Source organism: Leopardus geoffroyi, chromosome D2, assembly GCF_018350155.1.
Source record: "Leopardus geoffroyi isolate Oge1 chromosome D2, O.geoffroyi_Oge1_pat1.0, whole genome shotgun sequence".
Lineage (NCBI taxonomy): Eukaryota > Metazoa > Chordata > Mammalia > Carnivora > Felidae > Leopardus > Leopardus geoffroyi.
Genome location: NC_059334.1, coordinates 82750731 through 83904163, shown reverse-complemented (window position 1 = coordinate 83904163; position 1153433 = coordinate 82750731). Strand labels below are relative to the sequence as shown.

Sequence of the window (1153433 nt, the reverse complement as noted above, 5' to 3'; positions counted from 1 at the left end):
AACGGAGCTCAGCGTAGCAACGTGTGTTTGTGGGCAATCTTGCTCTAGAACTCGGATTCCAAAAGCAAATGTAACTTTTGTAAGGGTGCACCTGCGGTCGGCCTTCAAGGGCACCAAGCAGGCCCCCGCCTCCTTGCAGGTGGAGCCCCTCCTGATGGCGCGTCAGGGTGACCTCCAAACCCGCATCTGGCCTTGAAGCCACACTTTGGATGCTTTCCTCCTTCAGCTCCGCCTTCTAGCTCATCGCGGCCCTCTTTCCCCTGCATCTTGTCTAAAAAGTCTATTTAATACCTTTGTACCTACCTGTCAGAGAGTCTTGGTCGTTCTCCATTTCACATACTTTTGTAGAAGAAGCATACCCCCATAGTAATGTCGCAGAAGGCCGGGAAATCAGGGCCTGAGTGGAAAAGAAAGCCCGGAAACCATCTGCTCTACAGACGTACGTGGCCTTCAGGACGATCTCCGCAGTCTCAACTTCATCTGAAACCTCCTTGGCTTCAACCCCCGCCGTTTGGCAATCCAAAGGCCACGATTTTGCCACGGGCTGGTCATCACCACTCTGTGGGAAGGGCAGGAGAAGGATGTTCTGAGCCCAGGCAGGCTTCTCCGAGACCAGGTCCAGTGGAAGGGAGGCCACACTGCCTTCTCTCCCTCTCAAGGGACACACCACACCTCGCAGACAGGAGGTCCTCCGCCAACGTCTCTGTCTCTGCCATCTCTCCCACCCTCCAGTCTCTGCCCAAGACACGGCCCTTCCGATTTCCTCCTCCCGGGCTCCCACTATTGCCTTTATCCCCCAGGAGCAGCGGAGATGTCCACCGTCTCTGACCCCACTTGCCAGGGCTCCGGAGGCCACTAAATGCAGCCATACCAACCAGCAGGTGACAATGTCTGTTTAAGGGAAATGAAAATGAATTGAGAGACACAGTCCTGTTGAAGGGGGAAAAGCTTCTCCTTCAATCAAGTTCTCCTGAAATGCGATATTTCCCCCTGATCCTAAAAACATTCAGATTGGACTGCTAGTGAGTTTCGAGCTACATGAGGCCAACAGGTTGATGCGCTGACTTGATAATTTGATGAGAAAAAAGACTAACTTGTCTTTTGCCTGGTCTAAGCCCTCTCACACTCGCCATCCCACGTGCAGTTACGACCGCAGACAAGAAACGCGTCGTACGGTCGTGTATTTAAGCCACAGTGCGAAGAATGTTTGTTTCAGGGTCTCCACGAGAGCACAGCACACTGCTGGGCATCCAACGGTTTCCCCGGAATGACTGAATGGATAAGAGGAATATAGGGAGATTCATCATAAACGCTCTGTAAAAATGTATTCTTTAGGCCCCCGTTTTTACGTCAGTGGTTGAGTTTCTTAGTTCAGGTATCAGACGATACATCCAGTCCAAAAGATGTAAGAATCTCCAGAAATCGATTCACTGGGAAGAGCTGGATTAACATGGGAAGATAGTATTTTTAGGAAGAGTTCACAGATCTCCAGAGTGAGCACTGGCTGGGCACTGGGTGCCCAGGGCAGAGAAGTCAGAAGACGCCGCTCTCAGCAGAAGGGGCAACTTGTCTTTCCAAACACCGCTTTGCAAGCTGTCCACGAAGTAAACCATGGTACTTTCAATTACACGTCTTTTTGAAATCACCCACAACCAATTAAAGTCCCGTAACTATCTCCCCCCGGCCCCCAAATGAGGTGCACGGCCTTATCTTTGGGCGCCTCTAGCTGAGATGGAAAAAAAAGTAAACTACCTCACTCCCAACAGTGTGTTTTTAACTGGGATTAAATTGTTAGACAACTGGGAGAATGTGTCCCAGGGAAAGCCCGGGGATCCCAAATCATAGTTACTTTGTTTCATCCTGTGGCCAGAGGAAAGGGCAGCAGCTCGCATAGCTAGAACCAGGGGGGAGCCGGAGGTCTGGACAGTCAGCTGTCCCTGCGCCCCTGGGCCGGTGGCTCTCCTCCGGCCGCTGTCCCCAGGGTGTAGACAGCCAGCCTCCCCATCCTCTTTGCACCCGGGAGCCCACCTTTTTCTAAAGAGAAGCAGCATGTCAGGAGACAACTGCTCCTTCACAGAGACACTGGAAACTCCTAACGTGTGCAAGCTGGCCACTTTGCCCTAGTCAGCAGGTGGCCGCGGCCACCTTGCACAACAGTGCCTACCTACAGGTTCAGAAAGGACCCGAAGCAAGTCCAAAGGCCACGAGCTTGATCCCGCCCCTCGCCAAGCTGGTTTATGCAAGGCCTAAACGTCAAGGAGAGACAAGTCGATGCGCTGAAAGTAAACAAAGCTGTGTGAACAATACCTTCCGTCCTAAGAAGTAACATTTAATCTGGTGTTTTAAAAGATGACACTTGCAAATCTGGCTAAGCCATGTATTCAATTCTGTTCAACTACTGGTGTGAAATTTTAATCAAAAAACTAGAGAGCTCATTCAAAAAAGAAATTAGTGAAAAAACTTTGGTCGTCTCTCATCAGTGAAAACTGATTTAGTTATGCAAATTACTGCTATGAATATTAAGCCACGATGGAAGGTCTTTAATGAAGGGATCTTTTGTTTTGGAAATGCAAGGGTATATGCTTTAATTTCTTGCTAATTTACTGTTCTTTGATAATGTTCACATTTTCCCCAAAGTGGCTTTGCTGATGGGTTTAATACTGTGAATAGAACTACAGACCAACAATACTGGTTTTGACAAGCCTTTCCCCTGTGTAACCGTGCGCCGTGATTTACAGCCCCTTATGCTCAATTCTATTAGGGTGAATTTTGTCTACAGGGCTTTCCCTGAAATGAATTCTCATTTTAATGTTAGCCTCCTGCAGTTTTTAATTTTTAATCTGTAATATGAAATTGCAAATTTTACAAACATCATTTGAAAAAGCCACCAGGACAGAAACGAATGCCAAAGTTTACATATTGCCTAATTAGACCGTTATGAGAGGCAGCTTATCAATGTCACGCCAAAGATCATCAAAAAATCCAATTACTAATTTGAAAAACACATATATTTATAGGTTCATTTTGTTTAATTCGCATCCGGTTAGCTCAATAATTGTTTTAAAATTGTATTAAGGATAATAATTTGGGTTTCGCTGGGAACATACCTGCAGAGCAAAGGTAGCGCCTCGCTGCCCGCCGCGAGTGGCGGTGGCGGCCGTGGCCAGGGACCTTCCCGCCACAGAGAGCTCCTGTCCCTGGGTACTCTAGAGATAAATCTTTTTGAAATGAAGAGACCTAGCAGCACCTTGCCAAGAGGGCCAGTTTCCAGTGGGTCTAGCCCCGGGCATTCTCCAGATAATTAGGACTAAGTAGAGGAGATGAAGAAGCCAGCGGAGGACGGGGGTGATGTAGGGTCCTCCCGGGAGCAGTGGGCAGAGATCACTAGTCCGCGGCTCTGGTCTGAGTCATCGCAGAGAAGCAGGAGAGGCTTCCTCGAACTTGTTTATCACAGGAAATACCAACACGTGCCAAAGTGTAAAGGACCACACCGGGTACCCCGGGTCCCTCTGCCCAGGCTCGGTATTCAAGTCATGACTGGTCGTGATGCTTGGTCCCCTGCCCGCCTCCGTCCCTCCCTCCTTCCCACACATCCTGGAGAACCTATCATGCCAACTGCAGACAGTTGGGATATACCTCAAAGTAACAGGGCTTTTAACCTGTAAAATAGCATTATCATACCTAAAAACTATGAACAAGAATTCCTTAATAGCCTTAGAAGGCCAGTTAGAGGTCTGCTTTCCAGTTGTCCCACAAACGTCCTGGACGATTATTTTTTACAGTTTGAGTCGAGAAGCAAATTAAGTGTCACATGCTGTAATTGGCTGATGTTTAATTCCTATGTTTCGTCTCCCTCTCTCTCGATCTGTTTCTCTCTCTCTCAATCTTTCTCTCTTCTCTTCCTGTCTCCGTCTCTCTTGGATTTATTTATCTATTGAAGAAGCCAGGGCACTTTTCCCCTAGAGGTTCCCTCTGGATTCGGCTGATCCTGACCCTAGGGGGACCCCACGAGGCATTTCTACACTCCCCGATGCATGTCTTGGAAATCGGTAGTTGAATTTATCGCACGTATCCAGACTCAGGTTTGATTATTTTGGGAAGACCACTTCACAGGAGTGTATACTTCCTCCAAGAGTTACATAAAAGCGGGATTTTTTTTAATTTACTTATTTGTTTCTTATTAACAAATAAGCAATGTAAACAGTAAAATAATTCAAAAGAAGAAATACCCTAGGATATGTATATATATATTTATATATATACACCCTTCCGTGTATGTTACCATCCATATAGAGTGTCTTTTTCTTTCTTGTATGTTTTCGTAAAATAGGATCACACCGCACAGCCCTGTTTTCGAAATTGTGTTTTCTTCACTTAACCACGTACATTGCTTGTTAAATCCCTGAACTGTTACGCCACGAGTGATCTTTGCCATTCTTCATCTTATTACAGCAGTTTCTCAAAAGAGTCTAGAGTTTTAGGTAGATTTTGTGGGCCAGACTCAACATCTCGTGCGCATTTGGAAGCATTCCCTAAGTTGCTGATTCCACATTCCAGCTTTCAAATTAATGAAAGTAATCATTCCTTTTGAGCGTGAACAATGCTTTTTTACAAGTTATGAGAAAACAGTGATCTAAGGTTGGCATTTTTCCCTCCCATGAAATACTAACACTGTCCCCAAGGTTGGCACCAGTTTCCTGGAGCCCGAAGCTGTGGGCAGTGGCTACACATGTTCCTTGAGATTTCCCACAGCTAAGCAACACGGCGAGACCCTCATTAGCCCTAATTCCTGTTCTTTTCCGCTGTTCTGTCTCAAACCACTATTTTCCCTAAGCCAGGCTGGCCCTCCGCGTCCAGGCTCAGAGTCTGGGAATCTGTGGGGTCCCGGAGAGCATCACTGGGGAGCGCGGCAGGCAGACACCAAGAGGGCACGGGAGGGAGTGGAAACCCCTTGTGGCCTCACATAGGTCAACTTGTTTCATTTCACCCCTTCCCAGAGAAGCTGGCTTGCTCCTTCCACAGGTCGGAAAATGAGGATCAGCAAGGTTAAGAGAATCACAAGAGACAACACAGCCTCATTCCGAAGCCTGTCCTTTCTAGCAAGCCTCCAACCCGAGTTCTCAGAAATCGGGATCTTCGGCCAGACAAGCGGAGGATCCCAAACCTGGTCCAAGATGCCATCGGGACGCCCCCTGGTGGATCAGGACCAGCCCCACAACGTTAGAACAACAGGCACCCACATGCCCACCTCTCCTTGGGCGATTTTTTCATTGGCTGCTCGAGGGCCAGATTCGGGGTGGAGTTGAAAACACCAGAGTTGAAGTCACAGCTGTGCCGGGAGCCTCACTAGGAAGTCATCCCGTCCCCTCATGCTCGGACAACCCTGCAGAGTCCATGCCACTCCATCCGAGGGATGGAAACCCCAAGGCTGGATAGCTGCCAAAGACAGGGGAGCTGGGATCCAACTCAGCCTGAGCTCCCGGCTCTTTACCAGCTGTGCCAACCAAGGACAAGCTTTAGCAGGAACACCGTGGTCACATGACTGGCCCCCAGGCTGCAGTTCTCCCTCCCTCACCACCCCCCCCCCCAGGTCCGTCTCCAAACCAGTCACTTCCCCGCCGAACTGGGGGTTTGTGCTTCCTGTGCGGCCGATACCTGGGACTCCTCCAGCAGCCTGGAAGTGAGGCCCAGGGGGCGGCGCCTCTGGGAGCCCTTCATGGTTGTATCCCCCCAGGTCCCAGCAGGACCCCGGGGAGTAAAAGGAGGACCAGAAATGCTTGCTGAGATGCCTGCTCCTGTAAGAGGTGACGGCCTGCTAAGCGCGGTGACTTAGTAGACACTGCCGGCCTCACGCACACGCGTCCAGCTTGCCGGGTGAGCAAGTGTGTGCGTCCGCATCTGTGCCAGCACATTCCAGGTCACGGAGAACAGACGGAGACACATCGAGATGTACTTTGGGATTTTTAATATATTATTCAGGCCCATTCAGGTCATTTGGTCACTACCATCCTGCCATTATTCCGTGAATTTCTCCACTTTTCCATTTCTCTCCCTCCCTCCCTCCCTCACTCCCTTCCCTTCCCTTCCTTTCCCTTCCTTTCCTTCCCTGAGCTTCTCTGTCTTTTCTTTCCCCTTCCTTCCTTCTTTCCTTCCTCTTTCTTTCTTTCTTTCTCTCTTCTTTCTTTCTTTTTCCTTCCTTTCTTTTTTTTTCTTCCTTTCTTTCTTTATTCTTCTTTCTTTCTTTCTTCCTTCTTTCTTTCTCTCTTTCTCTTTCTTCTTTCTTTCTTTCTTTCTTTCTTTCTTTCTTTCTTTCTTTCTTTCTTCCTTTTCCTTCCCCTTTTCTTCTTTCTTTCTTTCTTTCTTTCTTTCTTTCTTTCTTTCTTTCTTTCTCTGTCTCTCCCTCCTTCCCTCCCTTCCCTTCCTTTCCTTCCCTGAGCTTCTCTGTCTTTCCTTTCCCCTTCCTTCCCTCCTTCCTTCCTTCCTTCCTTCCCCCTCCCTCCCTCCCTTCCTTCCTCTTTCTTTCTTTCTTTCTTTCTTTCTTTCTTTCTTTCTTCCTTTTCCTTTCCCTTTTCTTCTTTCTTTCTTTCTCCCTCCCTCCCTTCCCTTTTCTTCCCTTCCTTTCCTTCCCTGAGCTTCTTTGTCTTTCCTTTCCCCTTCCTTCCTTCCTTCCTTCCTTCCTTCCTTCCTTCCTTTGAATGAAATCTTGAGTTCCAGGGACTCCACCATTGTTAGAGGGACGGGTGGGGCTGGAGGTCTCTGTCCGCAGGGAGGGTGGGTGCTGGGAGCCCCCACCAGAGACGAGGGAGCAGGCACGAGGATGGAGAGCTGCAGAGCCACTTCTCCTCCTGTTTCTCCACCTGTTCCTTCCTTCCTCTCCTTTCCCTTCTACTCATTGCCTTCTCCTCCGCCGCGTGAGGAAGGCTGCCAGCAAGGCAGCCTCTGAGAGCTGCACACCTAATACGCGGGTAGGAATAGAATGAGCTCGGCCCTGAGTGCTGTGCCCAGAACAGAGGACTTCATTTCCTGGGGGTGCGCTTAGAGTTTCTGAGGAGGGAAGTGACATCCAAAAAGTTCTGTTTTAAAAGGCTTACTCTGGGGGCGCCTGGGTGGCTCAGTCGGTTAAGCATCAGCTTTGGCTCTGGTTGTGATCTCACGGTTCATGGGTTTGAGCCCCTCATCGGGCTCTGTGCTGACAACATCGGGACCTCTTGGGATTCTCTCTTTCCTTCTCTCTCTACCCACCCCCCCCACCCATGTGTGCTCTCTCTCTCTCTCAAAATTAAATAAACATTTAAGAAATTACAAAAGGCTTACTCTGGCGGCTACACTCACAACTCACGACGCGCAGGAAAGGCAAGGGGTTGGGAGGAAAGAAGGCAGTGAGCTGTAGAGAGCGGTTGGAGGTGCCCAGTCTCTCGGCTCTGAGGGCCGAAGCGGGCAGGTGACCTCACCGACAAGGATGGAGAGGCTGGGAGTGGACAAGTGGTAAGACCCGGCAGCCAGCGCCCCTCCCGTGGGGACCCTTCTGTGTGAAGGTGGCCTTGGAAAGTCACAGAGGGCTGGACCTGGAAGACACGGTATCGGGGCGAATGGACACAGCAAGTCCGAGGAAACAACCGGCCCGAGGCTGTGTTGATGGATCAGTTTGTGGGTGTAAACTCGTAACCCAGGGACTGCAAAACTGCCAAGGGCCTTAGGAATCATCTAGGCTGCTGCCTTTTGCACATGCCCCTGGGCCTCCCCTCCTCAGGGACCTCAGACCTGGAAAGGGGCTCCAGGGAAAAGCTGAACGGGCGAGGTCTGCTTCCCGCCCCCTCATTCACGCCACCCCACTCAAAACACGCCCTGCCTTTGTTCGTTTCAATAAAGGACTTTGTGAACACAGAGAACAATGGAAAACCACTGCAAGGTTTGAAGATGGAAACAGAGATCCAGACAGAACAGTAATGGCCCTTTCCTCCACCACGGCTGGGTTGGGATAGTTCTAGAACAGCCGAGCAGGTGCGTCCGTGGTCACCTGGGAACCTGGGGCCCAGTGTTCTTGCGTTCCTTTGATAATCAGCGTGTGGGCCTGCCGGGCCCCTTCACCGCTCCGAGCTGACGGGATGCAGGTGCACAGGGCGCTTCCTGAGAAAGGGGGAATCAAGAAACACCACGACTGAAGACCTAAGTTAGAATAGGAGCGAGAAAAGGAACACGAGAATGAGGCCGAGGGAATGGAGAAGGAGAAAGTGGGTCTGGGAGGCCCTTGAGCTCCCTTGTTCCAGACTCACTTCATTTTTCGGTTTTCTCCGTTTTCTGTTTCCATCCATTACTTTGCAGAAACTGAAGGGAGGGCCAAGCATAACGGCGCCAAATCAACCTTACTCCTACATTGAAACCATTCGCAAACCCCAGCAGGAGGCGGCCTGACCCACCTGAGCGAGCCCCATCCCCGCCTGACACGCCTGAGTGAGCCCCGCCCCCGCCTGACACACCTGAGTGAGCCCCGCCCCCGCCTGACCCACCTGAGTGAGCCCCGCCCCCGCCTGACCCACCTGAGTGAGCCCCGCCCCCGCCTGACACACCTGAGTGAGTCCCGCCCCCGCCTGACACACCTGAGTGAGCCCCGCCCCCGCCTGACACACCTGAGTGAGCCCCGCCCCCGCCTGACCCACCTGAGTGAGCCCCACCCCCGCCTGACACGCCTGAGTGAGCCCCGCCCCCGCCTGACACACCTGAATGAGTCACACCCGCGCCTGACACACCTGAGGGAGTCCCTCCCCCACCTGACACACCTGAGCGAGCCCTAATCCCACCTGATACACCTGAATGAGCCCCCACCTGACCCACCTGAGCGAGCCCCGCCCCCGCCTGACCCACCTGAGCGAGCCCCGCCCCCGCCTGACCCACCTGAGCGAGCCCCGCCCCCGCCTGACCCACCTGAGCGAGCCCCGCCCCCGCCTGACCCACCTGAGCGAGCCCCGCCCCCGCCTGACCCACCTGAGCGAGCCCCGCCCCCGCCTGACCCACCTGAGCGAGCCCCGCCCCCGCCTGACCCACCTGAGCGAGCCCCGCCCCCACCTGACCCACCTGAGCGAGCCCCGCCCCCGCCTGACCCACCTGAGCGAGCCCCATCCCCGCCTGACACACCTGAGTGAGCCCCGCCCCCGCCTGACACACCTGAGTGAGCCCCGCCCCCGCCTGACACACCTGAGTGAGCCCCGCCCCCGCCTGACACACCTGAGTGAGCCCCGCCCCCGCCTGACACACCTGAGTGAGCCCCGCCCCCGCCTGACACACCTGAGTGAGCCCCACCCCCGCCTGACACACCTGAGTGAGCCCCGCCCCCCGCCTGACACACCTGAATGAGTCACACCCGCGCCTGACACACCTGAGGGAGTCCCTCCCCCACCTGACACACCTGAGCGAGCCCTAATCCCACCTGATACACCTGAATGAGCCCCCACCTGACACATCTGAGTGAGCCCCGCCCCCGCCTGACCCACCTGAGCGAGACCCGCCCCCGCCTGACCCACCTGAGCGAGCCCCGCCCCCGCCTGACACCCTGAGCGAGCCCCAACCCCACCCCTGCCCAAGGTCCTTGAGTCTCCCCAAGACCCGAGATGCAGAGACCTTTCTCTATGGAGCCAGTAAAGTCTTCACGTTGATTTAGTGTGTGGCGCTGAAACTAACTTTTGTTTCTAATTATGACGGTTTGCTGAGCTCTGGAACGTCCCGGCTGTGATTTAGCTGCTGTAAAAACGCAGAAGTAAACAGCCCTCCTTCAGTGGCCTGAGAGCAAATTGTGAAATCACCTTCCACGTTTACACAGGAGGTGGCCTCGGCCCAAGTATCATCCTGATGAAGAGACAGCTCCAGAACAGCCACTTAGCTTCAGCCCCTCCCCGCCTGACGCACCCCCCCCCCCCACGTCTAAAAGGAAAGCTGTTTCAGGTGCTAAGAGGCGTCGGGCAGCAGAACGAAGGGGCTGCCCTTGGATTCGGGGGCTCCCCCCCCTCGGTTACACGGCCCTCCACGCTCGCAGACAGGCAAACACCCGCGCAATGGCCTCGTCCATCATCCCGGGCCTGACGATTACACCCATTACCCCAGCAATTAGGAGCAAGTCGGAGCTGGTCGCAGAGCCTGAGAAATGTAAACTTTCACGAACAAGAGAGAGGCCCAGTGGCTTCTGAAATGGAAGTTCATTCCCATAGTAGACGATAATCCCGCCTGCCGCCCACCTGGGGATGGTCAGTGGGATCTGCTTCGGACACACTAAATCGGGGGCGGGCCAAAGCGAGGTCTCCAATGGGCCACAGACCAGGGCAGGGCCCAGGAGGGGAGCACCCAGGGAGATTGCTTCCAGGAGGGGAGCACCCAGGGAGATTGCTTCCAGCAGCGCCCCTGGCCACTGGCCCTCTTCCAGTATCGAAGGAAAAGGAAAAGCGGGGATCAGACAGCAAGACAAGAGACCGACAGAGAATAAGGGAAACGATTTAAGAAGTCCAATGCCGGAGGAAAGCTCAAAGCCAAGCTTACCCCCTTGGCTGTGAGCGGCTGGCGGGGGGTGGGGGGGACGATGCAGGCCGGGGCTGTCGGGGAGGTTGAGGCCAGACGAGGAGCTGAGGAAACAGAGAAGAGTGATCCCATTTCTCTCCTGTAGGAGCTACTGCCTCGGGAATGTCTGTTAAAGAGCTTCTCTGGAAGTCTGGAAGTCTTTATTGAACCTAAAATGGTTACGTTATCAAGTAGCTAACTAAGAAAGCTTTATCTCCTCCAAGAAATAAGAATGGAACTCAGCTTCATTTGTGTTTTCTTTTTTCCATTAGGAATGTTTTACTGGAATATAAAATACTTATAGGAATGTGTGCAAATCACAAGAATTCAGCTCAGTAAATGCCCACAGATGAAATACCGCCTTGCCTTAGCACCCAGAACAAGACAAAGACTGTGCCAGCCCCAAAGCCCCCGTGTGACCCTTCCCAGCGTCCCTGCCACTGAAGGGTGACTGCAAACCCATAGACTGGCCTTGTGTGGTTTTGACTTTCACAAAGAAGGAAGCCCACAGCATCTGTTCTTTTGTACCTGGCTCCTTCTGCTCAATGTCAGGTTTGCAAGACTCACACGTGTTGCCCAGGGCTGGTGCCATTCATCCATGCCCACTGCAAAGGGGCATTTCATGGTCCGCTGTTGGCAGGTCTCGGAAAGTTTCTTAGCTGGCCGTTACCAATATCCTGCCTTCGTTTGTCTTTGGTGAATAGTATTAATTAGAGTGGGTTTTAAACTGGCACAGAAAATGGTCAGCCTGAAGTTAATGGACAAACGGATCCAAACAGTGGTGCAAAATATTACATTATGCCTACAAGTCTTCATAAACCAGCCCCCATTTAATATATTCTTCAGACGCAGAGAGAGTGGGAAGAGAGAGAGGTGTGGGCCATTGTGAGGATTCAACGAGATAAAGTCAGGGAAAGGGGGGGAAAAGCCCAGGAAGAGGGTCTAACACACGGACACTACATCCGTCTTCACTAAATAGGTGCCTAGTTAAACACAGCCATTCAAAACTCTGGGCTGGTCTCTGTGCATCGCCTGCAGCTTTGCTGACCCATTTCTGTCGTGATGTAAGTAATAATGCAGTCAGCCCTTGAGGCTGAAGATGATGAAGACCATTGCCCGCCGTTTCACAAGAGTCATGGTCAACCAGACTTGAGAGGTGGTGAATTTCACCGCTTATTTCTTACCGCAGAGCCTCTGAGAGCCTCCTGTCCTCCTGGGCGGTGTGTGCAATAAATCTTCAGGCAGAAAATATGCTACACAGTGTTTCCCTTAGTCATCTGACCAGGGGACCCTTTTTCGAATGCAGTGTCTCTGGGGACTCCGTGCCACATGATACACTTTGAGAAATCACGTCTGGATTCCTTTAAGCTGTAAGCTTTGCGTGTGTGCTACACATTGCTGACACTGAAACGAACATGGCACAATTTCTGATCTCAAGAAGGTGAGTTAATAAAATCTGGTGCCTCCCAAAAAAGGACAAGAAAAGAAAAGAGAAATCGGGACTTCCTGAGTGTCCAATCTATACTAGGACTTGGGAGAGCCATCGCGTCAGTCTGCTCAGGAACCACAACAAAGCACACAGAGACGGCAAATGACAGAATTGTGTTTTCTTACAGCTCTGGAGGCTAGAGGTTCAAGGTCAAGGGGTTGGTAAGGTCGGCTTTGTCCAAGGCCCCTCTGATGGGCATGTGGACAGCCTCTTTCTCCCTCTGTCCTTGCGGGGCCGTCCTTGACATGTGCCTGTGTCTTAGTCTCCTCTCCTTCTGAAGACACCTGTCATACTGGGTTGGGACCCACTTAACCTCGTTTTAACTTAAATTACCTCTTGAAAGACCTTAGCTCCAAATACAGTCACATTCTGAGAAACCAGGAGTTAGAACACCAACGTATGTATTTGGAAGGGATACAGTCCAGCTCGTAACAACCCTTTGACACATTTTAGCTCGTGTAATTCACAATAAACACCAAAAGTTGCTATTATTTTTGCCTTGAGAAGTGAGTTTTGAGATTCCTTAGATGACTGTAATCATTGTTTTAAAAAGAGGAAGCTTCTGGGTCTCAATTGTCCATGTGATGGCCAAGTGCCCCTTTGGTCACCAGAGGCTCCCCTTAGGAGGGAGGAGTCAGAAGACGCACAAGAAATACCTCGCTCTCCTGGCTGCAAGCTCCTGGCAGCCAAGGACACGCCTCCTCCCACTGCACCCCTGTCCCAGCCAAGGACATTCCTCCTCCCCGCCGCACCCCTGTCCCAGCCAAGGACACGCCTCCTCCCCACCGCACCCCTGTCCCAGCCAAGGACACGCCTCCTCCCCGCCGCACCCCTGTCCCAGCCAAGGACAAGCCTCCTCCCCGCCGCACCCCTGTCCCAGCCAAGGACACGCCTCCTCCCCGTCGCACCCCTGTCCCAGCCAAGGACATTCCTCCTCCCGCCGCACCCCTGTCCCAGCCACGGACACGCCTCCTCCCACTGCATCCCTGTCCCAGCCAAGGACAAGCCTCCTCCCGCCGCATCCCTGTCCCAGCCAAGGACACGCCTCCTCCCCGCCACACCCCTGTCCCAGCCAAGGACACGCCTCCTCCCCGCCGCACCCCTGTCCCAGCCAAGGACACGCCTCCTCCCCACCGCACCCCTGTCCCAGCCAAGGACACGCCTCCTCCCCGCCGCACCCCTGTCCCAGCCAAGGACACGCCTCCTCCCCGCCGCACCCCTGTCCCAGCCAAGGACACGCCTCCTCCCCGCCGCACCCCTGTCCCAGCCAAGGACAAGCCTCCTCCCCGCCGCACCCCTGTCCCAGCCAAGGACAAGCCTCCTCCCCGCCGCACCCCTGTCCCAGCCAAGGACGTGCCTCCTCCCCGCCGCACCCCTGTCCCAGCCAAGGACGTGCCTCCTCCCCACCGCACCCCTGTCCCAGCCAAGGACAAGCCTCCTCCCGCCGCACCCCTGTCCCAGCCAAGGACATGCCTCTTCCCCACCACACCCCTGTCCCAGCCAAGGACATGCCTCCTCCCCACCGCATCCCTGTCTCAGCCAAGGACAAGCCTCCTCCCCGCCGCATCCCTGTCTCAGCCAAGGACATGCCTCCTCCCCGCCGCACCCCTGTCCCAGCCAAGGACATGCCTCCTCCTGCCGCACCCCTGTCCCAGCCACGGACACACCTCCTCCTGCCGCACCCCTGTCCCAGCCAAGGACACGCCTCCTCCCGCCGCATCCCTGTCCCAGCCAAGGACATTCCTCCTCCCCACTGCACCCCTGTCCCAGCCAAGGACAAGCCTCCTCCCCGCCGCACCCCTGTCCCAGCCAAGGACACGCCTCCTCCCCGCCGCACCCCTGTCCCAGCCAAGGACGTGCCTCCTCCCCACCGCACCCCTGTCCCAGCCAAGGACAAGCCTCCTCCCCGCCGCACCCCTGTCCCAGCCAAGGACAAGCCTCCTCCCCGCCGCATCCCTGTCCCAGCCAAGGACATTCCTCCTCCCCACCGCACCCCTGTCCCAACCAAGGACACGCCTCCTCCCTACCGCACCCCTGTCCCAGCCAAGGACAAGCCTCCTCCCGCCGCACCCCTGTCCCAGCCAAGGACATGCCTCTTCCCCACCACACCCCTGTCCCAGCCAAGGACAAGCCTCCTCCCCGCCGCATCCCTTGAGAAGGTCCATAGCACAGGTAAGCAGTAAAGAAGAAATGTAAATCCAGGTCCACAGCTCTCCAAAGCTGCTGCTGACTTGTGACGATGCATTTCCACAACAAAAGAAGATTTATGGATATCATGCAGATATGAGAAAAAGAAAAAAACCTGAATGTTTATCACTTCGATCACGTCTCAGAAATGAACCTGGTCATTATTTGTAGTGGGAATAAACACCCGCTTACACATGGACATTGCTGTCGAAAAAAGAGTACTTCCAGAATGTTAATGAAGTGGTCATTTTAAACACCAAGAACCCCGCTAGACGTTTTGAGTTTCTAGGTGCCTGGGTCATGGAAACGAAACAGCGGGCTCCTGGGTCCAGCCATTTCCCTGAGTCTGTTCTGAGGCGGGTGGAGCCCGTGACAGGGGGCAAACCCTGGTCCTGGAGGTTCTGGCTTCTCCTCAGCCACATTCTTACCTTCTGGCAGCGTGATTAACTTAGCACCTACTTCCGGTCTTTCCACCTCACCGTGAACCACTTCTTCCACACCCCCCGAGAAGGCTTTAGTGGAGCATTAGCCCAACCACACGAGGCAAATGAGACAGAAGCAGCCTCCTTCCCTTAGGAATGCATGGAGACAGGGCTCCTTTTACACGCATGGGAGCCGCAGCGAAGGTGCCTGGAGCAGTGGGATCCCGGAAAGACCCCCATGTCACGTGCTCTGCCGCAGATTGCTTACATGACGCCGACCAAGTTACTCGCTCTCCGAGCTCAAATGCCCATCTGTGAAATGGGGATGATTCCGCCTGTGTGACGCTGTCACCAAGGCTAGTGAGACTGTGCGTGAAATGGAGTGTCGTCATGCCTGGCTCACGACACGTGGGAGGCACGGCTGCGGTTTTCAACGTTATTAGCATCATTATCTGTAGTACATGATAATGGGAAATAAAGCTTCAGTTTTTGATAAACGTCAGAGGCAAGAGAGGCCTCGGTGGGGTGGAGACAAGAGTGAGGACTGATTTCCCGTAGGGCAGGGCTGCTGTGTGCGGCCAGGCCCCATCCACAAGGCCACAGAAGCCTTAACCCTTAGATGGACACTCAACCCCTAAGGCCCAAGCGGGGACTCACAGCTCGGGCCACCCAGGCTTCCCCGAGCTCCTTCCCCACTGCTTTGTAATCAAGTAAGCTTCCAATAGTCGAGATACCTGGGGAGGGGAGGCAACTGAGCCTTGAAGCAAAAATAAACACTTCGGGGAGCCAAAAAAACCTACAGCCACAAGAAGAAACCACATAGCTGAGGTGTTAAGAGTAAGGTCGCCGAAGTGAAACAAAGCCAGAAAAATTCCCCAAATTCTGTGATGACACACAGAAGCATAATGAACCTCCTCCGTGCTCTGGTTTCCTCATTTGTAAAATCAGGGCTGGATGAGAGAGGCACCTGTGCAGGTGGAGGGCGGGGGTGGGGGCTCCAAAATTTAAGGAGGTGCTCGCTCTCGGGGTCACGCAAGTGAAACTTCAGCAGCCCCCGAGAGCGAACACATCCTGAAATTTCACGCACGCCTCTGTCCCCTGACCCCAGTGTGGCAGTATCTAGGGCACAGCAGGAACCTGCAATGCTGAGCCAGAGTGCCTGACATAGGGCAGGCCCTCAATCAAATGATAATTACAACTCTGTAAGCTCACACAAACACATCCTATCATCCCGCAAATCTTTCAGTTCGATCTTTCTTCAAAGCTCACCTGGAGGACGTTTCCAGCAGCAGAGAAATAGCACTCTTAACAAATGGGGTCCACTCCCGTCCAGATCCCAGGACATGGCTACTGCTCAGGGTGATTACTGAGATCGTCCCCTAGGCGGGTTCTGCTCTGTCACCACCTACCATGGGGAAGCGGCCGCAGCATGTGGCATGCTGCATTAGTGAGTCTCTTGGGTATTGTCCCCCAAGGATTGTGTGCTATTGACCGCATGGGCTGCCTTATTCACCTTTTCCACATGGTGAAAGCATGAACGGGGGAGGGTCAGAGAGAGGGAGACACAGAATCTGAAACAGGCTCCAGGCTCTGAGCTGTCAGCACAGAGCCCGACACGGGGCTCGAACTCACGGACCGCGAGATCATGACCTGAGCCGAAGTCGGACGCTTAACCTACTGAGCCACCCAGGTGCCCCTCAAACTAATACGTTTATAATAAAAAGTTGAAAGTTTCCAAACAACAAATTATTATTATTATTTATAGCAACAGTAAATTGATCAAGACAATTAGCTCCACGTCGAAATATGGATTCAAAGGTTTTAGAAGCCAGTTAGAAGATGTTCCTCCGAAAACATTTGGAACCGACTTGCGCTTAACTTCATACAGAGCTTTTCAGATGATGACGGTTTATGTTCCCATCAATCCTACTCCAGCCGTGCTTCGTTTGGGTTTTGTTTTGAAGACGATCCGTGATTCCAGGTAAGGTGCAGACAGGACGCTCGGGGTTTCCGGGGCCCCTGCCTGGGCACCGTGCAGCCGGCCAGGAGACACAGTGCGGTCCCCCGCCTCAGCACAGGCTGTCCTGTTCCCATCCGCTGCGCTCTGCATGGCTCTGCACAGGGCCGTGCCCTCAAGCACAAAGGTCAGGGGGAAACACGGAACTGTCCTCCTTCTAAAGTGGCACGAACGCTGCGCTCTCTGGTGTGACCTAGGACACAGGGAGTTGGCAGCAACCTCCGCGCTCAGGGCGCAGCACAGGTCCCGGGCCTGTGCACACTTGGAAGTCACCTGCCCAAAGAGCGGGCTTTTCCAGGCGAAGGGCGCGCTGGTCCGACCTGGTCACCAGGTGGCGCTGCGGCCCCAGCCATCGCGCTCCGGGTCCGCGTAGGCTCAGCGGCTGCCGGGCCCCTCTGCTCCTGGGGCGGGAGGCACCGGGAGGGGACGCAGAGGCGGGGACAGGGCGGCTGCCGCTCCGGACCCTGGGCTCCGGCAGATGGTGGAGGCCGGCCTGCTGGAGGTGGCCTGATGTTTTGCCCCTTTAAAAGAAGCGGAAAAAGCTGAAGTTTTGTTCGAGATGTTGGCAATTAATGTCCTTTACATTTTTAAATAGAAACCCCTTTTCTGAGAGGCGGGCGGGGCTCGGCACAGGGTCCCTCTGGCCGCGCAGGGGTGTGTCCTTGAAGATGCAAGCGGTGGGCCTGGGGCTGCCGAGGGGCGGGAAGGGGGGAGGTAGGTCCAGTCCATCGCCCAGAGCCTGAATTTAGCAGAGGACCCAGGCATTTCGCGGTCAGGAAGGGGGTGGGTTTCCCCTGGCCTCTCCAGGCTTCGCCCACTCCTGCGGAAGAGGGACCCCCCCCCCCCACCATGAGATGCTTCCTTGTATTCTCACTGTTGGCTACACTTGATTTTGAATGGATAAAGAAGATGTGGTTTATATATACAGTGGAATACTACTTGGCAATGAGAAAGAATGAAATCTGGCCATTTGCAGCAACGTGGAGGGACCTGGAGGGTATTATGCTAAGTGAAATAAGTCAGGCAGAGAAAGACAGATACCATATGTTTTCGCTTATATGTGGATCCTGAGAAACTTAACAGAAGACATGGGGGAGGGGAAGGGAAAAAAAAAAGGTTAGCGAGGGAGGGATCCAAACCATAAGAGACTCTTAAAAACTGAGAACGAACTGAGGGTTGATGGGGGGGTGGGAGGGAGGGGAGGTGGGTGATGGGCATTGAGGAGGGCAGCTGTTGGGATGAGCCCTGGGTGTTGTATGGGAACCAATTTGACAATAAATTATATATAAATAAAATAAAAATAAAATAAAATAAAGTAAAATAAAATAAAATAAAATAAAGTAAAATAAAATAGAAAAAAAAACTTTCTCATGCGAAAGCTTATACATACAAAAGTGGTAATAGTGACGTAATGAATCCCCAGTACCCATCCCCCAGCTCCAACAATTGACATCCATGGCCATCTGGGGTCAGCTGTGCCCCCAGGACACTTCCACTGGCCCCTCTGACCCCCTACTGGTTTACACTAAATCCCAGATATCCTAGCTCTTCCTCCATAAATATTCCAGTGTGATTCTCTAATAGACAAGGACTCCTTTAACACAATACCTCTGTCGCAATACTAATATGATCGTCGCAGCACAAATAGCTCCTTAGGACCATCAGGTATTCAGTCTGTGCCTCCATTTTTCCAACCGCCTCGTAGAAATGTTATCAGTTTATTTTTCTAAACCGGGTCCAAAAAAGACTCATAAATTATATTTGATTTTACAAACACTTTTTGGGGGCGTCTGGGTGGCTCAGTTGGTTAAGGGTTGGACTCTTGATTTGGTCTCAGGTCATGATCTCATGACGTCAACATATTTCAGTCGCCATGTGCCGTAATCCAATATCTCGTTCTTTTTTTATCCCTTTGTAGTACGTTCCACCGTGTGAATGTAACACAGCTTATGCCATAACGTATCCTGTGAGGAAATACCCTGTTGATTGATGCTGGAGTGTTCCCAGGTTTTGGATAGAATGAACAAAGCTGCTTATCCGAGTCCTTTTGTGGCAATATGCTTTCATTTCTGTCCGGCAGATTGTGAGTTGTGGAGTTGCCGGATTGTGGGAAAGATGTGTATTCAGCTTTCCAAGGATCCATCCAGGAGTTTTGTGCACGGTTGTGCCACTGTGTTCCCACGAGCAGTGATGAGCTCTCCGCTTCCCCCCCCCCCCACCAGTATTTGCTGTTTTTGGACTTTTTAATTTTAGCTGTTTCGGTGGGCATGTAACGGTATCTCGGTGTGGTTTTAAATTGCATTTCCCTGGTGTGTTGGCAATGAGTTCTAGTTCTCTTGGTTTTTATTTAACTGAAAGTGTCTCCTTCACCCTTGCTTTAACAGGATGTGTTCCTTGGATATAGACGGCTAGGTGGACAGAGTTTTCTTTCAGTGGCTGTTTCCTGTCAGGTCCTGCAGAGTTTCCCTGCACCTGTGCAATCCAGCCCTTGGCTAAGGGCCCAGGGCAGCCCCGTACCCCACAAATCCACCTGTCTCAGCCTCCCCAGACCCCAATCGCTGCTCCCTCCGCAAGGTGAGATCACTACTCTCCCCCACGCCCACACCTCCCACTACTCTCCCACACGCCCTGCAGGCACTGGGGTGGGACGCATGGGCTTCCTTCTCTCAGGGACAAGTCTGTGCGGCCCCCTCGGCCAAGTTCCTGCAAAGAGCTGCCTTACATAGTTTGTTCGGTCTTACAACTGTTGGCAGTGGGAGGTCTGAGACCAGTTTACTCCATCATGGCTGAAGCCCGTGACCTTCCGATCCGTTCCTTAAGTATGTAGGGTCCCTCGTCCTCTTTTATTTCCTTGCATTACACTAAAGGCATATGTTCATTGTCCTGCAGAGTTGCCGCAGTCTGGATTTCACTACTGCATCCCATTGGTGCTGTTTAAAAGGTTCTGCTGTCCCACCTGTTTCCTGTACACTGAGCGCTCCCTCTGGGGCCTCTGGGGGCCAAATCCCATTCCAGTTTATTTTCTCCGACCATTCAGACAGAGGTCCGAATGTTTTCATTTTTTATGTTTTATGTTTCATGTTTCATTTTATGTTTTCATTAAGGGTGTGTTTAGTTGGGATATTCTACTATATTTTCCTCTTTTCCATGCATTTATTATCTGTTATCTACAAAAAGAGACTTTCCATATCCAACCATGTGGTGGCGGGGAGGCACCTTTTCACACAAGAGAGGCAGACAAAAGCTTACTTTCCTCCCTTTCTTTGCCAGAATGGGCTGGTCTTCCATTGTCCGAAGGTGTCCAGAGAGTTTCTTTTCTTTCTTTTTGTTAAGGAGTCATTGTGAACTTGAGGAATGTAAATGCATCTTATGAGTTTCAATCCACTGTAGTTATTTTTTTACTGAAGATCAGTTTCCCCACTGTGGGCCAAGGGCTGGGGCCCTTGCCAGTGGTTCCTGGGTCCTTTAGACATGATCCCAGTCGTCCTTGAGGCACATCCTTGCTTTTCCGGGTGATGAAATGTCCTAGCGTCATCCTGCATCGTCCCTCATATGAAGTCTAGCATTTGTACAGGGAACCTGGGTTCCTTTTAGTGGGAAATAGCATCAAGCAGCCACAATCTAGGTGGTAAGGAGACCTGTAACATTGAGTAAGTTCAAGGTCTTTTCAGGGAATGTATCAGGAAGTATTACTCTATTCTTAAATTTTAAAATAGATGATTCAGCATGAGTTCATACTGACATATCCAATTCAAAATTTACTTAATGTAACAGGGAGTTGGACTCGTTGTTTGAGGTTTGACTGCTGACAGCTTTGCAGCCTCACCGCTCGCTCCCCATCCGTCCCACCCCTGGGTGAGCTGGTGAGAAAGCCCAAGTCCCCCCACCTTCAAAGAGCCAGCCCCTGCCACCAGCCCCATCCTGACCACAATGAAAACCTAGCCAGCTCCTCTCCCTACTCTCTGAAGCAAGCTCAGAGCCGCCCTGCTCCCCACAGAGACCTCAATTATGAGGATCATCAATCTTTTTCCTCTTTTAAAAAATGTTTATTTATTTATTTTGGAGGGGAGACGCAGAGAGAGAGAGAGAGAGAGGGAGAGAGAGGATCTCAAACAGACTCCGCACTGTCAGCACAGAGCCCGAGGCTGGGCTTGATCTCACGAACCCTGAGATCTGAGCTGAGCTGAAATCAAGAGTCCGGCTTCTAACCCACTGAGCCACCCAGGCAGCCCAGATCGCCAACCTTGTCATACCCTGTGATGGATGGGCATAACGTCATCAGTCTCTAGGTACAAACTAAATTCGGGGTGAGGATCCCTAGTACTTGGTGGGGTAGCCATGGAACTCTTCACTCTTGGATTCCATATTTATGTCCCTTTTTTAGGCTGAAAACTTTCTTCCTAGTGATCTGCACAAAATGACTTACTTGCTTTATCCTATTATCATATATAAGCTCAGAATAATGGTGTCAGTGTTACTGCCAATACGACTGCTAACAAGGGTTGTACCATTAAATTATTATCCAAATCACTTCCAATTATTGTTTTGTGTGTGACTGTGTTGCTGCCTGATATACAGCTAGTTTTATTTTAACATCTACTTAAAGAGCTTTCTGCTTCTTTGGCTTAATTGATTTTATATTTATGTAAATATTAATATGATCACAAGTCCAATCTATCAAACATGGTGGGTTCAGAGAAATCTAGCTTCTCTCTCTGTCCTCTGTCCTTCATTTTTCCATTATATGGTTTATCTTCCTATTGTTTCTTTTTCTTTTTATTATTGTTTTAATGTTTATTTTTGAGAGAGACAGAGAGAGAGGGGGAGACACAGAATCTGAAGCAGGATCCAGGCTCCAAGGTGTCGGCACAGAGCCTGACGCGGGGCTCGAACCCATCAGGACCTGAGCCGGAGTCAGAGGCTGAGCCACCCAGGTGCCCCGCTACTGTTTCTTTTTAATAAGAGCAAATAAACATGCATACCCATAAGCCCATTTCTTAGATAAGCATCGCATGCTATACATAACTTTTCCACTTTATCTTTTGTGTTTGATAATATTTGGAGGCATTCTGTGAAAGCATGTGTGGAACTGTTAAAACCTTTTTGTTTTAATAGGTTAATTAAGGCCACTTAAAGGTATTAAACCAACTGATAGAGTTGATACCAGTTTTGTTATATTTAAAAAAAAAAGTTTAACGTTTATTTATTTTTGAGAGAGAGAGAGACAGAGTACGAGCAGGGGAGGGGCAGAGAGAGAGGGAGACACAGAATCCGAAGCAGGCTCCAGGCTCCAAGCTGTCAGCACAGAGCCTGACATGGGGCTCAAACTCACCAGCTGTGAGATCATGACCTGAGTGTAAGTCAGACTCTCAACCGACTAAGCCCCCAGGCACCCCTAAAATAATTTTTTTAATTAAAAAAATAATACAATGTGAAAGCAAAGAGCTGGTGGTAAGGACAGGCATTCTCAAGCACGGACCTGGGTGGATAAATTGTTACAATCCTTTTTGAAAAGCAAGCAGTTAGAGGATATGAAGCAAATATTATTTGATCCAGCAACTAGATTTTGGAGGATAGAAACTAAGAACATCATCTATTACAAGGTTTCTGCTCAAGATCTTCATCACTTCATCACGGCATTATTTGTAATAATTAAATGTTAGGAAAAAACCTAAATGTTGGAACACAGTGGAAATAGGGTTATCAGGGTGATATTCACCAAGAATGAATGAGAAAACGCTTACATGATAAGGCTAAATGAAAGCATAAGAAATAAAATGGAACGTGCCTTTGTTTTCTCTGACATATTTCACTTAGCATAATACACTCTAGTTCCATCCACACTGTTGTAAATGGCAACATTTCATTCTTTTTGATTGCCAAGTAATATTCCATTGTGTGTATCTAAATAGATAGATAGCACATCTTTACTGTTCAAGGACACTTGTTGTGATGAGCACTGGGTATTGTATGTACATGATGAATCACTAAATTCTATTCCTGAAACCAATAGTACACTGTATGTTAACTAACTGGAATTTAAATTTTTTTTTTTTAATTTTTTTTTTCAACGTTTATTTTTGGGACAGAGAGAGACAGAGCATGAACGGGGGAGGGGCAGAGAGAGAGGGAGACACAGAATCAGAAACGGGCTCCAGGCTCTGAGCCATCAGCCCAGAGCCCGACGCGGGGCTCGAACTCACGGACCGCGAGATCGTGACCTGGCTGAAGTCGGACGCTTAACCGACTGCGCCACCCAGGCGCCCCTGGAATTTAAATTTTTAAACAAGGTATGGGTACACACAGATATGTTTATTATGCAAAATAAACATTACAGAGACAAAAAAATGTGATTGCTTTTTTTTGTTGTTCTTTATCTTAGGGTAAATTTTTCTTCCTCCTACATTTGTATATTATCCAAAAATTCTATCGTGACAGCATATAGTATTAGCTTCTTGATAAAAAAGAAGTTTTTCGGGGTGCCTGGGTGGCTCAGTTGGCTAAGCATCCAACTCTTGATTTCGGCTCGGGTCATGATCTCGGGGTTGGTAATCCAGCCCCGTGTCGGGCTCTCACTGACAGCCCAGAGCCTGCTTGGGATTCTCTCTCTCTCTCCCTCTCTCTCTCTGCCCCTCGCCCTGCTCATGTGCACACTCTCTCTGCCTCTCGAAATTAAATAAACATTTTTCTAAGTTTTTCAAAATTTCTTTCGTGTTTTTCGGTATCATACTTTGTCCCAGTCTCTTTTTCTAAACTCAGAGAGTAGAGATCAGTGTTCGGGTTCTCCGGGTCAGTGGAGCGTAAGGACCACATTGAGCCGTGGTCCCACACACGCGCTGGGGCGTAGATGGAACTGGCCTCCCTGACAAGCCAGGAAGAAAGGCCCAGGTGACCCAGTGTGGGAAGAGGTCGGGGAGTCAGGGTCCGCCCAACACCATAGGCCACCTGCCCACCCATCTGCGGAATGCGGGCCAAAGAGCTGGGTGAGAGGCAACCGGGGTCTTGCTCAGGGGGCTGGGCACACCTGGCCTTGGGGGCCCTGGGGAGATAGCCCAGCTTTAGAGCTGGTGGTTGAAGCCAGGCAAGCAGCCTGTGGCTGGGTCAGTGCTTGGGTGTCGTGGCTGAAGCTGACGGCCACTGGACGTCTAGGGGTCTCCAGGGTCTCAGTGGTGTAGCTCACCTTCGAGAGAGAAGAACACGCCAGATCCATTTCAGAAGGATCCCAGCCCCACCCCTGGCCACCTGTGCTGTCCCTACCCCCACTGTAAGGCCCTCCTCTGCCCTGGAAACTAGAAAGCTGGCTGGAGGAGGGATGTGATTAAGAGACCTGGAGGGGAAGGGAAGTTAGGAAGGAAGACAGCAGTTCCGGTGATGGTTGGTACCATGACCTCTTCCTGCAGCCTTGAGGGCGCCTGTGGGCTTGGAACACCTGGCAAGGGCAGTTCCCGGGGTGCCGGGGTGAGACTCAGCCAGGACCGACCACACTTACGGGGGCGCAGCCTGCCCGGGGAGGGGCGCCTGGACCTCCCTGCCCTGTACCGCCCTCTCCCCACCTTTTCTCCTGGATGAAGTGTCAGAGATCACAGAATATACTATTTACTGGAACACAGATGACCAAACAACACACGCATTTCAAAGGTGATAAATACCTTCTAAACATATGCCCCATATTGGAAATATACCCTCTCATCAGGTGGATGGATGTGGAACTGAAAAGGATTGTCAAATGGTCCCTTATTAGATGCCTGGGGCCATCCTCCAAGTGGATTTCAAGAATTTAATTCTTTAAAGTTGATTTATATATTTTGAAAAAGAGAGAGAAAGAGAGAGAGCTGAAGGGGCAGAGAGAGAGGGAGAGAGAGAACATTCCAAGCAGGCTCCATACCATCAGCGCAGAGCCCAGTGTGGGGCTCGAACTCAGGGACCATGAGATCACACTGCCTGAGCCGAAATCAAGAGTTGGACATTTAACAGGCCGAGCCGCCCAGGTGCCCCTCCCCAAGTAAATTTCAGGCAAGGGAAGGTGGCCGGGGGGGGGGGGGGGGGGGCGGTGAGGCGCACAAGGAGAAGGGGTCCAAGGACAGGGAAGTTCCCTGGAGACACTTTCTTGGCCTGATTGATTTGACCGCGGGTGTGTGAGCGCTATGAGCGTCCGGCAGGGGATACCCTGACAAGCCCTCAGGCCAAAGCCTTTTCCTGCCCATCTGCGGTGCCCGTTGCTCTAACGGGGTCCCCACTCTACACTCTATTCGAGACTCTGATGGTGTTGGAGCGGGGCTGGGGGCCCAGATGCCAGCCCTGCAGATGGGGCGTGGGATTCTCCTCACAGGAGTGACATCTGCGTTTTCAAAGAAATCTTAGGTTGTGAGCCAAGCTTCAAACCCAGCCGAAAGCCCCACCGCTGCAGTAGGCCACCAAACAGTTTAAGGAGACTGTCCTGTGGGTCTGGCACTTTGCCAACCCCCTAAGTCTTCCTGTAACTCCTGCTCTGTCTAGAGCGCTGACTCTGTGTACTTCGGAGTGTGTGTAAGATGATTTGACAGGAAGTTCAGCACCTCCCCGTTCTAATTAGGCTGCCCCAGCAAGGTCACAGAGCCGTCCCTGATAGGAAGCAGTAATTAGAGTGACAGAAGTAGTGTTTTCGGGGGTGGTTCAGAGATGCGCTTTCTGTGGTAGCGTAAAGGGGGAGGAAGTGGAAACTAATCCCCTAAAGAAGGTTAATAGCATCCATGCATTCAAATTACCTACATCAGCCTTGTCCCAGACAATTAGGAGTTGGAGGTCCTACACATTCACGTTTCCTTCCTAGGAGCGATTCCATATTCCTGAAGGCGGTCCATCTCTGACTTACCCCTCAGGAGCAGGAAGCTTCAAAGTTCATTTGTCAATTCATTTTAAAGCAATGATGAACCCATTTCATGTTCCACAGGAGCGCCCTCCCCCCACCCCCCCCAGGAAGGTGGCTCTAGGAGGCAATCCTGTGGTTATTTTAGAAGCCCTTCTTGTTGTAAGGCACAATTGGAGAATTTGTTTTCTAAGAGGAAAATACTGGGAACCTCAGTATAAATGGATAGCAATAGTCGTGATTAAGAAGGAAATTATGGGTTCTGAAATCGAATGCTCTGCAGCCATCAAAAAGAAAGTAAAAGGGGAACCTGTGCTCAAGATTAATATCCACGGGATGAAGGAAGCAGAGAACACAAAATACAGAACAATGTGCATACCATGCTTTTTTAGTGTGTTTTTGAAAGAGACTAGTACCTGCATAGCTGGGAAAGGACACAAGAGATTGCTTGTAATAATCGGTTATCATTGGGGAGCTATGGGAACTTTAAAAATTTCCAAACCTTCCAGCAATGAGTCGCATATTGTGTACAACTGTGTTTGTCCTTAAAGAAAAGGAGGCAAGACGGGTTTCGCGGCAGTGAGACCATGTCCCACTTCCACCCTTGTGACTCTGTCCCCGGTGTTACTCTGTCCCCGGTGAGGACCCTGAGAAAGCGCCCCAGGTGCACGGGAAGCCCGCCACCCCGCCCTCCCCCGCCCCGCGGAGCCCGCGCCCTCCCCGCTAGCTCCGCCCCCGCCCGCCCTCGCTCCTTGCCCATTGGTCTGCCTCCGCACCGCCGCGTCCAATCGCAGCGCTTAGCGCCAAATTCGAATGGTTGTTTTCATTTGAATAGGGAGAGCGCGGCGGCGGCTTTACGCGCGGAGCTGCTAACGCCGGGCGCGTCCCGGACGCAGCTAGGCTGGGCCACCTGGTCGCCGGCGAGGGCGACGGCGGGGGGTGGGGGTAGTGAGGACCCACTAGTGCGGCGGAGGTGGCCGCGGGCGGTGTCCGTCCCTGGAGCGCGGGGCGGGCTGTGGACACCGGTGGAAGAGTCGCTGGTTTTTCCGGGTGAGGAGGTAAGTTGCATCTGGAGGAGCAGGGGACTCAGGTGGCGGTGGCCGTGGCGGTGCGGGCGACTGTCCCGGGTGAGCCGCGGCCGGGGCGCCTCGGGGCTCGGGGACGGCCGGTGCGTCTGGGGGCTAGAGCTGTGGGGACTCCTCTGCTCTGCGGGAACCGGCGCCTGGAGCGCGGCCAGGGCTCCGGCGAGCGGGTGTTGGTGGGAACTCCCTGGAGCCTTGACCCTGATGAGCTTCGAGAGTTCTAGCCGCGGGTCCTTGGGGGCACTGGGTGTTGGCGGGGGCGGGGGGGGGGGGCGCTCCAAGGTGCAGCCCGGGGCCTGGCTGGGGCTCCCCCAGGGCTCAAGTAAGATGTGGGTCAGGGTGGCAGAAGCATGGGGATCGTATAAGCCAGCGCATTTGGTCACTTACAAGTGACTTCCTAGCTCTTTGCTTTCAGAGTAACACCCCACCTCCTCCGCGTGTTTTGTTTTTGTTTTATTCAGTGGCATGTTCCTGCATCAAGTTTGCTTCCGCAGACCTTTTGATGCCTGACCTTCTATACCGATTACACTCAACATCTTGTTTAGAAAATGGGTCCTACAGGACGCCTTGTTACCATCAAAAGGAGCGGGGCGGACGGCCCCCACTTTCCACTGAGCCTCAGCACCTGCTTGTTTGGAAGGTGAGCCCTGCATAGGGGTGGACAATTTCCTTTAAAAGACATTAATATCCTAATCACAGATTAACAGACTGGAAACACCCGAGAAGTAGTTCCTGCCCCCAGTTTGCTGGTGACTTTCCTGCCGGTTGTCAACCTCTCATGGTTGTTTATTAGGAACTAGGATTTTGAAGACAATGTTTACATACTTTTTTTTTTTTTAATCAAACACATTTTAAAATTGATTTGATAAAATCTTTAAATGGAGAAAGATGTAGATTATCTTCAAATCCTGATTCACTTCATGCATTCTTTAGAAGGCCAGGATGTTCATCTGAAACCCCTCCAAACTTGGTGTTCCTTGGCTGTGGGGGACCCTCCTGAGCAAATGAGGGAAAGAGCCTCCGAATTTGGTTTGTTGGGGGAAATGAAGCTGGGAGAAGTCTTGCTAGTGATTTGAGAACTTCTTTCTGTCCTGTTGCTGTCCTGTGTTGCTGTTGGTAAATAACTGTGGTCCCTGTATAACAGGCACCCTCCCGTTTTCTGACCTGTGACTCTTTATATCCATGATAGGTCACCCTCCCTGTGGAGCCCTGTGAAGTGGGACCCACACCCCGTCCTGTCCTACCAGCCCTCCACCACGTTCTACCCCCACCACGGACATTCTACGCTTTTGCTCCTCTGTGTGCTTTTAGCCAGTTTGACCTTTACGACTGGAATGTTCTCTTACCTTCCTGTGTGAGGGATTCCTTTCCACCTTTTTGATAATCACCTAAATGTTACCTAAAGAGAAGCCTTTGGTGAACACTGCTCTTGTCTTCCCTAACGCTACACTGGGCGAGGAGGCTTTGGTTGTGTCTCCCACTCCTAAGCTCTCCCAGGACAGGGACTGTCTAGTTCGTAATTATGTACTCCGTGCCTAGTATGGGTCTGGCAAGTAAAAGGTGATCCATATAGTTGGCACTCCGTGTCTAATAGAAGCGTGGCCTGGATGTGGAATCATAAGCCACAGTGGTGCTCAGACTAGGATTATTTTGCCCTGCAGGAGACCTCTTGCAAGGCCTGGAGACATTTTTCTATGTCACGGTGTGGGAAGCTCATGCCACTGGCATCAGTGAACAGAGGACAGGGATGCTGCTGAACAGGGTATAGTGTCCACAGATTACAGGACACGCTCTACTATAAAGAATCATTTGGCCTCAAAGGGCAACAGTGCTGAGGTCAAGAACGACCAGGGATGCTAGCTGGCGGTTCCCAGCCAAACAAATTCTCAGTTCTAACGAGATAGGCTCTCTCTCTGTGTGTGTCTCTTTCTGTCTCTCTCTCGCGCTGGAATATTCAGATACCTAAAAGTCAAATTCTCCTCTTTAGTTTAAAGTGGGTTGCTCTAGCTCCTTTTCAGAGGAAAAAGAATAAACGTTTTGGTATCAGATGTCAGTCACTCTGGTTATTATACAGAAGGGATTAAGTATCTTTTTATGCAAGATTTGACATTTCAAACCCATTCATGGGCGCCTGGGTGGCCCAGTCGGTTAAATGTCTACTCTTGATTTCGACTCAGGTCACGATCTCACAATTTGTGAGTTCAAGCCCTGCATCGGCTCTGCTCTGACAGTGCAGGGCCTGCTTGAGATTCTCTCTCTTCCTCTCTCTCTCTCTGGCCCTCCCTCACTCACGTGTTCTCAAAATAAATAAATAAAGTTAAAAAAAAAAAACAAAAACCCAAACCCATTCCTAAGTGTTTGGTCATATGCCATAGGTAGAAAGAGATATTCTTAGCACCAGAATATTATATTGAGAACAGAGCGGAGAGTCTATAATTGTTCAAACTTTCAGTAACAGGGACACCAGACCCAAGGAAACTTACTAAGGACCGTTTTGATTAGTTTCTATGTGGGTTTGGAAATTCTCCCTCCTGGTGCTCCCTGTTCATGTTCCTTGTGTGGAAAGACAAGTTGAATCTAATAATGTGTATTTGTTGTTTGCATTTGTAGTTTTAATAAGACTTCTGAATCTGCCCATTAATACAGTGCAGTTTTAAAACCATGAAAAGCTCATGAGTCCGTGGCTTTTACTGTGTGCCAGGCAAACGCCAGACGTGTATAATTCATGTACTGCTTGAACAACACCGCGAGATAGGTGCTGATGTAATTGTAAGCTTTTTGTTTGTAAAGCACGGCTGCACAGACAGGTGTTAGCAAAAAATACAGCACTCGTGATGATTAAACCTCTAAACATACATAACATTACAAATGAACACATATAAACCTTTTTTTATAGAAAAAAAGCACAGAGTATTAAAAATCGTCACCGTTCTCCAGACTGTGCTATAAAGTGCTCTCTTATTTGGGTCTTAGAAGCAGGTATCTCAGTAAAAGGCATTCCAGTTTTGTATTCTACTGTTTTCCCTTATAATTATTTCTAAGTACTTGAAGTTTTAAAGGTTTAGTATAGTTGGTTATATACCACTTGTCAAAATTGTTTGCAAAATGCACAGTTCAGGGACCTTGCCCAAGTTTTTATTCCTTTCTGTTGTTGCATTTAAGGATCAAACATATGGTCAAATGATGTTTTACTTTGAAACGTTAATGTAATTTTTTTTTTTTAAATGCAGGAGCTTAAAAATCTTATTTATTTATTTTTTTTCAATTAAGGGGTATTGAATGTGACATTCGCATCCAGCTCCCTGTAGTCTCAAAACAACATTGCAAAATTGAAATCCATGGGCAGGAGGTAAGTGGGTGTTTGAAGTCTGTTTTGTGTTTTTTTTTTACTTTTCATTTCACTTCTTACCCATTTGTGAGTTACCTATTCCCCCCCTCCCGCCTTTTTTTTCTACCTTGTAGGCAATGCTGTTTAATTTCAGTTCCACGAATCCAACACAAGTCAATGGATCTACCATTGATGGACCTGTACAACTAAAGCATGGAGATGTGATCACTGTTGTTGACCGTTCCTTCAGGTAGGTGAGAAGTCCAAACAAATCAGACTCAACGTAGATGGACCTTCCGATGCACCAGAACTAGCCTTGTAGACTTCTGTGATCTTTCTGTAATGCTGGTGAGTGTCAGAGCGTCTGAGGCTGCCATGCTCACCACTGGTTCTCCGTCTAAAGTCACAAGAGTCTAGAAGGGATGACGCAGGGGACTTGGGTGATCCCCTTCGAGGATCCAAATGCAGTTAACTGGGCCAAAGAGGAGCGACCAGATCCCCAAGGGGTTTTATTTTGCTGCAAGTGTTGTGAAGCCGCAAACAGTTTTCAGTTTCTCTTTCATTTGAAAGTAAAAGACGCGCATAGAGAAAGATACAAGATAAGATGCCCAGATGGGCTTATCACGAAGCGAGCGCCTTTGTGATTTCCATCTGTTACGGGCTGAATTGTGTCCCTCCAAAATTCATATGTTGGAGCCTTAACCCCCAGCAGCCCAGAATATGACCGTATTCGGAGATAGGGTCTTTAAAGAGGTGATTAGGTTAAAACGAGGCCCTTAGGGTGGGTCTAATTCAATCTGACTGGTGTCCTTGTAAGAAGAGGAGATTAGGACACTGAAGAGGAAGCAGGTGTTCAGAGGGACAGCCATGTGAAGAGATGGCAGGGGTGCCCTAGAGAGCGTTGTACAGCTCGGGTGCGGTGTTCTGTCCACTTGCGTCCATTAGACTCAAATTCCTGGCTGTAGAATCATAGTAATTCACCCCCTTGATTCTTACTCAGGTAGGTTAGTTGAAATCACACATTGAAGATTTTTTTTTCTTTGTTGTTGTTTTTTTTTTTTTTTTTTTTTTTTTTTCTCTTCTGTTTTTGCTCTCTGTGTTTTGAGGCTCTCCTGTGTGTGTGTTTAAATTTAGAATTATCTCCTGGTGGGTGAAGCCCTGTCATTTATCTTTCTGAGAGATCCTGTACCTTCGCTGATGCTTTTTATCAGTGACTGCATTTTATCATTTTTCTCTGGTACATTGCTTTCAGCTTTGCATAATCCTTCAGGTTTAGATGCTCTCCTGGAACCAGCTGTTGGGTACACTTTTTTTTTTTTAATAATTGGTTTATCTCCTTGATAGGTTGATCCTTTTATCATTATAAAATATGCTTGGTCTCTGTGAACAATTTTTATCTTAGAATCTATTTTGTCTGATGTTAGCGCGACCCCTCTCTTCTGGTTGCTGCTGGCATGGCGCATCCTTCTGTGTTCGTTCTGTGGGTGCCTTGGGATATACATCGTGTCTCCTGTAAGCAGCATGTGGTGGGGTCATGGTTTTCATCCACGCTGCCAAATGGAACGCTGCCTTCCTTCCTGCCTTCGTTTGTATCAAATAGATAATCTTCTGTTTGTTCCATTGGCTGTTTCTTTCCCGTGCTTTTTCTGACTTTGCCTCCATGTTTAAAGGGCGTGTTTATCGAACAGACTTCTAGCTTGGAAGTATTTGATGTGGAGCGGAGACCAGAACTTCTTCCCCAAAATGAGGTGCTGTTCAGACTGAGATTAACTGGGATAATTAAATCCCTCCAACGAAGAATGGGGAAAGGGTCTTAGGAAGAGGCACTTGACCAAGAACTCGACTACCATGAGAAGCAATTCCAGACACCCAGCTGTTTCAGATCAGACCGCCCCCTGGAGGCCAAGTTCAGTATGCCCATAAAAGGTTGTTCTGTGAATGGATGCTTGAGGTCTGATAGAACGACTTTGTATGTTGCTAAGTCTCTCTACATATTAAGAAATGTGCCAGTCTTTGCCCGGGTACAGATACAGTAAGCAGGAAACTGAGGAGATCACAGCGACCCTAAGTTCTAGGGTGGCTCTGTGGTGACCCTGCCGTAAATAACATCACAAAGTGACTCAGGCCTCAGGTGCCGCAGGGCTTCCTGGGTGACCTTCCAAGTCCTCAGATGATTTCCAGGGATACAAACCAGTGGAAATCCGATCGGCCATCCTATGCAGTAGGTTTTCACATAGGAGGTACTCACACGGGCTCGTCCGTGTTCAGAAATCAACCTGGGCCCCAACCTATGACGTTAGCATTCCAAAAAAATTTTGAGGCGACCTATCTAAGATCTTTCCTAACTACATTTATTTCCATGAATAAGGTAATACCTTGAATGAAACCTGAAGTTTGTTCCTCGCTCCTTGGACATTAATCAGATAAGGAAGTTTTACCGTCAGTTACAGATCTTGAATCTGAATATGTGTCTGTCCTTCTGTGCACTTCAGGTACGAAAATGAAAGTCACGAGGACAGAAGGAAGTCAACTGAATTGCCAGGACAAAGACGCAAACAGGTGATGAGCGAGGGGTGGCATCCAACTTTGAGTTCTGATTCCTGTGCACGATACTATGAAATCATTAATGTGCACGTCGATGAATGGTGTCTCACGAGTGAGGATGACTGGCCAGTTGTGAGGAAGGTGTGACTGAGATCTTAAACATGATGAACTTAGACAAACTTGAGTTTGTTTGTTTGTTTATATTTATTTATTGAGAGAGAGTGTGCGAGCAGGGGAGACGGGCAGAGGGAGGGAGAGAGAATCTTAAGCAGCCTCCATGCTCTGTGTTAGCCCCACACGGGGCTGGGATCCCACGGTCCTGGGATTATGACCTGAACCCAAATCAAGAGTCGGACACTCAACCAACTGACAGACCCAGGAGCCCCATAAATTGATATAATTTCACTTTTTTTAACATTTATTTATTTTTGAGAGACAGAGAGTATGAGCAGGGGAGAAGGAGAGAGAGAGAGAGAGAGGGAGACACAGAATCCGAAGCAAGCTCCAGGCTCCGAGCTGTCAGCCCAGAGCCCAACGTGGGGCTCGAACTCACGGACTGCAGGATCATGACCTGAGCCGAAGTCGGAGGCTTAATCGACTGAGCCCCCGAGACACCCCATAAATTGAACTAATTGAAAACTGTACTTCTTTTATCACAAAGAGTGGACTAGGTCAGTCTAACATTTTGGCCCAAAAGGCCCCTTTAGCATCTCACGATCTGATCTTGCAGAACTTTGGTTAGGACAGCCCATTGCAAGGAATTAAAATCTGGGGATTACATTATCTAGCGGCTCTTGTGGTCTCCCGGTCACTGCTATTCTCCATCTTTATGTACCTGAAATCATCACATCGGAGCTCTGGGTACCAAAGGGGTCCTGCACGGTGTCACGTGACAGACGTACTGGCGTATCAGAACGCTTGGCTTATCTCCATCCCTGGAGCTTTAGTAGGACGTGTCCCGTGAACTCCTCTTCTTTACGAAGCTACCCAAGCTGGTCTCCTGTGAGCGGGTTGCGATTCTCTGGCTTACAAGTCAGTACCCGTGCCCGAAATGAGCAGGAAGCCACTCTACCGAAGATCGAGGTGCTGCTTCCCCCCTAGAGCAGTGACCTTAATGTTGACCTTGCCACTCATCAGCTTCGGGGGAAAACTAGCTTTTGAGGTTTTCCACCTACTTGGTTGGTGGCTGTAAGGGAACCAACCAAAACGCTGAACTTTGGGGTAGACAAGTGGTCTCGGATTTTGGCTCAGGTCATGATCTCACAGCTTGTGGATTCGAGCCCCCATCGGGCTCTGCGCTGACAGCGTGGAGCCTGCTTGGGATTCTCTCTCTCCTCCTATCTCTGCCCCTCTCCCACTCTCTCTCTGTCTTTCTCAAATAAATAAATAAACTTTTTAAAACATTGATAAGAGGTCTCAGAGGTCTATGAACTGTTCATTGTTGGGATTGTGCTAAAGCCAGTACTGAAACTAAATACTGAGAACATGTGATAGCAGTTGGGCAGTGATGTTTGTGCTATGGAATATAATGGTACAAAAATGGGCTGGTATTTTGTACATAATTTTTAAGTTTTAATTTATTTTTCCTGTTTGGTCATAAGACTGTTGGCCAACTTCAGATGGGAAATTAGAAACTGATCCCTCACTTGGCAAATTTGAGAAGCAGCGGGTTAGATACCAAGAAATCTGAAACAGGTTGAAGGAAAAAGTTAAATTATTTGCCCTTGGATATATTTTGTGATTTTTTTTTCCCTCTGTAGTAACTCAGATGAGATACTTTTCCTCCTTTGAAGCAACACTGAACTTTTATATCTTGCATAATTGTTATTCTTTGGTTGTTCCTTGCCCCTTAAAAATTTTTCTGACAGATTGTGAGGGCAGCAGTTGGGGGGATGGGGGAGGGAGGAGCCCGGATCTGATTGTCGTGCTCTGAGGGTGAGCGCCTGTGGTGCGCTGGTTTCACCTTGGCCTCACCATCCCGGCTCTCGGGTGCACCTGCCAGCCCCAGCACACGTGCCCAGTGGGGCCCCAGCAGGTCCTGTACCCTATTTCTGACAAAGCTGAGTACTAAGTCAATAATTCCGTGCCCTTGGTAGGTTCACAGACGCTGCATGCAGATGATGTCTAATTGCAGCTTTGGCTCTCTCGTGGGGGGATGAGAGAGAAGTTTGAGGAACTTCCCAAAACTCAACTGAGGTTCAGTTTATTTATCTTTTTTAATGTTTTTTTAATGATTATTTTTGTAGAGATAGAGAGAGTGTGAACAAGGGAGGGGCAGAGAGAGAGAGGGAGACTCAGAATCTGAAGCACGCTCCAGGCTCTGAGCTGTCAGCACAGAGCCCGACGCGGACCTCGAACTCACAAACCTGGAGATTATGACCCAAGCCAAAGTCGGACGCTCCACCGACTGAGCCCCCCGGGCGCTTCAACTGACGTCCAGTTTAAACAATTCTGAGCTTCAAGTTTGTTTCTTATACTATCATTATATATTTTTAAAATCAGCTAAGAAATACTTGTATTACGGGCACTTGCCCCTGAGCATCTTGGGTGAAAGTCTCTAAAATTCATATAAGGACAGTTTGGTAGGGAAGAGCCTCCCTAGCAAGAATATTTTAATAAATATGACTGCCCATGTTTGAAAAGACACCTACATCACTGTTTTTTATTTTGCCAATTCACAGGAATCTCTGCATCGAGTCTCAAGATCTAGCCTCTCTTCCGACCCTGGTTAGTAGTTTTGTGGTTTTCTCCTGGGATCCTTCAAGGTCAGCTCTCCACGTAGCGTTACGGCGAGGAAGGGACAGCAAGAACGCCTGTGTTCTGCATTCAGCTTCACAAAAGTTAGGAGGTTGTGTTACTTCCCATGGCACACAGGCAGACATCTGAGTTCACTTTTTCCTCAAGTGACTTAGAGGGCACCGTGCTCACTGGAGCATCCAGGTATAAGCAGTCTCGTTCAGTTACCGGTTTAATTGAGTAGATTAACAGCATTCCATGCCTCACATGGGTTATAGGAGGCTGACGTGACCTATTTGTTTGCCTCGTAACACCAGCATCAGAATACTTCTGTTACACGTTTTGGGCATTAAATAATTTGCAGGCTAAGTGAAAAGCTAGATTAGAAGACAATTTGAAACGCTTTTAAAATTCAAATACTATAGGTGTTCATCACTGAGGAAAGATTGAACTTTCTGTTTCTTATTTCATAACTCATCGCCCAGACGGGAAGCTTCAAGATTCCGATGTCCGTTCAAGAGCCTCTGAAGACAGTGTTTCAGGAAGGCCTCTGACGAATGTCCAAGCAGCGGGCACGGTCTCTGGTGGCTGTGAGGACCGGGTTGCAAGCAGAACGCCTAATGTCGTTCGTCCCTCGGAACTTGCTGGAGGTAACTCCAGAAATACCACGGATCCTACAGGCAGGGATTCTAAGGAAGATTTCAGCATAACGTTAGCGAGCTGTAAAGGAGACCTGAAGCCTTTACCCTCTACGCGGGGTCTGGAGAATGGTGCAAACAATGAATCTCCCTTTAAGAAGCTTTATGAGTCAATGAAGGAAGAGCTTGATGCGAAATCAGAAAAAGGAGATGTGCTACAGAGCGGTAAAAAATCCGGAACGTGGAGTCATCGCCCACCAGAGAAGGAATGTTCTGGTGGTTTACAAGGCGGGACACAAGTCCCAGGGTCACTTAAATCCAGACCTAGGTCAGGTCGGAGCACCCAAATGAAGGCAGATCCTGCTTTGGGAGAACAAGGTATTAGCCAGACCGAGGACAGGAGACAAGGTGAGGAGGCTGGGGAGACTCCCAAGGAGACCAGGGGTCCCATCGTCCCTCCTGAGGAGATGACAGAAACCAAGACCCTGGCACAACGTTCCCCGCAGGCCTCGCGGAAACGTCAGCGTGAAGACATGACGGTCGCCGGCGGAAGTGCGTCTGTGAATTTAGATCAAAAGGAAGGCTTCAGGACAGATAACAAGACGTTTACTCCTAGAAAGTCCTTAACCAGAAACCAAACACCCGCTAAAGTCGAAAACGCTGACAATTTTGGAGATACACCAGAAAACCTCTTTTCCAAACGGAGGAGGAGTATTCCTACCGGTGTGGACATTCTTACGCCAGAACCAGAAACTCAGAATCACGCGATTTTAGCTCCGTTGCCCGTTCAAGTTGAAAGGAAGATTCCAAACAGTTCCGTCCACCAGCCTGACAAAGTGGGCGCCGCCGTGGGGCGCATGCACTCTGGGTTACCTGGTCGTAGTTCAGTTGACACAAGCAACTTTGGGGACTCCATCAGTAAGTTAACTTAACTGTGCATTTATCGCCACCTCCCGCCGCCAAGCTCATACCTTGTATCTAGATAGGAACCGATGAGACCTCCCTTCCGTCGGTGGTGATTTCACCATGGCAGGGAGTCTATGTACACAAAGCCAGATGCACCGTCTGCTCTCATAGACTCGTCCTGAAGACGCGCATGATTGTAATCCGGGGCTCCGGAGGGAGGGTGGGTTGTCAGGGACGAACACAGCCGGGGACCTACAGGGGTCCAAAAACGTGTTGGATTCTCCCGTTCCACCCACAAGAAGATAGAAAGGAGAATAAGCCTAGTAATAAGCATAATGGCTTTCCAGAAACGTTTGAGTTCCGAACCATAAGCACTCGTATCCTGTGAGTTTGCTCCTGTAAACTAAGTCCAGGGAAGTCCCTTGGGAATGTTTAAATACAAGGACGGTGTCTCTCAGATACTTATACTCTGTTTTCCGCGTCTCCTAATAGTAGTTTGTTGTTGTTGTTGTCGTTTGTTGTCGTTGTTGTTGTTGCTGCTGCTGCTGCTGCTGTGTTATAAACCACTGGGCTATCCCCACGGGTTTCTGTATCAGGAGCTGTTGTAGGTGTTTTAAAGACATGGGCACTTTTGATCCTCTGTGCAGGTAGCAGGTGGGCCCCCGGGACAGGTATCCCTGTTAACTTCCCTTTTGTAAAACGGGAAACTGACGGCCTCCTGTCACCCAGAGAGCGGCAGGGCTATGACCCCCGAGCGGGCTCAGTAGCTCCTGGGTTTTCTCCCATACTTTTCGGAGGGGGGGTGGTTCTGTGGGTGTTCCGAAGTAGCAGGCTTACCGTCCGGGCTCTGTTTTGCACACGGTCCCTCATGGGAGGTGCACCCCTCTCTGCAATTAGACCAGCACGCATCCATCACTGTGTCCCTATGAGTCTCAGAAAGGGGGCATCACTCAGACAAGGGATTCTTGTTGAGTGCCGGTTCATGGGGATGTGCGGTGAGGTTGGGACTCGTGAATCGCCTATTCGAATCACCTGGAGAAGTTTTTAAGTTCACGACTTCTCACTAGGTAGGCCTGGGCGAGGCCCGAGTCCATAGGTGTCTTTGGAAAAAGCCCTATCCGGTCACTGTGGAAGCATCCGTGTCTGTCATTCCCCTGCTCCAAAGTGAAAGCCGCCCCATCCACACCAATCCCTTTATCAAGCTCTGTCCACGTGGGCATTTTCAACCTTTCCTAGGAGATCTTTGTACTGTCCGGTTGGGACGTGACGCTTTGTGGGTTTGTCCCTGGGTCTTTTCCTGAGCTCCAGCTCCGTGAGCGTTACAAAAGGATGAGACGCTGTGGTGTTAGTTTTCAAGGGGGCTTTTCCATTGGTTTGTCTTTAACGGCAACTTGAAACACGTCTTAGGTGTCCGTACATCTTCCATTCCTTCTCCACGTTTGTATTCGTTATTTCAGATAAGACTGAGGGAACACCCCTGAAAAGAAGGCGGGTCTCCTTTGGTGGTCGTCTGAAGCCGGAGTTATTTGATGAAAACTTACCTCCTAATACACCTCTCAAGAGAGGAGAAACACCCAGAAGGTCACTTGTAAGCCACACTCCACCTGTCCTGAAGAAAATCATCAAGGTAGGGTCAATGGTCAGTATTCTCACTCCTGCCTAGGACACATCCTTTCCAAACCCCCCACGCCAGCACAATGGCAACGGAGACCTTTTTCTTTCTAAAAACGTAGTAAAGACAAAAAATTGTAAAGGACGGCTCACTCACTGAGGGGTGGAAAATGGACCCCTGGGCTTGGAACCCCGATTCTCACATGGGTGAGCACAGCGGAGGCCTGTGAAGGCCTCTTCGGGCGGAGGCCTCCTGCCAGCCTTGCTTCCAGAAGACCACTCAGGCTGGGGGAGGGGGCGGGTTCGGTAAAAACTACCAATCAGAGGGGCGCCTGGGTGGCTCAGTGGGTTGAGCATCCGACTTCGGCTCAGGTCATGATCTCATGCTTCATGAGTTGGAGCCCCACGTCGGGCTCTGTGCTGACAGCTCAGAGCCTGGAGCCTGCTTCAGATTCTGTGTCTCCCTCTCCCTGTCCCTCCCCTGCTCACGACGTGTCTCTCCCTCAAAAATAGATAGATAACCATTAAAAAACAAACAAACTACTGATTAGAAAGAATCTGGAGACATCATAACACAAACCGTAAGGTGGTTTGTTTGTTTTCTTTTAGAATTGTAAGGTGAAAAGGAAACCCTTGAGTGGCAACACGCCCATGATTTCCACCATCAGCTATTTAGAACTTTGTAATCACCTACGCTAGGCTGTGTTGTCCTCCTGAGTTTAGGTCTCTAGAAGGTATGGCCGCCCAGCTCACCCCCCTCAGAGGGCCTGGGCAAGCTTTCATTTCTTTTCCTACCAAAAGGAGTATAAGGTATGTGTGGCTCCCTTTCCATTTTCTATTGGCTCCCAGAAATGAGCAGCCCTCCTTCCATGTAGACCAAAGGGGATTAGACGCCCACAGGTGGTGTCTTTTCCAATTCAGATCGGAGGATGCTCACTCCTCACTTAAGACTGGTTTGCTATCCTCCCCCTCCTTCCTTTTTCTCTTAAATGAGGGGCACAGACTGCCATCTCTGCCTTCCACTTGACAGACAGCGCTTGAAACGTTTTGGTGCTTCCAGATGGAAACAGCTAAAATTCTTTAACTGGGCAGGGTTTTCACATCCACTACAGAGACTCTGTGTTGGCGGTAAGGTATCTTATGAACATTTAAATCTCGTCAGGACCGTCCTCAACCATCGGGAAAAGAAGAGTCTTCCGGACTCCATTTGGAAGTGACCGCACAACCGCAGTTCGCGGGATCTCCAGCTCGTGATCCGACCAGGACTTCTCCAGGTGCCCGTGACCCACGTCGCAGGTCACCCAAGGCGTCCTCGGTCTCCGGCGGCAGCAAATCTCATCACACGGATGTTCCTAAGAGGGGAGGCAGGAAGAGCGGTGGCTTGCTTTCAAAGAGAACCTCCATCGACCGGAGCCAGCATGACATCTTGCAGAGGATTTACTCCAAAAGAAGGAGCGGAGCTTCTGAAGCCAATTTAGTCGGTTAGTGTCGTGTTCGCGGATGTCTTAAGGTCGGTTTTCTCCCTCACGGGGCTTCGGAAACCTTTCAACACGTTTTCCTTGTGACAGTGGCGAAGTCGTGGGCGGACGTAGTGAAACTCGGGGCCAAACAGATCCAGGCTAAAGCGGTCAAACACGGCCCCCAGCGACAGCTGAGCAAAAGGCCAAGAAAAGCGAACACTCCGAAGGTATGAACAGCTCCTTGGCCACGTGCCGTGATGTAAGGTCACGTTGGGTGGGGAGGTACGCGCTGACGTTTTCTTCATCTTGTTACATTTTTTTTTTTCTAGAAGCCTGTTAGCGGCGTTCACAGTGAGTTTAGTACAGGCCATGCCAACTCTCCTTGTACCATAATAATAGGGAAAGCTCACCTTGAAAAAGTAAATGTGCCTGCCCGGCCCTACAGAATACTCAACAACTTTGTCATCAACAAGAAGGTGGACTTCAATGAAGATCTGTCAGGTAAAAGCACAACCTCGAGGCTTAGAAACCGTAGCCCTTCGATCCCCCTACACGTGAGAACGTGGACGGATGCCGTAGATGTGTATGGTGGGGAGCAGACGGGAGGATCAACGATCTAGTCAGCTCCTGGGGTTCTGGTGGTTCAAGGAAGAACTTGCTGGGTTGGACGAGAGCCGGACCTTGACCGTATCGGGGGTCATGAGTCCCGCACGGGGCAGGTATCAGTGGTAAATGCACAGCTTTGCCTCGGATGGCAGCATCCGTGTAGAGTCCTGGAGTCCGCTTCATGGTGAAGAGAGCAGACTTGCTCTTATAACCGCCCCTCCCCTGCGTTTATACTGATCGACCGCCCCGAAGTTGAACAATATTTTACTGCTTCAAGAGTTCCTTCCTTTCCATGACACTTAACTGTTTCTAGAAATGAAAGCCTGTGAAGAGGCCTTCCCTTAAGCATGAACAGTTGAACCAGTGTTTCCATTCTCAGTAACGGTGGGATGTGACTTCCTTATGGTTGTCCTAGATTAGCACCAAGGCAGGAACCCGGGGCTGGGATTTCACGCTCCATGGTTTGACCGGTGCTTTCTGCCTTCAACACTTTTGGAGGGAGGGGAGACTTGATTCCACCTTCCATTAGATAGGGTCTTTTTTTTTTTCTTTTCCTGGCATATTTTTTTAAATGTTTTTGTTTGAATGTTTATTTATTTTTGAGAGAGACAGAGACAGAATGCGAGTGGGTTGGGGTAGAGAGAGAGGGAGACACAGAATCCAAAGCAGACTCCAGGCTTCGAGCTGTCAGCACAGAGCCCAACGTGGGGCTTGAACTCACGAGCTGCGAGATCATGACCTGAGTTGAAGTGAGATCGGGCGCTCAACCGACTGAGCCACCCAGGCACCCCTATTTCCTGGTGTATTTTAAGATGGAATAGTTCTACTCCTCTGTATAACCCAAATAAAGTCCCCTCTGAGTACTGTCACAATAGGATCACTACACATAGTTTTTTGGGGCGCCTGGGGGGCTGTCAGTTAAGCATCTGACTTTGGCTCGGGTCATGATCTCACGGTTCATGAGTTCTAGCCCCACGTCAGGCTCTGTGCTAACAGCTCAGAGCCTGGAGCCTGCTTCGGATTCTGTGTCTTCCTCTCTCCGCATTTCCCCTGCTTGTGCTCTGTCTCTCAAAAACATATAAACATTAAAAAAAATACATTTAGCTTTTAAAAAAAACATACCCGTAAACATACCCGTAAAAACACAGAAGAATTGTAGCCCATTTTGATAGCAAACTCAATGAGAAAAAAGTTTCGAGTGTGTACCACCCAATATGCAGTCATAGGTACATACGTGTACATTATGTAAATTGTGTTCATGTGTGAGGGTTCTAATGTCCTTATGTTACAAAGCATTAAAAACCAATCCTCAGGGGCTCCTGGGTGGCTCAGTCGGTTGAGTGTCCGACTTCAGCTCAGGTCACGATCTCGTGGTTTGTGGGTTCGAGCCCCGTGTCGGGCTCTGTGCTCACAGCTCAGAGCCTGGAGCCTACTTTGGATTCTGTGTCTCCCTCTCTCTCTGCCCCTCCCCACCTTGCGCCATTTCTCTGTCTCTCTCAATAATAAACATTAAAACAGGGGCTCCCGGGTGGCTCAGTCGGTGGAGCGTCCAACTTTGGCTCAGGTCACGATCTCGCAGTTCGTGAGTTCGAGCCCCACGTCGGTCTCTGGTGCTGACAGCTCAGAGCCTGGAGCCCGCTTCGGATTCTGTGTCCCCCTCTCTCTCCGTCCTACCCCTGCTTGTGCTCTGTCTCTCTCTGTCTTTCAAAAATAAATAAACATAAAAAAAAATTAAAAAAAAAACACCAATCTTCAAAAATATTTTTAAGATAAAATTAGTAGAAATTTAAATGCTCAGTACTCAGACAGTGGATTTTCCCAACCTTCCTTCCAGACCCCTTCCTAGAGAGTGCAACAATTCCCACCCCTTGGTGTGAGTAAGTTTCATGACAAAACAGCAGTCTGTACTGAAGCCTGGATCCTGGCTATTTAAGGGGGGCCTGAGTAGCGGCAGGAGGAGGAGACTTTTAAGTGAAATGGCTGGTTCAAGGGCCTCCGGAACAGTCTTCTCAAAGACAGTTTGCAATCAGATGCCAGACCGAGAGAGCGTTTTGATCCATTGCTGGCAGGATGAGAGTAAGACGAAAGCGGGATAACGTGAGTGTTCCGGAAAGATCAATCTTCCCTTCAAAGAACTGTATCGTGCTTTTCTTCTGAGATGATGTTAATACTACTTTCTGGCGTTAAAAGGAAAACATAGTGATGTTGCCATTTGACAGTACTATCGATGGGCAGTCTTTTTTTTTTTTAATTGGGAAGGTTTTATTTGGACATAAGCCCCGTTCTGCCTCAGCGAGGGCTTTTCAAGGCAGCATGAGTGCACCGGGTTTCTGGGTGTCTGGCTGGGGGCGCCTGGGGTGGCCTCTGTCTCCCGGCTAGTGGTCAGAATTGGGGCAACGTTGCAAGACTGAGATGTCCCCTTCCTGTATGTGATTTTCTCACCAAGAGGAAAAGCACTTCTTCAAAAATGAGTTTGTTATTTTTTTAAAAAATCTTTATATATGTTCTTCAAAAATGAGTTTGTTATTTTTAAAAAAAATCTTTATTTATGTTTGACCGAGAGAGAGCGTGCGAGCAGGGGAGGGGCAGAAAGAAACGGGGGCAGAGGATCTGAAGCAGGTTCTGCGTGGACGGTAGAGACCCCAGTGCGGGGCTCGAACTCAGAACTCACGAACCGCGAGATCACAACTTGTGCGGCAGTCAGGCGCTTAATCAACTCAGCCACCCACGTGCCCCAAAATGAGTTCATCATCAATACATGACTGTCTCCAATGAACTCTGGGGAGTGATTCGCAGTTCCTTTTCTGCCATTTCCTCTGGGGTCTGTGCAGACTGGCATGGTTGCTGGCATGTACGAGCAATGTGTTTGTTCATTGCTTTTCCCATATTTTCGTATACCAGGGTTAACTGAAATGTTCCAGACTCCAGCAGTGAAAGTGAAGCCACAAACGATGTGCCTGCGTCCCAACGCTTTCTCAGATTCAGAGGACGCTGTCAGAAAAGAGTTTCAAGTACCTGACTCGGGAGAAAAACCTCTGCTATGCACGTCAGAAACTTTTGGTTGGTTTACTTTTGTTTTTTCCTAGCACTTTAATATTTTCAGTAGGAATTGTAGGTGGTATCTTTTTTTTTCCAAGAGATACACTATTATTTGTCTATGACGGATACTCCTGAAAAAGTACCATTTCCAGCCTCTCTGTTCTGTTGTTTTTAGGGGAACTTCCTATTCGCAGTTGAACTAACATTGGCATTCAGCGAGTTGCGTAAAAAAGAGTACTCCTTTAATAATTGTAAACTGCCTGTGCACATTTCTGCTTTCTTTATTTAAAGGGGTTGACCAGCAGAGAAGTAGAGTGATCTCTCATCGTAGTTACATAAATTATTCCAACTCAAAATTGCTACAAATAACCCAAAAGAAAGAGAATGTGTACATTTAGTGCTGCGAATCTTCTAGAAGGCCTGTGCCCCGGTGTGAGCCCAAGATGGGAGAAATGAGTCTGTCTTGCTCTTGCACTGAGCACTGGTTACGCAGGGCCTGGCATGAAGGGAACAGCTTTACTATATGAACAGTGCATCCTGTGCTGAAAAGTAGATGTTTCCTGTGCAGTTAGGACCCCACACGTCCTGACGATAAGCCATGTTATTGTATTAGTGGTTCCGCAGGAGAAATGGCTGTTTGCTTCTCATGTCTGAAGGAAAGAATGTCTGCATTCAGGTGACTGAGATGCAGTGCGGTAACCTTCGGGATCCCCTTCTTTCAACGTTTATTTATTTTTGGGACAGAGAGAGACAGAGCATGAACGGGGGAGGGGCAGAGAGAGAGGGAGACACAGAATCGGAAACAGGCTCCAGGCTCTGAGCCATCAGCCCAGAGCCCGACGGGGGGCTCGAACTCACAGACCGCGAGATCGTGACCTGGCTGAAGTCGGACGCTTAACCGACTGCGCCACCCAGGCGCCCCTTCGGGATCCCCTTCTTAAGGAATTTTTTTTCTTTTATCTGATCTCTGTGGATCCTAATCACCTCCTAAGTGTGAACCTGCTGTATATCACCAGGTAACGATATTCTTAGGTGCGTGTGGCTCACGTGCAATACAGATTTATGGCCACGTAAGTAGCCTCATATGCTTAGCCCAGGTGGACAGGAGGCTGAACTATTGGCTTTTACACGATATCTCATAAGGAAAACATACCAGATTGGCACAACACACTGAACAGAGTATATTTCTCACGCGTGTTTTTATTTCCTGTAGGAGAGAATGTATTCCCCGTGACTCAGAATGGACCGCAAGAGCCGTCTGATAAAAGCCTCGCGAGCCCTGTCCTCAGACGTCAGAGTATCAGAGTCAATGTGAACATTGAGAAAACTCCGGGATCGGGGGCTCCGAAGGCCACGTCAAGTGCCAACAGGCTTCGAAGGTCCGTGGGGCACAGAAGTATACAGATGCCAGGAGCAGGGCGCAAGGACGAAGAAGCCAAGATGGACACTGTGGAGAATGCTCCGGGACGACTTCTGAGGAAGACCCCACAACGAGAACAGAAACCGGAGGGAGCAGCGAAGGAACAGGAGAGCTATTTTGAAGCGAGTGAGAACGATACCGAGCCAAAGGAAAATTCTGAAGAGGTGGTCGCGGTGAGGAGATCGAGAAGATATTCAGAGCAAAACCAGGAACCAGCTGCAGACCTGACCCCCCTCAAGACATGGCAAGACACAGAACCCAAGGAAGACCTGGGAGGCATCCAAGGTCTCCTCCGCACGCCCATTCGTGTGCAGGAACCAAAGGAGGCTGAGAATAAAACCGCAGAAAAGCGCCAGAAATCTTCAAAGTTGGAACTAGCTGGCACGCCAGCCGCAATGAGCGTACAGCTTGAGACCCCTCCGCAGAAAGTGGACCTGGAGGAAGAGCCCCTGGCTCTCGGGAAGCCCATCCAGATGCCAGGAGGAAGCACACACTCACACGGAGAACCTGCAGGTGGTGATAGAAACAGCGGATTGTTTAATAGAACTCCAGAGCAGAAGCTGAGCCCTGCGGAAAAACTACCTGGAAGCAAGAGGCGGCCAAGAACACCCAAGAAAAAGAATCATTCTCTAGAAGACCTGGCTGGACTCAGAGAACTCTTTCAAACCCCAAGCCACACAGATAAACCAATGACTGGTCACCAAACCACCAAAGCACCCTGCAAATCTCCGCTACCAGGACCAGGCAACACGCCAGCAAGTCAAAAGAGGTGGCTCGAGACCCCTCCCCAGAAAGTGGGTCTGGAGGAAGAGCCCTCTGCTCTCTGGAAGCCCACCCAGACGCCAGAGGAAAGCACAAACTCACACAGAGAACCTGGAGGTGATGATGAAGACATCAACTTGTTTAACAAAACTCCAGGGCAGAAACCAAATCCTGCAGTAACTAGAAGCAAGAGGCGGCCAAGAACACCCAAGAAAAAGGCCCATTCTCTAGAAGACCTGGCTGGACTCAGAGAGCTCTTTCAGACCCCAAACCACACAGATAAACCAATGGCTGATGACCCAACTACCAAAGCACCCTGCAAATCTCCCCTAGCAGAGCTAGTCAACACACCCGCAAGTCACAGGAGACTGTGCAAGACCCCTCCACAGAAAGTGGACCTGGAGGAAGAAGCCTCGGCTCTCCAGAAGTCCACCCAGATGCCAGGGGAAAGCCCACACGAACACAGAGAGCCAGTAGGCGGTGATGAAGACATCGGATTGTTCAAGGAAACCCCAAAGCAGAAACTGGGCCCTGCAGAAAATGTAGCTGGAAGCAAGAGGCGGTCAAGAACACCCAAGAAAAAGGTCCAGTCCCTAGAAGACCTGGTTGGCCTCAAAGAGCTTTTCCAAACCCCAGAGCACACTCCAGACCCTGTGACTGTTGACCAAACCACCAGAGTTCCCTGCAAATCTCCACGAGCAGAACCAGTCAACACGCCAGCAAGTAGAAATAGGCGGCTCAAGACCCCTCAGAAAGTGGACCTGGAGGAAGAGCCCTCTGCACTCAGAAAGTCCACCCAGATGTCAGGGGAAAGCCCACACGAACACAGAGAGCCAGTAGGTGGTGATGAAGACATCGGATTGTTCAAGGAAACCCCAAAGCAGGAACTGGACCCTGCAGAAAATGTAGCTGGAAGCAAGAGGCGGCCAAGAACACCCAAGAAAAAGGTCCATTCTCTAGAAGACCTGGACGGACTTAGGGGGCTCTTCCAAACACCAGACCACACAGATAAACCAATGACTGGTGACCAAACTACCAAAGCACCCTGCAAATCTCTGCTAGCAGGACCAGGCAACACGCCAGCAAGTCAAAAGAGGTGGCTCGAGACCCCTCCGCAGAAAGTGGGCTTGGAGGAAAAGCCCTCTTCTCTCAGGAAACCCACCCAGATGCCAGGGGAAAGCACAAACTCACACAGAGAACCTGGAGGTGATGATGAAGACATCAACTTGTTTAACAAAACTCCAGGGCAGAAACCAAATCCTGCAGTAACTAGAAGCAAGAGGCGGCCAAGAACACCCAAGAAAAAGGCCCATTCTCTAGAAGATCTGGCTGGACTCAGAGAGCTCTTTCAGACCCCAAACCACACAGATAAACCAATGGCTGATGACCCAACTACCAAAGCACCCTGCAAATCTCCCCTAGCAGAGCTAGTCAACACACCCGCAAGTCACAGGAGACTGTGCAAGACCCCTCCACAGAAAGTGGACCTGGAGGAAGAAGCCTCGGCTCTCCAGAAGTCCACCCAGATGCCAGGGGAAAGCCCACACAAACACAGAGAGCCAGTAGGCGGTGATGAAGACATCGGATTGTTCAAGGAAACCCCAAAGCGGAAACTGGGCCCTGCAGAAAATGTAGCTGGAAGCAAGAGGCGGTCAAGAACACCCAAGAAAAAGGTCCAGTCCCTAGAAGACCTGGTTGGCCTCAAAGAGCTTTTCCAAACACCAAGCCACACAGATAAGCCAATGGCTGGTGACCAAACCACCAAAGCACCCTGCCAATCTCCACTAGCAGGACCAGGCAACACGCCAGCAAGTAAAAAGAGGCGGCTCGAGACCCCTCCCCAGAAAGTGGGCCTGGAGGAAGAGCCCCCAGCTCTCGGGAAGTCCACCCAGATGCCAGGGGAAAGCCCACATGAACACACAGAATCAGGAGGTGAGGATAAAGACATTAAATTGTTTAACAAAACTCCAGAGCAGAAGCTGAAACCTGCAGACAACGTAACTGGAAGCAAGAGGCGGCCAAGAACACCCCAAAAAAAGGTACAGTCCCTAGAAGACCTGGTTGGCCTCAAAGAGCTTTTCCAAACCCCAGAGCAAACCAAGAAAACAACAGCTGTTGTCAAAACCACAATAGTGCCCTGCAAATCTCCGCTAGCAGAAACAGTCAACATACCAACCCACATGAAGACACGGCTCAAGGTAGCTCTGGGGAAGGTCACCATAGAGAATGAGCTCTCAGCTGTCACGAAGCCCACCCAAAGGCCAGAGGAAGACACACGCACACACAGAGAACCAGTAGGGGAAGATGAAGACATCAGATTGTTCAAGGAAACTCCAAAGCAGAAACTGAAACCTGAGGAAGATGTAACTGGAAGCAAGAGGCAGCCAAGAACACCCAAGAAAAAGGTCCAGTCCCTAGAAGACCTGGTTGGTCTCAAAGAGCTTTTCCAAACCCCAGACCCAGGGACTGGTGACCAAACCACCAAAGTTCCCTGTAAATCTCCACGAGCAGAACCAGCCAACACGCCAGCAAGTGGAAAGAGGTGGCTCGAGACCCCTCCCCAGAAAATGGACCTGGAGGAAGAGCCCTCAGCTCTCAGGAAGCCCACCCGGATGCCAGGGGAAAGCCCACACGAACACAGAGAACCTGGAGGTAAGGAGGAAGAGATCAACTTGTTTAAGGAAACCCTAAAGCGGAAACTGAACCCTACAGAAAATGTAACTGGAAGCAAAAAGCAACCAAGAACACCCAGGAGGAACATCCAGTCTTTAGAAGACCTGGTTGGCCTCAAAGAGCTTTTCCAAACACCAAACCACACAGATAAGCCAATGACTGGTGACCAAACCACCAAAGCACCCTGCCAATCTCCACTAGCAGGACCAGGCAAAAAGCCAACCAATAGAAGGAGGCGGCTCAAGACCCCTCCCCAGAAAGTGGACCTGGAGGAAGAAGCTTCAGCTCTCAGGAAGCCCACCCAGCGGCCAGGGGAAAGCCCACATGAACACGGAGAACCTGTAGGTGGTGATGCAGACATCGGATTGTTCAAGGAAACCCCAAAGCCGAAACTGGAGCCTGTAAGAAATGTATCTAGAAGCAAGAGGCGGCCAAGAACACCCAAGAAAAAGGTCCAGTCCTTAGAAGACCTGGCTGGTCTCAAAGAGCTTTTCCAAACCGCAGACCCAGTGACTGGTGACCGAACCACCAAAGCACCCTTCCAATCTCCGCTTGCAGGACAAGGCAACAAGCCTACCAATAGAAGGAGGCGGCTCAAGACCCCTCCCCAGAAAGCTGATCTCCAGGAAGAGCCCTCAGCTCTCAGGAAGCCCACCCAAACGCCAGAGGAAAGCACTCACTCGCTCAGAGAATCAGGAGGTGATGATAAAGACGTTAAATTGTTTAATAGAACTGCAAAGCAGAAACTGGGTCCCACAGAAAACGTAACGGGCAGGAAAAATCGGCCAAGAGCGCCGAACCCCACCCAACCCCTGGAAGACCTGGCCAGTTTCAGAGAGTCCTTCCCGAGGCCAGATCACACCAAGCAACGGGGTGATGCTGGTAGCATCCAGGGAGCTCCAAAGCAAACCCCAGACGGAGGGAAACCTGTGAAACCCCTAGCAAGAGTCTGTAGGGCCCCTCGAGGAAAGCCCGTGGAAGATCTGGCAGGCCACCGAGACCCTGTAAAATCTCAGAGTGAAAGCAGTGTTTCCCTGTCCCCAAAGAGAAAACGAGGAAACGAGGGAGGTGGCCCAGGAACAAAGAGGCTGCGCTCTGTGACACCTGCCCAGGCCACTGCCGAAGAGAAGCCTCCCGTGAAGAAAAGAAGGGGGGCCTCCAGAGAAGGACGTGACCCCCCTGAGCCCCTGACCGCGAAGAGAAAGCTAAGGATTGTAGCGGAAAGGATGGAAGTCCCAGAGGACCTGACCAGCAGCAAGAGGGAAAGCAGGACAGAGGGGCGAGAAGTAGGAAGGACGACGGCCTCTCCACAACAGGTGATGGCAGATGTCCCTTAGTCGCTGTATGCCATTTGAGATGGTGTTCTCCATTCGAGGCTCTTATCCGGTATAAACTGTTGAATCTATATGCGAATATCTTCTCCCAAAGGGGTCTGCATTCAGCACAGTGAATAACTGCAGACAAGTTAAAGAATCCTTTGGGGATTTATAGAGAGAATAGACGTCGTGTGGGAAAATAACAGGTCAAAATTCTTATGGCCAGTTTTGACGAGAGTTTCTCAGGAACTGAGTGAGTTATGGTCATCTGCAGAGGTGTGAAAGGTGTCGAGGAAAGGCAGGAGCTCGGTCCTGTGTTGTCCCAGAGCCCATAAGCAGGAGCGCTGGGTGGGCGGGGGATCAGGGTCAGTCTTTATGCGGTTAGAACAATCTGCGTGGCCGTCCGGGTCCCGAGGAGAGCCCACCTGTCAGGGTTGTGAGGCAGAGAGTTACTCCTGCATGGACAGTACTTTGTACGTTCCGTTCCAGAAACCCTGACTCTCCTGTCCTGCTTGAGCAAATGATTGCGAAAGGCTGAGGAATTCATTTACTGCCTGGAAAGGGGGCATTTTTCTAGAAAGCCCACGTAATGCTTGTTGTAATCGAATTTGCCATATATGACACTCAGGTGTTGTGATGGAAATTGAGCCTGGAAATTCATGGTTTGTCAGTAGAGAGGATTTCACCCTGGAATGAAGTGGTTGCTGGCCTCTTAAAACAAACCATGTGAAGTTTTCACATGATTTTTTTCGAAATTCCCTTTGATTGTTTTCTTCTCCGTGTTGAAGTGTGAGGTTTGTATTACTCATGATTGGCATGTGGCGGCTGTCTTGCTATTTTTAGGCGATGTCTCTCCGCTCGAGACGGCCAAATAAAACCAAGCTCGAAGAGCAAAGGCCTGAGCCTGTTAAAGCAGCAGCAGAGAAAGTGAAGACAGACAGAAATGACAAGAAGCCCCGGAAGACCTCCCAACAGACGAAGCCACAAAGCCCTGAAGGCCCTGAAGGCAAGAGTTCTACACCTGCGGGCCAAGTCCGTGCAAGCAGAATGTGTCTACGGTCTGCAAGACCGAGGAAGGTGCCCTTGCCTGACGTGGCAGAGGAGAAGCAAAGGGAGAAAGGTGTGGCTGTCCACGTGAAGAATCAGGAGGAAGAAGTAACACAACGTTCAGACGTCATGTCTTTGAGATCCAGAAAAGTTAAGATCCCTCCTGGAGGAAATGCTTTGGAGAGTGAATCGCAACGGCGAGTAACTCGGAGTGCCAAGAGATGTGCTGGAAATATAAAAAAGGTACGTAACTCACTGGTTTTCTTTTCTTTTTTCTGTTTCTATTGTTTTGAGGGAGAAGGAGAGAGAATCCCAAGCAGGCTTCGAGCTGTCAGTGCAGAGCCCCACACGGGACTTGAACTCACGAACCGTGAGATCATGATTCGAACCCAAATCAAGAGTTGGACGCTTAACCGACTGAGCCACCAGGAGCCCCTGTTTTCCTATTTTCACGAGCAGAGGATGTTTCAATCCGATCTTGCCCCATGTTCAAAAACAAACATTACATATAACTTGCTGCCAGGTCCCAGTCACACTAGTGTGGGAAGCATGAGCGTGAACCACGTATTCTGTCGTCGTAGCTGTGTTTAGGGGATTCCACTTCAGATAGAAAACTGACATGAAGATCCCATTCAGGAAGAGCAAGCACTTACTGAAGCAGAAGGGTGGTCCCGTCTGGATCTCCTGGGATTTGCTTTGGAAAGCTAGACCGGATGAAAGTCAAGAGTGTCCATGAGACGACTGGTACCACGTGCTTGCTAACGTGGCATCATGTTCAGGAGCCCATGAGCCGTCTGTCATTTGAATAAATCCATGGTGCATGGTTAAATCCAGTCGGTGTTCTCCTGGGGAATACTTGATGTTGTTAGTTTAAAAGTAGGGAGGGGGTTGGGGCGCCTGGGTGGCGCAGTCGGTTAAGCGTCCGACTTCAGCCAGGTCACGATCTCGCGGTCCGTGAGTTCGAGCCCCGCGTCAGGCTCTGGGCTGATGGCTCGGAGCCTGGAGCCTGTTTCCGATTCTGTGTCTCCCTCTCTCTCTGCCCCTCCCCCGTTCATGCTCTGTCTCTCTCTGTCCCAAAAATAAATAAACGTTGAAAAAAAAAAATTTAAAAAAAAAAAGTAGGGAGGGGGTTCAGTAGCTCCCTGTTTGCGAGTGGTGTAAATTTCTTAGCACGCGGCTGGAGATCTCCAGAGGCCAGTGCCGTGGCCGCCCCTCTGATGTGCGTGTGTGAACTTACTGCTTGACCGGCTGGTCTGACTCAGTGCGAGCGGCGAAGGCAGAAGGGGTCTGTTCACCGCGTGTTGGAATGATGGTGACGGTGCCCGCGTACGTCCCCACCCAGGACGTCACTGGGTGCCCCCGCCATCCTTTGAGCCGTGAGGGAAGAGGGACAGAGCGGGTGTGTGTGGTCAGCAGAGACCGAATGTATTGCCCCCGGCCCCCGATTAGCTGGTAGAGCGCCCGTTCTGCTGTCCTCTGCTGTGTGGGAGTCCACCATGACACTTTGCCGATACTCCGGTCATCGGATGGCCATCTGCGCTGGAGTAAGGTGATACCTTCAGTCATCGTTCAAGGGGTTCAGGGCGCGTGCATTCAAACTGAGCCTTTGGCTTTTTTAATTCTTGCCTTTTGTTCTCCTGACCCTTCCCTCCCTTCAGGTATTAAAGACCACTTGGTAAGGGGGATCCCTGGGTGGCTCAGTCCGTTAAGCGGCCCGACTGTTGCTTTCAGCTCAGGTCATGATCTCACAGTTCGTAAGTTTGAGCCCTAAATCAGGCTCCACGCTGACGGTGGGGAGCCTGCTTGGGATTCTCTCTCTCTCTCTCTCTCTCTCTCTCTGTCTCTGTTTCTCTGCCCCTCCCCTGCTTGTGTTCTCTCTCTCAAAATAAATACACTTAATAAATAAATAAATATCACTTGGTAAAGTCACTGATGGGGTCTTTTTCCGAAGTATCCTCAACATGACATACTTTTTCTGATGGGCTGTTGGGTTGGGGGACAGCGTAAAGTAGGAGCAGACACCCGACTTGGTTCTGAAAGGGCAGATCGTCCTTTGTTTTATCTCCCTGTCCGGAGGGATGAGCCTCCTCTCGGCTCCTGGAGCACACGCAGCGGGCGGTCTCCGGTCACACGCGCTGAGTGTGGAGAGATTGTGCAACCTCACACCAGAGATGAGTTAGAAAACCCAAAACATTTTGTCCTGTTGATAAATTTGAATTCACTTTTTTGAGTGGCTTTTTTTTTTCTTAAGTTTATTTATTCATTTATTTCGAGAGAGAGAGAGAGAGAGAGCGCAGGCAGGGAGGGGCAGAGAGTGAGAGAATCCCAAGCAGGCTCCGCGCTGTCAGCACAGATCCCAACATGGGGCTTGAATTCACGAACCATGAGATCATGACCTGAGCTGAAACCAAGAGTCGGACGCTTAACCGGCTGAGCCACCAGGAGCCCCTTGAGTGGTATTTTTTTTTTTTAATTAGTGAAAATGTGTGTATTTGCATGGCAGTTTTCTTTCTTTTTTTTATTACTGTCTGAACTTAGAAATAGGTTACAGAGCTTCCTATTTAAATCTAAAAAACCAAATAGTAAAAACATTTTAAAGGACAAAAGCAACATTCACGGGTTACCTCCTAAAACTCATTTCCAACCTTAAACTTAATTTCCTAGAACTCCAGGCGTGCATCACACCTAATCAGGCTTTGGGATTTTGCAGAGTGGGGTTGGTTACAAAAATTGTTCTCTTCAATTACTTAACAGTTCTATTTTTTTCTTTCCAAACAGGATGAGGACAATGTGTGCATCAAGAAAATAAGAACCAGAAGTCGTCGGGACAATGAAGATGTTTAGCTAAGACTTTTGAAAGGGGTGGGGGGAAGCGATACATTCCATTTAGTGATATGTTTTAGTAGCATATTTGGGTCAATTTAAAAGGGAGTTGTGTAAATAATGTTATTCGGGTGTTTAAGAAATCTTAGAATTTTCTATCTGCAGATGGCTTATTCACAAAGGCCTCGTGGAGGTCATGGAGAAGACTATCCACCATCACTCACAGAGTGATAGAAACGTAAACCTTGGGTTGGGGCGGGTGGGGGGCTTGGGACCTAGAAATGGCTTTCAACTTGGCAAAACGAGGCCCTGAAGTTTATGACCCGTCCGTCCTTGTCAGCCGTGTATGCCAGCACGGGCCGCACGGCTCTGTAAATGCTTCACGTGGGTCTGGGTCCCACATCAGAATGTGAAAGCAGGGGCTTCTGTCTCTGTGTCCCCAACACTGGGCAGGCACTCAGGAAACGTTAGGGAATGGGCAGATTCGAATGGATTAATGAGACGTGTCAGATATTTCTTTACATTGGGGGAGGCTTTTGGCCCTGCTCGCCACGGCTCTTGGCCAGCTGCACAGGACAGCCCTCTCCTCGGTGTCCCCAGCACTGGAGGGAATACAAGTGTGACCTGGAGGAAGCTGGTGGCCCCACCTTCAAGATGGAAGGGGTCACTGAATTTAAGGACCGACTGGGAGGGGGCCTGCCTTCTTCGCTTGAAGAATATTCGTCTCACCTGGGACTGCTCACATCTGAGAAGGCCTCCACCCCGAGCCTCAGGGCCGTCGGCCAGGGCGCCCCTCGTCCCTGAACAGTGCGGCCTCTTCCGGCTACTCGTGCTTTCTGTCCCGTCTTTTCCCTTTTCCCAACCTCCTGGATCTGCGCCTGCCTGTGCGTTCTCAGACCGCACCCGTCGGCCTGCCTTAGGGCCCCGCACGCCACCTTGTCCAGAAAACAACACAAACCCTCCTCCTAAGGAACGGCCGTGATTCCCGGGCTGTCCTCAGACCCAGGCCGCTGGGCATTTCCACCTTCTCGTGTTCTACTTTGTCTCGTTCCTCTTTCTGTGTCCCCTAAGTTAGAAAGTAGTGCACCCTCCCTCCGGTCACCTGTCTGAGTCTTCCCCACTCGTCCAGCCGTGTCGAGGCGAGGATGGGACACAAGACAGGGTAGCTGTCCCCCACGGCGTCCCTGTCTGTCCATTCTTCTGCCATTGTGTCTGGCGTGGAGCCAGGTTCACATAATAAAAAATGTTTGCTGAATGAATGCATGAATCTAGGCGTGTCTCTGGGTCACTGGGAGTTGCCTTTGCCGTTGTGGCTGCCGTAAGAACGCTCTGAACAGTGTTGTCTAAAATCGCACGGAAGAGTGACAGCTTGGGGAGGGCGGTAGGTTGGAGCGGGGGTGGGGGGGACATCCGAGAGTCCACAGAGCAGGTGATGGTTGAACTGCGCCAGAAAGGGGTGGGATCTCGGGGAGCAGAAGGGAGAGTAGTTTAGGAAGGGCAGCTCTTTTTTTTTTTTTTTTTAGAAAAGACACTTTTTTTTGAAGGTGCGAGTCATAAATGTGTCATTTAGGTAGCGAAACACAAGGAAATGTAAAATAATAGGATTTTCCTATGATTAAGTTGTTCTGCCGACACTTCAGATTTCGTAGTAATTATGAACCTCGCACGTAGAAAAATTTCAATTAGCCATATGCCTGGGGAATGGAATATACTGGTTAATTAAAAACCCCTTTAGGGTTCAATTCTAACCAAAAATCTCACTGCAATATATCGGATTTCCTCACCTTCGTAAGGGTACAGTATTTTAAGGGCACAGTAAGGGTGGTTTTCATTTTACCGTAAATGCTGCGTTAGAAAAGCTCATTCAAACAAGTGTTTGATTAAACATGTCCGCAGGACACAGGTTTCGCTTAGCATTTAAGCATCAGACAAACATTAACCAGCTAGGCCAACTCTGTTTGAAAACAGGGTTGCAAGAAATAAATACCTACTGGCTGTGTGCTTTGGTAACTTCTCTGGGCCTCGGATTCCAAATGAGTAACATCCATCTGACAGAAAATGCTCAATGAACAGAAACTACTTTTACTTTTTTTTTTTTTTTTTTTTTTTTTGCCTCCAAACTTCTGCGTGATCTGCCTGCCAATCTCTCTTTGCCTTTCTTTTAGGTTTTTAAATTTATTTTGAGAGACAGAGAGAGCACAGGCAGAGGAGGGCTGGGCGGGGTCGGGGGGAGAGAATCTCAAGCAGACTCCACACTGTCAGCGTGGAGCCCGATGGGAGGCTTGAGCTCATGAACTGTGATGTGACCTGAGCTGAAAAACATCAGGTGCTTGGGGCACCTGGGTGGCTCAGTCAGGCATCGGACTTCAGCTGCGTCAGATTCTGGGTCTCTCTGCCCCACCCCTGCTGTCTCTCTTTCAAAATAAATACACAATTATAAAAAAAAAAAGTCGGACGCTTAACCAACTGAACCTCCCAGGTACGCCGCTCTTTGACCGCCTTTACTCGAGTTTTGTACCTGCTAGCTTTTGACTTCCTTAGGCAACACCCTTCCACACATACACCCTCCTACACACACTCCCACAACCATACGCTACACGTGCATGTGCACACACACACACACACGCACCACCTGTCCTCACCTCCTTCCTGCCTCACAAATGATTTCCTCCAGTCCTGAGCTCAGCTGTGGTGAGGCTCCCTCAAAGAAGCCTGGGTCACCCCCTTCCCCAGGCCGGGTTGGGTCCCCGTTTCTTGCTCTGGAGTCATCCTGTGCTAACTTGTGGCACGCCGCTCTGTGGAAACTGGAACATTGGCTGAGAGCGGGCCTCCTGTCCCAGGACTAAGCTGTGGCCTTCCGTGAAGGGCAGCCCGGGTATTTACTATCGCCGCGTGTCAGTAGTGACCCCAGGCAGAGGAGGTACCCAGCCGGGTGTCCTTGAAATGAAATTTTAAGACCCAGGGGATTTTTTTTTTTTTTAATTTTTTTTTTCAACGTTTTTATTTATTTTTGGGACAGAGAGAGACAGAGCATGAACGGGGGAGGGGCAGAGAGAGAGGGAGACACAGAATCGGAAACAGGCTCCAGGCTCTGAGCCATCAGCCCAGAGCCCGACGCGGGGCTCGAACTCACGGACCGCGAGATCGTGACCTGGCTGAAGTCGGACGCTTAACCGACTGCGCCACCCAGGCGCCCCTAGACCCAGGGGATTTTTATTAAAGGGAGGAAAGGAAAAAGAAAAAAAAAAACAAAAACAAGCAAACTCAGGAGCCAAGAGGGGGGAGCAGCAGACCGGGGCTGAGTCAGAAGGCCTGTCTTCCATCTCTACAGCTCTGACGTGAAGGGACCGTTTTCCTCCTGGCCCGTGAGCCATCACGTTAACTCTGGGAGCGGCCCTCACGTGTAGGGGGAGGGGACTCCTGGAAACCCTAGTCATGTATCTGCTCAGTCTGGGCACGAGTGGTGTCCGGGGACAAGGACTTGACCCAGGGCCACCAGAGATGGCCAGGAAGGCTGAGGTGGCTCAGTCTCTTATCTGGCTGCCCAAATAGGTCCTGGATCCTGGGAGAGAATGTGTGGGCAGGTCTTGGCGACAGGGGCCAGGGGTGAGTGGGATTGTCCCCGGGAGGAGGTCTTCTGTCGGGAGGTAAAGTCAGGTGTCTGGGTGTGTCTGGAATCTATCACCACGTGGAGGGGCTGAGGAAGGAAGGGAGGGAAGGCCTCCCTCAATCCTACACACAGATCAGGACGGAATCTAGGCCGTCACTGCCTGGCCCCTCACCTGGCCCAGGCGTCCGGGTTGTCGTGAAAAGACTCCTTCGCAAACGTCAACTCTGTAAATTCCACCTCTTCACTAAAAACGATTTAAGATACGTGGCTGGGATCCCAGGTTTTGCTGGGCTTTCTAGAAGCTTCCTCTCATGAGCTGCTGGAGTCATCTTCTAGGAAACAGATCTGGTATTCCAGCCGCAGTTCCCGGGACCCCGATTCCAGTGTTATGCAGATGGCCCAGGCCCCCGACGTGCCTCCAGGACACGGTCCCAGCCTTCCCCCTCTTGGTGCCACCAGCACGGAGGGCCATGCTGGCACAGAGCATTCAACAATCTGTAAATTGGGATTGCATGAATGTTGCTGTTTACAAAGGAACGAGATGCCCGTGACTTGTTCCCATGAAGCCCCTCCTTGTGTCTACATTCCTGGGTCCCAGGAATGAAGGCTCGATTTGATCCGTTTATTGGCTATCGCCATGCAAGAGCCAGAGAGGGCCCTGCTGTGGGCAGCCCCGCCTTGCGCTCATCAACCCAATCTAGAAGCTGGTGAGCCCCAAAGCTTCCTGGACAAGGGGCTTTAACAGCCAGCACTGACAATCTTTTATCAAGCATGGAAGGGAAATATTCGTAGTAAGAATAACAAAGGTTAGTGTCCGTGCTATAAAAAGAATCACCGAGGAATCAACAATAGATTGAGGAAATAAACCAATGAGGAAAAGCCAAATGACACAACTTGGAAAATGGATAAAAAATATGAATTGGTGATTCGCAGATGAAATACAAATACTAAAAGCGTGAAGAGATGCTCAACCCACTAGAAGTTAGGGAGATGCAAATTGAGATGACGTATGTTTTTTTTTTTTTTTTTTTTTTTGGCCTCTCAGTTTTGCACAAATGAAAGGGATCTGCTAACACCCAGAGTTAGTGGCGTGTCGGGAAACGGGCACCCCCCCCACACCGTGGGCGGTGAGGCGCTGGGGCACTTCTCGGCGGTGGCGAATGGCAATTCCTATTTCTATTGCACATGCATCTGCCCTTCGCCCCAGAAGCTCCACTTCCAGGAAGCTCTCCCGGAGAAGCGTTTTGCAGCTGAAACGCACACGTGCGCAAGCGTTTTCCTCGGAAAATGACGCGGGGACGCCGTGAGGCGATGCCCACCGTGGAGGAATGGCCACCAGAGCTCATTAGGTTTGGAGAGGGCCAAGCAGCCCTCGGAGACCGGATGAGGAAGGAGTTCAAGTGCCGACTCGCCCGGATGCTGAGACAGACCTTCGGGCAAACAGGCAATTCACACAACGGCACACTGGTGGCATATATGTCATCACGGCAAAGACGCCAAGTTTCCATGTATTGATGTCTCTCACATTCAGATGTAGCTCACCGCTGAGCCCTCCGCTGCTAACAGGTGCATCCCTGACCCACACCATTCAGTCCCAGGGAGGTGCTAACCTGCCTCGGTGGTCGTTCAACCCGCCTGTGTGTCCGAGGTCGCTCGCACCTGGTGTCTTGTTGGAAATGTTTCCATTTGACGGGGTGGGGGGGGGGTGGAGGGGTTCCTCTACGGCAGGCCTGGCGCGTCTTCCCTTCCTGAGGCTGTGGGCTCCGGCAGGTTGGCTGAGCCACCTGGTCCCTGGTTGGCTGGTTGATGCCCATCTTTGAACCCCCCACCCTCCCCCAAACCTCCTTTCTTCCATCCCTCCTCCCCTGTCTGCTCTCTCCCTTCTGCAGTTCCCCTCTCCCCAGTGGAAGGGTCCTGCTGTACCTAGCACTGGTAAGGGGCATGCAGACAGACAGACAGACCCATAAGGAACCGCCAGTAATTAAGCAGCCCGTAGGAGCATGTGGCATTTCACAGCAGGTGACATTTTTCAGAGGGAGGAGGGGAGAGAATAAAAGGTTACGAAATCATCCATTTTAACAAATACAACAAGCCTCATAAAATGTATTAAATAAATACAACCACTCATAACAAGCGTGTGTTGACACTCCACGTGAGGCCTGAAATATCTCACGGGGGGGGTCCGGAAAGGGGGTGGAGGTGGAAGGAGCACAGAGGCAGAGTTGGGGGGTGAGCAGAGACACGCAGATGTGCGAAGGGAGGCCTGACGGGGTTTCCGATTTTAGGAGGGAAATCAGTGTCGGAAGGACTTTGTGACTCCGCCTGGCCGGAGACTTGACGCGGTCTGTCATCTTCCTCGGGGACTCCAAGAAACCACCGCTCAGAGCTCAGATCCCGGTCTGGACTCCAGAAGGAGCATGGGCTCCCAGAAGGGTGAGCTGTTAGTGCTGCACACACAGCTCACGTCCACTGAGGAGCAGCAGGGAGCTGGGGGCCCCCCCCCGGCCGGCCACTGTGCCCACGGTCGGGGTTGTTTCCAAGCCAGGGCGGAGCTACATTTTAGAAGTCCTAAATTAATGGTCTACATGAATCAATGTCTACCTCCTGACGAATGTCTTGTCTAAAAGGACGTAAGGCACAGGAATACCACGAAGAGATTTCATGGAAGAACGAGACGCAGGCTGGAAGTCAAAGTAAAGATTTATCCTTGCATCAGACTGTTTTAGATCTTGCAATTTGCATATACAAAGAATTCGGCAACATTCACTGGCATTATAATCAGAGCAAGATCAAATTACAGATGTAATAAAAGAAACTATGATAGTTGAAACGGGGACTACAGATGTATATTATAAAGATTGCACATAAATTAAACACGATTTAGTTAAACAAAAGTATCAGGAACCACACATCTTAAAAATCACATGGGCATGTCTTCGAATGCTGAAACAGACGTGTCAGGCTCATTTAAAAAAGTTTTTAAAAACACATAAAAATACCTTTCAAAACACTGGTATGCATTCTTCATTCGTCTAGCACATGGAGAGAAACAGTAGAGTGAGTCACACAGTGACCGTAGAGCTTGTCGATCAGAACGGTAGGCTCCTAATCGCTATTTGGCATTTGGATGCAGCCTCATGCGACACACAAAAACGTGAAGGTAAGAATGGCCTCGTCAGCCCCGTCAGCGGGGCGCCGTCATGTCCATGGACCTTCTTCGACAGAGGGGGAAGGAGAGGTCAGCTTTCCCGGTTGCACAGAGAGGGTAGCGCGTCCCCTAAGGGACTGTTTGGACTGGGTGGGTCGGGGGGGCCTGGGCAGAGGCCAGGAGGCTGCAATTCCCAGGCCCCTAGAAAGGCAAGCACTGTCCTCGACTGGGGACAGGGGTCCTGTGCCCAAGGGGTCGCGGCTTCTGCCTTGTTTCCAGAGGCTGAAGGACCAAAGTGGGTGCCAGGATGCCTGCAGCGGACACAGGGAGACAGAACAACGCACAAACGGGGCACTTTCCCCTGGTTAAGTTCGACCTGAATCGCCACACAAGAGATGCCAGGTAGACCACTGAGGGGCCCGACAGCTTCTCATGAGGGCTCCTAAATTAGACCCGAGTCCATTCCCTTGACTTTGACCCTGAACCCTCGGGTATATTACAGATCACTTTCATCGCGACGTAGCCAGCTCGGTTTCTAGGGTTTGGTGCCAAATGAAAAGTTTGGTTCTCTCTCTTCTCCTTCAGTCACAGAAAGGCTTTGGGGTGGGGGGGGGGGCGGGATTCTGACAATGAAAACATATGGGACCAGCTGGTGCGTCTTGCAGAGCTGCCTCCATTTTCCTCTTCGACCCAAACGTATCCTCACGGTCCCGGGAAGGACGGAGGGATGTATTCAGCACTGCGTGCGCCCAGGGATGCGGCTGGCGGCGGCGGCATCGGTCACAAAGTTGTGCTCTCGCCTTTCCGGCTGGCATCCCTTCTGCCATGGAGTGGAGCTCAGAGGAGCCACGGAGACTTGATCACCGTGAGGCTATCGTCAGTATGCAAGAAACCCTGGGATCACGTTGTGCACACCAGAAATGGACACGGGATGAACAGTGCAATAGGAAGGTGCAGTCACTTCTCAGTGGAAATGTCAAATAAGGCCTTTGTATTTTTTTTAAAAGCAAAAAAAAAACCACTGTACCCCAAATGCACATCTTAAGTGCTTTAGTATGTTAGAGCAGGTGTCTTTATTTTTTTATATTTTTATATATATATATATATTGTGCTCATATGCTCATCTGCTACCTAATGGCCACAGAAAGATCACCGTCATTAAATTAAACTTTTCTACATTCAACCTTCTCCCTTTTGTCGCCCCATCAGCCAATCCAGTCTGGCAGTGAGATTATTATTATCCAGTGTCAAAGGTCTCAGTAGTATTTCCATTCAAAAATAAGTTAGCCTTTAGATTAAGGATTTCTCTCTCTATCTTTTACTTAAATATTCAGGAGGGAGACTTTAAAAAAAACTGTATAAATCTAGATTTTAAGATTTCTTTTCTTACAAACAATCTTAGCGTGTACAAGAATTTTTTTTTAAAAAAAAAAAACAACCCAAAATGCTTCTCAGAAAGTTGAAAGCATCAGTGCTTGTGGTGGTCTCCCCAAGCGTGTGCTCTTGGCATCTGCGTGAGTCAGACGTTTGGCTCTATCCGCACGTTAGGATCAGGAAGTGGTTTGCGTTGAGCCTCTAGGTAGCTCGAGACCAGAGGCAAGAGTGAGAAATACAGTTGGTTTGATTCTCAGAGACTCCTCTGAGCCAAACACTCAGACAGACGGACAGCAAGTGGCCACGTGGGAACGCAGCCTGATAGCTGATTTTGCCGTACCCAAGGCCACGGGTGACCATGCCACCAGCACTGACATCTCCCCACTTCCGGCCCAGGCAGCACGGACCCAGCCTTGAGTAAACGCACGTGTATCACTATATGGTCACCAACTGTGCTCATGCATTTTATACCTGCACGCGGGCTGTGACGCCCTTGATCTTTAAAATGTAAAGGTAAACCACATGAGTTGAGACTGAGGACTTCACAGGATCCCCTACTTACAGTGTATCTCCATGAACATTTTACCTCCCGCAAAATGCCACTGCGCAGGGCTGTAAAAATCAGTGTCTGGACAGGGAATTTTCAACTGATTTTTGAGTCCTCGACCGCTTTCTTAACAGCGGGCTCTGTGTTTACTCTCCTGCGTCAAGCACACATCGCATATTAAGGTTTTTAACATTTAGACGTGCTGTGTGTGTGAAATTCTAGGCTATGATGAATCTAATGCAAAATTAGAGTATTTACCGATATTAGCAGAAATGCATTTTATGGGATATTACTTGACCTTCATACATTATTCCCGTTTTGAAAAGGGGTATTTAAGATTTAATAACTTTATAGCAGTGGCCTTTAAAGCGTAACAAAATATATACAAAGAAATTAGGACGGGTATTAATGTCAACTATGAAATAAATTAACATGATTTTTATAAAATATACTGACCATTAAATTAAAAAATATTTTAAGGCAGGAATTTCATTTGAAATTAGCATAATCAGAAAATATATCAATAAAATCTTGTACCACTTTGTAGCAGAATTCATACTGTTCCTGAAAAAAAAAAAACAAGAAAATATTAAAATGATTTTTTAAATTCCATTAATTCAATTAGGAGAAACTCATAAAAAGAAGCCAAAAAAAAAAAGTCTGACTAGTTACATACTGGTTACACAGAGACGTTTCCAGGTAAAACTGTTTTTGTAATATAAAAAAATGTCAACGATTAGTTTCAACTTAGCGTATTTGAGGAGAGTCTGAGTAAAAGGTCTTCAGTTTTCATACTTAAAATGGAAAACAGGGGCGCCTGGGAGGCTCGGTTAAGTGTCTGACTTCGGCTCAGGTCTTGATCTCCCATTTCAGGAGCTCAAGCCCCACGTCGCGCTCTGTGCTGACAGCTCAGAGCCTGGAGCTGCTTCGGATTCTGTGTCTCCCTCTCTCTCTGCCCCTACCCTGTGTGTGCTCTCTCTTTCTCTCTCTCTCTCTCTCTCAAAAACTAATAAATAAACATTAAAAAACTGGAAAACAACTATTTTTGAAATAAAAATTAAAAAAAACCCAGAATAGTTAACTTCAAATAAACTTCATAATGTAACAAAGAAGTAACCTATGAAAGTTAAAAAAGATGAAAATCTAGGGTATTTTTAAGCCTCCATTTACTCCAAAAAGGGACATTGTTTTATATAAATTTTAGAATTCAAAAAACATCACCTTCTATCGAAGGCATCTGACTTATTAAAACACTCCTGTGCATCATTTGACTCTCACCCTCCTCACAAATCGTGAGTTAGTTGAGCATCCAACTTCAGCTCAGGTCATGATCTCACGTTTCATGAGTTCAAGCCCCGCATCAAACTGTTGATGAGTTCGAGCCCCACGTCAGGCTCTGTGCTGACAGCTCAGAGCCTGGAGCCTGCTTCGGATTCTGTGTTTCCCTCTCTCTCTGCCCCTAACCCACTTGCATTCTGTTTCTCTCAAAAATCAATAAACATTAAAAACGAACAAGGAGGTGTTTGCATGCTGAGTCGGATAAGAAATGTTCTTTGCTACAATCGCTGGGAGCCGCCCTGGGTCAGGCACTCACGGGGCCCCTGAGGTACAGACATAAAACAAATCTGCACGCTGACTGAAGGCAGGTGCTGTCGCCCCATTTTCCACAGATAGGGAACTAAAGTCCGGAAAGTGGAAGGAGCTTGTCCAAGCACGTCCAGCCATGATGTTGGGATGACCGCCCAAAGCCCAAGCAACAAAGGGACACCATGACTTAGCTTTTATACTTAACTGAGGGCGGGACAGGACTAAAGCTATTCACTCTGCCTGGGGAAGCCGGGAGTGGACTCAAAAAACAGGAAAGAAACTGAAAGAGTATGGCTCATAGTTAAAAACTGAATTTCTTGGGACGCCTGGGTGGCTCAGTTGGTTAGGTGTCCCAACTTTGGCTCAGGTCATAATCTTGCAGTCAGTGAGTTCGAGCCCCACGTTGGGCTCTGTGCCGACAGCTCAGAGCCTGGAGCCTGCTTCAGATTCTGTGTCTCCCTCCCTCTCTGCTCCTCCTCCACCCACATTCTGTCTCTCTCTCAAAAATAAACATTAAAAATTAAAAAAAAAACTCTGAGTTTCTTTTTGAAGGTATTCCTGTTATCATTATTATTTTCATCTAGAAAATCTTCTGCGGAGTGGTTTGCTTCTGTTTTTCCCATGCCCAAAGTCAGTCAAGTTCACGATGCCTGTAGGAGGTATCAGCTGTCAGTAGGCAGGCATAACCTTTAGAAGATGCCTCTAGCATCTTCCAGAGCCCTAGCAAGGACGGTCCGCGTAGGGACCAGGGCTCTAGGGAAAGCAGGGGAGCCTCAGGTTTCTGCCCCAGTCATGGCCCGAAGAGGGGCGTGGGGGCGAGGAGGGTGGGGGGCTGGTAGGCACACCAGTTTTCCTTTACTGATAGTGGCTCTCGAGCCTGTATTCACTTCGGGACCACCTGGGAGGGCCAGAGATACGCCGATGCCAGCCTGGCGCCCACCCCCAGCAAGTGTGAGGGCAGCCTGGCAACGGAGCAGGACTGTGAACACTCTCCAGGCCAGGCTGGTGTGCCCTCAGGGTGAGACCCGCGCTCTTGCCCAGCCTGGGGGCGCAAGGCGAACCCCGTTCTGCTCAGGCGATCCTAGCGGCTGAGCTGTCCCTGCGGCGGGAATGTGCTGGAGGGGCCCTCCTGTCACCTTCCACGTGACGGCCTGCTTGCCTGGGGATCCTGTGAGTATACAGAAGGAGCGGGCGAGGAGGGCACATCTACAAATAGGAAGACTTGAGAAAAAGGACGTGTGAGAACATTTCTTGAAATTGCGCTTACTGGGGCCGAATGATTACTTGTTGAGGAAGCATGTCTTCTGCAAACCAGGAAGCATGTGTTTTTGTCACAGAATGAAAGAGGATGGCCCTAGAATCTGGCGGAATAGTCACCATGACACAGAAAGCTGGTGTATTCAGTTCCTCTGTCCAAGGGGTCTTACAGTCTGAAGTCATGGCTGCACCCTTCCTCCAGCGTCCTGCCCAGGGGACCGTCCCCAGCCAGACTCAAGGGAAGCAGAGGGTCCGTGGAGCTTCACCGGGGAGAGTGCCCTGAGTTCCGTCCCCCGAGAAGCTCGCTCTCCTCCCTCTCCCCACACTCAGCACAGACAATTCTCGGCCCTTCCGGAAACACCCTCGCCACTCAGTTTCTTACCAGGGTTTGCACCATATGCGGTCTCTGAAGTCGTAAACTCTTCACAGCTTGGAATACGTCTAAAAGGCCCTCGGCTTTCACTCGTTCCAGAATGTTGCTGAGCGCGATGAATGTACCTGTTCGCCCGGCTCCAGCACTGTGGAGGAAAAGTACTTAAGGGAGATGACGGGGTTTGCCCGTGGGGACGAGACGCAGACAGCCTGTAGCCCATCCCCGCACATCAGCACAGAAGCAATCGCCCCCGAAAATGAGCCAGGTTTGGATTTCTAAAGATCATCTGCGTGGAGCGAGAGTCCGCAAACGTGACATTCCTAAAGCACTGGCCCAGTTACAGCAGACAGGTAGCTCATGAGTGGGATCAAGACCCGGCACAAGCTTTCAAGCTGCAACTCGTGTAGGCGGGGGGTTCTCCGGGTGTGGTCCCCAGGACCAGCAGCATCAACGTTGCCGGGGAACTTGTCAGAAACGCGAACCCTCCTGCTTCAGGTCTGGGGAGAGGTAACTCGGCCTGGATTCTCCTTCTGTGTGAGGGACCCGCCTTCTGAGAGGCGGCGGCTCACAAGGTGTGATGTTAAGACAGAGGGCATCCCCTGCCAGGGACGGTTAGATAAGGGACACTTCCCAGCGATGAAGATCTGGGTCCACTCCACTTAAGACGGTCATTTTCTTGATAAACTGGATAAACCCCACAAGAGCAGAGCCCAGGCAGCCTTAGGATAGACAAGAGGCCAGGCCCAAAGTGGGCGGGCTCAGCTGGCTCCCCCCAGAGAGCCCTCCAGGCCCCAGAGGCACCCCCACCCCGCCCCACCCCGGGTGGGCTGATTCTCAGGCTCCCGTCCCATTTCAGTGACCTGTCCCCACATCTGCCCTTGTGGGATTCGTTCGTCTTTGCATCCCTGGTGTCCTACACTCAGTCTGGGTCTGGGGAGACGGGCACTCGTTTCCAGTTTATTCTAAACGACTTCTACAAAGCCCACAGGAACTGAAACCCGGGGCGTGTGCTCCACCTGCTGGCCAGGCCAGAAGCGCACCCAGGCCCGTCCCAGGCAGAGAGTTCCAATCCCCCCAAGCGAGGCCCAGGCTCTGGTGGCTACAAGGGATGGGTGGGGTGGGGCAAGCGGCAGCCACGCAAAACAGAAGCCACGTGTGGAAAAATAAATAGAAGGGCAGCTTCAGAAGCAAATTAGCACCCCTGACAAGGAAAGCACCCCAAACTCCTGCGAGGAAGAGATTTGCTTTGGTGGCCAACCCGCACCCCCCACCCCCGCTGCTGGCACGGGGAGGGGCTCTGGCATAACCAGAAGTGGGTCAGCACAGAAGGAGGGTGAGCCGGCACGTCTTTAGATTGGGCCAGATTCACCCTTCCACACTTGTGATGCTGCTAATCAAGGGCCTTGGTGGGGTGCCCAGCTGTCTCCAGGGGCACCCCCAGCCACGTTTCCTTTGGCTTCCCTTGTGCCTGCCTTGGGAGCAGGGCTGGGGTGGGGCTGCAGGCCTTGGGCAGCGATCCCAGCCTGGACATCCTCGAGTGGCTCAAGAAAACCTTCCTGCCTCGAGGGTGTGCTACAGTGCAGACTTGGCTCCCCAAGCCCAGAGGAGAGGACAGGGAGGGGCGGGCACATCAGCCAGAACGGTCTTTCGAAAGGAAGGCCGGCAGGCGAGGCTCAGGAAGTGGGTCAGAGCTGTGCCTGGAGGGGTTTTTGAGGATTTAAAAGGCATACGGAACCGGAACCGTGTGTTTGAGCGGGTTCCCTGACTCCTCCCCCTGAATGCATCCTGCGGGCACAGCAGATGACCTTTCCGCATCCCTGTGACGCTCTCCGTGTACGGGGAAGGTGAAAACTACAGTCTAGGGCAATGACGCCGTTGGGAGCAGTTAAGCGGGCGTAGGGTCCGGCTCGGCCCCACCGGCAGGGGGCGCCCACCTGCAGTGCACAGTGATGGGGTGGTTGCCGGTCTGCTGCTGCTGCTTCTGCACGGCCGCGATGAGGTCGAGCATGCCTTTGCCCTCCGCCGGGATCCCGATCTCGGGCCAACCGTGGAAGTGGAACTGTCGCACCAGTCGGGTCTGCTCCTCCTGGCGGGCCAGGGGCTGCGGGCGGGGAAGGGCGTTCAGGGCCGCCTGGCCACAGGACCCTGACCACCGAGGAGCGGGACCCGGGCCCACCCGTCCTCCCGGGGACCCGCGCCAAGGCTTGGGCCCCTCCTGGGGCCTTCGAAGGCCAGCACGGTCCCCACCTGGCGGGCCTGAGGGGCCCGACCAGGCGGTCTGTGGGCCGTGTGCACCCTAAAGGGCAGGGAGGCCAGTATTTCCTTCCGAGTGGGGGCAAGACATCCAGAGGATGTTCCCTGGAGCCCCTCGCCAGGGCCCGCCAGATACCTTTATGGGATCCCTGGCAACTTTGCGGGAGACAACACGATCATCTCTTTCTTAAGAAGCCAGGACCCCTCCTGTCCTAGGGGCTCTGAACAGGCCTCTGTGGCTTGATTCACGGCCTTTCCTCCTCCTGCCCCCCACCACTGCCATTTCTCCCGAAGGCGGAGGTGGTGGCCGTGGGACGCCTCTAGGAGTCGGCCACTCTGCTCCACCATCTCGTGCAGCAAGGAGGCAGGTGACCCCGAGGGTGCGAACGTTGTAGGAGATCTGCCCCTTTTTAACACGGCTCCCTACTCACCGCACTGAACGTGGATACCAAGGTACCAGTTAGAGGAGGTGGAAGGAGCAGGACATTCTGGTACCATCACCAGCAGACCCTGACGGATGCTGTGGTGCATTCTGTCTACGAGGGTTGAACGCACTCTGGCAATAATACCTGATTGAAAGTGACCAGGAAGTCCCGTATGCTGATGGCTTCGGAAAGCGTGTCGCTTTTTATTTCGATTGTTATTTCGCCGTGAGTCACTGAGCCCTCTGTTGGCCAATACTGGTAGCATTTATCCTTGGGGTAAAAAATAACATGTTAAGTCTCATAGCAAATAACTTGCTGTTAGCAGTTTGAGGATATGAGGCAGAATCACTCTCAAACCATGTAACGTACTTCATCTGACCAAGTAAATCACATGAATACGAATATGAATGCCCGTTAATACCCATTGACCAAGGGAATCCAGAAACAGACATGCGTGTAGTTGCAACTCAGATACATGATGGAAAGAAAAGATTCTGTAAATGGAATTGGAAAAATTGGTTTTCCATGCAGGAAAAGCACTGGGTCCCTGACTCACAACCTACCAAGCTTGATATGAACAGTCCAGCCCTCCTGGAGTTGGGCAGTGCACAACCTCCACTACCATATGCAGTAGGTTTGAGTCTTCATAAAAATAAACCCAGATGGGTTAATACTTAAAGTTAAAATCAAAACCGTGAAGGCCTTAGAAGAAAATGTCTTTCCATTCTGAGGTGTGCAGAAGGACTCGTTAAGCAAGACCCCGACAGAGCTAACCATCCACGGCGCGAAGATTGCAACATCAGATGACAACACAGTGAACTTCACTCCATCAGCAAACATTCTCAGAAGAGTGAAAAGACATGCCATCAGCTGGGACAAGACATCTGCGGTACGTAAAACCCGCCAAGGGCGAGTATCAAGAACATGTAAAGAATTCTTGTAAGTCAAGATAAAAAGAGCCAACAACTCACTAGCAAAACGGGAGAAAAGCATGGCCAGGCGTCTTGCACAGAGGAAAACACCCATCTATACATATATGAAGTGAGGCTTGACCTCACAGGAATCAGAGAGACGCCAATCAAAGCTACAAAGGGATGACAGGTACTCGTATTCAATCAACAAAAATGAGGATGCCCGACGGTACTAGGGGCGTCAATCGAATATCTCTCTCACACACCGCCAGTGTCCGCTTTGGGAAATGGAACCACCTGGCAAAGCAGTGAGGAAGTATCTTGTAAACCCAAACTGTCACACGCTCTCCAATGTGGCGTAATGTCCCTCTGGAGTCTGCTCTTCCTTGTGCAGCATGAGACACGAAGGAGAATGTACCGGTAGGTAGCACCATGTGTAAAACAATAACGTGGCATCATCCCAAATTCCCATAGCGGGAGAAGGGATAGAAAAGTGGGTTTAGGATGTCCAGTTTGTATAGTGGAACAAAATAGAATCACGATGAATGAACCACAGCGATACGCATCAGGGTAGGAAAGTGTCAAAAGCATCATCCTGAGCGGAAGGGGCAAGTCCCGGCAGAACACGCACTGTAATGATGCCCTTTGTATGAAGTTCAAAAGCAGTAGTTGCTTTAGACACACACGTATATGATCTGAAAAGATTTCTGGAAAAAGCAAAGAACACATCCACTAGGATGGCTTTAAAAAGACCAGTGACAATAATGTTGGTAGAATGAGGAGTCACTGTAGCCCTTGTCCACTCCCGGCGGGAATTCAAACTGGGGCAGCTGCCGTGCAAGGCAGTCTGCAGTTCTCCAAAATGTTAAGCTGTAGGAGTCTGCACGACAGAGTTATGATACGGCTCGGTAATTCGGCCCCTAGGCGTCTCCCCAAGAGAAGTGAAAACACAGGTCTGTGTCAGAACCTGAACATGAATGTTCTCACCATAATGCGTAACAGCCCAAGAGTGGAAACAACCCAAATGTCCGCCAGCTGACGAACGGATACACAAAATGTGGCCCGTCCTTACAATGGAATATTATTTGTCAAGAAAAAAAGAGCTTATTCCTGATACAACATGGTTAAACCTTGAAGACATTACCCTAAGTGAAAGAACTCGATCACACAAGACATGTTGTAGGAACTCATTTTCATGAAACGTCCAGAAGTGGCAAATTCATGGTGGTTGCAGAAGCTAGAGGAAGAAGGAATGGGGAGTGGCTGTTCTTGGGTGTGGGGTTTCCTCTGGGGGTGACAAAAATGATCTAGGATTAAATAGTGGTGATGTTGCACAACGCTGTGAGTATATTAAAAATTGCAAGGTGCCTGGGTGGCTCGGTTGGTTAAATGTCTGACTCTTGATTTCGGCTGAGGTCATGGTTCTCATGGTTCGAGAGTTTGACCCCCAAGTCGGGCTCTGAGCTGACAGTGCAGAGTCGCTTAAGATTCTCTCTCTCTCTCTCTCTCTCTCTCTCTCTCCCTCCAGGGTAGCGGCTCTATGTTGGGTAACGTACAGGTAGATGTACATCACTGGTAAGGTTTGGCTTTTCAGTCGGATGGTGGGCTCACGAGTATTTACTGTGTCATTCAATAAAAGACACAAGAAGGCCCTGGACGGGTCTCTGGGGAAAGCGAAGCATTTGACTCATTCGGCCCACCCAGGACAACACCTGTAAGGCACACACATGTCAATGCCTACGTCCTTATGTCTTGAAGACAGTTAAGATAAGTTAAAAGAAATGCCGGCTAAGAGCGAAAGCCAGTGGGCGGTCATGGCCGAGCAAGAGTGGAACCTCTTTCGTCTCCGGCCGGGCTCCCTCCCCAGTCCCTGTGGCCTCAGCAGCTGACGGCTGCCACCGGGTGGGACCTGTGGGTGGCGGGGGGCCGCCGGGGGCGCTGTGGGTTCTCGGGAGGCCCCCGCAGGGGGCAGGGCGGCGGGCGTCCCTGACCTGCTCTCGCTCCTGGACCTCCGTCAGCATCACGACCGTGTGGCACTTCCACTCCCAGACCATCCGCCAGAAGTCCTCCACCGTGTGTGCCAGGGGCCCCTGGGTGGCGATGAAATAGTCCTTCTGTCGGTAGCCCTTCAAAGGGGGAACAGAGATTAGAGTCTGACTCCCTTTCCCCCTGGCTCCACTACGGACAGCGGGGTGCAGGAGAGGCCAGGGCCCGGCCAGGGAAAACGTTCTCCGGCTTCCAGGGCCGGGCTGGGCCCCAGCAAACCACCTGCACGCAGCGACAGCCCGAGATGCCCATTCTCTCTGCAACCCAGCCACCTCCTCTGCAGCGCCTGGGGTCGCCTCTGAGCGGGTGGCATGAGCCACGCTGGCCCCGGCCACCTGAGAGAGCACCGGTGACTCTGTTGTCGTGTGTTGCTGTGTTTCGGCTCAGTTAGCGTCATGGTGGCGGACTGGGGGCGGGCTTAGAGGAAGCGGATTCAAATCCAGTTCCTCCATGCGGCCCACGTGACCTCTGGCAACGTTTTCTCATCTGCAAACGGACGTGCTAACGCAGATGTGGCCGCAGCGTCCTTCCCCAACCATTTCTCAGCTCGGCGCACCGTGCGTGGAGACAGGCGATGACGGTCAGCCCGGAGCGCACAACCGCTCCGTCCACGCGGAATGGACAGGAGGGCACAGAGACTGCAGGACAGCCAGCCGTGCAAGGGCCCATGTGACCCTGGTGCGTAGTGCGTATTAGAGACGTCAAGGAAAAAGCACCGTGCCTCATAAAGCAAATTCCTTAGCAGTGCACCTGTTACCTCTGTTTCCAAAGTTCATTGTTTGTGTTTTTTGTTTTTTAGAAGCAAGTAATTCTGCTAACGAAATGGTTGGGATTTCAGGACTCCTTCCTGATCGTGAAAATGAGTTAATGAAGAGTCTGTGATCACAGATGAAGGTCACAGTCATCTTTGCAAAGCACAGCCGGGGCCGCTATACTTACGTCGATAAAGGAGGCGTTGATGTAGTCTGTGTATTCTTGACCCCTTTTCATGGAAAGGATCACCCGATTGAAGTCATCTGCAAAGCAGTATGATCCCTCAGTCACAGCACAAACACCGCCCCGCCTTGCAAAGCTCACTCTGTGGCTACAAGCTTCCAAAACACAAAACTTGTTAATAAAATCGCGAAGTCGAGTCAAGTCCCTGGAAGGTTTACTTTATAAAGTAGGTTAATTAAATTGGCCCAGGAAATTGTGTTTTGGTAGGAAAGCTCTGAAATTACCCCAGTTGTCATTTTCGTGTGCCATGAATTGATGTAATTCCTACCAAAATATGAGCATTAAAAATACTGCATTTCAGGAGTAAAAGGAATGTGGCCCGACAGGTGACCTGGAATTATGGCTGCAGCCGCACAGAAGCCAGTGTCTCAGGCTGAAGCAGGCTTCACCCAGCATTCGTGCCCCTTTTTTTTTTTCTAACTTTTTTTTTACTGTTTATTTTTGAGAGAGAGAGGGAGAGACAAAGCATGAGCAGGGGAGGGGCAGAGAGAGAGAGAGGGAGGCACAGAATCCGAAGCAGGCTCCAGGCTCCGAGCTGTCAGCACAGAGCCCGACGCGGGGCTCAAACCCACGGACCGTGACGTCACGACCTGAGCCGAAGCCGGATGCTTAACCGACTGAGCCACCCTGGCGCCCCAGCCTTCACGCACTTCTGATTCTCGGCAACCACTAAAGCATGTCGGGAACCCTGAGTCCACATCTGCAGTGAGGTGCTCTCTCTCTCTTCACCCTCTCCCTTCCTTTCCTGTGGTCCCTCTGATCTCTGTGGAGTCTGTTTCTTTGCCTGCACTCAACAAACATGGGCACCCCTTCCTCGTTCTCCCCCTTACCTGGGACCTCGGGGCAGGCCAGGGTCCCAACTCCACCCTTGCCCATTCCAAGGCCTTTCGGGTCCCCTGGCCTGGAGCAGGGCCCCCTCCTCCATATACAGGCTCGGGGGGACTACTGGATGAGATGAGAACCATGCAGCCCCAGAGTCACGACCAGAGCAAATCTCTCCGCTTCCAGGAAGTCCTCCCTCTGTCTTGCCACCTACATCTCGTATCACATGCTGCCCGCCTGACACACAGGACTGTCTGTGTCGCTCACTGCTTCACAGGTGGGTGTTCTCTCACCTACCCTTGACATAGCCCCCCAGGAGCCCTTAACCCCAGGCCCGGGGGCTGTCCTGCCCTTGGATCCTGGCTTACAGAGGCAAGCAGTCAAAGAATTCTCCCAGCGTGCCAGCCCCAATCCCGTCCTGCCTTGGGGTTTCAATCCCAAGGGGCGGCCCCAGGGCTGCCTTACACGGAATGATCTGGATGACTCTGGCCTTCTTCATGTTGGCCGGCAGGTTGCCCGTCCTCATGTCCTCCTTCATGATCCGGACATTTGTCAGTTTCTGCAGTCAAGGAGGACACGGGGTCACAGCTCCAACACGGACTCTCCCGCGCGACTCCCTCCACCCCGGAACAGCACCCCTGTCAAGGGCGCCTGCTGACCCGCAACAACAGCCCGTCTCTGACCCCGGGCACTTCCTGAATGTTGGGAAATGAGAGCCCACGCGTGACGCGCTCCCCCACACAGGCCCCTGCTCAGCTCTGAAAGCCCCCAAGAATTCTTCCCTCTGCATCACGGGCGGGAGGGCCACCCTGCTTGTTTCGGGCTCGGGCCAGAGGGGGGTGGGTGATTGAAAGGGGACTCCTTTGGCCGGCTGCCCGCCTTCTCACGTACCCTGAACTCTTCCTCCAGCCCGATCTTGTCGAAGTGGGTGGCGGTGCCATGCAGCGTCTGCAGGTGGTTTTCCAGAGAGGACACGTCCAGCTCGGTGTCCCCGTAGAGGTAGTACTCCAGTAAGGCTTGGTAGATGAACGTGTACTGCATCTGCGAGGAGACCCAGAGCACCCGCGCCCTCGAGTGTGCCCGGCCACTGTTGGCCGCTCACAGCTCAGCAGCAACCAACTCCACACTTTGCCAAGGGAGGGAGGTTTGGGAGCAAAAGTCAGATGCACGGCTGTTACCAATGGCCGCTTATGGCCTTGAGTGAGGACCATATGGCAGCGGGCATTACTGAGCACCTTCTCCCTGCCAGGCACTGTTACCCGTGCACCGACAGTCCGGGGGTGGCCAAGGTGTCTGGGTTTGCTCTGTGCAGCTCTCCCCAGGGCGAGGGGCTGGGCTGGGGGAGGGCTACTCACATCTGTTTGAACCATCTGAGGACGCTGGTTGCGGATTCTCGACACGAAGTCGAAGACGTCGACCTTGTGCTCGGCGTGCATCATGTCCATCATGGCATCGATCACTATGAAGGTGCCCGTCCGGCCCACGCCGGCACTGCCGGGGAAAAGAAAGAGGCCGAGTCGTGAGCCACGGCACCCGCCCCCCGCCCGCCAAAGCTGACCTGTGCACCTGGACCGAAGGACACGCTGCCCTCAACTGGGAGACACAGCCCATCGCTTAACCGAGCCTTTCCCTGGTGAATGAAGAGCAAGTCTACGGGGAGGCCACCAGAGGGCACCACAATCTTCGTAAAATTATCTGACACTGTTCCTCTAATAACTAGACACTGTTGAAAGGCATGTCGAAAAAATCTGTCGTAGTCGTCTCACATGAGGTTGTAATCGTCCTCTATTACCAAATGCCGTCTTCTTGTTGTGTGTGCAAGTGGATTTTTTCCAACGTCACACTGGAAATGGCTTTTCCAAGTTCATTATAAAAAGGAGGCTCCCCAGGCTATGTCTGTGCGCTCTTGAGCCAAGGCCAGCCCTCATGGGAGGCACTGGGTCTCTCTCTGGCGCCCCAGCGCTCCTCCCGCGGCTGGCTGAAGCCAGCTGGCCCTTGGGGTCACAGCTGAGCAGTCTCCTGGCCAGGAAACTGCCCCACTGGCTTCCTGGGTTTGGGTTTCCTTGTGCCGCCGGGATCCCGGTCCCACCCTCCCCCTGCCTGCCATCCTAGGTACATCTCCACCAGACAGTGGGGCCATACGTGTTTGTTTTCCAGCCCCCAGAACTCAGTGGGCACAGAGCTGCACTCAGCCAACATCTGCTGAAGGAGGAACACCCTAGTGACCCAGACTCATCTATGCAGCATGAACCACTCCCTCCAGCCCCTGCAGCATTACCCTCTTTAAAAAAAGAAAAGAAAGAAAGAAAGAAAGAAAAGAAAAAAGAAAGAAAGAAAGAAAAGAAAAAAGAAAAAAGAAAGAAAGAAAGAAAAGAAAAAAGAAAGAAAGAAAGAAAAGAAAAAAGAAAGAAAGAAAGAAAGAAAGAAAGAAAAGAAAAGAAAAAAGAAAGAAAAGAAAAGAAAAGAAAAGAAAGAAAATAAAAGAAAAAAGAAAGAAAGAAAAGAAAAGAAAAAAGAAAGAAAGAAAGAAAGAAAGAAAGAAAAGAAAGAAAAAAGAAAGAAAAGAAAAGAAAAGAAAGAAAATAAAAGAAAAAAGAAAGAAAGAAAAGAAAAGAAAAAAGAAAGAAAGAGAAAAGAAAAGAAAAAAGAAAGAAAAAAGAAGAAAGAAAGAAAGAGAAAGAAAAGAAGAAAGAAAGCAAGAAAGAAAGAAAGAAAAAAAGAAAGAAAGCAAGAGAGAAAGAAAGAAAGAAATCTCTTCAACAAAAAGACTCACGACTTAATGAGTCAAGTCCCCCACTTTCCCCTTTGGGTGGGTGGGAGACACCACTCTCTCCAGTTCGTCTCCGAAACGGGGCTAGGACAGCGGCGAAGACCGTCCCCCTGGGCAGATCCCCTCATTCAGCGGGGAGAACAGGTGAAACGGGAGAGGTCTTCTGGGAGTCTTAGTTCTTTCTCAGATACGAAGTCAGAGAAAATCATCAGGTGCAGGGCCAGGTGAGACACTACCCAACAGGTTTGAGAGGGAGGCCACAAAGTAACTCCCTGCAAGGCTGTGAGGGTCCCTCAGCCGCTTACAGGACCCCCCCCCCCCACCTGGCCTGGGGTACATGTGGGAGAAGCCACTTGGTCCCCCATGGAAAGGCTGAGGCCAGCTGACCCGTCCTGGCCGCCTCCGTGGGGACGCTGTTCTCAGGGGGACTCGGGCACAGAATGTCCTATTAAGTGATCAAGAACCAAACGCTGAGGATAAGTGTGTCAGCAAGGATGGCCATCAGGAAGTCAGAGCCCTGGGGCGGGGGCCGTGCATGGCCCGGAGCTGAGGAGATCCTGTATGAAAATGAACTTGGGGGTGGGAAGGTGGAGTCAAGTCCGCCCTGGGTCTCGGGAGCTGACAGCCAGTGTGAGCCTTCTCCCTAACCCTGCTGGCTTCCGGCAGGCCTGCCCTCCTGGCGCGAATTCCTGCCACCACATCACCGCCAACAGACAGGCGCCCAGAACCGCCCATCTGCCCACACCGGCCTCTCACGGGGCCTCAGCCCAGGAGGGGAAGGATTCCTTCCCCCAGAGAGGAGGGGGGCTTTGGGAAGCCTGAGTCGGAGGGCGCCACTCCTTCCATTTACTGGCCATGAAAAACCTGGTGGCAAAGACAGAACGTGACAGAAGACAGGAGAACCCGGGAGCCACAGCAGCTGTGCCAAAGGAACACAGAACCGCAGGGAGACGACCAGGCACTCAAGAGCGAGAGCTGAGCCTCACGGACACGGAGGGCGCCCAGTGCGAAAATAAGACGAACGGCGGACGCACCTGCCCTGGGCACCTGTGGTTGAGGGAGAAGGGAGCAGAGAATGGGCAGTGGTCATTCGCTGAGATGTCACAAGCACAACAGATCTGGAGGGACGGGGACAAAGCAGAACGGAGCCAGCTCCCTGCGGCTGCCCTCCGACCAGACACAGAGGCCGTCTCTTTACCTCCCGCCATCCAGGGCAGAGCGGGGCCACCACCACAGGCAGCGGGAGGCAGGGAGCCCGCAGCGGCAGGAACGGTCTTGTAGAGCCAACAGGACCTGGATGCGGAGACCCCCTGCCACGGCTTCTCCGGCTGAGGGCGTCGGACCCCGGGGCCTGGGGACAGGCTACTGGGGAAGCACCCGCCGTCCCTGCTACGGCAGTGCCCCGGATCTCTGATGGGACTCAGGCCCCTCCGGCCAGGCTTGTTCCCACCTCCTGGAGGGCGGGCCCTGCTCACTGGGGCGTCATGGGGATCGTATTTGTTTTCGGCTGTCAGAGCCAGGTTCGTTCTCAGTATCTTGGCACTGACGAGGGACAAAGGGGACGAGGGACGAAAGGCACCTGCACACAGTGATACAGATGCTTGGGACCGGTCACACCGGAGTTCGGCAGAAGCGGTACATAGACTCAGTCTCACGAAGCCTGGGCAAGAACGGGAGCGGCTGACGGGACCCCCAGCATGGGCCTCCACCCCTTCCCCTCTCCAGGGCACCTGCTGGGAGGAACTCGTAAGCCCAGGAGGTGTAATCCCAAGGATGCCACCTCACTCGACGCACAGATGCTCCAATGTCCCTCAGCTCCCAAGCGGCAGGTCCAGGAGTCTATCCCTGGCCGGATGACAGGGGCCTCCCCTTTGGCCCCCAAACTGTCTTCAGGTTCTAACTGAGCACCCACCGGGAGGATGGGGAGTTTGGCCTGGAGCACTGCTCACCACTGTGCCTTTGTCTTCAAAAGCAGAAAGGGCACAAGCCAGTCAACCAACCCGAAGTCTGAGGCCTTTTCTCATACATGACTTTCTGCACCAGCGGCCACGCTGGGCAGGCAGACATAAGCCCCAGAGGGAGTTAGCCCACCTTCAGAGTCGAGTCCCGGGCCCCTCCGGGACTGTCCCTCCCACTGCAGACCAGGAGATCGCAGCTGGGAGGGGGGACACCCCGCCCTGGACAGCTGCTCCTGGCCACTATTGGCTGTTCCTGGGCCACGGCCCCCAGCCCCTCTGAGCCTCGCGCACTCATGTAGAAAGACTTGGGGCGGGGGCTCTCCATAGAAGCATGGTTTCCATCTCTGTCCCCAGAGGTGACCTGGGGTCTACGGGGGCAGTGAACCTGCCAGAGCCCCAGTAGCACTATCAACCTGGCCCCTCGGCTTTTGTCTGTTTTAAGAATTGGGGATCCCCCTCAGACGCTGCTGACGGACGGGTCCTGCTGTCACAGAGTGGGCTGAATGTCCCTCTGGCTCTCACCCCCAGGGATCCCCCAAGCTGTCACTAGTAATTGTGTTCACAGCGGGCAGGGGGGTGCTTTCACTATGCCCCTACCTGTCTTTCTGCCCACCTTGGGACCAGCCCAGCCACGAGGGCGAGTCCTCCGGGGGCCCTGGCCCGACATACCTGCAGTGGACCACTATGGGCCCGGCATGGGCGGGGTTGAGGGCCTTCACTTTCTTCAGGAACTTCAGCATCCCGATGGGGGTGAAAGGCACTCCAAAGTCGGGCCAGCTGGTGAAGTGCAGCTGGGAGACCAGCCGCGGGGCTTTGCAGCCATCGGGGAGCTGCTGCGGAGAAGGGGGACACGTGAGTGAGGGAACAGCGCCCGCCCCTCCCCCAGCATCACGTCTTGAGGATGCTCGCCACCCCCACCCCTGCCATCTAGGCCCCAGGCCGCCGTGGGTCCACCGGCGGCACGATGGCTGCTCGCGGGGTCCGCACAGCAGGACCCACGGCACCCGGCCCAGGCCCCCGGCAGCCAGACGCATCCCTGAAGTCGACCCTGGAGTTCACAGACCCCACTCGTGAGCGGGGAGGCCTCATCCGGGTCTGCCTGCGTAACTGCCAGCAGCAAACACTTTCGCTCCCCAGAGGCTCAAGATTGAGGGGAAAGATGTGGCTGGCCCGTTACGGGAGACCCCACCCCACCAGCCCCACTCAGAGCCTCTCAGGCTTCCTCCCCGCCAAAGGCCCATGGGTGCGGTTCTCTGGCCGGATCATGGAAGGCTGGATAGTGTATGTGGAAGTGCCTGTGTGTGTGTGTGTGTGTGTGTGTGTGTCAGTGTGTCCGGGAGGGACACAGCAGGGGAGAGTAAACACCATCATCATCAAGCTCATCCTCTTCCCTTCTTTGCTGTGGCTTCTAGGAACCTCAGACTCCTATTTTGCCATCTGACTATGCCAAACCCTCCACCTTTGACTCCTGATTGCATGATCTTCTGGTTTTCATAGATCTTAAATCTCTATTTCATCTGCTTTGTCCACAGGCATCTGTGCCTTACATTTTTCTAGGCAGGGATGGAGTTGGGACAAGTAGGAAATAAAGGCAAAAAATACTCAGCAGGTGACAGATCAACTTTTGAGACTGTTAAAAAAAAACCTCACTTCATCACTTCAGTGTGTGACATGACATCATGCGACTGAGTGGGGGACCCCCAGGCCCCGTGCCCCCATGCAAGTGACCTGCCCTCCTCCACCCAAAACAGTGACTGGGGCCCAGGAGCATCCAGAGCTGTCTGAAGACTGGGGGTGCACCTGTCTCCTCCCCTGTACACCCGACCTCAGTCCACGAAAGCCCCAACCCGCCCCCACCCCCACCCCCGCACTTCCTCCGGACTCAGCCCCCCCTCGGCCAGAGTTGCTCCAACACCGCGGGGAGGCTGTGGTGGGGGTGAGGCTCTTCATGCTAAAAATAATGACACGTGTATTTATTCTTGACCCTGCTCTCTCGAAGGGTTGCCTTTCCAGAAAGTTGGTAACTCAGAACGCTTACCGACTGTATGCAGAACTTCCGGATGGTGTAGTCGACCAGAACTACACAGTCCTCCACGCACACACGGATGTTTCCATAGGTCCAGCATCCCTGGTCCGGCCAGTACTGATAGCATTTCTCCTACGTGGGACAGTTGAAGAGAAAGAAATAGGTCTGGGGTGCCTGGGTGGCTCAGGCAGTTGAGCGTCTGACTCTTGGTTTCGGCTCAGGTCATGTCGCGGTTTGTGGAATCGAGCTCTGTGTTGGCCTCTGTGCGAGGAGCCTGCTTGGGACTCTCTCTCTCCCTCTCTCTCTCTCTCTCTGCCCCTTCCCCGTTCACACACGCCCGTGTACATGCTCTCTCTCTCTCTGCCCCTCCCCTGCTCATGCACATGCACTCTCTCTCTCGCTCTCAAAATAAATAAATAAACTTTAAGAAACAGTAAATAAGTCTGTGTGTGCCCTTCAGGCACGTCAGCGCCCTCACCCCCCCCATCAACACAGGGCCTCCTCACACACACCAGGTTCCCTCAGACAGTTCCGGAGCTGGGAAACAGCACTAGGAGGTGTGGAAGCTGGGAGACTGAGGCCACAAAACAGCCCTGAGCCTATACCCGGGCCCCTGTCTGCTTTCGACACCAACAGAGGCTGGGCCTCACGGGAGGACGGCATGTCCCCAAACGCTTCCCACTGGACCCAGCAGGGTGTCCTTCGGCTCACGGAGGACAAAGCTGGCCAGCCCACCGCGGAAGAGGGGTCAGCTTAACGCTCCCCACTTATCTCCGCCTAGGACAAGGCAGATGCAGAAATCTGCAGAGGACGGGCACCCCGCCACGCAGAGCCCCACCTCTTTACCTTCCCTCCCTCAGAGCTACAAATGGCTCCTAAAGGGCAACAGTCTTCCGCGAACACGGGGCGCAGGAGTGTGTGAGGACCCACCTATGGGGGCCCAGATGTGCTCAACAAGCCTTCTAAACGTCGGACAGACAGGGTGCCTGGGTGGCTCAGTCAATTAGGCATCCGACCTCGGCTCAGGGCATGATCTCGCGGTTCGTGGGTTCGAGCCCCGCGTCGGGCCGACAGCTCAGAGCCTGGAGCCTGCTTCCGATTCTGTGTCTGTGTCTCTCTCTCTGCCCCTCCCCTACTCACACTCTATCTCTTTCTCTCTCTCAAAAATAAACATGAGACAGTTTATTCTGGAAGCTGCCCACGAGTGGCACAGCTAATAAGTCACGAGGATTAACAGTCTTATGAAAAAAGGCAGCCTGGCACTTACCAGGCCCGGCATTTATATTACGACACTGCAGGACAACTTCCCCTCCCTACTCCAGGGCATCTCTGAGGTGCCTTGAAGAGAAGCAGTTACCCAAAAGTGCTAATCTGGGCCAGTCCTGGCTTCCTGGGGACCCCCCAGGACCTCCTGAGATTCTCCCCTTGAAAGACTCTGGCCCGGGGCCTGAGGGCTGCTTCCAAGGCCCCCACAGGGCTGTGGGTGTGGACGCTTCTCCACCCTCTGACCTCTGGTCTCACCCGACGCCCAAGGTGCCCTCCCTCCAGTCAGATCACGAGATGTCAGAGCAACCGCATTTCACAACGTTCAGCCAAGATGTTGAAGCCGGGAGACAACAAGAGAAGGGTAAGCACTTAAGAAAAGGGAACTCTACTGAGAAATGGTCTCATCTGAAATGGTCAAAATCAAGATACAGAAGAGGCCGGCTCTGAGTCACAAAACTGGAAAAATCCAGTAGGAGGCTTCAGAGAAAGATCGGAGATAAATGTCGAGTAACATGACAGCGGGCTGGGGGGGGGGAGTGCAGAGGGGGAGGGTCTCTGAGTCTCCCTGGGTCGCATGTGTGTAAACAAGCCCCCTCCCCCACCCCCTTGCAGGTGGCAGCAGTGGGGCCACGGGTCCCAGGGGACCCGGGGCTCCCCGCGAAGCTTTGGGGGCCGGGTCCTACCAAGGCATCTGCTGAGAGCGTGGGAAGGGTTCAGGGCTCCTGCCTGGAACCCCCCGTCTCCTGTCACTCTTTCCATCCACAGGACAGGATTCGCCCCATGAGAGTGACCCTCTCCAGCTCTGTCCCAACCGCCCTGGTAACAAAACAAAAACCCATCCTACTCAACCGGAAACAGTGACTGGAGGCTTTTTCCTGTGCTTTTTGGACGACATAAAACAAACCAGTGATGGTGGCACGTGGGGAGGGGAGGATTCTGCCTGAGGGCCAGTGTCTGCCTAGGGCCTCAGCTGAGCTGCCCCAGCAGGCCGCCTACTTCCATCCCTGGGGGCAGCCCTTCCCCTTCCCCTTCCCCTGAGCCCAGCTGCCTGGGGGTCCCCTGCCAGTGTGCGATGACAGGGCCAGGGTGGAGACCAGCACCGCGTGGGGACACGGCAGGCCCAGACAGGGACCAGGAGGACAGACGTCTCCCACCACACAGAGCCTTCCTCGCCCCCGGCCAGCCCCCCCCTTGTTCTGGGCCTCAAGCTGGAACATGCTAGAACAGCGACCCCCTGTCTGGCAAGCCTCCTTCTAGCCTGCGATTCTTTCATGCTGGTGAAAACTCACTTCTGAAAACCCAGGCCCTGCTTTCGGCAGAGAAACCCTCCCCGGGCCGCCTGCCTCAGTCTGTCACCGGAGACCCCAGCCCGAGACCCCAGCCCAGTTCCCTGACCCACTGCCAGCGGTTCTGGGGGCACTCGAGGTGCGAGCCCAGCCGAGTACTCCTGGCTTTATGATCACCTCACCCTGCCCCCGGAGCCTCTCTCGGGCTGGATTTGGTCAAGTTTCCTCCAGCCTTTCAGACATGGTGCCACTCCTGCCCCCACCCTGACCTACACCCAAGGGGGGCTGCTCCTCCCTCTGGGGTCCCCTCCTTCCTGCTCTAGAAACCATCACACCTTGCTCTGCCTTATGCAGTACGGGTCTGTGCCCCTTAGGTAAAAAGTCAATGGCTGGAAGGCAGGAGAATGGCTCCACGTGCCCCACCTCCCTTTCCCAGTGCCCCAGCCGCAGCCCCTGAAGCCCCGCCCCCCCCAGTGCCCCAGCCCCAGATGCCCCACCCCTTCCTAGTTCCCCAGATGCCCCGCCCCCTCCAGTGCCCCAGCCCCTGAAGCCCCGCCCCCCAGTGCCCCAGCCCCAGATGCCCCGCCCCCTCCAGTGCCCCAGCCCCTGAAGCCCCGCCCCCCAGTGCCCCAGCCCCAGATGCCCCACCCCTCCAGTGCCCCAGTCCCTGAAGCCCCGCCCCCCCAGCGCCCCAGCCCCAGATGCCCTGCCTCCTCCCAGTGTCCCAGCCCCAGATGCCCCGCCCCCTCCCAGTGCCCCAGCCCCAGGCCCTGAAGCCCCGCCCCCCCAGTGCCCCAGCCCCAGGCCCCTAAGTCCTTGTCTGCCTGGCTCACTTGGCCCTCCCTGCTCATCAGCCCTTTACTCTCCGTTATTTTTTATGTTACCTCCTGACACAGTTTTTATGTTTATTTGCTTTCTGTTTGGCGCCTGCCCCTCCCAGCGGCACTTAAATCACAGGAGGCGGGGTTTGTGTGCTGCCCCCTGCACACTCCCCTGCGGCCGCCTGTCCAGCAGAGCAGACCAGGAGGAGGAGTATCTGTCCCCTTAGGACGTGGATCCTCTTGACCTTCTTTATAGAGGCTTCAAGTTCCTCCGGTGTCCGTGCATTACGTTTTAAATTAGAAGTAGCTAATTAAATCAACATTCCTTCAATACACCTTGTGTTTCAAATACAGTTCTCTAGTCTGGATAATAAGCAGGAAATCCACTTTTATTGGTCGGCCGAGGCCCACCGTAGGGTATGCCCAGCACGCTGAGCCTCTGAGTGCTGAGCCGCACACGCCCAGCACCGGAGAGCAGCCAGGCTGGGGCTGGGGTGGGGGGGCTCTCGGCTGAAGAAAGAACCCTGTGACATTTGCGTGTCGCCGTCTAGAGCAGTGAGATGCTTGGAACACAGAATATTTGTTTCGCGATAAAAATGCTGTGAGCCCCTCGTGTTTTTTTTTTTTTTTTTTCGTCTTCTTCTGCAGCGATAAGAAGGGAGAGGGATAGGAAAAGGATGTGGTGAGCACACCCCCAGCCAAGCCCCAGAAGCTTAAAGAGTAGAGTCTGTGAGTCAGAAGGCTGGGCTCACCTCCTTCCTTTCTTTCAGGTTCGTCAACATGACAATGGTTGCAGACTTCTGTTCCCAGATCATTCTCCAGAAGTCATTAACTGTCTCCTGTTTAGGGCCTGTATGCAGAGGAGGAGCCCAAAGTCAGACCCGAAGAGGGTCTCTGGCCCCTGTCACCCTGGCCTTGGGGCCCTGGGACCGGGCTCCTCCCAGGCACAGAAGGGCCGGCTGGCCCACTGGGAAGGGGTGCGGCCTCCCCGCCCCACCGCCCACACCCCTGGCCACCCCCTGGGGCTGGGATGTCCTTGGGGAGGCACACAGCGGCGTCCAGGGGGTGACCCCATTCACAGGCAATCACGGGTATTCCGATGAGGCTGGGGTCTGAGCCTGCCTGTCCAGAGTGCTGTGCGGCCGCTCAGGGGGCCCCTCAAAGCCTCGGTACGCCAGCACCCACTCCAGAACTGCACGAGGGTCTGTGTGTGCGCGACAGACAGACGCAGACAGAGACGCAGACGGGCTGCGGGCCGACCCACTCACCCTCCACGTCTAACCCCCTTCCCTCATCTGTCAGCTGCCCTCGCAGCTGGCGATGATTCAGTGCCGTCCAGCGGGGTGTGGGCTGAGGTTCCTGGGGAGCGGTCTGAACCAAAGACAAAGCATCCCCAGAAGAAAGTCCTCTGCCCTTTGCCCTCCTTCCTGCCTGAATGCAGACACAGTGCCTGGAGACGCAGCCATTTTGTGACCCTGAGGGAGACAGTGACATGCCACGGAGGGCAGAGCAGGAAGATCAAGAGGTCCCTCTCCTTTGAGCCACTGCCTGGGCCCCGGGCTGCCCCCCCTTCTTACGGGAGAGAGACTCCTCTATCTGTGTCAGCTGATGTCTGTCGGGTTCTCTGACGCTGTACTCTGGGTGTATGCATCTGTGTGCTTCCCTATTTCCTAAGAAATGTACATTTTTAATAAGCTCTCAAGTGATTCCGACGTGCGCTGAATTGGGGGACCTGTTGTCGGAAAGACTGTCACCTGCGAGGGAGGAAGCCCACGAAAGCCACTGTGGGCTCCACGTCCCCAGCCACCTCTGGGCTGACGGATGGTAGGTCAGACCTCGTCCGTGCAAAGTGGATCGTGTGCGAGCTGAAGGGTGTGCGTGAGGCGCCCTGGGGGTTAAGGCCTTGATCTGATAAGCGACTCCCTCCCTTCCCCACCCGCCTGGAAACAACCACAACCGGGAGCCACACCCGAGCTCAGCCAGCTGAGAGAGGTTCAGGGTTGTCTAATGAAAGAATCAGCACGTTCAAATGATAACCGTTAACCTACTGGGTGCCCTGTCTTTGCACCATGATGTGAGGGAACAGGCATGTGTCTGTCTGTCTGTCTGTCTGTCTGTCTACACGCATGCTTTGCGTGGATGTACGTCCAACGTGCCGGCTACACCTACACTTATAAATGATGACACCCTCCCCTGGCTGCCCGACCGCGGAAGGGGGACCTGGGTTCTCAGGGGCTCCAACGCGTCTGTTCTTTTGAAGCTCTGTTTGTACAACACGCTTCATCATCTCGTGGGGCAGAGCTTGGCGAACGAAGGCACAGAATGACCCGAGAAGGCTTGCTGAGAGGCAGATGTGAACGTAGCACGTCTGAGCAGCTCCCAGGACGCGCTGACACTCAGGGTCAATGGAGCGCCAGCCTCGAATCGCAAGGCTCTGTGAGATTCAGGACACCCCTGCGTGGCCCGTGCTCAGGGACAGCTTGGACAGACTGCAAACAGGCAACACAGACGGGGCAGTACAGGAAGCCCAGGGGAAGCCTCGGGATTCCTGGCAGCAGACAAGGACCAGATAGCCTCCCACGTCATGTTACCAAAATCCCGTTTTGAAAAGAACAGCAAGAAGCTTACCTTGAGCCGCTATGAATTTATTCTTCTCCTTGTAACCCTAGAAACATAAAATCAGGTTTGTAATTCTTCCTCGTTTTCTTGGCTGAAGGCGTTTGCCGTTGTTGTTTGGAAAGTAACGCGTATCAACCACGAGAAAGTTGGAAAACACAGAAAACTCAGAAAACTTTCGGAGCCAGTGCCACTTTCGTTGGCCCCGCCGTAGATTTTTCCTGTGAATACTTTCCCAGTCGCACACGCACACACACAAGCAGACACACGTTCAGATACTTTTAACCGGTTAGTAAGTACAAATTCTCCTATGTTGTATTTTTATGATAATTTTATAATTTATATTAAACGATATTTTAAGGTTCACTTAAAGTGAACGCTTAAATCTTTTTTTCTTTATGGTTATTTTTGAGAGAGAGAGAGAGAGACAGAGAGAGGGAGAGAGATAGACTGTGACCTGGGGAGGGGCAGAGAGAGAAGAGAGAGACGCAGAATCTGAAGCAGCCTCCAGGCTCTGAGCTGTCAGCACAGAGCTGGACGCGGGGCTCGAACTCACGAACTGTTACATCATGACTGGAGCCGAATTCGGGTGCTTAACCGACTGAGCCGCCCGGGCGCCCCAATTAAAATGAATTCTTAATCCATTGCATTATGGTTTTACCATAGTTTGTTTAACTGATCCCTCTTGTCCTATTTGGTCAGTAACGGAACGAATGCTGTAACAAACATCCTTGTGCTTATCTGTTTCTTGAAAATGAATCCCCGGACAGACGCTAATTCAAAAGCCCCGGGCGACTCTGTGCTCTCTGTGCTGTGGCCAAGCCGCCCAGGAAGGTTGTGACCCGGCCCCAGAGAGGAAAGTCACGATTCACACTGAGTCCCCAAATGGTGCAGGTGTGTGCATCGGGCCGGGCCGGGGACAGGAAAACGGCAGACTTACGTCTATGTACGAAGCATTAATATAGTCTGAACAGGGGGCTCCATCCACTTGGCTCAGAATCACCCTGGAATGATCATCTGTTTAGAAGAAAACAAAAAACCATGATATCAGGATAAGGAAATCACACCTGCCATACGTTTCTTCCATCTACAGCATTAAACACGGCACCTGACTTGCGTGGTGATCACCGGGACAGAGGACGCGTCCTTTTCAATGTCCTCATGAGACCCTCTGTGTCATGAGGATGGGAATACACCTGTGTCGCTGAATGAGCACTGCGTCTCAGCACTGAGGACAGTGCCCGGCCCTAGCCAGGTGTCCGGTAAGACCTGTGGGCTGACAGCAGAGGCATGAATTTCAGCGTCCAGGAGTGGGGGCTGCTGGGCCTCACACAGAAACAGAACAGCAGGACGTGCTGGGGCCCCGCAGTGAGATCACCATATTCTCCGAAACCCCAGCTGGGCCCCCGTGTGAACAAGGCCCTTGCACACTGAGGAGAGCCCCGGACGGAAGGGCTGGGGTCCGCGCTCCCGGGCTTTCCAGGGAAGGGACGAGCCGACTCCACACCCCGATCCCCACCCTTCCAGTCGGCCCTAGGGCTGGAAGGTGGGCGGAACTCACGCTGACCTGAGCTGGGCCTGGCGGGCCACCTGCCTGGAAGATTCTGGCCTGCTGTACAAGCAACTCTCTAGCGAGGGGGCTGACCACAGAGAGCTCTGTGTGGGTGTGTGACGTGTGCTTCCTCCGTGTGGGGGCGGGTGGTGTGCAGGTGTGTGTGGTAGGTGGGGGTGCGGTCTGTGTCTTCTCTGTGTGCGTGGGTCTGGCGTGCATGTGTTTGTGGAGTGTGTGTGCGTGTGTGTGCGCGCACACATTTGGGGAAGTTTCAACCAGGGCCCCCACTGTGACCTTGGTGGGTCCTTGTCACTCCCGCCTTCGTGGGCCCCTTCCTCCATAAAAGAAAAAAGTAAACACTTTATTTTACAACTGGGTTCTTAGTTAGTATAAAGCTTACCGTAACCAGACTGGATTATGGTGTTGTTTTTGTTTCTGTTTTTCTGATTTTAAAGGAAATCAGATGGTGTCATGGGCCCTTCAAAGTGTCATGGCCCCGGGCCTGGGTCTCCTATTTCTAGCTGCACAACAGCCGGCGGAAATACTGAGGATGGATGACCAGACCGAGCCCAGGGCCAGGGTCAAGAGTCAAAGCTGCTCCCGGGGTGGTTCACACCACCCCGGGCACGGGGCTTGGGACAGAGTGAGCACTCCGTATGTCTTTACCGCGCTCTATCGTCCTGCTTTGTCCTGCTTTACCCCCTGCTTGTCCCCACAGGTCTGAAACTAACTGAGACGTGTGTGTTTGCGGGGTGGGTCTGCGGCAAAGGAGCTGTTGTCTTCCGCATTCTTGGAAGGCGCTGCTGACCTCAGACACCTGTTGACTAGACACGGTATCGCTGGGCCCGATCTATCCTGCCCCCAGCAAGCAGAGGCCACTGAGGCTTTCAGGGAAAGTCCTGGCTCGTATGGGGCAGCCAGGGTGTCAAACCCCAAACGTACAGCCCGATGGCCTCCTCTACGACACCCTCCTGCTCAGGGGCTGACAGCCCTAAAGCAGATACGGCTCCGGCTGAGCATGTGTAAAGCCAGTTGAAAATGATTTGGAACCGTTTACGCTTTGAGAACAGCTATAGAAAGCCGAGGGTAGAAAATAGCCTTCTGGTTAGATTTAGAATCTTGCAGTTTCGGAGAGCTTCCTGTCTTTTTATTCTGAAAGTCACACTTCACTCGCAAAACATTATATTTTGAAATTATTGGCTGTTGCTGTTTTTTTTTTTTTTTTTTTTTTTTTCCAGAGTAGAGGATGCTGTCTCCCTACCAGTCACCAAGCTTTTCCGAAGCCCAGCCTCATGGACACGCCAGGCATCTTGTTCTCTGTCATCCAAGCTCCCTAGAGCCATTTCCATGCCTGGGTCGAGGGGTTTCTTAAAAATCTAGTAAATTTAGGGGTGCCTGAGTGGCTCAGTCGGTTAACCAGCAGACTCTTGATTTCAGCTCAGGTCATGATCTCACAGTTTGTGAGATTGACCTCCACATCAGGCTCTGTACTGTCTGCTTGGGATTCTTTCTCTCTCTTTCTCTCTGCCCCTCCCCCGCTCACTCACGAGCACTCTCTCGCTCTCTCTCGTTCTCTCTCTCTCTCTCTCAAAATAAATAAACTAACTTTCAAAGAATTTTAAATAAGGGTTTTAGTGAGTAAGAGGCAAATGGGGGCAGGACCCTAGAAAAGTGCTGGGGCTGGGTAGGTAGGTCCTCAACAGATACATTCAGTAAGTCAATGCATAAATTAAATTAATTAACGAAGCTAATTAGTCAAACTAATAGTAGATAATAATACTAATTTGCAAATATCCCGATTTTTATTTGACACAAAATATTCCAAAGATCCCAAGCCTCCCCCCACGGTTCTCCTTTCCCTCGAGTTGCTCCAACCAAGCGGCTTGTCTCCCTCCTTCTCTGATAACCCACCCCAGATCCCGCGGCAAGCCCTCCCGATTGGACCCCCACTGCGTGTCCAGAGACTAACCCTGGCCCAAGCCCCTCCTCACTGCACAGCTCCGTGTCCCATCTCCTTGCGGCTCCCTTGGCTGCCTACGCAAATATGTTTTAGCCAAAAGACTATTTGGTTAATTTCTCATCGTAGTTGGATCATAGTCTTATAGGGGCCTTTGGGGAAAAAAAAAAAAAAAGAGGTGTCAATCCTATGTTTGTAAAGTGCAAAAGAATTATTTCTATTAAGTGCTAAGAGTCCAGAGACCACACAAATTGGGCAGACCACAGCTTCTTGTGCCTCTGAAGAGACGGACTTAATTCCAATCCTAAAAATGCAACCAAGTGGACTGAGGCCCACTGCACAGGCTGGCTCCCTTGCTTCCACGGAGGCTCTGTCTGAGAACGGGGAGGTTCTCTGGCCTGGGGCTCAGGATTTAAACCCTTCCTGGCTGCCTTTCTGTTAGCCTGATGGGCAAAGCCCACAAGAGGGGTCCAGCTGAACGAAGAATACTGCAACCCTCCTTGGCCAGCTGACAGCTTGGAACATTCAGGTTTGGCCTGGCACCAAGGTGGGCTGTGAAAGGCACCCCCGGGGCGAAGCCTGTCCAGCCACATCCCTGGACAGATCTGTCAGCTATCTAGCCCGACGGCCTCCCTGGACCCCACACCCCGCAGCCCATGGCCCCGTTTAGCTGCTGGCGTTGCTAAGCCCTCCCACAAAGCTGCCAAATCTCTGCACATTTCTCATTCTGTCATTTCTGCCCCTGGTCTGGAGGACCCACGGCTGGTGGCCGAGAGCACTGAGTCTGAGATGCGGAGATGCCCAGGGCCACTGGCAGCACAAGACTGCGGCTCAGGACTGGGCCCAGGAGCAGGCCCCCGCCAGCCTGTGCGGGGGGCACTCCCCTGGGCCCCTGGGCAGCCCAGGTCTCAACATCGAGCGCAGGCTTGGTGGCCAGACCCACGACAACAGAGGTGGCCTGAGCCCGCTGTGGGAGACGGCCACCTAGACCTCCCTGGACAAGCGCTAAGCAGTGGTGCTGGCCCGGGCCCTCGTCCCCGAGTCCCGGGACTGTTATGCTGCCCGGACAGGCACAGTCCCCAGGAGCTACAAAGGAATGTTAAGTTTACCCCACACGCTACCAATCATGCAAAAAAAGTAAAGTCTTACTGGGAAGGATGTTGGGATATCTGTTTTTTTCTCTATTTTCTTCTTTATTGGCCAGTTCAAAAGTTCCTTGTATGTGTCCGGATGGCAACGACTAGAAGAAAATACACAGTTAGCACTAAACGTGATGAATCCGAACACGGCGTTTACGTCCACTTCGCTAACGGGCACAGGAATCAAGGAAACCCCGGCCGAGCAAACTACATGCAGTCCACTGCCCTCCCTGCCCGGCGGGCTGTGCCAGGGGCCGGGCAGACGCGTGAGGAAGACACAGGCCCGCCTGCCCTCAGGGCGCTCTCGCCAGCGGGCCAAGCGAGCTGTGGACGTGGTGACGACCCCACCGTTGGGCCCTCAGCTGCATGAAGGAGGGGACTTGTCTGTGCACTGTCACCAAAGCCCTGGGAGCCACACGTCCTGCCCCGGAGCAGGGACTCCACGGATACTTACAGACTGAGCACAGGAGAACTCTGGAGCAGGAGAGGGCAGAGCAAGGGCACCTTGCGGAGGGGCTGCGGAGGCCAGCTGTGCCCGTGGGGCTGGGCTCGGGGATGGGCAGAGGATGTTCGAGGAGCTTAGATGTGGGCCTCCTGCTTGAGAGGCCGCGCGCTCGCGGGCCAGCGGGTAAGGTCCAGCTGGCCTCTTGTGGGAAGCGCGGACCCCAGCCCCAGCCTGGATCAGCACAAGATCCCCAGGGGTCCTGTGTGCGCACCTGGCTTCAGGAACTCTGCCCTAACCCCCTGCCGCCTCGGATGAGGACCCCGAGGCGTGAGACGCTAGCTAGCACCCTGTGACTGACGTGTGGCTCCGCGGACACGAACCCGGCTGACCCTGGGCTCCCTGACTTCTACTGATTCTAGTCGTCCCCCCGCATTCGCTGGCTGCTGGGACGCCCTCCGCACGTAGGCAAGCCCCGTGCAGTGCACTGTGGGAAAGAGCCTTTTGAACCCCCAGATCACGGCCTTCAACGTTAACCTCCACGTTGACTGGACTGGGGAGGGGACACTGGAATTCGAGGAACGAGTGTCAATATTTACCAAGCCGCTGAGATGTGCCAGGCACTGGAGGAGAAGCGGGTCACCTGCCCCGGGCCATAGCTCAACCTATTACAAGAGGACACTAGATTCATCCGTTTTCCAGATGAGGAAACTGGCCCCCAAGGCTGCTGGAGATTTGTCCAGGTTCACCTGGCTAGCAAGCGGCAGGCACCGGGGGAGACCTTCAGTCTGGCCTGGAGCTGGCCACCAAGACTCCCCTTCTTCAAGTGTGAAGCCCCGGAAGATGGGGGCAGACCTCACAAGTGCTGCGTGGCCCTAGGCTTATTCACACCATGAGTCACGAGGGCCGGACTCACCGCCCACAGGTGCCCAGAGCCTCCCTCTTCTGGGGCGGGCGGCTTCGCCATCACAGACTGAGCCCCTGCCAGCCAGTGAACTCTTTCTTTTGTTTTCAGTTCACCAAACTGGACGGCCACAGGCAGAGAGCCTGGTGGGTGCCTTGGGATCAATGCCTTCTCTACCCAAAATTCCTGGTTCTCTCTCTCTCTCTTTTTTTTTTTTTGTTAATGTTTATTTATTTTGAGAGATAGAGGGAGACAGAGCATGAGCAGGAGCGGGGCAGAGAGAGAGGGAGACACAGAATCCGAAGCGGGCTCCAGGCTCTGAGCTGTCAGCACAGAGGCCGACGCGGGGCTTGAACCCACAAGCGATGAGATCACAACCTGAGCCGAAGTCGGACGCTCAACGGACTGAGCCACCGAGGCGCCCCTCAAAATTCCTGGTTCTTATCAAAGCTGTCTTGACACTGATTTTCTGGACCTAACCTAAACAGAGAATCTGTGGCAACATTCTACACACTTCTCTCTTTCTATACTCGAAAGCTTTTTTGTCCTCACCCTTGAGAATAAAAACGAGGTATAATACCGTAATGGTGGGCGCATGATGTCACGCGTTTGTCTGAACCCACACAATGTACCACACTGGAACCCCAGCTCTGGACGTCGGTCAGTTAGTGACAACGAGTCAACATCAGTTCTCATTTGGAACACACGTAGGGCGTGAACACGGGACACTGTTGATTTGGGATACTATGGGCTAAGGGGGAACGCTGTGCTCTATGCCCAATCTTTCCCTAAACCTAAAACGGCTCTAAAAATTAAAATCTATGCAAATGATTAATTGAAAAAGAAGAAAAGAACCCAAGAAACCTCCCTCTTCCTCGGAAGGTGGGGTGGCTACGGTGAGGTATGTGGGGAGGTTGGAGGGTTAGGTGTCGAGGGGGGACCCAGCTCTGCCCCACCCCCCGCAGTGGCCTGAGACCCGGGATATGACATTGGGGTGGCGATACCAGCTTTTTGGGCTGTGCGGGGGGCCACTTGGGGTGAGGCCAGATGCTCTGTGTAGAAGGCGTATCTCCGTCTCCAAGCGCACAGAATGACTGACACCCCTCACTTTGTCCCGCTGTCAATCTGCCTGCAGACTCGAATCTCCGAGCTGCTCATTGGGCACAGGGGAAATGGGGCAGCACCCGGGGAGGGCTCTGCCGCGACCAGGTCACCCCCACAGCACTGAGCGGGAGCCGTGCAGGTAGTGATCGGTCAATACATACCTGGCGATTGAATGTGCGATTACATAAATTGGCCGAACAGGGTCGGCTGGTGTGCTTGCTTCTGGAGGTGGGATTTCATCTCCGTGAACACACACGGGAGCCACAGGTCATGTCCCTGCCCCTTCCTCCCTGCTCTGCAGTGCTGGGCAGGTGGTAGCCAATGAGAAGAACAGAGAGCAGCCGGGTGTGGGCTGGTCCAGCATGCTCCAAGGGTCGGTTCTGGCTCACGCCTCCCCTGCGCCTTTCTACAACACGCATGCTAGGGCTGGGGCAGGGCCCCTGAGCTGGACAGACTCTGTCTGGGGAGGGGGTGTTCCTGCCCTGAATGGCACTCACTGGCCGGGGTTTCACTGGGGGGCCTGGGAGAGCCTCTGCTGGGATGGCACTCTATCATGGCGGGCAGAGACTGTGAGACTGGATGTCCCCAGGAGTCATCCTAAAAAGCATGGCAGCCCCAGACGCCTCTCGTGCAGACACTGGGCGAAGCTGGGCACACATCTGCCTCTTACATGTTCTGACAATCCTACGGGGACAGGCAGCGTCCTTCTGGTACAGGCGAGCAATCCGAGGCAGGCAGAGGTGGAATCAATGGACCAAGCAAGCGCCCCAGGCTGGTAAGAGGCAGGCCGGCCAGCATTCACGCCTCGACCATGCCACCGAAGTGACCCAGGGCCAAACTCCTTCAGCTCACGGATGCTCTGGGTCGGCAATACACAAACGTCCAAACTCGTTTTGAGACTCGTCCGTCCCTTTCATCGTCTCTGGGACTGGAACTCAGGACATCAGGCGAGGAGGAGGAAGAGGGGAACAGCTGTCTAACGCAAGCGGGGTCATCACAGAGCCAAGAGTGGGCGGGTCCTGGAAGTCTCCAAGGCGCTTAGGAGACAGAAGCCACACAAACACGGCTTGAGACACAGCCAGCTGAGGAGCGCATGGGTCGCTTAGTCAGTGAAGCGTCCGACTTCGGCTCAGGTCATGATCTCACGGACCGTGGGTTCAAGCCCCGTGTCAGGCTCCATGCTGACAGCTCGGACCCTGGAGCCTGCTTCAGATTCTGTGTCTCCCTCTCTCCCTGCCCCTCCCCTGCCCGTGCTCTGTCTCTCATTCTCTCTCTCAAAAATAAAACAAACAAAAAAGACAGGGCCAGCTCTCACAACAAACTGGGGTTCAGAGACTACAAGCAGCTTGTCCCGGGTCCCCCAGCGCCGGAACCAGATCCTCCTTCCCTCTGCAGATCTACTCATCCTTCACTGCCCGGAGGCCTCCAGTGGGCAGCTGGGCAGGGCAGGGCAGGGCAGGAAGGGTGACGTACTTGCTTCGGGGCAAAATCTGAAGTGGCACCATAAACCCAGGAATCGAGGTAAAATAATATCCAAATGCAACATTGAAAAAATTTTTAAATTCAAAATTGAGGCATGATGTCGAAAACACCAAACCTTTATATAATGCCAGGATGGGTGACGGTGGGGTGACAACTCATGGTGGAGCCTGGGACCGCGGGAGAACTCAGTCGGAATGATCTTGTCTTCATTTACTATTTCGTTCGGCATGGATTGCCTGCATTAATTTTGATATTTTGGGGGCGACTGGGTGGCTCAGTTGGTTAAGTATCCGACTCAGGCTCAGGTCACGATCTCGCAGTTCGTGAGTTTGAGCCCCGTGTCGGGCTCTGTGCGGACAGCACAGAGCCTGGCTGGGATTCTCTCTCTCTCTCTCTCTCTGTCTCTGTCTCTGTCTCCTTTTCTCTCTGCCCCTTCCCCACTCTCTCTGTGTCTCAAAACAAATAAACAAACAACACAAAAATTTTTTGATATTTTTGAATAATTGAAATACTATTTCTCCCGACTGAGCTGCTCATGCTTGGGGCAGGTGCGTCGCCTGCCTGGCCCTACTTCCAGCCCTGCTGCGTTGGAGTCGCCCTCACTTTAGAGATCTCAGTGGAGCCGGCTGCGTCTGACTCACGGTCCTCCTGCCGGCAGAAGGCCGACCCCCACGTCCACGCGGGGAAACACAAGCACGTGGGGAAACAGGACAAGACAGGAGGGGACAAAGTCACACCGCTGCCAACTTGGGTCGTTACTGTGAACACGGAGAATGAACTTCTCTCTCCAGGCTGACAGATTGCAAAACAATCCTGTGTCGAGCTGTCTTTCAAGATGACCTAATTTCCCCAAAATAGAAGACACATTTGGAAACAAAGGGAAGCAAGGCAAAGGCGGGCGAGGCTCATGTTCAAAAAATAAGCAAAGTACCGAGGCAACACTCCGTCACCTCCCGTGCCCTCGCGGGATGCTTCCGTGCGAAAAGCCACGCATCTGCTGGAGTGCCGTCTCTGGATTAAATAGCTACCCCACACGCCACTGGTTATGCGGCCCGTTGCCCAGAGCCGCTCTTAGACGGTGGAGGCGGGCTGCCCAGACGTTGGCCCCTGTGCCAGGGCCCGGGGAGGGGGGGGGGGGCAGCAGGCTAAGCAAGGCGCGGTCAGCGTCACCGGCCTCTCTTTGGGGCTCAACACTGAGGACACGGCTGCGTGTGACGTGAGCAAGGTGCACAGAGCTCACGAGGAACGTGGTCAGGGGTAAACACGGAACGGCTAGACCCCAGATGAGTGTCCCCGGTGTCTCTCTTACCTGCCCCCCCCCATGGGCCTCCCTCTCTCCCTCCCCCCACCCCCGAAATCTCTGTCTAGCCAACAGAGTCACAATTCACAGGACATTGACGAAAACTCGAATCGCACGAGGCGAGGCGTCACGGACGCACCTTCGTGGTTTTTGTGGAGAGCTGGGGGGATCGGCTTGCTCCCGTGGGGACCGTCACAGTTGGTTAAGGCCGTGCTAATTGGCTGCTGCCGTTGCCGGGTCCGCAGAGGCGATTCGCCCGGAACGGCAGTAGCTGGGTGATGCCCAGGAGAGGCTGGGGCACAGGTCGAACCAAAGCCCGTGGCCCCTCAAGCGGCCCCATGGCTGTTTAAGTCACACCACGAGGGTGGTTCGCAAGAGGGACGTTTCCTTCACCCATGAGACGCACGAGGTGTCCGAGGCCCGTCAGAAGGTGGCGGGGGGGGGGGGGGGGGGTCCACCGCTTTCCACACAGAACTGTCACCCTGCCGCCCGCTCGGGCCCTGGTCTTCCACATCAGGGAGAACGCCGTGTCCCTAACACGCTAGATTTTGGGACGCGGCACTCAGAGTGTCTGCGCTGGAAGGGGCCTTCGGGAGCCTCTCGCTCGACCGTCTCCTCTTACGAATGAGCAACGAGGGGCGTGCGTGGACCTCGCAGGAGAAGCCAGGCGTCCAGAAACCCCTCTGGGACGGTGTGGCGACCCACGTGAGTGTATGCGGTCTTTGGGACGATGTGCCCTGAAATGCGGCGCCGCGTTTCCCAGGCCCCGACCCCACGACAAGAACAGCAAGGAACCTCCAAACTCACGTTGAACTCCTCCCGAAAGCGCTTGCAGTCATCTGCCGACCGGACGCGGATCTCCTCCTCCAGGTGAGCCACGGGGATGGGGAAGTACTTCTTGGGCCCCGAGGGGGACCTGCTGAGGAGCATCACTCTTTGCTGCTCTGTGGGACCAGAAGACACATGGGGGCCGCTCAGCCAGGTTTCCGGATGGCTGACTCACGAACCGGACGGACCGACGGCACCCCGGAGGAATGACACAGCCAGAGGGTGGACAGTGCTGTCTGACCACGTAGCTGGGGCCGAGCGGGGCCCCGCGCAGCTGAGCGCAGAGCTCTGCCCCCTGCGATAACATCCACACCAGAGGGGCGTCCCTCTGGCCGGTGTGACCTGCTCTCACCAACCACAGTCACCTCATCTTCCAGCTCAGCCCCCAGCCCCCGCTCCCTCCCCCTAGGATCCGGGCACTCTCACACTCCAACTCACTTTTCCAGGCTTGAAATAGGGAGAAACGATTGCACGCTAATCAATACGGAAGAGTAACTTTGGTTCAGGTGGGAAAGACAGGGAATCGGTTAGGATATGCGTCTCCCTCAGCCCTGTCTTCCTTGTGACAAATAGACTGCTCGCTGAAACACCACAAGCTCCAGAAGTAGTAAGAGAAACCCTCCTGGGGGCTCCTGGGTGGCTCAGTCAGTTAAGCATCTGACTTCGACTCACGTCATGATCCCGCGGTTTGTGGGTTCGAGCCCCGCGTCGGGCTCTGTGCTGACGGCTCAGAGCCTGGAGCCTGCTTCGGATTCTGGGTCTCCCTCTCTCTCTGCCCCTCTCCCCCCAAATAAATAAATGTTTAAAAAGGAGAGAGAGAAAGAGAGAGAGAAACCATCCCTGCTTTGCGGGGAGTGGGCAGGGAGGCACTGACAACGAGGACGGGCCTCAGGAGAGATCCTTCCATCAACTCAGAGTGAGACAAAAGGAGAGATTGCTGGCAGGGGCTTCTTTTCCTGCAACGTGACTGATACTCTTGACAAAGTCCACATGAACACTCTGCTGTCACTCCTGCAAAGGGCCTGTCCCCACCTGCAGAGCCTTTCTGAAGCCCAGCCAAGAACTCCTCGCAGGGCTCATTCCTCTGAGAGCAGACGCGTCAGAGTGAGTCTGGCTGGGCCTCTGGGCCTCGCCAGCCACACCTTCTTCTCTCCCTTTCAGGGCTGTTGAAACGTGCAGGGAGCGAGCTGGGGCAGGAAGGAGGCGCCCACAGGCCACAGCAGCACCGAACGAGGTTCTCGGTGACGCTCAGGTCCCGCCAGCACCCCAGGACTGCCCTCCAGCCCCTTGCTAGGTCTTTTGGGGCTGACGTTCTTTTTCATTATCTGGGGGTCGATTCTGCAATTCTGTTTGAAGGCTGACAGTATGTTTGCTCCCCCAAACCATGGAACTATTAGGTAGCAAGCTGACTAGAGGAAGTTACAGTCACTGGTGTGAACCAATCATTCTGAAAGTCTCTGCCTCACAGAACTTTCTCAGCCACCTGCACTTGTGGGCAAAAGAAACAGTGTGCCTTGTAAGTAGCATCGAGGCACGGAACCGAGCCCAGAGCCCGAAAGACAAGGCTGGGAATGCCCTCCACGGGGACCATCCCTGCCTCACCCATTGGCGGATCAGCTCTCTTCCAGCGTCAAGATCCGAAAACGGTGCGAATTTCAGGGGAGCCCTTTAGAGCACGAACCAGGCTGTCTCATCCTAGGGTGATTTTAAAGGGCTTCCTGAAAACTGTCACACGTCAAAACCCTGTCAACAGGACAGGATGTGAACAGCGTTTCCAACAAAGCCACAAACGGAAAGTCTCCAATGTCTGTTTCATAGCCGAGGGAAAGGAGAAAAGTTTTGAAACGGTAAAATTCTACTATCGCAAACGCCAGCATTACACCAGGTAAAGGGAGACCCAAGTCTCAAAAGCGAAGGGATTTAATGTTGCAAATAAGAGGCGGACGACAGCCCCCAGCAAACCCTCCCGGCAGCCCCCCCCACCGCCGCCGCCCCCCCGGCCCTGCAGGGTACCTTGTTCTTCCAGGATTCCGTTGGGCACCTTCTTGTCATTGGCGCTGACCACGGCTTTCCTCTGCTTCCTGAACCTTCGAGACACAGACTGGTTAGCCTCGGGCACAGGGAAGGTCCCCGGGACGCGGGGCTCTTGCGCAAGGATACCCACCAGGTGAGCCTGGAGAAGCTTTTCCTGCCGCTCATGGCTGGACCCTGCCACGCCGGCCCCGGGTCGCCAGCCCCGCTCGTCCCCGGCCCCTCCGGTCCCCAGCCCTGCCGCCCTCTGCCTGGGCCCACACCCGCAGTGCGGCCTGGAGGAGATCATTTCCTCATCAGAGCTGGTCGGGGCAAGTCCGCCCGCGCCCCGGGGACACTCCTACCTGAAGAAGTAGGCGGCGAGGAGGAGGGAGACGACTAACAGCAGCAGAGGCAGCAGCAGCCAGGCCAGCAGGGGCTGGGACGCGCGGGGGTCCGGAGGGCCTGCGGGCAGAGCCGGTCCCCATCACGATGGGACTCAGACGAAGGGGAAAAGGGGGTTTGGGCGAGGAAGGAGCCCCAGCACCAGACCACGCTTCCCCGTCGGCAAAGCAGGCCACCGCCCGGTGCCTTGTGCTCTCACCACTGATGAGATGAGACACGGGGGACAGAGCGTGAGCTGAGGGGCCGGTGACTTTGACCCTGGTGAGGGCTGAGGGGCAGTGAAGGCGCGACAGGGAGCTCCCCGCCCCCCTCAAGGAACCTGTTTCCCCGGGGTCCGGGGCACCAGGGAGGTGGAAGAGGGTGGAGGGTCAGATGCCCTGCTGTTCTGGGGACAGCGTGGGGAGCTGCCAGGGCCAGGCAGGAGCTCAGGGCAATGGGGGTGCAGCCTGGCCCGTGGGCTGGGTGGAGGTCTGTGGCCAGGCCACGACCAGGTCCCCTGAAGCTTCGAGCTCCCGATCCTACGGGTCCAGGCTGACTTTCCTCATTCAGAAGGACCCACATCCCTGGACCAGGGGCAGCTGCCTTGGGCTGCCCAGGACCTGCCCAGTAAGCCCAGATTCTGAGGGGGCTCTAACAGGCTGGCTGTTCTGACTTAGCCCCTGCCTCCCCAGACTCCCACTCACCAAAATGTCCCCACTCCCAGGGAGATCTCGAATGCCCCCTCCTCCAGGAAGCCCGCTTGGCTCCCCTTCTGTGGATCCCAGAGAGTCTCCGTATACCTCCAAGCACAGACCCTACTCTCTCGGAATGAACAGACCCTGGGGGCGACCGCCTTCCCTCTGAGTCAGTGGACGTTCCTCAAAGACAACAATGGTCCTCCCATAGCTTTGTGTCCTCCCATAGCTGAGCCCAGTGGGGGCACCGCGGTCCTGCAGCTTCCCTCCCCTGGCACCCCGTCCTCGTGTATCCTAAAGGTCCCTCCCCACCCCCATCCAGGTTGTAAGCAACTCCCCCCTCCGGGGCCTCACACTGGCTCTGGCACCCGTCAGTGGCCAAGGCACGTATTTCTAATAAATGCCAGTTTTTACTGATTCGAGTGACCGTCTGATGTAGAGGTGCACTGACTGAGAGACACGTGGTCTGTGATGAGGTGGTCCCGGATGCCAGAAGCCTGGCCAAACAAGACGCCCTTCTTCCAGGCTGAGCCAATGCCTCTCCCATCTGGCCAGGGACCTCCCAAGTCAAGTCGTAGGGCAAAGCCAGGGCGACACCAGGCAGAGCCTCTGAGAGTGTGTGCCCCAGTCCCTCTCCCTTGGCCCTACCTGCTGCAGAGCTCCCCTGGGGAGCTGACCCGGCGGGAGGGTGGGGCTTCCACACTCGCCCACCCACGGAGGCCCCGCCCTGCTCTGCCAGGCCCTTGCAGCAAACTCAAGCCCGGCTGATGGGGAGATGCCTGACCCCGGGGGGCGGCGGGGACCCGGGTGTTCCACTCCCCGACTGGGGTCCATCCCTGCCCTACCAAATGCAACCACAGGGCACAGGCGGGTGCCCTTCTCTCGCCCCCCACTTCTGCATTTGCACAGATCTCGGCTGCCCCAGGCCAGCGTCCATCTTGGCAGTGACCGAGTGGCTAGCGTGCGGGTCCGAGGGCTGGCTGCACCTGGCTGAGGGTGTGGGCACTACCTGCAGCCTTGACGGGCACCTGGGCCACAGACAGCCCATCTCTGGGGGGCCTCATCGGGAGGCTCCAGGGTCCAGCCTCCAGGCTCAGAGGCTACAGTTACAGATGTGGGCTCTCCACAGCGTGCTCTTGAGGACCGGGCTGAATGACCCGAGGCCCCAGCGCAGGGCTGTGTGCATGGGCAGAATCGGCAGCCCCCAGGGACAAATGTCAGCAGCTGCCTCTGTTCTCGGGGTGTGGGGGTGGGGGGGGGAGGGGGCAGAGAACAGGTAAGATCACTCAGGGGCCGGCAGGCCTGGCGGGGCTGGGAGAACTGGGGAGTCCGTGCCCCGTCTGCAGGAGCGGCCCCACTGAGGTCAAGCCGAAGGTGGGCCCCCCACACCGACCAGTTCTCTGGGCTTGCCAAAAAGAAGAAACTCGTAGCTATTGTAAAACTTATCTGATTTTTAAATTCTGATAAGTAATTCAACCTAAATGCCATTTTGTAAAACAAAATGGTCCAGAAAAAAAGCTCTGCGGGCTGGGCCGTTGTCCCCTGGGCCAAGTGGAGTGTGAAAACACAGCAACAGCAACAAAAACGGACGCCGTCCTCTATGGGGCCAGCTCTGTGGCTCGGCCTTCTCGCGCGGTCGTCTGTCTTGGCGAGCCTCTGGGTCAGCACGCGCCAGCCTCTTCATCCTGCTTAACAGCTGCTTAGACTTCCACTTTCTGAACAACCCGAGATTTCGACGGACATTTAGGTTCTTTCCAGCCTTTTTTTTTTTTTTTTTTTTTTTTTCCTGTTACTTACGATTTTACATCGTGTATCTTTCTCTCTGGGTATCTTAAAAGTGCTTCCGTAGAAAGCTCCAGAAGGACACTTTGTGCGTCAGTGGGCACACACATTAAGTCGTCAGAGAAACTGCCAAGTTGCCCCCTGCAAAGTTTCCAGCGTCCGCGCTTACCTAGACTGGATGATGGAGCGGATCCCCCCTGGCTGTGAGCAATCCTTTTAAATTTTGCCAAACAGCTAAATAAAATAATACCACTGCAACCTGCCTTTCCCTACTTTCTACAGAGCAAAGCATCATTTCGTGATTAATAAGACAATCAACTGGATATTTGCACGTTGCTTGGTCATATATGCTCGCTTCGCCACTTTCCTACTGGGCTGTCTTTTTCTTATTAATTTTTAGGAAGCCTTCCTGTAATACGGACAACAGCATTTAATTGCACTGTTTGTGAGTATTTACCTTCAACTCCTGCGCAAAGGAATGTCTCTTGATGATTATTTGATACATTTTGTTCAAGGAACAAACAGGGCTTCCGGTTATTGGCACATTGTGGCAATGTGCTGTGACCCCGCCAGATGATCCTTCTTTCAGGGAACAAAGTTCCAAAGGGCACTTCCCGCGGGTCAGGCTCCCGTCTGGAATTCTAGGCCAATGGAGCCCGTCCACCTGCTGTCACCGAGACCTTGAACTGGAGCCAGCGTGGACTTGCCTCCTGGTTGTGTGACCAGCAGCCACTGCCAAAGCCGTGAAGCCCCGGGCAGAAACTGTAACAAGCCGTGAGGGACACATCTGTTCTCAGGGGCACGAGGTCGCTTCCCTGTCCCCGAAAGGAGCGCCTGACACCCACAGCCACCTTACTGGCCAACCGTTTTCTTTCCAAGCGAAGCGAAGAGGCCCAGGGGAGAGGCTGAGTCACCCTGACGGTGCCCTGGGTGCCAGCTGCAGAAACGCCCACGCAGCTCTCTTCTGGCTTCTCCGCTTTGGGGCAAACGATGCTCTGCCCGGTAGAATCGGGACACACTGTCCTCGGGGCAGGTCTGCAGGGTCCCAGGCTGTGGAACAGCACCAGGGACCCAGCACCCAGGGGTCCTGCTTGAGATGAGGACAGTGACACGGGGCACCTGGGTGGCTCAGCTGGTGAAGCATCCAACTTCGGCTCAGGTCATGATCTCGCGGTTTGTGAGTTTGAGCCCCGCACGGGGCTCTGTGCTGGCAGCTCGGAGCCTGGAGCCTGCTTGGGATTCTGTGTCTTCCTCTCTCTCTGCCCCTCCCCCGCTTGCCCTCTGTGTGTGTCTCTCTCTTTCTCAAAAACAAATAAATATTTTAAAAAATGTGAAAAACGTACATGAGGACAATAACAAATGCAGCTTCTATCTGCTAGGGGCTCCTGTCTTCCCTTTTTTGCAGTTCTGGATTTCTCCGGCTGGCAATGTGAGGACAGGGCTGCTCCGGCCGTCCTCTCTGGGGTCTTGCACCAGTGACTTGAGCCCTACTTCGCCCTTCTCTTGGGGGCCAAGGGTGCATTTGTAGGTCATGGGTCTGGGCTCAGAAAATCACGTAAGGCCCTTGAGCTGCATGGGGGTTGAGTCCCTGATCCCAGGGACTTCTAATGATCTCACTCTAATGGGGCACTTCTTTTTTTTTTTTTTTTTTTTTTTAATTTTTTTTTTTTTTTAACGTTTATTTATTTTTGGGACAGAGAGAGACAGAGCATGAACGGGGGAGGGGCAGAGAGAGAGGGAGACACAGAATCGGAAACAGGCTCCAGGCTCTGAGCCATCAGCCCAGAGCCTGACGCGGGGCTCGAACTCCCGGACCGCGAGATCGTGACCTGGCTGAAGTCGGACGCTTAACCGACTGCGCCACCCAGGCGCCCCTCTAATGGGGCACTTCTAATGATCTCACTCAAGCTTTTTCTTCTGGAAGGAAGTTGGTAATTTTTGTTTACCCAGCGCCTTGTGATAATCAAGTGTGATGCTGAATGTCAACCTAGCTGAGCCACGGGGTTTCAGATACGTGGTCAAACGCTGCTGTTCTGGGTGTTTCTATGAGGGTGCTGTTAGGATGAGATTCAGCATTTAGATTGGTAGTCTCTGAAAAGATTACACGCCTCCCCACGCTCCACTGTGGGTGGGCCTCCCCCAATCAGTCGAAGGCCTGCAGAGACCAAAAAGGCTGGGCCTTTTGTGAGTAACAGGGAATCCTTCCTCCCTCACTGCCTTCCAACTGGGACATCACTCTTTCCGGTTCTGCAGCGGCAGCCTGCCAGCCTTCGAGCTCAAACCGGCTCCCTGGCCCTGCGGATTTTGGACTCAACAACCCTAACAGTCCTGTGACCCTGTTCCTTATAATAAATATAAGTACAGACATACATACAGATACAGATATAAATGAAAGTATAAGCACATGTCTTACTGATTCTGTTTCTCTGGAGAACACTAACCGATACACCAAGTAATACCTTATCCGAGATGCCTTGAGTTTTATGCCTGGGAGTCTTGGGGGATGGACAGGGAAGGGACAGGGCAGGCGTGTAGGGACTGGCAACAGGCCGTGATACAGACTCAAGGGACCAGGCCTTGCTGGTTACAGGCTCCTACTCAGCCGGCCAGGGGACAGAGCTGGCAGCCACAGACGGCCTCTGGTCTCCCAGGGAGGCGTGTGGGGTTGCCCAGGGAGTCCGGGCCTAGTCCTTGGGGACCCTGAACTCATCAGTTGGGCACACATCCAAGAAAGAGATATCAAGGGACATTGAAAGGCTGCGTTTCCGGGCTGTAAGTGACTGGAGGGGTGACGGGCCTCCCCCGACACGTTGTCCAGCCGCCCACAGCAGCGGCCCACGTGGACGAGCCTCTGTACCCAGCTCGGCGGTCTCGTTAACGCTCACAGTGTTGCCAAAAGGAGGCACTGTTATTACCTCCGACTCACAGATGGGGATACTGAGGCCCAAAGAGGTTCAGGAACTTACTCCAGGTCACCTGGCCGGGTCAGCGGGAGCCGAACAAGGGTCACGTGATTCAAGAGCCCCTGCTCTCTCTGCCGCTTCTCCTCCCCTTCCCGTCAGCTTCGCACGGCCTTTAGTTCAACTCCGTGACGCCAAATCTACATTCCATAGAACCCACCCGTTTGAAGCAGAAGATCCAATGATTTTTAGTTAATTCCTAGCTGTGCCACTGCCACCACAATCCAGTTTTAGAATCTTCCCGTCCACCTGAGGTCACCTGGCCTTTGCCACCCCCCGCCCCCCCGCCCCCACCAGCCCGGCCAAGCGTTTAGGTACCTTCTCCTCCGTCAACCCCGACTATTCCGGGCATTTCCTATCAAGGGAGATCACACAACACGTGGTCTCGTGTCTGGCTTCTTCCACTGAGGCAGGAGCATGGAGCGGTGACCCCCAAGTGGCTGGGTTGGCCTATGGCCCCGCCTACCTCCTGCTCCCCAGGGGCTCTTTCTCAAGCGGCTCCCCGAGGGAGGGCTGCTTCCCTCAGAAGGACTTCAACAGGCATCTCTAGACACTCGTGGACTCTTCTTTTAAAAACGTGACTCCAGCCAAGGTACCAACATCATGCCTGAAAGGACTCACACTGATTTCTTGACTGGATCAACTGCCATGTCAGTGCCTCACTATCCCCTAGGCACTCGTCCACGTCCACATTTGTTGAGGATTGCTTGAATCGGCTCCCCACGGCGGGGTCGGGGCTGTGAACCCCTGCTCTCCCGCTTCCCGCCGAAGCCGATACCAACTCTGAGCACGGGGTTGTGTTTGCCGCCCCCCGAATGCTAAGCTTTGTTCTGGTCAAATTCCCAACAACTGGCTCGTGCGGCCAGCCTGCTTTTGAGAGGCGTTCCGTGTTCAATGCTCCTTCTCCTCCCCCAGCGGGGTCATCACGGTCTTGAGACCCTACCAGGAGGGTGGGGGATGGCAAGGGCAGGTGAGCGGCAGGCAGCTGGGTCCTCACCTGCGGTGGTAGAGGTCACGTTGCTCTCGGCTGGGGTGGTCTCGTTGCCCTTGAGAGCCTTGGCGAAAGGCAGGCTAACACCTGCCAGGAGGAGCAGACAGAAGGGCTCCATGGCGAACCTGTAGGAAGCAGGGACAGGCTCAGAGGGCTCCCCGCCATGCGCCTGGGGCTGCCCCTCCTCCCCCCTGCCCCAGCCCAGGAGGGAACCTCACGTAAAACAGGGCGGTGGGGGGGGGGAGGGGAGGCAAACAAGGATGTGGAGGAACCGGGAGAGGAAAAACCCTGAGCACACAAACAAGATCTAAGATTCTGAGCGGCAGCCTCACGGACACTCAGCGAGGCCCTTGACCCGTTGCTTCTAGGTCGTCGCACGGTCAGGGCACCTGGGTGGCTCTGGTTCTTGATTCTGGCTCAGGTCACGATCTCTCGGTTCGTGAGTTCGAGCCCCGCGTCGGGCTCTGCACTGACAGCTCGGAGCCTGGAGCCTGCTTCGGATTCTGTGTCTCCCTCTCTCTCTGCCCCTCCCCGCTCTCTCTGCACTCCCTCCCTCTCCCTCTCCGACCCCCTCAAAATAAAGAAACTTGAAAGAATAAATTGCCACACGGCAATGATTTGTTCAACATTTGGGGAACGTGGGAACATTCTCTCGTGTCCGCTGTGACACAGGTGAAGCATTTCCATTTGCATCATGAGAGCCCAGGGAAGAGCAGCCCCTGGGGAACAATCTCGGGCTCAGGAGTTAGGCTACCCGGCGTGTGGTCACAGGGCCAGGGGCAGGGGGTTGGGGGTCCAGCCCACCCGCACAGGGTCCACCTCTGCTGTCCCCCTGGCCACAACCCACACCACCGGCCCTTGTTCTGAGTGCCGACCCTCACTGCCTCCCACCTGAGCCTTGGGGCCGGGGGGAGGGCAGGCCCCGGGCCCATGTGTCCCATACTCTGGAGCCCGATGAGCCTTTCAAAGTCTAGCCAAGTCCTCCCGTCCTGAGGAGTCAACCACGAGATTAGAGATGGGCAGGCCGGCCTAGTCAGTGTTCTTCTGAGCCTCGCACTTGGCCTGTTCTCCGGAACTTCCCGCGTGGCTCTGGGGTGAAGGCCTTGCCCCTGACTGTCCTCCTGTCTGTGCTCCCAGGTGAGGCGCAGGGAGGCTCCCTCCCTGCCCAGGAGGGGCCGCCTTTAGTTAGCTCATCTCGGAGGAGCCTCTTGGGAATGGAGGGAAGTCTTTACCGGGTGGGTGGGGACATGCAGGGAGCAAACCCGGGTTGCCACGTGGCTCAACACGGGAAAAAGCAATCTTTCACCCAGGAGACCTGCAGGGCCACCACGGGTCCCTGCCTGGTGCTCCAATTTTGCCAAAATACCTTAGGTCCTCGGAAAATGCGGCAAGGACCTCTCGGGGGTACGGGAGAGTCACCTCAGGGCAAGGCGTGCGGCTGTCTGTGCCCAGTGAGATCTGGTGGTGACCGCGAGTGTGGGCTCCCTCCCTCCTGACGCCCCCCTCCGTGGTCCCCTGGGGTGCCTGTCCCCTCAGACGGCACTTTCCCGCAAAAAGCCTCCCCGGGGCACATGGATGGACCGAGGCCCAGAAACACCGGTTCCTTGTAATTAGAGGAGACGCTTGAATGAGCGCAAAAAGTCTAATCGCATTTCAGCAATCACCACTGCTGAAATGGAACCATTCTGAGCAGACAATTATCCTAGAGCAACCATGATGGCCACAATCAATGCTTCCAACCTCTTTCCTCTTGTTTATTTCCCAAATACGTTTTAGATTGTTAAAGTGAGCTACACACACACGCGCGCACACACACAATAGCTTGTATCCCGTGAGCACCCACCAGTGCTGGGCCCTTCCTGTGGACACTGCCCCACGACAACCCTCCAGGACTCAGGAACAGGCCCGAAGCGGGGGCAGAGGGGACGGAAGAGGCGTGAATGGAACCCAGGACCACCCCAGACAAAAGCTCTCAAGCCCTGACGGTCAGCTCTGCATAGGCCGCACCAGACAGAACCTGTTCTTGAACGACACTTTTACACAGTTGAATACACTGCAGAGTAAGTGATTAGGAAGTATTAACCGGTTTAATACAACTCAGAAATGCACACTTCCTAGTTGAAGCATTTGTCTTATTATATGCATTCATTCAAGACCCTCCTCTCCAAATGCTCAATGACCTAAGAGAAAGTTGACACTTTCAGGCCGACAAAGGCCATCTCATCACCCATCAGACACCCAGGGGGATGGGTAGTGGCCCCTGGAGCAGCAGGTGATTTGCCCGCTGTGGCCAGCAGAGGGCACTAGACTTTGTAGAATTCAAACCCCCTTGAGTCCCTTTATTGCGATATTTCTATTGCCAAGCCAATGACAACTTTCTTGTCCCCGGCGATTCACCCTCGGAGGGTTTGTGCAAGCTACCAATAAGCACAGACACGAATCGGCACAAAATAGTCCTCGAATTAGTTTAAACCCGTGGTGAATTTTAAGGACTTGTATTGAACCTACTGCATGTTAAGTACTGTGGGCATACAACACGTTGCGTCTCAGAACAGAGATCATCAAAACAGTTTCCAACAAAGCAGCTTTTGTGTTTATTCTTATCAAAAGTCAGCCAGCTATCAGTTTGGTTAGCATTGTTTTCTTATTCCACTTGATGCTTTTTTAATACTCTGCTGGGCCGCTCTGGAGCAGGCTGACTGTCGGGTCCCGGAGCTGTGAAACTAAATACGATGCCGGTCCTGCCCCAACGCAGATTTGTGGAGCTGGAAGGAAGAGTGGAAACAGAGCATCCCCTTGGACCCCCTGTCCGGAGATGAGTGTCCACAGTGCCAAGGAAGGAAGGTGAGTTAGTGATGATTCACTCCCCCCGGGACCGAATCGAGAAGGCCCTTGAAAGTCGCGTTAAAGAGTTTGGTTTGGTGTTACAGGTTCGTTTTCCACAAGCGACCTACATTATTAGAGCCACTCGGAGGTATTATAAGAAGATGCCAGTTCCTGAGCCCAACTCCAGATGCACGAAATCCAAATATATGGAGAGTGAAGGGTGTGGTATAGACAATCTTGGCTGTGAGCAGTGAGAGGCCACTGAAGTTTCCAGAGAGAGTGCCAGAAGCAGGTCACAAGCCACAAGAGGCACAGCGTAAGCCTTTGCTGCCCCAGAGTGGTTGGGGGCATGGGCATCCCCTGGGAGCATACTAGGGATGCTGCATCTCAGACACAGCGGGACCTCCTCCTACACAAGATCTCCAGGTGGCTCCCATGCACATCAAACCTGAGACGTGCTGGTTACACAGCAGAGTAGGAAAGTCTGGACTAAGCCAGGACAATGGCAATGGCAAGGAGGGAGGGATTTGAAAGGGGCTTCAGAGGTAGAATCTGCGTGAATGGTAGTCAGCTGGACGCGGTGTTGACTGGGGCACCAAGGCACTGGGATTTCCATCTTGGGAGATGGAACGCGATGGGGCATCGTTCATTAGCTGAGATCTGGAGACTGGGGTCCCCAGTCTGGGGATGGAGTGGATTTTGGCTTGGAGTATAAAGCAATAATACAAGCTACCATTTACTGAACTCCCCAGAAGTATGATAAGCTATCTGAACTCCTGGGATAAGTTACCCTCACCATCCCTCACCGCAATCCTATGAGGGATGCCCTGCCGTCTCCGGAGATGGCCTGTTGACTCTCTGGGTCCCGAGAGCATTCTAGCAGAGTGTCAACAGGAACTGTGTCGACGACCTGGGACTTGGCTGGATGGGAGTGAGGGCTGAAGCTTCAGTGTGTGGGTGAGTTCACTCTGGGGGTGTGTAGAGGGGCAGAGGCCAGGCCTCGGTGCCCAGCCAAAGGAGGCCACTACCCTTGGGGACAGGAGTAGAGGAGTTGGGCTGGGCGTCTGGCAAATGGCGGCCAGGGAACAAGAAGAGGACAGGAGGCAGGTGCAGGTGGAGACCCCAAGGCAGGAGACGGATTCTTCTGACCCGTCTACATCCCCCAGCCCTTGCTCACATGCTTCCCCTCACCGGATGATCCCCTGTCCCCTCTGCCTTGATCCCACCAACCTTTGAGGTCCAGCAAGCCAGAGACACTCTCTCTTCCTGGGATCAGACCGCCCGGAATTGTTCAGAGTCATTTGGGCATTGGGTCTCCCAACCAGACGTCGAGCCTCCTGGGGACTGGGGACATCTCCTGCCTCCTCCAAGCTGGCTTCTCCAGCTGACAGGGACCTTCAGGGCTTTTGAGGGTATGGAGTCCTCCCTGAGCCAGTGTCTTTGAGGAAGGGCCACCCTGCTGAGCCTTCCGGTGTTGGGTGTCCTGCAAGGACTGAGCCAGACTGCCCCCTGCAGTTCCAAGATGGTAGTGTTTTCTTTCTGCAGCTCAAACCCATCACGAGTAGTTCACAAGCCTGACGCTTCTCAATTACAAGACAGACTCCGTTCCCTCACAAAGGAGCACAGCTAGATATTTGTTCTACCCTTAAAGGAGAGCCCCTGGGATGGGCCACGTGTAATTTCTCATCCAAAACAGGACCTCCGAGAGCAAAAGAGAGGCTGAAACAGTTAAAGCCATATGCTTTCCTACAGTATTTCATTAGTGGTCAGCATTTGGTTTTATTAAAATGGGAACCCACTAAGTAGTTCCTATTCAAAACCTATCTTTAAAAATTAAAAAAAAAAACAACCCTTTCTAGAAAACAAAACTAACCTACCAGTGCACATTAGAGCCATAGTTTATTTTATAAAAAACGTTTCTTGTACTGATTATATGAAAATAAAATGAGAACACGAACAGAACACCTACTCTCGGTACATATTCACCTGCTTCAATTGCTTTCTCAGCCTTGTCTGTTCTTTTAATTTTTTTTTAATGTTTATTTTTGAGAGAGAGACAGAGTGTGAGTGGGGGAGGAGCAGAGAGAAAGAGGGAGACACAGAATCCGAAGCAGGCTCCAGGCTCCGAGCTGTCAGCACAGAGACCAACGTGGGGCTCGAACCCATGAACCGTGAGACCACGACCTGAGCTGAAGTCTGACACTTAACGGACTGAGCCACCCAGGCGCCCCACTTTGTCTGTTCTTAATATGTTTCACTTTTAATATATTTTCAATATCCTTAATATTTAAATTTTTTCATAAAATTGTCTGCAAAGTTTTCAAAGGAACATCTTGTGAGCCCTCATCATTCTGTTTGCTTTATTCTTTCCTCGCTTTCGTAGAGAAAGATTTTAATGTCTTCCTGTTCATAACCTATGTTTTCAACAGTTGTAATTGTGCAAAACTTTAAAACGCTGAGGGGTTTTTATTGGTGGTTGTATTTTCCGGTTGCATTTACTTTTACTAAATATTTCCGACTAATTCAGAACGACAGGCAACCAATACTTGGAGCCTTGTTTATAGAAACATTTGCCATCTTTGTAGGATACTTAGATTGATTTACTGAGCGACTTTTTGAAGCCCCAAGCATTTCTGAGCTCTGATGGGGTGGGAATAGAACATGCATGTTCCCAAGCTAAGTATTTTTCAAAATTCAACATCAGCTTCCTTACATAATATTTCAGTTTAATTCCCCTGCAAGCGTAGCTGTTGCTAAAATCTGACATCTACAGCCTCTATCTTCTCTGCCAGAATATTTACTTGGCGTGGGCGCAATTAAAAATTATCTGTACATCACAATCAAGTCCAAGCGTGGGACGTTTACCACAAACGCCGAGGTCCGCCAGCCCTTATATACTTCTATTATCCCACCAAACAAATGCACGTGTCCTCGATGTTGAATTCTTTCGTGGCATTTCCGGTGACATTAGCAATCAGGTCAGGTGTTCACCTTTCACAGAAAGAGCCTCCCACTCCACTTCGTTGGATTCCACGAAGCCGATGAAAAACAACGGCGCCACTACGGGAATTAACTCGTTTTCCGTTTGCAAAGGGCACCGATATAAAACCGGTTATCATCTGACGGGTTGTGAAACGCACCTGCTATTGGGAGCACTGATGGCGATCACTTCACCTCCCGTAAGTGCGCAACGAGACCTGGAATTGATAATGATCTTGACTCGCTATGAATAGTCATCTGATCTAAATAAACAGCCCTTGCTTCCCAGGGCCGTGTGTAAAGCCCCTTCAATCCATCATCCTGGGGCACAGAGGTCGTTGAGTCACCCTTCAGGGGAAGCGGATGCTTCTCTTAGAGGCTTTTTTCCCTCTCATGGCTTCTCTGTGGGCAGCGGCACCAGTTCGGACCCCGACACAGAAGGTAAATGCTGATGGATATTTTGTGCAAATTGTAGCCTCATCATCAACTTTCTTGAAAACAGAGACTCAGTGCTTAACATGTGCCCTTTTCCGCACTTCATTCCCGACAGACGGGTTTAGGGCAAATTCATAAAGTGTCATGAAAAACTAATTAACGCCAAAAGATGTAGGTTTACGCCCGATGGTAAATGACCAAGCAAGTGTCGTGAGAGTTCAGACTGTTGTCTACAAGTTTTATGGCAAAACTCTTTTGCCTCTGTTTCCTGCAACTATGTCAAAATCCTGTAATCTCTCATTTTCCCCACAGATCCTGATGACCAGTGGCCCTTGCCATGGCCTGGCCATGACCAGGGGCCATGGCAGGGGCCACTGCTCAGCTGGCGGGTACCACGGGTGGCCTGCGGGGGGCCTCAGCCTCAACTACTTTTCCCACCACACAGGGGCCAGAAGGAGTTAGCACCCAACCCACTCTTGTCCAAGCTCATGCCTTCTTGTCTAGCCATGTGGTGTCCTCCAAAGGGCAGTGCTGTCCCCACTGGGCTAGGGGAGGGTGGGACAGAGTGGAGAGCATGGCTGCTCATGTTTCAGAGGTGATCGCCCCTAAAGAGAGGCCATCCCTTCCCGTGGGTCCCTTGCCCTAAGATGAGACCCTGGAGAAAGTGTGATAGCCAAGGGGACAGGCCACCAAGCCCTTCCTGGACTCCTGCAGTGCAACTTCTCATAACTAAAATTTTCACTTTTAATGGCAATGAGATGGGAAATGTGGAAGAAACGTGAACATGGACAGGATACAGGGACAAGAAGCAAAGAAGCAAAAATAAAAAAGCAAATAATGCATAAGAAGAGGCCGTCGCAGCGAGAGAGGTCACTACGGGAGCCTGGAGAAGGCTGTGGAAGGAGCATGCACGGAACGGAGGGGGATGTTGGGAATCAGCCCGGACTCTCCAGGAGTACGATTCTGGGGCCAGTGTCATAAGGACGAGTCCTTGTTCTTCCTTCTCTCACCAAAATACACTGTGGGGCTCACCCCATCCAACCTCTTCCAACTTCTTTTGTCCTGAAGGTCGCAGCTGAGCCGGCTAGTGAACACAACCGTGTTCACACCTGACTGCTGGCTTGACCCCCCCCTCCCCCCCACCGCATCCGACAGTCACACTCACGGGTCCTTCATGCTCCCCAAAGGCCTGTTCGCCCATCACCCAGAGGAGATGCGTTTTATCAGAGGACCACTGCAGCGACCCATCAGGAAGGTCAATGTGGAGGGGGCGCCTGGGTGGCTCCGTCAGTTATGCATCCGACGCCAGCTCAGGTCATGATCTTGTGGCTCCTGAGTTCAAGCCCCGCGTCGGGCCCTGTGCTGACAGCTCGGAGCCTGGAGCCTGCTTCGGATTCTGTGTCTCCCTGTCTCTCTGCCCCTCCCCTGCTCGTGCTCTGTCTCTCTGTCTCTCAAAAATAAACGTTAACAAACTTTTTTCAAACACAAAAAATGAAAGGAAGGCCAATATGGAGGGAGAATCCCTGCCCAAAGCACCTGAGCAGGAAAACAGGGGGACCCACACGACAAAGCCCCATCCATCGGACTTTGGGATTCGGCAGTAGTAGGTGAAAGATGGCAATAAATGTGGGAAACGCACGGCCCTCTCCCCACCTCTTCTTCTTAATAGAAGAGACACCCACGCTGAGGCTCACCCCCTCCGCCGACCCTCTACTCAGAGGTGTGGACAATGGAGGGGAATATGGCGCACTCCAGGGGCTGGAACCACCAGGACACTAACACCAGCTGGTGACTGGAGCCACTTGCGGGACGCCAGCCCAGAGGGGTCAGCATCAGAAGGCTGCCTAGGGCGAAGGGGTCTCTTCTTAGGTGAGCAGCCGAGCAGTCCAGGGGGTAGAGGGAGAGGAGGCAGAGGCAGCATGAGCTGGGGGGGCAGCGGGTGCCAGGGGCAGAGAACATGGCACCTTCAGGAAGCCCCCGAATCTGCACAAGAACCGGGAGACCCGGTGTCTCTGGTGGCAGGACTGACTGATGATGGCAGCGTTTGAGGACGTCGGGGTGGAGGGTGGGGGAAGCTTTCCAGAAGGACTGCTTTGAAGCGGAAGCTAACAACACTGGGCAGAATGATCTACGCCCTGGGGCTTCTTGGGGGCGGGAGCCGCTCTCAGGCACGTCCATCTGGCACAGCGGAGAGGCTTGATGAACGTTCTTGAAGGAAATAGGTCATCAGGGGCGATCGCGGCAGATTTCTCTCCATCTCATCAACCCAGGTCAGTTTTCAAAGAGAATGGGGCCTCCGAGGCTGGGCTCGTTGTGTTTCCGTCTCCCTGTCTCTGTCATCCTCTCCTGCCTCCTTCTCTCCTCTCCCTGAGCCAGGTGAGAGCCTTCGCCAGAACACCTCACCCCTGTGACCTTGCTTCCCGATGAGTAAGACAGGAAGACCCGTGAGATAATAAACATGCATAACTCTTGAAACTGGGCTGATTACTTAAACCACTGGCCCCCCCCCCCCCCCCCCCCCCCCCCCCGTGAACCAGGCACCATCATGCTGCCAGCACTGACCGAGAAGGCCTGTTCCCCCATCACTTCCTTCTGGAAGCAGCCAGAGCTGTGGGGGAGCACCTGCTGTTTCCACAGTTGAGCCCCAGTCCTAGAGCCTCGGCCCCACTCTGCGGCCCTGGCCGAGAATGTCTACACCCACGTCTGCTCTGTTCTCTTCTGGGGAGGTCGGGTCTTCTTCTGAAGGGTTGGGGGAGACAAGGGGCCTCTCCCTTTGCAGATGAACAATTTCAGAGACAGCCTTGACAGATCTGACTGTGGCCGGGCAGATGCCTGAGAGTTGCCAACGAATGCAGGTCGGTGCCAAGATGCCGGCAGCTACGAAAGCCCCAGACCGGCCTTAGAGAGACCTTAGACGAGCCCGGGCTCCGAATCCAAATTCAGCCCCAACCTGGACACACACTGTCGCTTCCTCGCCCTTTGTGTGAACGGCTCGTGATTCCACTGGAACACGTGTGTGATTCAACACATTTTTCTGTAGTCAGAAATAGACTAAAGCTTCTGTTGGAATCTGGCATCGTGAAGAAAGGAGACGCACAGGCCTTAAGCGGTACACCCCCCAGAGGGAAGTGCACCCAGGGCCCCTCCACATCCATCTGACCTGCAGCGGCTGTGGTCAAGGACAGCGCCCTAGGGCAGTGAGCGCTCCTGTGAGAGGTCAGTTGTGCCTCCTTCTTCCAGACGGCCTGTGGGCCCAGAGATTTCGGTGTGAATGCCCACGCTGGACTTAGCTCACAGTAGGTGCTCAGTCAACGTTGGTGGCTGGTGAGGTCCCCAAGTACCATGGCCCCACCGGGTACCAGGAAAAGGTAGAGCTTGGGGAACTGCGTGGTTCTGCCATAAGTCTGACGTAAGTCTCCGAGAACCAGCCTAGGCATCCTCGGAGCTGCTCCCTCTGGCTCAGACACCAAGTCACCAGGCGGTTTCGGCACGGGCACCCTGTGAGCATTCGAATCAACCATCACACAGGTCCCTGGCCAGGCTCAGCGGGAGGAGTCCAAGAGTCAAGGATGGAAACGGCCAGGGTCTTATCTCTACCTCCGAGAATTTGCCATCAAGAGGCCTGCAGGGTAGATAGAACCGTTGGACGGCTTTTAGGTCAAAAGGGAAAATGGAGTGGAAGCCAGTCCCCAGGGGCAGTTGTGACCAGGAGGAAAGCCTGCCAGGGGCACTTGCATCAGCCAAGGAGAAATGGAGCAGGAAGAAGGGCTTTTCCGGGAGCAGCCTCGGCAGGAGAAGCAGCACGGGGGCAGGGTGGGGGGTGATCCACGCGTGGGCGGCCAGCGCCTGAGGGCCACAGGACAGATGTGACGGCAGCAGGGTCTCCAGGCCTCCCGGTGTCGGGGGCTTCTTCACGGAGCAGATCCACACTTCCAGCCCAGGTTTGCTGCTCTGTGAATGAAGGTGCCAGAAGCTGACAGCCAGGAACCTTGCCTTTCTGGCCCTGGTCCTCCAGCGGGTCACTTAGCCGTGGCGGGAGACAGTCCCCAGGAGCAGAACAGGCTGCCCCTTCTGCTCGGCGACAAGCTTCTGCCAGCTGGGCAGTGGCCAGCAGCCGTCTGAACGTTGCCCGCACGCGGGGGCAGATGCAGAACCGAGCACATTGTGTGCCCCGCTCCCCCAATCTTTCCCGGGAATGTGGGTCACAGTGACCTCCAGGGGCAGCTGGATAAAGAAGACAATGGCGCACTCACAGCCCAGGCAGGCAGTGGTCAAATCCCCGAGCATGGCTGCTGGTGCGCCTTCCAGAAGAGAGGTCACCTCACGTCACCGAACGGGAGGCAGACACACCACACGGCCGTGAGATCCCTTATTTACCTGCGGGGGGGGGGAGGGGGCAGCTCCTCACTCCTCCCCTGAGTCTGCAGAAGTGGGTAAGAATGTCTGCTGCTCCTTTCTAGAAGGTTCTGAGGATAACGAATGTGACAGGCTGGTGAAGCTTAGCGTTCCCCAGGAATCCAAGGATTCACATCGTCACTGCTTCTGGTCTCCAGAGCCAGAGGGAAGCCCCCAAGCTCCCGGTCAAAGTCAGAGCCACTCCAAGGTCGCTGACAGCCCTGACGTGTTCCTCTATGCCATGGCTCTCGGCCTCATCATTTCTGCCCAAAGTCCCGCCCCTTAGCAGCCACCTCTGCCTACCTGGCAGGGGCAGTATCTCTGATCCAGGCTGGGCCCTCTCTCTGTGCCGGCTTTTCCAGGCCTTTTCAGAGGAGGGCAAGCAAAAAGAGAAAGACCAACCATTGACCCCTTTCGGGCCGTCTCCCGCTGCTTTACGGACCCTTCAAGTTCATCTGTGGACCAGGAAATGCAAACTGGAGCTACACCTTCCCCAGCGTCCCCCGCCCCGCGCTCGCCCGCTTGCTGAGGCTCCTGCAATTAGGCACCGACGCGACCCCCACCTTCTGGGTTAGGAAGCAAAGCGAAGGCCAGGAGACCCAGCCAAGTCCTTTTGTTTACGGAAAAATGTCAAGAGCAGGAAGTCAGTCAGCGGCAACCCGGACGATGACAAATGGGGACCCGTAATGTTCCCAGAAAACGGCCAAGTCCCTCTCTGCACCTACAGGTCGGGGTTCCTCCTCGACACCTGTGGGGTTCAGGTCTGCGAGGGGTGAGTCCTGGGACATGGGGGATCCCTCCGCCCAGCAGGCAGCCGAGAACAGACGGTTCTGGGAAGACAGTCACGGCAGGCACAGAAGGGTGGGCGAGCCTCGTCAGCCTGCTCCCTCCGGAAACAGACTGGGAAGGACATTGCCAGTTTGCTGAAACCTTGGCCGCAAACACAAGTCAAGCACGTTCTGCCACCAGGCACCAAAGCAAGCCCCCCCCCCCCCCGCCCCGGCCAGGCCCCTGCCATCGTGTCAGCCCCCGGTGAATCCTCCAGGAACCCGGGGCCCCCCTGAGCCTCAGGGGGCCTTGCCTGCCCATGTGTCTCGTACCTAATGCCACCGTGCCTGTTTTCCATAAAATCAGGGCAACATTCCTCACAGGGCACGATTATCATTTTGTCATGCACTGGGGAAGCATAAAACCTCAAAGAACAAAGAGGTGTCCTCACGGTAAAGGAGAAACAAATCTAGGCCTCTTCTGAGCTTCAGGTGTGAATACACTTACATGGTTGAAAGACTCAAATAATAATAATAAAAGCCCCGAAAACAGTCAAACTTGCAGCCTCAGCACATTCCAGATGCACCCACGGTGAGCCTGCCTTTTCGGAGGGTTTGCTTGTTAAAAAGAAAATAAAAGATGAGAAGGGCATATGCTTTTTATCCGAGTTGGGGAAAGGCTGGAACTTAATTGCTTTTGAACAATTAAGCAACTGCAAACATCTAAATGTGAAACCATTGAGACATCATGGAAAAGAGAAGGGCAAAGAAGTCCACTTGTTAGGAGAGAAAAGGGGGGAAAATCCAGAAAGAAATGACCAGGAGATGCCCGCAGGGGTCGGCGTCACCCACGATGCCCTCCAGGGTCCTCTCGTCTGACCCTCCTCTGGCAGCCACCGAGAGAGGCAGGGGCCGCCTCTGCCTTGACAGGCGAGGACAGGGAGGGCACAGACAGTGTGGTGCCCGCCCACCAGCCCCGGGCTGTCAGGGCAGAGAGCTGGCTCTCTTTGGAGACTGAAGCACCCCCCAGGCTCTGCGGGGGTGAGACCGCAAGGTTGCCCACCGCCCACACATGTGGAGTCTGGCTGGGGTTCCCTGGCACACGCAGAACCCCTGGGGGCCAGGAGAAGAATCCTGAGCCCATAGAATTGTGCGGTGGGACCCGCAGAAGTCCTGGGTTGTGGGGTGACCCGTGGAAAGAAGCCAGGGACACCCGCCTCCCTCTCCGTACACCCTTGCTTCTCATACCCCATATACACAGGCCAGGTGTGTCCAGAGATGGCTGAGGTCCCTGGGGAATACACAGCATGCCCTGGAGGAGGGGCCTACCCGGAAGGCTGGGGTTGCTGAGGAGGCGTGGAGCCCCCAGATTCCCTGCAACAGGTCGTGGGGGAAGTCTGGCTGGACGCCCAGGGCCCTGCAGACAGCACCGCTCTCAGCTCACATGGGCAGAGGAGACCTGGGGAGGCAGGTCTCCAGAGAAGAAGGGGCTGTGAGCTGCAGGTCAGCGTGGGGTCCCTCAGGCAGCTGCCAGCCCATCCGGGGGAACCGGCCTCTGCTAGAGACTGTGTGTCCCCCACTGAACCTCAGCTGAACCTCAGGTCCTCTGCCCTGGGCCTGGGACCACCGGGTACCAAGCGCACCGAGTCCGGGGCAGACACACCAGTGCAGTGACAGCTTAGAGGACATTCAGATCGAGTTCCCTCCTCAGTTAGGAAGCTACGCACAGGCAGTCAAAGAACTTTCCAGAGAACTGCATTTCTGTTTTTTTGTTTTTCACTTTCTCACCATGCAAGTACCAAGCGACAATTTTTCTTAAACGAGAGCCGAGGAGACGCAAATTATTTTCACAAGTTGGAGCCGATCACATGGTACTTAAATCACTGGGCACGACGCAGCAGTGGGATAAACTAAAAACAAACGGTATGTCTTAGAAGGTCTCAGTGGGCCTTCAACGTGGAGCGTTGGAAGCAAAGTTGTTTTCAAACAGGCGGCCTCCCTGGCTGTGAGCCCCTGCACCGGTGTCCCCCTTCCCCTCCGTAACCGCAGGCTGAGTGCTCCCCAGGTGGATGGAGTGGCCTCGCGCAAGGAAGCTGCTGGCCACGTAGTCAAAGCAGAGGTTAAGGGGGGCTCTTTGGGTTCTTGATGTTGCTCTTCCTCAACGTGGGGTTTATGAAAAGGCAGTTCTGGAAGCGGAACGATTAGGCCTTCCTCTCCGGGCTCATCAGGACCTCCTGGGCCCCTGCCACTTTTCGGCACAACCCTGAGACAAAGCACGTCCCGAGACAGGGAGCATCCCCAGGATGAGGCGCATCCCTGAGACAAGGTGCATCCCCAAGACAGGGCGCATCCCCGAGACAAGGCACATCCCTGAGACAAGGTGCATCCCTAAGACAGGGCGTACTCCCCCAGGCAGGGAGCATCCCCAAGACAAGGTGCATCCCTGAGACAAGGAGCATCCCCAAGACAGGCCGCATTCATGAGACAGGACGCATCCCCGAGACAAGGTGCATCCCCAAGACAAGGTACATCCCCGAGACAAGGCACATCCCGAGACAAGCTGCAGATAACTAAAGTCCCCAGAGGGGCCACACATGGTTCCAAGTGAGTAGACCAGTCTGGGAGGTGGGACTGCCCTCATGGGGTGAGGCAGGGAGACCTCATGGCAAACACTGAGCTGACACATGAGTCATGTCTCCAAGACATGAGATGGCCCCAGAATAATAGATAGGCCCGAATATTTGGGCCATTAGTTCTCAACTCATTAGGGGAAAAAAAAGAAAAAAATGGCTCTGCAGCAAATCTCATTACTCTTCCTTTTAACTGGGGGAAATAAAACCACATCAGCTCATGAAACAGCATCTGAAAATGTATTTTGCCAGGTAAAGGACAAAAGGATATTTCTAGAAGACAAAAGGGCTGCCTGTTTTAGGTGCAAAAGGTCTTACTCCTGTGCTCCCTGTGACTGGAAATGTGTTTGGAGGTTACCAAAGTCAAAGGCTTCACGAAGAGAAGTGGCTCCTGGGGAATCTAGAAGTTTTCACTGCAGAACGGGAGGTCTGTTTGAAACATCTGAGGCTTGGTTTGAGGACTGTTGGAGGTGAACTTAAAGTCCTCAGAGGAATCCTGTTAGTAAGGTCAATAGGATTTGGCATCGTGATTGGACATAGACCTTTATCCACTCAATTTTTTCTTTCCTAACAAGCAGGTAACTTGCTCTCCATGACGGGGCAGTGGCCACATGGTATTCAATTTCACTTTCTCTCTTGTTGTGGTGGTTACTCTTCTCTTGTGTCCATGCAGTTTTGGGGACTAGAAGGGGGCCAGGGGTGGGGGGGGGCATCTGTCGGTGTCGAGGTGGCCCAGATGCACCCCAGGGAGCGGCATGGGGAGGCCCTTGCGGGGGCCGGGGGCAGAGGGTGTCTCTTCACTCCCAGGTCTGCCCCTGACTCGTCAGCTTACTCCTGTGACTGTAGTCTTTCTATTCAAGAACTGGGAACGATTTGTTAAATGAGTGGCTAACTTTTACGAGAGAGAGAGAGAGCAGAAAATGTGGAAGATTTGAGTCTGGAAGGTTCGACCTGTGCCCAACTTGACTGGTCTCTTAGAAAGTCAAGTTATTAGATTCGAAAAAAAAAAAAAAAAAAGAGAAAAGAAACAAACAAAAAAGAAGGGGGTGGCTGCAGGTACGATGTCTCAGGTTACTCTTCCATAAAGTAGGACAGGAAATATCTATTGTTATGTCATCCGCAGCTGGCCAGGGGCAGAACCTACCTCCCTCATGGGGGCTGAGAAGCTGGAGAAGGGGTTTCCCTGAGCAAAGGAGGGGTCCGTGAAAGGAAAGGACAAAGCATCCTAAGCAAAGAATCCCCGCTGGGAGTTCCGCTGACCCTCCTCCCCGATGCTGACCTAGTAACAGAGGGGCAATTGGTCTTGAAAGAATTTAGAAAATCCTTTGTGTCTAAGAGTAAAAGCCCTTTATAATTCATTTGAGTGCTTTGTTATAAGCACACTGCTAAAGTCCTGTGTGCACATTTCTGGATTATATGCTGAAACTGATTTCACGAACGGATTTTTTTTTTTTTTTTTAAACCCCATACCTGCACACGAAAACTATAAAGCCCCAGTGTATCGCAACCTCTGATGTACTGGTCTGCACCAGGCTCCCTGCCGGCCCCTCCCAAGCAGGGCGCTGGATCAGCACAGGCAAGGGACCCTCCTGAGGACGGGGCGGCACTCTACCTGGGCCCTAGGCAGGGACCTGTAAGAATGCTGGCGTGTCAGTAAGTGTGTTATGGGATAATTTCAGTTTCGATTTCCCACGGACCGTGCACGGATTTGCATCATTCCAATTATGCATCTTGCCCTCTTGAAGCTGAATAGGAAGTAAAGAGCTTATTCTGGAAGAATGAAGTCCTCCCTCGCAATAAAGACAACAGAACCACAGATTGTTAAAGATACAAGGAAGCTTCTCAAAGGCACACTTTCACCCATCCTAACGCCATACTTGACTTTGCTTCATCACCACCAACAAGACCACCGACCACTCACCTGTTAGAGAACAGGAAACTTACCATGTTTCTATGGCTGGGGACGAAGAAGACAGAAATGAACTATAGCTGGGCTTGACAGATAAATCTTCCCCCTCTTGAAGAAAACCCACCCTTCCACCCTTATTTTCAAAGAACAAATGAAGGAATCCCTAAACGCCTGAAAATGGTAACTCTTCACTCCTGAAAGCATTCACATAAAACCAAAGAGGATGATGAAAGTTTTGTTGCCAAATCTCCAACAGCGTGAATGACGTACAAGGCCTCACAATCGTTCATGGGCTCCAAGAACTACAAAGTACCAATAACTAATTTCTTTACCCTTGTAGGAGCTTGTAGATTTCCATTTGACAGAAGCTAGACCTTCACCGAATTCTTTATTCATGAAAAATTACCCCCTCGGCAGTAACAAGACAGTTCTGTTTGGGATAGTGTTTGGATTTCACCAAAACCAAATTACTATCATAGAATAGACTGTAATTCAGACGGAAAAAATGCCCAGAGGACAGCAAGTTAACCTCTGCAGATATAAGTAAACATTAATAGAAACCAAGGACCTGCCTTCAATACGTTATCAGTTCTTGTTACTTTTTCAGCCAGAAATTGCCACGGCCCTGATGGAGGGCACTAGCAATTTATTTGCAGCAAATTTGAATGGTGATCTTTACTCCCTGGGAAAGGCACTCAGATTATTCTTCATTTGCGTCCTGGTGCATTTTAATTTCAATGGAGATGTTCAGACGACGGCCTGCCAAAGCAGTATGACTGAAAGGGGATCCTGGGGCAAAGGTAGCTTCTTTCCATCCCAACTGTCATCTCCTGACCCTTGCTCACAGGCTGCCCCAGAGGCACATGCCAGCCTCGCCCACATCGCTTCAGGGTCTCACCCACATCCAGGGCCCTGCACCTGCCACTGCCCAGTCCCCGGGCCTGGAGGTCTGGGCCGGCACCCACAGCTGGTGGTCCCTGCTCCACAATGCTTTCTAGCTCCTCCTCCTTCTGAACTTGGACGTGAACTCCTAGAGAGCCAGGATCAGCTCATAGCCTTGTACTTCCTGGAGGGGCCCAGCAGGCGGAAGGCAGAGTCTGCAACAGCACCCCGTAAGCCCGTAGGGGTGTCTTCAAGACAAGACTTGGTGGAAGGCTGACTGGGAAGGCAGGACAGCCTGGGGCGGGAAAGGACAGGTCCCATGTATCTCCTTCTAGGGGACCATCCATCCTCAAACTGTCGGACACCTCCTTTCCTGGACCGGCGTTTCACTAAAACCCCGAAGAATGCACGGAAGGAAGGTGGTCGCGGGCACAGATACCGTTTTCACAAAGGCCTGCCCTATTTTCTCGCTCGGGCCCGGGGCAGGGAGCAGGTGTGCCGACGGCCCTCGGGCGCCAAGGTCCTGCTGATGGAGGGACCTGCGCGTTAAGTGTGGTGGCTGAAGAGTTCTCTGGGGCTTCAGAATATGGTCAGAACGCCTTCAAGGGGGGGATCAGACAAATACCTTGTGGCTTTCGTCGGGGCCGTTGTCGGTAAATCGATTTTTGACATCCTTCAAACAGGATCCATAAATAAACCAACACTCCCATCCCTGCCTCCAGGGGAGAAGCCGAGGTGGGATGCTAAACCCACGTCCTCTGTCTAAATGGTGAATCCTCATGCTGCAACCTTGGGTGAATTTCTCAGCAAATATGCCAATCGCCTGGGCACGCAGCTCTCAGAGATCAATCCCTAAATGCCTATTCTAGAGTCGTTCCTGAAAACCGAGGCTGATTACAGTGGAAATCAAAGCCCTTGGAAAGGAAACGTGCAATCGACATAAAAGTCAAATAAGGATGCTCAACCTTCACCTGAAAGCAATCTCAAGGGGAAGCAAATGGTAAGAAACCTTGGACCCGTCTCCTCTCCTGGGCAGCAGGCACCTATCACGGGTTGTGCCAAGGCTCTTGGGCACAACGCAACAACACGAGGGGTCTGTGTGCTTGGGGGTCCCAACACGAGCAGGCGACGGTGCGCTGAATGAATGCGTGCGCTTGGTTTTGGAGGGCATCACACACTCTGGGGGGGGGGGTTGCTGACAACAATAGCTTTACCTTCTTACCAGCGCTCTGACTGTGCTAATTCTGGAAACAACCCACGTGCCTGAGCGCCCACTCCCGGGAGAAGGGTGGAGGCGGCCCAAAGACGGGAGGCCGCCCCGAGACCCGCGCGTTGCTGTGGAACACAGGTGCCAGCCAACCCCGGGGCCTTAGCTTCTATTAACTTCAGCCCGACTGGGTTCAGTGAGCCTCCTCCCAACATGTGGGGGGTGAGCTCATGCCGCAGAGGCTCACAGGCTGTCCGAGAGCCCATCCTTGCCCACCGGGGTCACGGTCTCCTCAGCGGCCAGGACGGGACGCGGAGAACGGATGGACGCCCTTGTCACTGGAGACGCGGGGTCTGCGATGCTGGCGGCCGTAGCACTCCCTCGTGGGGTTTGCGACAACCTCACCTGAAGACAGATGCCACACTGGCAGGGATGCAACGCGGCTCAAGCGCCCCTGTCCAACCACAGGGCTCCCGCTCGAGTTCATCACTGCCAGTGGAGCCCACGCTAAAAGCCTCGAGATGGAACCGCGGCTGCTGCTGTGACGACGCTCCCTGACTCCACCCACGTGACACTGGCACCTGCGGGCTACTCACGGCGGGCCAGGCAGCTGCAGAAGCCACTGGCCGTTTTGTTATTGCAAAACCAAATAGTTTGGTTTTAGGGATGTATTTGAACGTCTATATATATATCTATACACACACACACACACACACACACATATTTTTTAAATATAAATTTAGTGGGCGCCTAAGTGGCTCAGTTGGTTAAGCGGCCAACTCCTGATTTTGACTCGGGTCATGATCTCATGGTTTGTGGGGGTTGAGCCCAGCGTGGGGCTCCGTGCTGACAGTGTCAAGCCTGCCTGGGATTCTCAATCTTTCTCTCTCTCTCTCTCCCCCTCCCCCACTCGCTCTCGCTCTTTCTGAAAATAAATTAGCTTTAAGTAAGTAAATAAATGAAATAAAATAAAATAAAATAAAATAAAATAAAATAAAACAAAACCGAGGAGAAAAGAGACCCAGAACTATCTAGCTATGCATGCTCTAAAACCTAACTACTGAGCCACGGTGAGACTAGCCAGTTTTTTATTTTATCTTATTTTATTCCATTTTATTTCATTTCGTTTTGTTTTGTTTTGTTTTGTTTTATTATTTTTTTTTTAATGCTGAAAAGTCCTGAAGTAGATTTCTGTTGTGGTCAACCAAACGGCAGTAAGTTAGTGCAAAAACTGCTTATATTTGAGATCTGATTATATACTTGAACTTGAGATCCAGAGACCAATCAGCAAAGACCAAAGCAGTTAGAAACGGATTTGCATCAGTGCAGGACGCAGCCCTGGAGCCAGGACCAAGGGCAGGACAGCACACTTCACGACACTGCTCACATTCTGACCCTTCGGTAGGAAGGTCCACGGTCCGCCAGCAACTGTCCTCGCTTTGAGCACAGTTCCTCTGCCTCGCCATCAAACAGCTGCCCTCTGCCTCACAGCTGCACAGTCTCCACCTCCCAGAAAAGCCTCTGGGGAGCCCAGGGAAGAATCTTCGTCCTCCCGAGAGGACTCTCGTGCGCCCTTGCAAATGGAACAAAGGTTCACACAGGAAGCGTCGCTTGGGGTTTGGGCAAAGGCAGACCGTCCCTCCTGACTGTCCATCCTCACAACACAGATGCAGCGGGGAGGGGTCCCCCAGGAGGCACACTGTGTGCTGTGCACCCTGCACCCAGGACCCCAGCATGGCACCCCTGCCGTCCCCACCTCGACTCACCACTCTGGCCTTGGTCAGAGACCCCTGCCCAAGAGGGGCCTGGGGGACAACCCCAGGGCGCATGGTAAATTCTCAGGAATGTGTAGAGGACAAGTGATTAGATGAATGAATGAATGAATGAATGGACTGTGCTTGAGCAGGACACCATCAAAGAGCCACAGAACAGCAAGCCCACGTGCCACATCTGCCCAGAAAAATCTGGAACAGGGTCTGGTCCTGACCGCTCACTCCCCAGAGCTGTAGGCCTGCGGGAAGCCCAGGACGAGGCCACAGTCACAACCGGGGAGGCCTTCTGAGCTCCAGTGAGTGGCAGGGCTGGGATGTGAAGCCAGAACACCCAGATTCCAAAGGCCTTGCTTGAACCACTGCACAGTCGTGCCTGGGAGGTGGCAGAAGAAGGAGGCGCCCAGGGACAGGGTGAGGTCCCTTGAGCCTGAGGGGAAACGCCCTCGGTGTGGCACCTGTTAGAGTCCCTGGTTTCAACGCGGTGTCTCCCTAGTGCAGTGTGTATGTTGCACAAGTCATCCTCCAGAAACCCACTAAAAATGGTCTGTGTGTGTGTGTGTGTGTGTGTGTGAGAGAGAGACAGAGACAGAGACAGAGGGAACGTGACACAAGAGAGGGATCCAGGTGGCCTGAGTGGGACAGCACACCCCAGAGGCTGAGAGGCCCCCACTTTCCAGCTGTCTTGTTTTCTGACTTCACTCATCTGGGAGGAAGCAGACTCTGGGGAGGGCTGGTGGGGGGAGCACTCATCTGGGAGGAAGCGGACTCCGGGGAGGGCTGGGCAGGGGAGCACTGACCAGGGGCAGCTTGAGGCTTAACCCACAGGGGTGGGGGTCCTGACTGCAGAGGAGTGGGAAGCTATAGGGAGGACATCTCCTGTCTCATCAAGGGACTCGTCCACTTGGCCTCTCATCTTACTCAGCTTCCAGGAACAGAAGAAACGCATGCCTCACCGAGGCCACCTGAATGCAGATCTTGGCGGGGTCACTGAGACCCACTCTGATTGCACCTCAAGATGGGAAATTCAAGAGCAAGGATGGCATGGGGCGCCTGGGGGGGCCCATTGGTTGAGCATCCGACTCTTGATCCCAGCGTCGGGTTCCTCCCTGAGCGTGGAGCCCGCTTAAGATTCTCTCTCTCCCCCTCCGTCCCTCCCCCCATCTCTAAAATAAAAGAGCCAAAAAGAGAAAAAAAGCAAGAATGGCACAGAGCCGAAAGGTGGCGGGGACGGTGTGCCTTGGAGCTGGAAACGCTGTGCAGACTGATCCTCCCCGTCCATGCCTGGAAGCGTCCAGAAGCGCGCGTGACCAGGAGCTTCGAGAAGCGGCGTGACGCGGAGCTTCCCGCGGCTGGAGTCCAGAAGCACGGGATGTGGACTTACAGCTGGCGCATGGCGGCTCCAGGAAGTCCCTTGCATGCTCCCCGCCCCAAAGCTCCTGTCGCCTCTGGAATACACGTCTGTCACTGGGAAATTTCTGGGGGGCAAGTGTGGAGGGCAGGCACCAGTGTGCTGGTGTCATGGGCAGGAGGAGCCTGCTAGGCTTTGGGCGGGGTCTGCACATGAGGCCCTGTGGCCCTGCCGGGTGTTGTTCCCTGGTTTCAGGTCTCCCAGGAGAGATGAAGGGCAGACCCCTTCCTCAGCCTCGGTCCCCAGACTGTCCCCCTCTGCTGCCCCTGTACAGCTTTTAGAGTGACTGCGCTCCTCGCCACCATGCAGCCTGGCTGACTGACCTGTCTGTCTCCCCTTGCCTCTGAGCCCCCAGACTCTGTAGTCTGATGGGTATACAGTAGGTGCTCAATCCATGTGCACATATGTGTCTGCCTTCCGTTTTTCAGATGTACAGTATCCTCATTCCCTAAACACTTGCAGAGTCAAGAAGGAAAAGGAGGACCTCACAAGACGCCTGGCTGTTGGGTCCATGGCAGAGATGGGGCATCATGCCCTTTGTCTCCGTCCGCCCGAGACCCCAGCTGACTCAGGCACCTTCCAGCAGCGGATCTTCCCGTCAGGAGGACAGGAAGGCCGATGAGCCTCCGCCATCTCGGTCTAAACAAGGTGAGCACGTGCCTCTAACCTTGCATTTGAAAAAAAGACCAGGAAACAGCAATAAATGCAAGGCGATGGCGTTGCAAGGGCCGTTAGGAGGGCAGCAATTTGGTGGGATCAGAGCTTCCTGCTTGCCCACCTGCGCCTGGTCATACCACACAGACACCTGCTAGTGAGGGACACGTTTCTCCACCTGCAAACTGAGGGGCCCGGGGGACGCGGATCGGCACAGAAGTTACAGATCAGAGCCTACAGACCCAAGGCGACCCACAGACAGCCTGGGTTTGACCTGGGATGTGTTTCGGAAGTTTTTCCTTTTTTTAAAAGGTACAATCACACACAGTCCATGTACATGCTTTACGCCTCTGGGTTGGAGCCCCTGCGACCCCGGCTGCCACGTCAGTCTACCCTTCCCCCGACCCCAAGAGGCGGGCGTTCTTCTCATCTCCGTCTCCAGGGATGATTAGCTTTGCCTGTTCTTGAACTTCCTATAAATGGAGCCACAGAGCACGTACTCTTCTGAGTCTAGTGTCTTTGATTCAGCAGGTTCTGGAGACTCATGCACGCTGCTGTGTCCACGTGTTTCCGGCATGAAGAATTTTCCAGGGTATGACTGCCATAACTTGCTTCCCCCGTCTCCTCTCGATACACGTTTGGGTTGTTTCCCACTTTTTGCTGTTATGAGCAAAGCTGCTGTGAGCTTGGTGACAAGTCTTCTTGTGGACAAATAGTTTTCATTTATTTGGGGCTTAATGTCTGTAAGTGGAATTGCTGAATTCAAGGAGTGGGTGTATGCTTGGGGTTTAAAGGCTTTTAGATTCGTCTGAGATATTGAAAAAGAGGAGAGTCTACATACAAAGGCTGGAGATCTGGCTTCTCGTGGGAAAACCAGGTCTGGTGCGCATTTCTGCGTGGCTGCAGAGGTTGGTCCCGAACATGAGTTTGGATTTGCAGAGTGCCACGTGGCCCCCACTCTGACCCCATTCCCACTGTGTCAACCCCACCTGGCTCCTTCGTGACACAGCCTGTGGCTGCCACCCCACTCGTGGGCACTTGGCCCCAGTCTCTGGATTTCAGGTGGTTCTCCGTCACCGCCACCCTCACTCAGCACTGGAGGATGCTGACGTGGGGTGGGGGGCAGGGGGGAGGGGAGACGGGGGGGTTGCCTGGATGTTCTCCTGTCTCGAGGCAAGAAGTTTGACTAATTCCAAGCGAGACCTCTCTTCTCAGGCCACCAGTCTCCACTTTGTGGGAGGACTTCAATTTGGTTCGTTTTTCCTTAATATGCTGTAGATACACAGGTTTTAATCTTCTTTTATTAAAAATAAATCCACCCCCATCACTCCGGTCTCTTGTGTAAATATCTAATTAGGCCAGAAGCTCAGCCCAGCCCAACAGGGTGTGTCGCTGTCCCTCAAGGAGAAACCGACTTCAAGGGTTGCCCCCGTCTTCTGAAGAATGTTAATTGGGCCAAACAATGAGCATGAATTATTTATAACCACACCTCTGGTTATTTGGAAGAAAATCTGCCTGCAAATTGCAACTAAGGAAAGAGCTCTCTACATTTCATGACTCAAAGAAGCTGCTTCAGACCCTCCTTGGACACCCAACCCCCAGGTGGGTACACAACCCCATTTGTGCCTGAAGGGGACAACGGGGGCCAGGGTCCCTTCTGAAGGCCTGGCCCTCTTTAAGTCTGCCCTGGGTGGCATGGCTCATGTTTCCCAGGCAACATGGGAGGTGCACGGGCTCCTGACAACGTCTAGGCTGGATGTTTATGGGATAACTTTGCAAACGAGTATCCTGGGTCCTCCTGGGTGCCACGAACATCGTGTGGTGGGCAATTTCACACGCCCCCCTCCCCCCGCCTCTGCTCTGCCAATCCGGAAAGGAGAAATTAAGATCCTTCTCCTGGAGCGGAGATGACCACAACCAGAGAGTGAGAGCAGTTTGGCCCAAGCCACATGGCTAGAGAATGGCGGAGGCAGGTTCCCACCTGAGTCTCGTGGAAGTGGTCCCCCGTAGCTTCATTCATTCATTCATTCATTCACTCATTCCTTCATTCAACTATTTACGGGCACCTACTGTACAATGGTAAACAAGATAAACGGAGCCCTGCCCTCAGCGACCTCCCTGCACACACCTCCTCTGTCGGCTGTGGGGCTCTTCACAAGACTGCTTTCCTCAACGGGCTGCACCCCGTAATGTTGACCTCGATCAAAATCCTTTCTACTACCAGCGCCCAGGGGCACTCAGAAGTAAGACTTCCTTCCATTCCTAAATTATCCCAACACCTTTCTTCATAGAGCCCCTACCCGCTATGTATTTTGACCACACAAATCCAGACCTCCAGATCATCTCTTGGTCTCCTCTTCTTACAGTTCTGGGGGAGAACATTCTCTTTGCCACCTTCGACTCAGCTAATTGATTAATTTCCATCTGATAGGGCTAAACGCTTGAAGTAATATAGTTCCAGGGTAACATTTTTCTTTATTGGTGCTCTGTCAGTAAACTACCATCAACACCATATAATTATGGAAAATTATAACAGCAGCACACCAGTAAACCAGAAAAAAAGTGCTACCCTTTGGGAATATTAATAAATAGAGACTCTTCTCTTTAATAGAAAATTCACGCCTATTTCATAAAATGCTTTGCTCTCACACTGGGAAACATTATGGCACTCATGAATTTTTAAAGAAACGCTGATTTTCGTACGACCAGGAGCCAGTAATAGAGATTTGTTTGTTTATTCATTCAACAAATATTTACTGAGTATCTTCTGGACAAAGAGCATGGAAGGAGGCCTTGTTTAATCAACAAGATTAGATACAGATGCTGCCTTCGTGGGATTTTTATTCTGACCAGGGAGACCAGTTGTCCCCTGAAAAGAATTTCACTGGGATCAAGGTGGGGGCGTGAGCCGTGGCTGGAGCCAAACCACTTGAAAGTTTGCCCCAGTCTTTGCGTCCACATAGATACACCCGGTGCTGGAGATGCCACAGGGACTAAAACCCCATTCCTGCCTCTGGGAAGCTGCCACAGGCAGGAAAGGACACCTCTCCCATACCTGGCATGGGGTAAGCGTGCATGACCACCACTGAATCGAGGAGAAAGGCAGACGGTCAACGATCCAGCTGTGGGAGGAAGCAGAGTATACAACCATCTTCTGAGGTTGCGCTCTCTTGCTGATCCTGCCTTGGTGAAAAGCTTTACTCGCTTTCAGCAAAGCAAGGAAGGTGTCATATTTTAAGTGTTCGGGCTCCTGGGGTTGCTGTGTCTGCTCTCAGACACAGGGCAAGTTGGGCTTATGGGCCAGGAAACTGCGGAGCTGTTGGGTGACCATGACCTCAGAGTTATCCTCAGGGCCTTTTACTCCCCCACGATAGCCCTTGAACTCACCGGGAGGTTCCAGAAGGCAGCCAGCCCAGTGAGAAAGGCCTTGATACAGAGACAGGTGGCCCTGGGTTCACACCTGGGCTCCTCTGCCTGTCACCGGGTCAAGTCCCTTGCTTCCCAGAGACTCTCCTCGCCTGCAACCTGGGGGCACAGTGCCTGCCTGTCAGGATTCATGGGGACACATGTAGATTCTCAGAGCTGCTGGGAAGGGCGGCAAGGCCACAACCCGGTGCTCAGGGCACCGCCTCTGCACTGAAATGTAGGTGCCACCCATAGTCGCTGAACTTCTCCTGCTGCGCACCAACCGAGGTATCCTGGGGGGATGCAGGTGTGACCCCAGGAGCCTCCCAGCCTAACGGGGCAGGTAGACACATGAAAACAAGCATGCTCTTAGAAAGGGGAAGCCGAGTGGCAGGAGTGTCCCAGAAGGGGGTTTCAGTGATGGAAGTATCATAGTTCACATTTCACGGGTCAACTCGCTCCCCGATTTGGAAGCATCAGGGATGCAGGCCAGCGGAGGGCGATGGAGCGAGGCGGGCCCTGGCCTCCACGCATGCGCCTTCGTGGACACTTGGGTGCGATGGCAGAGATGACCAGCAGGTGGCGCCGTCGGGGAAACCAGACACCCGTCCACTCGCACCTGCCTCGAGCTCCGGGACCTGAGACCAAAATATTCCCGACTCCCGCCTCCTGCAAGGTCAGGCTCTCACACACCCAGCATCTTTCCTGCATCTTCCCGGAAGTGTGGTTTCTGGGCCCCGCACTGCCCCAAATAACAGCCCCGCCGAGGCCAGGACAAACATTGGTTCTCCAGTGACTTCCCTCCCCTTCGTGACGTTGAAGCGATGGACCAGCAAGGCAGCATTAGGAGACGCACCTGAATTCTCCCTGACAGGCGCTCTCACACCCACTTTCCAGCCTGGAATTTTATTTTATGATCTGTGGCCCCATTATCTCCACCACAAGCAATGTAACACTCGAACGGCCTTTCCTGGCCTGAAACGAGGGGAAAACTAATAATACATCGGATGACAAGTCACATGCAGGGAGCTGACTTGGTTCTCCCAGTAGCCACCATTCATATTAAAATTAATTGTACCGGACACCGCAACTCAAAGTATGTACAAATAAAGCTCGGCACAAGGACAGAGGGGCGAAGGTTATTAACACAGAAGACTTCCGGGCCACTCTTGTCCTTGGCCTGCCTTCCGCCTAACGGACCAGTTATCAGTCACGTAATAAACCAAGTGATGACAGCTGTGAGGTGTGCCGTTTGCATTCAGGGAGCCTAAGGGGGAGAAAGAAGGAGAGAGAGAAAAAGAGGCAGGAGGGCGGGGAGGGAGAGGGCGTCTATGTGGGGAGGGGAGGCCAGAAGCCAGGCTGGGTGGACCGCATGGCCTTTCGCCGCTGTGCTGTGTCCCAGGGAGGGGAGCGGCTCTTTTATTGGTCAAAGGAAACACGCCAGTGCCCCCAGCCAAGCCTCTCTTGCCCCCAGGGCAAGACGCCCCCAGGCCTCCCGCTTTGGGAGGCCCCTGGCTTTGCCACCCTCCCCCGCCCCCCACCGGGTGCAGGAGCCCAGGCAGGCTGCCTCTCCTGTAAAATGCGGAGGGGTCCCCAGTTCAAGGATCACACGAGGTCATGAAGGACCAAGGCCAGGTGTCCAATGTGCCACAAACACAATGGGTGACGGAGGCTGGGATGGGTCTGCCTGGTTCACCACCAGCGGAGGACCCGGCACCGGGCGGCTGTCCGGGGCGGGGCGGGGAGGGGGGTTTGCTGAAAGAAAACGGAGTGGATGCATGAACGACCCCCACGGGCTGTGGCGCCTACTTGAACAGAGTGACCACGTGCCCACCTGTCCTGGACAGTCTCGGTTCGTGCCTGCTGACAGCACGATCCTCTTTCTCTCACGAAGGCACGGAGGCCTGGATGCTCCACTGTGCGCCCACCCGCCTGGGACAGATGCGTGGACGTGAGGTCACCGCGCTCCAACGAGAGAGACATTTTGTGCCTTAGTACGAGCCCTCACCCGTCAGAAACGTGCTAAAGGAATCCCCCTCGGCATAACCGATCTATGTAAGCCACTCGGAACTGGAGAGACCCAAGTGTGAACGCCAAACGGTTGAGTTCTTCTCAACATCTCTTGAACTGTAGCGGCTCTCCCGGCAGCACAGGTATTAGAAAGAGCCTTGGTCACCAGTTCAGGGACAGACCCGGGCTCTGGTCCATCGTCTGTGTGGCCTCGGGTCAGCTCTTGCCCTCTCCGAGTCTGTAAAGGCAGCAAAAGGGTGACCTCACTGAGCCCCTGGGGAAAGCCTGCGAGGTAAGAAGAAAGCCCTTCACCGCCTTTCTGGAATGTGAATAAACACTTTGAAATATGTTCAGCTCCAAGACAGCCAACCAAGAAGCAAGAGAATCGGTTTTATTTCTCTTATAATAGACTGTGCCATTCTCAGTCGGGGAAGGGAATCTGAAGAGACCTCAGGTTTCAGTCCCAGAGACATAAGCCTTCAGAACGACCAGGCGGTTCTGGAACAGTGAGAAGCCTTGGGTTCATACACCCGGTAGCATTTATGGAGCCGTGGCTGGGCCCATGCCCTCCGCTGGGCCCCGAGACCGTGCCAGGAAGCTACGCCTCCCAGACACCAGGAGAGGGCGGCTGTGATGGCCTGGATGGGACAGCATCACAGAGAAGGTGACAACAGTGACTCCCTAAGCCACCCCAGATGGAGAGGCTTATGCTGGTAAGATCTGCAGACGACACATGAAGTGCGGCCGTGCCAGGTGGACCAGAGACCTCCCCTCTCTGTCTCTGTCACCTCTGAGCTTAGCACTGTGCCTGGAACTCACACAGGGTTTGCTGACTCGTATGTTGGCTGGACGCATGGGCCACTTAAGGAGCAGAGGGATGTGGCAGGATGAGACCACAGCGTGGCTGCCTTGTGCCTCTGGAAGCCCGTCTGCTTCTGAGAAAGGGCCAGAATCTTCCAGCCCCTGCTCCTGAGTCTCCCTTGCTCCGTCTCCTTCTCACACCCCTGGCCAGCAGCAGGGGTCAGGACAGAACGTCTGCAGAAGCTGTGACCTCAACCGGCACGACCTGAGGAAGACGAGACAGGGGCTCCTCCCCACATCGGGACCGCAGGGGGAATCCTCGCCTCCCGCCAGCCCGGGCTGGCTGCTGCCTCCACTCCAGAGTCCCCCAGCCCACCGGGAGGAAGGACACTGCACAACTTGATTCAGAGACAACAAGACTGGGTTTGGAGGCCTCCACGTCTTTAAAATTCCCCCTGGCTCCTGAAAGTTGCTAAGAATCTCTAGGATTTCTTCTTTCCTTCCTGAAATGAGGCTATTTCAGGCACACACAGAGAGAGCCCTGCCTCATGCCCTGGCAGGTGCACGGGCCAGCAGACTCTGCAGGTGCCCCTGGCCCAGAGCTAGTGCTGCCTCCCCAGCTGGGAAGGAAGCCTGCTTCCTGGGGAGGCGGGGGGCTGCTCCCACCCCAGTGCACGCCTGCCCCTTGCAGACGATGGGGACGAATGTGAGTCAGCACTGGGAGTCAGGAGGTCTACCTACGTAGGAAGTGGGTACCTGGGACAGAACATGCACCCTTATTTCAGAGACAACCATTTCCAGAAGCAAGGCAGGTGAGGACAAGCAAGGGCGCTGGTGATCATGACAGTGACATTTCCAGGGTACTTGCTCTGGCGTGGATGGTGCTGCACAAACTTTACATCCTTGGCCGTCCCAAGTTCTGGGAGACACACAAGGCTCCCCTCAGGCCTGTCTTACATTGGGGGGGGGGGGTCAGAGAGGTTAAGAAACCTGTCCCAAACTTGACAGCTGGAAATCTGCCCACCCTGAGTTCCAACCCAGGCAGTCTGAACATGACCAGACTTTAGCAAACCAGGCCTCCACCATCACAGCGAGCTCATCAGACCCGGGAATTATTCTGAAACTCTGTGAGATTTTGCCAGGACAAGCGTAAGGAGCTTGGGACTCTGTGTAAACTGAAAACCAGTTCCTTGCAGGAAAAACAGAACACATTCTGTAAATTCCAAAAACTCACTGAAAATATTTACTTTCACTCCCGCCCCACCCCCCAAAATCTATGAATTGTTTTTGGCACTAACCCACGTTAGCATTTTGTGGGTTTATGATTCCAAATATCTTTACTCAGAACTTCATTTCCATTCTGTTTTACCTGGGAAACGCCCTTGCCTCGTAAAACGGGCACTTAATAAATATTTGTTTAGTGAGAGAATGGAATGGCAGGAAGGTTTACAAAAAAAAAAAAAAAAAAAAACCCAAAACCACAACCAAAGCCTGAGTTGACTTCGTTTTCCCCCAACCAATGTCTTTATAAACACCAGCTGTGTCTCCTCAAATATTTATCGATATAGAATCACAGAGTTTTATGCCCTTTGAGAATTCCTTGTTGAGTTACCAGGAGGAAAAAAAAAAAAAAAAAAAGGTAAGGAAAGAGACCTCAAAGGAAATCAATGTCACAATCTGCCAGAAAGTCAGGTAACAGGAAAATAGGAAACAGGCCGTGAGAATTTGGGTTTATTTAGCAATGTTCGGGCCAAATAAAGATTGGCCTCGTTAAGAACAGTCAAACTGGACATCGGCTGTATCAAACCCTTCTGAGTACAGAACGCTCCTTTATTTCAAATCTGATGACGATAAGGGAGGGGCGAGGGGCAGAGCTGTCCCAGAAATGCTTTTTCTGGTGGAAGATTCCTTCATGGGGCCTGAAACAGTCTCTGGGGCTGAGGAAGGCTCCTTCGATGGCCCTGGGGTAGGCTTTCTCCATTCTTTTGGCCACCCGAAGGCTGACAGATCTCCCTTCTGCTGCACCCCAAGTCGGGCAAAGTCAGGCGGTCAGAAGAAAAGTCAGCTGCCTTGCCACACCATGCAGGGAGCCTTTCCACAGAGATGCTTCCCAGGATCAACACGGCCTAAAGACTACTTCCGTCTCTAGTTTGTTTCTAGAAACTACGTAAACACAATTTAACCAACTTGAGACATTGCGAACCTCCCAGTAATTTCTATTTGGCTCAGACAGGAGGAAAGAGACTTAAGCAGTGATTTGCATGCCAAAATCATCGAAGTGTGTAAGGGGCACCTCCACGTTGATTCTGGTGCTCTGATTTAACCTGGCCCGTGAAAATCCCCTTTCTCCTTGGTCTGGGAAATTGCACTCGGGGACCCTGGTGGCGCAGACCCCCACTGAGGCCAGAACTCCAGAGAGGAAGTGGAGGCACTGGGTTTGGTCTTAGGAAACCCAATGGTATCATTACTACCCCCCAAGACCTCCAGCAGAAGGGGAGAAACCGCCAACTTCCATGGGTTGAATTGTGTTCCCCACAAAATTCGGGTGTACTGGGAACGTGACCTGTCCGGAAATAGAGTCTCTGCAGATGTACTGAGTTAAGTGGAAACGAGGTCATGAGCGATTAGGACGGGCCCTGAATCCACTGACTGGTGGCTTGTAAGAAGAGAGGGTACGGACGCACACGCACAGAAGGCCACGTGAGGATGAGGTGCAAAAGGGCCAATTGCAGCCATAGGCCAAGGAAGCCAAGGGTTGCTAGCAGCCATCCAAGCTGGAAGAGGCGGGAAGGACTCCCTCCCAGAGCCGTCAAAAGCGGTGTGGCCCTGCTGACACCTTGGTGTCACGCTTCCAGCCCCCAGAACTATGACAGAACACGCTTCTCTTGGTTTAAGCCACCGAGTTTGTATTAATGTCTTACAACAGCCCCACCAGACTCATACAGGTGCTGAGCTAAGAAAGGTTTCTAAAAATGCATCTAGTGATCTAGTGTCCTGTCTGCCCATGTCTCTCTTTGTTGGCTGCTGGATCCTTCCAGATCCTTCCAGACCCTCCTCCCTCCTCATGTGCCACATTCATCCGTCACTAGGTCCCACCACATCCTTCTCTCAGGCAAATTTCACAGCCTTCCTGTGCTCTGTCTCTTTTCCCGGAAGGTCAAGATCTTCTTCACCTCACCCGACGGTGGTGAGAGTTCAGGGAGGAACAGGGCCTAGTATAACCCCGGAACGCGGTGTGCAGGAGCCCGCGGGGGCAGGCCTGTCCAGCACTGTCCACCCCCTCTGCACCCCATCACCTGGCTGGCGGTCCTCACGCACCCCTCACCTGCCGCCTGCTCAGGGACACCCAGGGGCTCTCTCACTGCCTTCACAAGCTTCCTCACATCATCCACTCATTTTTCTGAGAAAATCAAACATGCAATTTAAAAAAAAATTTTTTTTGAATATTTATTTTTGAGAGAGAGAGAGAGAGAGACAGAGCATGAGCAGGGGAGGGGCAGAGAGAGGGGGAGACGCAGAATCCGAAGCAGGCTCCAGGCTCGGAGCCGTCAGCACAGAGCCCGATGCGGGACTTGAACTCACGGACCGCGAGATCATGACCTGAGCCGAAGTCGGACGCTCAACCGACTGAGCCACCCAGGCGCCCCCAAATACGCAATTTTAAAAAGAAACTTTTTTTTTAAGGTTATTTATTTGGAAAGATGGAGACTAGGGGGAGGGCAGAGAGGGAGAGAGAGAATCCCAAGCAGATTCTGAGCTGACAGCCCAGAGCCTGACTCGGCTTGAAGTCACCAATGGTGAGATGGTGACCTGAGCCGAAATCAAGATTTGGATGCTCAACCGACCGAGCCCCCAGCCGCCCCCAAAAAGAAACTCTTTGTCATTAGTGTAAATGGAAAAAGCAGCATTGCTCGCCGGATCCAGAGCTGACCTTCACAATGAACTCAAGGACTGTGGGGAAGGGGAACTGTGAAATGAAGGCTCTTGGGCCAAAGCCTGCCGTCCTTTTGTTAACAAGGTAGATAAGCAAGTTGCAGAGATGTTAAAGGCACACTGGATCCAAGGTGAGCCTCTCTTTGAGTCTGAGGAAGACAGCAGGAGAATAAAGAAGGGAAGGACTTTGTCTCTTTGTGATTCAAAGTTTTTCACTGCGGAGCTCACTTTCCACCGAAAACCCTCAAGGACTTTTGTGCATCAAAGGATACTACCAAGAAAGGGAAAAGACAACCTATGGAATGGGAAAAATACTTGCAAACAACGTAGTGGGTAAGGATCTTGCGTCCAGAATGCACAAAAACACTGTTGTTAGCTCAGCAAGAGAAAGCCAAATAACTCAGGCAAAAACAAAATGGACAAGGAACTTGAGTGGACATTTCTCCAAAGAAAACCTCTGACTGGCCAGCAAGCACATGAAAGGATGCTCAATACCACTGATCGTTGGGGCAACGCACGCCAGGCCCACAATCACATAACCGCTTCACGCCCACTAGGGTGGCTATAATTTTTTAAAAACAGAAACTAAAAAGGGTCGGTGAGGGAGTGAAAGGGCTGGAACCCTCATACGTGGCTGGTGGGAACATAAAACAGCGTGGCCACTGCAGGGGACTCTGGCAACTCCTCAGAAAGGTAAACAGAGTTACGATGGCCCCGGTAATCCCAGCCCCGGGTATACACTGGAGAGAACTGAGAACGGCATGCCTGAATACAACGTGGACCCGAATGGTCACAGCAGCACCATCCACAATGGGCAGAAGGCAGAAAACTTCGAGATCCACTGGTGGATGAATGGATAAACCGGATGTGGCCCATCACCCAACGGGCTGCTATCCAGCCATGAAAAGGAAGGATGTATGGACACATGCTGGGCCGTGGATGATCCTCAACAGATACTGCTAAGGGAGAGAAGCCAGACAGAAAGGTCACAGATTGTATGATTTCATTTATGTGAAACACCCAGAATACTAAATCGGGAGAGACAGAATGCAGATTACTGGTTGCCTGGGGTGGGGGGGGAGGGGGAAATGCGGAGTGATGGCTACCGGTTGCCGGGAGTTCCTTCTGGGCTGAGGAAAATGTGTTGGAACTAGGTAGAGATAGAAGCTGCACAAATTGACGGACGCACTAAGCGCTCCTTAACTGTTCTCTTTAAGATAGCTAACGTTACGTTACACGAATGATGTCTCCGTAAGGACAGATCGTCCGAGGACCACCGCACGCTGTACTTTGGGATAAAAGGCACCCTCCCCCCTTTGGCTTCCAAGATCTTCCTTCATAGCCAAGGACATCTGCAGAAATGAGAGTAAGCGGCATCTACGGAGTACTGTGCACTGAGAGCTAAGTCCTAAGTGCTTTCCATCTTTAACCCATTCAACCCCTGCCACAACAGTAAGAGAGTGGGGCCATCAGGATCCTCACTTTCCAGGAAAGGAAACGGCGCAGAAGCACGGAGTGCCGTGTGGCAGTCGTGACACAGCTTCCTGAGGCCGCAGGGGCGGACACCCCGGGGTGGGGGCGCCTGGAGCCCTGGAGCCGCCGCTGCAGATGGGATGTCCCAGCAGGCACACGGGGCCCCATGCGGGCTTCCAAGCTCTAAACCTTCCCCCTTCTGCATTCGTCATGTCTCCTGATGAAATACTAGTCTGATATTCCGCTGGTCTCTTTGTGCTGAATTACATGGTGAGCAGGTATTGAAAATGACACTCATGATTAGAAGTTACGCGGCGACATTCATACTAATTAAGTTAGGTCTTTTTGTTTTTTGTTTTTTGTTTTTTTTTTTTGGACTATAATCAGGATGAATGTAACAAGGTACAGTTTTTTTTTTTTTAATTTTTAAATATTTATTTTTGAGAGAGAGGAGAGAGAGAGTGCATGCGAGCAGGGGAGGGACAGGGTGGGGGGGGACAGAGGATGACAGCAATGAGCCCGATGTGGGGCTCGAACTTACCATCTGTGACACCGTGACCTGAGCTGAAGTCAGATGCGCTCAACCGACTGAGCCCCCCAGGCGCCCCCAAGGTAGAGTTTTAAAATCCAAATCTTATAGTCTGCTTCAGAACTGACAGGGCTCATATTCTTTAATGCATTAGAAAATATTTTGCAAGTTGTTTTTTTCGTTTTGTTTTGTTTTGTTTTGTTTCGTTTTGTTTTTGCCCTAGAGCCTGGCTGGTTTTTAAAATTTATTTCCCAAGGAAATACAAATCACTGCTCTCCGGGGGCATCAGGAGAACAGGAAGGCAGAAATAACAAGAAGGGTAGTAACAGCGATGTTGCCTGGGCCCTGCTCCCAGGCAGGTGGCATGGCCGTGCACCACAAGAGTGGTGTCATCTGGGCCCCCTGGGCCCTGGCTCAAATGAGGTCTCACAGTGACATAGTGACAAGCCAGGATTTGAACCCAGTGTCTAATTCCAAGGCCCATGCTGCTTTTCAATACTCTACGTTATGTAAGTATATATGCGTGGTGGGTGGAGAGGGACAGAACATACCATATATGACAAATCTTGCAAAAACGAGTCGACGTTGCCTGTCATTTCGTTCACTTTTATTTATTCAGAAAATACTTTTTTTAATGTTTATTTATTTTTGAGAGAGAGAGAGAGAGAGCGTGGGGGAGGGGTAGAGAGAGAGAGAGGGAGACAGAATCGGAAGCAGGCTCCAGGCTCCGAGTTGTCAGCGCAGAGCCCGACGCGGGGCTCGAACCCACGAACTGTGAGATCGTGACCTGAGCCGAAGTCGGCCGCTTAACCGATGGAGCCACCTGGGCGCCCCAGGAATGACTTTGTGAACACCTGCTCTGTGCCACGGTGCTGGGAAAACGGGACAACGGACTTCTGCATTCCTGGGATAACGGACTTCTCCTGCCAGCAGCCCCATTGCTGCCTCCTCCCTCCTCAAACCCGTTTCTGTCGCCGGGGCCCCTGGACTCGGAGAGTGAGTCCCAACTTACTCCTGAAGCTCATGCTCGTCCCTGTGCTTTTCCTTTGGAGCTGTCCTGCAGGTGGCCACCTGGGTACTAACTTCCTGACCCCGCGGTCACCACCCGGCGCACACCTGGGACAAAACACCCCGCACAGAAAGCTCCGGTTTCACCCGCGATGCGCCCTTCTCCAGCGCACCAGCAGCCCGACGTGAAAGGAAGCAAATGGAAAACCAAACGCTCCTTGAGAACTTCCCACGTGCACGCGGCGCAGCGCCCCTGACATTTTCCTGCATGCTGTCCCGTACACGGGCACGCGATCAGACTTCTCTTGAGCCAAGAACAGTCGGAATGGTTCACAGTTGACTTTGAGGCAAGGGAAGCCCGTTCACATCATCGACAAAGCACAAATAAGTTTTCCCCCTCGACTTTCTAACGTGAAATAGTCTAATGTTCTCTCTGATGCAAACAACATAAAGCAAACATATTTACCGTGAACTGCGGATGCACTTGCCACGCTCCGTACGGAGGCCCAGATGCCCAGGGACCCCTTCTCCCTGGGCTCTGAGGGAAGCTGGCCGGGCAGCTCAGCTTCCTGTCACCTCTTGAGGTACGATGAGGCTCTGCTCTGCTGAGCACTCAGGGGGCAGGGATTCTCAGGGTAATGGGGCGACGACCGCGTCCTTTGAGTGGAGAACAGAGCTCGTGGGGCACCAAGGAACGACTGACGTTCTGGGATAAACTGGTTGAAATAAAACACCGCACAGGGGCGCCTGGGTGGCTCGGTCGGTTAAGCGTCCAGCTTTGGCTCGGGTCATGATCTCGCGGTCCGTGAGTTCAAGCCCCGCGTCGGGCTCTATGCTGACAGCTCAGAGCCTGGAGCCTGTTTCCGATTCTGTGTCTCCCTCTCTCTCTGCCCCTCCCCTGTTCATGCTCTGTCTCTCTCTGTCTCAAAAATAAATAAACGTTAAAAAAAATTAAAAAAAAAAAAAAAACAACACTGCACAGAAGGCAACCTATGCTTTTCTTCCCAGCAGGAAAGGTGTTCTCACCATACGTATCAAAAATAATTCACAGGTGAGTTGTGTCTGGGTTTACCCAGGTAGTAGCATTAGTAATTGAAAAGTCATTCGTGCATTTATCAAATACAGTCTCTATGAGAACATGTGCTGCTCAGTATTATGATACAGCCGTCAGGGCGCCTGGGGGGCTCCGTCAGTTAAGCGCCGACTTCGGCTCAGGTCATGATCTCACAGTTTGTGGGTTCGAGCCCCGTGTCGGGCTCTGTGCTCACAGCTCGGAGCCTGAAGCCTGCTTCAGATTCTGTGTCTGCCTCTCTCTGCCCCTTTCCTTCGCATGCTCTGTTTCAGTCTCTCTCTCTCAAATATAAATAAACATTAAAAAAATTAAAAAATATATATATATATATGATACAGCCTTCAACCACAAGCCGTGTGGTAGAAAGAAAGAAAGAAGAAAGGAAGAAAGAAAGGGAAAAATCTCTTCCTCCAGTTTAATCATGTAATGTTTCAAGTAATTGGTTAGTCAGCTTTCAGATCAAATTCCTCCTAAAATGCCTTTATAATTTTCACATTAGTTGAAAGACGCATGTCCAAAATTTTAAGTATGTTCTCGCTGCTTAAAGTACATTTGGTTATTGTATTTCAAGTGAAAGAAAAAGCACTTCTATATTAAATAGCAATTTATACCGAAGTAGGAAGGCATAAGACTGGCGTGAATCACGGAGGGTTGATGGGAGGGGGGGGAGGGGGAGAGGGAGAAATGGGGGATGGGCGTTGAGGAGGCATTTGTTGGGATGAGCACCGGGTGTTGTATGTAAGTGATGAATCACGGGAATCTGCCCCAAAACCAAGAGCACATGTACATAGTATTATGTTAAAAAAAAAAAAAAAAAAAGTCCAGGGTCTAGTCACCATTTGTACATTATGAAAATGCTTCTTGAATCTGTTCGTATTTCCATTCTAAGCCCTATTTGGGGAAAAGAGCTCCAGTATGTAATTCTTTTTCCTTTTATGTACGCTTAGAATTCTTTTAAGAAAATATAGCAAAAACAAAACAAAAAAGCAAAACAAAACAAAGCTGCGGAACCAGCACCTACAGGGATGTTACGTCTGACCAACTGGTGGTGTAAACTCACACGGGGGCTTGGCGAAGAACAGAACGGCCATGACATCCCTAACTTATCAGGGAGAAGCAACATTAGATATTAAACTCTAAAAGCCAGTGGAGAGTGCATTTTTCCTCACAACCTCCATGAGAGACAGGAGGAACCTTCTGGAAATCCCCTTCCGTGTCTGTATTCTGCATCCGTGGATACTTACACAGCATCACTTTCTAAGCAGCCCCTAGGTGATCACCTTGCTCAAACCCACGTTCACGGCGCTGGAGTCTCACCGGCTGATAACGTGAACATTTCCAAGCGGGCTACAGATGCGAGAGGTGATACATTATTTACGCGGGGTTTTCCCTTTGCAATTCTCCTCCTGAGGCTGCCGGCCGCAGGCACTCAGACGATGTCATCAGAAACCAGAGCCGAAAATCCAGCAGGGAAAAAGTGACAGGAGAGCGTGCTCATCTCTCGTTGAAATCAATGCTTAAAAATAAATTTATAACCGTAGTGGTGTAGTGACATTTTTTTTTTATGCTTAAAATAAATCAGTGGGACAGGCAGCATACAAGCCAGCCTGGCTGCTGGCAGCAGAGGGGGCTGGGGGTGGAGGACAGAGGAAGGGAGAGGACCCGGGGCCCGCAGGCGGAGGGGAGGAGAAGACAGGGTCAGCCCCGATCACAAACCCCCACGCTGCACATGCAGTTTTCCAGCAAAAGTCACTGCTCATGTTATACTTTCAAAAGGGTTCTTTCAAGGCAAAAGGAATTTGAAATGCAAATACAGTGGAACCGGGAAAGAGGCTCCCTGGCACATCCATTAGGAGTCCTTTTCCCCCAAATAGGGTGTAAAGGTACATTTTTTTCATTCTAGAGTTTTCCACTCGGCTTAAAGAGCAGTTCTATTTCAGGCACGGTGCTGCTCTGCAGAGTCAAGTCCTATCAAAAATATCTCTGTTTTCTTCCACAGCACTTCCTAAACTAAAAAGGGAAATGTACCCACAAGATTACTCTCTCGTCTGTTATCCGAAAAGCTGAAACTCTCTGCTGCTTGCGTGTTGCCTGTTCTTACCAAGTTCCCCTTCCCTTGCGACAAAGTGGAAGCTTCTGGGTTTCACGTTCTATGGGTTGAACATCCCCGGGGAGATGGTGGCTTCATACAGAAAGTGCCCTTCCCGGAGGATGGGGCGATGAGTGCTGGCATCACAGGTGCACGGACAGTTCTAACACAGGGTCTAGTCTTTCAGGGAGACACTCACATAAACGCACCAAAGTGGCCCGCGACGTTGGAGGATGGTTGGCTGTACTCTCTTACATTTTTTTTTTTTTAATACTTTTACAATCCCTCTGACCAGCCCCAGGCACTGACTTTCATTTGGTCCTGAGCATTTGATCCGAAGTTTACTGTTTACTGAGTACTTGCTATGTGCCAAGGAGGTGCTAGTTATATACTCAAGTTCCTTGAATTCCCGATTATGTCTGCCTACCATTAAAAAAAAAAAAAAAAAAAGCCAGCAATGATTCTGCGTGGCAGGGCCAGTGACCAGGCTTCGAGCAGGCACAGGCACGGCGGTGGGCACGGGACATACCCGTGGTATTCCCTCGCCAGCTTCTCAAATCCCTGCCTTGCTGTCCTCGGTGACTGAGATTATCACATGGGTTGTCTGCAGATTCATTTATTTTCCGAAAACGCCGCCTCTCATTCAGGGTCTGTTGATAAGGACATTTCTGAAACAATCACCGAAGACCATCTCTCCCGCAGACAGCCAGCGCGGCTCGCTGGCAACAGGATTGAGATCTCTTTTATTCCCGAAGGGAGCCATTATTTCCACCGGTTGCCATGGTGACGCCGCCGCACGGCTGCCGTGGGTTCCGCCCCTCCCGCTGCAGCCACGCCACACGCTTACAACCCAGCCATTTGTTTCACACGGCACGGGTTTTTCATACAACAAACACCTGGCTAGGTAAAACTGAGTCAATAGAAGCCCCAGCTCCCCCTCACGGCGGGGATGAGCGGTGACAGCCGAAAGTGCCCTTGACCCAACGGCAGAAACACGCGCCACGAGATCGAAAACAAGGAGACGAAACACCTCCACGGTACCGCCACGTATCCCCCTCTATGAACTTCAGGAAACGTTTCTCACTATTCCCAGGGACCCGAGGAGAGCTGCTCGGAAAGCAGAAGTGAGAAAACTAGAAATCGGCAAAAATACATTTTTGGGGGGGGCAGGGGGAGGGGGGCTGGGAGTTCCCATTAATTGAACCCCTGCCATGTTCGTTTTTGAAGCATCGGCTGAGCAATGTGTACGTCTCCTGTCTTGCTTGTATTTGTCACCGGTGCACACGCACATTCACACACAAACACATACACATACGCTTCTGCGGGCTCCTAGGGGCTCTCACCTGTGAAGCCTGGCTTCACACAACAACAGCAATAACAATAAAACGAGGGAGGTACTACTATTCGAGTGCTGAACTCCACTTGAACTCACGGAGGCTGGTTCCCTGAGGCTCCAGCCCTGGAGTCCAGGCTGGAAGAGGGTATCTACCCTGTGACAGCCCCACAGCAGAGCAGGGACGTGAGGGATGGCCTTGAAGACGACAGGTGGAAACCTCCCTTTGGAGCACACGGGCTTCACGGCTTTACCTTCTGCAGACCCCGAGTTTATCTGGACACTTGGCTGCCCTTAGCTCTTTTTTTCTTTTCTTTTTATTTTTTTAAAATTTAATATTATTTATTTTTGAGAGAGAGAGAGAGAGAGAGAGAGCGAGCACGAGCAGGGGAGGGGCAGAGAGAGAGGGAGGCACAGAATCGGAAGCAGGCTCCAGGCTCCGAGCCGTCAGCACAGAGCCTGATAAGGGGCTCAAACTCACGAAACGTGAGATGGTGACCCCAACCGACCGAGCCACCCAGGCGCCCCTGCCCTTGGCTCTTATAGCAAAATGGTCTTAAGGGCTGCCTTGGCCTCCCAACAAGATGGTGTCAATCAAAAGGGGAGAAATAAACCTGGAGTGGACCTAAAGGTGGTAATTAACTAAAGCCAAGCTTCAAGGAAAATGTCAAATCTAAATTTGGCCCCAAGGGGCGCCTGAGTGGCTCAGTCGGTTGAGTGTCCGACTTCGGCTCAGGTCATCATCTCAGAGTTGGTGGGTTCGAGCCGGGCTCTATACTGACAGCTCTGAGCCTGGAGCCTGAGCTTCGAATTCTGTGTCTCTGTCTCCCTCTGCCCCTCCCCCTCTTGTGCTCTCTCTCTCTCTCTCTGTCTCAAAAATAAATAAACATTAAAAAATTTTTAATTTGACCCCAAATCATGAAGTTAACCTGAGTTTGCGCCAGGTTATTTGTGCATGCAAATGAATGCAAATTCCATCACTCCCGCCTCACCCCCCCCCCATCCCCGCCAATGCCCTTTATTTGTTGTTTGGTTTTTGCTTTGCTTTACCTTTTTTTTTTTTTTTTTTTTTTTTTTTTTTTGCCACGACTCTATTAAGATTGGCCAGGCTTGAAGCTGAGAAGCTGTTGTTTTAGGAACAGAAGGAAAACTCTCCCCACACAGGAAAGAATGTCATGGGGGCCTTACACCAAGGCTACAACAATGAATAGACACGCTTCTTGCAACACCCACTCCACCAAGAAATGGGGGGCGCGGCATTTACAGTAACTCCCAACAGCCAGGACTCGCCAGCCCGGTTTCTGTGACTGCAGAGCCTGAGGGCATGTGGGTTTCTTCACTGGAAGGAAGACTTTTCGTGAGCTGAGCTGCCGACATTCAAGGAAGCGGACAGCGGAAGCTGGGGCCGGGGAGGTGGGGTGTCCTGGACGGATGCAGGTGCACAGACATGGGTTCCATACTGAGGGGCCACACTTAGGAAAACAGGGGTGGCCTCAGCCGTGAACCTTCGGGAAGGGGCTTCTTAGGACAGAGATTGTACAGTTAGAAACTTGAGCAACTCGATGTGCTTTATTGCTAAGTTAGTATGATGCAGAAGAATGGGGCATCGCTGCACTGCCCGCCCTCCCGGTGCACCCACCGGTGTCCGACCCACCCGAATCTGTCCTTTGCTGCTTATTTTCCACGGCGGAAGCAATGATTTGAACAGGGCAGGTGCTGAGATCTTCCCCTTTATGTGCCATCCGTATTAAATGGGCTTTGCCCATTTACCTGCCTTTGGTGAAACACAGGTAAAATTACACGTTGCTGAGCAACGGAAGCTTCCGGCACCGCGTGTCCTCCTTCGGCTCTCTCCCCTTCCAAATAATTAGACATCGTTCACGGCTCCACGTCCACACTGGGAATAACACACGAGACTTCACATCATCTTGAAACGAAAAGTGAGTGGCCCTGCTCCCTGGCAACGAGATGTCCACGACGTGAATTTTCCCAGAGACACTAGACTCTTTAAACGCCAGGGCCGCCAGCTAAGGCAGACGCAGGTGGGGCGGACGGCTCGCTGAGCTCTCACCGAAAGCTCCCTACTTCCTACTAACACACATTCTAGAAAGAGAGGTCAAATCCATTTGCTTCAAGGCGGTCTGGGGTTTTTTTCTTCCCAGCGTGTGTGCGCACGCGTGTGGAGAATGAGTGTAAACATGGGCAGAGATGCTAAATGGGGGCGGGGCGTCTGGGTCGCTCGGTCGGTTGAGCATCTGACTCTTGATCTCAGCTCAAGTCATGATCTTGAGGTTTGTGGGATCGAGCCCCTCTGCTGTTAGCAAGGAGCCTGCTTGGGATTCTCTCTGCCCCCACTGTCTCTGCCCCTCCCCTGCTCGTACTCTCTGTCTCTCTCTCTCAAAATAAATAAATAAACTTAAAAAAAAAAAAAAAAGAAATGACAAATGAGGCATGTAAGAATGATTAGGTTCCTGACCTGACAGTTTTCCCCAACGCTCAGCAAACTCTCAACCACTCCAGGCAATGTTTACTTCAGCCATTCTGCTATGCCATCCAGAAGAACTCACCAAATACTGCAGTGTCACAGGAAAACAAGGCTTTGACGCGTTTATAACAACCTATCGCATGAAGCTATTTATGAAACGCCAGAAAGCCTTGGGGGCTGTCCAGTTTCAAACCCCACCGCAGGCTCTGGGCCATTAGCCGAGCACAGGCTGAGTAATCCCGTGGTGCGATTCTGGATCCGCCGACCCTGAGAATTTAGGGGCCTCGGGGACCCGTCTTAAGTCCTTCAAACGGAGGCCCCAAAAAGGCACATGACTGTTTTGCTGTCGTCGGTCTCCTGGCAGGTATGCCCGAGTTCTGGCAAGCCCCCCCACTCTGCACTCTGCATTTCGGAGTGCCGGTTGACTTCCCTTGTGTATTTATACCCACCTTGCTCCAAAAAGGATGTGAGGCAGCGTGAGAAATAGTAAACACACACTCCCTCATCGTGCCCTCGCTGGTGTGCCTCCGTTCCCGCAGGGGACAGAGTGGATAAACACCCCACCCTCGCACTAGAGCTTGAACGACAACATAAAGAAAGTGAAACAGGGTTGCAGAACGTGACATGGGCTGGGGGTTGGGTAGCAAGGGCTGTTTCAGGGAAGACCTTCCCATAAACTAACGATGCAGAGAGAAATAAAACACTCTTTGGAAATGGACCGCATTCCTCGGGAACAGAAGTCCCTTATTACAAAATCCACGAGTGAACATTCCAGCGCTCTGACCATCATTTCTTACGGCCGGGCTGCTGGGGGGGGGGGGGGGGGGAGGGGGTGAGAGACCAGAGCTGTCGCCCAGAGACCCACACTCAGAAGGGCCCGGTGCATGGGGTTTCACGCCCAGTAGCCGCTGTCTTGAAGTCTGTAATAACTTTACCTCTGAATTTCTGTGTTTTGAAGGCGCAGGCTGATGGGACAATGGCGCAGGGCCCCGGGACCCTGCAGCCTTACACCTGGCCCACCTGCTGCCACCTCCCCCAGGGCTGGTTCTTGACTCCCTGCTTCCTGCCCCCTGATGTGTGCACTTCCTTACCTAGTCGAGGGGCACGGTCTGGGGCATCTGTGACAGTCTGTGCTGCCTAGAGTACCCCCGTACCCCAGGGACCATGACATTGAATAGAAGGTAAAAACAAACAAACAAAACCCCAAAAAACCCAGCATGACAGGTCCAGAGAGAGACCACAGAAGGAAGAAAAAGGCTTTTTGTCCTACACTTTGAACAAGCAATCCAACATCTTCTGTAGCTGGCCCCGTTCACACTAAGTGCCACCCAGGCACCGTGGAGAAGGCACAGGTGGAGTTTTCTTTCTGCCCACTGCCTGCTCTCCCCCCCGCTCCCTGTGCCCGACCACTCTTGCACCCCCCCTCCTTCCGCAATCGTTCCTGGACCTGGGGAGCTGCTGGGTCCCAGCGAGGACACTGGCCGCCCCTAGAGCTGCCGTGTCCCGCGGGTCACAGGCGCGGAGCCAACTCGCTTGGTCTCCGTCCCCTTGTCTCCTAGCCAACCAGGCGACAGTTCCAGCGATGTTTTCCATATTCTATAAATCACGGAGAACAGAAAACAGGAGTTCAAGAAAAGACGCGTTTCTACAGCCGAACCGGGAGCTCTCTTTCATCAGGCCATTCGCTTAATTTGACTTTTCATTTCCCAAGACGAGGATGTAATTAATTCTCTTTTAACCATATCCTCAAAGAAAACCCTTTCCTGCGGATTTAAGCAACTTCCCGCCAGGATTGCCGAGACCCCGCCGACACTGGTTCTTGGTCTTTCACGGAATCTGGCTTAGAGACGTCATGAAAAAGTTTCCTCAGCCATCCACTGAGCCTCACTGCGCTGTATGACTAGGGGCGACTGCCAACTGTTTCGTATCTCCCAGGGTCACCCCGACTCAGACAACAGACAAGTTTCTACAAACTGCATAGGAGCCCAGCTGAAATAAAAGTTACCTTTTTTTAACTTTTAAAATGAATTTCAGAAAAGGGGCAACACATTCTAGGGGAAAATGAGGACCCGATACGCATACAGTGACAAATGCTCAGACGTGGTACTTGGGTTCCTAAAGAACCCTAAGGAAGCATTTGGATTTATTTTATTTTTTTTTAATTTAAACTCAAGTCAGTTAACATCTAGCGTCGTATTGGTTTCAGGAGTAGAATTTACTGATTCATCTCTTACATACGACAGCCAGTGTTCATCCCAACAAGTGCCCTCCTCAATGCCCACCCCTTACCCACCCACCTCCCTCCATCAACCCTCGGTTTGTTCTCTGTACTTAGGAGTCTCTCGCAGTTTGCCTCCCTCTCTGTTTTTATCTTATTTTTCCCTCCCTTCCCCTGGGTTCATCTGCCGTGTTTCTTAAATTCCACGTAGGAGGGAAATCATCAAATACTTTTGCACTGTTGACGAGAAGTATTTGGATTTCTTACATGCTACTTGGATTTCTGACCAGGTATTTGGACTTGGAGTACAATACCTGCATTTCTGCCATGGTATCTGAATTTCTAGAAAAGGTACTTGGAGAGCCGTCTTGGAACTTAGATTCTTGATGTAATATTTGTATTTCTGATGCAGTATTTAAATTTTTTTAATGTTTATTTTATTTTTTGAGAGAGAGAGAGAGAGACAGAACACAAGCGGGGGATGAGGAGGGGCAGAGAGAGAGGGAGACACAGAATCTGAAGCAGGCCCCAAGCTCCCCACTATCAGCACAGAGCCCGACATGGGGCTCGAACCCATGAACCGTGAGATCGTGACCTGAACCGAAGGCGGACGCTCCACCTACTGAGCCACCCAGGAGGACCTGATGCACTATTTAGATTTCTGGGGGCGCCTGGGTGGCTCAGTCGGTTTTGCACCCAACTCTTGATCTCCGCTCAGGTCTTGATCTCAGGGTTGTGGCTTTAAGCCCCACGTTGGGCTCTATGCCGGGCATGAAGCCTACTTAAAAAAAGCAGAGACAAAAAAAGATTTCTGATGCGGTACTTGGATACCTCAGAGGTATTTGGATTTCCGACTCAGTACACAAGCCCCACGCTGGGGTCCTTGGTGCCAGGCGGGGGGCACGAACTTGGCCGGCTACGCCCAGGCCAGAAAGGAGTGCCTCACTGTACAGATGGAGGCACCCCCCACCCATCTGAAGGAGCGATGCTGATCTGCCAAGGAGTGGAAGCAGGCTGGCAGGGAGTGACCCTGAGACCGGAGCTCAACAGCTCTGGTCCCCAAGATGCGCCCCCCCCCCGGTGCTATTTTCCATTAAGGTTATGGACCAGAGGCGGCACGTGAGCCCAGCTGGGTGGACAGAGGCCGCTTGGAGTAAACAGGCAGACGAGGAGGAAGCTTGAGTGAGTGGCAACTGATTATATTACTGGGCTCTCCGGGAGGGAGACTGACCACGTGGCTTTCCAAGCGGAATGGATTTGTAGCAACATGAAAAAAAAGAATTTTTTTTTTTTTTTTAAACAGCTACATGGCATTCAACAACATTTGTAGAGAAAGGAGGGTCTGGGGATGTATAATGAGGTGCGACCGCCTCTACCCTGGAGCAGCATAGTCACAGGATGATCTCATCACTGCTATTTCATAAGAGTCCCGGGGAGGCTAAATGCCTCCCCTTGGTGGTATCACCATGTCCCCCTGTCCCAAACACGCCGAGCACCACGGTACCCAGATGATAGCACGATTTTTTTTTAAAGGAAACATGCCTTAATTCTCAGCAGGAGGAAAAACAGACAGCCATGGGTTGTGAATCACTCATTAAAAATTAAATAAATCCACCCACAACAGGAAACAGCACAACAGAATGTCGGCGGTGACTTCACGTTGGAAGGAAGCCAGACACAGGACTTGGAAACAGTGATGGCTCTGAGGGTGATCTTGCCCACACTGCGTGCATTCAGGACGCTAACTTCATCCCCGCGACAGGCACTTTCCAGCCTGTTCTTCTGCTGAGAACTCACACCAGAGGGAAGCAGAGCGGCCCCAGGGGGTTTCCATGGTTTCTGAAAAGATTAAGCAATCTGCCTTCCCAGGGAATCACTTCTTCGGGTACCACAAACCATCATGCAACCCCCAGAACCATTTGCCAGAACGGGTCTCAGAATGGTGGGGAAAGGGCCTTTGTTTTACGAACTCGTGTTTCTGCTCAAGTTTTAACATCAGAGCCGAAGGATTCACAGTCTTTGATTTGTGCACGCACACAACATCATGGGAAGAAGGCTGCCCTTCAGAAATGTTTTCCCACTGGGGCACCTGGGTGGCTCAGTCGGTTAAGCATCCAACTTCAGCTCGGGTCGTGGTCTCTCGGTTTGTGGGTTCGAGCCTCGCTTCGGGCTCTGGGCCAACAGCTCGGAGCCTGGAGCCTGGAGCCTGCTTCGGAGCCTGTGTCTCCCTCTCTCTCTGCCCCTTCCCTGCTCGTGCTCTGTTTTTCCACCTCTCTCAAAAATAAATAAACATTAAAAAAAAAATGTTCTCCCACTAATAAGGCCCTCCTTTCTATGCTTCCTGGTTCTTTTGGAGGCAGTGGGAGCTAACATAAACAAGAGCAGAGGCAGAGAGAGCGGCAAAGGACGGCTGCTTTCCTTCCCAAGGGAAGGTTGTAAGACATTTACATCAGGAGGTATAGACAGACGTCCCCCCGGGAGGGAAGGAGACGGACATAACTGGTGGATTCACAGCAGTGGCTCCTTTAGGGAGATCCCTGTGTTAACTCCACATCCAGACAGGCATCGCCCTGGATCATCAACTTCACGTCTAGAAGAGACCTTAAAGAAATTGTCACCCAGCCCTTTACTTTTTTAGACCAAGAAGGTACGGCTCAGGGCATGAAGGGGCGTGTCTGAGTCGCTCACACTCTAGGTCTGTCCAACTCCTCTCCTAGGGTTCTGTGCAAAACGCACAACCCCACCTGCTAAAAGAAAGGATTCCGACATAGGCCCTACCGGCAATATTTCCTCAAGCCAGAAACTCGGACCTACCACTTGGGTTTTGAACACCCGGCACGATTATGGGCCCACAGGGGCCGCCTGAGGCACACCGGCGGAGGGAACAGACAAAACCTGGGAGGAAGCCGGGCAAGTGTGTGCAAAGAGATTAGAAAACTGAATTTGGTCAGCACATAGCATGTGGAAACACGCGGAACGCTGGCCAAGATCAACTCAACTGAGCGTAAAGTCGTTCCAAAATATAATTATCTACCAGCACGCCGTTTGCCGGACCCGTGGGACATGTCCTCATTTATTGCTGTCCTCTATGCCTCGCATAACTGCAAAAGGATATTTTTTCATGATGGAAAATGTTGCTTTCTATTCGGCAGGTCTGCGTCCTCACTGCGGGGGGCGGGAATGAGTGCGGCCCGGCTTTTCGGTTTCAGAGGGAACCTGTGCCCCCGGGGCAGGGGCCGCTGCACGCGGGTGGGTCCCTTCCCACTGTCCTACCCGCTCACTTCTCCCAGGTGGCCTGGGTCTCTGTCTTCACTTCTTCAAGGCGGAGGTGAGAACGCACGCCTGTGCTGCCTCCAAGGAATCTCGGTGGCCCGAGGGAGGTCGTGAGCCGGAGCTCTGCAAACTGTAGAGTGCTCTACGTGCGTGTGCGTGTGCGTGTGCGTGATTATAAACGGCACAAGGCACTTAACTTATGTGGCAAAACAGGAAATAGGTCAAGTCCTGTTTTGGTGAATAATAATTTCCACCAACATGACGATTTTAAAAAATTCATTTCTCAGCAGCAGCAGCAACAGCGTGGTAACGTGGTGGCTTTCAACGTATTTTTACGTACAGTATTTGAACACAAAACCTCTATCATTGCTGACAGCAGACCAGTCTTGGTGGGGTTGTTTGAGATCAGTTAAACGCCACCAACGTATTTTTAAAAAGTTGTTAGAATCCAATCGGTCCCCATCATAAAAATCACACAAATCCATTTTTTTTTTTTTTCTGGCTTGTTGCTTATTGCTTGTTTCCACTCAAAACAAGAAGGAAAACTACTCAGAGAATCCGTTACAGGATGGATTTTCATTCAGCAATTCCACAGAGAGTTTTCCGACATCTTAAATATTTTATACCAGACTCTGTACCATAATAAGCTGTTTAAAAAAGTCACCTCAGAGGGTCAGTCTTCGAACAGAATGGATTTATACTCCTGTTGCCCAGTGTCCCAGTTCACGTGGGGTCATCCCCCAGGCCGTGGGACTAAAGTTGGGGGCCAGCGAGTTTCCGCATCGAATGGGGGTCCGTCCCCGCTCCTAACATTGTGCAGACCTCATGCCCGATTCTGTGGCCCCGGGGGTCTCAGAAATCCCTCTGTAAGTCACACACCCGGGGGCACCTGGGAGACTCAGTCGGTGAAGCGTCCGACTTCGGCTCAGGTCATGATCTCGCAGTTCGTGAGTTCGAGCCCCACTCCAGGCTCTGTGCTGACACCTCAGAGCCTGGAGCCCCCTTCCAATCCTGTGTCTCCCTCTCTCTCTGTCCCCTGCCCTGCTCATGTTCTGTCTCTCCCTCTCTCTCAAAAATAAATAAACATTTAGGGGTGCCTGGGTGGCTAAGTCAGTGAAGCGTCCGACTTCGGCTCGGGTCACGATCTCGCGGTTCGTGGGTTCGAGCCCCGCGTCGGGCCCTGTGCTGACAGCTTGGAGCCTGGAGCCTGCTTTGGATTCTGTGTCTCCCTCTCTCTCTGTCCCCTCCCCTGCTCACGCTCTCTCTCTCTCTGTCTCTCAAAAACAAATAAACATTAAAAAAATATATTTCAAAAAAAGTCATACATCCCAAAAGTTTGATACACCTCCTGTCCTCTTCCCCGCAGTGTGACCGATGCCACCGTCAGGCAGAGGACGCCGTCTGTTTCCACACCGAAGTGCACAGGCTGGAAAGCCCGGCACACAGAACGCCAGCCCTGCCTCGTGCACCTGATCACAAGTTCCTTGAAGGACCAACTCACTGTCCTGCAGACCAGGTCCTTCCCACATTCTCACTGTGTCATTTTGAACTAAAATGCCACTGCACAAATCTAACTGATAAGGCAAGTTAGGAGGGTGGGTCTGATTATAAAAAAATCATAATAATAAAAAAAGGAAATGTCCCATTTAGAATGAGTGGGATTCTGACGTGTCACCCAGTCAGCCTGGGGCCCCAACAACAAGTGGGGATTGTTTTCCTAAAAGGTGGGCCTCACCGTGGATTCCTGGCAGTCGGACAACCCGCCGGCCCTGAGGCAGCCGGCTCTCCACGGCACCGTCCCTGGGCACCCCTTGGCCCGGCTGCGGTGGATTAAAACAGTTTCCTGAAGCATAAATCCCAGATTTCCTGCACGGGGCTGGACAAAGCGAACGGAGGTGCTTGCCAAATTTTCCCTTAACGACCGCTTCCTGCTAATACTCTTGCACTGGATTCTTAAACGCCTTAGGAATTCTATCACAGACAACCACGACCTAAATCCCAAGCGACGAGAAAAGTTCCCCTTTCCGGCGCCCCTTTACCTCCGGTCCTACGGGGATGATGCTGGGGAGCCATCCCGGCCCGTGAGATTCCATGTTGTCCTGTCAGCTGGAAAAGGATTTGTGGAAGAATTCCAGCTCTGAACTGGGTCCCTAGGAGCTCAGGGACGAGACACGAGTTTATATAGAAGAGCTGTGTTCCTATTTCCTCTAAGTGGAAACCATGACCGCTTAACATCCATGGCTTTGGCATATGACAAACAATGACCTAGCGGACCCTTTTAGGTGGTACTTCTTGGAAGAATGTTGAAACTTTCCTGGGGGGAGGGGGGTGGAAATGGAAACAAATGGGGGATGAATCCGTTTGTCACCAGCCGGTCCGCAGGCATTCTTCCAACGGACTGTCACCTTCCAATCTCAGTTACGGGAGAATAACTTCTTCGCGGTTGGGAGAAACACATTTTGCTCAGATAGGAAACCCAGAGGATCTGCTGATGCTAATGAAAACCCAAGAACAGGGCAAAGGCAGGAAATCGAAGTCAAATATCTGAGAAAGTGTTCAAGCCTTGTGAGCTCTGCACATCATACATCACGCTTGTCATTTCTGAAGACGCAGAGCCCAGCAGAGAAACCACCTGCAGAAACGTAGGCCCAGCTGCGGTGGTCGGAAGGCATGTTCCGAGGGGTCCGCCCTGCCTTGCCAAACACAGGCCAGGCCCCCGCACCTCATTTAAAAACCTTCAGATTCTTCTTTTCTTTTCCTGCCTTGGTGGCCATTCCCGCCAACACCGAAGAAGAAAAGGGACTTCGAAGAGAAAAATCACACATACGGAAACTGACAGAGGAGGAAAGATAGATCATTAAAGAGGAGACAGCTAGCGAATGAATACCGCAAGTTAATTTTAAAATAAAATTCACTGTTAATATCAGCACTTTAATTTCATTGCCTTTTATCCCTTTGGTATTTCCAAGAACCAAAGTGAAACAGCCAAGTTACAGTATCATTTAATTTTCCTCACTGGTGGATACCCTTTGGTATAACAATACAAGACCTCCCAGAGCCTGGAGAAGATATTTAAACCTTAATTACGTGTCTTGCATAAATTCTTAATTCTGACATTCCACTGCATTATTTAAAGACAAGGCAACGGAGACCCACAGAGTCGTAAGCGTCGTCGGGTTGAGGGACTTTGGTCATGTTCAACGGTGGATATGAATTATAGTATTACTTCCCCAGTCTGTATTTACATAGTACAAAAAGGAGAAACAAAAGAAAACCAGGGGGATGGTGGTCATGCTAAAAAGGCCCCTCTTCATCCAGTTTAACAGGGGAAAGTGGACTCTTTTTTAAGGCCAGATATTAATATAGAACGTCTTTTTTTTTTTTAATGAAAAGTCAGGGTGTGCGGCTAGAAAAAAGAACTCCTTTGCTCTCTGTTACACAGTACTGGGGACATACATCACTACCCACTTAAATGCCCGCTTGGTATTTTTACTTTTTAATTTTAATTGCAATTTTTTAAAAAGTTTATTCATTTGCTTTGAGAGACAGTGTGAGCAGGCAAGGGGCAGAGGGAGAGGGAAAGAGAGAATCCCAAGCAGGCTCCACGATCAGTGCACAGCCCGCTCAAAACCACGACTGTGAAATCACCTGTTAGTTGGATGCCTAACAGACTGAAGCAGTCAGGAGCCCCTTATTTTTATGTTTTTATCTTAAGAGAGAGAGAGAGAGAGCGCGCACGCATGTGTGCAGAGGGAGGGGTGGAGGGAGAGAAAGAGAGAGAGAGGGAGGGAAGGAGAGAGAACCTTAAGCAGGGTCCATGCCCAGGGTGGAACCCAAGGCAGGGCTCCCTCCCACAATCCTAGGATCACGACCCGAGCCAAAATCAAGAGTCGGACGCTCAACCTACTGAGCCACCCAGGCGCCCCTAAATGACATCTTTAAACGTTGGAAACAACTGCCATAATTTTGTGATGATGTTAATTACATCAATTTTATTACCTGCTAACTCGGGGTGAGCTCATTTATACATTACAATGACCCCAGGAAGGAACCGACAGCTGAGAGCAGAGGGGGCGCCCAGGGCTCCTGGGTTCACCCAGCAGGTGTCTCCTGGGCTCCTGCAGCCGCCCCACCACCTGAGCACCATGGCTTGGGACAGTCACCGACCTCAGGGGGCTTGCTCTCTCCTGCCCTGCCCAAAGTGAGCTATTTATTTAGCTCTAACTGACTCCAAACCAAATTTCTAAGCCCACAAATTAGAAATAAATTCCTTTCTGTTAGTGGAAATCCTGAAACTCTGGGACAAGACTCCAATGTTTAGCAGTGAATGTTTAGGCTAAGGGAGCCATCCGATGTTCTAACCCTGATGCCCCCAGCAGCAGATTCCAACAAAGGCTTTAAATGAGGTAGCCACCAAAGCAGGGGCTTATGCTTGGAACAGACTTTCCTCACATGGAAGAGAAAATTCCCAAAATAAGCAGCCCTTGTTACCTAACAACTCATAGCTTCCGAGAGCAACCTTTACTTTCTTTCCTCCTGGAAGGGAGGTGAAGTGGGGGCTGGGTGGCTCCATCAGTGAAGCATCTGGCTCTTGACTTCGGCCCAAGTCATCTCACAGTTCTTGGGTTTGAGCCCCATATCGGGCTCTGTGCTGACAGTGGGGAGCCTGCTTAGGAGTCTCTCTTCGTCTCCCTCTCTCTCTGGGCCTCCCCTGCTCACATGTGCTCTGTCTCTCTCTCTCTCTCTTTCTCTCACAGAATAAATAAATAAACCTTAAAAAAAAAAAAGAAAGAAAGAAAGAAAGGGAGGTGAACGATGGGACCAGGTTGAGTGACATGGCCAGGGACCAGGTGGAGTTGCCAAGAGGGCAGGAAACTCTGGAATGGGCAAATGGCAAGACTGGGTTTGGAGGAACAGTGCGGAGTGGAGAGCCAAGGAGGGTAAAGGTCAGATGTCATAACAAATCATAACCCGGAACTTGTATTTGGGGAGGGGATGAGTCTGTGGGATGAGACCCTCAAATGTTTCATTCCAGCAAGATAGGGAGCCCGTGCTCTTGACGAACAGCATGTTTAATATCCATTGAAACCAATGTGGATGAGCCAATGCCTCTCGCTTAGGATTCTGAGGCACTAAGGGACTGGAGACTGCTTGTACGTAAGTCTCTACCCCTGAATATGATTCCACTAATATTCCTGCTCTTGGAGCCCACTGTTGACTTTTGCTGAAGTAGATCGTGCCATTGAAAACTGATTCACATCCGATAATGATGGCATAGAGAAGAGGGTCAACGCAATTAGCTTAGCAGGTGACAAACGGAGCCTTCCCCATTCTCGATCTCGATAAACCGCTGGCTGTATCTGCATTCCTTTGAGACAGGGAGCAAGAGTCCATACAACCCACACGCATTTGATCGCACCGGGACTACCGTAAGCATTTACACCCAGATGGAACACTGCCACGAGACCAAAAGGGGGGGAAGCCAAAGCCAAACAATCGACCCACCGACCTGAGAATAATTCAGGAGGGAGTCAGAGTATTTCGTACAAGGTGACGCATGTGAGAAATACAACGTCCTGGCCGCCTACATCCGGTGCACTCACCAAACGTGAGCACACGCACCACCGTGCCCCAGAGCCACCTGCCCACATACTGCGGCCACTTCAAGAGCCCTTAGATTCTCTTCCCTTGATTTCTTTGGGGGATCTTAACACCAGTTAGTCGACTGAGTAGAACACAAAAAGGCGGTGGTGTTTCCTTCTCTAAGTACTAGGACATCAGGGCCGTGGAACATTGCCTCGATCTCAAAAGGCATAAAACGACGTGACAATGACACTGTTTCTTTTTTTTTTTTTTTTTTTAACCCAAAGTGCATTCCAGAAAAGCTCCTTTTCAGCAGTTTCCCCCAAAGCAGATCAATTTAAGAGGCAATTACCATCAATGCAATTACGTGCCTCTGTGTTCCCTAATAGTCATCCAATGTGTTCAGCGAGATAAGGAGAGGCCCTTTGAAAAGTACAGACAAATCAGTGAAAGGAGAGCAGGTTGAAATTGTATTCTCAACAATATAGTTCAGGAGACTGAACAGCAAAGCCAGATTTCAAACACACACACACACACACACACACACACTGATGTAACCAAAAGTATGATATGAGCCTCTTCAAGTAGGTTAAGGCATAACATTCAAATACACCAGCAGATCATACTGGCCCTCTTTCTCTAGAAATAATGCTTCGCTAACAATGAAATCCCATGAAATTCCACACCCCCTTTTTTTTTGTTAACTACACATCAGAAAAAAAAATGTTTAAGTTTTGTACTCACCCAGGGAAAACGAAGGCTATAGTCTGAAAAAGAAAGGGGGAAAAAAAGAGAAAGAATTAGTTTTCTGGTTACCTGTGTTAGTTAGTTGCTCATTCTAGTCACTTCTTGGTCTACACCTCTAGTTGGATGTGCTCATTTTTGCTTCGTTGTTGGGGGTCTTCTTGAGGCCTTTCTATCTATCTACGTGATGATGACATTTTTTGCTACAGTCATCAGCTTTCAAAAAGTGCCCTGCCCCAAGCTCTCCTGTGATCTCTGGTTGTCAGTGTTGGGGGTGGGGGGGGTGGGGGCGCGGGGGCTGACCTGGATCAGAAGCACTGGGTGTCTAGTCCCCAGCCTGGGTGCCCCCCTCTTCCAAGGCGGTGCCCTCTGTCCCTCTTCCCAGACACCGCCTCTTAAAACCTCCATGGCTTGGCCCCTCATCCAGGTTTTCCAGCTAAATCATTATCCAGCCTGCTCGCTCCTCAAAAATTTAGCTTTTATGTCCTTTTCGTTTTTAACATCTCATTAGGATATAATTTACATGCCATAAAGTCCACCTGTGTACAATTCAATGGTTTTTAGCATAACCACAGAGTTTTACAGCCACCACCATACCTAAATTTAGAGCGTTTTCATCATCTCAACAGAAACCCCACGCCCATTAGTTCATTTTAGCTCTCCAGCCCATCCTCCTCCCACCTCCTCTCCCCCCGGTGACCACCAATCTACTTTCTGCATATGGATTGGTCCCTTCTGGACATTTCATAAAAATGAGATCCTATAGGACGTGGCGTTTTGTGATTTGCTGCTTTTACTTAGTACATTTTTGAGGTCCGTCCATGTTGGAACACGTACCAGTTCTTTGTTCCTTCCTGGGGACGAACACTCTTTCATTTCCCATATACCATATACCGTGCTCTGTCTATCCACTCCTCAGCTGGCCCTCGGGTCCGTGGCCGTGGCCCTCGGGTTCTCGTGTGAGCGGCTAGTAGGGAAGCCTCACGCTGGAGCTAGAGACCATGAAGAGTTGTCACCATGCATCTGTGCCGTTAGATGTTTCGATCGCCACTATTTTTAAGTAGCTAATGCGGTGCCCGGTGTCTTCCACCAAAATAGAATACTTCTTATCTTAGTCACGGCCAGGCTAGATATTTTACACCAAAGACAGCACTCTCCAGCACACAATCATAACAAGTTGTTGCAGGAATTAAGAAGCTGACCCGGGAAGTAGGTTGAAGTAAAAAAAAAAAAAAAAAAAAAAGCAGAAAAAATGGTTCTCCTAAATGCTAAGGAATTTTAAATCTACTTGGGCAAGTCTACAGCTAATGTGATCTTCAGTAGGGAAGACTGAATGCTTCCTCACTAATACTGGGAACAAGGCAAGAGTGTCCACATTCACCACTCATATTTGACATTGTACTGGTCAATGTAATAAGGCAAGAAAAAGGAATAAAAGACATTGAAACTGGAAAGAAAAAAAAGTAAGACTTCAGCATTCTCAGATGACATGAGCATCCACATAGAAAATTCCAAAGAATCCACCAAAAGCCACCTGGGAACCAGTCTGTTGGGTAACATATAAAGTCACAGAGTTCCCAGAGTGCAGCAGGGCCCGACATAACACAAAGTGAATGGCGGGAAGGTGAGGGAGGCACTGATTGTTGGGCCGCTGGTGATCATGGGAGGTGAGGGGAACTGCTTTTCGTAAGAATAATTGTAAGAGTCCACTCCTTCCAATCCCCTAAGAGAGCCTGGGAAAATGCTGAGGAGAGAGACGTGTGTGTTCGTCTGGGGCCAAGCATGGTGAGAAGCCAGGAGCAGAAAGTGCCCTTGACGCTTCAGCCTTCGTTAGAAATGCTCAAAACTACCTCCCAATGTAATGTTCAGTCATTTTATCATAAAATAAAACCCAGTGATATGCAGAAGCCAAGGTGCAGGCTTGAGTCAAACCACACTGAAAACCACAAGGGAGAAAAGCCAAGAGTGTGTAGAACCAGGCGGGGACCCTGCCCAACGATGGTTAAACAAATGAATAAGCATAATTGACTACATACCAACCCAAAACACACACGACCATTTTGAATTCAGCTTTGAACTCACGCTGTTTTAGTTTTTAAACGAAGCAAGGATACGCGGAACTGTGGCCTGGTCAAATAGGTCACACACTTCATAGCACAAAACCACAACTGTCAGTTTCTCAAAGAACAGAATTAGAACAAAACCCAAGCAACCAGAATACCCTCTCCAGTCAACCCTCGGCACACGAACACTTCCTTCAGCCCAAGGCCCTGATGCAGACTGCAATTCTAATACTGAGCACAAGGTCTGAAAAGATGAAACACGTGCATTTAAAGCTGGGGGTGGGGGAGGTCGGTTCGCGGGAGCAGAGCTGCTCCTCTCGCCAGGAGGGGGTCTCTGAGCTGTTTGCATGGCATCATTCCACACCTGGAAACCTTTCTGGTCGTGGCAGGAATGGTGCCACCCTCCAAACGGGGGAAGGAGAGAAGCCGTTGGATTTTGGATCCCGTCCAGGGCCGCTCGCAGTGTCTCTCCCGCAGCCCACAGCCAGTCCCACGAAACAGGCCAGGCGAGTCCCGTTTGGAAGAAGGGGACACGGAGGCGAGGCGCGGCGAGCCCCTCGACCAATGTCACACAGAGCAGGGAGGCAGGGAGGCTAACCCAGGGCTGCTGAGACCACTCTTGGCTGGGCCGCACGGGCAAATCCAGCTTACCCTGGAGTTCATTTACCTTTGTTCGCTGGCCGTTGGTTTTTCTTTCTGTGTCTCCATCCCCAACCCCCCCCCCCCCCCCCACCCGCCAACGAAGCCATAATTCTTTCAGGGCAGGGACAGTCGGCCTTTTCTTTACATTCCTGGCATGTACCACCAGCTGCCAGCAGGAGGACCCGTGAAAGGCATCGGTGGGGCACAACACTGCCACAAGCAACTCCCTCAAATCCCTCCGAGCCCCCAGGGAAAGCTGCACCGAGGTCTGTGTGCGGAAGACCTGGAAAGGCTCAGGCTGGCCGCACACATCCTGGGTGGGGGAGGGGAGGGGGGAGACGTGCTTCTGTGGGAAGCCTGAGCCAGCGTGACCACGCAAGTGTGGAGGTCTGTCCCTGGGGCGTCCAGACGCGGCCACTCTGCTTCCAGGGCACAGAGGCGGAGGACGCCTGCCAAGCTAGACCCTGGGAAAGAGGTGGTGTGAGGACGCGGAACAGGGGAAATCCACCGAGAAGGGGGGGAGCTGGGCGGGTGAGGTCAAGAGGGCGGGCACGCCGGCAGGAAGTGGCCCCAGGCTGCAGAGTTCGGTCCTGATCGCTCACGAGATATGGAAAGACCCAGCAACGTTACCGTGTATCCAAACCTCACAAAGAAGAAAATAAAACTATGACGTTTAGACTCCATCTGCCGGGGCTGCTTCATTTAGGGAAGAAGGTAGAATTAGGCTGACTTTGTTCAGCTCTGAGAGGGACGGAGCCGGACAATCTTAACAAACTCAGAGAAAAGTAAAATGTCTTTTGCACACGCACCCTCGGCCCGAAGCATCCTAAACATCCAAGTGGGCGGCCTGTGTGTTGCTGAGGGTGTATTTACAAGCTACTCTTTCACGTGGGCCGGTGGGCAGCAGCCTTTCAAAGCAATTTGGATGCAGGGGTGCTTGGCTGGCTCAGCAGGTTGAGCCTCTGACTTTGGCTCAGGTCACGATCTCGCGGTCCGTGAGTTCGAGCCCCGCGTCGGGCTCTGTGCTGACAGCTCAGAACCTGGAACCTGCTTCGGATTCCGTGTCTCCCTCTCTCTCTGCCCCTCCCCCAGTTGCACTCTCTCTCTTTCTCTCTCTGTCTCTCAAAAATAAACATTTAAAAAATTACAATGGTTCCGTTTGTATTTCCACGTGTATAGTCTATCTAAATTGTGAACTTTTATGAAATTTTGCAAAGCAAGGGCACACAGAAAAGCAAACTCGTGCAATCAAACACCATGAATCTGGGCTTGCCGCAGTCTTATCAGCGTGGTCACACCCCACAGAGAGGACTGCCACCCTGGCCGCATTCTCCTGGATCCCAGGGTTTCCGGAGACACGGAGTTGTCCCAATCGATCAGCTGTCAGAGCACTTGGCACGGCAGGAGTGTCGCCCACCCTCAGGCACAGCGACTCTCAACACGAGGAGTAGGGCAATCCATTTAGGCGGGTTGCCCAAAGAGCCTAAAATCCACTTACAAAGGAGCAAACGACGGAAACCGCATCACATACGCGGTGAGCAGCGCGAGTGCAGGGCACCCTGGCCGTGGCGCGTCGGCTGCCTCCGCATCCCGTCAAGGAACAAATGCACTCTGCCTCCACGCGGCAACGCACGCGATGGGACACCGGGCAAAATGCTCCCGAATCACCTGGGCTGCAGATTCTCCCTGAGATCAGACGCTGACAAGTATCACGGTCTCCTTGCCTACCTTCCAGGCATCCACAGAGCTGTTAATTTCTGTATTTTGAAACCTACAAAAGAGAGGCTGAGAAGGGCTGCTGACCTCATCCGAGGCGGGAAACCTCCCTGAATGACGAGCTGGGGAGAATCCACGATATTCTGCCCACCCCACAGCAAGCCGCCTTGAAGAGGTGAGAGCAGGGGTCCTTCAAACAACGTTGCTAAGGTTGGAGAAAAGATCTGTCTTCCCAACCCGTTTTGCCAACCTGTGACCAACGAGCTGGACTTCTAAATATCCGGCAAATTTTAAAAATGATTCAGGGACAGCTGCTCAGCAAAGACCCACGTGCGTCCCTGCCTGCTTCTTGACACTGTTTCTGAAGCTGGATCCCCAGTCTCCCAAGTGAACAGAAGGGCACCTCCCTAATTACCCCACGGTTGGGGGAGGGGCCTCTTTGGATTGGAAAACTATGCCCATTAGCAAGCCAGTGACTCCATATTGACAAGTTCAAACGGCTGCTGGCTTCTGAACATCCACGCTCCTCTCTGCCATTATCCTGTGGGAACACAGGACTTTTTGTTTCCTTCTGAGGCACAGGGTGCTCTCCCAGCCCCAGCCTGGAGGGTGGCCCCGCCTGTGCTCCCCTCCCACGGGCCACGTGCGCAGGTTTAGAACAGGCACGCGCCCCTCCCTCTGCCCGGAGCCAGCACGAACCTGGCTGTGGCAGGTGCAGGGTGGCACCTGGTCCTTCTGCCCACCTCTTCACCGGCCCACCTCTTGCATTCGGCACAAACGATTCTCAAATAGTGACATTCGTCAGTGTCATACTTGAAAAGCCTTTGCCCCAGAAGCAGCATCTTTGTGAAGGTTCTTGTGCTCGAGGGCTAGGACAGTGTGAAAACATCCTTGGAGAAAGCGTCCACTGTAATGACAGGTAGTCCACACCAGAGATCCCGTCACGTGCACACAGGGATCACTGAAGTCTCTCGATGCCCCCATAGAGAGTCTGGTTTAGACCTACTTTGCAGATGGGAAGACTGAGGCCCAGAGAGATTAAGTAACTTGCCACCGGGCATCCCACGACCAGGCGGTGCAGTGGGACTCGGGACCTGGGCACAGGCTTCCTGGAGCTCCCAAGGAACTAAACCAGCTGCACTAGGGACTTAAAGACAAAAGGGCTCTCTGCCTGGACTGTGGAGCTTACCTGGGCTGTGGGGTTTGTGCACGTCCCCAGGTCATTCTACAGCTGTGTGGCCCAGCTGGGGCTCTGAGCAGGGCTGGGCGCCCACAGCACGCTCAGCTCTACCTGGGCCCCGAAGGCGAGAGGAAGGTGCTCATCTTGGGACCCTCCCTCCCCTCCTCCACTCACCCCCTAGCCAGCACCGGGTGGTAAGTTGACTGCCCTCATGCGCGTCTGCTTCCGTGAACCTCTTTTTCTCTAACTGTGTGGATTTTGAGCATGGAAGCGGAGGTGAGGAGACAGGGCTCCCCAAATACACCTGTTCCCACACGCCCTCCCCTCCCCCAGCCAGCCCACCTGGAAGAATCCGAGGGGCCAAAACAGGCGTCTGAGACTCAGCCTCTGAGCCCCCCACTTCCCCTGGATGCTCACTCCCACCCGCGTCCAAAATCCAGTCCTGACACCAGGGGTCCAGCTTCCCCCGGGGGTGGGGGGGACATTACCCAGGGCTCCCGGCTCCCCAGGTGTGGGAGGTATGGATTTCGCATTTTCCCTCAAAAAATTTCATGAGGGAAAAAAGTCGCTCTTGGTGGAAATGCACTGGCCTCTCAAACCCACATGATCCCTGCTCTATAAATGATGGCTCTTTCTATTCTGCAATCGTGTACGAATGAAAATTTCTAATAGATGGAGAACACCCGGGAGCCCTTGGCTTGTCAGCAGGTGGCACTGGTTCAGCCTCCACGAGGCCTGCTACGTCATAATGGGGTCATCTGTGAGTGTGCCCCTCCCTCCCTCCGATTTTAGTCACACACCGAGCTGCCCTTACTCCGCATTCTCTTCACACGAAACAGGGTCTCACCTCGAGCCTTGGCCCCAGAGACCTCTCATTCCCTGGCTGCTGGCTCCTGACCCCCCCATCCCACCCCATGTGGATACAGTAAACCAAGTCAGGCTCAGCCACGTTCCCAGACAATGCTGACCAGTTCCCTTCCCCGCCCTTGTGGACCCCAGGGTTCTGGTCTGTGAAATGGGCTCTGCACCCAGGGAAACCCGGGCTCCTCACATCGGGTCCGGGCTTGCTGCCTGGAAACAGCAAACATCGGCATCTTTTTTTCCAGTTTGCAGGAAAAGAAAAAAAAAAAAAAATCAGTAGGTTAATCCAATCACTTTCCTTTTTCCACTACCACTTGCTTACTGGCAATAAAAGGACTGAAATATAAATTAACCACCAGTGGGAAAATGGGGACCAGCCAACCCCGGTGGCTCTCTGGGCCTGTTTTGGGGGCCTCACGAGCTTAGAGGTATCCTTTGATGGTGCACACGCAAGGCCGTGTCTTTCCTAGCGAACGCGGAGAGGAATAGCCCACGCGCTTAGAGCCGTGACTGGCCCAGGGGAGGCATCCACACTGAACGGGGGGATGAAGTTCACGGTATTCGGAAGGAGGACCGAAGGACACAGGGACGATAAACCTGCACCTGCCCAGGCATGTCTGAGGACCATCCTCATCATCCAGGTGATGCCGTAGGTCAAGTTGGACCCTCAAGTCGGTGCCAGAGGCCAGGTGTATCTGCCAGGTGCCGGCAGAGAATGGAAAGTTCCACAGACCACCTCTGAACACGACTAAATGTGTCCACCAGCTAGGCGAGGCAGGGAAGAAGGTGGGACTAAGAACCGGCTCAGAGAGGGAGCGAACCTCATCCGAGCACTGCCTCCCCTGCGGGCCCCATGCTTCTCGCTCTCTGCTGCCAGAGCCTTGATCACATGTGACCTGATGCTGTTTCTCCTACCTCGGGCAGGGTGGATGGAGTCCACAGGGCTCCCTGAAAGCAAGGCCTGTTTCCCTCCTTCCCCTGCCTCCAGCCTGTGAAAGGTACTGCCGATAGGCTTACTGGGTGCACGACGCTAATGGCAACTGAATACCGGATCGGATTCAAAAGATGTCGTTCTTGGTCTAATTAAGGTCCAGTGAGCCTCAGAGAAAATGATTTATCTCTAATATCTGGATCGTTAACGGATGTTTGCAGGTGCTAATTTTTAGAATGCCAGTTCGGAAGTTCCCTGCCTTTCACCAAGGGGCCCCAGATTTGTGATCAGCCTTAACCACCAAGGCTTTGGCTGATGACCCTCACACTCAGCTGTGAACAGCAGCGAGCTGCAGAGGCCTGGGCAAGGCGAGATTTCCCAAGGCAGAGTAAGGGATGAGCCGTAGCGTTAAATAACTCTTCAGGAGGCCCATTATTCCCGTGGACCCAGAATGAGAGGCAACTTATAACGTGCTTCTTAATTTTAAATTATCTATTGTTGCTGTTAATTAAAATGCTAGCTACTACCCGTCCTATACAAATGGCAAAGGGGCCAGCAAAACATGCCAGTTCACCAGTGTTAACAAACACAGTTTTATTATCATATAAGAATAGCTACCGTTCACGAATAGAGAGAAGAGCGTTTTTCCGATCAGACTGGTAGGGATTGGAAGGGGGGAATGTGCCGGAAAACCACTGTCTGGAGAGCGTCACAGAGCTTGGAAATTTCCGGGGAAGAGCCCCAGCAAGCCACCCACACGCGGTTCACGGGCACGGGCACCCTCCTTCTCCAGGGGGCCCCTTCCCACTTCTAACATCAAACCCTCCTTTTGCAGCCCTGCCAGAGTCACATGGCGCTTCCTCTCCACGGTGTCCGGAGCAGGAACCTTCCAGAGACGCCTCACCCACACGAAACTGTTTCCACTGTCCTCCAGACACATCGTGGTCTCCCCGTCCCCCACTCTCCTCACACTGCCCCGGCCCAGCAAGCGTTCCATCTCAGCCCAAACAGCCAGGAGCTCATCATACCCACACCGTCCTCGACACCTCGTCCGAGCCTCCGGGCTCCCCTGAGTTTGTCCCTCCTGGCCGCCGTCCTCCGCTGCCCCATCCGCCTCGGTCTTCCTGCTCCAACCACACTTGCACAGCCCCATAATATCGGTGGGCAGTGGATCAGGACTAAGTTGGACCACCTCTCCGCTGCCCTACTGTGCGGGCCGGCACAGTCCACCGAAGGTCACCCATGACAACAGCAAGGTGCACACACTCACCCAAAGATACATAACCCGTAGCTAGTTTGGTGCTTTCTGCTGGGAAATCCTGTCATCTCTACCTTGAACTTCTTACGTGAACAATTCTACGCACATATCAGCAACTCAGAAAATGCCAGTTGGGTCAATGAATAAATGCACTTACACCGGTGGCTACCGTTCGTGGGGTATCTTCTATGGGCTTGTGCTGTGCCAAATGCAGAAGGTCTAGGGATCAAAACAGACACACAGACAAACAAAACACAAGCATAGGAGTTCTAGGTCACCCCCTCTGGAATTCCCAAAGACTGGCTTATAATCAGATCACTGATATGCAGGGGTGAGTTCTGTGACCACAGCCAGCCTGGGGGCTTTGAAACGTGGAAGCAGTGGAATCTAACCTGTGTTTGGCCAAAGTCAGGGCATCTTTCTCAGGAAGAGATTCTCAGGCGGACAGGGAAGCCAGAGAGTACATGGAACATTCTGGAAATGGCAAGTAATTTAAATCCTGGCTTTGAACTTGGAACAAGTCACTTAACCTTTTTGAGCCTTACCCTCCTCACCTGGGAAACAGGAATAATAATCCTCACCGTGCTGGGCAAATAAGAGAGGTAATCCACACGAGGGACCCGGCGCTGAACTCGGTATACAGAAGATATCCAATAAATCACAAGTACGGGTCTGGAATGTGAGGTGTGCTGGGCCTGGGATGCTGCAAAGGCGTTTGGATTCGGGCAGAAGCTGCAAGGGGGCTGCAGACGGCTGTAAGCCTGGACATCCCTCTCTCTGCCAAAAGGAAGGCCACTGTGGTGGCCGCAGAGGGGAGAAAGACTGAGCGTGGACAGTGGATCCGTGAACAAATATGGAGGCCACTCTGAGTCCAGGTGAGGGATGGGGAGGTGCCCCTGGGGCGGCGGCAGGAGGGATGGAGTTGGGGATGGGCGGCTATTTAAAGATCAAGGGGGCTGAGCCCACCTCTTACAGAATGTAGAGGAAGGAAGAAATCAAGGGAGACCTAGGCCTGACTTGGGGGCCTGGGTAAAGGGGTGGCCATTCCTCAAGACGGGGTCCTAGTCTCAGAGTTCCCAGGAAGTGAGTTATGTGGGCATCCCGCACAGACACCAGAGGAGGCTGCTGAGAGACTCAAAAAATATATTAGCATCATAATAAAAGGAGAAGAACCACTCTAAAAATGGCACAATTCTTTTCCAGGAACCTGATATCCGGAGCAGAAAAGATGTTAGCTATCCCTAAGAAAGACTTTTTGTTTTTTTAATTTTGTTTGTAATGTTTATTTCTTTTTGAGAGAGAGAGAGAGAGACAGAGAGAGACAGAGAGAGAGAGAGACAGAGCATGAGTGGGGGAGGGGAGGGGAGAGAGAGGGAGACACAGAATCCGAAGCGGGCTCCAGGCTCTGAGCTGTCAGCACAGAGCCCGACGCGGGGCTGGAACTCGTGAACTGCGAGATCATGACCTGAGCCGAAGTTGGAGGCTTAACCAACTAAGCCACCCAGGCGGCCCTCCCCTCCAAAAAAGACTTTGAAAAGTAGTAAACCAAGTGAGGAAAGATCTGTTCATCAACCAGTCATTTTGCCCAAATAACGACAAAAAGAAAGAACAACAAAAAATTTCAAAAAACACACCAAAACCCTGAAATATTTTAGTTTAATAACTTCCCCCAACCAAACTGTCAGATCTGACCCATTAAACCAGGTCAGTACTAAGAATCCATGTAACGTGCGCAGAGCAAAGGCTAGCTTTAAAACACAGTGATGGGGCGCCTGGGGGGCTCAGTCGGTTAAGCGTCTGACTTCGGCTCAGGTCACGATCTTGTGGTTCGTAGGTTCAAGCCCCACGTCGGGCTCAGCTCTGACAGCTCGAAGCCTGGAGCCTGCTTCAGATTCTGTGCCTCCCTCTCTCTCTGCCCCTCCCCCGCTCACTCTCTCTCTCTCTCTCTCTCTCTTTCTCTCTCTCTCTCTGTCTCTCTGTCTCAAAAACAAATCAACGTTAAAAAAAATTTTAAACAATGTGAGGTGCAAAGACTACCTTAAGCATCGATGTAGCATCTTAAAGTAGAAAAACTAGGTATCTCCATCTAGTGCCAAGTTCATAACGAAAGGTGAGCTTTTGGAGACTTCATACATCACTGAGCTATTAACAAAACTGTCTCCAGGCTCCGCATATACTCTATTGAGGACAAGCACCTATCTCCCCCCGCTGCCGCCACTGAGAAAGTTCCGTGAACTTGTAATGAATCCCTCCTCCACATCGAAGAACACTGCAGTATTCACTTGGAAACAAGAACAGCATTATAGCACAAATATGCCGCACCCCATTCTGGAACAATGCGCCGTAACAGAAGTGTGATGTCGGACCTAGAAAGGTCTACCTAGAAAGGTCAGCCCTCCTCTTCCACGGGGAGGCAGTGCGTCCGTCGTTCTCAGGAAAAAGTTTTCGTTGTCTGTTTTTTTCTTCACGGCTCACGGAATCATCTTAAAATGCACCGGATTGAGTTGCTTCCGCAAACAGCCTGCGTAGGGGCAGGCATTTGGGCCAATGTGGAGATGTCAGAGGCTAGAGGGAGAGCCGAACTAGGATGTCTGCACACTTTGCAGGGACCCCTGGGGCCTCACCTGCCTCGTGCGTGGCTGGTGGTCTGTCCTGTAGCCCAAGTCCGAAGGGAGGGAGGGAGACCCAGCGTGCGTTCCCCGGGCCAGGGCCCTGCACACCATCGCAGTGGAAGGGTGGGTGACCTTGGGCAGGCCTCTACACAGGAGGTCACGGGCAGCTTCAGATGATGGTCCGAGGACACAGCACCGTATGAGCGAGCTTGCGAACCGTGAACGAGAGATGGTGAGGTCCAGAGAAGGGGCAGTTCTGGTAAGGACAGAAAGTCCAGGGCCGTCAGAATGGCACTGACGATCCGAAGGCACAACACTGGACATTCCTCACACGGGAGCCCATCTATCCTCACAAGGAGCTTGAGGCAAGTTGCAGGAAGTCGAGTGCCCAGGAAGAGCAAGGGCCTGAAACAAAACCCAGCAGGATGCGTGCCTTCCGCCCCTGGGCGAGAATGCCCCCAACATTAGGAAAACCCCATACTCCTGGTGCCCAGGCCAGAAGTTACTTCCCCCCCACCCCCGGGAGACAAGCTGTGTGCAGAGGAGTGCTCCCCCAGGACCACGGTGGAGGAAGTGGTCATGACCCAGCGACCAGAGGAAGGACACTTGCAGTGAAGCTTCCTCATGGTCAAGAAGCACCACTTCCTGGGCCGCCCGGGGGGCTCAGTCACTTGAGCGTCCAACTTCGGCTCAGGTCATGACCTCACGGCTCGTGAGTTCGAGCCCCGCGTCGGGCTCTGGGCTGACAGCTCAGAGCCTAGAGCTGCTTAGGATTCTGTGTCTCCCTCTCTCTCTGCCCCTCCTCCGCTCACACTCTGTCTCTCTCTCTCTCTCAAAAATAATAAATGAACATTAAAAACAAAAGTTGTTTAAATGCGCCATTTCCTTAAAAAGCCAACAGCTTACCTGGTGTGTCCTGTGAGGACCCCGACATGTTATTTTCCACCTAACCCTAAACTCAGGTCTAAGGTTCACAAGCAAATGCAAAGGAAGTCTGGCTCTTTGAAAGCAGGGCTGCTTTCTGCAAAGGTAAGATCTCTGGAAGGTGAGTTTGGGAAAACTGCACCAAGTTGGCCATCTGCACTCGGCAGGAGCCTAAGTGAGCACCGATGGAAACCCCACGGTCTGGCCATCCCAGCAGGGGTCCCGGCCAGCCTTCTGGAGACACCCGCCCTCCTGGCCCACATCTCTGGCCAGTTGAGAGCTGGGAGTCTCATTCCAGAGCCACCGTATTTCCGACAAGCGTCCTTCCGCTTCGACCAAACTGGAAATCATGGGCTCTTGAGGGTTGGCCCGAGAATCACCCTGCATTCGCCTCACGACTGGATGGGAACCTCCCTACCCAGGTGCTCGTTCCGTCAAGAGAACCGAAACGCACTGTAGCCATGACGACAGCAAGGCCACGGCTACCGCACACGGGCTCTCCTGCCACACACACCAGGCAGACAATCATCTCCAAGCCCTTGTCACGGGAGGGGGGGTGGGGCTGGGAATGGCCCTCCCCACCTCACAGAGAGGACACAGAAACTCCAACGACGGAGGTGACATCCTTGAAGCTCACGTCAAACCTTGTTCCCACCCCAAGTCTGTTATTGCAAGACCTGTGTTCCAACCGTTCCCCGGTCCCTCATCCTGGGCGGGACTCCCTGTGCCCACGAGGGTCCCTCTGTATGGCGGACGTCAGTGGGGTGCGAATGTCTGCACACGCCCCAGAGGTGTGGTGAGTGCCACATCAGCAAGGCGAACAGAGCCCACAGCTCGTGCCAGACGGGCAATCTCTGTGACACGCCAGTTCTGTGTGACATACTGGCAGGCCCTCCGCCTGTGACAAGGGACACAGAGCTCTTCGCTGCTGTGCGTTAGACGGCGAGCCCTCCATGCTTGTGTCACAGATAGGGGACAGGATGATGACTCAGTTGCTTTTGCTACCACAATTAGTTTTAATGACATAGAAACCTATCTATCCAACCACTAGCCCCAGATAAGTTTCACCAGGGGTGGGTTGGGGGGGGGGGCGGAGAACGGTTTATTTCTAAAGTGACTAATTATTCATAATATTCATACTTAAAATGAAATGTCCTCTCTCCAACACACGATTCCTCTAACAAGAACAGGAACGTCATCTGCCTAAAATCTTCAGCAACGAGGGGAAAATGTTCACAAAAGCAGCTATAATGAAAACTTCAGCGTCCAGTGGTAAACTTAGCCCACTGTGGGGTTAATGAAAGAATAGTTAGAATAATCAAGCTTTTGAGTGTAGAATAAACAGTTTGCGGGCAACATCCTTGCATCTGAAGCTATATAATATGTAACTGGGTGCCAGACGATATTTATGGAATGTCTGCTACGTTTGCTGCATTTGTACAACAAAGTACAACACATCAGTTGTGGATGGTGGTGAGGGGACCCGCCCCCACCGGCCGGTGAGGGGGCGGGGACAGGCAATGAGGGTACAAAAGATCAGCAGCTTTAAAGGGTGGAAATCCAGCCCCGGGTGGTCAGAGACCAGGAGGAGAGCTTGCTCTGGTTCCAAGGAATTCTGCAAATGCAGACCTTTCATTTGCAAAGCGATGGTTGTTGTGATGGGGTCCCTCACTGTCCTTCCATCTCAAGGGTCAGCTCTGAGGCCCAGGGTACTCTGGGTGCCCTGTAACAGCTGGGTTCCTGAAGGCTCTTGGAGGACAGGGTCCCCAAGAGCCCCTTTGTGAAGCGGCCCCCTACCCTTCACATCTCCCTGGACTTTGTGTGTGCTGAATTTCCTGACATTGAGAGCTGGGGAAACACCTTGGTTACATGCTATTCTTTGTGTGTGTGTGTGTGTGTGTGTGTGTGTGTGTGTGTGTGTATAAGTTCCTCTATGAAAAAGCAAATAACTGGGGCACGTGGGTGGCTCAGTCGGTTGAGCTTCCGACTTCGGCTCAGGTCATGATCTCATGGTTCATGAGTTTGAGCCCCACGTCGGGCTCTGTGCTGACAGCTCAGAGCCTGGAGCCTGCTTCAGATTCGGTGTCTCCCTCTCTCTCTGCCCCTCCCCGGCTCATACTCTGTCTCTCTCTCTCTCAAAAATAACTTAAAAAAAAAACATTAAAAAAAGAACAAAAAACTGAAATGCTTTGATCATTCATGTCCAAGTTGCAAACCCATCCAAATTCTGAAGTTTCCAGGCAGGTGAAGAGAAGAGACTGCCATGCCTCCCTACCTCGGGCAGCCCCACAAGGCTCCGGGCTCTGGATCCGACTCCCGTGAGCCCTTGGAGCAAAACTCTGCCCTCACAAACCAGAACGAGCACAGTTGCACAAAGCACCCACGGCGTGTGTCAACAGCTCACTCGGCTTTTGATTAATCAGACTTTACACTCACACTGATCCTACAGACATGTGATTTGATAGCAGAAAAGGCTCCCAGCCTGATCCCTTCCTCTACAGATGCCGATGCCACAGGACACTTGCATGTACATCACCTCCATCCTCACAGACACATGCGAGCCATCGGGGGCGTCAAAAAACAAGCAAAGGAGGGACTCCCTCCTGTCACCCCAGACCCTATGCCCTTTTGTTCTACGTTGTAAAGAAACAGAGAAAGAGAACTCACTCAATCCTAATGGCAACGCATTAGCTCTCCATACTTAATTTATGGCCTCAGGAAAGTATTTTTTAATTAAGGGATTCATACATGCTATGGAGATAAAAAGGTGATTTCTTCATCTTCTGGTGGAAAAAAAATGGTTGCAAACCCCATCAACTGAATTACTCAGGCTTTCAAAAGAGAGTTGCCTTCGAATCTAGCTCCAGGAAAGTGTTTATATTTCCCGGAAAACTGGGAACATTCTTTTAATCTGACCAGAACAATACAAGCCATTGTGTTTTCATTTTTGCCTCGTCAGCCAGGAAGCTTCGGACCGAATTTTAAGGCACAGTTGCAATCACATCTTATCTCCAGGGAAAGGGAGCTGGTATTTATCGGATGCCTACTTGTGCAAGGCGCTCCCACAAAGTATTTTTAATTGAATGCTTGTAACCGCCCCGTTATTATGATTCCACGTTCACGGAGTAGAACACCGGGGGTGATGAGGAAGAACCCGGAGCTCAGTCATTCAGCTAGCACGGGGATGAAAAGCACAGAGTATCAAGACATAACAAGGGTCATGCCAGCCTGCAGGCCGGAAACGGCGGAAGCTTCCGGGCACCGGCCAAGGGCTCCCAGGACGTTAGAGGCAGGATTCGTCGATGGCCAGGATGGACAAGCATGTTGTTGGGCAGAGCCCGGGGCTGGAAGGGGACCGTCTGTTGAGACAGCCGTGCCTTCACATCAGGTCCCCGCCGGTGGCTGCCGGGGAAGGTGACTTTGGAAAACCTACCTCCCCTCACACCTACTAGCGACTTCTCTTTCTTGTCCTGACTTGTTTGCTCGAGCCCAGAGTGCACAGGACCTCAGCATTCACAAGACCCCCCAACACAGAGGCCACATGACTCTGCTGAACTCCGTTACGGTGAGGCTTACATGGTTGATTTCCCCAGTGGCAATGCCTTCCCGAGCACGCACAGTACGGGTGAGCCGGTCATCGGCGGAGTGTGGTCTTCTAGGACTGGCCTACTCAGACACCTCTGTGACCCATACGGGACACACAGGCTTCCATAAGGGCATACTGGGATGCACTCAAAGCCAAGCCATTGACATTCATCGAAGATCTACACAGCTCCTCCTGTATCGTCGGTATTCAAGAAACCTTAATACAAAACAGACTTTACACACTCCATGATTCCATTTACGCAGAGTTCAAAAGCAGACAAACGGAGTGAAATGTATGGTGTTAGAAGTGGGGACAGTAGATATCCCTGGAAGGGACCGGAAGAGAGCACCAGGAGGCTGGAGTGGGGGCTGGGCACGCGGCATTCCTGCGCTCCGGTGCTGGTTACACAGCTGGGTCACTTTGTGGGAATCTGAGGCGTATACATTTAAAAAAATTTTTTTTTTAACACTGATTCATTTTTGAGAGACAGAGACAGAGTGCAAGTCGGGGAGGGGCAGAGACAGAAGGAGACACAGAATCCGAAGCAGGCCCCGGGCTCTGAGCTGTCAGCCCGACGTGGGGCTCGAACCCATGAACTGCGAGATCATGACCTGAGCTGAAGTCGGACGCTTCACCGACTGGGCCCCCCAGGCGCCACTCAAGGATTATTATACATTTAAAGCTTACGTGCACTTCTAAGTTTTAACTTGATCGACTGTTTCGGATCATGGCTGGAATTGCTTTTTATCCTGTATAAAGAAACAGACAAATTAACTAATTTGTCTTTAAAAAGTCAACTGAGGAATATTCTTGCATCATGCACTCCTCACACAACAGGGCGACAGACGACCGACCGTCAGCGTCGACAGACTTAAGGCTGGAAAAGGAACCGTGCCGCTGGCCTGACCTTGCCCTGGGAGTGTCTGTTCCTTTGCCACCGAAAGCCTGGTTTCCAACAGAACAAGCTTGTGTACCTCTAGGCATGAAACTTTGTTTAAAAATAATTTTCTGGGGGCGCCTGGGTGGCTCAGTCGGTTAAGGGTCCAACTCTCGCTTTCAGTTCCAGTCGTGATCTCATGGTTTCGTGAGGGGCTTTGCACTGAGAGTTCAGAGCCTGCTTGGGGTTCTCTTTCTCTCCCTGTCTCCCTGCACCTCCCCTACCTGTGCTGTCTCAGTCTCTCTGAAAATAAATAAACTGAAAAAAAATGTTTTAAATAAATTTAAAAAATCATTTTCTGATTTTTACCGTTTCCTTTTCAAAAGGGAATAGGGATCTCCAATTTGCACTTGAATCTTTCTTAAGATGTTGGTCATATGGATGGATGCCCTTGAGCCTTCAGCTATGGAAGGATTGCCTCTTACGGCCGTGACCTGGGCACTGCCATCAGGGCGTGAGGATGTGGGGTCTGACCCGCCTTGGTCTTCCTACCAGACGAAGAACCGGGCTGCTGGCCTCGCTTTCTGAGCCATGGGGTTTCCACTTACAGAACGAGAGACGTCTGCCTTTACCCCGGGGTGATGCGTGGGGTGACCACTTTGCCCCGCTTTGCCCAAGACTGTCCAGCCTCACGCTGAACCCCCCGCGTGCCGGCCAACCCTGGAATGCCCAGCAAAGGGAGTGGCTGGTCGCCCCGTGGCGCTGTGGGATGTGCATGGTGACCTTCCTAACAGGCGCCCTCTCTGGGGTCTGGCACACGTCACGTGCTCAACAAATACGGACGTTTTAGCATTACCACGACCACAGCCTTCTCCAGGAGGCTGGTGTGCATGTGTTTGGCTGTGGTATCTGTCCGAGGAAGCTCCCGCTGTCCCATCTGACCCACCCGGAAACATAAGTGATCGGACCTTTGAGCAAGTCTCCAAGTCTCTCCGGAACACGAGCGTCCAAGGTCCCCGCACTCCTGCCGAGGGGCTGTGCGGAGATCTGAGGCAGCGAGTCCAACCGACTGTAGACCCGGTGCGTCTGGCCTCCCGAGCTTCCACTGCTCGTGTCCCAATGAGGACGGAACGTCCACCCGCTTCTGGGGGCTGTTGGAGGTGGAGTAAAGACCGGTGTGCCCGCGCATGCTGCGTTCACCGCCCCGTTCGATGCCTGTGAAGTCCGCACCCAACCGGGGACACCCGCAGACCACTGGGGGGACCAGTGACCGCACGGAAGCCTCTGGGGGCCCGGGGACCTCAGCAAGAAAACCAGGAGGGGGGCGGTGCAGGCAAAGGGGCCAGTGCAGCAAAAACAGCGCGGGTGTGCGGCCGCCGCCCGTGAATTCAGCGCCTGCTGTCCTGAACGGGACCCTGCGCTCGCCTGGGTCTGAGGAGTGGGGGCTCCAGGCTCAGCCCCTCACTGCACCTGAGGAGGGGTCCCCGAACTTAGCTGAAATGAAGCCAGCTGTGTTCCTTACGTTTGGCCACTCACATACATTTATATTTACGCTCTAACACAAACCGTAAGAGGAATATAAAGCAAAATCATTTAGGGGTGCCTGGGTGGCACGATCTGTTAAGCATCCGACTCTTGACGTCGGCTCAGGTCACGATCTCATGGTTCGCGAGTTCGAGCCCCCATGTCGGGCTGGACCCTGTCAGCACAGAGCCTGCTTGGGACTCTCTCCCACCCCCTCTCTCTCTGCCCCTCCCCCACATGCCCCCTCTCTCTCTCTCTCAATCTCAAAATAAATAAATAAGCTTTAAAAAATCATTGATATATTTTTGTTCTAATATAAACTGTAAAAGAAATGCAAAGGGGAATCACGATTTCTTCCTATTTTCAGGGAAGGCAAGCACTTCTGATTAGGAGCTGGCTCTTGTCTACTGCGAATACCAGGCAAGGTGTGGGGAGAACACGGTTTGTAACAGAAAAACCCCCCAAACTCCTGGCAGAGTGGACGTACCCAATCCACGCTTTTTTCACATTTCCACAGGGACGTAAATCAATTTAAGTACTTAAAACAGCCACAGAGAAAAGATCCTTGCCACTCCTGAGACGTTTGGAATGATAACATTTAGGGGATCGGCAACTATTTCCTGCCGTTTGATGAGCATAAAAATATCATATGGAAGCTAAAATTAAAGAAACTTCTGAAGAAGTCAAACCACCCGCTGCAGTAGTGACCTACCTATTAAGGAAACGCATCTTAGACCGAATTTCGGAAGCAGAACGCAGGCTCTTCGGAGGGTTCTGAGAACCTGGGACGAGAGGCATTTAAAGCCCAAACGCGTTCACGGCATCTCGGTGTGAGAACACAGGAAAGGCTGGCTGGCTGCACCTGTCATTTAGCCAGAGGGCAGTTCCAGGGTGAGCCAGGGAACCCCCCACGCGTCCAGCAAAATGCTGACATCCGGGCGACTGCGGACAAGCCCGTGTTCTGAAAATTATATAACCGACCGTGAGTGCCCGGTGGGAAGGAAACTCTTCGTGGCACTCACTGGTGCAGACGCGTTTTTAAAAATCATGACTTGAACAGGGCTCATGGGCCCCAAAGTGACATTCCCGAGTGTCAGCAACCTATACCTTCGCGAGAAGAATTAATCGCCGTACGACGCGAGCACCCTCGGAAAGAGGAAAGAATCGCCGAGGCACTTAGGTTTCTTAATAAAGAAGTCAATCTTTCCCTTAAAATTGAGAATTGTCCACAGTTGGCCAAGGGCTGAAAAAACGGAATTAAGAACTTCATTAATTCTTAGAGACAGCTAGAAGCATCATCTATCAAAATACATTCGGGGACGTTTAAATTCAATAGAAGGAAAGGATACCTTGCAGCCAGAGTGGGCGATGGGCTGCAGTTACACTGGGTTCCGCTTCAAATAATTAATCTTGCAAGGAGGGGGGTCTTGGCAGCAAAGAGGCTGATGACACCAGAAGATGTTAAGACCTAGGGGTCAATGCTAACCCTGACTCTTGTTTTACCAAAGGAAAACTGAACACTTTCACCAAGGGATGGCAACTTAGATGAAAGGTATGAGGCCTGACTTCTCCTCCAGGAGGGAGATGCCATCCCTCTCTCTCGGGCACAGGGGGACAGGGCAGCTTGGGGACGGATGCTCAGCCCAGAGCACAGTCTCCTTCCTTCTCTGTGCATAGCTCGTGGCTTTCCCGGAAGGCAAGCACGTGCTGTGCTCAGCACCAGGGCCGGCGGCCACATGCGCCCGCAGGTCACCCCCGGCCCTGTGGCTTCTACGAGAGGCAGGACAACACTCCGCTGCACTCATCCTCCACCTTCCCGGGACTGGAGAAGCGTCCCCTGGCCCAGTCTGGATTCGTCACCTTGTGTGGCCGTTCACGCGGTGCAAAGAGGACTCTTTCTTAGGCATCGGGGGCAAAGCGTAGTAAGTTACAAAACATTTCCCAACCACCTACTATGTGCTGGGCTCTGAAGATAGATACCCTGATGGGCCAACTCAGAAGCCCTTCTGGCTCTCGGGACGTTTCTCGGGTAGCGGGGGAGACGGACATTCATCGCACGTTCTTTGAGAGAAGCATGAACACACACGGTTCTTTGAGAGAAGGCAACCCGGGCGGGACTAGCAGTCAGGGAGGGCTTCCTGTAGGAAGCAGCCTTGGCTGAGAGCTAAAGAAAGAGTGGGAGTTGATTAGCTGCAAGGGGGAGCATTCCAGACACTTGGGCTGGCCAGTGTGTGTGTGCCCAGCATGGACGGCGGGCTTGCACCACAGGCCTTCAGCTGTCTGCTGGCCCCAGCAGAAGGGCAGGAAAAGACCCTCAGTGTCACGGGTCAGCTACGTTTCCACATGGCTCGCTGGGGCGTAGCAGCCATCATAATGGTCCTCCGTGGACCCCCTTCCTCTGATGCACATCCTTCCTCCAACATCAGCGAATGTCTCTCGGCCCGTGACCCCTGCCCCTCTTAGTCGAGGCCTCTAGCAAACATTTCCGCCTCTGCCTAGGAACCTGAAGGCACCTCAGTCTGGTGTGTGGCCCCAGTCTAGCTCCTCCCCCAGGCCCTGGTTCCGGTGGACGGCAAGGTTCCGTCCTTCCTCCCCTTCCAGACGTTACCTCAGCCCAGGGTCTCTCGGCTTCGGCAGGGTGACGTTTTGCACCTGACGATCCTTTGTCACGAGGGCACGTCCTGTGCTCTGTGGGACGCTCAGCACCATCCCGGGCTTCCCCCTGCTAAATGCCAGTGACTCCGGCCCGCCTCCCCAGCCGTGACAATAAAACACGTCGCCAGGGTTGGCAAATGTAACCACTGCCTTGGGCTGTTCCCGACCGACACACAGCATCCCAGTCTCCTCCCGCTGGTTGTGGGCCCGCTGAGAACCCGCCTTTCCCGACCAGCTCCGGTCTCCGCTCTGGTCACTTTTGTCTGCGTTCAATTTAAAGGCCCTCCCTCAAGCCCTCAACGCAAGCCTGGTACATGATCAGTGTTTACCAGATGGTCCTGTAGCGGAACCCCAAATCCATTCCACGCCTCAGGGCTTGGCCCGTTGCTACCTTTTAAGATCGGACCGTGCCATGACCTCGCTCTAAAACATTCTGTGGATCCCCACTGACGTCTCAAGACACCAGGCTGGCGAACTACTTTTCCAAACCACGGCCGACTCATCGCTGTGTTTGCCCTCCACTGACCTGAAACCAAAATGGGCTGCACACCTTGTCTTTCGCTGGTGGCAGCTACCTGTGATCCCAGAAGGAGCGTGGGCAGTGGCCTGGCACAAATTTACTGGGGGGGGGGGGGGCGGGGGACGCAGCGGGGAGGAGAGGGTGCCGGACGACTCTCTAGCGTAAAGCTGTGAGGGCCTCGGGTGGGTGGTGAAGACGAGGGCTTGACCCGCTCTAACCGGCCAGGTAAAGGGAACGCGTAACTGAGGGCGCTTTCTCGGCCTGGACCTGTTACACGGGCAGCATAGACTCTCCCAGAGGCTTGACTCCAGAGTCAGACTGCAGGAAAAAAATTCAACCCTCTTAATAACTAGCATCGTTAGTGTCCAGGAGACAGTGATGTGAGCAACCAGAGGGCTCCTCGGGGTCAGGGTTTCGTTCCTCCTTCCCTTACAAAATGTGACGAGCCTTACCCCTGGGCACAGCTCCCTACCTGGCTGGGCACTGGAGCAGGTCGGGGCCCTGAAGATGCGACTGTTTGCTCGGCCTCAGGGCACCCGGTGCTGGGAGACCTAACACAGTCCCCACACCCCATGGGCGCCGGCCTGCGGGCAGGTGCAGGACGCCGTATCGGGGGCCGCCTCTCCCGAATTAGGGGCTGGAGCCACAGGCCTGGATGGCCAGACCGCCCACGACCCCTGCGCCCCAGCAAAGAGCAAGGACCGGACGTTTACCCTGTTTCCCTGTTGTTAGGTAGAACTTCAAGAATAAAAGAGATAATGCATGCTTGTTGTTGAATGAAATGAAAACAACCCAATAATTCCTGAAGGACAATCGAAAGTCTCTGGGCCACCTCCCAGAACGAGCATCTCCCCGGCGACCGCATGGGAAGTGTCACGCAAGGCGCATTGCACATCTTTCTCCACGCATTCGCCCGCTCATTCATTCACTCGCCCACTCATTCATTCATTCCGCGGCAACCTGCCAGGTCCCCACGGCACGCCTGGCCCTGCCGTGCCTGGACCAGAGTGTGACTAGATTCACGGCCACCAAGGGCAGTGACGCTAGGAGGGGACAGACGGTTAGAGACGCTAGGAGGGGAGAGAGAGTCGCACAGCGGTAAGGATGCCGGTCCCAGGGGCCGTGCGCTCTCGCCGAGAAAGCACCTGACAGAGACCACGGAGCATGAAGGGGCGCCCCCCTTGGTCTCCGCACCGTGTGCTGGCTTGAGGTCACTGTCAGGAGCCAGGGGGGCCCCACACCCCATCCCTGGGGTGTTGACCAGCCCCCAGTCCACGGTTGGCCTTTACCAAGCAGCCCCCCTTCTAAAATACAACCCCTGCCACACAGAGAGGCCTCTAAGGAAGTATTCTCAGTCCCCCCCACCCCGGGTGCGCTACGAACGCCCCAACAAGCCGAGCGCTGTTCTCCTCTTACCTCCCGCCTGCCCGGCTCCAAAAAGGGGAGGCTGTCACCAGGAATGCCACGAAGCGGCTACGCTCCAGCTGGGGTGTTTCACTGAATGTCTAATCGCTCGCATTTGTGCGAGCTGAAAAAAGCACTTATGCGCCCCAGAGAAGGCCGCACACACACACTGGGCACGTGCAGGATAAGCAGAGACGCCTCCGAACCCCCTCTCGGCCTGCAGGAGCCGATTTGTTGGCATCGTCTGAATGCACACCCCCAGCAGAGAGGGGAGCTGGGAGAGCCACGGGCTTCTGTAGAAGGAAAAGTCACGTGTGGGGGCTAATGGAGACGAGGGGTCACACGTCCGGGCGAGGCGCGGGTGATGGCAAACTCACGCGTGTGTGGGTTAGGGTTCCAGAGATGATCTGGACCCACTGCAGGCTCCAGGCAGACAAAGTCACGGTGCGTGCGTGTGCGTGCGCTCCCAGGGGCTCAGGGTCAGAGGTGACCCAGTGAAGCCGGGGCTGAGACCAGACCCCCACGAGACAGAACTTCTGGACATGGATGCAGAGGAGCCAGAAAGAACCCCAGGGGGCCCAGTGGGTGAGGGAAAGAAGGCACACAAAGGCCCAAGGTCAGGAAAAGTTGATAAAGGACCATTTATTTATTTATTTAATTTGTTTTATAAAGATTTTTTTTCTTACCGTTTATTACTTATTGAGAGACAGAGCATGAGCAGGGGAGGGGCAGAGAGAGGAGGAGACACAGAATCCGAAGCAGGCTCTAGGCTCCGAGCCCCACCCGGGGCTCGAACTCACAGACCACGAGATCATGACCCAAGCCGAAGTCGGACGCTCTACCGACGGAGCCACCCAGGCACCCCTAAAAAGGACCTTTTAAAGGAGCAGATAAGAAATCTTGGCCCTCAGATAGAGGAGGCTTTCCTCACTGTTCCTTTTTCTTGAACTACTCCCTCCCTGGAATCCAACCCAGCATTGGCTTATGAGGTGTCTGCTCCGTGTGGGGCACGGTGTAGACGCTGTGGACTGACTGGAGGAAGGCCCACGCTCCTGGGTACATCCCACTTTGCCCTCAGAGTCCACTTCAGAAACCGCCATCTGACTGTGTAGTGACAGGCATCCAAATCCCCAGACGCCAGGATGCAGGACTGGACGAGTCAACACGGTCAAAACATCAATTCTTCCCAATGTGATCTACAAATTCAATGCAATTACAATCAAGATCCCAGCAAGCTATTTTGTGGATAGTGACAAACTCATGCTACCATTTGTGCAAAGAGGCAAAAGATCCAGAGTAAACAACACGATACTGAAGGAGAACAAGGTTGAAGGACAGGCACTACCGGGTTCAAGCCTCGCCATGAAGCCATAGTCATCAAGAAAGTGTGGTGTGGGCACAAATATTAACAAATCGGTCAATGGAACAGGACAGAGAGCCCCAAAATAGACCCACATAAATACAGTCAACTGATCTTTGCCAAAGGAACAAAGCCAATACAATGGAGGAAAGACGGTCTCTTCAACAGGTGGTGCTTAAGCAACTGGACGCCCCCTTGCAAAAAAAAAAAAAATGAACGTAGACACAGACCTTAAGTCCTTCATAAAACTTAGCTCCATATGGGTCACAGACCTAAATGCAAAACTGAAAACTATAAAACCCCTGGGAGATCACATAGGAGAAAACCTAGATGCCCTTGGGTGTGGCGATGCCTTTCTAGATGCACCATCAAAGGCACGGTCTGTGAAAGAAAGAACTGGTAAGCCGAATTTCGTTAAAATTAAATATTTCTGCTCTGCAAAAGGCAATGTCAAGAGAATGAGAAGATAAGCCACAGACTGGGAGAAAAACATTTGCAAAAGACACATCTGATAAAAGACTGTTACCAACAATACACAAAAAAACTCTCAAAACTCAACAATAAGAAAATAAACAACTTGATTAAAAAACAGGCAGGGGCCAAGTGTCTGACTCTTTTCTTTTTTTAATTTTTTTTTTTTTTTTTGAGAGAGAGAGAGAGACAGAGACAGACAGGGCATGAGCAGGGGAGGGGCAGAGAGAGAGGGAGACACAGAAACTGAAGCAGGCTCCAGGCCCTAAACTGTCAGTACAGAGCCCAATGCAGGGCTCGAACTCACAAACTGAGAGATCATGACGAAGTCTGACGCTTAACTGCAAACGCTTAACCAACTGAGCCACCCAAGAGCCCCGAGTGTCTGACTCTTGATTTCATCTTGGGTCATGATCTCACGGTTCATGTGTTCGAGCCCCATGTTGGGCTCCATGCTGATAGTGAGGATCTTCCTTGGGATTCTCTCTCTTTCTCTCTCTCTCTCTCCCTCTCCCCACCCCTCTCTGCCTCTCTCAAAATAAATAAACTTAAAATAAAAATAAAAACTTCCAATCCTTAAAGAAAATGAGCAAAAGACCCAAATGGCCATGCCCTGAGGAAGTATACAGGTGACAGATCAGCAGGAGAGAAGACGGTGCACGCAGATGTCATCAGGAAAATGCAAATTCAAATGGAGAGATCTCACCACCCACCCGGTACAAGGGCCCAAATCCAGAACACTGACAACACCAAATGCTGGCAAGGATGTGAGGCAACAGACACTCCCGTTCATTGCTGCGAATGCAAAATGGTGCAGCCACTTTGCGAGACGGTCTGACATTTTCTCGCAGAAACCGTAATTTTATCATACGATCCAGGAATCGCGCTCCTTGGCGTTTACTGCAATGAGTTGAAAACGTAACGCTGACACGGACAACTGCATACGAATGTTTATGATGATTTTGCCAAAACGTCGAAGCAACCAAGAAGCCCTCTGCTAGGGGGATGGATGAGTAAACTGCGAAGCATCCAGACAATGAACTGTCATCCAGCACTAAACCCAAGTGTGGGACTACCAAGCCAAGACGCGGAGGACCCCACGCCCGTGCCGAGCGAAAGAAGCCAATTTGGAAAGGCTACATACGTGTACGATTCCAACTACATAACGTTCTGGCAAACGTTAATGAAGACAGAAGTCAAAGGCAAAGCCATGAAGACAGTGAAAAAATATTAGCGGTTGCCAGAGATGAGGAGAGAGGGAGGGATGAATCGATGGCCCACAGGGGATTTTTAGGGCAGTGCGACTATTCCGCAGGACGCTAAAATGATGGATACGTGTCATGTGCATTTGTCAAAATCCACAGAACGGATGTCATCAAGAGTGAACCCTAATGTAAACCATGGACTTGGAGACGTAATGGGGTGTCTGTGTGCCTCTCTGATGCCAGACGTTGATAGAAGACTTGTGTGTGTGGAGTAGGGGGTACATAAGAAATCTCTTTACTTTCCACTCAATTTTGCTGTGAAAGCGAAACTTCCCTAAAAAAATAAAGTCTACTAAAAAAGAGGCAATGGGGGGGGGGTCCATGTTCTCAAACTCTCTGTTGGTGTCCTGAGTCTACACTCATCCTCCTGGGCTCAAAAGGCATGGTCTCCTGGCCTTCCAGGATAAAACCCAGACCCTTGGGCATGACCATTCCCCTGAACTCCAGGGACCCACTGTCACCACGTTTCTGCCAATCCTGGTTTGGAGGTCAGGCCGATTTAGTTTACTAAATTTTCGAAGTCAGGTGCTTTTCCTGAACACGTGCGCTGTGGTACAAATACGTGATGACCCACTCTGTGTCTCTGCACACCTTTGTTCTTGAACACATAACCGCATGTTCTGAGTGATCTACGTGGTAACTTGCAACGTGTCTCAGCACGTCGTTCGCCGTGCCCACGATTCTCGACAGCCGAGTGCGCGCAGATGTAAACTCTGGGGACACGACACGCGCGAGGCATCTTGCTCATCCCACTGATTAACGAATCGCAGAAATCCCACCCCGTTGGCCCTTATAGATCTGAAGCACGCCTCTGATGGGCTGCAGATCGTTCCATGACCCGTAAGTGGAACCAATCATTTTTCAAACTTTCCCTCTTGATGGGTCCTCACTTTTTTTTTTTTTGTTTGGTTTTTTTTGCCACAATCAACATCTCCATGCATATGTCCTTTATTTACTGGCCCTGAAATGAAGGCAAAGTCTGAATTCTCCTCTCCCTCCTCCCAGGGCCCTGAGCAGCATCAGCCACGTAGTAGGTGATCAATATCAGCTAACGGTAAATGCATGGACGGCCATTCTCCCTCCGTGTATTTTAATGCACGTTTTCTCTTTGTGCTTCGGCCCTGGTGCAGTCTCCAATTAAGTAAATACATTAATTTATTTAATCACTGAATTAAGTAAATACATATATTTATTTTTTTAATTTTTTAAAAAAGCTTTATTTCTGAGAGAGAGAGAAAGAGAGAGAGAGAAAGAGAGAGAGAGAGAGGGAGAGAGAAAGAGAACATGAGTGTGGGAGGGGCAGAGAGAGAGGGAGATACTGAATCCGAAGCAGGCTCCAGGCTCTGAGCTGTCAGCACAGAGCCCTACGCGGGGCTCGAACTCACAGACCGTGAGATCATGACCTGAGCCGAAGTCGGACGCTCCACCAACTGAGCCACCCAGATGCCCCCATATATTTATTTTCAATCACTTGAGGGTTTCAGTGCATCTTATGTATTTATCCTTTAGTGTAAATATAAAATCGTTTAGAAGGAAAACTATCATTTCCTTTATAGCACCACAGTTGGTCCCAGGGACACATTTCCCAACATAGAACACCAGCAACATTACCACATCTTGGGGACGGAATATTGAGAAAATGGAAATGTCTTTGAGGCCAGATAAGGAAAGTGTGGGAAATGAAGCCTTACATTGTGGGTTTGCTCAGAACGCTCTGGGCTCGTGGAATGTCTCTAGCTGGAGTCTGACAGAAGCCCTCCACGAACGGCAAACTTTCATTTTGAAGGTCGGTCGGGGACCCCATCAGTCGTCTGTGACTGTCTCAGATGAGCGAGGGGAGTGAGCATATTTCTGGAGCGATGGTAAGGAAGCAGAAGGTCCCTCTTTCTTCTGTTCCTGCAGGAGAATTAATCACCTTGGTTCCCCTTCCCAAGCAGGTTGTTGAGGGACCCATTCTCCTTCCTGAGTCTGAAGGGGGAAGCCATCCTCCCGCGCCCTTCGCCCAGCCTCCCTGGTTCTGCTACGTTCCTCGCAGGTCCATCTTGGGCCACCTCACCCCAGGGTGATGCCTCACCACTCACTGAGGCCTCTCAGAAACCTGTGGGAAGCGCCACAGCGGACACTCTGTGGAGTCACGCTAGGTCGCGAGCAAACACCCCACAGGGGTGACCTCCCACCTCCTCTTCCTCAACTACAAGGAGGACCAGGAGAGAGCCCAACAATGGCAAGCATCTCCCAGGGGTGAGCTAGAGGCGAGACGCAGAACGCGCTTCTGTGTTCATTTACCTCGGAGCCAGAGGTGCGGACGGGGTGGGGATGACTAATCCTGGGAAGGAAACGCACCACTGGCCGGAAAACAAAATGGCTCCTGGCCCCCACCCTTTGGAGCTCTGAGAAAAAGAAAGCCCTGCTCAGCGCAGGGCTCCTTGGCCTCTGTGACTCTCACTCTCCTTGGCCTCTGTGACTCTCCTGGGGACACATGACCTACTTCCCCGAGGACATGTTGTAATAGTGAGTCTGGTTGATTGCCAAGCCCTGTTCTCATGGGGGAAGGCAACACACAGTCTGTCCACATCAGCTTCCTTTGCAACAAGGGTGACATTCAGTGTTTGTGACACTTGTCATGAGAAAGGGGTTCCTCAAACAAGAGCCTGGAGCTATGAGACACACAGGTGCCCCGGGACAAGGAGCCCGAAGTCTGGCTGGCACTTTGCCTTGGGCTTGAGATGCTGCCCAGACACGGAGATCTTTTCCCCACAGCCGGTTAGTTCTGGAAGCTTCTCCACATTGACCTGCCAGTTCCTCAAGTCTTCCTGCCGTGCCCCATGTCACAGGAGTGACACAGCTCTTCAGAGACTGTCCAATCCCAGCTCCATGTTTACCAGTCAGACCAACAACCTAAATCCGAACCACGGACCAGTGCTGAGCTAAGTTCTGGGGTTGCAGCAAAGGGGCGGGGCCTGCCCTCAGCTCCAGCGGAGGAAGCGTCTTGCAGACAGATGGGTGCCACCAAGTGTCACAGGCACTGTGACTGACAGGATAATCCCTCCCTCTTCCCAAACATGACCCGCTTTCCGTCCCCTACCCTGACGGAAGGTGCTGCCATTCCCCCAGCCGCCTAATCAACTAGGGGTTATCATCGGGCATTTCCTCTTGTACCCCAAATATCTAGGTCGCTGTTTCCCGAGAACGGTGTTCTTTACAAGTTCGTGGAATTCACCCACTTTCTTTATTCTATTGTCACATCACCTAATTTCAAGGCACTACGGTCTCTTCCTGCAGCTGCCTTCCAAACGGTCCCTTTGCATCCCGCCTTGCACCTCCAGCAGCCCATTTTCCACATGAAATCAGAGCCATCTTTCAGGCACACAGATCCGTTTGTCACCCTCCTCCTTAAACTCTCTCAATGGCTTTCCACGCTATGCTCAACTCCTCATAAGGCCTTCGTGGCCTGATCTTTGCTTACTTTTCTAGCTTCATCAGCCTAGGCATCCACGGGTAGGTCACCCCCCGCCCCACTCAGCCTCCCATCCATCCACCCACCCATCCACCCACCTTTCCATCCGCCCACCTATCCTTCCACCTATCCGTCCCCCAACCCATCCACCCATCCGGTCAATACTTCCCGCCTACCTTCCAGAGTCGTCCATCTGGCCTTGACCACCACGCTGTCACTCTGAGACCATGGCTCTGGTCTTACTTTAATCCCCAGTCCCGCTTTATCCTCCAGTCTGTTCCTGGATCCTCATCCTACCCTCTGCACAGAAACTTACCCTGCAACTCAGCCTTTCTGGCAGCGGGGCCCCAAATTACTGCTGCCCCCCACCCTGCCCCTGGGGCTGACGTGTTTGCCCGAAGGGAGCACTTCATCTGCTCTCGGGGTCCACAGTGCCGAGCTCCCCAACTGTTGTGGCAACCCCGTTACTTCTCATTAGACTCCGCAGCCCAATACCAAAGGGAAACTACTCCCTCCTTCTGTCCCAAAGTCTGCAGCCAGGTCAGAGTCCCCCGGCCACCCCTCCCCGCCCGCCAACCCACACACACACACACACCCCAGCCAACATTGCCCAGCCCACTGAGGAGGCCCAGCCCCGGGCATGGTTCCTCCCAGTCCACCTGTCTAATCTGGGGCTGGAGAATGTGAGCGACTCTGCGGCAGGCAGGAGGCCACACACAGGCTGTCCCCAACTGCCCTTCCGTGAGACCAGGAAACTCAGGAATTGAAGAGCCCCAGAGGAATCTCTGACACCCTGCATGCCGGGGAAAAGGACCAGCAAAGTCTTCTTCCTCAATACGGAGGTCACAGAGGGGCAGGGGGAATATTTTGAAATCATCCTGACACAGTCCAGAGTTTGAAAGATGAACGTAGACCACTGGCGGATTCAGAAAAACATACGCTTTCAGAAGTTAACAGAGACACGAGCACGTTTTGCTCTGAACTACACTCGTAGCGATGGTTTCCTTAAATACCCTTCTCAAGTTTACGGAATCCTATTGTTTTCCTTAGGACAGGATGCGGCGATGCCTGGCGGGTCAACAAGAGAAGGATAAAATTACGTAAAAATGGCTGTGGTTTCTGTTAGAAAGACGAGATAGAGAGATAAGTCACCGGGTATCCTGGCCTGTGTGATAAGACAGCACTTCCGGGTCTCAAAGATGTCTTGGCCTGCGATCACAGATGCAGGCCTCAGGTTCCTGCTCTTGTAGGACTGTTTAAGTTGTAGGGAAATCTACGGCACATAAAACTTGCCAGTTTCGTGCCTGCGTGAGTGTAGGGTCCAGTGGCCCTTTATCCTGCTCCCAGAAGGAAACTCTGCACCTAGATGAAATCAAACAACGACTCCCCCAGCCCCCTCTCCCGCCTCCGTGACCTCTGTTGTACTTCCTGTCTCTGGGGATTTGACTACTTCTAGGTACCTCTTGTGAGTCGAATCATCCAGTATTTGTCCCCCTGCCACAGGCTTATGTCACTCAGCATCACGTCCTCCGGGTTCACCCACGCGCAGCACATGTCAGCATCGCCTTCCTCTTTAAGACCGAATGACACTGCATTGTTTGGATGGACCACGTCGTGTTGTTCCATTCATCTGCTGGCGGGCACTTTGCACGATGTGGTTTTTCGATCTAAACTGAATTCGATCAAACGGACCTATCGAGGGCATGGGCTCGCGAGCTGATTGGCCTTTCTAAACCAAGGATGTGGTACAATTTAAAGAAAAAGTTTCGTTTTCTAAAATTCCATTTCAGAGAGGCAGGAGCACCGCACCTTAACCCTGACTTCTTCATTTCCTCAATATCCTGTCATTGCTAATGATTTTTCACAGCCTCGGATCGCTGGCAGGTAGAGCAGGGTTCCTCGGTCCCCCTTGCTTAAAATATCTCCCTGGGAGCCAAGGCTCTCTTTCCATTCGCACTCATCCTCATTACTTCTGACATGGTGATCGTGAGCTTCCTGGCACGTCAAACGGCCCATCTACACGCTCTTGATTGGACTGCGGGAAAATTGGCCTGCATTTGGGGCGATGCTGACCTATTTTTTCCCTGTGAGATATTATAAAAAGACACGCAGCTTTGCAGAGAAGCATTGACATTCTGCCTTTTTTCTTTGCCTTTTTCCCCACTGGTGACACAATCTGGGATGTGTTGATGAGACCGGTGTGTTTCCACGTACTCGCCATGGCTCTGCCCTCGGCCCGGAGGAAGGACTGGGCTGTCCCATGCCTTACCTCCTCACTACTCTGCAGATCACCTGGCTACAGGTGAAGGGCTCCGGGGCCAGAGTCCATGAACCAAGGGAGCCTAGACATAAAGACGGAGCCTTCAAGTGCACCCATGGGGACTTGGCTCACGTCGTTCTGGCAAGACGGAGAAGGTGGCGCTGTGTGGCATTGGAAACGGAGAGCTCTTGGAAGTCAAGAAACGAACCAAGATGCATCAGTTGGGGTGGAAAGCTGCCTACCCGGAGACCAAAGGCAACAAGAAACATACCCTCTTTAGCCGTTCTGGTGTAAAAAAGAATGTACTTCAGTCATCCACATTTTTTAATTGTAGCATTTCCCAACCCAGTCTAGATGTCCGGTTTCTCTCGAACAATCCGAAGGCCTGCCCACCGGGGCGGCGCTCCGGGCACGGACGAGGGCCGAATCTGAGAAGCAGCGCCCCCTGTGGCCACGGCAGGTACTGCTTCTCCTAGCTGAGGCCTGAGCGGCTCTCCTGGTCCCTGGACGTCGCCTGCCTGGCATCTGTGTCTGCGACTCCCCCGGGGCTGCGGTGCCAGTGCACGGAGCAGAATGGGCACTCAGCAAGCATGTGTTGTTCCCACGACTGCTGCCGGGCAGCTGTCCAAGAATCCCCAGACGGAGGTGGAGGAGGAGGAAGGTGCTAGCTGGAAAGAAAGTGGAATCTGAAGTTCTTGATTTTATCATTTGCGGACCTTCGAGACCGGAGCACCCCTCCACAACCTAGGGCAAGCCCCGCCTTTTCAGTGGCACTGGCCTTGGCCTCTCAACCACGAGAGCCCTGCCTTTGCCGGTGTGGTGCCTCCCCCTGGCTCCACCTTCTGCTTACGTGGGAAGGGCTTCGTTCGTTCATTCCCAAGCACACACTGATGCCCTTGTGAGCGCCGGGGGCTGCCGGGCCCAACAGCCCAGGGAAGAGGGCACAGACTCTGAGGCGCACGGAGAAGTGACCCAGAGAAGGAGAAGTGACCCAGTGACGGAGAAGGGGCGTCAGCTCCTACTCCCTCCTCCCGGCCGGAGCTATAGCAAGACTCACTGAAGGAGGGAATGTCCTGGGTGCAGGGGGAGCACTGCTCCGTGGGAGAGGGAGGAAGTCCCTGAGGGCTTCCTGGAGGAAGGAACGAGGTGCTACTTGAGCAAAGACTTGGATGAGGGGTGCGTGTAGCAGGGACGTGCCAGGCTGCGCGAGCAGCATGGCAAGCAGGTACGGTTCACCAGCAGGGGTGTGAGCAGAGCACCTCTGGAGGACAGCAGGACGGGAGGTATCAGAGGTAAGCTGGGATCTGGTAGGGGCCCGTGGTCTAGGCTGAGCAGGAAGAATTCTTGCATGAACACAACAAGGAGCTTCCAAGGCATTTAATCAAGGAGGCACCCAAGGCAGGACAGGATTGTCAGAAAGATATTCTGAGGGCAGGTGTACAGAATGGACCAGAACCACAGATGGGCTGGACTGTCAACCCGCAGGTGGCCTGCCTCCAGCTGCCTGTCCTTGGGGACCCGTCCCTCCCCTCTGCTCATCGGGGCCCTGCCTGCACCCTGCTGTGTGGAATACGTCCCCCTGCGGTGGCTCGTTCACTTCCCGTTGTACCTGCCCTTCCCCCCCGGACTGGAATCCCAGGGAAGACCGGGGCACGTTTTCTCCCTCCACGCATCCCCCTGCCACCACCCCACGTGGCGATGTGGTGGCCTGCACCCAGCTGACCCTTCTAAAATGTGTGCTGCAATCGCTTACAGTAACAAAGAATCCTGTGTTTGGGCCTCCGGCTTGTTTTTTTTTTCCGGAATAACTAGACCTACAACGTGAGAATCCTGTTTGGAGACGGCAAAATGAATTCATCTTCCAAAGACAAAACTTCACGTTGTTCTGGATGCTCACCGTAGGAAAATAAGAAGTTTAAAAAATTTTTAAAAATGATGAAGGAATCCAAAAAGGATCCTCGGGAGATTTCTGCAATCGACGGAACGATTGCCAGTACGGGGGGAAAGTCCTAAAGTCCTATTTCACTAAAAAAGCTATAATGTGAACCACAAACAAATGATTTCTCTTGCTGAAACATCTGGAGAAACATTTCACTGGAATGTTATGCTATTTAAAGATAATGAATGATGGGATTGGTTCATAGCCTTTGTTCAGAAAGGCATTCATAAAATTGTGTTCTAAGAGAGGGAAGGAAGCATTTCTCTGCAGCAGCGGCTTTTACTTTTTGGGGTCCTCCAGTTCTTTCTGGAAGATCTGAAACACAACGTCCTAATTCACTCCAGTGAGTTAGCACCCTGGAATCTTCAGGTCCGGGGGCCGGGGTTGGAGAGGAGAGATTTGGGGCCGGAGGATGGAGATGTTGCCTTCTGGCTCCGTGTCTGTTTTCCTAATTCCAAATAGTTACACCAACCATCACACTAATGTACAACGCAGTACAAGCACAGACATTATATACACAGTGGAGTCTCATTCGGCTTTTCGGAAGAAGGAAACCCTTCCACTTGTAACAATATGAACGGGCCTGGAGGCCATTCTCTTGAGTGAACTAAGCCAGACACAGAAAGACAGATACTTCATGATCTCACTTAAACGTGGCATTTTAAAAAGTCAAACGCACAGGGCCAAAGAGTAGAATGGGGGTGGCCAGGGGCAGGGACGATGGGGAAAAGGGAGATGCTGTTCGAAAGGCGCAAACTCTCCGTTATAGGACCAGTAAGTTCCGGGGATCTAATGCCCTGCATGGTGACTACAGCTTATTACACTGCACTGGAGAGGCGCCTGGGGGGGCTCAGTCGGTCGAGTGTCTGACTCTTGATTTCTGCTCAGGTCAGGTTCTCACTGTCGTTGGCTCAAGCCCCTCGTTGGTCTTCACACGGGTGTGGAGGCTGGTTAAGATTCTCTCTTTCTAGGGGCGCCCGGGTGGCTCAGTTGGTTAAACTTCCGACTTCGGCTCAGGTCACGATCTCACGGTTCGTGGGTTCGAGCCCCACGTCGGGCTGTGTGCTGACAGCTCAGAGCCTGGAGCCGGCTTTGGATTCTGTGTGTGTGTGTCTCTCTCTCTGCCCCTGCCATGCTCATGCGGTCTCTCTCTCTTTCTCTCACAAATAAAACATTTGAAAAATTTATAAAATGATTCTCTTTCTTTCCCTCTGCCCCTCTCCCCTGCTCCCCGACCCCACCAAAAAAAATAAAAATAAATAATATAATGCCGCACCCTATACTTGAAACTTGCCAAGAGCGTGGATCTTAAGTATTCTCGGCACACGCACACATAAAGGTGAGGTGACAGTTGTGATGAGCAGCTTGATTGTGTCATCATTTCATAATTCATAAGCGTATCGTGGCCTCACTGGGTACCCCTCAACCATATGCAAGAAAAGTAACATCAATTCTAAAAATAGTTTGGATTGAAGAAAATACAAACTGACTCTTCTAAAAATCTCTGTTTAAACAACAAATTGAGTCAGGGCTGAACAGTACTCTGTAATTAAGACCAGGAGCACCTCAGCTGCCTGGTACAGGACCCCTCATTGAGGGGCTGCTGTGCGGCCTTGTTCACAATGATTATCTCATTTAGTGGGGGTGGGTTTTTTTTTGTTAATTTCTGTAACAGTAACTAAACAGAGTCTTCAAGAGAAAAGCGATTTTGCACACAAGTAATGGCAGGACATGGGGAGAGTGCCGGTTTCCTGACCTTACATTTTTTTAATACTTGTTTATTTATTTTGAGAGAGAGAGAGAGAGAGGAGGGGGAGAAAGAGAATCCCAAGCAGGCTCCGTGCTGTCAGCAGAGAGCCCGATGTGGGGCTCAAACTCACGAGCTGTGGGATCATGACCTGAGCAGAACTCAAGAGTTGGGCGCCTGGGGCGCCTGGGTGGCGCAGTCGGTTAGGCGTCCGACTTCAGCCAGGTCACGATCTCGCGGTCCGGGAGTTCGAGCCCCGCGTCAGGCTCTGGGCTGATGGCTCAGAGCCTGGAGCCTGTTTCCGATTCTGTGTCTCCCTCTCTCTCTGCCCCTCCCCCGTTCATGCTCTGTCTCTCTCTGTCCCAAAAATAAATAAACATTGAAAAAAAAAATTAAAAAAAAAAAAAAAAAGAGTTGGGCGCTTAACCAACTGAGCCACCCAAGAGCCCCTTTTTCCTTTCTTTAAAAAAATTTTTAAGTTTTTTTCATTTATTGTTTCTGAGACAGAGACAGACAGACCGAGCACAAGCAGGGGAGGGGCAGAGAGAGGGTGAGACACAGAATCCAAAGCAGGCTCCAGGCTCTGAGCTGTCAGCACACAGCCCGACCCGAGGCTCAACCTGACAAACTGAGATCATGACCTGAGCCGAAGGCAGATGCTAAACCGACTGAGCCAACCAGGCACCCCTAAAAAACTTTTTAATGTTTATTTATTTTTGAGAGAGAGAAAGAGAGAGAGAGAGAGAGAGAGAGAGAGAGAAGGGCCTCCTGACTTTAAACTGGCATTACACCCTACTAGGTTGCTACTCTGAAATATAGGAGAATGAAAGCTTTTTAAAAAAGCATATCATATCTCATTAAAAAACACATAGGATAGCATTATCTACTTGAATATTATTCATACATATTTATGTTTAAGTAAGAGTCACAGGGTTAACATACACACACACACACACACACACACATAAGCAGTTTATTAAAAAGAGTGTAATTCAGGAATCCCCCCCTTTTCTCGCTACCAAAGTACTGATCCTACTCGAATGAGAAAGGGCCCCAGGACCTCTGTTTTTCATCTGCAAAATGCCATTCCTGGTTTTGGCAACTGCTAGAACCCCTTTCAGCTCAGAGAGTCCGGGATGATAATTGTAAATCACACTCCTGATTTCATTTGGGCAAGTGTAGAGGTGCAAATCACCCGGTTTTCAACGATTCCACAGTGAATGAGCTGTACAGGGTGCTGGAGAGGAATTTTAATCAAATGATTCATGAGAAGGTGCCTTTTTATTTCTTCCTGAGGTGGGGGAAAATGCAGATTTTTAAAAGGGCATTATCACGTGCAGTACAACTTAAGTCACGGATTTAAAACCTCAATCCCCCTAATAAAATGTTGCGGCCAAGTCACTGGGATCAGTGCCTTCGTGCCTGCATTTTGTTTGTTTTCCAAGTATCGTCAGGAGTAAAAACGTCAGAGTCCTGCCTGCAGCAGAACGTAACGGCCTCTGGACACAGAAGCACGTTCCCGCAGGGACTGCGGTCCAGACTCCCTTCTCCTGTCAATTCTAACACCGGCCGCCTTCACTGTAGCAAGAATCATTGAAAAGGACGGCAACCACAAACACTTGGTCATCTTTAAACTGAGTTGGCATTAGAGACGCTCGGCTCATTAGCAGCTCGAGTATCAGCGGGGGTAACAGTACGATCGTCCGGTGAGCTGGGATCACGTGGTTCTGGGGAGTCACACAACACCCACTGGGCTGGGTTTCAGAACCTGTGCTTCAGTAAGGTTACTGACCCGGGCAAGTCCAGACAGACAGACACACGCATAAACCAGCCACCATTCGTTAAATACCACAAGTGTTGACTCAACGGCTCAAATAACGTCAGATTTCAAAGCCACGCACGCTTACCCAACAGTCTCCATATAAACTTCACTATTGCCTCTGCTGGGCCATGATTGGTGAGGCTCCAACACCTTTTTTTTTGTTGTTTTTTTCTTATGCCTCTTTATTTATTTTGAGAGAGAGAGAGAGAGAGAGAGAGAGAGAATCCCAAGCAGGCTCCACACTGCCAGCACAGAGTCCGAAGCAGGGCTCAAACCCACGAACTGGGAGATCATGATTTGAGTCAAAATCAAGAGTCAAACGCCCAGCCGACCGAGCCCCCCCAGACGCCCTCCCCCAAATTTAAATTCTAGCTGGCACACCACGTTACATTAGTTTCAGGGATGTGCACGACCTAGTGATTCAACTTCTCTATACTCTGCTGAGCTCCCCATGACGGAGCTGCCACCTGTCACCAGCAGTCCTGCTACGATACCATTGACTTCATTCCCGATGCTGTGCCTTTCATTCCCGGGGCTTATTCATCCCACAACTGAAAGCCTGTGTCTCCCATTTTGCCCTTTAAGCATAAGGCAGACATCAACCTCTGGGAGGCCTCACACATGGAGAGTCATTTTCAAATGGAAGTGAAAACTGGGGGAGTGTGCGGGGCTGGGCTGTGGCTTGGGGCGCGGCACCGTGGGCGTGGTTTGCCCCGTGCACAACCTTTTGCCGTGCAAGGAGAACGTGTCCCCGAAGCTGAGACCTGGGACTCAGGGGCCACTGCCGTCTGCACATCAAGGAGGAGGATGAGCGGGGTGGGCAGAGGGAGGACGGCCGTGACACGAGACCGCAGACGCCATAGGTGTCTGCCTCACGGCCTCAGAAAGCAATTACATGGTTTTGAGGCTCAGTCCACACGACCCACAACAGGAGCTTTTTCCAGGAGCTTCTACCTGGGTGACCGCCTGGGCTCTTAGCAGACCCCGTCTTGTGCCCTGGTGGGAGGCTGCAGCCCTCGGTGGCCCAGCCTGACCCCGGAGGGCTGCTGGAAGCTTCTCCAAGGCAGCGTACTTTGCAAAACAGGTCAGAGAAGGTGCCCTTAGGTGGCGATGACTGAAGAAGGGGCCCCCCTGGGCAGAAAGGTGCAGGGCCCAGACATCACTCTGGCCGGAAGGGCCTATGTCATCAACAGCTGCCCACAGAGCAGCTGGCTGGGTCTGGACACAGTGAGCATCGTCATCAGGAGGCAGGAGAAGGAGGGCCCAGGGTACCCTGGCACAGGCAGGCGGGAGATGATCTCCTGGGCTGCTTTTCGTAACAAAAGCTCCGCCCTGCCCGTGGCCAAACTGGGAGCCACCTGCCAGGGGTCCACCCCTGTATGTGGCGGGGGTGGGGGGAAGTCTCAGCCACCCGGGCAGAGGAAAGAGGAGGGGAGACCCACACCCTACAGCATTCAGAGGGGCTGCTGGTGGGCCTGGAGACGACACCGTCAGCTGGACGTCCCCGCTGCCAGCCTCTCCATGGAAACCAGAGGAGAGGAGGGCACTCGCAGATGGGAGCCCCAGCCGATTAAAGGGTTCGCAGGCGCCACAGAGGTGCGCGGAGGCAGCAGTGCTGGTGGGGAGGGCGGAACCGGGGGGCGCAGGGTCGGCAGGAAAGCCCCTGTCCGGAGGGAGATGTCTTAGCGGGACCCCAAACACCAGCCCCGCACTCAGCACTGCCAGCGAGGGGCACGGCGGTCCTCTGCGTAGAGGTCTAAAGGAGGAGGCGGCCTGGGGGTGCGGTCCCCAGGGCCTGGAGGGCCCTCCGAGGCCGTGTCTTAGAGACGGGCCCCACCCCACAGCTAGGGCAGCAGCTCCCCCACTTGTGTGCAGAGCCCCTGCACCCCAGCGCCCCAAACCACCGCAGAGCGCCGGGCCGGGGGGCGGGGACCACTTTCTCCTCCTCCCCCGTGAACGCGCAGGTGGCATAGTGCACAGGTCCCACGGGAGACGGGCTGTGCCACAGCTGAGCTGGGGAAGCGCCGAAGGTCCAGAGTCCGGCGTTTCCGAATAACGTGGTTATCCTTGGGGAGGAATGCAGCATTCTGGGAAACTCCGAGCACCACAGGGTTAGCCAGGAAGCAAATGAGGCCTGCCCGTCTGGAGAGAGGGCCAGTTCCCATCTGCGGGGGGCACCTCACGTAGTTTCTTGCGGGTGGCTTTCAGAGACATGTCCCAAAGACAAATGTGTGTGACTTTCTCCCCAACGCAAATAAACATTCTAACACTGAAGGACAGGAACATCATCTTAACAGAACAGCACTCACACTCGGGCAGGTGATGGCGAAACAATCAGACGGGGACCAGCGAGCTGAGACTGTGTCTGCAGGAGGGGCTGGCGTGTGGCACCTCCAAAAACCCACCGACAGCTCTAAGGAAAAGGGGAAGGTGAGGGGCGCCTGGCGGCTCACTCAGTTAGGTATCTGACTTCAGCTCAGGTCATGATCTCACAGCTTGAGTTCGAGCCCCGTGTTGGGCTCTGTGCTGACAGCTCAGAGCCTGGAGCCTGTTTCGGATTCTGTGTCTCCCTCTCTCTCTCCTCCTCCCCCACTCACATTCTCCTTCTCTCTCTCTCTCTCTCTCTCTCTCATAAAAAAGCCGGGGTCGGGAGGGGAGGCGAGCCTCATCTTTTTTGCTTTTGATTCCAAGATTATCTCTTCATTTCAGAAACCTCATTGCTCTATAATGGTTCCAGAATTTTTCAGAACAAGTGTGAAGAAAGTAAGCTGAGTCCCAACCACTAGGTTCTCTCTCCCTCTTTCCCTCTGTGTGGTGTGTGTGTGTGTGTGCGCGTGTGCCTTTGGTTGTCTAAGTAACCAGTGTCTAGCTCTCCCTAAATTACAGATTATTTTCTTAGATTATTTTATTGGTTAAATCCTACAAGCAAGATGATCATCCCCACGACAGGAACACAGAGGCTTGAGACCATAGAACTTGCCAAAAATGGCTCCACTTGGAGGGTGAGGATTGGGGAGAGAAGAGACGGAATCCAAACTCTAAACCTGAGCTTCTGTTCGCCACCACATAGGGTCGATCTGTCTTTCCCGGGCGACAGAGGTTGTCCTGGGCAGCCCCAGGGAGGAAGATAGGATGTGTGTTTAAAATTACTTTCTCTGTTAAAGGCCAGGGAACCTCACATACATTCTTGATGTCATAATCAAATAGCCTTTTTTTTTTTTAACATTTATTTATTTTTGAGAGACAGAGTGAGACAGAGCACAAGTAGGGGTGGGGGCGGAGGGGGGGGGGCACAGAATCCGAAGCAGGCTCCAGGCTCTGAGCTGTCAGCACAGAGCCCGACACGGGGCTTGAACTCATGGCCTGTGAGATCATGACCCGAGCCAAAGTCAGACGCTCAACCGACTGAACCACCCAGGCGCCCCTCAAATAGCTTCTTAATATTAATTTGTGATGACTCTTGCACAGAAATCCCTAGGAAACCTAAAATATGCTGTACATTTGAGCACGTTTTTATCTCTCGTGCATCTGAATCCTCCCAGAGTTTAACTTGGCTCGTGGCATAAACAATTCCTCGTTTCCATCCAGAATGCGCAGCATGTTGCTATGTTTTCAGGAAGGAGGAAAATCATCTTAATTTATGTAAAGAGAATTCCTAAAGATATGTATAATGGAGTCCGTGAGGCATAAACACCAAATGTGTAAATATCACAGAATTAGCTCAGCACATATTGTCTCGAAAATGGAAACAAATCCCTTTGCTGCAAACAGTCGCTCAGGAGAACCTTGAGTTTTGTTATTTTGCTATTAATGTGCACGTGTAGGGCGCTGATAGGCAGAATTCCGAGCATATCCCCCGAGATTCCCACCCCTCGGCTTTCTCCATCAAACGCTCACCTAGGTGCTGCTGCGAAGGGACTGTGCAGAAGGAATTGGGGTTATGAAGCAGCTCCCCTCAACACAGGGAACATCCCGGATTGTCGAGTGGCCCAGGGCAGTCCCACGAGCCCTCATGAGCACCAGTGAGAGAGATGTGGCAGCGGGGAGCACGCAGATACCCAAACCGGAGAGGGCTCCCCAGACGCTGGCCTGATGCTGGAGGACGGGGGCCACGAGCCAAGGAGAGGAGTTGCCGCGACCCGGGGGCCACCCAGCCGATCGCCAGTGCGGAGACGTGGATCCCACCCGGTGACCTTGGAAGTGACTCATCCCAGAGCCGCCGTCAAGAGGCACAGGTAACCTGCGGATACCCTGATTTCGTCCTGCGAGCCTCTACGCAGGGAACCGGCCAGACGCAGAGGCTGTGTTGGGTGCTGACCTTGGGAACGGGGTGTAAGCCACGGGTATTGCTTTAGGCTGCTACATTTATGGTAATTTGTCACAGCAGCAAGAGGAACCTGATACGGCTGAGTGGGAGAGTGGCCACAAGCATACACGTGTGCAAATGCGCAGAAGCGCCTTCTCCACCCTGCTTTCTCTGCAGGCTACGAGCTGAAACCGCCCACGGGAGTTCACAGGACTTGAAATGGACTCAGCGAGAGGCACTTCTTGTCACTGTCTCACTCTTTGTGCCCCTGGAGATCCTCACGTGCCCAGAGGGACTGCCCACAGCTGGAAGGTAAGGAGCTATTTTATATCTCCTACTCCCTACGCCAAAAGCGCTTAACGTTCGTTTGCATACGCTCAGTGAGCCAAGTATTAAATTTAGGGTATCTACTTATCACTAGCATTCATCCTAAAACAATAATGACACATGGCAGAGTTCCTCGCCGTGGCATATTTTTAGGTGTGTGCCAAACGTGAATCTTCAATATATACATCGCATTTAATTCTCTTGTTCAACTGCTGTTTTCTTTCTGATGGGGAAGAAGAGAATCTTCAGGAAGACCTTTCGTTAAAGTAAAATAATGTAACACAACATTTCTCTGCCTTATATCTTCCCTATATTCCTTAATACAAGAAGTACCAGACGAAACTAATGTATTGGGCATAAATAAGCTTATGGTTCCTGAAAATACTAGGCATTGAAGACTGTATTGAAATTTGACTCATAGATTCGTTTATGACTAAGTCAGAATTTAGCCGTCCACTTAAAAGGGTCCATAAGAGACTTTTTAAAAATATCACAGTCAGATAAAAGGCATTTTTGCCGGGACGTGAGATTCGCTGAGGAGCTGTGACAGAAACACAGAGATCGGGCAGAAAAGATGTTAATCCACGGTGCCATACAGATGGCCCACACACTCACGCTGTTTCCCTGCATTAAGACAGAGCTCTTAATTCAAAATCTGGAACAGGACCATTCTCCTGGAATATGTTGGTTCACATTTTTCCTTCAAATTAAGATTCCTTCCATTTGAGTAAAGAAGCAAAGAGGGCCAAAGAATTTCATAAATAAAAATAGAAGCCGTGCCTTTACCACTTGCTGAAGAGGAGGGAGGTGTAAGGAATCCCGCCCACACTTGAGAGCGATATCTTGAAAGCGCATTTTATGTACCCGGAACAGAAAGGACGATGGGGTAGCGGCATGTTCTAGCACGGGCAAGCTGCTACCTTGGAAATGGTGTGTGACAGACTGGGAACAAGGGGACGTTCCACAAGAAGGTGCAAAAACGTCAAGAATAAAGATAGGTTAAGGATAATGTGTCTCTCAAGGCTCTTAACCTTTTTGGTGACGTGGCTCCGTTGGGCCATCTAAGAAAGCTTATTCCCGTAATAATACTTTTAATGACCTGAGAGAAAATACATAGGACTAACAACGTAACTTTGTAAATGGATGAAAGGTTTAAACAGACGCTACCAAAGATGTATTCTGGGCACACAAGCACATGAACAGACGCTCAACACCATTGGTCACTGGGGACACGCAAATTAAAACTGCGGTGAGATCCCACAGCTCACCTATCATAAAGGCAACACATTTTTTTTTTCAACGTTTATTTTTATTTTTGGGACAGAGAGAGACAGAGCATGAACGGGGGAGGGGCAGAGAGAGAGGGAGACACAGAATCGGAAACAGGCTCCAGGCTCTGAGCCATCAGCCCAGAGCCCGACGCGGGGCTCGAACTCACGGACCACGAGATCGTGACCTGGCTGAAGTCGGACGCTTAACCGACTGCGCCACCCAGGCGCCCCAAGGCAAAACATTTTTAAAGGAAAAAATTGACACTATCAAATGCTGGCAAGGGTGCAGATTAAGGGGAACATTCACACTCTGGAGGTGGGAACACAAACGGTGATACCCACCGTGGAAACCAGTCTGGAAGTGTGTTATCAAATTAAACATACGCGACGTGCAATCCAGTGATCCCATCACACTTACTTCTCCCAAGTGAACTGGAAACCTAGTTTCACACAGAAACTTATGTGCACAGGTCGTAACCATTTGATTCGTAAGTGCCCCAAACTGGAACCAGACCGCACGCCCCCCAACTGGGGAAAGACTAAACACACAATGGTCCTTCCACACGACAGAAAATGGGACGAGCCGTGGACTAGAATGATTCTGAAAGCCACATGCTACGTGAAAGAAGGCAGACTCAATAGGCTACATACTGTAGGAGTCCAAGTATATGACAGTCTTGAAAAGGCAAAATTGTAGGGATGGAGAACAGATCAGTGGTTGCCAGGAGCTAGGGGTGGGGTTGGAGGGTCTCACTTTAAAGACACAATACAGGAGAATTTTTCTTTGCGGGGTGAGGGGGTAGGCAATAACACCTCCGTGCCTTGATCGTACTGTTGGTTACACAGCTCTGATGTATTTGTCAAAACTCATGGAACCATACCAAAAGAAATGACTTCTACCGTGTGGAAATTTGAAAGTCAAATTCTAAGACGAGGTTGTTTCATTGTCTCCACCAGAAAAAAACTTTTTTAAGGTATGAGGAAAATAAAAGTATGAAGGAAGACAGTTATATGGAACTAAAGAGGTACATTTTCTCACCATCTAAATTTACAGACCCTCTGAATTCTACCCGAACATTCACAAGAGACCCCATGTTAATAATTTCAGAGCCCAGGGGCGCCTGGGTGGCTCAGTTAGTCAAGCATCTGACTCTTGATTTCGGCCCAGGTTTGTGAGATCGAGCCCTGTGTCAGACTCTAGGCTGATTCTCTCTCTCCCTCTCTCTCTGCTCCTCCCCGTCTCTCTCTCTCTCTCTCTCTCTCTCTCTCTCTCTCTCTCTCTTTCTCTCTCTCTCTCTCAAAATAAGTAAATAAACATTTTAAAAAATTTCAGGGGTGCCTGGGTGGCTTAGTCGGTTAAGCATCCCACTTCAGCTCAGGTCATGATCTTGAGCTTCGTGAGTTCGAGCCCCGCGCCAGGCTCTGTGCTGACAGCTCGAAGCCTGGAGCCTGCTTCAGATTCTGTGTCTCCCTCGCTCTCTGTCCCTCCCCCACTCATACCCTGTCTCGCTTTCTCTGAAAAGTAAACAAACTTTAAAAAAAATTTTTTTAATTAAAAAAAAAAAAAAAAAGAAAAAGAATTCCAGAGCCCAGACCAACATACTCGGGAATGTGATAGAGTCTTGCAAACAGCTGGTGTTCCTGAACTTCCCAAGGGGTACCCCCTGCAGGCCGCAGCCCTCATTTGACCACGCCCGGCAGAAAACCCTGGGGCATACCTGTCCCAGGGAACCTTTTGGGAAGGTCATGCTAGATTAGCAGGTTCTTGAAGGCCGTGACCATGTGACCTTTCTGTCCCTAGCACCTGGCCTAGAGATTTGATAAATCCCTGTATTTGTTAGACAAATAAAATATCTTTGCTGATTTCTAAAAAGAAATCAATTTTACCTATTTGCCATACAACGGATACTTCCATGTAATTTACTTAACATACTTTATTGCATTAATACTAAGGATTTAGGTAACAATTTAAATGTATAAAGGGATGTGTAACTTTGTTATTTACACGGCATACACCGCGGAAGAAATTAACCTGAAACATTACAGTTGACAGAAGCGAATTACATAAGCCACCATGGACAGATGCCAAGGACCTCCTAACTTTATCTTACAATGTATATTAAACTCCTTCCCCCAAACAGAACTGGCTTAACGTTGTAACTTGAAGCGTATGCCAATCCAAGGTTTAATTTCGCTTTTAAGATTAAGCAGCACATGTGTAATTTAAAACTGATGTGAATCAGCAAACAATGTCATCGGGCTTACAATTCATGAGGTTTTGACAACTGCAAACAAATTGAACGCATCCATCTATTCACAACGGTCGCTGTATTTCACCAACATGTCGCTTCGCTGGCTATTCAGCTCATTCTCCCTTCGCAGGGTGAAAGCTGATGTGTGCTGACCTTGACCTCTAACACAGCCACTCAGTGTTTTGCTCGGCTATAAAAGTTGGGCTCAAAGGCCGACAGGAAACCAAATGCTACAACTGTTTTCTTTTTTTTTTTTTTTTTAATTTTTTTTTTTCAACCTTTATTTATTTTTGGGACAGAGAGAGACAGAGCATGAACGGGGGAGGGGCAGAGAGAGAGGGAGACACAGAATCGGAAACAGGCTCCAGGCTCTGAGCCATCAGCCCAGAGCCTGACGCGAGGCTCGAACTCACGGACCGTGAGATCGTGACCTGGCTGAAGTCGGACGCTTAACCGACTGCGCCACCCAGGCGCCCCAATGCTACAACTGTTTTCTGATGGGGGTGGGGGGTGGGTGCAGCCCTTAGCTACCAAATCCCGCGCTTTCCAAAATGTCGTTTTGAAGGGAGACACACATTTCCACCACATACCGCAAAGTCAGCACCCAGGATGGGACGTTTACCAGTTTTCACTTTGTACTCAGGCAGCCTTGCAGAGGGATCTGGGATCAGACAAGCATGCTCACCTAAGCCAGTGCAGCAAATCTGTCCCACGCCCAGAAGAAATGGTTCTCGGGCACCTGGGTGGCTCGGCGGGTTGAGCGTCTGACTCTCCATTTCGGCTCCGGTCATCACCTCACTGTTTGTGGGTTCAAGCCCCAAGTCCGGGCTTTGCACTGAGCGTGGAGCCTGCTCGGGACTCTCTCTCTCCCTCTGCCCTGCCCCCCTACCCTCGCTCATGTGTGCGCACGCTCTCTTTCCCTCTGTCTCTTACGAAAGAAAGAAAGAACGAAAGAAAGAAAGGGAAAAGAAAGAAAGAGAAAAGGAAGGAAGGAAACAAAGAAACAAAGGGAAAAGAAAGAAGAAGGAAGGAAGGAAGGAAGGAAGGAAGAAAAGAAGGAAGACAAAGAAAGAAAATAAAAGAAAGAAAAGAGGGAGGAAGAAGAAAAGAAAAGAAAAGAAAAGAGAAAAGAAAAAAAAGAAAAGAAAAGAAAAGAAAAGAAAAGAAAGAGGGAGGGAGGAAGGAAGGAAGGAAGGAAGGAAGGAAGAAAAGAAGGAAGACAAAGAAAGAAAATAAAAGAAAGAAAAGAGGGAGGAAGAAGAAAAGAAAAGAAAAGAAAAGAGAAAAGAAAAAAAAGAAAAGAAAAGAAAAGAAAAGAAAGAGGGAGGGAGGAAGGAAGGAAGGAAGGAAGGAAGGAAGGAAGAAAAGAAGGAAGACAAAGAAAGAAAATAAAAGAAAGAAAAGAGGGAGGAAGAAGATAAGAAAAGAAAAGAAAAGAGAAAAGAAAAGAAAGAAAAGAAAAGAAAAGAAAAGAAAAGAAAAGAGAAAAGAAAGAAAAGAAAAGAAAAGAAAAAGAAAAGAAAAGAAAAGAAAGAGGGAGGGAGGAAGGAAGGAAGGAAGGAAGGAAGGAAGGAAGCAAAGAAGGAAGAAAAAGAAAGAAAGAAAATAAAAGAAAGAAAAGAGGGAGGAAGAAGAAAAGAAAAGAAAAGAGAAAAGAAAAGAAAGAAAAGAAAAGAAAAGAGAAAAGAAAGAAAAGAAAAGAAAAGAAAAGAGAAAGAAAAGAAAGAGGGAGGGAGGAAGGAAGGAAGGAAGGAAGCAAAGAAGGAAGAAAAAGAAAGAAAGAAAATAAAAGAAAGAAAAGAGGGAGGAAGAAGAAAAGAAAAGAAAAGAGAAAAGAAAAGAAAGAAAAGAAAAGAAAAGAGAAAAGAAAGAAAAGAAAAGAAAAGAAAAGAAAGAGGGAGGGAGGAAGGAAGGAAGGAAGGAGGGAAGGGTGGGTTCTTGGTGCACAGAGAAAGACCATTAAAACGTGAAAAGAGGAAGGGACTCACGCTGGAAAACTCTCCAAAGAGGGTGGATGGAATCGACAGGCAGCAATGATCAAGTGTGCATTTAAAAGCAGTTACGGAACCACGTTATCTGCACTAAGTTTTCTACTATTTCCTTCCTGCTCAGGAAGTCCAGGCTCTGAGGAAACACACAGAGGCCTGTCAGTCAGAACCAGCGCAATTCACAGACAGCGGGAGCAGCCAGGAAGCGGGCGCAGCCCAGACACCTAGATAAACAGAACCTGAGCCATCGGAGATTGGCTTCTTTGTCAAATCACGGGGATTTTAAAGTTTGTGCAGATGCTGCGTGTAGTAGGTTGGGAAATAAGCAAAACACCCAGCAGATCTCCCAAACAAATCTTCTCTGAAGTTCCGCTCTACCCGTAAATCTGAAGGTCACCACTAAGGCAACACACGAACCTGGAGGAAAGAAGCAATTCAGGGTTGCTGTATGCAGGCAATCAATATTCTCTCTAATAGTTTTTGTAGAGTGCATCAATTTTCTTAGCTAAAAAAATGATGGTGCTTTCTGTTTTATAGCTAAACACAGTATAAAATATGGAAAAAGCCACCTAAAGGGGGAAAAAAAGCCATAATGCTTTAAATAATAACAGTAGTACAATAATAATAGCATGTTAAAATGCACCGGGATTGCCATTTTGTCTTAAAAGTAAAATTAAACCAGGAAAGTGATTCACTTTATGCCCTAGCATGGAATGAGTCAATCTGATGGAAATGACTAAAATAAATCACTGAAAAATGTTACTTTTTGTTTTTTCTTTAGCCACATATTTTATGCCAAGATGCCACCATCTCAGGATCACGGTCTAGCAGGCCACGAGGAGTCGCAGACAAGCCGCCTGGCCTCCGGGCGGCTTCCCCCCAGGCTGCTCCTCCCCGGCGAGACCTAGCGTCCAGGTCTGGCGACACGCCCCAGCTGGCACGCACACGAACCCGGCCTTGCATCCCAGCTCGGCCACTTCCAGTTATGTGGCCTTGAACAACTCCTTTCACTGTCCGAGTCTCAGTTTTACGAGCCATAAAATGGGCTGGCATCTCACATACGGAAGACAACTCAGCCCCACTAAGGGAACCCGCGATCCCCTCCTGTGCCCTCTCCGCGGGGCATCCACGATGAGTAAGATCCTAGTAGTTCAGGGAATATGTTTTTTTAATAACGCAGCCCCTGAAAATATAAGCCACTATTTCATTTTATCAACCAATGAGCCCTATGGGTTCTAGTGCTGGAGGAAGACGTAGCCGAACTGGTCTCAGTGAGATATTAATGCCCTCCGGGTCCACAGCGTGACACCCCCCGAGAGGCGTGTGCGAACCCACCACGGCGGAGGCCACGCCACTACGCCTGCCTGGCTCTGTGCAAAGAGAGACAAGAGCACCTGACACTTGGAGGTGCCTGAATGGGAGCTATTACTGGGCTCTCTCTCTCTCCCATCTCTTTATTAGGTTTTGAGAGCGGCTGCGCCACTGGTCTCCCCGCCTGCTTCTAGCTCCTCACCTGCTGGTTCTCCGCGCTCCCGTGGCCATCAGGACTGTTCTGGACGCTCAGAACCTGTCACCAGACTGGAGCGGAGAGTCAAGTCTCCGTCTGGCTCGCCAAGCCCACCCCGTCCAGGCTCCTGCCCAGCTGTCACCTCGGGGCCCCGCTCTGTGATCCAGGAAACCTGAGAGCAGCTCTAAGAAATGGAACAAAATATTCCCGCTGTAATGGGAAAGCCTCTTACGGGAGGAAAAAAATGAATGTTCATGGTGAATCTTCCAAATGTGAAATACCAGGTATAACAACTAAAAACGCCTGCTTCCTCCCTCATGCAAATGCTCCAGTTAAACTGGCTCCTTAAACAGCCTTATAGGTAAGAGAAAATAAACAGAAGCTGCTTAAAAAGTTTAATAGCCCATACTTCCTTCCAGACAGGAATCTATTACAGCGGAGGAAAAAAAAACAAAAAACAAAAAATTCAGCTTCTTGTTTTCACACAGCATGAGACATTACAAGGAGTTATCTACAAACCTGAAACGTTTCCTCACTCTGAGCAAAAGAGAAAAGCTGGATGCCCGAAACTCTGCCTTCAGAAAACCCAACATAGGGGTCTGGATCTTCAAAAATAAAATGGCTAAGAAGTGACCATTTGTTCTCTAAAGGGATTAGCTGCTTGACAAAAGGATTATCTGCGTTTTTCTAAAAGGTACTAAGCTTAGCCAGTGTATGTAAACCGCAATCCGAGTCAAGGTAACTTTTCAGGACTATGTGATACTGGGTATATTTGAGATGAAAACTAACCCTGGAGCTCAGCACAAACCAGGTGGCTGAACGTCTGCTGCTTGGGGGCTGCCCTCCGCATCTATACCCGCTTCCTACGTCCTGGCATCCCTCTTACAGGTCCCAGGGCAGGGTCCCACCTGCCGGCCCCGCCCTCCATGCACCTGTAGCCAAACTTCAGCAGGGAGGTGATGCAGGCTCCGACAATCAATCCTACCCAAGCCTTTGGCTCTTCGGGGTGAGTCACAGACCCAGGGACGTTTCGGAAGTGTCCGCAGAAGCCACAGCGGTGACAGGCAGGTGCCAACAATGCCCAGGAGCTTCAGCGCCACGGACCACAGGCCACATCCTTACCAAAAGCTTCCCGCGGCTGGACTTTAACTGTGGTCGAGAGCCTCCCGGGCTCCTGCCCCCTTTCTGAACCTTGTTCTCCAGACTTCCGGTTGATTCTGAGAACTATCCAGTAACTTCTGTCCAGTTCCTTTTCTTGGTAAGTTAACCAGAGTCAGATTCGGTGGCCTCCAGCTAAAAGCCACAACCCACACACCCAAGATAATGAAAAATGAGGGTTCCTCACCAGCATGTACCCTCAGGAAAGAGCCGCTCCTTCTTCCCCACATGAAAGGGGCCAACCTGTGTGACCCACAGGACACTGCAGGGAAGACAAGATAACTTCTGAGGTCAGGTCCCAAAAGAGGTTGTGGCTTCTGCCTCGCTTCCTCTGGGATCGCTCTCTCTGGGGGAAGGCAGTTGCCGAGACAGGAAGATGCTCCCGCGGTGCTGTGGGTGGATCCCCGTGGAGGGGAACGGAGGCCTCCTGCCCCACCGCCAGTGTCACTTTGCCGGTCATGGAAATGGGTCTTCTTCGAGTGCCGGCCAAGCCTCGCAGGGGTGCTGGCTTCGGGCAGGTGAGATGAGGGAGAGCCGCCAATTCTGTCCCGGCGCTCGGAAAACCGCATCAGCATAGTTGACAGGAGCAGCCTCTTCTGTGCCTGGGAACGTGCATTTCCAGGAATCCCAGGGCCTCCTCCAAATGCAGACACATGGTGCCGATGGGTGAGGTGTTCTCGATCTGTTTATGCATCACAACAGCGACTCTGTCGCAAGCTCGCCTACAGTTGTACCAACGCTCAGTAACTTCTAGATTGAAAAATTATGTATTACCAAGGGGGTGCCTGGGTGTCAGTTAAGCATCTGACTTCGGCTCGGGTCATGATCTCACGGTTCGTGGGTTCGAGCCCCGCATTGGGCTCTGTGCTGACAGCTCAGAGCCTGGAGCCTGCTTCGGATTCTGTGTCTCCCTCTCTCTCTGCCCCTCCCCTTATTGTGCTCTCTCTCTCTCTCACACACACACACACACACTCACACAAATAAATAAACATCAAAAAAATTATGTATTACCAAGAATCTTTAGGAAAGCCCCAAGTTATGTGGGGCATGTCAATTCTCCCATATTCTGTAACCCAATGGGACCCTCTTGAACATCTGCCCAGGTTGTCCTGGGTAATCTTGAAGATTTTATTGCTTGGGTCGTTAAATGTTCCCCAAGTACAGCAAGAGAAGGTGGGCAGAGGACACACATACCGACGGCAGGGCGGCGGCGAAACCCCGCTGACAAAGCACAACCCACCTGCTCCCGGGTCTCAACAACATGTCGCCCACCTTCCCTTGGCCTTTCTGATGACAAATGTCATGCCTGTGCCCCTGCAACTCATCCCCATTAAGAGCACAAACTCTTTCTCAATAAAAATGCTTGAGTTTGTCCTCACACCTTCCGGTAATTTGTTCAGACACCCAGTTTCCCAGAAACATCTTCGGCCTTGCACGGGGCTTAATGTGATTTTTCATGCATCTCGACACAGTATTTTTTTTGTTTTTTAATTTTTTTTTTCAACATTTATTTATTTTTGGGACAGAGAGAGCCAGAGCATGAAAGGGGGAGGGGCAGAGAGAAAGGGAGACACAGAATCGGAAACAGGCTCCAGGCTCTGAGCCATCAGCCCAGAGCCCGACGCGGGGCTCGAACTCACGGACCGCGAGATCGTGACCTGGCTGAAGTCGGACGCTTAACCGACTGCGCCACCCAGGCGCCCCTCGACACAGTATTTAACCTCCCCCCGCCCCCCACCAAATGCACCTTGCACGTGATGTGAATATCTTCCAGCTGAAGCCTGCAGAGAAGTCACCCCCCTCCAGCCAGACAAGATCTGCTCGCTCGGATCCGCTCTGCTCATTTAAGGGGCTCAGCCCTCACCCACCAGAAATCAGGCAGCGGGAAATGAGTGCCCAGGCGGTTAATCCCCAACCCCAGACTCAACCAACTCTTGCCAGAGATTTCCGGAAGTGAAATGTTTGGATACTGCATGAAAGAAAGATCGTGATGCCAACAGACGTCGTGGGGTATCTTGAGAGGACTTGGCTCAAAGCAGAAAGTCTCTACAGAGCCCTTCAAACACACTCGAAGTGATTTTCGGTCAGAAGCAAAGGGGCAAATCGTCCCATTGTCTGGTTCCTCACAGGCTTGCACTTCTCGCCCCGGGTCCCGGACAGACCCCTGAGGCAGGGCCAGGGCCCAGGAGGCTGTCCCCCCGGACTGCTCACGTGATGAGGCCATCGGGCCATCCCTTTGAGACCTGGCAACCACAGGGGGAAAATACTGGACATTTCTTGGACCAGCTTTGCTATTACTCATGTGAAAAGAATGGCATGCCAGCCGCTCTGACGGGCGAAGAACCAGCTCTCAGGGCCTCTGGCCTGGGCAGGAGCACGTGATGGGGCGGCCACGGCTGCTGGCAGAGCCGCGGTCAGTGCCACTGGGGCCGGGGGCCGGGGTCACAGCACTCGCTCCACCAACTCAAGCGTCCCCAGCGGACGGGAAGGAGGGAGAGCTCAGTGGGGTCTGGGACTCTGGAAGAAGAGGCCTTGGTGGTATCTGTGGGTGGGAAAACAAGAGTAGGGTGGGTGGGAAGATGGGAGCCAGGGAGAGAGCTGGGGGGAGGGCAGGCCCCGACCGCAGGCACTCTGTGTGATGCTGCTGCCCAGCCCCCTCGGCCTGAGTCCAGTCTCCTCTGTACGCTGTAGTCAGGAGCAGACTCACAGGGACCACACCGACTCCGAGACAGATTTCGTCCTGTGCTGCTCGTAGCTCAGTCATCAAGGCCTAAGTAGCAGCAGGGCCTCTAACGAACACACACCCGGCAGGATCCACCCAGAAGGGAAGTGGGACCCACACAGTTCCCAGCAGGAAAGGCCTTCCCGGTCCCCTGTGGGGACCTCAGGGCCTCAGGGCCACCCACGATGACTGTCCTCGGCCCACACACCACACACGGTCTCCAGAGCAAGGCTGAGCTGGGCACTGCTGGCTTTTCAGGGGAATCTCAGGGGCCGATGGACAGAAAGACAGGGACACCCAGGCCCCAGGTAAAGGACACAGGGCAGGACCCGTGGATTTTGTTCCTCACTGAAGCCTCAGCATCTGGTAGGTCTCCCATTAGTATCTGTTGAATGAATGAATGAATGAATGAATGAATGAATGAACGAACGAATGAAAGGGCTGTGTAAATGACCACGCCCGCAGCTCCCAAGGTCCCACCATCAGCTGACAGAAATCTGACATCAGCTCTCTTATTTGGTTTAGGCCTCGTCTGTCCCAAGCTGTCCTCCTTTTAAAAGCCACCCTTTGGGGCGCCTACGCGGCTCAGTCGGCTGGGCGTCCGACTTCGGCTCAGGTCATGATCTCGCAGTTCACGAGTTTGAGCCCCGCATCACGCTCTGTGCTGACAGCACGGGGCCTGGAGCCTGCTTCAGATTCTGGGTCTCCCTCTCTCTCTGCCTTCCCCTGCCTGCTCTCTCTCTCTCTCTCGCTCTCTCTCAAAAATAAATAAACATTAATTTTTGTTTTTTTAAAGCAACCCTTTGAGGGGCACCGGGGTGGCTCAGTCCGTTGAGCGACCGACCGACTTTTGATTTCGGCTCAGGTCATCTCACGGTTCATGACTTCCAGCCCCGCCCAGGACTCCGGGCTGACACTGTGGAGCCTGCTGGGATTCTCTCTCTCCCTCTCTCTCTGCCCCTTCCCCTGCTCGTGCTCGCTCTCTTGCTTTCTCAAAACAAATAAACTTTAAAAAAATAACCCTTTGAACTGGCCGAAGTCGCTAACACCAGGTGGTGGACTAGTCTGGCAGCTGCCCGCCTGGACAGAAGGGACAAGTTTCTCTTGGTCAAGGCACTCGGGTGGTGGTTCTGTGCGTCTGCGGGCTTGGTGGCTCTCGGGGGGGGGGGGGCGGGGAGGGGGGGTTAAAATGATACTAGGTCACAGAAAAGGGGTAAGGGATGCTCCTCCTGTCTGCCCGGTCCAGCCACCAACCTGGACAGAAGGGAGGGGCCCCGCCCGTGTGCAGTGCGGGGGTTCACGCAACCTTCCCCGGAGGCTGCACCCCAGCCTCGGCCCCAGCCAGTTCTGAGGCTTCTCCGCCCGCCAAGACGCCAGGCTGCTAAAGGAAGCATAATCTCCCCAAAACTTGTACAAATCACTGCTATAGAGAAAAGACAACAACAGAATCCATCACAAAGCAGAATAACCTGAATCGATGCCTTTGATCTCCACACGGCCCTGACCGTCCATTCAGGGGATGCATTTCAACATGACAAATAAAAAATCATTCGCTAAACAAAAGCACGCTACACACGGCACATACACCTGCAACGGCCTTCTAAAATACACCTGGAAGCCAGTTTCCAGGCAGGAACCACACCCAAGGAGAAGAGGCCGGCGTGACCTAGGCCAAGGGGACAAGAGACAGGTGCAGAGCAGTGAGGTCTCGCCTTCCGGTCCCGCTCAGGGTCGGGATGCACCTCCAGCCAAACAGACAGGCTTTCGCCTCCTGGAAGCAGGCAAGGGGCCTCCACGTCCTGAGACCCTGCCACACGGACGGTGCAGACACGGCAGGACGAAGGGGTCAGCCCACCAAGGCAGCCAGAACAGGAAAAGAGGCTCATCTGGGTCAGGACAATGGTTCCCGGGGCAGAGGCTGTGACCCTGGGCCAGTCCCAGGCTCCACATTACAGCTGGCCACCCGCTCAGACTCCACAAGGGCGGTCAAATTGTTCGCCAAACCTCAGAGAAACCATCTCAAGTGAAAAGGTACAAGTGGCTTTGGTTTTTGGTAAACTGCAAGACTTGTGCAGAAAACATATTTTTGGTCACCTAAAAACGTATGAGGATGGTTATTAAGAAATACCTAGAGGGGCGCCTGGGTGGCTCAGTTGGTTAAGCTCAGGTCACAATCTCGCGGTTTGTGAGTTCGAGCCACACGTCAGGCTCTGTGCTGACAGCTCGGAGCCCGGAGCTGCTTCTGATTCTGTGTTTCCCTCTCTCTCTCTGCCCCTCCCCCCATTGAACTCTGTCACTCTAAAAAATAAATAAAACATTAAAAAAGAAAGAAAAAACTGAAAGTGATTAAATGCCTTTTCTTTTTTTATTCGATGATAATAAAGTCAAGAGGTTGCTTTCCCGTGTGCAATGAATTCAGTTTCCTGAGCACAAACGTACAGCTGAATTGCCAAGTCCTGTGTCAGTCCCGGGAACTGCTCTGCACAGAAAGGTTGCCAGGATCCGGCTTGACTGTACAATGAAGGGAGAAAACGGATATTTAATGCAATGGGGGCTAGGCCATCATCTAGGACCACCGTGACTTTCGAGGATGTTTTACCAGCCAGAGAACCCTCAGGAAAACTTCCTTCCCCCAGAATGGAAGACAGAACTGTGATTCCCACTTGGTCCAGGTCACTGGAGTTTGGAGGAAGGCTCGTGCTCGTCGAGAAATCGGCAAAGGGGCTCGACCAGGGCCAGAAACTCCTCCAGTCGCTCCTGCCGTAACTGCGTGACTTTCCCCCCACTCTGCCAGGATGCTTGGCAGACTGCAGCCACCCAGTCGTAGGTCAGCCGTCCCCCAGATATGGCATCAGGGACCAGGGCTTCTTCTGCCTGTCCCCCAGAGGAGCAAAGTCCACCCCTTTGATTACACATTGTTTCATATGGATTTTCTCCACTGGAAACGGAAATTTAAATGTGGTGCTCCAAGTTCCGAGGTCCGTAAGGCAAGAGTTGTGGGTGCCTGAGAGGGAGCGGGGTGACTCCCAGTTTGGACGTGTCAGAGGCCAATGATAACCAGCCACATTGAGCTTCACAAGCCCATTCTTACCCCACATCCTGGGAGAGCTGGCTCTCCCAATGACACAGCCATAATTTAATGACCGATTCCATGTTACTGTATTGGGAATACTGCCCGATACCCACGAATGTTCACTGTAACCGAAGTTTTCATAAGACGACAATAGAACAGATAGCACAGTGAAGCACTGACGTTGTCACGGCCACTCTGAAGATGAAACTCCCACCGGACAGACCTTTTCTAGTAGAGTCAGCCACGGTATTCAAGAAGTCCATTTGGCTCTGCTAAGGCACCTCAAACTCAGCCCACAATCTGAGGCCGTCATCATCTCTTAGATCCATGTCTGGCCCGGATGTATGTCGTCTCCTCAGTCGAAAACTGTGGGGCTTTGGTCAGGCAGGATTTTCGGGAAACCGTAAACACCAAACCAAACCCAAAAAACCTGTGTGCCCACATGCAGTTTTCCACGAATGAATCCATCCATATTCTTCCTCGGAATCTCAAAGGCGGCCATGATCCGAATCTCAAAGGCGGCCATGATCTCAAACGGGTTCAGAACTGTTGATCCATCAAGCGGACCCACACTCCTCAATGGCTTTCAAAAGCCTGGAGAAAATCTCAGATGCTCCAGCCCTCTTGTCTCTTCCCGTCCATCCCTGGGCTCCAGCTCCACCCACACACCCTCCCCAGACAGAACAGGCTACTTCTCACTGCTGGGCAAGCACATGGAAGGCCGTCCATCTGGAATGTTCTAGACGTGTTGGCTGCCAGGAATACATCCTTGGAAACCAAGCCTGTTCTATCCGCTGAAGCCCCTCTAGGACTCCCTCTGCAGCCAGCGTTACATTTAACACACCCTGGAAGTGATGCATTCTGCCTCCCACAGACGCGGAGCACCCACAGGGCAGGTGCCATGACTTTTTTTGCTAACTCCAGTACAAAAACAGAGCACGTACGCTGTGGGTACCCAATAAACGTTTAACATTCCTGTCTCTTCTCAATGACCTTACAGACTTGTAAACACTAGGCGCATTTGATGAAAACCAAGAAATATCCTTTGAAAGAATATCGTTGGCTAGCTCAGAGCGGGCCTAGCTTGGCACGGTGTGGTACCAAATTATTAAATTTCTGGCTTTTGCATTCTTATATTACATTGGGCCAAAATCAGGCTTTTGCTCAAAGGAATCTAAACGGGTGGACGGATAACATCTCCAAGAGATGACTGAACTTTAGCTGATGCTTGCCACATTAGCAAAAAGTAATTTATTGAATTACTGATGCACTTAATAACGTACTGCCACAAGCTTGGGGAGACAGAATGCTGAGTCAGCCTGGCTTCAAAATTAAGGACGGGGCTGGGCTACTGTTTCAAAGTATCTTTACATCCGGTACTTAACCATTCGGCTGTTTATGAAACCAAGGCTCCTCCGGGAGCCAGAAAAACCATATACTGAAAAAAACGAACTAACAAACAAAAAAGCGTTAATGATAAGAAATTGATTTGACTGGTAACCATGCAGGTTTTGAGATGATTTGAAATGACAGCAGCAAAGGCCAGTTTCATTAACGGGTGTCATAGTTCAGCCAAGATTGCATAGGGGCTTATTCACACCTAGTTCAGAAGCTGGAATATTTCTACCTCTTTGGAAGATCATTTACATGTTTTCTAGTCATTAAAGCAAGTAGTGCCCGAAGGCAGCATTTTGTTAGCCCAAATAGAGTTCCCGGAGATCCGTGTACGTAATACAGAGACACAAGTTTTCTGGCTTTTTGTTCGTTCACTCTGGTTTTCTCCTGTAACCGTGGGGGACGACAGGTCCTGCGTCAGAGACTCCCAGGGCCTGGCTCTGAATATTAGCTCCATATGCTGACGCCACCAGCCATGCCACCCCTTTGCCCTCTAAAACTGTCCCAGGCCACACGTCTTGACCACACGTGTCCAGGATCCCCGGCTCCCACCCGGGGTTTAAAGGGAAAGTGGAGGCAGCCTCAGATGACAAATCCTGGAAGAAAAAACACATTAGTGTCTGAGAGTCTGTGTGTGTGTCTCTCTCTGTGTCTCTGACTCTGACTCTGTTTCTCTCTCTCCTCTCTTACTTTCTCTTCTGTATGTACCACAGTGGAGAAGTATGCTGAGGACAGGAAAGGTCTGGAAAGAAACACGAACATTTGTAGGAACAGATGCTTGGCTTAGCTTAATTCACTAGCACTCATTTCTGGAATCTAGAAAATCAGCAGAGCATTCTGAAGGGAAGATCTATTTGTCTCCATGGCGGGACACGGGGTCCCCAAAGGCCCATCCCCTCTCACCTCAAAAAGAGCCCTGCCTTTCACTGCAAGTGGGTTTTGTAACACGTTTGCTCTTCTCCTCCTCTGTCTCCTTAAACCCTTCACCCCAAGCCCCCCCCCCCCCCCCAGGAAGCGAGTCAGCCCTAGAACTCAAACGTGAGAGCCCACACTGAAGACACAGCCCTTCTCACCGAGGGATTTCCACCTGTGCTGGATTTCAAACAACAAAATAAAAGCTTTATCCCATGACGAGAACCCAGACAAGCAGACTGCTAGGGGAGGTGGGCATAGGCCTCGGGGCCGTGACATCAGATCGGACAAGTGGGTGTCCACCTTTGAAGTCGGCCTTTTGAACTAGAGAAGAAAGGAAGACCAGAGCGCCCTCGGTTTAATGAGGAACCTGCCGGGGCAGGACCTTCCACTTGCCTGGGCTCTGCTCCAGCAGGGGCACCCCCACCCCCCCACCCCCAGGGCACTCAAGTGTGTTGGCGAAGGAGTCCGGGCCAGGTCTGCTGAGAGCCAACGGAACAGACTCATGAAAGTTCTACTACACAGACATAGCCTGAAAACTGCAAAGTCCTTTTGGAATAGGAAACAAAATAAAAAGGCTGCGTTCAAGGGTCACTTTGAATAATACATTGTAATCAAGTAGTTATGTGATGGGACATTCTGAAACCTTGGTTGAGGAGAAGAATGGAACTCATTTGCCCCGTCTCCCCCCCCCGCCCCCCCCCCCCCCCCCCGTACAAAAATCGGTGACTAACATTCAGCTGGAAACGTCCAAATAGCTTTACAGGCACTGATACCTGGAAATTATGTCCGCGTTTATAGAATGGGAATTAAGTGACTTGCCCTGAAGACAAAGCGAATGTGGCAGGAGAGAAATCCGAGCCCAGATTATGCCAATCCTTGGACTGAAGGCCAGCCACCCCCTTGACTCCCGGGCACAGGAAAAGGCCACTGACCGGTTTGGCAGGCACTACACTGGGCTCCCTACACGTGACCTCAGTCCAGCCACACGCCAACCCTGTCTGGGAAGTGTCACTGTCCTCATTAGAGAGACCAGAAAACACTGGGAAAGGGTCAGTCACTTGTCCAAAGCTTCCGTGCCATGAGTCTCAGTCTGACCCAAAAGCCTCTCTGCTCCAAAGTCTGTGCTCCGAGCTCGGTGCTGAAAAAGTAAAACCCTCGCTGGGAGTGCCCTCTACAAGCAGCCTCTTCCGCTGCCCCTGCCTGGCTCCCACTCAGGACTATCATTTGCTTCCTCCAACGTCTACACTTCACTTACGAGAGCTGGATGTCCTGTGAGCCCCAGGCGTCGCACAGGCGTCCCCCCATCCCCAGAGAGGACCATGCGGCCACACGCATGTCTCGGGAACACGGCTGCACCCTGGACACTCGTTCCGCCATGAGCCCACCTACTGGGTCAAATTCAGTGTTGCCGGCACCCCAGCCTGGGGCCCGCACAAGTTTTCCTATCCATTCTCATTCTTCACCCAAGAAACGCTGACATCAAAACACCTGCCCAAACACTTGAGATTTTTAGCGCACAATCAAGGGTCTTTTTTTTCCCCCTTCCTCACCTCCTGATGGAGTTTTTATTTGCTTCTGGGTGTAAGAAGACTTTTTCACCCTTTTGGTTTTCTCATATAAGATGCACGAATGGGCTATATTAATTGGAAAGTCTTGATTTGTATTGGAAAGATATTTTTAAGATAGACAGCCTTTAAAAGTACTTATTTGGTTCCTATTTCGATAGGAATCGATATAAAAGTTGTTTTTCTGAAACATGGCGTTAAAATTTTTCTATTTCATAAGCGTGATCAGCCCTTTTGAAGTATTTATGTGGTTGAAAGAAAGGCATTATACCCACATTTCTGGCTCGGAGCCGGGTGCTGTTCAAGTTCAAAGAGGCTGTGAACCACATCAAAACTCCCTGAGTACAACACCTGGATGGGGCAGACTTTGACTAATGACATTTGGGGAACAGCAGCGAGACCAAGAGAAGAAATGAAAGCTGGCTTACTAAGCCCTGAACTAGGGATCTCCGTGCCCGCGTCCAGCAGAAGCCCCCCACGCCGTGCACCTGTGTTTGCTGGAGAAGTTAGTAAAATTCAGTGAGACCCCATCACCTCGGATGTGGCTGGTCCAAAACCCCAAGCAGCTGGAGTATTATCCAGCACCCTGCTCCGGGGGCAAAACTCCAGATGACAAAGTAACAAGAGGGCTAACCCTCCAAGATACATCTGTGGCGTGTCTGGGGTCCGTATTCGAAACAAAAGCGTGCCCACTGTGCCCACGGGCCACATCCTACTTTATGGAGACCCGGTACCCAGAGCGGGGACAGGCGTGGCTGAAGGGACGAACCGAGAACCGGAGGCAGCCGGGGCCCTGGATCCGATCCGATCGCGCACATTCGGCGGTGCTGCCTCCACCGGCTGGGGACAGGGTGAGACTGGTCAGGGCACTGGCGCTAGGAGGGGCTCAGAGACGGCCTGGTGCCACACTGCCGTCTGCGGAGGTAAGAAATGCTAAGTCCTGAGCGTGTCGGGGGCAGTCCACAGCTCCACGGTTTATATGTTCTAGTCCACAAGCCGTTCTAGTTCTAGATCCAGGATCTAGACCCTGGACGCACACACCTGGCTCTAGCCCACAGTGCGTCCTGGTGCGGGTTTGGCTCACTTGTGTGTTGTCCCGCCCACAGACTGGCTTAATCCAGTCCACGAGCACAGGTCAACGTGCAAGAACCAGCTTTCTGCCTCACAGACCACTCTTAACGCCGCAGCGTCAATGGAGCGCGTGGAAGAACGGGCTTGTTCTTGGAGCACAGGGAAAGCGGCGAAGTCACGAGATTAAAATACTTCATCATCCGCCGGATTATCACCAAAAAATAAAGTTACCTAGCACGTCACACCTTACGGATCTGACCCAGCGCTTCGGGTGGCGAGCGAGATGTGTCTGTTAATACGAGTCGTGACTCGGTTAATTCACTCCTTCAGACGTCACTGGTTCTTTTACTGCACGCAGGGCACAACTTCAGGTGTTGTAGCCCGGCCCGGTTTACTCGGTGCCAGTCATCTGCCTTGTACTTTCCACGTATCATCTGCCACCCTCAAAACCGCCCCGGGAGGTAGAGATCATCGCTCCCATTCTACGGAGGACAACACCGAGGTGTCAATTTTGAAGAGCTCAGCCGAGGTCACAGCTGAGCCAGGATTTATGTAAATCCATACCTGAACTCAAAGCCCAAACTCTCAGAGACACATCCTCTACCCTGGGAGCACTGACCACCCGGTAGACGAGATAAACTATTTGGACAAGCCCACTGGAAACCAAAATAGGGTCTGATGAGTGCTCCAGAACAGGCAGAGTTAACCTTCTGTGGAACTGAAAGAGAGATTTTTCTTAGGCAGAGGGGTCAGGAAGGCTGTGGGGAGCCCTGAGGCATTTGCAGTGGGTTGTGAGGTATGAGTAGGAGTCCCTCAAGATGGAGACAGAGGAGAAGGAGATTCAGAGCAGGCCTGGAGCAAGGGTCTACCTCCGAGGCTCTGGAAAGCATGGCAGTGCCCTCAGGGAGTAGCGAGCCACGGGTTCACTAGGACGCACCGGCCAAAGAAGAACTGGAAATGCTCGTGAAGCTCACAGTTTCCTCCTTAGTAATCATCAAATATTAAGAAGGCCAGTCTTGATCCCAACGGATACATCCGTTCCTGTTTCGACAGCAGGCGCTCTGGGGGTGGAACTCCAGTGCAGGGACGAGGAGAGCTGCCTCGGTGTCCCCTCACTGCTCCCAAGCCTGCCTCCTCAGGGGTCATCTGGAGTCTCTGTGGTCCAGCCCCGTCCACAGCAGGTGCGTTCGGCATCACCAGAAGAACTGGCGATGTGACCAGTCCAATCTGCCCCAGCAGGATGTGTGGCCGCCTACCAGCCCCGCTGACGCCCACTGAGAAGACACGAATTCACCTGCTTCAGAAGATGGGCTCCTAAAACGTTTCACTTCCTCATGGGTTCATGTGCCCGATGACAGTTACGACCAGCCCACGGTCAGGTGCTTGGCTGGATGCTGAGGGTACGACATCGTCCGCAGGGAAACTACAATCAGCCTGTCTTTCCATGGCGGTGGGCAGGCTGGTGCCATCAGACGGGTAAGGAAAACAGGGGGACAGTGTTGGGCTGGTGGGGGCGGAGGATCAGAGGTCTGACTTGGGGAACCTCGAGTTGGGGCACTGATATTCCAGGAGAAATGTCACGGGGGCAGCCGGGAAGGAGAACTGCCGAGGGGAGGTCTGGACTAGAAAGTCCCCTCTGACCTGCAAGGAGGGAGTCTGATAAAAGGGGGCAGCCTGGGCTGCGAGGACCTCAGTGGACACAGAGCCAAGCGGACCCGCGGAGGCGCAGTGTGAAGGAGGCCTAGGTTTTGACCAACTGAAATTTGTATTTCGGCTTCATTACTAACCACCCGGCAAATGCCGTCGATTCCTCAGGCATCCGCCCCTCCGACGCGCCTTCCCCCGCGGCTGTGGCGGCCACACTCGGGATGGATGGTTTGCACACGCTTTTGAGGAGTGGCCTCTGTGCACAGCATGGGGACCAGGCCACGCTGCTTCCGGCTCACTCTGGGCCTCCCAGGGGCCCCAGGGACTGTAATTCCGTCATCCACTTCCCACACTGACTCAGCTCCAGGGGGGGGGGAGTGGGGGGGGGGCGATGCCATAGATTTTGATATGTTTTCAATCTAAAACCTTCCCTTCTGTAGGGACAAAACCAGCTCCTGGCTCATGTCAACACAAGGGGAGTCTAGGGTTGTTGTTGTTGTTTTCCTTGCGGGGGCGGGGGGTATCACTCACCCCAGAGATCAAAGACCTCTGTCCCTGGGGTCACAGTCAGAGGCACAGCCAAGTCTGAGAAGGGCCGGGTGTCCTACAGGCTCCTGACTGAGAACACAGACCCATCTCTTGGGCCTGGTCCACATCACCAGCTGGCCTTTTCCTCCCTGAAGGCCTAGAGCTCGTGCCCAGGGAGCACACACCCCGACGCTATTTGCACACAAAGCTCTGCCCCATCTCAGCGAGGCCGAGGGAGAGAGCCGTCAGGAGCCAGCCGTAGCCACCCACGCACCCCTCCCCCACCTCCCCCCATCGAGGCCCTCCTTGGGCCTATTGCACCGGTTTGGGAGAGACGCCCTCCCCTCCCTGCCCCCTCCACTCACACTTTGGATGGGCGTGGGTCTTTATTTCACAGAGACAGAATTTCACCCATCATGGAGACACAAAGACCTCCAGGCACTCTGGGTCAAGGGGCACCCGGGGTCAAGAGCGGACTGAACAGGGAGGCCGTGATTTCTAAACCAAGCGACCAGCAGCATTTAACTCAACAGCCTTCCACGGGAAAACACAAGCACAGGGCCACGTTCTTCTTTCCTTGAGTTTCCTGCGTTGAAACTCGGCTAGAGTGGTCCTGATTCAAGACAAATTAATATAATTGGGCAAGCATCACGTTAACCTTTCTGGAAAGGCTGGCCACGCCAGGAAGGAATTTAGGCCAGGTCCAGCACGGTCTGGCAGGGCTTGGCTCTGCGTCTCTCCCCGTGGGTCTGCCAGCCGTCCCCAGTCGGGGCCCCCGAACCCGCAGGCGTGGCACCGCGCTGACCTCTGGTCCAGGCGCTCTGACAGGTCACCGCACCGCCACTGCGGATCCTGGCAGTCCTGCCTGGGCCCGCCCGGCCTGCCCGCCGCCGGGGGTGTCCCCGCGGCACCTCTGGGAGCCCTCCGGCCCTCCACGCTCCCCTCCCTGCCAAGGCGAGGGCGCGGGACCCTCGGGGCGGCATCCGCACGGCGGCCCGCGCCCCTCCCAGAGTTGGCGCAACTCCGAGTCACTTTCTCACAAGGCTCCCGTCTCCACGCCTGCATCGTGTGGCCCTCCACACACCCCGTGGGACCCCCTCTCGGTCTCGCCCGCTTTCACCTACGTCCCCGTCGCCGACCCACGGCACTGTCGCCACCCGCAGACACGCGCTCGGGGTGCGGGTTTCCCGAGAGGGAGCGCGGGAGCCGCCGAGGTGGTGGCCAAGTTGGGCGGGGGGGGAGCGGAGGGGCCCGAGGCGCCGAGGCCGGGGTCGCGCCGTCCCCAGCCGCCGGCACCCGGCGCGCCGCGGGGCCGCTGGGGACCCGGCTCCGAGACCCGGCGCCCGGGCGCGGCCCCTCCCTCCCGCCGCGGCGGCCCAGGCGGCGTCCCCGGCCTGTTCCGGCCGCCCCGGTCGCGCGGTCCCCGGAGGGGCGCACGGCCCCCGCCCGCACCCCGCGCGCGCGCGCGCGCTCACCTCGGGGGGGCCGGTCCGGTCGCGCCGATCGCGCCGCCGCGGCGGCTCCGCATCTCCCGGGCGCCCGCCCGCCGCCCTCCGGGGCGCCCCTCGGTCCCCGCCGGCGCCAAGGAGGGTCGTGGGGACGCGCGGAGGCCGCGGGGTCCGGGCGCCGCCGGCGCAGCCTCCAGCCGCCCGCAGCCGAGCAGGAAATTTGCCGGGTCCCGCCGCCTCCTCCGCTCGCGCTCGGGCTCGGGCTCCGGCTCCGGCTCCGGCTCGGGCTCGGGCTCCGCGGCGGGGGCGGGGGCCGGCGCAGCGAGGAGCGGGGGCGACGCCTGCCGTCCGGCGCGGGGAGCGCACCCCGGGCGCCAGCCCCACCTGGAGGCGCCCCGCCGCGCTCGCTGGACGTCCGTCTTCCCCGGCTGGCGCCCCTTCCGGGGAGAGACCCTGGCCGGGGTGGGGGTGAGGGGGCCACTGCCCGGAGCCGCGCGCCCACCGACGGGGACAGGTGTGACGGGCGCTCTTCCGCGCGGGAAAGGCCCTTCCTACCCCGCCTTGGCCCTGGGCACCGGGAAGTGACCTGGCTGGGGACACGCTTTGGGTCACGCAGGGGGTACAAGGGAGCGCGCGGCACCCTGTACCGCTTCTGGTTCCGAGACGTACAGAGAGAGCCCGGAAAATCTCCCGAGCCGGTGTCCTCCTCGCTGAAGAGGGGATGGGGTCACCACCTGGTTGGTGAGGGGCTTGGGGGTCCAGGAGGCAGAGCCCGGCAAAGGGAAACCCACCTACACGGAGGAAGAGCCGCTGCCAGGAAGGGTCGGGACCTGCTGCTCTCGGGGACTGCTCTCCAGGCGACCTGCTGTGCGCTATGTAGGGAGGTGTCAGAGTCACGGGCGTTCCAATCCGGAGGGCAGAAAGGATACAGGTAACATCATTGCGGTCCCGAAGCTTGGTCCAAGACCTGGCCTTCCTGAGGGAGATTGCATCCCTGCCGTGGGGACCTCACTGCTCCGGGTTTGTGAATGCGGGAACCAACTGGAGAAGGTGGCAGTGAGGTCACAGAACCCGACCTTGCATCATAGCCCCCAGGCGACGCCTGGGGCAGTAGGGGCTGTTGCCCACAGAGCTGTAGACCCCAAAGACTGAGGCGGGATGGGGCGCCTGCTGGCTGAGACCGTCCGCAGTTGACCCGCCCAGAGTAAAGCTTCCCTTGCACAGGAGGTAAAGAGGGTGCCACAGTGGAGATCTTGAACTCCGCTTCCCTTCCTGTCCCGCCCCCACCGTGCCTGGGGGATCCCGTCCCACTCCAGGGCTCCCTCCACCATCCGTATGCAGGAGACTCAAATAAAGGAGAGCTTCTCCACAAAGCTCTGCCCCTTCTCCCACCATCTCAGGCCAGTCTTGCTCTGACTCAGCGTCTCCACGAGCATCCCCGTCTCTACCTCTCCCCCCACCTCGGATTCACCTCTGCCTGACATCTCGGCTGCTCTGGGCCCTCACCCCTGCGCCCCTTCCCTGTTGGAGCCCAGCTCTTCCCCACCCGGGCTGTTCCCCTCTGCCCCCGGAAAATCGCCTGGCACTCCCGTCCTCTGCTACTCTCTCTGAGATGTACCCATTGGTCTGGCGTCCGTCATTCTGGTCAGCCACTAGCCCCCCACCCCGCCCCGATCGCGTCGGGGCTTTGAGCCCCAAGACGGTCCGTGCCATGCGGGACTCCAGCACCTCTCTATCTCCGTCTCAGGCTCCTCACACAGCCCCGATAGCCAGGACGTGTCAATGAAAACATGTGGGCTGGCAGCTCAGAGGAGGAGGGGCCCAGCAGGCAGCACCAGGCAGACTTGTGTTCGGAGCCCAGCTGGACAGGCGGCTCCCCTCCCCCTGCCCCGCCCCCCCGCCAGGGTCCCTGCGGGGAGCAGCCCAGGTGGGTGGGCCCAGGTAGGCCAGGGACATCACCCAGGTCTCAGTGTGCCTGCTGCGGTGGCCTACAGAGCCAGGCTGGTGTACGCGAAGGCCACCATTTCAAAGCCCCGGGGAGCACGGTTCTGCTTGTTAACGCTGCGGGGCCGTGGAGACGGAGACCGTGATGCAAGAAGAGAGGAACAAGTCGCCTTTGTCAGACATCTGCTGTTGGAAAGTCAACAGCCCTGGTAACATGATGCGGGGCAGATGGCTCCTGTCTCCTGGTAACATCCTCTCTGTTGGATTCTTCCAGGAATGAAGCAGCATCCCTTCACTTCTTCTAGAGTCTGAAGACATCCGTCATCGTCACGCTGAAGCATGTTGTCAGAGGCGTTGCAGCCAGGGTTGTGCTGGTTCCCGTACGGAAGCCCCTTGATCCTTCTTCCCCCTCCCCGTTCGGCTTCTCTTCCTGCTCAAGCTTCTCACACCTGAGACGGCTCCCCTCTTCTCACCCTAGGCTTCAAGGATCCACCCTCCCTCTTGCCATCCTGACCCCTTAGCCATCTTCCTCTTTTAGACCCAGGCCCCCAGGCCCCAGCCCCCATCAGCACTTCCTGTTCAATCCCCCCTAGGGAGCCCTGCTCCCCCCCCAAACCCTGCAGCTCCCTTCCTGTGACCCGCAGGAGGCCGGAGGCAGTTTTCCTGAGACCCTTACTCTTAACCCTCGCTGTGTGTCTTGTCTTCCGTTTATTTGAGGGCTGAGACTTTGGGCTCGAGTTCAGGGTAACACAGATTATGCTCACTGACCTTAAAGGCCCCAGTAGATGTCAGCTAAAATTAAAACACTCAGGCCAGAAATGCTCTCTAGGAGGATAAACAAACAAACAAACAAAAAAGGCAGAATTGGTATGGAGGAAGCACATCTCAGTTTGCTTTTAAACACTGTACAGAGACATTAGCATAAAATGACAGGACTTTGGGAGATAAAATCAGAACGTCTTGGTGACTGATTGGCCACAGGGCAGGACAAGCAAGGAACACTGACTTTAGGACCAGTGCCCACAAGGAGGAAAACACAGGATGACTATTCTGATCTCTAGAACGTGCCAGAACGAATAACTCCAAGGGGTACAGAACTTTCTATGTTTGCATTACCCAGTTATCCTTCCCGCTCTCCTTTCTCCAAGTTATGCCCAAGTATTAACAGTTATTAACCAGTGAAATCGAGAGAATGGGATTTTTGCAAGATTCCTCCAGTCTCCCAGGAAAACAAGCAGTTGTCTCCTCCTTCAGGGGGGGTCTCAGGGCATTTTAACTCTTTGTTTTTTTCTTGCATTACTTTTCGTTGATGAATAATATAGGTGAATTATACAAATCTTAGTGAATTTTATGAATAAAGACAGTTTTATGAATAAAGACAAATATGCAAAAAAGTGTCCCAATCGCATTTCCATCACCCTAGAAAGTCCCCACATGTCCCTTCCCAGAAAATTCCCGAATCCCACCAAAGCAGTCCCTGCTCTGGTACTTTTTACCATGGTCGTTTTTTGTGTTTTCTTTTTTTAGTTTTAGAAAGAGCTAGAGAAAGCGAGCACACATGAGTGGGAGAGGGCATAGGGAGAGAGAGAAAGAGAGAGAGAATCTTAAGCAAGACACAAGGCTTGATCCTACCACCCTTGGATCATGACCTGAGCCAAAGTCAAGAGTCAGACACTCAACTGACTGAGCCCCCCCCAGGCGCCCCCCCGCCCAGGGGCCCCAATCTCGATCTTCACATCAATGGAATCATACAATGAACTTTTTCACTTATGGTTTCTTTCACAGAGCGACATTTTGGGGGGGGGGCGCATTCATGCTTTACTATCTATATCAGTACTTTAGGAAATGCATCTTCTTCCTCCAGCTGCTTCTAAGATCGTCTCATTGTTTTTTGAGAAATGTGATTAAAATAGTATCCCCCCTCCTTCCACAAACTCAGAAGTGTATAATCAGTCACTCCCCACAATCCCAGGGCAGCTCTTTCTGCCCATGGGTCCTGTCCCCGTGCTGTAACAGAATCACCTTTTTGCACCAAAAAAAAAAAAAAAAAAAAAAAGAATAAATAAAATAAAATAAAACGACACGTTTTAGTGTAGTTTTCTTTGTGTCTATCATACTTAGGATGAGCTGGGCTTCTTGGTTTATAGGTTTATAGTTTGCATGAAATTTGGACATTTTCAGCCATTATTTTTTTTTAAATATTTTCTACTTTCTCCCATTTCTGGGACTCCAACTATATGTACGTGATATCTCCCAATATTATCCCATGGGTCACTGAAGGTTTCCAAACCTTTAAGTCCTTCTTTGTCTCTGTGATTCAGTCTGGGTAGGTTCCTATAGCTGAATATTTAAGTTTGCCGATCTTTCCTTCTGCAGTGCTTAATCCTCTGTTCAGTCCATTCGGTGTTTCCTTTCAGATATTGTATTTTTAGGTCACAGAATTTTTATTTGGTTCGTTTTATTTGGTTTGTTTTTATTTCTCTGCCAAGGTTCCCCACGGTTTTTCATCTTTTCCTTTAAATTCTCGGATGTACGTCTAATGGCACCTCTGAGCTCTTTGCTAATTTTAAGATCTGTGTCATCTTTGCATCTATTGATGCTTTTGGTCCTGATTATTTTCCTGTTCCTTTGCACGTCTAATTTTTTACATATTTATTTATTTTTGAGAGGGGGGAAGGGGCGGAGAGAGAGGGAGAGAGAGGATTCGAAGCGGGCTCTGCGCTGACCGCAGAGAGCCTGATGTGGGGCTCAAATTCACGAACCAGGACATCATGACCTGAGCCGAAGTCGGACGCTTAGCCGACTGAGCTGCCCAGGCGCCCTTGCACGCCTAATTTTTTAATTGTCTGCATTCTTGGGAGTCTAGATTCGTTTTCACGTTATCCGCTTAAGCTGATAGAAGCCCTTTCTCCAGAACTCTGGTAGCCCCGGTCATAAGCATGGTTTTTCTGAGCCCGGAACTGAACGCCTAACGCATCTGACGAGGTCTTTCCACCCTAGCTGGTCGGAACTCCTGGGATCCCCTCCACTCTCACAGCCCCCCGTAGAGGCTTTAGGAAGCAAGGTTTTCATCCTGATGATGCACAGCTCACACGAGAGGGAAGAGTTTAGGGCTCTCGTGCAGAAAGCCATCGCTTCTTTTCTGCACAACTTTTCTGCTTCAGTACCCTCCTCATATGCTCCAGCCCTCCTGGCCACAGACTGGGAGCTGTGTCCTCCGCTCAGAAAGAACGCTGCTTTCTGAGTGACTTTTCTTCTCCAGGCTGCCGTTCAGAGGTCGTCCCTGCCAGCGCTCGGGGTTAATGGGACCATCTCCCACGCCCCGTCCTCTCCAGGTTCATGGCCGTCCATTGACCCAAAAACACCCTTTACCACACACTTTTTTTTTTTTCCTGTTTCATGCCTGTGGATGGCAGGAGGTTAAATGTGGTATCTATTACTCTGTCATGGTTGTAACTGGATTTGCCACCTTTATTTTAACTGCTTACTGCATTGGTCTCTAGCTGTCTCCATGGATCCCTTCCCCAGAGGCCGAGTCCCCATGAGTGTTGCATCTTCAGCACTCAGCGAGCACCTTAAATGGCACCGAGTGAAAGATTTTTGAAGAAACGTTAAATGCACGACACACACATAGGTAGCAATTCGAGTGCTATGCTATATGTTGTTCAGAATCGCAGTTAGAATGTGTAGTCAAGTTATGTGGTTCTGTTACTTAAATGGCAGCTGACATCATACCTAAAAAAAATAAGGAATGCGCACACACAGCTCAAAATACAAAACGTTTTTAAAAATGAAACTGAAAAACCTAAGTCTCGCTGACTTCCTTATTCCCCTGACAGCCGGTTCGTCTCTCCCGAGACAAAGTCGGTAGCCAGTTTCTTCCCTATCCTTCCAGAGGAACCTTGGACATTTACAAAAAGATACACATAGGGATTTTCTGCCGCCTGAATTGCTGTACTCTGTGGATACGCTTCATACAAATATTCATTGTAGCCACTTGAAGCCTGTGGGTGGGTACACCCACATTTATTCAACTGCTCTTCTGTCCTAAGCCACTTAGGTTGTTCCCAACTGTTTTCTTTTCTTTTCTTTTCTTTTCTTTTCTTTTCTTTTCTTTTCTTTATGGTTTATTTTTTTATTTGGTTGGAGAAGAGGGAGAGGGGCAGAGAGAAGGGGAGAGAAGAAAATCTCAAGCAGGCTCTGCACTGTTAGCCCAGAGCCCGACGCGGGGCTGGAACCTATGAACTATGACATCATGTCCTGATCCAAACCAAGTCACGAGTCGGACGCTTAACCAGCTGAGCCCCCGCGTGCCCCCCACCTGTTTTCTAAGACAAATATGCCGCGAGGAGCATCCCTGTCCGTATGTCATTTCTCACAGAGGAGAGTACATGTAAATAGAGAATGCGGGTGGTTTCTTTTACAATACATTGTGTATGCGGGGTTCTTTTGGAAACAAGTTCACGTATGTACGTACCAGGACAGGTTTTTGTTCCATTCACAGTAACAAATCCATTAATTACTTTCCTTCTTTTTTTTTTTTTTAATGTCTATTTATTTATTTTGAAAGAGAGAGAGAGAAAGAGAGAGAGAGAGAGCACGAGAAGGGGAGGACAGGGAGAGAGGACGAAGAGAGACCCAAGCAGGCTCCACAGTCAGTACAGAGCCCAACGCGGGGCTCAATCTCATGGGCCAGGAGATCCTGACCTGAGCTGAACTCAAGAGTCAGACCAGACACTCCAATCACTTTACTTCTTGTGTGATTAAGAAAATTTGATTTAAGCCCTTGATAAACTGATGTCCAAAAATTATGGTTGGTACCGCTGGGAAGCCAAATAATAAAACAATCCGACACAGAACTTCTGTGATCTGCTCCAAGCGATCTCGTAATGCATGGAATATCTTTTTACACCTCACGTAAAAATCAAGTGTCTCAGAAGTGTTTACACTTTAGCAAAAGTGTGTTTTTCCTTCAACTTCTTTTAGCAGAAGGGACTCATTTAATTTCCTTGTTTGTCAGTGTGAAATTTGTGCGTGTAATCCACAGAACATTATCACGTATGGAATAGTTTATTATCCACCCGGATTTTGCCTCGTATGTATTTTCACTTTGCTCCAGGGATGGAGGGAAAAGTTGGTGATAGGACATAACGCAGCACTGAGATACTCGGGAAACACTCTTGGCACATAGGATTTAGGTAGCTATTTCTGATAGTTATTAAGGCAGGATAAAAAATATTAAATGTTTGACTCCTTGAGGCATTGCAATGTCAAGAAAGGCTTTTATGTATTAAAAACTTGCCTCTTTCGTGGGAAATTAGGGTCACATCAAGGCAGTCTTTCTCCTGAAATGTCCCAAAGTACATATAAACTACACGCATTTCATAAGAAAAGCATGGATGTACATGAATTAATTCAAAGAGTAAAATGAACGCTATTATACACTGTAGAGGTCTGTGTGACATAAGGTGACTTTGTGATTTTTTTTTTCAAAAAACCACACACATAGTGATAAATGGAAAAAGGAGTCAGCAGCTTCAAATTGTAGTGAAAAAGAAAAAAAAAAAGTTAAGAGTTGTCCCGCTGCATTATGGCAACACAGGGAGCACTGTCTTCTTCACATCGTTCAGACCGGTATTTCCCAGAGTAAGATCCCATTAGCAGCGATATATGTCAAGGAGGTGAGAGACGACTGTGGATGGCAGATAGTGCAAGAATGGCCATTTTAAACATTTCATATGCAAATTGCATGTTTACTTTCACATATTAGGAAAATATTATTGGTACATCATTTGACAGTTTGTTACAACTAAGCTAAAGTAATTGGTGTCATAGCCCATTAATTTAGACACAATTACTTTAGACCAAAAATACCCAGGGATTCGAGATGGTAGTGTTAAGAGTCATAACAGTGCAGCCGAAATGACCCACTCAAAGCCACCTGCTGGCTGCTCTTGTGTCCCTCGCCCCGGAGTTTGCTCTCGCTCTGGCCCCCGCCTGTAGGGGCCTCATGCCCCAGACCGTGTTCTGTGTTCAGTGGCCTCTGTGCCCCGGGCCCTGACATCTCCCTCCCCCGGCCCCTCACCCAGTGTTGGTCTGCCCTAGCCCGTCCTAGATGTAGCCCCTTTCCTGGAGGAGCTCCGGGCTTCCTTGTTCCCCGGACAGGAACAGGACAGGTGACACCGTGTCCCTCTCCACACCCTGGGAGACTCCCAGACATCATTGTGGAAGGTTCTGGACTTGCAGCAAAGTCGTCACTTCCGCCTCCCCAAACTCAAAATGAGTCCAAAGCAATTCCAGTACCTCCTCCCCCAAACACTAGGCCTGTGGGTGTCTGACCACATTCGAGCTACTAAAAATGCCAACAAATTTGTCGGCAGAGGCACGAGGGGGGTGTCGTCGCTGTGTTTTGAGGTTTGTTTGTTTGTTTGTTTGTTTTTTATTGTTCTCTTTTGTTTTGTTCTGCTTTCTTTGTTTTGTTTTGCAGTAACTTGAAGCTGACATGATGAACTTTCTGGAAAAGGAGGAGAGTCTGTGGACTCAGGAACAGAGCCTCAAGAAACACAACCAGCAGATGGAAACAGAGCAAGATGAGGAGACCGCGTTTGAGGCCCTGGGTCAAGTGATGCGTGAGGCTGCCTTTGCTCCAGATTTACATGAGCTTAAGCCAACCGGTCAGAGCTTTCCCCGTCCATTCTTTCCCTCCCGGGTGCATTTGGAGCAAAAAAAGATCGAAAGTCGTCCCAGACAAACACCGAAGCTTGGAGAAGATACAACCAAGTAGCCCAGAAGAAGTGAGCAGGGTGTCAGGGAGAAATACTCGAAATCCGTTAGAACAAACCAACGGTTGGACAGGACGCCCACTTTCAGCATAAGCAGCAGGGGAAAAATGCCAAGGGCACTTTGCAAACATTCAGCAAAAGGAAAGAAAAACAGCGAACCCTCTTCAGGCTGGGAGAACACTCGGTCCCATGAACAGAAGCAGTTTCCCCTGCAAAAACTTATAGTAAGAAGAATTTGATAAAACAAAGGAGTAATAGAGAAATAGTAAAACACCAGAGACGAGATGAAAAGGAAATTTCAGAGCAAAGAAAACAAATTAGAACTCCAAACCACACAATTTCAGATTTACATATTTCCTATTTTTATACAAATTAGAAAAAGGCTTGGCTGAAAGACAAGTTCTCATTATGGAGGGAAGTAACAGCGTATTCAGAGAAAAAAGATCAGATGTGAAAGCAGTCAGAGAGAAATGGTGGGTCAGAGATAACCCAACTCAAGAATGACTGGTGTGCCTGAGGGAAGATTTCAGCAAAGGGAGCTCACAATTCACAGATATGGTACAGAAAAATTTCCCTGCGATGAACTGAATGAGAAGACTGGAAAGACAACCCATGAAGAAAAAGAAAGAGAAAAAGAATTATACAGAACAATCTATGCAAAAATGTATCCAGGTTACCAGGTGACTAGATTTCACCAATGAAGACTTTTGTTGCTATGCCGTTGGGACAAGTAAGTCCCAATCAGAAGCAAAAAAACAAACCTCGGACTTTTCCACAACAGCCTTCAGGGTCAAAAGACGACAGACCCATATGCACAAAAGTCTGAAAGGAAGACAATGTGGCCGCCATGTTGCCATTCAAGAACAAAGCCTCCTTTGACCATGGTGGAGAGTAATAGCGACCAGATTGGCCCTCCAGGCTTAAAAAATCAATAGAACAGAAAATGGTATACGAAGGAATGATCTCTGCACACCAGACATCTGGCAGTATAGGACTGTGATTCCGGAGAGAAAAACAAATGAAGGGAGACTGACCACAGCCCCAGGTAATTTCCAAGGAAGAAGAGGAAGCCATAAAGAGCCCAAAGAGAGGGAGACCAGAAACTGGGAAGCCAAAAGCAACTGGAATTTGTGGTATACTCCTGGTGGACAGAGGAAACTGCAGACAGATCCCTCGAATCTGTGGTTGAGTACTGATCCACACTTGTGAGAGGAAGCTGCCTGGGGCCAGCAAGAGACCCGCAGAAAAGCAGTGTGACCAACAGTTCCCAGAGCTTGTACAGGGCTGGGAAGAAAGACCTTGTAACAGAGAATCCAGAAAGAAACCCACACAAATGTGGCCATCTGATTTTCAACAGGGATGACAAGGCAATTCATTAGGAAATAGGCTTTTCATGAAATCGGTCGAACCGTTGCATATCCACATGAGTAAGGATGAGCTGCAGACCTTACCTCATACTCTATACGGAAAGGAATGCAAGATATGCGATAACCATAAACGTAAAAACTAAAATTATAAAACTTCTAAAAGAAAACATAGGAGAAAAAGAACCTTTACAATCTCGGGTTAGACAAAGATTTCTTACATATCCCATTTGAATCACAATTCATAAAATAAAAAGATTGGTATATATGACTTCACCAAAACTTTTTTAAAAATTCTCTTTGAAAAATACTGTTAAGAAATCGAAAAGACAAGCCAGAGACTGGAAGAAAATAGTAGCAAAGCATGTATCTAATGAAGGATTTACATGCAGAAAACACAATAGAAAGAACTCACAGAATTCAACAGGAAGAAGACAAACCGTAGTAAGAAAATGTGCAAAAGATTGAAATGGATATTTCACCAGAGAAGGTATACGGAAGGTGAATGAGCACATAAAAAGATGCTCCATAATAATGATGTTAGCAAAATGCAACTCGAAACCATCGTGAGACACTACTAAGCACTCATTATAATGCCAGATTTTTTTTTTAATTTTTTTTTCAACGTTTATTTATTTTTGGGACAGAGAGAGACAGAGCATGAACGGGGGAGGGGCAGAGAGAGAGGGAGACACAGAATCGGAAACAGGCTCCAGGCTCCGAGCCATCAGCCCAGAGCCCGACGCGAGGCTCGAACTCACGGACCGCGAGATCGTGACCTGGCTGAAGTCGGACGCTTAACCGACTGCGCCACCCAGGCGCCCCAATATAATGCCAGATTTTAAGGGACTGATAATAGCAAGTGTTGGAGAGGATATGGAGCCACTGGAACCCCACACTCAGAGCTCGTGGGAATGCACGTTAGCACAGCCCCTCCGGAAAAACATCCCATCAGCTTCTTCTAAAGTTAAATATATTTACCATATGTCCCAGCAGTTTCTCTCCTATGAATCTATGCAAGAGAAAGGAAAGAAAATATCCGCACAAAGACTTATACTCAAATGCTCCTAGTAGCTTTGTTCATAGTAGTCAATAACTTGAATCTACCCAAGAGTCCAATGGCTGAATGGATTAACAAATTTGGGGACATTCAGATGAATCTCAAAGCAAACCATATACAAAAGATTACATACTATATATATCATTTCTACGAAATTCTAGGAAAGGTAAAACTATAGTGATCACAGAGAGGTAGGTCACAGAATTGTTATATAACAATTACCTGTATTACCGATAACAACGTCCAGAATTTAAAAACGTAATAGCCAGCCTTTCCCAGCACTATAGGAAAGAGAGCTTTCCCATATGTTGTTGTCCAAATGTCCAAAACAGAACATTGTTAAATGAATGATGGTAGGGGCGTCTGACTCTTGATATTGGTTTACGTCATGGTCTCACGGTCGTGAGATCGAGTCCTGTGTCGGGGTCTGTGCTGAGTGTGGAGTCTGCTTGGGATTCTGTCTCCCTCTCTCTCTTCACCTCCCCTGCTTTCATGCCCTCTCTCTCTCTCTTTCAAAACTTAAAAAATAAATAAACTTAAAAAATAAACTTAAAATAAACTTAAAAAATAAATGATGGTAAATCCATAAAATGGAATAGCGTCAAGTGACATGAAATGCTACAAAGGTGTATATAAATGGCTTATATATTGACACAGAAAATATCAATAAAATGCAAAGAGTAAACATCGTAAGACTACATTCTTTTATCAAAATTATAGAAAAGCAAAAGTAAATAACAAAAAATAGAAACTATACTATCATATCATTATTTTACAAACTTATTCCTCATTAAGGAAGAAACAAAAATTGCAATTTCAAAATGTTACATGTCAGTTTGCAAAAGACTCTACCTAAAACCTATGGGACTTGGCCAAAGTCCTACCTTGAAAGGAAAATTCAGTATAACATACTTTCATTATTAATCCAGTAACAAAATAATTAAGGAAATGAAACATTTATTTTTTAAAAAATGAGGAAGAGGAAAGCAAAGTAAGTGTAAGGACAGAAATCTGATAATGGCAAAAAAACGACACAATATAGAAAAAATAAACCCAGAAGAGTGGAATATATGTAGAAAGGAGCAGAGAAAATGGAAATTGCGAGTTTGGGGTGACGTCCTGAGTTCTCATTGTCCCCCTCCCCTTGGGAACTGTGATATAACCATGTATCCTTACAAAGTGCATCCCTTTTCCATTTTTAAGAAAACTTGAGGTGGTTGGAATATGCAGAAGGCCTCATTACTTGGGAGTTGAGATATCGAATCCAGGACAAATAAGACAAATATTTGACTGACTGTACAGACATTTTTAACTTCAGGAAGCAAAACATTTTCAAAGATGTTAAAAAAAACAAAAACCCTACAAATATGTGAAATCCAAACACTGAAATGAATGTATGTATGTATTCGTGTACACCTATGTGCCGTGTGGAGTTGACACGGGTTAATACCCTTACTGTACAATCAATCATATACAAAATAGCATCTCTACATACAATAAATGAACCAACACTGTCAGTGGAAAATGTGTGAAAACGAAAACACCAATGAATGATCAACATACTAACATAAGTTAATCATCACTGCTTCTTCTTATAAAATAGCACCAATGACCTATTTCTCCTCTCCCAGCTTGTAAAAGGTTAAAAGGATCAGTACTAGTGTGTGGTGATGAGGTTGGGGGAAAATGAAGTCCCCGCACAAAGTGCACAATGTTTAAACTGGCCCAAACTTTCTGCTGATCTGCACCTATTTGTTGACCCAACAGTTCTGTGTGTAAGAATTCATCAGGAAGAAACACCTGGAAAGGCTAACAAAATTCAACACGTAAGAGATCTCATCACATCATGGGTACAGCAGTGAAAATGCAACAAAAGCGTCCCCCCAAAAAGACACGTGTAAGTAAATTATGGTTACCTGGTACAAGGATAAACCTGATTGACGAGGAGTCCCATGAAAAATTGCTGAGATCTGTACTAGCACATTTTAGAGTTCAACAGAGAGTAGAACTTGGTTTTATTATGAATCATGTATGGACATGAAGGTGTGAGGTAAAAGTCTCTGCCCAAGGCTGACCAGAATTACTTCTCCTAGGGTGAATTTTTAATCATAATTGCTTTTGTCTTTATTTCCATTACTTCTATTCGATATAGTTTTTGTAATGAGCATATGTCATGTGCATATCCCGATACGAAATTATGTTCAGAAAACGGGCTAAAAGGAAATTCTGTCCCACCCCTTAACGTTCTGAAGTTGTAATTTTAAAATTCTGAAATTCTGTCCCATCCCTTAAAAATGTAGTCAAAATAAATAGACTTAATTGGGGGGAAAAAACAGTTTTCCCGATACTATGCAATGCTGTGAAGCTCAAGTAAAGCGTGCCATTTGCTGTGTGAAGAGCGGGTGGTCAGATCACTGCAAATTTTTCTAATGAGCAGCTGGGCAGCAAAAAGCAACAGCTTCAGTAAAAGTTCACGTGCTCTGATTCACTTCCAGAAATCTAAGCCAGGAGATACCCAGAGATATAGACAAGATTTATGTAGAAGGATGTTCATGCACGGTATATATATATATATATATATATATATATATATATATATATGGCCAATATATATATATTGGCCATCGTGAATTAAAAACTGAAACAGCATACGTGTCCACGATAGTGGAGTATTTGTTTTTGTGTCTCCAATAATTCACTTAACCAATATTGGCTGAGTCTGCTCTTTGACAGACCCTGGGGTCTAGTGTTGAGCAAAACAATTACGTCTCGAGTCCTGAAGCCCCCACAGCCCAGTTCCTCTCAGGAGAAAGACAGACAACCGACTCGTTCCACCACAAACAAGTTTGGTGCTATTCAGAATAGCACTGGACACGAATGTGCCTACACAATATTACTTTGTAATAAGAGAGCACAATAAAAAAGAGGAAGACAGACACGTTGTGGACATCTTTTTATTATCTCGTGAAGTGATCTGCTTGCAGTGTGGGGGAGTTTCTCTGAGAGACAGAAAGGAGCATTGGTAAACCATTAGTTGCTTAACAGGGAGGATGGATAGGTGGCAGAAAGCCCTAATGCCAGAATGTTCAGAACCATTTCCATCAGAGCACGAAAGACAAATAAAGATGTACCTTCTCAAGTTATAATTTAAATAACGTACAAATATAGTCTAGTTTGGAAGAGGAAATTTCAAACGTGCACCTCTCTAGCAAAGTCAAAAACTAAGGAGCTTGTAAACTTTTCTCTTTTCGTTCCATAGAGCCTTTAGCAAAGACTTAATCTTCTTAGGGTTCTTTTTGAACTGTTGTTAGGGTCAAGTCCTTAACCAGTAAAGCAAGTCTATGTTGTTGGCTGCTAGAATCAGCAACATTTTTGAAGGACAGATCCACATTTTTTTAGGGATTCTAGTCCTGTCCTGACATGGTAGGCTGAACTTGCTTCGAGGGCGCATGGCAAAGAGTTATAAATTAATTGTGTGATCCAGGAAGTCCTTAGGAAGACCATGCCTAGCCCTTGTTTCCACTGGTTGGCTGTAACCATAGCAACCCCTTACTCCAGACCAAAGTTCAGGTGCTGTAAATCTTTATGGCCATGTTCATAGTCCAATGGTCCTTGGTATATTCCTTCCTATGAAGAGCCAGCTTTCATATTTTATAAGAAGCATTCGACTCCATTTCTAAATACTGGACTCCAAGTGGGTCCAAAAATATTATCAAAAGACCTTTGATATTTTTTTAACCTTAGGACCCCTACTTTCCTGAGAAGATGCCTACGAAGAAGAAAACACTGATGTTTTTATCCAGCTTCTTTACAAGCTTCGGGTCATTCATCGTAGTCTGCTCCATGCTCGGGACTCAAGAATGGGTCAGCAGTCAAATTGCCATCAGTGACTCGTCTTCAAACGGTAGTCTTGTTATCACCTATGGACTTTTTCAAGGCAAGAGTCACCAAGAATTCAGTCATGGACTTGAGGAATCACAAAAAGGCTTTGCAGGTAAATGATAAATTAATCTGAATGGGGTGCAGTGAGACTGTGTTAGCTGGGTAAGACCCAAGTCATCCTCCTTATGGGCCAAAGAACTGTTCAAAAATGATCTCCTTGTAAGCGTTGAGATGGCTTGTAGGTATGAAAATATATCTTTAATTTTGAAACTTCACCACATTATTGTTTTAGCTTCCTCAGTTCTGGTTGTGTCTATGAGCACCGTGGTCCACATAATTCTGGCAGAGGCGATGTTTAAGTGATATTACCAAGTCTACTGACAAGTAACTAATTAATTAAATATATGTAGCAGGAATATGGTATCCAACATAGGAGGGTAGTAGGAAAAGTATGCGTATGGATGGTGGATTTTTAGATGGGGTAACAGTCCCTGTTCAGAACTTTGTTGGTGGCAAGGAAAAACTAAAGTGGAAAATGTGATCAGGTTCTCCTTCTTAGATCTCCAGTTCATTTCTTTAATCTACTCGAATTTGAATTTTTACCTCCAAAACATCTCATTTTTGTCAGACCTGGTACTAAATTTCTGTTAATTCTATTAATTGCATGTTTTGTAGGAATGCCCCATTTTTTTTTCTGATTTCTTGTATAATAATGCTCTCCTCTCTTGATGGGTGGAACACAAAAATTCACTGAGAATGCTAAGTTGAATTTAGCTACCTATTTGACTTTTGAAGATTGAACATATACCACTACATTTTCAAAAATTAAGAGCGGTCTTTGTAACTTATTCAGCAACTTGACCTTGCATTAAACAGTGTTGCATACAGGTAGCCAGGCATTATCAGCCCGATACAGTCATTACCTCTTGACTTGTGCATGGTTTTCTATCTCGTACAAATGTAATATTTAGTTTGAGTTGGAGCCTTAGACTCAAGCCTTTAGTCTGAGTTTGAGCAACGTGGTTGTATTTCCAAGTTATAGAATTTGTCTTTTAAGACATTAGCAAAAGCAACGTCTCCTCCAGCCTGTAGGTAATGCCACCTCCCTCCCCGTCCCCCCCTCCAGCCCTGACCTCAGCTTCTCAAGGAAAGGAGGAATATTCCTTTTGTGGCACCCAGAAGCTAAGACTTTCCAAGATTCAGTCACACATTCAGGATGTGAATAGCATTTTCAAAGCCAGAATGTGTCATAGTTCCTGAATCTCCACACACATTTAACATTTTTTAAAATATGTGATAGCAGCCTGCGAATTTTTTGATTTTCATGCTGTGTCTGTTTGGAATCAGTCCGCTCCAATTTGAGAGACGTGGCTTCAGGGAGAGCCCTGCTTCCCTGTGTCAGGGAACGTCAGAGGCCGCAAGGGTAGGTCCCAGCCTGGCTCTGCAGCCCCGTGTGAGGGAAGTGGGCACCATGGAGTGGAGAGGGCAGGGGTGGGCGTAGGCTGGGACAATCCTGAAGGCTCAGGGCCCACATTTGCCTTTGCGTTGCCTGGCTCTCTGCTTTTACTCTGTTACTGCAGAGCCGCGTTCCAATGTTGTGAAGTCACTGCCAGCCTCTAGGTGCCGTAGAAGATAAACCACGTCCTGATCAGTGAAGGCACACAGTTCAGCTGCTCCAGCTCATGTCTGCTAAGGGCTCCCCAGAGCCTATGGGGGCTTCCTTGCTGATGGTTTTTACAACCCTTGAACTTGGAGTACTCAACAGTTCTCCAAGATAGGGAAACGTCATGTAACTAGGACGTATATCGTGGTGTTCAGCCGCTGCAGACCCAGGGATGTTTTCCCCGGAGAGCAGAATTGGAGACTGAGGAAGGGGTGCTGCTCTGCTGGTTTCCCATGACCACCTGGGGCTCATCTCAAATCAGCAACCGATCATCGGCGGTATAATAGTATCTGTATAAATGCCACTTCCTTCCCCAGCAGTGAAGGGCTAACCTTTCCATTTAATAAGATGTCAACCATGCCAGCTTCTTGGCCTGAAGATCTCCAAAGAATAGTTACTATTGCCAAGCTCTGCAATATTTCTGCATGGGATTGAACATATCGTGCCGACGGGGGCTGTAGATTTGGAAATGACAGCACAGCATAAAGGGACAATGGCTGATATCCACATGCCAGAAGAATCCAGCCACCAATATGTCAACCGGTGGGGGAAATATTCAGCCAAACCTGGAAAGCAAACTCTCCAGTGTGTCGCTAGATTATTTGGGCAGCTCAGCCTGACCGGGACATCTCCTAGCTTCTTCTAGTGGTCTCCAGGTTTGTTCAATATCCAGATGAAGAGTTACAGGCCCTGTGTCTACCAGTAAGCACCTGGCTTTTGCTACTCCAAAAGTTCTGGATAGTGAATGTCAGTCCAAAACACTTCCCTGAGCAGCTGCTTCATGAGGGAGGGGAGGGGATATGAGAGGCGTTGCACATGGCTGCTGGCCTTGGTCAACTCACCATAGCTTCTATCTGGAGAAAGGCCCCCATCAGTTAAATCAGGTGGTGCAGGTTGCTATGAGAGCAAGGGAGAATTTCACCCAGTCTGCAATCTTCCCCCCCACCCAAAACAACAACAACAAACAAACAAACAAACAAACAAACTGGCCCACCAGTCTCTTTTCTCCACCTACCCAGTTTGTTCTCGGGGGACCCAAAATTGCACTATTGGCCCAAGCTACCAATAAATAGAAAAAGTAAATCTGCTGCAAAAATCAATGAATTGCAAGGAGATGAACAAAAGAGGCTTATTTCTTCCTTAATACTCCTACTCGCCTACCCCACCCCATATACACCTATGCTTTTCCAAGGACGAGCAACTTGTTACTTGTCCCCAGAGACATGACCACGCTGGGTGATGGAGCATAAGGGTGGAAAATGCACTCTCCCTCCCTCTCTCCCCGAGAGAACCCAGATACATTTCCCAGAGGCTCGTCATGCCAGCTGGGACTTTTTGGAAGATCTCAAAGGCCCAGCCTGTTAGGGGTACGCTGTGGTCCACGGGCTGAGGGGTCCACCAGGCCAGGCTCCCTGATGACCAGGTGTTTGAGGAGCGGGTGGTGGCAGTTCCCACCCACCCACAAAGCCACTGGCTCTCCCCTGAGTTCTGAGGACTTCTGGAAAACCAGAGCTAGAAGGACCAGATGGCTAGTGGGTCCCGAAGGGTTAAATCTCCACGCATAGAAAGCCCGGATGTCCAGATGACCCATTTCTGCACACTGCCCACTGCCCCCAGCACATTTCTGCCTCCCAGCTGTGGGGGCCATGGCCTCTTTCCTGAGGTTGCCAGAATCTGGGCAATTAGTTCCAATTGTGAGGTGGTTTTCCTGATTCCAACGCTTGGCCCTGAAAAGGAAGAGAAAAGAACGGAATGTATTTGCTAATTTTGTAGGCAGGGAGCAGCTGTCAGATGCTATGGGGGTTTATTCTATTTCGTTCTTGCTAACTTTCCCCAAATTTCCAGCTTCCATTGTCTGAGTTCTGAGCAAGGAGGAGGCTGGGAGATACAGCTGTCATACCTGTGTGGCAGGATATTCAGAGGCTGAACTAGAATTTTAAAATACGGCAGTTAAAATTAAGATAAATTGCTACATCAATACAAAGAAAAGTCTGAGTCAGTAGGCTCCAAATTGACTCCCTTTTGAAAAATCATGTCTGTTAGATCTTACCAAGAGTCTAAAACAAAGCCTAACCTGACTGTCACTTTGGAGTTTACTCTGAACAAGAGGAGTGTTCACCATTTGCAAACGTACATCCATTTACAGCATTTAATAAGTGTATAAAGCAGAAATATTCTCCAGGGCACTTCAGAGATGGCATTTTCCCCACACTGAAATGTCTTATTTTCTAGTTAAGTATCCAAATTATTTCTTATTGGCTAAACACCGAGTTTGTTTGGTCCCCAGCACATTTCTCATTAGACCTTCGAGCTTCCTCCTTGGTGTCCAGGGAGGAGCAATGCTTCCTCGTGGTGACGGCTGGAAACTCTCCAGACCCCGCACCGCTGAATACGTGTGTCCTGCTTCCCGTTTTTGTCCTACTCCTGCTCTGGTGTCGTCATCCACCAGTTCCAAAGCAGGTGTGTGCTACCCGAGAGCAATGAAAATCTCAGCCTGAGCTCAGGGCCTTCAGAACAGCCCGACCCCAGTGGCTGCCCTGGAGGGCGTGTGGTGCCCGGAGGGCAGGTGGCCATCGGACCCTGGCCGTCCCCACCCAGGCAATCGGCGGTGGCGGGAAGGACCACATTTTTAGTTTAACCTATGTCGTTAGATTTCTTACCTGGGATGCGTCACACAGAGAGCTGTGCTAAGGACTTGGCCCTGCCCGTGGGTCATTAGCAGAAGTCCAAGTACCGCTGGGCACAAGGGGACTGGCCGTGTGGGAGGTGAACTTTGCTCTCAGGCCCGCCTCTCACCGAGGAGCAAAATGTTCTCCAGCCAAGGGCGGTGACGTCATCGTGTCCATGTCGCTGGGCTGGGAACCCCCCTCTTCTGCCTCTGTGCTCCCCCACAGGGCTCCCAGGGCTGCACGGGGCAGTATGCAAGTCTCTGCTCTTGTTTTCGCCAGTTTGGTTTCTGCAGCCTCTCGCTGCCCACTGTCCAATGACAGGAAGTCTGTCTCCCTCCTAGAGGACGGCTGATTAACAGCCACAAATCTGAACTCACAATGTAGATGTTCGGACCCCGGGAGAGCTGTGCCCTCTGGCCAGCATGTTTTGAAGCTTGCAGTCAGAGTAAAGTGTGTACAGAGCTGGGGTCAGGCTGGCAGGAGCTTTGGAATCATGCCTGACAAAGAACATTCCGGAGACGCGGGCTGTCAATCACACTGGGGTTTCGATCTCTCTTCAAATACCTGAAAGGCTGCCAGGCAGAGCGGAGCAAGGGGATCCTGTGTTGCTCCAGAGGAAGCATCAGGACTCTGGGCAGAAGTCCTGGAGATACGCATCTGGGCACAGCACGGTGAAGAGATTTCGAATAACGGAGGCGACACAGTGATGAGAAGGAGACACCTTGCAAAGAGAGGGCCCCTTGCTGCTAGGACGCTTCTCCCTGGTGCGCACAAGGCCCTGGGGCTCCTGTTCTTTGAAGCATTGGGACCAGAGACAGAGACAAGGGGCCCCCGAGCCCTGGGACAAGGGATCTTTCCTGGCCCTTCTGGTTTCTGTTCTTTAAAGCTGCTCTGTGGTGAGGCTGTGAGTGGCTCTCTGCTCTATCCCAGGGGCCTGAGAAACAGGAAGGGAAAGAAGAAGGCTTTTACTTTCTCTTACCAGCCCCCTAGTCACGGTTCTTACATCTGGCAACTCCCAAGGGTTTTGTTAGCGTGATACTAGGAGCTCGGAAACCTTTTTCCCCGATTATTTTTTCTGTACGTCGCCGTGGCTTTCACAGAACATCTTGGTAAACACTTTAGTCAATGTGGTGGCAGTCACCAGGGCCCCAAAACGCACCGGTAGCCTTTGGAGACGTTCTGTAAGTGCCTGGCTGGGGTTACAGGTAAGCGTGGGGACACATGCCTCCGGTCACCGGTCGTTCGGTGTCGTAAACAGAGGAGTGAGCAGAGGAAGCAGGGACACGGGGAGGGTGGCTGGTTGCGGTTAGAAACAGCAGGATGGCAAAAGCAGGAACTGATGGCTAGGGGCCCGGGGCATCTGTGTTTCGGATGCGAGTGCGTATTCATGCCTGGCGCCCCTCTGCACGTAAGAGATACGCGCGTTTTATAAAATGCCGTCAGGACCCAGAGGAATTCAGCTCGGAGAGAATTCTGATGGTTCACCCAAGGTCCACCCTCCGCATGCATTCGAGCCACGTGGGCCCTGGGTCCTCTCCGGCTCCGGGGAAGTGAAGTCGGGAAGTGTGGAGACACCTCACTTGTCCACACAGCAGTCATCTGCCTGTCTCCAGGGCCAGCTACCTGGTCACCATCAGTTCCTCTCCTCCTGGCCTTCTCTGTAACGAGCCGACCTCCGAAATCTCAGCCTCTGCCAGATCCTCTCTGTCACAGGTTTTCAGAGTGGCCTCCTATAAGTCCCCCCAAGTGGAAGCATCGTAGTGCTCCGAGCGGGGGGGACACTGTCCGTGATGATGTGGAAATTTCCATGGCAGGCGTCTGAGGCCAGAACGCACTGAGGACGGCCGTCCAGCCCTGTAGCCGCTCTATCGAGGAGGGCACCCTCTTTCCTCTGGGAAATTGAAATTGGGACGGTCCTGTGGTTACACACATTCAAGGGGGGCCTGAGCATTGTGAGGCCCCGCCCCTTCCTGCTCTGGCACACCGAGATGCCCCCTGCAGCTCCTAACCCCGGTGCCCAAGCGGATGGAGTCCAAGAGCCACCCGGGTGGCGGGGAGCGGCCCTCCCGTCTGTAGGGCTGGGGTTTGCATTTTGGGCTCCGTGCTGACCCAACGCTGCTTTAGTTCTAGAGAAGTTGAACAATTCTTCCCGAAGAACGCTCCACTTGGTGGTCGTCCTGCTGCTGGTGCTCAGCCTGTGCACGTCGCTGCTGAGTTCCGGGTTCACCTTCTACAACAGCATCAGCAACCCCTACCAGACGTTCCTGGGGCCCGTGGGCGTGTACACCTGGAGTGGCCTTGCTGGTGAGTGTCGCCGGGGGCACCCGGCGCTCAGCTGGGAAGCACGTCCTCGGCGTCTCTGCGTCTCTGAATCTGGCACACACAGGAGCCCACGTGGCCACCGCCAAGCTGTAGAAACTGAGGAGACCTAGCAGGTGCCAAGCTGCGTGCTGCGGCCTGGGCTCTCCTTCTGCCCATCTGCAGCATTGTTAAGCATCCTGGGAAATAAAATGGTTTTAAATGCACCGGCGAGAGGCAAGGGGCCAGATGGGGGCAGGGTGTGACGTGTTAAAATGTGTAACAGATGCCAGTCTCTGCTCTCGAGTGTAGAACCTAAGGAGTTAAACAGGATGCTTCTAAGTCCACAAAACATTCATCTGTGACAACAAAACTCCTGTAGCGTGTTTAACTCCCAGTGGGGTTCCGTGTAAGGTATAGAGGTGCACACACACACACACACACACACACACACACACACTCATACATACACAGGTGACAAACACACATACATACACAAGTGTGCACACGCATGCACATACCTACATGGATATGCACACACATGCACACATACACAGTTGTGTGCACACACACATACACAGGTGCGCACACACACACACACACACACATATATACATCGGTGCGCACACACGCATATATAGGTGTGCACACACACAAATGTATACACATATATGCACATAAGCACATACTTCTATATGCATACATGTGCACGTATGATCACGCACATACACCCATGTGCATGCATGCACACCCACACATGTGCACACATCTAAACACATACACACAGATGTGCACACACACAGAAGTGCATGCATGCATACACAGATGCACATACACAAACATGTACACACGCACACACGTACACACAGTCACACACACACGCACACACTTATTTACTCTCCTTCTCACCTCCAAGTAACAACAGTCAATGTGGGCTAGAACCCAAACATGACACCTCTGTATGGCTGTGCCACAGAGAACCACAAAGAAGGTCATTTAGAGGATCTGGGGCCAACACCCTTCTTGCCGGTGATGTGTGAGCCCCGGTTGATTCTGTGCAGTGTGACTGGCTTATTTTACTTGTTTATTGGTCCAGGCTGGGGTGGGGGGTGCAGCGCAGATGGGAAGTGCATCCCAGCTTGAGTCACAGCGTGTGTGGCTCTCGCTGGGTTTTCGCCAGGCTCTGGAGCTGCCGTAAATGCCCAAAGGCCTGCTCAGTGGGGGGCCTCGTTGCCCTCGCCAGGTGGCCAGGCTTCTTCTGCTTTCTCTCTCTCTCCACCATGAAAACCTGATCTTGAGAAAGGATCTGAAGAAGTCTGTCCTCCGCTTGGGAGGACTCTAGACGTGGTTTCATCTAAGTTCTAGGTAGTGCATTTGAACCCCGGGCCCGGAACTTTCCAGCACAGGAAAGGTGGTCTGGTATCAGGAAGCCTCAAGGAGGACTCGGGGCTGCTTCCTTCTGTCCTTCTGTGAGAGGCCATCCTTGCACAGGCCGCATTCAGGTGGTGGGAAGAGGTCCCCGGGTCTCTGAGCTGTGGCTCTCAGCAGTGGTGTGCTGGAGAAGAACAGGGCTCTTGGGGGGCAGGGTGGGTGGGAACGGACGCCCTGGCTGGAGCCCAGGCAGCTCCAAGTGGTAAGGACACTTCCGCCTTCTTCACACTAATAGTTGAGGAGCCAGCCCCAGACGGCATGAAACAGGGGAAATCCATGCAGCTGGACGCTCACAAATGGGATGCTCTTAAGAGTGCCATTCATAATTGGCAAGCCAGGCCAGAGGCGGGAACCAGGAACGCCTGTACGGGCACACTGCATACCCACCCCTCGGCTCTGAGGATTGGGGTTGGGCTGCTTTAGCCACATTCATGCATGACTTGCCCTTCCCTTTCTTCCTGTGGTTGTATTACCTGGTGGTAAAAACAAGCCAACCCCCTGAGTTAAAGGTCATCCGCCGTAGGCCAGGCCCTGCAGCGCTGTGGAATGAGTGTTCCTGCATCAGCTTTCCCCAAGAGTCATGCTAAGGGACTCGCTTACAAACTCAGATATCCTCACCCAAAGGCCAGGCTTCCTTTCCCCAAGCTCTTTCTACCACTACAATTCACCTCGGTCAAACCAAAGGCAGGGCTCATTGGCACTCTTTGCCAGGGTAAAAAAAAAAAAAAAAAAAAAAAAAAAGGATTCTTTTAATTTTTGCTCAGGTAATTAAGAAACTAAAAAAGGTGGTGGCTTCAGGTGCAGCTGGATTCTGGGTCTCCACCCACACCCTCAGAACAGATGCCTTGCAGGTTGCTTCTCTCTTGATTTTCCCAGTGTTCTCTCTGGTGTTAAGCAGCAGACAGGTCCCCTTAAGGTCAGGATGTTGGCCAACAACCCCTTTCTTCTGAAAGGACTTCTTTTCCCCCAAATCTGACTCTCCCTGGAATTGTCCTTCCCCGGCCCTGGAACAACCTCCATGGAGTTGAACTCATTGGCTGACTCAGCCAACGGCTGGGACGCCTGACCCCTTGGAGCGGGGGCTGGGGGCATCTTCAAGAGGGAAATAAGAAGCTAGTGCCAGAAGAAGATTGGATACGGGGTCGTAGGGACAAAACGGGACGATGTCGCCACTCTACAGCCTGCAGGCCTCAAAGCCCATTGCCTCATAGACCCTGTTTCTGCAAAGCTGGAGCTTTAGGCTCTGTCTCCACAGCTGAGTGTGCACTGGCTCTTTACATGGCGGAGGCCGATGCATGTTTGTGGAAGAAAACAAGAAAAACACCAGGCCGGCAGCCTTCCCCTCAACCCCTCCATCCCCACCTACTTGTGACAACAAAGCTTTGTCTGACGGGGAGAGAGTCGTGTGGCGTTCCTTTCCCGGCTTGGGGCAAGTTCGAACACACAGAAGAGTCTGCGGGGGAGGCAGGAAAACAGTCTGAGATGATATCCGTGTGTCAGGAGAAGGTCTGCATTCTGGCAGAGGTCACAGGGAGAGCTTTGTGGCGTTGGGCTTTGTGTCTGGCCTCCTCTGAACGCCTCCCGTGACTTCTTGATCCCAGAGCTCTGAGAAGCCAGGCTTTTGCCCCGGGTTTGCCTCTGGGGACTCCCGATCGTCTTCACATAGGCTTGGGCTGTGCGGAACGTAGTGAAAACTCCTTTTCCGTGAGTCTCCGCCTGCAGTCACCTCCCAGGCTCCTGTGTCCCCTGACCCCAGCCTGCCCTTAGCACCACACCGGCCCGGCATGGCCCAGCCCTGACCATAGTGGGTATAACCATAGGAGAATGTTGGAGCCTGAGAGAACTCTCCAGATTGTCTTCCCCCACACATTTGATCCTCAGCCAAGGAACCCAGAGAGCAGAAAGTGATGTGACAGGTCCCACGGCCTGAGGGTGACGGGCCAGGACTGGCGACAATGTCCTGAGCCTTCGGGAGATCCCCCTTCTACCTCGGGGCTCCCTTTATCCCTCTGTGAATCCCCTGTCCCCGAAGGCCAGAGAGGAGACAAGGAGAGGCATCTCCTTCATACAGGGGCTCACGTCAGCACCTGTCTGCAACAGCCCCTCCCAGTTCAAACCAAAGCCAGCACGTTCCATGGAATGAAAACGTGTGTTAACCCTGTGTTCACCCCGCCCCTTTGTGACTAAGTTTTCATAAGAACTTTCACAAGAGCGCAATGAAGGCTAATTGGAGTGTGAGACGCACAGAGCATCAGAGGAGAGGGCTGTCAGATGCACAAATTATTGAGAAGTGAAACCGTCACACTGAGGATGAAGGTCTGCCATCGGGGAGAGTCAGAGCACTCTTCTCACACAAAAGCCCGCAAGCTAGAGCCTTTGGAGGCTTGGGGAAAGTCCCCGGGTGTGGGCTGCAGCCAGGACACGTTGGCCACTCCCCCCAAGTCTGTCGAGTGTTGGGTAAATGCTCCCAGAGATGTGCAAACGCCACCTCCGTCGGCCTTGGAACATTGCATCAGTTCAGAGAGAACCCCGTGCCCTTTGGCCGTCACCCCCTCCCCACTCCCAGCCCAGCCCTAGTTCAACCAACCGTGAATCTGAATCTTCTCTTTGCCTCCAGCTGACCCCCTCTGGAAGGCTAGGAAAGAGGTCCAGGGAAGTGCACAAATCACCCGGGGCCAGGAGGCCAGAGCCCTGGGATCTGGTTCTCTCTGACTCCAGGACTCTGTTCTCCATGGGGGCCAAGGTGGCTGTCCAGAATCAATACCAAGGCACATTCTCCAGGGGAGGACGTTATGAAGAATAAAAAAAGGGACGATAAGACAACCAAAACATTCTAAAATGAGTTTATGGCGTGCCTGGGTGGCTCAGATCGGCTAAGCGCCTGACTCTCGCTTTCGGCTCAGGTCATTATCTCACGGTTTTGTGAATTCGAGCCCCACGTCGGGCTCCAAGCTGACAGTGCAGAACCCGCTTTGGATTCTCCGTCTCCTCCTCTGTCTGCCCTTCCCCAACTTGCACTCCCTCTGTCTCTTTCAAAATAAATAAATAAACTTTACACAGAATAAAAATAAAATAAAATGAGTTTAGTGAGAAGACCCTTCCCACTTAATCGCCACACTCCATTGTGTGCAGAATGAAAGTGTAGCCTCCAAGCCAGTGTCTGGGGCTCCCTGCGGTGATCTCCTCCTCTGTACTCAGTGCTCAGGACCCTCGGAGCGGCTCCCCATCGGTGGGGTCCTCTCTCACAGTCCCAGCTGCTCCGAGCTCACTGTCCCCGGGTGGGTTTGTGTAGGCTGTGTCTTCTGCTTGCAATGCTGTGTCCTCCCAGCTTCTTTGAATCCTTGTCATCTATCCAGACCTCTCTAGAAAGCTTCCTGCTGACTCTCCTGTCTACTCATTCCCCAGTTCATTCAGCACAGCTCTGTGTGCACTGGGAGGGGCCACGTGACGTGCCCTCAGCGGAGCAGACCCTTCGGGATGGGCTTGAGCTGCGTGTTTGCCCTTGGCCGGACGCTGCCCGCACCGTCTTTAGCGTCTCGCGCCTAGGATCTAGCTCGTGTCTTGCATTTCTTTTACACCCTGACACCTAGAAGACCGTAACCTAGCCATCCCATAAATGCCCACAGAGCACATGTTCCACCAAGAAAGAAAGTGACATGTTATATCTAAGTGATGAATCACTCAGTTCTGCTCCTGAAACCATTTTTACGCTGTATGATAACTAACATGGATTTAAATTTAAAAAAAAGAAAAGAAAGGAAGGAAGCGACATGAGAAAAATGCATCACAGCACTTCATATTGTTCATGAACCTGAATCTTCTTTCCAGCGTTGTTCGTTTTCCTGACCATGATACTGTTCGTGGCCAACACACAATCCAATCGTCTCTCGGAAGAGCTGGCCCAGACGCTGTACCCACTGTATCCAACAACCACCTACAGAGGAACGACCCACAGCTACGGTTACTCGTTTTGGCTCACGCTCCTCGTCATTCTTCTAAGTGTTGTCACCGTGGTCATCATCGTTTTCTACCAGAAGGCCAGGCACCAGCGGAAACAGGAGCAGAGAAAGCCAATGGAATACGCTCCCAGAGATGGAATTTTATTCTGAACTCTATGTTATGTTGTCTCATCATTATGTCTAGTCTGTTGTACGTCAGCCCCCGAGAGGTTACTGGCTAGCTTGTCTGGACAATCCGCATGGTTAAGGGCAGCCCTGGTTGGCTGTCATTTTGTGATAGTTTTGTTTTTTTTTTTTTTTTCAACGTTTATTTATTTTTGGGACAGAGACAGACAGAGCATGAACGGGGGAGGGGCAGAGAGAGAGGGAGACACAGAATCGGAAACAGGCTCCAGGCTCTGAGCCATCAGCCCAGAGCCCGACGCGGGGCTCGAACTCACGGACTGCGAGATCGTGACCTGGCTGAAGTCGGACGTTTAACCGACTGTGCCACCCAGGCGCCCCTTGTGATAGTTTTGTATCTCGTGACGCTCCTTAAATGATGTACCCTTGGCCAGCTTTCTTCCCTCTGGGGTGGGGAAGATGAAAGGGAAATGTCTGCAGGCCATGCAGCGTTCAAAGCAGTAGAATGATTCCAAGACCATGGATCCTTCCAGCCCGGTCTCACTCCCTAAGATAATAAAGGTTTGTGGTACGCACCTTTACTTTAAGTAGCTCAAAGCACTTTAGCACCTAGGATCTCCTCCTCAGGAGGGACCAGGTATTTTTTATTCCGCTGTATGAGCAAACACTTTCAGATACAGAGGGATTCAGAACTCATCTTTCCAGGACCAGGTGTTGGAGGCAAAAGGTGGGTGAGACTTTGGGGTAAATTCCCTGGTCCCCGGGACCCCTAGTTGTTGACAAAATTCAAAACCAGCGGTGGGTAGGAGTATTGATATATGACCTTCAAACCCATTTTTGAGGTGGCAGGGTGCAGTTTTTATATGGAAAAGACTAGGAAGTGAGAAGATTAAGACAGACAAAAATTACAGCCCTGCAGCCTTCACACTAGGGAAGCTAAATGTATTTTTGGTTTAGAAGGATTGCGGTGAATTAGTCAAAATGAAAATGTCACATGGCAACAAGTTCTGGTAACCGACCCTTTGCCGTTGACACAGTCTGGTTGCCTGGATGGGAGTGTGTCAGCCCCAGCAGAATCCGGCCCAGCCAGAAGCCAATAAATGGCTTAGAGCACCCCATGGCTTGCCGGCATTCCCCGAGTCGAGGCCAGGGCAGACGCAGAACACAGATGCTGGTTTGCCCTCTAGAACAGGTGGATAGAATCGATTCACAGTCTCATGAGAACACAACAGGCAACTAGGAAATTTTTGGAGAGCTCCCAAATGGATTAGACCTACTTTGCCAGTACAATATTCTTCCAGAAAATCCCTTTGAGGATCTTTTGAGCTTGAATATCCCACTAGTCAGTCAGAGTGAACACGGACAGGATTCTGAAATAATAACTCTGTCATGTCTTGACGTAACCAAAGCCAAACAGAGCAGAAGTCTCTCGGTATAGTTTACAAAATGTTGTGTCTTTGGACAGAAAGATATATCCTTTATGAAGCTATTAGGGATTCGTGACCTTCTTGTCTACTATTTGTTCACAATTTGTCTTAGAAATAATATTTTTTCATTCAAGAAACATGAATTGAATACCTGTGATGTGATCAGTCCTGTGCCAACCCGGATACCCACGGAGCTTACTGTTGAGAAGTCAAGACAGACATTGCAAAAGCAGGTGTTACATTCCACATAAAACAGGTACTTAGTCACAAAACTGTGCTCCTTCTCTGAAAAGTCAGTTCTCTATAACCACCCACCCCAAAGTCAAGGTTACTCCAATAAATTAACTTGTGCAACTTTGAGCGCATTACAAATATGATTCTCAACAGTGAAAATGTTCTAAATTCTTTGAAGCTAAAAACATTTATGTTCTTTGAAGGTTTAATTTTATACCAGAGTGTGATAATGCAGGCAAGTCATGGAAGAGAAAACAGATAAGGGTAACAAATCCATGCAAATGGGTTGCTAACTAGGCAGGCACCCCCACCATGTGTTGGTGCAAAGGACATTATACGATATAAAGACTGCATTTATTCATCTCAACGTTTGAGCAGAGCCTGGTTTCGTTAGGGGACAAAGTATCTCAATCCTTAAATCACAGATGACCTATGAGGAACCATTCAAAACAGGAATCTATACAGGGAACTAGCTTGCACAATTCTGGAGATAAAGGGCATGGCTCTCCCACTACGTCTGAGGTAGAAGGTAATGAAACTGTGTGTGTGTTCTTTAGAAATCTTCTTAAGGAAGAACAGAGTTTGCAGACCACTCTTGGACATAGACGTAATTCGCTGTTCTAAAATCACTTAACCTTGGGGCGCCTGGGTGGCTCAGTCGGTTGAGCGTCCGACTTCGGCTCAGGTCATGATCTCGCGGTCTGTGAGTTCGAGCCCCACGTCAGGCTCTGGGCTGACAGCTCGGAGCTTGGAGCCTGCTTCGGATTCTGTGTCTCCCTCTCTCTCTGACCCTCCCCCGTTCTGCTCTGTCTCTCTCTGTCTCAAAAATAAATAGACATTAAAAAAAATTAAATTAAGTTAAAAAAATACAAAAAAATCACTTAACAAATGTGCATCACGTCTGTTGTAATGGACCCACGTGAAGCACTATGAAGGGCTGAGCTATTCTACGGAACTGGAATGTTTCAGCGGTCATGATACGAGCCCCTGATTAACCCGTGTGGTCCTGTTAGGATGAGCTAGATGGCAAGGTTCGTCCACATTTGCAAAAATAAAACAGTCATGCAGAATATTGTGCTCCTCCATTTTATAAGAACACAGGGTCCACGATGATAATTTTAGGGAAATTAATACTTTGCACTAATGTCAAAGTGATGAGGCTCCCCTCCCCCTCCCCAGTGAGTTGTTTGCAAAGCACTCCGGGAGGCAGGGATAACCTCCTGGTAGGCTCTGCTATCATTTTAATTTTATTTGATCATCTCAACAAACCCTGTGGATCAGGCAGGGCAGGAAAAATGGTCTCCCTGGGTGTGACACTTTTCAGGGTCTACAGTGTTCTTACAGGCAGCCCCACATGGCCACGCAATACCGGTGCTCCCATAAGTGACACGCGGCCATGCGGGCAGACAGATCGGCGGCCTTCTCGGCCTCCGGGAGGCCCTGGGAGCCTGCAGATTCTGCGAAGGACAGGCAGGCACTGAGCGTACTTCCTGAGTAAGCTGGGCTGCCTGCATATCGCCCAACGTCTTTCACTGACACCTGCCCCAGAATGTAGACGGGCGGCCAGTCTGAACGAGGCATCGCATGTGTGGGAGGGAGGGGTTCACAAGCAGGAGCCTTCCTCATTCTGAAACTGCAGCACAGAGACTGGTCCTTGGTCCCTGAGCCACACTCAGGGTGCTCTCCTGACCCCGGAACCCAGAACCCCCAGGGGCCATGGGCAGGCGAGTCCTTCAGTCGGCATGAAAGGCGGGTCCCTCCATGGCAGCCCTCTTCCCCGTCCTCACTCCCAAACCCCCAGCACCCAGGGCGAGGAGACACAGTCGGAGGCCCCGTGTCTCAACTGCTCTGGCATCTCGTAGCTGACCCAGTGACACCCCCTCCTGAGCTTCTGTTTCCTCGTGACTAAAAAATAAACTACAAATAGCAGAAATGACCATCAGTGTAGGATTGAGCAGGGAGGTTCTGGCATCAGGCTGCCTGGGGCTGGAGAAGTTACTTAATCTCAGGGAGCCTCATTCCAATCATCTGTGAAATGGGATGACGATCGATACCCAGGATCTGCTCTCAGGGTTGTGGGAGGAGCCCTGACAAGGTGTGCAAAGGGCTCCTGGCGGCCATCCTCCTCCTTCGCAGAAACCCGCGGTGCGTAAAAACTATAATAAAAACTAAAGGTGAGATCATGAGCTACTGTGGGCCACATCAATCCTTTTGCTTTGTAAATGAGCAAGGAACAGACACCTGAGACCCGGGAGGTTAATGAACTTGACCAAGCATCCAAAGCTGGCAAGTGGCAAAGGAGAAGTCAAAGCAGCACTCAGACACTCTTTTTTTTTTTACCTGTTTCTGACTCAGTTCCATAAACGCTGTTTGCATCAGGCGGCTGGCACAGGCCTGGGGCTTGGGGGCACAGAGACAAAAGTTCGAAAGGAGCGTGGTGTCCACAGAAAGTGTGGCCTTCTGGGTGTGCCTGTCACCTTTCGTGGCACGTGTGAGGCTCCCGGTGGGTCTCATTCACTCAGAACAAACAGGAGCGGCTTGCTCAAGCAAAGGCACCCAGTTTGTTTCACAGAAAACCTTCAGCCTGGCTGGGTGCTGACCTGAGCTGGAGAGGGTGGGGTGTCGGCGACAGGACCTGCCCACACACGCCCAGAGAAGGTGGCACATCCTGTGACCGAGGGACTTTGTGCTCCTTAAAATAGAAAGAAGGCCGGGTTACTCATGGTGACCCGGGTCACTGGCTTACCAAGGCTGCTCTCGAGCGGGAACTGAGGTATGAGTGACGTCTGACGCGTTACCTGCCTGCCCGAGCGGGCCGGCCCCAGAGGATGCTGAGGATTGTTCCTGTCCCTCATGCTCTTCCCGCCTTGTGTCTTCACTCTGCCCAGAGACCACGGGAGTTTCAGACGAGCACCCAGTTCCTTGCACCATGTGTTTGCGTTTGGGTCAGGCTTCAGGCCATGCAAGTTTTATTTGCAAAATGTTAAGTTGATTAGTAAAAAAAAGAGAAATTGAGACAGAAGTCCATTGTGTTTTAGGACTATTTGTTTCGAACAAACTCCTTTGCAAATGAACACTCCTCCCAATTCCTACCTCACTCCTGACCAAGAGGGTTAGGCTTTTTTTTAATGTTTATTTATTTTGAGAGACAGAGAGAGAGAGGGAGGGAGCAGGGAGGGGCAGAGAGAGAGGGAGACACAGAATCCGAAGCAGGCTCCAGGCCCTGAGCTGTCAGCATAGAGCCGGATGTGGGGCTCGAACCCACGGACCATGAGATCATGACCTGAGCTGAAGTTGGATGTTTAATCGACTGAGGCACCCAGGTGCCCGCAAGGGTCAGACTTCTCGTGTTTAACCGGGACCCTTTGTGAAACGCTCTGCTCATCTGATTACGTTGAAGCACCCTACTTCCACAAAATGTTCAGCTCATAAATCAATTTTCCAGAAGGAGGAGTTTCTGCTTTTCTGGTTCCGGGCACGCAGTGGTGGCTGGGTTGTGGTCCTCGTGGCTTTGCCAAGAGCAGTGGCCATGGCTACCATTACCTCAGTGTGCCATCCCCTAAATGCTCTGCAGGAGGCGTCACTGGCCCCTCGTGGCAAAAGTCTGGGTTGGTGTATGATTAATCCCACTTTTTAGGCAAGTGACTGAGGCTTAGATTGGTTAGATAGCCTGTCTGCCATACCACACAAGGGAGAGGCTGAGCAGAACTTCCATCGCAGACCATCAGCCCAGGTCTCCGGAGAGGCACAGAGTGGGACCGATAATCTTCCGGTAACACCCGGCATGTTTTTTAAAGGGTTGGAAGAGGTCTCAAGGGCAAATCCAAGCAATAGACCTTGGCCTCCATGGGCGCCCCCCAGGCATGTGGCATTTGGGATTAACTGAGTTTGCTAGATTCTCAAAGTGTCTAATTGGGTAATCGTTCCCCTTTTGATTAAGAACGTAACTATTTTCACACACCGTGTGTTATCTTTATGTACTTAAGATAAGACTAACCTCTTGATGGCCCTATCACAATGGTGAGTGGGGATGAAGTACTCCATCAAAGGTAGGGCAGAAAGCACAGGTTTATGAGTTAACAGACTTCAGTCTCAGTGAATACAAAGTGCACAAATGTCTATTGAGTGCTTAGTCTACTTACCACACAAAGCAGGAGCACAGAACGCAACAATGTGTCCCAGACACGCAGCTTCCCGCGCAGCTAGACAGGTAGGCAAGCGGAAGATAGGGCGGTTTTTGAAGCAGTCCTCTGGGTTCTGTGGGAGCATCCCGAAGGAGAACCTGAACTCACCGGGAAGGCTTCCTTGAGAACGACACGGCTTTAGCTCCTCTCTACACCCTGTGACCTTAAGTAAGGACAGCAATAGACCTTAGAGGGGGGTCTAACGCGACCCACCGGTCACACGTTGGAGTAAAGGAAGCTCCAATATAGTCAGCTAAGGCACGGCTTCCTTGCCTCTGCTTCCTCACCTGAAACATAAAAATAAAAGGGTAGGAGAAGATTTAGGAACGTCTAAATTCTTTCCTTTTCCTTCTTGATTTCGCAGAGTTGATTTCTTGAAGAAGCATTTACGTAAACACCGAACGCGATCAGGTCAAATTTTCAAGTATGGAGGACACAAGGGATATAACGAGCTTACTCTGTGGGGATCTTACTTCGCTGCACAATGTGTTGTTGAAACATTTTCCTCAGCTTCTGCTTAACAAAAGCAAATGGATGAATGATGACAATGGATAGGATGTAAAAAGTTCATTTCATGCTCCAGAATGGGGGGGGGGGGGGGGTTAAGCTAAAACAGCCTATTTTCCAGACTCGTCCTTCAGTTTTCACTTATACTTAGGTGACAAAGAGCCAGTGGTACATGTGCTGTTGAGGCAATTCCAGGGCTATCCCCGTGGGAGCTGCACGGCCTTTTACTGAGGATCCCAACCCGGACGTCTCATGTCCTGCGTTAAATGCAGCTCCTTGGCAAGACTCTCATAGCTATTCTCGACCCTAGTCAAGTAATGCCACATCGACTGATAAGTTGCTGGCTTCAGTATCACCCAATGTAAATTGTCTGGCTTCACACCTTCATGAAGATGTGTCCATTACGGGCTCGTTCAATCAAATCAAACCTTGTAAAGAATTTTGATAGCGGGATAGATGATCCATCACCCTTTGAGGACAGTGTAGAGGTTGATGGCATTGAAGTGGCACCACGGCCACAAATCAGGAGGCCTCAGGTCTATTAGTCTCAGGACCAAGTGGCACCACATGGTGTCTCTAACGATTAAAGACCCTAGGGGCGCCTGGGTGGCGCAGTCGGTTGAGCGTCCGACTTCAGCCAGGTCACGATCTCGCGGTCCGTGAGTTCGAGCCCCGCGTCGGGCTCTGGGCTGATGGCTCAGAGCCTGGAGCCTGTTTCCGATTCTGTGTCTCCCTCTCTCTCTGCCCCTCCCCCGTTCATGCTCTGTCTCTCTCTGTCCCAAAAATAAATAAACGTTGAAAAAAAAATTAAAAAAAAAAAAAAAAAAAGAGAAAGACCCTGAAAAATTTTTGTTCATTGGGGCTGATTCTGCCAATATGTACCACATTAGAAACTAAAATTATGAGTATTCACAATAAGATGTATTTACTTATTTAAAGATAACTAAACATGTTACATGCTACTAAAACATTTTAATGAAAACTATGAAAAGTTTTAAACCAAAAAGTATGAATCTCATCAACATTTGGCTTAAAGGAACACAGCTGGATCCCCGTGTCTGCTCTGTCTTCCACCTGTCATGATAAGTTGTTTAAAAATTGTTTTATAGTTTATTTATTTTTGAGAGAGGAAAAGACAGAGCATGAGTGGGGGGAAGGGGCAGAGAGAGAGGGAGACACAGAATCCGAAGCAGGCTCCAGGCTCTGAGCGGTCAGCCCAGAGCCCGGCATGGAACTCAAACCTACAAACTGCGAGACCATGACCTGAGCTGAAGTCGGACACTTAATCAACTGAGCCACCCAGGTATCCCATGATAAGTTGTTTTAAATCCAACCACCCACAGAGATATAGTCAGAAAAGGGAGAAGCATTTTTTAAATAATTTTTTTAATGTTTGTTTATTTTTGAGAGAGAGATAGAACATGAGTAGGGGAGGGGCAGAGAGAGAAGGAGACACAGAATCCGAAGCAGGCTCCAGGCTCTGAGCGGTCAGCACAGCTCGAACCCACGAACCACGAGATCATGACCTGAGCCGAAGTCTGACGCTTACCCAACTGAGCCACCCAGGCACCCCAAGGGAGGAGCGCTTTAATGGTCTTTTTAGAAAACCATAGATATTCTCCCATGACACTACACCGAAACTTGACAAAGGGTCATTGCTTAAAGGTCAGTTGTGATGTGAAATCGGAAACTATGTGAGTGAATTGTTCTCTGTTACATTAAAACATTGTATCAGTCTCTTATGCTGTGACGGGACCTTTCACCCATGTGTGGCTTTGGAACATCAAATATTGGTCGCTTAAAAAATGCTCAAGTTCCCTGAATTGGGCGGATCTTCCCAAAGTTGATGATAAATTCATTATAAACATTGAAAATTCACCTTCGTGAATACTGCCACCAGTCTCGTCAGAAAAGGCGGCACGTATCGGGGAGCCGGGGAGCTCAGGATGGCAGATATTGCAAGTTTTCCAAAATTCCAATCTTCACTTGAAAGCTCACATTTTGTCATTGGCAACAAATACTGTCAGTTGTTTTCCTTGAAGTGACAGACTCACTTTATTCCTTTTTGAGAAAATGTTGCCAAATACTCCATGCTGAATAACCATAGTTGGTTTGTCATTCTTCCAAGTGAAAATGGAGTTCACGAAAAAGACAGCAGAGCTCACAATTCAACCAATCCCACGGTGCTGTTCCTGGAGACGACCACGCACTTCAGCACGCAGCGCGCAGGCTGTAAGCACGTCTTTGTTTCGATCAAAGGTGGTCCTAATGAAAACTGGCCTTTTTTTCCCCACTGCCAATCTGTGGTGGTGAAGACCACAAGATACCCAGTGCTGTTTGAGGCATACACCTTGGCTCGCGCTAAGTTGTAAGCAATTTTACCCACCGTTGCTTTCCCACCATCAGCCCAAGCGTCGACTGGCTCAGTAAAAATGGCAAATAACATCTTAGTGTTATAATGAAAGTGGTCCTGACCTCGCAGACCTCACGCGGGGGTCTCAGGAACCCCCAGGAATCTGGGATCACCCTTAATATTTCCCGTCAAAACCCTGCCAGTTGAGAATAAGTGAGCTGGACAAAACATATTAAGGAAGGGCCACACACCTGATTTGGGTCTTTCCATTGATGAGGTTTCAGTGTAGGATTGATTTCCAGGAGCTGAAAGGGCTCTGAATCTTTAAGAAAAATCTTCTGTTTAGTTTGTTACTGTCCAATTCCCGGCGGGTAAGCATCTTTGGGCCTTTGGGCAAAGACCCTTTCCCTAAAGGGTGATCCATGGAGGGCAGTCAAGAATTCAAGTTAGTTTGATGACTCAGAGTTTATATGTCCATGAAACGAGGATTTGGATAGTTGGTCACTGACTTAGAGAAAATCAACTCATCATTTCATGAGTCCTCAACAAGGGAGTTGGAAGTCAACATGTCCAGTGGGTCAGGTGTTCGTCGAGTCTGTGGGTGGGTCTGCCTCCATGATGTTGTCAATCTCTGTGTGTTTACCACCCAAGGCCCTGCTCTGTGAATTAGAATTAATTTTGTCTTTGAGGGCTTCATTGTGTTTTTACAAAAATTCGTAGTTTCGCAAAATATTTTCAATCATATTTCCTTTGTCTTAAGGAACTTGCCGTGAATTCATGGGAAGCATATCTAGTGATGTAGAAGCAAGCTGTGTTCCATGCGTGAAACCTGATTTTAGGCTTTAAAATCACAAGTCATCTTCTGTTGGAACAGATGCTCCCTCTGGGAGGTTCACCCAAAGACCTTCTAGCACAAGATTTTCATTTGGTCTTAAGGGAAATCTGCTCTGGAATGTTCTCTGAAGCTTCTGGCTTCAGTAAGTTTAGTTTTAGGCTGAGGTAATCCACAATTTTCTGTATTTCTATCTTTAAATGCAGGAAAATGAAGATGACAAAGAAAGGATTATTTTCATTGTCCCCTTGAACTGCAGAGAAGGTTTTTAAGGAAGCTAGGCTGGGTTTCGAACCTTCAGGCACTTTGATCTTGGACTTTCAGCCTCCAGAACTGTGAGGACTAAGTGTCTGCTGTTTCAGCCTCCGAGTCTGTGACACTTTGGTGCAGCAGCCCTAGCGGGCTACGGCAGGACCCGCTCACCTAAGGAGCCATGGGGAACTTGAGGAGAAGACAGGCTCAGAGGTAACTGTTTTCCATAAGCACCAGTGGAAAAGTAAGTAGCTGCAGGGGCAGGAAAGTAGTGAACCGGCCAGTGACCCTTGAGTAGGGCGGAAGGAAGAGGCAGGGAGCTAAGCTCAGGTGCGTATCCTCCAGGGACAGACAGATTCTAGCAAAGAAGGAAGAAGAAAATGAGATGCGTAGATGGAAGGCTAGCAGCACATCCCCTGGGTCTGGAGGCTGGCACGGACTCACCTGGGTCGTTTAGAACACATCTGGGTACTGTTCTCTCTCCCCGACGACTCAGCACGGGTTCAGGAAGGGCGGTCGGTGCCCAGGTCAGGAGAAGAGTGATAAGGATAAGACGTGTGCAAAGACCACCTGTCTGAGCTGTGAGCATGTGAACAGGGCAGAGCACAGGGCTCGTGCCTGCCTGGGATCCAACCCGCGAAGAAAGGAAATCTGGCAAGAGCCTTCGAAGGAGACTACGTGTCTGGGTCACCATCGGCTAGACATGAGAAAAAACAGCCACAGCCTTTGAGGGACCACGATACCAACGGTGGTGGCAGAGGGAGGCATTTTCTACAGGGAAGAGCTTGTCCACCCCAGATGTGAATGAATGAGAGCCTGGGGACACTGAGGACACCTGCTCCTAGAGGCAGTCCTGCTTCCCTGCCCAAGACTTCCCGTCAGGTGGAGGGGTGCCAATTACACTTCGGGGTGTCCCAATCGGCCCGACTTCACCCCCACATGATGCTCACCTGCCCTTCAAGGTCAGGTGGAGTCCAGGCTCGAGGGGCAGATTTAGCAGGCCTGTCCGTGGCCGTGACAGCTGGTGTTTGACTGCCCCACAACTCCCACACGCCCCTCCTCTGCAGGGACTCGGAAGAAGTGATGGCCAACGCTCTCCCCGTAGGACCCACCTGATGTGCATTCACTCCGGCCACCCGAGATGGCACAGCGGCTCTCCGGGACTGGAGGAGCCCCGAGGGACCACCTCCACTCTGCGCCCCCTCCCCAGGCGTCCACAGACGGAGCCCCAGTGCCCACGGACGTCCCGCTCAGAGTGAGTCGGAGCAGGCCCCCGCAGTGGGCAGGCTCTTGGGCGTCTGTGTGCAGCGGCTGCCTTGCCCTCCATCCCCTCCGAGGAGGCTCAGCGGGGAGGTGATGGGCTTTGTCAAGGTTCTCCAGTCGAAGCCGGACCGTGGGGCCAAGAGTGTTGTTTGGAACAAACAAATAAAGAGAAACAAGACATTTTCAAAAAAGCGTTGTGCCAGCTTTGGCACCGACATACAGCAAACAGTGAGGTGGGTGTTGATGGCCCGGAATTTGGGGTTCTGCAGCTCTGACTGTGACCCCTGGCTCTGCCCCCGAGAGCCCTGGGAGGTCCCAGAGGGATGCCCTTGGTGTTCCGCCACGGTGGCTCCCTTTCGTCATCTGTGAAGAGGTTGTAACGGCAGGCCTCCTCGGAACATTGTGCGTCGGACAAGGTAACGTGAGATGGTCCACGGGGAGGCCTGGCCCGTGGCCGGTACATGACGTGGCGGGACTGTTATTACCACCGTACGTGATCACGAGAAACCACAGCAGCTCCTCGTGTGAATCAGCGAGGCTCCAGTCGACTCATTTCCAGATGGGTCTGTGTCGGAAAGAAGCAGGGAAAGACGGAGGGCGGGACACAGGGCCAGGTGGGGCCGGGGCTCTGGGGGGCCCAAGCGGGGGCCGCCTGAGGAGGGCGGGAGGACTGTAGTGCTGGCTCCTGATTGCCAAAGCCCCGGCCACCAAAGGATCGTCCTTCCCTACATGCCTGTGGCTTGGGGCAGGCCGCGGGGCCCGTGGGGGCAGGGCAGAGATGCAGCTGGCAGGTGCCGTTGGGCATTACAAAAGCCTCATCCTTATGTTTGATGATTTCCTGGTGGACTTCCGGGGGACGTCTTGCTACAGGAACTGAGGGAATGACCTTCTGTCTCAGGAGGACAGCCTCTCGGGGGGCTCTCAGGGCTGGAGACCCCGGGGAGAGCTGCGCTGGCCTTCCTCGGTGAGGAATTGAAGATCTGCTGGGGGCAAGTGTGGGGGGCAGCCTGCTCGGACCCCAGCTCCTCCATGGGTAATGCACCATCCCCATTTTCTAAGGGCAGGCTGTGCATAGAGCCTTTGGTAAGCAAGCTAGTAAGTGACCCTTTATTCATTCACTCATTCATTCATTCATTTTTTTGTTTGTTTATTTAGAGTGAGAGCAGGAGCAGGGAAGGGGCAGAGAGAGAGAGAGAGAGAAAGAGAGGGAGAATCCCAAGCAGGATCCACACTGTCAGCCCAACAGGGAGCTCAGACTCAAGAGTCGGACACTCCACCGCCTGAGCCCCCCTGGTGTCCCCCTAAGCAACACAGTTTTAGTATGAACACACAGAAAACAAAGGGAATAGTGTGCGGCGTGTGTCTGCTCTAACCACTCAGAACTTAAAATGTTACAAGTCTTTGCTCCCTGGGGTTACTCGTCAGGGAAATACAAACCAAAACCTCATTGCGAGACCCCCCTCACCCCCTCTAGCTCGGCTGGAATCCAAGGGATCAGACACTCTAGGGAGTGTTGCTGAGGACGTGAGCCATCAGAGCCCTCACGCGGTGCTGGCGGGAGCGTGAAATGGTGCAGCCACTTTGAAAAAAGTCTGGCAGTTGTTTGAACAATGAAACAGTTACACGCAACCCAGCAGTTCCAGCGCTGATATATAGATACATATATATACACATGTGTGTGTGTGTGTGTGTGTGTGTGTGTATGTATCACACACACGTATATATACGTATCTATCTCCAAGAGGACTGAAAACCTGTACGTGAACGTCCATGGCAGCATTACTCATAATGGCCAAAAAGTGGAAAGCATATAAATATCCATCAGCTGACGAATATATAAACAAAACATACATCTCATCTGCACAATGGAATGCTAGCAGTCCATAAAAAAGAATCCACAGGGGCACCTGGGTGGCTCAGCGTGGGGGAGTTAAGCATCCAACTCTTGATTTCTGCTCAGGTCATGATCTCACGGTTCGTGAGTTCGAGCCCCGTGTTGGGCAGAGCTATCAGCACAGAGCCTGCTTGCGATTCTCTCTTCCTCTCTCTCTCTCCCCCTCCCCTGCGTGTTCTCTCTCTCTCTCTCTCTCTGTCTCTCAAAATAAATAGACTTAAAAAGCAAAGAATTAAGTACTGACACCTGCTGTAATGTGGATGCATCTTAAAAACGTGATTCTCAGTGAGAGAAGTCAGACCCCAAAGCCCACATACCGTGTAATACCATTCATATGGGATGTCCTGAATCGGGAAATCAGGAAAAACACAAAGTGTTTGCTCAGAGCGGGGAAGGGGTGCAGGAGAATCGGGAGTGGTCGCCGAAGGCACTTTCTGAGGTGATGAAAATGTTCTAGAATTAACTGTAGTGAGGGTTACACATCTCTGGGAAAACACTAAAAACCACTGAATTGGACACATTCGTGAGTGAATTGTATAGTATGTGCAATATATCTCCATAAAGCTACTTTAAAAGTCTGTTACATTGTTTTCTAATATTTTTCACATAAAACAAAACATTACTAAACATGTGGAGGTCCCCTTTCTATCCCAGCCCCCCCCTTCCTGTGTCACTGAGGCCACTGTGAGCACGGATTTCCCTTCCAGTCTGCTTTTGATTCTGTTCCATGTGGCCCCGTCCCCTTTTCTTCCATTTCTCATGGAACCACCCTGAAAGTTCGGAGACCATGCCATTGCTACCTCCGCCTGACAGATGAGCAAACTGAGGTCAAAAAGGTCAAAATTGAGCTACCCAAGGTCAAAAACCCAGGCTGACCCGGGCCAGATGCTACGGTTCCTTCTCTGGGTTACAAACCCACTTTCTCGTTCCCTATTTTTCCCAGCAAACTTCTTTGGGAAAGCCTCACAAGTGATCCCACTGATCTGTTTCCATGAAAAGAATGTTACGAGTAACATCAATAGCGAGTACGATCGATGCAGAGATCTCAGAACGCCTCTGGTATTTCCCAGGAAGCGTGTGTATATTCCCAAGGTGATTTTAGAAGTCCTTGTCTAACAGGTGAAAAATGGCGAGTCTGAACAGCTCGAGCAGACGGTCTAGATTTCTAAAGCACAACTCGACTAATTCTCACGTCCCAGGCCTGCAAATGTCACCAACCTCCCAACAAACCTTGAGAATGTTACTACTTTTGTTGGCAAAGGATGAAAAGCAGAGAGGAGCTGAGGTGCTCTGAATTTCAGACACTGCATCACGGTAGAAAACGGACCTTCGCTGAACCATGAAAGAGTTGCCAAAAAAAAAGGGACAAGTCAACGGATAACCTCTTCCGGAAGGCTAGCCACAGGGAGCCTCAGATCCCTCCAACCCCAGACGCCCTCCTCCCACTGCTTGCTTTGAGAAACCAGCCAGTGAGCCTCAGGGATGAGCCGCTGGGCCCGCTGGCTTTTCTGGGGCCCCATCATCTGCGAAGTGTTGGGACACACAAAGATGAACATCTGGCCCTTGCCTTCAGCGTCAAATTATTTATTAACTGATGCTGAGTTGTTTCTTACTGAAAGTTGGCCCATAATAGTGCAAAATAGCAGGTTTGTTTGTTTTTTTTTTTTAGATGTTCTTTATATCCAGGAACAGACACACAAATTAACTGGTACATCTCAGGCCACGGGGTTTAGTGGATGATGTAGTGGCCGTAGAACCCAGCCACACTTGAACGAGGGCGATCTAGGTGAGACCCTCCCTCTTACAGGTTGAATTGTGACCCCCAGAAAGATATGCTGAAGTCCTAACCCGGGTACCCGTGAATGTGGCCTTATTTGGAAATAAGGTCGTTGCAGGTGTAATCGGTTAAGATGAGGTCAGACTGGAGCAGGGTGGGCCTTTGACCCAACATGACTGGTGTCCTTATAAGAAGAGAGAAATCTGGACACAGACACACACAGAGGAGACTTGCCGTGAAAACACAGACATACAGGGAGAAGGGAGCCATGTGGAAACAAGACAGGGACTGGAGTGATGTGGCCACAGCCAAGGGACCCCTGGGGCCACCGGCAGCTGGAAGGGTCATAGAAGGACCCTCCCTTCTCTTTGTTGAGCACGGGGTCCTGGACCTCGGTCTGGCCTCCCTTTGCTGTTCTAGGTTGCCCCCGGCCCCGAACCCTGGGATACTCCCAGTCTGCATGAACCTAGCCTGGCTTCACCCCGGGATCCTCAGAGAGCCACAGAGACGTGCTCTTAGGATTCTGCTACCACAGACCTTTATGTGCGTGCTCTCTCTCTCTCTCTCTCTGAGAGGCTCTGTCAGTGATAGGACACAGAGCTGAGTCCCCTCAGCCTCCAGACTTATCACAGCATCTAAATCTAGGGTCCAGACAAGTACCCCCAGGCCTGTGGACACCGGTTAGTTATTTCTAGGAGGCTCCGAGGCTCGCGGAAGGAGCCCACCCCCGTGACCCCAAGGAGCCTCCCTACGTCAGCCAGTCCCAGCCCCTGCAGGACCCATCTCCGTGCTTCCTGGTCCCCTGCAGCCCCCTCTCTTCCCAGGAAACGGACCCCAGGGTTTTTCCAGGCCCCTGAGACCAGGAGGGTGTGAAGAGCCAGGACTCTGGGACCTTCGGGCCTCCTGGCCCCCATGATGAGGTCCCTGTCCTTGATGAGCCTCCATCTGGCAGGAGTCTCCTCCACCCTGAGCCTGGGTCCCTGCTCACCCTAGTAGTGCTCATGTAGTATGTCCTGGGAGCTCCAGCAGTGCTGACGTCCCTGTGACCCCGGGCTGGGAGCTTAGTGATGTCTCACGGCCACTCCCGAGGACACACTTCACAGCAGGGGAAGCGCAGAGCCAGCAACTATGATGTCGAGGATGGCCGCAGCATGAAGTGTTGTCCCGGACACGAGGCCCTGGGTTCCTGGGAGCCTCCTGAGCCCCAGGTGGCAAGCCCCAGACCCCAGGGGGCCCCCAGAGCCAGCTGGGCTGACCCTGGAGCTAACACTGAGGCAGGCTTGACCCAGGCTCACGTCAGCCTCGGGGGCGCAGGCTGCCTCCATCCACCATGATGCGAGGAGTGGGGCTGAGAGTTTGTCAGCCTTCACAGCCATTCGGCAGAGCAAGCGTGTAACCGTGGAATCTAATAATGTTCGTTACACGTCTCTTCGTCTCCATTTCCCCACTTCCATATTGACTGTATTTTACAGAACTATCAGCCCATGATGAACTGAAAAAAAGAAACAAAACTGGCCCCGAACCGCAGGTCTGGGAGGCACTGGTCTCACATCCAGGCCCAGGAGCAAGCCGATCCCAGAGGTCCAGGGGTCCCTGGGGCTGAGACTGGAGGGCCTGGCCCCATCAGGCTCTGTCCTCCGGCCCTGGTGCTGAATGTCCGCCGTAGGCCCACCCTGTGGACACAAACAAGGAGCAGATACCCTGGGGATCGATAGACACAAATAAGAGAGACCCAGAGCTGCCCAGCGTGGTTTGTTAGGCAAGCCAGGATGGCTTGCTGTCTTGTGGTGGTGCCTTTCTGGGATAACTGGCAGAGCCCTTGGGAGGCTCCACGCCAAGCGGGAAGGCTGTGGGGTGGGGCAGGCATAGGGCCAACAGAGGCCAGAATGAACAAGTGGATGGACGAATGAGTGAATGCGTGTTGAGGCGGGATGGAGGGGGACTGGAGGTGTCAGAGTTGAACACGCACCTTATCTTTGCACCCTCCTATCCCTCGTCCTTCCCCCTCTACCCCATCCCCCCTACCTACAGCTGAGAAGTGACAGCCTGGGGACTAGGGAAGGAGCCAGGCAGGGTGGGTGGGTTTGCTGTTACTTGGTCAGGATCTCATTTCCTAGCCTTGGCCACTCTCTGCCACCCCCTGCACTCCCCAGCCCCAGTTTCCTTACCTGTAAACCGAAGGGGCTGCCCCAGACCAAGGGTCAGTAAACTGCGTTCTGTGGGCCAAATCCAGCGAGGCACCTGCTATTGTCAACAAAGCTTTATTGGAACACAGCCATGCCTGTGCTTTTATGCACTGTCTGTAGCTGCCCTAGGGCACCTGGCAGGGTTGAATAGTTTTGTCAGACAGCTTTTGGCCTGAAAATCAGTTAAGTATTTACTCTGACCCCTGTTCTAGAGTCTTTCTCAATAGGAGCAACACTGTCTCCTAGCGGGCAATTTGGAGATTGCGTGTCTGCTGAGTCCATGAAAAATATCCATTATAATATCTTCTATAAATACAATTGCTGAATCATTATGTTGTACACCTGGAACTAATATAACACTGTATTCCGCTGGGGCATGGGTTAAATAGGTTAATAGTTAATCTCCAGATTAAGGCATGCACTTGTCCTGATGAGCAGCCGGTGACGTACGGAAGTGTTGAATCACTATATTGTACACCTGAAATTAATATAACACTGTAGGTTAACTAACTGGAATTAAAATTAAGACTTTTTTTAAAAAAAGGGAAAAAATTACTTTCCTTTCAGTTCTTGTAGTCCCTCTTTATATTAGAGTTAAAGAGGCATCATGCTTACCTTTTTGAAATTTGGAGCATGAGCAGGTGATATTCTCTATGGACGTCATTACGGAGATATTAAAGAGTATTTCGTATAAAACCGGGACATCTCCTCTGAGACAGCAGGGACGCCGTCCTTAGGGGACACGCAGCCCAGACTCCGCATCAGCATCAGCGCGGCCGTTTCAATGCGACACCACTAGAGGGCAGCATACGCCTGCGTGTGCGGCTGGAGCCCGGGCAGAGCACCTGCTGACCCACGCGGGGCCCAGGAGGGCTCCAAGAACCTTTGTGGCCTGGTTCTGAGCTCTAGGCGGGAGTCTACGGGCGGGGGGTTCAAACCATGGAGGGATGATTCTAGTCTGTGAGACAGAGGCGGGAGCAGAAGGACACCTGCCTATATTTGGATGCCTCCTGCCCCCCCCTCCCCCGCTGTGTTTCTGGGGACACACTAATCCTCAGAGAGGCTCCTGCAAACAGTTCTGCCTTCCCCATTCCTTCCTGCAGGCAAAACGCGCATTTGCCTACTCAAGGTGCCAAGAATTCAGGCAACAAAGAAATCTGCCCATTCAGCTGAACTGACCCTTTCTCCAACTTAGTTGACATTCGGGTCCTTTGTGCGAGCCTGTGTGCATGTGACCATTACCTCGACCGACCGAGAAGCAAGCGTTGGTAAATGCTGACTTAGCATTCTGGGGGCTGCTCCTTTTTAAAAAGTTGGATCCTTGTTCATTTCCAAGCCATCTTTACCAGTAACGGGAGTGGGTTTCCCCAAGCAGGGGGGAGCAGACTCGGGGCAAAGGGGTGTGCGCTCAGAGGGAGAGTGGGGCTCGGGGATTTTCAATGTACTGGGACCTCTTCTGTCATAATGATGGGTGAGTTTGCTTCTCCTGATCCCTGGGGGTCCCTTAGTTGTCTGGGGAAACGGGGGTAACTGACCAAAGTAGCCGGAATGTTAAAAAACTATCACCCAAGAGAGTAACTTAAGAAACACAGAGGCCCCAAACCACACGGTGCCTGGCCCCTCCTCTCCACGTGAGGCTGTGCATCTCCCTGCTGCACCACGGGCTTCTGGGCTGGGGGCTGGGGGCCCTGTCCATCCCCGGCAGCCCAAGGACACGGCCCCCGGCAGTAGGACGAAGGCAGTTGGTGATGTAGCCCCAAGAAAACACAAGCCTCCGTTGCCCTCATGCTGGCAATGTCACCGAGCGGCTAGATGCACCTGACACCTCCATGATGCGGAAGGTCACCCGCCACAGTGGACCCCCGGCCAACGAGAGTCCCCATCCTCACCGATGACTGTCATGCCACTGTTGACATCTGCTGAAACCCTTTCTAACTTCCATGCCTATTACATCCTTGGAGGGGCTAAGTGTGGGAAACCCCTCCACCCCCCAACCTCACTCGCCGACCCCTAACAACCTAAGCTATTTAATTCACCCGCGTGGCATTGGTCAAGGGCTGAGATCGAGCCACCTCCTTTCTGCAGCCCTCCAGAGCACCCTGTGCTGCACTCCCTCAGCATTTTGTTTGCATCTCTTGGGTGCTGTCATCCCACCCACCTGGCCAGCATGGGGGGTCCCGGCACTGGATCCTTCTTGCACAGAGTAAGTGGATTAAATGAAGCGTGCGTCAATGACATCATTTGCTTCCCCTGAAACCATGTTACCTCTGAGCAGAGACACATCCTCACAGCTGCTCCAAAGCAGCCCGGGTGTTGACAACCAACAGGAGGGTGGTCTTCAGACCCTGGCAGGAGTGTGCATTGATGCACTGGGCTCTCCTTTCCAGGCCCTCATCCCTTCCCACCTGGGCGACCTCCCCTTGGGTAGGTCCCCTTCCCCAGAGCTGCACGGACCCCGCCTCATGCAGGGGTCTCAGCTGGTCTTTATCCAGCTCCTCTCTCTCGGGCAGCTCTTCCCTCCCTGCCTGGCCTCTCTCCTGCCACTTTCCTGTTTGGGGATCCATCCACCCCCGGCCTGGTCCTGCCTGCCTCTCCCAGGAGGCCCTGGCATCTTCCTCTGTGACCCGTCTTGCTGGCCACAGCTTCGTCCTGCCTTCCTGCACCTCCTTGGACATCCCCACCGAAGCAGAGGCTGGTCACCTCTTGTTCCTCTGGAGAAACTCCCAGCTCCAAGTCGAGATCAGAGGAGTCTTGGAAAGGTGAGCCAACCTCCACGCCCCCGACAGACCCCGATCTGTCCAACCCGCCTCCTCTTTCCCGAAACCGTTATGTCTCCCCACCTAGTGGCTCCCACGCCAGCTTTCAGCGTCCTCCAGCCTCCATTTCCAAGGCAAGTGTCTCATGCCCTCCCCCCCCCCCCACACAAGGGGCATGAGCCACCCTCCTGCCTTCATCCTGCCCTGCCCACAGCCCTGCCTCCACCAGAGATCCCACAGCTTCCTCATCACTGCCTCCTGTGGCCTCTACCCCTGCTTCTTCCTGGCCGTCTGGGCTCCAGCCACCCAAGAGTCCCCAACTCTGAACACTGGTTTGGACCAGTCACCATTCTGTCTGCCTCTCCCTCTACCTCCCTGAGCCTCATCGCTAGTTACAGCCCCTGGGGTGCTCCTGGGGACAGTCTGGAGGCTGTGGCTGTCCCTCTGTGACCTTCCGTAGGCTGGCTCCTCACCTGCATGGCCTGCCCAACACGCTACTTCCAAAGCTCTGCCTTCAGGGACTTACCGCCCTCACCTCCCACCATCCAGCCCAGCGGAGGTGTGCCCCCCTACCTGGCCAGGTCCCACTATGCCCTGCGGACAACAAGTGACAGAGCAGTCAGGGTTCACAGACCACACTTCTGAGTGTGCACGCTCCGAACCCGTGGCTTGAAGCTCACACCCAGTTTTGAATGTTCTCTTTGTCCATCTCAGATAGTGACGTTCATAACAACTCCTCTCTCCTCTGCCTTGAAGAGTGGCGGCCACAGCTGGTACCCGGCCCTCTGGCCTCTGAGGTCACTGCCTCCCGAGAAGCACATTCACCCTCAACAAAGCCCCTGCCTGCGGCCGCTCGGCCTCAAGGATCTCACCCCCTCTGCTACAGATCTCCCCCGCCAGCCAGGGCATCGCCAGGAGAAGCAAACTCTCCGGCAGTAGAAATTGAGATGTAAATGTTGATTATTTTATTGGGCTTAATAGGAGAAGAACAACAGCCAGCCGACAGGATTTGTTGTCAAGGTTATTTTCAGAACGAGCTTTCACTCCGTATCGATTGTGGCAGGTTCGGTGCAGGGAGAGGGGAGGGATCGGTGTCTTGGCCCTTCTGGAGGGTTCTCGGAGTCAAGGCGTCCTGTCTCCTTGTTTTATAATTAATTCCTTGCTCTTAAAGAAAGCAAACAGGAAGAATGTCCTGAAGCTAGGGGTTTCCCTGAATGCAATGTTCTCAGAGGTGTTGCCAGTCTTTCTAGAACAGATCAGAGCAGCCCTAGGCAGGTGAGTGTGAGCTGAGGTTAATTTGAGGCCGCTTAATCCCTCCTAGAGTGGAGACCTGTTTGCATTTTGAGCAAACTTCCTTCCTGGGCCTCGAGGGGCGGGGTGGAGGGCGGTCACGCTGCCTCCTTCCACCCGGTCCCCCTTTGATGGGATTAGCGCAGCTCTGCCCAGAACCCATTTCACCTAAGAGGCTCTGACCGGAGGCCTTTGGCGGGGTCAGCTCGGAAACATCCCAGGGCCTGAGGGAGAACATTTCTTCTCCTTGAAAAATGATTTCTCACGGACCATCGAAACTCTTTCTCTATAGGGATCTTCCATAAAGGTGCCGCTCTTGGAGATTATCAGTCTCTAAATGAGATTATCCTCCTCTCAAAGAAACTGTAGGATGGAAGGTGGAAGGTGGATCCTTTGTGTGTGTGTGTGTGTGTGTGTGTGTGTGTTCTTCCTGTTGGATGTTCAACGTGTGTATTTGGTTTATTGGAATTCATAGGTGGGAATTAACAGGTGGGTTAAGACAACGGTCCCGTGGAGCCAGCACTGAGGTCCTGGAGCAGATCCTCGTTGGACCCTTGAGCATGGGAACGGCATTGGCTTTGCGTGTTTCTCCGCACTGTTTGGAGTCCAATGTCTTATTCGAACCCATGTGCTGTGAATATCAGAGGTCACCGGGGGGGATGTGGGGCCCCGACTGGCCCCGGGGGGGGGATGTGGGGACCGACTCCTGCAGAGGCTGTGGGCTCACCCTTCCACGGGCTGGGTGCTTGTCCCGGTCAGGTCTCGGGGCAGATGCACCTCCTCCCAGACCTCCCCTCCCCTCCCCACCTGCAAAACCTCCCCCACTTGCTCACGGTCCCTTACCCCTCCTCGCTGAACCCCTAGCACATTCTTTCTTGGTTTGTCTGCTTCCCCGTCTCCACCTTCCTTCTCTAGAACTAAGTTCTGTGAGGGCAGACCCAGGGCTGAATGCACCTGCTACAACCCGGGGCGTGGCTGGTGCCCACAGAGGCTGCTAGGGGAGTGAATGGGGGATGAGAGGAGATCTGCGGTCTGGTCCAGGTTGGGCTGCCTCTTCTGAACCCCCGGGGAGCAGAGTGGCATCCCGGGTCTGCCCTGCAGGCCTGGGAGGTGGCTGGTTAGCTGCTCCAGAGCCGACCGTGGGCCCTGGCGGATTGTGGGGGGTGATGGACTCCTGCTCCCCAGGTCCAGGGGAGAGGCGTGGAGCTGCATCCCTCCAGCCCAGGCGCCACGCAGCCCGGCGGATGCTGTGCCGTGGGGCAGTGCCTCCCGGTTTCCTTATCACATGCCTGTCCTACATTTACATTCATACATATATGAAGTTTATATTATGTACAAGTATATAGGTAATATATGATACAGATGGGCTGTAATAAACCATTTTTGCATACGCAAATATAAAATAACACAGTGCACGCACGTACATACACGCGTTATCCCAGGGTCTCAGCTATGCTCTTAAATGCATAACCTGTTTAAAATGTTTAATTTGAAACATGGTTATCCTGTAGGCTGCAGTGATGTTAACTCTGGTGGATTTTTCCTCTGAGACATGGTCATGGGGTCCCTGACTCCCAATCTGAGAAGCAGCAGGTCTGTGGCCCGAGTGTGTGAGCCCCCACTTAGATGAACTGCGTGTGGGGCAGGATTTGTCTGCTACCCTTTAGGGAACAAAAGGGAAAAGTGAAGCATCACTGGGGGAAAAGGAGGGGGGGATGGGATGGAGGGGCATATCAGAGAAGGCTTCCAGGAGGCGGTGACGTGAAGGCCAGCGGGAACTAGCCAGGCAGTTAAGGGAGGGAAAGGCATTCAGGTAGAAAGGAGCTGTAAGGGGCTGTGTGGGATTCTGGGGGCTCCATGGGGTGGGGGGTGGTGTCTGGGACACAGGTGACAGGAAGAAGACCTCGAGAAGGCAGTCCTCCCAGGACACTGTGGGGGGCAGGGGGTGGGGGGCACCCTGCCGCCCCCAAGGAACTTCCCAATGCTGGGCGCCTCCTCTCCCCCCACCTGACCGCCCTGAAAAGATAAATCCGAAACTCTCCCCGGATCAGTTTCAATACCTGGTGAACTGAGTGGCCGATGGACAACTGACAGGCTGTGATAGAGATCTCTCCTTGTTTACCCGGCAACAGAAACCCTCGGGGGCCCTGAATACCCCACTAATCTCTTCCTCTGCTGTCCCTTCATTTAAGCAGAAGACAACAGGGATTAAAAGGCCCCAAGAGACGTGAGAAGCCTGGGGCTTTGTCCTTTCCTGGGGGAGACTTGGGTGCCTGGAACCTCCCATCTCTCTCTCTGTTTCTCTCTCTCTCTCTCTCTGTCTCCCTCACACACACACACACACACACACACACACACAGGGACTTGATTCTAGGCTCTGACCTGCACATCTGCAGCCCCCACCGGGTCTAGTGTTGAGCCTTGGTCGTGGACAAACGGACACGCACACAGGCTGTCCTGTTTTCCAGGGAATGATAAAGACGTGGCCTGGTCCCCGAGCCATTACAGGACTGTTTGTACCCGAGGCACAGTCAACTGGTCATCAGGCCGGTGAAGCTGGGGGTGACAGCACTGGAGAAGCTGGGGAGGGAGAAAGCTGGTGGCCCCTCAGGTTGGCAGAATGCCTTGTAGAACTCAGTCGGGGTGGGGGCTCCCTCTGCGGGGTGTCTGGGCTCCCGGTGGGCCGCCTCCCCAGGGAGCCCTCTCTCACCTCCACCAGGCGGGATGCCCTGGGACACAAGCACCTCTCTTTCACCATCAGGGAATAGAGAACACAGGGGACGTTTGCAGTGTCTCAGGGGGGTCTCTGCTGGGCTTCCCATGACATGGCCACACCCTCTTTCATGACCATCCCCTGAAGGGGTCACCCCACTGAGCTGACCGGGGACCACCCCACAGAGGACAGCTTGTCTGGGTTTGAGATGTCTTTCCACAACTGAGCCTGCTGGACACAAGGCCAAGGGTGGTCAGCCCAGGCTTCCCAGGGATGAGGCAGGTCACCCACCACTTGTTTCAAAACTGTAACAGCTCCTGGTCAGGGCCCCTGGGGACTTTGTCAGAGACACCCTGTTGGGGGCAGCAGTGGCTGGACACGGGGCACCCCCGCCATCTTGTATGTATCTGTGCACATGTATCTGTGGGCGTGGGGACTCTGCTGATGACTGCTTTTACCCCGAGGAGGCCCAGTGTGGGGGAGCGTGTCAGCCTGAACTTCTGGGGCGGTGTATTTCTAAAAGGTCAACCAGCGGGGACGACCCATCTGCCTGTGGACTTCCAGCTCCCACTGGCATCTTGGACCTGGGAAGACACTTCACATTTTCAAAGGATATGCCCATCCACCTCTCCAGAGATTCACCTGAGGATCCTCACCCCTGAGTCCACCGCAGAGACCCAAGGAGCCACACCTCCAAAACCCAGGGGCAGGTCATAGCCCCCGCCCTCCAGCTTACGGCCCCGGCAGCCCATCAGCAACCCCAACTGTGGTTCCTGAGACGGTTTCCCAGCTGAGCCCTGGGCTCCGGGTCTGTGCCGTGGAGATACCTCCCTGCCCAAAGTGGCTTTTGTGGGCAGGCATGACGCGGGGAGGCGTGGGTGCTCTCTGGACACCGGCTTCCTCCCCACTCCCTAATTCCCCGGCCCCATTGACAAGGACCGCCATGATCTGTCTGCCCCCTGCTTCCCACCCACCTCATCACAGGCAGCATGTGGGGTGGTAAAATGCTTTCATGCAGTTAGTTTATTACTTCCGTATCACGCACACTACCGACAGCCAGAAACCATCCCTTGTCCTCAGCTCAGCCATCTAGATTGCCAGACCCATCCAGTGGGCAAGTCGAGAACAGGCTTATTTTCACCTTGCAGGGAAGGCACCAAGCCCAGGGAAAGTAATCGACCTTCCCCTGACCACAGGACGTGGGGAGAAGAGCCAGAGGCAGGCTCCGATCTGGGTGCTGAGGATTCCAGGGCTTTTCCCCACACAGGGTTTAGGATGGAGCAAAGGAAGGACGTGGAAAGTTCCCAAGGACCCATCAGGTGGCTCTCAGCCCTCGGCATAGATGAGTGGGCCCTCCGCTCATCCCCTTGTGTCCTCCGGACTGGCCAGAGAAGCCGAGACATACTTCAGAGGGAACGAACCTTCCGTGTGTTCACCCTTCGTTGAGGGCCATCCCCTGGGTACGCGGTACTGGGGAGGACACCAACGCACTAAGACATGACTTCTGTTCCGGGGACCTTATGGCATCACACAGTTGCCTTCACCCTCTGCACGCTCACCGCCTTTCCAGGCTCACGGGGGTCACCAGAGCCAGAGAATAAAGTCTTAACGGAAAAGCACTCTGAGGAGGCAGAGCTTGCAAAAGTACACAGAGACACGGACGTAGGCGCTCTGCACTCTGTTTTACGAGTCACTTCAGGGTTCCCCAGAAGACGTAACTGTAAAGTCTGCAGTTTCCAAATGCCACACTTGTTTCGATCTTGGGACCCTCGTCTTCCTTCTTCCAAAACACACAGTCGAGAAACAGAAGGAGAAAAGTGATGTTTCAGACGGAGGAGTGCTCCTCAACACCTAAGACTTGGTCGATCAGGACTGAGGTCAGCGCACATCTGAAGTCAGGTTCCCGTAGCCAGACCTCAGTTCGGAAGATTCTGTGTGCTCCCCACTGGCATCCAACTGCTGCAGAAACACGAGGCTGTGGGAGGGGGGTGTGTCACATTAGGCGCTCTCAGTACGAACACTGCTGAACGTGCGTGCCATCTTCAACAGGACCTGTGTGGCTTCCCCACACCACGATACTCAGCCATGGGTGACCACCTCCTGGGAGGATGACACTCGAGGATGATGGTTCACCATCTCCTGAAAGCAGGGTTTTTTTTCTTCATTCCCATGAAGCTATCACCTTGATGATGGGATGATATTTACAATCGGGCCCTGAACCCCAAAGCACTGATGCTAGCTGCTGGTAAAATCCCCAGAGAGAAGCAGGTGTTTATGGAGTTCTTGAAGACTGTGGGTCATCTACCTGGAAAAGAGTGGTCTATGAATTGAAACGGGGCCTGTGACCATAGGGAAAGCACTGTTCTAAAATCACGGTGCTATTTGCCCGAAGATATTGCCGGCTCCCACAGAGCGTTTCTAGGGTCAGGAGGACCAGGGTAGGGTTTTGCGGCGCAGAGAAGGAGGCCATCCATGCTGGGAAGGTCCAGGACCGTCCCTGAGCCTGGCGCCTGGCCTCGCTCTGCCCGCTCCCCAACCCAGAAATCTCAGGCACATCAGTTCTGGTGGATTTTTCCTTGTATGTCATTAAGGGTCAGTTTCAGCAGGGCCGTGCTCTTGTCTGGTTGATGCCACTAAATCAAACTAATGACGGTTGACAACAATTACACAGCACTGACTAGGTGCCAGCACCGTCCTATGCGTTTTATATACGATATCACCTAGGTGCTATATGCGAAGGACATGCTCTACTCATCCCCACTTCCCAAATGGGTACATTGAGGCCTACGGAGGAGAAGTAGCTTGCCAAGGGCCACACGGTTAGCCTCCACACAGGTGGCAGTCTGCAGGGCTCTGGCTGGAGGAGCCACAGCAGGGACAGGCAGGGGGGGAGTAGCACTGGAGTGAGTCCGAGGGAACACCCAAGGGACACCCAAAGCCGTTTCTTTTTTTTTTAAGCAGGCCTCACACCCGGTGCAGAGCCCGAGGTGGGGCTTGAGCGCACAACCCCGAGCTTAAGAACTGAGCTGAGACCAACCGTCGAAAGCTTAACCGACCGGGCCACCCAGGCTCCCCATCCGGAGCCATCTTTGAATTCTTGCCTCGTATGCCCTTCTGCACCCCTGCTCACTGCTCCTGCGGGGGCCCGTGTTCGGCATACCCACTGCCCAGGCTCCGGCCGGCCACACCACCTCCCTAGGGACCTCCCGCTTGCCTTGAAAGCTATTGACCTAAACTGGCTTCGTCACCCCAGGATCTGGTCCAAACTATGCCTTTGGCAAAACACAACCAAAGAAGCTCAGCTCTTCTCTCCTCTGCTCCTGGCGCGGTGGGCCTGAAGTCAGCCCCAGGGGTTGGGGCCGGGGCCAGGCGTTGGGGGGGGGGGGGCAGCTGACCTTCAAAGCCAGGTGTGTGGCCCCTGGTGGCTGACAGCATACACACCTCACACGACACCTTCCAAGGAATATTCTCGATTGCAGGAAACGCTCTGTCATTCCAGAGCAGTCAGGAGCTGCCCTTGCGAGAGTAGCGCTCATTCCCAGACCCGCTCCTGAGCTCCGGAGCCCAGTCCGGATCGCCACCCAGGTGAACAGCTCTTGCGTGCGGGGCTGATATTTTCTCGAAGGTGTGAGCCCCAATCCTGGGGATGTAATCCGAAAGTACTTCCTTTTCGGTACTCTCAGATGCTCCCGGGGGGCCCCTTCCCCGCCTGGTCCTCAGGACACAGCAGGTAATGCTCGGGCGAGGTGGCAAATACCGACCGAAGGCAGGTGGCAGGGGTCCAGCATTCTTTCTCGGCTTCATGTTCTGGAACAACTCACCTTCCTTCCCCTCGGTCACTCTGCTGAGCGGAGTAAGCCTCCCGCAACGGACCTGGGTGCTTGGCTTCCTAATTATTTAGATGTGCCAGCAGCCCGAGAAAACCCTCGATGACCCGTCTGCCCGACAGTGGCATCCTCAGTGCCTCAAGGCTTATGGAAATGCGCTCCAGCTGAGTCCTCGGGGAATGAAGTTTTATTTATATAATAAGGTTTAGAAAATAAACCCAAGCGAAAGCTGTGCAAACTGATAACACCTCCCGTGGCACTGATGGGCAGGTGCGGGTACCAGACAAATGGCTTCTGGATGAAGAGCCAGGGAATCCCTCCGAGGTCCTTATCGACCTGTGCTTTTTGATCTATCTGGCCGCCTGGTGAAAGGCCACAGCGTGGCACCTTAAATCAACCCGACCGCAGGACCTGCCAGCCCTACCTCATCAATCTTCATTTGTCTTCCACGAATGCCGGAGAATCACTCAGCGCGCAGGGTCCCCAGCTTATCCCGGCTGCCCTTGCTAAGGGACTGTTTGAAGCCCTCCCAAACAAAATAAAACAAAACTTAAAAAAAAATTGTTTTAATGTTTATTTTATTTTTCAGAGAGAGAGGAGAGAGAGACAGAGAGACAGAGTGTGAGCGGGGGAGGGACAGAGAGAGGGAGACACAGAATCAGAAGCAGGCTCCAAGCTGTCAGCACAGAGCCTGACATGGGGCTCGAACCCACGAACCAGTGAGATCATGACCTGAGCTGAAGGTGGTCGCTTAACCGACTGAGCCACCCAGGAGCCCCCAAAACAACGCTTTTGATGGTAACCCCTCACATAATTTCCCAGATTGCACTCTCCTGCTGACAAGAAACACATTCATCTGAATGTTGGGATCGTCGACACTGAAATAAAAATAATCCCTCTTGGGCCGACAATTCCATGTCCTTTCTTGTTTCAATCTTTAGGACGTGCTCTGCTATCCCTGTTACACATGGAGAGACTAGGGAGGTTTCTAAAACATTTAAACTTAGGGGCGTCTGAGTGGCTCAATCAGTTAAGTGTCCAGCTCTTGCCTTCAGCTCAGGTCATGATCTCATGGTGGGTGAGTTCGAGCCCCACATCCGGCTCTGTGCTGACAGTGCAGACCCTGCTTGGGATTCTCTCTCTCCCTCTCTCTCTTTCCCTCTCCCATTGGTGCTTTCTCTCTCTCTCTCTCTCTCTCTCTCTCTCTCTCTCTCATCACAGCTAACACATCCTAAGAGAAAGAAACACAAAGCCAACCTTTCCAACTCCAAGCTCTCCTGAGTGAAGATCATTCTGCTGAGACATTGCGTTCAGAAAACTATTTAGCAGAGCAGTGACCTCTTTATTTCAGAACAAGATCAGGTTTTTAGCATTAGGACATCGCTATGAATACTTTGGAGCTAAGAACCTGTGGAATGAGAGACGTTTTGAAACAAGAGCAGAAGCCAACGCCCTGCCCAGAGCGCAGTGTTGCGAGAAGAGTGGCCACGGGGGGTGGGCAGAGACCTTGCACCTGTTCCACAGAAGGGGGCGGGCTGGCGCAGACCCCACCGGCTGCGGAACGGGGTGGGCTGGTTTCGTCGCTATTAGGTGTCACCTTCTGACAACCCGGTGGGCCCCCCGAGTCCTCTATTTTCCTCAAGGGAGATCCAGACAGCTCCCTCACAGGACGCCGCAACTGTGGGGATGCGGGCCGGCGTTCCTTTCGAACTGAAGTCATTCCATCCTCCATCTGGGGGCCAGCCCTCCCGCTCGCCCCGCTCCGACGGCACCTCCTGTCACCCCAGAGGGCACACAACTTCCTCAGACGTCCCGTGCTCCAAGAAAAATACCTAGCGAAGGAGACGTGTCCTTCCCGAAAAGGGACGACTGGGGACAGGTGTCCGAGGACCTTTCTGTGGCACAATTTCAGTAGGACAATTTCATCAGCATTTCTCAACTGCTGTCTTGAGAATTTGAAAAGCCTGTTAGCAAAGGAAAAATAAAAAAAAAAAATGAGAAAGACTAGAGGCTCCTTTATGGTGTATCTCCTTCAACAAAAACCAATCATCACTAACCTCCATCAGTCCAACTGAGCATCTGTCCCCAGGAATACTCTACACCTCCAGCCTGCAGAAATGAGGAGGAATTGAATTTCTCTTCCAAACTTCTCCAAATTAAACGCACATCTATGATTTTGAAAATACGTCTGTCACCTCAGCGGAGGAAATTGTATGCTTCTTCATCGTTGCTTTCCTCTGGGATCTCAGACATATATGAGGAGGGGGGTCCCCCTCTAAGAAGGCAGAATATTTCCCTTTGCACAGAACTGCTTGGTGTCCGTCACGGGCACTCAGAGCTAGGAGACTCCTGTGAGGGTCCCCACAAGAGCAGAGTGTGACTGCAGTGAAAACTCAGCCTAAATTACCGAAAAGACACATTTTGCCATCTGTCAAGTGACATTTCAGTTGTCTTTTCATTGTTATCCGTCTTTTAACGTTTGGGTGTATCGGGGCGCCTGGGGGGCTCAGTGGGTCGAGCATCTGACATCGGCTCAGGTCATGATCTCGTGGTTCGTGAGTTCGAGCCCCACGTGGAGCTCTGTGCTGACAGCTCAGAGCCCGGAACCTGCTTCCGATTCTGTGTCTCCCTCTCTCTCTGCCCCTCCCCTGCTTGTGCTCTTTCTGTCTGTCTGTCTCTCTCTCTTTCAAAAATAAATAAAAATATCTTTAAAAAATCAAGTTTGGGGGTATTAACTGATGAACGTGTTGCACACCAAGGAGAAAATGGACTCCAGGTTCCTGTTTCTGGTCTGCGTGTGAGGGCTGATACGGTTATGTCCTCACACGTGGGCCTCTCATGCACGTTCCTGGTTTCCTTCGTTACTGGCAGCTTTTAAGCATTCCAAATGTGCCTCTGCTATAACCGTCAGCATAGCCAAAGGGCTGTGTGTGTGTGTGTGTGTGTGTGTGTGTGTGTCCCTACAGAATCTTTACTTACTAAGTGGATGAAACACAGAGAGCTGCTTCACCAAAAACAGACAGCTTTCGGGGCACCTGGGTGGCTCAGTCGGTTAAGTGTCCAACTCTTTTATTTATTTTTGAGACAGAGAGAGACACACACACACACACACACACAGAGTGCAGGCAGGTGGGGAGCAGGGAGAGAGGGGGACACAGAATCCGAAGCAGGATCCAGGCTCCGAGCTGTCAGCACAGAGCCCGACGTGGGGCTTGAACTCGAGTTACCACGAGATCATGACCTGAGCCGAAGTTGGACGCCCAACAGACTGAGCCACCCAGGCACCCCAAGAGTCTGACTTTTGATCTCAACTCAGGTTATGATGTCACCGTTTCATGAGTTCGAGCCTCCAGTTGGGCTCTATGCTGACAGCAAGAAGGCTGCTTGGGATTCTGTCTCCCTCTCTTTCTTTCCTCCTCCCCCCGCCCCACCTCTTGTTCTCTTTCTCTCTGTCTCTCTCTCTCTCTCTCAAAAATAAATAAATATTAAAAAAAAAAAAAAAAAAACCAGACTGCTTTCGTGGGTATCAGTGTTAACTGACCCCAACAGCAGACGGATGGTTGAGAGCATTGGGTTGGCCCAGCCTGCAAAGCCCACAGGGACGTGGCCGGTCTTTTACCAGAAGTTTGGAGGCAGCTTCATAATTTTAGAGCAGGGTTTCTAAGCCTCAGCACGGTGGACATTTGGGGTCTGAGAATTCTTTGTTGCAAGGGGGAGGGGACTGTCCCAAGTTACAGGTTGTGTGCCACCGTCCCTGACCGTGCTTACTGGTTGCCAGTAACACTCTCCCGCCACCTAAGTTGTGACCACCTGAGATGTGTCCAGACCCGGCCACGTGTCCCGGAGGGGTGAAGTCACCCCGAGTGAGGCCCACTGGTATAGAGGACTGTGTGTGTGCTGCTGGTGACGGGGAGACACGCGGCCACACGTACATCCCAGAGAGCCCTCCAGGGTGTCGATTCCAAGCCATCTGATCCTCGGAGGGATAGTGGTTCTCAGCACAGGAGTTTCTTTTTTCCTGTTTACCTAACCAGACAGGTGGACAGCTGGTGTCTTTAGAAAGATTAATGACTCCTCTCGAAGAAGCTGTCCTCACTTTACCTTCGGGGTTCTGCCTGCTGCCCCACTCAGTCCCTCTCCCGGACCCCCGTCTGGTCCAGGAGTCACTGAGACAATGGTGACAGGAGTGCCGATTGCTGAAGATCCAGGAGTTCAGGGGGCTCTGTGGGTCATTCCCAGGAAGCCGCGTCTGTGTCCCCGGCCTCGGCCCTCACCCACCCAGCCAGTTTCCTGCAGCCCCTGACCCCACTTTCCTGATCAATGAGGGAGACTTTGCCTCGGGGACATGGCTCCTTCCTTTACATCCGTTGGAGGCAGAGAGAAGTCTCCATTCCTCGGGGATGTGGCCGGCTGACCCTATCTGCACCCCCAAAAAGGAAGGCTCTGGGCCGTCATTCTTCAGCCTCCTGGTCCCGGGAGCCAGATGTATGCACTCAGGATCACGCAGTGAGTGTAGACAGGCTTCCGGTGGTAGTCTCTCCTTGGCCCCCACAAAGCCAGAAGTTGGCGCCATCTACAGGTGAAGGAAGGGACAGTGAGTGTTTCCATCAGCCTTTCTTAGCTCCTGCATCTTCTTTGAGGACCTGGTCCAGAGACTCAGAGGGGAGTGAACCTTCGGTCCCGGCCCTGAAGAGGGAACTACACAGTGTGCACATGGGCGTGGGGTGAGGGGAGGCGGTGAGAAGGCCCAGATACATCTCCCAAGGCTCTTCTCACCGATCCATCCGGCGCCTAGCTGCACATCACCGACCCCTTGTCTACCAAGCATTTTGCCCGACACCAGGATGCAAAAAAGATGGCTCCTTCTCTCCAGGGGCGCAGGGACAAGGGGCTCAGGGTGTGGGTGGGCCATCAGCACTGCCGTGGCTGGGTGCTGGGCCCCTTGTAGAGGCGGGAAGGCAGATAGCACTGGCCTCTTCTCTCTAAGGAGCCCTCCCAGAAGGCAGACAGGCTTCCCACCCAGGGCCTGGAAGGTGACTCAGGGCCACAGTCCCTGGTGGGATCAGCCACCTGTTTGTGCAGGGATGAGTTTGGCAGGGCTCTGAGCCTGGTGGGTAGCGACACAGGCCTCTCTGTGCTCCCGGGGGGCGGGGGAGGGTCCCGCAGAGAACCTGTGCTGTTGCCCGAGAATACAAGCGGCTGTTTAAAGAAAGAATGACTAGTCTGGCTACCAGAGGGAGTGGGTGTGCGGGCAGGTGCCGTAAATCTTCTTAAATAGTTGCGTGAAGGTTTTGTCCTTAACCCTGATCCCTGGGGGCTGATGTCTGGGTCTTGTCTGAGGCGTGGTGCCTTGGTCAGGGGACAGAGGACAGTGGAAACGTGACATCCTGAGCAGCTTAGCTGGAAAGTCTCTGGAGGCCTTTGCTAGCCAGGGCTTTGGCACTAGAGTTATTCGATTGAGCAAATGAAAGTAGAGGAGGCCAAATCAAATTTCCACTTTAGATAAACAATAACGGAGACATATCTACACTAAATATTATTTGTTATTTATCAGAACTCAAATTTAACCAGGCGCCCGGCATTTCACGTAACACCGGCACCAAGTGCCCGGGGTCAGCTGACTCAGAGGGAAGCCCCTATTCTTGGCCCTGGGGACAGCCGAGAGTCGGGCTGTGACCAGGAGGCGGGTGTCCATCTCGACCTCATGCTAAGCTGCTGCTAAGCCGCCTGGCATGGGCCACCTGCCCTCTCAGCTTCTGCCGTTGGACAAGGAAAACTTGCCTGGGCCGTCTCCAAAATTATCGGCCTATAATTTAATTTCTCTTTGCTTTTTAAACGTACCATCCTTTCTATTAAAGCCCATACCACTTGACACGAAGCAAAGCCTTCAGTGAGCTGCCAAGTGTTTGCATCCTACATCATTTTCTTTTTCCCCCAAACTGTGGTCTTGAGGACAACAGCAAGTTAAACAAAATGAAACACACTTTCTGCCCTCAAACTGCCTTAAGAACTTGCCAAGAGGAAACGGAAAATATTCCAGAGCAATCTTTTTTTTTTTTAATGTTTATTTATTTTTGAGACAGAGAGAGACAGAGCATGAACAGGGGAGGGTCAGAGAGAGAGGGAGACACAGAATCGGAAACAGGCTCCAGGCTCTGAGCCGTCAGCCCAGAGCCCGACGCGGGGCTCGAACTCAAGGACCGTGAGATCATGACCTGAGCCGAAGTCGGTCGCTTAACCGACTGAGCCACCCAGGCGCCCCCAGAGCAATCTTTTCAAAGAAAATCTGTGCATTGAGGTGCCTGCGTAGACCAGTCAGTGAAGCGTCCGACTTTGGCTCAGGTCGTGACCTCACGGCTTCCACATCGGGCTCTGCGCTGACAGTGTGGACCCTGCTTGGGATTCGCTCTGTCCCCCTCTCTCTGTGTCCTTCCCCCACTTTCTCTCTCTCTCCAAGTAAATAAATAACTTAAGAAAGAAAAGAAAAACTGCCTATCAACATTAAGTACTGCTTGCAAACCCCAAGTGCATATTCAACCCAAAGTAAACATGCAGTGAACGTTAGCTAGGATTATCATTAATGGTATCATGGCCTCTAATAAAGTTCATTTATTTTTTAAAAACTGGATTGGCCAGTTGTCTGACAAAAATGGCCTTGGTCAACAAGTTTTGATGTGAATATTCATAATAGTTGAGATTTTCGTCCATAAAATGTGGATGGGCACCTGGGTGGCTCAGTCGGTTAAACGTCCGACTTCAGCTCAGGCCATGATCTCACAGTTCATGTGTTTAAGCCCCGCGTCGGGCTCTGTGCTGACAGCTCAGGGCCTGGAGCCTGTTTCAGATTCTGTGTCTCCCTCTCTCTCTCTGCCCCTCCCCTGCTCATGCTCTGTCTCTCCCTTTCTCTCAAAGATTAATAAAACATTACAATAAATACATACACAAATAAATAGATTACATCATTTTAAAGAGTTAAAATGCATTTTAAATTTAAATTTGGATGCCATTAAGTAATCTCTAGCAAGCACTTAATTTATGCTAAGTTATATGGATTATAACTCTAAAGACTCCATCAAAAAATACGTTAAGAGAGAAAGATAGTGTGAGTAATGCCTCTTGCCAAGGCTCTTCCCAAGTGTGCTGTCCAGAGTGAGTGTGGGCAGTGAGACAACCCAAGGACCTGCCGGCCCCTCATCGGGGCAGAGCCGTAGGATTTTAGTCTGTGAGGATGCGGAAGCATTGTCGTTTGATGTGGCATTGTGAAACATAAGGTTGTTACTTCAACCAGCGCTCAGACACCGACGCATCCCTCTGTCACCTCTCCTGCAAGAACGTGGAAATGCCGAATTACTTTAGGGAGAGGGCATACTCATATCCAATGTGGCACCTCCTTAAGGAATGTTGAGAGGAATGTTCCAGGCTAATTTTGACCAGATGTTCTTTGAAATTTGGTACTATATCCATGATTGACCTCAAATTTAGCAATTTACACCCCAATAAAGTATTCAAGACCTCACATTGTGTCTGTGGGTCATGAATTTGGTCATTGCTTACTAGATGCCTCTAACCTGGGGTCTCTCCTGAGGTTGCAGTCAAGATTTGCAGGAATTTACAGAGATTGACAGAGATTTCAGGGACTGACAGGGGGCTGTTGTCACCTAGCTGGGGCTGGAGGAGCTGCTTCCAAGATGGCGCCCTCCCAGGGCTGTTGGCACAAAGACTCAGCTCCTCACCCCCTGACATTCTCCATAGAGCTGCTTGAGTCCCTCACACTCAAGTCAGTTGCCTTCCCCAGTGCAAGTGATCCAACAGAGAGTAAAAAGAAAATCCTTGATGTCTTTTATAACCTGGCCACCTCCACCAGGTCTATTCATTAAGGGCCAGCCATGGAGTCCAGCCCGCACTCGAAGCGAGAGGAATGAGGCTCCACGTCTTGAAGAGAGGAATGTAAACAAACTTGCGGGCATAGCTGAAAGCCACCACAAGGATAATAAATTCTTAAGCTCAAGAAATAAAACTCAAACCTATGAGGTTCGGGTCTTCAGCCGGAAGGAGGGCCTGTGTGGGATCAGGGTTCCTGAAGCTTTGGCTCCCAGGTGGCCGTCCCTGCTTATCAAAGAGAACGTGCCTCTCAGGGAAGCCTGAACCCAGGGGTCTAGAACCCCTGGACTGGTAGGAGTCTCCCAGATTTTGGCTTGGGCACCTGGGATGTAAGCTGACCTCCCCCTGGAGGGCACTGACCTGGTGGCCACAGGGCTGAAGGCAGTGGTATTGATGGCAAAGGACCAGCCACTTCGGCTCCTGGGATCCCCTCCCTTCTAGGCTCTGGAGAGCCCCCAGCAGGATAGAGGGTCCCCCGGGCCCTCTATGCGTGTGGGAAAGGACATTTTGAGGGCAGCTAGGGCTTGAGACAGAGAGAAAGGGAGCAGGAAATTGCAGGAAGCTGGGCCTGAAGATCACACGGAGGACAGTGGGGATGAAGCTGGGGTCTGGGATCCTCACGGAGACGCGTGGGGAGAGCCCAGCCTCTGAAGCCACAGGAAAGCGTTTCGAAGGGCCTTGAAGAAGACGGTATGAGGCTCCGATCCTGCATTCTTTTCTGAGCCTCCCAGTTCCTCCTCCAGGGGGCCTGAGGTTGCCTGCAAAGCCCCTTAGAGTCGTCTCCAAGGAGACGCTCCTGGAGTCCTTCCAGGCACCACAGCGGGAATCATTAGATTCCCATTTTACAGACGGGGAAACAGAGGCACCAGAAGCCACGTGACTGTTCAGAGTCACTTCCTCAGGGAAGCATCATCTGACCACCCAGGACTGGGAGGGGGCCCCTGTGAAGGGCTCTCGTACCCCCAGGCAGAGGAAAATAACTCTATGGGGCTGCGTTATGTCAGTGCTGTGAGATGGGTCCTCCTGGCTCTGTGCACCGCTGTCCCCCAGCGCCTGGCTCGGGGGGAGCGGGGGACTGATGGAGGGAACTGAGGGAACGGATGAATGAATGCAGGAACGGACCATGCACCGAGCCAGGGTTAGATGCTGCCTTTCCATACAGAAGAAAAGAAACAGGAGCTGGGAAGCCAGGCCAGCTTGGGTTTGGGTCCTAACTCTACCACGTTTTAACTGTTTGGCCCGGACTGAGTTGCAGGCAGGTGTGTGTAAGCAAATCAGAGCTGCCACTGAGGCCGGACGCACCCGGGAAAGGGCTTGTCTCAGAGCGTGCGTGTCCCTAGGCTGAGCCTGCCTGCTCTGCTCCTCCAGCAAATATGGGCACCAGTCTAGGGCTCTTTCAGACCGCGGGGCCCTGGTCTCTCGGACCTGTACCCAGGATGGTGTTGACGGATGCCAAGAAGGTCTCATCAGAGCCTGATTTTCCAACAGTCTGCAAGTTTTAGCTACAGGCCTGTCGCCGTCCCAGGTGGCTCTCAGGGCTTGCTGGAGAACGCGGAATCAAGACCCCTGACCTTGAAAAAGCAGGGAGTCCAATGCCAGGCCTTACAGCGCACGGCGGGCCATGAGGTCCAGGCCTCTTTTAGGGCCCTGCAGCGTGTCGACAAATCTTTCTTCCCAGCCGACTTCCTCAGACACACGGAAGACCCTGAATGAAGGTGCAGCCTTGGGATCACCCCTCTCAATGATGATGGAGGAGCCTCTGAGGGGCTCCTGGGGGGTCAGTCCATTAAGCGTCTGAGTTCAGCTCAAGTCATGATCTCACGGTTCGTGGGTTCGAGCCCCACGTCGGGCTCTGTGCTGAGAGCTTGGAGCCTGGAGCCCGCTTTGGATTCTGTGTCTCCCTCTCTCTCTGCCCTCCCCTGCTTGCGCTCTGTTTCTCTGTCTCTCAACAATGAATAAACGTTAAGAAAAAATTAAAAAGAGACTTTGAAAGCCATGCTAATCAACGAGTCCAGGGGGCTTTTGTCTTTCCCACGGGAGCATACAAATGGGGCCCACTGATTGCATGGGTCGTGGGAATCTACAAGCAAGAGGTTTGGGCAACAGTCAAACCTGTTTTCCTCAAGCAGTCGGAAAAACCCAGGGTAGCATGTCAAGTGTGACTATTTTTAAGTGAAATACGGATCGGGGGAGGAAAAGACCAATTTAAGCCAAATTGGCAAAATGTGTATAATTTACAAAATCATGCGAAAATAAAAGCCTTCAACCTCCCTTCCATCAAGGCACATTCTGTGAGAAAACCTCAGACCCTCTCGCACCCCTGCATTTGTGCTGTTAGGAACTGGGGGTAATTTGGGGCTGATCTGTAGCACTCTGAGTAATTTAACCCAGGACATCCCTGAAAACTCTCAGGGGCCAGCCTGGGTGTCACAAAAGTCATTAACTTCTATCGGCGATGATTCCCCTTCTTCCCCTCGTGGGCTATTCCCCTGGCAACGCTCTTCTACTCGGACCGTCCCCGGCTGGTCCCAGAGCACTTTCTCCGGAGCTGATCAGCTTGACTGTGGGCCCCAGCCAAGGAGGGTAGAGGGGCAGGGATGTTCCCTCCACTAGTGTCCCCACGAGCATCTGTTCCCACCACCAAGGGCCCCGGGGCCCAGAGGACACATCTCCACATCCCTTCTCACAGTGGAAGGCAGCCATGGCCTCCACCATCTGGATTTGCAAGCTTCGCCAAAGCCAAGGTGGAGACGGACGTTATTTGGGAGAACGGGGCAGACTTGAGTGGCAGAAGCTCTAGGAAAAAAGACAGATGAATTCCTGTCTAACCTTTCCCCTCGAGGGCAGCAGTGTGGACGTTCCGGCATCACAGAGCATCGGTCACCGGTGGTGCCCCCATCCCATTCTCTCACTTCTCCTCCTGGTCCACTCTCAGCCTTCGTGGGCTACACACGGCAGGCGCGGACACACCTGTTACCTGAGACATGGCCTCAACTTTGCCCAAACCATGCTGTGTTGGGGACCCCATTCTACCGTCATAAGCGATATTGTCTGCGTCTGCCCACGACGGAACATTTTGATAAAACGCATATCTGGATATTGCTCATGAGACGGTGAAATTGCTTAATTTAATCGCTCCATGGCTTTATGATTTGTATGGTAGACAACATATTTTGAGTTGCTTTTTGTTTTCTGTAACAGCCATTTGTCTTACGAGACCCCATTCTAATTTTTAAGTATGTTCTCTGAAATTTATGGTTCCTTGGTGAACTTAAGCATTGCTTAAATTCTACCGCCAATCCCAGTTACCTCAGCGGGGCAAGCTTCCTTCAAGTTGAACGTAAGACATAACCAAGAGTCACAGTAACTCCAGAAAGGTCACCTAATTTGGCATTGCTGTCAATAGAATACAAAGTAGGTGAAAGTCTTGACGGAAAGGACAATCGGTGGCTGTCCTGCAATGAAGGTGTGGAAAATACATTTGTGGATTCCGACTATAGATACTTATGGATAAAACACACATTTTGCCACTGGTCCAAATATTGCTAGCCTATCAACAGAATACCCAGACAGATAACTAAATTCAGTGCTCACTGGTATGTTGTTGGTCTCAGATATATACAACTATACCTTTCCGTGTATTTTTCTACATTGTCATCATGAAGATAAATGCATCATAGCAAGAGGATAGAACACATTTTATTTAATAACTTGTTAAGTTGATACATCACTTTAAAGACACGTGGGCCTTAATCTGTGTGCTTGCCCTGGACCTCGGGGGCTCTCTCCTCCACCATCCACTTCCTCTCTGGCCCTGCTAATTCCATTCTCTCCCCAGCTCCACAGGCCCAGGGAGCTTTTGGCTTCCCACTGTTGCTAGTTGCTGGGGCCTCAACCTTCTTGGTGGTCCCTTAACCACCGCCCCCACCCCACACACACCTCCATACCCGTTCCTCCCTTAAGTGGCTTCCAAATGAATCGTTTGGAGTGCTCTGCCTGCTTGTTTTCCAGAACCTTGTGGGATACTCCTGGTGTGTTAAGAGTGTTGAAAAGCACACTTCCTTCTCATGCGTTTTTGGTCTTCCTGACATGCTGCATTTTCCTCATAACACCGACTCCCTCTTGACATTATAGGATCTGCACAGTTATGCTTGCTTCTGGTCTCTAGACTGCGAGGTCGCTCAGGGTGGGGACTTTGATTTGTTCTCCGCTGGAGCCCCAGTGCTGAAAACAGTGTGGGTCACACAGCAGGTGCTTAATAAATATATGGTAAGCAAACGGCTGAATGACCTTCAAGGGAAGAAGAGAACATATAACCAAGGTCTACAAAAACATCTCGACTCTAACATATTCTAAGCACCGGCCCAGGGCACACTTTCGTATAACAGTCGGTGACATGGGAGTGGGAGTGGGGTGTATTTCAAAATGATCTAGATGGGGCACCTCGGTGGCTCCGTCGGTTAAGCGTGTGACTCTTGATTTTGGCTCAGGTCATGATCTCGTGGTGCATTGGGCTCTGTGCCGATGGCGTGGAGCCTGCTTGGGACTCTCTGTCCTGTCCCATCTCTTTCTACTCCTTCCCCCTTCCTCTCAAAATAAGTAAGTAAACGAACTTAAAAAAGATAACAGCCCAGACACCCTCCAATCGCATTGTGCAAGTCGGAAGGCTGACACGAGATCCCCAGAATGCCACCCAACGCCTGGCCCACGGTGGGCATTCGATCTACCTGAGTCCTCTGTGCACCTCTTACTTAGGTAGGAAGCAAGTGGGACTTCTCAAGGCCCCTGCCCGCCTGGATTGCTCTTTGTTCCATCAACTACTTCAAAGATGCTAAAACTGGCGAGGTTATAAATTGGCTCAGAGGAGAATTATAACCTTAAACCGAGAGAAACAGCTTGCGGATCGGGAGTATCCCACCTGTCAATTAAACCAAGAGTTGCCTGATGTGTGGCTCACCCACATCCTGAGTTTGTTTCTTTTTTCTGTTTTTTTCTGTCCTTCCCATAATGAGCTGCCAGAGACTGTGATATGCAATCACACAGCAAGTGTTTGGAACCCGCAGCCCAAAGAACAGAGTGCTCATTAGCTGGAGGGACTCTTCGGAAAAAAATGGATTAGGTCGTGTGAGGGTCGGGCTGCCCGGGTGAGGAGCACCCTGGTCTCTGTCACTCAAAGCGGAGCGAGGCTGGCAGCCCCAACCGGGGAAATTGCTACCAGGCCGCGTGGGGTGGCAGGCACTCACTCGGTGGCCACCGGAGAAGGAACGAGCGTTGTCAGAGGGTGTCAGGAAGTAATTAGTAGCCCCTCGGCTGTCTGTAAACAAACACTTTTTGATGCGTGCCGTGAAGAAATGAAGCTATTTTGGTGATCACTTTTGCACTCCCAGGAAGCAGAATTTAATCACTCTTCTGATCTCCAGCCCTCCGCCATGCCCGCCCCGACGGCGACATGCCCCCACCTGTGGGCTGGGAGTGCTCAGAGGCCAGGGTCTCTGTTCTGCCTTTCCGTCGCTCTTGTCCAGCGAGGTGAGTCACCTCTCTCCACTTTTATTTTTGTTTCTAAAGTTTGAAAAACAGAAGCAGATAAACGTAACTGAGTTCGTGAACCTTTACTGAGCACCTGGGAGGGCCCCCTGTTCCTGGGCCTACGGAGGGGCGGTGAAGACAGGAGGATTGAGGCTCAGCGTCCACCCTCAAGGAGCTTGTGGGGGGACGAGGGAGGTGGCCACGTCGAACACGGGCTGTTAAGGCAGAGTGTGGAAGACAGATTCATTTCCCAGGCTCCTCTTTTGTCCCTGACTCAATCTAAATGTCCGTTTATTCATGTTTTTCTTTTTTAAAATGTTTATTTATTTATTTTGAGAGATAGAGAGAGAGAGCAGGGGCGGGGCAGAGAGAGGGAGAGAGAGAATCCCAAGCAGGCTCCACGCTGTCAGCACAGAGCCCGACACAAGGCTTGAACTCACAAACTGTAAGATCACGACCTGAGCTGAAACCAAGAGTCAGATGCTCAACCGACGGGGCCCCCAGGCGCCCCGTTTATTCGTGTTTTTAACACTCGTTGAACAGCTTATGGCTTAGACTCTGCAAGAGATGCAAAGGTTAATGAGAACAAAACCAAGATGGTTTGTATTCATTTAGCATTCAGCATGTGATAAATGTATAATCAAAGTAATGACGAGGGTCTCATCAGGAAACCCCTCGACATAGAGGCTGTGATTGCCACCATTTGAGAGGGGGGAAACTGAGGCTGGGAGAGCAAAGGCAACATGCCCCAAGTTATCCTACCCCTGGTGCCCCTGTGTCCCAGGCCCCTGGGCCCTGCTGCCTTCGAGATACGACGTGGTGCATCTTCTCACGGCTCCCACTCCCTCGTCCTGGGAATGGAGAGGAGGAGTACGTATGGACGCGGACGTAACCTATCCGCAGGAGGCGACACTGGGAGGGTGGCCTGCGTGTGACAACCCCTGGCCCATGGGGTCCAGGTTTTGGGATGGGGGCACCTCTTCTGGCTGCCTACTTTTGCTCTGTTCACGTCGGGGGGCGGGAGGCTGTCAGCCGGGACACCTGAGCCTCGGGCGGAGCTGAGAAATTCTGTTTCAGCCACATGGGTCCAGCCTCCCCAGTTTATACTCCCCTGAAAATCTGGGGAGCATTGAACCTTCCAGGTGGTGCCCCCTAACGCCCCTCATGTTAGCAAGTAAATATCTCCCAGTGGAGCCTGTCTGCCACCACGGAGCGGGGATTCGCCAGTAAAAACTTCCACAGTTGCACGCCAGTCCCCGTTCAAAGTGCGGTCTTTCAAGGGTCCGCAGCGACACCTCTCCTGCTTCTTCTGTGCCCACGTTCGCTGCCGGTCAAAGTAGGGCTATACAGCAAGCCTAAATCGATATGCATGGAAACACAAACAAAGAGGACAGTTGTATAGACGCCAAAGACCCGGAAGGTATGTGAGGTCTATGTAGGGTCCATAGGGCTGATTTTCTTTTTAAAAGATGCCTTCCTGGGGCTACTGTCTCTGCACCAGAAAGTGGGGCTGAATCCAAGGCTCCGCGGGCTCCTGACTGATGGACTCCCGGGAAATCGTGCCGTCTCCGTGATGGAGGAAGCGAGGGCTGTGTCTAAGAGCCTAGGGTCTCTGTAATGCTCGTGGCATTTATATTAACCTGCCACTTTATCGTGTGGGGAACGAGTGGGAAGGGCTGTGTAAGGAGATCGAGTTTCTCAGAGTAAAGCAAACGCCCCAAACACCCCTGCCCCGGGAGGTGTGCTGACAAGAAACTTCAAAAAGTTAGCCTAATTCTCAGCACATAAAGGCCGCCTTTCCTGATTACATGCCAAGCCTCCAACATGCAGTCATAAAATGATTTTCCCCGAAATCTTATTTGGAAAAACATGTTTTTAAACGGTTAATAGGGAATGGCTAAGGATTGGCTTACAGAAGCTCTGCTTCCTGGGGGTGATTGAAGGCGTGTTTCACCCTTGGGAGTCACGCTGGGGGGCACCGTGAGAGCAGACCCGGGCCAGGGGGCCAGGGGACAACCAGACAGGCTTTATCAGCCTGGCATGTCACACAGAAAGGGCTCTGGGTTGGTGTCGGGGCCCGTCTTCGTCCCTCCTCCCTTCCTTCCTCCCTTCTTGCCTCCAATCCTTCCTCCCTCCCTCTCTCTCTTCCTTCCTCCCTCCCTTCCTCCTTCCTCCCTCCCTCTCTCTCTTCCTTCCTCCCTCCCTTCCTCCTTCCTCCCTCCCTCTCTCTCTTCCTTCCTCCCTCCCTTCCTCCTTCCTCCCTCCCTTCTTCCTTCCTTCCTTCCTTCCTTCCCTCCCTCCTTCCTTCTTCCTAATGATGGTCAGTCTCAAGAATCTTCCAGCAGAGGTCACACTTGCCTTTGTGTTGATGGGAGGTATTTTTCATTTTAGAGCACAGAACTGATTGTTCTGGGCTGTAAATTTCCACAATGTTTGGAGAGATTCCACGGTGGCATGAGGCCATGGAGAGGTGTGGGAGTCCCCGTCAGAGACACAGACCCGCCCACCAGCTGCGCGTCAGGCATGGTGACAAAGGTGACAACACCGTGCTGCCGTGGTCTGTGTGCCCAGCGCTGGCCTCGCATGCGGTCACCCGCATTCGTCCCCTCTGACGTGTTGGCTAAACCAGTGATGAAGACCCTTGAACGTTAGCCTCTCCTTAAGGGTCTGAGCATCACGAGGGCTTCCTCATCCAATCTTACCTGTCCACAGATCGCAAGGTTTTCCTGAACTGCTGCATGGCCGTGGCAGGATTCTGCAGAAGGATCTGGACTCACAAGCAGCTGCCCAGGTGCTTCCAGTTTGCTGGGGTGGGAAAGCACCACGCGTGGTGTTCGAGGGGCTTCACGGAGAAAGCGTGAGACCTGAGCAGGGCTTTGGGGGATGTGTAGAAACTGGACAGGCAGAGGGGAAGTGGGAGGATACTATCATTCAGGAAGAGTCTGAGCGAGTTGCCTGGGAAGTCATGTGGGCTTTTTTTTCCGGCTGATAGTCCCTTGGCTTCCATCACTAAATACAGCCTGGAGAGCTGAGATTCGCCGAGTGCTTCCTAAATCCACTTCTCTGAGCTAAGTGCTTTCCCTGCGCTGTCTTGTGTTGGTTCTATAGTTGAGAAAATCAAGGTTAAATAGTCCGCCCAAGACTGTGCAGCTTCTAAGAACCAGAGCCTACAGTCAGACCCAGATGTCTAATTGACCAGACCGGACTTTCAACTGTTACTCTCGGTGACCTCCTTCGAGATACAACTCGGCTCACAACACAGGCGCTAACTTCACTGCGGCTGGTGAGCACGGCTGCGGAGCTGGTGTTTCATGGGCGTGAAAATAAGACAATGTTAGTACATGGCCACCTCCCCCTTATCAGCTGGGTCCTTTCAATTTCTTTACACACACACACACACACACACCCCTACCAAAGTTAACAATTTAAAGTGAACCAGAGATCAGCTTTCTGGAGTTTGGGCTTTGGGTACTTGGCTAGTAAAGATTTGATATCACGTGTCTACCAACTGAAGGTCCCAGGGCCTCGAAGACCGGCAACCACTATGACTGACGACCGCCGTGCCTCATGTGTTTCTTCTGAATGTCTTCATTTCACATAAGCTCGAGTAGCTCCTGGTATGGTTTTCGATCCAACTGCACTGAGGGTATGTGGGGCGACAAAGTGGGAATGGTCCTTAGCTGTCAGGAGGAGGGTTTACTGGTGACACAGAAAGTGTCGGGAGCTGCCTCACTCGTGAAGCAGAAGGTCCCGTTTCCGAGGTGACTTCTGGTGTCTCCCCCGTCACCGCAGCCCATGCAAGCTGGCACCACAGTGGGGTGCTTAGCATGTAGACAATGTTAAAGGGATTGTGCTGTGTGCCTACGGGGTCATCACATGGATCTTGGGAGAACCAAGAAATGGACTTTCATCTGCTTTCTAATCCTTCTCTCATCTGCACAGACCTGACATCAAAGTGCAGGCAGGTAGAGCTCTAGCCCCAGGAAGAGTGGGAGCCACGGGACACAGAGATCTGGGTGTGCTCCTAAGTGTTTGAATTAGCTCTACCCATCGATTCTTCCAGAAACTGACCAAAGCAGAAAAGGACTCATTTTTCAATTATTTGTAATAGTGCAATCACACCCTCACTTACCCTATACCTCGTTTCCTCCTCTGTAGGGACTATTTCAGGTTTTCCCAGAGTATTTAGGAAGTAATTGCCATCTCACACCATTCTCCCCAGAATTTAATCCCTGAAGGTTTGGCTCAGTAACCGATACTGTTGAGGTAAAAAATGTGTTTTCCTCATCATTTGCTCCTGAGCTAATATAGGTTTTTCAAAGCAGAAGGGCATCCATTCACTCACCGAATATTTATTGATCACCTATTACGTGCGGAGAACGAGGTCAGGTGTAGACAACCAGTCATTGCTGCTACCAGTTCTTTAACATGAGAAAAACACGTCTTCTCACAAGTGGTGGTACGTGCTACAGAGAAGACTAAGCAGAGAAGGGGGTCAGGAGCCTCTCTGAGAAGGTGACATGTGAGTTTCAATGACAGATGTCCCCATGGTCATGTCAAGGCTTCTGTTGGCGTTTGGGGCACTCGAATTTTGAAGCGAACTAGATGCAGGTCTAAGGCGTAAAGCCAATAAAAGGCTAGCCCTAGCGGGGACCTTGCAAACCCTGTCGTCCAGCTCCATGCGTTCTACTTGTGGAACAAGTTACCTGACCGGCTGTGTCTCCACTCAGCCTTGGGACCTGCTCACTGTGCCTCCAACATAGATGCTTCTGTGTAATTACCTCCCCCTGAGAATCCAGAGTCTATCTGCTCCCCTCCAGAGTTACGTAGGCTGCTACGGACCAAACTCCAATCATTGTCACGGAACAAAAGGCAAGCAGACTCCCCCTGCAATTGTGCATTTTCTCAGACTCAGAAATGGCTGGAATTCTGCTCGGGAACTTGGGGCCATCCTATGGAAGTGAACTCCAGAGGTTTGTAGGCAAACCGATTCACATTTCATAGAAGGTATAGGGCACCCTCCCCCATGTACTCGTCCCCTAAACTCCCGCCAGCATTGACCTTCGAGTGGGAGGGGAAGCACAGATCGAAGATGCCGCAGACTCCGCTCCATCCACATAGCAGCCTGAGCGTCGGTGGCCGATGCGTGTCACATGCCAAGAGGGCTGGCTCTTGTCTTTTTAGTTTTATAATGTACGTCAAGTATTAATGCCTTCTTTCCATCTGCTTTGCAAAGAGCAGATGCAGAATTTGATGTGGAAAAGTAATTGAGCTTCTTCTCCTGGAAACATCATGTTCTGCAGAGTGGCAAGTTCCCAGGGTTGTACCAGGCAAGCCATGGCGCCTGGGGGGCGGGGCTCTGTCATGATTTTTTTTTAATTTTTTTTTATCTTTATTTTTGAAAGAGAGAGAGAGAGAGAGAGAGAGACAGAGTGCGAGCAGGGGAGGAACAGAGAGAGAAGGAGACACAGAATCCGAAGCGAGCTCCAGGCTCCGAGCTGTCAGCACGGAGCCCGACCCGGGACTCAAACTCATGAACTGTGAGATCATGACCGGAGCCGAAGTCAGACTCTCAACGCACTGAGCCACCCAGGCGCCCCGTCATGGTATCTTTGAGCAAAGTAAGAATATGTACTTGGATCCAACCATCCAGACAACTCACAGGGTCAAAAGAAGGTATACTTCCCTCCTACGGTGAGTTGGTACGATGGTAGTATTAATGGGAATAATAAAGGCAACATACTATACTGGCCCAATCATCTTAATTCAACACACATCTTAAACACCACCGCAGATGTTACAAGGAAGAACAAAACAAAAGGAGGTCCTCACCTTCAATGGGGCTTGTAGTCAGTGTGTGCGTGAGGGGGTCAGACCTGTGAAGAAATAGCTGTAGATCAGGTTGCTAAGTGTTATAACTGCGACAAGACACAAACTATTCTAGGGGAACAGAGGAAAGGGTACCAGCCCTGCTGGGCTTGGGGTCAGGGAAGGCTTTTTAGAGGAGGTGAAATTGAAGCTGGGTCTTGAGGGGCGGGTGGGCACCCATCAGTAAAGAAGGAGAGAGAAGGCACTCCGGGCAGCAGGAACCCCCAGCAGGAAAGCATAGGGGTTCTACAGGAGCAGGGATGGGGTCAGAGCCACAAGTCATGGCACGTGGCTGGAGAGTGAGGTTCGGACAGGAAGGCGAGGTGGACAAAGCCACTTGGGCCCTGTGGAAAAGGCCCGACGGCCTGCTGATCCCCATCCCCAAATGTGAAGACTATCTCGACCTGCATGTTGGTCAGATCGTGAACTTGGAAGTCTGCACTGGGCACCTACAGATGGCCCGATGTGTCCCTTCCTGCCTGGAATCAGGCTCCCATTTCCCCACATCCCAACAGCAGATTCGCGGCCACTCGGAATTGGGTGAATTTTCTCCCTCTTTTCCAAAGGCCAGCCTTGCACACCAGCTCTTCCGCACATCAACCAGGCAGCCCCGCTCGTTGCTAATTGCTGTGATTGTTATCATTACGATAATGGGATGGGTTCCATCTGAGAATCAGACCCAGCTTTGCAGCCGGGGAAGTCTGCTCGGCCCATGCCCGGGTCTCCACATCATTGTCCGATGCGTCAGTGGCAGACAGAGCTAATTGGGAGCTGGCGGCTGTGACAGCTTTGCTGGCCCTGAGACACTACCGGGTCGCTGCAGTAATTTCACATGAGCGAGAAAGGGCAGCTTGGGGTGGTTTTCATCTTCTCTGCAAAACAACAGAGCTGTTGGAATTTGTCTTGGGCAGGAACAGAGGGTGGGCGAAGCTGCAGTAAATGCGATAGACAGATCTCACCGTGGAAGTCTTCACGTGCTCCCGGCTGCTGCCGGGACTGGGGACAGTTAGGTATAGAAACACTTCCTCTCTTTCCCTCTGTCCTGCCTTCTTCCTTTCGGATTGCACCTTTCATGTGGCGAGGACGTCAATTAGACCACGGCGGAGAGGTACCCCTGTGCTAATCCCTTCTTAAGGAAACCAAGGGTACATGTCAAATCCCTTAGAGTAAAGCTAACTGCAAATAACTAACCTCATTTAAAAAAAAAAAATGCTTGTTTACATTTTCCGAGAGTGTGGGTTTCATGGCTGTAATTAAGAAAAGGAATCTTATGAGAAACATTAGAGTCTATTAAAAAGCACACAGCGGAAGAACAAGCCCACCAACACCGGCTGAAAAGAGAGGGCTGCTTAGCAGGAAGTGTGTGGGAAGGAGGGAGGTGGCGTTTTAAACGTGCACAAGGAGAAGAGCAAATGTGGGTAGGAGTGGAGACGTCCCAGATCAGTCACTCAGCTCTAGAAGATTTACCGAGGGCAGAATATGGAATTAGTGCATAGGATTAAAATAAGAAGAAAGTATCCCTACCCAGTAGGAAACTAAACTTTTTTTTTTTTTCTACAGCAACATTTTCAGGTCAAAATAATAAATACCATCCAAATAATGGGCTGCCTCGTGGGGGACTCTGACCGGGGGCCTGCCGCCCTGGACGGGAAGGTTCTGGAGAGCCAGCATTCTGTGGTTACTGAGAGACAAGTAGAGATTGCAGGTAAGAGAGCTCACAAGCTGGGGAGTGAGGCTCCAAGGCCCTGCTAAGGAGTTTGCAGAGGAAAAGACGAGTCTGGCCAATCAGGGGCCACATGGCCGATGATGAGCAGAAGTGATCACAGAGAGAAGGCAGAAGTCCTCAGGCCCCACACAGAACCAGGGCTCTGACTGGCTGTCCATTTCTTTTTTTTTTTTTAATGTTTATTTATTTTTGAGAGAGAGAAAGTGAGGGAGAAGCAGAGAGAGAGGGAGAGAGGATCCAAAGTAGGCTCTGTGCTGACAGCAGCGAGCCAGATGTGGGGTTTGAACTCATGAACCAGGAGACCATAACCTGAGCAGAAGTCAGATGCTCAACCAGCTGAGCCACCCAGGCACCCCGGGCTGTCCATTTCTGCATATTCTTCCCATCTTCTGGAATCTAGAATAAATGGATTTCCAGCCCCCCACCCCCTCAGAAAAACCCCAAGACAGCAATGGTCCCAATCTCGTCTCCTTAACTGGTGTCCTTTCTCCTCCATACGTCAGTCCACTTCTGGATTTGGTCCCCCAGATATCTGGGAAGGAATGCCATCGGAGTTTCTAGAAGGAAAGACCACCTTTTGGACTTTCTGACTACCCCGGTGGTCTGAGTACAACCTCTGGAATCTAAGGTCCTAACTACGCCCACCTGAGGTGACCTTGGGAAGCACCCTCCTGTTTTTGTCTACTGTATTGACAGTCAACAGTGAGGAGAGTTGTCCCAGCTGTTTAGAATGCCAGAGAAGGCAGGTGCCTTGGTGCTATTTTGACCGGTGTAAAAATAATATTTACTGTAAATCATTCGGGTTGCTTCCTCTCTTCTACACACATTCGAAAAAGAAATTGGGTTCTCTGCCGGATAAAAGAATTATGTCCCAGATAGGCGACTACAGGGGGGTCAAACTCTCCTTTGTCCCAGGAGCCCTTGGCATACGTTTGGAAGAAAGGAAGTCTATGGAAACTCCAACCCTGATGTCTTGAAAGGAAATCTCAGGGGCTGCAGAGCCGAACGCCTCAGTTTCCAGAGAGACACCCCGGTGAAGGAATGAGACCACGCCGATCTGCCTCTTTGTCATATCAGAGTTCACGCCGAGGGAGCGGGATGGATTTAGGGAGATTGTTTTGTCTCTCGACTGGAAATGAGACAGCGTATCGGTGTTTACCGGGCAGCAGGCCGTGTCAGAAGTGCAACTGCCGTCACCATGGCGACCAGATGCTCGCGTCTCTCAGCACCACCACCTTGGCTGTGCTTGAACCATTTCTCAAAGTGTCCGGAGGCTTATTTCCCAGTGGACATTTCGACCTGACATTGCACTTGCAACACGTCGGCCGGAGAACTCACGCAGAGTGTGCATCTTAAAGAACGCTCAGACTTGGGAAGTTCGCCCAACGCCCCCACCTACCCCACAACAACCACCACCACAAACAACACAAAAAGTAATGGTCGGTCCAAACCCTGTGGAAGATGAGCTTAGCAGCCAGGCAGGGCAAAAGGTTAGGATGTTCTCCACTGAAAACACATAGATTTGGCCCAAGAGAACAAGGAACCGTTCGTCATACACCCCAGACGAAGTCCGTCTTAAGCAAAAGCACAAAAAACAAGAACCAACACCAGGTCCTGAAGCCTCTGCCACAGGATGAGAAACCACAAAGGAAGCAGGAGCAGCTAGAAGAAGAAAGAGAGTTTTTAGGCAAGTAGGCCCACAGATGTCATCTAAGAGGTGGTTGAATTCCTTGTCAAAGCTGTAGCCTTTAAGGTGACGTGGCCTAGCCTCGACGTAGGGTTTGCTATGTATTAATTCTGTGACTTTGAAGAGGTTACTTGACCTTTCCAAGCCTCAAGGATTTTATTGGAAAAGCGTGTTTTATCATTTTAACTCCTGTAGGCGTCGGGGAGGATTGAACACCGCCGTGCGTATGAGCCCTGCGGCGCTGTGTCTGACACACAGTAAGTGTGTCACTCACTCACTTTCTCACTCACTCTCTATTGTGCGCTTCCAGGTGATGTGGGCACTCAGATGAACATGGTCCGATTCGTACCCCGAGGAGGTGAAAGGCCAACGGGGAAGGGGGTAAATAGGTATCCACCTGACAGCGATGCAGTGCGGCCCGTCTGCGAGCCGAGAAATAACAGGGTGGTCAACCCTGCCAGAAGAGCCCGGTGAGGCTCCAGAGAGAGTGGCCCCAAAACTACGTCCTACAAAAAGCACCGACATTCACCAGGAGCTATAGCTCGAAGGACATTCCTGGCCGGAATGGCACCAGAGCAGAAGGTGGGGCACCAGGGAGCTTCAAGAAACAGGATGAGGTTGGCGTCCCGGGCAGTCACCCAAAGCCTCTTGGCCGGTTCCCTGGTCACGATGTGGGTTGGGGGTGGGAAGGAACGGAGGGTGGTCAGGCACCACAGACCGCCTTAAGACAATGAGTGCAGGGGCGCCTGGGTGGCTCAGGCAGCCAAACGTCCAACTCTTGGTTTCCGCTCAGGTCATGATCTCACGGTTCGTGATACCAACCCTAACCCTAACCCATTGGGCTCTGTGCTGACAGGACAGAGCCTGCTTGGGATTCTCTCTCTCGCTCTCTCTCTCTGCCCCTCCCCTCCTTCTATCTCAGAATAAATACATACGCTTAAGAGACTATGAGTACGGTTTGTTCCCCCAACATCAACATATACCAACCACTTGCTTATTTTTAAAATAATAGTTTGGACAAGATAGAATTGACATACCATACAATTCACTCATTTAAAGGGTGCACTTCAATGGCTTCTAGGATACTCACAGAGATGCAACCATCACTGTGGTCAGTATTAGGACACTGTGGCGTCCTCAAGAGGAACCTCCTGTATTTGTTAGCAGTCGCTCACTATTACCTTCCAACCCCCTGCCCTAGGCAGCCACCAATCTTTCCTTCTTTGTGAGTCTACCTATTCTAGATATTTCATATAAATGGAATCATATAACGTGGTCTTTTGCGACGGGCTCTTGTTACTTATAGAATGGTACCGTTTTAGCACCGTTTAGTTACCGTTTATATTCTATCACACGGATATATCGCATGTATTTGTCCGTTAATCAGTTGGTGAATATTGGGGTTGTTTCCACCTTTTTGGCTCTTATGAATAATGCTGGTGTAAGGATTCCTGTACCCGTTCTTATGCGAACATGCGTTTTCATTTCTCTTGGATACGTGCCTAGGATAGAATTTCTGGGTCATCTAGTAACTCTGCGTTTTACCGTTTTGGGAACTGTCAGACGGTTTTCCAAACTGGATGCTCCATTTTACATTCCCACTCCCGGTGTGCAAGGTTCTGTTTTCTCCCCATCCTTGCCAATACTTACGATGCTTCGTTTTTATTCTAGCGAGGCTCGCGGGTGCTAAATGGTATCTCCTTGTGGTTTCCATTTGCATTTCCCTAAGAGCTGATGGTTCTGAGCATCTTTTCAGGTATTTACTAGCCGTCTGCACATCTTCTGTGGAGACGTCTTTATTCAGATCCCTTACCCCATTTTTCACGGGGCTGTCTTTTTATTGTTAAGCGGCAAATGTTCTTTATAAAATCCAGAACAAGTCCCTTATCAGACATAATTGTTTGCGAAATTCTTCTCTCTTCTGTGGGTTCTTTTCATACTTTAATGGTGTCCTTTGAAGCACAAAAGTCTTTTGTTTTGTGGCTGTCTAATTTATCTATTTGTTCTTTTGTTGCTCGCTTTTGTTTTTGAAACCTAATTATAAAATAGCTTTGAAACTTCAGATCATTCAGCCCTCTGCATACTTCTGATGTACGTGGGTAACTGACCATATTGTCTGGGAGGGAAATAAGTGTTGGGAATGTTAGCTATGATTATGGGCGCAATGGTAACATAATAATGAAAACAACAACAGTATTAATTAATTAATAGCAATAATTATTATTCAAATAATTAAGCAAATTACTTGACTTTCTGGACTGTGGTTTTTCTATCTAGAAATGAATAAATAAAGAGAAAGGAACTTTCCGTTTGAGTGCATATTATTTGTTAGGCACCGTGATAGGGACTTCAATAGGTAGATGAGAATCCAGAGGCTCAGAGATGTTTAGTAACCTGCCCAAGGTCACACAGTAAATAGTGGAACTGGAATGAAATTGAACCTGAAAGGAGGGCTCCAATATCTGTGCATTTTCTGCCATCAAAGTAATACATCATCATACTGCATAAAAACGTCTTGAGGACAATTTTATTTTAATAATGTAAATTATTCTACCAACAACACAGAGGATCAAGGTTTGGTGGAAACTCAGAATAAAGCAATCAAATATGTAGCCTGCAAATGTGAGGTTATGGAGTTTTCTTCTTGTTCTTTGCAAGGTGAGACTTGACGGGATGCCATTGGATGAATGCTATAAAATTCACCATCAGTTTACATTCCAGAAAAGAGCAGTCTAGAGGGCGGCCAGCCAAGGTGCCAAGAAGGGCTCAGGCAGGTTCCGATGAGAACGCATGACATGGGGGTGAAGCCTCCCCCCAAAGGGTACGAGTCTTCTGGAACCCCATTTTGCAGAAGACTTGGTCGGGGGGACAGCCTGGGTGGAATCTGCTGTGCTCCTTCGTCTTTGGCATCAATTTGGTAACTTCCACACACACACACACACACACACACACACACACACACAAAACCAATTCATTCCGAGAAGCCATTGCAGTAGTCCCCAGAATCGAAAACAGATTATTTTGAAGCGTCGGTTGCAATTGCATATTGGCAGGCATCGAATGCTGGAGGACTGTGAGTCTGATCGATGATTTGAGATGACGCAATCACCATGTGCATGGATTTTGCTGTCACTGCGTGGCTGGCAGCAGGATTTGAAAGTGTGAAGTATTTGCACAGCTTGAGCAGTAAAACCATTCATGCAAAGCGATTGATTCCCTCTCCATCCAGGGGCACTTTCTGTTCTGAACGAGAAGGAAATCTTGAAGGCCCCCACAGCCTCCTTAACAGGCTTTTTGCCCGGGGCGACACAGGAGATTCCCTCCCCTGTGCCTTGAGTTGCGACTGACCACGCTGCCTTGTCACTGTCCAGGGTGCCTGCCTGTTTTTCCCCAGGCCAGAAGCAGGAGCCAGCGTGCGGACTCCTGGGTAGAAGCACAGAGTAGCACGTGTTGGGTAGAGGCATGGAGCTCCCTCTCTCTCCCGCACCATCTATCTGGTTCACTGAGGCACGAGTTTTGCTTTTCACGTTTCGTTTCCTGTCGAGTTCATAAACTTCTCTGTGTTTCTGGGGAGGCTGCCAAATTCTCCGCGGAACAACCTGTCTCAGCAATTTTGAGTGTGGTTTTAGCCTTTGGACAAAAATCCCTGAGAAGAAAAAGTTCCCAGGGCTGCTTTTCTCTTGTGAGACACAGCACCAGTTTCTCTGCGAAATCAACTTGAGGTAAAACAAAACCAAACAAAAAATAACAACAAGAGTCCCAAACCGGGCGTTTTAGACCAATGAATGCCTGTTCCAAGTCCCCAGCTTTCCAAAACCCACAGCCGGGGTTGTGACTGAAGGACGCTGGGTGATTCCCTTGATGTGCTCCAACAGCCCTGAGCCTGGAGGCCCAAGGTGGGGTGGGCGGAGGGGCAAGGTCTCCTGTCCACTTGCAGGCAAGGAGGTCCTACTAACCCAAGCCCTCCTTCCACTAGGCAGAGGGGGCAGCAGGTGTGTGGCATCCTTGGGCAGTTTCCAGTGGGAAGGTCCCACTATGCTCTTGGAAGATGAGGTTCCCCCAGTCCCTGTAGTGAACCCACTATCTCCCCACTCCTTCCATTTCTTCAGAGCACTGTGTTTAAAGCAGACATTATCTGGTGCCCTAACTCAAGACATTCTTTAATCATCAATAATTTATTTTATCAACCAGGTGACATCCTTCGGAGACAAAGGGAATTTATAAATAATATTTTCTAGTTCTCTCCATTTTATAAATAAGACCCACAGAGGCCCACTTTGGTTCCAGTTACACAGCGAGTGGACGGCAGAGCCAGAACTAGACCCCATCGCCTGAGCCCCATCCAGGACTTGCTAAACTAAGACAGATTGCCTCCATGTTAAATTTTAAATAGCAGCTGGTGGAGGTGTGGTTGGGATGTAGAGAGACACATGGTTTGGACCAAGTGGAGTAACTATTAGAGTGGTAGGAAGTTCAGTGCCAGAAGGGAAAAGACACTGTTAGACCAACTAGTCTTCTAGAACCTTCTTCACCCTTGAACCTAGAGATTGAGCGTCTACAGCTTCAGTTACGATGAAAGGAAAACATAAACAAGGAAAACTTAGCTTACATTGAAGAGACACATGGCTTAGCTGACCTGATTCACACGTGTGTTCCCCCTTCCTCACCATCTTTGACAATCACTAAAATGATCAAAGCCTCTTCCTCTGTGGTATTTGTGACTCTCAAATCATAAAATGGGCACATGGCTTTAAGGTCTCAGAAGAAATGCTTCAGCTATTTTTGTGGACTCAGGAGTTGGTTTGTGTCTGATTCTCCTCATGCTCTGACATTTTCTAGAGCAAGGATGTAGATTAGGAGTGTTCCTTTACCGGCTGTCACCTTTTCACACTATTGATTTGGTGTGAAAGTTTAAGAAGAGCAAACGTCTACCACTAAGTGTGGGAATGTTCTCAAGAGAAAGGATGTCCAATGTATTGGACTTACAGAAAACATTGTCCATGACAGCAAGAAATTTCTCCTCCTTGTCCTCCAGGTGCCCCAAAAGAGGCTCAGCCAGAGGCGGAAGCCAATCATTGGCATTGAAAAATGAAAGCTGAAGTCCTTCAAAGACAGAAGGACTCCCCACTCTTGATGGAAGTGCCTGTGGGCATCAAGTTTCAGTTGAAAAGTATCAGTAAATAACATTTGCTTTGTAGGTAAATACTGGGTTAGGGGGTGAACAAGGACAACTAGAGTGCTCTGGTTGTATGCAAATTGCTAGTTGAAGTGAAGCCAAGGGCTCTGAGTGGTCAAACAGGGTCAGCATCCCTGGGCAGAGCTAGCCCGGAGGGTGTGTGTGTGGGGGGGGGGGGGGGGGGGTGAAAAGTTATTGTTTTCCTGGAAGAGGAGGAGGGCCTTCCTCCCCTACCCCCTTCAATGCCTCTCCTTTCTTCCTTCCCACATCCCTACATCAAACACTATGCAGTAAGTCCCTAGGGAGGGAGTATCTCCCTCCCCCCTAGTATCTCCCTAGATATGCCATCTTCTCTTTGCCAACACAAGTTGCCTGAGTGATGTGACGACAGGATTTGCCTGTCCCTGCTCGTCACTGAAGCTCTAAACACCAAGGACAGTGCTTCACGTGTTGCTCACCAAACATTTGAGGAAGGAATGAGTGAATGGAGCCAATTCCTGATGATACAATGGAGGTTTGAAACTGGCAGGTTTGCTATGAGCAGCATCACAGAGTAAGTGCTCCAGCACCCTCCCACCCAATAATATTGATGTCTGGTAGATAAAGAAAGAGGAGAGACTAGTCATTATGAAGGCAATTAACTATCTCCATTTTAAAATGAAGCATTTAATTGATGAACACTGACAAATGGAGGTCTATCACCAATGTACTCACAGTATACAACCCACTAAATTTAAAAATATATGAAAGTAAAACTTGGGACATTTTTGTCATGATTCGATTATTATGCAAAGAGAGTTTCAACAGGTTGGGTAATATGGCTGGGCATTTTTAAAAGGAAATATTGGCTTAAAAAGAATTTTAGAAGTTCTTCAAACGCATGATGTGTACGCTTCATATCTAAGATTTATTATGTTCCGTGTGACCTCTTGTGAGAAAATTATTAAGGGAAGGAAATCCGTAGTAGAATGCTGTTGTTTAAAATGGTCACTAAAACATCAAATCCAACACTTCAGCCCAAAGGTGCAATGGTATGCCAATGAGTGTATGCAACTATATGAAAAGTGATCTCTTTACGTTTGTGTGTTGACAGCATCATTTTTATTTTAAAAGTTGTGCTTATTGAAGTTTATTTGTTTGTATCTTTTAAAAAGCCCTGACATAAATTCTCCATTTAGTCATCAGCTATTATCTAGACTGAGAATTTACCAAAAAGTATAAAAGGCTGTAACACAATGTTTTAAACAACTCATATTTGCTTTTCTTTCAGCTAATCTGAGTAAGTGAAGTTTTCTTGTACAGAAAAGACATTCTGATGGCACACTGCATTTAAAACTCAACAAGCAGGCACTGAGCGCCTACTCTGGGACAGACATGTGCTGGGTTCTGGAAATATGAAGGTACCAAAGGAGGACACCGTCCCGGAAGAGCTGGTCACAGTGTAGGCAGTAAAGCAATGAACTGAAAGAGTCTGAAAATGGGTAGCATGAACTACATAGGAAGGCTCTATAAGTATTCCAGCACCTTCCAGATGGATGCTAGTAACTCTGCTTTCTTCCCAGGAAGGTGGTCCCCAGTGATTCTTCCTGGCCTATCTTGCTGTGCTTAATCACCACGTGTGAGTGCTTCCCAGGCACTTCAACCAAAGCTAATCAAAGCAGAAATTGGTGCATCAGCAGGAGGCCACCATTCATGGAGGTTTCCTACCAGAGCCCTGCCATACTCAAAGCTTCTCTTTGGGAAGTGGTATGACAGGGAGGAAGGTAGATGATGGTTAAGATACAGGTAGGTGGAGGAGCAAGATAGTCTGAAGTTCAAAGTCTTTTCCATCTGGCTCTGACCCTCATGAGTGCATGCATGACCTACCTGCTATATAACCTTTGAAAAGTACCTTGAACGTACCGGTACCTTGGGAAAACCAATCTCTACATCTCAGTATCCTCATCTGTACAACTGGTGATGATAATACTTTCCTCACAGAGTTGTGGCAAGGATTCAATAATGTCTTAGTCTTACAGTGTGTATCATGGCTCCTGGCTTGTGGGAAGGGCTGAGTAAAGAGTAACATGACTTAAATAAGAAAGCTCATGGAATAAGAGAAGATGGGTTGTATGAACTCATGTGATGTCCAGTGATGCTGAGCAGCTCACTTCCTGGGGTATGTGCCATGTCTGACATACATTTTAGTCCTGGATGCAAGAGAATTTGGAAGGGATGAATAGCTGAAGAGGACGTAGAGTATTTTCCATCTTGCCAATGTTCCTATAGCTATTGCAGCAAAATTCTACTTAGTGATATTTTTGGATCAGAAAAGGAACACACGTGTTAGTTTTAAGCAACCAAAATCATGTCAACTGGCCAGGATGTGCAATACAATAAAAAATTCATGATTGAAAAGAGTTACTGGGAAGTCTTTTAAAGGTACATTGTACCTCGAGGCTATAGCTGTCATGGTCTTTATATACCAAATAATATACAATATTATTAGCATCAGCGTGCACATAATGTATAATGATAGCAGCACCAATATGCATAAAATGTAAATTCCAAGAAATGAAAGAACAAAGTGGACAGAAACACCTTTTGCAATGGGAGGTTTCCATAACTTCTAACAAACTAACGCAGACCTAGAGGACAAAAAATAATAGATCAGATGGACAAATTCAAAATGTAACTGATAACATTACCTAATACCCATATCAAACTCTATTCCATTCTACCTAGCTATGAATACATCTACTTCTTCCGGTGCTTGTGGGTCACCATTAACAAACACTGAGTCTATCTTAGGTTCCAAATAACGTCTCAACAAACTCCTTCCAAAATGTAGAGTGGATTCAGACCCTCTGACATAATGAAATATACTTGTAATTGTTTAACAGCCAGAAAACTAAAAAACTCTAGGAAACAATAATAAATAATAACAAAAGAAGCAAAACTTCAGAAAAATTTCTCAATTTGCATTACTGGCAGAGAAATTAAGTGGTCGTGTGAATCTCTGCAGATAATAATATAAAAAATAGGCAAAATAAAATAACCAACTATTAAAGACACTGGAAAGCATCCAACAACAAACAGAAGCTAGAGAAGTTTAATTTCAAAAGACTGCAAACGGAAGAGATAAAAATTGTTTGTGGCTCGCTGGAAAGGATGCTGGTCAACCCCAAGGCTATGGCTGTAAGAAATGTTGGTTGGACAAAATATGATGTTACTTCCAGGGAACGGAGTTCAGAGCTGGCTGGGAAAGCAGCTGAAAATTGAAAGGAGAAATTATGGCAATACGAGAACTCAGGATAAGACACAAATTCAGAGAATAAACTCTAAAAACCCTGGCTGATAGTCAAGCACAGAGCTGAAGGGGAAACCCCTTGAAAGGCAGCAAGAGGACAGAGGAAAATAGATTCTTGAGAGAAATGCTATTCAGGACAGATCAGTGAGTTTGATGCCTTTTTTTTTTTTTTTTTTTTTTTAATATCATGCATGCTCCAACCGTGAGAAGATTGAGTGGCAGAAAACTGGAGCTGAATGAGTTTAAAGTGTCAGAGTACAGAACACAAATCCAGCAGAATGGCCAAAAATTAGAGGAGGATTTCTAAAAGCAAAGAAAACACAGAGGTTGGCCCTCACCTGCTCAGATTCTTGGCTGACCACCACATTTCACAAGCATGGGGGAGAACTATGCGGGACCAATCTGTGAAAGGCGCAGAGGGTGTCCTAAGAACAGATACCAGCAGAGGCCAGCTAGTGAGAGACAGGGTTTATTGCTTGAATCCAGACAAGAGGCCGATAATTCTCAGAAGAATATGACAGAATTTAGAGCCATCACCACACATAATTTACATTGTCCAGTTCCTAACCAAAAATTACTAGAGGTACAAAGAAACAGGGAAGTGTAACGCATACTCTGGAAGAAAAGCAGTCAATAAAAATAAACTTCAGGCAGAATCACTTGTTAGATTTAGCGGAAAAGACTTCAAAGCAGCTGCTACAAGTATGTCCAAAGAATTAAAAGAAAAATGTTCAAATACTTGGAGAAGCTTTGCTACCAGAGATTGGATTGAGAATCTCAATACAGAAACGAAAACAATAGAAAACATTGGAGTTACAGAGTTCAATACTGAAATAAAAAATCCCTAGCCAACTGCAACATCCCTTTGAAGAGAGTAGAAGAATTAGTTAGCTTGACAACGGATCAATAAAAATGATCTAATCTGACCAAAAGAGAGAATAAAATAAGTAGAGAAATTAACAGAACATCAGAGACCTATGGAAAATATGAAGTGGCCTCGCATATGTGTAATTGGAGTCACAAGAAAGAAAAGGGAGAGGGGGCAGGAAAAAAAATATTTTTTTGAAGAAATAATGGTCTAAGGTTGGTGTAAAACAATATTTTACAAATTCAAGGATCTCAACAAACCCTAGGAAGTATAAACACAGAGAAATTAATTGCTCCTAACCATGCCATAGACAAATTTCTGGGAGACAAAGATAAGCGGACCACCTTGAAAATATCCAGAAATGAAGAAACACATCACACACAGAGGGACAATGGCGAGATTAATGGCAACCTCTCATTCGAAATCATGGAAACCGAAAGACATCAGAACAGCATATCCAAAATGCTGAATAATAATAATAATAACGATAAAAACCCTGTCAATTAAGAGTTTGCTATCCATCGAAGTCATCCTTCAAAAATGAAGGCAAGATAAGAACGTTTTCAGATAAACAAGAACAGAGAATCCATCAGAAACAGACATGTTTACAAAAAGTGCCGAGGAAAATTTGGGGGAAATAACACAAAGAACTCAGATTTACTAGAGGAATAGAGAGCCCCAGAAATGTTAAATACGTGGGCACATATAAATATTTTTCATGTACTTTTTCTCTTAACTTTCTTAAACGATGTGTGACTTCTTGAAGTGAATCCAATATCACTGAATGGATGGGTTTATCACATCTATAGATGTCATCTGTAACAATATCAGAAGAGACGAAAAATAGACGAGACAAATAAAAAGGAATAGTGAAAAGGCAATCAATGACTAAATTAAAGGCAGATGGATTGAAAACTCATCAAAATACAGGTTAAAAATTCAAGAAGCAGCTCTATAGTTGTAGCTGTAAGATATGTGCTTTGAGTACACACACAGACTGAAAGTTAAACACCGGAAGAGATGTCCTATGAAAAGTTTTCAGCAGAAGTGGCTACATTAATATCGCACAAAATAGATTTAAAGGCAAAGAGCCTTACTACGAAGGAGAATATTTTGTACATCAACACACTATGAGCTTGCTTTTTTTGCCGTGTAAAAACTTTTTTGTGACGTCGCATTCGTCAGCCTTTTCGCTATTGATTCTGGATTGGGGTTTTCCCCACTCAACCTGTATCAACCCGTGTGGTAGGCAAAGTCACTCATGTTTTTGTCTTGTACTTACAAGGTTTCATTTTCTCTACATTTACGTCTCTTATTCATTTTCACAAGCATTTAAAAACATCAAGGGCTCGTTAGAAATTTTTGCCTCAAACTATGTAAAAGGTCTTGATGTAGTGTAACTGAACCACACTGACACTCGATAGTTCAGAATGACTGTATTTCCAATTGATTTTCTTGTGCATTTAATTGGCAAATAATCAGCATGAAGTTTGGGAGGTATAAAAGGAAAACTCTGCAAATACACCCTCTTCTCACCATCAAAAGGGTGGGAAACTTCACAAGCGTGGAATAGCTCGGGTTCCTCACAGCTTTCACACTGGGTTACTTTAAAGTCAGCAGGAAGCTGCTGGGGCATGGTTTAGATATCTTCTGGAAAAGAAAGAGCTGTGATTTGATTTGGGTTTCCCAGCATGATTACGGTCATCGTGTCCCTCTTTGTTATTAGTAGCTTTGAGAGCGTCTCTCGTAACTGTCCAGCCAGGGTGATGTGTGGCTCTGTGCTAAGCCCAGTCCTAAAGCACGAAGACAGGTCAGGTTATACAGTAGTAATGAGACAGGCAGACACGGGTAGGGGGTGAGGAAGCTCTCCACAGGCCTGCCTGGTTCCAAGGGGTTTCCACGCCTGCCTTTTCACTTCTATAATTTATTAATGGCATTAGTGGCCCCTGGTTCGGTGTCTCAGCTCATAGAGAACTCGAGCAGTTAATATTTGTGTCCTTTCAGACCACATTTTTTCCAGGATTAGAAGACGCACATATATGTGTGCACCCACACATATTTTATCTGTCTTCTGTCTTTTCTGGCTCATAAATCACCATGTACTGCTGCGTTCTTTCTTTCGAACACGAGGTTGGTTTAGAGATTCACAGTCATTATCAAACATTATGTGTAAGTGGTATAGGCAAGCCTATTTGTAATATATGTATAAATAATAATACATGTATAAATCATGTGCGTAAGCCACAGCTCCTGTGACTTGTAAGTGTTGGAATACGTGGAGACCATGAGGTATTAATAGACGCCAAGCTCAGAGAGAGACGTTCTTGAAATATCCTTTAGATATACCAAGTTTTAGCAGAGCGGCGAACAGACGTCTACTCTAGTGATTAAACCAGAATCTGCTTTTGACTCCTCTTAGGAAACTAGGCCTCCCGGGCGGTGGGAAGGGCCAAGAGTTGTCCTCTGGCTTAGACCCAAGTCCTGGCGTGGCTTCGTCTCTGCTAAATGGTCAGGTGGGGACCAGCCACTGAGGCCGTCAGCCTCAACTTCCCCATGTGAAAAATCATGATGAAAACAATCTATCTCCCTTAGAGGTTGTTGGTGGAGCTCAGAGGGGTCACGTATGAATCATGGCCAACCGGTTTAGTGCTTGTGGGAGGACTCAGGCCACACCATCTGGGTTTAGATCCCAGCTCTACACTTAGGTGTTGCGTCATTTGGGGCAAGTTACTCAACCTCCCCGTGCCTCAGTTTCCTCATGCACAAAGAATCAATAAGTCCTAAGTTCGTAGGGTGTGAGGGTTCCACAAATTAATTGGTAAAACAACACCAGTCAGAATGAAGGCTGGCACCTAGTACGCTAGTTATACTCGTTACAAATGGAGGGAGTTTTAGAGATGGTCTGGAACCTCAGGATATGGAACCTTGTGCTATGCCTCTGCAGGATGCCAAGCATTTCCCGGGCATTTTGAGTATAGCTTCCCTGTGCATCCTTCCCAGAAAACCTGCAAGGCAGAATGTTCATGAAATCGACAATTGCCCCAAAGTCATCCTGATGTTGTAAACATAGAGCCAGTGCAGTGAGGTCAACGCTCACACCCTTTCCTCTCTACCATAATTGTTTGCAAAAGCAAGGAAGCACAACCACTTTCACACTCCCCTCCTCACTAGACCAGCCCCTCTGGTTACCATAAGCATCCGCTCCTTTGCTGGTTTGCCTTCCGGGTCAAGTCCTGACTGTGGAGAGGACACGACCCCTGCTTAGCCTTCCAGCCCGTTCATCCTGCCCCCACGCTGGGCGCCATGCCAAACCAACCTTTCATCTCCCTAAAACACGCCAGCTTCTCTCTTGCCTCCAAGCCTTCGTATGCTCCCGCGGCCCGAGCTATTCCTGTATTCTTCTTTAGCTTTTTATTTGAACAAAATGATAAGTCACAATGAGACGCAGTCAAAAGCCTAGAAAACTATCCGAAGGACCAACATTTATTTTGTTTGCTAGTGAGCCGTGTTGGAAAATAGCTCTCTCTCCCTGCAAGAGAAAAATAGACAAGGAGACAGAATATTCATCACCCGGTGAGCTGAACTCGAAAGCTGTTTATCTGACTAATCAGGTTTGCAGCAACGGACTTAAAAATAAACGTGGCTGTTTTCTGTTCCTTATCATTAATTAGAGATTCTCTTTTGTGTTTCTTGACATTCTGTGTGCAGCAGAAATGGCTCCCTGAAATGTCAAATTATTTTACCACAGAGCCTGTTTTAATTTCTCAGGAACATAACCTTTTAAGCAAAGGCTTATGTTAACTCTGAAGCTGGAAAAACATGTTTTAGAAAAACCATATGAAATCATGAAAATGTTGATTGTAGGATCTCAGGATGCATAGAGGTAGTTCATCAAAGATGCCTGTGATAATGAGGTCGAGTTAGAAATAAACGCACCAGGGGCCCCTGGGTGGCTCAGTCGTTGAGTGCTGGACTCTTGATTTAGGCTCAGGTCATGATCTTGCAGTCATGGGATCGAGCCCTGCGTTGGGCTCCAAGCTGAGTGTGGAGCCTGCTTGGAATTCTCTCTCTCTCTCTCTCTCTCTCTCTCTCTCTCTCTCTCTCTTTCTCTCTCTCTCCCCCTCCCCCTGCCCTGCTCGTACTCTAAATAAATAAATAAATAAATGCACTAGACCCTTCTCCCTTTCCTCTTTTCCTCTGAAAATGTGACTCTGTCCCAGGCGCTCCCTACAAACAGGAAAATGCACCCACCCCCAGCACCTTGTAGAAAATGTCTCTGGTGGTTTCAAATGCAAACTTACAAGATAGGTGTCTCTCTGCCATCCCCTAAATGCTTTCACCCTGTGTCAAAGACAGCTTCCTCAAGCTTCCAACTGTCACTCCCAGCATCTAAGCTTAATCATTGCCAAGCTACTATCGAGAGCTAAAGGGCCTCCCCCGCCCCCAAAAGCACAGCCCCACCTGCATGCAGCTATAGTCATTTGTCAAGGAAGACCTGGGTGAGTAACCAGTGTCCTCGGCCGAGGCTGGCACATCCTGTAAAGGCCCAGCTAGTCAATATTTTAGGCTTTGCGAACCACACGATCTCTGCCGCACATTTTTTGTTTTTGTTGGCTTGCTTGTTTGTTTGCGTGGCTTTGTGTCCCACCCTCTAGAAACGTATAAGTCATTCTTCGCTCAGGGCTGTACAGAAGCAGACCATAGACTGGATTTGGCTCATGTGGTATTTCCAGGTGATACTGTGATGAAAAATCCCAGCGGGACCCCACCCTCAAAGAGCAACGGGGTGTCTCCTGAGCCATCCACAAGACGAAGTCATGGCTGTGAAGGGAAAGAACAGGTTAAACCCAGAGGGGCTTCCCGGAGGGTGTAAACGCCTATGAAGTGAGTGGGGTCTTGAGGATGACCACAGCGGGTGTGCCAGGGAGAGGGTTCGGGTAGAAAAAGCTGTGTGTGCCAAGTCAGTGAGGCGGGAGAGAAATGGACAGAGTAGGCCCAGCATGGCTGCCTGGCTGTACCGTATAGACTAAGGCATGCCAGTGTGACCTAAGAAAAGACAGAATCCTGTAGGAGGAGTCAGCAAACTGGGTTTCAGGGGAAGAAGGAGGTACTGAAGGGTGTTAAGCCGAGTGCTAGGAGTCACCAACCTGGAGCTGCCCACGTGGGTGGGCTAGAGGGAGTCAGGGGAGGGGTACAGGAGACAGAGGGTGGGGACCGCCCTTCTCCACTGACCTTGAAGTTTGCCAGCCCCTCTGAGGCAAATTAGAGGCCACATAGAGTGTCTGAGTGGTGGTCCCAAGACATCTCCTTACAAGAGAATTGCTTGGGGAGAGGGGAGCTTCCAAAGAAGAATCAAGGACCCCCTCTTCCCTATCAACTTAGAGATGAAAAGCAAGGTTCTGTTAATACAAAGGGAGGGTCCAGGGCCTCCGCTGGTGTCCGGTTACTCTTGGCATGAACACTACGCAGTTAGATACCTTGTCCTGTATTTACTGAGAGCCCACCAACAGGCACCATACTTGGGTCTTGGGAATAAGAAGACGGATCGGCCAGTTTTGTCTACAGGGAGTCGGCAATCCCGTTAGGGAGACGGGAAGGCAATGGAGTCAACACACAAGGAAGAATGAAACAAGGTTAACTGTTGGGATTAGGAAGAAAGCCCTGCGGGAAGAGAAAGAATGATGGATTAATGGGAAAGCAGCTTCCCAAGGAAGGGCCTTGGTGCTTGAAGCTGGAAAGGCTTTCCTGCTTCTTCCAGGGGCATTTGAGTTCTAGGCAAAGTTTCCATTTTCTGGTGCCCCTAGGTGTTTCCAGAGGTGAATGAGGTGACCTCTGTTTGGGACAACCAGCCTCAGCCATGGTACAAATCACGGGGTAGGAAGAGATGTGGCTGGTGGGGCAGAGCACCCACCTGACTCGAGTTGATATCTCAGGCATCTTGATTAGCTTAGTTACCTGCCGGCTGTGGGACTGAATCTCTCCTCTCTGATTCTATTCCTTGCCACACAGCCTCTGTCCTGAGTGCTGCAGTCATTAGCCAGGCCCAAGCTGGAGAGACGAGAGCAATTCAACGATAATGACTCACATTCATTACTGAGAGATAGTAATGATTCAAGGGAAAATAATGACAAATTTCTCTTGCGCTCAAACAAGGAACTTTGTGCCAAACTGGTGTTTGATGATGCTTGAAAGAAAGCAAGAGGTCATTAAAAAACTTCTCCCAGTTTTGTGTTCCTATTGTATAAAACTTTTAAAGACTCGGTTAGACGCACGGGGAATAAAAATGTATAGACTTCTGGATCTTACGTGAAGTGTGCAGGAATGTGCATGATTCAGCTGAACCTTCCTCTGATTATGCTTTTCGGAAATGTATTCTCTCCAAAATTAGAGGTTTGTCAGTAGGATGCTGAACGGGGTACAGGAGAAAGACCAAGTCGGTGCTGCCTCACACTCTGTGCTCATTAGAGGGCCATTTGCAACCTTCCTGGGAGAACAAAGACCATCAAGAGAGAGGCACATTTTATGGATGATTGTATGACTGGATAGATTGGGACCGTCTTGAAATTTCACCCTGCGGTGCCTATAGGTGGTGGGCCTGGCATCTTACAGCAAAAGCTGTTTTCAGTCCCCTTGTTAGAATGAAATACTCCTCTTTGTAGGCTCCAGTGAGGTTGGAACAGTGCACCCGTGACTCACAGAGCCTTCGGCTGGGGAGGGAAATGAAATAGAAACGCTCTGACCCCAGCTCTCTGAGGACTCGCCTGATGGAGGGAAGTTGGGTTGCAGGGAAGAGAGAACCAACCTTCAACCTGAGTGCATCCCCCACACCGGTTGTGCCTGTCACCAGCACATGGCATCACCATCGGACTGATCCTCTGGGTACATGCCATTGCTGTTTAGACAAGCAAGGAGATGAGGAAGGCTGGTTTTCAGCCAGTGCGGCTGAAGAGCGCTACCCCGAGCATTTCACACAAATTCAGTTTAAAAGAGGTTTTTGTAGTTATGGACGTCTTATTTCCGCTGTTTATCAACCTATCTCTAAGTAAAAATGAAGGATATTTCCCCAGAGAAACGACATCGGGAGAAATGGTGTCTGAAAATATTCTCATTTTTACTACATTTTATCCCTTCTAATTTCAAAAGAGAACAGTAAAACTTGATCACTGTAAACCTTTAGAAGCTGTAAGGTCAACATTATGATTATTTTCAGTTAAATATATGAAAGGTTGGCTCAAGCCAGGTCATGGTGATGCCACTCACGGCCCGAGTGGTGAAGTGAATCAAAAAGAAACAGAACAGTATTTATCTGGCATCTGACTGTCGGCTCATTATTCGCAGAAAATCTGCGTGTCAGTCCACAGACAGAATAAACACACCTGCGAAAATTGCCTGGACCCAGTTGAAATTGAAGTAAAATCAAAATATGAATGACAGTGGAATTAAAATATTAATTCTCTAGAAACGGGGTCATGTTTCCAGTAGCAGGCTTCTCTGGTGAAGAAAGAATTTTAGTTTGGGGCCTGGAAGGAAGAGATGCTCAGTTGTGGAGGGACCCAAGGTGTTTGGCAGGAGCCGAGAAGATACAGCAATGAGTCAGAAACATCTCAGCTTAGGAAAGAAAAGAAAAAAGGTGGCAGGTAAGATAAGTACAAAATAAACCCTTACAGTATCTTCTGGATGCCAGGGACAGAGCTGCATGCTGGCTGATGGAGAAGCACAAGTTCTAGGCTCTTCCTGCAAGAAAATGACCGACTAGGGAAGCAGGTATATAAACAATTAAGTCTCAGTATGGTGGGACAGGCACATGGGGGCAAAGGGGGTCATAGCGAAGTAAGTGATTGTGTCCCATTGATGGGGGAAGGATTCACCCCAAAAGGGGACCCAGAAAAGGTGACCTGACCTGACATGTGATATGAACACATTGACATCATACGATTTGGGGGACATCCATTGCCTTTTGTTATGTCACATGTCACAGAGGTGCTCTTTACCTGGACTCACATGCCTCAAGCTTCTGGTTGTTTTTGCAGAGACCACAGCATGCACACTGGGGAGCTTTCCGTTAGGCAGATGTTTTAATGGAAGGTGTTTGGGGAAGCCACAGAGAGTGCCTCTGCTAAAACACAGAAGAACAGAACCGCTGATTGAAATCTGAACTGAGTGACCGCTCCACCAGTGGATCTGGGAGGAGTCAGTAGGATTTTTGTCATTTCGGCTAAAAGACCAGGCATGGCATGTTTCCAGAGACTGCGGCCAGAGCTTGGACCCCAAAGTGGTCTTTTTGGGTCACGGTGGACACATGTGTGCCAAGTTTCACATGGGATAGATTTCTAGTTCCATCAGTCCTTTCCCTGAGAAGTTCTCCTGAGTGGTTAACCTGACTTCTTCCTCCCGTTGAGTAGCAACACCATTTTGGACTTGATTTCTGATTCTTTTTGAAATCAAGATTTTGACTAAAGCCACCCCCTATATCTGTTTGCTGTTTCCAGACTCCTAGGTCTGTGCTTGCCTAGCTTCTGCTACCAGAAGTGCCTCCCACCCAGCTCACGTGGGACCCTCTACTTAACCTTCCAGGGTCCATGAGTTGGGGCTCCTCATAATGAAGTATTTCTTGGGCCACACACTGCCATGGAGATGGATATAACCCTGTCTCCCAAGTTCATGGCCCCCCCTTGATTTACTTAATCCCTTTCCTGACTCTCCTGCATGCTACTCTTGTCGACTTCCAAGCATACGCTGAGTACCCAGTCATTGTTTGCTGAGAGAAGAAATATATAGACCTGCTCATAATTTTGATAAACTTTAGTCAAGCCCCTCCAATATAACAACATCAATTCATGGAAAGAGTAGTGAATCTGCCTGGTTTTTTCCCCTCTCAACTATTTAAAAAGTAACATGGCTCCAGCTTAATTAACCAGAAGCTGCTGTCTATTGTTTTATGAGGCGTGTCTGAGTCAATTTTAAAACACATTAATGGAGATTTTGTTTATCCCACTATTGTCTTCCTCAGTGAATACTTGGGGTTCCTTTGCGTTGGGCCTTAAACATTTAAGTCAGATAATGTATTCAAGAAATGAAAACATGCGAAATGAAACAAACAAACATTTAAAGATGCATGGGATTGTTTACTTTTCCTAACCTATATGATCGGTTAACACAACATTTGACTGTGTACTTAGTGTGTACTCGATGAGGCCATGATGAGAACATCAAGTGAACAGGGACAAACCTGGAAATCAGCCAGGTCACCTCCAGGCCTACATGAAGATAAAAGTCAGTGAGAAGGGCAGATTCTTCCATTCTATAATAGCAACATCTGTGCAATAAAAATTTTAAATCAAACATTTCCATTTTCGTATAGGTGCTTGTTGCAGAAATCAATATTTATTGCTTGTTGTTTACTTCCAGCTTGTCGGACAGTAAGACGTGGATGAGGGTTACGTGTTCCCAAAGGAAAAAAAAAAAGCCACGTCTTTTTGAGTGGAAGAGAGAAAAATGTTTGACAATATGAATGACCACTCCCTAGGGCGGGTAGGCTACCTTTCCACAGTACATTAGCATGACAAAAGGGCGGACTGAGCTGAGAAACCTAGAATCCATGCATTGTGTTATCGTGGCTGAAAACAAACGTAACTCCACTTGTGAATTCTGGAAGAGCTGGCTACCTGAAGGCTTCCTAATGGCTTCCTGATGGCTTCCTGAAGGACAATGATGAGAAAGGTGCTGAAGAAGAGTCCAGAAGGAGAAGATAAGAGCCCTGTGATTACTACTGTCTGCCCTGGAAGTAAGGAGCACAATGTACTAGCCGTCCCTGGAAGAATGATCTCAAGGGTCTTTCTGGATCTAAAATGCTTGAATTTTTAAACTACTTTAAACCAATACAACTTTAAGTTTTTAGCTGGAAAAAATTATTTGAAGATCCTTGACATAGATCTTTAGGTGTTGGGTGGGACCTTGATGCTTCTGTCTCTCTGTCTGATACCGGGATTCAGACCTGAGGAACCTGTCCCTGCCTTCATCTGAAATCTTGTTGATTGTCCCCAAAACCTTCAGGGACATTTACTTATCTCCTTTTGTTATTTGCCATTGTATTCTTTGGCACCTACCCATGACCTGAGCTGAAATCAAGAGTTAGATGCTCAACTGACTCACCACCCAGGCACCCTGGCCCCTTCCCTTTTAAGACCACTTCCTGCTTACCTCCTTCATTCCCTCCTTACTTCTACCTCTCACCAGACTGGCTTCATCTTTTGTTTCGCAGAGAAAATAGAGCCTCCCGTGGGAATTGCCCCCTGACCCCCAGCTCCTTCCTTTGAGTCTCAAAGGAGGTCATGGTCTTTGTCTCCTCCGGACCAACGTTCCCTGCTCCTGAGCAGCCTCTTAGTCCCCCCAAAACCATACAGCTCCTGTCTCAGTGCTGAAAGTCTTATCTCTCAGATGATGAGTTCTGCTTGGGACACATTGGACTTGAGGTACATGGAGGTCATCAATATGCTGATGGCCGCGAGGCAGGTGGATGTACATGTTTGGAGCTCAGGAGTGATGTCAAGTGTGAGGAAGCAGACTCAAACACCACAGGACCTGTCCGGAAGCAGTGAGGCAACAGTCTCGAGCCAGGGAGGTCCCTGGGAGCACCTGGGCGAAGGCCCGTGGATTGGGCCTCAGAGGACAACCACACCTTCCCGGTAAGGAGGAGAAACGGACGGGCAGTGCCCATGCTTCCTAGGATGGCTTGGTGAGACACCTCCTTTTTCTTTTCTGGCTGATATGCCTTGTGAACATTTTGCCTGCTTTATCCATATGATTTTTTTTAAAGAATTGAGGCCTGGTTTTGTTGACTGCCTCTCTTGTTCTCTCCTTTTCATTAGTCTTACTGTTATGATTCCTTCCTTCTTGTCTCTTTAACGTATTTTCTCTTTTCTAGTGCCTCTTTTTGAACACGTAACTCAACTATTTTTATATTCCCTGTTTCTCTAAATAAATTCATCAAAAATAGATAATGCCAAACATTTATCTTAATGACTGTCTCTCAAGCATTTTCAGGATTGTTCACTTCAATTTCCTTTATAAAAGTTATTTATTTATTTATTTATTTATTTATTTATTTGAGAGAGAGAGAAAGAGAAAAATCAGGGGAAAGGGGCAGAGGGAGGGAGAGAGAGAGAGAGAGAGAGAGAGAGAGAGAGAGAGAATCTTAAGCAGGCTCCATGCTCAGCTCAAAGACTGACACGAGGTTTGATCCCACAAGCCTGGGATCATGACTTGAGCCAAAATCAGGAGTCAGGAGCTCAACCCACTGAGCTACCCAGGTGCCCCAATTTCTTTTTTAAACACATGAAAATTTTTAAGAATTTTAAGAATTTGTTTTGATATCCAGACAGTTTTTTAACGATCTTTTATTGCTGGTTTCTAATTTAGTTGCATCAGGGTCAGAGAACATGGTCTATGTGACAAAGTCCTTCTATCATTGTGGAAATTGCCCTCTGAGATCGAGCCTGTGGTTAATCGATAAACTAACACTTGCGTTAGATGCCTACCTTCATTTTTAGCATATGGTTCTATTATCTATGTTATATCAGGTTGGGTAATTTTGATGTTCAAGTCCACAAGGGTACGAACCTGTGTGTGTGTGTCTGCTTGAGCTAGGTAGAAGTGGGTCAGATCACTTACTCTGTGGAATTGTCAAATGTGTCTTTTCCTGTCAGTTTTTCTTTATTGAATTATGAGAAAATACTGTCATTGACTTATATTCTTTATAAATTCTTTTTTTAAGTTTATTTTTGAAAGAGAGAGAGAGAGAGAGAAAGCATGAGCAGGGGAGGGGCAGAGAGAGAGGGAGAGAGAGAATCCCAAGCAGGCTGCACTGTTAGGGCACACTTGGGGCTCAAGCTCATGAACCATGAGAGCCGAAATCAAGAGTAGGACTCTCAACCAACTGAGCCATCCAGGCGCCCCTTTATAGATTCTTGACGTGGACTTGTTACTATGTAGATTTCTTTTTTACCCATATCAATATATTTTCACCTAAATTCTATTTTGTATTAATATTACCATTCCAGCTTTCTTTTGGTTAAAATATGGCCATTATATCTTTTACTTTCTTCACTTTTAATTTTCCGTAAGGGTTTTTCTATGTACATTTCTTAGCAACAGCAGTAAAAATAAATCCACTCCTCTGTCCTTATTGGAACAGTTTCGCCTTTACATTTATTATAACTGATCACATATTTGGGCTTATGTCTATATCTGACTTTGTGTTTGCTCTTAATGATTCTTTCCCAGTCTCCTTTTCCTATTATCTGATAAATCAAGTGTCAACAACCTGCTCTCTGTAAACGACAGGCGATAAACATTTTAGGCTTTGCAGGCCAAGGGGCAAAACTGAGGGTATTTTTTGATACTTCTATAACAAGAAAGAAAACAAATTTCCACAAAGTTTTTGATGACAGTCAAATTATAATAATAATTATAATAGAACACAATTGATGGCAAAAGCTAATCGTCTTAAACAAGTTTAGCTTTTTTTTCTGGACATAATTTGTGGGCGCATTTTTCAACCGTTGCACCAGATCCCCTTTAATGAATGTATCGTGACTTAACGGCTTTCCTCTCCCGTGTGACAAATGAGACACTCGGAAATTTACCATGCGTGATGGCAGCCTTGTTTTCATCTTCTTTTATTTTTGTGAAGCAATTTGGCTGTGCTGATACGGCCTGTTGTGAATTTTCCAGTTCTTCTGAGCAAAGCTGTCCTGCACAAGGAAGTGCTGTGCGTAGTGATTCTTGTGTAGTGTGTCCTCAGCACATGTATGACATTAGTGGACAATGCCCACAGGTGCCTCGCCGTGCAACTCAGCAGCGGAATAATCCAACTCCCGTGCCTTAAAATTTCAGCATTTGAAGTCCACTCTTGTCTTCTTTTCTTGTTTTCATATGATGGGCTTGCACTGGCAATGGAAAAAAAAAAGTCTTGGCACGTCAACACAGGCGGTGGTCAAGAGGCTTCGCTGGGGCTGTCCCTGGGCTTTGCAGCGTGAGGCCACGGTAGCCGTGTTGGTGTGCAATGCAGCTGTGGTCTGCGATGCTCCGTGCTCCACTGCCAAAGCCACATGGACAGCATGTGAACAAATAGGCGTGCCGTGCTCAATAAATCTGTAGTTACGGGCGCTGAAATGTTAATTTCATGTAATTCTCACGTGTCGTGTCACATTGGTTTGTGTGTGTGTTCTTTTTTAACCAATGGGGGAAAAAACCACTCCTAGCCCATGGGCCGCACAAAAGCAGGTGGTGGGCCAGGTATGATAAGTAACTTGGAATTTCCTGCCGTCTGTAATGTTTTTGTTCCTTCCGTCCTATTTGGAAGCTATAGATCGTATCTCTATTCATTTAGTGATTTCCCTTAATTTTAAAAATCATATCTACTATATTATATTTTATAGTAAAGACGCGTTGGTCCTATTTTAATTTTTTTTTCAAAGAGCATGGCTACTGGCTCGTGTCTCTCACAATGAAGTCCGAAGGTTGGTCACGTTTCTGTCCTGTGCCTGATCTTTCACGGGAATGGGACACAAGGGATTCAGTTCTCAGGAGCCGAGCTTGAGGACCACAGACACTGAAATTCTCAGCCACCTCCGTCTGTTACAGGAAAGGCAAGTGGAGATGACGGGAAGACCACGGACTGTGGAGTCAGACACGCATGGCTTTCAACCTTGGCCTCCCGCCCCACCCCCTGTGGGCAAGACCCTGAGCCTCTCCCAGCCTTAGATTTTTCGTCTGTAGAGCTGCGTTCACAATACCTCCCCTGCATATGAGCCTTCAGGAAACACATGTCCATGATGCTCCTACTGATGGAGCTCTTGGCAGCACCGCCATGAACTTCACCCGAGCCCCCGTCATTGCATCTAAGCTGGTTTGTTCTGACTGCAGGGCTCCGTGGTCTTGAATTCCAGAGCCCGGTACTACACTTTTGCTCTCCCATAGAGATTTCACTCAGTCTGTTGTGTGGAAGCATTTACGAAGCATTTGATGTGGTCACCTCTAAACCGAACGTGTCTATTTCCCGCTGGTCTTCGGTGAAAGGCTGGTCCGGCAGGTGGCGAACTGAGTGTGCCGTCCCAGCGAAGGCTCGTCACTCACGCTCGCGTCTGCGAACAGTCCTTTGGACTCAGGACGCCCCATTAGGCCATCAAGGGCGCTTTGAGGTTGCTGTATGAATGAGCCCGTGTGAAACCGGAGCCCAAGAGTGGGGTCCCTCCTGAGAGGTCAGAGGAATGTGCTAACATCCATCTTACTTAGTTACCTGAAAACGTATGACTGTTTCCTGTCATAAATCTCATTTTAATTTTGTGCCTGCAATAAACGCATAAACAGTGCGATGTGTACCAACAGACTTACGCTCTGAAACCTTGGAAATGAAAAAATATTCCTGGCACTGATGAAAAAGAAATCTGGTTGATAAAGAAGTGTTATCGATGTGGACTTCTTGTGTTTCTTGCGTATCTTCCATTCGTTACGGATACCAACTGGGGCACTGCAGAAAAAAATTAAAGCAATAGTAAATGACCGAAAAAAATTAAATAAATAAAAGGTTAGGAGCAATAAATCTCTTAAGAATCGCATAAAGAAGGTTAAAAGGTGCAAACTTCCAGAGATAAAATAAGTTATGGGGATGTAACATATAGCATGGGGGCTATAGTTAATAATACTGTATTGTCTGTTTGAAAGTTGCTAAGAGGGGAGATCTTAAAAGTTCTCATCACAAGAGAAAAACGTTTGTTAATTATGTGAAGTGATGGATGGTAACCAGACTTAACGTGATCACTTCAAAATACACCCAAATAGGGGATCATTATGTTGTACACCTGAAACGGATACAGTTATACGTCCGTTATATGTCCAAAAAGGAATTTTATAACAAATGATCACTTAAAAGCTTTACCTTCCTTCCTTTTTTTAAAATAACTTCTTTCTTATGCTGTGCTGTTTAATGCAACCGATGGTTTTTAATATTCTCCAATTAAAATATATGATGTGATTTATTCTTTTTAGCAGGACTTTAACAATTAAAAAAAATCAAAAAAGGCAATGTAATAAAGCAACGGAACTGTCCTGTTCCACTCAGGATGACAAAGACAAAAACGAAACAAACAAACAAAAAAATACAGCATAAAGAATTAAGCACCATACTTCTCAAGAACCCTGAAACAGAAACCTTCCATTAAAGTATTAATTCTACTCACTCCCGAAGTTCATCTCCCCCTACGCTGACCTGCCCTCAGGCTTCCCGGAGTAAAGTGGACCCGGCAAGGTGAGGTCCAGTCAAAGGGAGCAGGTTGTTTGGGTCAGGTGCAGAAGTTAATGTTCGCCCCAGGCAGAGCCAAACTGCTGGTGCATGCACACTTGCGGGCCGGCCACAGTGATGGATTGCTGGAACCGATTAAGGGCCAGGAGGCAGGCAGACCTCTGCACACTTCTAGAAGTAGGTAGTGAAAAGTATCTGTTGCACACACATTCTTTACCTCTCCCCATCTTTCAGTCTTGTTAAGCCCAGACCCTGTGGAAGGAACCCAGAAGCATCACGCGATTCCCGCCCTCCAATTCTCCCTTCCACCTTGGGAGCTGAGCCTTGCTCAGCTGGACAAGGAGACTTAGCTCTGGGGGGAGCAGAGGTGAAAGGGAAGAGCGGCCTGGAAAATGCCTGGGCATCACTGGCCAATATGGAAGCGGCCCTCCGATAAAGGACTGGGTAGTTAACCTCTGATCAAGGTGTGGCCACCAAGTGTCAGCTCTGTTCTCTGGAACATCATCTGTGTCATGATCCAAGAGGGAAGCTCATGCAGACTAACCAAACCTTATTGGCATCATACAATCTCTGCACTCTCCTACCCCCCGGCCCCCACCTCCACGCCTTCTCGGCACATAGCCCTGCAGCACAGCTCACTCTGCATGATGGCAGGTGTCCCCAGGGCACTGTCTCAGTCATCTTTGTATCTGGAGGGTCCAGAAGAAGGCCTGACCCTGTGTAGGGAGGACTCAGGCCCATCATAGGGGATGGGGGTTGGGAGGAGTCTATGATGGGATGGAGAGTGCATGGAAAGCTTCGGGAACACCTACACTCACATACTCACTCATTCATTCATTCATTCATTCATTCCAATGCTACCACTTGGGTGCATATACTGGGGATGTTATTGCGAAATAAAGCGGCCTGGCTGCTCCCCACATAGACCACAATCTGCGGGTGTGTGGAGTAACCTCTCCACGGGCTGTAGGAGCAGAGCAGGGCTGGAAGAGACGCCAGGGAAAGATTCCTGAAAAATGAGATCTCTCTGGAGCCTGAATGATGAAATGAGGAGGCAGAGAAGTCAGGGGAGGAGGGGCGGTAGCTTCCTGCTTGACACCCCTCAGTGTGATCTGTGGCCTCTGGGAAATAAGTCACTTAATAGGTCAGAGCCCCAATTTCCATATCAGGAAAATGGGGATAATCACATTTGCCTCACCGGGCGGCTGTTAAGGCTTCATGAGATCATGTCCGTTTAGCAGCTAACAGACTCATTGTCTCCTTGACGTCCAACCGATGTCTGATGGACGGATGGGTGGTTCTTGCGGGTTACAGAAAGCCTCAATGACTCAGCAGTTCAATATGTTCTATATTAAGGCAGGGATACAAATCTGATTTCTTTAAATGAAAATCCAATTTAATATACTATTCATTTACCCTCCGTGAGCTGAGTGAAACTAAAAATATTTCACATTCTTTGTGTTCAGCTACTGATGATAGCTGATCAGAGAAATAAGTCAGCCCATGGTAGGTGCTAGGCCACTTGCCTTGAATAATGTTGTTTAGAAAATTGTATATTAGATTAAAAGAGAAAGCGTTCCCCAAATTTCAACTGATGGATGCAGGGATGCATGAAAGGAGCTCATACCCAGGAGTCCTGAGGAAGGGCCAGCTCTGGTCACCACAGCTGCTGCCTTCTGTCACTATCAGACGATAGATCTAGTAAGAGCACGGGTTTTATGATGAGGTTCCTAAAAGATGCTGCAGAGAAGGGAGCAAACGGGACTGGTTCCAGCCTGGGACAGGGCTCAACTCCCAGCCTCCAACACCATCAAGTTATGCAACAGAAATCAGGCAAACACATCCCGAGTTAAGAGTGTGGAAAACACGGTGAGGTGTATTCAACTCAGATTGTGTGTTCACAAATGAGACGGCTGATTGACTTGACGATAAAGTCATCGTCTTGAGGCCAAATAACCAAGACCCAGGCTGTAATTGCTCCTTCACCTCTGTCTCGCCTTCTAGAAGGAGATTCTGTGAGGGCAGCACAGGGCCTGGACTATTCACTGAAGGCACTAATGCAAAGCCTGGTACATATTTGGCACCCGAAAAGATTTATTGAAATAATTGCACTTTATTAGGATGTGGAACTTGGCCCCTGTTGCATTCTGTGACATTTGCACGTGTTCGTCTCCATCTGAACTCAAACCCTGGATGCAGACTTGATATTCTCACAGTATCAGTCGAAAATACTAGGCCTTTGTGTACCAAGGCTAGGTACTGTCTTCTATGGCTTTTTGCTGGAGAACCGTAGCCAAAGCGTGACAGTGTGGTGGGGGTGTGTGCGCAGATGTGTGCAGATGAAGGGGCATTTCTGCGTGTGGGCCGTAGGAACATGGCATGCCTGTCAAGAGTCCTTTTTAGCTCTCATTAGATGAGCTTCTAGAGACCAGTTGGCCCACTGACTCCGTTTTTCTAGCAGCAAAAATGGCGATCAACTTCCGTTTCCTGCTTCACTGAAGAGTTATAATAATTACTGTCATGTTATTTCCCTGAATGAAAAATGCCACTTGACTGCAGTGGGCACACTTAGGAAATTAAAGATTGAAAGTGGAACATTTATTCCCCAGGGCAGCACTGCTAACGTGCAAAATTTTTGTCCATCACATATGAACATACTGCATATTTAATCGATATGTGAAATGTAAACCCGTATCTTGAAATCCACACTTTTTAATTGTTTTTCTTTTTAATGTTTATTTATTTTTGAGAGAGACAGACAGACAGAGTGCAAGCGGGGGAGGGGCAGAGGGAGAGGGAGACACAGAATCCGAAGCAGGCTCCAGGTTCCGAGCTGTCGGCGCAGAGCCCGATGCGGGGCTCGAACTCACAAACCGTGAGATCATGACCTGAGTCGAAGTCAGATGCTCAACCACCTGAACCACCCCGGCACCCAGTCAAACTTTTTTTTGTTAATTCTTTCTAAGTTTCCTGCAAACTCGGAGTCTCTGGTGGGGTTAGTTGGGAACAGTAGTAGAACTCTTCTAATGTAAAAAACAGCATGTACAACATTCAAGTTACATATACTGGTGTTTGTTTTTAGCATCTTAGTTTATTAAAATAGGCTTGAGATAAAATTCCCCAATTTATAAGGTAAGGATTTTCTTTCTCTTTTCTGGTCTTCTTTAAGTCTATTACATTTGGGGAGTGTTTCTCCAAAAGAGATCTGGCGTCGGTGCTGCTTACCTTCTTACAGCCCGCGGCGAGATGTCCTGCGATGCTGAGACCTTAGCAAGTCTGTGTCTGCCACCAGGAAGGCTCAGGGAGACGTGACCCAGGGTCCGAATTCACCCCAACTCTTGGTTTGTCGTATCCATGTCCCCAATCTCTGGCCTGTCTCCCTCCCTCTTCCTCTCCATTCCCCGCCCCCTCACACACACACACACACACACACACACACACACACACACCATTGTTCATCAGGACCCCACTGCCAGTCAGCTCCAAGGAACTAACACCAGTGCAGCCCCCTCTCCCAGCACCAGCAGTGGCCCAGCAGCATCCAGGGGCCCAGCCCGGAGGGGGGCGGTGTCTGGCTCACTAATCTGCTACCCTCCTCCCAAGGTAACTCCTCTCTCCCTGTTCTCCTCCAACCACCTGGGCTCAGGGAAAGGGGGTGCACCTGCCAAGCACCCACAGTGCCTGGAGGTGCTGGAATGATTGGCGCCCCAGGCCAAGTTTGGTAAGAGGCCAAAAGTTCTCCTCCCAATGGCTGTAGGCTCCCAAGAGAACCCTCTGGGTAAATAGCAAGTGGGAGAGTGGGCTCACTTATACATGGGAGGCTGTCCCTTCCCTCTGCATGCCTGGGCCCAAACTGGGGGATAAGGAGCAAGAGTGAGCCGGTGGGAGTGGGTTGGGGAGTAAACTGGAGCCCATCCTGTGACTCTGGGGTGCTAGGCACTGCTCCTGCGGTCCCCTGAGGCTCCCGGTCCCAGGACAGGGTCGGTGACGGCCAGGCACCATCAGGGAAAGGCGCTGGAGTCCCCTGGCCGCCTGCAGCTCTCTCCCCTGCCGTCACCCACAGCTGCAGCCACTAGAAAGTCCCTCCTACCCGCATCCCAGTCGGGATTCCCTTCCCCTGGCTGCCACAGTGCTGGTGACGGTGAAGACAAGCTACCTGGCCCCACGGGGGCGCTGCGACCCCCCTGCCCGCTTCCCTGAAAGGAGGGAAGGCCCTGCGCCCCCAGGTGGACCAGGCTGGGCCGGAGGAGGAGGAAATGGGCCGCGGGTAGAACGCGGGCCACCCTCCCGAAAGCACCTAGAAGGCTCTTTGGAGTGGGCCAGGCTCCCCTCCTAAAAGCTGGAGCCGAGAGCCAGCCTGTCGCCCCTTTAAGGCGGATGCCAGAGAGCACAGGTTCGAGGTCCAGAGCAGCTGGAAGAACAGGGGGAGCAGGGAGCGGCCCATTTGCCCCATCTGAACGGTCGCGGGGTGAGGGTGAGGCAGGACAGCGGGGACAGCGGGGCCACCGGGGCGGGGGGATGGGGGGATGACGCGCGCTCGCCTCGGTCTGTTCTCGGCGGCCCCGGGGGCTCTGCGCTCACTCTGGGGCGCTGACTCTGCGGCGCCAAGCAGGCGGGAACCGGGCTTGAGCTCCGCACGTCCGCACAGCACTGGGGACGTCCCGGCCCCCCTCACACTTCGGTCCCCTCCCGACGGTAGACGAAGGGGTCCACGCGGAAGGCGGGGGCCGCGGTCTGACGTCCGGCACCGAAGCCGGGTGCGGGGCCTGGGGCCCGGGGCCCGTGGGCGGCGACCGTCGTCGGTCTCCCGACTGAGAAGTCCCCCGCCAGGCCCGCGGGGAAGGTAGCGAGGCCGCCAGCCAGGGCGCCCATGGCCGAGGCGAAACCGGACAGGCAGGTGGCCGCCTCGGGCGCGGGCGGGGACGGCGGGGCCTGCAGGTCCGGGGAGGCGGCGCCCAGGGGCTCCAGCTCCGGCGCCGTGGCTCCTCCGGGGCTCCCGGCTCCCGAGGCTGCGGCGGCGCTCACCTCTCCTCTCCTCTTCCTCTTCCGTCGGAAGTTGCCATTGTCGAACATCTTCTCGCAGTTTGGGTCCAGGGTCCAGTAATTGCCTTTACCTGCGCAAGAAGAGAGGGCTCAGCTCGGAAAATACGGGGTTTGGGGGACCATGGTGTGCGCTTGAGGAATGGAGGTCAACTTCAAAAAGACCCCCACCCACCGGTCCCTCCATCATTCCCACCACCCCCCCCACCCCCCACGATGGCCTCCACAGTCCGACTGGGAAGAACCTGGACATCCCAGAAAGGCCTGGGAAGGGCGACAACCAAGAAATACGGAGCCCCTCTAAGTTCAAGGCCAGGGAGAAGACATGGGGAGCAGAGCCACCTGGACGGGGGCTGTCGCTCCTCCAGTGGAGCCCGGCCCCGATGTCGTGTCCAGCGCTTCCCGGATTGGCATGCCATTTGTCTTTCCAGTTCTTGGGGTACGCACGCTCTTCCCCATCTCACAGCAAAGGACACTGGAGCCCAGAGGACTAACTCCAAGGCTGGCCCAGCTGACCGGCTTTCCGGGTTCTTCCTTCGCGGGAGCGCACAGAGCTTTCAAGACGCACAGAGCAGTAGACCCGAAGCCAGGGTCTGCGGGTTCCGAGGTCGTCTAGGAGGCTGCCCTCCTCCCCTTCCTCCCGCCTCAGTTCCCCTAGCTGTGCGGTGCGGGAGGGACTGGGTTGCCCCCAGCCACGCTGGTTCTAAGTGCCAGCGGCCGGGCGGCCGGCATCCGCGGAGTCCTGGACGGGACGATGGGGCGCGCCCTTTTTTTTTTTTTTTTTTTTTTTTTTTTACCTGGGTCGTCCTCCTCGCGGGGCACCTTCTTGAAGCAGTCGTTGAGCGACAGGTTGTGGCGGATGGAGTTCTGCCAGCCTGCCTTGCTGCGCTTGTAGAAGGGGAAGTTGCCGGCCACGTACTGGTAGATCTGGCTGAGCGTCAGCTTCCGCAGCGGCGCGCTCTGGATGGCCATGGCGATGAGCGCCGAGTACGAGTAGGGCGGCCGCACCAGCCTCAGCAGCTCCTGCTGGCCCGACAGGCTCAGCCACGCGAGGTCTGCGCCCGCCAGGCCGCCCGGGGCGCCGAGGAGCGGGCCGGGGGCCGCGTAGCGGGGCGCGGGCCGGGGGCCGGCGCTGTAGGGCGCGGGGCTGAGAGCCGGCGCGTTCAGCCACGGGCACTGGGCTCCGGCTTCCGCGCCCAGATCGGCGCGCGCGTAGGCCATGGGGTGCGCGGTGGCCCCGGCCTGGCTGTGCGGGATGGGACACGCACCCGAGCCGTCGCGGTACAAGGCCATGTCCGGCCGTTCCCGGGTCTGGCCGGGAAGCTCGGCGCCGAAGCTCATGGGCGCCCCATCCAGCTTGGCTGCCCGCCGCTCCCCGGTGCGGCCCGCGGGGCCCCGCCCTCCGCCCTTTAAATGCCGTCGAGGGGGGGGGGGGACCTAGTCTCGGGTGAGTGTGCGTGGGGAGCTCCCTCCCTTCCCCCGACAGCGTCGGAAGAGTGGCACCCCCAGGCGGTCCCCGCCCCGGGGTCAGCTTTCAGCCCCTCCCTGGTCCTGACGCGACTTAGTGCCCCGACTTAGTAGCACCCGAGCCCCGGACCAGAGTCCCCAGGGATCTCACCTATCCCCACCTCATCTGGCCTCTAGGTCCCCTCAGTCCCGGTTGCCCTGGCCCCTTGCCAGCCCCCACGTCTCTCGCAGACCCCCAGTCGACCGCGCGGCATCCTTGCTCGACCACGGGGCACCCTGCCCCTGCAGAATCTCCTCATCCAGGCCCCTGTGTCGTTGGGGCCACAGGGAGCAGAGAGCCGCTGTGCTGGGCCAGGAGTCTTGATGGAGCCCACGGATGTCTAGGGGCTGGGACCACGAGGAAAGTCACCGCGGTGAAAGACGCGAGGGCCCAAGGCCAGGGTTGGCTGGGCCAGGACAGTGGCACTGGAGTCCTACGGAGTCCCCGCGCGAAAAACGCGCGGAGGCGAACCAGACGGGGTAAGAGTTGAAACACTGGAAGAGCCGGACGCCCCAGCTGTCTAGGAAGTCCCCCCTCCCCGCCGCCCCCGCCGCTTGTTCCCGCAAGTGGCCTCGGGCACAGGGGGAGTGGTTAGCAAAACCCTCCACTGGCTTTCTTGGGACTCGGAAAAGACGGGGACGTCTTTGTGCGCCCAACATCACAAACCCGTGCAGTTCCCTCCGCACCCCTAAACTCGCCAGTCTCCCCGGCTGAGTCTGCCCCAACTCCGGCTCCTCCCGGCTCCCCGTGCTGCCTGGCTCCCGGCCTCCCAGTTCCCCACCAGCTCTCCGGGCTCCCCGGGGCGCCAGGCCCCATAGGGCGGGGTGTTTGGGAAAGAGCGGAGGCCTCCGGGACTCAGTTCCACTCCCTGCCGGCGCTTGGAGAAGCGAACGTTCCCGTCCCGTGATCAAGGTTCGGGCAGAGTGGGTGGGCCCCGTCGCCAGGAAATTCGGCACCTGCCATGTTAGAGCCCATCGTTGAGATGAGTTCCATCCGGGGTCTGTGGATCATCAAAGCAGATACACTGAAATTCATTTAACAGACCAAAGTTTCAATCCTACCGCCTGTCTCCTTTCCTTTTTTTGGTGGTGGGGAGGGGGAGGAGGGGGGAGGGCAGGGGATTGGAGCTGAGGATGGATGGAGGAAAAGATTTGGGCTTTGGAATTAAGGGTCCCAGTTTGAGTCAGCCCTTTAGGTCGGTGTGGCCTTAGGCCTCAGGTTGTTATTGCAAATTTTATGTAAAACAACCAATTCACGTAAGGTTTTAACGAAGGGCAGAAGAGAGAGTCCCTCTATTGCCACAGAGGCCTCTCCACTTAAAAGTAACTGCCCTTTAAGAGATGGGTGACCTAAAGGCGGTTCAAGGGGTTGTTAAGGCTTCTAGAAGGTACAAGCCGGGGACTCTGGTCTCTCAACCAGTGACAGGGAAGAAGCTGGAGCTGGTTCACTGGGGTGGGCTCCTTAGCCAGTATGTACCCGCCTGACCTTCTCCGCCTTCCCCAAAGATTTCTAATTGTTGTTAAAGGGGGTTGTGGGGGTCCCCGGCCCCCTCATAGCTGCAGGGACAGCTGAGGGGGGATGGGAGCACTCAGGATGGAAAACACCACCTGCTTTTCTTGCTTCCATCAAAAGCAGCAGCCAGAGGGGCGCCTGGGTGGCTAGGTCCGTCGAGCGAGCGTCCGACTTCGGCTCAGGTCCATGGGTTCGAGCCCCGAATCGAGCTCTGTGCTGACAGCTCAGAGCCTGGAGCCTGCTTTGAATTCTGCCCCTCCCCCACTCAGGCTCTGTTTCTCTCCCTCTCTCTCTCTCTCTCTCTCTCTCTCTCTCACTGTGTGAACAATAAATAAACTAAAAACAAAAACAAAAAACAGCAGCCAGAACCATCTGCCTCTAAGCTTAGCGTTTTTCAGTACTTCTTCCCAATTTTAAACCTGGACTGCTCTCCATAGATGCGGCAAGCTGCAGCTTAAAGAAAAAAGAAGTCTTTCCATCAGCGAGTATCTTCTAAAGTGCGACTCAGATGTGTTCACCATGGAGCAAACTGGGTCTCAGCGCTCACACACCCTTCCTGCCCTCCTTAACAACACTTAGTTGGCTGAGAGTCTAAGCAGGTTTCCACACCTGACATTTTGCTATGGCTACCGGTTAGGAGACAGCTTTCCAGAAACCGTGTGTCATGAGGCTGGGGCATCACAGAGGCCACACAGCTCGGTCTTGACCCAAACTATGGGGGTAATGGAGAAAGAGCGTCCGGATCAGAACCGCAACCGTGTGGGGGTACAGCCTGCATCCATGGGACCTATGGTCGGTCCTTCCCTTTAGATGTTTAGCTTCTGTAGAAGAGTCTGGAAGCTTCTACTCCTGGGTGGGGGGGAGGGAAGGAGGGAAGGGGGAAAGGGAGGGATTGGATTGGCCAAGGCTCTGAATGTAGAAGACATTTATCTTGGTGGAGGCTTGTGATTTGGGAGGAAGCATTAATTTTATCACAGTTAACTGCATTACTGTGATAATAAAATCGGAGATACTGAATTTTAAAGAACATCGTGGCTCATCTCTTACAATGAAAAGGAATAAAAAAAAAGACGATAGCTCTTTCCAAATCCCCTTTAATTTTAATAGCCTCTGTTTCTGTTAATATTGTAATTCTTTAACGCTTGTGAGTTTCAGGACTTCTAAGGAGATCAGATGAACCTTCATGTAATTTCTCTCAATTTCGCTTTAGAAAAACCATTGCAATGTGTACAGGAATGCCCCCATTTTAATCACTGTTCTTTGCTTTCTGAGCCCAATGTTACATTCCATCTCTATTGACTGTAATAGTTTCCGCATCTTTCGACAGATTGGCCTCATAAAATGAGTATCAGTAGATAGAACACAGTCATTTGGGGGAAGAAATGTTTTAACACTTGAGCCAGACTTGGATGGAAATCTGATGAGAATTTTTCCAAGAGGAAAAAAAAAAATGAACAAACCAAAACCCTCATGGGAATTGGAATAAGAAGGAAAAGTCTTCATTTTCCGAGTACCCAGCTCCCCCTGAGCCCTTGGCCCTGCCCGGGATTCCTGACTGACAGACCTAGACCCCTTCCTCAACCCCCTGGCCCCTTTTCCCTTTTATTCTCAAAAGTGACCCCACTGCCTACTTCGAGGATCCATCTCCCCAACATTCCTCCACAAAACTTCCGAGCCCCCCTGCAGCTAAACACACCTGTCTCCCTTCCTTCTGGCCACAGTGGGAAAGGTGTCCCTCTTTGTCACAGCGATCTCTCTCCTAGCAGGACTGGGGCCAGGTGGGGCACGAGGACCACCTGAAGTGGACCATTTAGGGAGGTGCCCCTGGCAGGGCCCCGAGTGAGAGGTGCTGTGCTCCCCAGTTCTTGTGCTCACTCTTTTCCCCGAGCCCTCCCTCTGTGGTCACTCCCCTCCCCTCCTCCACCAGCGCATTACAGACCTTAGTCCTCTCCGAGCTGACAAGTGTCTTCTGTCTTCTCAGATGCTGTTCCCTCTCCTGGCTTCTCCCTTGCCTCTGCTGGCTGCTCAGTCCTCCAGGCTGGAGGACACACGGCTCACTCAGCCCAGGCACAGTTTCCAGCGGCCTCTGTCTCCCTGAATCAGGTGATTACTTTTCCTCCTCCTTGCTTGACCCTCAGCAGCTCTTGAGGTTTTCCAGAGCCGACCCCCCTTTCTCTACCTGCTTTCGACTCTGTTCTCTGGGTTGCCTCTCCCATTTCCCAGCTTTCTCTCAGGCCCTGGGTTAGCCTGCCCTCCTCTTAGAGCTCTGTTTTAGGACCACTCGTCTCCTCACTCTGGGGGTTTAAGTACCAGCCAGTAATGTATGGTTTCTCAGACTCAGCACTACTGACAATGGCCTGGATGATTCTTTGCTGGCCTGTGCACCGTAGAATGGTTAGCGGGACCCCTGATGTCTCGCTCCTGGATGGTGGCAGTCTCCCCTCTTTTGGGACAACCAGATATGTCTTATAACATTGCCAACTGTCCCCTGTGGGGCCAAATCACCCCCAATTGAGAACTCCTGAATTCACTAAAGATTCTGCCATTTTGGTCAGCCATTTGGATGTCCTCTTCTCCAACTCAACGTGTCCCAAACTGAATTGATCCCCTTTCACACGTGAGCATTGGAAGCAGCCTCTAGCAGCTGAGAGGGGCCCCAGGCTGAAGCCATCCAGGAAGCAGGGACTTTAGTCCTGTAACCACAAGGAACTGAGTTCTGTCTGTGACGGGAATGACCTGGGAAGAGGTCCGAGGCTCCGGACACAGTAGCCAATGTCTTGAGTTAAGCCTCAGCAGAACACCAGCCTACACCTGACCTATTGTTTAAGCTGCTGGGTTATGGCAATTTGTTACACGCAAGAGAAAACTTGAGACAGAAGCAAAGACAAACAAGACCCTGTCATTCTAATTCAGTGACTCCCCTTTGCAGTGAGAAGGAGGACCCCCCCCTTCTCACAGGGCCTGGGTCTCCCCAGGGCAAGGCCATGCACCTGTGCCCTTACTTCTCACCATCCCTTGTATGGGACTCCGAGAAAGGCACATCCACTTTTGTTCAAGGCTGGTTTGTAGGGCACCACTTGGTTGGAGGTGTCTACTTAACTTTTTAAAACATTTGAAATTGGAGAGAACTCCAGGGACTTTGGGGTCTTTGAATGGATCATTTACGGCAACCACAAAAGCTGTCCTTGACTTTTGTCGGCCTTGTCTTCCAAAGAATGCCCCAAGTTCTGGAATTATGTATGGATTTCCCTTCTCACTAGAAGGGGTCAGGCCAGGGGCCACTGTGGCCAGGAGCCCTGGCGGGGAGTCAACCCAACCTTGGCCTCCAGCTACAGACCTTAGGTCAGTGATTCTACTTCTGAGTTCCTTTTCTCCCCAGCTGTGATGTGCTTTGACTTATTAGGTTTCCCAATTAATACATAACCTGTGTCATCACCGCCCTGTGGTGGTTCATACCTGAAATTATTAGCTGAAAAGATTAAAGCAACGTTAGGGCTGTGCAGATTGCCCAAACTTTTTTTCAGGCAAATTATGTAGAAGGTGAGAACTTCAGCTACAGATAGACCGGGATCGGAGTGTTGGCTGTAGTCCCAAGGATCTGAACAGGTAGACTGCTAGCCACCCCCACCCCCTGCCACAAGCCTCAGTTTCTTCATCTGCAGAGGGGAGTCAATAGTACCCGTATCATGAGTCCCTGTGGAGACTACACGACATCATGTGTGTAAAACATGTAAGCATTAGGTAGTGATTGGTTGCTTTATACTATCTGTTGGTATTCTCTCGCTCTCAATTAATCAATCATCCGCTGTTCTAGGGAATGAATCTTGAGGCTAGCATTTGTCTTTCTCCAAAAGTTAAATACACTCAACGATGTTCTCTATATTCTTGATAGGTAACTGAAGAAAGGTTTTATAGTCATGATATTTTTTCTCCAGATATACCCTAGTTTCCAATTATTAAAGAAAGACCTGGCTATACTGAAATATAATAAATAAGTTACATCTGACGGATTTTAAAACTCTAACATGTTATATACTTGAACTTTTATTCCAGACAAGAATGTTGAATTAAAGTTTGTAAATTACTGCTGTCTTTGCTTCACCTCTGTGTACGTGGGTATTTTGTTGTTGAAGCCTTTAGATGTAGATGATAAACCTTTTGATTCTTTACTCTTAAACATGTCAGCATCCGTCTTAAAAAGAAGACAGTCTCCAACACACCATATCATAATCACAGCTAATAAATCGGCAGTAATCCCATAATATGATCTAATAAACACTTCATATTGAAATTTCCCCATTGTTTCCTAAATAACTCATTATTCTTTTCCTTTTCAAATCAGAATGTGTACACATGAGAGCTCTCATGTATTAGTGATGTGCCTTCAGTTTCTTTTATTCTCTACCTCCTGCCTCCCTTCCCCGAAGCTTTTATTTAAAGGTGCTGACTGTTTTAAAAGAGCAGCCCAGTTGATGTGTGGGAGGTTCTCCAATCTGAATTTGTCTGATTGTTTCCTCCTGTAATAACATATCCCCTACATTTCATCTATGCTGGAAGTTAAGTTTCAAGGTTGGTATAGATTCTGTTTAAGTCGTTTTACCCCGTCACGTCCACAGGCACACAGCGCCAGGTTGGTCCCCTATCACTGACTGATTTTGATCACTGGGTTAAGGAAGTGACAGCTCGAGCTCCCCATTGTAAAGGAAGTTAAGACCTAATCCGTGGAGTGATGCTCCAGTACAAGAAAAAATCCAGTTCCCCCGGTAAAAGGATCCCTAGGTGAGAATTGCTGCGGGTCCTATTTTCCATGGGTGGTCACTGCCTGAATCAGTGACGCCATTGGGTGTTGCAACCTGGAAATTTTCTAATTTGGTCCCTCCACTGACATTAGCTACCTGTCATTTTTCTGTAAAATAGAGCTTTCTGTCATCAACTGGACTTATGTGGTTTCCCCGAACTATAGTTCCTATTTAAAAGGCAAAAACGAAAATGTGATTCTTTGTCTTTATTGATCAATTTTAAGACTCAGTGAAGCAGTCATCCTAATTGGAAACAACAAGTTTTGTTGGGTTTCTCTTTTTTGGAGTACCACCACGGAGTCAGGAATTTTTACGTACTTAATGTTTTCATAAATTCTAATTATTTTTGTGATGCTTATATTGTCCCCAAACTGGAACATTGGGAGTTCCTTTGAACTGGCCGCTGTGTCCTTTTGACATGGCCCTGCTAGTCTTTGAACGTTTCCTTTCTTTCTGACACAAGATGTCCCAGGATCGTTTGGTACATTCCCTGACCCAGATCTTGAATCATCTATTTCTCCCGTGGATCCACTGGTACCCTTTTAGAGGCAATAGTGTAAGAATCCTAAATATAGGGAGTAGAATGGCTTCTTGGGGAAGGGATAACGTTGTTTCTAGAAATGTCAGTGGACAGAGCTAAGAAATATATTTTTAAAAAATCACAAATTAATATACTTCTTCTTTGAATTTAACTTACAGGGTTTTTTTTTTTTCTTTTAAAGCTGTTACTCTATACCTGTGTCTCATTTCTCTTACACTGGAAATCTGATTCTGGTAATATCAACATAGTTACTTCTTGCTTTATTTCACAGTGTACTTCTATGGTTTTGAACAACTATACCACCATAATTACTAATAGAACGACTACTGAATGAGATTTAAGGTTTCTTTGGAGCTCTTTTTTTATCCTTAAAATATATCTCGTTCGTGAAGTGCAGTCAAGGGAGTATGCTATAAAGTCACTTGAAATGTCTCTTTCCTCCGTGTGGTCTATTGCCGTTTTGGCAGACAGATTCCTCTCGTTTCATTCCACGTGTGTTTAAAGCCTTGAATATACTGAGAGGCACGAAGCTGGAAAACACACTTGGTAACTTAACTGCGTGATATTTATTTCCTTTCATGCATATATGTAGTAAGTAGGTGCCATAGAATTTGCATAGGGTTACTTGAATGTTAAAAGTTATGGCAACCACTGGGATCACGTAAGGCTGTTCTAGGTTTTATGGCAACACTTTTGCCTTGTATCTCTGTAGACAGGCGTATACTTGTAGACACGGAGCAGGACGATGTCAACAGTGGTTGGCTTTGGCAATCAGGCTGCGTTGGACGGGCCAGCCCGAAGTGTCACATTGACTCAGGCTTGAATCTTGGTCTTGCCCAGTTACTGTGTGAGCCTGAATGAGTTAACTTGGATCCTCAGTTTCCTTATCTTCAAAGCAGTAGTAACCGGCTCCCAGGCCCTCCCCGCTCCACTGGGGCAAAATGAAATCAAGCATGTAAAGCACTTTGCATATTTCCTGGCACGAGACGTATCAATTATTGTTCTTAGGGTGGCAAGTAAGGGTGCATACTTTTCTCTTCACTAGTCTGTCTTATTTTTTTCCTAACATTTTTTTTTCTTTTGTAATGAGTATGCCTTGTCTTCATTGTAGCCAATAAATAGACAGCCACCTGCAATCAGCTGAGGTAAGAATGAAGTCACCCTCTTTGTAACCGCATGGTGGCTTTGTGTGTTGATCAGTCCTCTTGGGAGCGGTCCTGTCCTTAATTATGTGGCTGTAATGCCATCTAGTGGGAAGCCACAGTCTATTTCCTCAAGTAGACCCGTTTGTTAAGAAAAACCTCTCATTTGTGTCCCATGATAGGTAGCTTAATTTCCATTATTTCCTTGTTAGAAAGTAGTGAAGTAGTTAAGAGGAAAGAAATATTCAGAATCCATAGCCATCAATAAAGATATTTTTGAAGGGAAATTTTAAGGATATAACGTTTCCTCTAGAAAGATGTCTTACAAAGTGGTTAAGTTGGTTTTATCATAAAGTTTTCTTTTACTTTTTAAAAATTTGAATTAAAAATTATAATGCCAATTTTCATGATAATTCTATTGAAATTACAAAAAAACATTCTAGTAAATACACAGGACGTTATAATAGGTACAGAAATTTTATTTGAGAGAAAGACTTGTTGGAATTAAACACCATGAATATTCTGTTGATTTTTTTTTTAAAGAATAATGTATTTGGAATGAATGTAAAGTTACACTGACTATGAAGCTAAGGGCATCCAGCTTCGTGTGGGGGGCAGGAAGTGCCTGGGAGTCAGTGGACTGGAGTTTCTGTCTAGTTTGTTTCCTTCCTGCTGTGTGACCTTGGCTGGGCAGAGTCCCTATCCAAGCTTCAGGTGTGAATGATCAGGTCTGTATAAATGAGACCTGCTGTTTACAACTCTAACTTGCCACTTGTGTGAGCACTGAAGTCCTCTTTTTCCTATGAAATGTTTACAGTAATATGCATGTAATAGACTAGAATAGAGCTTAAGATGCTCTTGACTAGTAGGGCTTTTCCACTCCCTCCTTGCTGCTCCCCGATGCAATTCTGGCTACGTCCTGCATTGAGGAAACATCACAAAATCATTTTATTTTCAATTTCTTGTCATTTTATTTCTCAAGCTTGATCAAGGTCCCCTAATTCCTGACTACTTTGGTTCAGTGTTGCATTGCACAGCAGCACACACAGGCGGACAGAAGGGGCTGGGCTCCTGGCTCCTCTCCTGAGGTGCAGGTGGAAATGATCTGAAACACCCAGGGGAAGGGCACAGCTTCTCTGGCGTCATCGTCTGGTCTGTTGAGGGGCCACACAGAGAAGTTTGCTGCCCTTCCAGAAATGAGGAAGGCCTGAGTGGTTTTCCAGATCCTGCTGAGGCTCAGACTGCCTCTCACTGTTCTTTCCCGACTCAGAGCAGGAGCCACGAATGCTCATTCCACGAAGGCTGCAGGAGCCCAGATGTTGCTTAAGTGGCAAGGAAATTAGCATTTAGGAGTGTGGACCCTGGAGGTAGGCGGTCCTGTCTTGGAACCCATTTCCTTCCTCTGTTCTCTTTTTTTTTTTTTTTTTTTAATTTTTTTTTCAACGTTTATTTATTTTTGGGACAGAGAGAGACAGAGCATGAACCGGGGAGGGGCAGAGAGAGAGGGAGACACAGAATCGGAAACAGGCTCCAGGCTCTGAGCCATCAGCCCAGAGCCTGACGCGGGGCTCGAACTCCCGGACCGCGAGATCGTGACCTGGCTGAAGTCGGACGCTTAACCGACTGCGCCACCCAGGCGCCCCATCCTTCCTCTGTTCTCTTGCCTAAGTTAGCAAACCTCTCTGAGCCTCATTCTCCCTGTGAATAATAGTATCTGCTTCACCGGGTCGTGGAGGGCAAGTGAGCATGAGAAGCACCTGTTTAGTGCTCATACATCTTTATTAAAGAGTAACTGTTATAAATATCAAATTAATTATATATTAATATATTAATGTTGCAATCACATATATGGAACAGCATATACAACATACAACATAATTGTTATATTAATATGTTAGGTAACCTATAATAAAATATGTATGACTTCTTATATATTCTAATAATATATTAAATTAGATTAAACTATTGGATTAAAGGCACATTATATAGTATAATACGAATATGTTAAATTCCATTTATTTAATGTACTTGTTTGTGTAATTGGTTTTCTGGGACACATGGCTGGTGGAAGGGTGTTCCCATTTCCACACGACGGCTGCCTGTAATTTGGTCCTTAGCTTTTGCCGCATCCACGTATCGGATGGATGATGCTGGCTTTTCATCCCCTTGCTGCGCTCTCCAAAATTGGAGCATTTTTCAGGGGTTACCCTCTTGGAGTTTGCTTGCTTATAGTATTTTTTAAAACCTTTGGATTTCGGGCGCCTGGGTGGCGCAGTCGGTTAAGCGTCCGACTTCAGCCAGGTCACGATCTCGTGGTCCGTGAGTTCGAGCCCCGCGTCAGGCTCTGGGCTGATGGCTCAGAGCCTGGAGCCTGTTTCTGATTCTGTGTCTCCCTCTCTCTCTGCCCCTCCCCCGTTCATGCTCTGTCTCTCTCTGTCCCAAAAATAAATAAACGTTGAAAAAAAAAATTTTTTTTAAAACCTTTGGATTTCTGCAGTGTCATCAATTTCATCAGTGCTTTCTGGAGCGGATTGGTAGCCAGGGCTTACACCCTCTGACCTCCGTGGACTTCATCTGCAGGTTCCCTGTGCCCCCCTCGGCTCGAGCACCGTCTATGATGACCTGGAACTGACATGAAATGCACTGCGCCCGAAGAACTCCCACCCCGAACTCTATGCCATTCCAGGCACTGCCTTCTTCCCCCCCCGATGGCGGAGCATTTGCTCCGTTCCTATCAGATTCTCCCAGGGCCTGGTGGAAAAGAAGTAATTTTCCTCAGCATTTTAGAACCATCCCCTGTGTCTTCAGCTACCTTTAGAAGGTTCCTCACGGAACGCAGCTCGGCAGACACGGAGGCAAACACCCAACATCTGTTTAGTTTGGCTACACATCTATAGAGAATTGCATTAAAAAAGCGGAACCAATCCAATTACACGATGATAATTAGTTGTGTGTCTCTTGGGCATGGCGGAGCAGGGCATCCGCTCACGGTTGGCTCAGGCACCTTGAGGCATCACAGGGGCGCTGGGTCCCAGACACCCTACTTAGTCGGTACAGATCGGGTCTAGCTGTCTGGCTTCTTTGCCCACACGGTCTAGCTTCCTCTGGTTGCCGTACCCGACTGCTTCACAGGCATTGCAGAGAGAAGGACGCTGGTCAGGGGAGCAGGTGAATCACCTTCAACGCTCAGGCCACCGACCATCCCCGCCCCCGGAACCTGTCCCTCAACCTCCTCCAGCCTCAGATGCATGCATCTGTAACAGATGCCATTTCTCACAACGGTTTCGTGAAGGATTCAAAAAAAAAAAAAAAAAAAAAAAGATGCAGAAAAATTTGCAATGTGCTGTACAGGCTGATGGTGGGATTTTCTCTACAGAAAACGCTTTGTTGGGAGCTAAGTATGCACACATTTTAAGATGAAGTTATGCTCAATGAAGCCTCTCCAAAACCAGAAATATCCTTACCATGTATTTGTGAAAGAAGGGCCTTTAAAGCTAATTCTAACCTGTTGATCCATTTCTCCTTAGATGCCAATGTGGTTACAACGATCAGGGCTGGATACTTCTTATAAATAACAAGTATCTAAAAAAAATGTTTTTAATGTTTTATTTTTGAGAGAGAGGGAGACGGGGGGCGGGGAGGAGAGGGGCAGAGAGATGGGGACATAGGATCTGAAGCAGGCTCTAAGCTAACAGCAGCGAACCCCATATGGAGCTTGAACTCACAAACCGTGAGATCATGACCTGAGCCGAAGTCAGACACTCAACCGACAGCCGCCCAGATGCCCCCTGAAAACAGGGCCAGATGCTGTCTGTTGCAGTCCTTTACGCTTCTGCCCTTCTAGACTTCTAGCTGCTCTTTTGCTCTGCCAGGATAGGAGCCTTCAGAAGCAGGGCTCCTGTTCGCTCCTGCCGATGCAAGGTTGCATCAGGGAGGGGCAGGCACGAGCCATTCTGTTCCGGGCGGTGCCTCCAGCCCACGTGGGGCTGTAGGTCAGGGGCAGCCGCGGGGAACTGTGGGAAGCTGCAAGCTTTGGCAGGAGCACCTGCCGCAGGTGGCAGGGAGGTGGCGGCCAGCGGAGGCTGGCGTCCGGAGTCCTGCCCAGGAGAGCAGAGGCCGTGGACTGCGGGCTCCCGCAGAGATGTGGCAGCCTTCTGGGTCCTTGTAACATCGCTTCTATCCGGTCATTTCGTCACTGAATTCCCTGTGCTAAATCCTCTCTTTTTGTAACACCTAGAGTAATGTCGGTTTTCCTAATTAGGCAGTCACGCTCTGCCAGTTAATTAGGTGTGACCTGTTGGATTATTTGGCCGTTGCCGTGTTACTTTTAATGGTATGATTCTGAGCCCAGGCTGCCAGCAAAAGATTATAATTCATCGTATCTGCTTGGCCTTTGGAACACACAAAGCACCCTGGCAGAGGTCTCACTTGAGATTTTCCAGTAATGCACGAGGTAGGAAGAGTGATCACCTTTATGTAGGTAAGAACACAGAAACCGGGGGTGGGTGAGTAAAGTCTCTGAGGTTTAAGGTTTATTCCACCCGTCAGAGGTTGCTGTGGGAGCACTCAGCACGGGTTCAAAAGCACTCCTCCAGGGGCGCCTGGGTGGCGCAGTCGGTTAAGCGTCCGACTTCAGCCAGGTCACGATCTCGCGGTCCGGGAGTTCGAGCCCCGCGTCAGGCTCTGGGCTGATGGCTCAGAGCCTGGAGCCTGTTTCCGATTCTGTGTCTCCCTCTCTCTCTGCCCCTCCCCCGTTCATGCTCTGTCTCTCTCTGTCCCAAAAATAAATAAACGTTGGAAAAAAAAAAATAATAATCAAAAGCACTCCTCCAGAAAGCACTCCCAGAAGGACCAACTGACTTCCTCACTTTCAACGGTACCTGTCTCCTCCACCTCTGATTGCACAATACCCTTCTGGATGGTTGCTTTTCCCTCGAGGCTTGTCCACGATCATGATTTTCACAAGATGTCACCTGTATGAAAGTGCACGGAGCAAGGCTATGCCAGTTCCTGCGAGTTTTCTTCCCCCTTGGCCACACTTTAGAGTTCTCACAAGTTACCAGAAGGACGTGTGTTAATGCTTCGTCAACAGGAATTAACTCAACACCTAACCGTATGTCAGGATCTGTGTTAAGTGGTGCGGGCGTGGAGCTGTCTAGAAGGAAGGACGCCGTGAGGAAGGACTGAGGCAAGCATCTAAGTGCAGTAGGACAGGAGAGGACAGGATGATGCAAGGGCACCATGTTGGTTCACTGCGGTGATGTTGGCGGCATCGGGAGGGAAGAAAGCGTGTGCTAGGAAAAAAGGCCTGCAAAGAGCAAAGGCTCAAAGACAGAGCAACCTGGGACAAAAGTTTGGAGCAGGTAAGGATACCTAAGCTTGTTGTAATGATATGTATATGCACTGTTTTCTCCTCTAAACCAGGAATTTTATAACGCGCTCAGGTTAAACTGATGGTAAACAAGCCTAAGAATGTGTCAAATGTACCAAGACTTCTCTGCCTCGTTGTATTTTTTGATGAATGCTATTGATATTTCTACAGAAGAGTTCCACAAGTCAAGTATACAGCCTGGTGAATTTTCACAGTGAATCATTCATCCATCAGCACCCAAAAGGTTACAACCCATTAGAGAATTCCAGATGGCCCTCCTGTCCTCCTAGCCATAGGCACCCCCTATTGTAATTTAAAATATGGATGAACTGTGCCTGGTTTTGAACTTTATATGACTACAATCATTACTGCATGCTGTTTTATGTCGAGATCTGTCATTCAATATTTCTTTTTTTAAAAAAAATTTTTTTTAAATGCTTTCTTATTTATGTATTTTTTGAGAGAGAGACAGAGCGTGGGGGGGGGGAGGGGCAGAGAGAGAGAGAGAGAGAGAGATACCGAATCTGAAGCAGGCACCAGGCTCTGAGCTGTCAGCGCAGAGCCTGAGGCCAGGTTTGAACTCGTAAACCGCAAGATCATGACCTGAGCCGAAGTCGGCTGCTTAACCGACTGAGCCACCCAGGCACCCCTGACACTCAACATTTCTTCTGATGAAATTCAGCTATAGTGTTACGAGTCCTTATAGTTCCTTTTTTTCTTGTAACACATTCCATTATGTGGCCATTTTATCCATCCCTCCTATAGGTGGATATTTGTACTGTTTCCGGTATTTTGGCTATTAGCTATAGAGTTGCTATGAATATCCTATACGAATCTTTTGGCAAAGATAGAAGAACTTCTAGGAGTAGAATTGCCTACTCGTAGTGTAGGTATATGCGTAGATTTATGACACATTGATAACTTTCCAAAGAGATTACACCAATTGACATACCAGCCCTGTGTGAGAGTTCCAGTTGCCCTGGTCCCCACCACTCCTTAACATGTCCAACTTTTTCATCTTATTGACTTAGTACACTTTGGGTGGGGTGGTAGGTATAAGGTTTTGTCCTCAGGGTTTGTAATGGATACGTCCATGAACAAAATATCTTGCTCTGAACCCTAATTGCATTGGCAAGGGGCTCCGTTGTGTGACTTCATGTCACTGAGTTTTCAAGTCTCTGACATTTTCTTCCCTGAGAGCTCATATTTCCGAAACTGGAGCTTCTTTTTATAGCCTAACACAGCTCTATACTCTAACACAGACCCAGAATCCGACTTCTAGGGGGAAACATGTTTCAACATAAATGAAAGATGTGAACAAGAACTTTAGCAAAAGAGGAATGTAAGCCTTGAAAGTCTAGCTGTAAATGCCTTCCAAACATTAATCACTGCTGCTGCCATTTTGACACAAGGGAAAGAAGGGTCGTGAGCCCAGTTGGAGACTTCAGATCGCAGGGGGGTAATGCAATATGGTGGTTAAAAACCATAGTGTTTGAGTTTGGGATTACTTAGTCTTGAATCTTCTTCCACTATGGCTTGTAAGTAATTAAGTTACTTAACCTTGCTAAATGCTAACCTCCTTATACATTAAAATGGGGTTAAGTTGGCTGTGACTACCTCCTAGCACTTTAAACACCGAATGCGTTAATTCATGTAAAAGCATTTAGCTCAGTGAACTGGCACTCAGTAAGCCTTCAGTGTTTGTTAAATAGGACATCTTCCTTTTGGTGGATTACTAGATTTTTTTTTAAGGAAGAGAGAGCCCCTTTCCACTTTCTATGAAAGGGTCGTGACCAGAAGTGTCACTTGAAAATGCTGCAGGTTTATTTATTTATTTTTTAGAGACAGAGAGAGTACGAGTTGGGGAAGGGCAGAGAGAGAGGGAGACACTGAATCTGAAGCAGAGTCCAGGCTCTGAGCTGTCAGCACAGAGCTCAACGTGGGGCTCGAACCCACAAACCACGAGATCATGACCTGAGCCAAACCTGACTGACTGAGCCATCCGGGCACCCCTGGATCACTAGATATTTTGACTTCTATTTTTTAAAGTACTATAATGAACTTACATATGTTAATTTTTAATCCCGTCGTTTTTGGGTTTTGTTACTTATTAAAGTAACGTGTGTGATGTTCAACGAGTTAAAGCAAAACATAAAAATCTCCTCCCCCGTACGCCTTCTGGGCTTCCTTCCCTATTCCTCAGAGGTGACTACTTTTGATTTTTTCCGTGTTAGGCATTCTGAAGTTTTCCCATGACTCTAAAGTACAGGCTGGCACTCATTTTTGTTTTTCAATTAATTTGTAATCGAAGTATGAATCTATGAAGGAGTACTATGCAGCAATGGAAAAGAATGAAATCTTGCCATTTGCGACAACATGGATGGAACTGGAGGGCATTATGCAAAGCGAAATAAATCAGTCAGAATAAGGCAGATATCACATGATTTTCCTCATATGTGGAATCTGAGAAACTCAACAGATGAACAAAGGGGAAAGGAAGGAAACATAAGATAAAAACAGAGAAGGAGGCAAACCCTAAAAGACGCTTAAATACAGAGAACAAACTGAGGGTTTCTGGAGGGAGGTGGGTGGGGAATAGGTTAAACGGGTAATGGGCATTAAGGAGGACACTTGTTGGGATGAGCACTGGGCGTTATATGTAAGGGATAAGTCACTAGGTTCTACTCTGGAAGCCAAGACTGCACTGTATGCTAACGAACTTGAATTTACATTTAAAAAATAATCAAAGCAATACAAAGAACTTATAGCAAGACCTTTTTCCTATTCCCCCTACCCTAGTCTGCTCCATACAAGTAATAACTTGTAAACTCTACTGCCTGGTTTTTAACATTTTCCCCCCACATTGAAATAATATGCAGATACTGCTTTTTCCCAATTCATCAATTTTTAGCTTTATCTATTGTCTTCTTTTTAAAAGAGATGAGATTTTCGTTCACTTATACCTAATCTTCCAGCCCGTAGTGTCTTAATTTTTATTTAAATTCATTCCCAGTGGTTTAGCTATTTTATTTATGTTAACTCTCCTTCACTGCTGACCCAGCAGAATGGTCTGATGACATTTTCCTCTACGTAAATTGGTACTTTTCCGAGAGTTAATGACTGCCTCAGTTTTTAAAATTTACATTGTTTTCTTTGAACATCTAAGTCTTTCCTTCAATATGTTCTATAGGCTTGTAGGTACAATTCTTTACAAAGTCTAACTTGTCAGGTAACAAATTACCTAATTTTGTGTATGTGTCTGAGAAATCGTCTTTCTTAAGTCCTTCTTTTAATTGATTTCTCTAAACCAGACTTCCTGCTTTGTATTTTCATAAGGTCTTTCCTTTGTGATTGTCCAGGGAATTTCTTTTTCCTCTTTCTCTCTTGAATCTCCTGCTTTCTGCGTCTCATATATTTCTCTTTCTTGGATTATTCACTTCTTTTAAGGTAGGACCCCTCTTCTTGCTTTACAGGAAAGGATGGTTGGGAAGCATGTTTTTGAGAATTTTATATATTGAAATTTCTACCTTCATTTTGATTGGTAGTCTATCTGAGTATAGATTTATAGATGGGAATCATTTGACATAGAATTTTGAGGATATTTTTCCATTACACTCCAGCTGCCAAAGCTACTGAGAAATAGAAAATCATTTAAAACTCTTGATTCCTGGGGTTTGATCTATTTTTTTCCTCCTTTGAAGTGTTTAAGATCTTCCCTTTGTTCTTAGGGTCCTGAAGATTCATGATTATAGACTTCTATTTCGTTCATCACCTGGAACACACAGTGGCTTTTCTATCCAGAGGCTCATGTCCCTTGCCTGTGGAAAAGAATAGATCGCCATTGTCTTTAATAATTTTTACTTTCTTCTTTTCTCCTCACTCATTCTGTAATGCCCGACAGTCAGATGTTGCACATCCTAGATTGGTCTGCTATTTTATTATCTTCTTTGTCGTATTCAAACTCTCTTCTTATTGTTTTACTTTCTTTTTTGTTTTAAGTTGATTTACTTACTTGAGAGAGACAGAGACAGTGCACGTTGGGGAGGGGCAGAGAGAGAGGGAGAGAGAGAGAGAGAGAGAGAGCATCCCAAGCAAACTCCAGGCTGTCAGTGCAGAGCTGGACATGGGGCTCGAACCTACAAAACTACGAGATCATGACCTGAACTGAAACCAAGAGTCGGACACTTAACCAACTGAGTCACCCAGGCGCCCCCTATTGTTCTACTCTCTGGGAGAATTCCTTGACTTTATGTGGCGATTATTCTATTTTGTTTTGTTTTATTTTGTTTTTAGTGTTTAGTTTTCATTGATATTTTCGATAATGTCTTATTTGTTGACTCTTCTTTGTTACAGCTTCTTGTTCTTGTTTTATGGTTGCAAAATTCCCTCTTACATCTTTTAGGATATAAACTACAATTATTTTGAATTGAAATCTTCTGCACCCTGCGCTGCCTCTCTTTCCTTTGAGTTCACTTAATATGTTTTAACCATTTCAATCTTTATCTTTCATGTTGGGGTCTATCATTAAAGGTCTAGCGATTCTTGGTGGAACCATTCATATTTAGGAGTGAAGCAATAAAAAAGTTGGTTGGTAACTTGTTTGTGTGCATGGGTGTGGTGCACGTACACACAGGCAAAACCAAGGCAACTTTGGAGTTGATCCCTGAATGGCAACTCAGAAAATGATATGGATGCAAATTTCTTAGAGAGATGCCCCAGTGATCCGCTGGGTATAGAGCCTCCTTGTGACGTTGTGGGCCTGGGAGAGGGAAGGATTCCTGCCTCAGTGTTCACCTTGTAAGAATTTCCTTCCATCTGCCTGGTTTGAGTAAGACGTTTTACTCCCATCTCCCTCTGTGCCTGAGGCTCTTGAGTCTGAGACCCCCTGGTTTAGTTGCTCCAGAAGTTAAATGTCCCATGGGGTGCCTGGGTGGCTCAGTCGGTTAAGCGTCTGACTTCCGCTCAGGTCATGATCTCACGGTCCGTGAGTTCGTGCCCCGTGTTGGGCTCTGTGCTGACAGCTCAGAGCCTGGAGCTGCTTCGGATTCTGGGTCTCCCTCTGTCTCTGCCCCGCCCCTGCCCATGCTCTGTCTCTCTGTCTCAAAAGTAAATAAAAACATTAAAAAAAAAAACTTAAAAAAAAAGGAGTTAAATGTCCTTTCTTTTAGGTGTCTGGCGTCTCAGAAACACCAGATGGGACTGAGAGCTGTAATTACTCTCTTATATGGATTTTCAAGCCACCCGTCTATCTTTAGTCCCGTACGTCATCTCTGCCTTGCTCAGTAATTGGTACTTTCAATTCTCAGGATGCATTGGCTTGTTTCCAATAACATGTTGAATCTAATGCTTTGTAAGGATCGGCAAAGTTCACTAATTATCATGAAAGTCCTTTAAGCGACTGGGGACTCTATTCTCAGCAGTTACCACACCTCACCCCTGCATTAATTACCAGCCCCTCCATCCCTGCCTATCTAAGCTTCAAAACCTGCTAGAAGTGACTGTGTTTTTATAAAGCAAGTGCTGCGACCATATCTTCTGACCCGTTCCTGTAAAATAGCTGATCTAAACATTAGATCAACACCTACCTGAGTTAGGACTCAAGGATCACTTTACCGTATTAAGTAGCAGGAGAATGATTTTGCGTGGGAACCAAAAAGTGGATACAGCTGAGTGTCTGTAACCTACTGTTGGAGGGAGGTAGAATTCCCAGACACTGGGGGTCACGGTGGAGGATATGGGTGGAAAAAGAACCCCTCTTGTGCTGTAGGGAAAGATTCTTTGTCTAATTCTACGGAAAGACACAGCAGGGTGTAGATGCCAGAACATGCCTTGTTTCAAGGAAGCAGCTGGCATCGCCTTCCAAGTACTTAATAGCCCAGTTGGATACTTTTGGGGAGTTATTACATCATTTGTCCCTAATGGGGAGCCCCTCAGCACAGGCTAGCCAGGTAACTTAATCTGCAAGTCACCTTAATTGATGGTACGGAAGACCAGAGAATGAGAGGCTTGAACACGGCCACAGTTTAATTGCTCACCCTAAGAATCACTCTTTGTTGGTGAGCTGACATCCCAGACGGCAGGATTCTCCTTTCCAACAATTAATCACTCAGGGGGGGTGGGGATAATTAGGGCTCTCATCAAGTCGAAGCAAGATGGATACAAAAATTCTTTCAAGAAGTTACCTGGGGTCCAGAATCTGCCTTGAAGGAATCACGGTTTTATCTTCCAAGTACCTTTCTTTAAAAGCAGAGGTGCTCAAATTACTAAACGCAAAGGTCGGTCCCAGCTTGGAATGAACAACCCAAAACACCTTTGAACCTTTGCGGTCTTAACTTCCTGCCATGTGCATGACTGTAATTCTGCCAGTAGCTCGGGCAGGCGGGACCTCCCAAACAGACCTCAATTCTCTGCAGGCGGCAGCGACAATGGTTTAGTTGACAATAGTGTCATTTCTCAAAGAAAGGTCACAGGGCTTAGTCTTTGCTTAAGCCAAAGGTGGATGTGCCTTATTCGGCTCGTTCCAAAATTGCTGCTTCCTGGAAAAAGTGAACAGCCATATCGTGTATCCTGGACAGTAACTGATTAAATAGCTGTCAAAAACCAGACTGGATCCTTCTGGTTCTGATTTTATCTGAGGCATGATTGAAAAGCACACATGTCGCCAGACGTAGCGTATCAGCCCTAAAGTTCTGGCCAGTGTCCCATCCCTTGAAAGGCAGGACGGGTCCTGCACATCCCCCACTGCCTTGAAGATGTGGGAAAACAAAGTAATTTTTTTTTTTTTCGAAAAGCCCTGCGATTATTTATGGCATGTTGTTTCTGCACACTGCATTTCAAAGAAGGGTCCATAAATATAGCACAATTCCTTTAAATAACTAATTACTCTTTTTAAACAAACAAGAAGACTTAAAAAAAAAAGTGTTTCTCATAGTCATTTTCCTGGTGACTAAATGTATGGGAAATTACCCTGAATGATGACACAATCAGAATGCATTTGTGGGCTTAAAGACAAGTGTTCAAATATGTTTTACCATGGATTAGTCACATTAAGTAAATTGATTTTTAAAAACACCTACAATAATTTAGTTGGTAGAAATTTACTCTTTCCTGAAATTGTGGTTTTAAAAATGTCTGTACATGTTTCTAAAGTGGAGTGGCTTTTCATCACTGATTGATTTACATGCTGTTAGTGACTCTTTCGGAAAAGAAAAGAAATAAAATGTCTCAAACTGTTGACGTACCTCATTCTCCTTCACTGAAGGTTCAGAAAAAAATAGGAAGTGGAGACATCTATATTAATGTGTACGTTCAAAATGAACAGACAAGTCTAATTTTAGGCCTATCAACCTTGATGGCTCCTTTTTAATCATTTGGATTTGAACAGATATGCAAATACAGGAATCAGAAGTGAAGAACTCACAATTTAGAAGTCACATCAGTGCTAAAATTGCTTGAGAGGTGCATAGATTTGTAATGCATTCATTACACGCTGATTCCAGAAATCTGCGCTTCTATTAAGAATGGAAGCCAGAAATCGTCTATAATGTGCAAGTCCATATGAATGGCATGCTTATTTGTAAATGTCAAATCGGAGAAGCCACAAATGTCCCCTACACAGCTTCCTGGACTTGCCTGTGAATAGAGTGGCACCCACTTTTTGGCACTGGGGAAATGAGGGCTGGTAAATAAATGAAACCACGTAGCATCCTCCAATGCAAGTACTCGGTGCATGAGATGGGTCTTTTAAAAACTCAGGATCACAGTTCTTAACCTGTGAACTTCTGTGATTTCTCTCATTTCCGGGTCAGAATCGGTCCTGTGCTTTATACCAGTTCAGTAACGACAGAGTTTAACCTTGATGCAAACGGAGAAGGGAAGAGTGTAAAATGTGTATTTTCTAGAAACCAAATGAAGCCCAGGCTTCTCCGGGCAGGTCTGACATTAAAGTAAAGAGGACAAAACATGTGGTCGGGCGAGCCCTGCTTTATTTTCTGGATGAAGCAGGTATAGTTCGGAGGTGTTTTCGTTAAATCGTGGCCTCCCTTGGAGCTCTTAATGCCCGGGATACGGGCACCCCTACAAGTCGTCCGCCTTCCTGGCCATTGAGCCACTGTTTGATCAATTTCTCTGCAGAGGACTGTCATAAAATTTTTCGGAGGTAACGGCAGAATTCTCGTTTCATGAAACATCATGGAGTGACGCATTATGATCAGTGTTTAATCGAAGGCAGGAATTAAAATATACGGCCAAGGCACGTCACGGTGGGAGAGGCACTTCTGAAATGTTGGTGCAAGGCAGACACAAAGCAGGTCCAGCTGGGACGCTTATGGTCCTGGCCCTTTTCCTCGGGTGGCTTCTATGAAGTGACTTCCGGCTTCATTTGACCCATCCTCCCCTCGCTCCTCCCACCCCACCCCGCCCAGCTGGCCCTTGTCCTGTGAAAACTTCACATTAGCACCGACTTCCATCTCTGCTGGAATTCTCTGGCAATCAGGCTGGAACTCACCAGGCAGGAAGGCCAAGCCACCCACACAGGAGCAGAACAGAACAGATGCTAGATGGCTCAGGGACAGCTGCCCAGGAGGATGGGTTCTGCATTGGCCCCAACTTCTAGGACAAAGAAGTGGCATTTTTTTCCCCCCTTCTAGGACCTTTCAAAGTAGGAGAGGCGTAAGAGTGGCTGACGGGTGCTTGGAAAATGGCTTCAAGATTCTGGGGTGGTTGATGTGTCATCATCAGTCCTCTGCTGAGTCACGGAGCACCCTGGGGAGGACGAGAACGCTTCAGTCCTCACCCGGCCCCATAGCAGCGGCACACACATCACTCTATTTGGGGCCGGGTTTTCCTCATGTTTTATGGATAATGCTATAATATGGGGAACGTTGGAAACAGTAGTGCAGCAAAACGCTCTGATTTCAAAGGGAATTTAGGGGGAAGGGAGTCTGGCTTGAAAAGCCAGCATTTGAAAGGCCCCAGGGGAACAGATCATCACTGTCTATTTTAAAGATTTTTTAAAACACTTTTTATTTATTGGGGGGGGGGGTGGGTACAGAGAGAGGGAGAGAGATAATCCCAACCAGGCTCCACACAAACAGCATAAAGCCCGATGGGGGGTTTGATCCCACAAACCACGAGACCATGACCTAAGCAGGAATCAAGGGTCAGATGCCTAACTGACTGAGCCACCCGGGGGCCCCAACACTGTCTATTTCAGAATTTCTCCCCGTGTTCCCCAGCGTGATTTTCCAGTAATCTCTGGATTCGGTCTCTTGCTGCCCCTGCCGAGTGCGTATGGTTGGAGTGTTTCTATGGTATGGATCTGCTTTCTTTGCCCCCAGTGGCCAACATCAGCCAATGGAAGTTATAATCTCTCAATGGGGTCATTTCTGGCGGCCGGGAGGCTGGCACATCCTTCCATCCACTGCCAGCTGACACTCGCTTCTGCTTTTTCCTTTCCTCCCTTTTCTGTTCCCTCCTAACGGTGCCCACACACAGAGCTGTGTTTCTGATGGGGGCCGTCTGGTGCCTTGTAACTATACAATGCGATGGCTTAATCTAATATGTACTCAACGGGTAACTCTCAGAATCTTTGCCGTCATACTTTTTTAAAAAAATATTTACTCAACATTTATTTATTTTTGAGAGACAGACAGAGACGGAGTGTGGGTGGGGGAGGGGCAGAGAGAGAGGAAGCCACAGAATCCAAAGCTGGCTCCCGGCTCTGAGCCGTCAGCCCAAAGCCTGAGGTGGGGCTCGAACCTACGAATGCAAGATCATGCCCTGAGTCCAAGTCAGACACTTAACCGACTGAGCCACCCAGGCGCCCCGGCATCATACTTGATACAAGGGAAGCAGGCTGTCGCTGTTACCTGACACCCTTCAGGGTGCTGAGTACTTTTTGTGAAGTACAGATAAACACTTGTGCAGACAGTTGCTTAAATATTATTTACGGAAAACTTGTGGTCTATTGTTTTAGAAAACGGCTAAAAGTACTCTCGACGTATATTCGTATTTTAAAGTTGATGAGCCAATCATTCGAATTCCATTTTTTTTAATTTTTTTTTAACGTTTATTTATTTTTGAGACAGAGCATGAACGGGGGAGGGGCAGAGAGAGAGGGAGACACAGAATCGGAAGCAGGCCGCAGGCTCTGAGCCATCAGCCCAGAGCCCGACGCGGGGCTCGAACCCACGGATGGAGAGATCGTGACCTGGCTGAAGTCGGACGCTTAACCGACTGCGCCACCCAGGCGCCCCCATTCGAATTCCATTTTTGAGGTAAGATTTTTTAAAAAGGTGAAAGGATTTACACGTAAGCAGTATCTCCTGCTGTCAGTTGTTTTCTGTGCCTTTACGTTGTATTTCAGTAATATTGGCACATCGATATTATTATGGTAAGTGGCATTTTTTTTAAATTTTTTTTTTCCTCAACGTTTTTATTTATTTTTTTGGGACAGAGAGAGACAGAGCATGAACGGGGGAGGGGCAGAGAGAGAGGGAGACACAGAATCGGAAACAGGCTCCAGGCTCTGAGCCATCAGCCCAGAGCCTGATGCGGGGCTCGAACTCACGGACCGCGAGATCGTGACCTGGCTGAAGTCGGACGCTTAACCGACTGCGCCACCCAGGCGCCCCCTAAAATTGTTTTTAAAAGGTAACATACCCCTTAGGGAAAAATGAAAATATGAAGGGTCATTTTGAAAGCAATAGTAGATAAAACTAAAAATGTATGCACATCTATTTATAAATACACATGCATGTCTATAAACACATACATGTACATAGATGTACATTTGCATATACATAAATTTATTTGTGCATATGTAGTTTTTTTAAAAAAATCGTTCTATTGCTTGACATTTCAGTTTCCTGATTTCATAAGATTTCAGTCATCAATCACCTTTGGAGGTGTGGATTGCTCTCTTAATACACTCCTATGGGTTTATTACATTTTATTTGCTGCTACTGAAACTCTGCCTTATTTTTCTCTTGGGGCCAGGTTTGAATAGAAAGTGAAAATATTAACTATCAACAGGAAAAATGGCTCTCATCCTCCTCAGATTTCAATATGTACTTTTATTTATTTTGTTTGATCTCTAATTCCTTTCAACTTCCATGTTTTCACTCATCCTATCAAGAAGTAGATTTCATTTAAAAATAAAATTTCTCTGAACATTTATAGCTAATTTAGCTGTGTCTTTCCCAGCCTCTCATTTGTACTGTCTAGTGGGAATGCCTCTGCGTCTGAATAAATGTCAGCAAACAAACATCTTGTGTTGGAATGAAAAAAAAAAAAGAAACCTCCCAAATGCATACAAAACAATATTGTCTTTAAGTCTATAATCATATAAAAATGCTTTTACTCTACGTTTCTAATTTCTAGTACATTTCAGTTTGATCTATAACTACATTATAGTTTGTAGAACATTTGTCATATTCATTTACTTAGTGAATGAGTTTATTATGGTTATGTTGAATTATTTTCAACTGAACTTTGATGATGATCATGTATTATGACTGAAATAGACTCCAAAGAAGGGGCAGCTGACTGGCTTAGTTAGTAGAGTGTGCGACTCTTGATCTCAGGGTGTCATGAGCTCGAGCCCCACATTGGATGGAGAGATTACTTAAAAAATACAATACAATACAATACAATACAATACAAAGATAACAGCAAGAGTTAGACTCCATAGATCTTTTATTTTTGTAATATTAGAATTATTTTCATTATGCTTAAAAAATAGACTTGGGGAATGTAATGGATGTTATTTATAGGGGAGGGCAGTTTGCCTGGGTACTCCAAAACATGTTCTTCTCTCCAAAAGTGTCACCATCATCTTTCACTGGCAGAAAGCTCTGAGAGTTGGATCCAGAGCCCATGACACGAGAGAGGAGGGGAACAACGTGAGTGGCCACGCAAGCATTGTCAGCAGAAAGCGGAGACCTGCTACAGCCAGACAACCTTAATGACTGTAATTAAAATAAAGAAATGGAGAAAGATGTTTGCAGAAGTGGACTATTAAAGTATACTACATTTCAAGTAATTGCTGCTCAAGAGTAGCCCTGATGGGTGTTAAATGTTAAATGAAGTCCCGATAACAAACATAGTTTGGTGATGAAAAAGGGACGAACACAGAATGGAGCAGTAGAGTAACAAAAGGATCAAACTCGAAAGGCAACTCAGGATACAGTGGTCTCCCCACGTCACGGTTCCATTTCCCACGATTCAGGTACCCGCAGTCAACTGTGGTCTGGAACCACATGACCCTCGTCCTGACGTATCATCAGGAGGCTGCTAGTAGCCTCAGGCTATCCCACAATGTCAGTGCCATTCACCTCCTTCATCGCATCATGTAGACCTTTTATCATCTCGTATCACCACAAGAAAAAAGGTAAGTACAGTATAATAAGATATCTTGGAAGAGAGAGACCACGTTGACGTAAATTTTTTTTAAATTTTTTTTCTTTTTAAAAATTTACATCCAAATTAGTTAGCATATAGTGCAACAATGATTTCAGCAGTAGATTCCTTAATGCCCCTTACCCATTTAGCCCATCCCCCCTCCCACAACCCCTCCAGCAACCCTCAGTTTGTTCTCCATGTTTTGTTATAGCACATTGTTATAATTGTTCTCTTTTATAACTGTTTTTGTAAACATCTTACTGTGCTTAATTCATAAATTAAACTTTATCATGGGTGTATATGTATAAGAAAACACATAGCGTGTAGGGTTTGGTGCTATCCAAAGTTTCAGGCATCCATCAGGGATGTGTTTCAAGGGGGCGGAGCTACTGTATAATATAGGTAAACACTTCAAGTAAACAGAGAAAAGAAAGATTATTTATTAAAAAGTATAACTATAGACTGGCCTTTAGAAAGAAAGAAAAAGAGGGAGAAAGAGAGAGATTTCTATTTATTTCTTACATCATAATCACTTCTAAACAGATTGAAGAGTGAGCAAAATAAAATAAAAAGCCCTAAAAGACAAAGAAAAAAACTCTTACACACGAATTTATGTATAATTACACTATGTGGAAATCCTTTTTAAGCAGGGCGCAGAACTCAAAACCATAAAAGAAAATTGAGAGATTTTACTACTTATAAAAATTAAATTTTCAGTATGGATAAAATATCTTAAGTAAAGTCAATAGACTAATGACAAATTAGGAAGAAACATTTGTGACTCATATGGCAAATTATGGGCTAATTTCCTTAATTTACAAAAAGCTCATAAAATAAATGAAAGATAGACAACCCAATGGAAAATCAAGCAAAGAGAATAAATGTGGAGTTCATGACAAAGAAAGTCTACTGAGTAACTTAGGAATATCTTGTGTGTAATTAAAGAAATGCAAATAAATGTAACAACATAACATTTTAAAATCTGAGTGTTAAAATTTTTATAGTACCCAGTGCTAGCCTAAGTATAAAACCTAAAACCTCAGTTACTGATGCTCAGAATATAAAAATTTAAATATAAAAATATCAATAATCTTCAAAGAAAACTTAGGACAATTTTTAGAGGGCTGTGTTCTAATATTTTAAAAAATGTGAACCAAAATTTCTGCTTTCAATAACTATGGGGTAGCTTGTTTTAGGCCTTATCAACATATAACAATCATAAAATATTTTTTAAATATAGATAGTTTTAAAATCACATTTGAATAATTAGAAAGTGATCAAAAGAAGTCAGAAAGTGGGGATTCACTGAGTGAGATTGGTATCGATGCAGCCTTTTACTTGAGGGCACTCCCCAGTTCTCACCATGTGAGGTAGCTAGAAGTGAAACAGAAATCCACAGATTTACTGCCTTGACTATTAAAAAAAATAGAACTTAGCCTTGCAAGGGTAGCTGTAAAAGCAGGAGAGGATACCCTGAAATAGAGAGGGAGGAGACTCAAAATCTGAACATAAACTCCACTCAAATGCTTGGCTGACTCCTGAACTACATATGCCTGGGGAAAGACATCAAGAGACCTGACAGACAGCAAAAAATGAAAGGTTGAAAGAAATGAGTGGGAATTTTAGCTCCTGCCCACCCCAGGGCAGAGACTGGAGTTTATCCAAGTTTATTGCATGCGAGAAAAAAAAATCAACAATCTTCAAAGAAACATAACAAAATCCAGGGTTTTCACATTGTTCAGCATACAATAAAAAATTACTAGATAGAGGAAGGAACACAAAAGTGTGACTCACAATCAAGAGGAAAGAAAGGCAATAGAAACTGAGCCTCCCATGTGTGATCTAAATGTTGGAATTAGTTTGTAAGTATCTAAAAGGAGTTATTAGAGATATATTCAAGAGTTAAAGGAAAACGTAGTATTATGATTGTGATGATAGAGAATCTTGGGAGAGAGATGGAAACTTCAAAAGGGACAAAATTGTAATTTTAGAACTGAAAACAATACTACTTAAAATATAAAATTCACAGAATGGGTTTCAAAACAGATTGAAGACAGCAGAAAAAGCATCACTAAATGTGAAGATAAATGGAGAGGAATTCTCAAAGCTAAAGAATAAAGAAGAAAAAAAGATTAGAAAAGAATTAACAGACCCTCAGTGGCCTTTGAGACAATATCAAGGATTCTAACTGATCTGTAACTGGAGTCCCAGACAAAGAGGAGAGAGAATGGAGCAATACATACATATATATATATATATATATATATATATATATATATATATATATATATATTTGAACAAATAAGGGCTAATATTTTCTAAATTGGTAAAATCTTAAGCCTATAGATCCAAGAAGATCAACAAATTCCCAGAAGGATACACGAAAAAAAAAATCATCTAAGTACATCATAGCTAAATTTCAAGAAAACAAATATAAAGGGAAAATCTTAAAAGCAGTCAAAGAGAAAAAAAGCGCATTGCATGCAAGAAAACAATAATATAAAAACGAGCCAACTTTTCATTAGTATCAATAGAGGCAAAGAGATAATAGGATGATATTTTGTAAGTACCAAAAGAAAAATGGTCAGTCCAGTGTTCTGTATCCAGTGAAAGTATTCTTCCAAAAAGAAAACAAATAAAGATGTATTTAGATACATGAAAAGTGTGAGAATTTTTCACCATCAAAACTGCACTATAAGAAATGTTAAAAGAAATTCTTCAGTTTGAAGGAAAGTATCACATGGAAAACGGGTCTGTGAAAAGAAATGGAGAGTGCTGGAAATGGTAAATATGGGGGTATATATTTTTTGAAAAATTTCTCCTCTTCTTTAACAAAATTTTTTGTTAGCATTTATTCATTTTTGAGAGACAGAGAGAGACAGAGAGTTAGTGGGGGAGGGGCAGAGAGAGAGGGAGACACAGAATCTGAAACAGCCTCCAGGCTCCGAGCTGTCAGCACAGAGCCCAACATGGGGCTCGAACTCACCAACCATGAGATCATGACCTGAGCCGCGGTTGGACACCCAACTGACTGAGCCACCCAGGCGTCCCTCCTCTTAACTTCTTTAAAACACATGATTGATTAAAATAAAAATTGAGGCACTGTGTTGTGTAGTTTATAACATAGATCACAACAAGAACACAAGGGATGACATATCCTGGGCAGGCACTGAATTCATGTCACTGTGAGTAAATAAAGTCTTGAAGCAAGGAAGAAGGCCCCTTCCCCTGCCAGGCACATCAGAGTTTGGTAAGCAATTTGGGAAGGGAGTTTGCCTCCACTTGGCCCCTTGGTTGGGCAAAATTGTCCCCTGTACAAATGGCCCAACTCTACATAGAGACCCTGGAGGAAACTATAGAATCCTAGAAGATGGGGTTGACTCTGATCAAGAAATTTTGTTTTTGGAATTGGATAGCTCTGACTCTTTAATCCGCCCTTGGTACTTATGGGATTTGGAACAAAATATTTAAAAGCTTCTTCTTAACTTAAAGAAGAGAAAGCCTAAATATGACTTTTGTGGAGTAATTATCACTGGGTTTCCTGTTGTTTTTCTCTTCAGGTGAACATGCCTGGAAGCATTTAGGTCTTCATGTCTTTTTTATTTTTCAGTAGCAGCCTTACTGAGATATTATTCATATATAATTCACCCGCTGAAAATGTACAATGTACAATTCAATGGTTTTTAGCAAATGCAGGGTTGTGCAACCATTATCACAATCAATTTTGGAACATTTTCATCATGCCCAAAAGAGACCTGGTACCCCTTAGCCGTCACCTCTCAAGCCCCCAGGTCCACCCCTAGTCCTAGATAACCACTAGCTTACTCTATATCTCTATTTGCTTATTCCGCGGATACCTGATATAAATAGAATCATAAAATATGTGAGCTTTTGTGACTGGCTTCTTACACTTAGCATCCTTTTTTCAAGGTTCATCCATGTGTGACATGAATCAGCACTTCATCCCTTTTTACGGCCAGATAATATTCCATTGAATGGATATACCACATTTATCCATTCATAAGTTGATGGGAATTTGGTTTGTTTCCACCTTTTGCCTCTTATGAATAATGCGGCCATAAACATTCATGTACAAGTTTTTGTGTGGACATGCTGTATTTCTCTTCTTTAACTATTTGAGGAAGCTCCAGGCTGTTTTTCAAAGTGGCTGTACCATTTGACTTTCCCACTACCAGTGGACAAGGGCTCCGGTTTCTCCACATCCTTGCCAACACCTGTCGTATCTGCCTTTTTGATTCTAGCCACCCTAGTAGGTAAGTGGTTTTTATTTGCATTTCCCTAATGACTAGTGATGTTGGTCATACTTTCATGTGCTTGTTTGTCATCTGTATATCTTCTTTGGAGAAATGTCTATTCCGATCCTTTGACCATTTTTAAAATGGGTTCTCTTTTTATTGAGTTGTTAGTGTTCTTTATGTGCTCTAGGTACTTAATGACCTGCTGGAGGCAGGCATATTTACTAGGTAATAAGGAAAAGTAATATTTTATGCATAGTATCATCTATTTAATCTATATACCTGTCTGAAAATGTAGGTATGAATGCACACGCATATATCTCTACAAAACAATGAAAAATATTTAAAAATTTGGACTTAGGAGTTACACTTTGCCAGATGATCATTTGGGACTCTGCCAGTAATAGAGCTCTTGTCTCTCAGCCACACAACCTCCCTTTTCCCTGGTTTGTGATCTAGGCCCTGGGACTCTGCAGATTTGTTTTGCTTGCCGATCCCTGTTGGCCACTACCACTAGGGAGCACTAGAGGGAGGCAGCAAGCCTAAAGGATAGAGAAGGGACTCTTCCCTGTGCCAATCAGCATTACTTTGTTCCAGAAGAAGTTGACGTCATTTTGCAGTTTTTCCAACATCTAGACAATTGGCTTCAGCATGCTCCACTCAGGGACACCTGCCCCACCAACCAAGCAGTGACTCTCTTCCTCAAAGGTCTGTGTCCCATCCCCTGAAAGACTCTCCTCCAAACTTCTAAGATTTGACAGTTCCGACAGCTTCCATTTGTTCCCCAAGCTCTATCCCTTAGTGTTTACTTTTTGCCTTTTTCAGTTCTATAATACCTAGCTAACAATGCTTGTGTTAAATTCTCCTGCTAATATAACTGGAATGGTTCCTGTTTCCTGACCGTGACCTAGCTGATGGACAAGGCCATCTGAATAGTAGATTGAATTTTCTGTTTGCATCTCAATCCTCAGTCAACTTGCCCTGTTTTAGTAGACACCAATGAAATAAGCTGTCTTCCCACTTTTTTTGAGTTAGTGAGCAATTGGGAAAAGGGTGAATCAGTGCTAGATTGGGAGTTAAGAACAGAACAGCCATCCCTGAAGGAATGGTCTCTGAATGAACCCTGTTGATGGTCTCTGATTTGCAAGGGCTCGGGATGTGACAAACCTCTCAATCCAGAAGGGGTTTGAAGAGGCTATTCTGGACCTGGTTAGAATTACACCCGTGGCTCTCTGGGACAGTGGGTAACCTTGATGCCCCTCCCATGTAGTCTAGAAAGGGGCTGAACTGAAAAACAAAAATAATAATTATCAATTTCTGCTTCTGTTGCACATTCCCCACTACCTGGATTCCTCTCCCATCTGAGCCCCCAACCTTGCTTGTCATGCTGTATGAAAGCCACTGGGCATCTTCTAAACTACAGTTCTGCTGAGATTATTCTCTTCCTTGAGTTGATTCTGTTGACACCTAAGAGAAAACCACACATGCATGCCATATCCTCAAGGCCCTGCCGGTTGGTTCCTAACCACCACTGCGACTGTGACCTTATCTCCAGCTCTTGTTCCCTACCCAAGCCCCAAACACATTGGCAATCTTCTGTCTCAAAGAAAACCATCAGGTTCTCCACCTATGAAGGCCATCTGCCCAGCACGTTCTTCCTCCAAGATTTGCCTACCCAGACCTACTCTTTCTTCAGGTGTGTTTAAAAGTCAGTCCTCAGGGCAGGCTTCACTGATCTCCTTCAGGAAATGGTCCCCCTGCTATTCTCGTAACACCCTGCTCTTTTTCTTGATAGTATGTATTGTAATTTATAACCATGTATTTCTTTGTGTGATTGTTATTTGTGTAATAGCAGCCTCCTGAAGGGAGAAGCTATCCACTCAGACAGAGATCGGGTCTGTTGCCTTTCACCATATTCCCAACATAAAATACAGGCCCTGGCCTGTGGTTGGAGGCCTGGCAGGTATTGAGTGAGTGAAGGAACAAATGAGTGCACACATGAATGGAGAATGCATGAGGGAGAGGTAGACCCCTTAGAAAACTCTAGAAGTGGCCCATCTGCCCAACACGGCCAGGTTTTAAGAACTGACCAAGTCTCAATGGTTTGAATGTGGACAGAAGTGGGTCTCTTGTCTTCACTCTCCCTTGACTCCAAACATTCAGCCCCATTCTTAATTTAGTGGTTTTGGTGCTTAATTCCTCCCAACAAGGTGATGCATTTCATGTCATCATGGCCTTGATGTGTCCTTTCTGAGAGAACTAGCAATCAGTTTGTTTCCTGATTACCTTTATCCCCCATGAATAATTATTAATGTTATTAATAGATCTCAAATGTGACTAATAAACAGCTCTCTTGAAAGGCCTCTTACATTACATATGAAGATCCTCAAGGTGCTATAGACATTAGGTTCACAAGACTGGGAGCACTTCATGGGCTGTCTTTCAGGACTGGAGAAGGAACTAGACTCTTTAAAGGGGATTTCTAAGACCTTGGTCCTACAAGGTTGGTTAATAGTAAGTTCTTTTTTTTTAAGTTTATTTATTTTGAGAGAGAGAGAGGGAGGGAGAGAGCAGGAAGGGCAGAGAGAGAATCCCAAGCTTACAGCACAGAGCCCGATGTGGGGCTGAAACTCACAAACCATGAGATCGTGACCTGAGCCAAAACCAAGAGTCGGATGCTTAACTGACTGAGCCACCCAGGCACCCAGTGATAAATTCTGATATCTGAAATATGTGTGTGCTGAACAATGTGCCCGGCACCTCACAGGTGATTCCTCATTTAATCTGTCCAATAACCCGGCAGGATGTCAATGACACCATCACTGCCCCTTGTAGGTGAGGTGATAAGCAGAGTGGAGCTAGATAGCTTACTGCTGGGCATGCAGAAAATAAATCACCAAGCTGGCCAGGTCAAGCATAATCCAGACCACCCTCCCAAAAGTAATCTTACTTGTGGGACTTGAGAGACAAGTCCATCCCCTGACGCTATGGAAACCCATAAAAAATCTAGACATGATCTTGAGGCTCAACAAGGCCATGTCCATGACTTCTCTTCGGTCACAATTAAAAATGTGGACGATAGGGGCGCCTGGGTGGCGCAGTCGGTTAAGCGTCCGACTTCAGCCAGGTCACGATCTCGCGGTCCGTGAGTTCGAGCCCCGCATCGGGCTCTGGGCTGATGGCTCAGAGCCTGGAGCCTTTTTCGGATTCTGTGTCTCCCTCTCTCTCTGCCCCTCCCCCGTTCATGCTCTGTCTCTCTCTGTCCTAAAAATAAATAAACGTTGAAAAAAAAAATTATAAAAAAAAAAAAAAATGTGGACGATTGAGGAAGAGTCCAGACCAAACCTGCATTTCCTGCAGTAAAGGCCCCCAGGCGTTCCCACGAGATGCGCACACAAGATCCTCACTTTTGGCTCAATAAGGCAAACGATCATTTTCATCCTCATTACTCCTCGCAAAGTGCTTAGACGATATAATTTTTTAAATGCATTTCTTTTTTTTTTGATTGTGTGTTTTATAACCCACTCCTAGAGGCAACCATGAACCCTTCATCAAAATAGGTCACTACTGAAAGAGGAGGAAATGTGAAAATCGAGTGTATGAAAAGTAAGATCTCTGTACTTAGAGAAGCATGAATTTTGGTGATGGTACAATTAAAGAAATGCTTGGGAAACTAATTTCAGTATCAAGGAAGGCAGATTAATTCTATTCTGAATTGTGAGGACGTTAGGGAAATAGCCAGCGAGTCAAGGAAACTTAGAACTTGAAGTGACATTAGAGATAATCTTGCCCAATATGCTCATTTTCCTGATGAGGAACCAGGAGGGATGATTTCCCACTCGCACACCCGATTGTCTCTTTAACACATAGCTCTTCTGCGGACAGCCAATTCTAATTTTTATCAAGTAACAATGGAATAAAAATGGCAGAACAGGAGAAAATTGTCTTCAATTCAATTTCACTTAGCTCATGGACTGTGTTCAATTCAGCTTTCCCTTAAAGCAAAAGGATCCTGGGTTAGCTCTGTTACCGTGACTAAAGCATCAGGCGAGATTTTTATACTGTTTCTGGAAGCATTTTTTTTTTTAGAAGCAACCGTGCACCCCTTATCCTGATGATCCAGTGATTTGTTGAAGGCAGATATATATCAGAGAAGCTAAAGCAAGCAGATCTGAAGAAGCACAAGAGACATAAATCATTTTTAGCCCAAATGCTCCTGATAACTTCGGTAGATAAAATTTATACTACAAGCATTTCCATTTGCAAGGGAGCCACAAAGTAGTTTATACATTTTTCTCAAGAAAAAAATATCTTCAGAAAAAAAGTTGATCTGACACGTTACGTGCACTGAAGTTAATATTTAGAAACTTTCCAATTTTTTGTATTTAAAAACAACGGCCTCACCTACTATCATTTAGAATGATTCATGGGTACAGATAAACACATTAAGTTGTGGTGGTTTTTTTTTTTTTTTTTAACTGTATATTGTAGTGATCAGCACTCTAAGTGCAAAACTAAGTATATGGAAGTTCCAAAGCTAGATTCCACTCTTCTCATTAGATTTTTTAGTGCTGAAAAACATTTTCTCATTTGACGCCGCATTTAATTTGAAGCACTTCTCAGCCTCATTTTCAATTCCTTGTCAGAACCCTGTATTCCAGAGTCATTGAAAACAGACCTGAGTTTGGGCAATGACCAAATAAATTCATTCCGGGGAAAGAAGATCTATTGTGCTGTGCATTTTGGAATTATACCTTTTAGCTCATATTTTACCACATGCTGCATAAGTAGTAACAAGCCACAAGACGTATTGTACTCTTGGGCATTTTTTGAAGGGAAAAAAAGTCAAGGACATTACTTTCCAGAAAAATGTTTTTACGTGAGGTAGAATACATCTGTGATGTTCTATGGAACCTTCTTTTTCATTAGCAGCCTCCCCCAAAAGCTCTTTGCAAGAGTGGTGCCCTCTACCTTCTTCCTTCCTCCCCCAGGGCTTTGTTGTTGTTGTTGTTTAAATATTTTATTTACTTTTGAGAGAGAGAGACAGAGGCAGAGCATGAGCGGAGGAGGGGCAGAGAGAGAGAGAGAGAGAGAGGGAGGCACAGAATCGGAAGCAGGCTCCAGGCTCCGAGCTGTCAGCACAGAGCCTGATGCGGGGCTGGAACTCACAAACCTCGAGATCGTGACCTGAACTGAAATCTGACACTCAACCGACTCAGTCACCTGAGTGTCCCCTCCTCACCCAGTGCTCTGAACGAGCGCCAGGGCCACGGGTCGTGTGGAATAGCCCTCGGCGGATGGGCCACCCGAGTGAAGGACTGAAACACTGGATATAGGAACTCATGCAGAAGGGCTTTCAGGCTCCATTTCTCCCATGTCAAGCTGTCTCAAATCTGCGTACAGCAAATGAATTCCAAGGAGAGAGAAAAGCTCAATTTTCAGGCCCATTGACTCTCTGGCCTCTTTATAAGACACACCAGTCCTACAGGAGAGCTTCTTGTATCCTATACCTTTGTCCCATACTGGGGGCCTTTGCCCCGTGTACCTAATCTTATTTACCTAATCTTGTTTACCCAAACTCGGGTGTGTTCATCCTATGGATTTCTAATTCTTTATGCCTTGTTAACCCACCAGCGCAAGCTCAGGGAATTTCTAAGCGTATTCCCCACAGGAGAGCTTTCAAATACTTAAGAGATTTCAACAAATGCCAAACACAGACAGGAGAAGAAATCCGATTTTAATACATTTGAATTCTAGCAGGTTGGTAGTTAGGAACAAGGCAAACTGTGAAGTAATTTAGCCCCTAGGATGTTAGAATCAGGAGGGGCTTCAGAAAGTACCTAGGGCTTCTGCCCCATTTCAGGAATGAGCACATTGCTCCCCGCATGCGGAAATGACTTGAAGGTTACACGGTAAGCTTGCCTTTTTTTTTTTTATTATACACTAACTTTGTTCAACACTGAGTATAGAGGCTTTGACCTTTTACAACCTGTAGGGACTGGATACAGCACATTCAATTCTGGAGGCACAGGAGTGTGGGTCACAAACTTTAATGCCCAACAGTATCTCGCACCCAAAAGTAAAGGAATGAGTTGAGCCAATACAGGCATACCTCAGAGATATTGAGGTTCTGGTCCAGAACACCATGGCACCACAATAAAGTGAGTCAGATGGCTGTTTTGGTTTTCCAGCGCATATAAAAGCTATATTTACACTCTACGGTAGTTTACTAAGTGTGCCATAGTTTTATGTCTTAAAAAGCCAGTGTGTACCTGAATTTGAAAATATTTTATTGCTAAAAATGCTAACCATCATCTGAATGTTCAGATAGTCATAATCAGTGATCACAGATCACTATAACACATATAATAATCATGAAGAAGTTTGAACACTGCAAAAATTACTGAAATGTGACATAGAGACACAAAGTGAACCCATGCTGTTGGAAAAATGGTGCCAATAGACTTGTCCGACGTGGGGTCGCCATAAACCTTCAATTTATTTTAAAAAATACAGTATTAAAAAAATACAGTATTCGTGAAGTTCTAAAAGACAAAGCACAATAAAGCGAGGTACACCCGTATGAGGCAAGTCGATCTCAAGTCACCAAGGAGTAGAGAGGGTGGTGAGGATTTGAGCAAACTGAAACGTTCACGCCCCATCCAAAGAGGGCAGCTCCCACCTCGGTCCCCGCCGATCGCTGTCCCATCGGGGAGTGGGCCCAGGGTGTCGGTAATTTCTCCTTTACAAAAGAAGCCAGGAAACTATATGTGTGTGTGAGAGTCTACCTCTTAAAATGTCAATAACTAACTTGATTTTGAAATGTGGTGAAAGTCCATCAAAACGCGTCCGCAGGCTAAGTTTGGCTCATGAGCTATCGCTTGAGACTTCTGGTGTGGGGGGTGACCTGAACTTGTATTCCAGAAGCAGCTGGCCTATGGACTGAGACCTTCTCAGGCACGGAGAGCTTCGTCTTCTTGGTTTATCAGCTGCTGTGAGTCAATTCTCGAGACATGAGTCACAGCTTCTTGGCACCGAGAAGAGCTTTGCTCTACCGTTCTTCTTCAAGCCAAGACTGTCTGAGCAATGCCACAGGCCACTAAGAAAATGCCCCTGTCACTTCTGGGTTGCTTAGCCCAGAGAGGTGTCCGTTCCCCTGTGCTGCCTGATACGGTCGGGCCTCTATCCCCAGTGCTGGATGCAGGGCAGGGGCCTAGAAGGGGCTAGTGCTTGGCTGCCCAGACATTTCCTGTATCTCTGGGGATCCTTATGCTTTTACATTGAAATGTTTCTGTATTACATTGAGGAAAACTGTAGTACGTTAGCCTGCTTCCAAGGAGAAAAGGAACATTCTGTCCTTTTTCTTTGACTCCCAAGTAAGGAAATGCCATAGGGTTTTAAATTATAAAAGATATTTTCACATCGGACAGATTTGCAATTATTTTCCTACCCTCCAGGCAAAAATAAAGCGATAAATGCTAAATTAGTTACATCCAGTTATCAATGCATGAGACTCCATTGTTTTTCGTTTTTGCCTCTTCTCCTGTATTTTCCTTTCCTCTCCCCTACGTGTGTTTTTCCTTGTAAGCCATTTAATTTTCTAGCAATTCTGCCTTGCATAACTTGACATGACATTCAATAGCCCTTGCCATTGGGAACTTTCCCCAATTTCTGACCTAAGAGCGCGCTTTAATGGTGTAAGCCTTTGCTCACTTTTTCCGCCAAGCAGAGGATGTATCGACAGGCCTGGGATCTAATTCCTCGCGGGCTGTCGAGCAACAGCACGCCTTTAAGAAATTCCTGAACCTCTCTGGGACCTGTCTGCCCTGTGTCAAGTGGGTGGGCAGGAATGTGTTGGACTTTGAGCTGATACAAGAGTGTAGGCAGGTTAGTACATCTGTGAAAGTGAACAGGACGATGTCCTCAGATTGGTGCAAGGAACATATATTTATGGTGCTTTTTTCCTGAAGAAAAGCAATTCAGTAGGTACCTATGTTGATGGCCAAGAAGCACAATGTTATGTATGACAGGCAGAATATGATATTAAATGTTTTATAAATAGAACTTAGAAACTAAATTTAAACTGGTTTATTTTCCAGTTCATTTCTTCATCTCTACGACTTTCTGATGGAGCCTGCCACGACTCCTCTATTTTTGTAAAATTATTTTTATCAAAACAGTTTATGTCGTCTTTAAGTGAAACTTCGAATGCATGAAAAATTCCACCATTCAAAGAAGATATGATACCCCAAGTCAAAAGCAATTATTTTATTTCTCGGTTTACTAATAACACTTATTCACATATAAAACTTAATATAGACATGTAATCATGGTGAGAATTTTATGTTTGATTTGTCGGATCATCACTTCGCAAATAAAATACGTTTTATGCTTTCTCTTCACTTTTATAAAGTTTAATGTCAGCAAAATATCTCTTAAGTTATTTCCTTAGCGTTAGTGCGCCATAATTCCTGAAACACTCCCCCTTTGGCGGGTGCTTAGGTATTTCCCATATTTTAACCTCCTTGCTTGACTGCAAACTCTGAGAGGGAGCAACCAAGTCTAATTTACCGTTTGTGACTCAGGGTTCAGTGTAGAGGACAAAAGCCCCGTAGGTGGCTTAAGCAGAGAGAGACTTAATACGGGGAGCCGGTGCTTCCACAGCTGGGCGTAAAGACTCATGGAGGGGGAATGAGAGACTGTCGCTGAACTTCTGTTTTCATGACGCTGACATCCGACAGCTATTGCCTCCCCCGCCTCTTAAGCGCCGTGTCTCCACGACCCGACCTAACCAGGGCAAGAGCCTCAAAGCAGTCAGCTGTAGCCTCCGTCCACCTTCTCTTGTCCACATCTCCTGCCAGTGCGTCTAACTGTTGGGTCCTCATCCGCACCCCCCTTTCTAGCTGCCAGGGGGTCTGTAAAAGGATCGCTCTTACCTTTGTGGCACGTGCGGCGAAGAGAGGCACACTTGGAAGAAGTGGGCACGGAGATCCCACGCAGATCCCGGGGGGACCCACCCGTCACATTCCCAAGAGTGATACGTGAAACACACAAGAAAAGGTCAGCGGCCAGGTCTCCTCTTTGAAGGTGTTTGCGACCCGTCGAGGAGACAGGCGTGAAACGATCCGTGATAAAAAGCCAAGCAAATAATTTCTGAAGCCGGTGCGGCGGATGTAGCAATTCTCCAACTGGAAAGATGGAGAAGGGCTTTATTAAGGGTTGTTATTAATCATATATACTACTGAAATATACTTAGATGTGAACTCGGACAGATGCCTTTATTTGTCTGGCTGCTTCCCCCTCCCTCATAGGGCATTAAAGCAAAACGCTATCAGAATCCCAGACACTTGTTGATACACTTTCGTTCTCTGTTGCCCCCAGTGATGTCTTTTGGGAAACGACCATACGTACCAGTTCCTTCCGATAGGATTCAGTCCCACCGTTGTGGGACGACTAGGTGACCTGGGATGATCGAAGCGTTGCATAAGCTCTGCTGCTGTTACACACATCGGCCTTTCAAAGATTAAGATGGGACTGCTAGGCACTCTCTGGTCAGAAAACTTGCCTTCTGTTCCTTTGTTATATGGGGGTTGCCAAGGTGAAGCAGAGGGGAGTGCAGCATGTGGGGGAAGCTGAGAGGACTGGTTTAGCCTCCTCACTTATGGAATGTTGGCGAATGCACACCTCTCTAACAGTGGCCTTGGGCGGGACGTTGCTGGGTGGACGCCACATCAATGCTCAGCTCTAACAGTCTTCCAGTGAAACGGTGGGACGCGTGGCTCCACTCAGTCAGCGATGGAGGGACCTGACATGCCCAGCGGGAGCGAGAGGCCGGAACGACACGAGCAAACATTTTGTGGCAAGAGAGTAGTTCATCTGTGGAGGTACTTGGTTCAATAGGGTTTCATTTTCTTAATTGTGGTCAAAAACATATTACGTAAAACTTACCATGTTAACAATTTTTAAGTGTACGCCACAGTGGTGTTAAGTATACGTACGCTGTTCTGCCACGAATCTCTAGAACTTTTTCATCTTGTGAAACAAACTCTGTCCCCATTGAACAGCAACTCCTTGCTTCTGCCTCCACGCAGCCCCTGGTAACCACATTCTACTTTCTGCTTCGGTGAGTTTGACATCTCCTCGCAAGTGTTGCTTACTTGCTATCCAGAAGAACTGTACCAGTTTATAGCTTGGCAAACCAGCATTGCACAAGTAGATCTCTTCCTGTTAGGTTTTTACAATCTTTTTGTGTTCCATGGTTTGAACCATCCTCGACTGCCTGGAATAACTCTTGCTTCTTCAAGATGAATTATTCTTTGACCTTTAATTTGTTAATGTTTATTTATTTTTGAGAGAGAGAGAGACAGAGACAGAGTGTGAGCTGGGGAGGGGCAGGGGAAGAGGGAGACACAGAATCCGAAGCAGGCTCCGGGCTCCCAGCGGTCAGCACACAGCCCAACGTGGAGCTTGAGCCCATGAACCATGAGACTATGACCTGAGCCGAAGTCGGACGCTCAACCGACTGAGCCGCCCAGGTGCCCTGAGGTGAATTATTCTTTGAATGTGTGCTTCAGCGTCCTTGATCAGAATTGCACTGTGGTTCACGTCCTCTGTCATTACTTTTGCCATCGTCACCATTATCATCAGCATCAGCATCACCAGCAGCACAGTTATTGTGTTGGCAGAAGAGCGGGGACTCACCCAGTCCTGTGTCAGGACTGCGAGGTTCTGAACCCATGGATGTAACAGACCTTCGTGTATCTGTTCCCTGCTTCTCTCGATCTCTGCTTTATTAGGACACCGGATATGACAAGCAGTCTGGAGCAGGACGGGCCATGCGAAAAATTGCAGTGAGATCAGCTGAGAGCCAAGAAGAGAGGAAGAGGAAGCTAGGTAGCAGAGGAAAAGAGCCCGGATGGGAAGGAGAAGGTTATACCGATGATCCCAGAGCATCATTTCCCAGTCCTCTAAAACTGGAGTGCCTGTCTCAGGTAAACTGAAGCACGAAAGGGTAGCCCCGTGGTTATCTTTGAGTTAACTCACGTAGAACATTCTCTGTGATCACCACCCTAGAGCACCATCCAATAGGTCAGCCATTCTAGCCTGCTTTCCTTAGAACCCAGCGCAGCTCAGGGATCCTCTGGACTCAAGTGTGGGAAGGAAGCCTGTTTTGTATGCCCTTCGAGGCAGAGACTGAAGCCTGGGGAGAGAGAGCGCAGACGAGCTTGACTGCCAGAAGCACTCTGGGAATGGTTAGACTGGATGCCCCCCTCCTTTACGACTGGACCTTTTGTGCTATGCTTCCTTCATGGCCATCATACGCCCAATTCAAGGCCAAATGGAGATGAATGCCTCTGCCCTTGTTGATGCTGCCTGAAGATCTCACCTCCACCACGAGAGCAATTATGTCCATAAAGAACAATTTGTAGGGTGGACTTTTCACTTCCCATGATGCTCCCAGTATTCTTTTACCAAGTGCAGTTATTATGATGTAAATGCTATGTTTTAATTAGTTCTTATATATCTGTTAATCCAATTAGCAGCACTTTTACGTGAGCGTGATGAGTGGAGTTCAGCTAATGAGGTGCACATGCGCACACTGGGCAAGTAAAGATGATCGATGGCCCCACACACGTGGCAAATAAAGCACTTGACAAGCAATCTTCTGTTTTTAATAACATGAAACATTTTGAGGGAAGGGAAACAGGGAGGAGAATAAATCTATTTTTATAGAGCGGGAGAAGCAATGGCACACCATGTGAGAAGGCCAAGTATGTGTTCAATGAGATTATCATTATAGGTGATTTCAATTATTCCAAACTAATGGGAAAATCTCTAAGGTATTCTGTGCCGCAGCCTTCCTAAGAGAGAGATGTGCAGAGGAGGGCTTGGCCATCTTCTGATTCAGAAACTCCCCAGAGCAAAATCCCACATTTCTTACCACTGACCAAGATGGTACCTGCAAATTAGAGTTAGCCAAGACACCAAGGTCAAACGGGGCTGCAGATTTATCACAAAGATGACAGGAGGTTTAATTTAAACCCGGTATTTCTCTCTGCTCCTAGGAAAGTGCCTTGCTGGCTGATTTGAGACTTGGTGGAAGCCTTCCAATCGCCTCCCAGGTTACCCAGGCTCTTCCTGGAGCCTTGCTTTCCTAAGGGGGGCCATCTTGAGTAATACATCATTGGTATGTCCTGTGCAGGTTATTGCACTAATATATCATTAAAGCAACAATTTGCTTTGGTGATGGATGGCATAATGGACCCTGGGAAGCACAATTCACTCAATGATGGACTGCCCCTCCTTCTGATACATACTCACAAGACTGCCCCGTGGGTCCTTTGCGAAGGCGAAAGGACAGACTTCAGAGTGGGTTCTGTTTAAAGAAGCACACATGAAGCTCTTTATGGCGCAGTGTTACCGTAGATCAACCCAGAATATGATTTGTACTCTGACCGTCGGGTGGCTAAAAGAACAAAGCATATAAGTCTAGCATTTAGTGAGATTCTAAAACGCCAGAATCTCGGGTGAGCTGTTAGCAAGTTTTAAAGGGAGTGGCCTCTTTAGGACATGTACACCTCAAGCGTTGGGGCAACAATGGATTATCTCTGATTTTCAATGAATGTGTTACTCTTGGTGTCCTGTGTGTTGTTTTGAGAGTTACGGTAGCCCTATTTTCTAATAGATTAGGTCCACTCTTAGCGAAATAGGACATTCGCAAAAGTCAATTACAACTAGAGTTTGATTTCTGCCTTGTGATCTGTGATCTGGTGAGTTCAGGAAGAGGGGTACCATATTCATATGTGGGCATCGTTCACACCCAGTCAAATCTTTGCTCTTCATTAACAAATGAACCAATGAGATTTAATGGATCAACTCATGAGATTGCCTCAAATCTGTGCATGATTCTTTTTAAAACCAACTGGTCGTGCAACACCAAACGGGGTGCATCTCTTAATCACCTTTGAATAGTGCTCTAGTGTAAGAGTATTTTGGGGAGTAGCTACAAGGAAATGTATTAACTATATATATTGCAAATATTATACATATTTTTATATTATATAAATATTATATATTACAAATGTAATTTGTATTAATTATATTCATTTTCCCTGTGCATTTTGAATCGTCACTGAAATGATTAAGAACAACAGTGACTTCAAATTATTAGGATGTTTTAAATTCTGAAAAGCATACTCGCATCACTGTCCAATTCTTCAGGCTCTTCTCATGTCAACTTGTCATATAGGTTGGGCAAGTATTACAAAAAAGGAAACAGATATGCAAGGGGTTAAGGCTTTGTCTTAAGGGTCAGGGCCAAGGTCGGACACACGCCTATGAGGTGGCATGTCCCACCTCTATCATGTGCCCCCCCACCCCTGAGTTCACCCCATGAATCACTTCAGTACCTCTGCAACCCCAAACATTCCCTCCAAGTGCAGCTCCTGGGAAGCCAGCAGCAGCATTGCGAGAGAGTCATGCGAACAGGTATTCGGCTGGAGTTCTTTGAGTGATTTCAGCTGAAACTAAAATTTCTGAAGTGACGTCGATGGATCTAAAGGGGCCTCGACGTGGCCCAAAGCACCATCAGAGCGAAATACCTGCAGATTTAAAATCTGTGTTGTATCCAACAGGAAAAATATTCTTTTTCACTTAGAAATACTCATGGGGCACCTGGGTGGCTCAGTCGGTTAAGCGTCCGACTTCAGCTCAGGTCATGATCTCGGGGTCTGTGGGTTTGAGCCCCGCGTTGGGCTCTGTGCTGACAGCTCAGAGCTTGGAGCCTGCTTCAGATTCTGTGTCTCCCTCTCTCTCTGTCCCTCCCCCACTCATGCTCTGTCTCTCTCCCAAAAATAAATAAACATTAAAAATAATTAAAACAACGAAATATTCTTGGAACTTGACAGGCTAACACAACCATCCCATCCTCTGCCCCTCATGGATAAATGATGCCCGATTCTCAGACTATGAGCCTGCTTCTGTTGAATGAACATTGTGTTCCGGGTCCATCATTCTTCCTGCTGGCTGGCTTCTCTGCCTGGTGCTGCTGGCCCTGCTGGGCATCGCTGCCCAGGTAAGCTACTCATGCTGGCTCAGGGCTCCAGGATCTCAGCACATCTGGGAATCTACCCACTGGAGGTGAGATTTTTCTCCCCATAACATGTAGTTTAAGGTCACTCCAGCTACCCCTCCCCGGTCCCCACTTTGATAGGTGCTAACTAACTGGGCAGGCCCACACCCGCTTGTGCCTCCCTGGTCTCCTGTCGCAGGCACACTGGCCGCTTGGAATTGGAGGGTTCAAAGTCGATGTCCGCAAAGGCAGTGCCACAGCCTAGAACATGCAACTTCCTCCGAGGGGATTGTGGAAACCGAAGTTTGGTTTGTCGTTTAGCTGACAGTCTACCTCCCATCCCTTTAGCAACATTCAATTTATGCTTTTATCACAGTATCACATGTATGGAGCCCAGAGTTCCAGAATATTCTTGAACTGGAAGGAGGAAGGCCGCTGTTTCTCCTTCTCCTCCACCCCTGTTTCATTTCCCAGGGATGAGCTCTTGTCCTGATTTCTGTTCTAGGTCTTTCCAGAGTTCCCTTCATCACCCTGGAACACAGGCATTTACCTTTACTTCCTGACACATCGACTTTGAATATTTTGTCTGCTGTTAGATTTTACCTATAAATTCGCTTTTTATTCTATAATAAGTACACTAAAGATCACATATGCCTCATTCATTTGTTACAACCTACCTTCATTTGGTGCCCGTGATACCTTCTGGACAGTGCAGTAGCCCTGAGGCTTTTGAGCTCATTCCCTTCTGTCCCACCCTTTCTATTTGTTGTCATTGCATTTCCTCCTACATAAGCTCTAAACGCCATGTGACATTGAATTCTGCTTTACAGAAGCAATATTAAGTTATATTTACCCCATGCTTGCCTTTCCGAAGCTCGCCCTTCCTTCTTTGGGTCTTTGTTCGCATCCAATGTCATTTTCCCTCTGCGTCCAATGTCATTTTCCTTCTGCCTGGGGAACTCTCTAGTATTATAGGTAGTGTCGTTCTACAAGTGATAAAGCCTTATAGTTTACATTTATCTGAAAATGTCTTTCTTTTTTCTTTTTTCTTTTCTCCTTTAATCCATAAGATTAAAGTTCATCCCAGAGGTGAACTGGAATAGAGAAAAGCCATGGAGGGGAGGGAACTGTTTTTGAAGAGAGAGGACAGAGAAAGAGTAAGGGGGTGAGTGGGGAGTATTGGGATCGTGCAAGGAAACCACTCCCCTGAAGGCAGCTGGAGAGAAAGAGAGAGGAAGAGTGAAAACATTCACAGGGCACTGAACAAGAAATCTGTTCCCCAAAACCATTGACGGGAAGAAAGGAGACGGGTTCTATACCACTGGGATTCTATAAATAGGGGAGCACAGACTCTGAAGTTCTCGAGCCCAGTGCCTTGTGGTCCTCTGGTGAGGAAATAGGGCCAATCCCCTGGAGCAGGCAGCGGGGTCTGAGGGGTCAGTGTGCCACACCGGGAGAAGTGGTTCCCCTGCTTGGAGGGCATTTGGTAGAGGCCATATGGCCTCCCCACAGACAAAGTTCCCAACGGACCCCAGAGAGCAGCCACGTTTGCTGGTATTGGGACGAAGATGCCAGAGTCTGGTGTGGGCTGTGTGTTGTGATTGGCCACAATCTCTGAACCTTTGCTGCTGCGCCACCCTGATTCACCTGTGTGAGCTGAGCAGGGCCACCTAGTGGAGAACAGAACCATTACACCAAGCCCTGCCCAACTGAACAGACCCATAACCAGTAAGAAATGGAATCAATAATCAAAAATCTCCCAACAAACAAAAGTCCAGGGCCAGACGGCTTTCCAAGGGGAATTCTACCAAACATTTAAGGAAGCATGAACACCTACTATTTTGAAGCTGTCCCAAAAAACAGAAATGGAAGGAAAACTTCCAAACTCATTCCATGAGACCAACATTACCTTGATTCCAAAATCAGACAAAGACCTCACTGTAAAGCAGAAATACAGACAAATTTCCCTGAGGGACACTGATGCAAAAATTCTCAAAAAGATACTAGCCAACTGAATCTAACAATCCATGCAAAGAATTCTTCACCACGATCAAGTGGGATTTATTCCTGGGCTGCAGGGCTGGTTCAATATCCACAAATCAATCAGTGTGATACATCACATTAATAAAAGAAAGGATAAGAACCACATGATCCTCTCAACAGATACTGAAAAAGCGTTTGACATAATACAGCATCCTTTCTTGATAAACACCCTCAAGAATGTAGGGATAGAAGGAACATACCTCAAGATCATAAAGGCCGTATATGAAAGACCCACTGCTAATATCATCCTTGATGGGGAAAAACTGAGAGCTTTCCCTCTCAGGTCAGGAGCACGACAAGGATGCTCACTCTCACCACTGTTATTCAACATAGTGTTGGAAGTCCTAGCCTCAGCAATCAGACAACACAAAGACACAAAAGGCATCCAAACTGGCAAGGAAGAAGTCAAACTTTCACTCTTCTCAGATGACATGATACTCTATGTGGAAAACCCAAAAGATTCCACCAAAAAACCGCTAGAACTGATCCATGAATTCAGAAAAGTCGCAGGATATAAAATCAATGCGCAGAAATAGGTTGCATTTCTATACACCAATAATGAAGTGGCAGAAAGAGAAATCAAGGAATCAATTCCATTTACAATTGCACCAGAACCCATAAAATACCTAGGAATAAACCTAGCCAAAGAGGTGAAAAATCTATACACTGAAAACTGTAGAAAGCTCATGAAAAAAATTGAAGAAGACACAAAAAAATGGAAAAACATTCCATGCTCATGGATTGGAAGAACAAATATTGTTAAAATGTTGATACTACCCAAAGCAATCTACATATTCAATGTGATCCCTATCAAAATAACACCAGCATTCTTCACAGAGCTAGAACAAACAATCCTAAAATTTGCATGAAAGTAGAAAAGACCCTGAATAGCCAAAGCGAACCTGAAAAAGAAGACCAAAGCTGGAGGCATCACAACTCCAGACGTCAAGCTGTATTACAAAGCTGTAATCATCAAGACAGTATGGTACTGGCACAAACATAGGCACTCATATCAATGGAAAAGAATAAGAACCCAGAAATGGACCCACAGACATATGGCCAACTAATCTTTGACAAAGCAGGAAAGAATATCCAATGGAAAAGAGACAGTCTTTTTAGCAAATGGTGTTCGAAAACTGGACAGCAACATGCAGAAGAATGAAACTGGACCACTTTCTTACACCATACACAAAAATAAACTCAAATTGGATGGAAGACCTAACTGTAAGACAGGAAGCCATCAAATCCTAGAGGAGAAAACAGGCAACAACCTCTTTGACCTTGGATGCAGCAGCTTCTTACTTGACATGTCTCCAGAGGCAAGGAAACAAAAGCAAAAATGAACTATTATGACCTCATCAAGATAAAAAGCTTCTGCACAGCGAAGGAAACAATCAGCAAAACTAAAAGGCAACCAATGGAATGGGAGAAGATATTTGCAAATGACATATTGGATAAAGGGTTAGTATCCAAAATCTATAATGAACTTATAATATAACTCAACACCCAAAAAACAAATAATCCAGTGAAGAAATGGGCAAAAGACATGAATAGACACTTTTCCAAAGAAGACATTCAGATGGCCAACAGGCACATGAAAAGATGCTCAACATCACTCATCATCAGGAAATAGAAATCAAAACCATAATGAGATACCACCTCACGCCTGTCAGAATGGCTAAAATTAACAACTCAAGAAACAACAGATGTTGGCCAGGATGTGGAGAAATGGGAACCCTCTTGCTCTGTTGGTGGGAATGCAAACTGGGCAGTCACTCTGGAAAACAGTATGGAGGTTCCTCAAAAAATTAAAAATAGAACTACCCTACGACCCAGCAATTGTACTATTAGGTATTTATCCAAAGGATACAGGGGTGCTGTTTCAAAGGGACACATGAACCCCAATGTTTATTGCAGCATTATTGACAATAGCCAAAGTATGGAAAGAGCCAAATGTCCAAAGAAGATGTGGTATATATATGTGTGTGTATATATATATATATATATATGTGTATACACACACACACATATATACATACACAATGGAATATTACTTGGTGATCAAAAAGAATGAAATCTTAACAATTTGCAACAATGTGGATGGAACTAGAGTGTATTATGCTAAGTGAAATAAGTCAGATTTCACTGACTTATCATATGATTTCACTCATATATATGGAATTTAAGTTAGAAAACAGATGAACATAAGGGAAGTGAAGCAAAAATAACATAAAAACGGAGAGGAAGGCAAACCGTAAGAGACTCTTAAATATAGAGAACAGACTGAGGGTTGCTAGTGAGGTGTTGGGTGGGGGGATGGGCTAAATGCATGATGGGCATTAAGGAGGACACTTGTTGGGATGAGCACTGGGTGTTATATGTAAATGATGAATCACTAAACTCTATTCTTGAAATTATTACACTATATGTTAACTAACTTGGATTTAAATTTAAAAATTAATTAATTAAATAAATAAAAGTTAAAAAACCGTAAAAATAAAAATAACACAAGAAAAATAAAGTGCAAAATGGGAAAAAAAACTTTCATTCTCCCCACAAAAAATAATAACAGTTCTTAATTTTAATGTTAGTGCCTTTGTATTCTTTTTAAGAAATCTTTACCTTTTCAAAGTATCAATTTTCTTCTGTGTGTCCTTCTGGAAGCTTAATTGCTTTACCTCTCATATTAAGTTTATGTTATATTTTGTTTGCACTCATTTTATATATAGTATGAGATATGGCTCATTCCTTTCTGCATGGGTACCCAACTAACTTTTTTTCCTGCTTATTGTGGTGAGGCCTTTGCCATAATAGATATATATGGATATGGATACGTACACAAATCTCTTTTTGGACTCTCTGTTCTGTCCCACTGGACTCCTTGTCTGCCTTGTACCTGGACTATGCTTGTAATGCTTTGTCAGGGTTTTGGATCTATGCTATGCTGAAGGAGTTTCTGTAAAATTAATATTTTCTCCTCTACAAATGTTTGGAATAAGTCACCAGTAAAGGCCTCTAGACCTGGAAAGATTTTAAATGATGAATCCTATTTATTTATCATATGTAGGGTTGTTTGAATTTTCAAATATTTCTTCTTTTGTGAGTTTTGGTGAATTTTGTTCTTCATAAAATTTGTGTACATCATCAAAGTTGTCCATTGATTGGCATAAATTTATCCTCTTATTATATTTAAACATCTGTGACATCCCTTAGGATATCTTTTTTTTCACTCTGATAATGAAAACTTATGTTTTCTCTCTTTTTTCCCCAGGTCAAACTTCTAGAGATTTACAAATTTATCCGTCACTTAAAAGAAGCTGCTTTTGACTCTGTTGATATTCTCCGTTGTATATTTTCTATTTTATTGATTTGCATTCCGATTTTTATTATTTCCTTCCCTCTGTTTTCTTTGGGCTTAATTTACTGTACTTCTAGCTTCTTGAGAAGATGGTTTATATAATTGCCAACCTTTTTCTTCTCTATAGTGTGCATTTATAGCTAAAACTTTTTCTCTGAACAGTTCTCACTATATCCTACACAAATTGATATGTTGTATTTTCGTTATAGTTTAGTTCAAAATGGTTTCCAATGTCCACCGCAACGTGTCTTTGAACTTGGAAAACTTGGAAGTAGGGTGCGCTCAATTTCCAACTCTTGGGAGGTTTTTGTAGTTTTCTTTCAGTTACGAATTTTTCATTTTGGTAAGATCAGTGTATGAGAGTTCTAGATGTTCCACATTCTTGCCAACCTTTACTCTTCTATTTGTAGGAATATTCTATATCTATGACTTTCTAATTTTAGTCATTCCAGCAGATGTGCAGTAATATCTTATTGGAGTTTTATTTTACTTTCTGTGATGACTAATAATGTGGAGCATCTTTTTATATACTTACTGGCCACTCATATAACTTCCTCAGGACGTGTCTATTTAAATGTTTTGCCTGTGTTTTAATTGAATTGTTTTTTAATTATTGAACTGTATGAGCTCTTTTTATATTCTGCGTACAACCTTTTTACCAGATGTGTGTTTTGCAAATGTTGTCTCTTATTCTGTGACTTGTCCTTTTGTTTTCCTTATACCATATTTTGGAGAGCAGAAACTTTTCATTTTGATGACATCCAATTTCCTGAATTTCTTAAAAATGTTTATTTATTTACTTAGAGAGAGAGAGCACAAGCAGGAAAAGGCCAGAGAGAGGGGTGGGCGGGGAGACAGAATGAAACAGGCTGCAGGCTCTGAGCTGTCAGCGCAGACCCCGACACAAGGCTCAAACTCAGGAACCGGTGAGATCATGACCTGAGCTGAGGTCGGTCGCTTAACCAACTGAGCCATCCAGGAGCCCCTACCTAAATTTTTTAAACGATTTTTGCATTTTGACTTGTTTACCCCCAGTCACAATGATACGCTAGTAAGTGTTCTACAAATATTAGGGCTTCAGCTCCTATGTTTAGATCTGTGATGCAGTTCAAGTTAGTATTGGTGAAATGTGTGAGGTAAGAATGTGGTTGGTACTTTTGCATGTGAATAAACAATTGATTTGGTGCCATTTAAAAAAAAATTATCCTTTTCACTTTGAATTTCTTTGAAACGTTTATCAAAAATCGACTGACCACCTACCTTTGGGTCTATTTCTGGAGGCTACACTCTTTCCCACTGGCCATTCCCCATAGCAATTTCAGTTTGTCTTGATGACCACAGCTTTACAGTAAATCTTCAAATTAGATTCTTCGATTTGGTTCTTGTACAAAATTATTTTGGCTATTCTAGGTTCCCTACATTTAGATATAAATTTTAATCAGTTGGTCCCATGGCATTATATTTTATATGTTGTCGAATTCAAATTATGGATATTTTTTGTAGCATTTACTGATCTGCATGGATGCGTTATATTGATCTAATTGTTTTGTAAAGTCGGGTTTTGGTATTAGAGTCATACTGGCTTGATAAAATGAGTTAAGGTGTGAATGAAGATGTGACCTTTCCTTCTGTATTTTCTGATAGAATTTGTGTAGTATTGGTATGCTATGTTTATTAAACGTTTAATGTAAGTCACCAAGGTATTCATCCCAGCCTAATTTTCTTTGTGGAAAGTTTTTTGTTATAAATTCAATGTATTTAATAAATACAGTGCTGTTTATGTTTTTTAAAATTTCTTCTTGTGTCAATTTTGGGAGGTTGTTTTTTTAAAGAAATTTCCTCTAATTGACAAATGTATTGCCCTAAAGTTGCTTATAGTATTCCTTTGATATAATTACTTTCGACTATAGCAATGGCTTCTCTTACATTTCTGATATTGTACTTTGGTTTTTTTCTCTCTTTCAAGATTTTTGAGGCTTCACGGTATTCCCCTGTGAAACTATCTGATCCCAATAACCATTTGTGAGTTAGTTCTTTGTTGACTTTTTCTACTACTTTCGCAAATATTATTCTGATTAAGCATTTTTTCTTTAATGGGGTCAAGTTTGGCAAATGCTATTTTCCTAGTTAATTGTTTATTTCATCTAGGTTTTAAATTCATTTGGCTAGAAGTCAGTCAAGCCATGTCGTAAGCTTCTGTAAACTTCTTCTATTTCAATGGTTATTTCCATTTGTTACTTCTCGTTTTGTAAAGTTATTTCTTTTTTCCCTCTTGATTATATTAGCTAATGGTGTGTCAGCTAGTTTAAAAACAAGATTTTGGTTTATTGATTTGATGTATTGGTTGTCTTTTTCTTTTTCAATCATTTCTGTTTTTATCATTATCATTTCCTTCATATGCTTTCTATGGATTGCTTTTTCTTGTTTTTCAACTTTTTGAGTTGGCAATGTAGGTAACTTATTTTTATCCTTTAATTTAAAAATTGTAAGCATTTAAGGCTGTATATTTCCCTTTTCTCACCACTTCAAATGTGTTCCATCTCAACTGATATGTGGTGTTTTCATTAACCTTATTTCTCAGATTCTGTACTTCCTGACTGTATTTGCATTTCCATTCAATAATTGTTTTATAGAAGACTTCTTCATTTCCAGGTGGAAGGATCTTTTGAAGCTTTGATATTATTTTTGGTCTTGTTGAATTATGATGACAGTATTGTTTGTAATATCTCTGCTTCTCAGAAAAATTACCGAATCTGTCTCCATTAGCCAATATATGATTAATGCTTGTGGATTAGATTTGTCTGATCAGACCGCCATCATAAAATATCATAGACTGGGTAGCTTAAACAACAGAAATTTATTTTCTCACAGTTCTGGAGGCTGAAAGTCTGAGATCAGGTGACGGCACGGCTTTCATTCTTCCTTGTTTGCAAGACCCACTGTTGATTTCTCACTGGGTGATCGCACAGCCTTTGCTCTGGGTGCAAGGAGAGACAGAGAGCTCTCTTCTGTCTCCTCTCATAAAGGCACTAATTGTATCAGATTAGGACCCCCACCCTATGACCTCATACAATCTTAATCGCTTCCACAAAGAGCCCATCTCCAAACGCGATCACACTGGCAGTTAGGGATGCAGCATAGGAATTTGGTGGGAACACATTCAGTCAATAACACAAATATTCTCTATGCGTTTGAGAAGGTGTATTTTTTATTTTAATGGACAAAGTTTGATAGGCGTCCAGAGGATGCGCCCTTTTATATTCTTACTTATTTTGTCCCCTTGACTTGACTTGTACTGAGAGTATTTTTACAGTTTCTGTTATGAGTGTGTTTCCTTCTATATCTCCCTCCATCTCTTACAGCATATGCTTTATTCATGTGGTTGCTTTATCGTTTGGGTGCACAGGCATTTTCTTTTTTTATGGCTTTATCATTAGTTGTGGCTTTTAATACTGAAAAGTGTCCTTTGTCAAATTCAATGTTTTTAGCTTGGATTCTACTTTTTTTTTTTTTCAAACATAAGGAGGGAAACCCGATTTCTTATTTCTTCCATTTCCTAGTATTCGTTTGCCCAACCCTCCATGTGAGCCCTTCCTAAATCACAGGGCTTCAGGTATATTGTTATGTGTGTCCTGTTTATACATCACTGGGCTGGCTCTTGCTTTGTGAGCAAAATTAAAAATCTTAATAGGTGAATTACATCCATTTACATTTACTGATAAGCTTGGTCTCCACTTGGTCACATTCTAAAATTTCTACGTGTGTTATGGAATGTTTGCTGTATTTTCTGCCGTATACAATGTGTTTTAATTACTCTTTTCTTCTAGTATTTAGGACAGTCTATATTTTTGTTTGGGTGCCCCTAGCTCCCTGCTTGTTTCCCTCAGATGTTTGCTCTCTGGTTGTCGTTTTTCATAATATCCTTTGCCTGTCACGTAGCACAGACACAATTTGAAATGAACTTATTCTGTTTTCGCTTTCCTTCTTCCCTGTGTCCTCATTTTTAGTTGCGTTGTTTTTACTTCATCCAAACATATCACATCTGGATATTATTTTCCCACCTTTGTTTTTGTCTCACACCGATTGTTCAGTGCTCACAATTAGTTCTCCTGCTCCCCCCGACCCCGCCCCCCCCCCAGTCTTCTCTTCGTAGAAAATTCATTCTCTAGGACACTTCTCAGGGGAGACTGATGGGTACAGAATTCCCTGAATTCATAGATGTTTAAAATGATCTTTCTATGTTTTTCTTGGATAGTTGATGGGCAGACTCAAATTCTTTCTTTGAGTTTCTTAAAAATAGTGCTCAATGTTACTTGGCTTTGCACACTTTTTAGAAAAGTGAGTAGTTGAGTTCTTTTGCCCATGTAAGTAGTTTGACCTTTTTGCTTGCAGACCTTTTTCGGATGTTTTCCTTTACCTTTAAAATCTAACCATTTCCCTTAGGTGTACCTCAGAGGCCACCATTCTGGATCAGTCTCGGTAGGTACCTGTGGAGCTCATTCATTACTTAGACTCAGGTTTTCTTCCCCTTTCAGAAAGTTGAACTGGATTATAGTTTAGCTATTAGTCCTATGTCCTTATTTGCTGTCCAGACATTAGGGGCACCAATTTTATGGATTTTACAGCTTTTTTTACCTGGCGTCCATCCATTTCAAACACTTTCCCTCTGAACGTTCCTCCTCCTTCTTCGCTTCCTCTTTTTTTAATCTCGTTTTCCTTCTGTATGCCATACTTCCTTTTCCTGTATGCTCTTCATCACATTTTTACTCAAATATATTCTCTCTTGGGCACCGTGAAGCATGGTTGCCATTTCTGATTCGTATTTCTTTTCTAACTTGACCCCATCTTGTTTTACGCCCTTTTTTATTAAATTAAAAAAAATTTTTTTCCTGTTTCATGGTGGTTTTCCATGTCCCCCAAATGCTTGTCTAATGATATTTAATTCAGTTTAGGGTTTTTTCTTACATTTTTCTTCTGTCTTATGGTTGTTTGGGACAGAGAGGAGGAGAATTGTTATCAGCTGACATGTGATTTTTATTTTTTTTGTTTTCTTGGGGAGCTTTCAGATGAAGATTTCTTATGTTTCCATCCTTCATGCACACAGTTAGCTATTTGTAATGATTGTAAGAGCAGGCTTTTCCTATGTGTACTACGGTTTCTTCAATGGGTGGCTTCTATTTGGAGAGAGGGTGTGCACACTTTGGTCTTCTTCTTATTCAATTCCGTCTTGCAGAACCCCAAACTCCCTTTCTTCCCTCATCACCCGGTCTCCAGCCTCTCTTCCTTGTTATCCTTTTCCTTCAGAAACATTACTTTTCAAACTGCCCGCACATGTCTAGGCAGTGTTCCTATCTGCAAGGATTCTTTTTCAGGATTTTCACACTTTCTGTGAACCTGCTATTTCTGATAGTAATTTATCTCAGCCCCTGGGTTCGTTTCTGTGCAGCTTTTTTCCAGAGACTTTGCCAATTCTCTGGCAGAGGTTGGTGGTGAATGTTTGAAAAATAGGTCTGGTGGATCTTGATGTTTATTTTTCACATTAATTAGAAGCACCTCGCGTTCTGCTTTTTTGCGTGTCTTGCTTTTTGTTTGTTGTTTTTCGGAAAGCATGAGATTTATGGGGCTTCGTTTGTTCTCCTTGTTGACTGGTAACGTTTGTGGTAAATGTGTGGACATCCTCACAGTTAAGCAGTCTCCTTGACTACCTTGGTACCTTGGCTACTGGGAAAACCCTCTGATTCAATTTTAATTCACACTTACCCCTTCTTTAGCTTTGTCCCTTCATGCAGGGTCTTTACGTAAGGGGAATAAATTATATTTATGGAGTAAGTGGAAATATGTTTCTCCAAAACTTGATTTGTGTAAAGCAATAAAATACCTGGTAAGATACAAAATGTGTTTAGTAAGCCTTAATTCACATATAATATAAACTCAATTGCTCTTCAAGTTGGAATAGCAGTCAATACTGTGTTCGCGTCTATAGGAAAACGCCGAATCATCTTTTAGTTAAAATTTCTCTCTTTCGTGACATTTGAAATTCCGGCCTGGGTACGAACCCTCTCTGAAGCAGTTAAACTACGTCTCAACGCGGGATTCTTACGGTATGGGTCATGCTTTCTAGAAATAGGGAAGGGCAATACAACCAAAGGGAATTAAAGAGATTACACTACCCAATCCGCAGGACTTAACCCTGTTGCGATTTCTTGAGCGTTACCGTTCATAAAGAAGTTCTTAACAGTGATTAGAAGTTTGTTTATACGAAAGAATTATATTGCATAATGAGTCTTTCCTGTTACACAGATAATACAGACAACTGGGATGTGCTTTAGAGAAAGTGCTGAAGTTTATTAAAGACATAAATTATGGACTCAAAAATTGCAAAATAATAAGTGTGAACCATATTGCTTATGTACTCGAGTAATTATTCTCCTATTTTCTTCTAATATCCTGTTGTTATTAGAAATTTTATGCCCTATTCATCTTCCTTGACTTTTCCCCAGAGTGCGACATTACTATTAAATACACACATATTTTATATCCGCACAGACATCCACACACGAACAGACACCTTGTGAGGATGATAGCTAGCACGGATAGTAATGGTAGTAAGAATGAAATACAGTAGAGATAACAAGCATTATCTTCCTAACAATAAAATGGCCTGTGTTCTAGCTTTACCATTAAAAATTGGGACTAAGGAAAATTTAAACTCAAAAGGAAGTCCTTGTCCATGTAAAATATAGGAACAGAAGTTGAAGTGATACTTTTTTGTGTGACGCTTTGAGCTTGGCCTGAATTCAGGTTAAAGTGATTTTGAACAACATCTGGCGACTGGAAGGTTTCTGCAGTATTTCTTCCCAGCCACAGAGAAATCTTGATTAAATGGATCTTCCTTATGGCCCTTGTAATTCCTCGTGAGAGGCGTGATTCAAATGAGTTTAATGTCACCTGAGGAAGCAGGTTAAACTTACTGTCAAAAAGTCACTATCTACGTGTGACATTAATCAAGTGCTGGCTACAGATCAGTTCCCCTCCTATTAAATCACACCCTTTTTTTTTTTTTTTTTTTCTGAAATGTTGAGAGCAGGTGTGATGAAGGCGGGTGGAAAGAAAATTTTTAATTGCAAAAACTTTCTGTGATGCTTTAATGTCATAAAGTGCATTTATGTGCATTTAGGAGCCACCTAAAACCCGTGATTTAGGCAGAACAGGTATTATCATCGCCCACTGAATATACAGAAATCTAGAATACATAGAATATATAGAATCCCCTGAGAGAGACTTGCTAAAGTCAGCTGCCCAGAGTAGGTAACTGGGACTGGGGCAGAGGTCTCCTGTGTCCTCAGTCAGTGTCCTCGCAACCTACAGACGGTCCCCAACTTACCGTGGTTCGACTTGCGAGTTTTCCACATGAGGATGATAGGACAGCCATACACATTCAGTAGAGACTGTCCTTTAGATTTTGAATTTGGACAATTTGGGCCTTTCCCCAGGCTAGCGACATGCAAACAATCCTTCTTCGTGGTGCTGGCTGGCACAGGTAGGGTCCCCAGGGAGCGAGGGATCACGAGGGTCACCAGCCCTTGAAAAGTGTCGTTTTCACTTTCCATACACCGTTCACTGAATTCCATGAGGCGTTCAACACCTTGTTACGCGTAGGTTCTTGGTGGTGGTTCTGCCCCACTGGAGGCTGCTGGACATGTTCCGCGTACCTTCGAGGTAGGCCAGGCCCAGCTATGGTGTTTGGGAGGATGGGTGTATTCGATGCATTTTCGACTTGGAAGAATGAGTTTATTGGGTCGTGACCTTATCGTATAACGAGGAAGAGCTGTACATTCCTCCACTTAATCGCTTGCGAATTGATGAAACATTCTCTATTTAGATTGTATTTAGGAAGCTAGGATTAAAGCTTCACTCAGAACCGAGGCATCTTCACCGACTCAGACTTTAAATTGTTTTCACTTCACAGGGAGGTTCGGGAAATGGATGCGGACGAGGAAAAAGGGAATGAAGGAATGGAATCAGTTATTGATCACTCCGTTCCAGATGAAACATTTAATACTCACACAAACCCACGGCTGGTTGGAGATTCCCCCTTTATCTGACAAAGCTGAGTTTGCATGCTCTATCAACAAAGCAAAAGTTCCCTGCCACACTGGGCCTCTAAAACCACGCATGCCTAACCATTTCTCAGTCCATAGAGCTAGCAATTTCCTACGAAGCCTTTAATGTCTGAAGTCCTTGGGTGCATTTCTTTCCAAACTGTTTTCTGGGCCAAATTCCACCTCTGCTCGTAAGTCTCGATCAGATCAATATGAACCCAGTGCTCACACTTTGTGACACATTCATCTAAATCATTTTTTCCGTTTTTTTCCACTATGGAAAATCCATCTTGAAGACAGGGGCAAAGTATATTTTTCCATGTCAAAGTTGTGCACACAGAAAGTCATATTATTTTTTTGTCGTGTGTAATAGACACTTATTACTTTCACCCAAGGAAGAATCAGATTTGATTCCTGTAAAGGAAGGGTCAGTAATAAGAACTTTACGAGTTTCAAATCCCTAGTCAGACTTCTTTAAGCAAGGCCAGTGCTTGAAGGTCTGGTCCTAAGATCTGAAACCCAGCACGGGCGAGTATATACAGGTACACACACAGAATTAGAAGATTCTCACGGCATTAGACAGACTCAGTGTTACTCACAGCATTTTTATACCGACTCACACAATAATTTGGGCTGTAAAGTCACTATTTCAGAGAAAATATTCAAAGAAGTAAAGTTATATGATGCTATTCCTTTTACACTATACTAGGAACTGTGCACTGGAAGTTAAGACCCAATTTCTAGATTCATAGCTTACCCAGAGGAATATATTTCAGACAGATATTTGACACATGGTATAACCCTTGATTTATTAGAATCCACTTTATGCATTTTTCAAAGACAGCAATTTGGAATCTGAAAATTCAGGTCCAAATACTCTAGGTCACATTACTGCTTGCTGTGTTAAAATGACAGCTACAATTAATATTTTTATATGGGTCTCTCCAGGATGTTTTAAAATAATATTGTGATCCGAGTCTGTAAGTATAAAAATTCTCTTTTTTCCACTGGTCTAAAAGTGAGAATAAATCAGGTGCAGAGACACGATATCTTTCCGTATGCAGCACGCCCATCACGCAAAAGATATATATGCTTCTTGATAAGCATTATGTTTACTTTCCTGGAAGGGTAAAGCTTTCGATTTATACTTAGATCAGAACATAGCTTTGCCAGCATTCTAAGTAGTTACCCAGGCAAAAACGGAATCACTGAAATTCCAGAATTCTGGCTGAAATTCTTCTCATCAGAGAAATTCACTTCCTGGGGGTTGGACGCCTGGGTGGACGCATTATGATCTATGTGAGAAGCTAAAAATGGTTAGAAAAGAGTAAGCGGATAGTAGTACACTACAACGTGTACTAGACTACAACGTGTGTCCCCGCACGTTGAAGAGTTTGCACATCTCACGATACTCCTGTCTACAACTTGACGGAACTCTGATGTGTGTTTAATTTTAATAACACTTTATTATTTTAATCCACTTTCTTACATGTAAGCTCTAGCTACGCCTTTTTCTTCAGCCCCTTTAACGGCTATTACACATTCTGTTGGAGTATTTCTGACTTCAACATCTTCCGTTTGCTATCCCTGGATTTACATCACTGCTCTTAAAGTTAAGGACTTCAAACGTTGGTCGTTCATCTTTCCTGAATTCTGGGACCTGGCCTCCAGCGTAAGGTCACCTCTCAAGCCGTGAGAACCTACCTTCGGGTGTCCCGAGGACGTCTTGCGTGCGTGCCCTGTTCCTTTCCCCGCCCTCCTCTAGGTGTTCAACCATCATTGTTCCAGCAGTCGGAGGTCCACAGGCCGTGAGCACTGGACACAGAGATAATGGCCTCCCACGGGTTTGGCTCATTCACTCCAAAGTAAGAACTTTGAAACCTAGGCAACACCCCCCCCAAATATTTTTAATTCAACTTCCAAATGCTTTCATCACATGTGTGAAAGGTGCAAACAAGGTGTAATTTTCCAGAATTCTGTAAATATTTACATTTTAGATGTAAGTCTATCATTCTAGGTAATGGATCCAGTGGAATCTGATACTATAGTGATTCCATAGTCATTATCATCCATTTACAAAATGCACAACCTAAGCTTTAAGGGTCAGAAATTTTACCTTTTTAATGTTTCTGTTTGGACTTGCATTTTCATTACACTTCTGACACCGAATTTTCTCCAATATACTCTATGATTGAAAGTATTTTATTGATGAATTTTTTTTTTTTAATTTTAGAGAGAGAGAGAACGAGCAAGTGTGAGCAGAGGACGGGCAGAGGGAAAGAGAGAGAAAATCTTAAGCAGACTCCATACGCAGCACAGAGCCCAATGCAGGGCTTAATCCCATGACTCTAGGATCATGACCTGAGCCAAAATCAAGAGTCAGATGCTCAACCAACAGAGCTGCCCAGACACCCTTTAATCAATTTAAAGCTTCTTTGTGAAAAACATATACTTAAATTTAATTTATTTTTTTAAATTTTTTAATGTTTATTTATATTTGAAAGAGAGAGAGAGAGGGGAGGGGTAGTGAGAGAGGGAGACACGGAATCAGGAGCAGGCTCCAGGCTCCGAGCTGTCAGCACAGAGCCCGACACGGGGCTCGAACTCACAGACCGTGAGATCATGACCTGAGCCGAAGTCGGACACTTAACCGACTGAGCCACCCAGGCGCCACTACTTAAATTTAATTTAAAAATTATTTTTAATTCATAATTTTAAAATAGTTTTTGTGGCCCTAAAACCGTGTTTAGAAATTTATCCTGGCTTGAGCTGCTATTAAAAGTGCTATGAATATGTAATTGATCAACAGAACATAATAAGTGGTATAGATTTCAATAAGCGATAATTAAACATATAAAATGTTGTTGGAAACACATCTTCTGGTAGAATGGGTAGGGATTTCTCCAATTGGTTTAAATATACATAAATGAATATGGCTAAAGATGACATTGTTAGAAATGAAGCAGAGTTCACCACTGATTTTATTTTATTTTATTTATTTATTTTTTAAATTTTATTTATGTTTATTTATTTTTGAGAGTGAGAGAGAAAGAGAGAGGGAGCAGGGAAGGGGCAGAGAGAGAGGGAGAGAGAGGATCCAAAGCAGGCTCTATGCTGATAGCAGTGACCCTGATAGAGGGCTCAAACCCATGAACCATGAGATCATGACCTGAACCAAAGTCCGACACTGAACCGACTGAGCCACCAGGTGGCCCAGCATCTATTTTAAAATAGATATGAACGGGGCGCCCGAGTGGCTCAGTCGGTTGAGGGTCGTACGTCAGCTCGAGTCATGACCTCGCAGCTGTGAGTTCGAGCCCCGCATAGGGCTCTGTGCTGACAGTGTGGAGCCTGGAGCCCACTTTGACTTCTGTGTCTCCCACTCTCTCTCTCTCTCTCTCTCTGCCCCTCCCCTGCTCATACTCTCTCTCTCTCTCTGTCTCTCAAAAACAAATAAACATTCAATTTTTAAAAATAAAATAAAATAGATATGAATGCTGAGCGATCTTGTCAACCTAAATAAAGGAGTTTCGTGACTGCGATTCATTGTAATACTTCTGAATTATACGCCAAACATCGTAGCGACCGAAAGTTAAAAAAATATCTATTGGCTGCCAGCTCTGTTAATTTCTCCTTCAGCTTTGTTAAAAGCAAAGGCTTGGGAAACCCCTGAATTGAAAAAGGAGTTGACACCCACTCATCACACTCATTCATGTTCCCACAGTGACCTGAATATTTTCAATTGCCCCTTTGTATAGGGCTGGGTTTCCAGCCCTATACAAAGTATATACCTATACTTTGGTATATACCGAAGTAATACACCCTAGTGAGAGGTGTGCCTTTCCCCCCGCCTCTGTGAAAAAGAGACGATGGTTGAGAGTTCAAAGAAGCAAAGAAAAGAGAACCTGCATTCACAGGGCTGTTTTCAGGAAAGAGTAGGTATGACGCGGAGCTCTCTTTCAAACCACTGTTGGTTGTTCGCCCCCTGAGAAGCCTGGAGCCCCAAGTCTCAGGTCAGAAGATGGCAGAGATAAGGCAACGTGGCGGAGAACTGCAGGTCATAACCCAGTGTGTAAGCCGACGTCCTGGGTTTGGGGTGAGAAGAAGCCGCTTCGACAAGCCTGCCTGTGGCCCGGTCCCTTCTTCTTGCCCTCTCCTGTCCCTCCCAGTATTCAGCACACCTAGAAAATAGCCCCGGGATCTGCAGTTTGGACAAGGCCCCCTGGAGATTTTGTTGCAGGATGCCACAGGTGAGTCACCCTTTGAGAAACACTGGATCACAGGAAAGAGGAGGGACTTTGGCCTTAGCTGCGTGGATTCTGGGCCAGCAGATAAACCTCTCCAAGCTCGGGGTCCTCACCTATTAACCATCAAGAGGATCTAGTGAAATAATGTGTATAAGGCTGGTACAGTGCAAGCAACTGAATTCTCGGTAAGCATCATTGTCTTCCTTTTTCTCCCCCGTCTTCTAGACTGTTCCTTCTGTTACCGCAGGCTGGCAACACGCGATTTATATTTATACTCTAGGTCTTAGAGTTACTGACTCAATAGAAATTTCTGAATAAAAGCTGATAAAAATGGATAGAAATGATAAAACTGTGAGGTAAAATCAAATGAGAAACTTTCTTCTGTGTTGATCGAAGTCTTTCCATCAATATCAAAGAGGATAGCATTAAATGAGTCTGATTGTTTAAACAATCTCTTAATAAAACTGGCATCCAGACCATATTTCCCTACATTGTCCCCAAGAATTTTAAGGGTTCGAGGTTCTCAAATTTGAGAGTCTTAACACAGTTAATGTGTTCTGATACTCTCTAACAAACTTTTGGTGACTACCCAGAATATCATGGACCATGTTCCAGGCATGTGAGATGCCAAGGGGACAAGATACTCTCCCTGTCATGGAGACCTTGTGACTTACCATTCTCTCAGAGAATTCTGACTCTTTTTTGTTGTTGTTGTTTGTTTATTTATTTATTTATTTATTTTTGAGGGAGAGAGAGAAAGAGAGAGAGAGAGAGAGAAAGAGAGAGAGAATGAGTTTGGGAGGGACACAGAGAGAGAGAGAGAGAGAGAGAGAGACAGAATCTGAAGCAAGCTCCAGGCTCCAAGCTATCAACACAAAGCCCGATGTGGGGCTCGAATCCACAGACTCTGAGATCATGACCTGAACTGAAGTCAGACACTCAACCGACCGAGCCACCCAGGTGCCCTGAGCACCCTGACTCTCATGGGTGGAATCAAGTTGACCCATTGGTAACACTGTCCAGCATCTCATCCGAGAATGATGTTGAGGTCCCCTTTCTTCTGCTGTCTGAAAACCTTACAGAAATTTGCCATATTTACCCAAAGAGGAAGAAACCACGTCGTGGTGGTGAAGCGTGCAGGCTGTAAACTTGGGCTCCTTATGCTCAAATCCAGATTCTCCCTCTTTCCCGCTGAGTGCTGTCTTGGCCTAGATTTTCCCCAAACAGAATCTGAGACGAAGGCTTCCATGCAGGCAGCTTAATTGGAAAGTGATCCCATGAAGCAAGATGAAGGGACCAAAGCCGGGGGGTGGGGGCAGGAATAAAGATGCTTTACTGAGTTGGCCAGTGGTGTGGATGGCAATGCTCCATTCTACTGGGACTTTCTTCAGAGCCAGCAAGACGTTTCACAACCACCCACCTGGGGTCAAAGTAGAAGCATTCTGTCCCCTTTGAGTGTTAACCCCCTGTGTTTGCAGGATGAGAGCAACGGGCAGGTTCCCATCAGGATCCACATCATGGGGATGGAGGGAGGAGCCCCAGAGGCAAGAGGTGAGAAGTGCGTTTCCTCTACCCACAGGCTTACTACACAGACGGCCTGGGCAGGAGACTTGGCATTTTTAAGAGCATCTTAGCGTTCTCTTTCTAAGAATAATATGTGTCCCTGTCTTGACTTTCAGTCTACTCTGACAAATTTTCGTTCTACTCCCTTCCATCAGAAGCTCTCCTTACAAGGCAGAGACGCAACACGAGACCTCGGTCCCCATCACCCCACCAGCACTGAAAGGCTGAACATTTTACTTCCCCTCTTTTTGGGTCTTTGTAATTCTCAAAACTCTTAGTTGGGGTGTCTGGGGGGCTTGGTTACGCGTCTGACTCTTGATTTCAGCTCAGGTCACGATCTCGTGGTTTGTGGGTTTGAGCCCCGCATCAGGCTGTATGCTGACAGCATGAAGCCTGCTTGGGGTTCTGTCTCCCTCTCTCTCTGCCCTCCCCCACTCACCCTCTATGTCGTTCTCAAAATAAATACAAGTAAACTTTAAAAAAATAAAATTAAGTAAAAGCTCTTAGTTGACCTTAATGTTCGGGGGGACCCAGGGTTTCCTTCAAGTCTTCGTTTCTCCTTCTGTTCAGCCCATGTCACTTTCTCATTGAAACAACTCTGCCACCTTGTTTAAAGTTGCAGCCCATACCTTCCCTCCTGGTTCTTCTTTAAAACAAAACAAAACACCAGCACTTAGCGCCTTCTAACATGCTAAAACTTATTTATTATGTCTAACATGCTAAAACTTATTTATTATGTCTATGGTTTATTTCAAGTTCCACAGGACAGGGGACTTTAACTCTTGGGTTCGCTAATGTATCCCCAGCAGCTAAACCAGTGTCTGACATTTAGTAAGTGCTCAATAAACATTGATTGGATGAATAAATTGTGAGTGGTTCAGGCCCATTCCTTGGTAAATAAAAGCAGGGTTTAACTTTCAACAAGCATGCTGGGATTTTCTATGCGTTGAAGCTCCATCAGTGTACTCACTCCAGTCAACGCAGCAGGCCTTGGCTGAATTAATAACTTGCCTTGAAGATAGCAACTTAAGGAGATGCACAGTTAATATTATTTTATAATGCTCACTGTCAGGAAGAGAGAGCTAGTGCGGGCTGCTGGCCCAACTCGAAGGTGCCAAACAAGGAGAAGGAAACTGTATGCCTTCAGAGAAGGAGAATGAATCCCTCGAGGCCCCCTGGGGACTCAGATGGAGTTGTGACCTGACTGGGGAGAAAATAGAGGGTAGGTAGAGAAGGAGCAGAGGGTGGGCCGGGCTGCAGGGGGGAACAGGTTGGCAAAGGCTGTTCATTGCTTCTCATCCCTTTGCTGCATACCCTCCCCCCACCCACCCCCCAGTCTCCAACGTGGGACAGAAAAACAGCTGTAAAAGCCCAGCACCAGGGGGTAGGGTGGGACCCTCATCTGGAAACAGAAGAGAGCCTTCCTGTAACAGGGGTGGGCATTCGGGATCATCCTTAGCAATCATCCTTAGCAAGCTCGGTGATTAAAGTACAAGGAACGTCTCTCTAAAGAGAGTGGTAAGGGGATGGGGGAAAGAGACGTTGTGGGTATGAGGGTCCCCGAAAGGTTGCACTCGCCCAATTCCAGTGTTGGGGAGGGGGGCCTCTCCACACCAGCAAGCAATTCCCTGGGCACCAGCTGTGTGAGTTACAATTCGACTTCACTCTCACACTGCCTACCAGGAGAGAGCTCAGACTCTGTAGGTGAGGGTTCAGGCCACAAGGCTGCACCCCAAACCCCATGTCAAGTGCCAGTCACCAGTTCAGGCTGTCACCGGGGCTTCTGACCTACCAGCTATAGATCAGAGATTCTGACAATCCCCTTCTGGGGTTCCATTCATTTGCTAGAGTGGCTCACAGAACACAGAGGAAGATTTTACTTAATAGATTACCAGGTTATGATAAAAGCATACTCACGAACAGCCAACTAGAAGGGACTCATAGGGCAAAGGGGAGCCGAGCTTCCATGCTCTCTGGTGGGATACCACTGTCCCCCAATTTCCACATGTTTACCAGCCTAGGAGGAGAGCTTCAAATTCTCCCCTTTGCTTTTTTTATGTTTATTTATTTATTTTTGAGAGAGAGAGAGAGAGAGAGAGAGAGCACAAGTGGGTGAAGGGTAGGGAGAGGGAGACACAGAATCTGAACAGGCTCTGGGCTCTGGACTGTCAGCACAGAGCCAAGCCCAATGTGGGGCTCAAACCCACGAACTGAGAGATCAGGGCCTGGGCCTGAGTCAGTCGCTTAATCAACTGAACACCCCAGGTGCCTCCCCACCCCACTCCCGCATTTGGGGTTCTGATGTAGGCCAGTGTGATTAAATCATTGGCCATTGATGACTGAATTCAACTTCCTGGAACCTTCCCAGAAGGTCAGGGGTAGACTCGACCCTTTAAATCACAGGTTGGCTCCCTTGGCAGTCAGCCCCCATCCTTAGTCCTGGTCCCAAATCACCTCATTAGCATAGCAAAACTTGTCTTGATCAGTCATTCCAGGAAATTCCCATGTTTGAGAAGATCTGTGCCAGAAGACAGATGAGGGCCAAATAGACGTTTCTTATTTTAATCACAATATCACAGGTGGTCAAATTTAGATCGTAGCTCTGTGAGTTCTAGTCCTTGGGGACCCCCCCCCCCCACACACACACACACTTCTTAAACCCACCAGAATCAGGGTAAGCAATGACCTCGGTCCCGTAGTCCAGGGTGAAAATTTCCTTTGTAAGATGCTGGTATTCCCAAAGGAAAATGATTAGAAATGGTAAAGTTAGCCAGATGCCTGAGCAGACTCTCAGATTAAAAGGAAGGAAAAAGTGGGGCTCCTGGGTGGCTCAGTTGATTGAGAGACTGACTCTTGATCTCAGCGCAGGCCTTGATCTCAGGGCTGTGAGTTCATGCCCCACGTTGGGCTCCATGCTGGGTGTGGCGTGTACTTAAACAGGAAGGAAAAACTGAACAACAGGTCCTAGACAAGCCAGAGCTCGTGGAGCAGAATGACGAAGGACTTAAAATCAATGCAACAAGAACAGAGAAGGGAAGTCGGTGACACGAAACAGGAACAAGCACTTCTGAACAAGAACCAAGGCACATACTGCAGGTGAAAAATAACAAAATTCAAGCAGGGAAATAAATAGAAGAGTAGGTATAGGCAAATAACATATTAGTGACCTAGAAAATCAGACTGAGGAACTCTCCCCAAAGGCATCAGGAAGGACTACAAAGATGAAAAAAACAAAGTTGAGTTGTAAAATATTTTCCCTATATTAACATAATATATATAAAAGATGTCCCAGAATAAAAAGAGGACAATAAAAGAGAAAATATATGTAAAAATAATGAGTAAAAATTTCCTAGAAGTAAATATATAGCAATCTCAGATTGCAAAGGCTCATAGAATGCACACTATACAAAAGGACAACCCCTACATACTTGTAATTTTTTTTAACGTTTATTTATTTTTGAAACAGAGAGAGACAGAGCATGAATGGGGGAGGGGCAGAGAGAGAGGGAGACACAGAATCGGAAGCAGGCTCCAGGCTCCAAGCTATCAGCCCAGAGCCCGACGCAGGGCTCGAACTCACGGACTGCGAGATCGTGACCTGAGCTGAAGTCGGACGCTTAACCGACTGAGCCACCCAAGCGCCCCCCTACATACTTGTAATTTAAGGCCATCAGAGACAAATACAAAATTCCAAAGGCGTTTCCATAGGAAGGGCTGATCTCTCACAGGATAATAAGGATCAAACTGACTCTAGATTTTCTAACAGCAGTGTCCTGAGAGCAGGAACAAACTTTATATTCAGCTAAATTATAATTTTAGCGTGAGAATATATTCTCAGGCATATAGGGGTCAGAAAGCTTAGTTCTGCAAGATTTTCTTTGAAAACACCCTTGAAGGACATACTCTACAGTAAGAAGACAAATGAATCCAGAAGTGTGCTGTAGGAAATAAAGGAGAATAAATAACGAGCTAAAAGAAAAAGAAATAAGAAGATAAAAAAGGTTGGGGTATAAAGATCAAGAAACAACAAGGAAGGAAGGAAAGAAGGAAGGAAGGAAAGGAGAGGAAGGAAAGAAGGAAGAAGAAAGGAGGGAAGGGAGGAGGGAGGAAAAGGGGGGAGAAATCATATTCATCACCCTTCACAAATATCTACAAGATCTTAAATTGCAAAAATGCTTTCATTGGGTTGATTTCGGGTATTAGAGATGATTAACTCCATTAAACTTTCTGAGTTTTCAAAAAGCCTCTGCAGAATGCAGTTTCTTTGGGACCTTGACCCAAGTTGAACATTTGACCCTAACCCCTGAGGAAGAGCCTTTGGGCCTCGGTCAAGGACACGGACACTTGCGGATACCTGGTGAACTCTCACGTGTTGGTCCCCGTTGAGGTGTTGGGCAGAGGAGTGATGAAGGGAGTAGAGCAGGGAAAGGGTTTGTCAAAGGTAAAGGTCTGTTTACAGTGATATGTGGGCACGGACGACCGGGCACAGGCTAGACTAATGGCACAGCTTCATTTCATTTCTGCCACATAGCATCTGGGAAGTTGTGCGTGGATTCAGTCCGAGCACGTCCACGCAGAAGGGGCTCCAGTGGGTGCACAGCAGAGGATGGCTGATGGGAGTAATTAACAGGCTCCCTTGCAGAGCTAATGAAATCTCCTCAGGCACAGAAAATGTGCCCGGCGCATCAGACGCTTGAAGATCAGTATTCAGAGCAGGGCACAATGGGCTGTGAGTCAGCTCTCTGGGGCTCAGTCTCGGCTGACCTGGTGGGGATTTGGGGCAAACTGGTTAGCCGGTCCAGATCTTAGCGTACACATCTGTTGAATGAAGGCATTGAATGAAAGAGCTCTCCGATCCCTTCTAGCTCAGATTTCCTGGGGCTCCTCAAACTGTGAGATGTTGGGTTAGACTGTATCGCATAGTAACCAAAAGACCACACTGACTTTGGCTGAGGTGACGTAAATAGGATTTCCCACCTCTCACGTGCCCTGTGAACTCAAGTCCCAATAGCTATTGTTTATTGAGAACCTACTGTGGACCCCATACTTGCCATTCACCGTTCCATTAAATGTCAACAACAGCTTTGCAAAATAGATGGCAGTCTTCCCATTTGTTGAAGGGGGATTCTGAGGCTTTGGGAAGCACTATACGTGCAGAGAGTAGAAAAGGATGTGAGAAAGGCGCTGCTTCTCCTCTTCCAAGTAGCTTGCTCTTTCCCCTGCCTGACAGAGCCTGCCTACTGCTGTGTAGAAAATCACCTCAAAACTCAATAGCTTATTATCTTTCTGTGGAATTCAAGAGTAGGTCAGTGGATTGCTTCGGCTTGGACTCTCTCATGTGGTTCAGTTGGATGTTGGCCAGGCCAGCAGCCATCGAAAAGAATTGACTGGGCTGGAGGATCTGTTTCCAAGATGGCGCATCTCCATGGCCAGCAAGGTGGTGCTGGACAGGTGGGAGGTCTCAGTTCCTCTGTAAATGGGCCCTTCCAAGGGCTGCTGAGGGATTTCACTGCATGACCTTCCTCTTTCCTCATAAGAGGAGACACATGAGCGAGAGAGCCAGGCAGAAGGTCATTACCTTTGGAAATGACATAGCACCGCACCCACCACCTCCTACTCCTTAGATGTCAGGTACTAAGTCTGGTCCACATGCAAGGGAAGAGAAATTAGACTCCAGTGTTTGGAGGGAGGAGTATTAAAGAATGTGCACCTTTTTAAAAATTATTCAATATGGGTTTTTGTTTTAAATTTTTATTTTTCTAATGCTTATTTATTTTTGAGAGACAGAGAGAGACAGAGCATGAGCGGAGGAGGGGCAGAGAGAAACGGAGACCCAGAATCCCAAGCGGGCTCTAGGCTCCTAGCTGTCAGCACAAAGCCCTAGGAGGTGCTGGAACTCACAAACCGTGAGATCATGACCTGAGCTGAAATCCACGCTTAACCAAAGGAGCCACCCAGGTGCCCCACAACATGTTTTTCCAATATTTTTTAAACTGTGATTTAAAAATAAAACATGGCCTTTACCATCTTGACCATTTTTAAGTGTGTCATTCAGTAGCGTTAAATATATTCATATTATTATCCAACATATCTCCAGAACCGTTTGAACTTGCAAAACCGAAACTCTATACCCGTATGCCCTATGCCCATATGCGTGTTTTAAAACCATCACGGGTGAACCAGGCTGAGGAAAACTCCAAGCAGAAGGCAACATTGTTGCTTCGCTCCCCTTTATAACTCCAGGGCTACAACAGTGTGGCTCAGAAAACACTGGCTAAATGAATAATGAGAAGCAGACAGAAGGGATGAGAGGCAGTGAAATCCACAAAGCTGTGTCCTGTGTCAAATTCACATTGTGCCCCCACTTCCCTGCCCCCCAGGGTCCAGCAAAGTGCCTGCATGGGACTTTGTAAACATTTGTACCATTAAAATAGATGACTTTGATCAGGAGGGACTCATGACCCCTTGAATGGTTTGGTCTTGATTTTTTCCCCCCAAAAACAGTATGTAAACAACGTAAAAAAAGTGTCTGAAAAAAGCCCAGCAAATCTAGCTTCAAACAAAATTTGTTAACAGTTATGACCTGATGTCTACGGTTAGGATACATGATAATTTTTTTTTTTTTTTTTGCCACATTCTGTGTATCTGCCCCTAAACCAAATTTAGATTCAAAGCTTCAATTTTAAACAATAGCTGTGTTTTTCAGGTGCTTGAAACAGGAACCAGGGATCGGTATATGTAACTGGCATAAAATGGATAGTGTCTCACACATGAATATTTCACAGAAACACTTTGTATATGTTCTGTCTTTGTGATTCAGATCTATTTCCAGCGTCTTGTTTGATCACATTTCAAGAGTACCATTTCTATCTAGGTTAGGTAGATTTATATCTGAAGAAGCAGAACAGTTTATCATAAGGTCCACTTATTGGGTTGTAATATGTCTCTACATTTAGAGAGACCATTGTTGAAAGAATTTTGTTAGCTGTTTTCAAATATTCACCCAAAACCTCTCCTTCTCTCTCTCTCTCATCTATTTATCTATATCTATATTCAAAATATTTTGAGTTTACCATTATAACTTCATAATCTAGGTATTTTTTTAAAAATTCAGTTGAATTGCAGGTTATCAAACTTTACATTTGCAGCTGATTATAAATTAAATTTTATTTAATGAAATTTCACACCTGCTTACTTCATATACTTGTAATTGAGATATCTTTGAAAATAATTACTTTTAACAAAAATAAGCAGACTAAACCTTCTTTATAAGCACATGTGATAAAGTTGTTAGCATCAACACAAGTACATTCATAAATAGTCACATACACGAACATTCACATGATGAAAATAAAGCACATCCTTCCGATCGTAAAGTCTCTAATGAGCTGACCATTTTAGAGCATCTCACATGGGTAGTGCCCAGTATGTTAACAATTCCAAGGAAAGCGACTGGTTCTGAATTTAGGAATAACAGGAACCTGCTGAGGGCTGCTTCTGCTTCTGCTTCTGCTTCTGGAATAAGTGGTGTCGTAATTATTTCTCACACACAAAGTCCCCAAGCTCGTATTTCAAACACATTCAAAAAGAGCATTCGGAAAGAAAAGGAAATAAACAAGGGGACTATTAAAACTCTGTAAGTGGTACTAAAATACAGTCCCTTAAGCATTAAACCCAGCAAGCAGGTCAGTGTGTAATAAATAGAATATTCTGAACAAGACGTGGGATGTTTCTTGGCAGGGTGAACCTTCCGAAGCCCCAAAGAAAGGTTATATAAAAGAAAAGCTTCTAAAAACGTGCAGGCAATTCACCAGGGCCGTGACTTCTCTCGATACCGTCCTTTAAGTTTCTAAAAAAAATTAGAGAAAAGGAAGGATTTTGGTTTGCCATAGGTCAGCTTTCTTTTTTCTCTCCCACTCTCCTTTGTGTGTGTGTGTGTGTGTGTGTGTGTGTGTGTGTATTATTGTGGAGGAGATATATATTATCTCCTTTTTATGTATGTGTATATATATATATAGTTATTATTAAAAGTGTAATCACTTTTAATTGTTGAAAATAAAGAAAACCATCCAAGGTCCTATGACCCAAACAGTATAACCTAATCCTACTTTGGTATATTTCTATCACTTCATACACACAGACACACTCACACAGCACACACACTTCACGCTCACATCCACACACACTCACATCCACACACACTCACTCACGTACACACTCACACACACACACACACACACACACACACAGAGTTAACTACAACTTTTCAAGGCTGTGCAGGTTTATTCAGCTCTCCTACATTGTTCAACATTCATCTTTAGTTCTCCTAAAGTATAAATAATTCTATATTACATATCCTTATGAACGTATCCCCCATATTTAAAATTGCTACCCTCAGAAAGCAGAATTATTGAAATAAAGAGTATGAACGTTTCAAAGATTTGGTATCTGTTGCCAGGCTGCTTCCGAAGGAGTCGCACCATTTTATGCTGTCGCCAACAACGAGGGGGGTCATTTGTGTCACTTTGCCCTTGCCAGCAGAGTGCAATTAAGATTTCCCCTATTTTATTATTTTTTAAATGCTTATGTATTTTATTTTGAGAGACAGAGCGCAAGTGGGGGAGGTGCAGAGAGAGAGAGGGAGAGGGAGAGGGAGAGGGAGAGAGAGAGCGCTAGCTGGCGTGAAGGGCAGAGGACGAGAGAGAATCTTAAGCTGCCTCCAGGCTCAGCATGGAGACCGACTCAGGACTCGATCCCATGACCCTGGGATCATGAGCTGAGCTGAAAATCAAGAGTTGGACCAGCTCTACTGACTGAGCCAGCCAGGCGCTCCAATATTTTAACGGAGTAAAACTTTACAGAGCCCGCTCATTTAGCAAAGTTTGTAATTACCTGCTGGGGACGGTGACGCAAGAGCCACGGTCCCTTCCCTCTGGAGGGACTTGACTCCCTAGAGACGAGACGGCTGTGGGGGAATTCAAATGCAGGGCTCCCTTCCGGCCAAGGACAGCCTCTCTGAGCCCACGGGGCCAGGCACGCTGCTCTGGCTGGCTGGCTCTCTCCGGGCTGCCTTTCTTGCTGAAAGGTCGACCCGCCTGTAGGGACTTTTCCACTGTTCCCAATCATTCGGGGGAGGAAGGGAGCCCGAGTACCAAGCCCTGTGGTTAAATGCGGACATGGGTTCTCCCGGTTGGGCTCCTTTGCAAAGTGCTCACCAGCCCAGCTGCATAGACATGCTGGGTTCTTAGGGTGAGACCCGCCTCTGAGCACGTACAGCCCTCTCCAAAGTTGTTACTCACCTGTGCGACTAGTAATCCAGTGTAGATCCAAACCGGGAAGGGGCCTACATCTATATCATGGTGCCATTGTGCTCCAGAGTGGCTCTTTCCTGCTTCTTCGGGAGCCTTCCTGATCAAAGAAGGTGAGAGACAGTGTTGCACAAGCATTAAGGTCACGGGCTTCTCTGTGCCTTGGGTTTCTCTTCTGTAGAATGGGTGCAGCCATCATGTCCACCTGACAGGTGTGTGGTGAGAAAAAATGAGGTAAGAGACATACAACTTGTCGCCCAACATGGTCTCAACTCTCATCCATCCCCTCCCCCCATAGATTATTTTGAAACGAATCCTAGCCATATCAGCTTATCTACAAAAATGTCAGTATGTATCATTACAAGCTAAAATGTCTTTTTTAAAAACATCACTACAGCACCATTTTCATACTTTAAAACTTGATACTAATTCCCTAATATCAGATATCCAGGGTTTGAATTTCTGCATTGTTCTATAAGTGTCTCAAGGATTTTTGTCTGAATCAAGATTTGTACAAGGTCAACACAAAGCAAGTGACGTTTATATGAGAGATATACATATATGTGTGCGAATATATGCACATGTGTGTAATTATATCATGTAGTATTTCCTTCCATTGTGCGACTTGCCTCATGGTTTATTTAACGGTCTCTTTCAAACATTAAAAGTTTTAAATTTTGGTAAAGACCAATTTACAATTATTTTTCTTCACTGTTCAAATTTTCGTGTCCTAAGAAATATTTGCACAAACCCAAGCCACAAATTTTCTGTATTACACTGAAAATTCCCAAATTTTCGCTTCTAGAAGTTTCATAGTTTTCAATTTTACACGTAAGTCTGTCATCCTTTGAGGGTTAGGCTTTATGCCAAGTATGAGTGAAGGGTCAAGGCTGGTGGTTGTTTTTTCTGTATGAATATCCAGTTTTTCTGGCACCGTTTGTTGAGAAGGTTTTGTTCTTGCCCCAGAATTGCCATGGTAGCTTTGTCAAATATCTAGTGACTATACAAGTGAGGGTTCGCTTCTGGAAACTATTTTGTTCCATTGATCTCTATGTCTATTTTCTGTCAATATCATACCCTCCTTATTACTATAGCTTTACATCAAGTCTGCAATCCTGTAACACAGGTTTATTTTTTGAAATATTACTTTGGTTATTCTAGCTCAGTTGCTTTTCCATGTCAATTTTATAAACAGGGGCACCTGGATGGCTCAGTGGGTTAAGTGTCTGACTTCAGCTCAGGTCATGATCTTGGGTTCTGTGAGTTTGAGCCCCGCGTCGGGCTCTGTGCTGACAGCTCAGAGCCTGGAGCCTGCTTTGGATTCTGTGTCTTCTTCTCTCTCTCAAAAATGAATAAACATTAAAAATAAATAAATAAATACATAAATTTTATAAATAGCTCTTCAGTTTCTACCCACAAAAGCCTACTGGAATTTTGATCGAAATCACATTGACTCTATGTATATATGGGGTCCTAGAGAAGTGACATCGTAGTACCGTGTAAACTCTACCCATCCAAACTGGGTATAATCTCTTCTTTAATTGCTCCCAGCAGTATCATTTGTAGTTTTCGGTGAAAAGGGCTTGTGTGTCTTGGGTTACATTTACTCCCAGGTATATGATAGTTTCGATTCTATCCCACATGGGATGATGTCTTAAATGTTCTTTCTCTCCCTCTCCACTGCATCCTTGTGACATGCTGTCTCCGCGTGAGTGTCGGGGTTCTATCTTGCTCTCTGACACAGTAAGGTGTTGTACTATTCCTGCCTCCGCCCTGGAATTAATGTTTGTTTGGTTGGCTGTTTCTCTGTAATGGAGAATGGTATTCTATCTTCAGAATATATCCCACTAACGACACGGAACCAATGTACTCAGTGCAAAAGTCACCTGAATGTTACTCAATGGATGTGCCGTTGGGCTTATTTGATCTCATTTAATTCCAGCTTCACATTTGCTTTTTTTTTTCTATTGATTTCATTTCAGGTTTTGAATAGGTATAATATTTACTTGGCTCAAAAGCCCAAGCTGTATGGTCTCAAGAAGTCTTAACATCCTCAACTCCTCCATTATTTCCCACATGGTCATCATTTTTGTTATCCCGTGTTTCTCTTTCTGAAGGCTTTGCTTTTTGCAAAGACGGGCTCTCACTTTCCCTTCTGGCTTTCACAAATTTAGCGCAATACATATGCCGTTTTTCGTCTTGCTTTTATCACTTCATATATCCTGATATTACCTCGGATGCAACACGGATGAATTTCTCATTCATTTACATGGCTCTCTAATATTCCTTTCGATGGGTGCACCAGGGGATTGTTAACCAGCCTCCTGCGCTGAGGGACATCTGGGTTGTTTCGCACCTGTTGCTGTTACAGATAGTGTCATAATTAATAACTTGAGGTGTTATATAGATGTGGAGGCATACCTTCAAGGTATTTTCCCCAGGGGGAGGATTGCTGGGTTGGAGGTGATTTGGTTAGATATTGCCTCATATAGAGTTTCTAATATTTTGTACCCCTAGATAACTATATGTAAGAATGCCTGTTTCCACATAGTCTCACCAACCAAAACACTGATTCTTCTAGATATAACTCGAATATTTCCTGGGATGACCCCATTTTTTTCAGGGATCATGGGGTAAAACTCACAGATAAAACCTGTGATGTTAAGAATTTGTATTACTCAATGAAGTAGTTAAGATCTATTCTATTCAAATCATATAATCAAGTATTCGTGATTTTCACATAAGTTCTCACTGCAATTCATAAAATGCTTCCTATTTTCCCCCTCTTGGTAATAAAAAATAAAATAAGCTGGCTGCTGGACAGATTGGGTTTGGGTACTGTGTCATTTTCTTTTAAATTAAATATATAGGAAAAGTTTTATTTTGAAGTAATTGAAATGAGTGACATCATTGTTGACTTTATAGCTAATTTATTTAGATATTTTCAAGAGCAAAACCCCAGAATTTACCGCATGAGCACACAAACACATTTACTAAAGAATTCCATGCCTTTCATACTTCACCTAATAACTCACTTGTAATGTTAGCTACACATTAAGTATTACATGTAATCATTTATAATTTTACGTGCACACTGTTGTCTTAATACAATTTAAGTCATGAGACATAACATGGTGCCTCACCTTGTTGTAAAAATCAACACAGTCTTTTTACCCACTTTTTAAAAATTTATTTATTTATTTTGAGAGAGAGGCAGAGAAAGACCAGGGGAGGGGGCAGAGAGAGAGGGAGACGGAATCCCAAGAAGGCTTCTTCTCATCACCAGTGCAGAGCCTGGGCTTGAACTCACAAACTGTGAGATCATGACCAGAGCCGAAATCAAGAGTCAGAGGCTTAACCTACTCAGCCACCCAGGTGCCCCTTGCCAATTTTTAAATCAAGTTGTTTTTCACCATTGAGCTGTATTGAGCTCCTTAAATAATTTGGATATTAACCCCTAATTGGATATATGGTTTGCAGATGTTTCTTCCCATTCTGCTGGTTGACTTTCCATGGTTCACCTTTCTGGATGCTAACTGTCCTCCTCGTCAGGAAGGGTCCCTTTTCCTGGTGGTGTTGAGGATGGCAAGCTTGGGGTGGCATGGAGTGGGAGGTAGGTTTCTCTTGCAGTGTCGGTGGAGGCCAGGTCCGCAAGCTTGGGCTCCAAACTAGAGTTCTGTAAGCTGGCCCTTTCCACCGAGAAACTGTACCATGTGCAGGAGAGAGTGATACTCAGAGTTAGTGACCAAGCAAAGAAACCAGAGGGCTTGGCAGAGAAAATGATTAAAGATAAGCATAACTAAAGAAACATTTCTTCAACGGAAAGAAAAATCTGATTATATGCAGGTTGACAATAGCCACCATGTTTTAGACAAAATTAATTAGAAAATAATCACATTGTTGAAGAAGATAATCAAAAGAAAAATCCGAGAAGGACCTTAGATTAGGCATGTTGTTCATAAGGACAGAAAACTCAGTTGGTCTGAGACTTCTTTGAAAAGCCACAGTCTAGAAAACAGAGGATCACTGTCCACAGATTATTAGGGAGAAGTGTGGTAAGGTCAAATTTTATACCCAGCCCAAATTTGATAATGTGCAGAAATAATGCAATGATGTCCTCACCTGTGCAAGGTCTGAGATATGGTCTTTAGAAAACTCATGTTGACATACACATCCCTGCTCATTAAACGCTCCAGGTTGGGTAAGTTATAAAACAGCCGGAACAAGGTAAAGCCAATTAAGTGGACAGTTAAATGGGAATGCCTGCCATTATGGTTCTAAACACACTGCAATAATAAATAAACGTTCCTGAAACCAGAGAGCTATACCTTAAGAAATGCATACACTGATAATAATAGTTATGGCCTCAAACCAAAAACAGGCTTAATTCTTCCTTTTACCTGGGGTGAAGAGAAATGAAATCAATTAGTTCTTGACTCGGTACACAGAGAAATGCAGCTTTAAATATTTCTGGGAAGGCTTAAAGGTATATTTTATTAGCTAAAAAAAAAACAATAAACAAAAAAGACAATAGCAAGTGGAGACAAATTAACCAGATACAGTTAGCCCATGTAGAGAAGGAACCCGAAGCAAGCAAGCATAAAAGGAAAACATGCCTCAAACAGGCTGGTAGATGTGAGGTGGAAATGATTGGTTGTGGCAAGAGACAAAATTCTTTTTTTTTTTTTAATTTTTTAATGTTTATTTATTCTTGAGAGACAGAGAGAGAGAGAGCAAGAGAGAGACAGAGCATGAGTGAGGGAGGAGCAGAGAGAGAGAGGGAAACACAGGATCCCAAGCAGGCTCCAGGCTCTGAGCTGCCAGCACAGACCCCGATGCGGGGCTCAAACTCACAAACTGAGAGATCATGACCTGAGCCAAGTTGGATGCCTATCCGATTGAGCCACTCAGGCACCCAGAGACAAAATTCTTTAATTCCTGATTACCAAACGGTGCTCTATGGATTGGTGCTTCAGAAACTGCTATTGGCCTTTAAAATGCAGACTCCTGGGCCCCACACTGGCTGTGCTGAAGTAGAGTCTGCAGGAGAATGAGAATTTGTCATTGAACAAATTCCCCCTGGAAGTTCTGTTTGAAAACCTTGACTTACAGATTCCAAGAACTGGGATTGGATTTTAGCAAATCCAGAGGCGGGGCACCTGGGTGGCTCAATTGGTTAGGCATCCGACTCTTGATTTTGGCCCAGGTCATGATCCCAGGGTGGCGGGATTGAGCCCTGCATAGGGCTCTGTGCTGAGTGTGGAGCCTGCTGGGGATTCTCTCTCTCCCTCTGCCCCTCATCCTCCCTCTCTCTCAAAAAGAAAAGAAGGAAGGGAGGGAGGGAGGAAGGAAGGAAGGAAGGAAGGGAGGAAGGAAAAAGGAAGGGAGGAAGGAAGAAGGAAGGAAGGAGGGAAGGAAGGAAGGAAGGAAGGAAGGAAGGAAGGGAAAATCCAGCAGCACACTGGCTAAAGACACACCTGAAATAACACTACACTGGAATGTTAGAAATGCACAGATGAGTCATTAGGAAAATATAATCATAGAAAGGAGTACCTCCCCTCAAAAGGAGTAGCCACATCAATCTCAAAACACAGTGGAGATTTTTTTTTAATTGAAGTATAATTAACATACACTGTTATATTGGTTTCAGGTCTACAGCATATTGATTCAACAATTCCATCTCTTACTTAGTGCTCCCCACAGTAAGTGCAGTCACCATCTGCCACCACACAACGTCATTACAGTATTATTGATTCTATTCCCTGAGCTGCTGACACAGTAGAGTTTAAGGTCAAAACCATCAAATAGGAAGAGAGTAATCTGATATTGATAAAAGGTGTCATCCCCAAGGAATACAATAATTAAGGAACCATACTAAATTGAATATATATACTATATAAATACAAATGATGAAATATATATAAATATAAAATATATAAAACAAAATATTAAGAAACAATCAAGGTCCATTTTAAATTTTCTCTCTTTTCTCTACTTCTTTTCAAGCATTCTTAGCACCTTAAAAGTAGTTAATATTTACAAAAATTAGGAGCATACAATATATAATAAAAATGAATGAATGATTAATTCAATAATACCTAAAAAGCAAAGATTATTGTCCACAGCATCTCAACATGCTATAATTAAAAGACGGATTACTAGAAAGATGTTCTTAACTAGCATCTATACTTTTTTTTCATTTAATTTTCTTTTGGCCTGGTTAACGCACAATGTCGCATTGTTTTCTTTTCTTTTTTTTTTTTAAGGTTTATTTATTTTTGAGACAGAGAGAGACAGAGCATGACCAGGGGAGGGGCAGAGAGAGAGAGGGAGACACAGAATCTGAAACGGGCTCCAGGCTCTGAGCTGTCAGCACAGAGCCTGATGCGGGGCTCGAACTCACAGACCGTGAGATCATGACCTGAGCCGAAGTCGGCCGCTTAACCGACCGAGCCACCCAGGCGCCCCTGTCGCATTGTTTTCAGGTGTACAACATAGAGGCCCAACGTGTCTATGCTTATGCTGTGCTCGTCACAAGTGTAGCTACCGTCTGTCACCACACAACACTATTACAATATCATTGACTATGTTCCCTATGCTGTATTTTTCTTCCCATGACTTAGTCATTCCATAACTGGAAGCCTGTTTCTCCCTCTTCCCTTCATCCATTTTCCATCCCCCCTCCAACTCTTTTCCCCTCTGGCAACCACCAGTTTGTTCTCTGTACTTACAGGTCTGATTCTTTAGCATCTATTGAATTTTTACAATATAGCCAGGTATTAGGCTATCTGTATTATACTTATTATTTCTATCCTTTCCCTAAGTTTTCCAGGTGAGAATATTACATTTACTTAATAGATTAAGACACGGTGAACCAGAAATCTTACAAAATTTGCCCAAGGTCACTAAGAATAAGAGGACTTCAAGCTGGGTTGGCATGAGCTTTGTCTCTTATCACTACAGCTCATGCATCAATTAATTCAACACGTATTTCTTGAGCAACTACAACATCGGCCATCGTTTTACCTGGAGTCGAGGGTAAACAAAACTCACGTGGCCTTGCCTGACGGATTTTACAAGATAGTAAGGAACACAAACATAAAAATGTACATAATTAAAATTTGTGATACAAATTTGTGACCCAAAAATAATTAGGGAAATGCGTTTTTAGACCCAGCGAACGAGAAAGACCCTCTGGTGAGGTGACTTCAAAAGGGAAGCTGCAAGGATGGGAAGTCAGCCACGCAGACAGCGGGGAAAGAACATTCCTCCAGGGGAGGGCACAGTGTGTGGAAGGGCTCTGGGGTGAGAGGGAGCAATGCTGTGGCAGCTGAAAGACCAGCACGGAGTTAGCAAGCGCAAGAGTGACAGCCACTGAACTTCGAGAGTGGACAGGATCTCAGTGTGCAGAGGTGGCTGCTGTTCTGAGAAGTTGGGTTCCATTCCAAGCAATTCGGAAGCCCTGGGAGGATCTTAAGCAGGGGTGTCACATCATCCAATTACGTCTCTACCTGCTGCCTAGAGAATTGGTTGGAGGGTGAGTGGGGATGATAATTAGAAGTCTACTAACGTGGCCCAGCTGAGAGATGATGGCGATGTGGATGGTGTAATGGGAGTAAAAATGGTGGAAAGCCAACGCATTCAAGATAGATGTTGGGGGTGGAATTTGAAGAGATTGGTGACACCCTGAATGCGAAGAAGGATGAAGAAGGTGGTAAAATGGCTCTCAGTTTTCTTGCCTGAGCCACTAACGGTGGGAACACAGTTAGAAATGAGAAGATATTACCACTTGTTTTCCAGACACATGTACATGTGCCTATTTGCATCTAGAGAACCATAAAATCTTTGCTCTTGAAAAGACACTTAAAGACAATGAAAACGCAAGCTATACGCCAGGAGAAACTATTTGCAAAACGTATATCAGAACGTCTAAAGAATTCTTATGATACAGTCATAAGAAATGAACGATCCAAATAAAAATGAAAAAAAAAAAAAAGATTTGGACACTTCACCAAGGAAGATATTTGAATCGCAAATTAGTACATGAAAAGATGCCCAACATCATTAGTTATTAGGGAACTTCAAATTAAAACTATAATGAAATATGACCACACACCTGCAGAAATATCTAAAATTTAAAAAGCCTGGAATTCCAGGCGCTCCTGGGTTGCTCAGTCGGCTCAGTCGGTTCAGCCTCCGGCTTTGGCTCAGGTCATGATCTCACGGTTTGCGGGTTCGAGCCCCGCGTCGGGCTCTGGGCTGACAGCTGGGAGCCTGAAGCCTGCTTCGGATTCTGTCTCCCTCTCTCTGACTCTCCCTCACTCGTGCTCTCTCTCTCTGTCTCAAAAATAAATAAACATTAAAATAAATAAAAAATAAATAAAAAGCCTGAAATTCCAGTGTTTGTGAGGATGTAGAGAAGAAATAAGAGTCTTATACGTTGCTGGCAGAAATGCAAAATGGTACAAACACTTTAGAAAGGCATTTGACAGCTTTTATACAGTAAACATACGTCTCCTATATGACCCGCCATTCCACTCTTAATTCATTTACCAAAGAGAACTGAAAACAAATGTCCACACAAATACTTATACTTGAATATTTATAGCAACTTTATTCATAATAGCCAAGAATTCTGAAAAATCCAAATGTCCCTCAACTGTTGAATGAAAATGACCTAAAGACAAAAACAAAAAACATGTCTATGCAAAATGTCTTTAAAAATAATAAAAAAACATTAAAGAGGAATATTAGAGGTAATTTGAATCTCTGTCCTAGATACCAAATGATCAGAAAACCTAGCGAATCTACACCGAAGTCACTATTTTAAGAAAAATAAAATTTGCTTGTGTTCAAGTAAATTTATCTTTATCAAGTTCATGTGCACTACGTGACTTCGCCTATCGGGTTGGTATGTCAATGAATTTATGAAAACGCTGTTCTCTTGAGCAGTGTAAATAATCCCTCTAATCTTAGTTACACTCTTAGTTTGCCTTGCACATTCTTCAGTACACGTGGTTACAAATTGAGAATAGAAACATCTGAGTTAATGAGGTTCTCTTATATCTCACTTTTGCGTTGTGTTCTCCGTGGCTTCTTAAAAGAGGAATTTAGTTCCAAAGCTCCCCCTGGAGCCTGGCAGCCGGGCCCCATTCTCGGCTCTGGTTACATGTGTTTTTTTGCCAGGTATGTGGTAATGGCTTCACCTGCAGAAAGCATTGATTTGACTCTTTTCCCTTTAGAACCAAAATTGTACGTTACGAAGAATAAAGAAAGCATAAAACAGTATTTTGGGTAACTTTCCACCATTAAAGTTGTCCAAATAAGGACCTTTCAGTTTAAATTGTGTTTAAATATTTATAAAGTTCACTAAAATGTTGGCTTCCCTTCAAAAGTATTCTTTTGGTTTGTAATCTTGGATTCTTTTCCAACATTTCCATCTCCACCTGAGACCCCTTGCACACTGTCCGGGTGCAGCTGTCTAGCTGATTTAAGACGTGTGAGTCTCCCCGTCCCCCTCCCCCAGGTCTGAAGTGCCATCGACCAAACCGACCCTCCATCAGGAGTCTTCTGGAATCCCCCATCCTCCACTTGTGAGATTTCCTCCCCTGGTATTCCTGAATTCTGTCTTAATTGATTTTATAATTTGTTCAACTACTGGGGAGAGCAGAGACTGGGGTTCATAAAAGTTTGATGGTTGCCTAAATGAATGATGAAAGTTATACTTTGGACTAACACATTCATTCAACAAATTTTATTGATTTCATGGAATAAATCATGAACAAAACAAAGTCCTAACTTTCAGAGAGTTGATATTCTAGTTGAGGCAAGCAAATGAAAAACACACAAATATTACATATGATGTGAGATGCTAATAAGAACTAAGGAGAAAATTGGAACAGGTGCAGGGATTCAGTCATGCTTGCTAGATGGGGTGGTCAGGGACGGCATGCTTGTTCAAAGGATAGTGAAATGACAGTCACAAGTGGGTCATGGTTCCATCTTGGGAAGAATATTCTAGGCAAAAAGTGTGGTAACTGCTAAGGCCATGAGATGGTTCTAAGATCTTGTATTTGAGGAACAATGAAGAGGAAAGGGTGTCTGGGGGTGGAGGACCAGATGTGGTTGTAGAGAAAGGCAAGGTGACAAGGGAGGATAATAGATTACAAAGGGTTTTATAGGCCAAGGGTAGAATGTTTCATTTTATTCCAAATGGGAAGCTGAGATGTTTCCAACACCAACAACCAATTCTCTGATTCTCCAGACACCAACTGGATGTCCTTAATTCAATTTAATTCTGACACTAACTACCCAGAGTTATCTCAGACCCCACAGGATAAGGACTCGGTCCCACAATACTGTCCCCACTTTGGATGCCAGTCACACGTATTGGGTCTTCACGCTGCCCACACTTGTGTCCAACTTTACTCCAGTAAGTCAGGGGTTTTCCACAACCTCCACCTCCTGCCCATCCTTTCCAGGTTTGATGATTTTCTAGAATGGTTCACACACTCAGGAACCATCTTTATTTACTATTACTAGTTTTGTTATAAAGGATACAGCTCAGGAACAGCCAAGTGGAGGTGATACATAGGGCAAGATATGAAGAGGTGAGAGGTATGCAGAGCTCCTATGCCCTCTGGGCGCACTCCTGGCACTTTGATGTGCTCACCAACCCATAAAATTTCCAAAGGCTTCATAAAGTAGGCACAATTGATTAAATCATCAGCCATTGGTGATTGACTCAATCTCTAGCCCTTCTCCCCTCCTCGGGAAGGTTGGAGTGGTGGTGGTGAGAGTTCCAATCCTCTAAACAAGGCTTGATCTTTCTGGAAATTCTCAGGATTGTGGGAGCTATGTGCCAGGACCTGGGGACAAAGACCAAATACTTTTTATTATATCACAGGAGACTTTGGAGACCATAAGAAAGGGGTGCCAAGATCGGGTCGCATTTTAAAAGCAAAAAAAAAAAAACAAAACAAAAAACAAAAAAAGAAAAAAATGGCTGCTATAAGGAAAACGGACTGTATTGGGAGTTAGAATAGGCAAGGTGACACGTTTGAAGGCTGCTGTGACAGTTCAGGCTAGGATTTTGGATTATGGCGGTAGAAGGGAAAGCTATAAGAAGGGTTAGATTTTGGATGTCTTTGGAAGAAAGAGCCAAGAGCGTTTGTCTAGCTATTGCTGCACTGAACTATTTCTAAATTCCATTTTCATTTAAATATTCATGTATTTACATCCTGGTCCCCATCTGGCCTGTGAGTGATCTGACAGCAGCTGCTACACGGTCTTTAGAATCCTTGTAGTATTTTGGGGGCACCTGGGTGACTTAGTAGATTAAGCATCCGACTTTGGCTCAGGTCATGATCTCACGTCAGGCTCTGTGCTGACAGCTCGGAGCCCGGAGCCTCTTCGGATTCTGTGTCTCCCTCTCTCTCTGCCCCTCCCCTGCCCGCGCTCTGTCTCTCTCTTTCTCTCAAAAATAAATCAACATTAAAACCAAAAAAAAAAAAAAAGAAAAAAGAAGAAGAAGAACCCTTGTAGGATCTTGCCTTTGGCTGCTATTCAATCAATACCCGCAATCTTTCTCACATTCGGGGGAGGTGACCTTGGTCCTTAAACTCTCAGCCAACAGGAGCCACGGTGAATGTTTCTTGAGGTCTTTGGTGTTTGCAGTCATTGTTCTTAGTGCGGTACTTACGTTATTTCAATTTATTGAAATTTATTGCCTCACTCACCCAGTGATGCAGATGTTATCATTACCCCTGTTTTAGAGCTGAACAAGAAGGCGAAGTCAGCTGTCCAGAGTTAGACCACTAGTAAGTAGAGCAGACAGAATTTGAACCAAGTTGATTGGCCTCCTGCACTAAGAAATCCTGCTGCTGTGGCTTCTGTCTTACACCCCTGCCACCATCCCAGTGCTCTCTGGCCTGCCGAGAAGAGGAGAGAGAAGGCGGTAAATGCATCTTCCTTGGTTTTGTGGCGAGAGATGAATGTTCCTTGGAATTACCTGGATTACCTTGCCACTCTGCCTCCTAAGAGGTGTTGTGGGGGCTCACGTGAGGGATGGGGAGGGCTGACATCTGCAGAAGTCATTCTATGAGTCAGGTGTCTATCTACTTCGGGAGCTAGGAGGCAGCTACGGGATCCTTTTGTCCTCTTTGTCTAGACCCACTCCCCCCACCCCCAGCCAGCAGCCAGCCTCCCAAGACACCCACACCTTCCTCTGCCCTTTGATCCCTCCCACCCACAGACCACCAGCTCAACCCCCTCAAAGCAGGATACAGGTGAGTAACCTCAGCTCCACTAGCCTCAGTGTGGACCTGGGGGCGGGAGGGCTGCTGTGGACCCTGAGCCTGGTCAGTCATGGCTAAGTCCTGGCCGTCCTCATCCTCTTGGGGTCCCAAGGTGTCTCGCCTCACATTTTGGTGCCTGGGTCTGCATGCTCACTTCCGGTGAGCCTGCTGGTTCCTTTTTGCCTGGAACCTGGACATTCCACCCGGCCCTCCAAGTCCTTCTCTTTCTGTCTCTGGCGAGGGCTGTGTGGTAAGCTGAGAGATATCCACATCAAACCCCCACAATCTGGGAATGTTACCTTAATGGCAAAAGATGTGATTAAATTAAGGCTCTTGAGAGGAGGGATTTATCCTGGGTTTTCTGGGGTTCTAAATGCCATCATACGTACCCACGTAAGGAAGAGGGAGTTTTGACATCCATGGAAGAAGGGAAAGCAGGGTGGCCACAGAGGCCAAGTTCGGACTGATGCAGCCACTAGCTGAGGAACACAAGAAGGCGGAAGAGGCAAGGAGCAGATGCGTCCCTAGAGCCTCGGGCATGGACCTGCTGGCCTGCCGACATCTCGATTCTGGACTTCCGGTTTCCAGGACTGTGCGAGAGTACGTTTCTGTTGTTTTCAGCCACCCCGTTTGTGATAATGCTTTACGGCAGCCCCAGGAAACCAACCAGGGGCTGATGAGCTTGGGTTCTGATGACCTCCTCTGGTTGGACCTGGAGCATCTCTGCCCTTGCCCTCCCCCCGCCCCCACCCCGCCCCCCGCAGTGCCTGCTGGTTCGGGCCTTCTTAGACATCCACTGTCACCGCAATCAAGGGCTCAAGACCTCCCGGCTGCTCTTTTGGGAACAATTCTTGCAGTCCTGGCTGAAGGGCCCTGCACCTACACTGGTGACAACCTAGCTCCCTGTCGAGCACAGGAGGCGCGAGCAACAGCATCAATCTTAACTCACAGCTTACACCCAAAAATGCCGATGTAAACCTCACGCACGCACCATACCCCCTCCCCCACCGCCACCCTTTATGGTTAGTTACTCCCCCAAACATGGGTCAGCACCCGCAGCGTGTGTAAGAAATGTCCTAGAAGCTGAGAAAAACCGCAAGGACGGCAAAGTCCCTGATTTCATGGAACTCTTGTCCTAGAAGGGGGCACAGAACAGGTAGCAAATAATTAAACAGGATGATTTCACAGGCAAGCGACAGGAGCCCAGTTCAATCGGACTGAAGCTAAAAGAGAATTGTTGGGGGTCTTGTAATTGGAAAATCCAAGGGCTACACCAGCTTTAGATTTAGGAAAAGTGTCATGGAGCCTCACCTTTTTGTCTGATGCTGCCTGTCCTGCTTGGCTCCTTCCCAGCTTTCCCACTGCGCACTGGCTCCACAGGGGCTCTGGCCGAGCTCACCTGGGGCCTTCCTGCGCCGAAGAGAACGGAGGGCTCTGATTGGCTCATCTCTCGACCAATCACTGTAGCTCTGAGGGCCCTGGGTGCCAGTTAGGGTCAGGTGCTCACTCCTGGGACCAAGGAGGGGAGTTCAGCCTCTCCAAAGGCAAAGGGGTTGAACCGGCTTCCAAGAGTTGGGGGGGGGGGATGCTTCCCACTCCAGGGAGGGGACGCTGAGCAGAGTGACCTGCCTACCACGTGGTTCTCACCACATCTTGGTCTGGACACTTGAGTCTCTTGGGTCCTCCCGTGGCCCTCCTCCAAACGTGGGACGCCACCAGAGGGAAGGGAGGACCACCCACCTGGATGCATCTAAGGCTCAGGGAGGTCTTACCGTGGTTTTGGGGAGCGTCACGTCTCTGGGCGTGAAAAAGGTGCCATCACACGTTGGGAACTCATGCATTGCCAAGCCTACCGCGTGTCCCGCTCAGAGGAGGGATGGGGGCTGCCGGGGTTCCCCACATCCCTGCTCCAGGGCGATGCTCCCTGACTCCATCCAAGGATGAAGGCTAAGGACGAGTTTTGCAACACGAAGGTGGTAGTTCCCTCAGGTGGCACGTGTTATTGCTCAAAGGCCTTCCTACTAAGCCCTGATTGAGAGGGAACAGATAATCTTTCGAGAACCAAAGCAGGGCCGCCCAGCGGTGCGGACCGGGGTCGTCTCGGAGGCTGCCCCAGGGAAAGACGGTAGGCTGGCACAGCCCCGCCTCCGCTGCTTCCGCAGCTCGCCACCGCCACCGCCACCGAGGCTGCGTTCACCGGGGCGCGGGCGCAGAATCCACACGCTGCAGCTGTTCGTCAACCAGCTGCCGCGTCCCCATGCTGGGGCGACGTCCTTGATGCATTTGCTAACAGCCTCTCTGCCAGGGCTTCCGAGAGCAGATTAGACCCTGCGAAGGGGGGGCCGCCTCCAAAGCTGTAATTTGAGCCAGGATCTTGTTACACTTCCATGCAGCTGTTGCATTCAGAAATACAATGTATTTTTTCCCCTTCTAAATAGGCTCTGTTCATCTCAAATGCTTCATTTACTGCCTTTTTCTCCCAAACTTTGGCAGTTGGGTGTAATAATGTAACTGTTGAACTCTCTGCGGTTAACAAGCTCCCTTCTGGGGCATTCTTTTGATGTTCCACACACTTTTGAAGAAAGATACTTTCCACTTTCTGTAGTTTTGTCAATCATGACTTTCTTTTTAACAACATTTCATCTTTCCAACGGTGGCTCGAGATCCCCAGCGTAAACACCACAGCACTACCTGCTATGGAGAGTGGGGTGACTGGGTAAGCGTGGCCAGCTCTGTTCATTAGGACGATGTCGAGCAGAAACAAAAGCATCCTTAAGTGCTACAGTAAGTGCCACCGTCTGAGACAGTGAGGCCACTCTAGCTTTGTTCTGGATTTTCTTGAGTCTGTAACTGTGAATTAATTAAAATAATTATGTTTCTTGTAATAAAAACGGAACATTTCTAGGGTCTGAACTCTGAAGTGATGGCCATCCATCCAATTCAGTGAGTGCTTATTAAGCCCCTACTATGTCTAAGCCTTTATGTCCCATGCTGGGGGGAATTCAAAGCTGAATCGTTCACCCCCCTGCCCTCAAGAGGCCATGAGGAAGTCAGACAGGAAAACAGCTATCCCAAAGCAAAGCAGAACTCTGAGGGTTATCGACTAGAGAGACCTACGGCCCCACAAACTGGGACACTGGGGCAGGTGCCATGGGGAGGGGTGGCATTATCTGGGTCTTAAAGAATGAGGAGGCTGTAGATGACCAGAGAAGGGAAGGGGCGGGCCCAAGTTCAGCAGCATCAAGTTGCCAGTGTTTGGGGGCAATGGTGCGAGCTCAGCCATGTATGGTGAACAGTGGCGGGGCAGAGATGTGATTACTCAGGCCAGATGGGAGAGCCTGACACACCAGCTCAGAAGACTGGGAATTTTCCAAAGGCAGTGGAATTCCCCCTGCTCACTTTGGCTTCATTTTCCCTTTTGGAAAAATGGATCCCGCGTATCCTTTGCTCCCTGTCCTCATTCTTAGGAGGTGGTGTTGAGGAATTTTGGAGTGAAGTCTCATGATGTCTACAATTTATTCCCAAATAGTGCAGCAAAAAGTGTTATACACACAGAGAGAGAGAGAGAGGGAGAGAGAGAAGAAAACATTAACACATGTCAAATCTAAGGGAAGGGTACGTGGGTGTTCATTTTACTGTTTTCACTTTTCTGAAAATTTGCAGGTTCTCCCAATAAAGATTGTGGATGCAAAAGAATGGCCCGTCCTACCAAAGAGCAGAGACTGTTGGGTAATACCTGCCCAGCACGGTAAGTCCTCTGGCTCTCAGGATGTAGCTGTCCTACCACCGGCTCTGTTCTCACCAACGACCCCCACTCTACCACCTACGAGCCAGTGGGCCTCTGGTTCCTGCATCTGTTCCGTGCGTACCATCGGGGGACCCGCTGGCCCACAAGGCTCCGGGAAGATTCAGGAGAGAACTCACGTCTAAAGCACTTGGTGTGGGCCCTGGCCCCTGTTATGGCTCAGAAAGTGGTGCAGGTTCTCATAATCACTGCGACGATCATTAAGCTTTCTGCTTAAACCTTTGCCAAGTTCTGTGTCCGCCCAGGACCTGTGATCGGTGCTGCAGGCTCAGGGCCACCTGCTGACAGCTCTGTTGATGTCCCATCCTCCGAAAGGGCTGACGTGTCGCACTCGCAGCATCCCGCGTTAGGAAATACACTCTGCCCGTCCAACCTCGTATATCGTAAGGACCTCTCAAATCACACAGGGCAGCAGACTTTGAATATTCAGATCCGACGTTAGTGTCTTCGGTGGGGGAATCATTTGGTTTAAATTTTTTTTAACGCGAGCGAGGTGTGAAATGGTACCGTCCTCGCCGCGGAACCAGCAGCATCACTGTCCTTTTTACGCTACATTGTGCCGACACGAAGGGTACATTTCAGTGTGACCATCAATTGTCACAAGAATGATTCACATCACACGAATGACTGGAAGACAGATAGGCAGAAAAGTTTTAAAATCACTTTTCCATGGCACGTTCCGGTCTTCTCTCCCCACTTGTTCCTGTAAAATGGCTTTACACTGACCCAAGAAGCATTCTGCAATTAACAGAGAACACTCAAGAGCGCTCCCTCAACGAATGACAAGCTTAAAAACTTTTGCAAATGTGGGGCCACCTGCGTGGCCCAGTCGGGTAAGCATCCAACTCTTGATTTCGGCTCAGGGCACGATCTCAGGGTCATAAGATCGAGTCCCGCGTCCTGCTTAAGATTCTCTCTCTCCCTCTCTCTCTGCACCCCCCCCCAAAAAAATAAAAATTAAAAAAAAAATCTGAAAGTGAATGTTGATGCTGTGAAGGACTAAGCAAAATAAAATGAGGGCAACTTCGTGCCTGTGTGAGTACTTGCAAGGGAGCAATCCTCCACGAAAACACAGCTCAAGCCCTGCAGGTACTACGGATACAAGTATCCAATTAGGGGCGCCTGGGCGGCTCAGTTGGTTAAGCGGCCGACTTCGGCTCAGGTCACGATCTCACGGTTCGTGTGTTGGAGCTCCGCATCAGGCTCTGTGCCCACAGCTCAGAGCCGGAATCCTGCTTCAGATTCTGTGTCTCCCTCTCTCTGACCCTCCCCGCCCCGTGTCTCTCAGAAATAAACAAACATTTAAAAAATTAAAAAAAATAGAAGTATCCAACTGACGCCACTTTGGTGCAGCTGCACGTGGTGTATGGGCCTCCAGCACAAGTTCGTTTTCATTTTCTTTGCTGTTAAACAGACTCTATTGTGAGAACAATTTTGGATTTATAGACTGGGAAGATAGGACAGACGGTTACCATATACCTTGCGCCAATTTCCCTGATGATTAACGTCTCACCGGATTCTGGCACATTTGTTACAGTAAACAAACCAACACTGATATATTATTGTTAGCATAGTCCATATCTTATTCAGATTTCCTTTGGTTTTACCTTATGTCCTTTTTCTATTCCAAGATCCCACAAGACATTTAGCTGTCTTGTCTCCCTAAGCTCCTATTGTGTGGCGGTTTCTCAGATGTCCCTGGTTTCTGATGACCTTGACACTTTGAGGACTCTATGTCTTGTTATTGGCCCCCCTTTTGTAACCACCTCTCCTTATGAAAGGGTAGCTTCCAACATCACGAAACATTGTTAAAAGTGCTTTAATAGCCTTGGCAAGAGACTTGTAACATCATGTCAGAGCCGCGGTGATTGTCTGGGAGTTACACTGTAAAAATGTGCTTGTGGTTAATAATACATTAGAACGTTTTATGCAAAGCTGCTTCCAGGGAATTAGATATTTGAGATATTTGGGTTTGTAGAACCCCGATTTTTATTTTATTGAAAATTACAGTTTACTCCAAATATAAACATAATCCACTTATATTGGACTGGTTTGGTAGCTATTTTACATTGTGGGCATAATTACATCTACCCTGTATTTACACCCCCCTCACTCTGTAAAAATATAGCAATTGCCAGAAAACCAGACTTAGAGGGAAATTCTTAGAGGGAAGAGCTGATCTTTCTCTTTGCTTCCAGGTCACAAAATTCCAAACCCTAAAACCCTATGTCAAGGGCCTTTCGCCCGAAACCCAGCTCTTAGGTCTTTGACATTCCATAGGTCTGCTTCCTCCAATTATTTACAAAATATATCCTGAAAAAAATATATATACATATATATGTATATGTATATACATATATATGTATATATATATATACATACACACAAATATATATTACACACAAATATAATATACACTCAAATATATATATTTATATATATAAACATATAAATATATATATATATTGTATATATATTATATATAATATATAAATTATTATATATATATATAAATTATTATATATATATATATATATATATATATATATATATATTCTGAGCAGCTTCTTTGTACCAAGCACTTGGTACAAATAGGACAAACACCTGTCCCTGCCCTCACAGGTCCGTCTATCCAAGGAGATGGACTTAGAGCAGACAAATCACTCAAGCCTTGGCCTCCCATGATTTGGGAGAGTCTCCAGTCTTGCTGTGACCCTACTCTTCCTTTTTCCCTCTCTGGTACCTCTGATGTTTACCTGTGACCCACGTGTCAGTCTGTCCGTGTGTGTGCTGAAGTGCTCGGCACCTTGCTTGTGACTCTCCTCAGCCTGCCTAGTCATGGGCCAGCCCCTCCCACGTCCACCTTGCTGCTCAGTTTTGACATCGCTATGATTTCTCAGCTCTGACTGCTGCTCACCTTGTTGCCCAAGCCCTGTTGCCTGGCCTGTGATGAGCCACTGAATGGCGTTAGTGGCAGATTAGACATTGCAGAAGAAAAGAGTGCAGAAGACATAGTGATCAAAACTACCCAGAATAAAACAGAGCAAAAAGGACTGCAAAATTTAGTAGAGAATCAGTGAGTTACTGGAAAATTTCCAGTGCCCTACTATATGTATAACTGGAGTCTGCAAGGAAGAAGAAAGGGGGAGACAGAAAAAATATTTGAAGAATTAATGGCCAAATATTTTTAAATTTCCAACAAAGCAGATTCCAGAGCAAAGAACATTAGCAGAGATAAAATCATTTCATAATGGTATAGGAATTAGCTCATCAAGAATACATTACAATCCTAAACATTGATGCACCTAATAAGAGAGTTTCAAAATACAGAAAGCAAAAACTGACAGAATTAGGAAGAGAAATAGACAAAATCAAAGCTGCCAGAGATTTCAACCCTCCTTTCCAATCACTACCAGAACAAATGGAAAATTAGCAAAGAAATAGGAGATTAATTTTGATATTAATATAGAAAATTCAGCTTTACCTTTTACTATCCTATTCCTTTTATCCTATTTCTGTCTTTGTATTTAGATTTCTTATGTACAGCGCAGAGTTGAAGAAAGGAGTATATTATCATAGAGTGTGTTATCAACCAAACTGACACAATTTTATTATTTATTTGTTTATTTATTTAACGTTTTATTTATTTTTGAGACAGGGAGAGACAGAGCGTGAACAGGGGAGGGTCAGAGAGAGGGAGACACAGAATCTGAAACAGGCTCCATGCTCTGAGCTGTCAGCACAGAGCCCGACGTGGGGCTCGAACTCACAGACCGAGAGATCATGACCTGAGCCGAAGTCGGCCGCCTAACCGACTGAGCCACCCAGGCGCCCCAACTGACACAATTTTAGAATACTCCACTGAACATTAACAGAATACACATTCTTTTCAAAGAAACAGAGAACATTTACCAACATTAATCAAATTCTGAGCTATAAAAATGCTTAATACATTTAAAAAGATTCAATTTATACAAACTATATTTTTTGACTACAGTGGACTTAAATTCAAAATCTATAACAGAAAGATTCCAAAGATTTGAAAACTACATAACATACACTAAAATAACCAGCACATTAAAGAAGAAATTTTTAAAAAATCAGAAAGTATGTTAAAACAGTATTTTAAAAATAAAATCAGGGTATTTTGAAACTGTCTGCAAACACAATATGTTGATTTGTGGGATGCAGCTAATGCCACACTTCGAGGGAAATTTATAGCACTGGATACCTATATTAGAAAAGAAGAAAGATCACCATATATGACTGCAGATCCCACCTACAGAAAAATTTTAAAATGGAGCAGCCTGAACCCAAAGTAAGCAGAAGAAAATAAGTAATACAGATCAGAGTAGAAACCAATGAAATATAAAATGAGAAATCAAAAGAGAAAGTCAATGAAACCAAAAGCTGGCTATTCAAGAAAATCAATAAAATTGATAAACATCTAGCCAGGCTGATAAAGAAAAAAAAAAGAGCAGACACAAATTATCAATATTGGGATTGAAATAAAGGACACCACAACAGATTTTACAGATATTAAAAAAGACAAATATTATAAACAACATTATGCCAATACAGTTAACAACTTAGATGAAATGGACAAATTTCTTAAAAGGCACAAAAACTACCAAAGCTCACTTAGAAAGAAATCATATTTATAGTTAAAAATCTGCCAGAGAAATACCATATGATTTAATTTACATGTGGAATCTAAAAAGCAAAACAAGTGAACAAAAAAATATTTCAAAAAAGAGAAATAGACCTATAAATACAACTGGTTGCCAGAGGGGAGGGGATGGTGGATGGAAAAATGAGTGAAGGGGAGAAGGAGATACACGCTTCCAGTTCTGGAATGAATAAGTCAGGGGGATGAAAGGTACAGCATACGGAACAGAGTCCATGGTATTCTATTTTACTTCATTTTTATTTTTTTACGGAGAGAGAGCATGGGAGAGAGGGGTAGAGGGAGAGAGAGAATCTTGAGCAGACTCTACACTCAATGCAGAGTCTGACCAGTGCAGAGTCTGACACAGGGCTCAATCCCACGACCCTGGGATCATGACTTGAGCCACAATCAAGAATCAGATGCTGAACTGACTGAGTGACCCAGGGGCCAAAGTCAGTGGTATTTTAATAGTGTTGTATGGTGACAGATGGTAGCTAGACTTCTGGTGAGCACAGTATAACATATAGAGTGGTGAATCACTGTCTTCTATACCTGAAACTAATATAATATTGCGTGGCAACTATATGTCAATTAAAAAAAATTTTTTAAAGGGGAGCCTGGGTGGTTCAGTCGGTTGGGCGTCTGACTTTGGCTCAGGTCATGATCTCACGGTTCGTGAGTTCAAGCCCCACGTCAGGCTCTGTGCTAATGGCTCAGAGCCTGGAGCCTGCTTTGGATTCTGTGTCTCCCTCTCTCTCTGCCCCTCCCCCGCTCATGCTCTGTCTCTCTCTCTCTGTTAAAAATAAATAAACACTAAAAAAATTTTTTTTAAATTTTTTTTTAAATAAAGGAGAAGCCTGATGATCAACCAATCATTTCAGGAAGAATTAATACCAATTTTACAAAACCCTTCGAGAAAATTATATAGGAAGAACTATTTCTTAAATCATTCTATAAAGCTAGGTTTATCATGGTGCCAAAACTATACCAAGACATTACAAGAAAAGAAAACGATACACCAATATCTCTCATGAACATATATGCAAAAAATAAAGTATTATGTATGAGGAGGTGGAATTTTATCCCAGAAATGCAATATTGATTTAACAATGGAAAATCAACCAGTGTAATTCAACACATCATCACACTATAAAAAAAAACACCATATGATTATTTCAATATATGCAGAAAAAGCAAGTGACAAAATCTAACACCTATTCCTTTTTTTTTTTTTTTAAAGAAATTCTCAGTAGTCTAGGAAAAAAAGGAATTTCCCCAATGTGATAAACCATACTTAATAGTGGAAGAAAGAACTCACTATTTTTCTTTTTATTTAACACTTTTCTGGAGGTTCTAGTCAGTGCAGTAGAGCAAGAATAAATAGAAGTGATCCAAATTGGAAACAAAGATGTGAAACGTGCCTTTATTCATGGAAACATGATCATCTGTGTACATAGTGCTACAGATTATACAAAAAGCTACTGTAACTGGGGTGCCTGGGTGGCTCAATCAGTTAAGCATCCAACTTAGGCTCAGGTCATGATCTCACCGAACCGGAGTTCGAGACCCACGAGACCCACGAGACCCATGAGACCAACAAGACCCACGAGACCAACAAGACCCACGAGATCCATGTCAGGCTCTGTGCTGACAGCTCAGAGCCTGGAGCCTGCTTCGGATTCTGTCTCCCTCTCTCTCTGCCCCTCCCCCACTCGCACTTTGTGTGTCTGTCTCTCTCAAAAGTAAATAAACACTAAAAAAAATAAATAACACCATTTATAAATGCATCAAAAACACTGAGGAATACGTCAGACAAAGGAGTTCAAGACCTTCACCCTGAAAACCATAAAGATGGAAGAACTACTGAACGGAAGGATACGCCTTGTCACGGGCCGGCGGTCAGCGCTGTTAAACTGTAATTCCCCCAAATGGGTCTATAGAGTCAATACAATCCCAGTCAAAATTCCAGCAGGCATATGTTTTTTTCCTTTTTTTTGAAATTGACAAGTTTATTCTAAAATTATAGGGAATGTCAAAGGCCTTAGAATAAACAAAACAATGTTGGTGTATGAACAGTGTTCACATTTGCTTTGTTTTTCACATCCCCAAACCTGAAATAGCTCGACACGTGAACGGATAGGCAAATGATGGTTTCTCCATACAAGGGAATACCACTCAGCAATAGAAAGGAATGTACTGTGGGTACCTACCACAAAACGGTGGACCTCAAAGTCAAATGATGCTGGAAGAAGCCACATACGGAAGAAGAGAGAACACTGTGGTGCCATTCCTATAAAACTCTAGAAAAGGAAAAGGTTTTATCATGGCAGGAAATAGATCAGAGGTTGCCTGAGGATAGGAGAGGGGCATGAAGAAAAAGGGGGCCAGTGAGATCACAAGAAAACACACGGGAACTTTTGGGGGCCATGGACATGCTGTATTTTGATTGTGTTGATGGTTTCATGTTTATGTAGAAATGTCAAGCCACATCAAACTGTATGCTTTAGTTTTTAAATACATTTTTAAGTTTATTTATTTATTTTGTGTGAGAGACAGAGTTTGAGCGGAAGAGGGACAGAGAGAGAGGGAGAGAGAGAATCCCAAGCAGGCTCCATGCTGACAGTCCAGACGCAGGGTTCAAGCTCACGAACCGTGAGATCATGACCTGAGCCAAAACCAAGAGTCAGTTGCTTCACCAGCTGAACTAACCAGGCGCCCCTTAAATTACAAACTTCAAATAAGTGGAATTTGTTGTATGTAAATTATACTTCACTAAACATACATTTAAAAAAAAAATACCGCCGGCACTTCATGCCCACTAGTCCCTATGCTTCAAAAATTACATCTTATCTCTTGCTGAGAATCATGTAAAGTGATGTTTTTGCCATGTTTATCCTAGTGCCTATTAATAAATGGGTGGTTAAATAAGGTCTGGCCCATATTCGCCTTGAAACATGCAGCTTTTTAAAAACATTGAGTTGGGTCTTCAGCAGCTGGAAGTTCATCTGCCAGATGTGCTGTTAAGCGAGAAAACTAAGGCGCAGAGGCGTTGTGTGCAAACTAACCCCACTTTTGTAAAATAATGACCAAACCGATGTCGTGTGACTCTTGAGTGTGCATGTGTGTGTTTGCGGTATTGTTAGTATTGATTTAAAGTCGGAGAGGGAAAGGAGGAAGAGGAGAGACAAGCAAAAATAAAGTCTACATTTTTGTAACGAAAAAAAATTTTTTTAATTTATTTTTTGAGACAGAGCGCGAGTGGGGGAGGCGCAGAGAGAGAGCAAGACACAGAACTCAAAGCAGGCTCCAGGCTCTGAGCTGTCAGCCCAGAGTCCGATGTGGGGCTTGAACCCATAACCTGTGAGATCGGGACCTGAGCCAAAGCCAGACGCTTAACCGACCGAGCCACCCAGATGCCCCATAAAGTCTACAGTTTTTAAAAAGAGGCTCAGAGGCTCAACTTAGTTTGGAAACTAGTCCAAATAAATTTTGAAATTTGAAGTAATCAGGAAAATTTGCATGACAATGCTTGGTGATATTAGGGAATTGCTAGTGGGTTGTTTAGCTGCCAAACTGGTCTTGCGGATTTTTTTTTTTCAATGTTCCTCATCATTTAGAGACCTACTGAAATGCCTATTTCTGAAATGATGTAGTTCTAGAATATAATTCAAAGATTTGGAAAGGGTGGGGGGGTAGTAGAAAGGAAATCAGCTTGGGAACACATTGATAATATTGAAGTTGAGCGGTGCGGTTAGAGAGCTTCTCTAATATTATATTTGTCTGTTTTTTTTCCACAACGAAGTGGTCAAAAACTGATTTCTGGTCTGACACGTGAGGAGATTGGAAGCTGCTACTGCTGTCCCACCACAAGAAGAAAGCTGAACAAAATCTAGTGAGATCCACCGGACAGCTGAGGCCACAGGGCAGAGGGCTGTCCCTAACACCGCAGAGAAGACAGGTGGATCCCGAGAATCCCAGCTTCCTGGAACAGTCATCCCAAAGCAACCCAGCCGCTGGAACCATGCTGGGGTAAGAAAACCTACGTCGTAATGGCCAAATTACAGGCCTTGGAGGCCCTGTGTGCACAGACTTCAAAGCTGAAAACTCCAAGGGGACCCGGTTGTAGGGGAGCCCCCACACTTGCAGGAATGTTACCTCTAGAAGCCCTGCCAGATCCTCAGGGTGTAGATCAGAGGAAAAAACAAGCTTCAGGCAGGGGTAGGGGAAGAACAATCATTTTGCAAAGGAAAATTCAGAGCATTCTATTCTACTTCCAAAGGCCTGCGCTCAAGGAAAACCATTTAGCGGAGCCCAAAGACCTTGGGTTTCACCACAGCTCAACCTGCTTGGGGAAGGGAAACGGCCAACTCTGGGGGCTTGTACCTTTCCTGCCCCAGCTGAGGGGCACTTGCGAAGGTCACACCCTGGGAACACGGGTCCACTAAAGACAGAGACCCAAGCAGGGGACTCAGGACTTTCTCTCTGGAAACCTCACCCCTGCATCTCCAGACTCCTCCTACCTGCAGGGGCTTCTAGAGGGAGGAATCACACGTCTAGACCCTCACTGAAGAAGAAAGCCCTGGGGAATCCCAAAGACGAGTGGGGACAAGGACGGACAATCCCAAAGACGAGTGGGGACAGACGGACACCCGCAGCAAAGGCCAGCTGTAAGCACAGCCCAACAGCTGACAAGGTCAACGTGATCCTCACACTAGAGGCCATTTGCCTCATCCCCCTCTTACCCAGGACAGCGTGTCTGCCTTTCCACAGAAAGGCTACAAGCTGACTAAGCAAAGTACGCAAGCAAAAAGAAATGCCCTCAAAACCACACATGCGCAAAGAATCAGAGCCCCACGGGCCTGACCGGTTCTGCAGCTCCCACCCTGGTCCCGGCCAGCATGGTCTTTCTCAGCTTGGCCTTCTTCCAGTCCTGGTGCCAGCTCTCACTCAGCATCTCACGGTGCCTGGGCGGCTCAGTCGGTTAAGAGTCGGACTACGGCTCAGGTCATGATCTCACAGTTTGTGGGTTCAAGCCCAGCGTCGGGCTCTGTGCTAATGCCTCAGAGCCTGGAGCCTGCTTCGGATTCCGTGTCTCCCTCTCTCTGCCCCTCCCCTGCTCTCGCTCTGTCTCTCTCTCTCTCCCCAAAATCAATAAACATTTAAAAAATTAAAAACAAAAACAAAAACAACTTAGCATCTCATCTTTCCTCCCCTGCCCCGGTAGGTCGGGAAATCCAAACAGCACTGTGTCTCCAGAATGCCCTCCCCTAAACCTGACTGGACACGCCAGCCGCAAAGGCTTGGCTCACAGGGCTCCACCTTCGGGGGGTACCCTCCTCTACTTCAGCGGATCCAAACTGCCCTTGAAAATTCAGCTTTAGCCCAGACCTTCACATCCCTCCCTGCCTCCCCCATCATCATTCTACTCTCCGAGTGTGATTCCAAACGAGGACACCTCAGGGAGGGCATCCAGGCACCCCGTTGTGCCACACCCTCACCCCATGTGACCGTGACCCTCACCCCACGTGAGCTTGGCCAAGCGACTGGTTTACCTGGAGTGCCACTGACTGGAAATGAAAGGAATCTCAGGATTTCTTACCATTACCTCAGGGTCCCTGAGCAAGACCTTCTTTGGACGACTGGAAGACCCTTGGGGTGCCTGGGTGGCTCAGCTGCGCGTCTGACTTCAGCTCAGGCCATGATCCCATGTTTTGTGTGTTCGAGCCCACTTCGGATCCTCGACCCCCGCCCCTCCTCTCGCCGGTGTGCGCTCTCTCTCCCAAAAATAAATAAAACATTTTTTTAAGTTAAAAAAAAAAAAAAGAGGGGCACCTGGGTGGCTCAGTCGGTTAAGCGTCTGACTTCGGCTCAGGTCATGATCTCGCGGTTCATGGGTTCGAGCCCTGCGTCAGGCTCTGTGCTGACAGCACAGAGCCTGGAGCCTGTTTCAGATTCTGTGTCTCCTTCTGTCTCTGCCCTTCCCCCACTTGCACTCTCTCTGTCTCAAAAATAAATAAACATTAAAAAAAAAAGAAAGAACTTATAAACTCGTATCCAGATTTATTCTCATGGAGTATGGTCACTGACAAATCTTGGATCAGTATTTCATTCCCCAAGCGCTTGTCTTTTCTCCCGACTGATTTTCAAGCCCTCTTCGGGCAAGGTCTCCGTGGTTGCTTTCTCCGTCGGTACCGAGCCCTTTGTCCCGTGACGGGGACCTAACCGGCGCAATATGAACGCTTTCTGGAACCAGTCGCGGCTTTGGTGGCTCACGGGTGAGATTTCTGCCGTCTGCGGCCACGGGCGTATCACCCCTTCCCTGTCTGCGCAGCCGGGTTGGTCGTAGCATCTTACGGGTAGAAAGTTCTGCAAGCAAAATCCATCTCTGCAATCCAGTTCACGTTTCGTTATTTCCTCCAGTGTTTTGTTTTGCTTTACGAGCAAAGCAACGCGAAGTGGCCTTTTAAATTTCTTAAAGCAAACTACGAAGGGAAAATGTTTTCTCGTAGGTCAGCGTATCACTTTGTGCCTCGTCTGTCATGTTGTTTGAGGCATGTTGCTGCCACGGTGGTAGTGACCATGGGGCAGATTCTGGGCGCGTGAACGCAGCTGATTTCGGAGAAGCTCCAGTGTACAACCAGTCAGAATTTCAAAAGATACAGACATCCGCGGGCATCTGATAGAATTCCCTCAAATCACTGTACTTGAGGAAGGTCAGCGGGACATTTCCTATTAGTCTGTTACGAAGTTAGAAGACACAGCTGTGAATTTTCTTTTTAATCTTTGCCTTTATAACCCGAGGGTCGTTGGCCTTACCAGCCCAGGTCTCATTTCCAACCCCTCAGCTGGCTGGCATCGAGTGGCCCTTTAAGACAAACTTTAAAAAGGATGCGTTAGCTGTGGTGTGCGTCCATAACCAACTGCTACTCAGCAGTAACAAGGCAGGCGCTTTTGGCTCATGGCTTCGTATGGGTAAATCTCAAAAACACTGTGTTGCAGAAAAGAAGCGGCAGAAAATGATGCCGACGGTTCCGCTTAGGTGAGTTTTTCAACCTGGAAAAACCGATCTAGGGCAGTAAAATTCACACGCGTGGTTAGTTCAGCGGCGATGCCTACCGACTGGAAAGAGCACGAGAGAACTTTCCGGAGTGATGGGTCAGGAATTCAGTATCTTGAGCCGGGTGGTGGTCACAGTGGGGTGTATACACATTTGAAATGTTAACCAGCCACTCCTTTAAAACTAAGAATTTTTCTGTATGTAAACTATACCTTAATAAAGTCGTATTAGGCAAGAGTTGAGGCAAGACTCCGCCTCTAGGAAGTTGAAGCAGATGTACTGTGCTTAGTCCTCCCTCTAAGGACAGCTAAATGCCCCGGATGCTACATGTATAAGTAAAGCAAATGTAAGGAAACCGTAACACATGGGAAGAAGAGAGCAGACTGGCCAGGAGCCTTGGGACCCTGAAAGGACACTGTGGGAAGTTCCCTGGGTCCCCTTTTTGCCTCCTACATCCCAGGCCTGGGGCTGGAGAAAATGGCCCCTTGCTTGTTGGAGGCAGGAATGGGAAGTGGAACAGTCTCTGGAAAACAGCTTGGTGGTTTCTTAAAAAAAAAAAAAAAAAAAAAAAAAAATTCAAGGGGCTCCTGGGTGGCTCAGTTGGATGAGTGTCCGGCTCTTGGCTTCAGCTCAGGTCATGATCTCTTGGTCGTGGGATTGAGCCCCACATTGGGCTACATGCTGACAGTGTGGAGCCCGCTTGGGATTCTCTCTCTCTCTCTCTCTCTCTCTCCTTCTCTCTGCCTCAAAAACAAACAAACAAACATTCAAATACTGCACGACCCAGATATGTGCCCCTGTGCATTAGTCTCAGAGAAATGATCATTCATACAAACACGTGTACACAAATGTTTATAGAAGCTCCATTTACAATAACCGAGGCAGGAAACCACCCAGGTGTTCTTTGACGGGGGAATGGCTAAGTACACTGGCCCGCTCCTAGGCCCATGGGCCCCTGGACCAGCACTCAGCAGTAAAAGGAGACTATCGATGTATGCAGGCAGAGACCTGGAATGATCTCCAGAGAATCAGGCTGAAGGGGGTGAAAAGCCAATCCTAAATGTTGACAACCTGTATGATTCCACGTATCTAACAGTCTCAAGACGACGCAATTACAGAAATGGAGAAAAGCTAAATGGTTGCCGGGGGTTAGGAGGCTGTGGCTATAACAGGGCAACCAGCGGGGGTCCTTGCCGAGACGGACGCATTCCGTACCCTGCCGTACTACTGTCACCATCCTGGGTGTGACATCGGACCGTAGCTTTCAAAGATTCTACCACTGGGGAGACTGTATAAAAAGATACTCAGTCTTTTTTCTGCCTTCTTTCTTACAACTGCATGTGAATCCTTAGTTATCTCAAAATAAAAATGCTAATTAAATTTATACATTGGTCAAGGCACAGCAAATGGTCACTTAGGAGTTGGCCATGTCGGGGCACCGGGGTGGCTCAGTCGGTTGAGTGTCCGATGTAGGCTCAGGTCATGATCTCATGGTTCGTGGGTTCGGGCCCCACGTCGGACTCCGTGCTGATGGTGCGGAGCCTGCTTCGGATCCTCTGTCTCCCTCTCTGTCTCAAAAAATAAAAAAATATTTAAAAAAAAAAAGATTTGTGCATATCAACATTTGTGTGTATATCAACTTTACAAAGTATTTCAACTTTACATTAAGAAAGGAATTAAGTAAAAGTGTCTCGACTACCCTCTGTTCTAGGGACGGCAGGATGGCCGCCATCCATTCCAGTCTTCCCGGGAGGCCTGTGGAAGGGCTGGGGCTCTGCTTCTCCTGGTTGCCTGGCTCTCAAACTGTGCAGCTGCTGAATTCCTGTCCTAACTCTGCCTCTCTCGTCTGCTTGTGGGTGGTTCCCTTCCCACACTGCGTTGCTTAGCCGGGACCCCTTCCCTTGACTTGCATCTGACTCAGCTCTGCGTGCGACTGACTTGCAACCAATCACCTTAAAATTGGATATCGGGCTTCTCTGTCCTTAACAGTCTCTCTGCCATGTCTGACCCTGCTGAACTTCCACCGGTGGCTTCTACTCAGGCTCCTGGGAGCCACCGAGGCAGCACTGGGAAGGCCTTGCACCCTCCCCTCTCTTCACTGGCTGAGGCCAGAATGGGGATGTGCAGGTGCTGAGGACCACCTCGATGTCCCCTTTCTAAAAATATTTTTCTGATGATTATTTATGTTTGAGAAAGAGAGAGAGACAGAGCACAAGTGAGGGAGGGGCAGAGAGAGAGGGAGACACAGAATCTGAAGCAGGCTCCGGGTTCTGAGCTGTCACCACAGAACCCGACACAGGGCTTGAACCCATGAACCATGAGATCATGACCCGAGCTGAAGTTGGATGCTTAACCGACGGAGCCACCCAGGCTCCTGATGTTCCCTTTCCAGAGCCTCAGGCATCCTGCCACCTGTGACAGGAGAAACCTGTGGCTAGCAAGGGTGTAGGTTATCTTTAAAAAAACACAAAATTCACTTTCTTCAAAACTGTGGGCTATAGTAGGTAGAATAATGGCCCCCCAAGATGGCCACGCCTCAATCCCTGGAACCTGTGACCACGTTAGGTTACTTACATGACCATGAGGATCTATGGTTGCAGGTGGAATTAAGGCTCCTAATCAGCTGACCTTGGGATGGAGAAATTTCCCTGAATTATACAGGAGGGTCCAATGTAATCAGGAGGGTCCTTACATGTGGAAGAGGGAGGCAGAAAAAGGTAGTAAGGGGGAGATGGGGTGATAAAGAAGCAGGACCAGGAGCGGACAAGGTTGCTGGCTTTGTAGATGGAGGAAGAAGCCCACACCAAGGAATGTGGATGCCTCTAGAAGCCAGAAAAGCAAAGGAACGGATTCTCCTCCAGGGCCTCCCAAAGGAACTTAGCCCTGGGGACCCCTGCCCGTTAGCCCAGTGAGACCCCGTCTAACATCGATCCTACAGAAGGCTAAGTTGAGCTGTGGTGCTGTGGTAGGGTCCCCTCCCTAAGGAAAGGAAAAAAAAAAAAAAAAAAACCCTCCAGGCAACCAGGCTATAGGAGCACCTGACAACACCCCTCACGCCCTTGTAACATGAGACCACTTGATCAGACTGTGTGTTACCATAAATGGGAGGCAAAGAAATAGAAAATGTATAAAACAAACTACTCCAGGTGGTGTGCAGGGTTCAGTTCTTCGGGTACAAACCCAACCGAGCGATGCCGGCACGAATAAAGTTGCTTCCTGGAAAGAAAAGCCTCAGGGTCACGACTCTCCGTGTGAGAATCCTTCTACAGCCCTACTTAGCCATGGAGGAAGAATCCACGTACGACTACCGGTTGTGTGAGGCGTGAACAGGCCACAGGGAAGAAGAAATGATGTTCAGGCTTTGCACTGAGTGGTTTACTTGAACACTCTTATCATAACTTTTAATGGTCATTCCTGGGCTCTCTCTGTGAAGCAGATCAAACTTGCCAGGGTTTTAATGACTTATTTTTTTAAGGTGATTTATTTATGTTGAGACAGAGAGAGAAAGAGAGAGAGAGAGAGCGCAGAACCAGGGGAGGAGCAGAGAGAGAGAGAGAGAGAGGGAGAGAGAGAAGCCCAAGCAGGTTCGGTGATGTCAGCCCAGAGCCCCGTGTGAGGCTCGAACCCATGAACCACAAGATCATGACCTGAGCTGAAACCAGCAGTCACTCAACCAACTGAGCCACCGAGGTGCTCCTTAGTGGCTTATCTTTTTAAGGAGAGTTACTACAGTCCAGTGGAGTCAGTTTTACCCTGACCAGGCATTTATTTCTATTTGAAAGGAAAGACAATGGTTGGGGGGAGGGAGGGAGGGTAAGAAAACTTCTGAAACTTTATAGCTCATATGCTCATACAATGGCTGTATTGTGTTAAATGAAATATATGATTAAAATTACTCTCATTTCCCCTTTTTTTACTTTTTTAAATACGACCACCAGAAAATTGAAACTTACAAATGTAACTCACGTGCAGGTTTGCATCGGACACCAGTGCTTTATAGAAATTATTGCCACGTTGTTTTTGTCTGAAAAGATAGTCACAGCATGCAGCAAAACATACAGGATGATATATGACTTCTTCCGGCTTTTATGGCACTTGAAGATTTTTCAGCTTCTTAAAATGTGTAATTTGCTGTGATATTTATCATTTTAAATAAACATTTACTTTCATACCTATTTGTGTGTTTAGGAGTCCACATTCTTCTTCTGGAAGAAATACCCCAGGGAGTACACATTCCCTGTCCGACCAAACCTGGATCTGCCCTGAAAGTCACCCACCTTTCTTTACAGAGGGCTTGGGGAACAAGCCCAGGGGTCAGTTCCAGGAAGTTAAGAGACCATTTCAGGGCATTGTTTCCAGTTTGTTGTCAGGAGGTTTAAAGTAGCTGGAGGGTGGGAGAGCTGAGAGAGGGGCGGTAGGACTGGGGGTGGGGGTGGAGGCTGGGGCTGGGGACTGGGGGTGGAGGCTGGGGCTGGGGACTGGGGGGGGGGTGAGGGTGGGGAGAGATAGAGGCTGGGGGAAAGAGGGAGGATAGTGGGGGGATGGAGAGGGGAGGATAGAGACTGGGGGGATGGGCTGGGAGCAGGATGGGGGAGGGGTGTGAGGGGGTGGAGGAGGTGGGATTTGCGAGAGCAGGGGGATGGAGGGCAGAGGCAGCCTGGGAAGAGGAGGGGGTTGGGAAGCCCAGTTCCTTAGGCAACCAGAGAGCACTGTCGGCCCTTCCTTCTGCAGGCCATCCCCGCAGTATAAAGTCCTTCCTTTTTATCGGCAGGGACTTCAAAACCAGGAAAGAACGGGTGAAGAACATTCAGTTTGTGCAAATGAAACGAGGACAGAGCACCTCTGGAAAGAAAGGAAAATGTTATTATTAAAAGGGCTGAGCAAATTTGTGGGCAGGAGTTGTCATGAAGGAAGTCAGACACAGCTCATTGGTGAATCTAAGTTTATTCCGCAGGACCCAACGGGAAATTTTCCAGTCGTTGGATTTAAGGACGATGCAGGAGCAGAATAAGAGGGCCAGGTGACAGTGAATCAGAGATTTCCTCAGACTTTAAGTTTGAACACCCTGCACTGGGGCTGTGCTTTGGCCCACGGAGGGACAGGAAGGGAGACAGTAGCAAAAATAGATGTGAAGAGAGAGCTCAGGCGTTCCTGGCATATTAATGAACCCAGGGACGCGGTGTAGAGTATGGTACAGGAGGGTGGTGTGTGTTTACGGCACGGCGTATACGATGCGTATGTCAGGCAGTATATGGTATGCATATTTCGTATGTTTATGTCGCGCGTTGGGTGATATGTGTATCTACCACTGTGTGTAGCATTCCTTCCAAAGACTGAAGGAAAGGAAAGAGAAACGATGGACAACGTTTGGCCGGTAAATCATCTCTCCAGTTCGTGGGGAGAGGGCTCAGAGGGCTCCGATCACCTGCTTCGTGATACTTCTCAAACAAAACACCTTAGTCAGTGGCGCATCACTCATTACCCCAACCGCCATCATCACACGCGACCCTGATAATGACCTCTCAGTCGCTGAACGTTACCTGGCTCCGAAAGTGGGCACGTTTTAAAAATTGTTCACGATGAGCCATAAACAGAAGCACAAAGGGGGTTGTCTGGCAAGTCTTGTATACGTGGGGCTTTACTGCCTTTGGAGTGAGGAGAGTGTGGTAAATGAATATTGGACCCGTTTGCTACCATTGGGGAGGTCATACGCTCCAAGCCGTGTATTAACTTGGGAGTATTTGCCCCACACAATTTGCGGTGACACACAGTGGTGGTAGGTGGTTACTGAGGCTGTGGTTACTGTTATTTATCCCGTATAATAAAAGGAAAATTCACTACGCAGAGTGGTTTTTACAGGGCGTGCGAAGGAAGGTCACTCTACCTGAAGTGAGTAAGGAGACTGATAAGCGATATGCATTTCTTGGTTAGGTTGAATGGTAAGGACTTTATTTTTCCGTAAGTTATGTTTCTAAAGAAATTCTACATGGGAAATGTCCTTGGTTGTAGCCTATGCAATATCTTCAATAAATAAATGGCGTGTTGGGTTTGGGTAAGCAGGCTGGGTGGGGATAGGGGTATGTGGCAGAGAGAAGGGGACACCCTTGGGGATGTAAGCGGGACAGGGCTCCAGAAATCCTTCCACCGGGGGTCCCCCTGGCTTACTGCTTCCCCATGGATCTGCCCTCATTAATCCCATTCTCAACTATAGGTAGTCTCTTGAAACTCTTTAAGGCTTGTAATCATTTGAGTGTTCTGGTAAGTATATTATTTTTAAAATGTATTTTATGTGTACGGGCACCTGTGTTGCTCAGTTGGTTGAGCGTCCGACTTTAGCTCAGGTCACGACCTCGCGGTTCATGAATTTGAGCCCCGCGTCGGGCTCTGTGCTGACAGCTCGGAGCCTGGAGCCCGGAGCCCGCTTCGGATTCTGTGTCTCCCTCTCTCTCTGCCCCTCCCCTGCTCATGCTCTGTCTCTCTTTCTCTCAAAAATAAAGAAACATTTAAAAAAAATGTTTAAATAAAATGTATTTTATGTGTAGAACATTTCACTTTTGATCGTATTATTAATGACTTTATCCAAATTAACTTGAATAAAATTGAATGTTATTTATAGCATGTCTGGCTTCTTTCCATTTAGCAGGAGGTGCACACTCTTTCGTTTACTTTCAATTAATTTCATAAGAGAAAGCATGATTTGGCAAAGATAAATTTTAAAATTACATATAGCATCGTGTTTGGGTTGAGGACCAAAAACATACATTGAAACGTGGGCTGGTGGTTAAATATGTGTGATGGCCTCACTCCTTGGAGGTGAACCAGCTGTTCTGAACCTTCCCGCCCAGACGTGGGGTGGGGGAATTGGGAGCCCCTTGCCTCCCCCCCCCCACTTCTGCTGTGGTGGAATCTTTGGAATCTTGGCCACCCAGCCCTGGCCTCCAGCCCTGCCAAAAATCTTTATACCAGACTTTGTCAATCCTGCACTTCTCGGTGACTAAGAAGCCTGACATTCTGGCTGGAATGTGTGGGGCCAACGCATGCATTACGGAATGTTTAAGAGTATCTCTGGTCTCCACCCAAAAGATGCCAATATCACTTCTCACACCTAGGTAGGAACAACCAGAACTGCCTCCAGGCATTGCCAACACTACTCTCCTTGGTTGAGGACCACTTTTTATGCCACCACCTCATATGCTCTCCAACTGTCCCCCAAATTACGACCCACCGACATCCCTGATGTGGGAGAGGAAAAAGTCATTTCCGGAAGTTACATAAGCACAAACATGCTAAAATTTTGTTTTAAAAATCATTTGTTTAAAAGTTTCCCCCCAACGAACACGTGTTTTCCTTAACACCCACCTTTTGCAAAGCATCGATCTGGTCCACTTTTCTCTTTAGTCAGAGTTTTTCAAGATCTTTCCAGGATCCTGAATCAAACGAACAACTGCTGAGGCCATTGACAGCCTATGAGAAGAGTGTCTCATTTTCTCTTTAATACTTCAAGTTTTCCTTTGTAAAATCATTCTTTGGTAAGAGGAGGGAAGGAGTTGAAGCTGCAGAGTTATTTTAACTCCAGTTTGTATTCACACTGACATTATAAGCATTTGATTTTGCAAAGTTTGGAGAGACTTTGCTCCACAAATTTCCACTGAGGGTGCAGAGCTATAAATCTCAGAGAAGGGTGCCATATATAGGAATTGCTCACACATACTTCATTTGTGCCCTGTGAGTAGCACCATGGATAGTGAGTAAAGGGCACGTGTCTAACGATGCGGTAAGCATTTTGAAACAGCCCTCAGAATGAATTTGTCACACACAGAGAGAACACTAGATGCATCATCCAACTAATAAGACCAAGAAAGAAATGTCATTTGCTTCAAAATAACCTACGAATTCAGTCTGCCTTCCTTTATAAAATCACAAGCATTAAAATAAAAGCCTTTGCTAGCATTTTTCTGAAAACAAGTTGGGAATTTTGGAAGTCAAAACAAAATCTTTTTGTTTTATCCAGTCATTTAAAAAGAAGAAAGCACACCTTATCATTAAATCGGTAGAATCAAGAAAGAACCAATTCATAGAAACACTGTTAATGCAAGAACACGTCCAAGCTTGAGCTTTCCCCATAAACAAATAGTTCTGGAAATGTCTTCTTTTAATTGGTTGCTTCGCCGGGGCTTTTTTTTCTGACCTCGTGTTTTCCAAGGTTTAGGAGCTAGGTTTTGCCTTGGCCTATTTAGAACAAACTTTGCTGTCCAGTGAAAACTTAGCTTTGTTTCTTGTTGGTATCTGTCTGTCTATCCTTCCATCCACCCATCATCCACCTACCCATCTTATCCATCCATTCGTTGATCTGTCCAGTTTATTTATCAGAAATTAGTTGAGTGTCTTCGTGAGATTTCTCTATGCCAGGCACATCCTAGGTCTAGAGATTCAGGGATGAAACAGATCTAGTCCTATGATCACAGACCTTACTCTGGCTTCTTAAGACTACCAGAGCTATGACTCCCCGAGAAGAATTAGATAAATACATCTAGTGAACATGATATGTGTCATTTAGAATCTCTTCTGATGTTGCATTTGGAAGGGGCTATCTATGCTTAACAATAATTAGAACCCCACCATTCTCTTGGCCTCAATTGACAGAATGGTAACAATAGGAAGTGATTTCTTCTAGACTTAATTCCTAAACATCATTTGCTTCTGTGCCCACTGGCCAGGTTCTCTTGACCAATTGTGCATGGTTTAATAATCTGTCAATTCAGGGGCGCCTGAGTGGCTCAGTCAGTTAAGTGTCTGACTTCGGCTCAGGTCATGATCTCGGCAGTTCATGGGTTCCAACCCCCGGTCAGGTTCTGTGCTGACAGCTCAAAGCTCAGAACCTGGAGACTGCTTTGGATTCTGTCTCCCTCTCTGTCTACACCTCCCCCACCCACTCTCTCTCAAAAATAAATATAAAAAAATTTTTTTAAAGAATCTGTCATTTCAATATTGGAATGAACAATATCAATTCCATAACTTTCCTTGCCACCGAATTTCTCTAACATTCCAATGACTTACTCAGGGGTATCGAATTTGGCAAAGGGAAGAAAGTATTAGCATTTATTTTCAAAATTCAATTTAAGTTTCCAGTCTAGAAGTAGCCCAAATCAAATAATGCAACCAATGAAAAGAAAACCTTTACTTTCAAAAAGTTAGTTCATCAGGGTTTAGTAAAACCTGAAAAACTAAGTCAATGTGAAGATAACTTATCCCATGCAATTTAGTAATTTAACTAGTTCCAAAAAAGCATTTTCTGGCTTTCTACCAATTAATATTTCCTTAATAGTCTGTGAAGTTGTCCAGTTGACCACGTCCTCACTAGCACTTGATATTATTAATTATTTTATTAATACTATAATTATTATTTTGTACCTTGGCCAATCAGACTGGAAAAGAAATACATGCTCATTAATATTTTATATAAATTTTTCTGATTGTAAGTGTACATTTTTTATTGGTTTATTACCCATTTATATTTCTCTATCAACTGCCTGTTAGAATTCATTTCCTATTTTTATTTTAGGTTCTTTGGTTTTCCTTTCAACGTGGAGATTTTTTGTTGTCATACATTTTTAATTCTAAAACTTCCCCCCACCTGTATTCCCATTCTTCCCTCTCTCCCCCCAGACTTCCTTTACCCGTACCCACCTTGGGGATGACAGCCCCATCTTTCCAATTGCTTATTGAAAAGCATCCATTTTTCAGTCATATGTAATATTCCTGGTAGCTTTTCTAAATTTGTCCTAACAAAAGCTTTTACTTATTATAAATAAAAAACACACACACTGCAAACCATCCTTCACCCATTCAAGAGGATACTCCAGCCATCATCCGTTCTCCGTCCTAGTCATCAGCTCTCTGGACCATTCCGGAAATACACAGACACCAAACCCACTAGACTTTCTCTTATTAAGGAAACAAACAGGGGCACCTGGGTGGCTCAGTCAGTTAAGCAGCCGACAGCTGCTCAGGTCATGATCTCATGGTTCCTGAGTTGGTTGGAGCCCTGCGTCTGGCTCTGTGCTGACAGCTCAGAGCTTAGAGCCTGGAGCCTGCTTCAGACTCTGTGTCCCCCTCTCTCTTTGCCTCTCCTCTGCTTGCACTCTGTCTCTCTCTCTTTCAAAACAAAATAAACATCAAACAAATTTTTAAAAAAGAAAACAAACAAAACAACAAGAACAGTAACAACAACAACAACAACAACAACCAAAACCCCTTTTCTTTTCTAACATCATCTGATGAGTTCCCTGGGCTGTCAAGAACCTTGCTAGACTTCAGGATGCTAAGAACCCTGGAAGATAAAAAGATCAAGACACAGAGGATCTTGAAACTGATGCTACCGAAGACGTTAAATCACAAGGAATTTGCCTGGGAGGTGGATCAAGTTTTTGTATTTTATAGTTTTAGCAATCGGAATTGTAAGTTGCCTTCACATAAAAAGATGTCACTAAAAAGGCATAGCTGTTTTTTTAATCTGGATCTGCCCTGAGACACCCAAGCTCCTCTCAGAGGCCCCCAGGAATCAAGGGGACAGGGAGTTGCATCTCAGCTGGTGGAAAACGTACCAGTGAACCCAGGTCGTGTTCTCAATAAACACCTCGGAGCATCCCCGCCTATCGATGTGTGATGAATTCCAAATGTAAAAAGTCAATCAAAGGAGATTCTAAAGGTCTAATGAGTTGTTAAGTTCTTGGTTAATCATCATTCATGTCATGGGATGTTTAGAGTTGCCTCAAAACAGATGGGCAGAACACAACTTCTGTCTTAAGACTCTTAGTTTTCTAAAGTGAGTTGAGTTTTCTGAACTCTTTGCTGATTGGCGTGAACCAGTAACCCTTTGCTGCATATAAATTTGGACTGAGAACTTTTTTGGCACATTGACAGTAGTTAAAAAGGTACTCGACAGATGGCCCAATTGGTTCACGTTAGAAATAGATGGTGTTTGCAAAGGTTCTCACTGCGTGTCAGTGACTTACCAGTCTCGACTCCAGGAGGGTAGGAGGTGACTTCTAGGTGCTAAATCTGTTCTGCCTCCTCTGCGGGGCACGTAGAATGAAGGAGGAGCTGCCACAATCAGCTTGTCCCACTTGCTGGGGCTTAGCACACGCCTGACACACAGTAGGTGCTGAATATGTACTTAAGCCTGGGCTTCTCCCCTGCTGGGGATTCAGTTTTGTTAAGGTGGGGAGTCTTAGTCTTATACTTAGGGGATACGTGACACTGCTCACAGGGGAAGTGAGATCAAGCCCACACATAGTCCTTAACTGCTCTTGCCTCCAGATCCTTCCACTGCTGACCTGTTGCTGTCCACTGGGAAAATGCCCTGCTCCTTGATTTCAGTTCCCTGAATGCATACTCTCTGGTGGCTTGGGTCATCCAGAAGCTCATTAAAGTCTTTGACCCACCAAATATTTCTTAAAACATTTTTAAATAATTAAAAAAAATTAATGTTTATTTGTTTTTGACAGAGAGAGAGAGAGAGAGCACGAGCAGGGAAGAGGCAGAGAAAGAGGGAGACACAGAATCTGAAGCAGGCTCGAGGTTCCAAGCTGTCAGGACAGAGGCCAACACGGGGCTCAAACTCATGAACTGTGAGATCATGACCTGAGCCAAAGTCAGACGCTCAACCAACTGAGCCACCCAGGTGCCCTGGTGCACCGAATATCTCTTATAAGCAGGTTCCCTGCTTGTACTTCCCATCAGTTCAGTGTATTTCCTACTGTCAGGAAGTAAATGTGTGGCTTGGCCCCCTCCTTGACCTGAACGCTGAGGTTTGGGGAGCCGTGAGCTGGCGTTTAACTGGTGTTGAATTCAGAAAATGCCTTCGGACACGCACACAACATGACTTAGCTAAGGGTCAGCCACAGAGAGGTCCCTGATAACACAAATGTACTAAAAACTGGTAGATTTAATGAGCTCCCGTCATTCTTCATTTGACATTTTAAGGTATAATAATGTTCTTTACAAATTGTTTCCCTTTTGTAGTTTTATTGTCTGTGTGTGCGTGTGTGTTTTACTGTCATTGGAGGTTTATTCTGGGGAAGTAAAAGCATGTCCTTGGTGCAAAATCTTGCACTGAAAGCCATTTTTCAAGTGAACGTGTCACTTCCTGAGCCAGTGTTTGATTACAGAAAATAAAATTGGCCCGCACAAGCCAGTTTAACTTCCTGCCATTGTTGTGTTGGCTCAAATGTTTTGTTTATCAAAATGCAACCTTGCCTGGTTCCAGCCGCAATGAATTCTCATGACAAAAAGAACTGCATACTGGGCTCTTGGCTGCACTGGTCCCATTTCTCATTTGTTGGTTAAAGCATCATAATTTAAGAATAATATTTTCAATTGGGAACATGAAACATGTTGCTTTCAAAATAGTTAGAAGCCTATTGAGTGAAAAAATACCAGATAATGAAGACATTCGGAGCCCTCTAGAGTCACCGATGATGGAGACAAACATGTCTTTGTCTCTGAAGATTCTGACCTTGAACTTGACTGAGTGGAAGTCCCTTCTGGCCCAGCCAACACACTGGAGGTCAGCAGCACCAGCTGACGTAGCAGGCATCGTGTAATTAGAAAGTTATTTCAGAGATGAACTTTAGATGGTGGCAAACAAATATGCTTAAATGTGGTTGTCTCCTGTTCAAGAAAACTAAACCATAAATTACTTGAAATCCAGATCTTGGCGGGGTATCTGAAAACAAACCTGCAAGATTTTCTTTGAAGAAAATCTAAGATCATTTTGCACCGGAAAGAGTTTGACTGGAAGCAATGAGTGAAAAGTACAAGTACATGGAACTTAAAGTAAGAGGTTGCTTGGCTGTTCCATCAAGCGTGATGTCAGAAACCTCTTGAATGGTGACCCTCACGTACCCTGGGAAACTCAGTGAGGTCCTAGGCTATCAGTTTGATTGATTCTCGTTTGGAACCAATGCAGGTAATCTTGCTGGAAAACATACCCTTTTCAAATGGATAAGATGGATGCATTTTATTCCCATCAAAGTCACCCGTTGCTCAAATAAAGCAACTGAGCTTAACTCAATTCTTCTCCTTCAGTGCACCGGGTCACATGATCTGTCTGTGTTCCCAACGCTTCTGATGACGATACGGATGAACACTAACCATGCCACAAAGCGGGTGGATCTGGCACAGAAGCTTTCAACACTGTGTGGGCGTGGTTTCTTTTTAGCAGTTGCTGGGTTGGCTTGGGAAAACGTGTACGTTCGGATGCACTGATGGGGCTAAGAGGATGACAGCTGAGGCGGTAGTCTGGGATCCTGACACACCCCCTGGGATGAAGATGTCTGTGAAAGTAGTGTGTGAAGAAGAGATCCCAGGAAAACTGACCGAGGATGAGGAGGTGGGACCAGGAGGGAAACGAGGCCCTCCCACAGAGAGATTAGATGCCACCTGGGAGGAGTGAGAATAGGTGTGCACGAAAATGATAGAGGGTCAGGGGGTGTGAGCATTGCTGGTGCATCTGTCATAGTCCACTGGACACTCTATCAAGCACATGGCCCCTCAGACAACCTGTCCCTTCATTTCTAAGTGTTTATGTCAGTCTCCTGGTTGCCCAGCCAGCACCTACACCCCGTTTTTCCTTACTGATGTCCAGCACAAGGTGTCCAACTGAAACACACACATTACTAGACTCTTGCAGCTAGAAGTGGCTGATGTGATACTCCTTTGCTGCGTCCCCTTCCTTTCTTATTCCTGCCGGATGCCAAACTGCAGGGATCATCTTGTGACCAGAGATGGCAAGCATGATGATGAAGATTGCCATAAGTGCAGTGGAAATGTAGAAGATGGAAATATGGAATGGCCTGGGTCCCGGGGGCACCTGCAGCAGCCCTAGGTGGCCACCTTGTAACTCCTCATGTTGCAGCTGACACGTATCTTAAGCTAAGTATTGCTAGTGAGAGTGTTATTTGCAGTTGAAACTGTTCCTAACGAATGAAGCATTCAATGTAGGGGTGAAGATACACTGAATAACGTAGACAGTGGTTTATTGTTTATTTGTAGTCAAATTTTAATAAAATGCGCAGTGGCTTTGAATGTTTGTCCTGCTGCTCCACAGACATAGCTGACTCAGATGGAAGTGAGCAGTGGTCAGGGTGTCCAACTCAAGGTCAAATCGTTGTTTTTCTTTAAGGAGGAAAAACAATAGACATCACTTGGATAAGGGGAATGAATTCATTGTTCATCCACACGATAAAGAGTGGTTCACAGATCTGGTTTATGTCAGCAGATGTTTAACATTCTTAATCAACAATTGCAAGGCAAAATGGAATATGTTTATTGCACATGACGAGATTGCGGAAATGAAGATAAGCTCAGGAATTGGATGAAGACACTTGATCATGAAGATGATTAATCATTGGGAACTGTTGGCTCATTTACATGTGAGGAGATTTATTGCATTCGCAGCAAAATAAAGGACATCATGAACCATCTTTCCTGCCTGAGAAAGGGCTGACCAGGGTGCATTACCAAGTGTTCAGTTCCCAGAGTCTCCCACTGCATGATGGCAGCAGATAGGCTTGCCAGCCTTCCCCACCAAGCCCTGAGCTCCAGGAGCATAGGATGCATCTCTGTTCCTTGTTGTATCCCTTTCTTTCACCACGTGATGGACTTGCAAATATCATGGGTGAATACTCACAGGGAGGGCCAAAGACTCCTTCAGTCTGCCACCTGCACAAACAATGAGCCTCCCAATGGGATGTGTTCATCGAGATGCCCACCGACGAGAGCCTGGGCACCATACCCGACAAGAGCCTGGATGGCTTTGGCAGGTTGGGAGCATCTCCCATCAGAACTATGCTCGCACTGGTGGTAGGGAAGTGATAAATATTGACGCCTTTGGTATTTATGCATTACGCTAGTCTGGATTCTTGAAATACTGAGCTAACAAGTCCAAAGGAAAAAGGTACTGGATATGGAACCTGACATGCAGAGACAGCTTTTTGCAATTCAGTCCAGTTTTTGGAAATAGGCAGCCTCACTGCACCAGCATTTCATCTGCTAAACAACAAAGCAGGAAGGAAATCTTTTGTTCCTTCATGGTATATTTAAACTATTATTTTTCACGTTAAAGCATACATAAACACTGAATCAGAATATAGAATTTACTTGTGATCAAATGGCAACAAGAAATTCCTGCAGGGGGGGAAAAACAAGGGGAAAAGAAAGAAAATCAAAAGGAGTTTACATTTTTTCCATCTAATTATCCCTATGATAGAACAAACTGGCATCCCCAGGGGTGTATGGTGAAAGGCAAAGAGACCCTGCAGATAGAAGATTGTCCTGAAAGTCTAATAGTCCTGAGAAATTTGCACTTTCCATATATTAAGTTTCCTTTAGTCTATAAAAAACCCAGAATATTAGCGCAAATCCTTTGAAGAATTTAGATAAAGGAGAATAAAAAAGAATTTAGATAAAGGAGTTAGATAAAGCCTTGCTAAAATTTGCTATATAGCATTAAACTCTAGTACTGAGGAGTACCAACTAAATGTTCTGTTTATCCAAAATCTCTTCAAGCAAATGAACGCCTAGAAGAATGGGCCCTTTGTCTCTTAGTCGTACACCGTAGCTGTCCTCAATTAGAATCGTAAGCACTTGGTTGTCTCATGTGTGTATATCGTGGAGGCTGACAGTTCCTCACATAAGCTTTGCTCTTGTGTCTTTTTATTTATAAAGCAGAGTAACCCAGTGGAGAAAGAATACTCTTCAAAAGACAGCGCTGGGTAACTGGACATCTACGTTCAAAACAATAAACGCTGATAAAATACCCTCATACTCTATACAAAAATTACCTCCTTGTGAGTAGTTGCAAATGTAAAACCAGAAATTTAAAAACAGCTGGAAGGAAACACAGGAGAGAGGACCTCTGAGAGCTTGGCCACATTTTATGTCATCAGCTCATGTCATCACAAGAAGAAGGGTGAGTACAGGATGCTGAGGTATTTTGAGAGACCATATTCACATCACTTTTGTTACAATATAGTGCTATAGTCATTCTATTAGTTATTTCTGCCTAATTTGTAAATGAAATTTCCTCATAGGTATGTGTGTATAGGAAAAAACACAGTATATATAGGATTTGGTATTACCTGCTGTTTCAGGCCTCCACTGGGGGTCCTGGAACATATCCCCTGAGGATAAGAGAGGACTACTGTGTTAAGAAAATGGAGCAGCCAAGGCACAGACTGGGAAGACATATTTGCAAAACACATAACTGGTGAAGTACTTGTACCAGACTATATAAAGAACTCTCAAAACTCAGTATGAAGGAAGCAAACAACCGCAGGCACAGAAGTTTTGAGCTGACACTCAGGCACTTAACCAAAGAAGATGGCTGGATAGACAGCAAGAATTTGAAAAGATGGCCAACATTGCCAGTCATTAAGAAAATGCCAGCTAAAGTTACAGGCCCCATGGCATACCTGTTAGAACAGCTTTTTAAAAAAGGACAAAATCAAATGTTGACCAGAATACGAGCAACTGGAACTCTCACACCGCTGAGGGGAATGCACGGTGATGTAGACACTTGGCAAAGCAGTTTGGTAGTTTTTCATTAAATGAAACACACACTGAATAGTAGACCCAGCAATCCCACTTCTGTGTATCTACCTAAAGGAAATTAAGTGCACAAAAGCCTGCATGCAAATGTTTACAGCAGGGCCTTTTGGGTGGCTCAGTCGGTTAAGTTTCTGACTCTTGATTTTGACTCAGATCCTCATCTCTGGATCATGGGATTGAGCCCTGTATCGGGCCTCTGCAGCTGGGCATGGAGCCTACTTAGGATTCTCTCACTCTGTCTCTCTCCTTCTTCCACTCTCCCCACTCCCTCTCTCTTTCTCTAAAAAAATTTTTTTTAATGTTTATGGCAGCTTTATTCATTATCGCCCCAAACTGGAAACAACTCAAATGTCCATCAGCTGGTAAGTGGACAAAGAAATTGTGGTCATCCACGTGACGGAATCCTGCTGGGTGACCAGCAGGATCATGCCACTGGGCTGAGCAAGGACAAGGGTAACTCCCAGGAGCAAAATGCTAATTGAATCACATCAAACTCAACAGGTGATGTACCGTATGAGTCCGTTCAGAAGACATCATGGAAAAAGCAAAGCCTTAGGAGCAGAAATTAGATCAGTGGTTTCCAGAGAGAAGGGGACTGAGGTCATGACGGAAAGCCTCTCTATCTTAAAACTATCACCAAGTAGTTTCATTACTATATAAATTTCCCACAATATATAGAACTATACACCCAGAAAAAGTGACTTTTCCTCAAAGTAAATTTTACCACACTAATTCTGTAGGATTAGAGAGGAATGAGACATGGTAACCACATGTGCTGTGTGACCTGAATTGGATCCTGAACCAAAATATAAGTAAGTAAGTAAGTAAGTAAGTAAATAAATGCACAACAGGGGTGTATGGGTGACTCAGTCAGTTGAGCATCCATCTAACCCTTAGCATCTAACTCTAGATTTCCACTCAGGTCATGATGCCAAGGTGGTGGGATTAAGCCCTGCATCAGGCTCCCACTGAGCATAGAACCTGCTTAAGGTTCCCTCTTTCTCTGCCCCCTGCCCCTCTCCCCCAACTCACGCTCACTCTCTGTTTCTCCTAAATACATACATACGTACATACATACATACATAAATATTATAAATGTACAACAGAACAATATGAAGACATTATTGGAACGGTTGGGAAAAAAATCAGTGAACTGCATATTTGTTAATATTATTGTATAAGTGGTAGTTTTTTTGGACATGGCAAAGGTAGCATGATTGTGTAAGAGAATGTCCTCTCTTTGGAGATGCAGGCTGTGGTGTTTATGAGTGGGCAAAATATCATGACCTCTGCAAGTCACTTTCCAAAGTTTCAGATTGTTCAGAGGAAAGAAACTGGGGGTAGGGGTAGGGTGGCAAGAGAGAGAGAATGAACAAAATGTTCACAACTGGTGAATCTAAGTGAAATGGTTATTACGTCATTCTATTTTTCTGTAGGTTTATTATTTTTCAAACGAAAAGTTGGCCAAAAAAAGTGTTAATCCATTTTTATCCAATAGTGACCTTTAAAGCTTATCTTAATAAAGTAATTGAAGCTGTACACAAAGTTGTAAGGATAATATAGTCCACACTCTAAAGTTCATAAAGCTAAAGCATTACAAAGTATGAAGACATCCTACACCACATGGCCCCCAACTCAGTATGGCACTCAATACATTTTTATTTTTAAAAATGAGCATTTGCATCAAAGGATAATGGGTAAATCAATTACAGAATAATAACATAATGCAATATTATGCAAACATTAAATGTGTATTGCTAAATATTTAATGAAATGGAAAATGCTTATGCTATGTTAAATAAGAAATCAAGATATAAAACCTATATATATGAAGCTATTTTCTAAAACCATATTTAAAAAAAAAACTTGAAGAGAAAAACCTAGAAGGAAATAAACTAAAACATTAAAGGAGGTTGTCTTTGGTGATAGGATTTATTTTTGTTTATACTTTGTCCTATTTTCCAATTTTCTACACCAAGTATATTCCTTTTTTTTCCCCGCAACATCTGAAAATGTGTTTGAGTTTAGCAATGCAGTGCATTGAAGACGAAACAAAGTGTATCTAAAAGAATCTCTTAAAACAAGTATCTGTAGGTTATTTGTCAACAGGGATGAGACACTAGCAGCCCTGAACGGGTTAGTAAAGGCTTGACAGATTGATTGATTCACAGTCATTTACCTAATAATGGCAAAGCCTCTGGACTTAAAGTGAGTTGTTCTCTTCACTGAGAAATCATTTTCAAATATGCTTTAAAAACATGATAGTACTTTCTAACTGTGCATTAATAACTCTTACAATGTAAAAACAGAATGAAATAAAACCATACATCAGATAAAGTAGGAAAAATCTAGTTGTGTTGTCTTCCTGAGTTTTCATGTCTCCTCCCTTGACCCCCAGTCAGGTTCTGCTATAAGCTGGGGCGTGGGGTATACAAGAAGAGCCCCTTTCCAATTTGCTTTTACTTCTAGATTGTTCTGTGCCAGTTGAGAGATGTCCAAATCGTGGGGAGAAGTTTCTTCTTGAAATCATATGGCTTGAGGGAGTGAGCATAAAACAGGAGAAAAACTGTGAAAAAATTTGGAAGGTGGAAAAATGTGTGAAAATACAGAGCTGTTTGTCAAAATCTTCCAGCCAGAGGCGGTCCTGGTGCCAGGATCCTGACTCCCCAGATCAAGTCTGGGTCATCGAGTGGAAGCCTGTGGGCCTTGGATTTCCAGGAAAAGGCCCATTTGTGCAATGGGGGTTACCACACCTCCTGGGGCAGAGGCTGGGCAGAAGGACCTGCATGGGGTAAGCAAGGCCAGTAAGATGCCGCTTCTGATTTCCTCCAGTTCTGAGGTCCCGGGGTGATTAAGTGGACGCCTAGAGCATCCATTTGGGGGAAATTGCTCTTTGGGAAAGTGTTGGTATGTTTGCTTTGCGGGGTTCCTCAGAATGAAGGATTTGATTCCTGGACTGGAGGAAGAACCCTGCCAGAGCCCAGACTCGGCCCCAGAGTCAGGAAAGTCAAGTGCATCCTTCTGCATGTGGGAAAACATGGCAGAGAGGACCAGGGGTGTGTGTGGAAGGGCTGGGACTATTTAACAACTGATTGCCATTTCTTGCTAAAATCAGTGACGTGAATTCTTTTAGGTCTTGATATTGTTGAAGTGTCAGGTTGACTGGGTGTTAAGAGAAAAGGTTGGCAGTAGCCCAGCAAGAATCTTTCAAACAAAGAAAAAAATTTCAATTTTCTTTTAAAATTCCAAAACCTCACTTTCTGAATAAAAATTTTCGCATAGACGTTTTTGAAAAAAATATATTTTTCTCTGGCTTTATTTCTAGGGACCAGCATGAAAGCCTGAGGGAAACTAAAAGGACTTGCCCTGCACCTTATTTTCGTGTTAACTCTGCCATGGAATGCTCACGCCATCAGTCATTTATAATATCCTGAAATGGACACTTTCGCCTAAATTACATAATAGTGTTGCATAAATACTCTTGCCTGTGAACTCAATTGAGTTAAGTATTAAGTATAAAGAGTTCTACAAAACCAGGCAGTTAATAAATGATGTTACAGCTTAATGTTGGTGCTTAGGAACCTTTGAGAGTTTTTATCTCCATATTTTAAATTCTTAATGATCCCTCCCCCTTCCTTATTAAAGCCTGTTGGAGAAATGAATCTTTTTGTCCTGGAAATCCTTAACATTTACCTCATTAGTTGGAAGGAAAGGGACCCCAGTGAATGCCACTTCCTTCTCTGTCTCTCTCTCTTTCTCTCTCTCTCTCCCTGGCTGCTATCTGACTGTCCAATTGAAGCAATTGACATTAAATTTCAGTGTGAAAATTCAGTTGATATGATCGTGGTGTAAAGGTGAGACATTTACATGCCCTCCCTGCCCTCCCCTACTTAGCTTTTACGGTAGTGAGTGTACCCTGTGCGCACACGCACACACACACACACACACACTCATGGTTGTGGGAACTCTCAGAACGTAAGAAAGTCTAAAGTCCTCAAGAGATCATTCTATGCAACTCCTTCATTCTACATGTCATAAAACTGAAGTCCAGAGAGGACCAGGAAAACACTCAAGTCACTAGTGGGTTCTAGGTAGCCCTGAGATCACTGCCCTGTCCTCTTGTCCTTCTGTCCCTCCATGTGTACAAGAAGTAGGAACTCGTGAGTTTGAGCATCAGCCTGTTGCTGGCCCACCATGTGAGCTTCAGAAGATAGATCAGTTATCTTCTTCAAGCCTGTTTCCTTTCCCCAAAGCAGGGCTGGCATCCCCCGCCACCCTACCAGCCAGGAGATGAGAAGGGGCGATATGTCTTCCAAGCTTCTTATGGTGCCTCATTGGAAGAAGATCCCAGGGAACATTAGAATCTTTCCCCAGCCCTCGTCTTTCAGGTCCCATCTCATTGAGGTTTCCCTGAGTGTGGACGCCAGGTAGTCGACACTGCCAGGGGCCCAGTGTGTCTTCCTCAGGCACATTTCCTGCCCCATGCTTGATTGAAAGGGACTTTGCAATGCCACAAGTTTGGGTAACACTACACGTTGTGCAACTTTGGTTAATTCCTCAGTGCCTGAAATTATTGGACCCTGTCCACCACCATTGTGCTGATTGAGGACAGTCAGGACCATCCCAGGCATTGTTATAATAGGTAAAACCAAACAAAACCTCAAGGAAACAAAGCAAAAGCCACTTCCGTGGCTGAGATTCCCCAATGTGGCAACCTTAGGTCACCCCATTCCATGGTAAGTATGGCCAAGGGACTCCTGCCTCCTGTTTACACACTCCCTCTGCTCCTGGCCCCCATAGGTGAGCTCTACCCTCCTTTCAGTAAACCTGCTAAAGTGGGGCACTATATCAGAGGGGGCTCCCAGTGTGATGTTGATCTCTCCTTTTCTGGGAGCCCGGGACTTCCTGACCTTGAAAATCTAACTCTGCCCCTTATGAAGAAGAGCCTGAAATGTGCCTGGCATATGGAACATGCCCATTATGTGCTCTACCAACTTTGAGCTTCTCTCAAAGCCTCCCAGCCCTCCTAGGTAAAGGGTGTTTCCAAACAAAGTGACAGGCACAGCCCCTGCTCCCGATCCTACATTTGACCTTGACAAATGCATATTAAGTATTAAGACGATGGCTCCTGTTTTATAAAATTCAATCAGGTCTTGAGTTCTATTTCACGCTTGCCAGATGTAACTGTTCTGCTCTCTTCCCTTCTCTTCCCATTGCTTTGTGTCCTAGCACTTGAAGAAATCTTAGGTCACTAAAAGATGTTCTAAAGCCCAAATAAGTTCTTCGGAGCATGTCACGTGCAGATGCAGAGATGGAGCTGGACCCCAGTTCATGGAGAAGGAAGGACCACCCACCAAGCCTTGAGGTGTTTTGAGGCTGCTGGAGGACAATTGCTGTGCTGGTCGGGTCCCTAACCCAGGTTCTCCCTGCTTTTATGGAAGTGAGGACAACTGTCCCTTGAACTGGGTGAAGGGCACTGGGTGGCTCAGCATCCAGAAATCATGACATTCAGCAGTCCTCTCTGCAAACCATCAATGCCCCGTAAAATGCTTCCCACTGTTGTTGGGGGAATGCAAGCACAGGCCCTTTTCAGAGCATTTTATCCTGGAGATGATTGAAGAATGACAGACATTATGAGATGATATTAATTTTTATGAAAAAAAGAAAAATTACCTTTACTAGAAATTGTGATCCTGTTTGAAATGAAAAGAACATGACTTGCTTATTTCACTCAATAAAAAGAGTAGTCAAAACCATTTATTAACCAGATGGTGGCAGTGTTTTCATTAAGAAAAGATAAAGTAATATGATGCACTCTTCTGGTCCATTTTATCAAATGTTTAAGAGGATGGATTTTTAGGTCCTTCTCACTAAAATGCTTAAAATTCCAACTAAACAATGGGAAGCAGAGTTTTTGATGGGTCCTGAGAGTTTGGGATAGTTTCCACCACTAGGAAATTACATGAATTATATGAGCCAAAATTAAAATGTTTGACACCTTTTCTATTGCTAGTCCCTTTGTTAAGCTTTGTAGGAATGAACTAAAGTACTGATTGGCTGGGCTTATGGTTCCACTGACTGGCTTCACCAGTTGACTTTACTTGTATGGCTAAGATGCATTTTTGACAATTTAAATGGTCCTCTCTCTTGGGTTCTATCAAAGAGGAGAAGAGAGTTGTGTTCTGCTTTCTTCTCTAAAATTATCCAATGAATCCTTTACTCTTCCACTCCCTGCAGACAGCACTACTGAGTCATACGTCACAGACAAGCAGAGCACCCGAGTTTTATTTCTGTAACACAATCAGGTGACAAACAAGCCAGCATCCTTGCCAACATTTAAATTCCATTATGCCAAAAAGGATTGCCAATCAGGTCTGGGAATAACGTTGTCCTCCTACTGAAAGGCACCAAAAATATCCACAGCTTTGACCTCTCCATCTGGGAATATGATGTTACTCCTTCTCCAAGGGACTGAATCCTCCCACCCGTATGTGCTGCCGGCACCATCTGCACTGTCTCCATCTGGGAATCAGATCCTAAACCCACACAGATGTACTCAAAGCCAGTGCCTATACTCAGCAGACTCCCTGACCCCTGGGCCCGGTAGGAAATACTGAGCCACAGAGCAATTTGTCAGTCTGTTTTGTCCCTCCTAAGCTAGGATCTGTGCTTTCTTACTCTCCCGGGGACCAGAATTGAATTATTTTGTGTTCAGAGTTGTCTTTCCAAGGGTATATTGTTCTAATTGGCGTTGCATTTAGGATGATATTTGCTAATTGGTATTGCAAAGCTCACTTGCTCTCCCCTGCTGCCATGAGATGCAAAGACTTCCATATGGATGCAGGATCAGGGTCACCTGCCCAGGGTTGCACAGCAGATTACAGGAAGATGAACCTGGAAGCCTTGGATTTACAGTTTTCAGTCCGTAAAGAAGATTATTGTGAGTGAAATACACTTTGCTGATTTAAATCAGAAGGAGTGCAAAGCCTTCTCCAAGAACAAGGATGACATGGCCAAGAGCAAATGGGCCTTGAACAGCTTCTTATCAGGTGGTTACGCCAATCTTCACACTGTTCAATCTCACATAAGCTTGCAAAGATGACTAAATAAGTCTAATGCTTATAACAAAAGCTCTCAAAAAGAATTTGTGGGAAGACCATCTGAGAACCTGAGAACCCCAGTATCTTGCAGGATTCACAAAATGGTCATCAGAGAGAAAAGAGTTTCCAAATGTCCTTGAAAGTGACCTTGGCCAAAGATCCAAGACTCTCATGTCTTCATGGGTGCTGGTGCCTAGTGGACAATTAGCATTTGACCTGGAAATGGTGGTAATCAAGCCTTAGTTTCTAACCATTGACTGAGAGGTCAGGAGCCCATGAGGGGCAGAATGGCTGTTTTCAAATGCTCTAAGGGCCATCAGATCAAAGAAAGGAGTTGATTTCCGTAGGTGATTGATTCCAGCTCAGTGTAAGGAAGAGCTCTCTAATTATTTACACTGATTCCCAGAAATCACACTACTGAGAACGCTCTTACATGTGGCACTCAAACGACTCAGGGGTCCTGGATTCAACTCTGCTTACCTACTTACCAACTGAATGACCATTTAGGGGTTATTTAACTCCTCTCATCCTTCATTTTATCTGCTCAATCTACTTCTTACAGTTGTTATGCTCACCAAATATGAATGTGAGTGACGGGTCCCTTACAGGATCATCAGTGGTACTGCTTGAAGTGGTCACCTTTCTTTAAGACGTAGAGCCAGTAGCTTCCAAGTTTAAAGACGAGGCAATCCACAGGGTAATAAAAGTTTCACTTACTGAACACTTAGTACCCCAGCACTGCACTGCTTATTTGCATGACCTCAGATAATCCTCTCAAGAACCTCCAAAAGAAGGTTGTAATCCATATCTCATAGGTAAGGAAATTGGGGTTTAGACGTAGGATGTAAATTGCCCAAGTGAATAGCAGTGCTGAAATTTGAACCCAAGTCCAAGGGGCCTCTTAGCTCCCCTCCCACTCAGCTGTCCTCAGTCTCTCATCTGCCCCTTTGAGTCACGCAGGAGAGTTGATATACAGTGATTCTGACAGCATCACTTGCAATGCAGAATAGGAGGATGGTACAAAAGTGTTCACACCTTGCTACAAATCTCCTCCCACTGAAGCCAAATAATATCCAGGAGATCAGCATCAGTTTCAAGGTTGTTTGCCTTTTATTATTCCACAGAGCTGCCCTGCTCCTTTGTCCCACACAACCACCAAACCTCCAAGTGCATAAAACTGGAGAAGATCAAAGGGTTATCTGCACAAATCTGTTCTAAATGGCTGTAAAATTCTCCTTCAGTCTGAATTGTAAATTCTACAAACATAGCTGTGATCTCCCAAGTGTACCATGAATGTGTGAACAGCTGGGCAAAGGCAACATTGGTGTTAATTGACTCACCTCAGACATGTCCGTCTTAGCCCAGCCTAAATTGGGAGAATTTTCCTGTGATATTCATTTGGTTTGTTAATGAATGATTATAGTCAGTTCAAGAGTGAGCTAAAATCTACAATTAGCGCTGTGAAGAAAGGAGGGGAAATGTGCCAACACACACATGATAGACCAAATGTTGCATTCTGAAAATTCTGCTACCTGAGGGCGCACAATCAAGACCATATATTAATCAACCAACGTGTTGTCTGCCCCATAGGAAAGAATCTGCATAGCCTTTTTTCCTTTTATTCCTCACCTTTTTATTTTTCAGTCTTTTCCTCCCTCTCTCCTTCCCTACCTCCCTCCTCCTTTCCCTTCCTTCCTTCTCTCCTCTCCTTCTTTCCTTCCTTCCCTCCTTCCCTTTTTCCTTCCTCCCTTCCTTCCTTCCTTCCTTCCTTCCCTCCTCTCTCTCTCTCTTCCTTTCTTTTCTTCTTTCTGTTATTTTTTAGTTTTACTAAATCATACATGTGTATAGATTAAAGAGTCAATTAATTGTGATACAAATTTCCTTATAAAAACAGTAATCCCCCCCCCACAGTTCACCATGAATTTCCCCTTTTCCAGAGGCAACCTCTTTTAACACCTTCATCTGATTATTTTGGTGTTCATCTCCATATATCCAAAAATAAAGCTTGTATTCTTCATTTCTCAGTTTTAGGCATTATACAGCTAAATCACATTTTTAGTGAGATCAGTCTTGGTTGTTTATGTATTGTGTCTTTGTAACACTGCTCATGGGTAAGTTATGCAGTAAGCTAAGGTTGCATTTGTTTTCTTGTACAGTTTTTATTTTCCCTTGAGTTCATATTTTCTCTCTCTAATTTGTCTAATTTTCTATGAACATCTCATTAATCCCACCCAGAAAGCATCATTAGTGGTGTAATCTCTCAGGACATCTAGACACATCGGGATTGTTATCAGTTGAAACTTCCTGATGAAGCCTCTCCCAGAGCCCTCTGACTTGCTTTAATCTGGAACAGCTGCCCTTAAGGCTTGGGCACATCTGTCCCCTGGATCTCTCTTCCCTGTCCCTCTCAGGACTCCCTTCCTTTACCTTTTGTCTCTATCACTGCTCTTTTGCCCTGTGCTCCACTTCCTTGATCCATCCTCTTTTCTAGTGTGAAGCACATCCTGCTTTAGCATCCTGAGAAAGAACTTACAAGAAGCACATTTCTGAGACTGACTTCTCTCAAAATATCTGTATTTCACCCTCACATATTATTGACATATCAGTTAGGTATAGAATTCTCTGTAGGAAACCATTTTCTTCAGAATTATAAAAATTGCATTCCTTTGACTTTCAGCTATTTGGTAGTGGCATTGAGAAGTCGGAAGGCATTCTGATTCTGGATCCTTTACATGGGACCTTTTTTTATTTCTCTCTTTCATTAGATTGTAGGATATTGTTTTTGTCCTGAACGTTCTGAAATTTCATAATGTGTGCCTCGGTGAGGTCTAGTTACACCTATTATGTTGCATGTTTGCTGTAATTTTTCAAACTAGGAACTGTGTCCTTCAGTTATGGGAAATTTTCTGGAATTATTTCGTTGATCATTTCTTTATCTTTGTTCTTCCTTTTGGGGACTGCCATTATGTAAATATTGAACCTACTGGAGTGGTCATCTAATTCTGCTCTCCTATGTCAAAGTTCCTCATCATTTGGTTCTGCCTTCTCAAATTCTTTCTTGACTTGTATTCAGAACTTTCCATTGACTTGTGATCTCTACTGCTGTGGTTTTCATTCCTGGTAATTTGTTGTGCTGCTGTTGTGCCCTGAATGTTCCTTTCCATGACATCCTGCTCTTGGTTTACGGTTTCATTATAGTCTCTTACGGTTTGGTTGTTATTTTGGCTTGCTTTGATTTTTTGTATTGTTTTCTCTTCCTGTAGAGTTCTACTTCCTCCAAGTTGTTCTTTCTTATTTGTAAGTGTTGGTATCTCCCATGCTTAAATTTTCCCTCAGATGTATCATAGCCTTTGGTTGTCTGCTCCTACTAAGTAGAGGGCACTGCAGAGCCAACTGGAAGCTCTAATCACATGGGCAAAAGTTGTCTTCTGTGAGCTCCACCGCTGGGTGAACTGGCTGCTTGGGTGGGAAATGTCCAATGCTAATATCTTTATGCCTTTCCTTCTGGATGGCCAAATAACCAAAGGAAGGATCTCCTAGTCTCCTGAGTGGAGGTGAGGCTCTTCCTTGTAGTTTCTGATGAGAACAGAAGGTTGAGCGAGGCTCTCAGCATCCAGGACATCCACATGTACCTGACCGCTAAGCTCTCAGTAGGTACCCCTGTATTCAACGATGTTTGGTTTCTCCAATTCAGAGATCCTCTTTTTTATCCTTGTCAAAGAATAAATTTCCAGTCTTGGACCATGGAGGAGGCAGGTGAGAAGTGGTCACCTAAAATGGAAGAGGGGATCTTGATCTGGAGGTCTTATAGCTTCTTGAAGAAATTTCTAAATACCCTCCTTATTTTAGTCACTTCACTTTAACTTACTTCCAGAGATATCCAGTGCCACCAATTATTAGGCCTTTTGAGGATTATGTGGTGTAAGTCAACTGAATTCTAAAATTTTCCCACTGCCAGATTAAAATTAAGTTTTCTAAGGTCTGCTAGGTCATTTTTCCTTTTCTGTGTTCTTTCCAACTTTCCACATTTGGTTGCTATTGTTTCCTCTCTCATTCTCTTTAGCCTGTGGGTTTATGCCTATTTTAAAAATCCCTTTGTTGTGATTTCAGTGCAGTTGCTGGAAGATATAAATACAGTTACATGTGTTCCATCTTCCATGTTTAACTGGAAGGCCAACCAACATTTCTGTGGTAAAGATTTTAGAAATCAATGTCATCAGAAATCACTTTCTTATGTCTACCTCAAATATCACATACTAATGTCTAACACATTTTCTCTTGTCCCATTTTCCATGAAGATAAAAGACAGCTAATCAATGTCTTCCTCACTTACATTGTCAAGTCCTCTATTAAGCCACTATCAAACATAATCTGTTCCTTTCAATTAAGAATCATCTTAATCTTGGGGGCACCTGGGTGGTTCCGTTGGCTAAGCATCTGATTCTTGATTTTGACTCAGGTCATGATCTCATGGTTCATGAGATCAAGATCATGAGAAAGAGCATCAGGCTGACAGTGCACAGAACCTGTTTGGGATTCTCTCTCTCTCTCACCCTCTCTCTCTACCTACCCCTCCCCAGCACTCTCTCTCACCCTCTAAATAAATAAATAAATAAATAAATAAACATTAAAAAAGAATCAACTTAATTCTTAATTTGCACTTAAGTGCAGTTTATGATCCGTTGTGATGCTGTAGGTAGTTTTTGTTGTTCTTGTTGTTACCTATATTTATTTTAGCTAGTCATTTCTTGAAAATAAAGCAAGGTATAAGTGAGTAAATAATTTACTCATTTATTCAGCAAGTGGAGTGGTTATTATTTTCCAGTCACTGTGTTAATTTTGGGATTGCAACAGAAAATAAGAAAAAGATACCTTGTCCCCAGGGACTTCACATCCCATTGCATAAATTCTAGTGGTCATTTTCTAAACCAATCACTGAAATTTTACATCCTAGTGTTCTCCTGACTGGCTATTTCTCAAATGTGTTTGTGATAACTTTGAATTCTCTTCTGAGGTTTTCTTCTTCAGTGTGACAATCCCAGTAACATCTCAAAAAATTCACACACAAAAAAAAACTAAATAATCATTTTGCATGACATTTTGCAGGGGAGATGGGATCAGATTACAGTTCCCTTCAACTTACAGTGGGGACCTCTCTGGTCTTCTTGGCAAGTTAGTTATCTGTTACATGTAACATGGAAATGCCACCTCACAAATCATATTTTTTCCCCAGATCCTAATGGGGATGTAATGGCAAAATAACAACTCTATTTCCTTCTATTCTTTTATGATATGTAACTTCAATTCTTTAACTTGAACATTTATATGTTAATATACTTAGATTTGCTTGCCATTACAATTATGCTAAAATATTTATGTATTTATAAGAACCATGTTTGGGACATGGTTATTATTAAGGACATAAAATAAAAATTGAGAATATAGTGTATGAAACAAATCAATTGCAACTGCTATATTTTTGTATCAGGCTGGAAAACTGGCATAAAACTTACACCTAGTAAGAAATAAGAGAACCATATTGAAACTTAGACGTACACCTATGCAGGCTCTGTAGGTATATTTGGTTAAAAAATTACCTGAGCATTTCCTAGACACTCTCTGTACGCACTGTTGTACATGGCCAGGAATCCAAAAAAAAAAAAAAAAAAAGGTAATACTCTCTGAGGCAAGCAACACTGGGTACTCTTTTTTCTGCCTGAAACACTCTGAGTTCTTCAGAGAAACAAAACCAATAGGATATATATTGATGTATATAAGAGGGGATTTATTATAGGAATTGGCTCATACAGTTATGAAGGCTAAAAAGTCCCACCATCTGCCGTCTGCAAGCTGGGGTACCAGGAAAGCCAGTAGTATGATTCAGTGTGAGTCAAAAGAGCTCCTGAGAACCAGGAGCTCTAATGTCTGAGGCCAGGAAATATGGACATCCTAGTTCAGGAACAGAGAATTCACCCCTGTATCACTTTCTTTTCTATTTAGGCCATCAACAGATTGGATGATGCCTGCTATATTGATGAGGGCAGATTGTTGTACTCAGTCTACTGATTCAAATGCTAATTTCTTCCAGAAATACCCTAACAGACACACCCAGAAATAATGTTTTACCAGCTATCTGTGTATTCCTGAGCCAGTCAAGATAACAAAATTAACAATCACACATCCTTTTTCCAGTGAAAGATAGATTGTCTGTGCCCAAGGAAGGGCTAAAACAGAAGGCAGATGGCCCTGGGGGAATTGTGGAGGTGACATTGTCATGTCACATCACTCAGGTCACCTCTCCTATTCCAAAAAGCTGAGGGGAGGTGCTTGTATATTAAAAATGACCAATCCTGATGACCAAGTTCAGTCTACGTGATATCAAAGCAACTGCTTGGCTTAATTTTTTTTTTTTCCTACTGATTTGTCCTGACATTTTCATGTTTGGTAGACCCTATGGAAGACTCAGAGAAACACAGTCTTAGAATGAAAGACCAATCAACAGTCCACCTTCTAGCACACTCCCAGGGGATTGTCTTTCCTAAATGGCTCCCTTTTAAGAATGACCTTCCACATCGTTTCATGGTTGTCACTCATAAATGAGGTTCATGTGTACATGTATGTGGCCATACGTGAGGCTCAACATAATTTCACGGGCCATGTTTTCATACAAAGGGGTTTTAGCTCTTGGTCACAGTCAATTGATCTAGGGGAGGGCACCACCTCTCAATGAAGGGCTGAAACTGTTAGATGAGCTCAAGGTAGCATCCAACTCTGTGAGGGAAGTATATCCACAGAGTGAGGGAAGATTGAAACCAACATAGAGAATGAGGAGGGCTGCCCAGAGAGCCTAGCTGAGGCTCTGGCCACATTCCTTACTCAATATCCTTGTGACACACCCCTTTATTCCTGTAGCTCATATGGGTCAGGTGCTGGCTCAGAAAGGCCTCGTAACCAATACTCCCACCACACCCCCGCAAGTGCCATTTGGTTTTCTTCAGAAGCAGGTGTTCCTCATTTCCTGTGGTTCTTCCTGCCTCCGGCACATGAAGCCAAAAATCTCGAGATACCTGTGTGCCTTTTCCATTGGTGTTGCTCCTTCCTCGAGCTCACTTAAAGCAGTGTTTCAAATTAAAGTGAGAAACGAGAGAAGAAAAGGAAATGAGAGTTTGCTGGGATCAAAGTGGCTTTGAAATGCACGGAGCACGTCTCTCTGAGCAAGTAACGATGAGGAAATCCAACTGCCGTGAGGGGTCACTCCACCATCAGAGGGGAAACTTCTTCCTCTGCTTGCAAGAAAATTTCTTTTTGAAGTATGGAGCCAATTGAGGGTGATTTGTCAAATTTCTTTCTTCACTGGTTTACTTGCTTACTTACTTGGCTACTGCAATATTTCAATAAGCCTCCTACTTAATGGCCGCTGCTTGGAGACAGGGAATGCCTCTTCTCCTTCTCCTCCTCCCCTCCCTCTTTAACTCCTAAGACATGTAGTAGAAGAGGTACACAGCAGACCCTTGTACACTAACGGATGATCAAGTATCTTCCTTCACCAAGGGTCTGATTGCCATGCAATAAGCCAAATGTTTTTCCTGATGCCCTGTAATATGAAAAATTTCTCATATGATTGTGTCTATGTCCCAAGAAACCAGAATTATTAGGTTTCAGTGTTTCGTATTAGTGGTTTCTCCTGCATCAAATCCCAAAACCAATTATATTACAACCGAAAACACACACACATACACACACACACACACAAACACCTAACACACAGCTCAGAGGGCTGTGCCTGTAGTTTCACAAGGGTTAGGATTTTGGATTTTAGATTCACAAAGAAATGCTGTAAGTGTCAACAGGAGTGGGGTTAATAACAGTGAAATATATGCTTACTTTTCTTTGTGTAAATATTTTCTCAAACTTGAGTGCCATCCTAAAATTAAATGTGGAAAACGAAACTTATGCACATAACTTAAGCAAAGAAAATTTAGCTGAAAGTAAATAGACATCCCACACAACCACTCTACCATAAGAATTCAAAACCCTTATGATTTCTTACAATATGTTGTCTAAATCTTATAATTACTTTTCTTCTTTTCAGAAACTAAATACTTTACTATGGAGGAGAGGAAGGGGGAACAAAATGAACTTTTTAAACCCATTTTTCTTAATTTTTGGTATATTTTGTGCCATCTATATATTTTGTGCCTTATTTCACCAGGCAGGAAGATTTTCTTTTATTTCATTAAGCCAAATTGTATTTTGGAGACTCAAAAGCTTTTAGCAATACTTTTCAGCATAGCAAACATAGGCAGATGAAGGGGTTTCCTAACAGTGAATAATTTTCCAAGCTATGGCTTTAAATATAAATATAAATATAAATATAAATATAAATATAAATATATAGAAATATATATTAGGCTATTACAAGGTGGCATTAATCAGCAGGACCATGGCAAACGAAATCTTATGATTTTTAGACCTAGAAGTAGTTCCAAGTAATATACACCCCTTTGACGTGCCAACTCCTAATGTGGCACCCTGAATTTCCTCTTGGGCTGTGCAGCAATGGAGGCCTATGGGAAGCAGAGAGAGGGGAAAAGATAGCAAGGGAGGGTGGTTGCAAGGCAGTTAGCATTGTGGCCATACCACAGACCCGCGTGACTCTAATATGTTAGTGCAATATTTATAGAGTGGCTGAGCCAGTTGGCTTGAATGACATAAGACACAATGCGAGTGTAAAAAATCATATCTCTTGTCATATTTTAACCTGACCTTTGTGTGTGATGCTTGAGGTGTGATATGCAGAGCACATCTCTCCAACATGAGCAGAGAGGCAAGGTCATGGACCCTGGTGTCAGGGCATTAAATTGCGGTATATCACAGGAAGATGGACAGTTAGATTCCCCAAAAGAGAAACCTAACTTAATTTTGATGATGACAGTGACAACAGTGATGACGTTCATGGCGGTGGTGGTGACAAGCTGAGTAGTATGCTGGAAGTAACAGTGGCATTTGCTGAAGACTTTTTGAACATCAGGCCTAGTACTGGACTTTTATAGGTATCACCTCAATTAATCTTTGTAAAACCCTGTAAAATAGTTACTGTTATCAAGGATGTTTTTCAGACTAGGGAACTAAATCCTAGGGAAAGAAACAACGTGGCAGGCTGCCAGCTAGTCAATGGCAAGCTGGGATTGCCAACTGCGGTCTATGATGCAGAGCCCATGACCCTGGCCGAGACTGGATGGAATCCAGTACATTCCAACCCCACCTGATTGTGCTCATTGATTTGAGGCCAGGAGCCCAGGGAGAGCCGCCTGCCCACGCTCGATTTGCGATGACATAGCTGTGTCTGTTCCATAACTGACGTATAGCACACTTCAACTCTCATCTTGCAAATGTCTGTCCCTCCTTCCAGATACCAAGTGCTGCTCCTGAAATGGTCACATTCAAGACATTAAAAATTAAATAATGATTTAACCTTCCAAAGTTCTTCTAATATATTGGATGTACCTTTAAAATTAATTAGTTTTAGAAGTTATTAATGAAAGTATAACATCAACTGGATTACTGGCCTATCACAAAGTTCTTATATGAATTGGAAACTTTCAGGATACTTGGCCAACACGTTCCATGTGCTTAGTGGTAAGTTCATGTTTACTCCTCCCAAAATCTAACACACTAATATCCTCTGTAAATCAGGAAACAGTGCTTATCATGAGAGCCCCCAGAGTTAGACTACTCAAAAATTATAGATTGACAATTAGCTATTTGTCCCTAGCTTACTCCTTCCTATGGGTCTCAGTGTCATCAACTGAAAAATGGAAATTGCAGTATCCTTTCCACTGTGTCAATTCAGATACTGATGTGAACTCTCCGAAAAAGAAAAAGAAAAAGAAAAAGAAAAAGAAAAAGAAAAAGAAAAAGAAAAAGAAAAAGAAAAAAAAGCCTTATCCATAAAGAAGTCATTGGGTTTTATGGTTCTATTCACAAAATAAAACCAAAGAAATTTTAAAATCTCTTTCTCCTCTTCCTGTTGCTCTGTTATATCACCCTTTTTCATGCTCACTGGCCAGTTTATAACAGAAGATGCCACTGTGTTTATTATTCCCCACCACTCCCAATTTACACACAGCAAACAGTTAGTGCACATTTGAGACGGAGGGTAATCCAGAGCTTTCTCATACCCACTCTGGCCCTGGGAGTGTATTAGCTTTCACTCTGAAGCTGAGGAAAGGAAGTCTCCCACTTAAGAAGGGGATGATTTTATATTAATGTTGCTTGTTGAAAGCTTTATGTAATACTTCTAGTGAAACAACACCCTGAGGCAGGTTCCTTGGGCAAGTGACATGCTATGACCAAGTTATTAAAGAACATCAAAGTTATTTAGTAGAAACCAAGACCTTGGAGGAAGGGCTGACATCTGACTTCAGCAGAAATGAAGAACAATGATGCTCCTGCTCAGGCGCCCAAGCCACAGAGGTGCTCACGGTGGGATAGAAGCTATTGTTGGTGAGCTGCAGAACATTCAGCTCAGTGCTGTTTAAGTAAAAGGAGATTTTACTGGTTCAAGGGAACCAATAAGGGAAGGGCTGGGGTGAATCTGTCATCAGGCATGAGAGACTCCAGGGTCCCAGCCCTTGCCTTCAGAGCCTGGTCTCTCGCCATGTCCCAGTATCAACTCAGCACCATGTAAAGTCTTCCGTCATCATAGAAAGATGGCTGCCAGAAGCACCAGTCCTCTTAGCTCCAAGGCCATGGAAGAAAGAGAATTTTCCCTCCAGACATGTTCCACAAAGTTCTGGGCTTCGTGTGCTGATTCCTATAACCATTCCTGTGGAGGGGAACTAAGTGACCTGACTGGTCACCTCTGGAACTGGAGCCTAGCCCCACTGGGACCACAGTGAGGTCCCAAGAGATTGGGAATCCCCAAAGTACAGTCTTCCATTACTGTTACCAGAAGAAAGGGCAATGGATACTCAGTGGTAACAAACAGCCAACGTTCACTACACATACCTGGAGAAAGAATAAGGACCTCGTGACCATGTCACTTCATGCCACCCCCTTGATTTCTGGAAATGAAGTCCAAATACTGCACTTTGTGGTTAAAACTCAGGCACCTTCCTGTCCCTGGGGAATAGCCCATCTTATCAGCTCTGTCCTATCCATATTCCTAGTGTCCTCAAATGTCATCTCTTGAAAGCTGAAGGAAACTGCCAGTAAAAAGAACTTAAAAAAAATTTTTTTTAGCTGTGAAGAGTATGTTTCCTCCACAGGATAGCATTTATATTATCATGACCCTGGTCTGAAGAGTTTGGATGGGAATTTGCATTAAGCCAGGGCCTGGAGCTACACTGAGTAAGTATTCGACCTGCCCATGGTGGTCAAGTAGGCTTCCAGAAGTGACCCTTCTGAGAACAAAGAAAAAGCCTATACCACAGATTTGTTCCAGCTTTTGAGTTGTGAGAAACAAAATTCTGGTTCTTTTCCTGCTTCCGGTAATCAGTGGTCCATTGCACTTTGCTACCCAATCAAGAAAATGTGGCAGGGAGAATGCCTGGCATTTGTGTCTGGTTTTTAAAACTTCCTTTTAGTAGATGAGTGGCTAAAATTGAGGCCTCACTGCTTCAGTCTTAGATAAATGGTAACCCAAAGTCTGGGTTAGGTCTCTAAAATGAGGGCAGTGCTAAGAAAAAAAGAAAATAGAGCCAAGACACTCAGAGCTAGAAAGCATACAATCTAAACCATGCCACAGATGGGGAAACTGAGCATGAGTAGCGCAATTGCCTGGTCAAGGGTCTGCAGCTAATTTGAGGAATCAACAAGATGAAGAAGGCAATCCGTGGCCTATCTGGGAAGGCACTGGGAGCACTCATATGTAGAAAGCACTCATTCAGTGGAAATAGGGCTTGGAGTCAGGCACAACTGGCTTAAGTCTTGGCTCCTGTATGTTCTAGCTGGTGACCTTGGGGAATGTAATTAATCGCTCTATGCCTCATTGAGATAATACTACCGATGTCATTGTTTTGCTGTGAGGATTAGGAGATAAATTATGCTAAATGCTTAACAGAATATTTGCCATCATTAGCACTCAAAATGTGTGAGTATTCTGTGATTTTATTTTTTAAAAAGGAAAAAGAGAAAGAGAGAGGGAATAAATATCCAGAAGCAGTCATTTTTGGAGATCAAGTAAATCGGGGAATTTTCTTCACATTCTTAGAGAGTAAGAAGAACAAACGATAAAAAGTGGAGGAAGATAGCAAAATGAGATTAAAACAGACCTGGTAGGCCTAAATAAAAACTAAAGAGAAAAACACTAGTATTGCAGAAATTAAAAATGTTTTAGAAGCTGCGATGATCAGAATCAATCCTGCAGAAACCAACTTAACATTCACGACAGGAATGCAAAGTCACAGATAGCATCAAGGCAAAAGACAAAGCAATAAGAGAATGACAGAGAAAATGATTGCCCTGGACACAACATAGGAGCCTCCCAGGTTCTGGACTGCATGCATCAGGGCCACTTGGGAAGCCTCAGCTAGAGATGCTGCCCTCACCCAGAGCAGAGGGGCCGGATTAGGGACTGTAGCAATATTGGCAGCTCACCAGCCAACATGTACACTTGCTCCCAGGCCCAACTTCAGTCACTGCTCCCAAAACCACTGGGTCTGCATCTGCACGCAACCCCACAGGACCAGAGGTTCTGTGCCTCCCACCACTTCTAGGCTCAGGTGAAGCCTCACATGATGGGACAAAGCATACAGTTTCCCTGGCAACTGCCTGGGGTCCTGGGGCCGCACAAACCAGGAGTATGGAGGCATGAGTGCCCTACTGGGCAAAATTAAATGAAAAGCAACAAGCAGACAAATTTGGTCAAAGTCTTGGTAGGCAAATGATTTGCACCTCCACCTCCTCTCCGATGACCTGTTCCAAGACCCGGTGGCTCATGTCACCACAGATACCAGCTGTGTTTTCTGATGACTATATGGCCAGCTCATAGTGCACAAACTTGCATTTGCTTTTCCTCCTTCTTTGCCTCGCTTCCAGTTTGCTTTCGTCCTTGCTGTCCTGGGATTGCTCTCCAAACAAGGGGTCACCCTGAAGTTTTGCCCATATTCTATGTCCTGGGGAATTCAGGCTAAGACAGTGATTCAATTAGGATTGAAATGTGCTTGGGATTGGAGACGAGGTAGATATCGGGTTCTACAAGCCAGAGAATAAGCCAGTAGAATTAAACAGTATAAAAATGTAATAAAAGAGAGAGAGAGAGAGAGGACTTTCAAAGGAGCACCGCAATCTAGAAAATTAATAGGGTAATAGATTAATAAATCTATTTATCCTGGTAACACTTCTTAACTTCGAAGAAACTAAAAGAATCTTACCAATATTCAGTAAGATGAAACAGATAACTTACCAGCAAAAAAAACTAAAGACTGACTAGGACTTACCAACAACATAGGATTCGAGGAGAAAATGGAACAATAAATTTTCTGCAAAATCTTGACAGAAAAAAAAATGCTAACTTCAAAACGATATACCCAACAAACTGTTATTTACACAAGAAGTCAGCAGAAGGACATTCTCAATATGCAAAGAGGATTGAAATACCTTTATGAAAATACACTTGAGGATATAATCTAACTCAGCAAGAAACGAGGTCCTGTATCAAAGATTTAAATAACCCTTAAAATCTTTTATTATCTTGGAATGGGAACATTTTCTTTCCTGTGACCCAGTGGCCAAAAACTATGAAGGAGAAAAATGAAAGATATCTTCAAGCTAAAAAGAGAGAAAACAAAAATGTAATTACGAAATATGACAAAAATGCTTAATATCCTATTACATAAGGAAGTTTTAACACCAGGAAGAAGCAAAATCCAACTGAAAATGGGCCAAGTACATGAAAAGGCAATTCATAAAAGAATCCCAAAGGTATGTGCCTCTGTTTAGTGTAGAGACAGACAGACAGACAGGATACATAAACGTATCCTCACCAGTAATGGAAACTGAAAAGTGTAAGTCTAAGTAATGTAACATTGCTCTTTGCCTGCCTTATTGGCAAAATTGAAGAACGACAATGTCCAGTGTTCCTACAAAGATGTAAGTGTGCTGAAGGGCAATTTATCAATACATGTGGAAATTTCAAATGTGTATATCTCTTGACCAGCTTTCCTGATTCTAGCAATTTATCATTCTGAAGCAATTGGCCAAATGTATACAAGTATATAGTGTAGCATTTTTCCCCATTAGCACAATATTGAATGATCTAAATGTCCTTTAATAGGAGATGAGGTGGTTTAGCTAATTGTGATATATGCACACAATTGAATACTATAGAGACATTAAACATAATGGTATATTTTATCATTCACAGACATGGAAAGCTCTCCATGCACACTATGGAATTGGAAACACAGATTTCGGAATGGGAATTGTGTGACCACATTTATAGAAAAATGTGTGTGTGTGTGTGTGTGTGTGTGCACACGCACGTGTGGGTGTGTTCCCATCCACATCACAGAGGCATCTGAATATGTTGAGTGGTTACCTATGGTGGTGAGATTAGGATTATATTTTTAGCTTCTTTGTCCTTTTTTCTAAATTCTCTAAATGTCTGATTTTTTAAATTTATAGTAAGATAAATTAAAATGTCTTTACTTAAAAGAAACGTTTTTAAAAGCTTATGCCAACAGATTTTCACTTTTAACTAATAATGCAGAATTCCTATGAGGTTTTTCTTGATGCTTTCCACCTTGACTGCATCAGTGTTGTAGAAAGGAATAGACCGCCCAAATGAGAACAGGCAGCCTATGCCTTCAGAGCTTGTTATATAGCAAGGGAGTCAGCCACCATAATTTGCATTTGGCAGAGACTCAGGGGGAGGCCCAGGAGCAGGGAAGCTTTAGAGTGGGGACAGGGAAGGCTTAGCAGTGCCCTAATTGGAAGCTGTTGGCCTGGGGTGACTGGAAGTGGACTAACTAAAAGTGGGGCATCCTATGTGATTGGTTTGGGAGCGTATTTGGCTTTCTCTGTTGGCTTTGATTTGGAAGTGTGGAGAAAATTTTTAAAAACTGGAGGTTGTTGACCAAGTCCTGATTATTCTGGGCCAGCTGCTGCAGAGATTGCCTTCCTGAGCTGGTTGCTTCAAAGTTTGCATTGTCATACATGGTCTGGCCATTGTTGTCTACATAGTCAGTTGTCTGCCTAACCGACTGAGACACCCAGTTGCCCCTTGGCCACACCATTTCTGAAGTACATAGAAAACTTTCCTTGGACTCAGTCATACCAGCATCTATATTAGCTTTGCAATATATTTGGATAATACCCAATCTACATTTCCATCATCAAAAAACAATAGTTGCTTTCAATTCTTTACCAACTTCATTTGTAAGGTGCGTTATACACCCAATTTTCTATGCAGTGTTAAACTAGGGTGTTCATCCTGCTGCAGATGGCCGCCATTTATGGACCATTCACAAAACTGAGCAATGTTTTAGGTGTATAACATGCATTATTTCACTTATCTTTTACTACAACTCTATTGTGATATCACTACGGGTTCCAATTTACAGATGAGGAAGCTGAGGTTTGAAGAAGTCCAGGATCCTGTCCGTAGTCACAGAGATTATTAAATGCAATGCTGTTTGAGCTCACATATGCCTAAATCCAAAGTTTGTGCTTATAAATCTCAAGCAGCATCAGACCCCTTGGAACTGGCTTGGCCACACACTTGTGGGTTACCAAAGCCCAGAGGAGCATGGAGAGAGGACACAATGCACCAATTCTGAGCTGCAGCCCTTGTTTATTAAAGGCTATATAAAAAACAACCCATAATTCTTTTACGTACCTGGAGTGTTTTCATCATGGAGGTAGTAAGCTGGATTCTAGCTAAAGTCATCCTTTGGCAGTGACTATAATTCAGTTTGATAATTACTATCCTGTTTGCCCAAGGATGTGAGAAGTCCCATCACGAACAGAAGGACAAGAGCTACAAACCTCCTGTAAGCTCTCTTCTCCAGTAAAATTTATAACATTTCTATTGTGGATGGAAATACACTGTCTCTCAGTCATTTATAGAAAGGTTACTTTATATTGTTACGTCCGTGTTTACCAAGTACACAGGCAGCTCTTCCGTAATTTCAGAAGTTTCTACTTGAACTGGGTCCAGCCATTTTCTAATTGCTTCTTGGTTCTCTCCCATGGGAACACATTTCCCCAGGGGAAACATATCTTAGAAATTTCAGATATATCTTCATTTTCATTCACTGGGTCCTTTTTCCTTTGTTATTTACTTACTCTCCTCAGTGCCCTTCCTGTACTCCAGCTGTAGCCAGTTTTTCTTAACCAGTCTGTGCCATTCAAAAATGCCTGAAATGTCCTAAGACATTACATCTTTCTTCAGTCTAATGGTCAGATGCGGAGGTAGGCAAGTATTCCATCTTTGGAGGAAGGCCATGTAGGTTTGCAACTTGGCTCTACTCCCACAAGTTGTGTGACCTTGGGCAAGTTACTTAGCCTTGCTGCACTTAATGCCTTATCTGTATAGTGGGGTTAATAAAAGCACCTACATTAGAGGTATTTTGCTGTATTTTTGAGATTGTTATGGAAATTGAATGGGTTCATACATACAAACTCTTCAGCCAATGTTTGGCATGCAGAAAGACTCCAATAATGTAATTCTTGCTATGTGTTTAAGACTTAAATGAATCTAAGTCTTTGCTCCAAGGTCATTCCAGAAGACACAGGAGTGTAGGTCAGCTACATGAAGGGAGAAGAAGCTTGGCTGAAGTGCATAAACTTGTGGATAAAGCACCTCACAGACTCTTTCTTCCAGACATCACCTACATACAGTCGGTCACATTTAATATGACTCCTATTCCTTCTTAGGGCTCGAGTCTAGAGACAGGTGGTTATTTCCCATAGCCAGAGTAGTCACCCATAACTTGTGTGGTGGACATACTCTAGAGTGGTCTCATGATCCCCACCTCATGGTGTTCACACTTTTGTGTAAACCCATCCACATGAATGTAGACAAGACCTGTGGCTTATTTTATCCAGTAGAATACAGCAAAGGTGACAGGATGTCAATTTCTTGATGCTGTTACATAAAATTGCAATGTGAATTTTCTGGAAGATTCCCCCCCTGTCTGGCTTTGATGAAACTGGAAGCCATGGTGGGGAGCCTACATGGCAAAGAATTGATAGCAATTTCTAAGAACTGAGGGTGGTCTTTCTCCAACAGCCAGCAAGAGTCTGAGGTACTCAGGCCTTTAGCCAAAAAGAAGTGAATTCTGCCAACCATTATAGAAGCATAGAAGTGAACCTTGAGACTTGACCATAACTCTGGGTGGCACTTGGATTGCAGTCTTGTAAGGCCCTGAATAAGGGATCCAGTTAAGGTGTATCTGCACTCCTGACCCCCCTCAGAACATAACAAATGTGTGTTGTGTTCAGTAACTAGGTTTCTGGTAATTTGTTATGTAGCAATAGAAAACTAATACACTTTATTAGTCAGTGTTCTCCAGGGAAACATAACCTAGTAGGGTGCATACAGAGAATGAAAGAGAGACAGAGACAGAGACAGAGACAGAGAATGATTATAAGAGATTATTATAAGCAACTGGTTCATTCAATTATGAAGACTGAAAAGTCTGGACCCAGGAGAGGCAATGGTAAAGTCCCAGACTGAGTCTAAATGTCTGAGAAGCAGGAGAGCCCATGGTATAAGTTCTAGTCTCATCTGAGTCTGAGAGCAGAAGACTTGACGTCCCAGCTCAAAGACAGTGAGGCAAAGAGAGAGAATTGTTTCTTACTCAGTTTTATAATCTTTCAGGGTTTCAACGGAATAGATGAAACCCACCTACCTTGGGGAGGGCAATCTGTTTTACTTAGTCTGGGGATTCAAATGCTAATCTCATCCAGAAACAAGCTCACAGACACTCCCAGAAATAAAGTATAGCCAAGTTAAGAGGCACCCCATAGCCCAGTCAAGTTGACACATAAAATAATAATGACATATACCTTCTCTGATTTCTTTTTTCTTTTTATCCCATTCTTCGCCTGACATTATACTCTGGGCAATGCAAACCTGCCATAATTACCAGATATTTGACCTTGACCCTTCATGAAAAAGAAAACTGGATTAGTCTAAGCTTCAGTTTTCTTGTCTATATATGGGAATAACGACATCCCAGTGTCTTCCCACAGGGCCATGGAGAGTGTAAATGGGACAGTATGTGGAAAGCACTTGGCACAAAGCCCCAAACCTGGTGAGTGGGAGTTTGTTTATTACTGTGGAGGAATCTGTTTGTAACCACACATTGAGTCCAACTTAGCAAAGATGTCTTTAGGTTTGATTCTTTGCAAGTTTACTTCAGCTAGAGCTTTAACAGTTGATAGGCAGAGGTCAGCCAGGAAGGTGTCAGCCAAAAGGCCCACACTCAGTTTCAACACCACACCATGGAAAGTGGAGCTCAGGAACAGAAGGCCCAGCAGCAGGACAATGCCTGCAGGACCTGGTGTGGGTCTTTGTTATCCCATGGAGAGGCGTCTTGCACCTGTATGGCTGGATTCACCACAGTTTGTGCTCCAGGAGAGAGATCCTGCCAGCTGTCTCACTTTTTGTAGGGCAAGCAGGAGAATGGATTTGTTATCCAGGGAGAAACAGACTGAACCAGAGCATCAGCTGTTCAGGAAAGCTTCAGACCCCAGATGGGGAGAGTTGAAAGTGTGCACAGCACTCATGAAAAGGAGGAGACACAGACCACACAGTTAATCCCAGGCAGCTCAGAGTTACTGCCAGGCCCCCCAGAAGACAATCTTTCCTCCACAGAGAGGAAGTAAGGTGAGAATTTTCCATTGACAATGAAACCCACCTCTACTCTTAACATGTGAGTCCGCATGAATATTAGCAGAGAGAAATGAGTCCAGAGGGAAGGAACAGAGAGGAGCCACCTGGATGTTTCTTTTTTGCCTGTTATTGTCTGACAGGCCCAAAAGAGTTGAGAACATTGAGTGTAGAAATGTGACTTTGAGGGATGCCTGGGTGGCTTAGACGGTTAAGCATCCAACTCTTGATTTTGGCTGAGGTCACGATCTCATGGTTGGTGAGATCGAGTCCCGAGTCAGGCTCTGCACTGACAGTGCAGAGCTTGCTTGGGCTTCACTCTTTCCCTCTCTCTCTGCCCTCCTGAGCTCATGCACTCTCTCTGTCTCTCTCCCTCTCTCTCAAAATAAATAAATAAACATGAAAAAATGTGACGCTGAGTCAAGTTGCTGTGTTCTGGGTCTTACTCTATGTGAGAACTGAAATCCAATTGTTTTTGTATTTCCGTTCCCTAAAATATTGCTCCTTCCTGGGAATGCTCAAAAGTGAATGAGGCTAAGTGTTTGGAGTGGAAATTTTGTAGCAGACATCATTGTTTGGTTTTTAATGTTTCTGCATTAGAAATAAATTGCCAGGAGAAAGGGAATGAGATGAGCATCCTAAAATTCATGTGTGTGAGTTGCAATCTTAATTCTTGTATTTCTTTGCATGGGTTTTCTACCCACAGATTCACATACTCATGTATCCTTCTTCCAAAATTCGGGATGCTTCTATGGAAATCTCAATAAACGTTTTTAAGAACAAGATGATCTTCATCCTTGCATAAAAGAAAATCCAGTGGAGTTTCACCTTCAAGACAAGTTTTAGTTGCTGGGTGAGAATCTGATCTCTCATCCAGATTCTTTCAGTACCTTGGAGAGTGGCAGCTCTCCCTTCCCAGGGTCCTTACCCAACCACAGGCTCCAACTGACAGCGTAATTATTTCCCAGGGTAGAATTGTGAAACAGGCAGGGAAAGAAGGGAATCCTAGTTCCCAAATGTCAATCACAGAAAGAATTGAGGCTGCTAGTATGGAGACCTACTAGGTATGTATTTGTTTCTGACTCTTACAAATTAATGAAGGCTAAAAGATATATTTGATAATGTCATTTCTCTGCTCAAAACTCTTGAGGGGCTTCCCATGTCATTCAGAGGAAAAGCAAAAGTTCTGACAAGACCCTGCATAAATCCCCTACTTGTCTGGTTCCATCCTTTTCACCCTCGCCCTGATCACTCCACTGTAGAAATCTTGGAATTCTTACTAATCATTCTCAGCAACTTCTCTGACAGCAGTATCTGAAATTACATCCACATTCCTACCCCTCCACACTCCTTCTCCTTGTTCCTTGTTGTTTCTCCTTATCATTTATCACCATCTAACATCTATAATCTTGTTTTTTTTCCAACTCCCCTCTAACCCCAATGAAATATCAATAAGAGCAGGAATTTGGTCTGTTTTCTTAATGATTTCGTTCCCGTTGCCTAGAATACTCTCTCTGGATATACTAGGTGCTCAAAAAATATTTGTCAAGTGAATGAATCGGCAAATTAATGAGCAAATGAACAATCCCACAAGGTCAGTCATACTAACCCTATTTCATAGCTGATGAAACTTGGGCTCAGAAAGATTCTAGAAGCTTGAGCAAGGTCATGAAACTGAGGAAAGAGTGGCACTGAGATCCAAGCAGGTCCATGTGGCCCAGGGGTCTGTGGCCTCCTGCTTGCCCAGTGCTGCTTTGTATGCACTTTCTCCACCCCAGAATTCTCCCCTCAGGTGCCCATGGCCCTCATGGTTTCTTTTCCTTCTCTTTTAGAAAAATCTCTCCAGATAAAACATGAAACTTAACAGGTTGAGGTATGGTTGACCAAAATTAACTCCTCACATTGTTCCTCCCTTGGGATATTTGCATTCTGAGGGCTTCCAAAGCCTTGCCTAAGGCAGCTGGCTCTAAAGGTGAAATTCAGTCCTCCTTCAACAATCCCCTCCCCCACCAGGACATGGGAAAGGGCAAAGGGTCATTAGCATCTGGTAATCAGCTCCTCACCACCTCCCATCACCCCAGGCCTTTCTCCATGCTGCAGCCTTGAGAGCAAGTGGGCTCAGGGCTCTGCAGAAACTGATACCAGTTACTGAATACAGTCCACTGGCCACTTGGCTCCTACACTGGCTTCGGGTTCACTTTCCCAAAGGTTTACATGGTTAGCCTTTGGTCACCTCTCTAATGACACTCTCCAAATACGACTTGGAGGTATTTTTCATCTTAAACACTTTATTCCTAACATCTTAGCAAAAGGTACAATTTCTTCTCAGAAGGTAAATTTCCCTGCTGCCAGCTTTTCCTCTGCTATAGTTTTTAGAGTGCAAATACTTTTTCATAGGCCTTTTTCCCCCTGAGGTTACAATGATATTTTAGATCCAGAAGTGGGAAAAGAATTTTTCCAATTATGTTTTTAGTGTTTTATTACTCCAACCAATCCATATAAATGCAAATAGGAAATAAGGAAGGTTCCTTGCAACAACAATGTCTTCCCTACATAAGATGCCCAATCGACACCATGCTTGCCATGAGCATATTAGTGCAGGAACTATTTTTCAACTTCGAAGCAGTAAATAACACCTATTGAGTTAGTTAATTAGCCTCCCTGCCAATAATGCTAGGCAGATTTAAAAAAAATACTAGTTTCTTTGACAATCTGTTGTCAGATTTTCTAGTTTATTGGAAGTACTCTGCATCTCACCCATTAGGCCTTATGGTGCCGCAGTGCTTGTGAGCAGACAGGACATTACTAATAGATAAATTCTTTTGCTGCATTCCAGATGCCCTGAAAGAAGTTTGGTCATGGAAGGCAGGGAGGGCTGAGCTGTTACTAGCCAGCTGGTTAGATTTCTAAAACTGTCCCCATGGGAACAAAGGCCAGGACCACAGGGATAGGAAGCAAAAGGATATGAGGGTCCCTAGTCCATTTTAAAGTGCATGAGGACTTTTTCACCTCATCTGTGTCTATACACATAGAGCGAAGTGGAAAACATAATGATTTTCTTGGTCAGAATGCCCTTAGTGTACTGCAGAATCAAATAGGCATGTACACATTTATTAAAGTTGGGCCTCTGAAGAAATAACACGCCAACCAATGTTACATTATCCTTTTAAAACGAGTAATGTCGGGAGTTACAGTGGAAGGAGGGTCCAGCTCTTTCCTGGAAAGGAAAGGAGTGGGGTGTTAATCGGCACAATTTAGAGGAACCGATTCACAAAGGACCCCCTCTCCCCACACACCACAGGGCAACTAGCAGTTCCTGTATTGTCATTATTGTCACTGGCACTATTTCTGTGTTTTAAGATAAAAGGAAACAACAAACTTCCAAGACAAAACAACAATCCACGTCCAAGTATATTTGATGGAAAGAACAGCAAGGGTTACACCCAGAGGGCACAGCTGATGTTTATTTCTGGTATCAGTGAATTGATGGAAGAAAACACAGTTGGTAGCATGAATCTCAACTTTGGGTGATCTCACAAGACTCTCTGAGAAACTGAAATCACACATCCCAGAAGAATTGGTTCTTCTGAGTCATTTCAGAAAGCCATATTTAAAAGAAAAAAAAAATCAGTATTCTGATATACAGTATTACAGGCAGGAAAAAAATCATACCATTGTCATTACAGTAAAACTGCTCGTACTTTCTGGCCAATTTAAGATCAAAGCAAATGTGCCCATCCTTAGTCAGGGAAGTTGCTAACTGATCACATAAATAATTTATTCTCTTGCTGTGGAAGTTTGGGGCAGGTTTACCTGTTTTTCAAACTCAATTTACTCTGTACCAGCTCAGAGAAAAATGATATTTAAGAATTGAGAGCACATCAACACTTAATGATAAAGATATAACTAACTTTCAGCACATCAGTCACACTCTACAAAGTTTGAGATTAATTCCCAGAGTCCTTTGCACACTTATTCATGATTTTGCTCTTTGAAAGGAAGTTTTTTTCATCCCTGTTCCAACTCCATTGCGAAAGGACCTTTTCATGAATGTCTTCTCCAAAATTGGCTTTAGAAAATCTAGTCCCTCGCTCCTGTCCATCCTGGTTGGGCAGCTGTTCAGCAGGATGAGAAAGTAATCAGATTTTCCAGGCACCTGGCAATTCAGATGGGGGAGGAGAGAGAGAACACAGCTTTAGGGTTAAAAGTTTATTTCAATAGTAAGAATTTTCAAAACGTGAAGGCAGTAAATCCAATGACTCCAACATTTCTGAGGGAAATTTTGCCAGAACACAATAGACAATTTATCTAGATACAAAATATTATTCAGAGCTCTTGTCTAATTTTTATACCCTTATGTAATTGCTGTTACCCAGTCCTTGCATCATACACCCATATGTAGTTATCTGGTTGCTGTTACTTTATAAAGAATCTTTCACTTGGCACTAATGAGTCCTGGGAAGTTTTTTAAATTCACTAAGAAAAATGACACATGGTAACCAAACTTCGGGGTTCAGTGGGAAACACTTCCTTTCTGTGCTTTGTCCTGGGCCATTTGACAAGATTCTCCATCAGGATATCTTGCTACTTGAACAATGGGATCTTCATCTTTTGACTTTGGCTCAGCTCCTCATCAGTGGCTCAAAGACCTGGATAGTGTAGGGGGCACTTCGTCTCAAAAGAAATATACACGTGGAATCTTAGAGCTCACATTGGCCATTGAGAATCTGCAGTTCAACCTCACACTTTCTAGATGAAGGAACCAAGTAAAGAGCAAAGGGCACGTCCCAAGAAACAGGGCTGGGCAGTTCCAGGAAGTGGGCCTGACCCAGGGATCGAGTAAGAATTTTCAACACCTGTCAATCACAAAAGAGGGATTTCAGAGGCCGTACAATGTTGATGAGGCACCACTGCAAATCCCATCAATAAATGGAGCAAAGATTCATCCGTGATCTTCTTTGTGGTAAATGTTTTATGTGCTTCATTTCATTTTATCCCCTCAGAAAGCTCTATGTGTGAAGTAGGTATTATTATTGCTAAGTTTTACATGAGGAGATTAAATGCCTCGTAGGTGAAGCAGGGATTTGAGTGGAAGCATCTGACTCCAAGTCCATGTTTCTCAACCACACGAGAACAATAAGAGGAAAAGGGGCTGGGTCACCTGGGTGGCTCAGTCAGTTGAGCATCTGACTCTTGATACTGACTCAGGTCATGATCTCATGGTTTGTGGGATCAAGCCCTACATCAGGCTGTGTGCTAGCACATAGCCTGCTTGGGATTCTCTTTCTCTCCCTCTCTCTCTGTCCTTCCCCTGCTTGCTCTCTCTCTCTCTCTCTCTGCCCCTCCCCCAATTGTGCTCTTTCTCTCTCTCTCTCTCTGTAAAAATAAACATTTTTTTTAAAAGAGGAAAGAGTGGCTGAATGGTCTTATTATAAAGAAAGAAACATACTACAAAGTGAAAATTACACATTATCCTTTCCTGGTGCAGTAAACCAAGTGTGGTTTCAGGTAACTTTAGAAGTTGAAATGGGGACAGAGTGGGGGAAAATAATGCTCTCTGGGATCTTCATCTATGACTTGGTGGTTTACTGAAAGTTCCAGCAGTCTGCTCCCAGGCAAACCATTCCCATTGGCTTCTGAAAAAAAGATTTTTTTTTTTTCTTTTTTGGACCCAGGGATAGTCTGACAGGGTTTCAGAAATATTGGTCATGAGAAAACCAACCAAAAACTCTTATTTGAATGCTCACTATGTGTTTTCCCCTGTGTTAATGGAAGAAATCTAAGCACAATATAATGTCATCTATTTTAAATCCCAGGCAAGGAGGGGCCTATGAATCATTTCAGAAAAGGAAGCATTCCAGTTCTTTACAGAAATATTCATGATGCCACCTTTATATTGAAAAAGAAATGCATCAGTTCTGGTTATGGGATCCTGAAAACATCCCTTAAAAAGATACCGATATACTTTGCTGATCATTGAAGGGAGTCCTTGCCAGAGCTGACTTATTAACAGAATAATATGGTATACTTGCTTAGTTGATGGACTCTATGAAGTTCACAACAAATATTACAAAAGCCTATATATTATTTCTCTGCATGATTACTCACTTTAAACAGTCAAATTGGTACCATTGCTACATGATGGAGTCATAATGAGAACGGAATTGTCACATGCAAAAACAGAAATATGGAAAATACTGAAAGAAAAAACATTTCATTTATGGACAAGCAGAAATGTAAGTACATTAGAAGAAAGTACATTCTTAATTTAAAAAAAAAAAAAGCCACACACAAATGCCTCTTGTTCAACAGAAATGTCATGAACAAACCTTGGGGAAAAGAATAAAAAGTAATTAGGAAGACACTTGAGAAAATATACCAACTTATGGGTTGTGACTCATCAACCTGATCAATATGGTTGGTGTCTTATAGAATCAATGACTCAATTAGTGTTGAATGCTCATAGGACTAAATCAGGAAAAAAGAAGCTGGCTTAAGTAAACAAGAAATAGAAAAATGACAGATGCAAAGATTAGTGAGAAGACCAATAATATAAACAGCTAGAGCATTATGTTTGGACATTTATCTATTATTTAGGATTTATGTAGCATCTCATTATCCTAAAAATAGTTTCATGAATTACATTGATTCAGTAATTACAGTATGCCAGGTTAAGTTTCAATGAACACAAAACGTATTAGGCAACAAAATAATGTTTGAAATTTTAAACAATGTATTGACATTAAAACAACTGAAATATCATGTCGAAATACTATTCAAAATGCCAAAGAAAGATGTTCATTTTCTCAAGGTTTTGAACAGTTCAATGATTAAAGTTGGAAGCTCAGTCAATATTCTTGAATAAATATATGAATTAATATATCATATGATATTTCATTGATTTCTGATGTATTATCTATGCTCTATATCTGAAAAAGTTACCATTTTTATAAAATTAGTAAATTCACTATTTAAAACAAATGACCCATTGTATTTGTAATGCAGTTTCAATGGTTAAATGTTCACTTTGACCATCGGTGAACACATGTAGAATAAATAAATTGTTGTGGGCAAAACTATGTACATTTTAAATGGAAATGAATGCTTTTCTATGCAGGAGCCCAAACAAATTTGAATAAGTCCAGCATTATTTATTGTCACATAAATGCTTCTTTTTACTAATTTCGTGACTCTACTTGTATTTTTTTCATTGAAAACTCTACTAATGAGAAATTACTTTTCTGTCACATATTCCTTAAGATTATTTTCGTATTTAAACACTTATAAGCCACCTAGTCAAGCATCAAAATAGAGGCAAACTCTTACCTTAGAAGGTGGAACGGGATAAGACCAGAACACATGCATTGTAGAAATCAACAGAAGTAGAATAAGACTGAATTTTAATGAGCTGTAGGATAAGAGGAAACAAACCTTAAGATTAGTTTCATTTAGGCAAGTATAAATGTAAAAAAGCATATACAAATTCAACATTTTTCTTTGTGGAAAAAAGCAGTCTTTTACCTAATCATTTTGGGTTTTCGGAAATCTCTGCAGATCGGTGGTTTTATTGCCAAATTCCTCACACTTACTGTCAGATCTTCCTTGGGTGACCCTTTTATACCAGAAAAGTTCAGGAGTAAAAATGTCATCACGTCCCATCATATGTGACTAACTGGTTCTTTTTTTGTTCTTGTTAAGTCAGAAAAGGACAATAACGCACAGGCATTGTCACGGAGCTACCAAGGATTGACTTCATTTAAAGTTTGCCATTAAAAATGTCCTTCAAAAGCATTGTCTTCTGAACTGCATCATTGTGACACGGACGGCTAGAGGTCTCAGAAGAAACCACAAGTTTGTTTTACTTAAAGTTCAACACTTCAGAAGGATGGTGTTATTTCTTTGAATGTCCCAGGCATCTTGTTTCAGAGACTAATGCAAAATCCTTACAAGAATACAGAGCACCTACCCTCGCAAAGCACACAGATTATTTATTTTTTCCACAATGGATTTCCTTCCTTTGGGACTTCTGAGGTGAAAGCAGGGAAACAAGTATCACCTCCTTTTGCCACTAGTCACTCAAATAAAGGAAGGACTTTGTATCTACCCCCTTTCTATGCACATACCCAGAGCTCCAAGCATTGAGCTCTGGAAGAGCTGCCTGCCATGGCCTCCTTCTTCTCTCCAGGGCTTAGAATTTCTCCAAGAAGCCTTTGCTATCCCTGCACACCAATGGGCATCCACGTTAATAAATTGATTCGGGAGTGCTAAGTGTGAACAGATGTTGCTGAGGCTTACAATGGAGAAGGACATCAAGGGAGGTGCTCTGCTTGGATAACTAGTGTTTCTGAGATGAAGCCAACATTTTTTTAATACAAAGCAACCGAGGGAAATCCTTGCTTCCTCAAGATCAGCACATTTTGGAGGACAAAGCCGCCCTGTGTCTGGGACATTTGTTACCTATTTGTCAGTGCTACATTCCCTTCTTTAGGGAACAGCCAACCAGTATGATTCTCATGTATTGTTGATCATACAGTCGCCTTTTGCTTACCACAAGGAAAAGCAGGTGACCCAGATCCTCAAGAGCACAAAGATCACAGGGATTAGAGCCAAGTTTGGAGGGGCATAAGATCCAACATATTTATCATAGTCTTTTTGGGGGATATCATATGGAGGTTGGGAGCTAAAGAGCTTTAAGAACACCAAAAACTAAACACACACATTTCCTTTCGGTATCTCTTTAAACCCAGCTAAAATAAACACATAAGAACAAAAGGAATGGGAGAGAAGATGATGGCAGTGGTGTTTTGCTGAGTCATGAGCAATTGACTAAGACTGAGAAAAGTTCTTATGAAAATAGTTGAGTAACAGACCCTCCAAAGACTCCAGTATTCATGGAGCCAGTTGTTTGGATGTGGTGAAGGCAGCACAAAAACAAAAAGGATTGGCTTGAAGTTTAAGAATCAGTTCAATCTCACATCTCTCCACTTCCCATGTCCAGACAACTTCTGCTCCGGCAGAGAAATATAGGTCTATTCTAAGGAAATGGTAAAGCAGAGTGTCTCCTGAATGAGGGAATCAGGTGTAGTGGTGTTAGGGGGTACTCTTCTGAAAAAGAGTTTGAACAAGTGTTACGGTCAGCGTCTCTTCTTGGCACAACTCCTGCACATGATTAGATGTGTCTTTACTCTCAAGACAAGTGAATGGAATGCAGAATCTGCCCAGCTCAAGACGAAAATCCTAGAGGTACAGACATCAGCGTTCCTTCCTAAAAGCAGTCCAGCCCAGTGAAATTCACTAACGTCTAAGGCTGACAGTACCCAATAACACACACAAAACATTTATGAATGTTTTAACCCCTCAATCTTAACACAAACAGACAACTCAGAGATGAAACTGAAATGAGTACAGGACACTTATAAAGGCAGAACTGGTAAGAACAAAGAAAATGGGAGAGAAGTCTGTAGCAACAGTGTTTTACCTTGAAAGATAGAAACCAACAAACAGGAAGTAAAAGTAACTTGAAGGAAACAGAGAGAAAACAAGAGAAGAAAACTTACAAACAAATAAATGAATAAAACTAATATTATCCCAAAGAGAAGAGAAGATATTGTATCTATAAAATAAAAACATAATGCTATATAAAGCAAATCATTTGCAGGACAAAAAGGAGTTCATGAAAGTTAAAACTATAAAAAAAAAAAAAAAACTCAGTAGAAGGATTGAAAGATAGGGTTGCATAAATCTCCAAGACTTCACAGAAAAAAAAAAAAAAACCAAGGAGAAAAATTAAGATAATTGAGGAAGAGTGCCCACCCAGCAGTTCTAACATATAAATAACAGAAATTCTAGAAAAGAAAACAGGGAAAAAATGAGAGGAGAGGGAATCATCAATAAAGAAATTCAAGAACATTTCCCCTAACAAAAGATATTGACTTTCAGGATGGAAGGACTCATCAAGTGTCTGGCACTATGGATAAATTCGAACCATACCAAGATACATCATCATAAAATTCAACAATTTGCATCGTATAAGCTTTCAAATTACCTACAAAGATTCAGATGCTGGAAGTACTTTGGAAATCTCAAAAAAAAACACTGAGACCTAGGAAGAGAATAGAGCAATGCCTTCAAAATTCTGGAGAAAAATGATAGCCAATCTAGAATTAATTCCCAACAAAACTATCCCTTCAGTGAAAGACTATAACAAACATTTTCAAGATCTCCAAATTACACTTCCTTCATTCCCTTTGTCAGGAAGCACTGCAGGATATCTCCACCAAAAAATAAGCATATGCACCTATAAAGAAGAAAATGTGAGCGACACATGTAACAGGAGATCAATACAGGAGACAAAGGAAGAAAATTCCCAGGATGATGGTAATAACAGATCCCCAGTGAGACCTGCACACCAGGCTTGAAGGGCACAAAGTCCATATTGGTGTGTGCTAGAAGATTCTGGGAGATATTTCTTAAGATGAAAGCCGAAGAATATCTGTATGTCTTGAGAGAAGAACTAGGCAACAGAGGAATTTGGGGTTGACTTACTGACAAATCTGAAGAAAAGTAAAGAAAAAGGAAAATAAATCGAAAGTACAGAAAAAGATATTCGTTCCAATGAAAACAAAGATACGTAGGAAACAAAAGTAGTCACAGTTAACTACTTGACTCAATGGAAAGTATCACTTGCATAGTCACAATAAAGTAATTATTGAATAATGGTCTAACCAAGGGGTAGTTTACCTAAATTGGGAGCTAGGTGTTAGAAATGATATATTTCTGTCGTGTGGTGAATTGCCTAACTTGTATAGAGAGAATTCAAGCTATAATGCTCAAAAATAAAAAATCAAAATCAGTCATATTATTGAGAGATAAAAAGACAATCAGCCAGAAAGTTTCAAAGCGATGACTCAGACAGGCAATGGAATAAGAGGTACAAAATGCAGTTTTCACAGAATTTCACCTTATAACTATTCCATCCTTGGGGCTCCTGAGTCGCTCAGTTGGTTGAGCACCCGACTTTGGCTCAGGTCACGATCTCATGGTTTGTGAGTTCAAGTCCCACATCGGGCTCTCTGCTGTTAGTGCAGAGACTGCTTCTCTCTCTCTCTCTCTCTCTCTCTCTCTCTCTCTGTCTCTCAAAAATAAATAAACATTAAGAAAAAGAACTATTTTATCCTTGAAATTGTGTGCATGTGATAAAACTGTGATAAAAGTAAAACTTTTGAAAATGGTATCACCATGTACTAGATATACATGGATGTAACAGAGAACACCTTTACTATTATGTATAGAAAATGTGCCTGATAAGGAGGCCCAGAAGTCAGAGAAGATGAAGGGGGGGGTGGCGGTTAGGAGAGAGGGAGAGAGACAGACAGACAGACAGACAGAGGTAGAGGTAGAGAGAGAGAAAGAGAGACAAAGACAGAGACTTGATGGTATTGTTAACCTTCTGGATCCATGCTTGAAATTAATTTCTCTCCTCTGATACCCCATTTACATAAGCCAAAACCCCTTTTTACACATACTAGTCATTTAACAAGAAAGTTTAACTACCATACCCTGTATTTATTTACTGAGTGCTTACTATGCACAACCTCTTTCTATGGGTCAGTTCAGTAAGTCTGTATCCAGATTCTAAGAAGGCACTATTATGTTCCACCCTCAGCTGAAGAGACTGACTGTCATGGAGGTTAAACAACCTGCCCAATATCACACTGCTTGTGAAGGTCAGAACCAGGTTTTGATCCCAGTTCTGTGTGACTTCAGAGACCACACTTCAAGTAGTGCACTATAGTCCACACTCAAAGACCTAGAATGTTGTTCATCTACTCAGCTGTGGTAGAAACAGCACTTATGACATTCAAGCCTCCTCTCCCTGACCAACACACATGTGTGTGTGTGCATGTGCGTGCATGTGTGCACACACACACACACACTTGAAATTTAATCCTCTGGGTCTTTGAAGCAAGATGTTAATGTGAATCTCTTGGTAACATTTACCCATGCCATCACTTGACAATTCTTAGATGCCATCATTCCCAGCCCCAACCCCAGCTCATGACTTTGTCCTTCCTCTGGACATGACAACGAATTAGCTGGTGGTCTCTTACTCCCCTACTTTTCCAGGGCAGAGTGGCCCTCTGTAATTTTAAGGTTCATATTCCTCTTTGTATCCTCAGATATCCTGCAAGACAACTGTCTGAGATGCATTTTGCACTCACATCGAGGGCATCATTTGGATAGTTAACCATATACTGCCTTAAATGGCTTTACAACATTTCTCCTCTTTTCCAGTGAGTGTTTGCTTTGTCTCCTTGGAACTTCTTGGGAGCTTCACTTTTCCAAATATATTGCTACGTTTATTGACAGTGCCTTTTTTGTTTGTTGAAATAAATCCATATCACTTGGAAACATTTTAGTGTAGGAGATCCAGAGACGTTGTCAGATCTGAAAACCCTGGAGGTCTAATTGTCAGAATAGATGCCCAAGAGAGTTTGATGTCAACATGCTTTCCAGAAGTTCTTCTTGATAACTCAGGCCTGTCCCAACTTCTCTGGATCTTCCAGGTGGAAGCATTTAGATCAGATGCTCTTGGTTAGACCTCCATGAAATCCCGAGGAGATCCACAGGTGGGCTTCAGAGCCCTTGGATCCTCTAAAGTTGAATGTTGATAATTGTGCTTCTTTGTAGATGGACATTTATCTGAGAAGAGGAAGCAGAAATTTGCATCACATTCTCAGATTTCCTGAGATCCATAACCTATCTCCCTCCCCTACAGATAGAAATTACTGACTTAGACATAAATCTATAACAGGCCCAAATTATCTCACCACAGACAAAATCAAACAGATGGTGATTCTTCTTTCCGTTGCCATCTGCCCTCATGGCACTCATTTACTCATCTGTTTGGAAAGCCGGACTAGCAAAGTGTACTAAGACTTAATAGTGAATGAGGCTGATAGGATTTTCCTGGTACAGGCTTGATATGGAAGGTGAGATCCTTGTTCAGACATACTTACTCCCTCCTTTCTCTTCTCTCCATGGGCAGAGTGTACTTCCTTATTCCTTGACTTTGTAACTGGCTATGAAACTTGTTTTGGCAGATGGATCTTAGAAGACATATTGCCACAGAAGCGTGAAAAGCCGTTGCATGGCTGGCCTTGTCTTCCTGCACTTCTGTCATTGCCCTGAGAGCGTGTTGGCCTGTGATTCTGAGAGCAAGGTGAGAGACTCATGTTACAGAGCTGCCCGGACACACCTAGCCTCTGGCCTCTGGCCAGTAGTCCACTGCAGACACATGAGAAGGCCTAGCTAAGGTCAATAGAGGTGTCCATCACAGTGAGGTTTGATTAGCCACCCTAGACTGTAGAAGTGTGAGCAATATTAAATAATTATTGTTTTATTTATTTATTTATTTATTTAATATGAAATTTATTGTCAAATTGGTTTCCATACAACACCCAGTGCTCATCCCAACAGGTGCCCTCCTCAATGCCCATCACCCACTTTCCCTTCCCTCCCACCCCCCATCAACCCTCAGTTTATTCTCAGTTTTTAAGAGTCTCTTATGGTTTGGCTTCCTCCCTCTCTAACTTTTTTTCCTCTTCCCCTCCCCCATGGTCTTCTGTTAAGTTTCTCAGGATCCACATACGAGTGAAAACATATGGTTTTCAATCAGTGCATTTTGGGGTATTTTGTTATACAGCAAACCAGTGCATTAGTAGTTCAGTAAACATTCACTAAAGTGAATAGATCACAAAAAGCATTGAATGCTGTGTGAAGGAACCAAGATTCCGGCTTAAATCTAGCCTTGTAATTGCTGCTGACATTTTGACCTTCCCTCTCCAACTCGAAAGATCCTCTGACAATACTCCCTGGAACCATGATTGGGAGCAGGGAAGTCTCCTCCCACACTGGCAACTGACCAAAGAGCAGTCACCTCTCATACGTGGTAATCAAAATTATAGACTTGTAAGACTGTAAAATCAATTGTTCAACCCCTGTGTATATCCACAGGAAAGACTTCTGCCTTCAGAAGGAACTTCCACTGCGTGAATCAATTTCACCAAACAATGTTTAGCTTAAGAGGTGTTCAGTCTTCCACTTGTTCACTGGATAACTATTTTTTGGTCATCTGCTCTGTTCTGGGCCCAGGGGACACAAGAGTGAACAAGACAACTCCATCTCTTGTCTTCACTGAGCTCTTGGCTAACGTTCTGTTAGCGAGATTTATATTTGCATTTTGAGCCTTTTTTTTTTTTTTTGGTTTATTTATTTATTTTGGGTGTGAGAGAGAAAAAGTGTGTGTGCACATGTGCATGAGCTGAGGAGGGGAAGAGAGAGTGGGAGAGAAAATCCCAAGCAGGCTCCATTCTGTCAGCATGGAAGCCGACTTGAACTCGAACTCACGAACCATGAGATCATGACCTGAGCCGAAATCGAGTGGGATGCTTAACCGACTGAGCCACTCAGGTGCCTCCGTTTCAAGCTTATTAAACACAGGCCCCAGGCAGCAGGTGGGTAGACCCTGTGAGAGGGCAGTGCTGGGGATCAGGTCATATAAAACTGGCCCTGACTTTTAAGGCAGAGCCAAACCTCCACCATCTCACCTTCCTTTCCAAACTATAGACCAAGGCCTGACTTTCTATGAACCAAAGCAGAGCCTTTTGCTGCTTATTTAAAGTCTAGGATCAAAATGCATGAGTCCACAGCATTATCACCAAATTAAATCTATCCTAATCTATAAATGTCTAGTGCTCAGGGCTTTTCTTTCAACCAGGTTTTGATTGTCTGGAGGAGATACAATGCCAAGCACTGGGTAGCTGAATATAGGTGGTAGCTTCTGGGAACATAATGGAGCGAAAAGAGAACTAGGGCCCAGAGCTCTACTCAGCACTGGTTCATGAGGGTTTTGCCTGGGGCTGGACCACCTCTTGGTGACGGGGCCTGTAGTGTGACAATACTTATGGTGCAGTTAGAACACGCAAAGACCCATTGTCAACACCTAAAGGATGAGTTCACGCTCGACTCAGCCTTGGAATTTAATGGGCTTCTCGTTGAAAGTTTACCTCTTATTTGTCACAAGGTAACTGTCTTAGGGACACCCACGCCCTTTTCATAAATGTCCTCATGACATCAGCATGAAAGCCAGAGGGAGAAGGAACAAACTCTTTTTGACTTTTGCTTTTCCTTGGTCACCCCTCGAGTTGGGTAACACTCTCTGAATCATGCTTCAGAAGTTCAAGTACATCAAGTCAGACAGCTCTTGGACTGAAAAGATCAAAGAAGGCCTCTTCTTTTATAATTTCCAGAGCTTCCTGTTACAATACTTGAAAACTTCCCACAAACACCAACTTTGCTGCCACTGGGTTTAGCTCCTTGCTAAACCCAGGATGTGGAACTGTGTTCAAATGACGTTAAGGAGATGAGTCACAAGTTGGAAAAGGTTATCAGCTCAGTGTAATTTAGGGTTTGGGTGCCTTTAAAGAAATTCTACAATTGATTCCATGTTCACACATTATGACACGCATTAACTCCCGCATCTTTTGGCATATATGGAAAAATCAATTTAATTTTACTGCTTCTTAATTCATATAACTATTATATCCTCTGAAAGTATAATTAAAATGCAGAATGTGGCTGAGTGTATTTTCTGGTTTTATATTAGAATAAGAGAAATAAAGGCTTGTGCAGGGCTTAGGTTAATTTATTGAAATAAATCCTTGCTCCAATTCATGGCTGCTCCTAAAATGCTTTTGTTACAGTTTTCATGTAGGTACTCAGAATGGGCCCAGGGCTTAAGATCAATGTTCTATGGAAATGAGAAGCAAAGAAAATCCAGAAGGCGATGGTGGAATATAAGCAGTGCAAGAAACTCTCCTTGTTTGTTTAGAGCCTTGCTTCACAGCATTGGCACGACTGACATTTGGGGCTGACGATCTTGGTTGTTGGAAGCTGTCTTGTGCATTGCAGGATGTTTAGCAGCATCTGTGGCCTCTACTCAGTAGATATCAGTGGCACCAACACCCTACCTGTGACCACCGAAAATGTCTCTAGACACTACCAAAAATCCCTGGGAGAGGGGAACTAAATCACCCCCAGTCGAGAACCACTGTTAAGAGATAAATAAGCTCTATGTGCTTTCTTTCTCCTGCTGGAGGCAGACATTTGGGGCAGCTATACATTTTACAAGAATGGTATCATCGTTAATTGGCAGCATATTTTTCTTTCTTGGTGATGCGTGAAATAGTGGTGCATCTTCTAATTGACAGGGTCTCAGATTCAATGAGATACAGTTATTTTAAGAAAACCTCAAAAACAGCATTTGAGATAAATAACATGTTTTACATGTTGATTTAAATAATTAGTAATAAAATACGCTACGAGTATTTTTCACTGACATATGTTCTTCGTCACAAACTTCTGCACATGGCTCTAGCTTTCTTACCTTTTGATTGTATTTTAATGAAACTCTGAAGTTTGTAAGAAGGCAGAAGTTATGTTAGACATAGTCTCATCATATCATGAGTGGCATTTTGTTTAATAAACCCATTAATCATTGATGTGCTATCTACAGCATACTACTTGGGTACCCAATAGAGAGTGGCTGGAAATGGCCTAAGGAATGACCAAGAGAAGAGAAAATCCTGTTACAAAGCACCCTGCTCTGCCAGGGACTGGGCAGCTTTCTGAAACCATTCTAGGGAACGTTCTCTGCAGCAGGTCAACATTTTGTTTATGGATTTCATTTAAGAATCAGTAGGGTGCACTATATGCCAGGGGCCATGTGAGGTTCTGGGGTGCAGTGATAAGAAAACACCACAAAGGAGTCAATGAAGAGAGAAATGGGAACTCCAAGGTCAGGATGGGGGTGGAAAAAGCATCTAAAAGAACCCAGCTTTGACTGTGAGGAAGGGACAGAGCAGCATGTGCTCCGGCCAGGACAGGGAAGGGGCCACAGTCACCTGAGGACCTATTGGTGGCTCAGTCTGGCTGCTGCAGAGACCCATTTCGGAATGTAGAGCAGAGTCTCCATTGTGTAGGGCATGCATGCCCTGGACCTTATCCCAAGCCCTTACAGATGCCATCAAAGACCTTTAAGCAGGAGTGATGGCCCACTCAGATCTGTGTTTTAGAAGAATGGTCTGGCTGCCAGAAGCAGGCAGAAATGGAGGGTCAGTGACTGGAGCAGACAGGCTTCTCCATGGGCTGTGGTTAGGGTCCAGAAGAGAAGACTGGCCTATGAACCCAGGTGGTGGTGACCAAGGTAGAGACATTTTGGAAACAGAAATTAACTGGCCCAGTTCCTAGATGGATGGGTGGGGTGGTGAGATATCAGGAGTGATCTTTTCACCAGCTCCTCCAGAATGCCACTCCCCACAAGCCCAGCCACTGCCTCCCACCTTCCCCCTACCCCCTACCCAGAGAGCCTTCAACTGCATGAGGCTTCCAGTCTGTCATCTCCCTCTCAGGTCCTCTGCTCCATCAGCCAGCTCAGAGCCCACAATCCATCTTCAAATGTATGTCCCTGAAAGTGCTTCTCCCTCCCTCTAACAAACATGACTGGAAAGACTCCAACCATGAACAAACCCAAGTGAGACCATCTGTGAGCCCCACTCACGTTATGACCACAGGAAAACCCCACAATAATGTGTCCTGGTGTCATGCAAAAAGTCATGACCACAAATCCCCTGGGACCGCAATTTTGCCCGATGAACACAAAGTACCTGGTAAGTAGACCCATCCTCTCAGTGTATAACTCTAACCCTCCTATGGCCCCATTATGCTCCCTCCCCCAACCCTCATATGCAAACCTGAGCTCATGACTTTGCCTCTTATGTTATCAAGAAAGCTGAAGCAGTGAGTCAGAAGCTGTTTTATCTTGTCACCATGGAACCCACCAACCCACTCATGACGGTTGCCATATACAGTCCCTGCCTGCTTGCTATGGGTGAAAGTCCCTGCTCCCATCAGGGGCCAAGCCCCCCAGTTCCTCAAGGACTTTGTGGCTACAGGTATCTCCATTCTCCCTTGTGTTCTCTCTCTCTGTCTCTCTGTCTCTGTCTCTCATAGATTACTACCCTCAGCTTACAAACACATTGTCATAGTTTATATCAGGAAAAAAAAAATCTGGATATTCTTTTAAAAATATCCCACAAAATAAGTCCCTCAGCCTATTCCAGGCTGGCCCCTCCACCATGGGTTTTTCTGTTAAGGTCACCAAAGATCTTTTCAAACATGTGGTCGCTGCTCTGTTCCCATGTCACCTGATCTCTCACCAGCCTGGGACACACATTACCAACCTCTTTCCTTTTTGAAACACTTTCTCCTCTCATCCTCCACGACACCACATTCTCCTGGTTTTCCCCTCCCTCGCTGACTATTCCTTTCCTACCTCTTTACGGCTCTTCCTCCTCTTATCAAACTTTGTGGGGTTTTTTGTTTTGTTTTGTTTTGTTTTTTAACGTTTATTTATTTTTGAGACAGAGAGAGACAGAGCATGAACGGGGGAGGGGCAGAGAGAGGGAGACACAGAAACGGAAACAGGCTCCAGGCTCCGAGCCATCAGCCCAGAGCCCGACGTGGGGCACGAACCCACAGACCACAAGATCGTGACCTGAGCTGAAGTCGGACGCCCACCCGACTGAGCCACCCAGGCGCCCCTCAAACTTTGAATGTGGCAGGTGACCAGGCACCATCCTGGACCCCATTCTCATGTCTCTGCACAATCTCCTTCAACAACCTTGTAGAGTCCTGAGGTTTACCCTGCCCCCCCTTTTGTGTTCTTGTACATTCCCTAGGGTGCTGTATGCACATAGCCGACATGCCTGAAACAGCCTGCAAAGAGCTCTTGCCTGGCACCACTGCCATTATTTACTTTCTAAAGTCTTTGACACACAATAGCCAGAGTGATCTGTAACAATCTCTAAAAATGTAGATTGTACGCTGTCATTGCCATGTCTTCCGTTGCACTGAGAATGAAGTCCAAGCTGTTGTCCGTAGCCTAAAAGCCCTACTCAGAAGGTGCTGGCCTCCCGTGGGGGCTGGAGATGAAGAAGTGCGTACTTCTGGTTGTCCCAGTTACTCACAAGTGCTATTTGCACTTGGTGCTCAAAACCCAGATGCAGTCCCACACAGTGAAGAGCTGACTTGGCCAAAATGCCAACCATGTCTTGCTGAGAGAAACAAGGCACACGATTGGGACTCGGCCCACAGTTCTATGCCTGTGATGTGATCCCCTGAGTCTGCATGCTTGGCTCTACCCGCCTTAGACTTGGTCTAAATGTCCCTTCTGCAGCAAGGGCTTCCCTGAGCCCCCACGAAACCACAAGGGAACTTTCCATCACATCACTATCCGATGCCTTCGTTTCTTTTGTTTGTTTTGGGTGCCCTGTCCCAATCCCGCCAGGAGCAGGGAGGTAACTCTCTTGTTCCCTGTGTCATTAGCCACACAAAGAACAGTAAGGACTCAATAATTATTTGTTGAATCAATGAACAAATGACTGAATGAAGAAATAAAGAAAATGGGCGAACTCAACCGCAAAAGGACTACGGCAAAGTCTTGTTTTGTAAGGAGAAGAAACCGTTCAGTGTTATTCTGGAAAAAGGATGTGTTTATTCAAAAAACACTTTACGAGCTCCTCTCTGGGACACATTCTGTTCTCATCAATCACAAGGTGGGCTGTGTGGGAAACATAAACTATGAGTGGGTCAGGGGTTACTTTCTCCCTGCTTTTCCTGCCTCGTGTACCGCCAGTCACCCTTCCCCACACTTTCCCAGCCTCGAGGGTGGGGGCGGGGCCAGCAGATGCAGGATCGATGGCCAAACAGTAGTAAAAGCTTGGGTGATGCGCCAACATGTGACAGACCCAGTCTCCCGCCGCATACTGTTTCCTGCAAAGGGAGGATGCTGAGAGCTGCACCAAGGGCGCCAAGAGTGCCTGCATTCCCGTCCTTGGGAATGAGCAATGGGCGTTCGAGGCTCTTGACAGGGGGGGCCTAGGGTATCCATGAGGATGGTCCTGGGATGGCTGACCAGACATCACAGTGCAGGGTGTCATGGCCAAGTGGGGCCGGGAGAGGATGATTGATTAAGTGTAGCAGTGGGTGCGATGAAAAGGAAGACAGCACGATAGGGAAAAGCAGAAGTGAGGAGGAGACAGAAGGAGGCAGAGGACCAAGGACAGGTGAAGAGGCAGAGGAGGAAACCGAACCCACCTTGTCGGCTGGCTGTGGCAACCCTGGAGAATCCAAGTGGAGAGGAAAGTCTGGAAGCTGAGAAGGGGGTAGTAGACGGCCATCTCTTCTGTCTGACTCTGTCTCTGTCCCACCCCTTCCCAGAGGAGGCTAGCCCAAAGCGGTCTCGGGGAAAGAGAACGTGTCGCAGGTATCACGTTAAGCATTCACTCGCACCGCCTCATTTTACCCTCAGTGCCATCCTCATTAACAGATGTGGCCCAAGAGACACCATCTGGGCTCTGGCATGGACATCTTGGGTCCCTCTCCTGATGCTCCAGCCAGGAGCCTCTTTCTCCCTTGTTCCCTCCTTCACTGGGCAGAGGCCATTTCCCAGACCATCTCTCAGAGTATCACCATCTCTTCGGAGTATTCCGAAGGCAGACATGAGGAAAAAGAGACCGGGACAGGGGCTCACCACCACCCCCCCCCACCACCACCACAGAACTTGCCTGGACTCCCCAGTTTGAAGGCCGAAAGGGGAAAAAAATCCCCAGGCCCTCCGGGCTCTGAGGGCAGAACATGCCAGATTTGCCGAATAAAGGCTCTACCCTGTAGGCAACCCGCCAGGACCCAGTCATTCCCATAAATCCCATATCTCGGATGATCCCGGTGAATATGTTCTTGCTCTTAACCTTTGTCTGCATCTCCACCCCCCCACACACACACAAGGTTCAGACCCCTCATACACAGATTCTACCATCTCGTTTTTATGGGAGTCGTAGTTATTTTCCAACTCTGTACCCATTTAAACTTTATAGCCTTTTATTAGGGTTGTATTCACGGGCAAATAAATACAAGACGCTTGGAAGTTTATCTACTGGAAGCTTCCACCTTGGCCTACAAAATGATGCTGATCTCCCAGCTAAACTGATTTCATATCGTTATCTCCAAAAGCGGGAGCCTTCTCCACTTCAGATGTCTAAACAGGGCAAAGATAGGTTTCTGGCTAACCCAAGCACTTGTTGTTTTGTGGATTTTTTTTTACCATTAAAAAAAAGTATTTTATTTAGAATTCTGAAGCTATCAGTGAATATTAGGTGTGCTTAAATTCTCTGCAAAAGGGAACATACCCTGGTTGTAACTACGAAATCCACATGACATGTAGTTTGGGTTTGGGGTTTGCCTCTTAAGGCTCATTATTTACCTACATTTGCCTGTGAACGTTTCAAACGCATCCAACTGATATTCCAGCCGTACAATTAGTGACAGATAACGACAATTCTCTCCCGAACTAATGGAACGTTCTGAGTTTCCTGAAAGCATCTGCCCATTCCTCCGTATCTTGTCAGGGGTTTCGTTGAGAAATTACAGGTCAGATGCTGGCCAGAGGGAAAAATTAAATACCCGAGAAGCATGGATGTGTGGGAGGAAGGAAGCGAGAAGGAGGGTCAGGCAAGGAGCTACTGCATCAGAAAATCTGATCGAGCTGGACGGCCAGGCTGGAGCACTCCTCTGTCCCCCGGAGCACAGGAGAGGCGCCTTGGCTCCGTGGGCACCAGCGAAAAGTTTGCACGGCTAGGACGGGGCACTGGGCACTGTTCGTCTTTATTCCCCGCCTCACTCCTTCCTTCTGCTGGCTGAGGATCTGTCACTGTGATCCGCACGTTCTCCACGGAACCTCCCTTCCCTGAGAGAAGGTGGGAAGGTCAGTGATGGATGGCTGTCACCTGCTTTCTTCTTTATGTCAGGAGGAGAGCAGGATGATGCCTGGAGCAATTGCCTGTGGAGCTCCAGGGGGAAAGGCACTAACAATACCCTGCGTTCCGTCTTGTGTTTGGGCTCACTTTTCCAAAAGTCCCGTGAAGCATTTCACCCTTAGAGCAACTTTATAGATATAGGAGTGCTTATTTTTATGTTACAGATGGGGCAGCCGAGGCACAGAGCGGTGAGTGAGTGAGAACCACTGTGTCCTATTTTCTGTATCTGGTAGTTTCTGTGTCTTTGGGATCCATACCAGGATTCAGGGGCGGTGGTGGGGTGGGGTGTTTGTCTGGAAATGTGTTAAACTTGCCCTTTAAGCATAACTCAGCTGCTCCATAAGGACCTTCTATTTAAAGGTCGGCTGGGAGCGTTGGGGGAAGGACTCCATCGCTGGGATTTCTCTTGCTGCCTCCTGCCCTGTTCCCGAGGCATCTGGCTAGAGTGGCAGCTGGCAGGGAAGGGACCCCTGCTTATGGGCTGGTCCCTCCCGGAGTGGAGGCGGCCTGTGGACATCTGAGACCGGTCCTGTCTCCCCAGCCTGGCCTGAGCTCTCCAACCACCGTGGCTTGCTTACCCCACAGCCTCGCTATGGGGCCACGATAGGACAACAGCTACCTCCAGACCCTCCTCTGGAGCCGTAGGATCCTTCTGGATCCCTCCCTCTCCATTCCATGCCTGAGGGAGACTTGGAGGAATTATCTCCAGCTCTCTTTCTGTTTAGAAAACACAGCGGCACTTTCTGTGCTCCGTGGCCATCCACCACGAAGTCCTACCAGGGACTAAGCCGACAGACCAGACCCCTCTGCTTTTGTTTTCTATTCTATTTCCCTGAGCCCTTGCACCTGCCCCGTCTACACCCAGTTTGCACAGTGGACAGAGGGAGGGGAGGGCAGGGAGGGCGAGGACGTCTTACTTTTGCCTCCTTCCTTTCCTGGAGGAGCAGGAAAGGTTTTCTTTTACCTGCACCTTCTGAATGGCAAGGAGCTCCCTGGATGAGACCATGTTGCTTCCCAAACTGGCAGGCATGCTCCGCTCTCCCAGCGGAAAGGTGCAAAGGAAGCCTGATTGATAGGCTGTACAGGTTACGGTTCTTTTTCCCCTTAGTTCACATCCTCAAAATAAATGCCAGTGGAACTAGGTTAGAAAGGCCGGGGGATGCCTCCTAACTGGGGACCTGACAGCACTTCCCGTGCATGGGAAGAATGAGTGAGCACAGCAAAGGGCCCCAAATTGGGGTCGCGATGCCCGCATTCTTTAACACACCTGCCTCCGCGGCTGGCCCATGTCATTTAGATGCAAAGAACATATGAGGAAGGGGTAAAGCTCTTTGCTGCTGGTGATGATACATTCTGGAACTTCATCTTGATCAAGCTGGCCTCAACGATTGGAAGATAAAAAGAAAGCTCCTGATGGTCACAGAGGCTTTGGTTGGGAGTCACCGACCGTGGCCATGAGCGTCTTCGGGCAGCCACGCCACCCCATCCACAGCGCTGGCCGAGCTTTCTGGATTTCCAGGGACTCGGAGCCAACTCATGGCAGAGCCACCTCTGGGCCAACACTGGCCCTTAAATAATGTGGGTAAGAACACAGCCTGCTCTGTCTCCTGGACCTGCTCCCCAGGCCTCTGCTGGACTCTGCTGCCTGCCTGTTCCTGGGGCCACAGCCCCCCCAGCTCACTGGGGCCCCATTCCTGCTGGAGGCCCCTGCCCTTCTTCAAGGGGGCATTGGGCTCTCCCGGCCTACCTCACGGTTCCACTCACTCAGGAAATTGGGCACACAATCAGTCGTGGGGGATTTTGCCAACGAGAAAGGCAAGATTCAAGCCCAGAGGATCCCACTGGCCTGCGGAACAACCCATCCTCCTGTGGAGGGTCGGCACTCCGGCCTTAGCCCCGGCCACTGGCCCTGCGCCCCACCTCCCAGGACTTCCCTTAGGTTTTAGGGAGTTTCTCTGGCTTCTCAGCTCTGCTTATCCTTCCTGACTGTTGTCCTGCCCAGCAAATTCATCTGCCCTAAAATCCTTTTAGTATTTGCCTATTTCAACTTCCTTTAAATACAGATTTCTGGGTAAGTCCTCAAGAGCAGGCAGGGTGGAGAAAGGGCGGCCTACGCTGTGGGGGCGTTTAACTAGGACACTGAGCACCCGAGGTGGCGAGGCCAGCCTGCGGCACTCCCGGAGCTCGGACCTTGCTGTGCTGTGCTCCCTGGGCCCCGACCCTGCTGTGCTGTGCTCCCCAGCCCTGGGCCCTGCCTCCACTGGGCAGCGGGAGCTGGGAGGACCTTCCAGCAGCCGACTCCAGTCCCAGATTTGAACGGCGAACGTAATCTGGTTTTGAAAGCTTTGCGAGGACTTACGAGTTCTACTTCTTTTGGAATTATTTTACTTATTCTTGGTGTAAGCCTGTTAGAGGCTTGCCCGATGCAGCCTAGAGCATCCACGCGTCTCCAGGGCAGATCGTTTCCTTGACATTCCTATACGAGGCTCGGGAGGAGGGCAGGGGCTTGCAGGCAGCAAACGGGACATTCGTGCGATGTTTTGAACGGGACACACGAGGCCCAGGCTGCACACAAGGCCAACCTCTCCTTGGCAGCAGCTGCAAGAGCAGGGGGAGGGGGGCGGGGGGGGGCTGTCTCTCTCTGCCTACAGGGATCGCCATTCATAAGCTGCTCCCAGAGACTCTAGAGGGAGTCACGGCTTGAGAAAGATGTCAGCATTCCGAAAAAGACACCTGTCAAAGATGAAGACTCATTTCGCTCTGGAATAAAGAGTTCCTCCGGAATCTCCACTGAGCGTGTGATAAACACATAATGTCTCCTTGCAGCCGCGAGAATGAATTCCCCATAATACTCCGAAGAAGACAAGTTGCAAGAACACAAAGAACATATTCCCCCCTCTTCCAGCTCGAATGGCAAAGACCGCCCTTCTCGGAATACCTACTGTGTGTCAGGTCTGTGCCAGGCAGGAAGCAGGAAGCAGGAAGCAAGCATGGCTGGTACCAGGACCCAGTGTGACGGGCATGTCACCATGCCATAGAGGGGCCCCTGAGGTCCTGTACCTCGCGGTTCTGTGGTTGTCAGACACAGATGGGGGGCCCAGGCTAATTCAGAGCCAGAGGAAGGTGCACGAAATTTCTCTGGGAATTCAGAGTTGGGGGCAGGGAGCCATTGCACCAGAACCATCCGGAAAGGGAGCCGGGCCCTTCCCCAGAGGTGGAACAGAGTGCTGCTACCACAGGAAGCCCAGGAATGTCTGGCCCCCGAGGGCACAGAGACAGACTCAGGGAGAGCAAGTTCCCGCCTGGTCGGCAGCAGCGGAACGTAGGGCCATGACAATAGACTCTGGAGCCAGACAGCCTGGATGGATCCCAGTCCTCCTACATCCTAGTGTTATGACCTTAGACAAGTGGCTTAACCTCTCTGTGCCTCAGTTTCCTCACCTGTAAAATGGAGCCAATAATAAATCCCGGTACCTGCCTCATAGACGTGGAGCGAGACGTGTTCGTGTGAGAAGAGGGTCAGAACGGGGCCTGGTCGCTCCATGGGGTTTGCTGTCGTTCCCACTATCTTGCCCACGACCCAGGACCTGCTACGTAGTGGCAGAGCCCAGAGTGAAATGAAAATACGGGGCTCCTTGTTCAAAACGTAATAGGACGGGACGCCCGGGTGGCGGTGGGTTAAGCGTTTGACTTTTGACTTGGGCTCAGGTTTGATCCCAGGGTGGTGGAATCGAGCCTGAACTCGGGCTCTGTGTCGAGCATGGAGATTGCTTGAGCTGCCCTCTCTCGTTCTCTCTCCCTCTGCCCATTCGAGCTATATCTCTAAAAAAAAGAGAAAAGAAAGAAAAGTGATAAAAGTGTCCAGACAACAACAGCAGAGCAGTGCACCGAGCGAGGACCCTCTGGAGCGGGGGACCCCGTGGGACTGCAGAGATGCACACGAGTGGGGCCATCCCGCCTGGATCGCACAGCTGGCCACGCTGGGATTCCAACGGCAGACCGTCCCCCCACCCCCCACGTCGCCTCTCTGTAAGGTTTACCTTCTCGTCCTAACCCACGGCGTCTGCGAAATAACTGGGTTCTCTTGGGAGCTCAGGAATTAGCAGACGTCAGGGAGGCTGACAACATCTTCCCACGCTCTGGAAGGAGGTAAGCAACACAGAACAGACAACGGTGAGGGCCCAGTAGCCAAAATCGGCCGCCTCGAATCTCCCAGGCCTGCGGCTCCGGGAGAACAAAACCATTGCGGCCGGAGTCGGACATCAGGTGATGGAAGGTACGCCTGGTGCAGAGAGGCCACAAGGAGCTCAGGCCCGCGCCATCTCAGGGTGGCATGCTTTATTAAGAAGCGGCTGCCAAGGACACTGTAAACGTCAGGGGGGACCCGGGGGGTTGCTGCCTCTCCTCCTCGGCAAAAGGTCCCTCCGAGAGAGAGCAGCGGGCCCGTGTGACGAGCCTTGTCTGGGTCTGAGCCCCCGGCCCAATTCCACGCGTGTGCAGACGCCTGTTTGGGGACTAGACACTGAGGAGAGACGGTGCTTCCCACCTCAGCCCCCTTTGGGCCAAATGTGAGACGGTCCTGCTTGGCGGGCGTCTTCCTCCTGCCCCTGGGGGTGCCTGGCCACGTTTGCCCACGCTAGTGATTTGGGACGACGTGCGGAAGGCAGGGGAGAACCGGCACGTGTCTTCCCGTCTCCCACAGCCCTGAATTCACCGTTTTTCAAGGAAGAAAAGCCGAAGCGACCCCTTTCTGAAGTCCTGGTCCTCATGGCCTGAGCTCCCTGCTGACCACAGACCCCCACCCTTTTCCCTGTCGTCTTCCCTGATCCCCGCCTAACTTCTTGATGCTTCTCTTTCTTTCAGTTGCCAACAAGGAGGCAGTTCTCTGCTCAGCAGCTCTCCTGCCCCAGTTTGCTGATTCTACACCCCAACGCCTCCAATGAGCTTTAAGTGGCCAGCACCCCAGGAGCAGAGGGCCAAGTGCCAGGAGCTGACACACTCCAGTCACTAACCGGGACCTGCTCCCGCACACGGGGGCAGGCCTGGCTGTCTTGTGCCCAGGTGGGCAGCCCTGAGACGTCACTTAAGAGGGTCAGCCTGAAGCAGGGCCATATGATGCCTTTCTCGGGCCAGAGGCACTTTTGCCGTCATAGATCCCTTCCTCCAAAAAGAAATACAAAAATTCCTTTTAAAGAAATACTAGAAGTTATGTTTTATGACTGCACTTGTGTATAGGCGAATATAATCCAGACTGGTTTACGTCCTTCTGATTTTTTTTTAAATTTTTTTAATATTTATTTATTTTTGAGAGAGAAAGAGAGAGAGAGCATGAGCAGGGCAGGAACGGAGAGAGGGGGAGACACAGAATCCGAAGCAGGCTCCAGGATCCGAGCTGTCGGCACAGAGCCCTAAAGGGGGCTCGAACTCACGAACCGCGAGATCGTGACCCAAGCCGAAGTCGGACGCTCTACCGACTGAGCCACCCAGGCGCCCCACATCCTCCTGATTTTAAAAGAAATTAAAACATTTTCATGGCGCTGAACCTCTGGTGGGCCCCAGCCACTGCCCTTGCTGGGCCTCTTGGATAACCTGCTTGGTTGTGGATCCATGGGAGGTTGACCAGCTCTCCCCCCTTGCTGGCCCTTCCTCCTTGCCCTAGTGCTGCTTCCCACAGCCAGCGGGGCTCTTGGGAGCTGTCCTAGCCCGTGCTCACCGCCACTGCCGAGATGCCCCATTCGTATGCTCCATGTTGCTTATCCATACATGCACCTGTCTTCCCAACAGTCTAAGACCGACAGCCACTGCTCATCCAACAGCATGTGTCCCAATATCTAGCCCTGTTGGACCAGTAATAAAGGATACATAACAAACACTGAGTGCTTGTTGATTTCATCCATTCATTCATCCCCAAATACTCCTTCGTGATAAATTGAAGTCTGCAGGCATGTTTTTAACCCAAAAACTATTACCTGGAAAAAAAAAAAAAAGCAACAACTAACTAAACCTTAATTCCAAGTTTAAAAGGATAAGAAGAACTATCCCTTTGCATTTCCTTGCTGTTCTCCAGCATTTAGCCTTGGATGGTGATTTTCAAAGAGAGGAAAGAGTCATTCTGAACCAGGGCTGTGAATTCAATAGGGGATCACACCAAGCACGACTATTAGGGTAAAAACTGAAGCATGGCTGGGAAGCCACAGGAACGATTTTCTGGAGTTTCGAATAACGTGGCTCCGAACGACAGATCAAACAATTGTTTGAGCAATCACAGAAGCCCTGGAAAACACGAGTAGACTCAAAAAGTGACGACTTGGGGGAGGGACGGCACGCTCTTGAACGCATCCGTTTAGGGTGACACTAAAAATCTCACTCTCATCCTATTGTAATCACGCCTGATTACATCTCCGAAACATGGCGTGTGTTGATGATCCGATATTTCTTTGAAAATGTGAAGTACTTTTCAGCGTTAACTAAATCAACAGAATTGCAGTTTATTCAAACACAACAGTAATCACCCATAAAGACCTGAGACCTCTTGGGCTTATTTCTGTAGTCAAGTGGAAATTGGATCACGCGCATGCACACACACACGTGCACACACTTCAGTATCACAAGCGTCAATTCCACAAGTGGAAATTTTTCAGCTGATACGGTACACAGGCCATTTTGACGCCATGTTTCAGGGATGTAATCAGGCGTGATTACAATAGGATGAGAGTGAGATTTTTAGTGTCGCCCTAAACAGGTGCGTTCAAGAGCGTGCTGTCCCTCCCCCAAATCGTCACCTTTTGAGTCTACTCGTGTTTTCCAGACTAAGTCTTTGTTCCAACCGGGCAGGTGATCACAACTATGAATTTCTACTCTTTCCTCCATTGTAGCTATTTGACATTATAAGTCTTATTTCCACATTGGAGTGCTAATGTGTGATTTCATATAATTGCTGTATTGTTTTTTTCTTCTCATAACACTTCTCTGCTCACAGGACCCCATTTTCCAAGGATCTTCCTGAGGGTTGGTCCCTGAATTATGGCCAACCTGGCAGTCCTGCCCACCACTGGCTCCCCTCCTCCAGGAAGCATGGCCACCTGTGGATACCCTGGTTCCTGCACCAACTCCCTTTCCCCAAAACAACAGCAACTTGAAACAGGAAGCGGCTTCAACAGAAAGATGAAAAGCACCTCTCGTACATCTTACTCGGCTCTCTCCTGGCGAGGCAGATTCTCCTGCGGCCCTCTCGTCCGACACAGGTGAACACTGAGAAAACAGTGAGGGCGGCTGTCTTCTCGGGGGGACCCTGTGCCTGATAAGGACACCAGCCGCCTGTTGCCTCTGTGAGCCTCCTCTGCTCTACCCAGAGGACACGCGAGCATTGGCGCGTTCTGTTGTTCGCTCGGTGGGACAGCGTCTCTCACACCTGGATCCTGGTTTGTGCATTCGTTTCTTTCCTTTTCCTGAGGAATGTTCTGCACCACCAACCAGTGCTTTTAGGTGTTTGCGTTGTGCTATCGAGTTGGAAAGAGGTGGGACAGGCCCAAGGAGCAGTTGTGGAGAGGTGTGTAAGGGGAGGGATGCTGGGGGCCTGGAGCAGGTGAGGCAAGCAATAGAAGGAGGGAGGCGTTGGAGAAATGTCCCCATGCACTATACGTCACTACTCACTTGAGTGAAAACTACCAGCAAAGAATCTGGGTGAGTTTGAAATGACTTTCTGGTGGCCGAGCTGATGCTTGATCCTCCGAAATCAGGCTCTGGGGGTTACAGCTTCAACACTGAACCGTTTCAACGCTCAGACATCTTTGCCTCCTTGGATACTAACCCCATGCCCTGCTGAACCCAGATTCTGTGGAATCTCTGCACCTGTCTCGGCCTCATTGTCTTCGTCGACACCGCCACCCTTCCCGTGTCCATCATCTTCCATCTGGACAGGGAGAGGGGACTTCTTTTTTTTTAATTAAAAAAAATTTTTTTAATGTTTATTTATTTTTGACAGAGAGAGAGAGAGCATGAGCAGGGAGGGGCAGAGAGAGAGAGGGAGACACAGAATCTGAAGCAGCTTCCAGGCCCTGAGCTGTCAGCACAGAGACCGACCCGGGGCTAGAACTCACGAAACGTGAGATCATGACCTGAGCCCAAGTCCGACGCTTAACCGACTGAGCCACCCAGGCTCCCCAGGGAGAGTGGCCTTCTAACTGTTGTGCGGCTCTTCTACTCTGCCTTCCTTGATGCACCTGCTCCAGACCTGCCAAGGTCACCTTCCAAAATCACTGGTGTGAGCCGCTCATTTCCATGTTTTAAGACTGTTGGCTCCTCGCTGCCTAGGGGTCATGTGAAAACTCCTCCCCATGGCCAATGAATTCCTTCACCCTGGGCTCGCCAGGCTTTCCAGCCTCATCCTTGTGGCCCCCTGCACACCCTCATCCCCTTCCAGCCACCCCTTTCTCCAGGTGTCTTGATGCCATGCTTTCCAGTCCCGAGAGAGGAACAAGCTGTCCCTAACTGGAAATTGTAGCCTTGTCGTTTCCAAGACTCCATGTTGTCTAAATTTCCCTCTCTTTCTCTGTCACCTCTGCTGGCTCCACATTCCTGCGTATCCTCAAGATGTGAGTGTTTCTCTGGCTGGGATCCGGTCTTTCTTTATTCCATCTGTACCTCCGCCCTAGGGGACCATGTGCATTCCCATAGCTGGACCTGGGACCCACATACTGATGGTCTCAAAAGTGCCTCGAAAGCCCAAGCTCCCCTCTGAGTTACAGGCTCATATTTCAAACTATCTACTTGGCATGTTTACAAGAATATCTCTGGGACATCTTAATGTGTTCAGAACTGAACTTTGGCTTTCTTCCCACTTTGTCGTCTCTCTCTCTCTCATTATAAACAAACCACCTAGTTGTTCATGCCTAAAATCTGAAAGTTATTTTCTTCTCCCCAACTCAATTCGTTTACAAGCTTTGGTCATTTAACTCTTAAGAAAGCTGATGTCTCTTAACAGCCGTTTACAAGTTTTGGTCATTTAACTCTTAAGAGGGCTGCTGGCAGCCCTGGGGTCCAAGCCCCACCACTACTTAGCTGGATCCCTGTAACATCCTCGGACTTGGAGTGTCTGTAGTGTTCAGTATCATCCTATCTCTGCCTCTGTCTGTTTCTGAAAAGCCCTCACTCCTTTCCACTTCTGAGCTTTTACACATGCCATTCTCTCTGACAGAAACACTTTTGTCTGCCTCTCCATGGGTCTGGTTTTTCCCATCCTTTAGGAAAGCAGAAATACTATTTCTTTGAAAATGTCTTCTCTGAATTCCCCATCTAAAGTGCTTCCAGCCCCCCTTTGATTCCTACTTGATCCCACAACCGCTGCTAATTTTGTTCATTGACAGGAGTTTCATCTGAACGCCCCCACATAATTCACAAGACCATGATGGCATGAATTAATGTTTCCTTATATGCCCAGGTGTCCCCAGAACCAATCAAAATAACACTCAACAAACATTGTTAGACAAATGCATTTGGATACCATTCACATTTACAAAATGATGTGTGTATTCATCAGCTTAGGCAAAGCTGCAGTAACAAATAGACCCAAATATGTACTTTAAATTAAATACAACAGACCTTGATCATACAATCATCCATAAGGTGCTCCTGGTCAGTAGGTGGCTCTCCTCCACCTGGTGATGAAGGGACCAAACGTCCTTCTGTCCCAGCACTCCAAAATCATCTAGGGCCTTGTCATTGTATTCTGCTGGCAAAAGAGGACAAAGGCCCCAGGATAATTCATAAGTTCACTGCCCATCAAAAGGTCCAGAACACTTTGCCTTGAGAGACAGTATCTGTGCTCTAAGAAACCATGGCCAATGTTTGGTACACTTCAGAACCATCCAGAAGGGCTTGGGGCCATGCTTCTCTAAAGTTGGCCTTTTGACTGTTGTCATGAAATTCCTCTCTCTGATTGTCCTTAAAAAACAAAACAAAACAAAACAAAAACTGTGGTTGAAATGCTTCATGAATAGCATTAATTTTAAAGTTCTTCTTTGCTCCTAGATACTTAAGTTCTTGCTATCTATTGCTTCCCCTTATTTTTATACTCGTATAACCATTCCCAGTTGGAATTTTAAATATAGGTAATTGAAACTGCATCTTGTAGCTGGGAAGTGAGTGGAAGGCTATCCATCTGTTGGCAAAGAAGGTAGGTACTATTTACCTGTCCATTGAATGTGCCTCTTATAATTTGGATTGCAGATGGCACCATTTGTTTCCAAAGTCCACTTATCTATAGTTGAGCAAGAGGGTAATAGCCTTCCTGGGCTGGATTCAATCCACTCCACTCCACACTCTGCCCAGCCACCATCCTCTCTGTCCCGTCTGCGAGAAAGGTGGAGAGACAGCTGGGATTCCAGGCCAGCCCAGCCAGAACAGCCCCATGTTCCTCCCACAAAGAGGATGTGTCCTGCTCCTGACAAAACCCACAAGTCCAAGGAGGAAACAGGCTGAGGGAGCACCCTGAACTTGGTGAGCTTGAAGACATTTCTGTTGCCAGGGAAACCGCTCCCTTTGTGTCCTGGGATCAGCAAAGACATATTCTATAAAAATCCTTCTCAATGATATTCTCATCTCGCTGATGTGCAGCATATTGAGAAAACCCTGACATTTGATAAAACTTGGACGGCAATCCACTAAATCTGATTAACCCTTTTTAGCATGAACTGTCACTTCCTGACACCCACAGCAATGCTAAAAGCTTTAAGCATGAGGACGACTCATTTCAAGAGATAATACAACAACATCTTGGTTATAGGCCTGTCCCTTGCACTTTCCCACTTGTATTGGGTTGGGGGGTGGGCGTGGCGGGAATAGGGTTTACACCATCTGGTGTATTCTTAGTAAACCAGAAAGAACTCTGAGACAAGACAGCTGGTTAGTAGTCACGCCAAAGAAAGATTTGGGGTGGGGGGCGGCGGGAATTAAACTCCATCGATTCATTTAGCTGAGTCATCTGTGAATGATGGTTAAATATGGAAGGATCATTAAGAAGAGAATTTCTTCATTGAAATTTGTATGATAGTCGATTCATTCTTAACTGCAACATGGTTAAGAAGTTGGGATCATTATTTCAGCTAAATCCAGAATCACAATTGCCATTTTATCAGCCTCCTGTTCCACACACTCAATTCAAAAGTATGTAATAAAAAACTCTATTAGTATGTACATAAATTTTCAGTGGTTGTTTTCCCCCAAATTGCTAACTACCAATGCCTCTACCCGATTTAGAGACGTTATCCCAGAAAATTAACCTGTTCACAACTACTTCAATACCAGAATTAGAATAATGGCTATTTGTGTTTGTCTTAAGCCCTAAGAAGAGAGGCTTCTAACTCGTGGAGGGCAGAATAAAAAGAGCCAAAGAAGGATGGAGAAAAATCAGCAGCGGGATGATCAAGGCAGGTCCACTTATGTGCCAGGAGATCTCTGAAAGGAAGGGAGGAGTGACACCAGACAAGGCTTCTCTCCTAGGGGCTTAATAACATATGGCAAGAAATTTGGGAGCTACTTAAGTGAGTATTTCAGTGTTCTGAGAGCGAGAAAATATGTATCTATAAAGCCACACTATATGCCAAACACTATACCTGGTGCCGGGACTCAAAGAAGTCTGTGTCCCGGTTTCTGTCCTCAAAAGATTGATAATATAGCTGGAGAGAGGCACACACTAAGAATAAGGGTGGTTCAAACTGCGTACAAACCCCGGCAAAATGGCATAGGAATGGGGAAGTCATGATGTCACTGCTCCCACCCCTTGTACCCCCGCAGGCATCACTAATCGATCACAGGACTCTTTTTGTCTGAACTGAGATGTAGCCTCGGAATTGTTCCCAGCATGGACCTCCAGGAAACCACTGATCAGTTACAGTTGTTACGTACAAGGACACCCATTTGCTCTCCCTGGTGCAGGTGGTCTATGCTTGGGAGGAGAAAGAGATGCCTCCATGAGTTCATATCTGCTGATATTCCAGAAGCCAGTCTGCCCACCTTTCCAGAGATGCACCAGAAGTGACAGAGAATGGTTAAAGTCCTTAGGAGCAAAATGCTTGAGTAAGGAAATGTTACCATGACCCCTGTGGACAAGCTCCAATTCTGCAGTAAGCTGGGGAGGTCCAAGCTGTGGTTCCCTCTTGATGAAAGATGAGGCCACCTGTTCTAAGCCATTTAATAGGGGGTAGGGTGAGGGGGTCCTACCTGAGTCCCCATAAACAATTCCAAAGATGGGCAGAGTGCAGTCTTGCCTGGAAGGGGCATTTTCATTGCCATGTCAAGCATCCCAGTCCTCCTGCTTGGGCTGAGATAAAGCATGTTCCTTGGGACAGAAATAAAACCTGCAAGAGAAGGCTGAGATGGGGGTGCTCCACCTGGAAAAACAGATAACACAGCAGGAGTAAGTTACTCATATGTTGCAGAGACCAGAAGCCAAGAATTGCCATAGTGAAAAGGTAATAAGTCCTTGAGATAGATGGATGGCTATCTTCAGAGCAGAGATTTGAAGAGAGGCAACAATTCATTCATGCATATATTTAACAAATATCTTCCGTGTGTCTGTCACAGACAGACCACAATAGCAAGCCAAATTGACCTGGGTTCCCTCGTGGGGTCTACGGTGCACTCGAGAGAGAGACAGCATTCTTCTCCCATCCCCACCAGTGGTGGCATAGTCCTGGGTAATATCTTCATCTATTATTGTGCTAGTTTCTCATTTCTGCTGTAATAAATCACCATAACAGTAGTGGCTTAAAAGAATTCAAATTTATTGTCTTAAAGTTCTGGAGGCCAGATTTCCAAAATGAGTCTTACTGGGCTAAGATTACGATGTCAGCAGGATGCGAAAGAACTTGCCATTTGCCACGGTTTGGACGGACCTTGACAGCATGATGCTAAGTGAAATAAGCCAAAAACAAATACTGCATGACATCACTTCTACGTGGGGTCTAAAAAAGCCAAACTCATCAAGGCAGAGAGTAGAATAGTACCAAGGGGTGGGGGGTGGGGTGGGGGGTGTGATGTTGTTTAAAGGTACAGATTTGCAACTGGTAGATAAATAAGTCCTGGGAAGCAAGTGCACAACATAGTGATTATATCAGCAATACCGTATTATACACTTGAAAGTTCCTAAGAGATTAGTCTTAATTGTTCTCACCACAGAAAAGAAATGATATTTCTGTGAGGTGATGCTGGTGGATTCTAACGTTACAGTAGAAATCATGTTACCGTAAATAAATGTACCAGATCGATGCGTTGCGCACTTTACACTTACACAATGCTATATGCCAATTATATCACAATAAAGAAACAAACACATAAATGATAAATTAAGACACATTTAATTTTTTTTTTAAAAAAAGGGCCGCGATCCTTCTGGAAGCTTCTGGAGAGGATCTAGTCCCTCACCTTTCACAGCTTCCAGAAGAGCCTGAATTCCTCAGTTCCTGGCCTTTTCTTCCATCTGTAAGCCTCAGCACTCCAACTATTGTTTCTGTTGTCACATCTCCTTTTCCTGGTTCTGACCCTCCTGTCCCTCCTTTACAAGGACGCTTGGGATTACATTGGGCCCACCCAGATAGTCCAAGATAATCTTTCCATCTCAAGATACCTAGCTTAATTACATCTGCAGAGTCCCTTTTGCCATCCAAGGTGATATCCCTGATCGCAGAGATTAGGATGTGCTCATCCCCGGGTGGCCATTATTCAGTCTACAATAATTATGACCTGTTTTTCTTTTGAATTGCTTTCACTCCTTCCCTCCCCTCCAACATTCCAGCATCAAGAAGGACTTCCTCTATGAACTCCCTTTCCCCAGAGCAGCCACAAGATGATGATCTCGAATGCTACAGTGTTCAGTTGCAAGGGCCAGGCTCTTGGGAGAGAAAAGCTGATTTGAATTCTAAAATCCTCCATTTGGAAAATCAAAAGCTGAAGCCTGAAAGATGAGGGCATAGAGTTAATCCATATATAATAGATTAGAAAAAGAACTCACTTGTTTGTCTGAAAGGGGAGAAAGCTTTGCCCAGCTAGTCACAGGAGAGACACCAGAGGCTACTGGTGTGAATTTGGGGACCATGGGTCCCTGCCATGTCTGCAGCCTTGACTCACTGCTGAGATAGAAACTCCAGTGGAAGGGCAGGTGGCATGACCTTTGGGTCTCCAGGGTGCTGTGGAGCTGCCCTCAGGTTCCTCCAGGCCTCAGGGGGAGGACTCTCCCAGCTCTCCTGTCCTCTCAGGCTCTACAGATCTGCGCACCCCACAGAGGGGCAGGAAGGCGCCTGAGACATTTTTGTTTCCCTCCAGATAGGAGCAGAAGGCCCTGAAAAGGAACCGATGGGCCCCAAGTTTAGGGACAAGAGGAGCATGAGCCTTCAGGAGCAGCCATTGATGCACAAAGACAGGACCAGAGCAAGGTCAAAGGCGGCCTAGGCCCTGGGTGCCACCCACCCTTGGTTCCAGGTGACACAGGGGTTCCTCCATCCTGATGGCATGTGGGCTGCAAGCCGAGAGTGGGACATGGAGAAGACAGGAGAGACCCCGAGTTGCTCAAGCATAAGCCAAGCAAGAGGCAACCAGGTTACCTTTACTGGGACTAAGAGGAAATAGGACAGGTGGTTTCGGTTATAGACAACACCTACATCACAAACGATAAAACCAGAATCCTTGCAAATAGTGCTGAGTGTTCAGGGGAGATCCCAGGCTACACGGGTCCACAGAGGGTCACCCACGGGGAGTGACATGGAGCGGACACCTGCAGTTTTCTGTGTAATTTTGTAATCACCAGCTCTTTGGTCCCTGTAATACCTTCTGATGGTGTCAACTGAGTGTCTTGTCTATCCTCGGGGGAGGGCAAGAGCCACGACCACTAACATCTCTGGAGAGTTTGCTGTGGGACAGTCGCTGGGCTGAGCACTCTGCATGCATCATCGAGGACTCACCCCCTCAGTCCTATGGGCTGGGGTCCTTCACTGTGTCTTTCTACAGGTGAGGAAGCTGAGGCTCAAGGTCTCCCAGTGAGGATCTCTTGACCTGGCCAGAGTTTGTGCATGGGTCATTATCAAAACAGATCTGTCTTCACACAGCTCTGAAGAGAGAAGGTGGCCAAGACCACACTGGGGAGCCCAGAGGGAGGGGGATGGACCCAGAGTTGGGGCTTCAAGCCTTAATTTCCCTTGGTCCTGGTGATGCAGAGCCCCAACTGGATCTCAACAATTTGCCACCTGCTCCTTGTTTCTGACATCACCACACCAGCCATGGGGCAAGGGCATGGGTCTTAAAGTTTCCAACAACATTCCACATCATCCTCAGGGCAGTCTTTCTTTAAGATTTGGTAGAAAACAGTTAAGTATTTCATTACAAAGTAATTTCGGTGTCTTCTTAGGAATCATATCAAGCATGCAGAAAGTTTGAGCAAAATCAGTTAATGGAAAAGCTGAAATGTCCAAATAAATGCCCACCATCTAAATAAACAATCGCCAGTGGGTACCTGTCCAGATAGGGGTTATTGTTATTGAACCATCAAAAAAGTATGCTTCCTGATGCTTTATTATTAAATAGTTCCACTTGTATCTCTTGAAAATATAAACACTGAAAATATGAATCTCCATCACAGCTGAGAGTATGACGGATAATTTCCTAATCTTGTCCAATGTCCAGTTCATATTCTTATTTAATCCATGGTCCCCAAATGCCTTTTATAGCTGGTCTGTTTTTCTAACCTGATCCCATCAAGTTTCATGTACTACATGTAATTGCTACGTCTCTAAAAGTCTGCCACTTATTTTTAATGATATTGGCTCTTTGAAAAGACAAGCCCAATTGTCTTGAAGAATGTCTCATGTTCTACATTTGTTTGATTGTTTTCTTGAAGTGTGGCTTAATTTGTTCCTTATCCATGGATCACCAAGCTTTCACAATTCATATTTTTTAAAATGTGCGTATTTTAAAATTTTACACAATTTATATAGGATTACAATAAGAAGGATAAGATTTTACATGGAGCTATATAATTGCACTAAGCACGTTACCTGCATCGTCTTAAGGAATCCTCACCTCAACTTATAACAAAGACATCATATTGCAAATGAGGACACTGGCTTTCGAAGTGCTTCGTCATTTTCTCAGAGCTGCAGATAGGTGTTTGCACCCGGATTTTAACTCCTTCTGTCTCCAAAGCCCAAGCAAGCCCTAAACCTGACACCAGCACCCCTTGCCAGAACACAGGCTCTTTGAGGATGGGGTCAGGTTTTAAGCTGTCTGGACTCCTAGCACCTGGCATGAGACTTCTGCCTCAGGGCCGACTCAGAAACACGCACACTGAGTGAGGATGGCCCTTTTCTACAGCTTCTAAGAAGGACTGGCCCATAGGAAACATATTTGTTGAATGAATGAATGAATGAATGAATGAGCATCTTTTGGGTCATTAACACAGCCTTTGAGATTCCTTAAAACACTAGATTCGAGACCAGTTTTAATACCTGGTCGGTCCAGGTTGTCCTTCAAGAGGACTTGTCGAGCCAAGAATGGCAGCACGGAGTTTGCTATAATCTCGTAAGCCTTTCGCAAACATCGTAAGATTTTCAAGCAACGTATCACAAAGGAGGGAGTAGCTTTGATGCTTAAAACCTGTCACAGATTCCCATTTACTAAAACATTTTCTCTAAAGTAAGACTTTCCTTCCACTGTCCCTTACAATCTCGGCACCTTAGAAGCTGACTTGGAAGAAAGAGGGAGAGTCAATCCTTTATGCGGCTGGAGCATTTGTAAAAGAAGGGTTGATGAGAAAAAAAAACCTCCCATAACTCTCAGGAGGACAGAGGTAGATGGCACCCACACCGCAATCATGAATCCGGCCTTTCTGATCGGACGCCAGAAAGTGGGTGCTTTGGAATTCAGCAGGGTGGACGCTCTAAGCTCACTGTGACTTAAAGCAATGACCACACGGCTCAGAATTAGAGATGTATAGAGGCAACAAACAGTGTGCATTTTCAGGACATATTAAAATATTTCCTGTGCTGATTTCCTTCTGAGGATACCAGAGAGGAAAGAAATGCAAAAATGCTCTCAAGCTTCCTTGATCACTAGTTCTCCACCGGGATTCTGGGAGGAAAAAAGTTTATGTGTGATTTATCGTTGTTTCCCAGCAAAGACACAAGTTGTCTGCCTGGCACAGGTGTTCAGGGGTTTGATAAAGCCACGTTGAATAAATGAAGGTTCTCGGGAGAAACTGAGATGTAAAAGAACGATTTAGCAAGGACTCAAATAGACCACTCGATTTCATCCACCTGTTTGATTTTTCAGAGGAGAAATCTAGATCCATGCTCTTTTTTCTTTGTTTGTTTTTTTTTATCCTGATAGGCAATCCTTCCATGAGTAACTAAGCAAGCCCTGTTAACATTCAGATAATCATTTCGAGCTGTGAAACTTATTTAAAAAGGCTCTAGTGTCTGGTCTTCTCTCTCAGACATTCTGATTCAGCAGATCTGGGATTTTGCTCAGAAATCTCCACTTTTAAATACCTTTTGGGATGATTATGAGCAGGCTTGTTTTGGAAACCACAGATTTATAATTATTCAAAGGCGGCAGCAAGGGCAGCATACTCTGAAGGAGGATTAATTCATTGTAAGATAAAAGTTAGCTCATCTCAGATGGGAGCCAAGCAGTTAAAGCATCTTGGTCCTGGCTGTACATTCAAGTCACTTGGGAGAGTTTATTAAACACATGATGCTTTGCTTTCTTTCCAGACCACTTAAGTTGGAATCCCAGTGGTGGAGTGTCGGCACTGTTACTTTTGTAGAGCTTCCCCAGAAGATTCTAGAGCAGCCAAGGTTGAGGATGATGGAGTGAAATAAATCCCTGTTCAAATTTCATGTCAGTTTGTCCCACTTGCCTGTCAGTTACCTTAATAATGGTATGTCCTTTACCAAGTACACAGTCACAGTCCGAATTAGGTAGGGCTGATCTTACCGGCGCCATTTTGCAGATGACGGAAGTGGCGCTCAGAAAAGTAGTGCACAAGTCAGTCCTGTTGCCAGTTACAGGGCTAGCCTGCAGGCTTACAGCCTCCAGTGCGGGGGTCTTGCCGTGGCGTCACATGGTCTGAACATTTTTCAAAAGTTTACTGCTGAATTTGATCTCCCTCAAGTTAGAGGTGATTTGATTGTTGTCTTTTAAAGACCCACATGAGTCTGTAAGCTTGACTTTGAGTGGCAGTAGATGTCCGGGGCAGGGGTGAGGATCAACGTAAGCACATATGCTCACAGAGGACAGACAGCCAAGGATGGGCCGATTTTCTGTGCTGCTCAAAATTTACATCTTATTAAAATATGATTAAAAAAAGAAAGAAAAAAATCTTCGAAGACAAGCAGTTAAGTGAATCAAAAGTTTGCAACGAAAAGACTAAATGACTCAGGGAAAGAGAGAACGAAAACAAGATAATATATATATTTAGGATCAGGCTTTCTAATTTACTGCAATCTGTAGTACTCTGAATCTGACTACATTGGGTATAATTATTTCTGTCTAAATAATTTTGCAGACTTGCAGCATAATAACTCAGGATCACAAATAAGAATCAACTCTGCTGTGCTCACAACACAGCAATAATTATGTTCTTGAGTTGGTACAGCTTCTTACAGCTTGGTGCAAAGTAATTATATTTTTTCTTGGTGCAAAGCGTATTAACCTGTGGAAATTACAAACCATGAAGTGTAAGAAAGGTCTGTGTTTCTAATGGGAAAATACCAAATTTGGCCTACTAAAAATTCCACTCTAAGTGAATTAGCTGGTGCCATGAGGCCTCCCGGAAGGAAACTGCCGGTCAGTTCATCAGCTTCCCTCGCGACTGGAGAGCACTTTTGTTGGGTGAAATATGAACACAGCTGCTTCCTTACCCAACAAAGATAGGAAGGTGCATTTGATCGTGGAAATAGCACCAAGTACTTGAGATCTATCCAGGTTGATGCCATGGTTCGCTCATTCATTCGCATGGCTACACAGTCTACTCTATGAATACAGAATAATTTATCAATCAGTGGCTGCCTCTGGGGAGTGGTGGACATTGGTGTGGATTGAGTGCCACCTGCTTGAAGGGGAACACCCGGCGGGTTTCTACTGTATTTGTGATGCTTTCCTCCTTAACCTGGAGGGTGATCATATAATATTTGTTATATTATTCTGCATATTTTTGTTCACCTGAAATAATTTATAGTTTGCTGGTATTTGTACAAGAGATTAGCATTTGAATTGGTGAACTGAGTACAGCAGATGGCTCCCCGCCCCCCACCCCATGAGGGTGGACACCAACTTACCTGTTGAGGGCCCAAATAGAACAAAAAGGTAGAGGAAGGGTGAGTGTGCTGCTCTCTGCCTGAGATGAGACATCCACCTTCTCCTGTCCTTGATGGTTCTGGCTCTCAGGTTTTCAGGCTGAGACTGAGACTGAGACCAGCAGCCTCCTGATTCTCGGGTCCTCAGACTTAGATGGAATCCCACTGCCAGCCTTCCTGCGCTTCCAGTTTGCAGAGGGCAGATGGTGGGACTTAGCCTCCATAACCATGTGAGCGAATGTCTATAATGCACCTCTTCATATATGTATGTATTAAGTGTGTGTGTGTGTGTGTGTGTGTGTGTGTGTGTAGGATATATATATATATATATATATATATATATGTGTGTGTGTGTGTGTATATATAATCTCCTATTGGTTCTGTTTCTCTGAAGAACCCTCATACTATTTCTTTTTTATTATTATTATTTCTTAATTTTTAACATTTATTTATCATTGAGAGACAGAGAGAGACAGAGCATGAGCATGGGAGGGGCAGAGAGAGAGGGAGACCCAGAATCTGAAGCAGGCTTTAGGCTCTGAGCTGTCAGCACACAGCCTGATGCAGGGCTCGAACCCACAAACCGTGAGATCATCACTTGAGCCGAAGTCGGATGCTCAACTGCCTGAGCCACCCAGGTGCCCCAGGAACTAAAAGATATTTTTAAAACGACACAGGACACCAAAGAACAACTATAAATCAGAATTAGGAAAACTCAGAATGAGGTAACTGAACTCAAAAATAATTGGAAATCAGAATTTTAAAATATTGTTGGAAAGGAGGATTAAACCAGAAGTGAGAAATGTATAAACAGGTATAAATAATGTCTTACTAAAAATAGTAGGTGTAAATAAAGAAGATAGGAAAAAAATTTAAGAATTAAGAGAGTATGACAAGTATTGAAAATAGGCAAAGAAGATCCAACATGCAGCTCATAGCAGTAGCTGAAGGAAAATACTAAGTGAAGAATGAAGAATAAATAATACCAACTCTAAGGCAAGGAAACATTCTTGAAATAAAGAAAAATACAGGAAACTCTACATTGAAAGCAGATAATATGAAAACAGAACAACCAATAAGATACGTTATAGTAAAATTACTAGATTTATTAAAAGAAAAAGGAAAAAATCCTTTGGCAAAAAGAAAATGTGATTCATAAGGAAGATAAAATTGCATTATTATCAGAGGATTTTTCCAGCACTATTTTTATGCCAACAAGTGAGGTAGCATATTTAAGATATTTAAGGAAACAACGTGAGCCAGGATTTTATATCCAGCAAAGTTGATCTTCAAGTATCAAGAGCACAGACAAGTGCTTACCAAGATGAAAGAACTCAGGGAAAAGTGTTCACATGAGATCTTCCTAAGGAATCTGGTGGAGAACAAGCTTCAGACAATCAAAATGATCAGAGAATCATGAGCATGAAGCCTGGCAGTGAGCATCAAAGCACATAGTTATTTGTAGAGCTCAGAGGAAATACGAGCTAACAGGGAAACACGCAATTGATACATGACCTGAAAATATAGCCAGAGTACAAGCATAATGAAATAGCCTAAATGTTTGCAGTAATCATAGCTGTCGGTGGCAGCATGTCAGAATTACCCTCAAGAGATGCTGGTGTGTATAAGTGAGCCGAACAAATCAGTAATTATGGAGTATTCGATTTCTATCACCCACCGTGTCCTTCCCAACCAAGATTTTTAGCGTAAAACAAAAGAGATTTGGATGTAATGTAGTTGAGGTCAAGGTAAAATTCCTCAGCCTTGAATATAATTTGGAAATACCAGTATGAAGTCACATGTCGTGGCACCTTTATTTTCAGAAAGAAATACGTGTATCTCCTAACTCTGTCCACTGTGACATCCAGTAGCAATGATCATTCCAAGCACACAGACCGTGGCCTTGAAATTTTTCTTAGTGAAAGAGACCACAGCTTAGAGAAATGATCGGTTTCAGGTCTGGAACAGAAGATGTACAAGACGGGTCTGGGGCATGTTGTAAAACCAGATAGCAAGCTCCTATGACCTGATCAGATACGGGACAATTAGAATGAGTTTCAATAAGAATAAGAACTTCAGTGGACTGAACTCTGACAGACATGTTTAAATCCAGGAACCAAGGACAGGAACGAATTCATTATCTTGGAAGCTGGAGGAAATAGATAAAAGAATTGAGCATTTCCTCCCCTTTTGCTATACGAATTATGCGCTGCATGACCAAATAGCAGGCAAAAGAAGCATTTTGTTATAAAATTATTCCAGAGAATGCATGAAAATAAAAAGGTAGAGTCAGGATAACCTCCACTGAATTAATAGATCAATGCATTGAGAATCATGGCTACTGACATCCGAAAAGAACACAAACCGGACCCTCTGTTCCTCCCGATGAAAGAATACAACCTGCGGTCTTGTGAAAGGGGCCCAACTTTAATCTGAATGAACCTTGGGATCCAGATGCCAAATTCCAGGGAATACAGAGACCCAGGATGTTGAGGCACCCAGCAAAGCCCAGTCTATGGGAAACTATAGGGCAAATGACCACAACACACGTTATAAGGAAAAGAAAAGGATGCAGATTATACAAAACTTTTAAAATCTATGTTGTTTCAAAATATGGGCAAGATTAAACTATAATGTCTCAACAACACCTGGATGGCAAAAACACAGAGACATCCAAGGACGTGGCTGCTCTACAAGTAAGACGGTAGTAACTTTGGCAGTGAATTAGGGTCTATGATCGGAATGCGGCACACAGAGGCATTTCTAAGGTGGCCGGCCAAGTTTCATTTCCTGACTGAGGCAATGGCTGCAAGATTATTTGCATTAAAAGAATTCACTTAGCTATTCAATCAATCAATAAATGGTAAGAAGAAAGAAAGAATACGAGGTTTGTGATGAAAACCCTCAGGATCAAAATCACATCTCCCGCCCTGGTTAGCTATTTCGCTTGGGTAAGTCACTTAGCTTTGCTGAGATTTAGTTTTTCTCATCATCAAAGTGGGGTTGAACTTGCAGGGTAGCAGTAAAAAAAAAAAAAATGCTCCTACCTCCATATTTTTGTCAAGATAGAATAAAATATGATAACATAAGTAAATTTCACTGAGCCTCGCTGACTATCACTGAATAAGATCTTAGGAAATGATCTCGGAATATGAATATGGATCCTAAACATCTAGAGGCAGCTTTGCTTCGGAAATAGGTCTGGATTTGCCAGTCATTCCCTTAGGGAGGTGGCGGGGTGGGGAAAAGGGGGGGGGGATCACTTGTAAAATGCAAAAAATAATACCTGCATCCGGGTGACTGACAGCTGAGAGGGAGAATGGGGGTGGACACCTGAACTGTCATATCCTCCACAGAAAGCCGCGGCCCAATGTGTGTCCCAATGGCCACTCAGTCTATGCAGCATTTTTAAATTCATGTTTTTGTTTAACCCAACAGGAAGCCTTATTGAGTGATTGCTATGATTCAGGTAGCAATGCTAGGGCATTTTCATGGATTATAGCATAAGCAACCACATTTTCATGGATTATAGCATAAGCAACCACACCATCATCCCCACCTGTCGACACCGAGAGGTTCAGTCACAAGCTCGAGATGAGAGGAAGGTAGAAGCAGGAATTCGCACCCAGGCTGGCTGGCCACAGGACTCAGCTACTCCAAGGCCTCACTGAGGGGGCATGGGTGAAAAAGAAAAGCATCGAAATCCTCATCTCCCTGGCCCAACCCCTCCCTCAAGCCACCCCTGCCCCCAGCTCTGAGCACACCTCTCTCAAGAAGACCTTGCACAGGGAACCCCCAGCCACAGCTGGACCCCTCGACCCCGCAACTCCCTGCCATCCTACCATGGGATCGCTTTGGAACCATGGCCTTTTCTCGACTCTCCGGGGCCTCTGCTCTCATTTGTCTCAGTGTCTGGCTCCCCAGTGGCAGGGTCACTGTGCCATCTTTTTGTTTGTCCGTTCATTTGTTTGTTTTAAGTTTATTTTTTTATTTTGAGAGAGAGAGCTGGAGAGCTTGAACAGGGGAGAAGCAGAGAGAGAGAGAGGGAGACAGAATCTTAAGTAGGCTCCACACTGCCAGCGCAGAGCCCGAAGCGGGGCTCAAACCTGTGAGATCATGACCTGAGCTGAAATCAAGAGTTGGACACTTAACCTACTGAGCCACCCAGGCGCCTCTGTCATCTCCTCTGACGGCACCTTCTTCTCTGACGGTCTGCCAGGATTCTGCCATGTAAGCACAGATGGACCCTACATGTCATTGTTATTGGGAAAGTGTCACTCATATCTACCATTTCCCTTTAAAAGTGGGAGGAAATAGCCCAGAGGACACAGGTTTATATTCGGGGGTTAAATTAACCAAGGTTGAAATCCTGTCTCCAACACTAACTAGGGCGGCCTTGGACATTCTCCCTAGCCTCTCCGTGTGCCTCAATTCCCTCGCTGTCAAAAAGGGAATAATATGGACTACTTAAGGAGCATTTGGGAGGATGAAAATAAGGTGCTGAACACATCAGCAGGTTCACAATAAATGGCCAATAATAAAAGGCAGCTATTATCGTTATTATTTTGCTATTGCAACAAGACAGAAGTATGACCTTCCCTGCCTTTCAAACACCGCTCGAAAAGGGTGCAAAGAAAGGTGTGTTCCTTAGCACATGAGTCTCATATTTTATGTTCAAAACTCATACAATTAAAAAAAAATCATCTTTATCCTGACTTTATTGGAAATGTTTCTCGTGTTTTCCCCACTAGCTGGATACTAGCTTTTAGTCTTACATTGTAGAAAGACTTCTATCGTTTCCTAAGTTCATTAAGGTGTTTTGATATTGTCAAGATTTAATGCTAAGCTTCTAATGAAGGTCACCTGATCATTCTCCTTTGATTCATTAATATCTTGGATTATATGAACCGATTTCCCAATGTCAAATCATCCAGGCATCCCTGGGGGGAAATCATTTGATAAGAGTAGATTTCGGGTTTTGTAATATGTTGTTGCAACCTGTTGCCAATATTTTATTTTTAATTTGCCGCATCGGTATTCATACCTGAGATTGCCTCAAGTCTTTATTGTTATGCTTGTATTTGTCGAGTTCTATTTTCTATGTTATTCTGGTTTCAATAAAGTAATGCGGATTAGGTGTACTTTGAAGTTTTGACAGAATTTGTCTCTGAAACTTATTTGACAATTCTGTTTCTCTTATGGCAATCTATCTACTTTGATGTTCTGTGTCTCTGTATCTGTTTCTTATTGCTGCTATAACAAATTATCACAAATGTAGCACCTTAAAACAATATCCATTTACAATCTCCCAGTTCTGTAGGCCAAAATTCCATGCAGGCAGGACCCGGTCTTCTGCTAGGTCTGCACAAAGCTGAAACCAAGGTGACCACCGGCCTGGAAGCTGGAAGCTATGGGGAAGAATCTGCTTCCAAGAATATTCAGGTTGTCAGAAGAATTCAGCCCCTTGTGGTTGTAGGTTCGCCGGCCACATTTCCTTACCAGCTCTCAGTGGAGGTCCACTCTCTTTCTGGAGGCCACCTGCATTTCTTGTCCCGTGGTCCCTCTATCTCCAATCCAGCAACATCGCATGGGGTCCTTCTCACACTTCAAGTTTTTCTGACTTTGTCTTCTACCACCAGCCGGAGAAAGTTTTCTTCTTTTTTTTTTTTTTTTTTTTTTAAGTTTATTTATTTATTTTGCAAGAGAGGTAGAGCACTCGAGCATGAGCTGGGGAGAGGCAGAGAGAGAGAGAGAGAGAGGTAGAGAGAGAATCCTAGGCAGGTTCCATGCTGTCAGCACAGAACCCCACACAGGGCTCAATCCCATGAACCATGTGATCATGACATGACCTGAAATTAAGAGTCAGATGCTTAACCGACTGAGCCACGCAGGTGCCCCACTGAGGGACCATTTTAGATATTTTACCACAGTCTTCTAGGGATTAATTATTAAATTTTGGTAATTAATGTTTTCCAATAAGCCATTCATTCCACCCAGGTATTTGTGCATGGTGGTAATGAAGTATTTTCTTACCATAACAATTATTTTAATTATATTTATTCACCCTAATTTTTCAATCTCTTGTCTGATTTTTTTATATTTATGCTTCTGTCCTTTTCTCTTAATTACATTACCTGCAGTTTATCTCCCCTACTGCAAAGAACCATCTCTTGAAGTAATTTATTACTCTGATTGCTTTTCTGTTTCTAATGCATTAATTTCTACATTTACCTTTACTGCATTCTAATTTCCTTTTGTCTTGTTGTTTTTACACTTCACTATTTAAATAATAATTATTTTCAGCCTTTCTTGTTTATGGCACGTGTATTTAGAGTTATAAATTTGTTCATCCTGCAGCTACTTGTAAGTTTTGGTATATCGTTCTTTGCCTAGCATAATTTCCCAGGTCTTTTTGGTTTAATTTTCCCTTCAACTTGTGTTTAAGAGAGAGTTTTGAACTATCCGGGTGATAACTGTTTCTTTGTTAATGCTTAGTTTTATTTCATTTCCATCAGTGTATGCATTCTGTATCATTTCCACTTGTTTGGAAGTTTAGTTAGTTATGTTGCTGGTTAACTCTTTTAGGAGTCATCTCAACATATCTAAACCTTCACTTGAAGCATCTGTTGAGAAATGAAGAGTCCATATGCATTTACACCTCTAAGTATCTGTCTTTAGATTGTTCTATGTTTCAAGATTTGCAATATTTCCTCTGTTCTGTAAACATAATTATCACATTGATATGGACTCAATGCTCACCACCAAACCTTCACCACAATTTTTAAATCTTGCTGGATTTTGTTATCATGCCACATTTTACATTTTTAAATTTTAAAAAATGTTTATTTTTGAGAGAAAGAGAGAGAGTGGGGGAGGGACAGAGAGAGGTGGGGACAGAGGATCCGAAGTGGGTTCTGCCCTGGTGGCAGTGAGCCCGATGTGGGGCTTAAACCCACGAACCACCAGATCATGACCTGAGTCAAAGTCGGACACGCAAATGACTGAGTCACCCCGGAGCCCCTGTTACCGTGTCATGTTTTAAAGAAAGGCTCCAATATTCCCTTTGTTCTTGTTGTGAACTTGTCATTCCCTTGTGTGTGATACCCATACAATTTACTCTTTATCATTAAGTTTCTGGCCCTGCCTCTCAAGTTTTCATTCCACACCAGCTCTTCTTATCACTCTTTCCAGGCTTGTTGTAGGAATGCAAGCCTCATGGGGAGGTTTTCTTCTGTTATATCTTTGGATATATTTTCAGTTCCATTTTATTTTTTCTCTTCTCCAAGGACACCCCTTGTGACATTCCACTTGTGACATTTTCCCTGCGACTCTTTAAACTCTGTTCTTTTCTGTTTTATTTCCTCAAGCTTCTCCTTCAAGCCAATCTCAATCACCTCTCTACTCATTCTAATTTGGCATTGATTTCTGTAATTACTTGGTTTTTCCTCTCTGTTTCTTTCCTAAGTTCTTCTGTTCTCTTATCATCTGCTTTTTATATGAGTTTTTATAGCTCATTTGGGTATGCTTGTTTCAGAGTGACATAATGTCTTTTATTTGTTTGCCATCACAGGGAAGAGCTGGTCCACAAATATCTGTCACCCTATGGCATGATTCTTCTTCAATTGTATATTTGGGTTTTCTTTAACTTTTAAATTTTTAAATTTTTAAATTTTATTTTGTTTTTTTTTTCAGTTGTGTATTTTGGACCTACACTTGGTTTCATATGCTCTTTGTGTCATTTTATTTTGCACTTTCATTTCTGAGATCCACGTATGTTCCTTTTGGTTGCTACTCATCTTTAAATGAGTCCTTTTATAGCCAGCCACTTGCTCAAATACAGCATGGAAGGTGGGCCAGGAGAGAGCTGGGACAGGAACTGAAGAACACTGTGCTATCCACTAGGCAATGTACCCTCAAGACACATGCCTTGGGCAAGCAGGAACTTGTGTTTGAGAGAACTTTGTGAGTATACAGCATGTCCTTCTGGTGGTGACTTAATGGTTATGTCTTTTCTGATGACTGAAATCAACAGCTGCAGAGCTGATTGCCACCAACTGTCTTTCTTAATACCTTACACCTAACACTCAAACAATCTTCTTGCAGAGAGGCTGTGTCTGCATGAGTCCTGCTTCCGCACTGCCTCCACTGGAAAGCTACAATGTCACAACATGCTCAGGGATGCTCCACCAGAACCCATGATTCCATGGTTTGGCCACATGGTCCTGCAGAACCCAGTTTACTGTGTAACATCTGCAGAGCCTGTGCTCTTTCTTGGCACACAGACTGCATTCTCCTGCTGCTCAGCTAGCAAGCACATGGGTGTGTGTCCTCCATAAGCAATGTTTGCATCCTGGCAAAAAGGAAGCACTCTCACTGGAAATCCACTCACTTCACAATGAACCAAGGCAACATTTCCAAAAACATTGCTTTGAAGCCCAGAATTAACAGGTGAGGCTCTACGTACTGAAACACAAAACGTCATCTGGACGTTTGCCGATGTTTGTCATTGACGATAAATTAGGTAGGAGTATTAGCACTTTATGTTCTTTCTGAGTTCCCACTTCTATTATTTTCTGTGAGCCAAGGAAATTGGGCCATACTAGCTAATGAAAACTCTGCTGCCTGTGTGTCTTCCCATGCAGTTACATTGAAACAAGAGAGACCTGGTAGGACAACTCAGCTGTGATGACAATATGTCTGATTTCAACTCTCCCAATGTTAATTGGGGAACTTTCCTGACACATAGCATAATGAAGGTGGAAGCGATAGATGCAGTAAATGATTACATGTCAGAGGCATTATCAGGAATGCGTAATGTCTAGATCTATTTCCAACTAATGACCAAGATGGTCTTAGGAAATTAGCGAGAGCTAGACACTGGGTCAGGCTGCTGCAGTGATGAAATTGATGTAGTGTGGAAAGAAAAAAAAACACATCTATTGGCAAAAATTAAAAAGTGTGACTCCAGTAGACAGGAAGGATGCTGGCGGAACGCATACGAGTCAGAAGAGTTCAGATCCTGTGAGCCACTTTCATTGACAGAAATAGAACAAACAGAGAAGAAATGGCTTCTCAGAGAGGCTGTGATTTATTTACCAAAAGAGCAATACAAACACAGTCATATGAAATCAAGGGCTCATTACAGAGAGGATTTTGCAAAAATCAAACAAATACGGATCAACGTTAAGAAATGGTTGTCTTCAGTCTGCGGTGGAACTGGGCTTCAATTCTGGAATTTGATTGAGGTAGATTGGAGTATTGACCCCACTCTTCCACTCTGTTACAGGCTTATATACATCACAGCCAGAGCCATTTCAGCCATATTCTGGCTGTTGGAAGAATATCTTACCCTGTCCGTTACTTTGGCCTTGGCCATGTGTCTGGGACTCATGGAGCCAATGGAATGTTGGTTGGTACGACAGGAGCAGAAGTCACAACTGTGCCACACAGTTGGCCGTGGTCCATGGTTTCCTGACATTTGCTGTGAGAAGTCACGCCCCAGGTAGCTGCTGGTTGGAGGAGAGACCTGCAGAAGTGACCCACAGCCTGGAGCCACGGCCAGTCAACCCGTCGGTGATTGAGCTGTGCAGCCATGTGTATCTTCACCCCACTGCTTATTTCAAAGGTTGGTTTTTAAAGGAAACTAAATAAAACTCAAATCTCTGTCACCTCATCTAGTGTGGTTTGCCTTTTCCAATGGCTTTGCAGTTTGTAAAAATCCAACATCCCAATTTTATGAAAAATGTTAGAACTTTTAATGAGTTATATCCGTATTCACATCACTTTTCTTAAATTGTGGCAAAATACGCATCACACAAAATTTACCATTTTAACCGTTTCTAAGTGTGCAGTTCAGTGGCATGGAGCATAGTCACATTGTTGTGCATTCACCACCGACCCTCTCCAGACCTCTTTTCATTTGGTCAAACAGAAACCCTATGTCCATGAAACAACAACTCCACGATTTCCCCTCCCCCAGCTCCTGACGACCGCCATTCTGCTTGCTGTCTCTATGAATCCGACTGGTACAAACACCCCCTATAAGTGGAATCGTGCGGTATTTGTTTTTAATGACTGGCTTGTTTCCCAGTCATTATGTTTCCCGTAATGTCCCCAAGGTTCATCCGTGTTGCAGCAGGTATCAGAACCTCCCTCCTTCTCAAGGCTGAATGAGATTCCAGTGTGTGGCCCCATTTTGTGTATCCCTTCATCTGCAGATGGACATTTGGGTTGCTTCTGCCTTTGGCCATTGTGAACAATGCTGCTGTGAACATGGCTGTACAAATATGTCTTCAAGACCCTACTTTTTATTTATTTACTCTTCATTCCTTCGGGTATGTACCAAGAAGTGAAATTGCGGAATCGTATGCTAATCCCACTTGAACACGTCGAATTATTTCCATATTTCATATTTTTTTCCATATTTCAAAAACTTTTACCCTATTTCAAAAACTTTTAAAACGATTGACTTTTGGAGGCGGAAATGCCCAGGAGGAACACGGGCCAGCCTCCACATAATTTCAATGAGGAAACTCAGTCTTCAGAGGGTACTTGCGCAAGTTCACCCAACAAGGATCCGTATTCCAGGTAGGTGGCTTTGTTAATTCGTTTTTATAGCAATTTGAAGCGTTCAGCTCAACAGATGCTCCTCTGATTCCCCCAAAGGGAACTGCCTGCCTCAGTGCTGTGGCCCCACGGTACCCTGTGTGCTGTTCTCTCTTTGTTTCGATGTCTGTCTCTCCTGACTGTAAGCCCTTGGGAACTGGCAGTGATTTGCATAATTCCTAAGTGCTTACTTGATACTCACTGGAGACTCATGCACCATGTCACCAGAATGCCTCTCCCTGCTCCCCAGCCCTCAGTCCACCAGCATTTGGACCCTGACACAGGCTGAAACAGTGCTCCCCATAGCCTCCCATGAGCCCAACTTCCTGACCTCCCCCACCCCCAAAACACAGGACAGGGCTGACCCCTTCCTCCTTGGAAGTCTCCCTGCATAGACTCTCGTCCTCTGTCTCTGTCCTGTTTCTCCGGTCAGCGTTCTCCTTTCTGGGAGGCCTTCCGAACTCTGTGTCATTCTCCATCAACTTTGCTTGCTAGTCTACAGTCACTGAGAGTCACATGCCCACCCCCTAGTTTCAACAGTGACCTCTGTCTCTTCCTCTGGCATCCACATGTCCTGTCCCTGATGTGTCTTCTGAGCTCGAGGACCACTTTTCTGGTGGCCTAACACAGGCTCCCACAGGGAAAGCCTTCTGTCCTACTCCTCCCCTCATCCTAAGCTACTAATTTTGGTAATGGCCTTGCCTCATCAAACCACCTGCCTCTGTAATATCTGCTGGCACACTGGAGGTGTCCCCCAGTGGCTCTCGAGGCTGCCCGCTCCTTCCCCCTGACACTGCCCTGCATGTGCTCCCGAATTTGCTGTCTGTCTTCTTGTCTCTGATTTGTCCTGTACACGGCTCCTGGGTGAAACTCTGGAACAGCGTGTGGATTATGCCGAACCCCTGCTTTGATGGTGTTTGAGCCTTTGGCACAGGCCAACACCAGAGTAAGGCCCCTTTACCCTCCTTTCATGGTCAGCCCTCTGCCAGGTGCTAGAAGGAATGTGAAGGAGTCCTCCTGTCAGCCCTCACTTAGAATGCCATCGAGGGGCGAACACACAGATCCCGAAATCCGTCTCCTGTCTTAAAAACGTGTTCATATTTTCTGGTCTACAAAAGAGAGATCTCGGGGTGCCTGGGTGGCTCAGACTGTTGACCATCCGATTTTTCACTTAGGTCGTGATCTCGTGGTTCATGAGTTCGAGCCCCCTATTGGGCTCTGTGCTGTCAGCACAGAGCCCGCTTCAGATCCTCTGTCTCCCTCTTTCTCTGCCCCTCCCCTGCTCATGCTTTCTCTCAAAAATAAGATAAACGTTAAAAAGAGAGAGAGAGATCTCAGAACGCCTTCCACCTCTGCTCAGACTCCTGCCTTCATTTCTTCACCTGCAGAGTCCTGTGGAGAATGCCTCCCACGTCCCCCTGACAAGCTGCTTCCGTCCTGCTTTGGGCACCAAGCTTCATCCCAGGAGTGATGAGACGGCAACTCCACCCCCGCCCCCGAGTCCCCCTTTTCATTCCTGCAGATGCTTCGCTTACATCTGCGGTGCACACCCCGGCCAGGTCAGGGCTCCTCGTGGTGGGTGCCTGTCCCCTTGACCGCTGCACCGGCCACCAAAGCCTTTTGGCGGCTGCTCTGCCCTGCGGGGTACCACGGCAGGGTCATATGACGAGCCGCACGGATGAGCAAAGAGACAGATGGTCTCCTCTCTGGAAACTTTGCATCAGGGCTCAGCAAGCGTGAAGAGGTGAAATCTGGGCTCGGCCGCGTCTACTCTGCACTCTGGACCAGCTGCCCACGGTCCTCCCAGCAGAAGCCCGCAGGAGACGCCTGGAAAGTTCGTTAAAGCCACTTGACCGTGCAGTGTGCACGGGGAAACTGAGCCACTTGCTGAACCTCCGGCGGCCCCCAGATGCTGCGGGTCTGCGAGGCTAACGAGCCTCTCCGAGCAGAGAAGATTAATTTTTGAGAGGAAAAGCCCACTGGGGAAAGGAGGACGTATTCCAGAGACGGCGGCTCTCCGCAGAGCTGATCGGTTACAGGACACCCCTCTTGGTAAGTGTGGAGACCATCCCAGGGTCCCAAATCTGGACCCCCAGGCCTGGAGCCACAGCAGAACAGAGTTAAACCCCAACAGCTGGGCCTCGGCTGGCTAAGAGGGGAACCCCATCCAGCCATGGCCCCGCTGTCCTTCCAGAATAAACTCAGCCCCAGCCACTTACTTCCCGGCACCATGAGAAAAACAATTAAACCCCTCTATTCTGCTCCAAAGAGCAGGAGAGGGTGTATGTCTTTCACACGCCCAGAAGGACCGGTCAGCGTGGAGAGCCGGACAAAAGTCCCGAGTCTCTGAAGTGGGCTCTCAGCACAGCAGTGACGGTGCATACAGAATCAGCTGTTTCGATTCTACAGAGGAGACACCGACAGACTGTTCCTTGTGGCAGGCTCCCGCGGCAGGAAATGAGCCCAGGGGACACAACCGGGGACAAGAGCCCAGAAAGTATCCGTCCATTACAAGAAGCAGATGCTACTCACTCACAGAGGAGCCAGACGGAGCTTTGCCACGGCCATGGGTGCAAGTGCGGGCGAGGCCCAGACAGGGATCGATGGAAACAGGCCGGCAGGCCAAGCCAGGGAGAGCGAGCCACCCAAAGGACAAAGGTGGGGACTGCAGAGCTGCCCGCGGGGGCAAAAGTAATCAAGATGATGCCGGGGAAGGAGACGGAGCCTCAGAACCGGGGTGTAACGTGCAAGGACCAGAGAAGGACTGAGACAAAGGAAGGAACCGTCGTGTCCTGAAGGACCAAAGACCCTAGATGGTCATTCGCTACAAGACTAAGACCAAACAAATAGGGACGCTTGTCCCTGGCATCCTAAAAAGGGTGGCCCAGGCCCAGGACATTTAGGGCAGTGAAAGCAGCCCGTGTGATACTGTAACGGTGGGTGCACGACATACGCGTTTGTCAAAACCCACAGAATGCAGAGCACACGGCCAGACCCGAATGTAAACTACGGACCTCAGTTGCCAACAATGGGCCGATATTGGTTCATCAGCTGTAACAAAATGGTGCACGATGGCAGTAAGAGGGGCGACAGCCGTGTGAGGACGGCATGTGGGAAATTTCCGCTCCTTTCTGCTTAAATTTTCTATAAACCTAAAACTGCTCCAAGGAATAAGGTCTATCAATTTAAAAAATAAATTAAACGGGCAGCCTTAATGGAATGAAAGGGATCCAGCTGACCCCCAGCACCCAGCTGTTAAATATGACGAGGTGGTGTGGACATAGAAGCTATGTCCTTAGCCAGTGGCCCCTGAGTCATCCCATGGTCCCAAAGGAAACTTTATTCCCTGCCACTTTGTTAGGAAATCTGCCCCATCTTTGAAGACATGTACCTAATTTGGCCTCCTCCTTTGCAGATTCTGGAACACTTGCATCAAGATGTTGCATTCGTATTTCCCTGCTTGATGAAGGACTCGGGTCACCCAATGTTCATCTTGCTGTGGGACAGCCAACACACAAACACGGTGAGTTGCACAAAACAGTGGCATTTTTGTTTTTTTCACCTGCTGGAAGGAGACAGAACTCTTCCCCGAAAGCACACGAAATTCCTCCCAAGTACCTTGTTAAAACTGGACCTTATTGTGGAACTTTTCATTTGAAATCATAAACAAGACTAAACAGAAATTTAGGGGTGCCTGGGTGGCTCGGTGGGTTAAGCGTCCAACTCCTGGTTTCAGCTCAGCCTCACATCAGGCTCTGTGATGACAGAGCCTGCTTGGGATTCTCTCTCTCCCTCTCTCTCTGCACCTCTCCTGCTCATGCACTCTCTCTCTCTCTGTCTCAAAAAATAAAAACGGTTTTTTAAAAGTCTTAAAAAATAGAAATTGAGCAAAATGCTAGAACTTTCATAATGTCAGTTCTGGAGTCAACTCATAAATGCACACAGAGACAGAGATGACCTGGCAGGAAACTAATTTGCCGCAAACAACTGGAGGTAAACGAAAAGCCTGTCTCCCATCACTGACAACTTCTTTTCAGTGACCGCAGTTTCATTTTTGGTAAACCATGAGTGCAGTTAAGTTTCCGGGTTTGGTTTTGTGATTTGTGCCTCTGAGCTTAGACTGCCGTGCAGTTTTCCTTTGTCCTTCACACTGGATCCACTGGGGGTCGTGGTACCTACGAGGCACCTCTGTGGCAGAGGGAACACGATTGGAATTTGACAGTAAGATCCCCCACTTCCCTCAAAGTCCTGGTGAGGAGACGAAGCTCTTCAGCGATGTGCTAAAAACGCCCCCCGGAGCTGCTCGGGACCCCACCAGGGACCCTACCGGGCAGCCTGTTGAAGCAATCCCATCCAGATGGGAAGTGTGAACCCTGGAGCTCCTGGGCAAAGGCTCTTTCAAGGAAGGAACCAAACTACAGAGTCAGCATCAGTGCTGACTTGCCCGCCACCAACAGAGGACGCCAGCGGTCACGCTCTGTCCTCGGCCTCGCCTCCACCCGGTTGCTCGTCAGCTGGCCGAGCTGGTGCTCAAGGTTGAGGGGTGTGACAACAGCTTTGACCTCGTAGCACCGGATAAGCACAAAAGCAGTCAGACCCAAAGCGAAGGCTGAGACATGGAGTGGGGACTACGTGGTTATGATGGGAATAATCGTAGCGATGATTCTGAAAGGGAAAAAGGGCAAGAACAGTGTGTGTTTGTAGACGCACATCCTCACATGTAGACACGGCCTCTCGTGTAACCGGACATGGCTGTGCGACCCTGGCAACAGCCGTGAGAATGGGCATCTGCGTATGTGAGTTGGCATCTGTTGATTCTTGGGGACGGCAAGAATTTTCATTCAAATATGTGACAACCACAAGAACCTCCTGAGAGGCCTTTTAGGAGAAGAGGGCAGTGGAATTTGGGACAGGACAGTGAGGCCAAGTGGAATGCATAGACACAGAATCTGTGCCTTGCAGACTTGCTAAGGAGACAGCAGGAATCTGCTGCTCAGAGCTGCCCCCTGATGGCATGGGGTGGGGTGGGCACAGGGACCGAGCCCTCTGTGAAAGAGGGCAGAGGGGACAGAAGACCCTGGAGGCCAGGGTCTAGCTTTCCAGGCAATAATGTCAGAAAGATGGTGTGTATTTGGATAAAGATAAGAAGTAAAACAAAAACAAAAACAAAAACATGTCTTCTAGAATGCCTAGCAAAAGAAAAGAGCAAGAAAGTACACACATCCCATCACAACTGTAGAGCACGAGGCCCCACAACATTACAGTGAACAAAGGAAGGTAACATGCTAAGTTTCATTTATTTAACAGTCACTTGTCCTTACAAAGTACTTAGCAAGTGCCAGACCCTAAAGTCCTAAGGGTGTTTCCTGCCATCCCTGTAAGACAGGAACGGTGATTATCATCGCACTTTACAAATTGGGCAACAGAGGCACAAAGGGATTCCAGAAAGCTTTCAAGCTGGGCGGCCCGGTGAGTGTGTGAGCTGGGATTCCAGCCCGCGTCCTGCCCGGCCCTGCATCTACAGGCTCAGACATCACACGGTGAGTTCTGTGCAATTCTGACTGTATTTATGATGCTACTTTTATTATTTCGGCTTTGCTATTGTAAAAATAGTTATGCAGTGTGGTAGGCAGAAGGGTGGCCGCCACCAATGTGTCCACGTCCTAATGTCTGAAACCTGTGTGTTGGGTTCCACGACAAGGGGAATAAAGGCCGCCGACAGAATTAAGGCCGCGAATCAGCTGACCTGAAAATGGGGAAATTAGCTCGGATGATTCAGAGCGCCTGATGTGATCACCAGGGTCCTTCAACACAGAAGGGGAGGCTGCGTCGGCACAACCTTCACTCCTCCTCCTGGGACTCTCCTTCGCTGCCCCCCAACTACCACACTCCACACTTCAGACAGCAGATCGGGGGTTCTTCCCTCACCAAGCAATTCTCCGCGACACCAGCTGGGTGACCTAAAATTCAATTCAATTCTGATGTTAGCGGGAATTAGCTCAGACCCCATGGTGGGAGGGCTGAGTCCCACAAGACGTCCCCAGCCAAGACCCCAGGCGTAGGTAGTAGGCCCTCAAGTTCCCCTCACCCTCTGGCAGACGTGGCTACAAGTCAAAAGTTCCCAAGACCCTCCCTCAAGTTCAATTAATTTGCTACATTCGCTCGCAGAGCTCAAGAGAACAGTGCACTTGCTACTTGCCTGTTTATTAGAAAAAGGAAATGACTTTGGAACAGCCAGATGAAGACATGCAGAGAGGGAGGGGTTGCAGGGGGTGTGGAGACCCCATGCCCTCCGGGGGCCTCTGTCAGCACCTCCTTCATCAACCCAGCAACCCCGAATCCTGTACTTGGGTGAGTTTCTATGGAGGCTTCATCAGAAAGGCATGGTTGACCATTAACTCAACCCCCAGCCCTTCTTCCCTTCCTGGAGGATGGGGGTGGGGCTGAAAGTTCAAGCTTCTGATCGCGGTGTGGTCTTTCTGGCGACCGACCCCCATCCTGAAGCTATCTGGGGAGTATCACTGCGTTAGGACAGAAGACACTCCCATCACCAGGGAAACTCCAAGGGACTCAGGAGCTCTGTGTCAGGAACCAGGGTCAAAGACCAACTATTGGAAGGAAAGATGCTCCGAGCACTCTTCTCACTGGGAAATCGCGGAAGTTTTAGGAGCTCTGTGCCAGGAGCCAGGGCGGGGAAGGCAGAGACCAATATCCTTTCTATTATTTCACAGAAGCAGCAGAGGAGATCAGAGACGTTCTCGGAGAGAAACGTGGCCCGTGTCGCTGACTTTGAAGGTGGAGGAGAGGACCGCACACCAAGGAATGTAGGAGCGTCTAAAAGCTGGAGACAGCAAGGACATGGGTTCTCCTCTGGATTCTCCAGAGGGGAGCGCGGTCCTGCCGACAGGTTGGTTTTGGCCTGGTGGGACTTCCAACTTGCAGGACTGTCAGGTGACACATTTGCTTTCTTGACTGTCACTGCGCCCCCGTGTGTGTGGTATTTTGTTGCTGCCACGACAACAAGCCAATAGATAAGAAATGACATTTACTCAACAGACGTTTCTGGAGCACGCTCCAGGTTCCAGGCACTTGTGTCTCTTCTTATTTTATCCTCACAACACCGTTTTCTTCACCCCACGTCGGAGGTGGAGAAACTGAGTCACAAGCAGGTTATTGGGTGAAGTGAAGAGGTGCCGGGACCAGAATCAGAAGGTGGGTTTATGGGGTCTGCCTGCCTCCCACGCAGGGTTTGCAGGTAGAGAGAAGGAAGAAGGTGGGAAGGTCGACAGCCCTCCCAGGGGCTCTGACTCTTCAAGGCAGTTAGCGTGTACGGCTCATGCCCAGCATCCCTGCAGGTGGAGCCCTGGACCGTGGCTCCGGCTTCTCAAGCACCCTCTGTCAGCTGGTGTCTTCTCTGCCACCTGCCTCTTCCACAGGCCCTGAAGCTCACAGCGTATTGTCCTTCCTCCAAATCAACCCTGGGTCTACACCTCCTGGCTCAGCAGAAGTCGCTATATCGCGTCTGATAGCGGGCAGCTGTGGAACGGGGATGCTGGGGTTCCAGGCTCGTGACCCTAATCAGCGTGCACACACCTTCCTGGGCCTCAGCTGTTCTTCCAGGTCAAGGACGCGTTTGTGCAGCCAGCTGAGGCGCACGAAGCCCAAGGCCTGCGTCTTTCCAGAAAGCTTTGCCTCAGCTGTTGTAGTGACTCATGATGATGAAATAGTTTTCTTTTCTAATGAAGTTACAGCCATGATCAAACTGCTAGAGAGAGAGTTTGAAACTGTATTATTTTGCCCCCCTCCCATTTTTTTTTCCAGTGGAATTTTGAAAACAGTGAAATCGTAAGGGTAAAATTAAAACCCGGGATCTAAAACCAGAGCTAGAATTCCCCCCAGAGGCTCCTTCTTTGTGAATGTCGAACTGTTCTAGAGAATTACTTGTTGCCTGAAACTAGTGGGGGAGAAGCACCTGCAGAGGAGAAAGAGCGGCCATTGTGGAGGGAAATCATCTCCCTCCTCTGTTTTCATAGGCACCAGCCTTACGGGATAATGGGGAAGAAGAGGCCCAGTTCCGTATTGACAGGACAGTGCAGAGAGAAACAGGAGGAGAAGGTGGGGGAGAAGTAGGATACATCATCACCGCCCATGCGGCGCTCATGACATGTCCAGGAAGACGCTGCGTGGATGCTAGGGTAGCGAATGCCATCTCCAACGCCCCATCTGATCTGAGACAGCATGGCCTTGAATTTAAAGGACCATCGACACAACTCATTTCAGCAGGCATTAATTGTGAGCCTACTGTGTGCCAGCACACAGATGCGGAGACGTCTACACCCTCAAGGAGCAAGCTTCTTAACGGAGAGAGAAACTAAATTGTGTACAGACAGGAGCAGAACATCAGGAAGCCTGTCACGGCCATTTCTTATATTAAGAGGTCAAACGGGAAAACCATATGGTCTATGGAGATCTATAGGGATGCCAAGAAGACATTTACTAAAATTGCACATCTGCTTCTGATAAAAATTCTAAGTAACTGGAGAGTAGAAATAAATTTTCTAAAATTAAGAGTATCTATTAGAAACATCTAGCAGGCATCATACTAATGATATATCATTAGACATTCCCATTGAAGTCAGAAAGGTAGATTGCTATAATGGCAACACATTCGTCCCACCCGTGTGTATACACTCCTTTGTAGTGTCGCTTTGCCTCTAGTCCCACAGGTGGTGGAGTCTCTGTCCCCTGCCCTCCCCCCCCACCCCGCCCCGTACGGGCTGGCCTGTGACATGTTTTGACAATGGAACTTGCTGGAAGTGACATGATGAGAGTCGGAGCCTAGGACCCTGAAGACTTTGCAGTTATGGGTCATGCCCCCTGGGGGGCGATGCTCTGAGAACACCATGGGAAGAAACCCAGTCTCGCCTACAGGAGGTGGTGAGGCCACAAGGACAGAGCTGAGCTGTGTCCACCAACGGTTGGCACGACCATTCAGCATGTGAGTGGGCCACCTTAGGCCACTCTGTCTTGACAGAGTTGCGAATGACCACAGCCACATGAAGGATGCTGGGTGAGACTAGCAAGGGACAATCCAGCTAAGCCAGCCCAACCTGCTGGCCCACAACACAGTGAACAAATAAAACAGTGGCTGTTCTAAGCCACTAGGTTTGGGGATAATTTGTTCTATGTTTTAGTTTGCCAGGGTTGCCATAACAAAGTATCCCTACCTTGACTTAGACATGAACAGGAATGTACTGGAGACCAGAAGTCTGAAGGCAGTACATCAGTAGGGTTGATTCCTTCTGAGAACTGGGAGGGAAGGATCTATTCCAGGCTCTCTCCTTGCCTTGTAGACGGCCATCTTGGTGTTCACACTGCATTCTCCCTGTATGTCTGTGCCTAGGTTTCCCCTTTTTCTAAGGACATCAATTATGTTGGATTAATGTCCACCCTAATGACCTCATTTCAACTTGCTGACCTCTGTAAAGACCCTGTCTCCAAATAAGGTCACATCCTGAGTGAATGGGAGTTAGGACATCAACAAATGAATTTGGGGGGCACACCATTCAACCTATAACATTACACAATAAATGACTTATACGATGGGGAACAATTTTTTTTTTTTTTGCATTTCTCATTTTTATTTGGCAGAAAAAGTTGCTCTTGCTGTAGAAATTTAAAAAAAAACCAAAACGTCTAAGAAACGGGAAGAGGGGCACCTGGGTGGCTCAGTACGTTAAGCGTCCGACTTCAGATCAGGTCATGATCTCATGGTTTGTGAGTTAGAGTCCTGAGTCGGGCTCTGTGCTGACAGCTTGGAGCCTGGAGCCTGCTTAGATTTTGTGTCTCCCTCTCTCTCTCTGCTGCTTCCCTGCTCATGCTCTCCCCCCCCCCCCCCCCGTCAAAAATAAACAAACATAAAAAAAATTAAAAGTTTATGTTCTGGGTCGCCTGGTGGTGCAGTGGGTTAAGCATCTGACTCCAGGTTACGAATCTCACATTCCTTGAGTTGGAGCCTCGCCTCGGGATTCTCTTTCTGCTCCTCTCTGCCCCTTCCCCTCTTGTGTTCACTCACTGTCTCTCAAAATAAACTTTTAAAAAAGTTGATGTTCTATAACACATTTCAGACAATTCACATGTAAAAGGTGCCTTAAAAATAGTTTAAAAAGAAGCAACAAACTTGGAAAAAATTGCAACATAGTTGGCAAGCAATGGAAGGCCGTGAGAAACACCGCCCCAAGGTTTGCAAAGTACGGAGAGAAAGCTGTTGGAAGTATTGAAACTGAGGACATCTAAGCACCAAGGAGGTGGGGTGTCAGCTCCACATGGACGCTGAGGGGACCAGGGAGGAAGACAGAGTGGGGCAGGCGGAAACCTCCTGACCCATTTGCCTGCTGTCCAGCCACACGGGGCGGGGGAGGGGGGCGGCGAGGGAGGGAGTGTCCTTCCCTTGTGCATTTAGTTCACTGTGTGGGGACCTGGCTTAGCAGCTAAAGCCATGCGATCAATGGTCTGTGAGATTACCGTCTTCCCCTCCCTGGAGAAGACTGGGTAATGAGCAGAAAGATGTACTATGCTTTCACTTCTCAAGCCTTTTAGTCTCAGAAGCTCTTTACATTCTTTTTTTGATTATTTTGAGGGAGAAACAGAGTGCAAGCCGAGGAGGGGCAGAGAGAGAGGGAGACACAGAATCGGAAGCAGGCTCCAGGCTCTGAGCTGTCAGCACAGAGCTTGACGCGGGGCTCGAACCCACGAACCAAGAGATGATGACCTGAGCTGAAGTCAGATGCCTAACCGACTGAGCCACCCGGGTGCCCCAAAGCTCTTTACATTCTAAAACACTACTGAGGACCTCAAATTGCCCCCAAATAGCTTTTGTTTTTATGGGTTCTATCTCTCCGCCTTTACCGTATTAGAAATTAAAGCTGGAATGCTTCTAAATGGTTATCAGTACATTTTAAAAGAATAAGAAAGCCGCTATGTGTTAACATAAAAAAAATGATAAAAATTAGGTATAGTTTTCAACAGAAAAAGATAATGAGGAGAGTGCCATTTCTGGGTATCTGTCTGCTGTCTGATTTCCCAGAAGACAGCTGGGTTGTCGTATTCACTTCTACATGAGGGATGTTGTCGTATGTCGCTTTTGGTTGAAGCGTACAAAGAAAATCAGACCCATCAAGACGTGTATTGGAGAAGAGACCAATATTTAATAGGATTTTCACATAATTATACATATTCTTACAGACTGTACCAAGACTCAAAAAGTTACAGGTTCTTAGAGTTAGTTGCAGTGTAGAAACAGACACCCCACCAATGACCATTTTCTACTCCACTAAATTAAATACGTTGGTCCATTTTGTACGTTCCCTGGATTTTTTTCATCCACACGTGACTTTGTGTCACCATGCATTGGTCATTTGGAAAAATGTCGGTTCACTGAGTTACGCAGATCTTCCAAATGCTGAAACGTTTCATTAGACAGTATCAAAAAATTACATTTGTTAAAATTACCACCAATCTCATCGGTGAGGCCCCTTCAGTCCTGGGAAGCTGTCAAGCTCGTTGGTGGCTGATATAAGCGTTCCAAAATTCCAATTTTCACTTGAAAGCTTGAATTGTATCACTAGCCAAAAAAAAAAAAAGAAAATACTGTCAGTTGCTTTCTTTGAAATGACAGGCTCACTTTGTTCATTTCTGGGAAAATGTCTAGCAAATACCCCATCTGAATAGCCGCGGTGCTGTCTGTCAGGCAGCCTTTGAAGTCAAAATGGTTTTCCCAGGAAGAAGCGGCTCGTTTGGCTCAAAACAGAACCTGTCGCACACGTGCTGTTCCGCGAGACGAGGCGGGTACCGGGAAGGCCGTGGAGGAGCTCGTTCACGTTCCCCAGAATACGAAAGAGACCCCAGAATAGGAAAGAGACGTGCATAGGGTCGGGGTGTAATCAACTCGGTAGTTTTGGCGGTTTCCTCAAGGGCATCCCTAGTGAACCTGCTCCGTGAGGGCGGCTGGTGGGCCCTGTTTTCGTTCCTGCCACGGCTCGAGCTGCTTCCCCGTCACGTTCATGGTCGTCGTGCAATGCCAACACAGTGAGAGAGAGAGAGATGGAATCTTAGCACAATTCTGAAAAAGCGTCTTGACCTCAGGGAGTCTTGAAGATCTTCTGTGAGAGTCCCCGTGAGGAGCACCGTCCTCTGCTTCTCCAGGGTTTGTTCTTCTCAGGTTTGTTCAGAGACGGATGGTCGGGAATGTCAACTTCAACATCGCTGCAGCAGTGAAACATGGGGATCATCTGAACGTCGCCAAGGAGGACACCGTGGAAATGTTGGCGCATCCGTGAAATGAAACAGGTCTGATGTCAGGGGAATCAGACAAGAGACGGATTCGCACCCTGGAGGTTTGCTGGGAAGTGCGTTCAAGGGCACCATCTGTAAGAGCGCGAGGAAGCGGGAGCGAGTAGATGCTGCTGCAAAAGAGGCTTCGGCGCGTCACGCCTTCCAGAGACCCCCGAGGGCCAGGACACCAGGTCTTTACCCTGTCTCGTCGCATCCGTCGCGGGAGAGGGTGGGACCAGGACGGCGCAGTCCTGCGCACCAAGGACCGGGGCCGGCTCGGGCTCCACTGTGCTGTGAGCAGACGGCTCTCTGGGCAGCTGGGGGAATGAGCGCCCTGTTCCTGAAGGAGGCTCTGAGCAGTACGGTATGGCATCCACTGCCCACGATCACAAGAGGGGAGGCTATCCCCTAACTTTTCTGATGTGAAAAGTTGGTGTTGATGGAAGTCAACATTTCTAGTCTACGTCCATTTGCTGTGCTAAAAATAAAAGGAGAATGTACACAGAAAACCCTGAAAACTGTTTCCAGTAATTCTCTCTGGTGGTAGCATTTAAGGGGAATTTCTTCTTTGGAAACTTCTGCATCTTTCTAGATGTTTGAATGACATGTACTACTTTTATAACCACACACACACGCACACAAACACACATGCACACACACACCTGAACGCGCACACGCACGCACACGCACACAGAAAACCTAATGAGGGAAGTGCTCTATCAACCCCAGCATCTGGAACACAAACGAAGCCCTGCACAGAGTGGCCCAGCCCGTCCTTCACACACAAGAAAACCTCACCCAGGGAGGCTGAGGGGCTCCACGTCCTGCAGAAGGACTGGCTCCAGAACCCTGTCTTCCCGATTCCCTCTTCCCCAAAGCGACGGAAACCAAGAGCTGGCGCTTGCCCCAGAGAGAGACCAGGAACCAGAAGAGGTGCTCTGTGGCGGATCCGTGGGGTCAGAGTGACCCAGATGCGCACAGGGCCTTCCAAGCAGGGTGCAGGAGCCTGAGCAGCGGCCCAAAGGCAGTGAAGCAGAGAGAAGGTCCAGAGAAGGAGCAGCGGCTTCACTGAGCAGGCATCTCACTGAGCATCATCTCACTGATGAGAAAGGAGCAGGCAGTGAGGCTGGCCTGGTGGCCTGGGCAAAGCCGCGCAGCCCCGAGGACTCGTCCCCCAGGGAGTGGGACGGGCAGCTCGGCAAGGGGGCCGTCAGGTGCTTCCGTGAGCAATCCCATCATCCTAGGGTGGAAGCTGAGCTCCCAGAAAATTAATCTGGCCGCTCAGTTACCCAAGGAGACATAAGAGAAACAGAGATACCAGTGCAGGAAATAGGGGGAAAAAATGAGTGAATGGATTTCAAAAAAAATAATAGAATCCTTAGAAATGAAATGTTGAGTGACACGATGTGCCCCACACTGTCGGGGACCCTCCCTTCTGGGCCCTGTCATCGCTGTGGCACCAAGGCCCTCCTTCAGTATTTATTTACTTAACTCATTCACTCCACTCATAGTTAGCGAGGATTTACTACGTAGCAGGCAAGGGTTTGGTTGTGTACAACATCTGATTAAGGTTTACATTTTAAGCGTGTCTACACTGCCCACAGAGGCACTCTGAACAGATTCAGGCAGCATTTAAGGACACTGAAAAGCGCTGTCATGAACTTTGAAAGCATCTGGAATTGTATTATTTAATCCTGGGGACACAAACAAGTCATTGCAAAGTTATTTCGCCAAGGGATTCACGCCAGGAAATTTAGGACCTAAATCTTATGATTCAGTGATGGGGGTGACAGGGCTGTGGGAAGGCCACGGACTTGGGTGATGTACCTGGCATGGTTCAGTGCCGAGGCCGGCCAGGGGGGCACCCGGGGAGGCCGGACAAGCCAGGGGTCCCTAGCGCGGGGCACAGTGCTGGGGGAGGAGCAGTGCCAACCTGCTCCAAGGAGGAGACACAGGGCAGAGCCCCAGGCAGCCTTCTCCTGGTGGTGCCGACCACAGCCCTTTGCCCATTGGTGCTTCTTACCTCTGTCTGGAGAGCCCACTCAGGTCCACCGCTGGGCTGGGCCAGGCACCAGGGACTAAAAGAGAACAGTCTCCATTCTCAAGGAGCTCAGACCAATAGTTCTGCGCCCACGTCAGGAGCGGACAGGTGTGTGATGGGGGCTGAGACAGAGAAAGACAATGGTGGCAATGGTGGACGTCGAGAGACTCTTTGGTGCTCCAGCAGAGTCCTTGACCGGTGAGGGTAATGTCAAGTGAAGGGAGGTGTTGCAGTGAAGTTTTCTGAAATATGAGATGATTTTATCTCTTCTCGAGCATGAAATTGTTTTAACACCACTCCTTGAGAACGTGTGATCTTGCATTTAGATAGCCCCTCTGCCTCCCTTTCTGCAGTAAACAATGCATCCTGAATCCCAGGGCTGGCCGAATGAGTTTTCCTAAAACACCGTTTTCATCACGTGACCCCCTGATCAAAATCCTGCAGTGACTCTGCATTTAAAAATTTTCAAAAATCGATGGAACAGAGAGACATTCTCAACACAACGTGGGGGAGTCCCGCTTTCAAAGGAGCTCCCCTAAGACACAATTGCAGAGACTGACTCCATTAGAACCAGGAGGTGGCCCTGGGAGAGCTGGGCAAGGACCTCTTCGAGCTGGGGAGAGCCAGGACTGCCTCCAGGATTGGCTGGGGTCTAGAGTAAGGCAGCCCCTGAATCTGGAGGGTTGTTGAGAGAGAGAGAGAGAGAGAGATTCATTGAAGGGGGACCTTGCCAAATGGGGACTCCGGATGGGCAGAGAGGGTGAGGGAGAGTCTGTCACTGTGGAGATGGTAATTGGAGAAGGGTCTCCCATCAGAGGGGAGTTACAGCTTCTGCCCGCAGCTCTTGAGAGCCAGGGGAGGGCTGGTGGGTTAGAGTCACATGGTGTCATGAGGGCCTTGCCTTTCATTAAAGGGGGGCTTTCTTGGGTGACAATGGCATGCTGAGCAAGGAAATCAGCTTTCCCAGAGATCGCAAACACCTGGTTCTTCCGCATTCCTTGTCCCACCCCAAGTGTCTTCCTGGAGGCAGCGGTAAAGTACCATTGCGCACTGGTCCCTATGCTGGGGTCACAGTGGCGACCAATACAGCCAGCCCTTGTCTTCAAGAGTTATACAGTCTACTCTAGAGTGAGGCTCGGCAAACAACAACACCTTCCACCATTGTAAATAATGTTATTGGCACGTGGCCAAGCTCCTTTATGTATGTGTGGTCTGTGGTTGCTTTAGGTTGCAGTTGGCAGAGTTGAGTAGTTGCAACAGAGACCGGATGGCCCACAGAGCCTGAAGTATTTACGTTTAGGAGAAGTTTGCTGATCCAGCCCCTGTATAAGCAAATGGTCTGTTACAATACAGCACACAGGTACCATAGCACCTCTCGGGGATTCCGTACATGTTAAAGGAGGTAATTCACATTGAGTGCTTAGCACAATTCTTGTCATGGAGTAAGTGTCTGATAAACCACAGCTCTTGATGAGGAGGAGGAGGGATGGAGGAGGAGGAGGAGGAGAAGGAGGAGGAGGAGGAGGAGGAGAAGGAGGAGGAGAAAGCAGATGTCCAGAATGCTAAAGGAGTACCAAAATAGCAGCTATAGGGGACATCAAGGAAGGTTTCCTGGAAGAAATTATGTCTAAGATGTTATGTGACAAATAAGCTGGTATTTCCAGGTGCATTGCAGTTCCTGGGCAGTGGAAAAGCATGGAGCATGTGAAACAAGTTCAGCAGGGCTGGAGTGGTGGACAGGAGAGATGACGCTGGAAGGACCCATCAGAGCTGGAGACCCAAGGCTCATGTGGGGTTCATCCTGAGTCCCATGGGAATTCAGTAAGGGTTTCCTGGAGGGAGTGACATATGACGTTTGTGTTTTAGACATAATTGTTCTGACTGCAACGTAAAGAACGCATTAAAAGGATGAGTGTGGAGAACAGGAGACAGGGCAGCAGGCCGTTAGGGTGTCCACAGGGGAGATGTGGGCGTCCACACAAGGCCTATGGCTGCGGGGATGCAGCGCTGAAGGGCGTGGGGTCCGGAAGAGCTTGGATGAAATGGATATGGGTGGGGGCGCCTGGGTGGCTCCGTCGGTTGAACATCCAACTCTTGATCTTGGCTCAGGTCTTGATCTCATGGTTCGTGGGTTCGAGCTCCACAATGGGCTCTGCTCTATGCTGATGGTGTGGAGTCTGTTTGGGAATCTGTCTCTCCTTTTTTCTGCCTCTCCCCTGCTCTCTCTCTCTCTCTCTCTGTCTCTCAAAATAAATAAATAAACAACAAAAAAGAAATTGATATAGGTGTATAGGAGAGGGAGAAGTCATGCAGAAGCCCTCGGGTCCTGGCTGGGCACCTAGGTGGTGATGTGTCACTCAGGGAGCCAGGGGAAGGGACGGCAGTTTGGTGGACAAGGCATAAGGCAGGCAAGGACAGGTAGAGCCATTGGGGAGCGCCATCTTGGCTGGTAGGGAACAGAAGACACAGCCATCAGGGTAAGAGAGGGGATGATGGCAAAAGTGCTAGTGATCAAAATGCGGGCAGGATTCTTTAAAATACACGTATATTTAAGAAGGGGCATCTGGGTGGCTTAGTCGGTTGAGCATCTGACTCTTGGTTTTTGGCTCAGGTCATGATCTCATGGTTTGTGAGTTCGAGCCCTGCTTCAGGTTCCAGGCTGACTGCACGGAGGCTGCTTGGGATTCTCTCTCTCTCCCTCTCTCTCTGCCTCCTCCCATGCTCATGCTTTCTCTCTGTCTCAAAAAAAATAAACATATGTATATACATATATATACTTATATAAAGTGTGAGCAAGATTTAAGGGGCAAGAACTCGTGGTAAAGTTGCCAGACAACGGGCGTGGGGAGGCCAACAGGTAAAAAGGAGCATCAGTTACCTGAGTCAGAGAGAATAGCTGTGTGGAACGGGGCGTGAAGTCAATGCCTTGCCCAAAGGGAGAGGACTGGACAGAAAACACCCAGCCTCAACCTCCCCAAACCCGACAGCCTCCAAAAGAAGCAGAGGGTGAAGAAGCCAGCTGGCACAGTCCAAGCCGGCCCACCTCCCGGGCACAGAGCGAGCGGAGGAGGGTGGCGAGTCAGAGCAAGAAAAGCCAGCACCAACACGTGACACGTAAGGTCCTACAGGGTAGGCACGAGGAGCTGTGCCCGGGTGGCTGACTTTGTGCCTCCGGAGCCCAGGAGAAGGTCTGTCTGAGCTAAAGACATGGAGTGAGAGGAGCCATGAGTCTAGACCTGGGACAGGAGGAGGGAGACCCCACCAAGGTCCTCAAGATGAGCTGTCAGGGAGGTGGGGAGAGAATCAGGAGACCAAGGGAAGAGGATGCCCCTCGCAGGGGAAGTACTGTGCAGAATGGTGGTAAGAGGCCACCTGGGTGGCTCCGTCAGTTCAGCGTCCGACTTCGGCTCAGGTCACGATCTCACACCTCATGGGTTCGAGCCCCGCGTCGGGCTCTGTGCTGATGGCTCGGAGCCTGGAGCCTACTTTGGATTCTGGGTCTCCCTGTCTCTCTGCCCCCTTCCCGCTCTCTCTCTCTCTCTCTCTCAAATATAAATAAATGTTAAAAAAAATTAAAAAATAGAATGGTGGTAAGAGGCGAAGCCAGCAGACCCTAACTGCAGCCCCCCACGAGAGCAGAAGCAGCGTCGCTGGGGACCTTAGCCCTGGGAATTTTCCTGGCTGGGGTGGGAAAAATTCACCTGCCCTCAGTGGTAGTGGGAGGTGAGGAAGAACAGGCGTCAGGGTGGTTTTGCCGTGAAGGGGGCGGGGGACATGGTACAACACAATGACAGTGGGAGGGTCTCTCTGGACGCCAGAGCCTGAGGCTCCAGCGGTCAGTGTAGAGTCAGGAATAAGGCTCCTGAATTCACTGGAGAGCTGAGCAGAGCCGAGACGCCCTAAGGGACCCCCATTCCCCCAGCCCGGTGAACTCTGTGGGTTTGGTCTGGACGGAGCACTGGAACCTTACATTAAGGACATTTGAACATTTCCTTTTCTGTCTAGTTCCTTTTTTCTGCGCTGAGGGGAGTTGGGGTAAAAGGGGTTCCCCACACGGGCCACAGAGGAAGTAGGAGAGAAGTTGGATGCGGTGCACACAGCCTTGTGGAAAATGGAAGGACACAGACAACGGAACACACAAGATTTTCCAGGCCATGTTGAAAGCAAGGTGACTCATACATAATATGACCTTGAGAAGAGTCCTTGGCCCCTCCAGGTCTTGCCCTGACCTCATTCACTGTCTGAAGATCACTATACCCCTCCATAATAATGTCATAGTGACAAGTGGGGTGGTGGTCGTCAAATGCCAAGAAGGGTCTGGTTCACGGTAGGTGCACAACACATTTTAATTGCTTCTCCCAACTCCTGCATGTTTCTGGGAATGTTTATCTTGCCTCTTCCATCAACAAAGAAGACTGAAAACCTGTAAGTTCAAAGGGAGTAAGCCGAGTATCACGGTAGGGGGGTAGAGGACAGAGGTAGAGAATAGTTCACCCTTCTAACGCAACAGCACACCCAAGTGTCTCTTCTGGAAGGATGTTCTAATCTGCAGTCGTCCTGATGGTGGAAATATTTAATGACGTCGAGCGACAAAAAAGAGTGCCTTATCCGATAGTATTTCAGCCGGCATTTAAAATAAAAACAGAATAAACCTTTTTTGCCAGGTTCTTCAGTCCTTATTTAATGTTGGTTTTAATTAGTTCGAGCTCTAGCCACCTAAATTTTCAGAGGGAAAAGTTAAACCATGGCTGCTTAAAAACAAAAAACGTTTAGCTACTAGCAAACGATTGAAGAGGGCAGGGAGAGGGCATCCCTTTTTTTTTTTTTTTTTTTTTTTTTTTTAGCATCTCTTAACTATTCTTGTTCAACAGGAATTATTTTATTGTCAACAGATTTGTTACAAATTTATGAACCATTTTAACCTCTTTCTGTTGCACAGGGGACATTTTCTCGTGAAAGAAGTTAAAGACATTGTTCAAAGCACACTCTCTCCTGGCAGGTCCCCCCCACCCCCCACCCCCAGGGCTCCCGGAAGGATGACGCAGACCTCGCAAGAGCCACCACTCACTTCTGTAGATGGGAGTGTAATATTTAGGGTGTTTAGAAGTCATCTTCATAATACAATAAATAGAATGAAGCACCATGAGATTAGTCATGCCTATTGACCCATGAAAGTGACAGAAATGATGTGACCACATTAAAACAAACAAACAAAAGGAAAGTAAATAAAGTTCCCTTTATGGAAACATTTTCTTAAACACTTTACATTCTATCATTGGTCAAAACATCCCCAAATTATTATAGGCTAATCTACTTTTCTTAACCACAATCTACCTCTGACATTCAGTAGAGGGCATAGCTACAAGCATCATAAACTACTAGAAGAAAAAAAACGTGTCCAACAAGCTGATTGCATTGTTCTCTTTGGACAGTAATCTCTGTCAGAGAGCTCTAAAATAGAAGAGAATTGTATACCCCACTGTGGCTTTCTTCCACCATAAAGTAAATTGAAACATTTCCTTTCACGTATAAATGTCATCATCCCTCGTATGAGCATTGAGTTTGGGAGTCAGAATACGATCATTTAGGGGCGTCTGGGTAGCTCAGTCCGTTAAGCATCTGACCTTGATTTCGGCTCAGGTCATGATCTCATGGTTCGTGGGATTGAGCCCTGCATCAGGCTCTGTTCTGACAGTGTGGAGCCTGCTTGGGATTCTCTCTCTCCCTTTCTCTCTGCCCTTCCCCTTACTCATACTCTCTCTCTCAAAAAAAATAAAGAAATAAATAAACTAAAAAAGATTTTTTTAAAGAGAACATGATCACTTAGCCAAAGAGTTGCCCTCTTTCTTCTGCAGGATGAAAGCTCCCAAGTCAAGTTCTCAAGCAATAATTAGATACTTTCTGTGTACAGTGCCCCTAATTATGCCTTTCAGTCCCTGACAGAGTTGACCCACTGAGCATTCAAGGAGTCAACAGGATAGCAGCAGCCTTTCAACGTGTTGGCCCCGGGGACCCTTTTGCAAATTAAAGCAATCTCAATAGGAAATTCCGAATTCCAAAAAAAATCCTTGAAAATAAGTCGCGTCAAGAGGAAAAGTTACAACCTACGCTGTTGCTAATAAAATTAAAATCGAATAATGTAAAAAGAATTGTCCTCGTATAACATCTTAGAAAAGGGTAAAGATTCTTTCTTAGAAAACGTCTCGCATGTACCATATGGTATCTTGCATATAACATATGGGACAGCGGCACCAGTAGGTAAGCATTAGGTAAATAGTTGCAAGCTGAATGCGCTGAGGATTGTAAGTCTCCTGGGTTCACCAGACCTCCACGGGCAGCAGCAATCTATCCGGACTGCCACCTGCAGGGACCAGGTAATTTGAACAAGGCAGTGGATGTCTTCTTAACCTCCAGCTGTCACACTGGATTGAGAATACTGAAGCTTGACAAGACTGGAGTTGGAAAAGGGTTCGTCGCCACGGGTCTGGTACAAGGGCTGCATTTCAACACAAAAGGTAACAGAGTACTTTGACGGAAAAAGTAGCTCATCTGTGTGTTCTTCATAAGACACACTTCACAGAGAAACTGGGTACCCAACTGCCACTGAAGCTATTGGCTTTGGAAATACATAATTCAATAAACATTACTGACGTATGCATTAGAATAATATATTGTTCAAAAGACATTTGCTACTCTGTGCCGAGCGTGGTGCTAGCTCCTGGGAATGTAGCGACACCTGGTTGCCCTCAGGGAGGGGGACCCACATAGTGATCGGGACACGTAGGGTCCGAGAGGTGACCTGAGAAAGCTGTCTCTTGTGCTGCCGCAGGGCCAGGAAAAGCTTTGTAGAGGAGACTATGTATGCTTCTGTTTCTGGAAAAATTGGGAGTATGGCAGATAGAGTGGGGAAGAGAAATATTTGAGGCAAGAGGGACAGGGTGGTTTTATATATATGGAATATATATATATATGGAATATATATATATATGGAATATATATATATGGAATATATATATATGGAATATATATATATATGGAATATATATATATGGAATATATATATATATGGAATATATATATATGGAATATATATATATATGGAATATATATATATGGAATATATATAGAATATGTATATGGAATATATATATATGGAATATATATATGCAATATATATGGAATATATATATGGAATATATAATTTTATACACATGGATGTATATCTAAATATATAAAATAATATATAAACATATAAAACTTTATACTCACTAGATAATATATATCATTTCAGTATATCCAACGGGCCATGTTCATTTTTCAAAAATGAAAAATATTCTAAAAAGTAAGGAATGCTAAGGTCACCTTCTCAGACCACAGCATAATAAAATTACAAAGGTATAATAAAAAAACATCAACCTTTTGGAAGCAATACCTATCAGTCCTCTAGCTAACACTTGAGACAATAGGAAATCAGAATTGCAGTTATAGGATGTTTATATAATAATGACAGTGAGAACTCTAAAAGTAAAATCCTTAGTCATATGCTCCTGGGCTTATTATTCTTAAGTCAAAAAACTTTAAATACGCTTATCATTCAACTGAAGAACTGAAAGAGAAAAAAAAAAAACTGAGGAAAACTGTAATGAAATTGATCAAGAAGCAAATAGCACAACCGGAAGATATAAAAAAGATGTTAATGGGTCCAAGCAATGTTTCTATAAAAAAACAGTCAGACAAGCCTCCAAAAAATCTAATCAGGGAAAATGATGAACCACAGAAGCACATCATTACAAATGAGAGAGGGATACACACACAACTATAATAACTTTAAAGGTATAGTATAAGCAAATCTAAGATACTTTAAATTTTTAACATTTTTTTAATGTTTATTTTCAAGATAGAGACAGGGACAGAGACAGAGCGTGAGCTGGGGACGGGCCAAGAGAGAGGGAGACACAGAATCTGAAGCAGGCTCCAGGCTCTGAGCTGTCAGTACAGAGCCCAACACGGAGCTCAAACCCATGAACCTCAAGACCATGACCTGAGCCAAAGTTGGACACTTAACTTACTGAGCCACCCAGGTGCCCCAAGACATTTTAAAATGTAAATTAAATGGTTGATGGTTGATTAGGAAAACCTGAGGAAACCAAAATCACTTTTAAAAGAAGCTGAAAATAAATAAGCCAAAAATAATTTTTAAAATGATGGAGGAACTATCAAAAAGTCAAAAACCGAAATAAAGAGAAATAAATCTAAAATCTATTAAGGGTCTACTTCAAAAATTAAAAAAAAAAAAAAAAACACACAACAAAGCAACAAAGCCTCCTGTGTAACAGATGGATTTGTGAGTGACTTCTATGAAATTCCCAAGAAATAGATAATTTCTGTGTGCCTTTAACCATCCAGAGCGTTGGAAAGTGTTCCAGTTTAATTTTCCAGCATAACAGTTACACTGGTCATCCATTACTGCTTAATAAATTAGCCAAAGACCAAGGAGCTTTAAACAACAAACACTTCTTGCCTCACACTTCCTGCAAGTCAGGAATTCAAAAGCACCTTAGGTGGGTCCCATTCTGTCTCACGGTCCCTCCTGAGACTGCGTCCCATACACTGGCTGGGGCTCTAGTCATTGAAAGGCTTTGGCGCTTGGATTCTCCAATTCCAAGAAGGTTTTCACTTTTCTGGCTCTTCCCTGGTGGCCTCAACACCTCACCATGCAGGGCTCTCTGTAGGGCTTCTTGAATGTGTTCATGACAGGGCTGATGACTTCTTCTAGAATGAGCGATCTGAGAGAGAACAAGGAGGAAGTTACAGTGATTTTTATGATACAGGCTCAGAAGTCACACACTGCCATTTCTACCTTACTCTGTTCCACAAACAGGACTCACTATGTCCGGCCCCCATTGGAAGGGAGGGGAATTAAGTTTTACGTCTTGAAGGAAGGTGTATCAAGGGATTTGTGGACATACTTTATTTTTTTTTTTTAATTTTTTTTTCCAACATTTATTTATTTTTGGGACAGAGAGAGACAGAGCATGAACGGGGGAGGGGCAGAGAGAGAGGGAGACACAGAATCGGAAACAGGCTCCAGGCTCTGAGCCATCAGCCCAGAGCCCGACGCGGGGCTCGAACTCACGGACCGCGAGATCATGACCTGGCTGAAGTCGGACGCTTAACCGACTGCGCCACCCAGGCGCCCCTGTGGACATACTTTAAAACCCATATAGTCTGTCTTCCAGCCATAAATTATCTACATTTCTCCCACATGCGAAATACACTCACCCCTTCCCTAAACTCCTCCTTCCCTAAAGCATTAGCTCTAAATCCGAGTCAAGTTCAGATCCAATAAGGCTCCTCCCATGAGGTTCCTTAAGATAGCTCCTCAAGGACACTTTCTGTTCTTGGAGACTTGTGAACTTGGAAACCTGTACAGAGAAGAGCTATCTGGCCCTCACACAGCCAACATATAGCAGTGGAATGGACATCGTGGAACGGGGACATGGAATTCGCAGAGGAGTCACCCTATCAATTCTGAAATCCAGCCAGGAAAATGCCATGAGTTTTTTAAAATAAGGACTCAGTCCTTCTACTGTCTGGGCTCTTGGCTCTGCTTTGGGAGTCATCCTTTTTTTTCTTCTATAAAAGGCAACCCTGTTAGCAGTCACAAGGTTTTCTCAGCTTGCTTCCTGCCAGGAGAACTTTGGGGGTCCCCTTGCCTCTCTCCATTTTGTATCATCTCTATCTCTTCCAGTCAGAGTTAATATGATTCTTGCCAATGTATCTTTTTTTTTTTTTTTTTAAGTTTGCAGTTCTCCTACACGTTTGTTGGAGATTTATTCCGTTAGACAAAAGCTTCAGTTGTAAATATCTTTGAGATAAATCCTGCTCTCCCTTGAGCTTCTGCTAAGGGAAAACTCCCTTAAGATTCTTGGGAGCCCTATTAATTGACTACATAACTCTCGGAGGCACATTATGTTTTTCTGAGGTCTAACCAAGGGTGTTAAGTAATACCCTTGTCTTCATATTTAGACTGTGCTTTCCGATGAGTGTTCTGAATTTGATCTTTACTTGGAAACCATTTCTTAATTCCATCATTATTTGCCATCTGGAGAGCCTGAGAAGTTTTGAAAACATGAAATCCTAGTTCCTTTTATGTTTAATGATCTTTTCTTTAGGTTATCTCCCCTCTCTTGCATTTTAGTATAAATAGCAGTAAGGAGCCAGACTGCCTTTTTATCACCTTGCCTGGAAATGTCCTTAGCTACATCAGCCAGTTCAGTATTCCACTTTCAACATTACCCCAGGTGGCGAGGTTACTATACGACTATCTATATTGTATACGTAGTTATAAAATTTTCTACCCCTCTGGAACAATGATCTCCTTTCCTCCAGTGTTCATAGGATTTTCCTCACTTTCTGTGAAGCACTTACCCATCAAAGACGACCATGCTTCCACAAGCAGTCTCTGGAAGGCTCTTCAAGCCCTCACGAACTCTCCTTTGTCTTTTCCGCTTCTGCCCACTGTCTGTTCCAAAGCCACTCTGACCTTTTAAGCGTTTGTTATGACGGAGCTCTACCCTTGGTACCAAATTTTGTATCAACCACGGTTCAGTCAGAGAGACAGACGGCTAGGGCATGTATCCAACAATTGACCCTACTGATTGTGAAAACTGGCTCAGCGGTCTCTAGAAGACTACCGTTTTCATGTCTGGTGGTGGAGACCAAATCCACCATGTGGGAAGTTGGGGGGAGCAAATGGATGTAAAGTGGGGGGTCGCAAAGGTAAGGTTGAGTCCACGAGCACGAGAGGGCTCAAATTCATGAAGACACACGAGAACCCTGTCAGCCCCACTGCCTCATCTCTTCCTTCCGGGGAAGCTGGGACCCTGCGGCATCACAAGACTAATCAATCACACATCTGGCCCTGGAGTCACAGGAGCTAAGGGAGGATTCGGGGGAGGGTAGAGGAGAGCCAGCCCCAGCTGCCGTCCCATGCCAACGAGGGGAGTCAGCAGATAAGTGACAATGTGTGTGAGCCACATGAATACCTGCCTGACCTGCTTCATTTCTGCTTTCCAAATCTTATACAAAAATATCTCGTGGCTTACCTTAGCTCAAAGCACACAAGGAAAAGACTTTTGGAAAACCTAGTTCAGCCTCATCAAACAGATACAATATAAAGTCGCGGAAAGTCCTAACACCAACAAAAGGTGGAGACCACCAGGTCACGGTTCACCAAAATAAAACCGTAAGCGAATCTCACATATAAAGACAAAATTAAAAATTCTGACTACAATAGTACATGGAATCTGCACGTTTATTAAATGAATATTAATACTCCTCCGCGACCGAGGAAGGTGCTCGCAGGAACGAAATGATGATTCAATGTTAGAAAATTAATGAACATCTTTTCTCCCCCAACAAATTGACTCCATGATCTCAAAATTGATTTTGAAAAATAAATGAGTGAAAATACATTTAGAAGGCTAAGCTAGTCATAAGAGCCAAGAAAAGAGGTTAAGAGGAGAGTAGCAGGAGGGATCTGCGCTGTGAAATCTCTAAAAAGACAGATTTTTTTTCCTTCAAACGTTCAGCAGCCATCAGGCATGCCTTGGGCAATACTGAAACTGCGCTATAACCATTATTCTGGAATCAATGTGGAGAGAGTAACGTTATGTTTGATGCCTTCCAGAACCCAAGGAAGAGTCTTTGAAGCCATCAAGCTCTGGTGTTAGGGAGCAAGGCTGCCCATCGTGTTTGATTCCATCACTGTCTCCCATGAATAATGGTGCTCCCTACGGACCTAGCTGCGTCACCTCTAGCCCCTCCCCTGTCCTCCCCCTCTCCCCCTTCCCTTCTCCTCTCCTTCCTTTCCCTCTGCCTCCCCCTTCCCCCTCCCCTTCCCTTCATCCTTCCCCCTCTGAGGCCCCCTTCCCTTCCCCCTCCCCCTAGGCTCTATCCTCCTTCCCTCTGCCCTTCCCTCTCCTCTCCTCTCCCTCTCCCCTCTCCCCTCCCCCTTCTCCGTCTCTCTCCCTGTGTCCATCTCCAGCATTACCTTTACCCTTTACCACCCTTTACCAGAGCCTTGCTCTCCAGTGGTTCCCTCCACAGCCTCATGCAACCAGCCCCACATACTTCTACAAATGAGTGGCATGGGATATGTGCCCTTTTATCTATATTCTTCTTTTTTAATATTTTTTTTGATGTTTATTTAGTTTTGAGACAGGAGAGACGGAGCATGAGCAGGGGAGGGGCAGAGAGAAGAGGAGATACAGAATCCGAAGCAGGCTCCAGGCTCTGAGCTGTCAGCACAGAGCCTGATGCGGGGCTCGAACTCACAAGCTGTGAGATCATGACCTGGGCTGAAGTCGGACGCTCAACCGACTGAGCCATCCAGGCACCCCTGTATGCTTCTTTTTTAGAATTTAATTCTTGGTTTCTTTTACAATGAATGACTTATTGTATTGAAACGAGCTAGGGACATATATACAGCCGTGTCACTGAGCATGAGGGAGGTCCTCATAATGCTTCATTTCCCAGACTTCTTGTGACCAGACTTGCTGTGATTCATCCAGACTTGCTTTATATGTGGATTTCCAGGAACACATCTGCAGGCAAAAGTTGCTTCTCTTTAAAACCAGTTGACTTGTCTTGATGAGCACTGAGGGATGTGAGAGTTGTTGAATCACTTTATTGTATACCTAAAACTAATATAACACCGTATGTTAATTATGCTTGAATTAAAAAGGGGGGGAAAACAGTGGTTCAGTAAGTACTCACTATCCTCAAATGAAACTCTGTGCTTTGATTCGCTCCTGTGCTTGGGTGTGTTGGGGCGGGAGAGGCGTGGGAAGGAGCATCACCCTGCATCCAGTGGTGCCACGGACCAGGGAATGGAGTCCCTGTAGCAAGGCATGCCCTGGGTCATTTGTTTGTGGGGACTGAGGAGGAGAGTTCTGGGTCCAAGTTGGACTGATTCCCAGAACAGAGAAGAGAGCAGGAAGTTCTTCCCACGGCCTTCCGTGTAGCCTCTGACTCAGGCCTGTATTTCTACTCTGCTCATCATTTCTATTTCCACAGAAGGATTCCTCCTCTCCAACATCTTCCACTTTGAAGGACACTATTCGAACCATTCAGCCATTCACCCGTTCATCCAACATTTTGACCAAGAACCCATGATGGGCAGAGAGCCAGGTCCTGGGGGGCTATAAAGACAGACCAGCCCCTGGCCCACTCTGATGGGTAGACACTGCCCCTGGAGGCTAAAATTGGCAACTTTGTGCCCTCTGTTCTCTAATAAAAGACTGATACACACTCTGGAGCAACCCAGCGATTAGGTCTATTCATACCAGCTGAGGACACAGCTTCCAAACTTCCTAAGAGTGCTGCTTTCCTGTTGGGCAGACGGTGCGCTTAATGACCGGGCAAGTCTCGGGGGCTATGAGGGAAGGCGCCAGGTTTAAGACTGAAGGCGACGGGATGCCACAAAACCCTTCCGCCGCTCGTGTGGCTCAGCTGGTGCATCGGTGGCAGCCTATCCAGGCTACGGGGTGAGTTCTTTCCCTGTGCTGAGCCCATCGGGGGGTGGCTTTCCCTGAAGGATTCTAAACCACCCCTGAGGAGCAACCTAACTCAGGGACCAGGCCTCTTAAATGCCTGCTGTATGACCAGAGTGAGATAGACCTGTCCAGGGCCCCGTGCACGCAAGATCAAACAAGCTGAGACGAATGGACCCTGGCCGCCATTGACCAGGATGGCTGGCATCAGGACAGTCAGGGACGCCCTGCACCCGGGGCTCCACCCAGCCTGCTCTGGGTATCCAGCTATCCTCTGCTCAAGCCTTGAAGCAAGACCCCCTCCAGCAAGCAGGTTCCAGGGTGGACAGAGACAGACCCAGAGCTGGACCTTAACTCGGTTTGTCAGATGAAAAAGCTCTAGACCATGACGTCCACAGTGTTTCCCTGGACGCGTGGGGTTGACCATGAGTTTGTGCCAGACCCAAAACAGAGGAGCAGACTCTCTTTCCAGTGTACATCCCTTGCTTGGTTAAGACTCACCTAAAATGTCACAGCAGGGCAGGGCTCAATACAGATTTTACGTTCTTGAATTCATTACCAAGGAGCTTAACAGTTTGTTATAAGAAGTTCAGCAAGTTAGGCCTGCTGGATGTTTCCAAAGTCGATATGCTCAGGAGAGAGCTATATATTAAAGATTATCTATTTTAGAAGGGTTTTTTTGTTTGTTTTTGTTTTTATTGCTCCTGACTCAGGATTCTGCTGACTTCTTTTTTATTCTAGAAACTTAGTGCAGTGGCTTAACTCATTCAGCAATTACCAGCCGTGTGCTTTCTGTATAAAGAGCTAGGAATGAGGAGCTAAGGGGAGCCCAAGAAAGTTAAAAGTGATTGGAAGCCGAGCCAGAGGAACTTCAAGCGGGCTTTAAACAAGAGTGGAGAAGGAATGAGCCATCGTCCAGGGGCAGGTTGGACCGGGGGTCAGGCTCAGTTTGTGTTGTGGTTGGAAGTGATGGGCGTATGGAGTAACAGACACAGGATAGAAAGGCATACCGGGTAAGGTTGGGACCCCACGAGCGAGGCGTGAAGTAGGGCGATGTTGACATGCAGAAGAGGGAGGGACACGGATGAGCTCCAAGCCTTGAGCTGGGACTCCCATCTTCCACGCAGAACACAGCAGCCGTGACTGTCAGGGCCCCGCTGCTCCCCGCGTGCCGGTTTGTCACGTTGCGCGACGCCTTGCTGGTTTCAGCAGGCTGGTTCGCTCCGTCCTTTGCGAAAACCGAAGGCCCCGCTGCTGGCCGGTTCCGCTCACAGGAGGAGCAGTTCCAAAAGTCTGTGCTTCAGGCCGCCACCTGGAGTGCTGTCCTGGGCCTGTGCCTGTGTCCTGGCCTGTGGCGTCGCTGGTCTCACCTGCCCCTGATCGGGCGTGGCTGCCCTTGGTCCCCTATACTCTTCCCTCCCCTGTGACTGCCCTCTACATTCACCCTCTAATTCATTGGACCCACGGCCTCTGTTTTAGTCCAAATTCCCCCCAAAAGCAGGGCCTGAGACACCGAGTTTATTCGGGGCCGTGGTGGGCGCACACACAGGAGATGGTGGAGCCAGCCCTCACCGGCCCAGCCTCGGGAGCGAGCACGTGTAAGCCGGTCAGATCAAACCCACCGCTGTCACACGCTGAGAGCAGGCTGCGTCTTGCCTACACTTCGAGCTGCTGCTCATGAAAGGTCCGCGTGACTCTGGGAGTAAAGGCCGGGCCTTGCGAGGAGAGGGCAGGGAGGCCGAAATCCCCGCTGGGTCCCAGTTGGGTTGAGAACATCTGTATCACCTCCTGCAAACACCCCGGATGGGGGTGCAGGGTGAGGGTGGCTAGAGTGGAGGGTCCCACTTCAAGCCAGTTAGATCTGGATTGGAGCGCCAGGTCTACATCGAGCTTCCCCTCCCCTCAAGTGGAGATAACTTTGTCTAATAGTGTAGAGAAATAACGTAGAGAATAACGTCTAGGGCACTGAGAAACATAAAGCGGGCGCTCAACCAACGGCCTTTCTATGTTAACAGCTATTTGTCCACCGCGATTTCTAAAGCATCCTGCCCACGAGTGCGCACACGTGCACACACGCACATTCACACAGGCTCTCGAATGCCCAAGGTCGCAGTGCACGAGCGGCTGCAGTGTTTCCCAAGAGCTAGGCAGGGAGTGCCAGGGATCCACTGGGTCTTCAGCTGCTGCTCAAAGCATCTGTCCTCTCCTCTGTCCGTGCTGGGCACAATGGATGGCAGCACAAAGGAAGTAGAGCGGGGATGGTTGAACATTCCGGAAATATTCTGCTTACTCTGTGCAGGCAGCACGAGAGCCCCCGCCAGCCACACCCTAGGGTGGAGGTGTCCTAATTCTTGCTGGGGCAGGGGTCGCTCTGGGGTTCAGAAACATGAACTCGTGCCAAATTGCTTGCCTTGTTTTGATGCATCGGGGGGAACGCGTGTGCCCTGAGCAAAACGTTACCCAGCATGTTGGCCTGTGAATGGGAACGGTGGCCACATCCCGGTGAAAAATATGACTCAGTGAGGGTTAGGAAAGCCCCCGGTGGTTTCCCTCTATCCCATTAGTGTGTAAAAACAAGGAGGCAGCGCTGGAGTTACTGAGATAATATGGGAAATTCATCGATAAGAGGCTCAGTGCTTTCAGGACGAGGGGGGGTTGGACTGCACCAGACCCCGGAGACACCTTTGTCTACTGGCCTGGGTCAAGCACGGGGAGGCGGTGGCCCTGGAAGAGCCTTGTCCCTTCTCAGAGAACAAAAGACCTGCAGCCAACCCCCCAACATCCTGCAGACACAGGTGCGTTCCTTGCACCCAAGCATCTTCCTTGAGAAAGGACACCCGCCCACACACGACTGCGTGGTGACTAGTCACTTTCAGTTATGCTGCCCAGTCACTTAATGCTCTTTGTCAGGCAGAAATAAGAGCAGTGGAGGCAAGGCAGTCCTAAGAGGAAAACTGTTTCTTTAGTGCAACTGTGACCCTGAAGAACAAGCAGCCGTTCCCAGGGAAGGCACGTAATGATGGGTCAGCAGGTGCTGTGGGAATCTCGGCAGTACTAGGCGTCGCCCATCAGGATGCTGCCCTCCCATCAGCCTCCCGTCAGAGCCCATCTGCAGGGGAAGCTGTCGTCTGGCTTAGGGACGCTCCTCCCCTGACAAAGACAAGTGAGGCATGAGGACACGGTGCTACACCAAGTCATGGTCCCAGACAGTCTGACTTAGGAATTCGATCCAGCTTTGAGTCCCAGATTTTCCCCACTGAGCTCTAGGATCTTGGCAAACAACCTTCTCAGACACAGCTGCCTCCGCTGAAGAGCGGGTTCGTTGTAGCACCTACTCCCTGGTGTTGATCTCCAAAGGGAGATAATCACTATGACAGCTGCCATCCATCGTGCCCAGCGTGGATGGAGCTAGTCCGTGCATGTGATGTCACTTCCACAAGAAGGAAGGAAGGAAGGAAGGAAGGAAGGGAGATGAAAGCAGAAATAAATGAAGCTAAGAGTAGGAAAACAATAGAGAAAATCCCCAAAAACAAGCTCGTTCTTTGGGAAGAACAGCAAAATTGACAAGCCTTTAGCTAAAATGGACCAATAAGGAAAGGGAGAAGGCTCAAAACACTGAAGTCAGGAAGGAAAGAGAGGACATTACTAACCTTACCTACTACGCTACAAACACTCAGCTCAAAGAATAAGCAAAAGTCTTATTTTATGGCGCCTCTGGTCCAGAGGCAGGTCCAGGCACAGGGAGGAGGATGGCCGCTCGGTAATGCCATCAGGGACCCGGCTTCTCTCTGCTTCTCCACTCTGTGTTCACCGCATATTTCTGTGCCCTCTGCCTTCCCAGCACGCAGTTGGATTCCACTCCCCCACCTCCCCGCGACTTGCTTTGGCTGAGGACACGTCAGCAGAACAGCACGGGTCGCTCCTGGGAGGCGGCATTAGGAGCCAGGGCATGGTCTCCTCATCACGTTCTTTTCTTCTGCCGTGTCACAGTCGTGGCAGCTGGTGTGGAAACAGAGCCTCTGTCCTCCTGGATACAACTGGGATGCGAGGCTCCCCCTTCTGCTCTGGGTGGGTCACGCAGCAGGACTGACCATCGCACGTGCGTGGTGTTAAGCTACTCAGGCTGCCAGGGTGACTGGTGCACATGACTCATGTCATCTCACTGCCGGCATCGTGCTCAGGTTGGCTCTCGGTTCTCATGATCATGAGAGCCACGCGGCAGGGTCACGCAGAGTCTTAATGGGAACAGAAACCTTCTTTCTCACGTCTACCCCAAGCACAAAGAATAAATCTCTCTCCTCGTCTGGGTCAATGTAGTGACCATTACACGTCGTGTCCACCTGTGGACCAATGAACGTTGCCGGGGGGAGCTCATGCTGATCAGTTGGGACAGTCACCTTCTGGGGCATCAACCCCAGGCTGCTTCTGCCACAGCCACATGCGCTCAGCCTCTTCAGGCCTCAGTTCTGCCTCCATAAAATGGGAGGGACACATGTTACTCCTTTTTTTAATTAGAAAAACTGTTTTTAATGTTTATTTATTTTTGAGAGAGAGAGAGAGAGAGAGAGAGAGAGAGAGAGAATGAGCGGGGGAGGGACAGAGAGAGAGAGGGAGACACAGAATCCAAAGCAGGCTCCAGGCTCTGAGCTCTCGGCACGGAGCCCGACGCGGGGTTCGAACTCACAGACTGCGAGATCATGACCTGAGCCAAAGTCGGACGCTTAACCGACTGAGCCACCCAGGTGTACGGCCATGTTCCTCCCTTTATCTGATACGAGCGACGTTTGAAGGTCTGATGAGATGGTAAATATGAAAGTATCCTGCAGAGCAAAAAGGCTAATGATAAAAATAAATGACTATTATTATTATATTTTATATATGATAATAATTCACCGACACTATCATTTTCTTGGCCCACTACCAAGTGTCACCAAGAAGCCGTGATTAAAGTTTGGTTCAGATTTTCCTACTTTTCTTTTCCCCAGTCTCCGGAGGGTGTTTCGCTTCCCACCAAAGAAATCTACGGGCCGAGGAGCAAGGCTTGGGGCGGGGCGGGTGGGGTGGGGGGCATTAGCCTCGTCGGGGAGGCACGTCTGGGCACGCCATGGACACCGACCGGGACTTGCTGGCCTTCTCGTGCTCTCTCCGGCCGCTCCTTCCCCGCGTCGTGAAATTGACGGCAGCCTCCCCAGCGTGGGCAAACTAAGCAGAGCTGCAGCCATGCACTCGGGCACCGCGTGCCTCTTCTCCCCTCCTGTTCTGTCCTTCCTCTCCTCCCCGGCCCCCTCTCTCTTCTCAGATTCCCGCCAGTGTCCCTCTGAGCGCCGGGCTGTGAGAACAGGAACCGCTGTCTCACTTGGAAGCCCCGTGCACGCGGGCTCCTGCACCCAAGCCGCTCCTTGAAGCCCTCCTTCCACCCCTCCGCCTTCCTTAACCCGAACCTGGACTCACACCGACTCCCCTGCAACCTTCTCGAAGGGAAATCACTTGCCCTTGCCTCGGGGCACGTGCTGGTGGTGGACGGGCACCGGACCTCTGGGCTCCTCGTTGCCACTTCCGGGTCATCATCCTTCCGGAGCTCCCCCTAGCAGGCTCCATGGTCAACGACCCTTGGCTTTTCGTCATCTGCCAACACCCTGAACTCCTCCAGCCGCCAGCAGCTCGGGCCACCGGTGTGCAGGGAGTCTCTCACCTCCGCAAAGCCTGGCCAGACTCTCAGGGGCTGCGGAAGGCCCGTTCCTCCCTCCGCTCGCTCCCGGTTCATGATGGTGCCTCGCACCCCACCACCAAGTGCAAGGGCACTCGCAGCCCGCCTTGCTGCCTTGTCACGGCCTCTGGCCCTAGCTGTGACCTCCGCGCTGCTGAGCAGCTGACAGGACCCACCTGCTTGCTGCGTGGCGCTTGGCTTTTATGCCCCAGGGGCTCCTCCGGAGCTGCTCAGGCTTTCTCCAAGTCTGGAGGTACAGGGCAGCAGATTCCCCCGGGGGTAACTGTAAACCAAAGGGAACAGGACTCTAAATGCCCCCACAGACTCCCTGCCAGGTCGGGTGCTCCTAGAACTGACCGCCAAAGGCGACTGTTCCCTGCTGGTCTTACACAGGGCAGAACAACGGCAAGGAGGGGTCCCCCGATTCGGTGAACTTCTACTGGTGATCCAAGCCGGTGCATATGGATGGAATCTCCCTGCATCCAGTCTGTTCCCTACCCCTGGGGAAAGAGCAGGTGAATTTTTGAGAATAAGGGACACAGGGAAAAGGCACACAATGGAAACGGGTAGGTGGCCCCTTGTCATCTCTAGCAGGAGCTTGGGGATTTGCAGAAGGTCCCCTGTCCCGAGTAGAGGGGAGGGATGCCCAGGGGGACGAGGGCCGCGTCTGGCAGGAGGGGGCCTTGGAGCAGGTGGGAACAGCAGGATGCCGAGGGCCTTCCGCAGAGACATCACCCCTTTTCCGCCTCCATATGTCCCATAATCACGTGGCAGGAACCGCAGTGGGGAGCACACAGCCCTTCCACGTTCCCCCGCCCCCGACTGCAAAAGCACTCCGATTGCCAGACTGCCTCTGCGGGCTTCGGGGGGGCCCACAGGACCCTTCGCACAAAGCGCTGAGACCCAGAGGGAGCAGAAGACTTCCAGAGCGAGCACGATGCCAAGCAGATACGCACGGAGAGGCAAATGGAACGGCCAGGTGTGGGCTTTCCCTGAGGGTTGTGGCGGGACCTGGAAATAGGGAGAGAGTGTTAGGGCACAGCTGCTGTTGGGCCGAGGACCGAGACTGACAGGGCCGGGGACAGGGTGTTCTCAGACTGTGTTGTAGGACTTTCCAAAAACGTGCCCGGTGCTCCTCTTCTCCCCTTCAATTTAGTGGGTTTCTGCAAGACCGTTGGTTTCAATTACGCTTTTCTATCCCAATCTCGTTTCTTGGAGTCCACTCTTTCCGAAGACCGGCTCGCCTTTCAGCAAAGGGAAGCGGTGCCCGGCCTTGGGGAAGACCCACACCTACAGGCCAGAGTCTTCTCTGTTTCAACGCGGTTGTCCCCGAGAGGTGACGCGAGATGACCACCCACATTATTAGCGGGATAACAACTCTGAGTAGCCAATGTGCACACAGTTTGGTAAGGCACTGTAGAGGCAACAGGCATCTTCGGGAAGCGTAGCTCTGGCTGCTGATACCACGGTCGTTTAAGCGCAGCCCCGCGGGCGCTCTTCTCATACTTGTGCGGCGCAAAATACAGTGGCCCAATAAAGCGGCAGACGTGCGGCCGATTTTGGGGACTGAGTTCTGCTTGACACAGTTTGGGGAGGTCTGGAGCCTTAAGAGAAATAGAAGACATGCCTACTGAACTGTCCCTTTCTAATCCAAAGTGAGCGTTTTTAACTCGCACCCGTTAGAAAGCCAGCTGGGTGACGTGGGTAAATCGCAGGACCCTTCTGTGCCCCAGACCAGCGCCTTGCACCTGCCAGGCTCACATTCAGTGGCCTGACAAGTGAAAGATCTCGCAAGCGAGACTTCGAGTCACATGAGTTCTATGTATGGGTCTTTACTGAGACAAGAATGCTAGAACTCGTTTTCTGTTCTTCCCAAACCTGAGCCCGTTCCAGTGTGGGGCCCGCAGTTCCTTCTCTTCTGACAGCAGTACTCAGCAGGAGGAGGACTGGGAGCGTCTTAGAGATGGTCCTCCCAAGCACCGCGGGGTGGAAGGTTCCAGGCTGCCTTGCAGACGAGGCGGGCTCTGGATGTCCTGTTCCATCTCTGCTGGCACATCCTGACCCCCGAGCTGCTGGAAGCTGGCCGGGGATGACTCCCAGATCACAGACCGTCCTCCGTCCTTCTGGGAGAGCTGTCTCTTGTCCCCGCACGGAGGGCAGAACCGCCCCTGCCTCCACTCTCGAAGTTTTTCCCTGGCGTTTCTCCCCTGGGGCGGCGTTATCCAAGGGACGGTCCAAGAAAGAAAAGCTGCAGCCACCGGCCTCTTTTGCACACTCAGCCTCCAGGCTGCCAACTGAGCCTCCTCTGGAGGCAGGCGACAGCCTCTTCACTCCAAGACTGAAAGAATATGGTCTTCCTTTGTACCGGAGAACATTCATTCCCCTAAAGTTTCTGAAAAGCCGAGGGATGATTCCAATGTTGCTTTTGCATTGTAATTGCTTCGCCTTCCAAAGTTTACTTTTCATGTGAAAAAGCCTTCGCGAGGCAGTGAGAGCCCATGGATGCTGTCTGTGATCCCTGCGGAGCAACCCAAAATATATAGGAGCGTAAAAATAGCCCTGCCTTGGGCAGGTAGCTCCTTATTCAGTATTAAGCGCCCTCCTCTCCAACACAAGTGTTCATAATGCTAAATTAACTGTTCACAAGTATTTTTAAATAGGATAATGTATGCTAATTCAGAAATATTCCCTTCCAAGATGGATTATTTTTACCTCCCGAATTGCTGCACTTTTGCATCAGCAGCTGATTGTTAGGGCGCTACAATCCAGCATCTTTCAGAGCGGCTTCTAGATTCCTGGCCGTTTCCGCGGGTGGTTTCCATAGCCGCTTCGGCACAGCTGGGTACCATGTGCCATCGACATGACCCGTCAGGATTTGGGTAGGAGGAAGGATGCCACCGGCACCGGCCGACGCAAGCATCATCTCTCAAGGTCAGGGCAGCATGGGAGAAAGCCACAAGGTCCTGCCTGATCTGGCCCCATGGGGTTGGAGGGACTCAGGCTGCTCGTTGTCCCCTCCTGGGGGCACCTCTGTCTCTCTGCTCACCCCAGTGAGACCATCACAGACTCTGATGGTGGCACAGACCCAAGGCCCACTGCCACACTGAAGCGTGGTCATCTGATTCATCTAATGGAATACATTTTAGGAGACCCTGCCACCACACCCTCCCTCTCCCTTCAGTCCTTCACAGGGACGACACCCCCACTTGCCCCTCACCCAGGGGAAAATGGGTCAGGTCTCTACAGCCACGGCTCCCCAGGCCCTTCTCCGGCACGGGTGCCTGCCTTAGGACTAAACCGTTCAGGAAGGAAGGGAAGGGGAGAGAAGAGAAAGACGAATGGAGCTTTACCTTTTCTGCAAATTTGTGCTTCCATAAATTTATCCTAAGAAGGAATCAGCGAGAGGTGCCTGGGTGGCTCCGTCGGTTAAACGTCTGACTTCAGCTCAGGTCATGATCTCAGGGTTCGTGGGTTCGAGGCCCTCGTCGGGCTCTGTGCTGACAGCTCGGAGCCTGGAGCCCGCTTCGGATTCTGTGTCTCCCTCTCTCTCCGCCCGCACCCCCCCCCCCCATGCTCTGTCTCTCTCTCAACAAATAAATAAGCATTAAACAAAAATAAAATTAAAACCAGAAGGAATCAGTGCCACCCGCGTGGTCTCTGATGAGGAACACGTCTACCGGGTAAGATACTGGTGATGGGGGCGGGGTGCCCGGAGGCAAGATGGTCCCGCTGCTGCTTTAGGCTGCTGACTCCACCTGAAGGCCGATCAGAGCCGAGGAGGGAAAGCTATGGCGTCTCCCAAAGACCCTGTCCTGTAAGTGCAGCTGAGGGTTGTGAGGACACCCCGGATGAGGGGATGTCGAACACGCGGCACCTTTATGGGCCGGTCCCCCGGGGATACGGGACCCACGCTCCCTGGAGCGCTTATCGTCCCTGATATGCCCAGGCCGTCACAGCCCAGGATGGGCTCTGCGGACAAGTCCCCTCAAACACACTGCGGCCTTGGCTGACACCATCCACACTGGCTTTCATCAGCCCCGCTCCCCACGCCCCGTCATACTCCCGCCCGGTCCCCCATTCTTCACCACCGTCCCCGGGCTCCATTCACAGAGTACGACACGGAGGCTGTGTGGGTCCCCCCGCCCTCAACACTGGCCGGGGCGCACGGATGAAGCCCAGTGTGTTCACGTGGCCTGGAAGCACTGGCCGTCACCATCCTGATGTCGCCCAGCTCCCCGGCCTCCCTCCCTGCTCCTCCATGCTGGCCCCAGCCTGCTGGTCTTCTGGAAGTTCCTTCCGAGTACAGGGTCTCCCCTCTCAAGACTGGGAGGTTGCACGTGCCGTTTCTTCTGCCGGAACGCTCTCCCTTCATGGAACCCTCCTGGGCTGCTCAATTCCACTCATTCCACCGCACCCCCCCCCCAAGTCTGCTCTGTGGTGCCCAGTGCTCACCTGTCACCTTTGAAGCCTACTTTGCCACTGGCTCGTCCATTCCCTCAGCCGACTCGGGGATCCCGGAGGACAGGACTGGGTCTGTCAAAGCACCCGGCACGTAGCCGTAGACACCCGCCAAACGTTTCATAAAAGGGCACCCCCAGGTAAGAGAAGGGATAAAGAGCACGTGAAGCCCAGCACTGCCCGATACGGGAAATAAACACCAGTGGCAACAGGTGGGTAGTTGGCAAGAGGTGACCAAAACGACAGGAAACCAGGGAGGTGCGGAAGTGCTGCCCCGATGCAGGACGGGGGAGTGGGACCCCTTCCCCAGGGCAGGGAGGGCACCGTGATTGCTGGAGGACTCGGGGACATACTGCAGGGAGGCAGACGTGGCCAAGGCAGTGAAGACAAGGGCAGAGGAAGTGGTGAAGCTGTGGGAAGCCGTTCCCAGAACCGGCCACCTCCAGAGCCGATCTGTCCAGGGTCCGGCAGAACTGGCAGCCGGGAGCTCAGGAGGGGCCGAGACTCAGGGGGAACCAAGGTGTGTGACTGGACGGGCACTGTTGCCTGACCTTCCCACACCAGCTGAGCAGAGGAGACCAGCTTTGTTCAGAGTTTCAATGGAGAACCTTGGCCACGAAAAGTAGCCTCCTACAAATGGAACGGCCCCGGAGAATGAAAGACGGCCAAGGTGGGGGTCTGAGAGGGGAGACAGACACAGAGACAGAGACTTAGAGGGAGAGAGGGTACCTAGCCAGCCCCAGTGCCAGACCCGTGAAGGCAGCCATTCAGACATTCCAGCCCCAGGAGACAAAGGACAGTATGAGTAGTTTGTATTATCATTTGACCGATGAAGAGACTGGTTTTTTTATGTTTATTTATTTTGAAAGAGAAAGAGAGAGCATGACCGGGGTGGGGCAGAGAGAGAGAGGGAAGGAGACAGAATCCCAAGCAGGCTCCACACTGTCAGAGCAAAGCCCGATGTGGGGCTCGATCTCACAAACTGTGAGATCATGACCTGAGCTGAAATCGAGAGCTGGACACTTAACCGACTCAGCCACCCAGGCGCCCCTGATGAATAGTCTTAACTGGAGAGGCCAAGAGGAATGTCTGGGGTCTCTAGACTCCGGGCATCTATCCAGGTGTCTCTACTCTAAAGCCACCTCGGTCAAAATATCACTTTTCTAGAGAAAGTTTGCTGTGCCCACTGCTTCTCTTTTGCGAGAATAGTTTTGTTTTGAATATCTCATTATAATCTTGTAACATGGTTCTTCACAGAAACTGAACCAAGAGGAGATAGGTATGCACAGAGATTGAGAGATTTATTTAAAGGAAGGGACGCATGTGATTCTGGGGGGCTGGCAAGTCCAAAATTCGTAGCACAGGCTGGAAACGCAGGCAAGGTTCCCATACTCTGGTCTTGAGGCTGAATTTCTTCTCCAGGAAACCACAATTCTTGCTTTCAAGGGCTTCAAAGCCCACTCACATGATTCAGGGTGATTTTCTTTAAGTCAACTGACTGTTGGGTGTTAACCACGCCCACCAAATATCTTTAAAGCAATAGCTAGATTAGTGTTTGATTAACTGGATGCTACAGCCTGGCCAGGTTGACACCAGATGAATGATCACAAGTCTTTGCTTGGGGTGGAACTAACCCCGTGGTATCAGCAGAAAGAGCTTTGTACACCACACCCCACGCAGTCCCTGCTCCCAGTCACGCCGCGCAGCTGCCTTTAGGCCGTCACAGGACCCGGATGGAGTGGCGACTTCTCTGTGCTGGAGGGAGACAAACGAGGAACCCCAGTTTGGGTTTAGTTGGGGGCAAAGGGCTACCGGTTCTCAGGTTCCCTGGTAGGTTTTTCTGAGGCATCACCCACCGAACAGCAGATGTTTAACAAATTCAGAAAAGGCAGATTGGAAAAAAAAAAAAAAAAAACCTTTTAATAAAGATTTGAGGAAAAGACATATTAAACTGGGTAGTCAAAAATAAAATAAAGTTAAATAGGGTTAACTAAAGCTGGATTTGCAATAGACTGGAAAGCACTTTGGAAGGCAGAAGAATAAAACCAAAGTGTAGCTGAATGTGTGGGAGCTAAATTTGGCTTTGAGCTTCCTGGCACCCAAAGCAAAAATAGAACAGAAGATCCTCACCATTCCTGTTTTAGAGCACGCATTCTCCACAAGGCAGTATCACCCTTTAGGGGGTGAAAATCGGTGGTGAGGGGACAAAAAAAAAATCTTACTTTGTTCACGTAAACAGCATAGATATAAACAGCATACATAAATACATACACAGCATATCTGTACTGTTAAAATTTCTTGATGGGGAAATGATTAACATTTCTTGATGGGGGAACCTAAAAAGCTTCCTTGGAAGGCAATGAGGAAAGAAAGGTTCAGGAACGTTTTTTTCTGAGAAAAGAAAATATATCATTGCATCTGTATGGGCAAGCTGTCCCCCCATACCTCCCTCCAGAGGAGTCTCTCGAGATGAGACTTGATAACACAAAAGTCAGCTCCTCAACTGTAGTTCTGCAGTCCAGCCCTTGACTTACGTGATGAAGACATTTTGTGCTACGTGTTTTCTAGCCCTGGACACCAGTGTGGGATTCACAGCAGTTGGGGGCATCCGTCAGGGGAAGGGGGCTTCCCCTGAAGTGTGGAGTCTGGGAATTATCTGGGAAGACTTTCTGGAGGAGGCTGTGCAGGGCGAGAACTAGCAACCAGATGTCATTCTAGAAGAAGAATATTTTTTGTAGGGCCAGGAACTATTTTTACAATTTTGGGCAACAGCTTATGCATCGTGAAATGCGGGCTGTTCGACAATTCCCCGCCTCGCGGGGGCTGGCCTCTCCTGTGCTCTCCTGTCCCAGGCTGGTATGCCAATACACTTATTTTAGGACCTTGGATGACATGTGGTTTCCAATATACACAACGGAGGATGAATATTTATCTCAGTTCAAGAGCAGGAATTCACAAAGACAAAAAATTCTATGTTCACATGTGTCTAACATTTCCTGGGGGTGGACTGAATACTTGGAACAAGGACAAATAAACTGGGGGGCAGTGATCAAGTGAGAGTGAAGGGTCCACTGAGGCTCTAGGGTTCCGCAGCAGATGTCTCTGAGGTCTGGTTCATGGAGCAGAGAGGCACGTCCTTGTGATTTAAACAGGGACATGTCTGGAAGGAACACAGGCAAATGTGCTTTACGTGGAAAAGAGGACCCCAATGCCTTCTTTGTTTCTTACCTCCCAAGATCCAGACAGAGCTCTGCAGTCTGATGTTGAATGACACATCCCACTAAATAAAACCCTCTCTCAAGTTAGCAGCTGAAAGTCTACAAGGGGCAGAAATGATGTGCGGCCAGAGAGCCTGGTTGGGCTGAAGGGAGAAAGTGTCAGCAGGTGCCAGGCTCTGTTCTGCTCTGTCCCTAAGGTTGTGCAGGCACAGAGGGACACAGGTGCTGTCTACCTGGGCCCCAAACTGAAGATGAGCACATATATCAATGTGGGTCACAAAGCTCTTTAAGAAAGAAGGAGAGGGGCGCCTGGGTGGCTCAGTCGGTTGAGCGTCCGACTTCAGCTCAGGTCATGATCTCACGGCTCATGGGTTCGAGCCCCGCATCGGGCTCTGTGCCGACAGCTCAGAGCCTGGAGCCTTGGATTTGGATTCTGTCTGGATGCTTTGGATTCTGTCTGTCTCTCTCTCTCTGCTCCTCCCCGCCTCGCACTCTCTCTCTCAAAAATAAATAAACATTAAAAAATATTTTAAAAAGAAAAAAAAACAATGGCATTTATATACATATTTTTTTTTACATCAAGGGATAAAAACATAGTATTCAGACACTGAGTCTTTTTTAAATGGCATTTTATTTTTTTTGTTGTCAATGAATAACTTTTGAGCCTACTAGAAGAGTATTATGATTATAGTGGATAAAAAAATATAGATGACAGAATAAAAATATTAGGTTATACAAAGTTAGTTGGGTTTGTTTGTTTGTTTGTTTTTCTCAATCATTGTCCACCAACATTTTCAGGACTTTGGAGCTTAGAAAAAAAAAAATCAACAAAGCTTAATTTGTGTATTTTTTTTCACTTTCAGCAGTTAAAAATTAAGAACACATATAGAGATTCATTTGCGGACGCCTATGACAATAAACGGAAGGACCAAAAACATTAAAACTTACGTTCTAAGAACCATCGTATATACAAACTTCTGTACAGAATGACGACAGAAAGAATTCACCCGGTTAAAGCCATCTCTGTGCTATAGGCATTCTTTTTTAAAAAAGAAAGACAACGTATCTTCCTATACTTGTATTTACTTTCCCACCTGATCCAGTATTTTTAATGGTGTTTCTACTCCATAAATTAGTAACTGTTCAGTAGCTGAGAAATATCCTATTTTAAATTATACCAAAGGAAATCAGGAAGTTCCCTGAAAGAGTTGACCTTAACTGCCTGATATAGGTTGAAGATACACTTGACCGCCAAATCACACCCTTCGGGAGTAAGCTGGGGTTCGGCCTCGGGAGAAGAGTAGGACTCAGTTACTACTCGGTCTCATGGGTGGTGGCCTAACCTCTCCTACTGCGCAAAACCCAGGTCAGCCGAGTTCTTCGCTAATGTGTCATTTGGCACAAAGGGAGGGCTTCCGGGCAAGACTTCGGCTCTCTCGAGGCAGACACAGTCAGAAGCCCCCAGTTTTGATCAACACCACAGGACGGTCCAGACCCACATCCACCTTGCTCCCCGATGCTAACGGCCACCTACGCCATGGCTGGAAACGAACTCCTTTCCAGGACGAGCAATTGCACTACTTATCAGACATCACAGGCCTAATGAGGTAAACACCAGACGCGGGAGGAGACGCGGAGGGAGGGACGGGACGGCGGCCTGTGCTCTCCGTGCGGTCCCGCTGTCTTCACTGCACGATGCCAGAGTCCACGGACGTCTGCTTGCGCGTGGTCTTTGGAGGGGGCGGGGGTGGCGTCTTGCTGGGCAGCGGAGGCGGTGCGTGCTAAAAGACACGGAAACACGGCAGGTGCCACGTTACTCACGCTCTGGGGGGTGGGGGTGGGGGTGGGGGGTGGGGGGTGGGGGCTGGGCTGACCCAGGGCAGCGGCAGGGAGGGGAAGTGACTCCGCACCCTGGGTGGGGACGGCCCTCTCTGCGTGATCCGGGGCTGGGAGGTCTGCCGCACACGGGGCGGGGCGGCTGGGGGGCCACGGGGCCTTTCTGGCATCGCTGATTAACTAACCGCTTTTCGCAAAGCGCTTCAGAAGGCCACGGGGCCGCTGAGAAGGGAAACCGCTGCTCTGCCCGTTGATCCAGGCGCCCCTGGAGATGGACCGGTTTCAGGACTGGGCAGTTTAAATGCTTAAGGGCAAAGCAGAACCAGGGCCACCCAGGCGGCCTGGTGCTGTCACAGCCGAGTGCTCCTGGACGAGGACCCGCGGGTCCCCTCTCGTGTGCCCGACGAGGCCCCTAAACTGTCCAGGGTCCACACAAGCCCTCGGAGATGTTCTCCGGGGCTGGGCGAGGAGCCCTTCCTTGCTCTTGGAACTAGAAAGGCCGCATGAGAGAGGGTCGGCCGGATACCTGTGGCCGCTGCCCAAGTGACCCGTTTAAAGGCAGCTTTTCGTCTAATCTCTTCCAACACTGCAAACGGAGTGGGATGAACAACGTTAGGGGCATGTTTGAAGTCTTCATGAGGGAACCACATTATTTACAGAATGGGGGCAGCTGTGCCTCAAGAAAATAATTTACAAAAAGAAAAGGGTGGCCAGGGGCGCCTGGGTGGCTCAGTCGGTTAAGCGTCCGACTTCGGCTCGGGTCATGATCCCAAGGTTGGTGGGTTCGAATCCTGAGTCAGGCTCTGTGCTGACAGCTCGGAGCCTGGAGCCTGCTTCGGATTCCGTGTCTCCCTCTCTCTCTGTCCCTCCCCTGCTCACGCTCTCTCAAAAATAAAATAAACATTAAAAAAGAAAAAAAAAAAAAGAAAGGGCGGCCGGCTGTATTTGGTCCATGGGCTGTTGTTTGCCTCTTGGGATTCCTCCGAATGAACTGATAGTTGCAAAGGTGATAGACAAACCTCCTGTCAGGGCGTGAACGATGGAGGGCAGACGTTGCCCCCTTGCTCTTGGCACCCTCGTGACCTCATGACCGCCACGGACGCCTGCCACACAGGCCGTGGTCTGTAACAGGTGCTGAGCACACAAGGATGTGAATGAGCGGACACATGAATGAATGAGTGAATGAACGGATGAATACAGGAGCAGACATGTGGGGGGCAGAACGAGCCAGGATGAGATCGCAGAACACTAGCATCTAAGGAAAGGTCAGAGTGGAGTTTTTAGCAGCCTCTCGGTGGAGGCTCACATTTAGCCCAACGTGAGGGAAGGAGCTTCAAGGACAAAACAGTGGTGCTGTAGGCTCTTCCTCGTTGCCCAAATTTCCTCCCGATTCACAGACAAGTAAATACCAAGACGACCTGGGGCTTCACGTGCAGAAGAGAATAAATACGGAGAGACAGAACTCAGGGACTGGCATCGAGGCGTTACAGAAAAGTCACGTAAAATAATAGGCTTAAGTTTTCTTAAGGTTGCTAAGCACAGTTTAAAAAAAGCAGACGCCTATTTAAGGGACGCGATGACTGGGGTGCTTATGTACTTGTGAAAGCCACAGGGACAGGGCAGGGCGAGCCCTCGAGGGCCAGGCTGACGCAGCAGGACACAAGCGAGATGCTGCAAATGCCCTTTGTGCCAAATGGGAAGACGGTGGGTTTATCAGTGTTCAGCGAAACGACAGCTCAGATTACTGCTTGTGAGAGCCATTTTCAAAGAAACGACAGCTTAAAGTGGCAACAGCCAGTATCAGGGTTGACTACGAGCCCCGGGCGGATCAATGACAGTGACAGGAGGTATCGATCACCCCCCAGGGCAGACGAGTGATCCTTATCCTACAACAGCCCGCAGGGCCGGCACGGAGGGAAGCGGCCTCGAAACGCCACCGCTTCTAACCGGTGATGACACTGCTCCACGGGCACGTCACTGCACCTCTGCTGCAGGTAAATCGCACAGGAAGCAAACAGCAAAGAGACCTGGGTTCTTAATCTCATTGGATCCGCCACCCGTTCAGAAAGGGAGCCAAGGGGCGCCTGGGTGGCGCAGTCGGTTGAGCGTCCGACTTCAGCCAGGTCACGATCTCGCGGTCCGGGAGTTCGAGCCCCGCGTCAGGCTCGGGGCTGATGGCTCAGAGCCTGGAGCCTGTTTCCGATTCTGTGTCTCCCTCTCTCTCTGCCCCTCCCCCGTTCATGCTCTGTCTCTCTCTGTCCCAAAAATAAATAAATGTTGAAAAAAAAAAAATTAAAAAAAAAAAAAAAAAAAAAGGGAGCCAAGGTGCACACGTGTTCCTTCCCGACCCGGCAGCACGTGGCATCAGTGTGGCGTTGGTCACTCCACATGATGCAGCGACAAGACGGGGATAAAATGTGGCCCCTGAACTGATCTGTAACCACGTGGATTCGGTAATGTTTCCAGGCTCAGAATTTCCAGGTCGCCGGTGTGGGGACAGACTGGGGCACAGTCCTGCTTCTCCAATGAAATAAAGATATGAAAATAAAGGTGGGATCGGTTAAGTAAGCTGTTAGGAAAACAACACCCCAGCCGGTCAATGTTCTCACTCGACCCCCTGTGCCTCCTTTCTTTCTAACTTGTAGTTAAAAGTCTGCGGAAAAGGTCAGACTCATGTTTTCGTGGTTGCAATGAACCATTCCGGCCTCCTGAAAAGCCATCACGGGTAATGTGGCCACATCTCCGAGGCCAGTCCCTCCCTGTGGCATCTCTGGGGACAGGACAGAGGGCCGACCGGAAAGGCACTGTGGCTTCCGGAGGCCAGTCATCGCCTCAGCATCAAAGATGAAGCCCCACTTCTGGTGTTTTGTTTTGTTTTGTTTTTTTTAATATAAGAGGAATAATCAAGTACGGGTACTGTAAATAAACTCCTTCTCTCTTGCGCTCTCTCACAAGAAGACAGAAAATAAACTGGCAGAGCACTCCATAAAAAAGTACCCATGAAAGAAAGAAAGGAAGAAAGAAAGAAAGAAAAAAAGAAAGAGAAAGAAAAAGAAAGAAAAAGCGGGTACATAGGATTTGTATTGATTTTTAAGGGGGAAAAATGTGAGTAGCTGTTAGGAGAAACCTGCAGTCATATTATAAACCTCACGTCTTCAGTGTTCGACGGGAGCTCTGTTGCCATGTCATGACTTTGCTGAGCCGCTGCCCGTGTGCACGGGAATGTTTTACTTTTCACTCCGCAGTGATTTAAATGTATAAAGCTATGAATAATGTGGCCACTGAAGGGAGGGACCTGGAAACAGATCTCCTGGGGCTTCGGGGTCAGTCCACCGGTGCTCCTCCGTGTGCCTGCTGACCCCCGTGTGCACGCCGACTCCCATGTGCACGCCGACCCCCGTGGGCACGCCGACCCCCGTGGGCACGCTGACCTCTGCCCGCAGCTGCCCGAGAACAAACAGAGGAGCCAGGACAGCGACCCAGGACAGGAATGGGGGCTGGCTCTCCAAGGAGTGTTTCCAGAACTGTCAACTGGTAACAGAGGGACTGGTTCACATGGTTTTTTAAGACTCTGTTGTCGGGCTCAGGGCTTCTCGAGGGCCAGGCTGGCATCCGGTGGGAGCCCAGCCCCATACAGGACCCGCTTCTTTTAAAAGTCACGTAAACCATCTCACAGAAAAGCTGCTTTCCAGAATCGAATTTGCACGACTGCACCTCAAGCAGAAGACCTCCGAGGTCACAAGCCTGGCCCATTGACCCGGTCGGGACCTTCTCCCCCTTTCCCTTGCTCTGAGACCCACATCTGGAAGCGTGTCCCTTTGCTGTGATGGATGACACAGAACCGAGATCGCGTGGGCGGACTGCCCACCGCTTTGACTTCTCAAGACCACATGTGGGCTGGCCCAAAGCACGCGTGCTAATCTCAGGAAGGAGGGATTTCTATTTTGTGGAGGGAATGATTTAAAAAACCCCCCATGTCAGGTTCCGGGCCGACTTACCCTCTGGTGAGGAGGAGGGGGCGGGGGCGTCGGCGAGCTGATCAGATCCTGGTTTTCCATCAAGTTCCCGTAATCTGCCATGCTGCCCTTGAGAGGCAGGGGGGGCGGGACCTCGGCCGTGTCCATCCCAGTCATGCCGGTCATGCCGTTCAGCTCCAAACCTGGAAAACCGAATCGATTTAGAATCAAACATCCTGGGGCGCCTGGGTGGCTCAGTCGGTTGAGCGTCTGACTTTGGCTCAGGTCATGATCTCGCAGTTCGTGAGTCTGAGCCCTGCATTGGGCTCTGTACTGACAGCTCAGAGCCTGGAGCCTGCCTCCGATTCTGTGTCTCCCTCTTTCTCTCTGCCCCTCCCCTACTCACACTCTGTCTGTCTCTCCTTCTCTCAAAAATAAATAAACATTAAAATTAAAAAAAAAAGGAAGAATCAAATGTCCCCGCTGAGCCAGAGCATCCATGTGGCTGCTTCACCTTCTCTCCAGGGAAAGGGGAGGCAGAAACGTGCATGTCGACTGGGGAGAGAAGAGAGTTGGGAGGGGTAGAGAAGATGAAGGGGGGGACCCCCCTCCCAACGGCATGTTCTAGAAAGAGAACGCTAAATGCTATAAAGACACCTACAGCTGGAGCTTAAAGGAGGCATCAATCCACTGTCAAAACAGCCACGTCCACCCCGGGCCCTGAAGGATCCCTCCTCGGGCCTCTTTGTGTTGGTGGGATCTAAACAGCGAGGTGTCACAGTCAGTCACCCGCCCTTCAAATCTCTCTCAATGGGGAAACCCACAACTGTATGAAGTGAAGTTATTAGCAGTCACGGTCACTGTGGCTGTTACTTTAAAGAAGCCAAGGGGAAGTACAATTGATTTTTAAAGTAAACTGAAAAACTAGCCAGTTTCAAATGGAAGTATAATCATTAAGACAGGATCCTTTCTCAACCCTTGTTGAGACTCTTAGAAAAAATTTGTTTTTCTTTTTTATATTTGAGGAAAATTGACTTTTTTTTAACTGATGGGTCTCTTAGAGGTTTCCCCAATGGCCCACTGGATGAAAAATCCTTCATTAGGGAAATGCTTCCTGGGGGAAGTTGTTGGTTTCTGAGGAAGGCTTGTCAATGAATCAAGGGTAGTGAGAGAAAAGGCTTCTGGTGGAATATCTGCCCTCGTGATCACTTGCTTATTTGCATCGTGATAAACTACGTATAACATACAATTTGCCATCTTAACCATAACTGTATAAATCAGTGGCATTGATTGATACAACCTTGAGCAACCATCACCACGATCCGTTTCTAAAACTCTCTTATCATCGCGAACACAGAATCTGTCCCCAGAAAGTGAAAATGGCCCCCGCCCCCTCCCTTGGCCCCTGATGCCTCCACTCTACTCTGTCTCTACAAATTTGCCTATTTTAGATACTTCACGAAGGCAAACTCATATATTTGTCCTTTTGTGTCTGGCTCATTTCACTTCACATAATGTGTCTGAGGTTCATTCATGATGCAACATACAGCAGAGATGGCGTCCATTTTATGGCTGAGTAGTATTCCGCTGCGCGGATTTTTCTTTGATGCACACTTTGCTTATCCGTCCATCAGGTGATGAACACTTGGGCTGTTTCTACCTTCTGTTATTGTGAAGAATGCTGCTGTGGACATTCATATGCAACGAATCCCTATTACTAATTCTTTGGGGCATAGGCTTGGAGTGGATTTGTTGTGGCATATTGTGATCCTACGTTTCACATCAAGGCAGCACTAAAGTGCTTTCCGCAGCGGCTACAATGGTGCTTGTTTTTAACTATTTAAGGGGAATAATACAATGCTTTTAGAACAAAGAGTCTGTGGTAATAGTTAAGGATGTAACACTCAGAGATCGTCTCCCTCCCAGTGGTCTGTTCGGCTCACCTGTCGTGCAGTGCTGACTCCCCACCCGAGAGTCTCCGGAATGGCCACTGCTCCCAGGAAGAAAACCAGGTGCAAAGGGCAACTGTGTGTGCCTTCCAGAGCCTCCGTGCAGGGCGGAGGAAGGAAGCTGGGTTCTCCTGGGTTTGCAATGTATTTGATCATTCCTCTTATATAAAAAAACACACCAGAAGTGGGGCTTCATCTTTGATGTTGAGGCGATGACTGACCTCCTGAGGCCACAGTGCCTTTCAGGTCAGCCGTCTGTCCCCAGAGATGCCATAAGGAGGCACTGGCCTTGGAGATGTGGCCACATTACCTATGATGGCTTTTCTGGAATGGTGTGCTGCAACCAAAACATGAGTCTGACCTGCCACCCTCTTCTTACCAAGACCTCTCCTCTCTGGCAGACCTGAATTTAGTGGCAAAAAGCTGATTCCCACTTGTAGTGGCTTGACTAGTGTCCCTTGAAAACTCATGTATACCCAGAACCCCAGAATGTCACCTTGTTTGAACGGAGGCTTTCTGCAGAGGAAATTAGCTAAGGATTTCAAGATGAAATCATTCTTGATTTATGGTGGGCCCTAAAGCTAATGGCCTGTGTCTTTATAAGGGGAGCAGGCCACATGAAGACAGAGGCAGGGACTGGAGTGGTATATCTAGAAGCCAAGAAACGTCAAGGATTGTCAGAAGCTACCAGAAGTGGGGAGACAGGCATGGAACAGAATGTGTCTCTGAGCCTATGGAAGGAAGCAACCCTGTTATTTTGATTTCTGACTTCTGGCCTCCACAAGGGTGAGGGAATATGTTTCTGTTGTTTTCAGCCAACAAGTTGATGGTAATATGCCATGGCAACCCTAGAAACTGGGCAAAACTAGAAAAATTAGTTATGTGCTTAGCTCTTAAGAATAGCTCTTCACTTTGCATTCCTCCTGGACACAGGAAGGTCCAAGGCCCTCGTGTGGCTCCGTTTCCTGTGATACAAAAAGGGAGGCTATCTGTGTGCCTCTCATGCTGACCCCGCCGCACGGGAGGTTCTGAGAGCACACTCTCCCCCAGGGAACTCGGGGAGACTGATTTGCTGGTGCCGCGCGGGGGGCTCCCTGTAAGTTGAATGCTTGTGGAGACTCACTACATGGGGAGGAGGCGAGCCTACCATTAGAGCCTCTGGTCAAAGAGGGAGCCACAGAGCAAGGCGACGAATCCCAAAGCGGAGAATGTTCCACTCACTTGACTGCAAACTGAAGCTGAGTTTGGCCCTTGGCGTGACCGGAGGGGGTGTCGGCTGGGAGGATGGTGGTGACGGGGACACCGAGAAACGTCTTTCACTTCCGGTGACATTGATCACCTGGCTCTTCGGTCGCTGGGGCCGCAGGGGACTTATCTACATTGGAGGAAAGAGCACAGTTAGGGTCTGCCATGGCTGAGTTGGGTCTCCCAGGACTCACAGGTCGAAGCCCTAACCCTCAGTACCTGTGACTGTAACCGCACCTGGAAATAGGGTCCTTTGCAGATGAAGTCACTAGGGTAGGGCCCTAACACAATGTGACTGGTGTCCTTATAAAAAGGGGGCATTTGGACATAGATATACGTACGTTGGAAGAACACCAGGGGAACATGGAGGCAGAGATCAGGGCGATGCCTCTAGAAGCTAAGATATGACGAATACTGCTGCGGGGGGAGGGAGGCCTGGAACAGGGTAAGCGTGCATGTGGACTGGCGACTGTCCTGTCCCATGAGGCACGTTCTGAGGACTCAGAAAACAGAAGGACGCTTTCCTAGTGTGAAGCAAATCACACCTGGGAGATCTCCCCTCCCGCCCCAGGCTCTGAGTCTCAGCTGACGGTCAGGAGATTGTGGATGATGCAAAATCAAGTAGGAAGCCGAACGCAGCCCCACAGAGTGACCAGAGGAAGCCTCTGCAGATGCTTAGGAGGCAAGGTGCTGGGCCAAAGTCAAGGCTGTCCCAGCGGGTGCAGGGAACACTGTGTTGCCCCCCCCCGGTGCCGCTTCCGCTCCAGTAAACCTGCCTCCGACCTGTCCACCTGCTCTGCCCTGTGGCACTCGGCTGGTGCAGGCACGAGGAGGCTGGCACAGGAAACTGCGGGTGCCCGCGTGCACTCACAGACCTTGCTGACACCTGTCACCCAGAGGAGGAGGCCCCTTTGTGGAGAGACAGGCAGCTGGGCTGGACCAAGAACAGTAAGTCTGCTCCCAGCGAGAGGCCAGGACTCCTGTCCCTGGAGCTGCAGCAGCTGCGGTCATTCTGAGGCCGACGGGGGTCATCAGAGGCCGATGGGGGTCAAGGTTCTGTGCTCTGACCCCGGTGTGTTCCTGTGGGTTTGCTGAGGCCACTGCAGGCCAGCTGTGGGGAGGCCCACTTTGGCTGAACCCAGATGGTCTTTGCCAGTGTCCCTGAAAGCAAACAGGGCCACGGCCGGGAGGGACAGAACCCGTATGGGATGTGAAGCGCCTGGCAAGACCTTCGACCGCTTCTCAAGCAACTTCGCTGTGAGCAGGTCTGCTATGTGGTGCAACGTCTCTCAGGCTTGGTTTTAACGGCTGAAAATGGAGCCTAAATATGCACAGATATATGAACGGCCACATAGAGCATCTGGCACTAGCTGATGAGCTTATGTTTCTGCTAATTCCCCCACCCAGTTCTGATGTTTTGAGACTTGAGATCTCTATCCTGGGCTCAAGAGAAGGTGGCCTCGGCTAGTGCCAGCAAGGTCGCGGGCACCCCAACTCTCTCGGGTGGTGGACAGAGAGCGTGGGGTGGCTCATCAGAGACCTCTCTGTCCCGCTGCTGTAGGCCCAGCACCTGGGAAGCAATACCAGCCTCTGGCCTGTCCCCCTCCTAGGCTCTGAGAGCCCTGGCCATGCTTATGCTGCAGTCAGAGCTGTGTCTGAAGGCTTCAGAAAGGCATTCACCTTCTTGAAGGCCACGCCGTGGCTCTCGAATCTGCCTTCTCCCTCTAGACAGCCAAGCAACATGTGACCGCTGCTCTGAGTGGCTCGCAGTCTGGGTGAAACGTACTCTCTGGGTTTAAGATATAAACAAGCCATGAAATATGTCTTATTAAAAGGTGGTTCCCTGTGAGCCCTTTTGCCAGGTGACCCTTCAATCACAGCCACGACAGGTGAGGGACTTCTGCCCAGGGCAGGCACATTCCTGGCCACCATCCAGGTAAGTGCCCATCGTCTCCAGGGGGAGGCGGCCCTAGGCCTGACGTAACCTTTGAAGCTGACAGCCTATGAGAGCCTCTTCTTTGCTTTCAGTCTACAAATAGCACTTTCTTTTTTTTTTTTTTTCGAAAAAAAATTTTTTTTTCGTTTTTTCATTTATTTTCTGAGAGCAGGAGGGGGCAGAGAGAGAGGGGAAGGAATCCCAAACAGGCTCTGTGCTGTCAGCACAGAGCCCGATGTGGGGTTTGAACTCACAAACTGAGATCATGACCTGAGCTGAAATCAAGAGTTGGACGCCTAACCGACTGAGCCCTCCAGGCACCCCCCAAAAGCACGTTCTGAATAAAGTTCACCCCAGAAGCTGCCGGCACCCCATCTTTGCCCTCAGGCCTCCCACACGGCTGGGCGGTCCCGTGAGCAGCAGCCCCCAGGCCCGGCCCCGGAACTAGGACATGCCCCGAACATGTCCACTGCCTTCACACTGCCCAGGAACCGTGCAGCAACCAGGGTTCCCTGGGATCCGTTTCTAATGTCAACTAACCAGCACGTGTCCGGTTAAATTGCGGAGAGTCCTTCTGAAATGTGCCAACGATGTAAATGTGGGGCAGACACGGCAGGGAGACCAACACGGAACCCTGGGCTGTGTGCAGAACCCGGCAGGAGGGGCTTTGGTACTCTGGCTGAGCAGCTCATAACTCGGGGCAGTACCTGGGGCTTAGAGACTTCTGGTCAGGAAGGGGCAAGGGGAAGGCGTTAGCCGGCAGGGAGCATCGTTCTCAGACGAAAAAAGCATTCCTGTTCGTCTTCTGAGACGTCAGGATGCATATTGGATGCAAGGACCACACTGCTGCACGGAGCCCAGCACCACCGGCTGCCGACCCGGGCACCCCCCCGGGAGAAGAGACTTCCGATCTGAGCCTCTGGATGCCCTACAGCACTGGGTCATACAAGGAGAGGGTCGAGGGTAGACCCCAGATTTTCCGGGGACTATTTAATAGAAAATTCAATGAAATCCAACCGACAGCTCCATCGGCTAAATGCGGAGCAAAGGGAGGTCCCAGAAGCTAAGGCAGAGTGGGGAAAGTTCCCCGTCCCTGAGAAATTACCGTCTCGGAAAGGATCACAGCCTCAGACTGCTGCAGGGAGACGTCGGTGGGTTTAAATTCTTTATCAAATAGCTCTTGATGTTTGCTATTCCTTTTTTCCTTCTTCTTGTCCTTCTTCTCCTTATCTGGGTCGTCCTTGTCCAGCTTGTCCTGGGACCTGGAGTGCATTTTCTTTGGCAGGAGAGGCTCCAGGGCAAACCTAAAGGACATGGTTCTGTAAATCACTCATGGCTTAATAGGAGGACAGTTGCCTCTCACCCTGCAGATAAATGTCAACCCGTTCACAAGGAGTCTCCGTGCTGACCGACCGGGAACTGGCACACCTTACAGGAAAGGAATGATTTAAAAAGAGAGGCCAAGGGGGACTTAAGATACATATTAACCAGCTGCGCCAGAGACAGCCTGTGTTTGCCATCCGAAAAGAACAAACTGGAACAAAAGAGCACACTCATCCGAGGATGGGGGAGATGTGAAGTCTGAGCGGACGTGTCAGGGAGATAGTAAGACGTTACTGTACATGGAGAAATGGTATTTGGGGTGTGTTTCAGAAGGGGAGCCCTTACCTTGTAGAGATTCGTACTGAAACACTCATAAATGCAATGGGGAGAAATAGACAGGTTGTACTCCAAAGAAATTTCTGCTATCTTGATTCTGACCGAGTTCCTACGGCCAGCTCAAGATTACAGATATGCTGGTGCTTCAATTTGAAAGTCTTTTGGATGAGTCCGTGGGAAGCAAGCCGATTTCAGCTCATAGGGACATGGAGGAGAAGCCCTTCGTTTCTCAGCTGACCACTGAGCTAGAAGACCCAGGGTTTTGGCTTTGTCACCTACTGGGGAGTCTCGACATCCCCTGACTGCTGCGGGCTGGATGTCCCCAGTCTCAAGATACAAAGAAGACACCACCACCCTTGTGCCTACAACACCAACGGGTTGGTATAAATGCACATTCGTTAGAGGTGAGTCTACCGAGTACACGGATCTTGGACTAGCTTCCGTGCACACACACCCGTGTGCAGTTGTGGTTTGCTATTTTCGTACAAGACTGAGGGGTGGGAGGGGTCCACCCTGTTCCTGTCCTAGTAAGTCATATCGGGAGAGAGAAGAAACAGGTCTAGTTCTAAGGTCGGAGCTTCATTCTCTGCAGCAGGAAGGAGTTCGGATGGAGAGCCCACGTGGATGAAGGCATGAAAATGTCTTAAAAACTCTGTAAAATTCTAGTTGTAAAATAAATACGGCACAGGAATGAAAAATACACCACAGGGAATATCGTCAAGAGAAACAAAATAATCCTCATGATTTGATTCTAGGTTTTGCATAACTTGAGACAATCAATGTAGGGAAGAAAACAAAACAAAATAAAAAGACCAGTGGGTATCTTTCAGCTCAGGGGGAAGAACCTGTATACGCCTAGGAGAACCTCGAGAAAGACAGGTTACATTTAAAATTTTTCACACACTATGTGGGGCACCTGGATGGCTCAGTCGGTTAAGTGTCTGACTTTGGCTCAGGTCATGATCTTGCGGTTCGTGGGTTTGAGCCCTGCATCGGGCTCTGTGCTGACCGCTCAGAGCCTGGAGCCCGCTTCGGATTCTGGGTCTCCCTCTCTCTCTGCCCCTGCCCTGCTCATGCTCTGTCTCTCTCTGTCTCAAAAAAAAACAACAACACAAAAACCAAAAACCAAAAAAAACCCCAAAACATTAAAAAAAATTTTTTTTTTTTTTCAACGTTTATTTATTTTTGGGACAGAGAGAGACAGAGCATGAACGGGGGAGGGGCAGAGAGAGAAGGAGACACAGAATCGGAAACAGGCTCCAGGCTCCGAGCCATCAGCCCAGAGCCCGACGCGGGGCTCGAACTCACGGACCGCGAGATCGTGACCTGGCTGAAGTCGGACGCTTAACCGACTGCGCCACCCAGGCGCCCCCAAAAAAATTTTTTTTTCACAGTCTGAGAACCTGCTGACCAGATGAAGTTTATTCTGCAGGTAACCTGTGCCATGTGGGACCAAAGCCTCATTTTCTCCACATTAATTACAGAGAGAAGGGTCGTAACCCTAGAATGAGCAAAAATCTGGACTCTAATAGAGGCGCCTTCTAATCCAAGGTTAAACAATGCCTCCTGGGAGGGGGTGTGTAGTCACGTGTGTGACAGACCACGCCTCTGTCTGAAACCTCCAGATCCATTTCCGCCGGCACCCCCACGTTCCTGGAAATGTAAAGACCTTTTCATAACCGGCTTGGGGATTTGCTTGGGGAAAGCTGAATTCAATTTCTTTAGCAATCTTTCTCTAAGTGACAAGAACACCTGCTTTAAACACCTCTAAATTGAGAATTTCCATATGGATTTGGCCTTTTATCAGCAGACACGGATAAAAATTACCGGTAAGGAAAAAACTGTGGGTTTAGTCTTCGGTCTTCCATTGGGCACACAGGTCACAGGCAACAAAGGGCAGTTGGATTTGAGCTGTCCCTTGGGGTGCTCGGGGAGTGTGTGTCTGCGTGAGGCGGGGGCCAGGAGCCCAGGGGTTTGGGAAGGCGATGGATGGAAAACCAAATGGGGTTGCAGGCACACAACTGTACAAAGCCAACCGTAAAATAATTAGCAGTTGTTCTCCGATGTTTAAATTGCACGAGACGTTGCTTCTTTTTATTTAATAAGAACCAACTTTACATGTTTGCTACTCAAAAACACACAAAAATTATTGATATTAAAAAAAATTTTCTTTTGAGTTTTATTTATTTTTGAGAGAGAGAGAGAGAGAGAGCAGGGGAGGGGCAGAGAGAGAGAGAGAGAGACAGAATCCCAAGCAGGCTCCAGGCTCTGAGCTGTCAGCACAGACCCCAACATGGAGCTCAAATCCACAAACTGTGAGTTCGTAACCTGAGCCGAAGTCAGACGCTTAACCGACTGAGCCACCTAGGCGCCCCAAAAGTTATTGATATTTTTTAACACTCAAAATTAATGCAAGAAACACAGTGAGAGCTCAACCAGTATTAACTAGCCTATTACGTTCTTGTCTCCCTTTTAGGCACTCGGTGCTGTTGGGCGCTCAGTGGCAAGAATGAGGTCTCCAGAGAAGTCTTGTAGAAAGAAGGTGGCCCTACCAAGTCCTCAAGTAAGCTGACTGTGTGTGACAGTCCTGCACTGGTGTTGGCACCACAGGAGGGAGCAGGAGACGAAAAGCACAAGCACACAGCCAGCAAGGAAAGTACTGCCCTCCTTCCAGAATCTCCAGAACTGAACGAACCCTCGCTGGAGGTTTTCAAAGATGATGGAAACCTGTCCCAAAGAATTGTTTTTTTCTCAAAAACTCACAAGACCCTGAAAGCCATATTGGGCACTACAGTTGAAATGTGTTGGGGGTGGGGGTGGGTTTCAGCTTCAAAGACAGTTTTGATTTACAAAACATCCCCATCTGTGATAAACAAACCCAGGGTGCTGGTAACTCCTCCCAAGACCCTCCAAGCCCCCTCCCTGCTGCTGAGCCCGACTCACCCATCGGAGCCTGGTCTGGAAGGGGTGCTGTCTGAGGACAGGGAAGACACGGAAGCTACCGACAGAGGCCGGGACGAAGAAGGCATCGTGAAGGATCGGACCATGGACCGGGGACGGCTGCCTCTTCTGTCATCCAGACTTGAGGGCTGAGAGAGAGAGGGAGAGGGAGAATTAGAGAGAGAGGTTTGTTTAATGCTCCTGTGTCAAAAGATGTCAGGCCTGGCATGGCCAGACTCTTGGGACCATGTGATCTTAGCAGCCTGGATTCTAGACCCAAACTGTCCACACTTCCATGAACAGTGTGTATTCCCATTCAGAGTTAAAGACGAAAATGATGAGCATTTCAGGGTTTTTTGGAAACATTACCTGATAGTGTGAAAAATATCACAACCTTCCTGTTTTTAAGAACTTTAAATGCAGTTTCTTTATCAAGACCACAATGCATCCACCTGTTTCGAAGCCAGAGCAGAACGTAAGGACCAGAAAGCTTACAGAGTAGCATCCAGAATGTCGTTAAAGGAATTGCAAGCCCATCAGATGAACTCTGCGTATCTCTGCGTGTTGACAAACCACGCAGGTCACCCGCATACACGGATGTGTAATGACTGAATTTCTCTAGAATAAAGTAAGACTCTCCTGCTGCTTGACTAAAGATGGGCCCGTTCCCTGCAGCGGCTGCGACAGCGGGTTAGAGGAAGCTGAGGCCGGAACTGCTCACACTCTTGCTCTTGGCCCCATAGGGGCCCAGACAGACATGCATTCTGGAGAAAAATGGTCTCTGGATGGAGTTTTCCTCTTCTTTCTGAAATACGACCTCTGCTGCCGAAACAAGGGTCACTGATACATAGCACGCATCAACACCTCATTACCTAGAAAATGCTAATGACCTTCACCCCAAGGCCAGGAGCAGCAGAAGCTCCTCCCTTTACCCTGAGGATCTGGGGACCTCCTCTCCGTGTGGCTTCCACCCCGCCCCCCCCCCCCCCCCACCTCCCAGCCCCACACCACCGAAACTGGCCCTCAGTCAATCACCTGTAGAAGACGGGACCACTGCTGCTTATCTACTGAACAACACTACTTTCACACCTGAGAAGTGGGCCTGTTTCTTAAACGGGTGTTTGGCACATGCAATCCTACTTGATCTGTGTGTTATCTCTCTGGTTGTAAAAGGTTCACAATCACAGAGGGACAGATTCATGCAGGAGTTGGTAAACTTGCTGGGAATGGCCAAGGAATAGGAGTTTTAGGCTTGCGGGACGTAGGGTCTCTGTCTGCAGTGCTCAGCTCTGCCACCGTCGCGGGCAAACAGCCACAGACAGTACAGGAGTGAGTGGGCACGGATGTGTTCCAGTAAATCTTGATTTACAAAGAGGTCAGTGGGCCACATGTTGGCAACCGCTGGCTCAAAGCCAAACGCCGCTGGAATCTGCCTGCACAGACGGTGGGTCTTGGGTTCCCCACCGACGACGGCGCCGTGGAATGTCTTCGGGGAGACGTCCATTGTCATTAATTGGCCTTTATGAAGAAACTAGAAAGGAAACTGTTTCTTACAAATTAGCCCAAATCGCGGAGATGTTACCTATAGAAAACCTAGTAACTCAAAGTCTACAGGATGCACGTCTCAGCCTTTCTGAAACACAGTTAGACGGCCGCCCTGGCTTTCTGATCTGATGCGTGGCACTCATCCTCTTGGCTCTCGGCTGGGCGCCGGGACTGCTCCGTGTCCCACTGTTCCTGACCCTCTCAAGGAAGAGTCCTGTCTGCCGCTCTAGGCCCACCCTGATCGCCCCACCCATCTGCTGCCCTTCACCCCATCCTCTGCCCGCTCGGCCACTGCCCTTCTCTCTGACATCTCCTGTAATGTTTGTTTTCTTAGTTTGTTTATTTATTTTGAGAGAGAGAGAGAGAGAGAGAGAGAGAATCCCAAGCAGGCTCTGCACTGTCGGCTCAGTCCGACGCGAGGCTTGAACTCACGAACCGTGAGATTATGACCTGAGCGGAAATCACGAGTTGGGACGCTTAACCGACCGAGCCACCCAGGTGCTCCGACCTTCTTCATGCTCTGAATGGGACCTACGGGCAGCCTCTGCCTCACACAACCCACACTGTCCCTCGGTATTTCTCCCACAGCAGCAGCGTCTGTGGACGGCTTGGAGGTGGGAGTCTGAACACCCGCCCACCAACCCTGCAGGGGCTGCCTTCCCACCTCTTCCCTGCAACAGCTTCCACCTGTCCCTTCTGGACCCGGGGAAGGAGAGGAGCAGAAGGGCAGAGAACCGGCTGCATCAGGCTCCCGTGACGAATGTGCTCAGGAGACACTGCCTCTCTATTCCATCACCTATTAGACATAGGGACACGCAGAGTTCCAGGAAATGCAGCCGGACATCGCACGGAGAAGAAATGTGACCTGTCCGACATCGGGTGCCCCGTTCCTGGCAGGACGGTTTTCGTTTCTCTGGCGAAATGATCTTTGTAGCAATGCAAGCAATGCAAGCAATGCGAGCGTGAGGTGTGCAGGTGCAGGAGGGGCCGGTCAGGGACCAGGGGGCGGAGATGCCAGCCAGGACACCAGGACGTCACTCCAGCTCTTGGGAAGGCCCGGAAGACCCCTGAACATCCGTTCCCACAAAGGGCTGGTGATGTCCCTCAAGACGCAAACTTGAATCCTGGGCGGATGTGCGAGTATGGCCAGAAAGTAAAGGGAACGGGGGTGACGGGGGCAGGCTCTGGCCAGGGAGGGACAGAAGTCACTGCGGGGTCCCACCCTTGCAGGGCACACACTGCGTGTGGCCACAGGACCCACCGGGCCATTTGCCTCACCACTCCTTCCTGACTGAGCAGAGCCTCTAGAAATGGAAGAATCCAGACTTTTCCTTTTGCATCTGAAGCACTTAGAGGTTCTCCCAGCTGTGACAGGTGCAGCTCCAGCCCCAGGACACCCCAAGCGAACTGACGTCCCCGTGTCCCCGCATCAGGGCTGTGGGGGTGGGGAGGGCGCAGTGAGAATGCGGCCAGAATTTTGGCTCTGGCACTCACCAGACCTCGCGTGGAATATGGAGCCGCAGGGAATAATCACCCCACCTGGAGAGGCCAGGTGAAGCCCACAGGCCTCTGGCACACTCTGGTGGCAGCTCCCATTGTCCTTGCTGTTGTCATTACCACAGCCTGAAGCAAAAGCTCATTTTGGCTCTCTTACCCGAGGCCGGCCCTGCCTTGCCCAAAGGCTCGGACACGGTCTTGCATTGTCTTCCAGCTGAGCCCAAGTGCCTGCCCTTGACCCACCACAGGTGCCTGCTGTCCATGGATTCTGGGGGGCGGGCGGGGGGGGTGGCGACAAGTGTTTCACTGGGTAGGGTGAGAAGCAGGTGCGTTTCCTACTTTTCGGGAAATACCAGAGGGTGACACGCTGGCCCCTCAGAAGGGCTGCGTGGGGAGGTGGGCAGGGCAAGTGAGGAGAGTTCATGCATGCTGTTAGGAGGTGACCCCACCCTTCAGAGGCTGCAGGGCGGGGCGGTGCTGGGGGACAGACGGAAGGACCCTCGGTCAGCTCTGCGTCTCCCACGGAAGCTGGGAGCCAGGACTACTCTTGTGAGCCTTGCAAGCCAAGTTCTCTCCCTGGTGAAACACCCCACTGAACTCCCGCAGACAGAACCGGAGAAGCTGAACTATCATCTCAGCCTCCTGAGGAGCCTCTGAGGAACCCCAGGGTTCCATGGATCCTGGTAAGATGACCATTGGAAGGAAGGCCCGGAGAGGAGAAATCCTGGAGGCCGGAGGCAGGAGGGGCCTCCGGGAACAGCAGAAGTGAGAACGTGAGGCACAGGGGAGGCCGGGGACAAGCGGCGCGGGGCCTGGAGGATGCCTGGTGGGCTCTCCCTGGTGTGGGGTGAGGGCGAGAGTCAGCCGAGGGGGTGGGGGGAGGAAGTCTGTGTGCTTTCCGTGTGCACGTCCGGCCGGGGGCTGCCAGGGGGACCGGGGAGGAGTCGGTGGCAAGCAGTCTCGGGGGGAGGTGGGGGGTAAAGGGATGGTGGAGACAAGGGTGGAGAAAGGGGGGACCCAGGTGTGGTTGCCTCGCTCCTCAGCTTCAAGGAAGAGGGACAGGAATTGTGTGACAAATGCAGAAATCCTTTCCACGAGCTTGAAGGCAGACAAAAAGCTAAGGAGCCCTTGAAGCAGACACAGGGGCTGGGGCTGAATACGGCAGGCACTTGTGGTCCCTTCTTCGGGGACCCCGGGGTCTTCACCCCTCACTCCCTAAGCATCCGGAGAAGCCCGGCTGTGAGCTTTTGTGCGGGGAGCGGTGGCTCCTTCGAGCCCCAGCACCGGCCAGGGGAAGGCCAGGGTGGAGTGAGCCCAGGGGCCTGGCGGAGCCGCCTATGGATTAAGAAGTCAGAGAGTGTCCAAATCTTCTGTTTCTGTCTTTGGCTTCGGCTGGATCCGAAAAATTGACAAAATGGTTTATGTCTTTTCTATGGGGTTTTTATTTTTAAATCCATTTTTTTTTTTTAATGGGATGATACTACATTGCTTTTCAAAGTATTCTGAGATGCTCACAAGTTTTCAGAGCAGATAAGGCAGGAAAGACTCACACCAGACTGCTTTTTATTGTCACATTTCTCAGAGAATGACAAGGACATCTGCCTGTCTCTCTGCTCAAGGGAGGGCTGACTGCAGATCCTGTGTCTGGGGTCCCAGGATGGACTCAGGGAGGCAGCTCCGGGAAACAAAGCACCCAAGGGGAGAAAATGCACCCTTCATTCTATTCCTGGATCGCCCTCCCAGTAAGCCTGTCTGGTCCCTAGCTGGGCTGGGGTCGGGGACTGCCCTGGCAGCCCCCTACAGAGAGGTGGTCTGCTTGATGGGCACGATGCCATCTCAGGATGTGGTGGATGGAAATCTCTAATCTCCAGCCAAGGACGGCTGCGGCGGAACAGGGGAAACCTGTCCCTGAGTAGGGGGACAGCCCCCTGCCCCCACCCACCACCACCCACGCAATAGCCCCACCTCCTGCCCCTGCTTCCCCTCTCCCCTGTGCCCAGCAGCAAGCCTGCGCGGAAGAAATGAATCCCAGCAGGGACAGGAGTATGAAGGGTGCTTGGTGAGCCCGACAGGTTTCTGTCATTTTGAAATAGAAATTATATGAGTGATAAAAGAGGAAGCTTTTCACTTAGTACGAAAACCTGGAGATCTCACAAGTCTTTCTTAGAAGGACTTAAAAGTGGTGTAAAACTTTGGAAGAGACGGACGACGATGCCCTCTGAAATTCTTGCCACCTGACCGTACTGAGCCGCAGCCCCCGAGCGATCCCGCAGCGCTCCAGCGTTCTGACCGGCGCGAAGGGTCGTTCGGTGCAGCCGGCAGGGGGCACCCTGGTTCCCAAGCCTGTGCACCTATGGCAGCTCCCGCTGGGCTGGCAGCTCCAGATCCCCGCAGGCTGAGTTTTCAGACCAGAGCCCAGAGGCTGTGTTCTCTTGGCTTTGGCAGGCTCAGACCCTGCTGGGCGCAGGGCAAAGATGCCATGGGGAACTGATGCCCAGCCACAGCAGGCGAGGGCGGTCAGGGCGGGAGAGCATGCGGGGTAGTCGTAGCCAGATCGGCTCCTTTCTGGGGCCTCTCGGTCTCTTCCCTGCCTCCGACCACACGAGCCAGAGAAAGAAACGCTCTGCCGTGTCAATTACAGAGTAGCGCCTAAAAGCGCAGACTTGGAGGTAGATGGACAGGGTTCAAACTCCATCGGCGGCCGGAGTGACCACTGCCAGGGTATGACCTTGTGTCCCCATTTCCCCATTTGTAAAACGGGGATGGCCGCGGTGCCTCCCTCATAGTGTTAAGTGGATGAAGCAAGTTCATATTTGCAAAACACTTGGAAAGCTCCCTGGCATATGGTTCGCACTAAATTAGTGTTTGCTAAGTGAGATGAATCTGTGAAGAAAAGAAGGGAGTTCAACAGAAAGAGCAACAGAGAGCTGGAGGGAACAGCAGACAGACGGAATCGGGCCAAACGAGAATCCAGAATGGGCCCTGCATTGGACGCCTGGTTCTTCAGGGACTGGCGGGCAGTGCTGTGCCTTTCGTTGGCAGGAAAGTGGAAGACGTGCGTGCCCTGCCCTCCTTCATGCCACAGGCTTGGGATCCTAGACTGCAAGCCTCGCCGCCTCTTTTTGTCCCGCTGCTGCTTACCTCTGAACGTTGGGAAAGGGGGCGTGGGGTCATCTGCTGTGCCTGACGTCTCCAGAGTCCACGAGCAGTCAAGGTTGGGACCCACCAAGGCTCCCAGAGGCCGTGAGGATACAACCTCACACGACATTGTGGCGCTGGGCCTCACCCCCGTTTTGCTAAGACACGGCTCACGGACAGCATCTCAAGCCCGCCACTTACACTGTGGCCTGTAAATACTGTGCCACTATTACCAGGGCTTCTCCTGTCAGATATTTTGCCTCATCACATATTACAGGCCAATCTTTTATCATGAGCTTGACCCCAGCCCCCACTCAGAAACCTTCCACAAACTCTTAGCAAAAGCCCAATTGTGCCCCTGCATCCAGAGCAAAGCCTCCCGCCCCAGATCCGTGTCCCAGGCTCTTGGAGGCTGGGCACCTTTCCAGCTTCTCCTGTGAGTTCTCTTCTGCCCAAGGCACGGCTATGTCTACACTGGCCTCTGGTGTGCCATTCGAGTTCTGGCTGCCCAGCCTTTACCGGGTGAGTGAGCCCTTTCTCCCCACCTCCTTCCCTGTCTCCAGCTTAACCTTTCCTGGCCTAGACCAATGCCCACTCCTTTAAGAGGTGAAGTCCTTGCTAACAATTTCAGATCTCAGTAACCCACAGCAACTCGCTTCAAAGACTCCCGACTTTGGACTGGGTATAGGCTCCACCTCCGCCTTCGGACATCAAGAGTGCTGTTGCCCTGTGTTGCTTAACCCTCTGCGGGTGATGTACGTCTGTAGGTGAGGCCTCTGTGAGGTTTTCTGTTGTCTCACCACTTTAAGGGGAGGTCGTGTTCACAGCAGGTGAGCAGGGTATTTGGTGATCAAGCAAATTCATGAACGCTTACGCACACTGACATTTCCAATCATTGAAAAGAGTCTGCCGGTATCCTGGCAGATGGACTTACGAGGGGCCGAGGTCTTTTAAATCCCAAGCAGGAGCCAAATGTACACCTTACTCACTCTGCCCATGGCCTGTCACCGTAGGACAATATGACGCAAAGACATCCATTCTGCAAGGCTACCCACTTACCATGGTTCGGACGCCATATTGCTTTTCCACTTTTTCTTTCAGCTGTTTGAAACAGGCTTCCATTCTCTCGTGAAATGGCCTCAGTGCTTCTGTGACTTTGTCTCCATGAATCCTGATCCCTTCAGCCAAAAATGGAATCTGAAAAACACAGCAGTCAACCCTACTTATTTCCTGGTCAGCGGTCTCAAGAGAGGAGCACACACCAGGCAGAAAGTGGCACTGTGTGCAAAATGCAACTGTTTTGTGTCCAAATCAAACCGTGAATCAAAGTCATCAGCAGGCACATTACCCCCAAAGACCAAAATGTTCAAATTAGAATCCTTTGTGTTTTAAATTGGACACGTTTAGTGCAGTGCGCTCAGCGCACGATGGCCACTCCGTGTCTTTGCCTGACTTGACTCCCTTCGGTGGACCAATCCCAGAACAGACTCATCTGTGCTTTTCACATGAATTTGGGGAGAACTGCATTTTGAATTTGTTTTGCCGTAATATGACCTATTAGCAAAGGGTCATGTCACGGTGCAAAGATTTTTTTAGCCCAGAAGATAGCCTTTATAGGCGATTGAGAACCCTATTCTAAAATGTAAAAATCTAATTATATGTGATCTATAGTCCTGAAGGATCTTCTTATTTGGAGAGGAAAACCGAATTTATTCTTCCTTAAAACTAAAAATAATCACTTCTCTGCCAACATTGCTGTCACAAAATATCCACGCCAACACTTCACTGCCAAGTGCGGGGATGTAGCTGACCTTTAAAAGCGTTGCAGAGAGACATTTTCATTCCCCAGCCCCAGAGACCCCCCCCGCCAGAATCACTGGTGTTGAGGGGTGGGGGTCTAGGGAGGGCTTTCTTTCCCCAGCTTCTGCTTCCCCTCCGGAGGCTCGGACTGGGAGTTAGACATTCTTCAATGCAATCAAGCTAAGAGGCTTCCTCTTAATAACTTATAATTAAATCAAAATACTGATTAAAAACAGATTTTCCTAATATGACAGAACACCAACCTAAATGAGCAGATTTATTAGTAAGAACGATAATAAGCACACAATTGAATTTCATGCGAACAAATTCAAGAAATCTTATCAAGATGAATCAATGCATGAAATGTATTTGGTTGCCATTTATAGCACACAGCGGTTGCCTCTTGTGGTCTCCAGGGAAAGACGGAAGGAGTGCTCCTACGGTACAACCCACCCAGCAACCCACGCAGCCTGCCCTTGGGCTGCAGGGGCACAAAGCTGGTTTTGCCAACAGTTGGGTCTACACCCAAGGTGCACGTTAGGTATCCCTTTCTGACCAGTTACCGCCAAAAGGACAGTGTGCAGGTGAGACTTCACAGTGGATGCGATGATTTAATATTCCATATGAATTACTCTTGCAGATGGCAGCTTCCCCAGAGCTCGCCACGGTGTGTTCAGGTGCGTCAGTAGAAAATGCTCGCATTAATCTTTCTGCTTTCCGAGTCCTGCCGTGGGGCATAGTAGCAAAGGCGGACTGGGGACAGCTTTTGGTGGGATGGTAAATGTGTCATATCCATCTGGGTGTGACAGCAAGCATGGGGTGCTGTCTTGAGGTTCGAGCACAGCCACTGGAGACACCACAAGCATTCTTCTGTAGAATGGACCTTTTTCAAATATACAAAATGTGGTCTGATAGTTTCTGCAATTTTTGTTGGTTTGCTTAAGAGCCTTAATTGGCCAGTTTCTTGGACATCAAAGAAGCTACTTGCTGGACTGACGTTAAGTCCATTTGGTCTAGGTTCCTGGTACCTAATGAGCTGCGTGAACTTCACTTTGACAGGTGAAATTTATGGGGTATGAGAATTGATCACTTCACCAGGCCCTCGACACAACCTTCTTCTAGGATGGGATTCTGTCTCTGTTTCGTGTCTGATTGGGGCTGAACTGCAGCTGAACATAAGAAGATGCTCTGTGCAAACACTCCAACACATTGGGTGCTTAATATACAAACACAAGCCATGGAATGAGGCCTGAAGTGATCTTTGGAGACCCCGTAGTTGAGTGTGTTCCAACCTGGATGAGCATCAGAATCTCCCAGCAGGCTCTGAAATTCCACTCCTGGAGTCCTGGTTTGCTCTGGAGTAGATCTCAGGAATCTGCATTTCTTAAAAGTCTTCCAGAGCCCAGAGAGGAGAGAGGACATCCCCAAAGTCACTCCTTGAGTCGTTCAAGGTGAGCACGTAGGCAGCTCTCCAAAGGCACCCTTCTAAACAGCAGTGCTATATGTGAAGTTTGGCCCTGTGTGTCCCCTACACAAATTCATGGCCTGCTAGCAGCAGAGAACATTTGGAAGCACTGCTCAGGGCTCTAGGAGCACCGTCCCTGGTGACAACAGTCACGCCTGTCATGAGCTGGGGATGACCAGTGAGTTTGGTCTTTTATCTTTGTGCATTTCAAAAGAGAACTATGTACACAACATAGAGGTTAAGTACAAGTCTGTACGGATTCATCTTTGGACACGTGGCAGGGATGCTTAACAAGGCTTTCTTGGGGAAGGACAGAGCCGTGCCTTTGAGGAAGGGGCCGGGGCTCGCTCGTGACCCGGCATCAGCTGTAAACTTGGAAGAAGCCCACAGACGGCAGTCACCAGCTCCCACCTGGGAGAAGCATGTCAGGACCATCCTGGTTGGGGGAAGGCAACAGCAAAATGGAGAGCTGCCTGGTGCTTAACACCCAGCCCTCACAAACGATTTTAGGCATGGAGATATGTTTATTGCACATCAGTGATGGAAACTCTACCAACAAGTCCTTGGGATTCCCAAGAGAAAGCCTCACTCTGCCCTGATGCGAGTTTCCAGAAAAAAAAAACAAACCCAACATACTAACAAACAAAAACGGAAGACAGCATCCTGTTAACCCCAAACTTCTTATTTTTAATGACCGTATGACTCAATTACACCCAAGTATGAGTTTCCAAACATTTGCAAATGAAAGCAAAGTCACAGGTAATGTGTTGAATATGTATTTTTCATCACTCTTTGATTTAATGAAGTTGCTGGAAAATGGATTCCTTCTTCCAGCTTTCCTGTGAGCTGCTTTAAAATTCATCCTTTAATATAGTTATTAGGGGTGATGACATAAAGTTCTCTCTGGGGAACAAATTATTTTCCTCTGTAGGACTTGAAACTCTTAAAATCCAATTTGCTGTAAAAGCTTACAAGAAAAAAAAAATCAATACAACTTTTGCCGACCAAACTAGTTTTTGGGTGGCAATGATTTTATAGCCTTCAATGGAGTTTGAATTTTGTGGCCTTTGGTTTCTACAACCTCTAAAATGGAATCGTTCAGGCTTTTACACTCTCTCTTTAGAAACAGAGGGAGGCTGTCCACAGGAGGCTTACATTTCATGCAGAGAACCATCCTTGGCCAACAAGAGCCCTGGGCCCAGCTCCCAGGGTTTCTTATCACAAAGTAATTCCGATGCAAATAGATGCCTACAGATCTGTGGCAAGGTCACATCCATTAGGATGGCTTGTTGTAAAATACCAAACCAAAACAAAACCAGCAAATGACAACTATTGACAAAAACATGGAGGATGCGGTTCCTCAAAAGATTAACAACAGAATTACCATTTGGTCCAGAAATCCCACTTCTGGATACGCACCCAGAAGAAATAAAAGCAAGGAAAAAACCAGACACCTGTGCACCCATGTTCACAGCAAGATTATTCGCGACCGACCCAAAGTGGAAGTAACCTAAGTGTCCACTGACAGGCGAATGGACAAACAAAATGTGGTCCATTCATCCAATGGAATGTTCTTTAGCCCAAAAAAGAAGGAATTTCTGACACAGGCTACCACTTGGATGAACCTTGAAGACATCATGCTGAGTGAAATCAACCGGTCCCGGAAGGACAAATACCACAGGACTCTACTTACGAGAGGTACCTAGAATGATCAGATCCATGGAGACAGAAGGGTGGTTTCCAAGGGAGGGGAGAACGGAGGGTTAGCGAAGAGATTTCTGGCAAGATGGCAAGATGGAGGGAAGGGATGGTTGCACGACAATGTGAATGTCCTTAATGCTGCTGAACCTACTCTGAATTGGTTAAGATGTTACATTATATGTTAGGTATATTTTATTACAAGGAAACATACATATATTGTAAGTCGGCTCAAATCCAGAGCTCAGCCCCACTCGACCCTGAGAGGTCACACTGGCTAGCGTGCTGCTGATGAAGAAGCCACTGAGGTGAGGCTCTGGGAAGGCCAGGGTCAAAGTGACCACACAGATGTCTCCTCAGAGGTACAGCCTCACCTGTGTCAGGGCCCCAAGTGGCAGCCTGGGACCCCCGGCCCAACAAAGTGGCCTGGGGTCTGCTGCTGGCCAGGCGCAGGGTGACCCTGGCCTCCACCCTCCCTCAGCCCCCTTTACTCAGCCTGCTGTGTGGGGATTAGGTCAGCCAGTACCCTCCTTGCTGCCCATTTGAGAAAACGGAGCCTGAGAAGGTGAGCCGTCCTCAGTACATGGCAAGTGTAGACAGAGCTCCGGGAGAACCGGTCTGGATGTCCCCCTTCCCCCCCCAACCAGGCTCACGAAGTGAACAAGTTACTTCCCACTGGACACAAGACACCCTCTGGACCTGTCCTTCTAAGACCAGTTCCCTCTAAGGAAAGACTCAGAGGCCTCCGGAGTAGAGAAGCACAATAATAACATACAGAATTACAGCAGGGAGAACACAAAGGAGGACCCCCCCCCCCAGACCCCCACCAGGGAGAACATGATGGGTGGATGCTCTGCAGTGGCCCACCTGTGCCTCCCACGTAGGCAGCACGGGCGAGAGCGCCTTTCCAGGGACAGGCTGCGGCCTCTCATGCTCTGTTCTGTCAATACCACACAGAGATTTTCTAGCAGAGACAGATCAGGCTCATTTGCAAGAGAGGACTTTCTGTGTGTTCAGATTCACAACTGCAGCCTACGAGTTGAGTTAATCACAGCAGCGGTGGTGGTGGGGGTGGGGGGGGTGGTTCTCGGGGGACAAACACGGCTGCACGCACTGTGGCCGACGTCCACACTGGGTGGCATGTGTGCTGAGGTGGCCTGGGTGGATGCGGGTCTCGACTCGGCTCTTCTCCCCACTCTGGCCCAGCTGGGAGGCCATCAGACATTTACCTGCCATGCAATCAGGTCTTTGAGCTTCTCAATCTTCTCATGGGCCTCTGGATGTTCCTGCAGGTACCGCTCTGTGAAGAAGGCCTGTGGAGACAGGGAGAGCCACTCAGCACGCTGCTCACCCGACCCATGTTTTTGCGCCTGACCCTGGGGACAGAACCGTGTATAGAACAGACCCGCCTCTCGCAGGGAATGGACCTTCCCCAGTGCTCGGCGCGAAATGTCTGGTTAGGTCCAACGCAACAAGTGGAGTGAACGGGCAGCCCAGGGGGCGACGTAGGGTGGCACCTCTGTCCTCGGAAGCCAGCAAAACCACAGCTGACCTGGATCGCTCAGCCCGCTGGGTGGTGGCTCCCCAGCCGTTTGCCTGCCCCTGACTCCCACCCTGCCCCCTGCCCTGGGCCTGCCCTACACCTAACGGCTGCTGAGGGCAGAGTGCTCCCTCCTTGCCCAGGACAGTCACTCCTGTTAGCCAGCTCTCCGGAGGTGCCCTTTTTGTCTCAGCTCTTACTCCGTCTGGACAAGGGCTCAGCACACTCTTCTGGGAAGGGCCTCGACTCTGCCATTATTAGGTCGGGAAAACAGCCCCAGACACAAAGGAATAAATGGCTGCGGCCAAGTTCCAGACTTGAGTACTAAAGCAGGGAGTGGGGGCGTCCCGGGGCCTCAGTCGATTAAATGGCTGACTCTTGATTTTGGCTCAGGCCATGATCGTGGGGGATTCCCAAGGCCCTGTTTGTGATTCTCCCTCCCTCTCTATCTGCCCTTCCCCTGCTCGTGCTGTCTGTCTCCCTCTCTCAAAATAAGTGAACTTAAAAAAATGTAGACTCCTGGTCTGGACCACACCCCATGTCCTTGACTTCTGCCCATTCCTAATGAGATATTTTCCAGGGAGACCGGCCGTCCTTCTTCCCCTACCTCCCGTGCCCACCTATCCCAGATGTTCTAATTCTTTCGTCTTTGGCTAAAACTCTATCTCTTGGCCTTTGCTGATCCCAGAACTCTTGAAAGCCACCTGAGGGCAGCTCTGTAGAGCTCCATCAACCCAACCTGGGGGGACAATGTCCAGGGGAGTCACGCTTGGGGTCGGGCCTGGACCTTCTACAGCCGGCATAGGGCGCCTCTGGGAGCTCCCGGCCTGGCCTTGGCGCAGTCCCTGCTGAGATCGGTCAGTGAGAGCAGCGAAGTTTCAGGGCTTGGACATAAGAGTCCGGAGACAGTCTGTCCCAGGACAGGGCCGTACTGCGGGCATGTCACGTGCCTTTTCATAATTCGCAAAGCCTCCCATGACGGCAGGGTCCACGATGCCGTTGAGGAGCATGGAGAGGGGGTTGATGGGGAGGCTGGGGTCGTGCAGGTGCTGCTGAACCATGCTGTTCATCTTGTCGTTGGTCAGCTGCATGGTTTCGATGGCGTTCTCCAGGGGGCTGATCTCCACCTGCGGGGAAGAAGGAAGACGTGACTTGAGGCCAGTCGCGTCCACGGCACCAGGGGCCTCTGGTGAGGAGCATCTCCAACTGGGGCCAGGCTTCCTATTCCCCCATGCACCTTTCTTCCCGGGGGTTTGCTGGGAAGGGTCCCTTATCACCCAAACAAGAGCAACTGGGTATTCTAGCATCGTGTCGTTGCGCATTTCCAAGGGTGTGGCCCTCACGTACAAATCCCAAAGGCATCATACGAGGCTGTCTGGCTCTGATGTGTGTGTGTGGGTGCGTGTGTGTACATGCGTGTGTGCCTGCGTGTGTTTGCACATGTGATCTGCTTGTTTAAAAATGGGTAAGGTTTTGAGAAATTTTGAGCAATCTGGCAGTGTCCCTGAGGCAGGAGGCCTAGGCACTGTGTAAGCCCCCTATGCCTGTTTGGTGACGGTGGCGGAGGAGGGCTCTATGCTGGTCTCTACATCAGATCCCATACCCTCTTATGAGGGAACAGCTTCACCATCCCAGGGAGAGCACATCACCACTTCCAATGGCCCCTTGTAGGAAAACCTGCCACTGGTCGGCGGGACCTTTAGTGTAGGAGGCAGGGGACCGCCGTCCATCCCGCAAATGCCCTCCTCTCTCTGGGGGCCCACAGCTCTCTGCAAGGCCCAGCCGAGCACGCCTCACTAGCTCAGCGCTAAGGTGTCATGAAAACACGGCCGGGTTTAAAACAGTCACGACCCCTTCCCACCAGGCCTCTCTCTAATAGATGCTCAGCTGGGCCACAGAGCCACACTCAGGGGTGATCTCAACACACGATCATTTCGGTCCTTCCCAACGAGGCGGGATGGGTCCCAACCCAAGCCTGGGAACCCCAGGGCCTCTGCAGCAAGGAGCAAAGCAGAACAGCCTGCTTTCTTCCTGCTGCAGCTCCCAGGGTTGGGGGGGGGGTGTTTGCTGGACAGAGGGGAGCAGGGGGAGCGGGGACTTGAGCAGGGACAAGTCTGCTCACGGCCGGTCCCAGATTCTAGAGGGACGCTCGGAATCACCGTGGGGGAAGCCACCTGCTTTGCTGGCCCTGTGCTGCCCGGGGGCTGATGGATGGGCTGTAACACACAGAAGGGTGGCTGGCCACGTGCCAGCGGGCCCGCTGCCCCCGGGTGTCCCCGAGCCTGAACGGCACGTATCGTACGACCGCCATTGTCGCCGCATCCCTGGCTTTGTCAGACCCTGGAACGCAGCGTCCCAGGCACGTGGCTTTGCCAAGTCAACACAGCAGGGTGGTTTTCCATTGTGACCCACTGCTAACTCCCTGCTGAGGATCCCCTTTGCCTCAAGAAGGAACAGCTTCCTATTTTTGTCCAACAGCTAGGGCTAGCTGCCACCCCACATGCATCCCATGACGGCCCGTCCCAGGAGGCATGCACAAGGCGGGGGGCGGGGGGGGGGTAGGGGGAGGCAGGTGTCGGCAGCGGCAGCTCGGTTCTGCCGCTCTGGGATTATTCAGCTTCCAGCCTCTTAGTTTGTTAAAAATGGCAAACAGAGCCGGTGGCGGAACCACATCTTTACAGAAAGTCGGGGCTCACCCCTCTCCACTTCCGAGCTGTTAAGCGCCTTCCTCTGGAAATCTGGCTGGCTCACGAAATCCCCGATTACTGAGGGCTTTGGGCAGAGGCTCATTAGGAAGATTAGTGCCTGTTTATGCGAAGTCCCCCACTCTGTCTTCTCACACACGTACGTCACCAGCTCTAAATGGTGCCAGCAAAGGCTTGCATTTCTGCCACCTGCCACAAATCTGAGCCTTCCATCCATCAGGGCCTGCCTGGGTGCTATGGGGGGCCCGGAGCGGGAGCTCCCAGAGCAGAAAATGGAAGTGCCCAAGGCAGGGACAGGCAGAGAGACCCGGGGCTCCAGAGAAGGAGGAGGGGGCACCTGGGAATGGGGGGTGCGGATGTGGCCCAGAGCTCTGATTGGCATGGATGAGGGACACGAGGGAAAACAGGGCTGAGAAGAGAGGCTCCAGCCACATTCAGGAACCAAATCAGGAGTTTCCGGGGGGCCTCCTTGTAAACTAAATGGTAGGCACCACCCCTCTGGATAAGATCCTGCTGGCTGAAAACAAAAGGCATTGGACACACGAGAAAACAGATCTCTTTATCCAGGCAAATGCCACTCCCTGATACGTCTATAGATTCAGCAGGAATCTGCTGCCTGCTTCTGGCTGGGGTAGAAGAGACTGCCCCATAGCTCACCACTGAGGCAAGGCAAAAAAGTTTAGCTAATGAGATGTGAGTCATTATTTCTTTAAAAAGTGCCAGCGAGGGGTATATTCTCAAGCTATTTTTATTTGAAATGAGCAAGTACTATTAATCAAGTTGTTTGTCATGTAAATGGCAATAAAACCATCAGGAAGAAAGACCTTAAAAAGTGTATGTAAATTGGAACTTGTCTTCAACTTTTCATGTAGTTAACAGAGAGAGCTGTCAAAACAGTGCAGCGACGACTGGCTTTACGTATTTCGGAAGGAGAAACGAAATCTTCATTCTGGTTTCCTCGTAAGCCGGACCCGGTTGTGATCACCCAGCATTTCTGCTACAACCTTCGTGGACGGGGAGGGCCGACACCCCGAGGAACTCACGGGGTGGTTGTGGGTTAAGTCTTGTCTGACCTGGGGTCGTGGCGTGCGTACCGCACCCTGGAAGAGAGGGTATAGGACGGTCCCTCCTGGGGGGTATCCTTACCATGAAAACAGATTTGACCTCGAACCACCTTAGAATTCCAGGTAATTTGTACGCTGTTGTGTATATGGTCCTCTCGATCCACATGTTCTGCAAAGGGAACACACACGTGGTATTTGTCAGGAGGAGGGTGTGAGCAGGGTGACAATTCTCTGTGAGGCAAAGTCCTCCGGGCAGGACAGCTCTTCCCAGGACGGATCGCAAGTGGCCCTTCCACGTGCTCTGCGGGGCAGGTCTGCTCCGAGGTTAAGACCAAGGCTCCGCTTATCAGTCAGATGGTCACACGAGGCCCGGCAGTGTCCCCTGCTTTGTTGGCCAAGGGTGCCAGCCTCTCTGACATTTGGGCAAAGAAAACAGACCAGGAGAGTCAGGGAGAGTTCTGGACGTCAAAATGAGGGAAGCTCCCTCTGAGGAAATAGGTTAGTGGAAAGGCTCCAAGGACTTCTCCGTTAGCCGTACTTTGCGTTACACTCAAAGGCAGAAAGGCTTTAAGGAAAACCTTAGTCACTTTTTCTGATACGAATCAATCCGTATTTCAGGCTTACATTTTTCTCTTGCACAACCAATACCCATTTACATGAAAAACTAAGGATATGGAAAAAATCAGAGATGATGGCTTAAACAATTTCAGTATCGGTTGCTCAAGACTTCTTACTAAGCGTGACAAAACACGCGTATTGCCAGTAAATACCATTTTATAATCCATGTTCTTCGTAGAAGAGTACATTATGTATTGTGGGAAACTGCTTCAAGCCAGTAAACGTAACCGCACGCTGCGCAGAAGCCCGTGCAAGGGGTCTTACCCACCGCCCGCCTTCTGCCAGCGTCCAGCTTGTGGCAACCTCGTCCCTACAATGGGCCATCGCTGGGCAGTGCGACGCTGTCAGCAGCGGTCCTGACATAAAGAGCTGGGACAGTGGAATGTCAGCAATTCCAGAGAGCCGGACTGGATCTCAGAGAGGCTTCTATCCCTGGCTTCTGAGGCTCCAGAGGGGAGAGGGAAGGGGCCCAGCCGAGGCCTCCCTCCTGTCTCCCCAGCTAAAGCTTCTTCTGGTCCCAGGAAGAAGCACCTGGCTCCCTCAGGTGCCTCTCCTACAAAACAGTAGCCTGTGCCCTGAGAGCATCCGGACCATGCCTGCGGGGCGTCCCCAGGGGCCAACACAGCCTGGGTAGGGTCCCGGGGTTCCACCTCGGGCTTCCTGACCAGCCAGCTCTGGCTAACTCAGGCGCTCTCTCTCCACCTCCCTCCTCCCCTGCTAGCCCGTTGGTTCCCAGAGCTTCACCCCTTGCTGAGTGGCCACCCCGAGTGCTGGGCCAGGTGGGGACAGCCTTCCCGGTGCCCGGCCCCTGGAGCCAGGCCGCCTGCAGCAGGGCCGAGCCTGGCTTCTCATGGCTGCAAAAAGCCTCATGCTTATCTGGAAGCCTTAGGCTTTATCCGGTGTGTGAAAGACTAAATCCTGTGGCTTCTGAAAGCCTCCTCCAAGTGTGAGGGCCTAACAGGGCCATTAGGGGATTTCAGGGCCATTTAGAAGGAGCACAGCCCCCGAGGCTTTAGTGCAGCCCCAAATGTCAGGAGTCTCGGTTATTCTGAGCTTTGCCCCAATAGGCTGCACACCCGTCGGCAATTCGCTTGACCTCCTTGTGCCTCTTTCTTTACGGTATGAGAATATACATGACTGCTGGATATGAGAGGTGTGAGGGAAATTCAAGAAACTGCCCATAAATCCCACAGTCGAGAGACGCTCCATAAACGATAGTGCTGTTGCCACAGGACCCTGACAGAGACCGCCAGAAAGCCACCGCCCTTGGCGCTGGTGTCTTGATTGGGCAGTGCCTCACTCGTCCCCTCCCTATTACAGGCCACGCCACAGTGACCAGTTACCAAGTAGGCCCGGGATGCGGGCATTAACCAAGAAGCACGGTCTTCGTTTGGAGAAACCGGCGTGCTACGTGGGAACGACTAGAATTCACGGAATGCAAGCTCGAGCGGACACACAGGAAACGGCTCGGGGCAGGAAGGGCCCTCCAGCGCTGTGACTGGACACTGTCAGGCATTGCCCTGAGGACTGAAGAGTCCAGGAAACTTAGGGCTTCAAGGGGAGGCTGGGTAGAGGCAACTTTGCTGGAAGGGCTCCAAACTTCTCTCCGGGCCAGCAGCGGGGTGTAATTGACCTTTCGCCTTCTGTACCCCTCCTGACTGCAGCCAGGGGGACGTGGCTCCCAGCAGTGCCACCGGTCCCCCACCGAAGGTCCCCGTGGCCAATGCCTCCCTGTCTAGGGATTTCCAGAGGAGGCTTGCAGGGCAGAAGGAGGGAGAAATGTTACCGTTTAAAAAAACTGTGCTTTATCTTAAAGAATTGATTTATTCTTTGCAAATGGAATCCATTCAACCAGCTGTAGGCGCATTTTTTAAAAGGCTGCAAAAATCTGTGCTAACATTTCCGTGACTAATGCAGGGGACAGACATTTGGCAGCGTGTGATTGGTTGTCACAACTAGGGAGGTGCCACCGGCATCGATCAGGTAGAGGGTCAGGGATGCTGTGGCCCCGTCACGGAGAATTACCTGGCCCATGACTCAGTGGTATCCGGGCGCACCTGTTACCTTGTGCTTCAGGGAAATTCAGGCGTTGGACAGCAAGCATCTGGGTCTCTGCCCTGCTCACCTCTGACTGCTTGTCAACTGCAAACAGCTGCATAAAGGGCTCGGCCCCTCCGTGTGCCTGTTTGTATCAGAGGCACCACCAGCAGGGTGTTCCCGGCCCCGGGGGCCCAGACGGAGACAACTCAGAGAAGTCCAGGAGGGAAGCAAGTGTGCCCGGGGCACAAGAAGTGGGACCACAGCACTTGCCCTTTCTGATAACTTGGAAGGCCTTGGCCACATCCTTCGTCAGATGTTCATCATTTCACTACATTTGAAGGGGTTAGGGTTTGGTTTTGGGATTTCTGCACCCAGGCCACAAAGACCTCTAACGCTGCACCGTGCTCGCCTTTGAGGCCCGTTCTCCACCGGCAGTTTTGCAGGCGGCGGGATGAGTTCTTTGGGATTTTTTTGGTTGTTGTTTCTTACCGCAAATTCATTGTCTGGGTTTTTCTCTCCCTTGCGGATCGGCCGAGAATATTCAAATCGCTGGACCTCGTTCACCCTGTAAAAACTGTATAGAGACAGATAGATGGTTAGACATTTAACCCCCAAAGCGGCTGATCTGCTTTCAGACGTGGGGTCTGACCTGGCGACAGGTCACTGCATCCCTTAAAATATCCCCAACCTTGACCCGGAGCGATGGCTGTGGCTTTCTCTCCCCGCCAGGCTTGGAAGAGAGATGCCGGCGGGTAGAAAAATTACCCTGAGGTTTTGCCTCTTTCCTGTCCCTGGAAACCTTCCGGGGAGAAAAGATGCTGAGTAAGAGACGGGCACACACAGAGAAGAGGGGAAGCAAGGAGGGTGGAAACAGGCCTGAGCTCCCCGCTCTTGTGTTTCCTACTTCAACATCTTAATTCATAATTTATCACTTTCATATAGTGAATCAACAATTAGTTATTAATAAGTTATTAACAAATTTTAAAGTATGTGTTTATTATTTTTAAAAAGGCCTTGCGTACCTTGGTTTCAGGTCTACAGAAGGCAGGGCCTACAAGCAGCGAGACATGCATGCATGGTACAGGCGTGTACCTTCTGTCCCTGGGGAGGGGGAGGCTTCCACACGTATACGAGAGCCTGACTTACTCGTCCCCTGCACTGAAAGGCAGGTGGCCTCCCCACATCACAGGGAAGCAGCTAAGCATAAGCGACCGTTCACTATTTGCTCCAATGCCTCTTGCTGAGATAGACTGGGCAAACCTCAAAATGTGTGCCTTGTGGAAGCAATCGTTCATCAATACAGAACCCTGGCTGCCTTTCCATTATGGCTAACAAGAGGTTAAAGAGAGGAGAGTGAATTTTGAGGAAGAACACAACCCACCAGACTTCAGGATACGAAAGAAACAGATTCGGAGCACTATCAGGCCATTGAAGAGGTTAATTTCTTAACCAGAACATGCATCACATAGAAAACAAAATTCTTAATATCAAAGAAACATCTAAAGCAGAGTGTTTCTACAGCATTGCTAAGTCGGGTGCAGTTCAACGGAGAGGCACAAAACCTCAGATTTGGATAGCCGACTAGTGAGTCTAAAAATCTGCCTTATGATCCATGTTATACAATCGTGGTGGTGCAGGGGTAAAGGGGTTCTGCACCCAAAAAAAGCAAATGTCCCAATCCCTTTTCCTGTCACACAGCGTGCAAACAGTCCGGCCCTCCCCACGCACGGGGCTTCAGAGGTACCGGGTGTGGGGCTGGGTGGGTCACACGGAGACCAGAGTGCCCCCTCTGCCCTCCCAAGTTTTCCCGGCCTCCCCACATCAGGAAAGGAATAGTTCTGGTACCCTCCGGCAACACATTACTAACTTCTTCCCTCACTGTTTTGATGCTCAAAATAATTTGCTTCTCTTGCTCTTCAAAGTAAACAGAGCATCTGGAAAGCTCACCAAAGCCTAAAATCCATCCTTTCGAGGGGGAAATTCTTAGTAAGAGATCTGTGCACAGTCTTTTATCATCCGTATGTTGGGCAGGAGGAATGGGACGCTCACCTTACGATCTGCTCTGACACAGGCCGGTGAAATTTCGGGGGCAGGTCGAGTTTGGGCTTTACGGTGAAGCACTGAATGTCTAAGGGTGAAGAGGGTTAAGGATCACAAGGCAGCATGGACATCAGGCATGACAACGCCCCCAAGTACACCCAACCACCCAGGCGCACGGTGCTGAGATCGCATCCTGTCCCGCGGGGTTGTCTTAAAGGATACATTGGCCAGGCGAGTTTTTGATGTCGTCGCCTGGGGGAGATGTCGTCTTCATCTTCTCTGCGTTGGGGAACTGAGTTAAGAGGCGAGCTTCAAAATCTTCCCTGCGTTCGTACTCCTTCCCTCGGTAAATGAAAACTTTCCCCTGGAAACAGTGATTCATTAAATAACACCACGGGGGAAGGTCAGGACAAGTTCACACACAAATGCACTGGTTTTCAAAATCTGCTTGAGAGTTTTCTTTAAAAAGCCATTGAACTGAAAAACAGCTTGTAATTACACTGGCCTTATTAATCAAGAACACGCAAACAGGAGCCACATAAGTTAATAGTGTTTACGAAGCACTGAACACATTACCAAAGTCGGCGGGTGGATTTCAGCCTTAACAGTGACAATCAACCAAAATAACCACCAAGAACCAAGTGAGCAATCAGGGCCCACCCTCTAGTGGGCATGAGGTGGTGAGAGAGGGTACAAGCACCAGGGCAAGGGCATCATGGTGTCCTAATTAAATAGCTTTCATCCTGCCGAGAGGAATTTAAGAGAGCGTGAGATTGAGGTGCGGCCTCAGAGCCTGAGCACGATGTTCCCAGCTGTCTCCTAGAGGACACAGCCAAGCGACCAACAGAACCACAGGGAAAGGGGTCTAGAACAAAGTAGGGAGGTGTGAGGACCGCGGCCTCCCCAGTGGGGAGAGACCGGAGGCCGATGGGAGGACTGCCCTCACTGCCCCTTCAGTGCTGTACCAACGATTACCCAGTGATGAATGACAGATTCAACATCAGAGTTCTCCTTCTAAAGACTGGCTTTTGGGGGCGTCCGGGTGGCTCAGTCAATTAAGCATCCGGCTTTAGCTCAGGTCATGAACTTGGGGTTCGTGAGTTTGAGCCCCGCGTCGGGCTCGGTGCTGACAGCTCAGAGCCTGGAGCCTGCTTTGGATTCTGTGACTCCCTCTCTCTCTCTCTCTCCCTCCTTCACTTGCACTATATCTCTCTCTGCCTCAAAAATAAATAAAGATTAAAAAAAAAAAACAAAAAAAAACCTGGCTACTGTCCATCTCAAATGACACGTTGTCACCTCCATAAATCCCAAGCTGGAGAGTCCATCTGGGGGTGGTGTTAGATGGCGGGTGACCTCGGGGGTGGGTGTTAGGCCGGTGAGCCTTCTTCCTTATGCAGGCTGCCTTGTTGAGGCCATTTCTGTCCAGGTGTGACACATTCACTCAGCAAACATACCTCTAAGGAATTTTCAGATTCTAAGATGTAAAAGTTCTGTGAACCTTCACAGATCCAACAGTGTCTTCTGAGTGTCAACTGAGTCATAGAAAGGTGGCAGTGGGCGATGCGACACTACCATTGACTCTGGGGCCTACACCCCCGGCCCCCCAACAGCCTGCCTCACCCCTAGGGCTGTCTGACCCTAAAGGAAGATGGCAACAAGGAAAAGGCGCCAAGGGACCGAAGAAACAGGAGGCTGGGGGCCGATGCTTTTCCTCACAGGATCTGTTGGCTGAGCAAGAGGCCCAGCCTGGCTGGTCATGAGTCAGGTGCAGCCCGGGATCCGTCCTGACCCTGGCTGGCCGGGTGCCAGAGCGGAGGAAAGGCAGAAAGCCCACAGAATAGCACCCCACGGAATATTCTTACGCTTACCTCCTAGAGACGGAGTTCGAAGTCAAACTAAAATTTGTCTAATTAATGACTTTTCAAAAGATAAAGAGAGATCCTATGGTACTCAATTTCTTTCCTTCCCTAGTCCCGACTTATTCTGGGTCCCCATAAATCACTAAAGAAGGAACAGTTTAAGAATTGAATATTTTTTTCACTTTGTGCTTAGGTATGTCTTAAAGTACCCATTATAGAAGAAAAATGTTCTCTTTCTCTAAAAAAATAATGTCAAGCAGAAACCAAAGTAATATGTAGCCTTAATTAGAAATATAAATACACAGTGTGGGCATCTTTTAAAGCTATATAAAGCCAAACATTTCAGAAATTCAGGAAGATTTAATGTATTAACAGGCCACTACAAAACTCGCATGAATTTATTATGCTTTACACTAGAAGAAAGACATAATAATAAAATGTATATAAAGACTTTAATAGAAAAACACTAGTGAGTTATAGATGAAAGCACTACTAACATTTTCTAGAAATGTCAATTATTTTGCATTCTGAAGCAGTCCCTTCAAACATGAAAACAAGGGGGAAATGTATATATAGTCAAAGATATTTATTCCTTGGAAGAACCATAAATATTAACATGAAAGCAAACAAACAACCAAAAAAGGCAAACCCAAAAGCCAACGAGACTAACTCTTAAAGAAAAACAAAGCAAAAGGGACAGTTAGTTCCTCAGGGGCATTAAACAGCCAAACATTTTCCCTGAGTTTTTGTAACCGCTAATGTCATTGTCAGATTGACCCCTGCCAGGGGATCTGTGAAGCATAATAAATATACTGCTATAGTCCTGCAGAATTATTCAGGTGTGGCGGGGAAGTCAGTTCAGTATTAATCATGCCCGTTAAACTCTTTATTCACACTTTGCATTTTGTCCTTTTGACAGGGGAGATGACCCAGTGCGGTCCCCGGAGCACACACATCGTGTGTGCCCTCCCAGCCCACTTGCACGCCAGGCATCCATTGGCTCAGGGACCGCAAAGTGCCCGCCCTGCCCACCGGCACGTCAGGAAGCCAGGGCAGAGCATAGTGAGTAGTGGGAAGTCACAGCACTGTCCACAGATGGCCACACACACTGTAACACCTCAGCACAGCCATGATTTAGGCTCGATCTCTCTCTCAGAGACACATACATGGGGTCACACATACAGATCTATACACCTTAATGAAAGCCTTTAACAACGTCAACTCCAAGCCCATAATATTCTTCAGCTTGGTTTTTTATTTACATATAGTCAATTTCAGGGGCCCCTGGGTGGCTTAGTTGGTTAAGCATCAGACTCTTGGAACTCAGCTCAGGTCATGATCTCATGGTTCACGGGATTGAGCCCCACGTCAGGCTCTGCGCTGACAGCACAAGGCCTGCTTGGGATTCTCTCTCTCTGTCTCTCTCTCTCTCTCTTTCTCTCTCTTTCAGAATAAATAAACTTCCTTCTTAAAAATAAAAATAAAATGTAGTGAACTTCAAAATCCTCCCTAATTTAGGGCTCATAACCAAATGTCCTTTATTCATTCTTTGGGAAGAAGATTTTCTCCAAAATCTGGGTCTCTGGTCAACTGCTGTCCCGGGCATGTGGTGCCACAGCTGCACGAGAAAAGCTGAGGTGTCAAGGAGAGAGGACATACCAGCAGGGACAGGGTAGGGACAGATGCCCCAGTCACCCCAGACCTTGAGTGAGTGGACAAATCAACAGGTCACATTCTGAAGCAGACCAGACCTGGGAGGCTCACTTGTTGATGTCATATCAACAATGACAGGTCCTCAGCAAGTAAGTCCTTCCTGCTGGTGGCGGCATGAAGGGACGTCAGGAACGTCTCTGCAGTCAGAACCGCCAGGGTCAAAGGAACACAGCTCCGGGACTAGGAAAATCTCCTTCCTGGATCTAACTGCCCCACACAGCTATGCTCTAGACAAGAGATCCCGCTTTCCCCAAACCAGAGGAATCACCTGTGGTCTCCCAGAATAAGAGAAAACCACGTGCCTTCAAAAAATGTCTTAAGAAATGACAGGAAATCATGGCCCACTGGTCAATGGCATCCAAGAGAAACTTTAAACAATTGGACTAGTAGGTCAAGCAGCATTTATTTACACAATTTCTCCTCTGGCCTCATGAGTGCTAAGAAATGGGCATTTGGCTGACGATCACGGTATTTCTTCAATCCCGTGTCGAACAGCACATGCCTATCTAAGGAATGGAAGGTGATTCAGAGTCCCCAGCAACGTGGCCGGAAAAATCCCCTTACAATTTCTCGCATAATTAAAAATACACGTGTTCACGGCAGCATGATTCACCATAGCCGAAACAACCCAAACGTCCACTGAAGGACGAATGGATCAACAAAACTGTGCTATATCTATACAGCGGAATACTCGGCCATAAAAAGAAGTGACACTCAGATCCATGCTCCGACATGGATAAACCTTGAAGACGGTATGTCAAGGGAAATAGGTCAGACACGAAAGGGCAAAGAGTGTATGATTTCACTCTATGGGGTACCTACAAAAGGCAAATTCATAGAGACAGGAAGTAGAACAGTGCTGCCAGGGGCTGAGAGGTGAGGGAATGTGGAGTCACTGTTGTCCTGGGTACAGAATTTCAGGATGGAAAGATGAAAAAGTTCCAGAGATGGATGATGGCACAACAATGTGAATGTGCTTAGTGCCACTGAACCGTACCCTTAAAATTGGTTAAGGTGGCAAATTTTATGTCACCTGTATTTTACCACAATTTAAAAAAACACACCTAAATCTCTGAAGGAGAGTTCCGTTTAGGGAAGTTCAGATGGAAAGCTTATATGCAACCAAAGAAAATGTTATCAGTCCTTCTCTCACACCCTAAGCTAAGCAGAGCTATTAAGAGTACAGAGTCAGACTGCGACCCACAGATGCAAAGTCCAAATCGTTCCTCAGAATGGGAAGGGGCTCTCTGCCCAGGCGGCAATCTTGGCTTCGATTAAACAGAATCAAAATTTACCCGAAGGAACGTGGGGAATCCTTGTCCGTAGTAGCCAACAGCGAAATAGTCAGGCTTAGGTCTTATCACTTTGACGATGTTTTCATAAAACTGAGCCTGTTTTTTCTGAAAGGAAGAAAGAAGATTTCAGGTTTGAATAGTGCATTTGAGCATTTGTTCTTCTAGAATCTTCCAGTGGGCTCTACAAGCTTTGGCAGTTCCAGTTGGGTGGGAGGATGACGATGAGGGAGGTGCCACGCGCCTGGTGCATCCGGATACCTCGACGCACGGCTCGGACAGAATTTGTCCCTCACCCCCAGTGTTGAGCAGGGAATCTGCCCAAAAGAGCGAAACTCAGTAACCAGTATGATTTATCTGTGTTCTCAAAAACCAAAGAGGTGCCACAGAAATGGTTTTCCTTCTGATTAAGTGGCTGGTCTTTAGTATTTTAAAAACTGGTATCAGTTAGATACTGGGCCACATTAAAGAGGAATTTAAAAGGGCAGAATTCTGGTCTAAATTAATGATAAATATTATATATACCATCATAAAGTAGATCTGCTGAATACAAACAGTGTCTGTAGCAGGAGAAAGGTCTGGGTTACTCTCCCTTTACCCACCTACCTTGTAGACGGGGTCAGTTTTAAACCAGCTGAGGTTCTCAGAGACTCTGGGGCCACCAAGAGCTCTGTACATGTGGGGTCAGCGGTTGTTTACAGCTTTAGTCTGGTTACCAAAGCTCAGCTGGGAATAAACGTGAGTGCTCGTGAGCCAGAATCGGTCAGCAAATACAGCAAGACTCTCATCCTGGACAAAATGGAGGACCATGGCCAAGCCCACAGAAGGCCTGAGGGGAATCCCAACGTCAAAACGGGAAGGGAAATCCCAGAAAAACAAGTGTGGATTGCCTGTGTTTACTTCACTAGAAAGAAAAGAAGACCTACCAGCAATTCGCTGAGTTGTTCGTAATCAAACATCTCGTTTTCATACTGTTCAGCAAGTTCCTTACCCAGAGCAATGGCCTCCTCCCACATCTGTGAAGAAAAAGAAAGAGAAACTCAAACCTGAATCATGCAGTCAAGGAATGAAATAGTAATACAACTGTTCATAAGAAAACAATTTGGAAATACGCTTGCTGAATATGAAAACACTACGAGAATAATGTGGGAAAAATACAAATATTTTCTAGAGGCTCATGACCAGATGTCAGTTGACTAAACTTGTCCACTACTGGCTCATCAGTCACGCCTCTGCCCAGGGTCAAAGCAGTCTGCTGGCCGGTTCTGGCCTGCTCCATCTACTTCCCACTGCCAGGGACGGCCTCTGATGCCTCGGAGTGGCCGGTTAGCCGAGGGTAGGAACCACGGGGCTACGAGAGGCTACAGGGAGCCTGGTTTTGCGATTTTCCCAAATCATCCCATTGAATAAACACAACAGTGGACTCTCAGTAAGAACAGGATATCTTCCAATGCTAAATTAAAGCTTGCAACAAGCTGCTTTACGTGTGCAAATACTGTGAGGCTTTAAAGCCTGCCATCATTTTGCAAGGGGGAACTTTCTGTGGTAGTAGTTTGAAAGTAGGTTTCCAATCAAGTAACTGATTTATTAGAAGGCTGACAGACTTTGGTGTATGTGGAATAATTAATGGATACATATACTAAGACCTGAATTTCCCTTTTTTTTCTTGGGAAAAATAAAGTGGTGGACTTGAGAAGAATATGTTACATATGGAGGAACCACCTCCTCCAGGAAGCCTTTCTGGACACCAACTCTCCGTGTGCTCCCACGATGACCCAGGATCCTCTGACTTCCAACCTGGTGGTAATGTATCGAAACAGGAGTGCTTCTCTGTCATTCCTCCTTAGAGACCACAGGCCCCTTGAGGGCAGGAACTGAGCATTATTAAAACCTCTGGACCACAGCTGAAGGCCTACTGAAGAATGTTTACTAGAAGAACTGAAGATTATTGATTTAGAATCGGGAAAGCACCACACCATTCCACATAACGTTTCCCCAGCCAGGAAACGCCCACTTCTTGATGGCTACCATTCCCACAAGATGGTGGCCGCTAAAGTCAGGACAAGTGATTCTGAGCTTGCTGTCTGTCCAGCAAGTCCCTTGCCTCATTGGGTGGGTACTTCATCACACCCATTTTGCAGATAAGGAAGTTGGGGGTCAGACAGGTCAGTAACTTGCCCAAGGGCACAGAGAGGTGTACTTGGCCCAACCTGATCTTTTTCTAAAACTCTTGCTTTTCATGAATGTATTAGTTTGGGTTGCTATAATAAAATGCCATTGATGGGGTGGCTTAAACAACACACATTTATTTCTCACTGTTCTAGAAGCTTGGAAGTTCAGGATCAAGGTGCAGGCAGATCCAGTTCTTGGTGAGGGCCTTCCTCCTGACTTGTAGAACACCACTTTCTCACTGTGTGCTCACAGAGCTTGGAGAGAGGGCTCTCTTCCTCTTCTCAGAAGAGCAGTGATTCCCATCATGGGGGCCACCCCTACGTATGACCCGATATAAACATAACTACCTCCCAAAGGCCTCATCTCCAAAGGCAATCACGCGGTGGTCCAAAGTAAGAATTCGGTGGGGGCAGGGAGGAAACACAAACATTCAGCCCATAACAATGACCATGTGCTAGCACTTCCGGCTTCTCTTGCTCCCTCCTGCTCGGATGGGTTTAAAAGGATACTTTGGGGCACCTGGGGACCCCAGTAGGTGAAGCATCTGGCTCTCGATTTCACCTTAGGTCACGATCTTACAGTTCATGAGTCGAAATTCCATGTCAGGCTTTGTGCTAACAGCACAGAACCTGCTTGGGATTCTCTCTCCCTCTGTCTCTCTGCCCCTCCCCCACTGAGTGTGCGCACTCTCTCTCTCTCTCAACACAAATAAATACATAAATAAATAAATAAATAAATAAATAAATAAATAAACTTGATAGATAGATAGATAGATAGATAAAAACTAGACTAGTCATTAATTCCAGGTTCCCACTGAGAACACAAGTGACCAGCTCCCATACTGGGCACACCCCCATCCCTGAACACCCATCTGCCAGTTGGTCTTTGCTTCTTCTGAGTAGAATGACCCCATCGAGGGCCTTACTTATTACTGAACAGCCCAATAGACTTCAAATACTCTTTATAGCTACTACTTAAATAAACCATCTGCTATTTTTGATGAGAAAAAAAGCTATTCCGGAATGAGAGTTATACTTTAACAATTTGAAAGACAAAAATAAAAATAAGCCCAGAGTAGAAAAAGATTTCTGAGATGGGACCAGCGCCCAGGAAAGAGAGAAAGTGGCCAAGATGCCCTTCCTGGGTCCACACACTGTTCCCTTCCCAGAGCTGCCACTGTCTCCATCACGCTGGCGCTTTCAGAGATGCCTTGCATTCTGGGATTATTTTAATCTCCTGTTCCAGATCCTCCTCGGGTCCTCTGCTGGGGCCCAAGCTCACATTTCTAGGAAGGAGAAACCTCTCTCGCACTTTCAATGTCTTTTTTAAGCTCCAGTAACCAATGCCTCCCTTAGAGTATTTCCATTTCAAAGAAAACTTTAACTTGTGATTCTTGGTCACAGGATTTTTCTTTAGTTTTCTGCAAACACACACTCTATTAGCTGCCTAGAATGTTAGGGCGCCTAATTCATTACTGAGTAAAAGCTTAATCTGTTTTTATCCTAAATGACAGAGGAGATGCTTTAGATACATATCAAAAGTAATTGTTTTTAAAAGAAATGTAAGTCTTGAATAAATACCTTATCCGACTCACCCTTGAAGTGACATAGTTGTGTTTTCTATCAGATTTTCTATAAATACACATTCCCTCCTCTTCCCCCAGTGTCTTAAAGGATTCTGCATTAGGGAGATTTAGATCTACTTTTAATTGGATAGGGCTCTAAGGAGTGTGGGCAATTCATATTTCTGATGAGAACACCTTGGAAGATATTTCAGTACCAGAGAGAAGACAGATTCAATGCGATCGAGATTTAGATTACCTCCGTGAAAGATTGGCTTTAACTCGTGGGTTTGAACTTCTGCCTTAGCTCCTGCACTAGGCTATGAAGTTTCCCACAGCCCTGAATGAGAAAGCATCAGATCCACACACACCTTTGTTTTCTGATTTGAAATCCTTAGTCCACTTTATCGCATCCTTGAAATCGCTAGTTACTTGCCGCTCGGAGAACACTCTTTCCTCTGTCCCTTTTCTTCAGATGGTCTTAGCTACACTCTCTTGAGATGATAACCTTTTCTCTACCATTCTGAACCTCCCAGTAACCAGGAAGTACCATTTCTTCAAGTTTCATGGATACAAACTTTTTCTTTTTTTTTTTTCCTTCTGGTGAAACTCCTTCCTTCGCTCCATGACAACAGTGGCTGTGGAGAACCGATCAGCTATTGATTTCCTATGGAGAACCGCACAGTTGACCCACAGGACGACAAGACTGGCCTCACTGGGCATGGGAGCCGTGGCGGATGACAGGCTAGATGCCAGCCAGGATGACTGTCCCTTACTATTAATTCAGGCTGTCGATGACTCACTGGCACAGCGTGGACAACTCTGGTTGAATCCACTTAGTAGCTGTAACTGACTCACTGGTGAAGATGTTTTATGGGATGCTTGAGTCTCAGTTATTCTTCCAAAATTCAGCTGTTTTTCCAGGCAATTGTTGGGGGAAGAGTCATATTCAACTGCATCTGAATTTCCAGTGTCCCACATAGGTCATGGACGTTTGAATGGTTGAGGATATGCAATGGTAGGGAAGAATCCAGAACACTGGTCGAGATCCCTCTGCACAGAGACGAGTGAGGTCTAGCTTTAGGTCTTGCCCAGTAAGCGAGGCCAGGAGCCTGTGAGTGACAGTCTCCTAGTCCCTCTAGGATGAAGGGTGGGAGTCCCCAGGGAAGATGCGTGTCATGAGAAGGGCCATGGTGACTCGAGGTCTGTGGCTCAGCTGAAAGAATAGAGACCCTTGTAGACACCCACCCTCTCTCCAGGCCTCTTGCTCTTTCTTGGGCCAAGCTACGTCCTTGGTCCTCCTGGTGTTTTCAACCTGCGTCAGCTAGATCAAAGGATCCACATTTTTGCAAAGACATTTCTCAGAGAGAGCGAGCGAGTCAGACCCCCCTCTCGCAGCCCAGCAGGTGCACTGTCTCTGTGGTCTGCGGCACAGGGCCGCCCGATCTGGCAGAAACAATGCCGTCTTCTCCTTGCACGTGCAGGCACAAGGCGAAGTTGGCATCTAGAAAGCCGGTCAGATGGGGCAGGAAGCCAGTGGGAACTGGGACTTAGGCAGGGCATAGGAAGCCTTTATGAAAAGGTTCATAAAGGATTTATCAACAATAAGCCCTCCCCTCTGGTGCGGTCAAGTACTCAAGGAATCACTGCCCATCTAAGTCACGTTCACTAATATGGCTTGTTTCTCCCCACAGAAACTCTTTGCCTGTCAAAACAGAAAACTATTTGCTCAGCTTTTAATGCCCTGGAAGGAAACATATAAAACGCAGAGGTTTTGCATTTTTTCTTCAGGCCAGGACATCTGTAGTTCTGCGAGACTCTGAAAAGCCTACATCAGGCTGCAGGGAAGGGATTGTGCTCCTTGATTCTGTAGGTAATGATTGGGCATCTACAACGGGAGCAGAGAGAACAGAGGGAGAGGAACAAAAGTGAGTACAGATAGCTCTTCGAGGAATTGTGTAGACAGGAGGAGACTGACAGGCAGTCAGAACAAGAGAACTTCTTTTAAACATGGGGGAAATAGGGTGTGGCTGTAGATGGAGGTATATTAGTCAACAGTGAGCAAGGCGCTGACATGACACGGGCGGGACAGATGGGCTGGCCTGGCGTCCTGGGATGGGCAGGGAGGTCCGGGACACAGGGTAGGAATGTGGAGAGTCCATCCCTCGGAGGAGGGAAGCAGAATCTATGAGCGCAGACACAGACCAGTGGATGAGGGTAGGCCAGGGATGTGTGGAGGTCAAAGGGGCATCACAATGCCCGGGTAACCGCTAGCTGGAAAGTCAACTCCTTTGAAAAAGAACTGATGCGTGACGGGAACCTCATCACTCAGAACCACTTTAACTGCCTTGCAGGAAATAGAACCTCCCTGGACTTAGCAGAGGCGTCTCTTCCAATGTTCCAGCCACATGAGGACGCTGATCCTCGCCCTGTCCCCAGGCGTCTCAGCTGTGCTGGGTGCCCCGGCTCCGCCTGGCATTTGCTCTTCTGACCCTGACCCATTTAGTGGAGGCAGCGTGGGATCAGCTGACTTCACGTTTCCGGAAGTGCCACCACCCTTTCCTGATCCCTGCTGCCAGTGACCTTGCCCCAGGCCTCCAGTTCACAGGCCACCTCCCAGTGGGTCTCCGTCCCCTCTGCCCCCAACCAAGTAGCCAGAATTACCCTCTGAAAAGAGGAAAACGAATCACTGTTGCCTCTTTGCGTGAAATCTCTCTGGCTCCTTGTGCTTCATGGAGGAAATCAAATCTTCAGGGGACGTGCAAGGCCACGGGTAAACTGGATCTCCAGTTCTCTACATCCGTGTGTCTCAGGATCCCTCACCCCCCACCCCGCAGACATATTTCTTGACTTCCTCAGGAAAGCGAGACGGCCTCAGGAGCCGTGGCCTTGGCCCTTACCTGTGCTGCTCCCATTCTTTGCAATTCCTGCCCTTCCCAGCCATTGCCAGGCAAACTTTATCTTATTCTTCAGGAGCCAGTCGAAATGCCACCTCCTCCACGAAGCTTGCCCACTCTCCCTAGAAGTAATCACTCCCATACCTGTTAGACAGGTAGACCCAGCATCCACCAAAGTGTCAGACCAGAGGAAGGTTTTGTGATTTACCTGTTTGCACATGACCCCCGGGGCTCGACAGGGATGCCTGGAGGCTGGCCTCTAATTCAGGGGCGCCCCTGGCACCAGTAAGGCCTGGCAGTGGGAGTACTTGTTAGGGGTCCTGCAGAGAGTGGGGAGTAGTGTTGTTATGGACTCTAAACATTGAATTTGCTCATGCCTTGATAAAACATAATTTTTTTTTTTTTTTTTTTATATAGGAGCAAATCATTATTAACATGATCTCTTTGAACATGTTAGCAGGTCAAATCTTTTCTAACCGAATAAATTCTGGCAAACTTCAGGATTTTCAAAACTGTGGAAATGCTGAGCGTAATCCAGGAGGAGGGTGTCGTTACGTGCCCGTCCTCGCAATTCCTCTTAATAACCCCTGTGCTTTAAAAGGGAAACTAAGAGGATGAAAACATGTCACCCCACATCCTCAGAGAAGAAATCCAGCCACTTCACCGAATGCAGAAACTGACTCCCCAAATCCTTATTTTTAGTTCACAGGAAGACGCGAGATGCCTCATTTTTGACTTGGGCGCAAGGCAAAGTGCGAACTTTGTCAAGGAGAGGTTATTTTAAGGGAAAAGGAAGCCAGGCTCCGGGTGGAAACAGTCACAGAGCTTCACGCAGCACATGGGCTCACAGTCACGATCCCCATTGATCGGGACTGCCAGGCTGCCTCTTGGTTTCGGAGGTGGCTGAACGCTGGTTAATGTGGACTCTCTCGCTCGCTCGCTCCGACTACATTTTCTTGATAGCAGGGCTTCTATTTTTGACTCATCCTCCATAGAGAAGCCTGGTAATTTTCAGTGAAGTACTTGGATTAAGGGCTTTATTGAAAATTACTAGGCCTCAAGCAAACACAATAAGACAGACAATACAGAGCATGTTCAGGAAAGAACGCCCGTCTGCAGGGATAAAGCCCGACAGAAGGCTTTCAGGGGGACGCTCAAACGGGTGGTAAAAACAGAATGGAAAGGGAGCTAGGAGTGGTTATTAGCCTGGGAAGGAAGAACCGTAAAAGAATGAACAGGGAAACAGATGGAAATGACGTTTTATGGAGAGAAAGAAAAAGATGAAAAGTCCAAGAGCCTGGCTGAAAGACGTTCAAAAACTTTTGAAGACGATAGAAAAGCAAAAATAGAATGACTTCGTGTGGAAGAAATAGAGAAAGATAACCGTACAGAATTCAAAAGCCGAAGTGTCCAATATAAAGCAGCAGAAAATCCATTCAGCACTGCAGCTTTTGGAGCACAAAGACAGAGAAACTTTTAATACGCTCTGACCCCAGTCCCTTGTCCTCCGCTGTCCCTGCGGCCTCGGGGACGCTTTCCACGGGCGGCCGCTCCTTTACTGCCTGCCAAGGTCTACCTTGGATTCTGTAAGTCCCTATGTCCCTTAGGAAGCCGGATACATTTACAACAGTGCAAATGAGCTCTAGAACGTGTACAGTTTCCACGTATTAAGGACATAATGAAGATTTCCTTACGGACACAGGGACACAGCCACATGGTGACAGCCTGTATTGATGGAGCTTTAACTGAGTCATACTTTTGCCAGACTGAGGTCCTGTTTTGCACCCATTTTAGAATCTCGTGATCCCCAGCCTTCAAATTCAACTATGGCGTGAAGTCCCCCTGCCTGAATATATATTTTTAAACCAAAACTGCATTTTCTCCCCCTTAAAAGGAATTAAATGTAAAATCAAGCCAAATTCTTGTGACTTAAATGCTCCTGTGCTGCGGGAGCGTGAGCAGGAAAGCACATGGAGTTTGGGGTGCAACCCGGGTCAGCTGTTAAATCCGAGCCTGTGGCCCAAACCAGGTGCCCTCCCAGTGTGGTTGTCCTGCTCGCTCCCGGGATGAGCCCCGGCAATCGTCCTGACCGAGGACTGTCATTTCTAAAAGACGCACAGAGTCCAGGAAGGAAAAGCCGGTCCAGGTGTTGGAAGACTGTCTTTGTCTGATCTATAGCCTCTGCAGCGAACGCGGTACTGAAACAGGGTTAGCGCCAGGCTCGGGAAAGGAGCCGGTGGAAAACAGCCCTCCCCTGAAACCCACGCACTGCAGAAATGATGCCACAGATCTGCCCCTTGAGACCTGTAAGGGGCTCAGAGTCTGGGTCAGGAACCAAGACCCCACAGAGGAGACAGACGTGCCCAACGGAAGGTACTCTGTGGAACGTCTCAGTGACGGTGGCCTTTTGCTCAAGCGCTGGCCAGAAGGCTCTCCATTCCATAAAAGATGAATCAAAATATGGCAGGGGTGACAGTGGGGGAGGGGGAGGCGGTGCAGGGGTAGGGGCAGGGGTGTGTGTGGGGACTCCCTGCACTTTGCATTCGTTTTTGTTGTGAATCTGAAACTGCTCTAAAAAATAAAGTTTACTAAAAAAATTTTTTGCCTGAGTGTTCAGTTTGTAGCACCAGTCTCCCTTGGAGGCACACGAGCATCAGACACAGCCTGCCCGGCCCGGCCCCCAAGTAGCTTGAGCCAAAGCGGGGCCCGGTGACTGCGGTGGTCCCTGGACCAGCTGCCTTGTCATTACTGGAAGCTGTTTAGAAACACAGAGCCTCAGGCCCCACCCAAGACCTACTGAATCAGAATCTGCATTTTAACAAGACCCCCAGTTTTCTTAGGGGGGCCTGAGAAGCATGAAATACTCAAAGCAGGGAGATACAGGATACATACAAATAGTTCCAAGGCCAGGGCAGAGAGTGCCAGGGGAGGGGTGGGGAGGCACCCTCCTGGATGGCTGGGGTGGGGAGGCTCCAAGGTGAAGAGAACAATAGGGGCGGCCGTGCCCTTCCACACCCAGGGAAGACCGTGGGAAGTCCAAATGGTTGGGAATCCAAGAGCATGTTCTAAAAAGTAAGGCAGGATATTGTAGGTAGAGAGAAGAGTGCTACAAGGGTGGGGGGCTCCTGCCAGCGAAAAGCCTGGATCTGCCTGTGGAGGGTGTGGTGGGGGCCCCAGAGGTTTGGGCACCTTTGAAGTGATTCAAGCAATGATACTATGGCCACTTTGTTAGAAAGTAGAGTGGTGACCGCGGGAGGGAGCAGAGTCACAGGGATGGGTGTGGGGGGCCCCCGGAAGAGGCTGAGTGATCCAGCCAGGACCAGAAGCCCCGGAAGGTGGAGCTTATGAGGAAGGGACCACTCAGTGGACTGGCTCGAGCAGCGGCCCTTCTACCCAAGGACCTGACTTGTTCAGCAGTGCCTCAGGGAGGATCCCGGCCAAGCCAGTGCAGACACGAGAGCTAGTTTGTCAGGGGCTCTCATTCCTGAAGGCACTTAGATATACAAACCACAGTGAGAAAACCTGATTCATCCTTAAGGGCTTGGGAAGCCGATAATGAGATTATGATGGATTTTGGTCAAAGCACAAAAGAAAACAACATACCTGAGGGGCATGAGTCTAAACTTTAATGATAAAGTAAGATAAAATAAAGTAAAATAAATAAAGTAAGAAAATAAAAACTGCACCTTGCTCCAACAAAGCTATATGTTGCTTTTCTTGATTTAGATTTATTCCTCCCTTCTTTGTTCCTATCTCTTTCCTAATCCTCTCGAACATTTGCCTTGTGTGTATTTCCTTCAGAGAATCCTTTGCCATAAAGGAGCCCCTAACTCACCTATCCCTCCAAATTCCCTAAGGTAAATAACTGCCATACTCTTTTTAAAAATGTATTTATTTTGAGAGAGAAAGTGTGAGTGGGGGAGTGGCAGAGAGGAAGAGGGAGGGAGAGAGAGAATCCCAAGCAGGCTCTACACTGTCAGTGTGGAGCCCAATGCAGGGCTTGAACTCATGAACCACGAGATCATGACCTGAGCCAAAGCTGGATGCTTAGCTGACTGAGCCAGCCAGGTGCCCTATAAACTAAACATCCTCTTGAGAGTTTTTTTTTTTTGCCAAATTCTAGAAATAACACTGGGTCACAAGAAAAAAAAAATCTAATTTTGAGGCTTGTTATCATGTTTCCCCTTGTCATTCCGACACAAATTCTATTATTTCCTGGCTTTGGTCCCCATGTTCTAATTCTTTGAGATATAGTTTAGTTTTTCAAATATGCACTCAGCGCAAGGAATATATGCCAACAGGCACATAAGCAATACTGACTGCCTGTGACAGCCCCAAAGGATGTGAGAGTAAAGCTTCCATTCACACCAGCAGATGGATGGATGTGCCTGTGGACAATGTGTTTGTTTGTTTGTTTTTTTAATGTTTTATTTATTTTCGAGACAGAGAGAGACAGAGCATGAGCAGGGGAGGGGCAGAGAGAGAGCGAGACACAGAATCTGAGGCAGGCTCCAGGTTCTGAGCTGTCAGCACAGAGCCTGATGCGGGGCTCGAACTCACAAACCGCGAGATCATGACCTGAGCCGAAGTCGGACGCTCAACCGACTGAGTCACCCAGGCGCCCCTGGACAATGGTCTTCGTGCTCAGGGAGGACAAAGTCTTTGGCTCTGATCTAATATATCTGCAATATTATCATTTCAGCATGTAATCAATAACAAAAAATTAAGTGAGACAGGTGACATTTGTATCAGTTGCTCTGGCTGCCATAACCAAGTACCACGGGCTGGGTACCCTAAACTCATTTATTCCCTCGGAGGCTGGCAGTCTGCGATCTGGTCACTGGCTGGATGGCTTGTTTTGAGGCCTCTCTGCGTGGCTCGTAGATGGCCCTCTTCCCACTATGTCCTCATACGGTCCCTACTGCGGGGGTCCTGATCTCTTCTCACAAGTGCACTAGTCCTCATGTTACCTCGTTTTACCTTAATCACCTCTTTAAGGGACTTAGGTCCAAACACAGTCACATCTGGAGGTACTAGACATTAGGACTTGAAATTCTGAACTTCTGGCAGAAACAATCCAGCCCACAACGACAGTCTTTCACTAAGTCCGACAAACCCAGCGTGTTGCCTTATGCTGACAGCACGTCTCAGCTCGGACTGGCCGCATTTCAAATGCCAGTGACCACACGTCCCTCGTGACTCCAGGACTGGGTCACTCAGGTTATAGTCCCGTCTGCTGCCTGAGTGCTGGCTCCCCTCGTGCCCCTGCCCAGGAGCCCCCCTGCATTGCCTGAGACCCTTGTCAAGCTGCCACTGGCCCCGATACTTGCCACCCATCACCCAAGAGCCGCTGTGAGGTATTTTCCCTCCAAGACGACTGGAATCTGGGAATGGAGATGGACATGTGTACATTTAGGCCCCCCAAAATCAAGTTTGGCGAACTGTTGCAATGACCGCAGCCCCAATCTTACTCCAGTATATTCAGAAAAGGCCCAGAGGATGTTTCTTCTCAAATACTGCAAACACCCACACCTGGCAGGGAGGCCGGGGTCTCCGTCTTATTTCCTAAAGGAAAGCGATCCTAAATCTGGCACAAAGTGCCCAACTCTGCAGTCTTCTGCTGTGACCTCCTCCCTCCCTCCCTGGCAGCCTGGGCAGATTTCTGGGGTCCTAGCCACGGGAACAGGAGCCCATTTTCTCACCCTGCCCACACCATTCCCGACCCCCACCCTAACCGAAGGAGGAAACTCAACGACGGAGAAACAGGGATCAGGTCCCAGCACCAAGTTCTGTGAGATACCTCTGTCCTCCCGTGTCCCGTTGTGGGGCGCTGTACTATGTAGGGATCTGTGAATATTATCTTTTTGCGAACATACACAGTTAGGTAATTTCCACGTGTGTTCAGAGTCCTCCATTCGAACCCCCGACTCACTCGTCTACTTAGAAGCCCTCGTAGACGTGGGTACCACACGTCGGTCTTCCCTTCCAGACACCTCTGTCCACGGAGGTCCGCTGCGGCCCTGGGATCTGCTTCAGCCAATGACACGGGCAGAAACACGGGGGTCATTTCTGGAAAGTGCGTGTAAGGGCCGGGCTGGTGACTCACTGTCCCTTCCTGGCTGCGTTCCTTTGTGGTGGGCCTCTCTGCCCACCTGCATCCCGGGAGACGACCAAGCTCGTGCGGCATGAGTGAAAAATAAACCCGGGTGCTGTACAGTTCCTGGGTCTTCAGGAGGCTGAAATTCCAGCGTCTTCCAGCCCATCCTGCCTGACGTGGGAGATGAATAATTCCTTCCTCCTGTTATCTTTGTCCCAGGAAATGCAGCACTTGCTGATGCCAAAATGACTTTTCTAATTGCCCAGGCACTTCGGATTTCATCTCGGGAACTTTCTCCCTCACCTGTGCTCATCACGCGCACGTCAGCTGCAGACGGATGGGAGGGGGACTTGGTTTTCTTTGAACGCTCTTGCGGAAAAGTTACAAATACTCAGACATGGCTTTTCCACCCTTTTTGCCAGGACAACTCTAACCGCTGCTGTGGAGACGGCCGTCCTAAAGTGAGACGCGCAGGTAGACCCGTTCCGACTCCACGTTCACCAACCGGTCACTCTCCCGAAATCCTCTGTGTGTCTCCTCCGGGACACACGGACAGGGGAGGACGGTCCTTCCGTCCCTTTCTCTTATTGCAGGTAATACTCTGTCGCTCGAGCATTTTCAAAACGAGGATTTCTCACTCTTGGTGTTTCTGACACTTCGGGCTGGATAGTTCTCTGCCGTGGGACTGTCTGCGTATCGCAGGACGTTCCAGAAGCATCCCCGGCCTCCATCCACTGGAGGCCAGAGGCATCCACTCCCTGGGCCATGCCAACCTAAAAATATCTCCTGGGGGTCCCGGGTGAGAACTGCTGTTCCAAACCGAACACATCTCCCCCCCCCCCCCCCCCCCCGTAGGAGGCTGTCTGCCGGAAATGAAAAAGACCTTGTTCTTTGACTTATTATTTATCGGAGGCCACTGTCCGGCGACAGGCGAGCCTTTCTCACTATCGGGAATCGCTCTTAAATGCTGAGTGTTCATTCTTTGTACTGATTTCTCTGTGCCCCCAACGGATGGCCACCGGGCTACATGTCAGGCACTGTTCTGAGAATCAGGCGCGCTGTAGGAAGAAGTACGTGTGGCCACCACACTCTGGCACCGACAGCCTACGGAGAGACCGGCTGAGGAAACACACACGCAAGCTGCTCACTGCCAACCGTAGCCAGTGCTGTAGAGGAGACGACACCGCGGGGGGTAGGACGGGAGGGGGGCATTCGAGCTGAGACAGGACGAAATCAGACAAGGGCAGGAGGGGCAGAAGCCCGCTGGGCAGAGCCAGGAGGGGCCGGGGTGCGCGAGGTCCCCCGAATTTGGGCGATGTGGCCAAAATACAGGGTGTGAGGGAGGGAACGAGGGATGACGTGGTAGGAGAAGTCTCAGGGGCCGAGGACATACTGCCACCGTGACCGCCCAGAACGGCCACGAGCAAAGGCACACGTTCCTTCGGCCCCAGTGGCCTCTGGCCCTCTCCGGTCCCCGGTCCTGCTCTGCCCACCCCACAGCCTAGAACACGATAAGCCAGGAAGTCATCGGGGGAAGGAATGGCTGAATCAGCCCTGTTTCTTTTAGCAGTTTGCTGAGAAATAGGGTCCCCCTGGCTAAACCAATAACATTGTAGTAATTGGCCTTAATTGTGGAAGTGTCTCATTGCTATGAAGAAATATATTCTGTGCTACTACAGGACTAGGTGTAATCCACAGAACATTTCCAAGTGGCCTCTGGGCAACCTCCATGCTATTCTGAATAGTTTGGCTTTTGCCCTGTGTCAAGGGCAGTGGGGAATGAACAAAACACACATTGTCTGTTCAAGAGGGTTTGATTGATCTTGACGGCCACAAAAAGAGGTGGCCGTCATCCTTCCCTGGTATAAAGTGTTGTTTGGGGTGGAATTGAGTCCCCTCACCCCCCCCCCCCAAAAGAAGTGTTGAAGTCCTAATCTCTGGTTTCTCTGAATGTGACTTTATTTGGAAATAGGGTCTTTGGGTGTGATCAGTTAAGATGATGTCATAGCGGATCAGGTGGGAAATCCAATGACTGGCGGGCTTGGAAGAGGGAAATCTGGACAAGGAGACACATACAGGTGGACCCTGGACTGATGTGGCTACAAGCCACGGGACGCCAAGAATGGCCAGCCACCCCAGGAAGTAAGAGAGAGGCATGGAACAGACCGTCCCATTAGTCACTGTCCCGCAGACAGCACGACCCTGCCAACATGCTGATTTCCAGCTTCTAGGCTCCAGAACAGTGAGAGAATAAATTTCTGTCATTTAAAGCCACTCAGTGGGTGGTACTTCATCACAGCAGTCCTGCAAAACTCACAAGTGCCCCCATGGATTCTCTGGTCACCTTTCTCAGAGTGGGGAAAACAAAGGCAGGTGAACGAGATGGGTTATAAATCCTGATGAAGCCACACAAGAAGCTCCGAAATCACCTTGGTGGCAGATTTTAAAAACGTCCAAAGCTCAAGTAACTCCTTTTTTTTTTTTTTCTCCAATAGTTACATCTTATGTGACTCACACAAACTACACTGATAAGGCCTATTACTGGCTGATTAAAATGATGGCAGGCTTCCTCCCCATAGAAGTCAACGGAATAAATAATTTTGTGGGAGCCAGTGAATCTAGAATCCGCCAAAACGGTGCAATACTGGGCTTATCACAGGATTCACTTTTCAGGGAGAGCAGAAAAATCCCAAGTGTCAAAGGAACGCATTAGTCCTGAGTGCTCAGAAACTCCCCCAAATGGGTGTCCCAGACCTGGTTGTCTCCAGCAAGGACCAGCAAAATTCTTGTACTTTTTTAGCTCCTTATTTTCAGAGCGTGTATAGAAGGAAGACCGTGGGGTTTCTTGGTAGGATTTCTACTCGGAAGGGCCAGCTGGTGAGCCATGCATAAAACCTTCCAACACACAACCTGTAACAAACTTCTGCTTGCACGAACATCACCTGCCATGAAATGTGTGCTGCAGGAAGATACACGTATCGAGAAAAACACAAGAAAAACTGCCCTTTTTTTTTTTTTTACCTTGCCTTTGTCGAAGTAGCGGATGATCTCCTGATAGAGCTGTTCTTTCAGCTGTCCCTGTGTTGTCGCCTGGTACCCGTCCCGCTGGGTGAGGTGGGCCGCACACACGTCCTCTGACCACTGGGGCAAAAGCAGAGCATGAGAAGTGCCAGGCGAGGGCACGCCCAGGGCCGCCCCATGCCCTCCCGTGGTCAGAACGCACAGTGAGTCCCGCACGCCCTGCACGCACGAGGTCACACGGTTCCAGGGCCACTCGGGGCTGCTGTCATCAGGCTGCTGGGGCCTGGAAATGAGGGCACAACCTCTGTGCAGAGGCCTCACGAGGAATGAAAGACAAGAGGGAGGCAAAGCCAGGCCTAGAGTCACGCGGAAGCGAAACCGGCAGGTTCTGGAACGCACAGAACCGTCAGCTTGCTGAGAGTGTGTTGAAATACCTGGGATGAATTATGAGCCACGTGACCGGGGCTGTCTCAAGTGAGGCATCCCGGGGTCCTGGACTCAGTCCTGAGACACTCAACGTTTTTCCTAAGCTTATTTATTTTGGGCATTGGGAGAGGGAATGAGCAGGCGAAGGGCAGACAGAGGGGGACAGAGGATCCGAAGCAGGCTCCGTGCTGACAGAGAGAGCCCAATGCGGAGTTTGGACTCACAAACCGCGAGATCGGGACCTGGGCCGAAGTTGGAGGCTTCACCGACTGAGCCGCCCCGGCGCCCCGTCCTTCGGCAAAGAAGACCCAGGGATCTCACACACCAGTCGTAAATCAAGGGAACCTGGTGGCCTGTCTTTGGACCTTTGGCTCTGGGCTCGCTGCCCATCACCCAGGCACAACTCGATCAGTGGATGTGGAAGTGACAGCGGACCCACAGTATAAACAGGAGACGCACAGAGGTCTCAGCAAGCCGGGGAGATGCACCAAAGTGAAGGCAAGCTCATCTGCTGTGTCGGCTCATGAACTCGGGCTCCGCAAAACAGTGGCGTTAAGTATAAGGGTTCAGTAAAATTCATCATTGGGTAGGAGCTACTGTGTGCAAGGCACGGGGTCAAAGACGAGTCAGAAGGCGCCCTGACCCGGAGACAGTGCTAGGACAGCTTAGGGCACAATGATCTGTAATAACGCCACAAAATGTGTTCCATGAGCATTAAAGGGGAAGAGGGCTGAGTACGCACTGTCGGTGGGGGCGGGGTCTGGGGATGCTCCTTGGAGAAAGTAATTAGAATGGACCTGCTTATCAGTTGGACACAGGAGGTAGAGTTTGACCCGTAGATAGGCCAGCAAAGATGCTGCAAAGAAAGCAATGGACCCCCAGGCCGCCTGGAACAACGTAGGGGTGGGGGTGCCCCACTGGACCCAATGCTGTTCAGGCCACATCTGGAGCAATGACACCAGCCAGGGTGACACATTTAGGGGCAGATTAATGAGAGTAATAGCTGTGATCGGGCAGAGGCCCAGCAGGACTGGCCTGCTAAAATGGGGAGCAGGGGCTCGGGGAGCATGGTGAGGCTTCCCAAGAGGCACCTCCTGCTGAGCCCTGGGGGCTCCAAAAGGGCCCAGAGCACGGGGCCAGAATGGCTCCCCTGCTCTAGAAATGTCAAGTCAGGGTGAGAAACATTTAATCAGGCTGCAAAGGTTTCACCTTGAAATTAGACTCGCCTCTACTGATCACAGTTGGCTGCTACAAAATCATTAAATTATGGAGTTCTCACTGCACAGCTAGATTTCTATTCTTCATGGGGGATAAACGTACAATTTTAGATGATTCTGAAATGTAACAATAAAATAAATAAGAGAGTTGATTTCAAATAACTTCCTTGGAGTTTAAAATCACTTAAAAAATATTGAAGAGGGGAATGAAAGTCCCTCTACACCGTCCATTTAAACACTGATATGATTTAACTTGATTACGGGGACTCAAGGCTAATGCTTGCATTGGTCTTGGTTTAGGCAAAATAACCAAAGATTATATTTGAGAATTTTAGCTAACGAACAAGAATGTATCTGTCACGTTGAAGGAAAATTTTCATAACGAAACAAATAACGCCTTCATTAAGCTGATTAACCAGCTCGAGTTCACACTGAATGCTGTATCAAAATATATTTAGAAAAAATTATGAAATGTAACGATGCAAAAGATAGGGAGAGAAATTATAGAGCATTTTGCCATTTAACTGGAAAATTCGGAGCCCCAGCGGAAAAGATAACGCACTTGGGCCTATGGATTTGGGTTGTGAAACACACCCTCATGTGGTCTGTGCCGAACCCATCTGCATTCAATAAATTCAATGCGTGAACAAATGATAGTTTACACACATATCTATTTTATGTTCACGTGCACACGCGAGCGCTTATGTACTATAAGAGAGTGAGGGTGAGTGAGTAGCTTGTCAACCCCATTTTAATTTTCCTGGTGAAAATAAATATCTTCATAGCTGCAAAAATGCCTTACTACTGAAATTTGGGTTGCTAACAAATGAAGGCCATTAGAATTCGCAGTGGCATGGCTGGTGTCAGGTCTGCTAACTGAAATCTCTATCTTTGTACATTACATTCCTTGGGAGAGCTTTATGTGGGGTGAAGCCAGAGGAGGGTTTACTGATGAGTGTTGATGAGGCACCCAGACTGATCCTCCTCCTGTTTTCCTTGCAATGGACCCTTTTGTTTTCAGGCAAAGCTACGTCTCCGTACTCCAACATCTCCACAGCAGCCGGTGTGTATTTGTAACACCAAGAGATACTAGATATTTCAGGGCCAAAGGCTGGAAGATTCTTGCTGGAGTTTCACTCTTAACATAGTGTCCTCCTTAATGCTTCTCAACACCCAAAAGACATTGCTTAATGCCTGTTTTAATGTGATCTTCTCTGGTTTTCTTTCTTTTAGTTTTTGGTGTGTGTGTGTGGGGGGGGGGGGGGGGGAGGGGGCTGGCCTGAGTTTGAAAACAGGATTCCTTGAATGAGTGGTCTTTATGTTGGGTCACTCAACTAAATTTGAATTCTCCTAACCGTTCTTGTTGATCCAGTTTGTAATTTTTCAAATTTTTTTATAAGGATGTAATGGAAAAGATGATCTAATGATTAGCTAAAGTATTAATACATAAAACTAGAGGTTGTATAGCATTTCCTTCACCTATCTACTTATCCATCCATCTGCCTACCGACCCACCCACCTACACATTTATCCATCCATCCATCCATCCATCCATCCATCCATCCACTCATCCATCCATCCATCCATCCACCCACTTACCCATCCATTCACCCTTCCGTCCATCCATCTATCCACCCATACTTCCATTTATTCATCCATCCACCCATCCATTCATCCATCCATCCATCCATCCATCCATCCATCCATCCATTTATTTACTGTGGGTCTACTCAGTATAATTAACTGGGCTAGAATTGGGCATCAGGGAAGAGCATGAACACATTACTGCAAACAAACATTCAATGTCAAAAGATATCTGCAAAACAAAAGAATCATCACAGCTGAACGTTGTCATGCCAGACCTGTGCTCAGGAGCAACACTCCATGAGAATTAGGCAGGAGGTGTAACGTCAACTGATGGACTAATAGAAGATCTCAATGTGAATGCTTTGCTAAGATAATTAGGGATATGTCTCATCCTATCCTACCCTGAGCTGTCGCAATTCCTTCTTAACTGATGTTATTCTCCACTACCTCTGAGTTCTGCTGGCATGAATAAGGAACCGTAGAATCTCTAACTCGCTGCTAGCCGACAGCCCAATGATGGCTGTTTACGATGCTCAGTGATAATTTGCTATGACATCTTGTTAAATCTGCATTCAGTAGGGCCAAGCCTACAATCAAAGTAGCTCCTAAATATGTCTTTGTTTATGTCACCACATTTAGTCAAAATCCATAAGATCTTAAATCATAGGTTTACTGAAATTTATCATGGGCAAACACAATTTTAAATAATCTCAGAACATATAACAACAGAATCATAAAAGCGTGTAGTAATTTCTATTACCTTCAGAAGCTTTGCATGGAGAAGCAAGGTATAAGCTGCCTCCGTGTAGTTATCACACTCTTTATGCAGGTCACACAGCTTGTACAAATACCTGAGGTGACGAAATAGACAGATATTTCTCACATGGGAACACATCATTTGTGCTGAGGATTGCAAGAGCTGAATTCTACCTTCACCAGTGCACCATATCTACACCTTCTTTTTACAGTGCTCACAACTCACAATGCCTTGAACCCTCTGGGTGCAGGAAGCACTAAGAAAAACCAACAAGAGAAATATACAATCATATATTAAAAAAAATTTTTTTTAACGTTTATTCATTTTTGAGAGACAGAGAGAGACAGAGCATGAGCAGGGAAGGGGCAGAGAGAGGGAGACACAGAATCGGAAACAGGTTCCAGGCTCCGAGCTGTCAGCACAGAGCCCGAAGCGGGGTGCGAACTCACAGACTGCGAGATCCTGACCTGAGTCGAAGTCGGACGCTCAACCGACTGAGCCACCCAGGCGCCCCCTATACGATCATATTTTTAAAAGAATTTTGAGTCCTCCCTTTTCAGGATGAAAAGGAAGCTGGCACAGGAAGGCAGAATTGTACTTTAAGGGTTTCTCATTCTTTTTAATCTGTTCCAAAGTTTTCTTCTTATATTTGAAATGAGATTACGATGTTTGATTGTGATTTCTTACATTTCTATTGAATCCAAACACACACACACACACACACACACACCCATAAAAATACAAATCCATAAAAATAAAGGGCTCTGATGATCACAGTGAATGTGATCAAAAGAATTTCTTTGCCATTAAGATATAAAGGTTGCTTTTTTAGTATAAAATAAACTACATTTTGGATTAAAGAATCTAGTTGTTTTCCCAAAAGTTTATTAAGTTTCTATGGCATATTTTTATAAGGGAGAAAGGAAAAAATTTTCAGAAATCAAGTTAGACAATCATGCTTGATGTAACAAACACATCATTAAACGTGAATGCCATGTGATGTATCCTTACTTATTCTGCTAAGTTATAGTCTTGCTAAATATTTGACACTCGCCCCCTAAAGGTGACCAAGAGAGGGGGCTCAATCGCAGCCCACCCCTCTAGAGAAAAAGGCAAGTGAAGGAGAAAAATCCAGCAGACAATATAAAACATCGGAACACAGTGTCAGTTAAAGTAAGAATGGACTGAAAAATTATACTATTGTCCATACGTGATAAAATTAAAATTGGATTTCTCACTTGATCATATGGTTGTCTCTTTTCTAAAAGGCCATATGGGTCAGTCAAAAGATACAAAAACCCTGTGCAATAATAATTTATGGCTTTTCGCTAAGGTGGCTAAATATGACCGTCAAAGCTCCGTGTTGGTGTAGATAAACTGGGCCAGGAGTCAGAACACATCAAACTCCACCTTGAGGGTTCACGATTCCTCCAAGATAAACCCCCACAGTTAGAAAACATTTGTTAGCATGGACGTAACAAACAGCACTTCTAATAAACATGCAGAGGTACAAGCAAGCATGATGCCTACCTACCTTATATACATTTCTTCTCTTTCAATTTCTTTGTAGAAATTCTGAAAAATCAAACCACAACACTGTTTTGAGAAACCTGTTCTATATAAGATGTCACCTGCGGGTTAAATCATCACGGTTCTTCACTTTGTGTCAAACACAGCCAAATGGACCCAGCCCCTTGGTTTAGAACCATAAATTCACATAAAATGCGAAATTCACTTTTTGAGGGGGCAATTTTAATGATTCCGTTTCTTGCACTGTGAGGACAAAAACCTACTTCTGTCATTGAAGAATCACCAGTCGTTCGTTAAAAAATGGTATTACCCAAAGATATGACGGCTTAGCCATTCTTAACTGTTGTAAAGTCATTAGAAGATAAAAAAAAAAAAAACCCAGCAAAGATCCCAAATTTGGGAAGAAACCTGAACGTGATTTAAGACATGCTGGGCCCAGCTTTGGCAAGAGTCCCTAGAAGGCAACATGGTATATTCGAGATGTGTGGTGATTAATGTGGTAGCCACCAGCCACATGTACTCAAATATAAATTAAATTTAATTAAAATTAAATAAAGCTAAACATTTGCTCCCTCTGTTACACCTGCCATGCTCTAAGGGCTCAGTAGCCCTATAGGGGTTAGTGTTACTGTATCTAACCGTGCAGATATAGAACATTCCCATTCTCACAGAAATTTCTATTGGACAGTGCTGTTCCAGACAGAGGGACCTTCCAAACCATAGTAATTAAGTAAGTAAACAAACAAACAAACAAATAAATAACTGGTTGCCATTTGAACAGCACCTTCTGTATACGCACCAATGAAGAAAGATTAATGAGCAGGTTATAAGCAAGGGGTATTTCTGCATATTGTAAAATATCTTCTGGGCGAGCATGAAAATTTCTATCAAAATGGTATTTCTTAATGTAAACGTCTCTATAAAGACTTTCAAAACTTTACCATACACAAGGCACCAAAAAGGTGCAGAACAGTCACCTAACCAAGCCGAATGGCAGGCAACACCACGGCCGCTTTCGGCGTGAAATTTAGCACCTGAATCTGATGTGCTGACTCCGGGATCAGGGCCTGAGATACCAGTGAATATCACTGCTATAAAGGAGTCCAATTATCCCATAGATGGCGTAAGTTGTTTAATTTCATTAGCAACAAAAGACACGGCCACTGGAACTGATTTCTTTGAAAATTAGTGATAAATAAATACAAGAAAGAGGGGCACCTTTAGAAAATGCTCCAAGATTTTCATATTTTGCTGCATCTGAGATGTTAATGTCCTCTGGTTCATACGCTATGGCTCAGTAATGAGGATATTTTCAGCTGACAACTCAGGGAGACGTAACAAAGAGAATCCGCATCAAAGGCAGAAGATGAGCCCTTCCAACTCCAACTCACCAGTATTTACAAGCTACGACTGCACACCATCCTATTGTGCGCTCAGATTTTTAATCCTTTCCTAAGCGTTTGATCATTCGCCTTTACAATTTCACAACGGGGATATCATGCGACCTTTATTCCTCTCTCACGGATATGGAAATGTCTTCCGTTTCCTGCCTGTGCTTAGTTCTGTTCCCTTCCTAGGACTTCAAAACCTCTCTAGAACTGAAGAACGCTCATCTCAAAACCGTTTCTATATAAAACTGTGGGTTTCTTACGTAAAAGTTCACGTTGCTCTGGCGCCCCACTTCTGGGCTCTGTCGACAGCACCTCCCCCCCCCCCATTGTCCCTTCTCTCAAGTCCCTTCCACACTGGTGCTCAGGCTCAAGCTCTACCAATCTCTGAGCAAGCCTTTCTGGACCAGACCCTCTAACACAAATGCATCACTATGCACCACTGATCTTCCAGAACTTACACATTTGCATCATATACCGGTGCTGTACTCCCTCCTGAGTACTAAGATTTTTAGAATTCTCATGAGAACCACTTTAATTAGCATTGTAAAGGGGCCATGAAGAATGCCACTTATGTCTATAAAGTAACAGTGAGTCCACCACTCTAAGAGAGGGCTAAGTTGATGACGGCATAGAAGAACTTGGTCACACACAACAAAATTACCAACCAGTAACGAAAGACTGCAGGATTATGAGGTGACAAGGAAATTCTACTGAATTACAAATTCACAAATTCTGTCCACGGGGAACTATGATCCAATGTCATGCACATGTGCTTACAGGGAGGTGTTCGTGTAGGGGTACTTAGGTCATTGGACAGAGTGACTGCTCATCTCTCATTAAAAAAAAATTTTTTTTTAACTGCAAGGAAGAGTAAGACATTAATGAACCCATATAACTAGAATGTTCCACTCACTCCATTAAAAAAAAAAAAAAAGCAGTGGGGTGCCTAGGTGGCTCAGTAGGTTAAGCAGCTGACTTCAGTTCAGGTCATGATCTCACAGGTCACAAGTTGAAGCTCTGCATTGGGCTCTGTGCTGATAGCTCAGAGCCTGGAACTTGCTTCAGATTCTGTCTCTCTCTCTCTCTCTCTCTCTCTCTCTCTGCCCCTCCCCTGCTTGCACTCTTTCTCTCTCTCAAAAAAATAAACATTAAGAAAAACAACACAAATTACAAAATAGCACTGGGTCTAAAGGAAATTTGCCAATGGGCTTAAAGGGCATCAATAAATCCTATGTTCTTTATTCTTTTAAAAAATTTTTTAATTTTAGGATTTCAAGAGAGTTTCTGCTTAGTGATAAATGGAGTACATTTTATATATTACTAATGGATGTTTATACACCTATATGAGATCAATATACATCTATTTCATAAGAAAAGTACCAGGAGAAAAGGTGAAAATGGTCCACAGATTTAAAATATATTTATGTTTTGGGGCACCTGGGTGGCTCAGCTCAGGTCATGATCTCACGCTTCATGGGTTGGAGCCCTGCGTCAGGCTCTGTGCTGATAGCTCGGAGCCTAGAGCCTGCTTCGGATTCTGTGTCCTTCTCTCAATCTGCCCCACCCCTGGTTGTACTCTGTCTCTCTCTCTCAAAAATAAATAAACAAAACAAGATCAGAAACTTTAAAAAGTTAATAAATAAAAAATAAAATATATTTATGTTTTTACCTCTGTGACTAAATGTGAGCTGAGTAGTGAATATTAAAAAGCCTGTCTATAAAAACCTGGTTTTCTTGTTTCTCTTTAATCCATAGATCAATTTTATTTTTAATTAAAAAAATGTTTAATGTTTATTTATTTTTGAGAGAGAGAGAGACAGAGAGAGAGAGAGAGAAACAGAGAGGGAGACGCAGAATCAGAAGCAGTCTCCAGGCTCCGAGCTGTCAGCACAGAGCCTGACGCGCGGCTCGAACCCACGAACTGCGAGATCATGACCTGAGCCAAAGTCGGACGCTTAACCGACTGAGCCCCCCAGGTGCCCCTATTTTATTTTTTAAATGAAAGACTTGTGATAGGTTGAGAACCATCTTGTGATCCCAGGCATTGGTTAAGAATGGAACACCTGACTCTTCATAGAATGATTCAGGATGTTCCAAGTTCAACGAAGTTAATGATGTCAGATAATCTCAGGAATCCTGGATGTGATTCTTGATTAAAGCCTAGCTAGTGCTGACAGCACTAACAACAGGTACGTGCTGAGTGAGGCTCCGTATGAAAGAGGAACAGAGGTTAATCAGGAACTGTGACTGCAAGTGGCATTTCAAGAGCTTATTTTCTGACCCTGGGTCCTGATGATAAAAGGCCACATTCACAGCACATCCCCACTAGGTTTCACGTCCTGGTGAACACGAGAGATCTTGCTTTAAAAAAAAATAGTATTCTCAGGGGCGCCTGGGTGGCGCAGTCGGTTAAGCGTCCGACTTCAGCCAGGTCACGATCTCGCGGTCCGTGAGTTCGAGCCCCGCGTCGGGCTCTGGGCTGATGGCTCAGAGCCTGGAGCCTGCTTCCGATTCTGTGTCTCCCTCTCTCTCTGACCCTCCCCCATTCATGCTCTGTCTCTCTCTGTCTCAAAAATAAATAAAAACATTAAAAAAAAAAAAAATTTAAAAAAAAATAGTATTCTCAAACATCGAAGTTGGAAAGCTAATAAATGTATTAATAATTCTTCTCTCTGGACACAAATCAGCTTCTTAGATGCCCTTAGAAATCAGGAGGAAGAGTATGTCCATAGTAGGGAATGATTTCAAAAAGGTTTCTACTTCTCTCCTGCAGGAAAATATTGATTTCTAGCTTCATGGTAACCATATTAGCATCACAGAAGTAAATTACTCTGAACAAAGGCAAAAATGCAGGAAGACAATGAAGCAAGGGCCAGGGCATTCCTGTGCAAAAGACTGGGGCCTTTACCTGAGGCAGAGCTCACTGCTATGCTACACACAATTAGCCTACAAGTGAATGTGAAAGTCAGCACAGCAGGAGGCCAGATCTCAGGGACGGAAGCCAGAAGTCAGTAATTCTTCCAGTTGCCCAAGACCCTTATGAAACATATGCAAACATATTTCAATCTTTTAAGCTGATTCTTTCCTCGGCTGTGGCCAGTCTATTAATGAGACCAAAGACCTTCTTTATTCTGTCACAGTGTTTTGGATTTGTAGCATTTCTTTTTGATTCTTTCTTAGAGTTTCCATCTTTCTGCTAATTATATCATCTATTTCTGCATAAAGTCTCCTTTTTCCATTAGAACTCTTAACAATTTAGTCATGGTTCGTGGACGGCAGTGGCCAAGTCTACCCAAGCCATCTGCTATCCACAAGACCACGAGCTAGCTCCTTGTGGCTGCCGTAATAACTCACAGTAAACCTGGTGGCTTAAAACGACAGATATATATTCTCTTGCACTTCTGGAGGCCAGAGTCTGAACTCAAGGCTTCAGCAGGGCCGCACGCCCTCTAAAGGCTCTATCCTGCCCCTTCCAGCTTCTGGGGGTGGTGGGGGTGGGGGGGTCCAAGTGCCCCTGGGCTTGTGGTCACATAACTCCGGTCTCTGTCTCCATCTCCACATGGACTTCCGTGTGTCTCCTTTTCTGTCTCTCTCTCTTTTTAAAATGTTTATTTATATTTTGAGACAGACACGCAGAACGTGAGTGGGGGAAGGGCAGAGAGAGAGAGAGAGAGAGAGAGAAAATCTGAAGCACGTTCCAAGCTCCGAGCTGTCAGCACAGAGCCCGATGCAGGGCTCAAACTCACAGACTGCGAGATCAAGACCTGAGCTGAGGTCGGCTCCTTAACCGATGAGCACCACCACCCCCGCCTGGCGCCTCTCCTCGTCTGTCTCTTATAAGAACACTTGTTATTGGAGTTAGGGCCCACCTGGATAGTAATTCAGGATGATCTCCTCTGGAGACCCTGAACTCAATCACATCCGCAAGGAGCCTTTTTTTCCCAAATGAGGTCCCGTTCGCGCGTTCCGACGAGTGGGATGCGGACCTATCTTTTGGGGGCCATCATTCAACCCACGACAGGACATGCTTGCCACCTCCTAATAGTGATGCCCTTGAGACCTATAATCAAGGAAGGTGCTACCCTGGTTCCAAAATAAGATGGCTCTTCCTTCTTAGCCACGGGAAGAACGATGGGAAACACCTGGAGGGGACAGGATTTTGCAGACGTGTTTACAGTGGATCTGCAAAAACAGCCCTTCATTTTCCCTTCCCCTGCAACAGACGAGGCAACAAGCAAAGGAAGTTCCGTGGCCAGCTGTCACGAGGCTTCTGAACTTTTTGAACACAGTACGTTTCTGGCTTACTGTGAAGATTGGAAATTTAATTAACTTGCATTTCACTCACCAGCACGTTGACAGTGCAGCTCATACGATTTTCTTTGTTCTCATCATGCATGATGGTTCTATAATCCAGGAGTCTTTCCATCAGGCGCACAACGAGTTTTACAAAAGTTTCTCCTGTTTTGGCGAGGTATTTGTGTTTCCTGCAGTGTTCCAAGAGGCTGAAAAGTAATTATGCACACGTTGTTAATCCCTCTCAGAAAAAGAAACTTGACTGGTGCAATTTAAAATATTTCCCATTATTAACACGTTTTAATTATTTCTGGGCTACAAAGTTCATTGTAGTCTAATTACAGTCTCCCTGTCTCTATTCTGACATAAATCCTACTGTTAATCAACACTTACATTTTATCAAATAACACTTTGTACTGTTCATCTCCTCTGCCTCCTTCCACTTCATGATCCAGCTTGGTGATGATCTCATTTTCAAACTATAATTAAGCAGAGGAAGCGTAAATAATCAGCATGGCGGATATTTCATTTTATGACTGAGCATCAACGGCACGTAAATCGGGGAGAGATCATCATCAGATAGTGACCCTACGCCTTTGAAACCTGATTTCACGTAAGAGGTACCATCCCCAACCCCCTAGAGATGTCTGATGATCCCCTGCCACAGGGGGATTCTTCCATTTCCTTCCCTGGTTAATGGAGCCTAAACATGTACAGTCTGATGGGAGGAGCAAGGAGCAGAGAAAAGAAAGGCGAGGGAACCGTAGGACGAATAATCAAGGAGCAACGCGAAAAAACGTCTCAAACTTCATCTCCACCAACAAGTAACATCTAAAATAGCTCGTTGGTTCCTGGAAAAGAACAGATGGCGTTTCACTTGCCAGCAAAGAGTTCTCTGCAATCACAAAACATCGAAGGGGCCACTTCACTGCCATTCCTTGATGGGTCTAGTGAAATACCTCACTTGGGTTGAAAAAAAACATAAAACACAGGAAGGACAGTGTCTCTACAAGACCAGCAGACGTCTCGAGAAGGTCCATCTCTGGGTCTTTCCTTGAACACCCCAAAGCTTCTGATCAGATTTCCAGAGCAAGGCGTGGGAAAGGATCCTCAGAAATGCTCCCTGGACCGAAACCCTGTCTCTTGGAGTTTTGGGGAAAACTCTAAACTCTGGAGAGGCACAAATCTCCAAAAGGTTTTCACAGGGGTCATGAGCCTTGTGGCTGACAAGGCTGGAAATAACTACCTAGATAATAATGGATCTGAGTGCTCATCCTCACTGCCCAGTCTCCTGTCCCTGGCAGAATTCAGGGCCACCTCCATACAGGATTCTCGCCAGGTAAGCACCATGTTGCACGAGCCCTGAAATTACCCATCGACTTGGGCCAGGAAGGAAGGAGGCCCCTGAGAGCGTTAGTTCCCGTAGAGCAGGAGATCACCACACCGAATTGAAAGAAGACTGGCAGAGGAATTGAGGGAAACAACGGCTAAATTCAGGGTACAGAAAGCAAGCACACCCTCCATGTAGGCAAGGGTCTCTAGGATCCCTTTAAAATACATGCTCAGTGGGCACCTGGGGGGCTCAGTCGTTGAGCGTCTGACTTTGGCTCGGGTCATGGTCTCACGGTTTTGTGGGTCCGAGCCCCGCGTTGGGCTCTGTGCTGACGGTGCCCAGTCTGAGCCTGCTTCAGATTCTGTGTCTCCCTCTCTCTCCCTCTCTCTCTCGGCCCCTCCCCCACTCGTGGTCTGTCTCTCTCTCCAAAGCAAACAAACAAAAACAACATATATATAAAAAAAAAAAAAATACATGCTCAGGCAATGCTTTCCAGGCTGACAATCCCCCGAGTCTCCCGCTATTACCAGGATCCTATAGTTATTTCAGCTGCGTGACAGACAGAATTTTCGTCTCTCCTGGTCTCTTCCAGAAGGGCCCCTGGTGGTGATGTTCTAATGGGAGGACCGTGTTACGTGCTCATGAATCACTGGAGAACGAGTGCTAGACTGGAGCTGGGGAGGGCTTCCTGTGTCAGCAGAGGAGTGGTCCAGCCGGTCGCTGAGACACAGACTGTGCTCTTGGCCCCACAAGCCAATGGATGGACACGTTCATCTGAGGGCTCACAACAGGACTGCAGGCACCACGGGCTGCACTGGTCAAGCAGGGTGCCGCCGCTGCTGCTGTTGCAGGGGCGGCTGACTGTGGCACCCGGGGGGGCCGGAGGCAGGGGGCCTGGGGAGACCCAGGGAGGAGCCTCAAACAGGCACAGACCGCCTGATCTGATCAGGACTTGCTGCCTAAAGCCACAGTTCTATCGCACTACAGATGAGGCGGAGGCTTAAACAGGTCTGGAGAAGAGTATTGATTCTTGCTCAACATCAAGGACTCAACAACACTGCAAAACTCTGGACCTCAGTGAATCCTGCAATTCTCTTGATCTCTCCATCGTCTCCTCCCCAAGCAAACACCCTCTTTTTTATTCCGTTTGGCCTGAAAAGTTCAGGGATTTTAGGAGCACAGGAAAAGAGGCAATTCTAGCGAAGCAGAAAAAAGAACTTGGATTGTTTTCACCTGGAGCCTCGTGATAATGACTACTGTAAAATCAACCACCTTTTGATACTAACCCACTAGGACTTTGTTCTTTACAGAAATTCCTCAGAAGGTGGGGCCCTTTTGGAATCAAATACGAGGCAGATCAGGTGCCATTAGGCTACAAGTTGACGTTTCCAGCCAATCCCATTTCCCAGAGGGTACCACGATGGGAGCACCGTAGGGAAGTATTCGGTGGGTGCTGATTCTTCAGAACAAACAACGGAGGGATCAAATAAGACTCAATTTAACCAAAACACACGACCGCAGGCCACACATGTTCGACGAGCACACAATGAGGAAGTCACCGGGAATCCAGGAGAGTACGCTTCATCCCAACATGGACAAACACACACAGGCATTTGAAACCGCTCATCGCCGGTTAATCAGGAGGTTATTTGAACTTGGGAGTCTACTTTAGGGAAATAGCATGTTTTCTCTGCTTCCGCGTAAACCTAGCTGTCACAAACAAGGGCAATAAGGAAACTCCAGCTCCTTAAGTATGCTGCTTATCAAATTTTGACTGATGAATTTAATGCTTCCTCAAATGAGTGGATGAATGAGACGTAAATCAGAGAGCACAGCTGATTCTAATTTTACTAACCTCTAGTCTAAACTAAGTGATTTGCACGAACACCTGGCAGCCCTCTTTATCAGCAAGGATTCAATACCCCAGATCTGCAGCTAGCCTCTCGTTCCAGGGCCTCCATTATTTTTTTTACAGAATATTCTAGAATTAATTTGTTAGTGTACTGAGAATGGTTATCACAATCAGGACTAAATGATCCTGCCCAAATAAACTGGAGAAAGTCCATTTGCTGATAGAGCAGAGCTGATTTTAAAACAAAAACAAAAACAAAAACAAAAACAAAAACAAAAACAAAAACAACTGTGCTTATTCTCTTACTCGTAAATGCACACTGGTAATTTCCAGCAGGGTTCTCTATGGTGAGGTTAAAATTAGCAAGGGTTTACTGTGTGGCTCCAAAGGGGGTTGAGGCAAAATCATTATACTTCCTCTCTTTTCTGAATCACCAGTATCACTACAAAAATGTCCACAGGGTGTCCAACTTAAAAAGCTGAACAGAGCATCTCCCAGCCTCCCAAACCAGCGCCCCTCCAAGAATATGAAACAGAGTCCGTGAGAATACAGGGCTTTTCGGAAGGTTGACAGCATTGTTAATTCAATTAACTTTGAAAGGAATGACCGCTTTAGCCATTCACTGCCACAGTTAACCACGGGTTATTGGCTCCAATTTAAGAGATCATGGAGTGAAGGATCTCGGCAGTGGATAATCCAACAGCCACTTTTGTTTGCTTTAGAGTGCATCATTTTTTTTTTTTTTTTTTGGAAGTCAGATTTACCTTTCCTGCTACCATGCCCAGATAGATGCATAGAACCAGGCCTGCTCCTCAGGCATCCAGGAGAGCATTTATACAAGGGATCTGAGGTTATGTCAGAGCAAGGAAAGGGAGCTGGACCAGGATGGAAAGGTTTGCACAAATAGTTTATTTACCACATTGAGAAAGTGCTTGGAGGTTACCAAGAACAGGGTGAAATCTGAAAGCTAGGAACATGGCTTTCTATGTCCATTAGCAAAAGCATTCCTTTGGCTTTTCTGCAAATACGCCTTCGTGAATGTGCTCTGCCCACGGGTGCTCTGCTTTCCCCTGTTTTTTGTTTTTGTTTTTTTTTCCCCAAGAAAATGTGTTCGCAAGGTACTGGAGGGAGGGCCGTGATTTGAGAGCACCCTCTGGTATCAGAGAGCTGCAAGGAATCAGATTCTCAGTTTCTGAACTTCCAGAAGGAACTGCAGAACTATGTCCGTTCTCTTTAGCGCTGACAGGAGGGGTAGGTGGGAGAACATCACTGAACTATACCTGCGTGGACAACATGAGCGAGAAGAAGGAACCGGCTTCACATTCTCACTCCATATCCCCACATCCTTCCAAGTCTAACAAGAAGGCTGTTCGCTGACCTTGAAGCTTCCACCTAGAGGCTCAAGAGCCCCAAGGCTGGGGAACTATCTGCTGCCTGGCTGTTACACCTGGCAACACCTGAGACAGGCGCAGCTGCCCCCCATTTCCATAGCACACACATCAAGAAGGGATTTGGGGCTGTATCCAATGACACTGGACTCCAGAAACATGCTCTCAGAGTGAGCCCTGTTTAATTTGGTCAAAAGAGATTACAGGAGGGGCGCCTGGGTGGTTCAGTGGGTGAGGCGTCCAACTTTGGCTCAGGTCATGGTCTCGGGGTTCCTGAGTTCAAGCCCCACATCGAGCTCACTGCTGTCAGTGCAGAGCCCGCTTCAGATCCTCTGTCTCCTCCACTTACACTCTCCCTCTCTCTCTCTCAAAAATAAATAAACATTAAAAAGACATTACAGGGGTATGGGCATCTCTTTGCTGCAAGGCCTTTAAGAACAGAATTCAATGCAATCAGAACTTTTATTAGAGTCCAGGGTGTCAGCTCCCATGATCTCTCAGACTTTGGGGTCCGGATTCAATACAATTAAAGCCTACTTCTCGTGCCGTATGTTCCTTTTCAGGGTCCGGAACTAAACTCAAGCATTATGTTGAAATCGAAAGCAAGAATAAACCAACAAACAAAATGCCAAAGAATTCAAGAATCATCAGGATAAAATCACCACCAAACTTATGTCCATATGACGGTGCAAAATGGACCAGCTTTCCCGCCAACCAGCAGAAGCCAGCAACATCCACTTGGGTTATTCAGTCATTCAGTTAGGGTTACCAAGCATGGGCAGTAGGAAGAGATTATTCAGACAGGACCTCAAAAACATCCAGGACACAAAGATTACTCATGTTCTAATACTGTTACAACTACAATGGGAATTTCTGGAAGTTGTGGAGCATTTTACTGACCCTCACAGAGATGACAGAGAATAGCTTCATGGTTGAAAATATTATTTTTCTGTGGAGTCTTTCCCATTCCATCTTTATTAATGGTATACAGCCCATACAGCCATTTGCTGAAATTCTCGGCTGTGAGTTCTGTGGTTGTTTATTTTGGTTTTGTTTTGTTTTGTTTTTCTTCCAAAGACATAACAAATGGAATCCTTTCCAAAGGTGCCAGGAGGGAATTTACAAGCATGCTATTTTTTTATGGAGCAAAATCCAGCGAGGCTGCGACTCGGAGCATTACTGACTTGGGGGGTAGGGGTGTCAGCGCCACAGGGGAGAAGTTAGTTTCAGGCCAGGGGGAAGTACGTCTCGTGGGAACGCGACCCAGCCGGGGCGCCTGGGTGATGTAAGGGACGCTGAGATGTTGATGTCTCCAAACACCTGTACAGCAGGTCCTGAAATCATCGCACATAGGCGCTCACCCTTGAAAGAAGTCAAGATCTCCCGAAGACCCAGTTCAAGCATGAACGTGCCTCTCTGGGATTGGGGTCAGGGTGGGGGTGGGTGGGCACAGGGACAGAGAACACGCCGTTGGCATGACTTGTGGGGTGGGCAAGCTGGAAGCAGAGACACCAGAGACAGCGTCCTCTGGGACTGGTAGACAGAAGATGCAGTAGAAGGGGACAATTTAGGAGAACAGATGCAGCGTCCACATCATAGAAGATTCTGAGAAAGGGCTGGGAGACCCAGGAATTGTCAGCAGGCCTCTGCAGAGCTTATCCATCACCTATGAGGATCTGCTCAGCACAAACGGTGTCAGGCCGAATGAAGGTGGGCCTGCAGCCCCAGGGAGAGGGCCCCCGGCCAGCAGGAGGACAGAGCTTGTGGAAGGGTCACTCCATGCCTCTCCATCCCACAACCGGGCAAGCCTGTTCAGCGCCTGGAGCCTGGAGAGGCAGGACCTCAAGCACCGAGGACAAGGACAAGGACACGCCTCTGTTGGATGAAGATTCATGCTCTTTCTTGCAAAAGCAGAGACCAGAAAGGAGACTTTCGGGGAAATGTGTGTATGAGATCACTCTGATGGAAGTCCTTCCGCTGCGGCTGGAGAAGACACGAGCTGCCACTCTGGGGAGCTGTAGAAAAGCCCATCTGCAATGCCTATTTCTGAAACTCCAGTAATGGTTCGGTGCAGTTGAATCTTGTGTAAAATGGCAGGTTTTTCTTCAAATCCAGCAGCCCCCCCCCCCCCCACTGCAACGGTAAGAGCATACTACGACCCAGACATGATGCATATTTCACGAACAACGGTGCATAAACAGCCCCGCTCAGAAAGACACAGCAACCTTTAAAAAAAAAAAAAAGCTACATCATAGGCTCAAAACATGAACGTTTTGCAAAAACGAAAAGCCCTAATGTCTTCCTCTCACTCCATTAGTGTTGCACATCTGCTATAAAAGTGAAGCCAATTTAAGCCCTTGTTGATGTGACTAATAAGGTTAGATAATTGGATTGGAGGCGGGTTAGGTAAACAGCAGCCAGCCAGCCCCAACCTGGAAGCTCCCTGGGAGGGAGGCAGGGATTCCGGGCCCTGCGGTTCTGTGCACACACCCACTCACTGCTCCACACCCACACCACCCCCGAGGACAGAGGGCACGCCTCGTGCTTCAGGAAAGAGCAGCCAATAGAAGGTGAGCGTTGGCTGACCTGAGAATAGGAAAGAGTTAGAAAAGATATGTCAAGTCAAGAGATAGATGCTACGGGCCAGGAGAGGCCGGGGCTAGGGCCCAAGAGAAGCAGCCGGATGCTAGAGATGAGAAAGATGACAAGTCTCTGCATCTCACCAGGGAGGCCAGGAGAGCAAACAAAGATGAGGCCGCTGTAACCTGCACTCAACCAACCAAGTGACAAGGAGCCTGGTAAAAAGGGATGATAGGGAAGCAGCAGGTCTAGGAGGGGTGATATTCCATGTGACACTCCACCTGGGAGGCTGAGACAGACTCACAGAAAAAAGAAATCAAGATATCCCAAGAGAAGAGGAGATGGACCTTTTCCCAATTCGCAAGAAGAGATGAAGAGAGCAGAGAGACTTTTGTCACGCGTTTTTGCTTTTCTGCCTTTATTAAAAAAAAACCCTTTGGTGTGTCCTCCCACTGGTCTTTGAAGGCACAAGCAGATGACAACACCAATGAACAAATGGTCAATGATTATGGACCAAGAAATCCAAGTAGCTGACCATGCTTACCGACAGTGGGTTTCGTGGACCTGTGTCCTCACGTTTATGCTTCTATTTACGTATATCCAAGTGGGACACGTTTTATGGAAGGGAAATTGTTTGTGAAACAGAGTTAAATGTGCACAGCTACTTTCCCGCTGTTACTCAAACAGCTTGGTCTTCTGATATTAGGCAGTTTTTGAACCCACCACTGGGGGCAGAGTTAAGAACGGAGGCAGAAACCCCATGACTCTCCTTCAGTAACTTTGTGCCATTTCCTGGCAAACCAGAGACCCCGGGAATTGGAGAAATTCCCTAATGTAAATAACTACTATACTCTTTTTAAAAAATTGTATTTGTTTTTGAGAGAGAGAGGGAGCATGCGTGCATGGGCACGCACACACACATGAGCAGGGGCGGGGCAGGGAGAGAGAGAGAGAGAGAGAGAGAGAGAGAGAGAGAATCCCAAGCAGGCTCCTTGCTGCCAGTGCAGAGCCCCACACGGGGCTCAAACCCACGAACCATGAGATCATCACCTGAGCCGAAACCAAGAGTCAGACACTTAACCGACTGAGCCACCCAGGCGACGCTATCTGATTCTTTAATAGTGCTTTTTCATACGGCCCTTCTTTAGGGCTTAATTCATACAAAATTCAAAAAGTCAGATGAATTTTCAGCTTAGGAAAAGGGATTTTATTTTTTATTATTTTTTTTTATTTTTTTTTTCAACTTTTATTTATTTTTGGGACAGAGAGAGACAGAGCATGAACGGGGGAGGGGCAGAGAGAGAGGGAGACACAGAATCGGAAACAGGCTCCAGGCTCTGAGCCATCAGCCCAGAGCCTGATGTGGGGCTCGAACTCATGGACCGCGAGATAGTGACCTGGCTGAAGTCGGACGCTTAACCGACTGCGCCACCCAGGCGCCCCTGGAAAAGGGATTTTAAACTACATTCCCTAGTTCTGATGGATTGGCAGTGAGATTGGACACGATTTAGTGCCAGTAGCAGTCAAGATGGGTCAAATCGTACGGCAACAGCATCAGAAAACATTGGCAATGTCAAAACTTATGGGGGCGCCTGGGTGGCGCAGTCGGTTAAGCGTCCGACTTCAGCCAGGTCATGATCTCGCGGTCCGTGAGTTCGAGCCCCGCGTCGGGCTCTGGGCTGATGGCTCAGAGCCTGGAGCCTGTTTCCGATTCTGTGTCTCCCTCTCTCTCTGCCCCTCCCCCGTTCATGCTCTGTCTCTCTCTGTCCCAAAAATAAACGTTGAAAAAAAAAAAAAAATTAAAAAAAAAAAACAAAAAAAAAAAACTTATGAAAATATTTTGAATCGGCAATTCCGTTTTTGAGAACGTATGCCAGGAAAACTTTCAAAAGAAAGTCAAGCAGTATGCATGAATATGTTCACTGCGCACTGACTCACGGTAGTGAGAATCTGCAAACAACCCAAACGTCCAGCTAAAGGTGATGGATAAGAGAAGATTAGCCAAGGGCGTGTGGTTAAGCGTCCGACTCTTGGTTTCGGCTCAGGTCATCATCTCATGGTTCACGAGTCCAAGCCTCACGTAGGGCTCTGCTGGCTGGTGTGGAGCCTGCTTGGGATTCTCTCTCTCTGCCTTTCCTCTACTCACTGTCTCTCTCTCTCTCTCTCTCTCTCTCTCAAAATAAATAAAAAAACCTTAAAAAAAGTTACAAAAGAGAAGATTATCCATTCCATTTTATGAAACCTTATGCCATCACAAGAATCATGGTTACTGCGCTGTCATCAAGAAAGAGGTGTCTGATAGATTGCCAAACAAAACCGAAAACATTTGGACAATGTTTACCATGTTACATTATATGTGTGCAACAACTGATCTTGAACCAGAGGGGGGAAAAAAACAGCTGTTCTTTTAAAACAATCTCTTTAATTTTATAAATAAGTCAACATAAGGAAGCCCTCTTCTGCTATGGAAAGAAAGGAAGAAAGGAAGAAAGGAAGGAAGGAAGGAAGGAAGGAAGGTGGAAGGGAGAAACAGAGAGAGGAAGGAAGGAAGGGAAGAAGGAAGGAAGGGGGGAAGGAAAGAAGGAAGGAAGGAAGGAAGGAAGGAAGGAAGGAAGGAAGGGAAGAAGGAAGGAAGGGGGGAAGGAAGGAAAGGGAGGGAGGAAAGAAAGAAGGAAGAAAACGGAGGGAGGAAGGAATCAAAAGGGAAGGGAAGGAAGGGAGGCGGGTGGGCAGGTGGCCTTCACAGGTTTATTTTATTCACTTCTCACAACATCCCTTAGGAGCAGATTCCATTCTGTACCAATATTACAGCTCGGAACCAAAGATTAAAGACGTTCGGTGAGTTGTGGGAGGTCCAGGTAGCACCAGGCTACGCCAGAAAGCACGGGTACCTGACATCAGTGTTCACACTCAAGTGTAGGCACAGAGCAGGGTTTCTTTTAGCTTTGTATCTGTTTTTTGCTCTAGAAACTAGCAAAATTATTCATCACGGCTACCACCTTCATGCCGTAATAGCAAAGACTGACCAGTGAAAAGGTAAAACTATTCAAAATCTATAAGGTAGCAAGTATAAAGGGGAGGAAGGAAAAATCTACTCTTTAAATATCAGATCCATGACAGTTACGCTGCTCAGATGTAGTCTTTTTCCAATACAGGGATTTTTCTTCAAATTCTGCAAAAATCTATGTCAAGTGGGTACTTACTTACTCAAATCACTAGAATATTTAAATCAAGTATGGAGGAACCACTATCACTGGGGTTCTTCTCTTGCCTCCTGCAGAGCTTCCCAGCCAGCCCAGCAACACACGGGGGAGAAAGCCGCTGTATGTTCGTGCGGGCGAGCGTGTCCCCACTGGTGGAAATGTAAACACCATCTTTATTTTCATGGAATCCAGGGAAGGAGATTTTGTTAATCCTCCCACATAAATATGCAGATTTTGTCTTTCCTATGGATACAGTATGTTGTTGAGCACTCTACCCGGGTTTTTTTTTTTTTTAGAGGAATTCTTATCAGTTTCACTGCACAGGTGAAAGGTCAAGACACATGTAAAAGAAAAAAAAAAAAAAAGCAGAGATTTTTGACCTGAAAATAACATAAATTGGCAAGAAGCAGGCAGTCTGAGAGGATAACATCTGGTTAAACATTCTGAGGGTACATACCAAGGGGGAGGGGCGGTGGAAAGAGACTTTTATCCAGGGTTTAATGTGTAAGTAAATCCAGATCAAAATAAGGAAAAGCTAGTAATTGACAATACTTCTCCCTAAAGATGCAGGCAAAGGATGACAGGCTTCTTCAATAAGGAAAATCTCTCAACATCTTTAACTCCAGAGCCATTTATAAGTCTTTTTCAAGGTTTCCAGGCTTGTTGGTCTTCTCCCCAAGCCACTTACCGCACGCCTACTATGTCCTTACCATCTGGAAGCTGCGGGTCGAATGGAACTCACACTGCATCATATCAAAGAAAATGGGTATGGTGGCTTTGCGCAGTTCTGTCTCAGGAATTAGTGTCATTTCTAGTATCGGGCCGACCATTTCTGGAATGAACTTTATCTTGTGTTGACCTTAAACACAGAAATGCATTACTCAGAACATGTCTTTTAAAAAAAGGATTTTAAAATGCGCTTCAAAGGACCAAACAAAACCACACAGCTTAGTGTGATCCTGAATGCTAGGATACTGGGAATGTGCGTCCATTTCTCATCCGCAGGTATTTTGAATGTGTCCAGCCTTTAGTATAAGAAGTGGACCGTATTCCTTTTTTTTTTTAAATTTTTAACATTTATTTATTATTGAGAGACAGAGCATGAGCAGGGGAGGGGCAGAGAGAGGAGGAGACCCAGAATCCGAAGCAGGCTCTAGGCTCTGAGCTGTCAGCACAGAGCCCGACGCGGGGCTCGAACTCACAAACTGGGAGATCATGACCTGAGCCAAAGCTGGATGCTTAACCGATTGGGCCACCCAGGTGCCCCGGAAGTGGACTGTATTCTACATGTTGTAAGGGAAGCTATTAAAGTATCCATCCAATAGAAGGCCTGTAGTCATGACTTATCTGTTATGTAAGAGAAATGTCATTTCACAAATAGACAATTACATCACATTGATCAAGGACACGAGTAGCTAACAGTATGCATTAGCTACAGCAGGGCTGGGAGACAGAATACCTGGTAATCTCATTTGTGACAACTTGTTATTAACACTAGCAATTTACCCAGAGTTAATCACTCTTACTCATATTTCTACATAATCAGAAAACAGAATGGATCCTCTAAAGAATTTAGTTGGTTTTATTACTCAGCTAATACAGATTTCTGCAAAGAGAACATTAAACAAATTTGGCTATTATAAATAACCACACTTCACAAAGTACATAACCGTCATAATAAAGCCTAACTTAATACATTTCTGAAACTCATATTAAGTGGACACATGCAAAATGTAACCTTCAATAAGGAACTGACTATAATGAAAATCTTACAGGTAATATTTGGACTAAAGGTGCTAATAATGTGATTCTTATCCTTTGCCCAAAATGCTTAATGTCCCTGCAAGGCATGTAGCAGTGGCAAAGCATTCTCTTAAAAATGCTATTATGTTCAGTCTCTCAGGTGACACTTTTCTTGTCTTATGCTGAAAAAATGTCAGAGCCAGTGTTTCAGAAAACAGATGATAGTGACACGAAGTCGTTCATCAACACAATTTGAGTGTCACAGAGAGCGCTGTCTGTCACTGCCAGCCCTTACTGCTCTCAGCTGGGAGGAAAGTATAGGGTGGGAACAGGTGGTGGTCGATGCACAGATTGGAAAAATAAGTGACAGGAACGATGGTTTTCTGATCTTTGATTATCGACCTTCCCAGTAACGCAGGAACCTGGCCAGGGGCCAGCGCTGGGCTCTACAGTGATAGCCCCAGGATTTAACCTCTGCAAAAACAAATGGTCCTCAAGGTGGGCAAGACCTGAGTGTCCTCCAGTATTCTTCTTCCCTTTCTTTTAGTCCTGTTTTCTTTTCTTTTTTTTTTTTTTTTGCATTTGCATTTGCATTATGGATTTCCCCTGGAGCATCACTTGCTCAAATTTAATGATGAACTCAGGTTTGGAATCAATGAGGATCAAGGTGACTCTTGCGATGGTGTAGACTTCAAGAAAAAGAGGATGCGCTCCCCCCCCCCCCTTTTTGAGACAAAGAAAGAACAAGCTAATTATCAGGTCACAATGGGAATACTTTACCTCGGGTCACCTTGCCAATCTCCTAGCTACAACTCCCAAATTTTTTAAAACCCACCGAGAGTCTTTCTTCGAGTTACAAAACGTGGGGGCCCCCCGTCCCCTCTGGACACTGGGCTGTGCTCTCTCCGGGGATCCAAGTCCTCACCTGGCAACAGTCTCCCCCTGGGTGTTTGGACAACCTCTTTGCAACCGTGAGGGTCCAGAATTCCGGGTCATCAACCCCATTCTAACCCCAGGAAAATCTCCATAGACACAAAGGTAGACGGGGCAAAAATTTCCACCATCATCCAGAAACTGATGAGGCCTCACTGTATGTGTTTGAATGAAAGCACATCATGTGTCCAGTCCCCAGAATCATCCACAAAGGGACCCCCTGAACGAAAGCTATTCCGGACCAAACCCGGCTGACACGGATCTCGCTGTGAGCACGCCGGCTCCGGCAGGACCCTCTGCACCGCGCTGGCCCGCCTGCCGCGGGTAATAAACAAAACGGAAGTGGGGGTGGTGCGGGCCACGGTGAGATCGGGCGCTCTGGCCCCTGCTTCCGGGAGCGCACTTTGATAAATAACTGAACAGCTCAGTAAATAAGCACGTCCCCCCCTTCCCGCCCCCTGCCTCCTTTTTTTTTGGACAGAGTGTGCTTTTGATTTCTCCTTTCCGACTCAAAATGTGACAGGCTTGGGAGGGGGAAAATATGCTGCTCTGTCCCCTGGGGCAGCGCGAGTCTGCGCTTGCATTCAACCCGGCGGAACAGATCCTTGTCTGAAGCTCTGCTTGGAGGGGAGATCCGAGACCCCCGTCTCCACGTACCGCTTGTATTATAGGAAAGACTCAGAGAGGAAACAGTCGCGTGGAGCATTCGGCTTGTTAAAATCGAAAACAAATGGAGACCGGCCTCGAACATTCCCCGAGCAGAGAAAATCGGTTTTGTCATACAAGCAAAGCTTCCTTTAGCTTACTGGGCAAGGCTCACCTGACCGGGGTCACTTCTTGCTTATGCCTCTGAAAATCATAGACAAAACCAACACACACACACACACACACACACACACACACACACACACACACAAACATTTTCCAAGGTTGACATGAGGTAACCACTAACCAATGAAGAGAATTCTAAAACAATAACCAATCACCAATATTGTAACCAGTAAATTGTCATTGTTTTCTCACTATATGAGCTTCTAATTTTTTTTTTTTTTTAGTTTATTTATTTATTTTGAGAGAGAGCACCTGAGTGAGCAAATGGGGGAAGGGCAGAGAGCTAGATGGAGGGAGAGAATCCCAAGCAGGCTCCTTGCTCTAAACACAGAGCCTGACTCCCGGCTGGATCTCACAAACCGTGAGATCGTGACCTGAGCCTAGATAAAGAGCCGGATGCTTAACTGAATGGGCCATCCAGGTGTCCCACTATATAAGCTTCTTTGTAATGATAGACCTCTGAGCCTCCTTCCATGTATTAGTTTGAGGGGGCCTTGTCCACAAACTGTCTCTTTGGTGTGTGCACAATAAAACTTTATTAATTACTGCTTCAGCGATTCAACGATTTTACTGCTGTGATGTGTGAGCTTTTGACGGGCTCAACCCTGACCGAGGAATAGGTGACTAACTGTAGAATGATAAATATATCTGACTTCTATTTTTATTTTCTTCCAGAGTGGGCTAGATCGACCTGCCAATATGTTCCCAAACCTGAGCCTATTAAAAAAAAGAAAAAAAAAAGCTGCATAGGAAATAGGTTGTGTACATCTTGGGCAACTGCGATGTGCTGTCATAAACTCCCAGAGTGCTGGCCTCGGCAGGGATGCTCATGGCAGGCTCTCATACCTGAGATTCGCAGCAGGCAAGATCCAGGCCGCTTGAGGTGACCCCATGGAGACATTCTTAGCTGTCTTGAGGGGCTGCTTGGGGCAGATCCTTTGGGCTGCTGACACTTTTATTACTTTTTTTTTTACTTCCAAAAAATAATTTAATTATTTTATAAGCGAGGAACCCCATCATGTTGGTGGGTGGTTATTTCTTGCTGTTACCAGATTCCCGCCCCTCATTGACCAATGAGGTCACGGTTTACATTTGGCCTCTTGGCTGCTTCTCAAGCCAGAGTCAGTGTTCAATATCCGTGGCTGAAAAGCTGCAAAACACAGATCTTTTACATTAATCACCACATTCAAATCAGCAACTGCCCAGATGAAATGGGACATTTGCTTTTTCAGTGCATCCTTTACTACGTTGCAAATCAAAGACCTCCCGCTTGACTCAGCCTGTTTGGAGCATAATGACACGTAATGTCAAGGGAACCAACCGCTCCCAAACAGTTTTAAAGATCTGATTTACACCTAAAGGTGCATCCTCTGAAGGTCGAGCCTTCCCCAGGGCCTGGAGTCGGCGTCACAAAGAAGCTCGTGTTACCCTGGGCCTATCCTACCTTCCTTCACAGCAATCGTGGAAGGGGACAAAATGAAATGGAGCCACTTTCAAATGGCGGTCGATCTATGGACTGACTACATAGGTGATCAGGAACATAATTTTCGTAGAATGAAAGAGCTGGAAAGGCAGGAGCGCCCATCAGTCAGGTCAGCCATGGTTTGAGCTGAGTTTTGGAGCCCCTTCCATGCTAGCCAGTGACCCTTCAGTGTGGGGAGGGCACACCGAAGAGGGGGGTCCTGGGGGAGCATGAAGGGGCCAGGGTGGGCTGAGTTGGGGCAGCGACTATTTGTCAAGCGAGAAAAAAGCATTTTAATGTGTTAACCATCATTCAGAATATCTGCCAGGGTGGATGCCTCTGGTTATCTGCAATAGTGCAGAAACCATCAAAGCCATTTCAGGACGAAGCAGGCCTGCCATTTGAAACGATACCTAAAACTCTCCCGTGGGGGGAAAACACACAGCTCATAGTTTGCACCTGAGAGATGAAGGCGACCAAGTCACAAGAAGGCGTGGCCACTCTCCTAGGAAGGGCCGGCGTGCCAGAGGCGGCCTGGGAGGCTCTCAGGCAGAGGGGCGGCAGGTGGAGCTCACAGAACCTGCCCAGGGGGTGCTGGCACCTCCAAGAGCCTTGGCTCCCCTCAGGTCCAGCAGAGAGCAGCTCCCGCCATGCCGTCTCTCTGAACATCCTTTTCTGCCCTGTTCTGGACTCTCTCTAATGGGGCTGCACTTGGCCCCTTCCTGGCGTGGGTCCTGCGGTTGTCTGGCCAATCGGGGCAAGTGACAAATGCATCTGTCCGAGCGTGATCAATTAAAATGAATCATGAATGGCCCTCCTCCCTGTTCCAGAAGCCTTGGCATTTCATTACTGAGATCCGCATACGTATGTGAAGAATTACGGAGCATCAGGACTGGAAGGCTCTTGAAAACCTCAGTCCAACCTCTCCATCTTACAGCCTGGAAAACCGATGGAAGCCCAGAGAGACTGGGTCATGTGACCGAGGCCACATAGCCAGGCCGAGGCAAGGGAGGAAGGAAACTCCAGTAGGGATTCCCTCCCTCAGAGCCAGGGCTCCTACTCTCTCCTCCGGGGGGATGGAAGTTAGAGCAGGGGCAGGGTGGCACCCGGCAGGCTCTGTGTTGGGAGATGTGGGAAGCTCTTGGACAGCCTGGAGCCAGAACTCAGATTCTGGGCATTTGAGCTGCTACAGGAAAGTCACTTGCATTGACACGTCTCCTCAAGCTCCTGAGACCCAAACAGCATGCAGGTGCGTGAGGTGTGTCCACTGAGAGCGTGAACGGACGTGGCCGTTCCAGCCAGTTCTTCATCACCACCTGGGAGCTTCTGCGCTGGAGTTTTACTCCTGAGAACCTGGGTGACGCTTCATGTTACACCATACTTCTTAATTTCGATGTTATTAGTATTATACAATACAGTATCTTTTAGTGTATTTACGCCAAGGCTTTCCGCATTTATTTTTCTGTGTAAAGACCCATTTGAAAAAGACTCCATCCTTCACGCAAACAGATGGACAAAGGGTATTTGGAAATTCGAACTTCCCCTCGAGATGTGACAGAGCCTTCCCGCACCCATGTTTGCTGACATCCGGGAACTCAAGAAGAATCAGGAGTCGAAGGCTCTGGTGAGGAAATCTGGCTCCGGTTGGAAACGGGCTGCTGAGAACTTGCTGACCGCAAAGCCGGATTACAGGCGTGGCCCTCAACCCCCCATCCCTGTCTGCTCGAAGGGTCCGCAGGAGGGCGATGGGGTCCAGTTCCCCACCTTCACGGAAAACCGTGTTCAGTTTTTATGACCCTGTTTCGTTCTTCCCGTGGAATACGGACACGTCAGGGTATCTTTCTAGCCAAGCTCTCCAGCCACGACATGGAGAGCAGGAATCTATCTAAGTTGCTCCAGCCCTGGGGGAACAAAGGAAACCCAGGTGTCATGGGGCAACTAGAGAAAGAAGTGGAAAGACCCCGCCTCCCTGGAGAGAACAGAGTCACTGGGGAGAGGGGAGATGAGGAGGTCCTCTGTAGCCACCACAGGCTCCATGTGACAAGTTGAGTGGAATAAGCAGGGCCCCGGGCGCTCAGGCAGGAAATGCCACTGAAATCTTGCACAGGACCATCCGTGAGGCCAAAGAAAGATGCCCAGACACCTTGGCACAAAGCAAGCTGAGAGTGGGGACCAGGTGCCAGGAAGAGATTCATCTCCACTCGGAGAGAGGCTGGGCTCACAGAGGACACATTCGCCTTTAGCATGATGTCCTCCAGGCCCATCCATGTTTTTGCATATGGCAAGATTTCCTTTTTTTTTCCTCGTAAATGAAGCTGAATAATACTCCATTGTATAGACATACCACATTTTCTTTATCCATCCAACCACCAATGGACACTTGGGTTGTTTCCATATCTTGGCCGTTGTAAATAACGCTGCAGTGAACATGGGAATACAGATACCTCATCGAGGTTGATTTCAATTTATTTGGATGTATACCCAGCAGGGGAGATTGCTGGATCACATGGTAGCTCGATTTTTAACTTTTGAGAAACCTCCATGCTGTCTTCCATAGTTCGTTTTACATTCCCACCAACCCTGTGCAAGTGTTCAAACTTCTGTACATCCTGGCTGACACCTGTTACCTTTTATTTTTTTTCATAATAGCCATCCTATTATGGCTGTGACATAATAATCATAACAGCCGACAGGTGTGAGGGGACAGCTCACTGCGGTTTTGATTTGCATTTCCCTGATGATGAGTGATGTTGCACATCTTTTCACAAACCTATTGGCCATTTGTATTTCTTCCTTGGAGAGATGTCGACTCAAGCCCTTTGGCCATTTTTTAATCGGGTGTGTTTCACTATCGAGTTGTAGGAGTTCTTTATCTATTTTGGGAATAAATTCCTTAGCAGATATATGGTTTGGAAATTTTCTCCCATTCCACAGGCTGTCTCTCATTTTGCTGATTGTCTCCTTTACTGTGCCGACTTTTTAGTTTGATGTCATCCTACTTGTCCACTTTTGCTTTTGTTGTCATTTCCAAGAAATCCTTGCCAAGTACAATATGAAGGATGGTTCAACATGCACAGATTAACAAAAGTGATATACCGTATTAACAGAATGAAGTATAAAAGTCATATGATTTTTCAGTAGATACAGAAAAAGCATCTGATGAAATTTAACACCCTTTTGTGTTAAAAACTCAACACACTAGATATAGAAGTAACGCACCTTAACATAATAAAGGACACATACGACAAGTCCACAGCTAATATAGTCGGGGGCGAAAGACTGAAAGCTTTTCCTGTAAGATCTGGAACACACTTTTCTTCTATGGTTTCTTCTAGAGTTTTGAGGTTTGGGGGGGGGGTCTTCTGCTTAAATCTTTAATCCAGGGGCACCTGGGTGGCCCAGTTGGTTAAGCATCCTACTTTGGCTCAGGTCATGATCTCATGGTTCATGAGTTTGTGCCCCCGCGTCAGGCTCTGTACAGATAGCTCAGAGTCTGGAGCATGCTTTGGTTTTTGTGTCTCCCTCTCTCTCTGCTCCTCCTCTGCTCACGTTCTGTCTCTCTCTCTCTCTCAAGTGTAAATAAAAACAGTAAAAAAAATAAAATAAATAAGTAAATCATTAGTCCATTACGAGTTGATTTTGGGGTATGATGTAAGACAAGGGTCCAGTTTCATTCTGTTGCATGTGGATATCCTGTTTTTACAACACCATTTGTTAAAGTGATGATCCTCTCCCCAGATTCTCAGCTCCCTTGTCAACGCTCAGTGGACTGTGCATGTGCAGGCTTATTTCTGGGCTCTCTATTCTGGTCCATTGGTCTGTATGTCTGCCTTTATGCCAGTACTACAGTGTTTTGATTCCCGTAGCTGGGTAATATATTTTGAAATTAGGAAGTATGATGCCTCCACTCTTCTTCCTCAGGAGTGTTTTGCCTACATAGGGTCGTTCGTGGTTCCATATGAATTCTAGCATTATTTTTTCAATGTCTGAAAAAATGCCATTGGGATTTTGATGGAGATAACACTGAACCTACAGACTGCTTTGAGTAATATGGACACTTTAACAATATCAAGTCTTCCAATCAACAAAGACGAGACGTCTTTACATTTATTTGTTTTTTTCTTGAATTTCTATCATTGATAATTTGTACCTTTCAGTGTTCAGGTCTTTCACCTCCTTGCTCAAGGATTTTATTCATTTTGACCCTATTAGAAATGGGATTGTTTTCTTAATGTCCTTTTCAGATAGTTTCTTGTTAGCATATAGAAATTCAACTGATATTTGTATGTTGATTTTGTATCTGCAACTTTCCCGAATTTATTAGTTCTAACAGTGTTTGTGGTGGTCTTTAGAGTTTTCTACATAAAAGATCAGGTCTTCTACAAACAGATAATTTTACTTTTTCCCTTGTGGTCTAGATGGCTTTTACTACTTTTTCTTGCCTAATTTCTCTGTCTAGGACTTCCGGTACTATGTTGAATAGGAGTGGTGACAGTGGATCTCCCTGTGTTCCAGATCTTATAGGAAAAACTTTCAGTGGTTCGCCCCCGAGCATATTAGCTGTGGACTTGTCATATGTGACCTTTATTAAGTTAAGATGCGTTACTTCTGTACCTAGTGTGTTGAGTTTTTAACACAAAAGGGTGTTAAATTTCCCCAGATGGGTTTTCTGTATCTATTGAAAAATCATACGACTTTTATACTTCACTCTGTTAATGCAGTCTATCACTTTTGTTACTCTGTGTATGTTGAACCATCTCTGCATCCCAGGGATAAATCCCATTTGATCACAGGGTATGATCCTATTAATGCACCGCTGACTTTAGTTTGCTAGCGTTTTCTTGAGGATTTTTACATCACGTTCACATCAGAGAGGGTGGCCTGGAGTTTTCCTGTAGTGTCTTTATCTGGCGTCAGTATCAAGGTAATGCTTGTATCGTAAGATGAGTTTGGAAGCATTCCCTTCTCTTCGATATTTTGGAAGAGTCTGAGAAGGATCGGCATTAATTCTTTTTTACATGTTGGACCGAATTCACCAGTGAAGCTATCTTGTCCCGGGCTTTTCTTTGTGGGAAGTTTTGGATTGTAGATTACCTGACATCTGTCTGTTCAGATTTTCTATATCTTCATAATGCAGTCTTGGTAGGCTGTACGTTTCTAGGAATTTATCGTTTCTTCTAGGCTGTCCAATTTGTTGGCATATAATTACGCACAGTAGTCTCTTTTGATCCTTTTTATTTCTGTGGTATCAGCTGTAATGGTTTTGTTTCACCTCTCATTTTATTTTATTTTATTTTATTTTATTTTATTTTACATTTATTTATTTTTTGGGAAACAGAGTGAGACAAAGCGTGAGCAGGGGAGGGGCAGAGAGAGAAGGAGACACAGAATCTGAAGCAGGCTCCAGGCTCTGAGCAAGCTGTCAGCACACAGCCCGACACGGGGCTCAAACCCACAAACCGTGAAATCATGACCTGAGCCAAAGTCAGACACTCAGCCGACTGAGCCACCCAGGCACCCCTTACCTCTCGTTTTATTTATGTCTTCTCTCCTTTTTTCCTAGTTCATCTAGCTAGAGGTTGGTTAATTTTGTTTATCTTTTCAAAAATCCAACTCTAGTTGTGTTGAATTTTTTTTTATTGTTTTTCTGTTCTCTATTTCATTTATTTCTGCTCTCATCTTTATTGTTTTCTTCCTTCTGCTGACCTTGGGCTTCATCCTTTTCCTAGTTTCTCGAGGTGTTCAGCTGAGTTATATTTACCAATGAAGCCAACACTGTAGACCCAACAGACCTAACAGACATATAGAACATTCCACTGAGGAACAGCAGAATAACATTCTGCTGAAGGGCACATGGGACGTTCCTCAGGATATACCACCTCTTAGGTCATTAAACAATTCTTAACAAATTTATGGAGGGGTGCCTGGGTGGCTCAGTGGGTTAAGCTTCTGGCTCTTGACTTTGGCTCAGGTCACAATCTCATGGTTTGGGGGTTCTAGTCCTGCATCGGACTCTGAGCTGGCAGTGGGAGCCAGCTTGGAATTCTCTCTCTCTCTCTTTCTCTCTCCCTCTCTCTTTGCCCCTCCTCCACTCATGTGCTCTGTCTCTCTATCTCTCAAAATAAACACATAAATAAACTTTAAAACGACAACAGCAACAACAAAATTTAAGGAGACTGAAACCAGACCACGTATCTCTTCCAACTGCCATGGAATGTAATCAGAAGTCAGTAACAAAAGAAAAATGAGAAAACTCACAAATAGTGGAAATTAAAGAGCCTGCTCCTGAAGAAACCAGTGGGTCAAAGAAGAAGTAAAACGGGAAGTCAGGAGATATCTTGAAACAAATGAAAGTGACAACAAAATACACCAAGACGTCTGAGGTGCAGCAAAAGCAGCAGCAAGAGGGAAATTTGTAGTGACAAACACCTACGTTAATGTGTCATCTTAAACACAAGGATCCCCTGGTGTTTTCACTGTGCAAGTGTGTTATGCTACCCCCACCTGGTGGCGCTCTGCCTACATACAAGGTCCGGTTCTGAGTAGGCAAAAAAACCCTTTTGACCTGAGGGTAGAATATGGTAGAGTATATTAAACTGAATAGTAAAAGCAGCGACATTGTGACAAGGAGATGAGCTACACGGTTGGATGCCCAAGGAACGGAGGGAATGTTCGTGACGCCCAGAAGCAGCTTCAAAGCAGAGACGTGTTCATCTGACGTCAAGAGGGAGCTCCACGGATGTTTCTATTCACTCCCCCCCCCCCCCCCCCCATCAGGTTTTCTTCCCGTCTCCTGTTTACGGAAAACAGCTATTGCAAAAGTAGCAATCGCTCTCCGAGGAGGAGAAATGATTCGGATGTTTCGGATGCCCGAGTCCCGACAGACAGCCGGGGCCAATGTCATCACCCACCACACATTCAAGACCGCCACCACGATGTCCGGAAAGCCCCGCTACTCACCAAGGTTGTACCACATGTCTCTGATTTCGAAGCCGATCTGCCTCCTCATGTCTCCGTACCTGAGAACCGAGGACAGGGAAAACGCTGAGTCACCCTTTCGAGCATTTGGCAATCAGACTGAGATTATTTTTAAGCACAACGGAAGTCCCCCATCACTGAGACAAACGAAGACCGTATCGACGCTGTGGCGTATTTGCCCCCAAAGGGAATGGAAGGAGGAAGGATCGAGCCAAGGGAGTCTCCCTTTCTCATCACCTCAGGCTCTGGAACGTTCCCCCCCCCCCCAACACCCCCATGGGAGTATGGGTGAGGGGGTGGGGAGTAATAGCAGCATTTTCCTTTCTTCAATCTCTAATGGCAAGAGGAGGACCTGGGTCCCTGGCCTAAGGGAGAGCTTGTGTGCAGAGCATCCAGGCACCACAGACACGAAAGGGCATCCTCCAACCCTGCTCACAAAGCAGCTTTCACACGTTAAAATTAAGCCCTGGAGTGGACACGAGAGCAGGGGAGGCCTCTCCCAAATATCCCTTTGGAAGGGCTTTGCACCAAAAGAGCTCAACAAATATTACCCGGTCTTTTGTTTATCAAGGAAAATAAATGCTAATTACCCGGTCAGCAGAAGAGGTGTGTGTTTTGTGAGAAAACAGGACATGAGGCTTCGGGAGATAAACATTTATTAGTTTGTGAGCAATTTAACTTTTTCCTTTATTGCCTAACGAAAAAAAAAGCCTGATCATATTAAAAATAGTCATTTGCAAAACGATCGTAGAGTACGACAGTATAGCAGCTGGGTCATCAAGCCGCTCTGTTCGTCCTCACATCAGCTGATGTGGAAAGGAAAGCTGTGTGTACAGATGACCCGGTTGTGGCTCCAGCAGCAAAGATCCTCCCGGTAAATCATCAACCGCAGTAGGCTGCCCCCTTATAGAAGTCTCCGGTGCCCTAAGCACACATCTGTCACTTCCGGCCAGAGAGGGCTGCAGGCTCAGACTCTCAACCAGGGAAGCCTGCCCTGGAGGCCCCTTCACAGAAGTTGACCTGGGGCACAGCGCTTGTCCGGGTGCCACAGCCCACTGTACAGACAAGAACTGAGCTGGGAGCGTCAGCCCCTTCCCACGAGGACAAGCTTGTCCTCTGATGTCGATGAGTTACCTTCCTGCCCAGCCTGACAACTGGGTGAGTGCTGATGTGGGTGAATTCGGTGAGTGAGACAGGGGGGATCTTGACCAAGGAATGCACCTGTCCCCACTGCCCCAGTGAGGAGCGGCCCATCCGCTGTCAGCAAAGATACTGGACTGAGTCCGTGGGTGACCAGAGAGCATCCTTCCATGTCCAACTGGAGCCCCAATCGCCCAAGGTGTGTATGATCTAAGCCCCGTTCAGCTGTGCACCCTGTCCGGGCTTGTAGATCCAGTTTCCCGATCCCCATTTTTGCTCCTGCACAAATGACGAAGGGCCCCGGCAGCCGCTGCGGCCCAGACCCGGAGACAATGGGGCTGGCTGGCACCCTCCTGGCATTTACCTGGAAAGAGCACCGCGGAGCGTAAAGCCATACTCACGCCCGGTGCTGATGCCGCCTCCTGAGGCTGCGAGCATCTCGCTGTGCGGGTGGATGATCACCTCTCTGGGAGCAGGCATCTGGGGACCCCGGGCGCTTGGCATTGCAGGCAGTACCCCGGGAACATAGAGACCGCCCCCTCCCCTGCCAGCACGAGTTCAGAGCCTCCAGAGGTGGTGAGAGTTGGTCACAGTGGCTGGCCTGCCACTGCCTGACTCAAGCTTTAAATACTCTTCTAACAGCCAGGGGACTCCCTCTCCTCCCGAGATAATAGCTCTCACACAACAAGAAAGGCCAAAACGCCACGCGGCTGGGACCATTCAGGAGTGACCCGATGTCTCGTGACCTACAGTCACCCGCCACTTCTCCAGAGCTGAGGCCGACCCCTGGGTGCCAGGGGGCCCACGCGGAGAGGGAACCCCTGCCGCTTCCGCCTCCTCTCCCTGCGCATCACCTCTCCTTACGGTGCCCACAGAGGGTGAGACAGTCATGATGCCTCGTTTGCATTTCCCAGTTACGCTGTCCTGTCTTGTATGTGGAGGACGATGTGCCTTCACGGAATTTGAGGACAGGATATCGGCAGAGATCCAGGAGCACATCCCTCGCCAGAGGCAGCTTAATCTCTACACGTCTCCGGGAAACCACCGGTAGGGTCACGGCTGTCACCAGAACTCAAGGGGGGTTCCCAGAGCGTTTGTACCTTCCTCCTGAGGAGGAGAAAGCAGCAGTCCTTGGGAATGTCGGGGCTAACGCTCCTTACCTGGGAGCAGACCAGGGCTGGCGGCCTTGTGGGTCAGAACCAAGGTCATCTCTAACAGCCTACACGGGAGTGAGCGGAACCAGTCCCGGAGGGGGGAGCTAGAGGGCTCGGCTGAGTCACAGGCAAGGAGGGAAGAAAAAGATCCCAAGATTCGGACCCCAAGCCCCACGCCTCGTCCCGGCAGCACTCATCACAAGGGCCCGCAAGTGTGGGCGTCCCTGACCGCATGGCACGGCACTCCGTCACGTCCTGCCAAGGGCCCTGGTTTCATCGGACTCTGGCAGTTAAGACTACGGGGTGAGCAAAGGGACGCTGCTGCAGCCCTCTTTCCACCGAGGAAGCAAAGGTTCCCGGTGGTGAATGGACCAGCCAGACAGCAGCACGGAGCTGAGGTCACCCGGCACCGCCCCCCACAGCCCGGCTGCCCGTGCCCACCCCCAGGAAAGGGAGCACCTCCAAACTGCCAGCGGGGCCCCCAGCAGACAATCCCCCCACAGCCCAGGTAGATACAGGGTCCCCCACCAGGCCTATTGCTCTTACCTAAAATAGCAGGAATCCAATCTCTGAGGCCTTATCTCAGTCTCTGGTTTTGGCAGTCTTCACCCCAAGGGACAGAAAACCCACTGCCCACCACAGACAGTCCAGCCTTGGGGGTGAGGCTGACCTGAGCCCAAACAGAAGCACACTGGGCAAGTCACCTGGCCACTCTGACCCTCAGTCTCCTCTTCTGCAGTCCTGGGATAATGATGTATGATGTTCACCTCCCAGGATCTTTTAAGAATGAGAGAGATAAGGCCCTCATATGTTCTAGCAAGTACTCGAGCCACGCTAGGTGCTTCCTTTACAAGCTCAGGCTAGGCCTCATACAGCAGCCCCCTCATGGTTACAATGGCCATTTAAATTGATTCATTCGGGGAGGATTACTCATTGATTCATTAATTACCGAATGCTTACTAGAGGCCAGGCACAGAGCTAATATGAGAATATTAATATCATAGGGAGAACAAAGTCCACAGACAAGTACCCTCCGATGTGAAGAAGGAAAGATGTAATCCAGTCAGAGGGGAAGGAAGAGCATTCCAAGCAGAGGCGTCAGCAGGTGCAAATGCCCCGTGGCAGAGCAGGATAGGTGATTATATTGACCAAGTAGGAAAAGTGGCTGGAAGACAGGGAGCCTGCTCCTTCCCCTTAAGAGAACAAGGGGGATAAAAAAGAAAGAACAAGGGGGATGCAGTCTGAACAAAGGCCACAGAGGCAGCTTTTTAAAGTTTATTTATTTTGAAAGAGAGACAGAGAGAGAGCAGAGGAGGGGCAGAGAGAGAGGGAGACAGAATCCCAAGCACGCTCCGAATGGTCAGCATGAAGCCCAATGTGGGGCTCAAATTCACAAACCATGAGATCATGACCTGGGCTGAGAAACCAAGAGTCAGATGTTTAACCGACTGAGCCACCCAGGCGCCCCCACAGACAGTTTTTTAAAGTTTAAGTTTCGGGGCACCTGGGTTTACTGACTCTTGGTTTCTCAGCTCAGATCACGATCTCACGGCTGCATGAGTTCAAGTCCCGCATCAGGCTCTGTGCTGCCAGGGCAGAGCCTGCTTGGGATTCTCTGCCTCCTTCTCCTTCTCCGTCCCTCCTCCATTCATGCTGTCTCTGCCTCTCTCAAAGTCAATAAATAAACTTTAAAAAAATTACGAGAGAACAAAGTTTAAGCTTCAAAATATTTTTGAAATAAGAAATGCGTTTTACTTTACTAACCAACACACATATAAATATATGTGTACAAATGTTGTATGAAGTGGTAACCTCACTACCTTCATGGTCTCCATGAAGTATGGTCTCCAAATAAGTCTGTTGGGCATGACTGTCGGTTGAACTGTGTCATCCATAAGAACGTGTAGAGGTCCTGGCCCCCAGAACCTGAGAATGTGACCTTATTTGGAAACAGGGTCTTTGCAGATGTCATCATGTTAAGATGACATCATACTTGATTGCGGAGGTCAGAGGGAGGTTAGGTCCCAGGACAGGTGTCCTCACAAGGGGAAGGAGATTTGGAGACACGGGGAAGGAGGCCACCTGAAGACAGGGGCAGAGTTGGGAAGGATGCAGCCAAGGCCAAGGAGCACCAGGGACTGGGGACAGCCACCTGATGCAAGAGAGGCACAGAACAGGCTCTCCATCTGAGCTTCCAGAACGAGCCAAGTCTGCCCACCCCCTGATTTGGATTCCTAGCCTCCTGACGTGGGACAACACACTTCAGGCGTTTCGAGCCACCCAGGGCGTTAACTACAAGGGTGGATGATCGCGGGAAATGAGTGCGATGACCATTAAGCTGCCATCCTGGCCCAAGGAAGGGCTGAGATGCACAGCTGAGAAAACGGCCTTCTGAAGGAGGGAGAGTGGAGTAAGAAGTCCCGAGAGCAAGGCTCAAGGAGCCCAGCCACCGAGCGAATGGCCCGACGGAGGACCAGGAGCCTGACAAGGAACAGCGAGGCCAAAAAGGAGGAAGAAGATCGACATTCGTTCTGAGAATGAATGAAAGAGACAGATCGGTGTTAGGAGCGGGCGGAGGTTGAGGAACGGAGACAGATGTGGAGGCCGCTGGAGGGAGATGATGGGCCAAGTGGGACACTTGAACGCTGAATCCCTGAGGGAGGCGAGAGGAGGTGGGACCCCAGCAGCGACCGAGGGAATAAAGTTCATGATGCACAGGGCTCGGATGTGCCACGGTGCCTGGTGCCACAGAAGTTCTACAATGTTCAACGGAGCACGGTATCACTCGGGCGTGGGGAACACATGCCCCCTGCCAACAGGGACTCGGCACAGGGCCACCGTTCGTTACGTCTGTCTCCCCGGGCCCCTGGCTAACTCAGTTCACAGCGAACTTCTTCTGAATGATCAGAGTCTCTCACAAAACGAGCCCAGACACAAGTTATACTTTTTCTGAACTATTTCTTGTCACAATCTGGAGCGCAAACACAGCTTCGGGATTAGGTCACGCTGCAAAATGGGGCTTGTCACAGCTTTATTTCCCTCCAGTTTCCCTAAGAGCAACGTCTGTAGTTTGACCTAACACGTGCACATCTCAGAGCCCCGCGTGGAGATATTTGTTTACGGGGTGTCTCATTCTGGGTGTGAACCTGCTTGGGATTCTCTCCCTCTCTCTCTCTCTCTCTCTCTCTCTCTCTCTCTCTCTCTCTCCCTCTGTCCCTCCCCCACTCATGCTGTTTCTGTCTCTCTCAAAGAGAAAAATAAAATAAATAAATAAACTTTAAAAAAATATATAAAAAAATAAAGTTTAAGTTTCAAAATATTTTTGAAGTAAGACGTAGGTTTTACTTTACTAATCAACACACATATAAATATATGTGTACAAATGTTTTATGAAGTAGCAACCTTACTACCTTCATGGTCTCATGAGGGTGCGACGGGCAGAGGGCAGATCTCTACCGTAAAAAATAAACAGAAAGTATACAAAGTACATAAAGACGAGAAGCAGCACGGAAGACAACTGGGGAGAGGGTCTTCACGGAACCTGCATAACAGGTTCAAATGCACTGGCCTGAGGTTGGCCTTCAAATGTTACTCTCTTGGGCTGAAACTTTGAAGTGAGCACCTTGTGCTTAGAAATGCCAGAAGCCGGGACGCCTGGGTGGCGCAGTCGGTTAAGCGTCCGACTTCAGCCAGGTCACGATCTCGCGGTCCGTGAGTTTGAGCCCCTCGTCAGGCTCTGGGCTGATGGCTCAGAGCCTGGAGCCTGTTTCCGATTCTGTGTCTCCCTCTCTCTCTGCCCCTCTCCCGTTCATGCTCTGTCTCTCTCTGTCCCAAAAATAAATAAACGTTGAAAAAAAAAAAAAAAAAAAAGAAATGCCAGATGCCCAATTCCTGAACCCCCTTTCTCTCCCAGGACAAAGACTGGTCCTGAACACAGGAGCCTGTCTGTAGTCACAGGTCACGTTGTCACATGCCAGGACACATGTGTCCTGTGCACTAAAATGGCCAAGCTGGCTGCTAATCAAAAATAAACTCTTTTACATCTGACTCCTATTTCCTGAGTCCCAATAATGTTGACGATCGGGGTGTGGGGGGGTGGGCTGGGCGAGGGACAGATGATGGTCAGGTTTCACATGTCCTCTGTGGGCAGTCACTAGCAACAAGGATGTCTGAAGGCTGAGTCACTTAAATTTTCTTATGATACACTTTGGTTCCTAGCGGTTATTTATTTTGTGATTCACTGGAAGATCTCATACTCAATTTGGGTTTGACATAATCAGTTCTCTGTGTGGTATGGCCCGTTATTTTACGTTACCCCCATGCACTTTGGGGAATGTCTCTGGAACGAATATCCTAATTATCTCCCCAACCCCGGTCATCGGGAGGATGGAGAGCTTAACAAGCGGGAGTGAACAGGCTGATCTTTGGACACCGGGATTTTCTATCGTTCTGGGCCACAACGCCATGAACCAGGCAGAAAGGAGCTGCTGAAGGCACAGAGGGAGAGGAGGGTTGGTGGGGGTGTACAGGTGCGGGGGGAGGGGGCTCCACAGAGAAGCCTTCACTCAGATGCATTTGGCTGGATTCAGGAACCCTAGAGCAGTAGACAGGCCCCAATGGAGGCGGCCAGCGGCTACTACATGGACGTGGCATCACTCCACCTTCGAAGCCCATGGTTCCCTCTAGAAAAAGACAGGCTTGCTCATCACACTGCACTGTGCTCTGTGTCAGCACCCAGTCTTGTGCTCGGACCCATAGAGTCGGCTCCCACATCACTGGGCCTCACGCTCTCCCCCAAGCCCTCCGGGCCTGGCCACTCACCTCTGCTTCAATAACCCACAGCATCTCTTTGCTCATAGATCAGGCCATGCCCTTTGGGACTTGAGGACCCTTGTGGGGACTGGCCGTTCATTGACCCACGGCTCGGTCAGGCAACCTGGTAATTTGGCTGCTCCTTTGCCACGCAGCCTGGGATCCCCTCCTGCCAGAGGCCTTGGGCTCCCCACGTTGGCTCCTAGTTGCCAATGTCCAGGCTGTCACGGCACCCTGGGGGTCCCCAGCACCAGGACCCTGAGTGCAGAGCAGGTACTCAATCCCTTTGCAGTAGCACAATTTTAAGCAGATTAAAACGGTTCTGGGTCCTGGGAAAATGTAAGCATTTGGGTAGGATGCCTTTAAATATGTCTTATGTAGATTTTGGTACTTAGCAATAAACCTGCAGCTAGATTATAAAGTGTTTAAGGTACAGGAAGAGGCACGAAAAATACAAAAAACATGGGTGAACCTGCCACACACATGTTAGCCACACGGCCTCACGGGCCACGGGCGCTTGTCTCAGACACAGAGAACGCCTGTCCTTGGTGGCCTATGAAGGCCACACGCTGAGCTTAGGCCCCTGGGAGAGGGCCCCTGAGGCTGCACAGGGGCTGAGGCAGTCCTGCCAGAGTCTTGCAAAGACAACTACTAAAATGCTTGGGAGTTTTTCCCTTGGGGAATCTATGAGAAAATTTCAAAGGGAAAATCCGGAGTCTCTTATCGCCACGGTTATGAGAAAAAGAATGCTCAATTCAGAAGCCCTGTCGGCTCTGGAAGGGGAGACACCAGCTGGCCGTGCTTAATTTTTGTTGGCTTTGAAGCCTCTAAATGCACATAGCTATGTGAGAAGCAAAGGTTTTCTTTGGCGGCTGAGGCCCTGTGTGGTTAATGCATTTACTGACGTTGCTCTAGCTTAGAATGTTAACATTCACACACCAACAGGGGGCCCAGTGCAGAGCCACCCCATTCTGGTCTGGAGAAGGCTCAGAACCAATTGTTTTACGCTAAAAACCTCAAAGGAGATGCCAGCTCTTTTAAGCCATATTTCCGGGTTCCATTCCCTTCTTCTCCTGCAGGCATCTTGAAGGGTTGGCCATGCTGTGCACTTGGCAAAGAATGGATTCTGCTGTCGGCTGGAGCTGGGTTTGGATTCCTGCCTCACCGCGCAGTGAGCCCCGTCCGTACACACAGGTGGATTCACCTGCTGTGGGCCAGCTTTCCTTCTGCAGGACTGGATGACAAGGCGTCCCAGGCATCCAGGGCTGGCTGTGAAGGAGTTGTGTGGTACTCAGAGCGGGCCAGATTTTTCTGCTGCTACTATAGAAAGTTCCACCAGGAGAGCATTTAAACCACAGGATAGCCGCATCTACCAGTTGCCAGCCCTAATTTTATAGGCGCCCTGAGATGATGTTAACTGGGCAAAGCGGAAGCTTCCCTATTGAGCTGGTCCCCAGAAGGCACTGCCCGAAGTCTGTCCCTGGGCCAAGCCTAGCAGTCTCACCCCACGTTGGCTCCGAGTAGGCCGACTCTGCTGCTAACAGGCCTTCCCAGGAGTCCCCAGTGGCCACCCACTTGGCCTACACCTTCTGGGGCCTTCCTCTTTTCTGAACACCGAACACACGTCTACATCAATGGTCAACGGACAGGAGCCACCCAACTGAGAAAGCCTGAAGGAAAGATGGCCGGCTGGGAGTCGACCTTTCTGTAGATGGCACAAGGAAAGGATAGAAGGTTCTAAGAGCGGCGCAGGTAAACGTCCTGGGCTCTGAACTGCCAGGGTCAGAATGACCAGGTGGGTGGCACTGGCCATGTGGCTTCACCTTCCTCATCTGCGAAGTGAGGATGATAAGAGAACCCGATGAATAGGTTTTGTTTTGCTTTTAATGATTGTACATGAAAAATGCACACGGAGTGCTCAGCGAGTCACTGGCATGTAGTACGCATTCAGTACATATTTGCTGATAAAATTCTTACTCTCCAGGGATGATGTGCTTTCGACGTGGCCAGCACGCGAGATACATGCTCACAGGACATGAGGAGCACTGAACAGCTGTCACCTTCTGAGACTCCCTCTGGGATCGCTAACATCAGGGAGTGGCACAGGGTCGCCAAAGCCTTGGAACAGTCAATGTGAAGCAGAGGCATGACGAAATGACTCACAGAAACGGGTGACGTGGAAACATGGGAGCAATCGGAGAACTCTTCTCAGAAGTCCTTACGAAAGGGGCGCTCAGCAAAGAGAGAAGTCGGCGAAACTGAGGCAGAAAGAGGGGAGGCGAGACCCTCAGGGCACCCAGAGTTTGGAAAGAAAGCACGCAAGAGCTCTTTTCTTTGTCCTGGACCAGTAGCCATGAAGGATGCAAGGACCGAGGCAGGAACGTGGGGCGCCCGAGAGGTCTGTTAGGATGATCCAAGGGCTGGTTCAGCCCGTTGGACCTCCTACCTGGAGCACGAGAGGGGGAACCTCTTGCAAAGAAGGAAACCGGGAAGCTCTCACCCCAAAGGAGTTCTTCAACAATCTCAACTGTGCCAAGAGCTTGCATTAGAAGCTTCATTTTTCGAAGAAGCATTGCAGAATTGGGCAACAAAGAAAACCATGTGTGCAATGACATCAGCAAAGTGCGTGGCAAAAGCAGCTATCTCCCGAAACTCCCATTCTGTGCGGTGCTAATGGTGGTGGACACTGACTCTGAACTCACCAGGATGAACCCTGCAGGTTTAGACCTGATTCATGGGTTAGAAGACGCAATACCAGATTCATGATTTGAAACCACCCTTTCATTACACCATGATTACATCTCAATTTGCATACCAAGACGACGTGGAAATTATGCAGGCTCCTGCCCATGACCTCGCAGACTTACTTGTTAAGGATTTTGGCTCTCTTCGCGCTCGAAAAATTCTCCAGTTGCAAGGACTCTTGAGTGAGGAAAGCGACAGCCAGGTGAAAGTAGTTGTTCCAAAGCTGAAAACCAAAAAGGCGGAGACACTGAGGTGCTGAACAGCTTAATAACCCTCTGAGACATTCCTCATTTGCCCCGCACACGCCTCTGAGATGGTTAGAAACCCGTGGTCACCTGTACACACGGCTAACCAGCCACCCAAGGTGTGGTTTCGAGCTGGGTGTGGGCACTGAAGTCATGGTGCGTGTGCTCAAAACGCACGTCTACCACCTCCCTGAACAACTAACCTAACCTCTCGGTGCCTCAGTTTCCCGAGAGGTAGAGTGGGAATTTAAGTAGCACCCATCTCATAGAGCTGTCAGAGAATCGAAGGAGTATATACGTGCAAAGCCATTGGGTGGTGCCCCGCACGCAGTAAGAACATAATAACGTTGGCTCTTACTGCTATGTGCCATTGAGCCACTTACTTAATAATATGTAGATTTCGCGCCACGTCAGGCTCTGTGCTGACAGCTCAGAGCCTGGTGCCTGCTTCGGATTCTGTCTCCCTCTCTCTGCCCCTCCCCCACTTGTGCACCCTCTCTCTCCAAAATAAACATTCAAAAATATTTTTAAATTAACATATAGATTTCTCTAATTGTATACAAACACTGGAAAACTAAGGAGGAGAGATGCAAAAAATCCAACATTTTGTATTCCAAAGACTTATAGACTATGTGGCTGAGCAGACAATTCAGAAATGACTTTGCTATAAAGCTCCACGCAGTGGGAGGCGTGTGTACTTTAACATGGTAACCTGGACACGCTGTCATAAAAGCGTCATTGTGGGTAGATTCCTAAAACATGGAACTAATTCCCCCTGGTCGTGTCAATGCTTAAGACCAGCTCAAGAACATTCAAATGAAGAATTCTTGGAGCACCAATGGGGATGACTCAGACATACTCTTCAACCCACTGGGCTTGTGCCAGAGAACAGACTGGGGGGCCGGGGCGGCGGGGGCAGGATTCCACCTGCTCCCGGTGGGAAAGAGCTTGGACACACTTCTCATCATACATCCAAGCTCGAAGGGCCTTCATAGCCTTTGGAAGAACTTTATGGGTGCTGGTTTTCTCATTTACAAAACGGGGATAATCTTTATTCTATCAAATGAGATTGTTGCAAAAGTTTATATAAAAATAAGGTGTTAACAGTACTGACTCTATTTTTAGTTACCTATGAGGTAAATGGGAATTTTAAACAAGAGTTGTAAGTAAGTATGCTGTCTTCCATTTATCTGACACATTTCATGAACAGGGCATTTTCTTGGTAATACAGCAGCTCATAGGATCACTGCAGAATTGCCCAGGTAAGTCCTGTGCCCGTGATCTCCAGTGAGGTGCAGAGACTCGCCCAAAGCCATGGGTTGCATGTGAAGCAGGTTGAGGGTCTCGAGTGGGGCGTCCTGAACCTCACCACTGATGGTTTTTCACCATTCACCAAGGTACATTCCCATTTAGCCCCATTGACACTAAAAGTGTCAATAATATACAAGTTGCTTCTTTTGTTTTTGGAACTCACAGCCCTCCTCACCCCTGGCCCCCCACCTCACCCCTGTCTCCTGGCAATGGCCTCTTGTTGTAGCACTGGTGGGAGGCATGGCCGCTGGGGGTTCATCTTGAGAATCACAGGCAGGGGCTCAGCTAGAGCTGTGCATTCATGGACTATAACACAGATATACTCTGGTGGGGGGTGTTGATTATGGGGAAAGCTGTGCATTGGTCAGGGTAAGGGGTATTTGGGAAATCTCTGTGCCTTCCCCTCGATGAACCTAAAACAACCTTTAAAAAAAGTCTTGGGGCACATGGGTGGCTCAGTCGGTTCAGCATCTGACTCTTGGTTTTGGCTCAGGTCATGATCCCAGGGTCATGGGATCAAGCCCCACATAGGGCTCCCCACTGCTTAAGATTCTCTCTCCCTCTTCCCCTTTCCCCCGCTTGAGTGCGCTCTCTCTCTAACAAACAAACGAAACCTTAAAAAAATCACATAAAAATACAACCCAAAAAATGGTATACAATGTATGATTTGAGGTGTGCAAGTAACCACACCCATGTGGTGCTGACCCGTGAAGGCTGTGACTCAATACCTGAACTTGAATGGGGTCTGAGGGCTAGATGACAGCAAAAACATAAGCTTCCTGGTTTGGGTAGTTTTACTGTAGTTACATAGGAGAAAGTTCCTATTTGCAGGAAATACACACTACAACACTGGGGCAGGGGGTGCTAGGTTAAGAGTCCTTTGTATGGTATTGGCAGGAATGAGAGGCAGGCTGGGCAGGAGCACAGGGAAGCAGAGGGGGGAAGTAGCAGGCGGCCCTCAGGGCTGTTTAGTGGAAAGAAAAGCAAGTACCTGGAGAGAGAACCATGCAGTGATCACGAGGATGCAGGAACATAAAAATGCGCCTGGTCAGAGCACCAGCTGCCTGGAGCTCACAGTGAAGGCCGTCTCCCCCATAAGGCACTCAAGCCCTCCACCTGGAGGTGGGAAGGAGGGTGTGCTTCAGGGTGGAACAGCAATCCATATGCACTTAAGGCCTGCTAAGGGGCAAGGTGTTATGTTGTTGTCCCAAAGTGTGTGTGGGCATGAGGGAAGCATCCCGGGGACCTAACTCATGAAACAGTGAACAAGAGCAGAAGTGACAGACGTTACATTCATAGCAGCCACTCTTCAAACACACAACAATCTACCCAGCAAGTAATGGGTGAGGCTGATGTGGATAAAACGGAAAAACCAAATGAAGGACACAAAAAGAAGACCTAAATATTCCTGCATGGGATGGGAAAAAATAAATACTGCAGAGTATTCCCCCCATACTGTAACCTTTTCCTACATTTATTTATAAATTCAAAGGAGTCCCAATTAAAATAAAAGCAGCACTTTTATATGTGAGGTTAGCAAGCTGATTTTGCATTTGATATGGAAGAGGAAATACAAAAGAAGAGCCATGATAATTTCGCAATGGCACACTAACAGGGAAGCCCCGGCTCTACTAGCTGGGTATAAAACCAGTAGATAATAACACAGGAAATAGAACAGACACACACACACACACATTTGCAATTATGTTTTTTTAGGGTGGCATTTTAAATCACTGGGAAAGAAGAACCTATTCATGAAATAATTTGGGAAAAAGTCAAGTTAAACTCTTGCCCCTAGCACTAACTAGAGAAATCCCAGGTAGGTCAATCATCAGGAAGTTTAAAAAAAAATTTTAAAAAAAAGCAAAACTATCAAGGTACCAGCAGACACTAACTACATGAAATAAAATACAACAATAGTTACATTTATAACACTGAGGCAAAGAAGGATTTGCCAAGTAAAACATAAAACCCAAAAGCCATAGAAGAAATGACAGATTCAATGGCAGAAAAATTAAAAATTTTATATGATAAACCTAAACCCATGACGAGGCTATATTAAGAATTTCAACTTACAGAAAAGGGTGACAAATAGCCCAATAGGAAAATGAGTACAGGAAACGATCAGATGGTTCGTAGTAGAAATCAAACAGCCAGTAAGTATTCTAAGCCTAAGTAGCAATCAAAGAAATTCTAACAAAAATAAGAATCAATAATTTTAAAGAAATTGGTACTGGAGATGATTTTAGACAATGGCTGCTCTCAAAGAACGTTAGTGGAATTGCAAATTGCTACAGTAGGATAATTTATCAGTGTCCATTCACATACAATTTCATACCACTCGGCTTGGCAATTATGCTCCCAGGAGCCTGTCTACAAATGCAGCACTGAGATGCATTGCTTGCAACAGGGACAAACTGGAACATTCTGTAGGTCATCAGTGCAAAAGTGCCTGCACAAATGTTGGTACATTTACATTGTGAAATGTGACAGAACAGAAAAAAAAAAATACAGAATATAATCCGGTTTGCGTTAAAAGCAAAAGAGAGCATACATAGGTCTGGATAAATGCATAAATAGGCATCAGGAAGTGCGTGCAATTAGTTAAGAGTCACTCTGCAAAGAGGAAAAGGGTGGAAAGGGGTCTTGCATATTTTACTCGATGCGCTGATTTACATGCATGAATAGTTTACAATGAGATTATATCCGTGCTTTTAGGATATGGGAAAACAAGCAGTAAGCAGAGAAAATGATAAAAACCGAAAGTGGTAAAAAATATTAACACTTCTAGATATACAGTTCCAGATATATTATTAGATACTTATATTCTATAATGCAGATACAATAGACATTTAAAATTTTTAAATTATAAAAGAAATACGGGCATAGGTTCCTTCTCCGTAAACTATCCTGCCCAGGAAACTAACGCCATTTGCATCTGGATGCTTTTTTTTTATTAGCAAACTTTAGTAAACTAAGTAATACAAAAATCATTATTAGCAGAAATACATCCAGAGCGCAGTGGAACAGAGAGCCATAAACACCGATGCCAACACTAATGGCAAATCATGCCAGGCAAAACTGGTCCTTATCACTTACACACATTCCCACCACCTCCTTCCTCCACACCCCCTGTGAGCACTGAAGGAGAAGGGCCAAAAGTGATCAGATCAGCTGACCAAAGCCAAGGCCATGTCCAGTAGGGTCTGTGCCTGGAAAAGGCCAGTGCAGGTAGCACAGAGCCAGGAGGAACCAAGTGCTAACAGCCAGCAGGGCTCAGGGACGGGAACCAGCTTCGTTTTGTCAGCTGAACGTTCCCTCCCCACGTCAGGACGGTCTGGGTCTGAGACGGTCTCCTCAGTTACTCCCTGCTCAGATCCTACTTGTCACTCTGATTCAGTACTTTTGCTCTGAAACAGCCCCATCTCTGTCCTTGCTAAATTGAGCAAATACTCCAAAGGCAGAATTTTCAATCCTTGGGTTCCAGCAGGACATCTTGTAAATTCCATTTCCATACCTTGGATGGGAACCCAATTAAGTTCGAGGATTAGAAATGTAAGACATTGGCTCAGACCAGCAATTTGTTTTAGCATGATTTCCCAACAAAGGGCATGCCTACCTCTTCTCTTACCTGTAGCTCAAAGTTGGCTTGATCCAGAAATTTTTTGTTCAGCATATCTGCATACTGATTAATCGCTCGCAGGAAGACTCTGAAAGATCAAGAGAAAATTACATAATTACACACTTACGCTCTGGCACCTTTGTAGGGTTTGGCATTTCAATTAGATACAACCCGAGACTGTCTGGAAAGTGAACTCTCTAAGTCCTGTGAAAAGCTGTGAGGTTGTGCCAATAAAAAGCCCAGAGAATTATACGCAGATGTTCTCCAAATTAATCAAGGAAATTAGCACATGCGGAATAAAAGAAACAGACCAAAATAACAGCATCTGAAAGTAACGTATGAAAAGTATCTCTAAAAAATCTAATTTAAAAAAAAGAAAGAAAAAAGGTGCAAATTAAATCCTCTTCTCAAGTCACGATGACTTCATGGTATTTTATTAAATTGGTCTTTGCTTAGCTGGCTTTCTACGGTTAAGCTTTTGAAAGCACTGCTGTTCGCCATCTATCAGGCTTGGAGCAACGGCTTGGTGACATATTTGGAAGTACGACTTATTTCAGTGTCATTTGTCCTGTGTTCCAAATGTTAATTTTGGTAACTAATTACTTGTTCAAACAAAATTTCAAAAGCTGTAGTAGATATGTAAGTGATTTAACAAGAATGCTAGCAGGAACTGTATCGATCCATTGATAACGTACAATTTTAAGCAGCTGGAGCAAAATATCGCACCCTTCAACACCTTGAATTTGACATTTCTATGATGAGATAGGTAATTTGGGAGGTTATGAATGACCCCCAAGTACTAAGCCTTCCACCACCAGCTTGTTCATCCTGTAGATTTGTTTTATTGCCCTTGAGGGTGTTTACAATAACCAAGCTCAGTCCAGATACTTCTTTTCAAATGACCCTCTCCCTTTGCACAAAGGCAAGATGCAAGAAGAATTCGCATTAGGTCACAGATAATAAACTTAATTACACTTCCTCGGTTTAGACAGCAGGAAGCAGCCAGAGAGGGTAAGAGAAATCTAGGTTACTTCCCAGGAACGGTGCTCTCCGAAAGCACTATCTCTTCGGCTGTGCATGCCTGGAGAAGCTCATCCCTGCCAGTCTCAGGGCCACTAGAGGCCAGGGAGGAGGGAGGAGGGAGGAAGGAGGAGGGAGGAGGCAGAAAGGGACTCTCCACCTAGGGCTTTAGGGAGGTCTCTGATTTGGATCCAGGGCCAAAACAGGTGTGACAAATGACCTGCGCTGGAGTTTTCCATCTCAGGTGTGGAAGAAAAGCGTGGCAGGAGTTGTCTGAATTCTTCCCTGGTGACATTAAATAGAACCAGAAAGGAGGCATCCGTGTTTTAAGTGACTCTCAATGGCGGGACATGGGGACCCTGGCCTTGTCCGTTAGCCGGGAGCACAGAAGGGGCAGCAGCATCCATCAGCCAGAGGGGTGGCAGACATTATGGCTATCAGATGCCCAGTTAAATGTGAAAAGTAGCTCTCATGGCTGAATTTTGTGATTTATTGAGAAAAGCAGAATGCAGGGCACTTAGGGCATCCTGACAAATTAATACAGCACCAGGATGAAAATCACTAAATTTAGGACACGCCTTGCATATATACAACACCTGGCGGCCCCAATCAGCCCTCTGGTCTTGGGCTGGGGTCTCCTGGGCCGGGGTTAGCCCTCAGAAGTACAAGATGTGTGGCTAAGGAGACAGTGGTCTGCCTTGCCCATGTGACCCTTGGCGACAGCGTTCAGAGAGCATCTGGGGACATGTACTGCATTAACCCTGGCAACCTGAGAAAATCCCCCCGAATGTCAGTGGGGCAAGACCACTTCCTGTCATTATGGGGGTGACTCCCACGCCATACAAAAACCCCAGGCTAATGACCACGGACACATTTTTCCCCCTTAATTGTTCCTTCAGTTTCAGAAGTCAGCTGTTCGCTAGGGTACCCCAGGGTCCTTCTGAGCTTTAAGGAAGACCCTCCCTCCATCCCTCTATGACAATAAAGGCAAGTTTACTAGAACACACGTTATTACTACATGGTAATTATTCTGCCTCGAGATAGCACCCAAACAGTTACAATCTGCTACTTCTAATTAAGGTCTGGAGCAATTTCAGCTGGTTAAATAAAGATATTTCTCAAAATGACTTTTTTAAAAAAAAATATGCCATGCTGAAATAATATGAAGGCCAAATAAAAACTTTTTAATGAACTGACACTGAGAAAGAGCAGGGCTGAGAGAGATTCTATAATTTAGATTCACTATAAATTTTTTAAAAAGTGAGGACAAAAAGCAAATAACACAGAATGTGAGTTGTAGCAGGACACCTAAAGGGAAGATCAAATAAAACCCATCATTAATGCCATCAACAAGGGCGAGCTGCTCAGGTTCAGTGCATCTAGGGCCACACACTTTCTAGAGAACCATCCACCATCCAGGGCACACACAAATTAAACCCCACAGCCCACACCTGAGGGGATTAAAAGCTGAGCAATGCCAAGTGCATCTCAGGATCAATCACTGATCTAAGGAGGCAAAAAGAAACATAAACAGGGTTTTTTTTTTACATAAGAACATCTTTTATCTGCTGTAATCCAGGGGTTCTTTCGAATAAATGTTAAACTAGAGAAAATAAATAAGAAAATCACATTAGAAGCTTCTGCATAACAATGTGCTTTCAGTCACAGAGGAATATGGAAAGAATCACAAACTAAGCTGAGTGCCTGGACAGCAGGACACCTTTCTAGTTTAAGATGAAGAGCTCAGGCTGGTTCAACACAGCTCAAGATCAAGTCCTTATTATTGAGAAGCAACAAAAGGGAGTGTGGGTGTGAATAGGCTGGCTCTGCAGCCCTGGTGACTGTCTGTGCTGGGCATTGGTGGAGCTGAGCTCAAGGACAGGGAAGGCCTCCAGACTGTTCCCAAATACTCCTGTCTGCTTATTCATTCATATGCTTGCAATGCTAAGTCATCACCCAGCATGGAAATATCCCCTAGGTGTCCATCACAGGAATGGATGGATGGATGGATGGATAGATGGATGGATGGATGGATGGATGGATGGATGGATGGATGGATGGGTGGCTGCGTGGATGGATGGATGGGTGGGTGGGTGGGTGGCTGGCTGGCTGGATGGATGGATGGATGGATGGGAGGGTGGATGGGAGGGTGGATGGATGGGTAGATGGGTGGATGGATGGATGGATGGATGGATGGATGGATGGATGGATGAGTGGGTGAGTGGGTGGATGGGTGGGTGGATGGATGGATAGATGGATGGATGGATGGATGGATGGATGGATGGATGGATGGGAGGGTGAGTGGGTGAATGGGTGGATGGGAGGGAGGGTGGGTGGATGGATGGATGGATGGATGGATGGATGGATGGGTGGATGGATGGATGGATGGATGGGTGGATGGATGGATGGATGGGTGGATGGATGGATGGATGGATGAGTAGCCTAGAAGATCAGGCCCTAACCTGAGGCTAGAATTTTTGGTAGCCATTGATCTCTGTGGAGTCCTTACATTCTGAGTAGATTTTCCACTCTGGGGTTTAGCTCTTTTGAGTTTCCTGTTAACCAAAATTCTTATTAGGCATTTGGCATTTATGGTTGGGCACTGTTCCATCATTTTTGCCTTCACCTTCAGAGATGGTCCCCTCATTCTCTTCTACACCTCCAGAGCTAGTCCCTCTTTCTCCTCTCTACCTCCAGAGCAGTTCCCATATGCTTTTCTCCCCCTCCAGCGCTGGTCCCCTCATTCTCCTCTCCCCCTCCAGAGCTGTCCCCTCATTCTCTTTTCCACCTCCAGATCTAGTCCTATATTCTCTTCTCCCTCTCCAGAGCTGGTCCCCTCATTCTCCTCTCCACCTCCAGAACTAGTCCCACATTCTCCTCTCCACCACTAGAGCTGGTCCCCCATTCTCCTCTCCACCTCTGGAACTTGACACTTGATGGCAGGAACCCTTTTTTAACAGCATTTAAAAGGACCCCTGGGCACTATGAATATTCTGAAGGGTTCTGATCTAAGGAACCATTAGCCTCTACCTGAACTAAAGAATCTCTCAGAGCCAGTGGTGTGTCCAGGATTGGTACCAGTCAAACACAACAAAATAAAAGCAAAAAAAAAAAAAAAAAAAAAAAAAAAAAAAAAAAACAAACAAAAAAACATATCCTGAGCCTGCCTTAGTGCAAAGAGAGAATCTAACCTCTGCATCCAATATTACCATACATAAGCCCAGGGCACCATAAAGAGAGGGCAAACATACTGCTCCCCACGTTCTTAGCTGCAAGGGACAGAGGGGGCCAGCACTGGAAGGTGGGAAACAGTATAGACTGGCACCGCTTCTGCTCTGCCAGAAAACTGAGGGACTCAGGAGATAAAGATTCATAACTCTGTGAGCCAAGCAAGTTATGTCTATTCCCAGCCGGGGAGATTAAGTAATTTCTAAAAACAAAGCTAATGGTGTGAGAATCAAATGCTTTCGAGGATGCTGTCCCACATGGTCAAAACGATTAAGAAAAAGTGTGAGCCCATATTTAATAGTTCTTTTCAATCATTTTTAAGCTTTGGATGACTTTCTTTATAACCTAAAATCTTGGAAGATAAAACCAAACACACAAATAAATAATGTAGACAGAACCACAGGCAAATTATGTCATCTCAAAAAGATTAAAAAAGCCATAAGGTCTAGATGTACTTTCTCTAAGACATTCAAATTATTCAAAGCAAATGACTGCAAATTTTATTTTTAATGGCCGCAAGGAAAGGACTTAATGTATCTCACTCTTCTTGGTAACTGATCCCTGTCTCCGGGAGTCCAAGTTACAATCCTGTTACAACCCATCCTGTCACAACGTTCCCCATTTTCAATCATTAGGGGCCAGTGTGACAGAGCCTGTTCCCAAACCTCATACAATTAGGAGAAACAAACAGAAAAACAGGAAGTTTTCCTGACTTCCTTCTCTTCTACCTGGATGGTTAACCACAGTGAGCTCCCAACAGAAGCAAAATGGCATAGTGTAATTCCTTTTTTTTTTTTTTTTTCAATGTTTATTTATTTTTGGGACAGAGAGAGACAGAGCATGAACGGGGGAGGGGCAGAGAGAGAGGCAGACACAGAATCGGAAACAGGCTCCAGGCTCTGAGCCATCAGCCCAGAGCCCGACGCGGGGCTCGAACTCACGGACCGCGAGATCGTGACCTGACTGAAGTCGGACGCTTAACCGACTGCGCCACCCAGGCGCCCCGGCATATTGCAATTCCTAATGGTGTCAAATATGAACTGGATTATTGTCCACACACCCACATGCATGCATCCAATTACAGTCTTAATCCAATTTTTTCTACCCATTGCCTATCACCTAACTATTCTCCTTTTCCCTCCCTATCAATCAATCGATCGATCTATCTTTTCACATCCGTGTAAACATTTAGCCTCAAGAACTTTACAGTGCCTTTCTGTCCATCTCTCCTCTACCTGTCAACCATCCACCCATCTAGTTATCTATTCTCTTCATGTACCCGTAAACATTTAGCTAGAAGACCCTCATAAAGTGGCTCAACTTTTTGAGATTCTCGTATTTTCAAATGAAAAGTACTCACTGTGAAGTCCCCGAGTTCCCTTGAACTTTGAATCCAAGGGTCTTGTTTTTTAACTTTGAGATGAAGGGTAATAAAGAGATATGACCACATCGTACAAAGTGAACACCATGATCTCCACTGATAAAATGTTAAGTAGCATTAAGTAGAAAGGGGCAGACACACCCTAGAGTTCTACGCTTTGACACATCTTTAGGAGACAAGGCTGGGGGTGTGGAGTGGGGCTCAGCGGATGGAGGCAACTGCAGGGATCCGAGCCCCTCGATCCCAAGCATCACAGAGAAAATCCTGCGGGCCTTGCCGATGGGACCACATCCCTGCTCTGTCCTTGCACGAAAAGGGACTTGGATGCCGCGTGGGCTCCAACAGGGGACCTTCCCAATAAGCTGCCTGTTGGAAAGCCGTGTGTGCGGCACAATAAAAAGCAGCACAGCCCTAAATAATTACGTGTTAATTGAGTAGAGGGGAACTTAGCAAGTGCAACATAATCAGGAACCAATTTAACTATTAGAAGTTCCTGGCACAATTACAGTCGCTAAAATGACTTTATCACGACGGAGCCTCAGGCTTTTCTAGCATCTCTGTTACCAGTGTTTCTGCCAATAAAACTGGAAGATGAGGTGCCTCGTTATGACACAGGGAGAAACAGCAAGAAAGGCACTGAACTTTGTAGAGTACAAAGCCCCATTTCTCAGACGGTGACGCGGTGACGCTGCGGGGTGTTTCATTCCTTCCGTAACCGTACTTTAAGTTACGTAATTAGATTGTACAGTTCACTATGAGGGCATTTAAGTACCTCTGGCATTAAGACAAGAGATGCTTTGAGGCGGGGGGATAAAAGCATCTTTTGACGAAATGTTTTGCCCAAAATAAGGGGAAGGAAGGGAAGAAATTGAAAGTGACACGTTCCATCCCTGCAGAGAACAAGGAATAGGAGGTGGAAAACTGCCTGAAATGATTTCCGCGTGATTCAGGAGTGCCGGGAAGGAGGGCAGACTTCAGGAGACGTGATAAGGAGACGCAGAGAGCGTCCCCTTCGACCAGGAGGGAGACCGTGTCTCACACCTGGCAGAGGTCAAGGCAGTCACCAAACGAGATCAACCACTTCCTTTCAGGGGACCCCGGGTGCTCAAGACACTTGTGCACGAGGAAGTGACTTCTAAGCAAGACCCCGGGATGAGATAGGATACGTGGACTGATCCCCAGAAGGTGGGGAAGCTGGTGGGACCTGCTCCCACATTTGTGATTTGGGACATAGCGGGAAGACCAATGTCACAAGAGCTTTCCGGGAAGGAGGCAGGAAGGGGCGGCTGGGGTCAGACTTGTGAGAGGTTGGAAATGCCAGGATATGGTCTGCTTGTTACACAGAAGCACAGAGGGAGCAGTAAAGTCAAAAGATCCAACTGCCATTGTTTTCGAATGCACTGGAAGCATTTCTTTTCCTGAAGATTTCCTGAGTTCTTTTTTCAAATCAGGCTTCAGCATCTGTCAAACTTTGAACTACAATCCAAATTTCTGTGACTCTGTCCGCTGGCAGCCCTGGCTGAGGCGGGCTCAGTCGTGGTGCAGAGAGAATCCCCAGGGAGCGTCCGCTGGGGATGAAGACGGTGTCACCTCTGCTGTGCGATCTCCCCAGGGCAGAGGTCTCGGGGCCTCGCCCACCTGTCCGACACACACTCTGTCTCCGGGTCCCACCAAAACAGTACTTGTGACCCAGGAGCCACCTTGGGCTGATGGTGAGAACCCCTGATGATAACTGGGACTCTCCCAGTTCTGTGATTCCTGTCCTGCTCGGCCACCCCTCACCTCTGCTGCTTTGCTGGGTGAGCGTTCACTGAGCACCTTGTACATGCCCAGTGACCTCTGTCACTTTCATAAAAATCATGCCATTTATTGCTCCCAAGTGCCGCGGGGGTATGAATTACCTCCTATATTACACAAAAGGCTCCAAGAGACAGAAGCACGCGTTCCTGGAAGGGCTTAGACCCTGGCTATGACCGGTCAGCATATCATGCAGCCTTCCTCAGGAAGCTCAGTCAGCGTGGTCAGCACAATATAAGTAAATCCCTGCAATTATTTTGCTCTTACATTGTATTAAGGAAAATTTCTGGCACATACAACAGCAGATGGCATAAGAGACTCTCACGCACCCTTCACTGGGTTTCTTTTTTTTTTAATTTTTTTTTCAACGTTTATTTATTTTTGGGACAGAGAGAGACAGAGCATGAACGGGGGAGGGGCAGAGAGAGAGGGAGACACAGAATTGGAAACAGGCTCCAGGCTCTGAGCCATCAGCCCAGAGCCTGATGCGGGGCTCGAACTCACGGACCGCAAGATCGTGACCTGGCTGAAGTCGGACGCTTAACCGACTGCGCCACCCAGGCGCCCCTCACTGGGTTTCAATCATTACCACCTCTGCACATTTCCTCTCTCCCCCAGCCCGTACCCCCTCACATTGTCATTATTCTTTTTCCTTAAAGGACTTGAATTTTCAAGCAGTTTTAGGTTCATAGCAAAGCTGGGGGTACAGCACGGACGTTCCCATATGCTCCCTGCCCCGCCCCCCCCCCCCCCCAACTACCGGCATCCTGCACCAGAGGGTACCTTTCCTGCAGTGGATGAACCCACACTGACATGTCATTATCACCCCGAATCCATGGTTTGCATCATTAGGGTGCGCTCTCGGTGTTGCACGCAGAGGAATGCACACTGCCGGAAGCTACGGAGTAGCCTCACTGCCCTGAACATCCTCTGGGTTTCACCTGTTCGTCCCTCCCTCCCACGGAGCCCCTGGCAACCACCCATCCTTTTACTGTCTCCATAGTTTTGCTTTGTCCAGGACATTATGCAGTAGGAATCATAAAGTAGCCTTTTCAGGTTGCCTCATGTTATTATTATCATCATATTTTCCAAGTCCCCTTTTGCCAGGTCTCAGATCCTTAATGCTTAAGGTGCTTTGCAGCAAGGGCCAACAACACGTGCTCTTGTTAGGCTCTTTTCTTACGCACCTTGGAGGGAAAGAGTGCCTGCCTTCCCCAGATTTATGGGTCATTCACAGCATCAGGGTACCCAGTGCCCCATACTGCTTGCTAATGGTCAAGACGCAGTCCCTGCCACACGAGCTGTGTGGTTTTGAGTAGGTCGCTCTGCTCTCAGAGCCTCGGTCTTTTCCTACGTAAAATGGCTATTGGGGCACCAGGGTGGCTCAGTCGGTCGCGCATCTGACTCTTGATTTTGGCTCAGGTCATGATCTCATGGTTCATGGGATCGAGCCCTATATCAGGCTCTGCCCTGATAGTGTGGGGCTTGCTTGGGATTCTCTCTCTCTTCCTCTGTCTCTCTCCGCTCATCCCCTACTCACGCACTCTCTTTATCTCAAAATAAATAAATAAACCTTTACAAAAATTTTTAAAAAGGTTTATTCATTTCTCAGAGACACAGTGTTGATGGCAGGGGTGGGGCTGCGGGGGGGGGGGATGTCAGAGAGAGAGGGAGACACAGAATCTAAAGCAGGTTCCAGGGTCTGAGCTGTCAGCACAGAGCTCAACGCAGGGATCAAACTCACGGACTGTGAGATCATGACCTGAGCCGATGTCGGATGCTTAACCGACTGAGCCACCCAGGCGCCCCAATAAATAAACTTTTTTTAAATAAAAATAAAATGGCTATTAACACCAACCACACATCCTGTGAATGGCACAGATTACTGTTATAATTCATACCTGTACAGATCTGTCGACTACATACAGACCAGTTGGGATACAAATCCCATGTCTGCTATCCTCATAAGGCTGGCTGTGTGAAAATACTTCCCCTCCACCCTGGCTACAACACTCCCGGCCTCCCATCCTTCAAAGCAGCAAACTACAGCCCCATAGCCCGTTTGTGTAAATGAAGTTCTTTTTAATAAAGACTTTTAAAGAACGGTGAAATGCATATAACGTAAATTTACCGTTTAACCATTTCTAAGCATACGGGTCAGTGGCATAAAGTGCATTCACACTGGTGGCCAAGCACCGTCTCGGTCCATCCACAGAAGGCTTGTCATCTTCCCAAGCTGAAACTCCCAACCCATTAGACAACTCCCTATTCTCCCCGCCCCTCCCCCTGCCCTAGCAACCATCCATCTCGTTTCTATTTCTAGGAGTTTGACCATTCTAGCTGCCTCGTGCAAGTGGAATCACACACCACTTGTCCTGTTTGTGAACGGCTGAGGTCCCTGAGCATAATGTCCTCAAGGTGCATCCATGCTGGAACAAGTCTCAGAATCTCCTTCCTTTTAAGACCGAAAAATGCTTCGTTGTGTGGATGGACCACATTCCTCTATCTGTCCATCTGCACATAGACGCTGGGGTTGCTTCCTTCTGTGGCTTCTGTGAATAACGCTGCTGTGAACATGGGTGCACCAGTGTTTGTTCACGTCCCTGCTTTCAATTCTTTTGGATGCATTCTCCTGAGTGGGATTGCCGGATCACGTGGGAATTCCATTTTTAACCTGTTGAGGAGCCATCGCTTTGTTTTCCACAGTGTCTGTGCTATTTTACGTTCCACCAACAATGCACAAGGATTCCAATGCTTCCACGACCTCAGCAGCACTTGTGAGGTGTTGGTTTTGGTGACAGTAGCCACCCTCATGGGTGTTAGGTGATAGAAATAAAGTTTTATCAGAACACAATCGCACACACCCACATAGGGATTCTCTGTGGCTGTTTTCCCACGACTAGAGCAGCGTTGAGTAGTCGCCCTGCCAAGTTGTCTGGCCCTTTACAGAACATTTTGTCACCGCTGTGAAGCTGTGATTCCATTCTGATCTGTCCTCTAGAGTTGCTGTTGTTGTTGTTCAATGTTTACTTGTCTCTGAGAGAAGGAACGAGAGAGATTGTGGGAGGGGCAGAAAGAGAGATGGCAACAAAGAGTCCTAAGCAGGCTCTGTGTGGTCAGTGCAGAGTCCGCCGCCGATGAGCTTGAACTCATGAACTATGAGATCACGACCTGAGCTGAAATCAAGAGTCGGACGCTTAAACAACGGAGCCACCCAGGCGCTCCTGATCTGTCCTCTATAGAGTTTTGGAGAGTTCTTCACCTCCATATGGTTGGGGATGGGGCTCACACCCATTTCTTGGTCATCAGAAGACATGTTCATCAACAAGGACTCAGAAAAGTCCCTCCAACATTTGGGAGAGGTCACTTCCCACTTCAAGCCCTGAAGAGGAGTTACCAAATTGGGGATACAAGTGGTTTAGAAACCAAAGCAGGCAGCTGCTTGCTGCTTGCACCACCAAGGCATATCTCTACCAGCACTCTTATTTCAGGGTCAAGTTTTAAAAATTCAGAAAGCCACCCTTTCCCTCCACTTTCTATCTCCTCCTCCTTCTTACTCTCCTCCCCCTCCCCAACCCTGCCTGGCTTACCTATGTCAATATCACAGACTAAGTGCTGACGGATTTAGGAGTACCATGGGCAGGGGGAAAAACTCCCAAGACAGACACATCAGGAATGTCTGCCAGCAGATACTTGGAAGAGAGAATCCTGTCGCTGGAGGAGGCAGAGAAGGAACGGGTACGTCCTGACTTTAAGAACTGGTCGTGACAGATAAGCAAAGGTCATGGCTCCCCCGAGACCCCTCCACCAGCACCCGGGGTCCATCTGGCAAGCCTCTCCCCTCCTCCCCTGGAGTCTTCGAGTTGTTCTCATGAACGCTAACTGGAGGAGTCAAGGACGACCATGAGTGGGCTAGAGGGCAGAGGAAGAAAGGCAGGGGATGATCACTGCTCCATCCGTTGGGCATGGGTCCACACTGCCTGTGCAAGAGCGTGTCCGTCACTGGAGTTTTGGGGCTACAAATATGTGGGAACAGGAAGTGGACGGTAGGAATGAGGAATTAGGAGTTTCTGTTTGGTGATGAAACATTTTGGAAATCAATAATGGTGATGGTTGTATGGCATTGTGAACGTAATTAATGCCAATGAACTGTACACGTATAAATGGTTAACATGGCAAATTTTAAGTTATATACATTATACCACAATAAAGAAAAAAATGAGAAGGAAAGGGAACGAGACATTTCCAGAAATTGCAGCCGTGGCAGTCATGATTTCTCGATCCATAACTCTATCAACAAGGTGACTCAGCCCCACAATTGAACACACACACACACACACACACACACACACACACACACACACAGTATTTAGGTATGAGAACTGCTGGCCTTTGTTCTCCAAAGAATAAGTTTGTTCAGATCTGTTCTGGGAGTAGGCAGGGCATTAATAAACAAGCATAACAAACAGGAATAATAATAACAACAACAACCATCCACCCAGAGTCCTTTATGGCCCTGGTATGTCACTTCTCACTTAACTCGACACATGACAGTGGTCACAGATGTGACGTGTCCCGGATTTGCTGTGAGTCCCTGGATGGCCCATCTCTGCCGAATCTTTATTCCCTATAGCACCAAGCAATGTATCTTACATAGAATAAAATACAGTATAATTGAATCCACCTAGGGAGCCCAGGAAAACATTAAGTGGTCAGAGGCCTTGAGCCAACAGTAGGCAGAAATTCTAAGGAGAATCTAGGATAATTACAAAGGGGAATGCTTCTTTCCAGTTATTTCATGCTTGGAATATCCCAGCCATGCCGAGAATTTATCCTGGTTCATTTTCAGGACTCGCTAAAGGGCACTGCCATCATTTAGCAGATGAACGTAATTTGCTTTAACTTCATTTATTACAGGCTGAAAACTGGGTCATGTTTTTGTGTCCATGTGGGGGCCTAGGTGCTCGGGAATGTTCTGAACGTGGCCACCTGGCAGTGGGTGACGTTTTAGATTTCCCCATCCTTGTTGGTGTTTGGCTACTTCTACTCACGACTGGTTTAGTTTCCCTCTCACTAGGCCAGGTGGGCCTCTCTTTGTGTGTTTGTCCCCACACAGAAACACACGAGGAGGACAGAGCTGGGGCCTTGGGATCTCTGCCTAAGTCGTGTTCCTCGCTTATAGGCTGTGCAACCTTGGGCAAGTAAACTAACAACTCTGGCTCACTTCTTCTGGTGGGTCAGGGGGATCAGAGGAGACAGTGTTTGTAAACGGCCTGGGTCGCATTCGTTGTTCAATGAGTGGCAGCTACTACTGGGAATATGATAAAGATGCAAAAGATGAAGGCCTCGGTCGTCATTGTCTTCTTCCTCTTCCTCTTCCTCTTCTTCTTCTTCTTCTTCTTCTTTTTTTTTGCTATTTGTTTCCGAAGAGGCCTCTGAAGGACCTCCTTCGCTTGCAGTGGGTGAAGGAGAAATTAGGAGATCAATGTTCACGAAACCTCAGCTGTGGTCAAGCTCTTAGAAAGTCTGACAACTGAGAGCTCGGCTCTTTGATGTCATTGTGGCTCAGAATTATCACCACTCAAGTGTTGAGTGTATGGAGTTTCTTCCACCATCTTTGTCCATGGAGAGCAGCTCTGAGACTTCCTTGGAAGGGGTTCACTTCCCAAGGTGGACAGAAACGAGTGGCCTGGTGAGGTCTGTGCTCAGGTTCTGAGACCGCCTTCCTAACAGTACCAGAGACAGGGTGTCAGCGCGGGGCGGCTGAGCTTCCTGGCTTGACAGGTGTCAGGTGAAGGTTACCTGTGTGGGGAGGCTGCCATTTTGGTAGGGTTTCTGCTGGGGCACAACAAATTACCCCAAACACGGTGGCTTGAAACAATGCCCGCTGATTCTCTCTCTGTCCCACGGGTCAGAATTCCCTCGAGACTCACTGGGGTCTTCTGCTTCAGGTCACAGGCAGCTCAGGTGAAGGTGTGGGCCGGGGCGGGTTCTCATCCAGAGCTTCTGATCTTCCAAGCTCATCCAGGTTGTAGGCGGGAGCCAGTTCCTTGTGTGGAGGCGCCAGGAGGTGGGAGGTCCCGGTTTCCTTGCGGACTATCAGCCGGGATGCGCACTGCGCTCTTAGGAGGGGCTGCCTGCATTCCTTCTCACGTGGCCCCTCCATCTTCAAGGTCATGGGCATGCTGTATCCTTCTCATGCTTCAGATCTGTCACTTCCTTCTTTTGCTACCAGCCCAAGAAAACTCTCTCTTTTTAAATTTTTTTTTAACGTTTATTTATTTTTGAGACAGAGAGAGACAGAGCATGAATGGGGGGAGGGTCAGAGAGAGAGGGAGACACAGAATCGGAAGCAGGCTCCAGGCTCCGAGCTGTCAGCACAGAGCCCGACATGGGGCTCGAACTCGTGAACCACAAGATCATGACCTGAGCCGAAGTCGGACACTAACTGACTGAGCCACCCAGGCGCCCCAACTCTCTCTTTTTAAAGGGCTCTTGTGGTTCCATTAGGTCCCCCTCCCTATCTTAAGGCTAATTATTGCGCACGACCCCTTTTTCCAGAACAAAAGTCACGGGAGGGATCACGCATGCTATTCATGGTTCCACACACACCCCAGCAGAGGAGATTCTGTAAGGAAGAGGGTCCTGGAGACCCTCACTGATTCTTTAGAGCCACAAACCTCAGTGCCAAACTGGTTTTTCCGGACCCTACTCTCATTCTCCTGTAGCCTGAGACTAAGCCCAGAGGGACAGGATGTCGTCAAGGAATTCTTTCCTTGGCTGGCCTCTGTGCTGTGCTGAGTATTTGTGACAAGGCGAAAGACTCAGTGTAGGCCAGGGGAAGTTAGGAGATAGAGCTCAGGTATGATCCTCAGCCAGGTGTCGCGAGAATGAAGCGGCTTTTTCAGGAGGCCCCGTGTCTGCGATCCACTGAGTGGCACTTTTTTTTTAATGTTTGTTTCTTTGTTTATTTATTTATTTATTTAGAGAGTGAGCGTGAGCGGGGGAGGGGCAGAGAGAGAGGGAGACACAGAATCCAAAGCAGGCTCCAGGCTCTGAGCCATCAGCACAGAGCCCGACACGGGGCTCGAACCCACAAGCCGTGAGGTCATGACCTGAGCCGAAGTCGGACGCTCAACCGACTGAGCCACCCCGGCACCCCCACTGAGTGATGCTTTCTATTAGCTGGCATAACCTTATTCTAAGCCCGTGATGTCATCTGATGCCAAGCTCATTTGGTCACCAGATTCAGTGTGGCAACCCAGAAAAAGAGCTCAAGAACCAAATGATGATTTTCTTCCTCATACAGTCCACCCTATGTACCTAAATAGTCATTCACATTTACATAATTCCTCAGATCCACCCTAAGCAGACCAGGCTGTCTTTTTACTGAGAGTACATTTCCCACACCCATGTTATAACCTCAGGCAGGGAAATATAAAATTGAACGGCTTCACTTCCAAGGTCGGACAACATCATGTCTCAGAGGTGGGCAAACCATAGCCCGTGAGCCAAGTCTGGCCCACTGCCTGTTTCTGCAAATAAAGTTTTATTGGCACACAGCCATGCCCATTCATTTATATGCTGCAACAGAGAAGCCAAGGTCCACAAAGACGAGAATCTGGTTTATTATTCCATCAAATGATATTCAAGGATAAAAGATATCATTACCTACTCCTACCTCTGACAACAGTTTCCACTAAGGTCTCTAAAGAATCCTTCCCTATATTCCAATTAAAACCTCTCCTTTCACTATTAAGACCGTTTGATCTTGTTTATGCTTTCCTGGATGTAACAGCATCCATATCCTTGGCCACAGCTATCAAGCAACCCTAAGTTTCCCCGAAACAGAAGTCCTGGAATGAGATTTGGAAGGCTGGGGTTCTAGCCTCAGTTGGTGTTGGAGAAAGCTGAGTGTGCTGGTTAGAGCAGGGGCTCTGGGGACAAACAGTCTGCGAGGAAATCCAGGCTCTACTACTAACCAGCTGTAGAAATCTTCAGCTGGTTTCCTGAGTTCCCTCATCTACGAAATGAGTATCGAGAGTACATCTACTCGCTAGGTGGTGAAGATTCAGTGAGCTAAAATGTGTGCGGTGCCTGGAATGTTCCACAAATCTGGAGCGTTCCTGCAAATAGTAAGCACCATGTATGTGTTACGAGGTCTGTAAACCTCTCTCAAGCACTTCAGAGAATACGAGTTTAAGGCATCCACTAGAAATCAGTTGGCTGCTGACTTTTTTAAAAAAATATTTATTCCGAGAGAGAGAGAGAGAGAGAGAGAGAGAGAGAGAGAGACAGAGAAGCTTGGGGATGGGCAGTGGGAAGAGATAGAGGGAGAGAGAGAGAATCCCAAGCAGGCTCTGTGACATCAGTGCAGAGCCCAATGCGGGGCTTAAATCCATGAACCTCAAGATCATGACCCGAGCTGAAATCAAGAGTCAGATGCTTGGGACGCCTGGGTGGCTAGTGGGTTAAATGTCTGACTCTTGGTTTTGGCCCAGGTCATGTTCACACAGTTCATGAGTTTGAGCCCTGCATCGGGCTCCATGTTGACCGTGCAGAGCTTGCTTGAGATTCTCTCTCTGCCCCTCTCCTGCTCACACACACACTCTCTGTCAAAACAAGTAAAGACAAGAAAAGACAAGACAAGAAAAGAAAAGACAAGAAAAGACAAGACAAGACAAGACAAGAGTAAGACACTTAACCGACTGAGCGAGGCACCTGGGCTGCTAACTTCTAATCAGAAAACCACATTCCAGAGGAGGGCTTTGGCTCTCCTTTTCTTGATCCAAAGTAGAAACATGAGAATAAAAATGGTCAAAAATTATTTTCTTTTGGGGCGCCTGGGTGGCTCATGCAGTTAAGTGTCTGACTTTGGCTCAGGTCATGATCTCGCAGTTCGTGCGTTCAAGCCCTGCGTCAGGCTCTGTGCTGACGGCTCGGAGCCCAGAGCCTGCTTCGGATTCTGTGTCTCCCCTCTCTCTCTGCCCCTTTCCCGCTTGCGCTGTGTGTCTCTCTATTTCTCTCTCTCAAAAATAAACATTAAAAACTAAAATAAATAAATAAATAAATAAATAACCACAACCCAGAAATTTTTTTTTGTGTGTGAAATTTGTGCCGAACGGATAATAGAAAGGTACACGGATGAACTGACACATTTTAGGGACTCTCCCCTAAGGATCCAAGGAGCCTGGGTGTCGAGTGACAGTGTCTAAAGCCTGAGCCTGTGTTCTAGTGTTATGCCACTGGTTTTGAGGACCCTGGTTGCCTGATGATGACTATAAGCTTCAACGAATCTTGTCTCCGGAATATTTTCCCAGCACCTAAAATTACAGAGGGGTGGGGCTTCATGAATGTACCAGTTGGTGAAGAAGTGTTTCTTCCTAACTGTCGGAGTGATGGACTTTGATCTGAGACTTTCCTTCATTATAAGCTGGTAGCAAAGAGAACAGGTAAGTTTCACCATTTTTAATGAGGCGCAACTAACAAGATCTCAAAAAAATAAATCAATAAAACACACCCTAAGACTTGCCTTTGGCCAGTTCCCAACAGAGTGGCCCTCCCGCTTACAGACATGTGACTTGTCGCCGGACTGGACCAAGTTCACATCTGCAAAATGGGCCATCTGTGGGATGACACACACATGAGTCTCCAGTCCCACCTGGGGCCCCAGTGGGGGCCGGATACGTGCCGTCTGCTGGAGCTGCCCCTCAGGAAATAAACTTCCCAGGCACTTCTGAATTCCCATATTGGCATGCTGTTTAATGAATGCCCAATTAACGGCAAGGATGAGATGACAGGCAGATGACAGTTAGGGCCGCTTCACGTGTCCCAGGAGATGTGGCTGGCGCGAGGCTGTCAACCGAATTTGAGATGGGTTATTTCTGCTCAGCCCGTCTCTTTGTCATTTCAGAGCCAGGGGTTGAAGGCATCAGAAGCAGCGATCTCTTCCCACAAGGATCTCCTCTCCGTCAGCGTCTACATTACACTTCTCAATGGCCTGAAGTACCTTTGTCGTCCTGATGCTTCCTGGTGACAACACACAGCCAAGCTGGGCAGAGCCAAGGACCTCTCCCGCCTCCTCAAGGATCACGAACCAGCTTTGTGTGAGCGGCGCCCTTCCTACGACTGTGGCTCTTTTCACCTCTGCCGCCATACCTCACCTTGGAGGGACTGCGCAGGAGTCAGACGCACCCTGGCGTATTTCACAGTTGACCCTGACCCCACCTAGCAGCCTGAGAAACAGCGGACAGCAGCTGAGTTTGAGCATAACGGGCTGAAAGGAAATACGTGCGCTTTGCGGGAGCCCCACAGCACCCATGGGCGAGCCGGCCCCCACCACAGGGGCCCTTGCGGAGAGGCCAGAACCCGGCGAGGAGGGAGAGCGCACGTGGGAGCGGACGCCTCGGCAACACATCACCTACCCGCTTGGCAGGGTGGCTGGGGCAAGGTCACGCCTCCAGCCTTCCCGGCAAACAGGAGCCGGCACGCTGGACCAGCAGCACCACAGGGCAGGTGGGGCCACAGAACTCCAGAAGGTCAGCGGGAAAGTCCGTGCAGACTTCACATCCGCGCGTACGGCAAGACCGGGGAGAGAATGGGCTTGGAGAGAGGGGATGGTGGAGGAGATGGGACTTGACTTTTTCTTGGGGGGAGGGCAAAGAGAGGGGGAGGGCAGAGAGAGAGTTCCAAGCAGGTTCTGCACTGTCAGCAGCACAGAGCCCGACGTGGGGCTCGAACTCACGAATGGTAAGATCATGGCCTGAGCCAAAGTCAAGAGTCAGACGCTTATCCGACTGAGCCACCCAGGCACCCTGGAGGCGGAACTTTCTACCTATGGGAAGTGACTGCAGCTCACGCTGTAAATGTTTGACTTGATTATTCTTTGGGATTCTTGGGACTCTAATGTAGAATGGCCCAATGACATCTGGAGCACCTTGAATTTGCAAAAGACTGTGAAGGGCACCAGGGAAATCCTCATCGAGGGCCAGGCGCAGGCCGCGCCACTGACCGTTTTCTCTGCTCGGCCTTCCGCACCGCCAAGCCCTGCCCCCGCTGTGAGCAGGACACCATCAAGGGGGACAGAGGGCCGAAGGGGGCCAGGGAACTCTGCAGAGAGGAGGGCAGAGCTTTGTCAAGAACGGGGGGGCGGGGGGGTGGGTTCAGCAAAATAAACGCCCTTCTCAGTTCTCCAGGCTGAGTGGTCCTACTTGCCTAAAGTGTTAAGCAGCATCAGAAATTTATAACTGCGATGACTCTAATGACTTTTTTACATCGAGATAAAGAAAATCTTTATGAAACTGCCATTTAGAACACAGTCCACAAATGTCAAGTTAAATCAAGAGGAAGGTGCAGCACTCCAGCTTTGTGCTGATTTATTCTCAGGGCCGTAAGTGGCCCTCGCCTGGAATCCCGGACCCCTGCCTGACACAGGTTGGAAAGAGGGAAGGCCAAGGACAGGGAAAGTCAAGCTGACGTGTGAACGACACAAGGGAGGCCAGAAGGAGTCCTAGCGGGTTTATGTTTTGTTTTTAAATGTTTATTTATTTTGAGAGAGAGAGAGAGAGAGAGAGAGGGAGGCAGAGAGAGAGAGAGAGGGGGAGAGAATCCCAAGCAGGCTCCACACTATCAGCGTAGAGCCCGACACAGGGCTCGAACTCACAAACCGTGAGATCATGACCTCAGCTGAAACCAAGAGTTGGATGTTTAACCAACTGAGCCACACGGGCACCTCCTGGCATTTTTTTTTTTTTTTTTAAGGAGGAAATTCAAAAGTGATATTCCTGAGTGTACTAGCTTCTTACGGCTGCTTTAACATGTTAGTTACTACAATTTGGTGGCTTAAAACAACCCAGATGCATTATCTTACAGCTCTGGTGGTCAGACGTCCAGAATGGGACATCCTGGGCTAAAACTGAAGTGCCAGGAGGGCTACACTGCTTCTGGAGGCTCTAGAGAAGGTTCCAGAGGCTTCCATGTTTTTGCCTTTTCTGGCTTCTCACAGTCCATCTGCAACTGTAAGAGGTGACCCCTTGCCCCGTAACATCATTACTGCCAGGATCTGGGGATGCGGGACGGACCTCTGGGGGACTCTTATTCTGCCTACCACACTGAAATAACCAAGCGATCTGGCAATCAGAACACCTTTAGTGATCCAAGGTATCATTACGGTGCATGTCTCCTGCTACAGCTGCCGGAGTTAATTCCCAAGGGTTTCTGTTTTCCACTATTCCTTCCACGGCAATGACCCTACCTCCTGGAAGGCAGACCCTACAGGTAAGCCGCCTTCTGTGTTCTTCATACCATCCTGTACTTTATGGGTTCCCGGTTAACATCAGAATTATCGATTATTGATTACTGATAGCTGCATGTGACTAACTGCCCGTCACAGACATGGCACTTTCCACACTAAATGGTTTAGACCAGGGATCGGCAACCTTCTTCTGTAAAGAGCAAACAGTAAATAGGTTAGGCCCTGCAGCCATATGGTCTCAGTAGCAACGATCCCATCCCGCTGTTACAGCAACAATGGCCAAAGGGAAAAATCAAATGAGCGGGGAAATGGCTCTGTGCCAATAAAACTTTATTTATGGACACTGAAATTTGACTTTCATGTCCTTTTTGCGCATCATGAGATCGTCTTCTTCTTGACTTTTTTTCAACCCTTTGAAAATGCAACATCCACCCTTAGCTTGTGGGTCACAAACAACAACAACGACCAGTGGCAGGACCACTCTGGCCCACAGATCACAGTTTGCCAACCTATGGCTTAAAATTATGTTTGGGCCCACCTCCCATTGCCTCATTCTCAGCCTACTCATCTTTATCAAGACGGGGCGCCCACACTGTGCTGGGACATATACGGGTCGGGAAAGGGTGATGGGCTGAATTCGGCCTGGGAGGATAACTGGGCAGAACAGCAAGACGGAAGGCTGGGGCCATCCCCAGCGGTCTTTACGGATGTGGGGAATGTGCTCAGAGTGCCCCGCCAGGAGTGAGACCCAGGACCCCGGGGGTCAGCCAGGTCGGGAAGCAGACAAAAGGTCAACGGTGGGATATATATTTGGAGCCGGATCTGAATTCACGTATAAACAAATCCTTGAGGAATGGATGAGAGTCCATGGAAGAGAAATTTTAGAATAAGAAAAAATTTTTAAAGCGGAAGGCCAAACATAGAGACTTGGGGAATTCTAGCAGTTCCTCTGGGCAGGGAAGGATGAACCCCTAAAGGAGACTGGGGTGGGGAGGGGGTGGAGGGGAGGGGACAAGGGAGGGCAGAGGTGCAGGGTTCCTGTGGGCTGGGCCTGGGTCTGACTCGTTTCCATACCACAGGGTGCTGCTCCATAAATTCATTCTAGAACAGATGAATGCCCAAAGGATCCCAGGGTCCCCGAGTTTGAACCTAGGATTTGACATCATGGTTCTCTCCCCTTCACTGAGCTTCCCACGTCCTGGTTTTGGGCTCCTTATATCTGCTGCTCACACCCTCAGCCTTGGGCCCATTTCTCAGGTTGCCTCTGGTTCACAACCCCCGGCCCCCTGCGCGGCTCTGACCTCATTTCCAGGCCTTCGTCCCGCTCCACGGTGTCTGATTTGATGCTATCAGACCTGATGGGATCGCAGCCACGTGGCTGCGCAGGAGGGAGCCCTGGGCATCTCGTGCCACTTATACAACTGCTCTCTGGCTGCACCGGCCCCTGTGTGTCCATGGCCCCAGCCTACCCAGCCAGCCTTCTGGAAAGGCTCGAAATAGATTATTTAAAAAAAAGAGAAAAAAACCCCACAAACTCCACATCTGCCTCTGCTCTCCCTGCCAGATTCCTTGTTTTTTTGTTTTTTTTTTTTTAATGACCCCTTTATTTCTTCGCTGCACTTCTCCCAATCGTATGTCTGTGCTAAAGAGGGGAGGTGGGCAAAGTGAGAGTCTCCAGAGCCAGGCCCCAGAGTCTTCTGCTCAGTAGACGCCTACCTGGAGGCAGAAAGAGAAGCCGTGAGCTCAGGCTAGCTAAGTACAGGAGGGTCTTGGCTGTTGCCTTATCTACTCTTATACAAAAAGCCTGATTCGGGGCACCTGTGTGGCTGCAACTCTTGATCTTGGCTGCAACTCAGGATCTCACGGTTCGTGAGTTCAAGCCCTGCGTCGGGCTCCACGGTGACCGCGTAGAGCCTGCTTGGGATTCTCTCTCTCCGCCCCTGCCCCGCTTGCTCTCTCTTTCTCTCTCTCTCAGAACAAATAAAGTAAACATTTTAAGAAAAAAGTCCGATTCTACTGCCTATAAAATATGAACGATGATGGCTCCACCTCGTGGGTTGGACTTAAGATTAAACGGGATCCGAGAAAAGCAGACAGGGCTGGCATCCTCACTTCCCCTTTGCCTAGGAGTCCAGGAGTCCAGGAGGCTGAGAGGTGGTGAGCAATACCAAGAAATGTGGAAACAAGCCATGGAGCGAAGACGAAGGTCTGCTGCAAAGCCCATGATCCTTAGGTCCTCAGACAAAGCCACACAGACACAAGGCCGTACTCCGTCTGCTTCCAGAGGGCCAAAGGCTACCTTCCCCTCTGACCATGATTAGAGGGACCCAGGCACTGCTTGGGTGGAAGGGGATGGAAGAGAGGATTTCCTTGTTCTGTCTAGCTCTCTCACATTTGCCAACACAACTGTTCCATTCTCCACGTTACTCCACTTCTTATACCCGAATAGGGCCATGGCGACGATGCGCATTGACTTTGCTATTAACGGAAGCAATTGGGTGATCATGGGCTAATGATTGTCTACCTTCTTAATGCTAAGCGACTTATTACCCATAAACACACAGAAAGTGCTCCGGGAAGCTCCCGCCAGCCGAACACACGCAAGTTGAGCTTCTTAATTGAAAATATAATCTGTATTGCAGAGATTAAAATATATTGGATTCATTTTGGCTCTATTCTTCCCTATTGTCCCACATACATTTTCTTTATGCTACACAATCAAATTAGTTCCCCTGCTACGGAAATTATTTCCACACAATAAATCAATTTTATGGTGAAGCTATGACTGAATGTCCTATTTAAAGGAAAAGCAAATCAGGGATGGAAACAATTTTCTTACTGATGTGATCAGTGTTCGCACCACATGCTTTTGGCGATCTCTGTTGGTTTTGTCCCTTTTCATTTCTTAGTTCTCTTTTCCTCCCTCCCCTGTCCTTGGGGAAGCTTGAGTTTTGTGGGTGGAGAGGAGGCAGGTAGGAGCGAGCCCGAGAGGGGAACCCTTGGCAAGGTCATGTCAGCATTCCGGTTGAGGACACCCATGCCCACCCTCCGAGGAAGGTATCCCCACCTCCCCACCAGGAGCAACGCAGCCAGCAGGCACTCTCCGGCCCTTGCCATGTCTGTTTCAGATCACTGATGCTATGCAGACTTGTCCTACGCTTGCTGGATTGTCATCTGAGCTGTCTGTCGCCCAAGCAGAAGGCAAACTCCACGAAGGTAGGGGCCCCGTTGGTCTCAGTCAACATTAGCTGTCTATGTCTACAACAGGGCCTGGCACAAATGTATGCAAGTAGTCAAGTACCTTACAAAATGAGAGAATAGCACCATGTTGAGGCCAAAGCATGGTGAACATCATTGTAGCTGGAAGGAGTAGGAGGGAAAGTGTTGATGAAAGGTGGCCTTGGGGGCCTGACACGTGAACTGGTAGGATGAACGCAGTACTAGGTTCCACTGACCTTTTCTCAGTGCTTCCCACTCACAAGGGGAGTTCCCTCTCCCCGGAGGGCGTCTGCTTCCTTCCCCGAAACACCTGGCTAGCTCCTTCCAACTGTTTCCCTTCCCAGCCTTCTCAGACCCGCTAGTCCCCCAAAACACGCTCCTACAGACTCATGTGCCTCTCTGGCAGAGTGCTTGGGCTGCGTCAGTCAGTGGATGCTCTCTCCTTTGGTAGTCTGAGCAATGTCCCGCGTCTCCCCTGGGACTCTCAGCTTCCTGCCTGTAGGCTCCACCTCTGCTTTTGCTCACGTTCATCCCCAGCAGCTAGCGCTCCGCGCGGTCCATTAGTAGGCATGCAGGAAACACTTGAGCAGAGCAAGAATGAACAAACGTTGCCATGAAAACGATCCCCAAGCTCGTTTACGTAAAATCTGAATGTCGTTGAATTTAGCGAGTCAGTTTCCAGTTGTGTCCTTATATACATTTCTCCTTGAAGGTGGGAGAAGAGCAAGGTTACAAACCGCTGAGCGGGGTCCCTGCCCCAGATACTGAGGCACGTTAGAGATCCTGTCTGCCTTCAGTCTAACGGCTCGAAGGCTGCTGTGCTCCTCATCGTCTGACAGCCAAGGCAGAGCCTGCGGGTGCTAGAACGGCAGCCAACTCTGCTGGTGGTGACTACTGAGTGCGTCTCCACAGGGTGGCCGCTGTTGTTTAAACGCCTTGAGGCGTCCACGTAAGAACTCAGGCGTCCTCCAGTAACACGCGGGGCAGGAAAGGCACCCCCAGCCGCAGGTGAGTGGCACGCAGAATATGCAGGCATGTTCAAGAGTTTGAAAGGCTTCGTGCAAGATTTTCAAAGCGTGCCAGATTCATCACTCCAACTATCCAAACCCCATGAGATGGCTCTGAGACAGGTTATCGTGTTAAACGGCCAACCCGGAAGGCACAGCACAAGGTGGTTTGAGTGAATTACCTTCTTGACATCACCGATGAGTGAACTTGATCTAGAATCCAGAGCTCCTACCCTGGACAACATGCATTCTCCAGAACACACTGTCACTCTCTTAATTATTAGTTACATCAGGGGATCAGTACCCTGCGTACGGATCAAGATGCCTGGATCCGGGTTGAATGTTTGGCAATTACCTCTATGAACATGGCAAGGCAACTGAAGAGAGAAAAAGCTGTATGATTTCAACAGACCAAAGGGTTCCATATCATAGGAAATTTTAGAAATTGTAGGGAAAAAAACACACACACACATCGTTTCCATGCTTTTTTTTGTAAGAAGGTTGTAGTGGACCAAGCCTTTCTCTCTGGGGCCAAACTCAGATGCACGGAGAGTGCAGTTAAAGAGCAGGGTTGTTTTTAACTTGGGATTCTTGAATAAGAACACAGTGTGTGTCACTGTACCCATACCCACAGGCTCATACAAAAATACACATTTAATGAGGTCACAGAGTTAAGACTGAAATGGCTGAAATACATAGTGTGGGCCCAGAAAAACTGTCAGCAAAGTCTCAAAATAGCTTTACGAAGGTCTGTCAAATGTTGGGAAATCATCCAGGAAAAGGATACAAGAATGTACATAGAAGCATCAGCTCGTTTTAGCTAATGACAGCAGGGGACAGGATTTAAGAGAACACGTTTCATTATTTAAGGGGAATTTCTACGTTCCATGCCGACATGGTTTTCATGGCTAGCCAGGGGTGGTCAGGGGTCTTTGTTTCCAAGTCCGTCTGCAAGTGTAGCAGGCAGGTGCATTTGGGGTAGGGCTGCAGGGAGGGGGGACGTGAGGGGAGAGCGGCTCCCCATCTCTGTGTCACTTTCTCTAGAGGATGATGCTGTTCCCTAGGCCCAGCTTCAGTTATCTTGGTACCACTGCCCTTTGGAGCAAAATGCTATCTTTCTTGGCCCAAATCACCAACAGTCCAAAAAAAAAAAAAAAAACAAAAGCCCAAGTATCACAAAAATAACAACCCAAACACAGTACTTTCAAATAGGAAACAGCAAGAAGAAAGGAAGCAAAGCCTTTTGCGTTTTTAATGCTCTATTCCAAATGAATCAAAAACAAAGCCAAACAGAACACAGGTGGCTTTTTCTACCTGTCTTCAACACGATTTTGATTTCTAAAAACAAGAATTCAATACCTGCCTCCTACCTTCTAACCAGTATCATGGAGTTTCACCATTGCATCCATAGAGTCCATCATTGGCCTTTTCCCCAGATTCTAAGCAAGAGAGGACACACAAACGCCTGTCCGCGCCTGGCACAGAAGGCCACGTGGCACACTGTAATTCAATCATGGGACTCCAGCGGCAGCCCTCATAACGGATGAAGATAACAGGGCGCCCTATCAATCTGCTGGGGCCACCATGACCAAGTCCTATCACGGGAAGGGCTTACACAGCACGTTCTTGTCTCACAGTTCTGGAGGCTGGAAATCACGATCGGGGGGCAGCCAGGTTGGTTTCTCCTGAGGCCTCTCTCTTTGGCGTGTGGATAGATGGCCGCCTTTTCCCTGTGTCCTCATGTGATCTTCCCTCTGTGAACACCTGTATCCTAATCCACTCCTCTCCAAAGGACATCCATCATAGTGGGTTAGGGTTCACTCTAATGATCTCATTTTAACTGTAATTATCACTGTAAAGGCCTTATGTCCAAATACAGTCCCATTCGGAAGGTATTGGGGATTAGGATTTCAACAAATGAATTTCGGAGGAAGGTGCTTAATTCAGCCCATAGCAGGTTCATTTCCGTGGGCTATTTCACATCTACTTTTAGCAGGCTAGAGAACAGGGTTGTCATGATGGATGAATCTACACGTATGTTTAGAGTTATTTTTCCCTTGCCAACATTCCCTGCCACCACCACCCCAGTCCTCACATGGGTGAGGGGACAGCTCTCCCCTGTGGCAAGTGGATAACCATACCAGCATAAAGGAAAAAGAGCTGGCCCAGAAAAACTGTAAGCCCAGGACCCAGTGGTTGGGGACGGAGGGCCTGCTTCTCTGCTTCACATACTATGTAATCACTGTATCATGACCACGATTGTCTACACTGCTTACCTGGGTCTACCTGCCCATCTGAGTAGCAACTGTCTTAAAAGCAGAACCCAAATATTTCATCTCTGAATCCCCAATGCACAAAGTAGAGACACAGCACATGCCTTCTAAACACAACAAGCCCGTATAGTGTGTGTGTGTTCATAAATGCCAGTGCCGAGCCCCTCTGCCAGTCCTAGGAGGGGTGAGCCCGCCCAGGGCTCCCACATACAGGAACTTCCACGTGAGACAGACAAGGTTCCTGCCCTCATAGCCATTTCCAAGAGGAATATAGGGAGACCGAAAGCCAGCCTCCCTCGAGGTCCTCCTGTGGCCCAGGTGGCCCCTCTCAATTTGAGAGTAATGGGATTTTGTCACATCGTGATTCCTAGTTGTCAACAGAAACCTAACGGAGACAGAAAACATGTGGCTTTGCCTACATATACACATGTACTCAAAATTACTTACAGGGGCAGCAGCTTTGGGGCCAGAGAGCATTCAGAATAACTCACAACTGAACGAAACTCATGTATAATGCAAGTTGCTAAAAATGTTTTGGACTTTCCCCAACACCAGTGTGATGTTCATCTCAGAAGTCAGCAGGCAAAGCTTGTCCACAGCTCGTCCAGAACCCCCCACGAGGAACCATCATTCATTTCTAAGTGGCTGTCGGCTTGGGCCTTTTGTCATTCTTGTTTCCTTCCTTTGGCTCATTGTGAGAAAAATGGTCTATCAAGGCAAACACACACCCATACCCACAATGTCACCACCTCGAAACGTTCTCAGTCCCAAGGAGAGCATTTCTGTGGTCTGCCTTTTCTTGTTTTCAGGATGCACTGAAAACGGTCATCAGTACAATGACCCAGGCGCCTGAAGGAATTTCAGATCGTCAGCAGGCTCATCATCCCAAGTGCAAAAACAGGTGTGTACAAGATGCTTTTAAGTCAAGAGAAGTATTTCCAATTTCGATATCTGTGGGCATGAAATGTTATTTTCTTTAGAGGGTGCAAAGCTCCAAACACTACCACATAAAATCTATTCCACACAACACCTCTTCACAAAACAAATCAATTGTGTACATCACAAGGAGCTGCTCTACAAACATCTTTCTCTCTCTCTCTCTCTCTCACACACACACACACACACACAGACCCAGATGGAATGCAGATATGCATGGACGGCTTGGACACGCACAGGGTAGAAGGGAAGAACGGACGGAAGCCCGAGACAAGGGAGGGGTGCTTGATTGTGGGCCGGTGAGAGCGCAAAGTTCCTGTGCCAGAGGTAAGGAAGCGGGGTGAAGCCGAATGCGAACATGTACCAACTCAGAACCACGCAGACGGGAGCCCATGGGGGTCGAGGGTCCAGGAGATGCCAGGCTGGGTCTTTAGTTCCAGATTAGGTCCCCCTGCCCATAGGTGAATGGGTCTCAAGAACGGCACTGGCAGGCATCTCCAAAGGGAAGCTAGAGAAGATTAGGGGCAAGAGGGCTGGGGGAAGGTGGGGGGAGGGAGGCCAAAAAGGGAGAGGTCAAGACTGGATGGGATGGAGGGTGGGTGTGGGTCAAAACCTGGAAGAGCAGGATTAGGTCCCAGGCAAACCCCTGACAACATCAGGCAATGAGAAATGACCTCCTTTACTTGAGGAGGCAGTATTTCCTTTGACAAAGGCTCTGATGACATAGGGGGATTTCGGAGATGAAGTTGGTCATTTTCTTGACCTAAAAAAATTTTTTTTAATGTTTATTTATTTTTTTGAGGAGGAGACAGACAGAGTGTGAGCAGGGGAGGGGCAGAGAGAGGGAGACAAGGAATCCGTAGCAGGCTCCAGACTCTGAGCTAGCAGCACAGAGCCCGACGCGGGGCTTGAGCCCACCAACCATGAGATCATGACCTGAGCCAAAGTCAGATGCTTCACCCACTGAGCCACCCAGGCGCCCCTCATTTTCTTGGCTTTAAACAACTCAAACTTGAGCAGTCAACAGAGGACTGTCCTTTTAGGCCCTTCGAAGTCTCCTTAGGTTCACGTCCTAGTGGACTCCTGGGGCCAGCACCGCCAGCAGGCTGCACGAGGACAAAAACAAGAGACCCGTGGTCAGCTCCATTCCTGCCTCTGTGACCTGGGACAAGTTCCTTAGTGCCCCAGAGACTCTGTGAAATGAGTACAGACTGAGGAGTTGTGCGAGGAGTATAATGGGAAGCCAATGTATTTAAATAAGAAACAAAGTAAAGCAGACCTCACGCCCATTAGGATGTCTACTATAAAAAAAAAGGAAGAAAAAAACAAGTGTTGGTGAGCCCTTGTAGAGAGACTGGAATCTCTGTGCACCATTGCTGGGGCTGTAAAATGTTATAAGTGATATAAAAAGCATAATGGCTGTTCCTTGAAAAGTAAAAATAGAATGACCGAGATCCAACAGTCCCACTTAGAGGGAAATCCCCCCCGCAAAATTAAAAACAGGGTCACACACGGTATTTGCACACTCCTGTTCACAGCAGCGTTATTCAAGACAGCTAAAGAATGGAAACCACCCAACTGTCCATCAGTGGATGAACAGACAAAGAAAACGTGGTCCATCCGCACAACAGAGTATCATTCCATCTTAAAAAGGAAGGAAATACCTACACCTGCTACAATATGCCTGAACCTCAGGATGTTGCACTCAGTGAAATGAACTAATCACAAAAGGACACATACAGTATGATTCCACTTCTAGGAGATATCTAAGGTAGTCAAATTCACAGAAAAAAAAAAAAAAGTAGCATAGTGGATACCGGGGGCTGGGGGGAGAAGAAAATGGAAAGCTAGTGTTTAATGGGGGAAAAGTTTCAATTTTATAAGATAAAAAAGGTTTGGGAACAACAATATGAATATTGGTAATGCTGGTGAACTGTACATGTAAAAATGTTTAAGATGGTACGTTTTAAGTTTTAGGTACCGTGTCAGAATTAAAAGTAATTTTTTTTTTTCAACGTTTATTTATTTTTGGGACAGAGAGAGACAGAGCATGAACCGGGGAGGGCAGAGAGAGAGGGAGACACAGAATCGGAAACAGGCTCCAGGCTCCGAGCCATCAGCCCAGAGCCTGATGCGGGGCTCGAACTCACGGACCGCGAGATCGTGACCTGGCTGAAGTCGGACGCTTAACCGACTGCGCCACCCAGGCGCCCCAAAAGTAATTTTTTTTTTAATTAAACACACACACACACACACACACACACATACACACAGTCAATGTCCTTATGACACAGGAAGGGCTCAGCACACTGCTTTGTTATTCTCAGCACACAGATTTTGGTACGCGACCAAGATGCCCATTACTGCTGATCTCCACTGGCTACTTTTCTAGGTGAGTGAACGGCGGGCTAATTGGCCTCCTTTTTGCATTGTAAAATTGGGAAAGCCTTATCTGCTGTGGGTGCCAGAAGCACTGGGCAAGATTAAATAAGATTGGTTGATCATCACGGGTTGTAAGACTGCAAAACCATTCCAAATATCCAGAGAAAACCCGAGACCACCTCTTACAGAGGTTGGGAAGGAGACAATAATTTAAATCATTTCAGTAAGTCCCAGAACCTTCTTTCCCTTCACTGAGGATAATACAACAAGGGAATGGACCTCACTGAAAAGACACAGAAAGTCCCTCCTCCAGGGAGGAATGGCAAACACTCAGGACAGCATGCTAACCGGGGAGGGGTCAGCTCCCTCTCCATCACAGGTGGACACGGGAGGTGCTCGGTAAAGGACGACGTATAGCTGGTTTACCAACAGCACGGAGGGACCAGGGGTGCGCTCCTCTAAGGGTGGACCCTAGAAGAGCTGTCGTGGACGCCCCTGGCAACTTGCTGGAAATGCAGAGTCCCAGGCTCCTTTCCGGGTCCTGTGGATTTGAATCTGCATTTGGATCAGCTCTTTGGGAGATCTGTGTGCACGACAGCGTCTGGGAAGCACGGGGTCCCCCTGACCGATTCTTCCCCCGTTCCACCATATTCACATATTTGTGACTCAAAGGAATAAAACCCCCTGAAGGAGCTTTGGATCCGAGGTTGGCTCGAACTTAAGAACAACGCAGGCCTGCCCGAATCACACTCATTTCAGATTAATTTTCTGCCACTGGCTCTGGCCGTACCTTTATTTCTCTTCTTCCGATTGCCATCTAATAAGACATAACAGGAGATAAATCAGCCTCCTAGTTTGGGGCATTAAGAGATTGTGGTGATGTGTTCTAGCAGCCCACTGGAGTTTATTTTCTTCTATTTCATGACAACTGAGGCATTAAATAGTCTTAAATCATCACGCTGTCCCTTGCCTGCTCTGTGACCACTCCCGCGGCTTTGGAAATCCAATATGAGAAATCATTCTTTATAGCAACCTCCATAGCTGCGAGCCAAGCAATTTAGAGAACGCTTTTATGAGAACAGTTTCTACATACTCTGCTTCTGTTACAAATTACTCCCTCACTTTGACAACGCTTACAAAATATGCAGTTTAAGTAATACAAATGGGTTATCAAATTTCCATGATATCAACGGTCAGAGAAGTTGTTCCCCATCAAACAAACCCAGAAAGAGGAGGCAACGAAGCTCAACTATTTACTTGCCATCCAGCCATCCCACCTGATTTAGAGCTCAGCTACTGAGGGAAAGTGCCATCCCCACTTCCGGCCTTTCCCAGGGTAATTGCTCAATGCTGGATGGGCTGCCTCATCCCTTCTTTGTATTAGGCAGGTGGGTTGGGGTGGGGGAGGGTAGGATACAACAGGCTCCCGTTCCTAGCAAGCACAAGTCCTAATCCTCAGTTTTAATTACCACCAGGACTGTGATAAGAAACGCAGAACATGGTACTCCTTTGATCTAGAACAGGAGATGCCACAGGAATTTTTTTTAACATCGCAAGCCATCTCATTGATTAAAAAGCGTTAACATCGAGCATGAAAGAAAGTCCTCCACGAGGTTGGGAGTTCCAACAAGCCTTGGACATGCTCAGAGAAACACAGAAGCACGGGTGCAGCTGTGTCATTGCTAAGACGATGCAGATAATCCCACACTGAGATCCTGCAGAGAGTGGGCTCAGCAAAAGTCCCAGGTCACCTCCCGCGAGACCCAAGAACCAGGCAGCAGGATCCCACGGCACAGAGAGAGCTAGCCAGTGGCCTGGCACTCAAGCACGTGCCAGTCAGGTCCTAAAATACTCGTGAGGATTAACAAAAGTAAATGGAAGCCCAAGGAGCTGTCAGACCAGGGCAGAAAGTCAAGTGGTTTTCTGAATTTGCACAAACCACAAAGTCAACAGGACTGGATCAAGAAACACCATCTGAGACTCATCCTGTGGTACAGCTAGAAACATGGTAACCTCATCCAGCAAGTAGACTTGAAATCTGTGGCCACTTCCCCACGGATTTTCTCCTGGGTCAAAAGGCAAAAGACGTAAACGGAACCAGCCCAGCAGGTTGGTGTCCCATTACCGTACAGGGGCCATTACTGAGTCAACTAGAGGGCTGCCTGCCCGCCCCCCAGCCTGGCACCACACAGCCTTACCTGGGCTGTGACAACTCCGGGGAGACGGGCAGCAGAAGAAGAAGGAGACCTCCCCAGGGGAGCAGCTCCAGGCAAAGATAAGGAGGCTGAGAGGTCTGGACGGCAGGATGTCCCAGGGATGGTGGCATTTGTACGGTCATATGCTCGCTAAGAGGGAGGGTGGGGAAAGCTTGCATCTACGTGGAAGTCTGGGAGACCTGAAATGGGCCAGGAATTCTGCTGTGGAAGGGATCTAAACAGTACCGGGCTCAAGCAGGACCTTACTCAGGAGAAGACACGCCCCCAGAGAGCAGGACTCCTCCACCAGGGGCCTCAGAGGTGTCTGGCTTCTGCTTCCGTCCCAGGCCAGGCTGGGACCACCCACTAGGATCTGGGAAGGGCATATCTGTCTCCCAACTGGGCACTGTTTGCCGTGACACAGTGAGTCAAACACCAGAACACCTTTTGGAGATTTAGGGTCCAATTTTAGAGACCAGATTAAGATCTAAATCATCTTGGGGCATCTGGGTGGCTCAGTCGATTAACCGTTCAACGTTGGCTCAGGTCATGATCTCACGGTTCGTAGGTTTGAGCCCCATGTCGGGCTCTGTGCTGACAGCTCGGAGCCTGGAGCTCGCTTTGGATTCTGTGTCTCCCTGTCTCTCTGTCCCTCCCTACTCATGCTCGATCTCTCTCAAAAATAAATAAAACATTAAAAAAAAAAATCTAAATCATCTCCAAGGAGAGGAGGGTGGGAGGGGAGAGTGGTCGGTCCTGCAGAGAAAGTGCAGATCCTGAAAAGGTACAGGGGTGAACCGTGACAATGTGGTGTTTTGTGTTACAGTGTCATTCCTGCCAAGGACCTCGCTGCCCACATGTGTGCGTAAGAGGAAGGAGTTTCATCTGCCTTTCAGGAAATGATGGGAACTGTCAACACAGAGCATTAAATGTTCAAACAAGGCGATGTAGGGCCAGCGGCACCATTAATCTGATGAGCAGGGCGCCAGTGGGCTCTCCCACCCTCTTTACTGGCTTTCAGAGCAACAGATTGAACTTATCAAATTAACATTACAAAAACCAAATGAAAAGATTTTCTTATAAATGGGTCCTACTTTTAATCCTAAAACAGTTCCGAAGTATTGTCAGGGTACCGTATCTTTTCAACGATGGCTAATTTTACTGTTACACTCAGCATATAATACATGTAAACATTTTTCTTAATTCTTATCCAGAGAGAGATTATAGTAAATTTCCTTTTAAGAAACCAAGACGTTCAGATTCTCAAATTTCAATTTTAATGCCTCCCATTGCTTTCCTTTCGGTTTAATTTCATAATAGCTAAAAATCTAGCACAAAGAGATAAATTTGAAAGCCCCCTGAACAGTTATCCATGCTTCCCTATCATACAGTCAGGGTAAACAAAACACATTTCTCTGACAAATTCCTAAGGCCATAAAATGTCAAAGTCAGAGAAAGTAGGCCCAATGCTGAACTTAGGAAAAACTTCTACGTGAAAGCAAAAGAATTCTCACTCTCATCAACACCAACATGTTTTCCCATCCAAGTACTAACCAGGCCTGACCCTGCTTAGCTTCCGAGATCAGACGAGATCGGGCGCGTTCAGGGTGGTATGGCCGTAGACAGTACAAACATGTTTTCAAATGCCCCGAAGAGCCCCTACGATACCAAACATTTTTGCTTCTCCATACAGTTATAAAGCAGGGTTTTGTATTATTATTATTTATTGTGAAAGGAGAGTTGACATACAATGTTACACGGGTTTCCGGTGCACAATATAGTGATTCGACGCTTCTATCCATTACTCAGGGCCCCCCACGGTGAGTGTGGTCACCATCTGTCAGCAGACAACGTTGCTACAGTATCATTGACTGCACTCTCTCTGCTGTGCTTTTTCTCTCCGTGACTTCCTTATTTTATGAATGGAAGTCTGTACCTCTTAATCCCCCTTCATCTGCTTCGCCCATCCCCGAATCACCTCCCTGTCAGCAACCACCAGTTTGTTCTCTGGATTTTAGAGTCTATTTGTTTGTCTGCTGGGTTTTTGTTCATTTGTTTCCGAACCAGGTTTCGGGCGAACGCCCACTTTCATGTGGGGGCCAGAGACACTGAAACAGCACAACGCATCGAGGGACCACTGAGCTGAATAACTGAACACGGAGACATGTCTCCCAAGTAGGTACAGCATCTCTGACAAGCACTTTTGAGGTTTTCAAGCTCATATACCAACTCAAACCAGCTATATACCAAAAATTTCCTTGAGCTAAACACACACACACACACACACACACACACACACACACACACACACAGACAAACATACAACTTCCAATTACTTTGATTTAAAAACAGAGATGCCACAAAACAGGGTTTATGGCACCTGGTCAACCTCGTCTTGTAAAGGCCAAGGGCCTGGTCTATGACACGAACACAGGTCTAGAAGAGCCACCTCTGGATCAACTACGAGACACAAATCAGGAAACTTCTACCTTAGTATGGAGACACCACGGCAAACCCACATCTGAATTCTAGTCTTAAACGCAGTCCCTCTGGATTCTCTTCTGATTGCAAACAGACTGGCAGTCTCGTGTAAGATTTTGTTCCTGTGGGTCAATTGTTGAAGCTTACACGCATTCGCTGCTACTCCCCGTTTGTCCCCAGGAACTCCGTGTCTTGGCACCCAAGGGGCACATCTCACTTTCTGTACCGTGTTACCAGACAGCCACTGTCTCTCCTAAACTGTCGGTCCAGAAGGTGGGACCTGGGCATGGATATCATGGGTGTTCCTCTCAAAACCTTGCGCTGGGCAACGTGTGCGTTTGGGTTGGGAACTCAAGTACAGCAGAAATCCTCTAAAATTCTTTTTAGGGAAATAAATTCCCAAGTTCATGGGCATCTCCATAAAATATGCTGACCAGTCAGTCTCCAGGGCTGACTGGCTTCTCTCTAGACATCTGGGCTCTTTTCCTACACGCAGGCATCAGAGAGCCCAGTCCCAAGGTCAGCTGGGTAATTAAATACAAAATGAAACAATGCATTTGAGTGCCAAAAAGGAAGAACCATTTCTGGAAAAGGAAATCCCATCTTTTAGAAAGATGATAAAGGTAAAGAGCTTTAAAAATTCGGCAAAATTAGGAAGTCGGAGACAAGAGGAAAAAGAGAAAATCTCGTAACTCCACGTCACAGGAAGCTCACGTGAAAGTTAATCAGTGGAACCACATTCACAAATAGGCACTGGCCCTACATGGCCCTACATTAAAAATCAGCAGAAAAAAAAAAAGGAAAAGTGAAAAATGTTAAGGTGTGTGATAATCATAAAAATCCTTCCACTTTTTCAATTAGTCACCTCCCTTCTGGTTTCACCTCACTGCCAGAGACCCCACCTAGTCTGGAAGGCTTTAAAATTTAAGTGAATGCCACAAGTGGGCATTAAGAGACTTCAGGAAAAGGCATGACCAAAAAAGTTTTCTCTTTGGTATAAATACAAAATTACACTAGAAAGTTGCTCAACATGAAAGAGGAAATTTATTTTCTGAAGCACCACGGAGATGGCCTCAGGTGACCGGGTGCTGAGGAACAAGCTGCTGGCGTCACCCCTCATGGAACAGCATGTTTCTGGATTCATCTGCGAACGCTTGAAGAGGCTCCCTCCGCCTACTTTCCAGTCTCAACTCCTGACCCGCTGTGCCCTTGAGCCCATCTGGAACTCGGCATCCAGAGAGGCAAGGAGGCTCCTGTGTTCCTCACTGCTTTGCAATGCGGTTCCTTCACCCCCACGCCCTTCCCATTCCCAAATACTCCCGGCCCTAGCAAGTTGTTAGAAATCTTGCAAGAACAACCCCCAAACCAGCTTCTTTGTGGAACTCTGGCAGCATCGGGCTGGCCCGGCATGAATACTTCCAGCCAAGGAACACACACCACACTTTTCAGTGTCCTGTGATTGTCTGCCACTCTCTCTCTCATCCTCCACTAAAAATTGTTTAAAGCCCCAGTGCCTGACCCAGAAAACATCAGTAGCTGTTGAGTAATAAGACTTTAAATCAAATGCCAAGACTCTCTTCGGTGACCGAACTGTAGGCAGGCTCCACTGAGCCCCCTAATCGACGAGGCCTTGACTTTCGCCCCCATCCTTGTTGGACCTTCATAGCCTGGAATCCTGCAGAGTCAGTGTAGAGAGACTCTCCCAATACCAGGGATCAGAGATCAATGTCTGATCCTCCTCTGCACCTCGGAGGTACGAGCCCCGGCCTGCCTTCCGCAGGAATCGTGTCACACTGGCATACGAGAATCCCCGATGGCTTAGTAATTTTCGGTCCACCAACTCCCACCCCCGCTCCTTGGCCACACATCCCCGGTCGTTCCTGTCCTAGTCTCATTTGAGATCTCTCCCTGATCTCGCTCCTCTGCTGCGACAGTCCTGACGCCTATCCCAACAGTCCCGAATGAAGTCATCCTTGCCGTCTTAACAAGCGTCAGCATAAATTTTTTTAACGACGCACAGTGTTTCTGATTTTCATCCCAGACTTAAACACAGGACTTAATCATGCCACATCTTCGTGAAAAATAATAATAATATCACACTGGTGAGTCAAAGAACTAGAAACTTAAAGAACAATGCAGCTTTTCTAGTGCCCTCAAACCTGCCTCTTCATTGCACACAAAGCTGGTCCCACGTGCGCAGTATATTAAATCTCGCATCCTCAAATTAACTTTAACTATGGAAAACAGGCACAGCTTTCATTCGGAGGCAGGCCGAGCTAACAGAGACCTACAGAACAGCCCCCAAGTTCCCTCCGAGAGGAGTTCTGGTCCCAAAGGAACTGCCTCCCTTCAGCTCAGTGCCCACCTGCCTCTTCAGTGATGCCTGAGCACATCAGTCTCAAGCACCTCCCTCACCCACCTGCCTTCCCTCCTCCCTTACAGGTGGGGGCAGAGAGGGCATGCACCCTGGGGCTACAGGTGCATGGCGGGCTCAGGTTGGCCATGCAGAGAGGTCAAGACTCACTTGACAGGCTCTACGGCAGACACAGAAAAGGAAACACAGGCTGTGGACAAGAGCTGGGCTGGAAGGGGTCCTGGACAAGCATCTGAGGCTCGTGCTGTATGAAAAGGGACCCTGGATTCTGAGGCCTGCCACTGAAGACCCACAGGGCCACCAGAAGGAAACAGGCCCAGGAGACCACCACCAAATAGAAACACAGAGGGGGGTGGTGGTGGGCTCCCGGTGTGTGTATTCGTGTTCAAGGATCCTTAAGCAGCTGACTCAATGCAAACCCCTGCTCATAACACATTCAGTTTGTTCATTTTGTTTTGTTTTGTTTTGTTTTTACCAATACTGAAACCTGGAAGCACATAGCCATAGGTGACCTCAACGCCTTAAGAAATTACCACTTCACACTGATGAAAATTATTATTCTACACCATGAAGGTGATGCTGTTTTGCAAACAGCCGTCTTTCTCCTACCCCTGCAAAAAAAAAAAGTTGTTAGTACAGTACTCATTAAACTTAGTTTTACAAACTCATATTTGTTAAATCAACCAAACATTTGGGTCATTTTGCTAGAATCAATACACATGGCTAGAAGCGCAAACAAAGAAAGCAAAATTTACTTTTCAAAGCTCTTGTTGAATCATGCCAGTGTGTAAAACAGCCTAGGAGAAGCTCAATCATTAACCCTCTGATCTAGAACGAAACCTGCACTCGGGCCCTGCACGCAAGTGGTGGGGAAACCGAGGCCCAGGGTGTGCTTGGAAATGGACTTCAGCCTCTCGACATAAATGGAAAAAAGCTTCAAACCCAACCCCCCTTTCTTGATCTTGGCTTCTTTTACAGAGATTCGATGGCACAGATTCGTGTTATCTCTCTGAAGATAGAAACATCCCCCTTCCCAGGGGAGGTATGATTCCGGTATCTATCCAACAGTTCGAGGCTGAGAATGAGGCTGGGAGATGGCAATGAGTGGGTGTGCCCAGCCCTTAGCCAGCCTGGCTCCCTCGGGGGCCAAAAGCACGGTCAGTGCCTTCAAAATGGCCAGGAGGAAGGGACGGAACAAGTTTCAGCATAAGCACAAACTAAAGAAAGTCAGATGGTGTCCAGGGCAGACAGGCAGGCCAGCCTGGAGAAGGAGAAATGGAAAAAGCCTGGAGCAGCCATCCCTGTGACCAGTGAGCAGGCCAAAAGCCCCCCAAAGTTAGCAATCACAAAGAACTCAAGGCAGACAGACAAGGAATCCCAGGGCCTGTAAAGGAACAGGGAAACACACTGGAATATAATCCCTGTCACCAGTGAGACTGGAAAGTTCACGACATAAAGGCAGGGGGCACCCCTTCTCTGTCTTGTGGTCTAAAGACCTTCTCAATGGATGGTCCCCGATGGTCTACACATTTCCCTAGGTTCCGGCTGCCTTCTCTGGGGTCCTCCATTCTAGAATGCTCTGACCTTTACTACTTAGGCTGAGTGGCTTATTTCCCATTTTGCTTTCTCCAGGTAGCTCGGAGACGAGTCAGAATTACCAGGAAAGCACAGGCTGATGGAGACAGACGGGGACAGAAGTTCAGAGAGGAGCAGGTGGTGGGAGAGGGGCCTTCTGGGTTCCTCTTTCCGTGTCACCTCACACTGGGGCCTCTGTCTCGCAAAGGCTGAGGTGGGGCGAGTTCTGAGAGGCAGTCCACCAGAGTCTGCCAGCAGGGGAGGGGGGGGGGTCCCAGCTCCCTCCTGAGGCTGCCGCCGGCCTGTGGGGTGTTCCAGGAAGGAAAGCTGTGCCTGCTGAGCCCGTGGAGGCTGCTGACCACCTTCCCTTCCACGGTTCTTGGGGCTTTGTGCCTGGATCACCGCCTTTTAGAACACAACTAACATGGGGGAAACAGAGTCAGCTCCCGAGGGCCAGGATGCTCCATGAAAGGATACAGAATCTGGAATAAAGAACGCCACACAGACACCTGCTTTTTAAAAACTCTGTCTCCAGAAAAGCAGGAGAAAAAGGGCCAGGAGACAAGGTTTGGGGTGAGTATGGGGTGTGAGACCTCAGGTGAACTGACCAAGTCCTGTCTATATGACTATAGCATGTAGACCTTCCAGAATGTCCAGAACGGGTTGGGGAGGCCACACCAGACTCAACCAGACCTGCTGACAGATGATGCTCCAGCATCCCGGGACTGCCGTAGCAAATACCCACAAATCGGTGGCCAAGGACAATAGAAATTTTGTCCTTCACAAGGGCAAAACTCAAGGTGCCAGTGGGGCCATGCTCTCTGTGCAGCCTGTGTGGGAGACTCTGTTCCATGGTTTTCCCTTAGTCTCTCCAGTATAGCTGGTGGATGAATCCCTTGTGGATACATCACTCCAACCTCTGTCCTCATTGTCACGGAGCCTTCTCCCTGTGTGTCCCAGTCTCTATCTGAGCCTGCTTTCTCTTCTTATAAAGATACCAGTCATTGGATTAGGCCCCACCCTAATTCAGTATGACCTCATCCTGGCGTGATTACATCTTTTTCCAAATAAGGTCATAGTCACCGGTACCAGGAGTTAGGAACTCCACGTATCTTTTGAGGGACACAACTCATCGCAAAACAGATGCCTTGGCTGTATCACACCCTGAACACCTCCAGGTGACCTGAGTTACTTTATGAGCGAGACAATCACCAGGCTGTTTGTCACCTGTGGGTGGATTGTCTCTCATGAGCAGGGCCTTCAAGTCCATTCCCCAGTCAAAACGCGGGGAAGTTCTGACGAATGTGCCCAGTGGATTTTCAACGGTGACGTTCTGTCAACTGCAGCCTTGGGCCTTGTGACATAAACCCAGATACGTTTGCTGGGCGTTTCTCTTGAAATCAACCAATAGCAGTGTTTATGCGTCTGCGTAAGGTGTAAAAAGAACCAGCTCCGAGCAGATCGTCAGCCCCCACGCTCCCTGGAAGACAGCGATCTCAGCTGCGAGGCAATTTATGGCCCAGTTGGGGAAGAGAGAACACTGAGGGCAAATGCTTTCTGCTTGACAATGGTCAAAGCAACTGCTTGGTTCACTCAAGGAGAACTAAAGGATACCCCAGTAAACTTAAAAAGAAAGGAAAACTTCCTATTAACTCAACCATGAGAGGTAATGTAATGGAAAGATTTCATTTCAGTTAATGAATGATTTATTGAAAATGCAAACAAATTCACTCTCTGCTACAATTATCACTAGAATTTCAAAACAGGGGATCACTATCTAATTAGTCACAGATTTGAATTAACCCTAAACAAAGGGATTCATCTGTGAAATATTTGATTGGCTTACCTGTGATTTTTGACACTAATTAGCATATAGATATTATTTGTATGGATATTAAGTTTTAGGGTCACAGAACACAGTATCACAAAGTATGCATGAGCAAATGCTGAAATTACAGTGCTCATAACTAGGAACCAATCTGATCTTAATACAGTTTTTAAATTCACATTGATTCACATTTAATGGATTATTTTCCCTACAGATGGGTTTATTACACGTGGTAGGGAATATGATTGCTTTTCCAATACTATGTTTGGTGGGGTGAATTAAGTAGTGTTTGTTTCCTCTCCAGATAATATCAACGACACCTTGAAATGAGCGCTGTCTGGGCCAGGCGGTGGAGAAGAGGGCACCCAGTAGGTAATGGGTGTTGAATCGATACTCTGGCTCCAACACGACACCCGTGGCTGCCACCACTTGTCTATAAAAATGATTCCCTCATTTCCCTCCTCATTGAGCTGACTGTCATCACAAAGGGTTTTCAAGCTAATGCCACAAGCGTCTGGTTCATGCTTTCAATGTTCCAAGATGCTCAAATGTAACTGCAGAGTTACTAAAACTTATAACTGTAAAATTGGGGAGGGACATCGAATGACTGAGAGGTATGTTGTGTTTCTGAGGAACATCATTCTGTTGCCTAATTACAAAAGTGTGATGAGAATAATCCCATCTAATGCTTCCTTCATTGGTGTAAGTTGCAGAGTGCCAGGATGGCTTTCCATGGCTCACTGTCCTCGTTGTCCCCTTCCATGAAGACAGTGCCCACGACCATGTCCTATGTCCCGTTTCCCTCTGCTCATCCCCACAATGAAGGTTCACCATTCTCATGACCCATCGCCTCTCTACCACCCACCAGGAAAGGAACCCCTCCAGATGCTGCTAGCTTCTGAGACTTGGACCTGTGCATCCATGTTCTACTGGCCAGCATATCCTACTGGAAGCTTCCACACCCCAAACCAAATCTGCCCTTTCTTCCCTTCCAACCGACTTAGCCCTGGTCGGAGCATCCAGCCCCGTCTTCTCCCAACTCCCTTCTCGCCTTCCACAGCTGGCCAGTTGCCTGCCAAAATGGGACTCCCCAGTGCTAAACACCTCCGGCTTCCTCCCACCCTGTGTGTGCCCTCCAGCTGCTGATATCCTCCAAGCTGTCATTCACGGCCACGTCCTCTCCACTGGCCTCTGTGTCTCCACAGCCATCCTCACCTGAAGCCACAGCAAGTGCACCAGACACCCCGCCCCGGTCCTTCTCGTGGGGAAAAATATGAACGACTCTACCTTGAGCCACTGAAAGGGACACGGCTCATCTCACATCACAAGGCTGACATGGCCCTCCGGGACACTTTTCCAGACTGGTCTCTCCTTCTCTGTTTCCCCTCCCCCCCGCCTGAGAGCCAGCCTCCCAGGGCCAGCTCCTCTCCCCTCATCAATCCCGTCCCACAGGGGCATGCCTCCTTCTTTCCTCCCCAGAACCTTCTCTGCTGGCCTCTCTCCTCTTGCCCTTAGCACCCCATCCTGACATTAGCTGTGCAGACGTGGCCCTTCCAAGGGACCTGGGGGTTTTCAGAAGCTCAGCACTAAGGTAGACGAGGGGAGACTATTCTGTACAGCAACTGCTTTGCAGATGCATTGAATCAGAGCAGAGTGGGACTATATGCAGGACAGAGACAATCTCTCACACAGAGAACAGCACGTTTTCGATGTGTCTGCCGTGACAGCTTGGTAAAGAGACAAAAGCATGGGGTGCTCAGTTGGTTAAGTGTCCAATTTCGGCTCAGGTCATGACCTTGTGGTTCGTGAGTTTGAGCCCCACGTCAGGCTCTGCGCTGACAGCGCGGAGCCAGCTTGGGAGTCTCTCTCTCCCTCTCTCCCTGTCCCTTCCCCATCCCCACTCCTGCCACTCTCTCTATCAAAATAAATAAAACTTAAAAAAAAATATATAGAAAAAATAAGAGAGACAAAAGCAAACTCAACTGCTAATTTGCTTTGCAAATTAGAGCACAGCTAGTGTGGGTCAATCCATTGGGCACTGATACGCAAAGAACAGGTCGTGTGCTGGGGCGCTGGAAGGAGCGCAGGGACTTTTCGGGATCGGCAGGTGCAGCTACCCTGCTCCGGGAAGGCCCTAGCTCCAGGCACCGCATCTCTCTCTTCTTCTGCTTTCCCTTGTGAGGAAGTCATGTTTCAGTGGTTTGCAAAGGTCTATGGGAAAAATAATTGGCTAGTTTCTGTAATGAGATAGGGTGCTTGCCTGGCATATAATCAGTCAGGTAAGCAGTAATCCACTTCTCTGAAGCAGAGTCCAAATTTTTGAGTAAGAAGGGCCCTCAGAAATGTACAGCAAGTATAACATGTGCTCATTTCACAGATGAGGAAAGGAAATCCTAGAGAGGCGAAGAAATTTGCCCACCACCATGGGGAATGCCATCAGAAAGCTACAACCTGTCTACCCCAGAGAGGACCCTTGGGTTTAACTTAACAGAGCAATTATCGGTCTCCAATGGAGAAGGTGTAAATCTTTTCCACAAACCCGACTTAGGTTTGTTATGTTTTCAAGACCTTAGTTTTACCTATAACCGCTGTTAAGAACAAAAAGAATATATGATAGCCATCTGATGGCACAGTCTTGGGATGAGGCAGAACCCTGAGCCTCTACGAGCGCACATCCGTGCGTTGTGTTTGCTGAAGGGGCTCCTTTCCCTATCCCAAATCCACCCCCTATCACAGTTCTGCCATCCTTATTCAAGAACAGGCCCATTCACATAAAATACAGCCCTTGGGAGGTGAAAGACCTGGACTCTGAAAACTGATGAAAGATATTGAAGATGACACGAACAGGTGGAAAGATATTCCCTGCTCATGGGCCGGAAGCACAAATATTGTTAAAATGTCCACACCACCCAAAGCAATCTACAGATTTGATGCGATCGCTATCGAAATACCAACAACATTTTTCACAGAACTAGGACAAACAATCCCAAAATTTTCATGGAACCACAGAAGACCCCAGATAGCCAAAACAGCCTTGAAAAAGGAAACCAAAGCTAGAAGTATCATAATTCAGATTTCAAGTTACTTGACAAAGTTGCAGTAATCACTATGGTACTGGCACAAAAATAGGCACACAGATCAATGGAACAGAACAGAAAGCTCAGAAATGAACCCACATTTATATGGTCAGTTAATCTTTGGCAAAGGAGGAGAGAACAGCCAATGGGAAAAAGACAGTCTCTTCAACAAATGGTGTTGGGAAACTGGACAGGTACGTGCAAAACACTGAAACTGGACCACTGACTTAACACCACACACAGAGACACATTCAAAATAGATTAAAGACCGACATGGGAGACCCGAACCTATAAAAATCCTAGAAGACAGCACAGACAATAATTTCTCTGGTACAGGCCATAGCAATTTTTTTTTTCTAAAGATGTCTACTGAGGCAAGGGAAACAAAGGCAAAAACAAACCGATGAGACTTCGTCAGAATGAAAAGCCTCTTCACAGAGTAGGAAACAGTCATAAAACCAAAAGACAACCTATGGAATGAAACAAGACATTTGCAAATGACATATCTGGTAAACGGTTAGTATCCAAAACATATAAAGAATTTATACAATCCAACACCCCAAAAACAAATAATGCAATTAAAAGACGGGTAGAAAACATCAACAGGCGCTTCTCTAAAGAAGACATCCACATGGTCAACAGACACACGAAAAGACGCTCAACATCACTCATCCTCTGGGAAATGCAAATCGAAAGTACAATGAGATATCATCTCACACCTGTTAGAATGGCTAAAATCAAAAGAGAAGAAACAACAAGTGTTGGAGAAAACGTGGAGAAAAAGCAACCCTCACGCGCTGTTGGTAGGAATGCAAACTGATGTAGCCACTGTGGAAAACAGTACGGAGTTTCTTCAGAAAGTTAAAAATGCAACTGCCCTATGATTCAGTAATCACACTAATGGGTATTTGCCCGAAGAATACAAAAATACTAATTCGACAGCATACACGAACCCTGATGTTTATAGCGGCATTATCTACAACAGCCAAATTATGGAAGCAGCCCAAGTGTCCACTGATAGATGAATGGATAAAGAAGAAGAGGTATATAAGGACAATGGAATATTACTTGGCCATAAAAAGGAACAGAATCTTGCCATATGCAATAACACGGATGGGGCTACAGAGTCTAATGGTAAGTAAAATAAGTCAGTCAGAGAAAGACAAATACTCTATGATTTCCCTCGTATGTGGAATTTAAGAAACAAAACAATGAGTAAAGGAAAAAGAGAGACAGAGACAGAGAGAGACAAACCAAGAAACTCTTGACTCTAGAGAACAAACTGCTCGTTACTAGAGAAGAGGTGGGTGAGGGGATGGGTGAAGTAGGCGAAGGGGAGTAAGGGTACGCTTATTGTGAAAAGCACCGAGTCAAGTGTGGAGTTGTTGAATCCCTACATTGTATACCTGACACTGACTTAACACTGTATGTTAACTATACTGCTCTTTTAGGAAAAGTTTCAACTTCTAAATAAAAACTTCCATTGCAAGTCTACCTGAGATAGGCCTTAAAATAAGTGGGCAATGACCCCCACGGGAGCGTGAGTCTGGCGGAGGTGGGGGGGAGGGGTAACAGCATAAATCGATCTGTGAGGAGGGACGGACTGAGAGAGGCGGTCACTCACACCTGCCCGCAGCTGAGAGAAACGGGAGGGACCTCCCCACACTGTGTATCTGTGGGATCTTCAGGAGCCTCCCTGAAAGCTGAGGGAGCTCACGGTGTCCTTGAATCCTTAAGGTAGACCAGGTGACCAGGAAGGTTCTAAGGGCAAGTCAGAGGTAAGGAGTCTGGTGATGGAGGGCCTCTGAAGGAAGAGAGCTCCTCGCGGTTTTCACCAGGTTTTTTAGTAACTGAAGAACCTTCCTGTTTTTGCTGGATTCCTTTCTCTTTGTGAAGCCATTCCACAAATACATACGGGGTGTCACCTGCATGCTAGGTCTTATGCAGCACCTACAGGCAATCTGGTCACAGAACCTGTTGCCAGGTTCAGAGGGGCTGATCATCTCACCCATTTGGTAGGCAAGTACCCTTCCCGTCTGCCACCCCCTCGCCCCACACTCAACTCTCGCAGAGCGTTCAGTGGGTTGAAGAGGACGACCTGCCCATAATGGGCGTGGGCAGGGGGAGAAGTGTGCCTCGGTGAAGCACATATGTCCGCTTAGCACCAAAGCCACTGTTCCATTCACTGACACCGGACCGTGCACCGATACAAGTGACACATGAAACTCGATCCTGGCCCTTCGGTGTCCAGATAAGGGCAGCAGGGTTCCTTCACGGGCCCCAAGCCATAGGTGAGTGAGAGCCACAGCCACCTGTAGGCCACCAGGGTCCTCTCTTCAGAGGGAGGCCTTTTCTCTCTGCTCACCTGAACTGATGTCTCCTTGGACACAGAAGAGTAGGTGCCAGTCCCCCATCTCCCCACGAAGAAGCCACTCCCACCGAGTCTGTGCCTCCTCTGAAGTTTCCTGACCTGGGCGGCCGGTACTCCTGCTCGCGGTGCCGTCGGGAAGGCCTCCCGGCATCCCACAGGGTGTCTCTGACACTCTTCCCCTGACAGACCCCTTCTCCTGGCCTTGCTGAGTTCCTGGCCAGCAGGTCTGGCCGGGCACTGCCGGGGTCCTTGTCCGGTTCTTCCCGAAGCGTCTTTCCCGGTACAAATGGAACCTGTCAAGCTGGGACTTCCCATTCCTGTTTTCAACATCCCTGACGACTCGGAGGCAGCAAACGAGCGGCCGGGGACAGGGCATGAGGCGTGTCTGCCGATGTCAACCCTCGGCTGCTCACGTGTCACCTCGCATCATCTGCAGGTTGTGCTGGGCGAGTGCAAAACATAACACGCATTGTTGTACGCCAGCGACGTGGATACCTTCATGCCTTTTTAAGTAACTGCGGTCAACAGCACGCCCGACAAGGATGAAACGGAGGCAGGCCGCCCTTTTAATCAACCGACAGGGATGCAAGAGGGAACAAAGCTGTATGCCGCAAGGCACCCGGAAGGAAGTGAGTCAGATGGTAACATCACACCTGGGATTCGCCTGTCACCAACTCTCTTTTCGCCCCAGCACTATCCCACTATTGCCAACGTTACCCTGAAGCCCTGTGACAAACCGGTGGCCCATCTCTCTTGCGAAGACACATAAAGACACATGGCATGGTTTCACACCCCCCAGTCCCATGAAGCAGCAGAGAAGAGGTTTGCAGCGGAGGTGGCCAGGAACCCACCTGCGGCAGCCCGGGTCCTGACCTGCAGAAAAGGCCCCCCGAGGCCCTGAGGTCCCGGAGCCGGAGAGAACTCGCAGCGTCCTTCCTTGGGGCTGGCACAAAGGGTCCCCAGAGCCCAGACTGTCTGGAAATACGCCATGTTGGTGATGTGGGGGCCCCAGCAAACATTTCACGGAGGATTTAAAAAGCAAAAGAGAGAGATGGCGAGAGAGACAGACAGACGGACCTGGAGTGGTCACACTGGAAATGCACATAATGAAAGCTGTCCAAAATCAGAGTGGTCTGTTAGAGACACTGTCAGAGGCCAACTGTAACCGCTCAGGCAAATCGATGAAACGTATCTGGAGGCACTTTGGACGCGCAGACTTCCCAAGGATCCGCTGTAGTGTGTGTCCTTGTGAGCCCACGGATACTTGCTCCGGAGTGGTACGGGGGCAGAGCCTGACAGTGGGGGCCAGTGAACACACTGTGGGGGCTGCAGAAGCCCAAAGAGAGCCCAGCCTCACCCTCGTGCTCACACAGGCCCTCCTGTCGCCAACGACCCCTTGTTCGGCAAATTCCTTATGGCCTGCATTTCACTCCACTTGGCTTGTGACCGGAAATGCTGTCTGTCCCTATGTTCCATCTATTTAGGCTTCTAATAAACTGTATTCACCTCCTGCAATAGGAGAGAAGGGAGGCTGACCTCTGCCTCCTGAACAAGAAGAATTAGGCAAAGCCATGAGCAGGAGGCAAATACCAGGCACCTGTGGCTCAGCTACGAGCCCCTAATGAGCTTGAGCAAGCCCCACCCCCGCCAGGTCCTCCTTAGTTGACTGATGCGACCGGAGGCACCTCTGACTTACAACAACCCCCCATCTCTGCCACTTGGTTGACACCAGGGCTGTGAACTAGGCATCTGACCCACCAAGGCATTCAGAGTTCCATCCAGGATTTCTAGAACTGCAACCAGGGTCAGGTTATGTTCTCTGAGAACAGGGAGCCGGGAGGCCTGAGCTGAGCGTGGCAAGTGGCCATATTCTCCACCTGCCACAAGGGTGAAGGGGCCAAGGCAGGAGGGAGTGAAGCTGGCTCGAACTAAGAGGCAGAGGAAAGACAACACTGAAACCCCTAGGACTGATTATCCCCAGATGCCCATCTAAACCATTGCTTTGCAAGTGCCTTGACCGTCCTTTTTTTTTTTTTTTAACTTTATTTATTTTGAGAGAGAGAGCAAGCGTGCCTTCGTGCGTGCACACAAGTTGGGGAGGGGCAGGGAGAGAGGCAGAGAAAGAATCCCAAGCAGGCTCTGTGCTGTCAGCGCAGAGCCCCACGCGGGGCTCGATCCCACGAACCACGAGATCATGACCTGAGCCAAACTCAAGAGTCAGACACTTAACCGACTGAGCCACCCAAGTGCCCCTGGAATATGGCTTTTAAAACATGAAATTGAGAGATCTCAATCACTGGATTATTGGAAAACTGCCATCCTATTAGTAGTCAAATTAAATTTGGGGATGGTATTAGGTTGGCCAGCTTTCCAAATTGGAATTCGTGTGGTGTATCGGGTGGCTCTGTGTTTACTCTAGGTGCCGTTCTCCTGCTGAAATGAATGCATGTTGCAAAGTGTCAGGGCGCATATATGTATTACTGTCTTGTTTCAGAAAGGATTTAAAGCTGCTTACGAAGAACTTATAAGTAAACACGAATAAACTTTTTAAAAAAGGTGAGGAAAGTCCAGAGAAGATAAGGTAGGGGACTCCCTATGGAGCTCACGGTAGGGCAATTTGCTTTTCTTTTCCTTTTTTTTTTTTTTTAAGTTTATTTATTTTGAAAAAAAAAAGAGAGATTGTGCAGGTGCATGAGAGTCAGGGAGGGGCAGAGAGACAAGGAGAGAGCATCCCAAGTAGGCTCCGCACTGTCAGCACAGAGCCCGATGCAGGGCTTGATCCCACAAGCTGTGAGATCGTGACCTGAGCTGAAATCAAGAGTCGGATGCTCAACCGACTGAGCCATCCAGGCGCCCCTCAATAGTCCTTTTAGTAAATCCGTGTTGTATTTAAGCTACTCTGAGCCTGTGTCCTGACCCTTGCAACCAAGATCCAAATAAAAGGATATGTGCCGGTTCCCAATCTCAACCTAAACCAGCAGCAGTCGGGCTCTAGAAAGTTCTAGTCAGGTTCCACAGTTGAAGCAGAAAGGGATGCAAAGTCTCAGTGATGACATATGTCCCCAAGGCCCAGCAACCTTAAAATCCTGACTCCCGGGTTCTTACAAAACAGATCATGCAATTAGCATATGACTCAGCAATTGCACTCTCTAGGCACAAACCCCTATACACAAATGACCCTAGCAGTTTTCTCCATAATAGCCCCCAGGCCGGACATGATCCAGATGTCCTTTGATAGTTAAAGCTGTGCCATATCCATGCTACAGAAGAGTCCTGAGCCATCAAGGGAAACTCTGACAATACATACAACGCAGATGGATCTCAAGAGAATTAGGCTGAATGAAAAAAAAAAAATACAGTCTCAAAGGGTATGTACTGTGTGATCCCACTACATAACACTCCTGAAATAAAAAAAGTGATAGAGGTCAGGAAGAGACTAGTGTTTGCCAAGAGTTACGGATGGACAGGGAAGGGGGGCGATAGGCTATCGAAAGGTAACAGGAGGGATTCTGTGGTGGCAATATTTCCATCGTGGTTGTGGTGTTGGTCACATGACTCTACACGTGGGATTCAATTGCATAGAACTGAACTCAATATACACACACATACACACATGTAAGACTAGTAAAATCTAAACAATAAAGCCCATGGATTGTACCGATGTCATTTCTTGGTTGTGATACATTGTCCTATAGGATGTTACCAATGGAAGAAAGTGGGTGACGGGCACGTGGGTCTCTCTGTAGTATTTCTTAATACTGCACGGAAATCTACAATTATCTTAAAATAACAAGCTAACGAAACATAAAATTCTGTTTTCTACTCTTACTCTCATTTTAAATAGCACAGAAAAGAGGTCTCATCACAATATCTAAATAAACACACTATAAAAACACATGAAATGAGAAGAAAAAGTAAATCCTATCTGAAGTAACTTCAGCCAGATCCTCAAGTAACTCCATACATTTTTCGCATGTGATCTCTGGCATTAATTTAAAAATAACCTAGACATTCAAGAAATCAAGATACAGCCATAGACTAAGACCCCCTTCTCTACAAAAAAGACTATAGAAACAGACCCACCAAGAGTGTTTAAGTGATTAAAAGAATGATGAATAATTTTATTTTTGGTTAGCAAAAATAACCAAAAGGAAATTCCATAACAGAAGTTTAGAATATAATTCATAGGCTTACCGGCATAATACATGACAGATAAAAGAAATATGGAACTAGAAGATATTTCAGAAAAAGAAATCGAAAACACAGACCAAAATAAAAAAATGGATAGAAGGCATAAACTAAAAAGAGGGCATAATAGATACATGTAATTTGATGAAAAAGTCTAAACAATATGTAACTGAGTTTCAGAAAAAGGAGAGAAAGAGAACGAGAGAGAAGAAATAATGATAGAGACTGCCTGGTGATTCTTCCAAAACATTATGAATTCAAAGCACTGTAGAAAATGAGCAAACAAAACCACCCCGCACCCCTAGACATACAAAATGACACTGAGATGCCATTTCTCACTTAATTAATTGGCAAAATATAAAAGTTTGGTAACATAATATGTTGGAAAGACTCGGGAAATAGGCATGGTCCTTTATTTCTGGTGGGAATGCACAACGGAATGATCCAGCGGCATGGAGCTGGGTGTTACTGACCAACGTTACATGGGCACTTGTCTTGCATCTAGCCAACCCACTGCAAAGAATCTCTGATGAAGATATACGGGCAAAGCTACCAAAGATGTGTGCACAAGGACACTCCCCGAAGCACCGTCTGCTAGAGCAGAAGACGAACAATAATTAAATATCCATTAACTACGTATATCCACGCAACTGAGTATAATGCAGTGGTAAAAAGGGACGAGAAATATTTCTATGTACTGCTCCCGACTCCTCTCCAGAATGTAAAGCCAGATGGAAAGAGCAAGTTTGAAAAAGTTTATATAACATGCCACCAATTTAATTAAGAACAGGCATGGGAGAGGCATATAAATATCTGTGTATTTATTTATATGAAAAATTAAGTCACAATGTGTAAACAACAAACAAATCAGACGTTTTCCTGTAGAGAAAAGGAGGGGCAGAAGTGAAAGTAACCTACACATGTTTGAAACACATAATTATAAAAGAAAACAAAAGGGCGATTAATAAGGGCACCTGGTTGGCTCAGTCAGTTAAGCATCTGACTTTGGCTCAGGTCATGATCTCCCAGCTCATGAGTTTGAGCCCCGCATCGGGCTCTGTGCTGACAGCTCACAGCCCTGGAGCCTGTTTCGAATTCTGTGTCTCCTTCTCTCTCTGCCCCTCCCCCTCTCATCCTCTGTCTCTCTCTCAAAAATAAACAGAAAAAAATTTAGGGGTGCCTGGATGACTCAGCTTGTTAAGCGTCTGAGTTCAGCTCAGGTCATGATCTCATGGTTGGTGGGTTCAGGCCCCGCGTCGGGCTCTGTGCTGACAGCTCGGAGCCTGGAGCCTGGAGCCTGCTTCGGATTCTGTGTCTCCCTCGCTCTCTGCCCCTCCCCTGCTCACACTCTGTCTCTGTCTCTCTCAAAAATAAAAACATTAAAAAAAATTTTTTAAAGGCAAATTAACAAAAATCAAGAATAAAATGAAATTATCCTAAATATCAAATCGATGGAAGTTAGCCACACTTCAGCTACCCCTTCAAGTGTGTGCAAAACAAAATAATTTGACTATTTCTTGTGGGATACATTGTAAAGAAAACGTAAAGTACTTTGTAGTCACATTGTTAGTAATAATATTCGTATTGCTATTCTGAAAATATTTCACATATATGTGTACATGTGATAAATAAATGTTATATGCTATACATTCTATATTGTGTACTATGTATTATAAATTAGCATATATTTTTCACATACACATATATACATATATAATCACACATCTACAGATACGGACAAAGGAAAAAGAAATTATGCTAGTGTAATTAGCAACCAAGATTTTCAGGGGAAGAAAAAGAACTTTACAAATAAAAACTCAAAAAAGATAAGTTAAAACTTCAAAATCCTAAATTGGAATTGGAAATAACTGTATGAGTTCAGTGGTTGCGTTTTCTATTGAAAATGTATTTTCCAGTCCTACCTACTAAAAGGCTTGGCAAGAATGACAAACTCAGTTGCAAATGAGCACCCTGACTGCCCAGCTTATGATCTCTAAATACCAATTCCCACTAAAAGCACCTACAGTGCATTGGTCGATTCCAGGTATGGGGCAGGAAATGTAGATCCAATCAGCCAGGGACTTTTTGTCATATCAGAAAGCCAAGCCACAGACCCAGCCGCGCTTCTCTGTCCTCTGCCAGCAGGACCCCGGAAGGCTCTGCTCCTCTGCCACAGTTTGGACTCTCAGGACACGTTGCCCTTGTTCGGAGAACCCGGCGCACTCGTCTGTTCCTACGCGGTAGCGGGAAAGAAAACGCAGTACTTGACAACCCATGAGTTGCACTTGTCCCCCCCACCCCCAGCCCCCCGCCGGCTGCCAGGTCCACAGCATCGCTCTGCAGAGACTGCCTTTTCTTCTTGTTTTTCTTTTTAAAAGGTCCGCAACTGGGGCCCCTGGGTGGCTCAGTGGGTTAAGCATCCGACTTCGGCTCAGGTCATGCATGGTCTCCAAGTTCACGGGTTCAAGCCCCATGCAGGGCCGTGCTGACCGCTCGGAGCCTGGAGCCTGCTTCCGATTCTGTGTCTCCCTCTCTCTCTGCCCCTCCCCTGCTCGCAATCTATTTCTTTCCCTCTCTCAAAAATAAATAAAAAAGTTTTAAATAAATAATTAAAAACAAAAGCTCTGCCACTGAGAAATCCCGCCTGGATATCACCAAAACAGAGCTCGCTCTCGGGACTCAGCGTAACTCTGGAATCAGCTGAGGCAAAGGGAACGTGGAGCCAACAGGACAGTTACTGCTGCCGAAGAATCATGGAAAGAAACGGCCAAGAGGAGAGAGGAGAACAACGTAGGTGGGAAAGTGTGGTACCTAATGGAAAGGTGGAGGTGGACCGTGGCTTTCCCAGGTGACGGCCTTGTGGGCTTACACTGGCCTTTTGTAAATTAATCCTTGCAAAAGGATTCTGACCACCGTTCGTTCCTGGGCAGATCCCCATCTGGTGGCTCAAGCCTCGAGGTTTCTGAGCACAGCTCAGCCAGAAGCTGGTTCCTCGCAGATCACCTGCACAGCACAAAGGTGTCAGCTGCCCTCTCCCGCCCGCTCTCTCGGAGGCAGCTGCCTGCCTCTCCGGTGCACAGAGACCACCAGCTCCACGGAGGGCCGCAGAGGTCCGTGCAAGTCACATCAGCCTGTGCACTTGGCTTCTCTTCCACAAAGAGGAAACAGTGAACCAGAGGGAAAAAAGGCGCCGAGGTCCTCCGTGATTAACACAAAGACCCAGAAACTTTGAACCTTCTGGAAGATTCCCTGACCCCATATGCCTGAAGTCCCGAAGAACAAAGATGTCACGGAAAGATGAAATAACAGCTATATTTTCAGGCACAGGTGATGTTGCTCATCGAAGGAATCAGAATCATGCTTAATAAAGATGCTCCTCGGGATTATAATCATAAATTTCAAAACTTTCCAAAAAGTCATGCGAGAGGGTAGCAACAGTTCAAGCTCGTTCTCCCAACAGGATCTCAGAATCAAGTAGGATATGAAAACAGTCTACACGCTTAAAATGGGTGAGCTGTCCTGAATGCAAACTATACCTCGATAACATTGATGAAAGAAGTCACTTAAAGGGAACCAGCTCAGGGGCACCCGGGGGGGCTCAGTCAGTTAAGTGTCCGACTTCTGCCCAGGTCATGATCTCGCAGTTTGTGAGCTCGAGCCGCACGTCGGGCCCTGTGCTGACAGCTCGGAGCCTGGAGCCTGCTTCGGATTCCGTCTCCCTCTCTGCCCCTCCCCCACTCACAATCTGTCTGTCTCTGTGCCTCAAAAATAAACAAACATTTAAAAAAAGAGAGAGGACGAGCGCAAATTCCTTCGGAACAACAACGCTGCTGTAAGCAATAACTGATGATTGCCCCCTTCGGAAGAGGTCATGACTGCTTCTTCCCCTTGGTTTTTCTCAAACATGTAATGCCCTCCCCCATAAAAAAAAAAGAAAGAAAGAAAGAAAGAAAGATTAAAAGCCACCAAGACATTAATTACACTTACATACATAAAATTTCACATACTATAACCAACCCTGAGTACTGTCTCTGCCGGATGGAAGTCTTATAACAGCCAAAGCAACTGAGTCTTTCCCGATTTTCTTTTCCTTTTTGTTTTTTTGTTTTTTGCCCGTGTGATGGTTTGATAAGATGTAATAGGGGTGGAAAAGTCTACAGCTGATTAAAATTTAGCTAATTAGAAAGTCTGACTCAGGGGCACCTGGGTGGCTCAGTCTGTTAGGCGTCCAACTCTTGATTTCGGCTCAAGTCATGATCTCATGGTTAATGGGATCGAGCCCTGAGTCAGGCTCTGTGCTGAGAGTGTGGAGTATGCTTGGGATTCTCTCTCTCTCTGCCCCTCCCTCACTCACACTCTCTCTCTTTGTCTCTCAAAATAAATATATAAAACTTAAAAAAAAAAAAAAAGTCTGACTCAGATGAGCCCAAGGTGACAGCTCACCTTTGAGGGGGGGACCACCCCTACTGAGGATCCAATTGTCCATAATTTGTACAAAAGGACAAAATTTGCTCAGTGCCCCCATGCACCTGTACCAGAACTTCCTACAGTAAAAAACATACGTACATATCTCCCTAAGGGCATTCGCTGGTGAGAAGGAGAAAAGAGGAAAGGAAAATTTGTGATAAACCAACTACGCATTCCGGGATACTTCTGAGGACCTAGTGGGTGTCAAGCCCTATCCTCGAATTCACATATTGGAACAAACAAGACAAACCATACCTGCTTCCGGAGGCAAAATAATAGCTCCCGCCCCGAGACGTCTGCCGCACTCCACAGAGGCTGTGAACGTGGGTTATGTTACGTGCAAAAGGACTAGAAGGTTGCAGGTGGTATTGAGGCTGCTCATCAGCTGACCTTGTGATGGGAGCTTAGCCTGGATTATCCAGGTGGGCCCAGCGTAATCTCAGTAGTCTTTGTAAATGGGACAGGGAGGTAGAGGGGTCCATATCGCACGGTAGAGGCGTGAGGAAGATTCAGTTCGTCCCTGCCGTCTTTAAAGATGTAAGGGGACCATGCGCCAAGAAATGAGGGCAGGCCCCCGAAACTGGAAAAGGCAAAAAAATGGATTCTCCCCTAGAGTCTCCAGCAAAGACGGCAGCCCGGCCGACAAGTGATTTTAGCGCATGGGACCATTTTGGACTCCTGACCTCCAGAACTGTAAGATAATGACTGGGTGTTGTGAGCCATTTTGTTTGTGGTAACTTGTTACAGTAGCCACAGGGTATGAGCACACCTGCCCTCCCTAGTGGGAAACCCCTTAACGCTTCCTATGGAAACAGTACGGCAAGAGGTTGTCATTCTGGAATCCTGGGATCTGGCCTGAGAGCTCCTCGCCATGGCTCTATCCTGCTAAATCCCGTGGCCCTCTTTGCCCAGCCATCCCAGGTTACCCAGTGATGTCCCAACAAAAGGCCATGGCCTAGCCCTCTACATGTGCACACTCTGTGCCCTCAAGTCACAGGGAACCTCCCTTCCCTTCTTCCAACCTAATCTTACTCTCCCTTTAAAATAGGTACCCAACTCTTGTGGTGAGAATGTGGGAGTATGGGATGCGATCGGGGTAAGACTTTCCTCCTAATCCTTTCTGAAATGATATGTCCTTTTATGTTCCTCCGGGAGGGTCAGAAACTGTCCTATTACAAATTCTCCCAGCAAAGGCAGTCTTTATATCAATGCCTGGGTGCTCACACACACTAAACCCTGTATCATTCTGTCAACAAGCCACAAAACTACTTGAGACCCATTACAATTTGCCGTGCCATGGCTCAACGAGCTAATCCCTCTCTCTTGCTAACTTTCTACCAATTATGACTTTGGCAATGCCTTTTAGGAATGCCACGGCTTTATGAATTTGCTTCTTGAAGGACATTAAACAAATCCACTTTTCAATTTAAAAATAAAACTGTATCAGTGTGGCAAAGCCCCTGGGTTTCCATTTCCAGCCACGTTGGAAACACAGAGACGAAGTCTCCAGCACAAACCAAACAAGGAAGCCAGGGCAGTTATTTAAAACAAATATTCACTACATGGAAATATATTAAATAAGGCTGTACTGTAAATTCCAACAGAGTAACTCGCTAAACTAAATAGTGTCAGCGATTCGCTAACTCAAGGAATAAAATGAGGACCATGACACCGAACCGATCTCTGTGTCCTCGGCACCATTTTGCAAATGGAAAGGCTGAAAATAGTCTTGATTTTTTTTTTCCCCAGCTTGGAGAAAAAAAAAAAGCCTCAGAAAGACATCTTCAGTTCTAACCGACCCAGGGCATCTCCCAGCAGATGTCGGAGAAGCCTGGCATCCTGCATTTCTGCTCTAAGCCCCTAGCTTTCCTGCACCTCATGTGTCTCTATAGTCACTGATCTACGCCCTTGAACGCTCTGATGTCGGAGAGCTCCGCGAGAGGCTAAGTGTTTGCAGGAAGGGTGAACAAATGACCAGCCTGGTCCCCAGCAGTTGTCAAGGCTGAGTGGATCCCCGTCATTTGGGCCTTCAATTTTCCAAGTGCCTGAAAGCTGTCTGAATGCAAAGGTGATGAGAAGGGTGAGGACATGCTGCGTGAAATGTGGGGTATTTTTGTCTAAGTTTAAAGAGAGAGAGAGAGAGAGAGAGAGAGAGAGATGTTCACTACCGGGGCATTTTACTCAAAGAACAAAGGTTTCTTCCTTTCTTCAAAATAAATAAATAAATAACTAAGACCTAATATGTGAACTACATTTTGAAAGCCACAAAAATTCCTGAACAAATGAGTGCAATTTCAAAATAGGACTCCTGACCCAAATGGAAGGTCACTTTTCTACCATTCAGTTATGCCGAGACAGTATGTAGGAAAAGCCCATGCTGTGATGAATGAGAGATGGTGGAGTAACATAAATCCTTCCTTTGCCTGTGACCGTCCTTTATAGACTGCCACGTCTCCCAGGCTTCCCGAGCTCACAAGTGTATGCAGGTAAACTGAGGCAGTCTCTCGGGGAAACTCCGCCAGGGCAGTGGGGCCATCTACCTGTCCTGTTTTCCCAAGGCACATTGCACAAGGGTGAGAGCAGGCTCTGCAGGGAACTTGAACATGTTTATGTGAATCCCTGCCATGTTTCTGTCTCCTGACAAAGATCCTTTCCTTGGTCAAACTCGGGCTCTCCTGAACTCACTAGCCCCTGAGACTTTTGGGTTTCCCTGCTCATCTCCACATTGACCTCTAGCAAGAACAGCCCTAAGTCAGTTCAGCCAGAATCCCCCACCCTCGAGATCCGATGGGGCTCCTCACCCCCGCCAGCCCCCAGGTGATGTCCGATGAGCCTGGCCTGCCTTCCGCAGGAGTACTGTTAGGTTGGTTTTGCCATGATCTCCCCTTAGCATGATGTTGCTTCGGTGATTTCCCAACCCCACCTGTTCCTTGGCTATAAATCGACACTTGCCCGGGCCGCATTTAGAGCTGAGCCCCATCTCTCTCTTCCACTGGGAAACTCCAACACAGTGTTCCAACACCCAGCAGGGAGGTCCTGAATAAGGTCTGCCTTACCAATCTAACAAGTGTCATGATTATTTTCATTAGGGCCCCAAATGTGGGCTTAGCCGGGGGAGGGTTAACATTGGTGCGGGAAGTCCTACATCAAAACAATGGGGGATAATGTTTGTCCAAGCAGTTACCTTACTGGATAATCGCATGCCATTACACCCCACTCATCCCCACGAGGGGGAAGAAGGTACGAAGGAGGTGAAAAAGTAACAAAATTCAAAAATTAGAACCCAAGCTCTGGCATCAGGCAAACAGAGTGTGAATTTGGTCCTGGCCGACTGGTTAGCCGCTAAATCAGTATCAACTTCACCTGCAAAAATAAGGATCATATGACCAGCCTTTCCTGGCTGCTGAGAGGATGAAATAAAATGACACAAGTACAGTATGCAGCCCAGACTAAGAGCTTGATGAAGATTAAATATGATGCTTTTCATCATCCTTGATAGCAATTCCTGCAAAGTACACCGGAAATTCTAAGAAACTATCTGGGGCTTTCAGAGGGGTGTCAAAGCATCATGAATGCTACTGAGACTTTTGGCCTTATTGTGAAAAGGCCAGGCGCACAGATTTATATCCCTTTGTAGGAGACACTGCATTGGGAAATCATTAATTAGATATGAAGTAGGAACAACAGATTCGTCAGTTCATCAAATACTTCCTGGGAACCCTGATGTTCAGGGCACTGAGCGTGTGTCCTGGGGGCATAGTAGCTACACCAGGTGGCGGGTCCCATGCTGGAGTTTCTATCGGTTCACACCTCAGGAGTCTGCTTAGATACTTATTTCTTCTTTAGGTACTTATTTCTGTCCCCATCATCTACAAGCAGCAAACATTCTGTTTGTCAGAAGGAAACTTCCTATTTTGGAAAAAAAAAATGCTAAGAGCATCTTGTTAGTTTGTTAACATGGGTGATAGCATTTTGAATTTCTCTCCTCTCTTCACCTCCCCCTGCCCACCCTCTCCCCTGCCACCGCTTACAGCCTAGCTGGTGTTAACCATGTGATCTGGCCATGTACTATGTGACCCCCACCGGCTACCCTGTGATCGAGTACCATGTGACATCAGTTACCCTGTCATCAGGCACCGTGTGCTCATGTCAATCGCTGTGTGACAGCCGGTGCTTTACTACATGATGAGGTTCAATGCTCAGGCTAGAAGAGAACATAAACCTAAAGTGGCATTCACCTTCTTTTATAACTTTCCGAACTTAGTTTGCTGCAACTCCCTCAGCCTTCCCTAACCCTCCCAGGACTGGATCAGAGACAGGAGAAAAACGAAAACGAAGCCTTCTGGTCCCCTGAATTCTGGTTCTGCTTACTCTATTTCTCTTCTCGGATTTTAATAAAACTCGGTCTCACTTTTGGAGGATCTGAGAGCTCCCCAACGTGCCACCTCTGAGAGGTCAGCAAATAGCTGGTTATCAACAGTAAACACCACCGGTTTTATCACTGCCAGTATAGACTTAGGGCTAATGTATGTCGATGTCTCTGCTTGGAAACGTCCAACACAATCTAGAGTAGGTCGCTTTCTTCTAATGTGCATGGATTTGAGAGACAAAGCCTATAAACAAAATCCCTTACACCCAACACTAACCAAGGAGGATCTAGTTTTTACGTTAACAGAGCTTTTGTTTTATTCTGTTTTGTTTTAATCTGTCCAACAATGACACCATGGGCCACGGGTTCCATTCAATAGTTCCCTGAGCAATGGTACCACTGAGCACGAAGCACACAGACACGCCTGTACACACAGTTGTATGTGTTCTCAACCTGGTTTATACTCATTAAACCTGTTCGCATAACCTCCTGATTTACTTGAAAATATTACATGACTTGACAGCCTACGACCATGAAAGGGAAGTTGACTTTTATGTGAAAATGAAGTTGGAAGCTTTGAAAAGACAACAAAGATGAATCACTTTGAAAACAGGTGGTGACAACTCAGTTGCTGTGGGCTCAGGTGGGCATGAGACCCCCCCAGAAGGGCCCCAGCGATCCAAAAAGAGTTCAAACTGCTGTGCAAGCCGGAGGAGAACATGGCACCAGAGGCGTCATATGCCCGGACGATGATGTGACAGGTTCACCAGGAGACCCGTCTTCAAGCCACCAAAGTGAAGCAGAGTGCCAGACCTTCCTCGTGAAATGGATGCACACTTACCGCTAGCAAGCTAAGCGTGGGTGGTATATGCGTATTATGTTTTCAATGACTCACGACCTCACCAAATGTTTCAATTAACAATCAATTATGTTATGACTGAATTGAATGAAATGCTTCTGCAGTACTGAAAACAGAAAAAAAAAAAAAAAATTATGGGGCACCAGGTGGCTCACTCCGTCAAGCATCCGACTCTTGCTTGTGGCTCAGGTTATGATCTCACGGTTCGGGAGTTCGAGCCCGTGTCGGGCTCTGTGATGACAGTGTACAGCCTGCTTGGGATTCTCTCTCTCTCTCCCTCTCTCTCTGCCCCTCCCCTGCCTGCACTCCTCTCTCTCTCAAAATAAATAAAGAAAAAAAAGAAAAAAAAAAAAAGTTAATTAAAAGTCCATTGGGATCACTGGTGCTCAATAGATATTTCTACATTGACATCTTTTCTGAAAGGGAAAAACTGATTATGATTCAATGGAGCTTGCTCCCAACCCTCAACATGGCGGCAGGGAAGAGAGGAATCCCTTCATCATGGCTGCCCCAGCTGGCATGAAGTTTCCAGCTGGGCCAAGAGAGGAGACCCTTCTGTAGGAATGTGCATCTAGGCTATTAGCTTTCTGAGCTCGACACATACTGACCGCTGCTCGCAGGTACCAGGGATATTCATCTTATGTCTCTGAGGAACCAGGAAGGTGAAGTCAGCAACGCTTACCATGTGACCTCGAAAGTCCCTCCGTGCATTCTGCAATGGCGAAGTAGGAAAGGAAGGAGCCTCATGAAGACCAAAGAATAACTGGGGCGATAGAAGGAGTGTTTCGTTCTCAAAATTTTCGCTGCAGTCACGATTTCCTGGCCCTGATAAAGAAGCTCTGTGGAGAGCTGTGCATTCAAAACATGCTAACAAATGGAAGGACTGGAGCGTACCACACCTGGGACCCGAAATGTCCTGCCTTTGTTGTTCTTAAGGAACATGGCGAGGGGAGGAAGCCATGAAGTATGGGATGCGAGAAGAGGAAGAGAGCCACAGTCTTCCAGGAATCTCCAAGCTGAGGCTGCGGCAGAGGAAAGGGGTCATGGAAGATGCCTCAGCATCACAGAACTCACCGCCCAATCGCTTCTCGGCCTTTTGGCTAAGATCAAGTGTAGAAGTCACCGCCCAAGGGGAGGGAAGGCCGTGAGCGGGTCAAGGCACCGGCAGACACAGGCTTCGTGCTGCCCATTCCCAAAGACGAAAGCCCTCATTTGAATTAAACAGAAGGAGACACATAGGGCCTCAGAGAGTCTACACTTCAGACATCGGGAGGCCGGTGGCCTCTGGTCCCTACTGGCACAGCTAACACCCCACCCCAGCCTCTCCAGTGGCCACGCAGCCGCGATGCAGGTGTGTGGGAGGAACGTTGCGAGAGGGCTATTTTGAGACGCTGGACGGTTTTGATGGCTAATAGGGTTCACTGAAGCTTAAAAGACAAGATCCATCTAGAAATGTTCACAGAAGGATGATTTCACCTGAGTTATTTAAAGCAACGTATCTTTTTAGACGTATCCGCTTATGAGGCCTCTCCCAGGCTTATGTAAGAGGGCAGCCTGAGATCCAGGGCCTCACGCTCACTCTGTACCCACGAGTGTGATCTGCCAGGGAACAGGGTGCAGACGAAAGATTCACGTGGTCATCACAGACACAGGTATATTTTAATCTTTGTTCCCTAAACCCCTTCTTGCTAATGACCTCGTGTCATACTTCAGCGAGAAAATAGAAAGAAACCACACATAGTCTTTCTCCTCATCCAGTCCCCACATCTAGCCCCGTGTTGACCACTGTGCCCACTCCGCCTTCTCTCCTGTCCCAACGGATTGACCGTACTTGGTCCCATCGATGGCCAGCCCTTCCCCTTCCACATTTTCCAACATGGACCGCACGGCTCCCACCGGCCTCCAGGGCCACCGCTCACCACTCCTCTCTCCCAGCATGCCCCAAATCAACAGCGACCATATAGACCCATCTATACCACAGCCCCCTCCAGACCCCATCACTGTGACCTCTGGCATCCCCAAATCCTGAAGGAGGCACCTACTTCAACATCCCACTTGCTCTGGGCCCCTACGGGCCGGTCTCCCCCTCACCACGCCAAGGGCACTGCCCTGGTCCACACTGGCAGTGACCCCGTGTGGAAGAACCTACGGCTTCTCTGTAACACCATCTTCCCGTCTCGGACTCTTCTCCTGATAGCAGCAACTTTTCTCTGCAACTGCTTTGCTGGCTTAGCTTCAACTGTGAAGCTCCTAAAAGGGAGGGAGACCCAGGGTTTCACCTGGTCTGCTCCTCTTCTCCAGCCACAGTCACTCGCCAGGTGGCCGCAGAGGCATCATCTGAATGCTAGGGACGCCCCACGCTGTACCTTCGCACATTCCCTTTCTCCCGAACCTCAGGCTGAAATCTCCACTTGCTCCCTAGATCCGCCCTCCCACTGCCCACGGCCGCCCAGGCACCTCGTAATTCACGGGGCCACGCAGTTTCCATGGGGCCAACGTCTACCCCGAGAGGGTGGAAATGGGCTCTCGGGGGAGACAAAGATATTATACCGGCCCGCAGCCTTCCAAAGCACACCCTCCCCTACAAAAGCTTATTTGTTAGCACTTAATGTCTCTTAATTAAATGTAAATCTAATCTAATCCTTCTCCTTAGGAGGGTGATAATGAAAATCAGGCCGAGAAACAGGGAGCTAGGTCAGGACAGAGCCCATGAGGACCCCACCCCTCTAAACTGGACTCTTCTCAAAAACCCCACCAATCCCTTGTGGCTCCAGCCAAAAACCCAGATTCTTCATTTTCCTTCCCTCCCTGCATATTCTAGAGCAGTCCACCTGACCCCCCTCCCCCCGAAACACACCACAAATCCTCCATTGGCTCCTCTCCCCCAACACCACCTGAGCCCCAGCCACAGCCTGTCCGGCCCACGTTATGCCACGAGCTCCTAACTCGTGCTCCAATTCGGTTTCTGCCTCCGCTGCAGACCAGTGTCATGAAAACACGGGTCAGTGATGCCACTTCTCGGTTTTAAACTGTCCATCAACTTTCCATTTCAAAATAAATCCCTGCTGTAACGGTAAACCGGCCTTCTTCCTGCTCCTTCTACCCGAGAGCTTTGTGGCACCTGCTCTCTCTGTCTGGAACATTCTCCCATCTACCTGTCATTTAGAATGCTGCCTAACTGCTGCCCCCCGGGAGCCCTTCACCGAGGAGCGGTTCTCAGGCCGGCGCCCCAGTCTGTCACAGCCGCCCTTCAAATCCTCTGGGGGATCCTCATCACCACTGGATATTCCCCAATTTGCTCCTTTGGTTTTTTTTTTTTTTTTTAATTTGAAATAAACATAAATCTTAGGTGCAGATGTACAGAAAAGTTGTAGAGAGTTCTGGTATCCACTCCACACTCAGGCTCTTTGGTTGCCGTGGTACATTTGTCTCCGTCAAGCAACCGGCACTGCCTCATTGCTATTCACTAAACCTCACGACTTACTCGGATCTCACCAGTTTCCTCCTAATGTCCTTCTCCTGTTCCAGGATCTCATCTAGAAACCACATCATTTGTAGTCTTCATGTCCCCTCAGGCCCCTGTGGCTGTGACAGCTTCTTGGACTTTTCCCCACCTTTGATGATCTTGACAAGTTTTGAGAAGCCAGTCAGGCACTTTGCAGAAGGTCCCTCAATCTGGGTTCGTCTGAAGTTTTTCTCGTGGTTAGACTCTGGTTTATTAATTTGCTTGTCAGTTTGTTTCTTGTCTGTCCTTTCCCAAATACCCTCAACTCTGATAATTCAGACACCTGGGGCCCCTGGGGGCTGGGTCCGCTCTGCCATGTACTTTCTGTGTCCCCAGAGCCACGACCACACCTTTCCCACGCGTGAACAACAATACATGCACATCTCACACAGCACGCCACGGCGAGACAGCACGGTGAAATTCTCTCCCGTTACGTAGCAGCACGGAATTACACCTGCACCCACGCCTGAGGACGTCACACTGGACTAAAGATGTTCCGATGGAGTTAAGACAAGAGCTCCGTCTTTTGCTCATTTGCAACATCTCTCCATCTTCTATTTCCGTGAGGACCAGGGTACTTGCGGAAAAGTCTTCATTCTCACAGACATCAAACTCTTCGCTATTTCCCTTAAGCTATGGTGTGTCGGCTGCAGGCCAGTTATTTGCTTTACAGCATCTTCTGAGATGCTCATTGTAAATAAACCCCTATTACCTCCACTCAGGAACGAGGAAGCAGAGACTGCGGATCTAATGGAATCAGTTGACACGATGTGGCTACTCTGTGAACCTAGAACCTGAGCCTTGGGCTGATGCCTCCAGCGTCCTTGTGGCCACCCACTGCCTCTTGGTTTCCCTCCTCGAGCAGCCGCCGCGTGGCTGAGGAGTTACAACATTTACTTGAACGTGATGTGCACCAAATGTCTCAGGTGTTCAAGACCCAGAGGAGGAACACTGCACGAGAGTCCAGTGAAGGGATGAAAGCACTGACGTCTGGACCAGAGAGATCTCAGCGCGGACGTCTGGACCAGAGAGCTCTCAGCGCGGACGTCTGGACCAGAGAGATCTCAGCGCGGACGTCTGGAACAGAGAGATCTCAGCGCAGACGTCTGGACCAGAGAGATCTCAGCGCGGACGTCTGGACCAGAGAGATCTCAGCGCGGACATCTGGAACAGAGAGATCTCAGCGCAGACGTCTGGACCAGAGAGATCTCAGCGCGGACGTCTGGACCAGAGAGCTCTCAGCGCGGACGTCTGGAACAGAGAGATCTCAGCGCAGATGTCTGGACCAGAGAGATCTCAGTGCTGACGTCTGGAAGAGAGATCTCAGCACTGACGTCTGGAACAGAGAGATCTCAGCACTGACGTCTGACAGAGAGAGATCTCAGCATCTGGATGAGCGTGAGTAATGAGAGGGACATGACAGGGAGGACGTGGAGGAAGACTGGCCAAGCCGGACAGAGGGAGCACAGGTGCGGACACAGCCAACGATGGCCACTGTCTGTGGAATGAACACTAAGGTCACCCCAAACAGTTTATGGAAAGTGTAATTTCTGCACACAGGTGGCCAATTAAAAAGTCTGGGGGCGCCTGGGGGGTGCTCAGTCGGTGGAGCTTCTGACTCTGATTTTCGCTCAGGTCACGATCTCACAGTTTCGTGAGTTCGAGCCCTACTGCCAGCGCAGAGCCTGCTCGGGATTCTCTCTCTTCCTCTCCAACTCGCACTGTCCCTGTCTCTCTCAAAATAAATAAATAAACTTTAAAAACAATAAAAAGCAAAGAGTCTGGGAACTGGCAAACTCGGAAGCTTCACGCTATTTTCATGCTTTATTTGCTCCCTTTCGAGAATTTCCAGAAGGCTGGGCACACCTTCAGATCCCCCTTTATCCCCACATCCATCCAATAACAAGTTTACGTGCAGCTCTGGGGGTAAGAAAAAGACCTGTCCTTGGATAGCTCAACCCTGAAGCAGAAATTGGTTTTCAAGATGAAACCTAGAAATCCAAAGGGAATTACTTTAAAGAAACAAAGGCCCAAGAAAAGTGAAATTCAGCAATGAGGCAGAGCAGGATGTGTTTGTCTGCAAGAGACGGCCCAATGTACGTAACAACCTCCTGATAGGACTTAAAGATGTTCTCTGCTAACCTGCAGGGCTCAGTGCACCAAACCACCATAAGCCTCCCACGGCATCCAGACACAATCACAAGTTTAAATAACCAAGTTGATAAATATTCTCTTTCTATGAGCAGCAGAATTAAAAAAAAAAAAAAATTAACGAGAAAAGGAAGCTACACAACAACGTGGCACCTCATGTTTTTTTGTTTTGTTTTGTTTTGTTTTTTTGCCTTCCCTTCGTCACAGACCTCCCACCTCCCAGCCTCAGGCACATCTTCGCTCTGGGAGTCTGTGATCCTGACTCGTCCCTCACAGAACAAATCAGAAATCCCACCGAATAAAAATAATTCCCCTTAAGTCTAAGCTCAAGACTTTTGACTAGTCCCAAGGCAACCGCTGCACAATCTGCCTCGAACTTCATCACTGGGGGTCCGGCCACGTCATCCTGCAGAGCTGGTCTTGCATGGAGCCGACCGGAGGCCATTCTGAAGCTACCAGATCCTTCTTCCTCTTTTCCATGCCCAGAACTCTGAAGCGTTCACAGCTCTGGAGGCCTCACTGGGCCCAACCCTGGACACAGACACTGCCACCTGTAGAAAGGACATGTTGTGCAGGGACCTCGGCACACAGATGTGGAAGACCATAGCTCCTCCACTAAAGGAGCACTTCCACGCCCCGCCGCCCCACCCCGGGGACCCGATCACTCGCTGTCCAGGAAAGGTTTTAGGGTCTGACTCCCTCCCTCACCCCCAAAGCTCTGTAAACTAAGCAGGAGCAGCAGGGCGCCTGGGTGGCTCAGCTGGTTAAGTGTCTGACTTCGGCTCAGGTCATCATCTCACAGTTCATGGGTTCGAGCCCCGTGTCGGGCTCTGTGCTGACAGCTCAGAGGTGGAGCCTGTTTTGGATTCTGTGTCTCCTTCACTCTGTGCCCCTCCCCTGCTCGTACTCTGTGTCTCTCTCTCAAAAATAATAAACATTAATCTCTTTTTAAATTAAATAGGAACAGCTACGAGGAGCATTTTCTTGTCAAAGCTGCACGGGCTGAGCAGGGAGACAGGTGCTACCCAGTGAGGACCCCACGGCTCGCAGCAAGAAAGCAAGCTCTCCTTTGGGGGCCTCAGTTGGCAGGGGTCTGGCTTCCTTGGAGTAGCCGTTGTCTGGGGTGGTAGAGAACTCAGGTTCAAGGCCTCCAACAGGCAAAAAGAGGTTGGAGCAGTCAGAGAACATGGGCTTCATTCACCCTGGGAAGACCACAATGTGAAAAGCACCACAGGGGCTACAGAGAACGATCTCCTGGAACCTCAGACGGGGCACAGAGCTGGGCCCCATCCCCCGGTCACACTCAGTGCCAGGACCCAGACTCGGGTCCAAATTGGAGGCTGATACCCTCTCAGGCCAGCAGCCCTGGACGTGCACAGGACTTAAAATATAAAGTCATTCCAGTCCACCCAGGCAGGGTGGGGTCGGGATGCACTGAATCACAAAACTTCACCGCAGGACTGACGTCCACCCACTAACAGGGGTCACCGGCACCACAAAGCTCTATGCGGATAGCCTGGCGAGCTGCCCCTCCTGCAAGGGCAGCTCCATGGACAGCGGAGAGAAAGAGGCCAGAGCCTCATGAGCCACCTGCTCTCCAGGCCCCCAAAGCTCGACCCCTAATGCAACAACAGTCCAGTAATAACAGTCATGGGCATGGGGAGGTCATTCCCTCCAGCATCAGTGGAGTGTTACTCTGCTGGGCACTTGGCATACATTAACACGAATCTTTCCAGAATGTTAGTATCCCATAGGTGGCCCATGGCGGGGGGGGGAGGGGACCACTCTCCCACAGCCACCCGACTCCCAAGGGTGTGCTGAAAACAAAGTATGACCCGCCGTAAAGCGGGCGTGCTTCTCCGTCTACAAAGTGAGCCCTTCCTGTGACGCAACCTTAGCAATCTTAGAAAGCTCATCAGGCGATCGCTTTTCCATCCTGACTCTGGACAGGTGATCATGATGAATAATATACAAAGAAGGGCTACACCACTTCTTCAGGTCCACCATTGAGGACATTTTCTATTAAGTAAGACAAAACAAAAACCACTCCTGCCCCGCCTCCAAGGATGGCATTAAGAAGTTCCCTCAGGGTGCCTGGGCGGCTCAGTCCGTTAAGTGTCTGACTTTGGCTCAGGCCATGATCTCACAGTTCGTGGGGTCGAGCCCTGCATCAGGCTCTGTTGCTGACAGCTCGGAGCCTGGAGCCTGCCTCAGATTCTGTGTCTCCCTCCCTCACCCCTCCTCATTTGGGCACATGCGCTGTCTCTCTCTCAAAAACAAGTACACATTTTTTTAAAAATTAGAAAAAAAAAGAAATTCCCTTAGAAACTATAGTCAGGGAAAAGTGGGCCTCCTGTGGAGAAAGACTGCGCCTGTCTGATCAGACCCCAAGAATGCTGGAACTCACAGTGTCCCCCATTTGTCTGGGCTTGGCAAGGCTTGGGAGAGAATGGGCTGCTTTACAACGTGCCGGGTTCCCAGGGGTTCCCTCTGGCCCCTTTTACCCACAAAGATCCCCATCTCACTACACGATCACTTTGAGGTTACTTTTTAGGTGCTGTCTTGTTACGTATGGTTTCCTGTAACTTGAAAACCACCCCCAATCCATCTGACAGGTAGAATATAAATAACAAGTGGGACATTTCCCTTCTCTCCCATTTTCCTCGCCATTAGAAACTCACTTCGAGATGCACTGTATGTGAGGGACCTTAAGGTCCAAGAGAGAATACCTGTTTGAGAAATAGCGCTCAGAAGAGCCGGGCTTCCATAAGTGACACGCAGACCATGTTTACCCTCAGGGTATCTCATAAAAGAGGAGTACTCCATTCGCTTTAAACCAAGCTGAATTCTTAGGTTTAGTACCAAAAATAAACAAATCGATCCGATATTCAGCTAGACTCCTCCATTTAATGCCCAGATCACCCGCAGGTGAGTGGCGAATTAAAAATACCTTCCGCACAATAAACTGCAGCATCAGACGGGGACGAGATGGCCTTTTGCTTTAGTCGAGCAATAACATTCCGTTTGAAGAATCAAATCAGATTTCTGACCCCTTCATCCCCCGGAGGGTGGGGAAAGCAGCCAGGAGGCCAGCTGCCACGTGGAAGGGACTGGGTGGGGGCGGGGGGGGGGTGGGGAGCAGTCCCAGGGAGAGAGCCCTGACTGCCACCTGTCAAATGCGACCACTGCAGTCAGGACCGAGATGAGGAAAATGCCCCGAAGAAACCCTAACTGGGAAGTATTTATGGCTTAGCCTCCATCAAAGGAGTACGGCCTGATGAAACACTCCCCCACTTTTTCACAACATACATCCCATCCCGCTGTAGCACAGCAGAGGAGCTCAATCTGACCATTTAGGACTTTCTAGCTCTTGCCGGAAACCTCAGGGTTTTGCCCCCCTGAACACAATGCATCAGGAGAGAAGATAGGCTGTCAAGAATCACAGAAAAGGAGAGATAGAGAGGCGTCCTCTAACCTACTCTCCCAGGCCTCTGAATCCCAAGCAGCCCCATGTTAGTGAGGCGAGGGCAACGCATCAGACAGACTGGGGGAGAGAGCTTTCCTGCTATGAAAAATAGATTGCATGCTAAGAAAACTGTCAAGGGCTAAAGAGCTGCCCAAACGGCCGGACAGCTCAAGCACTCTCCCCTGCTGGGGACGGTTAATATTTATATTCACAAATATTCACACTTGGCACTGTCTGTCCCTCGTTCAGGCCCCGTGTATCCATGACATGGGAGTTGAGGGGCACCGGGTCTTAAGCACGGAGAACAGCTCGGGCCATCTCTGATACAGCAACGTGGGAAGAGGCTTTCCGTCGAGGGCTTTTGTTTTGAGCCATTAGAATCCAGTGAGCTGAAAAGACCAAGCTGTCAGTGTTCATTTTCTTCCTAAATCAACCAAACTGTAGAATAACACAAAATATTTCACTTTACAATATAATTTGTATCTTCAATTTCCTTGCAGCTCTGGGAATTTGACAGGTACAGTATTAAGTAAAAACCCTCCTGTGAAGTCTTAGCGGAAAGGTCAACATGAAACAGCAGACAGCAATCTCCCTGCTGTTTAGGGACGCCCGCACATAGGTACGAACGTGGATCACCCTCGCCCATAAGTTTAGAACAACTCTCAGTTAAGGAAATTCACTAGCTAACAGATCCCTAAGATAATAAGAAGTACCATTTTTCATTTTCATGAAAAACACAACTGAAATTATTTCTTGGTGGGATTATTTCTTTCTGGAATGATTTCTTTGTGGACACAAATATAAAATGGGTAACTGCATTGTGTTCCCGGAAAAGCACTGCTACAAAAATGTGTCATGTACTTTTATCGGTTGACTTTGTAAGAAAAAACATTTCCCATTGACATTCTTTCAGTTAGGCAGCTACTCTTTGTTGAGCACCTGCTATGCGCCAGGCAGGGTCACTGGGCATTGACCAGCCACCATAGTGACAAGGAGGGATTTCTCCCAAGCAGCATCAAAGATTCAAGCACCAATGTGTAGAATTCCACGAGAAAAGAACAAGGGACACACAAAAGCATCTTGTATGAGCAAAAGTGTATAGAAGATGCCACGATCCTATTGACATTTTGATTCTATGCAGAAATTATACTAAATATTATTATCACATCTTGGGGCACCTGGGTGGCTCAGTTGGTTGAGTGTCCGACTCTTGCTTTCAGCTCAGGTCATGATCCCAGGGTTGTGGGATCGAGCCCAGTGTTGGGCTCAGTGCTAAGAGTGGAGCCTGCTTAAGATTCTCTCTCTCTCTCTCTCTCTCTCTCTCTCTCTGTCTCTCCTTCTCACCCCGCTCACATGCTCGCTCTCTCTCTCAAATTAAAAAAAATTAATAAAAAGATGAAAAATATTATTATCATTTTTTTTTATAAATCTGAAAATATATTACATATGTGATTTTTAAAAAATTTAAGTGGTGGAATAATAACAAAATTATTATTCAATTTTATTTCTGATCCCATGTCTAGAAAATAGCAGGAGTTTGGTAATTAATGGTGTGATTCCATGTTCAGTCTTCAAGAAAATTTTATTTCAGGAACTGTATTTCATGGAGCGTCTATATAGACAGAATCTACAATACCAGGCAGCAGGCTCCCTTAGTACCTGGACAGTCACCATGCTGGTTACAACCAATTCGCCAGCAGAAGTCCACTCGGTTTCTTTCTGCAAGAGTCATTGAAGATTCTTTCCAAAGGAAAAAATATTTAAAATGAAACTGTTTAATGTCAACCAAGAAAGCCACTACTAAGAGAGAGACAGAAAGGGATGCCTGGGTGGTTCAGTCAAGCGTCCGACTTCAGCTCAGGTCATAATCTCGTGGTTTGTGGGTTCTAGCCCCGCGTCGGGCTCTGTGCTGACAGCTCGGAGCCTGGAGCCTGCTTCGGATTCTGTGTCTCCCTCTCTCTCTGCCCCTCCCCCTCCCTCCCTCTCTCTCTCTCTCTCTCTCAAATATAAGTAAACATTTTTAAAAAAAAAACTTAAAAAAAAGGGAGAGAGAGAGAGAAAGAAAAAACACAGCACTAACTGAATAGGAAAACATATCTGCAACACACATAAGGTTCTTATCCTGCAAGCAGACAAGTGAGGTAAGGACTAAACATTCAAAAATAACTGGTTAATATCCAAAATACATATAAAAAAACTCACATAACGCAACTGCAAAAACAAAACCGCTTAAAAAATGGGCATTTTTCCAGAGAGACATTTTCCCAAAGAAGACAGATGGTCAACAAGCCTATGAAAAGATGCTCAACATCACTCATCATCAGGGACGTGCAAATCAAACTACAGTAAAATATCACCTCGCCCCTGTTAAAATGGAAATTATCAACACTATAAGAGATAAATATTGGTGAGTTTGTGGAGAAAAGGAAACCCTTGTGTATGACTATTGGGAATGTAAACTGGTGTAGTCACTGTGGAAAACAGTATGGAGATTCTTCCAAAAAAAAAAAAAAATTGAACTAGCACATAACGGACGAAGCCTCCTTTCAGGGAGATTTCCAAAGGAAACTCAAACACTATCTTGAAAAGACATCTGCACTCCCACGTTCACTGCACCATTATTTACAAAGACCAAAACACAGAAACAACCTATGTGTCCATAGATGGATAAATGGATGAAGAACATGGGATACAGATAGAGATAATGGAGAATCATTCAGCCACAAAAGGATGAAATCTCACCATTTGTGCCAACATGGGTGGACCTTGAGGGCATTATGCTAAGTGAAATATGTCAGACAAAGAAAAGACAAACACTGGTGTAATCTCACTTATATGTGGAATCCTATTTATTTATAATTTATAACATTATACTTATGTATAATGTTTTATAAAAGACACATACACAAACTCCCCCAGAAGAGACACTTGCTAATATTCTCTACACATGTCCTACAGGCCAGCCATTAGGAGGGGCGGGATGGATCTAAATTCATGTCAGTAGGACTGGACTCTCTACACCCTTCTTGCTCCCATGGCCATGTGAGCCTGGACCACGCCCACAGAGATTTGCCATAAAGCTGGAGCACCTGCCAGGGCATCTTGGAGAAAAATGCCTCCAATTCACAGGCACCACCTGAATACATGAAAGGTCAGCCCTGGCATCCTCAGAGGATGGCCCCTAGGGTTCATTCTAAGGGATGCTGTCTTTGCTGGCGTCATGCAACAGGAAAAGGTGGCGAAGAAATGTGCAAATAAAGAGAAGAGGGTCACTGCAATCAATCACATATATTACTATTAATTACTTGACATCACAGAGATTCAGTTTTTTCCATCTATAAAATGGGGTTTTTAACATTTTGAGTTGAGTGATTCTTTAAAGGGGGCTATCCTGTACATGGAAGGATGTTTAGCAGTATCCCAGGAGTCTAGATGTCAGCAGCCTTCATTTCCCGAGCCGTGACAACAAAAATGTGCCTGGACACTGCCATGTCCCCTGGGCGGGGCCAAATCCCCCGTGGCTGAGAACCACGGAAAAGGTACCAAAGACCATGTTGGCATCTCACCAGGCATTCAATCCACATTGGCTGCCGCCTCCCTCCCATTCTAGACTTGAAATAAAAGCGTAACAGCACAGGGTCTAACGCTGCACATGATTTTTTCGAAGTCCCGGTAGCACTGGAGGTGAACATTTAGGACAAAGGGATCTGGAGGGTGACCTTAATAAAATGTATTTCCTCCATTTTGTCATGCGCATTGCAAGAAATTTCATGTATCCAACAGAGAGTGTGCTTGGCATCATGTCTCGTGAAGTGAAGTACATCCTCCAGAATTAAGTGCCAGCAGACGGCCTCATCAACACCAGCCACGAGCTCACAGCAAGGTGTGCAGTGTCTCTGAGAATTCTTCAGCAGACTTTGCCCTTTCAAAACTTTCCTCTGAAACGAGCTTCCCTCAATAAGAGTCCCGGCTAAGGGCTCTTCATCACTGCCATGCCTTTGAAGAGTAACTTGAGTTCTCATCTCTGAATTAAATAAAGAGGCAATTTGAATAAAACCCAACTGTATAAAAGATCTGCGTTATGTGTGATAAATTGGTTATACAGAACGAGGTAAAATCTGGAATTATGTGTTTTCAGGCCAAGCTTAATTATCAAGCACAGAGCAAAAGCACGCATACCGTTGGATAACTATATGGAAAGTACTAAAATAATTTATGAAAATGCCATAAAGGATACATGGGACTGCAAACTGGTGGCAAAGTACCACATGGGTGGGGGTCTAAGTCCTGCTCAGAGATCCAAGGTGCCCTTACTAGATTTGAATCAACATCCGTCTTGAAATCCCAGGGCTTCAAGGTGGCCAGCCGAGCCCCAGAGAAACATCTCCCGTGTTTCCCCAGGAGACCAGCCAGAACCGTGCTCAGGGATAGCCCCGGTTGGCCCAACCAAGGAGGCAGGCCTGTGCCTTCACTGTCTACAAACTGGGGTCTGAGCAGCAAGACATCTCAGGTGAGGCCAATTTCCTTGGAGAAGCACACAAGTTCAAAGACCGATACTATTAAGTGTGAGAGCTGGGTGAAACGTGGGCATGCTGAGCTCCGGGGAAATTTTCATTCCAGAATGTTTTCATTACACTGACGTTGAATTCCTCTTTCTTCCACCGAAAAACAATACTTATTTATTTATTTTTTTTCCTGTGGTCTTCAGCAAGTTGTGTGGTGACAGTGTTTCTGTCAAGGGCCTGAAACTGTATACAGTTTCAAAGGGAAAAAGGATTCTGAGGTGTGCTTAAAATCTTCAAGCCGTTGGATATGCAAAGCCTCGGCAGGAAACCGGTAAATTTAAAAAATAAATTAAATTAAAAGTAACAACATCAACTGAAACCTCAGGCTTCAAAGGAAGTAAAAAGATGTTGAGGAGAAATAATCCAAGAGTCTCCGGAGCCCCAAATGCTTTATATCCATGCTTTCAACTTGAACAAAGATTTCAGCTGTGTGTCCTTTCACGGGAGAGGTGTTTCCTGAGCAGGAGATTGAGCAGGAAAACACAGTCCTCCCAGACCGGGCCGTTTTCAGCTATCGCTGTTGTCAGGGACCCTGAGGCAGATCCCCAGTGAGTGGGGACCCCCCACCTCGCTTTCTCTCGCCCTAAGGCAAGTGGCACATTTCCTCTGCTCTGAGCCCAGGGCACAGTGTGGACAAGGACAAAAATTCTTCCACGGCAATGAAACCAAATGGCGCTGTACCTGCAAACAGCCTACCGTGCAAATTTGCTTTCTGAGCATTATCATGATTTATCCTTAAGAAGCCTGGCATCTCAAAGGTAGAATACCTTTCTAAGGCTTAAGGCCCTTTCTTGTCCTGACTATACGCCAGATTAATTTTGGCAGAAACATCCATGAGCTTGCCATCTTGGACTCTGATACATCTGATGGATACTACTTATGAGTGGGGAAATGTGCTGTGTTTAAAAGGAGAGAAATGGCTACATTATAAAAATGTGCATGGGAAATTTACCCCACGAAGGAGCCACACGCAAGTATGCGTGTGTGAATATGTGATGTGCACAATCAGGGTGGTGGAAACATACTACGTTGTATTCATGCATTGAGGCTAACAAATCCCGGTCAAAAGACGCCTGAATCATGGAGGAGAGAAGAAGGCGTAGAAGAGGCCACACAGAAATGCACTAACACCGTAGGCCAAAGAAAGGTGGTCAAAAACAGATGGTACAAACATTGGCCTGGACTGTTCTGGGACAGTCTCCACTTGGCCATGATCGAAACTAGGGCTTTGACGCATGAAGGAAGTAGCAATAATGATCTCACAAATTCTGAGATGAGATACAATTTCAGGGTTGCGGGGCGTCTGGGTGGCTCAGTCGGTTAAGCGACCGACCTCGGCTCGGGTCATGATCTCACGGTTTGTGAGTCTGAGCCCCGCGTCGGGCTCTGTGCTGACAGCTCAGAGCCTGGAGCCTGCTTCGGATTCTGTGTCTCCCTCTCTCTCTGACCCTCCCCCGTTTATGCTTTGTCTCTCTCTGTCTCAAAAAATCAATAAATGTTAATAAAATTTTTTTTTTTAAATTTCAGCGTTGCTAAGGACAAATATTAGATTAAATGGATTCCAGATATAGTAAAACCAGACCATCACTTCTGACTGATGGTCTTTAATGTTTAAATGGTCGACAACTAGACAATGCTCTATTTGGCAAGTTAGCAAAACCCACTCATTTGACAAGCTAGTCTTTCAGACAGGTCCAATTATGACCAGGCTCTGTTACAGCCAGTAGATTCCAACTGGCAATATCCTAAGCATTTCAAAATTGAAATGACCATCTCTTCCCTTTTCTGTGAGCAGAATTTTGACTTCCCAATCGATTCCTTAACTGTGATGTTCTCTTGTTTGATATGTCATTTCAGGATCTGTAACATATATCATCAGTCTCCGCTGACAAATTGGCAAGGAACTTTTTAATCATCCAGCGAGAATTTTGCAAACCATTGTTTTTGCTTTGTCTTCCAGGTAGCTTCAAGTTGCTCGGCTTCTAGAGAGCTTCGTGTTTTCTCTGTGGTTTTACATGTTCTATTTTATATTCGGGGCCTACGAATCGCTACTTGCAAAACAGACCAAGTCCTGTCTGAAAGGGGGTAGGATATAAACCACAAGTCATAAATATAATCTCCTTTTGGCCCCAGCTTGGAGCAAGAAACACAAGACACAGAAACTGTGCTAATCTACAGGAATGTTTCAAAACGATGGATAATCGCTGTTGCAAGGTAGGAGTAGTCTGAGGAAGTAAAAATGTTGCTTTTATTCCTTTTTCGTCTTGAGAGAGGGACACAAACAACAAGGCCTAATGAGAATCCGAACCAGGGTAGTTGAATTTGTTCTTAGTTCTGTTGCCAAGACTGAATGGTTGACAAACGTAGGAAGCGTTTTGTACCATGTTCTGCACTCACTATGAGTTAGAAAGTCTAATTCTAAAAATCTACTGCTCTTTTTCTCACCCAGTATACCGTAGAAGTGTCTTTCTCAAGTGACAGTATGGTGGTTAATAACAGATGCTTTCTTCAAGGTGAAAAAGAGATTCAGTGAAACCAGCGAGTAGACTCAATGCCTACTCGATCACTCCTACGCCTTAAAATTCGAGTCAGGGATTTTTAGTGCACAAACACCCTCTATGACAAATCCGAGTTCTAAGACGAGAAGAAAGACATGGAAACTCAAACAAGTGGTCACGTTTCCGCTAGCAACCAACGAGAACTCTTCAAGAGTCGCAGCGTGAGTCCTCAACATTAGACTACGCTGCCCACCCTGCGAAGCTTAACTCTGAAAAAGCTGGCTAATATGAGTTCAAGGATGGATACCAGCACTTCGAGACTCAGGTGAAGGTCTCTGCTTCCAATACAGCCTCAGATCTTACACGGAGACTTAGCCTTTGCCTCCCTCCGGGAGGATTTTAAAGCACTTCTGGATAAGAGGCAAGCACATTTCTACTATCTGAACTGTGCTTATCTTCAATGTCACCTTGCCATCTGGCACCGTCTGATCCTACAGCGGAGCTCTAACGTCAGGCCACCACCAGTCAGTTGGTATCCACAACACGGCGACCGAGCAACTCCTGTCCTTGGGACATTCATTGTGTCTTCTAACTTTGATTCTTGGTTTTGGAGTTGTTGCACCAGAACTGACGGGCGCCATCTTTAATTACATTTAAGAAGCCCCAGGTGTTGAGATGGTGCCTTTGCAGATGCAAAGCTGAACAAGCACACAAATATTTAGGAGACCGCAGGGGTCGAGTTTGTCCATTTCTAAGCTGGGGATGGTAAAACCGCGTGTCCAGCTGTACCATTAATATTTTAATACAGACTCCTGAAAGCTTCTGGGCATCACTGCTCATCCTGTGGAGGCAAAGAAGCCTCTGATACATGCCAAGCAGAGGAAGAGCAGGGAAGTCTCGCAACACAGAAGGTATCGAGCTATTAAGTTACAGATTTTTTAAAAAGGCAGATAACGGCATAGAAACAATGCTATGTGGCATCTACGTAACTTCTATAGGAAATGATCTTACTGCACTATTAATGACCTTTTATTCTTCTTGAAGTTTACAACAGGACTCCAGTAGTAAATGATATTCTCCTTAACAGCATACACTTTTCATGGCGACAAAAGCTGAGTAAGAATGTTTTGACTTCCAGGCTTAACATTCACTTAGATACGCAGGAAATCTTGCTGGAAAGTCCCACTCGAAGGACACCAGGGTTAAAAACAACAACACTCTCTTTGAAAGACAGGAAACATACTCAGGGTAGCGGGGTGGTTTAGAGGGTGTGCTCGGGATTTAAATACTGGCCCCATCAATTCCCAGCTGTGCGTCTTTTGGCAAGTTACCCAAGTTTTGTGCTTCGATTTCCGCATCTGTAAAATGGGCATAAAAACCCAGCCGTCTCAGAGCGCTGCTGTGGGTTTTACGGCCATGAGTACCGCATGTCCCCACAGCGGCGCCTGGCACGTAGAAAGCAGCCAAATACTCATCTTGAGTCTTAGGGGGCAAACACGGAACACATCACCAAGAAGGACTGCATTCAATAAGAAAATGAAATAAACGCTTCATTCTGAAGCTGGCATTTAAACCCAAACTTAAAGAAAATTGCAGGGTCACTAAAGCAGATGTCTTGAGATAAAAGTTTTAAGTTTTAGCGAGTTGGTGGCACAGAAGTAATACCTTTCCTTCCAAAACCCAATTGATGCAGCTTCTAAAAACTGACACTGTTTACTCAACAGAGGGGGCAGCATTTGGGGCAGTGGGAAGATTCCAGAATGAAGATTACGATCATTGCTGCCCAAACTTTGACCGAAACGCCTCCGTTGTGGCTTATGCCTCTCCGTACGTGTTGGCTTCGGAATGTGCTCCTGGGGAAGGTGGCAGTGTGAGAGGGACCTGGATGGATTTGAGCCTCTCACAGCCGGGATCTCCACAAATCAAGGAGATTTTACTTGGTACCAACACTCCTCCGTGAACGTGTCCATATACACACGTGCGTGCCCATACACACACACCACGTGTATACTTACACACACACAAACGCTGCTCATCCTTGGAAAGCGCTGCCAGAGGAAACGCTGTCGGCTGGATGGCCTGGTGTCACAGTGCTAGGATTTTAGATTAGACCATCGTGTACAACATTTGATGTGCAACATGAGTCAGACCATAGGGATTTTCTATTCAGTGTGTCCCCTGTCGAGACGTCCTTTGGGGCTACAGCCTACGTGCACCCTGAACAAGATAAAAGGATGGGCTCCCCATTCTAGACTTTAATTCTTTTTTTTTTTAATGTATTATTTATTTTGAGAGAGAGAAAGAGAGAGAGGGAAAGGGTTAGAGAGAGAGAATCCCAAGTAGGCTCCGTGCCATCCGCTCAAGAGCCTGATGCGGGGCTTGAACTCATGAAGCGTGAGATCATGACCTGAGCCGAGATCAAGAGTTGGACGCTTAATCGACTGAGCCACCCAGGCGCCCCCAGACTTTAATTCTCTTATCACCTACACAAGACTTTATGCCCCAAAGTGTCCATCACATCCCTTGCTATGAGGACACAGCACCCTATGGCTTCTCCCTCACAGATACTCCTTGCCCCCCAAACAAGACTCTCCTCCTATGGCGAGATGCAAAGGCTTGGGTCTGAGATGCCACCACACACCTGCATCTCTGTCATGAGGCTGGTGCCCTAGTGAGTAAGGACACAGGGACAAGGCTAGACTGATGTACAGGGAGCATGTGATTCCAGAGGCCACAGGTCAAGCCAGCTTCTCACTGTAGAAATAATAGAACATGTCGGGAGAAGCTGGACAGAATATCCAGAGAAGGAAACCCTAAACAAGTGCCCCTCACTTGGAACCAAAGACCACGTGGCTTTTACCCGCATGTGGCTCTGGGGTTATGCTCCCAGACTTCAGGGCTGGCAGCAGGAGGCTGATGGTGGAGTGGTGGGAAGAGGGAACAACGCAATCTTCATGCTAAAACTGAAAACAGACTCTCACTCATCATAGAGTAGCATAAATCAATACAGTGTGGCCACACCTTCCTTGACAGTTTACCCCGTGGGACCCCTGGGATCCGAGGCACCGAGTCAAACAATTTTGGGGCATGAATCGCATCTGACCTTTGAGGGGGCAGTGCCCCCTCCCCTGCCCCGTGTGTAGAATGCCTAGGCTGGGTGCCAGGTCACAGCCACTCTGTAGGAGAGACGCAGGTCAAGTTCACGTGTGGGGTCACAAGGTGGAGAGCAGAGTCCGCACCCACCACCTCCCGCACTCTGCGCAGGGGCCTGCCTGTGGTTCCGTTCAGCAAGAGACTCAGGTCTACGGTTTTTCAATGACATGGCAAGCCATTGTTTGTTGCATCAGGGAAAAGGCAAATCAAAACCACGATGAGACACACCACAACACATCTATCACAAGGGCTAAAACGAAAAATAGCGAGGACAGCAAATGCTGGCAAGAATGCAGAAACACTGGATCGTTCTTACATCGCTTGTGAGAACGTAAAATGGTACAGCTATCGCCTGGCAGCTTCTATAAAATTAAACATGTAGTTACCATACAACCCAGCGTACCTACCCCAGGGCACTTACGCCCGAGAAATGAACTTATGTTCACACACAAATCTGTACATGAATGTGCATAGCAGCCTTATCCATAGTAGCCCCAAACTGGCAAGCACCCAGACGTCCTTCGTCAGATGAATGGTTAAACCATCTGTGGTCCATCCATACCCTGCAAGGCCACCAGACAAAGAAAAGGAAGAAACTATCGATATGCCCAACAGCCTATGTGGATCTCCAGGGAATTAAGCGGAGTGAAAAAAGTCCATCCTAGAAATGTTACATTCGGTAGAATTCCATTTATGTATCACATTGGAAATGCCAAAATTTTAGAAGTGGAGAAAATATGAGTGGCTGCCCGGGTTTAGGGAGGGGGGAGGTGGAGGGGCGAGAAGGATGTGCTATCGATGGGCAACAAGAGGGACCCCTTGTGCTGGTGGATTCAAGAACAGGTGCCGAGGACACACACAAGTACAATGGGAATATCGGTGTAACACTGGTGAATCATATCCAGGCCGACTCCCTGGGAGCAGAATCGTGCGATAGTCTTGGAAAACGTTATCATCGAGAGAACCTGGCTTTGTAAAGTATACACAAGATCTCTCTGTATTTCTTTTTACAACCGCACTGCCTATGAATCTGTAACTATCTCCATAAAAAATGCAATAAGAAATAAGGGGGGGGGGAAGGGGGTCGGGGGAATTTCTTCCAGAAATCACATGTGATTGAGAACCCAATGACCATTGCTGGTGCTTACAGGAAGTAGAGAACACAAGAGCTGGAACGTTAACCAACAGCCTTCACAGCGAAATGATAAACCAAGCACAGGATTAATATTTAATAAGTATGAAGAAAATGCTCACTCTTTAAAGCTGAAATGAGAAAATGCAAAGACCTTTCAAAAACCTCGACAGGGTGAGACACACTTGAGCTAATAAACACATGTGATTAAAATACGACGGCAAATGGATGGCAAGAGGTAGACAAAGGTCGCCTCTGACGAAGGCTAAGGAGGGGCTAGGGCTCAACTCCCTCTTTCCCCAGGGGGAAAAAGCCCCGCATCGGCATAAGGAAATCACCCAATCTCCAGGTCCGTTTCTCCAAATAATTGTCTGCACCGCAGAATGGGGAGGAGAATGGGCTCTTTGTAGGAGAGCCCCCATGGTATCCAGGCAACACCACTGTGCCCACCAGATGTGAATTAGGCACCTTGTAAAAGGTGAGAGCTTTTCTCCCGGTACTTACTTATTCTGCATCATGTTCATTATCACCCAGTCGAAAGGGTAGACGTTCTTCCCAATGAGGTTCTTAAACATGATGAATGTTTCCATCAGGAAATCCTGAAATAAAAAACAGAACACTGAAACAGCCCACCAAGAGAAAGGAGAAAACCAATCCCCCCTTGAATAATTACAGTATAAATGACTTCATTTTTTTTTTTTTTTGGCTGAACGAAAACAATCTAAAAAGTAATGAAGATGTATTTCACAGGAGCTGTGCCTTACTTCTACTTTTCTGTTTGCCTGAGCACCTCCTGTCTGCAATCACGTTTTCAGGGATGTATTCAGAAACAGCAACTGGGCACATCTAATGGTCATAAGGAGTAGATTTTCAGGTTACCCATATGCATTCTTTCTGCTTGTAGGGAAACAGATATTTTGCAAGCATCACATGCGGGTGGTAGCTATTTGTTCTGTTTACTCTAAATCCATTTTTCATTACAAACAGGGCCCATCAGGTGGAATACGGGGTATTAACATCCATTCCTTTTTTTTAGTGTAACTTAACAAGGAAAAGGCTTGGGCGGGAACTCCCGACCACCTGCACCTGTTCAGCTGGCCATGACCCTCTGAGCATCTACGGGGTCACGTGGTCACTTTCATCTGGCAGCTACGACCCCACACGCTACTCAGCGATTCTTGTGCTGTCTTGGGCACGATTCTTTGCTCTTCACGGGGCATGCCCTGCCCTGCTACCCTGCTTCCACGCTAAGACTGCTCCTGGCATCAGGAAGGGACACCCCTTTTCCTAGGGGCTCCGGCCTGTGCCTGTCAGAAGTAGGAGAATTTCATGAGCCTGACAGCTTGGCACTTGTTTTGAGCTGACCGGGACAAAACTAGCATTTATCCTCAAAAGCACATGGCCCCAGGAGTCTGCATGCTCCCTCAAGGTCCGGGGTGGGCAGGGGAAAAGCAACAGAGCCTTCTCTTAGAAAAATGAGGCCGTGGTCAGAGATTGCCCAGTGAGTGGCTGTGTGTCATTTATTTAATCTACGGAACCATAAGGAGGTGCAACGGCCGTGAGGACTCAGGCAACGAACGGAAGGAAGTTAAACGGCCAGGAACGCGATTCTTAGCAAAGTTCGAAACAGGCGGTTCTCGCCAATAGGTACAAGCTCGATTTGACAGAATCAATAAGCTGATGTGCAAAGTTAAATACTTTCACGGCAACCTTAACGGCAATGTCGGGCTCTGGTAAGTCGTGTCTGCAGTGGGCCCCCCACCATGACTGAGACCTCAGGGAGCAACTGTGATCCCTTCCCTCTTTTTACAACAGGGGCCCCCAGTCAAAGAGAGGTACGGGACGTAGCCAAAGTCAAGAGAGAAGAGGCATCCCGACGTCCTCCAGACCCTGCTCACACGAGCTCGGACCACCAGGGGTGCTCCGGGCAACCCAGACACAACGCACAGCACCTCTCCCCTGGTCAATGACCGCCACGCAGAGCTCACCACTTAAGTTTCCCCGCTTTGCCAAGACTTTCACATTTTAATGACCAGGTTGCACATTTGGCCGGCTGGGTGCCATAATTTAGCCACATCTCTATTTGCATAAAATTGCTGGCTTTCTTGCTGATCACTCCTCAAAGCCTGATAATTGAGATACAGGGTCTGGGTTTTATTATTCTGGAAGAGGAGCATATTTTCCCAACTCCCTGATTTTTTTTTCTAGGAAACACAGCCCCATACTTCATTAGTATGGCTCAGCTGTTCAATGTTGGTACTTTGCTGATCAGACAAAACTCTGCGTATTGTGGAGGATGAGGTTCTGCAAAGGCGTCCTTGTCGGTCTGCATAATTTACTAGGCATGGCGATGGTCCCCACCATGGCCGATGAGGCTTAGCAGACTATTACGCTGGAAGCTCCGAGTCAACAAGGGGAGACAGAGGACTGATACAAGGTTTTTTGTGAAAATTTCAGCTCTCAGCGCCAATTCCTTCCCGCGGCATTTTCCAGTTTGATTGTTATGGGGGTACCGGATGCCCCATACGATAAGTGGGCAGCTCTAACAAAAGGCACCAATGCGTAGGCGGAATCTCCTTGTCATAAATCCACCTGCTTCTATCTGTCCCTACCCCCATCCACCTGAATAAACGGTCATCCTCTCTCACCTGGACTGCCAAGGAGAATCCTAGCCCGTCTACCTATGTCCCCTATTGTCCCTCTCGATCCCCACGCTTGACCCAGAATGGCCTTTTCAAGTTGTAAACCTGGTCAAGGCACCAACACTTCCCAACCTCCCATTCAGCCACATCCCCAGGGGGTTCCCAATGTTCTGAGAGTAAAGCCAAAATGTCGTGACTCCCAGAAGTAAGACATTCTGCTTTGCCAAAGAAATAACTGTTTCAGAGAAGGACCCTCAACAGATGCTAAACTCATCAGATGAGGTACTGTCAGGGGATTGGATATCTGCCGACATTTTGTGCGTGCCCAAGTATCACCCAAAGACTACGTGCTAATTGTAACAGGGTACATAGCTTCACAACGGGGAGATCGGGCTGTTACCGCTGTCAACCGAGCAATCAAACTTCTCGTCAGTAATGGTCAGCTTGGCAATCCCAGCCTCCCAGTGGGCACAGCATCAAAGAGCACTTAACACCAGCTCTGAAGCACCCTTGCCAAAAGGATGAACTTGAATTTTAGGCCAACCTTCCAATCTGCAGGACATATGGAGGGATGGAGAAACACACTGAAAGGCATCCCAAAGCAGCACGGAGAAAGAAAAAAAAACCAAGGTGAGGCACCTGTTCTAGCAGAAAGAGAGACGAAGGAGGTACAACCGCATGCGATGAGTGAATGTGGGCTGGATCCTGATTTGCGGAAGCCCCTAACGAAAGACAAGAAAGACTGGACAGAATTGAGAGAATGCGAATACCCATGGCACCAATGAGGGCATGGCTGCTATGTTCAGGAAAGGCAACGAGGCCACTGGAGAGGATCTTCATTCCCGAGAGAGGCCTGCTGAACCACCAGGGGAGACGCATGGTTCTCACACACTTAGGGGATGTGGCTGCCCAGCTGGTGAAACAGAGAGACGCGGCGGAGGCAGACATGGTGTAGTGCTCACCACCGATGCCTTTGGGGGACAGGGGCAGTAGTTTTCGCTGCGCTGTTCTTTGAGCTTCTCCATATGTTTGAAGCTTCTCACGATAAATAGGGGAAAGAGTACAAGCGAAACTGGGGGAAGACGCATGAGAGCCAAGGACCCCATCAACGCCGGCACTGGGTCTTGACTCCGCGCTACAGTTCCGCAAGATGTTGCCCCCCGGGGAAAGCGGGCGCAGCACCCACAGACCTCTCTCTTTACTGCCGCGGGTGACTTTACAATTACCCCAAAAAGTTTACTCAAAAAATAAAAAATAAATAAGTAAATAAATAAGTGTCTGAAAAAATAATTTTAAAACAATTCAGGGGAAAATAGCAAATAAACGGTGTAGAAAGTCGACAACAAACAAGCAAAGAGCACAGAGTGTCTCCGCTTGGCCTGTGGGGTCCATGCGGTTTGACATCCCAGCCCCTGTCCCGGCTCATCTCATCCCTGGTACTGCTGCCCCCCCACCGACGGCCTCCCCCCACCAGAGGCTCCTGTACATGCTGCCCCCCCCACGCCCCCACAGACTGCATGGCTCTTCCTTCTTCAATACTCCACAGTCCTCTCCTTTGTAAGGGAGGCTTCCTGACCACCCAACCCAGTCCAGTCTGGCTATTTTACGAGGACCATGCCCTTGCAGCATGGATAGCTGGAGTTGGTTGGAAGGACTCCCTGATGAGCTGCGATGTTCTCCACCAGACTGTAGGCCCAGGAGGACAGGAACTGTCTGCTTTGCCCACGACTTCCTCCACTGTGCTAACACAAAGTTGGTGCCCAATAAATAGCTACTGACTGGATTCATTCTGAAAGGGCTCTGCACCCCCCAGATTCACCGTCCGGGGAGGAGGACCTACACTACAGCTTCGTCTACAAGGAAATGGTCACAAGAAGTAGAGAAACGTGTTCGGCGCAAGACTCCTCCTCCCACTCAGGACGCCACCCACACAGGCTGCAGGTTACCCCGTGGTGGCTGCTTCACACGGCGCTCAAGGCTCACCCAACATCGGGATGTTTCCCAGGCGTGGATAGTCACCTGCTACCGTCCTTGCTTTCCCAACCCCCACAAGCATCCTCACTCACTGCTACCGGGCGTGAGACATCAGCACCACCTCGGTACAGGATGATGGCCGAATGGGACAGACAAGGAAAGGAGGAAGGAGCACAGGGCATGCGTCCGCCTGGCGAGACCAGGGCAGGTGTCAGGTCAGGGTCCTCTGAAGGGGTGGGACTGAAGCTGCAGGAAGGGGGTAGGGCATTCCAGATAGAGGGCCCTGCTCACTCACAGGTCTGCCAGCTTGGCTTCTTTAGGTTAGAACCTAGAAGTGGAGGGCCACCTGGGCGGCTCAGTCGGTTAAGCGTCCGACTTCGACACAGGTCATCATTTCACAGTTCATGGGTTTGAGCCCCGCGTCGGGCTCTGAGCTGACAGCTCGGAGCCTGGAGCCGGCTTTGGATTCTGTGTCTCCCTCTCTCTCTGCCCCTCGCCCGCTCTCTCTCAAAAATAAATGAACATTAAAAACAAAACAAAAAAAAGAACCCAGAAGTGGAGAGGCCATGGGGACAGGCTGGGCTGCTCGGGGACACACAGCCAGCCACGAGTCCAAGGTAGAGGCAAGAGGGCTACAGTACTCAGGTGCCGCGTTCACTCGACATTTAACCAGGAAGCGTCACTTCTGCCCCTACTGTCCTTGGATATGGGACACTGCCCATTCGGTCCCTCAACAGACGCTTCGTAAAGGCCACCTACTGGGAAATTTGGGATAAGCACCAAGACCGCTCTCTTCCCTGCAAGGTCCGGGGCACTGTGCATCACTTCTGATCTTACCGTGGACACTGCAAGTTCTCTCCTGGTGTTCCTGATTCTGACACTGGACACGGAACAGCCAGCAGCCCATTCTGCAGCCCGGCATCCCCACTGCGGTCCTGCGAGGCTCGCCATGCTACAGAGATCGCCGTGTCGCGAGAGAGTTTGGAACGGAACGTGTCGGTTCCTTTTCTTTTCTGGATCAGTCTATCTGCCTCATGCTGTGCTCCATTCTCTCACTGTCTTGGGGTCTAAGGGACCATTTGAGAGACTATAAAATTAACAGCTCTGAGGCATGTGACTTTGGTCTTGAGACCAAATGGGATGGGAATCACTCATCCAACCAAAAGAGGGCTACACTTGAAAACCTGAAGCAGCACTTGTTACAAGGAAATAGTCTTGAGAAAATGGTCTAGACTATTTTCCTCCTGCAGCACTAACTAACTTTCAGTTATTTAACACAAAATGATCTCTTACTTTTGTGAGCGGTTGTCAGAGTAGAAAAACAGTCAAATACTTTCCAGGTATACTTAATGGACAGGAACACATTTTACAAAGGTTCCAACAGATTAACAACAATAAAATAGGTCTACGATCCTTGCAGTTTGAATTCCTGATATCCACACCACAAATGCCATTTTATAACGGAAATCAAATCGTCTGCAAATAATTGATTTTCTGAACTGCTGTGTCTAAGGGGAAAAAAAATAAATCCTTGGGGAAATCAGGACCACAACAGGGAGTAAGTATCTGATCGTCTGCTCTGTGCAAGGAGAGAGGGCACACGCTCGGAATTCAGCAAATTATAGTCATTTCTAAAAACCATTTTGTAACATCACTTTTCACAATGCACTAAAGGTTCCCTACCAACAGCCCCTCTTAATAGTTGAGATGAAATATGTTTAGCGATTTGCATGTGGGGATTTTGATCACAGGACTCTTCTGATAAAGGGCAAATTATTAATTAGATCCTAATTACTCAGGATGGGTGTACTTCTCACTCGAAAAACCGTATTCTTCAGTCTGGAAGGCTAGTTAGGAAAATGTGCCCATAGTTTCACCTGCAACTATCCTTTCGGTGACCCAAACGGGGCCGAGGGATCCAGTGAAGATTCACCGGGGGCATGGAACATCACGTATATCCAATGTGAATTCACTGTGCCGTGACTACTCAAGACTGGCAGGATACAAATGTAACACAGATCCTCCCATGAGCACACGCCTACTTTAAACTCCATGGCGATGATTTTGAAATGAACTGAACACCCAGAGACACATACACACATACACTCTTGCTCCTTTGCTTTTTATTCAAGGAAATCCGCTATGATTTTAAGATGCAGATTCATTGTTGTCTCCTTAGAAATTTAAATACACACACGCACACACACATACACAGAAATGCATCCACGTGGACAGACACACACACACACACACACACACACACACACTCACAGTGGCAACAATTAATAAGAACATGTTCTTCTTAGAAATAATCCTTTGAAAAAAATCATTAAGTGCATTCTTCTGCCCTTCCTTCAGTAAGGGAGGTTTAATGGTGTGCAGCGTAAGCAACCTAGTCGTGGAGACAATAATAGCATCTGCCGTACCCTATAGGAATCCAGGGGTCTCAGAAATGAACTCTGCGTTACTAGATTCCAGAGCTGAGGTCAACAGCTAATCGAGAACTCCGCCAACAAGTGCGGCTGCAGCTTTGCGGAAGACATCTGCCATATGGCCGTGGGATCTCAGGCCATTAGGGAGGTGGTTCCTAAGTGGTAACTTCCCCTCTATTATGCTTCTCCTAATTGAGCTGTGTCATAGTTGTATTGAGGATGACTAGAGAATTATTAGGAGAAATGCTGATGAGCTCCCATGACTGGAGCTAATTAATACCAGAGTATAATTTAAAGCTGAAAAGACTTTCTGGCTTCTGCTACCGAGAAGCCAGTCAACAGGTGTACGGGAGTTACCGGCAGACTCTCCTTGGGACATCTCCACATCTTTAGTGATCCCTGAACACGGGAGAGGGAACCCATCAGAGAAGAAAGCTCGTTCTGGGCTGAGATGACGAGTCCCTCCCCAGTTCAGCGTAAGAAAGAAGCCTGCGGGTGGGGACCCTCACCTTCTTAGAGATGTGACTTCAGTAGGACCTTGCCAGGTGGCTTCTCAAGTCAACTGGAGCCAAGTCCCCGTGCAAAATCACATTTAAAATGGAAATCTCCACACCAGTGTTTTGCCTAAAATGCTGCCCCCCCCCACGTGGTTATATGAAAAGGGTCAAAGTAACACTCACAACAACATCAGTCCTCATTTTTCCAAAAGTCTTGATCAAATGGGCGTAATGATAATTTTCCATCTGTCGTAAAATAGCTGTCATACAAGCCACGAAGTTTCCCTGTAAAGGAGTCAAAGGGTACAATTAGAGAACAACATTCTCGAGAACAACGGGGAAAGTCGGTATCGACTAAGAGTCTGGGGGCAAAACCAGCACAGAGAAGCAGCGGGGTGTGGGTGGGGGCCCCCGAGCTCTGGCCCCCCGGCACGTGAGGACCGGTCACTGCCAACCTCACCATCTTGGCTTTGCTCTATTTCCTTCTCTCTAGCTGCGCTAAATGCTTCCTGACACACGGTTGTCGAGGCTGGAAAAACAAGCTTTAAATGTTTTTGCATTAAATATGCAAAAATGAAAGACGAGATTGGAACCACTGACACTTGTGTTCTGTGCTCCGTGGAAAGTCGCTGCTCTTATTACCAGGCGAAATGTGTGTGCAGCCCTTCCTCTTGGGCCGTGGCAGAGAGAGGCCTTTTATTTCTCAAAATCTGCCCGTGTCCCCCTTGGCCAATTTGGAGGCAATCACCAGCGATTCCACGATGAGTTATGGTCCAATTCTCTTCCACAAGAAGAATGTGAAGAGGCATGCAAGCTCATCAGAATGTAAAGTGGCAGAGAGGACGGTTTCTCCTGGCAGACAGAGCTGGGAGAAAAGGAAGAGGAGGAGGGAAAACAGAAACCAACACACGGAATCAAGTCATGGAGGAAAGAACGGGGCAAAGCAGCTAAGGAAGAGGCAGCCAGTACGCGTGCGGCTGTGGGTGTGTGCGCTGAAGGGGGCTGGGCTTGGTGGGTGGGCAGAGGGTCAGGTGGTCCCGTTACCCCTGGGTACAACGTATCCCTTCTGGGGGGTCATGGCTAAACATAAAAACATAAAAACCTTCCTTGTTTTTCTAGATTCCCCCTAAACTAATGACATTTTAAGAAACGGAGGGAATACATTTTCGCCCATTCGACCAGTACGAGTCTGGTCCAATTACAGGATGAGACGTTCTTTCAGACATACCCCAATTTTGCCCTCTTAAATGCGTTCCCGAACTGTGTTCTTTTACCCACCCCACCTCTCCAAGCATTCTCCCGGAATACCTAAATGCGCCCTGTATTCATCTGGGCGCATACTCTACAGGGAAATGTTACCGTCCAGTATTTTTCCCAATCTCTTTTGTTCCCATAGTATACGTGTATGCTTCCAAATGAGTCCTCAAAGGATGCATTGCACAAACTGAACAAATACAAGAATGACAATAGGCTGTCTTCCACTTGCATAGAAACATAAATTCTTTGTGAATGATGGTAATTGTTGAGATTTGATTCCACGTTGGGGTTCAGAGAAAGAGCTGAAGATTGCCTGTTTTCCACTGGAGGGATGATTTGGAAAATGGCAAAATGTCCATGAATATGAACTTGTGAAATACGTAAATATCTGGCATCCTCATGACTCCAGAGAAGCTGCCTTTGTATCTCCCTTACTCTTTAGGAGATGCCCTTTTGGAAAATGGCCCTTGTACCATTGACCACCATGTGTCAAGGGCTGTGCTGAGGCCCAGTCCACCACACCACAGATTCTCTTCCTGCCCCATTTTATAGGCAGTGAGACAGGGGGCTGAGTGTTCCCCTCTAAATGAGTAAATGGCAAAACCGGGTGTAAAGCCAGTGATTCCAGCTGCAAGGCGGGCACTTTGGAGCTGAACTCATCTCTTTCCTCTTGTCCAGATGTACATTTGAATTCTCTTTTGGAGAAACCTGAGGCCGCTGCTAATGGCCAACAGGAGTTGGAGACTGACTTTCCCGTACTCCTACAGGCATCAGAGAAAGTTACAGGAGGGTGAGGAAAGGCAAAGGCGGCCACACACGATGTCCCACTTTCCTCCTTGACGCAGCTATCTGTGGCCGGCCTTTTCCTCAGGAGACACTGGGCTTTTTTAGACCAAGTAGAGGCCTGTATTGGCCAAGATGCACCTGGCAGGGGCTCAAATTAATTTTCTGCAGGTCAAAACGATTAAACAATGGGAACCTACACATTAGAATCGTCGGAAATCACAAAGCCAGCTATGTATATAATTAGATCCAGTATACCCATGTACTTAACTTAAAATATCAAGCCGAAAGTGGAAAGAAAAGCAGAACCCCAGAGCAGTTCTGAGAATGCCAACCGCCCGAGCGCTGAGCAGCATGGATGAGAAGAAACAGTGTGCATCCGGAGTCCGGCCAGACACTCAAACAGGTGATACGGAGACACTCAACGTAGGCAGCAGACTGCCATATAATGCTGAAAACTTCACGCAAGGCCAAGACTGGGGCAACTGGCATGATGCAGGAATGAAGAAATGACGAGAAGGTAGCAATTTCCACAAAGCCAGTCCTGGGAATATGCAAATGGCCAGTCGGACAGACTTTGCTTTGGATGAGGATGTCATGGAGGCAAGCCAATGGCCTCTTACTCTACGGCGACGAGGACCAATTGGGAATCCGCCCAGGGAAGGGGACAGAGGCAGGGCTCCACCATGAGTTAGAGGGCGAAAGGCCAGGGGGTGCAAATGTATTCTTTATTTCACCTACGGAACTGTTCCAGAGCAGTTGTCCTGTTCAGACTTTCTTAGAGGAAGCAAATTTCACTATTTCAGGTCCCTTCTAAGCTGAAGCCTTGGACCCCAGTTGGAATGGGGTGATATGCCTGTTGAAATCCATAGAAATGTTCCCTATGGCCTTTGGAATGGAGTCCCATGCATGGGGTACCCATATTTCCAAAGGGAAGCCATGCAGTCACCATTGCTCTACTGTTCTCATGGACCCAGTGGAGCCCCATGTGGTGGACCAGTGGGTTTCTGGGGAGGCATTCAGTGGGTCGTTATGGAAGCTGTATTTGAAACCAGCCGGAAACTAGAAGCAGAAATGGGGGAGAGCTATGAAAGGAAAACTCATTCTGCAGGCTCGAAAGAAAATTACTATTCTCTGCTTTTTAATTGATTTATTTGAAATGCACTGAGAAGTCATAGGAAGCTTTTACTTTTGAACAACTGATAGGCTGGGAGGTAGGCTGGTGGTGACTGTGCAGAACGCGTCCTGAAACCTGAGTGTGGGGACCAGGTTCCAGGCCCAGAGGCTGAGGAAAAATGAGTAAATAAATAAAAACAAGACAATTCCTGAGACCTCAAAGCAATGCAAAATAGGGGCACAGAAGTCAGGATACAGTTGCAGAAAACTTAAAAATCAGGACAGAGAATGCCTAAGAAACAAAAAATGTGAACTTCATTAGTAATCACAGATGAAAATGATATATCATTATTTGCCTGCCAAAACAGCAAAGAAGTATTTAAGGGATGATAATGTTAGCAAGGATGCAGGGAATGAGCACTCTTCTGCACTGCTGGTGGGAGCATAAATTGCTATAACCTTTTTAAAAAGCGATTTGCCAATAGGTTTGAAAAGTCTTGGGGGGAAAAAAACCCACTCATCGCCCTGGTAATGATACTGCTAACAATCCACCAAAGGAAGTCATTCAAAACTATGGAAGTTTATGCCCAAAGATGTCTGCTGCATTGCTGAAAACATCTGCATGTTCAACAACCAGAAACTGTGTAAGTGATAGGATACGGTGTAGGATTGCAAGATAAAATACAGGATGCCCAGTTTAATCTGAATCTCAGATACATGACAGGAAATAAGCATGTCGCAAATACCGCATTGAAAATATTGCATGGGACGTCCATATGCTAACTCATCCGTTTATTGTTTATTCGAAGCTCAGGCTGAACCGGGTACCCTGTATCGATCGCTATTTGCCAAGTCAGGCAACCATACCATAGCGTGATCATGACACTAAGACACTAAGCGTTAACTATGCAAATAAGAACTATTTTAATTACATGAGAAAATGCTTGAGGAACAAACCTGGAGATAATTACATATACGTATTTCAGCAATGTAAAGAATACAGCACAAGAAAGAAAACATATCTAAGCAACTAACAAACAAACCAGGTAGTCCTTGGGGGTTGGAGAACAAAACCAGATTACCTTTATAAACTGAAATACATATTAATATTTTAGAAGACGGTCCTGAGAGAAGACAGGTCCTCCCTGTCCCTAAGTTCTGTGTTTCCCGCTCCCCGATCCTCAAACATCTTATCCTCAGGCCGCCCTGTCCATGCAGACATGGTTACTGCCGTGCATTGCTCAAGTCCTGGACTAAACTTGCCCCTGACCTCCTAGAACTACCCTCAATGCTCCAGTTAAATATGCTTGGGGTCCCAGTGCACCAGGCAGGTGGAGAGTAGGACAGGGAACAGGGAGAACAGAAGACAGGCAGAACGAAGCATTGGTGGTGGAGGAGGGGACATTCTGTGGCAGGTAGGTGAATGTAAGATGTCACCGAGGGATACAGGGGCAAGGGATTTAAAAAAAAAAAAAAAAAAAAAAGGACAGATGTTAGAAAACGGGAATTGAGGATGAGACCTACCTTTGACACAGTATCTTTGCCAACTCTGCCTAGTTTAAGGTCTTAGGGCGAGTGTATCATTTAAAAGAACAATCCTAAGGGTTTTAATGCCTGGCCCGGAGGAGTTGAGAGGGTGTGACTTCTCTATGTAACAAAGACAGACTTAGACACATGGCTTGAAGGTGAGGTGTGAAGTTGCTCTTGGGGGTTCGTCAACATGATAACAATGGTTCACATGATCCTGGAGCTCATGCTTTGCAGGCAGGCGTCTGTTCTTCCTGGGACACACGGCACAGGCAGAAATTTCAACTCTCTTCAAAGTGCTTTAAGTGCCAAGGGACTTGGGGACAGCCCCAAACCACAGGCGCTGTGAGAGCTGTGAAGAGTGACCCAGGAGCACCGAGTCCGGAGGGCAGGCTCCAGATCTGAGTAACCAGAGACTTCCACTTAAATCTGGGATCACACTCCACGACTGCCAGAGACGACTTTTGCTAAAACCTTTAAACATGTTTTCACCGAGGCAAGTCCTCTGAAGAGAAACTGTTATTGAGATGTTGAAGTATCAACTCTAGTAAAGAAAACAAACCTGCCTCCTAATCGTCATTAAAGATTAAAGAAAAAGGAATCCCTCAGTGACATTTAGGATCTACTGTTCAGTGACACTGGGCAAGAATCGTAGTAAAAGTGGGTGGACAAAGGACTTGGCGAATTCCTGCCGACTTTCACTTTGGGGGACATTCGAGCCAAAGAACCGATACCGTAAAGCAACACTATGAGCACCAGAAATATAGGGAAAGGGAAAGTAACAGAGCGAAGTCTTCCGTTTCAAAGGGAGGTGAGGCGTAAATGGATGAGTTGTTGGTACAGTTAAGGGGAAAGCCCTAGGATGCACGAAGTCTTTCTGTTTTCAAAAGTGAAAGCCACGAGTGGAATGTGTAAGGCTTCTATTTGCCAAGAGGAAATTTTATAAAGAAAAACAAGGAGTCCAAAAAGCTAACATAAGGAGCACCTCAAAGCGCCACTCACGGGCCCAAAGATTCCTCCCAAGTCTCTGCAGAGATGAGGTTTGTGAAAATATACCTAGGGGCTTCTGCATGATGAATTAAAAGTAATCTAACACATGCATTCGCCCCTGTTTCCTCACATTAAACTGATAACAAAGAACACCTTTTAATTCACAAACACATAAGAAGAAAGAGAGAAGAGACACAAGTAAAGACAAGAGAATTCTGGAAGCAGACAAGGGAAGCATGAGTGGTTACTGAGTGCCCCAGACGCAGGAAGGGGGTGATCATCTAACGGGAACCTGCTGATTCCTGGCACAGAACCCTAGGAAGACTCAGAAGGCAAGACTACATACGAGGTGGAAATCAAGAGCACTGATGTCTTCAACATGTGGCCTGTTGACTCCGGCATGTCCACTGAGGGACACGCCCACTCACTCCTAGGCAGGGGACCATGTGTTTATTCTCTGCGAGGCGTTGGCGGGGGGTTGCAGAAGGGGGGTGCCTGACAAAGCAGAAGAGAAGGGGGCAGGAGCCACCTGGCTGAGAATATCTAGTGATGAGCAATCGGCTCTCTGCTCTGCCCAGCTCCCAACATACCAGCAAGTGGGGGTTAAACCAACTTCCTCTACCAGTCTTAGCCCCATGTCAAAGTAGAACGGGAGACCAGAAAAATCCTCTTTGGAGAAACCGAACAGCCCAAGACAGCATATCCACTGTCTGCCCATAGAGGTCCAGCCCACGCAGCCTTGTTGTACCTCCAAACTCTGTGCACACATGAGAAACAGTCTGATCAAGACTGTACAGTCTCAGATTCTGGAATATTCAAATTATGTTCGCAGAAATAACTATTTTCACAGAAATATGGGGAGGTAAAGCTAACAAAATCCTCCAGAAAATGGAACAAAAAAGACACAAAGACACACACACACACACACACACACACACCCAGAATAAGAACACCAGAGAATCCATTCAAGAGATTCAATATCTGAGAAACAGGGATTCCAGAAAGAACACAGAAGATGGAGAGAAAAAAGCTATTTTTTTTTTTCACAAAATGACAGAACATCCTAGATACTAGAATGAGTTCAGATGATTGCAGGATACAGGGCCAAAATACGAAACTCAATTGTTTTTCTATATACTAGCAGTGAACAACCCAAAAATCAAATTCAGAAAATAACTCTATTTACAAAAGCACCAAACCCAGCACAATACTTGATGGAAATATACTCCATGTTCATGGATTGGAAGACCCAATAACGCTATGATATTAACAGCAATTAATGGGCAGCACCCCCCAAATAATCTACAGATTCCATGCAATCCCTATCAAAATCCCAGCCTGCTGTTCTGTAGAACCTGACAAGCCAATCACAGATAACCCCATACATACTGTGTGATTCCATTGTTAGCAAATGTCCAGAATAGGCAAATGCAGAAAGGCAGGAAGTAGATCAATCAGTGACGGGCAAGAGCTGGAAGTCTGGGGGTTAAACGGGGAGCGAGTCCTCATGGGTACAGGTTTCTTTTGGGGATGATGACAATATGCTAAAACTGCTTACGGTAGTAGTTCAACAACTCTGTGATTATACGAAACACTTAAATTGTTCACTTTAAATAGATTAATTTTTTTGATATATGAATTACATCTCAATAAAGCTGTCAAAAATGTTTAGGGATGCCTGGGTGGCTCAGTCGGTGAAGCGTCCCACTTCAGCTCAGGTCATGATCTCGCAGTTTGTGGGTTCGAGCCCCACGCTGGGCTCTGTGCTGACAGCCTGGAGCCTCCTTCGGATTCTGTGTCTCCCTCTCTGTATCCCGACCCTGCTTGCACAATGTCTGTCTGTCTGTCTCTCTCTCTCGGTCTAAAATAAATAAACATAACTTTTTTTGGAAGCTTTTAAAAATAGATATTAATTAAATGATATAATTTCTCTCAAATGGCACGCACTGATTGGCGAGCATGACTAAGACTTATCATCATGAGATTTCACAGTACTAAGGATAAAACAATGATTCTAAAACATTAAAGAGAAAAGGAAAGCAAAGAGTCGCAGAGTGCATTGGGATTGCTTCTGGAGAGGATACGGCAGGGGACAGCTCATTCTCAGGACAAGTAAACTATTTGCCCTTAGCAACAAAATAATGTACTACTTGGATTTAAAATCAAAATAACACACTCAGAAAAACACTTCCAAATTCTATGATCCTTTTGAAGATGTTCTTTCTCCTTAGATTTTTTGAAATAGATGTACGACTGTTCTTTCCTTTGTTTTGATCTACTCACTTGTGTTTCCACATCATATGAAATGTCTTCACCCTTCTAGGTTTGGAGGGGAACTATAAAGAAACAATCACTGAAAATGCAGACGGGACAACGTTGTAAAATGAAGAAAGGAAAAGCGTGCCATGCAAAATACATCAGAAGGCACAAGTTGTTGCTGTACCTTGGAAAGGTATTTCACGTGTTGTTAATTAAATATTTGACGAAGCACAAGATATAATTGAAAGCCTGAATCAGAGAGTTCCATTAAAACTCAGGTTCTTGGGAAAACGAGTATTCACTCCCATCATTTAAACTTGGTGCCCGTTCCTGGAAATACAATCTACAGTAAAATTGAGGACTGTGTTGTGTCCCTTTTCTCACTTCAAGACAAATTCAGCCCCCATGCAGCCTTTATCCAATGTACGCATTGCTTTATTCATTTAGTTTCCCAAATATTGAAATTCTTGATTTTATAAAGGACCATAAAGTGAAAAATGTTTGTAAAAAGAAACTACACAAAATTAAGAATAGTATGGTTGAGAAACTACACTAATGTCATCTATTAGCTTTTTCAACTCCTAGCAACCAAATTAAACCTGTATCTTAAATTTAAATGGAGTGCCTAGTTGAGTTCAGAGAATACTAGTATTTCATATTATTGCAGACACCATAAGGAAAGAAATCTAATTTTCAAAACAAAATCAATTTCAATTTTACAGTGGCAGTAATTGTAGGAAGACATTTATAGGCCAAATATACCAAAAGGGAATATCTAGATCTTAAGCTACCCATAACAATTATCTGCTACTTATCCAATGCACTAAATTAAACACATACTCACATTTGTTACAGAGGATAAAAATAAATTACGGTAAAATTTTACATATACAATTATACTTTATGGTATAATGAGGAATACATACTTGTATATAACTTCTCGATATAATTCATTTGTTGCTAACACAAATCAGAGAGTAGAGGAGAAAATTTTAAATTTATTTTTGTAAACTCAGGCAATCAGATAATATTAAAGCCTTAGAGGGCCTAGGACTTCCCAAATCTTCTCCCAAGATATATAGCATCTGTAAACATACTGTAATAGAAACAAGAATAATTCAGTGTTAATAAAATTTTACCGTTGAAGGGAGGATCAATATGCCTACAGATTTTTTTTAAATTGACTTCTGTCCATAAAGGACACTGTCACCATCATAGCTACAGATTACGGTTGAAGCTTTCTTGGATAAAAAGAAATTCCGCTATATGAATCACAAAGGATACTGTCCTCAATATTATTTATACTGGTTGGATGTGTTGGTGAGGAGGGAACTATGTCACATACCAAGTGTTAAGAAAACGAAGTTCATGAGTCACAAGAAGATGCCATATATTTTGAAATACGAGATTATTATATACTAGAAAAAGAGATAATCTCAGTTCTATTATTTCTTAGGAAATACTTATTTATACATAAATACATATATTGTGTGCAGATATCTGTACAAGCACTATACATCATGACACAGCACTCATGGCTTGTCTGCTTACGACTCTGTAAGCCCTCGAGAGATTTTGAAGCTAAATGCCTTGACGTTTACTTTCAAAGTCTCCCGCTATGGAGAAGTAGAAATTGACAATCTGGGGGAATGCCAAAGAAATTCTGCAGAACAATGTATCTGTCTAGCAGGTGTGTAAAGGAGAACATAGCATACAGGAAACACCCCCCATTGGGGCTCTATGCCCACCCTGTCTCCCCATCACCACAGCCCGGAGAAAATCAAAGGTTCCCAAGATTCTGAGGAAATGGGGCCACTGCGGAAACACCAGAAGACACTGAGGGAATAAGACCAAGTTGATGAGAAGATTCAAAATGGCGCAGAGTAGTACCAATACAACACTCCATGAACATTAAAGAGTGGGCACATGTCCACAGCATGGAGCTCCTGGAGGAAGGTCAGAGGTGAGTAGACACAGCCCTGCCTAGGAGGAGCACACGTGGAACCAGGGGCACAACTCTCTCCCAGACCAGTGGAACCAAGTCAAAAGGACACAGGAGGACACTTGAGAAGGGTCCTCTGGCCACAAGTGGGACAATGGGGACATCCGAGTTTCAAAATGAACAGTAAGAGCAAAGGATTATAAACCTTAAATTAAAAAAAAAAAGAAAAACATAAGTCTCCATTGATAAACTGGTATACAAGGTGGGGGGGGGTGACGAGAAGAGAAAGCAAAGCCCTTCTTACAGAAGACTAAATAACGTAGATGGCATAGGAAAATGCAAAAACTGCCACTTGCAACTCCAGAAGGACTGGATGATTCCAGCAACGGTCCTGAATGGGTAGTGAAACCAGTAGGTCAAGCTCACTGGAAAGGAAGACATTTGCTCAGCTTGAAAGTACTCTATCCCCCCACAGATTCTTCTGTGCCTCCTAGTGTGATGGTGTTCTAAGGACACATTATCACCCAGGTAGGGTTTTGTGCCAAAAATGTTTACTCATGAGGGAATGCACAGACAGATCCAGAAATGGGACTTTTGACAAGACAATTGTCCTAGGCCTTCCAAAAAAAAAAATCAATGAAGAAATTTCATTTGGGCCACATATTACATGTTATTAGGGGGATCACTGCTAATTTTTATGGATATCATAATCGTATTGACTGTGTTGCAGAATTATTCTTAGCAGAAGCACAACACAATTAGGAATGACATTCACGATATCTGTGGTGAACTTCTGGTCGAGTAAAAAACCAGTTTTCATTACACACACATACAACTCCACAAGGGAGGGGAGGCAGAGACAACGCATTTGGGAAAAATGTCCGTAAGTGGTGGATCTGGTTGGTGAGTATACTGGCTTTTACTATCAGAGCTTCTTCAAATTTCTGTACCTAAGAAAAATTTCAAGATAAAAAGCTGAGGGAATACAGTGTCTACCTGCAGTCTAGTGGAGAAGACGCACATGACAACAATTAATTAAGACCCAACGTTACAGATACTATAAAAGAGAGTTATTACAGACTGACAAGGGAGTTCTAAGGAGGAAGTGCTCCTTTTCCAACCACAGGAACTGTTGCTCAATATAATAACAGGAACACAAGCAATGATTTAGCTATTTTGAGACACATTTGGAGAGGGGAGATAAAAGTGAAGAGCCTTAAGCAACCCACACCCAGAAATATTCACTCAGGAAAATGTTCGAGGAGCTGAAGTAGAACTAAGTGGGGGGTGTATTGCTTTTGCACAGAAAGCTCTGCCATATGCCTTTTTCTTAAATGCAAGAATGCCTAACTGATTGGGAGCATGCCCTGTACGTATGTATTCTGACCTTAACAAAATAGTCTACAGTGAAAGGGAAATGGAAGAACAGAACCATCCTGTTTCCCTACCAAATATGGATCTACATATCGCTCACTCTCCTTTTGGTATTTTACAATACCATTCTATTAATGGTAGAAGTTATACAGGTACATAACAGAAAATTAGTTTAGGAGTAAATGCCCGAGAGGCAGACATTCTGGAGCAATCACTTGATCGAGATCAAGAACACTATATGGAGCAAAACAGGCTATTTCACTTGTCTGAGCCTCGGTTGCCTCATCTGTAAAATGGCCACGGTGATTTGAAAATGTGCAGTTCTTGAGAGGCTTAAATTAGTCATATAGGTAAGGATATGTAAGGATATTAGCATAGTTGCTGGCGACGTAACGAATAAGGGATCTCATGGTGGCAGTGATGGGGGCGATGATGATGATGATGGTGGATAAAAGAGAAAAACATACATAGAGGGTTATTTTAAGGTCACTAAATTTGTATACTAAAACTCACAAATCATTCATGACAGAATCAAAGAAGACCTAAAAGAAATGGAGAGATATGTATCATGTTCATGGATCAGAAGAATCAATAGAGTTCAGATGCCAATTGATCTACAGTTACAAAAGAGCAGCGGGCGTTTACTGTAGAAACTACCAATCAGAACCTAAGCTTTATTCAGAAAGGCAAATAACGTGAAACAGCCAAAGAAACTGTGAACCAAGAAGGACACACTACCAGATTTTCAGATGTGTTATAAAACTACAGGTATCAAGAGAGCGGGCATACCAGGGAAAGAATAAACTGATGAGACAAACTGACCACACAACAGGCAAACTGATTCTCAACAAAGTACTGAGAAAACTCAATGAGAAAGTATAGTGTTTTCAACAAGTGGGATTTCCAAAGGGTACAATGAGACACCATATGGAAAGACAGGAAGAAAAGGGAGGGCAGTAAGGCCCATCCATACCCTACGCTACATACAAAAACCAGCTCAAAATAGATCATAGACCCAAATGTAAAAAAAAAAAAAAAAAAAAAAAAGACCCAAAAAACCAAAAAAACGTAAAACAACAGAACTTCTGGAGGAAAACACAGGAGAAAACCCGACCTTGGCTTAGGCAAATACTTCTCAGGATACAAAAAGCATAAAACAAAAGAAAAAAAAATGGTAAATTGGACTTCCTCAGATTAAAAATGCCTGGTCTTTGAAAGGTTTTGTAAAGAGTAAAAAGATAGGCTGCAGAATTGGAGAAAATATTTGCAAAATGCATATCTGACAGAGCGCTTGTGTCAAGAATATATAAAAACTCTGAAAAGTCAGTAACAAACAACCCATCAAAAAATTGGCAAAAGAATTTAAATAGATGCTTCACCGAAAAAGAGATTCAAATGGCCAGGACACACACAAAAAAATACATTCGGTGTCACTACTCAATGGGAAAATGCCAATTAAAACCATAGGGAGATACCACCATACCTGTTAGAATGGCTGAAGCTTAAGGAAAAAAAAAAAAGAAAAAGCAGGAAGATGCAGAGACACTGAAAGTCTCCTGTATCACTGGTCTGAAGGCAAAATGATACAGCCATTCTGGGAAGCACTTTGGCAGTTTCTTATACAGTTAATCATATAGTTTTTGACCCAGCCGTCCTGCTTCTAGGTAGGGACCCAAGAGAGGTGAAAACACAAGTTCACAGCAAGAACTCTACGCTAATGTGTATAGATAGTTCTTTTCCCAGATTTTGTCCTTTTAATTCTTTTAATGTTTATTTATTTTTGAGAGAGACAGACAGACAGAGTGTTAGTGGGAGAGGGGCAGAAAGAGAGAGGGAGACACTGAATCCGAAGCAGGCTCCAGCTCTGAGCTGTCATCACAGAGCCTGACGTGGGGCTCAAACTCATGAACCACGAGATCATGACCTGAGCTGAAGTCGAACGCTTAACAGACTGAGCCACCCAGGCGCTCCTGTAGACAGTTCTATTCATAATTCCAAACAGGGAGATATCAACACATCTACTATTTGGCAAACGTATAAACAAATAGTGGTACGTCCATGGGATAGGACAGTACCGGGCAACCAGATGGAATAAACTGCGGATAAACACGGACAATTCTCACATCGGGGTAAGTGAAAGATGCCAGACTCAGACCCAAAAGGCAACCTGGAGTATGGATTCGTTTACTTGACATCCTGGAAACTCAAACACGATATTGACCAAGGGGACAAGATGGGCTCCAAAAGGGCACCAGGGACTTTTGTAAGAGAATGGAAATATTCTAACCCTTGCATTTGGTCTCGATGACAGAACTGGACATACCTGTCAAAATGCAGAACTAAAAAGGAAGGATATGACTGTATAACCTTAAAAATATACGTAAAGAAGAAAATAGGACAATCAAAAAATTCCCTGTATATGATATGCAACTAATCTTGATATTATACTGGATTCTTTCTCGCTCTTGCACATATAGAAAAAGACTAGCTTTAATAAAAGCAGGATCATACTTTAATTATGGTCACTTTCAAATGGCTTTGTTATGCGGCGGTGCAAGCCCTACATCACTCCTCTCGTTTTTCACATTGTTCTTGAGTATCCATGCCAATATATTCTCACATGTGAACTTTACAACCACATTATTGAGTTTGAAACAGTTCCCAATGGAATTTAAATTGAGATCCCACTGAATTTTTTAATTAATTGAAAAGGCCTAGGATATCAGCCTTCTCATTTCCGCACACACAATGTGTCTAGATTTGTTCAGGTCTATTTTTACGCCATTCAAGAATATTTTGTGGTTTTCGTCATAAGGACTATGACCAGCTCTTGTTAACGTTGCCCCTATTGGGAAGGGTGCCTTCTTCAAAAGCCTTTTAAATTTTCTCTACATTTTTATTGGTATATTTGGGAAAATGACTAAATTTGATGTGTATATTTTGTAATTGAACTTACAGAATTCTGTTACTACTCCTACCTGGTTTTGTTTTGTTTTGTTCTGTTTTTTAATTTTGGGGGGGAGGAGGAGGCTGTAAATGAATCAAACATGGGGCTTCTGGGTGGCTCAGTCGGTTGAGCATCCGACTTCGGCTCAGGTCATGATTTCAGTTTGTGAGTTCGAGCCCTGTGTCGGCCTCTGTGCTGACAGCTCAGAGCCTGCAGCCTGCTTCGAATTCTGTGTCTCCCTCTCTCTCTGCCCCTTCCCTGCTCATACCCTGCCTCTCTCTGTCTCTCAAAAATAAATAAATGTTTTAAAGAAATGTTTAAATGAATCAAACATCTGTCAATAATTCTGTGTTGTCCTTTGTCATTGTTGTACTTCTGTTTTCTTATTTCTGTTTCTAGACTCATGACACAGTCTATCACCACCAAGCATACAATGTCAAGTTGTAATAACAACTTCTGGTGTCTTTGCTTTCTTAAAGATTGTAGTCAGCATGCTTTAGGGTCTGATTTTTTAATGTCTATTTTTCTATTGAGATATAACTGAAATATAACACTGTGTAAGCGTAAGGTACATAATATGTTGATTTGATACATTATATACTTATTACAATTTGATTACCACCATATCATTAGGAACACCTCCATTGGGTCACGAAATCACCATTTCTTTTGTGTGGTAAGAACATTTAAGATCTAGTCTCTTGGATATTAGTTGAGGATGTACCTTGCATATGATGTTAAGGAAGTATTCCAAACCTAGAGATCGCTTATAACAAAATATGTGAGGCTAAACAAAGATGGTTATGGATATTATTACCAGAGAAGAGTTTTCTCACTAAAGAGCGAATGCATCAGAAAAAAAATTAAGCATCAAAAAACCACATAGGTATGCTTTTAAATTCTTACTAATGGGTAAAAATGGGACTCCCCAGAAAACATAAATATGTAAGGACAGGCTAGCTATAATAAAATAAAACGTAGAGCAGCAACACCTCTTAGACATCTCATTTCCTTGGAGGGTAACGGAACCACTCCTTATTTTCATTCACATAAGAGACATCCACAGAGGCATGCTGTATATGCAGCAGATTCTGAAGTCCACATGTGGTTCGCATTCTGGTGGACACAGTGTGTTGACAGGGAGCTAACTGGCAGAGAAATGTAAACGTTAGCTTCCCTTGTTAGAGTTGAGGTAAACGACTACCTTGATATTCATGGCAAGTATACATTGTAGGTATCGTCATATCAAATTGTGCAAAATTTGAATGTCCATTTGGTGAAAACATTCAAGGGGATGCCAATTAAAATATATAGCTTACATTTCCTATTTATTTCTACAGAGACATAATGAAAATACTAGAAGAGGCCACTCCACCAATCTGATGAAAATATAGAGCCGCAGTTTATAATTACCGAATTACTTAGCTTTGATCATAGGAGTGACTGTCGTGATTTTAAATTAGGGAATACGAAACCTCGGATTGTGGAGATTAATCTCCTTGAACAAAATTCATATAGTTTTAAGGTTAACATGTTTACGTTACGACAATCAAGGACGCTGCAGTCATTTGCCAAGCGCATATCATTAAAAACGAAAGCGTCACCAATCAAATGGGTTTCCCATTACCTGACCCCAACACTCTAATCACTAGTCACATGGAGAAGACGCAAATTGGAAGTCACTTTCCAACACATGTTCAGTCAAGATTTTTTTATTTTTTATTAATCTTGCTTAGGCAAGGTCTTAACGGCATGTAAAGGAAGGTAAACCCACAAAATGATACTAAAATGACTAATTTTAATTATTTTCCAGAGTCGCTACTTGTTTGCAAAATTGAGTACAGTTTCCACAAGCTAATTATCTGGCTACACAGTTAAAAGTTTGCAAACTGTAATGTTGCTAGTTCCTGTCTAAACAAAAAGCATACGGGCTAATGAAGCCCACTTGTTTTGAATTTAAATCAACTGTTTTGGTGCCACGAAAAGGCAAAAAAGCAGAAATCTAGGTTGATCAATTAAGTAGAGGCGTAGTCAATAGGAGACCTTTATTTGAAAGAATCACAAACCTCAAGCACTACTACACGCACATTCTGGTAAGGCGATCACCATTACTTGGGATAAAACCATTATCGCCCATAAAAAACAAAACTGCAGTATTAATGCAGACCAAGGTACAGGCCTCCAACTGCAAGACCATGAGATGCTCCGCCCCTCCCCTTGAATCCACGTCTGTTGTAGACTGAACTGTGCTCCCCCAAATTCATATATTCAAGTCCTAACACCCAGCACCTCAGAATGTGACTGTTATTTGGAGAGAGGGCCTCAAAAGAGGTAATTAAGAGGCACCTTGGGGGCTCAGTCGGTGACGTGTCCAACTTCGACTCAGGTCATGACCTCGTAGTTCCTGAGTTCCAGCCATGCGTTGGGCTCTGTGCTGGGGGCTCAGAGCCTGAAGCCTGCTTTGGATTCCATATCTTCCTATCTCTCTGCCCCTCCCTCATTCATGCTCAGTCTCTTTCTCTCAAAAATAGATGCACATTTAAAAAAATTAAAAAAAAAAAAAAAAGAGGTAATTAAAGTTAAACGAGGTCATGGGGGTCCCAAATCCAATACGACTGGTGTCATTAGAAGAGGAGACCTACAAATGCAAGCCATATGTAAGCCAAGGGGAGGCTTTCAAAGAAAGCACCCCGCCCAAAGCCTTGGTCTTGGACTGTTGGATATCCCCCAGAACCCTGGGGAAGTGAATTTCTGTTGTTCAGGCCACTCACTCTGTGGCCTTTTGTTAGGGCAACACTAGCAACCTCCCTCCCTGCTCGAGCCACACTTCCAAGGCGTCCTAGAACCTTGCCAGGCTCCCTTCCCCTGTAGAGACTGCCTGTGTATGCCCTCTGAAAAAGGCTACTTCTCGAGAAGACCATCTGACACCCCCCCCACCCCGCCCCTTCTTCAGTGTTTGGATTCAATGCCTCCTTTTCTACCAGCGAAGCCGACATTCCATTTCAACTTGTAGCCCAGCTCCAGCCCCTGCCCTCTTTGGGAACATTACCTAACCCACCTGCTCATTAGAATCATGGTCCCCCAACTCTCCTCACAAAAATGTAGACTCCACAAGAGCAGGGTTTGGACTACCAACGGACCTTTCGTTTCTAGAAAAGAACAATGAGTCCATGACAAGGCTGACTAATGCTTGCATTCAGTTGTCTTTTTTTTTTTTTTTTTTTTAATATTTAAAGTCAAAGAAAAGAACAAGGCCCAATACAAACAAGCAGAAGGGGAAATTGTTTGGTGTCGCAAAGGCCACGACCCGAAATAAGGAGAGACCGATTCTACCAATAAATAGGAGAAGGTACTTCTGATGAAGTTGCCTACTGCTTTTCTCATCCTTTTAAAGATCCCTCTCAACTGACAGCTAATGGGTATCATTCTAAAGAAATTCACGCACCAAAGCAATCTCTACAACAAACCTGAGACGCACCTTCTGGGACAACGGTGCTACCAGAGTTTTGTTGCGTCTAGTGGTACTGAATTCATGTTTGCAACACATTTCTGCGCTGGGGTTTGTAGGGAGGGCACTCGAATGCTAAAATCTACCTTAGGGCCACAGGTATTCACAGGTGTTCTCTTTTCTCTAAAGCACGCTCTCTCTCCATTTTATCATTTTCAAAACAAATTAAACCCTGCCCAGGAAAAAGAAAAAAAAAACTACCCAATGAGTCCTGCTCACTGAATGGAAATTGCATTAATAACAAGTACCCGGTATGCTGGAGAATTTCTGCAACGTTGTACCTAACGCAAAAGCCAGGGCTCCGTCGTAAGAAGTAGGGTGTGTGAGTGTGTTTATGAGGCAGTAACAAGGTTCTGCTCCGGCATGAAGTGAAGCCTGTGGCTTCTCTCCCAGGCAAAGCTTCCCCTTGGGGCTCAGCCACATCGGGTCATTTAGTATAAGCCTCCATCAAAACATACGGCAAAGGCCAAAACCAAAAAGAGCGAGCTGGTACCCACCGAGCCATCACAACGCAGGCATGTAATCCAGGAAAACTGAGGAAGCAGAAAACCTCATTTTCATCACGTCGGAGAAAACATCATGCCCAGCACACTGCACTCGTCAGTGAGAAGTAAAGTGAGTCCTGCCACCACCACGGGGCCTGGGCAGCGTTGAGGGGACCCAGACACAACTCTCGGGAGGGTTTACTCAGGGCACCGCGTGTATATCAATCAGGAAAGAGTGAGGTCATGCGGCCACATGACTCAACTAACGCTCATGCTACCACCACCTGAGAGCAAAATCCTTTCATAAGGAGGCAAAGGGCACATGCAGCTTGTTTGGAAATATCAAAATTGTCTTTGACTTGCCAACAGTTTGTGATTTTGCCAGACGGACAATCTACTTGATTACTCACATCAGCTAGGAGTCAAGCAGTAAAATTCAAGTTAAGGGTTACGAAAGTAATGGGGAAGAAACAGCCAGAGATCAGAAACATTCAACAGACCAGGTTTTCGAAAGGCTCAGCAAGTCCTAACTCACCACTTGTCGCCGCGGGCGGGCTCGCCCAGAACCTATCCTGAGACCAACCGCAAGTCACTCTGAGACGCGGCTTTCAGAGTTGAGGGGGTCTGAGCCACAGCGAAAAAGCTCTGTGTGGACACCCCGATATTACAGTCACAAGTCAAGGGCGGCCTCTTTCAGATTCCCACGGGCCCGGGGTGACTACCTGGAACCGTGAAGCCGCGGGGCAGAGCTGAACATCGCCGCAGCTTCACCCCTATAACTGGGCACAAAGGAAGCCGTTTCCAATCAGACAGCAACATCTGGGGTCCAAGAAGAACAGGGTCATGTCTGTGAGACCCGGAATCTGCGCAAAATGGTTCCGACCATCCATTCCGGTGACCGGGCTGCTGGCAAGTGGCTCAGAATGAAGACAGCAGGAGACCGGAGAGCCCGGCTCACGCCCATGTTGCGTCTCTTTCCTGCCACTCAGATGGGTGCTCAGGACGGACCGAGGGTACAGAGCGGAAGCATTAGGAACACGGCTTGTAAAACGTGCTGCATGGAAACCACTGCCAACCGTCCCCAGAGCTGAGGGAGCCGATGCTGGCAGAGCCTTGCGAGCCTAGCCTCCCCTGCCCCTGCTCCAGGGGCGCTCAGCGACAACCGGATGTCTTCACCTCTATATCCGCACGGCCGTGGCCCTGAACCCAGGGTGTCCGGGACAGAAGCTCTGGAGCAACAGAACCAAAGACTAGGACAAGTAGGGCCAAAGAAGACTGAAAAAGAGAACTGGCGGAGCGTCCGTTCCAGCCGTGTCCTTCAGAGCCTGCTGCCCGGCTACACGGTGGGCTGAAGGCGCTGAGAACGGGCCACTGGGGAGCTTGCTGGAACCGGGGTCCTCGGGATGGTCCACTCCCTGGCGTCACCAAATGTGCGCGTCGCCTCTTGCTATAGGCCAAGGCCTGTGCTGGAGCTTGGAACGTGAAGGGAAATAAACCGTCAGGGTGCCTGCCCGTGTCTAGCGAGAAACCACCATTACAGGAACAATCCTTGCAGTAAGACAGAGCCAGGAGGGGTGACGGGGGACACAGGTGCTGTAGAGGAAGGGAACAGGGACAGCCTAGCCAGGTGGAGGTGGAGAGGGTAGGGGGATGGATTCAGTCCAGGCAAAGGCGATGCTTCATCACGACGGTGGAGGCGTCAGGAGCCCAAGACCTCGGAGCCCAGCAGGCCTCGTGATAAGAAGCGGCCAGAGAGGCCGAAAGAAACAGGGGAACAAAGAAACGGTCACGGACACCGGGCACGAGACGCCGTGGGCTCTGTGGAGCCAGGAGGCCAGTGGGTCTGGCTGGCAGCCTTCGCCAATCCTGTTCTTGTATTTGAGCCTTCGTCAGAAGCCAAGAAATAATGGGGGTTTGGGGGCGCTGTTTAATCTTCCTTGCCTTCAAGCCTCCTGTGTCTTAGAACTCACCATCCCAAGAGTAGACCGGACGCTATTCCCGTCCACACGTACAGCTAACGTGATGGGAAAGAAAGTTGCCCCATTAGGGAAACTCAAAACACCAAAACCTTGCATGTTCACTTAGAAATGAATGTATATATTAACTACTTCCTCCGGATAACAGCTTTCATTTGCCTTCTGGTTTGCACGCTCTCACACACACACGCAATTCCTTTTCTACCAAACACAGAGTGAAGAAGGGAAAAGGATACCTTTGGAACAACTCACAATTTTTCTAGACTACACATACGATAGTTAGAACTCCGAAGGCTAGCTCCGTGTAAGGATACGAGTGACCAAGCCCGCCCTTGGTTGCTGGCAACGGGGAACAGCAAGAGGCAGAGACGCATGTCAACCAGGGAAGCCTTGGTGGCACTCCGTGGCACGTCACCGCTCTGGGATCGAAAAGGAAAGAACAACAATCAGAGAAAATGTCAAGATGACAAACCAGAGGGCACAGCAGGTGTTACCTGCTCCTCCTTGGGATGCACCTTGTAGACGCCCCTCTTTGCCTGGAGTGTTGACAGAGCAAGTAGGGGAACGTTTTTCGTGACTGACTGAAACGTATTCCTTTCCTGTCTTTGCCAGTAAAACATTCAATTATATTTATAAAAAAAAAAATGTCAGTGTAGTACTTAGAAAATTCGATTACAAGGGGCCTGCTGACAAATTACAATTCTTGTTCCCCTTCCCACTAATTATTTTGTATGTTTTTGACACATAATAACATATGACTTGCAAATCTCTTTAATTCAGATTTCCTGGCAGAGAGAGAATGGCTATTGGGGGGAAATGTGAATTTGGACATATATTTTGTAAAAATAGATTTTATGTATATACGGGAACTTACTTAAAAATCCACTAAAGTATACATAGTGATTCTTCTGATAACCTACATCCAGTCTAATGGTTATGTATCAGCTTTTTCTTACTATTCCAACAGCCCTATTAACATATTTGGATTCATTAAAACAGACATAAACTGTCTACTATTTTGAGTTTAAAAGAATTATTACATACACTCTTGCCCTTCTCGAAACTCCTGCTTCAAATTTTCAATTATTTTTATTTGAAATTATTTCTTTCAAATAATGTAAGCCATGATAAAAAAACACATTAGTATTTCTTAATAGTCTTTATCCATCCTAAAAATTGTCATCCAAAGTTGTCTTTGTATATAATAAACCAATTCTTGATAAATAATTAATGGCTTGTAAAAAAAAAACACACACACACAAAACTGATTTTTCAGGGACAGAAAGTAAATACATGAATTTTTAACAAGGAACACGTAAGCCCAAAGCATGGATATAAACACATACTCGGGAAAATATCAATATCTTATTTTTGTTGTGGGTCTCCAATATATTTTGATAAGCTAAGTAGCAGAAAACAAACCACACAGCAAGGGGCGTCTCCCAGGGTTACACTAACCCACTTCTCTCTCAACAGCCGCTGGGTACACTCACTTATCCTTTTACCACTGAGTGTCCCAGGAAGCAGCACACCCCCAGATTGTCCCCATACTGGAAGGTGTCCAGCGCTCCCCCACAATAAAAAGAGGGGGAGCTGAGGAGAATGGACCATTGTTGTCACAAACGCCACTGCTCTAGAGAGACAGACGTCACTCCCAAAGGGGCCGAGTGCTCTGATGCTCTGTCTCAGCCATTGCTTCCTGGGTGGAGAATATCATTAACATTCTACCAAAGCAGTAGGAATTGAAGGTATATTAGCAAAATGAAATTATTAGGCTCAAAAAATCGTAAGTGGCATATCATTAAATTAAGGGGCATTAAAAAGATCATTTTGCTAGGACTAATTGATTGTTAGCTTTCGAAACAATAAGCACACAAAATTTAATAGTTAATTTGTTTTTGTACACATTCCTAAGCTAGTTTAATTCAAAATACCCTCAAAAGATACCGATTTGTGTTGTTCCAAATTTGTACAGTCATAAAATGAAATAATCAAACATCTTCATAAACTCAAAAGTGGCCGGGCGGGTTGACCACTGAGTTGTGACACATGTCCCACAGCAGCAACATAAGATGCTAACACTGGGGGAAACTGAGTCAGGGTACGTGTGAGTGAACGTGTTGTAGGATCTTTGCAACTTTTCCATAAGTCTACTCCAAATTATAAAGCCAACTTAAAAAAATATAATAGTAGAAATGCAACACCAAAAAATAAAAGGGGGGAGTGATCGCTCTTTCTAGAAAAACTATAAAATTCATCCAGTGAGAAACCCTGATGATCATGTAATGATTTTGTTTTCTTTAATTACATAAAGATGTCTAATCAAAAAGCCTGAACAAAAAGAACCCGGCATGAGTCAGCTACTGCCATCCAGTGAGGGCCATCCTGATCGTCAAAGCGACACACTCTGATTTAAGCCTTTTTTAAAACTTGGATACAACAAAGGAACTGGTGCTTCAAGGCAGCTATTTGAGTCTCACAAACCCCATATTTGTGGGTGTGCTAGACAGTTCTTCCCAGAAGCTGACTGTAAAAGAAAGTAAACGGTGCTGACGTATGGGGTGTCTCAAAGACGGGGTGTAAGTCGGTTAAGCATCCAACTTCAGTTCAGGTCACGATCTCACGGTTCACGCGTTCGAGCCCCGCATCGGGCTCTGTGCCTCTGTGAGTCGGGCTCTGGGCCGACAGCTCCAAGCCTGAAGCCTGCTTTGGAGTCTGTGTCTCTGTCTCTGTCTCTGTCTCTCCCTCGCTGCCCCTCCCCCTGCTCATCCTCTCCCTCTCTCTGTCCCCCTCAAAAATAAATAAAACATTAAAACATAAATAAATAAATAAAAAGACAGGGTGTATTTTTCAGAAAGATGGAGACACTAATGACAAAAAGGGGGTTTAGTAAGCTCGTTACGCAGTGACTTGCAAACCAGCCGTTTGCAAGCACAAATCCTGATTGGAAATACCAGCATGCCTGCACCCGCTGTGCTGCTGCTAGAAAGCTCGGACACGGCGATGTCCCCGTGTGTCCACACCAAAGACAACAACGCCGGACGGTGCAATTAGAGCTGCATCCAGAGGGAATCCCATAGCGTTTAAGAGCCTGTGTCCAACCCTCGCCCTACCGGTCCACGCACGGCACAGCACTGACTCCCCTCCGAGGGAGGCCGATGTCTTTGTTGCTTTCCAGAACAGAAGAACTGAACATCGAAAGACGCACAACACCCTCCCACACGGTTAACTTCGATTTTTTTTTTTAATTAAAATAGCACGGAGCTCTATATTAAATGAAGGAAATGACTGAAGAAAGCCCAGTAAAGGAATGAGAAGCCAATAATACGCGGGTTCCACGCAAGCGATTACCGTTTCGAGACGCATGCTGACTCCCGAGAACTGCCCACGACACCACTTCCCGAAGACGGACTGGTGAGCTGTGCCAGACAGCAGAGGCCACTTCATGACGTCCTGAGATGTCACAGTGACACCTCGGAGAAAGAGACGTTTGACCTTGAGGGCGGGCAGACTTCCTGAAATCCCCGCTTTCAACCGTTGACGTGGTTTATCGTGAGCCCTGAAGCAGCGAGTCCCAGGATGGAAAGAGCGGACGCTAAAGGGGAGCTAAAAGCGTGCCGGGTGGTCACACGAGGCGCACAGGAGAAGACTCTCTCGGCCGCTCTGATGGGACAGTCGATCAAACCACAGTCAACCGGGGAGGCGCTGAACACAATACGCACCCGACATTCACTGTAACTTCTACGTGTCCCAGTAACTTCATTTGGATCTGCCCACTACTGGCTGCCTTTAGCACATACCGCACAGGGGAGCCTACACCGCAGAAATGAATTTTCTCGGTTTTGAAGGGCTCCGCAGGGCTGGTTTCTCCCGAGGCTTCTCTCCTGGGCTCTCTAGGGCTGACCGTCCCTCTGAGCACCTGCTTCTCCTCTGTGTCGTAATCTCCTCTTCTTACAAGGACACCAGTCACATTGGATTAGGACCCACCCCAAAGGCCTCATTTGAACTTCATTGTCTTTAAAAAGATAATTAAGACCTGATCTCTGAGGCACCCGGCTGGCTCAGTCAGCTGAGCGTCCAACTTCAGCTCAGGTCACCACCTCATGGTTTGTGAGGTCTGTGGGTTCGAGCCCTGCATCGGGCTCACTGCTGTCAGCACCGAGCTTGCTTTGGATCCTCTGTCCCCATCTGTCTCTGCCCTACCCGCCTGTGCTCTCTCTCTCTCTCTCTCTCTCTCTCTCTAAATAAAGAAACATTTTACAAAATAAATAAAAAGACCTGACCTCCCAATAAGGTTACACTCTTATTGTGTAAGGTGCTGGAGGCTGACACCTGGCACCTGTGTTTCAGGGGCAAAGACACAAGTTGGCCCATAAAAGGACCAGACCTCCTTTTTTTCTGAGTGTGGGTCCTGTGAGTGAAACACCAGCGTATCTTTGTCTCCTAAATCATATCCCTAACACATTTTCTACAATTTTCAGTTTCAGTTCCCTTAAACAACTTGATGACATATGAAAAGCAACCTGAATATACATTTTTCCTTGATTTTTATGACAAGGGTCCAGAAGCCCCCAGTTCAACAACTGTTTAGTGACTAGCTTTACTTGCCATTTCTGTAGCTTGTTGAAAAAGAAATATCTTCCTACGGCAAGTAACAAAGCCAAGTAATTTTAACCTGGACAGGTGTTACCAACAGGTTTGGAAGCAAACACCAGTGGCTCTGAGCAAGGACACATCTGAGCCACTGGGTACAGTCACCCTTAAAAACCACCAGCCGCCAGCTGCTGCCCGGATATGGTGACGGCACCCACAGAGGCTGCACTGACCAAGCTAAGTGGAGGGCATTTCAGAGTTGTTTGGGGGCGCCTGGGTGGCTCAGGCAGTTAAACATCCGACTCGTGCCTTCGGCTCAGGTCACGATCTCACGGTTTGTGAGATCGAGCCCCGAGTTGGGCTCTGCACTGCTTGCTTGGGATTCTCTCTCTCTCATTCTCTCTGCCCCCCTCCAACTTGCGCTAGCTCATTCTCTCTCTCTCTCTCTCTCTCTCTCTCTCAAAATAAATACATACGCTGAAAAAAAATAGGTGCTTGAGGAATGAATTTATGAATATTTAAAAGGGAATAACTCCCAACAGAGGTAAAGACAAATTAAAAGGGGGGATAAAAAGGCAAGCTCCTTAAAGGTGGGAGATAGAGTTCCATGTCCCCGTCTCCCTTGTGCCTCCCCATCATCTCCACCCCTACTGCCTTTGCTGCTGAGCGGGGGCCTCCTCCACTCATCTGTCCTCACGGAACCCCCTCCTTCTGCAGACAGGACTGCAGCATAAAATGCAGGTCTCCTGCTGGATGTTCACTTCAGACAAAAAGCAAATTACTTTTAAAGCAAGTATGCCTCATGCAACATTTGGGACATACTTACACTTAAAACGTCATTGCTTATCTGGAATTCACATTTAACTGGATGCTCTGGATTTCTAGTTGCTGACGGGGGGCTGCACCTGCAACCTCCTCCTCTGCAGCCAAGTAAAAACTGCTCTGAGACACATCCCTGAGCCTCCCCCGTCTCACACTGCTCCTCCTCCCCGTCCTCCTCTTATCTGCTCAGTCTGGGTATTCCCCAAGGCCCCTTTCTTGGCTCCTCTATTCTCTCTCTCTCTTCTCTGGGCAAACTTTAAACTTTGGTACCTTTAAATACTGTGTCTACTCAGAAAGACGACTGCTCATTGGCCCGGGAAGATATAACAAAGGCCATTCCGGGACCAAGAGAGGAAGGATCTTAACCCAGATGAATTTTTGAAATTCTTTTTTTTCTCCATAATTTACCCCTAATGTTCTTGTGTTTGTTCTGTGCCAAAGACTGAGCGAGAGGCTGAGGACACAGAAATAGGAGACAGAGTCTCAAGATGTGAGAATCTCAATCAGGAGGGAAGAGGACAGTGTGAACACTGGACAGGGCCGCAGGAAAGGTAAGGGCCAGTCTACACATTCTAAGAGTGGTAAGTACCACAGAACAGGTGGGCTGGGGACAGAGTTGCCCAGCCTGTAAGGGTGGGTCTCGCTCAGCAATGGATGGGACTCCACATTCAGAAATACCGTCAGAATAAGCTCCATTATCTGGAGTAGTCAAATCCACAGAGACAGAAGGAAAAATGGTTCCAGGAGGGGAGAAGGGAGGCTTATTCATTAATGGGTAGTTAAGAATTTCAGTTTGGGAGGATAAAATGAATCTGTAGATGGACAGAGGTGAAGGCTGCACAAAAACGTGAATGTATTCAATGCCTTTGAACCCTGCACTTAAAAAAAAAAAAGTGGGGTGCCTGGCTGGCTCAGTTGGTTAAGCGTCCGACTTCGGCTCAGGTCACGATCTCTCGGTTTCTGAGTTCGAGCCACACGTCGGGCTCTGTACTGAGAGCTCAGAGCCTGGAGCCTGCTTTGGATTCTGTGTCTCCCTCTCTCTCTGCCCCTCCCCTGCTCACGGTCTGTCTCTCTCTGTCTCTCAATAATAAATAAACTTTAAAAAAATGTAAAAAAAAAAAAAAGTTAAGGTGGTAAATTTTGTGTTATGTACATTTTATCACAATTTTTTTTTAACTTAAAAAAAAATCAGGCTGGACATGACCTACCACCCCCACATGGACCAAAATGGCCAAGAGGTGGGCAAATAGAATGACGGAGGTTGAAGAAGTTAGCAAAAAGCTAAGTAGTAACCCTGACACAGCAGTAAGCTTAACCCAAATCGTTACTTCTTTAGGGCTGGTCTGAACAGATAATGCATCTACACGTTCATACTTGTTAGGACCTGCGGAGCATTCCAGCAAGTCTAGCGCGGCCACAGTGAATTAATGGCTGCTGCTTTACCCTTTGATCTATTTTCACCTAAAAGGAAAACTCCAGGACAAATCCATAGGCCCAAGTCTGAATTTGCAGAATTAAGTAAATAATATCCTAGAAGTTAGAAGTTAGTAACACGGTTGTCCTCTGATTGGAAAATAACAGCACAAAGTGAGAACAAAAAGGGACAAGGACACTGAATTTTAATACGCCACAGACTATGGGCATCAGCAGTGCAGAGAGGGGAGACAGGTGAATTCTGGAAAAGCACTGCTTTGCCTCAGTGCAAACTGCAGGGGGTAACTGCCAAGAGAGCAGTCTTGGCTGGTGACCTGGGCAAAGTGTGGATAAGCACAGGGATGGGCAGGAGATTTGACCGGAGAGAAGGCATATGCATCTGTCCTAGTCACTGGCCAGCAAGCCACACAAGGCCCCTATTTTTCTCATTTAAAGAAAATTCTCACATCCCCTACCCACAACCAAAAACTAAAACTAAAAACAAAAATAGACTCATAATAACGAAAAAAAAACGGTGGTTGTGGAGGATGGTGATGAAACAGCTGAAGGCAACTAAGAGGCACAAACTTTCAGTGATAGAGGGGCACCTGGGTGGCTCCGTCGGTTAAGCATCCGACTGGATTTCAGCGCAGGTCACGATCTCACAGTTCATGAGTTCGAGCCCCACATCGGGCTCAGTGCTGACAGCTCAAAGCCTGCTTGGGATTCTCTCTCTACCTCTCTCTCTGCCCCTCCCCCCACCACATGCACACACTCTCTCTCAAAATAAACATTTTTAAAAAAATAATAAAATAAAGGGGGCTCCGGGTGGCTCAGTCAGCTGAGCGTCCGGCTTTGACTCAGGTCACGATCTCGCGGTCTGTGAGTTTGAGCCCCGCGTCGGGCTCTGTGCTGACGGCTCAGAGCCTGGAGCCTGCTTCGGATTCTGTGTCTCCCTCTCTCTCTCTGCCCTTCCCCCGCTCATGCTCTGCCTCTCTCTCTCTCTCTGTCAAAAATAAACATTACAAAAACATTTTATTTAAATAATAAAATAAAGTAAATAAGTCACAAGGATGAAAAGCACAGCATAGAGAATATAGTCAGTAATACTGTAATAATGTTGTCCGGTGACAGATGGTGGCTGTACAAATTGTGGGGACCATGGCATCAAGTGTGGAATGGTGATGCCCCACGCTGTGCACCTGAAATTCACACAGCCTGGCATGTGCCCTACCCTTCAGTTAAAAATAAATAAATAAATACAGAAAATAAAATCGATAAAATAAGATAAAACAAGTAAAAAGAGTCCCCCGGCTCAAAATGTTATGATTTGACGAATCCAGTTTGAACCGACGTTCTTTATCTGGCTCAACTATTTGCAAGACCAGAGGTGCGTAAGCAGATTCTAAGACACGGTGATATTTTCAGTTCGGAGGTCTTACATACACGACCACGTATTAAGTCAAATGAGGCTTACCTTTCTATGAAGGAAATCCCCAAATATCTTAACCAAGATTCCCTTAGATTAGTGAAGGTATTTATAGCCCACAGTTTTTAAGTCTCATAAAATAGTTTCCAAGTGGCATTTCTTTCTCAGAGCGGTGCTATCGGCATGCAAGAAAAATTCATTCTTCGACACAAAAACATGTCTGAGGAGGCTCGGACAGCCAATAGGCTGGCATTAGGTGTCGGAGGCATGTCTTCACCATGATTTCCAGGAGGGTCTCCAAACAGGTAAGAAACTATTATGCGGACTTAAAATTTATTAACTGGAAATATTTTTAAAATATCTTGGCTTTTTTTGTTGTTGTTGTCAAAAAAAAAACAATCGAATGAGAAATCCGTGGGAGCCCAGAAACCTCCGGAGAAGCACAGCATACTCAACAGACTGCCAGTACACACAGTAGGTTTCTCACCATTAGGCCTTCTAGAAAATTAGCATATTATCATTTTATGTGAATTATAATCCATACATAGTGTAGCTAATGAAATAAAACCCAGCATGAAATTGCTTAACCCGCTTACACTACACAGTTTCTCGGAAGCAATGTGCAGAATCTAATTAAAAAACCGGTTTTCATCTCTTTAGGCTGGAAATCAAGGTCAAAGTTGAAGTGCAGGGAAACAAGGTGTTAGCAGGGATCCCATTAGCAGATGCTCGTCCTAGGCACATTGTCCTGAGATGCACGTCTTGGCAAGTTTTCCTGCTTTTCCCGCCCACGCCCCATCCCTCCCCTACCCTGCTGCCTCTCTGTTATAACACGGCGTCCACAAGGGCAGGGTCAAGGCTGCAGGGTGCAGCACTGAAGGCTCAGAACTGAGAACGTAGACATGTGATAATCACCTTGTAAATATGGCGGATGAATAATGATCACCTCCAACCACCCCCTTGTCTACAGCTCACAGATGGCGGGAAGAAGAGAGACAATGGCCCGTGTATGCCCCTCTTTGGACTGGACCAGACCAGAGCTGCGGGACCAACCACACCAAACGCCACACCCGGCCCCTCGCACAGACACGGCGACGGAGCCAGCCAGCCGCTGGGACCGCTGCCCTGCGCGAGAACGGTTTTCCCTCCCAATGAGTACACGCCATTCTTCCTTTGAAGCATAGCTCAAATCCCCACCTGACTTCACCGCTGCTAGGAGAGGTCTTCCGTTTGACAACCACAGGCTTCTAGCCTCTGTCTGACTGCAGTTATGAATACATTGTTCTGAAGGCCAAAAACCTTGTAGCAGCAGGCAAGAATTAATTTATGAAATTAACGAACCAGAATCCTATTACCAGTAAAACCTTGCTGTAGCGTAAGGCTCGATCTGGGTGTCCGCCGTGGGATTTGGTACCTCAACAGTTGACAGGGCGGAATACGGATTATTACCACAAGGAGAAAGGACGAAATTCCAACACGCTTGTAAAAACGCAGGCTCCTGACGGTTTACAGAGATCCGTGCACAGCTTAAAGCCAAAGCGGCCCGCTGCGTATGAACATGATAAACAAGAATATTTGATACTTAAATAGGCATTGAAGCTTTTTCTCATTTACAGATACCATTTCATTTTTAGCTTTTAGGCTTGCAGTTTCAATTTGTTTTCCCGTTTTGCTCATCCGATCTCTCACGCTGACATCTTTAAGGGCTCCTTTCAAATGCATTTGACACAGCAATACTGCTTGTGAGAGCAGATCCTAAGGAAACAAACCTAAGCAGAGAAACGGTCGAGGCAGAAAGATGTTCGAAGCAGCATTACTTATCCCTGGAGATAATCTAAATATTTTACAGTTACAAAATAGTTAAGAAAAATCAGGAACGCTGTTTTGGCCGATAAAATTTGCAAAGTTTTATTAGGAAGGCAAAGCAGGAACATGGAGAAAAGAGCCAGTCGCAGGATATTCAATAGGTACACCAGTGAGGAACCCAGGTAAGGACTTCTAGCAAGTGATGGGAAAGGAAGCAGCACACCATGGAAGTCTGCACGCAAGGCCAAGATTTATGCAGCAGGAAAGTAACAAGAAACGAGAGAAACTGAAAGAGAAAATGTATTAAGGGAGGGACCAGGATGGAGACAGGCAGATTGAGAAATGCCACAAAAAGAGAGCGAGAGAAAGTGCTCAGAGAGATAAAAGGAATAAGGATTTTGGCGCCTGGGTGGCTCAGAGAGGTAAGCATCCGACTCTTGATGCCAGCTCAGGTCATGATCTCACGGGTTCGTGGGTTCGAGCCCCACACCGGGCTCTGTGCTGACCGTGTGGAGCCTGCTTGGGATGCTCTCTCTCTGCCCCTCCCCTGCTCCTTCTCTCTCTGAAAATAAACTTTCTATAAAAAAAAGAAAAAACAGGAAAGAATTTAAGGTATGTAGTGTGTTTAAAACACATACACACATTTTGGTAGCATAATTCCAATAATTTCATATATAATGTAAAGCAGGGATGTTACTTAATCTCTCTGAGCAGCAACTTATTCACGTATAGATTCAGGGTGGTTATTTTTACCTTCAAAGGTTGTTTTCACAATGTTTGATACCTAATGGATCATCAAACGTGTCCTCCTGGTCTATCCATCAGCAACAAGGAAAAGATAACTACATGCCCACAAGAGAGCCACAGGATGAAAGCTGTCCTAAGAGCATCCGACCCTAACAGGAGGCTGTTAGGGACCGCAGGGCAGGGAGAGATGCCCAGAGTGCTGGTTAGAAGGTAGCAGCTGGACATTCCCTAGGAGCTGCCCAGTGGCGACAGAGCAAGAAAGAAGAGACCAGTGTGACCTGGGAAGGGGGAAGCATAGTGGCAGCATTTGAGGGCTAGGAGAGTTCTCCGCTCCAGCACGACTGGAGAGGGGACACGCGAGGACATGGGACTCGCGAACGCGGCAATCCACAAAAGGTGAGGGAGTGAAAACAAGGATGAAGCACAACCGGCTTTGAACAAGAGACAACACACCTGTCTCCAATTCAGGAGAGGACTCTAGACAGGACCGCCAACAACAGGCATGTCCTTCTCAAATGACCGCGAAGGAAGAGGAGCCCGAGGCCACTCCTATCTGACGGCTTGTATTAAACACGTGGAGGGAGGAAGCGTGACCTCCAAGCGAGGGCTCAAGTAGACGGTCATGCCATGGACAAGGCGGCCAGCTTGGACACAAGGGGACACTAGGACAGGGAGAGAAAACAAGGGAAGTCCTCTCTGCGGACATGTGTCTCCTACAGTGCCACCTGGCAGAGCAGAGCTCACAGACCACTAGGCACGTGGCAACCTGGTGGCCTCAACCACAAGGCTCGTGCCCTGGTCCCAAGGTACGGTCCCAAGGCTACGCTCTTTTTTTTTTTTTTTTTTTTTTAGTATTTATTTTTGAAAGAGAGAGAGAGAGACAGAGTGCAAGTGGGGGAGGGACAGGGAGAGAGAGAGGGAGACACAAGCTCCAGGCTCCAAGCTGTCAGCACAGAGCCTGACGCGGGGCTCGAACTCACAAACTGCGAGATCATGACCCGAGCCGAAGTCGGACACTCAACCGACTGAGCCACCCAGGCGCCCCAGCCAAGGCGACGCTCTTCACCAAACAGAAAGGTTGCCAGTGCCAAGAGGGTCCCTACACCTCCGGGGACGCACGCCCACTCCAAAAGGAGAGGGCAAATCTGCACCTGTCACGCATACACTTTCTACTCAGGGCTGAATCTTCTGCTCAGTTAGAAGGCTGGCTTTTTTTCTAATGTTTCACAACCTCTGCCACATTGAAAAGTAAGGAGAAAAGATAAAGGCTTCTACAGTGGGAGAAGGAGGGTACACAGGGGTCTGCCCACGTCTCTCGAACGGCAACGCTCTGCGTCACGGGAGGGTGGGGCACGATTCATGCACCCGAGACATGTTGAATTCGGAAAGCATGAGCGTGAATTTTAGCCTCTTCATTTTCCAACAGGTGGAATAGTGAGGTCTCCCGGCCCGGAAGCTGCCACACAGGGTCATAAGGAACACTTCCCAGGGTGGTGCCTCCTGGGACCACCTCTTTCCTGACTCAGAAAGAATGACAGGTGTCAACCATGTCAAGTGGTCTTCCCTTTAAAAGCTGGTGGCGCCTCTGAGGACACACACTGACCTTGATTTTGTCTCTGCCCAGTGAGACTCTGTACCGTGCACTTTCAGGCTGCTTCCAAGGACTTGTTTCTTTCCTTCCGGACCACATATTCACGTCCACATGGAGTCTGATAGAAAAGCTCACAGAAGATACTTCCAAACTTCAGTACTTAAGGGTCAATATAATGAATGACACCTCAACACACAGTCTCCACTGAGTGACTCCCAAGTGACTCCAAAGGGGAGTTTTTGTTCTTTGCCTGGATTCAGCCCCTGGATCTGGCAGATGACCACAATTTCCCGAAAATAATTTCATTCATGAATTCTAGGGAATTCACCCTTCCCTGACTCCCAGGTGTCAAGGATTCTGTGATGCCAACCCCTGGGAATGAACCCTCCTTTGAAAGCTGGTAATCATTTATTGGGGAGCAGCACCTCCATGAGCTTACATCTTGGGTAGAAAGGTGCAGTCAGATAATTCAATGCAGCAACACAAATGAATATGCAGAGCCACTCTGGAACAGAGGGCATGGTTCCTTTAGGCTGAAGGTACTGGGTAAGTAAAAGAGAAATCTGGCTGTCACTACCCATGCCACTTAGATGTTTTTGCTACTAGGGGCGCCTGGGTGGCTCAGTTGGCTAAGCGTCCGACTTCAGCTCAGGTCATGATCTCACGGTTCGTGAGTTCGAGCCCCGTGTCGGGCTCTGTGCTGACCGCTCAGAACCTGGAACCTGCTTCGAATTCTGTGTCTCCTTCTCTCTCTCTGCCCTTCCCCCACTCGCACCTCTCTCTCTCTCTCTCTCTCTCTCTCAAAAATAAACATTAAAAAATAAATAAATGAAAATTTGATATTTTTGCTATTGTTTTCCGTTTTTTTTTTTTTTTTTTTTTTTTTTTGCATCTACTAAAAAAAAAAAAAAAAGAAAGAAAAAAAGTTGGGTCTTGACTGTTTCGACCATGTCCATAAAAGTTATCTCATGTGTGGGTAGGGTTTTTCTGCCTTTTCTTTAGCTCTGCTTCATTTATCTTGAAATCAACCTTGCAGAAGCATATTTTAAGCCTCTGAATGAGCTCTAGTTACAAAAAGTGCCCATCAGTCAAAGAGCATTACCAGAGCCATCCTGTCTATTTCAGGGTCTAGAAAAACAAGGCAGCGCTATTTGTTCACAATCCATCACTGCTCATCCCTGCTAGCAGGAACTCAAGATAAACAGGGTACAGACTTTAGCTGAGGCTCCTGTTCTACATCGTCTTGGTCACAAGCCCTCGGCTTCCAGGGCTGCTGGGAGCTAGAGACAGCGGGACAGTGCTCAGGGTCAGGCCACCAATATGTCCCCATCACACAGAAAGGTACATGCCTACATTAACAAATATAATAACCATAAACATAATTCTGGATTGGAGAAAGAGAATGAGGAGTGCCTGAGGGGAGATCAGAGAGGCAGAGAGTACGTTCCATTATGACGGGCACGGATTAGATCTGGGGGACCCAGGAAGCACTGGGGACTCCTTGCCTGCCTATGCATTCCCCTTACTGAGATTATGACCCACATTCCAGCCCAGGGTATGTGGCCTAGAGAAACTCGAGCATAAGAACACCAGGGCATGGTTAGATGGATGATTTTAACAGCACTGTTCCAATGACAAACAAGGACACCACCTACACGTCCACGCAGGAAGAAGGGATAACGTGGCCATGATGTTGTTCTACACCTGGAATTATATTTTGTAAAAAAAAAAAAAAGGGAATGACCCACATTACAAAACCATACGTCACAGGAAAATACGTGTTATATCACTCCACTTATACGAAAGGCGAAAGCAGGCAAAATGTAAGAAAATACTGTTAAGGGATACATAAAAATGTGATGCAGCAATCAAGTTAGAGCAAGGAGATAAGTTGCTCAAAAAACCTGACTGAAGACCACAGCAGAAAAAGAAAGAGGGGCGCCTGGGTGGCTCAGCCGGTTGAACGCCCGACTTCGGCTCAGGTCATGATCTCACGGTTGTGAGTTCAAGCCCTGCGTCAGGCTCTATGCTGAGATCTCAGAGCCTGGAGCCTGCTTCAGATTCTGTGTCTCGCTCTCTCTCTACTCCTCCCCTGCTCATGTCTCTCTCTCTCTCTCTCTCTCTCAAAAATAAATAAATATTAAGAAGAAAAAAAGCTTAAAAAGAAAGAAAAACGAAGAGGCATGTAGTTGAGGGCCAAGGGAACATCTAAGGATCTTGAGCTGTGGGCGGCATACAGCCCGTTTTTATTATGTTCTTAAACTGCACGTATTTGTATGGAGTTGTTGAATCACTACACAGCATACCTGAGACTAATAGAACACTGTATGTTACCTACCTGGAATGAAAATTAAAACATAATAAATAAATAAACTGTACATACTTGTATCTATTCTCTCCTATGCTTGATAGATTTTGATTTTAAAGAAAGAAAAAAAAATGAAAGGAAGACAGTGATGCTGACAATCAGGGGACTGAGGCAGAAAGCTCTGTAGTAGGAAAGCCCAGGGCTCTCCCTGCAAAATATACAAACAAGGAAGCATCGTTTCCCAAAGTGTGTTCCCTGGAACACGGTCCCGGCATGCTTCACAAAAATGCATACATAAAGAGCTCCGGTAAGGAAAGTCCGGAAAACATTGTAATGCTCAGCTCTGTCTCAGCTTTTACAAATTTACAGCGTACATTAACATATTAAAGTTGCTGCAAACACTGCTGTCGGGAAACATTTTCATTTGGTTTGACTCGATCTTATGCAATCTTTTTTTTTTTTTTTTTCAACGTTTATTTATTTTTGGGACAGAGAGAGGCAGAGCATGAACGGGGGAGGGGCAGAGAGAGAGGGAGACACAGAATCGGAAACAGGCTCCAGGCTCCGAGCCATCAGCCCAGAGCCCGACGCGGGGCTTGAACTCACGAACCGCGAGATCGTGACCTGGCTGAAGTCGGACGCTTAACCGACTGCGCCACCCAGGCGCCCCTCGATCTTATGCAATCTTATGTGACCAATCCATGAAGCAGAACTGATCACTATCGCTCCCAAAATCCCATTTCGGATTCCAAATCATATAAAGTCTACCCTAGCCCAGAAGCAGACAGGAGTACTTTATGAGGAATACATCAGATCATTCAGGGGAACATTCTAGATGTATTGTCCTTTCGAAGCATTTAGAGAATATCACAGCTTCTCTGAATAAAAAGAAAAATACGTCGTGTTCTGTATCTAGGATCCTACCTGCTGTTTGCAATGCTACCCAAAAATGCTTAACTTGTAAGCAGTGTGTTAAAATCATTTTTTTTCCACCAGGAAGAACAAACATGAATGTATTTGCAGCAAAGATAATTAGTACTAATAAATTTGTTCTGAAAAATTAGGGGAGAAACTATAGCCTTGAGTTCGTTACAGGTAAGAAATGTTTGAAGACTACTCTAGTAGAATAAAACAGAACTTACACCTCTATCTATGGACTGCAGGAATATCCCTGTTATATTGTCAAATGAAAAAAAAAAAAAAAAAAGCAACTTGACAAGACTTAACAGAGTCTTACCATTAGATCCAGCAATTGTGGTCTTTAGTATTTACCCAAACTGGGTGAAAATTTAAATGCAAATAAAAACCTATACATAGATGTTTACGGGAGTTTTACTCATACCTGCCAAAACTTAGAAACAACAAAGATGTCCTTCAGGATGATAATGTATAACTATGGTCCATCCAGACAACAGAATATTACTCGGCGCTAAATACAAATGGGCTATCAAAGCATGAAAAGAGAAGTAGGAACCTTAAATGTGTACTAAGTGAAAGAAGCCAATCTCAAAAGGCCACATATTGTAGGATTCTACCTACGTGAAATTTTGGAAAAGGCGAACCTCTAGAGACAGTAAAAACATCAGAGGTTACCAAGGATTGGAATCTTGGGGACAGATAAGCAGACAAGGACACACAGTATTTTGCAGGCAATGAGGCTACTCAGCATGATATTATAGTGGTAGATATGTGGTATTATATATTTGTCCAAACCCACAGAATACACAGCACCAAGAGTGAACCTGAACAAACTATGGACTTAGGGTGATTATAAGGTGTCAGTGTGGGTTCATCACTTGTAACAAATGTATCCTCTAGCGCAGGATGTTGATAGTGGGGGAGGCTGTGCATGCGTGAAGACAGGGTATACTGAGGAAACGTCTGTGCTTGCCCCCCCGTTTCGCTGTGACCCTAAAACTGCTCTAAGAAAATAATCCGAAAACTGCAGGATAATGTCAATATGTTACTTCTACTTTGTAAAAACAAAACTAAACAAAGAAAATACCACTCTCCCTTCCACTCCCAATAATAATCCGAACTTACGTATGTAAATAAAATATTGCCTAAATTCTCATGAACGTGAAGACAGGTGTGTAAAGGCAAAACACCAGGCTGTCTGCACAGTTAACTACCTGAGCAGACACGGGAAGGGGAAGGGGGACGGGGCAGAGAAGTGAGATTTGATTTCATGCATCCTTTCATTAAATGATTATCACATATCACACAAAGCACATACTATAGCTAAAAGTAAAACAAATAATTTTTTTTAAGTGAAAACACTTCTCCAAAGTTAAATTTAAGGGGCAGAACATCATCATGGAACTGAGTTGCAGGAACGCGGCCTGGAAGCAAACGTGATCTTCTCCATCATTTGCGGGGGGAGCACGGCAGGTAGGGAATGAAGAAGCTTTCACAACAAGGTCAACCAGCTGACTGGGTCTTGCAGAGTCTTTAACCGAGAAGGTCATTGTGACTGCCATTTATGGTCAGGCACAGTATAGACTCGGTAAGTTCATCCTTGGTTGATGGGAAAAAAAAAAAAAAGTCTGCACAAACAGTCACAACGTTCATAAAGGCCACGAGAGGTTCCGAGTGACTGGCAGGGCAAAGCTTAACTCCGATCTGAAAGCACACAGGGGCAGAGGGAATATGAAGAGAGGGTCCAGGAAGCAAGGGGTCCGGTCCCGGGCAGTCGGCACATGCCTGAATCGGTTCGTAATAGTAAAGCTTTTTACCTTTCAGTGGAAACCCATTTTCAAATTCCTTCTGGATTCTGTCACAGGCTTACACATCCCCTCTAGCACACCTAAGTAGGAAACAACTAGTAAAAATAAAGTCTCCCTTTCTTGAAATGCAGCCCGGCTCGGCTCGCACATAGTGGCCTGGCGCACGTCTGCTTCTACCGACATTTTTTACGTGAGCACAACGGCCACACTGAACCTTGAAACGATGTTGTGCTGATCCGCACGGACGCGCAACTGGGGACTGGCGGGCAGAGAGCTGATAAGCCAGTGGAAGGGGTTCCATGGTGCGTTTTCCTTCAGGACATCACCCTCCAAGCCATCGAATATAACGCCCATAATCAAAATCATGCAGCCACTGGCGACGGGTAGTTCTTAAAAACTGAACGAGATAAAATTGATTTTCAAAAATCGCCAGGATAAAAACCAGTGTGGGATAATTTTGGAACAAAGGCATACTTTCCAAAGCGTTGACTTCTTCAAGGAGGAGAACGCATTGTATTCTCGAAAGTGAATGTAATTTTGTTTGCAGGTTTAAATCTTTTTCAGGGGCACTATTTTCAAACCTGGGAACCACAACTGTTCGCACCGACAGGAAGTGATCTGCAACGTTCACGTCTGCGTGGAAAAGGCAAAGGACTTGAGTCAGGACAGGGTCAATGTTCCCGGCCACAGGGTGTAATCTCAGGGCACGTCCCCATCCCCGGGGAGGATTCCGGGTCCCCAGGGGTGGCTGGCGACGACAGGGTCCCTGCCACTCGCTGGCTACACCACCTTTTTGTCACCAATGACATGCATTGCTTTTGAATGTGTTTTTTATAGAAATTATGGTGTTTGAACTTTTCTTACTTGACCAATTATGTAATTTCTACTAGGAAATCATTTCTACTAGGAAAAAAAAATCAATGTATTAAAAATTCAGTAATAAAAGCTGTTAAATGCCAGAGACAAATAGGACAGTAATAAAAGTGTCCTCTAAGGGGGACCAGATGGTGGTCAGAGATAGGTCTCGAGATCCCAGATTCACAGATGGAGGCGGGGATAGTCACTCCACACGCCTCTGTGAAGATAGAAAACCACACACACAGATCCAGGTTTTGCCAAGGTCAGTGAGTCTCAGGAGCACCCTGGCTGGAGCGTTTCTCCCCTTAAAGCATCTGATACCATGTGGGGCGCCTGGGTGGCTCAGGGTTAAGTGTCTGACTTCGGCTCAGGTCACGACCTCACGGCTCATGGGTTCGAGCCCCGTGTCTGCCTCTGTGCTGACGGCTCAGAGCCTGGAGCCCGCTTCGGATTCTGTGTCTCCCTCTCTCACTCTGCCCCTCCCCTGCTCACATTCTGCCTCTCTGTCCTTCAAAAAGAAACTTTAATAAAAAACATTCTTTTTTAAGTATCTGATACCATCTGCCTGTGACCCTCGACTATCAACCCACTGAGTAAATTAAGAGAAACGTCCTCCCCAACAGAGGAGACGCACAAACCCCCTCTCCCCAGTGCCCCCTCCTGCGGTGGGTGTACAGGGTTAGGAGGGGCCCAGCCTGATACTCGGGGAGGGGGGGGAGCTGGCTGTAATGCACGAAGTCATTAAGCCCTTGTCACATTCAGAAATGAGCCTCAAGAATAGTCTGAGCTTTTCGTCACTCTTTCAAAACATTTTAGGAGTGCCTAGGACAAGGCAGCAGAGGGAGAGAATTTGCATGAGGCTTTCAACTTCCTGTACTGAGGAATCCTCAGGGAAGAAAACAGAGAGAGAGACCAGCAGAGGTCATCCTGCCCTAACCTCAACCAGCCCTGGCTCCTGCAGGGAGGGGCAGAGCAAAGAGCTTGCAAGGCACCGCAGGGTCTAAGGCCTGTGAGGTGCACGGTGACAGAGGGCAGGATTAAGGGCCAAGGAAGCAGAGGAGGAAGGAAAACGCAGCAGCCCGACTTGGCTCGTGGTAGGTTTGCGCGTCTGGCTTCCTGAGCTCAACCGGAGAGATACGTCCTGGTAATCACAGAAAGGCCCCTCCTGACTGTATTAGCAGCCAATTGCACAGGTCCCTCCCTCCTTCAGAAGAAATTCTCAGGCACGGGTCCCTTTACAGCGGCTCTAATGCCTCCTGTCACCTCCTCGATGCCACACGGCTTCTGTGGGAGTCGTTTGCAGAGGCGAGCAGGGGCCGTTCTTCCCGGGATGAGCGCTGGGGCCACGTTATGGGCGCTGACGGTGCCCGCGGCACGTGTCGATGGCAGCAGAATGGAGTCTTTACGGTAGTTTCTCTAGGTAATGGGACAATAACCACCAAATTTAAGACTTCATAAAAAATTTCATTCTTACTGTGAGGGAACCAAGAAGCGGAGATAGAAATCTTCTCTCTCTCTTTCTCGCTCTCTTTTTTTCCCCCCCCGATTGAAAACATGAGGATAATAAGACTGGCCCAGCACGGTAATGCGTCGGAGGGACTCCACCACCAGCCGCACGGCAGCCCAGCGTGGATTCGCTAAGTCAAGTCTCCCTGTCCTTGGAGAACAGCAGAGCAGGCGTTGAAACCCTGAGGCCCTACTCGGGTAAACTTCGAAGTGGGTCCCGGCTGAAGTCAAGTGCTCAGAGGTTCTGCCTCGCTGGGAGCACAAGTGAATGGAAGGAGGGGCGCCTGGGGCCTCACCAGTTAAGGGTCTGACTTTGGTCAGGCCATGATCTCCCCGTTCGTGGGTTTGAGCCCCACGTCGGGGCCCTGTGCTGACAGCCTGGAGCCTGGAGCCCGCTTCGGATTCTGTGTCTCCCTCTCTCCCTGCCCCTCACTGACGTGTGCTCTGTCTCTGTCTCTCAAAAATGAATAAACATTAAAAAGTTTTTTTAAGAATAGGGAAGAGAAGGAGGCGGCCACAGCCACTCACGAGTGTCACGGCGATGCCTGGGTCTCTGAGAAGTCCTTTCAAGAAATTCTACGTGTAAGACTTAATCGCCCTAGTTGCGGGGCATATTTATTTTTACAACTTATTTGATGGAGCGCTCACTGGTGTGAATCACTTTCTTGCATTTATACGACTTTTGCATTTCCCAAACCTATCATTTCAAAATGAAGGCAGCTCTGACCAAGGGAAAAAGGAAGAGTGGGTGTGCTGAGCCCCGTGAAGCCCACCTTCCACCGGTGTGCCCCCTCATACCGTCAGTCCTGGCAGGGGGATGACGCCCAGCCTCACGTTTGCATCCAAGAGACAAAGGTGACACGGGGTCCGCCCAATCCCACGTTGCGCTCTCCCCAAAGCTTCAACTTGCCGTTGCTGCTTTCTCCAGCCCTCAGAAAATCTTAAGTGAGATCTTCCCATGCGAAATGACCTCTGATTTTGTTTTCTTATATGAAAATCCAATCAAGCCCTCAAACATACAAACAAACAGGTGTGCGCGCACGCACGCGCGTGCACGCCTGTTTATTCTTAAACTCCAAAGGCAAGCTCACCCTTCTCCTAACTTCTCTGAGACAAACATCCTGACTCATCGGTTCTCAAAGCTCCCACATGCTGTCGGCTGAAGCAAAGTATAAACCCAAAGAACTGCCTCTGGATATTCAAGGGAATTTCAGTGCTTCCAAGAGTTAGGCAGTGAGAAGATAAATTCTAAAATGCCTCTTTCAGTTAAACACACTTGAGAGAAATGAAGGTAGGCTAGGCGTCTGGTTGCTGGGTAAACACACGGCCATTGCCAAAGAGAGATTATATTAACGACCACTTGGCAAATCAGGGCACAATGCACAGGGAACTAATTTTAATTAATAAATGGGCTCCACAGTCCTAATGACAGGCAACACAAAAATGTTGCTATAGAAAACTAAATTAAAAGTGTATCTGATGTCTCTAGAGAATTTGCAAAGTACTCACGGATGATACAGTATGGACAAAAAATTCAAGTGGGTGAAAAGGCACTATGTCACGTTTTGGGCATGCTTAAAAAAGTACAGGTCATGGAATCTTTGCTCCCTAATGACATTTAATCTGAAGAATTAAGTAGAACATTAATAACGATATTTGACCGATTATTGATCCTCACTTTTGTAAAAAATTCATATTAAGCTAATAATTATTTTTCATGTGGGTACAAGGAACAATTACAGAAACTTAACTATTCATCTCCATTGCTTGGAAGCTGTCGAAACAAACAACAATACATCAGTCACCATAAAAGCTCCAGTATTAAAAGCCTACAGCAAAGATATTCCATTTGGTTTCACGAAGCACTTAGATAAATCAGCCAGAGATGAAAATCCAATATTAACTGTTCAGTATTGTCTTGTCTTGACTTATATAGTGTTTTCTCGGGGGGAACCACAGAATGGCAACCACCCCCAACATACACGGCTTTCCCTTTGAAGAGACTACTGCATTTTTAGTTCCAATAACTACAGTATTCTCATAACTGGCAAAGCAAAATTCTTCTGGCACACAATGACAAAGATGTTACCATTCCCAGTCTGGGTTTTTTCTATTTTTCCAAGGATGTGAATCTTGAGGCAGGCAGTTATCGTTACTCAAAAACAGACACACAACTCCATCACCATACCCCCCACCACAAGTAATCCTTGATAGAATATACTGACCTAATTCTGCCCAAATTTCAATTGAGGCAGGTTTCCTAGAATCTGGCATATATGTGAAGCAAAAGGAAAACAAAATAAAAAACAAAAACCGTTTCCTATGATGAATCAAGTGCTTTATTAATTCATCCTTAAAATTGGGTTCTACATATGGAATCAAAATTCTTCAGAAGGACTTATGCTATAAACCTGGGACCAGCAAACTACAGCATGGGGCAAATCTGACCCACCCCTTGGTTTTACGAATAAAGTTTTATTGGAACTCAGCCACATTCACTGTTTACCTACTTTCTATGGCTGTTTCCTGCTTCAACGGCAGAGAGGAGTTTTCACAACAGAGATTGCATGACCTACAAAGTTGAAAATATTTATTATATAACTCTCTGAGAAGAAGTTTACAACCACTGCTATAAACTATTCCTCCCATCAATAATTAGGTGGTAGAGTCACTTGCCTATAAAGGCAATGCCAAAATGTGACACTCATCCACGTTCTCAACATGTACAAGAATGAATGCTATTCTGTTTTCCTGGGAAAAGGATATGGTAATTCCAGGTCTCACAAAAGACCTGGAATGAAATGGCATTGGTTCATCCAGGTACAAGTTAAAGAACAAACAAGTGCAAAATCTATCTATATTTTGCCTCATCGGAAGTTGCACTGTTACATGATACTTTCGGAGTCCATTCTTAATCCTTCACAACTTCTCAGTAGTGGCTTCTATGGAAGATTCCCAGCTTACGTGGTCACATTTGTTGACCTCCCCCTGCTTCTTTCCCCATCTGACAAATGGTGTTGATAATGGCACTTAGATCTACAGAGATTTTAGGACCATTAAGGTGGTAATTCATGTAAGAGGCTCTAGAACCATGACCGGCATAGAAGAACCAACCGGTATAAACTGACTTAGTGCAACGAAATAGAGAATGAGGACGGTAGTGTCTTTCTATTTCTCCACGAAGGTCCGGAGTGTAAAAATAGTTACGGAGGAAAGATCGTACCCCACACCTGCCTGCACTTCCTAGAGAATAGGACTTGAGGTGCCGAGACTAGTCTTTTATCCAGAGGAAATTAGCATACACTTCAAAGAAAATATTTAATGAGCCAGTAAGTCTGCAGTCAGAACTTGAACAATGCAAGCATGTGGGGTAGTGACGTCCATGCAGGGGAAAGTCTGCGTGTGACTTATGGCCCCTGAAAAACTGAACTATGAATGGCCTACTGGTGACCGGAAGTCTTACCAATAGCATGAACGGTCAATTAACACATATTTCACAGGTTATATGTATTAGCTACTGTATTCTTACAATAAAGCAAGCTACAGAAAAGAAAATGTTACTAAGATAGTCAGAAGGAAGAGAACATAGATTTATAGCATTTTATTTATCAAAAAAAAAAAAAAATACACACATAAGTTCAAACCCGCATTGTCCAAGGGTCTATTATATTTATATCGGGGAGAGCACAGTGTTGGTTATTGTAAAACAGAAATAAACAGAGTCACACTGGACGAGATCTATAGACCTACTAAGAAGAGAACATGAGTATATTCCAATTTTTGAGAAGAGGTTTTGGCTAGGAATGTTCCACGATTCCTTCGCACGACCCGTACAACCAGTCCTTCAGTTTACCTATCAGGTGAGATTCCATGGCTTAGGGCATCGTAACATCGCTCAGCAGATGAAAATAAGAGAAAAACGTGCACAGCACCGAGTACGGTGCCTGGCTCTTTGGGAGATACGTTGCCTTCTTTATTTTTTGAGCTCTGGCTTCTACTGAGAAAATGCCACCCAGGTGTTAGAAGCAGACTTTAGCAAACAGAGAGAGAGCCCGCGCCCTGCGCTGGCAGCCTTAATCACGCCCAGACCATCTTACTTGTGGAACATGTGCAGAAATCCGCACAATTTCGGAAACTGCCAGTGTATACGTGCATTCCTACATGCACGATATACAAGAACACACGGTAGATCGCGCTGAACAAAAGAGATGCAAGCCTATAAAGTCATGTATTTAGTAATTTTTGACCAGCGATCCCTGTAAGTGCGTGAGAGGCAGCGATTATTTGAAGGAAGCCTTATTCCAAATAAGCATTTGTTAAAGGGAAACCTTACCGCTGACCTGTTGCTAAGCCATACTTTTCATACAAGGAGTTTGTTTAAAGTGAGTTATACCCCTGAATGGATAACTTTAAAAATATTGATTCCATTCTGTATGCAAATGTGGAGATTATGCATGCTTGTCAAGAAATAAAGAATAGGCAAGTCTACAGGAGATCTTTGCATTTTACATGGTCTATAGATATTATTTCTGCTTTAGCACGGCTTATTTAAATTTCATGGCGAACATCAGCCGCGTTTCAACACTTGTCACATGCCTCACACCTTACGCTGATTTCACTTCAGCAATGTTTTAAAATGTCCTTTAAGTACGAACAAAGTATGCATTTCCATCAGAAGAGCAAGAATTCAAAACCGCACTCTGCACATGCCTGAGGTACAAAAGGAAGCCAACTCTTGGGAAAGCTATAGGCTCAACGGTGTGGCATCTGCCCCAGGCCACTTATGCACCCAGGAGGGGGTACCCTATTCTCTTACGAGAGGCTGTCCAAAATTTCAAATGCCATTCTGCTCATGCGCCCACAACAGCAGAGCCTGAACATGGAATCGCCCGGGCTGAACCCCAGAGCCTGAACCAGACAGCCAGAACCCTCGTTCCTGGTCCTTGCTGGGGTCGGAGCAGAGAAAGTTCCAGAAGTGAAAATGTTCATTAACACCCAGGGACCAAAAAGGAAAGAGCCAATAACTTATGAAACTGCAGGTGAAGCTGTTGGCTCTTTACTATTTTCATGGTGTGAATGAATCACAAGTCTTATTTGAAGGGACTCAGAAGTATCATCAGCAATTTCATGTGACAATATTTACTTTGCTGGGAAGGGGGAGAAAAGGTACCATTAAAATGAATTTCTTCATTTTCATATTTGCACTCAGTGAACAAAACAAATCATCAACAAAGTTCATTTTCGACTAGAACTTGAGGGCACAAGGGTCCCATTCCAAGACATCCTCATAAAGGGGTAATTCCACATTTGCTCAGGCTGATCAAATGGGGCAAAGTGATCCGCGTTAAATGGGCAGAGAGATCTCATTAAACGGGCCGAGAGAGGACAACTCACATGTAATGACGACATGTGGAACCGCGGCCAAAACCAGCCATTCAGGGCCTCAACTGTCACAGTGTCTTGTACCCTCATTTATGGCTTAACCCCAGCTGAGCATTTTATTAGTTACCAAATTCTCTTTGGGGTTCACCCATAAAATGAATTAAGATTTCCTTTAAATTTTACACGGAGTAATGGATTTTTCTGCTAATGTTCTTCCACCTTTTTGGTGACGACCTCCAAATTCACATCTCCAGTTTATTTAAAAAAAAAAAAACAGGGGTGCCTGGGTGGCGCAGTCAGTTAAGCGTCCGACTTCAGCCAGGTCACGATCTCGCGGTCCGTGAGTTCGAGCCCCGCGTCGGGCTCTGGGCTGATGGCTCAGAGCCTGGAGCCTGTTTCCGATTCTGTGTCTCCCTCTCTCTCTGCCCCTCCCCTGTTCATGCTCTGTCTCTCTCTGTCCCAAAAATAAAAATAAACGTTGAAAAAAAAAAAAAAAAACCACTGATTTTCAAGTTACTTCTTTTTTTTTTTAATTTTTTTTTTAACATTTATTTATTTTTGAGACAGAGAGAGAGTATGAACAGGGGAGGGTCAGAGAAAGAGGGAGACACAGAATCGGAAACAGGCTCCAGGCTCTGCGCTGTCAGCACAGAGCCCGACGTGGGGCTCGAACCCACGGACCGCGAGATCATGACCTGAGCCGAAGTCGGACGCCTCACCGACTGAGCCACCCAGGCGCCCCATCAAGTTTCCTCTTTTAACAGAAGAGTCCACCAGTGAACACAGTGGGGGAAAAGCTCTACATGAATTTCCTCCCTCACTGAAATGAAATGTTCTGGGATATCGAGACACTTCCCTCTTCCAGCTTCAGGAGGCCTGTGGACGGCTCGGAGTTCTCCTTCCAGGGATGGGAGGGGACCTGCCACTGAGCGGTGACCACTGGGCGCAGAGACCAGAGAAGACTGTGACATGTGCACCGCATGTGCACATCTAACCACGTGAACAGTGATCAGTGAGCACTGGCTTTGGATTTAAGAAAGACTACTGAGCAGGGGCGTCTGGGGGGCTCAGTTGGTTCAACATCTGACTCTTGATTTCGGCTCAGGTCATGATTGCACGGTATGTGAGATCGAGCCCTACGTCGGGCTCTGCACGGACAGTGAGGAGCCTGCTTGGGATTGTCTCTCTCCGCCCCTCCTCTGCTTGCTCTCTCTTTCTCTCTCTCTCAAAAGAAATAAATAAACTTAAAAAATCCTCTCTATCTCAAAACTAAATAAACTTTAAAACAAGTTCCCTTCAAAAAAAAAAAAAAAAAAGACGACTGAGCAACATTTAAATGTCTTGCTTTTCTTGAAATCCCAGAGAAAATGAAAATTGTGTAAGAAATGTGTCAAAATATGTTTCTGATGACTGCTTTAACATCAGTTGAAGGGACACTAGCATTAATGAAAGGCAAGCCAGAAGCGAAGTGAGGTCGAAGGCAGTGCGTACATTCAGAGCTCAACAAAGCTCCAGAATGTGCCAAAACACAAATTAGGCAAAGAGGAAACGGGAGACCTGCAACTCTACAGTGCAGTGGAATTGAAGTGATGACCTATTTAATTCTCCAAGGATTCAATGAAATGAAAAAAAAGAATTGTCTATAAAAAAAGATGGAACTGAAATTCTGTGTATGACCTTAGAGGTCATCAAACGTAACTCGAGATTCTTTTAAAATTCTATATTCTTCCCGTTTGGAACTTGGCATTTAAAACCAAAATGCCCAGGGGCGCCTGGGTGGCTCAGTCGGTTGAGCATCCGACTTCGGCTCAGGTCATGATCTCACGGTCTGTGGGTTCGAGCCCCACGTCGGGCTCTGTGCTGACAGCTCAGAGCCTGGAGCCTGCTTCGGATTCTGTGTGTGTGTGTGTCTCTCTCTCTCTGCCCCTCCCCACTTGTGCTCTGTCTCTCTTTCTTTCTCTCTCTCTCTCAAAAACAAATAAACGTTAAAAGAAATCAAAAACAAAATGCCTGCTTTCCAACGTACAGCAGTAGTTTGCGACCACGTCGTCCACGAGCCACAATACTGAGCAACACGTCTCAAGTCCGGTGACAAAAGCACCAGTGGGTTGTTTAGGATAAATAAAAAACCCAAGGAATACTGTGTCACAACCACTGGCACCAAAAGGATCTGAAATGTTTTTTGTGTGGTATATGTGGAATATATATATTGTGACGGACAATGCCAACAGCTGTTATTCGATGAAGAAAAAAACGAGTGAGGATATTGAAATTGTATCAGACAAGCAGCAGGCGCTATCCAAATGTGACACGATTTTGGTACATCGCTGTTCCAAGGACTGTTTTGACTTCAAAGTGTAATGGATACAGAGGCGCCCAGGTGGCTGAGTCAGTTAAGGGTCTGACTCTTGACTTCGGCTCGGGTCGTGATCTCACAGTTCGTGGGTTCAAGCCCCGCGTCGGGCTCCGTGGTGGCGGTGCGGAGCCTGCTTGAGATTCTCTGTCTTTCTACCCCTCCCCCACTCGCGTGCGCACTCCCCCCCCCCCCAATAAATAAATACACTTAAAAATAAAAGTAGAAGTGACACAGTGATGAGGTACGGCTAGTAAAGGCAAAAGAACACCTGCTCAAAGACATTCTTTGGTCAGCCCAGACGCACTATCTGCTTTATGAGACGCCTGCGTTAGCAGTTAACGTTTCTAGTCAGGATCTGTCCCGTGAGAGAGCCCTGCTAACGCCACGAGCGCCCGAAGGGAGGTGTTCCTCTCTGGACACAGGTACAAGGTGCTGCTTAGGGCCGGGCAAGTACCAGGAGAGGATACCACCAGTTAACGACATTCTTAATTAGGGCCATAATGTCTGAGTCGCACACAGTAACTTAGAGTAACACTGACTTATATAACGTGTGTTCTTGGGCAACGCTCAAGTTCGTATCAAAATAATAAACCTGAGCGGGCAGTGTTGCACTGAGGCGTCCGGCAGAACTGGACCCGAATCCAGGCTTCGTCCCTTCCTGCCTGTGTGACCTTGGAGAAACTACTCAACGTTTCTGTTCTTTCCCGGTGCCCACAATGTAACAGTTTCACGGTGGTACCGTGAGCAGAGGAGGAGACAGAACCTGGGCAGCGTACCTGTGCCTTGTGTTCTCCAACCACGGTGGCCCCTCACCACCGTCAAACAGGCCTTGGGAAGGACAAGAGTGCAACAAGGAGGGTTCCGCTTTCCTCTCCTTCCCCCTGCCCCCGTCACGCCGTCAGTGCGAGCAAAGCTCAGGTGCGGACGGAGGGCAGAGAAACACCTGTACGAGTCAGCACCCAGCCCCCCGCACGCGCCGTGCAGCACCCGACGCCTCCCCGCGGCGCCCACCGAAACTGGCAGAGGCCCTGCGTGCACCGGGGCAGACGGCCTGTGGAAGGGCCGTCAACAGTCTTGACACCGACAAAGTAGATTAGCAGAGCAGACACTGGAATCTGAAAGCAATTTTTATCCCTTCTTGACCTAATTCTGCTCCAAGGTATCATTCTAGGGCCTGGCACATTACCTGCTACATGAGGGGCTGCCGTCGGCCAGCTCAAAGAGCTGCTGGTGTCACCAGAAGGGATTCAGAAAAGCCCCTTAGCCATCTACTCATATGGAGGAGGAGGCTGGCTCCCCAGTAGGTCAGACCAGGACAATCAAAACCCCCACAGACCCCAGCACCCCCACTGACCACAGGCAGCAAATTGCAGGCCATGTGCTTGTTTTCTGGGCCCATCCACCCACAGGCAACAAGGGTCAGGAACTGACTGAGGGGTGGCAAAAGCCTTTGGATTCGATCAGAGCCCTAAAAATGAGGGAGTTTAGGGTGGAAAGAAGGGAGCGCGCCAGAAGCGCGTGCCTCCTCTTTACTATCTCTAAATACCACTGCCTCTGTTGTACCATGTGTTAAAGGAAACCTACAGCCACCTTTGTCCCATTGAAAAATAGAACCATTCCATTTCCTACAGATAAATGAGATTCACAATGACGCATAATAGAAAACCAGGGATTTCAACTAATCTGTGTGATGTTCAGTTGTGCCAAACCAAATTGTATTCCAGGCCAACAAACCATCTCTAGTCGCTCATCACGGAAGGAAAAGAAATTCCGGGTGGGGAGGGTCCCTGGGGCACGGACCCACTCTTCAGAGACACAGCTCTGCTTCCCACCAGGAGGAAACACAGCTTTGTTGCCAGGACAGTGGGAGAGCCACAGGCCTGGGGCTTTACACAGAGGGAGACTCCGTTGCTCAGAAAGCCAGTCCAGAAAGCAGAGAGTAAATGCTTGAGCAGCAAATGACAAAGGAAATGATTCAGAAGGGCTATCTCGCAAGTCTTCTAGGCAAAAGAGGAGGTCTGGCTGGAGACCCTTTGAGCATGAAGTCTTGTTCTTGAAAGAGAAGAGCAAAGCATCCTGACGTTACCGATCTCTCCCCTCCAGGTTCAGGCCGACCCGAGTTACCTCTCCTTTGTTGGGGTTGAGCGCAGTTGGTCTGTTACTGTAGCTTCTGAACTGAAGGATGGAACCTGCCATCACAGACACGGACTCACCCGACAGAGTCACTTAGAACATTAAAGGACGAGGTACGAAAATCAATTCCAAAGCGAACTCCATCATGGCTGCATCCAAGAGCCAGACAGATGCTCGGTACGAGACTCCCAAAAAAGTAAGTTCCCATACAAAGCTATGCAAGAAGTCTCATCTGGAACAGCACTACGTTTGCAGACACCTCTTTTCTCTTACCTTTTGGAGAGAACGTGGCTTCAGCAATTTTGCGGATTAGCAATAAATCAAGTGAACTTCACTGACTGATAATCCAATTCATTTAAAGGGGTAGATTAGGGGAGTATGTGTATCGACACTGCAAAGGCAATGCTTATACCCAGACAGAAAGGAAGCCTACTAAAAAAAAAAAAAGGAGAGAGAGAGAGAGAGAGAGAGAGAGCATCTCAATTAATTTTCCCATCTGTATCAAGTATGCAACGACCTATCTCAATATATGAATAACACAGCACCACAGAAGGTAGTGTGGTCCAGGGCAAAGGGAACCACCGTCCTACTGTTTTATTTTTTTTTGTATTCTAAGACTTCATTTAAATGGAATCCTATGACATATACTGTCGCGTCTGGCTTCTTCTGCATCATGTTTGTGACTGTCGTTGGCACTGCTGCACACATCAGCCGTTACTCTTTTTCCTTGCTGTGTAGTAGTCTACTGCATGAGTAAACCCAGGAATTGTTACCTATCCTACTTTTGACACGTGTTTGAGTAATCTCCAGTTTGGAACTGGATGGACGAAACTGTGCCAAACATCCGAGTACATCTCTGATTTGTATATTCTTGCCTTTTTTTTTTAATGTTTATTCATTTGTGAGAGAGAGAGAGAGAGAGAGAGAGACAGAGCGCGCGCACGACCCGGGGAGGGCACAGAGAGAAAGGGAGACACGGGATCTGAAGCAGGTTCCAGGCTCTGAGCTGTCAGCACAGAGCCCAACGCAGGGCTTGAACTCACGAGCCGTGAGATCATGACCTGAGCCGGAGTCAGACGCCCAAGAGACAGAGCCAGCCACGCACCCCTGTGTAGAAAGACCCCTTGTCTTTTCTAACGTGGAAATTGAGACCTCGTAACTTACTCAACGGCAGGGCTGGAATCCAGCAATCCTCTGCACAACACCTGCACACTGACAAGAAGAAGCCGAAAGAAGACAGACTCGACTATTTTCTTAGTCATCTCTCTCGTACCATCTTGTCTCTTTATTTTCCGGGTCCTTCTGCTTCAGGAAATCCCACTTTAAAAGGAGCTATTTTTCCCTTTGCAAGTCCATCTTTCTCAGCAAAAAATCGGAAGGGAAATGCAAGAAACCAATTTTTCCCTAATTGATTCCTAAAATGAATCTACTCTCTAGCAACTTCAATTCTTTTCCCACGAGAAGTGAACATAACAACTCATCCTAGGCCCTAAAAAACACAGATGTCTCATCCGTAAAAAAGAGCACAGAGTCGGGGGCTGGAGGTTGCAAGATGCTGAATCCCCACCCCCCTCCCCAGCCCAGGTCTCCTGAGCCAGCCTCCAGCACAGTGTTCGCTTTAAAGATTAGAACATGATGACCCGTTAACCTCACCCGTGTAGAACCTCCATAGGCAGAGGTATGGTGAAACGAGCTTTCGTCAGTATTTACATTTGTGATGTGTGGAGATTTGCAATTAAGAAACACAGCAGACCGACGGTTTCCTACTTCAAAAAAGAGGGAGAATACCGGTGATCTGAATAACTGAAAAACAACTATGAATTTCCTAGACAATTGAGCACCAAAAGGTAGTCTTGATGACACTAAGAAGTTCATTAAACTCTCTTCTTCATATAAGTGGGTTTTCTAACCTGCCAATTACAGTTTTCCATTTTCTTCCTAGAATTACACACCATGTGGATCTCAAATAACACCGTCCCTGGAGCCTTCTTCCTGCCAGCTCACACTGCCCCCCGTGGTTCCGTTCCATCCTCCCGTGCATGCATTCATGTTTATCTGTTTTCACTCATGGCCCCTCAAACTTTAGCTGTCCATTACCACCAGCACAATTTCAGTATTTCCTGGTAGTTTTATTTACAGTGACATGTTTAAGAGATGGAAGGCAGATTTCGATTTTATGGATTAGCAATAAAGCAAGATTTACAGAAAGCTACCCGGACCACTGGGAGAAATACTGGGCCTGCAATAACGACAGCACATCCCCAGGGGAATTACACTGGCGCGATCCGTGGCAATGATCCCTCCCACCTGGCATCTTAGGTCCCCCAAGTCCGACACGGCCCAACATCGGGTCCCTTCCAGGCAGAGCAGGGGGTTACGGGTCCCCGGGCGGTTCACGTATCTGCTCGCACATGTCTCCAGCCGGCTCTCAGCAGCACCGTGGGCCGGCCAGAGAAGTAAACAGGCTGAAAATGAAACTCGGGATGGGGAGTAAGAAAAGACGATCAAAGGAGTGAGTGGGCAGAGTTTGGAGTCACACGTTCAGGACTCCCTTCCTGGGTACCTCCGGATGCCAAAGGACTGGAGACCTGTGTCCCAAAGGAGGCTGAGAGGTAAGAAGGGAAACGAGGAGGTTTTAGGTCATCTTTCTTCTGGAACGTTGGGACACAATGCCCCAAGCACCACACAGAGACAAATAAAGCATCTCATGTAGAGCAATCTATAAAGAACAGATACCGTGTTAAGCATGATGCTAGGCTCACTCCAGCTCAAGGAACAAGGAAGTAGCAAACGCTGGGTCCCAGGCTTAGGGCTGGGGCTGAGGCCGGGACTCCAGGATGCACAGGCAGAGGCGTGCACACCTGCACCTACATCTGGAGAGGCCGCGAAGGTACTTTCCCTCCAGTCCTCCCATCTCCCCCCCTGAAGCATGTGGCTGCCCTTGGATCCACCATTTGTCTGCCCTTTCTTGGGAAATACACTCGTGAACGTGGCCACTCTCAAGTACGTTCGAGAAGAATGAACTTCAAGCCCCAAGACTGTGAAAATTGGGGGAGCCAGGAGACCTGCGGCCAGCTGGCTTCTTAGTCCCAGGCCTAGGCACCAACCGGGGTCTGCCAGGAAAAGCTCGGAAGAACCCCCCCCCCCCCCCCACCACCACCACCACACTGGTGGATCTGGCGGGTTTGTTGAAGGGGTGGGGCATACCTCCTCGTGCATCCCTGCCGGCTTCCTCCCCAAGTGAGCTCAACTCTGCCCTGGAACAAAAGCAACACATACCCTGTGGCATCTGCAGGCCGGCGGTGTGTGTGTCAGGGAGGGAGGGGGGTTTCGAGCAGGAGCGGCACTGCCGCCAGCTCTGGAGTGTTCCTAATGTCAGCGGGCAACAGACCCAGAGGGCACTCCCCCTTCTGGCCTCAACACTCACAGCTGGCCTGCCTGTCGGCCTCCGCTTACAGAGGCTGACCCCGGGGTGGACTCCTCCGGGAAGCACGCCCCTGACCCTGGCCTCCACTAGGCAGCCATCCGCAGGTGAGGGGGCAGACGCCTAAGCCCCCTCCCCGCCCCCCTTCCCGAGCTCCGGGATTTCAAAGCCCCGCGGGGCTGGGCCCACTGGCAGAGCCGGCAGCCATCGCGCGGGGACCCCAGCCACCCCTCCCGGGAGAGAAAACGCCGGGTCCCCCCGCCCTCCGGCTGCTCCCGGAGGCGGCTGGGGGGTAGACTCAACAAGTTCCCGGGCCGCGCAGCGCCGCCTGCAGCCCAGAAACCCCGAGGACGCGCCGCGGTGGAGCCCCGCGCACAGGCGGCAGCCGCCGGCGGCTCCTTCCACCTCCTCCTCCGGCTCGGGCTCGGGCTCGGGCTCGGGCGTCGGCGGGCGGGGGCTCCCCCACTCCCTCCCGCCCCGCTCCCTCCGGATCGCCCACCCCGCGCACGCGGCCCCCGCCGGGCCCCGCGCCGCCCCCGCCCCCGCCCCCGCCCCGCGGGGCCCGGGGCTCCGCCCGCCTCGGTGCCAGCCGGGCGCACAGGCGGCGGGCGCGCGGCTCCGGCGCCCTCTCCTCCGGCCGCCGGGCTCCGCGGAGTAGCGGGGACCCGGGGGCGGCTGCAAGGACTTCCCTCCCGCTCCCTCCCCCTCTCCGCCCCCGCCTGCCAGCCCCGGCTCCGAGATCTCGCCGAAGACAATTGCAGTAAATGAGGACATCGGAGGAGCAGGGCGCCGGGTGGCTGTGGCTGGCTCCGCCGCGCCGCCAGCGAGCGAACGCGCGGGCGTCCCCGGAGCCGGCCGAGCCGCTGCCTCCCCGCGCGCGTCGCTGAGCCGGGCCGGACGCGAGCTGCGGCGCGGGGGCCGGCCGGGCCGGGCGGGCCGGGCCGGCGGCGGTGGAGGGGGCGGGCGGCGGGCGCGCAGCCGGCCAAGTCCCCGGAGCCGAGCCTCCCTCCGCGCGAGCCCGGCGAGCCTCGCCGCGGATGCCCTGCCCGGAGTGCTCCGCGCCGCGCCAGGCTCGCCCGGGTCCGCGGCGAGACATGCCCGAGCCAGGCGCCGCACCGACCTCGACTTATCTGTAAGCAGCGGAAGGTAAGCGGAGCCCCGCGCGCCCTCCTCCCGCGCCCCGGCGCCCGCTGCACTTGGCCGCGGGCAGAGCACCGCTCGGACGGGCGCCGACCCCGGTCGGGCGCTCGCACTCGCCCCCAAACGGGCTTCGCCGGGGACTCGGCGGCTCCCGGGGCCAGGACGCGCCGGTGCAGCCAGGAGCGGACCGGGCGGCGGGCGAGGTTATGCAACTGCATCTGGCGCGGCCGGGTCGCCGAGGGGCGTCTGGCAACTTTGGCGACGGCCTGGGAGGAGCGGGGCTGCATGTCTACGCTGTCGGTTCTAGACAAACGCCACAGCCTCCTGAGCGCCCGAGAGCCCTGGCCAGGCAGAACTGGGGGATCGCGGGCGGCCGCGTCCCCGGAACGTTTCGAGGTGTTTAAGTATTTTCCAAACTAAAGCGAACTGGCAAGTACGGCTGATTAACTTCGGGGCGGGGGTGGGGGGTGGGGTGGGGATAAGTCCGAGCAGAAGGGCCCTGACGCCGGCCGCGAAGGAGAGGAGCGAGCGGGAGCGAAGGCAGATGCCCACGTGAAATGCCCATTTCCTCCCGTGGCGCCAGGGCTCGCTCGGGTTGGCACTTTCGCGGGGCCGCGGGCCCGGGTCGGTGCCCGCGGGCCTTCGGGGTGCGCGGCATCCCGTGTCAGCCCGGGACAGGCGTGGGAAACCAACCAATGCTGCAGAGGGAGCGAGCGAGCTTGCTGGCGGGCGAGGGCAAGAGGGAGGAGGGTGCCCGCGGGCCGGCCCGGGGCCGGGGCAGCGCCTGGAGCCCAAAGTCAAGAGCGAGAGTCTGCGTCTTGCTGGTTCATGCTCAGGGTTCCCAGCTGGCGTCTCCAGCGCCGGGATGAAGAACCTGTCCCTGTGACCTCAGCGTTCTACTACCCAGAAATATGCCATGGGCAGATGGAGCTGGCGATAAGGGGATGCCAGGAGTGGGGGAGGAGAGGCGCCTCTGGAGTAAATAGGGGAGAAAGTAGGTGTTTTTTGGCTCATCTACAGAGCAGGGCTTCTGCCCCCGACCCCTTTCCCGCCGCAGGTCTGTGCCTGGGGGCTGGAGCCCCAGAAGGCAGTAGAGCAGTTTAATATGACCTTGTCTGCTTAGGCGCTTAAATCCTGCGGAAGCATCCTGAGGTGAACTGGCCAGAGTGGGAAGGAACTTTGGGCTAGCCCTGCCTTGGCCACCAACGCACACTAGCATTTCACAGGACTACAGCTCAGACTAGCAGAGGGTCGGGTCCATGCGCTGGGAGGTTTTCCCTCGCACAGGGACTGGCTAGGGGTTACCTGTCCACATGCCAGTGGGGGACTGTCAAGGTTAGAGCGAAGGGGACTCGACTGAAAAATCCCACCCAAGTCACCTGACCTGGGCCATTCCCAGCGAGTCGTACATGTATGAAAGTGCTCTAACGCTGTTAAGCTTATGCCACAGAGCGAGCAGAAAGTAACCATCGTTTCACTTTGCAGAGGCGGAAAGTGCTGGTTTGTACTATTCACGTTGTGCTATTTATTGCATTCGTATCCTGTTGAATGTTACTTTCCAAAGAAAAGTTCATATTTCTCCTTGCCTCTTTGTTGTTGTTGTTGTTGTTGTTGTTGTTGTTGCAAGAATGATTAGCAAATGGGCACAAGCATCTCAAAGGAAAAATGGAAGGCCTGCCATCTGCATGCCTCACCAGATATTAGTAATTTACTACCCATGTTTACTACTTACATTAGGTGGCACTGCTACTCATGATGGTTTTATTGGAGGCGCATGTGGATAAAAAATGTCTAGCACAGCTATCGCTAATTGCATGATTTTGCATAAATTATGCTAGCTACAGAGAGTTTGGGCTTTTCTTCACCCAATTCACCATTTCCTTAAAGACAGAAGGATTCTGTTTAATTTCTTTAGCCAAATGAAAGACCTCTGCTTAAAGACAGGATGCCCTTGAAACGCAGAGTATGCCTTTGAACTTCCTACAGTTGTCACGACTTCATTTTTTGTTACTGTGATTAGGACTTGGAGCTTTTACTTCAATCAGGCCCATTATCCGATTGACGAGCACAAATACTGGTTAAGAAATAGGCAAAGAAGGCAAAAGCCGGAGAGTTCCAGGCTTTGCACAAATCGCTTCCAAAAAGCCCCGTGGAAAGTTAGATACCCTTATTACTCTGTTTACCCGGGGGGCTTCTCTGTTCTGCCACAATTGTTTTCCCCATGGCAGAATAGAGGATTTTTGTCTTGTTTTTCCCTCGATCAAGAAAAAAAAAAAAAATGCAAGTAAACAAGCACGTAACTGAAAGGCTTGTGCATGAAAGGCATCAGTCTACCAGGAAGACTCCTACACATTGAAATAAGCAGTCAGAAAATAAAAATGATTCTCAGAACAGTTGATCACAGCAGACCAGCTGGACAGATGCGTTCACTTAGCTAGACATTTGTATTCTCCTGGCTGTTCCAACCCATGGCTGTCTCATTTAGAGCAGCAACTACTGAGCTCTCTTGTATGAGATTAGTTACTGTTGGGGACAGGCTACTTCCCGGGGAATGACGATGAAGAAATCACAGCTAGACGGCACAGCGATGGGTCTACGGACCAGCATCCGCGGAGGAAGGCAGGGGCAGGGGCAGTGGGGATTTGGTATCCTGGAGCTCTGGACCAGCCCACCAGACACCTGAGCAGGTAACACGTCAAGGCTGCTACGTAACCGATCCGGTGGTTAACCAAAAAAAAGCATGTCTATTTGAGGCAAACCACAGTCATCTGGGAGAAAGGGAGGTTATTAGGGTTCCCCAAACAAAACTGGCATCTTTTTTAAACAGTTCCTTCATAAATGTGAAGAACCCTTCCCCACCGTAATTCCATTGAGACCTTCGCTTCCAGCCCCAAATTAGCTGACATAATTTATGAAGCAGATCCTTCTCAGTCTCCTCACATATTTGATTTTAATATTTCATAACATTATGGAGCGACTTCAATATTTTAAAGGAAAATTTAATATGATTGATATTACATGACAACACTTTTATTACCGTGAAATTCGCATACAAACATTTGGATAAGCCTTTCTTCGATATTTGAGCTCACTTATAGCATAAACATAGTAAAACATCATAATTTTTCATCCATTTATTTTTTAGTTTATGTATTTGGAGAGAGAGCGCACACACGCGCGCAAGCAGAGGAGGAGCAGAGAGAGAGAATCCCAAGCAGGCCATGCGCTCTTAATGGGGCTCAATCCCATGAACCGTGAGATCATGACCCGAGCCAAAATCAAGAGTCAGATGCTTAACCGACTGAGCCACCATAGTCCATTTACTTTAAAAGTTGCGCATCTTATGTATTAAGGTCAGAGGAGTGGATTGGTACCAAGTTGTGGGGACCCTGCCGGGATTCATATAAACAAACTGTTGAGACGTCATCTCACGTTAAACGCCAACCCATACAAAGTACAGGTTCGAACCTCTGGACCATGTATCATACTGTATCTGCCTCAGATCCAGAGGCACCGAAGCGTCTCCAGGCAACCAAGAATCGTACCTCTCAGAGTAAGAGAAACCATAACTTCAGGACACATGTCCTGGTGCCAAATTCAATTCCTGATATAAAGTCAACCAGCATTTCCTCTACCATAAGCCATCAGGATATTCAGCGTGGGTCTGAGTCTGTGCACTTCAGACATCATTCATACCATAATGAATGAGCTGAGGGGCTTCGAGGTATACAGAGATATTATCAAGAGACAAACTGCTGATCTAAAATAAAAACAAAACACTCTAACCTGATAGTTCTGTGTCTTTCTGCTGAGTGCATATTCTCAGCTCTAATTGGGACAGAGAGAAAATTAATTTGAATATAGAAAAGCAGCTATTAGGGACAAGAAGGATCGTGTTTCCAAAATACACACCTTTTCACTAATACCATATTTAAAAGGAATTGGAAAAGAAATATCCCCGAAGTCAATATTCGTGAATATTGCTTTTCTAGTATATTGATCGGATTATCCAGAGTACTGTACATCCACATTACTCTCTTTACCACGTCATCTTGCTGTTACTCAGGTGTGGGTCAGAAAAGATCAGAGAGGGGATCAGGCTGGCACACTACGTTCACCTGAGTTACGCTCTTATAGCCATGACCGGGGCAAGGAAATTTTTTAAAGATGGTAACACCATGGCAAGATGCTAATCAAAGTTTATGCTGCAGTTACTATGGAAAATTCCAATTCAGTCCTTAATAATCTAGCCTTGGGCATAAAATGGAATGCCGTAAACTATAGCATACGAGGGACATGAGAAGGACTTTGGGAGGCCACAAATGCTGCACAAAGAAAAGCTGCTCTCCTCAGTACTCCAGAGGGAATGAGGGGGAAGGGAGGCTGATGGCCTCAGCTGCTCATTTCGGCTGCTCAGGTGAAGCAACGACCGTGGAGATACATCACATTCACGTTCAACCTCCGTGAAACTGACCAGTCTCTGTTCGTCATTTCAGTGGTGACGTGGGTCCCTCCACACTGGTTGTTCCCCGGGAAGCATGTGTATGTCAACTTCTCGTTTCTTTATCTTTTCCATGTGTCCTTAGTGGCTAGACTAAACACCTTAGGTCATCTTTAACTTGCTTTAGGAAATCTGCTTGCTTTCATAGTAAGTGGCTTCCGTGTCCTTGGAAATGTACTGGAATTATAAAACCTGGGTTCTGAAAAATGGGCACACATAAGGAAGGTAGACTGACAGGAGGATGGTTTTGTCTACAAAGGACTGCTCGTTCATGGAAATGTACTGAGCAGTAGCAGCAGTGGCCAGGACAATGTGTGAGTGTCACAAAACCAAGTGACGGGTTCCTCAAGAAGCTCCAGTCCAGGAGGGCGAAAGGAGGTGGGAGGCAGAATCAGGATAGGACAGACCACACACGTGGAGGTACCCAAGAGAAAGCAACACCCTGGCTGGGACGAAGGTTGAGATTGGACCCCCGAGCCCAGCACATGCAAATCCTGGAGCTGAAGCCCATTCGTCACGTGCTCAGAGCTGGAGATCTGTACGGAAAGAGTGAGAAGCGACACCAGGCAAAGGTGCAGGGGTGAGGATCGGAGAGTGAAGAAGGTGTGTGAGCCAGTTGAAGGTAGAACCGGTAGGACAGGAATGGCCTCCACTCACTAGCTATGGGTAAAGGGTGAATGCTTTGAACGGTTAACATACATGTCCAGAAGACTGAGTCTTGTTAGCTAGAGATGAACCAGATGAAAGGGTATAACAGGGGAGAATTAACTGGTACCAAGGGTGAGTGGTGGCATTAGGGAGAGATGTCAGGGGACAGCTGTGAGAGAAATATCCCACACGGCAAATCTCTATAACATGGCAACATGAAGACGGGATTCAAGATACCACCAGGGTGGTGGGTGATATAGATGGAAACAGGGAAGTCAGGGAACCAGCAGGTATGGGGGAAAAGATGTGATGACCATTAGAAAGTTGACTTTGAGTTTCGAACCAGAAATACTATTTCAAAAAAATACAGTTGCATCATCTTCTGAGAACCAACGTGAGAAATACTTTCAAAGAAGAGAATGAAAATGGAGTAAAGGATTCACAAGACAAAGAAATTCTTGAAGGACTAAGAATAGTATTACCTAATAACAGATGCTTAATAAATATTTAATGAGGCTACTAACAACAAACCTCATCAATGATTTTGCTAGAAATTCAGGGAATCCAGATTGAACAATAATTTTTCTCTTTCACTTGAAGTTGCACATTTTTTGTAGTAGAAATTAAAAGGAAATACATGAGAGGGTGGTAAAAAGGAAGCCTGCTTCTAGAAATGGACAGTCCTCACACCTGGCTACACGGTATTTAGGCAAGAAAAAGGAACCCAAGACTTGGGTTTTTCTACCACCAGACTCAACCTTAGAGTTTTCTTTGGTAAAAATTCACTTGGGTAGAAACTGAGTTTCTAAAGGAAGAAAGTGTTTGAGTTTCATGGCCTAGTACTAGAATAAAAGAACAACAAGGAGAACTGAGAAATTCTAACACCTCAATCAGACACATACAATGTTCCTATACCCCCAAACCATTTTTTTGGTTGGAAGGAACTTTCACTACCGCTTTACCAAAATATTGGAGAGTTCATAGAGTCAACTGAAGGCTGACTGGAAGATATCTATCTGCCTCTCGGCCTTGACCTCACAACTCAGTTTCACATCATGACATCAACTCCGTGGATCTTTGGGCCAGGCTCATCAATTTATCACTTCCTTGTTACCAATACCAGAGTGCTGCACAAAGACTCGCCCTCTTTCTTTTTCCTTCGTTGAAATCACATGGCATAATTGGCCAGTTTCCTGTTAATCACGCACTTGAGTCTCACACAGCTCAGAGAAGTGTGGACGGGAATCATTCCCAAGAAAAGTTCGTGCCACATGCCGGTGTAGAGAATTTGAAATTTAAAAAATACCGTCAGGCCGTATTTTTCATTTGACTTTTCCAGTCATCGAAGAGCCCAGTGAGAACTGCCTTTCTCGATCACTTCCTGTGTGTGTTTGTTTTAATGGCGGCTGTCAGCTTGGTGGCTTCACAGACGTGGTTTCAATCCTTGCTTAAGTTGCTTTGTTCCTGTTCTTTATATTTGTCTCTGTATATGAAGTTAACTCTCCTTTAAGTATAACTCCACTTTATTTATTGTGTCTACCGGATTTGCTAGTGTGCCAAAAATACCCAGGGTGAGGCTGAATGATGGAATTTATTGCATGGTCGGAACACTGGGTCTATGAAAATATCGCCCACTCTTACTGAGCGGAGGAAGCGCGGGGCAGGTCCTCTGTGGCGCAGGGTCAGCCGCCGAGTGAGTGTTAGAGAATGGACCTTCAGCCAGGGCTCCAGGTTCTAGCGACCATTAAATCGCTCCTAGCGATCATTAAATGCCACATCGAAGCACCAGTTCTAACTCTAGACCTGAAGAGTCAGTGAGAGGGACCAATGGTGTGCCCGGCTTGGGAAAAAAAAAACAAAAAAAAAAAACTAAGACAAGTATAGACTTTTATTCATCCACTCGAGGTTGAAACCTTCAAGCATGTTTCTGTCAAGGACTGAACTTGGTGTCGCCCACACGCATAACATGTTCTAAGTGTGTTGTTCGTATCAGCATCCCCTTCGCCACCAGAGACGGCATCACCAGAACCGCACTCTGAGGGTTTTAAAGGCACCGACCGGGGCGCCTGGGTGGCGCAGTCGGTTAAGCGTCCGACTTCAGCCAGGTCACGATCTCGCGGTCCGTGAGTTTGAGCCCCGCGTCGGGCTCTGGGCTGATGGCTCAGAGCCTGGAGCCTGTTTCCGATTCTGTGTCTCCCTCTCTCGCTGCCCCTCCCCCGTTCATGCTCTGTCTCTCTCTGTCCCAAAAATAAATAAACATTGGGAAAAAAAAAAAAAAAAGGCACCGACCGACTGAGCCCTCGTCCCAGATCGGAGTGTTGAGAGCAATGTCTAGGCGACGCTGTCTGCACCTGCCCCCCCCCCCCCCCCGCCAATTCTGACGGTTACTATCCGTGTGGCTATGGGCACTGACTTGCCATCAGTGCCTCGATGTCTCCACCTTTATAAAAAATGGAAACCTCAGGGCGCCCGGGTGGCTCAGTTGGTTGAGCGTCGAACTCTTGATTCCAAGCTCAAGAGGTGATCTCGCGGTTCCTGGGTTCGAGCCCCGCTTTAGACTCTGCGCTGACAGCACAGCGCCCGCTTGAGATTCTCTCTCCTTCTCCTCTCTGCCCCTGCCCTGTTCTCCCTCTCTAAAAAATAAATAAATAAACTTTAAAACAACAGCAACAACAGTAACTGGGAACCTCTCCTTCTGAGAGAGTTTGGAGAACGCATTGTTAGAACATACATAAAGCACAAAAGGGTAACTAATCTGTGCCAAGCATCACAGAAGTATTAACTCTTATTTTGTGATCCCCCCAGGCTGTGTAACATGCTCTAGATTCTAGGCTGATTCAAGGAAGGGCCGGAACTCAATCAGGCAGTCAGTCTCTACACCCCAGTTCTTAACGATCGTAGGAGAAAACACACACAGGAATCGCTATGTCCAGAAAAGCCGAGAGTGTGAGAATCTTAAATAGATGATCTTGAGTACTCCCCCTCCAATGTATAAGCCCAGATCTCAAAGCCCAGATCCATGGTTAGGGAGAGCTTTCCCCAGCCGTGGGATTCCTAGGAAGGGACAGAATTCGAGATGTTTTACATCCCCAACCAGAAATGTCAAAAGAACAGAGGTGTGAAGATGCCATATTCCTATTAGCCTGCCAGGTGCCAATTTCTTTGGAATCTGCCGTTCAGTAATCAGTCCACAAGGCAGCGGTGACAACCAAACGGCCCCTTATTCTAAACCCTGACAAATGACTGGCCACTCACTGTCCCTCTGCAGAATGTGAGTCCACCCCCACCGCAGGCCCCACCTTGCTAGCCATGGCCTGGGCAGTGCTGGTGACCAACCCCGCATTTGGCTGTGCCCCAGGTTCATTCTGGACAAAATGGAAGGGGCTGGCCGTGCCCGCCCCCCTGGGACATCACTCACTATTCCTTTCATTCAATAAATATTTACAGGTACCTTTATGTACCCCGTGTTGCTCTGTGCTTTAGCGATACGGTGGCGAAGAGAAGAGAATGAGGGGGTGGGGAGGAAAACAAGACAAAACATGCGGCCTGGAGGCTCTGCATGATGGATGATGACATCCATCTCTGCCGCCCCGTCTCCGTCCCCAGAAATTCTGACTGATCTGGACTGGGGTGGGGACTGATAGATTTTATTCTAGAAAGATGGGCACAGGGGTAGAACCCTTAAGGAGGATCATGTCTCTCTGTTTCCTGTGGAAGCACAGCCTCCATCCAGTCTCTTCTACGTATCTGAAAATGCTTAAAAAAAAAAAAAAAAAAAAAAGAAACAAACCAACAAACCCCAAAACTTGTAAAAGATTCCACTTCTTTAACACCTCTGCTCCGGTCCACAGCTTCAAGAAGGCCAAAGCAAAGAGGGGTCGCTTAAGGTTTTGGAAAGATTCATGTTTTCCTTTGAAAAAGTACTTTTAGGGTTGTGATGTATGCAGAGACTCGCTTCCTGATCATCAGCACTGCTTACTCACTATGGAGCTAACTTGTCTCCACGAACCTACAGAATCCGTCCCCACCGTCCGGTCCCTCTCTCCCAAGCCTCGCGAAGGGAAAGGCCATCCGATCCAGGAGGGTCTCGGAGAGATTTAAAGGCAGAAGCAGAACCCAGACATATAAACTGAAATTAGGATTATTCACTAGGTTTAACACTTCACTTACTGTGTTGGGGGCTTCATAGAACATGAAGCCGTATGATGTCCTACCTCAGATGCCTGTCCTAGCCTGGATAAGCGGTCAGGCTCCATTCTGGAGAGGAGGAGAAGGGGCCGCTCCAACGGCCCCTGAAAGAGAATCAAATAGCTGACGGCAGGGGCTCCAAGTAACAGCAAGCAGGATGTGACGTGGTTTACTGGGACTAACTTCCCTGAGGATCAGCCTTCCTCTCCTGTGTCTGTCTGTGGGTCCATCTGTGTGGCTGTCACCCTCACGTTCCCCCCCCACTCTCCTATTTCCTCATTCCCCTGTTCCTTCCTGTCTATATTCATCATGAACAAAAAGTCGTGCAGGATTACATTCCTAAGTACCGATTTTATATATTGAGTACAATTTCACATAGCGTGTACTCAATTCAAAGTAAGGAGAAATTGGGGCGCCTGGGTGGCGCAGTCGGTTAAGCGTCCGACTTCAGCCAGGTCACGATCTCGCGGTCCGTGAGTTCGAGCCCCGCGTCGGGCTCTGGGCTGATGGCTCAGAGCCTGGAGCCTGTTTCCGATTCTGTGTCTCCCTCTCTCTCTGCCCCTCCCCCGTTCATGCTCTGTCTCTCTCTCTCCCAAAAATAAATAAACGTTGAAAAAAAAAACAAAGTAAGGAGAAATGAAAGGGGTTTGTTTCATTCAAAAGCCGTGTGCCCAACATACCCTTCTGAAGTCACCGGACTCAAAGGTGTGCTCCAGACCTTCCATGGATCCCCACCCCCACCCCCTGCAGGCCAATGGCTCCCCCCCTCTGTAGCAAAAACCACAGTCCAGTTAGAAGGCTGAGATTAGCGAGATTCCACACTTTTAAATGTTTTTGTTATCCCAAGCTATTGCAATTTTTGAATTAAATTCTTACTGAATCCTACCACTGCTGTGTCCCACTTTCGAGAACAAAGCTGGATAACGTAAGAACTAATAGCAGGCCCCAGCAAGTCATACTTACTACAACACGTGTCGTTAGGGGCCCCACCGTACCTCATGGTTAAATATACCATCCGGCTGACCCTCGAGCAACATGGGTCTGAACTGTGCGGGTCCATTTATAGGTGAGTTTTGGGGTTTTGTTTTTCGATACCATACTGTAAATGTACATAAGTGTACTTTTTTCTTCCTCATAATTTTGTTGGTCACATTTTCTTTTCTCTAGTTTATTGTGAGAATACAGAATATAATACATAACACATATAAAATGTGTTAATCAGTGTTATGTTATCAGTAAGGCTTTCAGTCAACAGTAAGCTATTAGCAGTTAAGTTTGGGGGGGGGGCGTGAAAAGTGACGTGCAGATTTTTGACTATGCGGGGTTTGGCGTCCTTAAAGTCTCGCGTGGTTGATGCATACACCATTTCTGAACCATATACTCATTTCTGCGAGTGTATGGGTCATCTCTTTCACGTCTACAGGCGAAGAAGAAAATTTAAGGTAATACTTTGTAACACCCCAACTCAAGATAGTTATGCCAAGATTCAGAAGATAAAAATCTCAGCATGGTTTTACTTATGAACCTCAGGAAACCGTATCCTTCTCCCATCCACCCATTTAATTCCTACCCAGGTTTCAGAAAACAGCCACATTCCACCTGATCTGAAGATTCAGGTAACGCAGAAAGTATCCTTAGAAGCCACCAATATGATATACCCATCTTTAGCCTTCTAAAAATCCACGGGGAAGGCCCCAGCTGTGAGGATACTGTGGTGTATATCATTATATTCGTAGACCAATTACGTATCAAAGCTGACTGAGTTCAGGAGAGAAGAGGTGCTTAGAGGGACCTCGTCTACAATCACTTATATTTGTGTAAGGAGAGAATTGACACGCATCAAAGGGAAGTGACTCAGCCGTTAGGCCGGTTCTTGCGCATCTCCTGGGGAGGCACAGTGGGCTGGTGCTATCGGTAGACGCACGTCTTTCCCCAGAACTGTGCCTCATTTTCCTGTGTGCCCAGCACCTGGTGTGGTGCCGGGTCACCCCAGACACGCAGGTGCTACCCCTCGTGTCAGTGAAGGCAGCGTGAGGACTGGAGAAGCCAGAGAAGGTAGGGGTGGAACTGGACCGTCAAAACGAGACCACCTGGGGAAAGCAGGTGAGAAGCATGGTCCTGGAGCAGGAGCCACAGGACCTGAAGACACAAAGCAGGGACTGCCCACGGTATGTTCTAGAGACAGTGCAGGAACTCGAAGCCTGGATGAGCAGAACCTCCAGGATGGAGGATAGAGAGCCAAGGGCAGGGGATGTGAGAACACGAAGGTCAGGGTGGGAGCAGTGGGAACAGAAAGGAAGAAGCCCACAGGTAAAGGAACAGGAAGGAAAAACAAAAATCACTGGGACCTAGAGAAGACTGGCTTCGAAGAATTAAATTAGAGAATGAATCAGGCAAAGTACTGCCAGCACCTGCTAGGGTGACCTCACAATGGACAGCAAGGGACTCACCACCATCCTAAGTTGGGAGACGCGTCTTTAGACGCCATCGCAAGCCACGTTCAGTCCTGTATGTAATACTAGGTACCTTTGTTCCATGCGTGGCCAAGGGGAGCATAGTAGCTATGTTTCTGGGTTGAGTACGGACACCCCAGGATCTCAGGTCATGGTCTGTGGCCTCTTGTTAGGATTCTGTACAGTGGGCTCCTGGGGCAGTAATTTCTCTGTGTTCTGCTGTCCACTTATAAATAGAAACCGATCACAAGAAAGGCTCACTTCTCCCTTTCTTTCTTAGCTACCTCTGCAGTAAACTCAAGACCTCGCAAAGTCTATGGTTTGGCTAGGCCAAGGAAACACAGGAGACACACTACAGTGAAAAATACAAGGGAGATCCGTTTTGAGGGTAATAGATGGGCACTCACATGGTCTTGCCAGGAAGATAGATTGCATCTCCAACTCTAAATCATTGCAATTACAGTGACCGGTTACCTCCAAGCAGAAGCCCTGCCCTGGGGGGTTCCCAAACAGTATCTTGAGATTCAACTTTGAGAAACAGCAGGGAAATCATAAACTCTTCTGACATCCTTATTTTTTGGAAAAATCAACGTCCTAATTTTAGCTTAAGGATTTGTCATGAGTGAAGACATGCCATTCAGTAAAAAAAAAAAAAAACAAAAAACAAAAAACCAGATTCATCACAATGAGTAAGGCAAAACTACCCCGAAGTTCATTCACTATGTACATGTTTTCCACTGAGATTCCCATGAAGTCTAAGCATGGGAGGCCACCTAACTCCAACCTCTTTGGAGCTCCAAACTAACAACGATTGTTGCTTAATTACCTGGAGCCATCCAGGCAGGAGAGTAGGTGGGACGTTAGCTACCTTGATCTGTACGAACCAATGAGCTATATTCAAAGCTAGAGCTCTTACATTTAACATCGTGTCTAGTTGTCATGCCGACTGGGGAGAAGAGAGGAGCAGGCAAATTAGTTCCTTTTACTAATCTTACATGTGATTTTGGTGGGTTGTTGGAATCGGTTTTTCTGGACCCTCTTTGGACATTATCAATTAGCAAAGCTAACTGCCACAAATTAAAAATTTGTTCTCTACACTGATGTAACTTCTCACTTGGAGGAGGCATTTCTCCCAGTTGATTTTTGCCAACATCATAAAATTTTGCTAATTCATTTCTACTAATTTAGATTCCATTTGGACAGAGGATGAGCAAAGGTTAACATCAGTATAAGCTGAAGATCAAAGAACTAAGTAAATAGTGAAACAAATGAAGAAAAACGTCGGATTTGTTGAAGAGGGCCACGTTCTGATTTCTCTAAAGCCTCAACATCAGACCCCAAGCATCCATGTATAACACGGATGGTTCACTTCCTCTCATTAGACGGTTCCCCGCTCATTAGAAACAGGCCAGTGTGAGTCTGTGTGGCAATACTGATTTACATTATGTGGCCGAAGTAATTGACTGTAGGGTTTCTGTTGGTTGAAATGTGTTTATCTGAAATCACAGCTATGTGTGAGCTGGGGCCCCACCTCGGGTAGCTTTCCTTCTGCCACAAGCCTGCATGGAAGCTCCATGAGTGCCCCCTTTCCTTCCTTCTGGCTGGACGGTCATTGGTTCTTAATGATGGAGGCCTTACTGCAATATTCCACAAATCAAGGGAACGGGCCACGATTGGGTGGTTTTTCTGCCCACATGCCTTGGCGCTAAGGGAGCGGCCTCCTCCCTAAACTTTCAATCTCAGAGGGGTGTCGGTTTTCATTGGTTACCCCGTTTTAGTCCTCTGAATCAGTGACCTTTGAAGAAGTGAACAAATGTCTGGAAAAATATCATTTCAGTGTATTAAAGGAAATTAAATGGGATAATGAATCTAACTAAGACACAGTCCAAAATCTATAGCAGTTAGCTTTGCCCTGAGGAAGGGAGGACTTCTGTTAATAAGGAAGGCCTTAAACTTAACCATTTCACAACACAAACGAGTTCACTTAATGGGGGAGATCCTGTCCCTCTTTCCCTTCCCTCCGGGAAGCGGAGTGTTAAAGAAGGTAGGTTCATTCCCCCACTCCACCCCCACCCCGCCTCCGCCATTCTGACTGGCCTAATGTTCAGGCTTTCCCTCAGCATATGGAATAAAATGCTGACCCAATTAATCTTGAATTCCAGCCAGCATCTGTGACTCCAAGGTGTCTCAACAGCGGGAAAGCCACTAGAAAAACCAATAATATCATACAGTCCCCTTCCAGACTCTTGAGATTGCTTGCCTAGCTCTTTTGCTATCTCCACTGACTGAGGGGACACCAGGGGCTGTCTTGGCAAGGCCAAGGTGCTCAACAGCCCCCACGGTCAGTCAGCTGCATCATGCCACATAGATCACCACACAGCGCCAAACTGGAAACCTCCCGGTAGTGCAGACACGTTCAGAATGGAGCTAATCCAATGGAGAGTCTCCTGTCAGCTGCTGAGATCCCAGGTTACTTCAGAAAATAATGCAGACTATAGGTCAAATCCATTTCACGTCTAATTAAAACAGATGGCAGGTCTCACCCCAGCAGTGAGTTTGCTCAGAAACCGACGTATCTTCTACCAAACGCTGCTTCTCCTAACCTGTGCAAGCACACTTAGGTACACAGCTCTGTGCACACACGTGTGCACATCTGCACACGTACTCCACACGCTAACCCTTACATCAGTGCTTTGAAATTCATTCTCGTCCTTTATTCAAAGCTTCCTCCCAACAATAAAAGGTGACCTTTGGGAGGCTGCACGCACCCAAATCTAATCATTTCTGGGTTTTTCTTATTGTGATGCAAGTATGTGTAATTTCCAGCAGCCTCATCCTGTCATTCTGCCTGAGGTGCGGACTGACTTCGCCCTGCGGTTTTTAATTGGCAAACAACACGATAATATTAAGGCTCCCTCAACAAAAACTGGAAAACAGAAGGAAGAAGATAAATCTCCCCAAATGCCTGATCTTCACACACCACGACGGTGACCATGTTTGTTCATTTCCTTCCAGTACAATTTGGGAGACTGCTTTCTTTCACTTCACATTATTTCGTAAGTGTTTTTCTATGATACTAAATAATCTTTATAATTATCATTTTAATGGCCGCACTGAGTGAACGTACACCATAATTTACTTAACCGTTTACCTATTGTTAGGCATTTAGTTGTTTCCACTTATCACTCCTTGGGCTGGAAGGAACATTTTTATATAAGCTATTAATTTAAAGCAGCACGCAGAGATGACTCTCCATCACTAATCTAAAAATACAGGGTTTATATATTTACAACTCACATTTGATTATGCACTTTAATTTGAGGGTAATTAAGACATTTACATTCCAAACACTCCTCCACACCCCCAGCTCTCCCCGAGCCAGACGGGCTCAAGCGTGCCTCGCCACCTTCACCTCAAGACGACACAGTCCGATGACTTCCCAAACACAATTTTCTTATGAAAAATAAACTTTATGAACGCCTGCTGCTTTGGGACCAAGAGATTAACTCCAAGACCCAGAGCCCATGCTCCTCAGAGGTGACATAGCCAAGGCGAGCCATCGCTGAAAATGCCACTGTGGCCTCAGGAGGACCGCAACACTCTGGGTGGCCCTCACGGGCCTGAGTCTGTGCTCGGGCCCAGGTTTATTCCTGGGAACTACCTGCAGGTTCCCCGCATAACCCGCATAACCCGCACCCACATGCCTTGCGACAAACAGGCCAAGGAAGTCGCTGAGAGGAGGTCCAGCTGTTGGATGCTTTCTGAAGTTCATTGCAGGGCACTCACTTTAGAGGCTCCAGGTTTCCCTGGGCAGGACAGCAGGTCAATGCCCGGGATTTAGAGGGATGCAGGGTGGGGCCCTTGAGCTGTGGGACCCTCGCCGAATTAGGAAAGAAAAATCTGAAGCCTCAATTTCTCTATCTGCAGCTTGAGGATAGTAAGAGTGCCTCCCTTGGGAGGCTGTCCTGAGGGTCAAGGAGAAAATCCAAGTGAAGTGCAGAGAATGTTAGCATTTGTTTAGAAGCAGGAGGACATGTGGACTGCACGCTGACCTCGCGCCGTGACGGGTGCACACTCATGCGCTGAATGAACGAAGGGATGATGAATGAATACAATGTGCCAGAAACCTCGATTTATGGAATGTCTTCTCTGGAACACCTGATGTCCTTTCACGACAAAACCGTTTCCTTAACCATCATTACCAGCCTGAGCACCGCCCCCCCCCCAATAAACAGAAAGTGAACCCCCCAGAAAGGTGTAACCATTTAATATGAAAGTAATTCTCAGTGTCCAGGAAAATTCCATCCTAAAGCTTTAGAGTAAATGCCACCCAGCCATCAAAAGGTGTGCAGATCACCATCTGAGGTCCAAATAAGTCAACAACAAGAACTCCTTGATGTCTTTTCTTATTGGTGAGATTAAGACAATTCCATTTCTAGTTAAAAACGAATTCATCAACAAACTACACTGAGCAAAAGAATCTGAAGTATCACCATCATTTTTACTAATAAGAAAATGATTTTTATATACTCAGCAACTCCCTGTAAAACAGAGAGGAGCTTGGAGTTGTTTATTATTATTATTTTGCCACTGGCAATTAATTTTTCTGATTTGTTTTATTAGTTTGATGGTTGGGTCCAAGATGCAGAATATCTTTCCAAACCAGTGGACGGATGTAAGAAAATTATTTCGGTGCAGTTCCTGGCAAATCGCGATGATGAATAGCATGGTAGGACAAACTTATTCAGACACACATTTTTCAGTAGGGGCAGGGAAAAGGCTGAAAAATTACTAGTAAATTGCTTTTTGTAAAAATGCTCTCCCTTTCAAATTTTCCCTGGGAGGAAGGTCTTCTGCAGAATGATGGGACAATACAGTCTGACACAGCTGGACAACAAAGGCAGCTCAAGAATGACTACGAGATAAGACTGAGGGTTAAGATTTAATTTTCTCATTAGACCCCCATGTCCCCCATACCTTCCCCACACCAAGTCCTTTTGTGTGCATCATTCTAACCTGTTGGGATAAGTGTCTGTAAAAGATATATATTATCTCTCCTTAGCAGGCCTTCTCTATCCCACCCGCCATCCAGAATCTCGTCTTCCCAACACAGAGCCAGGATATGATGCGGCTCTAGTCTGTGCCCTTCCTGTAATGCTCTCTCCAAAACCGCCCAGTGTTTCAAGCGTCAAATTACAAAGGCCTCCAGATATCCTCAGCGCCCAGTAAAGCCTAAAAGCCAAAGAAGGCTTATTCTCTGTCTTCTCAAGACTACCTAGGAGAGCGACTGTTCAGGGGTAATTCTGTTGTCAGAGGAAACACAGATGTGGCAGTGGCATGAGGGTGTGGCTCCCTCCTGGCTAGGCATAGAGCTGGGTCATTTCCAGATTAGCCCTTCGAAACAGGCACCTTCCAGAACACCCATCCCCCACCCCGGGAGCCATCTGTTCTCGGCCATTCACCTTGCTGGAAGGAAGGCCCTTCCCTTGCGGGGACACACTCCAGCCATCGAAAGGGAACGGTCTAATGTGGTGGTTCTTACCTGGGGGCAGCTGTGTCCCCCTCTCCCCAGGTCACTGGCGCATGGGGAAGGTGCTCCTGTCTAATGGGCAGCAGCTGGGATGCTACTGAACATTTCTACGTGCGCAGAAGAGCACCCCCACCAAACAGTCATCCAGCCCCAAATGCCAGGCGTCCCAAGGCTGAGAAACCCTGGTCCGACCTAAAGCAACTTCGGCAGAGCTCACTTCTGCTGCCCTCCAACGTGACTGCCGGTTCATCCTCATGGCATAAGTGATGACATAATTAAGTTCTCTCTAAGCCTTCTGTTCAGTAACTCTAGCGGAGACCTGCAAAGTGCCAGGGCCAGTTTGCAGAGTCCCCAGGCTGCAAGGAGCGGCAGTTCTAGAACACGCTCAAATGGGGGCTCTGGGCTTCTCCCCACTTTTTGCCTTCACCGGACGATCATGCCCAGTAATCATGCATTCCTACCCCAATAAGAATTAAGGATGTGGGGAGGTGCCTCTCTGTTGGACACCTGAGGTTATGGGAAACAGCATGAACTCAGACATCAGGGAGATCAGGATCCTGCTCCTGCCTGTATGTCCGTCCTACTTGCTGTGTGACGTGAACAAGTGACATAACTTCTCTGAACCCCACTTTCCTCCTTGAAATGGACCACACGGCACTAAAGGTGTTAGGTATAGTCTACACGCATCAGTGGAGCCCCGGGCAGCCCATACACTCACCCAGCTCCTGTAACATTTCTAGAAAAGTGCTCCTGGAGGTTTCAGTATCGGGTTCATGGGCTCCCCACACCCCCCCCCCCCCCCGCCGGACAGCCCGAAGGGCCTGTTGGCGCATGCACTGGGCAGTGCAGCCTGGGCCCCCTTCTTGTTCATCTGGCTCACGTCTGTGACCTTGCCTCTCTGGACGTGCTGCTCTAAGGCCAGGGCCCTGTATACCCCGGTCCTCCCATCTGACTGTTTTCTTCCAGAGCGCTAACTCACAAACAACATAACTATTTTCTTCCTTTAAGTTCGGCCCTCAAGAAGATTCTTCCACGTGCAATGAGCAGCTGTGAATCTGCCTGATACAGTGAAGGCACTTACCCCACTGGTATTCCCCGGAGGGATCATCGGCCACCTGCACCTTTTTAGATGCATTTAATAATTCAGCCCAAGATGAATTTGCATGATTAACATAAAGCCTTGTGATTTTATTTTCTTTCGGGATTCAAATACTGAAACCACCACCATTGTTTTCGTTTTCAGAGGTTGGGATCAAAACACCAAACTTGATTCTAGAATGAATAATTTTTTTTTTTAATGTTTTTTTCAAATACCACTCTCCATAGAATCAAAGAACAGAGCTGCTAACACGGTCTTTATCGATGCAGGGGAACCCATGTTCTTTCTAGGGCTAGCGTTAACCCATTAGAAGCAAGCCACACTGCAAAGATTAACTGTTTCTGGTGTTCGCATAGAGCAGCGTGCCCGTTGTCCCATGGCGCCCGTGTTGGCAAAGACAGACAAAGAGGTTTATTTCCGTCCTTCATCGTAGGGCGCTCCACATGGATCTCTCTGATCAGGACCTAGACTCCCCAATAAGAAAACACCAATTCTCCTGGGTTCCAGTAATAGATTAATCACGTCATCCTCAAAAAACTAGTAAAAGCCCAAACCGAATAAGATGCATTTGGAAAGCCATCTGCCTATGAAGTGGAGGCGTGTATGCAAAATGATAATTTGAAGGCAGAAGAGGCAGCATCGTTGGGTTTCTTGATGAATATAGTAAAACAGGTTTGTCTAATGGGGAAACATGCATTACTATCAAAAGAAACGAGTGTATCCCACATGGAAAAGCAGGCAGGCTTTAATATCGGAGAAGCATCTCAAGCTGTGCCTGCCAGCGATTCTCCGCCTGTCTGATTTTCCTTAACAGAAAGGCCAACCTCACCTGTTTAAAAGTAATTAGGAAGCAGGCAGTAGCGAGGTGAGCTAGGAGCTGTGTGTGCCTGTGCTCGCGTGTGTGTTTCCGTCCCACTGACGCCTGTGTTGATGTTTCTGCACGCAGGAATCATGGTCAGTAAGGAAACCGGCAAATGCGTACTCACGACGTCAGAGAGCGAAGTCGAACCTGCCGCCTGCCTGGCCCTGGAGATGAGATACGCCCTGGATCCCAACCGGCAGATTAAAAAGCGGAATAAAGCCCTGCAGGTGCGCTTTAAGGATATCTGCGAGGCACAGAATGAGCAGAGGGACTCACGGCTCGCGGCGGGACAGCCCGGCGAGAAGCGGGAGGCGAAGCCCGTGTCCTACAGAGCAGCCTACCGCAAATACATGACCGTGCCCGCGCGGAGGGCCATCCCCAATGTCACCAAGAGCACAGGCGTGCAGACCTCGCCGGACCTGAAGAAGTGTTACCAGACCTTCCCCCTGGACCGCAAAAAGGGGAATCTCAAAAGCATCCCGGCTGCGGATGCCTTTAAAAGTCAAAACAACGGGTTTGTGGCGGAGAAGCAGGAGGAAAGGGCGGGGGAGGAGGCCCGGCCCTGGGGTGCCGGCCGGGTGCACAAGACGGCGGCCTCGGTTTTCCATTCCGATGAACACGTGAATGAGCTGGACCAGCCTGCCGGGCTCAACTGCGCAGAGCCAGGCGAAAACCCTGATGCGCACGGCTGCCGAGAGGAGCCTCTCCAAAACTCCGCTCGGCCTTCCTCCCGGGAGCCCGACCACCAGCTGCACGGCAGAGCGAAGCACGGCAGGGCGACCCCGGACACGGAGGAAGCCGCTCTGCCGGCCCACGGGACGGTGTTCAAAACGGAGGTGGCCGCCGTTTATGCACCTGCCCCCAGCGCGAAGGCCCTCGAGGCCGCCTTGTCAAACTCTGCCACCGCGAGCGAGTGGCCCCTGTGCCCGGCGGCCGACCAGGAGCGGGGGAGAGCCTCGCGTCTCAACGGGCTCCAGGGACCCGCGGCGGCCCGCTCGCCCCCGATGCAGTGCCTGTCCCCCGAACGCAGCGGGCGGCCCACGCAGACCCGGGCCCCGCCGGGGGAGGACGGCCAGCCTTGTGCCGCGGCGGCCTCTGCGGGTGGAGAATCCCGACAAATCGTGCCTCACACGGAAGTCGTCGATCTGAAAGCACAGCTCCAGGTGATGGAGGACCTGATCAGCTCAAGCCAGGAAACCATCAAAGTGCTCTTGGGGGTCATTCAGGAGCTGGAGAAAGGAGAGGCCCACCGGGAAGGGTATGTATGCCCACGTTTCCCCTGAAGCCATGCGGGCTCATCCCCCCCCACGCCCAGCCCACCCAGGGTCCCTCGGTAGCCTCCAAGGCCCAGATCCTTAGTGAGACTGACATTTCCGCGTTTCGGCGGCAAGGCGATAGTCTGAGAATGGCGTGAGCTCAGAGGGGCCCCGAGGTTATTGTACGATGCCGGACATCGCTGCGTACTCGCCGTGAAGATTTATTTGATGGTTGGCGTTCAGGTGCTTGGCCTGGAATTCAAACCACGTGCCAATGGTTTGAATGAATGAATTGTTGGGTCTTTCTGTCGTGTGCCCTGCGATGAAAGGTTGATGACACTGAGGACGTCTCACAGGGTAGGCCAGTCCAAATTCTCTAAATCAGACGCTCCTCGCCTCATAGGAATCGGGTTATGGTAGAGAACAGAACTGAGGTGGCGTTCTGGGAAGCAAATGCTGACTTGGTTATATTAAATCATTGGAAGAACATTGATATTTAGGGCTAGGGTTTACCACAATAGGGGAGATGTCTCTCTGTCCTTGTGAGGAGCTCCTAGAGGCAATGCCCACCCTCGGGCAAGCCCTGTCCGTGTGTCACGAGGAGACGTGCCTTTCCCCGAGTGGTCTTGTGCGTGCATTTGCACCATAGGGGGAACCAGACCCAGTTAGCAGCCCAAGCTGTCAGGCATTGACATCAGATTGCTGAACTTTGTTCCCCATCTTTTAAACTGTGCAGCAGCAAACTTAAATGACCTAACGATAGGATGCTAGTCTTGAGCCCTTAGCTAGGAAGGCTCGTATGGGTCTGGCAGCGGGCTGTGCTGAAACAAAAGTTCCATGCTTCTCGAAACGGTGCCCACGGCTTACCAGCCTTTGTCTTCACTGCCGGGCTTTCTCCTTCCCATTTCCCCCTGGCACTGTCTGGATTCCCTCCGGGCAATGGTCTGGAGGTGGGATCGGAGTACCCCCACCCCCACCCCTGCGGCCCCCACCCCGGGTCGAGTGAGCTAGTGGCCAGTGTGAAGGTAAGCCAAGAAATGTACCGTCAGGGCACAAACCACGTGGTGGGCGGTTTCCTCAAGAGGATTGCTGTGGTTTAGTTATAGCGTTTGCGTACCACAGACAACTCGGAGGACACAGTCTGTGTGTCCCAGGGCAGCAGGTGAGGCTTAAGCCCTGGGCCCGGAGGCTGGCCTCTCCCACTTAGCACAGGTGGCTCATCCAGTAGGGAGCAGATTCTCAATAACCCCACCCCGTCATACAAAGTACTGTTTGCAGTCGATGGTATTAAGCTGCTAGGCAGTCATAAAATAATCTAACAGGAGATTAGCAGGAGCCTAAGGTTGCAGAATGGTTTCAAAGGGCCTTTTTCAGTCTTGGGTTTACATCTCCATTTTCATCCCATTTCAGTCATTTAGGCTTGACTCCGTGCACAGCCAAAAGCAACACATTAAGGTTCTGCAAGGGGTCTGTCGATCGGTAGACCACATTCCCACCGAAGAATTAAAAGCCCAAACGGGCCCCGATCACTGCCTTTGAGGCAGCTTGGAGTGACTGAAACCGGACAGCAAAACAGGAAGAATCCAACATCACTAGTTGGGGGAGGGAGAACAGTCACCAAATGGTGTAAAGCCAAATGCATATGCTAATGTGTATGCTCGCGAGGGTATGTGCTGAACTAAAAACTGCCGAGGCTGAACACTCATGAACACCCCACGAAAGGAGAACCACGTTATACATGTAGGCTCCACACACTATCAGAACAAGTGTGGACACTGGTTGTAAATGGGATCCCCTGAGTTCCTGTCAGTGCTGTCGGTCTACAGAGCCGTGCACTTAAGAAGGCACCTCGAGGTGGGAATTAGGACTCTGAGGACCTGGGGCATGGACTGCCTTGTTTCTCTCTGTGCCTTGTTTCTTCACCTGGAAGTTGGGAATCATCACACGTCCTGCAGATGGAGGGGACAGGAGGATACGGGGTGACCTTCTAATGCGGTTCGCCCAGTGCCGGGCGCATCTGAATGGGACTGATTGGTCTTGCTGGGCAAAGGTGCTGGAGAACACTTAGCAGTCCCACATCTGAATCCAGTGTGATGAATGTACCCTCCACACTCTCGGCACACAGGCTGCCATCAATATTCTTCCTACAAGCCCTGAGCTGCTCTGTCCAATACAGTACCCAGCAGCCACATGTGGCTATTGAAATTCAAACTCAAGTTAATTACAATTGTAAATTCAGTTCTTCAGTTGCATTGGCAACACGGCAGGTGCTCAAGAGCCACGTGCACGGACTGGCTCCTGCACAGGACACGGGGCACTGCCATCGTCCCCAAAAGTCCGTCAGTCCGTCACCCCAGTATCCCCCACATGAGGCACAGTGCTGGGCTCCTAACCGTGTGAGCGCTGGGCCCCACAGATCAAGGGAAAGGGTGACCTGACTTTAGAATCAATGCCCAGTCTGGCCGCTGCCTGTGCAGCACAAGCTCACTGCAGGAAGGCAGTTCTGTATCCTGGTGAATTCCCACATCTCTTCCAGATCCTTCATTTCCAAACCCGTGTCTCTGAGTCCTCTGGACTCACGTAACAATGAATCAGGTGCTTTCAAACTCCAAGGCGACCCTGAGAGTGGCCCTCTTCCCCATGCCCATGGTCATTAATTTGGCCCAAACTCAAATTTCCATCACTCTTTTGTATGCCAGAATCTGAGAGGACGGCAGCCTCACAGGTGGACAGAGCAGGGTTCTTGTCCACCCCTCTCCCGGGTATCTGGGTCCAGCGCAGAGTGGGAGGATGGAAGACAGGTCTGCTGGCACCTCTTTAACAGCTGGTTCCGGGGGTGGGGGTGGGGAATAATAGCATTTGTTGATTTCCACGGCGTCAATATTGCTACTATGGCCAGTTGCGACCAGCTGACAAAATCCTGACAATTTCACCTTCTGCTCCTCTGAGCACCAGACCAGTCCTCTGAAGGGCATGCACCAGGATCGTCACTTTAAAGGAGGAATTCACAGGATTTACTTTATGTCCTCAACCTAAGCCAGAGAAGAGGTGTTACCGTTGCACCTCATGGTAAAAAAATGAAAACTCAGTCTACTTTACGTAAATTATTATATACTCACTGCATAATAACCTGACAGAGAACTCCATGGCCAAGTTAAAATATCAGTAGAGTTTTCCTTGGGAAATATTCTAGCGTTTATAAAGTCATCGATAGTGGAGAAGACTCAGAAGCTGGGTAAAATCAATTTCTCTGTCCACCTTCCTCCCCCAAATGAAGCACGGGCAGCCTGCTTTGTAAAGAATTTCCCTGCATCAGGAGAAAGCTGGGTGAGGACGGGCAGCTTATGTGCACCTCAGAGCCCACGACTTTGAATCCCAGTGGCAAGTTCTGCCTCTAAACCCGCCCCTCACAGTGAGGCCATGGGCTTGCCCTGGTGTACGATGTTAGGACAGAGCCAGGGAAGAGCCAGGACTCTTGAAACGTGGCCAGTGGCCAACTTCCATCTCTCGAAGTACCCTGAATGTGTGACCTTTTAGTAGGACTTCTTTTCACTAGTGAGCGGTTCACACAAGCTCGTTGAAGCCGTTCCTCTGGGCATGGGGATGCCTGTGTCTCCAACTCAACCGTATTCAGTAGCTTCCAAATTATTTTCCATGAGACTCATTAATCTCATCTGCTTACGTAGATTTCCAAAAGGTCTCGCAGAGCGTTCTCAGCTTAGGGAAGTTACTTCATCTCAGGCAGCTTCCATTTACATCTTCTACCACAGGCTTCTAGAAGCATAAGGACGGTGCCTGCAAAGCTAGGAGCAGACACCAACGCACGGCGGGCGCTGAGGAGCGGACACGCCCTAACATGAGCATTTCAGAGGACGCGTTCCATAAGCGGGTAGCTGTGAAAAAAGTATTCAGAATCACGCCTTTTAGTCCCTGTCAAATTGCTGGGGCAGTTCACTGAAATCGCTCGCTTTATGCAGTACGGGCGGGATTTGGTCACTCTGCTTGGATGAATGCCAAGAATTATTCTGCTTATTTCAGAGCTCTCAGTATTATTCTGGTCTCTTCCCAGGGAGTTCAGGGTCACACAGACTGCCTCAGTAAGCCGTTAATGTAGTCGTTGAAGGCTGAACCAGGCAAACGGGGCACTGAGTCTAAAATCTCAACTACTTCTAACAGTTGTGATTACCCAGAGCAGCTGTGCGCTGCTGGGCAGGGGCCCCTGGGACCCACGGGCTGTGGGTCCCAAGTGCTCACAGCGTGCGCTCCCCAGCCACTGTGGTGGGCACTCCACAGGGAGACGGTTATTTACTTCCAAGTCTGTACCCCACACGTTTAGTGTCTTCATGGGTTCAATGGCCAGTGACAGTCTAATGATACTCTGCTATTCAGAGAACACCCAAAAACGACATGAGGGGCTGTATTTGTGCTGTCAAGCATGAGGGCAGGATCTGTGTTTCCCCGAAGTTAAGTAGGTTCTTTCGCTGGTCACAAGTGTCCCAACATCACCTGGGTGTCACCTGCAGGCCTGGGTGTTGGGGGGGGGGGTGGCTGGAGAATGGGGTCACAGCAGAACCCAGGCCACGCTGGGCCCTCAGATGTGATGGATGGACAGAGACGAAATCTTGAAGCCCCCTGAAGCATCTGTACTGAGTCAGAGCGAATGTGGGACCCTCCCTGAAAATGAGAAAATCCTAAATAACAAACTAGCCCAAGGGGTCCGGCAGTTTGCAGGAAGGGCCGTGAACCCAGTGACTGCTCCCGGGGTCCTGTCCATCCTGTTCAACCTCACCAAGAAAGAGTACTTCTCTGTGACGTGAGGTCCGGAGGCATGTGCGCGCGCGCACACACACCCACACACACACACACACACACACACACACACACGGGGGAGAGCAAAGAAAAGTAAGCCAAGGGAATCCCCCTGAGATCAGGGGCCCTTTGAGGGCAAGTGCTCACAGCAGCTTTGAAGACAAAGGAAGTAGAAATAAAGACCTGAGGGCGGGAACAAGTTAATGCAAACCCAGCGTGGAATCCTGTGTGGTTTGCTCAGCTCTGTTTTCTTTTAATCACTAAAGCAAGGCGGCCGGCCACACACCGGGTGAGAGTATGTGCAGATACTCATGTCTAGGGGAGAGAAAAAAAAATCAGGCTTTCGGGATCTATGTTTATTTGAAGACCTCAGAGTCACCTTTCGACGTGGCAACCGGTGGCACGTTTTTCCTACAAAGGGCCAGATAGTAAATATTTTCGACTTTGATGATTCAGCTTTGCCACTGTATCATGAAAGCAGTCACAGACGAGATGTGTCCACACGAGCGTGGCTGTGTCCCCGTGAAACGATACGCAAAAACACGCAGTAGCCAGATTGGGGCCATTAGCAGAGTTTGCCGACTTGTGCCACGCGGTCTTGTAAATGTAGGGACCACATTTACTCAACTGGAAGCCGGGTCAGTAGATGGGTACGGGACAGTCCCAGGCGTGTGACTGCCAGACAGGTGTAGCGTTCACTCGCATGTTCAGAAGGCCTATACATATGGGAGTTGTTGAGCCCTGTGCCAGGCAAGGAGGGCATACAAGTCGAATGAAGCGTTCCCAGCTCACTGGTGGTCAGTTTGTTCAAGCCTACGCCTGACTGTTTGTCGGCCCATACGACCTTCAGAATTCTGCTTGTGAGCCCCGCGTGTGTGTCTGTTATCCACACATATGTCATTTGTGTGTATAACACATACACGACAGCATTTCTTTAAGACCTGGGAAAGGTCTCACTCCCCTCCTCGTAGCAGGAATAAGAGATCATTACAGCACACAGTTGTGCCCCGTGACTTGCTTCCACCTAGAGACTGATGCTAGATGGACAGAAGTGATACAGTCGTTTTATCTTATGTCCCTATACTGACAGATCACTCAGAACCAGGCACCCTTCAGAAGGACTTGTCAGGGGAGGAGAAATCTCTCTGAATTTGCTTTCATTATCCATGCCCAAACAGAATAAATACTGCACCACAGTTACAGTGGGAGCATAAGGGGGCAGTTTAAGTCACAGAGCAGAAAGAACCAACGTGGAAATCTGTGCGCCACTGCGGCAGGCAGGGCATGAACGCGGGACTCGCCAAGGTCTCAGTGTGAGATGCTGTGAACTTCCCAGAGCCCCACTCCAAGAGGCGAGGGAAGAGCTGGGCCTTCCACCGGGTTGGAACGGCCACATTTGGAAGAGAGCAGATGGCTGCATCATGGTTCCTCAAACGATGCTTGTGGGTCCCCTCCGGAATGAATGCTGTGGGCCACCTTCCCAGAGGTCTGGCACGATGCATCACAGAGAAGCGGGGAGCTGTGAGCACCAAGGAGAAAGCAGCACCCAGCGTAGAGATCAGGAGCAGAAAGGTCCTTATTCCCTGCCAGACGCACCCCTGTCCCTCTGCACTCCCTGCTTGAACGGGATGAAAATGTCAGCACTTCATTTTCTAATGCTCTCGATAAGTCAGTTTCGGTGTCTCTGCACACATGTCCTATCCCAAACATTGCAGCCAGATGACTGAGGTCTGCCTCCTGCTCCCTTCGTTTTTTCCATTTTCCGGGAAGGAAATCAGGGTGGGGAGGGAGCAGAGAGGGACGACCAGGGCCCTGCAGGCAGCCAGTTCTGAGTCGGCAACTTTGCTCTGCCCCTCTCTCCCCTGGCTGTGCTTAGGCACGGCTGTTAACCTCTCCGAACCTCAGCCTCTCACTCTCTAAAAGTGGGCTAAGACTACCTGCTTGGGGGCTGCTTTTGCAGATTAAACAAAATACAGAGGACAAGGCTCTCAATCCAGGACTCGGTTAGCAGTCAGTAAAAGTTCCGTCCCCTCCTTGCTTTGTTCCTACTGAGAAGCACCCTTCCAAGTGCCAACATGCGGAGAGGTTAGGTAAGCAAGGCACCTTCAGAGAGCTTCTCCTGCTTTATTATACAGGCTGGTTTATTTCTGAAGGTGAGGAGGGGTGTAGGGTTACCAGGGGCGACCTCAGCTCTGTACTCATTTTCGGAGAAGTGCACAGACCAAGCGGAATTGGGGTCATGGACAGGCGGGGTTTGGAGTCGGGAAACACGGGCTGGTCCTAGCTCATCCTGGCCTGGCCTCTCTCAGATACATGTTCCCCTGTAAGGGAAGGACAGTCAAGATGAGACAGGGGCCCTCACGGCTCCTTTCTGCTCTAAGAACAAATCCTCCAGGGAGGCCAAAGAACAACCTAATTTCAGCCACTGCCCGAAAATACATATAAAAGTTTACAGAGGGAGAGAATCAGGCAACACAACCCTCTCTGCAGACGTCCTTCAATAAATGCGTCCAGGGAGCCCAAAGTCATAATTTGTCCCTGACACTTCATTCCGTAGCTCTTCACCTGCTACAGATGCTGGAATTGGCTTCTGTCCTTTTCAGCTGCAATCCTTTGAACAGATTTCAGGAAAAAAAACCTTTGTTTTCTTTTTCTGTTGCATCTAATGGCTTTTATAAATGTGTGATCAAATATTCAAGTTGAAAGCCTCAAGTATACGTTCTGTTTTACGATTCTGCAATTGAAGGCACACATCATGTTCTAACCAGCAGTCCCTTCGCCTAATGCACGGGGCCATGGTGAGTCTTTTCTACGGCTTATATAACTTTGTAAACACTTTTTTTAAGTTCTTGATAAATAATAAGGCTTTCCAGCCTTAATACGAGAAATGAGGCAAATAGATTTGTAAGAATATAAAACACATTCCAGATTCTTGCTTTGGGCTTCATGTAGGTATCACACATACTTGAAAATGTAATTTAAATAATCTTCCTGTGCAGAATGCCAAAATAGATTTCAAATACCTCCCCGGCCTTTCAAGTTGGTAGGTGAATAAACGCCTCACCACTGAGCTACCCGGCAATCCAGACACCCCATTTGCAGATAAAATGAGCAATTCAAGGCATGACATGAACGTTTATGGAATTTATGGATTTGTGTCCCAGAATTCAGGTGTTTTTTTTTTTTTTTTCCAAGAGATGAAATACAAGTTCTAGTTTTCAAATACTTTTTAAAATCCCATACAATTTCTGCTGAGCTCTGCAAAAATGGCTCGAGCTCTGTTGCCCACTGGGTCTGTATGACAGTTCGGTGAAGTGAGTGTCTCTGGGCCGAGCCACTATAAAGCCCAGCTGTTCTGAGCACCTCCAACAATGAGAGTGTTCTGCATTGTTTCATTTAATCCTCAAAATAACACTGAAGGTAGAAATTATCTGCACCAGAAAACTAAAGCTTGGCTATGCTAGGAAACATCCCCAAGGTCAGAAGGCTGGTGAGAATTGGCAAAGGCAGACTTCCCATCTAGACCTGCCTGGCCCGGGCACCCACTCTCTCACCCTCTAAAAATAGGCAACCTCACATATCCGCCCAGAGTTAAGAAGCAGGCATTTTGGTGCGACTATAAATCTGCATTCTTCCTTCTACTTCAAAGGCACTAAGAGGCTCTTGTGCCCAGAGCTGGTGAGGTCTATGCAAACCTAGGTTCTGGAGAGAGTACGCTTCTAATGCAGCTTTTAAAGGGATCCCAGTACTGAAGTATGTTTTTAAGGATTCAAGCTCAGTTAAGAGGAATGTCCTCTGTGAAGTAATTTCAAAAGAACCAAAGCCATTGATCTTGAGGGACCTGAATGCCAAGCACAAAATCTATCCTTAAGCAACCTTCCCGGGGAAAACACTTCAAGACCTTCATGTACCATCTCTCACATTAGTGACGCACTAAAAGTGACCGCCACGTGCCCCGCTGGCTCCTCTACGTTCCTCAAATGTGAAGGACTTCCTCAAAAGTTCATGTGAACAAGTTGAGGAAGGCATGCAGTGCAACCAAAGTAAGCACGCATGTATTTTGAAGGCCGGATTTGAAAGGACGTTTCTGAGAATCGAGTTCCTAGACACCAAAAAATAGAGTAAATGTTTCCTATCAGTATCTCATTGGTTACAGCACCAGACTATCTCCCCAGATAAAAGTCTCATAATGGGACATCAAGAATGTTATAAATGATGGCACCAGAAGTTAAAGATTTTAATCTTCAACTGCAAGAGCTCTGAAGCCGTTGTTTAAAAAGTCAGTCCAAGGTCAGACTTTTGAAACAATGGCCAAACGCTGCACAAAGCCTAAGTTCTGATTTCAAATGAGCCAAACTCCTCTAAAAAAATAAAATAAAACAAAACAAAATAAAATAAAATACATCAAAAGAAATTGTCACTCAAAACTAAAGGCCTCTGTGGATATTTACCAGCAGAACCAAGAGCAAATGCACATTATCTTCAGATTAAAACCCCTGTAGGTCAGACTTCGGGTACCCACGGTACTTGTGCCGGAGAAAAATGGCAAAGCCAGAGCCAGCTTTGCTTTTAATACAACATACCCAGACCCCTATCCTCATTCTCGTGGGGTAGCCAGTGCCACCACAATTCGTGTTCATTAATTTTCAATAAATTATAGCTTAAGCTTTATCTGTCTTCCAGGAAAACAAGTTAATCAGCTCGGCCTCAGCTCAGCCCTAAAAAGTTTTCCTTATGAATAAGCTACTCCTGGTGCCCTTTGGGGCAAGTGACTTGTTTCTCACCACGGCTCTCATTTTGCAACTTAGGGACGTATGAAAGAAGACGCAAGCTTTTGCCCTGTCGGTAACATTACCAGCCAGTCCACACACAACATGATAATTACTATCTTCTCCAATTCCTGCCTATTATGATTTTATATTAGGGAAAAGTGATTTTAAAACTCTCAAGAGGGAAGTTCTGCTCTAATAATAGTGTTTATCTCGGTGTCTGTCTCTGTCCGAATCTGACAGTAATAATAACGTATGTGCAATAATAATAATATATTCTGATTGCTTATCGTGCCCGGCTCTGTGTCAAGGGAAGCAAGCAGGGAGTTGAGGCAGAGCCGTAGGGAGACACAAAGACAACAGTAAGCACTGCTGCAGGTGAGGCAGAGGGCAAGGGACAGCAGCTGGCTCCCACGGACCCCCACGTGCTTGACGTGTTGCACAAGCAGCCATGCTCTTCCGCTGACCACCATTTTGCTTTGCTTTATAACAAAAACAAGCATGACGAGCTTCCCTAAGAGCCAGAGCCCCCCGGGAATTATGGAGTCACCACATTTGGGGAGCTGCCAGGCCAATAAAATTTAATGTGTCAACACCCTATAAAGAAAGCAACGGCATTCAATATTAAGAAGGTGTTTGTTTCTCACGGAAACTTGTTCTCCAGGGTTGCTCCTGGGATAAAGGAATGACATTTCCCAGGGACGAGGAGGGGGCTGGCTGAGGTGCGGACTGAGCCACGTATTTTAATACCTGGGTGTGGGAAGCAGAAGACGACTGACCTTTTCCACTTGCTGGAGAAATTTAAGATGGGATAACGTTAATACTTGGAGACAGATGTTCTCACCTGATCCAGCTGGGAACATCGCAGAGCAGACCGTCCTATTTTCCATTCCAGAAGCACAAAGTGTCTGATGTCAGTTAACCCAGCAGGGTACTCACACAGATGCTTCATTCATTCATTCATTCATTCACTCATTCACTCACTCCTTCATTCACTCGTTTTCTTATTCATTATTCAAAAAATATTTCTTGAGCATCCACTACACTTCACACACCGATGTGAGCCATGAATGTCCATCAGGGAACAAACAGACAAAAATCCCTGCCCTCATGGTGCTGACATTATCATGGGGGATACAGACCTAAAGCAAACTAAGAACTAAAACGTGTGGCATGTTCAACAGCGGTGAGTATTGTGGAAATGCCAAAAGCAGAGAAGAGAGATCTCATGCCCATTTTGAGGAGTCATGAAAGAAACAGATATTTATGATGTATACCTCACCCTGCTCCATGGAGAGCACTGGGCCAGGATTGGGAACTTGAACCCGTGGCCCCCAAGATGCTCTCAGTCACCGGGGACAGAGACACCTGATCACATCATCAAAATCCACTGAAAAATGATCTGCGGCCTCACAGGGTGCTGGGAATCTGCCAGAAGACATGCTGTCTGTGAGGGAACAGAGCATCTGGGCCAGAACAAGGATGTACGTTTCAGTGAGCACAGAAACTGTCTCCAGAAATAGTGGGCTTTCTCAAAGTTCTACAACTCTACTTGGTCACCATACAAGCAGCTCCTTCACAGTGGAAACACGTGTCCTTGAGACTTGAAGTGTCTTGAGGGCAAGGACTATGTTTTATTCACCCAGGCAACTGCTCCTCAGAGAAAAGCCACGCACCAAGCTGGCGCTCAGACAGCATCTGATGAACTGTGCACATCACATGCAACCGTGCTGAAAGCCAGTCGGTTGTTCTGGCTAATCTAGAGCCAAGTCTTTTAAGGTCTCATAACTAGAACATGAAGAGGAGATCGCCAGGACTACCGATGTGTCTAATAAGGTGACTCGGGGCTTGCATGTGGGGCTAGTTCTTTAAGGGTCAACATCTCAATTCCTGGCTCTGGGAGAACAGATGAATAGCAACTTTGAGAACTCTACCCTCCAGTAGAAAAAAATCAAGGTGAAGACAAACGGGAGGAAGAAGGAACTACTTCAATCTATGAATGGACTGTAAACCATCATTTCTAATTAATTTGTTTGCTCTCAGCACACTTTGCAACAAGCCAAAATTATAGATGGTGTTAGGGTTCCCAGGCTAGCCCTCAAACTTTTTTTCAGCTGTACTGAGGCTCAACTAAAGAGGGCTACAAAGTCTAACCATCATGTTGGTAACAGGATATTCCTTCTCCGTTCTAACATGAAAGCCCAAAAATAGATCTCCCTTAGGGGAGTCAGCCAGGACAACTCTATTTTTTATACAGGGTTTGTTTGGAACATGCACATTCACATTCAGGAGGATCACATGAGACTATACGGAAAAGAAGTTTGATGTACTTCAATGTCAATAACAGCTATTTTCTCCAAAACAGAAGTCCTAGATGAACAGAGGAAACCAGTAGTTAATGGGATTGGCCTTATTGCCTGACCTAATATCTACAGGCAAAAGGGCAGGAAAGGAAAGAAACCAGGGTTATATAATAAGCAATGACTGCTGGTTAGAATTCTGAAAACACAAATAATTCAGTAATTATACCAAAGCAATTCTACTGTAGTCTGCCCTATACCATATTCAAGATACTGAACAGAAAACTGGGTTTTTTTATTTACACGTCAGGCACGAGCCGCTAAACTTCACTGGACCTGACATCAAGCCAACCCTCATAGATCTACGGAGTCAAAGTGACCTTCCCAATTAATTTCCTGATGTGTTCTTCCATTCCTCATTCCATGTAGCCACAAACGTTTATTGCCACCTCTCCTGCGACTGGCATGCAGGCTGTTGGCTGGGCAAACAAAGAAAAGTATGAAGCTCACCGAGACAATACTGAATGGTAGCTGTTGTGGCAGAGGAAAGGTAAGGGGGCTGCCCGGAGGCACCCGAGGCACAGTTGTAGGCTGCTCCTGCAGAATCTAAGAAGGCTTCAGACCAGCCAGCCCTTTTGGACACCCAGGGGGACACAGGGGTCCCGCTAAGATTTGGAGTCACTTATTTCGCATTCTTTAAAACACAACCTCACTTTCTAAAAGACACAAAATGCTTAGCCGGATGGGGATCCCAGGCCACTAGTGAGCACAGGACTGCCACTGGCTAGCAGCTAGCTCCCATCAGTTTCTGGGGAAAAGGGAACCGGTCATAACATCACCAGGGAAAGCTGGTTCTGCCTTCTATTGATCAACGAATGACCTTGGGGGTTTGTGAGGACAATCGACTTTGCATTGTTTAGCAAACTTTAAGTGGATGCCCCCCCCCCCAAATCCTGGCATTTAATAGCTTCAGTGCATAAAGCAGAGTTGAGTTTACATGGATATATATGGGAAGTTAAATTCACTTTCACTGCTGAACAGCTAATATAGGAAGTAGCTACACTTCCGGAGCATAATCTGGCAAATTCCTAGTGAGAACTCAGCCTTGGGAACAAGCCAAAAACACTGCCAGAGGTGGTCTTAAAACACAGTGCGGGGTCACTGAAAACAGCTGCCTTTGACTACTTTTTGAAACTTAATTTCTCCCAACAATGGTTGTGGTTTCCATTTATGCCTCTAATTAATGTGACTCTTAAGTGAAAAAGCCCTTTAAGATGCTGACATAAGTGATGGCTGCGTTATCAAGAAGGGATGGCTGGAGCACAAACCTGGCTAGAATGAGGTAGAGAAAACACTTTTTGGCACCTAGTGAGAGAGCCAAAAGAACATGAGGGATCAAAATAAGCATAAATTAAACAAGTACATAAAATTATCATTGAGAGTAGAGATCATGCCATTTTCTTTTTACAGCAACCACCATCTCTAGCTAAGGGCCTAAAACACAGCTCTGAGTTCATTCAAAGGGACCAACCCATTACCCTACATAACGTATGTGTTTTGAAGACCACAGAGAAAGGATCTAGCGTCATCTAAGACACCATCTGCCTGCATGCTAGAAATTCCGAACCTGCTGAAAACCACCATGCCATTTAAAAGACCAGCAATTTAGCAACGGGATCACGGGCACCGTGTGGGGCAGGCCCACAGCACACTTCGTGCTGACACACTTGTGACATTAGATGAGAGGAGAACGCTCTCCTGAAGTCAAAAAACACCCACAGTCACCCAGGAGTGAAAGAAGAACATTTTCAATTGGGACATGAAGATCTTATGGAGGAAATCATGTCGGGGGACGTGGCCATAGGAGCAGCATGGTTAAAGCCAATCCAATAATCCAGTGCTAGTAATTACTACTGAATATCACAGGATTAATTTCTACTTGCCAACCATTTATGACATTGTCGGACTTTGTTTCTGATAACAGGCACAGTGATAGACATTTCTTTTTTCATTTCCTGACCTTTTAACCAATTAATTTGGGGGGTGGGGAGGGTCAGAGTTGTTAGTCCTGACTCTCGGGCGTCATCTTCAAGGTCTTTCAGATACTAAGAGCGGCTCGGAGGTGTGGCCAGGAAGAAAGCTTTCGGTGACCTTTCTATGACATTTCTCGGCACCCTTTCCTACCACCTAGGGCCTTGCTATCTTAGATCTCCCTGTGATGCATTCTCGAGAAAGCACATGCTGTCTGTCACTGCCACTCCTGCTCTTGGGCCCCTGCCTCCAAGGACATAGCTCAGGCTGATGCTGGTAGCCATCCTTCGTCCTTCATCATCCCCATGGCTTTGTTATAAAAACTTCCACCCCAGTTCCGCCACATACCGTACCTTCTTTGTTGCTATTGTTGTCCACTCTACTTTCCATTACGTCTTTTGTGACTGATCCGCAAGAGGAATAAGCAGAGACTTGCAAACCCCAAATTCATCACCAATTTTCTCCTTTTTATGTAAGCATACAAAAGTATATTTTTATACCCAGGATTTTTAACTTTTAATGTCTATTTTTGAGAGAGAGAGGGAGAGAGAATGAGGAGGGAACGGGCAGAGACAGAGACACAGAATCCGAAGCAGGCTTCAGGCTCCGAGCTGTCAGCGCGGAGCCCGATGTGGGGCTCGAACCCACGGACACGTGACATCACAACCTGAGCTGAAGTCGGACGCTTAGCTGACTAAGCCACCCAGGTGCCCCTATTTACAAGAATTTTTGAAAACGACAACTACATATTGGAGCAGATTACTGCAGAAGAAGCCTAAGGCAGCTGGAGAAACTGGTGAATTGCCCACAGAATTAAACGTGAGAATTCTAGGCCACTCCAGAAAGGAGGCCCCAATGTTGTGTCTGAATGAGGTGTCCCAACTAGAGTTCCACACTGTCTTCTATAAACAACAGTCATTTCACTTCCTTTAAAGTAGAGCAAGGTCTTATAAAGACATCTACAAAGCAGAAATGGAAATGGCTCTCCACCTGGTCTCCGCCAAAACCACCTTGTAAAACGCGCTTGTCCACATCCTTCTGCTCTAGCAAATCTTGAGCAACTCCTCCTCTGTGTGTTTTCACGATGTCCATGCTCTTCCCATCCTTAATCATCTCATGACTCATGTCTAGTCTCATTTAGCTTTCAGTGAAGCCCTCCTTGACCGCAGAAGTGTCAAAAGGGTATCAAGTGAGGAGAGGTCCCAGGGTCTGGAATTTGTTCCTCAGTTAGAACTGTGAGCTGGAGGGATGGGGGTGGGGGGTGGGGGCTGGCAAGAGAATCAAGGGAACAGAAGAGAAAAAATACCAAAGACAGCAGCTTGGTACTTGGCACTGTCCTTGGTGCTGAATGATATGTTTGTTTTTTCAAGTTACATATACCGTTAAGACCAGAAAAGGACTGACAAATGGCAACTAGCTACAATGGTACAACTGTATATGCTACAAAGATCAATGCATGAAAAATCCATGTTTATAACGGGCATGTTTATCATTAGTGTCCAAAGGGGTTCCTGCTGGGGAAAAAGTGGGGACCAGAGCTTTGCACAATGTATACTTTTCATTTGCTTTTTGCACTTAGTTGGAATTGTTTCATTAGATTTGTCTATTACTGAACTTCAGTAGGAGAACCAAGAGAGTGATTGTATTATTTGTTCAAATTAATATTAACCAAATAGCATACCGGCATTGTGACAGGCATAGGATTATAAACCTGTATGAGGTATAATTCCTCAAAACAAAAGGAAAGAGAGCTTCACAAAGACAGCAGTTAACTTGCAAGACAGAAAATCTGTAATTTTTCATCAAGACATTCTTTCTCTGAATCTTTTATATCAATAACCTAATCTTTCTCTTCTCTAAACTTATAATCACAAAAGATCTCTAGCCCTACTGACAATGGAGAAGTATCTGGTCCAGTAGTTCAAAATTTTTGGAATGCCCCTCTTCATGGCAATGGCTATCTAAAAAGATAATCATTTCAAGTATTGGTTTTATGACTTGTTTCCAAGTGAGAAGGAAAAATTAGGGAAATTCCATAAGAGCACTTTGTGTTCTCTGTCCTATAGAAAGAATTTATCTGTTTCATCTCTATTTGGAGAACACATTCATTCAGATGCTGTAACACAATTATTAATGTGACCATAAAATTATCAGTGAAGCCAAACCCCACAGCTTGAAAGCTCCAAGGACAATTAGATGGATTATCAAAGCAATAAGCACAATGGATTACATAGTTTAAGCCTTCTAGTGAAAACACCTGCATGCTTAATAAAATTTTAGCAGGTATACCTTGATTGACATCAGCTGCTGGAGGCAGCCTATGACTTAAACCACATGACACGAGGGCAACACATTAAATTTTATCCGCAAATTAATTTCTCATTGATCTCTGTTTCTATAAACTGCCTGTAGGGACTCCAAACACTTGAATCCTTTAAACAGAAGAAAGGTTAAAAAACAATCTTAGAAACATACTGAGGGGTCTCTCTAAGAAAAGTTCATGGCAATGAGAGCCTGATAATACTTCTCAGACATAATGGAACTATGACTGACCATCTTTCTTTTAAATTAGCTAAAAACCAGTGACCACAAATATGTCTTCATGTAAAGTAGACATGATGACTCGTTTGCTTATCAATAGACATCAGCCAAACCATACTATGTCTCATGATTGAGTGACATGGGTTGTGTTGTAATAAAGGAAGCAAGAGAAAGGAAACTGAATTAAAGTGATATTGGAGGCATGGGTGAGAGTTAGTCAAGAGGAAGTGTTTTCCAAGTCACTCTTTCAACCAGCTAGAAGAAAAACTCTAGAATGGCTTTCCATTACATTTAAAATAATGTCCAGAGAGTTTCCAATTTTACATGGTCTGATCTCATCTCCCTGTACTCCTATATGCAACATCTGTTCTAGCCACACTAGCCCTTTTTTCTGTCATGCAAACATGCCAACATCATTCCCATTGCAGGATGTTACCTGGGAGAGTCCTCCTGTTTGTACCACTCAGCCCTGGACCTTCAGATGACTAACATCTTTTTTTTTTTTTTTTTTATCACTAAGGTCCCATTTCAGAATCCATGCCCTCAGTGTGCTAGCTAAAGTCACCTCTTCACAACCCTTCCTTAATACAGAGCATTATCAAAACTCACCCAACTCATCCATCCATCCATCCATCCATCCATCCATCCATCCATCCATCCGTGTGTTTGTTTTTTGTCTGCCTCTGCCACTCTACTGCAAGCTTCGTAAGGACAAGGATTCTGTCTTATTCAAAAATGTCTCTTCAGTAGTCAAATAATGTCTAACACCTAATGGGCACTTAATAACTATTTGCTTACTCACTGTAACAGGGTTAAAAAAAAATTGTGTACTTTTTAGAGATGGTAAGAATAGTGTTTTCAGAAAAGCACTTTAAAAAAGCAATTTCTAGCTGAAGAACACTAAAGTCCTGAAGAGAGGCCTTTTGTGCATTTTTGGTACCCACTGCCCTTGTCCTGTCATTGCTGGATTCACTGACTATCCCAACCCGCCAATTACACGTAGGGCAGAATACCAGTCCCAAGGTAGAAGGAATGTGTCACAGAGAATCAGAAGACTGGGGTCCAAGAATAATGACATCCTGAACCTGAAATGTTACTGTATTCTCCTCTGTAAAATGAGGATAGCATAATTAATTTGAAGACTCAAGGCTCTAACGTGAGATACTTGGGAATTCTATGATATTGGCAAGTAAGGGGTGTTGGTATTGATGACGCTTGATAGAGATTTGTCCTGTGGTCTAACACAGGAAGGTTCTACAAGGTTGGAATTCATATTTTCCTCAGAACCAAGAAAGAGTGCCCACACATAAGGGGTAAGAAATGTCCCTGATTTTGCCTGCTTTCTCTTAAAAATGTAAACTTTGGACTATGACTAGCATCTATAAACAGCTGCCTTGGTTGGTGGTTAGCACATGCTAGTGCAACCCAAAAGCAGACCAGGATGTCATTTGCAACCCAAGCTAACAGTGCCACACCCGCCATGTCATTGCTAGGACATGGGCTCAAGTGTTGTGCACAATACTGTACAGAATGACCTTGGTCAGAAATGAGCTTAGGGCAAGCTCTAGTAGAATATGCCAAATAGAGAAAGTCATTTTACATATACGTAAGACATGGAAGAATGCAGAAGGTCAATGTCATGACACAGGGGAACCCTGGAATGGATTTGACAAATCTGGCACCAGGTGGGAAGGTTCATGAGGAATGTCCTCTTGGGGTTTATCATCAAGAGGACAAGTCTAAGGAAGAAAGTGGCCATGTCTCGTGAAGACAATAGGGAGGGTGTGATGTTCATACACGCTCTCGATTGTTCCTCTCTACTAAGCCAAAAGTGGGAATCCAGAGAAGCCCTGTACAGAAAGTGATGGTGGACCAAGTCAACGCACATGCAGCCACACAAGGATTCCAATTGTCGCCCAAGTACAGTGGGGTCACAGGCAATGATCAGCAACACGTTAGGGCCAAATATGGCCACTTGATTAATAAGAAAAATACACAGAATTCAAAGGTCAAGTCCTGAGTTTACCAAAGCTCACTGAGACAACATGACATTGAGTGGAAAATCTTTTTGTCAAATGTTTATGTAACACAAAATATAATGAGGAAAACAAAAGTTATTTTCAATTCAAAATCCATGATGCATACAAGAGAAGTTTACATAGTGAAGGTGATAAAAATATTGACTGCTGATGTTGACAGCAAACCTCCTGTGCACACTGTTACTATGTTGAGTGATTCTCTAAATGTAAATTTACCCCCTAAGTGTACATAAGCCAATTCAGGTGGAAGCTCTTCTTCTGCCACAAATTTAACAGACTGTGGTTATCGCGTTTGCCCCTGGGTACAAAGTAATATTTGGAAAAACTACACCTGGCTGTTAAAAATATCAGTGAAGAAAGGTCAACTGAAGTTTTTAGAGGAAGCAGCATCAAAGCACCCCCTATGCTAGTTTCTTGGGGCGACTGAGCCAAGAAATAGTGAAGGCCTGGTCAAGAAAATCCTGCTTATCAAACCTTGTGGTTTATTCAACCTTCCACAGTATGCTCCAAAAAATACTCTTGGGTTCTTGTTTTTTTGGTTTTTGTTTTTGTTTTTTTAAGGAGGAAAAGAGTTAGCAAATGCCCCACCCTTTACCCCCCCACCCAAAACAAAACACAAAAAACCCCACCAAACGAGTGCCGCCTCACAGCACTTATAGACCTCACAGCCAGAGAAGGTCAGTGGGAAGGCACGGCAGCAGCATAGCATACTTGACCACAAGGCTGAGCAAACTGTTTTCTCTACAGAGCCAGAGAATGAATATTCTGGAATCTGGAGATCAAGAAGTAAAACAAAAGATATTCTGTAGATAATTATGTAAAAACTTTCACTAGTTTTTACTGTCAAAACCTTTATGGACACTGTAATTTAAATTTCATTAATTTACACAGTTTCCAAATATTCTTCTTCTTCCTCCCCTCCCCACCCCCAACCATTTAAAACGTAAAATCCATTCTTAGCTTGCTGGACAAAAATCAGACCAAGGATGGGATTCAACCCGACAACTATAGTTTGCAGACCTGTACTCCAGCAGACCGAGAGGTCACGGGGCAAAATTAAGCCACGGAGTCAGAGTATCTGGCATCGGTTTTCCCTCAAAGTTCATTTAAAACACCATAAGCGTAAAGGTGCCCTGATTGTCTTTTAACAAAATCAGATTATCTCCTTCACCCGGTAGCTGATGTTCACATTCTGGATTTATTTTCCATATCATCTTCGCTGTAGACGTCGCATTGGTTTTGTATGATAAATGCAGACAGGAGCAAAATGGGAAACACACATTAATCAGTTTCCATTACCATGACGAGCGACGGCATTGGGAAGGCATCTGGTGTGAGTGAGGTGTCTGCTCTTTAACAGCCAGCGACCACCAGCCACCGCTTGTAATGCTCTCCTGTTCTTATCTTGTAGGCTTTCATATCGGACTGGGCAAGACACAGCTAATTGTGAGACATGCAGGAACAGTGCATGTGTTATCTATAGGTATGTTAACGTTCTCCTCCTCCCACTTTTCTATTACGAGTGACAAATGATGTTTACCCACAAATGCAAGAATCATTGGGGGCCGTGCTGGGATGATCGTATGAGACACCGAGTAAAGGGCCTTACCTGACCACAGTTCTAAGCTACTTTTCCATCCTCAGCCCCAGGTCTATGATCCCAGGATGAGGGAGAGCTTGAACTCATTGGTCTTGCAAATGCATCTTAGTGGTTTTGAAAACGGGGAGAGAAGTTTGATGGCCTGCTGCCTCAGAATCGATAGCCATGAGCACTGTGGTGTGTTCCAGAAAGCTCTGAAATATAAGCCCTTCAGATGGTATAGATCAAAGGCTGCAACCCACACCGCATGTGCTAGGAATACCGTAGAAAGACCCAGGCCGCTTGCATCAAATGCGCAATTTGTTTCCTTAGGAACTCACAGAGACCGTTGAACTTGCAACTCTCGGGACTTAACCCCCTGTCTAGAACCCCGGCAGCTGTTCACCATGTTTCTTAATTTAAACTTTATTTAGATTACTCACCTCAACAAGAATGCAGCAGAAACTTTCAACAGGGAAAAACCATGTTAGGCTCCTCGTGATAATTTAGGATTTTCAGACAGAGTCACAACCTTCAGAGAGGTTACGGTCTTTTTTCTTCTCGGAAATGTAATTTTCACAAAGTGAGAGAGGAGTGAGAGATGTTATGATTTAGTTCATTGCGTAAAATGAAGCTTGGAGGACAACTGTAGTTGACTTCTCAAAAACAATTCTAACTGCATAGTTACATATCCAGAAATGTGTAAAAGAACTCCCATCTCCCCCGCCAGCAAATACACCTTCCAGAAAGATCTTCAGAGTTACCATCCTCTCCTCAAAAAAGTGGAGACAGAGAGAGGGTATAAATGTCTTCAATGTAGCAAAAAGCTGGAGTCCACACAACCTTGGGCCCAGCACATATCTCCAGTCGGGGCAGAACATTCCAGACAGGACTCAGCCTCTTTAACAGCAGAGCTGAGTCACTTGGTGACCTTCGGTGGGACCAGGCAGAAGAAACCCAAGGCAGACATGAGCGCCGATGTCACACTAGCACATTCCTTACTGCAGAAGTTCTCAACAAAGGGCAATTTTGCCTCCAAGGGGACATCTGGCAAGGTCTGGAGGGAGACATTTTCAGCTGTCATAACTAGGGAGGTGCCACTGGCATCTAGTGGGTAGAGGCCAGGGATGTTGCTAATGTCCGATAAAGCATAGGACAGCCCCACAACAAAAATTTATCCGGTCCAAAACGTCGGTTGCTCCGAGGCTTGACAAAGCCTACCCTACTGGAACCATCGCCAGGTTAAGGTCCATAAAAGGCACAGGACCCTGCAACCCTGCATCAGCCCCCACCCAGCCTGCCAGCCCGCCTGATTGTCCTCAGCTATTAACAAAGAGGAAGGTGAAAAGCAAGCACCCAGGCAAGTTCTGTTTGTCAAGAACTCGCACAAATCGCAAATTACGTCCTCGGGGACCGCTACGTATCAGAGGAGTCTGGTCAGTGGGAAGTTTCTCTACATTCATATCATGGAAGAGAATTTAGGGTCACCAGCGAAGGGATGTAACTCTGACATAAAATAACTTAGGAAAAGCAGTGAAGAACGAAAGCGCCTGGCATATAACCTCCCCGTTTGGCTTTCGTTACTCTGGGACCTACAGGTCACCCAGTCTTTTAACGCAACAGAGCAGAAGTGAGCAGAGATTTCCAGAGAAGGTTCAGAGTGAGCATCATGAGCACAAACCCATTTAACATTTTGTGGGTGATTGAAAAAAGAATTTATTAGGACACTCTCCAGGGTAACTGAAGTAATTTAAGTAAATTTAGCTCTAAATCCAGAAGTGACTTACATTAAAAGTGATATTAAAAGTGATTTAACAAGCCTGTGAAGGACAGAAATTGGTCTTTTTTCAGGAATTAGCTTTGAGTGGTTGCTATTTAGACTTGGCTCAGCCAACATTCTACAGGAATCCCAGGACACCAGCTACTGGCCCACTTTCTGAAAGAACTCTGAGGGTCTCGGAACCACAGGAAATTGCGAGTAATTGAGCAAAGACTGGCCAGTTAGAGGGACCGGGGCCATTGTGATCACTGTGCTTACCTCCTACAAAAATGGGAAAATGCATGTTTACTCACAGAGATCTTCTTGTCAAGAGATGTGACCATGAGGGAAGGCTGGCCTTCCCTTGGGGGTGTGCATCTCTCCCAGGTGCATGGGAGGAGCCACACAAACCCCCCACCGGCCCTCTCTCTAAATGAGCCAAGTATCCTTGGAGAGGTGGTAGCAGAAAATTGGGAATTTTAGATCTCTCGTGCAGGAAAGTATTTTAAAATCTCTCCTTCAGAGTGACAATTCCCCAACCTCCAAGCTTGTGTCGCACACAGAAGCTACCCTAGAAGGCCTAACAACAACGTTTCAGCTGGACTCATAAAGTCAGCCTTCCAGCCGTTAATCCAGACGAGGACCTTGATATCGCTGACACGATGAACACACACAGCTCATCAAGCTCTGTTCCCAATTTTCCTGCCCCTTTACATTAGAAGTCATTAAAATTTAACTGTGACTAACTTGCACAGGGTTATACGTCAACAAAAAATTTAAACGCTCTGTATGCTGGTTATTGACACTGGACCAGAGTGTTCTGAGCTCCATAGATGGTAAAAGTGCAAGCTCACTTCTGGTCAACTAATTGAAAACCCAGTCAAAGGGGCGCCTGGGTGGCGCAGTCGGTTGGGCGTCCGACTTCAGCCAGGTCACGATCTCGCGGTCCGTGAGTTCGAGCCCCGCGTCGGGCTCTGGGCTGATGGCTCAGAGCCTGGAGCCTGTTTCCGATTCTGTGTCTCCCTCTCTCTGCCCCTCCCCCATTCATGCTCTGTCTCTCTCTGTCCCCAAAAAAATAAATAAACGTTGAAAAAAAAAAAAAAAAGAAAACCCAGTCAAAAGGGAAATCATACGCTTAACGTGTTAATTTAATCTGAATCCTATAAACGGAGCTCTTATATTTACTTGGTGGAAAGTTATGCCAGTCTTTTGAGAGGCGGCCCAGGTGTTTTCTGTGAATGCGGGCACCCCACTAGCGTTCCAAGGGATTTTCCATGAACCATCCTGTGAGGGAATCTGATTTCAGAAAGCTTCTAGATCCTGATTTGCCCCTACCTTTTTCACACTTGATATTTGGTAACACCTTCTTCTGTCCAAAGCGTCTAACTCACAGAAATAATTCTCTTTGACTAAGTTCTATTACATTGGTTTATGTAACATTCAAGTAAGTCACATCATTTCGATGATGGGCACCAACGGCATGCACAGATCCAAACACAACATCCTCTTGGTGAGCACACAGCTGCAGAGCGAGAACAGAGAAGCCTGTTCACCAGGAGTGTCAGCCTCGTGCGGTTACGTCACGGCAGAACCACATCAGTGGTTAATCCAGGACAGCCGTGAAGGTGGCTTCCATCATACTGTCTGAATACCAAGGACTAATGTAACAGGATGAAGGAGATACTGGTCTGGTTCTTGGAAGACTTACATCTCTCTGCGTCTGCCCTGATGGCTGACAGTTGTTGATACACCTTGATTCGTAACTTCCCTATCACAGGGTTCCCTTTTGTCAAAAAGAAAGGGGAGCAAGGGGAAATTCGCCGGGTGATGTCTCAGTTTTCAGTCAGGCCTATGACTTCATCCTCAAATGTCAAATGCTTCATGAAGAATGGAGGTTTCTTTGGTGGAACAGCATTCAGAACTCGTTAGTCCTTTTGCAAGAGAAAGCACCTGTCTGGGGGAGCCCGCAGCATTACACAGCCACATCATCCCAGAAGTACAGGCGCAAAGTGAGCCAGAGAGAGTGCCCAGATTTCATAGGCTTTAGGATTTAAGTCCATTTCTTCTCACCGAGGAAACCTGCAAACAAGTCCTCCTTCAATTCCTGCACACTGCTCTATAGAGACAGGGTCCTGTCCCCAAGGGTCAAGTTAGCTCAAGGTCAAGGCCCTTGCAGTTGGTTCCAAGCGTTGTTCTTGCGGGTGGTTCCAAGCTCTCAGATCCTAGACTTCGGGAATATTCCTAGGAGTCCCCATACCACCATCCTGGCCACTCTTCTTGGCCTTTTCCCATAGGATGCCTAGAGCACCTCGAGATCGAACACGTTAAAGGAGTTTCAAACTAAAGAAATTTTTAAATGCCAAAAGACTGCGGTTATCCCAGGAACTGGTAGAACACAAGCGGCCATCATAGCTGCCATATGCACATGTTGCAATTTGTCATACCTGTTCCCTGGCAAGCAGAGAGCCCTGGAAGCCGATGAATTTGACCCCACCTGTCTTGCATTTACACTTGAAACCCAATTCCCCTCTCTGAGCAGCATAAGAACCCACCCTGTTTCCAATAGCAGTTGGCCCGGGGAGCTGCAAAGGGTGCCGTGTTCAAGACCTGGCTGCCTGCCGTTTCATCAACACGGTCCTGTAATAAATGTGTACCTTTGCCACAAGCAGCGGTACATATTTCTCTGTAACAAATAAGTCTGTCGTGGAAATACACAGGACTTGGAAGAAACGTCAAAAGGACAAAAGGTCCTGAAGCAATTTCAGGGAGAAAAGATACCAGTACCACAAGCCAGAGGTTGGCAACGTGAGCCTGCCAGAGCCTGCTGCTTAGGCACCGGGGCGCCCCAGAGGTCGGGGCTGAACCCTGACCCCCTCTCTTGGGAGGGGTGTCCGACAAATCTCTATATCACGTGGGACAGCACGAAGGGATCAGGTAGGTCCCTTCCGGCTCTGAAAGCTCGTTGAGTCAGGGATTTCCAAGTGATTTACAGCAGCAGTGAGTCTGAGCTTCCACGGAAAGTATCCATGGGAGGAAAAGTGTGGACAGTCACAAGGCATTTCTCACCCAAGGAATGTCCGTTCCTGCATTGGCAAATCGATTTATGCACAGCCGAACCACCATTCTTAGGCAGCGAATTGACTGCCCTGCTCGCTCCAGTCCACTGAAACCCCAAACATCAGAAGTAGTATTTCCCATAACTGGGGATTTGGAGGTGGCTGACATGATTACAGTTTTTCCTAAGATGACATCCCCTGGATTGTGATCTGGACCAATTATGAAATTCTAATTAAAGACCGTCTCGGCATGAACAAAGATTAAAAGAGATACAAGTTTCAGGTTTCTTTAGCAAAACTTTTCTGGCGAATCATCCGTATTTCCTGTCACAATACGCTGTAATTATTTCAGAAAATGTTTTAGAGATAAATTACTAATATAATCTTTGCTCAAAAGCAGTTCAAAATCCTTTGTACCCAGCCTATCTTGGTAATTCTCTAGTCAGACAAATCTGCTGAGTCACCCTCCTGATGATTCACCTTTTGTTCAGATTGTGTTTCAGGAAGGAACAATGAAATACACCATTTCCCTCCCTCACTGAAGTGGTTAATTTCTAAAATAATACCACAACAAAATGGCTTGAATTCAGATTTGTACATTTTTATGAAAATAGCATGTGCCAAACTCAATTCCGAAGCTTTTGGGAATGAAAGCAAGATTTAAAAGGTAATAATGATGCTGATTCCAGATTCATTAAATAGCATCTCTACCAGAATTTAAATTTTTCCTGTAAGTGTTAGAAGTCTCACCATTAGTTGCAAGACCTGAGGCCACTGTACCCTCTAGGAAGATACTGCCCACACCTGCTCCATTTCTGTACATCAAGGCCACCACACAGTTGGCCTCCAGGGACACTAATTACGTGAGGGAGCAGTCGGGAGGCAGGAATATGGATGGATAGGAATGCCGGAAGTCTGCTTTGTTTTCAACACCAATGAGGGAGGGATCTTGCAGAATTTCATGTTGTCTGTGTCCTAATTTTGTCATTTGATATGATCCATTGATGGTCAACAATGGGCGGGATTTCAAACCACTATTTTGGTAAAATACCCAAGCCCTTTCCATTGGATGCTTATACGCATTTCTGCAGCAACCATTTCCACGGGACTCCTAGGAAACGACAGGCTCCACCCCAGTCACTGGGAGCTGGAAAGGAGTCTGTAACCTGGCTGAAGATAAACCCACGCACACCCCCTAGGGTAAGACTTGCAACAACAGAGCTCTGACAAAGGGGAACCTCCTTGTGCCACAGATACAAGGAAGAAAGATAAGAAGGAGCTGAAGGAAGCTGGGATGTTCCACCTGGGAGGGGGCCGACTCAGAGGAGGCAGGATCATCTTGGAAGGACACCATGTTGAGGAGGGTTCAGATGTGTGCTACAGAGCCGGCTTCTCTGACTGCAGAGTCGGGAACAACCAGCAGGAACTAGGGAGAGAAACAGCCAGTGCTTCCCCAAAGATGGAGGGAGATGCCTCGCTGCTCATGCACACTCATCTTTACAGCAGCTGGGAACTTTCGAGTACCTTGCAATCTCTGACTGCTCATCAAGTACGCAGTTCTCGAATTCTGCACGAATTCTCGAATCGTTTCCTTTCCAAAACGACAGGAGGATTTCAGGAAAGAGGAGTAAGTTTAGCCTTCCATGAGACCGGAGGAGGAACTCACACAATTAATGGGTGGCATTCTCTCAAATCATCCTTGGTAATTCATAGCATCGCCAATAAGAGCGCCACATTTGGGGATGCAGAGTTTCCAGATGAGATCGTGCACGGAGATTTTACTGATTCCGGTGTAGTGCACAAAGTGCAAAGAGCTGGTGAGGGTGACGCATGATCAGGACAGCCACCAGCACAGTAAGCTTCATAACTAATGAAGTCTTATTGTGAAGAGAGGTAATTGCATTTGTATGCATAAATGGTGCCAAATCTAGCCTGTCCAGAGCCCACTTGGAGTGGAATCTCTACAGCCTTTGTCATTTAGTGATTATCTCTTAGTGGAAGTGCTCTGTCCAGTCCTGCTCTAATTACTGCCACTTGGTGTAGATTCAGTTCTTTAACAACATGAACTGATGTGGAGGAAATTAGCCTTTTGTCTAATATTTAGCGCTCTGTTCTTAGTATTTACGGTGAATGATGGGCTAGGAGGAAGATGACAGAAAGGAGTCCCTGGATAATACCTTGCGCAGTGAGAGTCTGGCATGAGGAAGTATTTTTTTGATACAGTAAATTAAAAGTCAGAAAAAAAGATTTAACGGACCTCAGAATTCTCCTTGGAAATTCCCAAAGCCAATAATGCAAGTGTTTTCTATTCTATCAGAATTTTAAAAGTATATGATTTCTCCCACCTCCTCCCAACATATATGGATTTGGGTTTTTGTAATAGTTAGTAATACCTTAATTCTAAAATGCAACTCTGATACAGAGTAGATGCTGGAAAACCGAAAACTGATTACTGATCTCAAAGTACTGTTTGTAAAGCAATCAGTTAAAATCTACTTAGCAGAGAAAGGCTGATTATATTGATAACCCTTCCCTTAAAACTCTCACCTTTGGTTATGCCCAAAGGGAATAGTTAAGGAGGCATTCACTGATGTCCAAAACTGCTGGGGGGAGGGGAGGGGGGAGTACAGGGGAGGGGGGGGGGAAGGTTGCACTGTCAATATCATGAGAAAATAGATGTAACTCATTTTTATATGAATATGGAAATTTTTCTAGGGGCTCAATGTAGGACTGGGTCCCTACCACAATGCCCTGAGTTAGATCCTTTGAAATCCCATGGGGAACACAGTGACTAGAAAAGACAGTGGTTGCTAGGGCCATACAGCTCACTCAGCTCTCCCATCAGTCATCCTGAAAGAGCTCCTCGCTTACACATAGCATCCCTGGAGATACACTGGGGAGCCTGGGGTTTACATGGCCACTGGTAACACCAGAGGACACGTACAAAGAGACAATGGTTCTGGCCTGTGCTATGAGACTATCATTAATTCCTATCAGTGCAGATAGCATTCCTTAGCTCAGATCTGAAATGAGAGAGCTCCATGGAGCATCTAGAATTCGAGTCCTGGGTTGGTGGTGGCGGGGGGGGGGGGGGGGGGGGGGTCAGGTTCCTTTGCACACTACCTCCAGCACTGTGACCTCAGGAAGTCATTTGTCTCTCCGGGCAGACAGGTGCCCATCTTTAAAATGATAAGAGCAGATGAGGTGATGGCCAAGATAATGGCCAACCTCAGTCTGGTCACCTAATGTTCCCCGTCCCCCGCCCCCAGCACCTGCCAGACTCACTATAACCAATTCTGGGGAGTGCCATGTCTTCTCATCTTAACTGTAGTTACAATACACTTCCTGCCCAAAGACAAAACACTCATGCTCCTCATTGAAGCCAGGGACAGCAGCATGTTGGCAGGTTACATTTCATCATTACTGTTCCCTTGTAATTACAATGTATGATCTCTGCGGCTTGCTGGGCATGTGGTGTAAGATATGCTTAATACACATCCGAAGTCTCGTTAGTGATCTGGTCCCTTTCTGACTCGAGAAATTATTATGGGTAGAGGTTATAAATAGGGCTGAGTCTTTACACTTTGACCTCTCTGGGGTCAAATTTGTGAGAGGCTAAAACATGGTTCCTTGATCCTGGTGCATCTGGCCAGCCCATAAATTCGGACACTTTGATTAAGACCTAGGTGCAAGACCAGTATTTGTACTCCAAAGGAAGTCATAGCTAAGATGGAGATTGAGGACAGAACTCAGCCCAGCACCAAGGAAGAGGGCTATTCTCCAGTATAGTCAAGATAAAGAACCACTCAGAACAGTCATTGTCTAACAATAACTTTGGCGATCATCGTATAATTATAGCAGGAAAACAGACTAGTGTTTTTAGTTTTTACAACTGTAATAATTTCCTTGCCATAGTGTACCAGGAAAGGAGGGGGGGAGATCTTATAGTTTAGGGATTAATATTATTGAATACTTCTCTACTTCTGGTATTTTACATCTTATAGTGATTCTATAAACTTGGCTTATGCACCTACTATGTGAAATAATGGTGAGGGAAGGATCCAAAGTTATGATGAGTCATTTCTATGTTCAAAGGGTTAAAAAGCTGGCAATATAAATTATTAATATTTGAATCTATTGGCATGGGACTGACAGAGAATATATAATATAGGTATATTAACACATAAACATATTTTGTATATATTCATTTAGATGACAGATTATAAATGTAAAATAAAAAACAGAACAGTAGCATTCTGTAGAGGTCAGAAGTGAGGGGATCTGGATTGAGTTCATAGTATTTCAATTCAGAAGCAAAACATGTTCTGAGCTTGACACTGTATTAAATACACCTCAGACATAAGAGGAATTAAATAGGGTCTGTCCCTCAATGAGTTCAAAGTCATGAGAGAAAAACAGCTACAATCCAATGTGAAATGGACATGCTCTAGTAAAAATGCAGAGACAACGATGCCTGAGGGGCAGCTTGTTCCACATGAGTTTGGACAGGAAGGAGGGTGGGCAGATGTGGTTATTCTGGAAATCCCACAGAAAGAAGAGGTGTCATATAGCTAGGCTGAAGGATGAGCAGGACTTTGCCAAGGAGTTTCAGGATTTCTGAAGGTGACTATGGAAGGTTACTGAGAAATGCGTTAGGGAGAGGAGAGAGGGGTGTAGAGGAGTAGGAAACAGAGGGAGGGGAGAGGGAGGCGGGAGAGAAGGGGGAGAGAGAGAGAGGGAGAAAGAGGGAGAAGAAACAGAGGGAGGGGAGAAGAGGAAGAGAGAAGAGAAGGAAGTCGAGACAGAAGGGAGACAGGGAGGCAGAGAAGAGAAAGAAAGCCCACTGCTTGGCAGTTTCAATGGTCAGAGGAAAAACTTCTCAAGGTCTCAACAAGGGTAGTGGATGTAGGATGCTGAGGGCAAATCCACTGACCCAGCTGGTGGGATCAAGCAGAAAGGACTAGTGAAGCTTGATGGCAAGGTGTGTGGCTTTGGTCACCTGGATGAATGCTGGCTGTAGGCTGTGTTTGAAAGGAAAAGACAATAGGCTGGAGGAAAGATTTGATTTTGGACATGCTGGATGTATGATGCCCGCAGATATTCAAGTGGCAATGCGCTTGGGAGAGTACGGTGGCTATTTTGGGTCCGGGTTCTTCAACTACCTGGAGGTGTGGCCAGGGTAGTGTATGGAAACCAAGGCCCAGGAGGAAGAGACTTCCTAAATTCTCCCAGCTGGCAAGGGACACAGCCAGTCTGAAAACTCAGAGCCTAACCTTGGGCTCCCTCCGAACAACACCGGCGTTGTCCATGGTGCTGATAGGGAGTTTACAGATTCTAGCTATATACGTAAAGCATGGCACTTTGGGGAACATGATCTGTCCCATCCAGATCTACACAGCAAGAGCCAGCACACATCCTGATGACTGTGTTTCTCTGCACTCGAGGTTGTGCCATGGAACGTCCACGTGGTGGAAGAGCGCATGTCCACCACCGTTTCGCAGCCCAGCAAGCTCAGGTCCCCCAAGGGGAGATGATTTACCCACAGTGGCGGAGCGCAAGTCAGTCAGAGCCACAGATAGCAAAGGGGACTCTGCGATCTCATTCAGGGAGAATTAAAAACAGACGCTTCTGCTCTGCAGTCTACGGAGCCTGCCGACGTTGCTGAGGCTGGAGAAATCCGAGATTTCAGGTTTTCCTCCACTCCAGAAAACACAAATGCTTGGGAGCCAAACTCACTTGCTTTCAACTCCTAACTGCTCCACACAGAGGACTGAAGAAAGGGATGTTTTAACTATGTTCCCCTTAAATTAACTTGAGGAGTTGGCGACAGTGTGCTAAAGAAACCATGGCGAGGTCCAAGTATTTATAGGAGCATCAGACAAGCAGAGCACCGACTGGAGAAGCTACAACCACACTCCTCTGCACAGGGAGTGGGGGGAGAGGTGTTACTACAAAGCTTAGCAGAGTCTCCAGGAAGAAAACAAAGCTTGGGTGCCAGCTGACGGAGCAGCCTAAGATTTAGGATACACTTTTGTTTCTTTGGAAATGTACAGAATAATAATATTTAAGAAAAGCCCCTATAGTTAAATTTTTCGTTTTTAAAAAAAAATTTTTTAATGTTTATTTATTTTGAGAGAGAGAGCAAGAGACAGAGCATGACCAGGGAAGGGCAGAGAGAAAGGGAGACACAGAATCTGAAGTAGGCTCCAGGCTCTGGGCTGGAGAGCCTGACACGTGTCAGCACAGAGCCTGACACGGGGCTCGAACTCACAAACCATGAGATCGTGAACTGAGCCAACGTCAGATGCTTAACCTGACTGAGCCACCCAGGTGCCCCCAAAACTTGCACTTTTAAAAGATTAACCAAAGAAGTTGACTCGACAGCCCGTTGCTTTAATCATTTATCACAGTGGGTCACGTGGAGTAGGGCACGTGGCTTCACGAAGGCCTGTGCTGTTGCGTGATTCTGTTCACGTGGAGTTCTCAACACAAAGCCTTTGGTGAAATGGTTCGATTGTCTGGCGGGAGAAGGGGAAGCAGGCAGGGAATGGAGAAGTGTCAAGGTAAATAACAGCAGCTCCTGGGGACTTATGTCTTGGACACAGCCCCAGGACTTCGGGGCACTCTGTCTTACCCAGCACAATCTGCAGTCTGGGTTTTGCTCAAGCATGAAAGGCGAGAACACCTAGCACAGGTAAGGCTGGCCTGGCCACAGCCCCTTCACATTCATGCTTTGGAGCTCAAGAATCAGAACTTTTTCCAGACTGCTCATCCTCCTGACAGACAGCATTCTGCATGACCTACATCTCCCCATGACAGTGCATCACGAACACCAGATCCTGCCTGCAGGAGATGGGTGGCAGTTCCAACAGCCTCCTGCTTCATGTGTACTGATGGGCACACAGACCCCAGCGGGTGCAGAGAGCGGTGGAAACCCCCAGCAGAGTCCACGGACCTGGACTACGAGGTCTACAGCCCGAACTTGGAATACAAACGTCTCCATCTACTCGTTCCACCAGGGTTATGTCTCCGAGCCGGAACCACTGCAGGGAAGCAGGACTAAACTGGACAGTGGAGGCCGGTCACCCTCAACAAGGTGGAAAACACCACCCAGACCTCCACCTGTGGCCCAGGCCTTCCTCCAGCCCATACGAGGAATGAAACCCTACTCCTGAGCTCCCCTGAGCAGAGCACGGGAACAGCTGAGCACTCACGAGCGCCTAGGGACCCCGTCCATCCTTTCCAAGATCTTCAGACAGACTCTTCCAGAAAAAGAGAAGTAGGGTCTGAAAGTGTGGGGCCCAGCTCCAAAAGGATCCTTGTGTGTGTTGCAGAAGATGTTTCCTTATCTTCTTTGATTATGTTCTGACAGAATGGAGACAGGCAGATTCCACTTGGAGCGGGCTCCACGGCGGGACCCCCAGGAGAAGCCCTGTTGGTCTGTGGCAAGGAGTGGGCTCAGGGTGGGAGGAGAGAGGGGGCAGGGGGCACGGGCCACGTGACTCAACCAGAAGAGCCCAGGGCAGCTAGGACTAAAGCGGAGGTGACTTTGTCTTTTAAGGCTCTGCACTCACTTGTCAATTCAGTAAGTATTATGTAGTCAACTGCCATGATCCAGGCTCTACTGTGGGTGCTGGGAACAGGGGATGGGACAACATTCCCCCAGTCCCTGCACCTGCATTTGGGGGACAAAGGCAAAATAATCAGGAAACAAATAAGTAAGTATTCGTGGTGAGGGCAGAGAGGGTGAAAAGAAAGGAGCGGTGGGAGGGACCTGTCGGAGGCGGCTGGAGAAGGGGGACGAGGAGTGGCCAGCTATGCCAGGGCCAGGCGGGGAGAAAGTAAGAGCCACGAAGACAACAGCAATGTCTTCAGCAGTGGTGACCACACCCGCACCACGGGGTCTGCCAGGCAGCCACAGGGCCCCATCCCCACATCCAGTGTCACTCAGGGCACTGCCTCTCCCGCAGGCACAGGATAACTGAATAACTCGCAGGGTTGGGGTCTGTGCGCAGAGTCCGAGGGCCCGATGTCCACTGGTGGCTTCTGTCCAAGTCCTCTGCTCCAGACAGGACAGCAGGTGCTGCTTCCCTCTGGCCATTTGGCTAAGACTGAAGGGACCTCTGCTGTATGTCAGCCACAGTTGGCCAGACTACCAACCTTCAGACACTGCCCTCTCCAGTCAGTTGTCTGCCTCAGATCAACCCGGTGACTTGGCGTGTTCCTTCCACAATGACAAAAGGCCCCCAGGGGACAACAGGGCACACGGTACTACGCATCATGTGTCTGATAGCCAGGGCACACCGTTCCACAGGCAGACGCACTGCCATGTGTGAGTGACGGCGGGGGGGCGGGGAGGGGGGCACGGCTCAAGGTCACTGCCGGTCTCATGGCAGGCCTTCCCAGGGGGCATGTGTGCCATACACCCTCCCTCCATAAAGAAGCCGGCTCTAGCTCCTGCTCCTGAGGGCAGCTTCTCAGTAATGGGGGAGGGCAAACAGGAATCAACTCGACAGATAGAGTCGAGTCATTTTGTTAACAAGAACTCAGATTAGATTACTCTGTGATTACATGGTTCCGCGGTGTGATAAATTGGTTAATAACAGGATTCCCAATGTAGCTGCTTAATGGGAATTCAATAATTAGAGGTACCCAGAACTGTACTGTCGGCCTAGGAAATGCTGGCACCCGCCTGACCATCTAATAACTCAAAACCTATCTGGGACTGTTGAAGTGGTTATGATCTGGAAGGCATGCTTTCAATACGAACCAAGCGCCTGATAAAATTACCCTTTTGTACCTAACACACCACGCTGGATACCACAGCATCTCACAAACTCAATTACAAGGTCCTTGTTTTCCTTGTTAAAGGTCCAAGCCAAAGAATTCTTTAATATCTATCTTTATCACTGCTCGCTCCTGTTCCCATTATGAAATTAGTGATCAACAGAGAATAAGGATTAACTAATATCCGAATTGCATCTTAGAGTTTAGGAAACTTTTTCACTGACTTTTCTTTGGGGGACGCGGGTGGAAATCCTTACCAGAAGGCAGTGAAATTGTCAGGGCAGTAATTATTGTACTCCTTGAAGGAAAGGACACTGAACCTGGAGATAGAGAAGCAGGCACCTGTCGAAGCCAGCACAGCCCCCGCAGCAACAAGAGGAAAAGGCAGGATGCTGGGCCTGTTCTTCCGACCACGCCACATAACTGCAGATTTGCACTTCCCACAACTGCCCTTAAGAGGGACTGTGCCTCCATTATCCCATGTTCTAGATTAGCAAGGCACGAGTTCACGAGCTTCCCTCCTCCTTCCCATAAACAGCACCGTAACTCAAAAAGGCCCTTTGAAATGAAGGGGGCGAAGAATTCTTGCGTTGGGCGCAGGGGTTATTAACTAGCCATAAACTTCTCTGACAATATTTTTAATTTTTCCAGTAGTACTAGTATAGTCTTTGATGCTAAGAAAAATGGAGCAGTGGATTTAAAACATAAAATGGTCCATTAGATGGGTCTTGAACTTGTTTTTAAAACTCCAGATAATACAGCTTTGCTGTTTTGTCTTTCCAAAATGTCAAAATTTGGCTAGGATTAATGCCTCTCTAAATCAATAGGATTTCATGTTTGTAAATGGTTTACGGCTCCACTGGATATACAATGTTATGAGCTCATGTATTATCATCACCACGGAGCCTTTACTGAAATCTACTGACATTTAGTCAGCATCCAGACCAGACATGAAGGAGCACAGAGCATAATTCTCTAGAAGCCGGCGCCCACATGCAAATAATCAGGGTACAGGGGTGGAGAGAAGGGAGACAAGGCTCATCACTCCTGGGACCATCACAGAAAAGTGTGGACCAGGGCATCCTATCCCAAAGGCCAAGGGGATAACCTAGAAACTAGTGGGGAGATCAACAATGGGTTTTCCAAAGCCATGAAGAGAAGCGAGGACTCCAGGCAGGCTGTGGGGAAATTTCATAAGAAAAAATTGCCTTCAGTCCTGTCATTCTAACGCAAACATCATCACCACTGCCCAAGGTCCCTCCACATGGCTACATGTCCACACACTCTGGCTTCAGCAATGTAATTACGATTGGGGTCATCGTCACCGAACAGCATGTTCTTGCCTGAAAACTGTCCTTGATCACAACTGAGTACCATTCAATGGCACTGACCCCACAAACACAGTTTTCCCCGAGGTTGGATATTGTGGCTCTCACGAGTCTGGTAGATGATGAGGTTTTGCAAAGAACATAAGCCAAGGTCATTTCATGCCACAGTTGCTTGAGGTGAGATCCATGGATTTCTCTAATCTTCTAGAAAAGGTATACGGGCAAAGGGCCTTCACGCCCCTGTTCTGTATGTGCTAGGACGGCCCCCGAACACTCCTACTTTTGTTCATCCATCTATCCCGTGAAGCATGTGTGTGCAGTCTCCAGACAAGCAAAAGGGTTATTCAGATGTCATCTTTTTCATTTCCACCAACACATTATCTACTCTGACACCAATGGAGTACCTTAATAAAACTTCAAAGACTCGCATCGAAAGCATGTAAGTGATTTTCAAGGAAAATGAACCTGAGATAGTTCAGTGACACAGAGCTACAATAGATCACAGCCGACTGCTCACTACCGAGCCGGAAAATCACATAATAAACATAATCCCAATGATCGTTACCCTCGTAGGATGGCACCGCATTTTGCTGTCACTAAGGGGGATCTTTGTATAGGGAAGATCACGCACTAAATTCTCCCCTCTCTCTTCTTCCCAGTGTGGAGCTGGACTTTAAGCAGCAAGAAGACAAGCTCCAGCCAGTTCTGAGGAAACTCCATCCTTTTGAGGAAACTCAGGTTGTACCTTCGCCTTACTCTCAGGAGCCCTACTCCGCAACTCCCAAGCAAAAATCCAAACCCGAATCTAAAAAGCATGGAAGATGGAAACTCTGGTTTCTTTAAAACTCATGGTGTTTGGAGTCTAAAGGCCGTCTTGAAAACCCACTGGAGTTAAGTAAATCCTTTTCCAAAACGAATAGGATGGAGTGAGCCTTGGCTGGCTCAGCGCTTCCCACTTCCCACCCTGCTTACCAAAAAGGCCTTTTGTACGAACAGATAATTAACAGAAGCAAGGTTGTACACGTCACACCTTGCCAGCTGTCGTCCGCAATTCGTGGATGTGGGAGGTAAGCTCTGAAATGAAGTTTATGTAGTCAGAGGGGATAGGTAAAAAAATTCTGTGCCCCCCCCCCAGATCGGCAAGTATTACGTCATCAGCCTGCGAGACGATGGGCTATCACTCTGTACACAGCTAAAACTCATAATTATTTTCAAGCCTTTCTTTCTTTTCTTCTTCTTCTTTTTTTTTTTTTTTTTTTGATACTGAGAAGAAAAAGCAAGCCTTATGTTTGCAAAGGACTTCATTTTTATGTTTAATTTTGCAAATAAGCAGGGGGCGAGTGCAATTTTCAGCACATCAAATTCCGGAGAAAGCACAATTTTTTCAAGTGGTCGGAGACCATAAATAATCTCTCAAATGTGACTATATGTATATTTGCCTTCATGTGCTGTAGCGCTAAGCCAAGTGACCACATCTCAGTGTCAGGTTGACACCTCAAACTTAGCATTCTGTTCATCTCCAGACCTGCCACATGTTTACTGCTCATTTTCCAAACGGCCAGCAGCCAGGAGTCCCCCAAAGTCAGGACATGCCTTTAATCACTGCAGTTGACAGGGTCAGAGCTATGGGACACTAAGCTTTCTTAGATCTCATTTTTAATCTTTGGGTACCCAAAGGCCAAACGATAAATTCTGGCAAGAATCTGAAAACACACATAGAGATACACGATGGATAGTACAGTCACCAATAAATCACGGGTGTTCTCTGCCACCGGAAAGCGTTTCTGTGGATCAATCTCTGAGACACCGTTCGTCACCCAAAGCGCAGCCAGACGTTTTATACAATCCGTTACGCTCTGTAACAAGTGTGGAAGACCTGACCATCTCAAAGAGAAACCGCGTGTTTAGTTTAGCTGCTGCCAACCGACAAACTTAGCGTCGCCTGCATCGAACCTATTAGTCAGTTGTACTAAATGACATACCTAGGGGAAAGCTGTGAATCAAATGTTTTTAGGTATTTTTTAAATAAACAGTGACACTGAGAGTCCTCTTTTGATTACACATTGCAATATAAATCTTAGTTCCTTTATTTTTTCACTCATTATTTTGCACCTTTGCAAGTATCTTTTTTATAGAAATCAAAAGCCCCTGGTCTAGGAATGACTGGTCTGTCAATTTTCTGCTTTTCACAAGAGGAAGTAGGGATCTTATTTTGCCTTTTTCTGTACAACGGAACTTTCGAATAGTGGTGTGAACGTACAAGAAAACCTAGTCTTCAAGTTTCTGTCCAGAAGTTTCCCATCCGATCTAATGCTGGCATGCACACCTCATTGATTAGATGCCAAAAACAAAGTGGCGACCCTTGGTAAGAGGATCTCTACCTACATTTCTCACGGGAGCTATTTCTTGCTGTGCATTTTCCTCCTGATTCAACAGCAAATTTATTTTAGTTCTAAGTGTTTCGATTCTACAGGGACCTAGTGATCAGCAATCAGACCTGGACCGGATAACAATGAAGCGTGTGTCACGTAAGCATTCTTTGGGATTGCTCACACTATGCTGCGGAGGTAGCCTTTAAAAAAAACACACGCATCTCCCGTGGAAACATTATGTGAGGGTGGAAATCCTTGAATGCCAGTAAACAGAATTGAGAAATATTTTTGGGCAAGGAAATGGACAGGCACATTGATCCCGTACCATGAAGGAAGCATAATTGTTTCATGTAGACAAAAACTAAAAAAAAAGAAAAATGTGTTTCATGTATTTTATACTGTTTTTAACTAAAGTTATAAAAATGTTTGCAACAAGTTATACCCCCTTGTGTTTTACAAATCCCGACTATCTCGGGGAACTGAAATAAGGGTGTTAGTGGCTTTCTGACGAGTGTTATAAATCCATCTCAACAAGAGGGCATCCTAGTAAACAGAATGGCATCACTGTTTGAAAGCAGTCTAGACCAAAAAAGAAAAAAAAAATTAAAATGTTCAGAGTCAAGAAGGAAATTGAAGATAAACCCTATTTAAAAATAAAACTATCTTCAGAAGAGAAAGAAATATTTTCAAAATCATTTCATAGTTTAATTGCAATGTGTCACTACCAGATGCTGATTCTTCTCTTAGAAAGAGTTAAGTAAAAACTTTGATACAAAACCAAGGTAAAAAGTACAGTGTTCCCTCATATGTAGATGTACACACGGCATTACGTATAGAGATTAAATTATTATACTTGTCACTAAGTTCTTTATTAATTTTTAAATAAAAAAAATCAAAGGTAATGTTTTGTGTGGATATTGAACTTATTTCATGGTCTCAGTAATTTGGGAAAATAGAAGTGATCCATGAAAATAACAATAAGGGAAGGATGCTGGGGCTGCAAAAAACTTCCTCTAGCCTTCAGGAAGGGAGACAACCATCGGGCAAGTGCAGGCTCCCCAGGCCTGGCTGGGAGGGGGCAGGGCTGACGTGTAGCTCGGGCCGGGCTTTCCAGATCATGGACTCTGGCGAGGGCTTCAGCCACCAGGAGAACAGGAAGACTTTTTAAGGGCACAAAGCACCTCCTGGTAGGATCTGACTAACTCGTGTCTAATTTTTAAAACACCTCAGAGGGACCAGTGAACTCATCGGTCTTTCCATGCCAAATCCTTCAACGGTCCCGTGGAGACAGCTTCTCTCCAAATCAGCCACCAAGCAGGTCCCTAGTCCCAGGGGATCGGCCATCTCCTTCTTTTCCTCTTCTCTGGGGGTGGGTGAAAGATCTCCACCTCGCCACCCTGGCAGAGACACAAGGGAGAGGTCCCCACCCTTTTCCCACTGTCTATAAGGGCAGAGGCCACCGGCAAGGACGGTAGGACCCCTGAAGGCTGAGACGGAGGCCCTCCTGCCCTCACACACTCACCAGCGAAAAGAAAGGATGGGTGGGACCCACGTGCGTGTGAAGGAAGACACGGTGCACCAGCCAGGAGCACCTGGGGAGACGCTTCGGGTCACACTCTTCAACCCTTCAAACCACACCCTTTAACTGGGGTTGCCACAGAGGTCCCCTCTTACAAACAAGCACATACAGCAAAGGATGTTCTGCCTCATAGGTACTTCCAGACTGACTGGTGTGTGACCGGCCTCCAGGGAGAGGTCCTGGGGCCCCTGCCTCTGCTCTCTGGATCGCAAGCCCTCCCCCCGCCCCAGCAGAGTGTAAATGGAGAGGAAATCAAGGTGTGGGAAAACCCTTTTCCTCTGCAAAGGATGGAGGATGTGGGCAGGAGTTTCCCACACTTCCGTGGGGCTCCCGAGGTGTCCATTGCCGTGGAGACCTGAGGTGGGGCGTAAATGCTGTCTGAGCTCCTAAACCAGCGCCAGGCTGCCTCCAATCTCAGAAGCAACCATGCGCGTGCCCTGCAAAGCCATTCTCCCTCTGGTAGGATCGGAGGCAGAACTGAGGTACACAACCCTGCATTACAACTCAGACCACGCACACTCAAAACCAGGTGCCTGCTTTGTGCCTTTCGTAGAAGAGAGCAAGAACGAACCAACGAGAACCAGGTCGTGAATGTCTCCATCCCACGCCATCTGTAACAGCGCAGTGTGTTCATAAAGCCCACCGCGGGGGGAACGGACTCTTAGGGAGCGTTGTTATCAGCTGGTAAAATTTGACTTGATTACTAAGCAAGGCAGGCTTCACAGGCGCAGCGTCACCTAAAGATCACAGAGGCTGCTTTCCATACTAACATGTCTTCTTTGATCGGGAAAAACTCTGTCACCGGCACATTTGGCATGAGATAGGTGTGTGACCAATCTCTTTCCCGGAGAAGCTACAGGATTCAGAAATCGAGTTCCGTTTTGTCAACTGGGGTTAACTGATGCTAACGCTATAGTCGTGCTACAATGCGCAGCACACGTTCCGGGAGGCGAGAAGGTCTTGCGAAAGCAGCATACGGCCTTGTAACTGTACGTACTGACTTAAGACACCTTCGTGGTTTAGTACGATATGCAAAAGAGAGCACAGCATATTGTATCCAGGCAGTGGTGTGGCGTTTGTCTCCTCCCCAGTACATCCAGGCAGTGACCAACCTGGAAAACACACTAGAAATGTGAGAAAGGCAGAAAGAACTCCTGTGCCGATTCCGAAGGAAAACAAATATATATATTAAGCCGTCGTGGCTCACATGCGCAAGCACGTTAGGGCGTGCCTTTGCTAAAAGCCACAGGTCTTTCAAGTAGATTGATCAGCACACATACAATTAGAGACCCTTTTTACGACACTCGTATAGAAGAGCCAGACACTCTCCATTTGAAACTTTTATAATGTTATTACTTTCTTTTGAAGAATAGAATTATTCAAAAAGCACACCGACACAACTCCAGTAGAATAAACAGCGCAAAAACGAAATGTTCATGCATGGACACATAACACATCTCGGTGCAAATATTTGGTCAGGAGTCTTGGTCAAAGGGCTCTCTTGGCTGGCAGGCCAGTTCCATTCTTCTCTTTTCCAAGTAAAGAAGCATGTCAGGTCAGAGAAAGCGCTGGGTTCTCACTACCAACATCTCCCCCACCAGCGACACTGCTCTCGTGATGCAATGCACCCCCGCCCCATCGGCGTCCCCCAAGGCTGCGCTCAGCGTGGAGACAGCAGAACGTCCTCACTTGAGTGTAGTGAGTCAGGAGGTGCTGGTCAAAGGAGCGAGCAGATGATGGAGATGGCCTCTTTCCCTTTCCTAAGCCTACATGGAGAATTTTCCAGGGGAATCCTTCTTGAGGAGAGGCACATTTTCATTTTAGTGAATGAGTGATTCCCGGTCTTCTGGTGGGTATCCAGGCTGCAGACAAATCCTTAAAAGTCCTTCTCACTCAATTACATTTTTAAAGTCCCCATTAACAGAATGTAAATCTTATCACATGGTAGAGGCACCTAACATCACAGGAGAAGGCACAACTGATCTCTCAACCCAGCTTTGCGTACAAGTGCTTCTTCCAGCAGAGACACATGCGTATGGGGGGAGGGGACAGGGGAGGGGGTAGCAGGTCACCCCCAGAAGGCTGGCCATGCCATCTGCCCACGGGACAAGAGCAGTGAACCCAGCATGACTCCGAACCTGCCCCGAACCACATACCATGACTAAGAACACCACCTAACACTAAGGGCCTCAGGAATTTCCAAAAAGGAAGAGAAAACCCAAATCTGAAATCAGACACTATAGAACTAAGCATTTCACTCAATTATTCCACAGTATCAGGGGCACCTGGGGGGTGCAGTCACGTGAGGGTCGGACTTCTGCTCAGGATCTCAAGGTTCATGAGTTCGAGCCCCACGTCGGGCTCTCTGCTGTCAGCACGGAGCCCACTTCAGGTCCTCTGTCCCTCTCTCTCTGTCCCTCCCCTGCTTGCACGCTCTCTCGCGCTCTCAAAAATAAATAAGCACTAAAAAAAATTATTCTACGGTGGCAGACCACATTGGAATAACGATAAAATGGGATCTTCCTTCTGTGGCATGGTGACTACAAGCCTTCTGGGTTAGGACCTGTTTCCAGCATCCGTAAGATCTACGATTCTATACTCGCCAGATGCAATTTTATTTGTTAAAAAAGTATGACGCTTAGGGTCAGGGCACATCTATGTGTGAGATGTGTTCCAACAGTTCATTCCACATCGAATGCTGAAAGGTATAAAATGAACTAAGACAAATGATACACAATCAGCTGTACGGTATTGAGCAAATACTACAGACACGGATAAAAGAAAAGGCTCACACTGCACGTCCCTGCTTATCCAATTACACAGGGAGTTCTGCATTTCTCAAGTCCGCACATAAACAGACGGGAAAATGGTCAGCCTGCAACAGCATTCCCAACTAAACACTCCGACGCGAACAGAGGCCACGTTCTCAGTATTACTGTTGACGATACTGTGGAATAAACCATGAGGTGAAGCATAACTATTCATTAATTTTTAAATCCATTTCCAGTGATTATTCAGAATCTTGAAGCTAATTCCTAGTTGCACGGTTTCCATTCCATTTATGCAAACCGAAGTAGCAAGCGCATAAGGACGGAAATGCCTGTGTTACGGTGGAAGGTTACAGCTGACACACAACAGACCTGTAGACCACTGTCTGCTCTCCTTCTCTGGAAGGTCCACTGATGATGTTTTTTGCCCCCCTCGTCAGGGACATTTTTCCCCCCAGATCTTCCTCTAATCTAAATTCACAGGGCAACCACACTGACATTAAGAAGTTAATGCATAAATCTACATCTGAGCAAATTGGAAAAGCAAGGTCGGGCTCTCTGAGCAGGGCAGCATCTCTGTCTTCCCCCTCTGTGGACAGCACAAGGGCTCCTGGTTCCTGGAAGACTTCAAGATCCTTCTAGGGGTGCCTGGGAGGGGCTCAGTCAGTCAAGCATCCAACTTCAGTTCAGGTCACGATCTCACAGTTTGTGAGTTTGAGCCCCGTGTCGGGCTCTCTGCTGTCACCACAGAGCCTGCTTGAGATCCTCTGTCCTCCTCTCTCTGTCCCTCCCCGTTCGCTCTCTCTCTCTCAAAAATAAATAAACAGTACAAAAAAGATCCTTCTCAACGACTCATTTTAAAAGGTCAGTGTCCTTCACGAAAACATCTCGATGCTGCTGTCACTCACCAAGTAATTACAGCTTACTCAGAATCTATTTTTTCGTTTGAGAGTCTTTCCCCTCGCAGCCTAGTTGGTTTTACAAAAGGGATCTCTGGATGCCTTTGATAGATACTGAAGATGTAGGAATTGGGAGGAGTCAGCTTAGGACCCAAGTCCCCTTCCTGCTTCTAGAGACTTCTGAAGGAGAAAGTGGGACGGTGGGGAAGGGGCCTGGATGTGGGCGGTTTGCTCTGCACCCCCATTCCCAGAGAGTGCCTTGAACCCCTCCTGAGTGCTCAGCAGGAACAGGACCCCAGCTGGGTAAGACAGCACAAGGTCCTCCCTGTCAGGCCCTCTCAGAACACGCAGGGGCTCTTCCTAAGGAACGCTCGAGGGTTCCTCAGAACACACAGGCTCCTCCACGCCCTTGGGGGAAAGGGCTCAACCCTCCCTTCCACCTCCAGGAGATCCTAGCATTTGGCCCAAAGAAATGACTGAAAGATGCTAAGTGGAGAGGTGCTTCCTCTGCTGAGCAGCTGCCTCCCTAACCTGGACGAAGACCCAGAAGCAACTCGTAGTCCCCTGTGATGCCCTCTGGCCATCACTGGGGTCAGCCCCACGAGTACCATTCTTACAGAACACACTAGGAGGACCAGCTGTGGCACCAAACCAGGGCACCAAATTACAGCTGCCACGCCAGCCACAGGATCTAGAACACTCCTTGTGTCTTTGCAGGACATTTTCTGCAGTGAGGTTGAGAAGTAAGTGAGAATCTCCCCACTAATTACACAGTGGCTGGCAGAGAAATACAGTAAAGCTTTGGATTGCAGATAACTTGTTCTGTGAGTGTTTCACAAGACGGGCAAACATTCCTAGTAAATTTTAACTTGATAAACGTGCAACGTCTTGCAATATGAGTAGGACATGGCACCGAACATCACATGATCACAAGTGATCCTCCGGTTCTTAAAATTTGCTTTGGTATATGGGTGCTTTGGATTACAAGCGTGTTCCCAGAACAAATTATGCTCGCAAACCAAGGTTTTACTGTAAGTGCTCAGTAACATGCCTCTATCACAACCACCACGATGAGCATCGTGCCTGAGATAAGAACTCCCCCAGAGGCACTGGGCCCACATGGTCTGGGAGAAGATGCCGCATGCCACGGCCTCTGTTCTACCCCCGCTAGATCCATTGGTTGAGCACGCCTCACAATCTCTCCACATTCCAAGCACTGTCCAAACTTGGCCAGTCATCCTTGCCCTCGTCATCCCAGGTTAACTGCCTGCCAGCGGGCAATGACCCAAATGAACACCCTGCTGGAGTCAGGCCCCTAACTCTAGACAGAACTACGTCCTCTGCTCACCGGTCCCCACACCAGCCATCTCGCCCCTCTGCCCATCGCCACTGGCCATCACTCACTCCCTGCAGCCCCACACTGCCATCACATCACCCCCACCTCTGTACTGCAGCCCATTCCAATATGGGTCACCTTAGTAAATGGCACCAAACTTGATTGAACTTCAGGCCACACAGGACCCATCCTGCTTCAGGGCCCCTCAGAGTCCCACAACATGAGAGTGTTCCAAGGACACCCATGGCACAGTGCCAAGAAGACAGGAGCACCAGCCCACGGTGGGGGGTGGGGGGGACCCTGGAGTCACCTCACGTCTACTCCATGGGGCTCAGTCTCCACCCTCCTACATAAAGGTATTAAGAGTACAGAAAAGAACGTGATAAGGGAGACACACGTACAATTACGGAGTAATGATTAAGTCCACTGCAAATAAAGCCAACTTACAAGAAATATTTTCCTCCCTACTTCATACATGTGATCAGTCAATACCTTGCAAAGGAAAATCTGACCATGACACGTGCTGAACTCTGAAGCACAAGCTAGGCTGTTTTACTGATGGAAACAGACTAAGACAGCAATTGCCCCACTTCGGTGCTACCCATCTGTGATGTCAGATGCGAAACCGCAGCCTTTGTTGGTGCAAGCCACAGACACCAGAGCAGGTCCAGCCCTCCGCGCATTCTGGCCTTGCTGCCCAAAGAGCGTGTGTTAACTTGTTCCCCTCCCGGGATACGCAGAAAGAACTATGGTCACACAAGGAAGGACAACGTATCTCCTCTGGTTGCCAGCAAGAACCCTAACTGGACGTTGTGTTCCTGGATTCGAAAAGTTCTTAGCATTTTTTTTGAAATGCCATCCACCAAACTTAGTAAAATGGTAACAGGTGCTAGAAATGAAGGAAAATAAATGGGACCTGTGTGAGCATCTTTCGCCTAAGAAACCAAACTCAAGAATAATGGTAGTGAGGGAGGGTGGTAAGCTCCGGAGGGGGAAAGAAAAAATGAAAAACTGTCTAAATTATCGTTAAAACTTTCTTGAAAAAAAATCATAGATAGTATTGCATGCCTCAGTCACCTGTAGAAGAGAGACATCTACGATACGTCAGGGTAGACAACAAATGGCTGGGTTGGAGCACCTCATTTACTTTTTAAGGTCCGTCATAAAATTTTATTAATGGCATCTTAAATGTAAATACGTAGAAAGAAACTGCCAGAAGAGTAGGAACTTAAGAAGAAAATCCATATCCTTTGCTAGAAGTAAATAATGAGTAACTGAAGCAGATGCTTCTGTCTCTAACATGTTAGTCTGCTGACCCTTCAACTTTGACACCTGCTTCTAGAATCATGGAAAATCAGCATATATTATATACCAGACTGTAAATAAATGCTTCTCTGCTGTTCACTACAATGTAGTAAAGTAAGCTTACGCTCAAAAGGCAGCTGGGAAAGGGCCAGATGGATTTTCGGGGCTGGGCATAAGTGACACGCCTGGGGAAGGGGCCCCCCGCCACAATTACGCGCCCAAGCATTCACCACGGAGCACTTACAATGAGCTCGGAATCCCGCCCCATGGAAATGACAGTTCGGTTCACTGTCCGCAGAAGCTTCTCCATGATTATCTGGACATGCCTCTGAGTTGGCCCCTGGAGGAAGACACAGCAGTGAAAACCAACACCTAAGACCATCATTAACATGCAAGCCTCGGCAGTTGTCACTGAATCCATTTACCCTGTAAAGAGTAAATCAATTATAACCCTTAACGAGATGAAGAATGGCCCTTGTCAAAGGCAAAGGCCTTCACAAAGAAAACGCAACGCATCTTATTAATTATAGTCCATTAGTGATAATTTGTTATATAATCATAGTGATTGAATTTAAGCAAACCTTAAAAATAAAAGCAAATCTGTTTAAACAATATAATGTTTATGATCCCTGATTAGCCCACCAATTAGTTTTCTAGAGACCCTTGGCCATTTGTAAGTGGAAAGCAGGCAGATAACAGCCATAGATTGCTCTGCCTGTCAAGTTCGAATAACCTGGGCATTCAGCACCTGGAATTCAATGTATTTATTTTAGCACATTATCTAAAATCCATAATGTGCCATGGATTCTTCCATCGGGAAAAACGTGCTCTTTTATTTTGTGTGTGATGGGATGAACTTGGCCTGAACTTGGAACTTGTTTAAATACGTTCTCGCGGTGCTCACACACAAGGCCAGGGCAGGAATCACTTTTCAGGCTGGGCCATACATACACTTCACTCCCAACCTTCTCCCCTTTAAGACAAAGGCAGGCCCCGGAAGGGGGCCTAGAAGCTGGCCATTGGATTAAGGCTTCTAGAAGCTTCCAAAGGCAGCTCCCCTGGAAGAGCTGATATAGCCACCCTTGCTATGAAGTGATTCAATCTGATCTCTTTCTTCAAAGGCACTCACCAGGCTCCGAGAGAACGAATCCCTGCAGGAAGGAAGTGGGCAGGACGGGTATGTGTGTGTGCTGACTGGGAAGGTGTCCAGAGGTCACGGGGGAGAGAGCAAGGACTAAGCCCTGCTGACCTTGAAAACCTGGCCCATCTGTCCCCTGCTGGAGGCACATGGATGGACATGGACCTGTACAGGCACGACCGGAGAGCTGGCGAGTTCGCGCATGTGCACATCCGTGCACAGCTGTGTATGGTGGGTGTGTTGGCGATGGGAAGGCACAGGGTCAGCCTTTTGCATGTGTGCTTGCACCCACTTCTGATTTCAAAAAAAGGTCCACAGACTAAGCAAACAATTTACAAATACAAAAAGAAAAACCATTTAAAAAGACAAAGACTAGCTAAGAAGGCACAGAAGGAAATGACTGGTGGGTTGTGGAATCTGGGGAAGGAGGCATGGGGCCGTTCTTCTCAAAACTCTAGGAAACACCAATGACTTAAAAAAAAAAAAAACCACTATGTGCATGTATTACTTTATTAAAATAAGAATTGGGGTGCCTGGGTGGCTCAGTCAGTTGGGCGTCTGACTTCGGCTCAGGTCACGATCTCGCAGTTCGTGAGTTCGAGCCCCGCGTTGGGCTCTGTGCTGACAGCTCGGAGCCTGGAGCCTGCTTCGGATTCTGTGTCTCCCTCTCTCTCTGCCCTTTCCCTACTCTCACCCTGTCTCTCTCTCTCTCAAAAATAAAGAACGTTAAAAAAATTTTTTTTAAATAAGAATTAAGACAAAGGAATGTAGATAATAGCCTCCATCTGCGCATTTCCAGTTTCTTTTTTAATGTTTATTTTGAGAGAAAGAGAGTGCGAGCGGGGGAGGGGCAGAGAGAGAGGGAGACACAGAATCTGAACCAGGCATCAGGCCCCGAGCTGTCAGCACAGAGCTTGAACTCAGGAACCACGAGATCATGACCTGAGCCGAAGTCAAATAACTTAACCCACGGAGCCACCCAGGTCCCCCGTCCAGTTTTTAACATCAAAGTCATTTTCTGACCTTAAGGGTCAAAATCAAAAATCAGTCTTAGGGAGGCATTCGCCTGAGAAGTGACAGGAAGTAAACTTAAAATTAAAAAAAAAAAAAAAAGATGTTTTTACATTATTATCATACTTCGTGCATAAAGAAAAATCCCTGAAGGGTACCACTCAACGGAGAGAAACAGGCTAACCCGCAAAAGGAAAGGAATCAAACGCGCCTTCCGTGAGGCGGGGGCTCGCTTCCCGCCGCGGCCATTACTCACCACATCCTTCCTGTACAGAACCTCCAAAATGTTGCTGAGCAGGTGGCAGCAGGCCTCCAGGTCTTCTTGTCTCTCCAGATGGTACTTGAGCTGATCCGTCATCATGGGAAGCAGGATCTCTCTGCAGTCTGCAGGGGACACGGGGCTGCCAGTCAGCAGGGGACCCACCAAGATGCAACTCTATTTGCTAGAAGCTTGTTTCCGTAGCATGTTACATTGTTTCCAGCATGTTACATTTACTTTCTCGCATGTGTGAAACTGACATCTGGAGCCGGTCAGATGGCGGGATGCGGGGAGAAATCGTGTCTACCGCTATGGAAATAATTTACACACAAACACACGCGCACACGTCTATGGGTGTGTCTCCTTGTAAATGCACAATAAATAACCCACAAACATATATAAGCACATTTTCACGTACATCCCATGGTGTGCAGATCTAAACACAGACACACATGCTGGGGGTTTTGACTGGTTTTCTGTGCTGAAGTATAAATTCACTGATTCACAACTTTAAAAGAAATACTCCTCACAACAAATATTTTTTGAATTGCAGCTATTCTTACTTTTTCCTAGGAGGACCAAAGCGTGGTTTCCTTCTACTCCCTTATGCCTCATAAATGTTTCCGAGCTAGGCCAGGTCATAAACTTACTAAATTCCCCGCTTGATCTTTGCTCATTCTGGGCAACCTTCTGCTGGGCTCACACCTGCACCGGGACAGTCTGCGGGGGTGCTGAGAGCTCAGGCTCTGGAGAGAGGCTGTCTGAGTTAAAGTTCTCCTCCCTCCCTGGCAGGGACATCTTGGGCAGCTCCTGATACCCCTGAGACTCGGCTTCCTCATCTCTTAACAAGGACACGATGGCTCTAGCTACTCACAGGTTTGGGGTATGGGGTACTTCCTCCCACGAGGATAAGTACGAAGGCTTAGGCCTGGTTAGATGCTTAGGACAAGGTGCTCGCTCTTATGACTTACGATAGATCCAGGAGATGAGCCACAGCCTCTCTCTGGCCTCCCAGACCCCTGAGCTAATGCACAGGCAAGTGAAAGAGAGAGAAGTGAGGGAGTAGGCACTGGCTTGGAGATGAGAGTCAGCGAGGCCTCCTTTAGGAGGCAGGACCTTCACCTGCTGGCAAGAGGAATGGCAATTTCCCACATGGGGCAGGCAATCAAGGACTGAGAAACCTGGACAGAGAGTCAGGCAGGCGGGAGCATATGACACATTCAAGAGACACGTGCACAGGTGGAGGGTGGGGAGAGGAGGAAAGGGCTAAAAGGCCAGACAGGCAGCTGGATACCAGCATGCACATGATGGGTAAGGTCAAGAAAGTTGGGAAAACCAACATGCTGATGGGGGCGGGGAGAGATGTGATCAGAGCAAAAGGCGAGAGTCCCTCTGGCGTGGCGCACGGGTAGGGCAGCGGAGACAGGAGGGAGAGAAACCGTCATTTAGCCACTGCAATCGACCAGGCAAGAAACAGTAAAGGCCTGACCTCCGGCTGCAGTGGTGAGTTTGAAAGAGGCCTTGAGGAAGAAAAAACTGGAGGCAGGCTGGACCCGGGGCTCGGTGATGGAAGGTGGCAGATAAAGGAGAGTCAAACACAACGCTCCAAGTCCTGGTAATGATGTGTCATCCAAGGAGCCACGTGATGCCATCCAAAGAGAGGAATGTGAGAACAGAAGGGTATTTTTAAAAGGAGGGAGAAAAGGACAAGGGTTCAGTTTTGGACAAGTGGAGTCTGAGTTGCCTGTTGGACACCCAAGTGGCCCCATCTACTAGGCAAATGGAGAGAGGGTTCTAGACATTATTTCTGGTTTAGAAACACAGATGAAAGGATCGCCAGCCTCTAGGCAGCAGTGAAAGCCACTAAGATCATCAAAGGGAATATGCAAAAAGAGCAGAAAACTGACCAACATCAGGATGTAGGTGTTGGAACAGGAGATGTGCAGGACACAAAGGTGGAGAGAGCGAGGATGTGGGAGGAGGCAGACAAGTGATGCCACCCAAACAAGGGAGCACAGTGATCAAGGTGGCCAAATACGGTGGCAAGAATGGGTGGAACAGAACAAGCTTGGGGCGTGGCAGTGAGAGGCACACAGAGCCCCCTGAGGCAGCTTCCTGGAATGGCTGAGCGGGGACGAAAAATGGAAAACAGCTCCCGGGAGCACGGCTGTGTAATGGAGGGACACTGGGGTGTAGGGACGAAAGAAGATCTGGATTTTCCTTTGTGCTTCAGACGGGAGCAGAGAAAAGGATGTTCAGAAAATTAAAGAACAACAAGGACACGAACATGAAGGAGACTGAGGATGAAATGTAATTACTCCTCCAGGTGGGAGAGCCCAGTTAACTCCGGTCCCATCCTGCCCTCCCAACAGGAGCGACGTGTTCCCACCACCCCAGTTCTGCTTGTGAAACCAGCCCAGCCACCGCAGTCCCCTTTAAAATGCAGAGCACGACAGAACAGACGGCAGTGCTCCCAAACATCAGATATACTTAGCTTGTCTCAGGATTTCACATGGTGGGCTTACGTTAATGACGCATAAAAGCATGTTTCGCACTAATGTTTCCTGAACTCTTTTAACAGAAGAGAAAAAGGAGCATGCAGCGTTGAAACGGTTCCCGTAAGTATGCTGCGACCCACGTAGAAGACTTTCCCAGGAGTACACGGTCATGAGGCTCAGGGGTGCAGGTGGGAGTGGGGTGCAGGCGGGAAGCATCAAGGACACAGAAACAGCACAAACCCTGCTGTTCCACCTCCTTCCAGGGAACCGCACGTACGAAGCTCAGGCTCAGGCTTTTGCAAATCCCGTTACGATTTATCCCCTTGAAAAGGACTAACAGCTACTCCATTTTTCCAGAAAGTGTTTTGCCCAGTGATTATATGATTTCACTTGTCGACTTCAAATATGAGTAATCAATACTTAATGTATGAGGTGCTAACATGCTGTGCATCTTCTGGGCAGCAGCCGGGCTCACCTTACTGGCTATAGTGACAGGACTCACCAGAGGTCAGGCAGTGAGACACATGGCACGCGAAGAAGGCGCTATCCTGTGGGGACCATGACAGTCCTTCCACGTCTGTGTTCGCGGATGTCGGGGCCCTCCCCTTCTCAGCCAACCTTCCCTGTGATGTCAGCAGATGAAGTCACCAAGGAGACCATCTCCCAAATACCAGAGCCCCGTAAACTCACAGGGGAAGTGCTCCAAAGAGCCGAGACCTGCTGTCAGTGCAGAAGCCTGCACGGGTGTCCGAGAGCTGCCCAAGGACCAAGCCAGTGCAAGGGAAACGCGACAAGAAAACTACCCGTGGCAGTGAACCCAGATTGAAGATGCATCGGCCCCAAATGCTGACCCACTGAACACACGCATCCCACAAGCACTCCAAAGCCCAGGGTCTTTCCTACAGAACCTCAATGCTCACAAATGACAACCACCTTCGGTAGCCCTTGACATGCTGACCTCAATCACAACACCACATCCAGGGTAAAGACTACACCGCAACCTCCTAGAACCCAACAGACTGGAAGTTCTCCTGGCAAACCCGTCCAGGTCCAGCCCTGTTGGCGGCCATCTTCACAGCCCCTGGCAAGACGTCACCAGGATGATGGGCTTCGTTCCCTTCAGCCTGAAACCCATCACCCAGCTTAACCGCCCTCACCAGGGGGCCAAGCCCTTGGTCGCCCCTGTCCATTGGGGCATCTCTATCGCGGCCACCATCTCGGAGATCTCCAAGACATCTGAGGGAGAAGCTGCGGCCAGGAATCCCCGGACTCCGACAACATGATTAAGGAAAACAAATGACTTTCAGCTAAACCAAACAAGCTGAGGAGGAACCCAACAGAGGGAGAAGACCGGCCCAGGTTGGGAGGAGGAGTGTGTCTGTGAACAGTCTTAGAAAATCAGAGGAACACAGCTCTGGCCCCAGAGATGGCCGAAATGGCCCGCCAGCCTCCGGTACCCGGATGCCCTGGCCGAGTTCCATCTCTTCCCACCCCATTTATCTGTCATGCTGGACAGGCAGTTGTTGACTCCACCGTTCTCAGAGGTAATTGAGTGTGTGAGTGTCATTTGTCAGAATTACTCCGGGGTGAAGAAGTGACGGCAGCCCTGTTCATCTTCGACAGGAGATGCTGTCACCATCTTCAGCTCCCTGGTGCTGGGCACGCCCACCTGCTACCCAAACCTGGGGTCTGCGTGTCAGCTGCGTTCCTTTGTCATCCAGCCCCTCTTGGTGAGAAACCACCACACTTTTGGAAACGTCACTGCCATTTTGTCACGTCAGAAGACATTTCACTCTCTTAGCCCCGAGAACATAAAACCCCCTTTGTTAGAATCCTTCTGATGGACCCATAACCGCAAGCTGGATGTTTCCGCAGCTCCTCAGTCCTTCGTCACCCGCCGCACCCATGGGAGCTTAGGAGAAAGGGGAGACGGGGGAGCAGGGAGAACGAAAGGAGCCAATGCTCGCAGGAGGAACTCAGGAAGGCTTCCGACACTCCAGCCCCAGGACGGAGCTCTGGAGACAGGTGCCTGGGCACCCGGGCTGTCCTCAGAGGCCACAATGACCTCACCAGGCATCTCATGCAGGCCTCCAAGGACATAGGGTCACAGGACAGCAGCATCCTCCAGAAACACGTCCCAGGCCCCCAGGAAGGACCATGCCCGAGAGACCTTCAGAGGCCGGGGGGACCAAAGCTGAAGGCAAACCAATCGGCACGTCCCGTTGTGACCCGTGATCTGTAGGCCCTGGCAGGACTCACTGACAGACCCGGGCACGGGTGCCCGGCGTGTGGACCGCTGTGACACCTGGGTCAGCCATCTTTTGTCCGTGCCGGAATACAATCTCCGTGAGAAGGGGTCCTGTTCTCACCAAGGGGAGCCCCCCCGCCGCCACACGCATACACATAAACTAGGACCTGAGTGTGCGTGCTCCTCCTTGGAGGCCAGCTGTCACACTATCCTTGGTTCTTTATCTGTAAACCACAGCGCCCGGCTCCCGTTCAGGGGTGACGAGGGACCTGCGGTGCGAGCCGCCCTGTCCTGTCCTCGGAAGACGTCATCGTAACAAGATCTCTCCCCACTTTCTGGTGACCCAGTTTCACTGGACAGTGTCCAAGGCTGTCAGGACAGGAGTGTGCAGACACACATGTGCGTGTGCGAGCGCATGTGCAAGAGCCGGTGGGGGCCACGTGCAACTATAGGCACACAGTATCTGAGAACAGGTGTGCAGTGAGAAGCCAGTCCCCTCCTAGTGTGACACCCCCTCCCCCCCACCAAAGCACACCCACACTGGCCTCCCAACACTCGTCTTCCAGAAGGAGACAGTCCCCAAGAGGGACCTCTTGGTCCACATTTCGGTCAACTGTTGGGTCTCTTCCAGAAGCGGTGGGCGCACGCCCTACCTAACACCCACGCCTCTCAGCTTCTACCCCGACGTCAAGTCCAAAACTCAAGAGCACAGAGGACAGTACAGCACACACACACTCACACACACCGCACAATATACGCACTCGCACCACACTCACTACACACACCCACACACTACACACCCACACACACACCATACGCGCCCACCCACACACTATATGCACACACACCCACACACACTCATGCTTTCGATGAACAATTTTAAAGCATCAGATGCAGTCTCTGGCAGCTGAGAAACAGGGATCTCCTGTCATATTCTGAATGTCCCAACTCAGTGTCCTGAATACCCTTCCCCCTGAACTAAGTGCCATTTCTGTCCCATGATTCATGCCAACAGTCCAATTAGGTCCAAGGCAGATGGCCTGGGAAACTGGCAAACCCCCCACAAACAAATAAACTCTTGTATTTTTAACAGAAAACACATTTTAAATAAACTACCCACAACTAATCACTTGGAAAACAGCTACAATAAATATTTGACTAGAAGCTTAGGGACCAGGGTCACTCTTCAATTTTGGGACACCGGACTCTCTTCAAGGTCCAGTTTCCCCACACATATCAAGAAACAATAAAATCCACCCTGCTCACTCTCTGCTTTGGGTCTTGGGCAAGTTACTTAACACTCTCTAAGCCTTGGAGTGCTTGGGTGGCTCAGTCAGTTAAGCATCTGACCTCGACTCAGGTCATGATCTCACAGCTCGCGGGTTCGAGCCCTGGGTCCAGCTCTGTGCCGACAGCTCAGAGCCTGGAGCCTGCTTTAGATTCTGTGTCTCCCTCTCTCTCTGCCTCTCTCTCACACTCTCAAAACTAAATAAACATTTTAAAAATAAAAAAAAAATACTCTCTAAGCCTTAATTTTTCTTATCTGCAAAATGGGGCTGTTTACCTGTGAGGTTCATGGTGAGAATCATATGGTATAATGTGTGCATTTGGCAAATAGGAACATTTAACAAATGACAGCTGCCAATACGAGTGCTAGAAATAAAATCATCATACAAAGTCATTCTTTTCAAAAAAAAGTACACAAAGACTAACGCCTTTGAGCTGCCCTATCCAAGAGGAGAGCTGGTGACCACTTGAAATACAGCTGGTAGCACTGAGAGGTGGAATTTTCCATTTCAGTTAATTTTTAAGTAATTTACATGTAAATGAAAAAAATGACACTTGCTTATTGGAAACAATGGTACGGGACACCTGGAACAAGTTGGGTGTGTGAATTCACTTCTCAGTGGTAAATTTTATTAAATGTGAAAAATGCAGATTAAGGATCCGTGATGAAAATCTAGCATCCAAATTGAGATGGGCTGTAGGCGTCAAAAACCACACTGGATTTCAGAGACCCAGGGTGGAAAAAAGGAATGAAAAACTATGTCATTAGTAATATTTAGATTGAAGTCATGTTCCAATGGTATTTTAGATAAATCATTAAAATTAATTTCAGCAACTCTGTTGTACTTTTTTTTTTAATGTGGCCTCTAGAAAGTTATAAATTGCATATGTGGCTCACATTCTATTTGTGTTGGACAGCAGGGTCTCAGAGCATGCTAGGAGGCAGATGTTAAAGACCTCCTGTGTGATTTCTCATCTTAATGAACTGGTGTTCGTCAACGGAAGGAGAATCGAGGCCACAGCAGATTTCTCCTATCAGATCTGCCTTCACGTGTATGTGACCGCAGGGTTGCTACTGCCTGTTAGGCTGAGTCGCGGCAGAGATACGACCCACAGGGAGGCCAGAACTAGCTGGCACGGCTCTCCTGATCTTCCCCACCGTAAGAGGGGAACGCAGTCTGCCCAGCGCAGACTGCCAGGAAGGGGCAGGCAAGCCCGGTGGACCCAGACTTCACACAAATCAGCTGTGGGGATCAGAGGTCCCAGCCACCCTGCTCCACCCGCCTCTCCCAGTGTGATCCACTATGATTACAGACAGCAATAATTCGACATCTGTTCGTCCTCAGCTGTGCAGGCTGAAGCCATGATGATTAATGCTCTGGTAATGGGCACAAAGTAAAAAATATTAATCTTTATAAAAGGTATTCAAAAGGCATCATCAGCTTATAAATGTCCAAGTAGAATATCCGTCTATAACCCCATTACAGCTCTACATTAAGGCAAGATGCAAATTCGAGAATGAATTTGTCCATTTAAAACATTCGTTTTATGAACACTGAGTAATGTGCTGCTTAATTTTTAGTTTGGTCACATTAAACAAATGATCCATAAAGTGCATTTAATAACCTTGAGCCTGTTACATAGAACTGAGATCCAGATTAACACTTTTAATGAGAATTAAACAGTAGGAGCTATATAAATGGGGGATGCTGGTTACTCATTTGTTACAGACACTCATCTTATTTTCCAACTCTCTAAGAACTCTGTGCCCTCATGATTCAATTGGTTCAAATGATTTTCTCCCTCCATATAAGTCTTCAAACAACAGAAATGCAGAAAATGGAGCCATCAACAGAAGGGATCACGGGAGCCATCTACTACTTATGTCCAGATTGACAGATGGGGTGCCAGGAGCCAGAGTAAAGGGACATGCGGGGATTGCACCACTAAGCAGCCGAGCCAGAATTAGGTGTCTGATCCCGGAGATAGAGCTCCTTATAACAAATGATCCATACATGTGCACGTGGACATAAACACGTGTGGCTCGGGTATCTTTACATGTCAAGTGCAGATTACATTTTTCCAAGCATCATTTTAAGGCAGCAAGCCATAAACATTGGTAGTATGAGGAGAATCCATTCACATGGAGTAACTCTAAGTATGTCACTTTTCCTTTTTGAGCTGCAGTTTCTTTGTCAGTGTTTTGGTCAGAAGCTCCTCAGCACCACTCACCTGAGGGCTGGAACTATCAGAAATAAGATAATCTGCATGTGAACTTTCTGCCCAATGTCACAGAATCTTAACTGAGAGGATGACATCAGAAATTAAAAGAATTTAATTTATTGAAAATTGGAAGGAGGACGTGGCAGCATAGAGACTGTATAGCAATGGGAAAAGAAGCTGATCAAAGATGTCTTCCGGATGAAATCACTAGACATAATAAAAAATGTGTCATAAGGGTGCCTGGGTGGTTCAGTCAGCTAAGTGCCCAAATCTTGGTTTTGGCTCAGGTCATGATCTCATGGTCATGAGACTGAGCTGTTTTGGGTTCCACATTGGGCATGGAGTCTGCTTAAGAGTCTCTCTCTCCCTCTGCCCCCCACCCCGTTCAATTGCATGCATGCAAGCTCTCTTGTCACTCTGTCAGATAGATAGATAGTCTGCTTAAGAGTCTCTCTCTCCCTCTGCTCCCGACCCTGTTCAATTGCATGCATGCAAGCTCTCTTGTCACTCTGTCAGATAGATAGATAGATAGTCTGCTTAAGAGTCTCTCTCTCCCTCTGCCCCCCATCCCATTCAATTGCATGCATGCAAGCTCTCTTGTCACTCTGTCAGATAGATAGGAAGGAAGGAAGGAAGGAAGGAAGGAAGGAAGGAAGGAAGGAAGGAAGGAAAAGAGAAAAAAGAAAAGAAAAGAAAAGAAAAGAAAAGGAGAGAAAGAGAGAAAGAAAGAGAAAGAAAGAAAAAAGAGAAAGAAAGAAAGAAAGAAAGAAAGAAAGAAAGAAAGAAAGAAAGAAAGAAAGAAAGAAAGTAAGTCATCTTTTTGGAAGAAGGAATAGGGCAGCAGATATTTTAGATCCCTCAGTTTTGAGAAGTTTAATAATAGGGGTTAAACATTCATTAGTATTGCAGTAATAAATAATTTTTCAGAAGGAATGAAAGAACCACCAACAGAGAAAAATCACAAATGATTCCCATTTACAAGTAGATGAAAAAGTTAAAAAAGATTACGTTGGAAGTACCAGTCATAGTGTCGAAACCATAAGGTCTGATCCACTCCAACCTCAAGGATAGTCTATGTACTCAGGGAAGGATTTATGCAACAAAAATAAAATGGGGTCTTAAAGGAAAACCTGGGAGTGGACAGGCTGACCTGGACTCCTCCAACTGTTACAGACAAGTTGCTGTAGGTACCATATCACACAGGCACAGAGCTAATCTCATAGGGCTTGGAAGGAACCATGAACTGCAGAGACTCAGAGGCATGCCATCGTGGTGCCTTCTGTGAGCATTACTAGATATCGGAGAATCAAGGCAGCCTCTTCTAAGATTGCTCTCCTTGTTCCCAACATCAAACAACAGGGAAAGGAGCCCACTCACAGGGTGGGTGCAGGACAGAGAATCAACTGTGATAAAGGTTGGACGAACTACGCCATGAGGAACTGTTGGCACCACCAATCTGATCACAGATAAGAGTCCCTACCGCGAAAAAGAAGAAAAAAGTATGAAAATTCCACAAGCACAGTACTGCGTTTCTACTTGTTTGTTTATGCATAGTTTACATTTATTTATGTGTTCATCTATTCATGTATTTGTGTTTTGTCTTGTTCCATATGGCATCTGAAGTAAATTCGGTATTCAGAATGTATTACTCATATAGTGGGTGTGAAATAGTTTGAGTGGGTGATGGATTTTTAATAAGACAACCCCTTAATCAGCACCAGAGTGGTGGACAGCTCCCTGACTGGGATTTTGCTTGCAGATTTGGATTTGTGGTTTAACTCCTGGGCCCTTCCTTATCTGTAAATTAGGAGAATTACTCTTTTCCAATTATACATTTTTAAGCTGATGGCTCTGAAGTCTCTCAGAGGAATCAAACTTGCTATCCAACAGTACTGAGCACATGGTAGGTGTTCAGCAAATTATAATTAAGAAATTGAGTTGACCCTCCTAGGTTGTGCTATTTTAACAAACAGTCTTTTCAAATGCTCATATAATGAATGATACACAGTGATATATAGAATGAGATATGAAAAAGGTATAGTACTTTACAGATAAAGATTAAAATATTCTCAAAAACAGAAGAGGAGAAAATGATTTCACATTCCACTATTATTTCAAGAACCAGTCTTTGGGGTTCAAAGCCAGTAACATTCCTTAGAAGTCAGCCAGCACAACTACCTAGTTAAGTATTCTGGACTGCTCTATGCGTGGTACGTTATGTGACTATGGTACATGATAGCCGCAACCCCAATTTTTCTTTCTGTACAATATCCCTCAAGTTAACAAAACTACTATACAAGTAGCTCTGGGTTTAAGATCCCTTCAATAAAGAGAAATATCTCTCCATTTTCCACAGTGGAGAAGCTCAAGAGATTTTTTGTTTATGGATCAAAAGCATTAAGAAGGTATATTTTATTATAAATCTATATTAAATATACAGCTATTCTTTCTACAATTTAAGGCAAAAGAAATTGATTAATAGAGTGGTTTTAAGAAATACGAATTTTATAACTGGGATTAATCACAACAAAAACAGTCTAGAAATCTGACGTCAATATTTCCTAATAGCTGTTCCCAACAGGTATCTGAGCCTTTGCCCTCAGATTTCAAAGGGCTGCTGTAACTAATGTTTCTACTATTAAAAAGGAGAGTTTCACTCTGCTTGATAACTGGAAGAATCATTCACCTTGAAAATAAGAATGAGGAAGATAATTTAAGTTCTTTAGGCCTACATTTTGAAGAAGTGCTGTATTGTTCAAAAATGAAACACAAATGAAGTTTTATGAGGCTGATGAACACTGTCTAAAAGGAGCCTGTTCACTATATTGAAAGAAACAGCCATGGGAATGGCCAGAAAATAAGGGACTGGCACGTTTCCCATTCCTACTCACTACCAGATTCCAACCATCAGGGGGAAAAAACAAACCCCAAAATGAAAAACAAACAGAGGGGTGCCAGTGAATAGAGAGCTCAAAACAACATAATCCAGCAAGAGTATTAAACTACTGTCAAGACCATAAGGGGATTATCTTTCCACTAAATCTTTAAATCTCTACTCTTCCAATCGTGCACTACCCTCTAAAAACGAATTTAAGACACAATGGTAAATTCACAGTAAACTCTAAAGAAAATCTCTCCATTGGTTTGGTCGCTTTCAATATGGGAATATGGAAGGGCTAGCTCCTGAAAGGTGAAGAAAATGATGTGGTGATAATTGGAATGAACTTTCCCAAAGGTCTCTGGTTCAGATCCACGGCGGAGAGGAACCCATGTGGGTAAGGGCGTGCATTTCAGAAGCTCCCTCACCTTAACACAAAGGCACCTTGCAAATACGTCCAATGCTCTTGACTAATTTGAAAGTTAATGCTATCTGGTTGATTCCTTTTTTCCTCACTGCTTTAACATTAATGTAAAACATTTTTGTGAGCACAAATTCCAAACCTTGGTGTCTTAGTGTTTATTTTAATTTAATTACATTGAAACTTTTCATTTCTATAATAGGATTGAAGCTTTAATTTTCACAGCTTTTGTCAGATATGTGGGCAACAATGTAATCACAGGGGAACAAAGCTACAAATGCACAAATTATGAAGCTCTGACCTTTCCGTCTCTTTGTATCTTGCTTTGAAAATCTGCTCACTCCACACCACAGATTATATGCAAGAGTCATCTTTTTGTGAAGCACATAATCTATTTAACCAGCTTTCAAGTAGTCAAGTCACATCGCGAGACAACGCTTGGAAGCCATTACTGCCCATTCATTGACTCCCGTGCACAGCATGCTGAGGAGTCCGACGCCCTTCGCCTCCACGCGGGAGCAGGAGTGGGGACATCCAAGGTGGAGTTGAGACACCGGCCCGGGAACCAGCCCGTCTGCACACCCTGCCTTTCCCGAAACAAAGTCATTTGCTCTCTGAATACCACCATGCTTTTGAAAAAGGCATCCTAATGACATGCTATGGTGGCTGGGATTTGCCTCAGAATATGTGGGGGAGGAGCACAGAGACAAAAACAAGGCTGAACGGGACTTGAGACCTTCGGAAGCCCAGTGAGGAGTGCACACAGGCGTTTGTGACCCTCTTCTCTCCATGCTTCTACAGGACTAAGCATTTCTATGATGCGAACAAAAAGCCATCTTGAATCCAGAAGCAGAGTTGAAGTGTCCCTTCCCCCACCTCCCATTGCCACAGAACCGAGGAAGTGCTAAATCAGAAGCAAAACAGATGATCTTCATTTTACAAAACTGCTCACAGATGACCCTCTACATCTTCAGTCACTCACAAGTCTTCCTTTCCCCTGTCTCCCGATGTTACTCGTCCTCAAGACAACTCCTTCCTGCTCCATGATCAATCCATGCAGAGCCAAGGCTAGCAGAGACAGCCAGCTTCCCCGAGCAAACACAAAACCTCTCCTCCCCCTACACCGAGTGAATTGCAAATGTATGCAGCTGGTCACGCTTCCTTCCCTGTGTTGCTCCCTGAGAAAAGAAGCGCACGATTGGGATATTCATGTCCGTTTCTGTTCAGGCAATAAATACGCACTGCAGGTGCGCCTGGGGCCAGGCACTGTCCTAGGAGCCAGCGATTGGGCAGTAACAGCATGAACAAGCAGGCCATGCTCGGGGAGCTCTCACTCTAGGGAAAGACCACAGATAACAAAAAAGCCAAGAAGAAAAATGTGCACTCATTTCCCATGGTGGAGAGTGGCAGAAGCAGGCCTGGAGGAGAGCGGCTGGGGGTGTTCCACGCAGGGGCGTTGGAGCACCTCTCAGAGCAAGCTCTCTGTAGTCCCTCTTGATTTTTTGTTGGTCCAGGTCTACTGACTCTTGGCTCATATTTGACATGATGATGACCCTCCCCCATGAGGGCAGGATCTTATCTGCCATTTTTCAACTGAACTCTCCACAAACATGAGAGACGTGGCTAACGTCAATTGTGCCTTAAATGTGAGAGGTCAACTCAGCACCATGCACACTGTCATCTTCAGAGGGTATGATTTAGGCAACAAGAGCGAAGCAGGGGAGGAAGCTGAAGCCACGTCACTTCTCGAAAGTCCCTGAGTTAGCAGGCAGGAGAGGCAGGATTTGAACCCGAGCGGTCTGATCAGAAAGTCCACACACTGAGCCCTCTTGCAGACCGCCCACCCTCATCACAGAGAGGCCTTCAGAAATCCACAGTTCTTTATTAATGAGGAAGTAAAAGCATTTGTAGGAGAAATGATGCAAACCATCATTCATGGTTTTGCAAATCGAAGTTAAAGGAGAGAGCCGTGCACTCGGAGTAAAGGCCGATGGTGTTGACATGCAGCCGTGCGCTGGGAGGAGTCGAGTCTCCAGAGGGCCTGGTGCAGCACTGGATTTCTCAGCCGACCGTGTGGCAGACCCCCGCCATGGCCATCGGTGTGGACACATGTAGTGTGGACTACAGCTCCTGAAAAGCCTTCTTATACTTGGGGGAGATCTCGACATTGTGAGCAGTGCCTCCCCCGTACAGAAGTCAGAACAAATCCACAGCCATTCTTACGACTGTAATGCACACTATTCCCGGATTCTGCCAACGAGCCACGAAGCAACGGGAAACGGGCGGTGGGAGGGCCAGCTCTGTGAAGATCTCCCATTTCCTTCCACCAGGGTGGTAGCTGCAGAAACAGCAGGAACCGCCAGGCCCCGACCCAGAGGGAGCACTGCAGCCGGGGCACCTGGGAGTGGGCAGTGACCGTGACGGCAGCTGCTGCGTCCACACCGGTTGGGGCCAAACAACCCTCTTTGCCAGAAGACACATCTCCTGCTAGAGTCTAGCAGACTCAGCTGGGTGTGTCCTCAGTCTCCGTGTCCTTTACAGGATAGAGAAGCAGCAGCTGGGGAAGCAAGACTGAAACAACAGGGCACTGTGAGCCTCCGTCTCCCGGGACCCACACGTGGCCCAGAAGGCCTCTGTGCAGAGAAGCAATTCTAGTGGCAGTATTCACTGCGGGCCTTGCCGTACGCGGATCAGCTGGTCACTCCCAACGAAGGGGGACTCTTACAACCATGGAACGTATTTGCTATCGGGGGGAGGAGGAAAGCAGTGTTTTAGAGCAAATCAACGGAGTCAACACACATGCTGGTGAGCAAAGACACGCCGTGGAGCCCCCACCAGGAAACCTGGTGCACTCTGACCACATCCCCAAAAGAATGTTTCCAAAGGGCTAGCACACCCAGGGACCTGTCGGGCTACCTCTAGTTACACCCAGTTCTAGAACTCTGGACCCGTGGGAAGTTGGTCTGACTGGTTCCACTGGGACCAGGACGCCCCCACAGACAAAGACCATTGTCACAAATTAACAAGAAGTGGAACAAAGCAGGAAAATCAGGGCCATCATAGCTCATCAAAAAATACTTTGGCTTTAACTGTTTATGCCAAACGTGGCACACAGTATCTTGCGAAAGTAATGCCATCTTTGTAAGAACAGACCAACCGGAAGACTTCCACCGATAAGTCTTTCCTGACGAGGATGTAAGACGGCTACAGGTCCGCTCTGAAGAAGCTGGGAGCTTGCAGATGAGGAAAATCCAGGTTATCTTGGCGAAGAATCTTTTCAGAAAGATTCTTAACACTCAAAGCCTGTAAGCGAGCCCTCTTTTTTTCTTTTTTGTTAATGTTTATTTATGCCTTTTTGAGAGAGAGAGAGAGAGAGAGAGAGAGAACAAGCAGGGAAGGGGCAGAGAGAGAGGGAGACACAGAATGAGAAGAAGGCTCCAGGCTCCGAGCTGTCATCACAGAGCCTTGACGCGGGGCTTGAACTCATGGACTGTGAGATCACGACCTGAGCTGAAGTCAGATGCTTAACAGACTAAGCCACCCAGGCTCCCCCAAGAAGGGCCTTTTTCACATTGGACGACACATTCTGAAACACTTTGGGGACAGCCCATGAGCATCAGGGAGGGTGTTTGGATTGCCAATGGTGGCTTAAACAAGGTCTACTGACTGGGGAGCTGGGGAGCCACTTCTAAGACACGAGGCTTCGGGTTAACTGTGGCTCATGTGGTGCACGACCATTCCAGATTCACACGTTTCACTCAACCTCATTTTCTATGTTGGGTGCAACCTGCTACGAAAATTAAGTTCCTAACTTTGTACTTAAAAAGATTCTAGGTTAATAATTAATTGCATGCTGCAAAGGCTTCCAAAACAGGACTTGAGGCAGTCTGTGATAAAAGACTTAGGGAACAAGAGTGAAAACAGAAACAGGGCACAGTAAAGAAGAGAAACACAATTACCAAACACCTAGGCTGACACAATTACCAAAAATAAAGAAAAGCCCCTTCAAGCTTTCTACTAGCTAAGTTCCAATAGAAGAAAACATTCCCTTGAAATGTATTCTTTTTTTAAAAAAAATTTTTTTTAACGTTTATTTATTTTTGAGACAGAGAGAGACAGAGCATGAACTGGGGAGGGTCAGAGAGAGGGAGACACAGAATCTGAAACAGGTTCCAGGCTCTGAGCTGTCAGCATAGAGCCTGCCGTGGGGCTCGAACTCACGGACTGTGAGATCATGACCTGAGCCGAAGTCGGCCGCTTAACCGACTGAGCCACCCAGGTGCCCCCCTTGAAATGTATTCTTAAAAGAATTCCCATTTTAAAGGTTTTTGATTGAACCATTTATGTTTCAGGTCCTTATCCAAAGAGAGCCAAGGGATATGCGGAAAAAGTTCTGCGATAGAAATTACGAATGAAATAGAGGGAAGAAAGTCTTCCCTGTATCAACGGTCAATAGAAGTCAAGTACAATCAATTGCTGACGATTGTTACTAATGTTAATTGGTGATTCAGTGAACCGGTTTACCTCAGTGGTGGTGATGGCGGCAGTGTGTGTGTGTGTGTGTGTGTGTGTGTGTGTGTGTGTGTGTGTGTGTCTGTCTGTCTGTCTGTCTTCGGGCTGGATGGTCAGAAGGGACGTCAGTAACCTCCCTAATATGATCCAAATAGAAAACTTCTGGGGGACTTTATCTGCTCTGGTGTAAAGTGTAGTCAGTGTGGAAGGAAAACAAAGCAGGCGTCCCCACCCATCACCCCCACCTTCGAGCCTTCCTTGAGGCCATTTTTCACCAAGCTTTACAAGACACCTGGAGGATGTGACTAGTTCAAGACCCAGCCCTCCAGTGAGACCCTGAAGAACGGACAGTCGAGATTAGTGTCCAAATCAAGGAGATTCATGTGCTTTGAATCCCCAACAAGGGCGACAGGCCTGATTTTCATTTGCCCAAGTGAGAAACGGGCGTGTGGCCCACAGAGAGACACGTGGAAGGCCGCAGAAACCCACTCGTTTGTTGGTTTGGTGTTTTCTTTCACAAAGAACACTTGATCTCAAATGAAGTCTGAACATTTTCTCTCAACATAAGCCTTCACTGTAAATGTAGACTCCAGTGCCTTTATAAAGTTCAATCCAGAAATAAGGTTAAAACCAGCAGGAAAGCATAGGGTCCAGTAGTCCAGAAGGTACGAAGGACTAATCTGGACACGCACTGAGTTCTCAGTGCAGCCAGTAGCTCAAGAGGAGACCCCAGGCCAGGACTGCACCGTCCCTGAAACCCCACACATGAGGACAACAGAAAATAAACGGACCAGCCAAATGTCTGGACACAAATAGAATAGTGTAAATCCGTGCCTCTCAGTCAGAATGTCACTCAACAGTCTGTACGTTTGCCTCCAATAAATGAGGAAGGTTGCGGAATTATGCAAAGGTTTTAGGCCTTGAATAAAACTGCTTGACAAGTGTAAAATATTAATTCAATCTGTCCAAATAGAAAGAAAATGATTAATAAAAAGGGTAGGGAGATAACATGAGGAAATATAAGGTGTTCCTCAGGATAAATGAGTTGAGGAATCATTAAAATTCTTATTACTTTGAGCAGGGTTTGAAGAAACCCTATCAAAGAAAGCAAAGTTCAGGAGAAGACAGAACCATTATTTCTAAATTTAAAGAAAACTTGACATTTTTCTTTGCAATCATCTGAATGGAAGCAGGTGATTGCCTCCCCAGGATAGACGATCACATGTCTTAAAGGCTACAATGTATGCTGATTATCTTAGGGCTTTGGTGTAGACCTAAATTACAAACTACAAGGTTTTCCCTTCATCTCTCAATGATCTATCACCTTCGCTGTATGTCAATTACCATTCTCTTGTACGGGCTAAATCTTCCTGTCTTGTAATGGAGCTGTTTTAATTGGTTGCAACCTCCACTCCTTTTGGCATGGAGGAGAGAATTCAGAAGGGACAAGGTCTATAGACAATGAATAATGTGACAATTTAATGATTCTCCGGCTTCTACTCACCATGCTGTGTGAAGAGGTCACTGTGAATGATTTCAATCAAGCAGTACAGCTTCTGAATGGTCAGCAAACCCATGGGAACATTTAGGATGAAATCAGTAAACATTTTGCTATAATGAAAAACACAAGTGAAAGAGTTTAGGGATACACAGCAAAATGATCCGCTGTGTTCAAGACAGTACCTAGATGCAGGGTCATTAAACGGTCATTAAGCTCTACTAGAATATTGGATAATGCCCATTCTACAATATGGGCCAAAATCTCATCCAACAAAATGATGCTTTAAAACGTTGTTTTTCGCTTCGTACCCACTCAAATGGCTAGAATCCCGAGGAAAGACAACAAAAAGTGTTGGCCAGGATATGAAGAAATGGGAGCCCCCATATCATGCCGGTGGGAATGTAAATCGGTACAGCCACTTTGAAAAACTGCCTGGCATTTCCTGAAAATGTTAAACACAGTTACCATACGATCCAGCATTTCTACTCCCAGATATATACCCAAGATAAATGAATATATACATATATATATATATGTATGTATATATATATATATATATATATATATATATATATATATATATGTATATATATATATTCAACACAAAACCTTGTATGTGTATCATAGCAACACTATCCCTAATACTCTAACAGGGGAAAAACCCAGATGCCCATCACCTCCATCACCTGCTGAGGGGATAAACAACATATAAGATAGCCATAAAAGTCATCCATAACAAGGAATGAAACTCTGACCCATGCTACAGTATTGATAAACCTTGAAAACGTTATACCGAGTAAAAGGAGCCAGACACAAAAGGCCACATATTGTACAATCTCCTCCACATAAAATGCCTGGAAAAGGCCAACCTATAGACACAGAAAGGAGATTCGTGGTGGCCTAGGGCTGGGGTGGGGACACAAAATGACTGTTCATGAGCACCAGGGAGCTTACAGGGGTGACCAAACTTCTAAAATTGCACTATGATGATGGTCACACAACTCTGTAAAGACACTGAACACCATTTAATTAAACACTCTGAACCTGGCGAACTTTATAGTACAGGTATTATATCTCACTAGAGATACTCTTCTAAAAATTTACTTTTACAGGGGCACCTGGGTGGCTCAGTCACTTAAGCATCTGACTCTTGATTTCAGCTCAAGTCACGATCTCACGGTTCACGGGATTGAGCCCCACACTGGCTCTGCGGGCTAAAAGTGCACAGCCTGCTTGAGATTCTCTCTCTCCTCTCTCTCCGCCCCTCCCCCAATTGTGCATACACATGCTTTCTTGCTCGCTCTCAAAATAAATAAATTAATTTTTTTGACTTAGTTTTACAAATAGTCAATAAAACTATGAAGAAGTCTTAGAAGGAGGGTTCTTGTCAGTAACAAAGAAATGCCGTTCACCAGTCATATCAGCAAGGTTCTGTAAAGGAGTAATTCCAAGTACTGGCAAAGTTTGGGAAGACAGACACCAACATGCTTTGGTAGAAGGTTGCTTGGACCCTTCGAGGATAACCGGATATTATTTGTTTAAAATCTTTTAAGAAAACACAAAAATGAAACAGAAAAAAAAAGAGAGAAAATGTAAAACCTGGTAAATCCATTTCGCTGTTTATCCTAATGACCTAAATAAGGACAAGATACTACAATTAACCTACCAAAAAACTTGTCCTAGTGTGTTGTATAATAATAAAAACTGAACAGAATCCACTACCCATCGGTATAGCACAGTGGCGTGTTCTTTGTAATTAAAAACCCAGGATGGTCTCAAAGTACTGCCACCGACCAGCTAAGTTATCATGGACGAGTTACTTAGCATAAAAATGGGCGAATAACAGAACCCAAGATTAACAACAACGCATGGAAAGGCTTTGTGTAAAGCCTCTTCTGTGTGGAGACAGCACATAATCGATGTCAGTACCTACGGTTGCTACCTCAGTAAATGATGGGGGAGCATAGGATACAACACCGTGGAGGTTGTGAAAAAGTATGTTGCAGAAGACTACCGCACCATGTGAGAAAACAAGATGTTACGCACAGAAGCTGACTGTAAAATAAGGAATATAACTGTTCATTTTTTTTTTTTTTTGCTAATGTTTATTGATTTATTTTGAGAGAGAGAGAGAGAGAGAGAACAAGCAGAGGAGGGGCAGAGAGAGAGAGGAGAGAGAGAGAGCCCCAAGCTGAAAGCACGGAGCCCGACACGGCTCGATCTCATGAACCACGAGATCATGACTTGAGCCAAAATCAAGAGTCGGACGCTTAACAAACTGAGCCACCCAGGTGCCCCACCTGTGTTGAATTTTTTAGGGGAATACATGTGTACTTATGTATGTGTATATATGTGCATGTGTGCAAATCCAGATCCTTCTAGTTATTTTTAGGTAGTAGAATTAAGTTTCACTTATTCTTCTCTGTGATCTCTTCTGTTTCATCGAAACATGAATCATTTTCTAAATAGGAAAAAATACGCACATGATTTACAAGGTCATTTTTTTCTTTTTTAAGAAGTCAGTAGATTCAGTGTCGAAGAGGCACACAGGCATGTGTAAAGAGCCAAGTGACCACGAACAGACTGGACTGGCCCTGGAGAGGGGGTTCTTCCTTGGATCTCCAAGCACCCACTGTGAACGCTGCCCTGCTGATGGGTTAGGGTCTGATCCCCGTCCCCCGTGAGGACAGGCTGAGAGCGTGGCCATGGCCCATCCAGCCACAGCCTCCCTCACTGCCTCTGTTCCCTAGATCCGAAACTCTCAGTAAGAATCTTCACCAGAAGCACGGGAAGATTCGTTAAAACCGAATGTCTGGGGCCCACCCCACATTTCTAACTCAGAAGATCTGGGAAGGACCCCAAGATTCGTCATTTTTCTAACAAGTCCCCAGGGGCTGCTGATACCGTCCGTGCTGCAGGGACAGGACGATCCAAAGACCCAGGGCACACGTGCTGCCAGTGGGCCCCTTCACTCCTTTTCTCGTTTAGGGAATATGCTAAGCTGTGAGCAGTGTTTTCAGTGTGTGGGAGCAGGAAATAAAGGTGTCTGTGCAGGACGCTGAATCCTAGGCACACCAGAAACCTGGTGATTTGTGGAGGAGACCTCCCAGAAAGACCCCGGCCCTTCACTGCCCGGGCATGAGTAACCTACCATGGATATAAAGAACGGAAAGGGTGACCATTTTTTACTCAGTGTAACCACTCAGGGGACACACGGACCTTGACTCAACGTTTAGAGGGGCATTTGGGGCTGCTAAAAACGATGCCAATCCCCTGCAGGTAGTTTACAGTGTCAAATGTTAAATCAAAACCAAAATCAAAAGCAGACAAGGGCTGTGCTTTAGATGTCTGGGGTTAAAAAGGCTGCGTGTCCCAGTGGCTCACAACAGTCTTGTAGAACGCAGGCTTCCTTAAGATGGCACACGTAGGACTGGGCAGGAAACACAGGTGGAAGAAGGAAGGATTAGGTCCCAGCCTCACTCCTTGGTCTGAAAGCCCAACAACCAGCTTCCTTTGAGGTTCGGTTTGATTTGGTTGATATTATCTTAGGTGACGACACCCAGCCCTCAGTTAAGAGCTCACAAAGAAGCTGAGTGTGTTGGGCAGGGTGGGGCAGTGAACAGAAAACCTCCTGTGTCAGGTATTTTAGGGGCTGAAAACACAACCAAAGCCCAACCACCACAGTGAAATTCAAATTCAAAAGAATAGAAAAAGCCAAATCTGTATGATCTACCCATTGGGCTACAAACAATCTTCTAAACAAAATACTCTGTGGGGTGATGGATGATGTCTTTTCCATGTAAAGTCATAATTAGGGAAGTGTCACAGACATCATGACCACCATCTGTTCTAGAATGATCCAGGGCACTGACCTCTGGCAACATGAGACTGAACCTCGAGCCTCCCATAACTTCAATGCACAGAAAGGGGGCAAGATGAAGGACGCGGGAAGACCGCACCTTGGGTGCTTCCTTACCTGAGCTCTTTGGGATCGAACACCAATTTCACATCGTTGACAATGGTTGGCAAGTATTTCAACGCTGCCCCCTGCAAACCAAGAGCAAAGACTGCTGAGCCTCATGTAGTTTGGCAAAGGTTAATACGAGTCTGTAATTACTCTGAAGAACCACAGACATCCCAAGAGGAGAAAGATCACTTTCTAGGTGAGGAGAGGAGATGGTCGAACACAACAAAAACAGAGCAAACACGTCTAATCCACCAACAGTGGTGATCTGTCACATGGTTATCTTGGCACATAATAATTTAACAGAGGCCAACATTTATTGCCTGCCGACAAAACGCCTATACTGTGTGCGGCTTTTGCACGATTTCCTCCTTCACCCTCACGAAGCTATGGCCAATGAAGATGCGTGTCCCTCAGAAGAATGCTCTATCATTCAAATCACTGCAAATCCATCATATTCAACATTTAAAATGATTGCCTTTGTTCCGTTCCAAAACTGTTTTCTGTATATCTGTGTATCCCTTAATTGGGAATCTTTATTTCTTTTCCTTTAGTAACCTTATCTCTTGTATTCATATTTTTTATCTTCTGGAAAACCCACACTCTCAAAAACCAGAGTGATAGTAATCGTGATAGACTCTACCACATGCTATGTGCTGTGCTAGAACCTTTGTATATTTTATCCTTAATTCCAACGGAGCTCCGACAGGGAGCTGGCTGTGTTGGACAGCAAGCAAACTGCCAGTGGAGATGTCAATTACTTTGCCCCCGATCACACAGCTAGAGCTGAAGAGAGAAGTACAATTCAGTTCAGTGGGAAGCCAGAGCCTTAGCCCCCTCAGCTGTGACCTGACGGGAAAAGTTCTTGGATTTTCAGTCTGACCGTGGTTGCCCCACCTCTATCTGTGACTCTATGTAACTCCTTGTACCGGGCTGGGCTCCACCTCCCAGAATGAAATGGGGGAAATAATACGCATGCCAAGTACATCCTGAGGTGGCATTAAAGTTCAAAATAAAATGAAAAGAGAAGAGGGTAACACTTTAAACACTGGAAAATACTACACTTAAGGCACAAACGATTGTTAGCATTATTTTCCGAAAGCAAAAAAGTAGTGTTTAAAAAAAAAGGTCAAAATGGAGTCACTTGTGCTAAGTAAGCCCCATGTCAGCACCAAGACTTCATACCTAAACTAACTGCAGTTTTGGCCTCTCCCAGGAATATAATCTTAAACTAGTCAATCTAAAATTTCCTGGTCAGCACAATAGAGGTTATCCACCTGTTAGACCCTTTCCATCCCTCAGAGAAAGATCGAGGAAGGCTGCTCTTTCCTTTTGCCTATAAAAGTCTCATTTTGTACAGCTCTTCAGGGCTCCTTTCTACTTGCTAGATGGGTTGCTGCCCGATTCACAAATCGCAGAATAAAGCCAATTAGCTCTTCAAATTTACTCAGTTGAATTTTGGTCTTTAACAGCAAAAGCCCACTTTAACATACTACACTGAATATATGTGGTCAGCCGATCTGCAACAAAGAACACAAGCACCTCTCCCTCAGCACCAAATTAAACTCATCCCACACCTCACACCCTATACAAAGATTAACTTTAAATGTATCACAAATCTCAAACATAAAACTTAAAACTACACAACGTCTAGAAGGCACTTAGAAAGGACACCAAAAGCACAATCTATTAAAGAAAAAGCGGGGCACCCGGGTGGCTCAATCGGTTAAGCGTCCGACTTCAGCTCAGGTCATGATCTCACAGTTCATGGGTTCAAGCCCCACATCCGTGCTGACAGCTCAGAGCCTGGAGCCTGTTTCGGATTCTGTGTCTCCCTCTCTCTCAGCCCCTCCCCCACTCGCACTCCTCTCTCTCAAGAACATTAAAAAAATGAAAGCCAAAGAAAAGAAAAAGAAAAATTAAAGTTCACCAAAATAAAAACTTCTGCTCTGTAAAGCGCAATGCTAAGATAATGAAAGATGAGTCACACTCCGGGAGAAACTAACTGCGAATCGCATATCTGATCAGGATCTGAATCCAGCACAAACAAAGAACACTTAAAACTCAATCATGAAAAAAAAATCTACCCCCCAAATAGGCCAAAGATTTGAAAAGACACTTTTCCAAAGAAGATATATGGATGGCACAAAAGCACTTGAAAAGATGCTCAACATCACCAGTCACCAGGGAAATGCAAATTAAAACCACAGTGAAATATCATTACCACCTACTAGAATCGCTGAAACACACACACACACACACACACACACACGCCTGACAATACCAAGTGCCATTGCATATGCTGCTAGGCTACATGCAAAACCAGGTCAGCAACTGTGGAAAAGCACGTGGCAGGTTCTCACGAGGTCAGACACGCACTCTCCGTCCAACCCAGCAACTGTACTCGAGTCCTGACCCGAAGAAATCAAACTTCACGCTCACACAAAACCCTGCGCGGGAATGTTTACAGCAGCTTTATAGGTAAGCATCAAAAGCTAGAAACAACTCACAGTGCCCTCCCTCAAGAGGCGAATCCATGCAATAGAACACCACTGGGTAATAAAAGAGAGAAGTCGAGCCCCTGATACACACGACGTGGATGCATCTCAAATGCACTCTGAGAAGGAAAACCAAAAGGCTACGCAGCACATGATTCCATTTTTGAAACAATCCAGAAAAGGCACACCTAGAGGGATGGAGAACACCTCAGTGGGTGGAAAGGGGGGGCAGGGCTAGTCTACACTGGGGGATGGGGTTGATCCAGTCTACTAAACAACTGTATGCAAACCGTACCTTACTTTTCAAAACGAATAAAAGCATATTACCTGGACAGACAGGCATGAGGAACACCTGAGAGAATGTTCCTGAATGTCAACACTGCTACCCTAAGAGGTAAGTGGTCGGATTCCAGTCACTTCAAATGAGTTCGAGTTTCTTAATCTGTAGCCTGGGAATATTCTGTACATGCCTGAGATCATTAAGTGCTCAACTCCACTGACACAGCACATCCTCAGGACAACATGTGTGCAAGATCTGTTATCCCCTTTCACAGATGAGAAAGTAGACGCATCCAGGGAAGTCACGTGTCCAGGTCCACACTGCTGGGATCTGGAGCGAGGCCGTGCAAGTCCACGGTGAGCGTGAAGCCAGCACGCTCAACTGTCAGCCCTCCTTCTCAGCACTCCACGGTCTAGATGAGGCAGGACCGGGAGGCAGCGCACTGGAGAATCTCCGAGGCTTGTCTTCTCGGTGTGACCCCTGTCCTTCAACACCAGCCGCATCAAGGGATCCCAACTAGCTCCTCTGGAATTCAACTTTTGAAAAGAGCATCAGACAGAAACAATTTCACTCTGGTCTCAAGAGTTCTGCCTCAACTACCTCAGTGCCGCTTTGAAAAACTAAAAACAAAATATTCACCGAGAGGTGTAATAAACAGCCGTTTGCACAGGCTGACTGCTAGGGCCCTAAGGTGTCGGGTTTACTTTGTGGCGTCCCGAGGGGAGAAACGCATGAGCTTCCTGCATTTCATCCTCCACCAACAAAGCAAACCCTGCCGGCAGCAACTTGATAAATTCCATTTCACGAGCAGGACGACATAGACAGCGACAAGTAAGACAGGTCTCCATGGCCACCTTCCACTTGCCGCCCTGGGGCTGCGTTAAGCAGGCAGGCTGAGCGCCAGAGCGGGGCTGGGGCTCCCCAGGGCTGCCCCCCACAACCCGAGGTCACAGCAACGCCCACGGAGAGGGGCGCACACCTACTGGGATCCAAAATGCTGTCCAGCGCAGAATTCTGCCTAACAGACCGAGATCCTGCGGAGTGTGTCTTATGGTTCGTGGCGTTTGGAAAGAACAGAGATGTACCACCCACTGGCCTTCAGCTCCCCCATCCCCCGGATTAAGTAACAAAGGACAGAGGGAACAAGGAGAAAGGGACCAGCATGCGCACCTGGTGCCTATCCCTGTTCACTCTCCGCCTTCCCCCGGGGCTATTTCTCCTCAAGCCTGGGACCCCCCCCCCACCCCACCCTGCCTCACCCATCTCACCTCCTATTTCAGAGAAAGACAAAAGCCGCCAGAAGAAAGAGCAGAGCCTCAGGAGTCCATCTGTCCAGGCAGAAGAGGTGGGGTGCCTGCCTCCAAGGGACCGAATCCTGCCCCTGGGCTCAGCAAGAGGCCCCCCCGGTCTCCCCTTCTCCCTCCAGGAGACCCAGTCCTCACCCCAGCTGGTTCCTCTTCCCTCCGCAGGTGAGCCCACGTGGGTCTCTCATGATAAATGCCCGGAAAGCCCCAGGCACCTCCCGCCTCTCGTGCACAGGCAGCACCCAGGCCTACAAGGTGCCCGCTGCCCGGCCCTCTCTCACCTCTGCCCTCGCAGCCCGGCCTCCGCCCCACCTCGTCTCCATTCCTGCCAAGGCCACAGGGGCTCCAGGCCTCTTCTCAGGTGACTCTTCCCATGATACTGCTGCGACCCCTCTCCTGCTGCGGCATCCACGGCCTCACCCCAGGGCCACCGCCTTCCTGGGCACTCGCGCCTCCCCAGCTCTCTCTGTGCGGGGCCCTGTCCCCACCATCTCTTCAAGGTGGGTGTCCATTCTAGACCTTTCTCCTTCCTCCACATACCCCTCAAAACCCCACCTTCTGCCAAGCTACGGAATCGTAGTGCCAACTGTCCGGGCTCACCTTTCTCCCGAGCGGTGGCCACCGCACTCCCGCACACGGCCTTCCCGCAGACGCTGCAGGCCCCCCCTGTCACGCCCGCCACCCCACCTTGCCGGGGCACCTGGGCTCAGGGCACCACACGGCAGAGTCCCCAGGTCACAGCCTCCCCGGGATGCTCCCTCTGCTTCACAGCACTTCTGACCAACCACAGAGCACGGCGGTATCCTCACTATGAAGCGCCCCTGGTCCTACGACCTTCTCCCCTTCTGCAGGTTCTACTCCCTGGTCCCAGCCACTCGTGTCTCTGGCACCGTCCTGGCTGACACCCGACCCCCTCCGGCTCACACCTGGGTCAGAATCTAACGGATACTGTGGTGGCATCGCCCAACCGCCCAGCACCCTCAGGGGCCCTGGCCCTTCCTCCCCGGGGTCCCCACTCAGCGGCCTCCACCTCACCTGCAGGACTCTGTCTCTTCCGGTTTCCCCCACGTACCAGGCCCTCCCTCTGCCAGCCGACAGGCCTGTGCACGCACGTCCCTTCTTCCCAGGCCCCCCGCCCACCACTCCAGCTGTTGCCCCAAAACACTCAAGACTTAACCCCTGATTAGTCCTCAGTCCTGCGCTTAGACATCATTTCCTTCAAGACCCGTGGCTTCCGGGTTCGGTGTCTGGAGACACTCCTGCTCTGGGCTGTAACAGAAGCTTGGCGTGTCTGTGTCCCCCGGAGCAGAGCCCCACAGGCATGGCGGGGCTGTCCCTTCTCTCTGGGCTCCCTCAGGCCCTGCCGAGGCTCCTAGACGCGACAGACGCTCCATGACGCCCCGACTGACAGAGCCCTGAATAAAATGCCTCTTAGTTCTCAAGAGACACTCTACCTCTTTGCATTGGACCCACAGAAATCCCCAAGGGAAATAACTCCATGCACTCCAGTTTGATGAGACAGCCAGGAGAGGCAGGGACTCTGAGGTCCAGGCTGCCGCCGGCTCTAACTTTCCCGACCAAAGACTAGCTTTGCCCGTTTCTAATACTGGTTATTTGTCAAGAACCTCAAGTGTTTCGGTTTCCGCCCCTGCTTTCGGCAAAAGGCTTCGCTTCCCCTGACTGCAGTCAGGTCTCTTCCAGGTGGGAGGAGCAGGTGTTCAAGAGCTGCCCGAGACGTAGAGCTGAAGACAGAGAAGGTGGGGGGCTGCCGCGCGGAGGACGGAGCGTGCCGGTCGAGTCTCACCTACAGAAAGACACCTCCAGGATGGAAGGTCCCGACTGCAGGTGAGAGAACCCACACCTGCATGGTGCGCAGGGGGCAGAGCCATCAGGGGGCAGAGCCGTACAGAGCCCACAGGTTCCTGGGCCAAGCTGACTGCGGGCAAAGCACGCCTCTGCCGTCTGCCATGTGAACGTAGGAAGATGGCATTTCCTGTCGGTAGTTCTCATCGGTAAAACGTGCCGGTGAAGAGCGCCTGCGTCCAGAGACTGTTGGCAGAACGGAAGGACGATGCCTGCATGATACGCTCAGCACAGTCCCAAACACATCGCTGGTGCTCAACAGACGGTGGCCAACATGGCCACCAGTAACGGGGCAGGACAGCACATGACTTGGGCAAACACTGGCCTGGTGACCCTCTTTAACATGCAAAACTCTACATCCAGAGTAAACTTTCATTTATAAAGTCCTATATAAAGTGCTAAATATTGAGTAGAATAATTTGCCAGATCATAGAATTCAGGATAATGGAAATGGGAGGCATTTGAGGTTTTTTTCGTTTTTCTTTTTTGTCTTACTTATATTATTTTTTTAAAAATTGGTTCGTTAACTTTTTTTAATGCTTATTTATTTTGAGAGAGAGAGGATGAGTGGGGCTAGGACAGAGAGAAGGAGAGAGAGAATCCCAAGCAGGCTCTGTGCTGTCAGCACAGAGCCCAACACCGGGCTCAGTCCCATGAAACGTGAGCCCGTGACCCGAGCCAAAATCAAGAGTCAGACATTCAACCAACTGAGCCACCCAAGCACCCCAGAATGTTTTTTTAAATTTTAATGTTTTCTTTTAATTTGTTTAATGTTTATTCATTTTGGAAAGACAGAGACAGGCAGAGCACAAGCAGGGGTGGGGCGGAGAGAGAGGGAGACACAGAATCCAAAGCAGGCTCCAGGCTCCGAGCTATCAGCACAGAGCCCGACAGGGGGCTCAAACTCACGAACTGCAAGATCATGACCTGAGCCAAAGTTGGATGCTCAACCAACTGAGCCATCCAGGCGCCCCTATTTTAATGTTTATTTTTGAGAGAGACAGAGACAGAGTACAAGGTGGGGAGGGGCAGAGAGAGAGAGGGAGACACAGAATCTGAAGCAGGCTCCAGGCTCCGAGCTGTCAGCCCAGAGCCCAACGTGGGGCTCGAACTCATAGATCGTGAGATCATGACCTGAGCCAAAGTCAGATGCTAAACTAGCTAGGCCACCCAGGTGCCCCCAAACTGGTTCTTTTTAAAAACTCTTGCTCAGAATATGCGGAGGCCAGCAAGTCAGCAGCCCCAAGCCCACAGTGCCCTGCCTGGGTTCCCTGCAAAGGGGGACACCCACCAATCAGCTCACTGGGGTGTGGCCCAGGGGACTGGATTGGGAAAGGCATAAACTCACAGCATTCGCCAAGAGACAGAGCTGGGTGCGGAGTGGAACCTCTTTCCTCAGCCCTCGCGGGGCCACGAGCCACAGGCCACAGAACCCGTGAGAGCAGCCCTTCTGACAAAGCCCAGCCAGGAAGAGAACAGCACAATGCAGGAATTTAGATGATTTCACTGTTGTTAGCTTTGTTGATTCATCTCCTGTTTTTTTTAAGACATGGTTGCACTAATCAAATCAATGTTTGCTTTCTGGGAAAGTTATTTCTTCAGGTTTGACTTTAAACCTAAGCAAATTGACGTAACGGCATTTTAAGTCCTAGCTTGCTCTTCTCTTTGAACTTGGCAAAGCTTCCATCTGCCCACCTGAGGAAGGACATGCCCAATTCTAAATGCACTTGGGCCTCAAGGCGATTGAGACGTGTGCACTGGCATGCTGGGAACACAAGCTTGAGACCCAGCACGCCCAGGCACATGGAGGCTGTAGGTAGAGCTGAAATTACCACCAAATACAATAGGGCTCTCCACCACCACGCACTGATTGAAAGCCAGCAAGCCACGGAAAGAACCAGAAACAAAATCAGAAAGAACCATGGCCGGTGGTAAAGCTATTTCTATTTCTATTAAAAGACAGGCAAGGGGTGCCTGGGTGGCGCAGTCGGTTAAGCGTCCGACTTCAGCCAGGTCACGATCTCACGGTCCGTGAGTTCGAGCCCCGCGTCAGGCTCTGGGCTGATGGCTCAGATCCTGGAGCCTGTTTCCGATTCTGTGTCTCCCTCTCTCTCTGCCCCTCCCCCGTTCATGCTCTGTCTCTCTCTGTCCCAAAAATAAATACACGTTGAAAAAAAAAAAAAAAAAAAGACAGGCAAGTTGCTGGGGACCCCTCCTAAAACGGAGTCCATTGCTTAATAACCTGGCAATCAAGAACTCGTGGAATCCAGCAAATGCAACTCCGGGGAAGGAAAGTGAAGTCGGACCCGAATCAAACGGAGAAGAAACATATTGAAGGCCAAGTTTTAGAGGGAAAAAAATTGAATACATAAAAAGGAATAGGAAATGGCAGAAAATGCTAAGTTTCCTAACTGCTGAAATAGTTCCGGTTCAAGAAATTAAATAAATTTTATACTCTTCTCTAAGCAAATTTCTTTGTCATGCAGCTCATGAGAATGCCAACTTAATCCAAATCGTAAAACAAAACAAAAAAAATGCACCTTCTACTCTGTCTCAGTTTAATGTTGTAAGTGCCTCTCTGGCTAAAACTGTTACTACTGATGATGATTAATAGACACTATTTTAGGGTAAAGTTCAGGCTACATTATTCAGTATAATTATTTTAATTAAATCCATTAGCATATCTTTATATAAGATTACAAGAGCTATCGGTGATACAAAATAAGTTTTCCTTGAATAATGTATGAAGCAATTATTAATTTACATATTTCTCAAGAAAACGCATATTAAAATGATTCCATTCGGAGGTTTTGAGCTAAAATATATAGGGCCCACAGATTCTTCTTTCAGACCTAAGAGTTCCATCTTTGGAAGATTTAGGGCATAGCCAAACAGCCTCAGAAAAAACAGAGCATTCTAATACAGGAAAATGCAGCCAGACCAGTTCGGCCAACAGGTGCCCGAGACCTGAGTTGCACCTTTCATGAGGAATGGATGAAACAGAGCCGATGGCGACAAAAACAGAGCACTTTGGAGAGAGTCACCCTGCTCTATGTGTCTAAAGAATCCAGAACAACAACAAAAGAGACAATGACAGTGATTGTTTCTATTACTTATACTCTATTATTAAGTAAGGCCTCCCTGCATCTAATGTATCTTACACCTAAAAATAACTGTTCGCTTTATAATCAAGCTTTCTTTAAGCAGATATTGGTCTTTAAAATAGCATTCCCCATCCCTACCGCCAACGCTGGTTCATTCAATCCCAACTGACAGCTTAGCAACTGAAAGAAACCATTCCTAGGAGTAGTTTGATGTTTCAATATCACAGAGTCCAAAAAAAAAAAAAAATAACGAAAGAAGTACATATTTACTGATATCCTCCAATAAATCTACTGTAAGCGCCTACACTTAAAAATCAATGTTAGGGCCAACAAATATATGGGAAGATGGTGAACAATCATTAACACAAATCAAAAGCACAGTGAGATAGCATCTCACATCCATTAAGATAGTTGCTAGAAAGAAAGAAAGAAAGAAAGAGAAAGAAAGAGAGAAAGGGAGAAAGGGAGAAAGAAAGAGAGAAAGAAAGAAAGCCAGACAAGATGGGACGAGACAAGAGCAGGTGTTGACAAAGACATGAAGAAAATGGAACCCTTGTACGCTGTTGATGGGAATGTTAACTGGTACGACCACCAAGGAAAAACAATATGGAGGTTCCTCAAAAATTAAAAGCACAATTATCATATGATCTAGCAATCCTACTTCTGGGAATACACCCAAAAGCAATGGAGGCAGGATCTTGAAAGTGAGGTCCACACCCGTGTTCATCATAGCACTATTCACAACAGCCAAGAGGTAAAAGCAACCCAGTGCCCGACAAGGATGGTTCAATAAAGAAAAGGCGGTATATACCTCCAATGGAATGTAATTCAGCCTTTCCAAAGAAAGAAATTCTGGCATATTCTGTAGTACAGATGAACCTTAAGGACATTATGCTCAGTAAAATAAGCCAGTCATAAAAAGACACATTCTACATGATTCCACTTATACCAGACATCTAAAATAGTCACATTCACAGACACAGAAAGCAGAATGGAGGCTGCGAGGGGCCGGGGATATCAGGGAATGAATGGGATGTTGTTGTTCAATGGGGACAGAGTTTAAGTGGTGCAAGATGAAAAGTTCTAGAGACGTTTCACAACAATGTGCATACAATTAATACCACGGGACTGTAAAAACTATTTAAGGAATGTTGCATTATGTGGCTTTTACCACGATTAAAAAAAACAAACAGATAAACAAAAATCCAAACAATTTGTTACCCCTTCCTTGGAGAATGCCAACATCATGTAAAAGGTCTCACCATGTTTCTCAGGGAAGGGATATTGTTTTCACCGGGCAGGACTACTCTTAAGACAGCTGTATCGCTGGCCCCTGCCCATTAAATGTCAGAAATAACCCCCCTGCACACAACACACAAACACACACACAGTCATGGTTACGAGCAAATGATGCCCTGATAGTCCCAAACACTCTCTGGCTGAGAACCACCCGGTCAGGCAAGAACTTTCCTTGCTGGGCAGCTTTGTCACAAACAGGTCCCCAGCAGGCAGAAGCCCTCAGCCCTTGGGTCAGCCTGGCCTGACCTGGGCTGTTGGTCCACTCTGGCCCCAAGAAGCCACAGTAATCGGCAATGAGTGGTCTACACGTGCTGCCGTATGAAAACAGTGGGGAAGCCCCCTGCCCTGCTCTCAGCCCCCTCCTCTCTCAGTAAAATAAGCCAGTCACATTCAGAGGGTGTCTGGTCAGGAATGGGATGAATCATAAGACAATAAAGGGCTAGGGTGGAGGGGAGCTTGGATGGCTCAGTCAGTTAAACCTCCGACTTCATCTCAGGTCACGATCTCACAGTTCGTGGGTTCCAGCCCCATGTCGGGCTCTGTGCTGACAGCTCGGAGCCTGGAGCCTGGAACTACTTGGGATTGTGGGTCTCCCTCTCTGCCCCTCCACTGCTCATTCTCATTCTCTCTCTCTCTCTCTCTCTCTCTCTCTCTCTCTCCCTCCCTCCCTCTCAAAAATAAATAAACATGTAAAAAAAAAAGGCACGGGGTTGGGGGGGCAGGTGGAGCCGCCATGACTTAGGGATGCCACTGCTCATTCTCTCTCTCTCTCTCTCTCTCTCTCCCCACCCTCCCTCCCTCCCTCTCATAAATAAATAAACATGTAAAAACAAGGCACGGGGTTGAGGAGCGGGGGCAGGTGGAGCCGCCATGACTTAGGGATGCCACTGCTCATTCTCTCTCTCTCTCTCTCTCTCTCTCCCCCCCCCTCCCTCTCATAAATAAATAAACATGTAAAAACAAGGCACGGGGTTGAGGAGCGGGGGCAGGTGGAGCTGCCATGACTTAGGGATGGAGGACACAACACAGGTTTGGGGCTGAATAGCAGCACCGAGTTGCAAAAGGTGCAAGGTGACAGAATGAGAAGGGGGCAAATGATACACACGAGACACACACGAGAATAAACCTTCCTCTCTGGAGCCACTGTGCTCTCCGTAACCTCTGAAAATCCATCTGCCAGGAATTAAGTCATGCTAAAAGGGGTATTAACCGTAATCTAGGCAAGCACAAATTTGAATTAAGTTACTGAACTTTCTTTGTTTTCCCCCCTGCATTTTACCAACACAGCCATGTAGCTAAGGAGGCTCAGGGAGATGGCAAGAAGGGAAGCGATCCTTTGAACAGGCCCTCACAGCTCCAAATTGGCGAAAATTGGCTACCTGTCTAGACAGCTTCCAAGAGCAAAGCATAATTTACAAATAATGGTGATTTTCTAAAACTCACTTGAAATTCAGAAGTCGATATACAGGAAAATGGTCCAGTTCAGAAGCATCTTAAGGGCCTGACCCGCAGTAAAGCACTTTTGAAAACAGCAACTAGAGAATACAACACATCACACTTGTGTTTTCCTCATGGGCTGAACAATTTCTTCAAAACAGAGCCTCTGAGGAACACAAATGGGTGAGAGAGGGGCCCCTACAGTGGAGGGGAGGACGAGGTACAGCAGGAGGAGGAGGGAACCATAGGTAGGCCTCTGCCCCCCGTCACTTCCCACTGCCCACCTCGCTGCAGCCCATGCCAGCCCTCAGGCAAAGCACTGGAGATGAAGGTCAAGGGAAAAGACACTCCACAGACAGAGGCAGCTGAACAGGGTGAAGAAGGGCTCTCTGGGGAGAGAAGCATCGAAATCAGAGGGGGACCCAGCCCTCCCACTCTCACCCCAACTCCAAGCCATGGGCACAGTGGCTACCCTGCATCCCATATGCACAAACCCACCCAGAGTGGGTGGAGCTGTTTCCCCCAAACTGTGCCCAAGTCCTAACCCCAGGTACCCGTGAACATGAACTTAATTGGAAAGAGGGTCTTTGCAGATGAAATCAAATTAAGAGGAGGTCAGGGGCGCCTGGGTGGCTCAGTCGGGTGAGCGTCCGGCTCTTGGTTTTGGCTCAGGTCATGATTTCCAGGTTCGCAAGAACGGGCCCCATGTTGGGCTCTGCACTCACAGGATGGAGCCTGATTGGGATTCGCTCTCTCCCTACCCCTCTTCAAAATAAATTAATAAACTTTAGGAAAAAAATTAATTGTATGTAGGTCCTACTAGATGAGGGTGGGCCTTAAACCCAATGCCAGTGGCTTTATAAAGAACGGAAGGGGACTGTGCATGGAGCACACACATGTGAAGGCAGAGGCAGGGGGCAAGCCAAGGAAGCCAAGGCTTGCCAGCAGCCATCAGAAGCTGGAAGAGACAGAAAACGATCCTTCCCTGGGACCTTCAGAGAGGGCACAGCTCTACCAACGCCACAAGAGCACAGAGAGGATAAGTACCTGATGTTTGAAGCCATCTAGATTGTCTTCATGTCTTACACCAGCCCTGGGGGACACGACCCCGTCCCAAGCCCAAAAGGCAAGGAAGGAATTCCCACTACCTGCAGTGACAGCTGAAATTCTGCTTTCACTTTCAAGCTCTTTCCAACCAAAAACTTTATAAATACAATAAAAATGAGTTTTGAGTAAACTGAAATGCCATCGAAGGCAATGTGGTGTCAAATTACTACATAAGCTGCTAAGCTCTTACTGTCCACGCCTGTCTTGACCTCACTAGGAAGTAAGAAGCATCCTTGCATAGGCACGGGACAGAGCCCACCTGCTTGGACAGGGTACAAAGTGCAGCGGTCCCAGGCCTGTGGCTGAGGCACGTGGGGGAGGCCCACGGGGCAAGGAATATACCTCCCTTCAGCAGCAACAACAGAACTGAATTCGGATTCCACCCTACCAGAATCAGATCCTGACACAGCTTTCCCCACCCAGCTCCCCCTCTCCGACCCTCTTTCCCAGTGCATCCACAGCACGGCTGTGGTCACGCCAGTATTTATGGTCTGGCCAGCACCCTATCCTGCAGAACGATCTGCACTCACAGCAACATTCTGTCCAGTAGAGTCTTGCGTCCATTCAGGCCTTGTGTCTGCTGAGCACTTGAAATATGGCTAAGGGTTTTGATTTGTATTTCCCTGATGAGGAGTGACGTCGAGCATCTTTTCATGTGCCTGTTGGCCATCTGGATGGCTTCTTTAGAAAAGTTTCTATTCACGTCTTCTGCTCATTTCTTCACTGGATTATTTGTTTTTTGGGTGTGGAGTTTGGGAAGTTCCTTATAGATTTTGGATACTAGCCCTTTATCCGATATGTCATTTGCAAATATCTTTTCCCATTCTGTCGGTTGCCTTTTAGTTTTGTTGATTGTTTCCTTTGCAGTGCAGAAGCTTTTTATCTTGATGAGGTCCCAATAGTCCATTTTTGCTTTTAATTCCCTTGCCTTTGGAGAAGTGTCAAGTAAGAAATTGCTGAGGCTGAAGTCAGAGAGGTTTTTTCCTGCTTTCTCCTCTAGGGCTCTGGAAAACAGTGTGGACGTTCCTCAAAAAATTAAAAATAGATTTACCCTCTGACCCAGCAAGAGCACTGCTAGGAATTTACCCAAGGGAGACAGGAGTGTTGATGCACAGGGGCACTTGTACCCCAGTGTTTATAGCAGCACTTTCAACAATAGCCAAATTATGGAAAGAGCCTAAATGTCCATCAACTGACGAATGGATAAAGAAGATGTGGTTTATATATACAATGGAATACTACTTGGCAATGAGAAAGAATGAAAGCTGGTCATTTGTAGCAACATTTGGAGGGTATTATGATAAGTGAAATAAGTCAGGCAGAGAAAGACAGATACCATATATTTTCACTCATATGTGGATCCTGAGAAACTTAACAGAAGACAAGGGGGGAAGGGAAGGGGGGAAAATAAGTTACAGAGAGGGAAGGAGGCAACCCATAAGAGACTCTTAAATACAGAGAACACACTGAGGGCTGATGGGGGGTGGGAGAGAGGGGAAAGTGGGTGATGGGCATGGAGGAGGGCACCTGTTGGGATGAGCACTGGGTGTTGTATGGAAACCAAGTTGACAATAAATTACATATTAAAAAAAAAAGAAATATGGCTAAGGGGACACAGGAGTAGGAATTTTAGCTTTATTTAATTGGAAAGGACTTAAATTTAAGTAGGGTAATGCAGGTCTAGAAGATTCACCATAGCAGCATCCCTCAGTTTGCTCATTTTAGCCCAAAGGTAGTCCCTGACCCCTCGGGTGCACTGGCAATGATTTCTCCATTTCTGTCAGAGGATGTGTCTTGTGAGAATTAACTGGGACACTGCAGGGACCACGGTCGGTGGTCAATCATTTCCTGGAGGACAGAGTCAGGGTCCTCATGGCCAGCCTGAGACTCTTCCCTGTCACAGGCTCAACAGTTCAGTAAGTTACAAACAAATCCTGATTTTGCTAAATTAGGAATGCTGTGTTTGGACATGAAATACTCCTGGAAAACGTGTCTATCTCCCACGGTTCCTAAAATCTCAAGATGGGGGCACTGGGGGGCTCAGTCAGTCAAGCGTCCAACACTTGATTTCAGCTCAGGTCATGATCTCATGGCTCCTGGGTTTGAGCCCCACGTCTGGCTCTGCACTGAGAGCACAGAGCCTACATGGGATTCTCTCTCCTTTGCTCTTTGCCCCCTCCCCCACTCATGTGCATGCTCACTTTCTCTCTCTCTCTCTCAAAATAAATAAATAAGCATTTAAAAAATTTTTAAATCTCAACATGAATTTGCCAGCCCAGGACTCTGATGCTAAGTGCGCTTCTCTTCCCGTCATACAGCCCTGTCTCCTGATCAGGAAATACCATAGCACGAGCTCAGATTTCTTGAGTTGTAACTCAGGGAAGACACTATATATCTGAAACTGTAATGCATAACCCCACAACTGCCCTACAGAGAAAGGTTTAGTAATGTAAAGGGGGGATGGGAATCTCTACAGACCGACTTTCATGTGCAATTCAGGAATCCGTGCAAATAGAACAAAAAGAATGCCTATTCTTCAGTAAAATAAAGGAAATAGATACATGACCCCCCCCTCCCCCGCCCAACCTCCCAGTTCCAGTCCTAGGTCTTTACCCAAACAAATGAAAGCAGGTGTTCAAAGAAAAACTCAGATGCAATGTTCACACAGCATTATTGACGAACGTGGGAACGTCTCAAATGGATTCCATTCAAAAGAATGGAGTATGTCCATACAATGGAACATGATTCCCCATAAAACAGTCCATACAATGGAACATGATTCCTGGTAACACAGAAACAAGAACCGGTACATGGTACAACATGGATGAACCTTGAAAATGTGCTAAGAGAAGCCAGACACAAAAGGTCATGTATCTCGCGCCGTCACGTATAGGATACATCCAAGACAGGATATATCCAAGACAGATATGATATCTCGGATATGATAGATCCAAGACAGAAACAGGAAACATATTAATGAGGCCAGAGGCTATAGGAGGGAGGTAACGGGCAGGTACTGTAATGGGAACAGGGCCTCCCTCTGGGATCCTGAAAATGTTCTGGAACCAGATAGTGGTGATGGTCGCACAATATCATGAACGAACTAAACTGTTACTTTACAATGATTAAAATGGTGAATTTTATGTATGTGTCTTTCACCACGAAAATTTAATTAATTTAAAAAGGAATGTCCTTCCCTCACCTATAAAATGGCACTTTGCATTAAAATAATCCCAGGGGGCACCTGGATGGCTCAGTCGGTTGTGCATCTGACTTTGGCTCAAGTCATGATCTCATCGTGAATTCAAGCCCCACATCAGGCTCTGTGCTGACAGCTTGGAGCCTGGAGCTTGCTTTGGATTCCGTGTCTCCCTCTCTCTCTGCCCCTCCCCTGCTCATTCTCTCTCTCTCTCTCTCTCTCTCTCTCTCTCTCTCTCTTTCTCTCTCTCTCTCAAAAATAAATATTAAAAAAAAAATTTTTTTAATCATAATAATCCGAGACTATTCCTAGTGACTCAGAATCCCTGTCATTAGAGCTGTAACACATATGACTGACCTGCACGACGGTTTCTAGCAGTGACAGACAAACACCTTGGAAACAGCCTGGTGCCTCAAACTATTTCTAAAATGAGGCATGAAATTAGTCATCATAATAATGATTCCAATGTCACTGGTTCACTGGGACAGCTACGTCTCGCCTGAAGCAAGCCGCTATCAATGCCAATGTTTTAATTAAGCAAGATGTAACACAATGTACACCAAGGTAGAAATCCAAGGAAACCAGAGAAGAGAGCTATCCCAATGTCCCAATACTCGTCATTGTCCCAAATGCCACCCCTGAACCCCCTTTCATATTCTGCTATAGTTGTATCTCCAATTCGTGTCTCAGCATTTACATTTTTTAATGTATATTAATTTTCGAGAAAGAGACAGAGCGTGAGTGGGGGAGGAGCAGAGAGAGGGAGTCACAGAATCTGAAGCAGGCTCCAGGCTCCAAGCTGTCAGCACACAGCCCAGTGCAGAGCCTGAACTCAAGAACCGCGAGATCATAATCTGAGCCGAAGTCGGACACTTAACTGACTGAGCCACCCAGGCACCCCTCAGCTAATACTTACTATATAGGTCAAAAGATTTAAAACATGAACACCTAAACTCACGACTTCTGAAAAATGTACTCAGAGACAGAATGGGTAATTTTATAAATGTTGCCAAAATGAAGAAAAAGCCTTTGGTTACGTAACTAAAAATACTTCCGTGGGGCAGCCTCTTCTCCTCCAAAGGAAAAGCTGGTCAGGAAAACTAATTATCCCCGAGCCCAGACACCAGGACTAGGCAATGTCTGGCACCCATCCCCTGAGATGTCCCCTCACCCCACGGCCACCCTGCGCTTCAGGTAAAGACCCCACGCCTGAAAAGGCAGAAGCCAGCCTGGGGTCAAGACTCAGGGCCAGCTGCTCCTGGGTGGAGTTTTCTCTCCTGTTGTCCTAGGTGGCAGAGTCTGAATCCTCCTTACCCTGTGGTCTCCCGGCGAAGGACGCAGGAGGGCATGGGGGAGGTTGAGGGAACAGAAGAATGGAAGGAAACACAGAGGGGCACAGGGGACGTGGGAGCGATGGACAGGGCAGAGGAGTAAGGACAGAAAAGGAGCCCCAGGGAAGGGCTCCAAGCACATAGAGGGAACAGACCCAGGGGAAGAAGCCACAGAGACTGTCACAGGTGACCTGAGACCATAAAGAAAGTGTCAGTAGGGCTGAGTCACCAGGGGAGGCCAAGGACTTGGGACTCCATGGAGGTCTGGCCACCCAGCAAGGTCCCCTTCCCTGGGAGACAGGCAAATCAGGAGATGAGAACAGGTAAGGCCAGGAAATCAAACCCAAGCTTAGACAACACGGTGGGTTTTGTTGGGTGGCAGGGTGTGCACGAGCCTGCCGGGGATTCTGCAGCACCCACAGACCAGGCGGCTTCTAGAAGCCCGCGGTTGAGGCAGCAACAGGGTCGGTTCCTTCTGAGTCTTCTCCTGGCTTGTGGATGGCTTCCCTCTCTCTGGGTCCCCACATGGTCTCTCCTCCGTCCTGTGAGTCTGTATCCTAACATCCTTCTTACGAGGACACCCATCAGACAGGATCAATGCCCTCTCTAATGACCTCACATAACCTTAACTGCCTCTTAAAAAGCCTCACCTCCACACAGTTACATTCTGAGGGACTCGGGTTAGGGCAACAGAGGAATCTGGGGGACACAATTCAATCCATAACACAGCTGTTCCCTCTTCTCCCTCCTTTATGCAAATGCATTTATTAATAAAAAAGACGTGTTTCTTGTACTTAATGGCATTCTCATTGTCACAAACCGTTGCAACACAGAGCACTGAAAAGGGGTCCCTTGAACGAAATGCAAGCAGAATTAGGGGAAGTTCAAAATCTGCCAAAAAAAACTTCTTTCAAAAGTTCCTTCTCCAGACGTCCCCACACCAGCCACAGAGACCGCCAGCTCCCGCGAGGACGGCACACAGACACCCCCCCGACCTGACCACAGGCAATGACTCTCCTCAGGACGACCCAGGGAATCAGCACTTGGTGACTCCACCCCACCGGTTGAGAGAGGGGCGCCTGGGTGGCTCAGTCGGTCAAGTGTCCGACTTCGGCTCAGGTCGCGCACTCACGGCTTGTGAGTTCGAGCCCCGCGTCGGGTTCCGTGCTGACAGCTCGGAGCCCGAAGCCCGCTTCGGATTCTGTGTCTCCCTCTTTCTCTCTGCCCCTCCCCTGTTCACGCACTGTCTCTGTCTCTCAAAAATGAATAAATGTTAAAACATTTTTAAAAATAAATAAAATAAAAAAGTAAAACCCACTGTTTGTGAGAGGTTAGACTCCGTGTCCCGCGGGCAGAGAACTGGCTCCTATCCAGGACCCTTCCTGCCACACCGTCCCTGGCACCCGGCCGGCAGGAAAGGTCAACACACACTTGCGGAGTGAATCGGAAAAGCCTATCACGTTGGGTGTTCTGTTCAGCTCTTGGTGGCTGCTGGAGAAGGAGGGAATGAAGCCCAGGGCATGGTGACAGCAAGCTAAACTCCAAGAGAACGACACATTCCCATTTACAAGCGGCGACTCAAGGCACCCGATGCACAGGCCCGATGGGATGGCTCTTGCGTTCTTGCTCTGGGGCAGCACGCACAGCAGGCCCACCATGGATGGGGCCGCCCTGCAGACAATGAGAGGGGCGACCAGGGAAGACAGCCTCTGTGCACACACTCGGCCGCCCCTACTTAGGCTCAGCCCACCGTGTTCCCCGTAGGCTTCCCCTCCGCCCTCCAGGCTAGCGCACGAACCCCATGAGCCGACGCGAGCTTCGTTCGAAGCCCGCCTCCTCTGTGCCCAAGGCCGCCTCCCCACGTGTGGGCACGCTGCTTCCAGGCGGGAGGTTCTCCCCCCACCCCCCACGCTCCTTTGCCATCGCCGCCCCCAGTTGCTCACTGTGTCTTCCGCCGGGACGTCACCCAAGCCCGGCAGCGCTCGTCCACGGTGCCGAAGTGGGGGTTTCTCCTGGGAAACAGGGAGCAGGTGCTACCCTTTCTTTCCCACACAGCCCTCAAGGCCTGGCAGTGCTCCCTGCACAGAAACCCACCTGGCAAGCCGGTCGGGCCCACTCACATTCCCTGCCGAGGGCCTCCAAGGATCACAACCGCAAGAGGTCCAAGTCCCCCCGTGTCTTTCACCGACACGTGGGCCCATCCACAGCCTGGCCACTCCCCGCCGACTTCTCCACCTCCCAAAGCTACGCTCTATTTCCTTCTAGATTTCTGAGGAAGCCAGGTGGCCCCCCTCCTCCCCCTCTGCTGTGCTCCCTAACTCCTTCCCTAGACGCCCTGCCCTGGAACTCCACCGGTCCCCTCTTCTGTTACACACAGACGCACCCCCAAGACGGAGGCGGGGGCGAGTGTGACCACAACCTGCTGTCACCTTTTTGTATCAACTTGGCTCGGCTATCACAGCCAGCTGTTCAATCAAACATTAGTCTAGACGTCGCTGGGAAGGTAATTTGTCCATGTGATTAATATCGACACTCAAGTGACTTGATGAAAAGGAGAACACCCCGGGTGAGCTGGGTGGGCCTGATTCCATCAGCTGAATGAGGTGAAGGAAAGAACTGGGGTTTCCCTGAGGAAGAAAAACTTCCGCCTGAAGCCTGCAGGGGCAGCTCAGTTTTCAGCCCAGGCTGTATGTTTCAGACCCTCCCCTGGCAGCAGTCCCTTGCGATGAATATACATCCCGTGTCCTAGTGGACACCACAAACCGGTACGCCTTCCGTGAACCATCGCAGCCCTAAATGGGCTTACCTGCCCCCCTCACCCCCGCACCAAGCACACCTGGAGGGGGAGGGCATCACCTAGCTCTGCGGCGTCCTCCCGGCCCTGCCGATCTCTGGCAAGACACTTGGGGAAGAGCCGCGGGACAGAATGCACCGGTGCTTAGGAATCGCACGCCGAATTCACAAAAGGGGAAAACCAGCAAGTGCTTGGGACACCTTCAAAGACAAGAAGCCCTCCCCCTGCAGGATTTGGCGCTTTGTTCATTAACTCACCCACCGACTCCACCAACTGCATTGATTAACCGAAAAGACAGGCCAGATCCCAAAGAGGGCAGCTGAGCAAGCTTACTGAATCTTCCGTAAGAAACCTTCCAGATGCAAGGGTTTTCTTCCTTTTTTTTTTCTAAATTTATTTATTTGTTTATTTTGAGAGAGAGAGAAAGAAAGAAAGAGAAGCATGAGTGACAGAGAGAGAGCCCCTCTTCTTCTTTTTAATAAAAGTTTTGGGGCGCCTGGGTGGCTCAATGGGTTAAGTGTCCAGCTCTTGGTTTCAGCTCAGGTGAAGATCTCATGATTCATGGGTTTGAGCCCCACATCGGGCTTGGTGCACTCAGAGCAAGGCCTACTTGAGATTCCTTCTCCCCCCCTCTCTCTCTGCCCCTCCCCTGCTCGTTCTCTCTCTCTCTCTCTCTCTCTCAAAATAAATAAGCTTAAAAAAAAAAAAAAAGTTCTGACACTAAGGGAGGTGCATCATTGGCCACTGGGCAGACAATGGATTCTCAGTCTCCTCCAGGCCTGAGTGCCTCAAGAGTATGCCCCAAGCCTACATGAGATTCATGGAAAAGGCAACATAAATTCATTTAAATTGGCTTCTCCCAAAACGTGGCTTCAAATATGTTTTTTCCAGTAACACTAAAAGAAATAAAATACACCTTTCATGTTTCCTTTCCTAGATACAGCTCATATAAATAGTGAGTTTCTGGAAAGAGCCATCATACTTATTTTCAGATGCAATACCAGAAATGATATGTTAATTTTAACTAAAACAAGAGCTCATATCAAGATGTAAAGCCAGAGTAAATTAAAACAACAACAACAATGTTGAGGGATCTACCGCGCGCAAAAACAGTCAAGCTAATACCTTTTGACAATTTCTGACGTGTTATGTCTAACACAGACACGAGAGCGAACACTGTTTGCAATCTGGGGGTTGGCGGGGGGGATGGTATTTTACTCCAGAAGAAGTCAAAGCTGCTCCCCCAATTGTCTGAAGGATAGAGCAAATGCCAGAGGAAATGACAGTACACAGCACAGTAATAAGCAAAAAGGACAAAAGCACCCACTTCCAATTTATAAAAGGTGTGTTATTTGAGACTCCACAGTGTGCCCAGCACATGACAAAGGGAAATCGGAGGCATTGGATGGCGGCTAACTGGTTATCAAGTTAAATACACTTCGGAGTAAGGTTTACACTTCTAATCGCTACCATCAAACCTGAAAACCGGCCAGCCTTCATTCTGTGTCTGTATAAGGTGATTGGGAGTGAGGCGGAGAAAACTCTGAGATCATGAAAGCAACAGCAGGAAAATAATTCTATTTATTGGAAAATGAAATGACGTGATCGTCCAAGAATATTCAATAATGCAGCTCAGGGTCTTGGAAAGTCTAGAACTTCACAAACACAACAGCATAGAAAAGTAAACTATGAAGAAAAAGCTCAGGGGAAATGCTATTGCACTGTATGTTAACTAGCTGGCATTTAAATAAAAACGAAAAAAAACATAGAAAACCCGAGATTCCTCATTAATGTCCAACATTTACATTTGTATGAAGCATCATTTATCTCTTTATTAATTTTTTTTTAAGTTTATTTGAGAGAGACAGAGACAGAGACAGAGCATGAACAGGGGAGGGGTGGAGAGAGAAGGAGACACAGAATCCGAAGCAGGCTCCAGGCTCCGAGCTGTCAGCACAGAGCCCGACGCGGGGCTCGAACTCGCAGACCGCGAGATCGTGACCTGAGCCGAAGTTGGATGCCTAACCAACTGAGGCACCCGCACGCCCCTATAAAGTACCATTTATCTCTGAAGACCAATACCAACACTGTTTCGCTTCTACTTTATACAGATGGCCATAAAGGATGCAAATTCCTAGCTCTGTAGGGCTCTATGCATTTCATCAGCGTAACCTCGAAAAGGCTTCTGCAATCAAACCACACAGAATGCTTGAGAAAGAGCGGTGACATGCCGTGTTTCTTGAGAATGAAGTCTGTGAATGAACCAACTTTCCTTCAATGTCCTCACACTTAAGAAGTCCCCATTCCCACCCAACGTTAGCCCTGGACTAGTTCCTGAAAGGGTGTCCAGGATTTCTCAAAGACTCTCTGGACCACAATCCGTCCCAATAGCTCCAGGAATCACCGCCACCCACACTCAGTAGTCTCCCCAGGATGGGTCCATACAGCAGTCCCTACTCTCCTACCACATGACATGGATTGAGCCCAGCATGAATTTCCAGAACTTGGTCAACATCAGGTTAAATCTTATACAGCAATGACCCATCTATCTTACTCGTTGCTCTAAACCCAGTAGAAATTCTCAGCATCCACTTGAGAAGTCAATGTGTCATACGCTGCTTGGAAAATTACAAGCCCGTATTCTGAAAACTCTTATTACTTTGACGAGTGTGGTGTGAATCTAAGTACACACGTAGCATGAACAAAGGTCCTTGTGTAATGGATAGTGCTCTAAGTACAAGCTGCAGAGTGCCCTTCCTTCTGCCCAAACCCAATCATGTACCTTCACCTTCTGGAACATCCTGGAACTTTCCGGAGCCCATCGCAAATGCCTCTTGCCACATCCACTCCTACATACCCAGTTGTCTTTTGTCCAAAAAGCCAGGTGACCCCGGATATAAGGGAGTCCCTCATTTGCCTAATGAGAGAATTTTATATTCCGTGTACTTCAAATATATTTACTTTTTTGGATAGAGATAAAAACCAAGAGTCCACTTATAATACTTCATTAATGTAACTATGCATTCCCATCTAACATCATAGTGTATGAATATTAATTTAGAAATATTTTTGTCCACGCTCACATTTCCTGAAACTGTTTTATGCTAACTTTTTACTCGCATCTTTCATAGAAGTATCTTAATCACCACCAACACCCATTTTTTGGCCATCAATTTACAACAATCTAAAATGTTGACATGATGGCACTTTTTATGAACCCTAGTAAATTATTTCCCCAGCCACAAGTCCCCATTTATATAATATTAGCAGGGTTTTACTTTACCTTAGGTTCATATTCATGATCGTTCATGATCTCAGCAATGTGACCAGTTATTCTATTTAAACTGACCTTGGAAGGGTGTATTATAATGACATCTAACCCTTGGGTTCGGGCAAGCAGGAAACTGTCAAAGGTATGTTAAATTTCTTTGGCCCTTTTTCATCAAACCTGCTAGGTAACCTCTAAAATCATGGCAAACCCAACATCGCATTCTCAAGCTAATGTGTTTTAGTGGGGTTTAACAAAAGTAATGAGAAAGTTGTCACAGGGACTCAGAGAGAAGGCTACTTAGCTTTGGGGGCCTACTGTGGGAGGCAATCATGGGGTGAGCAGGAACTGGGGCCATTCCCTCGTGGAGTCCAGGTGGAGTCTCTGTTCCTTCACGTGGAACATCCCTCCAAGATGGTAGGACGTGACAACAATTGCTGCCAACTTCCGAAGGCCCCAGGGCTGAGGGGCCCCGCGTTCCTCTCACTGGTGTCGTCTTACGTCCCCTCCCTCGGAACCTCCCCAAGAGCTGAGATTAGTTATCTTTCCACACTCACAGCACCTCGAGAGTATCTGGCTTGAGTTGGTGCTGGGAAACACTTGTGGAATGAATCACGTATGAATGAAATCACTAAATGAAGTAGGGGAGGCATAGCACCCAGGGGTGAAATTTGGGGAACACAAAGTCATGGGTCCTAATTACCTGTGTGCAACCTGGGATGATCGACTGTGTGAAATAAGAAACATGGACGATAGGATGTACTTCTGTAGCAGCCAGCAGTTTTAAAAATTTAGACCCGTTCCCTGTTATGAGATTGGGGCCCTCTTACGCTAAGAAAGTAAGAGAGGCAGTTCTTAAATAACATGATAGTGACAATAAATGGCAGTTGCTTTTTATTGTCATGTATCACTAATGGATGGGTGACACAGCACTTCGCTGTGTCCATGACAGAACATAACCTCGGCTTATACACCCCCCCACCCCACTCTCTGACCACTGACAGATCTCCACGCCTAGAACAGTGCCTGGCAAATGTAGAGTGGCGTATCTAAGGAATACCATTTTGGTGGCGGTGGTGGCCTTTGTTGTCACTGGCCCGTGAGCTCCACTGAAGGCTGTGTAAGTAGATCCGGGAAGCCCATGCAGTACAGATGCCAAGGGCTCTTACCCTCCCACTCTTCCCCTAACCTTCCCCAAAGTCCAGACACAAGGCCTCTCCAAGCTGCACAGGCCAGCGTTCGAAGGGGTAAGAATCAGGTTTGGGGAGGATGACAGGCTAAACTCCAGAGACCGGGGGTGCCTGGGTGGTTCAGTCAGTTGAACATCCAACTCTCGATTTCGGCTCAGGTCACGATCCCACAGTTCGAGAATTCAAGCCCTGCGTAGGCTCCGTGCTGTCAGCGCAGAGCCTGCTTTGGATTCTGTCTCTCTGCCATCTCCCTGCTCACGCTCTGTCTCTCTGAAGAATAAATAACTTAAAAACAAAAAGATTTAAAAAATATAAAAATGAAATGAAATAATAAAGTAAAATACAACAAAAATAAAATAAAATAAAATAAAATAAAATAAAATAAAATAAAATAAAAATAAAAATCCAGAGACTGGAATGGAGGGTGATACACAAACCAGGAATCAAAAGGCAGTGGATTCTAGTCTCCTATCCCAGACAGACCACAGAGCAACCATAAGGCACTGCCCTACCCCCGGCTCACTTTTGCAAGATTCTGTTCCACCCGTGGTGGGTGTCCCCGCTACCCTGGGGGCACATGTACTTTGCACAGAGTCAGCCTACTGTAATGTTTGAGCTCTATCCCTTGAATATAGAATTCCTCATGGAAACTCATTGAAAGATATAGCTAACTAGGATTTCATTGAGACAGTAACTTGTGTTTTGTTCTCATTGACAAGTGGCACAGGAAATGGCAGAGGGTATCGCTGCCCACCCTCTCCCACCCGCCATGTCAGGAAGGCAGTCCTGCTCTGTTGGATAGAACACTGCACCCAAGGGGGCCTCAGCGACATTTCTGTTTCCATTTGGGCTCCCAAGGAGAAGCTGCTAGACTCCGAGAGGATGGCTCCAACCCCATTACAGCTCAGAAGCCCATCTACAGAGAGGTTCTCCTACACAACAATTCAATTTAACGTCTCGCCATGCTAGTGAGAGACAGGCTGTGAACAAGGTCTCCATATTTAACAAAAATAAAACAGGAGACGATTCTAATGAGGCAATCAGACGCCTCTGGAACCCAAGTGCGGTGGAGAACACACGCACGTTTAGCTTACAATGGCTTTATAGATTCGCTTCCTTATTGCAATGTGTACCAATCACTCACCAATGAAGAATTCATTAATTTCGAGTCATGAAACATCCATGATATGGCCAGGAGATTGTTGGAGGAAGGATTTGAGGATAAAGAAGATTAAAAAAAAAATAGCACCCTTTATTCTTCAAATGGAGGGACAATATTAACTAAGGAGATTTAGAAAGATTTAAATTCATTAAGAATACTAATATTTTAGGGGCAATACAATAATAGAGGGAAAAGTATAAATATCTGTTAAAGCAAAAAGTCTCATCATTCTTGGGGCATCTGGGTAGCTCAGTGTTGAGCATCTTGATTTCGGCTCAGGTCATGATCCCAGGGTCATGGGATCGAGCCCTTCATCGGGCACCACACTGAGCATGAAGCCTGCTTAAGATTCTCCCTCCTTCTGCCCCTGTCCTGCTCACTCTCTCTCTGAAATAAAAATATAAATAAAATCTCATCATTATTATGACAAGAGCCAGCAGCTCCATATCGTGATCAGAAGAACATCTAGCGATTCTGACCCCAGGTTAACAAAGCACAACAAGATGGTTGCCGAGAATCTATTTTCTCAGTGTTGTAACGCAATGAGGGACAGAAAAATTACTCCATTCTAAAGCTTTAAAAAGCTTCTTAAAGACTTTAAAGTAACTTTTAATGGGTTTTTCTTTCTCTTCTATGTTTCACAGGTATTTGTTTGGAAGATTAAGAAATCACCTTAGGAAAAACAGAAAACAGAACTCACTAATCATCTTCCATTTAGCCTTTTATATGAGTAAATAGGGAAATCATTTATAATCACATCCATTATAAAGAATTCAAATTATTCCACTCTGTTTTATTATCTGCCATCAGGAAGCACACTTCCTCACCAGGACGTTCAGTGAGCGCATCTCCTGTAGCATTAACTCCTATTTTAACAGCCAGAGAGTGGCTCCCATCTAAGCAATCAAGTCAGGGATGCACACCAAAGGCGGCATGGCGAGGGGAGAAGGCAGGCACCGGAGCCCCGCGAGGAGGAAGCACCGCTGGGGACCGGCGGGGCCCAGCCAACTGGGAGTGTCCTGGACAGTCATGGCACCAGGCGTTTGATCTCTCCTTAAATGTCAGCGGCAGGTGCATTTTCAGAGTCATTTTCTGATCTCCGGTTCACGTACCCGTTTGCTCGTAAGGTGACGGCGCCCGTGGCACGCCAGGCCAGGGGCCCAATGGCCAGTTTTCAACTGCTGGAGAAATGGGTGTGCAGAGGGGAATCGCCAACGCACCTGCTCCCTGCGGTTCAACAAAAACGGAGTCCTCTGCCGAGGACTCCTGGAGGCAACAGCATGGAGCCCAGGATGCCAGGGCAAACTGGAGCGAGCAGCTTCCACACTGGGTCTCGGAGGTGACTGGCAGGCCCCTGGAGAGAGGAGGGGGGCGTGCCACACAAAGACTCGAAGACAGGCAAGAGCTGGCACGGACACGAAATGAGCAGCCCCTTCCGGGGCCACGTGCGCCGACAGGAGGGAGCAAAGGGGAAGGAAGGGGGCAGGGTAGCTGCCAGGTGCTCGGAGCCAGCCAGGAGGGGACATGTGTGGGGAAGGGGACAGAAGCCCAGGGCTCGTCCTGGCCCCTTCTGCATCTGTCAGGCACACCGTGTCATTTTTTTGTTTTGTTTTGTTTTTCTTAAGATTTTTTTTTTTTTTGAGACACAAAGAGAGCAAGCAAGCACGAGTCAGGGAGAGCAGAGAGAGGAAGAGAGAAATCCAAGCAGGCTCTACACAGCGCGCAGCCCAACATGGGACTCGATCTTATGACCGTGACATCATGACCTGAGCCGAAATCAAGAGTCAGACGCTTAACCAATTGAGCCACCCAGGCACCCCCACACTGTCACGTCTTATTGTCCCACTTAGGCCTGTATTTGTCCTCTCCCCTGTGAGCAGACCCACATAGACACCAACTGTCAGGGCCTGGAAGGGCCGAGTACGACTTACTATCTCCATGTCCTGCGGAAGGAGGAAACGAACGTGAGAAAGGGAGGCTCTTGTGCCTGGGGTGAGAAATGATACCTGGTGGGACCCCTTCTCCTCATTACTACAATTAGCCTCCACCGGCCTCAGGAATCAGCATCGGCACGGCGATGGAGAGCAGAGGAAATAAAACAGCGAAACCCTGTGGCTTAGACGAGGCTCGCAGCAGAAGCCAAAGGGAAGAGAGATCAGGGCCCCGGGCCGCCCCGTGTGGGTTCAGCTGCGTTCCCGTGCACAAGCGTTGGGGGCCGGCCAAAGGGCTGGTGGGGGCTGCGAGATGTGCAGACGCTGGGCTGTGGGGTGATGAGCAGGTCACACACTCAAAGGCTGCCCTTATAAACCTCAATAAACTTGATTTTGAAAAGAACCCGCAGGGATCTTGATTCTGCTTCTCCACAGCAGAGCAGAACTGAAGAGATTACCGAAAATTCCAAACCGGGACCCAGCTGTTCTTCCCCCACCCCCCGTCTTGGATTGAGGCCAGGACACTGGTGGCTGCGGCGGCGGCCCTCACGGGGAGGTGGCAACCAAAGCTAGCCCTAGGTCACAGCACAGAGACCTATCGGAAAAGAGAAGAAAGCAGCAGACAGGCAGTGAAGTCAGGAGGGCACCAAAAGGCGCGCTGACCCCCTGGGTTCAGTCTGGTATCGGGACAGACTTGGGGCCTACGGAGCATCACGCAGCGGGAAAGGTCATGATCTACTCCTCAGGTAGGGGTCTTGAACGAAATGCCCCCACACTTGGGTCCACGCAAGTGCAAATCAGTAAGCTAGAACTGTCACACACACACACACGGACCGCAGAACTGCCGAGAAGGTGAACGCCAGCTGAAGGTTACGTGGTTATAAAACCATGATGTCTCCTAATAAAAGGAAATACAAATGGATGGGTTTTTAATTCTCTGAAAACAGTATTTATTTTCCGAAAGACGGCACCATGGGTTCAGGAATATTTCAGAAAGAGACGACATCTTTAATTCATAGAGATAGCAAAACCTCACTTAACTACCTTGGGGGGTCACAAAGGGTTGAGACTGAGCTCACAGCAGACTCGGAGAAGGTTATGAAAACAATTAGGAGCTAATGAGTAGACACTGGAAAAGCGAGAGGCCAAATTGCCGGCTGGCTAACTCTCTCCTCGCTCATGACAAGTAAAAAAATCAAAGGTGTCGTTTAAAAAATATTAAATTATTGGGTGGGAACCTCCAAATTCAGACACAGAATAAATGAAAGCAATTTTTAATAGCCTGGCATTAATGACGGGCTGGTAGAGACAGACTCTGTCAACGGTGATACATAATTGGAAGCACCCATTTAGGGTTCCTTCCACGAAGAATATGCATGTTCAGCTCTGGGAGATGCCGGCAGCCAGAGACGCCAGAAAAAAACTCAGAGGAGAAACACAGCAATCCCCAGCACCTCCAGATGACGCGACATTCCCAGACATTCCCGCATCCGGTGGAAAGAGGCTGCAGTGAAGAAAACCTCAGGATGGGCAGGATCTTAAGTAGTAATTATAATACAAGAGTAATCACCAATCAGACCCTGGAATGGGGGGCAGGGGCAGGGAGGGACACGATTAGCAGAAAGTCTGTGAAGTGAGAGCCATAAATTCTCAAAAAATGAAACGCTGTCACTTTCAAGTTTTCAAAGGAAATTAACAACCCAGCTTAGCACGATATTGGCAAGAACTCAGAATTTCTGAGCTGGAGGGGGACTTTGGGAATTCATCACTCCTAAACTCCTTGGACGCGACCTGGGAGAAACGAGGCTTGAGAAGGCGGCCTATCTTCGAGGATACCTGGAGAGGTTATTCTCTTCTGAGGTCTAAGCGCCAGCAATGACTTCACCCCGCTTACGCTATGTATTTGCCTGGCAAAGCCTCGTTTTCCTAACCAGAGAGGTGAATGGCAGCCCAGCCACTACGATAATTATCCTAAATTATAAATAAGTGGGGGTGTGAATGACACTATATGCTCCACTGAACTTAACACAGTGTCAAAAAAAAAAAATGAACTAGAGAAAAGATTTGAAATATCACACAGCTGGCATGCTAATTTTGGGAGCTACAATTACTTTAAAACACAAAGACACATCACTTTTAAAGGACTGACTACTGCATTACACACTCAGTGGATTACTTGTACAGATCCAGGGGTGCCTAGGTGGCTCAGTCGTGATCTCACGGTTCATGGGATCGAGCCCTGTGTCGGGCTCTCTGCTGTCAGCACACAGCCTGCTTCCGATCCTCTGTCCCCCTCTCTCTGCCCCTTCCCCTCTCATTCTCTCTCTCTCTCTCTCTCTCTCTCTCTCAAAAATAAACATTAAAAAGAATCTGTCTCTGTGCACACTTTAAATTTTTTATGTTTTTTTTATTTTGGAAAGAGAAAGAGAGACAGAGTGTGGCACGGGGAGGGGCAGAGAAAGACAGTGACACAGAATCCGAAGCAGGCTCCAGGCTCTGAGCTGCCAGCACAGAGGCCGACACAGGGCTCGAACCCACGAACCGCAAGATCATGATCCGAGCCAACATCAGACGCTTAACCAACTGAGCCAGCCAGGCGCCCCTCTGCGCACACTTTAAAAAAATTACTTCCCAATGCAAGCAAATGATGGCATTTTGTCCTTTTCAGCCTATGCAAAGTTTCCTTTGCTGTTCATTATCTATTTTAAAGAGGTGACCGTTTCATTTCTAGAGAGTAGATCACAGAGCGTAAATGCAGAGGGAACCTCAGAACACAGCCTAACCCTTTCCTTTATTTCACGGGTGGGAATAAGAAAACTCAGTGGAGTGGAAAGTTTCTGTCTGAAGGAACTGGCATTCAGAGACTCAGATTCCAGACAGAAGAACAGAAGAGGGGTAACCCACAACCCAACGCCCAGGGACGGGCAATGGGCACGATCTACACTTTGATGGGGGTGTGGGTGCATGATGTAAGCATCTGATAAAACTGAGTGAGCCATACGCATCCCATTTGTGCATTGCAATGTCTATAAATTATATCTCAATTTAAAATTCAGCTTGTTGAGACAGGGATCTTAAACAAAACTTTTTTTTTTTTAATGTTTATTTATTTTTGAGACAGAGAGAGACAGAGCATGAATGGGGGAGGGTCAGAGAGAGGGAGACACAGAATCTGAAACGGGCTCCAGGCTCTGAGCTGTCAGCACAGAGCCCGACGCGGGGCTCGAACTCACGGACCGCGAGATCATGACCTGAGCCGAAGTCGGCCACTTAACCGACTGAGCCACCCAGGCGCCCCTAAACAAAACTTTTTAAAGTAAGTAGATTAAATACTCCCAATAAAAGAGGAAGGTCGTCAGATCAGGAAAAACAGCAATGATATGCTGCTTACGATTTGCTGTCTTTAAACGAAAGAATGATGAAACGCTGAAAATAAAGTAGGAAAGCGACGCTTCATGCAAACACTAGCACGCTGAAAGCAGGTGACTATAGCATGTCAGAAGCAATCAAAATCTTAACGTCCCGGGGTACCTGGGTGGCTTAGTTGGTTAAGCGTCTGACTTTGGCTCAGGTCATGATCTCACGGTTCGTGAGTTCAAGCCTCACATCGGGCTCGCTGCTGTCAGCTTACAACCTGCTTCAGATCCTTACCACCGCCCCCCTCTGCCCCTCCCCTGCTCATGCTCTCTCAAACAAAAATCTCACCCCGCAAAAACACAGCCTGCACACATTTTCCAGATGATACACTGAGGAAGGGGTTGTTTGCCCAGTGTCTCCCATGCCCTGATCCACTGCTCCCTCCGCCCTGCCGAGAAGGAAGGTTGGCATGGTGGAAGGAGTTGGTGCATATGGAGAGCTGGAAAGCCCACAGGGCAGGTTAAAGAGCAATGAGAATCCCACACGGGAAGGGAAGGCAAGAAACAATGCAGGAGACGGAGTCGTCTTCATGTCAGACAATGACTCAGGACACATCACATCCTCTATCGAAAGTGATGGACACACCCGGAAAATGATCACTCTTTTCTACAAATTCCTTTCTCACACACAGCACGTCACCTTTATGTTTTAACACCCCTGCAGCTGACCACGGTGCCCTGCGCGACAACAGGTGTCAGCCCCACCGATCTCCCAAGTGGCATCCTGGGGACAGATCCTCAGGAATCCCTGACAGGGCACCCACCAGCCATGAGCCCCAAGAAGGGGCTCCTGACGACAGCCACAAAACTCCAAAAGGCGGCCCGCCAGATTCCAGGAAGACTTTTTTCAATTAAAAACATATTTTACTTAAAATGTAAATGAAAAAAGTTATCCCATGATAAAAATAAAAGAACTAATAAGGAACATCACAAGAGAAAATTTCTAAGAACTCATGTAATTTTCATACTGAGAGATCCCTGGGGGAAAAGTCCATTTTTTCCCCCTAGTTCTTTCCTGGGAGATGCTGTCCTTTTCTGAAAATGTAATTTTAGATTAAAAAACTAAGGGGCGCCTGGGTAGCTCAGTCGGTTGGGCGTCCGACTCCGGCTCAGGTCATGATCTCGCGGTTCATGAGTTTGAGCCCCACAATGGGCTCTGGACGCTGACAGCTCGGAGCCTGGAGCCTGCTTCGGATTCTGTGTCTCCCTCTCTCTGCCCTTCTCTCTCTCTCAAATAAATAAAAGCTTAAAAAAAATTTAAAAAAAATAAACCCATATGTCAATTCTCAGTGAGTCAGTTCAGGATCTCAGATATCGTATCTGATCATTGGAACACATCGTGTTCCCCTTCTCGGCTCCGAGGACACGGGGTGGGACCAGGACCGCCCCCACCTCACACTTCCTGCTCCTCATGCGAGTCTCTACTCCAGCCCCTGGGTTCCTGTCTTCCAAAACGACCAATGGATTCCTGCCACCCTCACCCTCTCCTTTTCTTTCTTCCTGCTGTGCCCATCCTCCCCTCCCTTTGCCCCCTCCCTGGAATGGGCCCCATCTCAGCTCCCTCCCACCCCTCAGAGCTCAAAGCCAGGCCTCCCTGCTCACACCGACCCTTATCGAATGATTTCAGTCCACCAGCCACCTTCTGAGGGTTCTCATCTTGCCTGAAGTCTCACATGCGGATGCCCCAAAATGTCATGATGTAACAACTCATCTGGTATCTATTTTGGGGACCAAATACCTGGTTTCCTCTCCTGCAGACAGAAGGCTACGCCTTCCTCTGTATATTCCTAATGGCCTCGGGCCAGTACGACTCCACAGCCTGCACCAAATGGACACATAACACGCTATAAAGTCAAGGATTCCGATCCACACGATCTCTGCATACATGTTAAGCACAGATATATTAAAACGCTAAACCTGACAATAACATCCACAAAGATGTCATCATCTGAAGCAGACCTGGGCAAGCACTTATGGTTGATATCTTGGAAGGAACTTAATAAACATCAGCCAGGGGCACCGGGGTGGCTCAGTCAGTTAAGCGTCGGACTTGGGCTCAGGTCATGATCTCACGGTTCGTGAGTTCGAGCCCCACGTCGGGCTCTGTGCCAACAGCTCAGAGCCTGGAGCCTGCTTCAGATTCTGTGTCTCCCTCTCTCTCTGCCCCTCCCCCATTCACACTCTGTCTCTCTCCTTCAAAAATAAACATTAAGGGGCGCCTGGGTGGCGCAGTCGGTTAAGCGTCCGACTTCAACCAGGTCACGATCTCGCGGTCCGTGAGTTCGAGCCCCGCGTCAGGCTCTGGGCTGATGGCTCAGAGCCTGGAGCCTGTTTCTGATTCTGTGTCTCCCTCTCTCTCTGCCCCTCCCCCGTTCATGCTCTGTCTCTCTGTCCCAAAAATAAATAAACGTTGAAAAAAAAAATTTTTTTTTTAAATAAAAAAATAAATAAATAAACATTAAAAAAATTTTTTTTAATAAACATCAGCCAAACTGCACGGAGTCTAAGTTAGTACTTTTTTTTTTTTTTAATTCAAGAAGAATCCTTCTGGCCACTCCCACAGAAGCAGCAGGTCCCTACGTACTGTGAACACACAGGCTTCGGGCACCTGCCTGCCTTCAGAAGGCCAGGAGGAAAGTACCAGAGACGCCACTCAAGTTCTGTGCGCAAGAGAAACAAGGGGGAGAAATCCAGCTTCGGAAGTGCCAGCTGGAAGAATAAAGCAGCAGGCCCTGGAAGAAGATAAGGAAGCTGGCTCGTGGGTAGAGGGCAAAGGGGAAGCTGAGCCCAGCCCAGAAGAGAGCCCGGCATTGGCTGGAGAAGACCCAAGACATAGGTCCATCCCAGGGCGGAAGAGGACGACAAGGAGGAATGGAAAGGACTCTGGAGGACTGGAGCTGTAAGGAGAGCCGGGGAGGCTTCAGAGTCGCCGTCCACACCCTGCAGACCCCTCCCCACCCCGTCAGGAGGGACTCTGCCTTAGGTCTTGAATTCCAACGTTCCCACTGAGGCTGACACCATGACCCCTGCTTTCTGGTTGTTTCTCCTTAATGTATCTCTGTGATTGGTTTGGTTGAGCTTTTGGTGTCAATGGATGTCAAGGAGCTCTCAACTGATCATTTCATTGGATGCTGGTTTCACCCAACAGCAAGTTTCTCTGTGTCAGTAAGAAGGCATCACCGATGCACATGGAAAGATGGCCACACACATGGCACGGGGAAACCGAGGACAGGACAACACCTGCCATGTATTTATCACTGGCTCATTTTAAAACACATATAGGGGTGCCCGGGGCGGCTCAGTTGGTTAAGCATCTGACTTCAGCTCAGGTCATGATCTCGCGGTTCGTGAGTTCGAGCCCCACGTCGGGCTCTGTGCCGACAGCTCAGAGCCTGGAGCCTGCTTCAGATTCTGTGTCTCCCTCTCTCTCTGTTCCTTCCCCGCTCACGCTGTCTCACTCAAAAAAATAAATAAGCATTTAAGAAAAATGTTACAAATAAATAAATAAAAACACACATACAATCCATACAGCATCGCTCGTAACCAACGGGCCGACAGAAAGTAATCTCTGAGTGGTAGATTTACGTGGGCTTTTTTTAACTGTACTCTATTCTTTTCTGTCACCTGTCTTTGAGAAGCACTCAAAATAAAGAAATGGAAATCTCACTTGAAAACAGTCCTCCCCCAGTTTTTGCTGGCTCAGGCCAAGTTTTAATAAGAAATGACAAAGAACACTCGGCACCCACCCAGCTCACTACCACACAAGGCCACCAACCGCTCCGAGGGTACCTGTGGCTACAGCGGGAAGATGGGACGCTAAGTGGCTGACACATACTAAGATACACGCGAAGGGGAAAGGTCAAGGAATCGTGTAACCTGGAGCAAACCTCCATGCTGCTGAGCCCGCCGTGTGTCATCACATCCGCTGCGTGGACCTGGAAAAACTACGGCAGCAGAAAGGAGAACGGGCCAACTGGTAGACCGTGCAAATCAGCAAGGTGTCTTCTGGGGGAGCAGATCCACAGAGCCGCTCCTCGGAAGGATGCACCGAGGGCACCATATCAACAGTGTGGTGGCCCACCCGGGAACTATCGGAAGAAGACTGACAAACGGCAGGAGCGAGAGTATTTTCTTGATCCTCTACAAGGATCCTTGATCCTTTTCTTTACAAGGAAAACAACGAGAGGACTTGGCCGACACCTCTTTTCTCAGACGCAGCAACTTGGCGTTTCACCTTGAGTGCTGACCACGCAGAATGCAGAAGGTCACAATGATCTGAAGTGCTATGAAAATATCCTCTTCGCAATTTAATCCCGCTTTTGTTATGTTTTGACCCAACCAGACGATGAGGACCTCGTTCTTCCTCAGTCGTTACAACTGGAGAGAAGACAATTTATGCTAAAAACAAAATTAGGGCCTGACTAAGAATCAATCACTGTGTCTAAAGGTTACACAGGCAAGAATAAAACCTGCTTTGTTTTCCTAAGATACACCTTTTATAGCTTTGTTCCCCCTTTACCTCTTCCCTAATTCGATGCACCATATTGGATGCATAGGATTTCCCAAGGGAAAAATAATTCTGCTTGAATTATAAAAGTGTCACATTCACAGTTCATAGAGAATAATGCTGCTCAGCTTCTCATCAAAATTATACTGCCTGGCGCAGGATTCTAAATAAAGCCGGTGTAACGTACAAACTTATTATCTGACTCAGGCTGTCACGGGAAAAGCAACGGGCTGAGGGATGGAGAACTACAGGCTGACCCTCCCTCACAGGACCACTCGGTTCATAGATACATTACTGAGAAAACTCTGGATGTGACTTTCCCACTCCCCAGCTCTCCGATTGCCCAGAGTTAACTACGTGGATGCTTTTGAAATCTGGCTCCACGGAAAGTCCATGATTCCATCAGTACGTGCACAAAAATAATTTATTCTGCCATAAAGTTCTGTACGATGGTTTTAATGAAATTTTTCATTATTCTCTATAATAGACCTGAGGATTCTTTTAAGTGCACGTAGGACATATTCCTTTTTCACACTTGCTTGTGCGACAGTACCTGCCGGCATGTTCCTCGGTATGATTCTTCCTGGGCCTACTTAAGGTCTGGTTTCTTCTTGGGCCTCAGTTTGGGCTAGGTGGCATGCCGGCTGGAACGCCAATCCTAAATGAAGGATTTAACCAGCCCTTTCCATCAGCCAGCAGACAAGTCCAGAAATGTGCCGCAGGGACCACGTCCCAAAGTCACGAACGGGCAGCGGCTTCAGCTACGCTAACAAACGTTACGCGGGCCCTCCTTCTGGCTCTCTCTCCACACTCTCTGCACCACAAAGCTGCGCTCTCTCTTTCCAACGCCCCCCACGTCATTCCCTTTCAGGGATGGTCACTCTCGTACACCAAAAAGGTTGACAAGGGTTCATTCTGAGGGTTGTTACGCACACGAAAAGAGAAACGGTCCCCCTGTGTCCTCTAGGAATATAAAGAGTAAGAAAATACAAGCCTCTGGCTACTGGTGGCCATTCTCCCCTCGAACAGAGAGAGAGAGACGACTGAGCTGAGGAGGGTATCTTCTAAGCCCTGGTCATGGTCATGCCTGTCTAATGCCTCGGACGCCCTAGCTCCATGAATCAATTCTCTTCCTGCCTCCTGGACCGAATCGGGAGTTGGGCGCATGCAAGGAGATTACTGCAGCTTTACAGTAAGACCTGGCGTCTTCCTGTAGCGTCCGGCCTGACTTCTCCCTCCACACTGGGCTTTCCACACCAACTTCAGAATCGGCTGTCAATACCCGTAGAGACATGTATGGAGATTTTGACTTAGACTACACTGAATCTATCCCTCAAGTTGGGAAGCACTGACATCTTCACATTATTGAGTCCTTTTTTCCGTCCGCTGGAGTATCTTCCCACGTATTTATCTCCTGTTTGAGACTGACGCGATTTGCCATCAAAAGAGGCCTTGCTCCACAGAAACACAATATGCAGAAACGAATCTACACAAACCTACAGCAAATGCATTTAGAAATACCGTTCCACAAGTCAGTTGCGCGCAAGCTGGAAAGGGGCCCCACAGGACAGCGGAAACTGAGAGATCCCAGAGGAGAACCAGTGGGTGTGGGATGTAAACGTTTCCGTCAACAATGCAGCCATCAAAATGCGGACTTTCTACATGATTATGTTCTCCGCCCATCCCTTTAGAGAGCCTTTCCAAGATTACTTCTAATGGACCCACGGTGTCCTCGAGGAGGATCAGAGAGACGGCGTGTAGCCAAAGGATTTGACACGTAGGAGCGCCACACGCACACGAGGGGTTAGGGTTATTTCACGCTCCACGATCCGGCTGGACAGAAGCAGCAGATGAATTCTCTCCAAACCATATGGGAGTCTGGGCTCGGAATTTCCGTCCACGGTGTTACGGAACCAAGCATCCAGCAGCGACGAGCCCTGCATCTGCCCAAATGCCCACAGCCGAAGGACCAACAGCACCGCTAAGCAGACACCGGACGACGGGGAGAAACAGGATGCTGTCCGAAGAGGAAAGGACAGGAGAAGCCAGACCTGAAAGACAGCAGTGCAGCCGGAAACAGCAGGTGGACGCACATGCAGAGGACATCCAGAACACGCCACAGGAAGTAAATGAGGACGTATCAGCACACGACAGCTGCACAGAGCCAGGCTTCCCATGACGGAGGGAGCAGAGTCACGGACACAGCAATTCCCGGAAAGCGGTAACTTCCCAGCGGGGCCTCGGGAGAAGCCCGCCCCCAAAGCCCACACATTCCACAGCCTCCACCTGCTGCTTCACGCTTCTCCATCACACATGGGCTTGGGCCAAAGATTTGGTAGGCGACGATGACACCTCCCGTCCTCGTCCTCACCTCGCACATCAGGTCTCCCACCACAGCCTGCAGACTGTACTGCCACGTCTCCATTTGCTACTCCAACCTCTTCACCAGGACTGCAGCCACGCGGCTCTCACCCAGGGGTAACTTGGCCCTCCCAACCCCAGGAGCTGGCTGGAGACGCGGCCGGTTGTCCACGCTAGGGCAGGTATGCCCTGCGTAGATGCTGGGGATGCTGCCACACGTCTTACATTGCACAAGACAGCCACCCGGGACCAAGAGTTTTCGGCCCCGCATGTCGTCCACAGTGCCTAGCTGGAGAACTGTGCTCGGGCCCCAGCACCGCGGTCTCTCACCTGGATTCCATGACAGCCTTTCACCCCGCTGTCTCCTCTCTCAGCTGCTCTAATTTATCCTGGAGGCAGCAGCCCAAGTGACCCACTGAAAAGCCAAGTCTGACCTGACCGGGGCCTTCCCAAATAACTTGACCGTGTGGCCTTCTGGATCCTTAAGAGGTGCACAGGCGTCCAGGTGTGCCCTTCCGTTCTCTCCCTGCAGTCCTGACCTTCTCCTCACCGCTCTGTCCAGCCACGGCCACGGATCATCTCGAATTTCACGAGAGCAACACATACCTTCCTGTCTGCTGCCTCGACCTGGAACTCTCCCACCTCCTTTAACCAGCTCCTCCTTGGAACCTTCCTCGAACCCCCAAACTACTTCCGATCCCCCACACCCCCGATACACCTGGTCATCCTATCCCTTACGTTTCCTTAAAAGGACTCATTAAAATCTAAAATTAGGGAATTAGGTCTTTGATGTGCTTAAAATCAAGTATTATAATCTATAACTATATATGGATGGGTTTAGTTATTGGGTTAATTTTCAGCTCCCTCTTAAATGCAATCACCATGAGAATTAAAGCCACTTCGATGTTATTTGTACCCAATGCCTGGCACACAGAATGAACATATTCAACGCATTTTAAAAGTAAATGACCCTGGGGTGCCTGGGTGGTTCCCTTGGTTGAGCGTCTGTCTGGCTCTTGATTTCAGCTCAGGTCATGATCCCAGGGTTGTGGGATTAAGTCCCGCGTCAGGCTCCACACTGACTATGGAGCCTACTTAAAACCGTCTCTCTCTCGGGGCGCCTGGGTGGCTCAGTTGGTTAAGCATCTGACTTCGGCTCAGGTCACGATCTCAAGGTTCAAGAGTTCGAGCCCCACATTGGCCTCTGTGCTGACAGCTCAGAGCCTGGAGCCTGCTTCGGATTCTGTCTCTCCCTCTCTCTGCCCCTCACTCACTCACTCACTCACTCCTCTCCCTCTCTCTCTCAAAAATAAATAAACATTAAAAAAAAAAATTTTAAAGATTCTCTCTCTCTCTGTCCCTTACCCCACTCACACACTCCCTCTCTAAAATAAGTGAATAAACAAATAAATAAATAATAAAAATGAATGACCAAACAAATGAAGGATGAGGTGCAAGCCATAAACCTGTGTATGAGGCCTGCTCACGCTCCTAGGAACACTGAATAAACCCCAACCGTGATGGAGGGAGGAGGGCTAGATGACACCTTGCCCATTAGTGGAGGGTGGGGGGACCAGAGGCAGAGGGCACAGATGTGGGAGGGGAGCTCAGGGGAGAGACGTTTGAAGGCCAAGGTCAGGGGCAGAGAGAAGGAAATCACGAGAGCCACAAATTCAAAGGAGTTCTTTCCCCCAGTGAGCTTCATGACAGAGGGCAGGACGGTGGAGATGGCTGGGAAACACCTGGAATTCTGCAATCCAAAATTAAATTTTTTTAAAGTTTATTTATTTTTGATAGAGAGAGGGAGAGTGTGAGCGGAGGAGGAGCTGAGAGAGAGGGAGACACAGAATCCGAAGCAGGCTCCAGGCTCCGAGCTGTCAGCACAGAGCCAGATGCAGGGCTTGAACACACGAATCGTGAGATCACGACCTGAGCCGAAGCCGGACGCTTAATCGACTGAGCCACCCAGGCGCTCCTCTGCAATCCCAAATTAAAGCCTTGTCTTCTGACCCAGGTATGAACATGGGGATAATCTGCACGAAGGAAACCTACCACGAAATTGTAAAAAGACAAATGCCACCAACTAATCAATGAAATCATTCACTGCAGGCTTAAAATGCTAAAAGCAAACTCGTAATATTCAACAATGGAAAAAATTAATATGATGAAAAATCACTTGATTAAGTAAATGAATGCACATCAATTCAGGGGCACGTTCTGAACGGGCACACAGCCATCACAATTACAATTATGACTGCTCACTGATATGGAAAGGTGCTTGTGATAGAATGATAAAGAAGCAGCAAACCAAACGGTATCTATGATGGACCATAAAAATACTCATGCCCAAGCACCCTAACTGGTGGAAAACCAACACAGACGGTTGGTTTCCCGGAGGAGAACGGCGACAGCAAGGACTTTCATTTCTGCCACTGCCGCGGCGGGCTGTATGGTTCCGGTGGGCGGGGGGAGGCGGTCAAGGCAGCAAGCGTACCCAGACAGGCAGCTTCATTTCACGTCTTGAGCACATGAGTAGTACCTCACGCATCCTGGGGCAGCAGCCAAGAGGACTGTGGAGCCCCCCTGAAAGGCATTGTGGCCAGAAGAGAGATCCAGAAACCCAGGGCTGGGCAACTGCTCTCCAAACTATCAGTCTGGTAGAAGCTGGAAGCGTGGGGTCTGATACGTTCAAGTCCCTCAGCCAGACTGTGGAACTCTCTGCAGAGTCTGGAAACCACAGGCCAGAAAGCTGTGTGAGGAAATTGGAAGTACTTGGAGCTAAAGGCTTACTGAGCACAAGTCATAAAATATTTTCTTCACCTTCCTGTGGTTCTGTTTTGGCTGTTTCTTCTTTGTTGACGTGAGTCATGACTTCACTTCCAAGTGTCTCGTCTTCTGCATTATCAGGAAAACTTGGGAAATCAGAATAGCCCAGAACGCCAGGCACCTGGGGGCTGGGAACCCGGATGGAGCCAGCCCTGAAGAGAAACCTGCCCCAGCCTGGACCCCCATGCCCTCCTCCCTCCTGCTGGTGCTGACACAGCAGCCAGAACGTTCTCTACACTAGGTGAGCCCTGGCCACTTCCAATTCCAAGTGTTAACCCAGGGATCAAGACCATCAGCATTAAGTGGGCACCGATTAGACATGAGAAATCTTGGGTACCCTCCCCAGAATTAGCGAGTGAGAATCTGCCTTTCGACAAGACCTCCAGGTGATCTGTGTGCGCACACTGAGGTCTGGGCTCCTGACGCCGGGTGCCCTGCCCCACCCTGCCGCCCCGCCCCGGCCCTTCCTCACCCACGTGGAGTCCACACGGACTGCCACTGTAGGTTGAACTGTGTCCCAGAAGATCTGTTCCAATCTTCACCCCTAGTACCTGTGAAAGTGACCTTATCTTAGAAAGAGTCTTTGCAGACAGACTCAAGTTAACACAAGGTCATGCAGAAATAGGGTAGGCCCTAAATTCAAGAGGCCTGGTGTCCCTAGAAGAAGACAAGGGACTCAAAACCTCAGACACGTAGGGGAACATGGTGTGAAGAGGGAAACAAGAGACGGGGGTGATGGGTCTACAAGCCAGGGACCGACAACGACTGCCAGCCACCGAAGAGCTGGGAGAAGGGCACACCTCAGACTCTCTCTTAGAGCACTGTTATGTCTCGGTGTTTGTGTCCCCCCGCCCTGCCCCACATTCGTATGTCTAAACCCTGCACCCCAGTGCAATGGTATCAGGAGCTGGGACTTCGGGGAGGTGGTTAAGATGAGATGTGGCCGTAAGGGTGGAGCCCCGTGACGGGATTAGTGCCCTGATAAGAATCACCGGAGAGAAATCTTCTCTCCACCCCGTCAGGGGGAAACCAGTCTAGAATACTCCGTGACAGCTGCCCAGACTCAGACAAGCACCAGGAGGAGCTTGGAGAGAATAAGGTTCTTATTAAGAGGCCACGTTCACAGCACGTTGGTCCATCAGCCCTAGGAGGCTGACGCCGCTTCCAGCCGTGGCTTGTCCCCGCAGCTCCTGCGTCTGGGCCCTCCCTCTCCTCTCGGGTCAGCAGGAGAACACTCTGGAAGGCCTGCCTGTCACTGATTCTCAGTCAGGTGCAGCTCTTCCCTTCATGCCGGCTTCTCCTGAGCCTCAGACCCTCAGCGGCAGGTGTTCTGGTTCAACAGGGTTTCCCCCAACATGACCTGGAAGGTGGCCATTCAAACCGTCCCCTCCGTGTCCACATGGGTGACAAGAGACGGACAAGCGAAGCCCTAACATGCATCGATGGTACCCTGGGATTAGTCAACACGATCCGCGACCGCCCCTCAACCTCAAAACAGAGCAACAAACCGTTTAAACCGTTTGCTGTTGGTGCCCCGTCCTGACTCGAAAGCTACCGATTTCCACAAAACAGAGCGACAAACCGTTTAACTGTTTGTTGTTGGTGCCCCATCTCCAGCCTCCTCTCCCTGGCTGGTTCCCTCGGGACCCAGAACCGTCCAGGGCAAAGGAGGAGGACGACACAGCTCTCACCTCCTTGCCTGACGTGGCCACTAACCCACGACCAAGAGACGCCACGGGAGCAGGTGGCTTCTCAGGACGGAATGGCTCTTCAGCCACACAACTCTGAACCTGAGAGGCTGGGCCCCACCAGGTGGGCAGTAAGGTGGAATCGCACTGAACACAACCATGCAGACCAGAGGCGCCCACACTCGTAATCTGGGGGCGCGTCCGCACGGCTCTGGGGATGGCTTTCACGGGACTCGGCAGCATGTGGAAATCTGGCTGCCTCCCAGCAAACCAGGGGGAACAAGGGCTTTGCGGCCCAGAGAGCACCGGCCACAGAGGCTTCCTAAACCACCGTAATTGGAGACGAGAGCTAGGATCAATCTCAGTTCCCAAACACAGAAAACCGAGTCCTTAAATTATGACGTAACTGTGAGGTCACGAGCACGCTGTGCACACTGTGTGTTAGCCAATTTGACAATTAATTATATTTAAAAAAAAAAAAATATGTTCTTGAAAAACACTACAGGATACAGGGAAATATACATGGAAAAAAATAAAAGTTGTAAAAGTACATGAATATACACGTATATACAGATCATATACACCACATACCCTCATATATATCTGATGATGCCACGGAGAGAAAGCGCGCCATCATAAAAACAAAACCACGAACGGTGTAATTAATCTATGGGAGGCGAACGAGAAACGAGTCTTATTTTTCTTAATCAACGTCTTGGCATGTTCCACTTTTCTAGCAAGATCACAGTTACATTTATAACTGAGGCCAAGGACACAATAAACACCCGCATGGCTTAAGAGAACCGTCAAGACTTCACATCCTTCCGCAATCTCGAACACAGCACAAGAAGCACAAAACAGGAGGGCTCCGGAGGCAGGGGCAGAGCGGGCAGCAGCTATTTCTGTAAACGAGGCCCCCGGTAGGTCGAGAGTCACCTGTGAGCCTTGTCTCCTCACCCGCAAGGGAGCCCTATGACTTCGGATCCTTATTTGTCACCATCGCTAATACCGTGCGATCGTTTTCCTAAACTTCCAAATCTGTGGCAGGCAGTGTGGACCCCAGATGCGAGCTTAGAAACAGAAAAAAAGCAGAGCACCCATGTGGTTCAGTCAGTTAAGTGTCCAGCTCTTGATTTAGGCTCAGGTCATGACCTTGCAGTTTGTGGGATCGAGCCCCATGTCAGGCTCTGTGCTGACAGTGTGGGGCCTGCTTGGGATTCTCTGTCTCTCTGCCCCTCCCCCTGCTCATGCTCTCTCTCTCTCTCTCTCTCAATAAATAAATCAACATTAAAACTAAAGAAATGGACAAAAAGCAACAAAATCTTCTGATAGGAAGAATTTTCGATAAGCCATACGGCAAGTGAGTGCGGCTCATTTCAAGCCAGGATATGGTTTTTAAGGAAATGAAACAGCTTCTCAGAGGACAAAACTCACCCAAAATGGCATTTACCGCTATCACGGCGCAACTTATTCCCAACACAATCCCTTCCAGAAGCGGCCAGACAGAAACGACACTGTGAATGGTTAAAAGGAAGCCCGTACCCAGGGCGAGCCCCGGGAAGGAAGACAAAGCCCCCCACATCCGTGAGCCAACCTCAGCTTGGGGGCCTCAAATTCAATTACTCTTCACCCCCCTCCAAACCACACAACTTGAGGCAAAGTCGCTGAGCCGCGGGGGCCTCCAGCTTTGTGAGACAATGGGAGACACACAGAAAACGAATCCTATTCTCATGCTGAACCGAAGAGAAGGAACACCAGAAGAAACCTAAAGAACGGTGAGAAGCAGCATTTTTCAAATGTGGGGTGAAACGTGCGAGCCATTCAGGAAAAGAACTGAGTGCTTGTCAATGAGCAATTTGGTTTTTGTGTATTTGTGGGTTTTTTTAGAGAAATACATTAATTCAGAACAGACTAAAGGGTACCAGACAAGAATAGAAAATGCCAGAGGGAAGCACATAGGATAAGGGTAAGAACCTTTCCATGAAACATTTTTCAGCTTCAGAGACACATACCCCCAAAATCTATTTCTTACTGTGGATCACGGTCAAAGTTCCCCTCTAGAGAAAGTTCTGGAATTCGCAGCCACAGACACACAAGCAGACTATGCTGAGGAGGCAGGATATTCTTTTCTAGGATCATCCCACACATCTAATATGTTAGTAATATTTTTGGAATTCAGGGAAAGCAGCAATTCCTGTGCTCACTCTGATTGCAAGGCCCCACCGCCCCAAGTCCAGCACCGCAATCCACGAGGGGTCGAGAAAGAGAACCACCTACTGCCAACAAAGGGGGTCCAAGCCCGAGACTCAGTCCTCCAAGAAGCCTTCGTGACCAGCCCCATCAAACTCCCTTTACTCCCCTGCAGACACACCCATTTGGGGGCATGCAGTCAAAGTATTTTTAATTGCTTCACGAGTGACCATAGAATATGTCCACTTGGATGGAAAGGCCCAGAAGAAATGCTGTTTATGCCTTTACAGTCTCAAAGCCTCAGACACAGAGCTGTTGTCCACTGCTGCGGATGGCAGGTATGGGCCCTGTTTCTGAAAATCACTGCATGGCCGGCGCTTAGCAGTGTCCTCCTGGGGAGCTGAATAGAAAAGTATGGCTCTTGAGGGGCACCTGGGTGGCTCAGTCCGTTGAGCATCCGACTTCGGCTCAGGTCATGATCTCACGGTTCATGAGTTCAAGCCCCGCGTCAAGCTCTGTGCTGACAGCTCAGAGCCTGGAGCTTACTTTGGATTCTGTGTCTTCCTCTCTCTCTGCCCCTCCCCTGCTTGTTTGTTTTCTCTCTCTCTCTCTCTCTCTCTCTCTCTCTCAAAAATAAATAAACATTAATTTTTTTTTTTTTTTTAAATGGACAAAAAAGAAGTGTGGTTCTTGAGGGGCACCTGGGTGGCTCAGTCCGTTGAGCATCTGACTTCGGCTCAGGTCATGATCTCACGATTCATGAGTTCAAGCCCCGCGTCGGGCTCTGTGCTGACAGCTCAGAGCCTGGAGCTTACTTTGGATTCTGTGTCTTCCTCTCTCTCTGCCCCTCCCCTGCTCGTTCGTTCTCTCTCTCTCTCTCAAAAATAAATAAACATTAAAACATTTTTTTTTTAATGGAAAAAAAAGAAGTGTGGCTCTTGAGGGGCACCTGGGTGGCTCAGTCCGTTGAGCATCCGACTTCGGCTCATGTCATGATCTCACGGTTCATGAGTTCAAGCCCCGCGTCAGGTTCTCTCTGCTGTCAGTGCAGAGCCCACGCCGGAGCCTCTGTCTCCATCTCTCTGCCCCTCCCCCCACTCTCAAAAATAAACAAACGTTAAAAAAAAAAGGGGGCGCCTGGGTGGCTCAGTCGGTTGAGCATCCAGCTTTGGCTCCGGTCATGATCTAACGGTTTGTGGGTTCGAGCCCTGCATCGGGCTCTGTGCTAATGGCTCGGAGCCCGGAGCCCGCTTTGGATTCTGTGTCTCCCTCTCTCTCTGCCTCTCCCCTGTTCGTGTTCTCTCTCGTTCTCTCTCTCTCTCTCTCTCTCTCTGAAAAATAAATAAACGTTAAAAAAATTTTTTTTAATGGAAAAAAAAGAGAAGTGTGGCTCTTGGAACCAGACAAGCCAGACTTAAGTCATCACTGTGCCTCACACGAGCCATGTGGCCTTGGGCAAGTTAGTTACCGTCTCTGAAACCTGAAACCAATGGTAGTACCTATTTAATAGTATAACCATAGACATCTAATAAGAGGATCCATGTCAAGCACTTAGAACAGAAAGCGATCAATGAATGTCAGCTGTTGCAATTCCAGCACGTGGAGCTCCAGATTCCATCAACCACTGGAATTAATTCGGGGAGACTTCCCAACGTCCAGATGTTTGATGTTCTCTAGGGGAGGGACTCTACTTGTGTCTCTAAGAATTAAAGGCTAGGAGGGCTGACGGGATCGGCTATGGAGATTTCTGAATGGCGGAAACCGGAAGCTGACCCATTTCTCCGGGCAGCTGGAAAGCATCACGGCTTTCTGAGAAAAACAAGGCTGTCGCCAGATGTGAGTTTTAGGAAAACACTGAAATACAGTCAGGAAACAAGACAGGGCAGGTGCCGCACTGAGGGTGTAGGGAGTTAAGACGCTTTCTGCACAAATTTATCAAGAAAAGCTGAGGACGTGAACGAACACAGATCTGTGCTACCAGAGCAAAGGTGGGCAAAGGGAAGACAAGGCCGTGGAAGAGCATGGCCATGTCAGGCTAGGAGAGGCCGCATCTGAGGGCCACTGGGTCATACTCGGGAAAGAAGCAGACCACGATCACGCAGGGGAGAGCAGAGAGCAGAACCGGAGGGCACTGGCAATGGACACAAGGACCCTCTCGTGGGACAGAAAAAAGAGGGCAGCATGATGGCAGACAAGGATCCCACCAGCACCTGCTGAGTGTTGAGAATGTCTGGCCATGATTATAGACAAGGTGAAAGGGGCCATCTGATATACACGCAGAACATTCTAGACTGAGAGGAAGGGTAAGGGACTGATCAGAAGCCCAGGGGCGGGGGCGGGGAGACCTGCACAGGTAGGTTACTTTCAGGTAGCAGGACGGCAAGCGAGAAAGGAAAGGTGATGCCAGACAGATCCTGGCGGATTCACAGCGGAGCAGACAGACTGGCGCCACTTGCTGAACAGAGGTGGTGGCAGGGGGGTGATGACAAGCCTCGAGCTTGAGAGGGTGCCAGAACTAGTTGGCAAGGTAAATTCACTGAGGAATTTCAAATTTCAATTTTTTTTTTTTTTAGTAAAATGGTACAGTTGCTATGGAAAAGCATACGGTAATTCCTCAGAAAGTTAAACATAGTATTACCATACGACCGAGCATTTCCACACGTGATACACACCCAAAACAAGGGAGAGCAGAGACTTGAACAGTTGTTTGTAAACTGACGTTCAGAGCGTTATTCGCCATGGCCCAAAGGTGTAAACAACCCAAGTGTCCACCGGTAGACGCATAAATAAACAAAAACGGATACACGGTCAAGAGAATACCGTTCTGCCTCAAAAAGGAAGGAAATTCCAACAGCCGCTACACCGAGGATGAACCCCGAAGGCGTTACCCGGGCGAAACAAGCCGGGCACGGAGGGACGCATGCTGTGTGATTCCACGTGCGTGGGGAACTTGGAATAGAAACGTTTCTAGAGACAGAACACAGGATGGTGGGTGCCAGGAGCCGGGGCAGGGAAAGAACAAGAGTCACACTTTACCGGGGACAGAGTTCCTCTGTGGGGAGAAGAATGAAGTTCTGGAGACGGACGGTGGCAGTGGGTGCACCACCGTGTGAACGCACTTAGTGCCACACAGCCGAACCCTTGACAGCGGTTAAGATGGCGGGCGCCTGGTGGCCCAGGTGGTTAAGCATCTGACTCTTAACTTTGGCTCAGGTCAAGGTCTCAGGGTTGGGAGACGTGAGTCCTACCTCGGGATCTTCCCCCGGGGCAGTGACTGCTTGAGATTCTGGGGGCACCTAGGTGGCTCAGTCGGTTAAGCCTCCGACTCTTGGTTTCGGCTCGGGTCGTGATCTCATGGTTGGTGAGTTCAAGCCCCGTGTCGGGCTCTATGCTGACAGTGCACGGCCTGTCTGGGATTCTCTCTCTCTCTCTCTCTCGCCCTCTCTCTCTACCCCTCCCGCGTGCTCACTCTCTCAAAATAAATAAGTAAACTTTAAAAAAAAAGAAGAAGAAGAAGAGATTCTCTCTCCCTCTCTCTGCCCCTCCCCTTCCCCACTCGTGCGTGCACGTGTGCTCTCTCTAAATAAATAAGTTGTTAAGGTCATACATCGGTATGTTAACTACCATAATAAAATTTTTTTCAGGACCTGGGAGCAGCCCTAAGGTTCGGGGCATTAACTGAAGGACAGCAAAGCAGCACAAAGGTGAGTCTGTCTTCAGAAACACATGGGTGACCCAGAGCAGGACCTAGAAGTGGGGGCAACCAAGGCCACCTGGCAGAGAAGTGAATGACGTTCAGTCCACACGTTGGCTGTAGTGGCCTCTCCCACTACACAAAACATATCCAAGCATTCTCGAATTTGTGTGTGTGCTTGCGTACGTGAAACGCCCTGGTAAAAAGTCTGTCACGGAGTCAAATGGAAGCCAGGACCGTTGACAACATCTGATGCCACATTTATCCGGCAGCTACTTATTTTCCCAAACTCCTATTTTTTTTTTATTTTTTTAATGTTTATTTATTTATTTTTATTTTTTTTTATTTTTTTCAACATTTATTTATTTTTGGGACAGAGAGAGACAGAGCATGAACGGGGGAGGTGCAGAGAGAGAGGGAGACACAGAATCGGAAACAGGCTCCAGGCTCTGAGCCATCAGCCCAGAGCCCGACGCGGGGCTCGAACTCACGGACCGCGAGATCGTGACCTGGCTGAAGTCGGACGCTCAACCGACTGCGCCACCCAGGCGCCCCTAATGTTTATTTATTTTTGAGAGAGAGAGAGAGAGAGGCAGAGCGCGAGCGGGAGAGGGGCAGAGAGAGAAGGAGACACAGAATCCGAAGCAGTCTCTAGGCTCTGAGCTGTCCGCACAGAGTCCGACGCGGGGCTCGAACCCACAAACTGTGAGATCATGACCTGAGCCGAGGTCGGTCGCTTAACCACCTGAGCCACTCAGGCGTACCCCTCCCCAAACTCTTCTTGACACTTTCTTCCTTGAGGCATAAATGCTGGGGCTGAGTCTACAATCTGCAAGGTGGATGGGGGAGGGGGGGCAGCTGTAGCTCTGAGAACGTGACTGCAGGGTGCAGGCTCCAGCGGACAAAGCAGCCTGCCCCCCCACCCCAGCCTCCAATCCCATCAGCTTACCGCCCATGATGCCAGGAAGGCACGAGAACATGTGGTCTTCCCAGTCATAGATGAGGACACACAGATCATCTCAAAAATCGAAACGGCCACCAAGGGCCACCCTTTGGGAGACAACACGTAACCCTTACGAAACGCCATAGTCTTCTTCATATCCTCTCTACAGAATGTGATTCACAACTGTATTTCCATTTCCACAGAGCAAAACCTAAAGAGCCAGAACAATGCAAAAACCAGGGTCCTGGGATGGAAGTCTTTAAATCTCACATGCAGAGAGAGCACCTAATGTGCAAAAACACAAGGTACAAAATTAGCAGTGAGGAAGTCAACGCTGCAAATAAAGCTCGGTCGCCGGTCTCGCAGATGGAAAGGCGGAATCCATGCGTGAACATCACTGACTTCGCTCCCATCTTAAAATAAAACACCCACCACCATAGGAAGGTCTTGCAAGACTCCAGTCACTAAATAACTTGACATAGAGGGAGGTGGGCAGACAAAAGTCAAGCCCAATCAAATTTAATAATGTAAGAGTACATTTAGAAATCTAAAATTACTTCTGGGCTCAAACTTCTGCAATTTTTATCTATTCTTACGCCAGCCGCACCTGTTTTTCTGAAATGCCACAGGATGTAGTAGTAAATGTACTGAACGCATGGCTAATTTTAACCCTGGAACAATAAGGAAGCTTTAGGAAAGATCAAGTTGCCAAAATAGTTCCCCGAAAACTTCAAAATACCCACCACATCGCTTTCTCTATAGATCACTAGTCTTTTTATACCAAATTCACATAAAGATCAAGAAATTACATGGAAGAATCCAACGGCGCGGCCAGAGAGCTGCACCCCGTCTGAGATCACAGGGCCACTGCGGCTCTATCCACGTCGAGCTGCGCCGGTGCCCGTGGTCACAGCACCCGCGACACACATCTGACGCACATACGCCTTGGTTCCAGGCTCAATGGTAAACTTCAAAGTAGGGAAGTCACTTTCTAAAACACGAGTTAATCCAGAAGATTCTTGTTCTCTGAAGGAATCGGCCTGGGCAGCAAACTGCAAACCGCACCTCCTTCTGCAGTAGGTCAGCCCCACGGAAACTGCCAGAACAGGGGAGCCCAAGAGTGTGCGGGCCCTGAGGCTCCTCCACGGACCCTCCCTGTGCTCTGCCTCCCGGCACCTCCACACCAGAAGCGTCCCGCAGACCAGAGGTGAAGGCATCTTTCTTCCAAAGGGCAACAAGGTGAGAACAAGTAATTAAAGGTGGTCGGTGAGGCCCCTGGGACCTGGGACCGCTGGATTCCTCACTCTTCTACGCAAGCAAAAGACACGCTGTAGGGCGAAGACGTATCCCCATTCCCACAGCAAGGCTTGCGGTCCGACTGAGGCCTGGGACATCTACAACCTCTTCCTGGCCCCCAAGACATCCTGACAAGTGACAGGCAAACATGACTCTCTTCAGCATCCTCATATTTCCATAAAGGAAATTGAGAACATCTCCTTGTCGAGGGGCAGAGAGAGAGCAATGACAGTATTTAACAGCCTCGAAAGAAGAAGGAAAAAAAAAAGAATGTTAACGCCCAGGGAGCAGGATTACGCGCACGACAGATGCCACCCCTGGGTCTTTACTCCTGTTCACGCTCTGCAGGAGGGACAGGCGCCGGCTCTCGCCCCACCTGGGAGCCCTGCGGCTAAGGGTGCCCCCTGAGGACGGCCGGTCCTCCTGCACACGAGGGCCTACCTTCACCCGGACGGTCTGGTCCGACTCGCCCCTCATCATGTCGCTGATGGATCGGAAGAGCTGTAGCAGGGACTCCATGAAGTCGGCCTCTCCTTTGTCTTCATACAGTCTGCAAAGGAGCACACACAAGTCTGTGGGGCCTGGCAGACCGGGCCTCTCCACGGTCCGCTCCTGCCCCAACAGCCTCGACGGGTGCTGCCTGAGCGGCAGGGGAGAACGGGAGGAACGTCCTCCACACCCGGGGAACACAGGAGGCAGTTCGGAAACGGGGCTCGTCTGCAAGACCCAGCTGGGGAGGCAAGTCTCCACGCTGAGCGAGCTGGTTTTTAACCACACCGTTTATCGCTTTTTTTTCAGTGTAACGTAAGACATCTTCTCAATCTGAAACACACAGAAATGTACGGATAGGGAGGGAAGGAGAGAAAGAGAGAGGAAGGAACAGAGGAAGGAGGAAGAGAGAAATTCCGCTTTAATTCTACCCTACAGAGAGGACACCAGTAATACGTTGGCGTGTTTCCTGCCAGTGTTTTATAAACCCACAATGTCCCATAATTAACATAAATTTAATTTCCTGAATTTAACCCGATCTCGTAACCATTTGCAAATGGCATTATGATAGTAAATTCAAAATTACTTTATTTCAGAGTGATGATACTACACAAATTCATTCATCACAGAACTGGTAATGGGAAAATGTTTAGAAGGTGCAGTATATTCAATAAACGGATAATAAAGACGTACATTGGCTACATGTATGCAAATACACGTTACTAATAATAAATAAGCTTCATCTATAAATCATTGATTAGCAGTGACTTCAAATTGCTGTGTTACTAAAAAGCAATGCATCTGCATTTTAAAATGTCGCCATGCAGATGTTTTCTTAACATAGACTAGTTTTCTGCCTAATTAAAAGTAGACCATACCTGAAAACTTGAGTACAAAGGGAAATTTTGTAAACTAAGTGGTAATTAATTACCCTAGAGGTAATCTTATATTTAAATGAGTTCCATTGGAAAGCAACAAATTCTGTCTAAAATGGGAAATTGCAACCTGGTGTACCGGTTTTGCAAAGGATTTTATTCAACAGGAGTTTGTTTAAACGGTGTATGGCAAACAAACAAAAGTATAGAGTCGTGAACTTCTGCTAGCGGTAACACCACCAAACAACATGCCAACGTTTTAGAGAGTAGTACAAACACTTGGGGAGGTTTCAGGCGTGTAGTCATTCTCGTCCACAGGACATCTGTCAATTCCTAGAGCTGCATGGGGCAGAAGACTAAAAACCACACCGAAAACCTCTGTAGAGTTTTTATTAGCCTCCAAAGACAATGAATGACAATGACCTAGAAAATGCCAGGGGGCAGGGTCCCAGATGACCCAGCAGACTCTCACCCGAAAACCCTGAAGAACCAGAAGCAAATGGAGACAGAGGATTTACCAAGGCTACACACAGCCTTGACCCCATACAGCATGTGTAGAGTACAAGGTCATTCCCACTGTCTCTGCCTACAGAGGGAAAGGAGGAATCATGTCTGGAAGAAGAGCACATTATCCTGAGCTACATTAAAATAAAGCTTAACTAAACATAGCAAAAGAACAGATCACATGGCCAAATCAAAAAAAAAAAAAAAAAAAAGGAAGAAGACAACAGAAACAGAACCACAGGTAGTCAAGATATTGCAATTAGCAGGACACCTGGGTGTCTCAGTTGATTAAGTGTCCAACTCTTGATTTCAGCTCAGGTCATGATCTCACAGTTCATGAGATTGAGGCCCATGTCGGGCTGTACATTCCACAGCACAGAGCCCGTTTGAGATTCTCTCTGGCCCCTTCCCTGCTCGTGCTCGCTCACTCGCTCACTCTCTTAAAATAAATAAACCTAAAAAATATGTATTGCAGTTAGCTAGCTAGCAAAAATGTCAACATAAATATAATGATATTTTAAAACAAAAAACGAAGAAAGTAAAAAGATGGAAATATGAAAAATAGATGAGAAAACAGAAGGTAAGATGGGAAAGTTTAGTACAGAAATTAATCTATAGCAAAGAATCAAATGAAAACTTTGAAACTGAAAATAGAATATCCAAAATTAAGAATTCGTTATATGGGTTAAATTGAAATTAGACAAAGTAAAAGGCAGAATTAGTGAAATGGAAGATGCTCAACATGAAAATAAGCACAGAGACAAAATATAGAAAAGCATACTAGAGATTGTAGGGTATAATAAGGGGGTCTAATATATATGTAATTGAAGAACATAAACAGGTGGGTAAAAGAGGGGGGCCTGCTGGCTCAGTTAAGCTTCTGACTCTTGATTTCAGTTCAGGTCATGATCTCATGGTTTCATGAGTTCAAGCCCCACATCAGACTCCATGCTGTTAGGGCAGTGCCTGCTTGGGATTCCCTGTCTCCCTCTCTCTCTGCCCCTCTCCCATTCTCTCTCTCTTGCAAAACAAATAAACTTAAAAAATAATAATAAAACAGATGGATAAAAGAGAAAGTTTTCAAAAAGACAGTAAATATACACCCAACATATTACTCAATTACAACATATGTAAATAAACCACCTACTCAGTTAAAAGGATTTTCACACTATAAGAAATAAAGCTATAGCTATGTGTTGTGTGCAAGACACAGACCTTAAATATAAGGACACAGAAAGGTTAAAAGTAAAAAAAAAAAAAAAAAAAAAAAGAGGGAGGCAAGGTAGATATTCCATGCAAATAAATATTAACCAAAAGATAAAGGGAATGTTTTCATATTTATTAAGGAATACAGTTACACCTCAAAGACACTACAGGCTCAGTTTCCGGACCACCACAATAAAATAAAATAAAATAAAGAGACTCAAAGCTAAGTTTTTGGTTTCCCAGTGCATATGAAAAATAGGTTTACACTACAATGCAGTCTGTTAAATGTGTGACAGCGTCATACCTTAAATAAATGTGCATACCTTAATTTAAAAAATATGGTTGGGGCACCTGGGTGGCTCAGTCGGTGAAGTGTCCGACTTCAGCTCAGGTCATGAGCTCACGGTCTGTGAGTTCAAGCCCCGCGTCGGGCCCTGTGCTGACAGCTTGGAGCCTGGAGCCTGCTTCGGATTCGGTGTCTCCCTCTCTCTCTGCCCCTCCCCTGCTCATGCTCTGACTCTCTCTCTCTCAAAAACAAATAAAAACGTTAAAAAAAATTATTTTTGAATATTGTTAAAAATGTTAATGATCATCTGGGGTTTCAGCCATTTATAACACCATAACAAATATAATAATAATGAAAAGTTTGAAATATTGCAAGAATTGACAAAATGTGACACAGATATGAAGTGAGCAAATGCTTTTAGGAAAATGGCGCCAATACGCTTGCCTAACACAGGGTTGCCGCAAACCTTCGATTTATAAAACTCACAGTATCTGCAAAGTGCAATAAAGCAGGTTGTGCCCGTAAATCCACAAGAGAGAGATTACAATTCTGTATCTGTATGCCCCCAATAACACAGCTTCAAAACCTGGAAGGTATAATTAATGAGTCTCTATTATATTTAAAATTCTATGGGGCTCCTGGGTGGCGCAGTCGGTTAAGCGTCCGACTTCAGCCAGGTCACGATCTCGCGGTCCGTGAGTTCGAGCCCCGCGTCGGGCTCTGGGCTGATGGCTCAGAGCCTGGAGCGTGTTTCCGATTCTGTGTCTCCCTCTCTCTCGGCCCCTCCCCCGTTCATGTTCTGTCTCTTTCTGTCCCAAAAATAAATAAACGTTGAAAAAAAAAATTTTTTTTTAAATAAAAAAATAAAATAAAATTCTACCAGGAATCCCTCTGGTGAAAATTTAAGTATTAGTTTCTCTGCTTCCACTCAAGATGTTTAAAACACCAAAATGGTTAGTATTTTACAGCAATCCCACTGATGCATCTTTCTGTAGTGAAAGGGAGGCCTCTAGAGTCTCACCTCTGTGTTTTATGAAATAAACCAAGAAGAGTCCCTTGCATGACCCACCTTGAGGTGGAGGAAGGGGTGAGAGGAAAGAACTCAGAGGGCTATCAGTAGAGAAGTAGAAAACAGAGTAAGACCTAGTGATCATTCCTTGCTCTATTTATACGTTGTATAAGTATTCATTATCAAGGAATGACAAAATTGTTGTCTATTAACTACATTCTATTTTTGTGACCCAGGAAATGAGAACAGAATGACAGAGAGGCAACAACTTATTCATGATCAATAACTCATTATTCACAAAGCTAACACCAGATGACAGGCAGAGCCGCCACAAAGCACCGGAAAGACAGAAGAGGAACACAGCAATAACTAGCTTTAGTAATTTGCTTCAGAAGATCTGATGCAGGATGTGTCTGTTTTCTGGCTTCCTAGTTAATGTGATCCACCCACACAGAAAACACAGACAAACAAAAACCAGCGGAGAAGTGCCCCTGGCTGTCAGGAATCCTTCTGTGGGTTCTGAACCAAATGTCTTTGGGCCAGAGTTTTAAAACGGCTGTTCTCACTTCAAAACAAAACGAGCTTTCTCAACAAAACAGAAAAAGCACAGATTCGCACAGTGAGGAAGGTAGCGGGATAATCTTCTGTATCTTCCTCTCCAAAGTTTCACCTCTTTGTTCTTTGGAAGAATAATGACTATCAATTAGCCGGGAATTTTACAAACGTAGGAGGACAATACCCGAAAACACAGCCGACCGTTTTGAAAGAAGGAGAAAAATAAAGGACCCCTAACGTTTATTCCAACTGCAAAAGAGAAAAACACTCTTGTCGCCTCCAGCTGTGAGCACAACTGTCTTTCTCCCAAGGTAACAAACGTGGTGCAGGTAAGAAAATGGGAACCCTGGTCTGCTCGCTCCCCCGGCTCTGAAACCACCACACCAGAGAGCTGCTCACATCTCATGCTCCCGATATCTGCGTAGGACACGGGCCTGCTTTCTCTTTAAGCGGCCTGTACAAAACAGGAATGTGAAGACCTCCTGAAATGTACGGTGGGGTAATGGGGGTGGGGGTGGGGAGGGCGAGACCCTCCTCAAGTCCTTAGTCCCGTGGTCCACGGTTTGAAGACCGTGACCTTGTTCCTTCCCACAGAATCTTGAGTTCTCAGCAGTTTCAGACTACAGGTTTGAATCTCAGGAATCTGATCTTATCTACATAACGTGGCTACAACCGGGTTCTAAGTTTTGAAAGGAACATATTGTTGCTCTCTGCCCTCAGGGGTACAGTCAGGGCTCCAAAGCCCATTACGTGCTTACAGGAGGGAGGAGGAAAAGGCAGAGGAGGGAAGGCAGGAGGGAAGGCAGGAGAGAAGGCAGGAGGGAAGGCAGGAGGGAAGGACCTCGTCGTCAAAACCTTCGTGTTTGCTACAGTATTCGGATGAGGTCCGGAATGCCCAGACAAGGGCCTTGGGAGCCTTAGAAAGTCTCACGGCCTTTTGGCAACTGCCGCTGCTCGCCTTGCGACCTCTCTGCTCTTTTGTCCTGAACAGTCCCAGCTCTTCACAAACAAGTCATCCAAGCAAAGAAACTCCTTTGGGATCAGGCCTGGCCCCCTGCTGGGGCCACTCCAGGACAAAGGCCGGCAGAGGGATCACTCAATGCCAATACGCTGCCAAGCGCCAAAACAAAGGCACTCCTAAGGATATCGAACCGAAAACCCTCCCCCGGGTCACAGGCAAGGACCTGCTGAGCATTTCGCTCCACTTCTGCAGAGACAGTAAGACTGAATCACATCTGTGCGTCATGCAGGGCTCCGGTGATTTAAAGCCAAGGAGGTACTAGTGACAGGAGTCTCTGAGACTGACCCCCAAACGAAAAGGGAGAACAGCTCTCAGGGGCCTAATTAAGTAGAACTTAGTAACTCAGAGTAAGTTAGGGGCGTTCTTAGCTGTCAGGCAACAGAAATTCAGGTTAAAAGCAGGAGGAAGAGAATGTTAATCACCTATCCGATATACACTTCTCCCTTACTCCTGCACTAAAACAACCCTGATTTTGTGGAAAGCATCAATAACTCCATCTAAAAATCTATTCCAGGCACACCTGGGGGGCTCCGTTAGTTAAGTGCGTGACTCTTGGTTTCGGCTCAGGTCACGATCTCACGGTTCATGACTTGGAGCCCACATCGGGCTCTGTGCTGGAGGTGAGGAGCTTGCTTGGGATTCTCTCTCCCTCTCTCTCTGCCTCTTCTCCCACCCTCCAAATAAATAAACTTAGAAAAAAAAATAAAAATCTTTTCCAACCTCCCTTGCATCTAGGGTGGTCATGTGACATAGTTCTGGCCACTCAGATGAAAGCACGCGACACTTTGTAGGGGGTGGGAAAGTTCTTTAAAAACGAGAGTAACTAGGAGGCTGTTTATGCCACACCTTCCCCTCTCTGCTGTTTAGAATGCAGGTCTGATGCCAGGAGGGGCAGGAGCCACCTCAGGACCACAGGACAAAGAGACAGACTCTAAGGATAGTAGAGCAGAAAGGCAAACGGAGCCAAGGACATGGGGAAACCAGGGAACAAGTGCATGAATTCCGGAATCTTCCTCTGGGCTAGATGTTGTGTATGGAGTTAGGGAGAAGTAAAGCTCATCTGGTGAAGCCACGTTAAGCTAGGCTTTCCTGTAACACAAAGCCAGTCATATTCCTAACCTCTAGGAAGACTGATCCAATTCAACACTGATGGGCCATGGTTCTAAGATATCATGCCATTTGTATTTGGAGATTGAAAGAGATTAAGAGAAAGAAATAACTTTGCCAAAGGTTCACTTGGGTGACCCCAATCTTTTCCAGCTGCATTATTTTGTACAAGATTATGGCACTTACTACAATAGCAGAAACACACTGATTATCAACGCACGTTCCTTTTGATTCCTAATCTCTGAATGAGAAGGAAAGTCAGCAGTGTGTTTGGGAAGGAAATGAGCATCACCGAACCCCTGACTCGATGTCATGTTGATTACAAATTGTACAAGGTTAAGTTTCTTTCAAATAAAACATGACAAAACCTATACATATCACCTGACTATTCCATTCTCTCAAGTTCATGCTCTCACCTTAGTGCAGATTTTGGTTTAGGGTAATTAATGATTTAAATTTAGTGGGGAAAAATACAAAAGCAAGAGACAGGGTGACAAGAAGTTCATTTTCATAGAATTAATTTTATTATAAAATAAAATTAAATTAAACAAAATTAAAATAAAATAAAATAAAATAAAATAAAATAAAATGCAGGAAGACAAAGCCTACTTTACCTGGTCATCTTTCACAGCTGATGGCGGGAAAATCGTCAATGGCCTTGTCTCTTAAGAGAAAGCTCAGTCTACAGCAAGATTCATACCTACCTATAATTAGCACAAAGAGCAGGCCTTTGATATCTTAGTTGAGGATGACAGCATGAGGGCCTCAAACTGTGTGTCTTCATACATTCAAATGGCAGTGTAGACAATGTTGTCTATATCACGTCAACTCCAGAGAGAACACAAGCACAATAATCCTTAACCAATAACACAGGGGCGGTTAACCACTGATCACCACTCTAATCAATGGTGGGTCCCACCCTGTGTATCACTTTTCCAGGTCTACGCATAGTCAATAACTCGCTCCTCTGGCTTTATTTGCACCATGGTGTGCACAAGATTGGATTCGGAATACCGTCCCTTTCTCCTGGGCCCTTCTGAAGGAGCCTACCTCAGGCCAACGAAGATAAAATGAAGAGAAATAGAAAGGGACTAATTTGGGTCTACAATGGCCCAATTCCCAGTTTTCAATCGTACATTCACAAAGCACTGTGCTTTTAAAAGATGGGGCACCTGGGTGGCTCAATTGGTTAAGCGACCGACTTTGGCTCAAGTCATGATCTCATGGCTTGTGAGTTCAAGCCCCACGTTGGGCTCTGTGCTGACAGCTCAGAGCCTAGACACTGCTTCAGATTCTGTCTCCGTCTCCCTCTGTCCATCCCCCACTTGCACATTCTCTCTCTCTCTCTCTCTCTCTCTCTCTTTCTCTCTCTCTCTCTCCCACATATAAATAAACCTTAAGAAAATTTTTTTCTTAAAGGTGATGTGTGTTCTCTAAATCAAAGGAACATCAGTTTGTGAAACTCCATGTCTGAGTGTAGAACTCACAACAAGAACGTCAACCTTGAATAATCAACAGGAACCATCATCACTCACAGTAGGTCACCCAAAGCAGCCATCCTCCCAAAGAAACAAGCACAGAGAGCCCACTTCAACACTCAACACTCAGTCTTTCGCACATCTCTTCAGTCACACAGTTCCATACCGTGGGCTAACTGGGAAACTCTGGCTTGAGCACAGCTCTTAACCACAGACACTTGGAAAAAGATTATCTCTCTCTATGAAAAAAGAAAGTCACCAACGCCCCCAATCCACTCTAAGGTTCAAAAACAATGCACACATTCATCCACAAAGTATGAGAAACAGGTCACTGACCTCAATACCTGAAAGCCCATTCACCTGGAAGTTCCACACGTGAGAATCTCTCTCCAGAAGCAAAATATTATTGTGGTTGAAGGAAAGAAAGAGCCGAAGCTCCAGTCTTCCCAAGGGAGGCAATTTAACTTGGTTTTAGCCTTCTGACGTTGTTGCTTATTTTAACTGTTTGCTCTCGAGGCGTTTTTTCTATCGAAGGATACACTGGCACGAACTTCAGAGCCCTTCGTGTACACCCTGCACTACCTCTGATAAACTCGGAATACATCAGCGGTATTTCACTCACACGCACACATTTCAGACTTGGGAACAGAGCTTGCTGTTCAAACCTGTGCTCGCATTTCACAGCGTGGGGAGCAGTTACCCTAAGAGTGGGCGACCCCAACCTGGCATGGCTATCTATTACTGCTCTGTCATGCTAGAAAGCAAAGAAAGGGAGGAAGAAGGAGAGAGAAGGGAAAGAAGAGGGAAAAGAGACAGGGGAACAGAGAAGGAGAAGAAAGGAAGTAAAAGATCGCCTAAAATTCCCTAGGAGGGCAGCACGGGTGACACTTACTGATTGAACAGGATCCTGGAGCGCACGATGAACTTGAAGATGTACTCCAAGGCCTTCATAGCTTTGTACAGCTGGTCATTTATTCCCGGCTTTTCCGCATTGTCCACATAGTTTCTTAAAACTTTTGTCAGCTTCCTATTCGTAATAGAATCACCAATCAATTAACGCGTTCAGAAAATTACAACACCTCAATTCCTAATTGGGACAGAAACACATAAGTGGGCCATTCTTCTTTTGGTTCACACTTATCCGTAGATGCCTATTTATAAAATGCATTCAAAACAGATTAAAAGTGAGCCATAAAATAACACTCAGAGGAGCGAGATCTGAACAAAAACCAGCCTTTTTTTCCTAAGTTTTAGAGGTTTTTCTAAGCATTAAATGTATTATGTAACTTAATCTTCACAAAAGCCCAATAAGGCAAGTATTATTTTAGGGTATAATAATAATAATTGGGTATAATAGCAGGTATATTACCCTTAACATATAAGTGAAGAAGCCCAGACTTAGATAGATACACTCGCTTCCCCAATGCTAAATAAAATTGAAGAGGTTTTCTTCATAGCCACATATGTTTTTGTAATGCTTTTTGTAATGTTTCTTTTTTTAACACGGAGCATGCATTTATTTTCAAATGATAGAGGCAGTCGTGGCAACGGTGAATTTTTAATTCTGCCCCCAACTTCTACATTTTCTACTACTACTGGCCCATAAACTAATAATCACTGCTCACTGATCAGAAGGCTGACCCTGAAGCAATGCTGCTGAATCATAAAAGAACAGCTAGCTTAACTTCAACGTGGTTTCTGGTTTTGGTGTATTGGGCTGCACTATAATTCAAAAACTAGCCACAAATGTGCAGTCTGTCCAATAACCATCGGCCAAACTTCTATGAGCCCCAACTTCCCATGTCATCAACAAGAATTCACTGTGACTTGTTACATACTCATTATGCTCATAAAGATAACCTGGTAGGGCACGGCCAGCATTTCCAGCTAAGTTGTGAGCCCGTACGCACCCAGACTGTTAGTCGAGATTATTTTAAGATACCCGTAAGAGCAACTGTAACTTGCATTAAGGATGACCTCAGAATAGCCCTAGGAGTAACCACTGTCCTGATAAACCACAATAAAAAGCCTTCAAGGGGCGCCCGGGTAGCTCAGTCGATTAAGTGGCCGATTTCGGCTCAGATCGTGATCTCATGGTTCGTGGATTCGAGCCCTGCATCAGCCTCTGCTGTCAGCACAGAGCCTTATTCACTTCCTCTCTCTCCCTCTCTCTCTGTCCCTCCCCACTCTTGCTCACGCTCTCTCTCTCTCTCTCTCTCTCAAAAATAAACATTTAAGGAGCGGGGAGGGGGAAGCTTTCTGGGTGACCAAGCAGATGGGAAGTCATTTCTAAGTCTCATCAGGTTGCAGAACCCTAGTAAAGAAACTTGAGAGTTTCTTCACTCTCCAAGTAGGAGAGGGGCACCCGAGCAAGGTGTTAGGAAGAATCTGGGCCGGAGAGGTCCTCTCCCCAGGGGCTCCCTGGCTCCCACGGTGGGAGGGTAGCTCACCACACGTGTCTTCCGGTGGCCCTCGAGGCACAGCAGAAGACATCTAGGGTCCTGCCAGAAAATCCGTTTCACCTGATTTAACTTACTTTTTCAAGCTTATTGGCCAGATTACCTTTTCTTATTAAACCCATTGATACCTCAAGAAATAGAAATAGAAATTCCACAGAACACATTTTGGGAATGTTCCCAACAGATAATTAATTAATTAATGGAGTGATCTGCAAAAAGAAAGACCCAGAACCAGAAAGTAAATGAGGAAGGATGTCAAAAGAGCCACATCCGCATGAGCGAGGCCATCTGTAACGGCACAAAGACAGAGCCCCCTTGGCACTCGCTGAGAGGCGCAGACCAAACGCAGCATCCGCTGAGCAGAGGCAAGCCCTGGACCAGCTCCGGGAAAAGTAGCTCTGCGGCCAGAAAGAAGTTCTGCTAGTTTCCCGGAGGACCAGTCCGCCCTCATCGCCTACCCCACCAGCATCACCGGTGACTCTGCGGGGCTCCCGCAGCCAGACCACGCCCGCGGTGGAGGTGGGGCACTGAGAGGTCCTCTGCTGCAGTCACCTTTCGTTTCTTGTCTTGGGGTTCTTTGCGGAGAGGGCTGAAGATCTCCACGTCACCGAAGGGAAGAGGTAAAGGAACTGTCTGGGAGAGAGTCTAAGCTCCACCTGTGCCTGCCCAGGCTTCTGGAGGGGCAGTGGCTGGGAGACCCTCCATGAGGATACCCAGTGCCAGAATTTCCCCTGGCCCAGAGACCATTAACGCAGAGACGACTTTCCATGATTTGGCTAGAACTGCGTGAATCACAGTTACCTCCTTTGGCATTTCAAGGCTTAAATTCTCAAATTCGAACCAAGAAACCACTTGGGATTGCTTCTTTACCAAAACATGGCAAGAGGGGCGCCTGGGTGGCTCAGTCGGTTAAGCGACTAACTTCGGCTCCCGGTCCGTGGGTTCGAGCCCCACGTTGGACTCTGTGCTGACAGCTCAGAGCCTGGAGCCTGCATCGGAATCTGTGACTCCCTCTCTCTCTGCCCCTCCCCCGCTCACACTCTCTGTCTCTCAAAAAATAAATAAACGCTTAAAAATCAAAAAACAAAACATAAGAACACTTATTTTCCAAAATGAATCTGCTTTTCAGCATATTACAGGGGCTGGATGGGAGGATACCGATTCTCAACTCCGTCCCATCATCTCTTAAAGATAAAATGGTACTTCTGTTTCTCCAAAGACTCCCTGACTTTCACTTGGCCTCCTATGGCAAAGGCACAGAATGGGCGATGCCAACAGAAGATCTGGAACACAGCGTGGCAAGCTCACTCACTGAGCTGATTTCCTGAAATTCCAATACAAAAGCTAATCCGAGAAGAGCCGTTTGGTCCTAATTCCACAAAGAAGCAGGAGTGTGAACGTGACGCGTAGGGAGATCCTGCCCGATGAGGAGCAGCTCATAGGCCACTTCCGCAAACCCTGCTTCGTCCGCCCTAGCAAGATGGCCCCGCTCGGTCAGCCCTCCTCAGTCTGAAAGGGACTGCCCAAAGCACAAAATGGACGTCTCCACTAAGAGAACAAACCGTCTGAAACATTTATCAGCAAGCACAAAGGACGTGTCACAGCTGGTTCTGTGTACGTGAGGATGTGGCAGCTCTCTGCCCACTTGGGGCTCTGCCCACCGCCTTGCAATAGACATGCACTCACGGCAGACATGAAAGGGCCAAGGGACAGAATGACTGACGTCATACAAAGAGCCAGCATCAGACCTCTGGCCTTGTGTTCATGGCTGCATGCAGGCAAGGAAACAGATATGCTCCAGACACACGAGAGCTTTGACTGAAGTTATTGGCACTAAAGACGATCATCTCTAGTGATTCTACGGTGGGGAATTTTCTTAAAGAAATTATTTAAATTTTTTTTAATTGCAACTCACACAATTAAAAGTTTAAATAAATGCCAACAAATCCCCTGGTAAGGGAGACAGAGTAACTCCTCAGAAGTATAATAATAATGAAACCTAAATATTGCTTAGTGCTTTCTAAGCACCGAGGATTACTCCAAACATTTAACATGTAATAACTCATTGAAATTCTCAAGAAACCCTAAGACGTGCCTGTTTTACTGATAAGAAAACTGAGGCCCAAAGAGGTTAAGAAATTTAAACTTTCAGCACGCCAGAGTGGCTCAGTAGGTTAAGCGTCTGACTCTTGATTTCGGCTCAGGTCATGATCTCGCAGTTTGTGAGCTAGAGCCTGCATCAGGCTCTGCACGGAGGGTGGAGCCTGCTTGGGATTCTCTCTCCCTCTCTCTCCACCCCTCTCTCCCACTCTCTCTCTCTGCCCCTCTCCCCTCCACCCTCTCAAAATAAATAAATAAGCTAGAAAGAAAGAAAGAAAGAAAGAAAGAAAGAAAGAAAGAAAGAAAGAAAGGAAGGAAGGAAGGAAGGAAGGAAGGAAGGAAGGAAGGAAGGAAGGAAGGAAGGGAGAAAGAAAAAGAAAAGAAAGACAGAAGAAAGAAGAAAGAGAAGAAAGAAAAGAAAGAAATGTAAACTTAGAAGTGACAGTGCTGTGGGTTAAGCAGCGTTCCTAGACTGTGCTGGTCAACACCCAGTGAGCCACCTCTCAGGCCGGGATATCACACATTTGCTCTGCCTGCTTACTAGGCACCCAGAGGGGCAGGTATGGGGACATGGCGGGAGGGTTAAGAGCAGCTAGGCTGGCAGTCAGAACCCAAGCCCATTACACCTGAAGCATCTGGAACAAAAAGGAAGGCCCTCTTTAAAGAGCAAAAAGATCTACTGAGAACTGAGTTGTATCCACATTAGACAACCAATCATCTCAAACCAGGAACACATCCATTTATTCATTCGCCAAAAGCTGGTCAGGAAGCCACGGTGAGGCAGGCACTCCACATCCATAGATCAGTTTCATCGAACATAAACTGAAAATTTCAAAGACAAATGGAAGGTATGGAGGAGAACCAGAATTTATTCCAGAACGTTATGGTAATTTATCACGTATCTTCTTTCAACAAGATGTTTAGGTCTGTTATAAGGGAAACAGTAATAAAAATTATCCCAGGAAATTCAGAGTTGGGGGGGGGGGCAGGGGGGAGGGGGATGTACGATCACAGACAAAAGCATATGAAAAAGACACTGAACGATAAACATACAAAAATGAACTCACGTGTAGGCTAATGTTGCACTAAAGTGTTTCTTAATGTAGGTTTCCAGAACAGGATTAAAATGTTGAAATTTTCTATCAGCAATTAGTCCAATGATAAATACCTGTTAAATTCATCAATATTTTCATTAGCAAGATAACGTGAGCCATTCTGGAATCCTCATCTGAATTACCTGCGCTGTGGTGGGAATCAATGAACAAGAACATCTTCGGAAGTTACCTCTTCTTACTCCAGAAATGATATTGGCCTAACTATAACGTTCCGCTGAAAGCTACTCCCCCCGCCTCTCAAACCCAATGCCTTGATGGGATTTACAACTGAAAACACTTCTCAGATCGCTGCCCTCCCCCAGCTTCAAAGGCTGCAGCATGAAAGCCTCCCTAACATCGGAACAGATGGAAAATAGAGGCTCCTTACCAGAGCGTCAAACACTAACGTATCGAAGGTCTCGCTCTCGGAGTTCTCCATCATGATGTTGAAGAGGGCATCCAAGGTGTCCTGGAGGAACTGGAGACACATCAAATCTCAGCAGACCAAGTAAACTCATGCAGCTTTCCTCCAACCTAGAACAGCTACCATCTTCGGCAATACGCAAACACTCATCTCCCGCAGAAGTCACCAAAGAAGCTGTGCGCTCCGGGGACTTTTCCGAGCCACTCAAGGCATAAGACAAAAATCTGAGATGAGTGAACGCACAGCAAAGACAGGGCAGCCTGAGCCAAGCAGAGGAGGCCTGGCAACAGGGTCATGCCTGACAGTCCCCACCCCTTCGGTCTTCTCCACCCCTTTTCCTGGTCTTCACCAGGCTGGCGACAAAGGACTCAACACCAGCTCTGCGAAGACTGGGTCGGCCTCGTCCCGGACTCCGAGTGTAGGAACGGGGCTAGGGAGGGGGCAGAAGTCACCGAGAGACACGCTTCCAGCTGAGAGTAATAAAGGACCTTCAGAGGCCCAGACGCCCAAGGACAGAAGAGGTGTGAGACTCTAAAACTGGGGCGCCAAGAAGCGCGTCTCATTCAAGAGCAACTTGGAAATTCCTTTTATAGCCTACTAGAATTCACCAGGTAAATATCAGAGCATAGAATGGCAAACCACCATCAATTAATTAAGGGAAGAAAAAAAATCGCACGATTCCAAAGTTATGTCACACTGGACATTGTCTTCCAAGCCCATCACCATCCTCCCCCGAGAGAAGCGTCAAACGGACCAGGAAAAGCCATCTTGGAGGTAATGAGTTCCCTGTTTGTGGAGGAGTTCAAGAACAGGCAGTGTGCCACATGACAGAATATTGGCGTAAAAGAGAATAAAATATAGATACATCATCATTAGTCACTAGGGGCATGCAAATCGCACTTGATCTTAGCCAAAAGGCCGAGAAGCGACAGGGACACGCAAATCGAAACCACAGGCAGCTAGCACTGCACACCCACTGAGAATGCTACCATCGAGACATGAGCGATCCTGGAAGTATGGGGCGGGCAATGAAGCGGAGGAAACGGACGCCTCGCACATCACTGGTGGCAACGTACAACAGCACGATGGTTTTGGAAAACGCTTAGACAGCGCCCCCAAGGGTTAAACGTATATTCGCCACGGGAACCTCTTCATTCATAGGCTTGTATCCAAGTGAATGGAACACACCCGTCCACACAAAAACCTGTACACAAATATTCGCAGCAGCTTTCCTCCTAGACATCAAAATGGGGAAACCACCCGAACGTCCACCAGCTGATAACTGAGAGAACAACTGGGGCATAGCCATACGTTGGGATGGTTCTTATTCAGCCATAAAAAGGAATGAAGGGCTCAGTCGGTTAAGCGTCCGACTTCGGCTCAGGTCATGAGCTCGCAGTGTGTGGGTTCGAGCCCTGCGTCGGGCTCTGTGCTGACAGCTCGGAGACTGGAGAATGCTTCAGATGCTCTCTCTCCCCCTCTCTCTGCCCCTCCCCAGCTTGCTCTCTCTGTCTCTCTCAAAATAAGTAAACTTAAAAGAGTGCATCGTATGGTATGTGAATTAGATCTCAATGAAGCTGTTATTAAAAACCAAAGAACAGGGGCACCTGGGTGGCGCAGTCGGTTAAGCGTCCGACTTCAGCCAGGTCACGATCTCGCGGTCCGTGAGTTCAAGCCCCGCGTCAGGCTCTGGACTGATGGCTCAGAGCCTGGAGCCTGTTTCCGATTCTGTGTCTCCCTCTCTCTCTGCCCCTCCCCCGTTCATGCTCTGTCTCTCTCTGTCCCAAAAATAAATAAACGTTGAAAAAAAAAAAATTAAAAAAAAAAAAAAAAAAAAAAACCAAAGAACAGGTGAGACAGCCCCATAGCAAGGGTGTCAGAAGGATGGCTGAATGGGATGTCTGGGCCACATTCTTCCCGGATGGCTCAGCCCATGCATAGAACACACAGAACCACAAGGGCCTTCAGGTCCTCCCAGAGGGTCTCAAATGGGTTGAGCACTCAGGCTGAGGAACCCAACCACTCGGACCTGCTTCCCAAACCAGTGCCTGCCCCACTGCTCCCCCTTACGCTGTGAAACGTTGCAACAGCCCCAAACCCAACACTACACATCTCCCTCAGGAAAGGGGACATCCTCCCAAACCTAGTAAGAGATCTGAGACCCACCAGTGCATAAACCCTCATTATATTCTGCTGTGCTGCCCCCCCCCAACCCCCACACACACCGATTTCATCCCAGGAAGTGGGATGAAATGGCAGGGGAAGCAAACCACCTTGCTGCCCAAGAGGTGTTCTGGTCCAGCCATCAAAGGCTTTACCAACCCCGCAATTATGGAGGAGTCCACATCACCTCATTACTTTAGTATTATTTCCCATCATTTTCAGTTCATAAAATCTTTGCAAAGGTCAAAACTTCACGCCATCTGGTAACAGCCCAATGTTGCTGCCAGTGGACTCACCAGCTTGTGAGTTCACTGTGGCTCGTCTCGGTTCACATAGCGTCCCTGCAATAGCTCTACCCATCCTACCCAGACAAATGACAGGATCAGTGGCACGGAAACATGGCAGCAGAGAGCCGGAGTCTTGTTTTTCTGGCTGTCGAGCCGCAGAGGTACAGGGATACCAGCATCCTGAAGGAAGTCCCTCACATGGAGCCATGAACACGCTTCTTCCAACACCCACCTTCTCTCTAAGACTATCCACTGGAGGCCCCAAGTCACCATTTTCATCTCCCACCAAAATGAGCAGCTGCATCTTTTAGCAAAGAAGCAAACACTGTTCTTAACCCGCCGTTCAATGTCATGTCCCTACTAGCAGTTATGAATGTACACAAGGTGGGGGGCGGCGGGGGGGCGCTGGGATGAATGGAACGAACTCAGTCTATGACGTCCTCAAACAGAGTAAAAGGAGCCCCATGCAGGCTGGGAATCCGTCCAGCCCTGGCTCTCATTAACAGCCGTGTGGGTTGGACACGTCCGTTCACCTCTCCAGGCCTACAGGGTACTCAGGATGTACCGGCAATGGACGGACAGGTCACACACACGGTACCATGGTGCCAGCACACACAGGAAGGACAGGGGGTGGTGAAAACCACTTCCAGGGCTGAACACCAGGATTTGGTACTAGATTAGGTGAGGGGAGTGAAGGACAACAAGACAAGATGGTTCTAGATCATCTCCTTATGTGTAACAATAGGCCAACAGAAACACGGCTAATTCCTGATGTGATACAGGGATTTCAAAAGGCAAAAGCACAAAATTTCATTAACTGTGTGTCTCCTCGAGTTACATTCACTTATTCACCCAGCTTCCATCTGCATCGGGGAAGTTACAAGACCCAGAGAAGTTTCAAATGCAATTAGCATTGTCCAAGCCAGAGGTAGCAGACAAAAACCTAAAAAGATGATTAAAATTGGAAGAGTGGCGAAGATATGTTTCAACGGTTACACAATGAGTTTCAGAAAGTGGTGCAACCAAATTAATTTATAGTGAAGTTAACCACATTGCTGCTTAATTAAGGCCATTTTAAGTAATTAATTTTTACAGAGATAAGGCGGTCTCCTTCTGCAAGCACTTCTCACAGAGGGTGAAGGACTGAGCCAGGGACAGACAGACCCGGCGGCAGAGAGCTCGCTCACAGAACACCACCAGTGGGGACCAGCTGATCGTGTGCAGGCCAAATGGGGCAAACTGAACACGGAAACAGGTTTCCTTACATAAAAGGAAAAGTCACCGGGGCCAAAAAAAGGATAGAAGGCTCTAATATCAGAAGTAATAACAATTCTGATAAAAAAATTATTAAAAAAAAAAAAAAAGAATTATAGATTTGGATGATGAGCCTGGGTGGCTGAGTCTGTTAAGCGTCCTACTTCAGCTCAGGTCATGATCTCATGGTTCATGGGTTCAAGCCCCGCATCAGGCTCTGTGCTGACAGCTCAGAGCCTGGATCCTACTTCGGATTCTGTGTCTCCCTCTCTCTCTGCCCCTCCCCTGCTCACGCTCTCTCTCTCTCAAAAGTAAATAAACATTAAAAAAAAGAAAAGAATTCTAGAATTGGAGCACTCCAAGCATCTCGGATCACCCTAGTCTGACTGTCCTATCTTGCAGATGAAGATTCAAGAGGGCACCTAACATTTCTCCAGAGTTCTGTGGGAGGTTAAGAAATGAGTCCAAGATCACACGGGAAGCAAACAGCCATGACAAGGCTCTCAGTGCTCCGACCTCCTGAACCAGAACCCAAGACTGGGTTGAATCCACAGCCCGTTTCCTTTCCCGTGAAGCCAGACCACCCTACCAACCAGAACCCAAGGTGGAGTCTGTCCACGTGGAGGTGCATGTCAACATCCACCAGAAGCCACTTGACGGAGGGATTCTGACGGAATCGCATGCTACTGAGCAGGCAGTGCGTGGATCCGCCCACACACGGAAGAACACCACACCATGCCACCCCCGGGGTCTGTGTTACCTTCACCACTTCGCCACCATCAACCTTCATCAGCTGCCTCAAGTTCTGCTGCAGCAAGCTGGTGTTGGAACGCCACTTGAGCAGCCCCAGCAGGTCCACTGGAAACAGAGAACGAACGAACATCAGATCTTCGCGGCAAGAACCTGGTCTCCCTTCGTCATGCATCCGGTGAGGTTCTCGATAGAACTTTGAAACAGAGCGATCAACCCTGCTTGGAAACCTCCTCCCGCTAAAAACTTCATTACTTTCTAGAACATACTTGACACCTTGTATGGCTGAATACATGACTTCCGACTACATTTACCATGAAATGATTCCAGGTCGAAGCTTAAAATTGCATTCGGTGTAGCACCTGAGTGGCTCGGTCGGTTAAGAGTCCGACTCTTGATTTCGGCTCAGGTCATGATCTCCTGGTTCATGAGTTTGAGCTCCGTGTCAGGCTCTGTGCTGACAGTGCAGAGCCTGCTTTGGATTCTCCCTCTCCCTCTCTCTCTGCCCCTCCCCGGCTCGTGCGCTCTCTCTTTCTCTCTCTCTCAAAATAAATTAAACTTAAAAAAAAAAATGCATTCGGGAGCTTAAGAAAAAAGGGGTGAACTTTTCAACCTGCAAGAAGGTAGATTCAGACCAGCAGAGGGTCTGGAAGAAAGCTCCTGGCCCATCAAGTGCGGTCCTGAAACACCAAGTGGGTTTTTTCCTATCTGAGAACATGGCTTTTATTTATTTATTTTTTAATTAAATAACATAAAATAAGAAATGCACATTCAGGTACAGAAACTACAAGGTGACAGGAAGCCTGGACCATGGGGCAACCACTGCCCTCATCCTGGCCTGACCTATCATGGCTGTTTGTCTCCTATGGTTGAATTTTATCTGGTTTGTTTTCTCATAGAAAAACCACAGACTGAATGGATGCATTTTTACAGACTAAATGCGGAAGACAATGTCCGGAGATGATTTTGTTTAAGACAGCAAGATGTTCTTTAAGGCACGAAGACAGAATCCAAAGCATCTCTAGGAAAGAACATGTGCCCACACATTCTCCACTTGAAAGTATATTAATATCCCATTACGTGAAAAAAAACACAATTAGCAAAGTGCCTCCAAGTGACTGTTTATGCTCATCGGGAAGAAACTTCAGCTACGCAAAGTATCTCCATTAAAAAAAAAAAAAAAAAAAACCTAGTTCATAATGAAAAGAAAAATACAATTTTGGCAATATAATTTTAGCATTTCAGGGGACATAAGCACTTGCTAAGGACTAAACCACGCAAAAGGCATTCGTGTGATGATCACCAAAACATACATTCTCCTTTATTTGCCCTCCCCCCAAGGACAGCTGATTGGCGGGGGGGGGGGGGGGGGGGGGGGAGCAGGGGGGGGGGAACAGTGACAATGAAGAGGGACGGTACCCAGGAGCACTGGGCAATGAGTAAGCTGTAGGCTCGAATGCCCGCTGGGCCACATCACCACCATATGACCTTGGGCAACTAACCTCACTCAATCTACCTATCTGAAGGATGGGTACGACGTTGCCCAACTGGAAGGCTGGTGCCAGGATTAAATGGTGTGATGTGGAGAAAGTGCTCAGCAAGCTACCCAGCATGAAGACAGACAGCAGTGGCTGTCCATCCACAAGAAGATGAGGAAGTGAAAAATTTTAGCCATTCATGGTGAAAACTAACATGTTTTCATTTGTAAATGAAGGTGGAGTAGGAGAAAGGCCACATCCTGCCCAGACATGCCCTAGGTGCCAGGGTTAAGGGAGATTTCCACCTCATGAGAGTTACCAGTGTTTTTTCAGTGGAAACTAGTTACTTATCTGGATTCCATTCCCGCAAAGTTGGTGGCACTTCCATTGTGAGGGAGGCTTAGGCTGACGTCGGTATTTTAAATCTGAGAAAAGGTACAACCAGCCAGCGTAAGAACACCTCCAAGGAGGGAGAGCGTCTTTTAAGAAAACAGCTTGACCAGCCCCCGCTAGCAGGGTCAGACCAGCGCTCCCTGTCCGAGCCCTCATCCCCGGGAGCCACCGCGGCTTGGCCGTGATCAATTCTGTGTCTGTGACTTCTCTCTAATTACATAGGAAGCTAATTGAGGAGAGGAATCACATCCTCAACTTCCCTTTTTATCCCCCACAGCATCCAGCAATGCTGAGAACAGAGATGTTTAATACAAACCTCGATGAATAATTCAGCCACTGCTTTTCCCTAAGTAACGGAACTTCGCAGGAACAAATCATGGCTGCAGAAAAATGACTCCCCGAATGAGACTCTGGGACTCAGTGCTCAGACGCCAAGTGGGGCAGCTCCGTCTTGCACACCACCTGCCACACCACCATCCCGAAAAGAGGAATCATCGGCTGGTGTGCAGTGAAAGACAAAAGATGCCCCCTTTACTCTCAGTGAGCATCACGTCGGAATCTCCTCGTTGCCCGGCAACCGCTGCTGCCAATAGCAGGGTGCTCGCTCCCTCAGTTCCAGGGAAGGAATTACCCTGTGACTGATGACGGCCGAGGAGTCAGGAGGTGCAAGGAGAGGTCAACATCACCCCCCGGGGAGATGGCTGCCACTTAACCAACACCTTGGAGAGTTCTCATTCACAGTCCCCTTCTCCAGCCACACGTGGGTTATGAAGGATTCCGTGGGGGAGCCTCCCAACCTAACTGCTCTTCGGGACGTTGTTTGGATGGGGAAAACATGTTCAAGTTCCAAATAACAACTTCCAAACGTGCTTCTGGAACGTGACCCAAGCATAAGGCGGTGGCATCCTGTGTAGTGAAAATGACAATACACAGCAGCTCTCATTTTGTTCAGCACGTAATGGAAAGCTGAAGCGTCACATGCATGGGGCAGTGACTCCCCAGAGAGGCTGCCACTGCCCTGAGTTCAAGGAGGCCCTGGGCGGTGTAGCCATCAGACTAGTGAACTACCAGGGTGGTATCCAGAAAGCAACGTCTGACCCGTGGGGGCATCCTTTCCATAACGCGGTCCCAAACCAGCACCTGCCTTGCTGACCATGTGCTCCCTGGGCACTAAACGCACAAGCCCCCCGTGTTTTCTGCAGCCCTCCCCATGCTTACACAGAACCCCGATGCCCAGTTAAGGATTTACAATTGCTCACAGAGATTACTGACTGCCACCGGCTTAGGGCAATGCTTAGGGCAAACCGTGATGATGAAGACATTGGAGAGACGTATCCCAATGGCCCTCATGCATCCCCCACGTTCCCCCGCACAGCTGACTCACGAGCCAAGCAGTGAGGAAGCACCTTCTAAATAGCGCGATACAACGGAGTGGAGAAGGCGGGCCCGGAAACTTGGAACGGGGCCTATACACCCGACTGCCCAGCCCTCTTTCCACTCCAATGCCATGACTTCCAGAGGAGGGGGTTACTCTGTCCCCTTTGATCCTGTCAAGGTCCAAACAGTGACTACCCCTCGGGCAAATCCGAGACTCCTGCCCAGATTTACAGACAATCCCCAGGGACACAATTCAAGATAGCAACAAACATTAATAATCAAAATCCATATTGGGTGGCTACGAGGGCAAATTGGATTTTTCAGCTGAGTTTCAAGAGAGCATAAAGTCACCCTGCACAGCTGTGATATGCTCACATTTGGGGGATGCCATTTTTAAAGGTAGGAAGTATACAGAAGGGACTGCCGCGTCCAGTGTGCTGTAAGAAGTGCCCCTGGCCACACAGCCACGTTGCTGGGGACTCTGCAAGCAGTGGGGACAACTCAAGGCAGCCGGCCGGCCCAGCACAGGCACCACCTGACTCTGCATTTCAGTGTGCTTCATCAGCCGGTGCCTTATCTCACCGCCAGGGGAATTAGAAAGGCCACCAAAACCAACCTTTAAAAATAAAGGTAACTGAGGGAGCCTGAGCCTGGGTGGCTCCGTCGGCTGAGCGTCTGACTTCAGCATAGGTCATGATCTCACGGTTTGTGGGTTCAAGGCCTGCATTGGGCTCCGTGCTGACAGCTCGGAGCCTGGAGCCCGCTTCGGATTCTGTGTCCCCCTCTCTCTCCGCCCCACCACTGCTTGTGCGCGCTCTCTCTCTGCCTTTCAAAAATGAATAAACATAAAAAGAATTTTTTTAATAAAAAAAAGAAAAAGAAAAAGAAAAAGAAAACAGAGGGTGACTCTGTAGCTTAAAAAAGCTAAAGGGGCGCCTGGGTGGCTCAGTCGGTTGAGCATCCAACTTCGGCTCAGGTCATGATTTCACAGTTCGTGAGTTCGAGCCCCGCGTCGGGCTCTGTGCTGATAGCTCAGAGCCTGGAGCCTGCTTCCGATTCTGTGTCTCCCTCTCTCTCGGTCCCTCCCCAGCTCACACTCTGTCTCTGTCTCTCTCAAAAATAAATAAATGTTAAAAAAAAAAATTAAAAAAAAAAAGGTAACTGGTAATTATCTCAGTGAGTAGCTGGGAGACGGGAAGGTACACACAGAGTGGGCACCTCAGACCCTCCAGCTCACATAACCCCCGCCAGGCCCTTTGAGACAGACGTTACACCTGCATATGTGCCTAGATGAGGAAATGAGGTTCAGGCGGTGTCAGAGGCCCCCGTTCAAGGTCACTTGCAGGATTCGCACAGGGCAAGGGCTCAGAGGCAAGTTTTGCTCGGACTCCAAGTCTCGTGTTTTCTTCCCCTTACGCCGTGCTGTGTTCCTTTGGCCAAAAACCTTTCTTTTAAAGCAAGCCCACTGGTTTATCTCTCTTTAAGGTTAATCCTTAGACCAAAACTATAGTGAAGTTTAAAGCGCAATGGATGTCACGCTCCCTGTTAGTCCATGGATGCCCACACCGTCCATCCCGGAGGATGCGTGAATGACCCACCGACAGTGATCCTGCTCCTGCCGAAGCTTCCGCTGCTGAACGGGGAGCACGAGCAGGACTCGGGTGGGGGAGGGAAACCGCGGGGTGACACGGGTCTGTCCCCAAACTCACCGTTCTGGGTAAGTTTCGTGGAACACACCAGTGTTGAGATCTGGAAGGAATCTTTGCTGATGGTGCAGCTTCCAAGACTCTGCATGCTCCTGCCCGTGGCAGAGTGAGCCTTTTCTTCCAGCTCCGCCTTCGTGGAGGGCAGGCTCAGGTACGTCGCAGCATCCTCCAGCTTCTTTGCCTCCGCCTGTGGGTTTAATTACACGCACGTCGAACACGAGTCACAATGGACCGGCACACGCATGTCGAACACGAGTCACAATGGACCGACACCTAATTCTTTCCTATCCCTTGCTATCCTCAATCCTTTTAACCATCATGATATTTGCTCTTTTTCATTTGCTAAACTATCTTAATGATTTCCCTTATTCCTGAAGATTAATTCATGTTAACATTTATCGTACATCATCCTCTCTCATCAGGAACAGCCAAAAGGCTGGTCATCTGCAATGTTCACTTAGATAACGAACTGTAGCCAGAGAGCAGCTTTCTCACAAAGAGAGGAAGTGTCAGCGCAGGCCAGGAAGCCCAGAGATGGGTGAAAGAATACGGCACCAATAAAGTGGAATACCTTGTAGACGATGAGATCATGCTCCCCGTCCCTCAGAGTGGTCCCATCGTATCTCATCAGCTTGACAAATGCTAGTGCGAATATTTTCTCAGATTTATCCTTAGCTGCAAGAGAAACCAATCATCGTCATCAACTGCCGTCATGACAATCTAGCATCGTAAAATGCTGCGAGGCCTACCTTCATGAAAACACTACAAAACCACACGGGATTACAGTAAACACAGACAAAGGGAGAAATGGACGAAGTTAACCAGAGGAAGGCTCCTCACTTGAGCTCAAACTAATCTTGTAAATTCAAAGTTATTGCGACCAAGATCTCACGCGGGACTTTCCTCGGCAAACTTGAAGCCTGATTCCCAAGGTCAAGGGTAGCACGATGATGTTGAAGAAGGCCATGGAGGCAAGCCTGCAATCCTAGCAACCGGGAGTGACCGGGAAATGCTAACAAGGAAGATGGCGTGGCTTAACATCGGGATACTCAGACCAGTGCGAACCACGGGGTCTGGAGACGCGAGGCAGATGACAGTCCAGAAAGGACAGACCGTTCCCTAGGAAAGCTGGCAATCAATATGGAACAAGAGAATAGACTCCTACCCCACAGCATCCCCTAGTATAAATTCAGGTGGGGCGAACACTCTCTTTGGCAAGAAAGCTCCCTCCCCACGTACCTGCGCGTGAGACCCGTTCCCTCACTTCATTCAAATCTCTGCGGACGTACTGCCCACTCCGAGGTGACCAGCCCGTCTAACAGAGTAAATCAGAAACTCGTCACACTCTCCCCTCCCCTGATGCGTTTTTCTTCATAAGTGCTATGGACTGAATTGTGTGCCCCCCCCACCCCAGTCTGGGGCTAGAGCCCTAACCCTCCACCACGTGACTACAGTGGAGCTGTGTCCCGGAGGCAGGTGCTTGAGGCTAGTGAGGTCACTAGGGTGAAGCGCCGATCCTCCGGCACCAGTGCCCGTCAAAAAAGGAGAAAGAGACCCCAGAGCTCTCTTCCTCTGTGTGAGTTCACAACCCTGGAGAGGGTCCTCGCCACAACCCAGGGTGCTGGCACTCTGCTCTCAGACTCCCAGCCTCCAGAACCCCATTCCTATTGTGGAAGCCCCCCAGTCTATTCTGTTACGGCTGCTGGAGCAAAGCGAGATAACAGTCCTCATCCCTGTCGGAGCTCCAGCCGTGTGTACGTGTGTGTGTGTGTGGGTGTGTGAGCTGTCGTTCAGCCTTCGTTTCATATGCTGGCCTTTGGAAGGCAAGCGACGCTGCGTCCGCATCACTGCTATCTCCGCAGCACCGAGCAGTGGTGCCTGCCACCTATCAGGTACTCGGTCCCCATCCGTTGTACTTGGAGAGGTGACAACGAACTGGTTCTCTCACTCGATGACAGTGACGTGGGACAGGGTAATGGTGGGAACAGTCCCGATGGGCTGGGTGGTTGGAAGAGGTCTCTGAGAAGAGGGACAACACGTGAGCCAAGACGTAAACCTTCCGGAATAGACGTGGCCAAATGCAGAGTCCCCAAGTGGGCCCAGGCTTGGCCATTTTGGGGACAGAAAGCCAGGGGACCGGTGAGTAGTGGGTGGTGAGGGGGGCAGGGGCCAGCGCAGGAGGGACGGATGAGGAGTCTCTGCCGACGAAACAGATTCAGCATGAGTTCTGCAAGATGCCAAGTGAGTACAGCATGGAAAACATTGAGTTTCATGTTTCATTAAAGCTATAATCTTTAAAATTATATATCCCAGATTCTCTTTTTAGAGATGAAAAGACAGAGGTCAACGAAGGAAGGAGCGCACATCCACCCCCCTCGAGTCAGGGGCTCAAAATATTTACCCTAAGTCCCCACTGCACGAGACAGCGTGCCTCATTAATCTGTGCAGTCCTGGTGTCCATCGGTTCCTGGCACACAGTAGGTGCTCAATAAATGGTATACCTAATTTGATAAATTGATGAATGACTGACCAACCACACTGAAGAGAGGGAAGAAGGTACAAAATATGGACCCTAGGAATCGAAAAAAAATACAACTTGGTGAATGGGCATCAGGAAACGTAAAATATCTTAATATTCAGGTGAGAAAGAACACATGCTTCTAGCCTTGAGCTGACGCGAAAACAACAAGGCCATGCCTCCATGAAAGCAGCCGGGGTTCAAAGGGACACATGACCACCGCTGTCAGCCCGCGGCTTCCCCGATCCTACTACAAAGCAGCACAAAGGACCAGTGCACACCTTCCGTTAACACGCTACACCTGGACGTCAAGGCCACGGGCTGCACTTATTACGTGCTGTCAGCAGCCATTGTGAGCAGGCAACAAACTTACAGGATGTCAAGGGCACGGGAGGCAGGGCTGCCCCACCCAACCAGGCCCCCCAGGAGCAAGGGGAACTCAGCCCCCAGCCGGCTGGACCCAGAGCTGCACAGCTGCTCACGTTCTGGTAAAACAGGAGCCAGTGCATCTGGAATTTAGCTCTCCCAACCCCCAGGGACGGGTCCCATCCTGAGAAATCCCAGCTCTTGTTTCCTTGGCTTGCCCACGTCCAGGGGAAAAGCGGCTGATAGGTGGCGGGGGAGGGTGGGGAGGGGAGGAATTGTGGCCTCACTTCTTCCTGTCTCTGACCCCGCGTGTCCGAGATCGCGATCGCGGAGGCGACAGGGACCCCCTGGCTGCCGTCACTCTCGTAGCGGACAGCTCAGGACTGCGTCGGCATCACACTCTTGATGCTCAACACGGTTCCAAAACCGCACGAGCCGTGGCGCAGGGAGCCTCATTAATTACGCAAATGTGCGGTGGCGGGTTGGGTGACAGCATCTTGTCTATAATGAGTACTTAAAACTGTCTGGAAAAATAAGGATTTTGAAAATTAAAATGCTGGGCCCTGATGTAATTCATTAACGAGAGAGAACAAGCTCGTTACGAAGGGGGAGCTTACCTCGGAGACAAGCCCTCTATGGATTCCAGAACTGGGTCCTTGCCTTCCAGGGTGCCCCCCTTGTCCCTGTGGCCCGCTCCCATCCTGGCCGATTCACTGATGCGGGGTGCTGAGCCCACGGCTCCCCACACGCCTTGGCTGAGGACAGACCCGCCCTGGGTCCCCCATCCACGCGCCCCGGTCTGTTCACCCTGCACCCCAGCCTACTCCACAATAGTCCCAGGATGATATTCAGAAAGAGGAGAACCTTCTCTGCGATGGGTAGACAGCAGGTGAAAAACTAAGACCAGGTGATGGACGTGGCCTCACCTCACCCCAAGGTGTGGGAGTAGGACACTCAGGCACAGAGACTAAGTTTGAACCAGGGCCGTCCCACTGACTAACTAGGGTGACTTTGGGCCGCCGAGGGGGAGTCCGTGGGCCCCAGTTTCCTCAACCGTAACGGGCAGGGTGATGGCCACAGTGACAGAACACGGGGTTATTGTGAGGACCAGTCGAAACAGTACAGCAAAACTGCTCGTGCCAGGAGCCCAGTAAAGGCACGATGCGTGTTCGCAAACGTTTATTACCAGTTGTTCTTCTCCCAAAGTTCTGGCCAGCGAGGAGTGCCGTGCACCCCCTGCGGCCTGCCGGTCTGGATTTGGCCCCCGGGGCAAGTATGCAACGCTTGGGCACTGCGGGCCACGCTGCCCAGCCCCCACAACCCTGCTGTTCCACCCTGCTCGAACCCCGAGCCCCCTTTCCCTGCTCGGCCCCAACACGGGGACAGGACAAGAGAGAGGATGATGCCACAGGTCACTTCCGCCCGCCCCCTCCACATAGCCGCTGACCACGACGGGCCCCGTGCTGTCTGGACTCCTTGGTTCAACTGCCTCGGCGGCCGTACCCCACACCCCCGTGGGTCTTCCGGCTGATTGGCATGCTCTCTGCACACCAGCCCCGTGGACCACGTGAGCACGCCCCGACACTTCTGAATAGCAGCGAGGCCCTGGGTCCTCACCGGCCCCACAGAGGGGTCTACGTCCCCCCAGCTTCAGACCCTTGCGCGTGTACCCGCTCTCCTGGACCACACTCCTAGGAAAGGGACCGGGTCAGGCAGAACCCCTTACAGGTACAGGAAGAAGGATGGACACATCATCACGCAGCAGTGGCTCCTAAGGAGCACCTACCCCATGCCAGGCGTTGTGCCAAGGGTTCGGCAGCCTCCATTGTGCTCGGTCTTGATGACCCAGCCTTCTTATCCTCCGGATGGCTGTGAGGGTGCCCGACAGCCAGGGCTGAGGACCCATAGGGTCGTCCATGCAACACAGGGCCCCCAGACCACCCTTTCCCTCAAATCCACAGCCCACAAAATGGAGCCAATCTCACTGTTTATTGTTATTTTTTTAAATGCTTATTTATTGTTGAGAGAGAGACAGAAACAGAGACAGAGTGCGAGCGGGGGAGGGGCAGAAAGAGAGGGAGACACAGAATCTGAAGCAGGCTCCAGGCTCCAAGCTGTCAGCACAGAGCCCAACACGGGGCTCGAACTCACGAACTGTGAGATCGTGACCTGAGCAGAAGTTGGACCCTCAGCCGACTGAGCCACCCAGGCGCCCCTCTTATTGTGAATTGTTTTCCCAAATCTGAGGTCACCACCCAGGGGGTACAGACACAGGACTTATCTGCCTTTCGTAATATCTCAGTGTCTAGAACTGGGCTACATCCTTAGCAGACACTCAACGAATGTGACAAGGTGACCTTCAGTCATCAATAACTCTTTTGGAAGGGGAGAGATTCAAACCCCCATCCTGGCACACCTGGGTGGCTCAGTCGGTCAAGCATCTGACTCTGGCTCAGGTCATGATCTCACCGTTCATGGTTCTGAGCCCCACGTGGGGCTCTGTGCGGACAGCTCGGAGCCTGGAGCCTGCTTGGGATTCGGTGTCTCCCTCTCTCTCTCTGTCCCTCCTCAGCTTGTATGTGTGCACACTCTCTCAAAATTAAATAAATAAACATAAAAAAAAAACAACCCAAGTCCCCCATTCTTTCCTCCCGGCATCTCGGCATCAGCCAGTGCTGTCCCAACATTTCCTGCGAGAGAAGCTCAGCCTGAATCCAGACACCAGGGGCCGCTCATAAAGACAAAGGGTCTCCAGGGTTTCCATTCCAGTGCAAAGGGCATGAGGAGCCAATTTTTGAAATCCACTTGTATCTCAGTGACTTTTCTGATGGATGGAACAGCATTACGAGTCACACGCAAGAGAGGAAACAGAAAGGAAGAACAGGAAGTAGCAGCAGGAAAAACTCAAGAAAATTCATGTCTCCCTATAATCGGCTCAAGGAAAAAGAGTCAGTGACATCTTCTGGATACAAGTCAACACGGAAATGAGTTAAAGGATTAAGATGGCACTGTGTTAGGATAACCGAGTTCTAGATCCAGAACCTCCAGAACAATCCAGAACAAGTGACGAGTACAGCCTACTGAGCTTTGCCCCTGTTCTCCCTTGAAAACCCCACGGGCTAATGGAGGGATTACTCACAGTCCTGTGACGATCTGTGGCGGAAGGTAAACCGAAGGTGACTGCGGTTGACATCCTCAATGGGAATGGCCACCTGCAGAGTGGAAAACGGAACTTTCAGCACCTGAACCAGTGTCTTCTCACATCAGTGGCCCTCACTGCAGGTACGGTGCAACCACGCACAACTCGTCACTGCAGTGATGAAAACACTGGATACCTAATCCCCCGTACGACTTTCCAAAGCAAAACTTTGCCTTCTGAAAATTTAAACTAGATAATATTGCAAAGGACGCCAAACCAACCCTGCGAGACAGCAGAGGTTTTTGTAAACATTCAGATCCTCCCTGTTAAGAGTCTACGTTTACGAGTTGCCGTTTTCCTTGGCAGCCCTTCTTGGAGGTGTCCACGCATCCTCCACAGCCGCGGGGACCTGCCCTCGGCGGCAGGAGCAAAGCTGGCTTGTCAGGACTTCCAGTCCAAGGAGACCCAACGCGCGCTGCCTTTCGGCAAAGACTGTCCCTAAAAACTCTCATATCTGACATCTGTGTTGTAGAGCCAACCCTTGGCCGGGGTCTCAAGTATTCAAGCCCTTGGCACGTGGGCTGGGGGAGTGCCACGCTGGGCTGCCGTGGTGACGTCAGCGTGCCGCGTGAGGAAAGCAGAGTACGACACCACGGAAGGGGATTCGTCTCCCCAGCGATCCCCTCCATACGCTGTCACCACTATTTTTTTCCATTTGGTGTAAAGACAGCAGGCCACACATCAAACAGACCCGAGAAGAGAAAGATAATAGCTATCTTTAAAGGACCCTGTCATTTGTCTCCATGAAAGTCCTATTTTTATGTCCAAGAGGAGATGAGAGTAAATGTATTCCAAGAAATGCCAGCGTGGTTCCTTAGCAACCTTGAACGACTTTGTTGCAAGAGCGCCTCTGCCTGTTTGGGGTGGCCGCTGGCGAGCAGCCCCGGCTTGGGCGGGAGGTGGGGACTTCCTTGGGATACAAATGAGCATTTCATCATCAACCCCGTGGGATACAATGACCATGTAAATGATACCTTAACGGTCTCAAACCAACGCGGCTGCTTGACTTGGTAGTAAATCACAGACTTGTACTCTGAAATCCCTTCGTCGCCGGCACCCGGGAAAATCACATGCTTTAAAAGAAGGCATAAAGAGTTCACATCAGACCTCATAGAGCTTGACACCGCATACATCTCCCCACCTCCTGCCCCCATTAGATGAGCTAAGCAGAGCACTACAGGAATGCCAATAAACCCGGCACGAATGGAATGTGCTCCCGGCAATGGGAGGACAGATCCATCTGGAGCCAGCACGGCCGGCGTAAGATCTTGCTCTCAGCCATTTAAGCATCTTGATGGTTATCAGCACAGAGATGCTATACTGTCCTCCGTCCCCCGTCCCCTCACCCCTAACAGCCTCAACATTAAGGTCTGAAGGAAGTTGCCGGAGTCACTCAGTAGGTCTAGAATAAAGAGCTTCGGACCAAAAAGGAGATGGCGACACTCCTTCCTGTTCCACCAGCTGTCAACACTGACCACCTGACTTCGGCGGAAGTAACACCGGGGAGGCCCCAGTGGCAAGGTCAGCGCTGCCTGGCAGTGACACTGGACGTGGGCCACCCACCCCTCCCAGCACAGCTGAGCCTCAGGTGAGCACAGTGGCACTGCCCTCCGCCACATGGGCCCAGGGGAGCCCAGCCCTCCACCCATGGTCCAGAGTGGGAGGCGGCAGGGACACGTGCTCTGGGTTGGCCTCCGGTCATCCGAGGAGGCCACCGTCTCCGAGCACCGCCCCAGCTCGCGAGTCCTGCCGGCCGCTGCGACCACGCAGGAGGAGGTCTCGGGAACCACCACCACCAGCCAGCAGAGCAAGAGGTCGGATGCCCGGATCCAGACCCCAGTCCTACCTCCCGCTAGCTCTCTGACCCTGAACAAGACTTGTCTGGGCCTCAGTTTCCGCATCTCTCACACAGTGACCAGAACAGTGCCTGACCCGCTACCGTGCTGGTCAAGACCTCTGAGCCTTGGGTTTACACTGGCAAGTGAGGCATGGTGACACGGCCGGGGAACAAAGGCAGTCGGGACCCCCTGGTCGGGACTGCCAGGCCCCCGTGCACACCAGGCCTCTGTAGCGAGCTGGAGAAAGGGGGGAAAGAGTAAACTCTCATCCCTAGAAAGGGGGTCACACAGCCCCAGCCACGTCTTTTTCTATCGTGCAGCAGAGCCAAAGAGACACTTGGAAGGAAAATAAAGCTTCCACGCTACAGATTAAGCTTGGCCACAATATATACCTCCAACCGTTTTCCATCCTCGTCATAAACAGACACGGTAACCTCCACATTCTTCGCTGTCGTTTTGCTTCCTTTATCAAAATCGCCTTGAACTAAAGTTACGTAGATATCATTTCGAACATCACCTGGGGGAGAAATTATACCTTTAAAGCCAATCCATTATTCACAATGTAACCGAGAATTCTGCACAACTGCCTTAACTTGCTACCTCTCCTAGCAGTGCATTCAAAACACTGTATTGGATGATTATGCAGTATTTTCTACAAAACAGCCTCGCATTTAAAGGCATGACAAAAGCAGTTTTCAGCATCGTCAGCATAAGATGACGAGAAAGGGGAAAATTCCAAGGCCCTTAATGATCTGCGTGGTTCTTCACCTCGGGAGGCAGCCCACACACACAGCGGCTTCAATGCTGTCGATGGGTTTGCAATGACTGTCCCTCTCCAGAGTCTACGGCCCACTGTGACTCACATTACTATCTCGAGGTGGACCACTGGCTGCGTGCTCTGAGTCTGGGCAGCCAAAGAAAATCACAACATTAAGTGACAACTAGCAATATTGGCTTCCTCTACATTTTTCTAAGGACTTAAATGAAAAGCTGACTGAGAACCAGAACCCCAAGCCAACGTTCTGAGTTGATGTCTGGGATCAGGGACTAGGAGTGGGTCAAGAGACAGCTTTCTGCATGGATCTTGTCTCCTCCGGTGGGCAGCGGTCAGGAACCTGAAGAAGGTCCACAGGGAGCAGAACGAAACAGATCTGTGCATTGTAAAGTGTGAGTCAGGCCATAAGTTGTGCAAAACAGAAGCAGGAACAAAAGACAAAACCCCACACACGACAAACGAGCTCAAAACGCTTCTTCCTACCGAGAGCACACGAGGCCCCTGGTAATGGGCCGACTGGGAAAACTTAGCAAGCTTCGTTAGCATCATGATTTAGAGCACGTAACACTACCCGGCGACTGCAACCCTGCTGTCTGTCTGGCCACCTCCAACGCCAGACCCACCTGCTCTCCCACAGGGATGTGAGGAGCAGGTTCACCATGGGCAGCGAACGGCCCGCCGTGTGCAAAGAACAAGGATCCCTTAAGAAAAAAATCCCCTTGCTTTATTGTTTTGTTGTGTGTGGGGGGGGGGGGGGAGGGGGAGGTTGGTTTTTTTGGTTTCTGTTTTGTTTTGTTTTTTTACTGCTCTATTCTGGCTTTTAATGTATCCAACTATTAAATTAAGCCTTCATTTAAAAGTCGTTATTATAATAATCCCAGTGGGTTGCAACCACAGCCACCGGAGCTGCTGGGAGAGGAAACAGGAGTGCAGTCCGTGATATCGACCGAGCGAGAAGCTAAGAGTGATGGAGCGTGGGGCCAAGGGCAGGAGGCAGAGCCCCCAGGCCAACACCTGCCGCTAATCCCTGAGTGACCACCAACACGTCACTTAACCTCCCCTGCCACCTGCCACTAAACAGCCTCATCAATAAGGCAGGGCAGTCTGAGTGATCCCTCAGCCTGTAAATTCTACCAAAGCACAAAAGTCATAATCAAAAGGGGCTACAAGAGCTTTCCACAGGCCTCATCGGCCAGACCGCCGTCACACGCTGGGGGCAGGGGGGTGGTGAGTCTCACTCTCCTCTTGGCCTAGACATCCATACTCAGGGCCACCCACAAATGGGGTGTACAGGAGATAAACTCCACACACGGGCACTCACAAGCCTGCCCTCGGAGAAGGCCGCCAGGGCCACAGGGTTCTCGTTCTGGGGAGGAAGGAGCTGGAAGCAGACGTGAGTGGACTCCACGAGAACTCTCCCTTCGCCACATGCAAGCCTCTGGCCACCTTCCCAGCTCACAGAAAAACTCTGCTCCCCGCCAGGATCCTTTGGACAAACTGCAGGCTTTCCCGAGGCTCACAAACAGGTAGAAGACCCAACAGCAGTAGGCTCTCCCACTGTGCAAAGGAGACACACGTCTCTGTGAAGGTATCCCCATAAGATGGGGCAAGAGGGGCCAATGCACACGCTCTACCGAGCTAACGGCCAGGGATCTGAGAGAAAGCACCCCATGCCATCTCTCCCCCAAGGGACCTGGGGAAGCGCCCACGGCCCGTCAGCGATTCCTCGGCCATGGAGAGAACGTGGTGACTCATTCTAGCTGGAATCCCACACGACGGGAGCCCTGACTCCCGACTTAACACACAGAACCTGCCGGAACAACAGTCACCTGTATGGCTGCCCCAAGAATCTACTAGTAGATTCTTTTAGTGGCCTTAACTTTTTCAGTTGAACAATTATAAAGGGAAACATGATCAGTATGAGTTCCAAGTTTTCTGGGTCTCGCTCTGAACACAAGGCCATCCTAAGACCACCCAAGATCAATGCACAACGTCATCCTAATCTATAAATTTCATCTCAAATACACATGCAGGCGATACATCCACTGTGAACTCCAAATCGATTTGCTGCTTACAGACTTGACTCATACCCGCAGTAGGTAGTCCTCGGTTTTATAATATGGTCCTGGATGTCATACTTTCTTCCTGTACGGTGAGCCACTGTGACCCAGCCTAACCAATTTGAGATGACTTTCACACTCATTTACCAGCTGGAGTACCCAATGACCCACAACAGCTCCAAAAGACAGAGGTAGCAGAAAGAATAGGTCCCAGGCGTGCCTGGGTGGCTCAGTCAGTTAAACGCCCAACTTCAGCTCCATTCATGATCTCGCGGTCTTTGAGTTCGAGCCCCGCGTCGGGCTCTGTGCTGACAGCTCAGAGCCTGGAGCCTGCTTTGGATTCTGGGTCTCCCTCTCTCTCTCTGTCACTCCCACTCACACTCTGTGTCTCTCTCAAAAACAAACATAAAGAAAGATAGAAAAGAAAGAAAGAAAGAAAGAAAGAAAGAAAACAAACATGTCCCTAACTGCCCTAAAATAACCAAAACAAGATCTCTGACAGCATGCACAGTGAGTGGACAGCTCTCCCTGCAAATGTACAGCAAGGCCCTTTTAAAGGGACACCACAGGGAATCTTTGAATGTGAGGAGGTTTGGCCCCATTTCTACTGCTCATTAGCTATGTAACTTCAGGCTGCGGCTGAATCTTGATTCTCAATTAGCTCAACGCCAATTTGTCGGCTTTCAAGATCCTCGGATGGATGAAGCCAAATTATTAACGTTGAGCATTATCTGCAAACCAAAAAGGTATCCCACGGACGTAAAGGATTTCCCCATGATCTTGTGAGGATCAAATCATGTTACAACTGTGAATGTTATTTGAAAACTGGAACGTAAATATGAGATTAATTTTTACACGGGAGTCCGTCATTGGTTCCGTAAGCTTAGAATCCATGACCGGGCCTGAGCAATCTTCAGTATCATGAGTAACACGTGTCATGAGTAACACGAACTCAGCAGGTGCCAGGTGTACACGTTCACGTCTGCCCCTCCTTATTCTGATCAGATGTCTCTCCAAACATCTGTCAGGTGTTCACGTCTCCCCCACACGACCCCTGCCGTCGGAAGGAGCTGACCTCACCAAAGGTCTAGGTGGCTAAGGTGCCTGTTCCGTCACCCAGCCCATCACTGTCCAGGGGGCCGCAGAGCAGGGAACTGAGTCAGCCAGTCTGAATGCCGCTCAGAACATCACTGCTGGGAAACACTGGGTCAAAAGCATGCCATCTTCCTCAGGTCACTGGGGTCTGGGAAGAAATGGGAGCCATCGGGGCCTGCTAGAGGACGAAGTCAACATGCAAAGAGGACAACTGGCAGAGGTTGCTACGGAGGGACGGAGCCAGTGCCCGGGCTGACTCCCAGGTCCGCGCTCAGGTGCGTGAGCCGATGAATATCCTCAGGCTTCGGCCATGTGTCCTGGCCTTGTGCTTTCTGTTACTTCCGCCCTAGAGGAGCCCAACTCCCACCCGCCCTACGGGTAGGAATGATCATTACTCTCATTCTTCAGAGCTGCGGACCACAGCTGAGGGAGGTCAGGGCCTCACCCAGGGCCACAGAGCCAGGGACGAGCCGGAGCACAAAGGAAAAGCGCAGACCAGATTCTAGGTCCTGCAATCTCACTTCTGGGGCTGAAGACTGGGGTTCGAGGCTCGGGAGCACTGTGGTGAGGACACATTTAACCAACAACCTACCCCGAGGACGAGGAACACAGTAGGGTCTGTTTATCTAAATTGTGCCCCCTTAAGTTTAACACGTTCCGGCTGATTCCAAAGCTGTTGCAGGATTATCACCGTGAACCCACGTTACCATCATAAAAGGGCTACCTTCATCCTAGAGTGAACCGTGAACCAACCACCACGATGGATCCATTGATCAGAACCCAAGGGGAATCCCGCGTGGCCCCGGAGAAAGCCCCATGACCCGCTGCCCTTATTACACTACACGTGTTACACAACCCAGCGCACGCAGTCCTTGCGGCCAGGCGGTGCAACGTCTAACCTCCATTCTTCCTTTTCACCAGATGACGTGGGGCAGAGACAAACCACAAGGCATCTGGATTAAGGGTAACACTGGAATACGGGACGGTAAAGGGTTTGCTTACAACAACGACGTTCGCTCCAGCTGGTGGCAGAAACCCATCTCAAGTTCTCAGGACTGGGTTCTGGAAATGCTCGTTTCGCCTGCTTGTCCCTCTTATGATACTGTCAGAAGTCGCTCCCCTAGCCTTCACAGGTTATTACAACCAAGAGAAGCCGCCTCCCCTCGGTCTGAACCTAGGTGGTCGGCGCTCACTCTGGCCACGGCTCCTGCCTGCGGGAATGATCCATGACCACCCTGGGGTTTACACATCACCCACCACCAGCTCAACCCTCTGCACACCGGTCACCGTCCTCGCACTGCTCTTTGTGGCCAGTGATACAAACGTCCCAAACGCCAGGCACATCCACACTGCACCCAGAGGCACGCAAGGAACCCGTTCTTACCAGGCATGATTATCTCCGGAAACCCCGTCTTCCGAGCCACCGCTGTGGTCCTGTCCACTAAATGAGGAAATTCTTTTCTAATCTGATGGATATCTCCAGGAAGTAATTTCAATGTTACCCACAAACCTAGAAAAGCAATGGATGCGTGAGTCATGTTTTAGCTTATACATTTCTGAAAGATTTCAGGACACCAAGCCTGGGCTTCCCAGAAGGCGGGCAGCGAGCCACCCCGCACGGCCAAGGCAGCCCGGTCCCTCCGTCTCACAACATCACAGCAAAGGACGAACAAATGCTTCAGCCGCCACTTGCTCTCCCCTCCAAGGGGGGTGGGGACAGAGCAGGAAGTCTCTGAAACCCTCTGAACAGGACGGAAGGGATGCCGTGGGGAGGACAGAGTGAACTTGCTAGGGCCTGGGAGCCGAGAGTGCGTGTGCCAGCCTCTCCCTCCGCAAAGCTGATGCAGAGTTGCACTCTGGAGAAAACACCCTCGTGCAGCAAGCGAACAGAAGGCAAAAATAAGAGGGAGTAGAGCAGACACGGAGTCATGAAATCAAAGGCAGAACACGAGTCAGTTGTGTGGCTCTCTCAGAAATTTTCAAAGACAGGGCCTTTCTCCCAAGTGGGAAAGGAGGCCGTCACCATCAGCTGTCACATTCAGGTCTCCATCTCGGGGACCTCAGAGGCCTGGCCCGCTTGCTCCCTGGCCACTCAGCCCAGCAGGACCCAAATCCGCATCAGAATATAAAGGCATTTGCTCTCACTCACGCTACTCTCTCGTGTGTCTGTCTGTCTGTCGGTCTGTCCAGCTATTCCTCCCCTAGATGCATGCTTCCAGGGAGCAGGGACAATTCATCACTGCTTAGCTCAGCACACTGCCTTCAGTAGCAGGCAGACGGGAAAACCGAGACCCCATCCACAAATGAATGATGTGCATTCCAGGCAGGCCCGGGAGACGCCTGGCGTTCCCACACAAGGCGTGCTCACCTGAGGCTGCTTCTACCGAGAGCCGCTCGGCTTGATGAAACCCCACACCTCACACTGTTCTCCTCGAGCTTCCTGTCTGCTAGCAGCTGGCCTGGAGACATCTGTCCTCTGCAAAGACGTATGTCACTTGTGGTTGAGAAAGCCCACAGTCACTGATGACATTCTGTTCTCTGCCAGGTGAACCCCTCTCCTCCTGCCAACTAGACGGTGTCTCTGATCTACTCAAAGCTGTCTAATAAGTACCTACTGTGTGCCCGACACACACTGGGCACTGTAGACACAGAGCAAACACTCACTATATCCCCGCCAGGGACTTAGCTTCTATTCCAGGAGTCAAGCCCTAAACTCATAGCCTCGGTGAAATCTGCAACAGCAAAGAACTCTCTAAGGAAAAGTCCAGGGCACCTGGAAACTGGGTCCCCAAGGCTGCAATCCTGGGGCTCACAGAGGCTCACCTGAGGAAGAGACATCACAAGAGATCAGAAGATCTCCCCCCACCCCCACCCCACCCCCAGGCGCCTGGAGTCCCGAGCCTCAGGGGGAGAGGCAGGAGATGAAGCGAGGAAGGGAAGCAGGGACCCTGCCAGCCATGGTGGGAACTGCCCCATCTGAAGGCGAGGGCAGGCTGACAAGAGGGGCAAGTACCAGAACTCTGGTGGCCACGTGGGCATGACCCACAGACAAGCGGGAGGGTGGGAGTTCAGAGCCACGTGAGGAACCCCGGCAGAGAAGCCACTGCAGGAACCCAGGACACATCCCACTGCCGCGGGAATGGAGCCACCCGCATGAAGGTCAGACCAGAACCGGAGGGAGAAGGGGCGGCTCTGCAGAGATGGGGACAGCTGTGGGCATGGCCAATAGGAGGAGCGGGGATGCCACTCCCGGAGCCAGGAAACCCCGTATCCTGGGGATGCCCGGAAGAGGAAGGGCAGGGGCAAGAAGAGGAAGAAGATCCTCTACGATGCACAGAACTCCCGACACTTAAAGCTCACAAAGGACCTCAGAGGCCAGAGCAAGCAGGGAAAACCCAGGGGGGTAGCAGCAAGGTGGTGAGCGGCACAAGACGCAGCCCAAGCAACAAGGGCAGTGTCCACGGCACTGAGCACCCAGGGTGTTCCGGAGGTCCTCAGCAAGTGCACCCCTGGTGAAGACGGGAGGGGGCAACGCCGACGGGAGGGCAAAGAAGAAACACAGATGAAGGTCAGAGGGAGGAGATATAAACCTCTCTGTTGAGAAACTGGGAGAGAGCGAGCCAATACACAGAGACAGACGTGTTTTCTAAGGTAGACTGTTCTATGCATGGTGTTTTCCTTTTCTTTCCTTTCCTGTTGTTTTCCCTTCTGTTTAAAATATAAAACTCCAAATCATGAGAGGGAGAGTTTGAAGAAAGAGGAGGAAAGCATAACCCATAAAAGGAGGTCCCTAAAGAGATGTCCGGGGGTGACACCCACATAGGGACAGAGGTATCCTTGCTCAGGATGTGCACTGCACAAGGCCCTGGCAAAGAAAGGCAAGTGGGGAGCTAAACCCAGCCCACACTCTGCTCATCAAGCTGGGTGCCCAAGCGCTGCCTGCATCTTCTTTTTTTTTATAAAGATTTTTTTTTTTAATTTTTTTTTTCAACATTTATTTATTTTTGGGACAGAGAGAGACAGAGCATGAACGGGGGAGGGGCAGAGAGAGAGGGAAACACAGAATCGGAAACAGGCTCCAGGCTCTGAGCCATCAGCCCAGAGCCCGACGCGGGGCTCGAACTCACGGACCGCGAGATCGTGACCTGGCTGAAGTCGGACGCTTAACCGACTGCGCCACCCAGGCGCCCCTACATCTTCTGACTCACTGAGCGGATGGACGCCCTTTTTCTAATTCACACAAAAGGACCACAGGTTGGTGTTCCTGTGGACCTTCAGGAGAGGTCTCTTGAAAGGAGAGCAGACAGGCCCCTGAGGGGGCCGCGTCCTCCAGTGGAGCAGAGCAAGTCAAGGGACACGTGTCTAAGTGCAAGGGGAGATCATCACTGCAGGTGACAGAGACGCGATCCCTACTGGGGACACCAAGGTGCAGCTTCGAGGCTCTCAAATCTCTGGTCCCAAAACCTCCCAAAGGCATGAGTGTCCCCAGCAGGAATCCCACTCAATGACATTCGTCAAGGACTCGCAGGACGTGGTGAGGTAATCATTTACGGAGGCCCGAGGCAGAGAAATGTTTGACAACACCATTCTCGAGTCTGGCCGCCTCCCAAACACCTTTCATTCGCACAAATCCGAGCTTGCTCAAAGACCTTAGTTCATCAACTAGTTACTTAATGACACAATTCAATTTGTTATAACACGATTTAAACACAGAGATTAAGCTTTCCTGATTACATTGGGTTTAAAGCACTTTCCTCAAAGGAGAAAATGAGGCCAATTTTCAAGGAACGAGTGCCCTGGAGGTTGACTTTTGCTTAACCAGAGTGGCTAAAAACAAAAGAAATTAGCATACATTCTAACTCCAACAGTAGGAGCAGCTGGGGGGGGGGGGGGGGAGGGGGCTTACTGTCCACGTCAAACCCCTGCAGCCCTGGGTTCAGGGTTCAGAATAATTGGGGCTAAATATAAAAAATGTCAATCGTGACAAGTAAACGTGTGGATGTAAACCTAAAATAGGCCAACGCCGAGGGAGGAGCCGGGGAAGGATGAGTGTGGGGAACTCTGGCTGACAAGCCTGCGGTGGCTGGAGGGACATCGCCGGGGTGCGCCGGGTCACCACCACCGCCGAAAGCACGCAGCTCCACCGGGCCAACCCCACACACCTCGCAGCGAGTTCTGTGCTGCATTCCCTGGGCTGCAGCTGTCTCTGGTCTCCCTGGAATGCACTGAAGCTAGCTGGCCAGGGAGCCCGGAGAAATGGTCACTTCAGTTAGCTTCAAAGAAAAAAAAAAAAAAAAAAAAGCTAGCGACATTGCCCACTTCCGTGCAGGAAAAAAACAATGCTCTTGTCTCTCAGTTCTCACTGGGACCTAAAAACACCGCTCCTTCTCTATTTCACAGAATAGGGCCCCCCTGGTATCAGCCCAACGGGCCTCTGGTGACACAGATATGGGCCACGATACCAGTGAGATTGATGGAGGCAGGCCGTGGGTCCTCCTTCCAAGGAGTTTCCTGCTGGTCTAACACTAATCTCCACTTTTCCTGTGTGACTCTGGGACAGAAGTTTATCACAATCTGATGGCTCTGGAAGAGAAACTCAATCCGACAGGAGCCTGGGGTCTGGGCACTGGAGCTCCCAGTCTGAGGGTGGCTCCAATCAAAACAGCTTTAATTGGATCTCCCTGTGGTTTTCAATTAACGTGCAAATCAGAGAGCCGGTAATTGATGAGAAGGTGGGTCCTGGGTCAGCTTAAACCACTCTGTCTACAGAGGCCACGGTTCATTAACGCTTTGGGGTTGGGGTTTTTGCTTTGCTTTGCTTTGCTTTGCTTTGCTTTGGGGGTTGTGGTTTGCCAGGGAAGGGGCTGGCTAGTTCATGCCAAAGAAAGCCAAAGGCTTCCCATTCCTCCAGAAAACTCATCACACTCAATTCATACTCTCCTTTATAACAACGGGAAACGAATCACGAGAACTGTTTCTTAAAAGGCTGGCGACAGAGGTAACTAGACAATCAAAGAGGTCTATCCACCTAAGCTCCACGGAGTTTATGGTAAGTCTGCATCTAATCAAGGACTGAAAAGTGGGTTCTCCCACCGGTGCTAAAAGCAGCCTAGGTAAGGGCTCTGAAGGTGACTTCCCCTTGAGCTGGAGGCGAGGCCTCAGTAAACAGCTGTTTTCTGGCAGCGGTCCTGGCCAGCCCGAGTGCCAACTGTCACCAGCCCGGGGTGATTGATTCATTGCCTCTGCCTCCAGAAGGTCAGCTGCTGGGAAACTTGTCAGCGTGGGATTAAAAACGATGAGTGCAAGACGCGGTGTCAGGAGGAGAAGTCCCTTCCATTACAAAACTGAAGAGAAATCTGTCTGCAAAATGAAGCCACTTCCTCAGAGGGAGGAAGGGGAGCCCCAGGAAACAACGTGCCAGCAATTAGCGCGCGACACGGGCAAGGAAAACAGAGAAGAGCACACGCAGAGCTGTGTTGTGCTGAATGTCTCCACGTCTCTCTGAGCAGCAAAGGGGAAGTGAACAGCCGGTGGACAACTACTGTATTCTCTTGTGAGGTCGTTCGAGTGTTTTCAAAAATGGCTAGGATGAGAGGACAGGGCTGAAGAAGATTCAGGAAAGCAGAGTTGCTTCCAGGCTCATCAACTCTGGACTCGTTGCAAACATTTAATTGTGTCCCACTCAGCCTTCCCCACTCACCCAGGAGGCTGGCTCTTAGCAATGCTTACACGGGTGATCAGCAAGAAAACCTTCACATGCTGTACCTACACTGTGCATACATTGTATGAGCACATCCTGATCCAACACTGCCAGCGTCATCGTCAGCACTACCATCATCACCATCATCCTCATCACCATCACCACCACCATCAACATCATCATCACCATCTTCATCACCATCACCACCATCATCATCACCATCACCATCATCCTCATTACCATCACCATCATCACCATCATCTTCATCATCATCACCATCATCATCACCATCATCCTCATTACCATCACCACCATCATCACCACCACCATCCTCATTCACATCATCACCATCATCCTCATCACCAGCATCATTATCACCATCATCCTCATCATCATCACCAACACCATCATCACCATCATCTTCATCATCACTATCATCTTCATCACCAACACCATCATCACCATAACCAACATCACCATCACCATCATCATCACCATCATCTTCATCACCATCACCACCATCATCACCATCATCCTCATCACCATCACCACCACCATCAACATCACCACCACCACCATACTCATTCTCATCATCACCATCATCACCATCTTCATCACCATCACCAACATCATCATCACCATCATCATCACCATCACCCTCATTACCATCACCATCATCCTCATCACCATCACCACCATCATCATCACCATCATTGCCATCATCCTCATCACTATCACCACAATCATCATCACCATCATTCTCATCACCATCACCAACATCATCACCATCATCACCATCACCATCATCACCATCATCCTCATCACCATTACCACCACCATCAACATCACCACCACCATCCTCCTTCTCATCATCACCACCATCATCATCATCAAATTAAAATGCAAACCATACAGCATTGTCCCAAGTTCATGTAATAAACGAACATTTGTAGAAACAAAACAACAGAATACATACCCTGGCCCTTGTGGTTGACTTCTTTGGCAGCAATGACTTTGTTTATAACAGTCTGAAGGAAGTCATTCTCCCCTGCCACCCTGGGTGAAAAACGGGATGACATGTTCAGCGGCTTGTGTCGAATGGCGTCGTCCAACGCGAGCCTGGAGGGCACGGGACGACCAAGACCACAGGAGACAAAGGGGCACAGAGACCCAGAGGTCACGGTAACAAGGGAACACAAGAGATCATCGTCACCGAGTGCGAGAGAGTCATCATGAGTCAACGCACGACAAAGGACAGGATAGGTGACAAGAGAGACAGGGAAGAGCATTGATCAGGAAAATGCTGAAACACAAGAGAAGTAAAGCAAACAAGGTCAACCCTATCCCCAGGAAATAAACATCCACCACGACTCCACTCCATTTCTAATAGATAATAAAAAAAAAGGGGGGGGGCAGGGGGGACTTATCTGAAAATAATGTGGATAGCATTTAATCACAAGGAATGTTCATGTCCCTTTCTTCAATTTCAGTAATTCCTGACCATAGCTTAGGTCAAGGGGCAGGTGGTTCAAAGGGAAAAGCAAAATCAAGACCAAAAAACAATCCCTACAACCTAATTGCTTGGAGAACTTGGGTGAAAACCACCCACTCCATCAGACTGTGTACCCAGTATAGCCTCAGATAATTACGTGTGAAAAGAATGGCACAGTCTTGGAGAACATAACTACCACGTCTGGAAAGTGACACTGTGATGTGATTATGAATGCAAACCATCACCCTTTGGGGGTCCCGTGGATCATGAGTTTTTAATAGAAGCTACGCTAAGACCAAGAGATAAGTACAAACAGGCAACATGTGCAAAGAGAAATACCATGTAGCACAGCAAAGCACAATATGCAATGAGCAAGAAAATATACGTCATGTACGTAATGTTTAAAATCATTTCCAGAACCAAGGACAAGTGTTATTCATCATTTGAGCCCACATTACTCAAGAGAGCCGAGGACTTTTAATTTACTTCACCAAGTTAAAAAAGACAGAGAGAGAAAGATGTACACTGTGCTTCCTTCCCTAAAACTTATCCTGTGATATAATAAATCAGTTTTAATGGAGCAAAAAACGGTTTCATTAGCATGGCATTTCCCAAAGAACTGGTTTCATTGCTTAGTTTGCTATTAAAATCATGCTGCTCTTTTGTTTCAAACACTAGAAATATTAGTCTTCCTTTAAGGGAGCAAGGACTCACAAATTACAGCAAGAGTCGAACACGTAATAATAATTTTTAAAATGGGTGTTTTGCTCTAAGACAGAAAAAGATGGCGGCAACATGGCCGTAACACGTCCCAGTGAAATTCGGACTTGTGGGTCTTAAACTCGTAACCTCCCTAACTTTTCAATGACCCACAGTTTTTTTTCCCTTGACTCTTCCCAGAAGACACTAGCAGACAACAGGTAGTTTCAACTCAGTGGTACATTAAGACATCAAGAAACTCTGAAGTCTAATATATAAAACAGCATTCAAAACAGCACTGGGCTGCATTATTTCTCGTGGGCAAAAGCAGCAACTTAGTATTATCATTTTATAAGGGCATATTTTATTTATTACCTCAATATCTGCCTATGTTCAAAGACGATGTTTCCCTTGTTTACTGAGGAAACTTCCAGATTCCGCAGAACCATGCTCCCTTTGTAACTATCCTCACTGGATGTGATTCTAAGGCGGCACTACCCAACAGGACGTTCTGTAATGACGGGAATATTCTAGACCTGTGTTGCCAAATATGGTAGCCACCAGCTACCAGTGGGACTGAACACTCTCAACGGGACTTTGGGAACTTTCAATGGGAACACTTTTAATGTGATTAAAGAAGTATTTCATTTGATTTAATCTTCACTAATTGAAACAGCCACATGTAGCTCATGGTTACCATATTGGACAGAGGAGTGACGCTAACGCAATGAAGCCACAAAAGACCTTTGCCTCCAGTTGTGTGTGGTGAAAACCCATTTTAAGCTGGTTAATGCACGGTTTTCTGTTATTCTCACACTGGGAAGACTGCAAAAATTTCCACTGAGCCATGCTTTAGGATGCTGTCTGACTAGATCACCTGCCTGCAAAGAAAACCATCATAACCCCATCTTGAACAAATGGTTCTCAAGCCCGGGGCTGAGTGAGGGGATCCGTCACGCAAGAATGGGCAGTGCGATGGGAAGCCAAACTCACAGCTCCTGCCCACCCTGCCCCTAAAGAGACTCCTTCAGCTACCTGCTGGGCATCACCAGACTCCAAACCTCCGCAGCCAACACCTGAACACAGATTTCTAAAATAAAATTTATTTCAAGCCTGGAACCACTTAAGTAAGAACAGAAATAAGGAGAAAAGGCAGAAGGCAGAACACTATGGAGGTCATTCTAACACGCCTTATGGTCTACCCTTCTAAGATTTCACACCCTCAGGAGGAAGCTGTCTCTTCTGATTAACCTAAACCACTCTAATCCCTCTTCCTTTCTCTCTCCACGGCCTTCTGAGATGGAGAAGCGTCCGGTGAAGTGGCCACAGATCATTATGTAGCTACTCTCTCGCTTTCATCCCCAAGGAAAGGACACCAGTCCTTTCGACCTTTTCCACGGGATCTACCTTCCATTCAGAGAATCAATTTAACAAATCTCCTCCAAGTGTTTTCCAAGCTTCCCACACCTCTCCACACACTTGGCTTCAGAACTACAATAAACCCTAAGAAAGGTGAGCACAGACTCAGTCCGCTTGAAGCAGCAACAGAGACAGAAAAGCAGCAGCATGATTATTTGTTTCAAGTGTTTCACTTTACAAAAGAATTCATCACTATTTTGTTTGGTTTTCTATTTTGAAAACAGCAGCCTCCCGTGATGAATGTGGAAATGCTGCATTTTGAATATGTACAGCTACTAGAATGAATCAATTATGTAAAGGAACATTCATGCTCACGGTGGACTGGTAATTCTGCGTGTCCTATGCGACACGGCGATTCCCCCGAATCACCCGGAAAATCTTCTACGTGCAAGACCACGAGGCAACTTTAACCCAAGACTCGTGGGGCTACAGAAATGCCATGCGCTACCGCCGTGACTACACAGATCTTTCATTATTACAAAATAATCAATCTCTATTTGTGCTGAATTTATAAACTTAACTTTGAAGAGAATTATTACAAACACACGTTTTCCATCTTGTATCTGGCTGAGTGCTTTGATTGCTCCATACTTACGGCTGAAAGGGGATGAAATGCTGCTTATCTTCATCATCTACTTTTCCATTTATTATATCTGTTACATCCATCACTGGGGACAAGAAAAGAACAGGGATTGTTTTAAGTGCTATAATCAGAGAAAACAAGCAAATAAAGCAACATCAGACTGTCGTCTGACCAACAGCGGCATAAACCACACGGTGGTTTTTTTTTTTTAATATTCAAGTTCAGAGCATTTTCATGTTCCAAAGACAAATGAAGTTATCTGAGAACATCGGCCCAAATGGGGTTGGGGCCGAAATGGCAGAGTTCTCCTCAATAAATTCCTTTGCCCAGGATGCAACCTGACACTCTGGAGCTGCCCTGTCCAAACAAATGTTGTGTGATGATGGAATGTTCCGGAACAACAAGCACCTGAAATGTGGCAAATGTGATGGTGGTACTGAATTTTTACTTTGATTTCATTCACAAAAGCCACATGTGGCAAGGGCCGACCACGCTGATGGGCACTGCCCCGGGGTATCCGTAAGTTCTCGCATTCCCCCAAAAATAAAGTAACTACCATCCGTCTACCCATCGCACGCCAGCATCCGTGGACACTATTTCAAGGGGCATCCGACAGCTGATCCTCAAAGTCACCGACTGCACAACTGAGGAAATGGAGGCTCCAGGACACCAATGAATGACCTTGCCCAAAGTCAGAGAGCTAGAAAGTCTCCGATGCTCAAGCTCTGACCATTGCAGCCAGAGACCCCCAACGACAGCCCCGGGCGCTTTCTCTGTCTCCGCTCGATCCCCACACTTCAGGTAACTGGGCAACATAGCTCACTGATTTTCTCTTCAAATCCCTTCCCTGAGGATTACGACCATGGACTGACAATGTGGACAATTTCCATCCCTACCACTTGCTCCTCCCCCAACAAAAAGAGGGACGACTCTGTAAGGACGAGAAGAGAAGCATCGTCACATGCTGGTTGCCTCGGTGGAGCCCACGGAGCTTCCACAGTGTGTCCTCAGGGAAAACAGCCCACACTCTGCTGAACCACTGCTCCTCTTGGAGCGAAGAGCCCACACATGTGTCCAGAGATATGGGTCAAAGCATCACAAGTGAACTAGATCATCAGGTTGTGGATGCCCTGAAGGCATATGGCCCAGACCGCAGTCTCCACCTACCAGAAGACACCCCTAGCTTTAAGCATCCTTGGGGGCAACGGAGTGGCATTAGATGCACCTATTGAGACCCTCAGATGCCCAAGACCATACTTTGACCGCCAACTGAGAACCGTGTGGCGCTGGGTCACAGGGGGGAGAGCCTGGGCCTCGCAGACCACCTGCCACACGCAGTCCACAAGGCACAGCCCGCCTGTGTGTCTGCAGCCCTCTCTCCTCCCGCCGCTGAGTGCGTCTCCCTAGTCATACAACCTGGCCACTGCTCTGGGGCGTCCGTAAGTTCTCGCATTGCCCCCAATGATACCACAATGCCAAAACCCAGGCATCAGGCCAGGGAACACATCAGGAGCCCAGCGAAGTTTCGCAGGAAGGAAGAAAGAGAGTGAGCCATGAGACTTGCGTGTGACACCAGTCAGGTGAAGGCAGCCTTAGTCTTCCACGTCCTGGGAGTGACAGCCCTTTCAGTGGCGCCTGTCCCAAGCCCCGGAGGAGCAGGCTGTGACAGCACAGACCTTGTTCGCAAGGAATCTCCTTCACCGCGGCTCGCCCGCACGCTGGCCCGTACCACGGAGGTTCGCGCTCTGGTTGGGGCTTTGATACAACCCCGGCTACACAGAATTATGAGTGACTTATGTTTTACTTACGCTTTTTGTCTTTTCGTAAGTTCTCTATCACTTTTACACTACATTACAAAAGAAACACGACATAGCATTTCCCATAGAAGGCTAAGAACCGGAGGCTTAAAGGTCCGTGAACACATCGCTCACCCAGGCTCTGTCGACACAAACATGCAGAAGTTATTCTGGATAAAATCTTAAAATTAAGTTCATGTGTGGGAACTGGAGTTGCACAGGTATGAACAGAAGCGGATGACCAAAAAGGTGATGCACCTTCTCAGGCGGAGAAGTGTCCTTTCTTAACCAGAAAGAGAACAGGAGGTCAGAGGATGTCCTGAGCAGGTTAGGGGTGTGCACTAGTTTAGGACAGCACCACTGGGGGTGCTGAATGCCATGTGACGAGGGAGGCAAGGCAGTCTGATGGCAGCGTTCTACTGGGTGCCTCGCACCCGTAGTGGCTCATAGGTGATTTGGTTAAAGAAGGAATTCTCATTTAATTGGAAGGATGTGGGGCCTGGGCAAGAATGTGTATATATTTTTAAAGTTTATTTATTTATTTAGAGATAGAGGGAGAGGGAGCACGCATGCGGTGGGGAGGGGCAGAGACGGGGTGGGCGTGGTGGAGACAGAGAGAGAGGGAGAGAATCCCAGGCTCTGTACTGTCAGCACAGAAACCCATGCAGGCCTCAAATTCACAAACCATGAGATCATGACTTGAGCCGAAATCAAGAGTCGGACACTTAACCAACCGAGCCACCCACCCAGGTGCTCAAAAATACATTTTTTAATAGTGCCCCAAACCGTTCCCAAACACGGTTAGGGCTGAGAATCACTCCATTAAAATATTTAACCTTCTGCACCAAAAAGATATGGCTATCTTCATCTCTCCCCAAAAGACAGGGGACACCCTCACCTTTCCCTAGGAGAGGTGACTAATCAGTCCCTCTTCTTGAGCTGTCACCGAAATAACGGAACACAAATATGGAGGACAGACGGAACCTATTCCAAGATAACTGGGTCCTCCTCATGCTCCGGTCTCCTCCTACCCCGTCATCACTTTGACTATTCACTGTGAATTTCCTCCTGAATCAATCAATCACCAGCTCCAGAAACCGTGAAGCCATCCAATGACTGGCTTTCCTCCAGGCTGAGAATGTGGGTCAGGGTCTCCCTCAGGAGATGTGATCTGCTTTAAAACCAAATATATGATTTACATCGGAAACTTGCGACTGAAGCATCGCGAGCTGCCAGTCCGCAGAAACCACACAGAAAAGAGCTAAGAGATTTTTTTTCCCTCTCTCTCTAACAGAAGAGCTTATAAATCAAAGCAGTCCACCGTCCAGTATTGAGCAGCAGCTCTTACTCAGGATGAACGGGACGGTCTAGAAACTCTAAGGAAAGCAGAGAAATGGATTACCAGCCACTCCGAAAGGCCGCCGCAGGCCCGAGGTCAGTTTCCTGGTATTGTTGTCCCTCAGCTCCATGCGACCCACTCGTACGATCTGACAAACGAAACTGATTTTGTCCCTTTTCAGGTCTTTGCTTCCGAGGTCCTGGAAATATTAATTTCCATAAATTATTTGGGAGAACCATTACTCAATGCAGGTGCAACTGAAACAGACAGTAAAAAGATGGATTGGGACTCTCTTCTCTGACCAGTTTTTAGCATTTTAATAAGTTGTTCACATAACAAAAAGGAGCTGGATAACAATAGTCAATTAACGTTAAGCAAACTTCAGATGCAGGTTTAAGAGAGTGCTGGGGCAAATCTCTGTCATGGGGATCCTAAGGGAAGCTAGAGACCCCTGAACAGCTCTGGGAAGGTATCTTATTATCACTGCATTCACACGGGTTACAAGCATCCCAAGGATCCATGCTCTAGTGTAGACACAAGTCAGAGGGCAATCGTTAAAGATAATCACTGGAATGGTGAATGATTCAAATGAACCTCTTTGGTTGTACTTACAGTAAAAACAGCTCGCAAATTATGTAATCTGTCTATGTCTTTAGGCAATCCTGAACTTGACCAGCGAACCAGGTAGTTTTCACTTGAGAAAAAAGGAAGAAAGAAAGAAAGAAAGAAAGAAAGAAAAACAAATTCATTTTCTAAATTTAACAGGACACTAAATAGACACCCACATTGATTTATAATTAATACCACATAAGTCCACAATGCAGACAACTATACGAGTTCAGAAATGTCAGCCATGCCAGAGAGAACTGCGTTTCCATTAGCACATAAGTAATTTCCCACACAAGGGAATAGTCGAGAATCTCTGAAAGGCTGTAATTTTGCAATGGAACTATATGCGAACGTCATTTCCAAGTTTATTATTTTAAAAGCATTATTCGTTTATTGAGATTGACTATGATCTAAAATTCACCATTCATTCATTTACAGTATAAAAAAAAATACTGCACGTCTGTCTCAGAGCCTAAAACAACCAAATATGCCATACAGACAAATGGAATCCTACGACAAGACGAAATGGAGTCCGTATCACAAATAAGGATGAAATTCATCCATTTGTTCTGTTTTCTGTCACATACCAACTTTTATAATTTTGAACAACACAAATGAAGATATTTGAGTTTTAAAGGTACGTGCATGAGCACACACACACTTCACACATAATTTAAACCATAATTTTTCCATCTGGACAAAGAGAGAGTTATACTAAGAGACAAAAGCAAGAAGGAGGGAAAAGAGCACATTAGAAATGACAGGGATGACAAAGACGAGATTTATAATATTTCATTCAACAATTATTAATTGAGAGCCTTTATATAGCAGGCAGCCATCTAGACACTATATTCCAGCCAATCGTGTTGCAGAAATAACAATAGGTCAAAGGTCCAAAAGTGACATTCGCAAAAAACAAAAGTTTGACAACAGCAAGATTGAGACAAGAGTGGTGACATTATCGGGGCGGGGGGGGGGGGGCCTGGAAACATAAAACCCTATGAAGACAACACAGGAAACAATGACTTCCATCTTTGGTTGGTTGCCACGTCCACGAAACAGTTCCAAGACGAAACTCTACATTCGAACACCCGTGTGCACGCAAGAGAGCTGACCCTGGACCAGAGCCCGGCAGCGCCATCGCACCGTCCCAAACCGCCCTGGGCTCAGCTGCCGGGGGAAGTATGGCCAACTGGTCTCCCCACTGCTCTCTGAGAGACCTAGACGTGTGGTGGGCCCAGCGCCACTTTCCTAACGTTACCCGGAGAGGAAAGACAGCCGCAAGGGAACGTCACTGACCTGATGAATTTGGACTCCACAGGGTCATAAAGAGACATCAGCACTTCAGCATCTTCTCCGATTTTACAAACCACATTTTTGAGGTTGACGAACAAGGCCAGAGAAGGGGTGGAGGCAAACTTAGCTTGTCTGTTAATATCTATGTTCTGCTTTTGGGACTGTAAGTAGAAATAAAACAGAAAGTTGACAGTAGCAGGGTGCCTGGGGGGCTCAGTCAGTGAGGCGTCCTTGACCCTTGATTTCAGGTCAGGTCATGATCTCCCAGTTCATGAGCCAGAGCCCCTCATCGGGTTCTGCACAGACCATGTGGAGCCTGCTTGGGATTCTCTATCTCCCTCTCTCTGCCCTTCCCCAACTCACGCGCACAAATGCTCTCACTTTCTCAAAGTAAGTAAATAAACTTAGAAAGAAAGAAAGAAAGAAAGAAAGAAAGAAAGAAAGAAAGAAAGAAAGAGAAAGAAAGAAAGAAAGAAAGAAAGAAAGAAAGAAAGAAAGAAAGAAAGAAAGAAAGAAAGAAAGAAAGAAAGAAAGAGAAAGAAAGAAAGAAAGTTGACATTAGCAATACTCACCACTAACCAATGTTGCACTTTCTTTATTGATGACAGAACAGAAAACTACATGCAACCGGTTAGCCTAACACAGCAAAGCCACTCTGCAGTCACTTCCTTGTCCCACTCAACACATGCATGCACCCAGTGCAAAGGTCACAACCCCTTAACAGTTTGTACTGAACATGGTCTTCAAATACTGCAGTGTCTAAACAACGAATCACGGTGATGTTCACATGCAGAGCTGCTTAATTTCTGGTTCCCCCCCTAGACTAAATCCTCCGAGAACACTTCTGTCTTATTCATCAGTACGTCCTCAGTTTGTGGTACACAGTAGGTGCTCAATAAATACTTGCTGAATGAACGGCTGACTCAATCAGTCAACTGACTCCTTAATATCTGCTATAGAGAAGACACCATTAGAGACCAGAGAAAATGCAGAAGATCAGTAAGATACATGTTCCCTGCCCTCATCAAGCTTAGAATATGTCACTCCTCTGGCTCCTATCAGAGAGGAAATGCAGAATCCAGTATTGTTTCCCATGAGATGAAAACACAGAGTCAATGTCGTTAAGACCCTGCCTCCTAAGACGTAGCACAGTGCTTACAACCCTCCCCCCGCCCCCACCAAGGGATGAAATCCTTCCTGGTCGTCAGCAGTATGTTTGGACACTGGGTTCCTTTCCATTCATCATTGTATGAAATATACTGTATAGTCGTGCCTTCTGAGTTTTCTAGTACAAATTCTGGGCCTCACTGGTGTTTTATTAATGTTGAAAACTGTTACTGAGGAAAGGTGCTCTCAATGTAAATGGCACATTACAGACAGCCGAACTTACCTTTTCTTCTTGCAATCTTTCCTCCACTTGTTTAGAAGCGATTTCATGAGCTCTAAAGAGACTAATCGTGCTAGTTAGTTCTGGATCCAAAATGTTCCCGTCTTCATCTCTCACCACCAAGTCCAGATCAAGAATTCTAGAACAACAAGAATTCAGAGCTTCATGGACACGGACCAAGGGCTTTGAATTCTCTGACACAACTTCAGTCCCAACAACTAGGCGCAGTTGAAAACATCACAGAAAGTCAGGGTCATCCATAATACTAGGGGACATAATTCTATTAGGTCACTTTCTTTAAAACACATTCCTTTGGAATTCAAAAAAATTACTCAGGGGCACCTGGCTGGCTCAGTCAGTAGAGCATGAGGCTCTTGATCTTGGGGTTGTGAGTTTGAGCCCCATGTTGGGTACAGAGATTACTTAAAAACTAAAATCAGGGGTGCCTGGGTGACTTAGCTGGTTAACTGTCTGAATCCGACTCAGGTCATGATCTTATGGTTTGTGAAATCGAGCCCCATGTTGGGCTCTGCATTGACCGGATGGAGACTGCTTGGGATTCTCTCTCTCCCTCTCTCTCTGTGCTCCTCCCCTGCTCCTGCTCTCTCTTTCTCTCAAAATAAATAAACTTAAAAAAACAAATAAATAAAAGTAAAATCTTTAAGACAAATTATTCAATGTTTACTTCCATTGCAGTAGTGACTTTTTCTTCAAGTGCAAAATTTTACGGATCTGCACAGCCCAAATGAAGTGTGTGTTACTAATCACTATATGAACAGCATGGGCAGTTTAAAGCACGCACATGCTATATAGATAGTTGGGGGAGGGGTATGTATGGGGGTTTAATATATATAAATAGAGTGTATATAGGGTGGGTAGTTATGTAGAGTGTATATACATACATACTCCTGTGTGTGTGTGTGTGTGTGTGTGTGTGTGTGTGTGTGTGTGTATGCAGTGACATACAAACCCATGCACCCATATATTTAAAATTGGTGGTGGTGACATCATCACCAAGCTGGGGAGAAGAGGTAGGAAGGAAGAGCGGGGGCAAAGGCACACCCACCATTCTATTCTCGTCAATTCTATCACACGGCTTTGCTTCTACCTACAGTCAGTTCTAATCCCGAAATTAGCTCATCAGAAGATCTTCGATAAAGATGTTCTACCGTGTTTCGACACCAAACATGTGGAAGTTATCCACAATAACATTAAGCAACTTTCTGGCCAGATGGCTAGACGTAGTAGCCAACTTAAAACATGAGAAGCATCTGTCTAATAAAGCTGTCCATCCATGTCTGGAAATGTTTTTTGGCAACCTTCTCTCTGTTTCCCCAAATCTGACGAAATTGTTAGGTGATTTTTAGCACAATTTTTATTTAAAGAATAAACAAAGACCATTATATAAAGAAAGGAACCGGGAGCTGCACCACGGCGACGTGTTCTGGCTTTCTTTTTAATAAGACATGAGGATCTTAACCACAGATGCCTTATACTTTTGCCTTTGGGATTTTCTTCCTGCTATTAACAAGTCTATGGAAGCAGGATTTTTTTTCTTTAACCATACGGCAAAGTAGAGTCTGCTGACAGAAAGATAAATCTCAATTAGATAATGACTGTAACAGTTACAATTTTAAGAGGAGAGGTGACTTGGGAAGAAAGACTCCAACGAGGCAAACTCATGCCCGACTTCTCTCCCTGAAGGTCACACACCTTAAAGCTGGAAAGGAGTCTGATAACGTGTGCCAATCAGGTTTCATTTTGAGAGGATGCTGGGCCACTGCACCATTTGGAAAGCAGTCACAAAGACCTCGTGCTCCCCTCTTAATATCTACTAAGCAAATCCACTGATGGCGAAGCAGGACCCACTGGGCCAGTCGGCAACATGACGGTAAACAGGCTTTTAAACAAATACTCAGAGGCTTTTCGCTCTGCATGAAAACAGCCTAGTAGTTGCAGGGATGGTGGGGTGCCTCAAAAGGAACAGAAAGACATTTTTTTAAAAAGCCTTTTAGTCTCTCTTCAGTTGTCTCTGTAATATGCTTCGCTAATGAGGAAAAGCCCCCTCTCTCCCAAACCCTGAGCCCACCCCTTGGGAGGAGTCAGTGCTGGTGTGGGAGGGGTCAGTTCTGGAGTGGGTGGGACCAATGCTAATGAGGGGGGAGAGAATCCTTTCTCTTGTGGGCTGCCCAGTGCTGGTGCCTGCAGAGTTACAAAGCATCTGGCTTTAGAGGACGGTGGCCAGAGGTCCCACAGGCCACACGGAACCAGGCTCCCTGAGGAGCAGAGGCCCAGGCCACGTAGCAGCCTGCTGCATACACCCGGCCGTGTGCTCCTCACCTCAGTCCTGCCAGGACAGATGGCCAGACCCGCTTCACAAAGGAAGAAACCTAAGCTCCGAGAAACATCCAGAAGAACCCTGAGCCTGGATTCTGAGCCAGAACCCTCTCATGGTAGAGTCCGTGCTCGTTCCAGAATGCCACATGGAAACTGGCGCAGGAAGTGGCTCGTCAGGGTTCTCTCCATGCCAGCTCTTCTGTGTGTTTTTCTGAGCAGCCAGTGCTCAGGTGGGGGCTGAACCCACAGTGAGCTTCTGCTACGAAGGTGTGTCTGAGCACAGCAGGAGGGCAAAAAACTGTCTTATTAAGCACTGTATTTCCTCTCAAAGCAGTAAATTATGTTTGGAAACACTTCCTTTCGTAACTCGATTGTTCCACGAAATAATGTACTTTCGTTGCTTACCACAGCCAAACTAAGCAGGTGGTTCTGAACAGAAGCTCAAAATACAACACTCCAAGAGAAAATAGAATCAAAGCTCCAAAAAGTGTCATTTTTTTTTAAGCAGGTGCTCACGAAATGGGTTTCCCTAAAACGATATCTAATATCCTATACTCAGAAGTCTCTAACTTTCTGGGGCTTCTCCTGCAGACTTTTTTCTTTAATGTTTATTTATTTTTGAGAGAGACAGAGACAGAGTATGAGCAGGGGAGGGGCAGAGAGAGAGGGAGACACAGAACCCGAAGCAGGCTCCAGGCTCCCAGCTGTCAGCACAGAACGCGATGCAGGGCTCAAACCCACGAACCGCAAGATCATGACCTGAGCCGAAATCGGATGCTTAACCCACTGGGCAACCCAGGCGCCCCTCCTGTAGCCTTAATCCAAACCCTCCATCTAACTAATAATGTTGCTAGAAACTTTTCACACTTGAAAGGATGAAATACTAGAAAACAAAATGATACTATAATTCTGATTTTGCAGAAAGGTTGAGTTTATACGCAGGGCACCCTTCAGCTAACCGGCTGGGGCAATCCTCTCCCATTCTCTGAGCTTACCATCCTAGTGTGTAAAATGAGGGGCTTGGTCCAACCCAGAAGTTGCCCGATCTGCTGTCCAGCGTGGTCCAAGTCTATTTTTAAAAACTGAAATTTCAGGCCAGCATGCCAGATATTAGAAATCAGAATCTTCAGGGGTAGGTCCCACGATTCTGTATTTTGAAGGCTCTCCAAGTGATTCTGATAAGGACCAGCATCTGAGAATCGTGTGACCAGATCACTTTTGAGGCCTCTTGCAGCTCTGACATTATAGGGACAACCAGTTACCCGGTGGGAAAGGGCGTGGCCTCCTCCCGGTTACAGACTTGGCAGACCCAGGAAGAAGCGGCTCACTGCCCCTCAGCATCAGAACCTCGAGCCGACACTAGAACACAGAGCTGTGCGGGAGGGAGCGCACGGCGGCTGAAAGCATTCAAGCACAACGGAGTGGAGGCTTGCTGTAGACGGGAACCTTTGCAAGAGCCATCCTTACAACAAAGCAAACTATTTGTTGTTTATCTGAAATTCAGATTTAGCTGGCTGTACTTTGGTTTGCCAAACCTGCCATTCCCCCGCACTGGTGCTAAGTTCCAAGGTGACCTGTGATGTCCCTTCCAACTCTCAGAACCTGGGGGGTCCACAAAGAAACCTGGTGCTTGTTATTGCCAGGGACCCCAGGTCTGGACTCAAAGTGAAGTACTGTGAGCAGAAAATAAAAGTCCCTTCTCGGCGGGACTCACGACAAGGTCCTCTATGGAAGAGTGCAACTGAGAGACCACCCAATCCCCTGCTTCTTGGAGACAAGAATAGGTTTCAACAATGACTCTGAAAACTCCTGATTTTTAGAACCCAACAGAAAATACCCTATCCTTTTTTTTTTTTTTAATCTTTAAAGTAATCATTCCACCCAACATGGGGCTCGAACTCACTACCCCAAAATCCAGAGTCACATGCTCTACCGACTGAGCCAACCAGGCACCCCAAAAATACCCTATCCTTTCAAAAATGAAAACTAGGGGGACGCCCGGGTGGCTCAGTCAGTTGGGCATCCGACTTCGGCTCAGATCATGATCTCACAGTCTGTAAGTTCGAGTCCCACATCCGGCTCTGTGCTGACAGACCAGAGCCTAGAGCCTGTTTCAGATTCTGTGTCTCCCACTCTCTCTCTGCTCCTCCCCTGCTCATGTTCTGTCTCTCTCTGTCTCAAAAATAAATAAAAACATTTAAAAAAATTTAAAAAAAACTAAAAAATAAATGAAAACTAGGCCCTTATTTCGATGTTAGAAATTTTTTTATGATAACATGATCTTAGACTCCTCAAGGCTTACGGTAATGGTATTATATTGGATAATTTAAGCATGAAATCATCTTTGAAATAAACAAACCTGTTTCCATAATCAATTTTGGCAGTGACCTTCTTCTTCAGTTCTTTGAGCTCATCCTGCGGCAGAGTTCCAGAAAGAATCTGCGATCGCCATTCGATAAGGTCATAGATCATGTGCCGCACGCTTCGAAACATCTCCCTGTTGTCTTGCTGTATGGAGGAGAGAAAAGCCACATGTAAAGCTTTTGGTATAAAAGAGCCCTGTGGAGTGTTTTCCAAACACACATGTAGTCTATGCTTTATCTGATGCGATCCAATTAATGTCAAGTTAAAAGATGTTTTTAGCATGAAACGGGAACACATCATATGGAGTCTGGTTCCTCTGAGGCACTAAAGATCGAAAGGAGAAGCCGTAATGCACAATCCTCACTATTCCACCCAACCTTCCAGAGTATATGCCTCTCAATCAAGAGGTTCACCACAGCAGGATCGGGATGGGGAGCCTCAAAACCAGCTCACGTGCTTCTAGCACGTGGCCCAGGGATGGGCAACCCCTGAACCTCCCTCAGGATCAGTGTGAGCTTGAAGATCTTGCCATCGAGTCTTCAACATTTTGAAGACGGCGCCCTGAGCGCTATTCTCAGCACCCCAGGCAACCGAACACCTGGGCCCGTCGTCAACCAGGCTGTAGGGAACAGCATCAGCCTGGGCCCCGGGGCGCTGCGCCTTATTCAGCGCACGCAGCTTCTACAAGCAGTGAAGTCCGAATCTACAAGCAGTCAGTGCATTTACACCAAACGGAAAACACACACACAAAAATTCACATTTTTATCACTTTATACATACTTTGAAGGGTGTTGATGGTACAAAAAAAAGCATTTTGCATTGAGACCAAGACTACAATTCATCAAGGATGTTAGGGATTACGCCCCCACCCCTAAAAAGAAGCGGGTGGTTCTTTCTATGAAATCTAGGAGACCTTTAATTTGATGAAATTCTAAACATGGTCCCTATAAACATTAAAACATGGCTACTACACACTTTTTTAAATAACTTCTGCTCTCCACATCTGAACCTCCCATTCCCCGAGTTCTAGTATGTGACCTTTGTAGGAATTTCTAAGACCCTCCCCACCGACCTGTCAAAGAACGCCCTCAGAGACTATTCTGCACCCCACAAGCTACTTTTATAGCATCATCCTAATGTTAATTTCTTAACTAACAACTAAATGGTCAAAAGTAATGGTTTATTCCACAATTAGATTTGTTTCCTCTTACTAATTCATTTTTCTAAAGCCTTATCAAGTATCTAAACTTCGTAATATTTTGCTAACTTATCTACAGCCACACAGCACAGCAAAACACAACTCGTACCAAAACGCTGTAAGGAAATTTCTACTAGCTTTGTATAAATCCAACAATGCAAGTCCACCAGAGACAAACCCACATTCATAAAAAGGAAGCTAAGGTGCCCACTAGGCATGTCTACCCCGGGCGTGAACTAGACCCAAGCCCACGAACATACCAGTCAGCATCAGCCCCTGTTTGTTTTCCTGCCATATTTTTGTTTAAAAATTGCTAAGTTGAACATGAAACACCGACTACAAAATTGCTCAGATTTACACAAAACATTCATGGCTAACTTTACGCTTTTTGGTTTTTGAGAACATTTGATGACCAATTACTGCAACTGCTTATTACTGTGCATTTACAAGAAGCCACTGTATAATCAAAAACAACAAGCCTGCCCAGAGAGCAGCTGTGGGACTTTTGCAAGTTTTCTGTGTTCCTAAGAAATCGATGCACTGACTTCCCTCCAGAGCCCTTGCTTTGTGCTGACAACATTAGCATACGAGAAATCAACACTCTGAATAGAAATACAGGCTTAACAAAAGGTAATCTTCTGCAAATATGAATTTATGTGCAAAGAAATGCCCTGAGGGAATAGGAAATGGAAGATGTCAGAGTCTCAGCCTCCCTGCGTTAATAAGGCTTCTTCCGTGATCGGGAGAACTGGACAGCTGCACACAGAGCCAGAATGTAAACGACTCCCCCACCTCTGGAACAAGCACACTTAAGTCTAGAAGACTATGTAGTTTAACTCAAATGATAAGAGACAGGCAATGGCAGAAAAAATAAACAGCAATTGTTCTGTACTGCGTCCGTAAAGAAGCACCCGTTAAAGCTTAAAAGCAGATTTCAGTTTTCAGGATCTAAATATCAACGTTGAGGGTACATCAATGCAGACTGCCTAGTCCTGTCTTCCAAAGCCTTCAAGCAGCCCGTCTCCCCTTTTAGCACAATGAAGGTGAAATCCTTGGCCCTTCCCTTTACCAACGCTTTGTCACAGGGAGCATGGCATTTACAAAGCGGGTCCAAGAGGACAATGGTCCCCCAGGGTGGAAAGAATAATGGGCCACGTTGCTTTCTTTGCCCTGAGTAGGTCTTAGTCCTTGGTTCTGCTTTTGAGGTTCCCAGGGAAAGGAAAATCATCCCCTTGGTACATCAAGGTCCCACAAGACCCTTCTCTGTTTTGAAGCTTAGATTCAACATCCCATTTTCTCACCACGTAGAGCTGCCTCCAGATGGTGGACCACTCCCGGAGTGTCGTGGTGACTTCCTGTATGAGCGGGAGGTCGCCCGGGATGACCGTTTCATGTTGCCTAAGGGAAAGCAGAAAAGGACAGCCAAGTTCATGGCTTCATTAAAGTCTACAAGCTGTACCTTGTAAATTCCAAATCGGGTCCACAGAATTAAATATTTAAGGAAACGGAGAGAAAATATACAAATACGACTGTGTCCACACATATGAATACATACATCTCTGAGACTGACAGGTAATATTTGTACAGAACTTGACTGTGTTCCTACATTATCCTACATGTAAAGGCGTCTACCTCATATGTCAAGGTAAGATGAAGGAGGCAAATAATATCCCATTTAAAGTCTTCAGAACGTCAAGGTCTGAGAGTACATTCATAATATGTGTACCCATCTATCTCATAGACGGCCATAAATTATAGCCAATCTGTGTGGCATTAAAATGCAGGTTTCGGTTTAGACGATTTCTACATTTCCATCATGCATAAAACTCACTATATGATAATACATGAAGCACTTATCCCTGTCAAAATATGAATGAGGCCACGGCTCCCCAGTGTCCAGAGGTACTCTATCTGATCCCCAAACTCTGATGCATCCTCTCCCCTTTCCCTGCACCCTGAAAGGTTAACCCTTGACTTAGTCTTAACTTGCTATCTATTTGTGTGTGTGTGTGTGTGTGTGTGTGTGTGTGTGTGTGTGTGTGTGTTTCTAAATGGTATCAACCATGGTTTTTCCAGTCACGTGCTCTGTGTCAGGCCCTGTGCTACACAGGACTCAGAATATTTGGGACTGAGTTAAGAGATGGAAGTGTGGCTCATGCAGTGAGGCCACCTCGCCCCAGACGTCCTGAACGGACAAGACTGCAACCAGCATGGAATATCCCGGGATCCCAAAATATGTCCCACCTACATATCTTGAGTTGGCTGGAGCCGAGAGGGGCGGGCAGGATGCTTACTTTGGCTCGCAGTTGGGGTTCAGGGCTACAATGACCTACTGATGGTGGGGGCTCCCGAAGGAAAAGACAATGGTGTCCCTGAGAGAAAACCAGTGTCTGCGGAGAGGTCTAGCCACGTGCACCCCTGGAGCGACAGGGACCAGATGTCCGAGGCAGGGGTGTGTCTGAGACCATCATCCACAAAACTGCTTTTAGAAATCGCCCTTTGATGGGACATGATCAGTGTCTATTTCAGAATGTGGTTTTCACAGCAGCCCGGCCGGGTCTGTCACCAAGGTTCCCGGTAAAGATGTTGATTTAAATGTGGTTCATCGCACTCTGCAGTGCCCTTCTGAGAAGGCCCCCCCGGGGCCGGGGGGGGGGGGGGAGTTTCTCTTCTCCCACGGGGCGAGCACATTTGGCAGCAACCTGGATGCTTCCACCTCCCAGATCCTGAGTTTCATGCTCAGTGCACTGGGCTCTTCCATTGGCTGCCAGAAGCTTGGGGCTCAACTAGAACTCACTTTCACCACACGTAGAGGGTCTCACTCTGCGTACTGTGTCCTCGTCTCAGTTCTGGATCCTTCCCACTTCCTCCCTCTTCGTAGGCCTGATCTGTCTCTGAACTAACGTGCGAACTGGCTTTAATGGACTCGATCTGGCTGCCCTGTAACCACCTCTTTGTAACCACCTCTTTACCCGCAAGGGGTCAGCCATGTCTGCCCCATAGGGTTGTCATTAAGACCTACAGAAAGAACATCACGCAGGGCCCATGGAAGAATGAGCGAGACACAGCAGACAGTCAGTGGGGGTGGCTCCTTAGTTGGCGCTAAATGACACAAGGGACGAGTCAGGGCTGAAGGCCCCAATCCAGGCATCACGCACAGAGAGGAAGCACAATGACACGGGCCACCCCAAACAGAGGGGCAACACAGGACTAGGAGAAGGACAAGGAGAGCACCCTGGGAGCAGCGGGCAGGGAAGGAAGTAGGTTAGGCAGCATGAGAAACAAGGTATGAAAGCATCAGAACAAACGAGGAGCTTCATCCAGTGAAGGGGACAGCCACCAGTGCCCAGTGCTGCAGGAAAGCGCCAGAAGAACAGCCTTGAGAAGACACTAGAAGCTTGGAAATTAGGAGGCACCAGCAGCCATATGACCATGGGACGAGGGACAAGTGGGAACCGCCTCGGTTATGGGGTAAAGGTAGAGACCAGGTGGCAGCAGGCACGTGGCAGTGATGTGGGGATGCGGGGTGTCTGAGAGTGAATGGAGGCTGGTGTACAGAAAGAAGAAACCCGGCAAGAGAGACAGGGTAATGAACTTGGAGAGCAGGGAGGCAGCAGGGGTGGGATGACAGAGTGGCCTGGGCTGGATAGGAGGAAGGACCATGGGGAGGGGAGGTCAATGTCTGCAAGTCTCCGGAAGAAAGGAGATTGGTCAAGTCTGAAGGCAGGAAGTCCTTTGCAACGAGGAAGGCATAGACAGCTGGGCTTGGGTGGGAGCAACAGAGGGCAGCACGGGGAGCGAACACGGGGAGCCCCAAAGCCTCGGCAGGAAAACCATTTCTTTGCTGTTTATTTCCCGGGTGCACCATTCACTCGCTCACCCTGGGGCATCACACCCCAGGACCCAGTGCGTGTGTCTGTTTGTCTGCGTGGGTGTGGCTCTCCTCACCGAGAGTCAAAATAATCTCTTATTTGCTTTACTATTATGGTTTCTAATGACATTTTCCATATATTCTTTTGTATCTACCTCACAGTGCTTTTTTACAAAAATTAATCACAGTCTGATGTCTATACTGACTGATACAGATAGATATAAAATACATTAAATGCATACTTAATTTAATTATTTCCACCAGAGTCAAAACTTTCCTTCCCCCCCCCCTTTCCTTTTAAAACTTTGTGCACAAAACATTTTACCTGTATTAAAAAAAAAATACCGTATTACAGGTCGTCACCATTTATGCCTCTAAATTATTTTCTTCATTTTAATTATGCATCATGCAACCACAGAACCCGATTAGTCCTTTTCATATGTTAAAAGTACAGTGCTTGGAAAGGCAATTTTGTAATCAGCCAAAGAGATGTCATTATGCAGTAATCATATGATTAGTAATTTTATAATTTACATATTTAACGGAGGGTGAAGATGCGGCAGAGACAAAAAAGGAAAACATTTGAATGCTGCTTCTTCCAAGTTCACACCTGGCTATTCATTTGCCATTCCTGCCTAATGGGTTCCCATTCTATAAAAGTCCTTTTAATGATCTTATACATCAGTTTTATGACCTCTAAGAAACATACATCACAATTAGACAAAATGTAAATTAACACATGTCCCAATTTGCCAACTGTTGCTTTACCCTCAACTCCCTTTGCATCACAGCGTGCAAAGTCTTCCAGAAAAACGGACTCAGCGCTGGGGGGCTGGAACCTCCACCTGATGGGGTCACTCTCAGAGGAGCACAGAGCACTGGTCCCAAATCGACATCAGCTTCAAGGAACGTGACTGCAGGTACAGTGCTGACCTCAGACTTTTCAAAGGTCCAAAGCCACCCCAAGTTCCCTCCCTCTCTCCAAAACTCCCATCCCATCACGGTCACTCACACCCACATTCACCCCCCACCCCCCTACAGGCACTGCCATTTGGATAAGCAGCAAAGCCAAGTACAAGCATTTCTTTGCTCGAACATCAAGACCAGACTCACCCTTTGCCTTCAACTATGGCTTCTTTAAGATGAATATACGAAGCAGGAAATATACCCTTTGGGGGAGGAAAAAAAAACAGTAGTTTTTATTATCAACATGAATACCAACTGAAAATCAAACAACTATCCTGAAAGGGTGGAGGCAGGCATGGCTGGATAACGCGAATTCTGCGAGTCTCATGGTAAATCTCACATACAACACAGCGAGGCAAACAGGAGGCAAAAACTCAGTCTGCCTGTGTTTCACTGAGGCTGCAGGTGTCTCAGAAGAAAACAGAAGCGAACTGTCTGCAGGGAAAAAATTCCACAGGCCTTTCCTGAGTCTTCTCCATAGGTCGCTCCTTGCGTCCACCGCTGCCCTCGACGCGGGCAGATCCAGAGCCAAGCGACGCCTAAAAACAATCTCCAATGATGGTCTCTGACAGTTCCTTCCTTCAAAAAGCTAACGCTGCCATCAAAAGTTGGTTTCCACCATCGGTCATCACGTATGCATGCAGGCCTGCTTACCTGACCCACGGATTTCCCAGCAACCTTCAAACAGAGAAAATACAGAAAGTGGACGAATTTCGCCCGATCCACACGACCGCTAGACACGGGTTTCTGCTAACACAGCGCCCTGCATCCGCAAAGTACGGCACGCGCCTAGCAGGACGGTGCGTGAGGGGAAGTTGTTCGGAAGTTCAGCGTTAAGCGCAGTCGGTGAAATGCCAGGAGCTTTACCAAGACTTCGGCCGCGCGTCTGAGCAAGCGAAACAGCTCCCTCACTGGTGTGAGGCAGAAATGAGCACCCGAAAGGGAGCAACGGGGCTGGAGGCGCTGGGGCGCGGGCAGCACAGCACAGCTAGTCAGGGTTCCTGCACTAGATCTAGCCCGCGCATCAGCAATCCACTCAGCGGCACTGGCGGTTTCCAGGCACCTGCCGTGTGAGCAGGATCGTGTTTCCCTGGCATCTGGCCCGCAAGGATTTACACGGGAGAACCAGAAACCACAACTACTAATCATGTTTGGGAGGGGCATGGGTACCACTGATTCGTGTTCCTCCTGCCTATTAGGAAAGGCACCGAATTGTACAAAAAGAAGAATTATCACAGAGAGGGGAGCAGTCGGGCAGAAAGACAGTGGCCGAGCGACAAAGAGGACTGGAGGGCCCCTCCCCCAGGCCCCAGCCATTCAGGATGGGATGCCTCCAAGAGCACACATGATGTCAGCATGTGCTGTCGGATGGAGGAAGAAAAATAACAAGGCAGCCTCGCCCGTGTCCACAGGCAATGATAGCCCTCAGTCTCCGTAAACCTGGTCTCGGGCACCATGGGGCCCCCGAAGGAGCAGTAGAAGGAACAGAGGGGACACACGCAGAGGCTTGAAATGAGCAAACTGCGCAGCAGGGGTCGTTCTAAACCAGCCCAAAGGATCTACACCTGTGTAAACAACTATACAAAGGATGCTTCCAGAACACTTAGGAGTCAGGATTGCTAGGGGCCACGCCCCTTCTCTGCACTGCCGGGAGGGACCCACTACGAAATCCTATTATCTTTCAACTGCCTCATCTTCCAGTGAGGATTTTAGATGGAAAACTAAATACAGCCCTGCCCAGCTCTACTGTAGCAATGAGCTGTAAAGGTCGGGGCACCCCAAAGAAGGGCAGGAAGGACAGCAGTTCAGGGAGGCACTGGGGGATGGGAAGCACTGGCGAAGGTCGTACCAAACACCAAATAAGCATCAAAGGAAAGGGAACAGCTTGCCTGGGGCCTGCCCAGCACGTGGCAGCGGGAGCTTCACCCCTGTTGTGTGGCTGTGGAGGGAGACGGTGGCCCATGATCCCAAGAACCCCAACTCTGTATAACAAAGTCCTCGGCTGTGGCTTTCTCACATGAAACTAGAGTTTCATCTGTAGGAATATTCTCTGGATTGTAGGAGGGCGATCAAGTTTCCCTGGGAAATCTATCCCACCATCCACCTGCTTCGGACCCGCCATGTTCAAAGGTCAAGGCACCAGGTCACTGGGTGTGTGAGACACGCAGCCCCGTCTGAGTCTGGCAGGACGGGGTAGGAGGTCCCCGCTCCTGTCTGCAGACTGGCCTCACCAACAGTACTATCTACGCCAGAGGAGGACAGCCCTGCTGTCCTGCTGTCCTCAACCCGGGCCCTTCCCGAGTCACTGCTACTAAGGATGAACAGCTCCCCACTGTCCAGCATGGCCTGTCCATAGGGTCTCTAGGGGAAGCAGAGCAGGAATTTCCCTGCTCGAGCCGCTGGACTTGGAAAGCCTTAGTTACGGGCTCAGGACCGCTGGAGGAGCCCAGCCCAGTTAGGAGATAATGAGAGGCAAAGTTAAGAAACAGAAGTGAAATGAGCCATCTGCCAAGTGTAAGTAGATGTTAAAGTGTGTACGTTAACGTGGGCAGGGCCTAATCATAGCTTAGAATGGACGGGATTTCAAACTCGGAATAAAACAGAAGGGCCGTAATTAGGTTTTGTGAAGCTAAGAATGGAAAAGCCACAAGAGAACTGCGTGCGGGGGCGTCCACCACCAGGATCGGGGTGTGATGGCCCGTCTTCGCTTCAGAAGCTCACACTGCCACGCGAGCAGACTGCCCTGGGACACAGAAGCTCTCTCTGGCGAGCGCCTGATGCAGTTTAAGAAGAGTTACATGCAAGAGGCAAGCAAGCATGCGTGAGCTTTGCATGTCTGTTGTCATCACGGATAACGTAAGACTGACAGTATAAGCAGTGTTTTTTTCCTTCTGAAGTCATTACACCCAGATCATTCTCGTACACCTTCCTGTGCTTCAACAGGGTGCAACATTCCACCCGAAAGACAGGATTCCGCCCTTCGTGACAGGAGGTCAGCACTGCACCTCAGCCCAGCGATTCCGTCATGGATATGAAGCCAGCGTTTCTATAAGCGCATGTTGTTCCAAAGGCAAACAATTCAGGGTAGCCCGTGTTTCAGCCTACACATTTTTTCAGCTCAGAGAAAGATATAGAAAGAAAACTTGTGGACACAAAAGGGGTAGGATTGATTTCCTCTCACCGGGTGATGTATGAAGGAACATGCACTGGGTTTCAGAAAGACGACTTACCTTCTTAGACTTTTTTCTCAAGGTGTAACCTCTGTACCACCCTAAACAAACAAAAGTTGAAATAGTTAGAACAAGGAGACATCCTAGGACCCTGACGATACCCTCTCGTCATACGGGATTCGTTACTTTGCAGAAGCAGGGAAATCAGTTTGCCACAAGAATCCAATAATCCCAACACCGTGGAAATATACTGGAAGGTTCCCGAGGGCGCGTCTCAGAGTCGCCAGGCTGGTGACCTTCCCGAACACACCGCCGGCTCTTTTCATCTTTATCTGCCACTCGAGACCTCGAGGCTATCACTGGGGTTAAGCAGCACAGCCCCATGAGGAAAAATCGTCCCTTTGACCACTCGTCCCTGAGCAGGCTCCTTGGGTATACACCTCCCCATTGCTTCCTCTCCCTGATTTGGACAAGGGTCACAGCCAAGTGCACAAACCAGCATCCTCAGATCAAGAACTGCCCATAACAGAGAACCTATTGAGCGTTAACTTCCTCCATCCGGAGACACTGTGCCCTGAAGCAGCCGTGATCTCACTACGTACGTCTGGGGCAAAGACTCAGCCTCCAACCGGAAGCGCCAGGCCCGGGAACAAGGGCCCACCCAGCCCCTGGGGTTTGGCCTTGACTCCAGTTCCCACGGAAGCCAAAGACGGGCACACTAGGACTGTCAGCACAGGGTACAAACAGAAGAGCCCTTTCGACGGCAGCACAGCCCTGACCACACCCTTGGCACCTCTGCTCAAGCCGAGGGTGGAAACGGTCCCTGCGGATGCCTCAGTGTCCACAGCCAGTCTCCAGCCTCCCAACAGCCCCACTTCGCACGATGTCCGTGGGTGTCTGCTTACCCCAAAGGCTCTGAAGTCACTCTGGCCATGTTGCTCAGGGAAAGTAAATCCAAACTCAAATTCCAACTCTGCCCCACTGGGGCAAAAAGATCTGGTCAGAGAATCACGGGAACCCGCAGAGAGTTATCCCGTAAGTTTCCAGACGATAACCAAATAATGGGCTCTTACACAGTATCAGAAATCAAAGCTCAGAAACTAGCGATGTCTGAGCGAGCTCAGAATATTGCCACAGTGAGGGCACCCTCTTACCAAGCAGCAAGCATATTACCAACCAGAGGCAAGGAAGAAGATCACAGACCAGAAAGTGATGGGGTGGAAATGAGCAAAGTCCTCAAGGGATTAACAACAGATGCTTTCTAAGCACTCGCAACCAGAGATGGACATTCCCAGGATCCATGCAAAGAATATGCTAAGACCTAGTGGTGACCGCTTTGCTTTCTTGACAAAGGGACTCACCAGATGGACTGGGGACACAGCAGACGCAAAGTGTCCAGATTTCCGCCACACATGTGTGGGACTGTCTCCAGAAAGCCGTACTGTCTACCTCACTGGTCGGTACGTGGCGGTCCGGAACCTGTGCCCGTCAAGGGCAGCGTTCACACACAGTGAAATGGAAAAAGAGGGACGGTCGATGCAGTCAGCAGCCTGCATCTAGAACCGAAGAAAGGCTCTATTGGTTCAACTTTAAGGACGGGCCTCCACCCTTTCATTGTAGCCTTCATATTTTCATTATTAACACGCCCTTTCTTTTTCTGAAACTGACAAGGGGTAAATGCCCCAGAAGCTATAAGGAAAATACTATAAAATGACAGAAAAAACACAGAAACTAAGCAGAACAGAGCAGCGCTTAACCACAGTGTATAGAAGAAGTCCAAGGACTTACCCCTGAGCAAAGAGAGGCTCAAACTTCATAATAATCAGACACAATTTTACTGCCCAAACTTTAGGGGTAAAAATTGTTATGCTGCACGATATGGGCAGCCCTGGGCACCGTGGGGAAGAGTACAGCCTGCAGGAACCGAAGGGGAGCAACCTTCTCTACTTCTCCAAAGCATCTGTCCCCACGGCCTGCAACCGACAACCACTACCTGGGAAGGCGTCCCTGGGAAAGACACGCGCACACCCGCCCTTGCACATCCGCGGGACAGATGCAGGATACCCATGCAGCGTGATGTGGGGTGGTGTCAGTGGAGGGGATCTGAGTGCCCAGAGCTGGGAAGGCTGTCGATAAAACATGGGGAGCGCACACACAGCAGTGGGAGCTGTGAACTAAACAGAACGCTAAAAATAAACAGGTGCGCGTCTTAAAATGTAGCGCTGGGTAAAAAAGTAAAGAACAAAACGAGAGCTATGCTCACATTTATATACATGAAAAGTACATGCATGCCAAACAGGACAAGAACAGGAACATCCACTTCAAACATGGTGAAAGGGTTTTCCATGGGAAGAGGGGAAGAAAGGGGTGAGCCTTGGGGATAAAATGTAGGGAGTCTTGTCTTTTTTTAACGTTGGAACAATAGCTGGTAATAGTTTCTTAACTGCCTTCCTAAGCAAAATGAAAACCTATCATCTTCCTCCCCAAGATTATTTGCATACATTATTCCTTCAACCGACTGAGCCCACACACTATGTATGTGCCAGAGACCACACTAGACAGAGCAAAATACAGAAAGAGAGGAGACCGAATTTCTGACGTGCGTGAGCTCACAAATCATAAGACCTCCTAAGGGAAGCAGGGGCCACACCGTGTTGCAGGACAGAGACTGTAGCTCGAAGGAGAGAAGATATCCCTGCAAAGTCTTTTTTCAAGGAAGGAAGGAGATATAAGAGAATCGGGAGCAGGAGGTCCAGGGCCAGTAGTAGTAACGGGCTGATAAACTTCTCCCAGGCAGAGCTCACGAGTGGTCTCCTCTCCGTGGAGTCAACCAACCTGCTTCAAACAAGAGACACCCACCTAAGAGACAGGCAAATATGGGCAAGACTCAGCCCCTAATCTCAGGGAGCACACGGTCCAGCACAGGAAAACGGCAGCCGAGCCAGCGAGTACCACACAGCGTCCCCAGCTGAACAACAGGAGGAACACAGTCACTCAAGTCCAGGGGTGGTGCCGAGACGGGACGGTACCAGGCAGAGCAAAGGAGGTGGGAGGCAGACAGGAGGGAGATTTTGCCCAGGCAGGATGTGCTCGGGTTGAGTCTTCAAGGACGCCCCATGGCCAGTCAGATGGAGGAGGGAGAAGGGGTGCTAGGCAGAGCAGCATGGGGAAAGGTGCCTTCACTGTGCCCTGAGAAGCCATCAGCATCAAGGACGGAACATGCATGCGGAAGAAGCTGGAGTTTCTTCAAGGGTGGGCAGGTGAGAACCACCGTCACCAAGGTTCTGGGATCGGCCCAGTGTCTAAGTAGCTGCCCGAAGATGGACAGGACATTCACTTATGTCAGGTGCATGGTGACCTGCCCCGAGTGCTGCACAAGAGAGTCAAAACCCAGACGTGACCAAATCGCGTCTGCATGGTCAGCATCCACGTGCACAACGGGCATTCTGGAGAAAGCACCAACCGGCGTCCCGCTGCATGGGGGCACAGTCAGCCCTGCGGCCGAAATCTCAGCGCACAAAATAACCATCCCCAGGAAGATGGTAACCACAGCTACGGCGCTCGGCCACGGGGCCAGGGCCAGGCGGCTGGTCGCCTGGGACAACTTGCAAAGGATGTCTGCTGAGTGGAGGCTGGGCGGGACGGCTCAGTGGTCTTCTATGAGACGAGAGCCTTAGCAACGTGACTGCCTTCTCCAGTCTGCCACGGGTTAAACTGTGTCCCTCAAAATAGATGCTGAAGTCCTAACTCTATCCATAAATGTGACCTTATCTGGAAATAAGGTCTTTGCAAATGATCGAGTTAAAATGATCTCATTATACCGGGCCCTGGCGTCCTTATCAAAAGGAGAAGCAGACAGAGACACACACAAGACGCTGCCATGTGAAGACGAAGCAGAAACCAGAGTGTTGCGTCTACAGTCTAAGAACACCAAAGACTATCGGCAAACCACAGAAGCCGGGGAGATGCACGGAATAGCTTCTCCCTCACGGCCCTCAGAGGAACCAGCACAGCCCACATCCTGATCTCGGACTACCAGCCTCCAGCCCTGGGAGAGAACACACCTCTGCTGTCTGTTTAAGCCACCCGGTGTGTGGTACTTTGCTAGAAAGGCCCCAGGAAACTCCCACTGTCTCACAAGGCCTTCGACGGACACATGCTGATGGCCCAGAAAGGAATTCATGTGTATTTGGGGAGAAAATATATTACTACCCCTGTAAAAATTTGAATATATTCAGTTCCAGATAGTGGTTTAAACAAAAGAATAATTTCCTAATCTTTGTACACAGCCTGCAACCTCCCTGGAGTGCAGCATCCAGCCCCCAAGAGCCACATGGAAATGAGCAGGTGGCAGGACCGTTCACCGGAGAATCAATTAATAAACACGGGACCGTGGCTCGCCTCTCCAGTCTGGTTGAGCCTGGGCACTGCTTACAGGCAGGGGCATGCCTTCAATGAACCCTCCAAGTTCCTTCCGCCTGCACAGTGACCTGTAAACTGCTTTTTCTTCGCTCTAAGCTCCAGGCCCTCATGAGCCCGAGAGAGAGAAATTAACCGCAACTTAAAGTAAATTTGTTCTTTGAACCTTACTATAAAGAGTGATCATCTAGAATGTATATTCTCTGCAGAAATCCAAGTCATATCCTGAAAAGGATCACACAGAAAAAGAAAATTAAATTTGACAAACAGAAGTACATTTTCTTAGAGGAAATGTAGGAGGGGAGAGGAGGAAAGAGAAAAAAAATGCCGAACTCAAACACGATCCGTGAAACTTACATAGAACAAATGGGAAGAACAGAAAAACAATTATGCCATTTTTATTTGATGAACAAAGACACCAAGTTTCCCAAAGCCAAAAGTACTTCCCCAGAAGCATTTCTCTGATCAGATTCTGATTGAAACCAAAACGACAGTTGTCACGGGAAAGGAATTTGTTTTGTGTGAAAGGGTCTTTACAAAGATTGGAGCGTTTTACTCAGAATCTGGAAGACTGACTAGCCCAGAAACTGAATGCTCACCGAAGGATCCTTTACCACGATGCCTGCTAGCCAATTTTTTTTTTTTCAAGTCAAATGTACAGCAAGGATCGCTGGCTCGTCATAGGATCCCACTGTTTGAAGAGTCCATTCTTCTTATGAAGCAAAGGACAAGAGGTAGCAGTCTCTGCGTGCCCAGACTGACCGGAAATTGCTATCTCTTTAGGAATGACGTCATCGCCCAGAGTTTATTAACCAGGATTTCAACTTCAACTGAGCGGGGTCAAACACAAAAAACATGTAAGAGCACTTTTGCCTTCAGATCAGTAAACTGTCTGAGATGAGAGGTTTGATCCCTAACCTCTACTTAATTTCTCCCTGCTTCCTCTCCAACACTGGCAATAGATACCGAGAGCAGATACGGCAATCCAACTGTCAGCTATAAAAACTGAAAACAAGCAGAAGGCACCCATCACAACTACTCATTCACTTAAGGACAGGGTCTGTTTTCACAGTTACATCTGCTTCCAGGCAGACGACACTAAAGCTGATTTTTTCTTTCCCCTACCAGGACGATTTTAGGGTTAAAGACGCAAAGGGACTAGAATTCTAAGCCCACGTGAGTCACAAGGGCAAACCAGGGACATGGCCTCGGGGTTATTCCTAGTGGCCTGGGAGGAACACTGCAGCAAGCCACAGCCTGCCTGGCGCACAGAGGCTCACGTCTGCTTCGCTCTTGTGCAAAGTGATTTCCTGAACGGAGTGTGAAGCCCAGTTCACCGATTACGACCGGGTGACTTCAATCTCCTCTCTTACCCCCACCTCCTACTGGAAGGGTTTAGCTAAACCCAACCTAAAAGCAATTTTTCTATTGAAATGATCGATTTTAATCAGTTCTTTTCATTCATCTGCTCTACGGGAGTCGCCCCTTCAAGCAGGAAATAAAGCCACCAATGGTAAAACACAATTTTACAAAAACGTCCAGATCTGAGGAGTTTCAGACGTCCAGGCCATCGTTGCTCCCCTTCTGTGTGACAGTAACCTCAGAACAAGGCGTGGGGGGTGGGGGGGCTTCTAATGATATGCACGACACTAAAGACAAAAACCAACTGTGTGGGGGCGCCTGGGTGGCTCAGTAGGTTGAGCCTCCGACCTCGGCTCAAGTCATGATCTCGCGGTCTGTGAGTTCCAGCCCCGCATCCGGCTCTGTGCTGACAAGAGCTTGGAGCCTGCTTCAGATTCTGTGTCTCCCTCTCTCTCTGCACCTCCCCTGCTCGCACTCTGTCTCTCTCTCTCCTCAAAATAAATAAACATTAAAAAAAAAAAAAAACAACGGTGTGAAAAATCAAAGACATTTAAGAACCACTGTCACAAAAGTACATTTACAGGATTTCTAATCTATTGGGTAATGGTTGCTTCACTGGACCATGTCCCACAGAGCTGTGACAAACTCCAATCACCTCTAAGAAAACAGGGTCAAAGAAAAAAAAAAAACAACAATCTTGGTTCCTTTGAGGGTGTTGTTAACAAATCTAAACGAGAACAGAAGAAGTCTTACCGGATACATCAAATACATCAAAACAATCACTTAAACGCTAAAATATCTTAAATATTTCTTTCCATTATTTTTTCAAGTGGTCAGTTATTCATAGTCAAGATTTATATACATTTGCAAAAAAGGAACCAAAGGGTTCTGTTGTTTTTAATGAAAACAGCTATTTCCCCAGAAAACTTTAGAGTCTAAAATTCAGAATTTTTAGTTTGGGGTTCATTGTAATAAAGTATCATTTAAATAACAAATAGCCTCATGACTACCCTCACCTGAAATGGCATCCATCATGCAAGAAAAGCGATCGTATGAGAAAGACTCGTGTTGACACCTATTTTGGAAACACTGAAAAAGTGTGCTAACTGCCCAAAATGGTAAGAGAAAAGACACCAGAAGCATACGCACCTTCATATGTTTCTAAGATGTGCACAGTGTCTCCTATTTGTAGAGAAAGTTCATCCGCGCCCCTGGCATCGTAGTTATAAAAAGCTGTGAAGAAAAAGGGATAAGAAGATATCAGCAGAGGTAGAAGGGACTTTGCTGCCTTGTTCCTGCTTGTTTTTCATGTTGAAACGCATCCAGTCCGTGCCTGGATCAACCTCCCGGACAGCCTCAAAAGTAGCCTTTTCTTTCAAGAGACAAATATAAAGAGTCGTCAAGTAGAAGAAACCCGTAACCCCACGCAACCGTAAGTGATTTTTCTTAGTGTGGTCCTACAAATCTCTAGTGATCGACGCAGTGTGGCAGTGGCACAAAAACAGACACACAGATCAACAGAACACTGTAGACAGCCCAGAAATACACCCACGCTAACACGGTCAAGAAGGAGGATGTGAAATCTGCCGTTTTGACCACTTGTAAGTTCCAATACAAGGGCGACGGTGACGTCCACGGTGCCGCACAATCATCACCACCAGCAACATACACAACCTCTCCGTCGCTCCAAACACAAACTCCATACCCGGTTAGCGGTACCTCCGCGTTCCCCCTCCCCCGAGCCCCTGAGAACCTGTGGTCCTTCTCCATCCCTCAGAAGCGTGACTACTCCACCTGCCTCATCTACATGGAATCAACCAGGGGCGCCTGGGTGACTCAGTCGGTTGAGCGTCTGACTTCAGCGCCAGTCATGATCTCACGGTTTGTGGGTTCCAGCCCCACATCAGGCTCTGCACTCTCAGCACAGAGCTCGCTTCTGATCCTCTGTCTCCGTCTCTCTCTGCCCCTCCCTCGCTCACGCTCTCTTTCTCGCTCAAAAATAAATAACATTTAAAAATAAATAAATAAATAAATAAATAGAATCAAACAATACTGTCCTTTTTCTATCTGGCTTCTTCAACAGAATGTTTTAAGGCTCATGCATACTATCCCATGTATCAGAACTTTATTCCCTTTTATGGCTGAATGTTTGCAAGAGGAAGAGTATTTTAATTATCATTTTAATTATCACCTGACATACTGTCTATATTTCCACTAATAGATATTTTAATTAAATAATTATTTCCTAACTATGAATCAATTACACATGGACTGAATATTCTTTAGAAACCAAACTGATTTTTTGTTTAATGTTTATTTTTGAGAGACAGAGAGAGAGAGACAGAGAGAGACAGAGCACTAGTGGGGGAGGGGCAGAGAGAGAGGGAGACACAGAATCCAAATCAGGCTCTGGGCTCCGAGCTGTCAGCACAGAGCCCGATGTGGGGCTTGAATCCACCAGCCAAGAGATCATGACTCGAGCTGAAGTCAGATGCCCAACCGACTGAGCCACCCAGGTGTCCCACTAAACTGATTTTTTTAATTATTATATCACCAATGTTGATACTGAGCCAAAAAGTTATGTTACAACTAAACGGGCAAAAATATGTTCAACATTAAGAAGAAATTCTTAAAAGTAGTGATACTCAACAAATCTCTGAAACCATTGTTCATCTGGACATCCAGCAGTTCCTATTTCTCTTAGAGAAGCACCTAAAAAAGTCATACCATTAAATGCAGACCACAATTTTGCTCCAGCATGATGAGGTGAAGGTAACTATCACAGTGGAAAAAGGCTATTAGAAAGTGTTAAAGACACAAAAAGTACAGGTAGCCCACTCTCCAAAAAAAAAAAAAAAGGAAGAAGAAGAAAGAAAGAAAACATATGGAAAGAAGTACAAAGTACCCAGATCTCAAACTATACTACAAAACTGTAGAATCAAAACAGTATGGTTTTGGCACAAAACAGACAAATCGATCAATAGAACAGAATAGATAGCCCCAAAATACACCCATGCTTATACGGTCAATTAAGCAACAACAAAGGAAGCAACAATTTACAACAGGGAAAAGACAGTTTGTTCAACAAATGGCGTTGGGAGAACCTGTCAGCTACGTGCAAAAGAATGAAACTGGACCACTTTCTTACACGTCACACAAAAATAAACTCAAGATGGATTAAGGACCTACATGTGAAATCTGAAACCATAAATCTCCTAGAAGAAAACACAGGCAGTAATTTCTCTGACATCATCCACTGAAATACTTTTCTAGATATGTTTCCTCAGGCAGAGACACAAAAGTGAAAATAAACTATTGAGACTGTAGCAAAATAAAAAGCTTTTGCATAGAGAAGGAAACCATCAACAAAACAAAAGGACAAACTACTGAATAGGAGAAGATATTTGCAAATGATACATCTGATGAGAGGGTAGTATCCAAAATACACAATGAACGTATACAACTCAACACCAACACAAAACAATCCAATTAAAAAATAGGTCGGGCTTTAACAAACGGTGTTGGGAAAACTGGACAGCGACATGCAGAATGAAACTGGACCACTTTCTTATACCATACACACAAAAAAATTCAAAATGGATGAAAAAACCTAAGTGAGACAGGAAACCATCAAAATCCTAAAGGAGAACACAGGCAGCAACCTCTCTGACCTCAGCCACAGCAACTTCTTACTAGACACGTCACCGGAGGCAAGGGAAACAAAAGCAAACATGAACTATCGGGACTTCATCAAGACAAAAGGCTTCTGCACAGCAAAGGAAACAATCAACAAAACTAAAAGGCAGCCTACAGAATGGGAGAAGATATTTGCAAAGGACATTATCTGATAAAGGGTTAGTATCCAAAATACATAAAGAACTTACCAAACTCAACACCCAAAAAACAAATAACCCAGTGAAGAAATGGGCAAAAGACATAAGCAGGCATTTTTCCAAAGAAGATTATCCAGATGGCTAACAGATACATGAAAAAATATGTAACGTCAGTCATCATCAGGGAAATACAAGTCAAAACCACAATGAGATACCACCTCACACCTATCAGACTGACTAAAAGCAATGACACAAGAAACAACAGGTGCTGGCGATGATGCAGAGAAAGGGGAACCCCCATGCACTATTGGTGGGAATGCAAACTGGTGCAGCCACTCTGGAAAACAGTATGGAGCTTCCTCAAAAAACTAAAAAGTAGGGGCGCCTGGGTGGCGCAGTCGGTTAAGCGTCCGACTTCAGCCAGGTCACGATCTCGCGGTCCGGGAGTTCGAGCCCCGCGTCAGGCTCTGGGCTGATGGCTCAGAGCCTGGAGCCTGTTTCCGATTCTGTGTCTCCCTCTCTCTCTGCCCCTCCCCCATTCATGCTCTGTCTCTCTCTGTCCCAAAAATAAATAAACGTTGAAAAAAAAAAAAAAACTAAAAAGTGAACTACCCTACGATCCAGCAATGGCACTAGTAGGTATTTACCCAAAGGATACAAAAATACAGATTCAAAGGGGTACATGCTCCCCAATATTTATAGCAGTATTATCAACAATAGCCAAATTACAGAGACAGCCCAAGTGTCCATCAGCTGATAAATGGATAAAGATGTGGCATATGTATGTGTGCGCACACACACACACACACACACACACACACACACAGGAATATTACTCAGCCATCAAAAATGAACTCTTGCCATTTGCAATGATGTGGATGGAGCTAGAATATAATGTGCTATGAAAAATACGGCAGAGAAAGACAAATAGCATATTTCACTCATATGTGGAACTTAAGAAATAAAACAGATGAACATATGGGAAGGGGGGAAGAAAAGAAAGGGAAACAAACCACAGTGCTTATTTATTTATTTATTTTGGGAGAGAGAGAAAGCAGAGCAGGGGTAGAGAGAGAAGGGGGGAGAGAAAATCCCAAGCAGGCTCCATACTCAACACAGGGCTCAATCTCTCAAACCTTGAGATCGTGATCTGAGCCCAAATCAAGAGTTGGACACCAATGGACTTAGCCACCCAGGCACCCAAGACGCAAGAGACTCTTAACGATAGAGAACAAACTGTGGGTGGAGGGAGGGAGGTAGATGGGGGATGGGCATGAAGGAGGGCACCTGTGATGAGCCCTGGGTGTTGTAAGTTTTGAATCACTACAGTCTACTCCTGAAACCAATATTGCACTGTACGTTCACTAACTAAAATTTAAATTTAAAACAATGGACAGAGAACTTAAATAGACACTTTCCCGAAGAGGACATACAGATGGCCAACAGACACACGAAAAGATGCTCAACATCGCTAATCACCAGGGAAGTGCAGATCAGACCCACAATTAAATAATAATCACCTCACACCTGTCAGAACGGCTAGAATCAAAAAGACGACATAACAAGTGGTCGCGAGGATGTGGAGAAAAAGGAACCCTCATGCACTGTTTATGGGGATGTAAATTACGCAGCCACTGTGGAAAACAGTATGGAGGGTCCTCAAAAAATTTAAAATATAAATATCATATGATCCAGCAATCCCTACTGGACATTTACCCAAAGAAAGTGAAAACACTAATTCCAAAAAATATCTGCACCCCTAGTTTACTGCAGCATTATTTACAATAGCCAAGAAATGGGAGCACATGAGTGGCTCAATCGGTTAAGCATCTGACTCTTGATATCAGCTCAGGTTGTGATCTCGCAGCCATGGGCTCAAGTCCTGAATCGTGCTGTGTGCCAAGCAGCGTGGAGCCTGCTTGGGGTTCTCTCTCTCCCCCTCTCTCTGCCCTTCCCCCACCTCTCAAAATAAATAAATATACATAACAAAAACAATAGCCAAGATTTGGAAGAACCCAAGTGTCCAGTGATAGAGGAACGGATAAAGATGTGAGCACAACGGAACAGTGCTCATCCATAAAAAAGAAGGACACCCAGCCATTTTCAACAACATGGATGGACCCAGAGGGTATTAAGTGAAATAAGAAGGACAAAGACAAATACCGTATCATCTCACTTATATGTTGCATCTAAAAGACAGATGAACAACAACAACAAAAAAAACTAAAAAATAGACAAATACAGAGAACAAACTGGTGGGTGCTGAAGAGGAGTTGGATGCGGGATGTTGAAACAGGTAGAATTAAGAGGTACAAACTTCCAGTCACAGGTAGGAAGGAAGGAAGGAAAAAAGGAAGGACAGTGATACAGTGATGTTCCTCCTTTCCAATGGATCCTACCTAAAAACATAGTAGACTAAATGTAAAACTCATCTTCAAACTCCTGATCAATTTCTCATCCATCCATCCTGAACTCTCTGCCAGACCAGGCTATTCTCCGGTGGAATTTCACTGTGTCCATCTTTAAAATTCTCCTTGATCATATCATGTGCAAACTCTGGCAAGTACGGGAGGCCCTCCACCACCTGACCACGTCGCCTCTCCTTCCTCCAGCCACACACAGTATGGACCCCAGGAGGGGTTCCTATCCCTGCCTCTCCCTGAAAGACAGAAGCCAGCCTGTGCCACACCTGTGTGGACCAACCTACCCTCCCCGCCACCGATGGGGTTTTCCCAGCAGGTGCACCTCTTCCAGAAGGCCAGGCCCAGTATGTTTCTCTCTCAGTCCCCTCTCCGAACGTCCCCATCATGGCATACTTCCTGCTGTCCACTGCATTCCTGAGCTACCTGTAGCTGGCAAGGCCGGCCAGGCCCAGGCGGACTCCCTGGCATTCCCACCCATGGTCCCTGGAGCCAAACGAAATGCACAGGGTAACGCCTCTACCCTTGAAGACCGGGGTGACCTCCAGCAAATGACCTACCTTCTCCATATTCAGCTTTCCCCATAAAATAAGGCTCTAGAAATCCACACCTCATAGGATTACGTGTGTATTTTGGGTCTTAAAGAAAATAATGCCACAGACGGATTTGGTGATTTGAACACCGGGTATCCCTTATCAACAAATGATAAAGGCTCTCGTGGTGGTTGGGAGTGTTTTGTTTTTACTTCAATAAAGACTTCTATCACTACCAGAATCCTTTTTAAAAAGCCAAAGCGAGCAGACTAACACATGATCACAAAAATCCTAAAACATCAAAAACCATATACATGAAGAAAAGTCCATGTCCGTAGGCATTTTCCTGTATTTCCACCAAAATTCATAAAGTTTTAAATGTCCTCAACTGGCATAAACGGTTATTAGTAGTTATTAAGTTTATTTAGCATTTTATGGCGAATCTTAACAAGAAATAACCGCATTAGGTAAAGGGAGCTCGGAGCATATGCCCAGCCTTTCCTGGTTCTGCAGAACCATATTCCTAAGCCTTTAGGGGCCATAAATGCATTTGTCACAGCTCTTAACAGCATCCCTGCCAGCATGTCTATACTGTTGGAAGACATGGAAAAAATAAACACATCAAAAATAATAAAAATAAAATAAAGCGGACACGTCCACTATAAACACATTCAGGCCCGTGTGAATTTATAAGGCACACAGGCAAAACTCTTTAGGCATCTGCCCCTCCATCTCTGAAGCAGGCAGAAATAGCAGTCGTGAGAAAAGAAACTTCAAATTTAACTATGAAAGGGGACTTAAAGACCCCCGATTTTATAGATGAAGGGGAAAAAGGACCTTTGAGCATTCATGCCTGTGGCCCCAAATGACACAGCAGAGCTAAGACCACCACAGTGGCTGCCCAGCCCTCCTGGCCTTTGTTCTTAGTATCACAGCCTAAACAATCCCATATTTAAAGGCAAATTAAAAGACTCAACTATATAAGATTATTGGCCAAGGGAGTGGGAGGGAGGGGGAAGTGTGCTGGATGGAAGGATGCCCCCCACACCCCGCCAAAGACATCAACATCTGAGTTCCTGGAACCTGTAAGGATGTTACCACCTTACGTGGCAAAGGGGTCTTTGCAGGGGCATCAGGGGTGAGGATCTCCACTGGGGATGCTAATCCTGGATTATCCAGGTGGAGCCAATACGATCCGAAGGTTCCACATGAGGCAGGAGGGCCAGACTCAGAGTCAGAAGACAGGACACAGCACAGATCGGAGTCATTCAAGGAAGGAGCCACACACCCTGGAATGCAGGTGACCCCCGTCAGCCAGAAAAGGTAGGGAAGTGGACTCCCCCCTCGACCTTCCAGAAGGAACACAGCCCACACCTCGATTTCAGGACCTCTGGCCTCCAGAGCTGTAACATCGTAAGCAGGTGTTGTCTAAGCTACTGAGTTTGTGCCCATTGGTTACAGCGGCCATAGGAAGCATACAGGGAGGTATACGGACGACAACGCAAAAGGAGTGTTTTGAGGCTATTTATTTACTGCTGAAGGCGCACTGACACAGGCTCCCAACCGCGGGCATCTGAATCTGACCAGTCCGTCCGTGGCCGATGCTCCCCAATTCTTGGGCGATAGGACAATGAAGACAAGGCAATGAATTTTTCGTTAACAAACCCAGAAGTATTCAATATAAGACACTATTCCTAATCTGGTGATCTGACCTTTCAGAGCTGCCCCTCTGTGAGGGGGGCGGAGAACAGCACGAGAAAGAGCAGAAACATCTTCTCCTTTATTAAGCTGATGATGACAGATGACATCTGCAACATGTCTTCACTTGGTAGAAGCACAAAGACGGCAGCCTCTTTGCAAGCTGCCCATTTGTCTTCTTTGTTTTTCTGATCTGTCAGGACCCGGGAATGACTCTGCCAGAGAAAACGGTCAACCCGTGTCCGTTCACATCTTCGGATTCACCTCCGTCTGGCTGGTGGGCTGGATGCCTAATACATTCCTCCTCCCCAAACCTATCTGCCTTTTTTAATCGCCTGGCGAAAGGCGGGTGTCGACGGCTGGGTGCACGTGCGCATTCAGCTGCCCTTCTCAACCCTGGACGGCAGCTTGCCGCGCTGCCCGTGTGAAAAGTGAAATGAGAAGGATGCCGAGATGAACCCAGCATAAAGGTCCTTTCCCGGAATGCTGTTCATTCTTTTCCTGGAAGAGTCGGCAGCGGCCCAGAGTGAGTAGCACGGACCTTCTTTTCCCAGAAGAAAAAATGAACAGGCCGGTCCGTGCCTCACTTAGCTTATATGCATCAGAGACGTGAAACGGCAAAGCCATCCCCTCTGCTCGGTCTCCTGACGACCCTACAAAGGGCTGCCGGAGGATGCAGGGAAAGAACTGTGGCTTCGGATGAGACAAGAGGGCTTCCGCTCGCCCTTCCACTTCCACCATTATTATTAATGTTGGAGGTGCTAAAGATGAAGCCGCTGCTGCTGCTGCTGATGGTGTAATACCGGGATACCTTGGATGATGATAACGGTGACTACGGCAATGGTGGGGGCGGTGGTGGCGATGGTGATGATGGCCGTGGGGACGGTGGTGGTAACGGTGGTGATGGCAGTGGGATGGTGGTGACACTGGTGGCGACAATGGTGATATGGCAGTGGGGCTACTGGCGATGGTTGTGGGGGTGATGGCTGTGGTGGTGGTGACGATGGTCACGGTGGCGGTGGGGACAGCGGTGATGGCAATGGTGGTGACGGTGACCATGCTGCTGATGATACTAGGTGACACTGACTGATCATACTCTGTGGGCTAGACGGTGGACAGAGCTTCACACGTTCAGACTGATTTGACCCTCACAACAGTCCTCTGAGGGTGGATACAGAATTTGTTCCAACTCCTTCCCCAGAGTTTATAGCAGCTTGGAGTCTGCCATGGCTGAGCACCCACTGGAGGGGATGTAAGGCCAAGGCTGGCCTGAACGAAGGGCCTCAGCGCCAACCCCTTCCATAGACCCTTCCTCAAACCTTGGCCAGGGTCCACCACAGCCCTCCCTAGGCCTCAGACCACCCTGCCGGTAGCTCCCCTGCAAAGCCAACAAGCAGCCTGGACTCCCCAGACAGGCAAACACGCCTGTGCATTTCCAAAGTCCACCAATGTCTAAACATCGCGCTGATGGACTTCTCCTTCCTGACAGTGAAGAACTCAAGCTGAGGGAGTTCCAGGAATGCAAGGTTGGTGTAACATCCCAAAACCAATCAAGGTAATTCGCCACATAACAGAGTAAAGGATGAAAAGTCATAAGACCATCCCAATTGGTACAGAAAAAGCATTTGAGGAAACGGAACTCCTATTGAGTGAAAAACAAAAAACGCCACCTTGACTACTCTGACATTAGGGAAGAACCTACAGTAGTCCATCAACCAATTTAACAGATGAAAACACGGAACCCTACGGAGGAGTTGTGACTTGCTCAAGGTGGCGCAAGGAGTTGATGGCAGCTCCCAGGACCCCGTGGCGTCCCTTTCAGACCGTCTCCATCAACCCCCACTGAGTGACCCAAGGCTTCCCCACCTCTCACTGCAGTGAAAACTAGTATTTTTGCTGATCTCCTTGTATAAGCTCTCTCTTTTTCTATCCCCGGTTACCTTCCTGAAATCCTGTTCCAAAAAACTGCACTATTTCCCTGGGCTGTGCAAATAATGGGTAAAGTCTCCAGTACAGCATTCAAAGCCCTTTGGGCTGGGACTTGAACTCATCTTTCCAATCTCATCTCCCCCACACCCCTCCCGTTCTCCCCACTCCCCAGGCCTTCCACGAGGCCTTCTGCCCCTGGAAATGCCTTCCTCCCTCCACTTCCAAAGGTCCCTTGTCTACAAGTCCATTTTTCATATCACACTCTTCTCCAGATCTTCCTGAATTCTGGCTTTCTCTTCTGCTCAAAAAAAGGTATGTGCATATCTGAATTAATTGCTTGCTCCACAACTTTTTCCTATAAACTGAAATCCCATGGCCTTGTAAGAGTGCTTATCTAAGTATCTGTCTCTCCCTTCAGACCAGATTTCCTTGAAGGAAGTAAACATTTATTAATCATTGGATTTCCCACAGTAGTTAATACCATGCCTCACAGGCACTCAATAAAAATTCGCAGAATTAAACCAGATCACCAAGTATTCCTTCTCGTGTGGTCTGCCTCAGAGCAGAAGCAAAATCTGTATCCTATATTCCATCCTCTCCTTCAAAATGACCCTGCCCTCTGCAGAAAACTCTAGGAGCCTGAGACTTATTCAATCAGTAAGAAAGAGAGACACAACATTAGCTTTCCTATCTCTGTTTTGGGTCTCTTCCATCTAATGAGATAACCTGCTGTCAGCACACGGGTTCAAAGCCTCCATAAAGCATCAAAGATGCGGGCTGGACCGCACATTACTTCTTGAAATCTGCTCAGCTCTTCCTATCCCACACGCTGTCCCCTTGAAATATGACTTGAGGATTTCAAGTAGCAATTTAAAAGTTAATTAATTCCTTTAAGAAGTCAATTTGTGGAAATTAATTGCTCTGTTTGTGATCTCATTCCCTTTGTCTTGCCTTCAGTTGGAAAAAAAATGTTCCACGGCATGCATCTTCTCAGGGCTGGGGGAAACACAGACCGTGTCCTTAAGGGGACCGGGGCAAGGGCCCTGTCTGTGTCTGCTACAGGGCTCCGTTCTAAAGGGCCATCAACTGCTGTCGAGTCCATGCCGAACACATACACTCAGTATTGCCCAAGACTCTCAAGGGCTCCTGCTCTGCTCTAGTGCTGAGGGGGTGCTGGGGTTGGAAAGATGCACTAGGCCCCACGCAGCCACAGGGACCAGCCACCCCAGGGCCCAGTCCTCTAAGAAACAACCCTTTCACACACTGGACCCCTTCAGAAAATACAGTGCAGAAAGAATCAGATTATATGTATGTATGTACATATACATATATACATATATATATATGTGTGTGTGTGTGTGTGTGTGTATATATACATATATATATATATATATATATATATATATATATATATATCCTTTGAACTTTACTCTGGACAGAGACCAGTCCCACACCTCCACTCTGTATTGCAGTCGGGGGCTGGGTTTCCTAAATTCTATCTCCAAAAAGAGACTGTCAGTCACACTACCACTAGCTTCTGTGGCCCATAACCCCGTCCTTCTCCTTCTCTGATTTGGAGGCATAACACTCAGTCTCCATCCCAGAGTCCTGAGCCATACTGAATCAGAGCATGGCTTCTGCCAATAGTTTCAATCTTCCCAAGCACCTAAGAGTAACCTGGCACACAGCAGGACCTTTAAAATGGATGGATGAATAGATGGAAGGGAGGGAGGGAGGGAAGAAAGAAGGAAGGGAGGGAGGCAAGGAAAGGGAGAGGACAGGAGAGAAGAAGGAAGGAAAAAAAATTATGATCCTGATTCTCAAGATGCTACCAGAGGGGCACCGGAGTGGCTCAGCTGGTCAGCATCCGACTCTTGATTTCAGCTCATGATCCCAGGTCGTGATCCCAAGATCATGGAATTGAGCCCTGCATTGGGCTCCGCGCTGAACACGCAACCTGCCTAAGATTTTCTCTCTTCTCTTCTCTTCTCTTCTCTTCTCTTCTCTTCTCTCTCTCTCTCCCCCTCTCCCTCTGCCCCTTTCCCCCACTCTCTCTCAAAAAAATAAATAATAAAAAATAACAAAGATGCTACTACAACCGTCTCTAATATTTTTTAAAGATACAGTGAATAAAAACAACAAAATACTTCGGAATCAATTGAACCAAGGAGGCAAAAGACTTGCACACTGAACACTATAAAACACAGCCGAAAGAAATTAAAGAACTTAAACAAATGTAAAGTCACCTCGTGTTCATGGACTGGAAGACTTAATACCGTTAAGATCTCAATGCCACCCAAAGAGATCTACAGATGCAGCGCAATGTCCGTCAAAACTGTAAAGACGCTTTTGCAGAACTAGAAAAAAAATCCATGCCAAGGGACTTCAGATAGCCAAAACAATCTTGAGAAACAACAAAGTTGAAGGCCTCATACTTTTGGGCTTCAAAACTTACTACAAAGCTACAGTAATCAAAACCGTGTGGTGTATACAGACATATGCACCAACAGAAGAGAAGAGAGAGCCCAGGATAAACTCTCACATATATGGATCAAATTATTTTGTCCAGAGTCCAAAACCAGTCAGTGGGGAAAGGACGGTCTTTCCAACAAATGGTGTTGGACAAAGTGGGCATCTGTCTATAAAAGAATGAAGAATCATGCACAAAAATTAATTCAAAACAGACGAAAGACCTAAACACAAAAGCCACAACTATGAAACTCTTAGAAGAAAACATAGCAGTAAAATTTCGTGGCACTAGACTTCACAACGATTTCTTGGATGTGACGCCAGAAGCGCCAGCAACAAAAGACAAAATAGATGTTGGACTGCATCAAATTGTTAAAGGTCTTTGCATGAAAGGAAACTATCAACAGAGTGAAAAGGCAGCCCACAGAAGGGGAGAAAATATGGATAAATCATATCTGATAAGGAACTGATCACCAAAATATATACGGAAGCCCTACAATTCAACAGCTATTACAAAAAACAAACAGCACAAGTTAAAAATGGGCAAAGGACCTGAACACACATTGCTCCAAAGACAATCTACAAATGGCCAACAGGCACATGAAAAGATGCTCAACACCACTAGTCAAGTCAAAAACTACAATAAGATAGCACTTCACACTCGCTGAGTGACTATTATTAAGAAACAAGAAAGGGGGGCGCCTGGGTGGCGTAGTCAGTTAAGCATCCGACTCTTGGTCAGGCCATGATCTCAAGGTTCATGAGTTTGAGCCCTACGTCGGGCTCCGTGCTGATGGTGCAGAGACTGCTTGGGATTCTGTCTCTCCTTCTCTCTGCCCCTCCCCCACTGTTCTCTCTCTCTCTCTCTCTCTCTCTCTCTCTCTCTCAAAATAAAAAAAGAAACTTAAAAAAAAGAAAAGAAAAGGGGTGCCAGGGTGGCTCAGTTGGTTAAGCGTCCGACTCTTGACCTCAGCTCAGGTCTTGATCTCAGAGTTGTGAGTTGGGGCCCTGCATCGGGCTCCACACTGGGTGTGGAGCCTACTTAACAACAACAGCAACAACAAAACAAGTGCTGGCAAAGCTGTAAGAAACTGGAACCCATGTATACTGCTGGTAGGAATGTAAAATGGTACAGCTATTAGGAAAAACAGTTTAGCTGCCTCGCAAAAACTTAAACTTAGAATTACCAGATGATTCGGCAACTACACTTAGCAGGTATGGAGCCAAAGGAACTGAAAGCAAAAACCAGAAGAGATACGTGGACACCCATGTTCACAGCAGCACTACTCACAAGAGCTAAAGTGTGGAAGCAACCCACGTGTCCACCCCGGGATGAATGGATAAGCAAATGTGGTCCATCCATACAATGGGGATATGATTCAGTCTTAAAAAGGAAGCAAATCCTGGGGGCGCCTGGGTGGCTTAGTCAGTTAAGTGTCCGATTTCCACTCAGGTCATGATCTCACGATTCGTGGGTTCGAGCCCCATGTCGGGCTCTGTGCTGACAGCTCAGAGCCTGGATCCTGCTTTGAATTCTGTGTCTCCCTCTCTCTCTGCCCCTCCCCCACTTGTGCCCTCTCTTGCTCTCAAAAATAAATAATAAAATGTGTTTTTAATTTGTTTTTAAATGAGAAGGAAATTCTGGCACCCCCTATAGCATGGATGAACCTGGAGGGCTTAAGTCAAATAAGCCAAAGCCAGCTACAGCAGGACAGATGTGGTATAATTCTTACATTGTTTCCTACAGCCGTCAAAGTAATAGAAACCAGAATGGTGGTTCCCAGGGACTGGGAGGAAGGGGGCGGGGGGGCGGGGGGGGGACATTAGTGTTAATGAGTAGAGAGTTCCATTTGGGGAAGGCGGGAAAATTCTAGGGACGGATGGCAGGGATGGTTGCACAACAGTGTGAAATGTACTGAACGCCACAGAGCTGCACGACCAAAAATGGTTAAAATGGTAAATCTGGGTGATGTGTATTTTACCGCGATAATTTTAAAAGATGTAAAGAATAAAAGGAAAGGCCGCTAGAGTGGGAAGGAAGACCCCCAGTGGATTCAGCATCCCCCACCACTGGCAGCTGTGAACTACTCAGCAGCCCCACATACAAGGGCCTGGCAGGTGTAGCCGCTTCCCTTACCTGGTGTGACACATCAGGTTCCTACCAGAAAGAAGAGGAAATTCGGGTTGATGGACTCAAGATCCAAGAACACCTCCAGGTGTGTGTGTATGAGAGAGACAGACAGAACACCCCCATTTCTAAAAAGGAGACCACTTTCAAAGTTTCAATGTCACAAATGTACTTCATTTGGACTCCTATCTTCCTTAGGAACAGAGAGGTTTCTCGGCCAATAAGCTCCCCGGTGGCAGGATTTCATGCAATGTTTGAATATCAGAATCAAAGAACTCATCTACATAATTACAAAACAGAGCCGGGGCACAGCAAGATAAAGGCACTGTCCTGCGTGAGCCAGTATTTCTTCTCGCCTTTTCGGATGGGGGCAGGCGGGAGGGATGGCGAAGACGTGTGAGAAGAAATGGACAAAGGAGTCTTTTCTCAAATCCTAATGGAGCTGACAGACACAATTCAAAGATACTTCTCCTATCTTTCTTCAGAATGAAATGTCACCGTGCGCCTCGCCCGCACCCAGCCAGCGACCGTCTCGCTTCTGCCTGGCCCAGAAGGTCACGGTGCCCACAACGGGCCGGCTTCTCTGGACACACACTGGGTCGCGGAGGGGAGCTGGCTCTTGTGCTTTTCCACGACAGGAGAAGTAAGAGTCCACTTTTCCACACTTTTGTCTTTCATAAACTCAGCGCTAGGAGAGAAAACCACAGACTTCCTCATGGACAGTGTTTGCAAATCCACCCACAAATAAGAAAAGACTTAGACGACCTGAAAATTATTTATTTTTGCATTTCATTTTGCTCGGCAGCAAAGAGATGCAGAGACAAGAGAGGGGGAAAGACTGAATCATCCTTCTGCAAGGCAGAACTGTTATTGCCACTTAGGGAAATGCGAGCTAGGGAAACAGCCAGGCAGTTACACCCCTGGCCTGGGGGACTTCACAGCGACCCCACCCCCCTGGGCAGGGCAAACCACACCGCTGGCCGCCCCCAGAGGCTCCCTGCAGACGGGCACTACAGAGAGCCCACCAGCCAAGCGGGACAGGGGCCCAGCGGACTCCACAATCAGGGGCCGGTCCCGGGGAGATTCCCGATGGGGACACGCACAGCAGGACCCGGCCAGTGTCGGACTGGACACAGGTCTCAGTTTCTGTGCTGTCGACCTGGCCAGACTTGCACCTCCCCCCATGCTGCCCGACAGGGTCCACCAAAGGGCACACTGAAAACGCACCCAGGCCCAAGGACCTCAGGCGTGGAGGCAAGCCCGGTCCCCACCACTGCAGAGGCAATGGGAAAAAAGGAGGAATAGAAAAAAATGGGCTAAGACCTATTTCCTTGTGATACTAAATGATAACGTCGCCTTGTCGCATGCCCTTGGCACATCCCCAGATTTTTCTTCCTGGGCTTCAGCGGGAAGTCTCAGGTGATTTCCTCCGTAGAATAAGGCCACTTCTCTCCTCCTTTTTTCACTTCGTTCCGTCTAATATTAGTGGTGATAAAGAAAGAAAGGGAAGGACGTAGGGAACATTCCAGAATGCTAATTTGTTTTTCCTAATGGCAAAAAATATATACGTATCTCTGTGAGTAAATATGTGTTTCATACGCATTTACGAAGTTATATATATAAATATATGCTTATATGTTATTTCATATTATATGTGAAATATACGTGAAAGTCACAAATAGGAGCACCTGGGGGGCTCAGTCAGCCAGGCATCTGACTTTGGCTCAGGTCATGATCTTGCAGTTCATGAGATCGAGCCCCGCGTCGAGCTCTGAGCTAACAGTGCAGAGCCTGCCTGGGATTCTCTCTCTCCCTCTCTCTGCCCCTCCCCTCTCTGCCTCGTCTCTCTCTCTCTCTCTCTCTCTCTCTCTCTCTCTGTCTCTCTCTCTCTCTCCCTCTCAAAATAAACAAATAAACTTTTTTTTAAAAGTCCCAAATAGAGCTAGCAATCAGCTTGGGGGAAGCCTCTGTCATTATGTAAATGTAAGCGGAGGAGCTCCCACGCAATGGGACCACAGGTACCCGTGTCCCCAAGCCTCTGCCTAAAAGCTGGCTTCTGTCTGGAAATGCCCTTTCTTCCCCTCCTCGTGGGGCCTGGCTGTGCAGCTCACCCACACCTGCATGAAGAGGTTCCGTCACTCCCACCCACCAAGCGGTTACGGGAGCACTGGGAGTCCCACGGTGCCCCCTGTCCCCCTGACAAAGGGCCAGCAGAGAAGTGCCCATTCACTACTTAATGCTGGTGGCACCCACCGCATCACAGGTCCCCCGTGTCTGGCAAATGGACCACAAAGAGGCCTCCCTCCTCTAGCCTCCCCTTCTGCAACCCATCCTAAGTCATCAGAGGCCGGTTCGCGCCTTTCACTCTCTGCTCCCCGACCTGCCTGGCACCTCTTCCATCTCTGCACCCACGCTCCACGGTGCCCAGGGTGACACGAATGTTGACTGAGTGAATCACTTAACAAATCGACGTGGAATTCCAGCTGGCAAAACTAGTGCTTGAATCTTAAACCTGCCGTAAAACACTGCAGCTGAGGGGCGCCTCCGTGGCCGTCTGGTAAAGCATCCGATTTCGGCTCAGGCCATGGTCTCAGGGTTCATGAGTTCAAGCCCCACATCCGGCTCCACCCTGACGGTAGGCTTAGGGTTGTGGAGCCTGCTTGGGATTCAATCTCTCTCTCTCTCTCTCTCTCTCTCTCTCTGTCCCTCCCCTGCTCATTCTCTCTCACTCAAAATAAATAAACAAACTTTAAAGAAAGAAAAGAAAACCCTGCAGTCGTGTTTTCACCTACTTCCCATTAGAAACTGAAGCCCAGACCAGGGTCTCAGCAGAATCAACCCGGAAGGCACGTCCTGGAGGCCCAGACATACACCCGGAATGAAGCAGATTCACTTGGGAAAATGGTGCCGGTGATCCCACGCGGGGCACCGGCACATGCTCAGCCCCATCGGCAAACCACCCAAGCGCAATGGGCCCTGAGGGGCAGCAGAGATGAGGGGTCACCTGGGCTCTGAGCAGGGTTCTGGCTGGGAGAGATGCTACCTGGCCCCCTGGCCCATGGTCTCCCTTTCCCCGCCCACTCACAGGCGACCCTGCAGGCAAAGAGATCTGGTTGGAGGAGACCACAGGAGCTGAGCCTCCCCGCCCGCCGAGAATGGAAAAGTACTAAAATCAGGAGGAAGTCACTGGCATCGTGTGGCACATACTCCAGGGCACTAACACTCTGGTACCCAAATCACTCCAGCCTTCTAGAGAACTACTAACTACCAGCGTTTTCTACCAGGGCCCTGAATTTCCAGCCTCATCGGCCCACGCCCCATCTTCCTGTCTTGTAAGTCAAGACATCCTCGTCACCGTGATCAGTTTCTGCAGAGACGTGGAGAGACAGACACATTGTGCCAAAATGTCAAAACACAAAGCCCCAGAGTAACACCCTGTAATCGCCTTCAACCTGCTCTTCTGAAGCCACAGGGGTTTAAAGCCACTGGTAAAAGCAGCAACATCCCTGTGCATTGCATGAACACAGTGGCACCTCCTGTCTCTAAACACAGGAAAAAATGAACGTAGCAAAAGCCATACGACAGGCGAGAACCGTACGTATGCTCGCCTACATCTGCACATATACCCTCACGTGCATCTACATTGAAACGAAGGTGATAAAATGCACAACATTAGGTAATCAGTTCGATGAGCATCGCTCATTCTCTACCCCATAAAAACCCAGAATAGCATTTCCACAAAGTACTCTTGAGCCCCTCCCAAGCCGATTTTCCTTCCACAAAACCATCTCCTGATGTGTCTCGCCATGAATGAATTCTGTCAACTCCTGGATTTAACGGAAGCCAAAATTACCAACGACTTTGGTCAATTCTTGGATGTAAGTGCAATTACAGGACAGGTACTTCTTTCTGCCCGCCTTCTTGGGCTCAACATTCTGAGACTGAGCCACAGTACCCTATCTGAGCTTTGTTCTTTTTTTAAATTTTTTTTTCTTTTCTTTTTTTTTTTTTTATTTTTTTTTTCAACGTTTATTTATTTTTGGGACAGAGAGAGACAGAGCATGAACGGGGGAGGGGCAGAGAGAGAGGGAGACACAGAATCGGAAACAGGCTCCAGGCTCTGAGCCATCAGCCCAGAGCCCGACGCGGGGCTCAAACTCACGGACCGCGAGATCGTGACCTGGCTGAAGTCGGACGCTTAACCGACTGCGCCACCCAGGCGCCCCTGAGCTTTGTTCTTTTTATTGGCGTATAGTCTTCCACTGCGACAACGTATCACAACGTATCAATCCGTCCTCCCGATGGACGTTTGGGTTTTTTATTTCCCACTTAGAGCTATTTGCAAAAAAGGCTGCAAGGAACCTTTCCCCGTGAACCTTTTGGTGACCATGTTTTCCACCAGGGGGGAATTTCAGCCTTGATTACAGGTGTCCGCACTTCGTGAGAAGCTGCACAAGGCAGAAGCATCCAGTGCCTCCGAGCGGCCAGCCACCGTGGAGGCAGGGGCCCCGTCTGTGCTGGAACTCCCAGGACAAATGCATTCAGCACCAAGGAGACATTCGGTTCCTTAGCAGTTTGTTTATTTCCTCCTCCTGAGTGTTACATTACTTAGCTTTGATAAAATATAAAATTGAAGATTAAAAAACAATCAAGCGCTCTTGGAGGAAAAACAATAAAGCTGAGCACACACAGGGTATTCACGAAGGAACCTCCCAGGCACCTCTGGGGGGGGGGGGGGGCGGGGAGCTCCCGCAGCCCCGCATTCCCAGGCGTGTGCTCTAGGGAAGAACCACCATCCGCCCCTCCCATGTAGGGGCATTCCAGGTGACAAAGCACTGTGTCCTCACTCTGTCCTCACTGTGCGCTCTGACCTGCCCCTCCCACGAGGATGGCACAGCCAACTGGCGCGACTGCCCCATCTCACAGAGGAGAGCAGGAAGACAGGCGTACCTGTGTGACGTGCCTGAGAAGTGGAGGGGGGGCCCCTCCACACCTCCCGACCCAGGACTCCAGCCCCGGGGCGCCTCGCCCCCACTGCCCTGTTGCATAGGCCCGTCTCCGAGGCTGGTTGGTCCATCTGCGCATCAGGCCGCGCTCTCTTGACCTCTGCAGACCAGTCAGGCACTCCCTCCGAGCAGGGCAGGCAGACTCCAGGGTCGAAACACAGGCTCAACTCCAAACCCAAGCTCAAACCCTTAGGCAAGTAACCCAAGTTCTCGGAGTCCCTGTTTCTCTCTCTCTCTCTCTCTGAAAGGGGGTGACGACAGAGAAGGCAGCACCACATAGGTGTGCGTGAGATCGTGCGCTGGAAAACTACCCAGCCCCGGGCGAGACCCTAGCACGTGCACGATAAATGCCAGCTTAACTTTCGAAAGGGTTCAGGTGCAAGGCGAGTATCCACTTTCCTCTGGCTGCAATGCACGTGGAGAACAAAACAAAGGCTCTCCGGCCATCCTCCAGGAGAGGCCTTTGCCGTCCCCTCCTCCCTGCTCTCCCGCTCCTCTCCCGAGCCTCGCTCCTCTCACTGGATGAGCTGGGCCAGGACAGGGTCCAGTCAGCTCTGCAAGAGCACAAAGAGGGGAGAGATGCGCGTGGCCGGCAGGCCTCAGCACAAGCTGCTCGGAGGCGTAAAGTGCAGGATCAGCACCTAATTCCTCTCCCAGGGCAGTCCCAACCTTCCAGAAATCCCCGTCAAGGGCCGCACTCCAGAAGGAAGGGAGAAGCCTGCTCAGATGTGTTGGTACACCCCGGATGCTAACTGCTAATGAGCAGTCCCTCGGCCAGGCCGCCCAGACACAGCCCTCTTGTTCCCAGAGACGAGAAGCAACACTGGGCGGCTTGGCCCGGACGCACTGGCAAGGGGAAGCAGGGAAACGGGAAGGGAGCCCGTCCCAGCGTGGCCTTCAAGGATGGAGCCACAATCCTGACCCGGCCAGGCCTGGGCCACCTGCCGGCCGTGTGTGCCTCACAAGGCGTGTGCACAAGTGTGATCCAAGGGTCTCGCCTGGCATCCCTGTCCGAACCATCTAGCACACTGCCTAAGTTCCCAGAGGACACAGACAAACCTTTCCTCAGTTAAGCTCTTGACAAACGCAGCTTCCGTGGGCAGGGCCCAGAGATGGAGAGGACGGCAGGTGTTTGCTGAGAAGCGCATTTGCAGGTGGACTGCCCTTCGCGGAGCTCCGCTCACAAACATCACGGGCCATGGACACCCAGGCCTGAGCACGGATCCAAGACGAAGTGTCGAACAATCCGACAAATGCTGACGGTCCCACCTTGCCTGCCAGTCCCCTGCTCAGAACGCTACTCTGCCCAGGCGCAGGCCAGCCGGGAACGCCTTTAGGCCTGAACAGCAGGAACCTCTCTTCCCCATCCGGTTGCTAAACCCACGCCTGGCCAGACCTTCACGCTCCTGAATGTGGCTGGGCATCCAGAGAATACCCGGCGAGACCAAGGGAGCATCAGTCCCCAGTAGGACTGGCTACATCATTTTTAGGGCCCAGTGCAAATACAAGTGCAAAATCCTCCCTTCAAAAATTATTAAAAATTTCAGGATAATCAGAATGGCCATTATTAAAAAAAAAAAAAAAAAAAAACAGTGGAAAATAACAAGGCTGATAAGGATGTGGAAGAAGTGAACCCTCGTGCCCTGCTGATGGGAATATGGAATGCTACCGCTGCTGTGGAAAACAGTCCGGTGGCCCCTCAAAAAGTATTAAAGACATAATGAACACACAACCCAGAGATCCCACTTCTGGGTAGATACACCCGAAAGAATGGATAGCAGGAACTCAAACAGATATTTGTATAGTCACGTTCACAGCAGGAGTATTCACAGAAGCAAAAGCGGGGAGAAATCCAAGGGCCCATGGGTAGATGAATGGATAAAAACCAAATAGGATCCAGCCGTACAATGGAATATTATTCGGCCTGAAAAAGGAAGGAAATTCTGACGCCTGCTGTAACACGGATCAGCCTTGAGGACCTCACGTGAAGGGAGCTGAGCCAATCACAAAAAGACACACTGGATGATTCCACTTATAGGAAGTACCTAGCCAAACTCACAGAGATGAACGTGGAATCGTGGTGGCCAGAGGCCGGGGCGGGGCCCAGGGAGTTCGCGCTTCAGGGGGACAAAGTGTCACTTTTGCACGATGAAACATGCTGGTGACGGCTGCACAGCAGTGTGATGTACTTAATGCCACTGGATGCACGCCGAAAATGGCTAAAATGGCAAAGTTCACGTTCTATACATTTTACCACAGTTTAAAAAAAAAAAAAAAGAGGGGTGCCTGGGTGGCTCAGTGGGTTAAGCATCTGACTCCTAATTTCAGCTCAGCTCACGATCTTATGGTTCATGGGCTTGAGCCCCGCACCAGGCGCTGTGCTGCTTGGGATTCGCTCTCTCCCTCTCTCTCTCTCACTCTCTGCCCTTGGCCTGCTCACATGCACGATCTCTCTCTCTCACTCTCTCTCTCAAAATAAATAAATAATCATTAAAAAAAAAAAAAAAAGTGCAGGGTCCTGTGTGACCACACAGGTCTCAGGCCCATAACCCCGGCTCTGGCTTCCAGAAGGTCTCTCTTCGCAGGCTGCCGCCCCATCTTGCAAGGGCAATGCTTCCCCAGCAGAGCTACTGTGAGCCTGACGAGCTATGTTATATTTTAATAGTCATTTCAATTGACTATAAAAATACAGCATCACATAACAAAATTGCTTTTGCACCGTGGTAGAAATACTTAGCAAGAGATGAGAAATACTTAGCAAGAGGCTATAAAAACCTATTTGCTTGCTTATAGAGCTGCTGCTGAACAGGACAAAAGCAGGAGAGGATAAAGGGAAGGCAGGAGAGAATCCATCCTAGAAAATGCATGCAACAGCGCGTCCGCCATGATACTCAATAGACAAGATCCACTCGGGATTTTTTTTTAACGCGCTAAGCAAATACTGGAATATTTCTCAACTATCTGTTCCATTTTTAACTTTTAGGAGCCTGACAGCGGAAAACACTGGTTTCCCTGTAATTCCCCGTTGCTCCATCTGACTTGCACACAGCACGCTCTAGATGTTACTGCAGGTGACCACCGAGAAGCCACAAGAGCCTCCAACCCCAGCACATGTCGAAGGTGTTTCCTCCCCCAAACCAGTTTCCTGGGAAAAAGCCTAAGCACAAGCGAGGGATGTTCTTCTCACACTGTTCCAGTGAGGCCTTTGCCACAAAGGCATTCAGTGAGGAGGAGCGGGGGCTCGCCATCACCACCCAGCGTCACCAACAAGACCGACGGCACCTCCACACCGTCGCCCTCGTCATCACCACCAACACCATCACCATCCTCATGGTAATAATCATGGCTAACTTTCATTCTGCGCCTACTAAGACCAGACACTCCCCTGAAGACTTCATGCGTTTCCTCGTTTCATCCCATACTAGCCCTATGATGTGGCTCCTAACAGCGTCCGTTCCTGCATAGAAAGCTCTGAGCAAAGACCAGGGGACGGAGGCTGAGCTGGCTGACCAGCCACAGGCATCATGTGACCTCCGGCTGGGGGAAGAGCCCCCCCAGGCTGCTCTGCCCCTCCCAGACAAAGAGCAACTATGCTGTGCTTCACAAACGAGGGCTTCAGAGAGCCTCCTCCAGAACCAGCGTCCTGTGCTTCACAAGGGCCGTAACAATAGTGCACAGTGTCAAAGGCCCCCGATCCCTTGCTGCAGAAGGCCCTTGAGACATAATGAAGTAACAATTCCATTAATCCCATGAAAGGAACCCCCGGTCTAGAGGAGAAATTGCCTTTCCGTGTCACATCTGGCCAAGCTGACCCCACAAGCAAGCGTTCGCCAGAGCCTCTAAGACCATCAGCCAATCCAGCCCAGCAAACGAGGAACATGTGCCTCCCAAGATCCCAGGTGAGCTCGGGAGAGCAGGTGGAGACTCGTGAGGCAAGATTCCTACACCCAAGACAGCTCACAGTCTCAAACAACCTGCCTCGGGCTAAAAGTGAGGGGTTGGGCCACGCACCTGGGTGGCTCGGTCAGTTAAGCGTCCGACTTCAGCTCAGGCCATGCTCTTCTCATGGTTCACGCGTTCGAGTGCCGCGTCAGGCTCTGTGCTGACAGCTCAGAGCCTGGAGCCTGTTTCAGATTCTGTGTCTCCCTCTCTTTCTACCCCTTGCCCACGTGCACTCTGTCTCTGTCTGTCTCTCTCTCAAAAGTAGATAAACATTAAAAAAAATTTTTTTTAATGAGAGAGACAGATCTGATACAGATACGTGGCAAAAGGACTCTAACTGGAAGCCAGGTCTCCAAAGGACACCAGTAAAAAACCATGGACCAGCGACAGCTGCATGCTTCTTGAGGACCAGCCAATGTAAGTGTCACAAAACGTTCCCGGGGATGGATGACCTCGGAGCATTCCCGTGGCACAGGTGAAGAATAGGAAGCTGCCTGCTCGAAGTTACAGGTCTGGAAGGCAGGGACTCTCACATTTGGGAGCCAGGTGTCCTAAGAGGAGTTGCTCCAAAACAGCCAGCCCCAGATTCAAAAGGAGCACCGCCCTCCACCGGCCGCTGGACTGGACGGGGCTCTTCCTCCCTGGCTCCTCTCCCTCTGGCGCTCCCTAAATGGCTCCCATAAAACCAGGCGGAAAGATGTCAAAACAAAAGTCACACAAAATATCATCTGATATCACACAAGGACTGTCACGAGCAAACCTTGTCACCAAGTCCTTTTTATGTGAAATATTCTCTACTAATACTTTTCCCCTGCAGATCCTTCCTGCATCTGTCAAACTCCCACATTTTCCTGTCTAACGTGAATTTATCGTTACTGCATGAAAAGGGCATTCAATACCCCGTGCTCCCGGAGCATGATCACACAGAGAAATCCATCCATGTCCCAGCTCTGCCCTGCTCCTCTGGAACAAAACAGGGAAATACTTATGCCCTGGGAGAGAAGGGGTTTGCAAGGATGGATCCCATCATGGAAACAACCCCCACCCACCTATGCTCAGGACTGTCATGGGCACGTGGTAGGTTGCTGACTGTATAAAAAACACTCAGGGTCAAAGGGGCAAGTAGGAGCTGAAATCCAGCCCCGACCCATCCCTGTGCTTGCCAAGCAGTATGCCCACCCCAAGGGGGCACCTTTCTGCAATTTACAGAAGTACTGCATGGCTTAGGGCCTTCCTGAAGCTCCCACCTCCCTGTCTGGAGACAGGCCTACCTGAGCCTAGGAGGGAGGGGCTGTTAACCCTGTGTCCCTAGGGCCCAGCACACGGGGCGCATGTGACCATGACTTGGGGCTCCACTGGGATTGCTCAGCCAAACAACCACAGAGAAGGACCCACTCAGGTGGACCCCTGGGTTGGGAAAGCCCTCCCTCCCCATCAGGACCTACACCACCACACGGTAAAGATGGGCAGGACCCAGACGGGTGCCCAGGGCCCCAGGGGCAAAGGCTCCCCCGGTGCTCATCCTGGACCCCACCACAAGAAGGAAAGGCTCAGTCTATAGATCTCCCCATAGTTCTGAAGAATTAATAATGTAATATACCAAAACTTTGCAACTGCACACTTCCAATGAGTCAAAGTCATGGCATACGAAATAATGCCTCAATGAAGCTCCTTGAAAACAACAGAGAGCGTGTACGTGGCGGCCCCGTCCAGCAGGCGGCCTGGCCCTCCACGCAAAGCTTTATCAGCACTGAACACCGCAGCCAAGCTCCCAAGTCCACGCACTTGACAAAATACCCAGGCGATCAAGAGACGTTGAAGGGAGTGCCTGAGGACTCCTTTGTGCTCAAACCACACCGACTCTGGGCTGCCCACACCAGCAAGCCACTACAGCTTCCAACAAACTGCCTCCCACAGCCCACAGAAAACAAACCACCACCAGCAACGGAGCCCCAGTCCGCATCCGGGAGGATCTGACAAACACAGGCCTCTCAGGACCGGAAAAAAAGTTCAAGCGCAAAGGACCCAGTGCACAGCTCAGGAAGGCCGGGTCTAAAGAGCGTTTTACCCCGCTACGTTCATTTTCCTAGAGAACCCAAATAGATACCACAATCTAAATATGATCGATTTGCTATTTGAGAGTACAGCCAAAAGAAAAAAAGAAAGGAAAAATTCTTGCCTTCAAAATTAAAGAGTTCTTTTCATTTCTGATCATATCTTTGACCCATCCTGGGAGGAACGTCCTCGTAGGGGACGGCCTACCTCTCTGCACGGAGGCAAGAGGGACCTTCCAGGTCACAAGACCTTCTGCCTCATCTTCTCGTGAAGTACAAGGGGTTCCCTGACATGCTGGGCAGGGGCAAAGGGCCCTCACATGGCCATGTGGTCCCGACCCTAGGGCTCGGCACGACATACAGTGGGCAGAGCAGTGCCGGGGAGGGGGAGGTACACAGCCACGTACCTGGTGAGACATCACATCCCCAGCTGTGCGGGGCACCCTTCCCCCAGGTACCATGTTGCCATGAGATACCCAGGGGTCACGCCTAGCACGACCCACAGCCAGTGACTCACTGATACAAGGACACGGAAGGTCAGACTCCGTTCCTGGGGATGGGAACCGAATCCCAGACGCTCCTTCTACTGCAGATCTCGCGGTGGGGTCAGGCTGAGGGCCTCTTCCCTGTCCTGTGGCTTGTCACTGCCCCAGAGCTTTCTCCTGAGAGCCCCCTCGGTCCATCACTTGCACAAGGGCCCCGTCTCAGGCTCTGCTCCTTAAGCTACCAGCTTACAAGCGGGAATACTCCCAACAAAGAGGAAGGTCAACAAACATCCGCAAGGAAAATCCAACTTGTACAGATTCCCAGGGCAGGAGAAACACGAGCTATGGACGGAGGGGAAGGAGAGGGATGGAGGGAGGGGAAGAGGGAGACAGCGGATGGACAGAAGCAAGTCCACACAGGTTAAGCCACTTGTCTGAGGTCCCAGAGCTTAGAAGCAGCCATGTCAGGAAAGCAAAGCACTGACCACCACCCGTCCCCCCGTGACTCTGAAGTTCCCCCCAAAATCTCTACAAGTGTGGTGAGCAAATGTAACATGGATAATAGAACACAACATGAAACTATAAATGGGTATCAGCGACTGTCCGTGAAAAACATCCAAGGCATTTTATTGGCTCATTCCACAGGTCGGGAGTCAGCAGCCGCAGCCTATGGGCCAATCTGGCCTGATGCCTGTTTTTTACAAATAAAGTTTTATTTAGTTACAATTAACAGAACAGCTGAGTAGTTGCCCCAAGGTCCTCAAACCATGATTTTGAGAATATGCTCCAGGACTCCTAGAAGACTTGACAGGCCCTGGGAACATCCCACACCTCTATCCTCAGGTGACAAGGAGTCCAGGGAGCTCTCCACTCCTCCCCCACCCCACCCCACACCCTTCAGGGACCTGCCCACATATCAGGACAGACCACGTGCTCCAGATACACACGCCCAACTCAACCTGGAGCGAGGATGGCCTTCACGAACATTGCCTCATGAAGGATTAGCATTTCCCGCTCCCCAAATGTTAACCCCACTCAATACATGACAGCTTATAAAAGACAGCCTGAACTCCATGATGCAGTATTTTCTTGTTCCAAAGGGGCATCTTTCAATCACAGCACCTATGAAGTTCAGGTCAGTGTTTGCCTGCACCTCTTCAGTGAGGGTCCCCAGCAGGGAACTAATGCTTCCTGTACAATCACCATGATGCGTGAAGGGCATGTACCGGGAGCACCCGTGACAGCCAGCTGGGGTGGGGTCGCCAGGACATCTCAAGGGGGAGGACACAAAACTCAAAGACTGGAGGGACGGACTTCCAAAATGGCGACTATGATCCCCGCCTCCTGGCGCCCAGGACCTGTGTGGTCCCCTCTCTTCGAGTGTGGGCTAGACCTACTGACTCATTTTCAGCCAAAAGAATACCACAGGGAATGGGATGTCGCGTCCGTGATTAGGTTACATGAAGGACGGACTCGTATGTATGTGTGTGTGTGTGTGTGTGTGCGCGTCTCTCTAGGAGCTTACTCATTTTGATAAAACCAACCGCCCTGTCAGGAGCGGCCCTAAGGAGAGGCGCACATGGCAAGGAAGTGCAGGTGGCCCTCAGCTAACGGCCACCGAGGAATCCTGCCAACAAGCGACCGCTGTCCCAGTTGCACGTTGACATGACCTTGCCTTAAACGCGGAGCCGGAAGCCCCAGCGAGCCATGCCCACATTCCTGACCCACCGAAACTGTGAGGGGACAAACACCGTAAGTTTGGTGACATTAGTTACGCAGCAGGTGATAACTAATACAAACAGACGGACACAGCTGGGATTCGTTCTGGGATTTCGTCAGCCCAGCAGCCTTCCACCTGGAGTCCCAAGGCTTCCTCCACACACACGCCTCCCTCCCGTGCTCAGCACGCTCTCTCTCTCTCCCTCCCACAGCCGGACCTCTGACCCCAACCCGCCCGCTCCGGCTCCAGCCCCCCTCGCCACTGAAACTGCCACACAGGATCACAGACGTCCCTGGCCAACAGACACTCAGAGTGTGGAAGCATGTCACTCTCTGCCTCTCCAAAGAGGGTGACGGCTCGTCGTTAACCGCAGTCGAGTCTTCCCCAATGTCTGCCGCGGGGCAAGGCCCTGTGCCCTCACGGAGACCACCCTTCTCCAGGATTCCCCATCCCAGACTCCAGTGGCACCGTCCACCCTGTCTGAACGCCACCCTTGCTGCTCCCCCGTCACAGCACTGCACCATTCATCCTCCCAACGTTCCTCAGATGCACTGGCTTCTCCAACTCCTACGGCCACTGCTCCCACCCAGGCCCCCGGCCATCTCTTCCCCAGAGTGCTGCCAGAGCTGCCTAACCCCCCGCACCCTGTCCTTCCTCCTTCCCGCTCCCCAAACTGCCCGTGGGATCTTTCTAGAACAGAATCTGATGATGTTACTCTCCGGCTTGAAACCCTTTAGTAACTACTCCCTGATCTGAGGATAAAGTCAGATCCCTCAGTAAAGCACACGAACCAGATTAGCTATCCTACCCACCTTGCACTTGGCTCCATTCTCCACCCACCCTCAGGAGGATCCAGACTGAACTTCAACGTCCCAGGTACTCTCATGCCTCTGGGCCTTCAGATACATTTATGTTACTCCCACCTGCCTTTCTTCATCTCATTAATTCATACTAGTCTTCAAATCACCCACTCAGACGTTACTGAGTCACTCGGACGTCACTTTCTCCCAGGAAGCCTTCGGTGACCATCCTTTCTCCCTCCTCCCACTCACCACTCTGTCGTATGCTTGTCTACTTACTTGCCAACCCTCCACACCTACCTCGGTCCACACTATCCCACAGCCTGGGCCAGTGACTGGCATTTTGTAGGCACTTGGTAACTATTTCCTGAATGTAGGACTCCAGCCAAAACCCACTCAATGACTGCAAACGTCAATAACCTTTAGTAGGAGCCTACATATGCCAACTCACCTAACCATAGCCTTAACCCTATGCCAAGACCGCTATTATCATCTCCATTCTACAGAGAAAGAAACTGAGGCACACACAGGCAGACTCGCCTGAGGTCACCCAGCTAGTGGTGGCAGAGCCGGGATGGGATCCTGGACAGTCTGGACCACAAAATCAAGAGCTTCTCAAAGAAAATGAGGCAGTAAGGTTCAAAGGAGGTCCTACACTTTTGTTGGTTCGTTTTAATGATCATGTCCAGATGGAAAAGGAAGGAAAATCAATATTTTTTTAGGATAGTAATTAAAATCACAAGTGCTCGTGAAAAGTAAAAGAGCCTATACCGAGGTTGTGAAACATGTAACCTCTTTAAGTATTTTCTGGAAAGAAACGCCTTGTAAATAAATGCCCAGCCAGAGGAATCATCAGCTGGCCCCTCCTTCCCATTACAAGCTTCCCAAAAGGACAGATCATGGTTATCTCTTCATGAATTTCTGTAATGCTGAGTGTATTTACAGTAAAGACAACCAGGATGATATTTCTCTGCTTCATCATAGGTCCCAGGTTCCCAGAGCTCACTGATCCCTGGAGGCCGGTTCATTCCATTAAGGCAGCTTCCTGAAAATCAGAGAGGGAGGAGGAGATTCATCTATTACCCTTTGATTCTAATGTTCGTGGGGCTTTCAAGATTTATTTCCACCGTAACATCAGGAGATCTGCTCCCCAGTGAATCCAGTGCGCAGTTCCAAGTGGAAACAAAAAGTGATCTTTGCTCCACTGAGAAACTAAGGAGTGGGGCTGAGCCCACCTCTCGCTGCACCCATTACTTAGGAAGCAGGAGAAACTAGGAAAATGAGCAACCACCACAGAGGGCTAGCGTGCACCCAGGGACCTCCTCGCCCTCAGCTCCCCACCATGTGGGCTCACCATCCACATCCTAGAATACTCAAAGCAAAGCAGCTTAAAAGACAGGCAGGCAGGAAAGAACAGGTGTCGGCAAGAATGTGGAGAAAAGGGAACCCTCGTGCACTACAGGTGGGAATGCAAAGTGGTGCAATTAAGATGGAAAAGAGTGTGAAGGTTCCTCAAAAATTTTAAATAGAACTACTGATAGAATCCAGCAGTTCCACTTATGGGTATTTATCCAAAGAAAATGAAAACACTAATTCAAAAAGATAGATGTACCCTATGTTCACTGCAGCGTTATTTACAGTAGCCAGGATATGGAAGCAATCCCAGTGTCTATCGACTGACGAATGAATAAATTAGATGTGCAGATTACACATTTTATATATATAATCATATACACATACACATACAGAATGGAATATGAGCCTAAAAAAGGAATGAGATCTTGCCATTTGCAACAACATGGATGGACCTAGAGGGTATTACACGGAGTGAGAGGAGTCAGACAGAGAAAGACAAATACCGTGTGACCTCACTTACACGCAGACTCTAAAAACAAAACAAATGAACAAACAAAACAGAAAGAGATTCACAGATACACAGAACACCACAGTAGTTGCCAGAGGGGTGGGGGAGGGGGGAGATGAGCAAAAGAAGGGAAGGGGATTAAAAGATATAAAATTCCAGTTACAAAATAAATAAATCACAGAGATACAATGCATAGCATGGGGAATATAGTTAATAACACCTAACAACTTTATAGAGTGACAGATGATTTATGGGGTGATCACTTGCCCATGTATACAAATGTTGAATCACTACGCTGCACACCTGAGGCTAACATAATAGTGTATGTCAACTACACTTCAATTAAAAAAGAAAAAGGATGTACAGAGAACCACAGGCAACAATATCTTCACAAGGGATTTTGAACTCTTAGCACCCCACCTGCAAAGGCTGGGTGACAAAGGAGAACGCTCCCAGGAAAGGGTATTTATGCGTGACTCAGGTAAAATGCACAAATTCTATTTAACTATGACTTTACCAGGTTTTTGTTGTTGCATTGCTGTTGGCTGATTGATTTGCTTTGTGTTTATGTTTTAAAGGAGGACTAGAATCAAAACTGGCGCCAGAGAGTGAAAAAATTCATCAGGATTTGGGTATGTACAATATATCCATTAAATGCCACCTCTTCTCTTTCTCTCGGGAGGACTTCTCTAAGCCATACAGCATCTCTTTTCATAACCACAGAATGCACACCATCAAACTTTCTCTTCCTCTCTGCCCACTGAACACCTATACAAACATGAAGCTCCACACGGTTTCTGGGAGGTTGGACTGCTAACACGCCCTTTTATTAAATCTCTGGGCAGATAAATCAATCAAGCAATATTATAAAGACTATCCTTCCAGACAATGACCCAACAGACTACTCTGGGCCAGTGGGTCCTGAAATATTGTGATGGAAAAGTGTAAATGTACAACTGATAATTACTTTGGTTGCTTATCCATCTGTTCGCTTTCTCATATCTATGGTTTCATGATTATATTTAATCACCCACAAAAGGATTATCTTGGTGACTTCACAGAGCAACATAATAGAGTCACCATAATTCAATGGACACTTTTTATTTCCCTGATAAGATAAAGAGTCAGCAATTACTGTTTGTTATCAAAACTCCAGTTCTTGTCAATACAATTCAAATTTTACTTGACACGCTAATTAAACAAACCCTGGCCAACTACAAAAGTTGGCACTCTGAATTATTTGGAGTGATGAGTTTGTTTACTGAAATAGGTACTTTGAAAAATTATATTGAGTATGAAATGCCCCAGATTCCCTCTGTGATCTAATTTGGAAAATCACCCTGGTTTGAAAGAAGCAGCAGAATGGTTGCATGGGTCTCCTCCTCCTAGGTCGGGTTTATTCCAAATCATTCTCAAGCAACTCCCAACAAATTAACCAAAATTATAAAGCAAAGCAAGACGCTGAGTCCTCAGATGCCCCGTGGTCTGCCACCATTCGTATAAGCCATGCTTAATACGCTGCATCAATTTCTTGTTGGTTACTGAAACTACACGGAAATGTATGATATTATTGCCTCTAATTTAGACGAGCAGACTTTGCAAAGGTTAGAAAGGCATTTGGGAGGAAACATAAATTGTGCCTATGTTCTTCTCTCTCTTGCCCCTCCTCCAAATCTGTCTTCACCCGGAAGACGCTGTCACTCCAGCCCTGACCCCCTGCTAGACATAACCCCCAGGAGACACAGGGTTCCAATAAGGCCATCCCCTTCACTCAGGAGCACTGCGCCACCAGGAGAGGGATCTAAATACGGAACAGCCTAATACTATGAATTTTGGGTTTATGAGGTGCCAAACCAAAGCATCCAGGAAGAAGGACAGCAGCTAAGCCAAATCCAGGTCCCTGAGTTCGGCTATCACAGAACACTAATCTGTAGATTAAGGGCAAATTATTACTGAATCAAGCCACTACCCGTGAGGAAAAATTAAAAGAAAAAAACATTTAAATTACAATAAATAGAGGCACCTGGGTGGCTCAGTCGGTTAAGTATCCCACTTAGGCTGAGGTCATGACCTCACGGTTTGTGAGTTCAAACCACACATCAGGCTCTGTGTTGACATTGCAGAGCCTGCTTGGGATTCTCTCTCTCTCCCTCTCTCTCTTGTCCCTCCCACACTCCTTCTCTCTCTCTCTCTCAAAATAAAATAAATACATTTTAAAATTTACAATAAATAGGGGAGCCTGGGTGGCTCAGTCGGTTGAGCATCCGACTTCGGCTCAGGTCATGATCTCACAGTTCGTGGGTTCGAGCCCCACATGGGGCCCTGTGTTGACAGCTCAGAGCCTGGAGCCTGCTTGGGATTCTGTGTCTCCCTCTCTCTCTGCCCCTCCCCCACTCACACTCTATCTCTCAAAAATGAATAAACGTTAATTTTTTTTTTAATTTGCAATAAATAAAAACATTGATGTCCTTTAAACTATCAGTGTAGAGTCACAATGAAAGTCATCAGGTACGTGCAGAAATAGAAAACTTTATCCACAAATTCGTAAGGAATCTCGAGGCACCCAAGACAGCCAAAACAGTCTTGAAAAAGTACAAGGCTATAGGACTCACACGCCTCCTGATTTGAAAACTTACTACAAAGCTACAAAAATCAAAACAGTGTGGATGGGATGACAACTGGCTTAGTCAGGAGAGTGTGCAACTCCTGATCTCGGGGTCATGAGTTCGAGCCCCACATTAGGCATAAAGATTACTAAAACAAAATTTTTAAATAGTAATACTGTGATAATAATAAATTAATTAAAAACAAAAACAGTGTGAATGATCCCACCATAAAAACACAGATATAATCCCAACAGAACAGAGAGTTCGAAAATAAACCCTTACACCTACGGTCAAATGATGAAGGGAACCAAACTATTCAATGGGGAAAAGACAGCCTTTTCAACAAATGCTGCTGGAAAAAGTGGATGTCCGCACACAAAACAATAAGGTTGGATCCTTACCTAACACCACATACCAAAGCTAACTCAAAATGAATCAAAGTTCCATTTACTGGGATAAAACACACATAAATCAAAATAAGTAAACAGGTATGCCAAGGAAAGTTTGGGGAATTCACCTGACCTGGTAGGTTTACTTTGATTTTACACTACTGGTTTTTAGCCTTTTTAAGTGGGAATTCTGCCTCTGTCAGGAGACGATCTGAACGCAATCCTAACCTATAGTAACCACATACACCCGAGGTCTGCAAACTGTTCACATCCCCCAGCCAAATCTCACTCACCAGCAGTTTTTCTATGGCTATGACTCCAGAATAGTTGTAGGGGGCGCCTGGCTGACTCAGCCGGTTAAGTGTCCCCACTCTTGATTTTGGCTCAGGTCATGGTCTCAGGGTCATGGGATCAAGCCCCACACTGGGCTCCGCACTGAGCATTTGGGGAAAAATCAAAATAAGAATATCTCATGACACGCAAAGGTGATACAGAATTCAAATTTCAGGGTCCAGAAAATACAGCTTCACTGAAATACCACACGCTCACACGTCGATGGCTCATCTGTGGCTGCTTGGGGGCTACAACAGGACAGATGAGAAGCTGCAACGGAGCCCGTGTAGTCCACAAAGCTTAAAATGAGTACTTTCTGGCTTTCGGCAAGAAAAAAAAAAAAAGTTCACCAACTCTTTTCTCAAAGGGCGCCGATTGCAAACGTTCTGCAAGACCACTCCCACAAATTATCAAAAGGTTTCCAGAACTTTAAACATTTCAACTCCATTCGTTCGACAAATATTGACCGAGCACCAGCCTTGTGCCAAGGACAGCAGCAGACCCCAGGGACACAAAGAAGGGCTGAGAGACGAAGTCCCTGCTCTCGTGGAGTTTCTGGTTTGACGGCCCCTCAGTAACCAGAGGGTCACGACACAGCCTGCAACCTTGGACTCAGGTGCACTGGCTGTTGCGGGCAGCACACGATAGGGGCACCTTAACCGGACTGAAGGTCAGTGTCCAGGGGGCCCCTCAGCCTGAAGGAAGACCAGAGAGAAATCAGGCAGAGAGAGGAGTGGAGAGGGCGGAAGGAAGGAGGAGGCTGAGAGAACAGGATACCTTTGCTCGCTGATGGCCGCAAGGGCAGGGCTCGGCCTGGCCGGAAAGCAAGGGGAAGGTGTGCCGGCAGCCAAGAGGCCAGGCCGAGCCCGGAGAAGCCCGGCTGGCCCTTTAAAAAGCCTGCCACCAGCCTGCATCTCCCGGCAGGTCCTTCATCTACAAGGCAGCCAGAACTCCCCCGGGGCCACCCCGTCCCCATCTGCAGTAACGCAATCACGAGCTCCAGCTTCCTGCCCTACTCGGGTGGGCTGCACCAGCCCACCACACACTGAGAATTTTCTAGATAGGACCACATGATCACTGATTGCAGTCCAACGAAATGTATTAATGTGACAACACTCTTCAAACTTCATGACGTTCTCAGTAGAAAATTCTAGATCACAATCAGAAACCTCGCAACTTTTTCCGTGGCCACGGTGTAACAGTCCACATTTCAAAGGAAAAGGTTCGTGCTTTTCATAATCCTTACTGTCATCCTAGGCCTGTAAGAGCTCCACCAAGTAGACAAGACAGAAATCAAAAATAAAAACCCACAGGGGCGCCTGAGTGGCTCGGTCAGTTGAGCATCCGACTCTTGGTTTTGGCTGAGGTCATGATCTCGCAGTTTTGTCGGGCTCTGGGCTGGCAGCGCAGAGCCTGCTTGGGATTCTCTGTCCCTCTCTCCCTCTATGCTCCTCCCCCACTCGCGCTGTCTCTGCCTCTCTCAAAAATATATAAACTTTAAAATAAATAAATAAATAAAAATAAAAACCCATAAATTCCAAATAGGCCATGGCTAGCCATGGTATTGCGCCACATACATGGTTTCACAGCAGGTGGGAAAATAAAGTTGACACCCATCTTTTAAGCAGGAATAAACCCCTAAAAACGGGGTGCCCGGGTGGCTCAGTTGGTTAAGTGTCTGACTTTGGCTCAGGTCATGATCTCACAGTTTGTGGGTTCAAGCCCCACACTGGGCTCTGTGCTGACAGCTCAGAGCCTGGAGCCTGCTTTGGATTCTGTGTCTCTCTCTGCCCTTCTCTGCTTGTGCTCTCTCTCTCTCTCTCTCTCTCTCAGAAATAAATAAACATTAGGGTGGCTCAGTCGGTTAAGCGTCCGACTTCAACTTAGGTCATGATCCCACAGTTCGTGAGTTCAAGCCCCGCATCGGGCTCTGTGCTGACAGCTCGGAGCCTGGAGCCTGCTTCAGATTCTGTCTCCTCCTCTCTCTGCCCTTCCCCTGCTCATGCTCTGTCTCTGTCTCTCAATAATAAATAAACGTTAAAAAATAAAAATTAAAAAAATAATAATAAATAAACATTAAAACAAACTTTAAAAAAAAACACCTAAAAACATGCAAAGTGGGTTTAAAGTGGTTGCCCAGGCTTGCTCCAATTTATTGCAACAGCTCAGGTAATAGTGATTTTTTTTTTAAGATAAAATTGAAACTCATCTTTGAGGATCTGCAGAATTTATCCAGCTCGGAACCGAAGCACAAAGGAAACGATTAGAAAAAAGTGAATTAAGTAGTGTATGGCTTCCTGGAGAGGGTGGGGGTGGGCCACAGAGCCACCTCGGTGTGGCCAGTGAGTCAGAACACACAGGAGGCCAGAGGTCAGACTAAGGATCCGGAGTTGTCACACAAAGCCATTACCCTGACCTCCAATGAGGAGTGCGCGTGACAAGGCCAGTACCAGGCTGTTAGTGTTGGGTTCTTGGCAGGGAAAAGCTAACTTTCATGAAGACTAAAAGATAATGGAAATGCTACCTATAAAATAATGAATGCCACGTGTTAAGAGGAAACAACTTCAAAGTCACGTATCCGAAGACTGCTGGAGAACTCGCATCCGAGACGTTCAAGTTGCTCCGCAGCAAATGTCTGGCACAAGACGCCATGAAGTCTCAGAAGGAAGCGTAGCGAGTAAGCACACCCTCACTTATAGCTGGATAATATCACACATCTCCCTGCATTTCCGGCTCCCTGCTCCCCCACACCAATGCAGGGCGTCCCGGTAGGGAGGGGTGCCTGCTCCAGCCCTTTAATGCCCAACCCCAGGCCAGCGCCAGGACAGGGAGCCCTAGCAAACGCCACGTGCAAAACTTAGGAGGTCCAACAGTCTTCCCAGAGCGAGCACTGTATATAATTCAATCCTTGAAACATTTAACTCAAAATAGGCAGAAGCAACACTGCTCCGGGGGACGCTGACAGTCCTCTTGCCTGCCCTTCTGACAAGGCAAAAGACAAATCTTTAAAGAATACTGTCGCTTCTGCGGCTTAGCAATGCCTACGGGAATAGTTTCGCCCAACAGGTAAGGCCTTGGCCGTGAGATGGTGTTGGTGCTGGGGTCTACGGCGTCACAGCACCAACATGAACCACTTTCATCAGCTACATTTGCTTCCCCCAAATAAAGTCACTCTCCCACTTTGACATACCTTCAAGATCCACAAATCTCAACGCCAAGCCCCACCCCAGTATCCACCCCAACTGGGGGAAGTGGACACCAGCAGCAAGCACCTGGCACACAGGGCAACCTCCCAGAGGTCTATGCTGCCACCCACCAGTGCTATGTTGCCAAGCCCCCGGCCCCTGGGCATTCCAGTCCTCCATCCGTCCAAAGGCAAAGTCCTCACTGTCTGCCTCCACCAGCCAAAAAAAATGCCTACAGGCTCCCTCAGTATCCTGCCCGGTCAACCTATGGAAAACAGACGACAGGACAGGTGTTAGGTACACTAAAGGAGAAACGAGGGGTTGCCCACGAAAGAACGATGATATTGTAGAGCGACCTCACTCCTAGGCGCCCGCTGTTATAAAAAGGTCCCCCAAGACCGGCAGTAACTGAAATGTAGTCCCATGAGGAAGAAACAGATACGATGGGGCACGCCTGGGTGGCTCAGTCGGTTAAGCATCCGAGTTCGGCTCAGGTCATGATCTCACAGTTTCTGAGTTCGAGCCCCTCATCGGGCTCTGTGCTGACAGCTTAGAGCCTGGAGGCGGCTTCAGATTCTGTGTCTCCTTCTCTCTCTGCCCCTCCCCCACTTGTGCTCTGTCTCTATCAAAAATAAATAAAAGTTTTTAAACAATTAAAAAAAAAAAGAAACAGATCTGATTCCATCTCCCCAGGGGCCATCTGGGTTCACACCCACCCCATGCATCAAAGTGTGCGCACATCTATGGCGGGTTCGTGGTACCCCAGGGGACAGTCCACCCCTTATCTGCCAGAACAGCTTCCTGGTATTCGGCCCAGCTCTTGCTCCTTCAACCTGCATCCCTGGGCCTTGTGTCTCCTGTGGTACCACAGACCCAGGCCCCATCTGCTGCTCCCGGACAGATTCGGTGCAAGGAATCGGCCACGGATCCTCACATCTTCTCTCCTCCAAACCTTCCTTCTAGCGGTGGATTGTTCATCTGCTTCTCCAGGACTGCATGGAACACAGGGAATTTTGCTGTGCTAACAGTCTTGTCCCCCTGTTGGTTGAGTTCACTGAGAAGCAATCTCCAGGTCTCCCTGGGAGGCTACTTTTGAAGACACCACTCTGCCATTTTGCAGTTCATCCGCCAATTTGTGCCCTAAGTGTAAGACTCCACATTTGGCCCAGTGGACGTCCACCCAATGTCTTTAGGCCTGTGGCCTTAGACAATCAAGACCTCTGTGAATACTGATCTGTCACTCAGCTTGAACTACACTGGACCTTCTAGAAGCCAACAGGGAGCATCTCCAGAGAATCACCATCTATCCATCAATACTCTAAAACTGGTCATTCCAGCCCCTAAGAATGTGCCCACACTTTTCCTCTATCTTGTTAGCAAAATTCTTAATGCCATTTTAAGATCTGACAATCCCTTGTTAACTTGTCATAACTTTCTGAAAAGGCGCATGGAGTCTGAGCTGCCCTCACCAACAGGAATGCCAGCGGTTACGTATCGGGCACCACACTAAGTACTTTCCATTCGTTCTCTCCCTGAGTCCCCCACTGGCTAGGGGAGGCAGGGTCCATGTCCGTCATGACCTGAGAGATGAACACACTTCGGTTCCTGGAGAGGAAAGGAGAGTCTTTACTCCATGGCCTGAATGCATGAATTCTGTGCTGTACCACCTCCCACTTCAGGTTGATGTCCACAAAAAAAAACAAAACACACACACACACACACACACACACACACACACACACACACACAGAAAAATACAGCCCAAGAGAACTGCAGATAATCCCATTCAACGGATGAGGAACCAGAAACAGGAGTGCCCCATTCCGGGACAAGGGCTTCTTCTCCCTTCAACTTCTATCCATGGCTTTCCAGGTTGGAGCCCAGCAGAGGCTTCCCGTGAAGACATACCACCGTCCTTCCCCCCAGGGTCATCTGGAAATACACTCTCTAGATCTTATTTCTGAGCAGCCCCAATCCCTCTGGGATCCCGGGACCTTCCAGGGCCCTTATTATCAGTTCATGCCTGTCTCATCCTTAAAGTTGTTGAAATCCCTTTCCTGGAAACCCTGGTTGGCTTCTTGAGCTCGTACGACCTCTGACATGAAGGGCAATGATCTCCCCGGGGCCCAGGCACACCCACTTTTGCTCTATTAGGATCCAAATAGCTGTTCTCCCTCACTGGTTCCCTTAACATCCAGGAGCTCTAACTGTCAGCCCAGCAAGTCAAAAGTGAGGGAAGGGGGGCGTCTGGGTGGCGCAGTCGGTTAAGCGTCCGACTTCAGCCAGGTCACGATCTCGCGGTCCGTGAGTTCGAGCCCCGCGTCGGGCTCTGGGCTGATGATGGCTCAGAGCCTGGAGCCTGTTTCCGATTCTGTGTCTCCCTCTCTCTCGGCCCCTCCCCCGTTCATGCTCTGTCTCTCTCTGTCCCAAAAATAAATAATAAAACGTTGAAAATAAATAAATGAACATTTAAAAAAAAAAAAAGTGAGGGAAGGAAGCTCAGCTCAGAAAAGGCTTCCAGCAGACGTCCAGATAAAGGAAGTCACTTGTCACTGCTCTATGCTGCCCAGGCTTGTCCCCTGGTATGCGTTAGGAAAGCGCGGTCACCAGGAAGCACATTATTCCCCCCAAGGCATCGGGGCTCGCCCAGGTCTGCAGCCTTCCACACGCTCTGCAGCCCTTGGTCAGATCTGTTTATTTTCAGGTATTCATAATTAGAAGCTGCTGTAGGTGAAATTTTATCCCCCAAAAGGTACATTCAACTATCTAATGCCTGGTCCCTGTGAATGTGACCTTATAAAGGGTCTTTGCAGGTGTCATCAAGATTAGGGTAGTCCCTAATCCAATGACTAGCGTCCTTACAAGAAGAGGGAAATCTGGACACAGAGACTCAGAGACACAGAAAGCACACCAAGCCAGGGAGGAGGCAGAGATTAGAGTGTGGTGGCCACAAGTCAAGGATTCCCAGAAGCCCCCTGAGGCCCAGAGACAGGCAAAGAACAGACACTCCCTCTGAGCCTCCAGAAGGAACGAACCCACAACACTTCGATGGCAGGCCTCCAGCCTCAGGACCGAGGAAACACACTCCGGTTGTTTTAAGCCACCCAGTTTGCTACTATGGCAGGAAGCTAAGACAAGAGCCTCCATTAATCAATCACGCTTACCGTGTGGCAGGCGATGTCCCTGTACTTTACATCCATTAGCTTACATGCTCCCTACCGTGACCCTATGAGGCAGGTTCCTAATCGCACCGCCTAGAGATGAGGACACCGAGGCTTGTACCTCGCCCACAGTTACCTAGCTAGAGTATGGGGCAGGTGGGGCGCAGTCTTCCTCCCCTTCGCTGGCATCATCTCCTCTCTCTTACAGTCTGAGTGCTAGGGACACCTGCCTGGGAGACACCTGCCTCCTACCGGAAGGTGCACAGAACCCGGCTGACACACCCACTCTACGCAGCGATGTGACAACTGCCCTTATCCTTCTCCCAAGTCATTTTCCCCCTTCAACTAACCGGAAGCCACGGCCACTCCTGCCTCGCGGGGGATGCCAGAGACGCTGACTCCCAGAGAACCCGGCACAGCAGGGCTCCTGGACCACCTGCACGTGCAGGGCTCCAGCAAGACCCAAAGACCGCACTCAACAGGGTGCGTGTGCTAAGTGGCCCAAGAGAACACCAAACTCCAAACCCGACCTCTGGGCTCTATGACTCCATGATGCCAGCAACGCACCCCTGCGAGAAGATCCACCTTTCTTGCTCAGCGAGCCTTCGCTGTGATGTCCCAGAACCACGCAACACGGTGAGACACGGAAAGTGAAACATGGAAATTACCGCACGGCCCCACAATGCCACTCCTAGGTCTGTACCCACACGAACTCAATCAGGTGTTCAAACGAATACTCGTCCGTGAACGTTCCCAGCACCACTACCCGCAATACCCCACATGTGGAAACAATCCAAATTTCCATCGACAGCTGAGCGGATAAGTAAGGTGTGTGTAGGGGCGCCTGGGTGGCTCAGTCGGTTAAGCGTCTGACTTCGGCTCAGGTCACGATCTCGTGGTCCGTGAGTTCGAGCCCCGTGTCGGGCTCTGGGCTGATGGCTCGGAGCCTGGAGCCTGCTTCCGATTCTGTGTCTCCCTCTCTCTCTGCCCCTCCCCCGTTCATGCTCTATCTCTCTCTGTCTCAAAAATAAATAAAAACGGTAAAAAAAAAAATTAAAAAAAAAGTAAGTTATGTGTATGTACACACGATGGAATATTATTCGGCCACAAAAAGGAGTGAAACACTGAACACATGCTACGCATCACAGAAGAACCTGGAAAACATTAGGCTGAAGCGAAAGAAGCCAGACAACAAAGGCCATATGTTGTCTGATTCCATTTATGTGAAATATCCAGAAGGGATAAATCCATGGGGACAGAACACAGACTGGCAGTTGCCAGGGCCTCCCGAGAGGAAGCAGGGACAAACCACTCGATGGGCGGGGACTTTTCCTTTGCAGTGACGTCATGGCTCTGGAACCAGATGGGGGCGGTGGCCGCGCCCGGCCGTGCGAGTACCAAATGCCACCGAATCGTCCACCGTAGAACGCGCGATTGTGCGTTGCATGCATGTCGCCTCAAAGCTTTACTTTTTTTAGCAAATTGTACAAACTGGTTCGTTAACTTACCAATGTGCCAGAAGAAGATGTCCCCTGCTCCACCCTGCAGTGGCTCCTCCCTCCTAGGGCTCTCGGGACAAAGGTCCCGCTCCCTAACTGGGCCTGCGAGCTCCGAGCTCCTGGCAGTGGGGACTGTCCTCTCTCCCCGCAGCAGCCCAGGCAGAGCCCCCTGGGGGCTCCTTGCCTCTCTGCTTCCCTCCCCATGCTTAGCATCCTCCCAGGCTCTCCAGGGGACTCCGTGGGGAACACTCCCAGACAGCCCAGCATGGACAACTGAGCCAGGAACCCTGCTCAGTCCCCACACGTGCACTGTGCGTCCCCAAGCCTGCAACTGTCACCCTGGAGGGTACTCTTCGCCACAAGACTCTTGACAGAGGCATATAATGAATAACATGCCCTGGGTGCCGACTTCCCATTCACGGCAGCACAAAGCCGCAGCAACTAGTATCCTCCACAGTTTACGGACGAGCAAACCACAGCATGGAGGATGAGGCTGATTCTAGCTACTTCACAACGTGCAAGGGATACCGTCAGGACTCCCCGGCCAAGTTCAGTGCAACTCCAAACCATCCCTGAGCCCTCCGGGATCCAGGCCAGGGACTATCCAGCCCCTCACAGGACCTGACAACGAGCTGCAGAATCAATGCGGATGCATATAAACTTGCATGGATTTTCATCTGTACCTGACAGATCTGTATGTGGCTGCGAGCCCCGGTTCCCTCCGCCTCCCCAGGCAATGTCCCCTTTCGCGGTTAGCACATTTTCTTTGCTGCAGTCCTCCTGGACAGAGATGCTGTCCTCAAATAAGACATATGAAAATGCCTCAAGAGATTAAATGCCCACGGCCAAGCTTCTGAAAGTGACCTGATTAAATACTTAACCGTAATTCCAGTCTAGACTCAATACATCAGGCCTCTGGCTCAGGGCAACACTGCCTGTGCGGCAATTGCGCGAAATAACGCGTACAAATGGAAGCAAGAAAGCCCATTTCTCCTTAGTTTCTGCTAAATTGGGAGCCGGAGACTTAATAATGCCGGCCAAGTTTACAAGCCAGGCTGCGGGCTCTGCTGAGGCCCTCAGGGGACAGGGCCCAGCCATCAAGCAAGGACACAGCTCTCCAGAATTAATCAGGGCTGAGAGCCAGGGCGAAGCCTGCCACAGAGTAGGGCGCACCAGAGAAATGGGTCTGATGCTCCCTCGCTCTCCCTCAGCACACACCTACCCCCCCCCCCCCGCCGCCCCAGGAAACCTGGGGGGCTCTCAATCCTTCATTTCACTCTGGTTTTATATTCAGAATCCAGGGACTCTTTACTCTATGCATGTTTTATTCTTTCAGGGCCTCCTCCAATAAGCCATTCATCTGAACTCCAAACCTCAGATGCACAGTTCCCTCTGCTGAGAGTCCCCCTGTCCCCCCCCCCACACACACACACTCCCCAGGCTATTTTCTGGGAGCCCCAAAGGTGTCTATAAACGATCCTTGCTCCTAACGGCGTTCCCAGACTGTCCGGCCCATGGGCAGATAACCCTCACCTGTATGGCAGGTGCACTCACTCTAAGAGAGCACTCACTCCGAGCAACGTAACTACCCAGTCCCACGCCTGTCTTTCCCACTGGACTGTTGGCAACCCAAGGGCACATACCAAGTCTGCCTTGTTCTTCACCGGGGCCCCAGTGACAGGCAGAATGGGACCCAGTGACGCACCTTGGACATCAGCCACGCAGGCCTCTCTGACTCTGTCTGCCGGTGAATGCGTGAAGGAGGGAAAGTAACTCACCGATATACTCTTTGGAGGGAAAGACAGAGACCATCTACTCATCTACAAACCACAAAGTTAACTGCACCAAGAATCTCCAATGAACATCCCACTGCCTGACCCCTTTGGAGGGATGTTAATTAAGCAGCTAATTAAGCATTTCCGGTCTACCCCTGGTTCTGGTCCATAAACTTCATATCGAATCCAAACTGAAGGAAAAGCGTAGATCAAAGAAAGACCAACATCAACTAAGATTACCACATTTCTGGCACATGATTAACCACCTCAGTCTCCAAACAGTCCTCTAAGAAGACAACACAGGTGCCTGGGTGGCTCAGTCAGTTAAGGGTCCGACTCATGATCTCGACTCAGGTCATAATCTTGTGGTTCGTGAGTTAGAGCCCTACATGCATGGAGATTCTCTCTCTCTCTCTCTCTCTCTGGCCCTCCCCCTGCTTGTGCACATGCACGGTCTCTCTCTCAAAATAAATAAATACACTTTAATTTAAAAAATAATAATAGGGGCACCTGGGTGGCTCAGTCGGTTAAGCACCTGACTTCAGCTCAGGTCATGATCTCACAGTTCGTGGGTCCGAGCCCACATCACGCTCTCTCTCCACTGGCCTCACAGACCCCGCTTGGGATTGTCTCTCTCTCCCTCTCCCTCTCTGCCACTCCCCGACTCACACACTCTATCTCTCTCTCTCTCTCTCAAAATAAATAAAGTTAAAATAATAATAATAATAAAATCTTCTAAAAAAACTAAAAAGATACTGGAGCACAACCTGAGCGTCAGGAGACCTCCTCACTGAATGGAGACACAGCACAGGGGTAGGATGCAGGGTCTCCTGGGCCGCTAAAACTTCACAATCTTCTCTGTCCACTGGCCCTCGTCACCTGTCCCTCAAATGCATTTCTGCCCTAATCCTCTGTCCTCGGGCTGCCCATGACAAATGACTGCTAAAGTGGTGGCTTATGACAACAGAAACTTATTCCCTCCCAGTGCTGGAGGCCAGAAGTCCAAAACCAGGGCACAGGCAAGGCCATGCTCCCCAGAAAGATCCTCTAGGAGATCTTTCCTAACCCCTTCCGGCTCCCGGTAGCCACAGGTGCCCCCGGGCCTCCGTGACTCATGGCAGAGTCTTAACTTCCACCTTCTGCCTGTGTCCTCACATGGCCTCCTTCTCATAAGGACAACAGTCATACTGAAGTAAAGGCCTATTCCGATCCAGTATGACCTCCTCTTAACTAGTCTATCTGCAGTGTCCCTAACTATCTAATAGGGTCACATTCTGAGGCACAGGGGTTGCAATCTATCTTTCCTAGGGGGGGAGGGGATTGTAATTGAATCCAAAACATCTCCATTCTCCATCGCAAACTATTTATGAAGTGATCCAGTCAAGATTAGGTCGTCATAAGGAACCGTGTTTCCCTTCAAGTTCATGTGTAAATGAATGCAAATACTTATGCAAAAATGTTGTTTTTCAAAGTTTCATTGTTTTTTTCTTTTGTCCACGTTTCCTGGATATCTAGATTCAGACTGAGGCTTGTGAGTAATTTTGAACCTTGAGAACGAATGTCAAGTAATTTATGCGGAAATCCAATGATTTCTACTCAAAAGCGCTCTAATCTTCAGATTTTTTCACAGGAGACGGATGTATACCACGTGGGTTGCTCTGGCACCAGGGATCAGGGATGGCTTTTCAGGTCCCTGCCGTGGCCAGTGGTGGCGTTCAAGGGGTGACCGGGGGTCAGATGTCACACTAAACACGGCACACAGCATGTGGTTTATTTTTGTTTATTTTTTTATTATTTATTTTGAGAGAGATGGGGGGGGGGGGGGGGGTGGGGAGGGACAGAGACAGAGGGAGAGACAGAATCCCCAGCAGGCTCCACACTGTCAGCACAGAGCCGGACAGACGCAGGGCTCGAACCCGTGAAAACATGAGATCGTGACCTGAGCCAAAATCAAGAGTCAAGGCACTTAACCTTCTGAGTCACCCAGGCAGGAGCCTCCTATCATGTTGTTTAGTCTGCTGACACACGGCAGTCACCGCACCAACCCTGAGCTGACACGCCTCGGCCACCACACTAGCCTCGACCGGGCTGGTTCCTCAGCAGCCCTTCACAGTCCCCTGGATGCCACCGGTCACTGATGAAACAGCCACAGTATTTTATGCCGGTCACAGAACTCCCCACGGGTGCCATCAGCCGGCCTGTGGCGCAGTCACCACTCGAGGGCGAAGTCGCCATCTGCGGGTGGCCAGGCCGCGCTCCTCGGGCGCCCTGCCTGCCGTGCTGAAGAGATGTTCGTTTCACTCCCCAAGAGTGCCAGTTAAGGAGGCTGATTCCATCGTCAAGGATCATCTCTACTTGACGTTCTAGGTATCGCCCTGCCTTCCTGTCTTCTCAAAGAAGCAACCGGAAGCTTCCATGCTCTAGAGGCGTCACAGGAAAGGCCTTCTAATAGCGTGATTCCATCTGGATCTCAGCTGTCCCCCAAGGTTAGGAATTTGTCCACACGGAGGCACCTGTGCACTCAGCAACGTGTGTACAGTGAAACCTCGGTTTGCCAGCATAATTCGTTCCGGAAACACGCTTGTAATCCAAAGCGCTCGTATGTCAAAGCGAATTTCAAGAACCTTGGGCTCAGTTGTGATTGTGCGACCTTCGGCCTCACGTCCTGCTCGTATTGCAAGACATCGCTTGTCCGTCAAGTTAAAATTTAGTAGAAATGTTTGTTCATCTTACGGAACACTCACAGAACAAGTTCCTTCAACCTAAGTTTTACTGTATTTTTTTTTTTTACCATTTTTTTTAAGCAGGCTTCACGCCCAACGTGGGGCTTGAACTCACAACTCTGAGATCAAGAGTCGCGTGCTCTACCCACTGAGCCAGCCAGGAGCCCCTGCAACGTGTGTATTTTAGAAACATCCCCAGGCATCCCCCGAGAGGTGAGAAGACACATCAAGAAATCCAGTGGCTGAAGTGAAGAGACGGGAGTAAGCAATGCCAGGATCTCACCCACCTCTAACTACACGTGCACACATACGCAGAATTAAAAGCACTTTCGCACATGAGCAGAAGGCGAATTAGGCCTGCTGCCCAGCAAGGCGGGCTGTACGGAACGAGAAACGTGAATAAACAAGGCTCCACGCCACTATCCCATTTCTTCGGGCCGGGGCTACCCTCCCAACCACGACCTGAATCAGTACCAGGTCAGTGATAAAAACGGAGGCCCAGGGAAAATTCTATACGCTGCTGAAAAAGAAAGAAAAACTGTTGTAGGCTGCCACGTTGAAAGAAAATCCGGGAAGCTACACCGCGCACCTGCGGGTAAGCAGCAAACTCTGCCGGGTAAATAAAACAGCGACTCGAAAAATAGGGGGTGCTAAGGCAATACTGTGTATGCCACGGTTATTAAAAGTTTGTCCTTAAGAAACACTTTCATCCAATCCTTCACGTCCAGGGACTTAGATTTTTCACTCTGAAGGCTCATTCCGCCCTAATCCCACCTTTAAGTGCCTGCCTATAATTCATAGAGATCAAAAGAGGGAAATCGTGCAGACAAATGTTAGAGCCCTTGACCACATCTGGTCCCCACTGCTGGTCAGATAAACTGCAAAATGGAAATTTTATTTTCTGTTCAACTGGAGGCAACACGGTTGAAGAGGCAGGAATCTTAAAGAATTGGATTTCTGTTAAATCACTTTTTTTTTTTTTTTAACCTTTCACTGGACGTTCGCTGCCCCTCCCCCACTCCGAGCATTTCAAAGGCCTCCCAAGTTCACGAACACTCTGGACAGGGTGCCAGAGAGGGTCCCGGCTCCCACCGCCCCCAACACCTCAATCAGAAAAGCCAGGCGGCTGAATGCCTTTTCAGCCTTAAGAGTCTATGAATCTCCCATTTTTCTGTCCACACTTGACACAGGCATAGAAATATGCTTGGAAGGGTGGTTATTTCTGAATGGTACATTATTTAGAGAAACCTAAGAGACCCTGACGTCTTCCTCCCTTTCACACAGCTTCCCTTCCTTTCTAATTAGTACATAATACTAGGACAGAATAGTCATTACTCTAAAATGAAAAGATCATAAGACTCTAAGCCAGGGGCTGGCAAACCACGGCCCGCAGACCAAATCCCACCACAGTCTGGCATCGCGCTGCCCGTAAACGAAGAATGGTTTCCACCATTTGTTTTAATGAGGTAAAACCCACGTAACGTAAAATTAACCATTTTAAAGTCTACGATTTGGTGAAAACAATGAGTTAAAAAAAAAATGCTATGCTTCAGTCTCTGTAAAATAGAGCTCAAAACTAGTGCACGCTTCATAGAAATGTTGTAGGAATAAAATAAATGAATATATAAATAAAGGAAGTAAATGTACAATTTGGTAGCATTTAGTACATTTGCAACATCGTGCAACCACCCATTCTATGGATTCCAGTGCTAAAATATTTTCATCAGCCCCCAAAAGGAAACCCCATCCCCATTAACCTCCACCCACCTTCCCCCAGCCCCTGACAGCCAGTACAGTAAATCTGCTCTCTGCGTCTACGGATTTGCCTCTTCTGGATGTTCCCTATACGGGGCATCAAGGGATGTATGTCCGTCTGTGACTGGCTTCTTTCACTCTGCATCAAGTTTTCTAGGTTCATCCATATCGTACTGTGCGTCAGCACTTTGTTCATGTTCATGGCTGAACAGCCTTCCATTGTATGGAGGAGCCATATTTTATTTATGCACCTGTCTGCTGACGGACAGGTGGACGGTCTCCACCTTTCAGGTACTGTAAATAATACCGTTGTGAACATTTACGTACAAGGATTTGTCAGAATGCCTGTTTTCAGTTCTTTGGGGAACAGACATGGGAGTGGAATCCCTGAGTGATACGGTAGTTGTGTGTTTAAAACTTTTCGGGGTAAGGTGCCCGGGTGGAGCAGCCAGTTGAGCGTTCAACTCTCAATTCTGGCTCAGGTCATGATCCCATGTTCGAGCCCCACATTGGGCTCTGTGCTGAGCATGCAGCCTGCTTGAGATTCTCTCTCTCTTTCCCTCTGCCCCTCTCCCCCACTTGTGCTCTCTCTAAAAAAAAAAAGGGGGGTGCACCTGGGTGGCTCAGTCAATTAAGCATCCCCGACTCTTGATTTTGCCTCAGATCATGATCTTGCAATTCCTGAGATCAAGCCTCAAGTCGAGCTCGGTGCTGACAGCGTGGAGCCTGCTTGGGGTTCTCTCAGTCTCTCTCTCTCAAATTAAATAAGCAAATGTTAAAAAAAAAAAACTTTGAGGAACTGTCAAACTGTCTTCTAATTTTTACCCTTTTGGGTGGTTCCATTGCTTTTAATGGTTATATAAATAAATACCTATGTAGTTTCCTCTATTCTGCCTCCTGGCCTGCAAAGCCTAAGGTATTTGTATCTGGACCCCTGCAGAAAAAGGCTACAGATCTCTGTTCTAAACAAAAATGTCTCACTGTTCCTTTTGGCTGTTCACTGCTCTGTAATTACAAAGTACTTCAGTATATATGATCTACTTTGGCTTCGCTGGCATTTCATCACCATGTCGCAGGGCAGCAGAGACTGACGGCAAGACTGATCATCACATGACAGATGATCAGAGGCTGCCTGGGGTTCCACAACCACCAGGACCTGGAACCAGGACTGGCCCTGCCACCTCCCTTTGCAAACTGGGCTTTCCTTCCTCTTGCCTCCTGTTTACCCCAGTCCCTGCACTCAACCCCAACGGCCAGACTGAGCATCACATCAAGAAGGACTTGAGGGGCAGCTGGGTGGCTCGGTCGATTAAGCTTCTGACTCGGGATTTTGGCTCAGGTCGTGATCCCAGGGTTGTGAGACTGAGCCCTGCATCGGGCTCTGCACGGAGCGTGGAGCCCGCGTGGGATTCTCTCTCTCCCTCTCTCTCTCTGCCCCTCCCCTGCTCGTGCACATGCGCGCGCGCTCTCTCTCTCTAAAAATAAGTGAACAATAACAAAAAAGGAAAGACTCGAGAAGCATCTTTGTATCAATGCTGAGAGGAGGGAAGCACGGGGGGCAGGTTCTAGGAACAACAGAGTCACAAACATGCCAGCAATGACCCCAGTGACCTGAGAATACATGACCACAGGTGTGCATAAGCTATCTGGTCACCAAGCTTGTCCGCAGCACGGCACCGGACATCCACTTTTGTTCAGTTCAGAGCCCCTTTTTGGGGAGCCACCCACAGTCAGGGGTGAGGGGGCCGTAAGGCCATTTAACCCAATCGCACACCGGATCCCTGAGCGACTCTGCCACGCGTCCTGGAAGGGGCCGCACACCCGGGGATGGGACTCTCCGCCGACAGATTTGCAGCTGTCACGTTAGCTCCCGACACTTGGCTGAGACGGAATCCCTCTGTCCTGCCTTCATTCAAAAGGGACCACAGCAGGTGCAGGGAACAGAGAAAGGAACACAACTCAGCCCTTGTCCTCAGGGGCCCTCCGTCCAGGAGGGGACATGGGTAAGGTGCACCCACTGCTCCCGTCACTGTATGTGGCAGGACTGCAGACAGCAGCGTGGGGGAGGGCCCTCATTCGGCCTGGGTGAGTCAAGAAAGGTTCACAAGTTGAGCTGAGCCTAGGAAAGCTTGGCAGGTGGAAGGTAAACAAAGGTTATTTGTAGGCAGAGACAAAAACATATGCAAAGGCACTGTGGCACCTGCCAGAACGCACAGGGCTGACTGTATCAGAGCTTGGGTAAATACCACCGGACATCACTTGGTCAGCCGGACTAAGTCCCATCCCTTCTGTGGGTGGGAGTCCCTGGCATGGGTCCCCATCCCCACCTCTCCTTCCTTTGGCCTCTCCAGGCTGACCCTCAAAGCAACACTCCCTAAGGACAATCTGAAGAACCGTGGCAGCCTGGCCACGGTGCCTGGAGGACCAAGATGCTTTGGTGCCTTTGAAAAATGGGCAGTGGAACACACATGACGTTAGAAGGACTTGAAAATAAATCTTGTGAAGTTAATAGAAGCACAGCAATTTGGAAGAAAAATAATCACATTTCCCTCCTGCTAAATCATGATTTGCCCCTGGAAAAGTCAATTATATTAAAGAAAATAAGTTATTATTTTCAGGGGGGAAAAGGAGTCTTGATAAGTGCCTTCATTCCAGCAAACAGAACTCTGAGAACAAATGCCTGAGTTCCCAGATTTCTGGAGGCTTCAGGGAAGCCTGAATGGTATTCCTTAGAAAAAAGGTGGGGAGAGTCCGCAACTCCCCCACGTCTGTCCCAGGACCTGACCCCAAAACTGCTGTTTGTCTCTCAGAAAGGAGAAGAGGGCGCCTGTGTGGTTCAGTCCGTTGAGCGCCCGACTTTGGCTCAGGTCATGATCTCGCGGTTCGTGAGTTCGAGCCCCAAATCAGGCTCTGCACTGGTGGTGTGGAGTCTGCTTGGGATTCCCCCTCTCTCTCCCTGTCTCTCTCTCTCAAAGTAAGTAAATACACTTTTTAAAAGGTAATAATTTAAAAAAAAAAGAAAGGAGCAGAAACACAACTGACCCCCATGCACCCCTACCCTAGGTTTCCTCAGCCCCCCCACCCTTCCCCAACACACACCCTTCAGGCATCAGTCCTGCAAGTTTCCAGCCTGCCCTCCCGGGTAACACTGTCATGACGCCACAGCAAACAGCCAGTGGGTGTTGCCTAAGGGTCAGGCTTCACCCCTGCACTCGAACCAGTGGCTCCCACAGAAGAGTCAGCAGCTCTCTGGGTTTTCAGAACCGAGCGATCTGGCGGGCGGTGGCCAGGGATTCTGCCAAGCACCCCAATACTGCCCAGGACGGCCCCCCGCGACCGGAAGCTCTCCGACCCAGGAAGTCAGCAGTACACGGGGCCAGAAGCCAGAAGCCAGTACACATGAATCAGCTCATCTAATCCTCGAGCAGCTCCGCAAGGCAACAACTACCACTCCCCATGGCCGACCGGCGAGCCAACCGGGGCCCAGAGGGGCTGCAGAGTCCCCCAGGCATGCACCCCGACCTGGCACTAGTCCCGGCTGTGGCGGGGCAGCCACCACAGGAGGTCACCTCCTGACAGTGACGTAACGGAACAGTCACAGGAAGAAGGTCCTGAGCCTCAGACAGGTCACATCCTGGGCACCGCCAGCGCCACTGGGCAGAGCCGGGCAGGGCTCGTCCGGATTCAGGGACGACAGCTTGGGACCCTCGCGCACTACATCGGCCCAGAATCTGCCTCGGGACGCCGGGCTAATGCCATCAGGAAGGCACAACCACAGCGCCGTCAGCTCCCCTCGACCCCGACTCCCCGACCCTGGGCTGCACCTGCCCCCCGCCCCTGCTCTCTCCATCCCCCTCCCTTACGCCCCCTTCTGCCTCAGGACTCCCAGGCCCTGGGGACGCAGGGCCATTCCCGCTGGGCCCTCAGCCCTCACACACACTTGTCCCCACGGCCCGGCTTGGGAACAGAGGGGCCATGTCTTCTAGAAAGGGTCCGGAGGCAGAGATGATGGAGGGTCAGACCCGCAACGCAGGGGCATAAATCCTAACGAGCTAAAGCAGGAATGGGCAAATCGCAGACTTTGACCTGAGACCAGCCAGGCACCCAACTGGATAGGAATAGAGGAGGAAACGAGGCCAGAAGGCGACGAAGGACATCTTTTTAAAGGGTTTCTGAGCAGGCAGTGGTCACCACAGTCTAAGAACTCCGACCAGAGAACCCAAGAGCCCAGGACTGATAACACGCTCTGGGAGGACAAACATTCCACATGTTGATTTAGCCATGAAAAAATCAAACACATCCGTGGCCCTGCATCTCCCAAAGCTCCAAAACACAGAGTTTTCAGTAATTCACGTAATGGCAAAAACGGAGCCTGGGTGGAGAGAGGAGGCTAACCACAGGTCGCCTCCCTCACACCGTGATGCCCACACACTCCCTGCACCCTCGTCAACAGGTCTGACTGCGGGGTGTCGCCAGATCTGCCAGGGTGCGTTCCGCACACACGTTGAGCCCTGCACAGGGGACGGTCTTCCTCTCCACACTGAGACAAACCTGAATTTTCCAAACACCGCCAGCCCCAAGAACTTCACGTAAGGGATTGCTGACTATACCACAACATGTGTCCCAGGAGGACGGCTCCACATATCCAGGGCCCAGGAGCAAAGCTGGCAAGCAAACTGGGAGGGAGGAGGGAAAGGAGGAAGGAGGGAAGGAAGGAGGGAAGGGAGGAAGGAGGGAAGCAAGGGAGGAAGGAAGGAGGGAAGGAAGGGAGGAAGGAGGGAAGGAAGGAAAGGAGGGAGGGAAGGAAGGGAGGGAGGAGGGAAGGAAGGGAGGAAGGAGGGAAGGGAGGAAGGAGGGAAGGGAGGAAGGAGGGAAGCAAGGGAGGAAGGAAGGAAGGAAGGAAGGGAGGAAGGAGGGAAGGAAGGAAGGAAAGGAGGGAGGGAAGGAAGGGAGGGAGGAGGGAAGGGAGGAAGGAAGGAGGGAAGGAGGGAAGGAAGGGAGGAGGGAAGGAAGGGAGGAAGAAGAGAAGGAAGGGAGGAAGGAGGGAAGGGAGGAAGGGAGGGAAGGGAGGAAGGGAGGGAAGGGAGGAAGGAAGGGAGGTAGGAGGGAAGGGAGGTAGGAGGGAAGGGAGGTAGGAGGGAAGGGAGGAAGGAGGGAAGGAAGGAAGGAAGGAAGGAAGGAAGGAAGGAAGGAAGGGAGGGAGGAGGGAAGGGAGGGAGGAGGGAAAGAAGGGAGGAAGGAGGGAAGGAAGGGAGGAAGGAGGGAAGGGAGGAAGGGAGGGAAGGGAGGAAGGGAGGGAAGGGAGGAAGGAAGGGAGGTAGGAGGGAAGGGAGGAAGGAGGGAAGGAAGGAAGGAAGGAAGGAAGGAAGGAAGGAAGGAAGGAAGGAAGGAGGGAAGGAAGGGAGGAGGGAAGGAAGGGAGGAAGGAGAGAAGGAAGGGAGGAAGGAGGGAAGGGAGGAAGGGAGGGAAGGGAGGAAGGGAGGGAAGGGAGGAAGGAAGGGAGGTAGGAGGGAAGGGAGGTAGGAGGGAAGGGAGGAAGGAGGGAAGGGAGGAAGGAGGGAAGGGAGGAAGGAGGGAAGGGAGGGAGGGAGGAGGGAAGGGAGGAAGGAGGAAAGGAAGGGAGGAAGGAGGGAAGGAAGGGAGGGAGGAGGGAAGGAAGGGAGGGAGGAGGGAAGGGAGGAAGGAGGGAAGGAAGGAGGGAGGAGGGAAGGGAGGAAGGAGGGAAGGAAGGGAGGAAGGAGGGAAGGAAGGGAGGGAGGAGGGAAGGAAGGGAGGAAGGAGGGAAGGAAGGGAGGGAGGAGGGAAGGAAGGGAGGGAGGAGGGAAGGGAGGAAGGAGGGAAGGAAGGAGGGAGGAGGGAAGGGAGGAAGGAGGGAAGGAAGGGAGGAAGGAGGGAAGGAAGGGAGGGAGGAGGGAAGGAAGGGAGGGAGGAGGGAAGGGAGGAAGGAGGGAAGGAAGGAGGGAGGGAAGGAAGGAAGGGAGGGAGGAGGGAAGGAAGAGAGGAGGGAAAGAAGGGAGGAAGGAGGGAAGGAAGGGAGGAAGGAGGGAAGGGAAGAAGGGAGGGAAGGGAGGAAGGAGGGAAGGGAGGGAGGAGGGAAGGGAGGAAGGAGGGAAGCAAGGGAGGAAGGAAGGAAGGAAGGAAGGAAGGAAGGGAGGAAGGAGGGAAGGGAGGAAGGAGGGAAGGGAGGAAGGAGGGAAGGAAGGAAGGAAGGAAGGGAGGGAAGAGGGAAGGAAGGGAGGAGGGAAGGAAGGGAGGAGGGAAGAAGGGAAGGAAGGAAGGAGGGAAGGAAGGGAGGAAGGAGGGAAGGAAGGGAGGAAGGAGGGAAGGAAGGAAGGAAAGGGGGAGGGAGGGAGGGGGACTGGTTTGTTATCTGAAGGCATTGTTGTCTTTTACCTCTAATTTCTTGGTGGCTTATAAGACCACACTGCTCCCCGATGCTGGGACACTCTCACCTTCATCAGTATCCATCTCGCACACCCGTTCAACCGCCCAGCCTAGTGCTCACACAGAACCCTCAGCGGCTCACACTGTTAATTAATAACTAGACAGCCTGTCTAGTAGTAAAATACAAACTAGAAAACTTGAGGAAAAGTAAAGCTCACGACGCCACGCTGCCCTTTTCCAAGGAGAAAGCGATTGAAACCATCACCGGAAATTGCGTTTTTTTTCTCTGTTACCAAGTTGGCATCAATAACAAGTACCAAGTGCAACTTTCCCCTCCTGAAAGAGAAGATGACAGACAGTAGCACTTGGTCCTCCTGAAAGTTCTGGGCCAGACGTCTCCTTGCTAGCTCCTCCAGGCCCAGCTAAGAGGGGAACAGAGCGCTCCTATTTCCCCGTCTCCAGGGGCCTGAGGCTAGGGATGGTAGATAAGGCCTAAGAGTGGCGCCCAGGCCTGGATTCCAGGCATTCTGACTCCTAGCCCAGTGCTCCTTTGCCCTACACCATAACGGCCCCGCACCTAACTTCAAGTTACTGCAGCTATGTATGCCTTTATACCTTTTCTCAGTACCTGCTTAGTCATAAGGACAAGGGTTATTTCAAATTATAAACATTCCATTCTAATCAACAAAAAGCCAACACTTAGAAACAAAGACGCGGTTCTTATTATTAGCAGGCTGTAGTAAGCCCGCCTTCTGAGGCCAAAAGAATTCAGAAGATACAGGAATGGGGTCTGGGGGGCTGCGTAGGTTTTAGGATGGTGAACAGATGTGAAGAGAACTCGTCTGGAAGGCAGCCTCACTTATCCTCACGGGTCAACCTCCCCCTCCCCGTCAAGAGTGCTCTCTGGGCTCGGTCCACAGTGAAGGACCTCCTGAACGCTACAAGACGTTAAATAGCAGAAAACAGGCCAAGGAGAAAGGCAGCACCTGTCGTCTTCGTGTCTCTTCGGGTCTTTGTAGGGGTCTGGACATCTGTTCTGGGACAAAACGATGTGACAACTTACAACCTTTGTCTTCAATGGCAATAATGCGAAAGGGCTCGCCCTAACTCCTGACTGCTAGGACGGGGGTGCTGACAGCAGCATGTAGAGGAGATCCCCGACATGCACAACCTCTTCTCGCAGGGACACGGACTGCATTTCCACGCCCCGTGTGCTGTTGGGTCTGGCCAGGCACCGAGCTCCAGGCACAGGAATGTAAGTGCCGGGATGGGTGCCGCCCTCCAGCCCGAGCAGGCAGAAAAAGCTCCTGTGAACTGTCCTCCATTTCTCCTGTACCTACCCACGAGCTGAAAGGCGAGGAGACCAGGAGCCTCGTGGAGGGCAGAGCCCCAGGACAGAAGGAGCCCGAGTCCTTGGACGACTAGAGGCAGCAGAGCCCCTGAGCCCTCCCCTTCGGCCACTTGGACCGTGACACAAACGAATAGCAAACTCTCGTTGTATGAAGCCAAGGAAACGTTGGGGTTGTTTGTTACAGCAGCCAGCCAACCCTAATTCAGAAAAGAAGCCACAACAGTTACACTTACACCTAACAGTGCGTGCACCTCACATGTGCAAGGAAGTTAAACAGAATCGCTCAAGACGGCACGCAGATTGGGCATCACACTCCTGAGCAAAGGCACACTCCGACCAGAAACAGAAAACCCCACCAAGATAAGGACTCCCAGAGACGTTTTTGGTGAGACACTGACCCATGTAAGCCTCAGCGGGCTCCCTTCATCTGGTCCCTCTGGGGATCAGGCGGGACTCGGACCCCTGATACGACCTCAGAGCGAACACTAACATTCCAGGGAAGCCACTCAGCACCTCTCCCCATCTTCACCCCTCCCTTACAACAAGCAGGGTCTGCAGAAGCAATATAGCCCACGTGGCTTTAGTGGCAGTCAGACTCGGGGGCTGCGGGGGAGCCTGAATAAAGCAGATTCAGTCTCAGGCAACACAGTCAATAAAGGGTGAAAGAAACCGTTACCGGGCACAGACCAGGGGCCACATCTGTGCAGGACTATCTCTCTTTATCCCCAGAACCGCCCCAGGAGGATGGTCTCATCCCCAAATCACAAGGGAGAAACTCAGGCTTACGGTAAATAACTCACCCAAGGTCACTTGGCTAGCAAGATAGGGAGCTGAGATTCAGAGATGGATCTCTATGACCCCAGTCTGTGATGTTTTGGGCACATGCCACACGCTGAAAGAAAACACCTCGTTCTCCTGGAGGCACCCACATTTCACAAGCTGACAGATATCCGTCTGGGGAGAAACCATCTGGTTTTTAAAAAAGAAGATGGGGCGCCTGGGTGGCTCAGTCGGTTGAGCGTCTGACTTCGGCTCAGGCCATGATCTCGCGGTTTGTGAGTTCGAGCCCCGTGTCGGGCCCTGTGCTGACAGCTCGGAGCCTGGAGCCTGTTTCGGATTCCCTCTCTCTCTCTCTCTCTCTCTCTCTCTCTCTGCCCCAACCCACTCGCATTCTGTCTCGGTCTCTCTCAAAAGTAAACATTAAAAAAAAACAATTACAAAAGGAGAGAGTGCCTGTGTGTAGGTGTTTCGGCATCTCACCTGCGTGCAGGTGAGCCGACAACTGCCGAGCGCCCCACGAACACCGTGCTCACGGCCGATCATCAAGAAGCGTGGCGTCTTTCATTTGTCCCCCTCCCTCGGGAGTCAAAGCAGTCCCGTGACCGCCCAGGGCCTCTGCAGACTGCACATGGCATGCCTGGGTCGGGAGAGCCACCTGCGCGGCCTACAAAGCGAAGCGCTCCCCCTGGAGTTGTTCCCCTGGGCCAACAGTGACTATGCAATGCCGGTACGAAAGGCGCTCCTTGCCATCACTGGACAACTGGCATGCCAGACCCACAGGGAGCCTGGCCATCCTACCCACATTCCAAAACGACAAACGATGAGAAACTAGAAATCCGTCCAAGCCTATGTCTCCGCCTCGAATGCTGAAGGCAGGTGAGCGCAAGCGGGGAGAGTGGGAGGAGACAGCCCCCGAGGAAGAGCTGTCCCCCTGCTCCCCAGGTGCACTCATGTAAATGACTACACTTGAAACCTGTTCAACTTCCCATTCAGGTCTCAGATTACCTGATTGCATCATCCTGTCACTAATTCGATTACAAGAAATTTCCAGAGCTGAACACTGAAACCGATTCAATTCCTTCAATTAGATTCTGGGAGCCCAGGGTGGGGGGGTGTCATATTGTGAGCTCCCAACACCCACCTCCCTCCTTCCAGGCATCCCCCGAGGAACTGGGACCCACGACCTTACAGAAAAAAAAACCATTCAGATGGTGGTGACCAAAACATCGTGAAAATTCATAGGAAAAGCCTTACTTGTGATAATCACGTTATAGGTTATATCCCCCAAAATGCAAACACTGAAGTTCTACCCCCCCCCCCATAACTCAGAATGTACTTGGATGCATTTGGAGATAGGGTCCTTAAAGTTTATTTATTTTGAGGTGGGGGAGGGGTAGAGAGAAAGGGAGAGAGAATCCCAAGCAGGCTCCATGTGCTGTGGGGGTTCAATCCCACAAGATCCCACCAACCCTGAGATCATGACCTGAGCCAAAATCGACTGAGCCACCGGCCTGCCCCTGGAGATGGGGTCTTTAAAGAAATGATTAAGGGGCACCTGGGTAGCTCAGTGGGTTAAGCGTCCGACTTTGGCTTAGGTCATGATCTCACAGTCCAGGAGTTCAAGCCCCGCTTTGGGCTCTGTGCTAACAGCTCAGAGGCTGGAACCTGCTTAGGATTCTGGGTCTCCGTCTCTCTCTGCCCCTCCTCTGCTCACACTGTCTCTGTCTCTGTCTCTCAAAAATAAATAAAACGTTCAAAAATAATAAAGAGATGACTAAGGGAATGAAGTCATGAGGGTGGGCCCTAATCCAATGAGAAGATGAACACACAAACATAATGGAGGGCGAGGACACAGTAAGAGGACAGCCATCCATCCACACACCAACGAGAGGCCTCAGACGGAACCTGGCCGGCCGACACCTTGATCCTGGACTTCCAGCCTCCAGAACTGAGGAAGGAAACTCCTGCAAGTCTCAGCCGCTCAGGGTGCTACTCTGTTAAGGCAGCAAACTACCCCACATACGTTACATGGTGATTTGAGGGACGGTCCCAAAGCACTTCCCACCTCATTAATCAGATACCATATGTTTTCACTCTTATGTGGATCCTGAGAATCACTTAACAGAAACCCATGGGGGAGGGGAAGGAAAAAAAAAAAAAAAAAAGAGGTTAGAGTGAGAGAGAGCCAAAGCATAAGAGACTCTTAAAAACTGAGAACAAAGTGAGGGTTGATGGGGGGATGGGAGGGAGGGGAGGGGGAGTGATGGGTATCGAGGAGGGCACCTTTTGGGATGAGCGCTGGGTGTTGTATGGAAACCAATTTGACAATAGATTTCATATATTGAAAAAAAATCAAAGCACACTTAGGTACAACAGCTACTGCTATTTGCATAAGCCATGTTACGAAAGTGCCTTAAGTCTTCAGTTCCTGTGAACCTCCCAAATCAGCCTGACCTTGTAGACAAGGCCAACCATCATCATCCACTTTGAAAACGTGGAACCGACTGAGAGAGGCTCAAAGACTTGCTCCGGGTCACATCAAAGATGAGTGGCCGCACCACGGCTAAGACTCCAAGTTCTGACCCTTCACCTCGTCCCATATTCAGGGCTTACCTCCCAGATGACCTGAGGAAGAGTCTGAACGTGGTGGCCAGTGGGTCAGCCAGTGCGGTGTGGGGGGGAAAAAAAAAATAATCCAAAAAGATTTCATACGATTCCATTTGTGTAACATTCTTGAAATGATAAAACTACACAAATAGAGAACAGGTTACTGGCTGCCAGGGTTTATGCAGAAGGGAGGAGTGAGGTGGGTGTGGCTCTAAAAGGAACACAGGAGAGGTCCTTGGGGTGATGGCAATGCTCTGACCTGCATCCATGTCAACATCCTGGCTCTGGTAGGACACTGTAGTGTGGCCGGATGTCACCTTGAGGGAAACTGGTAATGAGTATGTGGGGTCTCTCTATATGATTTTTTTTAATTTATTTATTTTGCAGGGAGAGGAGGGGTGCGGGGGGCATACACACAAGCAGGGCAGGGACGGGGGCAGAGAGAGAGGGAGAGAGAGAGTCCCAAGCAGGCTCTGCACTGCCCACTGTGGGGTTCAATCCCACGGACCGTGAGATCATGACCTGAGTTGAAATTCAGAGTCGGATGCTTAACCGACAGAGCCACTCAGGTACACCATCTCTGTATTGTTTCTTCCAACTGTATGCGCTTATGATTACCTGAAAATACAAAGTTTAATGCAGAAATAAAGAGGAGGAAAAAATCAAAATAAAAATAATAAACAAAAGAAATTAAAAAAGGAAATAAAGAGGAGGAAAAAATAAAAATTAAAATCAAAAAATTAAATTAAATTAAAAAAAAGAAAAAAGAGGAGGAAGGAAGGACTGAAGGAGGGAAGGAAGGAAGGTAACATGTGAAGGAATTATTCACAAACCCTAAGACAATCTGATAAGACGTGATATCCTAGCAAACACTGGCACAACAATAAATTTAAAATTTTTATGTTTCCAAAGTAAAACAAGATTTGTAGAAATATAATATGCCCTAATTTGGTTTTTCTGCAACTCCAGTGAATGAAAATGTCTGCATTTCTATTTACTTACAATCAAATCTAATTTTTCTTCCCCCAAGTAGCAGCTTGCTTACTCCTCTAGATAACAAAGGAGATCTCGCTGCAACCCCGGCTCCCAAATTTATTTAATGTTACACTATTCCTAGCAATTATCATCACTCAGAACTAATCTAAATACACACAAGTCATGTTCCCCAACACCAAGCGAACGTTGCTTTCCCCCAATACAGGGGCAAAACACACCATTAAGAAATCAACTTTGGCAGAAAAGTATTCTTCTAGCCACCGTGTCTGTCAAATCCAAACAGAAAACCACTACATTTCTGAACTGCACTTTATTAAATAAAAAATAAAAGCAACACCCCATTGAGTGCTTGGCTTATCTCATACATGGTGCTGCCCCCTGCTAACCTCATCTAAAAAGAACGTTCCTGGGCTTTGTGGTAGGCAGGCTTAGCTCCCGGCCCACCTTCCAGGTGGGGAAACAGAGGCTAAGGAAGGTGAGTAATTTGCTTAAGGGCCACTTATTTAACAAGAGCCAGGAGTTAGAGGTGTTTGCAGCCCGAATCCCCACATCCCCCGTGTGAGCTGTCCGTACAAAAGGCCAGAATGAAGTGCCCACACTTGGGTCCACTGGTGTTTAGTCTCCCAAACATAACACAGCTGAAGGCTTGAACGAGAACCGTACTCTCCCCAAGAGCTCTCCGCCCCACCTCCGCTAGTTTTCTGTCGCTGCCCTAGGGAACCACCCCACCCTCAGAATGGTCCACAGGGATAATCTCGCAGCTTTCCAGGATCAACCCAGCGCCTCGTGGTCTCAAAGTCCAGCTGTTGGCCAGCGGGGCTCTCCCGGGAAGCTCAAGGAGGGATCTGTTTCCAGGCTCGTTCAGGGTGCTGGCAGAATCCAGGAGTGCCTACAGGCCTGAGGTCCCCGGCTCCTTGCTGGTGGCCACGTGGGGGGACGGGGGGAGAGGCGCCGAGGCTGAGCTCCCGGGCTTTCTCTGGCCCTTGCAAGTGGGGCCCTACATCTCAGGGCCAGCAACTGTGCACGGAACCCTTCCCAGCCTGGGAACCTCTGACCCCGCTCTTCTGTAACCAGCCAGGGAAAGTTCTCTGCTTTGGGGGCCCACCGCTGCAAAGCCCTTTCTGCCATGTCACACATTTACAGGTTCTGGGGATTAGGGCATGGACATTTTGGGGGGCCATTAGTCTGCCTCTCACACCGTCTTCGAGAAAGGTGAGCACACCACCCTCGGGTGTGATTCTAGAACATGCTGCATCTTTTCACCTCATCTCAGGAACAGGATCCATAGGAACAGCTTGACCGGCACTAAGTCTAAGACTCTGCCTAGCTGGGGGAAGATGGAAAAGTTGATCCGGCCCAACCCCTCAGTGTGACTAGGTTGGATTTCACGCCTGTGTTAATAAACCAGATCCGTGAGCACTGACCCACCAAATTCAAGCCTAGGAGGAGACCTTAACAGGCTGGTAAATTTCCTGGAGGCAACCCCAAGCCCCACAGGAATAAAAGGAGGAGCTGGGGACAAACCAGCATAGCCTGCCTTGCTAAGCAAGCAGCAGATCAGCTGTTTACTCTTTTCCCCATTTTTATAAAATAAATAAATAACCGAAGTGGCTCATTTGCAAACAATGCTTCTAACAGATTCCAAGTACTTGCAAACAATGAGCTGTGATTCATGTTTCCAAATGAGATGGAGTTTTATCATTTTCTTTCCCCTCGTGATTCATTCATCCCGCCAAGGCAGTGGCTGGAGTGAAAGCAAGGCCCACCCACGACCCGCCAGAGCCCTCCAAGGAAACACAGCCCTGTTGTTAGGCTCCCCCAAAAAACACTGTGGTTGGTAAGGGGGACGGCCAGTAATTTTCCCTTGGGAGGAAACAGCCAATTAGCTAATGGGAATGAATCCCTGCCCCGCAGCACATCTATCTTCCCTTCCCCTGGGAACCAGTGGGACCCTCCACTGCCAACCCCTGGAACAGCGGACAGCCCGGGCTGACCTGGCTGTGCGCATGCACACCCTTCCTTCTGCCCAGGATCCGGAGTTTGCCTGGAGGGGCTCTAGTTATTTAAAGCTCCTTGTAACGCTGAACAGGCTTCACCCGCTGAAACTAAGGAGCGCGGCCGCTTTCTCCTCCGCCTAACGGCCATTCCCACTGTTCCTAGAATTGCCTGGCAAAACCGTCCAGGACACCTTCCTTCCCTGGCAACTTTCCAACACAGACTTTTCTTAAAATCACAGTATGAGCCAAAGGCGTGCGGATAGTAGTCACCACAGTGAGGGCTAGCTAAGCTTCTGCAAAGTGTGTGAGTTAATGGGAAGGGACACAGCCACGTTCTGGCCACCACCCCAGCGAGGAGACCCTGCTCACTCGGTCGCTGGATGCTCCCTTTGATCTTCTCCAAACTAGACAGCCTAGCAACTCAACAGGTGCCACACGTACGGTGTCCTCCCGGACACCGTGAGGTCACCCTGGTCACCCTGGGAGCCAACAAGAGGTGTCCAGGGATCTCAAAAAGTAGTGTTCCGAAGAGAAGCTCCTCCCCATCTCCTTGCGCTCGGTGGGACCACGGCGTGAACTCCAGAGCCAGGTTCCAACCCAGATACGGCACTTACTAATGGTGCGAGCATGCATGTTCTCTCTGCCTCAGTCAGGTGGGAGTGACAGCAGTCCTGCCAGGACTGGGGGTGGATCACGGGTGGAGCTGTTCCCTGCCGCCACAGGGCCGTCGGTGGTCCTGCTCCCCTGCTGGCCTCCGGCCTGTCCCCAGGGCTCCAGCCCCTCCTCCATCTGTCCCCGGTGCAGTCCAGTCCTCGGTGCACTCCTCACGCACACATCCCCGGCCGGCTCTCCACAGCCAGGACCCCCACGACCACCACCCCTGAAGCAGTCCCAGCCAGAAAGCGCACCCCACACCTCCCTCGAGAACTGCAGGCAGACAGGGACGTTTCTATCAGGACACCTGCGAGGAAACCACAGGGAGGCACCCAGGGTGCAGTCTCCACGCTCAGGTCCCAGGGCCCTTTAGCCCACCTCTGTCATTGACCTCTGTGCCCACGGCTGAGCCCCAGCTTCCTCTTCTCTGAAAATGGGGTGGCAAGACAGCTCAGCCACAGACAGTGGTCCTGAGGCAAGGAGGACCCCCCAGCCCTGCATGTGGAACAAGACCAGTGTGGGCCAAGCGGACCAAGGACTGTCTCAGGGCTGTTCCCACCGCAGCCGTCCCGAAAGAGCTCCCCAGCCACACCGCTGACATCTAGCAAAGGTGAGCCACTGGAATCTCAAAAAAGAAAGAACGGCGAGGGCTAGGGCCACCCCCTGGTCTTCCCAAAGTCAAAGGGGGAGGTCTGGAGCAGACCAGCTGCGGGAGCCGGCACCGCACTGGGAAGGCTCAGGGGCAGCAAGGGGGCCTGCAGGCTGCGGGAGCAGGACCCCCAGGAGGGCACAACCTGGCCCGCGGAGACGAGGCCAAGGTCACAAAAGGCCTTACAAGTCAGGCAGAGCCTAGCCTGGGTGACGGAGGCGGTAAAGGCGCAGGAGGAAAATCACACTGAAAACCGGGAAGCTCCGGGGTCTGGGATCGCGGAGAGCAGCCTGGGCCCAGACTCCAGCCAGAGGTGGGCAAGAGCCCGGCAGCCAGGCTGCAAATCCCCGGTGAGCAGGGCAGCAGAGCGCAGCGGGGGCTGGGGTCCGTTGGTTCTGCCTTTAAGGAAAGCCTCGCAGTCTGGAATGTGTACTCACTCAGTCCGAAACGTAAACTTGCAACCCGACTCTCCCCACCCCCCCCCTCCCCATCACCACCACACTCCCCTCAGGAAACGACAAAGAGCGGCGGAGCCAACACAGTCCCGCCTTTCGCCTCCCGCTCCCCGAGCCCGGGGACGCCGAAGCGCTCGGCCGGCCGCTCCGCTCCGAGGGTCCCGCACGCCCCGGGCCACAGGACCACCAAGCGGCGGGCAGGGCGCCCGGCCCGGCCGGGTCGCGCGCGCGCGCGCGCGCGCGCCACTTCCCACCGGGAGAGCACAACTCTTCGCCGGGATCGCTCACTGCAACTCGCAACCGCCCGGCCGCCCGCGGCTGCAGACCCCGCACCGCGCACGCAACTTCACCCCAGCGGCGGAAAGGCGCCGCAGAACAATGACCCCCGGCGCGGCCCGGCCCGCCCACCCCCGGGGCTTCGGGCCGCGGGCGGGACGCGCTCCGAGCTCGGGCGGCCCGGGAGGCTGGCAGGCTCCGCCACGGGGTGCCCGCCCGGGACCTGGATGGCGGGGCTCGGGTGGGGAGGGGGGGGGGCGACCCCGCTCGCCCGCGTGTCCCCGGCCCTGCTCGGCCCCGCGCTCCGGAGTGGGGGCGGGGGGGGGGGGGGGAGGGACGCCGGGCGCTCGGGCCGGGCCGGCGGCAACAGGCTCCGGCGCCCCCGCCCGCCGCGCCCCGCCGGGCCCGCCGTCCCCCCCGCCTCCGGAGCGCGCGGCGCGGGCAGGCCGGGGCGGGCGCGGCGCGAAGTGGGGCGCCGGAGCTCACCCACGCCGTATTTCTCCTCTCTCTTGGTGGGCACCCAGCGCGTCATGGCGCCGCCGCGAGAGCCGCCGCCGCCGGGCCAGGAAACTCCGCGCCTAGGCCGCCATTTTCCATTCCTTTCGAGCCGCGACAGGATGGGGAGGAAAAAGTTTGCGGCGGAGGCGGTGTCATGTGGGACGGGGCGGGCGGAGCGTCGCGGGCCGGATGGGAAAGGCCGGGAGCGCCGGCGGGAGGCGGGCGGGCCCCGGGCCCGAGAGCACTGCCCCTGCGCGGGGGACCCGGCTCCGCCACCGTGCGCCGCAGCCCGGCTCCCGCGGACCCCCCCCCCCACCTCCCCCTCCCCGGGGGCGGCGCCGCGCCCTCTCCGCGGGGGACCCCGGATCCCGGGAACCCTCGCGGGGGCCCGGCTGTCACACGACTTGGGGGGGCGGGGGGGGGGCACGTGGGCCGCCCTGGGCGGAGTGGGACGAGGAGGGGGCGAGGGGGACCCGACGCGATTTAGGAAGCTCGGGGTTGGCGCAGCGCGGCAGTTAGACCGCGGGCTCGGTGCCGCCCCCGGGGCGTCCTGGAGCGGAGCAAACCCGGAGGTTCCCTGGGAGGCGCCTTCCAGAGCACGTGGTCCTTTCATTCGGGCGCCAAACATTAACTGAGCACCTAGGGCGGCCTGGCCAAACCAGCCAGAACCGGGGAGAAGGAAAGTCACCAGGGGTGGCTGGCCTCGCTGGGTTTGGGGCTGGGGCTCCCAAGGCGGCCGGCGAGACGTGTGCGCGCTGCGGGGTCAGGGAGTGCTTCCCGGGGAGGTGGCCTCTTGCCTGGAGTGTTCGAGGAGTGCGGTTACCCAGGGAGGCCCAGAGACCTCATCCTCCTGGGGCTCCCAGAAACTTCTAGTTCAGTAGGACTCTGTGAAGGAGGGGAAGAGAGGAAGTGAGGAGAGGGGCGTGCCGGGGAAGGAGGGCTCCGTCCGGGCCCTGACCAGGTGTGCAGGGGCTCTTAGGACTGTGGTCTGCACCCCGCAGGTGAGTTCTCAGGCTTTCGGGTTTTTCCACACCAGTAAAAGCCGGGGCTTCGGGTTTCTCCAAGGAAAAGCTTAAAACAACACACACATTTATGGGGCGCCTGGGTGGCTCCGTGGATTAAGCATCGGACTCCCGATTTCAGCGTAGGTCATGCTTGCGGTCCCCCCGGTTGTGGGATGGCGGCTCTGCTCCGAGTATGGGGCCTGCTTAAGAGTCTCTCTCTCCCTCTGCTCCCTCTGCCCTCCCCTGCTCGCACTGTCTCTTAAATTAGTTAAGTGCATAATCACACAACACACATCCATTTATTTTTACCATAATTTCAGAAAAGATGAAAACCAAGAAAAGGAGGAAGGAGAAATCCTCAGAATGCAGACAGCTCCCTAAGTGGAGTTAATTTGGAATATTAACCAGCCGCCTTCCTGTCTCCTGCCCCCAAGAACCAGTGACAATGGCAGTGGGCCTGGGAGCCTTCAAGGATTGGAGGAAGGGAGGTGAAATGGATGGAAAGCTTCCTTCTCAGGGGTAGGAAGAGACCTGGGAGGCAGAGCTGGGCAGGGAGCTAGTGGGGCCTGGGGAAAGCCCAGTGGGCCACCATCCTGCTGTAGGGAATGCCCTTGCCTGCCCTTGGGGCCACTCTGGAGGTGGAGGGTGGGGGGGGAATCTCAGCATCCCACCCAGAATGTGGATTAAATACACTTGGGAACGTCCTAGGAGCTATTTGGTTTTCGTGAATGAGAAGATAACGTGACCTGAGATCAACCGCAGGCTCATAGAAAGTTACAGTCCTTACTCTAACTGACAAGGAAGTTAAATCCCACAGAGGAAAAGGGCCTGGGCTCTAATCACATGTGAGGGAACAGCATGTACAAAGGCCCTAGGGTGGAACACAAATCCTTCAAGGAACTGAAAGACTGAAGCATAGAGAAGCCAAGAAAGGGACACAACATGAGCCTGCAGACAAAGGGTCGCATTAGGAATTCACATTCTCCAAAGAAAACCTGGCAAACAAATGCTAATGATTCTTACCTTCTGTTTTAGGCCCAATTTCAGTTCTGCTCCTGTGGCTACTCATTGGGGAAGATGGGCGTTGTAGTGAAAGGCCAGGGGCTTCAGTCACGCAGAGTCAGGGGGCCTGGCCTAGCCACTGCCAGCTGTGTGGCCGTTCTCCTATTTCTGGTCATTGTTCTAGAAGTTCTGAACCTTAGGGTTCTGATCTTCGTACATATAAATTAGGGGCAATAACACCAGCCTCGTGGGCCTTCTGAGGATCACAGGAGACTATGTGGCCGCACACATAAGACGCTGGAACCATGGTTGGCTTCCTCCTCCGATGCTGCCTCCAGGCTCTTTGATAACCTCATGGTTCACAATTTCTAGAACAATTGCCACTTTCGCTCTGATAAAGGTGACCCACTGAATATATAAATAGATTGATGTTTACATGCTTTTGTGAAACTGTCATATAAATGAATTTCTAAATCAGACCTTTTAAACTCCAGATGGACCATGGAACCACCTGTTTGAGACACAGAGGTTTTGGTGCCATTATCGCAAAGTGTGCCCGAGCTTGGCCGCGATGTTGTGCATGTGGCGAGCTCTCAGAAGGTTTGTCAGCATTGCCTGGCTGACCCCAGTAGTGGTCTCATCTTGTGGTTCTAGATCAAGTCCGTGGCCCTGGCTCCCTGCCCCGTGGTTACGTGAGCTCGGGACTGGCTACGTGGCCAGAACCAGGAGCCCTGCGTGCTGTGGCCAGTTGGCATTTTTAACTCCTGAGTCTACATGTCTGGGCCACAGATCTCAGCCACACCTGCCAGGCCTCGTGCGGACTTAGGTCATGCTTGTAGGTATAATCTACCCAAGAACACTGGAACTCCTAGCGCCCCAGTCCTAAGCATCAGTGGAAGTTCAGACTAGTGACCTCCTCCTAAGATACGGCAGAAACTTGAGATGGAGTCATAAAAAAGCATAATCTATGTTGCAGTTTTACATTTTGAAAATTAAATTGCAACTTTCTTAATTTGAAAACCGTTTCCATATTTACAGTACAAACGCAGGAAGTTACTCAGCAAAATGATGCCTGGTGGAGACTCCAGAAGGCTCAGGGATCACGGCGGGGGACGTTTATTTGCGGCAGGCAATACAGATGAGAGCAGGACCTGGATGTCGGGGGTTTTACACACTTCCACAGGGGGCTGGACCACAGACTGCTTGTCACTTGAAAGGGGAGGAGCGTGGTCTTGCAGCGAGGCGTCTAGTTGCTGCCCCTTTGACCCAGTGGCAGATGTCCGCATCGTAGTGGATGACCAGGCATGTGGTCACGGTACACAAGGTCACGTAGCACAAAAAAGGTCTACTCAAGACTTTACCTGGAACGTTCAGTTCACAGAGAAGACGAGAAACAAGTTACATGACACTATGTGAAAGACAGTCGGGCAAAGATAGAAGGTGAGACCTTCGGGGCACCTGGGTAGCTCAAGTCACGGTCTCACAGTTTGTAAGTTCAAGCCCCGCGTTGGGCTCCCTGCTATCAACACAGAGCCTGCTTTGGATCTTCCATCCCCCTCTCTCTACCCCTCCCCTGCTTGTGCTCTCTCAAACAAAATAAATAAAAGAAGGTGGGACCTTTTATAGGACACTGGTCTGGTGTCATCAACAAGAAACTATATGGGAAAAGAATGGGTAGATGGGAAAGAACCGTTCAAGATTTTGAAAGACTTAAATGTAATGTCCAAGGGAGCTCCCCTCTACCCCCGTAGGTAGGCTGCTGCCTGATTCATGAACTGTTGAATAAAGTCGATTAGGTCTTCAAAACAAAACAGAAATGTAACATTCACATGCAAGGCACACTCGTCAACTGCATACTACTTTTAAAAAAACAACTCTGCGGCTCAGGTCGTGATCTCGTGGTCCGTGAGTTCGAGCCCCGCGTCGGGCTCTGGGCTGACAGCTCAGAGCCTGAAGCGTGTTTCAGATTCTGTGCCTCCCTCTCTCTGACCCTCCCCGTTCATGCTCTGTCTCTCTCTGTCTCAAAAATAAATCAACATTAAAAAAAAAAAAAACTCTAAAAGATGTTAAGGAAAAGACAGGATTCTAACTATGATCCGGTCTTAGATAATAGTTTTAAATTTTTATTTATTTTGTTAGATGTGATCATAGTAATATTGTGGTTGTGTTGAAAACTGCCCTTGTATTTTTGAGATGTATGCTGAAGTGTTTAGAAGTGAACTGTCAGGGGCTCCTAGGTGGCTCAGTCGGTTGAGCGGCCGACTTCTGCTCAGGTCATGATCTCGCGGTCTTTGAGTTCGAGCCCCGCGTCGGGCTCTGTGCTGACAGCTCAGAGCCTGGAGCCTGCTTTGGATTCTGTGTCTCCCTCTCCCTCTGTCCCTCCCCTGCTCATGCTCTGTCTCTCTCTGTCAAAAATAAATAAACATTAAAAAATAATTAAAAAAAAAATAAGTGAACTGTCATTGGGGCCCCTGGTGGACTCGGTTGGGTGTCTGACTCTTGATTTCAGCTCAGGTCATGATCCCAGGGTCATGGGATCAAGCCCTGCTTTGGGCTCTGTGCTAAATGTGAAGCCTGCTTAAGATTTTCTCTCTCTCTCTAAAATTAAAAAAATAAATAAAAGGGAACTGTCATGGTGTTAGTCATTGACTTTAAAATACTGCAACAAAAACAAAAAAAAAAAAGATGAAATTGTTCAATCTCAGTGATAGGTCTCTGAGTGTTTCATCTCTACTTTTATATATATGTATGTATACACGCACACACACACACACACACATATATATATATATATGAAATCTTTGGGGCGTCTGGGTGGCTCGGTTAAGCATCCAACTTCAGCTCAGGTTCTGATCTCATGGTTCATGGGTTCAAGCCCCACGTCGGGCTCTGTGCTGACAGCTCAGAGCCTGGAACCTGCTTCAGATTCTGTGTCTCCCTTTGTTTCTGCCCTCTCTCCCACTCGTGCTCTCTCTTTCTCTCTCAAAAATAAATAATAACACATTTTAAAAAATTGTATATAAGTTTGAAATCTTTCTAAAATAAATTCAAAATGGGGGAAAGGACAGACTTGAGATTTAAAACCCTCCTTGAGAAACAGTAGCCTGGACTGGCCTTGCTCTGACAGCTCAGACTGGTTGCTCAGTCTCCCAGGTGCACTGCTCAGCATTCTGCCCGGAGATTATGAAGGCAGACCCTGGGTGTTAAACTTCAACCAGCTCCGTAGAGCAAATATGTTGTTTGGGAGAGGATGCTGCCTGCCGAACCAGTGGGCCTTGTGGGCAAATGTGACTATGAATATAAATGCACAGCAAGCAGTCCTTCCCGCCCTGAGCACACAAGGAAATGAGCTCTGGAGCTGGGGGCCAGGACACCTGCAGGAGGCGGCATGTCCTGAACTCAAAGGAGCGCTGGGTCTGGATGGCAAGGCAGTCAAGGCCTTGCCTTGGAAGCTGGATGCCCTCACAGTCCCCCCACCTCATGAACCTCAAGTTCCTCCAGCAGTATGGGATAGTGGTCACCAGACATGGCGGCCAAGACCTTGGCAGCTATCTGACTCTGGGAAAGTTACCCGGCCGTTCTAAGTTTCCTCATCTTCAAAATAGTCTGATTTGGGGGCGCCTGGGTGGCTGAGTCAGTTAAGTGTCTGACTCTGGCTCAGGTCGTGATCTCGCGGTTCGTGAGTTCAAACCCCATATCAGGCTCTGTGCTGACAGCTCAGAGCCTGGAGCCTGCTTCAGATTCTGTGTCTCCTTCTCTCTCTGCCCTGCCCATGCTCAAGCTTGCTCTCTCTCTCTCTCTCTCTCTCTCTCCCTCCCAAAAATAAATAAACATTTTAAAAAAAAATTTTTTAAATAAGAAAAAAACTGAGACCATAAAGTCAGAGTAGGTACTCAGAAATGGGATCTGTTAGTATCATGGTGGCAGATATCTCTAAGGTACCTTATTCTAGCTGGGAAATTCTGGGATCCTTACAGACTCTTCCTTTTTAAACTTATTCAAATGAGATCTTTCCTGTCTCTGGTTCTACACATGCTCATTGCTGTGGGCATGGGGCACGGGGCGTCTCGGCCATGTGAAGAGGTGATCGGGAATCACATTGGGCATCAGTTGGGTTTGTCTGCCCCCCTTCCTTTTCTGGACAGCACCGTGCTGGTTATCTTTTGGAGACTCACTGTTTTGGCTGAATTGTGTCTCCAAAATTCATATGTTGAAGCCCTAACCCAGTACCTAAGAATGTGACTGTATTTGGAGATAGTGTTTAAAAAATTTTTAATGTCTTTTTATTTATTTTGCCAGAGAGAGACAGAGTGTGAGCAGGGGAGGGGCAGAGAGAGACGGACACACAGAATCTGAAGCAGGCTCCCAGGCTCTGAGCTGTCAGCACACAGCCTGATGCAGGGCTCGAACTCACAAACTAAGATCATGACCTGAGCCGAAGTCGGATGCTTAACCCACTGAACCACCCAGTCGCCCCTGTTTGAAAGATGGTCTTTAAAGAGGTGATTGAATCTTCAACAAATGGTGCTGAGAAAAACCAAACAACTACATGGCAAAGAATGAAACTGGGGGCGCCTGGGTGGCTCAGTTGGTTGAGCGTCCGACTTCGGCTCAGGTCATGATCCCGCAGTTCATGATCCCGCAGTTGGAGCCCTGTGTCGGGCTCTGTGCTGACAGCTCAGAGCCTGGAGCCTGCTTGGGATTCTGTGTCTCCCTCTCTCTCTGTCCCTCCCCTGCTCGTACTCTCTCTCTCTCTCTCTCTCTCTCTCAAAAATAAATAAACATTAAAAAAATTTAAAAACAAGAATGAAACTGGACCACTTTATTATACCATACACAAAAATAAACTCAAAGTGGATTAAAGACCTAAATGTGAGACTTGAAACCATAAAAATCCTAGAAGAGAACACAGGCAGTAATTTCTGTGACATCGGCCCTAGCAACATTTTTCTAGATATATCTCCTGAGGCAAGGGAAACAAAAGCAAAATTAAACTATTGGGACTACACTGAAATAAAAAGCTTTTGCTCAGCAAAGGAAGCCATCAACAACACAAAAAGACAACTTACTGAGTGGAAAAAGATATTTGCAAATGACATATCCAATAAGGAGTTAATATCCAAAATATATAAGGAACTTCTGCAACTCAACAGCAAATAAAAAAAAGAGTGAAAAACAAAACCAAAAGCAAAACACTTCCATTACAAATGGTCAGAGAAAGGACCTGAATAGACTTTTTTTCCAAAGAAGACACACAGAGGACAGCAAACACACGAAAGGGTGCTCAGTATCACTCATCATTAGGGAAATGCAAATCAAAACCACGATGAGATATCATCTCACACCTGTCAGAATGGCTAAAATCCAAAAGCCAAGAAATAACAAGTGTTGGCGAGGACGTGGAGAAAAAGAAACCCTCGTGCACTGTTGGTGGGAATGCAAACTGGTTCAGCCACTGTGGAAAACAGTGTGGAGTTTCCTCAAAAAAATTAAAAAAAGAACTACCATACGATGCAACAATTCTACTACGGGTATTTACCCAAAGAAAGTGAAAACACCAATTCGAAAAGATACATGCACCCATATGTGTATTGCAGCATTATTTACAATAGCCAAGATATGGAAGCAACCCAAATGTCCATTGACTGATGAAGGGCTAAAGAAGATATGGCATATATATCCAATGGAATATTCTTCGGCCATAACCATTTGCAACATGGACGGATCTAGAGGATCTAATGCTAAGCAAAATAAACCAGAGAAAGACAAACACCATATGATTTCATCCATACGTGGAATTTAAGAAACAAAACAAGGGAACCTGTCTGGTGCAGCTGGTGGAGTATGCGACTCTTTTTTTTTTTTTTTAAGTTAATTCATTTATTTGAGAGGGACAGAGATAGCCCAACCAGGGAAGGAGCAGAGACAGAGGGAGAGAGAATCCCAAGCAGGCTCTGTACTGCCAGCACGGAGCCCTACATGGGGCTTGAACTCACAAAACTGTGGGATCATACCTGGGCAGAAAGTGAGAGTCAGATGCTCAGTGGACTGAGCCACCCACGTGCCCCAGAGCATGTGACTCTTGATCTTGGGGGTTGCCTAAAAATAAAAATCTTAAAACACACACACACACACACACACACACACATTAAAAAAAAGACTAACAGAATACTCTCAAATACAGACAACAAACTGGTGATTGCCAGAGGGAAGATGGGTAGAGGAATGGGTGAAATACATAAAAGGGATTAAGACTATACTTCTCGGGACACCTGGGTGGCTCAGTCAGTTGGGCTTCTGACTTTGGCTCAGGTCATGATCTCACAGTTCACGGGTTTGAGCCCCGCATTGGGCTCTGTGCTGATAGCTCAGAGCCTGGAGCCTGCTTCAGATTCTGTGTCTCCCTCTCTCTTTCCCTCCCCTGCTCATGCTCTGTCTCTCTTTGTCTCTCAAAAATAAATAAACATTAAACAAATTACAATAAAAAGAGTATACTCTCATGATTAACACTGAGAAATGTATAGAATTGTTGAATCACTATATTGTTCACCTGAATCTAATATAACACTGTATGTTAATTATACTCCAATCGCTGAATCTATCTATGATTAAGTTAAATGAGGTCATTAGGGATGGCCCCGATCCAACCTGACTGGAGTCCTCCCAGGAGGAGGAGATCTGGACACACAGACAGACATCAGGGATGCGTGTGCACGGAGGGAAGGCCAGGAAAGTGCCCATGGAGAAAAACCAACCTGCCGACAGCTTGATCTCAGATTTGCAGGCTGCAGGACCATGAGAATAAATGTCTCATCCTTGGCTTATAGCAGTTCCCTACACAGCAGTGGCTGAAGCTTCCTACTGACTTACATCCTCACCCAGAGTCACCCGGAAAGCCAGGGACAGGATGTGGGCCGCAGCCCTGAGGGCCGGCCCTGCTCCAAGGTCTTGTTGTTGCCATCTGACCTTCAATCTGCAGAGGCAGCACGGCACTCTGTCTTAGGAGCCTCACAGCAGGATCCCTCAGCCCAGAGGCCCCTTCCCAGCTGCCCCGGAGGAATCTAGGTGAGCGCCAACCTGCAGAAGGCCCACCGTGGGCGGGCTCCAGGGACATCATTCCAGGACTCAGACACACACACAAAATGCCACACTCCTGCCTCCAGAGGCTTAGCGGTGTCTGGAAGGAAGAGAGAATTATAGTACCTGGAAGAATCAGAGAAAGCAGACAAAGAAGTAACAATCCAGGGAGAGAGTGAGATAGGACAGTGACACATCCTTCCAGGCAAAAGAATCAGTGTGAGAAGGAACCCAGGCGGGGCAGGTGCTCAGCACCAAGGACAGGAGGGTGAGGGTTGTGGGGACAGTGGTGGCAGGATATGGGGTCAGCTGGGAAGGGCTGTGACGGCCAAGCCAAGGGGCCGGCACAATCCAAACCTGTGCCTTAGGGAGCTCACTCTGGTGGCAGAGAGGACACAGACTGGGGAAGGGAGAAACCGGATCTAGGAAAGTTGGTGGAGGGGGGAAGTTGATGAATTTGGGAAGACTCTCAGACTTCTGACATTCACAAATTAAACACATGCACAGTCACAGCCGATTCACTGAGAATGTTCCCACTGATGCACAGAGAGCAGTTAGTCCCCGCCATAACCTGTGCGTCACGTGCTCTGGTTACCCCCATCCTACAGACGAAGAAGTTGGCGCTCCTAAAGCTCCTTGGTAACTTGCCTGGTGTTCACAGCTAAATGGCCGTAGAGTCAAGACTAAACCCAATTATTTGAACATCAGACCCCAGGCTTCTACCCAACTCCGTGACCAACTATGGCAGCAAAGCTGTATGGCTATGGCAGGTCTCATTCTTATGCCTGCCGTGCAGACCAGGAGGTTGACAGGAGTGCTGGGGCTGCAGCCAGGCCCCCAGACTTCTAGTCCTCAGGGACCAGTGCCCCTTGGATCTCCCTGCCCCCAGGCCCTAGCAGCCCAAAGGCACACAGTGAGGCCGATGGACCCCCATCACCCAGACCACATAAGGGCCGCCTGGACCACTAGACCCAGTGGACATCCCCGTCCTCTTAGAAGGGGTTAGACACAGTTGCGTATGTCTTTCGAGTGAGATTCAAACTGCCCGAAGATGCAATCATCAGCGTCCCGATGCCATGACTGGATGGTGATCCAGGCCCTGCCAGGGCAGCTAGCTGGCTCTTCTCGGCGCGGTGTGGCCTGGGCCGGGGACAGCTCTGCTGGGGCCGCCTCCACACCCAGATTGTACCTCCCAGTTCACCACCCACCCCACAGGCACACCCCCAGCCCGCCTGCCCCCACATAAGCACAGCGCTAACCAGGTGCTCTCAGCGTCCACCCTAATGTCCACCTGGCTCCAACCACACCTGCTGTCTCTGGACATACACAGCCTGCTCTGGCCTCCAGCACTGATAGAGTCCCCCTAAACTGAAGCCTTCCTAGGCCAGTACCGCACCTCCCCGCATTTCCTTTTCTGGCCACGGCTAATGCCATCCCAACCCAGGTCAGAGGTCAGCCAGGTGAGGGTTTCCACCCTCCGGGCAGTTGGTCACTCCCTCCGGAGGGCACCCAGAAGCCCTTCCCTCTGAGACAGCATGTACTTGGACTGACCTGATCCTGTAATTATCAGTGACCGCCCCGCGGGCTAGGAGGGAGCCTTATGCATCCTATCTGCAAAGCCCGGCACTTGGGGCTAATAAGAGTGAGAGGAGAGTAATAATAACACAAACAGACAGCCCTTATTGAGCTCATGCATTATCTCACTTAATTACAGCCTCTCGTTTGCGGAGAACTGTGTGGGAAGCATGTTGTGCGTTGCCTGGAGATAGTATGCAGTAAATGTTAGCTACTATTATTAATCACCGTTTGTTGAATGAGTGAATGAATGAATGAACGAATGAGTGAATACGTGGGTGACTCAGCCTCCCTTCTGCAACAGTCACCTACAGCACGGACTGTCAGAGCAAGACAAGCTCAGGTCCCTGGCCTGTGCACCAACCGATCTGGCTTTTGCAAGGTTACAGCTGAGTGACAGCGGGGACAGGACCAATCCCAACTAACCTTTTCTTGAACCTGCACATGACACTTGAAGCTCAGCGTCACGGAAGGCCCAGTCCCAGACTGTCTCCCAGAAGCAGACAAGCCTGAGCCTGCAAACACATTCAGCACTAAGTACTCTTCCCTCCTGGGCATTGGAACAGTCTCTGTGGAGCCCCCAGGAGAGCAGAATTCAGCGGTAGGGTGGGTAAGAGCCTCTGGGACAGGGCCACAGCCAGATGCCGGCAGGCACACCCAAGGAACTTTGGCTGTCACCCAAGGACCTGGACCACAATGAGGAAGTGGCTCTGGGCCCCGCCAGCTGTATCCTAGGCCCATGGGGGTCTGGGAGCGCGCAGGGCTCAGCTCAGGGCAGGAAGTGTGCACAGTGCCTGCCAGACACAGTGCAGGTTCTGGGGACACAGCGATGGCCAAGAGAGATGTCCCCACTCGTCACAACCACACAGCCTGGAGGCTGACAGACTAGGAAACAGAGTCAAGAGAGGACGTAAACGGGGGCCATGGGTCCTAAAATCACACCCTCTCCTGCCGCCCTGAGGACTTTGTCCACACCCACCACCACTTGTGCTGTTATTTTCTTAATATTTAAAAAAAAAATTTTAACGTTTATTTTATTTTATTTTTTTAGATACAGAGAGACAGAGTGTGCATGGGGCAGGGGCAGAGAGACAGGGAGACACAGAATCCCAAGCAGGCTCCAGGCTCCGAGCTGTCAGCACAGAGCCCGACGCGGGGCTCGAACTCACAAACTGTGAGATCATGACCTGAGTCGAAGTCGGACGCTCAACCAACTGAGCCACCCAGGTGCCCCTAATGTTTATTAATTTTTGAGAGTGAGAGACAGCATGAGCAGAGGAGGGGCAGAGAGAGAGAGAGAGAGACAGAATCCAAAACAGGCTCCAGGTTCTGAGCCATCACCACAGAGCCCGATGCAGGGCTCGAACTCACAAACCATGAGATTGTGACCTGAGCTGAAGTCGGACACTTAACCGACTGAACCACCCAGTTGCCCCCTTAATATTTTTTTAATCAAAAAATGTAAGAAAAAAAAATAAGACGTTTTGGAAGAGGAGAACCAGTATTATTTGCCATAAGTAGAAAGTAACTAAAAATTGGGGCACCTGGGTGGCTCAGCCGGTTGAGTGTCCGACTTCGGCTCAAGTCATGATCTCGAAGTTTGTGGGTTCGAGCCCCGAGTTGGGATCTGTGCTGACAGCTTGGAGCCTGGAGCCTGCTTTGTATTCTGTGTCTCCCCTCTCTCTACCCCTCCCCTGCTCACGCTCGGTGTCTGTCTCTCAATAATAAACGTTAGAAAAAAAAAAGTACCTAAAAACAAAAGCCTAACCACCTTGAGAACAAAGTGTTCATTCGTGTGTCCTCTTCAAACCCCCTCCTGTCCCACACTCTGGGACACCCGGTGTTCCCTTCAGGAGAACTTCAGGGGAGCTTCAGCTCCTGCCCCCCACAGAGAGGGGGCAGGGCTGACCGCTACAGGGGACAGGGGAAGGGTTTCCAGGAGCAGGAGGGGGACCCCCCTGCAGCAGAAATGGGGGCGGTGGAGGTAACAGATGAGTTAGAGAGAGAGAGCAGCTGTGGTAGGAAGAGAGGAATCTGCCAGCAGGGGAAGCAGAGGGCGCAGGGGCGGTGGGAAGCCTCTGGGGGCGAGGACGGGCGTCTGTGTGAGCTAAAAAACAACCTAGGACTCCCCAAGGGGAACTGTCTTAGTCTATTTGGCCTGCTATAACAGAATACCGTAGACGGAGTGGCTTGTAAACAGCAGACACTATTTCTCAAAGTTCTGGAGGCCGGCAGTCCAAGATCAAGGTGTTGGCAGACCTATCCGGGGAGGGCCTGCTTCCTGGTCCGTAGCATCGTCTGGCTGTATCCTCACAGGGCACAAGAGGTGCGGGAGCTCTCTGGGGTCTCTTCGTAGGGACACTAATCCCACTAATCACCTCCTAGAGGCCCCATCTCCTAATACTATCATGTTGGGCACTAGGATTTAACAGTTAAATGGGGGGGGGGGGACACAAACATTCAGGCCCTAGCAGGAATGTTCACGGGGGGGGGGGGGGGGGCTGTGTGGAGTCGTGCTTACCTCGAGGACGTCAGGAGGCCGCCTGGGACTCGGGGATTCTGTCTTACGAACAAGTGGAACCGGGGAGAGTTTTCAATGGGGGGTGGTGTGCATGATAAGGTGGGAGTTAGAGAGCCGTTCTGCTTCCCTGGGGGGCAGGACCAGAAAGCAGGGCAGACTGCATCTGGAGGAGTGGGGTTTGCCCGAGGCCGAGGCTAGGCTGCCAGCTGCTGGGCCTGCCATGCCCAGCTCTCCCGTCCTTCTCAGTATGCAGAAGACAGCCAGCACCATGCTGCACCCCGGCACGACCCGGCATCTCTGGATATGGGGAGAAGACACCCTGAAGAAACAGTTGCTGGGCTCTCCTGGCCCCCAGCTCCCCCTCTGACCTGGCTGCAGGGGCCCCGGCAAGAGGCCAGTGTCCCAGATAGGAGGGAGACCAGGCAAGGTAGGCTCACAGCAGGCCTTTGGGAAGGGTTCTGGCACCCACCACACTCCACTTGAACTCCAAGATGCAAAACACACCCCCCTCCACCCCGGCCACCTCCCGACCACTGGTGGACACATGAATGTCTTCCCGGTCGATCGGCCTGGTTTTTATCATGCCGTGTAAAATTGAAGCTTCAGGCTACTTTAATTGTATCATAGTTGCAATACTCACTTTAATTGTATCATAGTTGCAATACGCACGGAGTTCATATTCCGGGTGGACGCAGCTTTCAAAGGCATCTTCGTCTTCTGAAGAAGACGATTCATTTGTAATCAGCAGGATAAACCCGTTTCAAGAAACAAGTGTTCCTGGGGCACCCGGGGGGCTCAGTCAGTTAGGCGTCCGACTGCACCGCGGGTCATGATCTCACGGTCTGTGGGTTCAAGCCCCGCACGGGGCTCTGCGCCGACAGCGTGAAGCCTGCTTGGGACTCTCTCTCTGCCTCTGCCCCTGCCCCCGCCCTCTTGCTGTCGCACTGTCTCTCAAAATAAACAAGTAAATAAGTAAATAAATAAGTAACTTAAAACAATAAATTGTTAAAGGGTGCCTGTGTGGCTCAGCTGGTTCATCTTCCAACTCTTGGTTTTGGCTCAGGTAGTGATCTCGTGATTCGGGTGCAAGCCCCACGTGGGGCACCACGCTGACAGTGCAGAGCCTGCTTGAGATTCTCTCTCTCTCCCTGCCCCTCCCCCGCTCACTCCCTGTCTCGCAAAATAAATAAATAAACGTCCAACAATTTTTAAAAATAAAATAACTTGCTATTAAAAAAAGAAACAAGTGGGGCGCCTGGGTGGCGCAGTCGGTTAAGCGTCCGACTTCAGCCAGGTCACGATCTCGCGGTCCGTGAGTTCGAGCCCCGAGTCAGGCTCTGGGCTGATGGCTCAGAGCCTGGAGCCTGTTTCCGATTCTGTGTCTCCCTCTCTCTCTGCCCCTCCCCCGTTCATGCTCTGTCTCTCTCTGTCCCAAAAATAAATAAACGTTGAAAAAAAAAAATTAAAAAAAAAAAAAAAAAAGAAACAAGTGTTCTTAGCACAGCTTAGGCGTGCGCTAGTCTCTTTCCTCGAGCGCACGTAGTCATGGAGAAATCCTGCGGTCCAGCACCACTTGAAGGGGGGCCTCCTAAGGCTGTAAAATCTATAGCTGGGGCTCCCCCGCCACTTGTGAAAGGAACCGGTGAAGGAGGTGACACAGGCAGAGGCCCAGCAGGGGAAGAGGTCTCCCCCACCCCGCTCTCCATGCCACCCCGCGGTCACGGCCACCGACTCTGCGCGGCCAGCTTCTGCGGGCGTGGGGCCCCGCGGGAGGGCAGGATGGCAGCGGGCGCACCTACCCGAGAGCGACCGCACTGCGCGCTGGCTCCCACCGCCTGACCGTAGAGATGCGGCTGCGGGTTCTTCCCTGCGCGGTTCTCGCAGTGTCCATTTAGGGGGCAGCGCTCAGGCCCTCTCCACAGTGCGCTGCCCCGGGGGGCTCCGGGGCAGGAAGCAGAGGCTGCTTTCAAGAGCCTGGTGACCCAACTGCAGTGGCTGTGAGTGGTGGCTGTCCCTTGGGAGCATTGCTGCCCCCTCCCCGCCCTCGTGGGAGCTCAGGAGCCGCACCCACACCCAGCTGATCTGGCGTTCGTGGGTTCGAGCCCTGCCTCCTGCTCCGTGCTGACAGCTCAGAGCCTGGCACCTGCTTTGGATTCTCTCTCTTTCTCTACCCCTCTCCAGCCCTTGCTTTCTCTCTCTCTCTCTCAAAAGTAAGTAAACGTTGAAGAAAAAAAAAAAAAAAAAAAAGGAGGCCAGTGTCCTGGATAGGAAGGATCAGGGACAGAAGGGTGGTCCTCCAGACTGAGAAGAGACTTAGGGGCACAGAGTTACCGGCATGAGGCTGCCTGTTCTGGGACACATTGCAGGCCCTGCCGGGTGAGGAGCGCTGACCTGGACAGCATGGTGGCCCCTGACATGGTGATGGGGACACCGAAGGACGGGCACCACCCTCAAATCTGGGCCCCTGAATACTCTTGGAGTCAGGTAGTGTTCTGGATGTTCAGGATACTCGATTGACAAGGATTTGTGCTCCGAAGGGGATTATAATTAGTGAGGGACAGCACATAAACCAGTAAGCAAACAAATCAGGTAGGTGACAGGCTTTTGGGAAAGCCTGTGGGACAGGTTGCTGTTTGAGCCAAGACCTGAATTCTTCTTTTTTTTTTTTTTTTGGCAGAAATCTGGGGGCAGAGTAGATAGAATTGGGGAAACAGCAAGTACGAAGGTCTTGAGGCGGGAACACACCTGCTGGATGCTAGGATCCAAAAAAACCATGGAGTATGAGATTGAGACCAGATGGTAGAAGGTGGGGCAGAGATAGCAGGGGAGGGGCAGGGGGCATAGTTAAGCTTTTAGTTGTTTCTTTTATGTGTGTGAGTCTCGTCAACCCAACATGCACCCCCTGCCCAGGGCAGAAGCCCTAAAATTACTAAGCGGTAGGTATGATCATTTACTTACATGACTATATTAGCGTACGTTATATACCTAATACAATATAAATATTTTTGTGTATTGTCATTCATGAGGCCCTCTGCCACGTGGGGCTTGTGCTGCAAGCTGGGGGGCCTGGGAGTGCAGGAAACCTGGGTTTCTCCGCTATCCGGAAGCTCCTAGAACCTGGCTCCCCAGCCTTGTTGAGGGGGCATCTTAAAGGTACAGTACCACTTTCTAGAAATCTTTATAGATGTCGTATTTAAAGTTGACGTCCACACCCACAGCAGCTGGGAAATGACTGCCCCGGCAGGTAAGGTCACCTGAATAGGTACCACCGCGACTGCCTGGATGAGTTGAGCTCAGCACAAATGCAGAAGGGGCTATGGACCAGGCAAACCTTTACCATGCCCTTCTGCTGGTTCCCTTTCCTTGGGAAAGGCACGGGGAAGTGTTCGACTTCTGCAGTGGGGTTACGGAGTCAAAGTTCAAGCCCAATATCCCAAGAGCCCCGGTGGCTGGCTTTGTTTGCTAAGTGACTGACTCTGGAATATGAACAAGGTGCCAATGAAAGTACCCAGTCTAAGGGCATGAGAGGGAGGCTCAGGCACAGCCAAGACATCCCCGGAATGCAGTCTCTGCTGGTAGCTGCCTAGGTGTTTATTCATTAGAGGCAGGGAATCCTTGGCTAGCTCAAGTTCAAAGGGGCATGGGTGGCCATAAGTGCCCAAACCAGGCGATAGCTTTCTAAGGGAATTTTAGAATCTCAGACTGTCTCTTGGTTACTGATAGCTTTCTAAGGGAATTTTAGAATCTCAGACTGTCTCTCAGTTACTGTCGAGCAGGTAATAGAGAAGTACGTGTTTGTTCTAATGAGGAAGCGTGACTGAATCGTGTACTGGAAGCAGGAGTTGTGTGGGTCAGTTTCTCTATTCTGCAGGCTAGAAAAGCCACTCTGAGCCCTCATGAAACTAAGCAAGAGGAGAATTTTGTGTTCATTCAGGTACTCGGTGCAAGTTCCTGGAGAGGGTTTATACATGTCTTCGCTTTATCAAAATAGTTAGCTCTTAGTGTATAGAGAAGAGACGAGTCAGATTTTAGCTTTCAAAAAGGAACGTGTCTTTATGGGCTAAGCTTCTGTCTTTGCTTTTAAAAATCCATTTATTGGGGCGCCCGGGTGGCGCAGTCGGTTAAGCGTCCGACTTCAGCCAGGTCACGATCTCGCGGTCCGTGAGTTCGAGCCCCGCGTCGGGCTCTGGGCTGATGGCTCAGAGCCTGGAGCCTGTTTCTGATTCTGTGTCTCCCTCTCTCTCTGCCCCTCCCCCGTTCATGCTCTGTCTCTCTCTGTCCCCAAAATAAATAAACGTTGAAAAAAAAAATAAAAAAAAAATCCATTTATTGTAAAATAAATCACAAACACAGAAAACTTCACAAATCAAATCCCTGGCTTAGCAAATTATTTGAATGCCATCAGGTTAAGAAATAGAACTTTGGGGGCACCTGGGTGGCTCAGCTGGTTAAGTGTTCGACTCTTAATTTTGGCTCAGGTCATGATCTCACGGTTTGTGAGATTCAGCCCTGAGTCTGGCTGAGGGTGGAGCCTGCTTGGGATTCTCTCTCTCCCTCTCTGCCCCTCCTGTGCTCACTCTCAAAATAAATAAATTAACTTTAAAAAAAAGAAAGAAAGAAACAGGACTTTGCCAGTAATCCCGGAAGCCCCATCCAATTACCAGCCCCTGTCCTAACCACAACCCTTCCTGTGGCCCCTAAAGTGACCATTATGTGGACTGTTATGGTAGTAACTTTCTTATGCTTTTTTAAAAGAACTTTGTGTGTGTGTGTGTGTTTATTTATCTTTGAGAGACAGAGCATGAGCGGGACAGGGGCAGAGAGAGGGAGACAGAATCTGAAGCAGGCTCTAGGCTCTGAGCTGTCAGCACAGAGCCCAACATGGGGCTCGAACCCACAAACCATGAGACCATGACCTGAGCTGAAGTCGGACGCTTAACCAACTGAGCCATCCAGGCGCCCTTCTTGTGCTTTTTTAAATGGATCTTTATCACCCAAACATGCATCCCTATCCACTATTAAAGGAAAACTGGTTTTCATAATACTTCTGACATCAAATGCGCAGATTCTCCACATCAAGCTATTCTCCAATTCTCCGACTCCACTATTCTCCAATTCTCCGACTCCACCTGAGTGGCCTACAATTTAATTCAGTTCTGACCCTAATGACCCAGTGTTAGTGCCAACCTCGAAGGTTGAGAGCTTGGTCCCACTAAAGTTACTCCTAACTTCAGATGCCAATTGCAAGCAGCGGGTCCCCAGGTTACCCACCCTTCTGCCTGATTGTCTCCAATTTGAGTAATTTCCTTTATCCACTCACGGAGCTCAAAGACACGCTTTGTACACTGTTACCTGCTTATTATAAAGGGTTTAATGAGCGGTACAAATGAACAGCCAGAGGTACAGAGAGTGATGTCTGGGAGGGTCCCAAACACGGGAGCTGCTGTGCCCTTGGAATTTGGGATGTACCATCCTCCTGGCACGTGGATGGGTCACCAAGCCAGAAGCTCTCCAAACCCCATCATTTAGGGGTTTTGTGAAGGTTCTGCTATGTAGGCACGATTGATTCAATCATTGGCCACAGTGATTGACTCAATCCCTAACCCTCCTGCCCTCCGTGGAGATTTGGTGGAGTGGTCGGGGTGGGAAGGAGGTGGGGGTTTGAAATTCCTACCCTCTAATCTGGCAACCAGCCCCCACACACTCCTAGCACTCGGGAGATTCCAAGACTCTTAGCTCTATGCCAGGAATGGGCACAGAGCAGATACATATTTCTAGTTATGCCACAACTGTAGTCTTACATTAGGGGCGCCTGGGTGGCTTAGTTGGTTAAGCATCCAGCTTCAGCTCTGGTCATGATCTCATGGTTCATGAGTTTGAGCCCGCATTGGGCTCCGTGCTGACAGCTCAGAGCCTGGAGCCTGCTTCAGATTCTGTGTCTCCCTCTCTCTCTGTTCCTCTCCTGCTTTCTCTGTCTCTGTCTCTGTCTCTCTCTCTCCTTCTCCCTCTCTCTGTCTCTCTCTCTCCCTCTCTCTTTCTCTCTCTCTCTCTCAAATAAATAAACACTTTAATTTTTTTTTTTTTTTAAGTTTAGAGCACTTGGCTAGCTCGGCAGGTAGAGTGTGCAACTCTTGATTTTGGGGTCATGAGTTTGAGCCCCAAGTTGGGTGTAGAGCTTACTTTAAAAAAGGTTTATCTTTAACGTCTCTTTTATTATTTTTTTTTATTATTATTTTTTTTTCAACGTTTATTTATTTTTGGGACAGAGAGAGACAGAGCATGAACAGGGGAGGGGCAGAGAGAGAGGGAGACACAGAATCAGAAACAGGCTCCAGGCTCTGAGCCATCAGCCCAGAGCCCGACGCGGGGCTCGAACTCACAGACCGCGAGATCGTAACCTGGCTGAAGTCGGACGCTTAACCGACTGCGCCACCCAGGCGCCCCTTTAACGTCTCTTTTAATCTCTGGGTTCCTTTTCCATCCTTTTGTGCTGACAGCGTGGAACCTGCTTGGGATTCACTCTCTCTCCCTCTTTCTTTCCCTCTCTCTCTCTGCCCCACCCCCCAAAATAAAAAATAATAATAAAGGAAAAATAAAAGCCGTTGCCTTTATCTGTGTTGTTACAGCCCATCCTCATTACTTTGTCTGACCTCCTACCCTTCCTCCTCACTTAGTTCTACAGGTAACAGTATATTCCAAGCTCACCACCTGTCCTTATGCTGATGACTCAATATTTGGTGGTCTGAAGTTCATTCTCTATTAAATTCCTCAAGAAGAGCTCATGAGAACATTATTCCTTGATTCCTTCTGTGTCCATGATAATTTGTGTTTATATTTGAGAGTCAGTTTAGCTGGCTATAAAATCCTCGGCTTACCATCCCTTTCCTTGAGTTTCTTTTTTTTTTTTTTTCAACGTTTATTTATTTTTAGGACAGAGAGAGACAGAGCATGAATGGGGGAGGGGCAGAGAGAGAGGGAGACACAGAATTGGAAACAGGCTCCAGGCTCTGAACCATCAGCCCAGAGCCTGACGCGGGGCTCGAACTCATGGACCGCGAGATCGTGACCTGGCTGAAGTCGGATGCTTAACCGACTGCGCCACCCAGGCGCCCCTCCTTGAGTTTCTTAAACATATGCTCCATTTTCTTCTGGCAGGAAGTATTCCAGTTGAAAAGTCTGAAGGTGATCTAATTTTCTTTTCCTTACAAATGCCATGTCCTTTTTTCTACATGCCCAAATTGGTTTTTTTTTCTTTTGTTTTTATTTTTTAAGCTCAGTAATTTTACGAAGCAGTATCTTGGTGTTGGTTATTGTAGGTCAGAAGTCTCAGGTGTGCGGTATGCTCTTTCAGTATGGATTCTCGTCTCCTTTTTTTAATTTCCAGAAATTTTTGTTGAATTATGTTTTTAATATTTTTCTTCCCTTGCTTCTTTTGTCTTCTTAATGGACTCTTCCTATCTGCATGTTTAATCTTCTTTGCCTATTTTCAATGTTTGCTATTTTTTTCTCAAACCTTTTTTTTGAATTTTTTTTATCTAAAGTTCTTTTTTCTTTAATCAGATATTTCTTTTCAGGCAATATTTTTGTCTATTCACTACTGTGTTCCTTCTAATTTAGACTTAATTTTGATAGAAACTTTTCTTTGACTTCTAATTGTTTTGTGAAGTCTGTTATCCCATTTCTGAGTTTTCCTAAATGTTCTTTACCCATATGTTATATCATTTTAGCTTATTTTGAGATAATAGGTTAATTCTGATCTGTTCTGTTGTCACATTTTTCTGGCATGCTTTGATAGTCTTTAGGAATGTTCATTCTGCTTCTTACTCTTTTCTTTACAGTCATTTTGTATGCAATTTGACCTCAACATTTGTCTGTTAACTCTTCTTTTGTTTTCTTATGGCACACATCACAGATTTGCGTGTCTTCCTTGCACAGAGGCAATGTTAATCTTCTCTGTATCATTCCACTTTTAGTATATGTGCTGCTAAAATGAGCATGTTTGTCACTTGTTTTTAAGTGGAATTCGTTTTCCTAGACTTTCCAATTCAGGCAGTGTTCAGAAAAGCTTTTCTGGGGCACCTGGGTGCCTCAGTCAGTTGAGCTTCTGACTTTGGCTCAGGTCATGATCTCACCGTCTGTGAGTTCGAGCCCCCCGCCAGGCTCTGTGCTGACAGCTCAGAGCCTGGAGCCTGCTTTGGATTCTGTGTCTCCCTCTCTCTCTAACCCTCCCCCACTCATGCTCTGTCTCTGTCTCAAAAATAAAATAAAACATTAAAAAAAATTTTAAAAAAAGAAAAACTTTTCTAACCCCATAGAGCTCCCCACTATGTTGTTTTTGTGTATTGTTAAAACATACAGCACCTTGCTGTGAGAAGTGAGATGATTCATTTCCAGAAATACCAAATAAAAGCTGTACCATCTACTTAACAACAGGTTTACAACCTATTGGAAATATGTAGGAACTCCCACCCACAATGGAGTCCCAAACCCTTGGACACTTCACTTCCTGATTCTTCTTCCCCTCTCCATTTTGAGGGCCTATTTTTTGTGGACTTTGCAAGGAGCATGCCTCAAATACCTGAAGTGTCTGCGTCACCTCAGGGAATGCACATTTGTTCCAGTCAGGCTGCTTTTTGCCTTACCTGGGCACAGAGGACTTCTGGGGAAGGCTGTAACCTCTGTAGCACTCAGCCAATGAGGGACCAGGGGAGGGACTTACCTCTGTAGTGCTCAACCAATGAGGAACCAGAGGAAGGACTAGCATGCTAGGAGATAAGTTGTCTGCTGTAATTGCCCCCAGTGTGCCTGCCCATAGGACGCCCACTCTTGCAAGAACGTTGATTAAAGCCTCCCTTCCCTGTGCTCCCAGTATCTGCGTCCCTCCTTTGGTTGGGTTCGTGGGCTTATTTATCACGTTGCTTTCTGAGCAAACTTTCTTGGATCCAGTCCCCTTCCCCACTGTGGTCTGGATCTTCTCTTACCTTTGTCTCTATTGCCCCTGTCTTGGTCAGTTTTGATTCATTTCCTGAGGCTTCTCTTCTGTGTGTGCCCTGTTCTAGAAGCAAGCCTTGGCAGGGCCATTTTGAGAGTTCACAGGGCCCGCGCTGCTACAGCCCCTTTTGACCTTCTTCCCCAGAATCCCTTGCAATCATTAGCTGTTGGAAGGGGCAAAACCACTCTGGTTTCAAATGCCGTTCTCAAAATTCCCCTATACCTTTGCTTTTTGATGGCTTTTAATTATGGCCCACTTCTTTCATTATAGCCCTTCAGCTAGACATGGCAGATCTCAGAAATTTTGTCACTGCACTGCCACTTGTTATCACAGTTGGAGGAAAAATGAAGATCATACTCTAGATGGCATAAGCCAAGGGTGTTTGGCAACTGAACTTTTCCTAAAAATTAATGGTTTATAATGTGGCTGAATAAATACTCTAGATAAATAGTAGGTTGACTTTGTAATTATATCATGAGTTGAAGGGAATGATAAGTGTTTTAGTATTACATCTTAATTGGAAATTTTTGACTTGATTATAATTTAGGTGCAATTAATTTTTTTTTAGTTTTTCTCAATATCAATAATAAATATTTAATTCTAAGATAATAATTGAGTAAAAAGACAAAATCTTAAATCTTGAATTGGTCTGTTAGTCTCTGTATTACAACAGAAATTAACTGAAAGATGATTTTAAATATCACTACTTTTTCAGGGGCTGGTTTAACTTTAACAATTAATCTTTTTTTTTTTTTTTTTTTTTTTTTTGAGAGAGAGAGAGAGAGTATCTACATGCGCATGCGAGTGGGAGAGCAGAGGGAGACAGAGAATCTTAAGCAGGCTCCAAGCCCAGTGCAGAGCCTGACCCGGAGCTCAATCTCAGGACCGGGAGATGATGACCTGAGCCAAAATCAAGTCGGACACCTAACCAACGGAGCTACCCAGGTGCCCCTAAAAATTTATCTTTAAAATGAGCTGAAAATTCATGTTTTGTGACAAGTGGGGAAAATCAAAGTTATGAATCACTTACAGTTCATGGTAAATGAAAACACTGGGGACAAAAAAGAACAATCTTTTCATGGAGTGTCATTTTTATTCTCCAGCTTCAGTTCCTGGGCTGAACGCTGTGGGACCGGGAGCCCAGGGCAGTGATTGAACAAAGGTCGTTGGCAGATTACTCCTCAAGGGGAATAAAAAAGAATCAAGTCTCGGACAATCAGCATTTGTGGACCAATTTAGCTGATTGTGAATGTGGCCTCCAGGGATATGAGACCTCTTCCATGGGCACGTGTGAACTCACGGGCACCCGCAGACAATTCCCAGCGCCTGACAACTTCCTACTTGGACTCTGGTTTCTCTCTCCTCCCCTCTGTTCGAAGGCTTTCTTTGGCACTTGAGACATGCATGGGCGCCCACAGGCACAGCTTGGAGGTGCAGGGGATAGCCAATGCTTCCAGGGATAAACTGCAACCAATGGAGAAAGGAATTGGTGGGTACATGCTCTACTGGGCATGCTTCACCCGCTGTCTCAGATGGACTCTAGTGGGGACCAAGGAACTGCCTTATCGTTGAGGAAACTTCATTGACTTTTCTCCCTTCCTTGGCTCACTTTCTTCACGTCTATGAAGACATGCTTCTGGGCATCACCTTCCAAAACACTATCCTCACCCAAGGCTTTGTTATGGTCTCTGCTTTTGGGAGCTCCAGACTATGACATCAACCAATTTGGGAATTATAATCCCCTATGCCTGTTCTGAGGAAGGGAGAGGGGCCAGAAGAAGTGCAGGCAGAAAGCAAAAAAAAGAAAAAGAAAAAAAAGTCCATTCAAATACAAGTTTCTGATGGGTAGGTGAGACCCTACCTTACAGTGGAGACAGGGCATTCGTTGGTAGAGTCCCCTGGCCGTAGGCTTAGGGTCACCAAACCAGCAGCCTTTGCTGGACTCTGTGTTCCCCAGGGCCCTTCACTTGACATTGGAGCTTCCCTTGAGTGCTCTCCCTCAAGGGAGACAGATCTACAGACATGAGCATCAGACGCCACTCAGCATTTTATTCCTTGCACTGCTCCCAACTATACATTCACTTCTTGGAAATTTTTGTTAACGTGAATTTTGTTCTTATGTCTGATCAACCCTAGATTCAGTTTCTGGACCTGCAAGGTTGATGTCCTGTACTTGGCACGTGGGGAGCTCAGCCAGAACATATCTGGCTCATGTCCCTTCAAGGTACAGTGGGTGCATGTGGTGGCCTCCTAGGTGATAGTTCTGGCCTGTCTTTGCTAGTGCAGCAGGGACTTGGAGACGTCAGTGATTTGTTGATCCCCAGGATGGCACGAAGGCAAACTAGATGGATGGAGATTCCTCCTGTCACTCCTCCAGGGGGAAGCTCGTGCCCCAGCTCCCAGAGATGGATGCCTGCTCAAAGCAACTGCACTGAAGTGTCTCTGCATGTTTCCTCAGCAGCCATGTGTTGAGGGAACACACTGTTTAGTTACCTCAGGCCCCCTCCTTTCATTCTGTTATTATTATGATTATTATTATTTAAGTAGGCTTTGTGCCCAGCAGAGAGCCCAACGCGGGGCTTGAATTCACAACCCTGAGATCAAGATCCCAGCTGAGATTAGGAGTCCTAATTAGGACACCTAATAAGTGAGCCACCCAGGTGCCCCTTCAGTTACTATGTTTAAATACCAGATTTTGTTCTCAAATTCCTTTTCCAATCCTTTTGTTTGTTTCCGTTCGTGGTGCCTTTGAGCAAACATCCATATTGGGAAAATTGTCTACCTCGTGAAAACCCGAGTTAGAGCCTCCCATGTTTGCATCACAAGAACAGTTTCTCCCATAATTCATGTGGCCACCCCCATGATGGCCCTTACGAGCTAATCTACCTTCCCTTTAATGTTCTGTCTCAGGCTGGGACACTGGCTTCTCTTCTGGTTCCTCTTGACCCAGGGGACAGGTGCTGGCATTTTTAAAAAAGCTTTGGGTGAAACTAAAAGAACAGGCCCGGTCCATCCATTCAGTCCATTCATCTACTCAACATTCATTCAATTAACATTATTGAATGATTGCTATATGACAGAAAGCATTCCCCCCCTTTTTTTTTGAGAAAGAGAGAGAGTGCGTGAGCATGTGTGCAGGGGAGGGGCAGAAAGAAAGAATCCCAAGTAGGCTGTGTACTGTCAGCACAGAGCAGGACTCCATCCCATGAACTTCGAGATCATGACCTGAACCAAAATCAAGAGTTGGACACTTAACCGACTGAGCCACGCAGCCTCCTCTAAAAGCTCCCTGACCCTGCCCTCCAGGAGATCACAGTCAAGTGGGGCCAGTGGACCAGTAAATGGTTTATTGGAAACACATTGTATGCACTGGGGATGGTGGGCAGACCAAGGAGAGGCCAGGAGCCAAGTCTGAAGACCCAAAGGCTCACCAGCAGAGGTGACACGACCCTTTGGGGGAAAAGTAAAAGTGAGCTGGACAGGGGAGGAAATACCCTTCAAGAAGAGAAAACATGAATGTGAATAAAGCCGCTTAACCCTGAAGCCACTTGGGATCTAGCAGAGGTGGAGTGTGGAGTGAGCCAGAAGGGTGGGCGGGGGGGGGGGGGGCATGAACTAGAAAGGTGGAAGGGTAAAGGTCAGGTGGGCAAGGTGACCATTATGGCGGATTCGGTACTTCACGCTAATGGCTTCCCCTGGATGCACCTCTCCGTGTTGAGTGAGTATCTCTGTGACTCGATTTGTCCTTTAGAACAGAGGCAGGGGCTGCAGGGGGAAGGCTGGACCCAAGATGCCTGTCTGGAGGATGAGGAGTCTGGGCAGTAAAGCGGTGGAGTCTCACCAGGGGAGAAGTGCTGAAGACCTGACTCCGGGCAGGGAAGGGTAGAAGTAGAACATATGGGAGGTGAGATAGGAGACCACAAAAGAGCTGAGGTGTGTCCACAGATCTCCCGCTGTTGACCAACGAAGGCCCTTAGGCAGGACTCACACAGGCGGGGGAGGGAGGGTGGCTCCATTCACCCCTCACCTTTACTTCACAGAACCAACCTCTAGAAGACAATGGTATTGAGAGATTGATTAGTAGAACTTAATGTAACACAGATAATGTTCTTTTCCTCAGGCTTTAAGCCAACACATTATAAAATGCATTCAGATTTTAAAATCAGAATTTTAATGTGAAAGTCTAACAATATGTTATATGGGGTCTGTGAGTGCCAACTGTTCCAAAGGGCAAGACTCACCTCTGGGGGACAGAGCCCTGCATATTTCACGTAATAAGCCCAGGCCTTCTTTCCTCAAGATACTGCCTTCCTTTCATATCTGTGTGGACAAGGCTGGGGACACCTGGGACAAATCTGCCATGATGACTGCTCTGTGACCTGAAGCCTTCCGGAGCCCGGACTCCCCACCTCCCCTCCTCTTTTTGTCTAACCACACCCTCAAGTACACCCTTGGGCATAACATCCTTGATCTGCTCTGGCGATATGACTAAGACCCTGTACTCGCCAGCCTCTAGGGCCATAAAGACAGGTCTCACACAAGGTGGGGTCACGGAGATTTACTGTTTTGACCTGTCCACAACACCCTCTGTTGTCTGCGTGTCCCCTTCATAAACCATCTTTTATCAAGCTGGACTTCTTGGCCTTTTCCTTCAGTCACAGGGCTCTTTTGGTCTTCTGAGATCTTTTTGCATATACCTTCCTTTCACAGAACCACATCTAAAGAATTTGTCCATTTGGGGCACCTTTTGGCTCATTCTAACTGAGCGTCCAACTCTGGATTTCAGGTCAGGTCATGACCTCACGGTTCAGGAGTTTGATCCCAGTGTTGGTCTCTGGGCTCACAGAGTGGAGCCTGCTTGGGATTCTTTCTCTCCCTCTCTCTCTCTGGCCTTCTTCTGCTTGTGCTCTCTCTCTCTCTCTCAAAAATAAATAAATAAATAAACAAACAAACAAACATTAAAAAAAAGAATTTGCACATTTGAGCAATGATAGCATTAAGGTTTCTTTGGGGGGGATAAGATTTTTTTGCTTAACATTTTTCAATATAATTTACTGTCCACTTGGCTTCCATACAACACCCAGTGCTCATCCAACAAGTGTCCTCCTCAGTGCCCATCACCCACTTTCCCCTCCCCCCAGACCCCTATAGCATTAAGTTTTGACTCTGCTTAGCTGTGGGCTGCTCTGGCTTCTAGATTTTTATCTGATAGAGGCTCACAAAACCTTTCTTGTGTGGGTGCATTTTTTAAATGTCTAAACTTAAGATCTATACTTTTGGCTTCAAACAGGTTTCTTTCCTGAAATATAATCCTGACATATAATTATAGAGAAATGACAGATCAGAATCCAAATCCCAGTGAAAGAGAACACAGGAGGTTGATCCGTGGCAGGATTATAAAGCTATTACTCACTGCACAGCACCGAGAGGCCAGCTCCAAGAGTCAAGGGTGAATGTGGAAGTAACATTCTTTTGAAGTTCTGAGCCTGAGGGTCATACAAGGGGCCCATTTCTTCTCTGTTGTTCTTGGTGTCATTGACTTACCATCAAGCTCAGGTTGACTCTAACGTAAAATGTGCTAATTGCAATGATGAGATTGATTTAGAGGAGAATTAGAAAGAAGTGTCCTTGTTTGTCTGGACTTCTGGGCATGAATTTCATTTATTGCTATTCTTTGGGGATCTGAAGAGCGGTAATCTCATTGTTCTTGTAGGACGCTTAGTTCTCAGGAGACTTCTTGAGGATGCCCATTTTTGAAAGAGATTCACAGCCTGGTTCCTCTTCTTTGGATCAATTCAAACGTTCACTCCATTTTAACCACTTGAGTGCTTCTCAGGACCACCATGATCAGCGAGGGCAGAGATAGACCATGAACAGACAGAAACAAGAAAACAAGCAGATGGGTTCAGACTCTGAGGACAATGACAAGGTGGGGAGGTAAGAGAGACTGGAAGACCTTTAAGATGGGACCCCCTGATGCCTACACGGGGGGAGCACATTCTGAGGACAGGGACTGGGGAGGGCCATGAGCCAGCGGGAAGGGTGGGCTTGGTGTGTTCAAGGAACAGGCAGCACCTTGTGGCTGGCAAAGCATCATCAATGGAGGATGGAGTAAATCAGGGCTGAAAGGGCGATGGGATGGGTTTTATTGTAAACATGGTGGCACGCCTTGTGCGTTTAGGCTGAGACTAGCAACAAATCTAGTGTGGCTTTTTGTTTGTTTGTTTGTTTAATCTGCCAGCTGCTCTGCTGGGAGTAGATTGAAAAGGGTCCAAGAGTCAAGGCAGGAAGACCCACTAGGAGGAGCTAAAGATCTCTGGGGACCAGGTGTCCCGGTCTACGCTGGTAGTGGGGGTACAGCAGGACCCGGTAATGGGCTGCCAGTGGGGAGTGAGTGAGGAACAGAGGGACTCCCATGAGGACTCCTAGATTTTTTGGCTTGAAAATCTGGGTGAGGTGGGCTGGGTTATAAAGATGGGTGGGATGGCAGAAGGGAACCTCTCATGGGAAGCAAATAGAAAATTCTGTCTTCCCTGTTAAGTTTGAGATAGCTCCTAGGCATCCAAGGAGCCGTGTCACTGAGTAGCCGGATCAAGGGGTCTGGAATTCCTCGAGGAGATGAGAGCAGGAGGTAGCGGGGCATCAAACACACAGCACTCAGAGCCTAGAGACAAGGTGCTGTTACCTGGGACAACGTGCAGAGAGAAAGAGAAGGGGGCCCAGAGCAGACCCTGGGTATGCTGTCAGGGTAAGAGGGAGGAGGAGCCAGGAGCTGGGAAGGAGCACCAGAAAGATCCAAAGGGCACCCCAGAAAGAGTGGGGCCCTAGGAGGCAGAGGAAGGTGGTGTTTCAGCAGGAAGGAGCAGCCCGCTGTGAAGGTCACTGAGAAGCTGGTAATGGAATAAAGGAGAGCCCATTTGCATGGCCATGTGGAGCTCTGCGTGACCTTGAAACAAACACCTCTACTGAACTCTCGGGGCCTGTTCGGAGTGAGGTCAGGAACAGGAGAGAGGGCATAGACTTTTATTTTACGTGCAGGTTTGCAGCCTGGTGGGGAAGAAAGTGATGGAGTAGGAGAAGGGGTACAGGAGCCCAGCCCTTACTGTAACCAGGGGGCTGGGGTCCAGAGCAGGGGGGCTCTCACTGAGTTGGGAGAGACCCCCCTAGAAGGTGGCGTCCTAGGAGCAGTGTGAGCAGGAGGGGGTGGTGGCCGTGGGCTGGGATGCAGGATTGGATGGTTTAAGGTGGAGCCTTCGGGAATCCAGTACAACACCTGTAGGGGGCGGGGTGTCCCTCTCCTAGTCTGGGCACACACTCTCTGGCAGGGTCCTGTTTCAGAGCCTCCATGGCTTGTCTCCATGGTACTTCGGGGGACCCAGCTCCTTCCAGAGCAACATGCTCCCAGCCGATGACGGTTAGGAAGTGAATCACTTGGGAAGTTTACCGTGGGTTTAAGAAGGAGGAAAGCGTGTTGGTCGGAATGTGTCCCAGGGGCCCCGACGTTCATCTGGAAGACGTTCCTCATGAGCAGCACGGGGTGAAGCCCCTGACCACAGCACCCATCCTGGCCCTGGCCCCTCAGGAGGAATAAGCCCTGGGAGCCGAATTGCAGACCCCTGGGATTAGCGAGGCTCCGAGGCCCTGGTCTAAACCTCCCTCATTTCTTCCTACGTCCATTTGCCTCTTTAGGCTGCTTCATTGTCTTCTGAAGAGCTCTGCTGATTCTGCCTTGTCCCCCTCTCTAGTTTCTTGCTTCTGTTTCTTTCCTTTTGCCTATCACGACTCATGCCACCCTTTGGCTAGGTCCGGTTTCTTGTTGCCATGCTCAAATTCTTCAGGCCTGAAGCTGGCTGACTCAGCAGCATCCAGAGGGAATGAAAGACTTAAGATGTGCTGTTGGAGGCATTTAGGAAGTGCCTTCCCCAGGCTGCGGAGGGAAAGAGGCTGGGACTAGGAGCTGGGGCTTTGGAACAGACACGTGAGGGTTCCACGCTGCCTACGCCTAGTAGTAGAATGCTTGGCAAGTAGCTTAACCTTGCCCAGATAGGCCTCCTGAATATGTTGCACAGGCTGCACACTGCACAACTCTAGCAGGCTCCGTTCATATAGAAGTCTGCACAAATAGCAACCCCTTGTGTGCTTGCACAACACCCGCAGCCCATAGGCAGCGGCCCTGAGTCTGTTTCCTTCTCTGTAAAACAGCTGATGATCTCCCAGCACAGTCCTCTGGGGGAATTACGAATTATACCCTCCTGGTCTGATGCAGGGCACAGGCGTGGCAATATTGTGTGATTGGATACCCAGAGGTGGAGGAGTGGCCTTTGTCTTTGGGTGGGCTTATATTGTATTTATTTATTTATTTATTTATTTTAATTTTTTAAGTGTTCATTTATTTGAGAGAGAGAGAGACAGAGCATGACCAGGAGAGGGGCAGAGAGAGAGGGAGACACAGGATCCGAAGCAGGCTCCAGGCTCCGAGCTGTCGGCACAGCACAGAACTCAAGAACCGCAAGATCATGATCCGAGCTGAAGTTGACTCTTAACTGACGGAGTCCCCCAGGCGCCCCTATTTTTTTAAATTTATTGGGGGGGGGGAGGGGCAGAGAGAGAGGGAGACAGAATCCCAAGCAGACTCCGCACTGTCAGCACAGAGCCTGACTCGGAGCTCGAACCCACAAACTATGAGACCATGACTGAGCCAAAATCAAGAGGCGGATGCTCAGCCGACTGAGCCACCCAGGTCCCCCGGATGGGTTTATGTTTTACCGTGAGAGGCAAGACAGACCCCTTATAAGTAGCCACTGGGAGGCGCGTGGCCTCGGTTGGGCACTGTGAGTGTCCCCGCCATGTCCTGTCACCTTTCCGCCTCCAGTGCAGCCTGGCTAGAGTCCCAGGGCCAGCATGAGCTCTTCCCCGGCAGCCCCCGAGGGGTTCTGCTCGCCAGTGCCGCTGTCTGTCACCTGATAGGTGTGGCAGGTCCCAAGTGCCAGTGAGTGAAAGCCCTTGAGAGCGGATGCGTACATGCCCCGGCTGCCTCGTCCTCCCCGGGTGGGCCTTCCTTTTTTTTTTAAATTTTTTTTTTCAACGTTTATTTATTTTTGGGACAGAGAGAGATAGAGCACGAACGGGGGAGGGGCAGAGAGAGGGAGACACAGAATCGGAAACAGGCTCCAGGCTCTGAGCCATCAGCCCAGAGCCTGACGCGGGGCTCGAACTCACAGACCGCGAGATCGTGACCTGGCTGAAGTCCGACGCCTAACCGACTGCGCCACCCAGGCGCCCCTCCGGCGGGCCTTCTACACTGGCTCCTGTTCCCCAGCACCACGAAGCACCTTCATCCCACGGGCGGGGGGCGGGGGTGGCTGGCTGGAGAATGCACACTCCTGGGTGCTTCCCCTCCCCTGACCTGTCCCCTGCTCTCCTAGCGGCATACTTTGCACCTCCCAAGCGGCTCCTTGCTAATTCCAGCCTCAAGGTCGGCTTTCAGATGCATCCAAACCAAGTGGCAACGCCCTGCTGTGCTCCGACAGAGCCCCAAGAGCATGCCTATCACTTCCCATCTGGGGGCTTCTCCTGACCTTGCAGCCCGACTGACCCGTCATTGCCCCTGAAAGGGCGAGGCGGGCACCTTGTAGGCGGAGCTCACATCTTATTGGCCGGTGTAACCCCAGAGCCCAGCACAGCACCTGGCGCAAGCCGGATCAACTAAAGTGTGCAGAGTGGGAAACACGGTGTGGGTTTCACTCACGTGGCACATGCCCACCGCTAGAATAATCTGAGGGAGTGTCTTTCCCCTCGTATCTGCTGCGGAATGTGACTGGTCTTTTTCACTGCAAGTCCTACTGAGTGATCCTGAAAAATGAAGTCTGTAATTTCAGGCAGGTCTCATTACAGACCTTGAAGGAGGGGCAGGTTGGGGATTCTGGCCAAGGGACTGCCTTCTCCTTGTCTCCGGGGATGTGGATGTCAACGAACCGCCGGGTCGGGACACCCGCTATGTGTCGCCAAGGTCTTGCCGGAGTGTGTGTGAGTGAACCCCCGGGGGCAGGAGCCTGCATAGTTGCTGTGTGTCATTAGGGCATCCTGTGTGCAGCCCGGGGTCTCCCTGCCTGGAACTCACTGTCTCGAGGTAGCGGCAGCCAGCCCATCTTGCTCCCACTTTCTCTATGGCCCCTTTATCGAAATATCAATCTAGCCTCTCATTAACACGAATGATTGGCACCTGGATGGTATTTCAGTCCCAGCTTCTGACCATCTGCCTACAATCGCTGGCACATCCCCAGCATGTGTTTTTGCAGTGACCCAGCCTCCGGGTTGCAGCTCTTCATCTTGATTTATGATGGGTCCCGTCCAGTCTCCCCCTGTTTGTCCCTATCCAGACATCACACATCGTACCTGTGTGTGGGTACTACTGTTTGCATTCAGACCCCTTTCAAAGCCTTATTCCCCAGAGGTCTTGTATGAATCCTGCTGGACCCTCTGAGCAACCTTGGCTCCGAGACACTCATTTCCGATCAGCCCCAACCCCTTTACCCAGTTCCCACCCATTCTCCTCTCAAATCTCTGGGTGTACTTCTCACGCCTCCAAGGCACACCTGCCCCCATCCAGCTGGTTCCTCCTCACATCCCTAGCCTTGGGACGGGGTGGAGGCAGCCTAAGGATCGGGGAACTATGAAAACATCCTGGGGCCCATGTTGCACCCAATAACACCCCAAGATTGGGCCCCAAACCCTAGCACTGAGAGCAGCCAACTACTCAGGAGGAGGAGGAATGGCCCAGGGACAACCGCTGGCCTAGCAGACCCTCAGCCCCCTCCTCCCTCCTGCCTTTGTGCCCAGATCCCAAACCCAGCCCTGTAATTAACATTCGCCACGGCCTGTCTCCAGTCCATCCTTCACCCGGATGCACCCTCAAGCTTCTTCAATAGACGCTTTTATCACCACGGCTGACATCTCTGTCACCCTGGTCATATGCTCCTGCAATATTTATAGGCTTGTGGATTGCAGATCTCGATAAGGGGAGGAAGGCCATGGAGGTGCATTGGATGACAACAATGCAAAGTTGAGCTGGGCAGGGCTCAGCCCTCGTTAATGTCTCTGTAAATCATCCAATTGCTTCAGGATGCTCAATATTTTCTTATTCATCTCCATTTTTCAAGGGGAAAGTGTTCAATCTGTCAGGCCACTTCTTTATAAATAACTTGTCAGTTGTAGAGGCATCAGGTTGAGTCTCCATGGGCCCGTGATCACATCAAAGAGCTGGGAAGACTTGACCATCACGGTAACATCCTACTTAGGGTCCTAATTGATCAGCAAACACTTGCCGAGCCCCGGCCGTGTGCAGCCAACTGCATAGGGGCTGTGGCTACAGAGACCAAAGGAATCAGGCCATCCTCTTCCTAAAAGGTCCCTCATTTGCTGAAGGAAGCACCTCAGAAAGTAATTACATGGCGACAGTGCCTGTGCATCAACGGAAGTGTGTCCAGAGGACCTTGGGCAGATACGAGTGGAAGTGGATCACCCATGCGGGGACTCAAGGAAGATTTTGCAGAGGATGGGTGTGTTTGTTTGTTTGTTTCCAAATTGTGGTAAAATACACATAACAGAAAAACTGCCATCTTAAACATTTCTCAGTATACAGTTCAGTATTAAGTATATTCACATTGTTGTGCAACCAATCTGCAGAACTTTTTCATCTTCCTACATTGTACCCATTGAACAATAACTCGCCATTCTCTCCTCCTCCCCGGTGCCTGGCAACCATTCTACCTCTGTCTCTGTGGATTTGACTCCTCTAGGGACCTCATGGACATGGAATCATACAGTATTTGCCCTTAATGTCTGGCTTATTTCATTTAGCATAATGTCATCAACCGTTGTAGCAACATCAATGTTGTAGCAGATGTCAGAATTTTCTTCCTTCTTAAGGGAGAATATTATTCCATTGTATGTAAGTACCACACTTTGTTTATCCACTCATCCTTGGATGGGCGTGTGCATTGTTTCCACCATTTGGCCATAGTGAATATTACTGCTACAGACGTGAGTGTTGATTTTTTTTTTAAATGAGTCTTGGGGTGCCTGGTTGGCTCAGTTGGTTAAGCATCTGACTCTTGATTTCAGCTCAGGTCATGATCTCATGGTTCGTGGGATTGAGCCCCGTGTCAGGCTGTGCATTGACAGTGTGGAGCCAGCTTGGGATTCTCTCTCTCTGCCCGTCCCCCATTCGTGCTTTCTCTCTCTCTCTCAAAATAAATTAATTAATTAAAAAAATACAGATGAGTCTGGAAGAAGTAAGATTTCACTGGTATAGCAGAGGAAAGCAGAGACCAGGAAACATGCATGGCCTGTGCAGAGACACTATGACCATGTGGTGGGCTTAGGGATGGTGTGTGTGGGGGGGTCTATGTCGCTGGGACCCAGGCAGGCCATACAAAGTACGGTGTGATGAGGCTGGATAGCTGAGTGGCCTGGGATAATGACAGGCCCATATGCTATAGAAAGGGCCCCCAGGCCCAAGACGTCACATTGTGAAGGTTGTACTTTGCTGCCATCTCGTTCAAGAGTGGAACACATTAAAAGTTTTTTTGGATCTCAGTAGAGCATGCAGAAGTAAGAAATTTCTAGAGTTCCTGCTCACCAGTCTTAGGGACCTAGCCAAGTGCACTCTCTGTTGGGCTGCTTATAAATCTGGTCAGGGGCTCCTGGGTGGCTCAGTCAGCTGAGTGTCCAACTCTTGATCTCTGCTTAGATCATGATCTCAGGGTTCATGAGTTCGAGCTCTGCATCGGGCCCTCTCTCTCTCTCTCTCTCTCTGCCCTTCCCCTGCTTATGCCCTCTCTCTCAAAATAAATAAATTAAAAAAAAAAGCTGATCTGAAGCCAAAGGAGGATTCAACACCAAATTCCACTGTGTTGTTGGCAAAACTTTCCACAGCTGGTCAGTCCTAAGGATTCCTGCAAACTGGGATCCAGTCTAAAGCTCTGTGGTCTTGGGTGAGCTATTTGACTCCCCCTGGATCTCAGCGCTCTTGTTTGCTACATGAATGGGATGGATTATTTCTGAGAATCCTTAAAGGTCCCAGAAGTCTATGCATTCATAAATTCTACTAATGTTAGTGTTAAATATGCTGTTCTAACTCCCCTAACGGCCCTCGAAGAATAGATTCTACAAATCGTTACCTTAGACAAACTGCTTAATCTCTATGTCTTTGAGTCACCATCTCTAAAAAGGAGTGTTAGACATCATAGCTTCCGGGGCACCTGGATGGCTCAGTCAGTTAAGCCTCTGACTTCGGCTCAGGTCATGGTCTCAGGGTTTGTGAGTTCAAGCCCTGCGTCGGGCTCTGTGCTGACAGCACGGAGCCTGCTTGAAATCCTTTGTCTCCCTCTCTCTCTGCCCCTCCCCAGCTTGTGCACTCTCTCTCTCCCAAAAAGAACAAAGTTAAAAAGAAATAATGCCGGCCATTTTTTCTTGCAGGTCATTGTATGTATCCACATGGAACTTATAAAGGGAAGCATGAGAATTAGATGTTAATGTTGTTTACACAGTTTATCTCATCAGGTAAGTTTTCCCACCTCTCAGACATCCATAGTCAGGACGTATAATTTCTCCGAGCTCTTTTTGTTTTTCTTTTTTTTGGGGGGGCACATCGTGGCTCAGCCTCAGCAGACTCTCCCTCGTCTTTAGGCATTCCCTGCCTTCTTGTCTTTGCCCGTGTCTGTCCCTTCTGGTGGAATGCCCTCCCGTCTGCGGCCACCAGTCATCCTTTCCATCCTTCACACTGCAGATAAAATTTACCCCCCCTCCCCCCACGGACGAGACCAACCTGACCATCCAGCAGGAAGGCACTTTTCTCTCTCCTTTTCATGAGGATCGCTCGTGCTTCGTCTTCTCATGATCTACGAAGTGGCGTTGCTTCTCCTCCGTCTTAGGTCGAGTTCTGAGAAACAGATCCTATGAAGGAGATTTGTGTGCGGCAAGTTTTGAATCCTTCAGATCAATCTCCTGCAGGGTGGGGGGGAGGGCAGAGGGGAGGAAGCAAGATTTGGCAAAGGAAGGTGCTGATCTGTGATACAGTCTCCACCCCGGCCTCAGCCCGTCACACGGGGCGCTGGAGTTGGGTGACGCCCTCAGCTGGACCTTCACACACCATCACCCATCACGGACTGGATGCATCTGTCTCGGGTGGGATGCATGATCTTGATGCCTGGCGACAGCTCTTGTGATGCTTGGAGGGACTCCGCTGAGAGCCACCATCTCCAGTAGTTGGGAGAAAGGGTGACGTGGTTCCAGAGGGGGCCCGGGCGGTGTACCTGGCCTCCGGCCTCCAGCCTCCAGCCTCTCATCTGCGAGGAGGGAGGGAGCGCGTCTACACCTGCGTGTTTGCCTGCGGGCTGCCTCCGGCAGGTGGCGCATGCTCAGTAAATAGCTGTTAAAGGAGTGAATAAATCAACAAAGGAGCAGCGCAGAGCAACTGGGTCATTCTGCGCTTTTATTTGCCAATAATTTCTTAGTCCCAACCTTTTTGTTCCCTTCTTAAAGAATATTGCGTATTAATGCGGAAAGTTATTCTAGGTCTTTGCTAGCCTCTCCACCTAGGGCTTCCTGGGACAGTCCTGGGAGGAGTCCTGTGTTTTTTCTTCATGACTACGATGGAGAACGCACAACATAAAATACTCCTTTAATTATATTAAGTGTGTAGTTCAGTAGCTTCAGTCACGTTCATATGGTTTTTCAGCCATCACCACGTTCACGTTCAGAACTTTTCCATCCCCAGTTAAATCTCTGCGCCCATTAAACCATTACTCTTCCTTTTCTCTTTCCCCCCAGGTCCCGGGGACCTGTATTCTACTTTTTGTTTCTATAAATTTGCTGATTTCAGGCACAGCATACAAGTGGAATCGTGTAACATTTGTTCTTCTGTGTCTGGTTTATATTTCACCTGGCATCACAGTTTGAAGGGTCAACCAACCACGTTATAGCCTGTGTCACAATTTCATTCCTGGTTAAGGCTGAATAATATTCCATTGTGTGGATAGACCACATTTTGTTCATCCGTTCATCTGTCGATGGACATTTCGATTGCTCACTTGTAACCTTTTGGCTATTGTGAATAATGCTGTGAACACTGGTGGACAAGGCCGAGCCCTTGCTTTTAATTGTTTAAGGCAGATACCTAGGCACACTTTTTAAAAAGTTTTTTTATTAATTCAAAATTGTTTTTAACATTTTTATTTATTTTTGAAAGACAGAGGGAGCCAGAGCACAAGCAGGGGAGGGGCAGAGACAGAGAGGGAGACAGAGAATCCAAAGCAGGCTCCAGGCTCTGAGTTGTCAGCAAAGAGTCCGACGTGGGGCTCGAACCCACCAACTGTGAGATCATGACCTGAGCTGAAGTGGGACGCTTAACTGACTGAGCCACCCAGGTGCCCCATATTTTTAGTAATTTTTTAGAAAGAGAGAGATGAGCTTGGGAGGGGCAGAGAGGGAGAGAGAGAACCCTAGCAGGCTCTCAGAGTCCGATGCGGGGCTTGATCTCAGGAACAGAGAGATTATGACCTGAGCTGAAATCAAGGGTCGGACGCTCAACCACCTGAGCTGCCCAGGCGCCCCTGGATCCGTTTTAGAAAAAGAGATTTCTTCCCTTCTTTTCCAGAGGTGAAAACTTTGGCCTGAGGGAATACAAGCCTTCCATTTTATATTTGCAATTTTTGCTTATGGGACACGTTAGTGGGACAAAAAACCCTTCTTGAAATCGGGTCTTTGCTTCCTGCTGTACACTGGAGGAAATGGCAGCAGGCTTGACATCATGGCAGGTTCCTAATGATGGCAAATTTTTATGCATACGTGTTTATGTTCTTTGGGCATGGGGGCATCCATGCCTCTCATGGGATCTTCACCTTTGATGTCAATGGCCGGTTGAGTCTTTCCAACTTTCTGACACTGACTCACTTATAAGGGCACTTATGACTCTAATGGGATCACCTGGATAATCCAGAATAATCTCCCTAATTTAAAATCAGCTGATTAGCAGCTTTAATTCCACCTGCAACCTTAATTCCCCCTTGCCATGAAACATAATGCCTTTGTAGGATCTGGGGACACAGACACAGACATCTTGGGGGGGGGGTCTATAAATTTCCTAGAGTAGCTCTCACAAAGTACCAAAAATTGGGTGGTTTAGAACAAGAGAAATTTATTCTCTCACAGTTCCGGAGACTAGAGGGTGTCCCTAGGGCTATGCTCCCTCCAAAGTTTCTAGGGAAGAATCCTTTCCTGTTTCTTCCAGTTTGGGGCAGCTCCAGCGATCTTTGCTGTCCCTTGCTTGTAGCTTTATCCCTTCAATTTTTGCCAGCGTCTTCACGTGGCTACCCTCTCTCCTGTGTCCTTTCTTCTTATAAAGACCCCGGTCATTGGGGCACCTGGGTGGCTCAGTCAGTTAAGCGTCCATCCAACTTTTGATTTTTGGCTCAGATCATGATCTCACGGTTCGTGGGATCGAGCCCTCCATTGGGCTCTGCACTGGCAGTGTGGAGCCTGCTTGGGAATCTCTCTCTCTCTGCCCATCCTCTGCTTGTGATCCCTCTCTCTCAAAAATAAATAATTAAACATTTAAAATAAAAAAGACACCAGTCATTGGCATTAAGGACCACCTCGCCCCTGTATGATCTTATCTTAACTTCATCTGCTGAGACCCTATTTCCAAATAGTCTCATTCTGAGTTTCAGGGTAGACATGGATTTTGCGGGGGTTTTATTTAACTCACTCCAGGGGCCGTTATTCTTCCTGCCACAGATACGACAGAGGCCCCCAAAGTCCGAGGTGACTTAGATCTAAGATCGAAGGCTACTTAGATCATCCCACTGCCGGGCCTCAACACCACCCACAGAGGAATTTGAGGGAAACCCTAAGAGGCTCACGTGCCCCTGCTAAGCCCACACTCCCAGCTACGATTTCTACAAGCTGTCCATCTTAGCTCCACCAAATCCCCGGGAGACTAGCCCAAGAAAGCATCTGTAATTAGAATTGGATTTCTTTGCTCTGTAGCTCTGTGGAGACTTCAGCAGCCACCTAAATGATCACCCCGACAGCTCATTCTCATGGTTCTTTACCTCCTCCTTCTCACCGTATCCACCCCTGTTCTCAGTCCTGATAGAATTGTTTGGAGAGCTTTTAAAATGTACTGATGCTGGCACCCAGAGCTTCTGATCAGTCATCTGGGGAGGACCCAGGCGTCGATATTGTCAGAACTCTCCTGGGCTGTTTTCACCGCACACCCGGGTTCCTGGCCACTTGCTGGAACTCTTCTAAATGTATATATATTTTTAAACCCCTGGTCAGTTATAGATTTGCAAACATCCAATCTGTCTCGTCTCTTAATTTTGCCCATGGGTACCGTGTTTTTCAGAAATGTTAAACTGGGATGTGCAGCTCTTCTGGAGAGTGCTCTCATTCTTTCCTCACCTGTCTGTAACTCACTTCCCGCCCAGGATTAGTGATGCCTAGGTCCTCTGCCTGCTCTCTGGTCATCCGCAGTTTGCGTGCGCCCCTTGTTCCATGGCTGAGATTCACGGACCACTGTTACCATCCCCATCTTGTGCACCCCCTCGTTGGAGAGTTTGAGCACAGGAATGACACGATTTGATGTAAAATTTTAAATCTGATTCCAGAGTCTGCATGGGATACAGATTGTAAGGCAGGATTCGCAGCAGGGAGACCAGTAATCCCGGTAACTTGGAGGTACCTGCCGTGACCGAGGACAGAGGGGAAGTATGAGGAGCCTTGCAGGGATGGAAGGGGTCATCCAGGGGTACGTGGGAAAGGTAGCCCATTCAGGACTGGCCGATGGACCACACGTTGGTTTTGAGGGAAAGAATAGAATCAAGACGAAGACATGCTGTTTTGTCTGAGCCCTGGGTATACTGTGCCATTAGTTGACTTGAGAATAACACATTGGGCACAAGGAGGTGGAGGGAACTTGAGTGCAGTCGTGAACTTGTCAAATTCAAGAGTCTTATTAGAACCCAAAGGGAATTGGGGCGCCTGGATGGCTCAGTCGGGTAAGCGTCTGACTTTGGCCCAGGTCATGATCTTACAGTTTGTGGGTTTGAGCCCTGTGTCAGAAGCCTGGAGCCTGTCTTGGATTCTGTGTCTCCCTGTCTCTCTGCCCCTCCCCTGCTCTCTCTCTCTCTCTCTCTCAAAAATAAACATTAAAAAAAAAAAAAAGAATTCAAAGGGAATTTTCTGAGTCCACAAGCTCAGAGGAGAGGTAGGACTGGGAATATAGTTTTGGGCATCATCAGTAAATAGGTAACATCCTACCACATAGGACCAAATGAGGTCACCTGGGGAGTCAGTGCAGATAAAGATTTGTGTCCTGAGGTACACAGTGGTCAAGGGGAAGGACGGGATTTAGTTAGAGGGATTGAGAAGAAGCCACCAATAAAATAAGGGGAAAACCAAGAAATCCTGGCATCCTAAAAGCTAAAGAAGAAGTTCCACAAAGGAAAGAATGATCAGTTGGTCAGATGTATCAGAGACATCAGGGCACAGGAGGGCTGAGACTTGAGCACTAGATGTGGCACCATGATCACAGGTGACTTAGCAGGAGCAGGACACTTGGAGATAAAGGTCCAACTGGAGTGGGTTCTGGAAGAAAGATGCAAGATGGGGTTGGCAGGATAATGATCTTCCAAAGATGTCTACACAGGAATCCCTGGAACCTGTGAGTATGTTACCCTACAGGGCAAAAGGTGCCACTGCGGATGTGATTAAGTGAAGGGTTTTTGTTCTTGTTTTTTTAAATTTATTTACAGAGAGAGGACGTGAGCTGGAGCAGGGCAGAGAGAGAGAGAGAGAGAGAGAGAGAGAGAGAGAATCCCAAGCAGTCTCCACACTGCCAGCGAGGAGCCCGAGGTGGGGCTCAGACTTACAAACTGTAAGATCATGACCTGAGCCGAAATCCAGAATCGGATGCTTCACCGACTGAGCCACCCAGGCGCCCAAGTTAAGGATTTTGAGACGGGGATCTTGTCCTGGCTTATCTGGGTGGGCCCACAGCAATCACAGGGTCTTTGTAGGGAGAGACAAAAGGTCAGTCAGAGAGAGATTTGAACAGGATACGTTGCTGGCTTTGAAGATGGAAGAAAAGACCATGAACCAAGGAATATAAGCAGCCTGTTGAAGCTGAAAGGGGGAAGGAAACGGATTCTTCCTGGGAGCCTCCCAAGGAATGCAACTCCTGACACTTTAATCTTTACCCAGTAAAACCCATTTTGGACTTCTGATCCAGGAATTGTAAGATAATAAATTGGCGTTGCTTTAAGCCACCAAGTTCGCGGTAACTTGTCATAGCAGGCATAGACGATGGATGCAGGAAGGAAGCAGCATGCTTGCATGGGGTTGGGGTGACCTGGATCCAGTAGAGATCTGGGGGTTCAGGAGGGCAAGGGGGTTCTAGGAGCAACATCCCCGAGGAGCAGAGAGGTCAGCCCCCGAGGGGAAGGGCGGAACTTTGCCTGTTCTGATGGCTTCTGCTGGTTCAGTGAAACACCGAGGGCAGGGTACCGGCTGAGATGAAGAAGAGGAAGAAGAGAAGGAAGAAGAAAGGAGAGATTAGCAAACGACCACTTACCGAGTGGGTTTAAGATGTAGTTCTATTTCTTTTTTTTTTTTTTTAATTTTTTTTTTCAACGTTTTATTTATTTTTGGGACAGAGAGAGAGACAGACAGAGCATGAACGGGGGAGGGGCAGAGAGAGAGGGAGACACAGAATCGGAAACAGGCTCCAGGCTCTGAGCCATCAGCCCAGAGCCTGACGTGGGGCTCGAACTCACGGACCACGAGATCGTGACCTGGCTGAAGTCGGACGCTTAACCGACTGCGCCACCCAGGCGCCCCTGTAGTTCTATTTCTTACAACTTTTCTAAAAGGAATGAACAGAGGCGCATGACGTTTGACCCTTAAGAATGTCCCCGTCGATATTGTTTGAAATAGTAAAGAATTGGGAACAGCCAACACGGTTGGCGAAAGGTGATTAATTGAAGAAAGATGTTCTATCCATGATGGATTGCTCTGCAGTCATCATAAACCAGGCTTTAGAAGACCATTTAATTAAATATGAAATGTGCTATCTTGTTAAGTGAGAGTGGTTACAAAACAAATATGTACAGAATGAAACCAATTTTGCAGAAATATGTGTGTAAATATATGTGTTAACAAAGACTGTAAGGGAAATACATCAACATTTAAATAATAATTATATCTGGGTGAGGAAATTACAGATATTTTAATTTGCTCCTTTTATTTGTCTTCATTTTTATATTAAACGACAATTATTTTTATATTATAAGGCGTTATGTGTGTGGGAAGAATGAAAGGCAGACAGAAAGGGAAGGACTCAGGAGGTAACGTTTATCTGTTAGCCCCGATGTGCCCAATATGTATATTATCTAACACTCGAAACAACCCAAGGAGTAGGCATTATGTTTACACATGATTAATGAGGAAATTAAGGCTCAAAAGTGAAGTAACTCAAGGTCACCTGTAAGCAGCATGCTGTACAATCAGTTCTGGTTCTCTGTTCTACTGTGTCACGTCTGCTGATGCGCCCAGAGTTCGGCCAACTAGCTCAAGGGCCACCCACCTGGGATGTGCCACGTCTCTGTGTCGGGGGCCTGCCCTTTGGTTAACGAAGGGAAGTTTCTCCTGAACGTTAAGGGCAGACCCTGGCCTGGCACCACCCCCTTTGCCACGAACAGGACACTCACACGATGGGAAAAACACTGCAGTGGAAAACACACGTGCACACACATGCAAATGAGGTCGAAGATAGTCAGAGGTGAAGCCATACCTGGTCTGGAATGTTCTACTGTGGGGAAGGGATTCTGTCCCAACGGTGGTTGGAATCTCTTATGGGCTCAATCGTGTCCCCCTCCAAAAGATACGCTGAGGTCCTGTTACCTGGGAATTAGACCTTTCTTGGGTAGAAAAGATCTTTGCAGGTGAAATTAAGATGAGAGTATACGAGTTAGGGTGGGCCCAAACCAATTTCGCGTGTCCGTATGAGAAAAGAGAATTTTGGACACAGAGACACAGAGAGACACAGGCAGGAGAATGCCACGTGAAGGCGGGAGGTGGGAGCAGCGATCGGAGCGCTTCGGCCACAAGCCAGGGAACACGGAGGATGTGCAGAAGCTGCTGGAGGCTGGAAGGGAGGCGCGGAACAGAGTCTCCCTCTGAGCGCTCAAGATGCCAACCTTGCCGGCACCTTGATTTCAAACTGCTGGCCTCCTCGAGAGAATCAATTTCTGCTGTTTTAAGCCACCCGGTTTGCGGCGCTTTGTCAGGGCGGCGCGGGGATGTGAGGGCAAGAGCTGGGCCGTGTCTGTCGGGGTGGGCACGAGCCCTCGCGCTTGGGATGGCTTCTGAGTAAGATGCGTGGTGATGCCAGTGGTGGCTCCCCGGGCCCTCGCTGTGCATTCAGGCCACCGCACCTGTTCTCTGCCTGCGGGGATCTGTGGGTGGTGCAGAAGAGGAGCTCAGCCCCCAGACTGGGACAGTGGCAGGACACTTGTGACAATTGCTTTGCCTGACTGTGTAGTGGCCAAGGGGGGTCGGGCCCGCTCAGCAGGGATGGAGGGAATGGGACAGGAGTCCACACCCTGCTCTTAGCCTATGGCCCTTATCAGTGAGGCAGGAATGCAGTTTATTATAGCGATGGTTTGGGGAACAGTTTCTAAGCTAATGAATCTGCCGGGCAGGTAAACTCAGTCACATCATTGCTGATGCAGATGCATTAGCCCCCCCCCCTTTTTTTTCATTTAAATTCAAGTTAGTTAACGTACAGTATAGTCTTGGCTCCAGGAGTAGAACCCAGTGATTTCATCTCGTACATACAACACCCAGGGCTCCTGCCAACAAGTGCCCTTCATGCCCACCACCCATCTAGCCCATCCCCCCACCCGCCTCCCCTCCAGCAACGCTCAGTTTGCTTTCTGCTTTTTGCTTTTAATATTTATTTCTTTTTGAGAGAGAGAGAGAGAGCCCCGCACGCAAGGAGCAGAAAGAGAGAGAGAGAGAGTGAGACAGGGGATCTGAAACAGGCTTTGTGCTGACAGCAGAGAGCCCGATGCGGGGCTCAAATTCATGAACCTTGAGATCATGACCCGAGCCTCAGTCAGACGCTCAACTGACTGAGCCACCCAGGCGTCCCTGTTCTCTGTGTTTAAGAGTCTTTTATGTGGAGAAACGGGAACCCTCTTTGCACCGTTGGTGGGAACGCAAACTGGTGCAGCCACTCTGGAAAACAGTGTGAAGGTTCCTCAAACAATTAAAAACAGATCTACCCTATGACCCAGCAATGACACTGCTACAAATTTACCCAAGGGATACAGGAGTGCTGATGCATAGGGGCACAGGTACCCCAACGTTTCTAGCAGCACTTCAACAATAGCCAAATTATGGAAAGAGCCTAAATGTCCATCAGCTGATGAATGGATAAAGAAATTGTGGTTTATATACACAATGGAATACTACGTGGCAATGAGAAAGAATGAAATATGGCCTTCTGTAGCAACGTGGATGGAACTGGAGGGTATTATGCTAAGTGAAATAAGTCATTCAGAGAAAGATACCATATGGTTTCACTCTTATGTGGATCCTGAGAAACTTAACAGAAGACCATGGGGGAGGGGAAGGGGAAAAAAGTTACAGAGAGGGAGGGAGGCAAACCATAAGAGACTTAAATACTGAGGGTTGATGGGGGGTGGGAGGGAGGGGAAAGTGGGTGATGGGCATTGAGGAGGGCACCTGTTGGGATGAGCACTGGGTGTTGTATGGAAAACAATTTGACAATAAATTTCATATTGAAAAAAAAAGGGTCTCTTATGGTTCGACTCTCTCTCTGTTTTTATCTTATTTTTCCTTCCCTTCCCCTATGTTCATCATGTAGGCCTTTTTAAGTGACAGTCAAGAGCTCAGCATCCAGCTTGGTAGCCAATAACACTGCAGCAATTAAATCCTTAAAATTTTAATTTTAATTTTGCATACGATAAACATACTAAATGCAATGCAATGTTTTTGGTGTATGCTTCCTTTGCTTCGACAACTGCATAAAGTCAAGAGACCACAGTCAAGACCCAGAAGAGTTCGTTCATTTAAAAATGTCCCCTTGGGCGGCACCCGGGCGGCTCAGTTAGTTAAGCATCCAATTCTTGATTTTAGCTCAGGTCATGATCTCAGCGTGGTGGGATCGAGCCCCATGTTGGTCTCTGTGCTGAGCGTGGGGCCTGCTTGGGATTCTCTCCCTCTCTCTCTTCCCCACCCCAGTTCACGGTCTCTCTCTCTCTCTCTCTCTCTCTCCCTCTCAAAATAAATACATGAACATTAAAAAATAAATAAAACAAGATATCCCCCCACATTGCTCCTTCATGGTCAATCTTCTCCCAACCCCTAGTCCCTGGTAACCACTGATCTGTTTTGTATTTCTCTAATTTTGCCTTTTAGAATTTAAATCAATTAAAATTAAACAAAATATAAAATTCATTTGTCAGTTGCACTAGCCACATTTCATGCACTCAGTAGCGGTATGTTGTGGCTAATGGCTAACATTCTGGACAGTGCAGATAGAAACCATTCCCATCATTCCAGAAAGTTCTATCAGCACCAGTAAAGATACATTTACTCAGTGGTTCTTACATGTTTGGGGATCATATTCCTTCTATCAACCCTCATCCTAGAAAAGGCACACAATATAGACGTACAGAAAAAGTCTGGTACACATTTTTGGGGCATCCATTGATCCCTCTAAGCCCCTTTCTAGGGGTTAAGACTCCCAAATTCGATGTAAACAGGAAAATCTAAAAGCATTTTCCTCCAGCCTAGTTTTCTGCTTTGTGTCTTCAAGTTAGAAATCAGACCAAAGCATTGTCTCGTAAGCTTGCCGTTTCTCTTTAATATGCGATGCTGACAGGCAATTATTCACGGGGACTGCTGCACACACAGTGACGCCTGCTGTGTCTCCTGCTCTCGGCTGCAGGAATGAGCTTTTGGAAATCATCATTATTAGTAAATATGAATCGGGGGTGTTTGAAATGACTTAATGGAAGTTTAGCTTCTCTCACATCAAATCTTCTTTGTTAAAATGTAATGGTAAAGTAGTTTCGGAATAAGCTTAGCATTTTAAAAAAGGTGGCTTGTTCCTTAAAACAGTGTGCTCGGTAATTGTAGCCCAGATCAATTTCATTCTGAAAGTTACTTCCTTCCATTTCACAATTTAAGGGCAATAATTGTGTTGGCTTTCCTGACGCTATCTTGTTCACAATTTCTGTCTGATGCTGGCTTCTGCTCAGCTCCCCCAAAGGCTTGGGAAAACCTTCCTTTATTGCCCCCATCCTTTGTTTATAAAATGCTCCGGGCAAATGGGAACAAAGGGTCTGGCTTACTGGGTGCTCATGTATAGACCCTGGATTGCTGCAACATTATTATGAGAGGAAAACATTTTATTCTCTTGCCTCCACTCACCTTTCTTAGAGCAAATCCTAACACCTGAAGAGGGTAACCGGTCCACATTTTAATGTCTCCGCCAATAACAAGACCTATTCCTTTGCAACTCACGGCCTCTCGACCCCATGACATTTGGATAATAGTGACTCAAATACCCATTTTGGGCGCCCCGGAAATCAAACGCCTGCCCTTAGATTTCTGCAAATGGTCCATGTCTTGCTTTCTCCTGAGGAAATCAGACCAGAATTCTTGATTTCCTGCCTTAAAGAATTCTCCTTCCAGATTCTTCCTCTTGTGGTTTTTCTTTCTCTGCTCCATATGCTGAGCCCAACTGTGACACCCCCTCTTCTGGATCCATCACCCATCTTCCAACTACCATGAATATAGGCTGCTTCCATTAGGTAGAGCTTCCTCCGAATGTATTTGGGTCACAGGGAGCCTTCACTTTCCCAGAATGCACCAAACGTTCGGAAATCTCCATCATGTCCTGCTGTTCTTGAGAGCACACTGGACCCTCTGCAGGTTTACCCAGGGTGGTACCCTGCCTTCTGCCCTCTTCCTGGCTCCTTTCTTTTTCTTTTTTCTTTTCTTTTCTTTTCTTTCCTCTTCTCTTCTCTTTTTCTTTTCTTTCTCTTCTCTTCTCTCTCCTCTCCTCTCCTCTTCTCTCTCTTCTCTTCTCTTCCTTAGAGGTGTGAATAGATACTGCTAATGAGTATTTCTAGTACAGAACAACTTGGCCCTGTCTTCGGTGCCCTTGGCTCTTGCTAGCACCCACATCCTGGGGACCTCATTCCTATTCCATATTCATTAGGACTTTGGGGTTGCAAACATCAGAAACCCAACTTAAATTAGCTTAAGGGGGAAAAAAAGAGAGTATTCTCTTGACTCAAAGAACTCAGGTGGAAATAGCAGGGGAGGCTTCTCTGGAGGCTTGGAGCAAAGTTCTCTCCACGTTCTTCCTCTCAGCCTCCCAGCTTCTGGGATTTTCACGAAAACAGCTTCCTTTAGGTAGTGAAGACAGGGCTTCAGGTATCATGGAGCCCCATCTTTGCCACCACAAAGGGAACAAGGGCCTTTCCCCAACACCTTCAGGTAGAACACTCTGGGCAAAGCTCTGACTGACCTGCCTCGGGCTACACATGCAACTCCAGACCAGTCACGGTAGACAGGGGATAGGGGATGGCAACCTGGGCTGGGTGCCCTCCCCTGCAATTAGGGAAGCAGATTCCACATCCAGGCACAGGGGAGAGAATGTCACTGGGATGAAAGTGACAGCCGATATACACCAGGCAGCTCACTAAAGCGCTTGCCTCCACAGAGACAGCTCTGGACAAGAAACTGGGGCTTAGAGACCCGGACGTGTTGCAGGTGCCATGACTCACCCACCATAGACGTGGGGCCAGGGCCAGATACCACCCCCCCCCCGCCCCCCACCTTTCTGCCTCTAGGAAGGGTCTCTGCAATCCAGACAGTAAGAATGTTTTGGACGCCTAGAAATTATGCGTGCTCTTGCAAGAGGCACTTTTAGTACAACAGATCACTCTGGAAGGCATTTCAGAGAGATCACCTCCCTCGTCCTGCATCCGCCATTTGGACTGCTTCGAAACTGGCCTGGGCCCTTAGCAGCTGGCGTCCCTGAATCATTTCCAAAAGGTGATGCTATGGTCTCTCCACAGCCAGTATTTAATAACCTTATGCATCTGGAAATCCTTCCTTATTTTCCAACCTAAATCCTTCCTGATGCAATTGAAAGTCATTTCCTCTCCGTGCTCAGGAAAGGGAAACCAGATGGTCAGTATCCCATATGAAATAACTTTTAATAAACTTGCCGGAATTAGTGACCCATCATGTAGTCTGTTTCTTTCCTGGGTTAAATTGTCCTAATCCCATCAACTGTTTTCCTCTTAGGTCGTATTTTCTAGCTCTGAAATTACCCGAGCTTCTTTTCTCCAGAAGAGACTCAAGTTCTTGCATTCATTCAATGTGTGCTAATGTGGGGGATAGTATTAAATACTAGTTAGACAGGAAAGAATCGGCAAAGAAATTTCCAGGGCTAAAAGAACCCAACACCAGAGTTGGGTTTTTAAATTTAAAAGATTTTAATTTTTAAACTTAAATTCAACTTAGTTAACATCTCGTGTAGTATTGGTTTCAGGAGTAGAATTCAGTGATTCATCACTTACACACATCACCCAGTGCTCATCCCAACAAGTGCCCTCCTCAATGCCCACCCCCCATTTAGCCCATCACCCCAGCCAACTCCCTCCATCAACCCTCGGTTTGTTCTCTGTACTTAAGAGTCTCTTATAGTTTGCCTCCCTCTCAGTTTTTACCTTATTTTATTTTTCCTTCCCTTCCCCTATGTTCACCTGTTGTGTTTCTTAAATTCCACATGAGTGGGATCATATGATAGCCGTCTTTCTCTGACTTATTTCGCTTACCATTATACTCTCTAGATCCATCCACATCATTGCAAATGGTGAGATTTCCTTCTTTTTGGTCACCAAGTAATACTCCATTGTATTGTATGTTCCACATCTTCTTTATCCAGTCATCAGTCGATGAATATTTGGGCTCTTTCCATAATTTAGCTATTGTTGGTAGTGCTGTTATACACATTGGGGTACATGTGCTCCTTTGAAGCAGCATTTTTGTATCCTTTAGATAAATATTTAGTAGTATAACTGTTGGGTCATAGGGTCATTCTACTTTTATTTTTTAAAAATTTTTAATGTTTATTTATTTTTGAGACACAGAGAGAGGCAGAGCCTGAGTGGGAGAGGGGCAGAGAGAGGAGACACAGAATCCAACGCAGGCTCCAGGCTCTGAGCTGTCAGCACAGAGCCCGATGCAGGGATTGAACCCATGAACCGTGAGATTATGATCTGAGCCGAAGTCAGAGGATGCTCAACCGACTGAGCCACCCAGGCACCCCGGGTCATTTTACTTTTGACTTTTTTTTCTAAATGTTTTTATTTATTTTTGAGAGAGAGAGAGAGAGAGAGAGAGAGACAGAGTGCTAGTGGAGGAGGGGCAGAGAGAAGGAGAGACACAGAATCCGAAGCAGGCTCCAGGCTCTGAGCTGTCAGCACAGAGCCCAACGTGGGACTTGAACTCACCAACCGGGAGATCATGACCTGAGCCAAAGTCGGATGCTCAACTGATTGAGCCACCCAGGACCCCCCTCCGTTTTTAACTTTTTGAGGAACCTTGATACTGTTCTCCAGAGTGGCTGCACCAGTTGACATTCCCACCAACTGTACAAAAGAGTTCCTCTTTCTTTGCATCCTCGCCAACATCTGTTTTCAGAGTTGTCAATTTTAGCCACTCTGACAGGTGTGAGGTGGTATCTCATTGTGGTTTTGATTTGCATTTCCCTGATGATGAGTGATGTTGGGAATCTTTTCATGTGTCTGTTGGCATCTGGATGTCTTCTTTGGAAAAGTGTCTATTCATGTCTTTTGCCCATGTCTTCTCTGGATTACTTGGGTTTTTTTTGGGTATTGAGTTTGTAAGTTCTTTATAGATTTTGGATAATAACCCTTTATCTGATATGTCATTTGCAAATATCTTCTTCAAGGAGATATTCTAAGTATTGCAAACTTTGGTAGCTCCAGAGTCTATCCATACCCAAGTGGACAGTTTAAAAGCCATAACAGGTGCCAACTCATTGCTTATTCATTTCTATTTTATTTGTGAGAGATTTTTTTGTCAGCTCTAATCATTTGTTGGAATGAAATTGGTTTTGCTGGGCCTAAAATGGGAGCACGCTTCATGGAGCTGTTCTAGCTTATTAGCCTGAACAGCTCTCAAGAAACCATTTCATGTTCTCCTGGGTAGAGTTAGTAACCCATCGCACATGATAGGGGAGGGGCTGGTTGAGCCTTTTCTCAACTACAAATCCCAAACTGGCAAAAATAACCTTCCTCGTTGTTAGAAGGCAACACAGGTTCCAACTCACAAACCCTGGGGTCAAAGAAAGATGCACCCAGGGGCAGGAACACAGGATGAAAAACCTTTGGCTTGCTGGGGAGGTCATGGATCCCTGAGTGAGAGCAGGCCTAGGGGTTGTGATCTCTGATAGATGCTGAAATGTACCCGAATCCCTGGGGGATGCACAACTTTAAGAGCTGAATAAATAAACAAGTGAATGAGTGAATGAATGAATCGAAGGTGGTTCTGATTGCTAAAGAGTCCTTTTCTTTTTTTTAATAATTGGAAGTTTGTACCTTCTTTCCTTTTTTTTTTTTTTTTTTTTTTTGAGAGAGAGAGTGTGCAAGTGGGGGAGGGAGCACAGGGAGAGAGAGAGAGAGAGAGAGAGAGAGAGGGAGAAAGAGAGAGAATCTTAAGCAGACTCCATGCCCAGTGGGAAGCCAATGTGATGCTCAATCCCACGACCCTGGGATCATGACCTGAGCCAAAATCAAGAGTCGGACGCTCAACCTGAACCACACAGGTGCCCTGGAAGTAACTTCCTTCACTCATTTCACACCCTGCTTCCTGCCTCTGACAACACCAATTGTTCTCTCTCTCTATGAGTTTTTTTTTAAGTTATTTTTTAACGTTTATTTTATTTTATTTTTTTTTAATTTTTTTAACGTTTATTTATTTTTGAGACAGAGAGAGACAGAGCATGAACAGGGGAGGGGCAGAGAAAGAGGGAGACACAGAATCTGAAACAGGCTCCAGGCTCTGAGCTGTCAGCACAGAGCCCGACGTGGGGCTCGAACTCACAGGCTGCGAGATCATGACCTGGGCCGAAGTCAGACGCTTAACTGACCGAGCCACCCAGGCGCCCCTAACGTTTATTTTTGAGACAGAGAGAGACAGAGCATGACTGGGGGAGGGACAGAGAGAGAGGGAGACACAGAATCCGAAGCAGGCTCCAGGCCTTGAGCTGTCAGCACCGAGCCTGATGTGGGGCTCGAACTCACAGACCGCAGATCATGGCCTGGTCCGAAGTCAGCCGCTTAACCGACTGAGCCACCCAGGCACCCTGTGTTTTGGGGTTTTTTTTTTTGGTAAAACTCTACACACAAGTGAGATCATATGGTATTTGTCTTTCTCTGTCTGCCTTATTTCATGCAGCATAATGCCCTCAAGGCCCATTCATGTTGTTGTAAATAGCAAGAGTTTATTCTTTTTCATAGCTGAATAATATTCCAGTGTGTGTGTGTGTGTGTGTGTGTGTGTGTGTGTGTGTATACACACATGTAGATATACAACTTCTGTATCTGTTCATCCATCAATGGACACTCAGGCTGTTTCACTTTCCTGGCATTGTAAATAACGCTGCAGTGGACATGGGGTGCGTATACCTTTTAGTGTCAGTGTTTTTGTTTTCCTCAGAATTATACCCAGAAATAGGATTGCTGGATCATATGACAGTCTTATTTTTTAATTCTTTGAGGAATGTCCATACTGTTTTCCATAGAGGCTGCACCAATTTATAGTCCCACCAAGAGTGCACAAGAGTTTAGAGATTTTTATTTTTGTTTAAAATAGGAATTCAAGTTTGCTTCCCTTCTTGGCTGTGTTCTTCAGGGGCACACAGGTGGATTCTGCTTCTCCCTCAAGGTGACGTCTCATGAACTTGCAGCTGTATGGGCTGTGCACGATGAAGCTCCCGGAGTACCTTTTATGTCACTGCTTATGTCGGAGGGGGTCTCCTGCAATTGTTCAGTACACAACCTACATGGCTGTCCATGGCAGCCCCAGCAGTCTCAAGTCCCATAGACCCTCTCATCAAATCATTTCACCCATCTGTGAGTGGGCTCAATGCCACCCACTACACAAACAGTGGGCATATGCAGGGGAGTGCTTCTCTGAGTGTAATATACAAAATACAAATTTTGACAGAGTTCTGTTCAATTTCTGTTGGTATTTGTAGACATCTACCACCTCATAAACTTTGTTTTCAATTATGTATGCTCACAAGCTGTTCCGGTTTTGATATATTTAGGAAAAGTTCAGTCACATTTTCCGAATTGTAATGATTTCCCATAAAACATCTGATTCTGAAAATTTGTATCTATACAGTACAAATAACATAATGGCAAGCAAATCATGCTACATAGTACCTTCCTTTATGCTGTAGTTAAAGTTATTACAGCTTTCCAAACAGTTTGCTTTTCAATATCGTAAATAAAGATCCTTGGGTACGGGCTTTTAAAAAAATATGCGTTAACTTGGAGACCCCGTATCTACTTATCTTTCCAATGCACGTCATTTGGTTTCTTCAATGATATTTGTATGTAGATGAAATGAACCAAATGCTGTCTCACCCAGGGGTCTAGTTCGCCTGGAAAAGGTGGGCAGATCTGGGGTGAACCTACAGTACAGAGGCCTAGCTGGCAGAGAACTGTGTGCATCTCCGTGGACCCCGCTTTGATGAGCCAAAGCAATATGGGTTTCTACTTATCTAAAGGAGTGTGGTCAAGGAGGAGTGAATGAGGAAGGTTTGGCATGACTAGGGTCTTCTGTTCTAATAATCTTTGCAAAAGTTGGTGTTGGAGAAGGCCTCTATCCTTAGGAATAAGATGGGGGGAGCCTGGGTGGCTCAGTCAGTTAAAGGTCCGACTCTTGGTTTAGACTCAGGTCATGATCTCACAGTTCGTGAGTTCGAGCCCCGCATGGGGCTCCACGCTGACACTATGGAACCTACTTGGGATTTTCTCTCTCCCTCGGCCTGCGCCCCTCCCTCATTTGCTCTCTCTGCCTTTCAAAATAAATAAATAAACTTCAAAACAAAAAACCTTTTAAAAGGAATATGATGAGGAGGACGAAGAGGGTGTGGAGGGAGAATGCCAGAAGGCCGGCTGCAAGAGGCAGATGCCCAGTGACGTGTGGGCAGGAGTCCCAGAGTCACCTTCATATCATTTTCTTTGAATGCTGGAGGTTTCCAGGGCCGTGGCCAGCTGTGCTCCCTATGGGCTGCGGGAGCAGCAGGACGGTGAAAGCTGGCCTTCCCTCAAGCATTTGTTCGTGCCTTCATTTGTTCATTATCCGTGCATTCATCTAATTGCTTTGCCACCAACAACTTGTCCAGAATCTTTTTTGAAATCAGGCAGGTTTGAAATCAGGCAGAGAGACAGGCAGCGGAGGTAGTATGCATCCCAACAGCACCCGGGGAACGTACATCTGGCACAAACCTGGTCTGCAAGATGCCGACAGATGGCGGGAAGGGGAGACTCAGGAGGACAGAGACGCTGAGCCACAAGGTTGAAAGGAATCTTCCTAAACAGGGAATGGAAGAAACGAGGAGGGGTCTGGAAGGGGGTAATCTGACTTCCAGCTGGACGGTGGGGTGGGTTTTTTTCCAGCTCTAATCTTTCTTGCAAGACCTTCAGAGGCCAAATCTCTGACCATCTCATGCCTACGCTTGCAAACCATCAATGGCTCCCTATTGCCTGCAAAAGGCAGTACTTGCGCCTTGGCGATGCATTCGAGGGTGTTCAGAAGTGACCCCGTTCTCTTTGTAGAATGACGTCACATCCTCTCCCTCCTACCGTTTCCTCCCCGACCTCGTGGTCTCACTGTCCATTTCCTGAACGTTAGTGTTCTCTTCCTCTCCTCTTCCCAGAAACTGGCATGGGGACACCCTTGTTGCGAAACACCAGTAGAGGAGGGATGACGTACTGGGTCCGCACAGGGAATCTTGGGAGCCAATGGGTCCAAGAAGACAGACAACCAAGACATCCAGAGGACACGGCCCCCGGCATCATCTGGGGACACAAGAGGAGGTGCCATCAGAGCAGAGTGTGTACAGGATGGTGGGATTTAGGTAGAGAGGAGACTCAACGACCCAGACCATGTGTGTGGCCACTTATTCAAGCAAGTTTGATCGCTGGCTTTCAGAAATATCAATGAATCTGGGCGCCTGGGTGGCTCAGTTGGTTAAGCGTCCCACTCTTGATTTCAGCTCAGGTCATGATCTCGCGGTTCGTGGGATGGAGTCCCACGTCGGGCTCGGCACTGAGCGTGGAACCTGCTTGGGATCCTCTCTCTCCCTCCCTCTCTGACTCCCCCACTCTCATGCTCTCTCTCTCTCTCAAAATAAATGAATAAACTTAAAAAAGAGAGAGAAATACCAATGAACCAAAGGAAATGTGCAGTAAAAATTTGGAGGTTGATGGATTCCAGTGCCTTCATAGCTAAATGGTACTGTGGTAAAAATTGTTATCATATCTTTGTGAACTCAAATGACAAATGTTTCAATAAGCAATTTAGAAAGGGATTGTGTCCCCATGACAGCAATGCTTTAGATGCTTTTAAATAAAACCTTCAAGATTTTTATATGCAAATGAAACATTAGAAGAAGTATATGAATATACGCTGGTTTCCCTGGGCAGACAATATATGTCAATGCTGGGGGGAGGGGGCACAATAATGTCCACATACCATTGCCACTTCTAACAGGTCCCCTGAAAAATCCTTCCTACACACACTTTCACACACAATTATCAACGGTCACGAGAATCCCTAAAGTGAATTCATACGTGGTAGAGTGAGAAATTTCCTAGTGAGACCCCAGCCGGTCCCTCCCTCCCCTGTGACTGCAGTGGCTTAGCTCTTGGGACCTAGGACTTTCTGCCCAACTGCCTTCCTCTTTCCCTGCACCAGTGGTATCTAGAGACCCTACTCACCCTCAAGCCCTGGTCATTTCCTCCCGGGAGCCCCCACCCAGAGCCGAATCCGGCATCAGTCAGTCCTGGCTTAAACCAGGTTGCATTTTAATGAGATGAAAAATACCACCTAACAATTTCTTAGAGGACTGTGTATAAATTAGTTATTGATTTTAAAGCACCTTGGAAATGTAATGCGGGAGGCAGTGCGGCATACGGGCCTGAATAATTAACAAGAAAAGAAGAGGTGGGAGCTCTGGTTCCGTTCCTCTACCAACCCTGTTATCTGGAAACTCAGTCCTTAATCCCCAGAAAGGGAGGCTGCAGGGAGGCGTGGGGCCTTGGACTCCTCTGAGGCACAGACCCCAAGGCCCTTCAGGTTTGGGAAAGCCTCCTGGCCACACAGATGTCCCCAGAACCCTCTTTTCAGGAAAACCAGATATAGCAATCTAAGCTGGCTGTGGGCAGAGAGGTGACTGGAGATCCCCTTCTCTTAGAGTAAAAAAGCTTTATGATTTCTTTATACAATAAAAGTGTTATTATATGCTCACTATAGAAAATCTCGTAAGTATGGACGGGAATGCAAACTGGTGCAGCCACTCTGGAAAACAGTGTGGAGGTTCCTCAAAAAATTAAAAATAGAACTACCCTATGGCCCAGCAATTGCACTACTAGGCATTTATCCAAAGGATACAGGAGTGCTAATGAGAAGGGACACATGCACCCCCATGTTTATAGCAGCACAATCAACAATAGCCAAAGTATGGAAAGAGCCCAAATGTCTGTCGACTGATGGACGGATAAAGAAGATGTGCTCTCTGTGTACGATGGAGTATTACTCGACGATGAAAAAGAATGAAATCTTGCCATTTGCAGCAACGTGGATAGACCTAGAGTGTACTATGCTAAGTGAAATAAGTCAGTGAGAGAAAGACAACTATCATACGATTTCACTCATATGTGGAATTTAAGACAAAAAACAGATGAACATGAGGGAAGGGAAACAAAAATAATATAGAAAGGGAGAGGGAGACAAACCATAAGAGACTCCTAAATACAGAGAACAAAGTGAGGGTTGCTGGAGGGGTGTTGGGTGGGGGATGGGCTGAAGGGGTGAGGGGCATTAAGGAGGGCACTGGTCAGAATGAGCACTGGATGTTCTATGGAAGTGATGAATCACTAAATTCTATTCCTGAAAAAAAAATGTTGATAAAAAAAAAAGAAAGAAAACCTGGTGAGTATGGAGAAGCAGAAAGGGGGAGGAAGCATCGTAAACTCATCACCCATTCCTTCCATTTTTGTCTGGTATCATATTAGAATTCTCTGATTTAAAAAAAATGCATTTGCCGTAATAGTCATCGTATAACACTATATGGCACAGACTATTTTGTTTCCTATTAATATCAGATCACAAACCATTTCTCGTGTTATTGTAAGTGCCGTATAAACATCATTTTAAATAGTAACTTCGTGCCCTGCAGTTCTATTATTTCCTCAACTGTCTCTCAATTGCTGGACATTGAAGCTACAGGTCATTTGTTTTTGGCAATAACAAGCGAGTCAATGAACAGAACCCCCAGATGATGCGCTTAAGAAATTAACACACGGCCCGCAACAGGAAAGGCCCTTCTCTTCTCAGCCTCCAGGGGGAGCGGCTCGGGAGCCAGGATGGTTTCCGCGGGGCTGATCACAGCCTGGTGTCATGGGTAAGTATTAATCCACGTGCCTCATGAGGCCACAGAGGAGGGCCTACAAGCATTTGTTAAATTGTCACTCATTCATTCATTCCACAGTGATTGTGCACATCTTTGCACTGACAGTGTGCAGCTTTGAGGATACACTGGCCCAGCACGCTGAGGGAGGCTGGTCACCCAGAGCCATGCTGGCTTTCAAGCTGGTGATGGCCAACGGGCAGCTGGAAGTTCCTGGGTAGGGGGCCTGATGTCCTGGGGAGGTCCCCAGTTCCTGCAGGTGGTCAGCACATCCCCTCCCCAGCCTTGTTCGGGGATTAGACAAACAGGAACTGTGGCAAATGGACCCGTGCGTGTGGCTGATGCATAATGCTGTCACTCCAAGGTGTAATTAAAGAGATGTATGCTAATTTTTAACTTGGTTAAGGGATATTAACTCAGACAAATGAACCTCTCCTTTCCCAATAATTAGATATCCAAACAAACACACACTTTTCTCCCCAATTAAATGAATGGAAACTTTAAACTATGGAGCCCGATTTCAATATGCCCTATTTGTTACTGGTTTCCACTTCGCTGCTTTCTTTAACTTCACAAAAGCAAACGACACTATAAAGTGGCATAATAAAATCATAACAGCAAAAATATCCTTTTGATTTTTGCAGGACATAAAATGCTCATTCACATTTGGGAAAAAAAAAAAAGGCACTGTGTGCATCTCAAATGTCATGTTGTTTCCAAGACAATATAGTTTAAAGGGCTTAGGGGAGGGTGGCATCCAGGTGGCACATTTCAAAATTATATTTAATTTAAAGCAGTAATGTCTATCCCTTTGGTTTATAAAGGATGGATCGTACCAAGCAAAGTTGATTACTTTTTTTTTTCATTAAATTACAAAATTAGCAGAAGAAGCAATGCTTTTAGGTTGCATGAAGACGAGTACCTTTTATTCCTCACGTTGGTGGCAGTAACGCACGTGTGAGGAGAGCTGGCCGCTCCTGGCGTCACAGACTATGAACAGGATGAGAACAGGGGCCCAGACACTTTGGCCCCTGTTCCCAAGGTTTTGGAGTTGAGAGAAATTCCCAGCATGAGAGTTGCTGAGCTTGGGACTGGTCACCCCCCTACTGTCCAGGACTCAACACGGGATGGACAGGGCTGCAATGTGCCATGAAGTCCAGGGCCAGTGAATCTACTCAAGTAAAAACAAAGTGAGAAGTCAAAAAAAAAAAACAACCCCAGGTATATTTAAGGGTGTGTGGGTGGCTCCGTCAGTTAAGCATCCAACTTCAGCTCAGGTCATAATCTCACAGTTCATGGGTTCGAGCCCGTCGTCGGGCTCTGTGCTGACAGCTCACAGCCTGGAGCCTGCTTCAGATTCTGTGTGTCCCTCGTCTCTGTCCCTCTCTGCTCGTGTTCTCTCTCTCTCTCTCTCTCTCTCTCTCCATCAGTCCACGTGGAGTTATGATGGTGAGCATCTATCTACGTGTGCAGCCTACCAGGAGCTGCGGTAAGAAGCCTGCTCAGAGTCAGAACCTGGTCTGCAGAAACCGTGCTCTTGGACGGAACCCTACCTATAAGCGGAGCCCCTAAAGAACAAGGCCAGTGGCCCTCAGGCCTGTGTCTCAGATTCCACCGCTAGTTATCGTCCGAATTCAGACAGCAGAGGCCCCGCCGGGTGAAGAAGTGTAAATGTGCCCACCGGGAGGCTTACTGAAGCGACACAGGGCTCCGCGGGGTCATGCTGGTGCTCCTACGTGTGAAAACCAGGACCCCGGATGGGTAGAGGGTTATGGGGGAGGTGTAGGGCATTTTGGCCAGGAGAGCAGAGGCCCACCTGGAAGCAAAGTGGGATAAGATGGGGGGGGTTCAGCAGAAGCAGAAACACTGAGCGACCCGACTGTTGGATGCCTCGTCCTCCAAACGGTTCCGGTTTTCTTGGGCCCTGGGAGCCCCGCCCACCGCAGCGGGGCACTACAGCCCAGGAGACTTTCGGGTGGATCCGAAAGGCCAACGATGGGTCCCCCCGGGAGGGGACCCGATGTTGTGATGACACGTCACACAACAGACTCCGAGTCGGGCCGCACGAGGTGGTTCATGACGATGGCAGAGTCAGGGCTCCCTTTCCGCGGCCGGGGGTGCGGGACGCTGCAGGAGTTCACCCGGCACCGTTAATGAAATCCAACCCAGCCCGAGCACAGAACGTCTTTTGCGTAGGGCCGGAATGTTCTCGATCATCCAATCCTTCCCAGACGAGATAGGGATGCTGTCACTCCTGTTTCATATATGGGGACCCGGAGGCCCTGAGAGGTTCAAAGAAAGACTTGTCTGAACAGGTGCCAGTGGAAGGGGGCTTCAGCCTCCGGGTCCCGCCCTGGCCTGCCAGCCGGCCTTCGGCAACAGTGACAGGGGGCAGAGAAAAGGCCGGCGTGGCTGGGAGATGCTCGCACGGAAGCCGTTGTGAGGTCTCCCCTGTGCCGGTGTCTCCCTTCTCTACACGGGGCTGGGCTTCAACAGGAGCACCGCAACACAATACACACAGCATCACGCTCGAGGGAGTGGCAGGCAGACTGGGGCAGGATTCCAGAAGATGCTCTTTACTCTGCAACTGTGGGCACACGGTCCACTCGTCTGCTCCTTGCTTTCCATGTGGAAATTAACGCTCTTCCCC

At 48.3% G+C, this 1153433-nt stretch overlaps 8 protein-coding genes, 3 long non-coding RNA genes and 1 other non-coding gene across 31 annotated transcripts; 4 read left to right on the top strand and 8 right to left on the bottom strand.

The window, feature by feature from the left end:
• The first annotated feature begins 26313 nt into the window (after nt 1-26313).
• MKI67 (marker of proliferation Ki-67) lies at nt 26314-54752 on the top strand. Of its 7 annotated transcripts, XM_045439246.1 has the most exons (16): nt 26358-26560; nt 27046-27224; nt 29855-29933; nt 30047-30162; nt 32405-32471; nt 35138-35183; nt 35678-36748; nt 38194-38375; nt 39510-39828; nt 39916-40034; nt 40137-40308; nt 43315-43473; nt 44666-46581; nt 47308-49623; nt 50467-50913; nt 53449-54752. In XM_045439246.1, the coding sequence occupies exons 2-16, from the start codon at nt 27133-27135 to the stop codon at nt 53512-53514; spliced, it is 7167 nt and encodes a 2388-aa protein (XP_045295202.1). In that variant the 5' UTR covers nt 26358-26560; nt 27046-27132; the 3' UTR covers nt 53515-54752. The 7 variants fall into 7 exon arrangements, with proteins under 7 accessions (XP_045295201.1, XP_045295198.1, XP_045295204.1 ...); XM_045439245.1 differs by having other exon boundaries at nt 26314-26560; nt 38194-38363; nt 44666-49623; XM_045439242.1 differs by having other exon boundaries at nt 26318-26560; nt 44666-49623.
• Nucleotides 54753-59785: 5033 nt separating this feature from the next.
• Nucleotides 59786-224080, bottom strand: PTPRE (protein tyrosine phosphatase receptor type E). 6 transcript variants are annotated; one of them, XM_045439239.1, is made up of 21 exons: nt 223974-224080; nt 158936-158958; nt 105122-105240; nt 98669-98768; nt 98307-98380; nt 96273-96409; nt 90244-90334; nt 86526-86602; nt 85598-85634; nt 83722-83819; nt 79609-79728; nt 78240-78403; nt 74198-74333; nt 73734-73883; nt 73308-73401; nt 71964-72040; nt 70970-71104; nt 68212-68337; nt 67324-67490; nt 65399-65534; nt 59786-62736 (listed from the first exon to the last, which is right to left on the bottom strand). In XM_045439239.1, the coding sequence occupies exons 3-21, from the start codon at nt 105231-105233 to the stop codon at nt 62662-62664; spliced, it is 2106 nt and encodes a 701-aa protein (XP_045295195.1). In that variant the 5' UTR covers nt 105234-105240; nt 158936-158958; nt 223974-224080; the 3' UTR covers nt 59786-62661. The 6 variants fall into 6 exon arrangements, with proteins under 6 accessions (XP_045295195.1, XP_045295194.1, XP_045295193.1 ...); XM_045439238.1 differs by lacking the exon at nt 223974-224080 and adding an exon at nt 223210-223406; XM_045439237.1 differs by lacking the exon at nt 223974-224080 and adding an exon at nt 159239-159433 and having other exon boundaries at nt 78240-78400.
• On the top strand, nt 219208-226489 carry LOC123577321 (translation initiation factor IF-2-like). Its single transcript, XM_045439404.1, has 3 exons — nt 219208-219339; nt 222594-224113; nt 225401-226489. The coding sequence occupies exons 1-3, from the start codon at nt 219208-219210 to the stop codon at nt 225429-225431; spliced, it is 1683 nt and encodes a 560-aa protein (XP_045295360.1). The 3' UTR covers nt 225432-226489.
• Nucleotides 226490-237270: 10781 nt separating this feature from the next.
• On the bottom strand, nt 237271-244796 carry LOC123577212. The gene is made up of 2 exons (XR_006701763.1): nt 242538-244796; nt 237271-241604 (listed from the first exon to the last, which is right to left on the bottom strand). It is a non-coding gene; the product is annotated as an uncharacterized LOC123577212 (long non-coding RNA).
• CLRN3 (clarin 3) lies at nt 238098-250514 on the top strand. The gene is made up of 3 exons (XM_045439235.1): nt 238098-238326; nt 244671-244850; nt 250104-250514. The coding sequence occupies exons 1-3, from the start codon at nt 238098-238100 to the stop codon at nt 250382-250384; spliced, it is 690 nt and encodes a 229-aa protein (XP_045295191.1). The 3' UTR covers nt 250385-250514.
• A 14357-nt stretch (nt 250515-264871) lies between these two features.
• On the bottom strand, nt 264872-268013 carry LOC123577546. 2 transcript variants are annotated; one of them, XR_006701918.1, is made up of 3 exons: nt 267882-268013; nt 267249-267324; nt 264872-266753 (listed from the first exon to the last, which is right to left on the bottom strand). It is a non-coding gene; the product is annotated as an uncharacterized LOC123577546 (long non-coding RNA). The 2 variants fall into 2 exon arrangements; XR_006701917.1 differs by lacking the exon at nt 267882-268013 and having other exon boundaries at nt 267249-267411.
• A 60730-nt stretch (nt 268014-328743) lies between these two features.
• Nucleotides 328744-331555, bottom strand: FOXI2 (forkhead box I2). The gene is made up of 2 exons (XM_045439402.1): nt 331012-331555; nt 328744-330288 (listed from the first exon to the last, which is right to left on the bottom strand). Exons 1-2 carry the CDS (start codon nt 331553-331555, stop codon nt 329846-329848), a joined length of 987 nt encoding a protein of 328 aa, XP_045295358.1. The 3' UTR covers nt 328744-329845.
• Nucleotides 331556-478239: 146684 nt separating this feature from the next.
• NPS (neuropeptide S) lies at nt 478240-482426 on the bottom strand. Its single transcript, XM_045439807.1, has 3 exons — nt 482337-482426; nt 482142-482223; nt 478240-478971 (listed from the first exon to the last, which is right to left on the bottom strand). Exons 1-3 carry the CDS (start codon nt 482342-482344, stop codon nt 478792-478794), a joined length of 270 nt encoding a protein of 89 aa, XP_045295763.1. The 5' UTR covers nt 482345-482426; the 3' UTR covers nt 478240-478791.
• Nucleotides 482427-562248: 79822 nt separating this feature from the next.
• On the bottom strand, nt 562249-1094078 carry DOCK1 (dedicator of cytokinesis 1). 5 transcript variants are annotated; one of them, XR_006701760.1, is made up of 53 exons: nt 1093758-1094078; nt 1029965-1030048; nt 1023095-1023135; nt 1020012-1020067; nt 1016329-1016425; nt 1013825-1013973; nt 1009132-1009267; nt 1007745-1007902; nt 1006449-1006530; nt 1005900-1006035; nt 1002714-1002786; nt 999485-999627; nt 993193-993318; nt 988271-988395; nt 987015-987113; nt 985981-986053; nt 980529-980632; nt 979961-980144; nt 975014-975111; nt 970514-970603; nt 970099-970199; nt 965365-965499; nt 956384-956492; nt 905267-905337; nt 901294-901400; nt 883720-883847; nt 881559-881654; nt 761306-761407; nt 754082-754176; nt 673837-673915; nt 668772-668872; nt 658781-658839; nt 647562-647710; nt 636889-636974; nt 636548-636704; nt 630816-630856; nt 629285-629375; nt 625295-625414; nt 610473-610562; nt 609550-609654; nt 604905-605046; nt 604692-604770; nt 603132-603216; nt 600067-600153; nt 597166-597342; nt 595905-595988; nt 590772-590909; nt 583536-583681; nt 580039-580237; nt 576974-577127; nt 573846-574006; nt 569256-569792; nt 562249-562281 (listed from the first exon to the last, which is right to left on the bottom strand). XR_006701760.1 is itself a non-coding variant. In XM_045439228.1 (52 exons), exons 1-52 carry the CDS (start codon nt 1093801-1093803, stop codon nt 569697-569699), a joined length of 5670 nt encoding a protein of 1889 aa, XP_045295184.1. In that variant the 5' UTR covers nt 1093804-1094078; the 3' UTR covers nt 568624-569696. The 5 variants fall into 5 exon arrangements, 4 of the variants coding, with proteins under 4 accessions (XP_045295184.1, XP_045295185.1, XP_045295186.1 ...); XM_045439228.1 differs by lacking the exon at nt 562249-562281 and having other exon boundaries at nt 568624-569792; XM_045439229.1 differs by lacking the exon at nt 562249-562281 and having other exon boundaries at nt 568624-569792; nt 999485-999564.
• On the bottom strand, nt 812770-814802 carry LOC123577210. 2 transcript variants are annotated; one of them, XR_006701762.1, is made up of 2 exons: nt 814164-814802; nt 812770-813561 (listed from the first exon to the last, which is right to left on the bottom strand). It is a non-coding gene; the product is annotated as an uncharacterized LOC123577210 (long non-coding RNA). The 2 variants fall into 2 exon arrangements; XR_006701761.1 differs by lacking the exon at nt 814164-814802 and adding an exon at nt 813693-814151.
• On the top strand, nt 814948-874329 carry INSYN2A (inhibitory synaptic factor 2A). 3 transcript variants are annotated; one of them, XM_045439233.1, is made up of 5 exons: nt 814949-815526; nt 831934-832039; nt 834886-836059; nt 855958-856029; nt 871715-874329. In XM_045439233.1, exons 3-5 carry the CDS (start codon nt 834891-834893, stop codon nt 871896-871898), a joined length of 1425 nt encoding a protein of 474 aa, XP_045295189.1. In that variant the 5' UTR covers nt 814949-815526; nt 831934-832039; nt 834886-834890; the 3' UTR covers nt 871899-874329. The 3 variants fall into 3 exon arrangements, with proteins under 3 accessions (XP_045295190.1, XP_045295189.1, XP_045295188.1); XM_045439232.1 differs by lacking the exon at nt 831934-832039; XM_045439234.1 differs by lacking the exons at nt 831934-832039; nt 855958-856029 and having other exon boundaries at nt 814948-815526.
• Nucleotides 1094079-1114838: 20760 nt separating the features above from the next.
• LOC123577573 lies at nt 1114839-1114945 on the bottom strand. Its single transcript, XR_006701932.1, has one exon. It is a non-coding gene; the product is annotated as a U6 spliceosomal RNA (small nuclear RNA).
• Nucleotides 1114946-1153433: the final 38488 nt, after the last annotated feature.

Excerpts from the sequence above, each read along its gene's own strand:
- NPS (XM_045439807.1), bottom strand. Across the intron at positions 478,972-482,141 it reads ATCCCGTTCCACCTTCTAAG|GTGCCTGGAAAATCTGATTA; the intron begins GTAAGAGTTTGC and ends CTGAATTGCCAG.
- LOC123577321 (XM_045439404.1), top strand. The coding sequence starts at position 219,208 with ATGGAGACCCGGTACCCAGAGCGGGGACAGGCGTGGCTGAAGGGACGA. Across the intron at positions 219,340-222,593 it reads CTCCACCGGCTGGGGACAGG|TCCTGCCTGGGCCCGCCCGG; the intron begins GTGAGACTGGTC and ends GGATCCTGGCAG. Across the intron at positions 224,114-225,400 it reads GGAGGGCAGAAAGGATACAG|GAATGAAGCAGCATCCCTTC; the intron begins GTAACATCATTG and ends GGATTCTTCCAG.
- PTPRE (XM_045439236.1), bottom strand. The coding sequence starts at position 159,358 with ATGAGGGGCCAAGCCATGGAGGTTTTAAGAGGCGGTGTCTGGGAAGAG. Across the intron at positions 73,884-74,197 it reads CTCAGATGGTTCAAACAGAT|ATGCAGTACACGTTCATCTA; the intron begins GTGAGTAGCCCT and ends GTCTCCTCGCAG. Across the intron at positions 73,402-73,733 it reads GGCTGGAGGAAGAGTTCAGG|AAACTGACAAATGTCCGGAT; the intron begins GTACGTGAGAAG and ends CCTTGACTGCAG.
- MKI67 (XM_045439242.1), top strand. The coding sequence starts at position 27,133 with ATGGGTCCTACAGGACGCCTTGTTACCATCAAAAGGAGCGGGGCGGAC. Across the intron at positions 27,225-29,854 it reads AGCACCTGCTTGTTTGGAAG|GGGTATTGAATGTGACATTC; the intron begins GTGAGCCCTGCA and ends TTTTCAATTAAG. Across the intron at positions 40,035-40,136 it reads GAAAAGCGAACACTCCGAAG|AAGCCTGTTAGCGGCGTTCA; the intron begins GTATGAACAGCT and ends TTTTTTTTCTAG.
- DOCK1 (XM_045439228.1), bottom strand. The coding sequence starts at position 1,093,803 with ATGACGCGCTGGGTGCCCACCAAGAGAGAGGAGAAATACGGCGTGG. Across the intron at positions 1,007,903-1,009,131 it reads AAAGATTGCAAGAAGAAAAG|TCCCAAAAGCAGAACATAGA; the intron begins GTAAGTTCGGCT and ends TTCTACTTACAG. Across the intron at positions 603,217-604,691 it reads GTGTCAGAGCAGATCGTAAG|TTTTTACAGGGTGAACGAGG; the intron begins GTGAGCGTCCCA and ends GTCTCTATACAG.
- CLRN3 (XM_045439235.1), top strand. The coding sequence starts at position 238,098 with ATGCCTACGAAGAAGAAAACACTGATGTTTTTATCCAGCTTCTTTACA. Across the intron at positions 238,327-244,670 it reads ATCACAAAAAGGCTTTGCAG|TTCTAGAGAAGTTGAACAAT; the intron begins GTAAATGATAAA and ends ACGCTGCTTTAG. Across the intron at positions 244,851-250,103 it reads CACCTGGAGTGGCCTTGCTG|CGTTGTTCGTTTTCCTGACC; the intron begins GTGAGTGTCGCC and ends TCTTCTTTCCAG.
- INSYN2A (XM_045439232.1), top strand. The coding sequence starts at position 834,891 with ATGGTCAGTAAGGAAACCGGCAAATGCGTACTCACGACGTCAGAGAGC. Across the intron at positions 836,060-855,957 it reads GGAGAGGCCCACCGGGAAGG|GCTTTCATATCGGACTGGGC; the intron begins GTATGTATGCCC and ends CTTATCTTGTAG. Across the intron at positions 856,030-871,714 it reads AGTGCATGTGTTATCTATAG|TGTGGAGCTGGACTTTAAGC; the intron begins GTATGTTAACGT and ends TCTTCTTCCCAG.
- FOXI2 (XM_045439402.1), bottom strand. The coding sequence starts at position 331,555 with ATGAGCTTCGGCGCCGAGCTTCCCGGCCAGACCCGGGAACGGCCGGAC. Across the intron at positions 330,289-331,011 it reads CCGCGAGGAGGACGACCCAG|GTAAAGGCAATTACTGGACC; the intron begins GTAAAAAAAAAA and ends CTTCTTGCGCAG.